Genomic DNA, 1,136,917 nt, shown 5'->3' with positions numbered 1-1,136,917 from the left:
AAAAAAAACATGCCAATAACAAAAACAAGAATAAAATTAATTGTTTTCCCGTTATTTAGGAAATTTGACAAATATTTAAAAAAATTTTTTTTTTTATTTATTTCTAATTTTTTAGAGATTCTAAAAAATGTTTTTTTATATATTTTTTTTTTTAGTTTGATGTAAAATCAGACTTCAACTAAAAATATTCGCTTTTTGTGTTGTTTAAACAAAAAATTTATATTTTTTCCTTTTCTCTAATTTTTTTCCTTACAATTCAATTTAAAGAACTTAAGATTAATTTTTCAATTTAAAAAAATTTATATTATTTTTTTAGAATCAAGCAAAAATTTTTTTTTCTTTTTTAATTTAGTCTTATTTTTTCATATCTTAAGAGAAGCTACAGAAAATATTTCTCTTTTTTATTTAATTTTGTTCGATATTAACTAATGACACATTTTTTTTCAATAATTTTGAATTACACAGTTTTTTACAATGTACTTAATAGCTGAACAATCAAAACACTGATATTAAATAAAACTGACAAAAATTTTCAAGTTTATACTAATTTTTATTTCTTGATTTTATCATCTGGGAACGCAACTATAGTTGAGTTGCCATCCATAATCGACCCCTTAGTTTTAATTTTGCAAGAAAAAGATTTTTAAAAATTAAAAATTTTTTTTTCTCAATTTTTTTTTTCCAATTTATTTTTGTTTTTGTTGTTTAAATTTTTTTTTCATTACATAAAGAAAATGTTTGTTTTTTTTTATATATAAAAAAATAAAACGAAAGAAAATATTTGTTTTTTTCAATATAAATTTATGATATAAACAAAAACAACTATCTCCTTAACTCCTTTTTATTTCCTTTTTTATTCCAAAGAAAGCTTAAACTCATTTTTTTGTGTTTTATTTCAAATTTTTTTTATTTTTGTCAACCTTTTTTTATTATTTGAATTTTGTTTTCCATTTTTTTTAATTTTTTTACATTTTTAAAATTTTTGGAAATTATTCTTTAATTTTTTTCATAGTTTCAGAGAAGTTTATGAAAATATTTATTTATTTTATTGAGGTTGTTTTATAGAAACTTGTTTTTTTTTAAAACTTAAATTTTTTGTTTTGATTTTTTTATTAATGTAATAATTTCATATTTTTTCATCTTCTTTATTTTTTTCCTAATCTTTTGTTATACCCTGCAGCATAGGATGGGGGTACACTTATTTCGTCATTCTGTTTGTAATACCTCGAAATATGCGTCTAAGACCCCGTAAAGTTTAAATATTCTTGATCGTCATGACATTTTAAATCGATCTAGCCACGTCCGTCCGTCTGTCGAAAGTACGCCAACTTTCGAAGGAGTACAGCTAGCCGCTTGAAATTTTGCACCAATCCTTTTTATTAGTGTAGGTCGGTTGGGATTGTAAATGGACCAATTCGGTCCATAGCTGCCATATAAACCGATCTTGGGTCTTGACTTCTTGAGCCTCTAGACGGCGCAATTCTGGTCCGATTTGATTGAAATTTTGCACGTGGTGTTTTGGTCTGATTTAAAAGAAATTTTGCACGTAGTGTTTTGGTATCACTTCCAACAACTGCGCTAAGTATGGTTCAAATCGGTCCAAGTTTTGATATAGCTGTCATATAAACCGATCTTGGATCTTGACTTCTTGAGCCGCTAGAGGGCGCAATCCGCATCTGATTTGGCTGAAATTTAGCATGAAGTGTTTTGTTGTGACTTCCAACAACAGTGCTTAAGATGGCGCAAATCGGTGAATAACCTGGTATAGCTGCTATATAAACCGATCTGGGAGCCTCTAGAGGGCGCAGTTATTATCCAATTTGGCTGAATTTTTGTACAACGGCTTCTCCCATGACCTTCAATACACATGTGAAGTATGGTCTGAATCGATAGCTTGTTTTTTCCCATTTATATGTTCTTTTTCACATCTTTCTGTTTGAAATTTTTTAAAATAGTTTTTATTCATTTTCATGTTTTTAGAGAAGCCAAACAAATATTTTTGTTTTAATAACATTTTTTTAAATAAAAACTGTGTCTTTTGGTTTTTTGTTTTTTTTTTAATTTTTCAAATATTTTTTTAATATTTTCGTTTTATTTTAGTTTTGATCGCCAATTTCATAATTATTTTTTACATTTTTCTTTATTAATTTTTTAAATACTCATTTCACTTCTATAAAAACTTTCTTAATAATAACACCGATTTTCACTAAACTTAATATAGCTTTGAATTATGTATATATGACAGATATCTTTTATAGAATTGTCAAATAGACCTATTTTAAGGCTTCATTATGTTTTGTGATAAGGCTGTAATATATAAAACTCAAAACACGTTAAGGCATTGAGTTGCTATGCGTTAATGGGTTAATCATCTAAGAGCGGAAACATAAAATTATTTATTGAGTGAATTACAGCAACTATGGTATGCTGTTATTACAGCAACAAAGGTATGCTGTTAATAGCAAACTCTTATATTGGCTATTAGCTACAACATTTTCCAGTATTCCTTATTTTTGTGCAATATTCATCACTTTAAGTAGGGGGAAATCCTCGCCTACCCACAACATCTCTTCTATTTTTTTAATATTCTCAGTTTCATCATGTCAAAGACCGAAGTTTTATTCCTTTATTTTTGTTTGGATTATAGCACTTCAAGATGTATGCCACCAATTTCTTACACTTGTCCTTTACTAAGGATTACCAAGTAATTTGTATTAAGTAGATTATAAAAGAAAAAAATTAATTATACACAATCATAATGAAAAACTTATAGGTATAAAATAAAAACACAGCAACAAAAATACAAAGCTAAGCATGTAAAAGAAAAGTCTGTGAAGAGACGAAAGAGTATTTTTGTATTTGAAATGAATTTAGTAAGAAAACCAACTAAACAAAATCTTAAAATCTTAAAACCCTACCAGCAGCAAAGCAAAACTCACACACACAGTCAGTTTTTGTGTAAAAATTTTGACATTTTCATTTGAGTTTATAAAATTTTATAAAATAAAAACCCTGAAAAAAAGCAACAGAAAATCCCCAGAAGAACCTAAATCAAGAAATCGATACTCTTATGAATTTATGATTTTGTAAATTGCGTCGTTTTAAAGCAGACGAATAAAAGTAGAAATGACAACTCAAAGCAAAAGTAATGTAAAAATTAAAAAAAAAAAAAATGTTTAAAAACATCAACTTTTTGCAATTGCACATAGCAACAGGAAACTGTAAAACTAAACAAACAAAAATTGTATTATATTGTAAAAAACAAAAATAAGCATATATTAGTTACCTTAAAACCCCCTACCCAAACTCCAAACTAGGCTAAGAAAAACCAGTTAACAACGCTGAGTAATTTTTGGCGTTTTTTTTTTTGTTTTGAAACAAATCCAAACCAGTAAAAGTCATCGGAATGTTTGCAGCAGAAGCAGAAGAGACGTTTTAAACATAGTGTGGTATTATTAGCTTTTAAATTCAAATGTAAAATTCAATATTATGATTAAGTCCTAGTTGTTTAAGTTTTTTTTTTTTAGATTTTACTATCTAAACAAATCCCTTAAAAATTGTATTGTATTTAAGAAGCAAATTACGATGATGATGATGAGAAACTTCGAAAGTATTGAAAGCCTGAAAATGAATATTTTTTGATTATTTTGTAAAACAAAAAACGATTTTTTTTATTAAATAATTTGTAAATACATACAATCCTTTATATACCCTCATACATGCATATGTGTATAACTTTATATATACACATATATTATTTACATATTTGTAATATAATCTCTATTTCTTCTATATGTTTATTATTATTATGATTACGTATTATCATTATTTAAACTACTTTACCACTCTCTGTCACAGAATTCTCATTTACATTTACCATACATATATATATATATAGACATATACTATTACATGCATATGAAACAAAAACACCCATGTAAAAACGAATCATTTATCTATTGTGTTTTATTTTTAATAGAAAATTTTGTTTTATTCACAAACTGTAAACTTTTTATGTTGTTTTATTTTTGCCAAAACCCCAATACCCAACTTCACATTCAACTTTTCTGAAACTCTGCAACAGTTAAGAAATTATTTGTAGACATTTATTTGCCATATACAGCCCGTGTATTCCCATATCCTAGGTCATCGATGGCAGCCGTCTCTGCTCTCTCTCTCTCTCTATGTATAGGGCACTCCCTACTAAAAGGTTTCTTCATTACCAAACATGTGAATATTCTATTCACATTATAATGCAACAACAACTACTACTACTACAACTACAACTATTATATACAAAAACCAAGGACTACATAATCTATGGCAGTTACAAATAAGAGCAAAAAAACCGTATACACTACAACTACAACAAAAGCAGACTCTAATGTAAGCGTCAAGGAAGCACAAATTTTTGTAATTCTGTTGTCTTAAGGAAAACCCAAGCAAAGGGGACAAACAGCAACCACATACCCAAGAATGGCCTAAATCCAATATAGGTAAGTACTTTTAAATATTTAAGAAAAAACTCTTTAAAAAAAGAATTTTTCTTTTACAGTTTAATGCCTAGGCTTGTGGTTCTTCTGACTCCTCTGACAAGTTTCACAACCATATATACATATATCCTACTACTACTTATAATGATAATAACACAAAACATCATATCAACAGGAAGCCGTAACTCCACAAAAAACCGAAAATTTCTCCAAATTCACATACACACACACATAGATATTAAATCCTTCAATAAACTACAGTAGACATTTCTAAAAACCCAAATCAACTATATTTGTATGGAGAACATTAATTAAAAAACAAAATAGAAGAAAAAAAAATCCCCAATCAAGGCAGCTATTTTGAAAATAAAATGAAATTGTAAAAGTATACCACAATTAGTTATAAGCAGACATACAGATAACAGATGGATAGATTTAAAACAAAAAAATTGTAAAAAGTTAAATAACATCAATTTGTATATATAAACATTGTTACAAATTTGGAAACATTTCCCAATCATCTACGGTTAAGGTGTGAACCGCCAAAATCCCATTGATTTCATTTTGCTGCAGAATACTCTACAAAGTGTATTGTTGAAACAAAAATGAATCCCTATTGTAAATAGTTAATTAATGTTAAATTGTTGAAAGTGACACATATTCTTTTTTTTTTTAGATAGAAACAATTTCAGTATGTTTCTAGTTTATGGTTTCTGGAGCTCTAATTCTCTTTCTATGAAAACGATTTCCTAGCAGATCTGATTCCTGTTTTGGGTAAACACAAAGACAGAATGTTTTCTTATGAATACCCGGAGAATAGTAAAAAAAATATAATGTGGACTAAAATTTTACGATTGAATATTTGATCTTCAGGATATATGGTTGCTCTTAAAGTTTAACTACTCCCCAATGCCTTTCATTAGAGTTTCATGAGGTCCTCATCGTTCTCTCAGATGGTTGTAAAGACGCTTCCACGCACTTAATAAAAAGTTTGGTATTAAATTCATACTAGGGATCCCTAGTTGGAACGAAAATTCGAATTTTCGACTTTTTTCAAAATAGCAAAAGTCGATTTTGCAAAACGTCGACTTTTCGTCTTTATCAAAGTCGACTTTTGCAAAAAGTAAACGTTTCGACTTTTTGTCAAAAATTTCCAAGATTTTCTAAATAATTTTCTTTTTTCTACAAATCTGCGTAGACTTTTTCCATGAAGATATAATCATTTCTTCATATTTTTATAAAAGGGCGTTGTAAGGAAGAATTTAAAATGCAAAATTTCTGCATTTTTATATTAAAACCACCTCACAATCTTAAAGCCAGTATAGCTAATTGCGAAAGTTTCCACATTCCGGTTTACTTTCCCCTTTTGTATACCCACCACCATAGGATTGGGGTATACTAATCTAGTCATTCCATTTGTAACACCTCCAAATATTCGTCTGATCATCTCGACGTTCTAAGTTCATGAAAACAGACCGCCTTCACTAAATCGAAGTCTATCCATTCTAAATTCCATCTAGACTTCGCTAAATTCGGTGCAAAAAATCCTATTTTGGAAAACCCTTATATTGGAGCTACTATAAAATATTGTTCGATTCTACCATGGATTGGAATATACTTTTTCCATGCTGAGAAAATGTCGCCTGCTACATTTTAGACAAATATCTCTGTGCAGCTTTTTTTCGACTATTTGATTTAAAAATCGATTATGCGACTTTTAAATCATTGAAAGTCGACTTCGACTTTTTCACACAAAAAGTCGACTAGTCGAAAGTCGACTTTGGATCCCTAATTCATACCTTATATTCAAGGCGCATAGTTTTCCAATCGCGATTAGTTGCCTGCCGGTCTACTTCAAAAGTTGTAATGAGGTTGTCAGATTCGTACTCCTTTTATTTGAATCAAATTTGTACTAAACTAACCACATGTCTGCTCGAGGAGTTTTGTTTTGGTTGGGTAACTCAGTGGGTTATGGAGGTAGCTATTTGGTCCTTAATTTTTTTTTTTATAAAATTCTTGCTTTCATTATTCTTGGCCAATATGAATTGACTAAAGAAGTGGAAACGAAATCACGCTTTTACCATTGTACCTATGTACTCCAAAATCTACAGTTTTTGAAAATTGTGTTAGTGATATGATGTTTGATAGGATGGACATCGCCACATTGAATGGAAGGAATAATAATCGCCTGATTATTTCCACAGTTGTACGATCTACTCAGTGCTTCTGCTTGCGATAGAGGTTGTATTTCCGGAAATGTTTTAGCTCATCCACCCACCAATTTCGACGTTGACTTTCAAGTTGACTAAGCATGTCAATAGAAAAAATAGTATGAGTCACATCTTCATACTATTCATACCTCAGAAATGTCGCCAGCATTAGGATGGTAACATTTTTTTAACATCATAGGCGGATATGCTAACCTCAGCGCTACGATAACCTACATCAGTGTATTGAATAGTGGGGAGGTGCCGGGAGGTGGCCTTGTGCCTAAACTCCTTGCTCAAAGTAGCATATTTTAGAAACATTCTTCGCTTGACTTCAAAGATGAAATTGCCGACCAACGGCCCTTGCGGCCGTAGAAGGGTAGGAGCGTTAACGTATAGGACTGTAAGAAGCTGCTTTGTAGTAGACAGAAATATTTAACATATTTCTATCTACGACAAAGCAGCCTCCACCTCTCCTTCTTGGGTTCCAGGATTTGGTGCAGCGTGAAAATCCGCTCTATGTAAACACGTCATAGAGCGGATTTCCAGGTCACCATACGTCACACATTTCGACAAATCTATAGTTCAGACCCTCGCCAATCAGAACAGTTACATTTAGCACTGCTCAGCCTGACTCTCAGCTTCTCGATCGTCGAGCGTAAAGCAGCAAAGAACATGTCTTTAAAAATAGATTTCGTCGACTTTGCAACATTTTTTTTAGCTGTGTAGATTCTTAATTTTCCATACAAACACTTAAGGAATATTGTGTCACTTTACATAAAACAAAGACTTGATAAGTTTTCTTTTAGATTTTGTAGTAGTCATTAAGTCTTATAACGAAAATAAATTGTAAAAATTAAGCAAGAAAATACACTCACAAACTAACTATGATATTAGATGGTAAATAACAACAACAACAGAAAAACAATGTAAATACTTTAGAGAACCCCCTCCACACAAAACTTAAAAAAAACCAAAAACCAGAAAAAATTAATACTGTTTTTTGCTGAGAAATGGCAAAGCAGCTGTGTGAACTAGAATTTATTAGGTGAAAGCGATTGTGAATTATTATAATTAATTATTTGCCGGGTAACCGCTGCTGAATATGTCTAATTAGAAAAACCGCCTTCCCACCACCTCCCATCGCAGCATGATGGAGAGCTGGAGGCTGGCAATATAACGTACAAACCTAGTGATTGCAGACCCGGCAGAACCTCTTCTAATAATAAATGTGATAGTAGTCCAGTCTAGTTGTGCATAATGAAAAAAAAAACAAAAACTACAATTAAATTAAAAAAAAAAATAAAATAAAATTAAATTAATCAAACAACAAACAAATACAAATGAAAAAAAAACCAAAACTTATGATCATTCAACATAAAACCCAGCAAACGAAACAATTCTAAAAATTAATAGCTAACATGTTTATCATTAAAACAAAAATAAAAAAAACTCAGATTTTTGCCCAATTTAGACATACATATATATAAAAAATTACAAAATAAAAAACAATCCCAAACAACACCCAATATGAATATTTTTCTGTAGATGACCAATGTTTATATAAGAAAACTATTACTGATACTAAATATTATTCACAAAACAAAACATACTAATACCCTTATAATGTCTGAAAGTATAGATCACTAACAAGTACTGCAAGAGTAGTTTTGACAAGAGTTGGTCTTCAACATTATCGTGAAATGGTACATTTCGCTGAGTATTTCAAGTTAGGAAAAGTTTGATTCAAAGGGCAACTTAAATGGGAAAAAGTTCACAACATATTGACCCAACAAAATGACATTTAAAATTTATTTTTATGGTCCAAAGGTTATTTAAGTATGAAAATGATGTAATATATATCTCCATATAGACCGAACTTTAGATTTAATGACATGATTTAAACAAAAATCCATATTTTGATCTGATTACAATAAATTTGGAATAGTGAGTTGTATTACCAGATATGTTCCAAATCGATCGTCATTTCAGTGAAGGTAACTTATAAACTAAACAAGAAGTCCAATCGAAATATCGGTTTATATAGAAGCTACAAAAGATAATAAACCGATTCGGGTACATACTTGTACCATACCCGCGATTTCTAGATTAGAAAAACGGGATTTGGCGGGAAAAGTATACATTGTAGACAAGTATAGTATACACATGTAGACATTGTGCTCTTCATATTGGGAGGATCGGTTAATAATCGCAAAACAGCGGGTTCAATATAAAAGCGGGATGACCGGTTAAAAAGCGAGATAAACCATTCCTGATGTTGGCAGATAAGAATTACACCCTACACAGGCTCAAGAATTAAAATTGTTACATCGGTTAACATGAAAACTACATCTGGCATGAATATTGAAAGTCAAAACCGAAGTCCTTGTGCCGAATTTAAGTAAAAACAGCAAAGAATTGCGTCCACTAGAGGCTCAAGAAAAATAATCCAAGATCGGTTTTTATTAGTGCTATATCAGGTTTCGGCCATATATTAGCATTCGTACTATACTTGCGTGGAGGGCATAGTAGAATTCAGCGTTGAGAGCAAATAATAACTGCGCTCTATAAAAGCTTCGAAGGTCAAACCTACAGGTCGGTTTAGGTGGGAGCTAAATCTGGTTATGGACCGATTCAAAGTTTAGTTTTAGTTTTAGTTTTAAGCGGCAGTCTACTCTCAGACTTACTTAGTCCTGAAGACTTAGCTTACATGTTGCTAGATGCATATCCACAGATTCCAGTTCCCCTGGAATGTGTAAGACAGTTACTAGTCTCACAAGCTCGTCCGCTCTACAATTCCCTGGGAAGGGTGTAATCCACACTGCCTGGTATATCGGTCATTGTATCAAGGATAACACAGTGTCCGTAGCCGCCACATGATCAATGAGAAAGCTCCCTTAGCCTTACAGCAGTGTTTGCAGCAATTTGTCTAACCACAATGTTCAAATGCATTAAATGTAGCATTCAATTCAGTGCATCAGATGGTGTCGTCCTCAGTTCTGCTGTTATGCAGAGATTAGATCAAAGCCCTAGAGGGTCCGAATTACTCTTGGTGGGCTCAAAGTTTATCACCTAGGAACTACAAAAGATCCTCAGCTATTCCAATTCAAAAAGATATTTCCAAATTTTTAACCAAAAGTTTCGAATCTTTAAAATTTTCTTGTATTACGTTAGAGATCACCAACTTTTATCAAAAATTTTCTTGCAGATTTTGTTTTTCCTTAAAAAAAAAAAATATTAATAACATATTAGTTAATACAAAAAGACAAAGTAAACCTCCCGCCAGCATATATGATGTAAAAACAAATTAATTAATAAAATAATGGTGTGATAACTACCTTAAAAACAAATTTCTTCACTTCGTATCGACTATCTATGATTTTCAAATGCAAGAAAACACAAAAAAAAACAAACAAAAAAATCTAGTTATCTCTTTTATACTTTTATATTTCAATAGGAAATCAAGAAAAAACTGGAGAAGATTGGAAAGAAAATTAAAAGCTTCTCGACTATAAGGAAGAAGAGATAAACTCTTCAATAGCATATTATGTGAATTCGCAAAGGACAAAGTAACAAAGAATCCAAGAGTAGACATTAACAAATTAATTGTAATAATGATTATGAAATTAATAATAATAACAATAACAATTGAAAAAAAAAAAACAGAAGAATAATGAATATTTTTATCAGGGATTTATAAAAAGGCGGAACTTAAAAGGAAACAAACAAAACAAAAAAAAAAAAACCACTCAATGAGAAAGAAGGTGACAACAACAAACAATCGATTGATAGAAAAATCATTTCAAAAGAACTCCTCAGAAGAATGACTTTGATTTGAATAGTTGAAACAAATATAACAACAACAACAAGAACAACATACATTTGGTTTCTGCAAAAGTTACAAAATAAATTCCACAAAACAAAAACAAAACCAAATCAATTGAAAAGCTCAGCTTGAAAATTTAATTTCATAAGTTATCCTTAAAAATGAAATATTTTCAAATGTCTCAGACAAAGCCGCCCAAAGGCCTTCTTAACAAAACAAAAAACAAACTACACTTAAAATAAAAAGAAAACGCAAACAAATATTTATATATATATATATGAACAATATGTAGCTTATGGATATTAGACCTTATTAACTAAATGAGAAATTAAAAAATATACACACCTACATGCATACATACATCATATATCGATTGTATTGTTTGTTTTGGTTCACATATTCATTAACTACCGAATTCCAGAACTCACAAATTATTGATAGCGAATTACAAACCAAATGAGAAAAGAAAAACAAAAAAAACAACAACAACAATCTTAAATTTATTCCAATGAAAAATCGGTGTCTATGTTATACTCATATTAACAAAATCTGATATAAAAGAAAACAAACAAAATATTAAATACAATTACAATTATTATTACTATTATTGTTTATAGTAGGAACTTGAAACAATTTTCAAAATGACACTCAAGGCCGTGTGGTACGAAAATGGCGCTATAACTCCACCATGTATCCCACACACACACATATATAGACAACACAGTAATCAAACACGCAAAAAACAAATAAAAATATATAGAAATCTATCCTTTTTTCTCTCAGTGTTGCATGCGAAACCGAAATTACAATATTATGATACACACATTACAAGCTTCAAAGTTACAGCAAAAACAAAAACAAAACCCAAACGAACTAAGAACTTAATATCATCATTATACACCACCACCACCACCACCACTACTACTACTTCCATCTACAACACAACCACTAAATCAGTTATCATAACAACAACATCAGCATACAACAGCTATAGCAACCAACTTATCACCAAAGAAAAACTTAAAAAAAAAATAAACTAATTCATAGAAACAACAACAACAATAAAGGCAAATTACAAACAATACTCATAGAAACTCAAGAAATAAATAAAAATAAACTGGGAGTTGCAAATATTTCTTTGGGGTAAATAGAGTCTTAGAACGCATGAGGAACCTATTGGCGTAGGGATTGGTTCTTTTGTTTTAAGACCTCAAATGGCGGAAAATAAGTAAAAAAAAAAATATTTTTTAACACTTCTTAATAAGAAGTGTGGTTAAAGAAATGCAATAAAAAGGAATATAAATAAACAATACAAAGCATACATTAAAATAAAATAAAAAAAAAAAAACATAAAATGGAATAAAATAAGAAAATGTGATACATAAAAAATAAAACGGATTAAAACATTCAAACCTAATAAACGAAATTAAAATAAAAATTAATTTAATGGAACAAATTATAAAACAAATAATAAAATAAAATATAATATAATATAATAAAATGAAGTCGCTTTAAATCAAAGAAATTAAAGCATAATAAACGCAAAGAAATAAATATTTAAATATATTAAAACTTATAAACAAACAAAAAAATAAAATTAAATTATACCAAAATTAAATAAAATTTATATATATATTGAATTTGTGTTTGATTGTAACAATTTTTAGCTCATCGATAGACAAGACCAAACGACGTGCTGCTGGGTAAAACTTATTTTTTCAAAAGTTTTACATGGTTTTATAATAAGACCTATCGCCACCGCACCAGCGCCATCTATTAGCTGTTTTCAAATGGGTTTAGTTTAATCCAATTGAAAACAACCAGTAAACGGCGCTAAATTGAACAACATGAACAGAAAGAGGGCAGAGTGGTCAAAATTGATCATACAGCAGTTATGTTCGTTATGCCTTCGTTGCGGTTGTTTGCGGTATTATTTTTTTTAAGCTACCCACTATAGACGGGCATTAACAATAATTTTCAAAAACACCAGATCTCTCCCTCCCCCTTTCTCTAATTTTCAGAAACGCCAGATCATGGAGATGAGTGGTACGATTTAAGCGAGATTTTGTGTGCCCTCTTATAGTAATCTAAAAACAAATTTGATATCTAAATTTCGGGTAGAGTGCCCAGGTGGGCCGCTCCACCACCAAACCTCACCAAATATATATAAAGAGCAATCACGACAATATGGGAGTCAAATTGAAGGTATTTATGAGTAAAAAATGTATCCGATATCTAATTGTAGAACCAAGTGTTTGGGGGAACAGCCTAGGCCCCAAAATATCCCTAAATCGGACAAATTTATGACTATAGCAATATGGGGCTCAAATGAAAGGTATTTGAGAGTAGAATACTAATCTGATATCCAAATTTTAGACCGTCCACCAAAACAGCCCCCAAAGAGGACATATTTACCGACCATAGCAATATGGGGCTCGATTGAAAGGTCTTTGGGAATACAGCATGAATCTGATATCAACATTCGGGGAAAAGTGTCTATGGGGCCTCCTCACCCCCCAAATAGGGGGTATTTTTGAGTAGAACACGAATGTGATATATATTTTCAGGACCAAGTCACTCAGGGCTAAGTGTTTGAGGGACAACTCTACTTCCAAAAAAAAAAAACACCCCTAAATCGGACATATTTACCGACCAAGGCAATAGGGTCCTCAAATAAAAGATATTGGGGAGAAGAACACAAAATTAATACCCACTTTCGGGAACAAGTTTCTGGGGGTCCACCCCTTACTCAAAACAAGCATCAAACATAATTTATTTACTGGCCATGGCAATATGGGGCTCAATTAAAAGGTATTTTGGAGTACAATACGGATCTAATATCCAAATGTGGGACCAAGTATTTGGGAAACGCCCCTCCCTCAAAATTCCACCATGAGGAGAAGTCTACCGGCAATATGGGGATCAAATCAAAGGAAAGCGAGTTCGATATCCAATTTTGGTGCTAGGTGTTTGAGGGACGCCTCATCCCATAAACTCCCCTTAAACCAACAGCAAAATGGAGTTTAAATAAATGGTATTTGAGAGTAGAGCACGATGCTGATACTTTTTTAGCGCGTAGTGTTTGGGGAACCTTCCCACTCCCAAAAACACCACTTAATCGAATATATTTATCGATCATGACAATATAGGGCTCAAATGAAAGGTATTTGAGAGAAGAGCACGAAATTGATACCCACATTCGGTACACCCCATGAGAATATTGGGCTCTAATAAAGTCCTTTAAGAAAAGAGTACATCCAATATCCAAACTTTAATGACCCTAAACCCTCCGATCGAATTCATAGACCAATAATAATAATATGGGATTCACATAAAGGCATTTATGTTGTTATACTCTAAGTCAAGCGACATACGTACACATACCACTCTCGTAGCATGGTATATCACTAAAAGCTCTTTAATCGTCGAAAATAAATATTCAAAGGATAATTTTGTTCCATAAAGTGTAAAAGAAGGAGCAGCGGAGCGGACCCGGTTAAGCTAGTATAACACTTAAAAAAATTTAAATAAATAATAAAAATAAAGTAAAATAAAATAAAATAATATAAAATAAAATAAAAAAATTAATATAAAAAAATTAAAATAAAATAAATTAAAATAAAATAAAACAAAACAAAATAAAATAAAATATACTACAATAGCATAATTAAATGAAATAAGAAAAATGTATTACGCTAAAATAACTTAATAAAATCATATTAAATAAAATATATATACATTAAATATTTGTTTCCTGGACTATTAGCAGGTAACAAGCATCTTTAATGACATTTCCAACCAAAATTTAATAAAAGTTCCACCAAGAATATTTGTACCCATTTATTTGCGACGCCTAGCCATATACAAATAATCAAAAAAATGCTAAAATAGAAAAAGTTTAATATAATAAATATAATAAATATTTATGAGATATTAATTCGACAAGGATAATGTTTTGCAAACCATGTTATTAGAATGTTCTCTTTCTCTCGATTAGTTTTATTCTAAAGAAACTACATAAGAACCCCATTTTATTATAGAAAATAACTATGATTTATTACTCTCGGAAAGACTGAAACAAAATTAAATGTGTATTTTAAAATAAATCAATGGTATCTAAAAAAAAATGCTTTTAAATCATTTCATTTGGCCCGCTAAATGAAGCACCAACATTTTTAGTTTCCTTTATCCCATCCCACAACTTTCGTATGGGAAAATGTCATGTTATTTTATTTTTACCAAGCATATCAACAAACGAAACGAAACAAAATGTTAAAAAGACAAAACAATCCAAGTGTAAGGCAACTTTGATATGAGTATGGGGCAACTTTGATTTAAGGAAAATCCTTTAATAGAAAACCATCATATGCAAGAAAAAAGGAAAAACTCGTTACCGATACCGAAATACAAAAGCAAAATACACTCTCGTACATTATAATAAGCTCACAATATGATATATGAAAAACAAAATAATTTTTCTTCTCTTTATGTGTGTGTGCGTAGTTTATAGTTTAAACATTTTTGAAATAAAACAATAAAAAACGAACTCAAAAATAAGAAACAAGTCAACAAGTGAAAAGAATATAACCACCTGCTAACAATTGGCTTGACCTTAGAAATTTCCTATAAGAACTTTTTGATGATGAAATGTTGATAATGGCAGATATTGATCTGCCACAAAGCAAATTGGTTTGAACATTTTGTTAATACGATATATGATTTTGCCATCAATTGTTTTAAGTTGGTTTCACAAAACTTTTCTTTTTTTTTTTAAAATTTTAGAATCACAGTTTTGATCAACCGCTTTTTAAGTCTTTTGTTTAAATATTTCTCGATAGTTGAGTTTTGTTCATAAGGTGGTTTGGAAAAGCAGTATTTTAGATATATTTCAAATATCATTTAATGGAAAATTGTAAGAATATATCATTTGCGTATCGATAACAAAATTGTGAATTAAAAATGAAGTCACGTGTCTCACAAAAGGAATCTCTTTGTTTGCAATTATTTAAGAGAAACAAAAAAAATAAATTAATAAACAAGAATATATGAATGAATTATCTGTGTACAATTATTTCCATCTTTAAGAAGTAAGTGAGTAAAACAGCGTAGTTTATGTAAGTATGAAATATCTCAAAAGAAGTCGGTAGAAAACAATGCTATGTCTTCACCTCAAAACAGCAATTAAGGATTATAAAGTACCGTTATACGGATCTTACAGCAAGTTTTTGTTGTTGGTAGCAGTGGGTATTCTCCCTTTCATAAATTTAATAAAATAAAATCCACGCTGGTTAGATTAGGTTGAAAAGAGGGTGCATATATTAATCCGACCCATGCCACTATGGACATACACCTAAGCCAGTAATCGGCTTGTTGTGCGCTTTTAAAACTAGAAAGTAACCTCTTAAAAGAAAATTTTAAGTTAGGAATTCCGTGCTACTTAAAAAATCCTTAATTATTTTCAATACCACTGCCCTAAGTAGGTTCATGTCTGGTATTGTGTCGCCATCTAAGTGCCGTCTGTTAGACGCGAAAGCCGTGCAATGGCAAAGGAAATGCTCCAACGTCTCATCATCGTACCCGCATTCCCTACACATGCTATCACTTGCCGCACCGACTTTACATAAGTGAGCTCGTAGTCCTATGTGTCCCGTTATGATACCAATAGCTATACTGACCTCCTTCTTACTTCTTTTCAATAATAGCCTCGTCTTCTAACGATCTCGATCCCCCCATAGGATTTTCGCCGTCCTACCAATCATTTCGCTGTTCCACAGTGTTGCGTGCGCATTCGTCGCCCATGTCTTTAACTAGGACTGCGTCGACCCGAAAGGCTTCGGATTAACCAAGTTTATTGACGGCAGTCCTCCTTAGGTTGCACTTTTTCTCCATAGCAGTCCATCAAACTACTGGGCCGTAAGTAAGTATTGGTCTTATAACGCTCCTGCCAGTGGACTATTATCGGATTCAGACCATTTCGAGCCTACGGCCCGTCTACATAGTACCCAACATCTGTGAGCCTTCTCAGTACGTTTCTGAATGTGACACTTCCAGTTTCCTTCACTTCAGTATCACACCTTAGTATGTGGCTTTGTCAGATTTCGAAATTGTCTTTTTGAGGAAACGTGATGCGTTAAATTGGTCCGCCTTCTTCTTCCTCGTGAACAGGCATATTTTAGTTTTCTCTGGGTTAACAATGAGACCTCTGGGTCTAGTCCAGTCAGACCCTTTCCACCCTTCTGCATAGCTCGTAAGGATACTTACCCCTTAAAAGTATTATAACATCGTCTGTATTATAACATCTGGTGGTCACCCATAGGAGTGACAATGAAATGCTCCCCTGTGGCGTGCCCTGTGTCACTTTCTATTTATGCCATGGGACAAACAATTTATCCGCCTGTTACTTAGCATATGGTTTGTCCAGTCTCTAAGGACCGCCAGGGTGTACGTTTTGGCATCGAAGGATTCTTCTATTTTACGCACAACCTCGTGCAGGGCAGTCTCCACCTTCCACCTTCCCTTGACATATGCATGCTGTTTGTATTTGAGCAGTTCGCTGGATGTCATACTCCGCACAACCATGGTAACCACAATACGTTCCATGGTTTTCAGTAGGAAGAATTTCAGAGCAGCAGACTTACTGTTGAAAAGTCTGTTGTTTGCTGAAAATGTCTGCTGCTTAATGTTAGATGAAAAAATAAAATACAATGTAAATGTGTGGATGTTTATAGTCACCACTCAGTGGATGTTTATAGTCACCACTGAATGTACACATTCCATATTTGTTGGTCCTTAAATTTAGATACAAAAGTAATAACAAAAATGCTAACTCCACCACATTTCGAAATGTATACCAATGGATGGATCAGGTAGCTTCTTTACAGTAAAATTGCCCCAAATCTTCCAACAAAATTTCTAAAAAAATGCCTATCAAAACAAGTAACAGGCATCCATAAAGCATTGCAAAAGCTACCAATGCATCCAGAGAAAGTCACAGTTTGGTGCTGTTTATGGGCTGGTGGGCCGTACTTCTTTAAATATGATTCGAATCGTAACGTAACAGTGAATGGTGAGCGCCACAGTGAGATGATATCCAATTTTTTTTTTTGCCCAAAATGCAAGATCTTGGCTTGCATGACATGTGGTTTCAACAAGACGGCACCAAATGTCACACAGCTAGAGTAACAATGGACTTATTGAGACGAGAGTTCGGTGAACATTTTTTTTCACGTTCGGGACCGGTCACTTTGCCGCCTAGGTGGTGCGCTTTCACGCCTTTAGACTTTTTTATGTTAAAGCTCATGTCTATACAGACAAGCCCGCTTCAATTAAGGCATTGGAAGACAACATTGAAGCATTTATTCGTGAGATACCGGCCGAAATGTTGGAAAGAGAATACCAAAACTGGACTAAAAGGATGGACCATTTAAGGTGCAGTCACGGCCAACATTTGCATGAAATACTCTTCAAACATAAAATTATATGGGTCGTACTCTCGATTCAAATAAAGGTTTCATGAATTTTTCTAATTTTGTATGTTTTTTTTACTTTTTCCTATAGCTCTTAAAAAATCACCCTTTATAAGAAATGCCTGGAAGACTTTCTGTTAAGGTCAAAACAGAATGAGCACGTTGGGCTTTGTTTTTGAGCGTTCCCACAAAAACAACGCGCAAAAGTTGAAGAGTTTTCAACCTTGACGATTAAACTCGTGCGTCATTCTGCGTTGCCATACATAAAGTAGAGTTTTTAGGCGTCAAAATTGTGTAACTTTTGCGCGTTGCACTTGTGAGATCTGTTTGCAGACTTTCATTTTTAATGCGTGCGCATTGTATGTAACTCCACCTTTAAGTTCTAAATAGTTTATATACAGAGTCGCAAATAATATAGCAATTATTTCGAAGTGTTGCCGTTGGCACGAAATAACATAGTTTTCCCCACTTTAGCCAATATAGTTTTCACCACATATTAAGTCATTTAGCTTTTTCTCTTAATCTTATCGTGTTGAAAACTCCTTCTCTCTTTCTCTCTCTGCCTTTTAATTTCTTCAGTTCGTGTTTTTATTTCCATCGTACCGGTCGCGTTGAAAGTTATTGCCAACATTTCGTTAAAAATGTTCGGTTGCAGTTATTAAAATGCAATTAGTATGGTGTTAAAATGCCGGGGAGTGTTTTATCTATTGAATTATATCAAAAAAGTTGTGTGAAAACTTGAATTTTCATTAAAAACTCGGTTTTAAAATACCTTACAAATTGCTTGCAATGACTTGCGTGTTTAATAAAGGGATCATGGTGAATATGCAAATGTCAACAAAACTAAAGCTACGGCTGCGTGAGAGAAAGAGAGTCAAAGAAAAACAGCCAAAGAGAGTTAGGTTTATTTTCAAGTGAGAATAACAACATAAAAGCAAGGCAACGAAATAAATTTACAAGGCTTTTGGAGCATAGATGGGCAATATAAACATCCTATGAAAACTCATATGCCCACGGGAATGGGAAAAACGAACAGAAGCAAATGGATTCGTGTGGCTTCGTTATGGAGTGAAGAAGTAAAGTGTAGATCGGGCAAACGGACAAAACATTGTTGATGGTGTGTAAAGCAAAATAGTAACGTGGTAAACTAATGATCGTGTCAATTGTGGTCATAGTATCAAATTATGGTTTTATGGATAGTAAGGTGAAAAATTCAACTATGGAATGGTTGGTTCTTAAAAAAGGGTAAGTTTCATGCACATTATTAAAGTACGTACCTTTTTTTAATTTTTTGCTACACAATAACATTATACTTGCATACTAGTCTTAATTACTTTAATATATGTACCTAGTTAGAGTTATATTTATTACAAGTAAGAGAAGATAAAGGTGGGGCGGTGCAGAATATATAAGTACCTACCCATACAACATAGGTGGAAATTGGGAAATAACATTATAAAACTTAGGGGCGGCCCCGCGGAGATTTGTCTTCATATTGCTATACATTATGAGACATATTCACAAAAAGTTATGGAGGCTTCATAAGCCACTAATAGGCATTTGCACCAAAAACAGTCTTCAGAAACCACTAATAGCCTATAAAGGATTTAAAAATGCTTTGTTCAATGAGCATAACCAATTTCTGTGTACACTCGCAAAATAATAATAATATTATCTAATACAATATTTCGATAAAAATCTGTTGCAAAAACAAAGAAAATGTTTGCGAGACTTTGGAAAATAATCTTCTAACGATATACAGACAAAATTTATTTTATATACATTGAATGCTTTCAGTAACTATTGTGCACTTTAATGCTTCATTTTTGTGAATACGGCTATCAGTTTTCCCATTAAAATTCGATTTAGGAACAGGGTATACTTTTCTCATATCAATGACACTACTTGGTAGAGAAGTTTTAACATGGCAGGATACCTTTCAAACCGCTGAAAATTGGTTGATGTTCACGACAGGATTTGAACCCAGGCGTTCGGCGTCATATACGGACTTGCTAACCTCTGCGCACCGGTGGCAGATTTAGTTTTATGTTCACACGGGGCAAAAGACGCCAGCCCCAAAATTTTAATATAAAATTCTTAGCTTTTATTTCCGAAATATGTTGGTTTATTTACCCCATATTGTTCCAACTCACACGGCTGTTTTTGTGGGAAGAGGCAGCCACTCTGCCACCAGGACTTATTCTCACTCTAATCATAAACCCCTTTTACGAGAATTTTATATATAAAGTCAAATTCGCTTGAATCGGTCGACACATCACTAAAACAAGGCATTCTTAAAAATTTTTATTTCTCACAAGCTTGTCGCCTTTGATTGGGTTTGGATCACTGGCTACCAAAACTACTACTCATTCCATGGAGTTATTTAAAGGTTGTCTCATTTGTACAACAACAAGAAACCGTATGGTAAAATCGCCATCTTTGCCAGTAAGCTAATTTACAAAGTAGACCAAAGATTTTAGGAATTTTACAAGATATACACACTTTGGCCTTCCTAATATTAGATAGCAAGTTTACACACGTTTGAACCCAAATTGTGGGTTTATTAGAAAAAGAACTGCTTGGTCAGTTTGTATATCTCTTTAAAATTCCTTAAATTTTTGAAGTCGACTTTTTTGCCAACACAAATAAAGAAAGTGTGCGTACATGAACAGAAAATATGCGAGAAGGAAGATAACAGCAAAGAGAATGCAAAAACAATATCGAACATCTTAATACCATCAAATCTGGCCGGCTGTTGGCAGGAGACAACCTTTAAATAATTCCACCGTGTACTTATACTAACCCACTCCCTTTGATCGATGTAGTAACAATCCCTCTTGGGCAGTTTGAGAAATACTTAGTTGCATGAAATGGTAGTATCCATTGTCCAAAAAAGGTTGTAGTCCGAGATGCTAGTGTGGTGAGTTGTAGTATAGACACGCACCGCGTTGTACAACAGTTACCAATAGTGAGATACAGGTGGCGTCTAATGAAGCACAAAATTTTCCCACAAGATGGTGGCAGTGAATTTATTTATTGTTTATCACAATTTTTCTGGTTCTTAAACGAATTTTTATTAACCTTAGGCATATACACCCTCTAATGACACCTTTGGCACAGCTGTGTCACCGAGTATTTTATATGTAGTACAACATGCATTGGTACAAATGCACTAAGGTTGTGGGTAAATGTCTAGTGTTCTGTTAAGACCTCACACACGCGAACTGATACTTCCCATTGGCGAAGAATTTTATCACCATTTTTTGCTGGGAATTTTTTCCAAAATGTAGTATTTAAAGAAAATTCGATAGAAACTTTGTCTTAAGAGAACATTTCATTCAGAATTTCATCCAAATTTTTTCTTAAGAATATTTCATTAAAATGTTATCTTCCGCAACGTTAATTCATGTTAGACTCAGAAACGATAAAAGGAGAGTGCAGGTTGACTTTAGTATCCATCCAAGGGTTCTAACAAAATTTTTAAAAGGGTTTAACTCTAGAAGAAATAACCGGTTTAACCGATTTTCTCTTTTAATTTTTAGGAACAAACGGTTTACTCTTCACCCTAGGTATAGGCACCATACACTCCGAATCTTCGACTTGATTTCTTTAACTCCTAACTCATGTTAGCCTCAGAAACGATTAAGGAGTATGCAGGTTGACTTAAATTTTAAAAGGGTTTAATTCTAGAAGAAATAACCGGTTAAACAGATTTTTGTTTTTTAATTTTTAGGAATAAACGGTTTACTCATCACCCTAGGTATAGGCACCATACGCTCCGAATCTTCGACTTTATTTCCTCCGACTCGAGACAACGATTTTCTCTCCCACACTTCTATATTTGGAGGTCACCGTAGCACAGAGGTTAGCATGTCCGCCTATGACGCTGAACGCCTGGGTTTGAATCCTGGCGAGACCACCATAGTCATTTTCAGCGGTGGTTATTCCCTCTTAATGCTGGCGACATTTATGAGGTAATATGCCAGGTAAAAACTTCTCCAAAAAAGAGGCCCCTTTTCATTGAGCTTAAACTTGTATCGGACTGCACTCATTGATATATGAGAAGTTTGCCTCTGTTCCTTAATGAAATGTTCATGGGCAAAATTTGCATTACTTCTACAGCGGTCAAAAAAAGTATTCATCATTCAATGTTTTTTTTTTAATAAGTCTACAAAAGACAATTGGAATAAAAACATATTAAACTAATGATGCAGTAGTGCTTGTGTGATATATATGTACACAATTACATTGTTTTTAAAGAAAAAAATAGTATTTATTGGAACAAAAAGGGCCATTTTACAGCTGAACACAAAAAATTAAACAAAAAAAGGATTCATCATTGCAAAAAAACAAAAAAAATAAATAACATAATTTAAAAAAATTAATACTTTGTTATTCGACCACCGCGTCTTATAACTTCTTTTAAACGGTTTGACATCGATTGGACTAATTTAGCGGTTATATTTTGGTCTATATTAGTCCATTCCTCCATTATCACCTGTTGCATTTGACTCTTGCTCGAAAAATTGCGCGTTCTCAATTTGCGTTCGAGATGTTCCCAAAGATGTTCAATTGGGTTCAAGTCGGGACTTTGAGGAGGAGTTTTAATGACTTTGGGGCAGTTATACAGCATCCACATCTTGGTATTTAAAGCAGAATGTTTGGGGTCATTATCTTGATAATATTGAAAGTTATTACCAAGCCCAAGTTTTACAGCACTATCTTTTAAATTCCTCTTTAAAATGTCAATGTAATACTTATGATCCATTACTCCATTAATAATTTCAAGATTTCCCGCTCCTGAAGCCGCCATACACCCCCAAACCATTAAACCACCTTCACCATGTTTTACAGTAGCAACTGTGTTTCGTTCTTCAAGCTCTGTATTTGGTTTTCTGTACACTATGACCTTTCCATCGCACCCAAAAAGATTAAACTTGCTCTCGTCTGCAAAAATGACCGTTTTCCAAAATGATTCGGGCTGTTTTACATACATTTTTGCGAAGTTTAGCCTTTTCACTCGGTTTATTTTATTTATAAGGGCTTCTTACGTGCAGTTCTTCCTCTGTAACTATGCCTTTTGAGTGTATTTCGAATTGTTTGTGTAGTAACTTCCTTCCCTAAATATTCCATAGTGTTTTTACGAAGAATGGTAGCATTTGTCTTCGGAGTTTTCTGAACTTGCCGCACTAGCCAACGCACATCTCCAACTGAAAGTGCTTTTGGTCGACCAGATCTTGGTTTATTGTCAACAGTTTTCGTTTCTGTCCACTTTCTGATGATGGATTGTATAGTAGATCGTGGTCTATTTAATATTTCACTGATAGTTTTTTGAGTTAAACCATTCCTGTGGTGTTTTATTATCAAAACTTTTACCTCATCAGAAACCTCGTTTTGCTTACGACCCATTTTGACAAAAACTATATTTTCAATGAAATTAAATATTTGCTGTCAAGGGCAAAGCCTCCTTTACTAAATAAAACAGAAAAGGGGGATTCCCAAATAATATTTGAATTTGACTTTGATGATAGCACATCAATGATGAATACTTTTTTTGTTCTGTTTTTGGTGTTATTATATAAAATTGCATTTTTTGCGCTAATTAAGTTTATTTTTTGAATTTATTTTAAAACATATTACGAAAAATAAACTGTTGCATAAAACTGCATTATTTGTTTACTTTAAATTTTCTTCAATTACCCAAAATAAGTGAATTTATTATCAATTTTGCTAATGATGAATACTTTTTTTGACCGCTGTATATATCAATATTCTCTTTCAAAGAATATTTGTATATTTTCGAGAATTTCTGATGTTATTTTTCAATATGGTAAAATATTTTTTCAAAAGTATATAGGAAAGGTCTAACTTAACTTAACCGATGTAATACTCTGGAAACAAATACAACTAGTTTTCCTTAACTCACTTGAACATACTTGGCTTCTGATTCCCAATTATTATCTCATCCATCACCCATGCAACAAACTTCATCAACTATGTCACTGCCTTAGCTTGTCACCCAAGCTTTATATTTCACCACAAACTTAACCACCCTATCCTCTCTCAACCTCTCAAATTACTCTCAAACGCTTCAAAGATATATCTGATGAAGATTGCCATCAAAAGAGTGCTTCAGATTAAAGCCCCCAAACCAGAGAATAATAATTTACTAAGGCATAGAAGTCCTTCAGCTATGAAAAGTTCACTACGAAAGGCCTTTAGGGGGCAGCCACCAGACCTGAGAAAGGAAATCTAAACCCTTAATTTGGGTATGGAGAAATTTTAAGTCGGAAAATGCAATTGTCAACTGTCAACAACAGAAGTTGTTGCCGGTCTACTGCAACTACCGAAGTACAAAAGGGATGGGAGTTCGTCTATTATGAACCATACACCAAGGGTGGTTGTTACTTACCCCCATAGCAAATGTTAACTCCTCAATCCGGAACCAAAACAAAACATTTTATTTTCTTGTAAAACTAAATTTAATTGCATGTTGACACCTTCAACGTTTGTTTTTTTGTTTTTATAGATGCGTGCCTTGAACTTGACACGCAAAACGCTTTTATCTGTCTATCGGACGAGGTATGGTATGGGAATAGTCTCTCCTTCAAGTGTTTGATATACAAACTAATGTTTATATGGCGTTTTATAATTTGACATTGACAAATAAAATTGTCAAGTGAAACATTTTCCTAAAAAAAGAAGAAGGTGTCAAATTTATGACGCAACTAGAAAACAAGAAACAGTGGGACAAACATGACAATTTTTGAGAAAATTCAAAGTTTTAACAAGATCTGTTGAAAATTCTAATTATGACTCAGATATTAAAATAGACCCGGGCACGCTCCGCTGCGCCTTCTTTTACTTTATGTGGCACAAAAGTTTCATTGGATTTATTTATGTACGACAATTAAAGAGCTTTTAGTGAAATACCATTCTACGAAAATAGTATATCGCTTGACTAACAGTTTAACAATTTAAGTGCCTTTATCTGAATCCCATATGATCCTTATTGGTCTACGAATTTAAGTTTGGATGTAAGGTGTACTCCATTCTTAAAATACTTTATTTCAGCTCGATATTCTCATGGCATCTGATTTAGGGGTGTTTTTGGGGGTGAGGTGGTCCTCCAGACACTTGGCCCTGAAAAATATCAGCATAGCGCTCTTTTCTCAAATACCATTTATTTAAACCCCATATTGCCATTGATTTAAGGGAGTTTAAACGATGAGTCGTCCCCCAAAGACATGGCCCCAAAATAGATTATGAAATTCGTTTTCGTTTCAAATATCTTTCATTTGAGTCACATATTGGCATGGTCGAAAAATTTTTACCCTTTGTGTGGTGAAGGAGAAGGGGTGATGCCCTGATGCGAATTTGGATATCAAATTCGTATTCTACTCCCGAATACCTTTATTTGAGCCCCATATTGCGATGGTCAGTAAAAAATTACTGTTTGTGGGGTAATTTGGGAAAGGGGTAGGCCCACAGAAAATTGGTCCCGAAAGTGCTCTTCCCCCCAATACCTTTCATTTAAGCCCCACATTGACATGGTCGGTAAATATGTCCGATTTAGGGGTGTTTTGGGGATTGGGGTGGTCCCCCGGTAAGCCCGGAAAATATATCAGCAACGTTCTCTATTCTCATGTATCTATATATCATTTATTTGAACCCCATGTTGCCATTGACCTCAAAATTGGATATCAATTTCGTTTTCTAATCTCATTTGAACTACTTATTGCAAAAGTCAGCAAATATGTTCGGTTTGCGGTATTGGCTCTAAAAACTATAAATATTTTTTTCCACTCTCTTTAAGACCCAAATTGACTTGGCGAGCAAATACGTCCTATTTGGGGGTTGTTATGGTGGTGGGACGTCCGCTAGACAGTTGGCCCCTAAAATTGATATCAGATACGTGGTCTACTCCCACATACCTTTAATTTGAGCCCCATATTCCCATAGTCGGCAAACACGACCGGCTTGGGGGGTATTTCGGGGGATGGGCTGCCACTCAGTGAGTTGGCCTTGAAAATATATACCGGATTCGTGTTCTACTCTAAAAACCCGCTTATTTAAGCCTCATATTGCAATAGTCAGCAAATACTTCCTATTTGGAAATTTTTTTTCGAATATTCATATCAGATTCGTGGTTTACTCCCAACGACCTTTCATTCGAGCCCCATACTGCTATGGTCGTAAATTTGTCCCCTTTGAGGGATGTTTTTGGAGAGAGGCGGCCCCCAACCACTTGGTCCCATATTTGGATATCAGATTCGAATTCTATACTCAAATACCTTTTATTTAAGCCCCATATTCTCATGGTCGGTAAATAAGACCTGTTTGGGGGATTTTTATATATAAGAAGAAGATATGACAACTATATCAACATTTCAATCAACTTGGACCGTATTCTGTCATAGCCAATTAAAGTAAGTAAAGTAACTACATAAAAGCTTAATAGCCCAAGAAACTCACCAACATTTTTCGTTTGCAATCACTAGCCAATTTCAAGCTTAATTATGCTATTGTGAGATAGACTTCTTAAAAACACATTCAAACTGTTTTTTTTTTTGGTTAAGTCTTCATGCAAACCCCATTTCCATGCCTCATGGTTTACCTTTTCACACTCTCCTCACGAAATACATTGACGAACTGTGTGGGGTGGTAGTGATGGGCATGAATGAATACCAAATTCGCAGCATTGATAAATTGACATATTATATGACACCGAGTGTGACATAAACCTCCCCCAAAAAATTTATGCATAAATTGACAAATGTGTCATAAAACTGATTACGAAAACCACCATTCATTGCATGCACTAAACCATATTCAGGAGGAGTTTGCATATTAAATGTAGAACCGGAGAATGTAAAAAAAAGGGAAAATATATTTTGTGCCTCATTACAGAGGTAATCGTTTAAAAGTACTGCAATTTGGTCGAGTAGGAAAAGGGAAGACCCTTCTTATTATAAATTAACTAGTTTTTTTTTATTTTTAAAGAATAAAAAGGGGTCACCGAGATGCTATTTGAAACGCCTGCCTTTCAGAAAAATAAAGCATTAAATATAAAATTTGTAAATCTTTAAAGGACATTACTAAATATTAATAAGGACATTACTTCAAAAATATGAAGACATACTTCAAAAGGAGCAGGGAAAAAGTGGTCACGAAAAAATATAATGGCTTTTAAGGACTAACGCCATACAAAGACCCATAGTCGGATTTAGACCGTATTTTTTACAAAGCAGCAAAGCGAAACTGTGTAAAACTTAACCATACATCTGGAGATCGGTTCATATGGCAACTATAACTAAATGCAAATTTTGCCCATTAACATTCCACTAAGGAACGGGGGCAAACTTCTCACATTTCCATGAGTGCAGTTCGATTCAAGTTTTAAGCTCAATGATGAGCGGTCTCCTTTTTATAGACGAGTCCGAACGGCGTGCCGCAGTGCGACATCTTTTGGAGAGAAGTTTTACATGGCAAAATACCTCACAAATGTTGCCAACATTAAGAGGGAAAAACCACCGCTAAAAAATTTTTCTGATGGTCTCGCCAGGATTCGAACCCAGGCGTTCAGCGTCATAGGTGGACATCCTAACCTTTGCGCTACGGTGGCTATAGCTAAATATCACCCTATTTTATCTAGTCAAGTACTTAACCAGTGTTTAGACATTTTCAGCTCAATGCCTGACGTCGCACAGTGGGACCAAATTAAAAAAAAAAACGAGTAGAAATATGTCATTTTAGAACGAATAGAGATAACTATTTGAAATTGAGATGGTTAAAACTGAGGTGTTAACGAGATCTTGTACAAAATTTTAAAGGCCCTAGGTGGTTCGGCCGCCTCTTGACGGGTCCCTTAAGTTAGTCACCTTGGCTTTTCGAAAAAATGCTGGGGCGGCCAAATCTTTGTTTGTGGTTCGATTTTCAAAATTCTTTTTACTGGATAGTGTTAAAAAATCCCTACGAAGGTACGCTTCAAGTATGCAATATCTCCAGTTGTTTCGGGGATAAATGAGTTTTAATTTTTATTTGTTGAAATTTTGGGTGAGATAGGCTTTGTATTTTGCAATTAACGAAGGCATTTCGTTCGTCGTTCAATTTTAGGCATGACCATCCCAACCGGGCAAGCTCCGCTGCGCCTTTTTGAACTCTCTAATGTCTTTTTAGGGTGGGGACATTCTGCCCTGAATGTGGATTTTTGAATTCTGATTTTGTATACCAGATTCGTAATCTACTCCCAAATACCTTTTATTTGAGCCCTATATTGTGGATATGAACGTTCGATTTCAGAATACTCGACCCCAGAGTACTGGGACCCAATTTTTAATACCATATTCGCATTTTACTCTTCAATACCTCTCATTTGATACTCATATTGTCATTATCAGTTAATTTTTTATGTTGGTTGGTGTTTTGGGGTAACGAGGGAGGGTCCGCCCCCTTCCTATATCTACAAATTGTACATTTTTTGATGATCCTCCCTCTTTTTGATGTTCCTCCCTCCTGCCTATAACCGTAATCTACTCCCGAAAACCTTTCATTTGTGTCCCATATTGTCATGATCGTCGAATAAACCTATTTTAAGGGGTTTTGGGGTTGGGGCGGCCCCACAGCTACTTGGACCCAATTTTTAATATGAAATTCGTACTCTACTCCTGAATACTTCTCATTTGAGTCCCATATTGCTCGATCGGTACACTTTTATTTTTGGGTAGTACTTTTGAGATTAGGGGGAGGGTCCGCCCAATTCCGATATCAAAAAATGTTTTTATGTTTCTTTGCAAACCAACCTGTGAAAATTTCAAGGTAATCGGCTTAGCAGTTTTTGAGTCTATACGGAACAAACAAGCAAACTGGCAAACAAACACAAATTGATTTTTATATATAAAATTTGAATTCGTGGCAAAATGTAGAACGACTTTTAAGCAAAAAAAAAAGTACACCTATATTGGATTTTTTGATCTAAAGAAGTATTTTCATTGACAAGTCTTTATTGAAAAAACTTGCTTATATACCTTAATTTTTTATTTTCTTTTGTGAAGAGGACATATTGTAGAATTTTTAACAAGATATGCCAACTTAAACGGGTGCTATATGTACTTCAAAATGGGCAATTTTTTATTACAAAATTGGAAATACCCCTCGAGTTCTCAAATTGCAATGCCCAGATCCCCCATTTGGTTTTATGTTGTTTTTTTTGTTTTTATTCCATATGTTCCCTAAACCCATGCAAAAAAATGTTTGCGCCTGTTTATAAACTCCACAAAAATTTTACTAAAAAATGGCGATTTTGAAACCATCTTTGCTTGAAAGGGGTACTTCTGGCGATTTTTGTAACAAAATTGGGGCAGAATATATTTTTAAGGACACTTTTATCTACAAAATTAAAAAAAAAACTTATAAAGATAACTCTATAAGTTTTCTTTCATATAAATTTTTCAATTAGAATTTTCGTTTTCAGAAAAATGCAATTTTACCCGATTTTCGGAATGAATGTAAGAGACACTGTGTTTTTTAATACCTTTAATCGCTTGAAAACGTTTATTTTCTTTAAAGTGTTCCACCCTAATGTCGTTGACTGTGAGTGCGGTTTATGTTTAATGGTCATATTTTTAAAGCAGTAATGAAGCTTCACATCACACTTGACAGCTATTGCGTTTTTGTCGGGTGCAGTGATGGAAATGAAAGCTTTAATATAGAAAGGGTGCTAACAAAGGACAACATTATATTGTCCTTAATGAAATGAACTAAACAAAAAGTGAGTTAAAAGCAGGCGGCGCCGAATATTAGGAACCCACCACCATGAAATCCGCTAAAAATTTACACAAAATAAATTTAGTTGAAGGGCATAATTTTATTCTACATACCAACCTTCTGCCCAAAAAACCGCAACAATTAAAGCTTCTAGGAAGCCAACAAGGATGTTCGAGAAATTCCCTAATTAATGTCCATACCATGCCCCTAAGCCGGCCTTTACTTGTTTTAAGTTAAAATGTGATCAACAATTTAGAAAATCTAAGCCAAGAAAAAGAACAATTGAGATAAACATTCTAGATCATTAAGGCATATAGGGTTCACCATGGGACATCGAAGTTCATATCCTTCACCAACACTGCTATAACAACCCCAAAAGTTTAAAGTGGCATTGGTACTACTACAACCATAATCCTCAGCCAAACAAAAGTAAAAATATGGGCATGCATTGCACGTAGTGTGAGTTGGCATAAAACATGATAATACCAACACAAGCATACATATTAATAGCCAGTGTTGTCAATGCAAATTAATATTTCTCAAAATAAAAATTATAAATCAACATATTTTCTTAAAATTCCAAACATTAAGTAAAATTTTTACTACGTACACTAATAGGGCAAAATTTACTGAGAATTTCTGAAATTTTTTTAGAGTTATTTTATTTGATTCAGACAATTTTCTTTCAAGGATAAGTTTGAATTAAATTATTTTTAAATGAAAAAATGTATTTTTTTATGTACAAAGTATTAATTTTGATAGGGAATTTCCATGAGGAAAACATTTAAATTAAAAGTTCCATAAAAAAATTGTTGCCTAGATGCAATTTATTGAATTTTTAGTGGAGTAAAAATTTTTATGAAATTTTCTCTAATGACCAAATTGAAATTGATGATTGTCTGATAGCCGGCCATTTTCGTTTCTTCAATTCATAAAAACAATCTCTTCATTCTCTCACTAGGAAAATTTTACTACATTTGGTTTTTGAGAAAACTTTATGAAAATTTCTCACATTGAAATTTCATAGAAATGTTTTCTTTAAAGAAATTTTTGTATAAGTCTTTCTGGAAAAAACCCCTTTAATGGCATCACTAAATATGCATATCTACGCACATTGTATCTGCAAATGTAGCTTCTTTAGCATTCACGATTATTGCTTGTAAGACGTGTGTAGAGTATTATGCAAAAAACCGGAAGGAATCGCAGAAGGCGACACACATATGCACACATACACACGCTAGGAAACATTGGAAAAAAAAAGAAATAAGGCAAGTAAACAAAACAGGAAAACACTTTGAGCAGACCACCACAATGAGAGACAATAGGCAAAGAAACACATCGAGGAATGGAAGAAAAGAAAAGGCAAAATAAAACGGTTTAGCATATTTTTCGCATAACACAACATTTTATGGTCGAAGAGGTAAACATAAACAGCTGATGTTGGTAAACAAAATGCGGCCAAATGGGTAAGAGTGGAAGAATAAAGAAATCAACCACCATTATCCAACCGAGCAAAAAAAATCCTTAGAAAGTCAAAGGCAAAAAATATGTATTTTCTATGTCTCAAATAAACAACAGTTTGCTTAAACTTTTGAACAGCAAGTCAAACTGCATGTCAGCACTTTAAGAAAAGGTTTCGTTTGGCTGTGCTATATCTCCCATCCAGATGATGCAGCAGTAGCTCTTTTAATCAAAATCGTGCAAATCAATTCAGGTGCTCCTCTTTGCTCTTATTCAGTGTCACAAAAAATTAGCCGAATATAGAATCCATTATCGCAGCCTTTGTGTCCCATAATTGCTCAACTCTATGCAAAACAAAGAGATTTTAGTGCAAAGAACCATGCTTCGCCATGGACGACATCTCCATTAATTGTCCTAGTGGAATATGCAGACAAAGCTTTAAACTCCAACATAGCAACCCCAACCAAAGCAAAAAAGAAAACACACGACCAATATGTCGCGCCGACAAAGTCCTTTTTGTCTGGCTGGCCTGCTTTCGCTGCCATATGCACATAGTCAAACTGAAGTCCAATACAACAGATGTACGTATGATACGGCCCCGAGTGGTCATGGGGGTGTGAGAGGCATGAGATATGCACGCTATACACCAGACCGATATAAGCTGCTGTTAAAATTCATGTAAATCCCGTGAAAAACGCATAAATTGCGGTTCCATGCCACCTTTGCCAATAAAAATGTTGGTTAAGTGGTATTTGCTACACTGATTCCTATCCAACATTGCATGACACACAGTTGACCCAATGGATGTTATCGCTGAATGCTTAAAAGACAAACATGGGTCATGTGGGTTAATTGCTACTAATGTCGTTGTTTTGATGTACATGCCCAAATATTTGAGTAAGTTTTTCAGATTTAATACACATAGTAAATTTGGAAAAAAATGTTGGTTTCTAAAAACTGCAAAGGAAGATCTTAATTTATGGAACATTTCTCTACAAACTCCTCTGTCGAATTACGAATATCGTACAAAGTTTCAACAAAATGAATAGAAATTTCGTAAAATTGTTATATTCATGAAAAATGTCATCGAAATTTGATTTTAATATTGTTGTTATAAAATGTTGAAATTTACTTAATTTTTTTTTGTTTTTTTTTTGGATTTCAATGCTATAGAAAACTTAGTTGAAATTTTCAAAAAAAAAAAAAAAAACTTAATTTTCAAGCCCTTTCTTTGGAAAAGGAAAGGCACAGACCGCAACACACATCAGTCACTAAGGACTCGTTTCATCACTTCGTTAGAATAACTCTTCGGTCATATTAGTGTGAATATGTTGTACTTATATCTAATATATTGCTAAAACGCCTCTATCACATAAATACCATAATAACCATGCCCGACAACCCTGTCTATTTGCCGTTCTCTTCCCATTGTATAATGGCCGTTTTTTTGTCTACACAATTACACTACTCCCATGGCATACACAATATTCTGTGCATCTTTTGGAAGTTGTTGTTTCCAACGCTAGACTATGGCAAGGGCTGTCGTTCTTGCTCCATTGCAAAAAACAATCTCCAATAATTGAGCTCACCTCGGAAAAGAAACAAACAAAAATTGACTATAATTTTTTTATTGCTGCTTAAAAAAGATCCTAAACTTTTATTCATATAGAAAATTTTGTCAATATTTTATTTCTATAGAATATTTTGTTAAAATTTATTTTTTTGAAATTGAAATTTGTTGAGGATTTAATTCATTACAAATTAAAAAAAAAAAATCCGAAATTTTATTTCAAAAGAAAATGTCTTCATAATAGTATAACTATAATCTTATAGACCCTCCACCATGGATCTCATTTGTCAGGTTCTCTGGAGCCATGGACCGATTCTGACCATACCTGGTTCGGATGTTGAAGACCATAGTAGAAGTCATTGTGCAAAATTTCAGCTAAATCGGATAAGAATTGGGCCCTATAGGAGTTCAAGAAATAATATCGGGATCGGTTTATGTGAAAGCTATATCAGATTATGGACCGAATCAGACCATATTTGACACGCATGTTGAAGGCCATAGGAGAATGTTGTTTGTACGCCAAATCGGATAAGAATTTCGTGCAAAATTTCAGCTAAATCGGATAAGAATTGCGCCCTATAGAAGCTCAAGAAATAATATCGGGATCGGTTTATGTGAAAGCTATATCAGATTATGGACCGAATCAGACCATATTTGCACGCACGTTGAAGGCCATAGGAGAATGTTGTTTGTACGCCAAATCGGATAAGAATTTCGCCCTCTATAGACTCAAGAAGTATAATCGGGAGATCATTTTATATGGGAGCTATATCAGGTTATGAACCGATATGGAGCATACTTGGTATAGTTGTTGGAAATTAAAACAAAAGACTTCGAATTAAAATTGCGCTCTCTAGGAGCTCAAGAAGTCAAGATCCAATATCAGTTTATATATCAATTTATGAATCGATTTTGCCAATACTTGGCATAGTTGTTGGAAATTAAAACAAAAGACTTCATTTTCGCCAAATCGAATTAAAATTACGCTCTCTAGGAGTTCAAGAAGTCAAGATCCAGAATCGGCTTATATATCAATTTATGAACCGATTTTTCCAATACTTGGCATAAATGTAAAAAGTCATTACAAAACCCTTATACAAAATTTCAGCCATATCGGATCAATATCCTAGATCGGCTAGAGGCTCAAGAAGTCAAGATCCAAGATCGGGACAGCTATATCGAAACATGGACCGATGTGGTCGATTTACAATCCCAACCGACCTACACTGATAGGAAGTATGGGTCCAAAATTTCAAGCGCCTAGCTTTACTCCTTCGAAAGTTAGCGTGCTTTCCACAGACAGACGGACAGAGAGACGGACGGACATGGCTAGATCTTAAAATGTCATGGCGGTCAAGAATACGAGTCTATAAATACTATTGGGTTGCCCAAAAAGTAATTGCGGATTTTTTAAAAAAAAGTAAATGCATTTTTAATAAAACTTATAATGAACTTTCAAATTTACTTTTTTTACACTTTTTTTTTAAAGCAGGCTAAAAGTAACAGCTGATAACTGACAGAAGAAAGAATGCAATTACAGAGTCAAAAGCTGTGAAAAAATTTGTCAACGCCGACTATTTGAAAAATCCGCAATTACTTTTTTGGCAACCCAATATATGGGGTCTTAACCAATATTTCGGTGTGTTACAAACGAAATGGCGAAGTTAGTATACCCCCATCCTTAATGGAGGGTACAAAAATTTCGAAATATAAGTTGTGCAAAAATATTTTGTCAACAATTTTATTCTTTAGGAAAAATGGTCTAAATTTCGTGGAATTTTTATTTTTATAGAAAACTAGCCGAACCTTTTTTAACGCTCTTATACATATTATTTGAGCCCTATATTGCAAGGGTCTGTATATAAGTCCTGTTTTGTAGAGTTTTAAGATGGGGATATTTCGCCTCGAATGTGGGTATCGAATTCGTGTCATTGAAGCGCAGAGTTAAGCAAGACCGCCGCGTGAATTCAAATCCTGGCGATAACATTGGAAAAATTATAAGTGGTGATTATCCCTTCCTTATGTTGACGACATTTGTGAGGTATGCATAAAAGTCATATAAAAAGGAGGTCCTTTAGAAGTTGGCCCCTGTTCTTTAATGAAATATTTATGGGTAAATTTTTTACTACTCCCTTATACCTTTCATTGGGCTCGTTTATTGTAGGTAAAAAAATATGTCCGGTTTGGGGTGTATTTTGGGAGTGAGGTGGCCAGCCTGACACTTGGCCCTTAAAGTAAATAAAGCTAAACTCTCAAATACTATTTATATGAGCTCCATATTACCATAGTCGGTAAAATAGTCCTTTTTCATTTCTGCCTTATATTGTCTATATATCCATTTGATGGGGATTGCTTTTTGAAGGTGGGATGGTACCTCAGACATTCCGCCCAAATATGGATGTCAAATTCGTGCTCTACCCCCAAATACCTTTGGTTTAAGTCCAAAATTGTCATGGTTGATAAATATGTACGGATTGGAGGGCTTTTTGGGGCTGGGTTTGGCATACCGCCACTTTGCCCAAATAGGTATCAAATTCGTTCTTTACTCTTTTCATTTGAATCCAAAAAAGCCATGATCGGCTAATATGCCCATTTGGGGAGTATTTGGGGGTGGGGACACCTCCCATTGCATGGAATAAATTTTTTTTGACATATTCGTTCTCTACTCCCGAATACCTTTCATTGAGCGTCCAATATAGCTGTTTGGAAGAGTTTTGAGGTTGGGGCGGCCCGCTTAGCACCTAGACCCAATTTTTAATACCACATTCGTATTATGCTCTCCGATACCTTTCATCTGATATACATATTGTTCCAATCGATGCACTTTTCATTTTGGGTGGTGTTTTTGGGGTAAGGGGGGAAGGTACGCCCCCCATTTCGGATATCGAAAAATTTATCGCCTATGTTTTCTTACCGGCCAACCTACTCAACCCCCAATACTTCGACCTGATTTTGTATGGCAGATTCGTAATCTACTACCGAATACTTTCCATTTGAGCCCCATATTGATAGCAACGTTCAATTTGTCTGCTTGGAGGAATTTTGGGTTTAGGGCGACTTCCTGGGTACTTGGACCTAAATTTTTAATACCATATTCGTATTCTACTCTTCAATACATTTCATTTGATACCCAAATTCTCCTTATCGGTTCGCTTTTGATTTTGGGTGGTGTTTTTGGGGTAACGGGGGAAGCCTTGCCCCTCCGATATCAAGAATTAATAAAGCCTATTCCTCCTTTCTGACCATATTCGTAATCTACTCCCGAATGCTTTGATGATATTTGGTGATTATTTGACCCCAGTGTTTTTGGTTTACCATTAGGCTGCAACCAAATTTGACATACATCTCCGTCCGAGATTCTGATTTTTCAATGTTGTATATTCCCAATGATTTGAAATTTTTTTAAAAATCTAATGACCCCGTGACTCGTGTTTATCATATGTGTTTAAACAAAATTTCACTTAAATCGGTACACCCATCTCCGATTTCCAATGATGTTCTTCAATGAAAGGACGAAACGGTGGATTGAATAAAACGATGTTTTAAAAAATTCTTTGAAAATAATTTAAAATTTTTTTTATTATAGAAAAGAAATTTAAATTTCGTTAAAAGTTAGATTTCAAAAAAAAAAAATTATTTACTTTAATTTTAAGATTTTCTTTTTAATTGTATTTCTAAACAATTTTTTTTTATTGATATTTTTTTAGTTGAAAATTCCTTAAAAATTTAAAAAAAGTTTCGTTGACATTATTTTTAATGAAATTACAATATTGAAAAGTTTGTCAGTTTCCGTTGCTTTCTGTTACCCGTTTTCTAAGTTCACATTTTCTACTCCCATGAAAACATGCAAGACTTTGGCAGAGAAGCCACAGCAAATACCTGCAATCACCAACCAATGCAGCATTTACCATTTCATTTTCCATTACGTTCCATTTAAGAGAGCCAAATCTCTGGGAGAGTTAAGTTATTTAACGGTAATTTTTTCTCTCAAAACAAAATTCCCAAAGAAACTTTATGCAGAAACAGCTGAAAAGAGGACCCACAGCAAAGACAAAATGTAACAAGAGAATCCTTGGGCAAAAAACCGGTCCTTTCATTAGTTCCGTTTTATTTACAGCGCTGACAGGTTCTGAGGGCGGAAATTTTGTCGCAAGCCAAAGAAAACAACGGCGTGTGTAGCGCACAAATACACAAAGAAAACATGAGAAACAACAAAATCAAGTGGCCGTATTGTCTTTGAGTGAAAACAGGAAACGGAAATAAATGAAGTAATAAATTGTGAAAAATTACCAACGCACGTTGAAGAAGAATAAATGATCACAAAGTATGCAAATTGAAGCAAAGGAATGCCGCTCAATTATAGCTATTAAAAGCACCACCAACACCAATACATCATGATGTTGGCCAGGGGGCAAGTGCAGAAAGTTAAAGTCGATATGAAGTGTTTGTTTTAGCATCTCTGGTCTGGTCTGGTCTGGTTTGGTCCATACGGTTGATATGGATGACAACGGATCCTTTTCAACTCGTTGTGGCAGCCGCGTTTAACAATTCGCTCTTTACAAAAATGCCACCCATGCATTCATCCTTTCAACCATCCGCTAGTGTGTGTGTGTGTGTGTGTGTAAGAGAATCGCAAAACAACCGCAACCTGCTTGGTGTGCAGTGAACAACAAATGCCTGGCGTTGTTGCTATCTACGTTACAGGATATGTGCCTTTGCGTGTGTTTGTGCTAGTGTGGTAAAATGAAATGTTGTTAACTGCCTTTTTAAATTAATGGCTTTTTAATAGCTCGTATTACAAAATTATCATTGTTCTGTGCTGCGCTGTGTGTATGTGTGTGTGTGTTTGCAGCACGCACCCCCTTTTGCGGCCTTGCTCAACGATTCAAGCGTGACAGAATAGGCCTTTTTGTTTCTCTCATAAAACACAATTTGTTTATTACAAAAGTGCAATATCCGCCATTTTAGCACCCATCCGCAAATGCCGTGAGTGAAAACCTCAAGTGATTTATAGCGCTACACAGTAAGAGTGTGTCCGTGTGTGTGTGCGTTTGTGAGTTCTAGCTGCAACCTGTTCTCACATACTCAGGGTATGAATAGCATGTCCTGTGAGAAATTCGATGTGTTGTGCATGCAACAGTCTGCTGTGACTTCAACTTCAACTATGAATATGAATTTGATCGCTTTATAATAGACAACTACTCCTCAACCACCCATTTTGGATTAAAGTTCCTGCTAAAATTGTTCGACACCGTCCTTATGGCACCAAAGATATCACCATAGGAATGCCATCAAAGTGGATTAAAATGCAATCACATGATCTAACACCTGTGAAAGTGGTAAGCAGTGTTTCATAAAATTCTAATACATTTTGGTGGATGGTGTTCTGTGACAAACCTTTTGCTCCTTGTATTTATGTTGCCTTCTAGATTGACAAGAGGTAGATTTAAACTTCACCTTCCAGTTTTATTGTTGCCAGAAATTCAAAAGAAATTTCACTTAGGTTAAGTAACAATTTGTGCAATACTAATTTTAAGGTAGGTTTTAGGCTTCATATATTTAACTTGATTTCGGTAAGTATTTAATTTCTCGTATGTATGTTTCCTTTTATTTTTAGGTTAAGGTAAGTATTTTAAGCATGTAATTTTAGGTAGATAATTTTAGGTAAATAACTTTAGATAAGTACAAAAAATTCACAATTTTAGGTTTATTAACAATGTGCAATATAGCTTTAAGTAGTTCAAATTTGTAGCAAATATTTTGGTTGATTAAATATTTTTCACTTTGTCTAGTTCTTTATGTGTTTTATTTTAACTTATGTACTTCTACTTTTCCTTATGTTCATTTCTATTTACTTTTCTTGGGTTCACTGCACTTTAACCTTTTTTTATATATGCATGTATGTATGTACGTATGTTATTGTCACGGGGGAGCTATCGAGGCGAACGATTAGATGAACAGAAAAACATTAAAAACATGATTGCAATTGATGACACCAGCAGCCTCTGCTTGCCATTGGAATTCAGCGAAAAATAACAACAAAGCACCTGTAGCCAGTGGCCGCCCGCACATGCATATGTGCGTGTGTGTAAGTGCATATAATGGATGGTCCGCTAGCTACAGTGCTGAAAATTAGATTATGACTACAGTCGACAGCAAAAGTTTAGGACTATCCTAAACATTCTCACCCCCCGTGACAAGTGTATATGTATATCAAGACTTAGGTTTAACATTACTCTCGAGGTAGGTTTCTGATGGGGCCAGTAAGAATGTAGCCAAGAGTGGTTGGATAGGCATAAACATCGCCTAGTCCAGTAGCCACCTTGCCTTCCCTTTGGAGAGCTGGATACACATCAGCGCCAAGCTCCAGATCGATTGGCGTATTAGAGCGTGGGTCCATATCTGCAAGGGTGTTATTGGTGAAGTCCTGGGTCGGGTCATCGATGATTGGATCGGAGTAGGGTCGGGTCGGCAAATTGTCAGTTATTAAGGCGTTCACTCTTAACGCCCAGGTACTGTTGACATTTCGGGGCATCAGCCTGAAATGCGCAAACCGATTGCCACGATACGTGAATGAACGCAGACCAAGACGCCGATAAGTGGAGTAGGCAATGCGCGACATGGTGGATCCTTGGTTAACTAGGGCCCGAATAGAAGACCACCTGTCGACGCCGTCCTCCGATACCCGTACCGTAGCCGTGGGGACGAATACGATGTCCAGCTTGAGCGATCCATCATCCCGAATAGCTGGTTCTAGACTGTTGTCTAATTGGGACGCTCCATGTAGAAGGGAATGGTGTCTGTAGTTGCAGTGTCGGCACCCGGTGATAGACGGACAATCGGGCGCTAAGTGGCTCCGTGCTAGGCAGTTGCGACAGTAACCACGACGTTCAACGGTCTCATAACGATGGAACGGGGTCAGGCCCCGAAACCTTGCGCAGGAGCTGAGCGCATGATCCTGTTGGCACAGCCCACAGGAATACTGCCAAGTGGTGGGTCTTCCATGCCTATCAACATGTCGTCGATTGCCCGAATGTTGCCGCACTGGTGAGGCTGCTGCTCTTTCACCATTCCTTCCTTGCCGACGTTCCCTCCCTCTCGAGCGCTCTTCTTCCGGCCGTGGTAAGTAGGCTGCCATATCTGAAAAGAGAAGGTTTGGAGGAGTACTTTGTTTTTGGTTAGAGGCGCAACAGCCTAGTCAGGCGGAAAAAAGTTTGACCAGTTTAGTTATGGGTCTACTCAGGGTACCGTGAGGGGTTCTAACGTCGACGACTCGTGTATTTTGGTCGATTCCTGGATAAGTTTTTTCAACGCGGCCCATAACCCATTCAGTGGGAGGAAACCTATCGTCCCTGATAACGACTAAGTCATTTTCTCTAAGATTATCCTGCTGGTATTTCCATTTTGTTCTACGGTGAAGTTCTTTGAGGTATTCTGACTTCCAGCGCATGCAAAAATATTGAGAAACGATCTTGAGCCGTTTCCATCTATTTGCAAGGGTCAAGTCTTGGTCAGAAACGTTGGGCTCAGCTGGCGCAAGAATGGGTGTTCCGATAAGAAAGTGACCAGGAGTAAGCGGTGAAAAGTCGTTGGGGTCGTCACTAGCTGCACTCAAGGGTCGTGAATTCAAACAAGCCTCTATACGAGCTAATATTGTAGAAAGTTCCTCAAATGTAAAATTCATCTTTGGAATAAGTTTACGAAGGTGGGTTTTGAGAGATTTGACTCCCGCCTCCCACAGGCCACCCATATGAGGGGCGCCCGGAGGTATGAACCTCCACGTAAGATTTTGATATGCGTTTAGCTGTGAGACTTGATTCCGAAGAGTCTTAAAAAGCTCAAGGCGATCTTTTTTCAAAATGTCTGAGGCTCCCACGAAATTCTTCCCATTGTCGGAGTATATACATGAAGGGCAGCCCCGTCGGCCTATAAATCGTGAAAATGCGGCTAGAAAAGATTGTGAGGACAAGTCACTTGTGGCTTCCAAGTGAACGGCCTTGGTAGCAAAACAGACGAAAATACAAATGTAACCTTTCGTTATAACGCATGCACGTCCCGAATAGTTCTTTATATTGAAGGGTCCTGCGAAATCAACCCCAGTGTTATTGAAGGGTCTAGACAATGTAGTTCGCTCAGGTGGCAAGGAAGCCATGATCTGAGACTGCGAATGCTTTCGATACAAAATACAAGTTTTGCAGTTATGGATAACCTTTTTTACCAAAGGCTTTAATCTGAATATCCAGAATTCAGATCGCAAAACTCGGGTCATAAGTTGGTTTCCTCCGTGAAGAGTTATTCGATGTGTGAACTCTACTAAAAGCTGTGTGAGTCTGGCTTCATATGGTAAAAGAATAGGGTGTCTCTCATCGTACGTTAAAACGGGAGACTGTACAAGGCGCCCATTAGCCCGCATTAATCCATTAGAGTCTATGAATGGGTTTAGGGTCAGAAGGCTACTGCTGGAGGAAATTCTAGTGTTTTGTCGTAAATCATGATATTCGGGTGAGAAATAGTTCTGTTGAGTCATAATGAGTAGACGGCGTTTTGCATCCTGAATTTCCTCAGCTGTAATCTCCAAAGATGAAACCCTAAGATGTGATCGATTAGAACCCGTATTTCGCCAAATACGCAAAGTGTAGGCTATCACCCTGTATGCACGAGACAATGATGAAAATCTAATTAATGGGTCTTCAAAGGATGATGTAGCCAAGACTTTAACCGTCTTCTCTTCCAGGTTTGTGTCTTCAGGAACTTGAAAGGCTGGCCACCGATCTTTAGGCAAAATCAACCACTGCGGACCGTGCCACCATAAACTATGGTCTTGCAAGTCGGAAGGTGTGCAGCCTCTACTCGCAATATCCGCAGGGTTACTCTCAGAGTCTACATGGCGCCAGTTCTCATTGCCAACATTTCCCAGAATTTCTGAAACGCGGTTTCCCACGAATGTGCTCCAAGCGCACGGCGGTTTCCTAAGCCACGATAAAACAATTGTGGAATCTGTCCAAAATTGTGTCGTAAATTTCGAAATCTGAAGGTTTGTTATGGTTGCTGAAGCTAACTTCGAGAGCAGTACTGCTCCACATAGTTCGAGTCTTGGCAAAGAAATCTTTTTGATCGGGGCCACGCGGGTCTTTGCGGCTAAGAGAAAGGTGTCGGTTTGGTGGTTGTCATGCTCCACCCTTATATATAAGGCGGCTCCATATGCGCTCTCCGAAGCATCACAGAAACCGTGTACCTCGACCTTGGATCCAGGTGTGAAACGTATCCACCTTGGAATCTTAACCGATTCTATAGCCCCTGAGTTTTTAACAAAGTTCTGCCAATTTATCAGAGTTATTGACTTAAGCGCGTCATCCCAGTCGATTTTGTCTAGCCATACTTGCTGCATAACCAGCTTAGCTACGACAACAATTGGGGCCAACCACCCGCAGGGGTCAAACAGTTTCGCTATTGCCGATAGAACTTCTCTTTTTGTGTAAGATTGTCTAAATTCTCGTGAAGGTTGAGTAAGAGTGAAGTAATCCCCAGAAATATGCCATCTTATGCCAAGGGTCTTTGTTGAGGAGTCTTCAGATAGCTCCAGCCAATTTACGGGAAACAGTTGTTCTGCCGGTAGATCCTGAATGACTTTGTGATTATTCGACGTCCATTTCATGAGTTTAAATCCAGCCGATTCCAAAGCAACGATTAACTCTTTTCTAGATGCAATGGCTTCTTCGAGTGTGTGGGCCCCGGCTAATACGTCGTCAACATACAGATGTTCTCGTATAATTTTTGACGCCAGTGGATATGTGTCCGTCACATCTTCCGCAAGTTGAAGAAGTGTCCGGATTGCAAGGAATGGTGCGCAATTTACTCCAAATGTGACCGTCAAGAGCTCAAAATCCTCAACTGGGTCTGTTGGAGATTTTCTAAAGAGTATTCTTTGAAACCGGGTCTGACTAGGGTCGAGAAGGATCTGTCTATACATTTTTGTGACATCCGCATTAAAAACATATTTGAAGAATCTCCACTTCAAGATTTGTAAAACAAGGTCTTGTTGCAAAATGGGTCCAGAAAACAAGTTATCATTGAGGCTTTTTTTATTTGACGAAGGACTTGACGCGTTGAAAACAACCCTAAGTTTCGTTGTGAGTCGGTCTGGTTTGATGACCGCATGATGTGGCAAATAGAAATTTGGTGTCTTGGATATTTCATTTGCAGAAATCTTCCTCATATGCCCAAGTTCTAGGTATTCGAGAATGGCGTTATCATATTGCTCCTTGATTTCTTGGGTCTTTTGAAGCTTCCTTTCCATTCTATAGAATTGTGCCATTGCAATATTCCTAGAATTTCCTACCTCTTCACAACTTTTAAAGGGGAGGGTCACAATGTACCTTCCATTTGAGTCGCGTCGAGTCGTTTTTCTGAAGTTTTGCTCACAAAACAGGTCTTCTTCTGACCTTAAAATCTTTTTTGGGGTCTCCTCCACCTCCCAAAAACGTGTCAAAATCTTTTCTATTGAGATTGTGTTGTGTAATGAGACTCGGCTAGCGCCCGAAGTCTCTTGTATGATGGGTCCTCCAATGATCCATCCAAAAACAGTATTTTGCGCTAAGAGCGACCCGATTGATTTCATAGGGGATCCAATATCGAAGATTAAGGGTCCTATATCCATTCCTATTAGAAGGTCAACCGGTTGGCTAATGTAAAATTTCGGATCCGCCAAATCAAGGTTGGCAACATCTCGAAGTTGTGCAAGGTCTAAATTCTGTGGAGGCAGATTAGAAGGCAGGGTCTTCAAAACGGGTGCCCACACCTCTAATTCGTAACAGGGGTCTAATCGTGAACGTAATGTAAAAAGACAAGTTTTCGTTGAGGTCTCCGCTACCATTTGGCTAAGCCCCGTGACATGAACTAAATTTCGCCTTGTCGACAGACTCAACTTGTTTTTCAATTTCTCCGAAATAAATGTAGATTGCGACCCAGAGTCAATGATTGCCCTGGCATCGTATAACTGTCCTCGCGATTCTATTTGAACCATGGCAGTGAACAATAGGGTCCCCCTAGGATGACGCTGGCAAATTTGGTTATTCTGGAGGGTCAAGGTAGTAAAGTTGTCATTTTCTAAGTTCGAAGTGGACTGTATAATTGTTGTTAGAGCTGCAGCACTGGTACTAGGACGTACTGCATCTCTCGCTGGGTCTTGACTGCTAGATTGGGTCTGAGTGCCTTTATGTAACATTGTGTGGTGTCGCGAGTTACATTCTCTACAAGTGAATCTACTTTTACAATCCTTTACCCCATGATTGGATGATAGGCAATTATAACACAAGTGAGAAATTTTTACAACGTGAATCCTGTCGTTCACATTCTTTTCTATAAACTTGGGACAATCTCGAATGAAATGTGCGGCCTTGCAAATTTGACAGCTCTGATCAGTTCGAGTTGTCGCTGATTGTGTCATCGTATTGTTGTCTCTTACCCTTGAACTTTGTGCTTTATGTGACACATTTGTTTGAAAATTGTTCACAAATCTGTCTTTTTTCTGATTTTCATATTTATTTTGTGGCTGCCTGGAAAAGGTTGGCCTAATATTGCCCACAGACTCGAGAGTCTTGAATTTATTTGTCAAAAACTTATCGAAATTAGACCACGTCGGAAGAACTTTACAATCTTCCAATGAATTCTCAAAATCTTCCAAAAACGATCTTGGTAACTTTATTGAACAGAGGTATATTAGGATTGGGTCCCATCCCTTAACCTCTACGCTAAGTGTGTCTAGGGTCTGAATACAACTATTTACTGTGCGTTGCAATTTCTGAATTGAGTTGCTAGAGTCTGTGCTAACATTTGGCAGATTGAAAAGAATTTTTAGCTGCTCATTGACTTGCATCCGTTTATTTTCATAGCGGTCAGTCAAATTTGACCAAGCTCGTAGAAACCCGTCGTTAGTCAGAGGAACGTGACTGATGATTTCCCTTGCTTCCCCTGCAGTCTTCTGAGTGAGATGAAAAAGCTTCTCAACGTTGCTTAGTCTTGAATTTTTAATATATATGGCTGTGAAGAGATCTCTAAATGTCGGCCAGTCTGTGTATCCTCCCTTAAATGTGTCTGTATCGCACGGAGGGAGTCTTGAAACTGGCATGAAATCCATATCTTGGGGTCCTGGTGGCGGCTGAGAGTTTCGTTCCACCATCTCCTGGGCAGCCTGATCATTGAGTGCGTTAATTTCGGCGTTTAATGAACTTATGACTCTCATGTAGCATTCCCGACCTTCCTTATAATGTGTCCGAAGCTTAGTCTTGTCTATGGGTGCCTCCTCTGAGGTCGCTGGCATATGATCCCGACAATCCATGTACGTTCTCTTGACATTGCTCCACAGAGAATTTAGTTCTACTCTCATAGCCTCAAGTACATGTACGTTATCCTCATATTTCGCAGCAGAGTATGTGCTGTCGAAATCTACCAAATCATTTATGCTATTTGCAAATTGCTCCCTTTTTGCCTTGTCCATTTTGCCTACAAGTTTCTTGCTTCAAACTTTATTCTTTACTACACAAAGTCAGAGAAGATAAAACAAAATGGTAATCTCAGTCAGTGTATGACCACCTTTCAGAAATGTACTTTTTGAAGGGTCAGATACCGATTTCAGGCACAAGAATGACAAATATACGCAAAAACGTCTTGCTCGTTTAGTAGTGGCGGATTGAAAAACAAACAGGTAATTCTTTCTGTAAATCCAGAAGAACGAGGGATATGAGGCCAGCTAGTCAAAAATATCAATCACAACACCAATTTCTTAAGCCCGGGTCTCGTGGGTGCTTTTTGTAAAATAATCCATATACAAACGAGAACCTTCTAAACAATGAGGTCCGATTCGCAAAACACACTCAAAACCGATAACTTAGTGCTTGAATACTAAAAGATTTTTCGGCAAATGTAGGCGTCTTAAAACAATTTTTTTCTTTTAAGGGTTTGGACAATGTAATTATAAGGCGGTTCCAAAGATTGTGTACGAAAAGCTAAAAAATATTTCTGATTGGACGAGTCTTGAGATCTGGAGCTGGGTCAGAAATGTAAAATTTCCGGTTTCAAACGATTCTTTCCCAATAACTTTATATACGCGGGTCAAACAAATTTTCATAAAAATCAAATTTGCACGGGTCAAACATACAAAATACACAGGGTCAGGCCAAAATGGAGATTTCTCTTGCAGCACCCAATATATTTCGTTGGCTTGTCGCGCCAAAAACGAAAAAACAATCTTGTACTCACGTTGTAATTTTGTTATGTGTGTGTGTATTATGTGAGGGTATACGCCTGCGTGTGTGTAAGGTGACGCTCTGTCTGTCCACTTGTTGGCGCTTATGTGCCTGCTTCCTTACCGTTGTAACGGAATTTTATTTCTGGCAAAGTCTTTAGAGTTCCTTATGTAGAACTGCGAGTTATTGCTTTTGTGTGTGTTTCTTTTTTTTGTACCGACACCGGACGCGTGTTTAATTGGTTTTGCACTAAATTTTTGCTCACAATGTTTTTCGCTCTAGCTTTGTTATTATTTTATTGTTAATATTTTTGTATGTTTAATTTGAACCCACATTCAAATATATGTACATAAATTTTCTCTATTTAGCACTCATTCAGTTTGAAATTTTCTTTGGTAAGTATAATTGATTTTTTGTTGTTTTTTTTTTTTGCACAAAATGAAACTTTGTTAGGGTTAATTATTAAGTATTGAATTTCACCAGGTAAGCTCACGGTTCTTGATACTGTAAGTATCACAGGTTTAATAGGTAAGTAAATTTATATATTTCTCTTTTTTTCCGTGTAGTAGGTAAGTAGCACCGATTTTCACCAAGTACATATGTATTTTTCCTTTTGTTTGAATTGTTTAAAATTTATTTAAAAATTTACCAAAAAAATCACTTCTGGACTAAATCACTTTGGACTCCGTACATTCGTTTTACCAACAAATTCACTTATCCGGCTCGAAGGACCATAATGTTCTGTGACAAACCTTTTGCTCCTTGTATTTATGTTGCCTTCTAGATTGACAAGAGGTAGATTTAAACTTCACCTTCCAGTTTTATTGTTGCCAGAAATTCAAAAGAAATTTCACTTAGGTTAAGTAACAATTTGTGCAATACTAATTTTAAGGTAGGTTTTAGGCTTCATATATTTAACTTGATTTCGGTAAGTATTTAATTTCTCGTATGTATGTTTCCTTTTATTTTTAGGTTAAGGTAAGTATTTTAAGCATGTAATTTTAGGTAGATAATTTTAGGTAAATAACTTTAGATAAGTACAAAAAATTCACAATTTTAGGTTTATTAACAATGTGCAATATAGCTTTAAGTAGTTCAAATTTGTAGCAAATATTTTGGTTGATTAAATATTTTTCACTTTGTCTAGTTCTTTATGTGTTTTATTTTAACTTATGTACTTCTACTTTTCCTTATGTTCATTTCTATTTACTTTTCTTGGGTTCACTGCACTTTAACCTTTTTTTATATATGCATGTATGTATGTACGTATGTTATTGTCACGGGGGAGCTATCGAGGCGAACGATTAGATGAACAGAAAAACATTAAAAACATGATTGCAATTGATGACACCAGCAGCCTCTGCTTGCCATTGGAATTCAGCGAAAAATAACAACAAAGCACCTGTAGCCAGTGGCCGCCCGCACATGCATATGTGCGTGTGTGTAAGTGCATATAATGGATGGTCCGCTAGCTACAGTGCTGAAAATTAGATTATGACTACAGTCGACAGCAAAAGTTTAGGACTATCCTAAACAGATGGGAGCGAAGATGTAAACGAATATTCTTTTTTAGACTTAATTTAATACAGGAAAAATACAATTCGGTTTCAATCATGAATTTAATTGAACTGATTAATTTTTTTTATTGAAACTGCTTCTATTGCGAAAATGATAATATCAATCAAGGTTTTTAAAAAAGTATTTGAAAAAAATTTAAAATTAAGACAATTGCATATCCAATTAATTCTTTCATTTATTCAATTAATTAAAAATGTATTGAATCAATTAATGTTTTAAATTAATCAATTATTTTTTTTAATTAAAAGTGGCAAACATTTAAATCGCGTCTGTATGAAAAAATTCATAGTCAATTAAAAAATGATTGAATCAATTAATCGTAAACTTATTTGTTTGGAATAAGCAATCACTTTACCAAGCATGGGTAAAGGCATATTGTCATCGACGATACCTCTTCTGAAGCATTTACTGAATGAACTACTAAAAGAAATTAGAAATTTTAGTTCAATATATGTAAATAAACTATTAACAATTTTTATTTCATGAGTTCACAATAACGTGCTTGGAAGTAAGCATAACTTAATAACAATTATTTTGTGTTGAACTAAAACTGAAAATTTGCTGACTGTGGCATTTTCAACTCCAAAATATATTCTATTATTTCTTTTAGCTCCCCACAAACGCGCGGAATAATGTGGGACGTATTTTTAAAGTACGAAATAATTAAAGATCACTTTGCTGGCTCGAGACTCGAACTCGGGACCTTTGAACTGAGAAGCCGGAACACATGCTCTGTGTTACAAAATCGTATACACTTTTTCTGGCTAAGTGTTTTTTTAAATTATAGAATATGTCAAATCTAAACAAAAGAGAATGACAATCTTTGAAAGAACAAGTAAAAGCGTGCTAAGTTCGGCCGGGCCGAATCTTATATACCCTCCACCATGGATCGCATTTGTCGAGTTCTTTTCCCGGCATCTCTTCTTAGGCAAAAAAGGATATAAGAAAAGAGTTGCTCTACTATTAAAACGATATCAAGATATGGTCCGGTTCGGACCACAATAAAATTATATGTTGGAGACTTGTGTAAAATTTCAGCCAATTCGTATAAGAATTGCGCCCATTGGGGCTCACGAAGTAAAATAGAGAGAACGATTTATATGGGATCTGTATCGGGCTATAGACCGATTTAGACCATAATAAACACGTTTGTTGATGGTCATGAGAGGATCCGTCGTACAAAATTTCAGGCATATCGGATAATAATTGCGACCTCTAAGGGTCAAGAAGTCAAGATCCCAGATCGGTTTATATGGCAGCTATATCAGGTTATGAACCGACTTGTACTTTATTTGACACAGTTGTTGAAAGTAAAAATAAAATACGTCATGCAAAATTTCAGCCAAATCGGATAGGAATTACGCCCTCTAAAAGCTCAAAAAGTCAAATCCCCAGATCTGTTTATATGACAGCTATATCAGGTTATGGACCGATTTGAACTATACTTAGCACAGTTGTTGGATATCATAACAAAACACGTCTTGCAAAATTTCATTCCAATCGGATAAGAATTGCGCACTCTAGAGGCTCAAGAAGTCAAGACCCAAGATCGGTTTATATGGCAGCTATATCAGGTTATGGACCGATTTAAACCATACTTGGCACAATTGTTGGATATCATAACAAAACACATCGTGCAAAATTTCATTCTGATCGGATAAGAATTGCGCACGCTAGAGGCTCAAGAAGTCAAGACCCAAGATCGGTTTATATGGCAGCTATATCAGGTTATGAACCGATTTGAACTATACTTGGCGCAGTTGTTGGATATCATAACAAAACACGTCGTGCAAAATTTCATTTCAATCGGATAAGAATTGCGCACTCTAGAGGCTCAAGAAGTCAAGACCCAAGATCGGTTTATATGGCAGCTATATCAAAACATGGACCGATATGGCCCATTTACAATACCAACCGACCTACACTAATAAGAAGTATTTGTGCAAAATTTCAAGCGGCTAGCTTTACTCCTTCGGAAGTTAGCGTGCTTTCGACAGACAGACGGACGGACGGACGGACGGACGGACAGACGGACGGACATGGCTAGATCGACATAAAATGTCACGACGATCAAGAATATATATACTTTATGGGGTCTCAGACGAATATTTCGAGTAGTTACAAACAGAATGACGAAATTAGTATACCCCCCATCTTATGGTGGAGGGTATAAAAATATTGAAAGAAGAAAATAGTCGAAGACTAAATAATGTGGATAAATATGTAGAGCGTCTGCTTTGTAAACGGAAGGTTTTTGGTTCAACTCTCGGCTGCCACAAAAGGTAAAGTTTTATTTATATTTGCAATATTTCATATTAAATTTGTCTTCTTCAAAACAGTTGAGCAATTGCTAGCGTGGGGGTGGGAGACAGGCGGAAATGGGTTATGCTATGAAAATATGTAGATGCTTCGAAGAGTTCGGAAATAGAAATTTTTTCAATAATTTTACCTTTCAGTTTCAATGCTACTTAGTTTATATTTTACCAGTGGCAAGTAAAAAGTGAACTGATTATATGTAAAAGCAATTTCATAACTGTTATGAAATTATTGAACTCGTAGCGAGGCATGTCCGAACGCGTGCCGCTGGACCAGGTCTGTTTTAGAGAAGTTTTACAAACGTTACATATATGATGAGAGGCAGCCTAATCCATATTCACCATATATGATGAGAAGCATAACAGAACACATTGTTTAAAGTTTCAGGCTAATCGGACTAAAAGGCCTCTAGAAGTCAAATCGGGAGATCGGTTTATATAGCAGCTGAATATAAACGTGTATCCATTTGGCCCATTTTCAGTCTAACCGAACAAAATCAATGAGAAGTATCTGCGAAAATTTTGGAAAAGTTAATTTTACTCGTTCGAGAGTTAGCATGGTTTTGGACAGAAAGATTTTCCTTTGGTGGAAGATATAAAAATACTGTAGCCTACAAGCCCTGGTGTTGCAAAACGGCCACAAAATTAGAAATTTTTCAATTAAGATTTACACAACATCTTATTGCAAGTTCAAATCTTTCCAGAAAGCATGCCTTCTACATAATTCGTCTTTACAAATCAAAGTAATATGAACAGATAAAGTTATACACTTGCCAATTTGTCAATTTTTGCATGCCTGTTTTTTAGTCCAAATTTGCAATTTATGTGAGAATCAATCTCACGACCTATACAAATGACCACTTGTTAGAAAGAGGCACTTCTCACCTTGCAGAAACATGCAAATTTTCCCAATAACGACAAACCGTTGCAATTTAACAATGAGAAAACTGCGATCCTGGTTAAGTTTGTCAATAATATTGATCTGCGACTCCATACACTATATACACAAACACACATGATCTTGAACGCACATAGAGAGCTAAGATATTCTTGATCGTCTTGAAATTGAATCTCGGAATGTCCATCCGTCTGTGGAAATCATGATATCATAATTAAGAAAAGGGCGTCAAAATTGGATTTTGTACTCTTACACTTAAAGTAGTGAAATTAACAAAGTCTTAGATTGTGATCTTCAGCAAGGGTTCGAGATTCTTTGCTGATTTAGAAAGGACAAAAATGAGAACTAAAAATCTGGAGATAGATTTATGTAGAAGCAATATTAATGCACCGACTAAATAAAACCAAGGTTAATAAAGTCGTGAGAGAAATCATTGTATAATATGTTAGCCTAATCGTACGAAAATTGCACCCTCTATCGGCAAAGTGTATATTAAAGGATATTTTTAGTGTCGGATTGGTTATTTTTGTTTAGATTTGAAAAAAATTAACTTTTGCGTTAGTATTCATCGGCAAAATATCAATCGATATTAAGTCAAAAAATTAAATATCGGTAGTGCCATCGATATTTTGCCAGTTCTATGGTGAGGTCATAGATGTGTTTAACAGTTATGTCTATCTTGGGGTTGAACTATTATTCAATCTCTCCTTCATTAAACATATTCATAAGAAGTTTTCTGCCTCAGGATTCACTGAATAAGTCTAGGCCAAGCGATCAGGCGATATACATTTTTTTTTAATTTTTGGCAATACTTGGCATTGAGGATGTCAACTTGTTCTCTTTTTACATTCATTCTTTGTTTACAATTTCTGCTATTTGATGACAATTTAAATCAGCAAATTTGACATCGATGACTCGATCCATTATGTGCTACGCTGACCAGATCTGGGGATAGGAGATATATGAAGATGATGAAAGGTTATTACGGTTTTTTGTCTAGAGAATGTTATACCTTCCTCCAAATACTCCGTTTTACATGTAGAGTTATAGAGAAATATTCATCGACTTTAAAGTCAAACTTTATATATATCGATAGAGTACTGAAGCTTTGGCTCGTCCACCACGTATTCTGGCCGAGAGTGTTATTGAATTGAATATTTATTGGGCGAAAGAGTGGTCGAATATTTGTCAGTCAATTGGGTACAGAGTTCCGAATCCTACAATTCCAACATGCGTGTACTGGGGCGATATAATTATATCATTGATATCATTGGTGTATGTCCAATATATCGTAATTTTAGAATACAATATTTCGGTCGCACTATAATTCTTGAGAATGAGGTTTTTACTATATTAAATGACACGAATTTTAATTCCCTTTATAGATATTTAGAATCACACAAAAAGTGCAGAAAACTAATAATAAATGAATTCAATGTATAAATCTTTCTGCTATTGAATAAGAACAATGTACAATAACAAATATTAGAATTTAAAATTGCCAATATGGCATGCAGCAATCTTGCTTGTATAGATTTAGATTCATTCCTGGTATAAAATTATAACAAGAAACTTATGTCCAAAGAATTATATCTATTAATAAATAATAATAAATAGTGAAAAAAGTGTCTATGCACCTCTAGTTGTTAAAGCCACGCCGGAAGATTGATTAAAATGAGAACTACATTTGAACACGTCTCGTTTTTATCTATGAGTTTGAAATGCAACAGAACCGCGAACTTCGCTAGATCGATTAAATATGGATATAAGATTAATATGTCTAGATTTTACGAACAGAATGACCTATGTTGTACACTCTTATTCAATCGTGAAAGTTATAAAGTTATTGGACTATATATACTTTTTTCTTGTTAAGCTAAATTTGATGTTTCTTTTTTATGTTCATCATTTTTTGTTAACGTTACCATTTTCATTACCCTTTGCAAAATTATAGCCAAGTTTATAAATTTAATGTTTAGATTATACAAAAGTAATTACCGAAAAGCTGGACACTTCATCGTTAGCTGGATATCTTGTCGATATAAATCACTAGAAAAAGTCCTCTTCTCCTTCATCCATAAATTTGGCATTTGGCTAGGCTTTAAAATTTTGTCATTATTAATGGCACCCATAAAAATGGCTGTTAAAAACTCCAATCATATGTTGGCACCAAAGCAAGAAATAGAAAAAAGGATGCTAAAATAATACACTTACACACACCCCCACCTAGAGGCATAAATAAGCCCTTGCTATGAAACACCTTTGCTGGCAGGCATAACAACGGATAAACTCAGGTGTTGGAAAATACTTAAAGGATCTTACACATACTCTGTGGCACATTCTTACACATCCGAACTCGTAAATTTTTGAAGAAAATAACAAAAATATTTCTTTACACTTTTATTTATGAAATGACAAACATACTCGTAAAAGGAACGCAGCAACGTAGAGCAAATTGAATTTTAAGATGGCAATTTTTTCTGGAAACTTTCTCTACGATGAATGAAAAACACGTGCAAAAATAAAGGAATTGTTATATCAATAGCAGCAGCCACCTTAAACCATTTAAACCTAGTAACCCAGCATAGAAGCAAATCTTAGTCCCAGAAACCCTCACCTCAACCTCCCCCCCCAAAAAAAACATCCGACATATGACAGACTATAAAAAATATTTTATGATCTTATATTACACAACCTAAAGCCTACAGCCAGCCTACTCTCCCACATGGGCTTACTAGTGGCGCATTTCTCTGTGGCAGCCAAATGGGAAAAATTCTCAAATTTTTCAAGGTAAACATTAAATTGGTTGTATTAAATTGGCTGCCTTGCTAGATGGCTGGCTCCCTCGCATAGCTCATGTGTGAAACAGTGTGAAATTGGAACTTTTGCCAAACATACGCACATGATTGGAATTTTGTTGTTGTTGTTGATTTTATACCGAAACGAAAATTCCTTAGCCACTGCCAAAGAATTACACAATGATCCCCCTCTATATTTAAACACTGAGTGTGTGGATCCCAGTCAGAATGATTCATCTCAAGTCATCATCTTGGTGGGGAAATGGGTGTTTAAGGACCATGTTGACTTTTGCTATTTTCCTGATGACTCATGAATACACGAGAGCCTGCACTTTTCTTAGCCAATGACGAAATTTGATACAAATAATATAAAAATAAGGAAAATGACGAAAGTTGTATGTGTCATGGAGTGCAAAGATAACACATCAATAATTTATTTTATAATATTGACTCAGAATAATCACGTTTAGCCAACTTTTGTTTGGCTTTGTGACATATTCATAAATAATGACAATGGAGTTGCTGCATCGGAAATTGTTGGCAGCTAACTAAAACATTGTAAACAACTGATTTGAGGCGTATATTGCGAAGAAATAAATGGCACATTGGGGAATTCTTAAACTATTTTTATTTTTTTTTTCGGCTTTTGCCAATTCGTGGAATTTTAAAAGATCATGAATTATGTTTTTCTTTTTAAGTTTTTGAAATTAAATTTTGAATTTTTCGAAGATTTTTTAACGACCTTTTTTTTCCAAAATTTTGAATTTTCTGAAGATTTTTTAACGACTTTTTTTTCCAAAATTTTGAATTATCGAAATTTTTATGTTTGAGCTCGTAACCATATAGCTTAAGAAATCCTTTAGTATAAAAAAAACATAAAAGGCACTTCAGATTGATAACCACAACTTTTCATTACAGTTTTTTGGTAAGAAACAAAACAAAATCAAACCAAAATAAATCTTTAGCCCCTCCTCCAACATTGATGATTTGAAAATAAGCTTTTCTAGAGGGAGTATTCTAAGTGCTGTCATTTATTTCCTAATGAATTAATAATGCGCTTGGCATTTGATGAACATACAAATTAGTATTGCTTTCGTATGCCTTTTCGAAAAGGAAACTTGTTTGCATGCATGACATATTTGTGCGAAGGAAAGCTAGAGCTTGTCCTGGAGCAAGAACTCTTCCCATTCATGCATATTCCTTGTATTCCCCATGACACACCACCCGTAACAATAATTGTAATAAATTTCACTCACACAATGTCATAAAACATGAACAAGTCGCATATCCTGGCCCCAAGTGTAATTGTAGACATTGCAAACTTCCTATTGCTGTGAGTCAATTGTATGAGGGGGTGGTTGGTGGTAGTGGTGGGTGCCGGTGGTGGCAGTGTATCTGTTGCTGTAGTTGTTCGAACTGGTGTTGCTTCAACGATAAAATCCTTCGGGTGTTGAATTCAATTACACTTCACTGATTGGATTGTAGCGTCATTATAAGTAAAAGTTCTCTCTGTATTAGTTTTTATCAACGGAATGACTCAAATGACATTTGACATAAAGAGATTTTGTGGCTTGGAAAAGTTTACATTTTGGAAAATGGCATCTTTATTTTGAAAGATAGTGCTAGCGCAAAGGATTTTTATGATAGTTTAAAATGTTGGGAAACGTTTTTCAGAATAAGTTAGATTGCATTAAAACTTCAGCTGGACCGGTGTTTAGACACCCACCACCACCACCAATCCTAGCATTAGTTCGTCTACACCTGAGAAAAATTCACCATTTACACCTATATTATAGTCGATCTACACACGCAAAAAATAAAGTTTGGGCATTTTTATGACAAACAAAATACTTTTACTACGAAGATTTTTTTTGTGACTGTGTACCGTTTCGATTCAAAATATAATACGTTGGTCTTAACTTTGTTTATTCTCTTTCGAAACCCGAGCGGATAGTGAAAATGAAGAAAGTTGCCAACTACAATTTTAAGGGGCAGTACTTGAAGTGTTTGAGATGAGTATGAGCGTATAGACCAGTGATGACCACAAATACTCAAACTTTTGCACATTGCTTTGTATGTACACAGAAAATAATTCCAAGCAAATCCATGGGCTTGCACATAATCGCAATTGTGTGATCGTCACTGGAATATACTGAGCAATGAGCAGTTAGTATGTTGAGCAGCTTGGTCGGGTGCGGATGGTGAACTCGAAAAAGAACAATTTTTAATGTTTCGCCTTAGGTACAAAAATGCTGATATGTCCAATTACAAAAATCATTAGAGCAACAGACAAATTGCTGCCAAGAACAAGAAAACACAACAAGAATTTCTAAGGTACATACATTGCTTGGTAACATTTACGCGATAAAGAAATACTAATCCCAAAGTAGGTATTTAAATGTGCGAAAACAACAACTCTCATAAGTATTTTTTGGTTTTATCTATACCATAACGAATATAGTAGAACCGAAACCGCAATGGAGTTGTGCAAAAATGTAGACTTTAAATGTAATTTTGTTTGATAACATCGAAATAAATCCAAATGAACCCTAAATTTGAATTATCAACTAAGATCTACTTATAATTGAAAAAAATTTTATTTTGTTGATGTTGCGACAACAAATTGAACTAATCATTTACTGCTTCAAGTTTGAATTTATCGAGATTGGCCTAAATAGCGCCCATATTCACATACACCCAAAAATAAAACCTCTAAGTCACCCAAAATTTTAACTCCTAAGCAAAAAAAAAAAGAATAGAATTTACTTAAAACAACTTCTTGCATGCATTTTTCAGATTTTGATATTTTGTTGTAAACAAAGTTCCAACATTTTTAACAAATAAAATTTAGTTCTTGGAACTTTCGTTTGTGGCTAGTGAATTAATTTTTGTGTGTATGGTTCAATGAAGGCCATGCTCAGCACATATGTAAAGGTACAACTCACTCTTAAACAAGTAAAAAGGCGTTAAGTTCGGCCGGGCCGAACTTTGGATACCCACCACCTCGGGTATATGTCTAAAACACTTTTCATCAAAATTCGGTGAAAATTCCATATCTTATGTCACATAGCAGTTATATCGAAATATGATCCAATTTGGACCAAATACTGATAAGAACAAGTCGTTGTTTAATTGTGTATAACAAAATATTGGTCCTTTTAGTAGTTATATCTAAAAACAAACCGATCTGAACTATATACGACACGCATGTCGAAAAGCATAACATAAGTCAGTGTGTCAAATTTCGGTGCAATCGGATTAAAAATGCGCCTTATATGGGGCCAAGAATTTAAATCGAGAGATTGGTCTATATGGCAGCTATATGCAAATCTTGATCGATCTAGACCAAATTGCAGAAATATGTGGAGGGGCTTAACTTAACTCTTTGTCCCAAATTTCGGCAACATCGGACAATAAATGCGCTTTTTATGGCCCCAAAACCTAAAACCGAGAGATCGGTCTATATGGCAGCTATATCCAAATCTGAACCGATCTAATCCAAATTGAGGGAGAATGTTGAAGGGCCTAACACAACTCACTGCCCCAAATTTCAGCAAAATCGGATAATAAATGTAGCTTTTATGAGCGTATGACCCTAAATCGGAGGATCGATCCATATGGCAGCTATATCCAAATCTGAACCGATCTGAGCCATATTGACGGAGGATGTCGAAAGGCCTAAGACAACGCAATGTCCCAAATTTCAGCAAAATCGGATAATAAGTGTAGCTCTTATGGACCTATGACCCTAAATCGAAGGATCGGTCTATATGGCAGCTATATCCAAATCTGGACCGATCTGGGCCAAATTGACGGAGGATGTCGATGGGCATAACACAACTCACTGTCCCAAATTTCAGCAAAATCGGATGATAAATGTGGCTTTTATTGGCCTATGACCTTAAATCGGCGGATCGGTCTATATGGGGGCTATATCAAGATATAGTCCGATTTAGCCCATCTTCGAACTTAACCTGCTTATGGACAAAAAAAAGAGTCTGTGCAAAGTTTCAGCTCAATATCTCTATTTTTGAAGACTGTAGCGTGATTTCAACAGACAGACGGACAGACGCACAGACGGACGGACATGTCTAGATCGTCTTAGATTTTTACGCTGATCAAGAATATATATACTTTATAGAGTCGAAAATGGATATTTCGCTGTGTTGCAAACGGAATGACAAAATGAATATACCCCCATCCGTCGGTGGTGTGTATAAAAATGCCCCGTTTATTGGCCCAAAGCCTCAAATGGCAAGATTTTTATATATAGAAAATCTAGTAATAAATATGCGTTTAATGGGGCCGACATCTTAAATGAGGAGATCGATTTATATGACAGCTTTATTCATATATGGGCCGATTTGATCCATACTCGACACGGATTTCCGGATGTAGAGGATCTTAACACATCTTACTATACCAAGTATCAGCCAAATTAGCTAAATCGAATGGCAAGGGTACCAAGGGCCAAATTTCAGCGAAATTGATTAATAAATGCTCCCAAGACTTTAAGTTGTGAGGACAGTCTATGGAGCTACATTCATATATGGTCCGATCTGGACTATACGAGCAGACCAATGATATTTTCTAAGAGCGCCTAGAAAGAGATAATGACCACTGCCCTGCCCATGATATTAAAGTCGTTCTGGAAGGTTTTTAAGGGGAAAATATGTAAGGAAAATATCTTTGGCCCAACAGTCGGAAAATTTAGAATTCACGAAGAAACTTCCGATAAAGCATTGTAGTTAGCGTGGTAGTTAGCGGCACCAGATTTCAACATCGCATTCCCGATGATTGGAAACTCAGCATACTATGTCCCACACACAAGAAAGGGGCCAATACGGTATGTGTCAACTACAGAGGAATAAGTCTCCTCCCCATCGCATACAAGGTACTATCGAGCGTACTGTGTGAAATTAAAACCTAAAGTCAATGAGATAATTGGGCCCTATTATTGCGGCTATAGACCTGGTAAATTCACTATAATCCAGATATTAATACTGCGCCGAATCCTGGAAAACACCCGAGAAGGGGAAATCAACACCTACCATTTTTTCGTTAACTACAAAGCCGCCTTTGATAGCTCTATTCGTTCGAAGGCATGTCTGAGTTTGGTATCCTTGCAAAACTTATACCACCTTGCAGAATGACGCTTGATGATAATACACGCTCCTCAGTTAAAATAGGAATGAAGCTCTCCGAACCGTTCAATATCAAACGAGGATTCAGAAAAGTAGACATTCTAACGTGATACCTCTTAATATCCTGCTGGAGAAGATTATAGGGGATTCAAGTGTGGCACACTTCTCACAAGAGAACATATGCTACTCGTCTATATCGACTTTATAGATGTTATGGGTCGGTCAGGGGATGAAGCAATTGCAGCCTTTGAAAGTATCGAAGGAGAATCAGCGAAAATGGGTTGGCAGTAAATGGAGATAAGACAAAGTGGGTGATATCAACTTGCCCCAAACCCTGTAAACCCGAGCGGATAATGAAAATGGAGAAAGTTGACTACTACAACTTTGAGGGGCAGTACTTGAAGTATTTTAGAGAAAAATCCTTCGAAAAATATATGGACCAGTCTATTGGAGAATATAAGCGTCGCGTCGTATGGACCACGAGCTGAACGACAACGATAGCATAGTAAAATGCATCAAAATACAACGGTTGCCTTGGTTAGGTCATGTTGTCAGAAAGGATGAAGAAGCCCCAGCAAATAAGTCTTTTGAAGGCGATCACGGGGTACCCGCAAGCCGGGACTACCAAAAGCCCGATGGAAATGCCAAGTGGTGGGAGATACCTCGAAACTTAATGTCAGAGATTTAAGAAGGAGAGCAGAAGGAGAGAGAAGGCGCTTGGAACGCTTTTCTACCTTCGGCTAATTGGACAAATGTTCTGTCTAGCAAATTTAAGTGAGTAAGTATTCAAGCATATGGACTATGCTTGGCTGTATTTGAGGGGACAAATATAACCCAAGACCTAAAGTTCCAAATTTCATCAAATTGACTAAACAATGCAGCATTCATTGGTCTAAGGTAATAAATCGACCTTTAGCCAAGTCTAGTAATAGATATGGGTTCTATGGGGCGAAATCCTTAAATCGAGAGATCGATAAATCCAAATGTAGCCCTATCAGGAACATACCTGGCACGGATTTCAAAGAATCTGATAAAATTCACCACACCTAATTTCAGCGCAATCGGACAATATACGTGCCTTTTATGGCCTCAAGATCCATAATTGGATGATCGGTCTATACGAAGGAATATTACCCATTTTCTAATTGAATCTGCCTATGGTGAAAAATAGTTTCAGCTCATGTTTAAAGATTTTAGTTGGATATTAACAAGCAGGTGGTGGGTATAAAAACGCCATATTAGAGTATAAGTAGATTTATTAAGAATTATGTTTTTCGGGGTGGCAGCAGTGGTTGTTAATTGTGTCTAAACGACGCCTGTAAAAGTGAATAACGTGCAGTATACTCCGTCATCCATCATGGAGAAAAAAGATCACAAAAGAACAATAACTGCACATCGTTGAAATTTACTATAAAAATTCGTGCCCATCCATTGTTCATCGTTTGTAATGACCTTTTTATGGTCATAGGGAAATTTCAGTTCAATCTTGAATTTTGTATTTGATAACAAAAAGAAACTACACTTAAAAAATCACCTTTCACCAGTTGTGAGAATTGAAAACATTTTGGAAAAAAATCCTAAAATCACTTTTATTTCTAATACCATAGCACTATGGACAAGGGGTGTGCACGTGAGTCTTGAGTTGTCGTGTAAGGCGTGAGTAATGCCATTGGTGAGTGAGACCCAAATGTAATCACGTGAACGTGCGTGACCATTATTGAAATGAAATTGTTGGTGCGTGAGTGATTGAAATCATACTCACGACTCACGAGACTCACGAGAAGATTACGATTTAAGATTGGAAAAATAATGTAAAACACAATTTTTTTTTTAATGGAATAATATGTTTCTCTTTAATTTTTCTCGTGAATCGCGTGAGATTTTTTTTCGTGTCAGTCATGCGTGAGTAAAATTTTTGTCACGTGCGCGTGCTTGAACGTGATGCAAGATAAAAAAGTCGTTGCGTTAATTAAAATTTTTTCTCGTGGTCGTGGAAAAATCACTCACGTGTACATATCTGCTATGGAATTTAACATCATATTGACTAAACAAATTGGATCTTATTATTCAGTTTGTAACTAATCGAGGTATCGATTTTTGACCCCTAAAGACTATAATTTTCGCTCATCGTAGAACTCCAAGACAATTGAGCAACGACCGTGCTTTTATGCCTGTCAACCTGCAAACGTGCCTATATTCAGCTTAAATTTATTGACAGATTTCCATTTGTTCCTGAATGGGCCGAGCACATTTATTGCCATTTTCATTCAATCCTGAAAAGGAAAAAAAAAATAACCTTACCTTAAAATTAAATTACATTTAAATTCCATCATTTAAGAAATAATTAAAAATTTTGTCATGCTTCGCCACCTTACCAAATGTAAGCCTAAATAAGCCAAAGTACTTAGGAGTGCAATGCAACATTTTGTTGTTGTTTTTTTTTTTTGTTGAAAGGAAATATGTTGAGTAACTAGCATCATAGGAAGCCATAGATCAAGAAGTTAATGTTCAACAGGATGATAATAATGGGCCATCATGCCTTGGAAAAACGTAATTCGAAACACAACGTGGCAAAAACTTTACCTTACAATGTCCTGCAAACTTTGTTGCTTCGTTACAGAAACCACTATATTAAGGCATTGGCGAGATGGCCAACTTCAAGGAGGACAGGTTTTCTAGGGCTCTCTAAAGGGCGATGGTGGATGATTGGCCGAAAGGCAGCAATCCTGGTGTCATGTTAAAAGGGCTCTTGTTTTAGCAAATAATCTTAATGATAATCAAATAAAGCTACAACAGCAACATTGGCATCAACGGAAACCGAAATAACAACTTCAACACACTGATACAAGCAAATGTTACAGTGCCAGCCATCCACAGCGGTTTCATGAAATTCGCCCCCATATATACTTTTGTGGCTGGATCAGCAATAGATGATGGTGTATCTAAGTGGGGGGATAGCAGTAGTGGGGTGTTGGAGGAGGGTTGTTTTCCAAAGTAAATGTGTTTTAATTTTTGTGATTAAACTTTTGGAGAAGTTCTCTATTACCTTTTTTGTTAGGTAACAACTTCCTTATGCATTTCTTGAGGATTTTCTTTGGAATAGAAAAAGCAACCCTCCCTCTCTTCCAACTCCCACCTCTTGTTTACCATCCCAAGCACGTTGTTCACTTGCCATTTGGGCTTGTTATAGTACTTCATTTTTCTCAAAAACAACATTTTTGATCAAAGATTAAAATTCAGTTTAAAGTTTGGCCACATACTTTGCTTTGGAGCCATTTTGTCTAGACCAATTGGATAGATGAAAAGTTGTTTTTTCTTCCTCTTCTTTGGTAAATGGCTTTGTTTTCCCACACCATGGCATAGAAAGTCAGGGGGGCAAGAATGTTGCAATCTGAAAGCGTAATTCTGTCAACGTATTGTGTTTGGATTGTTGAGATTTCATTTCAGTTTGTGGTACTCCTATGCCTTAATATAGGCAAATATTGATGGAGTCCTCGGTGACAGAGACTCTATGAGAGAGATGGGTATGGGAAATAATAATATCCATGGCTTCCCTTTCTCCGTGTCCCAAGTGTTCTAATGTGTGCGGGTGTGTGCGTTAGTACGGATAAGAGGATTATTGTAATTGTTGTAAATTGACGATTATGTTTTATGCCTTTGGTTTCATTGGTAGTGTAGACAAAACTCCCCATTGAAAATGTCAAATAACACTTCCCCATTTATACTTCCTCTCTCCTGGTATTGGAGTTAAGCTGCAAACATTTTCAAATATTTTGATTAGATTTTCTTAGCGAACCACATATAAAGATTATCCTTATTAGGTTTGCGAGGAGGCGGAGGGAGCTGGCATGGTGTGGGCGTTGATGGTGTACAAGAGCAAATGTATTTCTAATAACCATAATAATCAAATATATATGCAAGTGATAATGGCATGCCGACTTTTATTAGAAAATGTATGCCCACATATAAAAGAACTATAAAAAAGTTATGAAAGTGTCATTTGGAGTCTCATTATAACACTAGCTAGTTGTTTTGTGTAGGAATGGAGTGTTTAGTATATGTATTTTTAATTACTTTAATTGAGTGAGGCAAGAAATCAATAAAATGTATGATATGTTGACATTTAATTATGAAATGCGCCAGACGAATTGATTAAAATATTTTACCTCAAAAAAAGTTCAGCCGGCCTCAATCCTTTCTTTGGATGTGTTTTTATAGAGATAGAAAACAGAAGGGTTTTTTTAATACTTGGGTGGTTTTAATATACGGAACTCATATTCGGATAAGAAGTAAGATTTACAGTTACCTAAGATGTCCAATCAGGAAATGAGTTTATATGGCAGCTATAAAGAATATGAACCGATTTAAATCATAGACGCTCTAATAGATGAGAGCTTTGACCAGTCAGTAATTATATGCTTATACTATAGTCCACAATTATGAGAGGGCAAGTGCCTGAAGGGAATTCTAGTGCGGAAAGAGGATTCATTCATAATGCTTTGTTTCATCGCAACTGCAGCATAATGATGCAAAACGTGTTTGATCGTCTCCATCACATACTTGACACCACATGCCATGTAGAGGTGTTTACCCCCTTAGACCAACCCGACGCACATTGGAATAGAATCGAAAAAACAAGAAAAAAATTGCCATTTGAGAACGGAAGGAGATAACTCTTCGAAATTTGGTTACAACTGAGGTGTTATCGTCATTTTCGAACACAGGGCTCCTATCAGCAGTTCGAGATCATGCCCAAGAACATGTGACGTCCGGCTCCGCGAAACACTGATTCACAGGGCTCGGCCATCCTGCAAACTACGGCATCAGTCGCAGGTTTATCATAGAAAGTTTCCCACCTTCGCATAATGGAGGGTTCACTACACCAGTCCCGACATCTGTAATCTATTTTTGTCAAGCTTGTCCCTTGTACGTAATACGTCACGCTTAATATAGCCTACCGCCACGCCACTTCACCATCCTTCTTCATAACAGAAGAATGGCCATAGTATGAGGAACGCTAGGTACCCGACTCACTCAGATAAAGGTTGAATTTCTTTGTTGCACATCCAACCAAACCACCATACGCAGCAGCTGCAACGGCATTCTCGGACAATCAGCAGTGTCAAGCGGAGAGTCTCAGTGAGAGGCCGGGCGGCACCTGCTCCTGCACAAATACTGAGTGTCTATGATGCTCGATATGACAAAGAAAGTTATTGGCGCCTTCAAATAACTAATGTCCAACCTGTTCCCGCGGCGATCGTCCCTTTGGACCGGAACGAGCTTGCTAACCTACAGAGGGTTTGACAAGGGATCGCTAAATATTAACAAAACAAACAAAAATCACCCTAAGCGCTACAAGTTTTGAGGCGTTAGATCGGTTATTTCGTCCACAGTGCGTTGGTTTGATAAACTTCACGAGATCGGTTGGCTTGGGTCGGTATAACAAATAAAATAAAAAAAAAAACAACAAAAACGGTGGACAATCTTCACCCTCGCCTCAGACCCCTTTCCCATAATCATAGAGCTCCAATGACTAAATAACTTCTTAGTCCCCGAACGCCGAATGTGCGCAAACCTGAGGTAAACGTGCTGTTTAGGCAACTGGCTTTTGCTGTTGTTCGCAGCAGAGGAAAGGCCGGTCGAATGACTTTTTTAATTCAACCAACACGCAGGGGTTGTCCCCTAAGTATGAAGTGCATTACGTTGGAATTGGAAGGTGGAAAGAGGGTGTAGTGTTTATTGACGTTTGTTTTGAATTTCTGAATGTGATAGTCAGGAACCACACGCGTTCCTTAAAGACCAGATAGGGCCAATAACTGCAGAAAATGTTGTGGAAAAAATGATCAGAAGTATTGAGACTGCGAAGACGTCCTAAGACGAAAGAAAACTGATCTCGACGAGGCATAAGGTATATCAACAATGAGAGCTTGGTCGAGGGTGATGAAATTGACAAAATAATGGTGCCGAGGTGGATAAGTGGTGGGTTTTTAGTCGGAAAGCCAGATTGTAAGTCCGACATAACACATAAGTACGACTTATGTGTAGGCAGCAATGCATTTTCCCAACTTAACCCAAAAAAAGAGAAACCCCAACCAAGTCGCGATAACCGAAAGAACGCGGAACGGTGTGCAGATCATTTTGGTAGACTATAGATCGAACACCCAACCGAAGCTATAAGGAGGGTCTTTCAGATGTTGATAATGTCAATCACACCACCCTTTTTAATGACATCATCAAATCGCAATCTCCCCAACACCACCAAGAGGTGGTTTGGAAACTAAATGTGCGGTCACCAGTCATACGTAGCATTGAGAAACAAGAAGCCGAAGATGAAGGCAGGGAGTATTTGGGGTATGGACAAAGAGAAGTTATCAATCATCACCAAGCTATTGGCCGACCAGTAGTGAATTATACAGCGCCAACATTAACAGCAGGTGTGAGCCGTACGCAATGAAAAAAACTTGCAGATGCATTAAAACGGCCTCCTCTACACGAAGAGACCAAGATCCGTAAGGTCACACCATCATAATGAGCTGCTCTCTGAACATTATCTCTTTAGTTGGCACCAGGAATTTCAAACTCACTGAGCTAGAACATGAGACATGTAGGCAGGAGTATCTGGATATTTAGGGATGGGATCCGACAGCACTCCGCCCATCCACTTAAAACCTTCTTATACGGAACGGTCTTGCAGAATATTCATTCACCAATGCTACTTCATTGTGTCAGCCGATCATAGTCCTTGGTGGATGGCCATAACCAATAGAAGATGAAGAAAAAAACCTACCTAGAAAAACCAGAGGTAATCTGGCCTAACTGCAATCCGTATGGTGTGGCAAACTGAACTCATGTCGTTCAACTTATCAAGACGCTATGTTATCATTCTCAATATATTCCCTGCATACTACACTGAACACCATTACACTAATTACCTATTCACATACCTGTAAAAACCTACTATTGACCGCTCCAATCGAAGCGGTCAGATTCCTCGGCTAGATCAGGAGATGGTAGCCGGTTCAGAATAACCTTTCCATGAATCAATCCGTATACTTACAGTGGATGTGGCTACAAGAACAACAACTCATTATTCTAATTGAGAAAGAAAGTGGGTAATAATGCGTCTTTTGGAGTTTTATATCGGAAGATCACACTATATGGGGGATATATAAAGGTTTAGTGTGATGTCGACCATATTGTCAGAAGATTCCTCTTGATAGATTTGTTGTTAAATCATTTAGTAAGACACAACCGAAAGACACACGAACATGCCTAAATCATAGGTGACCACGGGTCCAAAAAACTCACTATACCGGGTTCCAGCAAATAAGTGCCAAAAACGTGTCTTTTATGAAATTAAATTAAATGATAGGTCTAATGGGGTTATATTGTCCGATACAAACCATCTACAAATTTGGCCTAAGGGCAAAAAAAGACATCTTCGTGATTACATCTTCGGAGATGAGTATTTCGATATGTTGCAAACGAAGGGACAAATTTCCTGTTTAGTTTCATTAAAGGCCCGAAAAAAAGAAACATTTTTAATAAATTAAGTTTTTTGAGACACTTTATTTTTGAAACCATTAGATGTCTTCCAATATGTTGTCTAAACTTTTGAGCACAATATTAGTTTCTGTGTACTTCAACCAAAAATAGGATATAACTTAGCATAATAAAAATATTTCACATATGAAAATTAATTTCTGTCATTTACCATAACGTATATTTGCGGTTTCTGTTGGTTTATATCACTAAAAGTTCTTTTCCATATGACAATTATCTGAAATGATCCCAAACACAAATGTATTCTCTACATTTCAAAACCACACTAAAAACTAAATGTTAGTTTTAGACAAAAGGTTTTCTCAGGCCCAAGTAGCATCATTATACACTCACATAAACAATAAATGTATTATGGACCACAATATGGAAATTTCCGGAATAATGAAACCCCAGGCAAAAGCGTATATTCCCTTGTCTGCTATCCCTCAGGACCAAAGGTCAAGTAGCAAACTATTGTAAATAGTTCCATTGCGGTTGAGAAAGATACCAATACATACATATATGTATATCAAAAAGGGTACACTTCAAACATGTCACACATATGGAGTAACCACAAAAGTAAACGACAGCCAAAGTGAAGTTAACCCAAACTAACATACACATACAAACACACTCACCTACAAAGTTTAAGACCACTTTGAAAAGTTTAAACTCGAAGAAAACCAACGAACCACAGAAAAGCGCTTTGAATGCCAATGCTGGAAAAAGAGAATGGTAGTGACAGTGTTATAAGAACAACGCGGATGTATGATGGGGATGCCATGCTTGTTGCCAAACCACCTTGGGAAGCGAATATCCATTAAAACTTTATGTATTTTGTGGAGAAACAACAAAAACTTGACTAGATTTTCTTTGCAATAATAACATGTGAAAGTAACTGGGAAGTTGCACTCAAAGAAACAATGGCGAAAGAAAGTAATTTCAAATACACCTTGAAAAATTAGGCAAAAATGTATTTATTCATTAATAGTACCCAACACCGTTTGTAACGCATTGAAATATTCTTGATACTCGTAAAATTCCAAGACAATCTAGCAATTTCCGTCTGTCTGTTGACATCAGCTACAGTCGATAAAAATTTAGATATTGAACCACAGACAATTTTTGCTTACCAAAGGCCGGTTGAGGTTGGAGATGAACCAATTCGACTATCTTGATGCAGCCTCCATATATACCGATCTCCCGATGTAAGCCTTTGAGCGCATAAAAGAGCATTCCGAATTTGGTACGGTGAGTTCCATTCGGCCTTTCGACATCCGTGCGAAGTATGGTCAAGATTGGACCAAATTTGAATATAGTTGTCTTAAACGTAGGTATTGGCATTGAAAACACACATCTAGTGCCCAATTTCGCTAAAAAAAATTGTGTCAAACATCTTTGCTGAGTATGGTGGACCAGATCGAACCATATTTGGATATAGCTGCCATATATACCGAACTATCGATTTGCCCACTGATAGAAAAATTGATACCAAATGCGTTTATTTCGATACCTTCGGTAAAACGGTAAGTACCGTTTGGTATAACATTTATTACCAAATAGGTTTTGCTTTAACTACCAAACTGTTATTAGCTTTAGTACCATAACGAGATTGTTTAAATACCATTATCGTTATCGCTTGAACATCTCAACTCTAATGAATTAAAACAAATATTCTGATGGTACTTTGCCAATTCCGGCTGGTATTATTTTATTCGCGTTATTGGCAACTATTTTTAATACCGTTTGGTATTAATTTAATACCAGACAAAGAAGGCTATAAGGAATTGAAAAACCATGATGATATCTGTTGTGTGGTAAACGATGCTTTATTGATGTATTCATATGAAAAACATTAATGGGAATCAATGGATATGGAATTGCTGAATACAAAAAATTGAGGTTGATCACGTTGTAACATTAATTTTTACAATTATTTTGTTAATGTAATTGTTAACATAAATAATGGAAGCAAAATAAGATTTAAATTATTTTTATTGGTTCATTAGGGGTTGAGCATGTAAGAAAGGCCTGCGCAAGACCATTCATTTCTGCTTTCAAGGCACTAACAATCATTGCGTATTTCAAGAACTGAATTTTTCGTTTAAAAATACAACATTGTATGAGACAATTGAGAACTGAGTAAAACAAATAACACGACACCAAGATAATGAGATGAGTGAAAGCATAAAATGAGCCCTCCAGCAAAAAGAATGATTGATTCGGATTTCAGTGAGTGCACGTTGCACAATGCACTACTAAGTGGCTACTAAGGTTTCTCGAAATATTGGTCTCAGACCCTAAAAAGTATATATATATTCGGGAATGTCATGACATTTTAAGTTGATAAAGACCGGTCTGTCCTTCAATCTGTCTTTCAAAAGCAGGCTTACTTTGAAAAGAGTAAAGTTATACGCTAGTACCCGTTTCGTAGTAGGGGGCCAGCCCCATTGCACTTGGCCCATGATTTTTTATCAGATTAGAACTCAGCTCCCAAATACCTATCAGTTAATCCCTTTGTTATACCGTTAGGTCTATATTCCCGTTTGGGGGTTTTGTGGAGGGGCGCTCCCCCAAGGTACTTGATCCCAAAGTTGAGTAGTTTGACCTGGGAAATTCAAGCTAGGGTGTTTTTATATTGACCTTTTTTATATCAGTGCATGTATTACCTAATTTTGCTGTACATCGAAAAAAATGGGTTGTGTTAGACCAAGAGATGCCCAATATCGATTGATATTTTTTCAATCGATATTGTGGGCAAAATTAAATTGTTTGCAAAATTGAACCAAAATAAGCGATCCGACACTCATTATATCCTATAAGATACATCGCACCCATAGATGGCGCAAATTTTCATCCGCTTGAGCTCATAATTTGTACAATGATTTCTCTCATGACTTCCGACTGATTTATTAAATTCGGTTTTATTCGGTCTGTGCATTGATATTGCTTCTATATAAATCGATCTCATGATTTTTACTTCCCATTTTCGTTTGAAATATAGGTGTTGGAAAATTAATGTAGTTTCGTAACTATCGATGTTAATCGATTAAGATGTTACGATTATCGATAGATAGCCAGCTCTACCGTGTATAGCATGGTTGAGATCGGACTATATCGACATATACTCATCTCCCGATATAATGTCATGGGTCTATAAAAAGCGCCAAATTTCTCTGAAACTTAGCACATATGGTCCACCGCCGAGTATGGTTTACATCGGACCATATTTGTATATATATAGACCCCATATTTACTGATCTCCTAATGGGGACGTCTTTGAGCTCATAAGATGCGTATTTTTGGTCGGATTTTGGTGAAATTTTTTGCAGCAGGCTATGAACTATAGGCCCGACAGACGGGAGCTTAGTGAGCACCACTACGATACTGAAGATAGCATTAGTCAGGTTAGAAACGTATGCCGAAGGCGTGTTGTCTGTGATCGAATCCATCTGTTGTCTGTGCATTTCATTTTAGTAATCAACTAAATCCACCGTAGCGCAGAGGTTAGCTTGTCCGCCTGTGACGCTGAACGCCTGGGTTCGAATCCCGGCGGCACCATCAGAAAAAATTTTCAGTGGTAGCTTTTCCCTCCTAATGCTGGCAACATTTGTGAGGTAATATGCCATGTAAAACTTCTCTCCAAAGAGGTGTCGCACTGCGGCACGCCGTTCGGACTCGGCTATAAAAAGGAGGCCCTTTATCATTCACCTTAAATTTGAATCGGACTGCACTCATTGATAGGGGAGAAGTTTGCCCCTGTTCCTTAGTGGAATGTTCATGGGCAAAATTGGTATTTGTAATCAAATAAATCCATCAATTTCTGAGGATATTCATTCTCATACTCTTTAACTCGACTCATTTCCTTTTAGGAGAAATAGAATTATTCGTGCCGATAATGGTTTAGATCTGTATATATGGTATTTGGATATATAAGGGTAGTTATGTGTCTACCATATAGACCGATCACCTCATTTTGTTGGAATGTTACAGATCCAATATCATGATTTGCTTATTACTTCTCAAGCAATCTCATATTAAGGCCTACAATGTGATCTATCTGTTTTTTAATTCCGTCTCTGCAAAATGTGATTCATTGTATGATGCCTTAGTTAGTACGTGCCATAAACATACATGTATAGTGCGTACCTATATACATGCCACACATTCTGTATATGAACATACAATCATGTTGTGTAAATACACCACACATATTGCTTGTATGAGAAAAAGGACATTGTTACAACATATTGTTGTTGCTGTTATGATAGTAAATGTTGTTGCGTTGACATTTTGGTAGTGACTACAAATGTCTCTTTAATAAGAACACTACCACCAAACTATCACTCATGCCACACACACTTCAGTGGTTGAATAGGCCGGCATAAGCACAACACACAGACTTCTCAACAGCCTCCTCCAGACAGACAGAAAGCTGTCATCAGTAAAATCTGTAGAGCTCCTTCTATTACCCAAAAATATGTTTTAAGAAAATTGCGGAGGCGTGTTGGAACTTTGCTCGAAGGACTCGTTTTGATACTCGGATGTCAAGAATATGTCAAATATTCGACAGCCATGATGGCTATGCCTTTGGTGTTGATGGTGTTGATGATATTGTAATGATGACTAGACGACGATGATGATGATGGGGAGGAGGAGGACGAGAACTAGGACGACGTTGAAAATGAAAATGATGGAGTACACTATTACTGCTAATGAGTGATGAGACGTCATAAGTTTTTATTACATTCCAGGCCAGTTCGTCCTGTGAACTATGACACTCACGACACTCCAATTTAAGGAATATTCATGGCTGGGTCGGCCGTTCTTTGCGACAATTAAGATTAATTGTTTATGGCCCTCACAGCCTTTTGCCAGTGTTGCTGTCTACTTGATAACTTTAGAATACATTGTAGTTTTTGAGAGCACAAATGGTAGTTTATAGCCTCTCTATCTATTAAACTTATGACTACAACAGCCATAAACTAGCACATTTATGTTATCACAAGTTTCAAACCCGTAAATTTTTGAAGTGTTAAATTGGGTTCACAATAACTTTTAATAAGGTATGCGTTACGAAAATAAACACTTCATCCATAGTTGATTGTTTAAAATTCGGGACGTGTTGATTAAAAACGGAAAAAAGGAAAAGGTTGAAAATCAGCAAAAAATTGTATCAAAATATTGTATCTATTCAATGTTTGTTGTAAAGTGGATTCTCACAAATATTTGTTTAGTAATATGAGTTTAGAAAATTTCTCCAAAAATTTGTTTAATTGAAAACATTTTCCAAAAAGATTTCTTTTTGGAAAATATTTTCTCCAATTCGCGGAAGAAAAATGTACCTTGTGTGTTACTAATCTACTTTAACAAGTTTCTCCACCTCCACCTTCTCTAGAGTATTGAATAAAAATGAAGTCTAATGGTTTCAAGAAAACAGGGTTAATTTTGGATCTTACTTGTTCTGTATTTTTCTTCATTAAACTTTTTGTTGAGTAAGCGACGTAAGTGAAAGCGGCGGTTTCTGGGTCCCGTGACACCATCCCTTAATATCCATTGACAAAACTAATAGAGCTGACAAACTATCGATGTTGATATTTTTCGTCTTAACTATTGACACTATTGAAAGTATCAACAAATTTGTTAGATCTTATATATAAAAATTAATTTGCGTTTGTTTGTATGTACAATATGTTCCGTATAGACTCATAAACGGATGGGGCATTACGGGCCCGTGGTGAAAATAGGGTACCTAGCAAATATACAATATACATATAAGAACACGAATCTGATAGATATATTCAGAGCCAAGTCACTGAGTGCCGCCTATCCATCTCCCTAATCACCACCAAACCGAACATGTTTGCTGATTATGAAAATATGGGGCTCAAATGAAAGGTTTTTGTGGTAAGTTAACATTCGGGACCAACTGTCTAGGGGACGTCCCACCCCACAACAACCCCCAAATATTACGTAGTTGTGCGCCGTAACAATTTGGGTCTTAAAGAAAGTGGAGCTCAATATTTACAGCTTTTAGGGCCCATACCCCGAACCGGACATACTGCTGACTTTTGCAATAAGGGGTTTAATTGAAAGGTGTTTGAGATTAAAAAATGAATTTGATATCCAATTTTGAGGCCAATGGCAATTTGGGTTCAAATAAATGATATTTGAGAGTAGAGCATGATGCTGATTTATTTTCAGGGCTAAGTGTTTGGGGAAACCCCACACACCCCTTAACAAACCTAAATCGGACATATTTAACGGCCAGGTCAGTGTGGGGCTCAAATGAAAGGTATTGAGGAGTAAAGCATGAAATTAACATCACTTTCGGGACCAATTTTCTGGAGGTCTACCCCTTTCCCAAAACAAACAGCAATTATTTATTGACTATCGCAATATGGGGTTTAAATAAACGTATTCGCCGCCCCTTCACCATAAAGAGTACATATTTACCGAACATGGCGATATGTGGCTCAAATGAAACGGATCTGAAATTAGAAAACGAATTTGATATCCTACTTTGGGGCCAAGTATTGGGGGGACGCCTCATCCCATAAACTGCCCTTAAACCAATGGCAATGAAGGATATTAATAAATGATATGGTAAATTAGAGCAGGGCTAAGTGTCTGGGGGACCACCTCACCTCCGACAAATAACCGCTAAATCAGACATACGTATTTACCGATCATGGCAAATGGGGCTCAAATGAAAGGCATTTGGGTGTAGAACACGAAACTCATACGTACCTTCAGGACCACGTTTCTGGTCCTGAAATGCTTGACATTATGGGCCTGAAACAAAACCGTGCTATAGCACGATGCTGGTATTATTTCCACGTCCGCCCCCTAAACTTCATTCAAACTCCCCTAAACCAATGTCAATTGGCGCTCAAATCTGATATTTGTTTTATGGCCAAGTGTGTCAGGGATGCCTCACCTCATAAACTCTCCCTAAAGTACACATATATACCACTAAGGCAATATGTAGCTCAAATGTGGTTTTTTGGAGAAGGGTATGAATCTGATATCCACGTTCGGGGCAAAGGGTTTGGCCACTCCAATCCACCACCAATACCAAGAGAATAAAGTAAATCTAATATCCAAACTTGAATGGGCGGACCCTCCCTTTGACCTATTTTCAAAAACGCAAAATCTCGGAGATAGATGGGGCGGACGCGAAATTTAGTTTGTTTATAATAACTCAAAAGCAGAAATTCGGTATGCCTATTTAAGGTGGGATGTCTAGGGTGGCTCCCCCATCCTCAAAACTCGCCAAATGGAAATTTAAACCAATAATGACAATATTAGGCTCAAATTAAAGGTATTTGAGACTAGAGCAAATATGTCCACCATGCCGGACATATTTACCGACCAAGGCAATATAAGCCTCAAATGAGAGATATTTGGGAGTAGAATACCAATATGATATCCACATTGGAGAGAAATATCTGAAAGGCCGTACTATCACCCCTAAATAGGACATTTTTCCTGACCATGCCAGTATAGAGCTCAGATAAAATAAGACAGTGAAAGAAGGCGCCACCGAGCGGGCCATGTTTAGCTAGTATATTATAAAATCGGCACATTCCAAAGAAAACACGTAAAACCGCGTAAATTCGACCATGCTGAACTTTGAACATCCACTAAATAAATAGTACTCGACTTGTAGAGACCTTTTCTTGTTCTATTAATGTGGAATCATCGACGGATGCAGTACCTTTTTGTTATTTTGTCCCAATTTTGAAGGCTGTCTCTTAAAAAACTAATGTTTGGCTTGAAAATTATGGATTTGTTGGTCAACTCAATAATTTTGACGAAAAAGAGGATACAAGAAATTTAATCCGATATTATCGATAGTGTTAACAATTATCGATATTGAGGCAAAAAGTTAACTATCGATAGTGCCATCGAAAAATTCTCCTTATGTAATAAATAAATTATACAACTATACCAATTCGTCGATTATGTGTCTATGAACTGTCATACTTCTCTTAAACTCTAGCCATAATTTGTCCATGACAGCTCTATTATTTTGATATTTGTCTATCTATACGTCGTTAATGGGTTAGAAATTGACTCTAATCTAAATTATGTCAATTTCAAATGGCATATAACTATGACTGATTTAAGATGTGTATCTCGTTGGGATCCATAAACATTCGCCATGGGCGCTATTGTCAATGCCCAATGAATGAATGAATGAATGAATGACACAACAAATACAAATTCATGACATTCTAACCAAAGAGAATAGATGGATGGAAGGATAATGCCATTATAAAACAATTTCATTTATTAGATATGGCTGAAGTGATGTGCGAGACAGCAAGCCAGCCTTTCAGGCAGCAAGGACTCCAAGCCGTAGGCCTCCGCCCCCTTCCATTAGTTGGGGGGATAATGGGAAATCGACAACGAAGCTTTCCACTTATGACAGACCTTAAGCAGGAGAAAAGGGGGAAAACTTTAGCATTTTATTGCTGATATTACGGCACCACAGTGATTTCATCCAACATTAACATGTTAAGTGTAATAACAATAAAGTCACTCACTCACTCGTGGAACATACGAAAGAAAAGAGCTAGCCAAAGGATATTGCTGAAGGAGACACAAACATAATCACATAATGTGAAGTATATAGTAGCAGCTAATAAATTTTTGAGGAAACATGACCAACTCATTTGTGAGTAGAGTTGAGAGTAGTGGTGGGTTGTACTGCAGAAGGGGCCGGTGCTAAATGGGGGAGCATTGTAGAACATTTTTGTGGTTCATTAACAAGTATGGACAACAAGAGCAACAACAACGGCAATATTACTATTAGGTTTACAAAGGCAATAATTAAGAACATAAAGTGAGTAGAGGTCAAGCTAAAGTCTGCCAGATTTACTTAGTCTATGTTGCTCACACACACTAAAAGAAAATTTAACAATAAAATAAGGTAAAATTAACTGAATTGAAGGAAGAAATGTTACTATCGAAATTTGACAGCATAGCAATTTCTGGAAATGTGTATGTAAGAAGTAAAAGGGTGAGTGGTGCTATGGATAAGTTTTATTGTTGGAAATACCAATGTCAACTTACAAGCAAATTGGAAAGATTCCACCCAGATGACAACATCTTAAAGCTCAAGCGTTCAGATTTAAAGGACATAATCATTATACCAAAGTTGATGTAAATCTCTAAAATTTTCATCTAGGCTTCATTATGTGTTATATGCTGTTTCCATGAAGGATTTTATTTTTTAGGGAAGATAGGTGTATTTTGTCGGTGAGACTTAAGATCGATACCAGTCTCAATATTTCTGTTTAAAGACAGAAAGATAAATCGAGCTTTCGGGACAAAAACATTTTGCGAGCAAAATACAAATTGACTTACCCTAATAAGCATAAAACAGGAGCAGTTCATTAGTATCGCTTGGTACAAGCCTTATTACCGAGCTGCTATTGCTGTTAATACCGTACTGTTATTGGTTTTGGTACCAAACCATTACCATTTCAATGCTAATCTCGTTATCATTTGATTATTCCACCCATTAATGAACCAAAGTTAAAAAAACCTTTCAAATATGTTTAATGACGCCAATATTTGAAGTTACCAGTGGCACAGCTTTGGATTGACTGGAACTCTAATCTTGCCACCTGGAAGTTCCTGCTGCACGAATGGATCAAAGCTAGAGGACAGAGTGGATCTGGGGTCTACATTGAGAACCCAGGGACTGAGATCTATATCCGACTGTCTGATCTGGCGAAGATATGGTTCAGAGGCATAGGTACATGTGAAAGCAGACGAGGCAGTGCTTGGAGTGTTTAAGAGAAAGATTCTTCGTAAAATATTTGGACCAGTTTGCGTTAATGGAGAATATAGGCGTCGTATGAGTTATATGACGACGGTAGCATAGTTACAGGCATCAAAATACAACGGCTGCGTTGGCTAGGTCATGTTGTCAGAATGGATGAAGAAGCTCCAGCAAAGAAGTCTTTTGAAGGCAAATACGGTGGTACACGCAAACTGGGACGAACAAAAGTCCGATGGAAAGATCAAGTTATGGGAGACACCTCGAAACTTGGTGTCAAAGTTTATAAAATGAGCGCAGAAGATCGAGGCACATGGAACGATATTCTACGTACGGCTAGTGGAACAATTAAAGTAAAGTAAAGATCTGGCCAAGATGCGTGAGGTGGTGTGCTGTTAACGTGAGGATGTCGAATATGAACATCTTTACGGATGGCAAACGAGCCACCAGAGCAATAACAACTAGGACGGTAAGGTCGAATGGTCTTGGGGTGTAAGATGGATATTAACGCCTTCTTAACGCCTAGAGGATGGCATATTCCGCATCGTTTGGTCTGTTAAAAAGTCTGCGGACCTCTTTCCCAATATTGCGAATCTTCCCGGTCATCCAGGGTTTTTACTTGGGCTGTTTTCCTTTCCCGAAGAGGACAACTATCTTCGCAAGAACCCACCTGTTCACATTTTCGTCGATGTCTTCTATGCTTGGACAGCCTTCCGCATTTTGTCCAGTTGGTTTTCAGTTTATTCTGGAAGCTAATCGAATTCGGCGCTGGCCGTACTATTCTAAACCTAATGTTATTAGGTGAGTGATCGGGATAATGAGAAGACAAGGCTATTACTGAGAGGAAGAAGGAAACAGGTTAGAATGGCATTCGGTATCTTTACGGGTGCTAAAGATATTATCGATCTCTACATGTCCAAATAGAATCCAATCAAGACATTATCGTGCATTGTCAAAGGCGCAAAACAACGCACTATTCAAAATTTCGTCGATATTAGGTAATTAAAACCCATTTTTTAAGCCTACCAACTAAATATGGTCCCATATGAACCATAATCAACATGAAGGTCAATAGGCATAATACTCATACAACTCCATTATGGTTTTGCATGACAGCCATGTATATCCAAATATTGTCTTATGTAATCTATATTTGGCAAGGACGTAGAGGGGCCTAAAATAACGGTCCTATTCGTGAAATCGGGAGATCGGTATATATGGCAGCTATAGGTAAATATGATTTGATCTCAACCTTATTTATCAAAGCTGTCCAGGGGTCTAATATAACATTCTGTTCATTGATAAGGGGTAATAAATACAACTTTTATTAAACCAAGACCTTGAATAAAAAGATCGGTGTATATGGGGGTAATATCAGGATAAAGCCCATATTCTAACTTAACCTGTCTATGGTTAAAAAATTTTTGTTCGAAATTTCAGCCCAATTTTTCAATTTCTAAAGATTGTTGCATAATTTAACAGACAGACAGACAGACTGACATGGCCAGATGTCTCAGAACTTCATGACGGTAATGAGTATATATTAGGGTGGTTAAAGATGATTGAATAAAAAATGCGACCTCTACCTTGATTGCGAAAAAACAAACATGCTCAGACGGATATTGCCAAGGATCCTTTAATCATTTCGTGTGGGCGTACAAGATAAATAAGTTATCGAAGGAAAACTCGATTTCGATTTTAGACCTTGATCTTAAAATTCGTCGTAGATTTTCTTGGTGGGATTTTTGTAAAGTCTATACAAATAAACCCACCTATAATACTTGGTATGGTCGGAAAGATATTTCGATGTGTCCCATCCATCAGGGATGGGTATAAACATTTTCTTTTATATCTGAAGGATAAAGAATGCAATCACCAGAATGAGTCTTTATAAAATCCGGGGACACTAACGCCATAAAATTAATAAGGATAATTTTTCCTGCCAGTATGGATATTTTTTAAGTGTACCCCTTTGGATATAAAATTTTTCTAAGTGTAAAAACAGTACAATTCTATTAGTAGCAAAACAGGAAAACACAACATATGAAACATTCCTCAAAAAAGAAACAAAAAAGGATTCATTAGGACACCAACACATACACCATTCACAATAAGAATGTTTTCGGGATTAATTACTGAAATCCGTTTCATTTCCTTTTGACCTCATCCCCAGCAACTGCTGGCTCCCTTTTTGCTTTCCTGATTATAAGCTGGCTGGTCAATTACACATAGTCGCTGACTAGGATTATTTGTTGGCTAGCATGTGTATTGCTGTTGTAGTTGTTGTTGCTTTGCGTTTATTTGTTTTGTTCGGCCAACAAATAAATTATCACGAGCGGCCATAACCTTTTTATTTATTTATTTTGTTTTTGGCACCGAACCATTGGCAAACATTTCGCTTTTGATAGTTTGGCCTTCAATCAACCCCTCAGCGCGGGTGTTTAGTGGGGTCGAGTCGACTTTATGACTACGGTGCAAAGTCTGCATCGTTTTGCAATTTGCACTTTACAAATAAAGGAGTGATTTCTGAACACCCACTTCATGTATGAAGCCAGCCACTAACGCACACACACACACACACAAATAAATATATGGACACAAACGCCCAATTATAGTTAGGGCTAGATATACATACGTTGTCCTTATGAGCAACAACGTTCACACTACACAAAACATTGTTGGTTGAACCCCCAAATAATGGCACATAATAACACAAACATAGCCCAGGCAGACTCCTAACGACACTACATCTCGTATTTTATCAAATTTCCCTTTGTTTTTGTTTGATGACCGTTGGGTAAATTATGTTTTACCAGAAATGCCAATTCTTCTTGTACGCGAATTGACGACCCCATGGCCTTGATCAACAAAATGTCTATCCCATTATCGCCATGTATGTTTGCAGACTTATATGTGGTAAGTTCAGGCGTTGTTTCAACGCCAATAAATGGTCTGCAGACTGTAGCTCAAAGTTGTCTCGACTTGGAAATTAAAACTGAAGAAAATTTACTCTTTTTGACAGTCTAAATAAAATTTGCCCACTATCTCATCTTCAAGTTAGTTCTTGCGATATACAATAAAAGTAAGGATATGGGCGTATCTACTAATGTCTACAACTCTTATTTTTAATACCAGAAAATGTTCCAAGGACTCATTGCAAGACAAACTGTTCATCACAATTAAAAATAAAATAAAAACTCAAAATATATGCATTGGACACAATTCATTTCATGTTTTTTTTTGCTTTGGGCCACTGCTTTCCTACATAAAGAGCAAACATTAGGGCAGATCCCAAAAATAAATCAATAACATGATTTTTAATTTTCAAAAAAATAAACTGAAAGCAGGGTTATTTTCATCATAATTATCTCAAAGGGCAACATCTGATTTAAATTTTAGAAAAAATTTCCAAAGACAAGATTTTAATAAAATTTTCTTATGACTTTTTTTTTGCTGATGGTGGATGTTCTTTTGAGTTAGAGATGTTGGCGGTTGTTGGCTTATGTTCCTTTCTGCGCTCGAAGAAAGGTAGTCTGCTAAGATCCAATGTTTGTCTCAAAAAGGCTTGCTTCTACTATTGCACAGCTCACTAATTAGTGAGAAGTTTGAAGCATGTGATCTTTTTGGGGCAAAACGGACTTTTGATAAAGCTTGGTGGGCTTCGAAATCGCGATCTCCATAGCCTGCCCAATACATTAAAAGCAACCACATTTTGCCTAAAACTTAAAAAAAAATTTTTAACCAAAAACAAATCTGGGACACATTCTATTTTAAAATATTTTTTAATGAAAATTAGCTCTTCAAGTGGACAATTATAAATTTTTTTTTGCATTAAAATGAAACATCTAACCACCCTAAGACTGCTACTCGAATTCACATCCATGCACTCAATTTACTTTCCCTCTTTTATTGAACGTCATTGCTAACCAAATTATCGCTTCATATGACAACAAATACTTCGTGAACCAACATTTCATCTCGCAGTTGCCACAATTGGCAGCCCCAACTCGGCTGACTGGTGAATCGGTTCAATTTTCAATTGAGCAGCAAAGAGTCTTTGCATTGGCCTTCTTTTTCTGAAACAAACATGACTTGCTTCATTGTGCGTATGCATGTGAGTGGCTTGTGTGGGTGTGTGAGTGGGTGTGAGGGTTCAGATGATGGGGGATGTTACTCGGATGTCCTTTCGCATCTTTGTGGTGCACTTGTAAGTGGGTGTTTCGCTCAAAAGGTCTAATGAAATGCTATTCTAACGAGAACGTTGTTATTCTTCATCTACTTGTTTATATGACGAACAAGCCATGAGATTCATGCAAGTTCACAGTAGGGTAAATATAAATGCACAAAAAAATGTAAATTTTAAGCATGAAAAATTGAAAGTATTTTCGAAATCTTTGTTATTTGCTAAAATAAGAATGAAAACAACTTGGAGGAGTTTCTGTTTTAAAGGTATTTTTATGCCAGAAGAACACTATTGTCCTTTCCGTAAAAGTAGCCCAATGTGGATTGTATTTTTAAACCAATTTTCTCACTGACAACCTTATGGAGGAAGCCCTTTTTCCTCAGGCACAAACTTGAAGAGTACATCCCGTGTAAATAGTACATGAGCACTTTTAAAGGTAGTGTTTATAAAATTTATTTATTTTTGTTTGTTTCTCTTTCGAGACGAGCTGTACCTTTTCCAATGCATTTATTTTTGTGTAATAGCAGACATTCTGACTGTGGTAAATTACACTTTCTTCCGTACAATGTGATGACTTGCACTTTCGCGGGGAAGAGTCTTCGGTGGTTGGTTTTCCGGATTTCTGGGAAGACGACTGACTGTTCTGCGTTGTTCTAGTGGTACAATTGCGACATTTCCAGTTTTTCATTTGCTTGGAAGTGCTTCGTGCACGAGTAACTTTTGTTGGATTTGGCTCATCTTGAAACACCCATACAGTTGACTGCTGTTTACTTTCGGGCTCATACGTGTAAATCCACGATTCATCACCTGGCACGATGTCATTGACGTGTTTTGAAGCACCGCGATCGTATTTTTGGAGCATTTCTTTCGATCAATCGACACGAGCCGTGTGGGATCCAACGCGTACAATATTTTTTTTGACGGTCAAATGTTCATGCAATATTGAATGTATGCAGGCCCCACTAATGCCTAAGGTTGTCTCAATCTCACGATAGGTCACATGGCGATCTTGCAATACCAGTTGGCGCACTACATCAATGGTTTTTGGAACAACAAAAGATTTTGGACGATCCTTGATGGAACTTCATCGCCAAAAATTGGATTAAGTTCATCGATGCACTATTGTTGATTTAATCCACGTCGAAAGTTGTAAGAAATAACCACACGAAAACGTTCACGATTGAATCCCATTTTTTGGGCGAGATGAATCTTTTACGTTACGAGATGAATCTTTTACGTTACTGTAAACAACACAAATAGCACGCGTATGTCTAAACGTTCTGAGTACTTGTAAATGTCAAGTTTTACGATAGAGTTGTTAGTTGGCAGATTGCAACACAAAGATTGTCCAATACCGAAATATAAAAGGCAACGAGTGGTATGGGGCGGTTTAATATCCGCAACCTCTTTTTAACCTAACCGAACCTTGATTTATTCACTGCCAAAGCTATTTCTGCAGGCTCAAAAACCTGTAATATTATTTATTTCTTATACTTGCTGGCCCGGTGTGCTTCGCTACACCCTTAAGTGTTAGCGGCTCTCTTCCGACATGTCCAAATTTGAAAATTATTTATATTTGTATTGAACTCTCACATACCTAACATTATAATACCATATTCTCTCGTTTGGTGTACATGTATGTCCATTTTGGTTAGGGCGACTCCGGAAATTGACCCAGGTTTTTATATAACTTTCGTATTTTACTCTCAAATAGGTTTCGTTTGAGTCCCTTGTTATCCCGTTCAGTGTACACATCCATTTGGGGCATAATTTTGGGGTGAAGCTACCCAACTGGGAATAGACCGCAAATTTTGGTATATACCTACTCTCAAGTGCCTTTCGCTTAAATTCTATATTGTACGTTTGAGGTGATTTTTCGAGTGGAGCCGCCCCCTGACACCTGACCCCAAATTTTTATAAAAGTTTCGTATTCTACTTGCAATAAACATTCGTTTGATACTAGAGCTGGCAAAATATCGTTGGCACTATCGATATTTAATTTTTTGACGGAATATCGATTGATATTTTTCCGATTAATACTATCGCAAAAGCTAAATTTTTTGCAAAAACAAAAACAAACAAACAAACAAAAACAAGCAATGCGACATTAATATAACATTTAAGATACATTGCACCTATAGAGGGCGCAATCTACATCCGACAAGGCTAATATTATGTACAATGATTTTTCTCATGACTTTCAATTGACTTTATTAATCTTGGTTTTATATGGTATATGCATTGATATTGCTTCTATATAAATCGATCGATCATGATTTGTTCTTCTTATTTTCGTTTGAAATATAGGTGATGGGAAATTAACGATAGTATCGATTCTATCGATATTAATTATTGGTGGTGCGTTCCTCCACATTATTTGACCCCAAAGTTTTATACCAACTTGGTGTTTTTGGGTTACCATAAGCATGCAAACCAAATTTTGGGGAAAATTAAGGTAAGGGGGAGGGTCCGCTCCCCCTTCGGACATTCGAAAATGGAGTACCCTATATTCGTTAGGGGGCCAAACTCTACCATATGTGAAAATTTCATGAAAATCGCATCAGCCGGTTTTGTGTCTTTAGGTAATATGAAAACAAACAGACAAACAAACGGACAAACAAACAAACCAACAAGCAAAGCGCAACACTGTAATTTTTATATAATAAACTATTTTACTTTATTTTATTTTTATTAATTGTATTTTTTTATTTTTTGAAATCAATTCGATTTCTTTGTTATTTTAGTAGATTTTTATTGTATTAGATTTTGTACATTGTTCAATTTCACCCTATACGAATCACTCGCAGTATAGTCACGACAATAGCATCATGCAACCTGACTCGTTCATGCATATTTTGCAATGATAAAATATTAAAAGACCCCCGCCTCCTTCACCTTGCCCCCCTACCCATCTCATAGACCACCGATTACGAAAACAAACACATAAGCATCTCGTTGGTATCCCCATTGTTAACTGGACCAGAAACATGCGTCAAAATCGTGTTACCCAAAAACATACGCCAAGGTCTTGCACCCACATTCACAGCCGCAAACAAACACAAAGACACGTCCGGCACAGACACTCACACGTGCCCACATATGTTGTAAGGATATGAAAGCGCCCCCAAGGGCAGCAATGAGTTAAAGGAAGAGTTTTGTGTAAATGCGTGGGGAGTTCAATGCTAAAATAGATCGATTTCCTTGTTTTACAAAAGGCGAACCTGCTGCTCTGCCAAACTTTCGAAAAAGAAACAAAGGAGAGGGAATTTGGGGTGTTTTTATAAAAGAAGAAGGGTAGTTTTGATTGTAAGGGAGTTTTTGTTCTTTTGGCTCAACAACACGTGTCTGAGGAATGTCTGGAGCTGTATGTTTCGAAATTTCTCTTTGGAATCCTTTCACGAATTGTAGCAGCATGACAAGCAGCTGATTTCTGTCAAATGTCAATAAGTTGTAGATTATCGATAAATCAGTCTCGCCCTGGCAGCATCTTCTCAAGCTGTACCAGAGAAGAAGGCTTCAATGATTTATGGTTTTTTAAGGCGCAAGAAGTTAAGAAGAGTGTGGTCTATGAACTTACAAAAGTGTTGTTTGTTAATGTTTTGACGCGAAATTAATTTTGGGGTTTGGTATGAACCAAGTCATGGTGTTGCTGCTGTGTCACGTGTCAATAATGGCACATTTTGTAACTCGTCCAGTATGGGGATGACGTTGGATTTTCCAAGCTCCATTTGTAAGCTTTAGCCCATGAATAGAGCGATAATCCTCAAGTGTAAACATTTCTGTTTCTGGGATATAGATAACGAAGCAAAGGATAACAAAACAATTTTTTTTACAAATGGCAATGGTTTTATTCTGTGAAATTACTCAGGCAAAAAGTAAAGTAATAATTAGTAAAAAGTGGGATCAAATCGGAAAACCGGTTTATATGATAGCTGTATCAGGTTATGGATCAACACACAATCAAACTTGACATAGACGAAGGAAGTCATAACAGAACTCAAAATAAAAAATTTAAGCCAAATCATTTAAAAATAAAAGTTTAGTTCTACCAGAATCGAAATCGTGGAATTTAATGGTTTAAATGGAAGTAACAGAGACCGATTTGGCCCATTTAAAATCAGAACTGACCTACATCGACCAAGCAAGTGTTTGTACAAATTTAAAAGCGCCTAGACTTTACTTACTTTACTTGTATTGGCTATGACAGAACATTTGTTCCATTCGCCTTCTAAAATCTCTAACACCAAGTTTCGAGATGTCTTTCACCACTTGGTCTTTCCATCGGGCTATTGGTCGTCCCGGTTTCTGTGTACCGTTTGGGCTTCTTCATTCTTTCGGACAACGAGACCTAGCCATTACAACCGTTGTATTTTGATACGTTTAACTATGCTCACATCGTCATATGACGCTTATACTCTCCATCAATGCAAACTGGTCCATACATTTTATGAAGAATCTTTCTCTCAAACACTCTAAGCACTGGTTTGTCTGCTTTTAAATACACTTACCCATGCCTCGAAACCATATAACGATACGGGTAGTATCCTTTTCTTTGGATACTTCAACTTCATCTGGCGCGTTGCTACTCATTACAGGGTTGTTCTGTATGCCGCATTCTTTGCTTCAGTAGCATCTCGATACTCTGGGTCGTACCATGGGTTTCGCGGCATTCTCCATGGAGTGGGTAATGGATTACCACTGCGCTGTTATATCATCGGGACAAACAGTGCTTTCATTAAACAGTTGGATCAGTCGATCGAAGTATGCCGTTGCCATCTGCTTTCAGCTTTTCGATGTCCAGCTCCAGTGAAGTGTCAGTTTGTACTTTTCTCACCATACTCAAACGGGTGCAACCTTTGCTGCAACAAGGTAATGATCCGAATCTGTATTTGCTCCCCGGATCGATCGTAAATCTAACACCCTGGATGAATGTCTTCTATCTATCAAAATGTAATCAATTTGGCTTCTCGAGATCGGATGACAACCATGTAGCTTTGTGAATTTTTCCAAGATGAAATCTGGTGCTGCTAACTAACATTTTTTTGCCTCGGCGAAATCTATTAGCCTTAACCTATTATCGGACGCTATCTCGTGAAGGCTAAACTTTCCTACTGTTGGACCAAAGATGTCTCCCTTCCCTATCTTCGCATTAAAATCTCCCAGAACGATTTTAATATCATATCAATATAATATCATGGGCGAGGCAGCAGTCGCATTCTTTTTCTAGGCGCTCGTAAAAAATATCCTTGGTCTGCTCTTCCTTGTCTCCCGTTAAGGCATGGGCAAAGTTGTCTTCCTTTCCTATCTTCGCATTAAATTCTCCCAGAACGATTTTAATACCATGGGCGAGGCAGCTGTCGCATTCTTTTTCTAGGCGCTCGTAAAAAATATCCTTGGTCTGCTCGTCCTTGGCTTCCGTTAAGGCATGGACACAAATAAGCTGATGTTAAAAAATTTTATTTTTATGCGGATTGTGACTAGGCTCTCATCCAACGGAGTAAAGGTGGGGACAAGGCGAAAACCACAAATCCACAGCCAAATTCATGTCTTGTGTCATGGCATCCATAGTATAGTTCGTTACCGTTTGGTGTTGTTCTAACGCCATTCCCGGTCCCTCGCACTTCCTGTAAGCAGTAATATCTCCAATATATCCGCCAGTGCGTACACTGCACCTTCAAACATTTTATGTGCAGATCCGCAGATCATGGTACTTTTTTCGTTTGCATGGGTCGTCAACGTTAGGGGAGTCCGCTTCAACTATTCTCTTATTTTTCAGAGTATTCCTTATATTTTCTTCCGGGAGCGAGTTACTGGCCCAGCGCCTCAACCGAGCCTAGACTTACTCTTCTGGAAATAAGCTTAGACGGAAACAGACACGGACGGACGGGCATCTTTTACGCTATGTTGTCGGTTCAAAATTCGCCAATAATAGTCTCTAGTTCCCTGCGTCGCCCAGCTCAGTGACTGCAGTCCAAGAACGCATGTTCGGCGTCGTCTACGTCTACTTCTTTCGCCTCATGCTCGCACACTGAAAATAAATTTATCCCAAAATTTAAGATTTTTCCTCGTTCGTAGAATTTTAGCAATGAGAATGAGCTAAAGAATCAAAACTTTAAAATAAAGATGCTATCTTTAAATTTAATTTCCTGTTTGCTAACGGACATGACCATCCGTTTCAAATTTCGATCGCTGATTGATTCTTATTTTACTTCATAGATGATTGTCCAATTATAATTTTTTGAAATAATCTTTTTTTAACTTAGTTAAGACGCCAAAAATATTAAACATTTAGAGGCGCTCCTATTTGTAAGGGTATTTTGCGTCTTTATCTACGTTACACTGTTGTCTTGAACTTAAGTAAAATTTTTAACTTTCAACGATATTTTGAACTTTACTTTAAATTTTTGTCTTTAATAAAAAGACTGTTAACCTACTGTTTAAAATTAAAAATCCCTTATATTAAGGAAAATATCTTTCACCAAATGAATTGTTTCCTTAAAGAGTCGGAAAATCGATCATCTTTGGCACGAATCTTTAAAATTAGGACGAAACATTTGGGTTAGATAGAAGTTCACGTCCCCGTGCCTACTGTCCCTCCACGCCTGTATATCTGGGATAAGTCGGTGTTTCCACCTTCTCCGTGCCAGGTTAGCCGTCTCTGTTGCCATCTTTTGATGATCTCTTCTTCTATACCTCGTGAGAGGTTAGTATGATCCACGCCCTCTTGTTTCGCTCTAACAGGATTATGGACTATGATCTACAGACTCGCTAAGATATTGTCTTGAGTTTCGTAGTAACAAATCACAAAACCTCTGGTATGTATCGAACCTCCAACAGATATAGCATATTTCTCGGTATGTTCAGAAAAAGTCCCATCATTCACAGATACGATTTCGTAATTAAAAAAAAAGTCCTAAGAAGGATTTGGTTTATTTAAAAAATTCCTCACATTTTCTCAGATAACATTTACACCGTCATTGAATTAAATTGAAGCAAATTACCGGCCACACTTCATGTTTATCTTCAGCTTCCGATGACAAGCATTGAAGGAGAAGTTAAATTACCTAAATCCTGTCATGTTTCACCAAGGATAACTAAACTCCTTACAAATGTCTCGGCAAAAAAAGCAACAAATCAAAATTGGTTCGTGTTTCAAAATAATTGAATAAAAAAAGATTCAAGCATAAGTAAATGGGGATGTGTTCATTATGGTCTCAGTTTAATTTAAATTTATGACAATTCTGGAAGTCTTAATTTTCGCAAAAATAATATCTCAGTCAACGCAAATAACCCACCCCTGCCACGATTGGCATAAATAAAAGTAAAACAAGCACAAGAAAGAAAAAAACAAAACAAAGCAACAACTCCGCCAGGATAGAGTTTGGCAATCATGGCCGTACTTCAGTGGAAAGAAAGCCCACATAAGAATTGTTCATGTACACCTCCGTGACAATGAACCCTCAGGGTCGTTAGAGTAATAAATTTAGTCCAGGCACGTACCTGCAGCTTAACATAATATGGATGCTAAGTTTCACTTCTTCTTCATGGCCACCCTTACCGCACCACCACCCCACCGACAAAACTGACTTAAGCCGCCAGCTTTGTCAACCAACCGCATATCCTACACCCACTAAGCAACCAACCAACAAACCAATTTTGCCAAGAAGCCCCGGAAAATTCGCATTTGCCTTTCATACACCACACCGAAAAATTTCCAAAATAAAAAGAAAAACGGAAAACACAGAACGAAGCCAAAAGAAAACGAAATGATATAAACAAACATAAAATGACACAATATTAGAAACGTGCATGGATTTGAGACGAGACGACTTTTGAGGAACGGTGGCAGGCAAACAGGCTGGAGTAGCAGAAGAAAACTGCCATCAGACTGGTCCGAAATTTTAAGTAGGAGTATATATTTTGCAATTGCCAATAAACGGAAAAGAGCCCCCGATATGGATAACAAGGCGAAATGGCGGAAGGAAAATAAAAGTTTAGATGGCGGCAAATAATATTAACAACAAAAACAACCTTTGCAGCAGCAACATCGTATCAGCAGAAGCATCAACAACAGTTGTTCAAACATGCTCCATAACAACAACAACTACAACAGGAACGCTCAATAAAGGAAGTTGGAGAACGAGAGTGTTGGCTGGCAGGAAGTAACACTGAAGCCCAAGGAAAATGTCTACATGCTCCATAAGGAGCATACAACGGAAGCACAAGGAACCTACAGAGCAACGATTTTCCTGCTTATCACTTCCCCCGTACTCTCTTCTAAGACGAGCAGACACATTTAATGACTTTGTTCGGCAACAAAAACACAACTGCCACAACAACCTACCCGCCCCAGCCAAGGAGAAAGTAAAAGTTTATGAAGTACCTACACTAAAAAAAAAAATAAATAACAAAAAAATTTTAAAATTGTAAAAATTCTAAATAAAACAAGGAAAATGTTATAAGTTTGGCCATGCAGAAAATTGCATATATTTATTATCTTATTCTCCTTCTTAGACGTATTGAGCGGTCATTATGCTCTATGCAAACCCTAGATGGCGCTGAAAATGTTGTTATTGCCGCTGCTGTTGAAGTGGCTTCAACGTGGAAAAAATACCATTATTGATCAGCTAACAGAATTATGCCCTGCACAAGCCAATGATAGGCCATTCGTACAAAGAGATTGCAAAAAATAGAACCCAGAGGGCAAAATTGAAGCCACATCGGTAAGAATCAACAACTAGCAGGGGATAACCAGTGCTGAAAAAATTTTCAAATATTCCCGCCGGGACTGTTGTAGAAGGTTAAAAAATTTCATTATTTTCAGTGTGGCCTTAAGTACGCCTCTGCACTTACTTAAATATGTGCATGTAAGCACCAAGATAAACAAGACTCAAATGAAAATGAGTTTAGAGCAAATTATAAAACAACTCTTTAAGTGGCGGTAAAAGTTGTTAAATTCATTGTTAAAATAATTAAATTTTAATAAAAACCAAGCAAGCAGCACTTCAAATAAAACACCTACATTCCGCTACACAGACCACAGTCGAGTATGAAGCATTGTTAGACATTAGACTTTAACAATAACTCCATTGATTTCATTGGCAATGGCGATGATTTGCGAAAAGAAAGCGAAGAAAAGTTGAGATCTTTCTTTGTGTAACTTTACCAATTAGCCATGACATCAGAAAAAAAATCTAAAAAGTTTCTACGAACAAAGTCATTTGAAATCCTCCAAGGAATATGGACAACACGATCCACTGCAAAACAGAAAAAAACTATTTCGTATGTAATGCTAATGCCCAGCTAAACGCCATAAGGATTAAGTTAAATGATTCAATGAACAAGGAGCAGCGTACAGTTTGCCATTTGGTATTCTGGTCAGTGGCGCGTATCGGAATAAGAAAAAAAAGAGGCAGCTTCAAGGCTCATTCCCCAACTTATTGTTGGGACGCATTGGACACGTAGTAGCAGGTTTCTACTGAAGACGACCCCCACACTTACATAATACGAGGGCTGCTCTATGAGTTTCTGGCCTAGGTAAAACTAAGTGTGGTCCAGGTGCAATCTGACGGACAATTCCATTGGAAAGTTATTGACGTACGACCATCAATTGTGTTGTTTGTGAGTGAATTGGAAAAATTAATTTGATAAAAAATAATGGAATAAGCTCGTAAAATTTTTCGTTCCAGGATTTTTCAAAACTTTCGACGTGGATTGTCACGATACGAGGGCATTTATGAACATAAATCTTTGTATGGCGATGAAGCACTATCCTACAGCATTGTGAAAAATTAGTTCAATGAATTCAGTCGTGGCCGACGCTTGCTCAAAGTTGAATTCTGTGAAGTTCATCCAAAACTTGCCATGGCACAATGAGAGAAAATAAAAAAAAAATCTAGTAAAAAAATGGCGTATGAGAACGGGTAGGGATATCTCTTTAGAATCTCTTTAGTTAGAGCTGACGTCTTGGCGAGATCGTGTGCAAAATGTCAAGGCCCTAGGTCACCTTCGTATTTCGAAGGCCACATCTTCGTTTGTGGTCCGATTTCCGATTGCCAACATTTCAAAGAGATATCTCTACCCGTTTTTAGCTGGCGTATTTTTTACTAGTATTTTTCGATTTTCTCTTACTGTACGTTGTACCAGAGAACGTTGATGCATGATCGTCATCTGACTTACTGTGAGAAAGAGGCATCCTTAGACATCTTTTCTACTCTTGTACATACGATGTTTAATAAACACTTTGCCGTAAAAAAAAATTGTTGGATCGCCCACATTTTGACAATTGCCCAAAAAAAGGTTCGTGTCGATTAGTGGGAATAAATGTTAAAAAACTACGATCGCGATATCACGTTTCATCGCAGGTGACAAGTCGAGGATCTATGCGTATGAGCTTAAAACAAAACAGAAATCGACCGCGTGGGTCTTTGATGATGAGTCAAACCCAACGAAAGCAAATTGTCGCCTGTTTCTTCAGCAAAACTGGTAATGTGGCGACTGTTCCGCTTGAGCAACATAGGGCGGTCCATTCTGAGTGGTACATCACAATTTGATTACCTAAAGTCTTGGGAGTAATTCCAAAAACGAACAAGAGAAGACGAATTATTGTACACCATGACAATGAGAGTTCTGACTTGGCACCCAATGACTCCTTTTTATTCCCGCAAATTTGGATAAACATGCATGCTCAATGATTTTTGTAGCCAGAAAATGAAGTTGAAGCATACAAAGCATGCTGGAGAATTATTTGGAAAACAATGAAACCTTTTTTATACCCTAGACCACCACTGTGGTACTGGGTATAATAACTTTGTGCATTAGTTTGCAACGCTAAGAAGGAGAAAAACTAGACCCATTTATAAGTATACGGATCGTCTTAGAATCACTTCCTGATTCGATCTAGCTATGTCCGTCTGTCTTTAAGTTTTAGCACAATAAGAAAAGGGCCTCTTTTTTGTAACCGAGTCCAAATGACGTGCTCAGTGCGACACCTCTTTGGGGAGAAGTTTTTACATGGCAAAATACCTCATTTAAGTCGCCAGCATTAGGAGGGGATAACCTCCGCCGAACAATTTTTTCTGATGTTCACGCCAGGATTCGAACCCAGGCATTCATTACCATAGGCGGACATGCTAACCTCTGCCCTACGGTGGTCTCCAAGGTATCAAGGTACAGGTCGCTTTAATTGCCCGATTGTCATGAAATTTTGCGCATGTCACTAATTTGGCCCAATGACGAACACTATTGGTTTTGAACAAAATCGGTTCAGATTAAGAGATAGCTCCCTTATATATATTTCATCCAATATGTTTTTTTGACGTTTTAATTTTCATCTTTCATCCGATATGGAATTTTAAGGCTGTAGCAGCCACAATTTTGGTCCCATCTTTACAAAATTTTGCATGAGACGTCGTAATATGTGTACAAAATTTCAAAAATCGATCCAGATTTATCTGTCATCCGATATGCAGTTTTATGGCTGTAGCAGACACAATTTTTTTGTTTTACAATTTTTGTTTTTCGTTCTTTACAAAATTTACCATGAGACGTTTTATTTGACGTTCCAGCATGTGTGCAAAATTTCATCAAAATCGGCACAGATTTAGATATTAGCACAGGATATTGCAACAATTTTTGTCCGATCTTTACAAAATTTAAATTTCATAAAAATCGGCACAGATTTAGATATAGCTCCAAAATATATCTTTTATCCGATATGGCCTTTTAAGGCTTTAGAAATCCACAATTATTGTCCTATCATAAGAAAATCTCACAAGGTCCTATTCGATATTTCATAGCTTAGCATAATTAAAGTCTGGCTAGATTTGGAGACAAGTTCTAAATATTAAAATTAGTACGTAGTCTAGGTAGTGTAGGGTATTATATAGCCGGCTCCGTCCGAATTGTGCCTTTCGTTACTGGTTCATCATAAAAATTTGCATTTTCATTATTAGGCCAGAAATTTATATAACAGCCCTCGTATAAGCTCAATAAAATTTTTTTAGGCAATTTTTGTTTTTCGTTCTTTACAAAATTTACCATGAGACGTTTTATTTGACGTTCCAGCATGTGTGCAAAATTTCATCAAAATCGGCACAGATTTAGATATTAGCACAGGATATTGCAACAATTTTTGTCCGATCTTTACAAAATTTAAATTTCATAAAAATCGGCACAGATTTAGATATAGCTCCAAAATATATCTTTTATCCGATATGGCCTTTTAAGGCTTTAGAAATCCACAATTATTGTCCTATCATAAGAAAATCTCACAAGGTCCTATTCGATATTTCATAGCTTAGCATAATTAAAGTCTGGCTAGATTTGGAGACAAGTTCTAAATATTAAAATTAGTACGTAGTCTAGGTAGTGTAGGGTATTATATAGCCGGCTCCGTCCGAATTGTGCCTTTCGTTACTGGTTCATCATAAAAATTTGCATTTTCATTATTAGGCCAGAAATTTATATAACAGCCCTCGTATAAGCTCAATAAAATTTTTTTAGGCAATCACTCATTGCGGAATAAAAATTCAGCTAAACAAATCCCATGGACAGTAAATGGACCCTGGCTGACTCCAAAATGGAGCATTTCCTAGCATATATTTTGTGATAAATACATGCCAACATTTGAAACGTGACTCAATATTTGAGGGTTTTCTGCTACGGGTATTCTCTGGCACATAGCACACACGAAAAATCGAAGGGCGCACGTTTAAATGGCTTTAATGAAATCCTAAATGCTGTCAATGGAATTTCTTTTACGCAATTCCGAATAATGCTGCCAGATTTGTTCGCATGAATAAATGAAGGCATGAGTGAATGGTTAAATGGACGAGCGGTTGAAAGAAGAGAAGAGAGAAGGAACACATATGTTGTTATTTTCAAATCGATATTTAAATTGTCCTGCCCAGCGATGATGCAAAGATGTTTTCTAAGGAAACACGTTAATATTCCTTTGACGCCAATGCGCCAGAAGGATAGAATATTTGGTTCAAATGTCCGCTCCATCATATGTGAAAGAATTTAAATGCATTTGTAATATGGTACATAACATACATGTAGGGCCAATATAAAGAAGGGAACATCAGCAGGCCGGCAAAGGAAAGGCCTTATCGAAGACCAGGTTAGTATCCATAATATAACACCATTCTGTTTGCAACGAAATATCTTTCTCGTCCATTTGTCCGTGTGTCGGGAAGAAGGACAGACTCAGGCGCTTAGAAATCTTTTCCAAAATTTGACTTAAGAATAAAACTGCCTGAGGCACCCACCATTGATTAGGGGCACATTCATTTAGTCTTTCCGTTTGAAACAAATCGAAATATCCATTTCCGACCCTTTAAAGTTTAAGATTTAACAATGACCGCGCGTCGGTCCGTCTATCTGTCTGTCCGAGACAGGGTCATAGATATTGATCTGAAATGTTGCACACATTCGTATTTGCTGGATACGTAGGTAAAGATTTTGAACGAGCAAATTCGGATCACATTTCAATACAGCTGCCTTATAGACCGATCTGCCGCTTAAGGATCTTAAGCCTATAAAAAGCACATCCAATGACTATATTTGGACAAAGCTGCCATATCAACCCATCTGCCGATTTAGGAACTTAAGCTCATAAAAGCCTAATTTTTATGCGATTTTGATAAAATTTGGAACTCTGGCTTGTATAAGGCTTCTTGGCACCTGAACCAAATATGATTAAGATCGGCTCATATTCGGATATAAATATAGATAAAGAAGGGCTTTAATATAGTAGGATAATAAATAAAGCCATGGTGGTGGGTATCCAAAGTTCGAACTTGACAAACTTATTGGACTTGGTTATATCTCCCAAGTACCGACCCACATCAGTTTATAGACAGCGGGGGTCCATAAAATGCATAGAAGGCATACAAAAATACATCTAAAAGCCATAATAGCAGTATTTTACGCAGGGAACTTATCCAGAATAGACCCACCTAAATCCGCCTAGTTCAAATCAGCCCTTAAATTTTTTAGAGTTTCGGGAAATTGACAATTCGAAAAGGCCTTTGAACTTTTCTCCCCAGAAAACCGCATGTAGCAAACTCTACCGTATACACAACCACATCATCGCTTAAACAGCTGCTGTCCTTTTTCCACTAAGATGTGCAGAGAAGAGTCTATGACCTGTTTATAGTTGAGTCAAGTCATGTTTTGCTTTGATATTTCCCCAACTTAGTTTTTGCTCCATGCCGTAACGAAAAAAAAGAAAAAAAAAATGAAAAAAAAAGTAACTCAGAGTGAACAGAGGTATGTACATAACGACGAGACAAAAAATACGGCTATTGACCTGCTCTCATGCATATGCTCAATGGTCGTGTCCAAGCAACCCAAGCGTTTGGTCCAACAAGGAGCAGCCATGGAGATTGTTGAACCGGAAAACGAGCTAATTTACGCTTCATATAAAGCTCAGGACATGGATTATTATATCTGCATCCTTAAACATATTACTTGAGTGAGCTTGATGCGAGACGTGAGGGGAAAGTCTTAATACTAACGAGTACTAAGGGAGATAAGACTTCATGTCCATGAATAAGACAATAAATAATGGGCGTTTGACAAGGTGAATACATTGTCACGGCTTTGATGAGTTGAAATGTAATCAAATTTCTAAATCCCTTTATGGGATACGACACTTCAAGGAAATATTCCAAGAAATCAAATTTGTGTGCTATGAACGACAAATTTGAGTACAGTTTCTAATACATAACGAAATTTGGCAAATATTCGTGGGATGGTTATCCCACAGTAGAGGTGATTTCACTAGGAGGTCAGTTTTAGCCCCTTGTGGTGCCCAAGCAAGAAAAGAAAAACTATCAGTCCCCAGAACATACCCAGAGAAAATATAGGGAGTTGGAGTTATATAAGAAGATAGCAAAAAGCAGGCGCCTATCCGACAAACCCACATGAATATGGGCGGTGCACGTCCTTGGTATGTGCTAACCAATGGTCCTGCTCGTCCACTCACACTTGAACGCTCGTGTAGAATCCCCTGTCGAAAGTTCTTGTTTATCACACAGTTCGGAAAAACTACCTCCAAAAAATGAAATCCTGTGCCTCTGTTATCCCAAAAATACACAAAGCAAGTGTTCAGTCATCACCACTTTAACCTCGCCCAGGCAGATGGTCTGACAGTTCAGCATCCATACACAGATTCCCACGTCGCCTCTGACTCTGTAATTTCTTCTATAATGTTCAGTAGTTCGATAAATTACAACTTACGCGTGGAACTACCGGCGACTGGTTCGCCTCTCAGAATACCATCAAGTCCGGAAAGTTAAGTTCACGCAATTTCATGTGCTGTAACTGTTTAAGGGACCCCGTAACTGATTCAGGGACTCCAAAAATTCCGCCACGCACCTCGATCTCATCATCCTTGAGCACATGTCTTATCACAAGTTCCTCGAGCTTGGAAGGCCGCAAACACCTTCCACGAATTTCCTTTGCTGCAATCTAAAGGCACAAATGAAAAAACATACATTTGTCCGGCAGCCTCAGCGATATACCGAGATTGAGCATTTTAGACTAGACCTCACATTCCGTCCTTGACTCAATCTTAGAGTCATCAGTAAATCAGTAGCCGAATCGTGCTCGGATTGCCAGAGCAGGTGTCGAGGGTTCGATTCCCACAAGAGGCCGTGGTCTGTCGCTGCTGCGATATCACAATAGACTTACAATTGTCTAAGTGCGTATTTAAAGGACCGTCACTCTTACCGTGTTCGGAGGCTATCCTCCAAACCCGCCTACGATAGCGATAGGCTATTCACTCTAAAGGCGACCCGGTAGCCGAATTGTGCTCGGATTGCCAGAGCAGGGATCGTGGGTTCGAATCCCACAAGAGGCCTTGGTCTGTCGCTACTGTGGTATCACAATGAACTTAAAATTGTCTAGGTGAGTCTGTATAGGACTCTACGCTTCATACTTTAGCTATGGTTTCATAATGGCCATGTACATTAAGGTGGGTTAATTTTTGTGAACCAATAAACAAATAGCAAGATCATTTAACTAAGAAACCATGGGTTTTAAATTACACACAGCAGACGGATACTGCCGTTAAAAAACGGAAGCTGCATTTTGATTCAAGACCCTTGGTTTCTTTTACACGTTTACTTAAAATTCGTCGTGGATACCGATTAAAAAAAACGCTTTTTCGATTTAAAAAAATTACCCACCCTAATGTACATCCTGACAATCATTCTCAGGTTAACTCTCCCATCCTTCTTCAGGATGGGAGAGTGCTTCTTTCCTCCGCCTCCTTTGACAACTACGTAGTAGTACCTTCCAAAGACGGGTGTCCACAATCCATTATCTTATATTTCCGTATGAAGAACACTAGCTTTGTCTTGCCCAGCTCGACAGTTGGCTCAGTGTCTTTTACATATCTCTGGTTATCGTCGACAGAAAAATGCCGCAGATCAGTAGTATTACATCTTTCGCATAATCTTACGACATAAATAAATCTAACGACATCCTTGTTGAAAATCCTCCCCACTTCTTACAGAACTTCCTTCCTCAGGAGAATAAGTCACACTGTGCTTCTTTTTTCCGCCTTCTTTGAAAACTGCGGAGTTTTCCCTCCCAAAGACGGATGTCTAAAATCCGGTATCTTATACCTCCAATTGAAGAGAAACAGCTTTGTCTTCCTTGGGTTTATAATCAACCAATTTTTCATGGCGCAGCTCGACAGTCTTATTTTCCTTGATCTTTTCATAACCCTGGTTATCGTGGACATGCCTCGGATCAACAGTACGACATCGTTTGAATAAGAAATTAGTCTCACACCAACCTCGTATATATATATAACGGGTATATATATAACCCACTTATTGAAATATGGTTCGATTTGGACCAAATTCCTCACGGACGTTGATTCATTGTTCAATTTTGTAAAACAAAATATTGGTATTTTTGGTAGCTATATTCAAATATAGACCCATCTGAACCGTATACACAACTAGCATAACACATTGTCCCAAGTTTAGACGAAATCGGATAACAAATGCGCCTTTTATGGGCTCAAGACCTTATATCGACAGATCGGTCTATATGGCAGCTTTATCCAAATCTAAATCCAAATTGAAGTAGGATGCCGAAAGGCCTAGCACAACTCACTGTCTCAAATTTCAGCGAAATCGGATAATAAATTCATGGGGCCAAGACCTAATATCGGCAGATCGGACTATATGGCAGGTATATTCAAATCTGGGTCGATATCAAAGGACTTAACACAACTCACTATCCCAAAATTCGGCGAAATCGTACAAAAAATTTGCCTTTTATGGGCCCAATACCTTAAATCGAGAGATCGGACTATATGGCAGCTATATACAAATCTGAACGGATCTGAACCAAATTGATGAAGGATGTCAAAGGCCTTAACACAACTCACTGTCCCAAATTTCTGCGACATCGGACAATAAATGCGTCTGTTAAGGGCATAAGACCTTAAATCGGCTGATTGGTCTATAAGGGGGCTATATCAATATATAGGGCAAAGTTTCAGCTCAATATTTCTATTTTTAAAGACTGTAGCGTGATTTCAACAGACAGACGGATTTCAACAGACTTGAGGCGTTTCTCTACTCCCCATAAGGGCAATACGTTCTATTATCAATATTATCAATATCAATACAATGGATCAGTGAACAACTTATAGATATAACGCTTGTAACTTACTTGTTACATGTTCGCCTATGAAGCTGAACGTCTGGGTTTAAAGAACATCCGATACATTTTCAGCGGTGGTTATTCCCAACTAATGCTGGCTAGATTTGCGCGGTACTGTGCCATGCATAGAAGCCATGTAAAAAATTACACTACAAAGAGGTATCGCCCTGCGGCACACCGTGTTCGGACTTGTCTAAAAAAATGAGGACCCTTATAGCACTGGACATGTAACATGTTTGCCTCTTGTTCCTTAATGAAACGTTCGTGGGCAAATTTTGTACTGCCTAATATTTTTTTTATATTCTTGCCAGAATTCGGACCCAACTCTTCAGCATGGGAAGATTTAATAACCTATACGCCACTATGGTGTTCATGCCTGGTTTTTAAAAACATATCTAAAATCTATATTCACTAGCGACAGCAGCATGTAGTTCTAGAGAGCAAAACAAATTAAAATTGTCTTACTTTTTACAATTATCCTTTGCTTTGAATTTTTGCAGACATAAATCTCCAACATCTCTTAGAATCCCAAATAGAAAACGAAATAATCCCCCTGATGACAGCTTTCTTTGGGGACTTTGTGTCTCAAAAGGCAATAAATTCATATCCATGGCACAGATATCTGTCACTGGATTTTCATGCTCGACGAGACACAAAGCGGCAAGCAGGAAATACAAAAACTCCAAAGTAGCCTTTGGAAGGACAAAGCTAAACAACAACAAAGTACTTGAAAACAAATTTAAAATGTCGCAATGCTATAACAATGTTTATGAAGACTTAATTTGCTGCAGCAACTGATTTGGTATTTTTTTTTCCTTTCTTTTTTTTTCATTTTACAGATTATGGAACAATTCTAAGACAAAATGCCGAATTTACACTATGTCGATTATAATCGGAAGTATTCAGCCCAGGAAACAATACAGGTAAGTGGGCTTATGTTCACTTGATTTGACTAAAAGGCATTTCCGCTTGTGCCATGTCACTACCATGTTATTTAACTATTTCCTCGCTGGCCTAATAAGCCTCATAAAATGAGAACTTTAATTATGGTCTAAGTTACCTTGTACTTTGACAAATGAAAATACAACAAAAACACTCCAGTTGTGATACTTTGTCGTCGTATCATTATTGTTGCGGGTGTTGCGTTTTATTTTCCTGTAATTTTTTTTTTATATTAGATTTCTGCGAAAAGGGCAATTAAAATGAATGCTGAACGTTGGCCGAAACGCCTGCCGCTCTGTGTTGTTAGGCAGTGGCGTCTTCCATTTCTTTTCTTTGGAGCTGTTAATACGGCTACATGGGTCACAAGTTGCTGTCTGCCGTCCCACTGCCGCTTTTCTTTTTTTGCGGCACGTGCCATTAACCAGGACCCGGTCATTAAAGTGAGGCATTTTATTTGCTGGGACATGCAAGAAGCAATGAGGAGGCAAAGGGTTGTAATTTGTTTGAACATTCTTTTGGACATTTGAAGCGCAGTAACAAGACGGGCAAAGTCTAATTTTTTATTGTCTGCATCTTCTTGTGTTTTTTATTTTGGCTATGAAATGACTTTATTTTCATATTATTCAGAATGAGATTAAGAGAGTGGTATGTAAGGTAAGGGAAAAAGCAGGCTTAAACGTAACGATTCACTGAATAAATGGTGTCATCATCATGAACAGGCGTTGTCGAATATATTGTCAATATGCGAGGATGATTTTGTGACAGCTCGTTGTTGATTTCATGAAGCGAGGGTTGTGAACATCATTCTTACAAAATAATGACATGTATTTACCAACTAACTTTAAATGACTCGTAAAACATTGTACGTACATACATTAGGGGTGGTCATCAAACAAAACTCATCAAGCGGTTACCAGTATCTAATTCTAAGAAAATTTATCAAAGAAACCTTGTTTAAAAATCAAAATTGAGCTTCCATTTTTTAACGACTATGTCCTTCAATATCTAATTTATCTTCTACATCGACAAGAAATGATTGGGGAATCCTTAGGTATGTCCGTCTGTCCCTTTTTGTACCCTACACCACCACTGTGGTACAGGGTATTATAACTTAGTGCATTTATTGGTTTCACCCAGAAGGAACAGAGATAGACCCATTGATAAGTTTACCGATCGACTCGGAATCACTTTCGATTTAGTTTTGTGCATCTGTCTGTCAATGTGGTGTAGGGTATAGTTCCAGCATAAAGATACCACGCGAGCACTTTCAAGGACCAATTTTGTTCTTAAAAAGCTGAAGCTCGCTTTTGATTTTATATCCATGGTTTTTTGGGCAAAGTAGAATTTGTCGTTGAATGCTATTTTGAAAACTGCTTTGTCGTTTATAAATAGATTCACCCCACATTGGCGGCTGTGCAATGTGGTAAGGCATTTGCAAACGAACAATCATGGGATGGAACACAGGTTCTATTCTCAAAAACACACACAAACTTTTGGCAATTTGCAAAAAAAAAAAAACATGTGCATTATACGACATCACAATCTTGAACGACTGTGGACAGTTTCGAACGCTTCTTTCACAAAAAATGTTGTTAATTTTTGAAAATTGTTTGTAAATCTGATATTCAAATCTACCGTTGCCCATTGGGATGGTAAACAAATTATTGCAAAAGCTTTCAAAGATGGTCATTCGGTACTATGAAATTTTTTCCGGCTGCGAAAGGTGCGTGAATGATCCGATTTTTTTTAAATACTCTGTTTGGTAACGCCTAAAATGTCATAAAAAACTGCTTTAACAGATACATCCCTTATTGTGCCTATGATACTCGTCTTTTATTTTTATACCCTTCACTATAATCTAGGCATTCCGTTTGAAACACCTCGAAGTATTGATCTGCGATCCCATTAAGTATATAAATTCTGGACTATCTCGACATTCTGAGTCTTTCTAGCCATGTCCGTCCGTCTATCGAAATCATGAAAGCGGTCGAAGGCATAAAGCTTGCTACGTGATATATTACACAGATACTTCTTTTTGAAATAGGTCGGCGGGGATTTCTAATGGGCCATGTCGGTTCAGATTTGGATATAGCCCCCATACAAACCGATCCCCCGATTTGACTTCTTGAGCCCTTAGACGCCTCAATTTTCATTCGATTTGGCTAAAATTTGGAACAAAGACTTGAGTTATGACATTCAACGTCCATGCCAGTACGATCGGAATCGGTCTATAAACAAATATAGCCCCCATATAAACCGATCCCCGAATTTGACTTCTTGAGCCCTTAGAAGCCTCAATTTTCATCCGACTTGGCTAAAATGTGGAAAAAGGGCTTGTGTAATGAATTTCAACATCCATGCCAAGTATGGTCCGAATCAGTCTATAAACAGATGTAGCTCCCATATAAACCGATCCCCGGATTTGACTTCTTGAGCCCTTAGAAGCTATAATTTTTATCTGATTTAGCTGGAACAGAGACTTGTGTAATGGCTTTCAACATCCACACCAAGTATGATTCGAATCGGTCTATAAACAGATATTGGCCCCATATAAACTGATACACGGATTTGACTTTTTGACTTTAGAAGCCTCATTACTTGCGTAATGACTTTAAACATCCATGCCAAGTATGATCCAAATCGGTCTATGAATAGATGTAGCCCCCATATAAACCGAAACTTGGATTTGACTTCTTGAGCCCTTAGAAGCCAAAATGTTCACTTGATTTGGCTGCAATTGGGAACAGAGACTTGCGTAATGACTTTAAACATCCATGCCAAGTATGATCCGAATCGGTCTATGAATAGATGTATATCCATATAAACCGATTCCCGGATTTGACTTCTTGAGCCCTTAGAAGCCTCAATTTGCATCCGATTTGGCTTTGGAACAAAGACTTGAGTTATGACTTCAAATATCCATGCCAAGTATGATCCGAATAGGTCTATAAATAGATGTAGCCCCCATATAAACCGATCCCGGGATTTGACTTCGTGAGCCCTTAGAATCCTAACGGATGATTTGGCTGAAATGGCCCAGAACTCAACCTTATGACTTACAACATTCGTACCAAGCTTTATCCGAATCGGTCAATATGTTGATATATGACCCTTTAAGTACCGATATGACTTCTTGAGTCCAAAATAATTCGAATTTAGCGGAATCCATCGTGGTGGGTACCCAAGATTCGGCCCGGCCGAACTTAGCACGCTTTTACTTTTTTTTTTAATTTATTTGCTGTGCGTAGTTCGGATCGAGTTTCAACTATTAGCTGATTCGGATAGCTTACTATATTTTTAATAAAAATAAACAAATTTTCCACATTTTTATGTCCTTGACCATAGGATGGGGGTATACTTATTACGTCATTCCGTTTATAACACCTCTAAATATTGGCATGAGACCCCTTTAAGTATAAATATTCTTGACCGTCTTGACATATTTTACATCGATTTAGTCATGTCCGTCTGTCAAAAGCACGCTAACTTTCGAATGAGTAAAGCAAGGTGATTGAAATTTTACACAAATACTTCCTATTAGTGTAGGTCAGTTCGGATTGTAAATGAGCCACATAGGTCCATGTTTTGATATAGCTGGCATAAGAACCGGTCTAAAATCCTGACTTCTTCTGCGCAATCCTGACTTCTATGGCGCAATCCTTATTCGATTCAACATCCAACATCTATGCCAGGTATGGTTTAAACCGGTCTATAATCTGATATAGCTGTCATATAAACCCATCTTCAATTTTGACTTCTTGAGCCTATAGAAAGCGCAATTACTACCCGATTTGAAAGTTTGCACATGGTGTTTTTATATGGCTTTCAACAACTGTGCTAAGTATGGCTCAAATCGCTTTATTACTTGATATAGCTGCAACATAAACCGATTTCCCGATCAGACTTCTTCAGCTTCTAGAGTGCTCAATTTTCAGCCGTTTAGGCTGAAATTTTGCACATAGCGTTTTTATTGATTTTCGATAAATGTGCAAGCTATGGTCTAAATCGGTTAATAACCTAATATAGTTGTCATACCAACCGATCTCCCAAATGAACGTCCTGAGCCTTTGGAGGGCGCATTATTGCTCAAATTACCTGCAATTTTGGAGGTGGTATTTTTCTATGACTTTTAACAGCCAAATGCGCTTCATTTCGTGTATAACTTAATTTAACTCTTATATAATTGAAATATTAATTCAAAGAATGCGTTACATGCGATCCATGGTGGGTGTATAAGATTTCGCTCGGACGAACTAGACACATTTTTACTTGTAAAAATAGAGTACCCACACTCCCTATGTTTGAAAAATCGGAATTTGTTAGTAAAATGCCTGCAACCTTGCCTTATCATACCACTCCCATATCACTCTCCTTGAACTAATTCTTTTATAGCTCTTGTCCTTGTACTTTGTCTGGGTCGAAATGCTTGAAAGAAAGTCCTTTAACACTTCTGTTACCACTCGAATTGAAAATAATGTTAAGGATCTAAATTAGAAGGGAATTTTTTTGGAAGATTTTGAGCGAAACAAAAAGTTATTATTTCTACGTTAAAAGAAAATGCAGCTAAAAATGTTTTCTCAAGATGTAACCACTTTGGGCATGAAGCAATGTCGGCAAGCATCTGTTCCCAACTCCACAAAAAAACATAACCAAAAATATTCCTGGAGTGACTTGATTAAGTGGCTCTTATGTATCTTTGTTATAAAATTTTTGCCTTGAATTCTGGTATGCTAGCAGCTAAAACGAAAAAAATTAAAAAAAGAAAAACAACAAGGAAAATTCTTTTGTCTAACCCTTGTGGCAAAAAAATGTCACTTTCATCCATGTTTCCATCACAAGGAACAGCATCAGCTTTGGCATTGACTTTGGCATCATTGAAAGTGTTAAAATCCTTGAATTCTCCGTGAAATGTGATGCTTTTAGAATTTTAAGTGACTGTAATTTGTTGCTACTTTGCAGATGAAGTGTTTGTTTGGCCTGCGAGTTTGTAAGCCAGCAAGCTGGATATGTTCATAAAACTCCTTCATCTTATTGGAATGAAATTTGTTTTCTACTTGTCTTCTTTCCTTTCCCTCTTACGTTAATGCTTTGGTATTTTTTTTCTGTTACGTAGAATTGCTTAATTAGCTTAGGGCGATAAGAAGGGTTATGTTGATAAATTAGCAAGAGGGTTAAACGTCTTTAGAATTACAATGACACTGTTTTCAAGTGAAAGCAGCTAATGCTCCCTAGGGAACAAATCGTTGACAATTTTAAAATCACTCTTAAAGTGGTTTGAAAAAAAAAGAAACAAATGCGAAAGTTCACCTTGTGGGAAATGGGGGACAAAAGTTTAAAACAAAGTAAAACTTCTTAACAGAAGAACTTTATATTAAAGGATGTCACAAATTTATCTTTTGAACAAAATCATAACTTCAAAGAAAGTATTCTTTGAAGAAGATTTGATTACTTTAAATAACTCATTCATCAAATTTAAAAATAAGTAATCTTAAAGCATGATTTAAGATGGCTTCTAAAAATTAAATATATTTTCTTAGTTAGCAGTGTTTGATAATTTAAGCGACCATTAAAAAAAGTTTTCACTTTCTAAATCTTTCTAAAGTGCTTACTTCATTTATAGTAGCATATATGTGCCAATATTACTTTATATCCGGTTTTAGAACGAAGGGCGTTTGTTTACTTTACACAAAAAAAAACGAACAAATTTTATTTATTATAAATATAATTAAAACGTATTCAATTAACAAATCATTTGATCCAAACCTTTTTTAATTGAAACTGAAATAATTTTTTAAATTTTTTGAACAACAATTGTATTCATTTTTTAAGTTTTTTGCCTGTTAGGGCGAGATCATTAAATTTTACAATTTTTGTTTGTTTCTCTATCGAGACGAGCTTAATGATCGGAGATGCAACTTAATGATCGGAAAAGGAAAGCCAAAGGTAGCAATTTGAAAAATGAAAAATTCGGCAGTGCCCGGCCAGGATTTGAACCTGTGAACATGGAGCAACAGCGAGAGCCATTGCCGTTGTCTAAGAGTTCGAAGCCATCAATACAACTTCCAACAGATGAACAAAATCAAGTGTAGTACGGAAGAAGTGTAATTTGTCACAGAAAGAATGTCTGCCATTACACAAAAATACATGCATTGGGAAAAGTACAACTAATAAGCCGGGTTGTCGAGCTTGGTTAATGTGGTAATTGTATCATAGATGCGTTTTTGCTATTAATACGATTCAAATACAACATACCAACGCACGGCCCTTGAAGCCATTACACCTAATATGGCTGAAAAGTCTTCTAACCAAAGACGAAACGCGTCCCATAGTGGTTGGTGTGTGTTGCTATCTTTGGCTTTCCTTTTCCATTTGCATCTCCGATCATTGAGCTGGGAAACAGCCGGATCCTGCTGTTTTGCTACCGCTACGCTGAACTTATTCTGAGTTCATTCTGCATTCCCAATGATATCCCCGACGCCACCACTATCAGGTATTCTTCCCATATCCCAGGAATACTAGCTGCATCTAGTCAGACGTTTAGGCCTCCCTGTCAGAAACGGCGTTAAGGCAGGTTTACCAAATATCTTCGAAGTTTAAGGGTATCGATTTTATATTAAATTTATTCGGTTGCAGCCTCTTTCCATTTGAGCTTTCATTATCATCTAGTATGCTTTATTAAAGCCAGATTTCGCAGGCGGGTTGATGTATAAATCTCATCAGCGTCTTTCGATCTTAAGTAGTTCAGCTGGCAAACCATCGGTTCCAGCTGCCTTAAAACTGCAACGCTGAACTTATTTTGGGTTCACTCTACTTGATGTAGGTGCAAAAATTAAATGAGATTGTATGCGTGTGTTACTCTTCACAATTTTTTTAATTCCCTCCATGATTGAAAATTAAATAATCTGAGAGAAGCAATGCAGTTCTTTAACAGTTAACTAAATATTAGGAACATTAAATAACCTTTTCTTTCCTGTCTAGCGTTAAATAAGAAGACACATGATTTTTAGATCGAAAACAGACAAATGATGCGTACCTTAAGGCGCGTTTTCATTCGTTGCTGTCTCAACAACGACTGAAACCAAGAGAATAGAAATATGCGTGGATTGAGCATATCGCGCTAGCGTAAAGAAAATGTTAGCTTTGTGCACCCTTGTTCTACATTCTAGGTGGGCATACACTATACCGTCATTGGTTATTACTTCTGCGGTATCCTTATAGCCGCCATTATCGGATACTAGCAGCTGGGAAGTATTCTCTCCATACCCCAAATATTATTTGCATCTGTTCGCACGAAAAGGTTTTTCTTTCTGAGACCTCGTTTTGTTCGAAGCCGTTCTTTCCTTTTTTAGGGATAAAATTCTAAGGGATACCTTTAAACTCATAGGCTGTTAATTTAAGATTTTAATCCCTCCCATAGATTGCTCGAATGTATTTTGTATTTATCTGATTGAGGAGTTTTTGGATCCGAAAGTGACTTGTAGATGACATACGACAGGGCTAGACCTAGGAATCTGAATGGAACCCTGTGAAGACTAAGGTCTATCTATTTGTGGCGAAAAAAAAGGTGTGCTAATTTGAGGCGTTACGTTTCCTCGACCGAACGATTTCGATATTTGACCAGCTTAACTATTTTGAATAGGAAATTGGACTGGAGCGCACTGAGAAGATTAGCAGATGTTAGACACTTTGTAGAGGGGCCGGCTCGAAATGGGGCCTGAATACGAAGATTGTCTACTTGCTCTACAGGAGCGTAATTAGACCAATGCTTGCTGACGCCTCTACAGTTTAGTGGACGGCGACGGAGAGAAATTTCAATATATAGGCATAACATCAGGTTCAGAGAACAGGTTGTCTGGGCATAGACGAGGCGAGGAGAACAAAGCCTACTTGGGCACTGGAGACATTTCTAGATATCCGGCCAAAAAATATATAGAAAAGGTATGAGGCAGCCATTTTGGCTTTGCAAAGGCGATAGAAAGATAGATAGACAGGAGCAGTTCATACCATCGGCGAATGCGAGACACTGCTGCCATCTTCAAGATCTTGGATTGATGGAACCTTGTTATCGCTATTTGGAAGTTTTTGGTGCACAGATGGATCAAAGCTACAGCACAGAGTGGCCGTGGCGCTTGGCCATAAGAATCCAGCGGATGAGACTTGTTTTTGAATACCTGACGGTCCTGCAGGCTAAAATCGGGACGGTCATGGAATGCATGTGGTGGTATGATGTTAACACAGGGACGTCGAGTGTGCACATCGTTACCGACAGTAAAATGGCCATCACGGCTATAACAACCAGGAAGATAAGGTCACGGACTGTCTTGGAGTGTTAGAAGGAGATTAACGCCTTCTGTAAGAATGACACGATCTGTATCGTTTGGGAGCTGGACCAGAGCGTAGTAAGGGGAAATGGAAAGGCAGACGAACTGGCCGTAGAGGCCGAAGGACAGCCATCAGTAAACTTAATGAATACGTTTAGCACTGTAGGACAGTGGAAATGTCTGTAGGACAACGAAAATCTTATAGAGAGATTCGGATCCTGAAAAGACGAGGCTATGGCTGAGAGAAAGTTGAAATGCATATTTCAGGCGGTATATATTTCGGATAAAATATCCTTTTAGGGAAATGTGTCTGTACCAAGACATCGGTTTGATGGTTTATTCTTTGGTCGAATTTTCGGACTACAATTCGATTCACAATAACTACTTTTCATTTCTCTTTTCTTCCTTCGCCATAGACTTTTGTCCTCTTTCCTTCTCCCCCGATAACTTTGTCTTTGTAACTGGCTGTACGGTCTCTCGGTAAGCCACATTCTTGGTTGCAGTAGCATTTCGAAACTCCTTGTCGTACCATGGGTTCTTGGGGGAAGGCGTTTAGTATTCAAGTATCGATATTGGTGCATTTTCCAAGGAGTAGACAACGGCTTGTCATTGCGCCGCTTAATCATCGGAACAAAAAGTGCTTCGCTATGTACTTGGGTCACTTGCAACTGTTCGATGTTCAATTTCGATACAAATATTGTGTACATTATTTACCTTTCACCAAAGAATGGGGGCATATGAAATTCGTTTTTCCGTTTGTAACTCATCGAAATTTAGATCTAAGACCCCATTATGTATAGGTACATTTTTTGGTCATTATGAAATTATAAGTCGATCAAGCCATTTCCGTACGCCAGTCTGTAACAGCACGCGGGCTTTTTAAAGCAAAATTTCGAGTTGAATGCTTTACATGCAACTCGAAAATTTGCGAAAATTCTTCTTATTGATATAGGTTGTTTTGGATTATAAATGGGTCAAATTTGTCCATGTTTAGAAATAGCTCCTGTTCGGCTTTCTCAACATCTTGAGAGTTCCAATATTCCAGGCAAGTATGACCTATATCCTCTTAAAACTAACAACTAATCTGCCTATAAAATTTGTTCAAGATCTTGTGGAATTCTATCCATTGTGGAGGGTATACAAAATTCGTTCCGATCGAAGTTCATTTTAAAAGGATAAGAACCGCTGAACATTTTTTTTTCGATATTTTCGCCATAATTTGAACTCAAATGTTCTTCAACGAAGAAGAAAAAATAACTTCAATTTAAAAACGTACAGCTCTTTAACAAAAATCTTACAAAAATTATGGCCATTCAAAACATATGTTAAAGTTTCATATTATGCATTATTGTTTTAAATGATATTTTAATTCAAGCTATGTATTACTATTTCAAAAAAATCTGGTAAATATGGCATCCCATTCTAGCCTCAATGAGTATGAGTGTCAAGAAACTGTTTAAAAAACTTTATCAAATTTAAAAATCTCATATGTAAAATTTCTTTTTAATGACAATCTTTCAAAACATCCTCCTATCAACAACATATGTTGGCTTTTCGTTTCAATTTATAATTGTTCCCAAAGCTGCAAAAAAAAAAACATTGCATAAACACAGGCGTATGCGCAGGTTGCTCTCTTTCTGCCAGCTAAAATGCTTTTCTCTTTAACAACATAAAATACATCTCTTCTACTACCACCCAAGTATTAACATCATATAGACGTCCAACAGACAGCACGTGCTTTCTCAATGAAATTCCATTTCAGACAAATCGCTCTCTGTTTTGCTGCAGTTTTTTTTTTTTGTCTTTACTTGGGGGGGAGCATAGGAGGGAAAGTTGTTTGAATTTTTGTTTATGTACCGGAATGAAATTTAATTAAGCATGCGACGACAAGCAGTATGAAAGTTGGCAAAAAATGAGCATTAAGAGTGGGAGCGTATAAAAGAGAGAGAATATATAACTCAGGCCGGTCTCATACTTTTCCTCCTGGGCAATAATAACAGAATTCTATTAAAATACTTGTCTCATGGCCGACGTCGGCCCCAGAACTCTTAACAAAACACCAAAGCGACAACAGCTGAAGAGGTGCTTCACCTAAACGGATTTCCGGTAGGAGTTTTCATTTCCTGCAGACGCATTAGAAAGGGTTCTCGCCAAGTGTTATTGCCGTTGTCTGTGCAAAAAGGGAAAAAAGTTTGTCGCAGACTTTTTGTGTCGTAAATAGCAAATTAAAAATGACAACTTTTGTTTAATGTTGTAATAAAGGAGAAAATAAAAGAATACAAAAAAAAAAAAAAAATACATATATATGCTATATGAAGGGCAAGCATTTCAGTTATGAAGAGAATTTTTAAACACAAGTCAAGAGAAGAGAAGGCTGTTGCTGAAGAAACATTTTGACCGTTTTTGTTGTAACCTCATTTAGATTTCAAAATTTTTTGGTATTTGTTTTCACTGTTTTGTCTAGAGCAGACATTTGGCCTTAGGGTTGACCATATTGACTTGCTTGCTTCCACTCTCTTTCTTTCTACCGAACACTTTGCCTGGCAGTACTTTTATATGGCGTGGGCTGTAACGAAGGCCTGTCATTGCTGGCTGAAGTTGTTGTTGCTTAATGACATTGAAATGACGATGTCTTTTGCCGCCTATGTTTATGCTTTACTTGTTCTTGAACTCGCGGCGTTTTGTTGTTTGTGTTGGAGAATTGTTAAACAGTTTAATTTAAGTGCCTAAGAACATTGTTCTTTGGTTGTTGATAATATCTTTGTCAACGTTTCTTCAAAAAACGAAGGAGGTTAAGGAATGGAAATAAAAAAAGGCTAAAGGGAACTATGAGTTTAACGGCCTATTTCACCAAGTTAATTGTTTCCATTCACTCGCACACTACCAGACAATCAGCTGATTTGCGTTCGAATAAGAATCTAAATAACGACTAATATTCTGAGTGGCAATGCGCAATTTGCTTTATTCTCGGGTTTCACTATGGGTGTATTGGCGTCATTTATAAAAAGACAAGTGTCAAATACGCCCACTTTATTTCAGCTTTCGTGAGCTGTAGAAATAAGAAAATCTTGACATATTTTGATGAAATTTGAAACACTTATTGATGGGAGCTTATCTATAGATATCAATACGGTTAATCCATTACCCGAAAAAAGTAACATGTAAAAATTTATTTAACATTTTTGAAAAGTTTACTGAACATTTCTTATAAATTTTATGCCTAATGGCCGCAAATGTTTTAAACCATTAGGTTAGGTTAGGTTGAGATTAGGTTAAGTTAGGTTGAGAAGAGGTTGCAAATATTAATCCACCCCATGCCACTATGGACATACACCTAAGCCAGTAATCGATTTGTTGTGCGCTCTAAAAGCTATAAAGTAACCTCTAAAAAGAAAATTTTAAGTTAGGAATTCCATGCTACTTATAAAATCCTTATTTGTTATCCATACCACTCCCCTAGGTTGGTTCATGTCTAGTATTGTGTCCGCACCTAAGTGCCGGTATCTGTTAGACGCGAAAGCCGGGCAATGATAAAGGAAATGCTCCAACGTCTCATCATCTTCGCCGCATGCCCTACACATGCTATCACTTGCCGCACCGATTTTACATAAGTGAGCTCGTAGTCCTATGTGTCCCGTTATGATTTCAATAGCTATACTCAGATCCGAAAGGCTTCGGGTTAACCAAGTTTATTGACGGCGGTCCTCTGGCCTTCACTGCCAAATCATCTGCCCTTTCATTTCCCCTTACTCCGTTATGGCCCGGCATCCAAGCGATGCGGATCTTGTCATCCTCAGAGAAGGCGTAAATCTCCATCTTACACTGCAAGACTGATCGTGACCTTACCGTCTTGGTTGTTATTGCCCTTCACTCTGGCCTTCACTGCCAAATCGTCTGCCTTTTCATTTCCCCTTACTCCGTTATGGCCCGGCATCCAAACGATGCGGATCTTGCCATCCTCAGAGATGGCGTTAATCTCCTTCTTACACTGCAAGACTGTTTGTGACCTTACCGTCCTAGTTGTTATTGCCCTGATGGCAATTTTACTGTCGGTAAAGTGTTCACACTCGATGTCCTCGCGTAAGCACCACACCACTTCACGCATTCCGTGATCGCCCAGATCTCCGCCTGCAGGACCGTATTATGGTCAGGCAGTCTAAAACAGTTCTCAGTCCCTGGGTTCTCAATGTAAACCCCGGAGCCCACTCTGTCCTCTAGCTATGATCCATCTGTGTAACATGATCTTCCAGATCGCAAAACTAGGGTTCCGTCAATCCATGACTGTATCGCTGGGAGCAGTGCCTCGCACTCGACTTCAAGGTTCACCTCAGGTATCCGATCGGAAACCTCTTCCCTTCCTTCCAGATTTCCTATCGTCGCCTCGATTGTACCGCTATGGTATGAGTTGCTCCCATCCTCAATCCATTCTCCCATCGTCTGAAGTCTCATAGCCGATTATCAATGGCTCTGCTGGCGTTTCCGGTTGGCGAATGAAACATTGTCTTATGTGCTTTAACGTGTAGTCGGGGTCACCAATTGACGTGGTTAAGGGTGCAAAAACGAAATAAAACGCAAACAATTAAAAAATTTATGAATATTTTTAATTTTGCTTCCTGACACGTCACTTATATTTTTTCGAATCAATCAAATTTTTCTGTACAATGAAAAGAAAATGACAATCCAATGCCTACACAATCTAACATAATTTCTAAAACTCAAAAGTGTTATATAAACTAACAAAGAAATTGAAAACTTAACCTAATTTGTTAAAAATAAATAATTTAATCGATTGAGAATAATAAATGTGGATACACCACAAGGCTAAGCTGAACTTTTGAGACAATTTTCTTTTTTGTCCCATGCCCCATCCTGTCATGATCCATCTACAAGTTTGGGTTACTATAAGGCTCTAAATAATACGTCCCTTAAATTGCTTCACCCGCCTTCAATAACTTGGCCATATGTTTCCCATGGTCATAATTTTTTCTCCACTTTATATACCCTACTCGTACTTTCCTCTCTCTCTTTTTTTCTCCGATTGTAGTGAGGCCGTCAATTATTTTCGCGTCTGTATGCAAAAGTGACTAAGTGGCTATTTAACATTTCTGCTGTATTGAGTTGCAGTAGAGAAAGAACTATGTGTGTCTTATCCCACACTTAAAGTAAAAAAACTCAAAAAATCTCAACTTCCTTTTCCGTGCCAAGTGCGGGAATAAAAACAACTGGAGTCGTAGTTTTTCCGCGTTTCAAATGTTATGGCGTGCTGCGTTTTAGCCTTAAGGTTCATTGGCTGTTGTGTTGTTGCTGTGTGTTTGTTTTATTTGTTTACATTTCTATTTTTTTTTTGCAGTACGCTTTTACGGTTTTTGTTGGTCATTCATGGATTTCTTTTATGTGCTTTTTAGGTTTATTTTGCCTGAGGGCAGTCATCGCTTTATTTCCATTCATGGCCTTCCTCCATTCTGTTCCTTTCTGCGTTGAAATGTGTTTTCATAAGAGCGTATTTTTGCATTTTTCATGAAGCGGCGACATTGTTGTCCTTCGGTCGAAAGTTGTCGACCTTTCATTGAATTCTGCTTCCAGTTTGTATGAGGTTTTAATTGAATTTGTATTCAGTGCAATGAGGATATGAATATTTCATAGATAAACAAACGAAATGCAGATGTCGGTAGTCATTGCGAATCGTCGTATAATGGAAAATGGTCAAGGTGAAGGCTTGAAGCGAAAATTTTAAAATTGGATTGAGAATTTTGAATTATTTTTTAGAGAAAAATCTCTCTCCCTTTTTATTATAGAATCTTGGAGAGAAAAATGAATTTTCGGACACTTTCTGTTTTCTACTAAAAAATTACTGCTTCGAAATCACTGAAACAACAAAAACAAGACTTTACACAATTGACGCTTATTAGGAACTAAACCTTAAGTAGTAGTAAATAAAACTTGTACTAATGTTGAACAGCTTGTAAACAATATGTGTAATCAAAAATCACCTGTCAACTATAATCGGCTATGGCCAACTAAAGAAGTCTTTTGGCAACGAACTGAACTAAGTTGTATAAGCCAATATATTTTTAACAGACTATTTTTCTATATCCTCCACAATAAGATGTGGGTATACTATTGGGTTGCCCAAAAAGTAATTGCGGATTTTTCGTATAGTCGGCGTTGACAAATTTGTTCACAGCTTGTGACTCTTTTATTGCATTCTTTCTTCTGTCAGTTATCAGTTGTTACTTTTAGCGTGCTTTAGAAAAAAAGTGTAAAAAAAGTATATTTGATTAAAGTTCATTCCAAGTTTTATTAAGAATGCATTTACTTTCATTTAAAAAAATCCGCAATTACTTTTTGGGCAACCCAATAATATCGTCATTCCGTTTGCAACACATTGAAATATTGATCTGAGACCTGCCCGTCGGTCGAAAGCACAGTAACTTGCGAAGGAGTGAAACTAGGCGCTTGAAATTTTGCACAAATACTTAATATTAGTGTAGGTCGGTTGGGTTTGCAAGTGGACTAATTTGGTCCATGGTTAGATCTTGATCTTGTATCTTACCATTTTAAGCCCCGTATTCTTACGCCGTATTCTTATATTATTTGATTGAAAATTCGCATGAGGTGTTCTGTTATGACTTTTAATAACTGCCCCAATTTGAGCTTTACCTCATATAGCTACAATATAAATAGATCTCGGATGCGGATCTTGACTTTTTGAGCTTCTAGTGGACACAAGTATTAATCGATTCGGCTAAACCAAGTATGGACCGAATCGGTCCATAACCTGATATACCTTCAATAGCATGACAATTTTTATACCCTCCATGATAGGATGGTTTGTAACGCCTCGAAATATGGGTCTAAGACCCCATAAAGTATATATGTTCTTGATCGTCATGACATTTTAAGTCGATCTAGCCATGTCCGTCCGTCGGTCCGTCTGTCTGTCGAAAGCACGCTAACTTTCGAAGGAGTAAAGCTAAAGCTATTTTGCACAAATACATTTTATTAGTGTAAGTCAGTTGAGATTGTAAATGGGCCAAATCGGTCCATGTAAGCCTCCAGGGGGCGCAATTCTCGTCCGATTCGACTGAAATTTGCACGTGGTATTTTAGTATCACTTCCAACAACTGTGCTAAGTATGGTTCAAATCGGTTCTTGACTTCTTCAGCTTTTAGAGGGCTCAATTTTTATACGATTTGGGTGCACGTAGTGTTTTGGTATCATGTCAAACAATTGTGCTAAGTATGGCGCAAAGCGGTTCATAACCTGGTATTGGAACCTGACTTCTGAAATTTGTCACGACCTTTTTAGTAATGACTTCCAACAACTGTGCTAAGTATGGCGCAAATCGGTACATAACCTGATATAGCTGCCATATAAACCAATCTGGCACCTTGACTTCTTGAGCCCCTAGAGGGCGCAATTCTCATCCGATTTAGCAGAAATTTTGTACAACGGCTTCTCCCATGACCTTCAACATATGGTCCAATATGGTCTGAATCGATCTATAGCTTGATACAGCTCTCATATAAACCGATCTCCCGATAATGTTTCTTGAGCCCCTACCAGGCGCAATTCTTATCCCAATGGAGTGAAATATTACACAATTACTTTTACAATGTTCGCCATTCAATTCATTTGTGGTCGGAATCGGACTATAACTTGATATAGCTGCAATAGCATAACAGTTCTTATTCATTATTTCATGTTTGCCTAAAAAGAGTTACCGCGCAAAGAACTCGACAAATGCTATCCATGGTGGAGGATATATAAGAATTGGCGCGGACGAACTTACTTACTGTACTTTACTTTAATTGGCTATGACAGAACATTTGTTCCACTAGCCAAACGTAGAATAGCGTTCCAACCGCCTCGATCTTCTGCGCTCATTCTGAAATCTCTGACACCAAGGCTAAAAACTTAGCACGCTCTTACTTGTTATCCATTATTCTTTGTTTGCCTATAAAGAGATATCGGGGATACAACTTGACATATATGATCCATGGTGGAGAGTATATAAGGTTCGACACGGCCCACATAAACCATTCCCCCGATTATACTTCTTGAGCCTCTTGAGGGCTCAATTCTTATCCAATTAGGTTGAAATTTTGCACAGTGACTTCTCTTATGACCTCCAACATATGTCCTGAATCGATTTAAAACTTGCACTTCTTGAGCCTCTAGAAGTTGCAGTTTTTGTCTAATTTGGTTAAAATTTTGCACAACGACTTCTTCTAGATGAGTCAAGTATGGTGCGAATCGGTCCAAAACCTGATAGTTCTTGAGCCTCTCGAGGACGCAATTCTTATCCCATTTGGCCGAAATTTTGCACAGTGATTTCTCTTATGACCTCCAACAGGTCGCAGTTTTTGTCTAATGTGGTTGAAATTTGCACAACGACTTTTCCTATGAAATTTTGCACAACGACTTTTCCTATGACCTTTAACATATGTGTCAAATATGGTCTAAACCGGTCCATAATATGATATAACTTCCATATATAAACCGTTCTCCCGACTTTACTTTTAAGGTCCTATAGGACTTAATTCGTATCCTATTTGGATTTTTACTATGGTCTCCAACATCCAAACCAAGTTAGTTCTAATCGGCCAATAATCTGATATAGCTCCAATAGCAAAGCAATTCTTAGCCATTATCTTATGTTTCTGTTTAAGACTTTGTCTATTTGGGCTATAAGGCATTTCGTTACATCAGTGTCTCAGAGTGTCAAATTGGGAAATGGGTTTATATGGCCGCTATATCAGGTTATCAACCGATTTAGTTGGCACAGTTATTGGAAGTCATTCCTCAACGATATGTGCAAAGTTTCAGTTAAATCCGATAAGAATTGCAGCCTCTAAAGGCTCAAGGAGTCAAGACCCAAAATCGGCTCATTTACCATCCCAATCGATCTACTCTAATAAGAAGTATGTGTGCAAAAATTTCAAGCGCCTAGGTTTACTCCTTTTGACAGACAGACGGACGGACATGGCTAGATCGACTTATGGTGTCTGAGATGTATATTTCGAAGTTTTACAAACGGAATGACGAAATTCCACGAAATACGTCATCCTATGGTGGAGCGCATAAAAATAATTAGTGTCCATGTTTCTACATTCTGTCTTCATATCAATAAAAAATTTTAGTTTGTTTGCTTATAAAGAGGTATTGGGCGTAGAACTTGATATATGCCATCCAATAGGGTATAAAAAATTCGGCCCGAAAGAGCTTAGCACGCTTTAACTTATTTCCCAATTTTGTAATTTAATCATATCGTCAATTTTTCATTTTATAATTCAGCTTACATATTTTTTTTGGCATTTGATTAAAACGCACCATTAAAGTTTTAAATTAAACCACATACAACCCTTAATGGTGGTGATGTTAAAGAGCAATTAACTTGTATCTGCTCAACATTCCATTACAGAGAAAAGTAATCATTTTTGCACCGCTGTGACTAACAAAAGGATTACGATGGCATACATTTAGGCATACGAGCATAACAAGGTATACTTTTAGGTTAAATGCTTTCACACAAACCAAAGAAATACCCATACACACAGAGGATTGATGCTGAAGTATTACGAAACCAATACAGTAATACGCAACCCAACACTAATACTCTCTAACTCCTCCATATGGAGTATTACTTTTGGTAGACTTTTAACCAAAACCACAGAAACCAAGAATTACGAAAAAAAGCAAGGAAACAAGAGAAAACTATAGACATTTATATTTATGCTCACGAAAGAGTTGGCAACGGTATATGCCATTTTTGTCGAAGTCATTTTTATTGGTTGTTCCCAAATAAAGTACACAAAAAAAGGTTAAGTTTATCCGGGAGCAGCGCAAAGTATTTGCTGTAGTAAATCGCTGAAGCATGAAAAGGTTTATTGCCGAAAAAGTTCAAGGATATCGAAATAGTAAAACAAAGTCCTCAATGGGAAAACTTCAGATTGTTATGTAAATTTACAAGGCGTATCCCAACAAGCCGAGAGAGAAAGAGACTACTTTGGCCATTTCATCTTCAACTGGGATTTATAAGCTAATTTCCTTGGGAGAAAAACAAAATGGAAAATTTGATTGGAAAACACAAAAAGCATACAAAATGAATGAATGAATGAATGAAAGGCTTTAAGCGTGCCACGAATACTAAGTGTTAAAATAACCAAAGGCCTGACAGGGGCATTATGTCATGAGCGATGTAATAAAGTATCAGCAAAAAGGGTCAGTGGTTCAACAACACTTGACTTAGTGGAGAGAAAAATTGCTGAGCCTTAATGGCAAACTCGTATATCCCACATTAATATTGCTATATAACTACGCACGTATTACGTCATACAACTAATCGATATAATGCTACCACAAAAAACATGGTGATACAAGAAAGAAGGGAATATATTGACAGGTCCAAGGAAAAGTGTGCTAAGTTATAGAATACACCAAATGAATGAAATATCAATTAAATAACTGTAACTTTAATTTACCTATGTTGAGTATACATTTGAAAGAAAATATACTTTATAAATATTCAAAATTAACACAAACGACAAACAAAATAAAAAAAAAAATAAGGATCCGCCCATTCTGAACTTGGAACAATGGCTTGTGCAAATGGATAATGTTCCACAGAAGATTTTTTCTGTGGAACATTTTTCCCTTGAACATTCCACTAAGGAAAACATTCCACTAGCCGAATCCGAACGGGGTGCCGCAGTGCGACACCTCTTTGGAAAGAAGATTTACATGGCATGGTACCTCACCAAATTTGCCAACATTAGGAGGGGAAAACCACCGCTGAAAATATGTTTCTTTCTCTGATGGTCTTGCCTCAATTCGAACCCAGGCGTTTAGCGTCATAGGTGGACAAGCTAACCTCTGCGCTACGGTGGCGGTGTTGTTAACAGGTTCACGAATTCAACAACACGTGCTCAAAAAACTGACACCACATGTTGTCAATATATTCAAAAACGCGCACTCGAGGATTAAAAAGAAAAATGCAAATGAACCTGATGTCGTTAATAATTTTTATTAACGTACAGTGGGATTGGAAAATATAAGTCTTTAATTTCAAACGAAATCTACAAAACTTGTACCTAATCTTGTGATTTTGCAGTAGAGGGATATAATACTTATACGGATTGATAAACTTTTCTGTAGTTTGCCCAGCATATAGCAATGTTTGATTTTTCAGTCAAAAGTAATGCAGATAAAAATTCGAACGATGAGACAAGACCATCCGCAACACCACCAAATATTAGTAGAGGTTCAGATGAAGTGTAGCACTGCAAGATTCGTAAAAATGATTAATTTTTTTCTTTTTCCACTGTACAACGCTTGATCATGATATTGACTTAATTTGCATTGTCTTTTTTATATCTTACACCATCACTGTGGTACAGGGGTATTATAACTTTGTACATTTGTTTGCAATGATAAGAAGGAGAAGCGCCAGATCCACTGTTTAGTATACGAATTTGCTAAGAATTACTTTATGATTTGATTAAGCTATGTCTGTCTGTCCATGTATACTTGTGATCAAGGAAAAGGTCACATTTGTTGTCCGACTGACGTAAAATTTTGCACAAGTCAATTTTTTGGTCCAAGAACGAACGCTATTGATTTTTGATGAATTTGGTTCAGATTTATATAACTTTCATCCAATATGAGCTACTCCGAACTATGCACAAGTTGTTCTATTCGGTTTCCCAACATATTTCATCAAAATCGGTTTTAGATATAGACTCCATATATATCTTTCGTCTGATTTGGCGTTTATTGGCTGTAGTTGTCACAATTCCTCCCTCACATTTCGGTGTCGAAATTTTGTTTTGGAACCATTATCGTCATGTGATTGGTCTGTATTATTATTGGTTGCATTGCTGGCTACGACTGACAAATTGGCCAGCTTTCTCAGTACCACAGCTACCTCGACATCATACTCTTCGTATATATCAGTCGCTTTCAGTGCGTTTAAGAAATTTGTAAGTTTAAGTGATTCCAACGATCGTTTATTGTGTAACTGCGGATTGCTAGTCTTTTCTGGGACTAAAGACCACATTTCTGGGACTAAAAACCACATACGCACGTAATGAATTCATGAAAGTTTTAAATCGGCTACATAATCTGCACAACTTAAAAAAAAAACAACTACCAAATTTTATGTGAAAGTTTAAATTTTCAACGAATTTTAGCATTGAATTGAAGACATTATTTGTTGAAAAAGTTTTGCAGAGACAAAAAATATAATAAAAATTTTGTGGATTTTCAACTAATTCTTAAGTTGAGGTGGTTGTTAAAAAAGACGCACTATCATGTAGTGAACCATACTCCCATGCAATTCATGACTTGCCAGCTAAGGTTCGAATCCCCCGGCAGTTAAACAAATTTATTATTATTGTGCAGTAATACTTATTGAGCCCTTTAATCATAAGGAAGATGATTTTGGTAGGCTAAAGGATGCGTGCAAGACTCTCAAACATGAGATCATGAGTTTAATCCTCAGCATCGCCAAAATTATTAAAATTTGTTTTTAAGGGTAATATTAGAGAGAGTGACAGAAAAAACCCCGAGTGCTGCCGAACAAAGCAAAAAAAACTAACCACACATACGGAAACCGAAGCTCTGCAGCAAAGCAAGCACATGTGTGACATCTTTGGTTTGTTTTGCTCATGAATAATATTGTTGTTGTTGTTATAATGTGGTAGCTTGCAAGACGAATTCCTTTCAACAATAAATTTTACTTTGGGTCGTTGTGATTAAAAAAAAAGTTTTTGTATCCAAGTATCCCATATAAATGTACTGCCCCATTTGACTTTTGAAGGCAATAGAAGTCTCAAATCGATTTAACGAAAATGTTGATATGTGATATGTCCTCCATTGTCCGCTCCAAATTGATATGAATCGATCTATCGATTTTCGCCTCGCTCGAATACGTAAAATACGTGCATGCCGCCGAATTTTTCAACGGAAAAATTGTACCAAATGTAGTGCTGATTTCATATTATATGCAGCCAAATAACTTTTACATGTAAAGATTACTCAAAAAAAAAAAAACTTCATCATTGTGTTATCTTCCGGTCGCATTGTGAGTGTCCACAATATTTATGTGTGGTTTTATTTTCAATTTGTTCATTCTTCAATCAATTGGGGTTTCAACATGAGGCCACAGCCATCGATTTAGATTTCTCCAAATGCCACACAGCAATTTGTTGTCCTTGCCATTGGCAGTAAACTTTTTCAGACACTAATAGGGGTATGGCAAGGGGAAACTGGCGGTGAGAGAAACTGTCTAACATTTATTTTCTTACCCTTCTACAATTTGGAAATGTATTTTTATCTATCGTCGCTTTTATGGGCCTTTAATTCACCAACAATTGTCTGAATGTCTGTTGGCTCAAAGTTTGGAGGGCAGAGGGCCATGCTGGTCTATACCCAACTACCTCAATAGGCAAAACAAAGGATTAGAGTTTGTGTATGAAAGTAGTGCTGGTTGAAATTTTTGTGAGAGGGAGTCAGGCAATTGAATATGCCACCGCTGTATTCACTGTCGGAATGCATAAAATAAAGTGAAGTTTTAAATTTGAATGGCGCCTAAGCGCAAAACTACACCGAATGCATACCCAAAGCAATAATTCCGGCAGTCAGACGGCGTTTGACAATATTTGGTTGTTTTTTGTTTTGGGCCCAAAGTCATGGTGGCATGTCAATGTGGCATAACTATGCAATCAACACAAACATCATGAAATTGAAATTGAATTTTGTGGTATTGATAGCAGTCATTGCTATTAGCAGCAGATCACAAAGAGTCTACCACGATGAAAATAAAACGACAAAATCAAAACCATTAAAACTATGCTAACGAAAATAACAAAGCGAAATTACACCACTATAAGGCAAAATAAAAGAAATTTGTTCGAAATATATACAAAACAAAGCTCATTGTTTATCATCAATTAAAGAGCCCATTTACATTAATTTCATGTAAAGTGGAGTTGCAAGGAAAAAAAACAATGGCAATCAAACAAGAGAACCAACAAAACCAAGAAATGAAGAGAACTTAAAATTGAATTTATGATTGAAATGAGCACGAAAACCAATAAAAAATTTCATATATGAATAAAATTCGTGTTATGGCATACCAGACTAGAAAAACCATCATGCGCCTTTTTGTTAAAAAGGTTTTTTGAAAAAATTAAGAGCTATCCTTTCATCGCATTCTTGCCTTATTACACCCTCCATCTCGATATATTGATCTGAGACCCAAAAAAGTATATATATTCCAGATCGTCTTGACATTCTAAGTCGATTTAGCCTTGCCCATCCGTCTGTTGTAAGCACGCTTACTTTTGAAAGAATAAAGATAGGCGCTTGAAATTTTGCATGAATTTTTCCAATTAGTGTGAGTCGGTTGGTATTGTAAATGGGCTCTATCAGTCCATGTTTTGATATAGATCCCATATAAACCGATTCTGGATCTTGACTTCTTGAGGCTCTAGAGGGCGCAATTCTTATCCGAATTGGCTGAAACTTTGGTACTTTATTTTGACTTCCAACAACTGTGCTTAGTACATTCCGAATCGGCTCATTCCCTGATATAGCTCCCATAAAAACTCATCTCGGATTTTCACTTCTTGAGCCGCTAGAGGGTGCAATTATTCACTGATTTGGCTGAAATTTTGGTTTGTTTTGTTTTGGTATCCAATAAATGTTTCAGGTATGGTCCAAATCGGTTCACAACCTGATATAGATCTCCCCGATTATACTTCTTGAACCTGTAGAGTGAGCAATTCTTATCCGATTTGGCTGAACAACGACTTCTTCTATAGCCTCGAACTTTGAGCTCTGATTTGTTTGTTGTTCATCGATATCACGAGAAGTTTAGCCGGGCTCGACCACAAGTTGCGGTTAGTGGAAGCTTCGAATTTATGCGTAGTCTCAGTGAGGCGTCAGGTGGCACTAACTCTTACTTAAATACTGAGTGTCAATGATATTCGAAATGGCAAGGCGCATCCAAGTAACCAGCCAACATGAAGGTGAGTGTCCGACCTTGGATCAAGCGGCTCGCAACTTGAAATATACATGAGCCATCCCACATAAACCATGCAGTTGTGGCGCTAGGCCAGTCCTCCGGGAAAACTGTTAGGATTACTCTGAAAAACAAAAGAATAGTAAAAACAGTCTACCCTAACGTTGATAACCCACGCAAACGAAAAAGGAATCATGATCGGCGGATCTGCACATGGAATATCCGGACTCTTTATAGAGAAGGTGCAGTATACGCACTGACGGATGTATTGGAGAAGTACAAGGCAGATAAAACCGCCTTACAGGAAGTGCAATGGGACGAGAAAGGCGTCACAACAACACAAAACGGTGACGAACTACGCTATAGCTGCTACAACACGAGACATGAATATGGCTGTGGATTTCTCTAGCTTTACTACGGTGGATGAGAGGCTAGCCACAATTAGCATAAAATCCTCGACACCAGTCATAGGAAAACACCACTTCCAATATATCAGGCAAATCTAGCAATAATTGCGCCCTCCAGAGGCTCAAAAAGTCTAACTGGGAGTTCGGTTTATATGGCAGCTATATCAGGTTATATACTGGTTTAGACCATACTTGGAACAGTTGCTGGAAGTCATACCAAAACGTCATATGCAAAATTTCAACTGTATTGGATGGGAATTGCGCCCTCTAGAAGCCCAAGAAGTCTAATCGGGAGATCGGTTTATATGGCGGCTATACAGGATATGAACTGATTTAGACCATACTTGACACAGTTGTTGGAAGTCAAAATATAAATCTTCGTGCAAAATTTCGGTAAAATCGGATAAGAATTGCGCCCTCTAGAAGCTCAAGATGGCAAGACCCAAGATCGGCTTATACGGCAGCTATATCAGGTTATGAACCGATTTGAACCATACTTAGCACAGTTGTTGCAAATACGTCATGCAAAATTTCAGCCTAATCGGATAAGAATTGCGCCCACTGAGGCTCAAGAAATCTAATCGTGAGAACGGTTCATATAGAGGCTATATCAGGTTATGGACTGACTTAGACTGTAGTTTACACAGTTGTTTGATATCATACAAGAACATTTCATGCAAATTTTCAACCAAATCGGATAAGAATTGCGCCCACTAGAAGCTCAAGAAGTCAAGACCCAAGATCGGTTTATATGGCAGCTATATCAGCTTATGGACCGATTTGAACCATATTTAGCACAGTTGTTGGAAGTCATAACGACACACGTCACGCCAAATTTCAGCCAAATCGGATAGTAATTGCGCCCTCTAGAAGTTCGATAAGTATAATCGTAAGATCGGTTTATATGGCGGCTATATATGAATATGGACTGATATAGACTATACATGGCACAGTTGTTGGGAGTCATACAAAAACACTTCAAATTTCAGCCAAATCGTATAAGAATTGCACACTCTAGAACATCTAGAAGTCAAGACCCAATGTCGGTATATATGGCAGCTATATCAGAACATGGACCGAAGTATTTGTGCAAAATTTCAAGCGCCTAGCTTTACTCCTTCGAAAGTTTGACGGACGGACGGACATGGCTAGATCGACTCAAAATGTCATGACGATCAAAAATATATATACTTTATGGGGTCTTAGATGCATATTTTAAGGTGTTATAAACGGAACACAATGGAGGGAACAAAAATCACAAAGCCCCATGTTTGTCCGCAGATCAAGAAGTGAGAAACCAAATTGATCACATTGTGGTAGATTGAAGGAGTTCATCCAGTGTGTTACATGTACGATCGATCCGAGGGGCAAACATTGATTCGGATCATTACCTTGTTGCAGCAAACGTTCGCACCCGTGTGAGCATGGCGTGGACATTGAAAAGCTGTAAATGCAACAGATGACTACGGCATGCTCCACTCGACTAAACCAACTGCTTGAAGAAAGCACTCCTTGTTCCGATGATACAACGACGCAGTGGCAATCTATTGCCCACTTCAGGATAATGCCACGAAATCCATACTTTAGTTCAAGAAACATAGAAAGAAAAAAAAATTTTCCCAGCTGTTAGTATTGGACGATGGCGGCGAAGAGGATATCGCAGAACCAACCTTTGATGATGATGTAGAATGTTTACCTCTTAGTCAGAATGAGGTCCAAGTACAAGTGACCCGACTGAAGAACAACAAGGCAGCAGGAGCCAATGGGTGGCTTGCTGAACTATTCAAGACTGGAGAGACACGTTAATAAGACGTATGTATCGGCTTTTCTGGCTAGAAAAACGCATACCGCATGATTGGAACCTCAAAATACTATGTCCCGTACACAAAAAAAGATGGAATGTGCCAACTACAGAGGAATAAGTCTGCTCCCCTTCGCATACAAGATACATTCAAGCGTACTGTGTGAAAGATTAAAGATTAAAATTAAATGCGTCCTTAGACTTGGTAAATCCACCATAGACCAGATATTCACAATGCGCTAAATCCTGGAAAAGATCTGAGAAGTAAAGGTCAACTCTTACCATCTCTTCGGAACTCCTTTACGTTCAAAGGTATTTCATGCCATGTCTGAGTTTAATAACCCTGCAAAATTAATAGGACGCTGCAGGATGACACTTGCTGATATACGTTCCTCAGTACGAATAGGAAAGGAACTCTCCAAACCATTCAATACCAAAGGAGGTTTCAGATCGTGTGATCTCTTTAATATCCTGCTGGAGAAATTTTTACGAAATGCAGAGGTGACACACTTTCCAAACAAGAAAACACATGATACTCGCCTTCTAAATACTCTGATTGCGCTGGCTAGGTCATGTTGTCAGAACGAAGAAATCTTTTGAAGGTGATCTTTAGTACACCCAAACCGGGACAACCTAGAGATCAAAAGGTCAAAGACTTGGTGGTAGAAATTTTAGAAGGACCGCAGAACAAATGTTCTGTCACAGCCAATTAAAGTAACGAAGGATCTCAAGGGAGCTATATCATGTTAAAGACCGAGTTGAACGAAACTCGGTAGATTTGTTGGAAGTTATAACAGAAGTCTCTGTGTAACATTTTAGCCACATTGCTTAAGAATTGGCGTCTATAGAGGCTCAAGAAGTCGAATGAGGATATATATATATGGATATGTAGAGGTATTTGTACCATTTTTGATAAATTGTCAGAAGTCATAATAGAAGCCATTGTACAATTTCAGAAAAATTGGTTAGAAGTCCAATCGTGAGTTCGGTTTATATGGCAGCTATATCATTTTGGGTTTTAGACTATACTTGACAAAGTTGTTGGAAATCATGGCATACAATTTCAGTAAAATTGGGTGGTAATTGTGTTTTCTAGGGGCTTAAGAAGCCAAATCCAGGGATTGCTTAGTAAGGGAACTATATCAGGTTAAAGCCAGATTTTGGACCATACTAGAAAGCGTTCATGCAAACTACAACAGAAGACGTTGTGCAAAATTTCAGCCAATTTGTTAAGCAATTGCGTCCACTAGTGGCTCCAGAAATGAAATCGGGAGATCGGTTTATATAGGAACTTTGCCATAACAGAAGTCGTTGTGCAAAATTTCACTAAACCTGAATAAAAATTGCGCACTCTAGTGGATCAAGAAGTCAAATCGGGAGATTGGTTTATATGGGAGCTATGCTAAACATGTTCTGTTTTGGTTAAAAGTTTTTTCTCTTTCGAGCTTTAATGTGATTTCAACATGCCTTGCAATAATAGGAAAAATCAGTAAAAATGTTCCATTTTTTATTTTATGTGGCCTAGTGTAGTTCGAGGGCTATAAAAGGAGATCAATAAATACAAAAATTCTTATCTTCCATCTAGCCAAAAATTGTAATTTCAGCTTTCCAATAAAACGCATCCCTTGTCTATGTGCGATATGTACATACCTACATGTATAGCATATATAGGGGACCTTTGCCAGCATTTGTACATTTTCTAAGTTCAACACACTTTTGGGATTAAAAACTCCTAAATTAGCTTTAAATGAAACCACACTCTGCTTTAGCGCCAGCAGCAGCCGACACTTAGGTGCGAATGTGAATTAAACCCCAGTTAAACCCGAACAAAGTGCAAACAATACGTTGACAATAACAACAGCAACAACAAGGAGAATGACAACAACGCCATCAAGAATGGAAACATCACGGCAGCATTACGACAAACTTAGCACACTTATGCGACTGTCATTGTCGTAAACGTAAAATGTAATTTCCACACAATGGTTACACACACACACCGTCATACTCACACTCGTTTACATTGTTTCCTCTATGGCCAACACTCCTTCTAGATGTGTGCTTTTATTATGTCTGCCTAAAAGTAGGCTTTGGCGCACTCAAGCTTTGTTGGCCATTCTCTTGTGTGTGTGGGTGTGAGTGTGCGTTTTACGAGTGCTCTTCTTTACATCAATGTAGGAAAGCAAAAAACGTATCTTCTCTAAATGTTTTTTAGGTTCTATTTATTTGTGTTGCTGTTGTTGTTGTTGCTGTATTTCTTTGACTTTTTTTATTTGGTTTCCATTTTTTATGGCTGATTGTTTTGTGTTGTTATTACCATTGTTATGGTTGTTGTTGTCCTTGCTGTCTCTCTGTTTCGAGCCCCCCGCTCTTTACGTGGGGAGCTGGATAAAGAGATAAAAATTTTATTTATTGGGTTCTTGTTCCCTTATTTCTTTCCCGTTTCCGTTTGGCAATAAGTGCCCGCTTTTCTATGTTGTTGTCCTGGCTTATATTCATTTGTTGGCATTGGCGTATATTTACAGCGAAGGTCACATAAATGTATTTTCGTTCAAAGGTAGATAAGATTTGGGGAAATAAAATGTCCTACAAATAGGATTCTGGCCCCGTTAAAGGGGCCCCGTTAAAGGGGCCAGAGCTTACTACCACAATGATTCGTTTCATCTGATAAATTTATTGAATTATTACGGCCATGTTGCTTAGTATGTAAACGGCTATTTGTTTATGCTTAAAACTCGGATTGTTTTTATTTTAGGCTGCAATTTAAATTTTATTTAAGGAAATAAGAAGACGTCTTGCACATAAGTTACATTTTAAAAAAATTACGAAATGTCCAACCATTACCTTAGACGTAAGAAACGAGTAGAAAACCTTAAAAATAGGTGGGGCAGAACTAGAGAGCATACCAATATGGGTTCTGCTAAAAATGTATACTAATTACTTAAGTTAATGTGTGGATTATTTTGAGGAAATAAAATCGGGTGATGATCGAGGCTTCTAGGAGTTCAAGGAGTAAAGTGAGGGGATAAGTTTAAATGGGGAATTTACCCATGCTACATTTGGTGTAAGTGTAAGGCGCCACAAGTGAACTGTAGATTTGACAGGTGCTTTGTAGGTTGGTGCTTTGTAGGTCCCGTAAGTGAGTACACATTTTGTTGCTCTCATCTTTTGAACCTATTATCGTCATGATCGAAAACTATGTCCGGAGTAGGGCGACCCCCAAACACTTGGCCCGAAATTGGATTTCAGATTCGTTTTTATACCCGCCACTGAAGAATGGCGGTATATTCGACCCTATAAATCTTGATCGTAGCAAATATCTAAGACGATCTAGCCATGTACGTCCGTCTGTCTATCTGTTAAAATTATGCTACAGACTTTAAAAGTGCAGATAATTTGCTGAAACTTTGCACAGATTGTTTTTTTTTTGTCTAAAGGCAAGTTAAGTCCGAACACGGGCTATATTGGACTGTATCCTGATATATCACCCATATAGACCAATCTGCTGATTTAAGGTCTTAGGCCCATTATAGCTTCATTTTTTATCAGATTTTGCTGAAATTTGGCACAGTGACCATAGAACGATCTCTCGATTGGGAGCATAAAAGGCGCATTTATTATCCGATTTTGCTGAAAATAGTGAGCTGTGTAAGGCCCTGTGCCATCTGTGTTCAATGTGGCTTCATTTGGTCAATATTTGGATATAGCTGCCAAATAGACTGATCTCCCGATTTAAGGTTTTGGGCCCATAATAGGCGCATTTAGTATCCGTTTTTGCTGAAATTTGGCATAGTGACCATTGTTTGGGGTTTCGACATCCGTGCTATATATGGTTCAGATCGGCCTATATTTCGATGTAGCTGCCGTATAGACCATATATTGACCAATTATCTGTTTTATCAACTTGAACATTGAATTGTATTTATCAGACCACTTGACGTCTGAACCGAGTTTGGTCCTAATTGGAACATAGTTTCCATGGGTTAAGATATATACCCGTGGTGTTGGGCACTCAAAGTTCGGCCCAGCCGAACTTTATTCTTTTTATATTTGTTTACTCTCAAATACCTTTCATTTGAGTTCCGGAGTGGTATGCCATATAGTCCCGATCGGCCTATATGTTATTTTTGTTGGATTGTGGAGGTGGGCTCTCGGCACGTATACACTCTTTTAACGAACCTCTATTTTATGCTCATTTTGCCCCAATCGGTGAACGTGTCCTTGCAAGTGGATTTTGGAGAGGGGTGTTCTTTCCGAATTGCTTGACCAGAATTTCGAACTAAATTTCGCTTAAAACGTTGCACATATTTTTGGAATCTCGCGTTTTTAAAAACAAAGGTGCGGAAGAGGGATCTCTCGCCTTCGAAAATATCAAGTATTCATTTCGTCGGGAGGCTAAACAGAATCAGTTTCAGCCATTTTTAAGTATATCCAAACTTAAAAACAAGCAAATTCTAAACATATCGGTTTTTTGAATGCAAATATGGTATAACCAACACTCAGAAAATAATAAGTTTCATTATTATGCTGTATCGGACTATATCTTTCTATAGCACCCATATAAATATCCTGATAAACCGTCTTGAGCATTTAAAACTCGTATTGTTTTATCTGATTTGGTGAAAACTTGCAATAGTGAGTTGTATTTGACATCCGTGCTATTTGGAGAAAGTTGCTGATTTATGGTCATGACTTCATAAAAGTCGAATTTCGAACACGATTTCGATGAGATTTGGAATAGTTAAATCTATTAGACTTCTGGACCGTGCGAGTTATATTCTAGATAGGACCATATATAGCTGATGTGTTCACCGATCTGGCAAATAAACGTCTTGAGTTGATAAAACACTCATTCAACAAACTTCGACGAAAACTTGATATATGAATATTTTGTATATTTATGGTGTTGAGTATCCAAAAATTCCGCCCGGACGAATTTAGTTCGGGTTTGATAGTTTTGTGAAGATTTTAAACCTATTTCCAGTTTAATGATTAAAAGTGTTATAAGCAAACAACTTAAAAACAGGAAGGGCAAAATTATGAAAAATTAATAATTTTTTGTCTGTATACGATGGCGTGGTCGAAGCAAGGACATTTTCTTTATATCTTTCCATTTGCAATCATTCGGTAATGACGTTAATCGGTTCATTGTTTTTAAAGTTATAGCCCTCAGATTGTTGGAGATGTGAAAATTGGTAAAATCTGAAAACCTGTATGAGAAAGGAGAGCCACTTACTTACATTAACAGAAAATCAATGTTCTCCGTTACAAATGTCTAGAACATTTTGTACCGCTCAGATAAAAATATGAACAGTTTGGGCGTTAAAACTAATGGGGTTCCCTGAGATTTCATCGCATAGAAATAAGAATCTAAATGCTGTAATTCGGCCGAAGCTTTCAATGGGTTAATGTAGCTCACATCCTATGGTGGTAGGTAAAAAAATGTTACATTCCTGTTTACGTTCCCAAACAACGAAAGCTTTAACATTTTTCAGTTATTTTCTTATGAACCTTTGAAAGTCCTAAACACTGCATTATCGACCATTTATCAAACTATGAGTTGTCAAAGATAAAAATGAGTATACATAATCCTTCAACAAAGCTCCAGCAGATGGGAGGAAACTTAAACTCCCATGCGTTTAAATGTGAAATGTGAAAACCGAACATAGTACCAGCCATCATTTGAAAACAACAAATTTAACAACCTTGGATGCTTCATACAGAATTTTGTAAGAGTTAATGTCTATAACACTGATTTTCGCAAAAAAAAGAAGAAACATTCAAGAGAATGTTTGATTTTATTCTATAAACAAATTTACCAACATTCGATTTTGTAGTAATTGCCTTGAAGTTTAGTTTTTATAGTTTGCCTATATTTAAATTTTTAAGAAATGTTTTTTTACATATAAAATTCTTTAATTAGTCTACTAATATGAGTCAAAACTCGAAGAATTCTTCTTAAAATTTTACATTTTATGAAACCAGGTATGATTTATACACAAAATACGGTTTAAATTTACAGTAAAGAATGTATTAGAGATAGCATAGACAAAGGAAACCTAAGACTTATAACAATATGTTCAAAAAAGCTCTAACAGATGGGAGAAATGAAAAATTCTCAGTCGTTTATATGTGAGTGCGCTAGGAACCCGGGCGACTTGGAACAGAGAACGTTTTTGTAAATGACCACAAATTTAACCACAGATACAGGAATGTATTGATTTCTAGTTTTAATTTTAATAAAGTGACTGAAAATTTTGTCCCATTGAGGTGTTATTTGCTCACTCGTATATTAATAACCGCATGATTGATTTTTCCCATATACGAAGGAAAGGTATAAACTTTGAAACTCAAAATGTTAATGGTTAATTTTTCCCATAGATTAAAGAAAGGTATAGACTTTGAAACTCAAAATGTTAAGAAAATACCTCAAAAGTTCTCCGTTCCATGTCGACCGCGGGTTCCTTGTTCACTCACATATAAACGACTGAGAATTTAACATTTCTCACATCTGTTAGAGCTTTTTTGAACATATTGTTATGAGTCTATATATTTCCTTTGTCTACGTTCTTCCCATCTGTTAGAGCTTTTTTGAACACATTCTAGGCGGTCTTTCTATGGCTTAACATTTTTTCCTCCCTTTATTTTAAATCCATTTGTTGAGGATTCTATAAAAAATGTTAGCGACGGTCAATATTTGTTTTTCATTTTCGGTTTAAGGGATACAAATTTGACATATATAATACGGGTTCTAACCGATTGGATGAACAAAAATCGGTAAATAATATTTCGAAGAAATCCGAATTATCCGACATATTTTGCTATAATTTTCTTTACCACTTGCTTTTTCGAAAAAAATAAATTATATTTGAAATTCATTGAATGTGCTTAAACCTCAAGAAAACATAAAATCAAGTCTTATTTGTCATAAACTAAAAAAGTAGTTTTATATATAGCGATACTTTGTTATGTCCAATTCATTGCATTTTGAAATTATTCGTGTTCCTCTTCCTTTGTAAAATGTGTGTGCTTGTAGTTGGACTTTGGAAGAAAAGAGAAATAACAACAATAATCAATGAATTGGCAATACCTAACATTACACAATAATATTTTTACATTATAAAAACATACCAGTTTCTGATTAGTTGGTGCTAAAACATTTATATACATAAAATTTCAAAGTGCGCAGAGAATTTTACTCCGAAAAAGTTGGCAACCAAAAGAATTACTTTTTTACTTCATTGTGAATGCCCTTTCTATAATTAAGGATAACAACAATGTTTTTTTGCAATGTTTATGGCTCTTCGTCGGATAGAAAATATCCTTTTTAAAGGAGAAAATACAATAACGACGAAAAAGAAATACCTCAATTTAAAAAGTCCTTTTAAGGAAGAAATATTTTCGAACGCTCTCAAGCGGCCTCAAACATCTCTAAACATAAAGAACAAAAGGACCATAAAGGGCAACGTAGTAAAGTCTCAAACCAAAGGACAGACGCTTATCTTATTGTGAATGATTTTTGGAATGTGTCCCCACAAGTTACACAGTAGCATTAACAGTTTCATGTTATACTCGTGATACTGCTGCGTATGTTTAACATTGTGTTTTTACACAATTTTAACATTTTTTATCATAAAAATATTAGAAGAGCAAAATGTTAAATACATGTATAGAAATGGATGTCTGAAAGGAATACCAAGTCACCAACATATGGTGGTATATTGTATCATTCCGCTTGAAAAGATTTAAACTTATATTTCAGACCTCAAAAAATAATTCAATAATTACGTATTATCACAAACAGATTTGGAGTTCATCTGTCTATCCATAAACTCTCGCAATGATACTAATAGTGTCTTCACATGTAATGATATCGAGCAGAAATATTTTATAGTGTTTTTGGCTGTTTTATTTGGAATATTTGTTATGTTCGACTATATCTCGATATAGCTCAACATAAAGCGATTTTCGAATTTGATTTATTGAGAACAGTGGGCGTATTTTACGTTCGTTTTTAAATGTTAAAGTTGTATAAGTTCTTCTTACAACATTGCCAATCATATTGCTCATCGTTTTACTTTTCGCTACAACATCCAGCGTTCTTCACAATTTACATCTCTTTTTTATAGTTTTTGGGACTGTTTGCGCTTTCATTTGGTCTTAAAATCGTTAACGATTCCATGCTGGATATTTGTATACCATTCAGATAATTGCTTCTTTCACTCGATTCCTAAGGGGGTCGCCCTACACTCAAAAATCCAAAATGGGCAAGAGTCTCATATCAAAGATCTTTGACAGTATGTAGATTTAAAAATTGATATTGGTATTTGGGACGAAGAGTTCGGTGGATCGACACCTTCAAAAAAAAAAAAAAAGTAAAAAGGCATCAAGTTCCTCGGGTATATATGTAAACCCCCATTCGTCGCAATCCGGTGAAAATTGGATAACTTATGCACCCAGATTCGGCACAGACATTGAGTGGTCTAATAACTGTTGTCACTGTTGAATTTTGTATTCCAAATTTCACCAAAATCGGGTAATTAATAAAGCTTTTATGAGCTTCAGACCCTTAATCGGCATATCGGTCTATATGACAGCTATAGCTAAATACTGTCCGATCCGAACCATTTGGGATGAATGTCGTGAAAACTAAATCTGCCCACTGTTTCCAATTTCAGCGAAATAGGATAAAAAATAAAGCTTTCATGGGCTTCAGACCCTTTATCGGCAGATCGGTATATATGGCAGCTATATCTAAATATAATCCGACCTCAAACATATTAAGCTCTGATATCGGAAGGCTCAAAATAACTCAATGCTTCAAATTTCAGCGAAATCGGGTAATAAATTAAGCTTTTATGGGCTTCAGACCCTTTATCGGCAGATCGGTCTATATGACAGCTATATCTAAATGCAGTCCGATCTGAACCATATTTGGGTCGTATGTTGGGAGGCCTTATGGGCTTCACACCCTTAATCGGCAGATCGTTCTATATGGCAGCTTTATCTAAATATAGACCGATCTAATCCATATTTAGGTCAGATGTCTGGAGGCTTAAATTAACCCACAGTTTCAAATTTCAGCGAAATCGGGTAATAAATTAAGCTTTTATGAGCCTCAGAGCCTTTATCGGCAGATCAGTCTATATGACAGCTATAGCTAAATACTGTGCGATCCGAACCATTTGGGACGGATATCGTGAAAACTAAATCTGCCCACTGTTTCCAATTTCAGCGAAATAGGATAAAAAATAAAGCTTTTATGGGCTTCAGACCCTTTATCGGCAGATCGGTATATATGGCAGCTATATCTAAGCTTTTATGAGCTTTTATCGGCAGATCGGTCTATATGGCAGCTATATCTAAATATAGTCCGATCTGAACTATATTTGGGTCAGATGTCGGAAAGCCTTAAGCTACTCACTGTTTGAAATTTCAACGAAATCCGATAAAAAATAAAGCATTTATTGGTATTAGGCCCTTTATGGGCAGATCGGTCTATATAGCAGCTATATCCAAATATGGTCCGATTTGGCCCTTTCAAGAACTTAACCAGAGTGCATAAAAAATACGTATCTGTGCCAAAAATACGTATCAGCTCAATATCTCAATTTTTGAAGGCTGTAGAGTGATTACATCAGACGGACGGACACACACACGGACATCGTTAAATTGTCGTAGAATTTTACGACGATCCAAAATATATATAATTGGTAGGGTTGGAAATTGATATTTCGATGTGTTGCAAACGGAATGACTAAATGAATACACCGCCTCCTTATCCTACGGTGGTGGGTATAAAAACAAAGACAACCTCCCAAACTGGTGTAAAGAATGAGAGAAGTAAAAAACGAATCTGATATCCAAATTTCGGAAAAGTGTGGGGAGGCCGCCATCCAGAAAATACCCCAAAGGGGGTCGGAACAAATGGATGGTCTGTAAGCGTAGAGTATCGATCTATATCGAAATTTATGATAAGTGTCTTGGGCTGTCCACTGCAAAAGAAAAACAAACGGACATATGGGCCGTTGTGGACAGATATGGGCAAAATATGACGAGGTAGACCCATGGACAATTACACCGACCGCCTAATAATCCCTTCCTGATCCGTTTTAGCTATGTCCGTCTGGCTGTCCATGTATTCTTGTGAGCACGGTACTGTAGCATTTATTGGCATTTATTTGGTTCAAGGATTTAGATGTAGCTCCCATAAACATATTTCATCAGATATGGCTATTTAAAGCTATAGAAGTCCGAATTTTGGTCCGATCTTTACAAAATTTTGCATGAGATTTTTTTTGCATCCTAAAATATGTGCAAAATATCATCAAAGTCGGTCCAGATTTAGATATAGCTCCCACATATAGCTTTCATCTGATATGGCCCTTTACTGTAGTAGCCACATTTTTGGTCCTATCGTAAAGTAAATCTTACAAGATTCTATTCAATATTTCAATATGTATGCAAAATTAAAATCTGACTAGATTTCAACATGGTATGTATGTATGTATGTAACATGTATTAAAAGTAGCATATAGAGTCGGTGGTGTAAGGTATTATATAGTCGGCTCTGTCCAACTATTGTCTTTCCTTACTAGTTTTTAATAGTAACGATAGTATTTTAAAAAGTTTAAAGGCAAACTTTGTATACCGACCACCTACCTTTGAACCTATAGGGGCTATATCAAAAAATGATCCGATTTGGATCAAACTCGTCACGGACTTCGAGTGGTCCAAAATATAAAAATTCACTGTTCAAGTTGCTCAAACAGAAAATTGGTTTATATTGCAGCTATATCCTAATATAGATCGATTTGAACCATATATGCCAAACAAAGGTCACTGTGACAAATTTTATGAGACGATCGGTCTATTTGGCAGTTATATTCAAATATAGAGCAAAATGCAAATTTTGCCCATGAACATTCCACTAAGGAACAGGGGTAAACTTCTCACATATCAATGAGTGCAGTCCGATTTAATTTTAATTTCAATGATAAGGGGCCTCCTTTTTATGGCCGAGTCCGAACGGCGTGCCGCAGGGCGACACCTCTTTGGAGAGAAGTTTTTCATGGCATAGTACCTCGTAAATGTTGCCAGCATTAGGAGGGGAAAACCATCGCTCAAAAAATTTTTGTGATGGTTTCGCCAGGATTCGAACCCAGGCGTTTAGCGTCATAGGCGGACATGCTAACCTCTGCGCTACGGTGGCCTCAATTATAAGCCAATGGGAGCCAAATTGAACCTGGATGTTGAAGGCGAAATTTCAGTGAAATCGGGTAATAAATGTTTTATGGTATGGTCCCAAGGACTTCAATCGGGAGATCGGTATATATGGCAGCTACAACCAAAGCAACCAAATATTAACAGATGTGAACCATATAGGCCACGGATGACGAGAAGCTATATGGCAGCTATATTCAAAAATACACCGATACGGATGCCGAAAAGCTTAGCATAGGTGTTTGTGCCAAGTTGCTGAGAAATCAGATAAAAAATGAGCCTTTTATAGGCCTTACACATTAAATAAGGAGATCGGTCTATATGGCAACTATATCAAAATATAGCCCGATTTTGATTATACTCAGCACGAGTGTCGAGGAGTCGAAAGCAATACATTGTGCCAAATTTCATTTCCGATATAGCCCATCTTCGCATTTTACCTGCGCATGGACAAAAAATTAATCTGTGCAAAGTTTCAGCTAAAAGCCTGTAGCATGATTTCAATATACAGACGTGCTTTATTTGGCTTGAAATTATTATCAAAAGACTTCGATCAAGGAAAATATTTTTAATTTATATTTTTATTTTTTATGTATTTTTCTAAGATCACAAAAAATTCCAAAATCAAAACCCGATTTTTTTTTCGACAAGTCACAAAGCACAAAATATTGATGTCAAATCACTTTCCAAGTCAATATAACACATGGCACAAATATTTTGATGGACAAATTAATCCAACAATGGCCTTCGTCTAGTAATCAAGCCCCCCTAACGTATTAGGCCAGTATAAAAAACAAAAATCCTTTGAAGTGAGGATTTTTGTTATCCACTTCAGGAAAAAAAAACTGAAAATGAGTTTCCAACAACAGTAATGACATAAAAAGGATAAACAAAACATTTTCCCCTGCCACCTAGTCAAAGGACAACAAAAACAAATGAACAAAAGCCAACCAACCGTAATGTTGAATTTGTGTTGTGATGCCTTGTTTTGTTTGTTGGTTTTTGTCACAAACCAAATATTTCCATTCCAAACAACGACGGGGCTGCTGAAACAAGCGCCCACAGTCCAGCTTTGATATGTTTAGGATGTGACAGTGCGACAATCAAATAAAAATAAAAGTAAGCTAAAAATATTTTGCATAAATTATGTGGGATACTTAACCCTTTTTCCCGGGGCCTCTCAAATTCACCCCAACTCTTTCTATGATATGAATGGCCAAATCGCTTTTAATGAATCTCCTTTCCCAGTCAATGAGGATGAAAATGGCTCGTGTTACATTTCCCTGACATTAACATACATGAGCTGGTCCTTGGGGGGATGGTACTTAGATGACAGTGAGTGCTGAAACCTATTGACTGGCACTGTTTGTTTTTGTGGACTTATCAGTGCCAAAATCTGTGTGAAAATATTGAGATTATTGTGAAGGCAGATAAGGAAGCTTGGTGTTAGACGTTCTTTTTATAGACGAACAGGCAACATTATAAGGGAGAAATAAGGAATTTTAAGGGTTCTAATTATGAAGAATTCTAAATTTAAATACTAAACAAACTGAAACTTAAGACTGAATTATGAATTATTAAACAATTCAAGATAAACATTTCAAGATTTAAGCTCGCTGATAAGGGATTTCAATTTTATTGCAGAGTTCGAACCCCGTCCAAACTCACTAAGACAATTTTAATTCCGTTGTGGTATCACAGTTGCGACAGACCAAGGCCTCTGGTGGAAATCTAAGCCACGACTTCCGCTACAACTTGGCTACAGGGGCACTTTATGTGGGGGTCATCATTTGACAGATGATTCGAATAGATGTAGGACGTAGACATTTTGTCGGCCTAATGCTATCTTGTTCCATATGCCATTTTCGATTTTTTTGAGTTAGGAACACTTTCTACACGCAAAACAATAAAACTTTAGGAAAATCTTTACGACAAACAAAATACTGTCATGAAATTTTGCTTTTATTGTAACCGTGTAACGTTTCGTTTCAACATATTAAACGTTTATTCTACACTCTTTAGCAGCTTCGTCTGTTGTTAAAGGAGCTTTCTTTTGTCGTAAAACCAAAAACTATTTAATTGCAAAAGTGTTTTGATAGCCGCAAACGAGTAGTATATTGCAGCAGCTCAGACGAGTGCGGATGGTAAGCCCGGAAAGTGTAAGTTTTTAAAGTTTTGGTACAAAAATACTGGTATGTCCAATGACAAAATTCATTAGAGCAACACACAAATGGCTGCCAGGTACAAGAAAACACAATAAGAATTTGTAAGGCACATACATTGTTTGGTAACATTTACGCGACAAAGAAATATCAATCACAAAGTAAGTATTTAAATGTACGAAAACAACAAAAATTTTTTGTTTTATTTATAGCAAAACGAATACAGTAGATCATAATACAAAACCATAATGGGTTGTGCTAAAATGGAGGGTTGTTAATAAAATTGTGTATCATAACATCGAAATAAATCCAAATGTATTCTGAAGGAGTTTGAACTACTAACTGAGATGTGCTTATAATTCGTGAAAATTTGAGTTTGAATTGTGTTACAACAATAGTTGAAAGCTCGAATAACATGTTCTATACAAATATAGAATGAAAGGTATTGTCGGGGTTAAAAAAAAACTTTTGACTAAGTTTCCCATGTACATTCCATTAAGGAACAGGGGATACTTCTCTCATATCAATGAGTGCAGACCAATTAAAGTTTAAGCTCAATGACGCATAGCGACACCATTTTATCATGGCAGGATACCACCGCTGAAAATTTTGTTGATGTTTACGATGGCGTTTGAGCACAGGCGTTCGGCATCATAAACAGCCATGCTAACCTCTGCGCCACGGTGATCTCAAAAAAAGAAAAAATTAGCTTTATAATTGTCACAAATTCTTGCAAGAATTTATCTAAAAAAACATGTACTTTTATCGTAAACAAAGTCCAATGCTTTTCAGAAAAAAAGTTTACTTGGCAAAAGTTTCTTTTATGTCCAACGAATTATTTTTTTGCGTTTAGGGTTTAAGGTATGAACTTCCAGAATTTTCAAAAAGTTTTAAAGCAACTTTCTTAGTTTCTGGGATATTGAGATGTAAGTTTGTTCCATATCCACCTTTTTTTTAAATAGTGAATGTTGTTCCATATCCAATGATTCTGCGCGTGGAAGAATCATGTTCCAAGTGCTAAATTTTTATTCAATTTATTTAAAAATATAACTAAAAGCAATAATAAAACGGCATTTCATTAGAATAGATATTGGCAGAAGGTTCCTAAATTCGTCATTTGAGACTTACCATACACTCGTCCGAATTTGTAACTCAAAACAGCAAAAATGTTTGCTAAAACAGCAGTTTTTGTCTGCTGAAAATGGGCAAGCAGATCTTACTGCTGTTTCAGCAACGATTCGGTTGCTGCATTAGCAAACATTTTTCAAATTTTTTAGAAATTTTGTTGGAAGAGATAATTTTAATTTGGGGAATATTTCTGTAAAGAAGCTAGCTGATCCCTCCATTGGTATACATTTCGAAATGTGGCTGAGCTATTCCGCATGTTTTTTTATTGTTCTACTAATTTGTACATGACTGCCTTGGCCTTTTGCATCTAAATTTAAAGGAAAAAGGTTATGGGAAGTATACATTTAGTGGTATAAACATCCACTGAGGCAAACGTTTACATATGTATTCTATTTGTTCTTCTAACATCCCCTTCATTATTAAGCACCAGTTATTTTCAGCGAATAACAGATTTTCAGCAATAAGGCTGCTACTCTGAAATATCAGTACTACTGCTGTAATAGCAGAACTACTGCAGCAAAATAAACTCCTAATATTCAGCAGACAGTGTTTGCTTTTTTCGATGAGAGTAGGGGTTTGAAACCAATGAAAAGGGAAAATAACATGGTTTTGATCCTAGTAGAAGGCCCACAGAATAAATGTTATTGCATTTATCGAATGCAAAGTGTGACACATCGATATATCAATTTCCAGAGTCTGTAAAAATTTTTTCCATACGCAGGTTCGATTAGACTCGTCGAAATTCTTGTTGAATATGATCCAAATGAAAGGGTCTTGAGCCTATAAATGGCGCATTTGTCACCCGATTTCTATGAAATGAGGAATTATGAGTTGTGTTAGACCCCTTGATAATCGTGCTGAATAGGACCATATTTTGATATATGTATCTACAATATACAGCGACATCCCAATTAAAATTCTGAGGTGCATAACCGACGTATTTATTGCGTCATTTCGACGCAATTTGGATCAGTGAATTGAATTAGTCCTCTCGATAGCCGTGCCAAATATGCTCCAAATTACACCATATGTGGATATTGCTACCATGTAGACAGGTCTACCAATGAAAGATTCTTCACCCCATACAGGCTTATTTGTTACCCGATTTCGCACATAGACAACCTTGCTGCATATGATCTGTATCGGTACATATGATCTGTATCGGTTCGCGTCATAGGCAAAGATTATTAATACCATTACATACCATTACAATACCAGACAAAGGAGGCTATTGAAAATTGATGGCGTCATATTTGTATTCTTGTCATTGCGCCAGTGTTGTTGAACTTTGTAATTAAAATATTGACGCCATTATAAAATATTTGTTAAACAAATGAATATTGTTTTAATACAATTTGAGTGCATAAAAACCTATTCACATACTCGAAACGGTGAAAAAAGAAATAGTACAAATCCTAAGGATTCTTCTACATCTCTTGCTGTGTTTGTGTATTCATATGAAAACCACTTCTGGGAATCATTGGATATGAAATCGTTTGTTGAATACAGAGAACTGAGGTTGATCACGATGTAACAATCCTTTTTGTAATTATTAACAAAAATAATCGAAATAAAATTAGATTACAATTATTTTCAATAGTTTTTTTTTAAGTTCATAAGTGGGTGGTACTAAAACCAATAAACGTCTGGTGCTAAAACTAATAACAGCTTTGTATAAAAACCAATATCAGTTCGGTAACAAGGCTAGTACCAAACGGTACTAATGATTTTATGTTTCATTCATACCATCCGGTATTGTTTTTGTACCAAACGGTGTTGCTTTACTATCAATACCGTATGAAACTGAAATGAGCACATTTGGAATTAAGTTTTCTATGGGTGTAGCTGCCATGTAGACATATCTCCCGATTAAATGCCTTTGGTCTTAAACATATATCCCATTTTTTTCTTGTCATGCCAGTATACTTTGTAAAAAAATCCAATTTGTTTCATAATAAAATCTCATTAAAATGAATATGTTGGGTTGCCCAAAAAGTAATTGCGGATTTTTCATATAGTCGGCGTTGACACATTTTTTTACAGCGTTAGATTAGCTAAAATCGTTATATAGAACATACAGCTCGTGGTTTATACGACGCCGATATTCTCCATAAATGCAGAATGATCCATTAATTTTACTCCAAACAATAATTAAAATAATAGACTTTTGGTCTTTAGATTTCAAATACAGACCTCTTTGGTAAATTTAAAACATTTTTCGGAAGAATTTTTCATTATTTATCCAGCTTACTAAAATTTTAAATGAATATCTACCTTTTTTAAATTATTTAATTAGATAAAAAGCTTCTGTCCATACAATGATAGCATTTTACCATCATTCAACAACTAGCCTTTGTAAGCAACATGCAGGTCCTAGGACACACAAAAACAAAATACCTCAATTATCAATTTCCCCTTAAAAAGGGAGAAAAAAATCCTTTTGCAATGGATTTAAATTTCCCATATCCCCTGCACTGGAAATAATTGTTGTGGTAAGACAACACAAAAGTCATGACGTCATCGTAGACAACCTGTTAGTCAACAACCATTTGAGTTTTGAATAACAAACTGAGAAACCGGAAATATCCATTGCCGCAAAACCCAACCCCCTTACAAAGAGTGTAAAGAACTTTGTAACTCTCAGCCAAAGGCTAAGGTCAACAAGCTGGATGCTCATGCAGAGTAGTCAAGTGAGAAACAACAACAGAGAGGAATGAAACTTCCAATTGGCAGGGGAGAGCATTTATTGCATGTCACAATGAGAGGGAGAGAATTTCCCTCACACAAAGTCCTTTGGTTGGGAAAGCCAATAGGATTTTTAAGGATAACTGGCAATTTAGTCACCGGTTGTTTGCGAAGGAAGAAAGACGTTTGAATACGATTATAAAGCAGAACGTTGAAACAAAATTCCTTAACAATTTCATTTAGAAAAAATACGCGCGTGTCGCCAGGATTTTTTTCCCTCACAACAAACGTGCAAGGATTAATCATATCATTGTGTGGAATCAAAAATAAAATCCATTATTTTATGTCGTGCTAATGTGAAATTAAAAATCAAACAAGAGAAAAAAATCCCTGCAAGGTAGTTGCAACTTGAAAATTTTGTTAAAGCTCCACGAGTGCGGGTGGTGTTTGGGGCCTTAGGAGTGAGGAGTGTGCAGAGCCTCCTTGGTCAATGTGTGTTCAAATATTTACGCCTTATCTGAAATGCCTTCAGGCCATCAAATAATCATTAAAGGACATTTTAAAATTTACATGACAAAATGTTTTTTTTTCTCCACCTTGTTTTCTACGTTGTTGTGATTATCAGTAAAATTTGAATAAAATATCAGCCCAAATAAGGACACAAGATTTATGTTGCTAAATTGCCTACCTACCTTCGGGATATGAGAGAATGATGGTGAAAAACAAAAATTGTAAATATTTGTTCTTTTGGGAACAAAATAAACAAAAACATGGCGAGGATAACAGTCAAACAGAAGCCTCCAAAAAGGATGATAAATTTAAATGCTACAAAAAGTGAAAAAGCTTGATTTTTAACATATTTCAAACACATTTGTATGAAAAGTTTTGCTTTCATGGTTAAATTAATGTTTTTGATGATGATGAATTTGTTGGTGATTTTTTATTAAACTATAGCCTAGGGTTCGAACCCATTGTGTCAATTGTAATCGCAAAATTAAAAAGTCAATTAAGAACTGGATATTATTAAAAAATAAAATGAAGTAACAAAAAAGTAAAAATATAAATAAATAAACAAATGTAAAATAAAATAAAATAAAACGAAATAAACTTAAATAAAATAATATCAAATAAAATAAAATAAAATTAAATAAAATGAAACAAAATAAAATAAAATGAAACAAAATAGAATAAAATAAAATGAAATAAAATAAAATAAATAAAAAAAATAAAATAAAATTAAGTTTAATGAAACAATATAATTAATTAATTAAAAGAACATGTATATGATTCAATATAATTGTTGTAAAATAACAAAAAACCTTAAAAGTAAATAGAAAGATATTTAAAGTAAAATAAAAAATATCTCAAAATTAAAAAAAAAATAAAATAAAAAATGAAAATAAAAAATAAAATACAATAGAAGACAAAATTAAAATAAAAACCTAAAAAATAATAAAAATTATAAGTAGTAAAAATGTAAAAAAAAAAATGAAAATAAAATAGAATTTAATGACCCCGACAATGTTCTCATCTTTGTGAAAGATTTTTGGTTTCGTGTTATTTTTTTACCATTTTTTTTTTTTTTTGAGTGACATTTGCTTATAAGATTCTGTATATTCAATAAAAATAATGTTTTTAAAAAAGGAAAAGCGTATTAAGTATTAAAGTTTCTCTAGGTTTTGTTCTGATTATAATAACTATAAGGCTTACAAGAAAACAAATTCAGTGATATTTGATTCAGAAAATCTTTCCAACTCAATCCGCCTGCATCATTAAGACATGTGTTGTTCAAGCCAAATTTTAATGCAAAAAAAAAAAAAAATTAAGAATCCCTAAAACACAACATGTGTGCACTTGTGACCCAACATTAATATTCAGTGGTAATTCTTGTTATATCTTCATTTTGCCACAAGTGCTAATAATGTGTTAAAGGGCCCGCATAAAAACGCATAAAGGTGCTTGAAAACAAAAATACGGATTTCAAACAAACACACATATACCAAACGAGCAAGAAAGTGTCTGTGACAGCAGCAGAAAAGGCAGCAACATTAACATCAACACTCTAAACCCCTTAACATATGCCATAGAATTTGTTGTTTTTTTTCGTAACACTCTCGCTGTTAAGTGTAAAATAAAGTGGTTTTTAAAGTAAACATTCAGTGCGGAATACAAACTTGTGAAAAAGATACAAGTATCTCTTCTTTGCTAAGAACACCACCGAGAAAGAAGAGAGAGTCAGTCTACAACATAATAATCATTGTCATAATAATAACGCCAAGCTAAACAAATACATATGCACACACAGTAAACAATCATCTGGTGACGCCATAAAGTATGCCCCCAACAAAAAACTTGCATTTCCCGTTAACGTCTGAACGAAATGGTTTCCTTCGCTTTGGCTTCACTACATCCAGAAAACACAGTGATATAAATGTTCTCTAGCACAAGCAAAAGAGCAGAAAGAGCTCCGACTGAAGATATTAGCATGTCATAAAGGAATTTAAAACATGAAAATAAAAAAGAAATCCTGTCCCTCCTCAGAGTATGCAAAACGAAACGAAACAACGGAAACAGGACACAAAAACAAATGTGGCCTGAGTATGTGAATGTGGCATTCTTGTTTTTTTTTTTTTAATATGGCATTGAAATTCCTTTGTGGCCATTATCACTCCACACCAACAAAACAAAAATGGCAAGAAAAATATCTTTACGCTATGGTTTTCAATGTGTGTATGTGTGGTGTCTTTATTGCCGAACGGAGTGTAAATAACAAAAACAAACAAATCTACTGAAATTCTTTACCCCTTAATAAGCCCAAAAATAATAAAAAAATAATGTCGCAAAAAAACACGAAATAACAACCAGCCCTACATTATGTGTGGATTACATAAAAGGTTCCTTTGGATAAATTATGGCTACGAGCATAAATGAAAAGCTTCGTTTGTTTTCCCTTTTGCCACTTTCCTTTGGCAAATGGCGGTAATAAGAAAGCGTGATCTTTTAACATTATGGATTCTTAGCAAAGCACGAAAATACCAACAAACATTTACCCCTCGCCCACCCCCACTAAAGCCGACCTATAAAATATACGCTTAAAGCACCCCATATACCCTCAAAGTATGCAATGCCATTTGACCCTCTGAAGAAACATAAAACGTAAAGTGTTGTTGTAGTATTGTACAAATCTTTGTGCGAAACATTTTTTGGTGCCATTTGCCCAGTAGCAAATAGTAGTAATATATACTTGGCGATTTGGCAGAAGTATTAAAAATGAGCTGTAATAAATTTGTTTAATGCAGTGTCTAATACTCTAACCAAAGCCACATGTAGCGTTTATATTTTAGTCGTTTGTATTTTGTGATGCCCTTAAGTATGCAATAATCAACAAGCCGTTTTGGCAAATGTGAAAGTATAAATGATATTGACATGAAATCATTTCTTACGAGGTCTACTATATAAGTTTCTGGCCTAGGCAACACTGGTTTTTCCAGGTGGAAAGTTTAACATTTTCTAGCATAACCATACTCAGAACGCTTTGACTTACGACCATGTGTTGTTTGCAGTGACTTTAAAAACTTAATTTGACAAAAAAAAATGGAATTAACTCGTGAACATTTTCGTGCGGGCATTTTTCATAATTATCGAAGTGGATTATCCCGACAAGAGTGCATTGATTAACTTTAATCTTTGTATGGTGATGAAGCACCATCCTATAGCACTGTTGAACTCTGGTATAATGAATTCAGTCGTGGCCTAAGCTCACTCAACGTCGAACTCCAGGAAGTTCATCAATAAACTGCTCTTGTACCGGATAACATGGATGCTGTGTGTGAACTTATAATGCAAGATCGTCATGTGAAATACCGAGAGACAGAGGCATCCTTCAGCATTTCTTCCATTGGCATACATTCGTACTCGTTGGACTGCCCATTCTGAATGGTACATCACAATTTGATTGCCTCAAGTCTTGGGAGAAATTCGAAAAACGAACAAGAGAAAACGAATCATTGTTCACCATGACAATGCGAGCTCTCACAAATCGGTTCAAATCAATATATTTTTCACCGGCCCAAACGTCAAATTTATGGGTCATACGCAGCCCTGACTTGGCACCCAATGACTTCCCTCATTCTCGCACATTAGGATAGAGATAGGAGGTCAATGATTTTCATCGTTAGAAAATGCTGTTGAAGCGTTCAATGACCATGTTTTGGAAGTGTCTCAAGGCTAGACACTTATGCAGCAGCCCTCGTACATGTTAGATACAAATCATAAAGAATGTTAATTTAAAATTTACTTTCAATAATATAAGGGCTATGTTAGTAAATCATAACAAAAGTTATTATGTGGTCAATTTTAATCAGAGTTAATAATAAATGTGGCAATATCTTAACTAATAAGGTGTTATTAGTTCAAAAACTATTTAAATTTTATGTCCGTCCATCTGCAAGCAGCCGAGATTTTGCTAAAACTATTTGTTTTTTTATTTTGTCTGTTGTCATATGTTTTTTACATTTAAAATCTTTCCGCAATTTTTCGAACATATTCCAGCTCGAGATCATATTCAACTCTAATCAAAATATAACATAGCAAAGAACTTATAAATAGAGGCAAGTATGTACTAAATTTCCCATGAACAATCTGCTAAGGAACAGGGGATAATTCTCTCATATCAATGAGTGCAGTCCGGTTAAAGTTTAAGCTCAATGATAAGGGACCTCTTTTTTATGTCGTGTTCGAACGGCGAGCCGCATAATGACACCACTTGGTAGAGAAGTTTTAACATAGCAGGATACCTCACAAATGCAATAGTAAGGGGAAAACCACCACAAAAAAATTTTCTGATGTTCACGGCGGGATATGAACCCAGTCGTTCTGCGTCATAGGTGGACATGCTAACCTACACGCCACGGTGGTCTCCACGGCAAGTGTGTAGTTTTTTCAAAACACTATGACTGGCATCGTGGATTGCGATTTCTGATACGCCATGTATATTCACCAGCACCTTTTTTAAATTGAATATGATGCTCTACATATTCAACGACTGTTAAGTAGAGTATAGACACGCTTTTGTTTTGAAACAGGGCTCCATAAGTCATCTAACTCTTCTAAGAGCAGTGAGAGAGAGGAAAGCTTTACTTTCTACTATTCCGATACAAACTAATGAGCAATGCTAAGAACAATAAACACATCAACATTGCCAAACTCTTTGAACATTCTTTGAATGTCACTGCAAGTGCTTTTTGTACTTAGGCCACATTGGCCTACAGTACAGCGACTGGCCGGTTCGTTTGGTTTGTCTGTTTGTGCTCTTTTATTTTGATCTTTGAAATCTTTTCGTCATTTTTCGTGATATATTCTAGCTCGGGATCAAATTCAATGCTTTGCTATGCTATTCTTCGAATAGAACGCATTGAAAATGTTTGAAAAATCAGAGATTAATTTTTTTATACATACGCATCACTGGTTTAAATAAACCTAGCTCTGAATTTGACTTTTTGGGATTATGAATATCTCATTAAACGCTACACCAGCGCTGTGGTACAGGGTACTATAACTTAGGACATTCATTTGTAACACACAATAGGAGAAATATGAAGCCATTGATAAGTATACCCATCGACTCAGAATCACTTCCTGATTCGATGTTGTTATGTCTGTCTGGCTATCCGTAAGTGGCTTTTCGGTCGACATTGGAAGAAATCAGTTTAAAACTATCGGGAAATTTGGTACGGATTGGTTTATAACCCATTTGAACACCTCTGCCGAAGTCCACCACAATCGATTCAGATTTCAATAACTCACTTTACTAGCCGAACTCAGAGTAGATTTCCTGGCAACTTGACCTTTTGCGCTTCTTCTCCAATTTCTAACACCTAGTTTACCTTTCTCCCCTTAATCTTTCCTTCGGAGTTTTGGCCTACCCCTTTTGCGTAAAGCATTATTCATTTCATTAATTCTGTCAAAAAGAACAAAGAGGTCTGTCCGGCTTCCAAAAACCAAAAACATGATACGCTGTCTCTCTGTCTGAAACCTCGTTTTGTATTCAGTGGTTCGGAGAGGTACTTTCCTATTCATACAAGGATAGTGCATTAACAAGCGTCATCCTGCAAAACCTTATTATACTGCAAAATCTTATCAATTTTGCAGGGATTTCAAACTTAGACTTGGCTTGAAATAACTTTGAACGTATAGCGCTGTCGAACATGGCTTCATAGTCGACGAATAGATAATAAGTTTAGACCTGCCTTACTCGGTTCATTTCCAGAATGTGGCGCAGTGTGAATATCTGGTTTATGGTGAATTTACTGAATAGTACTAAATGTCCCATGAACATTCCATTAAGAGACGGGGGATACTTCTCTCATATAAATGAGTGCAGTCCGAATAAAGTTGAAGCTCAATGATATGGTGGATTTACCAAGTCTAAAACCACATTGATAGACACAATTATTTCATTGACTATAGATTTCAACCTTTCACAAAGTACACCCGAGAGCATCTTGTATGCAGTGGAAACGAGACTTATTTCAATGTAGTTGGCACATAGTCTTTTGTCTAATTTCTTGTGTACGGTACAAAATATGCTAAGGTCCTTATCATCGGGTATACGTTAGACCAGCCAGATCTAATTAGTTCTGCTGGCAACCCATCGGCTCCTGCTGCCTTCTTGTTTTTCACTCGAGTCACTGCTACTTGGATTTCATTCTGGCTAGGGGGTAAACATGCTGCATCATCATTAGGGATTAGTTCATGTTTTTTGCAACAATTTCATGAATTTGAATTTATTTCGATACTGTGATACAAAATTATATTAAAAGTTTTCAATGTTGCTCAAATGATTTTTTGTCATTGGACGTAACTATGTAAAGCTGGCAAAATATCGATAGCACTATCGATATTTAATTTTTTGGCCGAATATCGATTGATATTTTTCCGATGGATACTATCGCAAAAGATATTTTTTTGCAAAACTAAACAAAAATGAGCAATCCGACACCGAATGTATCCTTCAATATACATTGCGCCTATAGATGGCATCCGATTAGACTAACATTTTGTGCAATGATTTCGCTCATGACTTCCAACTGACTTTATTAACCTTGGTTTTATTTGATCTGTGCATTGATATTGCTTCTATATAAAACGGTCTCCTGACTTTTTCTTCTCATTTTCGTTTAAAATATATATGATGGGAAATTAAGGATAGTATAGATAGTATCGATATTTATTATTAAAACTATCGAAAATATCGAATATTACGGTTATCGTTAGCCAGCTCTGTACCTGTGGCGAAACTTTAAAAATAGTCAATTTTCGAGTTTAACATCCGCCCATCCCTTTTTATCCATCACTGGTCTATGCGTTTAAATAGTCACCCTATCCCTCTCTTTAGCTAGAGAGGCACAAGATAATAATTATTGGTCCAGTAAAACAATAATAGCTTGCGGCTATCGAAACTCTTTTGCCATAAAAGAGTTTTTGGTTTTACTTTATTAAATTTCCGGATTTAATTCAGACTCTTGTATATCACAATTCTTTTACAATCACGTCTTTCCATTTTCCTCTTATTACGCTATTCTTCTTTTTTACCTGAAGCGTTGCTACTGGTTTCAGGGTTGCTCTGTATATCGCATTCTTGACTTCAGTAGCATTTTAAGTCTTTTTCGTACCACGAGGAGGGCATCTGGTACCCCAAGTACGGATTTTGTGGCATTTCCCATGGAGTTGCCAATGGTTTGCTATTGCGCCCTTATACCATCGGGACAATAAGTGAGTGAGACGAGTCGATAATAATAAGTCGATGCCGTAGCCGGATAATAATAAACATCGATATAATAAGATTGCCCATCTTAATCATTAAAACAATGAGTCTCATAATTGGGCTTTAGGAGAAGACGCCGAAATGTGTACGGTGTCTTTGTTGTCAGACATGTTGGCAGCTGCCATACCCCCTTGATCGTCACCCCAGCTTAAAAAAAGAGATAGACAGTATGCCAATGTAGTCTTAATTTATCCTTACAAGGCATGACCGTTGAATTTTTGGCAACTTCAACACATGAAGCCAAGAAACATTTGGACTATACTTGTACGATCTCATGAACTTTGCTTGAAATTTAATGATTGACTATCTAGAAGCTGATCCTTGTGTGTAGGACAACCTTGATATCTACGAACACTTTCAGTTGCTTACGAATGTCCCCTTTGATGTCGTATAGAACTACATGTAGAACATACTCTGCATATCATGTCTTCAAGTAAACTCTCATAGTGTACACCTAGTATCTGGTCTCTTTCATACATATGGAAAAGATAAGATGGAAAAAAAACGTCGACGAGCCTTTGGAGCCACATTACTTGTCTGGATAAACGTATAAATACTATTCTTGCCGTTCCCCTACGGGTGTTTGCATAAAAAGTCTTATTGGGATGATACCGAATAAGATTGCTAGAAATGTCTTATTAGGTCCCGCTGGTTGTTATATGAATAAACAGCTTACAGGCTATACTAGAAATTCCTCCATGAGCTCAATAAACTTACCTCCTACAATCCTTCTGCGTGGCCCTTTATATCATCGTATACCTTTTCAGCAGTGGGAAATTGTATAAACGTCGTCAATTTCACGATATCCCTAATCGTTTTTATCTACTCTGCCTAGTTGCCCATAGGTTCACTGGCCAAAAATTGCAAAGTAAACAAGATTTGAATAATTAAATTTCCGTATAGCACTAACCGACATTACATTTCGTTTTCCATAATAAATCATGAGTCAAAGAGAAAAAATGCCTCTAGGATTTCTCAAAAACATACCTAGTTATATTTATATGTATATGTGTAAGTGGGCAGTCGGTCATAAGCTACCCAAAACATTTATTCAATTTCTCCTTACATACACGCTGCAAATATTCATCATACTCAAGTTATTTGAGCTTTCAAAGCCTGTGTGCTAACATTTTCTAGTTTCTGTGATTTTCAGTTACAAAAATACGTGCCTACTTTTAGGCTTTCAGCTAGTAAGAGCACCTACTACACACATTCTGTGGTAAATTACGTGCTAATTTTGTGATGTGTTTCTTTTAGCTTTTTTTCCCCCCGTTAGACCTTCTGTTGATCACGTGCGCTCGCTTTGGACTTCTCTCCCTAGTTGGGTGGCTACAATAGTTTTGCCTAATTTAAGGCCTTTGTGACACGCCATTTCCATTCGTAGGCAGAGAAGTCCAAAAGTTCGCAGAATGTCGACCGGATGCCGGTAGTAACACGCACCTACGTGCCTAACTTAACGTGACAATGTTTCCGTTGCAAAGGTAATTTATGGCAGAGTAGTAGTTGTAGAAAAAAAAAAAAAAACTAAAAATCACAGTTCCAAAGTGGAATAATCGCATTAAAAGGTTTTGTTTTCATGTTGGCGGAACCCTAGGTTGGAAAGCTGCCTTTGGGCAAAAATAAATGACATTTGCCTTAATGTGCTTTTATACATTACCAAAAAACATAATGCCAACGTTGCACATAACATTTATAATAAAAATCTGCTTCATTTATGGAGTCATAGCCCCTGAGTGAATTTTATGCTAACAATTAGTGACTTGGTTTTTGTATAATTAGCTGCGCTTAATGAATATTACTCACAAAACCGGATATATTAAGAAAACGAAAGTAATTGCTTTATACCTTTTTCTGTAAGTTTATCGATAGTAATGAGAAATCATTGGTGGCCACCGTAGGCGCAGAGGTTAGAATGTTCCCATGTGACGCCGACCGCCTGGTATCAAATCACGGCGTGAACATAAAAAAAAAATCAGCGGTTTTAATCAGCGGCATAAAAAACGAGGCCTCTTTTCATTGAACGTGGGCTCTAATAGGACTGCACTCATTGGTATGAGAGAAGTATCCCCTGTTCCTTAATGGAATGTTCATGGGAAAATTTAGGAATGGGAAATCATGAACTTTGTAACCTATAGCATAATTTTGGTCATTGTGGTAATGAATAGCATTATTTTAGGCCCTTAAAATTATTGTATCATCATAAAGGAAAAGCAAGTTATGGTCCATTGTGGACCATAATTAAATTGTATAGTGGAGACGTGTTTAAAACTTGAGCCAATTCGAATAAGAATTGCGCTCTTCGAGGGCTCAAAAAGTAAAATAGGAATCGGTTTAAATTAGGCTATAGACCGATTCGGACCATAATAAACACGTATGTTTATGGTCATGAATATGGCATAAATATCTTCTCAGACAGCCAAGCAGCCATTAAATCCCTGGAGAACGTATTTCTGAACACAAAATCCGCCCTCGACTGTCGCAGATCTCTTAACGAGATGGCTGAACAGTTCAATATTCACCTGTTCTAGGTGGCGGGCTACAGAGATATCCCAGGGAATTGTAAAGCGGATGAGTTTTCGAGACTAGGAACTACCCTACACATTCCAGGGACACCGGTAAGCGACATGTAAGCTAAGTTTTCAGGACCAGGCCCGAAGGACAACGAATGATAGGCGGTCACAAATTGGGGGCTTTGAGCATTCCAAAACTATCTGGCCTAATCTAGACTTGAAAATATCTACTGTTTTGCTGTCATTGGCTAGAACAGACGTCCCAGTCATTGTGTGCATCATGAAATGTTACTGTCTAATCGGAAAACATGCTGACAGACTGAAGGTTGCCAGCAACGACTTTTGCAGAAGCTGTAGGGACATCGAAAAGAAGAGAGTCCCGCAGTAGCAATTAGAAGAAGTTCCACTTTAGGTTCTCATTTCTTTGAGAACCTGTCTGATTTAGCGGATGTGAACATTCGCAAGTTATTGGCCTGTTTAAAGCGATCTAGATGGTTCAACGGTAGGAACTACAAGGTTCCTGTGGTAGCACAATGGCCGAAAACGTCATAGTGAGTCTGATGGCAGACTGCCACTTAAACCTAACGTGACCTAACCATCTCTAGGCTAACTCCAAAATTAACTTTTTAAAGTTTCTTTGAAAATTGAACAAAACGGAAAATTGCATAAACTCAATAAAAAAAAGTTTAGTTCACAGAATTTTTTTTATATGACTTTTTTATAACTTTAGGTTCTCATTTTTAAAAACCTGTCTAATTAAGCGGATGTGAACTTTCGCAAGTTATTGGGATTTTTAAAGCGACCTGGATGGTTCAACGGAAGAAAATAGAAGGCATCTTCCTTCTTCTGTTCGTGTGGAATCACAAAGGACGAAAACGCCGTGAGTCTGATAGCAGACTTCCACTTAAACCTAACCTTACCAAATTATGAAAGGAACCGTCGTACAAAATTTCAGACAAATTAGATTATAATTGTGATCTCTAGAGGCTGGAGAAAGCAGATACTCAGCTATGAGACATTGAACTTTGTAGTAGCCCAGGAAGTTCAATGGAATATCGGTTAATATGAAAACTACATAAGGTTATCAACCGATTTCGTTCTTTGTGTGAAAAGCGAAAATCATCAACAAAAGATATTTAAATCGAATTAAATTGCCTTTGAAACCAACGCAACTTTCATACAAATACCTTTTTTATCCCATGGGGAGAATCGAAACGGTTTAACCGATTTTCTTAATATGTTAACGTATGGTGAAGGATGATCTGAAAGAATAAAAGGAAAATGAATTTTTTGATATCTGAAGGAGAAGGAGAAACGGTTTCTCCGCCTTACTAGTATATTTTTTAAAAGTGACATAACTCTGCATTACATGCACTTATTTAAACGAAAGTTCGGTTATAGTAAACCGAAAACTTGGATTAGTAATCTAAATTTGGTCTTACGTTAACCCCCATCGATTCTGCTAAAATATGGGAGATATATCTGGTTATAGACTGATTTGGACCGTTCTTGGCACAGTTATTGACAGTCAGTAACAGAACAACTTGTGCAAAATTTCAGCCAAATCGGACAAAAATTGAGGCTTCCAGGGGCTCAAGAAGTCAAATCGGGAGATCGGTTTATGTGGGGCTATATCAGGTCATAGACCAATTCGGACCGAACTTAGCACAATTGCTGAGAGTCATAACAGAACACCGCATGCAAATTTTCAACCAAATCGGAGACAAATTGCGGCTTCCGGGGCCTCAAGAAGTCAAATCGGGAGATCGGTTTATATGGGAGCTATATCCAAATCTGAACCGATATGGCCCATTTGCAATCCGTAATGACCTACATTAATATTAAGTATCTGTGCAAAATTTGAAGCGGCTAGCTTTACGCGTTCGACCGCTATCGTGATATCGACCGAAGGAAGGACGGACGGACATCGACTTAGAATATAGAGACGATCAAGAAAATATGTACGTTATGGAGTCCTACATCAATATTCCGAGGTGTTACAAATGGAACGACTTGATTAGCATACCCATATCTTATGGTGATGGGTATAAAAACAGGCCCCAAGTAACAGGGGGAAGACCCACCACTAAAAGTGGAGTGGATTACAAATCTGATATCAAAATTTGGGCAAACCCGCTAAAGGCATCTATATGGCATCCATATTTAAATATAGTCTGATCTGGACCGTTTGCTAGTCGGATGAAGGTTTAATACAAGCCACTGTGCAAATTCCAGCGAAATCGGATAATAATTGTGGCTTTTATGGGCCTAAGACCAACAATCAACAGCTATATATAAGTATTGTCCGATCTGGACCATGTGTGCAGATTTTATGGGCGCAAGACCCTTAATTGGCAGATGGCTCTATAGTGCAGCTATATCTAAATATAGACTGATCCAAACCATATTTCAGTCGGATATCAACTTACTATTTCAAATATCAGCGAAATCGGATAATAATGGCGGCTTTTATTGGCCTAAGATCCTAAATAAGCATAACGATTCGATCTGATTCATATTTAAGTCGGATGTCGCGAGGCTTGAAACAACTCACTGTTCCTAATTTCCTCAAAATCTAAACCGACAGATTGGTCTATATGGCAGCTTTATGAAAATAGGGTCCGTTGTGGGCCATATTCTGTTTGAATATCGGGGCGCCTAGTATAACTTCTTGTTTAAAATTTCAACGAAATCGGTCAAAACATGAGGCTTTTACGGGCTTAAGGCCTTTTGTCGTCAGATCGGTCTATATGGCAGCTATATCCAAATACGAGGCTTTGTAAAATTTCAATTCAATATCTCAATTTTTAAAGACTTTAGCGTGATTACAACTGACGGATAGCCACATGGACATCTTTAAGTCGTCTTTGAATTTTACGACAATCAGAAATATACATACTTTGTAGGGTCGGAAACGGATAGTTTGATGACAAAATGAATATAACTCCCATCCTATGGTGGTAGGTATAAAAAGTCCCCAATCGGATGATATTGAATAAAAAATGACGACTTTTTTATGATAACGGAGGTTTGATTCTTTACAGACATTTCAGAGATTGTAGTATTGTGCCTTCTTGTGGCTTTAACCAGCCTAGCTTAATATCGTCTATAATTGATAATAAATGCACTTTGGGTTCCCTTAAATTAAAAAATAATTGCTGTGGAAAGACGAGCACTATTCCCACCCTAGAAAGTAATAGCCGAAGCTTGTTTATTTCTCATTAATACTAGGCTTTATAATTTAATTTTGTTAGCAGCAAACATTTTGTTGCAAAAAAAAAAAAAAACAAAAAAAAAAAAACATTATTAAACCCATGTAGGATACATCAGCTACGACACTCACTTCCTCGATAGAAAGTTGCCAACAGGCACATAAAGTTAATAAAAATCTTTCCTTTTTTTAAGATGTTTAAAGGAAGCAATGGCTTTGGGCCAACAATATTTGCAATTCAATGCGGGCACAAATCCTGGCGTACATCCTCTCTATCGCTAGCAATAAAGGCCCAGCATCATATTCATGAACAGTTCCTTGATGATACTTACGTTCATGGCTAAAGGAAATTGCATGCAATTCTCGATGCTTAAAAAACAAAATATTCAAGCTCTCATAAACCTATAAATGGCAAAGCAAGCCAGCAAAATACAAAACTGATAGCATATTTTTGGGCTTGCTAGCAAGGATATTGAGGGTAACTATGTAATGTAAGCACAATAAAGAACAATGAGTGAAGAGCAGATATACTCAAACTCAAGCACTCTGTAGTAATAACACCGGAAATTTTATACTCTTGCTGACATAATGCCCACACATTCTAACGATAGAGTAGTGTGGGAGAGAGATGAACAAAAAATGTTGCATATCCTTAGGGCTTGAATTAGTTTTAACACAAAATTAAAAAACGTATCTACGGGCTATGTAAAGCGGAAGTCAATGAGCATTTTTTTTTGACGTTGTTTTACTTGAAATCTAAAAAGGAATATTAATCGAAAGTTTTCAAGGGGGGCTAAAAGTAAGTCAAATTGATTTTAAATATGTTTTTTGGATCACACTAAAAAAGAGAAACCATTTCGCTTACTATTGAGCTTCAGCAAGATGACAATTGCCCCAAGTAAGATAGGCGATTGTGAATCGGAATTAAAGGAATTTATTTTAACAAAAATTTAAAAAAGTTATATTAAATTTTTATTTTCTTAATTTTATAAGGCCTAAGCATTCTATAAGCAGATAATTGTCTAAGTAAAAATTTTGTGTATAAATTAAAACTGAAACAAATTATTTTAACATTAATCCAAAAAAAGTACATACATACATAGTCAAGGCCTAAAAGTATGCAATGCTTTTTAGAAGCTGCAACAAAAATACATCTTCCAGAAATAATTACTATTACTTACAGAATTAATATGATTAAATAAAACAATTTTGCTAGCTTGTTGTGATATTTACGTGTCTGGTTGGAAACATATTTTAAAAGATATTCAAAAAAAGATTCGTTCCAACTAATTTTAGACCTAAAAGTAGGCAATACTTTTCTAAAATATAAAAATCAAGATACAAGTTCACATAGCTATTGTTTGTTTTTATTTTACATGCAGACACTGTTTACTAGTTCTTATATTCATGCACCAGAGTACAAGTCTCGTGTGGCAACACCGATTCATAATGCATATTCAGTACCCACAAAGCCAAACAACTGCTCTTTAAGGACACAAAATTGCTTTTATGATGATTCCCCTGACATGAGTTTTATAGCCCAATGGTTTTATAACTTAAATTTGAAGCAATGAGACTCATTTTTTTCCACAAAAACTGTTCTTAAACCATTGTAAGAAGCATTTCCTGTAGTGGGGAATAAAGTTTTATGGCTTTAAGGCCCATCACAGCACTGCACAACAAGACACATACATTTATCCAACTGAGTGTAATAAAATTACATTTGGTACTTCATATATTTTTAAGAGCTTTTCCTCAAACCTATTATTTAATTTGGATTTTTTATATTTTTTTCTTCACTGTCAACATAATTCGTTTTTTTGGGTAATCTCTTCAGGATGAACATAGACCGTGTCGTCCTCACTTGAAAGTCAAGATAAGATTCTTTAAATCAGCAATTAAAATAACAAAACGAAGATATAAAGAACAAGACATTATGCCATTTCTGATGTTATTCGTTATAAAACACAGTTCCCCAAATATAGATATCCTTACAACGTATCCATGGATATTCTTTAAATATTTTTCCGCTCCACTTCCAGCAGTAAATTGAATTGAAACAATTCCTGTACAATCCCACATGCAATGTCCTGGATGTGTGTTTTTAAGGAAAACATTCTCGCCATACATAAACGCAACGGAGGAGGGAGCACAAATTTCTCCGACAAATTCCCTTCCACAATAGAAAAAATTGCAAATAAAAGGGGAAACGGAAATTAAGACTCACTCCGGGGCCGGGATTGCTTCCTGCTCTCGGTTGGTTGGTCCCCATATACATATATGGGACAATGGCAAACAAAGTCGCTTGTTGTAGGCGGCTTGAATGTTGTACCATTCACTGTGGATATACGCGTGTGAGTGTTGTGTACACAGACAAAGCAAATAGATAACGGACTAACACTCACATTCAACAACAAGCCCTGCATTGATATGTGAAGACAAAAACCAACATTCCGCTGAAATCCCTAAAAGTATGCTGTACTTATTTCCTATAATGGCAAATAACACTTGAATACTTGCTCAAACACGCATACTCTCACAATTCTTAGGCATTGCCTTAGTATTTGCTGCTATTTATGCTAAGCAATACTGAAAATTGATGTTTTGTTTACATTTCCATTTTGCTACATCCACTTTTAAGTCACTGAAAGATTTACAGGCACTTGAATGCCAATGGTATCAGGACTTCAAGACATCCTTGCATGCTTACAAATGCCTTAGCATTTTTCAGCGGTCTAAGTCCAAGGATTAAGAGTGATCCATAAACATAAACATAATTAAAACTCACAGGCTAAAGTCTAAAGGGAAACAATAAATAAATCACAGAGGTGGTAGAGGGAGCGCTTTGCTCCAGCAACAATGACTGTGTGGCTGTGCTCATGAAGGTTATTAAATCATTTTTATAGGCCTTTAATTTTTTAGAATTTGTCAAAAAATGTTTCATGTTTCCCCAAAGTGTGCTTGGCTTAAATGGACTTTTAAGAGTATGTCAAGCATTTGTGAGCGTGTCCTTTTTCGGATCCATTTCTCACTGCACTACTGAAATTAATGACTTTTTCCTAGGCAGTCGTCTGTCACACTTGAACGCTATACGGAAATTTACGGCTGAAGACGTATGCGTTTCATGCGTGACCATTGCTAGCAGTGCCAATTGCCATGTAGTGTATGTCGTTTACGACAAGCCTTTATTCGTTATTCCCATATTGGCTGTTTGCAGCCTGGCAAAAAAGAGTTGTGGCCCAAGGAAATTTGCTAGACTTTCAGTGTCTGCGTGTGGTAAATGGGTTTAAGAAACCAAAGTGACAATTTAAAAAAGTACCTGCTATCGCACGATTCGTTGTTGGTTGCTCAAACTAAAAAAAGAGTTTTTTTTTTTGCTTGTTTGAAGCCTAGGCAAATTCGAGTTCATAACAAAACTATGGCTTTAAGAAAATTTAAGTTCATATAAATTGGAATATTTGTTTCAGAAAATTTGTCATTAGAAAACATTAATAAAATATAGTTTAGAAAACCATTGAATCTTGACAAAAAAAAAAATTTTGGAAATGGTATTTTAGAAAAAATTGCTTGAAACTTTTGTTTTTAAAACAAATGAAAATAAAAATATTCTCATAAATTTCGTTAAAATAATGGAAACGTTACTATTTGAAGAAACTTTTTTATCTCTCTTACTCTTACAGGGACTTATTGAGCCCTGTTTCATAACTAAAGAGTGTTCTACACCGTATTCAATAGTCTTTGGGTAATTAGAGCACCTGTCAAAATAATTTGAAAACTCTTATTATATATATATATGTTATATTAAGGAAAACAATTTATAAAAAAAGAAAAATTTCGTTGAAATTAAAAAAACTGTTATTGAAATTGAGTAATAATTTCATTTAAAGTAAGGAAAAATTTTATCAAAATTAAGGAAAAATTTTATTAAAAGTAAAAAAATCATAAACATTTTTATTTGGTTTGTTAATCACTCAACACAATACCCTCATGCGAAAATATTAAAGAAAAAATCTTATAAATAAATAAAAATTTCGTTGAAATTAAAAAAAACTGTTATTGAAAATGAATAATAATTTCATTGAAATTAAGGAAAAATTTCATTAAATTTAAGCCGAAATTTCATTAAAAGTAAAAAAACAAACATTAACATTTTTATTTGTTTTGTTGATCACTCAACACAATACCCTCATGCACTAACGGGGAATATGGAAAAGGCAAACCCCTTGCGTTTAACGTATGTCAAGGCCTTTTCAGATTTGTTGTTTACTGAGAAGTATGTGGATGTGTAAGAAGGATTAAATTAGATTAGGTTGGAGGACGCGCACTATTAACCAAGGTTACTAGTCAACCTTGGTTACTAGTCTCTTCACTTGAAGACCTTAGGTCCATTGTGTTCGACCCAGAGGAAAGTACAAGAGAAGATGGATCAAAATTATATAAGCATACACCATAAAAACATAGAAGAGAGCAATTATGACAGAACAACGAAATTAAATGATTTTCCCTTCATATTCACTGTGGTGAGTATGATCCAATCAACCAAATCAGGCTTCTACAGAACTTACGAATAACAAGAGGGCTAAGAGCTTGTATACAGCCTGGGAATCCAGGCTCAAAAGGAGGTGTTCACCCATTATTCTGTGTCTTCTCCTCGCGATTGCGGGGGACTGACACAACAGATGCTCGACCGTCTCCAACTTCAACTACTCTTCTTCATCGCACACCCTGCAGAAGTCAGCCTCTCAGAAAATCTGATTTGATTTATCTGAAAGATTCATACGCCACCCTGTATCCTACTCAAAAAAGCAAGTTTCAAATTACAAAATAAACTTAACCCCTAAATGTCTTTCCTCCATTAAAAAATAAATAAAAATTTATTGAACAAATACCACTTTTCAAACTAAAATCTTCTTTAACAGAACTCTCTATCATAGAGAACAACATGGAAAAAAGACACTGTAAGATATCAAATACAGATAAATAAAACTTTTTCACTGTTTAAAAATCTCTAAAACTACTTCGACTATCAAATCATTCTTTTGGGTAAAACCAAATCTATGGATACAAAAGTTCTTTGGAAAACTTCATGCCACACACATATCCTGCGGAAGGATTCTTTAGTTCAACCATTTACCACTTGAATTGAAGTTAAGTAAAGTTAAAATATAAACAAATGAAAGACAGAGGTTGACAAATAACTTTGTCATTGACATGATTACAGAGAAGGTTAAGGGCGAAAGACCACAGAAGGGGAGATATAGTCTATAAAACATGCATACTTGTGCATGTGAGATGTGATGGTAAACACAAACCAGTTCGACATTTGTAAACTCTTAGAAAACCACTTTTCGCAAACGAGATCAAAAGCATTTGCCAGCAAATACATGGCAAATGCATTCTGGAATCCATATCACACCCCACTTCTACTGCTCTTTCCTTCCCTATTTCCTTCAACACTCTCAGATGGCATTATTGAGAGCTTTGGAAGAAAAAAAAAATTGTTGGAACAACACGCTGAGCATAAAACCAAACTCAAGTTATTTGCCCAAAAAATCTCTGCTCTGAAAAATGTTTGCTAAAGTTGTTGAACAAATGTTGAGAAGGAAGCAAGTTTTAACAAAACAAATCTAAGCGTTAGTTACTCGCAGCAACAAAAAATGATTTCTTAAATATTTTCCTGTGGTGTAGCATAAAAGTTGGCATACGATAAAAAAAGGATTGACAAAAAACTTTGAAGAAACGAAAGTTAAAAAAATTATTTAAAATAAATGCTGTCGTAGAAAAGGGTGATAGGTTTTAAAAAATCCAAATTTTGAACGCTAAAGGAAAATTTTTCCTTTTTTATTTTAAGAGTTAAGGATTTATATCCAAGCAGTATTGAATTCAATTCTTAATAAATTGTATGTTGCCCTAAAGATATGCTCTATTGCAATATGGAGCACGGAAAAATTTTGCAAAATTAGTTAGATTTAAGCTCAATAAATTTTTTTTATTTTGATCGGTTATGCGTTATTTTATTCCTAAAACTCTCTTCCGATATTAAACCAATTGCATGCCCATTTTTCGTTGCGCCTAAGTATATGCTGTATATTTTTTTAATTTTTTTGTTTCTAACTACTTTCTTGTTGTGTTAAGCAAATTTATTTTCAAAAAGGGTTGCAAAAGCAAAAAAGAAAAGAAATTTAAAAAATACAGTTGAAATGAAAATCAGATTCCAAATTGAATATTTCCCGAAAGGCCAATGACTTCAAGTTACAATTATTCCCAAAAGCCTAATGACTTTAAGATTTTTAACTTTAAACTCATTAGAACTTATTCTATTTGCTCTCTTCTTTTATTTTAGTCCCTATACCATTCTCCATTTTTCAAAAATTAGCCCAATTTTATGCTAATTGCCGTTTGTGCGCCTAAAGTATACTATACTTTACATATCTTTCAAACTTTGAGCTTGCTCATTATTTCATTACAAAACTAAGTTTTCTTGCTTCTCATTCATTACCTTAGCTTGCAGTCGGTTTCATGCTCCATGATCCACATGCCACTTCTCACAGCTTCTAAATTCAATTAAAAATTAACATTTTAATTGCAAATTACTTTAACTTTTTTCTGCTCAGCTTTCATTTTCCTTTTATTCTATGGCTAATGTTGGGGCTGCGGGTCCAAGGGGTAGCGTGCGAACCTTCTGTTTTTGTTACAAAGTTACCATTTTTATGTGTGTGTTAAGTTTGTGCGGCTTATTAGGCTACAATCATTTAAATTTATTAGTCTTGAAGCCTGAAATAATGCAATCAATTTGCATAGCAAAGACCAGTAGATGAAAAGTTTTTTTTTTAATAAAATGGAGTTTTAAATGAAAATTTGGGTCATTCTGCACTATAAAAAGAGAAAACTGATTTACAGCTCATTAATCTTTAAGTTAAATCATTCTACGAAACAGTTATCGTTACAGTAGGGTAAAAAGGGATTAACTGTTGATTTGTATCAAGGCCGTCATACAGAAAAAACCCTAAAAATGTTTCAACTTAAATTTAAAGATATAAATTTCATTTTTATTTGATTTCAAAAATTGTTTATGATAATAACAGTATATACGATACGAAATATTGTAGCAAACACGCACTTGGTATTTATTTCAAATGCGGATGTAGCAGACGGAATAAATAAATATAAAGTGAGAGCACATGATATCAATTGACAAAATGATTTGATCAGGTGATTTGAAATCTCTATCAGTTTTTCCTATCTTATCCGAAATTGTGTTGTTACCTGACCTCATTTAGCATGCCAGTCTGAGCGATCCTGTTATTCCGATATAGGCCATTCCTGACATTCTTGAGCATCCTATCTTTATATGTCCCTTCACCATACCACATATGTCAGTATTTATCTTATGACAGATGTGTACATTAAGATGGGTCAGTTTTGGCGGTTGTTAAAATCGATATCTAAAAAAAATTAAACGAAAAATTCCCGAGAATGGGTCGAAAGTCATAAGCGGACTTCCGTCCGGGCACGGCCGTTTTTTTGATACCCACCGTCATTGATACATTTATTTTTTATTTTAATACAGCTGCACTATATCCACATTAATATTAAAATTTGAGCTAATCGGTATCATATTTTAATCTGATGTCGAAAAGCTTATGCAAGTCACAGTCTTAAATTTCTATGAACTCGGATAGTGAAAAAGATTTTTAAAAGCTTAGGACTTGGGTCCTAGGATAGGCAGATCGGTCTATATAACAATTATATCCAAAAAAGGTCTGATATGGACCATATTCTGTTCGGATGTTTAGGTTGAGTAAAACTCTCTCACATATATTGCATACTTATAGGCAGAATCGTTTAGAGCAAATTTTCATATCGCATACTTATAGGCAGAATCGTTTAGAGCAAATTTTTAAGAATAGTTGACACAAAATTTGTATACCTTAAATATAGAATAAAGTTTAATAGCCATGCTCACAAAACTTAAAGTAGCGTTAAACTTGGTTTATTTGACAGATTTCATTTAAAGAACTGTCAAATAAATCTACTATATAGCTGTTTAGTTTTGTTTTGTGAATACGGGTGTAGACTTTGGTTTATTCTAAGCAACCCCAATTCTTTTTGTTCCAAATTTAAAGATCTAGTGCCTTTTTTATTTTAACATAATAATAAAAGAAAAATGTTTGACCTTAAGCCCATGTTTTACATGGAATAACAGAACTCACTTCGATTTAATATAAAGCTGTAAATGGAAAAACTATTAAAGAGGAACCAACCACAATTGAATTTTTCTCATAGATCCCTTTAATACATAAATTCACAAAGTTGGAAGTCTGCTGAATACAATATAATGAAAGAATAAGAAAGAAATAACTTGACCACATGGTTACAAAAAGAAAAAATATGTCCAACTCCATCGATGTGCCAATAATGCTGCATACCTTTAGGTATAACGGAAACTACAAAAGATCCGAAAAATAATTAAAAATTAAGAAATAGATGTAAAAAATATATACCAAATACTAATAAAACTATAAGCGCCTTTAGACATTATTAAAAATTCTATGGAACATATTAAGACCTCCTCAGAGCATAATTGTAGTGATTGCATACTAATAGGGGTTATTATTTTTATCAGAACAAGCCGTTTATTTTAAAGAACATACTTTTAGATATTGAATACTTATAGGGGTTTTTATGTCACAAAACAAGTCGTATAATTTAAAATTTAAAATTTGTATGGAACTAAAAGCTACACTTAAAAAAATATCTTGGACTTTCAAAAACATTTAACGACTTTCAAAAAGTCAAATCCCATTGCATGCTGACAGGCGTTAAGGGATACCAACCAATGTCTATTAATTTGTTTAACAAATCCATTTAAAAAATCTTTTTTAACTGAATATATTGAACGCCTGGTTTTCAAATAATGATGTACGTGTCAAAAGTTCTAAAGGATCCCACCGCGTTTACCAGGTTTTTTTCATCACCTTTTTGTATAACCCTTTTTTAATTTAACTTTACCCAGTCGGGAGAAAACAGCCTCCCGAATGGCATGAAAGAAGAGAACTCACAAATTACTTGACCACAAGCATACACTCCAAGTGCCAAAAAACAAAAACGAAATCCCTTAAAGTTAAAAGGATGAGCACAAAAAAAATCATTAACTTTTAACCCATGGCGCTGCACCCAACCCACCACACTCGTCCACCTAAAATTTCATTTATCTTCTACAGTTTTTGTGTTCGTCCCATTCTTTTTTGTTATAAAAATAATAAAACTCAAAATGGAAAAATGTATGAAGATTTATGAAAACAATTTAAGAAACAGTAGACACCAATTGGACTTAACACCCTTCGGACAACACTGCTAAGCTGTATGCACAAGGGGGAGCGGCAACGAAAAACCACAAAGTTTTCATATGAAATAAAATTAAAAATTTGTCCTTGGTCCATGGTCCTTGGCGAATAGGAAGGATTGCTTTTTGTGTTGCAAAAAAAACGATTCTAGCGAGATGATTGTGAAAGAACTAAAATGTATGATGTGGCAGCGACATCAGGTGATAAAGGCTACAACAAAGGAGATAAACTCCCTTTAGAAACAAGAAAAAAAATTCCCTCTACTCTAAACAACAACCACCGCTAGCCGCACAAATACAAATATACATACGCACCTTGGTAACCATTTGAAAACTTCCATTTATGACTGAAATTCATCCAGCATCGCGTGTAAAACAAACACCACCATAACATCACAGTCCATTCAAGCAAACCTCAAATAACAATGTTTCAGTCGAACGCCAAAGAGCCACCAAAAATCCATACCTAAGGTTGCTTGCTTAAGCCCACAAGGAATCTGGTACGAAAACACTCATCAAGGATTCGTCATCGTTTTTGTCATCCGAAAACATCCCCGGCAAATATGCAAAAGTCATCCCGTAGCAACAGCAACAGTAGTGCCAACAATAGCAAGGAAAAGCCCAACAAATTGAAACTCACACAAAACTCCGACCGAAATGCGAACTCTACCTCCACTTCTCCCACCGCCACCACCACCACCTCCAACACTGCAGCCAGTAGTGCTAGCGTCAGTTCCATACAGGGAGGAACTATACGAAAATCTTCCACTAAGCGCTCCAGATACTCCAACGAAGAAGGCAACCAAACTCAAGGTGTGATCTATCAGGATGAGAATTATATGGAGTTTGATTTCTTTGCAAGGGAGGGTTCTGGACAGCGAGAGCCCAGTCAATTTACCGAACTCTTTCGCGACTTTCCGGTTTGCTATGAGGTCACAACACTGCCCATACCCAATAGTCAAAAAGAACTGCAGAATCCCCCGCCTTACAGAGATCCTCCACCTCCCACGCCCCCACCTCTGTCACAGCTGCCCTCTCGGAATCCCAGAAATGCTGAGGCCTCCGGAGTGCAATCGTGCCCCTCGAGTCCCTTTAGGGGCAAAGTAGTCTTAAGTAAGAAAGAGAGAAAGGAACTTAGCAAGCTTGCCAAGCAACAAGACAATAATACTTCCAATAGCACCTCCAATATTAGAGCCCTGGACTCCTCTGATTCAGGCTCAGCATCGCATCACAGCAGCCCCTACAAAGGCAGGGTCACGGAGCTTAAGAATTGCATAGCACGCATAAATTCGAAGGGCATATTCGCTTCACTACATCGCAGCTCCCAAAAATCTTTGAATGCCCAAACGACGGCTGAAGAGCAAAGTTCCTCTCACGAAGTATCGCCTCCACCACCAGCGCCCGAAAGCAGTCCTCCGGGATCGAATGCCTCCAACAACAATGATGCCGACTACACGGAGAAACTGAAAAATTTGCCTGTAAGGCAACGCAAAGCTCACACCTCACACATGGACAACTACTGCCTATTTGATCCCATGGATTTTGTCAACGAAAAAACCCTAAGGAGAAGAACCCATGACTCGTTGCTCATGGACCTCCCACTACAGCAACAACATCATGGTTTACGAGACCCCCTTTTCAGTTCAAGGCAAAACTTAGATTTCAGCGAAGAGGAGTTGGTGCCGGAGGTGATATACGACGACCAAGAAGAAGCAACAGAAGCAGAGACAAAGGAAACTACCAAAAATTTCGACCATCACAATTATTTTGTCATAGATCCCGACGACTTTGAGGAAGAACCGTCCCTGGACATAGGCATACCCAATCCCTTTACGAATGAACAAGTCGTGCAAGCGAATCTAACAGCCGAACAGCATACCTACGTCAACAATGCGGATGCTCTCAAGGCCTCCGAAAGCCTGGAAAAACTTTTAAATGCCTTCGAAACAGCGCCAAGTATGTCCAACAGTCAGGAGAGCAAAGACACCACCAACTCAACAGCCACCACGACTTCCACAGCCTTAGTTGAATCATCCACCTCTACGAATTCCAACAGCTCATCCACCTCAAACACTTCCTCGCAAACCACGCTGCAGCGTACCAAAAAGAAGTTGACCTTCTTAAATCTATCGCCCTTTCGTTCGAATAAGTCGCCGCACTCGGATAAGACCAATTCGAAAAAGACCAAATCCGAGAGTACTGCGCATCCAGTGCAATCCCAGCAAAAGCGTGCAGTTTCGGAGTTTGTCAACTCGGAGCATATGTTCCATTTGCAGCAAATGTTGCTGAGTGCCGACAATGTACTAAACGATGTGCGCTCGCACCACGAAACCATTGAACTGAATTACGTACTCTTCAATCCGGGTCCGGTTCCCAGTCGCAATGTTCAGTATAAAATACGAAAACCCAGACCTTTGTCTACGCACAGTGATGCGGATAGTGGATTTTTGAGCCCCTGCTCACCGGATGAGTTTTCATCGCTGAAATCGAATCCCGCTATTTTGGTGCTACAACAGTGTGATAGTGTTCAAGGATACATTGAGGTGAGTTTGCATTTTCAATTTGTTGTATAGATTTTAGTATAAAAAGAAGAACAGTTGCATGGAACTGTATTGGAACCACTCTGAGACGTCGAGATCTGTTTTGGCAGTGATGATTTGTGAAACTTTTGTACTATAAGAGGTTTTATTTTGTGTGCTGCACGGTGGATGGTCCAGAATCGAAAGTCAATAACCTTGACTCTAAAGCTTTGAGCCGTATCTACAACCGGGTTTTACAGAACCCAAAACATCGTAAGAGAAATGAAGTTACTGATTATGGGTCTATGGATTCTGATTCTGGATTTTTGTACGCTGCACAGTGGGCTAGGAATTACATTTTTGCGATACTTTGAATAAGAAAAGCTGGATTTAAAACTAAACTTGGCCCTACGAAATTTTGTTTGGGCTGCAATAAAAGCTTTTATGATTTTATATTCTGATTGTTGGATACAACTTTCAAAACCACATGAAAGAGATGTTCTTGTATTATGAAATTTTCATAAAGCTGAGGTGACCTTGAAATGCACTCCACTTTGTTAAAAATTCCGCTTTCTTATATTCAGGGGCTTTGTAGGGCCCAGAAATTCAAGACCAATTTCCACTATTGAAGATTATTGCGCATTCCTATTTCATACTTGTTATTTCATAGGCTCTATATGGCCCAGATATTTTCCACTGTTCAAATATGAAGACCAATTGTCATCCCACTGTGCGTTCGGATGTGCTTACCAACAGAGGCCTATTAAGAAAATTTTACAGTATATGATAAAAGTTTCACTTTGTGTTTCTTAATGGAATGCTAGTGAGAAAATCATAAAAATGAGTATCAAAGTTTTCTTTTGTATTTCGATTTACTAACGATGACCTACGTTGAAACAAAATCAAGCTCGTCACTTTGGAAAATGAATTTTATTACTCGACTCACAATCTTAAACTTCTTAGCTTGCCTTTAGTAGTGGTCAATATGCATTGTTGTAATCATTAGTTACAGCATCATCTATCGCCCTCCTCCTTAAATGGTGAGTATCCATTTCAAATAAATTAAATAGACATTTTCATTGAGTACCGTTTTCAAAAATTACTCCATAACAGCAGCAATTCGCACATTTGTGCTGCTCTCCATTATCGCGCATCTTCAAAATGTCTGTGGAAATTTGTAGAACATCATTTCCAATAAATGTTTGTGGCCCTTTCGATATGAATTGCAATTTGGTACTTTGACATGCCATGGTGGATGGATGCGCTATCTGATATTGCGGCCCCATTAGTGCTGTGCCATTTTGACACTGTCTTGTTTGGCAAAGACGTATCATTATCACTTTGGCATAGCATAAAAGTAAACATTTATGTCAATTGACACAAACACACCCACATTGTTGTCGTTCCACTACAAGCCAACTTCCCCCCGCCAAACATCAGCCACCAGCTGTGTCATTGAATAGTTCTCCCTGTGAAGCTGCAGCTATACCCACTTGTCACAGACAATTTTCCCCAAAGAAGCGTAGCTAACAAAGTGCTGTTCTTTAAAAGCTTTCTGGCCATGCTGCCGACATTGTAGTCCTTTGCGCCATTTGGGGCAGTTGCAAAAATGCCACCATCAAAACAATTTTAATTCAATTGTTTGGCCCTTTTTGATGTCTAATAAATATAAGACATTTAGTTTTTTAAGAAAATATTTAGAAAAATTTCTTTCCCAACGGGGGGTGGAAACAGTGCTTTAGGGCAGGCCTAAGACAAAGTGGGTACACATCTGTTCCAAAAAAAAAAAAAAACAAAACAAAAATACATATTGTTAACAAAATTAGACTTTATTGAGTACTTGGTTTTTTCTTTTTGCAAGAAACAGAGTGTGTGTAAGGCCTCTTGAAAAATATTCAAGAATTTCATATGTGTCATGGTGGCATTGGCGTAGGATGAAGGTTTGTCGGGGAGGGGTTAATATTAATACGTGTTAAAAGTTGGCTGTAAAAAAAACTTATTGGACATACATTTGGAAGAAAACAAATTAACATTTAATTTGAAAAAAATCCGATGTTTTTGGATAATTGTGCAGTAAAAATTTTATGAAAAACTAGCTGGCCTTCTGTGCCCTGATTTGTCTCAAGTAGCATATATCGTCCGATTCCCAATTGTGGGAATTTTCCTTTGCAAAAGGCGAGATTTGAAACAAGGAGTGTTCCAATGACTCGTCTTTTTTATTTGCCCTGCGCCTTGATAGCACGTGATTCATGTGGACCCTTACATGTTCGCCTCGCCTTGTCATGGTCTCTTATGCCCATAGGAGTTCTTCTTTGCTTTCGGTAGCCTCTTCATGCCATTGTGTCACATTCGTGTCCCTTGCCCATGTCCTTAACTGGTCGGCTTAACTTTGGCTCTTACTACTAGCTTGTCTTCTCGTCCATCCCCCCTTGCTCTATTGTAACCCAACACCCTAATGATGCAATATGTAGCGTAAGCTTTTACCGCTCTTTGGCAATCCAGTAGACATTGATTTCTTCACTCTATTTGTTATTGTCCTAATAGGTAGGTATCTTTCCAACATGTCTACTCCTATCCTACCCTATCCCTACCCTATCGCTACTCCACCTCAACCCTATCTCTAACCTACCTCTACGCTGTCCCTACCTTATCCCTACCCTATCCCTACCGCAACTCTACCCTATCCCTAACCTACCTCTACGCTATTCCAACCTTATCAATACCCTATCCTTATCCCTACTCTACCCTATTCCATCCCTATCCCTATCCCTATCCCTATCCCTATCCCTATCCCTATCCCTATCCCTATCCCTATCCCTATCCCTATCCCTATCCCTATCCCTATCCCTATCCCTATCCCTATCCCTATCCCTATCCCTATCCCTATCCCTATCCCTATCCCTATCCCTATCCCTATCCCTATCCCTATCCCTATCCCTATCCCTATCCCTATCCCTATCCCTATCCCTATCCCCATCGCTATCCCTATCCCTATGCCTATTCCTATCCCTATGCCTATCACTATCACTATCACTATCACTATCACTATCACTATCACTATCACTATCACTATCACCATCACTATCACTATCACTATCACTATCACTATCACTATCACTATCACTATCACTATCACTATCACTATCACTATCACTATCACTATCACTATGACTATCACTATCACTATCACTATTACTATCACTATCACTATCACTATCACTATCACTATCACTATCACTATCACTATGACTATCACTATCACTATCACTATCACTATCACTATCACTATCACTATCCCTATCCCTATCCCCACCCTATCCCCACCCTATCGATACCCTACCCCTCCTATCCCAACCCTATCCCCACCCTATCCGTACCTTATCCATACCCCATCAACACCCAATTCCTATCATTACCCTATCTTATTCCTAACTTGTTCCTACCTTAACTAATCCCTACCCTATCATTATACAATCCTATACCTATCTTATCTGTATTATCCTATCTTTATTATATACCATTCCATTTCTATCCGATCCTTACAATATCCTTTGCGCATACCTATCCTATCCCTACCCTACCACTAATACTACCCCTACCCCTTCTCTACCTTATCCCTTCAATATCATTATCCTATTCCTATCCGTACCAAGTCTCTGCCCTATCACTCTAAAATCCTAATCCCATCCTATATGTATTCAATTTTCAGGGGCTTAACTTTGGTTTTTTATACAGTAAAGAAGGTGCGGCTCAGCTTCTTGGATATATGAGCCATTTTATTATATGTGGGTACAATTCCAGGTGTCTTTGCCAGAAGAACCGTATTTTGATCAGGGAGGTATCTGGACAAACAATGTAGAGACTCATGTCCGTTGTTTTCCCTAGCCACAAGGTATCCGGTGGCATTTGTGATAAGGGTCCTCCGACCCAATCTTGATTCCTTTGTATAGTATTCCACACTCGACCTCAATTATCGTCCCAGGGTTTCGGTCTGAAACCTATGCAATTCCTTAACATTTCCCTATGGTCACATCTATTATCACTTCGCCTTATGTTTTTTAGCCACGATTGCTACCTCATGCATTACCGGTATGTATAAGGGACCGATATTTAAATTATTTCCAGCGACAGGTGGCTTGGTTCTTAAAACACACTTTAACGTTAACGTTGTACTTCCTCTCCATTTTGGTCCACCCAAGCGTATTAATGCCTATGTCAAAATTAGCTTTCGCCCACTTTCGTAGAGCCAGCGGAACATCTTGGGTTTCAGCCCCTATTTCGAGACAATGGCTTAAATAGTGACCATCACCAATGCCCTTTACGCTCCTGATTGTGGTACTGCCAATTCAGTTTCCTGTCCAAGATAACCTCCTAGTTATTTGACCGCATTCGTTATTGAGATCGTTCTAACTAAAAAGTGTGGGTCCTCGTATTGACATATCTTCGTCTTCCCAGTGAAAAGACAGATTGATACCTTTTTTTCAGAGTTGATATTTAAAACCCGCCGGTTTCGCACATCTACATGTCATTCTTAAAACTTTCTCGGCCTTCAAAAACATATCGATGCAATTTTCCTCAGAAGTATAACAATATAGTCTGCATAGTAGATTGGGAGGCCATTATAGTGCAGAGGTTGGAATGCACACCAAAGAAGTGTCGCAATGCGGCATGCCGTTCGGACTCGGCTATAAAAAGGAGGTCCATAATTATTAAGCTTAAACTTTAATCGGACAGCACTCATCGATATGTGAGATGTTTGCACTTGTTCCTTAATGGGAAAATTTTCAATTTGCTTGGGAGACTGATGCAAATCCATAATTAGCGAGGGTCCTCAGCAGACTGTTGATAAGCACCGAGATACTGCGATATCCTGTATCTCTCCTCTACGCCATTTATGAAACGCAGATCTTATCGATTTGGTCTTTAGCATATGATATATCAAGTCGCTGAGAATTTGGTCCACCTGACACAGGTCTATGGATTGGATCCTCGATCCTCACATTGTTAAAGACCCTCTCATTATCAATGCGCACTACCAGTATATAGATTTTATTCAGTAATGACGCTCTAACCTTTGAACTACCTGGAGTAATGCACTTACATTCCTCCCAATATTTCCTAGTAGGATTGACGTAAAGTTGAGCCATCTGTAAGCCTCCGAAAATTTCTGATTCGATGCAGCTGTGCCCGTCTGTCTCTCCGTATGTCTGTCCACGGATACTTGTGATCAAGGTACAGGTCGCAGTTGTTGTCCCTTATCATCAAAGTTTGCATTCTCTTCCATCCGGTACTCCTTTTATGGCTGTGATTGCCACGATTTAAGACCGATCTTTGGACACCTCAGCATGAGGGATTTTATTTGGCTCAATACGTGGGCAGAATTTCATCAATATCGGTTCAAATTTATATCTGTTTAGCTTCCATATATAACTTTTAGCCGATATGCGCTTGTATGGCAGCAGTAGCCAGAATTTCATTTAAGGTATTTAATATTTAAGCAAAATATCTCTAAAATCTGTTCGGATTTACTTATGGCTCCCATCCTTCATGCGGTATGAGCTGCGCCAATGCATTGCAAACTAGTTAGGCCATGTTATTGCACCACTCTATATGCTTCTTCTCTCTTTGTGAGTGACAATAAATAACGAGCAGGGCAAGTCATGGTTGTTGGTGCACAACGAAATTTACAGCAAATTTATCGTTACTTCTGTTCTTTAGCCAAATACAACCCCGTATTTTCGAAACTAATGAAGCGCACGTTGCTCAAAAGATTCCAGGATGACTTTCATTCCAGAGCTGTTACTTTCGCAATTCATATGAGAGAGTGTGTGGTTTGTCATCGTGTATGTGTGTGTGTGTGTGTGTGTGTGTGTGAGGAGTGAGTGAATGTGAACAAGTGCTAAAAAGCAAAAAAGGTTTGCTTCCACTTTCAGTGTTAAAACAACGAAAAACGAGAATTGATTGCTCCCTGGAGGTAAGAATGCACAAATATCCTGTTATTCTTGCACAAACCCAACTTCACTAGCACACCTATACCATCACAAGAGAAACGAAAACGAAATGTCAAGTGTTTACATTTCGCTCCAAAGGGGGTGTTAATGCATCTTTGTGTCATTTAGTTGGATGGATTGAAGAACCAGCCAGCAACAGCAACAGTAGCAGGAATAGGAAGTGGAAGTGGAAGAGGCAAAGGGGACTTCATCAGTATCAACACTGGCGTTTATGCAATCATCAAATCACCACCCCTTTGCAAGAGCAGGTTCATGGTGTCTGTGTCTGTGTCTGTGTGAGTGTTGGTCTATTGTGTCATGGAAAACACATGTTGTTTTTCCTTTTGGGCACACAAATTTGGAAAATCAAGAATTTTCCTTTTATTCTATGCCAATGATCCCTTGTGGCTTGGACTCTCCCTTCTTACATTCAGTGCCGTTCTGATCTAACAATAAGCGAAATTATCGCAAAAAATTAATCTTCAGCTTTATTCGAAATAATGCTAAACTGCATTTTCATGGGTTACAATAATTTATTGATAGGACACAGGACTCTTTGTTGCCCTTTATGGTTAATAGTTGAGAGGGTTGGTCTGGGTCTGGGAAATCGTTAGCCATTCAAAGAGCTGTGCCAGTTGTTTGTTGCCTTTGTGTGAATGCTGCCTCTGTGCGCTGGAGTGCCACTTAAGCCGCTTAAGTTGGTTACAAGATGTTTGTGAAGATAATCACTCGAGTTCTTTGTAAGACGACATCCGTTTCCCATGTGGTTGCGTGTTTACCCCATTGCTCCCCCCTTCGTATATGTGCGAGTTTTCCCGGGTGTTTGATAAATATTTCAAAATTAACCTATTAAAGATTATAATGGTTGGTTGGTGGGTCGTCATAAAAATATATGCATATATTGGAAGGGATTTTTAAGGTCATTGGGGAATTATGATAAAAAAGGAACACTGAATGGAAACTGAAATTATAGGCTTTGCAAAACGCAACAACCCTCAAAAAGATAAGACGGTGGGTTTTATCGTGGAAAAATAGCAAGGCTTAGTGCTGTAATCACCCAAAACAGGCCTAGGGGATAAAGCCAAAAGTTCTTAAAAAATGTACTAACAAGAAAACTAAAGGTAAATATGCGTATTCAATACATGGCTAATAACCATATTCTTAGAATGTTAGGAAAAATTAAGAGACTTTAGGTAATGATTCTAATGGGAACTTTAAAATTGTTTGCTATATTGCCAGAGCTGATGCAGTATACATAAAATTTAGAAAAATCTTTTACATCAGTCCATACATCGGCTTGATACAAATGATGAACAAAATACGTTTTTACTCCCTAAGCAACATTTGTTTTTCGAAAAACACAACATTTTATTAACGATCTTTAAAAAAGTCAATTTAATACTCATTAAATATCTCTCTTAGCGACAACCAGTAAGAGTATAAATCCTTTTTAACGAAGGGATTCAGAAAGTTTTCATGGTACTCCTCCTTTATATTCAAATCCCTAATTTGTTTGCATTTCAACATTACTTGAAAACATCATCGCCAATTTGTTTTCAATTTAAGAACATTACACAAATAATCCTTTAGGAGAATGCGAATTAACTCTGTCGCTCTGCTACTCTGCCACGCTGTCTCAACAAAAGAAAATTTCATAGAACAAAAAAATTCCCTACGGCAATGGCAACGGTAACGGTGACGGGGATTCACCAACAATAACGAGTGGAAAAAAAGGAACAATTTGATAATGAATCCTTGCCATGGATACCAATCGATAAGTGCCACTGACAATGGCGCTGTTTAAGCAGCGCAGAGAGTGGAGTGCGGAAAAATACCACAATAAACGATTTTCAGCAGATGAATGCAATTAATGCACACAGATAATTTTAACATAATGACTTTATAAAGAGAAACGCACTCAGACGCCAGCGCCAGCCACGTGCATTTTAATAAACTTGCAACAATGGCGTAGTATTCGAAGCACATATTTTGCGGCTATATGAGTTCATTAAATGCCAAAATGAATATGGATATTTATAAAGTCAGGTGTATACTATACACGAGGCATGCCATACTTAGAGAAACCTGAAAATCACAGAGTATTAACGAGTAGAATGTGCTAAGTTCGGCCGGGCCGAATTTTGAGAATCCACCACCAAGGATTCGAATAAAAATGTCCACTAATGAAATTGTGCACCAAATTTCTGCCAAATCGGGCAATATTTGATGCTTCTAGGGGTCGTAGAAGACTAATACGGAGACGAGTCTAATTGGGAGACGAGTCTAATCGGGAGACCAATCTAATCGGGGGACGAGTCTAATCGGGATCTATATCAGGTTGTTGTTGTTGTAGCAGTTTGGTGTGTTTATCTTTCGTCTGCTTGATTGTTTTGAGTATTCAGAAGCAGGAACTCTGCGACTAAGATGGGGTGAATCAGGGATTGAGTCTAGTGGGTCTGGCAGTTAAAGTGGTTTTGGGCAGTTAAGGAGGTGACGTGTGGTCCCTGGTCACAATCGAGGCATACATCTTGCACGTCGGTATCAATCTTTGCTCTGTAGAAATTGAGGCAGCTGCATCTGTGGGATCGTAATTAAGCCACAACTACTATGGTTTGCCGGGGGAGATCAATTTCTTGAGATGCAATGGGAGGTGGTCGTTCTCTAAGGACTACATTCGCTCGGTAGCTATTTACCGCATCTGCTACCGCGTCTGCATGAATATTGTCTAGACCCGCTTGATCTAGAGGTTCTCTCTTGTAGCGCTGAACCTCACGCTCTAGATCCTGTCACCTTAAGGTTTCTGAGCGGTGGATACCTATCCACTAGATGATGATTTGGATGGTCTCTGCGATAACAGCCCAAATGGTATTGCATAGACAGAATGTAGTTATGTCTTCGCACAGTTATGTCTTCTTTATCTACTGATGGAGGTGGTCCACATGAGAACTGAGAAGACAGCCCGTCACAGTTCGAGGGGCGGCATTCTGACAGATATGTATATTATTCCACTGCGTATCACAGAGCTGACGAAACCACACTGGGGCTGCGTAACTTACCACAAACCGGGCAATTGCTCTTCAGCAGGGAGATTCCGTGGGGGCCCAATGCCTTGGATGATTTGGCGCCACGGATGACATTCGTAACTTCGCTCATGGTAAATTGTGATGGCTGTCCATCGGCTCGGAAACGACGGATACAACGAATGGCTCTCCTCCTAGCCCTGTCAATCTCGGGATGCAGAATTAATTGACGGTTGAACAACCTGGCGAATCTTTTCGGATTAGTCACAGTTACGTCACCAAAAGTGACTGAGGTCCGGTCATCCCGTCTACCGGGTTTCGAGCGTGGCATAGCGGTGGACCGTTATCTAAGTTACATTGCTCCAAGTGTTCCAGTCTTAAATTCCGCGTATGTTCGTTAACTGCAAATGCAAATTTCGCCCATGAACATTCCACTAAGGAACGGGGGCAAACTTCTCACATATCAATGAGTGCAGTCTGATTCAAGTTTAAGCTCAATGATAAGGAGCCTTCTTTTTATAGCCGAGTCCGAACGGCGTGCCGTTCTCACTCAACTCTTTTGAAGAGAAGTTTTTGCATGGCAACATGAAGAAAACCACCGCTGAAAATTTTTTCTGATGGTCGCGCCATGATTCGAACCCTGGCGTTCAGCGTCATAGGCGGACATTCTAATCTTTGCGCTGCGGCGACCTCCTACCCTATGTTCGTTGACTACCCTGTTTATTTTCAGATTCATCTCGCTGATTCTGTAGTTAGTGGGGTCTGTACAACGTATCCCATCACACTCGTCTGCGAGCACCAGTGCTTGCGCGGGGAAAATTGGGCGGACCTTGGGTATTCGACCCGCTGGTATAAAGCGAGTGGCTGCTGCGTTAATGATGTCTCGGAATTTCCTCTCGGCAACTAGCATATTCGAGGGGGTGTCAGTTCACTGAAGCGGCGATTGGAGTTGGTGAAACCGGCCCAATCGGCCTTCTTCTGATTGATAAACGCCCGGCGCTCAAAGGTTATGAAGCCGTGTGGTAGACCGATGGCTTCGCAATTCTTGTCAGACTATCTGTCTGTTTGCTTGCCTGTCTGTAATTTGGTTCCCCTATCTGTTTGTTTGTCTTTCACTATGCATGTTTGTCTGCCTGTCGTTTTGTTTGCCCATGGTTTCTGTCATCAATGTATATATAGAAATCGGTTTAGATTATACAGGCCCCCTATACATGTATCTTTCATTCGATATGGCCTATTATGGCTGTAGTACCTACAATTTTGACCCGACACGATTTCAAAATTCATCAAAAAAAATTTAGTTGTAGAGAAGTTCCCATTTACATTTCACCCGATATATGTCTACTACATATGTTCACGTCTTTGTTTAAGGTAGGGATAGGTACATGGGGTGGTGTGTTATATAGTCAGCACCGTCCGATATTTGACTATCTTTGCGAAAACCCTAAGTAATTTACTATAAAATTCTAATCATCCTAACGCAGCTTTAAGATAAGAAATTTTACTCACTCACCATCCCAATATGTCTTCAACTCTCTCAATTATTGATATGTTCCATTATGAGTATATTTTCCACAAACTTCTTTCTTGCGATAGGAAGCAATAAAAAATTATGTACGGCGTTAGGTCGAAACCAATTTTACGTTGAAAAAACATCAATAAATTGCCACATCAATATTCCCAAATGTATTTCTAATATTTCCTTCTTGGCCCGATCGATCTACGGCAATCTAATTGTCACGTGTTCGACACACCACAACACGATACGCTTGCCAACCAGTTGGGCAAAATATCCTTTGATGGAACAGAAACCTCTGTTCTCCGAGAACATAGAAATAAAAGCATTTTAAATACAACGAAAACGCTTAAGAACAAGCAGTTGTAGAACTTACACCGTTTACAGAGGGAGCGTGCAAATTTGAAATTAGTTCCAAAAACAGAAAGAGAAAATAACTCTATAACCACCCCTCCTCAAAGCCATTAGGAATTGCTAAGAGAAAGCCATAACAATAAATAATACAAAAGAAACCCCCCTGAAAAACCTTTGGTGGTACTTTTTTGGTAACATAAAAATTCAGTTTATCGAACGTACGCAGTTTTAGTGAGGGCTGCTTCACTCTGCCAGTATGCCTTGCCACCATAAGAAAGGCGCTAAGCCGTTAACAGTCAAGTGCATGCGACAAAGTGTGTTTTGTTGATGTAAAGAAGGGTGGTTGACAAAGTGGCGTGGCTGTCAAATGCAGTACCAAAACATCGGCCTAATGTCAAAAATATCCAATGTTTCGAATAGCAACACAGCTTGGCTTTGTTCACTCTTTTATGGGATTTATGAGGAGAATCGCGTTATTTGGAGAAATGCACTAAACAGGAAATGCTTGTCTGCGTGGCCTGTAAGGTGGAAGCCTCCCACACATTAAACTGAACCCTTAAGTGTAACCAAAGACATGGACAAATGACACGCGCTACATTTTCCAATACACTGTTTAGGTTGATGCAGGGGATATAGTAATCGAGACCCTTAAAATGCAGTCGAGTGTAAAACAGCAGGGTTCTCAGCCAAACCTCTTCTTGGAAACAAAAAACAAAGGTTGGGTTGAATTGTCATTATTAGCCCAATAAAGGCTAAAAATTGTTATAAATTTTAATAAGAGAGCAGGAGCAAAATCCTTATACTGTACTGTTGCCCTATGGTAGCATTACTGTTTGGCTATGACTATGGCTGTGGCAGCTTCACTACATTTCTGACATACGTTAATCCTTGTGATTATCGTCGTGTGACTTTTTGATTTATGACCACAATAAAATGTTCTCAGTGGGTTGTTTGTTTCAGAGTTAGTCCTTACAACTGTATGTTTAGCCATCATGATCGAGGTCTCTTTCATTTTCATACCAAATTATTTCACGGTTGAGTTGTTCTTTGTTTTCCGAGATATGGAATATGTTTGGTAAACATGACAATAGTCACTTAGCTGTTTTATTCAAGGCGAGTTTAATGTTCCATTAAGGGGCGATAATGATTTCCGAAAGGCCATTTTGGAGATATAATCTAAAAGTCTGATAATGCAACTGAGAACATAATTAACAGAAATGAACTTCAAGCTGGCCTAAAGTCAAAGGGAGAAGTATGAGTAAAAGGAATGTTTTTCAGAAAATTTTTAAGTTATATAATAAACAAGTTTTGAAGATTGTCGAAGTTAAATCAAAATCAAAATGCCGGACCGAAGTTAAAATGCCGACCACCACTGAGAGATATCACCTGAATTTCGTGGACATCAGATGATAAACCGGCAAACTGTCGATGTCGAAATTTTTGATATTTCTAATAAAAAATATAGATATAGATATACTATCGTTAATTTGCCATCACCTATATTTTTTAACGAAATCAGAACCAACAAGTAAAAGCGTGCTATGTTCGACCAGGCCGAATCTTGGAATCCCACCGTCATGGATTCTGCTAAAAATTTATACAGAATAAATTTAGTTGTAAGGGCTCAAGAAATCAAATCGGGAGAGCGATTTATATGGGAGCTATATCAGGTTATAGACCGATTTGGACCATACTTAGCACAGATTTTAGAAGTCATAACGGAACACTACATGTAAAATTTCAGCCAGAAACTGCAGCTTGTAAGAGCTTCAGAAGGCAAATCGGGAGATCGGTTTATATGGGAGCTATATCTAAATATGAACCGATATAGACCATTTGCAATCCCCAACGACCCATAACAATACTAAGTATCTGTGCAAAATTTCAAGGGGCTAGCTTTACGCTTTCGACCGCTATCGTGATTTCGACAAACGGATGGACGGACATGGCTAGATCGACTGAGAACGTCGAGACGGTCAAGAATATATATATACCTTATGGGGTCTTCGACGAATATTTTGAGGTGTTACAAACGGAATGACTATACCTATACCACATTCTATGGTGGTGGATATAAAAATCAGGAGATCGATTTATATAGAAGAAATATCAATGTCACCAAAGTTAGTTGGAAGTTATGTGAGAAGTCATTGTACAAAATATTAGCCCAATAACATGAAAATTGCGCCCTCTATAGGCGCAACGTATTTTAAAGCATACATTCAGTATCGGATAACTTATTATACCCTCCACTATAGGATGGGGGTATACTAATTTCGTCATTCTGTATGTGAAATCTGAGACCATTAAGGAATAAATATTCTTGATCGTCATGACATTTAAAGTCGATCTAGCTATGTCCGTCCGTCCGTCCGTCTGCCTCGAAAGCACGCTAAATTTCGAAGGAGTAAAGTTAGGTGCTTGAAATTTTACACAAATGTTAATGTATTGTAAATGGTCCAAATCGGACCGTGCTTTTATATAGCTGCCATATAAACAGATCTTGGGTCTTGGCATGTTGAGCCTCACTAGGGGGCTGTTCTTATCCGAATTGGCAGACATTTTGCACGTGCTGTTTTGGTATCGCTTCGTTGAAGAATGATTTTCAACAACTGTGCCAAGTATGGACGAAATCAGTCCATAACCTGATATAGCCACCATATAAACCGATCTCCCGATTAGACTTCTCGTGCATCTAGAGGGCGCAATTTTTATCTAATTCGGTTGCATATGCCGTTTTGGTATGACTTCCAACAATCTCCCAATTTGACACTGTGAGCCACTGGAGGGCTCAAATTTTATTCGATTTGCCTGAAATTTTGGAGGTGGTAATTTTCTATGGCTCTACCAGCCATGACATGCAGCTCATATATATATATATATATTGAAAAGATCATACAAAAAACTTGACAAATACGATCCATGGTGGGTGGTATATAAGATTCGGCTCGGCCGAACTTACTACGATTTTAATTGTTTTTATTACATTTTGCTAACAAATTTAATTTGCCAATAGTATCGATAGCAAAAATATCAATCGATATTGAGACAAAAAGTAAAATATCGATAATATCGATATTTTGTCAGCTCTATTAGTTAACAATATAGCGATATTGCTTAACAAATATGAAAATCGGAACATCGGTCTATATGCCAGATATATTCCAATATGGTACAATCTGGGCCATACTCGGCGTTAATATCAAAAGGTCTGACAAAACTCTTTTTTAATTTCGGCGAGATCAGATAATAAATTGACATTTTATAAACCCAAGACCTTAAATAAGGATACCGGTCTATATTGCAGGTTTATCCCAATATGGTTCGGTTCGATTCGAATCACACTTGGTACGAGTGTTGAGAGTTCCAAATACAACTCTCTGTAACAAATTATCGCGAAATCAGGGGAAAAATAAGCCTTTATGAGCACAAGAAAAACTGCAATTCACATGGGGGCTATGTCAAGAATAAGTCCGATATTGCACATCTTCGTGAAAAGTTTCAGCTATTTATCTTCATATTTAAAAACTCTTCAGTGACTTCGATAGACTGACGGAGAGATAGACAAACGGCTAGATAGACAGACTGACAGATATACAGAGATAAAAATTATTTTTAAAAACAACAACTTTGGTCGAAAAAACAACTAGGAAAGTTGTTAATTTTCCTGCAACAATTTATTTTGAATCGCAACGACCCAAAGCAAAAATTTGTTGTTGAAAGGCGCTCTTTGCAATCCAATATATAACAACAACAACAATATATCCATAAGCTAGGCAAAATACCATCTAACCAGCCAACGCATGTGCTTTGCTTTGGGGTGGAGTTGTTATTGTTTTCTTTGTTCGGCTTGAGCTGCTTTGTCTCGTTCGTACTGCTGCTTTCGGGTTTTCCTCTGTCATTCTTTACTATTAGCCTTAAAAACAAATTTTAATAATTTTGGTGCGGCAGTGTATTGAACTCATGATCTCATGTTTGGAAGTCTTGCACGCATCCGTCATGAATGGCATGGGAGTTTTGTGCTCCACATGGAGCCTATTTTCACAACAACCCCATCTAAAGAATTCGACAAAATTTCAATTATTTTGTCTTTCAAGTCTCTTATAGAGACTTACAACAAATAATGTTTCCGATTCTATGTTAAAATTCGTTGAGAATTTAAAGTTTCAAGTACAAATTTAGTAGCGAAATATTATGGTGATCGATTAACGAAACCCATGCCGCTTCGTCGTGGAATTTATTACAAAATCGCTAATAGTACTCTGCACCACTACTGTGGCATGATAAAATGTGTATTTTGACTCAGAAATTCCTGCTGATTCGACTTAGCCATGTCCACCTGTCCGAATATCCTTTCTGTGCTGATAGTCCATCTGTCGTTATTTTGTAACTAATGTCGAGATCGCATTTGTTATCCACTCATCACGAAAATTTGCACACATCACTTTTTTAGCACACAGACAAATACTATCAATTTTGGTCAAAATCGGTTCAGATTTAGATAGAAGTAGCTTCCATATATACTCGTATAATCCGCCCGATTTACACATACTTGGTAACTTCAATTTTCAACGGATTTGCATGAAATTTGGTACGATATGTTGTACTACTCATATGAAAGCTTCTGCCAAATCTTATCAAAATCGGTTCAGACTTGGATATAGCTCTTATAATAGTTTTCAACCTACAGAAAATACAGCCCAGTATTTCAACCTCGGCTACTACCTTTATATGGGATCTTTATGAGTATCTACATCATAACCGATATTGATGAAACTTGGCAGAGGCTTCCAGAATAGTAATAAAACGCTTGAACCCTAAAATATATCTGAGCTAAATCTAAATCTGAACCGCTTTTCACCAGAGTTAATAGTGTTTGTCAATATGCTAAAAAAAGTGATATGTGATCAATTTCGCGAAGATTGGATAAAAAATGCCACCTGTACCTTGATTACAAACCGCGAGGTATTCGCGCCCAAACGGACATGATTAGATCGAACTAGCGTGTAAGTCTGAGTTGACCGATCAACTGTTAACTGCCAAAGAAGTGGTTGTAGGTAATTTGTATTTAATATAGTTAAAGTTAAGTTAGTTAATTTAGTTAAAAAGTTTACTTTGTGCTCAAATTAAATTCTAAGACGTTAAATCCTCCAATATATTCGAAAAACTTAACTTTTCCAAATTTATATGCCGCTGTGGCATGTTATTGTTAACCGATCGTCATAATATTTTGTATCTCGCTTATTAGAACCAAAAGGAACAAGTAAAAAGGCATTAAGTTCGGCCGGGCTGAACTTTGGATACCCACACCTTAGGTATATGTGTAAATCCCATTTCGTCACAATCCGGTGAAAATTGGATAACTTAAGCAACCAAATTTGGCACGGACATTGAGTGGTCTAATATTTATGTCACTATTCAATTTTGTAGAACAAAATATTGGTCTTTTTGGCAGATATATCCAATTATAAACCGATCTGAACCATATTAAAGTCGGATATCGTGAGGCTCAGAAAAAATCACTGTTTAAATTTCAGCGAAATCGGGCAATAATAAAGCTTTTATGGGTTTCAGCCCCTTATCGGCAGATCGGTCTATATGGCAGCTATATCTAACTATAGTCCGATCTGAACCATATTTAGGTCGGATGATGGGAGGTCTTAACTTACTCACTGCTTAAAATTTCAGGGAAATCAGGTAATAAATAAAGCTTTTATTGGCTTCAGACCCCTTATCGTCAGATCAGTGTATATGGCAGCTATATCTAAATATAGTCCGATCTGAATCATATTTAGGTCGGGTATGAGGAGGCTAAAAATAACTCACTGATTCAAATTTTAGCGAAATCGGTTCAAAAATAAAGCTTTTATGGGCTTCAGACCCTTTATCGGCAGATCGGTCTATATAACAGCTGCATCTAAATATAGTCCGATCTGTACCATATTTGGGTCGGATGTTGGGAGGTTTAAGACTGCTCACTACTCCAAATTTCAGCGAAATCGGATAATAACGAACACTTTTGTGGGCTTCAGACTCTTTATCGGCAGATCGGTCTATATGGCAGCTATATCTAACTATAGTCCCATCTGAACCATATTTAGGTCAGATATCGGGAGGCTTAAAATAACCCACTGCTTTAAATTTCAGCGAAATCGGTAAATAAATAAAACTTGTAGGGTCTTCAAACCCTTTATTGGGATATCGGTCTATATGGTAGCAATATCTAAATAAAGTCCGATCCGAACCATATTTGGGTCAGTTGTCGGAAAGCCTTAAATAACCACTGTTTCGAAATCGGATGAAAAATAAAGTTTTTATGGTCATTAGACCCTTTATCGAAAAATCGGTCTATATAGCAACTATATCCAAACATGGTCCGATTTGACCCGTTCAAGAACTTAACCAGCGTGCATCAAAAAGACGTATCTGTGCCAAATTTCAGCTCAATATCTCAATTTTTGAAGGCTGTAGAGTGATTACAACAGACGAACAGACACACGGGCATCGTTAAATCGCCTTAGAATTTTACAACGATCAGAAACATATATTCTTTGTAGGGTCGGAAATTGACATTTCGATGTGTTGCAAACGGTATGACTAAATGAATATACCCCCTATCCTACGGTGGTGGGTATACAAAAGGGAGGGTACTGTCTAGTGCGTATATTTCGATATTTGAATTTTTCTTTTGTGTATATAATTTCCTTGAAATATGAAAAGTTGGAAATATGAGCTTTTTTATGGGTACCTACTGTTGTGTCTTTATCCAAAAAAAAAATTCTAAATTAAAACTGTGAATTTAAATTCTGCAATACACCTCCTAATAAAAACACTCTCGAATTAATGTTGTTTCAACATTTGCGAAGCGCCCAAAGCATTCTTAATTCTCACACTTTAAAGTGGGTGAAGAAAACAACAACGACAACAAGCAAATATAAACAAATCCCTACTCATTTTGCAGCAGAGACAAAACTTTTGCTAAACAAAATAAAGAAAACGTCAACATTTGTCAGTTTATCTTTACCCTTCGCTTAATCTTAAGGAAGACTAACAACAGCAGCAGCAACAACAACATGAAAAGCATAGCACAAGAAAAGGAAAACGAATGACTTCAACATAAATAAAGTCAGTTAAGAAGGATAACGAACGAACGAATGAATGAAACCCACATACATAGTTAGCCCATAGGGTAATGAAGGGAATTCGTGGGAGAGCCTGGTGGTGGGTGCCTTAAGATATAGAGAATATAATTAATAGCCCTATGGCAAATGTCAAAGTGGAACAAGTAAAAAGCTGATTTACAATAACAAATAAATAGTATCCTAGATGAATGAAAGGTAGCAGGGTAAGAAATGACGAAATTGGGACGAAATCTTCTTCGTTAACCATACAGGCAATCAATAGCACAGTTTGGGGTAACAAGAAAGTTGTAAATAAACAGAAATTAATATTTAACAACAGAGCGTGGCAAAAAAAAACCCTGAAAAAATAACAAAAACAAACAGCAAAAATTCCCAGAAAAGGCAAAAAAAACGAAAACAAAAACTTGGGACCACCATGACACAGCTGAAAACTAATAACGAGGATTTGCAGACGAAACAAAAACTTCAACAAAACAATCAAGGACTCTGGGGGAGACATGAGACATACACACACACACACACATTGGCATATATAGGAACTATGTACATATATATCATTAGTTTATCCCAACACATACTGGCACAAATTGTATTGAACTCCCCCTGAACGACCCATATGCCGCACATCACATCATATCATATCCCGCACGGTAATAACCCCAGGCAAAGTCCTATGTAAACTATGAATGTAATCCCATGGAAACATCAACAAGACCCATAATGACATGACATGAAAGGTATTTTTCAAAAGGGTGTTTCCAATTCAAATCCCCCGTGTGGGAATATACACTCATTCATCATTCCAACTATGTGAGAGCCTTTGCGAGTAATAATCCTTAAACTTCTATGTAGGTTTATAGGTTGCTGGGGTGTCTTTAGGAATTTGCAAAATATGATGGGTGGGTGTTGCTGAAATAGTTTCTTTTAGCGCCATGCAAACACACTCACCCTTTGTTTTCCCACAAAAGTTTCTGTTTGCGTGGAAGCGAGGTGAGGGGGTTTCCAAGGGATTGCTTTGCCAATTTATGGTGGGAATATCAACATTAATTGGCCCTATAGCTAAACAAAGACATGCAAAGCAAATACACGCTCACCAATCATTATAATCCTTAAAAATTGCACAGAGCTACAGCAGTGTAGCATAGAAGGCAGCTCTCTTTACTACAAACTTGCAGTTGGCTAGCGAGATATATACGAAACATTTAACGCAAAATGTAAAAAGGAAATTTCCCATAAAAAATCAAATAAATAATTTACAAGTGCGCCAAAAAGTATGCTATAGCATTTCCTTTCTTTACACTCTCCCCATGATATGCCAAGCACATGATAACCATCGCACACGCACACTCACACACATAGCGAGAGAGAGAGAGAGTACTGCGTAGTTGAACCTATCCACCAGCCAACATCTACAAGCACACAACGAAGTGCATTTTGTGCTGTCATGTTAAGTACAAGAGATGTGCATTAAAGTGTCACTATGGCAAATACCCTCACTGTGTGCTTACGATGGTACTACGGGCCATAAGCAAAGCTTATGGCCGATATGGCGAAACAAATATCTTCGTTTGCACAACAGGAGGGAAGCAATAATTTTTAAGCGAAACTACCTATGGTCAGAGAGATAAGGAAATGCCAGAAAATTTAAGGAATGAAAAAAATGTTTATTTTACTTAAAACACTAAAAAATTTTCATAAAACAGAAAAATTTATTAGCATTTAAATTCCTACAGATTTGACTTTAAGTTAGTTTTTATGCCAAAAAGGAGATGTGATTCAGAAAAATATCATCAAAAAGAAGAACCTTTTTTATCACATAAAAAAACTGCCGAATAATAGACGGATTGGTCACTGATAAAGGGATATTTTCAGATGTTTTAGGGCTTTGTTAGTGCCCCTCAGCAGTGCAATTGTCTTTTTCGGCCTCTTGCTTGTCGGGCTGTCAGTTCATGGTTTGACAATTGATTTTAAATTTAGCCGTTGTTTAATCACTTAATGAAATTTGGTATTTTGAGCAGATCCTATCCAAAAAAAGTTCCTAGCTAAAAAAAATTTTTGGTATCCAAATTTCCGATGGGGTACCTAGGGGGGGACGCCCCCCAAAACCTACCAAATATATATATAGACCAATTACGACAATATGGGACTCAAATGAAAGATATTTAAGAGTAGAATACGAAGTGTTTGGGGGACTTCCCCAAACTCCAAAACACCCCTAAATCAGGCATATTTACCGACCATGGCAATATGGGACTCAACTGAAAGGTATTTACGAGTAGAATACGAATCTAAGATCAAAATGTGCGACGATGTGTTGGGGGGCCGCCCCTCCCTAAAACACCCCCTAACAATACTTATTTACTGACCATCGTAATATGGGGCTCTAATAGAAGGTATCTGAGTGTAGTATACGAATATGATATCCAAATGTGGAACCAAGTGTTTTGGAGACCTCCCCTCCCCAAAAAGTACAAATTTACGAGCATAGTAATATGGGGCTCAAATGAAAGGTCTTTGGAAATACCCGACGAATTTTATATCAAAATTCGGAAAAACTTCTATGGGGCCAACCCACCCCATAACATCACCCAAATGGAAATACTGACCATTGCAATATGGGCCTCAAGTAAGAGGTATTTAGATTAGAATACGAAGCTGATATATATTTTCTGAGAGAGTCACTGAATGGCCGTCCCATTCCACAAAACACGCCCAAACCGGACATGTTTGCCGACTATGCAAATGTGGCGAGCAAATAAAAGGTATTTTGGAGTAGACCACGAATCTGATATCAACCTTCGGAACCAACTGTCTAGGGGACGTCCCACCTCCATAACAACCCCTCAATAGGACATATTTGCTCCCCCAAAACCTAAAACATCTAAATCGGCCACATTTCCCGACCAGGTCAATATGGGGCTCAAATTCAAAGTATTGGAGAGTAGAGCACGAAATGTATACCCATTTTCCGGACAAGTTTTCTTGGGTTCTACAATTATTTATTGACCATCGTAATATGGGGCTCAGGTAAAGGTATTTGGGAGTAGAATATGAATCTGATATCCAAATGTGGGACCGTGTATTTGGGCACCGCCCCTTCCCCAAGAGTACAAATTTACCGACCAAATGAAAGGTATTTGAGATTAGAAAACTACGCTTCATCCCATAAACTTCCCTCCAACTAATGGCAATATGGGTTTAAAATAAATGGTATTTGAGAGAACCGCACGATGCGGATATTTTTTTCAGAGCCAAGTGTCTGAGGATCAACTCTTCTCGAAAAAACCCATAAATCGGTCATACATATTTACGAGCCAATCCAATATGGGACTCAAATAAAAGATATTTGGGATTAGATCACGAAATTCTTACCCACTTTCGGAACCACGTTTATGGGAGCCTTCTCACTCTCATAATCCCCATGAGAATATCGGGCTCAAATAAAGTCTCTTAAGAATGGAGTACATTTAACATCCAAACTCCAATGACCCTGAACCCATTGATCGAATTCATAAATCAGTATTCATCAGTATTCAGATAAATGCATTTAAATTGTTAAACTGTTAGCCAAGCTATATCAAGCAAATACTATTTCGTAGCATTTTATTTCACTAAAAGCTCTTTAATTGTCAAAAATAAATATTTAAAGGATAATTTTAATCCATATAAAATAAAAGAAGGCGCTGTGCCAGCTCCGCTGCGGAGCGCCGCCCGGTTCTGCTAGTTTCATTTTAATATTTGGAATGGTGTGATGTGCAGGCATATTCTACATTTTATATCGTATAGGTTAAAAATTTTGGCACATATTGGTCGAGTATACCGATCGACGCAGAATCACTTTCTGAATCGATTTAGCTATGTCCATCTGTCTGTCCGTCCGTCCATATTAATTTGTGTACAAACTACAGGTCGCAATTTTCGTCCCAGCGTATTAAAACTTGGTACAGGCACTTTTGTCGACCTAAAGACGAAGCCTATTGAAATTGGACAAAATCTGTTCAGATTTGGATATAGCTCCCATACATGTGTTCGTTCGATTTGGACTAATATTGCAATAATGTAGTCATTTGTTAACCAATTCTATCGAAATTTGGCAGGAAGGATTTTCTCTTGACTCTCGACATTACTGGTGAATTTCATAGAAATCGGTTCTGATTTAGATAAAGCTCTCATATATATATATATATATATATATATATATATATATATATATATATATGTCGCTCGACTTTTCACTCCTAGGGCCACTGCCAGCACATTTATTGACCAATCTTGCCTTTTGACCAATCCGCGACGACTACTACAGTTTGAACATATTTGCTCGAAATTTGATACGGATTATTTAATAACCGATCTGAAAACATTCGGCGAGGTCCATCAAAATTGGTTTATTATAAGATATAGCTCCCACTTTGTACTTATAGGGCAGGTGCAGTCGGCACCGTCCGACTTTTGCCTTACTTTACTTTACTTCAATTGGCTATGACAAACAGCAAAGGTTACAGCCGTTTTTACTTGTTTTGGTGATCAAATAGCAACTTTGAATGCCATCTCTGAGTGAATAATCAAATTTCCAATACTCTAATGAAAAATGTGTCACTCCAGATATACATACTAACTTCGGTGTACAACAACGGCTCAGCTATGCCATGACCATAAAGAAATAGCTTGTCTTTACTTTTTATGGGGACTCTGGTCGTAGAAAAGACAATAAAAATTAGTTGAACAAAATCTTCCATTTGCGTAAAAATTCTTATCTGTTTTATTTCTTGTTTAGTATTTGAAACTTTTTCTCACATTCTTAAAGCAGCTACAGTTGTCACAAACTTATCTCCAGCTTCAGCAAGGCATTTATTTCATTCTCCTCCTTCTCCACTCCATATTACTTCTACTCCTGCAAAAATGTGAATATTCATTACGTTCTTATCTAAATCTCCTAAAATATCATGTTCGTCTATAAAAGTGCCCATAAAAATGTAAGGAAAAGACAGAAAATTTTCCACAAGGATATTTTGTCTAAACAAACAGCAAACACCTCAATGATTTTTAATGTCCCATAGAACAAATACGTTAAGGCATAAAGACACACATACACCGGGGAAAATTGAAGAAATGAAGAAAAGAAACTTGAATTTTCATGGGAAATACATATACGAGAGTTAAAAAAATTATCTTTAACTAAACCCGCTGCTCCCCTAAGCTAAAATTTAACCATATTAAATTTTAGTAAGGATCCCTCAGAAGTGAGGATGGCATAGCACTGTATATATCGTTGTTACATTTACTCACTTAGCTTAAAAAATACCAAATAGTTTTAACACAAGAATACTAGACATGTTGTTATTGCTATTAATGTCAGATATTCGTCATTTGGAGTACCATGACAAAGTATTCCACAAAAAAACGCTTTCGTGTGCTAAACATTTTTTTAACTTATTTTTAAAATCTAAGAATGATTTTAAAAACTATTTTTGTTTAATTTACTGGGGTTCCCTTTTTCTCAGTGTAGTACTATGAAGCCTATAATAATGGCATAGCATGCGGATTTTAAGAAACTTACAGAATATGTCCTTGCATCACTTCCACCATATCTAAATCAAACAGAAATGGGGTGTCAAAAATTAAAATCTCATGTCGAAATGAACTTCGAGAATAGACATTAACATCCCTCTTTCATGGGTTTTTATGTTGCCTAGGTCGGCTTTGTGGGTGGTTGGTTGTGTGTTTGCAATGTAATGTGGTGGCTGCTGTTGAAAGTGTGTGTGTGTGTGTGGTAGTGGTAGTGATATGAAGGACTCTTTGTTATAATTACTTTAGTTAGATTTAGCACACTAACAACTGGAGTGGAAAATTTAAAAATCTTCCTAGACTGGATGTTTAGCATGGCAACGAGACTACGAGTATAAGCCATGCAAAACTCATATCACATTCTCCCCTTAGGGCAATTACCAGATATCTGCCACACTTACATGGGTAATGGGTATATGGTGCAGTGGTATTGGCTACCTTTTCTTATTACTTGACACAATCGAAAGCAGCTCTCAATTCCATGCAACCGGTGGATTGTGGACATTTACGAGAGGAAGGAAACTGTCTGCCTTACACCCCAACTCAAAAATGTTGTACATGTCGAGCATTGGTTTAAATTTCGAACATGGGGGTTATCTGAGTGACTGCCACCACCACATATTTGTAGTTTTTGTTTCGGTTTCCGTTTCCATTGTATTGAAGTTGGCGTTGGCGGGTTTTTTTTACTTTCAAATCATATTTCCTGTTTGTGGAGATGGTTTGTTTGCCAGAATATGTTGCTAGTCTAGGAAGGGAGTGAGAGAACCAGTGTCTCGACTATTTTTGCCATATCAGCTCAGTTCGTCACTACGTTCCTCACTTAGACTAGAGCCAGGGTGACGACTGTGTCTGGTTTGTCTATTGCCATTTTTGTTGTACATATATTTGTTTAGTTGATGGATTTATTTATGAGTGTGCGAGAGTTTCCGGTTTAGTTGAATACTCGTTGGTTGGATGTTGGTTTGGGTGTTGTTGTTGGGATTTTTAATTTGATTCTTTCAACATTTGCAAATGTTTAATGTTTGCTGCAGACACAAGTGGTTTTAGCCATTTGTCGACAACGCCTCCTTCATCACCGTTTGGCGCTTTCCGCTTTGCCTTGTTACTACCATTTCCCCCATTTTCAATATGTTTTTCAATGTTAATAGAATTTTCTAAAAATTTTTCCAACCCTCTAGGAGTTATGGATTAATAACAGACAGCTACAAATCAGAAACAGACAATCCATCAAGGGCTGCCTTTTTATTTTGTTTTAAATTAAATAATGGAATACGGCATACCCGGGGCTATATTTCCTAAACTAAAATGTGAGAGCTGCAATCAAAGCGTACATGGTAGCCAAATAAGTTATTGTTCATGTTTTATAGGAATATCGATGCCTGGAAAAGTACAAACAAATTTCTGAGAAAATCAATAAAAGTGAGCATTCAGAAAAATTTAATGTTTAATGTGTTGAAACCAAAAATTTGATTTTATAAAATAGTATGGCTTTTAATTAAACGTTCATAAAGATGTTTTTGTTAGTTTCGATTTTATAGAAAAAACCAGTGAAAATTAATGTTTTGCAAAAAAATGGATTTTCTAATTTCGGGAAAAAATTAATCAAAAAAAAAAAAAAAAAATAATAACAAGCCAAAAACTTGTTCCTAATATCCCATGCCAACAATAGGTATTGCCGATTTCGTCTCCAGCCAACAACATTAATTGATTATTTATTTACGTTATTTCTCTCAAAGGAGAGAGAGTCGAGGTAGTTTCACCATGAGAGTAAAATCACCACAGATGAGGAATTTTGTGAATTCCAGAAAAAACAAGTAAAAAGTGGGTATCCAAAGTTCGGCCCGGCCGACCCGACCGACCACCTCGGGTATATATGAAAACCTCCTTTCGGCACAATCCGGCGAAAATTGGATAACTTATGCACCCAAAAGCGACGCGGATATTGAGTGGGCTGTTGAATTTTGTATTTCAAATTTCAACAAAATCGGGTAATAAATAAAGCTTTTATTAGCTTCAGACCCCTAATCGGCACATCGGTCTATATGACAGCTATATCTAAATACAGTCCGATCATTTCCATATTTGGGTCGGATAGCGGATGGCCTAAAACTACTTACTGTTTCAAATTTCAGCGAAATCGGATAAAAAATAAAGCTTTTATTCGCTTCAGACCCTTTATCGGGATATCGGTTTGTATGGCAGCTACATCTAAATATAGTCCTATCCGAACCATATTTGGGACGGATGTCGGGAGAACTAAAACTATCCACTGTTTCAAATTTCAATCGGGTAATAAAATCGGGTAATAAATAAAACTTTTACGGGCTTCAGACTCTTTATCGGCAAATCGGTCTATATGACAGCTATATCTAAATATAGTCCGATTTGAAGAATATTTGGGTCCTATATTAGGAGGCGTAAAACTACTTACCGTTTCAAATTTCAGCAAAATCGGTCGAAAAACAAAGCTTTTATGAGCTTCAGACCCTTAATCGGGAGATCGGTCTATATGGCAACTATATGAACCATATTTGGGCGCAAGACTATTCACTGTTTAAAATTTCAGCGAAATCGGGTAATAAATAAAGCTTTTATGGGCTTCAGACCCTTTATCGGCAGACCGGTATATATGGCAGCTACATATAAATATAGTCCGATATGGACCATATTTGGATCAGATTTTGGGAGGCCTAAAACAACTCAATGTTTCAAATTTCAGCGAAATCGGATGTAAAATAAAGCATTTATGGGCATTAGACCGTTTATCGGAAAATCGGTCGGAACTTAACTAGCGTGCATCAAAAAGACGTATCTGTGCCAAATTTGAATTTAGAATCTTGGAATTTTACGACGATCCGAAATATACATACATACTTTGTAGGGTCGGAAATTGATTTTCCGATGTATTGCAAACGGAATGACTAAATGAATATACGCCCTATCCTACGGTGGTGGGTATAAAAATGCCAAGCCAGATATAGATTGGTCGCAGACAACACGTTACCGCAAACATTTTTGTTATTCTCCAACATCCTGTCTGTCGTTAATAAATTATATGCCTGAATTCGAACCGTGGGTCTTAAAGTTAGTTCTCTTGAAACGCACACGAAGTGAACAGACCCTAGTTCTAACATCTCAAATAAAAAGCATTTAATATTAGTGCAGCAATAAACACACGGTATCACATTACTATGTTCCACGGTATGTCGAGCCAAACGCCTGGGAAAAAAAACTAAAAAAATATATTTGACGGTAGTCATTAATCATTTCACACTCGGCAGGAGTTGTGCACATGCCTAGTGAACTAATTCAAATGACGAGTAACTTATATTAACGAACTGCAGTAGTCACATAATGTGGTTTCACTAACTCTTTGCCCTTCTGTTGTAGAGAATCAGGAGGACCGGAGACAAACTCTCGCCCGTGAATGTATGGTTTAGCCAGAGCATGGTTTCGACGTCTGCAGAACTCAATAACCACAGGCCACTAACTCGTAGCAAGAAAAAACCAGTAAAAGCGTTAAGTCGGCAGGGCCGAATCTTATATATGTTCCATCATTGATCGCATTTGACATGTTCTTTGAATGACTTTCTCAAATATATAAAGGGTGATTTTTTTGAGGTTAGGATTTTCATGCATTAGTATTTGACAGATCACGTGGGATTTCAGACATGGTGTCAAAGAGAAAGATGCTCAGTATGCTTTGACATTTCATCATGAATAGACTTACTAACGAGCAACGCTTGCAAATCATTGAATTTTATTACCAAAATCAGTGTTCGGTTCGAAATGTGTTCATTCACCGTAACGTTGCGTCCAACAGCATCTTTGAAAAAATACGGTCCAATGATTCCACCAGCGTACAAACCACATCAAACAGTGCATTTTTCGGGATGCATGGGCAGTTCTTGAACGGCTTCTGGTTGCTCTTCACTCCAAATGCGGCAATTTTGCTTATTTACGTAGCCATTCAACCAGAAATGAGCCTCATCGCTGAACAAAATTTGTCAAAATTTGAACACATTTCGAACCGAACACTGATTTTGGTAATAAAATTCAATGATTTGCAAGCGTTGCTCGTTAGTAAGTCTATTCATGACGAAATGTCAAAGCATACTGAGCATCTTTCTCTTTGACACCATGTCTGAAATCCCACGTGATCTGTCAAATACTAATGCATGAAAATCCTAACCTCAAAAAAATCACCCTTTAGAAGAGAGAACTACAGAGACAAATTGAAGAAGTCAAGATCCGAGGTTGCTTAATATGATAGCTATATCAGGTAATGAACCAATTTGAACCATTCTTTACACAGTTATAGCAAGTCAAAGAAAAACACCTTAGGCAAAATTTCAGCCTAATCGGGTAAGACTTACGCCCTCTATAGGCTTTAGAAGACAAGATCCGAGATCGACCTTTAAAAATTTTACGTGCTTTCGACAGATTGACGGACTTGGCTATAATGACTTAAAATGTCATGGCGATCAAGAATATACATATTTGATGGGGTCTTAGACAAATATTGGGTTGCCCAAAAAGTGACTGCGGATTTTTTAAAAGAAAGTAAACGCATTTTTAATAAAACTTAGAATGAACTTTAATCAAATATACTTTTTTTACATTTTTTTCTAAAGCAAGCTAAAAGTAACAGCTGATAACTGACAGAAGAAAGAATGCATTTACAGAGTCACAAGCTGTGAAAAAATTTGTCAACGCCGACTATATGAAAAATCCGCAATTACTTTTTGGACAACCCAACATTTCGAGGTATTACAAACGGAATGACAAAATTAGTAAAGCCCCATCGTATGGTAGAGAGTATACAAAGTTGTGAAAAGTATTTACAGGGTGCACTGAACTATTGAACCTGTGGTGAAACTGGTGGTGAAACTGGTGTACAACATTTTTTGTATCTGAAGGAAGAGCGAACTTTCATTATTACCCCAATTTGATGGGCGGAGCGGTTTTAGAAAAATTTTGTTTGCAACCTTACATTGGGTTGCCCAAAAAGTAATTGTCGGCAATATGGTAGTAATATAGTCGGCGTTGACAAATTTTTTCAACGGCTTCTGACTCTGTAATTGCATTCTTTCTTCTGCCAGTTAACAGCTGTTACTTTTAGCTTGCTTTAGAAAAAAGTGCGCGAAATTTTGTTTACATTTGTTTGTTTGGCGTCAATTTTAATATGGGTACCACATGTATTGAAAGAAATTTATTTAACAAACCGAATCAACGCTTGTGATATGCACCTTAAACGCAATGAATTCGATCCGTTTTTAAAACGATCATGGTCCAAGCATGGTGAACCAGCTGAAACCACTTCAAAGGCTGATATCCACCAAAAGAAGGTTATGCTGTCTGTTTGGTGGGATTGGAAGGGTGTGGTATATTTTGAGCTGCTTCCAAGGAACCAAACGATTAATTCGGATGTTTACTGTCAACAATTGGACAAATTTAATACAGCCATCAAGGAGAAGCGACCAGAATTGGACAATCGTAAAGGTGTCATATTCCACCAGGACAACGCTAGACCGCACACATCTTTGGTCGCTCGCCAAAAACTGAGTGAGCTTGGCTGGGAACTTTTGATGCATCCACCATATAGCCCTGACCTTGCACCATCAGACTACCATTTATTTCGATCTTTGCATATAAAGGCCAGAAGTTCTATGAGCGTGGAATACTAAATTTGCCAGGAAGATGGCAAAAGGTTATCGAACAAAATGTCAATTATATATTTGATTAAAGTTCATTCTAAGTTTTATTAAAAATGCATTTACTTTCTTTTAAAAAATCCGAAATTTCTTTTTAGGCAACCCAATAGTAACCAAACAACCCTAATTGGGTACTTGGGGGCTGTCCCGCCCATAAAACCCGCCAACAACATTTATGGACGAAAATTTTTATTAAAAAATGTTTTAAAGAAAATTCTTTGCTCTATTTCAAACTTCATTTTGCTGTTACAAAATGTCATCTGTCTTTTAAAAAGTTCTTCTGCTTATCCTCAACTTGCTGTGTTGCATCTGACTTCGATTTGATTATAGCTCATACTTTGATGACTAGCTCTACGCATAAATGGCAAATAATTCATCGAAAAGTTTCTTGAGTTTTCCACTCGAGTGGCATCATATTTCCCACAAGACTTGCGACATGAATAATGGCGTATTTGCATAGACAGCCATTTGGGACTTGTAAATAACTGCAATTATTTATCTGAGTACCGAGGACTTCCTTTTACTATTCGTTCTACTTTTGCGTTACACAAGAGGGCACACAACAGCAGCTCCATTCAGCAATGAGGGATAATAAACAAAACGTGTCATCACATTTTTCGCATTGGCATAGAGGGAAATATGTATGTACGAAGAAATAGAGATAGGGAAAAATCAAAATGAATGTAGAATAAAAAAAAATAGAGGAAAACATAAAGGAATATGTCACCAATCAAGCACGAAAAGCATTACCATTAGAGCAAACAAACTATAGCAACATGTAAACATTTGAGGGAAATGAAGCTAAGGTCTCTTTTCACTCTATGATATTTTTGCAGTAGTCTATTACTTTAATGAACTCTTCAGAGAATTGTAAAAGAATAAACATTCTGAAAGGTGAAATTATTACAAAGCCAAATCGATTGTGACTAAATGTTGCATTATTTTGGATGTCCCTTTTATTCGAATAACAGGAAAACACTGAAATACTCGTAACTACTCAACTCATAATAGAAATAACTGGAGGTTTGTAAAAATTTGTTTTCCTTCATAATTGATATAAACCAAGAGAATGGAGTTTGGAACCTACAACGCGCCAAAAAAAACTTAGCACATGTTGCAGCAAGTGCAATTAACATTTTTGTGCCTTTGTCAAGTCCAATTTTGTTGACAGCAAAAAAAAAAGTAAATTTTTCAAAAAGATTTGCATTATTATTTCTATTAAAAGGTACTTTTAAATAATTAAAAGATGGTTTTGTGATTGTTTGTTTTAGTGCTAAGATGTGAAAAAATAAAATGTCCTTTGTGAAAGTGTTTATAGAAATTAAATCCAATTTTGCGTGGAACAAAAGTAGAGTGGATTCGACTGGATTCGATTCGCCGTTTGTATAATTTGTTTAAAAGGGGTTGTTATCTATGTCAAGATAAAAAATTTGCTGCCAGTTTTTGCAAGTTTTGATGTTTTTCTGTTTTTTCCTATAATGGCTGAATCTAAACGAACCCTTTTTTTAATATGAAATAGTGAGCGAGTGGCAGCAAAAAATTTTTAATGGTTGAAAATTATATACTTTTTAACGTCATTGATCGCTCAAAATATAGCGAAACACAATACCAACTAATTCAAAAACAATTAAGAAATGTTATTATCAAACTCATACAAAAATGGAAAGAAAGTCACCGAAGATCACAGAGATAGGTTTATATGGAAGCTTTATGAGATTATAGGCCGATTTGGATAATTTTTAACATGGATTTTGGAGATCATAACAGTCATCACGCAAAATTTCAGCCAAATCGGATAAGAATTGCGTCCTCTGCGGCTCAAAAAGTCATATCGGGAGATCGGTTTACATGGGAGCTATATCAGGTTTTGGGCCGATTTGGACCATCATTGGCACGGATGTTGGAGTTCATAACAGAAGTCGTCATGCCAAATCGGATAAGAATTGCGCCCTCTCGAGGTAAGATACCGGCTACTGTGCGCTGGTCTCCCGCTACAGAAATGTAAATACGTGTAGCTATGGACTTAAAATGGTCTAAGTGTAATTGAGTCTAAGACATATAGCCTGTATGTGCTAACTCTCAGCACTATCCTTCGATCTTTGTTAAAAATTATATTTCGGTTCCATTGCTCCGTTCCATTTCCGGTTCAATGTACATTTGTTACAAATATCAACCGTCCTTGCACACAAAATAATTGCACAAAATAATCCAGTTGGATGTGTAGGTTAAGAATATTGAATTCGTGTTTAGAATTTCAAAAGCAAGCAACCAACACTTCATTTGTAATTCGTAGCAGATTTGTAGAATTCTGCACAATCATGGTTTAAAATGTTTGTGTTTTTCTCCCCAGAGAATGACTTCCATTAATAAAGTTTAATTAACCACCTGCCGAAAGGAAGAAGACTACCTTAGTTACAGTGGCTCCCCCGCTACAGCCACCCACACCAATTCTTGGCTTTAGTCACTATGATGGACACCTAATGCTCTGCTGGTTTGACAGGCAGCAATCATCAATATCATTATAAATATCTACCATGTCAAATTGATATTTGATGCATGACTTTTCAAAAGCAACAAGACATAAGCATCATTCATCTTGCTGGGAAAGCTCGCGCTTTCTTCTACCATGCCAACCAGCACCAGGCTACCTTGAGAGTTGGCAAGAAAAACCTGCAACTCAAGCATATCCCAACCACCAAACTCAAACGCAATCTCCACCACCTAAACATCCATGAATGCAGGAAGCAGGTGGTCAATCATATCCAACACAAGTTAGGAGCTTAATGAACGCATGTCCTTGCCATACCACGATTACAGGAGCTAGAGAAGCAATGGATTGAGAAGATGAATGAGTGGCAGGCAATATGCCTTGGGCCAATCACTTTCATGACTTTTCAGAAACACGGGTCGCCAACGCACACACACACACACACACACACGAAAGCACTCACTCTCTGGCTGACTGACATTACTGCTGACTGATTCCCATTTGAGATTGTTTTCGTTTAATTTAATTTATTAGTTTAAGTCATATTAATGTATAAAAAAAGGTAATACCAGGAAGGTGGGGGCATCTCAACTAGCCTCAAATCCTTATGGAAAAAGTGGGCAAATAAATGGGCCCCAAGGACCTTTTCTTTCTCATACATCTTAGTTTTTGGTTTGGTCAAATCTCGGTTGGTGTATTTGAGTTGGAAGTAGTGGGCAAACAATAAGGGTGTGGGAAGTTCTAGGCAGAGTTGCCGTAGGAAAATGTCAAACTGTAATGTTTAAAAAAAAAGTTTCACATTTGTAATTCGGTAACCTTTTCCTTACCAAATGTCTATAAACGCCAAATATTTTAAACAAAAGTTGGCTTTCAGTGTTAAGGTAACCCAAAAACAAAAACTTTTTTTAAATAGTTAAGAATAAAAAAAGGGAGGGCCGCCCCACTTCCCAAAAAAAAAAAAACCAATGCCCCTTTCCAAAAATCCCCAACCAAAACTGGCATGATGGGACAATATGGAACCCAAACTAAAGGTTATTGGATAAGAGTAGCAGGATGATAATCGTGGAAGACGACTGCAAATCTCGAAAAACCCCCAAACTGATATGTAGGTCGACAATAAGGACAATATAGGACTGAAATGAAATGTCTTTGGGAGAAAAGTTATTCTAAAAAATAATAAAGAAAGGCAAAAGTCGGGCGGAGCCGACTATATAATACCCTACACCAGTCTACGAACGACTTTAAATATATAGAACCTATCTCCAACCGTAGGCAGACTTTTTGGCATACCTATTGAAATAACGAACAGAAACTTTCAAGATTTTGCCTTAAAAGGCCATATCGGATAAAATATGAGAGCAATATCTTAATCTGTGCTGATTTTGATAACATTGTACACATATACTGGGACGTCAAATGGAACATCTCACGCCCAATATTGTAGAGATTTAATGAAATTTTGCGCACAAGTTGGGACGTCAAATAAAATTTGTACAAATCGGACCAAAATTGTAGCTTCTACTGAATAAAAAGTCTATATCGGATGACAGAAGAATCTGAAAGCTATATTTAAATCTGAAACGAATTTGATGAAATTTTGAAAACGTATTGGGACGTCAAATAAAATACCTCGTGCCGAATATTGTTAAGATCGGACTAAAATTGTGGCTTTAAAGGCCATGTCAGATATAAGAGATATATATGGGAGCAATATCTAAATCTGGACACCCGGGTAGGCGAGTTCGGCGTGCCTGGATTATCAGTGCAGGGGTCGTGGGTTCGATTCCCGCCAGAAGCCTTGGCCAGTCGCTACTGTGGTGTTACAATGGACTTAAGAGTCTGTAGAGGACTGCTACTCTTACCTAACCTAACCGAATATCTAAATCTGGACCGATATTTATGAAATTTTTCACACATTTTAGAACGTCTAATAAAACGCCTTATGGTAAATTTTATAAAGATCGAACCAAAATGGTTACTTTTACAGCCTTAAAGGCCATATCGGATGAAAGATATAAACGGGAGCTATATCTTAATCTTAGCCGATTTTGTTGCAAATCAATAGTGTTCATCCTTGGGCAAAAGAAGTGACATGTGCAAAATTTCATGACAATCGGACAATTAATGCGAGCTAAACCTTGATCACAAGAATACATGGACAGATAGACGGACACAGCTAAATCGAATCTGGAAGTGATCCTAAGCCGATCGGTATGCTCATCAATAGAGGGCATAACAAGCCGATTACTGGTACGTCTATGGGACGGATTATTATCCGCACCCTCTTTTCAACCTAACCTAACCTATCAATGGGTCTAGCTCTTCTCCTTCTTAGCGTCGCAAACAAATGCACAAAGTCGTAATACCGTGGTGGTGTAGGGTATAGAAGGTGTCCTCAGTGTCCACATTTGAAGACGAAGGCCTGGGGCCGCCAAAATTGCATGCAAATTAACGAATTTTGAGAGAAGAGTATTTTAATTGCTTGGCAAAAAATTCATTATCAACAAAAACTTTCTTTGTAATTTAATTTGAAATAAAAATTGATTCATAGAAAAATTTGCCAAAATTCTAAACATATGCCAAAAATTGCCTTTTCAAAGCAAATCTCGTAACATAAGTTTTTTGTAGAAAAATGTTCCTAAAATTTTCAGAAAATTCTCAAAATATGCTAAAATTTTGCCTTTCATTAAAACTCCCGTCGAACTTTCCCATTGGTTTATATTTTTTTTTTTAATTTTACTTTTTTTAACGAAATCCTTTGCAATGGCATCCCTGTTCTCAAGTCACGTTTTCGTTACGCTTTTCGTCGTCTTCGTCACTGGTTACTCGTGATGTTGTGATTTTTGTAGTTGTACTTACTTTTCTTTGGGCATTTCTGGTGTTTGCCTTTTGCGATTTGTCAAGTCAGCGGAAATCAGGCAAAAAGTTTTCCTATTCGCATTCGAATCGTATTTCTGTGGCTAAACTAAGGAGAGCATAAACAATTTCTGCATGGCACGCAAAAGTATAAAAATTGAAAAATTGCCTTTGCATGTTATGTCACCAGAAGTCATTGCTAAGGATTTCTTGCCATCTAACTAAGTTTTCGTAGCCAAGTAACTGCCAACAGTCCTAGATACTTTTACCCCCCACCATACACAAACTACTCTTACCCACACAATGCCCTTCCACTTCAAATGCTATTTGTGGCACTTGCCAAAAGACATTCATATATGAGAAATGTCATAAAAATGTTGTATGAATTTAATGTATGTGATTGCGGTTGCTTCCTCGACTTTCTTGGAGTCCTCCACCACTTCCCATCCAGCTGACTCTTTGGTTAGCAGGAATGATGGATGCATGAACACATCAAAAGTAAATGTGGAATATGTTGAGATTTTGTAACCACAAATGTCATATGGCGGTGCTACAGTGTTTGTCGTTGTGGGTGTGTGGGTGTGGCAGTTTCAGCCTAAATGTAGGCAACGTTGGAGGGAAAGACAGCAAATGTATGCAATTTGGTCAGCACCACATTGCACGTCAACACACAGAAATCCCTGAAAACATGCAACATTCTGGAATAATTTAGAAAATGTTTGCGATGTGGAACATATGACATGTTAAAAAAAAAACACAAAAAAGGGTTTACTAGTCTACATAAGTAAAGCTTAAAGCGAAAAAAAACATAAATAAACTTGATATTTTTGATATTTTTGATACACTGAAAAAATTAAAAAAATTTGAAAAGATTAAAAAAAATTGTTTTGTACAACTGTAAAACTAAGGACACAAAAGAAAAAAGGTTTAACTTCATATAATTGATGTAAATAAAATTACCACCTCCTATTTAACAACTTATATTTTTTATGCTTGCGACACATTTAGTTAAAAAATTTTTATCCATTATTAAGTGAAGTGAATAATATTTAAGACCCTGGGTGTTTTTGACAACCTTAAGAATCTTAAGCCCCACAAAGAAAACATAACTATTACTGCCATTTTCAAATGTTCTTTATTGTGTGTTCATTTTTTAAAGAGTCTTACACAAAATGAGCTATAATCACTTAAAGCCCCCACTAACACGTTTGCTCCCTTTTCAATAACCCCAAAAGTAGCAAAAAAGGGGGGACACAAAATCAATTTCAAAATTTAACGAAGCATCAAATTTGTTTCTTCCCTTCAGATGCTGCCTTTTTTTGCGAACAACGGGAAATCCTTAATTCAAGCCATAACTTGGTCATAAATCTTCTGCGGACATCCCTTAGTAACACATAGAAAAAGGACATTTGTTACCATTGCTTTTTGTGTCTTGTGCAATTTACTGCAAAAGGTTATAATCTATGTTTTTGAGCATTGCTGCCATTTTTTCTTGACATGTTTGGGGTAGGATCGGGGGGAGGGCAAATGAAAAATGAACTTTTTCCTGATGGCAAAGCATAATAATTGTTACGTTTTAAAATCATACCTTATTAATGCGCGATGACAGCTGCCCGAAAAAACGAATAAGAAATGATTTTTTTTCCAGCCACAGAAGGGAAATCTGCCTTAACAGAGAATATAGAGGATAAGAAGCCCATAATGGAAGCTAGAAATAATTGAGACATACGTCTAAGACACGTGTAGGCGGGCAGTTGTTTAAAAAAATCCTACTATTCCTTCGCTTAAGAGGTGTCGCATATCTGTTTGTGATTTCTTTGAGGCTAAGTAAACAAGAAATTTCTTTATAATGAAAACAACCCATCGTTTTGTTGGCATTTAGCTCATCTCTCTTAAGATCCCTTAAACAAATATTTTACCCACATTTGCAAATGACAAAAGCTGAGGCCAGCCAGCATATACTGTTGTAAGAATCCTTTTTGCATTTCTTTTCAACCACCACCAACGGAAGAATGCATTTCATACGCCACACAACACAACCACGTGTCTTTTTGTTGTTCGAAAATGTTTGCATATCCTAAAAGGGTGCTTCCTCCCTTGAACAAGACAATAAGGCCAAAAAAACACCCTTTATTTGTTTAGCTGAAATGCCAACAAAGGCTAGACATAGTCAGATGAGGGTGTCGACTGCAATAAAATGATTGAGAGTATTATAATTACAAATTGATGGTAAATTGATGAGGACAGCGTGAAATGTATCAAATTCAAATTGCGAAGTAGTACAAATCTACAGTGAAGTATCATCCCATACATATTTGAGGGGATAATTTTATGTTACTACGAGTCTATGTGGCATTTAAAAAGCAATTCATAACATTTTAATACACAATGAAATATCTTTTAAGCAACCATAGACTATCAAGGTATGCAAGTGTATTTTAAATATTAAATTTTCGGGGAAAAATCCAACATGAAATCCAAATGGCGATATTGTGTAACGAAATGAAGCAAAGAATTAAAAATTATGCAACAAAATTTTAAATTAAAAATCCCCTAAATAGTGCAATGACAAGAAGAGAATATCAATGCGCCAAACTATGCAATGGTAAGAGAGATATTAATCAAATAAAGCGAGCTATGTTCGACAACGCCGAATCTCATATACCCTTCGCATGAATCGCAGTTTTTCTCTATGGGAGTGGTTTTTGTTCTCCAATGTGTATTTGCAAAAGGTTAAGAACAAAGTGATTTAAAATTTAATTAACGATCCTTAAGTAAGTACAGAGATGTTTCATAAACAGTTACACGAAATGTTGCACTGCTGAGTGCAGCAACCAATTAGAGTGTGACGTGTTTAAGTGACTCAACGAAGAATCAGGTGATTATAAGGAGATGAAATATCATTGTTGTAATTTAACAATGTTGCATTTCCACAATACTAAGCAAGTAACGACGGCTAAGAACGAGCGGTGCCGACTTTATACTACCCTACACCTACCCTAAAAATTTAAATTGGGAGTTATATATAATTCTGCCCAATGTTGGTGGATTCAGCAGAGGTTTTCAGATGGATTATATGTCTATCCATATCAAATTTCCCGCAAATCTGTTCAAATTTGAAATAACTACGGCTCTTTAAGTGCAAATATTAATCTGAGCGGATTTCTATAAAATTTAACAAAAATGTCAACAGTCACAAGAGAATATATGTGCCAATTTTCGTGACAATCGGTTAACAAATGACCACATTATTTCAAATTATTCAAACGCGGCTGAATACATACATGGGGGCGTAATCTATTGTAAATCTAAACCGATTTCGACCAAACACCTTTACTATTGTGGTAGTCGTAGTCGTCATTGTGTAAAATTTCGGGAAGATTGGTCAATAAGTGCGCGTGCAAAAGCTCGAAACATGCATATATATATATATATATGGAAGCTATATCTAAATCTGAACAGATTTTCACAAAATTCACCAGAAGTGCCGAAAGTTTTTAGGGAATCGTTTTGTCAAACTTTGTGCGAATCGGTTTACAGAAGACTACGTTACTACAATAATAGTCTAAATCGGGCGAATATAATATCGGAGCAACATCCAAATCTGATCCGATTTTCACCAAACCCCGCACGGTTTGTTAAAGTAAAAGCATTGCCGAAATTTTTACAAAACTGGTGGATAAAAGTGCTTGCAAAGGTTCTAGAGGTGAACATCAGGCGAAACATATGTAAAAATTTCTAGGAATTTCGAGAGCCACAAGAGAATTCCTCATGCAGCATTTCGTGACAATCGGTTAACAAATAACGTTGTTATTGCAATATTAGTCCAAATCGGAGGAACATATATATGGGAGCTATATCTTAATTTGAAGCGATTTCTTTCAATTAATATAGGTTTCTTCTCTAGGCCAAAATGTATGCCTGTGCCAAATTAGAATATGATCGAATGAAAATTGCGAACAAATTAACAGACAGGAAGACAGACAGCAGACGGACACACAGTTAAATCGAATCAGAAAGTGATTCCGAGTCCATTGGTATACTCCTTTCAAAAGGTTTAGCTCCATTGCTAAGGAATAAAAAGGATAATGGGAGGTCATAACAGGAAATTTCCATGGATTTTTTTTTGTGTATGTGTACTACGTATTTGTATTCCCTAGAATATTGTTGTTTGGTGTTGTCTTTATCTTTTTTGGTATTTATTAATGATTTTATCATCTCTTGAATGCGAAGGCTTTCTAAAGTATTTCTTTTATTCATTATTTTTACCTTGTAAGTCTGGTTTATGTCCATACTCTTTTACATGCTCTGCTTTCTTTGCACTCAGCCTGACTGAAAGCATTCTGCGAGTGGTGCCTTCGTACACTGTAGAAGTGTTGTTGTTCTTAATGATGGTCAATTTAAGTACATATGGTACACGTTAAAAAATGTTATCAAAAATAGCCGTTTTTATTTCTCCTTTCTTGAATAGTTCGAAAACCAGTTTTAGGAAAAAGCTGGATTATTGACAACTTTACCTTAACTTTAACCAATGCCAATGAAAGTATGCATCAGAATTTGAAATATGTAATCCACAGAATTTTACAATTTTATCTACAATGAGAGAACATTTGCAATGACATGAAGACAAATAATCACATAAAGAAGATTCTCAAATGTAGTTGAAGCATTTTGTTTTCAATATGAAGTTCTCAAAAGAGTCCCAAGGAATAAGAAAAGAACAAGAACATCTTTCACATCATGCAACATTATCTTTATATGAAATACCTAAAACTATGCAACGATTATTATAAAGATATATATAAAGATAGAGGACTAGGAATCAACTTACATTATTCCTAGCCACCTCGTCCGTACGTCGTACCAAAATAACGCTGAACTGAATTTTATGCAATCCACTTGATTTTCCAACATAGATTCTTTCTTTTGATATAGGTCTTTGGGCTTTACAAATGGACCATATAAACTCATCTTCTTTCCTTAAGCCCCTAGAGGAATAAAGGTAGTTGGAGTCTACACGCACAAAAATAAAATGTTGGGGAAATTTTAAAGACAGATAAATACGTTTCGCTTTTACATACGTTACCTTTAACAAACGTTACCTACAAATGTAGGTATCATTGTTTATTATAAACCCTTTAGCAGCTTCTCCATGATAAAAGGACATTTCTTTTGTTGTAAAACCAAAACCTCTTAGATTGCAAAATTCTTATCATAGCCTCAAATGATTATTCGCTTACTGGACCAATAGGTATTCTCTTATGTTTCTCCTACAATAGAGAAAAGGTGAGTATTGCAACGTATAAACCAGTGATGGGCAATAATACTCAAACTATTACACATGTGTACGTGCAAAAGAAAATAATCCCAAACAAGCAAAAGGGCTTGCAAATAATTGCAATTGTGTGCTGTCACTGGTATTGACACATTCTCAACTTTTTTTCCTCTTTTTTTTTTTGACTGAGCAAAGAACGTTCATTATGTTGAGCAGTTTGGTCGAGTATGGATGGTAAAATCGGAAAGTGACTAATTTTAAAGTTTCGCCTTAGGTACAAAAATTTTGGTATGTCCAATGACATAAAACTTTAGAGCAATAAACAAATGGCTGAAAGGTACAAGAAAGCACAAGAACATTATTTTTTTGGCACCTACATATGTTATTTGGTGATTGGTATTTTCGCGATAAAGAAATATCCATTCCAAAGTAGGTGTTCAAATGTATGAAAACAACAACTGCCATAAGTAAATTTTTGTTTTATTGATAGCATAACGAATATAGCAGATCAATATACAAAATCACAATGGAGTTGGGCGAAAACCGAAGGTTTTTAATATAATTGTGTTTCATAACATTAAAAAACATCCTAATAAACTCTTAGGGCTTGTTTCACTAAGCTTAGTGACAAGATGTGAGAAAGAATGAAAGTCACTCACACTCCGAATGAGTATGGGTTTCAATAGCTAGTATATAATTATTCGCATGACTTTACGTTTTTTGAGTGACAAAAAATGTGGCCAAGTCTTCAGTTTGAAACAACCCAAACATTTGGCAAAAAAAATTGCTAAAGCTAGTCTTCACTAATCGTAGCAGTTGTTACAATATATCAAAAAATAAACAAATAAAAGCGAATGCCTAAAACGAGCACTGTTCTTCAGAGGATAGGAAAAATAATGTATATTTCAGTGACGGCGATATTTTTATTTTTTTTTAATTAAAGGAAATTCCTCGAAGTTATTTACGAGACCGCAATGCTCTCGAAATTCCCTTAAACCAGTAGGTGTAAAATTTATAACAAATGTTCAATAAACTTTCCACAAATGTTCAATAAATTTTAACATGTTACTTTTTTTGGGTCAAGGATGAAAGGTATTGATTTTTATTGGGTTGCTCAAAAAGTAATTGCGGATTTTTTAAAAGAAAGTAAATGCATTTTTAATAAACTTAGAATAAACTTTAATCACATATACTTTTTTTACACTTTTTTCTAAAGCAAGCTAAAAGTAACAGCTGATAACTGACAGAAGAAAGAATGCAATTACAGAGTCACAAGCTGTAAAAAAAATTTGTCAACGTCGACTATATGAAAAATCCGCAATTACTTTTTGGGCAACCAATAGATAAGCTCTCATCAATATGTGTTTCAAATTTCATCGAAATGTGTTAAGATTTTCTTATTTCTTCAGCTCGCGAAAGCCAAAATTTCATACTTATCTACTTGACACCCAAATGGCTTACGTTTTCTTTCCCATTGCCACTTTCCCGATTAGTAGTTTTTTTTTTCTTCTACTAATTGGAACGCAAATCAGCTGTTTATCTGATAACTTGATGGAAGCAATTAACTTAGTGAAACTGGTTGTTGAAGAGTTTTAATTACGAATTGGCAAACATTTGTTTTTGAATTATGTCACGACATTAAATTGAACTGGGCATCCTTTTCTATATGCACAAACTATTTTGAAATTATAAAGAATATTCATATACATAAGCATGATAAATAAGCATTTATAAATAAAGAACAAATGGTTGAAATTCCGAATAACATGTTTAAGATATCAAGAACAAAAGGTATTGTCAAGGCAAAAAAAAAACTTTATTAGAATTCCTTTATGATAAAAGAAGTATTTTTTGCGTGCAGGATGTCGCAGGCTAAAGGCTTATAATTGTACACTATCTTTTTGCCAATGACTTACAATACGCTTTAAAATATTTCTTAGTAATCTTTATAAAATCTTATTTTTCTTATATCTTTGCCCTTAATTTTTTTTTTATTGATACCTAACACCACTACTGTGCTACAGGGTATTATAACTTAGTAAATTTGTTTGTTACACCCAGAAGGAAGAGAGATAGACCCATTGATAAGTATACCGATCAACTCAGAATCACTTTCTGATTTGATTTAGCTATGTCTGTCTGTCTGTCCGTATGTCCATGCCAATTGGTGCAGAAAGTACAGGTCGCAATTTTCATCCGATCGTCTTCAAATTTGGCACAAGCAGTTTCTTGGGCCTGGAGACGAAGCCTATTGAAACTGGAAATTATCGGTTCAGATTTGGATATAGCTTCCATATATATGTTCATCCGATTTGGACTAAAATTCCAATTGTATCGTCATTTGTAGATAGGTTCTCACGAAATTCTGCACGTGTTGTTCTCTTATAAGTGTCGCCATTGTTGGAGAATTTCATAGAAATCGGTTCAGATTTAGATATAGGTCCCATACATATGTTCGTCCGATTTGGACTCAAATTGCAATCATATCGGCATTTATAATCCGATTCCAACGAAATTTTGTACGTTGGGCTCTGTTATAATTCTAAACATTATTGCTGAATTTCATATTCCCGTATATAAGTTCGCGCGGTTTGAACTAAAATTGCAATTATATCGTCATATGTAAAACAATTTGCACGAAATTTTGCACAAGTGATTATCTTATAAATCTCGACATTATTGGAGAATATCAAAGAAATTGGTTCAGATTAAGATACAGTCCCCATACATATGAGGATCTGATTTTGACTAGTATTGCAATAATTTGGTCATTTGTGAACGGATTAACACGAAAATTGGCACAAAGGATTCCCTTATGACTCCCGGTGTTGCTATCGAATTTAATAGAAATCGGTTCAGATTTAGATATATCTCCCGATTTTTACTTTTAAGGCCTTTGCTAACCCATTTATCAATCGGTCTCCTCAAAAATTCCACAAGGATTTACTCTATGGCTCCTACGATAAGTACGGATTTTGATCGAACCCATTTATCAATCGATCTTCTCAAAAATTCCACAACGATTTACTCTATGGCTCCTACAATTAGTATGGATTTTGATCGAAATTCTAAATATCAAATTTAAGCAAATTTTAAATTCGACGACTTAGCCTGCATCCAATGTTTTATAACACTTTAGCAATGCAAATCCAATTTCAAAATATCCATTTGCCGTTTAGCCTTTGGGACTGTTGTCAACATTAGACCTTCTCAATTACTCAATTCCGGTAGAGAATATAAGTTTTAAATAGTTTCTGGTTTTTATTACAACCCAAAAATGTATGTAAACCCCATTAAGAGTTGTTGAGTTGTTAGTGCTTATTATATTTGGAGTTTCTAGTGTTGGATCTTTTGCTGTAGTTTTTATTTTTGTGTTGTGATGGTGGTGATGTTGTTGGTGTTATTTACTTTACCATCTAAATTTCGTAATCTCTCGACAACAAGCCTAACAACTTTGTGCTAGTACCGCGCAGTAGTTTCTCAGGAGTTTGTCTCTATTAAGCCACAAAGTCGTCGACTCGGAACTTTTTCAAATGTTATGTTGTTGTGGAACATGAAAAGTTATCACATTAAATGAAACCTTAACGAGTTGTTGTTGTAGTTATGAGCTACAACTACAACGGAATTGTTGTACTTGTTTTGGTGGCAAGAGTGAGAGAGAAGTGGCATGTGAGTATGTGTAAAGCTTTGGTTTTAGGGTAACATTTTTTATTTAAACTTAAAATCACAGCTTAAATGTTTTAATGACAGTTTTGTACTTTACACAAATAAAGCGATTTGTTGTTCATTTTTGTTTAATAGTTGAATAGTGAAGAGCGAGTAAGGAAATGATTTTTAATGTAGATGTATGAAGTTAAAAATTTCCAAGCAATAGAGACTACAAATTGGATGCTGAACTTAGTGGCAATAGTCTTCCGGCATTAGACCAAAAAAATTAAAGTTTTCAAATTTAAGGAAGAGATTTACGAGTGAAGTTCAATTTTTTTTTTATAAAAAAATGCTTTTGAGAACTTTAATCTCATATCAAATCTTTTAAGTCGAATATAATCCAATATTTAAATCCAACTTGAATAGAGTTGAAAAGAGCGAATGCGGCTCCTGAAAATTTCCCACCATCCCATATTCATCTCACAACCCATCTACAAAACTTCATTTTTATTTTACTGCACTTTTTATGTTGCTGGCAAACATTATGAATTTTCTCTTTGATAATCCTTTATAATTCTAGGAGTTATGCTCCCAATCCCTCTATCTTAGCAAAAACCGACAGCAGTTTTGAGATTTAGGGCTAAATAATTTCAACATTTTTATGGTTCACATGATGATATGGCTGGAAAATGAAACGATGCCATTGTGGCTTGCCAACAATGGAACTCAGTGCCTACGAGAAGAAGTCTGGGCTTACTGCCATTTCGTTCCATGAATAATTGGCACTGTGCTAAATATTGCATAATTTTTGGATTAAAAACATGTTCCTACTTCTTTTTTCTCTGTTGATGCCAGCGAATGCCAACTTCTAGTAATGGCAATGCCTCAAACCAAATTACCCACAAGAGTTGCTTACCTCCACTACTGCGGGAATGGTTGGGTGTTGGGGTGTGGGAGTATGAACTTCCGTAAAGTACCCAAATGGGGATTAATTTGAATTTGAATTATAAAAAGCTAGAGTTACATTGCACACAACTTTGTCTCCACAACGACACAAAGAAAATTAAGATTAAAAGGCATGTAATGGGCTTGTTCGCAAAGCCTGAGTGAAAAACTTTTTTGTGGGGGGAGGAAATATGGCTAACAGGGGAGAGGAATGGCACAATGTGGGTTGCTTGTTTCTTGCCTTTGTCTGGGTGTAGAATTAATTTATGGCTTAAAATTACATTGGGTTCATTTACACTCTATGAAATGGAGTTTTTTATGGTGTGGTTATAGGCGCTACATAAATCCCATGCTTCAATAATAACAAGCAACCTTTATGCTAAGAGCTTATTTGAGACTGCTGTCAGGTTCGTCATTTACCAAAAGCTTAGATTTAGGGTTGTTCACAATTTACTAGAGCACATATAATGTTTATTATTTAACTAGAAAATCGTGCTCTCATAGCGTAAATTTTGGGTTTATGGAAGTTTTAAAGAGCAGCAGAGATTTTTTTGAACAAAAGTATAAAAATTTGTTTGCAGGTTTATGGTTTAGATTCAAAGTAACAAAATACAGAACAATGGGGTTAAATTATGGTCTTCTTTAAGGATAGAAAAATCAAGTTATATTAAGTGCTTAACGTTTAGCTACATATGCATAATTTAAGAAAAAAATCAATTTCTAGGCTACAAATTAACGTGCTATGAACTGTAGGCCCGACAGACAGGAGGAAAGAGAGCATCACTATTGTACTGATAATTAGACTAGCCACCCTAGAAACCTTTACAATTGGCGTGTGTGTGTTCAAATCGAATCTGTTGTCTGGTAATTTCTTTTCAATAATCAATAAAAATCCTTCATTTTTAGTGATTTTCATTCCCTTGGTCAAATTAGCTTGACTCTTTTCCCCTTTGGGGGAAAAAAAATAATAACGTTAAAAGTTAAATTCTTGGAATGTAGAAGGAAATTTTAAAGAAAATTTTAGCTCATCTCTTTCCCCTTTTAGGAAAAAATAGTAACGTAAAAAGTTAATTTCTTTGAATGTAGATGGAAATTTTAAATATCTCAGTAGTGGTTTATGGCATAAATAATTACGTTACTAACTGATTTTCGCCCAGATAAAATGGTTGAACCTACACTCAGAAAAATGGTTATCTTAAATAGAAGTTAAATACATAATAAACGTTAGTCCATGATATTTATCCACGATTAGTTAAAAATTCCTAAAGGATGAGAAAGTAAACATTGTAAGAATAGAACCAACTACTCGTGAGTACAGATAAAATAGCTTACAATTCTGGTGGAGTTAGTAATTTCCCTTAAACTATTATTTTTGAAATAAGCGATAATTTAATTAAACATTGGCAAAAGTATATCATCGTTGACAATGCCTTTTCTAAAATTTATAACTGAATGAACTACTTCAATAAATAAAGATTTTTAGTTCAATATAACTTAAACGTTCATTCCGATTCCCATTTCTTGAGTTCACTTACATGCTCGAAATTAAGTACAATTTAATAAACACACTTTTAATCGTGAGATATTATGTCTATAAATAGAACCCGACAGAGCATAACAAAATAAGCATGGCCTTCTTTGATGAAAAGTAGTGAGAAAATGATTTGCTTTTCTGTTGTTAGCAAATATTGTAATGGGAAAATAGTCGAAGACTCAAACAATACCGATGTGGATGAATGCGTAGAGCGTCTGAAGCTGTTAACAGAAGGTTCTTGGTTCAGTACTCAGCTGGGACAAAAGGTAGTTTTATTTAATTTATAATTGCAATTTTTCTTATTAAATATGTATTATTCGCAATAGCGGAGCAATTGATAGCATGGGGATGGGAGACAGGCGTAAATAAATGGTTTGAATTATTATGATGTGTCCAATTGAAACCTCCAAAGTGTTCGGAACAAGCGATTTTTTTCAATAATTTTATCTTTAATTTTCAATGCTCTTTAGTTCGTGTTTTACCGGTGGGACGTTGAAAGTGGAATAGAACTATGTATAAACAACTTCGAAGCTATAAAGAAATTGTTGAACTCGCAATGAGTATATTATTCTTTAGCGCCATAGGAAGTTCAATATTTCCCAAATGTAGTTAATTTTAACTAGGGTTGAGGTTCAAAATTTTTTTAAGTGTATATTTTTATAATTTTGAATTAGAATTGCTTTGATCATAAATGGATGGGATGAGGCTGGGTTTTCGAATTTGTAGGAAAAGTATTTCCGCTGGCTCCTCGAAACATTTTGTGTAAACGCGAAAAATACAAGTGAATTTTTATGCAAATATAGATGGATTATAATATATGAGATTTAGTACTTCTAAATAACTGTTTTACTTGAAGTTCAGATATTCGTTCATTTATGTATAAAACATTACAAGGTTAGGTTAGGTTACGTTGAAAAGAGGGTGCAGATGTTATGGACATACACCTAAGCCAGTAATCGGCTTGTTGTGCGCTCTAAAAACTATAAAGTAACCTCTAAAAAGAAAATTTTAAGTTAGGAATTTCGTGATACTTACAAAATCCTTAACTGTTTTCAGTGTCACTTCTCTAAGTTGGTTCATGTCTGATATTGTGTCTCCACCTAAGTACCGGTATCTGTTGAACGCGAAAGCCGGGCAATGACAAAGGAAATGCTCCAACGTCTCATCATCTTCCCCGCATGCCCTACACATGCTATCACTTGCCGCACCGATTTTACATAAGTGAACTCGTAGTTCTATGTGTCCCATTATGATACCAATAGCTATACTGACCTCCTTCTTGCTTCGTTTCAGTAATAGCCTTTCTCTTCTCACGATCTGGATCCCCCCATAGGATTTTCGCCGTCCTACATTACAAAACATTACAAAATAATAAGAATTTTTGTAGGATTTTCACAGCTCATTTTGTTTTATTGTTTATATCGTTGGTAACACTTTGAAATATCGTTGTGTGATTGTAAGTCGATCTAGCCACGTCCGTTTGTCTGTGGAAACCTGCCGTCGAACGAATTAAGATATCCGATTTAAACCTTGCACAGATACTTCTTTTTGATGTACGTCATCGAGGATAGCAAATGGCACATATTGGTTTGGATTTAGGTACAACTCCCATATAAAATTGTCCTTCGACTTGATATCGTGGTCTCTAGAAGCAGCAAATATGATCCGATTTGGCTAAAACTTGCATATAATGATTTTTCATGACTTTCAACTAGGCTTGCTACATGGTCGGGATTATCCCTTGTTAAAACCTGATAACCGATCTCCCGATTTAACTTATTAATCCCCTTCCCACCTTTTCATGTATACACATTAAGATATTTATTTACGACACTATAAAGCAGATATATTCTTGATCTTTTTGCAATGATGCTAGTCATTGAAAAATGTATATATTGAGCAGAAACTATTCACAGATTCATTCGAACTATACCTTGATATAGCTCCCATTTAGAATGATCTGCCGATTTATGGTCTAAGACCTATTAAAGCCACATTTATTATCCAATTTCACTGAAATTTGGAACAGCGAGTTGTGCCAACCTCCGGACATCCTTGTTCAATAAGGCCCCGATCGGTCTAGATTTCGTTGTAGTTGCCATATATACTGATCTCTTGATTTAAGGTTTTTGGGCCCATAATAGGCGTATTTATAGTCCGATTTCGATCGACATCCCCGTTTAATACGGACTGATCGGTTCACATTTGGATATAGCTGTTATATATACCAATCTTCCGATTTAAGGTTTTAGGCCCTTTAAAAGTGAGTTGTAAAAGACCCCACGAAATTCGCACCGAGTACGAGGTACGCTGTAAAAGGTTCTTCGCAATGTGTTAGGCTCTTCGACAACCGTATTTCGACCATATTTGGATAAAGCTGCCATATAGACCCATCGCCCGAGTAAAGTTCTTCGACCCATAAAAGCCGCATCTATTGTCCGATTTCGCTGAAATATAGCACAGTGAGCTTTATAAGACTTTTGAATATTCGTGCTTTTATGGTTCAGAAAACAACCAATGGCATCAATAATATATGTATTATGAGTTTATATTTGTAATTTTACTTTTTACATATCCTTCTTAATTGGATGTTGATGTACCAACAAATTTGACTTGTAAAAATATGAGTTGGTAGCAGTCCTATTATTTTGAACACAGCTGTAGCTGTCATATGCATATACCGATTTCCCGATTTAAGTTCTTGCCTGGCCTATTAAAGGTAAATGTGAGTTGTATTAGTTCCTTACATATTCTTTCCGAATGTGGTGGAAATCGGACTATATTGAAATATAACTGCCATATAGATCGATATTCTGTTTTAACGTCTTTAACAGTGAATTATTAGACCCCTCGACGTCCATGCCGAGTTTGGTCCAAATGCACTGTGGTCGAACTAGCATGAAAAAAGCGGCTTAAAATACATGGAATTTTAAAAAAAATTATTTGTACTATGCATACCCTTGTTTGAACCGAATATGGTCCAAATGGGGTCACATTTCGATATAGACCGATATGCCGGTTTGGAGTCTTAAGCCCATGATTACCGCATTTATTACTCAACTTTCCTAAAATTTGGAACGGTGATTTGCAGGAGGTTTCCCTATATCTGAGTTGAAGACGGTTCATATCGAACCATATTTAGACATAGCTTCCATAGAAGCCGATCTCCCGTTTTTATCCTTTGAGCTACTGGATGGCACAATTTTTATACGATATGACTATACGATGTATTTTTGTATATAGGGTTTTGCTATGACCTCTAACATACATGGGAAGTATAAGATGCCAACCTCTTTAGAGTTAATGTATACATATTTGGTACCACAAGACTTTCTTTTTTGAATTCTGCGACCACCGTGTAATGCCACCATTTTTGTATATAACTGCTATGCTATCATAAATAATGAACATTTCACCAAATTTTGACGAAAGGTTAACCACCCATATCCCAGCTGGTCGGTATCTAACGTTCGGTCCGGCCGAACTTAATGCCTTTTTACTTGTTTTAATTTCGAGACTTCTTTTTTTTAGTATCCTAATGTCATCTTCAATTCCAAATTTTGTGAGGATCGATTCACAAATTATCCCTTTATTGTAATATCGGAGCTGTATAGAAACCTGAAAAGATTTCTTCCAATTTCAATTGGCCCATTATTTCATGGTGACTTTTATTGAGTTAAAATGCTTTTCCTCTTCTTCATACCGTGGTGGAAACTCCCTCTCTTTCTTGTTGTCTTTTATTTTCTTTAGTTCGCGTCTTCATTTCTATCTTATCGGTCGCATTAAAAATCATTGCCAATAATTTGTGAAAAATACTCGGTGCCAATTATTGGAATGTTATGAATTCGTTGTTAAAATGTCGGTAATTTTTTTATCTATGGAAATATATAAAAAAAAAGTGTGTGAAAACTGAAATTTGCATTAAAAGAAAGCTTAAAAATGCTTTGCAACTTTCTTGTAATGCTTGTGTGTTTAATAAACGGATCATGGTGAATTTGTGAATGTCAAAAAAACTATGATGTGTGAGAAAGAGAGTACAAGAAACACAAGGAGTGCAAGAGTTCAAATTGCGAGAACAGTTAAGCAACATAAAAGCACAACAACCAAATGCATGTTTGTAGCTTATTTAGGGAAGGGGTAAAGTGGGGATATATAGAGCAGGTATGCGGACAAGACAAGTGGTGTGGATAGCAAACCAAAGAAGTAAACTTTTAGTCGGTTAAGAAGGCTTGTTGTTGTTGTTGTGGTATTATGAGTGGTGTGGTGAATAAGGCAGTTTGGTTTGTTGGCTGGTCAGCGTTCGAAGTGTTGATTAACGACATGGTTTAATGAAGGGTAAGTTTTATGTACACCAATAAACACATACATAGAAAACGTGTTTACTGTTAATTTACTGCGTTCACAATTTCTTATTATAACATTGCTCTTCAGCGTTATATTTCATAGAACCCAGAAGATATAAGGTGTTAGGTATACGCATTTTCATCCAATTTTGTCCTTAATTCAATAAAACTCCAAGATGTATTTCGATTTGGCTTGAAATTTGCAACAGACACCACGTTATACATCCGGCGCCTATAGACAGACCCGGCGACCTGTCATAAGACGCCAAATTAAATTGGGTGTTATGACCGCCCATACCGCGGCCATAAAGCCCAGAAAAGCGGGGACACAAAACCCAATTTTTTGCCGTTCAAATTTTGAATTTACCAAATCAATTGTGAAATATTTTATTCTTAGAAAACGGTAGTAAGTCTCAAGTGGCCTTATGACCGCGACGTGGACGACCATAATGCCCAATTTAATGTTGACCCTTATGACTGTGCTATGGGCGGTCATAACTTCCGAAATTGACTTTGGGCCTTATGACAGTTCGCCAAATTATTTACCGCTTATCTGTTTGCGCTCTTTTTTTTTGATCTTTAAAATCTTTTCATGATTTTTCGAACATTGTTTCACTTGAGATCATTGTACAAGTCCAGTAGATCCTTCTGTAAGAAAGTGGACTGTATTTAAATGTAGAGTGAATCTCCCAGACAAGTAGCAGCAGAGGAAAAAACCAAGAAAAGAAAAAGGCCAAGTTTCAGTTTTTTTGGTGTTACAGTGTATTTGGGTGTGTAAGCTCTTACCGCCTTGGATGGTTTTGCAAAAGTGTTTAAGGCAGTGTTAAAGGCAGCATGGACATAATTAATGCCTAAACATAAAATTCTATTTCAGCATATGCAATTGATGGGGAAGTGAGACAGATAGGGGTGCAACTTAAATGATTAGGGTAGCCAGGTGTCAGATTGCAATCTGTTATACTAATAATTCATTTCAAATAACAATTCAGGAATTCATTAACTTATATCTAAAGTGGTAGGTATAGTGGTTGAAGATAGTTGTTGTTGAACCGGGTTGAACTAGGTTCAACATGCCGCCCGCCTTGCAAGGATGCAATTTCAATATTGACAAGCTCCAGAGATAGTCCAGCCAAAAATTGTACTCTGCGCAATGGGCATGTTAGAGGAGGTTTGGATCATTCCTGCTCGCAGAATCTTAGGTATATTGTCGTTGGCCAATATGATTTCCACATTGGAAGGCTTGTAGAAGTGAGGGTCAGCTAGATTGGTGAGGTGGTTATAGATACTTTGTAGTTTTGGCGTATCGGTTATCGATGGTAGAGTTGTACGAAAACTCTTTTGTACTAAACCAACTATTTGAATTTTGGCTTGAGCGTCATAGTAAGACTCGAGATTTAACGTACAATATTCCTTATTGTCTCTGCGCGTAGTGCGCAGGTGTAATCGATCCACTAAAGTCTTTAATATCACCGTCTGTGCCTCTCCAGAATTCAGTAGTAGCCTCGCCTTTTCTGGATCGGTTGAGGTCTGGACCCGGGCAAGAGCCGTTGGTAAAAATATGTGGGCTCGAGCTTTGTTGCTCAGCCGTTCCTTAAAATGCGTTCGAGGTCGACCGAACGTAGAGCTGGGTTTAGATTGTGCGCGTCGCTGCGTTTGGTTTCTCTCCTTATAATTCTGCGAACGGGAGCCTGAACCATATCGTTCAGTTGGGTCTGGAGATTTTTTAGATGATTTTAAACGGTGTTGATGTGATGTTTTAGGGGAATCAAGTTTGTCCATATGAACCATGGTATGGTGGTTTAGCCGACAGACCATACATTTATTTCTGGACGGGCACCAGTTGCGTTTGTGTGCTGTACATAGACAGTTAAAACAAAAACCCTTTTCACGTATGACATCTCTGCGTTCTGATACGGTCATTCTTTGGAAAGTTGGGCAGTTTTTTAAGAAATGTCGGTCTTTACAGATGCGACATTTTGGGATGCCAGATTTGGTAAATGAGCTGAAAATGTAAGGGTTATTGGTTATGTGAACAGATTTTGTTGATGCTAATAACTAGATGCAAGGCAGTATACACAGCTTGACTAAGGGGCGTGTCAAGATTCCGTTCTGTGTGCGTATCTCAGCAACACGAACGTTTGAATCCTGACCGGTGAAAACTTTCACCACCCTCCCCAGACACCATTCAGTGGGGGGGAGGTTGTCATCTTTGACAATGACAAAATCGTCTTCGGCTAAGTTCTGTTGAGCGGATTTCCACTTATACCTTCGTTGTAACTCGCACACATACTCATTCTTCCATCTCCTAGCAAACAATAACTGTATATTTTTAAGTCGCTGCCAGCGGTTCATCAATGAAAGGTTATCCGTATATTCCTCAGGAATTGCCATCAAAGGAGCACCTCTGAGTAAATGGCCAGGAGTCAGAGGAATCAAGTCATTCGGATTCTCACTGATCGGAGAAAGAGGTCTTGAATTCAAAACACTTTCGATTCGGACTAACAGGGTGGAAAACTCTTCAAATGTAAATTTAAGGTTAGAGGCAACTTTCCTCAAATGAGCCTTCATGCTCTTAACTGCAGCCTCCCACAAACCACCCATGTGTGGAGCGTGAGGAGGTATAAAATGCCACGAGAAATTATGCATCCCATACTTTTCGGCAGCGGACTTCTCAGCAACCTTCAAAAATTCTCTATACTGAGCCATAAGCGATCTGCTTGCCCCTACAAAGTTAGTCCCATTGTCAGAGAAAATCTTTTTCGGAAATCCACGTCGTCCGACAAAACGATTAAGGGTGGACAAAAACGCCTCAGACGTCAAGTCAGAACAGACCTCCAGATGAACAGCCCTGGTAGACAAACAAACGAAAATTGCCGCATATCCCTTTTGCAACTTTGCATTCCGCAGTCTAGACGTTTTCAATTCGAAAGGACCTGCAAAGTCCAGTCCGGTGTTGGTAAAGGGTAGGGAGAATGTGCACCGTTCCGAAGGTAAAGCAGCCATCAACTGATTCCTTACTCTGTGTTTATACACGGTGCATATCTTGCAGTTTCGGATACAGAAGCGGATAGCACTTTTCACACGAATTATATAAAATTCCTGCCTAATTGCGCGCAGCATTGTCTGATGTTCAGCATGTAGTAAGATTCTATGAGTATATTCAATGAAAAGTTTGCAAAATCTCGAGTTTTCTGGCAGTATTAAAGGAAATCTTTCATTATAACTCATATCGGAATTAGCCAAGCGGCCGTTAACCCTGAGCAATTTGTTCTCATCGAGGCAAGGGTTAAGCGTTAGAAGTCTGCTTTTAGAACTTATAGGCTGACCAGATTCAAGTGCTCGGTATTCAGCGGGAAAATGTGAAATCTGTGCCAGTTGGATCAGCCTTAACTTGGCGCATGTGATTTCTTGGGGAGTAATAAACCCTTCTTGTACTTTGGTGTCGTTGATTTTTCGGCAATTTCTAACGAATCTTAATATGAAACAAACAACACGAAGTGCTCGGTCAAGAGAAGAAAACCGATCCAAAACATCTTCCAGTTGAATCTGTGTCTGACAGACTGTGATTTTCTTCTCTAGGGCTGGTTCCTTGTATGTGGTTTGTTTCGGCCAAAATTCAGCGGATTTGAGTAACCAGTGAGGACCTTGCCACCATAGAGAATTTTTTTCGAGTTCAGCAGCGGTGCATCCCCGAGTTCCAATATCAGCCGGATTTTCATTGGTTGGAACATGCCTCCAATTCACATTCCCCACGTTGTCTAATATCTCCGAAACTTTGTTTGCCACAAAAGTCTTCCAGTGAAATGGCGGCTTCTGCAACCAGGCCAGCGTTATGGTAGAATCTGACCACAGGTGAATATCAGATACGGTCAAGGGCATATTGCGGCAAACAGACTTCAACAATTTCGAGAGTAAGGCTGCCCCGCATAACTCTAGTTTCGGCAAGCTTATAGTTTTCAATGGCGCAACCTTGCTTTTTGAAACCAATAAAAACGATGTAGTAACATTCTCAGAAGTAGAAAGGACATAAATGCAGGCACAGTATGCTTTTTCCGAGGCATCACAAAATCCATGAATTTGAAATTTGCACTCGGGCGAGTAATGAATCCAACGAGGAACTCTCAGATTCTCAATATCAGAAAAATTCGATATAAATGTATTCCATTTTTCGGAAGAATGTTCTTTGACCTCTTCATCCCAGTCTGTCCCGTCTATCCAAAGTTGTTGCACTAACATTTTTGCCACGACAATAATTGGGGCTAACCAGCCCGCTGGATCGAAAATTTTTGCCACAATGGATAGAATCTTGCGCTTGGTAATAGGTGTGGAGGGAACAGTTATGCTTGATACTTTATAGAAAAATTGATCTGTCATAGCATTCCAGCGAATGCCCAATGTTTTTGTGTCGCTGGCTTCCTCAAATTTAAGGAAATCTTCGGTTAGAAGATTCTCGGGGGGCAAATGTTTCAATATTTGCGGATGATTCGCAGTCATCTTTTTGAAAGGAAATCCTGCAGTGGCCAACAAATCTATCAGTTCCAGGATGTATGACCTGGCTTCAATTACAGTGTGTCCACCGGAAAGTATGTCGTCTACGTAAATTTGGTTTTGTAAAATAGAAGAAGCCGCAGGATGAGTATTTTTTCCATCCTCGCTTAATTGTAACAATGTTCGTATGGCCAAATATGGTGCACAGTTCACACCAAATGTAACAGTTTTCAAGCAATAATCAGAAATTTCTTCAGTTGGGGAAGTTCGAAACAGTATTTTTTGAAACGATCTGTCATTCGAATGAATATAAATTTGGCGGTACATCTTCTCGATGTCGCCGTTAAAAACGTATTTGAAAAAACGCCAGCGAAGAATGACATTCATCAAATCATTCTGTAGTGTTGGACCAGTATATAGAATGTCGTTTAAGGAAATGCCGGTGGAAGTTTTCTTTGAAGCATTGAATACCACTCTAACCTTAGTGGATACACTTTCAGGTCTAACCACAGCATGATGTGGCAAATAGAAAGAACAAAAGCGAGAGTTTTCGCAGATTTCAGTTGGTTGCGTAGGTTCCATATGATCTAATCGTATATATTCAGCTAACACTTTTGTATACTCTGCTTCTAATTCTGGAAATTTCCTCAAAGTCTTCTCCGTACGTAGATATTGTCCTAATGCTGCACGGCGTGAAGATCCCAGTATCACTTCAGATGAAAGCTCCTGTCGGAAAGGCAATCTGACTTCATACTTCCCGTCTGGTAGACGCTTCGTTGTCTTTCGGTAGAACTGTTCACAGTAAGCATCCTCTTCCGTAATAGGAATTGAGGTAGGAACTTCCTCGATTTCCCAGAATCTTCGTAGCTCTTCGTTCAGTGTGTCAGGAGAAGTCACCCAGGTAGCAGACGCGGTTACTGTGCGCGTTCTGAGAGGACCACTAATTAACCAGCCAAATGCGGTCTCTTGCGCCAACAGATCCCCTGAAATGTTAGGTTTAACCCCAGGCCTAATAATGGACGGTAACACGTCACTTCCCAGAAGCATATCTATTGGACCTGGTTTAAAAAATTTCGGATCCGCTAGATCCAGATGGTTCAAACCAGACCAGTCCGAAATTGGTGTAGGAAGACCTGGCATTAAATGCTTCAAACTCGAAACAACAATAACTGATGTGCTCAGTTTAAAATCAGAAGTGCGAGCCTTTAACGTAAGGGAGCATAGCTTGGAGGAGTTTTCGAGTACAGTACCTCCCAGTCCTGAAATCCTCGTAAAGGATTTCTTAGTCGGAATAGACAGTTTGTTAACTATTCTGTTTGATACGAAAGATTCCTGTGATCCTTGGTCCACAAAAGCTCTGATAGTGAACAGAGTACCCAAATGTTCTATGTCGACCAAGGCAGTGGGCAGGACAGTTTCCTCCCCCGATTCTGTGAAATGTGACTGGACATTGTACGTTTCATCATACGCGGCGTCAGATGTCGAAGGCTGGTCCTCGTATTCTGTATCTATATGAAAAGTCTCCGTTCGATATTGAGTAGTTGCGGTTCCTGCCTTTATTGGTCCAGGATTTCGCTCATGGCTTGATGTATTACCGGAGTCAGGATGCAGCACTGTGTGATGTTTCTGTTTGCACTTCTGACATACATTCTCACTTTGACAGCTATTGTCAACATGTCCGTAAGAAAGACAATTTGCACAAATCTTATTTGCAGTCACGAATTTCATCTTTTCATTATGTGGCCAGGACTTAAATGTAGGACAGCCCCGCACTGCATGGTTGAGGCGACAGACTCTACAAGGACGATAAGTGGCATCGGTCTTAGCGTGGAGACTTTGAGTTTTCTGTGTACTGGAAGACGCATTGGAAGGTTTTCTCATATCGGAAATCGATTCCAACATACTCAACCGTCTTGATATGAAGTCATCCAATTGAGACCAACTGGGCATCTGTTTATGATCGTGAATAGAGTTCTCCCAGGCAGCTAAAGTTTCCTCGGGTAGTTTGGAGGAAACCCAAAAAACAAGAAATGGGTCCCATGATAAAACGGAGATGTTATACGTCCTTAGGACTGCAAGACAATTATTCATGGTATATTGCAGATTTCTCAAAGCTTTTCCTCTCTCTGAGGAAACATTCTCGATTTCAAAGATTCTCCGTAGTTGGTGGTTGATGAGGATGCGTTTATTCTCATAACGCAGGCGCAGAGCCTCCCAGGCCAAGTTAAAATTGTCATCGGTTAGAGCGAACTGTTTAACGATCTGATTAGCTTCACCCCGAGTTTTTGCCCTGAGGTGGAACAGCTTCTGAGCAGGGGATAACTTGGGGTGTTTGGTATAAATGGCGGTAAACATGTCTCTGAAACTGGGCCACTTATCGTAGCCGCCACTAAAGCATTCGGTATCACACGGTGGAACTTTCAACGCAAAGCCGTTGTCATTTACTATTCCTGCCTCCGGCATCTCGCGTGGTCTAGCCTTTTCAAGCTTTTGTCGTTCAATCTGAACTAGATCGAGAATCGAAGCTTTACAATTCTTGTACGATTTACATGATTCCAAAAACTTGGCATGAATTGATGCCCGAATAGTTTCAGTGTATTCCGGTTTCTCGGAAGTCATTTCCGTCTCATAAATCTGGACTAGTTGGCGCCAACGACGCTCCAAATCGTCGAGTTCGACTTGTAGACTGGAAGACGTATGGTCCTCAATGGGAATATCAGCAAAATTTGCACAGAATGTGACCACTTGGTCCGAAAAAAAAATGAACTTCTGCGAACTCATTTCAATAAATTCAGAAGCGGAATACAGTAAACCTCAATTCACCAAGGAATTAAAACGGGGCGAAAGAAAACAACTAGCAATTCAAGTACCCAAATTTCAAGGTAATTCAATGGCCATACAGATAGTATCCTGATTAAGAGAATGCCAATCAGCTATCCGACTATCCTCTTAAATGTAGCAATAGATGACAGTCCCACAAATGCCTCTGGTACCTAAGGATTGGTGCACGATTCCTAACACGAATGAGAGAGAAGTCGCTGAATTGCTCGGGGAAAGGGAATGTGTCTAGAGTTGGAGAAAACAATGGGCCAGACTTGAAACCGACGTAGGCAATTCCCTTACAACAGGAATAAAAGGGATTCTGAAAATTCCAACTTATTCGTCCGAACCTTTTTCTATATAGGATCCCCACCAAATCCAATGCGACTAAAATCCATATGCGAATCTCGCAATATATATCTCACAATTGTATAACTCTATCAAAATTTTAATAAACCAAAATTCCAAAGATAGATATGAATTCAGAATTTAATATTCAACATAAATATTAGATTTACAGATGACATAAATCCATGCATACATATATAACTCCACTCTCCCTTTCAATCGCAGGTGAGATGGGCATAGAAAGCAATTCCAAAGATCTTTCCTCTCTTAAATTCTTAGGAGGGTAGGAACAAATAAGAAGTCCTAATAGGTTCTCTCCTATAGCCTCATAAAATTTTATTCAGTTATGAAAAGGATGCAGTTTTCCTGGTTTTTCTTCAGATAGAAATTCACAAAATTAATTCCTATAACAGACATTCACGAGCATGCGATACAGTAGGGTAAAATTCCAAAAAATATTAAAATTGTAACAAAGTATTAAAATTGCAACAAATAATAAAATTCCAAAATAATAGATATTTCCGAATATGAAAAAAAAGGAACTCAGTCTTTGTGTATAATCAGTAGGAACGGTTTTCTAGCTCGTCTCTTTTTTAGACACAGAGCTGATATAAACATTCATCAACCTTTCGAATTCCATGCATGAGGTATTTAAGTACAATCAAATAGGTATGTATTCAAATATAAATCTGGATATAATTTCCAATAAATCTCGATATAGATCAGGAGTCTGTATTCCTTAGATTGTGTGATCCATAAAGCTGAGTATTCCTATACGAATATCTTAGAGGGTTTTTTTTCCTTAGCCACCAGAACTAATTCCTCTTTAAACCTACCGCTTTATGTGCATTACTTTTTTTAATTTGGCCTCTTCTACTTTGTCACAAATACATGCACTCACCATACCAATCGCCTTTTTAGAACAGGTTTCAATCACTCCTCCCAGCCTTCGTCTTCGCACTGAACGCCTTCAATACCATGTGAACTCCAACGTGCTTCTTTGCACCATTGACTTTAAATCTTTGCCCAGATTTTAATTCGAATTTGTGCACAAATGATACTCGAATTTTGTTAAAAAATTATCACTTTTTGATAAATCAACTTTCCTTAAACCAAGTGGTCTTAAATCTTATTCGATATTATTAACAAATTCTCCTTCTTTTTTTTTTTTTTTTTTTTTTTTTTTTTAAAAAATATCACATTCCAATTTCATATTTTCCTCTTATCTTCCTGTCATGCCAAATTCATCTTTGTTTAATAACTATTAATATCGTAGAACCAGTATATTTCAACAATGTTTCCTGTAGAAATTTTTCACTTATTTTCAGTTGTTCGATTCCAAATAATTTAAATTCTTGTTGCTGTAAACAATATGCATTCATTACATGCTTCTTCGTACACACTTAGACTAGAATGATAGGTCGATGACAAAATTGCATGTAGCTAACCTGTTCCTCTGATAGTCGAAACAAGTTGTTTGTTGGTGGAGCCAAGAATTTGGAGAGTCAATGCGTCAAAGCATGCGTGGGTGAATCGAATCGATCTTTATCCCTATAAGCGGATAAAAGAGAGTCTCGTAGAGTCAACTGCGATGTCCGGGCGCTGCAGCGGCAATGTGGGTATTTGCAGAACTCGTCGATGTGCCTTTGACTGCGGCGTCGTTGAGATAGCAGTCGCGCCGGTTAGATGAATGTTAGTGATGAGAGCCACTAGATTATGACCCCAAGAGTACATAGAAGTCGATTTTCAAAGAGACAGTTCTGCAGGGAATTTAAGTGCTATGAACTTATGCAGAGTATTCTGTTTCAAGAGTACAGACACTCTTTTCTCATAAAATGCATATGCAAAGTAAGTATTTACAACGAACCATAAAGCAAAGAGAGATGTAAACCAAACTTCGGTCTTCGTCTTTCCCCCTTCCTTCCTTGACGCAATTATTTCAAGGTTATGCCAATAACCATGTAAAATGTAATCATCATGCTCGTGAAGCAATAACGTTATTGTACTTCTCGATCAAATAGTGTCAAAGCGCTTTCGTGAAAAGCAGATCTTGTACAAATCGAATAGACAACAAAAACTCTTACTCTTACAGAAGCTGTGCCAGCTCAAGGCATAAATATGGGGATACCGTGGCAAAATTCCCCAGAGTAGAAACAAAATCTATTTCCTTCAAACAGTTCTCCAAGTAAAAGATTTACTTTCAATCGAAATTCTTACTTAACACAACCCTGTCTGTTCACACACCAAAAACTCTTACATACCTGTTTTCCATAGTAGTCTTTTTAGAATATGCGAAAGGTGTTTGTTTTTTTTTTTTTTTGCGGTGGACGTGATCCGAATTACTTCATTCGCTGATTGAATATCCGGCTCGAAGGACCATGTACAAGTCCAGTAGATCCTTCTGTAAGAAAGTGGACTGTATTTAAATGTAGAGTGAATCTCCCAGACAAGTAGCAGCAGAGGAAAAAACCAAGAAAAGAAAAAGGCCAAGTTTCAGTTTTTTTGGTGTTACAGTGTATTTGGGTGTGTAAGCTCTTACCGCCTTGGATGGTTTTGCAAAAGTGTTTAAGGCAGTGTTAAAGGCAGCATGGACATAATTAATGCCTAAACATAAAATTCTATTTCAGCATATGCAATTGATGGGGAAGTGAGACAGATAGGGGTGCAACTTAAATGATTAGGGTAGCCAGGTGTCAGATTGCAATCTGTTATACTAATAATTCATTTCAAATAACAATTCAGGAATTCATTAACTTATATCTAAAGTGGTAGGTATAGTGGTTGAAGATAGTTGTTGTTGAACCGGGTTGAACTAGGTTCAACAATCATATTCAATGCTTTCTACTGAAAGAAGAGCATAGCAAAGAACTTATAAAACTTGGGCAGGTGTGTGTTATTATTCGAAACACTTTGACCGGCATGGTGAATCGCGATTTTCCTCCCATTTATTTCAATCTCCCTTCTATTTGTGACTCAATAGCTACACTTTCTAAATGAAGTGTTTGAAAAAGCCAAACAAAATTTCAAAACACATTTTCCATTAAAGGCCTCTTATAGCATAACAAATCTCCAAAAATGTTCAATAATTGTTTGCCCACTAACAATACACAACTACAGAGAAAAAGTTGGGGAAACTCGGTGAATTGTTTTCCCAAATACATTAAGCCGCTTTGGCAGAGACAGCAGCACGTAGAGAGGCTTAAATGTCTATTAAAATATTTTGAAAGCACACACATCCAGGGAGGAGCAAATGTAAATAAGCTGTGTTGGCTTGTGAGTGCTTGATTTGGTCGATTGGACAGACAGAAGGACAAAACAAAAAAAGAAGGCGAGAGAGGAGGACGGCCAGGAGGCGGTGCTGAGTGCTTTGCAAAATATACCGAAAATTGATACTGTTGTAAACAACCCATCTTCATGCTGCCCATATTCAAAAATTTCATATTTTCATAACATAAAAATTATAAAAAAAAGCATATGCTTAGGGGCAAATCCGAAATAATTCGGCAGTAGGAAGCAGGGCTAAAAGTAGAAACAAACGCTAACTGCTTTCGAGTACAGCAAATAAAAATATTATTTTTGGAGTATCTTTTTTATGGCATTTTGCCATTGTTGTGTGTGTGGTTTATGTGATAGTCCTATGACTAGGCCGTTTCGTTTCGTCTCGTTTTGTGGCATTATCATTGGCCATTATAAACACTTGCGATGAAATTTAAGCCTCCACACCATGTTCTTATCAATTGTGCCGGCCGCAGCATTTAAAATATTGTCTGTCTTTGCATTACCATTTGCAGCCGAGCTTCCAATACCCATTCAAATATTTGTCAACAAATAATTAACTCCCTGGCAAAAGTCGCAAATTGTATATGTTTCGGAAATTGATGCCCATTAGCAGAAGTCCATTGAGGAAGTTTTGCTTTTGTTTTCATTTGCGTTATAGGAATATGATTATGTTTTTGGTATGGGAACAGTTATTGTTTTAGTGTTCATACCACTAGGACTAATTAAATAAACACCAACTTCCTCCCTTGCACTGCTCTTCACCACCGGGTGGACAAGTGTCCAAGAATTTAATAGAAAAAGTTTTGTGAACAAAAAAAAAAATTCTCGGGCAAAACAATTTTCCCATTTTGTCTGATTTGTTGGGGAGATGCGCCACTCAAAGGCAAAGCAAAGACCAAAATATTTTGGTTTTTTTTATTTTTTGGAACTTTTGCCAACTTTAGTTGCTGTTTGAATAGCGTTGGTGGCGTTTCTTAACAACAAACAACACAATTATCTAGGGAAATTATTTTTTAACACGCTTCTCAGATTAAGATGGACAAGTTTCACATTGAAAGCAACACCAGCCAGCAACCAGAAAGTTTTCCATCTTTCATTTTTTTCTTCTTTTAGGTATCGAAGAGATTTGCCTAAAGATGAGTAAAAACTTGGAAGTTTTATGCAAACAACAACATTATTTATGCGAAGTTAAAGAATACCAATTCACTCAAATCTTAAAGAAAAAACAAAAATTTCTTGGAAAAAATCACAAAAATATACGGGGTTTACATGTTTTCAAAGACAGCTACTTGGTGCAGAGATAGAAAATGCTAATAATATATTCTGGGAATCACAAAGTTGCCATAGCCATTGCCTTTGGTTTCTCCATTTGCATAAAAACATACAAGGACACTCGCACCGACACACACATCCTTTCGATGCAACCACATGTTGCCAACATGAAAAGGGATTTATGTGAATAAATTGTTTAAACTATAAGGCTCCAATGATTTATGTCAAAATAAATTGCATAATATGTTGTAATAATGCGACCACGTAGAAAAGTAGCCTTAAAGTAGGCAATATATTATTTTATAAAACTTGGCAGCCAAAGCATATGCATATGAATGTGGAATATCGTAAGAAATAGGAACAACTGAATGTAATAGGGTTCATATTAAATTTCATTTGTGAAAATTTTATTTATTTTTTTTTTTTTTTGGAAAAAATAAAAGGCCTTTATGTTTACTTAGCATTTACTTAGCATTCTGTAATCAAGTAAGGCGTATAGTATAAAGGGAGAGCATACGCAGGCGGGTTGAATCATTGCAAAAAAATCGTCGATGTGGAAAAAAATCCTGAAATGCAGAAAAACCTTGGCGTTTACAACATGGACCCTTACAATGTAACCACACTTTATAAAAAAAAACTTTAAATGTTATTAACCCTCCAATCATATTAAAGTGTGAATTCCGTATCTTTTGCTATCATTTGTTTTGTTTATTAAAGTAAAAATAATATTCATATTATAAAAAAAAAATTATACATTTATATTTTCACTGAAAATATTAAAAAAAATTAATCAACCTTCAATATTTTTGAAGTAAAGCTATTGATAAACATTAAAGTGGTCTTCCACCTCTCGAATATAGCACAGTTAAATTGATTTAGACAGTGACAACTTTTTGACGAATATTTATAAAATTTTTGAGAATTTTTATACCCACCACCATAGAATGAGGGTGAACTAATCTAATCATTTCGTTTGTAACACCTCCGTGCGTCTGTCCGTCTGTCGAAATCATGATAGCAGTCGAACGCGTAAAGCTTGCCGCTTGAAATATTGCACAGATACTTAATATTGATGTAGGTTGTGGGGAATTGTAAATGGGCCACATCAGTTCAGATTTAGATATAGTGCCCACATAAACCGATCTCCCAATTTGACTTCTTGAGTCACTTGAAGCCACAATTTTTGTCGGATTTGGCTAAAATTTTGCATGTAGTCTTCAGTTATGACTTCCAACAACCAAGTAAGGTCCACATCGGTCTTTAACCTAATATAGCTCCCATATAAACCGATCTCCCGATGTGACTTCTTGAGCCCCTGGAAGACGCAATTTTTCTGCGATTTAGCCACAGATTTGTACATAGTGTTCCGTTATGACTTCCAACAATTGTGCCAAGTACGATCCACATCGGTCTATAACCTTATAAACCGATCTCCCGATTTAACTTCTTGAGCCCTTACATTATTTTTGTCCGATTTGGCTGAAATGTTGCATGTGGTGTTCTGTTACGACTTTCAAAAACTGTGCCAATTAGGGTTTAAATCAGTTTATGAAATGATAAAGCTCCCATATAAACCAGACTCTCGATTAACCTTGTTTGGTTCATTTAAGCTTTAATTTTGTTGGGTTAACAGAAGTTTGATATGTAGAATAAAATTATGCCCTTCAACTGAATTTATTTTATTTTTAGCAGAATCCATGGTTGTGGGTTCCCAAGATTCGGCCCCGACGAATTTTTGCGAAATAGACCTGGCACTGTACACGCACACGGTGTAAGTTCTCATGAGAGAAAATCCATCATTATGCAAATTTATCAGGTTACGCGTACTGGTTTAGGATCGTTTATTTTTTCTATAATTTTGTCCCTCCAACTAATACTCGCTGACTAGAGCCTAAAAAGTGGTTGTCTACGCATACATATTTGATCCCTTAGGCAACATTTCATCTCCAATATGAGTTGGGTATGAAAGCCTTAAAACTGCTTTGCTTATAATAATATTTCAAAATTTTAATGTTAACTTTAACAATGAGTTAAATCCATAATAAAACAAAGAAAGAATTTAATACATCTCCCTAGAAGTCTCCAGCTATTCCAAGTTTAGTTTTCTGTAATACTTTATGTTACACTTGATAACGCAATCTGCATATTTCATATATCTCTTGGGATTTAAATCGATAGCCAGTTCTGAGTTTCACAAATATTCAATTTCGACACCCCTCACATTCACGTAAGTTCCCAAATGGACATAATTTTATAAACCCTCAAATATATTAGGAATTTTTAATAAAACTTTGCCAACATCTCAGAAAAGACAACATGAAAAAAATCCATTAACATAATGGACATCTTGTCACTGAGAGCAAACCATTAAAAGGATATAGGTTACTCTCAAAAGTGGCCAAATAAACCTCAGCAAATACAAGAATGAATAAATACTAACAAACAAGGGAAATAAACAAACTAAAAATGTGGGGGTACATTAAAACAAGCAAGAAAAATCTGGAAAATCTATGCAACCACTTGTGCATGTCAGGTCAGTTTGACATGTGGGTATCCCCCCAAGGGATGTAAATGCAAAAAATTGAATTAAAAAAAATGGAAAAAGGGACCAGCAAACAAACTGGAAAAATGGTAGCTATAAAACATGATGCCAAAGAAAATCCAATAAATATTTCTAAGGAAATATTTTTGGCAAATGCGATATTAAATTTCAAAGACAACTGCTCTTAGAGTCAAGTTACAAAGTTTGTTTATCGAGACAAAAAGAGTCAACATTCTTTTGCAGAAAATGAAAAGTATTTGAAATATTTCTTTGACTCTCATTGGCCAAATGTGCGAGTGGACCAAAATTTCTCAAAGGCAACCCTATTTCTTTGTCCTGCACAATATGTTCAAATACACCTTTTCTATAACAAAAGAAAATGGAGCTGTTATGATCGAAAGAGAGAACCAGGGGATAGGGGAGTCACTTTGCCCTGAACAAAATATGCAACATTTGCCCAGTTCAAATGAAACCCTAAAAGTATGCTCTCGAAATTAATTCTTTGGTTTCTCGTAACAACTATTACAATGACTTCAGTTACTGTCGATGTATGTATGTGTATACAAATATAACAATCTGTTGATTGTTATAATTGCTGCTACAGAGACCTCAAAAACATAACAATCATAATTGGAAATTTAATGCTTTGTGGAAAATGCTTTCGACATTCCGTACAACTCATAAATTCATTTAATTATGAAACTAGTATAGAAAGCATTTGAAGTACTATGCAAAGTTTGAAGGTATTTTGAAAAAGAAAAATTCAAATGATAATGCTTTTAATTAAACAAATATGTAAATTAAAAAGATATGAATTTATGAAGTGGTTATGTAAAGATTATGTAAAAGTAGACTAACAAAACCTTAGGGAAATAAAAATGAAATGCTTGCTGAAGAATAATATGAGACCTCTCTATTCATTGTAATAATACTCCAGTCTTGACATATAAAGATATGCACAGATATCTTTTTTATCAATAGGCTGGTTAATTCCGAAAATTGCCTATATCTTGATACAGCTCCCATACACACCGAACTCCCGATATATCGTTAATATCCTATCACCTATATTTCAATCGATCAAACCTATATTTCAAACGAAAATGAGAAGTAAAAATCAGTAGAGCGATTTACATGGAAGCAATATCAATGCCCAGATCAAATAAAACCAACTTTAATAAAGTCGGTTTGAAGTCATGGGAGAAATTGTTGTTGGCAATTTTAGCCCAATCGGATGAAAATTGCGCCATCCATAGGCGCAATGTATAGGAGACATTCAGTGGCGGATTGCTTATTATACCCACCACAGTAGAATGTGGGTATGCTAATCTAGTCATTCCATTTGTAACCCCTCGAAGTATTGATCTGCGACCCCATAAAGTATATATATTCTTGATCGTCTTGACATTCTAGTATCTCCCATATAAATTGGTCCTTCGACTTGAATTCTTGAGCTCCTAGAAGCTGTACTTGTTAACCGATTGAGCTGAAATTTTGTACAAAGTATTCCGTTGCGATGTATGGTCTGAATCGGTTTATAACCTTATATAGATCCCATATAACCCGATTTCCCGATTTAACATCTTGAACCCCTAAAAGCCGCAGTTGTTATCCGATTTAGCTGAAATTTTGCAAATAGGGTTCAGTTATGATTTAATCACGTACGTTCCAAATCCTTTGAGTAAACTATTAGCAGAATCCATGGCGGCGGGATCCCAAGATTTAGTCCGGCCGAACTCAGCACGCTTTTACTTGTTTTTGTTCAATTTTGTAAAAAAAAAATTAACTTTGCCGAAAGTATCGATAGGAAAAATGTAAATCGATATTCAGACAAAACAATATCGACATCCCCATCGACATTTTGCCAGCTCTACACCAAATACCGTGTCGAATATTCCCCGAAATCAGGCTATATATAGTCCCCAATTTAAGGATCTGTGAGTTATATGGGACTGCTCGCCCTTCGTACCAAGTGATCTCTTAACTAAGCTCATTTTTCATCCAAATTCAAAATATATCTAAAAAAGTTCACTCCGTCCGAACTTATTGCGTATTTATTTGGCTTGATCTAAAAATTAATCTTCTATTTATCCTTCATCGCCTTTTAATATGCAGTAAACTACGGATATTTAGAAATTCGGCACGTCGGAGGACAAAAAAAAATATGGATTTTTTATGAGCTTTACATAAACCAATGCCTTTTCATTGATTTTGTGCCTATAAGTTTTTCTTTTTGAATATTCGGCTACAATTATGTGCTTTAAAAATACACCCTTACCACACAATCCCTTTGGTATGATATAAAATTTAAAGCCAAGTCCTTATACTTTTATAGTTACTAACTGCCACCAACCAACTCTTACTGCATTTCATTTTCACTTTAAACGTCGAAAAAGCAAACAACCGAAAAAAAAGAAAGCGCAACTAGCGAAGCAACAAAGTCCATGAAAAAGGTGAAAAGTCGCCAAAAACCACTGAATGGGAAAATTGAGAGTGGTTAAAGTTTGTCGAGGAAAGGACCAACAAGCCAACAAACGGTGAGCCGTCCACCGACCAAAGCACAGTTCAGGTGTGAAACTGAAAACAACTTTTCAAAGGCGTAGCAGTTCGACCCTAAAATGGAAAACACTCTTTGAGAGGTTATTTATGGAAATGAGATGATGTTTTGCGTTTGAGTGTGGCTGTGTGTGATAAGACTGACTCCTTTTTCCGGCTATGATTTTGTGCTTGTTGTTAATGTTGTTTTGTTGTTGTTTTTGCCACTTAAAATCAACTTGAATTCCAAACGGAATTTCCTCGCCAAACAACATTTTGTTTAGTGTGGAGTTAGTCTTCATTGAGGATAAGTTGATTTTAAGGGGTTGTATTGGATAACATAAGATTTTAGCATATCGCATTAATTTTACTTTGATTGTTGTGTCTTAAACTATTACTGGGGTGCAGAACATTAGAGCTTGGTGCCAATGTCTGCAACAATGATAAGCAGAAGAGATAAACCCAGCTTAAATTTGTCTGTCTGTCCGTGTATGTTTGTAATTAAGGAACGGGTCATATTTTGATCAAAATGTCCAACGAAATCCTGCCTTATAAGTTTTCAAACCCAAGTAGGTGACCTGTTTCTTTGTGAAAGCCGTTCAAATTTATCTCTCCTGTGTTGTCCTGATTTTCACTTTTGAAACGCTTGAACTCTATCTTTCTATGCCTTTTTTACTTTGGCTTCTAAACATCTTAATAAGAAGGAATGCCAGAACCTAAGTCCAAAAATTGTGATTGATTTTTAATGCTCGTAAATTTTTACTTCACAAATTAAATTTTTTTTTAAGTTTGTGCACTGACCTGACCCCTTAACTCTCCACAACTGCAACACTTGGTGTGCTTAACACTCATTGCTACCTGCTGATACTCCATTTGCAAATTCACGTTTCATTTTTGAGTTCTGCTCCTTTGTTTTTGTATCACTAAGTAGCGGCAGACGGACCGAAGAGAAATATACTTTGTTGACAACTGACAAGTACAACATTGACTCGAACTGAACTGAACAGAACCAAGCTAAAATGGCAACAAATGTTCATATCCCCCAAATAAAAATGTCTGTTCTAGTTCCGGCCGTGTAGTCGTATTCTCAGACAAGGAAAGTTTAAAGGAAAACAGCAACTGTATATTTTCAGACTAAGACCTATGATAAGGCTATGCTCATATGAGCATCTCCGTGAAAGTATTTAGAAAAACTAATGGATAACAATAACCAGTTATTACAAACATGTGGTTAAAAAATGTTGCATACTATTAGGGAAACGAATAAATTTCTACCAAACCAATTGACTTTGTTGGTCAAAATTCAATTAAAAACAAGTACCCTACACTGACATACACTGCAATCCTTGACGACTGCCCGCCCTTTGGGCCAAAAACGTCAAATATCCTACAAAATCAATGCACTGTAAAACAAATGCGGCATGTATGAAATTTCATAGATTTTATGCAAATTCCTAGAATTTTCTGGCATAATTTCATAATATGTAGGTTATATTGAATATATTAGGTTATATAGATTCAAAAAATTCTAAAACTTTGGGGAGTTTGAAAAAAAAATATGAAAATTCATAGAGTTTATGAAAAGTCATTGAATTTTCGAAAATTCATGGAATTTATGAAAATTCATAGAATTTATGAAAATTCATAAAATTTATGAAAATTCATAGAATTTATGGAAATTCATAGAATTTATGAAAATTCATAGAATTTATGAAATTTCATAGAATTTATGAAAATTTATAGAATTTATGAAAACTTATAAAAGTTATGAAAATTCATAGAATATTTGGAAGTTCATAGAATTCCTTGAATTTATGAAAATTCATAAACTTTATGAAAATTCATAAACTTTATAAAAATCGAACTTAATGACCATAAGAAATATTTCAAGCAGAATGATATGATTATTAAAAAGTTACTGAAAAAATTGTCTTATCAAAAGATCCTTGGGCATAGACATAGCAGACGTTCCGTTTCGAAAGGTGGATAGACTTTTTTGTTCACTACCATCGCTTTGCTCATATCCACATGACTGTTGAGGCTCCCGGCTATCCAGCTCATTTTTGAAATACTTAAACAACATCCTTATGTAATTCGCATATGTGGTGCTGAAAGATCGCAGAGAACAACATCCCCGTTTACCTGCAGGTTTACATTTGTTTCCAAATCTATTTCTGACACCATTATTTCCTATTATTGGACAATTACTTACTTTACCTTCTTTAATTGGCTATGACAGAATATTTGCTCCACCAGCCGAACGCAGAATAGCGTTCCAAGCGCCTGGATCTTCTGCGCTCATTCTAAAATCTTTATCTTTCTATCGGGCTTTTGGTCTTCCTGGTTTGCGTGTACCACCTTCAAAATACTTGTTCGGTGGAGCTTTTCATCCATTCTGACAACATGACCTATTATGTTGTCAATTCACATGTCTGCGACTTCATCGATCGCAACGACCATGGCTTTGTTAATATTTTTTGCTTCCCATCCACTGTTGAGGTGGACGTTTTGTCGTTTTCATTTAAAATTTATAAATATTCATAAAACTAACGAAAATTCGTAAAATTTATGAAAAGTCATAGTATATATGATAACTCTTATAATTTATGAAGAGTTATCGAATTTATAAAATTCATGCAAAGTTTGTGGAATTAAAAAAAAAATCGTAGAACTTATAAACATTTGTTGAGTTTTTAAAAAATCGTAGAATTTTTAAAAAATCGTGTTTGCAAATAATCGTAGAATATACGAAAATGCACCAAATTTCTGAAAATACTTGTAATTTATGAAAATTCCCAGAATTTAAAAAAAATCACAAATGTTAACAATGATTCATAAAAGTTATGGAAATTCATCAAATTTATGAAAATTCTTTGAAAATATGAAATTTTTTGAATATATGAAAATTCTTTGAATTTATGAAAATTCTTTGAATTTATGAAAATTCTTTGAATTTATGAAAATTCTTTGAATTTATGAAAAATCTTTGAATTTATGAAAATTCTTTGAATTTATGAAAATTCTTTGAATTTATGAAAATTCTTTGAATTTATGAAAATTCTTTGAATTTATGAAAATTCTTTGAATTTATGAATTTTTTTCGAGTTTATGAAAATTTTTTGAATTTATGAAAATTCTTTGAATGCATGATTTTTTTTAATTCATGAACATTTTTCGATATATGTTCGTGGAATTTATGAAAACTCTGAGAATTTAAAAAATTTTTGGACTTCGTATAAATTTATAGAACTTATGATATTTCATAGAATTAATGAAACTTTATAGATTTTATGAAAATGCATAGAACTTCCGAAGATTTCATAGAATTTAGGAAATTTATTGAATTAATAAAAATTTGCGTATATGAAAATTCATGGAATTTAAGAAAATTCGTAGAATTTACGAAAATTCATAGAATTTACGAAAACTCACAGAATTTAGAATTTATGAAACTTCATAAAATTTATGAAAATTCATAGAATTTATGAAAATTCGTAGAATTTATGAAAATTCATAGAATATATGTAATTTACAGAATTCAAGCAAAAAGACAAGTCTTGCGTCTATTCATTATTTCCCGATCACATTCCTTGTTAAAGAAATTCCTATTTTATTGCACCCCCTTAAAATTTCTTTTGAATGTTATTTTAATACAATTTTATCTTTCATAAAAATACATTAAAAAATTCAACTATTTATATTAGCTAAATGAACCACAAATCACATTTTATATCCCAATTTTAATAGTAGTGGCCTCCAATATGTCATCATTTGGATAAACTCAAATATGCCAAATTATATTTTATTGATGATTTTTTGTGGTCGTAAAACGGCATTAAGTGGTTCCCTTCTATGATTGTCTTTAATATTCAGACCCAAAAAACAAATGTGGTTGTGCACATTTTGTGCACTTCTCAACCACAAAATTGATTTGCCTTCTTTTTCCATTTAAAGGCCATTTCTAGAAGAGGGTGAACTTTGATTTAAAACTTCATTATCACAGTCCAACCTGTCAAAGACAACGTTGGAGTTGGTTTAAAAATTATTTGGGCCTTCAGGTTTTTAGAAAAATCTTAAGCATTAAATAAAGATAATTCACCCCCATTAAAAAAGAAAAAAAAAAAAAAAAAAACAGAAGCAGCTCCAAAGGGCAATCGCCCAACGCCCATGGAAATTGATTCCCCTGAGTTGGTGGTAATGACAGGTTACACGAATTTCCAAATTTGAACAAAAAATAAAACTATTTAATGTTGTATAGCTGCGTAAATGCTCAATTAAATTTAAGTATACTCCACTGCCTTGAAAAGTTTTTCTCTTGTAGGGAAAAATTGTAAAAGAAGGAGGGCGTCTATATGCACTTGTATTGAGTGAGTCAACTGTGAACAGCCGTTCAGGCGAGTGGGACTAAATTTAGATCATCATGTGTCAGACGAGGTGTCAATTGTATGAGGCGTCACTGAGTTAACATTAGAAAAATACCGCCATAACGTCAGCCATAGCTCCACACACACACACACACTCTCTATAACACTACAAAGAACACTATAGTAGTGAATTGTAGGCATACGAGTACACCCAGGTCATATATGGGCACAAATGGAGCAGAGTGTGTTTGCAGCAGATGACTGCATAGGTAACCTTTAGGTTCAAGGAACTTTTTCCATAAATAAGGGAGGCAAATACAGTGTCGTTGACAGACAACATAGCATCAAAGGGCTTGGGGCTAGGAGAGTGGCATAGACAGGAATCCACAGGGTAATACCAAAATGTAGTTAACCCATATAGGCATCTGAGAACGAGAAAAGGCCCAGCATGAGTGTTTAAAGTATAAACAAAACAAAAATTAATTGGAAATAAAATCAGTTGAAGAATTTATAAAGGAATTCAGAGCACACCAATTAAAATGTAGCACTTTGAAACACAAAATATTATTACAAGGAAAATAAAATGGTTTATGGAGGAGGTGGAAGAGGGAGAGAGAAGAGGGTATTTGTGTTTCGAACTTAACATTGTGAGGTAAACAATTTCATCCATTCGGAAAGGGTATGTACTTCTCTTAGCTCTTAAGAAGTAAAGTGGAATATCTTTAGCACATAGTCCAACTTACCCTGCAGAAGGACAGAGCAAGACATTGCTAAATCGCCTTAGTTTTTTAAAACAATCAGAAACAAGTTCTGTTGATTTAACTAAAAATCTCAAAATGTACTAAACTACAAGTAAATCATTATGGCTGTTTGTTCTTTCTCTTAAAATACCGCTTACGTCTGACCTTTTTCTTTACTCCAGAAAAATTCTTTAAAATTTCTTAAAATTTTCCTTAGAATATTTACATTCTTGGCATTTTGTGTTTTTGGTTATTATAAGAATGATTTTTCGCAATGCCTCCCTCCTTGGGCATTGGTGTTCCCAAGTTCTTCATAAATTACGTCAAGTTCAAAGTCAAGAAAAATTGCAACAAAAAAGCTATGTAAAGTGTATGCCCTCGCCATGATGCATCCACAACCATAAAAGTGCAATAATTTCATGTCCCAAGTGACTAGGATGCCATAAGAAAAAAAAAATCAAGAATAAAGAAGAAAAAACAAAAACTACAAAACATAATTAATTACTTGCTGTTACTTTGCAACACCCTTTGGGGACTTTTTATGAGTCTTTTCGGAACAAGATGAAGCGGGAGGAAGACAGAAACCCAAAGCAAAATTGACTGATCACATACGGAAGCGAATTTATCTTATGGCATGGGGTATAATGTATGGTATAGGGTGGGTGCGCAGTGCACAAAATACCACCGTTGCTGTCAAAGAAGCGCGTTGAAATTTATAGGACAGTGCTTAGACTTTTGTATTAAAATCTCACTAACTTATGAAATTTAAGCAAAATTTAAGATATAAAAAATACAAATAAAAAGTAAAAGTTGATAATATAATACCTAACCACGAGCTCTTCAATAAAAATTTTCAAAAAAAAAATTGATAAAAATTAATTAAATGTTAGCGTAAAAAAATACTATCGAAGTTTCAATAAAAAATTTGTTTAAAAATAAAATTGGATTCAATCAAAATATTAATTAGTTTAATTATTTTTAAATTGAACCTTAAATTGTTTCCCATCAGAAATGTGATTAAAAATTGTACCTTGTTCAAATAAATATTTGTTTCATTCATTGATTCAAGCATTTTTATAGGTTAATTTATATTTTTTCAATTTTGATTAAAAATACAATCTTGCCCTTTCCTCCAAAAATGGATTCTACCTTAAGATTTTTGTTAAAACAATTTTCTCATTTTTTAGAGAAACATTTCTTTGGTAAACAAATTTTAAAGATTAAAAAACACGAAAACAAAATTTTGAAAATTTTAAAAATTTCAATATAATTTTAATAGCTTAGCATATTTGAAATATCGAAAAATGTCAATCATTTTTACTTGAATCAATTAAAACATTAATTAAATATTGTAAAAGGCTTATCATTTATTATTGAATAAACAACTTTTTTATTGAAAATGTTTTTAATTACATTATTCAAAAACAATGATTGATATTATCATGTTCGTGGTTGAAGCAGTTTCAATTGGAAAATTAATTGAATCAATTAATTTCTTAACTGAACGCTATTTTTTTCTGTGTAATTAAATCGCGAAGTAGAAGGGCGATGATCAAGTACGCCATTGCATCCAGGAGCAATTAAAGTTTTGCCAAATATTTAACACTTCATCATACTGTGCTTAAAACTACTAACAATAGCTCTTAGTTTAAGTAAACAAAAACAAAAGAGGGAAAACAACATACCCGAACGTGTTGACAGTAAACTCGCTTCAGTATCTAAAGAACTTGTAACCCCCTCCGCAGGCATTTCGCTGCATGTAGGATATGGGGCCGGCAATTGGAACTGATACTTGGTTAGTTGCATTTACTCACTCACTCCCCCACGAGCGTAGAAGCATTAATCTCTTTTAGACAATATTTACACTAATTATGAGTTTCTCGTTGACGAGGTCATGCGACACCAGTATATCATCATGTGGTCCTGCTGCAGGAACCTCACATTTAATGTAGAGTAATTGTGCCCCATCCCATACTTATCTGAGGATGTTTTGCACCACTCTTGGAGGGTTCCAACTGTATGTATGATAGCGAGGTAAATAAACTTGGTAACGTTGCATCAGCACTATAACGACACACGTTTGTTGTAAATAGAGCCAATTAAATGAAAATAAATTTCAGTGCAAACAAGAGGAGTCTAAGAGTATATTTTGGCAATTTTTCATTGAACATTGTCGTGAGGGTTAAAATAATAGCAATAAAATGGAAGATTTATTTATTTTGTAAGGGCGGTGAGCATGAACATATTTAAATATAGAACGTTTTTGAGGAAAAGTAGGAGACGGATTTTTTAAGAACCATACAAAAACTAGGCATAAAAATACAAATATAATTTTAATATATCCTGAAATGTACTTTTTAAAAATCAAGGCGGTTCAGATTTAGATATGGCTTCCATATATACGTATGGCGCTATTTTTACTTATAATGTCATAGTTGTTACGATTTTAGATGGATTTGCTTGAAATTGAGTACATACTTAACTTTGTTGAGAACCTGCAATGAGCTTGAATGAGCCGTCAATTTAGCTTAAAAATATATTCATACAAAGAACATAATAAACACACAGTTTGGTACGGTTTATGGGCTGGTGGCATGATTGGACCGTACTTCTTCAAAGATTATGCGAATCGTAACTTTCACAGTTAAGCTACGTTATGGTGAGCGCTATCGTGAGTTGACGCTCAAGGCAAGCTTGCCAAAAATGGAAGAGCTTGACTTGCATGATATATGGTTTTAACAAAACGGTGTCATATGCCAAATGCCACACAGCATACGTACTTTGTTGGGTCTCGGATCAATATTTTAAGATGCTACAAACGGAATGTCGAAATTGAAAGTTTTGCGTTTTGTTTGTTACTTTTACTTTATCTATTTCGTATAGACTCAACAACGGCTGAACCGATTTTCATACATTTATTGGATATTAAATGAATTATCTTAGGGAGAAGACAACGAATCTTACATATATATTTGGGACTAATTTTCTGGCGACCACTCTACCCCCAAAAAATCCTTACTAGAACATGTAGGCCGTTCGGAAAAATATGGGACAGTAGAGTCTGAATGTGATATTTATATTAGGGACCAAGCGTTTAGTTCATGTCCTGCCCTACAACATGGATACCGCGATAATTGGGGACTTGAATAAAAGATCTGTTGAAGTAGTGATGTTGTTTGGGACCGGGTGTCTGGGGGACCGACCCCCAAACATGCATGTTGGTCGACCGGAACTATGTGGTAATCAAATGGGAGGTCTATGGGAATAGAGTATGCATTTGATATAAAAATTTAGGACAAAATTTAGGCCGTTCAACCGAAGAATAAAAGAAGGGGTACGGGCAAGAATGAAACAAAAAACCATCAAACGGACAGGTATGCCGTTCAGGACAAAATAGGACTATAATGAAATTTCTTTGGTAGTAGAGTACAAGTGTTGCCATCTAATTTGGTTTGACATAAGAAGTACCTATGGATCTTTGAAAATATTGTGCCCCATGTGGTAACTTTGTGACATGATTTTGAAAGAATAACAAACTAATCAAAAAGTGTGGAGCTGAAATAGGTACTAAATGGTTTGATAAGTTTGCGTATCGGGCCAGCTAGTTATTATTATTTTTTATTACGACTGAGTTACACTACATATATAATATAAACTAGAAAATTTAGCCTAGTTTATATTCATGTTTTGGAAATAGTTCAGTAACTACATTGTAGTTTCTCCTCGGATTTATGGCCTTTTAAGGGACTAGATCCATGGGTATAGTTCTTTGGAGTCTTCTGGTGACTGGATAGTTTAGAACAATATGGTTTAAGTCAGATTTAACGTGACTCTGTAGTTTCTTCGCATGTTTCTGGGCGTGGATGGATATTTCTTCCGATATTGTCCTCACTCCTAAGTCTCTGTGTATGTCGGTGTTTCGTATGTACCAAGGTTCACTAGCTATGGTACGAAGTATTAAATTTTGAGTTTTTTGGATCTTTTCTACTTCAGCGCAACCCCGAAGCTGTATTCCATATTGGTTTGATCATTTGATTATACAAAAGAAGTTTATTTTGAATCGATAATCTATTGTCAACTAGCATCCAGAACAACTCGGAGAATTTTATTTCCTTTTTTTTTTTTTTTTTCTTCACGTGCTTTTCATTTTATTTTTGTGTCTAGGGTCATTCCCAAATATTTGGCTGTGTTTGCGAATGGTATTACTTTATCATTCAGATACAATGGTAAATAACGAGGCTGCTTATTTGTGAACAGTATGTGGATTGACTTATTTTCGTTTAGATTCATTTACCATTTGTTTATCCAAAATAAAAATTTTTACAGAGCTGCTTGAAGTTTATTTGTAGCTTCAGTTTCAGTATTGGCAGCCGCAAGAATTGCAGTGTCATCGGCAAATGTTGCAATTGTTGCATCAAGGAACTTTGGGATAACTGTGGTGTAAAGAAGGTATAAAACAGGGCCTAGGATCCTCCCGTGAGGTACTCCAGCCGGTATTGGTTTTAATTTTGAATACTTATTTTCTATTTTTACTCGAAAGTACCGGTTAGTTATTTATGACTCCAAAATTTCATAGTATTCCTTTGGAAGATAGTTGTGAAGTTTGGATAAGAGCCCTTGATGCTAAACTTTGTCAAATGCTTGTCCCACGTCAAAAAATACGGCAGAGCAGATGAGTTTCTTTTCAATGGCTCTTTCGGCAACATCAACTATTCGGTGAACTTGTTGTATTGTTTAATGATTATTTCGGAATCCTAACTGATGGTCTGGTAGTTAATAAGGTACGCAGTCTTTTTAATATCAATTTTTCAAAAAACTTTGACATAACCGGTGGTTGCGATATCGGACGGTATGATGTTATTTCATGGTCAGGTTAAACAGGTTTCTTGATTACGATAACTTCTGCAACTTTCCATTCTAATGGAACATGTCGTAGACGAAAATTTTTTACAGCTATAGGTGGGAGTTTTTTTAAATATTTTGTCGGTTATTAAGTCATAATCTGGAGATTTGTTAGCACTCAGATCTGTGGCGATGAGATTTTGTAGCTCTTTAAATCTCGCTGGTTTGATGACTTGGTTGTCACATTTTTCTAATTTATAAATTTCATCATTGTCTGAACAGCAGTCATATGGTTCAAATATGATGCTGAAATGATTTGCAAACATACTTCCGCTTCCTCAGCTTTTTTTATCCATGACCCATCTTCACTTTTAGGTGATGGGATTGTTGAGGTAGCCTGATTTAATTGCCGCGTGGCCTTCCATAGATTGTAGTTGGTTTCTTTGGTTGCTGTTAGGTTTCCTAAATACCTAGACATAGCTTTATTTTTTGATTCATGTGTGATATGTTTAAGTACTTTAACAAGCCTGTTCAACATTCTTTTATTTTCGATTGTTCTTTCTCTTTGCCATTTCTTTCTGGCTTTTCTTTTCTTTGATAAAAGGTCTTTCATTACCTTCAGATGTGCTAGTAGGGTTGGTATGACTTGTAGTAGGAGTACTTTGCCATGCAGACGTTTGTATTGCATTGATGAAGCTTGTCAAATCTTTATCAATTTGATCTTTGGTTCCAAGTGCAACATCTAGTTCAATTTTTTCTGACAGTACGGTTATTGGAGAGAAAGCTTAGTGTTTCTTTTTCCACAAAATTATCACTGACTGTCGTTATCATGATGCAGTTGTATTTTCAAGGTAAATAATGTTTTTTGTTATATTTTTAGCAACAAAGAAATCAATCAAGTCTGGAATTCGTTGCTCATTCAACGGCCAGTGAGTAGGCTCGTTTCCTGAATAAATTTAACATTTTAGAGTTCTGCTTGCTATGTGAAGTTGGTGTCCTTTGGGTGTAGTTAATCTAGATCCCCAGACCTTATTTTTAGCATTGAAACCGTCTACTAATATAAAGTGGTTTTGTTATCTTTTTAAACCTTCAATGCAGTGTTCGCTTTTGATGTTATTCCCTGGAGGAGAATATATTGAACTTATTTTAAACGTTTTATTATTTATTAAGGTAACTGACACACATGCTATTTGAAACATCCCGTTCTCTATTTTTTTCTCTTCTTGATGTTCAATATTAATTTTGATTATTACTGAGGCTAGTTATTATTAAAATAAAAATGTTGTCTTTGAAAGAATATGGTGACGCTTGCATCACCCACAACTGAAAGGACTTCTTATAAATTTAATTTCTTAGTCTTTTTTCGACAAGGACTTCTCTGCAATTTTAACCCTGTTAGAACACTATTAACAAAAATGCAATTTGCAAATTTTGCTCATGAACATTCCACTAAGAAACAGAGGCAAACTTCTCACATATCAATGAGTGCAGTCCGATTCAAGTTAAAGCTCAATGATAAGGGACCTCCTTTTTATAGCCGAGTCCGAACGGCGAGCCGCAGTGCGACCCTCTTTGGAGAGAAGTTTTACATGGCAAGTATCTCATAAATGTCGCCAGCATTAGGAGGGGAAAACCACCGCTGAAAATTTTTTCTGATGATCTCGCCAGGATTCGAACCCAGGCGTTCAGTGTCATAGGCGGACATGCTAACCTCTCCACTACGGAGGCCTCCCGAACACTATTAGCACATTCGATTAAATGAAACCCGATATTAAACTCTTCATCAGTAATTCGATGATATGATGTCGCGATAGACAGGATTTCATTAGTCTTTGTCAACATTGAAAACAATAATTTTATTCCTTCAGAAATTTTCTAAGGGAGTGTTTTTGTTATGTCAGACTTACCATCTTGTCGGCACAATGCTTAGCCATTAAGTCGAAACAATTGTTTCGATTGTAATTTAAATATCCAAGAAAAGTTTGTTTTTCTATTCGAGGCTGCTGATAAATGATACATTGTGGCATGAAAATTGTAGAATGAGTAATTGAAAAATTCACTTAAAACAGGGCATAAGAAAACAAAACAAGGGGTGGCAGGAGGCGTATCCAATAAATAAACAAACCTTTTTGTTTGTTGAAAAGTCAAAGAAAACAGAAGACTTTGACAAAAAGCACATAAACGAGATTTTCTTTCCTGCCCTCGCTTAAATTCACACAACAAAAATCTCTCCATTGGAGACAAGAAATATGTTGTAAATAAATTTTAAAATATGTCTTTAGTTGAATTTCACCCTTGCTGCTCTTTGGCACGAGACAAAAACATATAAATTCTGACATGTGACAATGTGGGATGATGATGATGAGCTATGCGCCTGATGCCAGACGGACATGTTCAAACTCTCGTATGTGAATTATGCGTCTTACGTCTTAACACACAACTGCCACAATAAATCTTGGGAGAAATTTTCTTTCAGCGCCTCTCTGTTACCAGCTGTTCCAAACTGCTGCGTAATCTGAAGAGACAGATTTTCATAATACGCTCCCAGCTAAAGAACTAGGCAATTGATGGGCATGCTTTCTCGTATCTCCCCATAGTAGATTTGGTTTATTTTGGGGCAAGATTACTGTAAGACTCCCAATTCGGTGCACTCACGGCACTGCACCTTACTTGCAATGCATCCAAAGTTGAAAGGAAAACAAAAATTGTTTTTCGACCCACCACATTAGTCTCTAAATGATCGCGTATTTAGTCGCTTTCCTCCAACTTGGCCGTGTGGTTGTTCCTCATTCGCGTGTCGTTGCCGGGCTTGTTTCTTTGCGATCTGTATTCAGTCGAATGTTTTTGTTTGTAAACAAACCGCTTAATGTTGGAAAATGGTGTTCTAATGAAAATTGAAAAGTTTTGCCACTCCTCGCTCAGTCCGCGCTCCGCCATCCATTCGTGGTGCATCCTTCATTTCATTTATTTTCTTTAATGAATTAATTACTTTTGGCGGCTGTTGCTCGAATGCAGTTGCGTTCGCCAAGTTGATTTGCTCCAATGGATACGAAGAGCATGGCCAGGGCAAAGGATGGACGGAGGGAAAGCTCCAATGGATGGGTTGGCTTCGCTGCTTAGACGCGTATTGCTGCTCGAGTGATGTGATGTGCGTGTGTTTTGTCTATAAATATTTAGGAAAAACCGTGTGGTTTCAGTTAAAAATAATAAAAATGTATTTTTTTCCATTGCCCTGTCGGGAAGTGAGTGCAGTAAATAAATTCGTCTAATAAGAAAACAAAAAAGAAAAAAAGTCGAAGCGTTAAGAAAATAAAATTCTACTTGATTGAATCGCGATAGAGAGGGAAAGAGAAAACGCAGCCACATTTAATGTAGAAAATTAAACACCAACAAGGAAAATAGAAATCAATTAGAAATGAGATAATAATGAATCAAATTGGGGTTAATAAATAAAGAATTTATGTGTATAGTTTGCCCTAAACACGAATATCCAACAAGGCGCATACAGGCCAAAAGAAAATTTTATCACAAAGTCATGACAGTGGAAATATAAACAGTGGAAAATTTAATTTAAAAATGAAAAGTGAATAAAACGACCGTTTAATGTTTGATAAAACAAATAAGAGGCGGCAAATGGAGTTTTAAAAAGAGTGATAACTAATTAATTAAAGTAAATAGTTCATCATCATAGTGGCAACAAAAAACTGTGGTTCAAAGTGAATAAAAATCTAAATTTCAAATAAGAAATTTAATTTTCAAAAGTAAAAAATCTATTTTAGAAATGTGTGTATTGCAACTTGAAACCTCAAAGCTAGATCCCAACAATATCTTTTATTTGTAAAATAGAAAACGTGACCAACTGGATTATGGCCAATGGAAGGAAATACAATAGAAGTGGAATGTAAAATGAAATGTTATTCAAAACTATATCAGGGAAAAATATTAAAAAAAAAAATATAACAATTGAAACCAGTCAAATGCTTCTAGCAACACCACACTTTTGCTGAATTTTAAATGTTTTTTTGCTATACTATTCTTCGAATAGAAAGCATTAAACAATGATCTAAAGCCGGACAATACCCTGCAATGGATTCTCTATAACAATTGATATGTAAAGGAATGTGATAAAATCATAAATTGCTCAATCCCAAAACTAGATATCAACACCCATGGTTTTTTGGCGATCTATATGTTTGCCCCTGTTCCCTAGAAGAATGTTCATGAGCAAAATTTGCAATATGTGGACGCCAAATCAGGGGTTTGGTATACCGGCCATCTAAACATTTTCACTACATTAATTTTCGAGACGGTTCTAATAATTTTGTCAGATGACAAATGAGCCTACCATAAGCAAATCATAACATAATAATAAAATGGTTTAAATAATTTATAATGAAAATGGTTTAAGTTTTTGGAAACGAATAAACTAAAACACAACTTTTTTCTTAAGAAATAAAATCTGGCAATGAGTTTTCATGGCAACTGTAACGCATTTACACAGAAAACAATTTTTGCTCTAAATTTAAAGATTTAAACTAAAGATGACCAACTTAACTTAAAGATGTTCAATTTTCCATTATTTTTTTAAGGACACATATCCTTTGGTAATACACAGAAGAAATTTCTGTCTTAAGTAAAACTTGAATAGCTCCTTAATTTTAGGTATTATTTCTAAAGACGATAATCTTTGAATGAAATTCAAAATATTGTTGTATGTTAGGAAATTGACATTGTGGCAATGGCTTCAGATCATTAAACGGCAAATTGTTTTATATGGCAGCTATGTCAAATTATAGTCTGATCTGAACCATATTTGGATCGGATGTCGGAGTTTCATACATCTCACAATTCAAATTTCAGCGAAATTGGATAATAAATGCAGCGTTTATGGTCTTCAGACTCTTAATCGGCAGATAGGTCTATATGGTACATATAGCTATCCGATCTGAACCATATTTGGGTCCAATGGCTTAAAACGGCTCACTATATATAATTTCAGGGAATCGCGTAATAAATGCAGATTTTATTGGTTTCAGACACTAAATGTGCAGATAGGTGTATATGGCAGCTATATCTTAGCAAAGTCCGACCTGTATCATATTTGAGTCGGTTGTCGGGAGGCTTAAACTAACTCACTATTTAAAATTTCAGCGAAATCGAATAATTAACCCAGCTTTTATGGGTTTCAGACCCTTAATCATCAGACCAGTCTATATGGTAGCTAAATCTAAACATAATACGAACTGAATCATATTTGAGTCGGTTGTCGGGAGCCTTAAAATAAGTCACTGATTCAAATGTCTCAATGATTCAACTGTAGCGTGATTACAAAATACGGACGGACATCAGAATCATAGATACTTTGTAGGGTCGAAAATGGATATTTCGAAGCGTTGCAAACGAAATAACAAACGAAATGAATTCTATGGTGGTAGCTACGAAAAAAAAAAGAAAATTGTCGGCTGATGGTAGTTTTTTTTTCCCGCCGTACGGAGTCGGCTATAAAAAGGAGGTCTCTTATCAATTGAATCGGACAGCACTCATTGATACGTGAGAAGTTGGCTCCTATTCCTTAGTGGAATGTTCATGGGCGAAAATTTTATAAACATTCACAGTTTGGCAGGTCCGAAAATTATACGAGGATTGCTATAAAAGTTTCCGGCCTATTCAAAACTGTTGCCAAGTGCAATCTGACATTTCCATTGGAAAGTTTGACATTTTATAGCATAGTCGTACTCAGAACGTTTTAACGTACGACCATCACTTGTGTTGTTTACAGTGACTTGAAACAATTTATTTGGGGAAAAAATGGAATTAACTCGTAAATATTTTCGTGTGACCAATTCCCACATCTTTCTACGAGGATTATAACGACTAGGATGCATTGGTGAACTTCAATCTTTATATGGTGATGAAGCACCATCCTATGGCACTGTAAAAAACTGGTATAATGAATTCAGTCGTGGTCGAAGCTCTCTTAAAGTCAAATTCTTTGGATGTCGTCCAAAAGGCCCGTTGTGCAGTACGATAAAATTGAAAAAATAAAATAGTTAAAAAATCTTTATTTGAGAACGGATAGAGATAATGGAGAGATAATGATAATGGTTTGAACTGAGGTGATATCAGTATCATGTGCAAATATACAAGGCCCTAGGTGGTTCGGGAGCTTCTTGCTCACCTTGGGATTTTGAAAAATTATAAGGGGTGCAAAATCTTCAATGAGGATAGTACTCAAAAATCCCCACTTGGGTTATACAAGATCTCCACTGGTTTAGGGAATATTAGACTTTTAATTTTTATTTTTCAAATTTTGGCCGAGATTGGCTTCGTATTTTGGGATTTATGAAGACATTTTTATTCGATTTTTATTTCGACTTTGCTGCAGTATAAGGCAACATACGATAAATCAGTTAAAAGTTGTCAGTTTGAAGGAAAAAAAGTTGAGATGAATATCCCTTCTAAAACAAAGAAGGGGATAAAAGGGGACAAATGACGTAAAAAAAATTATAAGCCTGAATTGACCCTCCATTCAGGCCTATAATTTTTTTTACGTCATTTGTACCCTAAATACATGCAAAATAATTTTTGTTCCCAACAATTTTTGAAGCCTCCACAGCTAATTTATTAAAAAATGCCGATTTTTAAATCATTTGCTCCAAATAGGTATTTTGTGGATTTTTGTAAAAAAAAATCGGGGAGAATTTATTTTTGGTTTTTTTAAAGACACTTTTATCTGCAAAAATCAGTAAGTTATAAAGATATCGCTATTAGTTTCTTTTGTTAGAATTGTTTTCGAAATGCCGAGGAAAGCAACTTTAGGGCTCTGCCTAGAGACGCCCCGATAACCTATGGATTTGAAATTTTCCACATGATCTCCATACTGTAACCATTTCAAAAAATCGTTATCCGTTCTCACACGCCATATTTTTTACTTTTTTTCGATTTCCTCCCATTGTGCGTTGCACCAGAGAACATTGATGCCGTGCGTGAACCTATAATGTAAGATCGTCTATTGACATACCATCAGATAGAGACATCGTTGGGCATTTCTTCCCACAGCATGCATTCGATATTTTAGCTTTCATCTTTTTGGCAGCACTGGTTTAAACAGCTCACGCACGCTTCGTGTTTTGTTTCACTGTCAAACATCTTTAGTTTAAGTGTTGAACTTGCAAAATGTTGAACTTTATAATCAAAATGCATGCTTTGTTAAGAAAGTTCATCGCGCGCTTCTTCCATTGTTCGACAAGGCTCATTTTTGGCTCAATGGATTTTTGAGAAGCATTGCAAGAGCTACGAATGCATCCAGAAAAAGGCACAGTTTGGTGCGGTTTATGGGCTGTTGGCATCATTGGACCGTACTTCTTCAAAGATGGTGCGAATCGTAACGTAACTGTGAATGGTGAGCACTACCGTGAGATGATATTCAATTTTTTTTTGCCCAAAATGCAAGAGCCCATGTGGTTTCAACAAGTCGGTGCCACATGCCACACAGCACGCGTAACAATGGAATTAATGTTCGAGTTCGGTGAACATTTTATTTCACGTTCAGGACCGGTCAATTGGCCGCCTAGATTGTGCGATTTAACGCCTTTAGACTATTTTTGTGGAGCTATGTTAAAACTCATGTCCATACGCCCATTGAGTAGTTTGCTCTGAATTTGTATTAACAATATGTGTGGCTAACTTCTTTAAATCGATAAGAAATCATTTGTCTGATAGGAAATTCTATTGTTGATACAAGCACAACTTTAATTCAATTGTAATTCTAAAAAGGGGGTATATTCATTTTGTCAATCCCTTTGCAATACATCCAAATATCCATTTCCGACCCTATAAAGTATATATATTCTTGATCAGCGTAAAAATCTAAGACGATCTAGCCATGTCCGTCCGTCTGTCTGTTGAAATCACGCTACAGTCTTAAAAAATAGAAATATTAAGATGAAACTTTGCACAGATTCTTCTTTTTTCCATAAGCAGGTTAAGTTTGAAGATGGGACTATATATTGACATAGTCCCCACATAGCCCGATCCGCCGATTTAAGGTCTTAGGCCCATCAAAGCCACAATTATTATCCAATTTTACTGAAATTTGAAACAGTGAGTTGTGTTAGGCCACTCGACATCCCTCTTCAATTTGGCACAGATCGGTCCAGATTTGGATGTAGCTGTCATATAGACCGATCTCTCGATTTAAGGTCTTGGGCCAATAAAAGGCGCATTTATTGTCCGATGGCGCCGAAATTTGGGACATTGACTTATGTTAGGCTTTTCGACATCCGTGTCGTATACGGTTCAGATCGGCCTATATTTGGATATAGCTACTAAAAAGACCAATATTTTGGTTTACAAATTGAACAATGACTTGTACTTATTAGACCAATCAATGTCAGTTCCCAATTTGGTCCAAATCGGACCACATTTCGATAAAGCTGCAATGGCAGCATAAATTATGCATTTTTCACCGAATTATGACGAAAGGTGATCAAAATGTGGGTGGGGATCCGAAGTTCAGCCAGGCCGAAATTAACGCCTTTTTACTTGTTTTTTTTTTTTCTATTTTGCACGCAATGTTTTATTCGACGTCTTAATAGGTGCACAAAATTGGATATTGCTTCAGATATATATGCCTTATCCGATATATGTCTCTGCAGCTGCAGATAGTTGTGCCCAATTTTAGGCTTTCCTTACATGTTTTGTTGTTCGCATTTCCAACATCGAGAGACCACATGCCTTACTTCTTGAATACCCCTTCGTAAATAATTTCAGCAAATGTAAATATCAAAAAACAAAAAAAAGCCCTGTCGACCAATTTGCATATGAAACAAGTAGCCCTCAAACGAACAAAATTCAATGGGACTGAGATTCATACAAAAATCCCTGCAAAAAAAATCTTCTGGTCCTTTGGTCATGTCATTTTGTTCCCCAACGACCAATAAAAAGCAATTATCATATATTTACCAAAACCAATTGATCAAATCTGCTCGAAAAAGATATTCGGACGGCGAAACGAATTGAAATCACAACCATCATCATGGGTGAAACAAAGGAAGCTCGGCACTACAACAGTGCTTCAAAAATCAATGAGCCGCAAAAATGGTGATATTTTGGACAAACCCACTGCCTAGGACGGCAGGAAACCTGTCCTGTGAACAAATGCATGTACACGTATGCCCATGGTTTTTTGGGCCAACAACATTTTATGAGTGATGTAAAATTGAGGCTACACCAACAAATGAAACATGTGTTGCAAGGCGTTGTCCGCCATAAAATGAAGCAGCGCACCGGAAGAGTGCAAGGATAGGCGATTAGGTAGCGATAATTGGAAAAAGACAATGATGAGCTGCACACTTGTCACCAATGCCCAATATTTCCCAAAAAATAACAATAACCAAAGGGACGGATCGAAACGGTTGCCAGTAAACCTTTATTCGAAATGCTCGACAATATTTTTGGCAAATTTTTATTAAATATAAAACCAATTTGGCTTTAAATAGGGGTGGTTGACATTTAACTTATATTCAGTAGAAGTCATTGAGGAATTGACATGTGACCAGAGGAACACCAACCCCCACAAAAAGTCGTAAAATGATTAGGAACTCGCAGAATAAAGCCCAAATGACTTTGGGAAACGAATTGTTTATCGAACACCCCATATAAAGTGTACTACTAGGTAAAATCATGGTGACAAATATTTTAGTCAGCATGGATACAGTGTATTTTATTGCGGTACCTTAAACTTTAAAAAAGTTTTGTTTTTCTTTTGAGTTTATGTATATAAGGCCGATTTTTTTAGAGGTATAGAAAAGTTTTTCAAAAAAAAAAAAAAAAAAAGAACATAAAATTCAGAATAATGCATGAAATCTTTATTTGAGACGATAGTACGGTCCGTTTATTTTAATGTTTGAAGATTATTTTAAGCAAATGTTGACCCTGATTGCGGCACAAATGGTCCATCCGCTTAGTCCAACTTTGGCATACTCTTTCCAACATTTCGGACGGTATCTTACGAATAATTACTTCAATGTTGTCTTCTAAAACGTCAATTGAAGCTGACTTATCTGTATAGACATGAGCTTTAATATAGCCCCACCAAAAATAGTCTAAAAGCGTTACGTCACACGATCTGGGCGACCAATTGACAGTTCCCGAACGTGAAATTAAATGCTCCCCGAACTCGCCTTTCAATAAGTTAATTGTTACGCGTGCTGTGTGGCATCGTCTTATTGAAACTACATGGCATGCAAGCCAAGCTCTTGAATTTTGACCGAAAAAATTGGATATCATTTCACGGTAGCGTTCACCATTCACAGTTACGTTACGGTCCGCATCATCTTTGGAGAAGTAGGGTCCAATGATGCCACCAGCCCATAAACCGCACGAAACTGTGACTTTATCTGGATGCATTGGTATCTCTTGCAGTGCTTTTGGCTAATCTTCACTCCAAAATCGACCATTCTGTTTATTTACGTACCCATTGAACCAAAAATGAGCTTCGTCGCTGAATACGATGAACTTTCTTAACAGAGCACGCATTTTGATAATAAAATTCAATAACTTGCAAGGATTGCTCGCGTAAGTCGACTTATGTTTAAATTATAGACCAAATTGAAAATGTTTGGCAGTGAAACAAAACTCGAAACGTGCGTGAGCTTTTAAAACCAGTGTTATAAAAAAGATAATAGCTAAAAATTCACCCTTTAGTATACCACAAATTAATGCTCTAACGATATATCTTAGCCAGGATGGAAACATCTACTAAGGGCAAGTAATCTGAGGCCGCTGTGTCTGGCAATTTCTGTTTTGTAGCAAACACAAAATCTGTTGGCTTTTAAGACTTCTCCCCTTTGGCTGATAACTATCGTCGATAGTGCTTCGATCTCCCCGATTTATATCCTTCAATTTTTGCAATGAAAATGGTTTTATACCACAGTGGTGGTGTAGGGTATTATAGATTTGTGCATTTGTTTGCAACGCTAAGAAGGAGAAGAGCTAGACCCATCGATAAGTATACGGATCGGCTTAGAATAACTTTCTGATTCGATTTAGCTATGTCCGTCTGTCTGTCTGTCCATGTAATCTTGTAATCAAGGTACGGGTCGCATTTGTTGTCTGATTTTCACAAAATCTTGCGTAAGTCTCTGTTTTGATCCATGAACGAACGCTTCTGGAAAAATCGGTCCAGATTTAGATATAGCTCCCATCTTTCACCCGATGTGCCCTTTTAAAGCCGTAGAAGCCACAATTTTGGTTCGATCCTTATATAATTTGGCACAAAGTGCTGTTTTTGACGTCCCAATATGTATGCAAAATTTCGTTGAAATCGGTTCAGATTTAGATATTGCTCCCATATATATCTTTCATCCGATTTGGTCTTTTAAGGCTGTAGAAGGCACATTCTTGGTCCAATCTTTAGCAAACTTGGCACTAAGTGCTTTTTGTGACGTCCTAGTAAGTGTGTAAAATTTCATCAGAATCGGATCGGATCCCATATATATCTTTCATCCGATATGCCCTTTTAAAGCTATAGTAGCCACAATTTTGGTCCCATCCTTACAATATTTTGCAGGAGATGTTTTATTTGACATTGCACTACATGCAAAAAATGTCATCAAAATCGAACCAGATTGAAGTAAAGTTCCCATAAACATTTTTTAATCGTTTCGACTTTTAAGGCTGTAGTAGCTACAATTTTGGTCCGATCTCTACAAAATTCATGAGATGTTTTAATTGACATCCCAATACGTCCGCCCGACTTTTGCCTTTCCTTACTGGATTTATATTAAATTTTATTTTTCTTTTTTTCAGTGCATATTTTCAAATTGGCCACGTATAGCCATTTTGTCAGGAATTAACCTTTTCGTATACCGTTTTCTTTGCCAAACAATTGAGGAATTTACATAAAATTTACTTAAACTTCTTTTCATGATTTGTCGGGATTTTCTTAAGCCTTTTTCTTCCTTTGGTCTTTAATTAACATGAAAAACGTATTTTCTTGCATTGTATGGAGTTTCTGTTTCCACAAATTAGAACCTTAGGCCTTTTTCTTTCACTCTCTCAAACTCTGTTCGTGAAGTTTTTCCGCATCAGCAAAGAAAGTTAACAGTCTTCAAGAATTACCCCAGTTTTCGCCCCACAAAGGTTGGGCCTTCAATATACAAACACACACACACATATATATATATATATATAAACCAAACAACTCATGTCCAAATGAGTATGAGCCCCATGGCGACTTTTTACTCCTTTCATGTAATTTTTGTCTTCAATTGGTAGGTAACCCCCAAGCTGGCTAAGCACAACATTAGCAGCTGTTCTGTACTGTTCTTCAGAAAACAGCCAAAGGCATAAAACTCTACGACTTTTGCCTAATAAGAAAGAAGAAGAAGCAATAGCCTAAACAAAAACAATAGCAACAGCCAAAACAATAACAACAAGAAAACACATAACCCCATGAATTGGAGCTGTTTGGCCAAAACACATCCGAATATATATGAAGGGAGAAGATGAAAAACAGACGTACACAGTGATCGGGGGTTGGGGGGGGAGGGGTAAGAGAGAACTAATTAAATTAATGTTATTTGTAAACATGCGAATGGCGAAGAAATTAAGGGTGTCTCCATTATGAAATTTGTATTATAATTAAATAATGTACATACTTCTAGGTTGCTTTTGTTGTATACCCAAAATATTTTGCATACTTTTAGGCATACCCATTACATATTTATCGCACGCAGCCTTCTATGCTTCATAGCAAGGGTAGCAAAAATAAATTTTTACCAAAATCAAAGCAAGAAATAACGACACATGTCTCAACAACGAAGCCATGCCATGCATTTTCATTTATTCCCCAAAAATAGAAGCAGGTGAAAATTATATTTTAAATTTATTAGCCAAAATATGTTTAGTAATCTTTAGAGGTATTTGTTTGAAAGGAAAGGAAAAGGGATGAGATTCCCTTTTTAACGTTTGCTTTGCCCATTATTAAGGATATCGAAATATGTAGCAAAAGGTGTAGGTGACAGCCTTGCCAACAGCTGTAAGCGTTAAACGCCTAAGGAAGGAACGACCATTTTTTATTTACAAAGGTTAAGAATTGGTAATTTTTTAAGGAGTTGTGTTTACTAGTCCCAAGGGTTGCAAAGTAAATCAAGAGAGTAAACCTGCTTAAGTAACTAAAATTGGGTTAAATTCCGTTGAATTAACCTTTCCATAGGGGGTGTTTTAAGAATGACAGATATCCTTCGATGGGTAATAAAACAATCCGAAACAAGTTTCTGCAAAATCCATAAAATATTTAAAGGACTGCAGCTCTATAACTCGAATCGAGTGATGCGTCTATATGAAAGCTATATAGTAATCTGAACCGGTAAAAAAAAATTACCACATTATTGTAATATTACTCAAAATCGGATGAATATATATTTGGGAGCTATATGCTAACATTTACCAGGTGATCGGATCTGAACTGAGATCTGTAGTTTAGAATTACAGTTTAACATAGACAGAGAACTGATCGACCAGTCATTCCGTGTCGATCGGTATACTTATTAATAAGGGTATCTTTCATCTTTCTGGATGTTACAAATAAATTAACTTGGTTATAATATCCTGTACCACAGTAGTGATGTCAGGTATAGTTAACAATAATTGCCCATGTATTCAGCTTGTATATCGATGGGTCCAACAAAACTAACTGTTCCAAATTTCAAATGGGTTCATCACCTTAAAGAGAGATTGGTATGCCCCAGCTATATAAAAATTTGGTTCGATATGAACCTTTGATATCAAAAAATATTATATATGCTACCTTTTGGGTCAAGCCTTTAAATCGGAAAAGCGGTAAATATGGCAACTATGTACGTACAAATATGATCCGATATTGAACATACTTAGCACATTTGCCGAGAGGCTTAATATAACTCATTGTTCGGAATTTCAATAACATCGGGTAATGGATGCGCCATTTAGGGTCCCTGGAACTAAAATCGAGATGTCGGTCTATATGGCAGGTTTTTGAAAATAGGTCCCAAATATGGTCCGTTATAGACCATACTCACCAAAGATATCTAGGAGTCTAATACCACTCACTGTTCAAAATTTCAGCAGTACTAAATCAAAAATATATTTTTTCTTTGCCAAAAAATCTCTTCGAGTGATCGGTCTATGTGGGTTGTTGTTGTTGTAACCACATTTTAATGTTGAGGTGGCGATTCTCGTCATGCTAGTGTAGGTGAGCAGGCTTGTTTCGGCCATTGGTTATTTAAGGGCGCCAATAAATCGCCTTGTCATATCGAGTATCGTAGGCACTCAGTATTTGTGCAAGAGTCAGTGCTACCCGACCTCTCACTGAGACTTTTTGCACAAGGCAAAAATACATCTGAGCAAAGTTTCAGCTCAGTATTACAACAGGAAAGCGGATGACCACAACTAGATGGTCTTAGAATTTTACCAAGATAATAATATATATATATATTCTGAATATATATCAAATTATGGTCCGATTCCAACTATACTTGGTTTCAATTTTGGAGACCATAGTAGGAGCCATTGTGCAGAATTTTAGCCAATTAGGATAATAATTGCGCCCTTTAGGGGTTCATCGGTTTATATGGGAGCTATATCAATCTAAAGACTGACACAAACCATACTTGGCACGTATGTTGAAGGTCATAGGAGAAGCCGTTGTACAAAATTTCAGCTAAATTGGATAAGAAGTGCGCCCTCTAGAGGCTCAGGAAATCAAGATCCCAGATCGGTTGATATGCCAGCTATACCAAACCATGGAACGATGGGCTCATTTTCAATCCCAACCGTCCTGAACTAAGAAGGAATTTGTGCAAAATTTCAAGCACCTCGAACTACTCTTCGAAAGTTAGAGTGCTTTCTACGGACAGACGGACGGACGTGGCTAAATCGACTTCGCATGTCAAGACAATCAAGAATATATATACTTTGTTGGGTCTCAGATCAATATTTCAATGTATTACAATCGGAATGACGAAAAAGTATACCTCCTTTCTATGGTGGAGAGTATAATAAAAATAATAAAACTATAATTTCATAAATAAAAATCTGCGCCTTCAAATTTTTATTAGCTTAAAATTTTTATTAATTTTACGACTTAAAGTCTTCTTTAGAAACGGTTCCTAACGAATTGTATGAAATGGCATTTCTGTTCTTGTATTTAATTATTTACAATCCATGGCCTACATTTAGGGTTTCTTGTTTTCTTATCAATTTCATTGCAAGTCTCCACATCAACAAATTCCATGAAATCTCATTTCCCAAAATTCGGCATCATTGTTTTGACTCTTACATTATTCTTATGTTTATTGCTGTTACTTGTTATCGTTGTTGTTTTCGCTGATGTTATTGTCAAACCTGTCAAATGTCAATTAAGTGCTTTCCAATACACATACAAATGTAAATGCCTGCAAAGAAATATAGGGCCAACAAAGGGGAACAATTTTGTCATATTCTTAATAAACAATTCCAAAGAAATTAGAGCAAAGTTGTCCCTTAGCCATAAAATAGTAAATTAAAATACATTCAAAACGTCCTAAATGATCTTTAAATGTCACAAAAGTGAGGAAGAAGAAAACCCAAAAGCTTTTCCCAAAAGTTTAACGGCGGTAAAAGTAATTTTGTTGAACGGAATGTAAAGAAAGAAGCACTTGGACACAATGCAATTGTTGGGTCTTGGCACAATTTAACTTTTAAATGGTGCAGAAGCAGAGAAAGGGAGGGTGAGAGACATTGACCTCTATAATTATCTGAAGGAGCATACACAACTTTCTTTCGACAGCCACGACAACAACAAGATGGCAACTAATGTTTAAAGTTGTTTGTTAAATGTGAAAACTTTGGGGAATTTCGTTCACATGTCTCTGGCTCTTGACGACTTCCATTCATTTAATGTCTATCAAAAGACTCTTCGTTTCTGATGACATCTCATCAAATATAAATGTGACCCACTTGTGGCATCAAAAGTCGCAACGATCAAAGACCCCCCAACGTATAGCAAATAGTAGGAAAGTAGGACCAACGCCAACACCAACACCAACAACACCATCTTCTCAATAAGAGCTGTTTTCTTTTGTTGGCTGCCAACTCATAGAGCGAGCCAGGCCGCTCCCATACCAATTTATTTTATATCTTCGCTATGCCCCTTCCCTGTGCCCCAACGCCACGTCCTTATGCCATAAGAATTTTATAGCAATTTGATATTCCATAGAGTATTTTATTTATATTTACTTTTTTATATCTCCTCCCGTCGTTCATATCTTTTGGAAAAATGATAGCGGAAGGAAGAGCCAAAGGTGAGTTGGTGTATGTTGCCAAAAAAAAGTGCCAACATCCATCCCCGGGCATCCCCCTGCAACAACGAGCAAATGCAAAATAAAAAAACACGTCAAACTTTCTGTGTACCTTTTAAGCAAATTGATTTTGGCAGGCACTTAGAATACCAAACAAAATCGGTATGCATGAGATATTGAAAACATGAGTGGAAAAAATTGAAAACGTAATAAAATACATTTGGAAGATATGTGCACATAGAAATAGGAAGCAATTGAAAATGTTTAAATTTTCAAAAGATTGTAGAAGCGAAAAAAAGAAAATTGCCAACAATATGTGACACCTGAAAGTAGGCTACAAATCACAAACAAAGCCCAGAAAAAGGATCCTACCAAAAGTGTGTTTGGAAACATTGATGAATGCAATTGGTTTTTCTTTTCGTGGCCAAAACAGCAACACACAATGACAAATTTCAATTTTTAAACAAATAAAACGTTTTCGTATTCCCACACAAAAGCAGCAAATTCTATTTATGTATGTATATTTATTCAGTTGTTTAGAGTTAAAGAAATTTAACAAAATTGTAAAATTCCTTTGAACTGAAAGCCAGAATCAAAGAGACAGGAAATCAATATTTATGTATAACCCATTAACGGCGATTGGGTAGAGAAATACTCAAAAATAGAGGTGTTTTCTTAATTGGCTTTGCATAAAGGTCAGGAATTTTAATACGTGAAACCTTATCTCATCAAACATTCAGACTAGATTAGACGCATTAAATGTTGGCTTGTAATTAGCTTATGAAGAGAATGACATTCTTTGTCTATACTAACAACGCCAACTTCAATCTTGGTGTTCGGTTGCAAATACTGGACCGCCGCTATGACTCCAGCCCAAAGTTGGACTTTTAGTTAAGCATTAAATTGAGTGATTGTTATGGGATCGAATGTTGTTTGCGGGGCATATGGTGTTATCCCATATTCAATGATATCACTTGAGCTCACAACATTACCATTACCATTCTGATTTCTTAATGGTAATGAGGATGATTTTCTGGTGGTTTACTTTCATTTCACTTATATGCATGAGCGCCAGTGCTGAGGTTTCGTCAGAACCATTAGCTTACATTTTACTTTATTAATGGATGAGTCTTCGTTGGTATTTAATTCAGCTTAGGCTACAGTGACGCATATTTTAGCATGTCCGCCTATGATGCTTTATCCCGAATCGTGGCAAGTTTATTAGAAACAAATTTTCAGCTCACTAATGCTGGCAATATTCATGAGTTCTTCAGGCATATAAAGCCATTCTATAAAGAGGTTGCTCCCCACTGCCCACAGTTCGGGCTTGGCTATTAGAAGAGAGGAATCGTAAAGCTAAAACTTGTATTCGACAACGATCCACATTAGAGAAGTCTCTCTGCATTGCCGTTAAAGTTTTTTGTTTGTGAAAAATTGCATGTTGCTCTATTTACGTAGTACCCTGATATTGTTTCTCGAAGTTTCTAAAAATATACTGTCAGATTGTCGATATACCAGCAGGAAAGTACTTATCTTATAATTGTCTTTCGTTAGGAATTTTATTATTTCTTTAATAATTTTAAAATCATCATCTTTTCCATCGGTTTGGCTTTTTAACAGCCGATCATGCTAATCAATTTCTGTTTCATTGTTTTTCAAGTCGAGCTTAATGACCAAGCGAATGCATCACCCATAGCAGAGATTTTTAAATGAGCCTTGAAGAAAGGAAATTTCCAATTCCTCGGACAAGGCAGGACAAATGTCACCCCACTGGAGGACACGTTTCGATAATTGGGTTTCTTTATCTCATCGACACCATCGTGAACTATGTCCGTCCGTCTGACACAGTCCTACAGTTCACAGCCTGTTGTTCGTAGTACTTATAGTTGAGATCTTAAGCACAAATCCGCCTGTCAACATGACCACCACACATGTGGTGGATTTTGTTTTCGATACGAGCTTTTCATATTCCATTCAGAAACAACAACATTGAAAGCAATTTTTCTAAGTTCCCCGTGCTCAGGGTGTACTTTTTCATCTGTTCGACTTTTTAACAGCCGGTCATACGAATCAATTTCTGTTTCATTGTTTTTTAAGTCGAGATTTTTTATTTCAAGTTTTTTGCCTGTTAGGGCGAAAATCATTAAATTTTTGTTTGTTTCTCTTTCGAGACGAGCTCAATGATCGGAGATTTTCTTTGGAAATGGAATAGGAAAGCCAGAGATCGCAATACACACGTTTCGTCTTTGGTTAGAAGACGCGTTTCGTCTTTGGTTAGAAGACGCGTTTCGTCTGTGGTTAGAAGACTTTTCAACCTTATTAGGTGTGATGGCTTCAAGAGCCGTACGTTGATATGTTGCATCTGTATCGTATTTATTACGAAAACGCCTCTATGATACAAATACCCCATTATTAACCACGCTCGCCAACCCTGTCTATTAGCTATACTTTTTTCAATGCATGTGTTCGTGTAGTGACAGATTTTTTGTCTGCAACAATTACAATATTTCCTTGGAAGCACATGATTTAGTGCATCTGTTGGAAGTTGTATTGATGGCTTCGAACGCTAGATAATGGCAACGGCTCTCGATGTTGCTCCGTGTTCAGCTTTTTACGTTAGCGTTGTATGGCAAGTCATACATATGGGAGAGTATCTCTGACATAAAATTTCATTTTCATATTGGACACAACTCTTACAAATCCGACAAACTTCAATTGAGAGCAAGTCGATAGTTCGTGACTTGAAATCGAAAATATTATTTCTAATGAAAATCAAAATTGTGTAATGCTGTTATCGTTTAAATATTTGACTTAACCCATTAACGCCTGACCCTCGATTTCCTTGTCCGATTTTGATGAAATTTCATATATTCACCATTTAAAGATTTTATTATTTATATATATAGTATTTTTTTTTAATTTTCTTTTTAACAATTTTTTTAATAAAATTTAAAAAAATTGGGAAACTAAAGTTCTTTTTATTCAAAAGGCCACAATGTTTCTGCAACAAAATTTTTTTTTCCAATATTTTATGACCATTGACTTTGACATAAAATCGCATCTGCTGTCAAAAGTAGTAGTCTTATCGCCATATATTTCTTTTTACACCCACCACCGATATTTATTTTGTCAATCCGTTTGCAACTCATCGAAATATACATTTCCGACCCTATCAAATAGATTTATACTTTTGATCGTCATAAAAATTTTAGACGATCTAGCCATGTCCGTCCATCCGTCTGTTTGTTGAAATCGCGCTTGAAAATGAAAATGAAAATTTGCCCATGAGCATTCCATTAAGGAACAGAGGCAAACTTGATATTACGCTTACTTACATTAATCACGCTACCGTCTTTAGAAATAGAGATATTGAACTGAAACTTTGCAAAGATTTTTTTCCAAAGGCAGGTTAAATTCGAAGATGGGCTATATCGGACTATATCATGATATAGTCCTCATATAGACAGATCCGCCAATTTAAGGTCTTAGGCTCTTAAAAGCCACATAAAATGGAGCAAGACACTAAAACGGTTTATCAGAAATCTGACTGCTAAAAATTTTGAAAAAAAATTTTTGTTTTATTTTTTTTTCTAACAAAAAACTGCCGGCTTTCGACAAGCCAATTTTTCTCTATAACATAAGCTTATATGACGGGAAGAATTTTTGTTAGGATATTTCATTAGTCTTCTTAACGTCAATCCAAATTTCTTTAGGATATCCCTTTCCTAACGCAAGCTAGAATTTTTCTAGAGCAGATTAATAGGTTAGGAGAAGCAAGTGTCTATGATTAGACATAACATTTAGATTTATCGAAATTTTTGTCTGTAAAATATGCGTTGCTTTAAAGTACAAACATAAAATGACCATTATGTGTTAAAGAGATCAATAGTCTAACAATAGCAATCCTAATTAGAAATAACTCTAAATTGAGGAAGTAAAGGTAGATTTTTTTTGCTATTATCATTTTGGCAACACCAGTTTAAACGGGTCACGTACGTTTCGTGTTTTGTTTCAATGTTAACCGTCTTCAGTTTGGTCTATAATTTAACCATGAATCGTCTTACAAACGAACAACGCTTGCAAATTATTGAATGTTATTATCAAAATGCAAACTCTGTTAAGAAAGTTCATCGTCTTCAAATTGTGTTCAACGACAAAGCTCATTTTACTCATAAGAAAATTGTCGATTTTTGAGTGAAAATCAGCCAAAAGCATTGCAAAAGCTACCAATGCATCCAGAAAGTCACAGTTTGGTGCGGTGGCATCATTGGACAGTACTTCTTCAACAATGATGCGAATCGTAACGTAACTGTGAATGGTGAGTGCTATCGAGAGATGATATCCATATTATTTTTTCACCCATTACATGTGGTTTCAACAAGACGGTGCCACATGCCACACACCGAGCGTAACAATGGACTTATTGAGGAGCGAGTTCGGTTAACATTTTATTTCACGTTCGGGCCGGCCAATTGGCGGCCTAGATCGTGTGTTTAATGCCAAGAAACGAACACAACGTTGTGAGCCTTAGAATATGGTAGAAAATCAATTTCAACATCAGAGCTACAGTTGCATGTTGACATCCCAAAAGTACTAAATCATATTAAGAAGGAATTCTGGATATTCGCAGATCTAAAAAAAATGGTGTTCAAGAAATTTCACTCCCATAAAGATTTTATTACAAACCTGTGAAATATTTCTGTCGAAGGACCACATGTTTCTCAATAACAGTAAAGAAATGCTTAAGCGGTGCTGATATGAATCTGTTGTATTGAAATACTTAGATTGGTTACTCAAAGCTAGGACTCATATCGACTTTTTTGACATAGTTCCCTTTTTATCAATCGAAATTTATCATTGTCTATGTTTAAATTTCTATATACAATAGCATTAAGTGTTCAGTAGCAGAAACATTTCGTTAAAACCCAGACACACAACCATTTTCACAAGGTAACTGTATTAAGGTGGGAATCAAATATTAACTCCAGTTTCCTTTTAAATTGACTTGAGATTAGTCCAATGTTTTGCTAAATTTGCTGATTTCGACTTTTATCTTCACTTTGATACTCCTTTTAGGTGTTGAACAAATTTCCGTGTCTACACCTTCTTACAGCGAAATTGCACCTAACATTATTTAGGATGAGAAATAACCCATTTAACACTCCTCCCAAAAGGCGACAAGAAAAAGGAGATGGCAAACATTATTCCCAACATTTTTGCCTTATCTCTTATCAGGGAGAAGAAACCCGTCTTCTCCCTTTTTTTGGGGAGTATATGGGAAAATAAAATTCGGCATTAAAAGCACCTTTTTCCAATACCTCGTAAGTCATTTAAGAAAAATAAGAACAGAAACGCCAGTTTGAGAAATCAAAGTCTATTTTTAAAAGCCCCATAAAAATGGAACACCTTTCCTCGGTACGATTATTGGTTTTTCTTTTGGGGGTTTAAATGGCCAAAGAATGGGAAATCAAAAAACTTAGCAGATTTTTTGCTGATTTGTCACTGGCCCATGGTAATAAATGAATAACAAATGTCCTCCTTTTGTTCGCTTTGATTAGAAAAGCCATTAACTAAAACAACCTTTTCGTTTTCTGCACTCTCCTCCACTCCTAACGCAACATTTCCTTTCTTGATTTCGATTTTAAATCTCAGTGTGGTGATAAATGGGCCAAAAGAAATCACTGATGACAAGGGTAAACAACAACAACAACAACTGTTCAACAAAGTAAGCAATTATGCAAAAAGCTTTGGCCGGCCAAACGAATTGTTAGGTAGAAAGACCTGTTGTTGAGTCCTTGTTTGATGTGTTTAACCTTAAGTCACCACAATCACCATAGTCGCCGTCGACCACCACCACCACCACCACCATTTTCGCCAGCAGGATATGGCGGCTGAGACTTTGTAAGTTTTTCAATTAGCTCAGCAGGCGTTACCATCTACGCCTAGAAGTATGCCTTGCAAAATGTCTTATCAATGAACAACAACGAAAAGGGTTTCACCTTCTTCTCTTCCGCCGTTTTTGGGCATTGACAAAGTGTTGTGCTTTAGATAAACCCAAAGCATAAAGGAAATTATTCCCTCCCTCTCCGTAGACAGGCCAACGAAGGGTGAAATGAAAGGCGGGGTGCTTTGAGAAGGCGGCAAAGTAACATTGCTTTTGACATACTTTTAGGTGTTGTTAAAAATGAATGAACGAAGTTCGTTTAAAGTCGGTGGACAGACGGTTGGTGGGACTACAGTGTTGGAAAGATAACACTTTATGGTTTAACGGGAACATTTTTATGTGGCCTAGGGAAAATTTATGTTATTATTATTGTTGTTTTTATTGGTGTTATTATTACAGGAAAAGATGCTGTTGGGTTGGCTCTTAAGGAATATTTAATGAATTGGCCAGACATACTTTGCGCCCCCTTAACAAACAGTATATGATCAACTAGAATTTTATTTAAAGAGACATATAAAAATGTGGAAAACAAAAAGTGTTGCCTATATTTAGGCGTGTTGGTGTATACAATCAACTATTTGTTGCATATCATGTGCGCCCATACCCAAGTGAATGGGGAAATGCCGCTGTCATACATAAATTAAGGCCTGAGAACATCCCACCAAAATGCTGGGACGTTGTGTCAGCTACCAAGGATCCAGTGACAATATCGCCGACTATGCCAAGGTTTGTTTACAATCTTACTTTAATTGAATTGCAAAACTTTACACAAAAACATAAACCTAACATTCCATTGCTGATGCTGCTAACTTGACTTTGCTTTACTCTGGTCCTTGACACAGAGCACTAGCTGAGTAAAACCCATTTTATGTATTTTGTCTGTATGGCAGGATAACGTCTAAATCCTAAAGAAAGCTCCAGACCATGGCACATAAACAATGCCAAAGCCACCAAACAAAATTGCCAGATTTGCAGTCCCTCCCCCGACACACAGACTCGCCGAGAGGAGCAAAAACCCTTCCTTTTCTGGGATGAATGTCTGGGCTTCAAATTGAGGGATCAAATATTTTATATTGTCTTAAAGTTTAGAGCAGCCATTAAAGGCATCTATTCTGTGTGTATGTGTGTGCATTGCAATTTTACATGTTTGAGTTGTTAAACAACATCAATTTGTTCTAATCAACTGCTTTAAAGCCCTACAACAAATCAACAGAGTTTGAAACAAAGATATACGATATGCCTAGTGCTATTCATTTTGGCCACAGACAATATCAGAAAATTTAATATCTTCATTTCAACCCTCAACAGCAACTCACTTGACCCTTAATGGGGATGGGGAGGGGGTTGGAAAGAAACATTTGTTGATTCTTCCAAACTTGCTACGGAATTTTTCTAAATTAACTCAGGCATAATAATTAAGATGGTCCTTTCATCGAGCTCCTCAGAAGCATAAAGACTAATGGTCTTTTCGTTTGCCTGGTATGCCATCATAATAACCCAAATGCCCTAATATCCCTAATTCCTTCCAAGGTTCCATTTACTTTGGTAGAACCATAACCCAAAACTTCATCTTTTAAGCTTTCTTTCTTGTCTTGCCTTGAATATTGAAAAGGATGAATTTGAATCCTTACGATAGAGCCAAAGAGACTTCTATGTCTAGAATAAAAAGGAAGTACCACCCATTCCCATCCGACTAGAATAGGAAGAGGTTTCACGCATTAGCCTTAGTAAATATTCCATGAACGAAGTTTGCATATGTTGCCCAAAGTGCATTTGACTATGGCTGCGAGCCTGTAATTGTTTTAAAGGACCACCCTGCTAATGATTTTCTAATAGCTGCAAAAGGTTATTTAAGACTTTAATGGATTCTTTCTCTCTCTCTCTTTGGCCAGCAACGGCAAGCTTCCCGAATATAGTTATGTAACACATGGTGCCAAAACTAATTAGGGCCATTAAAATGGGATAATGGCTAAATGAAAATAACGTCTATTTCAATTCAATAAAGCTCGAATTCATGGCAAATCCCTTGGACATGGTAATGAGGATAGAATGGCCTAGTTTCAATAGATGGTAATTTTGGCTCTAGAATTAATACATTACTATAAGAACGGGTATAGATGAAATATTCACTGCAACACATATACTAACTATTAATGAATCGTTCATGTGTTTCAAAACAAAATCCAACGAAGAAATGAAAACAACAAACCTTAAGCCCAAATTAAGTTTCATAACAAATGGCCAACAATGTATTACAATACAAGTAAATGATTAACAAGCAAAAGGGTGCTAAGTTCGGCCGGGCCGAATCTACCCTCCACCATGGATCGCATTTGTCGAGCTCTTGCCACGGTATCTCTTTTTAGGCAAACAAAGGATAAAAGAAAATAATTGCTTTGTTATTGGAAGAATATCAAGTTATGGTTCATTTCGGTCCATAATTGAAGTGAATATTGGAGACCATAGTAGAAGTCATTGTATAAAATTTCAGACAAATCTAGTAAGAATTGCGCACTTTAGGGGCTAAAGAAGTCAAATAGGGAGATCGGTTTAGGGGAGCTGTATTAGGCTATAAACCGATTCATGTCATATTTGACACGTATGTTAAAGGTCATGAGAGAAGCCGTTGTACAAAATTTCAGCCAAATCGAATAATACTTGCGCCCTCTAGTGGTTCAAAAAGTCAAGGCCCCAGATCGGTTTATATGACAGCTATATCAGGTTATGGACCGATTTGAACTATTCGTAGCACAATTGTTAAAAACCATAACAAAACACCTCATGCAAAATTTCAGCCAAATCGGATAAGAATTGTGGCCTCTAGCGGTACAAGAAGTCAAAATCCCAGATCGGTTTCTATGGCAGCTATATCAAAACGTGGACCGATATAGCCCATTTACAATCCCAACCGACTTGCACTTATAAGAAGTATTTGTGCAAAATTTCAAGCGGCTAGCTTTACTCCTTCGAAAGTTAGCGTGCTTTCGACAAACAGACGGACGAACGGGCATGGTAAGTTCGAATTAGAATGTCATGACGATCATTTTATTGGGTCTTAGACGAATATTTCGAGGAGTTACAAACAGAATGACGAAATTAGTATACCTCCATCCTATGGTGGAGGGTATAAAAATAACATAATAAAGGGTGATTTTTTTGAGGTTAGGATTTTCATGCATTAGTATTTGACAGATCACGTGGGATTTCAGACATGGTGTCAAAGAGAAAGATGCTCAGTATGCTTTGACATTTCATCATGAATAGACTTACTAACGAGCAACGCTTGCAAATCATTGAATTTTATTACCAAAATCAGTGTTCGGTTCGAAATGTGTTCATTCACCGTAACGTTGCGTCCAACAGCATCTTTGAAAAAATACGGTCCAATGATTCCACCAGCGTACAAACCACACCAAACAGTGCATTTTTCGGGATGCATGGGCAGTTCTTGAACGGCTTCTGGTTGCTCTTCACTCCAAATGCGGCAATTTTGCTTATTTACGTAGCCATTCAACCAGAAATGAGCCTCATCGCTGAACAAAATTTGTCAAAATTTGAACACATTTCGAACCGAACACTGATTTTGGTAATAAAATTCAATGATTTGCAAGCGTTGCTCGTTAGTAAGTCTATTCATGATGAAATGTCAAAGCATACTGAGCATCTTTCTCTTTGACACCATGTCTGAAATCCCACGTGATCTGTCAAATACTAATGCATGAAAATCCTAACCTCAAAAAAATCACCCTTTACATTGGAATAGGCAAACAAGATGTAGATACACTGAAAAAATGTTTGGCTTAATTTTAAAAAATTCGAGCCAAAAATTAGCAAACTTAATTTAAAGATGATCGATTTTCCATCATTTTTAAGAAACATTCCCTTTGGTGAAAAATATGTTCATTCATATTTAGGATTTTTCATTTTAAATTGTAGGTTAATAAATCCTTAACTTTGAGTCTTGTTTATAAAGGCAAAAATCTAAAATTAAGATGAAAATATCGTTGAAAGTTAGGAAATTGATCTTGAGACAAAACAACAGTGGACCGTAGTTGTAGACGCAAAATAGCCTTACAAATAGAAGCGTCGTCAATTGTTTAATTTTTTTAGGTTAAAATGGTAAGTTTAAGAAAATTTTCAAAAAATAGTAATTGGACAGCCATCTATAAAGAAAAACTAGAATTAATCAGCGATCAAAATTTTTGAATTGAAAGATTGCATCTTTAATTTAATGTTTTGCTTCTTTGGCTTGGTTTTCATTGCTAACATCCTACGAATAAGGAAAAATCTTAAATTTTGGGACAAATTTTTTTAGTGTATAATCCATTTGAATATTCGGAGCTGCTCAGAGTGCACCGACAGCAGAACGTACGACTGCTGTCGGTGACCTTTGAGCAGGTCCGAAGAAGAACTAAAGGGACAGAAGAACTAAATGCTATTGAAGCCTGAGAAAGCCTGGCAAACGTAAGAATGGTAGCAACATTCCGCTGTAACGGCGGATAATACTCTGAAGTTGGAAAACCTCAAAGATGTAACACACACAACGGAAAAGTCCTTCAGAAAATAGTTGCGAGTTACAGAGAGCTTTCCTCAGTCTATCGACCCAAAACGTAAATACCGGATTCGCACTCTAATTGCATATATCTTTTGTTCGGGAAACAGTCCATAGGCCCGTTTGGGGGGCGTTTTTATACCCTCCACAATAGGATGGTGGTATACTATATTCGCCATTCCGTTTGTAACACATCAAAATATGCGTCTACGTCCCCACAAAGTATATATTTATTCTTGATCGCCATGACATTTTAAGTCGCTCTAGTCTAATCCGTCCGTCTGCCTATCTGTGGAAAGCACGCTAACTTTCAAAGGGTTAAAGCTAGGCACTTGAAATTTTGCACAGTTTTGTAGGTTTTTAGTTTACTATTGTAGTAAAAAAATCGCATAAATCGATTCAGCCAACCCTACTGTGTCTCGGTTATATTGCCAAATATGGGAACGCTTGAGAACTTTTTTGAGCTTTACTCCACTGACCGTGTGGAATTGCCCACCCTCGAGATTTGGTAATGTAAAGTTGTATTTAAATCGGTAGATAAATTGTGTTTAAGGGTGGGATGGACCCCAGGATTTTTGTTCCGAAAATGAACATAAATTCCCTAAAATCAATAAATTTCCCATGGTCCCATGGCCATGGCCGGTAAGTATGACCCGTTTGCAGGGTGTTTTAGCGCTGGGACGGCCACCGGCACTTTGCCCTGAAAATAAGTATCAAATTTGTTCTTTACTCCCAAATATCGTTGCTTTGAGTTTCATATTGCCATAGTCGGAAATGAAGTTCAGTTTAGGGGGTGCTGTAGGGCGTACCCCCAAAAACTCGGCTCCAAAATTGGATATCAAATTCGTTGTCTACTCTCAAATACATTTCATTTGCGTCCCATATTGTCATAATGGGTCAATTAACCTATTTGGGGTATTTTTAGGAAGAAAAACGCCACCTAGACTTGGACGCAAATTTTAATGTCACATTCGTAATCTACTCCCAAATACCTTTCATTTGCGTCCCATATTGCGACCTAATTTTTTGTGTGGCATATTTGTAACCTATTGCGAATACTTTTTATTTGAGTCCCATATTGATATGAACGTTAAATTTATCAGTTTTGGGGTTGGGGCGGCCCGATGGGTACTTGTACCCAAATTTCAACACACATATTCGTTTTCTAGTCTCCAATACCTGTCGTTTGATACCCATATTGTGCCTATCGGTCCGCTTTTGGGTTTGGGTGGCGTTATTGGGGGAAGGGGGAGCGTGCGCCACCATCCGATATGTAAAAATTATATAGCACAAAAACCTACACAGTCTGTGAAAGTTTTAAGAAAATCGGTTCAGCCGTTTTTGATTGTACGGAAAAAACAAACAAACCGAGTCCCATGTAGTCATGATAGGTCATATGCCCATTTGGCGCGTTTTTGGGGGTTGGGGTGACCCCCTATACTTCGATCTGATTGTGTAAGCCAGATTGGTTTTCTACTCCAGAATATCTTTCATTTAAGCCCCATATTGACATGAACGTCCAATATGTCTTTTTGGGGGAGTTTTGGGGTTGGGGCGGTTCGATGGGAACTTTAGCCTAATTTTTAATATTAGTATTTGTATTGTGCTCTCCAGTACCTTTCATTCTATACCCATATTGTTCCGATCGGTTCACTTTTGATTTTGGGTAATGGGGGAGGGTCCGCCCCCTTCCGATATCATCAAATTATAAAGCCTTTTCCTCCTTTCGTGACCATATTCGTAATCTACTCCCGAATACCTTTCATTTGAGTCTTATATTGTCATGGTCGTCCAAAAAACCTATTTTTGTGGTCTGCTCCTGGATAACCTAATTCGGTGTCTGCTTCTTGATACCTTTCATTTGTGTCACATATTGTCCCATATTGTAAGGGGGTGGGTCCGCCTCCCTCACGATATCAAACCAATTTTAAAGCCTATGTTTCCTTCCAGACCAACCTACACAATCTGTGAAAGTTTCACAGTTCCGTCTATACGGAACAAACAAAGACAAATACATTTTTATATATAAGAGGATTTTATAGGAATTTGAATTTCATAAAAACATTTAGAGGAAATTAAGGGAATTCATTGAATTTTAAATCTGATTAATTTTTTCATAAAAGTTAAACTTGAAAAATGTTGAAATAAAATTTTTATTAATTTTTCAAGACTTTTAACATTTCAAATTTTTGCCTACATGCCTTTTTCTAATTTGAAATATTTTCCTTTTTTCTAGATCTACACCGATTGGGCCAATTACTATCTGGAACGTGCCAAATCGAAAAGAAAGGTCACCGACCTCTCATCAGATTGCCGAGATGGCCTACTATTGGCCGAGGTGATCGAGGCGGTGACCTCTTTCAAAGTTCCTGATCTCCACAAGAAACCAAAAAATCAACAACAAATGGTAAGTCATCATTTAAACTTTTGGGTTTATATCAATCCATTTCAAATTGAAATACACCCAAATCCAAGAAATACACCCAAACATAGTTAAATTTAATTAAAACGAAATTTTCGCTGTCGCGTTGCGAAAAGTCATTTAAACGTTTTGTGTTTTTGTCTGGACAAGAAGGCGGTGAGTGGAAAACCTAACGCCACCACAGTCAACAACAACGAAATGGCCAAGTTTTTTGCGCCGACTTCAAGCATATGAGTCAGCGGGGAATGTGATGTTTTTCAGTGGAAGAAAATCTTTAATTGTTTTTCACCATAAAACACAATGAACCCCCTACGTCATCCATAGCTACCTTGTAAGAGCATTCCAACACACACCCACACACAAACCTATACAGTTCACAATACCGCTTTGCCAACTCGCAGCACTATTCCACACAAAAGTGAAAAACCTTTTATTTTCCTGTTTCTGATGTCAGTGTTGTTGTTTTTTTACGGAAACACGCGACAAAATATACGTCATCATTTGCGTCTCTTATGGCACATGGCATTATATTTGTCACTCGTCCCATAACTGTTGTCGCTTTAGCTGCCACGGGAAAAGGGTAAAGTCATCGGTCGTCAGCCGTGTTCCAAATGGAATGACTGTCAACGACAATGCCAAGGATGACGAGGACTTTGTATGCAATGATGATGTTGATGACGATGATGGTGAAGACTTCTGCACCGGCTCCATTTGACTCTTTTATTCTATGGAGCTCAGTTCCTACATTCGTAGCATTTCGTTGCTGTCCTCCTTTGCTTTGCGCCACTACGTTTTCCTTTCATCTTTGTTTTTATTCACTCAGCCACTTCATCAGCGGTACAAAAACCCTTTTTTCCCCCATTCTTGGTCGATGAACGTGAAAATGGCGTCATACTCAGGCAACAAACAAAAAACTAAAAAACGCAGCATAACAGAAGGCTGCGGAAAAGCAGTACCACCAAACAAACAAGGTTGACAATTCCATGCGGGCAAAATTATTTTAGATTTTAGGTTTTTTTCCCCAACAACCATTTTTGTTTCTTGCTTTTCTTCCACTTCTAAGCGATTGAAGTGCAAATGGCTACGACTACTTGGCACTAGAATGTAATCTGCAGAGCTGATGCTGTTGTTGATGGGGGATTCATCGCTCGCTGGGCATGTGAGAAAACACTTTTGAATCGGGACTAAAATTTAATCGAGTTTAAAGTTATAAATCACAGAGTTGGACGACACCAGGCAGGCAAGGCAGACGGGGATGTCATATCAGACTTCAAACTTTATGTGATTTATTGATTCTGCATTTCCTAACCTATAAACAGATGGAAGGGAGCGTAGGTGCCATCTTGGAATTTAGGGCTAAGGGGGTAGGAGTTTGTAGTCAAACTTTAATCTGCATAATTAATACCATTGCAGAACCTTAAACTTAAACAAGTAAAAAGACGTTAAGTTCGGCCGGGCCGAACTTTAGATACCCACCTTTCATCAAAATCCGGTGAAAATTGCATACCTTATGTCCCATAGCAGTTATATTGAAATATCCTCCGATTTGGACCACATACCAATAAGTACAGTAGCTATATCTAAAAATAAACTGATCTGAACCATGTACGACACGGATGTCGAAAAGCCTAACATAAGTCACTGTGTCAAACTTCAGTGAAATCGGATTATAAATGCGCCTTTTATGGGCCCAAAACCTAAATTCGATAGATCGGTCTACATGGCAGCTATATCCAAATCTGGACCGATTTGGACCAAGTTGCAGAAAAATGTCGAAGAGCCTAACACAAAGGCCTGTCCCAAATTTGAGCAAAATCGGATAATAAATGTGGCTTTCATGGGACTAAAACCCTAAATCGGAGGATCGGTCTATATGGCAGCTACATCCAAATCTGAACCGATATGGGCCGAATTGGCGAAGGATATCAAAGGGTCTAACACAACTCACTGTCCGAAATTTGAGCAAATTCGGATAATAAATGTGGCTTAAATGGGCCTAAGAACCTAAATCGGCGGATCGGTCTATAAGGGGGCTATATCAAGATATAGTCCGATACAGCCCATCTTCGAACTTAACCTGCTTATGGACAAAAAAAAAAGAATCTGTGCAAAATTTCAGCTCAATATCTTTATTTTTAAAGAGTGTAGCGTGATTATAACAGGCAGACGGACGGACATGTATAGATGGTCTTAGATTTTTACGCTGATCAAGAATATATATACTTTATAGGGTCGGAAATGAATATTTCGATGTGTTGCAAACGGAATGGCAAAATGTGTATACCCCCATCCTTCGGTGATGGGTATAAAAAAGGAGTTGCTCAAACGAGAAAAGATGGCAGTCTAATTAAAAACAAGTAAAAGCGTGCTAAGTTCGGCCAGGCCGAATCTTATATACGCTCCACCATGGATCGTATTTGCCGAGCTCTATTTCCGGTACCTTTTTTTAGGCAAACAGGATAAAAGAAAAAAATTGCTTTGTTATTAGAACAATGTGAAATTATGGTTCATTTCGGACCATAATTGAATTTAATATTGGGGACCATAGTAGAAGTCATTGCGTAAACTTTCAGCCAAGTCTAGTGAGAATTGCGGCCTTGAGGATCTGAAGAAGAGATCGGTTTATATGAGAGCTGTATTAGGCTATAAACCCATTCAGACCATATTCGACACATATGTAAAAGGTCAAGGGAGAACCCGTTGTACAATATTTCAGCCAAATCTGATAATAATTGCGCCCTTTAGAGGCTCAAGAATTCAAGATCCCAGATCGGTTTATATGGCAGCTATAACAGGTTATTGACCTATTTGAACCATACTTGACACAGTGGTTGGATATCATAACAAAACACGTCGTGCAAAATTTCATTCCAATCGGATACGAATTGCGCCCTCTAGAGGCTCAAGAAGTCAAGACCCAAGATCGGTTTATATGGCAGCTATATCAAAACATGGACCGATATGGCCCATTGGCAATCCCAACCGACCTACACTACTAAGAAGTATTTGTGAAAAATTTCAAGCGGCTAGCTTTACTCCTTCGAAAGTTAGCTTACTTTCGACAGATACACGGACGGACGGACGGACAGAAGGACGGACGGACAGACGGACGGACGGACAGACGGACGGACGGACAGACGGACGGACGGACATGGCTAGATCGACATTAAATATCACGACGACATCTCAGACATATATTTCGAGTAGTTACAAACAGAATGACTAAATTAGTATACCCCCTTCCTATGGTGAAGGGTATAATAAGTAGTTATAGGTCAATATTTCTAGGCGCTACAAATGAAGTAACATTAATAATTGATGAAGCTGTAACGACCCTTAAGATTCATTAAGGTAGTTTCAATTTTGTTGGTTCCACAATATCTTAGTTTTAAATTTTAAAATTCTTTATATAAAAATATTTAAAGTTGAAAAGTTTTGCCCAATCACTCTGCCTTAGCCGGCAGCTTCTAAAAATTCCTTAAAAAAAAATAAACTCCTAACTTCCATTAAAGTTGCAAGTAACTAAAAAATGAATCAAAAAGTTAGTTCAGTCAAATAAGTTTTTCTTTTTCTAATGAATGATGTAAAACCAAAGAAAACACAAGGAGATGATGGGGGGACTTCTTGAAACAATTGTATTTTATTCGCACACTTTTCGAAAATCATTGAAACAGCCTTTAAAACTTTTCTCTAACAAATCGTTAAAGAATAGTAGAATAGGAAGAAAAGCCAAGCACTTTTCTGTTCATCACAGTGTTTTTCACAATGCTACGGCAGCAGTGAGAAAATACTAGGCGAAGCGGAAAAGTGTTCAAAGTCAACATTTTGTTTTTTATTTTTTCTTTTTTGTTCTTTTCACGTGACAAAGAAAAGAGAATAAAATCAAGCGCTCAACTGTTTCGTTTTTTCCCCTGACTTTGACAAAGCAACTAGCGAACACTAATGTTTTCTATCTTCCTTCTCAAATGTTGATTCAAGTCTGTATCCTCTATTCCTTCAAAGCTGCACCCACAATCCCTAGCAGATCTTTGAGGTAGCATTGATAAGATGTAGTGCGTCAAAATGCTTTTTATGCCATGTCGTTGGTTCGTATTCACTTTGTCATAAGTTTTGCTTAGAGCGCGCACAAAAAACTAGGTTCTCTGATAGGGAGAAGGATGTGGCAAAAGTAAAAAAGTTTCCTTTCTGAAAGTGTAACGATAAGCTTACAGGGGATTTGGTTTAGGAACGTGTGTTACAAAGCGCATATTTAGGTGTGCTAAAAAAACAGAGAGAGGGAGGAAGCCGTTTTTAACACAGCCAATGTGCGGCAATTTGTTTAAATGTGATTGAGCCATAAAAATGTCATTACAGAATACTACTGCGAAACTTTTCAGAAGCTCTTTTGTGGCAATAGATTCAAGGCAATGTAATGCAAATAAACGTGGGAAAAGAACTTATTCATATGAAACTTTAAATTAGGTAAAATGGCACTGCAGTAGACTGAACATGGATGCTTGGAAACTGAGTGCTTATAAAGATTGAAATTGAGCTGTCATGTAGTTAAATAGATTTCCAAGTTATTTGTACATTTGTGTCAAGTCTTGTACATAGATTTATGTAATATATTAGACTGTCCCATCCTATAGGGGAGTATTTCTTTGCAACATATACCCTCCATTTAGTTCCTTTTGGTCCTAATAAGCGAAAACCGAAATATCATGACGATCGGTTTTCGATAATACGCAACGGCATTCAAAACTGGAAAAGTGCATTTTTTACTCCCATAAAAAGATACTAATCGAAGTTGAATTATTGGACTGCAGCTTCTTTAGGTTAAAAACTATAATGAGAACCATATGCAAATTTGAAGTGATTTTGATAAAATTTAGCAAAGGCTTCCAGATGAGTAGTATGAAATGTTCCATAACAAATTTCATGCAAATCTATTGAAAATTTTTGTAACTAAGCCCTATATAATGTAAATTGGCGAATTATTTATATGGGAGCTTTATCTAAATCTGATTTTTTGAACTTTTGAACTGATTTTTACCAAATTAAAAAGGTTTGTCTTTTGGCTAAAAAAGGGATACATGCAAATTTTCGTGATGATTGGCTAACAAATGCGATCTCCACTTTAGTTACAACAAGGAAAAGCGTGCTAAGATCGGGCGGGCCGAATCTTATATATCCTCCACCATGGATCAAGTTTGTCAAATTCTTTGAATGATTTTTTGCAATATATATATATGAGCTATACGAAGTTATTAACTAATAAGGACTGCACTTGTCATAGCTGTAAGAAGTCATAGAAAAACACCACCTGCACCTCCGCTCTCAGAAAGTCAAATTGGGAGATCGATTTATATAACAGCTATATTGAGTTTTAAACCGATTTGAACTATACATTGCATAATTGTTGAAAGTTCTACCAAATCTCCACGTGCGAAATTTCATATAAATCGGATAAGAATTGCGCTCTCTAGAAGTCCCAAGTAGTCTAGACCCAAGATCGGTTTATATGGCAACTATAGCAAAACATGGACCGATTTGGCCTATCTACAATCCCAATCGATCAACGCTTATAAGAAGTATTTGTCCAAAATTTCAAACGCCTAGCTTTACTCCTTGGACGGACGGACATGGCTAGATGGACTTCATGACGATCAAGAATATATATTCTTTATGGGGTCGTAGACGCATATTTCAAAGTGTTGCAAACGGAATGACGAAATTAGTATACCCCCATCGTATGGTGGAGGGTATAAAAAAACGACAGATTGACTATCAGCACAGAACGGATATGCGGACAGACGGACACGGCTAAGGCTATAAAAAGGAGTTCCCTTATCATGGAGCCTAAATTTGAATCGGACATCACTCAATAATATATGAAAAGTTTGTTCCTTAGTGATTTTCATGGGCAAATTTGCATTACAGTTATTCGATAGTACTCTACTATCGTCGGTCATCTAAATTTTATGTTCAAGTGTCTTAGGAACAGCCCCACACGTGAAGGACACCTAAACGTACAGGTTGCCTATTAGAGACTTTGTGGCACTCATGTTAAAGTATTTGCAAGCAGAGTACAAATCTTTTATTTAGATATGGGGTCAAGTAATGGTTGGGTTAAGTTTAGTGAGCCAATCAACTTCCAAAATTGGCGTATACAACGATGGTGACGAAGAAAATGCTAACACATTCCACAGAAGTGGTACTGAATTCTATGAGTAAAATAGTAGCGACATGTCGCTTGGTCGTTAACAATTTCTTTTCAAATAATTGTCAATGTGTCAATGCTCATACAATGGGTATCATTCAACTGTGCTTTAAAGCTGTTGTCATTGTTGTGTGATGATTTTTGACTTTTGTTTGTGTTCTTGCGAAGAATAGAGTCCGTCAGATTTCGCAATAATTTAATAGGCATTTTCGCCGCGAGTGGAGTTAGTACTAGCCTATAGACTTTTTCTTCTGAGTCTATTAAAAAATAAAGTTATTCGTGACGGACTTCAAGCGTAATTGCGTTATATTTGACTATTGTCGGCGAACTCAAACACCTCAAGTTGCTTAGCACTTAGTTGCTTAGCATCGAAACATCTCCTTCTTTGACGAGAAACATTTTCAAACTGAAAATTGTTACGATTTCCAAATTTGTAAACTCCTAAAATTACCACCCGGGGTAATTTTCCATCTTGAGTGATTGTACGGGCAGCTATGACCGCCATAGACCTCTTTCAAATTGAATCGTTATTATCGGAAAAACTTTTTGAAGCTGGTTTCCGAAAAATCATGATCGACACTTCATTGCGCCAACAAAGTGGCTGTCTAATTCCGAAGGTGACGATTCGATGGACTATTCTGTTTGGGCCATTTTATAGAGAGCAAGATAAAGAATAACATAGGACTAAATCCTGTATGAATGCGCTGAAGAAATCCGGTAATGGGCCAAATACCTGCAGATTACGTTCGTATAGCTTGGGTCTCGTTTTTTGACCGACTCAGAGATCTAGTGAAGGCAAAAATGGTAATATCGAGCAAAAGTAAATGGATTCTGATTATTACCACTTATTTCTATCATTTGAATAAAAACAAATATTTTGACAGAAAATTATTTTAAATTCTTGCTTTTTGACTTGAAATCATTTACAAAATCATTCTATGAAAGAAAAATTCTTTAATTCTTAATAATATTTATTAATTTTCTTTATTGCAATTCGAACAAAAAACAACATTTTTATTCCTTTAAAACTTCTTTAAATGTCCTATTCAGTCTTAAACAATTATGGTTTCATCCAACAAGCATCCTCCACAAAAATGTTTTCCACTTATTTGAATAGTTTAATGCGTTTCCCCAGCTTCAAAGGAAAATTCGCCATTTCCTTACTCCCTCTCCCAGATTCCTATGTTTAACTTGCTTTAAATACCACTTTGTCTGGACTGTTGTGCTTGGGAATCCTTATATTGCATAGCTGAAATTATTTCTATTTCTTTTTCGTTTTTTTCTGCACTCATAAATGTTTCTTCTATTGTTGTGCCTGCTCCATTGTTTCGGAACAGTTTTGGAAACAAAACAAAATAGAAAATATATAAACAAATAAATGGAAGGGCAAAATATGAAATAACCACAATAAAATAATGTTGGCATTGTTTAATGGCACGCAAGTTGAAAAGGAAGTTAAATTGTTGTTGTCGAAGGTTTTGTTTGGGCGGCTTCCGTATCCTTATCTGTGACCAAATCACAATACAGTCTAACGAGTAGACAGACCAACCACTTGGGAGTTGTGAAGACTTAAAAAAAATATTTACTTAAGTTTATACAATTTGAAGAGTTAACTACATTTTGAGTTTTTTTTTTTTTTTGTTTCCACGAAAAATTATGAAAATAGAATTAAAAACTTGTTTAGCTAACGTCTATTCTTTCGCACCGCTCTACTCTTCAATGCTGGAAAACAATGGCATGTTCTGCTGACACGTTCTACTTTTTCAAGCTCACGTAAAGTTTGTGAACAAATTTCGTGTTCGCCAAGTGTAAGGCACGTAATCTTTAACTAAGGCTAAAACAAAACACTGCACACGAAACCGGGCAAAGGATAACTGGTAAAAATATACTTCAATACCCCCCTAGTCACACACATTCCACGCACTGAAAAGGACTTGACGTTAATGTCAAAATAACCAAAACATATATTTTTGTGGAAGTCAGTGTTTGAAAGCCATATCCCCCCTTAAGCTATCATTGGATGCTTTTGGGAGAATCCTTTCGATTCGAAGCCGTTTATCTGCATTTCTCACAGCTTTTGTGTTTGCTTGCTTCAGCTTATTTGGTATGCAAACCTTAACATTGATCATAATAACAACAGCAAAAAAGTAGATTCCCTAGATTTGTACCACACTCGTGTTTTGTTTCGTTTCGTTGTATGAGGAGTTTATTATTATTTTGACAATGAACTTGAGCCTTTACAACCCCTTAAGCCTTAGGGATGAGGCATATAAGTAAGTTGTTTTTTTTTCAGTCCTTGAGAGGAGTTACGTAGAGACTCCTAATTTCGTTTTGTACTGCAGTATATATGTGAAACGTGTTTAAATAGTTTTCGATTATTCCGCATGAATCTCAATGGCAATCACGTACCAGACATGCAGTCTGCTACCAAACATTGAAAATATTTTGGTAATTTTCACAAACGAAAAATACCAATCAAATTGCCATGGCAGCACTTTGAGCCACCGAAGAACATTAATAATAGACCACAAAACTGCTTAGAAAGTCGTTGGAAGGGATTTAGACAGGATAGAGATGTTTTTGTCTACTGCGGAGAGAGAGGGAGACAACAATAAATAGACAATAAAAAATCAATAACGAAAAGAAAGAGATACAGCTAATCGGAAAAGAATAAAAGCCAATTAAAAAAACATATCATTGTGACTTCAGGAATTCGAATAAACACATATTTCTTAAAACGAACTAAACTATAGCCTTAAAATATGCAATGATAAATAAAAATTTAAAATCTAACGAAGTGCAATAAAAAACCACAACGACCAATTTGATGGAAGTGAATTTACGCACATACTTCACTCAGACATGACTTCAAATAACTTTGAACATATAGAGCTTTCGAAAGCGGCCTTGTAGTCAACGAAAAGATGGTAGATGTTGATTTGTCCTGCGCGGGTCTTTTCCAGGATTTGGAGCAGTGTAAAGATCTGGCATATGCTGGATTTACCTTAGGCCTTGTCAATATGGCCACAACTATAGGGACCAATTATTTCGTTGACGCTTGTCTTTCGAAGGGATAGGGAGGGATAGGGAGGAGGATGGGGATGTAGTTGGCACATTCTGTCTTGTCTCCTATCTAGCGTGCATAGTATAGGGAGGTTCCAATCGTCGGGTAAATCGTCGGTAAAAGTTCTTCTAGCCAGATTGTGTTGACTCCGTTATTAAACAGTTCAGCCGGCAAACCATCAAATTCTGCTGTCTTATTGTTTTTCAGCCGGGTTACTGCTACGTGGACCTCGTTCTAACTAGGTGGTACGCATTCTGTACCATCATCAGGGATTGGTTCTGTGGTATACACATGGCCACCATGATCGGATAACAGCAGCTGGGAAAGTGTTATTTCCATATCCTCAGCACACTATCTGTATCAGTTAGCAGATTTCTTTCTCCGTCGCTGTAGGAGGATTTCCATTGACCAAAGACATTTGTTTGATGTTTAATTCTTTGGTAGCATTTTCGGACATCATTCTGATTCCTGAACATCTTGATTCGCTCACACTCACGTCTTTCCATTTCCTTCTTCTTTCTGTGGAAGAGACGTTTCTCCTCCCTCCTTTTCTTCCGATAACTCTCATTCGCCTGACGCGTTGCTACTGGCTTTAACGTTGCCTGCATACCACATTCTTGGCTTCAGTAGCTTTTTGGCACTTGGTCGTACCGTGGGTTCCTTGGGAGAAGCTTTTGGTACCCAACTACGGATATTGCAACTCTTTCCATGGAGTGGGCAATGGCTTGCCATTGCGCTGCTATACTATCGGAACAGGAAGTGCTTTCTTCAAGCAATTGGGTCAGCCGAGTGGAGATGCCTGTTGTGTTTGCAGATTTCCCATGTCCAGCTTTCGTGTAGTGTCAGATCGAACGTTTCTCGCCACAATCAGACGTGTGAAAACCTTTGCTGCAGCAAGGTAATGTGCGCCCCTCGGATCGATAGTACGGGCGTTAGCTGGTGGAGTCTACATTTTTGAACTGTTGGTCCAAAGATATTTTTCCAAAATGATGAATCATATATTATTTGACAATTTTGACATTTTAAATTGCATGTGGATACGCAAAGTGCGATGTCGTAAGACAACTACATGGCCGCTCTTCAATCGTTTCCATCAAGCCTGTCGTGAAGGTACATGACTTATTGACGTTAAAATATTTCGGAAGCTACTTTAGAACCATGGGAACGCAATCAATTTGTTCATAGACCATGAGCGTACCAGGAAAATATTATCACCGTCACATAAAGCACGTGTAAACCAATAGTAGGCAAAAAATCATGCTCCACACTTCATTTTGTAACGCAGAGGTTGGTCCCCCGTTCAGCAGTGTTTAGCGTGTCCGATGAACGCTGTGCCGAATCTTTCCCCGTGGATCGGAATTTTCAAGTTCTTTTGACGGTTTCTCTTTATAAGCAGAAACTAGAAAATGAGAATGCGAGATCATATCAAGAAAGCCCCATGGAGTTTTCATATGTTTGGTTAAAAATTACTTTTTGTAGGTGCCCAAGAGGCCACCTTGGCGAAGGGGTTAGCATGTCCGCCTATAATAATTGGACCTCTAGAGGCTCAAGATTTTAAATCGTGAGAGATGTTAAATCGTGAATTTTGACCACACTTGTGGAGGTTGTTGTTAACAGATGTCATCATGCAATGTTTCAGACAAATCGGATAATAACTCCGAACTCTGGAGGCTCAAAAAATTAAATCGGGTGATCGGTTTATATGGGAGTTATATCAGGTTATTGACCGATTTGGACAATAATCCACTTTTTTCTACATTACGCCTAGATGAGCTAAGGCTCACTAAACACCATCCTTTCTATACACCTACTCCAAGATCGATCGGTTGAATCTTTTCAAACGCTCATTGTTCCAATCGTAAATGTTAAGGCGTAGCTATAAATTCTGTCAATATCCCGACTTGGTAATCAAACATGGCAAACCAAAACTTGACTACTGATAGGTTTTATGACACATCTACTGCCTCTGAACTGTCGGCATGAAAACCAACTGCAAAAGGAGTCTTGACCTTAGATTGTTTTCCAATTTTGGGCGACTTCAATTGTTATGGTAAAATCTATATGACTGGGATACCTAACCTCTCGAATTTCTTCCGTCCTTATAGCTGTATCAGAATAATATCCCATACACGCATGTTGGAATCGTATTGACATTCTTAGGCGGTTAAACTATGTCTGTCCGCAGATCTTTTGAAATCACGATACCGTTCGCAAATAATACAAACAAACCATTCATCCTATGGTTATGGTTATAAGTATTAACAACTTAAAAAGTTTGTACCCCCTCTAGCTTTACTTTTTTCTTAAGGTTAACAAAAACTTGTTTTTGTGAATAACATATTGTAAATTGCCACCAAAGGAGGCCACCGTGGGGCATTCATTGGTGTATTCATCCAGGTATTACAGCATAAACTTGAGTTCATATCTCGTCGAGAAAATCCATCTTCATTTTCCTCTCTTTCATGTAATACACATTTCTGATTATTTCAGGTTTGACATAATTCTCTAAATCTGTACTTGAAAATTTCATACTTGAGTTAGAAATTCTTCACTTTGATTTTGAAAAACCTCGCTTTTGGCTTAATTCAGGAAATTTGTTCTCATTTGTTAAAGTACAGATTTTAATCACGGATTTTTAACTCTTAATGTCGAATGGCCAGTTTGGTTATCCAAGTAAAGCAAACAAGGCTCCAATAAAGTTATTGATTTTTGATTTTTATTCTCGCATTGGCACTTCAATTGCAATGAATAATGACGATGCCGTGCATTCAAGTCCCTTTCAATATCCTCTAGAAGTCATTGTTAAGCCATGTTCATTAAGCATAAATTGAACATTTGTCATTTGCACCTGCAGCCGCAAGCTGAACGATTTCAATGCCCACCAACCACACCAAAACGAGGTGCCATAAAATATGACCAAATGACCGGCCAAGGCAATTTATGTGTTATGGCCGCCAATGCATTACACGGATAAGGCCACAGGCTGCAGCAACTACCAATTGGAATGGCCAACACTATATCCGTTTCCGTTTTATAAGGCAGAGAACAAGTGCATTTAAGAATAATTACCAGTCAGTGCATAATTCAAGTGAAATTGCACTCTATAAGCCTTAAAAACAAAAAACACACACACACAAAGACACCAACGAACAACTGCCAACAAGTTTTAATCGCACAGCGCCAGCTTGAGTTCGTAGTAGGGGATTAGGAAAATTGATTGAGGTGGCTTATATAGCGAATAGCAAAGGAAAGTAATGTGAGGCTAGGCAAAATCAAGGACCTTGGTTCTCGAAAACCATTTGACAACATCATCTCATGGTGCAAAAGGCCATTTTGATAAGTCGGTGTACAGAGAGCTACCCAATCGCCTGGCTGACTGCCTGGCTCTTTTAACAAATGACAGGCGATTAGCAATTGTTTGGGGAATTATGCATTATTATTGAAGTCCACAACCATTCGTCCACAGACCCTGGATTGGGGCTTGCAGACGAGTTAATAAGGGAAACGAGCCATCGTTAAGTGAGCATGGCACTCATTCATTCACTCACCCAAATTGACGTAGTTCAGCCGAGCTGATGTCATTTGCTTAAGTACTTTGAATCACTTCAAATCGTTTGGAAAAAGGCAAAGAAAGCGAACTACAGCTTTGGGAAAATATGGATTTTTTTGCATGGATAATTTAAAGGGAAATTTATTAACGACAGCGGAAAACATCAACGAAATAAACCATAATTTTGATAAGTTACAGGAAAGGAAGTGATTAGGTGGACTATGTATTTAAATAGTTCTCATGAACTACACTAGGTAACAAAAATGGAAAAAAATTGTAAAATCAACTAAGCAAAATTTTTCTGGTACTCTGGTGATCACCAACCTCATGATGCTATTAAGTAGACTTGCCCTTTAGAACTGACCTTTGGGAGTGAACAATTAAACGCTTTTTTTATTTATATTTTGATTTAAATCCTTATGTTGAATTGCCCATACAAACCGATCCCTTAATAAGGGCACTTAAGTTTACGATAATCTCCTTTATAAACCAGAAATGTATATTGACCGAATATCGCTCTTTAACCGTTTTGGCACAAATCTAACTTCCGATGTGAAGACCAAACTTCTGAAAAGTTTAAATCTTGTATAAAATTCCATTGCTGTTAATGTTGGCCTTTGAACTAGAAACTCATTTACATCATATATCAACAATATGCATTACAAACTGCCTTCCGACTAAACCATCGTCATCATCAAACTGCAGCACATCGGCATTTCTAACCACATTGAGTGGAACAAGAACTCCATCAAACAAAACACTGAAATCCAAGCATCTGCTCGTGGAACATTTCCAATTAATGTTACATTTTCTAAACAAACTGTTGACTAAGTTGCTGTTGTTGTCGTTTTTTGTCATAGCTTCTGCTGCACCAGCCATTGTAGCAAACCGAAAAAATTCCAATACGATAAAAGAGAACGCCCTCCACTTTAAACTTTCCACCTCTACTGCTCGCTACCCGATTTAGTTGGTTAGAATACTCAACTTATGCAACTTACACGTGTCCTGCGGCACAAAACGACCAACACAGAAACTCATATCTGTTTGAATTGCTAAAAGGGTACATGACAATTGGTTTGTGTATTAGAGTGGGTTTAATAGGAAATCTTACAAATTTGTATGTGAAAAAGAGAAATTTTCTAAGAAATTTTCTAAATACAAATATTTCAAAGAAAATGTGTACTAACACTAATTTTTTAAGTAATGTTTGATTAAAAACAAATTTTGTCCAGAAACAAGATAGCTAAAAAATGTCCTTTGAACAAAAACCTTCGAGTAAACGAGTTTCGCTCCTCAAAGAAAAATAGCCGCATCTTGGAATAGGTACCACCTATTACGAAAAATAATTTAAAGCCTTTTGGAGTAGGCTCAATATGGACTCCAAAGACCCAACAGGTGTAGTGGTGGCATCAGACCGCAGCATGCTGTCCGCCCCTCCCATAGGTGTTGGTGCCTTGGCACCTGTAGTCGAGTCTAATGCTTCAAGCGCACAACCAGTCCTCAGACTAACGAATAAGGAAGATTCGGATAAACCAGAGGTATGCACAATTCGTCCCCAGCCGTTATGTAAAGGTTGTGTTTCCGATTTAGATTCAGACAGCGACAGTGTCAATGAAACAGTCATCGAAGCCGAATCGGGAGATGAGAATAGCGGGAGGATGGCAGTAGTTAGCGATGACTTTACTCTAGCAAGAGGACCGAGAAAGCGATCCGCGGCACGACGAAGAAGACAAAGGAATATCCACCGGCAGCGTAATTGGCCGAAAGTGCATGATACTGACATTCGAAGCACTTCTACGGAAGCTGGAAAGAGTATCAGATCTCCCGAAGAGCATAACACTGCTAAAACCCCGAAGAAGAAAAGAGCTCCCCGCTTTCAAGAACTCTGGGAAGACATAGCCAGCCCTCCCGCAATGGAGGCTCCAGACAGTGTCCTACGGAGGTTGACAAAGTCAGAACAGGAACGAAGGAAGCGCGCGCGGCCTCACAGTCTTCAGGGAAGACTGAGACTTCTAAAATGACGCCACAACCATTACGGAAGGGGGAGATGGTCGGTGGAAAAGGTAAGGAGCTGGTTAACATGGAGAACCCAGGGACTAAGATATGTTTTAGACTGCTTGACCATAATACGGTCCTGCAGGCGGAGACCCGGGCGATCACGGAATGAATGAAATAGTGCTAACGAGAGAACATCGAGTGTGAACATCTTCAAGGACAGTAAACTGACCATAAGGACAACAACAAGCCGACTACTGGCTTAGGATTATATCCTAAGTGGCATGAGGTGGATTAATATCCGCACCGTCTTTTCAACCTAACCTAATCTAACAAAAACCTCAACTAAATTTTGATATTTTTACCCACCACCGAAGTTTGGGGGTTTAGTCATTTTGTCATTCTGTTTGCAACACATCCAAATATCCATTTCCGATCCTGTAAAGTTGATTTAAGGTCTTAGGCCCACAAAAGCCACATTCATTATCCGATTTTGGTGAAATTTTGGACAGTGAGTTGTGTTAGGCGAATCGTCATCCTTCTTAAATTTGGCCCCGATCGATCCAGATTTGGATATAGCTGCCATTTAGATCGATCTCTTGGTTCAAGGTCTTGGGCCCATAAAAGGCGCATTTATTGTCCGATTTTGGCAAAATTTGGGACAGTGAGTGTGTAGGGTTTTGGGGCCACAAAAGGCGCATTTATTGTCCGATGTCGCCGAAATTTGGGAAAGTGAGTTGTGTTAGGCCACTCGACATTTTTCTGCAGTTTGGCCCAGATCGGTCCAGATTTGAATATAGCTGCCATATAGACCGATCTCTCGATTTAAAGTCTTGGCCTCATAAAAGGCGCGTTTATAGTCCGATTTATCATCACATTTTCTCACAATGGGCCGGACTTGCCTCCGAGAGAACCTCCCATATTTCGGGGTGGGCTACCCATTCAAACCAAACCTAAAAATTCCATTAAAACAAAATTTCTAAAAAAATTGTTCTTAAGTCAATTTTTTATTTCAACAAAAAATATTCAATTTTTTTTAATAGGGGTAACTAACAGTTAGGCGCACCTGTAGCCGAGTTGGGGGTTCGATTCCCATCAGAGGTCACTACTGTGGTATTACTATGGACTAACAATTGTCTAAGTGAGTCTGTAAAGGACTGCCACTCTAAGCTAAACTAACTAACAGTTGTATTTTAAAATGTTCTTTAAATTTGCTATTCCCAATGCTTAACAATCGTTGTAATCGATTTCGCTCCTTAACTCCATCAAAAAAGTGTTACAAAATTGCACTGCATTGCAAAAACTATTTACATATTGCAAAATTCAAAAAGCTTTGTCTCTCTCTCATTCTTTGTTCGTTTTGCTCACTTTGTTGTATCCCCAATTTATTGTAGTGGATAGCTTATGTTTGAAATATATGTATGACCGGAGGCTATGTTTTTGTCTCGGATTGTTGGAACGGAGACGATATCAAAAATGTATTAAACCGACAAAAACACTGAAACACATTTTCAACTTTTTGCACGTTGTTGTTGTAGTTTTTGTTTTACATTTGATATAAAAGACTGACTGTCACAAGCACTAACACCGATACTCCCAAGCAGGATACTCCACAGCGCTTCAACTCAAACACATCCATAAATAAGGCCATATGCAGGCAACATTCCTTTGGTTGAGCTTGTGTGAGTGAGTGTGTGTGTGTGTGTGTGTGTGTGTGTGTGTGTGTGTGTGTGTGTGTGTGTGTGTGTGTGTGTGTGTGTGTGGGAGTGTGAGCGAGGTTAAACAAAAACAGCTGAACCCATCGTAATTCGTATACATTTCCTTCATTCGAACTCAACAACAACACTCGAACGTAGTCATTTTCCATCATGATGATCCTTTGTGTGAATGTTGGTTTTTGTGTGTGTGTGTGTGTAAATGTTATTGAAATGTCAACACACACATACTATCAGTTCTCTTTCTCTGTTGCTCCCTATCTCTTTGACCGGATGTATGTGTTTCAATTGCAAAAGGATTTCTTCATTGTCACCGTGAAATATACTTCCATACACAGGTTTCCGGGGATTTTCATTTGTAATTAAAGCTTTAGCCAGACAAAAGGATGGGCGGACAGACAGACGGATACATGAATGGATGGACAGACTGCCAGATTCTGATGCACATACGTATATAGTTTGGCATTGTGTGTTTCATTTGCTGTTTTAGTTGAGCTCTCTTCTGTTTTTTTGAGACAATGATTCTGTTTTCCTTATTTTGTTTGAGGGGATTTTGTAGTTTCATGGCACATTCCTATGGATTATTGTCGCCCATGTGTTTGAGAATGCCATCTCGAAACTGACAACCATAACAAAAGGAAAAAAACAATGTTTGGGTTTTATTTTTTGCCAAATTGCAAATAAACACCCATGGGTGAATACTTGGTCATACGTTATCCACAGCTAAAGTTTTATTAAAAATAAACCCCATACGCAAATGTGCTCATTAAGATAAATTGAAAAGATTCCATTTAAAGTTTATTTTAATAAAACGACATTGAGATCGTCTCCACAATAAGGTAGGAAATTAAATAAATATAAAGGGTAACTAGAAAAAAAAAGAAAAAACATAAGCAAAAGCGTGCTAAGTTCGGCCGGGCCGAATCTTATATACCCTCCACCATGGTTCGCATTTGTCGAGTTCTTTCCCAGCATATCTTCTTAGGCTAAAAAAGGATAAAAGAAAAGATTTGCTCTGCTATTAAAGCGATATTAAGATATGGTCAAGTTCGGACCACAATTAAATTATATGTTTGAGACCAGTGTAAAATGTCGGCCAATTCAAATTAGAATTGCGCCCTTTGGGGGCTCAAGAAGTAAAATAGACAGATCGATTGATATGGGAGCTGTATCAGGCTATAGCCGGCCGATTCAGACCATAATAAACACCTATGTTGATGGTCATGAGAGGATCCGGCGTACTAAATTTCAGACAAATCGGATAATAATTGCGACCTCTTGAGGCTCAAGAAGTCAAGATCTCAGATCGGTTAATATGGCAACTATATCAGGTTATGGACCGATTTGAACCTTATTTGGTACAGTTGTTGAAAGTCATAATAAAATACGTCATGCTCAATTTCAGCCAAATCCTATGGGAACTGCACCCTCTAGAAGCTCAATAAGTCAAGATCCTAGATCGGTTTATATGACAGCTATATCAGGTTATAGCCCGATTTGAACCTAATTAAGCACAGTTGTTGGAAGTCATAGCGAAACACGTCGTGCAATATTTCGCTCCAATCGGATAAGAATTGCGCTCTCTAGAAGCTCAAGAAGTTAAGACCCAAGATCGGTTTATATGGCAGCTATAGCAGGTTATGGACCGATTTGAACCATACTTGGCACAGTTGTTAGATATCATAACAAAACATGTCGTGCAAAATTTCATTCCAATCGGATAAGAATTGCGCCTTCAAGAAGACAAGACCCAAGATCGGTTTATAGGGCAGCTATATCAAAACATGGACCGATATGGCCCATTAACAATCCCAACCGACTTACACTAATAAGAAGTATTTGTGAAAAATTTCATGCGCCTAGCTTTACTCCTTCGAAAGTTAGCATGCTTTCGACCGACAGACGGACGGACAGACAGACGGACATGGCTATATCGTCATAAAATGTCACGACTATTAAGAAAATATATACTTTATGGGGTCTCAGACGAATATTTAGAGTAGTTATAAACAGAATGACGAAATTAGTATACCCCCATCCTATGGTGGAGGGTATAAAAATATTTCTCATCATAAACACCAGAAAGGCTAAAGTTGTCATACACTTTCATTCAAAATTGTATATTCATTCATAAGGAATATAAAATTTTAAAGGAAAATTGAATAAAAACATAGAAAAATTTTGGGATTTGTTGTCTTTTATGAAAATTTCTCAGAAATTGTGAAATTTTGGAATATTTTGTCTTTAGAGTAAATTACTTAAACACTGCCTAATAGAAAATTTCTTAAAATTTCATAAAAATTTTGTCTTAAGAGAAAATTTTTTAGAAACTTTGCCTTTAGATATAATATTCTAATATTTGAGCTTCAGAGAAAATTTCTTCTACATTTTTTTGTCTTTAGTAGAAAATTTCCTTAAAATATTTATCTTAGAGAAAATTTCCTAAGATGTTTGACCGCAAAAAAAAAATCAAAGACATTTCGGAGAAGATTACTTTAAGGCAGCCCAAAATCAGATTCAATGAAACACTTTTGGTCCATTATAAAATCACAGTAGCGACAGGTAAAGAGTCTTCGGTGAAATTTAAACCCGATACAACTGCAAATATAATTCAAGCTCGTGAAAAACTCGGCCACTCGTGCGATTTGCTTTTGAAGAAAGTTTTTGGATATATTGTGTCAAATTTCATATAAAACTTTTTCCTAGGGCAATTTTTTTTTTTGGATTTTGTACCCTTTAGAGTATAAAATCCAAACAGTAACCGTTGAGTGGAGCGGACGTGTTTTCATTTCGCTCCTCGAAGCAAAAAGTGAGTTTTATTATCAATGGCACATATTTGGATATAGCTGCTATATAGACCGATCTGCCGGTTTTGGGTCTTAGGTATATAACATTTATTACTCGAATTTGCTGAAATTTGGAACAGTAAGTTGTATGAAGGCTTCCAACATCCGTCCCGAATATGGTCCAGAGTGGCCTATATTTAGATATAGCTGCCGATCTTCAGCTCTAGGGTCAAAAGACCATAAAAGGGGCATTTATACTCCGAGCAGTGCCAATAACTCGCAATTCCATGATCTCTATTCTTATCTCCAATACAATCAAATACTATCTTGTACAAAAGATCTATCTTCACATGCAACCGGCTTGATTTTAAAAGCTAGAGGAGGTTTGCTTGATTTAAATGCCAGAAATTTTGCTGGAAGTAGTAATCCAAATAATTTTTGTACAATTTGCAATTTAAACCAACCGGAAAACACATATCACTTTATTGGGGCTTGCCCAATTTTCGCCGATTACAGAAACCTATTTTTTGGTAAAAGTATTCTTGAAGAGAGTGAAGTTATTGATATACTAAATGGCGCGAAATTTCTGTCATTATATAAATATATTATTTCAAGTTGTAAATATACAAAATTAATACTGAATGAATATAATACAATATCTAATCACATTTGAATTTTTTATTGTGTAAATATATACTAGTATTAAAAAATGGCTAACAGCAGTATCGCTATGCCAAACATATATGTAAAATAAGTTATATAAAAGTTATAAAGGAATTAATATAAGCAATAAGTAAATTCATCAATAAAGAAAATTAAAACAGTGAGTAGCACTAGGGGCCTCGACATCCGACCCGCATATGGTGTATATGGGACATATATTTACATATAACTGCCATATAGACCGATTTGCCGATTTAGGGTCTTAAGCCTATAATTTATTATCCGATTTTGCTGAAACTCAGAACAGTGAGCTTTTTTAGGTCCATCATTATCCGAACCAAATGGTTATGGTTTAGATGGGGTTATATTTAGATATAGCTGCCTTGGAGACCAATTTTCATCTTTAGGGCCTCAAGACGCATTTATTCTCCGATTTTGCTGAAATTTTAAATAGTGAGCTGCCGACTCCTGATATCCAACCCAAATGTGGTTCAGATCCGACCATATTTAGATATAGCTGTCATAAAGATCGATCATCCCACGATTTCGCTCAAATTTTAAACTGTTACTTGTGTAGAGCTTTTCGGCACCTGAACCAAATATGATTAAGATCGGATTATAATTGGATAATAATATGGACATAGTATTGTTATAATAATTTTTTTTTTAATAAATATATCCACGGTGGTGGGTATCAAAAGTTCGCCACGGCCGAACTTAAGGCAATTTTACTTGTTTTTTTTTTTATACCCTCCACAAAAGATTGGGGGTATACTAATTTCATCATTCTGTTTGAAACTCCGTCATGACATTTTAAGTCGAACTAGCCATGTCCGTCCGTCTGTCCACCCCTCCCTTCTTGAAATTTTGCACAAATACTTACAATTCTTATCCGATTTGCCTGAAATTTTGCATAAGGTGTGTTATTATGACTTCCAACAAATGTGCTAAGAATAGTTCAAATCGGTCCATAACCTGATATAGCTGCCATACAAACCGATATGGGATCTTGATTTCTTGAGCCTCTATAGGGCGCAAGTATTACCCGATTTGGCTGAAATTTTGTACAACGGCTTCTCTCACGAATTTTATACAACGGCTTCTCTCATGGCAACGCACCCAGCTTTAGGTGACCATACGTATCGAATATGGCCTAATACAGCACCCCAATAAGCCGATCTCCCTTTTTATCTCCCGATTTTACTTCTTCAGCCCCTAAAGTGCGCAATTCTTACTAGATTTGGCTGAAATCTTACACAATGACTTCTACTATGGTCTCCAATATTCAGTTCAATTATGGTCCGAAATGAAACATTACTTGATATTGTTCCAATAACATAGCAATTCTTTTCTTCTAGCCTTTGTTTGCCTTAAAAGAGATACCGTGGCAAGAGATCGACAAATGCGTTCCATGATGGAGGGTATATAAGATTCGGCCCGGCCGAACTTAGCACGCTTTTACTTGTTTTTTCTTGAGAATAAATCACATTTTAAGAAATCATTTTCCAATGCTTGGCCAATATCATTCCATTATCGAAACTTGGCCATTTGTCATTTCGCATCTTGCCTTTGGGGTCAAATGTCCATCAATTGAAATTGTCATAGATCCGTATCACATTCAAAAACTATTTTTGGCCACATCACGATCACGATAGATGAATGTTTTTGCTCTTGAAATCGATACCCAATAAAGCATCAACTATGGACAAACAAACAAATCAAAAAAAAAAAAAGTCACATTTCCTTAACAGACCAAAAAACTCAGTTTCTGGCACAATGGAAACCTCTTAAATGCATTGCCATTTGCATGCCATGTTCTTCAAATTTGCCAAAAGCAAACCGGCCAAATGAATAGACAGAAAGCAAAACGAGTTTAGTTAACATTTTCATGAGAGCCTGCAATATTTAAAGTCACTTCATTATGGACCCTTCCCCCCTATAGCTGCCTGGTGGCCAGGAAAACTTCGACTATCGGCTATTCCCGCTGCCATAGACTTATGATTGTGATTATCGATTAGAAATATTTTCGCCAAAAATTAACATTTTCTCCGAAGCTTATGCATTGGTGACGCTGCTTTTGCTGCTCCCTGGAAAATTGTCATAAATTATTTAACCCATTTGGCTTTGTTTTTTTTTATTAATTTTTTAGTAAACATTTGTGGTGTTTACATAGCGTGCAACAAACACTTCGGTCGCAGGCTATGCTGCCATATCGTTTCGCGGCATCATCAAGTCATGCTGCCACCGAGACTTAAATGGCGTTAATAAAGTGCACGTTTTTGCAATTAAAATTTATTTATTTACAACAAACACCCCAGAGGCCTGAATTGGCGTTTGTGCCACATTGCAAAAAAAGGAAAAATCTGAAAAAATTACTTATTAGTTAAGAGAAGTTAACTTTTGAGTCCATAAAAGATCGACACAGTATAAAAATGTGACATCGGTTTAAGAGTTTTATGATTTGCATAAAAAACTTTGCCCACTAATTATTTGGCAAAAGTAAAAAAGTCGTAAAGCGTTTAAGTGTTTTAAAGCTGATGGCGTTTAAGGCGCCCATAAAAGTGTGAGCCATGACTTTATTTGGGAAACTTTTTCTGCCAAAAGGCATATCAAATCACTCAATCATTTCAAAACAAAAAAAGGCAAACTCCGGTAGGATCATAAAAATATAAAGTTTTTGAGGTTAGAATGTCAATGGCGAAATGAGAGTTACAACGTTTTGAAAGCTGTGAGAAATTAACATAATCGAATAATTTTATTTGGGACACCAGAAAATCTGAGTGTCAAAAAGTAAACATGGTCTAGTTTGATAACCATTTTTTTGTGGGTGAGTTAATATAACCTGACATTAATTTTCATCGCAGCGCAAAGGTTAGTATGTCCGCCTATGACGCTGAACGCCAGGGTTCGAATCCCGGCGAGACCATCAGAAAAAATGTTTATCCCCACCTAATGCTGGCGACATTCGTGAGGTACTATGCCATGTAAAAACTTCTCTTCAAAAGAGTTGAGTGTGAACGGCACGCCGTTCGGACTCAGCTATAAAAAGGAGACCCCTTATCATTGAGCTAAAACTTGATTCGGACTGCACTCATTGATATTTGAGAAATTTGCCCCTGTTCCTTAATGGAATGTTCTTGGGCAAATTTGCAATTTGGATTAATTTTCAAAGAAAAAGAAGGCTCCTATTTGTTCATGAAAGGGAAAAATGTTTTAAATATGTTCCAATATGAACAAAAATTTTACGTTTTGGACATTCTAACATCCAAAATAGTCGAAGAGACACTGATGATACAAAACTCAGCAACCAAATGAGATAGTAACACTGAAAAACAAAAAAAAAAAACAAAATCGGTTCAAAGGATTGCAAATTGCAATAAGTTTGCTAATATCATTAAGGCATAGAAAGTGTGTACTGACTTTGTTTTCCATCTAGATGGTGCTTTTGCTGACTCTTGCCCAAAATCAACAGAACTTTTTAAGGCTAAAACAACTGTTTTTATCATGCTCGGAAATTGCTCCAAAACTATTACCACTTTTATAAATAATTAAAATGTAAAATGTCGATATTAGGGTATAAGTGTACCAGTAGTCGGCAGTTTAAGGATTTGGCCTTTCAGGGGATTTCAGGGGAATCGATTAAAAAATAAAACATTTATGAGGCCAAGAAGTTCAACCAAAAGGTATATATAAATAGAATACTTATCCAAATATGGTGCGATGTGGACCATATTCGATGCGAATATAGAGGGTATCATACCCCTCTCTTTCTCTGTCTCTACCCAGAAAAATATATTACAAAAATTTTTTCAATTAAAAATTTAATTGAAAATAACAATGTTGTCAATTAAAACATTAATTGAATCCGTCTTTTATTAATTAATAATATTATAATATTATTAATTAATAATATTAATTAATAAAATTAATATTAATGCGGAATTTTGTTTTAATTACGACCGTGATTAAAATTTTGGGAATTTCTAATTAAAAAATTAATTTGTTTAATCATTTTTTTTAATAGAATCTGAAATTTTTCCAATTATGATCGTGATTTAATTTGTTGTCAATTAAAAAATTAATTGATTCAAAAATATTTTAATTGAACCTGAACATTTTTTCAACTACGATCGTGATTGACATTTTTTTAAATGTCAATTAAAAAATTAATTGAATCAATATTTTTTTAATTGAATCTGGATATTTTATTTAATTACGACCGTGGTTGAAATTTTGTGAATTTTTAAATAAAAAAGTAATTGATTCAATAATTGTTTTAATTGAATCTGAACAGTTAGTTCTTTCAATCATTTTTTAATGGAATCGGAAATCTTTTTTTAAACCAGACAGCAACAATAACAGTTCATTTTTAAAAAGTCTAGCCGCTCAAAATTTTGATAAATACTCTTTGTATATAGAGGACAAAACTTCCTCTCTTAATTTCTAGATGCGATTCTTATATTTTTAATGATCAAAATATGCATATTAATGGCATAAAGGTTTCTTCATACATCTATCTACTTATAACATATTCTAGATAAATGTTTTTCTGTTGAGTTTACTTCCCTAAATGCATGTAATTCATAAAGTTACTGACTCGCTACTCTTTCTTTTATAATTCGGAAAACAATATTTTCCGTTTCATATTTGGAAAATCACCCAGAGGTGTTTTATTTTTAGGGAGTGGTTATGGACCCAAACATCAACCTCAAATTTGCGCTGCAGGGGTTTAACATTTGTGAACAATGTTGTATTGAAATCGAAGGTGCGCCCTCTACCGCGCGCTTTTCCCAAAAATTTTAATATTTGAATATTTTTAATTGATCCAATTAAAAAATTAATTGGATATTTCGACAATTTTAATCATTTTTTAATTGGATCAATGAAAAAATTAATTGAAAATTTAAAAAAAATTCAATCAAATTTTTAATTGGATCAATTAAAACATTAATTGGAAATTTCAATCATTTTTTAATTGAATATGTATTTTTTTTGATTGATATTATCACTTTCGTGATTTAAGCAGTTTCATTTAAAAAATTAATTGGATCAATAAATTTCTTGATTAAAACCGATTTTTATTTTTTCCTATATACAACGTATCTTATATATTAAAATCAATTTGTGTTTGTTTGTCTGTGCCGTATAGACTCAAAAACGGCTGAACCGATTTTCTTGAAGTTTTCAAAGATGGTGCATAATTATTCCGTTGTTAAATTAGGGTACTACCTTTTTTATATCTGGTGGGGCCGGACCCTCCTCCTTACCCTAATTTTCAGAATCGGCAGATTTCGGAGATGGATGGTGGGATTTAGGCGAAATTTTGTGTGATCTCTTATAGTAACTTAAAAACAAATATTTGGTATTCAAATTTCGGTTGGGTTACCTTAGAGGGCCGCCTCACCCCCAAAACCAACCAAATTTATATATAGACCAATCACGACAATATGAGACTCAAATGAAAGGTATATAAAATTAGAAAACGAATCTGTTATCCTATTGTCGGACCAAGTGTTTGGAGGTCCACCCCAAAATACCCCTAAATCGAACATATTTACCGACCATGGCAATATGGGACTCAAATGAAAGGTATTTGCGAGTAGAATATGAATCTGATATTCAAATGGGGTCCAAATGTTTGGGGGGCCGCCCCTCCCCAAAGAGGACAAATTTACGACCACAGCAATATGCGGCTCAAATGAAAGGTCTTTGGGAGTAAAGCACGATTCTGATATCTGATATGTTCGGGAAAATGTGTCTATGGGACCACCCCACCTCCATAATACCACCCAAATAGGACGTATTTGCATACCACTGCAATATGGGACTCAAATAAGAGGTATTTTAGAATAGAACACGAATCTGATATATAATTTTAGGGCCAAGTCACTGAGTGGCCACCCATCCCCCGAAACACCACCCAAACCGGACATGTTTGCCGACTATGAAAATACGGATCTGATATCAACATTCGGGACCAACTGTCTAGGGGACGTCCCAACCTCATAGCAACCCCCAATTAGGACGTATTTGCTCACCATGATAATTTGGGTCTTAAAGAGTGTGGAGCTCGATATTGATAGTTTCTAGGGCTCATATCAAAACGGCTTCAAATGAAAAGTGTTTGAAAGTAAAAAATGAATTCGTTATCCAAAATGAGGCCAATGGCAACATGGGGTTCAAATAAGTGATATTTGAGAGAAAAGCACGATGCTGATTTATTTTCAAAGCTAAGTGTTTGGGGAACAACCCCACCCAAAACACCCATATATCGGACATGTTTACGGACCATGTCCGTGCAAATATGTAAAACAATTCTCACTAAATTTTGCACTAGTGATTCTCTTATAAATCACTACATTATTGGATAAAGATATAGCTCCCATATATATGAGGGTCTGATTTTGACTAGTACTGCAATAATTCGACGATTTAGCCTGCATATCCAATGTCGTGTAGGATATCAAAAGGTCGGCTTCGCCCGATTTTAGCTTGTTCGCATTAATTTTTTTTCTAAGAACAGGCACTTTTAAACTTGTTGATGGGCCCCTCTAACAAAAACCGAATTTCTGCCAAAATCTTAAATCTCAGCTCAAATTTTTTGTCAACAAAGAAAGCCGAGAATATACTTGAGGTTTATTGACCCTTTTTCTATATATATAGTTTTACATATGCTTAGTATTCGTAGTTTACCCTATCTACGATTGAACACAACTTTCCCATAGCCAAATAAATGCTATTGATCAATTTATTTCTTTTCAATTTCGTATAGAATGACATTCCCAAGATTTTGTTTAAACAAATCGATTCCATACAAATGATTAATGGTTGTTGAAAAGTCAACTTGTCATTGAAAGTTTGTCCGAAAAAGAAAACAACCATAAATCCAAAAAAATATCATTTCAGGCCAAGCGATGACACCTTTCTCGTATTGCAGTGACTTAACTAAATACACCATAGTATGGGAAATAGAGAGCTCCCGATAACACCTTTCCAAGCATGCAGAGCCCTGGAATTAAAAGCAACGGCTGCCCAACTGCTCCACAAATGTCAAATACTATAAATTATTTCAAATACCTTAAATAAGCTGCAATTTGTTGAAGATTAACCCACTAAGCATAGACGCACAAGGAATCAGGTACTCCATATGCATGTGTGTGTATGTATATGTGTGACAGTTGCATATACCACCTGTTAAGGCTCAACTATACATAGAAAACTAGAAATGAAAAAATCTTCGGCAAATAACCACAAATTGAATTTTATATCAGAGTTTAAATTTCATCTGCATTTGAAAATCTGTTGATCTGTGGGTGGCAGTGATGTCCGTCCGTGTATACGTCTTTCGTTCTATTACGACCACATGTTGGTCATTCTATAAAAATGGCAGGAGAAAGAAAACTTCTGGGCTTTTGTCTTTGCCCATTTGAGAAAACTGAAGGCAACCACAAATGTATCTTTGCTGCACATAAATTCAAAGAAACTCAATTATTTCCACTTTTTGCCTGATTTCACATAGGCAAACGCACACACACACATATATATATATATATACATGCAAGTACATAGATTGCAGCATCAAGTATCTGTGCTGGAATGTTTATTTAGTGTTTAATATAGTTTTGAATATTTACAATGAATAAATGAATGAATGGATGGTACATGCATGCAAATTGGCCTTGTTGCTTACATGGGAAAGGAAATGAATTTTATAGAGCATAATATGCATTTTTTAGAGCATAATATGCAACAAGGAAAGTTCTGCCTCACCGAACTTTGTGATGACATAAATTACTATATATAAATTTTTATATCCACTTTTAAAAAAAAAATCCATGTTGATTTGTTAAGACTACTGCAATTTCCAAAATTTACTAAAATCCGGAAAAAAACCCCAAAACAATGTTAGACGTATGAATTATGTTGGGAATATTTATATGAAAATCAATGGAATGCCATAGAGATGGCAGGAGAAAAGAAGACTTCTTGGCATTTATCTTTATACTTCCATTTCTGCCTTCCCCTCCTAGAAAACTGTAGGCAATTATGGAGGCAATTATTTCCACATTTTGCTGATTTTACAGAGATAGACACACACACATACGTAGTGCGTAGATTGCACCATCAAGTACCTAGTGGGAATGTTCAGGAGTAAAATCTTAGGCCCATAAAAGCCACACTTATTATCCGATTTTGCTGAAATTTGGGACAGTGAGTTGTGTTAGGCCCTCGATATCTTTCTTCAACTTAGCCCAGATCGGTCCAGATTTGGATATAGCTGCCATATAGACCGATCTCTCGATTTAAGGTTTTGGGCCCATAATAGGCCATTTATTGTCCGATGTCGCCGAAATTTGGGACAGTGAATTGTGTTAGGCCCTTCGACATTTTTCTCCAATTTGGCCCAGATATACCGATATCTCTCGATGCCATTTATACCGATATCTCGATTTAAAGTCTTGGTCTTTTATGCGCCCATGTATAATCCGATTTCACTGAAAATTGACACAAGTTTTTCGACATCTGCGTCGTATATGGTTCAGATCGGCTTATTTTTTGATACAGCTGCTAAAAAGAGCAATATTTTATTATACACAATTGAACAATGACTTGTACTATTAGTATTTGGTCCATATCGGAACATATTTCGATATAGATGCTATGGGGCATAAGGTATGCATTTTTCACCGGATTTTGACGAAAGGTGGTTTACATATATACCCGAGGTGATGGGTATCTAAAGTTCGGGCCGGCCGAACTTAATGCCTTTTTATTTGTTCTCTATTTTTAGAATGAGAAATTAAATTTTTATAAAAAAAATCAGCCTACCATTTTCGAACGGATAAAGAGAGCTTTATGAAATTTTACGTGGTTATAGCTGAGGTTTTAACCTGCTTATGCGTCACAAAAATATGCTTAAATGTGCGGAATATCTTTCATAGTGTCCAAGAAATTCGACTAACAAATTTTTTTTTTTTTTGAAATTTGAGTTTTAATTTTGTTGCTTGTGAAGGCATTTCTAAACCGAATTTAAATTTTTTAACTGATTTGGAAAACTGATAAAATATACTATAATTTTACCGCCATATATGCTAAGGTCCGATTCTTCAAATTTCATCGAATTCGGGTAATTAATCTTTTATGACCTCAATACCCTATATCGGGAGATCGAGTGGTCGGTCTAAGGGTAGCTATATCCAAATATAGTCCGATCACTTCAAAGAAATGAATAGGGGTCTACCAGAACTGATTGTGCCAAATTTCATCGAAATCGGATGAAAAATTACCAATTTATTGCCTCAAGACTTTAAGTCTGGAGATCGGTCTATATAGCGGCTACATATAACTAAAATCCGATTTTATGAGATCAGAAGATCAGGTTTATATACTAGAAATACGAAAACATCAAAAAAAATTTTAAAACATGTTTCTATACCCAAGGTATCGGCAAAATTATAAATACCTAAAAAAGGTATTTATTGGATATTTACCCATTAAATACCCAAGCGTTGGGTATTTACCCGGTAGGAAGAGACCACACACACGTATATCTCTATACGGTTGCAGATAGACATTACAAACGGATGACTCAGTCTACCCTCCATCTTATGGTAGTGGGACCAATCAGATCATCAAGAAATTTGATGTGGAGTTAATGATTCTGTAGTTTCTAACAGAAAATTATAGTCTCCCATCATTTGCCCATTAACTTAAAAACGTATTTTTATCTCATCAAATTTTTGAAGGAATAACAAAAAGTTTACTTTTCGTTTACATAAATCATACACCCACAAAAACACTTCCATATACGCATGACTATAAAACATATGCCCCGGAAAAACAAAATCTTTTTTTAAAACCAAACAACAACAACATCATCATTGTCTGCATCTAATTAGAATATTTCGCATATATTTCAATGCACCAACTTGTATTTTGGTTGGAGTTTCATAGTATCTTACAACGTAATCACTTCGCTTGCCCTAAAATGTTTAAACACAAATGCAATACAATCATTGAGCCAACAACCAACAATAACAAAACACCTTTAAGATTTCCTAATTGAAGCAATAATACATGCATACAAACTCTTTGGTTAAAAAAACGGACCTTTACATTTTGTTTTTGGGAAATCGATTGGTGTGTATGCGCCACTTTGTTTTAAATCAAAAAATAAAATTTTCTAAAAGCTCTATTGTAACTTTTTGGGGTTTTTATTTGGAACTGGCGCTCCCAACGTAATAGCCAATATACAAGTACTTGAGGTTTATTAGGTTGAGGTGAAAGATATTAAGAAATAAAATGTGTAAAGACAAAATAAGGTGTTCTCTAAAGAAAAAAATTTAATGTGATTTTATCTGAGGCCCAGTATGCACCTCGAGCGAAATTCTCGCTACCAAACACATGGTGACCATAAACCATGCATTTGTTAGGCCAATCTGCCACACTTTTTTTTCTGATAAAGTACTCAATTATCAAAATTAAGCATTATTTTGTACAAATAAATCCATTTCGTGGTGCTAAAATTGGGCAAAGGTGCTAAAAATTACCGAATTAGACCATACTTGGCGCAGTTGTTGAGAGTCGTAACAGGACACTATATGCAAAATCGGATAAAAATCGCGGCATGTAAGGGCTCAAGAAGTCAAATCGGGAGATCGGTTTTTATGGGAGCTATATCATTTTCTTGACCGATTTAAACCGTACTTGGCACAGTTGTTGAGTTTTTTCCAGCAGAAATTTGCAGCATCCGACAGCTGTTTTATGAAGACCAGATGTTTATCTTCTTCTTATATATAAAATTCAATTTGTGTTTGTTTGTTTGTCGTTTCAGACTCAAAAACGGCCGAACCGATTAGCTTGAAATTTTCCCAGATTGTGTACGTTGGTCTGGAAGGAAACATAGGCTATATAATTTTTTGATATCGTGTGGGGGGCGGACCCTCTCCCTTACCGCAAAGGGTGGGTGGGGGCGTAACCTCCCCCTTACCCAAAAATAAAAGTGGACCGATCGGGACAATAAGGGATTCGAATGAAAGGTATTCAAGAGTAGAGTACGAATTTCATAATAAAAGTCGGGTCCAAGCACCTGGGGCCCCCAAGTGCTTGGCCTGGTTTATTTGAGGATTATGACAATATGGGACTCAAATGGAAGGTATTCGGGAGTAGATTACGAATATGGTCAGGAAGTAGGATTATGCTTTTAAATTTATTGATAACGGAAGAGGCGGACCCTCCAAACCCTCCCAAAATCAAAAGTGGATCGATAAGTGCAATATGGGTATCAAATGAAAAGTATGCGGGAGTAGATAACGAATCTGGCAAACGAAGTATAGGGGGTCACCCCACCCCCACAAAAACGCCCAAAATGGACACATTACCCAATCACGAATATATGGGACTCGGTTTGTTTGTCCCGTATAGACTCAAAAACGCCAGAACCGATTTTCTCGAAATTTTCGCATATTGTGTAGGTTGGTTTGGAAGGAGACATAGGCTATATAATTTTTCGGTATCGGAAGGGGGACGGACCCTCCCCCTCATGCCAAAAACACAACCTAAAATCAAAAGTGGACCGATCGGGACAATATAGCTATCAAATGAAAGGTATTGTACCCAAGTACCTAGCGCGAACTTGATATCCAATTGTGGAGCCAAGTGTTTTGGGGTACGTCCTAAAGCGCCCCCTAAACTGAACTTCATTTCCGTTGGTAATAAAAAATGAATTTGATATCTATTTTCAGTAAAAAGTGCCGGTGGCCGCCCCAGCCCCGAAACACCTTCCAAACGGTTCATATTTACAGGCCAAGGCAATATGGAGCTCAAATTAAAAGGATTTTGAAGTGCAGCACGAATTCTATACCATATTTGAGTCGAAATCCCTTAATGAGAACATTACCACCAGGAACCGAAAATCCATTTCCATTTCCGATCCAATAAAGTATATATATATTATTGAGCAGCGTAAAAATCTAAGACGACCTAGCCATGTCCGTCCGTCTGTTTGTTGAAATCGCGCTACAGTCTTTAGAAAAAGAGATATTGAGCTAAAACATTGCACAGATTCTTTTTTTCTCCGCCGATTTATGGTCTTAGGCCCATAAAAGCCACATTTATTATCCGATTTTGCTGAAATTTGGGACAGTGAGTTATGTTAAGCCCTTTGACATCCTACCTCAAATCGGTTCAGATTAGGATATAGCTGCCATATAGACCGATCTCTCGATTTAAGGTCTTGCTCCCATAAAAGGCGCTTTTATAGACCCATTTTGCCGAAATTTTTGACAGTGAGTTGTGTTAGGCCCTTCGACATCCCTTTTCAATTTGGCTCAGATCAGTCTAGATTTCTCGACCGATCTCTCGATTTAAAATTTTGGGGCCATAAAAGGCGCATTATTTTCCGAAGTCACAGAAATTTGGGACAGTGAGTTGTGTTAGGCACTTCGACATACTTCTGCAATTTGGCCTAGATCGAAGAAGATTTGCATATAGCTGTCATATAGACCGATCTCTCGATTTAAGGTTTTGGGGCCATAAAAGGTGCATTTATTGTCCGATTTCGTCAAAATTTGGGACAGTGAGTTGTGTTAGGCTCTTCGACATTTTTCTGCAACTTGACCCAAATCGGTCCAGATTTTTGTATAGCTGCAATAAAGACCGATATCTCGATTTAAAGTCTTGGCCCCATAAAAGGCGCAATTATAATCCGATTTCACTAAAATTTGATACAGTGACTTATGTTAGACTTTCCGACATCCGTGTCGTATATGGTTCAGAACGTTTTATTTTTTGATTTAGCTACTAGAAATATCAATATTTTGTAATACACAATTGAACAATGACTTGTACTTGTAAAGGGTGATTTTTTTGAGGTTAGGATTTTCATGCATTAGTATTTGACAGATCACGTGGGATTTCAGACATGGTGTCAAAGAGAAAGATGCTCAGTATGCTTTGACATTTCATCATGAATAGACTTACTAACGAGCAACGCTTGCAAATCATTGAATTTTATTACCAAAATCAGTGTTCGGTTCGAAATGTGTTCATTCACCGTAACGTTGCGTCCAACAGCATCTTTGAAAAAATACGGTCCAATGATTCCACCAGCGTACAAACCACACCAAACAGTGCATTTTTCGGGATGCATGGGCAGTTCTTGAACGGCTTCTGGTTGCTCTTCACTCCAAATGCGGCAATTTTGCTTATTTACGTAGCCATTCAACCAGAAATGAGCCTCATCGCTGAACAAAATTTGTCAAAATTTGAACACATTTCGAACCGAACACTGATTTTGGTAATAAAATTCAATGATTTGCAAGCGTTGCTCGTTAGTAAGTCTATTTATGATGAAATGTCAAGGCATACTGAGCATCTTTCTCTTTGACACCATGTCTGAAATCCCACGTGATCTGTCAAATACTAATGCATGAAAATCCTAACCTCAAAAAAATCACCCTTTACTAGTATTTGGTCCAAATCGGAACATATTTCGATATAGCTGATATGGGGCATAAGGTATGCATTTTTCACAGGATTTTGACGAAAGGTCGTTTACATATATACCCGAGGTGGTGGGTATCCAAAGTTCGGCCCGGCCGAACTTAACGCCTTTTTACTGGTTTTGTGATTCTTTTTAAACATGCCCCCACGAGTCGTTTGGTACTTTTTCGAGATTAGCCAATTTTCAATTTATGTATTCGAAAACTCAAGAAATGAAAGAGTTTAAACTTTATAATTGGTAATAGAATTACATATCGGCTTGAGCATTTGCCAGCCGCTTGAACAAGTAAAAACGGCATTGAATTTTGCTGGATTAAACTTTTGCGTGCCTACGATGTGGATTTTCGGTGAACCTTATACTGATAAAAAATTAGAAAAATTAGAAGGTTGTTAGACCTCTTTGAGCCCTTCGTACAAATCGAATGAATGACCCCTTCGTGAGGCAAATAAAGAATTTTATCAAGTATATAGCCCGTGTAGAAATTATTGGAACGCGCGCATCAAAATCGCGATCCTTGGTACATAGTTGGAAGACATATAGAATGGGCGAGTGCAAGAAATTGTTCCTTGCTTAAAAGTAAGCTAATGAAAAATATGCTCTATGTGCCTTCAAGGGGTAAAATTTTCTCTAAGGACAAAATTAGAGTAAAATGTTCTCTGAGGACAAAATTAGAGTAAAATGTTCTCTAAGTGCTTAAAAATGCATGAAAATTTCCCTAAAACACATATTACCTTGAAATTTTCTTCAAAGACAGAATTTCAATGAAATTTTCCAATTTTTCATATTTCAAAATTTCACACCTGGTCTAATATTACAATAATTGCCACACATACGTAACATATATATATACATTTACATTTGAATGTATGAACATTCATGGTGATGTGGGCATAGGACGAAATTGGTGCAGAATTATCATAGGAGGAAACATGTGTGTTTTCAGTTGCTAGTTGTTTCTTTTTTTTTGTCTTTACTGATTGTGTAAGTCTGTGGCGTTTCAACAAAACATGCCAAACAATGCCAGCAACATCAGTTGCAACAGCGCCAATACTACAAGTTGGACCAGCAGCAAAGCAGCCCAGATGCACAGTTCTGTGGCACAATTTTTACATTTCAGACTTTTTTTCAGTTTTTTTTTTTTTTTTTGTTTTGTCGATCTCCTTTATGATGAGTGAAACACACGAGTATTGGAGCAGCACAACAATTTTTTGGCTTATTGTTTGAAATGTGTGTATTTTTGTTTTTATTTTTGTTCTCCTTTTATGCTTTTTGTAAGCAAAAGTTTTTCTTGTTTCCATTTCAAAAGTTTAATTTAATTTTCCCTACCTTTACACATATATGGATGAAACACAATGCATATAATATTGACTTTATTTTATTTTGGTCGTAAAATTTGCCTTAATTAAATGTTGGCAAATAACAGGATTTAATGCTCACAATGATTATGGGGAAATATGTTGCAGCATGTCTGGAAATGCTTCTTTTACATGCGAAAGTCATAATTTTTTGTGATTTTATTAGAGCAGCTATAAACTTAGAGCATTGTGTTTAAAAAAAAAAAAATATAGGTACACTGAAAAAAATAATGAAAACGTAAAATGTTCATAACTCTAAAAACGGGAAAAGACCACCTTTGTTTGTAATTTTATGTATTAGAAGAATGTATATAACAATACTGAAAAAAATTTGTCCCAAAATTTTAGATTTTTCAATATTTGTTGGATTTTAGCAACGAAAACGAGACAAAAAACAAAAATTAAAAAAAAATTGCTATCTTTAAATTTAATTTAACAGACATGACTATTTACTAACAGACATGACCACACGTTTCAACTTTTGATCGTTGATTCATTCTTATTTTACTTCATGGATGACTGTCCAATTATTATTCTTTGAAAAATTCTTCTTTTTAATTTAGCATATTACCTTAAAAAAAATAAAACATTTAGAGACGCTCCTATTTGTAATGAAATTTTGCGTCTTTAACTACAGTCCACCATTGTCTTGTCCCAAGGTCAATTTCCTTTTCATTATTTTATTTATTTCAGTGTACGTACGTGTACGTTATGGGATTATGCAGTTTTATTTCTTTTTCACCCCTTTTAACTCCAAAATTGCCAGATATTTTGTGTAATCGAATAGTTTTGAAAAAGTGAAAATCTTGGTTCATACTCATTATACGAGTATATTACTATACTTTAATTGCCTATAACATAACATTTGTTCCACTAGCAGAACGTAGAATAGCGTTCCAAGCGCCTCGATCTTCTGCCCTCTTTCTAAAATCTCTGACACCAAGTTTCGAGGTGTCTCCCACCACTTGATCTTTCCATCGGGCTTTTGGTCTTCCCGGTTTGCGTGTACCAGTGTTCGCCTTCAAAAGACTTCTTTGCAGGTGTTTCTTCATCCAACATGACCTAGCCAACGCAGCCGTTGTATTTTGATGCGTGTAACTATGCTATTGTCGTCATACAGCTCATACAGCTCGTGGTTCATACGTCGCCTATATTCTCCATTAACGCACACTGGCCCATATATTTTAATAAGAATCTTTCTCTCAAATACTCCAAGCACTGCCTCATCTGCTTTCACAAGTACCCATGCCTCAGAACCATATAAAAACACGGGTAGTATCAGTGTCTTTTATAATGTAATTTTCGTCTGTCGAGAGATGGCCTTGTTTCTAAACTCCTTACTTAGTCCAATGTATCATCTGTTTGCCAGTATTATTCTTCGGTTTATCTCAAAACTGGTATCATTCGTTTCGGTTACGGTGGTGCCGAGTTACTGACTATCTTAAAGTAAAGGTTCCCAACTTTCTTCATTTTCTTTTTTTGCTCGGTTGTACAAGGCGTTTTGGGAGTTGAATCCATCCATTTCGTCTTATCTTCATTTGCTGCCAGATCCATTTTCACTGACTCTCTTTCGATTCTTTCAAAGGCTGCAGGCAAAGGCTTCCGGTGATCGACATATGATGTCGATGTCATAGGCGAGTAGCACGTGGTTTCTTGTGATTAGTATGCCATACCTATTGTCATCTGCATCTCGTATAATGTTCTCCAGCAGGATATTAAAGAGATCGCACGATAGGCTGTCTCCTTGTCTGAAACCTTGTTTGGTATTAAATGTTTCCGAGAGATTCTTTCCTATTCTTACTGAGGAACGCGTGACAGCAAGTGTCATCCTGCAGAGTCTCATTAATTTTGCAGGGATATCAAACTCAGACATGGCTTGAAATACTTTTGAACGTAAAGGAGTATCGAAAGCGTCTTTGTAGTCAACAAAGAGAGGTAGGTGTTGATTTGGCCTTCTCGGGTCTTTTCCAGGATTTGGCGCAGTGTGAATATATGGTCCAAGGGGGATTTACCATGCCTAAAGCCGCATTGATATGGCCCAATTATCTCATTGACTTTAGGTTTTAATCTTTCACACAGTACGGTCGAGAGTATCTTGTATGCGATGGGGAGGAGACTTATTCCTCTGTAGTTGGCACATTCCGTCTTGCGTCATTTCTTGTGTAAGGGGCATAGCATGCTGAGATTGCAATCATCGGCTATGCGTTCTTTTAGCCAGATTGCGCAGATAAGCTGATGCATACGCCTTATCAGCGTGTCGTCTCCGGTTTTCAATAGGTCAGCGGGTAACCCGTCGGCTCCTGCTCCCTTGTTGTCACTGCTATGAGTACAACACATATTTATTCCTTTCTAACAAAATATTTCTGAACAGGAGTAAACAAAAATATTTCTGAAAAGCGTAATGCATAGCTGTGAGTTCGAATCATTCACTTTTTTTGTTTGCAATTTTTATCAGTGTGCTCAACAAAAATAAAACCTTGCCATTTAGCATTAACGCATCTTAACAAATCATAGTTTTATTAATGCCTGGGTACTTCATCGTTTTAAAAAGCGGCAAAGTGGCGTTCAAATTTTTCTCAGTGCTTACTGTAAAACTTTCAAGACCTGCAACATGCCATAACTTGGAATTTCCGAATCTTTACAAATCATAAGTTGTACGTTTTCAATCAACTACATGGTGGAGCCTTTTTTCTGGCGTCTATTAAAAACGCCCGTCTAGTCTATGTGTAGCGATTTTATCAATGCCCCATCTACATCTGTGTGCATTCATTCATACGTAAGACAGCACAACATTACTTGTAATGTGACACAAATCCCTCCTTAATTTATGGCTCATTGTGATGACTTATTGAAATTTCCAATTAAAAATTCATTGCTCACACGCATACACCCGAGTACATACTTTGATCACACAGAATCGCTGTAAATTAAGTCTTTGCAAAGGAACAACACAGCTGTGAGAAGACAACACCAAAAAATAAAAAGAGATTACAACTGATGGCGATCGTAAAATAAGATCAAGAAAGATCCTTCGTTTAAAGAGTGATCGCCCACACGGTTATGAAGTCAATGCAGAATGCCATGACATCAACAAATCATTTGTTTATTTTCGTTGAGAATGTAAAACAATAACAAGAAATGACACTTGCACGTTTGTAACCGACAAAAGGTTTTTGTCGAGTCAGCCAAACAGCTAAAAAAAAGCGCATCAATCACTTATCGGGGTATGTTTTACTTCATTTTAGGTGGACCAGCCAGTGCAATTCAAACTATAAGCAAGTCGTTGTTTGAGAGCTAGCTAGCTCTCATTCAATTGTATAGTAAACATAAACAAAAAGCAAAGTGTTCGAGAGACCGGCAAACATCTGGTTACTCTAGGGTTGCCAAACTCTAACAATAATGATAGAAATCTTGTAACAATTAGGAATGAAATATATTTGGATACAGAGAACGAACTTGAAATCCAAAATAGGACGTATGTTGTGAGGGGCGCTCCCCCACAATAAAATACCGCCTGGCGTATAAGTAAACAGATAATGATACTATGAGACTCAAAGAAAATGTATTTGCAAAAACAATAATGTTAACCATAATAAGGGTGTCATCTCCAAAACCCCCAGGATGTATTTATAGAGGTCATTAGAAAATTTTATTCAAAATATGAAACTGACAACATTTTGTACACTATCATATTTTTTCACATTTTCTTTAATTCAAATATTTCAAAAAAGTCAAATTTGGAAAAAAATTTCTAACAGTATTTATTTTCGTAACCTTTTTTGAAACTCGAAATTTTCACAAAATGTTGTGTTAAACCAAATGATATATATTTTCTAAAAAAATCATATTTCGGCGAAACTGTTTTAAATTTTAAATTTGTAATTTCTTTTTAAATTAAAATTTCAAAAAACTGTTTTATATAAATCAAAACTAACAAAAAATTTATATTAAAAAAAATATTTTAAATGTCTTACTATTTCTTTAGTTTTATTTGAAGTATAGCAAAATAAGTTTTACACTTATATTTATAGTACTTCTAAATTTTCCATCAACATTACATTAAGCAACAAGGGATACTTCTCTCATATCAATTAGTGCAGTCCGATTAAAGCCTTAAGTTCAACGATAAGGTACGGTGTGCCGCATAGCGACACCACTTGGTAGAGAAGTTTTAACCTCTGCGTCACGATGGCCTCCCAATTATATTTTTAGTACTACCTAAAATATGTAATTTAAAATGTTAGAGATCATTTTCGCCATCTTGTCGTCAAGCTGATCGACGCTTTGCCGACACTCGCAAAGAAATATGTGTGTGTGTGCGTACATACGTACATGAGCAGAGTATATGCGAGAAAGAACATAAGAACAGTGAGAATACAAACAAAAATCTGACATCTTAATACCGTCAAAAATGGCCGGCTGTTCGCGTGAGACCGCCTTTTTAAATCCGCCTTGCTTATACTCAAAAGTTATGTCATTTGCAATATTTCTCAAGTGTATTGCAAGAGAGTTTCAGAGACGATTTACATACACAAAATATTGTCTATCAGAGACTAGGTAGCGACTTCTGAACTGTATTAAGCAGTTTGTTCTTAAAGAACATGCAAATATCAACCTATCAAAAAGATATACAGGTTTACTGAGATTCCATTGCAGGATATTGTCCGGCTTTACCATTGTTTAACGATTTCTATTCAAAGAATGGTATAGTTAAAAACGTTTAAGTGTTAATATTATCTTATGCAAGGCAACCAAACTACGCAGATCTAGTATCCTTTCAAAATCTACCTTGTAAAATTGATAAGCTAGGAGTGACACGCCGCTGGAACGTTTTACATTTCATACAAATGTGGCAATGTCGTTTGCAAGTACTTTTAATTTTTTCCATAATGACAGTAAGCATATAATTCTCTTCAGTAAAATATTTTTGGCAGGAGCTTACCTCCGATAATGTATCTAACTGACTGTGGTACAAAGTTTTGTACATGCTATACAGTCCTCAACATACAACGTAATCTTGGCCTACAATGATATTTATATGTCATTTCCAAAGAATAGTCAAATAGAATACCTAGGTTCCTAGCGGAGTTCACGAATTCAACAACGCTATCATTCAAAATAAGGCTTGGAAGAGATGAAGTATCCAGGTTATTCTTTGATATTCCTATGCATCTTGTTTTAGATGGGTTGAGTGTAAAGCCATTCCCAGAAACCTATTTGTAAATGGCCCTCAGACTGACATTAAAGTCTTTTTTCGACAACATTTTCTTTAAAATCTATATTTCCACAAAATAAATGTAGAGGCGAATGTTAAATAGGACAATTAATATGCCATGATACTGTGGGCCAATCAGACGGACGGAAATGATACACTAGGCACTAATGAGTGTCCCCAGTCCAGAAACGCGTCCATGCCCGATTGTCTGATAGCTGGCAATTTATTTTCTTCAATTCATAAAAACAATCACTTCTTCCTAACACACATGCTCTTGGTCATTTAAGTTGGACTAACGCAAGAAATTCTTATTCTTAAAAAATATTAAGAAAATTTTTGTTTTGTCTTAAAAATTGAACCCCACTTCAACCAAAAGTTTTTAATGATCCTAATTTTTTTACTAAACTTCATTGCATTGAATCTTTGAAGTTATTTTAAGTAACTTAGAATTTACTTTTTCTCCACTCGATTTATTTATTTTGTTCATCTTGGCAACCTTTAATGTATTCCATGCAAAAGGGCCAAAAAATTTACTCAAATGGATAAAGAGCGGCCATGTTGACAAAATTTCCAACTCGCCTTCTCATTAATCTATGCACTTTTACCTTTCTTGCGACGTCATTAAATCACTTGCACAGCATCATCTTAAGAAGGCGGTAAGGACTTACCTTATTATATATATTAAAAATTTTAACTTTTAGTTGAGGCTTATATGAACTTTTCTACTGAAGACTATTTTACACTTTTAAAATTAAGTTGTATGGCAACTCTATTGAAATCGTTAAAGTGTTCAACTACCGGCAGGCAATAGAAACGAACACGAACTGATCGCCACACAACCGACAAGAGGGGGCAAACAAAACAGCTGTTTTTATTGCTGTGTGTGTTACACCCATGACGCAGCAACAACAGACAACAAGAGCCCGGCTGACAAACAAGTTATAAACATTTTACGCACGCTCCTCAATTAGTTTTCAGTTTTCAACCAACTGTTGACAATCGAACAGTGCCTTAGCGCCTTGACGGATAGAAAGAAACGGTTGCGATACAGAACAAAATGCACAGAGTCGATCATCTGGTCAGAGAAACCCGCCAAGTTACGCGTTTTAACTTCAAAATTATTGCTAATAAAAACTGAAATCTCATGGATTTTCTCACAAACAAATGAAGGCAATTATCTTTTGCGGTTTTAGCGCATTATACACAACAAGTCAGTCTTAAGTAGCCCTCAGCGAACCAACCTCCTTGTGTTGCTCGCTCCCTCCCCGGTCAATCTTAATTAAATAATCTGTTGTTTTCCTACGGTTTTCAATTCGCGATTCAACGAATACTTGTGGTTTTCCAGCAGAGCAACAAACGATTTACTTGGGCCAACGCCTCCCGACCCTACTTACACAACTTAGCTTGACAGCACATCTGGAGACTATTTTGTGTGTGAAGTGAAGTGAAATTATGAAATATGCAAAATATGTATCGGCAGGCAGGGAAGGATGGTTGGATGAGTTCATTCATTCGGCTGCGAATTTTGCTCGCTTATGATTGCTAAAAATAGTTGCTCACACTCCAATTGTCTCAGAAATTGCGGATCGGATCGTGCTCACGAAGCCATAAATCATTAGAAACGAAAATTGTCTTTAATTATTCTATTAACAATTGCTCGCAAGAGCGAGAAAAACACAAGCAAGCCATACGTCGTTGGCTTAATTGAAAGTTATCCACATTTGCCTTTGCATTTGCTGCGTTTGCGTCGTGCCTGCTGCCATATGGTATGGATGAATGGAATCAGACCTCATGATTTTCAAGTGTTTTGGTTGTGTTTCTCAAGTGTTTCAATGGATGCGTGTATGAAGCTTTCGTGTGTAAGCTGAGAGCCAATGCGAAATATTGTTTGAAAATAGAAGAAAAGTGCTAAAAGTCCCTGACACAACAAGAAAAGTGTTTTAAGAATCAAGTGGCGGCGGTGTTGTGTTTTTGTGAACTCGCTGCAAATATTTCAAAATTGGGTCGAGTGTTCCAGGCCCAAAAATAAGGTAAATAAATAGGCCATATTTTTTTAATTATTTTTAATAAATTATATTGAAGATCAGAAGATGCTGTGACAAATTGCATGTTTTGATATAGAACAGAAAGCTCAAAGTATATCTGGATATCATTCAGTTAGAAAGGATGGATAAAAAAATTACACAAAAAATTAAATAACATTCATACAGACTTTAATATTGAATCGAGTTTTTCCACTAATTTCTTATAATTGAGTCGGCACCCATGTACCGATCTGCAGGAATTAAAATTACAAAAGTTTTTGTTTCCTTATCAATTGTCACCGGTATTCACAAAATTCAATATGAAATAGGTTTATTTGCCAGATTTTCTTTACAGAACTGTCAAATAAACCTTTTTTAAGGCTTTATTAAGTTTTGTGAATAAGGCCGTGTATCTTTAACCATTGTATTTTAATTACCTTTAATGTTAACTTGCTTCAAGTAAAAATTACCCTACAAAATTTACTTTCATTGCAATGAAACAGATGTTACTTGGCCATACATACTCTTAGCTCATTCATGGGCACATTTTGTCATTACCATTCAGCAGAACGCATCCTCTTTATGTATTTTATGTTCTTTAAACTAATTTACGCCTAATGATAACAACAATGGCAATAAGTTATTGAGGCAAGAGAGGCACATTTGTCAACTTCAACACCTAAACAAGGCCGTCAAAACAGAAAGCAGCCACAACAACAACATCAAACAGCAACCTCCGATACAATTCTTCGCACACACTCATTCCTCGTCATTCATTCAACACTAGGCCCTGAAGCATACACCGTGAGTGAACATAGGTTTTGACTTCGTCACCAAACAATAGTGTGTAAAAGAAGAGACAAATTATTCGTCCTTTGTTTTTGTTTTTGTTTCCTTCCCATCTTTGAGATAAAGGCGAAAACAACAGAAGAAGAAAAAGCAAAATAAATGGCAAGCGAACTGAACCAGCAAAGCCAAGCCGGTAAAGAAAACAATTGGCAAAAGTCATACACGCCCTAAAGCCACACACAAAAAAAAATGACAATAAAGATAATGATAATAAGGATAACATCCTACATGGCGACTTATGTTCCATAGATGTAACAGACCAAAGAAATACTTACACACAGCCTACACTAACATACACACACACATGATTGCTCTGCCTGTAAAAGTCATTCGACAACAGCAAAAAATAACAATAAATAGACAGCAAGGAAATAAGTTAGGTTGATAGAGAGTGAGAGGAAGGAAGGACCTTATGTTTTTGCCATTATGTTCATAGTTAGTTCCCTTACAATGCCCTAGTCATATTCAGCATTTGACTTTTATTTTTGTTTTTTGACCTTTCGCCGACTTTTGTTTGTTTATCAACCATAATCTAAATGTGGCAACGCTTCCTCTTACCCTTAATGCTAATACCTCTTGGCTCTTTCGAATAACCTTCTCAGGCCACGAAACACGGACCTTTGTACCATCTGCAGGTTATTATTTATTTATGAAAGACGTTTTATTAAAAATTCCTCTTTGTCCCAAAGAAGTTTGAAAGTTAGCAAACAATTGAAGAAAAATGTATGTAAACACAAAGTGTACATACCTACCGCAGCGCATTTCCTTATTTACTTTATCCTTTTGAAAAGTATCTGATTTCCTTTCAATATTTCTCTCCTATCAAAAATTCATTGAATAGTTAACACCGCACTTTAGTTTTATTGAACATTTCACGCACTTGCCTGTCTTTGTTAGGATTTTGTCATTCATAATTTAATTAACATAATTTCAACATAATTTGTCTCACCCTATTGCGCTCTTTCTTTGGGTAGTTGAAGTCGCACTCTCTGCTTTTCATTTATTCACCATTATCATCACTTCACCATATCCATACCAAATTCAGTTATGTGTAATAATAACGGTTTAATTTACGAGGGAGTCTAGTTTCTATCTATTATAGGAGGGAGAGACAGAGAGAGCAAAAGAGACTTCTTTGGTGGTTGAGAAAAGTTGTTGTCCATTTGTTTATTATTAATAAATATAATTGTATGATTGCTGTTGTTGTTATGGTAGTGGTGGTCAATGATGTTGTCACACCATGACTATGATTATTAGAATGTGACAGCTGTCAATTAATACAACAACTTATGAATGCTGAGATGTTAACACAACAATAGATAATAGTTAACTACATGTGTAAGTGCCACGGGTGGTCTATGCAAAGGGAAAATATACTACGCTTGTTAACTGAGCACACCTTCAATCGAATAAAAGTGGCCTAAAAAGCAAAAGAAGAGTGAGAACAAAATTGAGTTATCAATTACAAAACAAATCTTAAGCATACGACTATACTCATAGACTTTTAAGCATTAAAAAAAGAAACTTGTTACTGTTGTAGAAAAATATTTATCTAATAAATATAATTTTAAAATTTGTCCTGAATGACAAAACGAAACAATAACTTTTTTGTTCTTATTCTTAAAAAACTTATCCAACATTATTCCCAAGGGACATTGCAAGTCATGTGGTCCCTTAGGTCCCAAAAGGTCATACCATTCATAACTGTCAGTGAGTTGCACAATAAAAGGTCTCAGAAATCATGAACTGTCTACACAGAAAAAAATTTAAATTGGTTTCAATCATGATCCAAATAATTTTTTTTATTGAAACTATATAAATCACGAAAATGATAATATCACAGTTTTTGAAAAAGGTGATGTTCGAGTATAAAAATGATTGCAAATTGTTGAAATTTCCATCTAATTTTTTAATTGATCTCATTAAAAAAATTATAGAAATTTTCACTTAGTTTTTAAATTGACCCAATTAAAAAAATTATTGAAATTTTCGTAACATCCAATTAATTTTTAATTGGATCAATTAAAAATGTAATTGAAAATATGCAAATGTTATATTGAAAATTTTCCGAAAGCTCGCTTAATAGGGCACACTCTCGATTTCGATGCAACTTGGTTCACATATGTAAAATTCCTGGAACCCGAATTTAAGGTTTATGTTTGGGTCCATAATCACTCCTTAGAAACAAAAACCCTCCGGGGTTTTTGCAAAAATTTAACGGAAAATATTTTTTCCCGAATTACGAATGAAAGAGTGGCGAGACAGTAACTTTATGAATTACATGGTTTGTGGAAGTAAACTCAACATAAAAACGTTGGTCTAGAAAACTTTATAATTAGATCGATGCTAACGAAGCCGTTGTGCAATTAACATGCATATTTTGATCAAAATAAGATAAGAATTGCGCCTAGGAAAATAAAAAAGTAGTCCCATGACTCTTTGTTGGGGAGTTGTATCTTCTATATAAGGAAATTATTTATCAAAATTTTGAGCGGCTAGACTTTTTGAAAAACCTCGGCGGATCTTTTCCGATGGTTTATTAAACAATCCGTATCAGATTTCGAGTAGATATGTTCAAGCTGTAATAACTACGGTTGATAATATTATTGCAAATTACCCAAATTCTGAAGAACAAAAATATGGAAGCTAATCTACATCTGAACCGATTTCGACTAAACTTCTTAGATATTGTAGTAGTCGTCGAGGAAAAAAAATTGTTTGTAAGATTGGTCAATGAATGCGCTAGCAGTGGCTCTGAAGTGAAAATCGGGAGAAATACATATATGCCAGCTATATGTAAATGTGAAGCGATTTCTATGAAAATCATCAGTATTACTAAGAGTCATAATAAAATCCTTCCCGCCAAATTTCGAGAGAATGGGTTAACTAATGAGCACTTTATTGCAATATTTCTCAAATCGGACGAACATATGTATGGGAGCTATATCCAAATCTGAACCGAATTTGGCCAATTTTTAATAGGCTTCGTCTCTACCCCAAAAAAATGTATGTGCCAAATTTTAAGACGATCGGATTATCATGGACAGATGGACAGTCAGACGGGCATAGCTAAATCGAATCTGAAAGTGATTCGTATTCGGTATACTAATACCGAACAATACTTTTGTGTTGTTAGTAAATACTGAAATGGGAAAATAGTCAAAGACTCAATCAGTACTGATGTGGATAAAAGCGTAGAGTCTGCTTTGTAAGCAGAAGGTTGGGACAAAAGGTAAAATTTTATTTAATTTATAATTGCAACGTTTCATATTAAATTTATATTCTTCACAATATCTGAGCAATTGATAGCGGAGACAGGCGGATATAAATGTGTTGAGCAATTAAGTCAACACATCTTAATGGGATGCTCCGGAGTGTTTGGAAAAGGCGATTTTTTCAATAATTTTACATTTCATTTTCGATGCTCTTTAGTTCATATTTTACCTGTAGGAAGTTGTAAGGGACTAATACTATGTATAAACAATTTCGTAGCAATAAAGAAATTGTTGAATTGTTGTTGTTGTCGCTACGAGCATATTATTCTTTAGTGCCATAGGAAGTTCAATATTTTCAAATTTCAACATTTTTTGAGTGTAGATTAATATAGACCCCATCCTATGGTGGTGAATATAAAAATTGTTGCTTGTGGGCATTAAAGATCTGTCATTATTATTAAAGCCATTAATATCACAACGCGTGAAGTGGCGTACATATAAAATTTCCTATAACTTCTACAACAAATGCTTACTGCGCCATAACAATGGAATATCTTCCCGACGATTGTTAACAATACTAATTAAGGCGTCCACTTTTCACCCATGCTAAAAGCAATTTTTTTTTTTATTGCCAACGTTTGTTTACATTTCTATTAACAAGTCTCGAATAAACATTTAGTGTCAATTGCCACAATTTGGCGGCATTTCAATGTTTGAAAACACAATTTGGTCAATAATAAAAATCATAAATATGGTCAAAAGTTTTTTCATTTCAAAGAATACCAAATAGGCAGGGCCAGATAATAGCAAATCAAGGCAAAGGCCTCAATTAAAATAACTTTTCTATGTTTAGCACCATGGACAGAGACTAGGCTTACTAAAATGAGGCCAGAAAAGTTAAGGCCCAACAAGGAAATCTCCAACGAATAACAAAATATACACAGCCCTCACTCACTCAAGTTAGGCTGGTAGATAAAAATGGTCAAAAAGTTGGCTAAAACCAACGAAATTGAGGAGAAATTTAATATTAGCAAGGCCATAAAGAAAAACAGCAAAGCAAAAATAGAATTTCACAAATTATGAGGTAAACGGCAAAGGCCGACTTAGTGGGGTAGGAGGGGGAAATGGCCCGGAATATATTATCTTTGTTATTATTATCCATGGATATGGGGAAGGCAAACAAAGCATAGGCAAGAGCCTCTCTGGGAACCACTAAACTATGGAAACACGTGAGCTGCGAAATCTTCCACACAAAAATGCTTTGGGGAATTGAAATCATGAACGCAGAGATGAACATGGACTCACATAACATGTCTGTCTGCATGTTTGGCTGTGATGATATCTTTGAGATAATTATTGATTTATGTGTAGCAAATAAAACTATTAGCGTTTGTTGAAAAGCTTGTCTTGTGTTGTGTTGTGGGCTGTGAGTTGAACCATCGCAAAAATACTCCAAGGAAACGGATTTAAAGATAGATTAATGTGCGTGTGTGTGTGTTATTTTCTTCATTGAGTGAGATCATTAAATTAATTCAAGGTTTGCAAATACAAAAAACAAAGATTATTGCGCGGTTTTTACTAAGCTTCATGTTATATGTTGCATAAACCCCAAGCTTTTGAGAACAACAAATCTAGAACGATTGTGTCATTTGTGAAGGTGATGGCGATGGTGATGGCTTTGCCCTGGTTTTTGTCACTTTTTTTTTTTTTGTTTAATTGGAAACACTAAACTAATTAAAGTCTCTAGAGAACAGTTCATGAACCGTGGAAAATTGGCAATTGAATTCTATCTCCGTCGACATTGTCTGCACGAATTCGTGCTTATCGTTTGCAAATATGACGTGATGTTGTCTGATAGATATGATAAAAAAATCGGTTTGCTCTGTCATGCAAAAAAAAAAAAACTAGCTAATATAACAAACAAATAGAAATAAAATATTAAAGTAAATATTAATTATTTTTTAGTATCGTTCGCAAATGATTATATAAGGTAAATAGATTTATTAGTTTTTTAAAAATTTTAAAAGTCCAAAATTTGTTTAGGCTCCTTAAGATAAGTTGGCAATCCGGAACAGGTTCACCTATACAATTTTTATTGTAATCCATTTTAAGGAACAGGGGGAAACTCCGTACATGTCAAGCTCAATGATAGGGGATAGTCGAGTCCCCACGGCGCACTATGGCAAAAACACTTTGGCTGCTCTAAACTTTTGGTCCTCAGGGTATTTTCTTTTACTTTGCTAATATTTTTTTTTTTGCTTGAGAACAGATAAAGCTACAATGAAAACCAAAACAAAAAAATTTACGCAGTTTTGGTTTTTTTGTGAAAAAATTTTTCATATTTGTTGTTGTATACCCATCACCGTAGGATGGGGGTTTACGTATCGAGTCATTCCGTTTGCAACACCTCGAAATATTGATCTGCAGCCCTATAAGGTCTATATATTATTGATCGTCTTGATATTCTAAGTCGATATAGCCATGTCCTTCCGACTGTCCATCTGACTGCCGGAATTACAATAGAGGTCGCACGAATGAAACTAGCCACCTGAAACTTTGTAATGATACTTCTTATTGATGTAGGTCATTTGAGATTGCAAATGGACCATATCGTTTCAGATTTGGATGTAGCCCCCGTATAAACCGATCCATCTATTTGACTTTTTGAGCCTCTAAAGGGCGCAATTATTATCCGATTTGGATAATAATTGCCTCCAATCTTTGAATCGGTGAACTGAATCGGTCCTTAACCTGATGTAGCTCCTACATAAACCGGTCTCCCGATTGAACTTAATGAAACCCTAGAGGGCTCAATTCTTATCCGATTGGGCTGAAATTTTTCGAATTTCTTCCCAAAAAAATGCAATATCTCGATCGCAAATGAATAATACTTCAAATAAAAATAGCAAGACAACGTAGTAATTTACAAAAAAATTTCCAGCTCGAGTTCCCTTTAATCCCGGAAGATCCAATCCATAGAAGCTATATTATTTTTTTTTTTTTTGCTTTTTCATTTTGACCTCAATTTTTTTTTACAACATTTGACAAAAGGTCACAAATAAAGTCTACATACCAATATATATAAATAAAACATTTATTTCACAAAATTGACCAAATGCGCACCGGCTGAAACATATGTTGTGTCTTACAGCTGTTCTACTGGACCAAACCAATCAGTGCAGAATTGGTATTTAAGGTCAGTGGAATGTTAGTGATTCACTGAGATAACATTTTTTCGATATTTAATAAGTTGACAAATGAGTTTTGAGGCGCTAGATCGGCCATTTCGCCCAGAGTTCGGCACCTTTTTTGAGAGAAGCTTTAACATGGCATAGTACCTCGGATTTCAAATTCGCCAGTAGTAGGAGGGTGTAACCACAGCTGAATTTTTTTTCTGATGTTCTCGACAGGATTCAAACGCAGGCGTTTAGCCTCACACCTCTGCGCTACGATGGGCCCTAGTTTCAAACACTCATAGATAAAAGACGTTGCAAAATCATGCTCCAATGGTGCCATTATGATATACAGCAGCTGTTGAAAATATTGTCAACATGTGGGGATGGTTTTGTGAAAGAGCGTTGTTGATTTAGTGCACTGACCGTAATGAAAATAGAATAGAGATATCTTAGTCATTCTTTTTGAATATTGCAAATAAAAGTGTCCTTAAAAAACCCACAATAAATTCTGCCCGATTTTTTTTAAATCCCCAAAATACCCTTTTCAAGCAAAGATGTTTTCAAAATGGGCATTTTTTAATAAATTTGCTGTGGAGGCTACAAATATTGTCATGTGCAAAAACCTTTTTGCATTAGTTTAGGGGACATATGGAGTAAAAAAAATATATGCCCCATTGGAGGATCTAGACTTTGGAAATTTTGAACTCGAAGGGTTTTTCCAATTTTTGAATAAAAATTTCCTGTTTTGATGTACATATAGCACCCTTTCAAGTTGAATTATCTTGTCACTTAAAACGCATCTTCAATATGTACTCTTCACCAACAAAAAAGAAAATAAAGTAATGAAGCAAGTTTTTCAATAAAGACTAATCAATGAAAATACTTTTCTTTGACCAAAAAATGGAAAAAAAAAAAAACTTTTTCACCTTTTTTACTTCCATACTGTATAACATTTAACTGAATAACAATATATGGACACTTTTGCAGTAAGGTCATTGTAATTTTTGTCATAATTCCAAATCATGCATAAAAATGAAAATCGAGCCACAAATGCCATCGCAAATTACAAAATACGAAGCTGATCTCGGTCAAAATGCATAAAAAATTAAAGTCGAATATCTCAGAAACTAGTGGAGTTTCTGAGACATTTTTTGAAAAAAGAAATGAAAAATGTGAAAATCAGACCATAAATGAAGATTTGGCAGCCCAAACAATTTTTCGTAACACCGAGGTAAAATTTTGCACACAATCTCGTTAACACCTCAGCTGTAACCATTTCAAAGAGATACCTCTACCCGTTCTCACATGGCAATATTTTTACTATTTTTTTCGATTTTCTTCCACTGTACGTTTTCAAAATATAAACGGCAGTAAACAGTTTCGTTTTGTACACAAAAAACTGTTTTTCATTTGTGAACATTTGTGGTTGAACTTATAACATCTGTGTGTTGATTCACTTTTATGAACCAAAATGTAGTCAAAATCGTTGGAAGTTAGGAAAATGAGTTTTGGGAACAGTGTGCCTTAGTTAAAGCGGCAAAATAGCCTAAGAAGTAGAAGCGCCTTTAAATGCTAAGTTTTTTTAGTTTTCAAATAAAATTGTATGCAATATAGGCAATATGGTAATCAAATTAAAGGAAATTTTGCGTGAAACTCGATTATGAAGAACAGTAAGTAGAACTGCATCCCAGTGTTTGGGGAAGAGGCTTTCAACGATTAGAGCCCTATGAGAAGAATTTTTAGAAATCACGAAAAGGCTTTTTAACATACTAGCATAAAATTATTCACCTCCAGCAAAAAACTTAAATCCATTCTCCACAAACTTTATTTTGACTTAAAAACCTTTTCGTTTATTTTTCAAAAAAGGGAGTTAAAATTGCCTGGAAGACCCTGGATTGACTCAAACAAATGTTTTCCAACATATTCGTGTTCGTGTCACTCTCTCTCACTCTCACGCTTTCTGTGCATACATAATCTGCATATTGTACTTCGAAAAATCTTGAAAAGATCAACATAAAAGTGTTAAAACAGACATTTTATGCAAATCTGTTTTTCATCTAACATTCAGATGTCAAGACTTGATTGTGGTACACAAATTGGTCAAAATTTGACTTTTATTAATAAATTTTTCGAAATTTGATATCCTACAAAAATTTTAGAAAAGTTGGCTTCAATTCAAATTTTTATTAGCATTTTGATAAAATTACAATTTTGTCGAAATTGTCGAAGTTATCCGAAATATTCAGTTCAACGTAGTTCGTATAAGTGAAATTAATTTTTAGCTATGCGATATAAGCCTGAGATCAAACGAATTTTCAAGTTAAGTTACAAATAGGTGTGAAATAACTTTAGTTGGAAAAGAGGAATGCTTAGTAAAACGCTTTAAAAGTCTGATACAATCATAAGCAATACATCGAAATACGTTTTTGCGAATTATATTGATGACTAGAATTTTAAACTTTCAGAAAATTTCCCACAGAAATAACTTTTCCACTTGTGCGATTTCAGATTCATATAAAAACGGAATTTGGGAAGTAAAAACTTTTTCAGCTTGGCGGCATTTTCATTTAAGCGATTTTTCAAAACGTGTCATGGAGTAATTAATCTTCTGATTTATATACTCGGAGGCCACTGTAGCGCAGAGGTTGGAATGTCCGCCTAAGACGCCGAAAGTCTGGGTTTAAATTCAGGCGAGAACATCAGAAAAATTTCCAGCGGTGGTTATCCCCCTACAAATGCTGGCGTCATTTGTGAGGTATCCTGCCAAGTTAAAATTTCTCCACCAAGTGGTACCCCTTTTTTATTTACTTGACTTCTCCGCTTGGTCTTTTCTTGCTAACCTTGAAAGGCATTGTTGTAAATTGAAATGACTTTTTTTATATTTGTTCATGTATTTTGTACTCTTCGGGAAATCACTTCAACGCAGTCATTTATTTTCACTGTCTTGATTTTATGATCTTATGAAAAAATTGCACGCACTTTTAAACCATCAAATCAACTATTTTAGTATGTATGCCATAAAGCACACACATTAGTGCGCATTAATTATACGTTAGAGTGGACCGATAGATTTCATATAAGAAAATCATGTAGTCATTAGCGGCGAGAATGAAATTCAAGGACAAAATTGAGTATGTACACTTGAAATCTACATTAAGCAATAACGGGCATACTTCCTTATATCATTGATTGCTGACCGATTCAAATTTATGTGCGAAAGATAGATAAGGGATATTTAGTCGTTATAACCGATTGTCGTTTACAGCGATATCATTGATGGCATATCGTCAGTATAAATAAAAGGACGTCTTAAGTGAGATCGGCTGCACGTAATGCTTTTCAATGACGAAAAAATATATTTTTGTTTTAAATTCCCACTACACCCTAATGTTAGTAACATTAAACTTTAAATGTCCTTAATACTCAACATGCGCAGGCTATGCTCGAAAATAAAATAAACAACATTGTGTGGCAGTAGTCTCAGATGCATATCAAGGCACATACGTAGTCAAACCCAACACCTACCTATCTTCCTGCCGCTTCTGCCCAGAGCGTCTGCTGTTGTGTTCCGCCTTTAAATAAATTCTTCTCTTAAATGCAATTTAATTTAACACTCGCATGTGTACTACAACAAGTTAACGTATGTCAAATGGATGTACAACGCCGCAGCACCACGACAAGACAAAAAAGAACAAAAAAAACCAAGACTCCACTTGATTAAAATTGACAGCTTCAGACATGCGTTAAATGTACTGACATGGCGACTTCTCTAAACACCATATGTAACAGCATTAAAAAAACATTCATAGCACCTAAAGTCAAAAAGTCGAAACGAAAAACAAAAGCGAAGGCATGAAAATTGAAAAAAGCTCAACTTTTTTAGAAGACTTCTAAAATTTCCGCCGCTTTAATTGAAAAAAAATCGCATTAATAAAATTAAATAAAATTTCAAGGTTAATGGGGGGGAAATTTGTAAAAATCTCTAAAAAACGGCCTACTCACCTCATGCCCCTTCCAACTTTCTCACATTGTCGTTTTATGCAAATCAATGAGGCATAAAAATCATGGAGCCGGCGTTTAGTTATCCATGATTGAATGGCTGAGCGACTGTGTTGCCACTTACAGGCGTAAGTCGTAGCACCAAACAAGCCAGCCAGCCTAAGCACTTCACTATCTATCGGCATTTCTATGGAGCCCCCAAACCAACACCACTTTTAATCATTCGCGTGCTCCACCATTCATCGTTCATCGTTCATCGTACAGCGGTTCATTCATAAGCGAATAAATGAGCCATTAAAAATATTCCAACACCAAAACGTTTTCCGTTGTCCGTTGCCTCTTTCGTTTACCAAAAACGAAAATTAATTTGACACAATTTAAAATTTAACGCCACCAAAGCCTAAAAACGCAGGAAAAGAAATACTCGCTCCAACGCGGGTGACACACGACAGCGAGAGTGAGTGAGTTTGTTGCCTGTTTGTTGTGGCTTAGGCTTTAACGCACTATTAAATTTAATTTCTTATTAAATTTTCATTAGACATCATCATCATCTTCAGGCAAGGCGCACTCATCTCCAGTTATCAGCGGCGTCAAAAGCCTTAAGACCTATACCAAATTCCTGTTCTTAGGCCGTACAACAAAGGCAGACAGACACAGATACAACAAAACAGACAGACACAGATACAACAAAAACCAAACGGCGTCTCTACGCCATCTCTCTTGTAGCTTATCTAGGAAATGAAACGGCTGAAGCAAGGCTTCTTATTGCTGCTTGGCAGCCTATGAAAATGCAAGAGATGCTCATCTAACGTCTTGAGCAGTTAGTTGGGAGTTTTTGGTTAAGTGCCTTGGATTTGTGTTGACAAGCAAGTTGGCGTCAGTGGTTAACCGATTTTTCCGTGACTGTGCCAGTGGTGGGGGCCTATAGTCATCATCCACCAGCAAATGTCGCCTTTATTGTCTTTGCGGATTTTCCACTAAATTTTCTTTAATTTTGCCTGCTTAAGTTTTGAATGGGAAAACTCGCTCTGTCATTGTCTATGGCTTAAGATACAAATTGCGAGTTCGTTGCCATTTTATCGCCAGAGTTAAATTGCCCCCCTTTGAACGAGCGACAAATAAGGCAAACATTATTACTGGGGAAAAAATGGAATTTTCAATTCGTGGAAAATGTTAACCGTGGCCATTTTCATACTACGATTTCAAACAGACAATTTGTTGAAAATGTGAATTACCAAAAATTATATCACAGCCATTTAAGTTTTATGACTTTGAGTCGACAAATAACATACAAATGTAATTGTAGTTCAAATGGAGACATGGATGATTGGGGTTTCCACATCAAACGTATAAGTGCTTTTGGCCATTTAAGAAGGTAACTAAATAAAAGTCGATTTTCATTAGTTTTTTTTTTAATGTTTTATTTTAATGAAACTATTGTAAAAAACCAACTTCGAAGAAAATTTCTGCAAAATCTTAATTTTGAGAACGTTTTTAAGAAAATCACAAATTTCGACAACATTCTTTTTTATATGAATAAAATTGCGGTAAAATTTTCAATGAAAATCAAATTATGCAAATTTCTAAGGTCTATCGATGAAAGAATGAAAATCAAGTCTTGAAAAAAATTTTTGGATAGTGGGAGCTGACTTTTACTGGTTAGTACGGCTGGCAGAAACGCCGCCGACTTTTGACAGAAGGGCCTGATTGACTATCTACAAATTTTTTTTTTCACTTGACATCATAGCCGGCCACTGTCCACACTAAATGGACTATTCCCTTTGGCCTAATATAGTCATTCCGTTTGCACCACCTTGAAATATATATCTGCGACCCTCTTAATGGTCTAGACATTCTGAGTTGATCTAGATACCAGTATGTCCGTCCATCCTTTTATCTTTTCAACCGTGTCGAAGTGGGAGGAGATTGCGATTCGAAAAAAAAAATAGAAATAGAGACATCTCAATATTTTTTTCTGAGTTTTTCAGATAAAAGTGTCCTTAAAAAACCAAAAATAAATTCTGCCCGAATTTTTTTAAAAAATCCCCAAAATACCCTTTTTGGGCAGAGATGGTTTCAAAATCGTCGTTTTTTAGTGAATTTGCTATGGAGGCTACAAGGGCCTTGACATTTTGCATACGATCTCGCTAGCACTCAGATCTAACCACTCCAACTAGTTTTTTTTTCGATGTTCTCCCACGTACTTTGTTTTCTATCAACTAACACGCAGGGGATGTCCCCTATGAATGCAGTGCATTGCGTTGGCGAATGGAATTAGGAATTAAAGGGGGGAAAAGGATGTAGTGTTTATTGACATTTGTCTTAAATTTCTGGATGTCATAGCGGGTGGGAAAAACATTAGCCAGAAGTCGATTCCACATACGAACGGTTCGGGCGAAATAAGAATTCTCTCTATAATACATTGTCCGGTCAGCTGGCCAATCACAATCATAACTAACGGGTTTGAGTTCCTGGAATGTCTAGCATACCTAACATACATCCTTACATCAGGAATAAGAAGACTAATATCAGACGAACACACACCATGAAAGTATCGATAGAACAGCGCCAAACAACCCACATTGCGACGATGTTCAAGGAAGGCAATAGAGAACCCATCTATAACGACTCGTATAGTGCGATCTCTGAGAAAGCTCGAAATAAATCGAACGAAGACATTGCCGACACCAAATGCGACAAGCTTTGATAGTAGTGCACCGTGCCAGACCCTATTAAATGCCTTGGAGATATCCAAAGCCACAACGTTATTCTCACCAAACTGGTGGATTTAGCGACTCCAACGTTCCGACAGAAATGCCATGAGGTCGCCCGTAGAGCGATTTCTGCGGAATCCACATTGTTGGTCGCTTACAAGGCCATTGGACTCTAAATACCTCACTAGATGGTGATTAACCATGCGTACATAACCTTCAAGAGAGCGAAGCATATCGCAATTTGCCGGTAATTCACAGTGTTGTTCACCTCACCCTTCTTAGGTATTAGCTGAACTTTCGCAACCTTCCGACCCGCACGGTAGGCAAGGTTGAAAATGTTGCGTAATTGACGAGCAAGAATCAAAGAACACTTGCGCAAGACAAGTGTTGTTACGTCATCCGGGTCCGGGGATTTTTTTACGTCTACATTCTAACTCGTGGAGTTAGAGTTCGAAAAAATATCTGGAGCATGACGCCAGATACATTTTCGATTAAGGGGAGTGGTTGATTGCTATCCGGCAGGGAAGAGTTCCCTCTAAATATATCAGCCAACAGGTTAGTCTGATCCACCGGGTCCGTGAAAGTTTGATCATCCTTAACAAGTGTTGGGATAGATGACGAACTACCCTTTACACTTTTCACGAACGACCAAAAACTCTTACTTCCTCGTGATTTTTTTAGATATATCTACAATTGTTCCGAATATAGTCCAGATCGATCCTACTTTGGGTGTATGTCCCTTAAAAACGCATCCCCGATTTGTGTCATTTTTGCTCTGGAACCCACATTTTTGTTCCAATTTGGCATACGACATTTTCTCGGCATTAAAAATGTATGTTCGGCATTAAAAATGTATGTATGAATCAATCAATACTTCGATGACGAAATAGAGAAGGTTGTAAAAGTGAAAAGTTGTCAACTTTGACAGCCTGTATCGCACCCTATTTTTAAAATGTGGACCTACAGCAGTAACTTTCCTGAAAACTTATGTCCTCCTCTACAAATGGCTGGAACATTTTGTACCGCTTAGATCAACAGATAACAAATTGTAGACTTATTTTCAATTTGTTTTTGCCATTTGGTCCACTGTGCCACACGTTGTTATGGCAAATTTACACCGGCATTATTATTGTTAATATGCAATTCATTGCAATGAATAACACAAGGAAATTACATCTATCCAGTACAACATAACTCTGGATAGGTGTCCGGTGCAATCTTATGTGGAACATACGCTTTCAAGATCGTCATAATGAGATTCAATGTTGTACGATAATTTTTTTTTAACGTTTGTTGTGGGTAATTTCGAAATGTTGGCTTTTCGACCCCCATATTTTTTCAATTAATTTTTATTTATAATTAATGCCATTATTCCCGGAAGCCAAAATCTATTCTAAGCAATCAACGCATCCGATTTTGCTTCTATAAAACAAAGTATTTCTAAATGTGGTTACCTCTAACAAGAAGTGATTTAAATGGCATTTAAATGGGCATCTCAAATTACTAACCGAAAATCTCCTTCTAATCATGCAACAAATTTGTGTTCGTTTTGTTAAACAGATCACATTATCTTTTCTTAACCGAAAAGCTCATAAAAATCACTTTATGAGAAAAAAAGCCACACCAAATCACCACAAAAACTCGTAAAATATACATCAAAAATATAAGCCGCCAACAGCAGTTTGGAGGTGCTCACCTAAAAAAAAAAAAAAAAAACCAAAAATTTTTGGTTTCAAAAATACATCAAAATTAAAGGTTTTTGAACTGTAACATAATAGCAGATCGACATACGAGCACATATCTACATAAGGTAGCCCGCCAAACAGCCAGCAAGTCATTCATTCGTACAATTTTCTTTGCCAGCGACCCATTCATCCATTCAAGCAAAGCGTTTAAGTCTCACCAGACAGCACTCAGCCAAAAAAGCTGAAAAAGTCTTTAAAGAAAACCCAGCCATAAACTGACCAAGGTCCAAGAGCCAGACACTCATATGACTCATATGAGCCCATAGCCATAGGTCCTGCACTTTGTTCATTCAATAAGTAAAGTACCAAAATGCAACATGTTTCACCTGGTGGATGTCCGCATGTTGTTACAATAGTTGGCGGTTACTGGTGGAACCCTGACAAGGTCACTTGGTTAAATATTGATGGAGTAAATACTCGTTTTGTGGTTTTCTTGGTTTTCTTAAAGAAACTCCTTAGCAAAGACCACTAAAGCATCAACTCATTGTGCAACTCAGAGTTATTGATTTTTAATCTTATTTTGAATTTCGGGCTAAATTCTTTTGTGGTCAACCCAAAGGCCGCCGCCCCACTTCTCTTTCTATAAACTCTTTGTAGAGGACAAGCGAAATGTTTTGTTTAAGTTTTACAAAGCAATCAAAAGGAATTCAAGAACTTAATTGAGGCCAGTCCATAAAAAAGGTGTCACATAAACAACCAAAAAGCAAAACACTGACCAGAATCCAACATCCATTCCGCATTCAGCACATCATCAGCCACTGGGCCACCAGCCGAGAGGACGAGCATTGGCTTTTGGTGTGAGAAAAGAAAAAGACCCCACAGGACGATGTGTTTGATCCCTCAGTCGGGACTCCACCACCGCTTCCCCCTTATGCTCCAAAAAAAACTTTTTGTTTTCTGGCAATGGTGTGAAAAAAGGAGAACCCTTAACGGAAATGGACGAAGTTGCAAATTAACGCCATTGTGTTTATATTGAACGCCTGTGAAGCGTTATTCGTTTGGGCGCTTGAAGCTCATGTTCAGAAGTGATGGAGTGAGCCGTTTCTTTGTTATGTTTAAGCGATGGTTATCGTTTCGGAAGGGTTTCTTTTTTATTTGATATCAAAAAAAAATTGATTTCAATATTTAAACGATGTTTTTATGGGTAAACAATTACCACAAAAATGTGTATGAGAACTTTTGGAAAAGAAATATGAGAGCCAAACTCGTTCTGTGGCAACTGTGGGAATTTTTTTTTATATAAGCCAAGGATAAACTGTAATTGATAAGCTTCGTGTCATTGTTTAATATTTAAGCCATAACAAAAAGTTTTCATTAACACATAAATTGAATATATTTTGCACAGGGGAATAATAAACATGTAAAAGTGTGCTAAGTTCGGCCAGGCCGAATCTTATATACCCTCCACCATGGATCACATTTGTCAAGTTCTTTGAATGAGTTTTTCAATATATATATATATATATATATATATATATATATATATATATATATATACATATATATGAGCTACATCAAGTTATTAACCGATATTAACCGTACTTGCTTTGGCTGTTAGAAGTTGTAGAATAATACTACCTCCAATATATATCAGGTTATCAACTGATTTAGACCATACTTAGCACTGTTGTTGATAGCCATACCAAAACGGCATATGCAAAATTTAGATAAGAATTACGCCCTCTAGAAGCCCAAGAAGATCATTGTTTGTTGATATATTCCGGATAGACTAAAAAAAGGATGAACCGATTTTTTTGATATTTTCACATATGACGCAGAATGGTCCCGTGGTGAAAATAGGGAACTTAATTTCATATTATATTAAGGCCACCATAGCGCAGAGGTTAGCATGTCCGCCTATGACGCTAAACGCCTCGGTTCGAATTCTGGTGAGACCATTAAACAAGTTTTCAGCGGTGTTTTTCCTCTCCTAATGCTGGCAACATTTGTGAGGTATTATGCCATGTAAAACTTCTCTCAAAAGAGGTGTCGCACTGCGGTACGCCGTCCGGACTCGGCTATAAAAAGGAGGCCCCTTATCATTGAGCTTAAACTTGAATCGGACTGCACTCATTGATATGTGAGAAGAGTGCTCCTGTTCCTTAGTGGTATGTTCATGGGCGAAATTGCATTTGCATTTTTAATTAAAAAAATTATTGCAGATCACATTAGCGTGATCTGCAATTTCACATTAGCGTGAAGAGGCCGTTCGGCGTGCCGCAGTTCGACACCTCTTTGGACAGAAGTTTTACATGGCATAGTACCTCACAAATGTTACCAGCATTAGGATGCGAAAACCACCGCTGAAAATTTTGTTGATGGTCTCGCCAGGATTCGAACCCAGGCGTTCAACATCATAGGCGGACATGCTAACCACTGCGCTACGGTGATCTCCGTAAAAAGTGAAGTAAAATACAGAAATTTTCTATGAAAACCAAAAGTTAAAAAAAAAATTAAGAGAATTAGATTTTAATAATTTTTTTTTTATAAAAATTTGATTATGAAACCTTTCTCTATAAAAATAAAATTTTGGAGAAATTTTTGAATGACAATGATTATGTAACTAGGGGAAGGCCTCATCCAAACTGAGTGGAAATGTAAGATTTTTATAATATTTTTAATGAAAATAAAACTTGAAAAATTTTTCTATAAAATAAGAGTTTAGACCAAATTTTCTATGAAAATAGGATTTTAACAACATTTTTCTTAAACAAATTTTCGCAAAAAATTATTTGAATGTAACAGAGGGGAACGTCCCAAGCCAAAGCCGCCCACCGGACATTTAGACCGTTCGGTATAATTTGGAACTCTATTGGACGCTATTTGGGAAGAGAGTTTCTATTCGTCAATATCCAAATATTGACAAAATAATCCGAGTATCCAAAACAATCAAGTACAAAATGCCCGAGCTGAGTCCCACACTCAAAAACTCCTCCCCTTGTGGGCTAAACGCTAATACGAAACATAAATAAATGGTGCTTAGGTGTAAGGTGTAATGTGGAGGCACGGCCGTCTCTTTAGCTAAACAATTAATATTTTGCTCAAAAATTCTAGCAGATAACTACAGCAAAAGATATTTGGAAGTATAGAATAAAAAAAAATAAACAATTTTAAAATATTGGAAAAAATCGTATCTCACAAACAGCTCCACCTAAGAGTGGTGCATATTTAGGATGTCTGTCTGGATGTCAGAACATTTGGGCATTTGATGCAAGTATAACATGTAAGCGTTTCCCACAACAATAAGACGTTCATCCTTGCAGCTTGACTATTGGCCATCCTTACAGGCTTTATACCTCTCTCAGATTTCTATTTTAAGTCCCTTTTCATAATTTTTAGATTTTTTATTTTGGCACATCGTGGTTACGCGTGTGTAACCACGATTTGCTTGTTTGCAAATGTATAGCAAAAAGTCCTTACATGGGTGGTACATGGCCAAAAACAAAAGGAACATTTGTTCCATTTTTAAAATTTTACTAGAGGCATGAAAAATTTATTATTCATGACTTTCATACATGCGCGGTACATGCCATAGGAAATTGAAGTTACCTTTCATGTGGTGTGTGGCGCCTAGTCGCTTTCAATTTTAGCTCCTCGTACATTTTTGACAATTAATTAGGCTGAGCAACAAAGCAGCCAAAAAGCTTTTCATTCACGTACTACATCTGCTTATCCAACCGCCCATGCCAGCCAGCAACGAATGGTTGATTCACTCACCTTAAATGTGGGGGCTGGTTGGTTGGCTCTTGGGTTGTTTGGTGGATGTGACGTCTCCGAAAATGAAATATCTTTGCCACCCAAGAACTAAACCTGGTACAAGCAACAACAATAACATTCATACACCCGCGGAGTTAGTTGATCACTTTAGTCGTTTTTTTTTTTTTGTTTTGCGTAAAAACAAATTGAGGCTCGTAACTCCATGGAGAACGACAGACGCACAGCGGGCGTTGAAAAATCAGCAAATAAACAAAAAACGACAGCGTTTATGCCAAACCAGAAGATGAAAGCAACAGCCAACAACCTGGCAAGCTAAGCCAGCCAACCACACCAAACAGCAACACACCTATAAAGATGTCTAATTAGGCCGTTTGTTGCTGTTTAAAAATTCAAATTCACAAAACACCGCGAAAACGACAAAATGTTGGCCACAATTCCCCCCATGCAATGGCACATGTGTAATGTACATTTTGGGCGAAACTTTACGATTAAATTCCCTGCTTTTGATAACCACTTTACTCTGTCATAAGTGGCAACTCTACAACTTGGAGTGACAGAAGAGGAAGGAGAAAAGTTGATAGACAACGTGAAAAAATCGATAAATGATATCATTTCCATTTTGATCCCCTATGCACATTTTTAGCACATAACAGAAATTTGAGGTAGAGAATTTGCAACTTCCTTTTTTCTTGCTGACTTTCGTGAGGTAAAGACAAGCCTTAAGTAAAATAAGTGCCAAAATATCTAAGTCTCGGTGGAAACTCGTGAATTCGTATTTAATTAAGGCAATCCTTGTCTAGAAATTGTTTTAAGCATCATTTAAATTTTTTTAAGTCGTCATAGAAGGTAATGATGTGAATATTGTGATAAAAGTGATTTTTGTTAAATAATTTATTCTTGTTTAGACTCAAGGAAGAAATCTTCACCTAACCCCGAATATTTTAAGAGAATTACTGTGAATTTGCCGAAAAGGCTTTGAAAGTGCGTTTATTGGAGCTAATTGGTTGAAATTGTATTAAACCCCCCCCCCCCGGCACTAACACGTTTTCACGTGGTTTAACTGAAGAGATAACCTCTACTTTGGTTATGTCGGGGGTGAAACGTGTGGCGAGAAGACAAGCTTCATTTTTAAACAGGCATAAATTGCATTCATTAATCAAGCCGTGTCCTTGAGGCATACATTTTTTCATCGAAGTCGCAACCGTGAGGACCAATTAGTAGAGAAGTGTTCATAACTACACCATCATCTCTGTCCAAAATTAATACCAACAACCCCAATTTGCACCATTCCCATCCAGAAAGATCGTAATTTCTCCAGTCAATAGTCGAGCATATAAATAGTATCATCACACTGGTTCATTTGCACCAAAAACTCCAATAGACTCGTTTATGGCTATCCCCAACAAACTGCGACTAGCACAGTCAATTTCATGCCAGACTTAAGGCGAACCATACAATTGTCTCCTTGTCCGTCAGCTTAAAAATGGTTTTATACTTATAATCAATTGGTACTCTATCATCAGTAAGAAGACGTCAAACATAAAACAAGAAGAGAAAATCTAGTTAAGTAGAATGTAATCCTTATAATTTAAGTTCAATTTTCTTTAAATTTTTTTTTTTTTTTTTTCCAAATTAATTTTCTATAGGATAATCGTAATTTAATTGTAAACATTTTTTTTTGAAAGATACAAAAAAAATGTAGACGTATTTAGGGTCCACCCTAGTATGCTTCCACGTACGCATATTATAGATATGAATGGAGCAAAGCTAAAATCAAAATTTTGAATGAAACAATAGAATCATCATTATCACCCAATAACTTCTTCATCAACAATAGCACAACATCCTTAGCACAAAACCAGCTTCCACTAACGACGAACTTCTTCGAGGCCTCAAGAACTTCAACGTAAAAAGTAAGTGGTGAGTACACTGGAATAAGAGAATTATTTTTGTTTTTGCTCTTTACCCGTATGTAATTATCATTATCACTCTCATTCATTGCTATGTTCCATGAATGACAGAATCTATCAATGAAAGTTATTGTTGGATAGAATTTGCAAAAAAAAAAAAAAAAACACAAAACGTAAATTTTGTAGTATTTTGTTTCCATTCTTCTCTGACTGCATTCATACATTAGGGTGACATTAAAATATGTAATTTCAAGAATTCTGTTCTGCCTAATTTAAACTAAATAAATCTCAACAACTAATTTTTATCACATTTAAATATTAAATTCTAAAGAAAAAAAAAAATAAGGAAAATTTTGTAATAGAATTTAGCGTGATAGAGTTATTGTAAGGAATAATGGTGTCTTGAATTCTATATTTTGTTAGTATTAAAACCATGAATTACTAAGAAAATTTCCAAGTGTTTTCATGATGTGGTAAGGCCAGCATAGGAGCAATAGGTAATGGGGTCCTGTAGAAATTCGGCCCAAACAGGACCAAGGAAAGGGAGGGTTGAGAGGTGAAATATCTCGCAAGATCTGAGATATGGTGATCATAAGGAAAACGGATATTCATTTACCGGCAATAGTTAATAAATCGTGGGACATCCAGACCTTTCCGAATTATAGTTAGAAATAGGGAGTCTACAATAAATTCTGTAGTCCTGGGGTTTTGTTAGGAGGAGGACACGAACCCCCCCACCCGACTGAAGTTAGCTTACAAAGGCTCCCGCAGTCCTTTTCCAACAAGACTAAGAGGTAATGTCAGCTTACCCCTAGCAACCAAGAAGTAAATTGTCCATGTCATCTGGATCTGGGTATATATTTAAGTTGCTATGCCAAATTGAGGCGAAGGAACATTATAGAAATGGCGCCCAACGTGGGGCACGAAGTGTACGAGGATAATTTTTGTACATTTACGGCCTATTTTTTTTTATGCTTGTAAGATTAGATTTCAAGAAACGAGTTGGAACTGAGGATTTCGTAGTTAGAGTTAGACTTTGGAATACATTTGAGGACTTTTCTGGACTTTCAACTATTTGACGTCTAGGGAACGAATAGGTTGACCGATTAGTAACCTTTAATGACTTTCTTTAGCTAATTTCTGATTGCCAGTTTTCGTCTGATTTGTTTTATAGTGTCTGGGAAATTAAATATTACATTTTTTTTGCTTAGTTACTGGTACTTCACGTTTAAATGGGATATACATTATGTCGCTGTTTGCACTTAATGTCCAGTAGGCGTAAAGCGGGACGATGTAGATAGAACAAGCGTTCCAGGTCCGGTTTGCTTTAATTATGTTAACATTTACTTTGACCAACACTTCCATAGCCCTGCTTGTTTTTTTTTTTCAGATGGTATTTAGTTTTCCTTACCTATCCTACTGTGCCACCACTGAGTATGAAAACACTTACATATATGAATTGGTTCGTCTAGATTTTTTTTTTTTGTTTTTTTTTTAATCCTAGTAGATTTATTTTTTTTTTTTCTTTTGACTAAAGATGAACATGTCTTTAATGAGGTCACCTGAACCGCCTGCATCTGCAGTTTCATTATGTTCAATGTGCAAGGAACCTATGCTCGAAGATCAAGATTGTTTATTTATTTCCCAATGCACTCATTCATTTCATCGTGGTTGCATTGAGAATTTTCTTTCAAATGCTTCTGAATGTCCAACATGTAAAAGACCCTGTGATCTTTCGGAATTACGTAATTTGAATACACAGAATGATAATATTCAAGCGTCTTTTAATGACGCAATAGATTCAAGAAATAACGCTCAGCCAAATCAAAGAGCAAATAATAATTATCGTGGAAGGGGGCGTGGTGCGGTTCCCAAACATTATAACACCAGGAGCGCGGCGAAGAATTTGCTTGTGGACTTTGGTCAACAACTCCCTGTTGGTGCTTTAGATACTACTAATGGTCAGGCAAAAGGGAATATGACCCCGAATCATAACGCTTTAGAGAAAGACTTCAATCAGAATAGGAATACTCCCCAACGTAGACCACCCGAGAGGAATAATATAATTGATTATGGTAGAATCAGTCAAATGATAGAATCAAGTGTTTCAAGAATGCTTCGAAATCTTAATATCGGTTATACTATGAACAGTCAGATTAGGCCCGATGATAATTACGCTTTTCAGGGGCGGCCAAATGGCGTTAATAGCCACAATAATGATGTGAATGGCAGAAATGGTGCTTCTGGTTTCAATGGTAATAGTACACTTGGAACAGACAAAATTACCTCTATTATTAGGAATTGGAATTTACAATTCGATGGGTCACCTCAGGGATTAGATGTTGAGGAATTTATATACAGGGTGACGTCTTTGACGTCTGATAACTTTGATAATGATTTTTCTGCCATGTGCAGGAATTTACACATTCTCTTGACAGGTAAAGCTAGGGAATGGTTTTGGCGCTACAGAAAGCAGGTACCGTGTATTGTCTGGGAGGATTTCTGTACGGCATTACGCTATCAATATAAAGACTTTAAATCTGATTCGGATATTCTGGAGGAACTTCGTGGTAGGAAACAGAAGCCTGGGGAAAATTTTGAGTCCTTTTATGACTCAGTTTCCATGATTTTAGATCGTTTGTCTACGCCTATTTCAGATACGGAATTGATAGAAGTCATTAAGAGAAATTTGCGCCCTGAAATCAGGCATGAGCTGCTATATGTCCCGATATTTTCTATAGCTCATTTAAGGAAGCTAATTAAAATGAGAGAGAATTTGTTTAGCGATGAAAGTTGTCGAAGACAGATGGCTATTAGGAACACAAATCTTCAATTTCCAAGACGTAACGTAGCTGAGGTCGAATGTCCCATCTTAGACTGTGATGTTGCTGATCAATCGGCAGTATATGCTCTCAGTACTGCCACGGCTGTACCCAAATGCTGGAATTGTGAGGAGCCAGGTCATCTATGGGTTGATTGCCTCAAAGATAGATCTGTATTTTGTTATGGATGCGGTGCCAGGAACACGTATAAGCCAAATTGTGAGAGATGTGCGAAGATGAAGTTGCATCCTCACAAGAATTTATCACAACAAAACGTTTCAAAAAACTATTAAAGGATAACAGTAGTGGTGCTAACACTACTGAAATTGATTCCGAATTGATGATAGATTCAGACCATTTGAAGCCCTTAGGAGGCCATGTTACAATTTTGAAAAGGTCTAATTCGGAGTATAGAGATTTACCTACATCTGTCCTTTTTCCCTTACGTCCATACCATCAACGATGGGCAGATTATCTGCAGAGAAGGAAAAATATTTTTGAAGTCTCAGCACTTTCGGCGAATTCTCTTAAGAGACAAAGGAGGTCTACCATTCGTCTGCGGGATTACTATAGGCGGAGAAAGTTTTGTTCTAAATACGTGATTTCAAGTATTATCAATGACCCACAGGACCAAAGGCTTTATGCGAGAGTTAACTTTCTGGATTTTGTGGAACAGGGGTTGCTAGACACTGGGGCAAACGTGAGTTGTTTGGGTTCGGATTTGGCAGATCAGGATTTCTCATCTTATAGGGAATATCACGGTATTAAGTCTTCCGTTAGGACCGCGGATGGGAAACACCAGAAGGTGATGGGTTACCTGGATGTGGATATTGCATTTAGGAATCAGTCCAGGAGACTTCGGATACTAGTCGTACCCTCTTTAAGTCAACGCTTGATATTAGGTTTGGACTTTTGGAAGGCTTTTAACCTGGCCCCAGATATTTTTGAATCTATTACAGTAAAAGGTCCGTCCGATAATAAAAATGAAATTATTTCAAAACTGTCCGCTTGTGAGTCCGATATTCCATCCGTTAATACTCACGGCAATGCGTCTAAATTGTCGGCTTTTGAGTCCGATGTTCAGTCCGATTGTTGTGAAAATAAAGAATCGTCCGATTTAATCAATGGAAATTATTCATTAACACCCATGCAACATCAACAGCTAGAAGCAGTAAAAGCTTTATTCCCAGACTTTGAGAAACAAGGTCTTGGCAGAACAAGTCTAATTAAACACGATATTGACGTTGGTAATGCTAAACCCGTCAAACAAAGATTCTATCCCGTTTCCCCCGCTGTGGAGGAACTCATGTACAAGGAAATCGATAGAATGTTAGCGCTTGGTGTTATTGAACCGTCCGTTTCGTCATGGAGTTCCCCCATGCGACTGGTTTTAAAACCAAACAAAGTCCGTTTGTGTTTAGACGCCAGAAAACTAAACGCCGTCACCAAAAAAGATGCGTATCCACTTCCTAGTATTGAAGGGATTTTCGCTCGTCTTCCAAAGGCCAACATAATGTCAAAGCTTGACTTGAAGGATGCATTTTGGCAGATTGGCTTGTCCGATGAGGCAAAGGCACTTACGGCGTTCACAGTCCCGGGCAGACCGTTGTATCAGTTCGTGGTAATGCCATTCGGACTGTGCAACGCCCCACAGACAATGTGTCGCCTCATGGACGAGCTAATCCCGCCCGATCTGAAAAGATGCGTATTTGGGTATTTGGACGACCTCATAATTGTTTCGGAAGATTTTCCTACCCACTTAGCAGTTCTTGTTCGAATTTCTGCAGAATTCCGTAGAGCAAATTTGACATTGAATGTCTCTAAGAGTAAATTTTGCGTGACGGAAGTAAAGTACTTGGGATACGTGATTGGACACGGCGGTCTTAAAACAGACCCTGATAAAATAGCATCGATACTTTCATGGCCAGTTCCGAAGAACCTTAAACAGGTCAGGGGTTTCCTTGGCTTATCGGGCTGGTATCGTCGTTTCATCGACAACTTTTCTTCGAAAGTATTCCCAATTACTGAACTTCTTTCCTCGAAGAAGAAATTTGTTTGGACCGAGGAGGCTGATGAGGCTTTTAATACTATAAAACATCTCCTCACCACCGCTCCTGTTTTGATTAACCCTGACTTCTCCAGGAAATTTTATATCCATTGCGATGCTAGCGATTATGGCATCGGCGCTGTTTTAGTTCAGCTGGATGAAAACGGTCACGAAAGGCCCGTCGCATATATGTCTAAAAAGCTAAATTCCGCACAGCGGAATTATAGCGTAACAGAGAGGGAGTGCTTAGCTGCGGTGGAGGCAGTGAAGAGATTTCGATGTTATGTCGAGTTACAGGAGTTCGAGATTATAACCGATCATTCAAGTTTAGTATGGCTGATGAGGCAGCAAGACCTGACGGGCCGCCTCGCAAGATGGGTATTTAAGTTACAAGGATATTCTTTCACCTTTAGCCACAGAAAAGGAAGCGACAATATTGTCCCTGACGCACTGTCACGGATCCACTGTGAGGAGGTTTCAGGCTTAGAGCATTTGGAACCTGAGGTTGATTTGAACTCACCTCATTTTTTTGACTCGGATTATAGATCTCTGAAGGATAAGATATCGGCGAATGCATCGCAATATCCCGACGTTAAGATTGTGGATCACTACGTCTACACAAGGACTGACCATTATACGGGTGATAGTGAGCAGGAGGCAAGGGCTTGGAAGCTGTGGATTCCAGAACAGCTACGAAATAACATAATCACTAGATTTCACGACTCGGCTATCGCTTGTCATGGCGGCATGTTTAAAACTCTGGAACTTATAAGGAGGCACTTCTTTTGGCCAAATATGGTGAAGGATGTGAGGGATTATATACGATCGTGCGAGGTTTGCAAATGCACGAAGTCGCCGAACCAGATAATGAGACCGGAAATGGGAAAGGCATCGATATCCTATCGACCATTTCAACGAATCTATGTTGATATATTGGGTCCATACCCACGAAGCAGAAATGGTAATATAGGTCTATTAATTGTGTTAGATCACTTAACAAAATTTCACTGGTTGTGTCCCCTAAGAAAATTTACGACTTCAGTTATTCAGGATTATCTATTAAGGCAAATTTTCCACGTATATGGGGTACCCGAAATTTTGATAAGTGATAACGGCTCGCAATTCAAGTCGAATGAGTTCAATGCCTTCTTAACATCTCGTGGAATTACCCATACGTATACTGCTTTATATTCACCCCAGTCAAACTCTTCAGAGCGCGTGAATCGCTCTATAATTGCTGGCATTCGAACGTTTTTGAAGAAGGATCACCGGATGTGGGACGAGAATTTAAGCCTTATAAGTTGTGCACTTAGAAATTCGGTGCACCAGGCTACGAAATATTCCCCATATCATGCACTTTTCGGATTTAACATGGTTACACACGGAACATCTTACCAACTTCTACGGCAATTAGATTTGTTGAATGAGCCCTCTGCAATCCTGTCAAGAGACGATGACTTGGCTTTGATTCGTAACAATTTACGAAGACATATATCTGAGGCATACAAACGGAACCAGACCCAATATAACTTAAGAGCACGTCCAATATCCTTCGAAATTGGCCAGGAAGTTTATCGCAGAAACTTTGCGCAGAGCTCTGCAGAAAAAGCATTTAATGCTAAATTGTCACCTCTATTTATTAAGTCTAAGGTTAAGGATAAAGTGGGTCAGAACTATTATATCCTTGAGGATATGAATGGAAAGACGGCGGGTACCTTTCATGCAAAAGATATTCGTCCTTAGAATTGTATTTCTTCGTATGGGGATATGTCTCCGATTAATATTACGTCCTATAAGGACAATATTACTCGGTTTGTAATGTACATTTTGGGCGAAACTTTACGATTAAATTCCCTGCTTTTGATAACCACTTTACTCTGTCATAAGTGGCAACTCTACAACTTGGAGTGACAGAAGAGGAAGGAGAAAAGTTGATAGACAACGTGAAAAAATCGATAAATGATATCATTTCCATTTTGATCCCCTATGCACATTTTTAGCACATAACAGAAATTTGAGGTAGAGAATTTGCAACTTCCTTTTTTCTTGCTGACTTTCGTGAGGTAAAGACAAGCCTTAAGTAAAATAAGTGCCAAAATATCTAAGTCTCGGTGGAAACTCGTGAATTCGTATTTAATTAAGGCAATCCTTGTCTAGAAATTGTTTTAAGCATCATTTAAATTTTTTTAAGTCGTCATAGAAGGTAATGATGTGAATATTGTGATAAAAGTGATTTTTGTTAAATAATTTATTCTTGTTTAGACTCAAGGAAGAAATCTTCACCTAACCCCGAATATTTTAAGAGAATTACTGTGAATTTGCCGAAAAGGCTTTGAAAGTGCGTTTATTGGAGCTAATTGGTTGAAATTGTATTAAACCCCCCCCCCCCCCCCCGGCACTAACACGTTTTCACGTGGTTTAACTGAAGAGATAACCTCTACTTTGGTTATGTCGGGGGTGAAACGTGTGGCGAGAAGACAAGCTTCATTTTTAAACAGGCATAAATTGCATTCATTAATCAAGCCGTGTACTTGAGGCATACATTTTTTCATCGAAGTCGCAACCGTGAGGACCAATTAGTAGAGAAGTGTTCATAACTACACCATCATCTCTGTCCAAAATTAATACCAACAACCCCAATTTGCACCATTCCCATCCAGAAAGATCGTAATTTCTCCAGTCAATAGTCGAGCATATAAATAGTATCATCACACTGGTTCATTTGCACCAAAAACTCCAATAGACTCGTTTATGGCTATCCCCAACAAACTGCGACTAGCACAGTCAATTTCATGCCAGACTTAAGGCGAACCATACAATTGTCTCCTTGTCCGTCAGCTTAAAAATGGTTTTATACTTATAATCAATTGGTACTCTATCATCAGTAAGAAGACGTCAAACATAAAACAAGAAGAGAAAATCTAGTTAAGTAGAATGTAATCCTTATAATTTAAGTTCAATTTTCTTTAAATTTTTTTTTTTTTTTTTTTTCCAAATTAATTTTCTATAGGATAATCGTAATTTAATTGTAAACATTTTTTTTTGAAAGATACAAAAAAAATGTAGACGTATTTAGGGTCCACCCTAGTATGCTTCCACGTACGCATATTATAGATATGAATGGAGCAAAGCTAAAATCAAAATTTTGAATGAAACAATAGAATCATCATTATCACCCAATAACTTCTTCATCAACAATAGCACAACATCCTTAGCACAAAACCAGCTTCCACTAACGACGAACTTCTTCGAGGCCTCAAGAACTTCAACGTAAAAAGTAAGTGGTGAGTACACTGGAATAAGAGAATTATTTTTGTTTTTGCTCTTTACCCGTATGTAATTATCATTATCACTCTCATTCATTGCTATGTTCCATGAATGACAGAATCTATCAATGAAAGTTATTGTTGGATAGAATTTGCAAAAAAAAAAAAAAAACACAAAACGTAAATTTTGTAGTATTTTGTTTCCATTCTTCTCTGACTGCATTCATACATTAGGGTGACATTAAAATATGTAATTTCAAGAATTCTGTTCTGCCTAATTTAAACTAAATAAATCTCAACAACTAATTTTTATCACATTTAAATATTAAATTCTAAAGAAAAAAAAAAATAAGGAAAATTTTGTAATAGAATTTAGCGTGATAGAGTTATTGTAAGGAATAATGGTGTCTTGAATTCTATATTTTGTTAGTATTAAAACCATGAATTACTAAGAAAATTTCCAAGTGTTTTCATGATGTGGTAAGGCCAGCATAGGAGCAATAGGTAATGGGGTCCTGTAGAAATTCGGCCCAAACAGGACCAAGGAAAGGGAGGGTTGAGAGGTGAAATATCTCGCAAGATCTGAGATATGGTGATCATAAGGAAAACGGATATTCATTTACCGGCAATAGTTAATAAATCGTGGGACATCCAGACCTTTCCGAATTATAGTTAGAAATAGGGAGTCTACAATAAATTCTGTAGTCCTGGGGTTTTGTTAGGAGGAGGACACGAACCCCCCCACCCGACTGAAGTTAGCTTACAAAGGCTCCCGCAGTCCTTTTCCAACAAGACTAAGAGGTAATGTCAGCTTACCCCTAGCAACCAAGAAGTAAATTGTCCATGTCATCTGGATCTGGGTATATATTTAAGTTGCTATGCCAAATTGAGGCGAAGGAACATTATACATGTTTGGCAGCTCTTTAAGTATCCCCATTGGTCTCATACTCGCTTGTGGATGAACCAACTCCTCCTAGGCATGGCTATTGCTAGGGAGGCAGACTGCCAGTCAGTTAGTCCAGTTGTCGAATTCGCTCAAGTGAACTCACATGAATTACGCTGGGTTACGTTGTTAAACAAATATTTCCGCTTTTATTTTATTCCATTTCATTCCATTCGTTTCAATTTCGTACATTGCTACACTTAATGGATGGATGTTGTTGCTCGTAAAGAGTATTTGTTGCTACTACTGCTGCTGTCATCATTTCGCTGCTCATCGCCGGCAATATGCCAGTGGGGATCAGCCAGTGCGAGGGCGGCTTTATTTAGTTTCGGTGGTCATTGCCCACATTCGTGTTTTTTTATTGTTTTCACTCATACAAATTTCCAAGAAAAATTTGCACAATTCATCCACACTTGGAGACGGACGGACGGATCTATGATATTGTTTTTAAACATGAACATGTGAATCAATGTTGGAGCCAAGAGCTGTCGTCAATGCGACTGCATTAGGCATACCTACGCTGGCGAAAAATTTTATTCACTCCCTTGTCCCTGTTTGAGGGGGCCGACTGAATAAATTTCAAAATAATTGTAACAAATTTTGCGTTGATAGGTTTTCAGCCACTACAGGTGGCAAAAGATGGACGCGTAAAAAGGCCGGGCCAATTATTAATTTTAGGCGAACGTTTTATGGACTCTAACTCAAATTAAATGATTGGTTTATAAATAGTACATGATAACAAAAGCTGGACTTTTGTAAATCGTATTCAGTATACAAAATGGGGGCGCTTAATGAAAATTATGCTCTCTGTGCTCTTAAAATTTAAATCGGTCCAGGTATCGGCCAATATATTGAAATTTGAGTTTTGTTTTCCCATACTTGGCTCAAATGAGATTTAGCGAAAATTTTCTCCTGAAAATAAAACAGAATTCTTATAAAAAAAAAAAAAATTTTTTTGATTTTTATTTTTATTAAAAAAAAAATGTAGGAAAAAATTTGAGGCCCCAAGTGAGGCCATAACTGCTTTCATTATCCTCCTATACACATTGGTCTAAGTTGAAAGTGAATCCAAAAATAAAATGAAATAAAATTTTTTGAAAAAGGTAAAAATGTTGTTAGATGTTTGAAAAATTTAAAATTTGTTTGTTTGAAAAAATACATTTTTGAATAGGTAGAATATTATATATCTGAAAAAAAATTTTTGAAAATATTAGTGGTTTTGGAAAAGTGAAATTTTGGAATAATTCAAATTTTTGAAAAGATAGATTATTGAAAAACTAAAATTTTTGAAAAATAAATTTTTGCAAAAATGTGGCTTTTGGTTTCGGTTAGTGGTTTATTTTTCCTACTTCGCTCGAAGAAAGGTACACTGACCTAGAAAATTCAATTTGAAAACTCAAGAAAATCGGTTAAACTGTTTTTAACCCAAACATTGCAAATTTTCTTAATCATTTTTATTTTCCAAATATTATATCGATGTTAAAATTTTTTAACGAGCTTTTGTTTTTTATTGAAAAAAGGAATCCTGATATGATCCAATATTCGTCTCAAAAAGGCATGCTTCTACTATTGCACAGCTCACCAATTAGTGAGTAGGTCGAAGCATGTAATCTTTTTGGGGCAAAAAGGGATGATGATGACGCTTGGTAAGCTTCGAAATCGCTATCTCCATATCCTGCCCAAAGCATTAACACCTCCAATTTTTGTAAAAAATTTAAAAAAATATATGTTTTAAAAAATTTGACGAAATTTCTATTTATTAATATAATATTCACGATATTTGGGATTACGCCCTACCCCCAAACCCCGCCGATCAGAATTTAAACCTACAAGGCGGACTCAAATGAATATAAACTTGAAGAGTTATACAGCTTTGCTGATCGAAAATATGCTGACGGACTGAAGGTTGCCAGTAGCGACTTTTGCAGAAGCTGCAAGGACATCGAGTAAGAAGAGACTTTAAAACATCTGCTGTGAGTGTGTCCCGCACTGGCAGTCAGATGGAGGTCCACTTTAGGTTCCCATTTCATTCAGAACTTGTCAGATTTAGCGGATGTGAACATTCGCAAATTATTGGGCTTTTAAAGCGATCTGCATGTTTCAATGGTAGGAACTAGAAGGTATCTTACTTCTCCTCTTCCTGTGGTATCACAATGGACGAAAACATTAAAAGTCAGTCTGATGGCAGACTGCCACTTTAACATAACCTAATCTTTTTACTAATTGAAAGATGCATACTAAATATGATCCAAAGCTGTTCATAACTTGATATAGCTCCCGAATAACATGATGGCCCGATTTGACGTGAATCTATAGCCAATTTAGCTCAAATTTTGGAGCTGATTTTTCTATGATTTGTAGTAGACATGACAAATACGGTTCATATCGATCTTTAACTTGTTATAGCTCCTATATATTGGAAAAAGCCATTCAAAGAACTTGTCAAATGCGATCCATTGTGGAGGGTATATTAAATTCACATAGATCCTCGTCTTTTCCGCATTTGTTGAGGCCTTACTGCATAGCATGTGCCTAGCATGCGAGTAGGTGTTCGCAAAGTGAACATATTTTGCACCCTAGGAAAAGTGGGAGTCTAAAATGTTTAAATCATATTAAATAGTTACTTTGTGTGTTTTCCTCTCACTTCAAAATTATTATTCAAATGTGACTCTAATGGCTCATTTCCTTTGCCACATATTTATCATACATTAAAGTGGAACCAGTGATAAACAGCAAGCAAGGTGCTAATGGTTAAATGTAGATGAAAGAAAAAAGGGTAGCTCAACGTGGTTACCTTTCCAAGTGTAATCAAATGGCACAGACATTTGTTGAGAGGCTGCTAACTTAACAAGACATTTCAATGATATCTTGTCTCTGTTCCTGCCTCAACCGTTAATGGATTTTCTAGCTTAAATTCATGATTCATGCCGCACTTTCCCAATGGAGTATTGAACAATAAAGTTTAATGTTCATAGGTTCAATGAGTCATTTGGAATCTTATGGGAAATTTTCTATACGAAAAACCATTTTTATATGAAAATGTTTTGCTGCAGCCACAAGAATGTTTAATTATAGAAGTTTACAATATGTCTGTTCTCCCCTAGCCTCTTGTCAAAGCTTTTCTTTTCGAGACTTTTCTTTCCTCTTCTAACCTCTCTATGTGCTCATTCCACAGCAAGTTGAGGTAACTTAAAGTTGAGGTGTGTCTTTAGACCACACATTTGTGGCCAATTTCTCTCCAAACCTGTGACTGTGCTTCTCAATTAATTTATTTAAATACCTACAAAGTGGCTAATTTGCCAACATATCGTAGCAAAATTTCCAGCATTGCTTAGTTGGCCGTGTAATGGGGAAGGAGGGACAATGGTGTTTGACTTTCACTGCACCCTGCCTGTTCCATGTTTGTTTGGCTGCCCCCCAAAATGTCACAAAATTTGGCAATGCGCCTTGCCATTCTCTATGCTGGCGAGCAGAGAGAGTTTTGCCAGTTTGTCGGCTATGTACGGATTTTGGATGCTGTTGCTTGGCCATGTTATTGTTGACCATAATGAGGACAATTGTTAATTGAATTTCTGCTCCAAAAGCCATGTATGGAGTTTGGAACAACACCAGCAACAACAAAAGCATGTTCATTGGGAGCAGTGGCTGTTGATACTGATGCTGCCGTCCGTTGTAGGTAGTACTACTACAACTTTGGATCACATGTTGTGCGAGTACGATAATGTTAATTGTACATGTGTTGGGATATCCCCAGAACATTATTTTGAAAAAGTTATGTAATGTGGCAGCTTGGTACTTATCAGTGATAATGCAATTTGGAGGGGATACACTGAAAAAAATTTTTTTTGTAATGACCTCAAGAATAGCAAAGGAAAGAATTTAATTATGAGTAATACAAATTTTGAGAATTGTGATTTATGGATTTTAATTTATTTGAAACCTTTTTAAAAAGTAGTAACGCAATTTGTAGGTACACTGAAAATATTATTAAATTTCTATCAATGGCAGAAATCAAAATATTCATAAGAAAGCTTTATGAATAACAACAAGTAAAAAGGCATTAAGTTCGGCCGGGCCGAACTTTGGATACCCACCACCTCGGGTATATAGGTAAAGCCCCTTTTGTCAATCCGGTGAAAATTGGATAACTTAAGCACCCAAATTCGGCACGGACATTGAGTGGTCTAATGAATATAATCACTGTTGTATTTTGTAGAACAAAATATTGGTCTTTTTGAAGCTATATCCAAATATAAACCTATATATATAAACTTTGGATACCCACCACCTCGGGTATATAGGTAAAGCCCCTTTTGTCAATCCGGTGAAAATTGGATAACTTAAGCACCCAAATTCGGCACGGACATTGAGTGGTCTAATGAATATAATCACTGTTGTATTTTGTAGAACAAAATATTGGTCTTTTTGAAGCTATATCCAAATATAAACCTATCTGAACCATATAAAGACAGAAATGTCGAAAAGTCTTAAATAAGTCACTACGTCAAATTTCAACGAATGCGGATAATAAACGCGCTTTTTATAGGGCCAAGACTTTAAATTGAGAGATCGTTCTATATGGCACCTATAATTAAAGCTGGACCGATCTGGACCAAATTAAACAAGGATAAAATAATCATCCTATTTTATTATAACTCCACTACTATGTCCGTAGTTATATGTTAATAGTGGCTGGTGTCGATCATATTTTATTCAGAACCCGAAACTCATGCACAAACAATATTTTCAGACAATAAATCTACTTTTTATGGGATTAAGACGCTAATTCGAAAGATCGGACTATATGACAGCTATATCTATATAGTCTTATCTGAGTCATATGTGGGTCGGATGTCGTTGTTTCAAATGGGGAAAAATCGTGTAAAAAATAAAACTTATGAGCTTCAGACCCTTAATTTATTACTATTTTTGGGTGGCTTTAACAACTCACAGATTCAAATTTCATCGAAATTTCGGTCTATATGGCAGCTAAATCTAAATATAGCCCGATAGGCTCAAAATCGGAAAGCTCAAAATAACACACTGTTTCAAATTTCAGTAAAATCGGGTAATAAATAAAGCTCTTATGGGCTTGAGATCCCTTATCGGCAGATCGGCCTATATGACAGCTATATCTAAATATAGTCCGATCTAATTCATATTAAGGTCAGTTGTCGGGAGGCTTAAAATAACCCACTGTTTCAAATTTCAGCGAAATCGGGTAATAATAAAGCTTTTATGGGCTTCAGACCCTTTATGACAGCTAAGTATAGTCTAAGTATAGTCCGATCAAACCATATTTGTGTCCTATGTTGGGAGGCCTAAAACTTCAGCGAAATCGGATAAAAAATAAAGTTTTCACGGGTCTGAGACCCCTTAACGGGAGATCAGTCTATATGGCAGCTATATCTAAATATAATCCGATTTAATCCATATTTAGGTCAGATGTCGGGAAGCTTAAAACTACTCACTGTTTCAAATTTCATCGAAATCGGTTTAAAAAATAAAGCTTTTATATGCAATAGACCCTTTATCGGCAGATCAGTCTAATGGCAGCTATATCTAAATATAGTCCGATCTGAACCGTATTTGGATCAGATATCGGAAGGCTTAAAACTACTCACTGTTCAAATCTCAATGAAATCGGTTAAAAAATAAAGCTTTTATGAGCATTATACCCTTTAACGGCAGTTCGGTCCATATAGCAGCTGTTTCTAAATATGGTCCGATTTGGCCAGTTCAGAACTTAAGCAACGTGCATCAAAAAGACGTATCTGTGCCAAATTTCAGCCCAATATCCCAATTTTTTAAGGTTGTAGAGTGATTACAATAGACGGACGGACAGACGGATAGACAGACAGACACACGAAATCGTTAAATTATCTTAGAAGTTTACGACGATCCGAAATATACATACTTTGTAGGGTCGGAAATTGATTTTACGATGTGTTGCAAACGGAATGACTAAATGAATATACCCCCTATTCTACCATGGTGGGTATAACAATTTTGGCCAATGTCATTAAAAGATTTCAAATTTTTTGAATGCTACTTAACAGTGATAACATAATTTAAAGAGGCTGCACTGAAAAAAAATAGTAAAGTTTCCACCAAACTTAAAATTCGATCGTTTCTTTTCGCATTGAAATGTATCTTAGTATTTAGAGCACACAACAAACCGATTACTGGCTTAGGTGTATGTCCATAGTGGCATGGACCAGGTTAATATACGCACCTTCTTTTCAACCTAACCTAGTTGTGATTTAAAGCTTTTTGAATATGATTTAAATTTAGGGAAATATTTATCCATTTATTCCAAAATGTTTGTTTCCTTATGTTTCAATCCTTATTTGTCTTTACTTAATTTAGAAGCAAAAACATATTAGAATTGAATCCATAATTATTTTTTCTGTGTAGTAAGAAAAAATGAATTAAATTCTCCCGGAAGTCTTACAATTATTAAATAATTGCAAATTATATATTTAAGTAAAATTATACAGCCGTACAAAGAGACAGCATGAAAATGTTCTTCTTTAAAAGCTCACAAGAGTTATCCAATTTAAATGTCTCAGCAGCACACAGCATGCCTGGAATGTTCTCATGTCCGTTGCAGTAAAACTAAAAATGCAAATTTTACCATCGTACCATTATCATGACAAATAATACGATTTATGACATCATTTGTAAAGCAGCAACTGTTGCAAAATATTAGCGTAAGACCAACCAACCACTTGAGCAGAGGCCAAGAGAGCCAAGGCATTATTTAAATGACACTTGTAACGTCCATGGCAGAGTCACACATCACACTTAATGCTCTGCCTTTTCAAAAATCCACAAAAAGGACACACAATTTGAAATTGAAATTCCCTCCCGCGTCAGCAGTTGAGTTGATTAAATCAAGGGAACTGCACTCAGGAGATACTCGTTTATGTACGAGTATATAAAAGCATTGCAGCACGTACGATGACACTATTCCCACCGTCCCACAATTCCCCAACATCTCAAAATCGAATTAAAAATGCAAGAACATAAAGCATTTTTTACAAATATATGCAGCAGCAACAACAACATTCAATTCACCAGAAAATTTATGATAAAATTTAAACAAATTGCATTCATAAATATTTAAGGCAAAGAAAAATTAATGGCCGTTTAAAGACCATGTTAACAAAATAAAAAACCACAACTACACATTAACTCAAGTTTCAACATCATACATGAATGAATGAATGTATCAAGCATTCTACCTCCTCTGTACTCCCTTTCTTCATGCTGTGTAACTATAAATCTTAAAAAAAAATTGCGAGAGAAAAAAACAATTGAATCGAAATTGAAATTCACAATGAAGTGTTCTAGGCCTAGGCAGTCCGTGCCATACTCGTTGTTTATGAGGGCGACCAACCTAAGTTGTTTCTTAGGAAATATAGGCATGTTGTGCGCCTGCGCAAACCTATTATGCATTACACGCCAAACCAAAGAAATGCGTGCGCATATGCATTTGCTATGGCCCACTCTTTAGCAGTTTTATTTTTGCGCAGGCGCCAAACTATTTAAGGTTGGATGACATTTACAAACTTTATAAGCTAGAGTTTTCAGCACCAAACAAACAATGTAATGAGAGCTCTCCTTCTCTACGACAATGCGTTTCAGGGAACAAACTAAATGGCTTTTAATAAGTAGGTGTGCAATTTAAACTCGAACATGGTCATTATGCCAGAGTTGAGAACACAAACTGAAATAAAAACCAGACGAAATGTTATGAAAAAATCAAAAAACAAAAAAAAACATGAAATTGCATTTTGCTAAAAAAACAAAAATTGACAATTTTCTATGAAAAAGAAGAATTTACTTTTCAAAAAATTCTCTAAGAAACTCCAATTTTGAGGAAAACTTAAAAACAACAAGTAAAAGCGTGCTAAGTTCGGCCGGGCGGAAGGCACAAGGGCATAATTTTATTCTACACACCAAACTTCTGTCAAATCAGCAAAAATTAAAGCTTCTAGGAACCGAACAAGGATGATCGAGAGACCGGTTAACATGGAAGCTATATCAGGTTCAGTGTTGCCACTAAAGACAATTATTTCCTACCAAAATTTAAGAAAAATCCTACCAAATCCGACCAAATGTTCTACAAGCCAAAAATGCGGTATGTTTTCATACCCACTACCGAAGAATTAGTCATTTTGCTTTTTCATCTTTCATATATCAAATTATACATTTTCAACCCTACAAAGTATGCAAAGTATGGCCGTTATATTCATAGACGACCTCGACATGTCTGTCCGTTTGTTTGTTGAAATCACTCTACAGCCCAGAGTTCAAAGATGGCCTTTACTTTGATATAGCTCTCTTTACATCGATCTCTCGATAAGAGATCTTGAGATCATAAAAGTCTAAGGTATATTTTCTTCGATTCTAATGAACAACCCAAGGCGGATTTATGAGGCGATCTCATTTATATAACAATCGCAAATCATATGGTCTAATCCGAGATTTTGTCATCAAGCTGATTTACTGAAACGACATTGTCCTCAACACAATACACGGCCACACGTGTGTGTGTACGTGTCCCCGTAATATGAGAAAAAGAGAACGCGCAAAAAAAGGAGTGGTTTGCGGGCTACTCAACAACTGGACCAGATCAGACCAATTTTGTATGCAGCTGCCATATAGCCCCTTGTTTAACGCAAAAAAAAACGCATTTCTTGCCCAGATTTTAGAAAACTAAGAAGAGATCCCTTAACACTCGTACCAGTTACAATCAATATCAAAATTTACGCGTTTTTGATGAAATTTGAAACAGCAACAGTATTTTACCCCTCGACATCCATGGTTCACTCTTAACGAAGACACAGAAACAACTCGAGTTGAAATAATTTTGAGTTATCCGTGGCATTTTCTCAGTAATTAACCCACCAATTTTGGTAGAAACCTACCAAAAACGTACTTCGAACAGTTGTTGGAAGTCACAAGAAAACACTACGTGCAAAATTTTAGTTAAATCGGACAAAGATTACGGTTTCCTGGGGCTCAAGAAGTCAAATCGGGAGATTGGTTTTTATGAGAGCTATATCTAAATCTGAACCGATATGGCCCATTTACAATCCCCAACGACTACTGTGGTATCACAATGGACTAAAATAGTCTAAGTGAGTCTGGTTGAAAAATAGATTGCCCCTTTAACCCAACCTAACCTGACCTAAGTCAAGATTTTCTACTATAATTTAATTTCGAAGAAGTTTTATAATGAACTTTAAATTATAAAGTTTTATGAAGATTAAATCTTCGATGAAACTTCTTTACATCTACATTTTGGCACATTTTTTGTTTTTTAAGACTATGCTGTATTGCTGCTGACACATTCATATCTCCTTTAGCGTACTGGTTTATAAAGGGTGATTTTTTTGAGGTTAGGATTTTCATGCATTAGTATTTGACAGATCACGTGGGATTTCAGACATGGTGTCAAAGAGAAAGATGCTCAGTATGCTTTGACATTTCATCATGAATAGACTTACTAACGAGCAACGCTTGCAAATCATTGAATTTTATTACCAAAATTGGTGTTCGGTTCGAAATGTGTTCAAATTTTGACAAATTTTGTTCAGCGATGAGGCTCATTTCTGGTTGAATGGCTACGTAAATAAGCAAAATTGCCGCATTTGGAGTGAAGAGCAACCAGAAGCCGTTCAAGAACTGCCCATGCATCCCGAAAAATGCACTGTTTGGTGTGGTTTGTACGCTGGTGGAATCATTGGACCGTATTTTTTCAAAGATGCTGTTGGACGCAACGTTACGGTGAATGAACACATTTCGAACCGAACACTGATTTTGGTAATAAAATTCAATGATTTGCAAGCGTTGCTCGTTAGTAAGTCTATTCATGATGAAATGTCAAAGCATACTGAGCATCTTTCTCTTTGACACCATGTCTGAAATCCCACGTGATCTATCAAATACTAATGCATGAAAATCCTAACCTCAAAAAAATCACCCTTTATCTCATTCATAAAACTTCCTTAAATCTGCCTGTGCCAACATTTTTCCATTTCTTGGCTACCTACCACAACATCATTTATTTCTTGTCGTTTTTTCCCTATGTTTGAAAAATATTTCAAAAATATTTTTTTTTTTATTGCTATTGTTAGTCACTTGAATGTGATTTTGTTTCGCACACCACGCGTGATTTGTGAAATGTTGAACTTTTATTCATATTTTCCTGTTGCTACCGATCATGTGTTTTGATTATTTTTTGTTTTGTTTTTTGCTGTTTTTAATTCAATATCAATTGTTCTTTATTTTCGTATAACATTATAAAAGGTATAGATTTATAAAATTTACATATGTTATCTTGTAAGTAATATAAAATCATACAGCATGGTTTTTGTTTTTATTTTTTTTTTTTTTGTTTGTTGTTTTTAATGATTTTATTTCAAATAATCAGTAGTTAAACTTCAGATCTCTATTAGATATTTTCTATATTGATCGGGTTCAACGGAGAGCGATGGTGTTGGTTGGAGACATAAGAGCATCCAACTCTATTTCTTCTCTTGAACATCGTCGGAATGTGGGAAGGGTTGTATTGCTCTATTGATATTTTCATGGCGTGTGTTCCAGGGATATTCATCTTCTTATCCCTGACGTTAAGATATTCAACAGGATTACAAGACTTGCCAGGAACTCATACCAGCTTGTAATTGATTGGCCAGTCGACCGAAACATCCATTACTGAGAAAATTCATTTTTCGCCCGAACCATTTGTATGTGGAATCGACTTCCGGTTAATGTCGTTTCCACCGACATTGACGTTCAGAAATTTAAGACAAATATCACTAAACACTGCTCCCTCTTTCCCCCCTCCAACCCTTTACTTTCCTAATTGCCAACGCAATGCAGTGCATATATAGGGGACATCTCCTGCGTGTTGGTTACGTGAAAAACGAATAAATAAATAAATATGTAATCCGATCGAGGCAATACAGGATTTAAATGAAACATTGGTAAATAATTTCAATAAAAGATACATGAGAGTAGAGTACAAAAATGGTGCACCAAACTTTATGGAAAAGTTGACACAAGTAGGAAAATTTTTTTTTAATTAAATTTCTCAACAAATTTCTTTAAATATAAAATATCGGAAACATTTTCTAAGAAAATAATATTTAAGTTCTATTCTTCAGAAAATTTTTATAAAAAATTTTAATTAAGTTAAAATTTGTTTATTAAAATCTAATTTTGTTTAAAAGAAAAACAATGTTTTCTGCTTTAATAACTACCAAACTCAACAGCAAATTAGAATCATCCGCCCTGTTAACACCTTTTTAACCAAAAACCAGACAAAATTATTAAATTTTTAAACAACTGTAGTTCTTCTGTATTGTTTTTATTTTGTTGGTGGTTCTAACCATTAGTACAGGTGTTCAATGGTCATAGTGCCATAATTGAACTTGACACTGAATAGCCAATTGGACAACCTATCAGTCATATAGTCATTCAGTCGCATACAAAGTGTTGAGGTTTATGCTTTGATATGTTTCTGGTTATTTAAATTCCCATTTTTTTTTCAATAGCCCATCTGTGGTTTTGTCCACTTTTTGAAATGTGTTACGAGTTTTGGTCATTTAAACGGTTTTTATTACCCGCAGCACGTATGGATTCTATTTTGTTTTGGACATATTTGTTTTTTTTTTTTCAATTTTGTTGTAAATACGGAAGTTCATATTTGTGGGTAAAAGTGGGTGAAAGAATTGCCTTTGTTTTTGTTCTTTTGGTATATCAAAGGGAAATATTTTTCTATTTTTAGGAATTCCAATTTACTTTCTTAAAATTTCCGTTTTAAATCAAACAAAAAATGTGTGAAATATGAAAGCTTTCGCTAATGCATTTGATTTTAACAAAATGGGGCATAATTCTTAGAAGTTGGTCAAGTTAAATTAAGGATGGGGCGGAGCCTCCACCGTTACCCTAAAAACTTCACCCAAAATCAAAAGTGGACCGATAAGGACAACATGTATATCAAATGAAAAGTATGCGGGAGTAGATAACGAATCAGGCATACAAATTCATGTCGAAGTAAAGGGGGTCACCCATCTCCACAAAAACTACCAAAATGGGCACAATAACCAATCACGGATATATGGAACTCGGTTTATTTGTTCCGTATAGACTGCAAAACGGTAGAACCGATTTTCTCGAAGTTTTCGCCATAGTGTGTAGGTTGGTCTGGAAGCAAACATCGGCTATATAATTTTCCTGTATCGGAAGGAGGACGGACGGACCCTTATGCCAAAAACACAACCCAAAATCAAAAGTGAACCGAACCGGGACAATATAGGTATCACATGAAAAGTATTGGAGAGTGGAATACGAATATGGTATTAAAATATGAGTCTAAGTATCCATTGGGCCGCCTCAACTCCAAAACGTTTATTTCGTTCATTTCAATATGGGGCTCAAATGAAAGGTATACGGGAGTAGATTTCTGGCATACAAGCCGGCATACAAAATCAGATCGAAGTATAGGGGGTTACGCCACCCCTCAAAAACGCCATTAGACCCATTATGACCATATGATACTTGGCTTAACCGATTTTCTTAAATTTCTCATGGATTGTGTAAGATTGTCTGGAAGGAAACATAGGCTATATAATTTTTAGATATCGGGTGGAGGCGCATCCTCCCCCTTACCCCGAATACGCCACCCATATCCGAAAGTGGTCCGATGGGCACAATCAAAGGGTATCAAATTAAATTTATTGGAGACCAGAAAACGAGTATGGTATTTAAATTTGCATACAAGTACCCAGCGGTCCCCCAAACTCCTCTAAACAGGTATATTCGAAGTTTATGTTAATATGGGACTCAAATGAAAAGTATTCGACAGTAGATTACATATATGGCATAAAATATTAGGTACAAGTAAGGGGATGTCGCCCACCCCCCAAATGGGCATATTAGCCGACCATGACAATATGGGACTCAAATGAAAGATATTAGGGAGTAGATTACGAATATGACATTAAAATTTCCCTTCAAGTCTAGGTGGCGCTTTTTCTCCTAAAGAAACGTCAAATGGGTTATTTGACCCATTATGACAATATGGAATTCAAATGAAAGGTATTTGTGAGCAGAAAACGAATTTGATATCCAATTTTGGAGCCAAGTGTTTTTGGGTACGCTCTAAAGCACCCCCTAAACTGAACTTCATTTCCGTTGGGAATAAATAACAAATTAAATATCTATTTTCAGTGCAAAGTGCCGATGGCCGCCCCAGCCCCATAATACCCTCCAAACGGTTCATATTTACGGGCCATGACAATAGGGGGCTCAAATTAAAGGGATTTGGAAGTGCAGCACGAATTTGATATCCATATTTGAGTCGAAATGTCTGAGGTGCCATCCCACCCCTAATGAGAAAATTATCCTAAGGAAGAACATTACCTCCAGAAACCGAGAAGGGGCAAATTCTCACACACCAATGAGTGCTTTCCGATTCAAGTTTAAACTCAATGATAAGGGACATTTTTTTTTATAGCCGATTCCGAACGGCGTCCCGCAGTGCGACACCTCTACGGGGAAATTTTTTTAAATGATCAGGCATGGCATTGTACCTCGCAAATGTCGGCAACATTAAGAGAGGATTAACACCGCTTTGTCCGATGTTCTCGCCAGGATTCGAACGCGTTCAGCATCATAGGCTACAATGGCACGAATTCGACATCCGCATTCAGAGCGAAGTATCCCCACCCTAAAAAGATATCAGAGAGTTAAAGAAGGCGCAGCGGAACGGGTCCGGTTCGGCTAGTCACTTATAAGGAAAGAAGATCTTTGAAATGATTCTTTCATGCAAGCGTCAAATCTATGTTAGTTTGACTTAACTTCCTAAATAGGATTATCTACGAAAAAGTTGACCATCCCCTAAATAGGTCCATATACTTCAGTAGGGGCGTATACACAAGGTAAGATGAGATTTTCTAAACATCCATAACCCACAAGGCGTTATAGTAAACGGAAATTTTTTTACAACTTTTATTGAGTAGTGGGATATCCAAACCTCTACCTTTAGATGAACCACTCTATATTTACCACGTGTAATTTATGCAATTGGCCATAACTTTCGTTATAAGCTTCTCATTATTCAATAATATATTGCAGCAAATCACTCTGAACTCTTTGCCGCCTTTTCGTAGAAATCCGTTATAATAATTTGTTCATGATTCTAAGGTTGTTTTTTCTTATTAACCATAAAATTTAATACAATTGAGAAAAATTAAATCAATATAAGCTATTGAGAACACGTTTCGTTACAAAACACAAAGCCAACAATTCCAGTAGCAATCCAATCAACTCAATATTGAAAGCAGTGCAATAAGGTACGCAGATTTACCATTTCAATACTTCTACAGCAAGTCGTTTGTTACTAAAGAATGGCAGTTAATATCTGTTTGTTTAATGTATTTCTTTAATCAATTAATAACACAGTCACGTTCATTTAACTCCAACTCAAATAATAATTCATTCACAAAAAAAGCCCGTGCGCTGCCTCAAAGCAACTCAACAGGGATTCATTTGAGAATTTCTATAATGAAAATTAATAATTTCAAATTAATTTCATACATTCGCGACTTGGCTGGGCTTGGGCCTCAGAAACGACGAGACCGTTTTACCATGTCGCACGTTATTAAATTAAAGATTCTTTCTGGGTTTATGGAGTGGATTAAGTGCCCCCAAAAGGCTGAAGTGGTAAAGTGTCGTTTTTTGCGTACATGCATAAGTATTTAGAACTGAGTTAGAGAATTGATAAAAAGGCGTTAAAACATGTGCTCGGAATAATGAAGTGCCTCTCGTTTGGGTCTTTCGGTCATTTTGGTATTCGCAATAAGGGTAAGACATACGGATTATGGCATGCCATGCCTGGCAAGACAAAAGTGTTGCGACAATCATGACAGGTATAGCGGCAAATGATATCGCCTTTCGACTTGCGGTAATGAATGGGAGAATATCATACAGAAAAATTGACATTTCGCAGAAGAAGTTGTAATCGGTAGGGCTTACGTTTGGTACGTGGCGTATTTAATGATAATTCATCAAAGCCTTTGGGGAATTAATACTAAACAGAGGACAATAAAGGAGACATCACAATTGGAGTATTAAATTGAATCCATATTTACTTTTAAGAGAGCGGAAAGTTTCACAAATTAATATTTCTCGAATACTGTACGAAAAAATGTTGACAAAAATTTTTAATAAAATAAAGTAAAAGGGATACATGTGGAGCTACATCTAAATATGGTCCGATTATAATGAAATTTCGCACACTTATTAGGGCGTCAAATACATCAACATCTCATGCTAAATTTCGTAAAGATCGGATCAAAATTGTGAGTTCTACAGCCTTAAAAGGCTATACAGGGCGAAAGATGTATATGGGAGCTTTCCAAGCCAGCATACTATCTATATCTCGGCGGGCGATCCCGTAATTTGAACGCAGGCCAGATTTTGCTTCTTCTTCTTCTTTTCGTATTAACAGATTTCCACAATACCAATGTCTGCACTGATCTAATGTCGTAGATCATAAGTATTCATGAGCAATCCCTGTCCATATTCACACCACCAATCACTATTGCTGCGATCTTAAACTGCTGGGCCCTGTGTGGATCTGACAAACGATATAAGAGCTAGGTCTTTGGAAATTCAGGTAGACCTCAACATACCTGTTAACTTTCAAACGATTGAATCATCTTCCACCAGCTACTTGGTGGGTTTTATACAGGTGACCCTCAAATCCTTTTCTAAATCCTTTTTACACATTCGATATAAATTTTTCTTTCAGATATTCGGTTAAACATCTCCACTATTTTATCTGGTTAGCCTATAACCATGTTTACTCAGCGAAATTGTGGCCTACCTTTACCTTCAATCCATTGTTCCCTCATCTTATCTCTCTAACGATAAAATGAGCATTTCAAGAGCCACTGACACAATTTCAGATTCTCAAATATCCAGGAGCTTTCAACGAACTCATTCGAGATGATAGGGGGTCCCTCCAATCACTTTCAACGTACCTTTTCATTTCATATTTTCGGTCGCAAACGTCCGATATTCCGTTCAGTTCCTCCATCGAAATTCTTCGATGATGCTGAGCGTTACTCACACCTTTAATCCCTTCCTATCCCAATCCCATATATATTTAAATCTTCACAAGAGCGAATGTTTCCATACTTCCGTTAGGTTCCAAATTATCTCCACCAGTGATTTTCCTTCATGTGGCACAGTTCAACTACATACGAAAACACTTAGCTTTCGAAGAGCCAGTGACACAATTTCAGATTCTCAAATATCTCCGCAATCATTCGAATTGATGGGGGTCCTTCCAATTCCAATTTTGGACCCCTTTTCATTTCATCCTCTATTCCGTTCAGTTCCTCTATCGAGATTCTTCTATGATGGTGAGAGTTACCCACACTTTCAATCCCTTCCTATCCCATATCCCAATCCCATATCTATTTAAATCTTCATAAGAGTGAATGTTTCAACACTTCCGTGATGTCCCAAATTGCCAACATCAGTGATTCTTCTTCAACGCATGCTCCATAACGGGTAAATTCAATAAAAATCTAATCTCTGAAAGATTCTTCACTAATCCAAATTTCTTTTTTTGGGATGATGATGGAAAATGCTTTTCTTAACAGGAAAGTATAATCCTTTCCGAAGCCGCGGTAGAGATATTATATTCCAATGAAGAAGACCACGAGGATATAACGCTTCATAATGTAAAACAAAAGCAAAATTGAATCCCTAAGCAGGATCTGAATCTGATCCGATTTTAATGAAATTTTGCACTCGTATTGGGAGTCAAATAAAACATATCGTGCTAACATGTCAATAAAAGATGTCATGCCAAATTTGGTAAAGATTGGACCGAAGTTGTGACGACTACGGCCTCCAAAAGTCATATTGTATGAAAGATATATTCTAAGCTGATCGGAATACTTATCGATGGGTCTGCCATGTCTCCATTTTAGCGTTGCAAACAAATAAGTTATAACAAACATGTACCACAGTTGTGGTACCCTTAACATATATGCGGCTACGAGTATCAGCATGGATATTTTATATTGGTGGCCGTTTCCTCTCAACTATTACGGACCCCGTTTAGGGGTCGAAGAAGAAGCTGGCTGGGTGGGGAAATGTATTTTCTGTGGACCTTAATCGTAAAATTCTTCGACGATCTTACAATGTCCGCGTGTCCGTCTTACCTTTTGTCAGTTGTAATCACGACAAAGGCCTAAAAATAGAGATATTGCGCTGAAATTTGGCGCAGACCCACATTTTTTTATTCGTAGGTGAAGTACTTGAACTTGGCTAAAATACGCCGGAACTAAGGTGGGGACACAATACCAGACATGAACCAACTTAGGGGAGTGGTATGGAAAAAAATGGAAGCCTTCGTAAGTAACACGGAATTCCTAATTTAAAATTTTCTTTTTCGAGGTTACTTTCTAGTTTTTAGTGCGCACAACTAAGAATCCCAAAGTCGACTTTCGACTAATCAATTAGTCGACTTTTTGTGTAAAAAAGTCGAAGATTAAAAAGTGGAATTGCCGATTTTGAAGTCGACAAGAAGCTTTGATTCTTAGTTGCTAGGTAAGAATTGTTTTCAATTTTTCTGAGATGCATTTGGAATTTAGAATTTAGTAAAAAAAAATCATGTTGGCTTTAAGATAGCGGTGTGGTTTGTTTTAAAATGCGCAAATTTTGATAAAGTCAAAAAGTCGATTTTTTGCAAAAATAAGTAGAAAAGTCGAAATATCGACTTTTGCCATTTTGATTAAAGTCGAAAAGTCTAACGTTGACTTTTCGTCCCAACTTGGGAAACCTACGCACAACAAGCCGATTAATGGCTTTGTTGTATGTCCGTAGTGGCATGGGGCGGATTAATATCTTTTTTTGCAAAAATAAGTAGAAAAGTCGAAATATCGACTTTTGCCATTTTGATTAAAGTCGAAAAGTCTAACGTTGACTTTTCGTCCCAACTTGGGAAACCTACGCACAACAAGCCGATTAATGGCTTTGTTGTATGTCCGTAGTGGCATGGGGTGGATTAATATCTTCATCCTCTTTTCAACCTAACTTAACCTAAGTACTTGAACGGGCCAAAACGGAATATATTTGAATATAGCTGCCATATATATATCAATCTCCCTACTTAGGATATTGAGTCCATAAAAAAACCATTTATTATCCGATTTCGCTGAAATTCGGAACAATAAGTGACAAGAGGCTCCCAGATTTCGGAACTAAATATGGTGCATATTGGACCATATTTAGAAATAGCTGCCTATAGACCGAGCGCCCGATAAGAGTCATGAGCCCATAGAAGACGTATTTTTTACTCAATCTCGATGAAATTTGCAATAGTCAGTTGTTTTATAAGACCCCTCAACATCAGTACTGTGTACGGTCGAGATCGGATCGTGTTTGGATATAGTTGCCATATAGGCCGATCTCTGATTGTAGGCCATGGGCTCATAAAAGCGTCTTTTATTACTCGATATTGACAAAATTTAGTAAGACGTATATCTATGACGGTGGGTTCCCAAAGTTCGGCACGGTCGAGCTTAATGTGTTTTTGATTGTTTTCTAACACTGAGACAATTATTCATTAGAATGAAGTTTTCAAAAAATGTTCTGAAGTTTTCAAAAAATTTCTTTGAAAACAAATTTTCACCAATTTTTGTTATTTTCGTTCGTTTTTGTTGAATGCTTTAAAGGCTTTAGACATTGTTTTTGAACTGAATGCAGAATATAACCTTAATTAAATGACAGTTTTTTTCGACCATTCTTTCTGTGATTATTCATGGAAAGAGGCTTTGAGAAGAAGAATAACATCATTTTTGCAAAGAAACCTTTTTATTATGTTGGTTTGCAGGTGAAGTCCATTAAAAACAGATCTTCAATAACAATGACTTGAAAATTAGCTTTAATGATAGACTTTTGTTATTTTCATTCTTTCGCATTGATATACAAAATATAGTTCAACTAACTCTTTTATAATCTTGCATGTGCCCCTCAAAACTCTGAAATGGGTTTTTTACCATCAAACCGAAATTCCCCCTTTTTGGCTATCTTAGAGACCAAGGTTCTTTTTCTTTTTAAAAAATTCCTACGATTAGTTCTGTTTCCACATTGAGTTGTGCTACAACCTGTCATTATCATTTCAGCGACTAATAACAATAAATTATTTATACAAATAAGTCTCTATCAGAGTCTCAGAGATCGAGTTGGTATGCATACACTTTAAATGATGCTTAATTACATTTAATTGTTTATGCTTTGTTTTGTTTTCGCTGTTTTTTTACGCTTACTATTTGTTTGTTTAAAGAACATGTAACAAATGATTGGGACTGACAGCTAAACTAAAGCAAATAAGCAAAGCAAAAAAAATAATTAAAAATTCAAAAAAAAACACTAAATCATTAATCATCCAATAGGGTTGGGAGCACTCATGGTGCCTTTTTAGCTGAGAATAATTGGCTAAAAATGTTCAGTTTTCATTACACTTTACAGGTGTTGAACAAATGAAAGCGAAATTTTTCTCGAACGATAATTTGTAACAAATTGAGCGTGTATGGCAAGAGATATGCAATTACCGCTAAAACTATTTCAAATAATCTTAAATATCGCCTGCATCTACGATCCTCGTGAAGCTTCATAGCTGGTTTCGGTCCATAGGGCCGATCTCTGCAGGAATATTATAGTCATTGCGGGAAGGCTGGGTTTTTTTGGGGCCCACATTAGAACAACAAAACAATTATAAGTACGCATTCGCGCTGACATTCGAAAATTAGAGGGGCTCGAGCTACCCACCCGTCTACGTCCCTGAGCCATTGGTTATTTAAATGCGCCAAAATTTCGCCTTGTCATATTGAGTATCATAGGCACTCAGTATTTAAGGATGTCGCCCTACCTCTTGCTGAGACTCTCCACTCGATATCGGTGATTGTCCGCGACTTCATTTGCAGCTATTCCATATACGCAACATGTGGATGCGACCGGTAGCTTCCCGCTGAGCTTTTCGTGATGGATACGACGCAAATCGGAGCTCAGGCTTCCAACCGATGTTTTTTTAAGACCCTTTTAGGTATGCAATATTTTATTTACTCGGTAGTTCTACAGAGTAAAATACTCATATTTTTCACTATTTAGTAAAGTGGATGAGCGCCACTTAAACTATTATTAAGGATCTCGCCATTACTAAAAACCAAGCATTCAGCGTCAAAGGAGTACACGCTAACCGATTTACTGAGCTACTCCCCTTAAAATTTGGTACTTTTTTTAAACATCTGAGGTATCCAATATTTAATTTGCTGTTTAATTTAGCTGAAATTCTTATTAATGTTTCTAGCTTTTATTAAGGGTCAAACCCAAGCAATCAGTGCCAAAGGAGGATATGCCAACATATGCGCTACAGAGTCCCCCAACAAGTTTCGTATTATGTTCTCTGGACCCCTTAGGGTATGAAATATTTTAATTGCTGTTTTCCGAATTTTTTTTTAAAGAATTTGTGACATATAAAAATTTTGTTTACCATGATAAAACCTTTCATCTTTTCTTACATAAAAACGTAATTGTTGCGCTTTGTTCATTTGTTTGTTTGCTCCGTATAGACTCAATAACGATTGGAACCGATTTTCATGAAATATTTACAAATAGTATAGTTTAGACATTCAGTTAAATAGTGCAATTTATTTTGGAATAAGGGGGTGCGGACATCCCCCTTACCACAATTTTTAAAAACTCCAGATCTCGGAGATGTGTTCATCGATTTAAGCGAAATTTTTGGATGCCCCCTTATGGCAATCCAAAAATAGAAAATTTGTATAAAACATAGGAATCAAATAACATGGGGGGACGCCCCTCCCCAAAACCAACGGACATGCTTGCCGATTGGGACAATACGGGTATCAAATGAAAGGTTTTTAAGAGTTAATAACGAACTTGATATAAAAAAGTTACGCCAAGTGTCAGGGGAGAAAACAACCAGGTAATATGGAACTTGAACGAAAAGTCTTTGACAGTAGAGTATGGATCTGATATTAATATAAGGGACCAAGCCATTAAGGGTCTAGAAGAAAAGGTCAATGACAAGCGTCTGAAGGATCGAACGCCAAACATACATGCTGGCTGACCGGGACTATATGGTAATCAATTGAAAAGTGTATGAGAGAAGAATAAAAAGAAGGGCGACCGGAGTTAATAAAAAAAAACATCAACCGAATATGCATGCCGTTCGTGACGAAATGGGACTGAAATAAAAGGTCTTTGGAAGTGGAGTACAAATTTTGCCCTCTAATTTGGGTTGACATAGAACGAACCCGTGTGTTTTTGGATTGGTCCACCTGTGGATGGTTACGCTGAAAAGCTTGCCAAATTCAATTTAATGTTTTTACATAATTCTAACTGAAACTCCTACCAATTATAAGCAGATCTCAGTAGTTTATTCAAACTCTTTCAGTGTATATTTGAATCACACAACTCATAAATAAAACAAACAAATCTTATGGGCGTTGATGTTTTCGCACACTCACATACCTACTTTGGAATGTACAAATAATGTATGTGCAAACACTAACAAATAATGTATGTAAAATTCTTTATGTGTTTCTTTGTACCTGGCAGCCATTTGTCTGTTGATCCAATGATTCCAATGGAAAACTCGGAAGTGACAATTTTTAAAGTTTTGTTTGTTATGTCCAATGGCAAAAATCAGTAGAGCAACTGACAAATAGTACGCTCAAATATTCACCCTTTCTCTCTAATAGGAGAGATACAAGAAAATAATTCTTGGTCCGGTAAACGAATAATCGTTTGAATCTATCCAAAGACTTGCCATTAAAGAATTTTTGGTTTTGCGACCAACAAACAAAGTTAGTTACGTTCAATAATGATACGTTATGGCTAGGGTTTGATATGTTGAAGCGAAACATTTCACAGCTGCAATAAAGGAAATACTTCGTAATAAAAGTATTTTGTTTGTTGAAAAAATGTTCAAACGTTTTATTTTGTTTTTAAGAGATAGAAAGTTTGTTTTAAAAACCCTTAAAAAATGGCCCTCTTATAACAGAATACATAGGTCATTGGTCTTTGGAAATATAAATTTTAGTTTAAATTTCAGTTTAAATATCAATTTAAACGTCAGTTTATTGCATTTCAATTTAAAATATTTCCCTACCCTTGCGGAAAAAGAAATATTGATTTAATTTGCTTTAAACAAAAAAGCTAAAATAAAAAATACATTACCTGTTACATAGTCCAATTGCACTCTGCAAAACAAAGAAAAACAATCAATAAAAAAATTCAATTACTTTCATAAAATTTTCTATATACACACTGCCATAAAGTTTAAACAAAATGTGCCAATTCATTCGCGCCATAGTAAAAAAAAAAACAAAAATAAATAGAATTGAAAAATGTTCCACAATGGCGAGAAAAAAAAAGCGTACACTCACTAGTACCAAAAAACACAAAATATTAGCCTTTGTAAAAAACGAATGGAGTAACATATAGGGAAAACAAATTCCGAAAAAATTGCCTTTTACAGTGAGAGTAGTTCAAACTGGCTATGGAGGAGGCTGGGCTAACAAAGTGTTTCAAACAAACAATATGTTTTACATTTCTGCGTTTTATGTTTTATTTTTTATGCGGCGTTAGTTGGGCCATAAATCATAGAATATTTTCCATATTTTGTTGAAAAAAAAAACAATAAATAATGGCCAACAACAACAAACATTCGTAACAATTTCATATTTTTATAAACCTTAAAAACTTGTGTGCAAATTAAAGCCAAACATTTTGTAGCTATTCAACTGGTTTCACAAATGTTCCCAAATTTATGACTGCGACATGTAATAATTAGAGAATAACTCTGCATAGTATATTGTTTTAATTTATTTAATATTATTCTAGGTTAATTTTTTCCTATTTAATATGACTCACTATCAGTTCAAAACTAACAGACTTTTTTATGTTATTCTCTTTTCAGGTATGTATCTATGTATAATAATGGCCAGAAGAATAGAAAAACCATGTTATATAGTCAAGTCTGAAATTTACATAAGAAACAACAAAGGTTTTTGAGCTCCACAAAGAAATATATTTTATACTTTAAAAAATAGAAACATAAACATTAACTCCACTATTCACAAAACTTAATGTAGATTATAAATAGGCTCATTTGACAGATTTCCTTTATAGAACTGTCAAATAAGCCTATTTAAAGCTTCTTTAAGTTTCGTGAATAAGGCTGTATTATTATAAATTGATTAAAAAAAACATGTAAAACGGCATTAAGTTCGGCCGGGCCGAACTTTGGATACCCACCACCTTGGGTACATATTTGGTCTAATAAATATAATTCACTATTGAATTTTGTATTTCAAATTTCAACAAAATGGGATAATAAATAAAGGTTTTATGAGCTTCAGACCCTTAATCAGCATATCGGTCTATATGACAACTATATCTAAATACGGTCTGATCTTTACCATATTTGGGTCACATGGCACTGTTTCAAATTTAAAATAAAGTTTTTATTGGCTTCATACTCGTTATCAGGAAATCGGTCTGTATGGCAGCTGTATATAAATATAGTCTGATCCGAACCATATTTTGGTCGGATGTTGGGAGACCTAAAAATACCAACAGTTTCAAATTTCAGCGAAATCGGATAAAAATAAAGCTTTTATGGACTTCAGACCCTTTATTGGCAGATCCGTCTATATGGCAGCTATATCTTAATATATTCAGGCTCTGTGCTAAATTTCAATATCTCAATTTTTGAAGCCTGTAGAGTGATTACAACAGACGGACGGACAGATACACGGACTTCGCTAAATCGACTTAGAATTTTACGACGATCCGAAATATATATACTTTGTAGGGTCGGAAATTGATGTTTCGATGTGTTGCAAACGGAATGACTAAATGAATAAATAAATGAATTTAAAGGACACTTTACTATAATTTTTGTAAAGTGAAATTTTAGTTTAACTTTGCCTTTGGAGAAAAAAACCTCAGATAAATTCTGCTATTTTTTTTTCTTCTTTTTTATTAATTATTTATGTCTATAGATAATAAATACCCTTACAGACTAATAACAATATACTTACAAATGTATAAACCTAAGAATTGAAAAAAAAAGTATAATAATAATCCCATACCACTGAACAGTACTGAAGATAACCTCTGACTAGCGAAGTATATAAGTTTATCGTCACAGAGTCGATTGGATTCAAGTTGATTGGAACCCAAAAAGTAGCTAGTTTTAAGAGAGATTATTCTTGAAAATGATATGTGTTTGCATTTTGAAAAGTTCTGGTTGCACCATTCGCAAAGAATATCAAGGTCATACTGAAGATAACACCGTTCATCAGAGTCTCTCATCGATCTGAAGAACTTTACATCATCTACATACAGCAAAATATTCGAGTGGTTTAAAGTTAAAGGGAGATAATTTATGAACAAACAAAACAGCACAGGGCCAAGATGACTACCCTGTGGAACACCTGAAGAGACAACAATTGATTTGGAAACAGCAGTACCAAATTGAACTCTTTGAGTACGTCCAGTCAGATATGATCTGATCCACTTTAGAAAAGGGGGACTGAAACCAATAAGGTCTATTTTTCTGAACAGAAGGTTGTGGTGGACTTTATCAAATACTTCACTAATATCGATATAGATAGTATAGTAAATTCTAAAATATTTGTTATCGTCGATTTCGATTTCAGGAACCCATGTTGGTAGGGAGACAATATAGAAGAGACTTGATGTGAAATAGTGTCAGTGAACATTTTCTCTAATAGCTTCGGAATAGCATTCAAAATGAAATGCCCCTGTAATTAGAAGCATCATTGGAATTTCCGGCTTTAAATACCGGTTTTATACAAGATTGCTTCCACAATTGCGGCAGAAATCCATGCTGTAATGAACTGTTGAAAAGTGTACAAAGGGGATATGGAAGTTCGAGAGCGCAATGCTTTAAAATGTTCGATGGAATTCCTTCTGGACCAGGATTAAAAGTTATCTTCAGTGATCTCAAATTTTGAAGTTTTACGTTTTCACCAATCCCAAACACGTCTATAAAAACTGAATTGTTGATTATGTATGGATATGTTCCACATAAATCATGACAGTTATCTGAGTAAGTAGTTCCAACGAAGTTTGCAAAGGTGGCGGCAATACCTGAATTAGAAAGATTTTTACAGAAAATTTCTTAAAAATTATGGTATTTTTTCTTGAAGTCTAGTCTTGGAAGACATTATTATTGAAATATAGAATTCAAGGTTGGTTAAGCTAGGTTAAATGAGGATGATACCCGACATAGACGTCCAGGTATCCGCCGGGGCCATATTGTGGTTATCTTTCTCTCTCAGATCAGGACTGAAAGAAAAAAGTAAAAGTAACGATAGTATGGATATTTATTATTAGAAATATCGAAAATATCGAATGTTGCGATTACCGATAGTTTGCCGGCTCTAGATCTAACTCCTCCGTGGCGTAGAGGTTAGCATATCCGCCTATGAACGCCTGGGTTCAAATTCCGGCGTGAACACCAACAAAATTGTCAACGATGGTTATGCCCTTACTAATGCTGGCTACATTTGTAAGGTATCCTGCCATGTCAAAACTTCTGTACCAAGTGCTGTCTTTAAGGAGGCCCCTTATCATTGAGCTTAAACTTTACTCGGACTGCACTCATTAATATATGAGAAGTATCCCCAGTTCCTTAATGGAATGTACCTGGGAAACTTTATTAGAACTAACTCCTCAGCAGTGGCAATTGCATAGACCTCCGCCTGGAAGTTACTGCAAGCGTCCCCCAAGTGCCCAACTTCGGTCCATTCGTTAAGATATAAAGTCCCCAAACCTAATACATCCCTTCTGTCACTCAGTCAGTGTAGGTATTAGGACACACAGCTTAATGTTCACTTATTCCTCCCTCAGCACGCAGGCAGTCTGCAAGTCGGCCGTATCCCCATCGAGTAGATCGGTATGTCTAGCAAACTTCACAACAAATTTTAACTTTAGAAAAGTTTGTCTTAAAAAGAAATTTTGACTTACGAACAAAGTTTTGAGTACACGAACACACATAATAAAATTTAGTTTTTTATAAAATTTTAACTCGTAACATAAAATTAATAAAAATTTTTGGTGCATTTTTTATTGTATAAATTTCCAATTTAGTTTCAAGGTCTATAATTATTGGGAAAATTCGAGTTTCTGTATCATTTTTAAGCTTTAAAGCATTTAGGCCGCTTATGAAAAAGTTCGTACTTCATGCAATATTACCCCTGCCAATTTACAACACCGGTTTCTTCTCAGTTTTCATTACATTAAATATGCTGTAGTTTTGCCTAAACATTTACCTGCCATAATTTTTGCAAATTATTAACAAGAGTGCGAACAAAAGGTGTCCGTGTAATAAATTTGAATTAGTTTTATTGTTTATAAAACTCGATTTGTTGCTCGGTCGGTTGGTTTGCAACACATTTGCATTATGTGCAAATTAATTTAAACTCTGCCACAGCCCTACGCCAACAACAATAATAACAACAACACAATTTCAATTGCAGCCACAAAAGTGTTTTGTATGCACGCATAACTAAATATTCAATTACCTGTCCAGAACGGTAATTATGACATGGGCATGGAAATAATAAATGCAAAATTTTTATTAAAAATATCCACAAATTAGTTTTATGATTATCCATACATTTACATTGAAATGGCTAGGAAGCTGTAGAACAAAACAAAAAAAACTAGATTATGAAATATAGCCAGGATCATAGCCATATAACATAACTTAACCAATTTATCTGAAAATAATTTCCATTAGTGTCGTTAGTTAGCCTTTTGAATATAAATTTAACTCAAGTTGAAATCATTCATTACAAGGATATTTCAATTTAAATGTAAATGAGAGCCTGAAATTATGTTTTATTCAATATTTTTAATGAACTCCTAAAAGCATGCTGCAAATAGTGATATTAATATTCAATACATCCACATCGTTATGCAAAAGCAAGATTGGCTTTTTTTAATCTGAGAACATAAACAGAAGGCCACATAAAAAGAACTCCCACCTCCCCACCCCTTGTAGTTTCTCATGTCGTCGTTGGTCGTCAATGTTGTATAGGGAGAAATCCTTAAATATAATAAAGTCATTTAATTTTTGCATAATTTTATCCCAACATAATCAATGACTTATAACATGATTGTTAAATTACATTTTGTTTTCCTGGGCTCCACCACCACTTACACAGACACATAAACCTATTTAACAATTACGCTCCAATTGCATTTGGGCGTGAAAAAAGTCAAAGTCCTGCGATTTTTTCCCTTGTTTTTGTGGCATAAATTTTTATCAACTTGTTTGTTAAATCTGTTCACTTCATCATTTAATGGGGTTTTTATAACAGCGTTGCATTGGCTGGAGAAAAACATCACCGCGGCTGTAAATTGTAATTAAATGTCATACAAAAAAGTCCTTAATGAACTATCCAAACAATAACAACAACAAACGAAAAAAACTTAATGCTATTATCACTCATAACCAAGCTAAATAAGGACTAATTGTATTTTAAATTGTCTGTGAGGTGTTGAACAGACGATTCAAAATTAGTGCCGCGAAGCTGAGAAGAGATGAGGTCAGGGGGCAAATGAGCGAAAAACGATTTAAGTGTTTAAATTGTTCGAATATGCTTTTCATGGGATTTTTTGTCCTGCAAATTATAGTCCTATGTACTGAAACTGATTTTTGTTCCAACTTTAAAGATTTGTTCGACTTATTTTAAAGATGTCAAATTTCTTACTTTCAAAAAAAAATGTCATTCATAAGGGGCCTTTTACTTGATATTAAGGAATTTTAGTCTTAAATGCTAGTATAATTTATACTTATTTTTAAAGAAAAAAATCATTTATTGGAGATTAAAATATCGGCCAATGAAACGTGTTAGCAATGTCCTTTCCGTCCCTCGGATAGGGCCAATAGGGCTTTTCTTGTCAGAAGTTGAGCCTCTTGAGATCTCGACTATTATGTGCGCAGTAATGTCATGGACACTAGTCTTACCAAATGTAGAGATTTCATCGGAACTCAGTATCTTGGAGAATTTGGCGCTGTGGATGACATTTGTCCCAGTACCTTAATGGAATGTTAATGGGCAAATTTGCATTTTTGGATGACGTTTGTTGCTACGTTGATGATTACTCAACAGCTCGTAGATGAAAGATACAACGAATTGTTTCCTTGTTATTTTTCCATTCACGATAGGCTCAATGAATTGAAGTTTGAATAACCTGACACATTTCTTGGGATCGGTCACCAAATGTGAGCCCTATCAACAGAGGTTCTACTGACTTGAAGGTAGACCGACGCTTATGTTACAGTGCTTAAAGAACTCTAGCTATAAATGTTGCCTTAGGTCGTCGGACAGCATTGTGATAACTCTCGTTAGCTATTCCTGCTGCATTATGCAATACTCCTGCATTTATGCAACATGTGCATCTGAGGCGTAGTGGTTTCGTGTACCCTCCGAATGGACGCCAATATGATTTACCCTTATTGATGAATGGTCTTAGAGGCAACTGCCATGGTATTGAGAAATATTTTTGTCAACTCTTCCAATAGTTTGATGAGGCCCTAAAACTATGCAACACCAAAGATTCTCGTTATTTTCCTTTTGTTACAAAGCAGAAATGCATTGTTAAAAACTAATGTCACATGTTTTTCTTTCACACCCACGAAATCAATTTGGGTCAACAAAATGTAATCGTTCTATTTTTTTTTTTTGTATTGTCACACATAATCAAGGCAATTCTTCCAAAAGACTTACTCCTACATTCAAATTTCCGATTTATTTGATTACAACAATTTCGTGCAATATGCTAAAAGAAGCCTAACATTTATAGACAATTTTTACACTTCCTTAAGCGTACCTACAGCATCGTGTTATACTGACAAAAAAAATGCCTATAGAACATCATCCAATGATAAAATCAACAATTGAATCCAAATAAAATTAAGCAAAATTGCTATTCACCAAATATCGATATGATGAGGAAGATGCCTGCGGAGTATATACGGTGGCAAACGGAAGCACGGACAAGCACACAGGAAGTGCAAACCTAAACTAACCTAGAGAACGCCCCAAGAAAAAGAAAAAAGCAGAAAGAAAAACCTGAAGGCAATTTAAATAACTGCAGACACGAACGAACTTCCTCTTGACAGAAATCAAGAGGACTATCTGCAAAAGCGGAGAAAAAAAAACAACATCGCAAACTGATTAAATGCCTAACAAAAGGCTTTCAGCAGCTGACGAGGCTAATGTTGGTGCAGCATAAAATCTTCTATTTGGCCATGGCCTGTGTCTTGTTCCTGCCTACCTTTGTTAGTTGACTTAATGTTCTTCAATGTTATACCACCATCAGCATCATCATCCTTAGATCGACCTTAGCTTTAGACTTGATGGCAATAAGGCAACAAAGGCGAAAGTGTACTAAAATGGTATGAATATAAATAAATTGCCATAAAGCCAAGCAAGATTGTGCATCAATGCTGCTGCTGGTGGATGAAGACAAGGCGCAGCACATACATTTCCTTATAGGCAGCACGTGCTTTATGGGTAGGCGTTGAAGTTGGAAGTTTCTGTTTACAAATGCATTCAAGCACACTTTTGTATGATTAGGAGCAAAGGCTTTAGTTAGAGAGCATCCAAGTAACAAATAAATATTTGAAACTAAGTAACAGCTTAAAACACTTGAAACGCCTCCTGAATTGTGCATTACTACAGAGATGGTGGAAGAGTTAAAATGTCAGATAAAGAGACAAATGTAGGCTTAAAATAAAATCTTTTAATGGTACATGGGTGATGTTTTAAAGATGTTTCTTATTGCTAATGTTTTTTGTTTGTAATATCTGTAATTGGATATACTTTTTTTCATAGCAAGTGAAATAACAATCTGGTCAAAAGTTTGGAGTGGATGATAATTATAACCCATCACCATGCATATATTTGCTAATTTGCCCATGAACATTCCATTAAGCTACAGGGGCAAACTTCTCACATATCAATGAGTGCAGTCCGATTCAAGTTTTAGCTCAATAATAAGGGACGTCCTTTTTATAGCCGAACGGCGGCCGCACCTCTTTGGAGAGAAGCTTTTACATTGCCTAGTACCTCATAAATGTCGCCAGCATTAGGAGGGGATAATCACTGATGAAAAATCTTCCCAATGTTCTCGCCAGCATTCGAAACCAGGCGTTCAGCATCATAGGCGGACATGCTAACCTCTGCTTTTCAGCGAAATAGGGTAATAAATCAACCTTTGGCAGGCTTAAGGCCCTAAGTCGGTTGATCGGTCCACATGACAGCTATATCAAAATATGATTCGATGTGGATCTGTTTGTATGTCGAGAGGCTGAATAAAACTCACTGTTCCCTTTTCAGCGATATCGTATATAAATGCATCAGCTATGGGTTTAAAATCCTAAATTTGCAGGTCTGTCTATAAGGCAGCTACATATAAATATGGTCCGATCTGAACCGTACTCGTTTCCCTTGTTGGGGGGTCTAAATCCTACCTACGTACAACTCACCCTTTAAAATTTCAGCGAAATCCGGTAATAAATGTGACTGTTAAAGATTAAAGACCTTAAATCGTCAGATCGCTCTATATGGCAAGTACATCCATTTATGGTCCGAACTGGACTATATTCAGTTCGGACATTGGAGAGCATAGTACAACCCATTGTTCCAAATATCATCTAAGTGGGTGACAAATGCGCCTTTAATTTTTCATAACCTTCCCTACACTTGCTATGACTTGTCGCACCTGTTCTGCATATGTGAGCTCTTAGTCCTATGTGTCCCGTTATGATACCATGTTGACATTAACATACTTATTTTTGTATGACCTTGAAGTAAAACTGTTAACCCCAAAACATACCAACTCTTCCTTCTGCGGTCTATTGGAATATCGATTCGTATGAACAGATGCCACTATTTTATCGCTGTTTTTATTGAGCCTAAACATATCAATTCTACTCAGAGTTGAACATTTTTAAATTCGATCTGTATTGGACCCTGTATGATCGAATTTAAATACTACAAAAAATTCTCTTTTTTGATATATTACCATTATAAACTAAAATCACTTTTCAAGGGCACAGAATGTAAAGTTTTCTAAAAAAAAAACATAACAGCTATGAACTTATAACTCCTTAAGCTCTTTAACCTTATAAATCCATGGCGGCTAAATTTGTGTAATATTTCACTGCTTACAAAATTTTCCCATTTTATCTGCAATTATATATTAAAGAAAAGCATAACTACCAAAAGAAAAGAAAAAAAAACCCTGAATTTTTGATCTTGAATGCCTTAAATCTTCAAAAGGAGTGTTAAAAATGGCAAATAGTTTTATTTGCCAATTTCAGCACAAATAGGAATCGTAATAACATCTGTTCAATGCCATAAGAATTCTAAATGAAAATTGTATGATGTGTCTCATGAAATGAAATTCTCCTTTTACACTCCATACTTACGAGTACAGCGTATGAAATGTTCATCTTCTTCTCCTTTCATAATTTGCCATCACATATACTCGATTTGGAGTATGGAGCGTGTCCATTCTCATATCAACCCAAAGACACAAATATATACATCGAGCTGTAACGGAAAAAATAGAAAACCAAATATGAACGTCTATGGACAGCTATACAGTTTTTGCCAATTTCAAGCGGAAACGATGACGACGACGATAAGATATAGCGTAGAAATGCAATTTAAGGCAAGTGTTAATAGAATTTTCTCCCTTAGCCAATACCGTTGGCAGACCACAAACCAATTGAAGAATCCCCAATAGCAGCAGCAAAATGGCAGCCTCCTTGGCAAGGCATGTGTGTGGGAAATCTCTACCAGATATGAAGCAAAGAAATAAATGAAAATTCCCAAGGAATAAAGAAATAACCAACGCCCAACCACAAAAACTTGACTATAATTTGGAAAATGAAATGAGAAATGCACATTCGTACGATGGAGGTACTATGACCAAGTCAGACATGTCAGCCTTAGCATGCACTTAGACCAAGTCGCTTGAGATAAGAACTCCAGAGATCTAACGCAAGCTGCATTAGCAGAACCAATTCGAGATAGCAGGCAGGAGGCATGGTGGTTGATTACCCAACCGAGCAAAAACAAAAACCAGAAATCAATTTCGACAATTGAGTGAATTCCTACAAAACTAAAAATGTGGTCAATTTGCCAAAAACTCCTCCATAGCCCATATGAACATGAAGATCCCTGAAGCACAGTTGCCAGTTCAAAAGTCAAAAGTGCACTTTGTGCCATCTAGAAAAACACTTCCGAAAAGGCTTAAAGGAGTAACAAGGAACAAAACTATATGCTATGCTTCCTAACAGATGTAATTGAAATGTTGTGGTATTCCATACAGCCATCTACTTGGTAAGGAGGAGGAGGAGAAACAGCAGCAGCATAAAGAAACCGGAAATATATTTCATCATAGCTTTATTGGAAAACATGAGAAGCACAGCAGCAAAGACCGCAAAGCAAAAAAGAAAACAAACAAAATACACAAACAGATGCCGAAAGGAAGTTCCGTATGTAATGAAACCAAACCAAACATATTCCAAAACGGATCTTGGCCATATGTCAGGATGAATAACTGACTGACTGCGGCGCAGCTTACTACTGGCCATCTTAAGCTCACTTGTATGGACAGATTATTACATCTTCATTTTTACACTTATTAGTGAAGGTTGTTATCTCCAGTTGTTTTATGCCCACAGCTCTGCCAAAGAGGATTTGATTCTAAATTGTTCACATATTGCCATGGCCAGGAAGAGAAGAAGGAAATGCAAACAGTTTTTTCAGGAATTTTATAAAAAATTAATTTAAGTTTTTATTTAAAAATATTAAATGTTGAACCATAGTTTGGGACATTACCTAAATTTGTAAAATTATGTTACCAATTTTTAAATTTCCCAAAAATTTCCAATAAGGCAAAACAAGGGACACTCTATAGCTTAGGAAGAGAAAAGATGGAGTGCTCAGAATGTACCATCAGTAGATATCAGCGGATATTATGACGATGTTTTGGTAAAACGGTCTCTTCCAGCCTAACACAATCTAGTATAACGGGTTGAAATACTTTTATATATCACCATTTAATTTACGTATATATGACCATTCCATAGATATGTATTTTCTGTGCATGTTTGATGACGAAAGATTTAATTTCTGCAGTTAACTAAGGTCTGATTATTTATTTTATATAATATTTATTATAAATATTTATTTTATTTTGACCAACTTATTTCTATCTTATTATTAATTTGTTATGTTCTATTTTATGTACTATTTATACCCTCCACCACACGCAAAAAAGTCTAATTAAAAATTTAATTGAAAATAAAATCGTTTTTCATTAAAAAATAATAGATTCTACCCTCTTTTAATTGAGTATGATTTTTTTTCATTTGCAGTCGTGATTGAAATTTATGTCATTTCATTTAAAAAATTAATTGAATCAATCATTTTTTTAATTGAATCCGTATTTTTTTTCAATTTCTATCCTCATACCGATCAGGCAGGCAGTTTTCAACTAAAAAAAATTAATTGATTCTATAATATTTTTAATTGAAATTAAAGTTTTTCTTCAAATACGATTGTGATTCAAATTTTTTAATTTTTCAGTTCAAAAATTAATTGATTCAACAATTTTTTAAATTGAATCGGAAAAATTTTTGTTTTAAAAATGTTATTGAAAATTTTATCTTTTCCAATTAAACAATAAGGGCCTCGACCACTTACTTTTTATACCCACCACTATAGGATGGGGGTACACTAATCTAGTCATTCCGTTTGCAACACCTCGAAATATTCGTCTAAGACCCCATAAAGTATATATAAAGTTAATCGTCTTAATGTTCTGAGTTTATCATACCAGGACCGTCCGTCTGTCGAAATCACGATAACGGTCGAACCCGTAGAGCTAGCCGCTTGAAATTTTGCGCAGATACTTAATATTGAAATAGGTCGTTGGGGATTGCAAATGGTCATATAAATTCAGACTTAGATATAGCTCCCATATAAACCAATCTTACAATTTGATTTCTTGAGCCCCTGGAAGCCGCAAATTTCATCCGATTTGGCTGATATTTTGCATGTAATGTTCTGTTATGACTTCCAACAACTGTACTAAGTTCGGTCCAAATCGGTCTATAACCTGATATAGCTCCCATGTAAACCGGTCTCTCGATCATCTTTGTTCGGTTCCTAGAAATTTTAAACTTTGGCGGTGAGTTCCCAAGATACGGTCCGGTCGTACTGAGCACGCTTTTACTTGTTTTTTCTATTACAGTCGTAATTGAAATTTTTGTCATTTTTAATTAAATAGTTAATTGAATCCTGATTTTCTTCAATATTTATAGTGATTGATACTTAAGCAATTTTTAATTAAAAATTAATTGATTCAATCATTTTTTTTAATTGAATCGGTACATAACCCGATATAGCTACCATATAAACCGATCTGGGATCTTGACATCTTGAGCCTCTAGAGCCTCTAGAGGGCGCAATTATTATCCAATTTGACTGAAATTATGTACAACGGCTTCTCCCATGACCTTCAACAAATATAGTCTGAATAGGTTTATAGCCTGATACAGCTCCCATATAAAGCGTTCTTCCTTATTTTACGTCTTGAGTCCCTAAAGAGTGCAATTTTTATTCGAATTGGCTGAAATTTTACACAATGTTATCTATTATCTCCAACATACAATTTAATTATGGTCCGAATCGGACAATAACTTGATATAGATCCAATAGCATAGCAATTCGTTTCTTTTATCCTTTGTTTGCCTAAAACGAGATACCGGGAAAAGAACTCGACATAGGATTGGTCGTATACTCATTTAGTCATTCCGTTTGCAACACATCGAAATATCCATTTCCGACTCTACAAAGTATATAATTTTTTGATCGTCGCAAAATTCAAAGAAGATTTAACGATGTCCGTAGGCCTGTCCGTCTGTAATCACGCTACAGTCATTAAAAATTGAGATATTGAGCTAAAATTTTCCACAGATTCGTATTTGTTCCATACTCCGGTTAAGTTCTTGAATGCGCCAAATCGGACTATATTTGGGTATAACTGCCATATAGACCGATCTGCCGATTAAGGGCCTTAAGCCTATAAAAGCCGCAAAAGTTAACTGAATTCGCTGAAATTTTAAACAGTGAGTTGATCAAAGCCTCCCGACATCCGACTCAAATAAAGTTTAGATCGGACTATATTTAGCCGTCATATACACCGATCTGCCGATAAAGGGTCTTAAGCCCATAAAAGACGCATTTATTACCCGATTTCGCTGGAATTTGACACAGAGACTTGTATTAAGCCTCCCGTCATCCGACCAGCACATTGTCCAGATCAGACTTTATTTAGATATAGGTGCCATATAGACCGATCTTCCAATTTAGGATCTTAATCCCATAAAAAGCAGATTTATTGCCCGATTTCCCTGAAACTATGACTTGCATTAGAGTTCTCGGGACCTCAATCAATATCACCGATTTGCATATCACAATGGATATGGTAGTGGAGTTGTTATAAAAGAGGATGGTTAATTTATCCATGATGGTCGGTATCCGAAGTTGGACACGAACGAACTTAACTCGTTTTTATTTGTATTTAAATTTATTTTTATTTCTTTTATTTTATTTATTTTCTATTAAATTTAAGTCCTATACGTTAGATTGGGTTAGGTTGAAATGGGGTGCGGATATAAGTCCACCCCATGCCACTATGCGCATACACCTAAACCAGTGATCGGCTCATTATGAGCTTCATATACACGAAAGCAACCTCGAAGAAGTCTTAGTGAGGAATTCTGTTCTGCCCGCAAAATCCCCAATTGTCCTCCATAAACGCCATAAAGTATGCAACATTATTACTCTTTATATAAAACTTATGAGATTTAACGAAATAATTTTATTAAACATAATTCATTTACTTTATTATATTTTGCTTTATATTATTTAATTTATTTTCTTAATTCTACACTAATTTATTTTTATCTTATATTATATTTGTTTTTTTTATTTATTGTTTAAATAAAGTATGCAGCATCATAGCCCCCAAGCAAAACTTTTGAGCTTGTAACAAAAACATTTTCAACAAATGATGTACTATTTTAATGTTTTGTTTTTGAGTAAATCTACGTCTTTCTCTTTATGAAATAGTCCAGCAAACTTCAAGAGCCAGAAGTTATAGAAATTAGAGGTACTTACCAAAAAAACTTTAAATGTTTTCCATTTGGACAAACATTTAGAGTTGACAACTGCATATTATTTCTTTTCATTTTTATTTGTTAAAAGATAGACATCAAATTTCTTCTACCTTAAGCCGCTCGACTTCAATGCAAAAGCTACCTCTATCTCTCACACTGGTCAGTGAGTGAGCTGCGACCAAGAGTCCACCGTAACCCAATTTAGTGAAAAGCATAAACATAAACCTAATCTATGAACCGAATCCAGTCGCTTAGTTTACTAGACCATGGATAGACGCGACCACGAAGGCCATTTCCAAAAACGGTAATAAGACTAAATCTCCTCCAAAGTCAAAAGCAAACAGAAATTGGTTTCTTCTACTCAGGTTTCCAAAAAAATGCAACCACACAGTAATCTACACAGTCATCCAGTCTGTCCATTTGGAAAATGGAAAACGTTTAAATTGTCGCTGATTGTTGTGTCGATTAAGAGATAAATTTCGAAGGAGAGCAAAGAAAGAAAGAAAATGTAACGAATGGACAATGCCAGCCAAGACCAATGCAATTGTAATGCAATAATCCCCACCAAAACTGGAGGAGCCATAGGCAACAGAACAGGAATGAAAAGACTGCGATATGAATGAAATCTGGTGCAAGATGAAAAGAATATGGAAACATCGAATTACAAAGCGAATGGCGATGACAAAATCAATGTCCGTCCAAAGGTGGGGAGGCAAGACAAAAATCAAAGTAGGCTGAAAACAGAAGATGGGAGGCATGGAGAATGCATGATAGGAAAATCGATGAAAAACCACAATGAAAAAAATTGCTTAAGTATACATGCATATGCACGACAGTTAAATAAACAATGCCAACATCAACAAGAGCAATGTAACAAATTTGTCTGCGACATGGCGCTCAGGCAACTTCATCTGCAACCAAGCAGCGGAGTGTAACCACCAAATTTTGCAATGATGCAACAGCAACAAACACAACAACGATATCATCGAAGAACAATCAAGATAACCTCAGGCCAGACACAATGGAAACAGCAAAAACAACAACAGCAACAGTAACTAAATGATACAGCCAAATATCGACAGCGGCATAAAATATGAAAGAACTTTAAAAAACAATATTTGTGATATTTAAATAAATTCAATACGCTGCCACAACAGTGACATCTACAGCAGCCGCAACAACAAAAATGCAAAACGATGACAGCGCCACTAACAGCATCATCGTTTGTGTTGCATCCTAGGCGATCGCATTGCACATTGACTACACCAGCCTATGGAGGAAACCTGTAAAACTTTGCGGTATTCTGCTCAAATGTACGATTATTGCACAAATATGGCCAAAACGGTTAAAACTGAAACGGCTTTAAATTCATGCGGCCTTAAACGCACCCCTCTTTGAAGAGCTCATCATTTGCTGGAACAACCGCCATATGGGTGGTCAACCAACCGGGCAACTAAGAAGCGCCTTACACACTTTTATGACAACACTTTGGCTGCAACAGTGGTGCTGCGATGTTGTTGTTGGAATTGGAGCTGAAGCTGAAGTCATCTACCAATATTCGATGTCATTTATGCCAAATGCAATAATTCTTATCACCGGCTGTGGCAAATGCCGCAAATGTTTTCTTTAACACAGGTAACCCAGTGAAAGATTTTGGCAAAGGGAAGGAACTCCTAAAATAATGAAAATTCTGGTGTGGTGTTACATAGCAAGTGTCCATGAGATGGGACGTCTCTCAGGCAGATACATCTATTGAGGGGACTATAACAACGTGTAGATATGTGACATGCTCGGGGAGGGATTAGGAAGGTCCAAATTACCTGTAGCTGAAACAGATTCATGATTGAGTTTAAGCGAATGTTGGGAATAAGAATCAAAATGAGAAGACACGAGGTTAAGGTTTAAAGATGGTTTTGTTCAAGACAATAATGAGAATGTGAAGTCGATAACGGCTTTGCCAGCAGCCGGAAATAGAGGATTCGTAGCACGCATGCTACTTTAGTATTCCAGTCAGTTAGGTTTTTCTTAAAACAATTTCAATTTATCTCTTAATCCTTTACAATACAAGAAGCTTATCCATAACTTACTTATGGGTGTTACATCTAAACTTAATTCAATCTAGTTTGGGCGGGCTGAACTTTGGATACCCACCACCTGGGATATATACATAAACAAAATTTCGTCAAAATACTGTGAATAATGCGCTATATATGAAGATTAAGTGCGACATACAGATTAAGTGCGAGGCAGCCACACGGAAGAATGGGTAGAGGATAGGAGCAGGTCATACCATCGCTGTATAATCGAGGTTACGATAGGAAACCTGGAAGGAAAGGAAGAGCTTTCTGATCGGATAACCGAGACGACAGTTGATGCCGAATGCGAGACACTGCTGCCAGCGGCAGAGTCTTGGTTTGTAGGAACCCTGGTATTGCCATCTGGAAGATCATGCTACACAGATGGATTAAAGCTAGAGAGAAAGTGGGCCTGGGCGTCTACATTGAGAACCCTGGGACTGAGATCTTTTTTAGGCTGCCTGGCCATAATACCCGGACGTTCACGGTATGCGTTCGGTGGTCTAGTGCTTACGCCAGCACGTCGAGTGTGAACATCTTTATGGGCAGTAAACTGGACATTACATCCTTGACGGAAAGATCACGAACAGTCTGTGAATGTAAGAAGGAGGTTAACGGCTTCTCTGAAATGCAATCTTTAGAAAAGGCGATCCACTTCGTTTGAATGCCGGGCCACTGAGTAAGAGGAATAAAAGAGCAGACGATTTGGCAGTGAAGGCCACAGGACTGCCGCCAATAAATTGGTTAACCCGAAGCCTTTCGGGGCGACGCAGTCTGAGTTAAGGGCGTGGACGAAGAACGACGAGAATCTTATGGGAAGATCCGTATCGTACGATCGATATCATGCGAGCTCACTTATGCAAAATCGGTGCGTCATGATGAGATTTTGGAGCATTTCCGTTTTCATTGCAAGGCTTTCGTGGCTAACACACACCGTTACTTAAGTGGGGAATGAATTGGATTGGAATTGGAATAGATTGCTAACTTAGATTTACTTTTTCCAGGTTACTTTTTAATATTTAGAGCGCACAACAAGCCGATTACTTGCTTAGTTATATGTCCATAGTGTCATGGGCGGATTTATATCCACACCTTCTTTTTAACCTAACCTAACCTAGTCCAACCTAAACCATTCTCGGTACGGATGTCAAGAGGACTAGCGCAACAGTCTGTGCTAAATTTCAGCGAAATCGAAAAATCTAAAAAAATTTATTAGGCCCTAGATCTTAAATCAGGAGACCGGTATACGTATATAACAGCTATATCCAAACATATTCTGATTTGGACCATACTCTTTAGGGATTTGGAGGGGCCTAGCAGAACTGACTGTGCCAGATTTTAGCAAAATAGAGCAATAAGTGCGGCTTTTATGAACATAAGAACCTTAAATCGGGATAAAGATATATCAGCTATATCCAAATATAGTCCAATATGATGGACCCAATTTTCGATGATTCGGCCACACATTCGGCCACGGTCGTTATTTACAGTTCAATGGTTCTGAGCTCTAAAGAAAATAGTCTAGAGGCGTCAAATTGCACGAACGAGGCAGCCAATCGACTTGGCCATTTCTTGAGATCAAACTTATTCTTCAATAAATCGATTGTAACGTGTCCTGTGGGATGCACATGTCTTCCAGGTCCATATCCAAAAATAATTAGTGATCATGGTACGGCAGCGATGTCCATTCACGGTAACGTGATTGGCATCGTCGGCGAAGAAGTATGGACCAATGACGGCACCGGCATGCAAACCCCAACAAACAGTTATTTTTTCTGGATGAAGTGTTATTTCGTGAAGCACATGTGGATTTTCAATTGACCAGTAAAGCATATTTTGCATATTGACGAACCCATTTAGCCATAAATAAGCTTCGTCACTGAATATTATTTTCGTCTTAAATAAGCGGCCATCGACACCGAATTTCGATAATACATTTTAGGATTTGCAGACTTTGTTTGTTCGAGTACTTTACCATAATGAAAATGTTGAGTTTAGTGAATAAATTGACAGCGACAGTTTGATGATATGTGTGAGAGTGCGTTCACAAATTAGAGATCCATTTGGATGTAAAATGTAAAGGAGTTAATTGAGATACACAAAATTCCACATGAAATAATGTAGATACCTGTTCAACACAATGAGAAAAAAACGGACCAATTGATTTCGAAGATCGGAGTGGTGGCCAATTTAGGCTACTTAGCATTTGTCGTACCACTAAACCTAGTGAATGAGATAGCCAGTGTGCTGTTCCGACATACCGAGTTTTTTTTTTTTTTTGATACGATATCGCCAACAAAAGGTCGAACGAAGGGCAAAATGCAATAAATACGAAATTTATCTCCGATTTGTCGCAAATTTGATGTGAAGAGTTGTGTTCTGACTCTGATTTCATATTATCACCATATATTTCTTTAAGCAGGTGTGTATAATATTTGTATACCTAAGAGCCGTTCAATTATAATTACTCTTCTTTTTCAGCATGCTGTTCAAAGAAAACTTTTGTAGAAATGTTTTTCAGTGAATATTTGAACACTGAAAAACTGAAATCTACCTTCATGTTCCGAGATTTGTATTCGTCTTTTTGAGAGATATAATGCCAGATTCACCAATACACCGTGGGTATTACCCTATGATAACATTTCCAAATCCTTCCAAGTTTGATTTCTTTCCTTCAAAAACCTTTCCCTTATTATGCTGGGTTACTCACTCACATAAGTGTACTTGGTCACACATTGAATGACAATCCAATACAAACGACCGTCGACAATTCCACACAAAACGGTAGAATTCTCACGCTTCTTATTGGAAGTAACAGAAACCGACAAAACCGAAAACAAAAAATCCAAAGAGGATGTCTCAATTCCTTACCGGCCAGCTATGCAGCCTGCCAGCTAGCAAAGCAGCAACCACTCGGCGACAACATCCATAACCACAGAGAATAGTTCCTCAACGTAGCAAGGCTTATGGACAATCGCTCGCATAGAATGGACGTTGTTCACACATCCCCACACATCGGGCATTGTCTACGAATCAGAAAAATATATAAAAAAAAGAAATGTTAAGACTTTATTACGGTTGAAGTGGCAACAACCACACTGGAGTACCAACCACTAACAATGCAACACTAACGCCGCTAGCAGGCAATAGGAGATTTTCAAGCTGTTGCGGCTCAAACGGCTCAGACCATTGTTGCTGTTGCTGCCGGCCAGGGTGGAATTGCCAGTTGCTTTTTGATCGCCTTCACATGATTGGAATTCGTTTTACGATTTGTTACCAGCATAAGCACATCATCCTCATCATTTCATATGGAATGTGAAATATCTCGGCAGAACATATTTTCCGCGCTTGCTCTGGCCTGCTGGCATGCTTCCTTGTCATTGTTGGTGGTCAGGTACTGCTACAGCATTTAAACTTCTTCTCACACACGTCGAATTGAATAGGGGCGTTTAAGTGTCGTGCTGCTCTGACGCTTTTAGGACACCATCTCGCGTATACGCTCTGCTCGAACTGACACTAAAGATAAAATCATGCAATAAAAGGCGCTTATTTTCTTTTTTTAGGTTCTCCTATTCCAATGGTAGTCTTTTGTGGCCACACTGACTTCATTTGGGGATGTGTGGGGGTTAGGGTCTATCGAAAGATCTGCTGCTTTCGCTTTACTCTCCTTGAGAGTTCCATTTTCACAATAATAAAAATCATGAAGTTGTTGCATTAATAGTTTTTTTAATGGTGACACATGACATGTGGTGTTTACAGATATCCCAAAGAGACACTATGCCACTGTAAGTATAAGGCTTTAATGGAGTTGGGTTAGTTTTTTCTCATAGTGGACTGAGAACAAAGATGATGCGGCGGCAACTTGGCCACCTGAAAATGCTGAATCTTTGATGAGGACTTTCAATAAAATCAAAGAGAAATCAATTATTTGAAGTTTTTAATGAAGAGATTAAAACATGTAAACTGGTCGGTGAAGTACTATGGGCAACTAAATTATGGGAAGGCAAAAGATTTTATTAGCCATTACCAAAGTAATGGCAAGAGAGAGGTTTGATTCTTAATGTTTTGCATATTCATCTAATAGCACAGAGTACAGAGGAAGGAATTCGATTTTGGGACTCGTATTGGCCTCCGAAGCCCTACAACCGTCCATGATAGACATGTGGCAATGTCAAACTCAAAGTAAAGGAATAATTATCGCTAAAACCATCTTTGGTTTCTGCGGTGTTCCCCAAGGCAGCCATCCCGGCCCAATCTTGTTTTGTTTTTAAACCCTACACCATTATCGTGGTACAGAGTATTATAAGTTTGTGAATTAGTTTTCAACACTAAGAAGGAGAAGAGCTAGACCCATTCATAAGTATACCGATCGACTCATAAATTACTTTCGATTTCGATTTTGCTTAGATATAGCTCCCATATATATGTATCGCCCGATTTGCATTTAAATAGCCGTAGTTACACAATTTTCAATCGATCTGCACAAAATTTGGCGTGAATTGTTTTGTTACTGATCTTAAGATTTGTGCAAAATTTCATCAAAATCGGTTCAGATTTGGATATAGCTCCCATATATATTTATTACCCGATTTGCACTTATATGGCCGCAGTAAAAACAATTTTCAAACGATCAATACAAAATTTGGCGTGAATTGTTTTGTTACTGATCTCAACAAATCTCCAAGATTTCATCAAAATCGGCTCAGATTTGGATATAAATCTCATATATATTAATTGTCAAATTTGCATTTAAATAGCCGTAGTTACCACAATTTTTAACCAATCTGCACATATTTTTACAAGGATTGTTTTGTTACCGATCCCAATGTATCTGCAAGATTTCATCAAAATCGGTTCAGATTTGGATATAGATCGCATATATATGTATCGCCCGATTACACTTAAATGGCCGTAATAATTAAAATGTTCAACCTATCTTCACAAAATGTGGCACGGAATGTTTTGTTACTGATCTAAACGTATCTGCAAGATTTCATCAAAATCGGTTCAGATTTGGATATAGTTCCCATATATATTTATTGCCGGATTTGCACTTATATGGCCGTATTAAAAACAATTTTCAAACAATCTGTTCGAAAAAAATTCGGTTCAACTTTACATAGAGCTCTCATATATATATATTTATTGCCCGAATATATAATTGTAGGGTAGGTGTAGGGTATTATACAGTCGGCTCAGCCCGACTTTGGCCTTTCCTTACTGGTTTATTAATGATTAACCTAATAAAGCATTCTAATATTTTGATGTTTGCCGATGATGTGAAAATCTTTAGGTCGTTTAATGACCCAGATGATCAGTATCGTCTCCAGTCCGATCTTGATCTCTTCTATGAATGGTGCTATATTAAGTTAATGCAACTGAATATTTCCAAATGCAAAATAATGCGTTTGTCAAGACGAAATCCTTTTATCATAGACTATTTTATTGGATCCGATTAACCTGAATAGGTGGGGCTACTTATTGATCCACGTTTAAAATTTCGAAACCATATGTCTATGGCAGTTGGTAAAGCTTACGGCACCCTTGGATTTATGAAACATTGGAGCAGAGAATTTAATGATACTTGTGTGACAAAAAATGTATACACTTTTTTAGTACGTTGCAACCTTGAATGCAGATCTATATCATGGGATCCTTGCTATACTCTTCACTCTAATCTGATCGAAGCTGTTCAAAAGCAATTCTTTTTCCTTTTCAAGTTTATTTACTTGTTAGGGCGAGATCATTAGATTTTACAATTTTTGTTTGTTTTTCTTTCGAGATGAGTACACTGATCAGAGATTTTCTTTGCAAATGTGTGAAAGAAAGCCAGAGATAGCAACACACACCAACTACTATGGGACCAGTTTCGTCTTTGGTTAGAAGACTTTTCAACCGTATAAGATGTGATGGCTTCAGGACCGTGCGTTGATATGTTGTATTTGAATCGAGATCGGCAGTCTCTGCCTTCATATGAATTTAGACTGGACCTTATTAAACTACCTACATTAACAAGCCGGAGAACTAGGTTGAACGTTAACTTTGTAATTGAATATCATACATGAACAAATTAAATTTATTCTAAGTAGAAGTTTTTCAAAGTCACGAGCAGACCTACCAGAAATTTTGTATTATTACGTCTAATATATTATAAATACAAAAAAATTTGCAAACATTGCTTCCCTTTCGTCGTATATGCTATCAATTTAACAAGTTTTATAATATCAAAAACCCAAATTGGATATCAAATTCGTTTTGTAATCTCAAATACCTTTCATTTAAACCCCTTAATGCAAAAGTCAGCAAATATGTCCGGTTTGGGGTATGGGCCCTAAAAACTATCAATATGGAGATCCACTCCATTTAAGACCCAAATTGTCATGGTGAGCAAATACGTCCTATTTGGGGGTTGTTATGGGGCGGCAGTTCATTGACTTGGCTCTGAAAATATATATCAGATTCGTGTTCTACTCAAAATACCTCTTATTACAACCCCATATTGGAATGGTCAGCATATGTCCTATATGGCTGGTGTTATGGGTCTGGGGTGATCCCATAGACACTTCTTCCCGAATATTGATACCAAATTCTTGCTTTACTCCTAAAGACCTTCCACTTGAGCCTCATATTGTTATGGTCGTAAAATTGTCCTCTTTGGGGGGTTTTTTGGGAGGGGCGTCCCCCAAACACTTGGCCCCACATTTGGATATCAGATTCGTATTCTACACTCAAATACCTTTTATTTAAGCCCCGTATTGCCTTGGTCAGTTTATAAGTCCTGTTTGGGGGTGTTTTAGGGAAGAAGGGGACCCCCATAAACTAGGTCCCACATTGGGTATTTGATTCGTATTCTACTCGCAAATACCTTTCATTTGAGTCCCATATTGCCATGGTCGGTAAATATGTCCGATTTAGGGGTATTTAGGGGGTTGGGGTGGTACGCCAAATACTGGGTCCGACACTTGAAAATCAGATACGTTTTCTAATCTTTAATACCTTTCATTTGAGTCCCATATTGTCCTATTTAGTCTAAAAATATATTGGGTAGGTTTTAGACTTGGGCTGTTCCCCTAGATACCCCATTCGAAATTTTAATACCAAATTTTTGTTTTTAGGTTACTATAAGAGAGCACACAAAATTTCGCTTAAATCGCACCACCCATCTCTGAGATCTGGCGTTTCTAGAAATTCGGGTAAGGGGGAGAGTCCGCTCCCCCTTCAGATATAAAAAATTTAGTACCCTATTTTCACCACGGGTTCATTATGCACCATCTGTGAAAATTTCAAGAAAATCGGTTTAGCCGTTTTTGAGTCTATAAGAAACACACAAACAAACAAACCGACAAAAACAAATTGATTTTTATATATAAGAAGATATATTTAGTAGTCTCGAAGGATACTTGTTATATATATTGACTTAATAAATAAAAAAATAGGAATATAAAAATAGTAAAAATTTTGAGTTCAGAGAAAGAAGCTTCCGGGAGTAGAATCATGCAGAAGTCTTGTATTTTAATAAAACTCCGATTCCTGAGAAAAATGTACAAGGTAATTCTCATGAGATTCGGATGTAATTTAAAGGAGTATTTAGGATGCTAATGAATAATCTGTTATATTTTCAAACATTACCTCAATAGAAATTTATTATACCCTCCACCATAGGATGGGTGTATACTTATTTCATCATTCTGTTTGTAACTCCTCGAAATATTCCTCAGAGACCCCACAATGTATATATATTCTTGATCATTCGATCGATCTAGCCATTTTCGTCCGTCTCTCTGTCGAAAGCACGCTTACTTTCGAGGGAGTAAAGCTAGCCGATTGAAATTATTAGTGTAGGTTGGTTGGGATTGTATATGGGACATATCGGTCCATGTTTTGATATAGCTGCCATATAAACCGATCTTAGATCTTGACTTCTTCAGCCTCTAGAGTGCGTAGTTTTTATCCGATTTGGCTGAAATTTTGCATGAGCTGTTTTGGTATGACTTCCAACAACTAAGTATGCTTCAAATCAGTCAATAACCTGATATAGCTGCCGTATAAACCGATCTTGAATCTTGACTTCTTGAGCCACTAGAGGGCACAATTCTTATCCGATTTGACTGAAGTGTTTTGTTATGACTTTTAACAAATGTGCCAAATATGGTTTAAATTGGTCCATAACCAGATATAGCTGAGATATGAGCGATCTATGGTGGTAGTTATATAAGATTCGGCCCGGCCCACCTTAGCACGCTTTTACTTGTTAGGCATATTCATTTATAATGGGCTTATTCAATACATTAGAGCATTACAATTCGTTCATATCAGGCATTCATGGAATGTCAAAAATAAAAATCCTAAATTTCCCTTGAAGCGTAGAAGCAATCACCAACATTTGTCCGTCAAATAGAAAATCAATTCAATCATTGGAAAGTACTTACTTTTTGGGCAACCCAATATTTCACTTAAATTAATGATTGATATGCCCGTAACTTTAGAAGTTAATTTTATTACTTTCTAATTAGATTTATCTAATTTTAATTAGTTCATAATTGCTTTCATTGATTTTAAATAGTGTTTCAAATGAACTGAACTGCATGAAGAAAACGAAACTAATTAAGTGGAGTTCATATTACGAGTACATCACACACACACACTAAAACAACAAAAACTAAGTATGATGAGGAGAACTCACCACCCTTGTTACAGGGTATAATAAATGAATTTTTAACCAATTTTTCCATTTTCAATACAAAACAACTCCCTAAATGAGACTGCTGCTAGACAAAGGGTGAAGTCGGCGAGTGTGTCTGCTATTAAATCACCCAAAAACATTTGGGAACATCGTACGTTGACGGCCGCAGATGAGTTCAAGTTCAATGCCATTGTGGCGGCAGAGACTACATACACACCAGCAGTCATAAAATAAAATATGGAATCGCTAAAAAATAATTAACATCTGCTCTTTAAAATGTAGGAGCCGCCTTCATATATCTTCATTGTTAATCTTTGCCCGGGTCATTGGCAAAACGCCATCGATTTATTGTTTCCCAACGGATTTTGCTGATTGAAAGCCCTATGAAGATTTTTTAACTCATGTTTTCTGTTTAAACTTTCTTGTTGATTAATTAAAAGTTCGTATCTTTCTTTTTGGTTTTTTTTTTCTTTTCTACTTACAGAAATGTTGTTTTTCATGTAATAATTTTCTTACGAATGCTTTTAATGTTGTAAAAAAGAAAACAGATAAGTTTTTAGGTGTCCAAGGTGATCAATCAAAATCGCTCAATTAAACAAAAGAAAATTTTCGTTTCTGGTAAAGTTTTGTTAGAAAAGATAGCAAGAAGAACAAGGTCCGTCTGCAAGACAACCATGTCTGTGTACAAGAATAAATAATTAAAAATGAAATGTAATTCTTGAAACGACAAAGTTTCTAGATAATCGCTCTAAGAAAACAACAACAACAACATATGCATGATAAAAAAAAAAACAGTGAGCTTAAAGTCAAAGAAGTAAAATATCAGGGAATTTTTGTTTTTATTCTTTTCTATTACAAAGTTTATCGATGATAATAGTTGACGAAAAAGAAAACAAGAACAATATGGAATGGAAGAAGATTTACGAAAGATTTGGGTATACTTGACTACAAACATAAGAATTGTTGTAATAAAATAAGCGTTAGATAATCCAACTTTGATTAAAAATATGGTTAAAATGGAAAAAATTTAACGGGAGAAGGTCTTAAGTACTTTTTCTACTGCTAAATTTCCCATGAAAATGCCATTAAGAAACAGGAGATACTTCTATCATATCAATGAGTGCAGTCCAATTAATGTGTAAGCTCAATGACAAGAGGCCTCCTTTTTTGGGCTGAGTCCGCACGGCGCACTGTGGGCGCAATGGTTGGTTGATCGGCTCAACTTATGGCGCTCGAGGTAATTTTTGTTTGTTTTGCTTATAAAATTTTTTTCTACCGAATAAAGTTACAATAAAAACCAAAAATTTTTTTTGGTATTTCTGTGTTTTGTAAAACTTTAAACAATTTTTCATATTTTAAAAGTTGTTTTTATACCCACCACCGTTGGAATTATACACGAAAAAATAATAGTAGCCATAAACGAAATGTTCGTGAAGTAAACTTCTTTTGTAACAAACGTTGGGACTTTGTTTACAATAAAATTACATCTTTTATGATTAATTCATGCAAACATTTGTGACGAATACAAAGTTTGTTAAAAAATTTGAAAAAAAATATAATGATTGTGTAAAAATGTGATCTACACCTTTATTGCAAAAAAAAAACGTCAGACGGACAAAAATGAAAATTTAAGATTTTTTCCCATTAAGATTTTTTCCCATTTTCTCCCATAGAGGAAATTTTCGCCAAATAAACTGCTTTTCTGAATAACGTTTGACTTTATTTACGACAAAAGTACATGCTTTTTGCCATAAATTCTTGCAAGAGTTTGTGACAAATATAAAGATATTTTATCCTGACAATACCTTTTATTCTTGAGCAAATAATCGTTTAGTTTTCTTATAAATTAGTTTAAGGTTATGCTTATATATATATATGCCTATATACATTTTCTTTTTAATTGAATGCTGGGGTCATTTAAAAAAATGGTATAGCTGCCAAGTAAAAACTTCTCCCAAAAGAGGTGTCCCACTGCGGCATGCCGTTCGGACTCGGCTATAAAAAAGAGGCCCCTTATCATTGAGCTCAAACTTGAATCGGACAGCACTCATTGATGTGTGAGAAGTTTCCCCCTGTTCCTTAATGGACAAATATGCACTTGCATAACCAGATTGCAGTTGGTAATTCGCACTCTTTTAGAGTTCATATGGATTTATTTCGATGTTGTGGTACACAATTATATTAAAAACCTTTATTTTCGCACAACTCCAAAGTGGTTTTATGTTATGATCTCCCGTATTCATTAAGCTATACATGAAACAAAAAAAGTACTTATGGGAGTTGTTGTTTACGCCCATTTAAATACTTACTTTGGTATGGATATCTTTTTATTGCGTAAATGTTACCAAACGATGTATGTGCCTAGAATTTCTTGTTGTGTCCTTTTGTACCTGGCAGCCGTTTATTTGTTGCTCTAATGATTTTTGTCATTGGACATACCAGAATTTTGAACTTAAAGCGGAATTTTAAAAATTGTCACTTTAAGAGTTTGCCATGCGAAAAACCATCACCATCAGGGAAAACGTTGTGTGTGAAAGTGTGACTATACCAGAGAAGAGCACACAATTGAAATTATTTGCAGCCCCATGGGCCCGCTTGGTATTTCTTGTATACGTACAAAGTAAGGTGTGATAGTGTGAGTATTTTAGCCAACCACTGGTCTATACGTTCAAATACTTCCTAGTAGGAGAGAGACAAGAGATCACTTTTTAGTCTAGTACACGAACAATCGTTTGCGACTATCAAAGCACTTTTGCAATTAAAAAGTTTTTGGTTTTACAGCCGAAGAAAGGACCTTTTACCGTAGGCGAAGCTGCTAAACGGTTTACAATAAACAAAGTTAGCTACGTTCAATAATGCTACGGTTATGTTTATCGTTTGATATGTTGAAGCGAAACGTTACTCGGTTACAATAAAAGAAAACCTTCATGATAGAAGTATTTTTTTTTTTCCTAAAAAAGTCCCAATCTCTTATTTTTTGCGTGTATTTACTAATGCACACGACCACCCACGTCAAATTTCGATCATTGGATGATTCTTATTTTACTTCACAGATGATTGTTCAATTAGTATTTTTTTGAAAAATTATTTTTTAAACTTAGCATCTTAACATAAAAAAACAAAATATTTAAAGGCGCTCCTATTTGGTTATTCTAGGCTATTTTCCTCCTCTAACTAAGGTACACTTTTGTCTTGTCCAAAAGTCAATTTCCTAACTTTCAACGATATTTTGACCTTCATTTTAGATTTTTGTCTTTAATAACAAGACTCTCAGTTAAGGATTTATTGACCTACCATTTAAAATATAAAAACCTTAATATGAAAGAAAATTCTTTTCACGAAAACGAATGCTTCCTTAAAAAGTTGGAAAATTGATCATCTCTCAATTAAGTTTGCTAATCTTTGGATTGAATCTTTGAATTAAGGACAAAAATATTTTCAGTGTAGTTCTTAGCCAACAAAACAGGTTTGCTTATTCTAAACATATTCCAAGTGTTTTATTTATTTTTTTTTTTATGTATTTATCTAGTCATTCCGTTTGCTACGCCTCGAAATATTGATCTGCGACGCTATACGTTGTATATATTATTGGTCTTAATATTCTAAGTCGATCCATACATGTGATCCACTGAGATACCATTTTTCCGACTTTAAAAAAGTTGAAAATTGAATTTTTAGGCGCTAAATCGGTCATGTCGCCCGCAGTGCAGCGTGCCGCATAGCGACACTACTTGATAGAGAAGGATGGCAGGATACCTTACGAATGTTACCAGGTTTAGGAAGGGGATAACCACCATTGAAAAATTTTCTGATGTTCAGAAATTTAAACACAGGTTTTCGGCCTTATAGAAGGACGTGCGAACCACTGCAGTAGTTTTCAAGGTATCGTTATAATAAAGAGAAACGGTTAATCAAAGCTATTGGATTATCCCCAAATTAGCTCCTTGTTTTGGTACAATTTATTTAGCAATAGCAAAAAGTCTGCACCCTTCAGCCCCAAACTTAGTATAAGCTTTCTTCATTATCATTGAATTCTATTGTTTTTTCCTGAGCAATCAAACATGGTAACCTTACTTCAAAGAATCTAAAATTTCAACGTTTACGTTTATACGGCCATTCCCTATACTAAATTTAATTTACTCATGCTTTTTTCAGTACGACAACGTCAATTCTTGCCTCAATGTGTTGCGCTCCCAAACGGTTTCTGGCTTGGATAACATCACCACCAGCGACATCTGTTGTGGCCGCCTAAAAGCAGTGCTGGCGTTATTTTTCGCCTTAAGCCGCTTCAAACAGCAATCGAAGCAAACGAAGCCAAACAGCACTTCCGGTTTATCGATAAAAGCCGATATCCACCAACAACCGAATACAACTACCACAGCAGTGGAGAAATCAACGGTAGCAAATACATCCACCATACAGAATATACAAAACGGCAATGACACCATGGTGAATAGGTAAGTGGCAAGACTACATGGAGTTTAAGAGTTTCCAAGCTCTCACCTTTTGTGTGTGTATAAAGAAACGAGGAAAGAAACTTATTTTGTTATCGAATAGTAGATGGGACAGCAATCTCAAGTGGTTGACTCCATTAGAGGGTAGCATTGATTCAAAGCTTGATTTAGTAACCGTTTGATATTCGGTATATTGGTTATCAGGGAACGATTACTTCAAAACAAAACAAAATGTATTGCTTTCAAACTTTTGAGAACTAAATTAAAAAAATATCAATCGACTAAAAAGAGAAGTGAAATATTTTGAACATTTTAAGAACTTCTAAAGTTTTAGAATTGATGAATAATTTTGAAACGTTAAACAAACTTGAAATGAACTTTAGTAAAAATAATTAAAAGTTTAGTAAAAAATTAAAATTTAATTATATATTTAGATAAGTTTTTTTTAATTTATCTTTCATTCATGACCTTGACATACCATCGAAAATATCGACAAAATTTGATAAAGTCAATCTCTATACTGCTCCTGGTTATATAAAGAATGTAAATTCTTTAAGTAAATCATCCTGGATGGATAATCGTACTTTTCATGCAAATTATTTTGACTTGAGTCATATTGTCATGATCAGTCTATATGTACATTTTGGTAGGAGGCGGCCCCCTGACATTTAACCTCCATACACTTGATACCAGACTTACGGCACGTACAGAGTACATGCCTCCGTAGCGGTTTTTACGAAAAAAAAAACAATTTTCTTAAAAATAATTTTCTGAAACCATAACACTTTTTCGAAATGATTTTTATTTTGAAAAACTGTTATGGCTTCAGAAAACTTCTTTGAATTCAATTAAATTTTTATAAAATATTTTGCAAAAATTGAATTTTTATAGAAACTTTTTTGAAATTTGATGCTTTAACAGAATCTTCAACGAAAATCAGTTTTGGAAAAGATGAATCCAGCTAGGAATCTATCCTATTTAGACTCTAAAACAAAAATTTACGGAAATTTTTTCAATTAAAATATTATTTCAATAAAGATGGGTTAGAAAATCTTATTTTAAATAAATTTACATATTGATTAATATATTAACAAAGTTGAAAGTGTAGGAAGCGTGGATTAGCTTGAGTTATTATAAAACTCAAGTATGTTTCATTTTAGTCTTCATTTCGTTTACGTTTGCCTTCAAAAACAATGTTTTGATTATTATTGGGTAACGGAGCGTATAAGTAATAATAATTATTTAACCATATAACTAAATACTCACAATTTATTAAAGCTTTAAAGTTTTTTGTGTAAGAGAGAAATAAAGCTTTCATAAAATAAGTGAGGGTTTCATGTGTGCAAAATGCTAAGTCGTTCTGAAGCAAGTCCTACCATAAATATACAATTTTCATTAAAATTTGTATTGAGAACGTTTTTTCTTCTTTAGAGCAGATTTCGCAAAAACACAATATTTGTTAAAAGAAAATTTCACTAATATTTTGCCACTAAGGAATTTTTCACTGAAATTACGTAGTAAAAAAATGAATAAATGAAATTTCATCTTTAGAGAAAAGTACGATATAATTTCGTGTTCTATTGAAATTTTTTCATTTGGGGACATTTTAGAGAAATTTTGCTTAGAAAAATGTCACTGAAATTTGTCTATTAAAAAATTTCACTGAAATTTTATCACCAAATAAAATTTCACTACAATTTTAAAAGAAAGTTTTATTGAAAGTTTTTCTTAAGAGAAAATTTTGTAGAAATTTTATATGTAAAGAAAATTTCACTGAAATATTGGCATAGTAAGAAATTCACATAAATTTTGCCTGAAGATAGAATTTCTTTGAAATTTGTACTCTTGAGAAAAAAATACGATGTGGTTAGAATTTTTGTCAAAATATATTTAAATTTAATTTTTTATTGAAAATAACATCAAGACTTGGTATTCATAAAAAAAATCATATTATGGAAATTTTCGTGATTTTTCGAACATATTCCAGCTTGAAATCATATTCAATTCCTTCTATTCAAAAATAACATTGCAAAGATTTTACAAAAGTTAGGCAAGTGTGTGCTGTTTTTCAAAACACTTCGACTGGCATGGTGAATCGCGACTTCTGATATTGCATGTATCCATGCATCAACACCTTTGTCAAATTGATTACGTTGCCCATACATACTCAACGACTATTGAGAAAAATTTTTGTAGAGATCAAAATAAAAGAGCGCAAACAGACTAAACAAACTATTGGGTTGCCCAAAAAGTAATTGCGGATTTTTTAAAAGAAAGTAAATGCATTTTTAATAAAACTTAGAATGAACTTTAATCAAATATACTTTTTTTACGCTTTTTTTCTAAAGCAAGCTAAAAGTAACAGCTGATAACTGACAGAAGAAAGAATGCAATTACAGAGTCACAAGCTGTGAAAAAATTTGTCAACGCCGACTATATGAAAAATCCGCAATAACTTTTTGGGCAACCCAATAAATAATTAGATAAGAAATAATAAGTAATTAAATAATTTTAATAATTGTTCACATATGACCATATAACGCATATAAGAATGAAATAAAATGTTTATAGAAAATCTTGTCGAATTTGAATTATTAGAGATACTTGTCATAGTACTAGCGTTTTATATAAAGAAGTCCCAGATTAACAGGTTTATTTAAAAATAATTGACAGCAATATGTCAGTCGATGGCAATATGTCTTCCACGCACACCATCCACCCAAGCACCAATATACCAAAGGCTTAAGGATCATAAGTTACCCATCATTCAACAGGCAATTAGATACGAATGACATTTTAAAGAGAAGATTCAAGAATCAATTAACCTTTTGTTGTCAAACCTTCGAGTTTCAACATTTATCAACCTTTACTTGTCTCGAAATAGAATGTTTAGCCCTTACCTTAACCCGACCCGACGCGACAACGGGAATACAGTCACCTAAACACAATGAAGAGAAATTTCTGTTCTAATCAAATCACTTAGAGTGAAATACCATGAAATCAAGCTGAATTTCTCTCGAATTGCTCCACTTTATCAAATCAAAATTTAATATAATTTATCACATTGTTTAACGGAAATTACTCGATGCCAAACATTGTAGCCTGGGGCAGATATCACAGGAAGTGAAACCTCTTACCAAATTGCCAGGCATCAAGTTGGGCACACAAAAAAAAAAATGTCTTTTTATGGGGGGGTTTCGCAACAAAACAACCCAAGTTTCTTTGTCATTGTTTGAACAAATAAACCCTGGCTGGCAGAGAAAATGAAAATAAGTCTTGTTGCTGAAATTAGAAAACTTGTAGAACATGGCCAAGTGTATAGACAAAACACAAAATCCAACAACCCCCAAAAGAAACTCCTTAGTTGCTTGATAAAGCTGCATACACACACACACTTGTAAGTGTGTGGTAGGTTTAGTTGGAAATCCCAGTAGACAGGAACAGGAAGTTGTTGTTACGGTTTTCAGCAGTCGAAGCATTCTACGACTCATACACACAACAATTTCGGATTTTGCAAAGTGAAGTACAAGTATGGTGTGAATAGTAGGGGGCAGTAGCTGTTTGAATGGGTCGTTAAAAACAGAAACGTTTAACTTTCATTTTTCACTATTGTGGAGTTTGGAGTTTTATTCTCTCTACACTTCGTCCTTCTTGCTCATATCTTAAGGAAAAAGTTTTCCTTCTTTCTTGCCACCTAAGACATTTTGGAAACCAGGATATCTTCGCTATCACATCGCCTCATGTTGAGGAAATGACTTTGGAGTTGGAGTCGACATAACCATCACCAGCAGCTGGGTTGATGACTTTCACTCGTGCAGTGCGGGGAAGCAGCGGAACATTCAAATGCAAAACGGAAATATGAGCCATTTTTCTAGGGTGGCCCATCATCTTGGTATGACATAGAGGCAGGAGGGCTTGCCGGCTTACTTGTTGGCTCTTTGGGGATATTTAGTGAGACTTTGTTTATCCAGTAACTGAAGAACGACCGTGAATAGAGTTTGTTAATACTGCAAATGAGATTTTCATTGGAGGCTGCAGGGGCAGACGGTAGCTGTTTTATTTTATATTGAAAAATATGAATAATAAATATTTAGATTATTTCAGTGTTTGCAATAATCTAGGGAATAAACAAGAACATTTTTTAAAGTCTTGTTTTTTTAATCAGAGTTGTGATTTTAAAGGCGGTTATTGGTTTTAGGTCTACCATTGTTTTGTTAGAGAGTTTAGAAAGCATATGTATATATGTATGTACAGAACCACCGTGGCACTGAGGTTTGCATCTTTGCCTGTTACGCTTAACACTTGGGTTCAAATCCTGGCAAGAACATCTGAAATAAATGTTCCTTTCACTTCGTTCGACAACATTTGTGAGGTATTTGTAACTTTAATACCAGGAGATGTGGCCCTGTAGCACGACGTTCCCGATTCAGCTATAAAAAATCTCTGAATAGATATACAATTATTTTTGGGGACATTTTCTATAATTTTTTTAAATTAAATTTTTATGAGATCGTTCTTTGGTATTCATCCACAAATGTAGCCAAATTTTTACAAAAAAAACTGTTAACAAATTTTTTAGCCCAAGTAATCCCAGAATTCGGTCGCCTCAGTAGCCGAGTTAGTAGCGTGCTCGGATGACCAGTGCCGTAGCCGTGAATTAGATTCCCAATAGAGGCCTGGTCTGTCACTACTGTGGTATGCGGTCTAAAATAGTCTAAATGAGGCTGTTTAGAAAATAGACTGCCACTCTAGCCTAACCTAATCTCTGAACTCATTAAAAATTATATTTGGACCTCTACTGCCATTTTTAAATGCCTATTTTTTCAATATTTCTACTAAGCATGGCGATTTTGGGTGTTTTCGTAAAAAAGTGGGGTATACATTTTTTAGCCTAATTCAACCTCGAATTGATGGAAATTTCTTACTGAAAAATCAAAATTTTCGAACATTTTTCCCAGCATGGGGTTTTTGGATATTTTCGTCAACAAATGTGGGAAAAATTTATTCACATGATTTTAAGACGACCATTTTTATTTATTCACATGTTTTTAAGACGACTATTTTTATTTATTACATGATTTTAAGACGACTGTTAGCTACAAAATCTGGAAACGTGTTTATAACGATGACTCCCAGTTCATGACAAAAATAACATTTCTTACCCCTATAACCAAAATTTTAAGATAAAAAACACAAACCTCAGCAACAAACCCCCAACCGAAATAAAACCCATTAGCATACCTTTGTCCTATGGGGCTATACCAAAATAGTGTTTTTTCTAAAGCTTTTCAGCAGACCGAAATGATTGTCATCAGAAACATTTGATGGTAAAATTGCTGTGCCCCCCCCGTAGCAGAGCTCCTTTTATGGGCTCCCCAGCATCTGCGTTTTAAAGTATTCTCTGCTAGGGTGCTGTTGGTTGTTAATGGCTGCTTTTGAATTTATATACAAGTCTTTGGGTCCAAACTCCAGAGTGAGAAGAGAGAGCTCCAACTAACAACAACTCCTAATTCCATTCGGCCTCTGATGTCCTTTTTCCTTTAGACTGATGAATGCTGTTTACAAACACAACATCCCAACCTCTGCCAAGCAGCATATTTAATGTTTGATATCCTGGCACACTCCAATGTTGAGTAAAAATTATGAGGGTTGCTTTTTGTTTGTTACGCATTTCCCCCAAAAATGGTTGACCAGGATATTTGTGGGTCCACATCCCAAAACAGAGCTAGAGAGAGAGCCCAAGCAAGCTTTGTTTGTTGCTGTACAACGTCTGTCTGTTTGTCATTGGTTTGGGGTTTAGCCGCAGCAGACGCCATAAACTTTCCATGGATATGTTTGGAGTTACTTGTCGTCGGTATCATGTTTACGTCTGTCTGTCTGGTCTAGAGTTTGTTTGGAAAATACATAAAGGTCACCGACAATTATTATGGGTATGAAAGTTTTAACATTTAAACGCCATACCAAACAAAAAATGTATGCAAAACGAAAAGTGATTTAAAGAGGAAATATGCTTCACATTTGCATGCACAATTATGAGGTATATGAATTTTAAAGGATAAAAGTTTGTTTGATGGAAAAATGCTTTAACGTGTAAGGGAATATGTTGTTATTTAACGATAACATTTACATAATACTGAGAGGTCAGGTGGACAATTGGCATCCCCTCTAATTTAAGAAAGCAGTGCGGCCCACCGTGGTAGCAAATCAATAGGTCTTTGTAATAATTCTGCAAATATTGAACTGATAAAGAAATCTTTAAAATTTCTTTCTAAAGTATATTCTTATACCCTACACCATCACTGTGGTACAGGGTATTATAATATAGTGCATTTGTTTGTAACACCCCGAAGAAAGGGAGATAGACCTATTGATAAGTATACCGATCGACTCAGAATCAATTTCTGATTCGATTTAGATATATATGTCCGTCTGTCTGTTCGTCTGTCCATGTTAATTTGTGTACAAAGTATAGGTCGCAATTTTCGTCCGATCGTCTTCAAAATTGGTAATGGTGTCTTGTTTGGCCAAAAGACGAAGCCTTTTGAAAGAGTAAAAAATCGGTTAAGATATTTATGTTCGTCCGATTTGGAATAATATTGCAATAATGGAGACATTTGTTAACCGATTCTTTGGCAGGAAAAATTTCCTCTTGATTCTCGACATTATATATATATACATTAGTTATAAGATATCGCCCGATATATATATATATATATATATATATATATATATATATATATATATATATATATATATATATATATATATATATATATATATATATATTATATATATATATATATATATATATATATATATATATATATATATATATATATATATATATATATATATATATATATATATATATATATATATATATATATATATATATATATAATATATATATATATATATATATATATATTATATAATATATATATATATATAATATAATATATATATATATATATATATATATATAATATATATATATATATATATATATATATATATATATATATATATATATATATATATATATATATATATATATATATATATATATATATATATATATATATATATATATATATATATATATATATATATATATATATATATATATATATATATATATATATATATATATATATATATATATATATATATATATATATATATAGAGATATCGCCCGATTTTCACCACTAGAGCCACTGCAACATCATTTATTGACCAAATTTGGCACATCGCTTCGACGAATACCACAATATCTAAGAAGTTTGCTCGACATCGCATCTATTGACCAATCTTGAAAACATTTTCCACATCACTTTCCTCGACGACTACCATAATATTTTTGAAGTTTGGTCGAAATCAGTTCAGAGTTTGACATAGCTCCATATAGGAAAGTTAAAAAGAATAAAACATACCAAAATCATAAAACGCATGGACTATTTATTTGAATCGATAGTACGGTCCATATAATTTTATGCTTGAAGATTATTTCATGCTAATGTTGACCGTGACTGCGCCTCATCTTTGGAGAAGAACGTTCCGATGATGCCACCACCCCATAATGTACCAAACTGTGACTTTTACTAGATGCAATGGTAGATCTTCCAATGCTTCTGCCTGATCTTCACTCCCAAATCGACAATTCTGCTTATATACGTACCCATTGAGCTAAAAATGAGCTCAATGAAAGAGTTGCGCTATGAACTTTCTTAACAGAGCACGCATTTTGATAATAAAATTCAATAATTTGCAAGCGTTGTTCGTTTGTAAGACGATTCATGGTTAAATTATAGACCAAATTGAAGATGTTCTACAGTGATACAAAACACGAAACGTGTGTGAGCTGTTTAAATCAGTGTTGGCAAAAAGATAATAGCTGACAAATCACCCTTTATATGTTAGTCAGAATTTGAGTAATTGGCAATAATGTTGTCATTCGTCAACCGGAGTTACAACAGTTTGAATAAATTATCTCAAAATTTGATACAAATTATTTAATAATTCATCCGAAAACATCGGCCGAGGTCCATCAAAATGGGTTTAGAATCGGATATAGCTCCCACTTTGTTCTTATGGGGTAGGTGTACAGTAGTATACAGTCGGCCCCGCCCGACTTTTGGCTTTCCTTACTGGTGCTATCTAGAAGTGGGCAGGATTGTGAGAACCTAATGTGTACAGGGACTAATCCATGGACTAGTCAAAGTTGGTCACCTCTGGTTTGAAAAATGTTGTACAGCTTGCCACATCTGAAGTTACAGACCAACTTCCACAGATTTCCTTCCTCAATGAAGCTTTTAAAATTCTAAGAACTAACTGATATAGGTTTCAACTTCCTAGCGGCAATATTTGAAAAACATGAAATTTATTCACACATTAATGCCTGATCTTCGATTCCCTTGTCCGGTTTGGATGAAATTATAATTATTTAGAGCATTTACATTGATATCGTAATTTTGAAAAAATTAAAAATATATATTATTTCGAAAGCCACTATGTTTTTACAACAAAACATTTTATTCACATTTTATGACTATCTCTCTAAGACAGCTCTATTCTTTGATCATCTCTAAATGTCCTTTTACATGAATGAAACAATCATATGTATGAAACAATCAGGCGGCTAAATTTTGGATAATAATTTAACCTTCAAGAAACGATTTTCCGCCGATTTTGAAAGAAAGCCAGTTGATGGATAAACGATCTTTATCCCGATAATTCCTGTTTACACCTTTTGTAAAAATTAATAAAAAAAAATGAAAAGCCTCATTTTATAAAATTTTGGAAATTTAATTTTTGATTTTAAAAAGTTTTTCATACATTGCAGACCGGTATTAGTCTAGCAAAGAAGGTCAATCTGTAGAGAATTTGGTACCATGGGTGCCAAAGCAGAAGTCGGGGAATTAGCTTCAGGCGATAGTTTAGGAATCCTAGCTGCAAGCGGGGAACTAATTTAGAATATTCTGAAAAATCCCAATTTTTTCCATTTTCATTCCGTTTTTCCTCTTTGGTACAAATAGAAGGGCAAGGTGTAGAATATGGTACCATGGGTGTCACAAAGCCCAGTGGGATTGCTAAGATCGAAATGTGAAAATGCCACCTCTAAATGAAGTGGCAGTCCCAGATAGCTATGTAGTTTCAGTATGCTAGGTGCAAATAGTCAACTAATTTCGAAAATTCTAAAAGAATTTCTCTTTTTTCTTTTAAGTTTCGGGGAATTCGAGTTTTCCTTTTTCCCAAATTTTTTCTATGTAGCCTAAAATAATAGACGTCCAACTGATGTTGGTACCATGCTACTATGGGTAACTCCTGGTGGTTTTAGTTAAGGCAAAAAACAAGGAAAACATCAGTTGAAGGGATGGTACTAGTCGCAGCCGGGTAAGCTTTATCTAAATGCATATCGCTAATAGTAAAAATTCGTTTTTTTTATAAACTTGCATAACCCCGGTCGCTTCGCTGCTCATGATGGTACACCGAATATCAAGGTGTAACTGTATCGCAATGTTAAGAGCTTTAGCCTAATCCATTAAAAAGTAAAATTTTGAAAGTTTTAGTGCCTAAATGTACGAATTAAAAAAAAAAACTCTAGGCGGCCGATATATACTATCAAGGCGTAACTGTATCGCAGTTTGGAGATCTTTAGCTCAATCCGTAAATAAAGTATCATTTTGTACGCTTTAGTAACTAAACTTACAAATTTCATCATTTCATTTCTAGTCAATCGGTGCATATTGCCAAGATGCACCTGTATCTCAAATTTCAGAGCTGTTGCTCAATCTTTAAAGAAAGTACCTAATAGTACCCATTACAGCATTTAAATACATTTTCTACCACTCCTGGTACGATTTCAGCATTTCGTATTTGGTACAACTTATCGTCTTTTTGTCATGACTACGATCATTTTAACCAAATTATTTAATTGTACCCGTCTCCGTTCACTGTAAAAGTAAATAACCTATTTCGTACTATATAATACTTTTTGGCATCAATATGACCAATTTGTGAAAAAATCACCTATTCAGCCAACATATATTTCCAAGTTGAATCTACATGTTTAATTTCAGAGCTCTAGTTCAATCCGTAAAGAAAGTATGAAAAGGTACCAAACACGGTACTAAACATATCTTTCTACCCCCTTTTTTTGGCAACAACAATCATTTAAGCCAAATTTCGAAGTTCTAGCTCTACCCGTTCGCCCTATGCAAAGTTCACATACTTCTTACCTTTTTTGGTACTTTTAGAACCTAAATGTTCAAAAATTCATTTGGCCTTCCAATTTAGTTTGCCATAGAGTACCTAAGTACTTAAATTCAAAGCTTAGTTCATTTAACAAAAAATTTATAAAAAAGTACCAATTGCGGTACTAAAGTACTATATCTCCCACTTCCGTAAAGATTTTTGCAAATTTTTGGAAGAAAATCTTAGTTTTTCGTGACGCCTTTTAACTTGAGCCCAAAATCATAATTTCGGCCCTTTCCGTTCGCGCTGGGTAAACATTCCGTATTTTTTGGTACCTAAACGTACGAGAAATAAAATCACGTCTTTTCAAGCGCTTACGACGCAAGACTTACATTCGTGCCAAATTTCATGACTCTAGCTTTAGCCGTTTGAGCTGGCCTTTGAACAATCAACCAGTCATGCGTCTCTTTTATATTTATGGAGATATTTCTACATTTAAGGGTATTTTTTGGGGATTTTTGTCAACATTTTGGGAATTTAACTCTTACTGATTTAAACCTTAAGTTTTTTTAAGATAAAATTGAGGTACAACTACTACAAAACTCAATAAGAAGCATATGGGAGCGAGATTATGGTACCATGGGTATCGGCAGCTCCTTGGTTGCAGTCTCAGCTGGGTGTTGTAACATAACAGCAATAGGTCACAACGAACCTCTCACTTCAAGTCATAAAGTTCCAACCTTAAATCCAGTAGATATTGCTTAGATAACACTAATTTCTTTTCGTTCGGGAGGTCACCAGTCTCTGGAATAAGATGGTCCACTTGAAACCGAAGAAAACAGCCTTCCGCAATTCGTACAACAACATTGTGTGAAGTTTGAATCGTATTCCATGCATTTCGTTTAAATATGGCCACCGTAGCGCAGAGGTTAGCATGTCCGCCTATGACGCTGAACGGCTGGGTTCGTATCCTGGCGATATCATCAGAAAAAAATTTTCACCGGTGGTCTTTCTCTCTTAATGCTGGCAACATTTGTGAGGTACAATGCCATGTAAAACTTCTCTCCAAAGCGGTGACGCACTGCGGCACACCGTTCGGACCCGGGTATAAAAAGGAGGCCCCTTATTGAGCTTAAACTTGAATCGGACTGTACTCATTGATATATGAGAAGTTTGGCCCTGTTCCTTGGTGGAATGTTCATGAGCGAAATTTTCAAATTTTGTCGCTTAAATAACCCGAAACGCCAATGGCAAGTAGCAACTTCGGGACCTTGTTTCTTCTCCTGCCTTTGTCACAGACGGCAAAATCATGTGCAGCGGACTTGAAACATAAAACCTTTCAAATGTGACACCTATCTCAGATGTAATGAATGTGGGTCCTAAAGCCACTAAGACAGAAAAGTCCGGATATGATATGATTTTAAAGCCGTACGGAGGCAGTTGAATGAAGAATGGGTAGAGGTACTGTGGGGGAGCCCCTGTTTCACTTCTCGGCACTTCGACTTCCTAGCTCAAAATTCTATACACGTTTGGCGATCACACAAGTAATTCGCGATCATATTATAGTCTCAGCTGGAGGGATGTATTAGTGATATTATTAAAACGTGTGACAAGGCTGACCGAAAGGAAATCCTTTCAATCAATAGATCCAGAGCCCCGAGGGCCGTCTTATGACATTGTTTGACCATAATGTTAGATGTAGGCTTATCACCTTAGAGTACTCTACTCACATTAAAGATCATGCCACAGCTCGCTTTAAAATACAAATTGTCTCCCAATTGCTATTCAGAGCAGTACACATTTTTATACCCTCCACCATAAGATGGGGGGTATACTAATTTCGTCATTCTGATTGTAACTACTCGAAATATTCGTCCGAGACCCCATAAAGTATATATATTCTTGATCGTCGTGAAATTTTATGTCGATCTAGCCATGTCCGTCCGTCTGTCCGTCCGTCCGTCCGTCCGTCTGTCTGTCGAAAGCACGCTATCTTCCGAAGGAGTAAAGCTAGCCGCTTGAAATTTTGCACAAATACTTCTCATTAGTGTAGGTCGGTATTGGTATTGTAAATGGGCCATATCGGTCCATTTTTTGATATAGCTGCCATATAAACCGATCTTGGGTCTTGACTTCTTGAGCCTCTAGAGTGTGCAATTCTTATCCGATTTGAATGAAATTTTGCACGACGTGTTTTGTTACGATATCCAACAACTGTGCCAAGTACGGTTCAAATCAGTTCATAACCTTATATAGCTGTCATATAAACCGATCTGGGATCTTGACTTCTTGAGCCTCTAGAGTGCGCAATTCTTATCCGATTGGTATGAAATTTTGCACGACGTGTTTTGTTATGATATCCAACAACTGTGCCAAGTGTGGTTCAAATCGGCTTATAACCTGATATAGCTGCCATATAAACTGATCTTGGGTCTTGACTTCTTGAGCCTCTAGAGTACGCAATTCTTATCCGATTTGAATGAAATTTTGCACGACGTGTTTTGTTACGATATCCAACAACTGTGCCAAATATGGTTCAAATCGGTCTATAACCTTATATAGCTGTCATATAAACCGATCTTGGGTCTTGACTTCTTGAGCCTCTAGAGGGCGCAATTTTTATCCAATTTGAATGAATTTTGGCACGTAGTATTTTGTTATGATATCCAACAACTGTGCCAAATATGGTTCAAATCGGTTCATAACCTGATATAGCTGTCATATAAACAGATCTGCGGACTTGACTTCTTGAGCCTCTAGAGATCGCAATTATTATCCGATTTGCCTGAAATTTTGTACGACGGATTCTTTCATGAATCGGTCCATATCCCGATACATCTCCCATATATATCGATCTCTCTATTTTACTTTTTGAGCTCACAAAGAGCGCAATTCTTATCCGAATTGGCTGACATTTTACACAGGTCTCCAATATATAATTGTAGTCCAAACCGGACCATATCTTGATATCGCTCTAATAGCAGAGCAAATCTTTTCTTATATCCTTTCTTTTGCCTAAGAAGAGATGCCGGGAAAAGAACTCGACAAAAGCGATCCATGGTGGAGGGTATATAAGATTCGGCCCGGCCGAACTTAGCACGCTTTTACTTGTTTCAAAATAACAACTTTCAATTTTCCCCTTAAGATTATGACCTCTCTCCAAACCCCATCTACTGCCTCTCCCCCAAACATTAATTTCATTTAAGGGCATTTGCTAAAAAGAACTGTTTTAAACATTTATTTGTTCCTGTCATTGCATTCCTTAACAGGAAATCTTAATATTTCAGGATATAAAACTCATCCATGGGCTTAGAGGCATAGTCCCACTCAGTTATGCAGTTAACTGAGATACGAACATGCTGCTCTCAGTGAAGTTAATGATTTATTATATTAGACACGCATATTTTGGTTACCATTTTTATGAAGATGAGGGGAGAACAATCGCATGGATGAGCTACCAACGGGGGTGTATAGATTAAAGAGGGAGGTGGAGGAGGAGCTATAAAGAACAGCTGATGACAAAAAATTGTAACAAAACAATATATGCTTGGAATATTTCTGTACTTCTGTTTTTGTCGCCTTACACCAGTCCTTACAGATGTTTCTCTGAGGAAACGTTGCTTGGCACAAACCATTTTTCAGTTCAGCTATGCAATTTGAAGTACATGGGGCATTTTAAGTCTAAGAGTCGCTTAAGTACACATTATTACCTCTTCAACTAGTGAAGCAGAAAAAGGGGAGCTATTAGAGAGGCCCAAAGCCATTCCCCCGCAAAACACATAACGATGGTTGCTTGGGGAAACATATGTCTGTCTGTCCAACTGTCTCGGCAAGGATGGATTTATTTCAACTCCAGCCATTCAGTGACACAAGTCAATACCCATAGCCCAAAGCGGTAACTGTTTGATGCAAAGGCATCTTTCCGAACTACCCTTATTTCTACACCAAGTCCTCAGTGCAGTTTGGGGTTTGCGTTGAGGGGAGCATAAGTTGTAAACTTTGAGATCCCTGCTCACAGCAACAGCATTCGGGCACAACTGTTGAGGTTGTCTGCGTCTGCTTTAGGAATTCCAATGCATACGAAAGGCATTAAAAATGTTTGCAATAATAATATGGGGCTTATGAACGTTATGGATGAGCAGGCCAACCCTTGGCAGCTCTAGGGCGGCAAACCCTATCTGCAGACTCCAAGACCCCCACCACCACCACCCTCAATCCTATGGCCATGTCGGTGATTACATTAAAACATGCTTTATGAAATTTTCCTCAGTTAGTAGCTAAAGTAACGTTGTGTGACGGGGTGCGTAGGGCGACGTGTCTTTAATTTAAATGCATTTTGGCTTAAATAATTCAAACGCAACCACAACTGAAAGCAGCAGCAGCAAAACAGCAACAGCAACGGTGACGATGTGTTGAAGTGCCAATGTAGCCAATTTTCAAAACTCAAACTCTGGGGCAACAGAACAACTAAATATTCAGCTACAACAGAACTTTTCCCCCCAAGACTCCCATATTCCAGTATTTCAGCTGTATACATTTGTTGGTCTTTCTGTGGCTGTCCTTTTCGCTTAATGTTGTGTTTCATGTGGCTTAACTTTTCATATCCTGCGGGCAGTTTCTTCCTCAGTATGTGTGCTTGTTTGTATGTGTCTCTTGCCATGTCTCTGTATGTGTTGCTGTTTCTGTTTACTCTATCTGTTGCTAATGCCATTTTGTTCGTTTAATTTGTTCAAATGCAAATTAAATTTATTTCAATTTCATCAGCAAACGTAGCTAACTTCAAAAAATGCCAACATGATGTTGGTAACGATTTACACATGAGTGGACCCAAAGTTTCCTATGGACAGATTGCTCTTGAAGGACTGCTTACAATGACAATTATGTAAAGTGATTCCTTTGATATGGAAATTTTGTGGTTGTTGATGAATGAGAGAGATTGATCAAGTTTTTTTTCCGTGTGCGTGTTTATGTGGTAAAGATGTTACATTGAATTTGACATGGAATTTTTAATGCTATGATGTGAGAGTAAAGACGTATTTGCCTATTCAAATGTTTTTCAATTCAATGACCAAATTATAATTGAAAATGCCTTGAAGGTTTTTATCGGAGAAAGTACAGTCTATGGCCAAAAACCAAAAATATTAATTTAAGGCCAAAGGACTAACAATAAAATAATGATTGTAGTTGTTAGTGTAAGAGAAAAGGTTTGAGCAGTTTTGTGCAAAATTTTATTTAAAAAATTTAATAAAAAAATATTTAGGTTTTTATAACCACAACCACAGGATGAGGGTATACGAATTTCGTCATTCTGTTTTTAACATCTCACAATATCGATCAAATTTTTGTTCAGTATGGGTCGATGGAACTTGTTGACACTTATCGCCATGCTCACCTTTCAATAGAAAATCACGCAAAACCATTGAAACTGAAGTCACGGATGCTACGGGAGCAAAATAAGGCGACAATTCCATCTCAATTCCTGCTCGTGGAGGCAAAATTTTTTCACTGCTGGACCAAAGATATTTCGGGGTAGCGTTCATATTCTCTCTCTAGGCGCTTGTAGAAAATATCCTTGGTCTGCTCGCCCTTGTCTTCCGTCGGGGCTTGGGCACAAATAAGGCTGATGTTGAAAAATATGGCTTTTATGCGTATTGTGGCTAGACTCTCATCCACCGGAGTAAAGCTGGAGACATGGTGTTCCAGTCTCCGATTAACTAAAAATCCACACTCAAATTCAAGTCTCCTGTCATGGCAGCTATAGTATAGTTGGTCACCGTTTAGTGTTGTTGTGACGCCATTCCTGATCCATCGCACTTCCGCCAGTGCGTATACTGCACTTTTTCTATAAAGTTTGTAGACATTTCAGGTGCAGATCCGCATATCATGGTTCTTTTTCGTTTGCATGGGTCGTCAACGTTAGGGGAGTCGGTTTTTAAAATTTCTTTGTTTCCTAGAGTAGTCCTTATCATTTTCCGGGGCGGGTTACTGGCCCAGCGCCCCAAACGCATAGGTTAGGTGCGATCGCACATGCAACCCTCGATGTTGCGAATCGCTTGCTGCAATATCCTATGCTCGCCCCCTTTTCTTTACTTACATTGATTTGCTATGACGGCCTCCCCTAACCTGGTAACAGACTCGGAAGTTGGGCATTAGTTATTTGAAGACGCTAATAACTCGTCTGTCATTTTGAGTATCATTGACACTCAGTATTTAAGTAAGAGTCAGTGCCACCTGAACCCTCACTCAGACTCTGCTCTCGAAATGACTGACTGCCCGCGACCGCATTTGCAGCTACTACGCATTAATACGAAGCTTTCCACTATCCGCAAATTGTATGGTTCCACAATTTGCGGAAAGTGGAAAGTGAACACGACATGATGAACACGACACAAGTCGGAGCTCAAAGTTTCAGACCGTGTGGTGTTCGCAGTTATCCTGTGTCGGCCGGAATAATGGGTTGAGGGTAATAGATTTCGCCGCGGCAAAAAACATGGTAATTAACACCACAAGATTTCATCATAAAAAAACTTACAACGACGCATGGTTGTCCCCAAATTAAGAAGTGAGGAACCTAATTGATCATGCTGTGTTAAATGGAAGGCATTCATCCAGCGTGTTAGATGAATGATTGATCCGTGGAGCGAAGGTTCGCACCCGTTTGAGCATGGCGAGTTCTCTTCCCAGGTCAGGGAAATCGGATGACAAATATGTATTTTATGGTCCCAAAACCCAAAATCGAAAGATCGATCCATATGACAGCTGTATCCAAATATGGTTCGATTTGGATCACATTCGGCATGGGCTTTGTGAGGTGTAATATAACTCACTGATCCAAATTTCAGCACACTCGGCCGAAGAATAGGACATTCATAGGCCAAAACTGTTAAAAGCAGCTATATGTAAAAACTATCCTATTTGGCTCATATTTGACATGGTAAGGGAGAGGCTCAAAACAAGGTTTTGCTTCAAACTTGAGGTAAATCGGATAGAAAATGAGCATTTTATGTTCTTACTCTTGTGAAGTAAAATCGGAAGATCAGTCTATATGGGACCTATTCCAAATCGGTGACACATATGGTCCATCTTTGGTCTTAAGTCTTCTATAATAATAAAAAATATCTGAGCCAAAATGCATTCACCTATGCTAACTCCTTCTATTTTTGGCCAACATTACTATGAACTCACGACACTGTGCTTCACCTATACAACAGAGATTGTTCTGGCAGCAGTTCAAACGTCGATAGATAGCACATAAAGTTTGCGGTATGGTATATTAATCGAGTTGATGAGATGCTTAAAGACTGGATTACGATCGCATCACTGGCAGAGGGCTCGATTAGAGAAATTGTGACCAGAGGACCACAGCAAGAAGGGGTTTTATTCCAACAGGATTCTGAGGTATTTGAAGAAAGAGAGGATGAAGGTCGATGCCTATGCGAATGAGGGAGTCATCAAGGTGTATGGCCTACTATTACGGAACTCGTTCAGAGGGCATTGAGAAAGCTTTCTGAATGGGCGACCGCCTAAAAGAGAAACCGGAATGTTTTCATAGAATCTGACCTGGATAAGGTAGAGCTGCCACTTTCTCCAGAAGCTAAGTACTTGGTTGTGAGAAGGAACGTCAAGGAAAGGGTCAAAACGGGATTGAATGCGCTCTACTTCTGTCGCAACTCTGGATGTTTACTGCAGTTGTTCAGCCAATTTTTACCAATGTATGTCTGGTGTGGCATCGGGCTCTTTTGGGGATTCGTTCCTGTTGAGGGGTTGGACGTCATTTTTGGTTGAATGTACCCCACTTTTCCGGGACCTACTGTATACATGAATGGGTCTAAATTGGTTGAGGGACCCGGGACAGGGGACTTCAAGGAATTCCTTGAGTCATATAGACTTCTGCACGGATATAGCGTCTTTAAGGCAGAAGTCTTTGCGATCCTAAAAGCACGATGTTGATGCGTAAACCGATCAGACTGCCGCGATATACGTAGAGGGGTGGGCCCCCCATCATTGAGGAGGCCCCCCATTAAATCGGACAGCATTCATTGATACGTGAGAAGATTGCCCATGCTCCTTAAGGGAATGTTCATTGGCCAATTTGCATTTTTTTACAATGAAGGTGTATGGTGAACTTTTTGTAGAATATTTGACCACTAAAAAGAGGTTCAAAGCTCTTTCTTGAAGTAAGGACCGAAAAAAAACCTTTAAAAAAGTGTTAATACAAATTTATAACAGAAAGGATTTTAATGTTACAAAATGTTATTCCTCGAAGATCCTTTCTTGAATTGTCGCAGAACCTCGAAATGTGAAAAACAGCTTTGAAAATTCACTAATTTTGTTTTTCACTGTGCAATATTAAATTCACTAACAAAATATTTACAAAAAAAAAATTTTGTTTAAATCAATGGTTGGTTTATCATTTTAGGGTAATCCAATATCCTTGTACCGCTTAACAATCTATTGTAAAAACCCCTTATTGAGAAAAAAGAGTTATTACAGCGACTGTTATTGATACTCTTTTGGCTAACTCTTTTGAGGCAAATGCCGATAAGTGAATGCGGAAAAAGAGTTTTAGTTTAGGATAGTGTGGTCCATGTTTACTTTACATTTCTGTCTATAAAATCGAGCCACTATCATTGTTTGCTTTCGAATGGCTGTAACTGCGTTATTTAACTGTCTGTCTATGCAAATATTATCCTTTTTCCGCAATTTTTTTATTGCCTTAATAGTTGAAAGCGCCCGACAATGAAAACGAACGCCAGACTGATACATATGTTTCTACATACATACTCGCATATGAAAAAGGACATAAATAAATCGAAATGAAATATGCTTGAAGCATCAGCATGTGGAAGCGGAAATTAAAAACATACAAAACAAACTTGCATGGGCCCATTCAGCAGGGTGATGTTGGTGAATTCCAAGAAATTTTATAAGGGATGATGTTACAGTATGAAAAAATCATCCTACTGAATTTCATGGTCACTTTTTTGCTGACAACTGCGTATTTTTTGGCTTTATATAAAATTGCAACTCTACTCAGGGCATTTTACCAAATGAGATGCTTAATGAGAATAAGGGATTAAAGTAATTATAAAATTATTATTATGCCTCATTGTTGTTGGTGGTTGGTGCTTAACTGCCGCCAGCAACAGGCCTTGACTGCTGTCTGGTTAGGTTGGAAGTTGGAAGTGTTGACGAGAAGAAGTTTTCAATTATCTTTAACAATAACAGCTATTTTTGAAGTTTCACAAATACCCGGGGGAGTTAATTAAGCTAAAAAGCCCATGTAAATTATCATCATTATGGGCTTATGTCGACAAAATGGCATGAGAGAGCAGGTTTTGCAAATTTTTTAACAAGACGAAATCCATCAAATGTTTCATCTAGTCAGAGCAAGGATGAGTAGTTACGGTGTTGAAAGGGAACAAACAGGGGGCAACTAGGAAGGCAATAGACTTGAAGGGCTAATTTTTTAAGAAGAAGAGCTAAAAAACTATTTTTTGTCAAAGAAATTCCCCGAGAGCATTATTAATGTTTTCCTATTAGTTGGTAGATGTTATACTTCTACATAACCAAACTTCAAATTTCAAAACTAATAATTTTAAATATGAAAAGAAGACTATGTTGAGTTTAGATAGAAAGAAAAAAGTCAAACTTGCGCTTTCCAATGTCTGAGTATACACTTCTTGGCCTTCTCAAGTACTATACATATTTTTTCTGAAAAATAGGATACATGAACGTTAGATGTGTTTTTTTGTCACTACTCTTACATGGATGGCGCTTTATATGCTTAAAATGATTCTTGTTGGAAGAGCGTCTCTCCTATCACAAATCCAAATCATTGCAAGAAAGCTCAATATATCAGACTTTTTAAGTAGCAAAAATAAAGGAATGAAATGGCGATGGCGCTGAGTTCGCCCTGGTTCGTAGCATGTTTAAACTACTAATGTGGTAGTCGAGGGTTCGATTCCCAGCACAGGTCTAGTCTATCGCTACTCTGGTATCACAACCGACTAAATCAGTCTAAAGGCCTGGTTATGCTTTCGTAAATGTTGGACGGACTAAATGCTACGTGGCATCAACGCGGAGGACGAGTGACGCCTCAGAGAGGCGTACTCTCGCCAACTCCCTGGAACCTATTGATAAATGAAATTCTAATGGATCTGAACAGTGATGACAATGATCGCATATGCGGACGTTGTTGTACTACTGGCAAATTTCTGTCAACTATCAGCATAATCATGGAAATTTCAACAGAATGACTGTCGAGATGGGCTACGAGAAATGGGTTAAGGATGAACACAGAGCTGGTCGTCTTCACTCGGAGATATAATTAAGGGGATTTAATACTCTCATCTTATTACGGGATCACCCCGCAGTTGTCAGAGGAGGCGAAATATCAGGGCCAAGTTCTCGATTCGAAACTGTCCTGGAAAAGGAATAAGGATAAAAGAAGCCGACAAGTGCTGTGCGCATTTTACACTTGTATTGTAAGAGCAATGCTGAGGTGTGAGGCACTGACATGGTGGAAGCCGGCGGAGACCTTAGTCTAAACAAATGGCTACAAAATGGAGTAAGGGACTGAATTTGGAGTACTCTCCAAGATACTCAACATCCGTATGTCGGTGAGACTGTCGGACGCGTGTATGTTCTTTCAGCCAGAAGTATGCGACAATAACGATGGCCGCAAAAAAATCTGATAGATAGATAGGCACTTGTCGCGGACTCTCTTCTTGTTATTATACCCTCCACCATAAGATGGGGGTATACTAATTTCGTCATTCTGATTGTAACTACTCGAAATATTCGTCTGAGACCCCATAAAGTATATATATTCTTGATCGTCGTGAAATTTTATGTCGATCTAGCCATGTCCGTCCGTCTGTCCGTCCGTCCGTCCGTCCGTCCGTCCGTCCGTCTGTCTGTCGAAAGCACGCTAACTTCCGAAGGAGTAAAGCTAGCCTCTTGAAATTTTGCACAAATACTTCTTATTAGTGTAGGTCGGTTGGTATTGTAAATGGGCCATATCGGTCCATGTTTTGATATAGCTGCCATATAAACCGATCTTGGGTCTTGACTTCTTGAGCCTCTAGAGTGCGCAATTCTTATCCGATTGGGATGAAATTTTGCACGACGTGTTTTGTTATGACATCCAACAACTGTGCCAAGTATGGTTCAAATCGGTTTATAACCTGATATAGCTCCCATATAAACCGATCTTGGGTCTTGACTTCTTGAGCCTCTAGAGGGCGCAATTCTTATCCGATTGGAATGAAATTTTGTACGACGTGTTTTGTTATGATATCCAACAACTGTGGCAAGTATGGTTCAAATCGGTCCATAACCTGATATAGCTGCCATATACACCGATCTGGGGTTTTGACTTCTTGAGCCTCTATAGTGCGCAATTCTTATCCGATTGGAATGAAATTTTGCACGACGTGCTTTGTTACGATATCCAACAACTGTGCCAAGTATGGTTCAAATCGGTCCATAACCTTATATAGCTGTCATATAAACCGATCTTGGGTCTTGACTTCTTGAGCCCCAAGAGAGCGCAATTCTTATCCAATTTGAATGAATTTTGGCACGTAGCATTTTGTTATGATATCCAACAACTGTGCCAAATATGGTTCAAATCGGTTCATAACCTGATATAGCTGCCATATAAACCGATCTGGGATCTTGACTTCTTGAGCCTCTAGAGGTCGCAATTATTATCCGATTTGCCTGAAATTTTGTACGACGGATTCTCTCATGACCATTAACATACGTGTTTATTATGGCCTGAATCGGTATATAGCCCGATACAGCTCCCATATAAATCGATCTCTCTATTTTACTTCTTGAGCCCACAAAGGGCGCAATTCTTATTCGAATGACATTTTACACAGGTCTCCAACATATAATATTATTGTGGTCCAAACCGGACCATATCTTGATATCGCTCTAATAGCAGAGCAAATCTTTTCTTATATCCTTTTTTGCCTAAGAAGAGATGCCGGGAAAAGAACTCGACAAATGCGATCCATGGTGGAGGGTATATAAGATTCGGCCCGGCCGAACTTAGCACGCTTTTACTTGTTTTTTCTTATATTGTCCCTTTTCTTCCTTTTCATCCACACGCTAGGGTATCGAAATTACCCAGGTTGGTCTTCTATCAAGAAATTGTATTTTAAATACTTTTTTGTTTTGAAATTTATTCAAATTTCAAAAATTTATCACCTGACACGAAAACGGAACGTAAAATTTTGTTTTTACTAAATTCTACTTTCAGGTTACGGTCGACAGACTTTCGTTAATCGTTTTGATGTGTTTTCATAAGGCAAAACAAAACAGCAGACATGGTTTTCTACATTTACAGTTCATTTACGAGAGTATAACCAGGCCTTAAGTCTGTTTAGAAAATAGGCTACCTCTCTAACCTAACCTAGATGGCGCTGAAGTATACTATAAACGATTCCTAGCATTTCATGAAAATTAACACCGCCAAGAAGAATTGCCTTAACAATCATTTTGTTGATATTTGAGTATATTTCAGAAGTGGTAATTTTTGCTAGCTGCCTTCGTTACATTTACATATTTTTCTTGTTTCCTCATTCCCTTAAAAAAAAACTCCCTTTAATGAAATATGAATTAGAACTCACGGTAATATTCCAAAGTGCTTGTAAACAGTTTGCCAAACTCACTTAAGAGTTGTCGATAGTTTCGATTCCCATTCATGTCCTTGTTAAGCGGGTATTATACTGCCATCATTACAATTTCATTAACAAAGTTTATTTGAAAAATCTGAAACACTTGTAGACGACACAAAGATGATTCATTCAAAACGAAAAAAAGAAAACTTTTCCTCATAATTTTTATTAAATCTTTGTTCTCAAACAAAAGTGGAAATCCTTTACAAAACAAACTAATGAAATATTAAGGTGAAAAAAACGTGGTTGGGGGGACAAAATCAACACAGAGTTGTTTCCCTTCTGTTCCTTTGTAGTCCTTGAAATGTTGAAAATATTGACTCAAATGCCAATGATTGAGAGGCTTCTTGTGGTTATGACAGTTGTAATAATGAAGTCGTACTTCCTACGCAGCAAAACGAAACAACAAATCCCCAGCATTGACAAACCCAGCACAATAAGTTGAGCTATGGAAAAATGTTGCCGGGTCGAAAAGGTTTCAGCATAACTTTCCGCCAAAAGATGATGAGTTCTGAAGTTAGGTAAAGGGAATATTGAATTCCATGCCCAACGACGGTATAAAGGTTTCGTCAAAACAGAGAAAAAGATGATTCTTTCACATCATCCGAGGCTTCACTAGTGAGGCTGGCCTCTCTCTTTTGGCCATTTGAACAATAGTCATAATGACAAAGCCAATGGTATGAAATGTTTCCCTTTTGCCCAGAAAAAGAATTGTAAAAGTACAGCAAAAGCCTTCTTAGTGACAAGAGAATGCGTAAAAAATTGTACACAATCACGATAATTGCATGAGATTTATTGAAAAATTAAAAGAAGAAGGGAAGGGAAGATGGTTTGTCTGTGCGCTTCCAAGCCGGAAGGATGCTTTACGGCACACAAGGATCATCATCTTTACCATGGTAACGGAGTGAGTGGCACATGTGTGTGTTGAACAGACTGCGTCATATGTTTAAGTACTACGCCAACACAAGAAGGACATCCGCCTGGAGAATGTACAGCAGCCCTCTGTAATCATTCACACTACCATTTAAACATGCATTTTGTGATTATTGCGAAATAATTTCAATGGACTGCGAAAAGGTTTCCACAACCATGAGGCGGCTGTGCCACAAATAAAGCCTTGCGGAAAAAACATAACGAACGACGCTGCGGGACGTATTCCTCCAAAAAGGGTTTCAAATTGATTTTTTTTCTGCTCTGTGATTATTGCTATTAACATTTTACATTCGAAAAAAAGTAGATCTCTGTCTGCAATTATGGTTTGACATTTGATGCTGGTGATTTTGGGCAAATTTATGTGGGACGAATTTCCAAAAGTGCAACAGAATAAAGCGACATTTTGTTTTCATTTGGTACATATAAGCGTGCCGCGCAATTTTGGAGTGGTCATGCGTAACAAAATGGTGAGGGAAGACAACGAGAAATAAACGCCCTTAATCCATATCATTCAACTGACATCGATGGCGATGGCGTGACATAACAAATCCAGAACAACTGTGTATGCATGAGTTTTGTATGCAGCTTATTTAACTAAGCCAAGTGTTTCCTTTAAAAGGAACTTCTTATTGTGCTATATCTAATTTTCAACGACTGGACTTTATGGGTTGGTTTCTTACCCAATAACTATGAATAAAACATCGAAAAACTGTACTCCAAAAGTAAAATTGGCTCATGACAAATTGAGCTCTGAGTCAAAAATTATTTCAACACGTAAATTGGCTCCAAACTCAAATATTCACTTGCAAGTCAAAAATTAACTCAAACATCGAAAACCGCCAGCAGACACAAAAAATAATTTCAGAGTCAAAAGTTAACTCCAGTGCATTTTACTCGAGAGCCAAATTTCGACTTAAATCGCCTCCTGATTAAGAAATTGACTACAAATTCTAAATTTGTCATTGCCCGGCTTTCGCGTCTAACAGATACCGGCACTTAGTTGGGAACACAATACCAGACATAAACCAACTTAGGAGCGTGGCATGGAAAACAATTAGGGATTTTATATGTAACACGGATTCCATGCTTAGATTTTCTTTATCAGGGTTACTCTTTTTTAGTATTTAGAGCGCACAAAAAGCCGATTACTCGCTTAGGAGCATGCCCATAGTGGCATGGGGCGGATTAACCTAAAAAATTGATTCCTGAGTCGAAAGTCGGGTTTGGTGGCAAACATTTAGTTCATTACGGAGTTTCATTACGAAGTACAAAACCAGGTCACGGAGTAATTGGCTTGGAACAGAGCTCAAAATTTACTTCAAAACCGATTATTCACTTCGACGTGACTTCAAAACCAAAAACCTCCCCCAGAGTCAAAAAGTGAGAACAGAATCAACGATTGATTCCAGTGTCGCACTTTTACTCGAGATTCTAATATCGACTAATCGACAAATCAAGTCAAAAATTTACACCACACTAAAGAATTAAAGCCATAGTCAAAATTTTACCACATAATGGTTCCAGAAACAAAAATTGTCTACAGATTAAAAATTTTTGACTTAATGCAATGTTCATGGGCAAAATTTGCATTGCCATAAAGTCGTGCTGATGTGAAAATCGACTCGAAAAACGAAAACTGACTACAAAGTCAAAAATCTGCACTTTAGCAAAAATTTGGCCTCAAAGTCTAAAATCAACTTTTACATAAAATATTGACTCAAAGTCTAAAATTGTCACCAAAGTCAAAAATTTTCTTACATAAATTTGCTGTAGTGTCACAAGTTAATTTGGAGTTAAACTAGACTCCAGTGCAACAAAAATTTCAAATTCGAAAATTTCCACCAAAGTCAAAAATTGCTCTAAAATATGGACCATAAAGTAAAACATTTCATTCAAAGTTAATAATCTGCCGCCAAGTCAAAAGTTGATCCCAATTTTAAAAATTAGCCCCTACGTCAAAAATTGGCTCTAAAGTTAAAATTTTCCTCACATTAATTTAATCTAGTGTCACAAATTAACGTTGGAGTTAAATTGAACTCCAATGCCACAAATTCACCCCAAATTAAAATTATGAACTTCAAGTCAAAAATTTCAATCAAAGTCAAAAATTTGCCACCAAAATCAGAAATTGTTCCCAATGTATGTCCCCAAACTAAAAAAATTGGTCCCAAATATGTCAAAAATATTCAAAAACAACGTTGGAGGTAAATTTGGTTCGATTGTCACAAATAGACCCCAAAGTAAAATATTGAACCAAAGTCGTAAAAATTGCCGTAAAATATTGACCATAAAGTCAAATATTTGCCACCAAAGTCAAAAATTGTTCCCAAAGTCAAAAATCTCCCAATCTCAAAAATGGGTCTCAATGTCAAAAATATTAAAAAAAAAACGTTGGAAGTGAATTGGCCACCATTGCCACAAATTGACCCAGCATCAAATATTAATTGAAAAAACCAAAATTAGTTTGGAGTCAAACATTGACCTGAAAATGGGAAGTCTGATCCATGGTAAAAAGTTGATTTCATAGTAAAAAAAATCAACTTCGAAATCACGCATTACTGCAGTCAAAAATTTACTAAAGTTTCAAAATCTGACTCCAAGGCCAATAATTTAGAAGTAAAAAAGAATTACACAAAATTCAAAACCCGAATCGTACTCTGAGCACGAAATTTACTTTAGAAATGCAATTTTTCTCAGGGGTCAAAAAACGACAACTATACTGACCTCACAACTTTAAAAGCCGACTTCAGACTTATAAATTGACTTCGAGACCAAAAGCTGACTCCGGAATCAAACAATGACGTTCAAGAACTTCAGAATTCCATAGACAAAAATCTACTTTAGATCCAAAAATTTACCCCAACATGAAAAATCGACTACAGCTTCAAAGATTTATCTCAAAGTCGAAGAGTTAGGTTAGGTAAAAGTGGCAGTCCTTTACAGACTGACTTAATGAATTTTAAGTCCATTGTGATACCACAGCAGAGACAGACCAATGCCTCTGGTGGGAATCGAAGCGACCACCCCCGCACTGGCAATCCCAGCACGACTACCGGGGCGCTTTTCAAAGTCGAAAATCGACCCCAAAATGGCGTACAGAGTCAAAAATCCAATCCAGTCCTAAAAACTGTCTTAAATCTTGTCTAAATCAACAATTTATTCCAGTAACAGAAGATGAGTCTATAGCCAAAACATTTCTCTCTAGCCTTAAGTTGGCTTTCATAAATTAGACTACACAGTCCAAACAGACCGAATTTAATCAGGCCATCACACCACAGGGGATCACCTAATTTCTCCATTACAAATGATGGGATCATCTTTGCTAAAGAAAAGTTAGGACCTCTCTCTCTTTCTTTATTGCTTGACTTTGACATTGACTTTCATTTAAGCCACATTCCTTAGTAGTTTGCCAAACGGAAAGCAGTTTCTGCCGTTTATCACATTTTTCTCTCCCTGTTTTTTTAACTGATAGCCAACTTTAAGTTGGCCATTCAAAGTAAATTTAGATTAATATTTGATTTAGTCTAGGCCACAACAGCAACAATAACAACAACAAAAGAAAAACTAGTTCAGATGAAAATTCACATATAAAATATGCATTTTTTTTTGTGCCAATAAAATGTGAAAAGCAACAAGGCTAATAATGATAAGGCACCAAAAAACAAGTTTCCAAGGCTTCAGTTATTGTTGGCTGGCCTGAGTTAATATCCATTAAAATTGTTATAATATTTGTCTATTACATACAAGCAAATAAAACCCAAATAAACGTCAAAGCAAACATAGACAATTTAAACTTCAACATTAATTGAAGTTCAAATGGACGTAGTAGGGACAGACGTGCCACAAAGCTTCAATGTACGCATTGATGGACGGACAATAAGATCCATAGTACAAGTACACATACCAACAAATTGTTAATAAATGTAAAAATCAACAAAAACTGTAACAGAAACAAACTAAACAACCAGCCACCAATAACAGACGGCACACATAGAGCAATTATAGAATCGACGAGGTGTTTGGCAGATACTCCATGAAGGGGGCCTATTGGCAGGGTACATGTTATGGTCGAGTTCCCCACCCCAGGGTTGTCTTGTGCCTTGGGCTCGCTCAAGATTGCGATGAATGACTTTGTGTTAATAGAAATTAAAAACAATGATTATACATTTTTTCCCCTGCTCTGACACTGGCCTCCCCAGTTTCGCCAACGGCCACTGCTGCGTCAAAGTGGTGTAGTTTTTTTTGTAGCGTCTCGCTGAGAAGGCAATAAAACTATTGAAAATTAAGCAATTATCTGCGGGCATTTATGGCGCTTTTTATTGTTTACAGACATTTAACAAGTAATAAATACCCATTAAAAGAGATCCACTGGGAAGAATAGATGAATTATACGCAGATATATTGGATATTTGAAGCCAGTAGAAAGTGTGGTAGCTACAACAGGCAAGAATGGCGTAGGAAGAAACATTCTGAAAATCCATGAAGGTAGTCTAGAGGAATGAAGTTTTACGCAGTTAAACAATTTTGCAACATATATATAAAATTCATTAATGAATTAAACAATATTTATAAAGGTAAGAAATTAAGGAACATATATTTTCAATAAAATAAACAAGTGAACAAAGTTCCTCAAATCAATACAACATACGTAAATATATATTGCTCTTGCTATTAATACGAGGTCTAATCAAAAATAATAGCTACTTAAATTTTTTCAAACTGTTATTCATCAATAACTATCCTGTTTCCCTTCATATATTATTTTAATTTTTTTGACCCATTTTTTCGATTAACAAAAAATCGTAGACCACATGATAACACGATTTACTTTTTTGTCTGCCAAAAAAACAAACTGTAATCCAAATTGGCTGATATAACAAACATATATAAAAGACATGGGTACAAACTAACAGAAAAAAGGCGATATCAAACATATGTAACTCACGAAATTTGAAAAAAAAACGGTTTTCTCACAACTATGACCTAAAAATAGCTATCATTAGCAAGAAAGAAGGAAATTACCTTCCTGATACACTAAGTTATACATGATATTTTTTATTTCCTTCTATTCAAATCAACTTTTCCAAACACTACGGCTTTATTTATTTAAAATAAAGCAGTATTTAAAAATCTAGACAATTTATCCGTTAATCTCTTATGATTTACAAAAATCATTTAGCCAGAGCATCCTTTTATACACCAATGAAATCTTTGACACTTCTCTCCTATCATATCATAGATCATAAACTAAACGGATTAAAAATTATTGTGACAATAAAAAAAATTTATGTCATGTCTCGTTTTCTAGTTTTTCATAAACACTTGACAAGCCCATAAAGAATACAAACATGACTCGGCTAATTAATGTCATTCTAAATATAAACAATATTTTTGGAGGGAGTTATATAAACAAATCGAATGGGTGAGCGCGCACACGAAATGATGTAGTTTATTGAACTATGAGAAAGCAAAATGTAATGATCAGCCAATGGTTTTCTCAGTGCCATCACGATACAAAAACAAACAGAAAATAACAAAAAAAAAAACATTTTTCACTTGTTCGACATAAGTAAAAGCCAGCTTCTGATTCTAAGAGCTCATGTCTGTATTCTTCTCTTCTTTCTTTAGCTATTTATAGACAACAACTACAAACGCTGGCAACATTAGCTACTTCAAACTAAAGATGCATAATATTTCATGATTTCCATCTTTGTGCTGCGTCTCTCATAAATCTGGCATCGAACATTTCATATTTTTAGCAAATAGGCAACGGCTGAAAGTTGTTTATAAAACATAATACAACTTCTAACCTCAAACACCCTCAAGCACAGCACAAGCATGTTGTGTTAACTGAACATAGCTTCATGCCGAACTCGCATTTGCACAGCTGTTTTATATTGTTGTTGTTTTTGTTTTATTTTTCGTCTTTTTGCCGTTTTGTTTTTATTTCTTCTTTCCGATACAGCCAATGTTTGCAGTAGTGGAATGAGAACAGTGCGTGTGCGAGTGTATGAGTTGTGTGTATCTCACAGACACAACCTCGAAAATAAGATTTATATCGTACTTTTTGACAGAGATGATGAAATGGGTACAAAACGGAAGAGTACTAAACCTAGTAGTGTGCTTTGTCTTTGTCGTTTTGAAAAACATGTTTTGGAAATTGCATTTTTTTTCTAACTCCACATAAATGTTATAAATAGTGCATTTGTGTACATTTATTTTTTCTTGCTTTATCTGTAAAATTTAACGTATCTATACATTTTTATACCCTACTCCACTACTGTGGTATAGGGTATTATAACTAAGTGCATTGGTTTGTAACACCCAGAAGGAAGAGAGCTATACCAATTGATAAGTACACCGATCGACTCTGATTCGATTTAGTTATGTCCGTCTGTCTGTCCATGTTAATTTGCGAACAAAGTACAGGTCGCAGTTTTCATCCAGTCATCTTTAAAACTGGCACAGGCATATTTTTTTACCAAGAAACAAAGCCTATTGAAATTGAAAAAAAAAATCGCGTCAGATTTGGATAAAGCTCCCATACATATGTTCATCCTATTTGGCCTAATATTGCAATAAAGTGGTCATTTGTTAACTGATTCTCTTTTGCACGATGGATTTTTTATGACTCTTAATATTACTGGTAAATTTTATAGAAATCGTTTCAGATTTAGATTTTCTCTTCTAGAGCCACTGCAAGCGCATTTATTGACCAATCTTCCCAACATTTTGCACAACGCTTTCCTCGACGACTACCACAATATCCGAGAAGTTTGGTCGCAATCGAATCAGATTAAGTATTCATTAGTTTGAACATACTTGCTCGAAATTTGATACGAATTGTTTAAAAACCAATCTGAAAACTTCCGTCGAGGTCCACCAAAATTGGTTCAGAATTAAATATAGGTCCCACATTATACCTATTATACAGTCGGCGCCGCCCGACTTTTGCCTTTCCTTACTGTTTTTTTTTTCTTTTTTTTTGGGAAAAAAATTCATTTTTTTTTTTTGAGATTATTTAGGGCTGTTTTTATTTAGCGCCGTTTAGGCATTCATTTGGACTCACATGCTTTGAATGACTCGTTTTTGTGGCAAACAAGTTGTTTTGCCTCACAAATGTAGCCAGTAATAGTGAGGAATTAACCATCGCCGAAAATTTTTCTGATGTTCACGGCGAGAATGGAGCCCAGGCGTTCGGCGTCATAGGCGGGCATGCTACTTCTGCCACGGTGGCCTCCAACAAAACGGAAGAGTAATGATAATAAAATTTTGTTTAACAAAGAGGTTAAGTTTTTCCAGATCGAAACTTGGGTATCCACCAGAGATTTTCGCGTGAGTGATTTTCCACTCACGGTCACGCACGTTCAGGGCACAAAAATTTTACTTACATACGACTCACGTGACTGACATTCACGCCTGACGAACCCTCACGACTCACAAGACTATCATGACTTATTAGACTCACGAAACACTCACGTCTCAGAAAAAAATCACGACTAAAGCGTAGAAAATCACGACAAAAGCGTATAGACTTTATTCGCAGCGAAAATGCCTATTCAATTATTGCGAAATCCGACAGACTATATTCACGCATGACACCAAAACTCACTACTCAGCTGCATACCTCAGTAACCACTAGCATAGATTTTGCTACAAATGTACATTACTTAAATAACTTTGTATTTAATTAATTTTAAATAAGATTTTATGAGCACTATGAGGCAAACGTTTTTTTTTATTTTTTTGAAAATTGTAATTTTTTTCAAAAATTTCTGTTTGCGGGCGATAAAATTTTAAAAAATATGGAATCTCTCAATTTTTTAACAAATTTTAACTTTTTCGAAAAAAGCAAATAGCGCAGCAGGCAAAGTTTTTTTTTCAAGAAGCGCATTTTTGACAACAAAAACGCACTATTTGTTAGAAAATGTTTCTTTATTTTTTTTGTACAAGGTAATTGATCCTCACAATGGTAAAATTAGAACCCAAATTAAAATGAAAACGTGCCCCAATATTATTTACCCCTCCATTTAATTGGAAATTTCAGATTTACTTAAGGAAAACGCAAATTGTCTCCAATAGCTGCATGAAAAAATGCCCCAAAAACACGAAAATGGTGCCCACAAATTTTTTGTTCATCTCCATATACATGTTTGGGGCATATTTTCATTTTGGATTTATAATGCAATTTCATGGACAAATCTTATACTGTTTTCATACTTTCCGCCGCTGAGTCCTGACTCATCTTCTTACTCATTTCTCTCTACATCCGTGTATCGGGAATAAGTCGTCAGGTCGTCACTCTTATTCATATATCTTTGTTGTCATCTCTCGTATGAAACTCATTCTCTTATTTCTGGATGTTGCATTTCGCGGCGTAGAGTCTAGTCCGTTACATGGTCATATGTTCCTAAGAGCCGGCATCTCTATATATAGAGCAGGGTTTTCCCTCGGCATGCCGTCTGCAGCCGTCACGTACTTCCATATAGGAAGATGCTATTGTACGTCTCCATTGCGAGTCTCTGCCAACTCGGGAGAGGCCCATCTATGACCTCCATCAGTTGACTAAGTTGCGCCGTTATTCTCGCGACCTTTTTGTCGCATGCCGGATTTCCTTTGTATAGGTTAGCTTTGTATCCAGTCGGATTCCTAGATATCCAACCGATCTATTTGTCTTCGCAAGTATGTTGTTTATGCGCATATCCACTGGGATATATTCGCAAGCTGCAAGCCGCAAGCCATGGAGTCCAGCTAGTTATTTGCTTTTATCATTACTTGCCATAGTTTGGTCCAAGCCCTGCCCCGCTCCTGATTTGATCTCACATTCATGATCCATGATCAGATCCATCTTTAGAGTAATAGGTCAGTGCCCTGTCATACAGCTTACTTCTTATTGTTCTTATCAGATTCACGGGTACATTAAAGTCCGTTCTTTACATTCAGTGCGGCCAATTCGACAATTGCCCTGGAGTAGTGGTTTCTTCGTCGTGCCTTCACTACTATCTCAAACACATCTGTGAGAACTCCGATCCAATTCCTGTTCGGAAACTATGTTGTATCAATCAGAGTCCTGCGTTCCTGGAGCCGTGGCTTATGTATGAGGATGTGCACCCATGGTGACCACGAACATGCAATTAATCCACAGAAAAAACTTCTCTCGTATTAATAATGAATGATGTTAGATTTAAGCTAAATGAAAAAGGGGACTCCTAAGTAAAACCTCTGCGTAAAAATGGTTTTAGTTTTCCTTAAGACCCTTGACAGGGTTCGAACCCACAAATTCAAATTATAGTCAAAAATGTTAATCAGCGCCACAGTAACCTATACAACTGCCAATTAACAAGTACAAAATTAATATGGAAATTCGTAACATCCACCCTAAAAGTACCGAAAGCCGTACGCATGCATTAAAATTACCATCCCTTGTGAATGCTGTTTTGCCATTGTACCAGCATATCAACTTCATTCAGCATTTGAAGTTGTAAAGCCGGTGGTGTTCGATTCATTTCAGTTTCGTGTGGCCAAGGCGTTGCATGTCGTCGGATTTTGTACGGAGCGGTTGTGCCAAAGACTGAAGTGTAAAGCGGAAAAGCGTTCAATTCATAACATAAGAGGATTTAAGTGAAAAATATATTGAAAAAAAAAGAATATTTAGTTAAAATATGAAATATAAGTTTCACGGTTTCGCTTTGCAGCCAAATAGGAATATAATAATAAAATGATCAACGAATTTATGTATAATAACCGGTTATTAATACCTAGCAAATTATTTGAAATTATTTAATGTGTTCAACAAAACAAATGCCATTTGTCAGAAACTAAACAAAAAAAATAGAAAATTTGCAACGACCACTTATAATAATAGAGCCTTCATGGAGGAACTCAAGATCGAATGCAAGCAAACGAGTCATTTTGTTATCTTTGAAGTGAAGAATAATGGTAGCGATGAATAACCGGTTGCATATCTGCCAAATAGCAACAAAAACTCATTGAAAAAAGTGAAGAAAAAATAAAAAGAAATAATAACAAAACAACAAATTTTGTATGCAGAATTATTCAAATGTGATCAACAAAGAAAATGATGTGTGATTCAAGTGGAGATTCTATTTTAACATCATCTTAACCAATAAACACATCAAGAAATCTACAAAAGTGGCAAAAAATATAGCCATTAATTGCGGAATTAAAGCTTTGTCAAAATTTTTGTATAGCTAACCCTTAAAAAAAGAAGTTTACATGTGTGAAATGAATTGAAATTTTGAATTCTAATTCAAAGAAACGGTGATTATGACCAACATATAAAAACAACAACAAGAATTGCATTATTTTTTATCGCCATAGTCTACAAAAGCATTTCAAAAATGTGATATTTTGTCTGTGAATATTTCATAAAAGGTTTTTATAAGTAACTTGAATGTAAATAGTTATAAATATAATAAATGTCGTCAACTGGAAAGCAAAAGAATGTTTAAAATGTTTAAAAAATTTATTTATAATGTGCAAAAATTAAAAATAAATGTTGAATAATATTCTCAAATCAAAACCAACCAAGAATTTCCGAAGTAACCTAAGTCCTCAAAATTGTTCTTTATTATCTCTCAAATTAAATAAGATCGGATTTTCAATGTGTTCCACTGACCGCTCTTTTGCATTTCAGAATCGACGACAAATATTTTGTTGCTTCATACATTTTCTAAAAAATCATTGCATATAAAGAATGAACTGGAAATAAAAAGTTTTACATTGAAAGAAAGAAAAACGAATATAAAACAAGTAGAAACGTATTAAGTTCGTTCGTGCCGAACTTTTGTTACCCACCACCATAGATATATTCATCATCGTTTTCTATTTTAACTCCACTACCGTATCCATGGTTGTATGAAATAAAGGCTGGTCTGCATCATATTTGATTCAGATGCTGGGAACTCTTAAACAAGTCAGAGTTTTAGTGAAATCGGGCTATAAATAAGGTTTTTTATGGGATTAAGACCCTAAATCGGAAGTTCGGTCTAAATATAAATGCGCATTATTTCGGCAGATTGGTCTATATGGCAGCTATATCCAAATATGGTCCCATGTGGAGCATTTCCAGTTCCAATAACAGGAGGTTCCAACAACAGGTCCAACCCGCTATTAATAAGACTTTTATATGCTTAAGACTCTAAATATGCAGATCGGTCAGCTTGGATATCGGAAGGCTTTATTTAACTCACTGACTCAAATTTTAGCAAAATCGGTTAGTAAATACACCTGTTATGTGCTTAAGACCCTACATAGGCAAATCGGTCTATATGACAAATATGTCCAAATATGGTCCAATGTGGCCTAATAAAACTCATTGCTCTAAGTTTCAGAGAAATCGGGTAATAAATGCGACTGTTATGAGCTAAGACACTGAATCGGAAAATCGATCTATATAGCAGTTACAATTAATTATGATTCGATCTACCATATTTGGATTAGATGACGGGAGGCATAAAATAACTCACTGTTTAAAATTTCAACTAAATCGGACAATAAACGCGGCTTTTATGGGATTAGGATCCCAAATCACCAGATCGGTATATATGGCAGCTATATCCACATATGGTCCGATTTGGCCCGTTCAAAAACTTATCCCCCTTGCTGGGGTCTTTCCTTTCCAGGCTTCAGTAGCGGGATCACTCTGTCTCTTCTTCCGATGTCTGAAATATGGGCAGAGTGATCCCACTACTGAAGTATGAAAAGGACCCGAATAAGGGGGAGAGTCGTAGGGACCTATCTCCTTACTCTCACCAGCTGCCAAGACGCTTGAGGGACTACTCCTCGCGAGCTTCGTTAAAGAATTTCCATTTTCCGAGCATTAGTATGGATTTCTAGGCTTGAAACGCTGGGTCGAGAATTATCTGTGTGGTCGCTAGTCATCTGTGTAATGTAGGGATAAGAAATCGAAATACCGTATAGTGAAACAGGAAGTTCCCCAAGGCGGGGTGATATCTCCGGCATTGTTTAACCTCTACCTATCCTCCATTCCACCCCCTCAAGATGGCCTAGAGATCGTATTATATGGGAACGATTGTAAGATCATGGCATTAGGCCCCCCCTTGTTGACCACGTACCAAGTACTTGTGTGGTTTCGTCAGCTCTGACACGTAGTGGAATAATATTCAGATCTGCCAGAATGCCGCTCTTCGAACTGCGACGGACGGGTCTCCTCAGTTCTCACGTGGACCACCTCCATCAGGAGACAAAAACCCTACCCGTGCGAAGGCATAGCGAATTTATGGGCCCTTATCATCATTAAGTTAAATCTACATGATCTAGAGAGCGAGGTCCAGCGCTACAAGAGAGAACCTCTAGATCAAGCTGGATATCAAGCGGGCCTAGACAACATTCATGGAGACACGATGCGGTAAATAGCTACCGGGTGAATGTGGTCCTTTGAAAACGACCGCCTCCCATTGAACCTGAAGAAATTGACCTCGCCCGACAAACCAGAGTAGTTCTGGCTCAATTACGATCCGGCAGATGCAGCCGCCTCAACTCCTACAGAGCAAGGATTGATGCCAACGTGCAGGATATATGTCCCAATTGTGACTAGGGACCACACGACAGACGTCATCTGTTTAACTACGCAGCCACACCCACTCGTCTCAGACCCAGATTCTGATCTGAATACTCAACTGAATCAACCAGACGAAAGATAGAATACATCACACTGTTACAACAATAACAAACTACATAGGTAGTATAAGTGCAAAATTTCAAGCTGAAATCGCGATCACGACAGATGGGTAGACGGAAAGACATGGCTAGATCGACTTAAAATGTCAAGACGATCAAGAATATATACACTTTACGACGTCGCGGATCAACATTTCGATGTATTACAAACGATGAAAAATGCATCATTTATCCACCCAAAAATTTATTGGGGAAATCGCTCTGTATACCGCAATAGACATTATGGTCCGATAGAAACCATTTTCGGCATGTATATTTATGATCCTTACACAGCTTGCTTTACCATATTTCAACGAAATCGCAAGTAAATGAGCGCTTTAAGGCGATCTAGACCATTCTCGGCACAGATTTCAAGGAGCTAACACAACTTATTGTGCACAATTTCAACGAAATCGGGTAGAACCTGCGCCTTTATGGGTATAAATCTGATATCTGGTACTTACTCGGATATCGGAGGGTATAACACAACACACAGTTCCAAATATCAGCAATATCGAATAAAAATTCCGCTCTTGTGAATATAAAACCTTAAATCGTCAGATCAGACTATAAGGGTAATACAAGACATTGTCCCCATGTAATTGAAACTGCTTCAATCATGAAGATGATAATAACAATCAAAGATTGAAAAAATTGCATATTCAATTAAAAAAAAGAATGAATTTGACATTTCCAATGAATTCTTTAATTGATCCAATTAAAAAATGATAAAAAATTTTGAAATTTTTAATAAATTTTTTAATTGATCCAAGTAAACAAATTTCCGAGATTTCCAGCTAATATTTTAATTAGATCATTTAAAATATTTCAATCCAACTTGATTTTTTTCAAAACAAGAGCATCCTCTTCATCATACTCAATAGTCGGGTATGTAGAATCAATTAAAAATCAAAGGTGTTGATGAAGATGCCACCGTAGCGCAGAAGTTAGCTTGTCCGCCAATGACGACGAACGCCTGGTTTCGAATTCTGGCGAGGCCATCAGAAAAAATTTTCAGCGGAGGTTTTCCCTTCCTAATGCTGGCAACATTTGTGAGGTGCTCTGCCATGTAAAACTCCTCTCCAAAGAGGTGTCGTATTGCGGCATGCCGTTCGAACTCGGCTATAAAATGGAGGTCCCTTATCATTGAGCTTAAACTTGAATCGGACTGCACTCTTTGATATATGAGAAGTTTGCCTATGTTACTTAGTGGAATGTTCAAAATTTGCAATTGCATTTGCATTTGTTGATGAAGATACATGGCGATCCACCATGTCAGTCAAAGTGTTTTGACAACAGCACACTCTGCCTAACTTTTATAAGTTCTTGAATATGATCTCGAGCTGGAATATATTCGAAAAATTACGAAAAGATTTTAAAGATCAAAATAAAAGAGCGCAAACACGCAAATAATGAAAAACATACAAATAATGTTGAGAGTTGTTGACACATTTTCCAACTAGTTAAGATCATATTTTAGGGACAGCTTGACAAACAGTAAGCAACAGAACATGGTTTTCTTAACTTATATTAGAGTGCCAGTCAGTTAAATAGAATAACTCACACAAGTTTAGTGTATTGCGATACCACCATCCTAGGATGGGGATATACGTATATATGACCAACAATTAAAACTTTCTTATAAAAATTCTTTAATTTTTTATTGTACCATTCCAAATTCGGTTTATATATCAACAATTGTCGTGAAATGATGTACACTGAATAATTTGGTCAAAATTTTATTTCAGTAGTAGTAAAAAATTGCTGTTCGAATATATGAAACAATTAAAAAAAATGTAAACAAATTTTAATGAGAAAATGTCAAATATCTGGTTTTGAGTCAAAATTTTATTTTAATTCTATCCAACCCAACAATTTCAATAGTTCTTTCCGTGTAATACACAAAATACATACAGTCAAAGTAAAAATCCTAACAAATATGATTTATATGGCATCTATTAGTTCTAGCCGAAGGGGGAATTTTTCTTCTTATAAAAAATCTATTGATTTAACAAAGACTGTTTATGTACATTAACCAAAAACGCCTATAGAAAAGATATTTTAAAATTCTACGCATGATGGTCATGGAATTATAGACTTAATAAGCTATGACTGGTCTTCACATGTCGTTTTTACCAAAGTAGCCCTTTTTAACAGACACACTAATCCCCTTTCGGAACAGCACTTCAAATGATTTGTCATACTTTCAAGGCACTTCTTTAGCTGCTCTATTTAACTCTTTGGCTGCTGAGCGATGTGTTTCATCTATAATTCCATGAAAATCAAAGAAAAACCAGAAAAAGTAATCATATCGCTGTCAAACAGTAGCTTCGCTCTTGCTTAGTTGCCTCTTGTGGTGGCCAATAAGAGTGGTTACCTTTTGGTTTTCCACATTAATAGGCAACTGCGGATTAATTAAAGACACGCGCTATGGACATGCTGACTGTTAGTCTGTCTGTCGCTCTGTCTGCCTGGGTGTCTTTCATGTGGTCCATAGCAAACCGGTTGAACAAAAGTTTTAGTGTCAGAGAAAAAAAGGGAGATATGCTCTAGCCGCAATGAGGTAGCGTCAAAGATGGTCGACCCCCAAGATGCCAATGTTAAGATATAAGAGATAAGAAGCCATAAAAATAGGAAGCTGGCTTAGTCAGAGATGGCATTAAGCCTGCTTCTGATAAGCTAATGGAAACTAATTTCAATTTTTTTCACTAATTAATGATTTATTAAAATAATAGCTCATACCTAAGGTAGCCAATGATACAAAAACATGCATTACAAATCCTTTTCTTTTTTCTGTTTGGTTCAAAACTTTAAAAGGCCAATGAATAAAGTTTGCATCCATTATTCAACGCTCATAAATTACGGCTTATCTTAACGGGTATTTGTCTGCCTGCCAGCCAGCCAGCCGAACAAACAAACAAAGGTCCACATTGAAACTGCCGCATATATTGTTCCTAGCTTTGGTCCTAACATTTCTGTGGCACAGGGAGGAACCAAACATTTTTATAGGGGTTTCTGCTTTCCAAGCTAACTTTTCATTAACGCATTGGGTGTAAGAGAGGGGTTGGCCCAAACGTACTATAAATATGGCCAAGGTTTCCTGAAATCCCCCATTCATCCTTATGAGCGCTTGGCATGGCTTTTCCATGTATTGTGGCTTTAAACCCAAATGCTATGTGGGCAAAATTAATGTTAATATATTATGGGCTATGATAATCGCTTAAGCGTTTGTTCTGTTTTTAGTTTTATCGCACAACATGACTGCGTAGCCTTTTTTGTGTGTTTCTTGTTGGTGAAATCTGCAGAGGAAATCTCATTTAATATCCTTTAAATATGAAATAAAGTTGGTGTCATAAAAGCAAACTTTTTTAATGAGCTTTACAAGGTGTTAACAGCAGGAAATGAGGCTAGTTTACACTTTATAGTATCATAAGTTAGAAAAATTTTTAACTATGTGATAAACGTACAAAAATATATACTTTTCTAAAACCAAAAAAATAAGGGCAGAAAGTAAAACATATATTTTTGTCCAGTTCACATAAAATATAGACAATTATCTTAAATGTTTGATTTAAGGTTAGGAAAGGTTGAATTGTGCTCACCAATAGGGTTGGTTCACTCGCAGAGCAAGAGATGAGAAAAGAGGACTAAGAAGATTTTATTTTGTCCCCTATCGAAGCCAGTACGTCTGGTTTATGTATTTAAGCAGACTACTGTCGATACCACTTCATCTGGTATATATATTTAAGGAGAATCTTGAAAGGTACCATTGCAAGGACTTTCATATCGTAGAAGTATCATCTTGCTAAGGTGGAGAGACTGAATTCCTTCAGATACGAACATAAACAGATATCTCTTGCCGAAGTCCAGTAGTTTGCTTATACCATTTTGACTGGTAATACAAAAGTTATACACACAGCCCATTTAGTCTAAGAGGTGCGGTAGTAAGAAGTTTGTCTTTTATTCATTCGTTGAGACCGACCCCTTTCTAGTATACACAGAAAAAAATACAACAAACATTTTTTCAAATACAAATTTAATTAAAAATAAACAAGTAAAAGCGTGATAAGTTCGGCCGGACCGAATCTTATATTGTATATCTCCACCATGGATCGCATTTGTCGAGTTCTTTTCCCGGTATCTCTTTTTATGCAAACATATGATCAAAGGAAAGAATTGCTATGATATTGGAGCTATAATATCAAGTTATCGTCCGATTCGGACCATAATTGAACTGAACGTAGGAGACCATAGTAGAAGTCGTTGTAAAATGTCAGCCAAATCGGATAATAATTGCGACCTCTAGAGGATCAGAAGTCAGAATCCTAGATCGGTTTATATTGCAGCTATATCAGGTCATGGACCAATTTAAACCATATTCTACACAAACCACCTCATGTCATATTTCAGCCAAATCAGATAGGAATTGCGCCCTCTAGAGGCTGAAGAAGTCAAGACCCCAGATCGGTTTATATGACAACTATATAAGGTTATGGATCGATTTAAACCACACTTAATACATATGTTGAAAATCATAACAAAACACATCATGCAATTCTAGTGATTCAAGAAGTCAAGATCCAAGGTCGGTTTATATGGCAGCTATATCAAAACATGGACCGCTATGTCCCATTTACAATCCCAACCGAGCTACACTAAAGGAAGTATTTGTGTAAAATTTCAAGCGGCTAGCTTTACTCTTTCGAAAGTTAGTGTGCTTCCGACAGACAGGCGGACGGACGGATATGGCTAGATCGACTTAAAGTTACATGACGATCAAGAATATATATGCTTTATGGGGTCTCAGAGGAATATTTCAAGGTGTTACAAACAGAATGACGAAATTAGTATACCCCCATCCTATGGTGGTGAGTATAAAAAGGCTTTCAATTAAAAAATTAATTGATTCAATTATTCATTAAATTTAATCTGATTTTCTTTATATCCACCACCATAGAATAGGGGTATTCTAATTTAGTCATTCCGTTTGTAACATCTCGAAATACTGATCTGCGACCCCATAAAGTATATATATTCTGAATCGTTTCGACATTCTGAGTCTTACTAGTCTCTTCGTCAATCCGCTTGAAATTTTGCAACGATTTTTTGCTTATAAGTATCACCAATATGTTGAGATCAACTGCATTCGTATAGGAGATCCTTCTCCGCTTTTCCCAACGCAAAGTTGGGCGCAAGCGGCATCGCGTTTTACCACATTACATATTTTCCCATGAACATTCCATTTATAAACAGGGGATATTTCTTTCATAACAATGAATGTAGTCCTATGCGTACCACTTCCCGACACCTATTTGTTAGAGAAGTTTTAAATTATGAGATGAATAACATTTGTGTATATTCCCATTCTCTCCTTCGACTCCGTCTTGAAACCATCCAGGAATATCCAGATTTCTTTGATTTTTCATGTAGGATGTACCGTCCAAATTTCTCTGTTGGGTATTCTAATCCTTTATATTATATTTTATCATGACATGGCAAAGATGTTAGGTAGTTTGAGACATTTTTCAGGCTTCCCCGAACACATATTCCGGTATGGTAGATATCATACCCAAAAAAGAACAGTTTATATATCAGTTGCCCTTCAGCATTACTAGTTCTATCAACCTAAGAGCAAACTTGGTAGCTCAAAACTTTGCAGCTCTTTCATTTTAGAAAATTTGGAAAGATAAAATTTTTTAGAACATGATTTAATTTTTTTTTTTTTGATTTTCTTGGAAAATTTTGTCATAATTGGATTTTCTAGCAATCTAAATTCTTCGGGGTTTGAGCTGCTAACCAAATGTAACCAGCTTTACATTGAATTTTCCAATCCTCCACTCTGAGAAAAAAGTTGGACCAAAATTTAATATTTTTCCTCATTTGTAGGATTTTAGAAATAAAAACGAGCCAAAGAAACTAGACTTTGAAATAAAGAAGCTATCTTTAAAATTATTTTTCTATTTACTAACGGACAGGCCATCCTTTTCAAATATTGATTGCTGGTTGATTTTTATTTTACTTCAAGTTGACTGTTTATATATTTACTTTAAGTTGACTGTTTATATACCTTAAAAAAATTAAACATTTAAAGAGGCTCCTATTCGTAAAGCTATTTTGCACGGTTAACCTCGGTTCAATGTTGTCTTGTCCCAAGAACAATTTCCAAACTTTGTACGATTTTTTGACCTTCACTATAGATTTTTATCTTTAATAACCAGACGCAAAGTTAAGGATTTATTAAACTACCATTCCATATAAAAAATCCTTAATGACGGAAAATAATATTCGCCAAAAGGAATTATTCCTTAAAAAGTTGCAAAATTGATCATCTTAATCCTGATCCTTAAAATTAGGACAATTTGTTCAGTGCAGGCTGGAGGTTGTACTAATAATTTTCATTTCTATAAAACATTTTTCATAATTAGAGAACTTAATGCCAGCACATTAACGAAAAAGGTTTTGAAACTTATAATCATTTGGAATTTTCCCTCCATCAAACTGAAAGGTTATTACAAAACTCACTTTAGAAAACACGATAGCTGTCACATTAGGAAAGGTACCAAATAAATTGTTGATACATTTGTAACCCATACGTATATTTCCCAATTAAAAATAAAAGCCTTTTTTCCCGCCATTTACGAAGCTGGTAAAGAATAAACAGACATACCAAAAATAAAGAATCTTGTTGCTATGTTAGACAGCTGAGTACCATAGAGCTGTTATATAAGGGGGATATCATTTGAAAGCGATATATGACATTTTCATAATTTACGTTTTAAATGGTAAACACCTACTACAAGCCTGAGGTTGAAACCCTTAAAATATTACAATTGTGGTATTATAGGAAACAAAAGGCAAAGTCTTCGCTGGGGCAGGACACAGAGCCTGGAAAGAAGAAGGAAGGAAAATGATGAAAACTCACCCCAAACACCCAAAAAGCAGATGTGTGGTTTTACTGGTTGGCAACGACAACGACATATGCAAAGAATTTCCCGTTTTTCGGGGTTTCAGTTTATAAAAAAAAAAACAAATTTCCATCTGCCTTAGACGAGTACGTATGTAAACATCTTTGCTCCAAATTAATAAACTTTATTTTTGGTTTCAATAGCCATAACATCCCTATGTAAGATTGCCTACAATTCTTATTTTGTTTGATTTGTTTTTTGACAGATTGTCAATGACAGTCGTGAAAAAATGCCCTTCAATTGAGATCACATTACGAAAAACGTAAAAGGGCGATGGTTGTTTGATTGGGGTGTGAACTGTTGACTGTGGACTTCAAATGGGATTCTATTTTCGCTTTTTTTTTTCATTTTGTTTGATTGATAAAAAAAGGAAAGCCAAATCAATGTCAAGGATTTGTACATGGTGACAAATGTCAAAAAGTAAACAAGCCTTAAAATGAACACAATTTTAATTAAAGTGGAAAGACAGACAGGCGGAATTGTACAGACAAATTTGTGAAGTAGGTCTAGTCAGGAGAATACAATTCGATTACTTTGAGGCAGTGACAATTATGCCCCTAGTTTTCCATAACCTTCCCATTGATTCAACCTAAAATTCAAAATTGAAACAAATAATTTTAAATTCAAAGAACATATTATCGTTTTGGCGCTTTGCAATAATTTTAATTGTTTCCACTTCTACAACAAATTTTAGATTTCAAACTGATAGGCACCAAATGTTCCATGTCCAACATTTGAAAGTTTAGTCAGCTTAACTCAACTTTGACAACACAAAAACCTATTCGAAAAAAATGTTTTTCTACCAACTTTCAAACTCCCATACTTTATTATTAGCTTCTGTATTAGGTACCGCTATTTAAACTGAATTAAATTTGACACGTCAAAACTGTCAACAGCCATAAACAAAACAAAAAAAAAAAAAAATTAGACGAAACCAACACCTGTCGCACACATGCCCCATGCGATAACAGGCGACACCACCAAACAGCAACAACAACAACAACAACATAATTGCTTCCGTTTCCCTCTACAACAGAAATACTTGAATATCGTCAAATTTGGGCCCCAGAAATTAACAAAACGCCTACATAGCACCCATACTCCCTAATTTGTATATCGAACACTTCAGCCTGGCGCAATGAGTTATGATTTTTCAGGGAAATTATGCCAAAAGTCTTATTGTCAAAAGCAAAAGCATTTAACGCGTGCATTTTTGTAAAATATACTTCCTTTTTGGCAACGACTTCTTCCTTTACTTTCAGAGATTTTGAGTAGGGTTTGCTGAATTTACTACAACCACCACCATCAACACCAGCAGCAACGACAACTCCTTAACTAAAACAAGTGCGACTTGTATTTGCAGGGATGGTAAATGAGATATTAAAAATTGTACCAAAGAAGGGAATGGAACAAAGTTCTTCTTTTGAACAAAAAAGGGTTTTATTTTAGCCCTCATAGGGTTACGGCAAATGAAAAGTAAGGTTCAGGTTTTTAAAATATGCAATCTGTTACGGCGATTTAACGGAAGGAAGTTGAAGAAAGTGGACACCGATCAATCAAGAATGTACAAATCGATGACATTTGTGGCAGGGTTTTCCGAGATTATTAGATTTAAGAACTCCAACATATATATGAGTTAGTGACAAAATAGAGTTGACATTTAAAACTTGAAATACGACAAAACAGTTATTCAGCCAAACAAAATCCAAGACAATCAAAAATGACAAATCGAAGTAGTATATTAGATAATGTGAAGATGAAGACGAGTCTGATTTATGCCAGAAGGCATATGTGGGCACAACGAAATCAAAACTAAAGACAAGACTATCATTGCATAAAACTGACCAGAAATCGCGAAATAAACCAATGAAGTAAAAGAACTGCATTAGACTCCCACTGTGCGACTATGGGGCACCGAACGAACTTTGAAAATGTAGGTGTGTTGGTGGAAGAGAAGAACCGCTTCAGACGATACTCCTTGGAGATGCTACATATCAGGAACATTCCACCAGATTAGAGATTGAATTGCAAGACAGACAATGACAAGTGCTCACAAATATAGAAGCACATAGTTAAAAAGCACGGAGCAAAAAAGAGTTAGTTGACAAAGAGACACCAAATAGTTCATAAGCAACTCCAATATCTATTAAATATATCAGGAAAATTCCAACAGATTAGAGACTAAGGTGTTGCTCTGCGGCACGTAATTCGGATTCGTCTATAAAAAGGAAGTCCCTTATCATTGAGCTTAAACTTGAATCGGACAGCACTCATTGATATGTGAAAAGTTTGCCCCAGTTCCTTAATGTTCATGGCAAATTTGCATTTGCAACAAATGAAAACAAATTTTCCAAAAAATTTTAATTTTGGCTAAAATTAAATAAAATAATTTTTTTTTTTTGTAATTTTTAATTACCAAATAAGATTTTGGCAAAATCGGATTTTCATCGACAATTTTGTCAAATTCTGACTTTCATAGATTTCTTGTTTTTAAATTCAAGTTTTACAAAATACTATATGAACCGAATGATTTATTTCTAAATTTCCGTAGTCGTTAAATAAGTCATGTTTGCGATTGGTTTTTTTGGGTGGGACAATCCCCCATACATTGAAAACAATTTTAAGTTTATTTTATTTTGCTTATTACAATTAAATAATATCAAAAAATAATATTGTGATTTTTTTAACATATTCTAGCTCGAGATCATATTCAATGCTTTCCATTCAAAGAATAGCATAGCAAAATAATAGTTAGACAAGTGTGTGTTGTTGCTCAAAACACTTTGACTGGCATGGTGGATTGCGATTTCTTATATGCCATGTATCTTCATCACCACCTTTGTCAAATTGATTAAGATGCTCTACATACCGAACGACTATTGAGTACGGTGTAGAGCACGTTTCTATCTTGAAATAGGGCTCTATTGAGTGCTCTAACTCTCCTTAGCGCAGTAAGAACACATATGAATACAGCATCGTTTTTAACAAAAGAGTCTTTATCATGTTTTTGATATAGATAACTTCCTTAGAAAATAGTAAAGTGACAGTCTGCCATCAAACTCATTAAGACGTTTCCATTGTGATACCACAGAATCAGAAGAAGGAAAATGCCTTCTTGTTCCTACCGTTGAACCATCCAGATCGCTTTAAAAAGCCCAATAAATTGCGAATGTTCACATACGCTATATCAGACAGGTGCTCAAAGAAATGAGAACATAAAGTGGAATTCCTTCTGAGTGCTAGTGCGGTACACAAACACAGAAGGTGTTCTATACTCTCTTCTTCTTCGATGAACTCACAGCTGCGGCAATAGTTGTTGCTGGCAACCTTCAGTCTGTCAGCAAGTTTTCCGATTAGACTATGACCTGTTATGACAGACACAATGACTGAGACGTCTGTTCTAGTCAATGACAGCAAAGCAGTAGACCTCTTCAAGTCTAGATTAGGCCACATAGTTTTGGAATGCTCACAGCCCCCTCTTCGGGTCTGGTCCTGAAAACTAAGCTTACATGTCGCTAGGGGCATACCCATAGTTTCCAGTGTCCCTGCAATGCGTAGGGTAGTTCCTAGTCTCGCAAGCTCGTCCGCTTTACAATTCTCTGGGATATCTCTTTGGCCCGGCACCCAGAACGGATGAATTTTAAACTGTTCAGCCATCTCGTTGATAGATCTGCGACAGTCGAGGGCGGTTTTTGTGTTCATAAATACATTCTCCAGGGATTCAATGGATACCTGGCTGTCCGAGAAGATATTTATGCCAATCGTTGTAATGACATTATAACGTAGCCATTCCACCACTTCCTTAATTGCAAGGATCTCCGCTTGATACACACCGCAGTGGTCGGGCAACATTTTCTAGATCTTTAGAGTACACCCCAAAGCCCACCTGGTCGTTGAGTTTAAAACCATCCGTATAGAAGTCTATGTATCTTCTGTTCCCAGGGATATCGTAGTTCCAATCGGGTCTATCAGGAATAGAGGTACAGTAATTTTTATCAAAAAGCGGCTCAGGCAGGGTGTAATCCACACTGCCTGTAACAACGAATATTGTATCAAGGATGACACAGTGTCCGTAGCCGCCACATGATCAATAAGAAAGCTTCCTTAACCTCCCGGACGTAGTCGCTGCAATTTGGGTAGCCACAATTTTCATCGAGATTTTGGGAGTATGGTAGTGTCCTTTTAGTTAATGAAAAATTAAATTCTTATTTAACAGGAAGGCCAAACAGTACTTTTTGATTGATGTTTATCCAAAAATTTTACCAAAATTTTGTCGAAGTTCGACCGTAGAAGAAATTTCAAAGTAATTTTATGGAAAATTTTTATGAAATGATTTTCTACAGTTTTGTAGAATTGATCTTCAAAGAAAATTTCGTATGTTGTTCTTTTAGACAAATCATCATAAAAAATTGGAAAGTTTAATCAAATATTTATTTGTACAGCAAATAGAAGTACATACAATAATTCTCTTTTAGTGCCACTAAAACGTACCAAAATGTCAACTTTCCCATCTCTGCTGTGCTCATCGATATTCCGGTTAATAACTAAGAATCAATGCATAACCACTCTACTCACTTTATGAAAACAGCTTTATAATGATAAGAGGTTTCTTTTCCTCCACCAAATGTTTGGTCTAGCTTTTGGTTCGTCAACAGAACGTGACCAAACCACAATTTTACATAAGCCACTATTTTGTCGTTTTTTCCTTTCCAAATACACAGGAAAGAGCATTTTGTGCAATTTTTAGTGCATCCTTTATTGACAAACGAATGGGCTGCAAAATCAGTAACGGGTGGGTGGTTGACTCAAAGTTATGCGATAAAAGCCTTTTGATTGTCATAATCTCCATTAAGTGAAATGAAGCGAATCAAAATGCATAGTGGTTGGCCATCCCAATGTGAGGCATTGGCGTAGAGGAGGTTGAAGAGGGGGAAAGTAAACTTTCAAATGTCTTATGCCTGTGGATGATAATTTTCATAAACGACCAAATGACACTTGATATGAGATGACATGCATTCTTTGTCTAAGCCCAAGTAGCTGAGCAGGCAGGAGGTGAACTGAGCTAGACATTAAAAGGCAGATAAAATTGAGGCTATACGTGATGTTCATGCTGATCTTTGGGTTTTGATGATTACAAATCGTGGGATAATAGCAAAAAATGGTATAGATTATTAATTGTTGTACAATGAGGCCTTATTGAAATTCTTGAAAGGATTTAAAATTCAATTTGAAAAGCTATAAATGTCAGTCGTAAAGCACCTAGATGTTTTAATAATAATGAAATCACATAAAATGTAAGACAATTAAGTTATTGCCCAGATAGTCAAGGAGGTATAAAATAAATGGCCAAAATACAACTTGTGGACAATAGAAATAAATATAAAAAATAATTATACATATTTTAATAAAAAAGTGCACATTAGAAAAATAAAGTAATCAAGGAATAAAATAAAGAGACAATATAAAATGATGGGACAATTGAAAGTTGGTGACGGACGGCATCAATACCTTGGTAACAATTCGCAACTATCTAGCCGGTTCACAAATCATACTTTGCTAATTGTTGATAGTTGTACATACATCATATATGACATTTCTCAACTCTATTCTCATAACATTATTAGAAAGGGTCAACTTTTAGAAGCTGTAAGCTAGTTTTACTAAACACTAAACTAATCTTCTTGTTTACAATAGTATTGATAATGAGTTTCACCAATTCAAAAATAAATTGGAACAAAAGATTGCCTTTTTGATAACATGAACCTTCCTTTCCTACCCTCATCAAGATTGTCGTATCATTCCTATTACAAATATAGCAAAACTATGAGATTTCCCTGACTCTAAACTCTTGACACTTTAAAATTCACAGCAATAAACACACATCTATTAATTTTGGCCACAACTCCCTTAAGGCCACTTAATCGCTATACTTACCCCCTCTGTAAAAACAACTCCTTCTACATTTTATGACACATGTCAAAATCATCATATCCATGGCATATGAAGCTGCTTTTAATTCGTTTCGGTTCGAATCACCAGCATTGGACAGAAGTAGGGACCACACATGTTGTATGGGTATGATTTTATTTTAGTTCGTTTCGCTTCTTTTGAGCTCTTTTTGTCGATCCAAAACGAAACTCCACACTTGACTGCAATAATTTCGTAAATACTTGCGCATATAAATCTGCGCATTTAATTTTGTTGTTGTTGTTTTTTTTTTTTTTTTTGATTTGGTGTTTATTTTGAGATAATTATATTCAATCATAGTGGTAGAGTTGGTGGCGATGAAAATGGTTGATGATGTTTATCAATCTCGGAAAATTTAACTAAAGTTTTGCTTTGTTTTACGCTGGCACATAAAAAGCGATGTAGCGAACAACGTTTAAAGCAGGGTCTTAACGGTATGGCAGACCAAAATTTAAAAGGGCCTCTAATAGACTTTGGAAATGAAGTACAAGACAAAAATGCATGAATCGGACAACAAATTCCTTCTAAGCTTACTAGAAAAAAATCATATACAGACATCACACACCAATTTTCAGCCCAATCGGATAGGAATTGAGGTTTCTAGAGGATCAAGAAGTGAAATCTGGTGGTGGATTTATATGGGAGCTATACCTAAAAACAAATCCTGACGAGAACATCAGAAATATACAAAAGCACATATACCCTCGATCATGGATTGTACTTGCCATCTTCTTTGAATGTCTTTTTCAAAGATATAGGAGATACGTCAAGTTATGGACCGATATGGTCCGTCAAATCGGAAAATAATTGCGCCCGCTAGAGGCTTAAGAAGTCAAATCGTTTTATATTAGAGCTACAAAACTTGTCACGGCTGTTAAAAGTCATAGCAAAACTTTATGTGCAAAATGTCTGCCAAATCGGGTGGTATTTTTGGATTCAAGGGGGCTCAAGAAATCAAATCTGAAGGTTGGTTTATATGACAGCTATATCAGGTTATGAACCGATGTGGACTATATTTGCCACAGTTGTTGGAAGTCAAAACAGAACATATCATGAAAATTTCAACCAAATTGAATATGAAATGCGCTCAAAGTCAAAACAGAACACCTCATGCAAAACTTTAGTCAAATCGGAGAAGAGTTGAGCGCTCTAGGAGGCTCAAAAATTCAAGAGAGATCAGTTTATATGGCAACTTTATCAAAACATTGGACGACATGGCTCATTTATAATCCCAACAGACCGACACTAATAAAAAGTATTTGTGCCAAATTTCTTGCGCCTAGGTGTACTCCTTCTAAAGTTTGTGTGCTTTCGACAGACGGACGAATGGACATGGCTAAATCGACTTGGAACGTTAAGACGATGAAGACTTTGTTGGGTCTCAGATCCATATTTCAATGTGTTACAAACGAAATGATTTTTGGAGGTGATAACCCCATCCTAGTGTTGGCATATGGAAATAGGCCTGAAAACTTCTCAAAAAAGGACATCTCTTATCATTGAAGCGGACAGCACTCGTTGATATGTTAGAATTTTGTCCTCTGTTCCATAATGGAATGTTGTGGATAATATTGCATATTTCGTCCTCATTCCTATATCTTTTCTAGTTTGTATTTGTGCGCTTGTAATCCGAAAGCCATATTCTCAGTATTTGCCTCGTCTTGTCAGGGTTAAGATCAGTCCAAGGGGTTTTCGCCATCCTTTCGTTCTTTGGACCTGTTGAAGAAAGCGCAGGTCTTTTCGTAGGCAGCTTGGGCGGCGGCTAGTTTAAAGTTGTATTCGGCGGTAAAACAGAACATCGTATTTTTCATATTTTTGTTGGGCTTTGCAGCTCAATTTAAGCCGCACGGGCTGACGAAAACGGCAGCGGCGAGACTGTAGCTTCAGCATCGTTACCTGTTGCCACGTTGAGGTTTGAGGTTAATATAGGAAACGCGATAAGTATTCTGCTATTTTCGATTAAACGAAGTTTTAGCTGTGTAAACATAGAGAGTTAAGAAAATTTTAGGGTTTTATCCATAGTTCGTACATATTCTTATTCACTGCGGGCCCATTTAGCACTATGGCGGCCCGGAACCTCTCAATCACTCCTCTTAACAGAATAAATGTCAACAAAATGACATCTTGTATTATGCCTGTTGGCGGCTAAATGGATGGATGATGTCCGTCCGTTGGCTATGTTCAACTTTCAACTACAACTACTGATACCAACTACTGTTGGAGTGTTTCACCACTTGTATGAATGCCAATGGAGATGGCGTTGCCGATAGCAATGACGACGATGATGATGATGACGACAACGACATGGATGATGTCGATGATGTCCCTGACGTTTATTGTTTTTTACGTTCAATAGTGCGAGCGTATAGCGAATACGTTTCGCGTTTTGCGCACATTCACTCATTGTTAAGTTATTAACAGAGTGGACCGAACGCTCGAACGACCAACCTAGAGTAAAAAAGAATGATTATTGCCACCAAGTGGCACTGTATGCTTGAATGCCTTAGAACAGGAAATATGTGTGATGGCGTTAGATAACAGCTTCGTGGAATGCTCATGATGGTGGATATTCGAACGCCGGCTTATGGCATAATTCAAAGTGGCATTAGAGTCTAATGCTATGTTATGGGTGGTAAGGAGAAGGCATTTACTGACCGCCTCTCCTCCCAACTCTAGCCATTGGACATTTTCGTCTGTTGAAAACATGTCTGTCAGGGACCCCCTATATACTCAACTCCTGGCAATTGTTTGGATGGCAAGCAATGAGCTTTGGTGTTATCTGCGATTTAAAGGCAACCGTTTTCATTTTCCCCCTTATTTTCCAATTGTCAATAAATTTAAACAGTTTGTTTGAGCTGCTTCATCCAGACATATGTGGACGATTGAATAGAGACGACTAGGACGTGGACGCCGTTGCCATAGTTGAGAATTTCTTTAACAACAATTTGTTATCACCATAAATTGTGACAAATTTATGTTGTTAGGCTTCATTTCTAATTCACAGAGACAATGGCGGTGACGAGGGCAAGAACCAAAACAACGTCTGACGATGGCGTTCGACGCCAACGTTCACAGTTGCAACGATTGCAATACGAAGACAATTTATCTGTTTCTGATACCACGGTGCATAATAATGAATTGCAAATCATTTGCCTATGCCTTACATAAGGTTAAGATGCAACACGCAAAGCAACACACACACACTAAAGCGCAAAAGCAACTCTGTTCTCTCATACTCAATGAGTGTGAGCATTTATGGGAGCATTTAGCCTTGCAAAATAAGTTCTGGGGCCTATTGAAACAAAGCAGCAAAGAGAGGGAAAGATTTGCTATGTGTAACAGCAACAATTACAGGCGTCAAGTTGACGCTTGACATGAGTCTGTCACACAGGCTCTACCTCTGCATGCAAAAAAGCACAAAAAAATCACTTGGCCAAGTCGACAGCTTTGCCCTTTGCTTAGGCTACCGTCCCTCTCCTTTTCTGCACTCAAATATCTGCTGATATAACAAACACAGAGAATCGAATCGCATGCTATGTTGATTGCGGTCTTCTAAAGGAGAAGCGATGCCAAGCAAACAAACATTTCGGCGTATCATCGTAAATGCAGTTGTGACAGTCCGTATTGCATGTTGGCATGCACTCCTACTTCTTTGTGTGGATTTACATTTTGAAAATAATTTGTGCCGATTTCCAAGTTTTTTTCGGTTTTTTATCCATAACCCCCTTACACATTACTTTTCTGCCGCCGTCTGAGTGTGAAATCCAAAGATGAAGTTAGAGGCATCATGCAATTATCCGCTGACTAAAAATGCTGCGGGAATCATTCCAAAAACCAACATGAAAAACTGTGTTGGGAACACGCCCTGCCGGCAGCAAATAATCTGATGGTGTTTCTTTTTTTCAAAGGTACATAAAGAAACGAAGGCCAAAGTTCAATTGCACCCAACAGAAAAATTTTTTTGTGAATGGTTGAAAGATTGCAAGCAAAAAATTAAATTTGTTTTCCTTTTTATTATCTGAAATTTTTTTCCAAACCTGCATAGTTATAAGTAAATAAATATGTTATTTAATAGTAATGTACAAAAATTAAGATTTGAGAAGTTCAAACGGCTTCTTCTGGTTCAGTCATTAACGTACACCTGCAGAACTATTGAGGTTTACGGCGGCTTCTGAATTAACTTTCGCTCTCAATCGGGACTCATGTTTTGTTGCAACGTCTTTTTTTGCCATGTCGGCAAAGATAGCTACAATTGTATTTTGTGGTGCTGGTACATCATAGGTATACAATACTATATATATAAAATTAGCCCAAGTATGCTCCCATGTGCTGCTCCTGTGCTAATTCTCTTCATGGTTGAAAATGAACCCTTCAGTTTTAGTCTAAAAAATAAATCACTGGTAAAAGGCCTCTCACTTTTCTTATTAATCCAGCTTGCTTGTCATACGTCGAGAAATACGGCCGAGTATATTTTCTTATTTTGAAAACTTTATTCAATGATATTCGTTATACGGTGAACCTGATATTGGTGGAATGGGAATTCCTGAATCTAAACCGGTGATTTGAAATGAGATTGATCTGATTGAGGTCACCGTGGCGCAGAGGTTAGTATGTGTAAACATCAGAAAAAAATTTCTGATCAGAAAAAAAATTCAGCAGTAGTTATCCTCTTACTAATGCTGGTCCCTTAGAAAATTTTCAATTTTTGATGCGAAAATATTTTTCGAGTTGAGTATACAGTATTGAATATTATGGTTAACAATTCACGTGAGTGCAACTCCTGTGTGCTCTCTTTAAAAAAAAAATTAAATTTCAAAATTCTAAGGACACCTTTGGATTCATGAAGAAAATCCCTTTCCGTAATGGTGCTGGAAGAAGTAACACTCTTTTCTATTTTCTTGAAAACTTTAGAATATTGCTTCAAAATTGCACAATTCATATCCAAAAAACGAAGGTGAGTTTGCAATTGCTGTAACTTCACAAGTTTTGCAAACTTCACAATTTTTGTTGGTTTCGTGAGGAAAATCTCTTTTCGTAGTGGCGCTAGATGAAGCAATACTGTAAAGTTTTCTATGAGAAACATTACAAAATCCAAATTTTTTTTGGTCGAAAACATTCAAGGTCGATCTAATTTTTTCGGAATTCGAAGAATATTCGTACAATAAACATTTGTTACAACTTCTCTACGAAGTGGTATCGCTATCAATGAGCTTAAACATTAATCGGACTGCACTCATTGATATGAGAGAAGTAACCCCTGTTCCTTAATGGAAAGTTCATGGGAAATTTAGTGGTAGCAGTTGTTCCGATTAATATAGTTTTCAGTCTATTTAAAAATAACTTTTCTAGCAATTTCGACTTAGTTTGTAAGAGAGATATAGGTCTGTAAGAATTAACTTCTGTAACTCGTTTTCCAGGTTTTGAATCATTCTGCTGTTTTCCAAAGTTTCGGTACATATCTTAAACTAAAGCAAGCGTTAAATATTTGGGTAAGATGAGCAACACATAGTATGCTGGTTTCCATAAAATGTCAGCAGTTATAAAATCGAAGCTTGGACATAACTGGAAAATTTGCATTTGAATTCTCATACATAGATAAACATAATTTGGAATAACAACAACTTTTGTCGAAAAAACGACGAAGAAATTTGTAAAGTTTTCTGCAACAATTTATTTCGAATTTAAACGACGCAAAGTAAAAATTAGTTATTGAAAGGCACTATTTCATATCCATAAGCAAGACAAAGATCCATTTAATCAGCCACCGCATGTGCTTTGCTGTACTGCACAGCTTCGGTGTGGTGGTGTTTTTATTTTCCTTGTTCGAATCGCGCTGCTTGTCTCGTTCTTTTATTGCGCTTTGCTCTCGGGTTTTTTCTCTGTCACCCTCTCTACTATTATTATTAATTTTTCAGTCGCGTGATTTGAACTCAAGATCTCATGTTTGGTAGTCTTGCACGCCTACCGACATCTTTCTATTCATGATGTAATAACAACACTACTAGGATTATTGCACAGTAATAAGTGTCTCAATCAAATTAAATTAAAAAAAAAAAATTAAAACCACTTAAAGAAAAAAATTTTGATTAAAATTATTTCAAATGTTTAGAAAATGCATTGCCATTTCGGTGGTTCGTTTTGGCCGATGTTGAGTCATCGATTCTGATTGGAGAATTTCTCATTACTTTGCATTTGACTTTCTTCGTTACTTTTGATAAAGAATACTCAGTTGTTTTATCGCTTATTAGTGTTTGAAGATCCTGAAGTCCGTAAACTGTTTGATCTCCAAACTAATTTCCTTGCTTAATTTGTTGAGTGAAGTTCTGTATGATGGATGTATTTTATGCTGCCATTTTTACGCAGTTTACGTTTCAAGAACATTTTGATTCCAATATATTCAGGGTATATATTTTCTACCACATGAATTCGTCTGCTTGGATTACTATGCCATGCAGCTGTCTGGATAGTATCTATAAAATTCTCTACTTCGAGATCTAATTTTTCTGTGGTACTTGATGCTTCGCTTTGAAAATCTGCATTCCAGAGACTAAGCTGGATGAATTTCCAATCGGTAAAACGATTTGAGATATGGAAGTGGATTCTTTGGTGGGATGTTTTTTAGCCGTGTAAGAAAAATGGGGAATAATCTGAATTCAAATCAAATCCACATTCAAGTTTTATACTAGAAATAGATACTTTTTGATAAGGAAGAATTCGATCAAATCCGAAATTTTGTTAATATCTGTTGGCCAATAGATTGGACTGCCAAAAGTGGCTGTAGCATTTGCCGGTTTGAGTAGCTCACTTCGCTTTGTAGTGGTCAGGCGAGATCCCCAATCAGTAAGTTTTGCGTTGAAGTCTCCTCCATTTATAAATTTCGTATTATGTTATTTAATGAGAAGTTCATATCGATCGGATTTGATTTGATTTCGCGGAGGAGGAAGTGATGTTATTAATACATTTTCAGAATTTTTATATAATTTTATAGTTGTTGTTTGAAATTTTTTTCAGTTTAAATTTTATCTACTTGGATATGTTTTAAACTTTTTTCTCTCACCTCGGTCGGTGTTCAGAGGATGAATTGCATGGTATGTTGTATAATTTGTATACTCACCATCATAGGATGAGGGTATACTAATCTAGTCATTCCGTTTGTAACACCTCGAAATATTCGTCTAAGACCTATAAAGTACATAAATTCTTGATGGTCTCGACGTTCTGAGACGATTGAGTTCGTCCGTCTGTCGAAATCATGATAGCGGCCGAATGTGCAAAGGTAGCCGCTTGAAATTTTGCATAAATACTTAATATGATATAGGTCGTTGGGAATTGCAAATGGGTTCAGATTTACTTCTTATGTCCTTACAACCCACAATTTTTGTCCAATTTAGCTAAAATTTGGCATGTAGTGTTCTGTTATGACTTTCAACAACTGTGCCAAGTACGGTACAAATCAGTCTATAACCTGATGTAGCTGACATATAAACCGATCTCTTGATTTGACATCTTTAGCCTCTGGAAGCCGCAATTTTCGTCCGATTTAGTTAAAATTTTCCACATAGTGTTCTGTTACGACTTCCAACAAATGTGCCAAGTACGGTCCAAAAAACCATAAAATTATAACTAAATTTATTTTGTTTAATCCATGGTGGTGGGTTCCCAAGATTCAGCCCGGCCGAACTTAGCACTTTTTTTTCTTGTTAAAGATCATAAATTAACTTTTTGAAAAATGGGTTTTTGCTATTAAGCGAGCATCGATTTTTGGTGCTTGAGGAGCCCATTAGCGTCCCAAAGCATAATTTTTAGTCAGTTAGACATTTTTATTGGGTTTGAGATTCTTGTTCGAGGTGGGTTAAGCGGTTCTATGGTTCTAAAAATGTCCGCATGCATCCAAAGTCTTCAAAGTATTTAAGACAATACATTGTTTGATGTCTCAGAAGACACTGGTTTGGTGAGTTAAACTTTCTCTGTAAACTTTCATCAGAATCCATGGTGCTGGGTTCCCAAGTTTCGGCCCGGCCTAACTTAGCACGCTTTTACATGTTATAATTCTTAATACAGTATTTACATTAAATGTTCAATAATTAATACATTAGCTATACCAAACACAAACAAAATTCGAATATATCCCACCATAAAATACACTTTTAAGAGGCAATTCATAACACAATCCAGTGCATTATTTCTCACTGTATGCGCTTTTAAATGTTGAATATTCTCCAATGGCCTAAACCAATTACTCATAATGCCATGTACCCGTACACACCCAACCCACTACACACATAGTTATGCTTAACACATTTATGTTTTGGCCATTAGTTCCCGGAAAAGAGGCAATTTATTTTGTGTATTTTATGGCAATTTGGCCATTCAAAGTTGGCTAGTTTTTCGATAAGGAAAAAAATCTATAAATCTTATTTTTATGTACTTTAAAACGATTACCAGTAACTTTTATGTGCTGCTAATCTTGAGTTTTTTTGCACACATGTTTCTGCGGTGCCACGTGCCTAAACTTGTATTACCAATTTCTGGGGGCCCCCAAGACAAATGAAATATTTCTGCCAACAAAGACGCAATATTTAAAGTGAGTGGCTGCATAATTTCCTTAAATCGCCCAACCATTCCTGAAGCAAGATGTACAGTCTCTCTTGAAGGTAGGTATGCGCTTAATCAATTTGTCGTAAAAATTAATGGATGCCATATCACGTGGGTGGTTGATGGCAGGTTGTGAGATGGTCGGAAAAAAAGTTATTTAATTTAAGGGTAGCTGGCGGGCTACTGGCTCAAACGAATTTTTTTGGATGATGTACAACACATTGGGGAAATTGTTTGAAAGAAATCTTGTGAAACATGTCAATACACGTGTTTGGGCATTGAAGTTATGGTAGACAATAAGCTTGTGATACCTGTATACAATCGGCTTGTTTTGTTGTATTAACCTGCAACTACTACGTGCCATTTATCTATTTGAAGCTAGTTGAAGCTCGATTTGATTATGTGAAATAAGCATAAATTCGTGCTATATGCTCACCTCAAGGTATCACCTCCATTCTATTTCTCAGCAAACAGGCTGGCAAAGCTTTTTGCAATTCATTTGCCCTGCTTGCCATTTGTCATACTGCACCCATTTTAATCATCGCATTGTCATTTTGGAATGTCGTTTATTTTAGCAACATTTTGACATTTATCTGTTACTGCCTCTCAAAAGAGATACAGCGGTCAAAAAAAGTATTCATCATTCAATGTTTTTTTTTTAATAAGTCTACAAAAGACAATTGGAATAAAAACATATTAAACTAATGATGCAGTAGTGCTTGTGTGATATATATGTACACAATTTCATTGTTTTTAAAGAAAAAAATAGTATTTATTGGAACAAAAAGGGACATTTTACAGCTGAACACAAAAAATTAAACAAAAAAAGTATTCATCATTGCAAAAAAACAAAAAAATAAATAACATAATTTAAAAAAATTAATACTTTGTTATTCGACCACCGCGTCTTATAACTTCTTTTAAACGGTTTGACATCGATTGGACTAATTTAGCGGTTATATTTTGGTCTATATTAGTCCATTCCTCCATTATCACCTGTTGCATTTGACTCTTGCTCGAAAAATTGCGCGTTCTCAATTTGCGTTCGAGATGTTCCCAAAGATGTTCAATTGGGTTCAAGTCGGGACTTTGAGGAGGAGTTTTAATGACTTTGGGGCAGTTATACAGCATCCACATCTTGGTATTTAAAGCAGAATGTTTGGGGTCATTATCTTGATAATATTGAAAGTTATTACCAAGCCCAAGTTTTACAGCACTATCTTTTAAATTCCTCTTTAAAATGTCAATGTAATACTTATGATCCATTACTCCATTAATAATTTCAAGATTTCCCGCTCCTGAAGCCGCCATACACCCCCAAACCATTAAACCACCTCCACCATGTTTTACAGTAGCAACTGTGTTTCGATCTTCAAGCTCTGTATTTGGTTTTCTGTACACTATGACCTTTCCATCGCACCCAAAAAGATTAAACTTGCTCTCGTCTGCAAAAATGACTGTTTTCCAAAATGATTCGGGCTGTTTTACATACATTTTTGCGAAGTTTAGCCTTTTCACTCGGTTTATTTTATTTATAAAGGGCTTCTTACGTGCAGTTCTTCCTCTGTAACTATGCCTTTTGAGTGTATTTCGAATTGTTTGTGTAGTAACTTCCTTCCCTAAATATTCCATAGTGTTTTTACGAAGAATGGTCGCATTTGTCTTCGGAGTTTTCTGAACTTGCCGCACTAGCCAACGCACATCTCCAACTGAAAGTGCTTTTGGTCGACCAGATCTTGGTTTATTGTCAACAGTTTTCATTTCTGTCCACTTTCTGATGATGGATTGTATAGTAGATCGTGGTCTATTTAATATTTCACTGATAGTTTTTTGAGTTAAACCATTCCTGTGGTGTTTTATTATCAAAACTTTTACCTCATCAGAAACCTCGTTTTGCTTACGACCCATTTTGACAAAAACTATATTTTCAATGAAATTAAATATTTGCTGTCAAGGGCAAAGCCTCCTTTACTAAATAAAACAGAAAAGGGGGATTCCCAAATAATATTTGAATTTGACTTTGATGATAGCACATCAATGATGAATACTTTTTTTGTTCTGTTTTTGGTGTTATTATATAAAATTGCATTATTTGCGCTAATTAAATTTATTTTTTGAATTTATTTTAAAACATATTACGAAAAATAAACTATTGCATAAAACTGCATTATTTGTTTACTTTAAATTTTCTTCAATTACCCAAAATAAGTGAATTTATTATCAATTTTGCTAATGATGAATACTTTTTTTGACCGCTGTACCTTCGATGCAGGTCACATTGACTCCAACAACGTACAACGCCAACAATGCGTTGGCAGAAAACTTTCTTTCTTTTAACGGGAACAAGCAGGCCGGCCCAACTGTCAAACACTTTGACAAATTACTGATTAGCTCTGACATATAGAATGTCCCTGGATTTGTTGACTGGATTCGATAGTACATTGTTTTCTTGCCTTTTTCCAAGACATTGTGTGGTTGTCAATAGTTTTTTGGTCAAAAATGTCTTCAAACGGAAGTTGGCAGCTTTTGAAAAATGCGTTAACGGAAAAAGAATTCTCTTTTTTTGTAATTCCCTGGAAAAGAATTTTGTTGCGCTGAGACTTGTTGCACAAAGTTTGGCTCCCTGACTCTGAAGAATTTTGCGATGTGTTTTCAATAAAACCGGCATTGGCTGCCAGTTTCTGGCCAACAATTTTTGTTGGTATATCATGTATTTGCCATAACTTAGCTTTTTCCCGTTTTCTTGGCTCTTTGGGTTTCCTTTTATGCCATTGTTGTAATAAAGTTATAATGGCAAACAATAAAATATGACTTTTGTTTTTTGGGGGGTTTGTTTACATTCGGCCATAAATCTCATATGCAGCTGCAGGAGAAGAGCAGTAAGAGCGTGTAGAGTTGATTATTTATGATGGTAACAAAACTACTACTCTGCCACATTGTACCATTCTATGGCTTCATTCAGACATGTTGCAAGGTTATTGTTTCATATTTAGCAAAAGTATGAAACAATTGATGTCTATATGCAAATTCTTTCGAATATAGTAAAGCTTGAAACAAAAATTTGCATAAAATGACAACTTCAAATATTCTTTTACTACATGGCTATGTTGTTTACAACATTATAGATGCATTAAAGAAACATTTATTTTGGAGGTACGTTATTTCGCCATGGTATCTCTTAAAGCATTTATTTAGAAAATTTTATAGGCGAGATTAAATTTAGGCAAAGCAACAACCGATGAAGAAGCACTGGCTGTGTACACAGAAACAAGTCGCAAAAAATTTTTCATTTTTAAATTTTAATGAATATAAAATCGTTCTCAATAAAAAAATGAATATATTTTTTTTTTTTCAATTACTGTAATTATTGAAACTTCTACTATTTTCAATTAAAAAATATTTAATTCAATTAAATTTTTATTTGAATCTGAAAGTTTTTTTCAATCACAATCGTGATTGAAAATTTTGTAAAACTTTAATTGATTCGATCATTTTTTAATCCAACCTTATAAAATTTTAAAATATAGTTCTTAAGTAAATTCAATTAAAGGCTATATACGCGTGACAACAGCGAATCCAGTTGCCGTTGTCTAGCGTTCGAAGCCATCAATACAACTTCTAACAGATGCACAGAATCATGTGCTACCATGGAAGTTGTGTAATTGTTGCAGACAAAAAAACTGTCATTACACGAACACATGCATTGGGGAAAGTACAGCTAATAGACATGGTTGTCGACAAGGTTAATGGGGTATTTGTATCATAGAGGCGTTTTCGCAATAAATACGATAAATACAAATGCAAAATACCAACGTACGGCCCTTGAAGCCATCACACCTAATATGGTTGAAAAATCTTCTAACCAAAGACGAAACGCGTCCCATCGTGGTTCGTGTGTGTTGCGATCTCTGGCTCTCCTTTTTCACTTGCAAAAGAAAATCTCCGATCAATGAGCTAGTTTAGAAAGAGAAACAAAGACCCATACGTCCCACATATTGACAAATCTATAGTAATACCATGGCAGCCGATTCTACGTGGATTAACCCGATCTACAAAGCACCCTTACCCGACACCAGAAATTTTTTGGAGAACCCCGCGGTATTTTTTTTGTCTATGGATGCCCACGGACCTTTGCCTGAACAACGCATCTCAAGTTCATATTCCAGGAGATAAACGTCTGCGTACCAAATATAGAAATTAATGGAATTTTCAAAAAAATTCAATAATTTTTTAATTGGATAAATTAAAAACTAATTGAAAATTTCAACAATTAAAATAACATGTTTAAATGGATCAATTAAAAAAGTTCATTAAAAATTTCAATTATTTTTTAATTGAATATGCAATTTGTTTAATTGAAATTTTTTCCAATTAATTTTTCAAAAAAGGCGATTGATGTCATAATTTTCGTGATAGAAAATTTTTCAATTAGAAAATTGATAAATTAAAATAATTTCGTGATGGAAACCGATTTTTTTTCTTCTGTGTAATATGGCATCTGCAACAACATAACAATTATCAATATAATATTTGTAATCTTATAATTAGATTAGAAATATATAAAGGTTGATTTTTTAGCTATTATCTTTTTGGCAACACTGGTTTAAACAGCTCACGCATGTTACGTGTTTTGTTTCACTGTCCAATATCTTCACTTTGGTCTACAATTTACGAACAACGCCATTTCCATTTTATGACGAAGCTCATTTTTGACTCAATGTGTACGATTGTCGATTTTGGAGTGAAGATCAGCCAGAAGCATTGCAAAGTTTTGTGCGGTTCATGTGCTGGCGGCGTCATTGGACCGTTCTTCTTCAAAAATGGTGCGAATCGTAAGGTAACTGTGAATGGTGAGCGCTATCGTGAGATGCCATACATTTTTTTTCTGCCCAAAATGCAAGAGCTTGACTTGCATGACATGTGGTTCCAACAAAATGATGCCAGTTCGAGTTCGGTGAACATTTTATTTCACCTTCGAGACCGTTCAATTGGCCGCCAAGATCGTGCGATTTAAAGCCTTTAAACTATTTTTTATGCGGCTATGTTAAAGCTCATGTCTATACAGACAAGTCCGCTTCAATTGACGCATAGGAAGACAACATTGAAGCATTTATTCGTGAGATACCGACCGAAATGCCAAAGAGTATGCCAACATTGGACTATGCAGATGGACCATTTGAGGGGCAGTCACAGTCAACATTTGCATGAAATAATCTTCAAACATTAAATTATATGGACCGTACTATCGATTCAAATAAGAGTTTCATGCATGTTCTGAATTTTATTTGTTTTTCTAAAAATTTTCCTATAGCTCTTAAAAAATCACCCTTTAGTTTCTTGTTTTTAACTTTGTTATTTATTTGTATTCTTTTTTTATTTAATTTGTTTTTGTATTATTTAAAATATGTTACTTTATTTCATTTTATTTTTGGTTTTTTTTTAACTACTTTTTTAGTTTTATTTCAATTAATTTTATTTTTGGTTTCATTTTGTTTGATTGTTTTTTTCTTTTCCATTTATATATTTTTATTTTGAAGCAAATATATATTTTTACTTCAAATTAAAGTTTGTTGTTTTTTCTTTCATTTTATATTATTTTGTCCTTGTATCCTCACATAGAAAATATCTTAAGTATACCACCATAAATAATTATTCTGCAAGTACCTTAATATTAACCCCAAAAGTATGCTACTCCATAATGTAGTCTTAAATACATCCTAGCAAATATACTAATACCATTTTATGATAAAACACTGAGTAAATATGTTTACACCATCAGGATTATAAGAACATACGTATTTACGTTTGTTGTATACATGAAGTACAAAACCAAATCCTTAGGGAAAATCAGAGCCCTTAGGGCGATGGTAAAGCATTGTTGCAATTTTCTGCGACATGCATTAAAGAGCCAAAAGCAAAACGACTCAAATTGCCATGACTATGAAGAGAGGGACAGAAAAAAAGAGTAATTAACTAAGAATTAAATTGGAGATTAAGCAAAGCGGACAAGGAAATAGCAATTACTACAATACAAATTGCTAAAAGGAAGTTATACCAAATGGAATGTGTAAATAATGCCTTAAAGTAGGCAGATTAGAGAAATAGGAAAATAGAGATAAAGCAAAATAGCATATGAGAAACTTCAAACAAGTAATAGATATTTATGCCCTTTCGAGATGAACTAAAGGTAATAGCCTACTACTATTGCCCTTCTTAGAAGTTTTTATACATATGACTTCTATTTGAAGAAAACACTTTCTTTGGCTTTTTAACGAAAAAATAAATGAAAAAAGCTAATATTTCCTAAAAGTATGCATTGATTTCTATGCTCATAATTCATAATATGCAATGATTTTTATTAGATCCCTTTAAATATGCAATGTTTTTGACTCTGAAATTTTTAATTCTAACATCCAGAAACTTTATATTTACATACAAACTTTTACAAAAATTCGATTTTAATACAAAAAGTTTAAAATATTAAGCATTTTAAAATAAACATGTCTCGCAAGAGAAAAGAAAAACAATTTGTCATTGATGTCATACGTCTTCGATGACTAAAAAGTGATAAAACATACAATAACAAAAAACATAAATATTTAAAACTAACTACCTAAGCCATCAACTAATAAAATGGGAAATTCTTCATCATCGCATGGCAGTAAAAGTAGCCGAAAATGTCGCAGCCTACCAAATTCGCCTGACGTCAGAAGGTAAGAAGAGGAAAATAGATAATTGAAGAAAAAACATTTTAGCATTTAGAGTGATCATTGTTATTATAAAAATAAACGATGCTATTAAAAAAACCACAAACTGTTTAAAAAGTACAAATGACATGGAAAACTCCCTTTTAGACCAAATCACATACCCTATGGCTCGCCGGATTTCTTTATTTACATGGCAAGATATACATTTCACTCTCTCCCCTGCTCAGCTTTTATTTCTCCCACATCCCATATTTTATACTTCTCCAAACAACATGTGTCATTTTAAAGATTTTATAAGAGAAAATTTATTTCTTCCCCAAACGAACTTATGGCTGTGGTAAACTGACAGTGACACTGAACTGTTTTTTGGTCATTATAAATATTAGAAATCGTTGGAGTACACAAAGTTTGCAGCGCCTGTGTCGGTAGGACATAATTTAAAGTTTTCCCTGAAATCACATAATGTACTCTTAAAAAAAAACACAAAAAAACGGGAGGCAAGCAACATTTAATGCTTACTGAGAATCTGATGAATGTGCAACATGTGTAAAGTCTCGTGCTGTGTATTTAGTTTCACCTTATGGACTGCTTGCCTATGTGTGATCGAAGCCAAGAAAAAAACATATCTAACGCATAAACAAATCTCCAGCAGTTGCCAAAACATTCAGATTCATTAATTTTGACAGAGGTCATGGCAATCAGCCAAAACAGAAAACTTAAATTGGGGAAAGTGTAAACATAAACGACGTTTTTGTTAAATGAGGAGTGACTGGAGAGTCAAGGAGCGGCTCCCTTTTTATGCAATGATAGAACAAATAAAAAGGCATTAAATTTGACCGGGTCGAAATTTGGATACCCACCACGGATTTATATAAAACACATTTCGTCGAAATCTTGTGAAAAGTTTTATCGCAGTATGGTCAGATATGGCTCAAATTAAAGGGCTCCAACACAACTCACTGTTCAAAATTTCACTCATACTGTTCGCGAAATCGGGCAATATATGGTCTTTATTTGGGTTTAAAATTGTAAGTCTGAAGATTGGTTTTTTTGGCAACTATATCAAAATATAGTCCGATCTGTTTGGGCCCCCGGTGAAAATAGGGTACTACTTTTTTTGGTATCCGAAGGGGGGCGGACCCTCCCCCATACCTCAATTTTCAAAAACGCCAGATCTCGGAGATGCATGCACCGATTTAAGCGAAATTTTGTATGCCACCTTATGGTACCCCTAAAACACGAAATCGGTATACAATTTTTGGGTCGAATAACCTGAGGGGACGCCCCCAGGTAGAGTTGGAACTTGGTATAAATTTTGGTTCAAAGTGTTCGGGGGGTCCCCCACACCCAAAAAACCCCACAACAGGACTCTTTCACCGCTTTGGGAAATATGGGTATCAAATGAAAGGTTTTCAAAAGTAGGGCACAAATCTGGCATACAAATTTATTCCCTGCCCCAAGACCCCTCAAGTGGACATATTTACCGATTGGGACAATATTGGTATCAAATGAAAAGTCTTTGGAAGTTAAGTACATATCTGTTATAAGAACGGGGTCTCCCCAACCTTAAAGACCCCCAAAACGGGCAGGAATGTCCAACGTCACAAAATGGGTATTAGTATAAGTTCTTTGGGAATTGGCTACGAATCTGGTATACACATTTGGCAGAATCCGCGACCGCCCCCCACTAAATACCATTAATTAGTACGTGTAGTTCGATCGAGATAAAATGGAAATTAAAAGAAAGGTCTATGATATATATACCAACTATAGCAATATGTAGTTCAAATGTGGTTTTTGGGAGTAGAGGTAGCGAGAGGAGTAGAGGTTTGGAAACTCCAATTTACCACCAAAACCAAGAGAATGAAGTAGATCTAACATCTAAAATTTAATCGATGGCCTCTCCCTTAAGTGTGTTTATAATAACTTTAAAACGGAAATTTGGTGTCTTTATTTAGGGTGAGATATCTAGGGCGCTTCAACACCTCCAAAGCCCGCCAAATGGAAATATAAATCACTAATGACAACATGGGGCTCAAATGAAAGATATTTCAGACAAGAGCACGAATCTGATATATGAGCCTCCATCTCTCCCCCAAAAATACCCCCATACCAAATATAACAATGAAAGGTATTTGGGAATAGGGCACTAAAATGATATCCACATTGGGGCGAAATATCTGAAAGCCGTACCAGCACCCCAAAACAGAACATATTTTCTGACCGTGCCAGTATAGGGCTCAGGTAAAACAAGAGAGTGAAAGAAGGTGCAGCCGAGCGGTCCCTTTCCAGCTAATATCCTCATATATAGACCGATCTGAATCATACTCGGCAGGAATGACGAGAGAACTAACACAATTAAAGATAAATTTATAAAAAAATTTGATAATTAATTTCATTATTAATTTCTATTTTTATTTTGTACCCATACCCATGAATTCGTCAATTCAAAAGCCACGAAGCCCTTCTTTGATATTCACTTCACTCATTAGACATTTACAAGCCAAATTGAAACATCATTCACATATCCCCTGACAATTACGGCATGGTGTCTGAAGTTACCACCATCTATTATTTATGACAGCCACCATCAACTCCACTTGAAGAAGGCCAGAAGAGGGTATGCATTTTAAATTAGATTTAAATAAAATCCTTCCAAATCATTCATAACAAGTTGAAACATGCAAGAAGATAAGATTCAACCCCCAGGTTCAAGGCCAAAGACAAATAATATATCTGCTCTTATCAAATATACAAAACTACCACCATAGACACCACTGACACCCCACTTACTTTATTGGAAGGCACATAGTACTTATAATAACAATAATCCCATAGATCAAAGGAGTCACAAAACATCTGAATACACATAAGACCATACTCACATACGCACGCAACTGGGTCCAAAGGCTCTCAAAAACGAAAAATTGACATTTGTTTCCCTTTGCATGAATTGGTTTTTGTTCTTGTTGTTTGTGTGGTAACCATAGATAAACCAAAAAATGTCGTAAATAATTCACATCTGTATTTGTGTAAGAATTTTAAAAATGTTACGCTCTTTCAGACCATCTATTAGTGAATTAATGGACTCACAGAGTCCCATAGTCGGAAGGAGAAAGAGTAGTACGTGCCAAACCACATTTCAGCTCTATTTTCCATGGTGTTTATTGCACTCTTTTTGATTTATTTATTATGACAATTGCTATGAAATTTTCAATAGACAATAGAAGTAGCAAAAAGGGAGTATGAGAGGAAAGTCTATACATCTATCCGGGGAAATAGAACACCATTACATCATATGTTCTTATTTGTGTTTTTTTTTGTTATTGGAGATGACCATTGTAATGCATTAAATGTGCGAAAAATGTTCACCATTGCCAATGATGGTCTAAGACAAACAATGAAAGTTGACAGCATTAGCCATGTAGGGAATAGATACAGACTATTAGTTAAGAAGGGACGAGTCTTGTCTACACGCATAAATTACCAAGTTTTGACAGTTTAGGGGTTTTCTTTGTTTGAGAATTCCTTTCACACTTATTTTTTTTTTATTTATACAATTTGTTTTTATTCTATTTTATTAAGGTTTATTTTGTATTGTTCTAATTTTTTGTGTTGGTTTAGTTTTTTATTTTATTTTGTACTCTTTTAAAAACCATATATTTCTGGTTATGTTTTAATTTTTTGTAATGTTATTTTATGCGCTTTTTTATTTTATTATTTTTTTGTTTGTTTCATATTATTTTATTTTTATAACTGCTATTTAAATATCACTCCTACATGTCATGGGAAATCCCTATGTTTATGTAAATTAAACTTTCAGAAGAAAAGTAAGAAACTCTTTTTACATAAGATGGCAGAAAGGAAGCAGGCAAGCGTAACATTCGTTAAGTACTACTTTTGCCATGCTTTTCTTCTTGGGCATCATCAACAACATCACCATCAGCATAGACGAAGAAGCTTCAACATCAGCAACAAAGAATGGCAAAGAGTGTTGTATCCTTTTAAGCATTCATCATACTTACAATGCCACTAACAAAACGTAAATGTAAACACAAACATAGACTTGGTTAAAAATAAATCCTCTTCAGGGAAGTCACTTCTCGCATACACATGAAGATGAAAAAACAACAGCTAGCACAACAGCCATTAGATAAAGGTTTCATAGTACGCTTCACCTACCCACATTCACCCTTCATATACATTTTATGTTTATACACCCCATTCACATGGATCCTTTCTACAGCACTAGAAAAACATATCACAGCTTTTCTTTCCACACCTAGGCAAGTAATTTTCATTCCATTCCATTTTCAGGTGTTCACAAGCTTTTATTTTCCCTCTTTCATCCACTCGACAGACAGTTTCAAAGAGTAAAACAAAAGCAAGAGTGCATGGATTTGTCAACGTAGGGAAACAACTGATAAAAATAAAGGGAATAAATGGGGCCTTTATGAAAGATTTTTGAGAGTTTCCATTGATTTTGAAAAAGTTTTACCACGTATATCCACTTCTCTAAACGAAAAACCCCCAAACTTCGAAAAAAAAAATTGCGAATGGAATTTGCTGACCACAAAAAGACTTTCTGAGAAGTCAAAAAGGAAAAGATGTGAAACTGTAAAGAGAGAAGCAAAGGGATTTGTAAGGTTTTGATCAATTATTCCGCCTTTTTTCTTCTATATATTCGAATCGAAATTCCTTGTAATCCATGTGTTTTTGGTGTAGTGTTAACCCTTAAGCGACTTAAGAAAAATGTTCATCATACAATTTTACTACAGATCTTTTAATATTTTTAGTAAATGGAAATTTGCCCATGAACATTCCATTAAGGAACAGTGGCAAACTTCCCATATATCAATGAGTGCTGTTCGATTTAAGGATAAGCTCAATGTTAAGGGACCTCCTTTTTATAGCCGAGTTCGAATGGCGTGCGGCAGTGCGACATTTCTTTGGGGTGAAGTTTTTATATCTCACAAAAGTCGCCAGCATTAGCATGGAAATTTTTTTCTGATGTTCTTGCAAGGATTCGAGCCCAGGCGTTTACCGTCATAGGCGGACATGAAAGCCTCTGCGCTACAGTGGCTTACATACTTTTTAGTACTCACTCAAAAAAGACTTCATATGATGAAAATAGTAGCCACATGCTCTTAGTGGCCACAGGCTCTTAATGGCCACTCTACGTCTACGCCCAGCCGTAGTGAAAATGACTCAAACAAAAAGCACAAAATTCAACCTCTTAAAAAGATTTCGAAACAGCGCGCCTATACTAGGCAACATTAACGGAGAAGCTGCAAAATAACACCCATACATGGACCGACATAACATCAGCATGTACGGAGACGGCCACCTCTATCATAGGCATTGCTCAACGATCCCATAAATATTGTAATAAGCAACAAAACGAAAATAAAGCAGCGTTCTGTAACCAAATTCGCGGACAGGACTGAATATCGCACCTCCGCCTCGCTGGTCAATTACCTAGTTCGCAGAGATAAGCGAACATATTTAATATGCTGGTAGAGCAAGCCGAAAATGCAGCTAATATAGGAAACATGCGTGGAGTCTACGAGTCAATAAAACAAATAAGCGGCAACAATATAAGTCCAACGGCAATAATAAAAGATGAGGACGGATCGGAATTAACAACACCCGAACAGCAATTAGAGCGATGGCGCGGTTTTTCAGCTCCGAAGGACTAGCAACCGAGGACGCAAGCTCCAACCCTCTTAACCCCCCTGTGCACCGTGACCCACGCAGGGATATATCTACGGCCCCACCCACCTGTGATGAAATTGAGGCCGATCTGGTCTCATTCAAAAACGGCAAATCAGCCGTAAGAACTGGGAGGGATTACATTGATAAAAGTAATAAATAAAGTGATGGCAAGTCTTCTTCTGCCGCGATTTCCCCTGCAATTGACAGCATTTTGAGGAAGGAACAAACAGGGTTTCGGGCAGGACGTTCTAGTGCCGACCACATTAATTCCATGCGCATAATCATTGAACAGTCTGCAATACTTAATACATACCTATACCTTTTATCGACATCGAGCGTGCTTTGACACAGTTTCGCGAAGTTCAATGTGGAGTACGCTGTTGAATAAGTGCATCACTGAAATCGTGACACTAATCAGGAAGCTGCTGAAGTTTCAGTCCATTTCAATGGAAAAGAAAGTCGACCTTTCGGGATCGACAAAGAAGTGAAGCAAGGTTGCATCCTGTCACCGACGCTATTTTTAATTTTATTAGAGGCACCCTATAGCATACGTTGGGGTATTCACGACGTCCTTAAAAGCGCATCGCTTCGAGCACATAAAGGCGAAACTGAAACTGTAGAATGAAAATGCTGCCAAAGTAGGCCAGAGGATAAACATAGTAAAGACATACGCGTACGTGTCAACAAAGCTAGACGCGCCTTTCTTAAACTCAATAAAGTTTGGAGATGCAGTGACATCTCACATAATACAAAATTCAGGATCTTCAACAGTAGTGTGAAATCTATTCTACCCGTAAAGTCTAAGTTTTCATAAATCGCTGACTACGACAAATACTTCGAATTTTCTGGCCAAACCGTATTTCAAATGAAGAGTTGCAAATAAGAACAAACACTTCCCGCATCGATGTAGAAATCCGGAAGAGAAAATGGACTTGGTTTGGTCATATCCTACGTCGACCGCGCGATGATATAGCAAAAAAATGTCCTAGAATGCAACCCGCAAGGACAGCGAGGGAGGGGACGCCTGAAGAGAGTTGGAATCAACCCATATATCGTGGAATCAAGCCAAGGCTTAGGCCAACGATAGAGCTCGATGCCCTATGTTCACACTGAACAGTTTACTATTGGCCATATTTTATTGTAATATATTTAATATACTCTAATTGTAAATAAAGGACATATATATAAATAGAAAGGGTTTTTAAAAAGGGACGCTACAAAACGATACGAACAGCAAACAACGCCATATTTTTGCCGCTCTTTTGACATTGCTCTCTTCAGTAAGGTTTGCCATTTTATGATGGAAAGATACACGAGCCAACAACGAGTCTAAATTATTTAAACTTGCTACCGGAGTCAGTGGCCTCAACGTTAAGAGCGCTCCGTCAATAAGTAAAATATGCGTTATTGGTCAGACAGCAATCCACACGTGCACCATGAGTCATCATTACATTCCGAAAAAATTACGGTTTGATGCGGTTTATGGGCCGGCGGCGTCATTGGGCCGTACTTCTACCGTGATGATCAAGACCAGCACGTTACTGTGAATGGGAATCGCTACCGTTCAATGATAACATAATATTTTTGGCCCCGATGTGGACTTTGAGGACATGTGGTTACAACAGGACGGCGACACAAGCCACACAGCGATGTCACAATCCATTTATGGGAAACCAAGTGTGGAAAACGTGTCATCTCACAGTCGAGTCGATTGGTCTTCTCGGCCGTGCGATTTGGCGCCGTTATGATGAACTTCGTGCGAATATCAAACGTGAAATTGCAGCAGTATGGAATTCAGCGTCTGGAATTCTGCAAGTGTGGCCATGCAAAAGTAATCGAGTTCCACACATAATGGCATCGAACGTACTTTCACAGGAATAAAGAATTTTATTGATATCCAAAACCGTTTTTGTTTTATTAAAAAAAAAATGTCGCTCTCTTATTGAAAACCCCTGTACATGCCATTGAAAAACCCTGTACAATATTGTGTAGAATTTTAGTGAGGACGCTTTTTCTGCAGGTATTTTTCCTAACATTCGTCGTTAATTGGTTTAGGATGGTCTGATGACCGGCTTGCCCATATCAAGGAAGGACAGTGGGTATTGATAATTGGAAAGAATTGGCTATGAAAGCAGGAACCCTCCAATTCAAAATTTAATTTGGATGGCATACAATATTTTCCAAAACAATGAAAAGTTAGAAGGCTAATCAAAGTAACGACAATATTTAGTTCTTATATTCGTAAGCAAAGAGTATATCTGTTTTCTTTAAAGATATATTGTTCTTCTAATTGATTTCAGCTAATTAGTGTATAGTAACCAAAATAGGAGTCCTTTTTTAACACACATAACATCCGTCCCTGTTGCTTCAGCCTATATAGCAAAAACAATGTTTACCCATACACTTTTTCCAGAGAAAAACTTCCACCCACCTTCTATATGTATTTGCCATGTCAACAATGTATTTCACTTGCTGCAGTTTCGAAGTGGAAGCACTGCACACTGCATATTTATAAACATTTCAATGTTGATGGAGAGCTATGAGATAGCTCCGCTCATATGATGCCAAAACCTAGAAGGGGTAGGAGCCAAAGGGGCGAAACTGGTATCCTAAAATGGTATTTGTATTTATTTAACATTTCATTTTCATTAGAGTTCTAAAAGCAAATGCTGCTCCACTTACATACGTGATAAATTTCAAAGGCAGACAACAAACGCCACAGACGATTGCTTGGGTATACATATGAGGCCCGTGAGTAAGAAGAAGATTAATTGGCAGGCAATCGAAAGTAGCAAAATGCGTAAAAGACTATCTCTGGCAAAATCCATAGCCAAGAGTTGAAAGTTGTCAATTCATAATTAATGACTAAAGGAGCTGAGGGCGGACTATCTCTTAGATGTATGATAAACAACTTTTGTCAACGTTTCGGTATAAAACGCAATTGAAAGTGAGGATACTTCTTGAAATCTTGGGCACAAGTTAATAAGTTGTCCTAAAGGCTCCTTTCTCTTCCCTTGTTGACACGATGCTGTCAAAGGATCATCATCATCATAAACTACTCCCACTTTTAATAAAGCCGTTTTTATTGGTTTCCTACTCTCTGCACCTTTTGCCATTGACTGCCATTGTCTAACAGACAAATCGTGACTTTATGTCAAACATGGCAAATTATTTCCACACCAAAGAGACAGAGAGGAAATACTTCACTACAATCGTAAATATTTGCCCTCTAACGTTGAAAGTTGGCAACGGAAACAAAGATGCTGAATTTCATCACCTCTTTAGGATGTGTGTGACTGAAGGAGCACAGAACGGCATCTTTGTTTTGTAAATACCATGTAAAACACAAAGTCGCGAGGCAACCAAAAGTAATGCCAACAACAATAATAACAAATGATACTTTTGAAAGGATATTAAAAACACTCCTCAAAGTGTCTTGGCAACATTTCATGGTTCATGGTTTCATGGTTGAAGAAATAACTTGGCAACGTGTCCCCTTGCAAATTTAAATATTCTCAAATGTATTGAAATAACGAAATGGATGTGATTAAAAAACAACAAAGAAATAACTACACAAGTATGTGACTTAATAAACAACATCAACACAATATTGTAAAAGAATGCAATTTAGAAGAAGTAAGATAAGCTTCAAGTGTGGGGGCTTGTTTTATTTGGCTTGCATTAATTTATATGGGGAAAAAATCGATTTCAATCACGTCATTTGGCTTATATAAAAAATCAACTAGAAGTCGATGTAAAAAGCAAGAACAACTTATACAGAGTTTTCTAATTGAAGGTGGACAATACCTAAAATTCTTAAGTCTATTAAACGTTCTCCTTGTTCTACAATTGTTAAACTTCCGTTCTCATTTTCCATAAAGCAAACCGCGATTACCCCTAATATTACTCGCGCTACTTATTATAAAATGAACAAAGAAGTTAACGAACAATGTAAAAAAATTGACTTAGAGTGATAAAATAGAGATACAAAGAGATTTACAAACTCCAGAAGCTATTTAAAAAAGCCCATAAATAATCGTAATTTTCATTCTGTCTTCCTTCTTTCTTTTTTAAAGCGAACATTTCCCAGTTGATATTTAAATTAAATCCATTCAAGCCCCAACTGACAGGCTTGAATAATAAACTCCTTAATTACAGACAATCCAAATGCCAAAGGAGACACCTACACATCAGGGATTATTTGCATGTTGTTCACGGCAACGCAAATCATGGTAGATGTTGGATGGTTATGATCACCACCATGAAAAAGTCACTCACTCAACCCATCCTTTGTTCTGAACTGTGACTAAACATAGTTTGGTGGAGCCTGTTTTCAATTCTATTGAAAGCTAAGAAACCCTCATACTACAAATGATGACAGTGAGAGTAGTGGGTTGAGAGGTTGTTTATCATATCAGATTTATGGGTTAACCATGAATCAAATTGAGAATGCCTAGAAAGTAGGTGGGGAAATTTTTTGTTACCTTGCTAATAGAGACTTCACGAAGCAGAATATACAACTGATGATACTGTGGGAATTTTAATGCGTTGTATGTAAAAAGGCCACCGTGGCGCATTTGAAATTTTGTCTTTAGACAAAATTTGATTGAAAACAATATTTTCTACAGAAAAAAGTTCGTTTTCTCCAGAATTATAAAGTATAAATTTCTTGATGGACAAAAACTGCACTTAAGTCTTCCATTGGTATAGGCTTTATATATGTGTACCCACATTTTAAATTTCAAACAGTTATTCCAGAAATTAGCTTCTAGGGGATACATATGTTTATAAGCAAGCAATATCGAATACATATCTATATGACCAATTATCAATATGCAACAAGTATTAGGAAATGTGTGTCTGTGTAAAAATCTAATACGATCTAGCCATGTCTTGATCGAACTAGATTTGAATTAGCTGTTTTATATATGTACCTATATCCCGATTTATGGTCTTGGACTTATAAAAGGTGCATTTATTACCCGATTTCGCTGAAAATTAGCACAGTGTGTTGTGCTAGGCCCTTCTATATCGTACCGAGTATGGTCTTGATCTGATCGTATTTGGAAATAGCTGCCATAAAACACGATCTCCCGATAGATAGTCGATCGCCCATGAATGGCTTATTTATTACCCGATTAAGCCAAAATTTGGGACATTAAGTTGTGGAGGCCATCGTAGCGCAGAGGTTAGCATGTCCGCCAATGATGCTGAACGCCTGGGTTCGAATCCTGGCGAGAACATCAGAAAAAATTGTTCAGCGGTGGTTATCCACTTCTAATGCTGGCGACATTTTTGTGGTACTGTGCCATTCGGTATGGCTGCCATGTATAAACTTCTCCACTAAGAGCTGTCGAATTGCGGCACGCCGTTCGGACTCGGCTATAAAAAGGAGGCCCCTTATCATTGAGCTTAAACTTAAATCGGCAGCAAATAAGTCTTTTTGAAGGCGATAACCATGGTACACACAAACCGGGACAACCAAAAGCCCGATGGAAAGATCAAGTGGCGAACGACACCTGGAAACTTGGTGACAGAGATTATAGAAGGAGCGTGTGTCAGAGATTATGGATCGAGGCGCTATTCTACGTTCGGCTAATGGGAGAAATATTCTATAATAGCCAATTAAAGTAAAGTAATGCTGGCGACATTTGTGAGGTACTATGCCATATAAAAACTTCTCCCACGGCGGCACGCCGTTCGGACTCGGCTATAAAAAGGAGCTTAAAATTTGAATCGGGCGGCACACATTGATATTTGAGAAGTTTGCCTCTGCTCCTTAATACTATGTTCATGGGCAAGTTTGCATTTTGTATTTTCAGTTGTGTTAGACATTATGATACGAATCCTTCCTTTTGCTACCCGATTTGGAAGATTGTGATGTATTACATTCTCGACGCTGCACCGAGTTTGGTCCACATAGGACCATATTTCGATACATTTGCTTTGAGCTCATATATGAGGCTTTTCTCACCGGATTTTGAAGAAATGTTGTTAATATATAATCCGAGGTGGTGGGTACCTTAAGTTTGAATACTTTTAAATGGTTATAATTTAAAATGATTGTATCTCCCAAATGGTGTATCATTCTGCGACAGGTCCAATGATAATAAATCTATTCAAAAATCGAATTGCATCCTTAAAAAGAAAACAAAAATATTAATTATACATACAGCCAGTACTGACATTTCACGCTACAGAACAGTTATCAGCCACTTCACACTTGAACGTCTAAATATAGTTTGATGAAAAATTTATGTTTTGCTTTAGATTTTATGTATCTAGATTTCGCTGTATAATTGTTCGCGCCATCTGTGAACCATTTGAAGTCTGAACATAATTTTATCTACACAAAAAAAAATAAAAAAATTCCCAATCCTATATGGACAACTTTCTACATTTCAATTTTCATTTTTCAATTTTGCGTTAATTGCCTTCTCCTCTTATTTGTTGAATTAAATTGAAATTTAAACATATAATTCCAACAATTTGTTTTGCAAATAAAAACTTTAGCAATTTTTCTTAATAAGTCTGCTTAGAACAACGGCAAAAGAAACTTTTAATTATTCTCAAATAGAGAAGGAAAGCAGTCAAAGAAGGCAACAGAAAATAAAAAAAGGAAAATCATTCCCAGAAACAATGTATGAAAGCGGAAGGGTGTGAGTGTGAGCGTATGCCTTTGAAAGTATGGGTCTTAATTGCTTTCTCTGCTCCTGGTTTTTAAGCGCACAATAATAAAAAAAGAAATACAAAGTTCCGACTTTTGTCTCCTTACTACCATTCTGGCAATGCTGTTTGTTTGTTGCCGTGGAAAAAGTTGTTAAAAGAAAATTAAATCCTACACAAAAGTGTATTATTTCATTCTGTATAGACGATAAAACGTAAGAGAAAAGAGAACGAATAAGCAACATCCTTATAATTTTTACATAAATGTATGTATCATATTTCCTTTTCCAGGACATTGTACCCAACAATTGTCTGGCAAAATTTTCCATATTATTATATTACTTTTCTTCTCGCTCTAAACAGAGTAGTTATTCTTTTTTTTCAAAAAAATCCCCAAGACCTCCAGTATATCCTTTGGCATTGAAAGTGTCTGGGGGGTGAGTGGCTTTTCAAATGTCTATGCAGTGGCAACATCAGATGAAGACATCATGCAACAAATGTGACCCTCTCAAGAACATTAAAACCTTGTCTGAAAGTGCCAAGCTGGAAAGAGAAAATTAAATTTTCCCAAATGAAGTTTCCCAATTCCAAGAGATTTTACAATGACTGCTAATTCAAGGCACTTGGAGCATAAAGCAAATCAATGACGGCTGTTAAATATGAAATAAATTACAGTTTTGACTAAAGCAATAAAACTTGGCGACAGATGAGGTCTTTGCTAAGAGAGCTGATCCTAAATAGGGAAGGAATTGAGAATAATTGCAAACATTTTCGTCGATGTTAGCTTGTGAGTAAAGCCCCATTTGAGTCATTAACCTCTTTGGATTCTGCAACCGTCTTAAACAATTGAAACGGAGCGTTTGAATTTTAAGCCATAGCCATAACAGTGGCGTATTTCTATGACTTTTTGTTGTGTGACTACAAAGAATTGGCAGCACAACAAGAGTTGCACATTTCCGTGCCTTTGGTTTAAATTACTTTTCAACATAAAAACGCCCCACTCACTCACTCACCAACAACAACAACAACAGAAGCAGCCTAGTTATAGAACTCCTCTATAAAAGGCCTGAAACATAAAAATGGGAAATGGGGAAAACAACATGTATTTTGTTCAGGCATTTAAATAAACCAAATAAAGGAATGAAAAGGCAACATTGTTTAAACAAAAGCTGCAACAAGAGCGCATGAAGCAGCATACAACGGCATGCAGCATGGTTGGTAACTTTATGACACTTGAGTCATTCTTGGGTTCTGAAAGCCACAGCCGCAGCCGCAGCGCCCCACACTTGCAGCTACTGTGGTTAAGGTGTTTGCCCAGCACCAGAAACCGCTCTTGAGTACTCTATTTCCCTACCCTAACGAGATGAATGGTGCAGAGACACTGGCACAAGTTGTTTCTGTTACCGAAGTTGCAATCGAAGAAGCATACATGCAAAGGGATGGGAGCACATATTGTGAGATGACTTTGCGTGCAAATACATTTTCCCCACCAACCTGATTCTACCCAACATGGAAGTTGTGGAGTTTTTGCTGCCATTGCTAGTTACCTTTTTTGGTGAAGATACATTGCAGTTGCTCAAGGCGCAGACCCTGGTTCTGGTCCACAGGGGCAAGAGCTGACACTGCCGCTTGTTTGTTTGTTATTGTTATCCCTGGCACATTGCATGTCGCCAAGCATCGTAAATATCTTCAGTTTGTGGGAATCTCATACCATTCGCATTTGTCAAGGTAGAGGGCAGACGAATGTCGTAAAACGCACTTTTCACTTGTGAATGTGAAATTTAATTAAATTCCCTCCAGAATGGAGGGGAAAATATAAAAGCAGCAGCAATACCTCTTGAAGAGCAATGTCATGAGATGGAATACAATGTAGTATGGAAGGAGTTGTTATGTCTATTAAGTTCAAGGATAAGTATATGTGGGGGCAATATCCTAGAGGTGTTACTAATCGTGATAGTGTCTTGATTGTTTCTATTCTGCATGCTATAAATTTGATGGGTAAGAAAGAAGTGGATATTCGTAATGGTTTTATTACAATGTCATGTTGTTTGTTATGAAATATAGCATATTTTTAGGAGCTTTCCTTTTTTTAAATATTGAAGTTTTAAAGTTTATATTTATTGAGCCTTTTTTATTTTTAAATATTATTTTAAGATAAATCCCTAGAATAATTCATACTCAGTTAGGAATTTGGAAAAGAAACCTCGGAGAGTACTTATCAAAACGGAGCAGATAATAAAAAGGGTAGATATTTAACACAGCTCCTATAAATGGTGTATGCTACCAAACTGTATACTTTTAGGCGCAGAGAAGCCCAATATTGTTAAAATATTGACATCAATTTAAATTACATAACATAGGAACTCAATTTCATTGATGATTTGAAAGAGTTAAGCTTGCTTATACCTAGTTTGCTCAATTAGATCAATGAAACGGGTCACAGAAATGAAAAAAATGAACCAATTCGCATCAGAATATTATTTTGCTATATGTGATTGCAAATAAGTGATAAAAGTATAAACGTTTGAGCTGGCAAAAATAAATAAAATCAGCTCGCTGAACTAATGAACGTACTAGTTCAGAAATCTGAAAACCAGTTGAAGTAAGTCGTCTTTTTAATGAATGATATTTGTTTACACTACTTATATCCTGCTATTCTTCAAAGTAGAAACAGAAATGTCCACTAATGGTGTGTTTGTTTCTGTGTTTGATTCGCCTGTGTGTCTGGCAATTTCTGTTATCAATAAGATACCATTCATTCTAGTGATATTCTTTCTCATGATCAATCAGCCCGTATCTCTTCCTATTGGAAGGTTAATAAAAAATATATGAATCAAAATCAACGACCAGCCTAACCGGCAAACATAACAAATAGAAAGAACTAGTTCGTCGAGTCGGAAACAGCTGAGGTGAGTTGTCACTTTAAAGAACGACATTATTCGACACAACCGTTGTCCCGCTTTACGTCAAATTTTAAATAGAATACTTGGAATTCTTTTATCCTATCTTTGGTAGTGAGATACCAAATATCCTATCATCCAGGTAATATAACTGCCTTATTGTTAACCATGTTCACTAAAAGCATATTAGCAAAGAAGAGAAAAAGAGAAGGAAAATAATGATCGTATCATTGACCTACGCGCATGCCAAAACAACAGGAGCCTTCGTATCATCCTCCTGGACCGACCTTAGAAAATATTTACACACAAAAAATGGCTTAAGTAAGGCTTAATGGAGTTGTATCCGCTACTCATTAAGCAATAACATTTGCCATTTGTGAACGGGTATAGATATACGTTTTAAATTTTAATTGGCCTCTACAATTAGTCACCTAGCCATTTCAAAAACTTATTCAGCCTCACACTCTTCATTTGTGGTACGATTTGCAAAATTCTTTCTTTTGGAATTTTGGCTGAGCTAGGCTTTCTATTTCGCGATTTACGAAGTTTCGGTTCGATTTTCATTTTGATGCATGATTTGGATTGACCCCAAAATTTACAACGTCTTTTTAATTACGAGTGCCCAAGTTAAAGATTATTTTGATTTTTTTGTTTAAAAAAATATTTTTTCATTGTTTAGTTTTTATAAAAAAATTTATAAAATGCGTTTACTTCTTTTTGTTTTTTTAAATACGACACGTTGAATATATTTTAATTAAAACTTGAATAACGAATGTCTACTTAAACTAAAAAATAGACAATTTTTTATCAAAATGTTGGAAAATTAGGATTATGTTTTTACTTCATATGTCCCCTAAAGTCATGTTAAAAATTTTTTGCATCAAACTATATCTGTAGCTTCTACAGCCAATTTATTAAAAAAAATGCCTATTTGAATACCATCTTTGCACGAAATGAATATTTTGGAAATCAGACTACAAAAGAAGATTTGGCAGCACGATATGCTGAAGTGACCAACTTTAGGGGCCTGATAAGAAGCGCCCGGACAACCTAGAGTCTTAAAATTTTACACGTGGTCTTGTTAACACATCAGCTCTAGCCATTTAAAATTTCCCTTTCTTAAACGACAGTTGTTTTTTTGATTCTATCCCACTGTGCGGCGTATCGTTTTGACGGCATTATGCGCTTATTTTGACAAATTCAATATTATCTACTTTGTAATTGTGATTTTTATAAAACTATGATAATTTTTTTTTGCTATGGGTGCGCCTGTTTCTTCTTTGTACGTTTGTCAGCTATGTTAAATATTTCCACAAGGCGTCGCTGGCGGTTTGTTAACTTTTTGCCAGCTCTAGGGACAGCTGCTGCAAAGATATCAAATTTTTTAACCAATTTTTACAATTCTCATTTATATTTTAAAGACTTCATAAAATTTCAGCACTCCGTTTATTTCCCTAATAAATCTCAATAATTTTTTTGATTTTTCCACTATCATTGCAGACAAATTCCCCAAGCGTATACCAAAGCCAATGGAACTGCCATACCATTACCTGCCACGGTTATGGTACAAAGGCGTTGTCCTCCGGATAAAGTAAGACCTCTGCCGCCTACACCGAATCATACACCATGTAAGTACATTTACAACTCTCCTGTCCTATGTGCACCTCCCATATGGCTTAGATTTTTTTTCTTATTTCGATACGCAGCACGCAAAAGACAAGACTTTTAATGTCTCAGAATTGCAAGAAATGAAGAAATGTTTATTTTGCGTTATAAAAAAAATCATAAAAATTGTTTTTGAAGTGAGCTGAGCATATGGGGATAAAGGAAATATTATGTGTGCTTTGTCCCATACCTTTGGTTTAAATTACACACCATTACGAAATCATAAAACATCCCCAGTGTTTTGAAAGGAGTTCCTCTTGAACCCCTCGATACCTAACACGCTCCCTTACTCTGCTTTAAAAAATCCTATCAACAGGCCTAGCATCGTCTGGTGTTTTGTTAGACCTTCAACAGTGAAATAAACTCATCGACATTAGAGTTGCAACCAAATCCATGGAGATTATGGGGGTCTTCTAGAAAACTGACCGAGATTTCATCAAACAAATGTTAAGGGTTGATATGTGGTTGCATGGTTAAAATATCAACAAAAAGGGTTACCCAATGAAAGATGCAGCAAGGGAAGGGGATCAAATGGCAACGAATTAATGGGGATTGCCGGGGTATGGGATCCCAACAATCTTTTCTGCACTCGTATAGACTTGGAAGTAATTGCTGGCTTGCACGTAAAAGTGTTTACGACGAAAGTGTTGAAAGCTCGATAATACTTAGACCTGTATTGCATATAATAATAATATAATGAACTAATTTAGTATAAAAGTATAAAATAACACCAAATAAAACAAAATAATATTAAATAAAATTTAATAAAATAAAATAAAATAAAATAAAATAAAATAAAATAAAATAAAATAAAATAAAATAAAATAAAATAAGATAAAATAAAATAAAATAAAATAAAATAAAATAAAATAAAATAAAATAAAATAAAATAAAATAAAATAAAATAAAATAAAATAAAGAAAAATAAAATAAAACATAATAAAATAAAATATTTTTGACAAATCCTACCGACGAGTTAAAGTTTTTACGACGAAAGTGTTGAAAGCTCGATAATACTAAGACCTGTATTATATATAATATGAGGCGGGGGAAATAAAACATAATAATATAATAAACTAATTGTAAAAAAATAAATTAAAAAATAATACAAAATAAAATAAATACAAAAATCTTTAATGGGGCCATGTCGAAGGGCTTAACACAACTCACTGTCCGAAATTTTATCGAAATCGGTCAATAAATGCGCCATTTATGGGTCCAAGACCTTAAATCGGCAGATAGGTATATATCGCTGCTATATCCAAATTTGGACCTATCTGAACCAAATTGAAGAAGAATGTCTAAGGGCCTTACACAACTCACCGTCCCAAATTTCGGCGAAACAATAAGTGCGCCTTTTGTGGGGTCAAATCTTGAGATCGATCTATATAGCAGCTATATCCAAATTTTGACCGATCTGGGCTAAATTAAAAACGGATGTCGAAGGGCCTAACACAACTCACTGTCCCAAATTTCGGCGAAATCGGACAAAAAATACTCCTTTTATGGGCCCAAGACTTTAAATCGAGAGATCGGTTTATAGGGCTGCTAGATCCAAATCCGGACCGATCTTGGACAAATTGAAAAAGAATGCCGAAGGACCTAACTCACTGCCCCAAATCTCGGCGAAATCGGACAATAAAAGAGTCTTTTATGGGCCCATGACCTTAAATCTAGAGATTGGTCTATATAGCAGCTATATCCAAATCTTGACCGACCTGGGCCAAATAAAAGAAGGGTATCGAGTGGCGTTACGCAACTCACTGTCCCAAATTTCCGCAAAATCTGATCATAATTGTGGCTTTAGTGGGCCTAAGACCTTATATCGACAGATCATTCTACAATATATGGGGGCTATGTCAAGATATAGTCCGATATAGCCTATCTTCGAACTTAACCTGCCTATGGACAAAAAAAGTATCTGTGCGACGTTTCTACTCAAAATCTCTATTTGCATGATTGCAACATACAGAGGGACGGACAGACAGACGGATGGTCGTGGCTAGATCGTCTAAGATTTTTATCACGATCAAAAATATAGATAGATATTTTATAGCGTCGGAAATTAATATTTCGATGTATTGCAAACGAAATGACAAAATGTATATACCCCCATCGTTCGGTGGTGGGTATAAAAAAACAATTATTTTATACCCAAAAAATAAAACAAAGTAAAAATAATTTAAAAATAAAAAGTAAGATTAATTTAAATATAAAAAAATAAATAATCCAACAAGAAATAATTATATTAATATAGAATAAAAATAACAACAACAAATTAAATCATAAGAAAAAAACTTAAACAAAATTAAATAAAGGAAAACTGTGTCAGAAAATCTCTATCCCTCTTGTCGCTGCAAAGAACAATCTATCCCTCAGAAAAATCATTTCTTCTCGTAAAATATTACCCGTCAAATTAACATGAAACAATTTGACATGCGACTTTATTGCATCTGCCCTACCTCCAAAGGTTTCGTGTTCCCCTACTTGCAGCAACGTATCAAGGCATAATTAATTGCACTTATCGCTAAATCAAACTGTGAATTTTATTTATTATCACTAAGGAGGACGTCCAAGTTCCCCCCTTTGGCATTGTCAATTGCCAACAAAAACAACCAACCACAAGCTTGTCTTCTTGTCTCGCTTAGTGGCTGGCTGTGTACGCCTTGTAAACTGTGTAGGCGCGTGTAAAGACATTAATTAGTGCATTCTCTGGCCAAGGAGACATGATCTGAAGACAGCGACAAGCGAACAAGTTAAGTCAACAGGCAGGACATACTTTAGGCATTAATCACATTTAATGGGAACCCGTTTTTCATCTCTTTCTTCTTTTTCTTACCCTCATTCTTCTCTCCCTATAGCAATACCAGGTTTGGGCAAAAGCGGCAGCGATTTTAATGCCAGCCGTCCAAATAGTCCTCCCTCGAGTAATCACAGCATACAAAGTCTGAAAAGCGGCAATAACAATGGCCTCAGACAGCCTACCATTAAGTCGGGCATACCTGCACCTGGCTCCAATAACATCTCCACCATACCCACCGTCAATGGCCAACAGAAACATTCTATGCTGGACAAGCTCAAATTGTTTAACAAGGAAAAGCAACACCAGCAACAACAATTGCAACCACCTCAGCAACAGACCACCCTGATTAACTCCAACAAGAACCAACTGCAGTCCAAGAGAACTTCATCTTCTTCTGGATTCTCCTCAGCTCGTTCCGAGCGGTCCGATTCCAGCCTAAGCCTCAATGATGGCCACATTTCACAAATCAAACCGCCCACGGTGTCAGTGACATCGGCCAACAAGTCCAGGGATACCAAAGCCAATCAGAAGCAATCGAAACTTCTGCAAGCTCAATCCAAAAAGGATCAAGTCAAAAATGCCTCCAAGAGTGATAAGAAGGAAAAGAGCCCTGCCAGATCATTGAGCAAAGAGGATGCCGCCAGCATAGACAGCAAAAGTTCCACTCTAAATCGCAACAAAAATTCGTTGCCTCGTGGCAAGGACTCTAGTGGTTTGAAATTTGGCTCCAAAACGAATTTGACCAATAAATCCGAATCGAAAACCTCTCTCATCATACCTCCATCGTCAAAAGCTTTAAATAGCCCCAATGGTGTAGTGGGGGGCCTGCCAAAACCCATAGCGGCCATAAAGGGTACCAGCAAACTGCCCCAGGCCCCACTGCAAACGGACAATAAATCTCGCCTAAATAATTCCAATTCAACGCAAGACATGATCATGAAGAGAGAAAAGAGTGACATATCATCATCGAATGTGGGCCAAGCGCTACATGCACCGAACATATCACAACCACAAAGCTCAAGCAATCATCAAAACCAACCACCCACACATATCGTAAAACCAGTACATATAGCCTCAGAACAGCAGCAGCAGCAACAACATCAACTACTACAACACAATCAAAAATCCCCCTATTATGCCAATGCCCAAAACAGTCAGCAGGGTATGCAACATCAGCAGCAGCAACAGCACCAACAGATCATGCCACCACAACCTATACAGGAACCCAACTACAGCCGTTTACCACCTCCCAAGCCAAATTCAGTGGGCACTCCCAGCTCTGTGCGTAAATTAGAATACAATTCTGGGCCTGGAGTTTTGCAACCGCAGCAGCATTCTCCGCTGAGATCCCTGACGCCGGGAGCCCACCATTCACAACCAGTAACACCGACGACTCAACAAGCCCCTCTCCTAAACAATGGAGGATCACCCACCAAATACCATACCATTCCTTCCAAAATCGTGGGCACCATCTATGAAGAAGATAAGCCGGTGAATGTCCAGCCCATGCGTCCTCTTCTAAGAGGCTACAACTCCCATGTGACTTTACCCACTCGAGGAGCGAGAGGAAATCATAATTTCATCTCCGACTATTGCGAGAATGACATCAATCAAGGCTATTGCAGCGATGGTGATTCGTTACGCTTCAGTAACTCCAGATTGGGTCATGGGTCGCCTCTGCAAAGCTCTCCCAGATTCCAGGACATTGACAATGGCTATTTGTCTGAAGGCAGCAGCGGCATTGGCCTCAATCACAATGGAGGTCATCAACACCTATCACATGGCAAGCATTTTCTCAGTATGATGAGGGCTCGCACGCAATTGCCCACCACCATTGAAGAAAGGTAAGCAGCAACAGTTTTTTATTAACAAAACATTGACCAAAAATGCGAAATGCAATGAATCATCCTTGCTTTTGGAAGGCCCTTGCAAAGAATAACGTGTGCAGAGTGAAAGAATACTTAAAGGGCTATGAATCATCCATCCTCTTCTTGCTGAGACTTGAGTATTTGTTGTTCCCTCACATTCCTTCAAAGCATTCTTCGAATTTCCTTAAGAAGTGCTCATGATTATCGCTATTGCCTTCATTGCCATCACCTAAAGTGTTTCTTTTGATTTCACGGTTGGCACCATCAGTGCATATGGTGGCAGCAGCCCATTCTAATTGTGTCATTGTGGCATACAATTAAATTAACTGGAACATGTTTACTCGAAGCTCATTGCTAAGGAGCCATATAAAAAGATTTAAGCAGATTTGTGACCAAAAAGAGAAACAAACAACAAAACCATGCAATGACAGAACACAAGATTTACTTAGTCACATTGCCGTTTTGATGAGAAATGAGGCGATGACAAATAAGGAAACAGTTAAAGCAGCCATTTGATTCATTTAATGTGGGAGATGTAGATTATTCTGGGATTCAAACGGAATGGGGTAGATAGTGATCGATTTTCTTCTAAGATGAAAAATTTCAATTTTTGTCCTTGAAATGTATGGCTATGGTTTTTGAGTCGAACGCCATCTATAACTCAATGATTTGCATAAATGCACACCAGTTTGGGTCAGTTTGTGGCGGTTTCAGAATCTAAGACTTATTCTAAAAAATTCTTCCCAAAAAAATGATGGGTCTTAAATCAAAATCAATCTCGTTTTATTATATGAGACCAAAAATCGAATTTGGATGCTCCGTTTTGGTAGTATACGCAGCAAAAAATTTTTATAAAACTTGAATCCCTTACAATTGTATGTGCATACTGTATGCTATGGAGCGCAATTGTGTTGTTTTTAGTATTTGTGTAAGTATTCCGATGCAAAAAATTTGTAGTGCTGAAACCTGCGCCTTTTCGGTGCTCTAGCATAAGCGGTTGCTTTCTTATCCGCATACACTCCTGTGTGGAAGCATTGTTCTTATGTTTTGGCATGATCTCAAACGAATGACAGATTATGTAACGTTTTTAAACGAACCTTCGAGAGTTAATGATTTCCTACTCTCCATTTTGTGCTTTTCAAAGCGCTGAACTGCATTCATAGTGAAAGCACATTCAAGTGGGACATAGGCTCACAATTTCAACAGGGAATTAAATGCACAAGTAGCGCAGTGTGGCTTGAACTTGAACTGTTGAAAATTTAGTAAGTTTTTTGCAGGGGACCATGGTTTCTTGGGCAAAATTAGAATTTGTCGTACATTAGGATTTTGACTACTGTTTAGTATAAGGGCATTTGGATTGCTCTTGGGGTAAGCAAAAAAAACCAAGGAAATTAAGTTTATGAATAGACGCACAATAATGTGGTGTTGTCTTCGAAGGTTTTCACTTCAACTGCCCAGTTGTCGATTTGGTTGACTCAAAACGCCCGAGTACAAAACCCGCCTCGAACATAAAAAAGGCTCAGCGGTGGTTATCCCTTCATTAATGCTGGGGATATTTTTGAGGTATTCAACCATCTAACAATTCGGTATGACAAGTCTCGTTAAGCAGTACGATATTCAGATTAGGCAAAAAAGGTTCCTGATCATTGAGCTTAAACATATGTAAATTGGACTGCTCTCATGGATATGAGAAAAGTGTTTTCCTACCTTAATTGAATTTTTGTAAGCAAATTTATACAATTTATGTTAAATGAATAAACTAATAAAATTGTGTTATCTAGAAAAGAAAACAAATAAAAACGTGCTAAGTTCGGCTGGGCCGAATCTTTGATTTGGACCGTACTGGGCACAGTTGTTGGAAGTCGTAACAGAACACAACATGCATAATTTTAGCGAAATCGGACAAAACTTTTGGTTTCCAGAGGATCCAGGCGTGAAATCGAGAGATCGGTTTATATGGGAGCTATATCAGGTTATAGGCCGATTTCAACTGAACTAGACACAATTGTTGGAAGTCTACATGCAAAATGTCAGCCCGGCTTCTAGGAGCTAAGTATATTAAATCGGGAGATCGGGTTATTTAGGAGCTATATCCAAATCCGAACCGATATGGCCCGTTTGCAATCCTCAACGAAATACATCAATAAGATGTATATGTGCAAAATTTCAAGCGGCTAACTGAATGCGTTCGACCGCTATCGTGATTTCGACAAAAGGACAAACGGACGGACATGGCTCGATCGACTCTAAATGTCCAGACGATCATATATACCTTATGGAGTCGCAGATCAATATTTCGACATGTTACAAACGGAATGACTAGGTTAGTATACCCCCATCCTAAAATTTCCCATAAACATTTCATTAAGGAATAGGGGATACTTCTCCCATATTAATGAGTGCTATCCGATTAAGGTTTAAGCTCAATGATAAGTGGTCTGCTTTTAAATGCCGAGTCTGAATGGCGTGGCGTATATCGACACCACTTAATAGAGAAGTTTTAACATGGCAGTGTATCTAACATTAGTAAAAGAATAACCATCGCTGAAGATTTCGTTGATGTTCACGCCTGGATTCGAACCTAGGCATTGGACATCATAGGCGGGCATGCTAACCTCTGCGCCATGGTGACAAGGTGGCGCAGAAAAATAACAAAAGAGTTCAAACAGAGGTATCTATTCGCGATTTGTGTGTCCTAAATAGCAACAAATCTGCTGTGAAAACATCTTTTGATTGCCTTGAACAGCTGCTGCAGTCATCGTTATCAAAGTGGCAGAACTTTTCACCTTGGTTGTTAAAAAAAAAAAATATACTTTTATTTCAACTGATGTGTGAGAGCTCGCATTGTCGTGATACAAAATAATCCGTCTTAGTTGTATTCCTTAAGTTCCCACTGTGTACTCTAAGCTATTCAAATATTGGGTTGCCCAAAAAGTAATTGCGGATTTTTCATACAGTCGGCGTTGACAAATTTTTTCGCAGCTTGTGACTCTGTAATTGCATTCTTTCTTCTGTCAGTTATCAGCTGTTACTTTTAGCTTGCTTTAGAAAAAAAGTGTAAAAAAAGTATATTTGATTAAAGTTCATTCTAAGTTTTATTAAAAATGCATTTACTTTCTTTTAAAAAATCCGCAATTACTTTTTGCGCAACCCAATAGATTGAGAACTACTTTGGATTTCGTCATGTCCGTTTGCCCATGTATTTCATCACGGCACAGTTCAATTTCTCGTCTACCATCATAAAATTTTGCACACATCATAGGAAAAATATGAACGCTAGAAAGTGGATAGGGGAAAATATGTCTACAAGTCAGCCATTTCTAAACCAACCGATATATTTTTACAATATTCTGAATTATTGTATCTAAGGTATAGAGAGTCTATTGGTGGGCTCTCAGAATTGCTCACATAGGCTGAATAGCGTCCGAAAACTTTTACCAAATAAAAGCTTTTAACTGCTTAGTTTCAACAAATATTCCTGGAAAATAGGTTCATATATGGATATATCTATCTCCCTTATATGTAAATCACCCGATTTTTATTTATAATGCGGTTATAATTACATTTTTAAATGATCTATACAATTTATACTTCCTCAAAATCAATAACAATTTTATTATATTATCCATAAATTGAAAAATGCCGTCAATGTCAATTGGATAATTATTGGCGGCATTATTACTGTTTTTATTGGTTATTTTAAGCGTCAACACTCCTAACACTTTGGCTGTAAGATGGCCCCTGGTCTCTGTTTTATGTTAAATGTTGTAAGAGGATCCTCCGACTTACAAGGTTTTTCTCATTTCATTTCCACGTTAATCCCATATGTCCCCATGACTCGTGGACGAATATCGAAGAAGTCACCACTAGAAAGAGCCCTCCCATTTCCCCCTTTTAATTACCCTTAAAATTCGTACACCGCCCACAAAATCGTTTATATGGGACGCATATTGTCCCGACCGGTGTACTGTTGGTTCAGATGGTTGAGGCTATCGTGAAAACCTTGTCTCAAATTTTGATAACAGGCTCATACTCTTCTTTCAAATATCTTTGATTTGAATTATAATTAGGTAGGGTGATCAGTTCGATTTTTGAAACCCGGTTTTTCGGGTTTTTGGGACGTCTATACTAATCGGTTTTTTAAAAATTTTTATTTTCCGGGTTTTTGGTAAATAGGTTTCTTGGCAAAAATAAACGGTTTCTTGCTAACGGTTAATTTCTAACCATGTTTTGTGTAAATAAAAATTTTTCCCTTATTTTTGTTTTTGGAGAAAATTTTATTCAAAATTTCGCACTCACTCAAGTATTCGCTCGTCAATTACAAAGCATTGGTACCCTACACGTCACTCGTTGAAACAAACTCGTCTTATCCAGGTATTTGAGCAGACCACTCAGAGAAGCATCTGTATTAACCCCAAGATTGTAGAAAAACCACCTCCCTGGAATGAAAGGCTGTGCCCCAGCTCTGCTCATGCCCAAGTATACATGAGGTTCGTCATACTGTCCACATATATCCTGACTTTCGAAGGTTGTGGTAGTCATTCCTTCATATCTCCTTTGCGACAATAAGGTTTACTTTTATAAAAAAAAAAATAATTTTTCGAATAGTTCAAAAACCAGTTTTAGCAAAACGCCGATTTGTTGATCACCCTACTATTAGGGCAAACCAAAAATTCATTTAAATCGGTCAGCCAACACTGATATATTGCTTTTTCTAAGTTAAATTCACTCCCACTTCAGATATCGAAAAATTATGTAGCCAATAAATCCTCCCACACCCCTTTGTACTCTGTAAAAACCTCAAAAAATCAGTGTAGCAGTTTTTTGGGTCGTTTCATTTGAATCCTATTGAATTTACCCCAAAAATCCTCGCATATGAGTCAAAATAGATCGGGCTACATATTAGTTTTAAATATTAACGGGGAACGGAATAGACGTCCATTTCCTTTATTCCAAAATAGATTACATAAAAAAGATTTCTGTTATTCAACAGATTCGTGCTTTTGGTTGACTATGGAGATGTTAACAAAAATTTGCTATAATCTTTCCACAAAAATCGAAGAATCGAAGAAGAAGATGAAGGCTATTACAATCGTCTCCCTTAAGAAGCCTTAAGATGAATCAAAATTACCTGTAATTTGGTCTGTAAAGTACACTTATGACCTCCAATACCCACATGAAATACGGCCCAGATAGGACCCAAAATAGATATAGTAGCTTCCATTGAAGTCGACCCTACGATTTGTTGTTTATAGTCCCTAGGAGTCTCTGTATTGGGATTGGGTTGATTTAATTTAAACCCGCTATGTGAAATATACTTATGATCTCCAACACCCACATCAAATACGAGAGTTCCCAGAAGGATCTTTAAATATAAATAGATCCCAAATAAAACGAACACTTAAATTTATTTGCTGAATCTTTTTGAATTTGTTGATTTTTTGTGAAATGTATGATGTTTGGAACTCAAGATTTCGGCCTAAGAAAAAAAAATGTTGTTTTCCATGTAATTTGCCAAACGAGTCAAAAATAGAATGTTTAGTCCAAGCACATAGCAGAAAAGTATAAAAAAAATTAAATCCCTGGAAAACATTTTCTATCCCCCAAATTTTATAACCCCCGTATCTCCTATTCATACCAAAAACAAACACCAACAGCCAGTGGAAACTCCCACAACTCAGCAGGCATCAATGTCTGGCGAAAGCATGTCTGGCCTTCTTTCCTCCATTTTATTGTTTGGTGTAGAATAAATTGCTTTATAATGCGTAAAAGCATTTCGAAAATAAAAAAAATATATAATAAAAATATGAGAAATGCACGGAAACGGAAATATCTTAAGAAAATAACATGTATTTTGCGCCACCATAAATCACAGGATTTCAAAAACATGCACGACGCTTTTCTCTAATGCTGTTTAACCTTTTTCCACTTTGTTATGTGTTGGTAACAACATTTAAAAATGCCATAAAAGAAAATTCACATTAAGCGCCAAAGCTTATGAAGGAAACTATTGTACATCAAAAAAAAAACTCAAGACATTCTTGGGAGAATTGCACGTTAATGCTGTCCAGACACAGACACGCAGTCTGGTGGTCCCGGACCATAGCAAATGGACATGGATGGTGCAGTCTACTACCCTAAGGATGATGCTTCGTGCTCTTTGGTAGTTTGATTTACATAGCCAAGTAATATTAAAGGGGATTGGCCATAGACATACACGAAGTAATCTATTATTTATTATCTGCTTGTGGAGAAAAAGGTACATTATTATTGGCCATGTTATGTAAGGAATAGTTGTTGATGCATTTCCTAGGTGTCATTGGTCGAGAAAATCAATTACTTTGGCCAACAACCTGTTAGTCTGGACTCCTAGCAAAGAAAACGTGCTTTAGCCTCAGCCAGCTGTGGGCAATGAAGTTTTAAATTTATAGCATACTTTGGGGATTACTTACAACTCACTTGCTTACAGTCTAACCTGAGGCAACCTAACCATGTGAAATCACTTTTTAAATAATACTCAGCGAATACTATAAAAAGAAAAAAGTTGTTGATTTCCTTAAAAATTGTGTTACTTGTTTTGCTCAAATTTATTGGTACTTAAAAAGTTGTTTGCTCTTGGCTTTCTATTTTTTTATTTTGCTCCTTTCCCTCTTTTAGCGCACACATTTACATGCAAAATAGTTAGATAAAGTCTGCAAACAAGTGTCAAATTTGCACTTGCTTCTTTGGCTCCTTGGAAGTGAACAGGTTCTTCGTATGCTACGGAAAAACAAAAACTTGTTGGTTCTTTTCAAAAATTCGTTGTAAGTTTACACAAAAAAAAAATCTAGTTACGTGTCTGTGCATTAATTTGTTAGATCAGACGTGATGATTTGAATGCTAATGAAATTGAATCAAGCGGCGAAATTTCAGGGGATTTTCTTTTTCCCTTCAAAGCAAATTAAGCTTAAATGGGATTAAATAACATTCTCTACCATGGAACACAATGACCAAATGGAGTTTCATTTTTAATTATGTGGATGAACGAAATGCGAGTGGGAGAAGGGAAAAACAACAAGTGTTTCAAGGATTTACTGTAAAGAGGGAAATTAAACATCTATTTCAAAGCAATGACATTAAAGACTAAATCATCAAGTAAAAAAATTACAATTGAAAACAAATCCCCATAAGAACAGTGAAAAATTCTTAATAAGATAATTGATTACTTAGTTACTGTTAAGAGAATATTAATAAGCTAAAGCTCCTACGCTGAAAGGAAAATGCTTCATCGCAGCAATGAACGCGTTTCATTAGTGTGTTTTCATTAATTTTCATAAATACAAAGAAATTTTACATTAATGCAATGAAAAGTTTCATTACTGTAAATTTTGTAATTTCATGGTTTAATTAAATGAATGAAATGGAATTCATTGATGGAACGAAACTATTTTTTTTTTCTAAAATAAAATTAAATTATGTGAATATTGCAATAATTACAATTCTACTATATAAATGATATATTCTACTATAGTATAAATTAACAAAAAAAAAGGTAATAACAAAAATTAAAAATTTAATGTTTTTAATTGGACGAAAAATCAATGAAATGGATTTCATTACCCTATTGACGAATTTACCCTGGGAGGCCACCGTAGCGCAAAGGTTAGCATGTCCGCCTATGACGCTGAACGCCTGGGTTCGAATCCTGGCCAGATTATCAGAAAAAATTTTCAGTGGTGGTTTTTCCCTTCTAACGCTGGCGACATTTTTGAAGTACTATGCCATGTAAAACTTCTTTCCAAAGAGGTGTCGCACTGCGGCACGCCGGTCGGACTTGGCTATAAAAAGGGGGGTCCTAATCATTGAGCTTAAAATTGAATCGGACTGCACTCATAAATATGTGAGAAGTTTGCCCCTGTACCTTAGTGGCATGTTCATGGGCGAAATTTACAATTTGCAATGACAATTCGCATGACATTAAGTATTTGCAAACCCAAGTTCGAAACCCCCAGTCAGTCAAAAAAATTGTTTTTTTTTTTTGATCCTTTTTTTAGAAACTCGGCATAAAAATATGTATTTCGCATTTAATCTTTTTTTATTTTTTTTTTTCTTTTTTTAAATTTAATAAATCGCGACACTTATAACTGTGTAGTCATACTTATTGAGCTATTTCATCATAAGGAAGATGACGGCAAAAAAACTGAGAGCAATTAGTATACGAACGAAAACAAGTAGCGCAAGCCGAAGAAAGAAAATAAATTATTATTAGAAGAAAATAAATTATTTTCTCTTGACTGAATGAAACTTGTCTACGTTGGTTCCAAAAATATGACAAATTTCATAGCATTAATGTAAGATTTCACTCCTTTTACGAAGGGTCTCCTTTCAGTGTACATGCAAAATTTCAGCTAAATGGTCAGATTTATTGCCACACCCAATGTTCATTAAAGGTCTAATGAAATCAATGTCGGCGACTAAATTTCGAACCTAACATAACTTAAACTATTACGGCCTCATTCACAAGACTTAATGTAGATTGGAAATATGTGAAAAGAAAAAATTTAAAAATAATACTGGTAATGGGAGTACCGCAATTGGAACCATTTGGTACTTTCTTTACAGATGGGGCTAGAGGTCAGAAATTTGACATGTAGGTTAAACTAGAAAATATATGATTTATATACAGTCGCACAGAAGAGGCTGTATACCACACTCAGAAAACGCGTTTTACAAAACGAAATTTTTGTACAAAAAAGATTTTCTCCCAAATATCGCCCAGCCAAAACGGTTAAAGCTAGAATGATGAAATTTTGCACGAAGAGTGGCCTTGGGTTGAAGGCACGGGTTTAGGTACTAAATAGTATGATATGGTTCATATTTTCCCAGCACGAACGGAAAGGGCTAGAATTATGTTCTTGGGCTTAAATTAAAGAGAGTCTCGGAAAAATAAGGTATGGTAAAGAATATGTTTGAAAATTGTAAAGAAAGTGGGAGAAATATTACATTTAGTGCCGAAATTGGTACTATTTGGTACTTCCTTTGTAAATCGAACTAGAGATCTGAGTTTTGGAACTTCGGTACACGTTGGCAACCATAGTTTGGTGACTATAAAACTTTTTTTGAAATTTTTACATTTTGGTACTTAAAAAAGTACCAAAGGGCGAATGGATAGAGGCAGAATTTTTGTAATATGGCTTAAAAGGCATCTAGTGCAAAAGGATGAGAGTGAATAGAAAAAATGGAAAAATAGTACTGGTAACAGGAGGAAACGAACATTTAGTACCGTAATAGGTACCATTTAGTACTTTCTTAATAGATGGAGCTAGAGGTCCGAGATTTGGAATGTAGGTACAACAAAGAAATACATGATGGATGACTAAATGATCTATTCAAAATTCGTAAATTTTTTTTGTACTTTCTTAAAAAATGGATCTTGTGGTCTGAAATTTTTCTGTGTGACTAAATGTTTTATTAAAAATTTGTATAGTTTGGTACAATGTGGTATTTTGTGTTCAGATACAACTCTGAAATATATGATGAGGGTTAAATGATCTATTCACCATTCCGCAATTGGTACCATTTAGTACTTTCTTCATAGATGGAGCTATCGGTATGAATTTTAGCATGTAGGTACAACTAAGAAATATATTGTAGGTGACTAAATCACCTATTAAAAATTCATACATTTTGGTACAATTTGGTATTTTCTTTACAAATGGAGCTAGAAATCTGAAATTTGTCATGCAGGTACAGCAAGGGAAGAATATGATAAGTGAATAAATGATCAATTCAAAATTCGTTTTTGCTACCAAAAAGTGCAAAATTGTCCGAAATGGCTTATCTTTGCCTAAAGCGAACGTATGTGAAGGTACCCAAACGTATAGTTTCGTATGTTTAGGTAATCAAACGTACGAAATGGTACTTTCTTGACGGAGTGAACTAAGGCTCTCAAAATTGGGATACAAGTACACCTTGACTATAAATTTTTGACGACAAGAAGATTTTTTGAAAATCGTACATTTAGGTACTAAAGGGTGATTTTTTTGAGGTTAGGATTTTCATGCATTAGTATTTGACAGATCACGTGGTATTTCAGACATGGTGTCAAAGAGAAAGATGCTCAGTATGCTTTGACATTTCATCATGAATAGACTTACTAACGAGCAACGCTTGCAAATCATTGAATTTTATTACCAAAATCAGTGTTCGGTTCGAAATGTGTTCAAATTTTGACAAATTTTGTTCAGCGATGAGGCTCATTTCTAGTTGAATGGCTACGTAAATAAGCAAAATTGCCGCATTTGGAGTGAAGAGCAACCAGAAGCCGTTCAAGAACTGCCCATGCATCCCGAAAAATGCACTGTTTGGTGTGGTTTGTACGCTGGTGGAATCATTGGACCGTATTTTTTCAAAGATGCTGTTGGACGCAACGTTAAGGTGAATGAACACATTTCGAACCGAACACTGATTTTGGTAATAAAATTCAATGATTTGCAAGCTTTGCTCGTTAGTAAGTCTATTCATGATGAAATGTCAAAGCATACTGAGCATCTTTCTCTTTGACACCATGTCTGAAATCCCACGTGATCTGTCAAATACTAATGCATGAAAATCCTAACCTCAAAAAAATCACCCTTTACAATAAAACATATAAAATTATACTTTTTTACAAATTGATCCAAAGTGCTCAAAATTGGGATTCATGTATACCTTGAAAATATATTTTGAACGACCTTATTATTTTTCCAATGCATCGCTATTCTTGGCAGTCTTCGGTACTTTTTTTTACAGAAGGTGAGAGATTTCTGAAATTTTTTACGAAATTATTACAAAACTTCATATTCTTATAAACTGAGTGACTGCACCCATAGAAAAATGCAAGCATGGCGTTGATAAAGGAACCACAATCGTTCATAAAAGTGAATCAACACACAGATGTTATCAGATCAAACACAAATCTTCATTAATCAACAACAGTAAATGTGAATGAAACGTTTATACTCGTTCACATTCTGACAACGTCTAGTGCACAGTTTTTTAAAAGATTGCAAAAAGTGTTTGTGCTGCTGAGTATCGAACCTGCGTTGTATCTATTCCATTGAATGTTTACAAATGCTTTACCACATTGCACCAAAGCCGGCTATGTACATACAACATTTTCAAAGTCATTTAAACTTATGGTTGGTACACATACACATTGTGTAGGGATGATGTTCACAATGCTCGATGTATGAGACAACAACACGTGTTCACAAAACCATCCACGCTTGTTAACAATATTTCCAACAACGTCTGTCCATGATTATGACAACATTGGTGCATGATTTTGCAACGCCTTTTTCCTATCAGTGTACACCCTCTTTTCAACCTAACCTAAAGTAGATTTGAAATATGTTTATTTGACATATTTCCTTTATAGAATTGTTAAATAAACCTATTTTAAGACTTCATAAAGTTTTGGCAATAGGCCGTTAGTTTTCAATAAAATCCAGTCACGATCAGATTCTCATAGAAAAACTTGTTGAAATCTTTTTTCATAAAAAAAAATAGTTAAACGAAATGCCCTTAATTACAGCCGCATTTACCTATGGTTGTTGTCTATTTAGGAGGTTGTTTGATGGATTGGCTCCTATATAGAAACTATGTTCAAGCTCTGCTCCCAAATATCTGTCATTTGAGCCCTTAATTGCTATGGTTGGTAAATACGTTCTGTCTGACGGCCAACCCCCAGGTACTTGGCCCTGAAAGTGGATTTAAAAACTCGTGCTTTACCCCTATCTCTTTCATTTGAGCAACGTGTTGTCTGATCGCTAAATTTGTACTGTTTGGGAATTCTTTAAGTGTATATCAGATTTGTTTTCTACCCATAGGATACTTCCCCTTTTTTGAATTTTTTTTATTTTCATAAAAATTATGTTAAAAATCTGTTTTCTAAAAAAATAGGTCAAAATCTTATTGCAACAGAAAAATTGTCTTGTCTACAATAATGTACTTTATAAATCTTTTTCTACTGCTGCCTGCAGTAAAACAAGAAAAATTGATTTTATGAATAACACATAAAACAAAAAAAAATAAAAATTTTGAATAGATATTATGGTATTATTATGCCTTATAACAAAGTTCACATTTCCACATCCCACGTGTTATTTGATTATTTCGTCTATAAATCTTTCATAGGGGTCACCATTTGCACCTATCTCTCGCTAATTCAAAGCACATTTTCACAGGAGTGGGATATGTCTTGTGCAAAATTGAATTATAATGCCCTCTCTGTGATTCCATCAAGAGCTATGTGTTTGCGTTTGCCATCAATGATTGGATGGATGGCATTGAAGTATCAAATATCCTTGTATCAAACCCGCATAATTTGTGATATACTTCATATGCGTATGCAAGTACTTGAAGATTCAAAAGGATTTTTTGCTATGACAGGTGACAATTGTTGAAGTCAGTTCAGAGAACACAACACAACAGGAGACCCAGCCACCAAAGCCAAAGATGAATCCCATTAGAAATTGCTGACAATTGAATAAACGAAGCAAACAAATTCACAACAAACTCACCACAATGACTGGCAAAATGAAAAGGGTTGGCATAGAAAGCACCAAGGTCTGGATTTAAATAAATCATTGTGGGGTTGCTGAGGGCTGTTTCCCTTATTCGGTATTGATCTCTTCTTCTCTTCTCTTTTTTCCCACTCTACGCATTAAAGTTCTATCCAGCCTTCTTAAGCTCCACTTTTAGATTTTTCTGTTGTTTATCCTTTCGACAATTCCCTCCTCCTGCTCGTCCCATTTACTCTGTCATCCAAGCATGACCATGAAATAAATATAACGTGACCATGAATTTCATCTCCATCACGGTTACACTTAATGGCTATTTTTACCATTATTATTGTGAGTGCCTTGGACAGCTCGCAGGAGGTGTTTCCAATATTTGTCACGTTATAGCTGGGATTTAATCAGTGAAGTGGCATTTTTCGGACAACTTTGCTGTAGGTTTGTTTCCTCCTTGCAATTGAATTAAACACATTTTTATGTAGGTTCGAGAAATCGACTTTGGATTCGTTTGTTTATACGTTTGTTAAAATAGAAATAGATATTCTCAGGGCTGCAAATGGATTTGTTCTAATGTTTTTTATGGCTTCAGCATGCCAATGAAGTTGAAGTCCAAAACAAAAAATGCGGATACTAAGAAAACTTATTGAAGCGTCTAGGTAATGGTATTTAAAAATTATAACAGCAAGCGAAAATATGGGGAAAATAGAAAAATAATTTTTAAGGATTTTTCATTGTAACGAAATAAAAAATTTGGCTACAAATACTACAGAGGTAGAGCCCTAAAAAATGTAGAGCCCATTTGTTAACGAAATAAATTTAAAGAAATGTATTTCATATACTTCAACTAAATTCAAACCAAATGATAACAAAATTTTGACCAAATTTTCTACAGAAATAAATTGTTGACTACATTTTTTTAATTATAAAATTGTAATGTTTCAATTAAAAAAAAATTACTTAAAAATTTTAACCAACTGTTTTTATAAAAATATTATTTTGGCAATTACCTATTAAAACTAAAATTTCCAAAATTTACTTATTTACGATTCCAAACAAGATTTTTGTTCAGCTATTATAGACTTATTTTGACTCCACTTGTCTAACTATGCCACCAAATTGTTCAGGCAAATAATGATTTCACAACAATTTTAATAAATAAAAATAAAATTTCAATAATATTCTACGAAAAAAATATAATAAAATAAAATGAAGACAAATTTTCTATAAATATGAAATTTTAACATTTCCCTTGAAAATAAGATATTAAAACAATTGACAATGATCTATGGAAATAAAGCTGTGGCCAAATTTTCTATGAAAATAAAGTTATCCCAACTTTTCCATGATAGTACAATTTTGAAAATATTTTCTATGACAATAATATTTTGAAACAAATGTCTATTAAAATAAAATTATTCAACGAAATAAATTTGTTTTCAAGTTTTTTGCATGTTAGGGCGAAGATTATTTTATGTTTGTTTTCCCTTTCGAGACGAGCTTTAATGTTCGGAGATTTTTTTTTGATAGAAATAAAATGTATACAAAGTTCTTCTATAAATTAAATTTCGACAATTGTCAAAATCTTATCCCCTTCAAAAATTTTAAGAGGATAAGATTTTGACAATTTCCTATGAAATTGAAATATAACTTTGGCGAAATTTGCTATAAAAACGTTTTGAAAACAACAAATTGTCAATGAGAATAAAATGTTGGCAACATTTTCTACAAAATTGAAATGTTGACCATTGTACCATTATAGAATTAAAAAATAACATGAAAATAAATTTGTTATTGAATATATCAAATGTTGCATATAGCTGAGATTCTCAACCCAAAAAGTGTGCAATGACTTCCCTAAATCAGCTAATTTGTTTAATTGGCAGCCCTATAATAGAAACGTCCATATATTGGACCTCTTGCGGCACATAGTAGAAGTAAAAGGCCATGGTGTATTAAAGAATAATACATCATGTTGGTTTTATGTAAAGCTTAACCACAGTTTCTCACCTCATATTTCACTAAGCGGAGACAAACACTCAATAAACCAACTCGTGGTGTGGAGAAAGACCCAAGCAGAGGTGAACAAAGTCTTTCCATAAAAAAGCTTTGAGTGAAGTGGTTTAAAAAGAGTAAATGCATCTCTTTTGTAAATAAATAAAATAATATCTCTTAAATAATTAAAAGTGTCTAGAGAATTGTAGTTATTTATTATTTTGTTGTTGTTAAACTACTACTAGAGTAGAAAACAAAATAATTGGCAAATCCTTAAAATCCAACGACTTTTCAGATAACATTTAAATAGCTCGTATTATTTTTTATTACAGTCAGAGTCTATTAATTTGCAAATTTAAAGAATTAGCCAAATCTGGTTTCCCCTTTAAATTTTTTTTTAAATTTAGTACGATTGTTGCGATACGATTGTTTTCATTATTAAATGTTACATATAACTTTGGCTTTTCGTTAATAAGTGCCACTACTACCCCCAGATTTTATTCTTTAACTTAAAGGTTGACTTTTTACCTGGTGCTTGCCGCCATCATCGGTTGCACAGCTTGTATTTGGTCGATAATTATTGAATATGTTCGGTGTGAGCGAGTGTCTATGTGTGCTTGTGTGTGCATTCCCTGTTCAGTCAGTGTTTAACATACATAAATGTGCAATTTATCCCGCTACCCCTCAGACGGGCTACAAAGCATGCCATGTTTGCGTCACAAAAACAAACATTCAAGTGAGTAAAACCTCATAGTATTCAACAGGGGCAACACCTTACTGCGTTGCAGTATTGTAATGCGACAAAATTTATTGAAAATTAAATGGCTAATGAAAATGAATAACTTAACAGGGTTTACAAAGGGGTTTGGAGTCATATAACCTTAATGAGATTAATATTTTTGATTAAAAAAATTTGTCTAAAAAAAAATTTGTTATAAAAATAAAATTTTGACTAAATGTTTCTATAAAAACAAAATTTTGTCAAATGTTTCTGCCACAATAATATATAGAAAAAACTTACCGAGATTTCATTGCAGGATATTGTCAGGATTAGGACCATTGTTTAATGCTTTTGTTCGAAAAATAGTATAGCAAAAACATTTAAAAGTCGGCAAAAGTGTTGTGTTGCTAGAAGCATTTGACTGATTATCCCGTATCGCAATTTCAATTTCGACCAAGAAATATCATCAGAGGGCGATGTCAAATGGATTATGATGCTTTACAACCATGACATTGCCCGCTGATGATATTTCTTGGTCGAAATTGAAATCGCAAAATAATAAGAAGTTGTACTATATTTCCTACAAGAATAGAATTCTTTATATATTTCCTACCAGCTGGCCCAGTGCGCCTCGCTACGTCTGTATTGGACTACAGGCCTCCTTCAGATCCACACTTATTATTTTTTTTTGTATTGGTTATCTTCTGTCAAAATCATATTTCAAAGCTACTACTTGGGATACCACATTTTTAAAGATCCGCAGGTCCTTCCTGTGTCTATCCAAATTTGAGGGCAAAAAGAGTACTACCAAAGACCTTTTATTGCTGTCCTATTCTATCCTGGTAGCTCTTCATATACTGCTTTTAATTCCTTTTTTTGGGAAGGATGGGACGAGGGGATTGCTTCTGACACGTCCTTTCATTTGTGTATAATATGTTCTCAGTCGTCCTACATGAAAGTTTGGTGTCGCTTATATTGGGAGGAGAGAGTGGGTCGCCACGACGCTACGAACCAAAGACCATTTATTTGAGTCCTTTATTGTCGAGATTTACATGTCCTGTTGAACGGCAGGGCGTGACCCAGATACTTATATCAACATTAGATATGAACCCTATTGTCATAGACCTTTCCTTTAATTCCCATATTATCCCCATAGAACTGTGGTGGGCCGGTCCTAGACTCTCCCAAATGTGTATACCAGATTCTTAGTCAACTACCACAGAACTTTCATTTGATACCCATTTTGTGGCGTTGGACATCCATGCCTGTTTTTGGGGTTTTTAAGGTGGCCCCCTAGTCACCTTGGACCCAATTTGTACTCAACTTCCCAATACCTTTCATTTAATACCCATATTGTTCCAATCGGTAAATACGTTCTGTTAAGGGGTTTTGGGGTATAGGGAGTCGCCTCAGATACCAAGGAACAAATTTTTTTTTAGGATTCTTACGGGTTGGTTTTGGGATGGGACGTCTCCCCATGTGATTTGACCCTAAAATTAAATACCAATTTCGTGTTTTTGGGGTACCATAAGGTACAAAGTACAAAATTTCGCTTAAATCGGTGCACCCATCTCCGAGATCTGACGTTTTTGAAAATTGTGGTAAAGGGGAGGGTCCGCTCCCCCTTCGGATATTAAAAAAATTTAGTACTCTATTTTCACCACAACAATTTCATTTGTATATAATAGACAAATGTTGAAAAAAAAATTTAATAATATAACAAAAAAAAATTTTATAAAAATAGAATTTTGATAAATTTTTAACAAAATTTACTATAAAATCAACATTTTGAGAAAATTTTCTTTATGATGAAAAAAAAAGTAATTTGACAAAATTTTTATTAAAATAAAATTTTCTATCAAAATAATATTTTGAACGATTTTTTCTAAGAATCAAATTTTGAAAACATTTGCTTTAAAAATAAAATTGTGCAAAATTTTTGCTATATGAACAAAATTTTGACAACATTTCACTATTTAAATAAAATTATTAAAATATCTTCTTTAAAAATAAAATTTTGAGAAAAATCCATAAAATTTTGACAAAATTTTCTATAAACCAGATAGGAAGGGCAAAAGTCGGGCGGTGCCGACTATATAACACCCTTCACCTACCCTATAAGTACAATGTGGGAGCTATATCCAATTCTGAACAAATTTTGACGGACCTCGGCGGATGTTTTCAGGGTTATTAAACAATCCGTATCAAATGTCGAGCCAATATTTTATTGCAATATTTCTCAAAATCGGACGAACATATATATAGGAACTAAATCTAAATCTGAACCGATTTAGAGCAAACTTCTCAGATATTGTGGTAGTCGTCAAGGAAAGCGTTGTGCAAAATTTTGGCATGATTGGTCAATAAATGCGTCTATTCTGACTCTAGAAGTTAAAATCGGGCGATATACATGTGTGAGAGCTATATCTAAATCTGAACCGATTTTCATCAAATTCACAAGTAATGTCCAGAGCCAAATTTCGAGAGGATCGCTTAACAAAGGACCATTTTATTGAATTATTACTGCAAATCGGTCGAACATATATATGGGAGCTATATCCAAATCTAAACCGATTTCAATAGGCTTCGCCTTTAGGTCGAAAAATATGCCTGCACCAAATTTTGAGACGATCGGATGAAAACTGCGACCTTTACTTAGTACACAAATTAACGTGGACTGACAGACGGACATAGCAAAATCGAATCAGAAAGTGATTCTGAGTCGATCGGTATACTTATCAATGGGCCTCTCTCTTTCTTTCTGGGTTTTACAAACAAATACACTATGTTATAATACTCTGTACCACAGTAGTGGTGTAGGATATAAAAAATGTTGGAAAAATTAATAAAAAATTTAAATTTGGATAAATTTCCTACATTACTAAAAAATTAAAAAAACGTTCTCCAAAGATAAACATTTTACAATTTTTTTGTAACAATAGTATTTAAAAATCCACAATACTAAATTTATTTTTAAAGTGTTAAGTAAAATATTATATTTTAATGATATTCTCCATTGAAATAAAATTTCTATATACTAATGAAATTCTTAAAAAATTTCAACAAAGTTATATTGGAATCAAATTTTCAAGGAAATTTTTTATGAACTCAAAATATGAATAAATTGACAAATTTTCACGGAATTTCTATATGATGCGTAATGAAATTATTAACAATTTTAAAAATCCTACAATGGAGTCTCAAAAATGTTCAACGAAGTTTTGTTGAAATCAAATTTTCAAGGAAAAATATGAATAAATTGCTAAATGTTCACGGCTCTCTGCTTCAATATTCACCTAATGTAAAATATATCAACTAATCTTATTGCTTTACTTATGACTATTCAACCAGAGTAGGGTGTTGGCATATCGTTTGTAAATGCGATTTTTGCTTCTTAGAAAATATAATTTGCCTTTTTTTAATTTGATTCCATCCACAAGTAGGTATCACTATGTGCCTACTTGCTATTCAGGCTTCTATAGAGTGTAGGCGTGCTCTTTTGCCAATTACAAGTGACACTCTTGCAACACGGCAAGAACATTGCTTTGCCAAAGGTCAGTCATCACAGGTTTAGTCCATTATCAAGCACAGTTGCGGCAGACCAGTCGTCTGGTGAGCATCGAACTCATGACCCAGGAACTGGTAATATGAGCAAGCTACTAACTCGGTTACCGAGACGACCAATTTAATTATTAAAAATAATAAATGATATTCAAGTTCATATTGCTGCATAGTTATAAAAGTTTAAATTTATATGTTTGATAAAAGGTAATCGTCCTCCGATTCAAACCTAAGTGAAATGTTAGTTCGGAGCCATAAAGGAACAAAAAATCCCACTTTTTACTTCCTTAAGTTGCTATCACAGAAGGTCACCGTACTACAGAGTTTAGCATGCAGTTTAGCATGAGAATACATTCCGGTTATAGCGTGATCTATTCGTATTCGACGTACATAAGGAAAGTCTTATGATTACAAAGAGTGACAACAGATATGTAACGCACATACAGTGTGATGGCAGCTCTATAGATTATTAAAACATCCTCTCCAAAAATATTTGAAAATTATCATTTGTTCTCATATCTTGGATAAAATGTGTGTTTTCATTATCAGAGGCCTGCCTGTACAACCCCAATGCTTACATACAAAAAAAAATGTTCAACCCATATAGGAAGCCTACATAAATACACGAACATATCATACTCGTATCAATACATATTACATACACTCGTTTCGTTTCGTTGCCTCCGTATGATGTAGTAGCAGTTAGTAGTAGTAGTAGTACAACTGAATGTATGTTATTAAATATTGCATTTTCATTTCATTTGGATTTTTCCTCTCTCCTCTCCTCTTTCCTCTCTCCTCTCCTCTTCCTCCTCTTCTCTACTCAAACCTCCACCTCATCCAAGACTCGAGCTGAAGTGAAAGATGGCAAACGGAAAATCTGTTAAGCTGCAGGAATTCCATGTCAATACATTTGACATTATGTGAATGTTTGTTTATTATTGGATTAAAGGAAATTGATTGCGAATGAATGCCATTGTCCGCCCCTTGGGATAGTGTCAAAGTCATTCTTTATGAACATGGGCCAGTGATGAAATGATGGCTATGATGATGATGATGAACTGATAACATTTGTCATTAAGGGACACAGATACAATTCATTATTTATAGGGTCTCTCTCAAAGTTGATTTATTTATAGTTCTTAAAAAAATTGTCTCCATAAGCTACACATAGTAGAGACACTATAAGTTTATAGTTAATAGCAAACAGTTAATGCTGATGTTTTAGTGTCTAGTAGTAAAATCCATTTAAAAGGGTTTTAAAAGCGTTTCGATTAATTTCTTGTTTCGACCATAAAAGTAACTCAATGAAATGAATAATTTGGGTGAAACTTAAATCCTCACCACAAAACCCTCGAGCGGACATTTGTTCCAATGAAGACAATAAATGACTCAATTTGGGGTTCTTACGAATAATGACAAAAACTGCATCATGGAGAGATTCGGCAATCCTTCTTTGGCTCGATGTCCAAAGATATCGATAATCGCAAAGCCCTCGACAAACAGAAAGCACGGCGATGAGATCTATATGGGGAGACGAATGTGAGCCTGGTTACTTTTATGTTTTTTAGGCCGCCCACATGGGTCTTACCATTGGCAGGCTGGAACCGAAGTTCCAGGGGCTCCTGACCCCAGAGGTAACCCAGTGAATCAAACGTTCAGAATTTGATCAGAAATCAGCAAATTCATCCGAATTCGGATACTAAATCTGTCCGATTTCCTAACGTATAACATATGGAGTGGTTGATACGATTTCGAAGGGAAGTCTGATGTTTTTGCATAAATGATGGAAAATACGGAAGAAAAATTAGAGTTGTCGTGCAGAATTCTAACCGAATTCCAAGGTTAACTCTTATTTGTCTATTAATTTAGGTCTCTTTAATTTAGGTCTCCAAAATCTTTTCGTGATTTTTCGAACATCTTTCGTATCCGAAATCATGATCCACTAGCCAGTCAAAGTGTTTTGAATAATAACACACATTTGCTCAACTTTTATAAGTTCTTTGTTATGCTATTCTTTGAATAGAAAGCATTGAAAATGATCAAGAGCTGAAAATATTCGAAAAATAACAGAAATTAACTCTTATTTGGTTAGGTTAGGTTTAAGAGGCAGTCTGCCATCAGACTCACTTCGATGTTTTCGTCCATTGTGATACCGCAGGAACAGAAGAGGGAAGATGCCTTCTATTGTAGTTCCAACCGTTGAACCATCCAAATCGCTTAAAAAGAAACCAATAACTTGCGAATGTTCATATCCGCAGAAGCTGTGATGATATCGAAGAAGAAGAGACTATAGAACAGGAGGCCACCGTAGCGCAGAGGTTAGCATGTCCACATATAACGCTGAACGCCTGGGATCGAATCCTGGCGAGAGCATTAGAAAAAAATATTCAGCGGTAGTTTTCCCCTTCTAATGTTGGCAACATTTGTGAGGTACTATGCCATGTAAAACTTCTCTCCAAGATATCGCACTGCGGCGCGTCGTTCGGACTTGGCTATAAAAAGGAGGCCCCTTATCATTGAGCTTAAACTTGAATCGGACAGCCCTCATTGATATGCGAGAAGTTTGCCCCTGGTCCTTAATGGAATGTTCATGGGCAAAATTTGCATTGCATAGAACACCTTCTGTGTGTGTTTCTCGCACTGGAATTCAGAAGGAGTTTCACTTTAGGTTCTCATTTCTTTGAGAACCTGTCTGATTTAGCAAAAGTGAACTCTTTTTATAATTCAGATGTATTTTTGGACGTGTCGTACAGATCACATACAAATAAATTATAGAAAATATTTTTTTAAGAAAAACTCATGCATAAAAACCCTCCAACACCTTTAAATGCTGATCGATTACCATCAAACACAAATTAAAGAAAACTCAACAAAACTTTCTTCTCTCTGAGCTAGCGTTACTAAAAATAGTAAAGCCTGCACAAAAAGTAAACACAAATGAAACAAAAATCCTTCGTCGTGCTGTCCAGACATCGCTCAGAATTCTTTTAGAACTGTCGGAGGAATAAAAACAAACTCAAAGAAAAAAACAAAACATTCAGATATCCTTCAGAATTCTTCCCGAAATGTCGGAAGACAAATTCTTAGTGGTTCAAAAAGAGTAATTCGAAACGTGGTTCAGACATCGTTTAGAATTCTCTCACAACTGTCAAAAAGTCCTTCAAACATAGAGAAGAGAAATCGTTCAAAATTCGATTTAAAGTCAAACAGAATTCGGAGCGAACTCGTAAGGATTTCGTTGGAAAATTCAGAATTATCTGACATTTGGTCCGCGGGTCTTCAGAACGGACTACAACCAATTGAATCCCAAACTGTTCCGAACTAGTCACCTAAGAAAAAGAGTAGTCGGTCTTAATGCATGCAAATACATGCACATGGACGACATACATAGTCCAATAAGGGACCCAACAATCAACGCCGCCATGGTCACGGATGACCGATCTAAACCACAAGTCAACGAAACCAACGAAGGTCAAAACACCGCAGTATCAACATGGGAAGGCAGGCCTTGTCGTACGCAGCTCATAATCACGCGGTCGGTCCCGATAGTATAAAACCCAGACTAAGGTTGAAACCAAAGTATGGGCGGCAACGTATGAAAGACGCGTCATGAATAAATTTTTAAAAAAATTTGTCACTGATTTGCCACCCATAATAAATACGCTCCAAAAGAAACTACCTGAACCGTCTAATGTCCCCATCTGACAGCTCAGAAGCAGCGAGCCAATACTTCGGCACTAATGGAATTCCCTTTCTCACTCTGTACAGAACAGCCATGTAACTGGCGAGGAAATCAAGGGCAAACGTCATCAAAACCTGTAGTACATATGTCGAAACAATCCTACACAAAGACAAGCAAAGCAATAAAGTCACCTCTGGCTAAAGAAGATATTTTTCCTTCCCAGTACGATCGTGACTATTCCATGCGGCAGAAATGCTCCATAAGTAGCGCAAGCAACAAAGATCGAACAGCGCGACGACTAGGTTAGGTTAGGTTGAAAAGAGGGTGCGGATATGCTTAACCATTCCGGCTACTCCAGTTACCGAATCGTGGGTGGACGATTCCGGTACATGTTGCCATCATAGGGTTCGATATATATATGAGGCAAAAATGGACCCTTTAGGGGAGCATAGCTCAATATCCTTCCAAACCGTATCGCTAGCATCAACCACACAAGCTCTTTTATCACAAAACGAACTACGCCAGAGAGAAAGTTCTCCCGAACCTATTTCGCCTAATCTCGTGAGTACACTACGCCATGATAGGCAATCGAACGGGCCTTTAAAACCGATAAATATGCCAGGAACATATTTGTCGTTCGACCCGCTCACACAATTCTGCACATGGATTCAGGCGTCTACAGTGCTCTATTCCTCCCGAAATCCGAACTGGTACAGGAATGTATCGTCCTCGTAGCCCTCCCTAAATCCTGTCACCATTATTCTCTCCAATACTTTTGCAAGTACAGGAACCATTGGGAATTCGAATTCTGGCTAGAAAATCACAGTATTTTTAGCTGTCAATATTTCCAATACAGTAGCCTTCTCTTCAAGAGTAGTGACTCTGCGACACTCTCGAGAAATCGGACTCCTTTGCACGATGTTCAGACTCAGCAATTATTATTGGACACTTATAATTGATCTTACATTTTGCTTCTTTGCTCACAAAGCTTCCATAATTGCAACCCTATATCCTTCTCATTTAATCACTTATTTCGTTGAGTGTATCACTAATATTAAGCAACTTTAAAAGGTGTAATTTTTCTTTCTTAATAAATTGCAGCATGAAAAAAAAAACAAACAGAATATCTACGAACTTCCTACGTGGTTATGATTAACCTCTCAAGACGTATGTAGTTGTCCGTAGTTTCTTGCAAATTTTTAATTTGCTCTTGTTGTTGTTGTGATGTAACAAGTTTCGCTTTCAAAGTTTCGCCTTAAAAATCACCAAAACAAGTTGGGAAAAATACGCCTTCGGTATTGCATGATAATACACAGAAATAAAGCGATATCTAGTAAATGTTAAAAAAATCAAACAAGTTTATACACCACACTCAGTCACTCATTCAACACCCAACTGTTCAACAAAAACATGAACGAATTTTCAATAAAAAATATTTTAATGAATGAACTGTTGAACACTCAACGAACAAAAAAAAGGCAAGAGAAACGTCGTATACAAGTCTTAGGCAGAGTTCTTTGGGGAAATAAAAAGAGCATTCCATGCCAAGGCAGAAGGCAAATTGTTGCTTTATTCGCAGATGGGAAGAGGGTAGAGCATAAGCTAAACAACTCACGTACATGGCTTAGCTATATTTTTACTATTCATTATGGCCACTATTAGTGTCTGGCAGTTTCACATGACAGTGTCAGTGTCGATGGCGATTGTCCTTTTGGGAGGCCAACAGCATCCTTGGAAAGCTTTTTCTCAATCCGCAATACAAAGAAAACTACAGACCAAAAAAACAAAAATAAGACTGCTCAAAAGGATTATGCGCAGTCTTGGGGTGGGATACGTAGTATGATAGAAGAAAAAGAAGTTTTAAGGAAAATTAGAAGAGGAAAGACCATTCCTAAGGTAAAACATATTAAAAATGAGAAGTTGGAAAAAGTAATTCCATTCTTTTATTTCCTTTACTTCTTAAAATTTTTGAAATTTTAAATTTAACGTTTATTTGGCTTGGATGTTGGCGACAAACTTTTCCCCACAAAAGCTTTGTATAAGCTTTCCCTCCCTTTTTCTTTTTCAACAGACTTTTGGAGAGCCATTGCTAGCTCTACTACTCTTTTAGCAACAGCTGAGCTCTCTTACAAGCCAGATATTTTTCGAAGAACAGACAATAACATTTGTTGCCGAAGGAAACCACCCTGAAATTGTATTTTGACTTTCGGTTGGTGCGGTCGCAAATTCTTAACGAGCTACAGAAAGAAATACGTAGAGTTAACACAAAATTTCAAACAAAAAATTAGAAATAAAAAACGAAAAATTAAAGAAAAATTATTGCTATAAAAGAAATAAAAATCATCTTCCTTCATTGCTTTGAAAATAATTTAAGTGGCCTTTGTTCTGTGTGTATGTGAGTGTTTTTCTTTTCGCTACTAACATACCAAGTGCTTTAATCTCTGTGTGCAAATATCTAAGAATCCTAAAAGGGCTTTGGGCGAGCATGTCTGTGAAATAAGTGGGAAAAAAGCAATGAAATGTTCTCTGCAGCATATTTTAATGATGCTGAAATAAAAAAGAAATAGTGCATACTTTGAGGCGTTTTCGTGGAACACGCTTTATGGTGATATTTCGTATTTTTATTGTCGCTACCAAGACTACTCCAGTCGGTGCGTGTTGAAGCCCTGAAGGTTGCAATGGCCGCAGCATTAAACACCATTTTCTTTGGCAAAGGTAAAGGTCAAGTTTGTATAACTCTCCAATGGTTTTTTCATGGTGAGTGGTTTGGCTGATTGGTCATGTTGATTTTATGGCCTTAAAGCAAAAGTTATAAATCAAGTAGATTCTAAGAGAAAAAAACATAAAACAACAAAAATGCCGAAAAAATACAAAACAACATTTTAAGGTATTTAAAAATGTGCCAAGAATGGACATGGACCGGACATGGTTGGTTAAAATGCATTATGTTTTGCAATATGAGACTTTCCACCCTTTTCCCTATCCACGCCACCACCACCACCAATGCAGCCTATGCAATAAAGAGACTGTCAATAAATAATGCTGCTAAAACTTAAACTACCCAAACAACTGACATTTGCATCACAAAGTAGGAAGCCTGCACAATTTTCGAGCGAGTCATTACTTATGCCTCCTTCCTGCTCCTGATATACATGCCATGCCAATGTTGCATTTTTCGCATTTCCAAACAAAAACAATGTTAATAGGCCTGAACAGAACAAAAAACTTGTCCTGTTGACCTGACTTTTGTAAAGGTGGGGAGGGGCATGGAAACTTTGTAATGCAATATTAAATTGCCTTAGGCATGTAACCCACTTACAAGGAACGCTAGGCATGAAAGCCAAGGAATTACCTTCCCTTGACAAAACCAAGAAATAGTTTTCTCCTCTCTCTCTCTCTCTCTCCAAACAAACATTCAAAACTACCGCCATGGGAAGAAAACGTTTAAACAAACACTTGTGTTCTATTTACCCATTAAAAAAAGGACGTACAAATTTTAAACTTAGCGGGTATACCTTGAGTTTGCACGAAGGGCGTTTTAAGGCAACAAGCTTTAATTGTCTGTTAATTCTAGTGTCGGCTTGTTTTTCCCCAGACATCCTTTGAGCCAATAAATTAAGAGTTTTAGCTTCATCGCCCAAGTACAATGGGATCAAAACCAGGGCCAATGTAAAGACGTCTCATTTAGTTCAGGTTTTATAACACTGAGTTTTAATGAGCCTTCGCTTGGATGTTTGTTTTTGTCCATGTCTATTAAGTTATAAAGGATATGTCTGCCTCCCTCTTTGTGTGTGTTTGTATGTGTGTAGCTCGTAAACACGTTAATATGCTATTTATTTTATGGCCAGAGTTCATTGTCCTTTAATGAAGTTTAATTGCTGTTTTCAGCAAAAAAGCCAATAGTAGACAGGAGCTAGATGGGAGGTCAATGGGCAGAGCGAGGTACTGGACAGGACAAGACACAACAGTACATGACAGTTTACGAGTAGCATAGCAAATGTGTTTTGTGATATCCTTACTTACTCGCTAGCTCGCTTGAAGGTGTTGGAGACGAACTAATGAACCGTAAGTTGTTGTTAATAGCCATGAAAATGGTTTTTTTTGTGGGCTCATGAGTGACAGTTGTAATATTACCAAGAATGCTAAGAATTTTCATAACATTTTGTTCGAAGCAGACATAGAGGAGATCAACCAAGCCGCCAAGTATGTTATGTCAGGTGATAACGTTGCAGCCTAAAAGTATGCTAAAGAGTTTAGTTATTTTGCCATATAACTATTTTATTATTGTATATCTAACAAGCTATGCGATTTTTTTTGGAGAATCGTAAAAATAAAAGTAGGTTTTCATGGCATTTTGTTTTATGTATGAGATAAAGTCTTGTTTTTGCTTTTAAATAAGCAAACACTGATTAGCTGAAAAAACAATTTTGTGTTGTTTATAAATTGCTAAATATTGTGTTAGGTCAAGTATATTTTTGGTGGCTATTCTTTATATGGATATAGGAAGTCCTCATCAAAACTTAACATGCGACTCGCAGCCACGGAATTACACCTTCCAGGTGCTTGAAAGGTCGAATCGGAAGGTCGGTTTATATGTCAGCTGTATTTGGACTTACATTTTAACCAAATAGGATAAGAATTGCGTCTACCAGATATGTGGGAAATTAAATCGGTTTATAGTATATCAGATTATAGACTGATTTGGTTCATACGACGCATGGATGTTGAAAGTCTAGAGAGAACTCAACATGCCATTACGAGATTAGTTTATCCTATGCTATGGTATTAATAAAAATTTAACACTTTGATATTTTAGATACCCTATAATTCTCTGGACCTGATTTTTGACTATCTATGAGGTACAAGGCTTGATTACGGCTTGCATAAAATTTCGCTCTACTCTGAAGAGGGGATTAAAATAGTTGATAATGAATACCGATAAGATATTTGAGAGTATTTTTGATTATTACATTAGGAGAATGATAAAAGTATTCAACTTGTTTAGGTGTCAGTATAGATAAACTATGGGCTGATTCACTACACCACATAGTTTAAAATAACGTTATACTATAATGAAAAATTGGCGTCGTTTTTGGATATTGATGGATCTTCAAACAAGATCCATCCACTGCTATAGAACTGTAGGACAATACTGAATATCACAGCCTACATTGGCCAACGCCGAAAAAAGGAAACACCAAAATGAAGTAGGCATAAAGTAATGAACTTCAGTATAGAATAGAAGCACAAGAGATAAGCTGTGTGCTTATGCTGACGATCATGTGCACTCAGAAGACAAACTGGGCAGCGGAGCGCAATCTCAACTCCCGCCTGGCGTAATCCAAGTTGCCGGTATGCGATAAATAACTTCATCGCATACGTTGATGTCGCACTCGCAATACATGTGTTGCATTCATGTGATTGTAAGTCCCCTGGAGGTCTATTCAAGGCAGGAAGGATTGAAGAATTGCGTTGAGATTCATAACTTGAGCTATGGGTACAACGCTTACTAAGCCGTTGGATCCAAATCTTGATCCGTTCATTAAGTGGTTTTATACCCCATTTGAAGGCCTTTTTCCCAATTGTAATATTCCTTTTATTTCTATTTTGATATTCCTGTGACCATATTTCAGGGAGGCTGTGTAGACTACTGTAGCTCAATCGACTTGGTAGCATGCCAGTTGGGAGTAGTTTATGTTCAATAGCACAAGGACTAATTTGAAGACTAACTTTGGTGTATAGTATATCTGGTAACGACTTTACAGCAGTGGCTGTTAGTTTGATGATTAGGAACCAAGACGAAGAACAGCACCGAGTTCTTCGTCTAGAATTTTAGCTTAACCTTTCTGCCTCTGCTATCTATGGGGGGCGATTATATGATATTAGCAATTAAGAAGAAGAGAAGAAAAAAGCAATTGCAGAACTTTTTTATAGCTATATCCGGAAAGTTTATAATGCCCCAGAACAGATATTTATACACACAGCGGTAGAAAAGGGTACGAGAAGTACCCAAACTATAAGATGGAGAGTATACTAACCTATTCATTCCGTTTCTAATGCCTCGAAATATTGATCTGCGACATAAATCATACATATTATTGTTCCTAATTCGATATAGTCATAGCAGTCGGGGGAAAAGAGCCTCATTGCAGGAATTGATCTCTTGGGTAACAGAAAAAAACCGGATTGGCATAAATTTCGGCAAAAATTCTGCACGACTATTCCCTCTAGACCTGAAAGAGAAGTGAAAACTACGGAGGAGATAGACATAATGGACAAGCGATTCACGAAGGCCCTGAATGACTCGCTTGTGTAAGCATGGGCAAACACCGCCATGGCGGACTCAAGAACTGGTTTGTCTAGAGAAGGGTCGTCGAAGACTCTCTTACAGAAAGTAAGTCACATCGTCACCATACGATTGCGACGTGTATAAGACTGGCGCCCAGATAGCCGACTTCGTATCGTTGTCGGATTACCAAAGCGGGAGTCGTGGGATCGAATTCCACAATGGACCCAAAATTGTCTAAGTGAGTTTAGTGGTGAAGACTCTAGAGAGGTTGATAGAAACATAAAGGGCAAAGATCACTGTAGATCGCCAGCATATAATATGGGCAAGTCCACTGAAACAGCCCCGCACCACCTAGTCGGCTACATCGAAGGCTTTCTCGCTATCAAGGAATATACAATGGTAGCAATTCTTGAATTGACGCCAATCATAGAAGCTGGAGTTCAAGACATCAACACTACCGTAAGAACATTATTTAATAACTAAAATATGCGTTACGACATGCTGAGGTCTGAAGATCTACAAAGAAAAGTTAGCAGAGTTGGTGGTTAAAACAGCGTGTCATGCACTGGATATATACCGCAATTGTCAGATCTATAATGCTATGTGGTATTGTAATCTAGTGAACGGCACTTCAAAAATCCACCTACTGTTCAATACTCAGCCTTATCCAAGGGATGGCTTGTTTGTGCATCACAACCGCACTGAGGACGACACCATCTGATGCACTGAATTTAATTCTACAACTAATGCCACCAGACATTGTGGCTAGACAAATTGCTGCAACCACTACTGTGAGGCTAAAGGAGCTTTCTCTTTTTTCATGTGGTGGCTACGGACACAGTGTCATCCTTGGTACCATGGCCGATGTTCCACGCAGTGTAAATTACAAATTGCCTGAGCCGATTTTTGATAAAAAGTTCTGTACCACTATTCCTGATAGAACCGCTTGGAACTACAGTATCCCTGCTAATAGAAGTTACATAGATTTCTATAAGGATAAATCCAGGCGAGCTTTGGGTGTTCTCTAAAGCACTAGGACTGGTCATATCGAGAAAGTTACCCGATCACTGTAGTGTGTATCAAGCGGAGATCCTTGCAATTAAAGAAGTGGTAGAATGGCTAAGATATAAGGTCATAACAGCGATTGGCATAAATATATTCCCAGTCAGGCAGGCAGCAATTAAATCCCTGGAGAACATATATCTGAATTTAAAAATCGCCCTCGACTGCCGACCTCGATTTTACAATGGAATGGCTGAACAGTTTAAAATTCACCTGTTCTGGGTACCGGGCCACAGAGGTATCCCAGGGAATCAGGCCCAAAGGGCAACAAATGACATATGTTCACAAAGGGGAACATTCAGGTATGCCCAATATGTCTAGTAAGCCTCAGTATCTCCTTACGGTCATCCAATCAATAAACAATTTGATGTCGTTGAGCATGTCTATAAATTTTGGGTAATCCTATTTAGGACTGAATGCATAAATCAAAGGAGACTTAAAGAAAACAATCATTTCTAAGCTCTTTTGTCTCTACCTCAATAGCAATTGGCATAATTCAAGCATTCTGAGAGCATACTTTAAGGATACATGGTCAGTGTGTCTATAACTAAACAACATCTGTGTTGTATACTTTAAGGCTTTAGCATGAATTTTATTTGTTTTGTGTGGTAAGGAAAACATGTAAAGTTCCTTCCTCGGCCTAATCTTTGCAAATTTTCTCCTCTTCTAGATTTTGCAGCCGCATTACCAAATTCCAAAACATTTCCACCTACTGCGGTGGCTTAAGTGATTATCATAAAAGTTCTCGGGTCCATATACTTTGCGAAAAAGGAAACATCCTGTTGCTGAGTTGTAGCATTTAGTCTTTCTCCTACTGCTGCTGCCGCTACTCTTGTTGTTCCTTTCGGTGTTTTATTACAACATCTGTCTGTAAATATTTTATTGCTATTTTTTGCCGTCGTTTGTCGTGACGTACATTTTCAGCTTGTTTGCTGTGAACACTCCTGCCTGGTGTTGAGATGGTGAAATGTTTCCCATCTTTTTTGTTTTTAGTTTGTTTTGCCGCCCTCTTAAAATGAGTTTGTTTCTGAGTGTATTTTATTTTGCTTCTTTCCATTTTTTTTTTGTTTTGGTATGCTATACTTGGCTTTGGGGAATTTTGTTTATTTATTGCTTTATTTCTATTTTATGCTTTGCGATTTTTTACCAAGTTCATCTTCAGTGGAAGCAGTTCTTGTTGCTGGCGTTTTTGAATTTGTTTGCACTCATACATGCTTATTATTTATGTATGTCTATACATTTGCACAAACAAAAAGTTACAACAAAACACATGTGAGAGCTTTTAATATTGAAAAAACGGCGAACAAAAAAGTCAATATATTAGTCTCTGGAGTGATTTGTAAACAAAGATTTGCCATCAGATATGAAGGACTTCAGCAACAACAACAAAATATAAAGCAAGGATTTCCAAAGTATGAATGTGTACAACGCCACTTTTTTAGTTGAAATTTTGCTTAAAATTGAGCAATTTAAGAGCTAAAAAGTAAATATTTCACCATGGTATATTAATGTACAAGAATTGCGTGCCTTAAAGTATGCAATGCTTTTAAAGCGCCCTCTTTGACCTTTTCACATACACATACGAGTACATAAGTTAATCAACTTAATTACATATTTTCGCTTAATTTCCTCTATTCAAAACAAAACCAATGCACCATCAACGTAAATTGACTTGAGCATGCCGAGTATTGCCTCCCACTGTTCCCTTTCAAATTATCCACCCCCACCTCTCTCCTTGTGTGCTAAACTATAAATATTCCTTCTATTATCCTTAATTTAAGACACTTCCTTCCTCTTTACTAAATGAATTTCCAAACAATATGACGTCATTATTTAATACTCCATTGCCTGCTGTCTACGACTCACAACATAGTGAGCACGAGAACAATAAAAATGTTATGTGATTTCTTTTGCCCTCTATTCGTTTGGACGTGGACGTGGACGTGTGTTTGGGATACAATATTTGCCGGACAGCATAGAACATGAAGAGAGAGAGACAGAGGGATTTTTCGAAAAGATGATACATTTTGATTATGGGCTCCAAACATCATGCGAGTTGTACAAATGTTTGTTGTTATGCGGTTTGTGGGGGGTGTTGCTATTGTGGTGGCAGCTTTGTTGTTGAATTAGTCAAAAAATGTGCACGAACAATAGACACAAAGTCAGTTGGGTCAGGCACAACATCATGACAGACAATTGGCAGGACTTTTCAACCGGAGCATAGGAAAGGAAGTCGTAAAACATTTGCAACTGCCTAGAAAGTGCGACGTTGTGTCGTAAATTCTTTTAACAAATAAGAGCAAAGCATTTCGTAATTGAATATTTATTGCCCAACGTTTTCTGCTTTGGGTAACTTTCGAGAGGAATTTAATTCAATCTTTAAAACTTTATAAATGCTAAAGGTTTGTTTTGACGAAGGCAATACGTTTAATAGAGCCCTAAGGCGAAAATAGGCAAAAGCTTTAAAATATTTAATATTAAGTGCCCAAAGTTAGGCAATATAAATGAGTATTTACAAGGCCCAAAAATAGGCTTTGATTTCGCAAGTTATGCATATTTACTCTGGTTTTGCATGGGTTAAATTGTCAATTGGTTTGAGCTTTTACTAATACAGTATAATGAAATTTACGAACCGAAAACCAAAAAGATTTGATTATATAAAAGTAAAAAAAAAAATATTAAAATTAACTAAGCTTCGTATAGGGCCCAAGACGCATAAGTAACTATATTCTCTTACGTGAATTTATAAAATTTTCTTAGAACTTTTATTAGTGGTACAAAATTAAGCATCAGTTTTGGGACATACCATCCTAGTATAAAATGTTTGGGGACATGCTCTACAAAAAAGCCTTTTCAATGTTTTATTCAATTGGGAGATGGAAAGTCACAGTTGAGTTAGAATGGCATTTGATTCCACAATCCTATAATTCATATTTCATATACACTTCAATAGGTTTGGGGACATGCTTTACAAAAACAAGTGTTAAGAATCTTATGTACCCTTCACCATTGATTGCATGGGAGAGGTTCTTTGAGTGACTTTTTGAAATATATAGGAGTTCTACGATATCAAGTTATGGATTAATATGGGCTATACTTGTCATGGAGAACAAGTTATAAGAAAATACCACGTTTAAAATTTTAGACAAATCGGATAAATATTGCGCCCTCTAGATGCCAAGAAGCCATATCAGGCGATCGGTTTTTACTTACTTACCGAGAGACTCTTTCCTATTCATACTGAGGAACGTGTACCAGCAAGTGCCATCCGGCAATTTTATAAATTTTACAGGGATACCAAACTCAGACATGGCTTGACATATCTTTAAATGTATAGGGCTGCCGAAACCGGCCCCGAAGACAAAGTGGGCGTTCATATTTTCCAGTATTTGGCGTAGTGTAAATATTTTGTCCATGGTGGATTTACCAGGTCTAAAGTCACACTGATAGGGCCAATTTTCTCATTGCCTTAAGATTTTAATCTTTCAAACAGTACGCTCGAGAGTATCTTGAATGGGAAGCAGACTTATTCTTCTTTTCTTATGTACGGGACATAGTATGCTGAGGTTCTAATCATCGGGTATTTGTTCAGCTTTCATCAAGTAGTTGGGTCAGTCGAGTGGAGTATGCAGTTGCCTTTTTCTGGATGCATTGGTAACTCTTGCAATGCTTCTGGCTGATCTTCACTCCCCAAACGACAATTCTGCTTTTTTACGTAGCCATTGAGCCAAAAATGAGAGCGATGATCTTTCTTAACAGTGCACACATTTTGATAAAAAAATTCAATAATTTGCAAGCGTTGTTCGTTTTTAAGACGATTCATGGTTCAATTATAGACCAAACCTGAAGATGTTTGACAGTGAAGCAAAACACGTAACGTGCGTAAGCTGTTTGAACTAGTGTTGCCAAAAAGATAATGTCTAAAAAATCACCCTTTATCGGTCGTTATCTCGTGAAGGCTAAATTTTCCGACTGTTGAACCAAAGATATTTTCCTTCCCTTTAATCCTTTCCTTCCCTTTAATATCATGGGCGGGGCAGCGGTCGTATTCTCGATCTAGGCGGTCGTAAAAACTATCCTTGGCCTGCTCGTCCTTGTCTCCCGTCAGGGCATGTTCATGTTAAGGCTTATGTTGAAGAATTTGGCTTTTATGCGGAGTGTGGTTTGCTTCCCATCCACCGGTGGAAAGGTGTTTCAGTCTCTGACGTGTTATGGCAGCTATAGTATTTCTACGGGAAATGTGTAGTCAATTCCCCTAAATATACCGGACCTAAACTGGAGAATTAGTTACCTTTCACATGACATATCCTACAGGGAATGAAAAGTTTTAATTGTCATAACTAAGATTCTTAATTATTTTTTGAAAATTCGCTTTATTATTGTTAAAAATTGATTATCCGTTAAATATATGTGCTAACTTATGTTTTCTCCCTTAAAAATACTTGCAAAGTAAACTCATCCTTTTCAAACTGTCCCAGGACCTATCCTACGATGTTACAATGGTGGCAATTCGACAAACCTTGATCGGTTTTTTTCCGTGTAAGGGGACGAGAATCAGGACCGGTCCCTATCACCAGACGGCCTACCCCGTGTCAGGTTTGGGACCAGTCCTATTTCCCGTAGGGATATCTCGGCACTGTTTGATGTTGTTGTGACTCCATTCCCGGTCCATCGCACTCCCTGTAAGGCCGTACTATCTTCCTTGTACTTATCCAATATATCCGCCAGCACGTATACTGCACCTTCTCTATAAAGAGTCCGGACATTCCAGGTGCAGATCCACAGATCATAGTCCTTTTTTTGTTTGCGTGGGCCGTTAACGTTAGGGGAGTCAGTTTACATAGTAGCGAATGGCTTCAAAAATTACAAATGTCTCAGATCAATATTTCAATGTGTTAGAAATTAAATGACGAGATTAATATGCCCCAATCGTATGGTAGAGGATACAAAAATCACCTTCGGTGTGATTTCTGTGTTCGAACATTTTAATTATTTTAATAAATAATTAAAAATTATTTGCCATGGAGATAAGTAGTTCTTGGGTTTGTATGGTAATTTGATTCCAAAATGCCTTCAGGAAGTTAAGCTATAAAAGAATAATTCATTTTATTCATTTAATTTCCCTAGTTATAAATTTTGTATTAAATCCTAAATCAAAGATAATTTTCCAATAGCTCCTACCCTTGAATATTTTGCTTAATCAAACCACAACAAAAGCTACTAAGGTTTCAAACAGTTATCTTAGTTGCTGCCTCCTTCAATCGGATTTCTGGTGGTTTTCAATTATGAAATATTTTGCATTTGGAAATCTATAGAATTTCTCTGTTTAAAATTAATCCTTGGTGTGTCTAAATTAATCTCCAAAGTACAATAAAATGGCTTGTTTCAATGTTGGCGGCTACCACCATCACAATGGTTTCGGAAATCAGCACAAGAAACAAAACACAGACTCACATATTCAATGCCAACTTGATTGCTTACAATGAATTCACGTTCGGACCTGCTGTGCCAACCCACATCCAATACAACTACAACAACAAAAAGTAATAGGAGAAAAATCTGCAGCCAACAAGGATTAAAATGCCCACCGAAAACAGAAGTGAACATTTTCTCATTTCCTCCTCTGATATCACCCAAACTATGGCTTTAAAGGGAAATGTTCACACTCACACCTACAAGTTCGCCAGCCGTCTATTGATGGTGCCCGATTCATGGAAATGTGGGTTGTCTATTCACTTGTAATGAATATCTAAAGAGTTTGCTTTTGCAGCATAACAAGACTTTTGTGTAGCTTTTTGTGGTGGCCCATATGAAACAAAGGGCAGCTTGGCAAACGGACATGTAAGGTATGCCAATGTAAGTCAAAGTTAGTCGAGTAACATAGTTCTTTGGCCATCCGTTGTATACAAATACCAAGTATTAGAATAATAAATATAGTGCACAGCAAACATAAACACACCAACACACACACACATCCACCCAGTCATACATACATTCGCTTGTGCTTAAGACCCAAAGTCCATAAACATTAAGATCGCTGGGGAAACTAAGCCTTTCAAATCACAGTTGCAGCAGTTTCTGCCAGCCAAGACCTGATAATGTATTGCCTTGCCGCAAAGATATTAATACAAGTTAGAAAGCACACTCTCATAGATAAGTAGGTTATGTTTAAACTAGCTTTAAAGCATATGTTAAGGCGCCCAAACATTTTAATTGTTATGGCATACTTTTTGGGTGTTAGTTTTGATGTATGCTAATTAAACTTAACATCAATTATTCTTTGTTGTTATCCATTTACATATATAAACCCCAAATTACTTAAGATTAAGGAAGCAATAGTTTATTTTAAGATAATTTTGTCAACACTGGCATGTGAAAATCTTAAAAGGACAGGGAATCAGATTTAATTGAAAGTCAAATTGTTGTCCATACAATAAATTTCAAAGAAAACTTTTGCTAAAATCAATTACCGATAAAATTTTTTATAAAAATCTACTAAATACAAATTTCGACATTTTCTATGAAAACCAAATCTGAAAAAAATTTGTATGAACAAAAATTGTATGGACAAAAAATTTCGATGACATTCATATTTTGAAGTAGTTTTTATGCGAAACAATTTTCAACGAAAATTTTCGATTAAATTTAAATTTTGACAAAATTTACGATAAATATCATATTTTGACAAAATTTTCAATAAAAATCAAATTTTTGGTTACAAGCTATAACATGACCTAAATTTCAATGATGATTAAACCCGTCATTATTTTATAAAAATAAAAACAATTTTGATGCAATTTTTTACAGAACACAACATGGACTTCGTTAAGTACTATTGACGAAATTTTCCATAAAAATCAAATATTGACAAAAAAATAACAAAATTAAATTTTGACAAAATTTTCTATAAAATTAAATTCTTTTTTTTAATAAAAATGAAAATCTAATTTAAAGTGACTAAGTTTTCTTGATATTAAAATTCGGAAAACAATTTCAACAACTATTTAAGTTTTGACGAATTTTTCTATTAAATTACAATTATTTAAAAAATCTTATTGCGCCTGATTCTTTAAATAATTTTTTTTTATACTAAAATTCGTTTTAAAAATTTTTAAAAAATGCTTGACAAAGCATCACTTAGGGCCGCGACAAAAGTTGTTGTTTGTGGCCTTAAATACCAAATATTTATGTGCAGCATACTTCTAGGCTCTACCGATTATTGAATATACATAAACATTTTTTTATGCACACAAACAAGCACATATTTACATATTCAGTATGTACTTTCAAAGCATTGCTCTAAATTTTTAAATTGTTCACTCAATGGCAGTTGTTCCTTGAAAATAATTTGCATACGGTGGATGGTTTGCTAAAGGCCATGTGGTGAATTTGGCAATATGAGCACAGCCTGCTCTGCCATGAAAGGGTATGAAATTTGTTTGAGTTTAGGGACATGCAAGGAAAAAATATTCATATACCTCTGACGTGCGCATTTAATGGTCGCTTTCTCCAAATAAAACGTTTCATTGCCTGCTGCATATAGAGGATCGTGGTAACATTAAGGCAAGCGGAAAATGCCATTTTAATTGGCCTTCAGAAATAGGGTTGCATTTTTAGCTGAATTGTTGTTTGAATGCATTAAAGTTAAATATTCAATGAAATAACTGCACAACACAAAGTAAACAAAATTCCACTTTGCCAAAACTTGCGTGCCATTTTGTTTTTATTACCACCTTAGCCAATTAAATATGGTTCTAAACATCACTGGATATGCCCCCTATTTACATACAGCTAAAAGCTTTGCATACTTAAGGGTGTCTTAGTGATTTGAAGGCATACCACCACTTACATGCCTCTCCTTTAAAAGCAATACCAAAACATTGCATACTATTGGGGACTGCTATTCAATGTCTTTCCCTATAATTAAGAAATTCAAAAATTCCTGTTTTTTCTAAGGTAAATATTTACAAACAAACAACAACACCTACTTAATTGACATTTCCTCACCTGTTTGGCCGTAATAAATTTCTGTGGCAATAAGAAAACACAAAGCATAAAATTTCTCCCCCAACTATGAAGCTTAAAGGATTGTTGATTTCACTTAATTTGGCTGAAAACGAACATGCAGCCTAAACATTCGATCTCGATCCTTTTTAGCATAACAATAATGCTATGTGTAAATCTTGACACTCCAAATGCTATTTTTTTTTTTCCTCAGAAACTTGGGGGTCAAATTTAATTTAGCATTCCTTTATGTAAATCAATAGTAACAGCTAACAAGCCCTTAGAAACATTTCGATGTCGTGGAAATTAGCTAGGAACATGCTATTTTTATATTACAAGGTATTAAGAATAAAACATGGTGGCATACTTTTGGGGGCTTATTGACCTTAATGTTGCCAACAAATGTTGGTTCGAAAGGAGGTTCATAATGTTGCTGCCTTTTTAAGGAGAGTTTATTTAGGTAGGTTGGAATTAAAATGAATTAACTATTAAATGGTTGTTAAGCTTAGGGATGAATCCAGTTTTTTGGTTCAGTTAGCAACAAATAGGTGTTGAAATAATTACATGTTTAAAATTGAAACAGCATTTCAAGTATCACATGTTTGAGAACATTTTTTTTTCAAGCTTTAAGAATTATTTGTCATTGTTGTGGTATGGTGTGGTTAATAATTGGATACTTTAAGGACATCATATCAAAACTACATACTTTAAGAATTAAAACAAATGTATATTTTTAATTTTTATTGAGAAAGGAGGTTTCTATGCTACACCTACTCTTTCTTATTCAATTGTTCTTCAAATGAAAGAAAAAAATTGGTACTTTTTTGTTGCTTTTACGGTGTATGTGCCAGAATGTATGCACTACATATTAATTCTTATTAAGACTAATGGCTTCATTTCATGGAAAAACAAAATTTATGTCCGCTGTAAAAAGTCATTTCTATTAAAAAACGTCTTTTTGTATATAAAAATTATGTTTTTTTGTATGAGATTTTTAAATTATCGCATCAAATAATAAATTTTTTGCTAATAGTGAAATATGCCACAAAATTGCAGCAAATCAAGACCTCCAACAAAAGCAGAAAATTTGCTACAAATTTATTATCATAATGTGCTTCGTTCATACGTAAAGCATTCTCGTTACTTAGAAAATTATATCATAAATAGTCATTTGGTGGACTAATGTGAATGTCACGTAAAACATTATACAGCTTATTTCCTTCCTTCTCTGCCAGAGCTTAGATATTGTTGTTTCGTTTTCGGGCAGACTGCACGTTTTAAAATATATTTAATTGAAAAGGAAGAATCACCAACACTAATTGCCACAAACTCAACCATGCCACGACTGTTAGTTCATATTCACATTAGATTCCATATATGCATTTAATTTTCACATCCAGACAGAAAGGAGGTATTTTTTATAACTAATCACTTTATTATGTTTTTGAACGTGCTGGTTTTAAGCGATAGTCAGTTAAGCTATATTAAAATAAAAGGAAGGTTTTTAGGGACATAACCATTGAAAGAAGGAAGTTTTGGTAACGAAAAAAATCAGAGTTTGAAACGATTTTTTAGAACATATAAAAGATTCTTAAAACATATAGAGGGACGATTAAAGTCTTGAAACTTAATTTTTTGAAGTTAAGTGAAAAAAAACTTTGACGACATTAACTGAACAAAAGATTGAGAACATTCCATTGAAGAAGAAGACCACTGTGTTAACAAACAAAATATATATAAAAATGTTTTAGATAATGTTTTGTGCATAATATATATAAAAAAATTTGAAGCATACCTGAAGCAGTAAACATTTAAAAAAAGATTGAAGACATTCCATTTGAAAACAAGATCATGGCTTAAATATTATTCGAAACCACTAACAGAATCATACTGAAAACAAAAAGATGTAAACTGAATTTAAACTTTGGTCTATGTCCCCAAACTTAATTAATTTTATTTATTTTGAAATTTGAGTATAGCTTTGGGAACATAATGGTACAAAAAGTTTAAGGACACTTCATTCAAGAAAAAAAATCATAGTATAATTCAAACAACAACTAAGAAAGGCTTATTTTACTCTTTATTTAGACGGTTTCATTCATATTAAGCAAAAGTTCATAGCATACCTTAAGGAGTAAACACTTGACAAACACAATTTTTGAGGACATGCACTTCAAAAATATTAAATAGCATTAAAAACTTTTGACAATCTTATGTTATCATTTTTGATCATTTATCAAATTGCATTTTAGCGGATTTACTCCATCCTTCCATTAAATCTTTAAGAAGTTCCAAAACAATTTGTTTTCTTCATAATTGCATGTTTTATTGTTGCCAACAAAAGCCCTTACCATATATTATTTCACCTCTCCAAAACCCCTCAACTCTTTGTCCATACAAAAAGGTTGGCATAAAAAATGTCATGGTTCGGAGACAAAACGAGACAAAACAAGACGATAAAAACACCATCAAGACAACAACAACAACTACTGTAACCGTAACAGCAATAACAAAAATAATAGCCCCAACAATGTAGTCGTTACGTGGTTAAAATTTTGTGGCATCTTGGCCAAGCAGGGGTGGTTGGGTGGTGTGTGATGATGATTCCATTGAATTGTCCACATAAAAACACAACACGAGCCTCTAAAAGTTATTAAGGTGTCGCCTTTAAGTGGCAAAGAATGGCTGCAGAACAACAAAAGAATAACAGCAAGAACAAAGTCAGCATTCATAAATTGTACCTGGTGCCATACATGGCAACAACCCTTCTCAATGGCGAATATTTTATAGGACAATAGACTTTGTTGTGTGGAGATTTTAAAGGCGTCTTAGAAAATCAATAGGTCTTAGTATGAGTGAAAAATGTTGGAAAAGTTTAAACAAATGAAAAATATGAATTATAAGTTTTTTGGAAGGGATACCAAAAGAAGTGCTGATAGGAAATTGAGGCAGAAAGTAAGGCTAACTTTATCAATGTTCCTAAAATTCTACATTAGTCCGCTTGAGTGTAGAGATTGTGTAAATACAAAAACAATTTCCTTTGGCCAAAGTCGACGAAACTTCATAACTCTGAAAAAGATACAACATTGTCTTATATGCTGATGGGAGTAATGCACGATTAAGTTTTGTCTAGAATAGGGGGACTTATTTTCAAAGAGCAATCCAAATAATGTACCTTAGAAAACGGCTAGGTTCTGTGCAAAGTGAATACCCGCGAAGATTTTTTAATCTTCCCGGAAAAAAAATAAATAAACAATATGGTCATTCGGACTCTTGCCGAGTTTTAAACAACCGCTAAAAACTATGTTTTCATATTTTAGCCAGGATTCATATAGACTCGACATGAATAGACGTCTGAACTGATTTTCCTAAAGTTGTCATACATTATGACAGATGGAGGGAGTGATAGGCTATAAATTATTTTTTTTAATCGGAAAAGAAGCGGACTCTCTCTCTTATCACCAAAGCACCCCCTTAAATAAAAAGTGAACCGATGTTTGCAGTAGCGAGCTTTTTATTAACTTTTTTAACCGAATGTTAATATTTTTTTAGACATTTAAGCCAAACTTATGGACTTTGGAGTTAAACTTATAGATGTTGGATTGATTATTGACTATAAATCAATCTTTGGGAATCAACTTAAGTAAATAATTGATAAATTGATAAAAAGATCACTCGGTCAAGTATTCGGCCAGCATAAAAAAATGACAAGTAAATGACATTTTTCCTACGTAAGGAAAACAAAAAAAAAAGTGTCAAATATTGCATACCTTTAGGTGATTTTAGAAATTGTGATTACTTAAAATAAAGAACATAAAGGGTGATTTTTTTGAGGTTAGGATTTTCATGCATTAGTATTTGACAGATCACGTGGGATTTCAGACATGGTGTCAAAGAGAAAGATGCTCAGTATGCTTTGACATTTCATCATGAATAGACTTACTAACGAGCAACGCTTGCAAATCATTGAATTTTATTACCAAAATCAGTGTTCGGTTTGAAATGTGTTCAAATTTTGACAAATTTTGTTCAGCGATGAGGCTCATTTCTGGTTGAATGGCTACGTAAATAAGCAAAATTGCCGCATTTGGAGTGAAGAGCTACCAGAAGCCGTTCAAGAACTGCCCATGCATCCCGAAAAATGCACTGTTTGGTGTGGTTTGTATGCTGGTGGAATCATTGGACCGTATTTTTTCAAAGATGCTGTTGGACGCAACGTTACGGTGAATGAACACATTTCGAACCGAACACTGATTTTGGTAATAAAATTCAATGATTTGCAAGCGTTGCTCGTTAGTAAGTCTATTCATGATGAAATGTCAAAGCATACTGAGCATCTTTCTATTTGACACCATGTCTGAAATCCCACGTGATCTGTCAAATACTAATGCATGAAAATCCTAACCTCAAAAAAATCACCCTATATTATGGCTCGTATAATTAAAAAGATTTTCAAATAACTTTTCTCCTTAATCGGCTCAAAATAGTTTAAAAAATTTTACTCGCAAAAGTATACACCAAATCTATTAAATATATAAAAATTGTTTTTAAAGATTCCTTATTTTGACTATTAATCTAATTAAAAAAAATAAATAAATTTCCTTGAACCATGATTCGCCACAATATACCACATTAATAAATTAACAACAATATATCACAATTATGAAATATTGCATACCTATAAGATTTTTAAAATCTGTTATTATTATAATGCCCATTTAAAGAGTTTGTAGATAATATTACGAATCTAACAAAATAAAAATATTACAAAAATCAAACAATTAATTCAAGTCAAAAAAATAATAATATTTATCATCCTAAAAATATACACCTATCTTTAAAACATCTCTGAACTTTTAAAAGGATTTCTAATTTAAAAAAATTCCAATTTATACCGCCGAAAAGCAAACATTTTAAGAGAATTATTAAATTTCTGTGAAGCGTAATTTGCTACATAATATCGGATTGCATTCTGCTAAATTTATACATAAAATATTGCATACCTTTAGGGGGTTTGCAAATTCTACTATTTTGATGGCCACTTTAAATTTTTGAAAATAATACTAAGGATGTCATAAACTAACAAAAGTTAAAAACCATAAACAAAGGAAATCTATAGACTCATAACAATATGTTCAAAAAAGCTCTAGCAGATAGGAAAAATCTCAAATTCTCAGTCGTTTTTATATGAGTGCATGGCGACATGGAGCGGAGAACTTTTTAGTTATTTTATTAACATTTTGAGTTTTAAAGTCAATACCTTTCTTTTGTCTATGGAAAAACGAAATTGACTTTTTAATCGACTCAAATTTAAAAATGTTGCCTAAAAGTATGTACTAAATCAATAAAATATATTGAAAATGTTTCTTTTTGTAATCTATGCGTTCAAGATCAGTTATTTTTGGCTGGCATTTACCACAGGGGTACCTACCAAACCAAAGGGTTTCCAACTTATTTATTCGTTGACAACCGTGGGCAACTTTATTTATTAATAAAATCACCATTTGGTTTTAAATCGAAAAATGTTTTCAAAAATTTGGTCAAAAGGATAACGGGACTGCAGTTTCTGAGATTCCATCCCTTCAGCAGCGGTATTCTTCGACGATTTACTTAGTAAATCATCGGTGGTATGAGCTTCGACAACAATATCTAAATGAGTAAACACTTTTGCTCATGACTTCGAAGAAAGCTGTCAGGAATAATTTTGAAAACATTCTTGATTTTCATACAGCTCCACTATTTGTGGAGAGACTGCATAAAGTTTGTTGTTGCATATGCAAGCCAACATTGTTGTACGACACTTTTACAAACCAATGGTTGTCCAACTTATTTATTAATTGACATAGTGGACGGGTGGTAGACTACAAAAAGAACTACAATAGAAAAAACAGATCATCAAAAAAACAAAATATTAAAATATTATTAACGATTCCAAATTAGAAGAAAAAAAGTTTAAACCGGAAAAAATAACATTTTTTAAGAATCATTAAATTTCTTTAAACTGTTATGGATACATCACTTGATAAATTCTTTGGAAGATACTAAAAGACTTTCATAGAATACCGAATAATTTTTTTGGTCACATTGTGTAATGGCTTAATTCTTGAACAAATAATGTAGATACAAGGAAAACCAATTTTAAAACTTACCAATTCATGCATCCTGCCATCGCTCACTGTCGTTTGAAATCATCCTGCAAATAAATAAAAAAAAACGAAAAATTCATTTAATTCCACAACTGTGACAGGTCAAAAAAAAATGCAACGAAAAAGTAAATTGCATTGCTTTCATTGTTTATTTATAAATGAAAAATGAATCTGATAAAGGAAAGGACAGCCGCCTTGTCTATGAGCACCACCACTCACATTCAACGCTGCTGCATTCATTCAAAGACTCAGGGATTGTTGGCCTTGTTTGGCTGCATGTATGCATTTCCCTTAGGCGTTATTTGCACCCAGTAGAGGTCGAAAAACTTTATAACCCAGATAATTTTCCGATGTTTACATTGAAGACAACAATGGAAAGAATACATATTCCTTGTTGTTAAAAAAAGCATGTCAATGACCCTTAACTTGAAACAGCCAACATTTTTCGACTCCCATATTTGGCCATATGGACCAGTAACAAACAAAAAGGAAATCGGAAAAATATTTGGGCTTAAATAATAGACAAGAAAATAGAAGGATTTTTTTTCTGTCAGCCAACACGCTGGTGATGTCCCCTATGAATGCAGTGCATTGCGTTGACGAGAGGAAATTAGGAATTGGAGGGGGGATAAGGATGTAGTGCTTATTGACATTTGTCTTAAATCGTTGGATGTCAAAGTGGGTGGGATAAACATTAGCCGGAAGTCGATTCCATATACGGACGGTTCGGGCGAAATAAGAATTCTCTCTATAATGCATTGTGCGGTCCGCTGGCCAATCAATTACAAACGGGTGTGAGTTCCTGAAATGTCTAACATACATCCTTACATCAGGAATAAGAAGACTAATATCAGACGAACACACACCATGAAAGTACCGATAGAACAGCGCCAAACAACCCACATTGCGACGATGATGAAGGGAGGCAATAGAGGTGGATACCCCAATCTACGCCATCGCCCTCCTATGTACACGGGCCAGTAGCTCCAGGGATGATTTTGAAGCTCCATCCCATACATGTGAGTTGTACTCCATTTTCGGCCCAACGAAAGTTATGTAGATGTTAAGAAGATCAGACGGAGTGAAGTAATTCTTACACCGTTTAAGGAAGCCTAAGCACTTGAATGCTTCTTTCGACACTTCAAATACATATTTAGCCCAACGGACATCACTTTGTATTTTCATGCCCAGAACATCAAGAGCTTATGGTTGCTCAACATCTACATCGTTGATAGACAAAGATGATCGTAATGGGTCACCGAATCTTATGTGTGATAACAAGCAGCACTGAGTCTTCCGTGCATTAAAATCTACTCGATTCATTCGACCCCACTCAGAAATGGCCAGCAAATCCTGGCAGAGTGTATCGCCCATAACCCTCCTCTTGTCCTCAATCTCTCGAAAACTCTTATGGTCGAATGAGTACGGATGACAGAGATTACTGTCATCCGCAAATGAGTAGATCGGATTCGATGTCTGGCCCAACAGATCGTTGATGAAAATTAGAAAAAGAGAAGGAGAAAGAACAAAGCCCTGGGGTACACCTGCGGTCAATTTGTGCTCATTGGGATGATTTTGAACATCAAGAGCTTATGGTTGCTCAACATCTACATCGTTGATAGACAAAGATGATCGTAATGGGTCACCGAATCTTATGTGTGATAACAAGCAGCACTGAGTCTTCCGTGCATTAAAATCTACTCGATTCATTCGACCCCACTCAGAAATGGCCAGCAAATCCTGGCAGAGTGTATCGCCCATAACCCTCCTCTTGTCCTCAATCTCTCGAAAACTCTTATGGTCGAATGAGTACGGATGACAGAGATTACTGTCATCCGCAAATGAGTAGATCGGATTCGATGTCTGGCCCAACAGATCGTTGATGAAAATTAGAAAAAGAGAAGGAGAAAGAACAAAGCCCTGGGGTACACCTGCGGTCAATTTGTGCTCATTGGATGAGGACATATCTATAACGACTCGAATAGTGCGATCTCTGAGAAAGCTCGAAATAAATCGAACGATGCCATTACCCAACACCAAATGCGACAAGCTTTAATAGTAGTGCACCGTGCCAGACCCTATTATATGCCTTAGAGATATCCAGAGCCACAACCTTACTCTCACCAAACTGGTGGATTGAGCGACTCCAACGTTCCGACAGAAGTGCCATGAGGTCGCCCGTAGAGCGATTTCTGCGGGTACCATACTGTTGGTCGCTAAGAAGGCCATTAGACTCTAAATACCTCACAAGATGGCACCGTGCCAGACCCTATTATATGCCTTAGAGATATCCAGAGCCACAACCTTACTCTCACCAAACTGGTGGATTGAGCGACTCCAACGTTCCGACAGAAGTGCCATGAGGTCGCCCGTAGAGCGATTTCTGCGGGTACCATACTGTTGGTCGCTAAGAAGGCCATTAGACTCTAAATACCTCACAAGATGGTGATTAACCATGCTCTCCATGACCTTGGAGAGAGCGGAGCATATCGCAATTGGCCGATAATTCGCAGGGTTGTTTGCCTCACCCTTCTTGGGTATTGGCTGAACGTTCGTTAACTTCCATCGCGCCGGGAAGACTCCCGCCCGGTAGGCAAGGTTGAAAAGGTTGCGTAATGGATGATCAAGCTTCGAAGAACACTTGCGTAAGACAAATGTTGATATGCCATCCGGACCCGGGGATTTATTTATGTCTAGACTTTCAAGAACCTTTTTAAATCCACGAGTTCGAAAAAATAATTGGGGCATGGTGCCAGATACATTTTCGATTGAGGGGAGTGGTTGATAGCTATCCGGCAGGGAAGAGTTCCTTGCAAATATATCAGCTAACAGGTTGGCCTTATCAACCGAGTCAGTGAACGTTTGATCGTCCTTAACAAGAGTTGGAATAGATGAAGAACTACCCTTTACTCTTTTCACGAACGACCAAAAACTCTTACTTCCTCGTGTAGAAGCAAGAGCCTTAGTACGCAGGCGCTTTTCGTAAAGAAATTTTTCGCGCCTAAGCTACGATGGCGCCACACTAATCCAGGATAAATTTGGCGTCCATTTAAAATAACTTTCTGAAAAAAAAATATTCCTCTTTTCGTTTATTCAGTTTTTTATTTACATTTTAAATTTGGGTAATGGCTAATGGTTTCCTAGAACACAATCGTTTTCCACTTAGCATGCTATGGAATTAAGGAATCAATATTCACATACATATACTGCCGTTTACCATGAATATTGGGCTTAAATGTGCATAATATGCAAAATAGTAAGATAGACATAATGAAATGATGTGAATATGACATATGTTCCAATCAATTGTTATATGAATCTTTTATGTATGTATGTATTGAGTGTATAATAGGTTCAGAATTCATGTTGTTTTGCTCATATATCCCTTGCATGAAATTGTGCGATATGAACCTTGCTTTGGTATCACTTTCTCATGCATAGCAATTGAGCAATCTTCCTTCACAAATTGTGATGTAGGTTCATCATTATTCTCTCATATCATTTCAATGCATATCCTTTTCTTGTAGCTCTTTTGTTTGAAAGCATAATTCCATGAAATATAGATAAAGCTTTTTGGTGAAATGAGTATGTATATGCACAAATAGGGTAGAATGCAATTGTGAACTTGAATGAAATTCTAAGAAGACCAAAAATTAAAAAAAAAACCTCAATGTCCACCCAAACACTTTTGTCTATCAATTCATGTTACTTTTCCGCCTTTTTCCTGTCTCAGGTAATACCATAGTGCCCTGGTCACTTTAAGATAAGGGCAAATAATGATTGAAACAATAACTCTAAAGTTTGCATTTAATTTAATTCTTTAATGTGGGTTTACCTTTGTCAGCCAGTACGCCTCACTGTCTGTCTGTCTATAACTTGACAATGACATAAGCTCATTGTGATGCCATTGGAATATTGCTCAAGTCAATATGGAAGTTTACTGCAAGAGGGAAGCTGAAAACTTTTATGCAAACAATTTGACAGACATGTTTACACTAACATGGAAATACTTGGAAATAAAAAAAGAAAACTTTAATAGGGTGAAAGCAGCAAGATTGAAGATGCAAAAGACAAGTAATCAATCACGTCATAGAGACATGTTTAAAATGCAAACCTAAAAATATGCAGGAAATTTTCCAATGCCTAAAGGTATACAATGCTTTTTATCAAACCGCCACTAAGAAAATACAGGGAAAAGAAGGAAACACATTTGTCTTGCGCAATGAAAGCTATTTTTTTTTCGTTACACAAACTAAACAGAAGACATTTTAAAACTCAACATTTTTGATATTTTTATAAAAAATGATTTTATACAAAACTGCTTCAAATTTTGATTTTTACAGAAGTTTTCGTAAAAAATGGACTTCATTAAGAAAACAACAGTTGATTTTAAAGCCAAAATTTACATTATTTGGTTATATAGAAAATTTTTGGTAATATTTTTTTACCCACCACCATAGGATAGGGGATATATTCATTTAGTCATTCCGTTTATGGGCCACATCGAACCATATTTGGATATAGCTGCCATATAGACCGATCTGGTGATTTAAGGTCTTAAGCCAATAACAGGCGCATTTATTACTCGAATTCGTTGAAATTTGGAAATGTGATTCGCATCAAGACTCCAAATATCTTTCCCGAATATGGTACAGATCGAGCTATATTTAGATACTAGCAGGACTGGGTCCGCTCCGCTGCGCCTTCTTTCACTCTGTTATTTTATCTGAGCCCTATGCTGGCACGAACAGGAAATAAGTCCTGTTTGGAGGTGCTAGTACGACCTTTCATATATTTCGCCCCAATGCCGATATTATATTGGTGCTCTACTCCCAAATACCTTCCATTTAAGCCTTATTTTGCTACAGTCGGTAAAAATATCCCATATTGCCATTATTGATCTATATAGGTGGCGCGGCCCCCTTAGATATCCCACCCTAAATAAGAATACCAAATTTCTGTTTTTGAGTTATCATAAACAAACTAAATTTAGGTTATCGCTTATCGCCCACCTATTTCCGAGATCTGGCGTTATTGGAAATAGAGTAAGAGAAGGATTCGCCCATTAAAGCTTGGATGTTAGATTTACTTCACTCTCTTGTTTTTGGTGGTGGATTGGAATAGCTAAACCCTTTGCATCGAAAATGGATATCAGATTCATACTCTACTCCCAAAACTACATTTGAGCTATGTGTGTTTAAGGGAAGTTTATGAGGTGAGGCGTCCCTGCAACACTTATCAGATTTGAGCCCCTTTTTTGCCATAGTCCACAAATAGCATCGTGCTGATATTTGTGCCCCAATTGTCATTGGTTTAGGGGAAGTTTATGGGGTGAGACGACTCACAAACACTTGGCCACAAAATTGGATATCTAAATCGTCGTCTACTATCACATATCTTTTTTTGAGCCCATTAATGTTAAGAATTTGAGCCCTACAATGTCAAGCATTTTGAAGTTTCTGATCAAGATGTTCAGGGCTACGGGTCTCGTTCAGATCTACACTAATTATTATTTTTTTTGGTTTGTTTATTACATTCAAAATAATATTTCTAGCAATCACTTGGGATACCACATTTTTAAAGATCCGCCAATCCTGCTGTGTCTATACCAATTTTGTGCTAAATGTATACTCTACTACCAAATACCTTTTATTGCTGTTTTATTCTATCCTGATCGGCCTTCATATATTTTTTTAAATTCTTTTGTGTCTTAATGTTTTGTCCGCACCGTTTGGGTGCCGGGCCATAACGATGTAAGGGGAAATGAAAGGGCAGACGATTTGGCGGTGAAGGCCAGAGGACTGCCGTCAATAAACTTGGTTAACCCGAAGCCTTTCGGGTCGACGCAGTCCGAGTTAAGGTAGTGGGTGACGAATGCGCATGCAACATCGTGGAACATCGAAACGGTCGGTAGGACGACCAAAATCCTATGGGGTGATTCAGATCGTAAGAAGACGAGGCTATTATTGAAAGGACAAAGACAATTTTTTTGAGTTCTTTATTGTCGTGATCTACATCTCCAGCTGAACGGCAGAACGTGACCCACATACTTGAATCCTTATATCAACATTAGATTCGAACTCTACTGTCATAGACCTTTCTTTTAATCCCATATTATCCCGACAGACTCTGTCCCAAATGTGTATACCAGATTCGTAGTCAACTCCCAAAGACCAACTCCCAAAGACCATTTGACACCCATTTTGATAACGGTGGACATTCATGCCCGTTTTTGGGGTTGGGGAGGCCCGTAGACACCTTGGACCAAATTCTAATAACAGATGTGTACTCAACCTAGTTTGACACCCAAAATTTCCCAATCGGCAAATATGTCCTGCTGGTGGTTTTGGGGAATAAATTCTATTTTGTCAGATTTGTACTCTGCATTAAATAACTTTCATTTGATACCTATATTGCCCAAAGCGGTAAAAGTGTCCTGTTGGGTTGTGTTTTTGGGGCTGGGGGACCGCCCCGACAATTAGGGTGACATTTAAATGCCAAGTTCGTACTCTAGTCTTAAATACCTTTCATTTAATATCCATATTGTCCCAATCGGCAAACATGTCCGTTCAGGTGGGTTTTGGGATGGAGCGTCTTCCCAGGTTATTTGATCTCAAAAGTTTATAACGGAATAACGTTGTAATCCGGTTTACAAATTTCGTTTTTTTTTCAAATGCCTTATTTGAATATTTATACCAATATTAAAGATTTCTTAAAAGTTTATTTTTAAATTTACATTTTCCAAAAAAAAAAACTGCGAAATTTCTTTCGAAAAACAAATTTCATCTGCATTATTTCATAGAAAATCTGAACAAATTTTATAAAAATTATTTTTTATTTACATTTTTAGAATACGTAACAGCCGTGGCAGCCTAGATAGCATTGGCACAGGAGCTGCCTCTTCGGCAGCTTCTCAAGCAAGCTCTAGTGGGGGTTCCAATACCAAAATGGACATCAGCAATGGCCTGAATGGTTCTGCCAACAATAGCGCCAATAGCAGTCCCCAACATCATCATAGCAACAGCAGTCCCTCACATCGTTCATCATCGCGAAATGGTAACTCACGTGATAATTGGTCCAAGATGGGCGAACCCATGAATGGTCAAAAATCAGATCACAAAGAGAAATCATCGCCCTCACGCCGCAGTCTCGGTGGTTCGTCGTCGAAACAAGGATCACCTTCTTCCAGTCGCACAAAGGGGGTGCCGCCCAGCTTTGGTTATGTGAAGCGTTCAAATGGCACGGCCACGGCAACAGCAGAGCAACAAAACATAGCCATGATGATGAATGCAGTGGGCAACAGTAGTCCACAAAATGGAAGAACCGCTCATGTGTCGGCAGTGCCTAGAACAGCGGGAGCCAGAAAAATGTCGGGTGGAGCTCAAACACTGCCGCATGAAGTGTCAAGTAAGTATTTGAAAAAAGTAAATCAAAGATCGAAGTTTTTATTTTTCCACCTCGGTTTTAGAAATGCCACCCACTACACAACATCGCAGCTACTCTTTAACGGGTCCAGGGGCCACACAGCTGAGTCAGTGCATACGCGAAAGATTGGCCGGCTCTCATAGTCTGCCAAAACCCGGTTCCGATATGCATATGTTCCAACACAGGTAAATACTCACTTTATTGTTAAACAATTCCCACTAAGCCTCAAAGTATGCTTTACATTTTTAAGCACCTAATTTGTTATTTTATCACTCTACCCATGCAGACACACAAACGTTTGCGGGTAATTTTGCTCATTTCAATGCTAATTAACTTTTAGCCAACACGTACAAATTAATTTAAATTTCATTGCTGTCACCTGCCACATAATTAGTGACAATTAATTGCGGTGCAATAGCACTTTCGCGTATAAACACCGACAAAAGCCGCAACATAAATCCCATGTTTGCACGAATTTGTCAGGGCAATTTATTATGGCTTAATTAATATTTATAAAATAATACCAATGTAAATAAAACCGGAGACATGTCGTCGAGGATTATAATTTATGCTGTTGTTTTTTATTTCTTTCAATGCTTTGCAATCAGATTATCAAATCGCCCGGGAAAGATGTTGGATGGCTCGCTTTCGGACACCCAAACCTATGCTGAGGTCAAACCTGAATACAGCAGCTATGCCATGTGGCTAAAGCACAGCAATACAGCAGGCAGTCGTTTATCGGAAGGTGATTCCTTGGAAAATATGCAAATCACCTCACCCTCTATGTCTAGGCACAATCACAAGATGATGCAACATCGTGCCTCAGCGGCCGCCGCAGCGGCTATGGCTGGTAATACGGGCGGCATGACGGGCACCGAATCGCCCTATGTGCAGAGTCCTCGATTGAATCGCAGCAACAGCATAAGGTAGGCATTCACGAATACCGACTGGGGAACATAGTTGGTCCTTTGAATGTACACATGTATGTACTGTATTTTTCTTTTTTTTTATGCAAATACTCTTTTGGTAATGTGTCACCAACTGACTTACACCTCTCTCTTTTTTAATAATTTCCTTTAACACTTTTGTACGAACTTGAAGCTACTTGAAAGAAAGGACATATCCAAGGTGATAATAATGCGAAAATGCCACTTGAATTGCTTAGATCACATCTCTTGTCGTCGTCGCTTTTTTGTCTGTCTATTGTTTTGCCTTTGCTTTTGTAAATACATACGTACATATTTTCTTTAATAAATGTGATAATCAGATTAGATTTTTAACAACATTTAAAACCAATTAGAAAATCGAAATTGGATAACACATATTTTTACACAAGATATATTTTTTTGGCTATTAAAACGCTCCCTGACCTAAAATTTTACTAAGTCCATTGCATTAAATTGGGTGACTTAAAACTTTTTTACTATTGCTGACCTCCTAAGTTCGCCGGGCCATATCTTGAACCAATTATGCCTTCAGGGCCTTTTCTAAATATGGTTTAATTATTGCCTATCTCAATTAGAACTAATTGGCCATAGTTTTAGATGGCATGTATAACACTTTCGACGGATGGGTAGACCGATTCGGAATATCATAGCGATCAAGAATAAATTGTTGTGAGTTAGACCAAACTAAAGTTGCAATTCGACACCAATTGAAGGCTTGTCCCCTTTCTTGAGCCTTAGACAGAAAAAAATAAAAATCTGTTTCAATCACGAAATTAATTGAACTAAATAACTTTAATTTAATTTAAAAATTTTTAATATAAATAATTTTTTAATCGAAACTGCTTCAATCAAAAAATGATAGTATCAATCATCGTTTTTGAAGATATAATTAAAAAAAAGTTCAATTAATTTTTTTATTGATCTAATTAAAAAATTAATGAAATTTTTGGAAATTTTCAATTAATTTTTAATTGATCCAATTAGAAAATGAACGAAATTTTTGGAAATTTTCAATTCATTTTTTAAGTGATCCAATTAAAAGACGGATTGCAATGTTTTGAAAATTATTGAAAATTTCAATTAATTTCTATAATATGTATGTGGTCTCCTGGAACACAAACTTGAGGTGCGTTGTTTAGGCAAAGGACTGTGGGCACGCCTATCAACAAAAACTTCTCCGCGACTTCCAAACCTTGGCTGACGAAGGACTCCATCGGGTTAAAAGAGCAAGTTATATGATCTGGATAGAATTTGAGTACAAATTTCTCCTGGATAGTTATCGATATCATGCAGATAATAATTAATTGTAATTTACTCTATATAGTACTAAAATAAAACACAGTAGTTATAAAAGAATGCGTATAGGGTCTACAACCAATTCGCAATTAAAAAATGTTTCGATTTAATTAAAATAATGATTGAAATCACATCTTCTATTGAAAAGTTTTTCAGATTCAATTAAAACATGATTGAATCAATTAATTTTTTTTTTTATTTAAAATTACAAAATTTTCAATCACGACTGTAATTAAAAAAAAATTTAATTCAATTAAAAAATGATTGCATTAAATAAGTTTTTAATTGAAAATTTTAAAAAATTCAATCACGATTGTGATTCAAAATTATTTCAGATTCAATTAAAAAAGTAATTGAATCAATTTTTTTATTGAAACTGCCAAAAATGTAATTCGAAAAAAAAAATAATAATATATTACAAAAAAAAATTATTGAATCAATTAATTTTTTAATTAAATATGATTTTATTTTAAATTAAATTTTAATTGAATATTTTTATGTGATTTTTTCTGTGTAATCTCTCGTCGTCTCATTCTTTACTCTCTTTAATTTTATTTTTATTTATGTCTGAAATTAGCTTGAAAGCTACTCTTTTCCCAAAATTTTACTTATAAAAACATTTATTTAAAATTTTTTACAATTTAATTTTCCCAAAAAATTCTGTTAAAAAATTTTCAAAAAAAATTGTTTAAATTTTTTATACAAAAATTTTTTAAAATTTATTTTTAGTTCTTATTTTAAGTTAAGTTTTTTTTTTTATTTTTAAAGTTTTATTTTATTCCTATTATAATTATAAGAACAAATAAATTCTTAGAACATTTTGGTAAATTCTTGTGTATGTAATAAAAAATAATGTTCAAAATTGTAGTGCTATAAAATATAAAGGCAATAATTCTTAGAAGATTTTATCTAACATTCAATTCAAAAAAATTTCTCCAATTTTACTTATATAGAAAACTTTTCGTAAAATTAGGTGCTGAAGAATATTTTTTAGTTTATTTAATATTCAAGTTTTAGTATTTTTATACCCTCCACCATAGGATGGGTGTAAACTAATTTCGTCATTCCGTTTATAACACCTCGAAATATTTGTCTAAGACCACATAATGTATATATATTCTTGATCGCCATGACATCTTATATCGATCAAGCCATGTCCGTCCGTCCATCTGTCTGTCTTGATCCTCATAAAAATCTAAGACGATCTAGCAATGTCCGTCTGTCTGCTGAAATCAGTCTTTAAAAACGAAGATATTGAGCTGCAACTTATTACAGATTCATTATGTATAATCCGATATGGCTGAAAATTGGTGCAATGATATGTGTTAAGATCCCCAACATCTGTGCCGAGTAAGGTCTAGATCGGTCTATATCTTAACCCTTTCACTACCGAATAAAAAGTAGCAATGCTAAAATTATTTTCATTTCGCAACTAGTTTGGAGTGCTAAGAAGCACAAAAATCTAATTTCGAGAACATATTTTAGTTGGCCTCTCTGTATCGAAATGTCCTCCTGAGAGGACATTGGTAGTCGGCAATCCAACGAAAAATTACCAATGAATGAATATTAAGAGAATGAAGCAATTGGCTTAATATTTTGCATAGATACTTCTTTTTGATGTAGGTCGTAAGAGATTGCATATCGGTTTATATTTGGATATAGCTTCCATATCGTATACACCGATCAACCAATATGACTTCTTAAGCCCCTAGAGGGCGTAACTGATCCTTATTACGCTGAAATTTATCACGTTGACTACTGTTAGACTTTGAACTTATATGCAAAGTTTGGTTGAATTCTTTCTATAACCCGATATAGCTCACATATATAGTGATAACCCGATTTGACATCTTGAGCCCCTCGAGGACGAATTTTTAACCGATTTGGATAACATTTTGCATGATGACTTCTGTTATGTCTTTGAACATATATGCCAAGTTTGGTTCAATTCGGTATATAGTGGTAAAATAACCTAGTTAAGATTTTACAACCGTTGACTACCGATGTCCACTACAAAAAAGGTCCTAGGACCATAAAAGACCACTTTTATTACCCGATTTCTCCAAAATTTGGCACCATGACTTGTGTTTAGATCCCCAACATCCGTGCTGAATATGGCCCAAATCGTTCTATATCTTAATATAGCCTGCATGTAAACCGATCTCCCGATTTAGAGTAACTCATATTTTTTACCCGATTTGGCTGAAATTTGGAACAATGATTTTTGTTAAGATTCTGGACATCCATGCTGAATATGCTTTAATTTGGTCTATATCTTAAAATTGCCCTAATATAGAACGATACCCCGATTGAAGATCTCAGACCAATAAAAGCCGAATTTATTGCCCGATTTTGCTTAAATAATATAACACAGTGAGCTGTGTTCAGTGCTTCGATATCCGTGTCGAGTATGGTTTAGATCGGACCATTTTTGGGTATAGGCCGACCTCCCGAAAGAAAGTATTTCGCCCTTTTTTTGCCCGATTTCGTGAAATATATGAGCTGTGTTCAGCGCTTCGACGGTCGAACCCGATTGAAGGTTTTTTACCCAAAAATAGCGTATTTATTCCCCGATGTTGCTGAAATTAAGTAGAGTGAGTATCTATATGCGATGTCTGTGTCGAGCATAGTTTAGATCGAACCATTTTCGGTATAGCGCCCATATAGACCGATCTCCCGATTAAAGGTCTTTCACCCATAAATAGCGTATATGTTCTACGATTTTGCTGAAATTAAGTAGAGTGAGCTATGTGAAACCCTCACACTTCCTACCCTATTATGGAGTAGAGCGGATCATATTCAGATATAGCTGTTATACATATCTATCTCCCAATTTATGGTCTTGAACCCATATATGATTCTTGCATTACCAGATTTTCCTGAAATTTTGAATAATGAATTGTAGCGGGTTATAGGTTCAGAATCGTGGATTTTAAAGAAATATTGTTTATATATACCCGAGGTGGTGGATATCTAAAATTCAATCCGACCGAACTTATGCCTTTTTTGCTAAAATTTATTTAACTTTACAATTTTTGTTAGTTTCGCTTTCGAGACGAGCTCAGGGATCGGAGATTTTCTTTGCAAATGGAAAAGGAAAGCCAGAGATAGCAACACATACCAACCGCTATTGAACGGGATTTCGTCTTAATTTTATTTTACCATTTAATTGTATTTGATATTATTTTATTCCAATGTATTTAACTTTTTAGTTCGTCCTATGTTTATTTCTTAATCAACCGTTATGCTATTTACACTTTTTTATTTTCGTTTTTATTTTTAATTATTTTAGTTTTTATTTTATTAAATTTTTTTTTTGTCAAAGTTTAGTTTTAAACAATCTTTTTTTTTCCTTCAAAAACCCTCATTTACAAATTCATGGTTTTATCCATTTCTATTAATTTTTGCAAAAAAGGTCCCGTTTTTGGGCCTTACCAAAATTTTTCAATGGTACCACTGCTTGAAGCAGCCACATTAAATGACAGCAGCCTCATCTGTGCGAAGACTCCTTTAAACCGACTAAATCAGCTTAGGGGGCTAAAATTGACTGACACCAGCAGGATAAGAGTTGTAATTAAAATAAAAATATCTCTTAGAACCAGGCTTCTTCCCACCTAATTTAAGCAGAAAATTCTTTGCCAAATTATTTAAGAAAAATTCCACAGAAGCTCATGCACACGCACACGGGAAAACACCTACACCTTAACATGCATATGGGCATTTTTAAAATACTTTATTACTTATTTACAGCATTTAGGCGATAAAGGAGAAAAAATGAAAACCTTACACATAGCAAGCAACCTTCAAACTTCGGCAAACAGTAGAGAGTACTTGAATGTTTCTCACCCCCTTTCAACATTATTTTGCCCTATCTCCTGTTCTCTAAGGCCAGAGCAAATAAGAACAGGAAAAAAAGATGACTGGCTTGTTCTTGTTGCTTTGTGTGTGCGCTCTTGCCTTTCATACATGCTGCATACATGCTCCGAGGAGTGCTAAGTTTTCTGTTAATTTATGCATCATGGCATACTTTCAGGCTCACATTCTTTCGCACCATAGATGCATGTGTGTGCGTGTGTGTGTAAGTGACGTGTGTTGGGTAAGGTTGAAGTAGAAACATTCTTTAAATACCATCTAAATACGGGCGGCTTAATGGCAAAAGCAAAAATGAAAAGTTTCAAGCACCGAAACACATAACAGCAAAATTATGATGCTTTTTACTGTGAGAAATTTACGAGTTTCAAAAGGCGTTGAAAAGTATGCAATACATGTTTTTGTTCTCGAAAAAGCAACATACTACTGGGCGGTAACTTTGTGGCACATACCGCATACAGGAATGTTTTCATTCAACATATTGTTTCTACCAAAAACAAAGGAAAACTCTATGGAATTTCTGCAGGACAACTAGAGAACGCCTTAAGAGAACGAGAAATGGAAAATAAGCTCAAAGTTCATGAACCCATTGCTAGTTGCCTGATTTCTGGGTGTTTTCACATTTCACAAATGACTTTCAATTGCATTTCGGTTTCTGCTTCTTTTCAATTTCCGTTCAATTTAAAACCACAAATTTGATGCACACACATTACAATGCAAATCCTTGTTAAGACCTTCCTTTCTACCTTTTAGAAGCGTTTGTAAAAGGTGCACAACTGTAGTCTAGCTTTAGGCGTAAATTACATCTCCTACAAATTTTGTACAGCAGACTATTGCAAATTTCCGGTTTGCCACTAAACGAAGTTGAGAGTTTTTACAGCTAATAAATGCCATGGCACCACCAATTGTGCCATAATTCAACGCATTTGGAAACCCTGTTTAGATTTATTCAGTAAATAGGTACTTGGGTTTGTTTATTAGATTTCTCTATGATGGTGTTACAACCGAAATTATGATAATTTCATTAAATTATCTTCATGACCCTACAATCTGTTCCCTGACACCAACTCCACCCCTTCAACGACCTTTAATACAATTTATGCCACCTCAATTATGGTGTATGTATTGGTGATGATGCTGCTGTTGCTACTTCGGATGATATGTAAATGGGAATGTTGTAACATTTCCATTTTCCAGCAACCCTTCACAAATTTAAATTTGTGTGGTAGACTTTTTGGCAGTTGGTTTGCCGAATACGAATACAAACTCCATGACCATTGTTGAGGGCGGGTTTGGTATGGAGAAAAAATGTTGTAAAATTTTACTGTGACTGGGTTCGTCTGATATCGTCTATCAAAATGTGTTGAAGTGTGTAATGTTGTTGCATGAAAACAAATGGGGCCGTTGTTCGGCCAACATGCCGCATAGACAAATGAAGGCAACATCATGAAAGAGTCAAATAAATTTTATACAATTACATGAATAAAGTTAAAAAATGATTGTCCCCAGTGGAATAAATGAAATTCATTTCAATGTCTATACAGTTGCAGGGACAAGTTTTAAAGCATCCAGGCGTAAATTTGTAAGAAATAGAGAAATTAAATTTTTTGTAAAATTTTTGTTGTTAGGTTAGGTCAGTTAGAAGGCAAGGGGGATGAAATGAGTTTCGAAGCAGATCGTAAGGCTAGATTTTGCTCTAAACTCAAGCTAGAAAAAAAAATTCGTTCATTATACCCTACACCATCACTGTGGTACAGGGTATTACAACTTAGTGCATTTGTTTGTAACACTCAGAAGGAAGAGGGATAGACCCATTGATAAGCATTCCGATCCGATACGTCTGTCTTTCCCGTCTGTCAATGTTAATTTATGTACAAACTACAGGTCTCAAATTTGATCCGATCGTCTTCAAATAGCGTAGAGACAAATCCTTTTGAAATTGGAAAAAATCGGTCCATATATATTTTCGTCCGATTTTCAGAAATATTGCAATAATGTGCTCAGATGGTAATCCATCTCAAAACATCCGTCGAGGTCCATCAAATTGGTTTAAAATAAGATATAACTCCCACTTTGTACTAATAAGGTATTATACAGTCGGAACCTCCCGTCTTTTGCCTTTCTTTACTGGTTTTGAACTTTGTGTAGTCAGTAAATCCCTCTCAGGTGTCACTTCTAAAGAACCTAAAACTACACCTTTACAAGTTGGGTAATGGCATAAGACTGTAGGTTCTGTCAACGGCACTTTCAGTAGCATACTTTTAGTTTTATATGCCAAATGAGGAAATCTACATTGGCTACATTGTTGGCTTATGGTTTATTTAACATTAAAATTTTTTTAAATTGCCTAGACACAGAAAAGTTTAACTTTAACTTATAAAAATTTCTTTAGAATATATCTAACTAACCTTTGTATACTGTATATAGATTTTGTTTTTAGTTATATTCCAACGATTCGTTGCTTAGCTTAGTTGCTGCCTCAGATGGAAAATTTTTTTGTTTTTTCCAAAATTCTAAACCTTATGTTTGTTTTCTATTTCTATAGATCTACGAAATCCGAAAAAATGTATCCCTCTATGATGTCAAGAGGTTCTGAAGTCGAAATTGAACCATACTACTGCCTACCAGTAGGCGCCACACATAATGGCGTCATCTCAGCTCAAATGGCTGCAGCTGCGGCTGCTGCAGCCGCTAATGCTCAAACGTCGAATAATGCGGGTACTACGGTGGCCTGGAGTCAACCCACATCGCCTACACCCATAAATCGGGGTTATGCTGGTCCCATGTCACCAACTCATTGTAATACGGCCGGTATGACAAATATGGCGGGAACAACCGCTAGTCATAGACTAACGTATCCCAAGAAAAATGATGAAGGTAAATCAGATTATATCACAAAAACTAATACCAATAAAATCAAAAACACCAAATATTTGACAAAATTGCTTATCATTATTTTGGAAGAACCAATCATTTTTGATGTTAGTTCATTTGAGTTCGCTTAAGTAAAATATCGCTTAAACGCATAAGTGAGAAACTTGGATTCTTTTGAAAATTATCTGCAGTTGAAAAATTCGAATCATCAATAAAATTTGCAATAAATAACTTGTCATCTCGCTAATAGATGTCTTTGACATGATATGAGAGCTCTTTTTCAAATCAAGTTTTTTTATTTATAAGTGTGCGGTAAAATGAAAAATCGCTTATGCCTTAAAGGTTAATTGACAATGATTTCACCTATCCGAACTAAGTTTAACTGAAAATTACGGAAAAGAAAAAGATCTCTTATCCGGTTTTGACTGTAGTAACTATAAAAATTATAATTCCGATTTTAAATGTAGAAATCAAAAATTCTTCATATTTTAATCCTGGACAGTCAAGCACATACTACTTTACCATATTCGAAATTATTTTTTTTCTCATGCAATTTTTCCCATAACTTTTCTTCTTAAATTTAGGATAAAAAAATTTCAATTATTCGCCTAAAACCGTTAGACTTCAACTATTTAAAAAAAAATTGTTTAATATTCTCCTAACATGCATGTTACCAAAAAATTTAATGCAAAATTTCCTTTTTTATTAAAGGAGTCATAAAAACTGCTTTTCAGTGTATGTTATGTTGAACCTTAAGTTATAAAATACTCATAAATATCCTTTATTGTCTTCTCTTTTAGTTCACGGTAGTGCTGCTTCATTGTTATCTGGAGGTAGTTCATTGTATGGCACATCAGAAGAGAGACAGGCCCATGAAATACGTCGACTTAAAAGGGAACTCATAGAAGCTCGAGAACAAGTCCTGAGCCTGAGTAGCCAGTTATCAACAAATGTAAGTAAAAATAACAAATTATTTCTATACACCGACGTAGCCAGAGGGGACCTGGGTCCCCTACCGCCCCAAATTATATTTCAAAAGAACATTTTTTAATAAAATTTTTCATAAAAACCAAATTTCAATGAGTTTCTCTCAAGACATTTTCTAAAGACAAAATTTCATTGAAATTTTTTCTAAAGACAAAATTTCAATAAAATTTTTTCTAAAGACAAAATTTCAATAAAATTTTGTCTAAAGACAACTTTTCAACAAAATTTTCTCTTAAGACAAAATTTTAATGAGATTTTCCTAAAGACAAAATTTCAATGAGATTTTTTCTAAAGACAAAATTTCAATGAAATTTTTTCTAAAGACAAAATTTCAATGAAATTTTTTCTAAAGACAAAATTTCAATGAAATTTTTTCTAAAGACAAAATTTCAATGAAATTTTTTCTAAAGACAAAATTTCAATGAAATTTTTTCTAAAGACAAAATTTCAATGAAATTTTTTCTAAAGACAAAATTTCAATGAAATTTTTTCTAAAGACAAAATTTCAATGAAATTTTTTCTAAAGACAAAATTTCAATGAAATTATTTCTAAAAACAAAATTTCAATGAAATTTTTTCTAAAGAAAAAAATATAAATGAAATTTTGTCTAAAGACAAAATTACAATGAAATTTTTTCCAAAGACAAAATTTCAATGAAATTTTTTCTAAAGGCTCCCCTCGAAATATTTTTTTAAAAACAAAATTTCAATAATATTATATGTACAGGCAAAATTGCAATTTTTATTTATAAAGAAAAATTTTAATTAAAAGGTAAAATTTCAATGAACTTTTTTAGAAAAATTGCAATAAAAACCAAATTCTTATAAAATTTTTTCTGAAGAGATAAAATTAAGCCGAGGTCCACCTAAAAATTTGATTTTTAAAAACAAAATTTCAATGAATGTTTTATCCAAACGTCAATAAATTTTTCCTAAAGAAAAAAAAAGAAATTTTCTAAAAACAAAATTTTGCCCAAGTCTGGCCGCCTCCAAATTAGTTTTGGAAAGAAACATTTTTTAAATACAAGATTGACCAGCCAACTTTCATTTTAATTTCATTTTGTTTTTATTAATCAACCACTACCCACACGTTAAATTGATGGAGTTAAAATTGTTCAAGTTTCATGTTAACGAAAAAATTCGAAAACTCCCTTAACAGAGAAATGTCTTCAAACGGATTTTGTTACACCCAACTAGTGAAAAGACTAACCCTGCAACATGAAGGACTTTCAAAAACAGGATGCTAAATATAGGTATACTGAGCAATAGGTTACCTTTCTAAAATCAACCTCGAAAAAAGAATATCTTAGTCAGAAGCTACCTGCTACTAACCACATCCCTAATTGTTTTCATACCACTCCCCTATTGTGTGCCCACGTACGTGCCCGTGGTTGTTAGCCACGAAGACCGGGCAATGTCATAGGTCTCATCGTCTTCCCGACATGACCTACACATTAGAGCTGGCAAACTGTCGATAATCGCAATACTCGATATTTTCGATATCTATAGTAATAAATATCAATAGTATCGATACCATTGTTAATTTCCCATCACCGATTTAAATAAGTCAATTGGAGGTCATGAGAGAATCCACCCGTGTAGCATGAACATCCAGATGGCAATACCAGAGTTCCCGTCAATTTCATAGCCGCAGTGGTTACCTCACATTTAATCTGTATTTCTATGAGTCTGATTTCTAGTCTCCAGCCACTTGTTGGCGTGGTCCTCATCGCCTCGCCTATGCTCATACAAAATGTTCCCTAAACCTTTTTTATTATCTTTATGTTGCTCTATCTCTATATCGCAGTCGAACAAACTACCGAGGCGTAAATAAGTATTGGTTTAATCACGCTCCTAAGGCCCAGTGAATTTTCCTCGGATTCAGACCCCATACATAGTGCCCAACATATGTGAGCCTTATCCGTACGCTTCTGTTGCGGAAACGTGGTGCGTCAATTGGGCCACCTTCGTCTTCTTTGTGAATAGGCATATTCCGGTCTTCTGTGGGTTGACTTTCAGACCACTAGCTCTAGCCAAGACGTATGCCATCCACAAAACACTTTCGCCTTTCCGCATAGCTAATTCAAATTCCTATCCCTGAAGAATTTTAACATCGTCTAGATAGTAGAAGAGTTCAAATCCCTCCTCAGTCAGCATGCGTAATGGGTTATTTAGGACTGACGATAGTATGACCTCTGTGACGTGCCCTGTGACACTTTCGCCCTTATCTTTATGACATGAAAACCACAATTTATCCACCTTTTCTTAGCAGATGGTTTATCATATTGAGCAATAGTTGCATGAAATTTGTACAAATCCATCAAAAATGGATTTTTGATCTATTGAAATGAAATACGAAGGAGAATTTGAGTACATCATTTGAGCAGAATGTAGGAAATTTGTTATAAAAATTGGCCCAAAAGTATTTTCTTCAGATATATACATATTTTTTTTAAATGCTTTCAGTTTGCGTATTATATTATGGAAATAAATAGAATTTTAAACCGATTGTCGAAATCGGGACAATATCCTGTTGAAAACATATAACCAATGTGCAATATTGCAATGGCCCATCTGCATTAAGAGTAAGCTTCATAACAACTAAATTCACGTTTTAAAATATTTATTACTTTATCTCCACAAAAATTGTAAAATAAAAGTATAAAAAAAAATTATTAATGCATTTAAACAAAAAAAAAATAAAAAAGTTATCAACTTGGGCTCGTCCGGGATTTGAACCCGGGACCTCCCGCACCCTAAGCGGAAATCATACCCCTAGACCAACGAGCCATATGTCTAACGCTGCACAATTTTAGTTTTGTCGTGCCCAGCAAAGAGTAAGAGGCAATGAGAAACAACAAATATGGTATGTGGTAAGAGCGCAGTAGGAAAATTTTTCGAAAATAAAAATGAAGAGAATAATAAAATAATTAAAACGACATAGTCAATTAAAACCATATAACTTCAATGTAACAGAAATAATTTAGTAAAATATTCAAAAAAAAAAAGAGAACTAGTTTTTGAATTATTTTATCAATGAAAATATAATCAATCAAAAAATATTCAAGACGACCATTTTGCCTACGCGTCTACTTTGCTTTGTACAAACACACGAACAACAAACATTGCTTGCCTTCATGGCATTGTGAACACACACCCATCATATACTCACCATGGATGTATACGCGTTGCCAACCATTTTGAGTAATATTTTTAGTCTACACCACAGAGTTGTACTTAAAGAGTAGCAGACAAATAAAAGAACAACAAACCAAAATCAAGTGGTGAAAAACTCTGCCAAAACAAAAATCAAGCGTATAGAACAACAACCCCTTTGAAGTTACACTAGGAAAATCTCGCAAAACAAAAAGAGATCTAAAACTTAATACACAATATGTAGCAACATTCCGTGTTGAATTGGATAGTTCACCAACATTTGTTGGCAGTAAGCCAAAATTTTATGAATAATTTCAGCGCTGTTTAAGCAACCCCAAATTATTAGAACACATTGCATGGCAGCTGTATATGAAAACCCATAACTTTTGAGGTTTACTGCAACATAATGTTGCCTGCAACTAACCTCAGCCACCATGAGTTTAATGAAACTAAGTAACTACCCCACTGGACAGGGGAGAATGATAAATGTAACGAACTTGAAAAAAAACAAGCATTAAATGTAATAAATGTTTACTGACTGGGAACAAACTTTTGCCTTATGCCTCTTATCGTGGAATTTTTTAGATAGGTAAAAAATTACCTACTCATTGCTAATAAAAAAGTAAAGTTCAGAAAGTGTGGCAGTATTAGACATACACTATAAAGGCCGAAACAGAATGAGCGCTTTGAGCTTTGTTTTTGAACGTGGCGTTGCAAAAATGCAACTCTGAACACAAAACCCACAAAAGTAAAGCAGAAAAGTTTGTTTGCAGAGTTGCATTCTTCAAAGCAACGCTCAAAAACAAAGCTCAACAAGCTCATTCTGTTTGAGCCTTATGAAACGGGAGCAAACTTCTCACATATCAATGAGTGCTGTCCATTTTAAGTTTAAGCTCAATGAAAGCGCGAAGTTTTACACCTTTGAAAACTAGTGTGTTTTCGCCAGATAGGTGGACGAGCATGGGTAAATCGGTTTATAATGTGAAGGTCTCAGATATGTCGGTGTGATACAAATGGATTGGCGAAATTACTATCCTACACCATATGGTGTAGAGTATAAACACATGAGTTATTGGTCTAAGTTAGACAATATAAAAAAGATGAAACTATCATCACAGATAATTTTGAAAAACAACAAGTTTGGTCAAAAAAGCGACGACAAAATTTGTTAATTTTGCTGCATCAATTTATTTAAAGTGATCGAAAATACAAATTTGTTGTTGAAAGGCACTCATTGCAAACCAAGATATAACAAACAACAATAATACATCCATAAAGCTGCCATTACACGATCACCCATGTCATAGTAACTTCAAAAATAGTAACTCTGGAATCCACCGCAGCGCAGAGGTGTGATACAAATGGTCCGCCTATGACGCAACGTGTCCGGCTATGACGCTGAACGTCTGGGTTCGAATTCTGGCTGGTACATCAGAAAATTTTTCTGATATATCAGGAAATTTTTCAAATGTCGCCAGCATTAGGAGGGAATGAACTCCTAATGCTGGCGACATTTGTGAGATACTTTGCCATGTATGAACTTCTCCCAAAAGAGGTGTCTGCGGCACGTTGTTTGGACTCGGCTATAAAAAGGAGGTCCCCTATCATTGAGCTTAAAATTGAACCGGACAGCACTCATTAATTTGTGGGGAGTTTGCCCCAGTTTCTTAATGGAGTGTTCATAGGCAAATTTGCATTTTTATTTGCAATTCTAAAAGTTGTGCACGTGATACGTACAAAAAATTGACAAATGGATATTGGAATAAATATACTTTTTTTTTCTCTTATTTATATCGAGCAGTTATTTCATCGTATTTACATGAATACATTTTCTATAAAACAAATACAATACAAAGAGAATACGTGACGATTAGAGCGCGCTATTTGACATACATAAGGCATGTCTTGCGAATACAGAAAGTGACAGCTCATATACATGTCTGATCGTTCAATAGGAGCTTAAGCAAAACAAAAAAACACACCGATCTTTCAGCAATAAGGTGGTTTTAAAGAAATAATAACGACCTTATGGAATGACCAGCATAGCCGTCGAATCTTAGTCCAATAGAAAATTTGTGGTACGATATCGAAAATGCAATAGCCACAGCAAAACCCAATAATAATAACAAGGGACCTGGCGAAAACTCCGAAGAAAAGGTACAAGAATATAACAGATTCACTGGAACGAAGTTTAACGCAGCATAGGTTGTTCAATAAAAAATTATTTATAAGAACTAATGTATTTTAAAGATATTCGTACAATTTTTTTTTTAATTTATCTGACTGTTATGTCAAGTTTTAGTCATAACTGCTATTTTTTTGACCGCCCTTAATTCAGAAATAAACACATTTTAGAACTTTTTTGAGAACACGTTAAACTTTTTGCTTTTAATAAAGGGTAAAAAATAAAAGGTCAGACAATGCCTGTAAATCTAGAAAAAATATTATATGCTTCCAAACAAAACTATAATTTTTTATAAGTTTAAAATTTCTATTATTCTGCGCTGCTATTTTTCCGACCGCGGCTGTACCAATTTTAACAAATAATGTCTTCGAGTCAATGTTAAAATTCGTTGAAAATTTTAAATTTTACATACAAATTTGGTAGTTGGTTTTTTCTAAGAGTTATTTTTTATCTGTGTTATGACCAAAATAAAAAGCGCAAAAACAAAATGTTATTCCTTAGAATATTTTTTTAAATGTTTAAATTTTTAGAAATTTTTTGGAAAATATACGAAATCGTATACAATTTATAAAAATAAAACTTCTATAAACAAATTGTCAAAAATTTTTCTAAGAATTTTTATTCAAAATGTTTTTTCTTTATTTGGTCTAGATCAGACCAGATATGGATGTATCACCCAAACAGATCGATCTCCTGATTTTAAGTCTTAGGCCCCTAAGAGGCTCATTTATTACCCGATATCGTTGAAATTCGCTGCACTGAGATGTGACATCCATGCCGATCCATATCGGACCGTATTAATATATAGCTGTCATACCAATTGAATTTCGCTAAAATTGGGAAACGAGTTGTATCCTAGACAATTTTTGCGAATATGAATATATATGACATATCGAGTGAACTCGCGATTTTTGGATCTTGGGACAAAAGTGTCTTGCTTCATATAGACACGAAAAGTACTGAATCAATTTTGTTGAAACTTTCAGAAAATGTTTAGGATAATCTAGAAGGATTATCAGGCTATATAATTTTGTGATGTTGGAAGGGGGGCGGACCCCATCTTTTACTCCAAACACAGCACACAAACTGAAAAATGGACCAATTGGGACAATATGGAACTCAAACCTAAAGAGGGACCTATCGGCACAATATGGGACTCAATGTATGGTATTTGGGAGTAGAATGCGAATCGGATATTAAACAAATAACAGCGTGCTAAGTTCGGCCGGGTCGAATCTTATATATCCTCCACTATGGATCGCATTTGTCGAGGTCTTTGCGCGGCATCTCTTTTTAGGCAAACAAAGAATAATGGATAAGAATTGTTATGCTATTGGAGATATATCAAGTTATAGTCCGATTCGGACCATAAGTGAATTGAATGTTGAAGACCATAGTAGATGTCATTGTGTAATATTTCAGCCCATTCAGAAAGGAAATGCGTCCTGTAGGGGCTCAAGAAGTCAAGATCCAATATCGGTTTATATGACAGCTATAACAGGTTGTAGACCGATTACCTCCATATATATTTGCACAGTTGTTGGAAGTGATATTAAAACACCACGTGCAAAATTTCAGCCAAATCGGACAATAATTGCGCCCTCTAGAGGCTCAAGAAGTCAAGATCCAAGATCGGTTTATATGGCAGCTATATCAAGTAATGAACCGATTTGAACCATACTTAGCACAGTTGGAAGTGATACCAAAACACCACGTGCAAAATTACAGTCTAATCGGACAGACTAAACTCAAGAAGTCAAGACCTAAGATCGGTTTATATGGCAGCTATATCAGTTTATATACCGATTTCAACCATACCTAACACAGTTGTTGGAAGTGATATTAAAACCCCACGTGCAAAATTTCAGTTAAATCACGCGATAATTGCGCTCTTTAGATGATCAAGAAGTCAAGACCCAAGATCGGTTTATATGGCAGCTATATCAAAACATGGACCGATTTCGCCCATTTACAATCCCAACCGACCTACACTAATAAAAAGTACTTGTGCAAAATTTCAAGCGCCTAGCTTTACTACTTTGAAAGACGGACGGACAGACAGACGGACGGACATGGCTAGTTCAACTTAAAATGTGGCCACGTTCAAGAATATATATATATATATATTTTATGGGGTCTTAGACGCATATTTTGAGTTATTACAAACGGAGTGACGAAATTAGTATACCCCCATACTATGGTGGAGGGTATAAAAATATATCAAAAGTCCCTTAATCAAGCGTGCATATGAGACATAAATGAAAAGGCTTTGAGAGTAAAGCGCAAAGGAAATTTGGAAAATTCCATGCTAAATCGATTGCTACGATATCTGTAACTTTACTATAAGTATTCAATATCAATGACTCTCAAATGATTTTGACACACAACTATTGGATTTCCCACTTTTCTACATCCATTCTTTAATAAGTCCCATATACCCACATACGATTTAAGTTCTTAAAACCAACCTTGTTTTATGTATAATTTTTTCCTGTATCCATGTCCTTCATCTGCATACACTGCCAGGCTAATTACACCCAGTTGCTTGACTATACTGAGTAAGTTACAGCAGTAATTGCTTGTGCAATTCAAACGCTAAGATTTTCTTCAAAAGAGTAGTTACGTACTTGAAAAATGTTACCATGTATAAATAGGAATCATTGGCATTGCCTTTTTGAAAGATGTTACAATGAAACAAACATTTGGAAGGTTATTTATATTTGAAAATCCTTAAAAAAATGTTTAACCAAAACGAAAATCACTATAATTTTTTAGGATAGATAAAAAAATAAAGTTATGAAATTTTTCCATATTTTTTCTGTATTGAAATTTGTATTTAATTGATAAAGAATGCAAAAATGTTCCCCATTCCTCCATAGAAAAATCATTTATATAAAAAAACCACACAGAAAAGTTTCTGATAACATTTAATCCTACTTTCAACCAACTGGATAAATGTCATGGCCTGACAATATTGTGGTGGCATTTCAAATGTCACCCAAGTTCTCTCTGGTTGTTCTAATCTTTTGTACAGAGCAGTAACATCTTTTGTTACCGTTATCAAAAGTGGGTCATGTTTTGGGTAAAACTTTCTCAAACCTCAAGTATGGGCTCTACCCTGTGTGTGATGATGTCTCTCTTATCGACTTTCAATACATTTTAATGTGATTCGATTGCCACCTATGGCGGTGTTGTATTAATGGAATTGAAAACACAGAACCATAACTTCACACCGCAGAAAATGTCATGGCTTCACAGAGATAACTGCAAACCTCCAACTTCCTTTAGATGGTTTCTCCACAGCAACAACTCCAAAGAAACCCCAACACAGCAGTGGCACCCAGCCAGCTTCCATTCCATAACATAACATCCCATCCCATGCTATGCCAGGCCATCTACAGTCAAAGCCAAGAAACCTTCATTGGTGGATGCCATAAAAGTGTGCATCCAACCGCCTCGTAAAGTATGCTGCATCCACAGCGCAGCATTGCAGCGTTGAAGTATGCGTTGGCATTATGACTATTTCTTTTCGCATTTTTACACTCGCACGGACGGACGGACAGACTTACTAAACTTACTGTCTGACTGACTGACACTCATATGTTGTACGAACATGACTGGAAGGAAGCATTATGCGAAACCATCATATCTCCCCACCACTGACCGCCAAATTGATGTTTAAGGAAAGTGCCGCAGAAGAAACTGCTGCCACAAGCGGCAATGGTAGAAAAAATTAAGAAGAAGAAAAAAACGCCATCCTAGCTTCCGCAAAATACAAAGTTTTTGCACCACAACTCAAATGGGGAACGGTGTATAGATGATAGCCGAGCAAAAAATGGATATGAAATATACGCTTTTCCACCAACTTTAAGATGGATGGAAGGCAATGGCAATATGTCTGTCTGTCTGATTGTTTGTTTGTTTTACTAACTGCTGTGGAAATATGCCGCAAGTTTGGTTTAAATTGAAATAACCAAACCAAATAGAAAATAATAACTCAGATTCCCTGGATAAGTTCTACGAACTCTTAGTTAAAGTTGATTTCTTCAAGATGAAAACTTTTATAATCTTGGAAAAATTACTCACTCAAACTTTTAAGAAGAGTTTCTTTCTAACCCCCTCTTATACAAATGCCATTGCTTTCATTGGAAATTAAATGGAAGCAGGTTTGTCAAAAACAAAAATCTATGGTGGATAAGCTTTGGTATTAAAAGTTCCAGAAAACAAGAATAATAGAAATAATCCTGAACGGACCCAACTAAATTTGACAAAAAGACTGACTGCTGTATAAAAAGTCCACGTTCCAATAGCTATATACTGACCCCCTTCTTGCTTCCTTTCAGTAATTGCCTCGTGTTCTCACTGGATCTGGATCCCCCCATAGGATCAATCCAAGACTGTGCCGATGGCAGCAGTGCCTCGCACTCGACTTCAAGGTTCATCTCAGGTATCCGATCGGAAACCTCTTCCCTTCCTCCCAGGTTTCCTATCGTCGCCTTGATTGTACCGCGATGGTATGAACTTCTCCCATCCTCAATCCAGTCTTCCATCGCCCTTAGTCTCATAGCCGCAGTGGCTGCCTCACACTTAATCTGTATGTCAATGGGTCGGATATCTAGAATAGTCTCCAGTGCCCTAGTGGGCGTGGTCCTCATCGCTGCGCCCCATGCCAAGACAACATGTTCTCTGAACCTGTTGTATGGTCCTAATGTTGCACTTTTTCTCCATAGCACTCCACCAAACTACTGAGGCGTAAGTAAGTATTGGTCTAAACACGCTCCTGTAGAGCCAGTGGACATCCTCGAATTCAGGCCCAATTTCGAGCATAGGGCTCGTCTACCCAGTTTCCAACATCTGTGAGCCTTCCCAGTACGATTCTGAATGTGACACTTCCAATTTAATTTCCTGTCCAAAATTACACCTAAGTATTTGACCTTGTCAGATATCGAAATCGTCTTATTGAGGAAACGTGGTGCGTTAAATTGGCCCACCTTCGTCTTCCTCGTAAAAAGGCATATTTCAGTCTTCTCTGGGTTAACATTGAGACCTCTGGGTCTAGCACAGTCGTATGCCATATGCAAGACCCTTTCGGCTCTTCTGCATAGCTCGTTTGGATCCTTACCCCTTAGAATTATTATAACATCGTCTGCGTAACAGACGGGTTCAAATCCCTCCTCAGTCAGCATCCGTAATTGGTCATTTATGGTGGTCACCCATAGGAGTGACGATAAAATGCCCAGCTATGGCGTGCCCTATGCCACTTTCTCCCTTATATTTATGCCATGGGACACACAATTTATCCACTTATTCCTTAGCATGTGGTTTATCCAGTCTCTAAGGACTGCGTCCACCCGGTACTGGTCTAAGGATTGGATCAGAGTGTCGGTCCGCACATTGTTAAAAGCCCCCTCGATGTCAATGCATACCGCCAGTGCATACGTTTTGGCGTCGAAGGATTCTTCTATTTTATGCACAACCTCGTGCAGGGCAGTCTCCACCGACCTTCCCTTGACATAGGCATGCTGTTTGTATTTGAGCAGTTCGCTGGATGTCCTACTCTTTATCATGGTATCCACAATACGTTCCATGGTTTTGAGTAGAAAGGATGTAAGGCTTATGGGTCTGTAGGCCTTTGGTGTCGCATAACTTGCCTTGCCGGGCTTGGGTATAAACACCACCCTTTTTCGGAGTATATGCAAGTCCCAGGCACGCTGTGAAAATTTTGGCCAGACGAGACGCAAGATAGTCTGCCTCTTTCTGTAGTAACGCCGGAAATATTCCATTAGGTCCCGGTGACTTAAATGGTTTGAAGCTCCTCAAGGATTCCTTCACCATAAATTCCGTATCATTGGTAAGATAGGATAATTTTTGAGGATTTTCCTAATCGTAGTCTACTACGAATTCGAAGCAGTTTTTCCCTAGAAACCAAATGGGCAACATCAATATCTGTGGAAATATGACAAAACCCCATTTATAAACAAAAAGTTTTGTAGGCTAATTTAAGGCTTTTTGTGGCAATATGACACCTCGAGTTCTGGGTTTTTTTTTTCTTTTTTCCACAGATATGTTTTTAACTAAAAAATCGAAAGATCGAGTTTTTGTAAAAAAAAGAAGCTTGTCGTCAAAAACCGGAAGCTCGTTTTGGTAAAGAACTACGTCTCCCTTGGAAAGTGTATTACAATAGAACTTGTCGTGGATTACAATTTTGACAACCGCCTGGAGAGTGTTCTATGATCCTTACAAATTGACCAACTCTAATCATTATACATTTCTGGTTAATTTAACCAACTTTTTTCTCAATTAAACCTAATGTAAGATAAAGTATTTAAATATGATATATCGTAATTAGTTATAAACTATGATATACAAAACTCAAATAACTATCTATCTACTTCTTTCTAATCGTTATAAAAGTCGTGGCATATCCATCCGAATCAAATCGTTGGTGTTCTACCTTTTTTTTTAATAATAATTATGGCAATATATAAAATGCAGCTATTGAGAGAGTAATGAACAAATATTCTTTTACCGTGACAGAATGATGGATAGTACCAAGCCTTATTCCACCAACTCCACATGAAATGACGAACCAGTTACATTTTATGCTGATGCCTTATCCATTTTTGTACTGAATGACCGACAAAACATTTCTCCCATGTCCGTCCGTCCGTCTGTCTAGTGGTCTATCGTACTGCTGTGTGAAGTGCGAATGAAGCACCATAATGAAAAGTTGTGGGCAGCAGCATCAGCCACATTAGTAACAACTGCAGTTTGCACAAAACCAGTGACCAGTGATGACAGGCCGTAGTGGTCTTTTGGTCTTTCGTAATGGTCTTCTGGTTAGTTGTTCAATGTTTTGGTTGATTGTAAAAAACATAACATAACAGCGGGAACAACAATTGGCCCCTGAATGATTCGTCTTTGAAGAAAACAAGTCCAAATAGTCATAGATGCTGCCTGACAAGTACCCTTCATCATGGTTCTTATGAAGAAGAGGATCTAAGCTGAGGATTAGCAACAGGTGACATTAGTAGAAGAAATCATTCATGAAAGTTTGAACTTTTGTTGGATCGGTAAATTTGGGATTTATAAAAGTGTTTGTTTGTGTTAGAAACATATCCATTAATACTAACGGCAGATTTTGGTTGTTCAAAAAAAATGTTGTCGAAATATACTTTAATAGAAAATTCGTGGTTACTAATGATATAAGGATGACCTCAGTCAAGAGGGAAGTTCAAAACAAGTTAAAAAGTTTGGCTGCTCCAAATCTTATATACCCTCCGTTATGGATCACATTTCTCAAGTTCTTTCCAAGGTTTATCTTTATAGATTTACTAGCTGGCCCGGTGTGCTTCGCCATTGTCCACATTCGAAAATAATTAATATTCGTATTTAACTCAAATACCTTTCTTTAAATACCATAGAGTCCCTTTTAGTAAACATGTTCATTTGGGCTTCCACCTAAATTTTTATATAATTTTCGTATTCTACCTCCAATTAGCTTTCATTTGATACCCATATTGCCCCAATCGGTATACATTCCATTTTTGGGCGGCTTTGGGATTGGGGCGTTCCCCTCGATAGTTCGGGTCAAATTGTTATATAAATATCATACTCTCCTCATAAATACCCTTTCTTTGATTACCATATTGTACCAATTGGCAAACGTGTCCGTTTGGGCGTCCCCCACGATTGACCCAAAAGTTTTATACCAATTTTGTGATTTTGGGTTACCATAAGGGGACATAAAAAATTTAACTTAAATCGATGCACCCATTCCCAAGAAAATTTCATGAAAATCGGTCGGAAAAGGGGGACATATTTACATACATCTAATCCCGTAATCGGCTCTATATTCGCTTTATATACCAAAAAGTAACCTCGAAAAAGAAAATCTCTTAGGAATTCCGTACTACTTACAAAATTCTTAATTGTTTTCCAAACCACGCCCCTATGTTGGTTCATGTCTTGTATGGGGACACACGCCACTTAATTGCCGGTGCACAGTGGGCCAAATGGCAAAAAAATTGGAAATAAGTCTACAACTTTTTATCTGTTGATTTTAGCCATACAAAATGTTCTAGACATTTGTAGAGGAGGACATAGGCTTTCAGAAAAGTGCTGTTGTTGGTCCATATCTTTAATACAGGGTGAGCTACAGGGTGTCAAAGTTGACCACTTTTGACTTCTCCAAGCTTCTGGGGGCCATAACTTTTGATCTACTCAACCGATTTACATGATTTAGGACTCTAGAGAAAGAGCTTGACAAGATCTAAAAAACTTATGCATAAAGTACCATGCCATCGTGTACTGTTAAGGAGTTATGAATTGTTTAATTTTAAAATATGAAAATTTGGCCTTGGTTTTTTTCAGTGTTTTTTAAATAACTCCGTCAATTTTAAAGCTATAAACTTCATACTTCACACAAATTATGCCAGCATATGTGTGCATAAAATACAAAAGGAATCACGTGAATATCTTTGGCGGTTTAAAAATGGCATCGTTTTCAATATGAAAAATATTTTTTTTGTCAAAAAATTGCAAAATTTTTCAAAAAAGATACTCCCATTTCCTTTAAGTTTTCGCAAACTTTGGCCATCAAAGCATTATCATTTCTTTCCATTTTCACAAAGTCGAGGTATTAAGAAAAGTTTTAAGTGCTAATTTGGCTAATTTCGATATCAAACAACACCGTTATCTTAAGACCAAAATGGCCAATTTTTTTACTAAACTTCAAAAGTTTCTCACTGGAAAAAAAGTTCCACGGGGATTTTTTCGCTTTTTTTGAACTTAAATGAAAGCTTAAAATGTTCCCAACATTTTAAGGTATGTCTCGCCATATCCTAGCCATAAATGAGATCGTAGCGATCAAAATACTGAAAAAAGTCAATTTTCAAGTAGTGCTATATTCATTGCTAAAAAACAAGTATTACGTCACATTTTATTGCAAAGATGTTAAATAAACTTTTATTTGGTAACACTTCTTCTACAAAACACAAAAAGAATCATGGAAATATCTCTATTCTATTCCATTTTATGGAACCGGCAATAAAAAAGTCAATTTTTCAAAAAAGTCGAATTTCCCAAATTTTGTTTTTGTTGTCCTAATTGCACATGACACACTATAGCCATATTTACGCAAATTTTCATACCTTTCCAACGATGTATAAAACATTTCTCAACTCGGATTCTATCTACTCTAAAATTCATTTACACTTCATTAAACTCTATATAAAAATGTCTATTTGTGAAATGGAACCTTATATGGGGCCTACACTAAAACATTGATAGATTTGCCCAGGGTTTACAATACAAATGTGTTAGAATAAAAAAAGGTCTCCTGCCAAAGTTTAAAAAAATTGGAATAAAAATATGTGTTTTAGAGCGAAAACACTTCGCATCGGCGTGCGTTTATATGTATATTAGCTACTCCCAAAATAAAAAAGCATTTTAGTTTTGTATTATTTGATTTTATTCTCTACCAAATAATCTAAGGTATCAAAATTTAAAAGCTCTTTAATTTGAATGGCATCGGGATCGTCCTTATCTATATCGTCACATATTTTTGGTAGCCATTTAGTTCTGATGCTGTATAGTACCGGATCAGACGATAACAATAAATATTGAAGTAAATCATAATTTTGGTTAAATTTGGTGCTCTTTCGGGTATTGAAAAGCCGGAACTGTTTAACATCTCTATTACGGGATTCCTGAGCTTCTTCTGTAAGTTCTCCTAACGGAAGTATGTTGTATTCCACAATTTCCTTGCCATGATGTAAGACTTTATGTACTGTCGGTGTTAAAGCTTTCCACGAATATAAATCAGATAAAATGTTTTTTGTGTCATTACTATAAGCTTCAAATTTGGTTGAATTTATCATCTTTTTGCTATTGATTACAGCCAAAATCACTTTGAATCGTCTTAGCAAGTGTTCATCAAGACCGGTTATTTTAGATGTCGATACGGGGTCCTCAAAAAACCGCCTTGCCGAGTTGCCATCATTTGTGCTTCCGTATCCGTAAAGAGGTTTATCTATTATAAGTCCCTTTTGTTTAAACTCCAACTGGATTCGATTCTTCTCTTCCTGCCTCATTTTGTGAAGATCTTGGTTGTTTCTAGCAGAGACATCGCGGTTTCCAGGGCTAGTCCGATATTTAAGGTCATACGATAAATGCAAACAATACTCCATGAATCGAATTCTACAGTGCAGGGGCGAAATACCGAAATTGAGCGCATTTTCGTTTACTAAATTTTCATCAGACTTGTCCTCGAATTGCCCATTCTTCTTGCCACAAATATTGCATCTCCAATTGGACATAACGCCAGTTAATGCGTTTGCCACCTTTCCATCGATCATAGTGAGTTGTAGTTGAAACGAAACTTTTATATTTCTTCCCAATTGGTTTATAACAATCATGGGTAATGCAGCAATTTCTTCCTTTATTTCGTTCACCAAAGATCGTGTTGTGTTCCGGTCTTCCTTTGTATACTCAAACCGAATTGGGCGACATAAATATTTTGACCCAGGTGTTCTATTTATCCATATATCTTGAAATGCATTTTCTTTCGATGATGAAGATTGGTCCTTGTACAATCTCATTCTCAATGGTACTAATGATGCCATGAAAATTGATGCGAAGTTGGTATCTATTTCTGTTTGTTGCTTATATTCGGAAAATCCAGATGATCCATCACAACCCCATTTGCTGATCAAAACCACTTCGGAATTATTACATGTGTTCAACTGTTCTTCAGTAAAATTAGAAATAATTCTAACAGCTGTATTTTCAACAAGATCAGCAAGTTTCACTCTTGCTTTTAATTCGTCCACGTATATATTTGATGGCACCATTTTCGTCCTGGTGTTGTACAATTTATGTTTTGAGGGTAAACAACCCCATCCTTTTTCACGAAGAGCCTTCCTCATTGTTGAGTATTTGTTTCTTGAGAGGCCTAGGTTCAAAATCAGGGCCAGTGCATCTTCCTCCGTGAATTCTGTAGTCGATTTTGGAGTTGGAATACTTTCTACCATTCTCTTTACCCTTTTCGGAGATGCTAATGGTAAAACATCGACAATTCGTCCAACATTTTTTGGTTGTGTTTTTAACAATGCTGTTTTGAACGTATCTTTTATTAAATTTGGCGGATGTGCCGCCAATAGTTCCTCTTGTTTTTTCTTTTTGGTTTTCTCCGTAACTTCGTCGTATGCTTTGCTAGGCCGGCCGGGAATCAGCGGTTTAATTTCAATAAGTAGATCCGATTTCAGCCACTTCTCATACATTTTGAAAAACTTGATTTTTGCGAATGAACATTCTGGCAACCTTCTCTCAAATGATTTGTAGAATTTTTCAAGTTTGTCTAAAGCGTCTTTATTTAGCCTTATTCCATATATGTGGTCCAAAGTGTAAACAAGTTCCTTAAATGACTCCGTGTATGATTTGGAATCATTTTTGATGTCCCATACAATTTTCGAAAGAGTGGAATACTTCAGTATGACTTCCATAACTTATAAATGTCCTTTACGCCTCTACAAAATATAATGAAGAAAATTTGGATTTTGTTCAAATATTTATGCAATATATTCACAATTAATGACCCATTTCAGGTATCAGACGCAATCGTAAAAAGGGGTCCAAAGTGCCTCTTTTTACTTACTCTTCTATAATTATTTACCTGGACTCGAATTTGGTTAAAAAAAATGACAATGAATTTTTTATGGGTAGGTTTTTTCACATTCATTGATACGGTGGATTTCCTAGGAATTCGACATAGCGAAACAGGTAACATTTGTCTGCATCAAATCTTAACACAAATATATATATATATGCAGGTATATTTCTAGGTTACTTTTTATTCAAAAATCATCAGCTTACATTAAAAATAGATGTAGGTACTATACAAACGCACGCCGATGCGAAGTGTTTTCGCTCTAAAACACATATTTTTATTCCAATTTTTTTAAACTTTGGCAGGAGACCTTTTTTTATTCTAACACATTTGTATTGTAAACCCTGGGCAAATCTATCAATGTTTTAGTGTAGGCCCCATATAAGGTTCCATTTCACAAATAGACATTTTTATATAGAGTTTAATGAAGTGTAAATGAATTTTAGAGTAGATAGAATCCGAGTTGAGAAATGTTTTATACATCGTTGGAAAGGTATGAAAATTTCCTTTACGATAAGGTATGTTGCGTAAATATGGCTATAGTGTGTCATGTGCAATTAGGACAACAAAAACAAAATTTGGGAAATTCGACTTTTTTGAAAAATTGACTTTTTTATTGCCGGTTCCATAAAATGGAATAGAATAGAGATATTTCCATGATTCTTTTTGTGTTTTGTAGAAGAAGTGTTACCAAATAAAAGTTTATTTAACATCTTTGCAATAAAATGTGACGTAATACTTGTTTTTTAGCAATGAATATAGCACTACTTGAAAATTGACTTTTTTCAGTATTTTGATCGCTACGATCTCATTTATGGCTAGGATATGGCGAGACATACCTTAAAATGTTGGGAACATTTTAAGCTTTCATTTAAGTTCAAAAAAAGCGAAAAAATCCCCGTGGAACTTTTTTTCCAGTGAGAAACTTTTGAAGTTTAGTAAAAAAATTGGCCATTTTGGTCTTAAGATAACGGTGTTGTTTGATATCGAAATTAGCCAAATTAGCACTTAAAACTTTTCTTAATACCTCGACTTTGTGAAAATGGAAAGAAATGATAATGCTTTGATGGCCAAAGTTTGCGAAAACTTAAAGGAAATGGGAGTATCTTTTTTGAAAAATTTTGCAATTTTTTGACAAAAAAAATATTTTTCATATTGAAAACGATGCCATTTTTAAACCGCCAAAGATATTCACGTGATTCCTTTTGTATTTTATGCACACATATGCTGGCATAATTTGTGTGAAGTATGAAGTTTATAGCTTTAAAATTGACGGAGTTATTTAAAAAACACTGAAAAAAACCAAGGCCAAATTTTCATATTTTAAAATTAAACAATTCATAACTCCTTAACAGTACACGATGGCATGGTACTTTATGCATAAGTTTTTTAGATCTTGTCAAGCTCTTTCTCTAGAGTCCTAAATCATGTAAATCGGTTGAGTAGATCAAAAGTTATGGCCCCCAGAAGCTTGGAGAAGTCAAAAGTGGTCAACTTTGACACCCTGTAGCTCACCCTGTATTAAAGATATGGACCAACAACAGCACTTTTCTGAAAGCCTATGTCCTCCTCTACAAATGTCTAGAACATTTTGTATGGCTAAAATCAACAGATAAAAAGTTGTAGACTTATTTCCAATTTTTTTGCCATTTGGCCCACTGTGCGGTGTCTGTTAGCCGCAAAGCCGGGCAATGACATAGGATGCTCCACAATCTCATCAACTTCTCCGCATGCCCTAGACATCCTATCACTTGACGCACAGATTTTTCGTTGTCCTGTGTGTCCCGGTATGATACACATACCTATACTGACCTGCTTCTTACTTCCTTTCAGCAATAGCCCGGCTATTTTCACGAGCCGGATCTCTCCATGGGATTTTCGTCGTTCTATCGACCGTTTCGCTGTTCCGCAGTGTTACATGCGCGTTCATCGCCCAAGGGTTAAGCAAGTTTATTGACTGGTGTCCTCTAGCTTTCACTGCCAAATCGTCTGCATTTTCATTCCCCCTTACTCCAGTCTGGACCGAAACCCAAACGATGCGGATCGTACCATCCTCAGAGAAAGCGTTAATCTCTTTCTAACACTCCAAGACATTTCGCGACTTTACCGTCCTGTTTGTTATTGCCAGTAAAGATGTTCACTCAACGTCCTAGCGTTAACACCACACTATCTCACGCATTCCGTGATCGTCCAAATCTCCACCTACAGGACCCTATTATGGTCAGACAGTCTAAAAGAGATCTCAGTTCTCAATGTAGACTCTTAGGTCCACTCTGTCCTCTAGCTTCGATACATCTGTGTAGCATGATATTCCATGTACCGATTTGACCCATTTACTATTTCAATTGTACTAGGTTAGGTAAGGTTAGGTTTAAGTGGAAATCTGACATCAGACTCACTTAGACGTATTCGTCCATTGTCATACCACAGGAACAGAAGAAGGAAGATGCATTCTAGTTCCTACCGTTGAACCATCCAGATCGCTTTAAAAAGCCCAATAACTTGCGAATGTTCACATCCGCTAAATCAAAGAGGTTCTCAAAGATATGAGAACCTAAAGAGGAACTCCTTCTATTTGCTAGTGCGGGACACATACACAGATGGTGTTCTATAGTCTCTTCTTATTTGATGTTTTCTGCAAAAGTCGTTACTGGCAACCTTCAGTTTGTCAACATGTTTTCCCGTAGACAGTGACCTGTCATGACGGACACAAAGACTGAGACGACTGTTCTAGCCATTTACAGCAAAGCAGTGGACCTCTTTAAGTCTAGATTAGGCCACATAGCTTTGGAATGCTCACACCCCCCTCTTTGTGACCATCTATCATTCGTTGACCTTCGGGCCTGGTCCTGAAAGCTTAGCTTACATGTCGCTGATGCAAACCCACACATTCCAGTATCCCAGGAATGTGTAGGGTAGTTCCTAGTCTTGCAAGCTCGTCTGCTTTAGAATTCCCTGGAATATCTCTGTGGCCCGGCACCCAGAACAGGCGAATTTTGAAGTGTTCAGCCATCTCGTTGAAAAACCTGCGAGGCGAGGGCGGTTTTTGTGTTCAGAAATACATTCTCCAGGGATTTAATGGCAGCCTGGCTGTCTGAGAAGATATTTATGCCAATCATCGTAATGACATTATATCTAAGCCATTCCACCGCTTCCTAAATTGCAGGGATCTCTGCTTGATACACACTGCAGTGGTCGGGTAACCTCTTCGATATAACCAGTTGTAGATCTTTAGAGTACACCCCAAAGCCCACCTGGTCGTTTAGTTTGGAACCATCCGTATAGAAGTCTATGTAACTTCTGTTACCAGGGATATCGTAGTTCCAATCGGTTCTATCAGGAATAGTGGTACAGTACTGTACTACATGTACTCATCAGGCGGTCGAACTAGATCGACCCAAAATGTCATGGCGCTCAAGAATATATATATTTTTTGGCATAATAGATAACTAGTTCGAGGTGTTACAAACTGAATGACTACACTATTATACCCCCATTCTATGTTGGTGGGTATAACAAATCATCAAAGTCAAAGAAACAGAAATGTTGTTTGAAAATATTTTCCCCAAATGAAAACTGACAAGTTTGTGTTAGTTTTGCCGACCATCTTGCTCTGAAACTCTTCAAAATGCACAAACGTCGGTTTAAATAAGAAATTACCCATGCTCAGAAGCGCACGAAAGAAGAACGTAATGGACCATAAATATCGCTAAAGAAGATAGAAATATTTATGGTTGCATGAAGTACGTGCGCCTGCGTAAAGTCAAAGGCCCCTGCTTCCACCCCCTCTCCCCCTTTGGAAAAGTAATTGTGTTATTGACATAACCTACATCAACAATTCTCCCCCATCTCAAGTCTTTAAATATTTGTCTTCTTTCTCCTGTTATGATTAAATTCTGTACATGGTAGAACCCTCTCAAGTCTCTGTATGTGTCTATGGTTCCGGTATCTTATCATTAAAGCAAAGCTACTTTACGAGTGTTTTAATTGCTTTAACGACGACTAGAGGGTGAGGACGGACAAGGAGAAGAAAAGGGCAGGGGAGGGAAGAAATGACCCTTGGCTATCTTCGCAACCTAATACAAAGACAAACCTATTAAATCATTATTAGGAGTTACATCAACAGCTGATAACAAAGACGTGGTTAAGTAAACACGACATATAATAGGTATTGTTTGAATTATTAAAAAAAAAAATCATCGCTAAAAAACGAATAATTTAAATCAAAATAAAAATAAAATCAAACTATGCGTTTTAGTGTTATTTTTTTGTTTTTACTTTTAAAAAATTGTTTAATTTTTCAATGACTATTAGCTGGGGTAATTACAAAAAACTAATAATTGCAGCAAAAAGTATATTAAGATAACATTACAAAAACTTGATTCTCAAAGAAAATTTCCTCGAAATTTTAACAAAAAAATCTTTTAAATTTCATTGAAAGATTTTGTGGAAATTTGCTTACGTTTGGATTTCTTAATATTAAATGTTGGGTACTTATTCCATTTCATGGCCAATCCCGCAACATGTTGCTGATACTTTGTAACAAACAAACACTCGAATGTTTTTGAGCCATCATTAGTATATTACCCAAGTAACTGTAGTTAATGCCGATGTTGACAACTATGTATTACAACAACTCCTTTTATGACAAAGCGTGTAACACAAAGCCCAATTTGTTAAGTGGCTATGGCTCTAGCCTCATCTCTGCCTACTTTGCCACTGAACCGTCACCACCCTTTCTGGTGACATCAAACAAACAAACGGACTGTGTAATGCGTTCACTAAATAACAAAATACCCACAGATCTCTTTATGCAAACACCCCCACCCTCACTCCCTTCAACTAGCTCTTCTCTTCAATCAAAAACAAGAACAAGCATTTGGCTAAACAATCGAAATGTAAGGGAACACAATGGAAATAAGAAACCAAATTTGGTCCAAAGTGCCTTTGCTTTACTGTGTTTTTTGAAAGTAACAGAGTTGGGTAAATTACTGCCGCTTGTCTAACCTTGCAACATGTCAAATGTAAAATTTAAGCAACAAAAAACAGTGGGCAAATATTTATATTTGCTTGACTGATGTGCTGGCGAGCCAGCAAGCGAATAAGCAAACAGACATACAAACATGTCTACATTCGAACAATATAAAAATGTAGGTCTGTAAGCTAAACATATATTTAGTGATGCTCGAGATTAGATCTCCTAAAAACGAATGCACACTGCTCTACACACATTCAATCTCACAATCACACACATTCAAACTCTGGAAACATACCCAGAGATATATGAAATCTAGAGCTTTTAACTGAATAAATATTTAAATTTTCAATTAGAAGCTATTCTTTTTGATACAGAGAGAATGGTTGGCAGATAGAGTGACAAATAAAAACATGTGTAGCACAAGACTTTTTAGATAATTTGTTGAGATATGCACACACACATACGCAAACACGTTCAAAATCTCACATTTGATATATGTATATGCTGGTTTGATTGTTAAATACGATAAAATTCAAGGTAAATTTTATTAAGAAAAAAAAACAATCGAATACGGGTTAATTCAATTTAGGGTGAAGATGAAGATAAAACCGAAAGGGCTTGAAAACTTGTAACAAAGGCTTCATGGCTTAACTCTGCTTAACCTCAGAAGAGTTAAATGTATGAGGAGTTGTCTATATGGCAACTAAATATAACAAAAAGTGAGTAAAAGGATGCTACGTTCGGCCGGGCTGAATTTTATACATCCTCCACCATGGATCGCATTTGTCCGGTATCTCAAACAAAGGATAATGGATAAAAATTGCCATTGCCCTCATCAGGTTGTGAACCGATTCGGAATATAATTGGTTTGGATAGCCAAACCGGGTAAGCATTGCGCCCTTACACGCAAAACAATAAATAATTTGTTTCACATAAAAGAAATTTTTGGCAAGTTATTCGATTTCTTATTCGGGGTTTCAACTAGGTTTCTTTACTTATAAATTAATTTGACGTCATGCTTATGTATGTGTACATTCTTTTTAATTTTAAAATAGATTGTGGATATTGAAAAGGACGCCAATATTTACAAATTATAAGAAGATCTAAGTTGGTAATTCAAACTCTTTCAGAGTATATTTGGATATATTTCGAAGTTATGATACACAATTATATTAAAAGCCACCCATGATGCTCTAATGATTTTTTTCATTAGACATTCCTATGGCGAAACTTTAAAAATTGTCAATTTCTGAATTTACTATCCGCTCATCAATTTTTATCCATCACTGGTCTGTATGTTTAAATACTATCCCTCTCTCTAGATGGAGAGGCACATATACTCGTAAACGAATACTCGTTTGCGGCTATCGAAACACTTTTTCCGTAAAAGAGTTTTAGGTTGTACAACAAAAGAAAGGTACTTTTACCGTAGGCGAAGTTGCTAAAGAGTTTACAATAAATTAAGTTACTTATATTCAATAATGCCACGCTTATGGCTACCATTTGATATGTTGAGGCGAAACGTAACATAGTTAAAAGAAAAACTTCGAGATAAAAGTATTTTGTTTCTCGGAACAATGTCTCAAATGTTGTATTTTTTGCGTGTAGGGGCTCAAGAAGTAACGTCGCGAGAACGTTTCATATGGGAACTATATCAGGTTATAGACCTATTCAGACCATATTTGCAAGCATGTTAAAGGTCATTGGAGAAATCGTTATACAAAATTTTGAGCCAAATAAGATAATAATTGCTCAGTCTAGAGGGTCAAGAAGTCAAGATCCGAGATTGCTTTGTAAGACTGCTATATCAAGTTATGAACCGTTAAACCATTCTCGGCACAGTTTCACAGTTATAACAAAACATTTTGTACAAAATTTCAGCCAAATCGAATAAGAATTATGCCCTCTATAGTCTAAAGAAGTCAAGATCCAAGATCGAGTAATATATCAGCTATATCAAAACATGGACCGATATCGCCCATTTAAAATTTTAACCTACCTACACTAATAAGAAGTATTTGTCCAAAATTTCAAGCGCCCAGCTTTATTCCTTCGAAAGTTAGAGTCCACAATGACTAAATCGCCCTAGAATGTCAAGGCGATCAAGAATATATGTACTTTGTTGGGTCTCAGATGAACATTTCGTTGTGTTACAAACGGAATGACGAAATTAGTATACCCCCCATCCAACGGTGGAGGGTATAAAAATATTGCACGCAATAAAATTTAACGTTGCCAAAGAAAATTTTCAGAATTTGGTTTCCATAGAAAATTTTGTCGAAATTTGATTTTTATAGAACCCTTTGTCAAAATTTTATTTTCCCAGAACATTTTGTTAAAATTCGGTTTTTTCAAAAATTTCGTCAAACCCTTACTTTTATACCTATTTTGTCATTCGGTTGTAACACAACGAAATATTGATCAGAGACCCAGCAAAGTATATACTTGTATGTATATTCTTGCTCGTATTCACATTCTAAGGCGATTTAGGTCTGTCCGTCCTCCGTCTGTTGAAAGCACGCTAACTTTCGAAGAAATAAAGCTAACCGCTTTAAATTTTGCTTGAATACTTCCTATTAGTGTAGATCGGTTGGGATTGTTAATGTGCTACATCGGTCCATATTTCGATATAGCTAGAGGGAGCAATTTTTACCCGATTTAGCTGAACGATTTAGCACGAAGTGGGTTGTTTTCATTTCCATAAACTGTGCCAATTACGGCCGGAATCGGTCCAAAACCTGATAGAGCTCCTATATAAACCGATCTCCCGATTATATTTCTTAAGCCCTTAGAGGTCGCAGTTCTTGTCTGATTTGGCTGAAATTTTGCACAACGATTTCTCCAACAACCTTCATTATATTTGCTCTATAACCTGATGTAGATCCCATATAGACTGATTTTCCGATTTTACTACTTGAGCTACTATAGGGCGCATTTCTTATCTGATTTGGCTGAATTGCACAATCTCCTATGTCTTCCAACATACGTACTAAATCCAATAGCACCCCAAGTCTTATCCATTATATTTTGTTTGCTTATAAAGAGATATCGGGCAAGGAACTTGACAAATGCGATCCATATTGGAAATAAAAAAGATTCGGCCCGGCCGAACTTAGCACCCTTTTACTTGTTTTACTTTTTCCAAATTTTATTCGAAAATTTAGGCCCACAAAAGGCGCATTTAGTGTACAATTTTGTCGAAATTTGGGACAGTAAGTTGTGTTAGGCTTTTCGATATCCGTGCCGTATATAGTTCAGATCACTCTATATTTGGTTATAGCTACCTAGAAGACCAATATGGGGGCATAAATAATGCATTTTCACCGTATTGTGATGAAAGGTGGTTTAAATATATACCCGAGGTGGTGGGGATCAAAAGTTCGCCCCGGCCGAACTTTACGCCTTTTTACTTGTCATATTTATTTTTATTTTTTTTTTTTTTTTTTTTTATTTTAACTATCATTATCACAGGTACATTTGTAATTATTGTAAACTTATTTTGAGATTTTACTTACAAGTATTACAGCAAACTTAAGCATTTTATAGTGATTTATCATCAAATTTTTATGGATTTATAAATGAGATGCAAGGTTAAGGCAAAAAGATAGAAAAAGACCTTATTTTATATACCGAAATTTAATAGAAACCCCAATTACAACAACTTCAAAACAGAAGTTGCGAAATTCTGGTTATCTGATTAAATTTCTAATTTCTTCATAGGGAGAAAATCTACAAGACATTTCAAACCTTTGAGTAAGTTCTGCCAAGTAAGAGCTTACTGTAGGTTGCTTAGAGGTCTCGTGCAAAGTACGAGTTGAGAATCTTCTGTGTAGTTTTAGAATAGTTTTCAAGTTTTTATTTTGTATTATCTGCAATTTTTTTAGATTCGATGCTGCACTCCGTTTGAACCATATTTGGCATCCATATGCCATTATTGGGCGAATACACATTTTGTACAGTAAGATTTTATTTTTCGGTGTTAGCAATGACCTTTTATTTATGAGAGGGTAGAGAGCTCTGCCGCATTTAATTGCTTTGTCAGCTATATCTATAATATGATGCTTAAAATTTAGTTTCTTGTCAAAAGTTATCCCCAAATATTTAACTGAATCAAGCAGCGGGATATCAGAACCATTGACTGATAGCGCTAGAGATGGTATCCTTCTGGGTGATTTATTATATGGAAATATAATTGCCTGTGTCTTATTGTGGTTAATTTTGATTTTCCATTTCTTGAAATAGCGTTGACATGCCATCAAACCTTTTTTCATGTTTTTAACGATAGCATTTGACACCTTTCCGCTTGAAATTAATGCCGAATCATCGGCGTAAAAGGCGACAGACTGTTCCTTTCCAATTTTAAAATCAGATGTAAATATAGAGTAAAGTATTGGAGATAAAATAGCACCTTGAGGGACTCCCGCGTTTATAGTTCTCATAGAAGATTTCTGGCCATCCACGTAAACGAAAAATGATCTCTTCTCTAAAAAGCTTTTTATCATTTTCTGTATGAATATTGGAAAATTGAATTCATTTAATTTATATACGAGCCCATTATGCCATACGGTATCGAAAGCTTTTTCGATATCGAGCAATACCACTCCTGTACTTTTTCTCTCAACTTTGTTGTCGGTAATTAATTTCAAAACTCGTTTCAGTTGATGAATTGTTGAAAGCCCTTCACGAAAACCAAACTGATATTTATGGATAATGTTGTTTTGTTCTGTAAATCTTTTTACTCTCGACAGGATGATTTTTTCAAAAACTTTATCTATAACAGTCAGCATGCTGATTGGTCTATAACTTGAAGCCAAGTTTGCTGCTTTACCTTTTTTAAGAATGGGAATTACCTTCGCTGCTTTAAAAGTCTGAGGAAAGTAGCCGTTACACAGACACCAATTAAAGATTTGTGTTAAAAGTACAAAAAAATTGTCACTCATTCTTTTAATTATCAATGGTTTTATACCATCTAATCCAGGTGATTTTTTATTTTTCAGTGATATTGTGTGAAATTTTACCTCTTCCGCTGTGGTAAGATCATATGGTTCAATTGTAATGCTCTGTGAGTTTAACCACTGAACATGTTGCACCACTTTACGATCAGCTGCCGAATGATCGCTGTGCGTAATTTTATGTGCTCTCTCAAAAGTGTCAGCAATGACGTTTGCTTTTATGTCAGCTCTCTCCATGTCTACACCATCTACGGTTAGTGTTTCAACGGCTGTTATCTTACACCTCATGGCCCTTGAAACTCTCCAAAAGTTTTTACTACCAGCTGGGAGTTTAGATAGAAATGTATTCCAGTTGTTGTTGACATCATTAGACACGTTTTCGTCAATCAGCTGTGAAATTCGTTTGATGAGTGATTTCAATAAAATCATCTGATCTGGATCATGTGCTCTTTGCAGTTTTCTTGTGAATCTTTTTCGCTGACCAATTAAGTAGACACTTAATTTGGAGAGATTGTTTTTATTGTTGAGTTTTCTGACAGTTGGTATTTTATTATTTACTTCTTGTAGCGTTTTAGTTATTAGAGACAATCGTTGTTCGATGTTGTTTGTGGTTATTTCTACTGAGTGTAAACACTCAAGTTTGCAATCAACCCAGTTGCGTATCTCATCCCAATTTGCTCTATTATATTGAGGAATTTTAATAATATTTTCTTCAACTGAACCAAAAATATCACATGAGATAGGAACGTGATCAGACGGTAATATTCCGGGATGAGAACGTATATTAGAAATTTGTAAAGATGAATTCGTCAAAAGAATGTCAACAACAGAAGGTTGTACAAAGGAGGTTCTTTGGCCAAAGCGGGTAAAAGAGTTTGGGGCGTGGATATAAAAATTACTTTGTAATTGATGATTGTAAAGACAGTTACCAGCAGAATTGTTACGAATACAATGCCAGCTGGTATGCAGAGCATTCAAATCACCAAATATGAAGAAATCACCATCATCAGTGGTAATCTTTTTAATATCGTTTAGAAAGCTGGAGGAAAATCTTGGGTTGTAAGCTGCTGTGAAGCGGACTGGACGATTGTTAATTTGAAGTTTTAAGGACACATTTTCCAATACTGTAGTTGAGTATGAAGATATAAGCTGATGCGGGATTGAGTATTTGATTGCTATAAGTACGCCACCTCCATGAGATCGCCTGTCTTTTCTGTATACTTTGTAGTTTGTTAATTTAAATTTGTGGTGTGATTTAAGAAATGTTTCGTTAATAAAGAGCAAGTCTATTTGTTTTTCATTTAAAAAGTGTTGTAGCTGTGCAATATTCGATCGATTTGTTATGCCTTGTGCATTCCAGTGCATAACACGAAGCGTTCTAATTGTAGAGGAATTATATGACATATTTGAGCATATTTCCTAAAACTCGCATTTTATCGAATTTGTTCTTGCATTTTTGCAAGGCATCGATAGCTTCAAAATAAATTTCCAAAATCTTATCATTCGGTAGATCATCATTATCATGGTACTGACCTTGATTTTGGTTAAATCTTTGTTGATTTCCAGGCTGCTGGTTTGGCCAAATACGGTTTGGAGGTTGCGTATGATTGCCAACCTCTTGAGGAAAGTCTTCTACAGAGTAAGAATACTCTACATTTCGGTTTCTCGAGATCGTGGGACCGTTTCTTTCGGTTATTCTTTGGCGTATGTCTAGGTATTCTTGACGAGAAGGGCATTTAGGGTTATCTGCCCTATGATTCACGTTTCTCCTGTTGCTTTTTATACAATTAAAGCATTTATAAACTACGGGTCCTTCTGATGACGTCTTATTCAATTGGCATGTTGATGAATCATGCAAACCTCCACAGATTAGGCAGGTGCTCTTCCTAAAGCAATTGGAAGCACCATGACCATACATGGCACATTTTGTGCACTGAGTTGGACCTTTTGTCCGTCTTAATGGATTCCTCCATTGGATAACAACGTTAAACAAATATTTCACCTTAGTTCTTACTTCCCTTTTAGAAATTTGCCCGCGATCAAATTCCACCGAGTATATAGCGTCGTTCTTGTTAGACTTTTGAGTAACTATCTCCGTAACACTAACTGGAGTTATGTTGAAGCAAGTTTTAAGTTCATCCGTGATGGTATTTATGGTTATCTGAGGTAAACCAAATAAAATCAACTTAAACTTCTTTTGATCCCTGACTGGGTGAGTGTAGAACACAATATTATTGCTTTTTAGTTTGCTTATCATCTCACTATAATCATTCAACGAGTTGGCCATTACCTTCGTACCAACAGACATCCTCTTATATTTGGCATTTTGACCAAGAAGCTTAATTACATCCGTAAATGAATGGGATGTGTCAATAACAATAGGCGGAACTTTGGTTGGGAAAATTTCGGTTCCCGCTTGATCATCATCGTCGTCCAGGTCAGAAAGTTCCTGGAACCTGTTTTCACGTCGAGTCTCAATAATCCTTCGATGTTTGTATTTTGGGCTATTACCCGAAAATTGCTTACGTTTCGAAGCCATTAAAAAATTAGCCAACAATTCTGGTTAGTTTTTAAAATATCAGCTGATGTTTATTTACGCACAACCGTTTGACTTGGCTGTCAATGACAGACTGATTATTTTTATTGTTGATGTTTATATTTCCATAAAAATTATGATTGTCAAATTTCATCGATATTTGATTTTTATTTCTTTTTTTAATCTCGCCAAATTGGATTTTTATTTATTAATGATCATGATAAATGTTTGTAAGTTTTTACTGAAATTTAAATATTATTATTTTCTTTTAATTTCTAGTTTATCAAGAACTTATTTGAAGTAAAATTACAATCCTACAAATTCTTAGTTATTTAATGTCCTTGCCTCAAATACATGTCAATCCAAAACTGTTAGCGTATGAGAACGACTTCTAATTAAGTTCACATCAAAGCTCTTATAGTTGTAATGCTCTATTATTTCATTGACACTTTTTCCACTTTGAAATAACTTTTAATTCAAACATTTCAATAGTAACGCTTATTTTTAGTTCATAAGGGCAACCATCAGTAACATAAAACTTTGTTAGTTTTTAATTTGTTCAAGTGAGTAGATCTCGAGACAGTAGACAAAAAAAAGCAATGGGGACATGTTATGATTTGTGATATTGGAAAGACGAAAGGTTTTAGTATCTTCCTTCTCAACACGTTTAACTTGAGTTTCTTGAATAGAGAAAAAAAGGCATTTAATTTTGTAGCAAGTAGCATTCAGTCGTTAGTGGAATGTGCAAAGTTTTATAATGCCTTTACATTTAGAAGAGTGTTGGACAGACCACAGTTTAGTTATTCTTCTGCTGTTTCCATTGAGACGACTATGTAGGAACGGTATGATAAAGTTTTTCAAGAAATAAATAATTTGTTTCATTTTTATAGCTGAGATAACAAAAGCAGAAGAGAAAACTAAACTCGGAATGGTAAAAGTTTAGTTGGGATTTAATTAACCATAAATTTGTAGAGAAACATTTTACCTTTTTACAACTATGAGTGGTGGAGGCGGGGAGGAAAGATGAAAACTAAGCTAAAAAGCAAACAAATGTCTGAGAAATTCCTACATGAATGATTGACTATGACTTGGGCAGACAATTGAAACAACAAAGTTTAGTTCAGAGCATATTGTAGTTTTCCAAGATGAAAAAGACAGATGCTTCGGCATTGTTGCAAACTGAGTACAATGTAATGTCAGGATTTGTTGGAACATTTGTAACTATTTAAATTTAAGTGCAGAGAATTTACTAATTCTGTTTAAATAAACTTAAAGAAAATCTTTGTCTTTTGATTTGATTTCAAGTTTTATAGGGGATCATTAAAGTTATCTATCTTAAGTTATAATCTAAAGTAAATAGATTCAGTCAACGTTTATACAATGAGATGTTAAGGCGGCAAGTCTAAGAAAAAATAAAGTGTATGAATGAAAGCTATGAAATCTGTACTCCAGCTTCAATTTTGTTTCAAGGAGTATACTCCAAATGGACATTTTGGACATGGTTCTTGTTGTTGTAGCAGTATGTTGTACACTGAGGCGGTCAAAATTGCAAAAAAGAATTAGAAGTCGAATATCCCAGAAATAAGACAATGTATTATAGAACTCAGACAAAATTGAAAATTGGACCACAAATAAAGATTTGGTAGCCCGAACAATTTTCTAAATGTCGAGGTGACCAACTTTATGGGCCTACCCAGAGGCGTCTGGTTTTCGAATCCTTTAGAGGCCTTGAAATTTTGCACACGATCTCTAATGATGTACCTCACCTTTAACCATTTAAAATTTTCAAAGGTTATATAAAGAAAACAAAATTTTATTTTCTACTTCTATTTTCGAATTCCTTCTCCCTAGCTCGCTTTCTCTTTCTCTCTCTGCAAGATTATTTCTTATAGGTATTTCATGTCTAACAGTTCAGTTTTTTACTGCAAGTCGTGCATTCCGAAACATTATAGAACTGACTGTGAAACTAAACTCCCTGAATGAACTAGTTCCATGAGCTGGTAATTTAACGAACGACATTACCAAACCTCTCTCAACAAGTCATTTTATTCTTCTCTTATTGGTCTACAACGAAGCCATCAGTCTAATGTGTTATGAGCTTCATTCCGACTTCTGTTCATCTGGAAAATTGTCTTGACTATCCATTCCTGTGTTTCAATGGGGTCATTAGAATAATAAGAATAAACTTTGTCCAACGTGGCTGCAGTGTCCAATCTTATGATTTTTGATTTTACATGGGAAAGAACTTTGATCAAAATAGGGAAACTCATCGATGGTGGATCCTCGGGCCTATCGTCTATTGAAAGAGTTTCATTACACAATGAAAAAAATCCATCTACATGTTGTTTGATGAATATTAGTGACTTTATTCTGTTAGGTTTAAAACACATTTTGATTTTACTAAAGCATCTTAAATTAAAAAGCCTATAAAATTTAAATATTTATTCTTAATTCATTTCTTCTATTTACAGGTAAGTGTCATAACAACCTTTTTAATTTGCAAGAAACTCTGAGCAAAAGAACTTGGTATGTAATCATATAATTGAGCAATTATTCCTTCTAGAAAAAGACATAAAAATAAAAGCTTCCATAATCCCTGTAATTCTCCTCCTTCCCCCTTTCAAGTGGAAATTATGCACATAAATCATAACACATAGAACAAGAAAGGACATTAACTCCACATGAAGTGGTGGCGCCAAAAATCCTTGTAACCTTAAAAGCCAACCCCATAACAAAAAAAAAAGAAAAAAACAAGACAAACTGTCTTTGTACACACTCAACTTCTTTGTGATTATCAAGGATTACCAAAGCCTTGTGATTTTTGGCATACAATCGGCTATACAACATTGACTGACTTACAGACAAACCTTTTATGAAGTTATTGTCAAGGTTTGTGTATTCCCCTTTCCCCAATAACAAACAAAATGATAAATAAAAGAACCGCCGACAAAAGAAATAAATGCTCCATTGACTTTTGGCTTCTGAAAAAGATGTTGAGTAGCAAAAAGTACAACTTAAACCATGGGGATATATCTGTAAAATAGTTTGCCAAACAAATTATATGTGTATTTTTACTAGCATGAAAAGATGATGGAGGCGCGACATGGCGCCTCTTAGTCTTCTAGACGAGAGAGTAGAAAAAGAAATAAATTGACTTAAAAGACACATTTGCCAAATGATAAAAGAGTCTGTGAGTGAAATAAAAGTGCTGATGCTTTTGCAGACCCCAAATAAAACAGCCGCCACCCTCCGTCCGACAAGGAAAAATTACAACATTATGTATGTTTTTTTATAACAACTATGATAAAATTAAGAGAGAACATTTTGTAGAAACGAGGGAGGAACAAATAAAGTAATAGTCATAAATTCGGGTTTATTGTCGTAGCAGACGATTTGCTGTGAGACACAAGTACTGGGTCAGGAATTATTCTGAATCGATTCCGGAAGTACACGCAACCACCAACTATTACGGACAGGACTAAGATCATTTTGTCACTCGATTCGTACGCCAACTCAACAAATCAGCTGATTGATTTTTGACAAACAGAAAATAGCTGATTTCAACGAATTGGAAAGCGAATCGAGCAACAAAATATTTGTGGTCCGGGAAATTGGACCATTTTTATATATTGAGCAGAAAATTTGCACAGATACGTCTTTTTGATGCACGCAGGCTTAGTTCTTGAACGGGCCAAATCGAACCACATTTGGATATAGGTGCTATATAGACCTATCTGCCGATAAAGGGTCTGAAGCCCATAAAAGCTTTATTTTTTATCCAATTTCGCTGAAATTTGAAACTGTGAGTTTAAGCCTCCCGACATCTGAGTTTAAGCCTCCCGACATCTGACCCAAATATTGTTCAGACCGGACTACATTCAGATATAGCTGCCATATAGACCGATCTGCGGATAAAGGGTCTGAAGCCCATAAAAGCTTTATTTATTGTCCAATTTCACGAAATTTAAAACAGTGAGTTGTTTTATGCCTCGCGACATCCGATCTAAATATAGTTCCGATCGGACTATATTCAGATATAGCTGCCATATAGACTGATCTGCGGAAAAAGGGTCTGAAGCCTGAAAAAGCTTTATTTATTACACGATTTTGCTGAAATTTAAAACAGTGAGTAGTTTAAGGGCTCCCAACATTCGACCCAAATATGGTTCAGATCGGACTATATAGCTATATGGTTCAGATCGGACTATATAGCTACTATATAGACCGATCTGTGGATAAAGTGTCTGAAGCCCATAAAATCTTTATTTATTACCCGATTGTGCTAAAATTTGAAACAGTGAGTTGTTTTGGTCTCCCATCATTCCACCCAAATATGGTTCAGATCGGACTTCATTTTGATATAGATAAGCCTCCCGACATCCGTCCCAAATATGAATCAGATCAGACTATACAAATATAGCTGTCATATAGACCAATCCTATCATCTTGGGTCTTAATACCATAAAAATATGATCGAGATATTTATTAAGATATAACTATAGATATAGTAGTGGAGTTATAATAAAATTGGATGATTATTATATCATCCAATTTATGGATATAGCTGCCATATAGACCGATCTCTCTAATAAAAGACAATTTTATTATCTGATTTGCTGAAAATTAACACAGTGACTTATGTTAGGCTTTTCGACATCTGCCTCCTATATGGTTCATATCGGTATATAGTTGGATAAAGCTGCCAACCGAGATGGTGGGTATCCAAAGTTCGGCCCGGCTGAATTTAACGACTTTTTCCTTGTTACTAGTCTTGCTTCTATGTGGTCTAACGTTGAACAATATATTTTTGAAACATAGCAACCGTGGAAGCTATTTCCTCACAAATATCTTAATGGACCAATATTTTGCGAGTGAGTATTTTTATCAGACTGTTAATGGAACCTTAGCTAACTAATCTTCTCTTCTGTCTAGTAAAACTTCTCTACAATGGTGTGGTTCCGAGATGTTTCCTTACTATTGAACTTAAACCTAAATCGCACGGTACCACCTCTCGATAACACCTCAGTTTTAACCATTTCAAATTTCAAAGAGTTATCTCTATCGGTTCTCAAATGGCATATTTTATACTAGCCTTTTTCGATTCTCCCACTGTGCGGCACTCATTGATATGAAAGAAGTTTTTTCTCTGTTCCTTAAAAGGATTTCCTTTAAAAAATGTGCATATTTTGTTTAAATATCCTCCTGATTTTATGGCTGTCAGTTACTAGCTTAATTTAATCCATATTATAGTAAATATTCTAACTCTACTTTTCTTTGCACAATTTCGATTTATTACTTAATTTTTGGTAAATTTTAATGTTACCGCCCTCTTAATTAATTTCGCTCTCTGTTCGTATCTCACACACATACAACTTCCCAAGAAGATAACCCCAACAAAGTGCGGCATTGCCGTTATGAGTGGTAGTTATCTCAGCCACATTCACATCACTTTGTGCTGCTAACCCTGCATGACAGAAAAAAAGTTGGCTTTTTTGCCCTACACTTGGGAAAGACAGGAAGGAGGAGAGGCTAGCCAACCAGCCAGCCGTATGTGCGCAAAAAAGTACCATGACAGACTGATTTGTTTTTAGCTTTTCTGTAATACTTAATGGCGCCTCCGAGGCGCCAATAGTTTTGGCAAATACTGGAAGTGTTATTGACTTTTTATGCGGCTGCTGCTTGGAGGGGATGCGCCGCCGCCGCCAATACGAATGGCGGCGAGACTAACGTTATTGAGAAGAGGACAACAAGGATTTCTCCAGCATGTTGGCTTAACAATCAGTTCCGTGTTTGCTTTGGACGTGTTAAGATTAAAAATATGGCGAAGGCAATCAAAGTAAAAATGAAACAAAAAGGCGGCCAATAGAAAAAATAAAATAAATAACAAAACATAAACAAATAGAAAATCCATGTTACTAAAATTATTTTGCCATGTAATGTAACGGAAGAAACATTATACTAAAAATATTCTTCCAGTGTGTCTTCAGCTTGGCTTAGCAACATGTTGCTAAGACTTGAATCATTCACTCTCCCCTTTAAAAAATAAACATATTTTTATTCTCTGTTTACATCGCTCTCCCTAACTCACTCACCCTATCTCTCACTCTCTCCAAGATCGTAGGCTATGGTATTTCATAGATACGCGATCATCATTTCATGGTTAACAGTTTAGTTCTTTACTGCATGTCGTGCCTTCCGAAACATTAAAGCGCTAAGTAATTTTGTAGTTTTTTTCGTATCTTAAAAATCGTTTCATTTTGAAAATAGCAAACAAAATCTAAATAAAATAAAACAACTTGTATAATTTATTGTAAGTTGGCGATACGAATGATCGCATTTAATTAACAACAACGAGTGTTTATTTAACTGATTGTCAGTTCAATATTTTAAATGCTGATGTTTAGTTGTTGTCGTTGTTTATGAATCAAACTACAGCAGTGGAGTCGTCGTGTCGGCAACTCGTGAAATTTAACGAATAATTGTGCACTACGTCTGTCCAAAGTAAATAGAGTATGCTCAACATCATTGATGCGAATGAATTGTGGACATACGGTTTTTGTTAATAATTATTTGTAAAAACATGGGCCAAGTGTGATCCGTAATAAACAAAGAATAGCCAACAGCCAAACATCAAAATAAAATGTTTGTTTTTTGTTTTCAAATGTGCAAAGAGTGTGAAGAGCAGCAAAAACAAAAAAAATAAATAAATAAAATAAAAGCAACCATGAAACCGGTTTTCACTCCAAAGCTTAGCGAAGACGTAATTGCCATGCCAAGTGATCATAAAAAATTCTCAAAAATAAAGAAAAGAAAAATCAAGCAAAACAAAGATATCTCTTGAATTATTTTGATAGCAAAATGGATATCATAATAAAGAGAAAAAAAAAAATAAATAAGCAAATAACAAGTGCTTCCTCAAACAAAACAAAACCAAAAAAAATTGTGCAATAAAAGCATTAAAATTTTTTGTGTAAATATTTATTATATAAATTGTCATACTATGGCCTATCTAACTACTCTAAACGTATGTACGTTGGTGTGAGTGAGTGTTGAGTAAAGAGATATTAAATGACACGGAAAGATAAGGCAAATGCCGTTATCATCTACCGCAATGATAATGCAGGGCAAGTGATCACGTTCCGCCCCAAACCAATGGATACTCCTGTTCAATTAAAAAAAAATCTTTAGCAACTTTTATAAAAACAAAGGAATCATTACTAAGTACTTGGTCAAAAAAAATATCTTAAATTGTTATAAATATGTTGAAGAGAATTTATGCGCTTTAAGTCAACAGAATAACCTTAAATTAATTTATAACATTTTAATTTATAAGTATAACCTTAAGGTCATTTGAGAAAACCAGACCAAATTAAAGAAATATTTACGACAATAGGTCTACTTGTTTTGAAAACAGCAAAATTTTAACTTTAAATATAATTCGGGTAGTAGTCACCACCCAGAATTAGAGAGCTGGCAAACTATCGATAATCGCGACATTCAATATTTCTAATAAGAAATATCGATTGTATCGTCAATTTTCCATCGCCTATATGTCAAACGAAAATGAAAAGTACAAATCAGAAGATATGAATATATCTATAAATTGTAAAAATATGGAGGCTACCGTATTTAAAAAAAAAATGGAGGCCACCGTAGCGCAGAGGTTAGCATGTCCGCCTAAGACGCTGAACGCCTGGGTTCGTATCCTGGCGAGACCATTAGAAAAAAATTTCAGCAGTGGTTTCTTCTCCTAATGCTGGCAACATTTATGAGGTACCATGCCATGTAACACTTTCTCTCTAAAGAGGAGTCACACTGCGGCTAAAAAAAGGAGGTCTCTTATCATTGGGCTTAAACTAGAATCGGACTGCACTCATAGATAAGTGAGAAGTTTGCTCCTGTTCCTTAGTGGAATGTTCATGGGCAAAATTTGCAATTGTAGAAAAAACATATTTCTCACTTAATTCAAGGTAGAGTCATATTTACTTATACGCTCTATTATAGAATGTGGTATCTCGTTTTTGGTATCGTTTATATCCAAAGAATAAATTATGAAAAATCTTAAAAATAATAATGTACCAAAAAGTTTTAGGGTGAATTAAAAAAGTTCTTTGAAATTATGTATTAGAAAACTTTTTAGTGATGATTTTCCCTCATTAATGATGGCGACATTTGTGAGGCCCTAAGCCTATGTGAACCCGTAGACACATTGTTCGCAATCGGCAATGAGAATCAGGTTCATTATCTTGCGCTAAAACTTGAATCCGACAGCAAATAATATAAAAGAAGTCTTCACTTTTCCATTACCATATGTTCGTGGACAAATTAATAATTTTGCCAGCCAAAAATTTAACTTCAATGTAACTTAAAATGCTTATAACTCCTTGCTCTAGCTTTTCGTTGGCAAGAAATATATATATTCCTGATCGATTTGACGTGCTTAGCCGATCTAGTCTGTTCGTGTTAGTGGTGGGAATTTTAGTTAATTTTGGGGATGGATCCTTTCAGTTCCGTTCCAATTTAAAAACTAAATCCTTTTCTTAGTTCCTTTTTTAATTTTTGACCTCCTCTTTTGTTTCCCTCATACAAAACAGATATTACGGAATAAAAAACGTAAAATTCTATTTTGAACTTTCAAATGTGAATTGTTTTAATTATATATTCGTAAATAAAGTTCTAAAACTTCGGATAAGAATTTAATGAGTTTTAAGTTATTTTTTGAGGCCGATGTTTGAAAATTTTCGTCATTTTGTTACTTAATTGTATATAAAGCATGTTTTTGCGAAAACTAATGTAAGCGTATAATAAAAAAAATAGAATTGTTAACTATAAAAAATGAAACATGTGATTGCCACCACATTAACTTTTTGCCGTTCATCTAAATCATAAAATATACAGCTGTTGGCTATTGAAATAGTATATGTTTTAATTTAGCTGTTGTATGAAACTGATCTGAACTGAATCTTATATACCCTCCACCATGGATCGCATTTTTCAAGTTCTTTGTCGATATCTCTTTATAGGCAAATAAAGAATAATGGATAATATTAGGAGTCATAAGAAAATCCCTCCTGCCATATTTCCTTAATTCGAAATTCCTTAACAAATGAGCACTTTATTGCAATATTTCTCAAAGTCGGACGAACATATGCATGGAGCTATGAGCTAAGAGAAAAGTCTTCCTACCTAACTTCGAGAGAATCGGTTTACAAATGATCCTTTTATTGCATTATTAGTGCAACTCGGACGAACATATATTCAAATCCGAACCGAGTTTTTCCAATTTCAATAGGCTTCGCCTCTAGGCCGAAAAACATGCCTGTACCAAATTTTAAAGCGATCGGATGAAAATTGCGACCTGTACTTTGTACTCAAATTAACATGGAAAGACGGACATAGCTTAATAAAATCAGAAAGTGGTTCTGAGTCGATCGATATACATATCAATGGGTCTATCTCTCTTCCTTTAGGGTATTACAAACAAATGCATTAAGTTATAATACCCTGTACCAGAGTAGTGGCGTAGAATTAAAAATTCCATGCTATTGCAGCCATGTCAGGTTATGAAGTAGTAGAAGTTGTTGTGCAAAATTCAGCCAAATCGGGTACGAATTGCTCCCTTTATAGGCTCAAAAACTATATACGGGAGATCGGTTTATATGGGAGTTATATTAGGTTACGAACCGATTTGAACAATACTTGGCATGATAGTTAGAAGCCAAAACAAAAATGTCTGCTATATCAAGTTATGAACAGATTTTTTAACATTCCCCACAGTTGTTGGAAGTCATAACAAATACTTTATACAAAATTTCAGCCAAATCGGATAAAAATTCCGTACTCTAGGGGCTCAGAAGTCAAGATTCAAGATTGGGTTATATGGCAGCTATAACAAAACATGGCAGCCCATTTACAATCCCAACCGATCTAAACTAAAAGGAAGTATTTGTGAAAAATTTCAAGCGTCTAGTTTTATTCCTTTGAAAGTTAGCCTGCTTCCGACAGACAGACGGACGTGGCTAAATCAACTTGGAATTACAATGCGATCAAGACGATATGTACTTTGTTGGGTCTCAGATGAATATTTCGATGTGTTACAAAAGGAATGTGGAGGGCATACAAATATGGCATGTCTACGAATTTACAAAGGGAGAAAAAATGGACATGTTAAAAAAAGTTGCTAATAAAAGAAAAATGAACTATGGAACTGTAAGAAAGAAAGAGATGGAACTAGTTCCATCCGGAAATATTCAACACTAGTTCGTATGTCAATTGAAATAACGATTGCGTGTGGAAGAATAAATGTATACGCTTAAAATTTTAAACAAGACTCAGTCAAGCAATTTTGGTCCCGTAAGAAACCTTCCACAGTAGCAGCAGATCTATGGATCTGATGGGAATCAAACCCACCATACGCACACTGGTAGTCGGATTTCGCTAGCCTACTCACCTAATAGAGCGTTCCTCAATTTTTGTAAGTCGGTGTGTATTGCAAATGAGCTATATCGGATCATATTTGGTATAGCTAACATATAAACTATTGTAATTTGAATTCTTGACATACTGAAAGACTTAATTTTTATTCTATTTGATTGATATATGTTATGGGAAGTACACTTATACCACCTTGTACCAATACCAAATACAGTCAAATAGGTCCTTGGGTAGATAAAGCGCCCAATTAAACCAATTTCCCCATTTGGCACCGAAATTGGGTTTGGAAATTTTACTTATGCTCTACAAAACCAACACCAACTTCGATAGGGTCATTAATAAATATAGACCCCACATAAACCGATTCGACTGGCATTTGGTATTGGAGCTTCCCATGTAATACCAACTCCAAATATGGTATACGTAGCTTGTTAATAGATCTTAGCTTAATGTATAGGGCTGCGGTGGCTTACCTTGCCTTGTCGACTCAAATTTTCATCACATTTTTGAATCGGTGGCTAACCATTGAGTTTAAACCTGTATTGGATAGCACTCATTGATAGAGAGAAGTACCTCCGCTCAAGAAGTCAAATCCGGGCGTCGGTTTATGTGAAGCTATATCTATTTGTAGACCGATTCGGATCATACTTGGCATGGATGTCGGAAGTCATTACTATAGCCGTTGTTCCAAACTTCAGCCCAATCGGATGAAAATTTAGGCTTCTAAGAGCTCAAGAGTCAAATTTGGGGATCGGTTTATATGGGGGCTATATCTGTTTAAAGACCGAACGGCGTATCGCAGTGCGACACCTCTTTGAAGAGAAGTTTTACGTGGCATAGTACTTCACAAAAGTTGCATTAGGAGGGGCAAACCACCGCTGAACATTTTTTCTAATGGACTCGCCAGGATTCGAACCCAGACGTTCAGCGTCATAGGCGGACATGCTAACCTCTGCGCTACGGTGGCCTCCGCCTCCGCCGATCGGTTTATATAGACCTTTATATAAGGGAATGACATCTTATACTTCTGGGGGAAAAGTTTTACCTGGCTGAAATAGTCGGAAAAATCCGAAAACATTCTGTCCTGAGTTTAACTTCTTGTTTGTTGTCCTATTACCATGCAGCACATAATTCAAATAATACTATAAAAACAAGACCTCTAATCAACCTTTAGAAAAACAACACAAATAACTTCTCTGTCAGAGTCACAACTCAACAAAAAATAAAGAAAAAACTAGAATCGACACCAAAAACTCATCAAATGACACATACCTATCAACGATACTATAATAGTTTCGTATTACATTTAAACACCAAATCCCTTTTACTTTTACAAATTCTTCTGAAATAATTTCAATACTTCATGTATTGAAGTGATAACTGTACGTGCAGATTAATAAGAAATTTAATTGGAAACTTGTATGCATGCCCAAACGAACGAACACGAACTTAGAGATATTGGTTTTCAAGGAAAAGATCACTTTTATTGCACTTTTGCATCAAATGTGAGAAAAATATCACTCCGCCCAAGGACATCAATAAAATGCTCTATCATCGACACCTTGCCAGATTTTATCAAAATAATTTATGCCGCCACCCATCATATATCACTTTCTCCCTTCCAACCAATAAAAAATTATTTCTCAAAATTACAAAGCTTTAAATGAAAACCATTCAAAACAAATTATGCGCATTCATATAATTTTCCATTTTCTCAATTGATGAAAATTACAAGGGAAACAACAATACCCCCAAAACAGCAACACTAACAACAACAAATCACCATTAAAAGCATCAATATAAATCAATTGATTTTCTCTTGAACAAACTGTTGTCGAAATTTTCAACAACACACATGTCGCTGCGGCAGCCTTAAAATAAGCAGAAAAGCGTTTGAAAACGCTTCCAATGGGCGAATAGGCGAACATAATGCATTTGACACATATTCCGGCCATTGGAAAATAAAAATGCACACCACACCGAAAATCAGTATAACAAAAAAGTAAAACAAAAGCGTAAAAAAACGCCAAAGTGAGAGTATAATTTAACAACTACGAAACTAATAACGCGATATAAATGGACCAAGACACAGTGGGGGAAATATCAAAAATAGATTTTTAAAGAAGAAATTTGAAAAATTAAAAAAAGGTAACAAATAGTAATTTTGTCTTTAAATACAAATGTTATAAAAGAAATCTACAAATTTGATATATAAAAGCGTTAAAAATTTTTTTGGGGGTTTTTTGTCAAATCCTAATTTACGCCCACTGTGCCGCAGTTAGACGTACAAAATAGATTTATTGAGCTAAGCACATAAGTGCATCAAAATGTTGCAGAAACATAAAAAACAAGAAAAAATAAAAAACACTTGAGTCTAAGACAATGTCGATACTGAGTGGCCTGCAGCAGCATCACACAGATGTCAGATCAGGGTTGGTGTGGGCATATGGATATCAGCACCAGTACCAGTACCGGTACTGATGTCTGTGTCTGGTTTTCGGTGTTTTTGGTAGTTGCACTAATTTATAACAAATTTCTTTAGTTTTGTGGCAGCATGAGGGTGTAAACATTACTGAAAACGAACTGGACAGACAAGAAAAGTTTAGCTTGATTGAATGAATAAATAGGTGGTTGGTAGCTTGGTTGCGCGGCAGTGGCAGAAAATCTGCTGGCCGGACGGAGAGACTCGCCAAGCTAAAGTAGTGTTTTATTTTGGCTTTTTAGGATGTTTTGTGTCAACAAATTTAACAAATAAATAAAAAATGCATTGATTTTTTATCAGTCTCTCCCTTTTTGTTTTGCCTCCACCCTTGTTATTTCCCGGGTGTAATTTATTGGTTCAATAGCTGCAGACAATGTGCCACGATATAAGTTGCTGGTGGGTGAAGTGAAGTGAAGTAGTGTAGTTTTTTTCGATTTAGCTTTTGTTGGCCTTGCTTTGTTGTATTTTTTGATTAAAAAAAACTAATTTGCTTGCTATCTGTCTCGTAAATATTCAACGTGTACGTGGCGATAGTTACAAGAGATTTTATCATAATAATGCGGGTATTGACATGCAGCTGCAAAGAAATGATATAAATTTTTTATGGAATTTATTTTACTAAATAAATGGTTCTAAGACACGCACCAGCAATGTAATAGATATTTAAAATTGATTTAAAAAACCAAAACTTTCACACGGAAAGGAAATTCAATGGCAATGTAGATTCCAAAGCTTTTGGAAGACATCTCTCAAGTAGAAGGACCTCATTCAGTAATATATGTAAATAATGTCCTTAGTTAACCAATGGCTTTAAATTCTATCGATAAAAATTTCCTTAGTAACCACAGTCTTTAAATTTTATCGATAAAAAAATTTGTAATCGACTATGAGCCTGGAAATATCGCTTAGAATTTGTTAATTATGAAATATTATCAATTTCAACCGGACAAAAATTAATTACCGAATCTTTTTTGGGACATTTCGATGACAGTTTGATATCGTTTTTTGTTAATATTGATCAATTTGATTGTAAAAACTTATTGAATCTTAACAATTTTATTTCGCTAAAAATTTTTACCGTTTCTTGCCATTGGTAGTGAAAACAATTAAGGATTTTGTAAGTAGCACGGAATTCTAACATAAAATTTTCTTTTTAGAGGTTACTTTATAGTTTTATGAACACACAACAAGCCTATTACTGGCTTAGGTGTATGTTCATAATGGCATGGGGCGGATTAATATCTGCACCCTCTTTTCCAAAACAACCCAACCTTCTTGCCATAGTTATTTCTATAGCTTAGTATTATCGATTGTTGTTAAAATCGATAGGAAATTGTCGACAAGACCAATCAAGACTCATTCGATGACAATTAAGTATGTAATTTGACATCATTATTTCGACAATATTTTACTATCAAAATTGATCAAATAATTTTGGCTATATATCGTTTAGATTCGATTACAGATAATGATGGACATTGACCAACTTTATTCCGATGGCAAATTTGTGATCAAATGTTACAAAAGACAAGTAGCCATCGAAATAATGTAAAACTGTTATTGATTGTTAATATCATTAAGATTTTTTAACAGAACTGATCAAATTAGGTTCTATTATATTTAATATCATTATAATATAAATTCATTACCAAATTGTTTTGGTGACATTTCGATGATAATATGATATCGATTTTAATTAATATCGATAAGAATTTTTTATCTTAAACCATGATCGTTTTGATTAAAAAAATTATTGAATCTAAACAACTTTATTTCGATAATAAATTGCTATTTGCTATACCTTAGTATTATCCATTGTTGATAAAATCGATAGGAAATTGTTACAATGGACAAGTAGCCATCGAAATGATGTATAATTGTTATCGATTGTGTATAACAGTAGGATTTTTTAACAAACATTATCAAATTAGATTCGATTATATAATCGTTTCGATTACAATTAATTATGGAATCTTATACATTTTATCCCGATAACAATTTATAGAAATTGACCATGGCATTTTCTTTTTTTAATTTTCTTAATGTCGATAGTTATTTTTTAACAATACCTTAAGATTGTTTCGATGACAGTTAATTATAGTAACTTTTCAAATTTATTCTGTTAACAATTATTTACTAAATTCCGATAGAAAACAAGGTCGTTTGGATTACAATGATTTATGGCATGTTATAAATTTTATTCCGACAACAATTTATCGAAATTTACCTTAGCATTTTTGAATGTGTTTTAAAAATTTTTTTAATGTTGATAGTTACTTTTTGACAATACCTCAAGATGATTTCGATGACATTGTTTGATGACATTGATTGTTGTTAATATCTATAGAAATGTATTGACAAAACCAATCAAGGGCTTTTCGATTACAAATAACTATGGAATCGGACCCTCATTTATTCCGATAACAGTTTTGAAAGAGTTGCATTTCGGACTCATTATACAAAAGTCATTCACTAATTCGATAAAATTTTATCAAATCCAAACTACGCCTATCTTTATAGTATGAACGAAGTCAATATTAATTGCTTTTCAATAGATAATTTTTTATTGAAACCTAATTTTACAAAACCACTTCCTAATGCTAGATTACCAATTATTATACCTCTTCTTCTTGTTATTGCTTCTCAATCATACATAGTAACAATAACACTTGATTCATTGATTGAAGACTATTGCAATCGATTTTCATATTCAAATACATCTTAATTGTTTTTAATTTTAAAAACATATCCATTACATCTCTTCAAAATTCAAACTAAAAATTCATTAAATGCAAACAATTTTCTAATTGTTCTCCATTTGTTTGAAAATACTTGGGCATGTCTACTTGAAATCAATATTCACCAACGCCAAGCTAACAAATGTAGATACTTTATTGCCCTTATTCGGGGAAATTGAATGAGTACATACCTACATAGCTTTAGCTCGTCGTCTGTTTCTGATGTTATTAACAAACACTCCATACCCACTTGAAGGCACTAATTGACACTCTAAGAAGTCTACTTCAGGCTAACTCAGCAACACCTCGAACATAACATTCGACATAAACTTGCTAAGATCATCAGCATAGTAGGAAGCTACGACAATGTTTTTGCATGAGAGCGCTCTCTTCGATGGACTCATAAATCTTGATTCGCGGGAGGTAGGGACTGGCCACCCTTTTGTGTCAACGCCAGGAGATGCCTTTGCTATTCTTCCCTCTCCATAGCCATCCCTTTGGCAATCTAAATAAAATTTATTACAAATATTTCCCATCAATTAAATGCCAGCTAAGAAATTCTTGTGCAAACAACAAACGCGCATACTTCTCATCACTCGTCCCTTTTGAATTAGCGGGGGAAGGGAGGGATAATATGCAAACTGTAATCCACACTCATCTCATGAAATTAAGTATGATTTGATGTTATTCGGGGTGTGCTTCCGCATCAATGCCGCTGCTGCGCTGTTGCTTTGAAGCCCTATGTGGAGGCTGTGTTGTCATTGACAGCCATTCCACATTTAGCGACACAAACACTCCCTAAAAGTATTCGCTGAAGGTTTCTTCTGATCTACCAGCAGAAGCCCCTTTGGTGTTTAGGGAGCCTCGGGTCCAACGGCGTCTCCTGTCTTTGTTGGGATGCTGTAGGTTTAGAATATCAAATCTCCTCTCGCACACACAAAAACAAACTTAGGACTGTAATTGATGGATACGCATATCGGCATTGTTGCCTTTGCCTTTAGGACACATTAAGTAATGGAGACAGCACAGTAATGTGGCCTAAGGCAAAACAACACACAAACAATTCGTGTATTGATATCCGTTAAGCGAACGCATATAGTCCTCCCTATAGATGGTTTTTGTTGTTTGTTTTTTTTTTTCGTATCTCATCGTCCAAATTTTGTGGCTTTCACTTGCAAGTCTTCCAACATCTGCTTCTGTTCTGCCAGTGGTAGGAATTCATGCGGATTATTTGGACTTGCTGTTCTAAGTCCCATATCATATGGCATGGTTTGTTAGTTATTAGTGAAGTGGAGGAGCCATTAACTACAACTGCGCCGTCTTCATCTTCATTATGATGGTATGTTATGGGAACTACCTAAATTTTGTGAGCCATATGCGGTTGGGTTCTTAAGCCACTTGATGCTGCTGCAGGCAGTGTCTGCTTGGTTCAAGCATTGTCTTTAAATAGAAGTCAATTTGTGATTTTCAATTTTGGGTGAAACATTAGGTAATTTGGAGCATTACAAAATTTCGATATTCTTTAAAGGGGGGAGAATGGTGCTTAAGATCCATTATCCCCAAATTGTATTTGGCAATAATTGGTTAATAGCAGAAGAATAGTAAACATTAATGAAACTTCTAATAGCTTGTGTTGTATTGAAAAAAATTGATGTATTAGTTGAAGACATCAAGTCTTGATTGTTGAGGTTTTGAGAAAGATTTTTGGATCAATTATCTTGTGAATATTAAGGAGAAAAAATAAGGAGACGGTAAAGAACCAATAATAATCTTAAGAGAAAAGCTCTTGTTAACTATAAATATTTAAGGAATAAAGATAATGTTAGTATCCTTTTTTCTGTCGGCATTGAAAAAACTGCAAAAAAAACTAAGAAAATCACATCCCCAAAATGTTGACAAAAATCCCAAAACATGTCTTAAAAGAAGAATAAAGTTAGTGGAATTTTATATTACTTTTCATATTTTGACAAGTCGAAATAGATTTTTAGACGTTTTAAAGTTTTCTGGGGTTACCAGCAGTGTTGTCGATTTTGGTAGGTTCCAACCAAAATAGGTAGGTATTTTTTTCTCTTGGTAGATTGGCTGACCTAAAATTTTCATAGGTTTTTCCCACTATCTAGACTATATTTCTCACGCACTCGGCTTGGACGTCGGAGGTCTAATACTGTTAAAGGGGTCTCACTATTTCAAATTTCGGAGAAAAAATTTAATGAGTTCTGATGTTGAGAACAACTGGTACAAGGGATATGCACCAAATTTCGTAAATGCATGGTAAAAAGTCGGCTTTCGTTCGATTGCCTTTAATCGGAAGATCAGGCTATATGGCAGCTACATACAGTTATGAACAGATCTGGCCCATACACGGATGCTGAGGGGTACAATGCAACTGACTGTAACTGCGAAAACGGGTAGTAAATCTTGAGACAGCTTGATCTAAAATTGTTGTTCATTTAAATCGGGACAAATAACAAATTTTATGAATTCAAGAATTTTTATCGGGAAATCGGTATAAGGGGTGCTACATCCAGATATAGGTCATCTTTAACTATGCAAATTTGCCCATGAACATTCCATTAATGCACTGGGGCAATCGTCTCATAATCAAGTATAAGCTCTATGATAAGGGCCTCCTTTTACAGCCGAGTCTGAACGGCGTGCCGCAATGCAAAACCTCTATTGCGGAGAAGTTTTTACGTGGCTACCATACCTTTCATATGTCGCCAGCATTAGGGGACATAACCTCTGCTGAAAATTTTTCCAATGTTCTAGTGAGGATTCGAACCCGGGCGTTCATCGTCATAGGCGGACATGCTAACCTCTGCGCTACAGTGGCCTCCGTCTTTCCATCTCCGATATTTTTTTATAGGCTGTAGAGTGATTTCAACAGACAGATGGAGGTATTAAGACAATCTGGTATAGGTTGCACTTTTGACTTGTAGAACATCTGGTAGGTTTTGTTCGCGTTTGGTAGGACTTTTCTTAAATTTTGGTAGGAAATAATTTCTTGAATGGCAACACTGGTTATCAGTTTATTTAAATGTTTACTTCATTGTGCAACATCAGTTTCTCTGCAAACACATATGAAGTCACCATTTCATAATTGGGAAAATTTTAATTCCAAGTCATATGTCACGTCTATGAAATTCCTAAAGGCAAATGTTTTTCTATTTAAATGTATTTTTGATCAAAATTTGGCCTTAAATCAAATACGTCCGTAAGAATTTTTCCGAGAGCAGTTTCTTATAGGTTACCATTTTTATACCCACCACCGAAGGATGGGGGTATATTCGTTTTGTCATTCCGTTTGCAATACATCGAAATATCAATTTCCGACCATATAAAGTATATTTATTCTTAGACGATCTAGCCATTTCCGCCCTTCTGTCTGTTGAAATCACGCTACAGTCTTTAAAAATAGTGGTATTGAGCGGAAATTTTGCAACAATACTTTTTTTTGTCCATAAGCAGGTTAAGTTCGAAGATGGGCTATATCGGACTATATCTTGATATAGCCCCCATATATACCGAACCGCCGATTTAGGCTCATAGAAGCTACATTTATTAATCGAATGTCGCCGAAATTTGGGACAGTGAGTTGTGTTAGGCCCTTCGACTTCCTTCTTCAATTTGGCCCAAATCGGTTTAGATTTGAATATAGATACCATATAGACCGATGACTCGATTTAAGGTATTGGGCCCATAAAAGGCGCATTTATTTGTCGATGTCACCGAAATTTGAGACAGTTGGGTTTTATTTGTTTAAGTTTCATAAAGTACATTTCGAACTCCAAAGCCACACATTGCTATTATTGATAATTCGATATTATTTGAAGTTTAACTTGGTTTTGCAATATCAGTGTCTCTGCAACCACATTTGAAGTCTCTTACCTTAACGCCTAACTTGTATCGATATTATTTGAAGTCGAACTACGTTCTCAGTGTTTTTGCAACCACATTGAAATTCTCGAACCCAAACTCATGTAAGTGAATTTTGGATCATTAGAAAGAAATTTGTAATTTTCTGGTTGCATCACCATTATTTTAAACTTCTCTAAGTTTTGCAACACCAGTGTCTCTGCGACCATGTTTTAAGTTAGCAAACCAACGAAGTGGGAAATTCAATAAAACTATGTTATTTCAAGAATCAAAAGTTTTAAAGGTAATTTCTGACTGTGCTTTCCAAATGGGTTGGAAACTTATCTTTTCATAACCATCCATTTTCTTGGACATTTCGTAGTTGTTTTTAGAAAATTTCAAGTGAAATTTTTTAACACATTGCTAATTATTCCAGCTTTCTTTTATGACTTCTTTATGGCCGTTTTGGTACCTATACAATGTGGCTGTCTGCACTTGCCCTATGTCAAACGACATTAATGTTCAAATGCAGGCATGTAAATGAAATGACACATAAGTTACACCAAATTATCCAAGGCCCAGCACGAGAAGAAGTTTAAAATGAAAATTACTGGAAATAAAAAAAAACTAACTAGATACTTAAGAAACCCCTTAAAAAAAGACTGGAATAGTTGGACCTCCATGTCATGTGGATAATTAATCTTTACAAAGAAGTTAACTTGGTCTACACCAAGTTGAAGCCTATTCAGACCATGAAGCAGAAGAAAGTTTTCCCTGACTTTTATAAAATGGATGCATGGATGATTATTTTGAAATCAAGAAATGATTTTCATATGATAAATAAACACAGCTCACGTCTGAAATCAATTTATCAATAAAAAACAACTATAGCGCTCAACAGCTCTCAAACCATAAACCTTTATACTTCTGTTGAAAACTTTGACAAGACAAAGAAGGTGGACCATACAAACATAAACCAAGAAGAAGTCTAGAAAAAAATAAATAACCAATGAACCTTTTGATGATTTGTATACATGTTGTGTTTTAGAAATATAAAAAGTTAAATGAAATAAAAAACTACAACTACAAAACGTGATCAAGTGCAGGTAGTTAAGTTTTTTCCTACTAGGCTTTTGTTATGACTCTATAAAAAAAAACAGGTAATAATAGTTGGGAAAACAAGTTAAGAAATATCCACATATATAAAGGTGGTGGGGGGCTAAGGCTGCATGTTCACAATAACACTCATATCTAAAGTATGTTATTAAGTTGATTTTAATTTCATGCTCCCTAGGTTTTGGAATTCTTTTACATTTTGTTTTCCTTAAATATTCCTAACCACTCCCTAATAAATGAATTTATGAACTAATTTGAGATAAGAAGGTTTTAATACACAACCTTTTCTCCATATCCCGCTGAGTTTAAGGTTAAAGATGATATGAAATTCAATTTCATTGATTCTAAAGCGATGATAATGTCATTCCTCCAAAAAAACAAAAAATACAAAGAAACCCACTAAACACATATTGAATGTCATTGCCAGTTTAGGCCACAAATATTTTGGCATAACCATATTTTAGATAAATTCAAATTAACAGACAGCAAATTCCTATAAGTTTGGCAAGTTGATAACCAGTTTCTTAGAAAACTTGCATAAATTTAAAACACAATATTGGTGAAAAGAAGAGATGACAAAAAAACACAACATACGCTTTAATTTAAAACATTTAAATGTTTCCATTAAGAAACCGATAAAAATGAACATGAAATCTGAAAAAAAAAACTTTCTACAACAAATTGAATGAATAAGGCAAGAATGGCTGAACTCTTTGGTATAAAAGCCATACATATTTACATAATAAGTTGTAAATATTTAAATGAGAATCTGAGTGTTATCAGGAAGTATCAAAATATTGATAATGAAAAACAAAAGGAATATATATATTTATGAACAAAAAAAAAACGTGTATATTTGCGTAACAAGTTACGAAAGGTATTCGTTATGATTAACATTTTAAATTAATAATTTATTGAAAAATAGATTGTTAAAGATATTTGGTTAATAAAAGTTTTAGTTAAAGTCAATAACCACAAAGATTTTAACAATATCGGGCAATAAATGCGCCTTTTATACAGTCAAAATCTGAAATCTGCATGGTTGTCAATAAAACCCAAGGAAGGATAAAAAAAATCGTTGAGCTTAAAAGCTGAAGTCGGGTTTATATTCCCACAGAAAAAATCTACCTCAACGTTGTCAATATTGACCTCAACCCATTGGCTAATAGAAAAAATCAACCACGGTGTTGTCAAAATCAAGTACGACGTGGCCAAAAGTTAAGCAACGTATGTGAAGATAACCACCGCTGAAAATTTTTTGGTGTTCACAGCGGGAATTTAGCTGATATTTAGTACAGTTCTATTATACCTTATAAATCCTCGATTCCTCAGCATCCACTTGTTTTTATGCTTGCGCTAGGATTCGAAACAAACGTTCAGCGTCATGGATAAACATATTAGCCTAGGTTATGTTTAGGTGACAGTCTGGCATCAGACTCACTTAGACGTTTTCGTCCATTGTGAACCACAGGAACAGGAGAAGGAATATGCCTTCTAGTTCCTACCGTTAAACCATCCAGATCGCTTAAAAAGAACAACAACTTGCAAATCTTCACCATCCTCTTTCTGATTGCCATTGCGGAATACATACACAGCAGATGCTTTATTGACACTTCTTTCCCGACTTCCTTTTGCAGAAGTCGTTACTTGCAACCTTTAGTCTGTCAGAATGTTTTTCAATCAAACAGTGACCAGTGACCCATGTCTAAAACAATGACATTGACAGTAATGCGGTAGACCTCTTCTAGTGTAGTTTAGATCACATAATTTTAGAGATTTCATAACCCCCTCTTTGTGACAATCTGTAATTCGTTGCCCTTCGGGCCTGATCCTTAAGACTTAGACCTGTCATGATAAAGACAATAATTGACGTTTGTTGTAGCCAGTGACAGCGAAGCGGTTGACCTCTTCAAATCTAGATTAGGAGACATAATTGTAGAGTGTTCAAAACCCCCTCTTTCTAACCATCTGTAATTCGTTGCCCTTCGGGCCTGATCCTAAAGACTTAGCTTAGAGGCATACCCACAGATTGCAATTCTCCTGGAATTTGTTAGTTAGTTCCTAGTCTCGCGCGATTGACTGCTCTATAATTCCCTGGGATATCTCTGTGTCACGGCACCCAGAAGCGGCGAATTTTGAATTGTTCTACCACCGACGATTGGTTTTTAGGTTCAGAAATATGTTGCCCAGAAATTTAGTGGCTATCTGAGAAGACATTTGGGCCAATCGTCGTTATGACATTATATCTGGGCATTCCACCACTTTGTTAATCTATGTACAGTGAATTTTAGAAATTCAACCCTAAACAAAATGATTTAATTATCTCTGTTGCATGGCTGTAATTTTTGAATGCCCTGTTTCCCTATACCCAAAAAAACCGTTCTTTCGTCAAGGTTTTGCACAAAACGTACCTAAAATTATGTTACCAAAAATGGCACCAAACATTAATTGTGAGAAATGAATTAAAAAAAAACCAACATCGTGTTTTTATGCTGCTTAAATACTTTGGCTTGGTTTTTAAGTGTTTATTTCCTTTCAATAAATGTGACCCTTTTCACACGAATTCATTTTGACAGTTTTATATGAAGTTGGCATGGAAATAATTACGGTAGCCATATAAAAGCCACACAATTTCTAAGCTGCAGAGTGATGTTTGTTGTAGGTCTGCTCTTGCCTGTATGTATGATGGCATGGCATGACATGACTTCAAAGACCCCTAATGCAACACCTAAGACACTAAAGCCAAAAAAGGGACAAACATTAGTGCAATCGTGTGCTCATAAAAAGAAAACTAATATGTTGTTTTGTTTTGTTTTTTTTTTTTGTAAGATTTTCTTGGACACGTTTGTTGGTTTAAATAAAATGAGCCTGCAGTTTTTCTTTTCTGGTTCGAGAGGGGAGAGGAAGGTGTTCATTTTGAGGAACTTTTTAAATGTGTACCATGAAAATGGTGTTCTTAACTCAGCAGAGTTGTTCGTGCCTAGGCGATGAAGAGATAAATGACCTGCAATTGCTTGAGGAGGCATGAGTTCATGAAATTGTCTTAATAGCCCATTGACCAAAATCATAGAGGCTTTGCAGCTTGAAAATTTATAATAATTTTCTTAAGGGTCAAAAACTTAAAATAAGGAAAGAATAACAAACATCATTTATAATCCATGAAATGTCATCTTTTCAAAATAAGATTCGCCTTAAGGTGTGGGGTGCATTTTCAGCGTTCGCATATGCGCATTGGCTACCCATTAACTGTCTACGGGATTTCGACTTTGAGTAGTGATTGTTGCTTGCGCCGTAATTGCCAATTGTTTTGGAATGCATCGCTAGGCAATGATTTATCAAATTTCAATGAATTTTAATGAGGCTTTTTTTCCTCCATTTCATGATAGCCAAGTTAGAGGTGTAAACAGCAAATCTTTCGAAAGTAGTTTCAAGTCAAATAGACGTGTATTTATTTTAGTAGCAAATCACGAATAGAATAAGCCTCTAGAGAAATGGAGAGAGAGAGAGAGACAGAGTGGGGAAAAGGCAACTTGTTGATGATTTCATAGGTCTGCCAATAACATTGCTAAACAATTACCTGTGCAACTGAAATTAACTGAGGAGACTTCCAATTAAACAAGGCCTGCAAAATATCTAAGTTGTTGCTTTTCTGCATGGGCCCTCATTATAATGGAAAGCCATGTTTATTCGTAGATACCAGAGGGATACTTTCTCATTTGGTATGATGATGATGATCTTATTTCTTGCCTAGGTAGATAACATTGTGTTATGGCTGGTATATGTGTTTAATGGAGTTATGCGGGTCTTTTATGTTTGCTGTTTTTTTTTTTTTGATTAATTCGCCCTCTCCATGATCTATTCATTCAGTCTGCAGATATTTATTTAACATTTTGTGTTTTAGTATTTTAGCTGTTATGGCTGTTTTGCATATTGCCATCTGTCTATGTTTGTTTCTTCTTTCTTTTGAATTTACACAGTTTTGCCATCACCTTCCAGCAGTGAAGCCGCCGCCGCATTGTCTCATAGCGGTTTGACTATGCTAATGCCATAAAGTAAAAGTAAATATTTGATTTTAAAACACTTTGCATTAATACCAGCGAAGAATGTATTAGGGAGGTTGATCATTGATAAACTGAAGTATCTTTTTGCTACATGCAGAAATGATTTATACAAACTATGTAAGAGATTCCTTAGTAAAGAGTCCTATCTTTGGGGACCTGTAAGAAACTCCTTTAAGTTGTTTAAGTTTTTCCCTCACTTCACCCTAATAAGCATAAGCAAGTAAACACTTACAGTGATTCACATAAGTATTTGTTTTTCTGTTTCTGTAATATATAATACATTTTTTGTAAACCTATGAACATTTTTGTAAAAATATTTTTATCGAGATGCGTAAAGACTATGCCAGAATATTTAAAATAGCAAAAAAAAAATAAATTCATTGTATTATTTTTAAGGATTTCATTTTGTTATTGGATTTGTATTTCCAGCTTAGACCAAGTGGGTTTTCGTTCTTATTTCTATTTTCAAATAGAAAAAAAACAAAAAAAAAACTTTAAAGAGCAGGCCACAGCGATCGCTATTTCGGTCTTTGTCAGAGGCCTCATCAGGTTGCAATGCCAATAAAAAATAAGGATTAATAGAAAAAAAAAACTAAAAAATCTTGACCACAAAAGTATTCGTAGGTAAATTTATCACAAAATTAGGACTATATATTGATCATATTTAGTACTTTGTATGGTAGTCCATATTGGGACAGGTGGCCTCTTATCGTCTTGGAATCGATTTTACAAATTTTCGACACATTTCTGGAATTGATTTTGTCCCATTATTCCAGCAAATCTTGTTTAAGGGTTGACCCAGATGAAATTTGAGTTTTTCAATCTGGGATTCCAGAAGTGACCAAAGATTTTCTATCGGGTTGGTGTCTGGATTTTGCGGTGGCGTTTTGAGCTAATTTTTGTCATAAAGATGCCACATTTTGACGTCCTATGCTGTGTTGGTGGGGTCGTTATCTTCCTGGAACATAAATTCTTTATCTTGGAAATCCATTTTACCAGCGCTCGAGGGAGGATTTACGATTATAATGTTTAAATATATTTTGGTGTCCATTGTTCACTGTTCAATAGATGTTTTATTTTTATCTCCTTACACCGACAAACAACCCCAAACCATTACTGAACAATCACCATGCTTAACTGTTGCACTTACATTAGGTATTTTCAGCCATTTCTCAGGCATTCCCGAATTATTTTTTTTGGCATAGATCGTTTTCTTATATGCGAATGTACATAAATCTAATATATCTACTTGTATTTGAAAAAAAAAGAAAAACGAAAACTTTTGTGACGCACTGTACGCATGTTCATACACATACCATCTTAAGATGTTGAATTTCTTAAAGAAATTTCCATTCGAAAAGATATTTCCTTAACGAATTTATTCCAACAAGCGTAACGGTAGCAGTCCATAATCATTTCAATTTTTTCTTTAATTTGTGAACGACCTTTTTCTTTTGTGGTTCAGTGGTTTTCCTGCTGTTGCAGTGGTGGCCAAAGTCATAGAAACTACGCTACCTGTATGTTTTCCCCCAAGTTAGAAATTGGTTCAGTTCAGTAGGGAAGCCAAGTTGAGGGTTATTTAATATTTACTTTTTTCCCACAAAAAAACAAGCATTTAAATTGTATCTTGCTAAGGAAGGGGGAGTTTCCAATTAGAATTTCATTAAAAAACGGTGGGAAATGATCAATAGAAGGAGTTAGTTTTGGGTGAACATAATTTTTACATATTTATGGTTGAGGCGCTTTCAATAAAAAGGCTTCATTAGTAGAAATCATGTTAAAATCCTAAACTAAAAAGCCATAAAAATGTTCATGTGTTGCCAAAGATGAAAACTAATGATATTTAATTCCACAATCAGTAAATAAATAAAACTTTGAATATAATAAAAAGCAGCTACTGTTTTTACCTTCTATCGAAGAAGATTAGAAGGAAATACTTATAAGCCAGTAAGGAATTATAAACATTAAATTAAAATATTAAAAAAAAAAATATTTGTAAAAATACGATTCCTATTGTCCCATACTAATACCAACCTTTGGCATAAAAAACAAATATTGCCCATGAACATTCCACTATGAAACAGAGGCAACTTTGGCAGTTCTTTTAAAACATTTTGCCAATGGTATATATATATTTATATACCATATACATATAGTTTTATAACGTATGTACATCATTATTCTCAAATTAATGAAAAAATTCCTACTGTTCCTAACTACCATTAAAGAAAGTCAAATTTTAATACTAATTATTCTGTAGAGGAAAAAATTATATTAAATTATATTAAAATATTTAAAAATAAATATTTGTAAAAAAGGCATTCCTACAGTCCCATTCTACTATCAACCTTTGCCAAAGTTGTTTAATAACTACTTTTACCAATGGTATATTTATTACAAAATTCAATATTTTAAGACGTATGTATTAGTTATACATTATTCTCATTTTCTTGGTTAGAATTTTTTTTAGCCCCATTCCTATTGTTTGCATCTACCTTTATGCAATAGTTACATAAATCAATACGTTGTCAATTTGTAGCAAATTGCAACTATAGTAATATATATGTATTAATATAAAATATTAAAACCTGTGGTCTCAATTAAAAAATAATTATTATTTCTAGATATAATTAGTTAGTCAATATTCCTACTGCTCCCTTCTACTACAGGCCAAATTCAATTTGTATTAAAAGGCAGTCAAAGTAAAGAATTTTTCAATTACCCGATATATTTTCGTAGCTTGATTTTTCTTTTTTGCTTGCTTGCTTTTCTTTTTTGCTTTTGTTAATATCGTTTGAATGTAGAAAGGGGCAGTAGGAATTCAGTTGAATATATAATTTTATTAAAAATGCAGAATGACAAGAAAAAGGTTATTTCTAAGCCTTATAAGCATATTCGCAATAAGTTCAAAACAACTTTTAATATATCTTGGAAGCTGATGGTTTTGTAATTGCGCAAGTAGAAAGGGATAGTAGGAATTTAGTTGGCACATGAATGTTTTAAAAATAAAGCTGTATGACAGAAAAAGGTTATAAACCTTATAAACAGAGTTGCAATTAGTTAACTTGGTTGTTTTGTATTTTCGGTATACCTCGAGCTTTATATATAAATTAAACAAATTCAAAAATGTTCACACTGTTCACCATATTTCCAGAATTGTTTTCTTTACCTAAAAGAAAATTATTGTGATTTAAATTTTTTACTTACAGTAGATGGGTGTAGTAGGAATAATAATGTGAATAATACTGAACAAATAATGTTATATACTCTCCTCCAGCTTGTATCACTCACACACAATTAAATGGTTAAGATTTTAATGTTTTTTTTTTAATGAGTGCAGTCCGATTAAAGTTTAAGCCCAATAATAAAGAGCCTCCTTTTTTAGTAGAATACCTTACAAATATAGCCAGCATTAAGGGGGTAACCATCGCTGAAAATTTGTTGCCAGACATGTACCACCTCAATATGATTACTTTTGCACTATAGAATGTAAAGAAGAATATAAGTATATTACGTTAAAAATAAAATTATGTCCATATATATTCCTACTGTCTCTATCTACTATTGCTCAATAAGAATTTTTTTTCGTCCTTTTGATCCGTACCGTTAATATTTCAAACTAATTGCTCTTCACTTCATCTGCTCCACATGGCATGTGACATAGCAAAAAATATAATTATCTTTCGATAATTGATTTCCTTCCTCTTTTATGCTTTAAAGAAAAAAATTCCTTACAAAGTTTAGAAAAAAACCCTTTTGACAGCCAATCAACTACTAATTGCCTGATAGTAAGGACTAAAGATCCCAATCACCTGCTGTGTTCACTTACATTATGTTTGCCATGATCTGTAACAAAAACAGCTGTTCTCAATAAAAAAAATTCCATTATTATTAGTAGAGCAAGTGACAAGGACATTGTGCAACGACAACAAAGTGGTCGATGATAATGACTACAACACCAGCAGGCCTTGCAACTTCTCTATTTAATGGATGTCATTATTATTTATGATGCAAGGCAAAACCATACCAGAAGAGCTAAAGGCATTTACCAACTGTCTTTCCAAACACCGAAAGACACGCGTGCAAGTCGTCAATTAACCCATCCAAAGGAGTTGTCACTACGCACTTTTCTCTTTCGAGCAAAGCATTACAAAACACCTTTAAAAGGTGTAAAGCCGTAAAATTGTGTAAACATTTAAGGACTAGATATGCTGACTGACATAACAAACTCTATGGCAGGATTAAGCAGACTTTCATTAAGTCAGGCAATCTGTTGAAAAACCTTCTGCTTTGGTTTGGGTGGCAATTGCATTTTTGGTTTTGTTCCACAAATAAAAGGCAATTTTCCTCAATGAATGCGGAACAGAATGCAGCTGCTGTTATCAGTCTCAACGTTCGTTCGTTCGTCCGTCTGTCTACTCTAACCGCCCTTCATTGATCCTTTTCGTCTTGCCAGGCAATTATTCATGCAGATGCCATAGTCTATTGTTCATTCAGATATATTTATATGTATGTGAGTAAGTCTGTCGGCGACTGCCTGCATTGCCTGAATGATGGTACCCTAGATCCATATTTTGTTTAAACAACAACACGGAAACTATACACAAATCCACGAATATGGTAATAAATGAATTTGACATTTTTCTGCAATCATTTTGGAGTGCAAAGCAGTGAGGCGTTATACACAACTTCTTAAAACAAGTCTTAATTACATAGCAGGGGGATCCAAACAAGGATGCAAACTGGAAATGCTAAATATGTATAAGAAAACCTACAAAGGAAGCGGAGATGAAGCAGAACAACGATGATTTGGCTCTGTGTTTGCTCTAAAATTACAATGTACTCGTTGTTCGTACACCCAACTCCTTATCATTCCCAATTGCAGCAGCCCAACGTCTGCATAAAGAAAATGGTGTATGGTCGGAACTGAGTCTTATTCAAAACGCCCCAGTTGAATTCCTTGGGAAAACTTCCTTTACAATGTTGCTAGGTCTTATGTTGGTTGTTGCTGTAGATGTTGTTGTTGTCTTTACTGTCCTTAAAGATAAGGACTGCAACTGTTGCACTTTACAATTATGGCTTGTGGCACGAGACAAAAGCATTGAACTCCAGAGTACAGCACAAAACGCCCTTTTTCCAGCACAGGACAGGCTGAAAGGACTTTGGCAGCAATGAAATGTTAATGAAAGGCTTAAGGGGCGAATAAGAGCAATGCAACAAAAGCAACAGATTATCAACAAAATAACCATGATTGTAGCATTAAATAAGGAGTTTTAAGGAATTTAAACTCTAGTCCTCTTTCTCTTGCATTTAAGGATGTTTAATGTAATTTGCATTTTCTTGTTTTTTTGCTGAAGAGAAATTCAATTATTTCATGTAAATAAGGTTTTCCTTCCTAGAGTCTTCGGCAAATGTATCTATAATTGCAATTATCCAATGTCAATTTCTATGTCTTGAGAGTTCCTAACAGCATTTTCTTTCCTTGCCTTTGCCCCATGCCATAGGGTCTTTAGGGTTCTTTGCATATACTTTATTAGTTTGGAGAAGCCACTTTATTTGAATTGATGCTAAACAATTCTTCTAAAAATTACTACATTTGTTGTTGCTGTTACACTTAATGGGGTTTTTCTCCTACTACTTCCTCTCTCCCTCCCCCATACGTTTCTCTTCTGCATATATTTTGTTTGCACAATTTGAATATGACTTTATTTTCAATTAAAAACTTTCAATTGAAGGCACTTAAAAAACACTCGACACAAGCAACAAATCAGAACCCTTTCATTGTTGCCTGGTATAAGGAAAAGCGACAAGAGCTGCAGCTACAGCAGTAGCGGCAACACAATTCGCAGCAACATAAGCGGCGAAAACAACAACTACAAAATTTAGTTGCAAGTGCTGCATTTTAAATTAAACATAAGTCGCATACATACATTTGCAAAAAGACAAATACAACAAACTAAAAAAAAATGTGAGACAAGCACACATTATAAGAACATGGCCAAGGGCCTATTACAGCTGATGGCCAGGCCCCTTGGAGGTATTTTCAGTAAAGAATAATTTCTTCAAATTTATTAGATTAATGAATAAGACATTGAAGAATGCATAGTAGATGCTGCTACTAGTTGGAGTAGATGTTGCTATTAGTAGCAATATAGTATATTGCCATTCGTTTTTTTGTTGTTTCATCTGTTGACGCTGCACAATGGCCCAAAATCGAAAATAATTTTGTTTCCAATAAGGTTTTTTAGACCCATATTTGGAAAGGGAACAGCTTCTGAACTAAACATAGGGGACCATATAAAAAATTTAAATACTTATATGTAACAACAACACAGTTCTGTTAATGGTTTCTTCTGTTAACGCCGCTCAGAAACCTAAAACTGCATAACTTCAGCTCTAATAAGAATTCCTATGTTCCGTAAACAAGGACTTCAACTTCTGAACATGGGCACAATGGTTGATTATTTTTTTCTCATTTCGAATTTTTTTTTATAAGCCTTTTTTGGTACCTAAATGCTCAAATGTGAAATATGACTTTAAGAAAATTTTATAATTGTTATCGTCAAATAATTTAAATTTTTTTTGAAGAATTGAATTCCACGTTTTTTTTGTCGTTGTGCAAACACAATGGCATTATGGCTAGATTACTATCAATAATCGCAACATTTGATTATTCCGATTTTTTTAATAAAAAATATCGATAGTATCAATACTTAATTTGCCATCATCTACATTTCAAACGAAAAATGAGAAGTAAAAACTGGAAATCGATTTATACAGAAGCAATATCATTGCACAGACCGGATAAAACGAAATTTAATAAAGTTATTTGGAAGTCATGAGAGAAATCATTGTATAAAATTTTAGCCTAATCCGATAAAATAATAAATCTTATAGGAAACGTTCAGTGTCGATCAATCATTCGAAATTAAAAAAAAATTTAATATCGATAGAATCGAAAATGCCATCGATATTTTGAGAGCTCTTATTATGGCTGCGAAAACAAGCTCAAGGGTTCTTTTAAAACAAAATTTGTATATATTTTTCACAACATATCTTCCTGTGAGGCCCCTAAGCACTCTCATTACAGCACAGACTTACAATGCTGCGGTTGTCTTCAACTTATGCAAACATGATGTGCATAAAATTATTAAGTCTCTCCCTGCAAATAAGGCAATGAAATGTAATTCAAGGAATTGAATTAATAAAGACCATGCAGCAAAGCTTGAAACTCTACCAAAAAGCGGCAGATGTAAAGCGTAATGTAAACTATTACAAATAAGAATGAGGTTCAGCGCGAAAATATCGAACATAAAGGGGATGACTAATAAGCGGCACAGATTTATTAAACAAACATTGAGTTCAAAGAAAAAGGACAGACCATAAATCTTTGGTCAATCTGTGCTTAATTGAAAAGCAATGGACAAAGATTTTCTCAGACAGTTTTTGGAGTAGGGTGGTAAAAAATTGCTTCAGTAAATTAAGCGTGGGGACACAATGACGCATAGGTTAACAAGGCTGAATATGGTGCCAAGAGGACCTAAATACATTTTTCAGCGGTAGTGATTTCTTAAACTTTTGGTGGCGCCCTTTGTGAATATTTAAATTTTTTTTAGGAAGGAGTCTTCAGCTCTGATGTATACCGTGGTACATCCTTTGGCCAAAAGTCCACATATTCGATTCAAGAAGAAATGTTTAGTTCAATTGAACCTCGATTGAAGTGCAGGATTTAAAGACTGTTTTATATTTTAAGCCTTATTTTTAAACTCTATGCCACATTTTTTAAATAATGCACTAAAAAAATATAGTTTTAACTTTAAAAACTTTTTGAACATAATTTTAAGATGTTCAACTTTTTAACTAAAAAAATTTCTTTTGCTAAAAGATTTCCTTTTTATGTTAAGGATTTTTTTCAATGGTAGTACAATTTATTCTGAGGCTATCGTAGGACAGAGGTTAGTATGATCGCCTATGACGTTGAACGCCTGGGTTCGAATCTTGGCGTGAACATAAGTAAACATTTTTTCGCTGTGATTATCCTCTCCCAAAGCTGACGATATTTGCGAGATTCTTTGCCATGTAAAAACTTCTCCCCAAAGAGGTGTCGCACTGCGGCACGCCGTTCGGACTATAAAAAGGAGGCCATTTATCATTGAGCTTAAACTTGAATCGGATAGCACTCACTGTGAGAAGTTTGTCCCTGTTCCTTAATGGAATGTTCATGGGCAAATTTGCATTTTCAGTACAATTTATTCATTACTATGAGTGTTATTATTGAAGACAAAAATCTTTTAAAGAAGATCAAAGCATCGTAGAACGTTAAGAAACTGACTTTAAGAAAAGGACAGCCAGAGAAACGAAAAAGCTTTACCAATTGGAGCATCCTTAAATCATTGCAAACATTTGTAAAATAAAAAAGATTTAGTCAGAGAACGAAATTCCATGCGAAAGATTGCGTCCATCGAAAATTTTCGCTCAAGAACAAAATATTTAGTTTGTGGTAATCTCGGCATTAGGAAGTCGGCCGGGCCGAATCTTGAGAACCCATCACCTTGGATTCTGCTAAAAAAAATCCACGAATTAACTCAGATCAGAGGCATTTAAGCACTTCAAATAACAAAATTCTCTCAAATCAAGTAAAGATTGTAGCTTCTACCGTAGAAGACTAATCGGTTGGAGACCAATTTGAACCATACACGGATGTAGGAGGCTGTAACAGAACTACGTACATTATTTTAGCCTTATCGTATAACAATCGCGGTTTACAGGAGCTTATCACGGATATTGAAAGTCACAAAAAAGCACTACATGCAAAATTTTATCAAATTGGATAAAAATTGCGGGATCACAAAGTCATATCGAGGGACCATTTTATATGGAAGCTATGTGCAAATTTGAACCGATACGGGTTATTTGAAATTCTTAACGTCATCTACATCAATTATAATTATCTGTAAAAATTTCATGCGGGTATCTTTATTTGTTCGATTGTTATCGTGATTTTGACAAACGCACGTACAGATGGAATGACTAGATTAGTATATCTTCCATCCTAATCTCAGAATAACAAGTTTGTTGATATCAGCAAGATCGTCTGCTGATTTAAAATTACACATTTTGAAGCTATGAAGGAAAAGTTTCAAAATGTTGACATTTCAACGATAGTTAAGGCAATATCTATACATTAATGTATTTTTTGGACAATATTATATTTTGTTTAGAAGCATAATTATGATATGGTACATATATTGTCAACTGTTATTTAAATTCATTAAATAATAATTAAATGTAGAAAATTTGATTCAATTGCATTCTGAAACCCTTTAATATTAAAAAAACAAGATGTAATGCACAGGTGTTTAAAAGCATTTTTGACATTTGAGGGCTACCATCATCATTTTACTGTTGACATTTGTTAAATAAAATGTATGCTGTTTTAGCAAAATTTACTGTTGTCCTACTTTCAGCAGACTATTTGTTGTTGTAGCAAATAATTTTGCTGTTTTTACTAACAAATTTCCTTAATAAAGTTGTTTGTAGAAAGAAGTTCAGTTAGAAGCAAAACTCGAACTGAAAGCTGGTGTCCGTTAATATGTGACGAATTAAATTTAATGATATGTTCTTTATTTCGAAGTCTTGCTTTTTCGGTTGGAAATCATTACCAAAATCCTTCGCTCAAGGAAAACCATCATTAATTTATACGATAGTAATCCGTTTTTGTGTTTATAAAAATAATATTCCATAGAGACTTCTGTACTGAGAAGAAGTTATTGCTTACAGAGAGACATTGGGCAGAGAACTTGAAGCGTAACTATAATACAATCCATTCGAATTTTTAGCATTTTAAATTCCCATAAAGTAATTTCAGAATTATATCAGTGAAGCAAGACAGCTTATATAGTATAAATTATAATTATATAAATACTACTGCATGACTGGCCAAAAATGTTATTCAATGTATCAAATTTTCAGATATTTATTGACTGTCAATAGTTTGTGACTCCATTATCAGCTTAACACTTAGATAAATACTGAAAAAACGATTTTGTCATACTTTCAAACTATTAATTCCTTTTAATAACGTTGTGGACCCTCACATAAATCACGAATAAAAAACACGTTCTCTAATGGCGACTATTTAACCGCACTTCATTACGAAACTAAAATAGTCATTCAACAATATAATTGGCGGAAATTGTAGAATTCTTCAATATGAAATCCATACATTCATTCACAAAAAATGTTGTTGATTACTGCAAAGTCCCCCTGGCAACTTCTATACAAAAATAAACATTTCAAAAGCAATTAATAAGAATACAAAAATCCGGTTGACAGGGTTCTTTTTTGCGTTGCTGCTGATAGGTTAAGATTTTTGTTGTTTTTCGACTTATTGGCTATTACATTCGGCGTCTTTATAAGTCAATTTTGATTATGGCAAAATTCAATGTCAAAAACTTGCGAAACCAGTTCAAAGCATTTTACGGGGAGCTAATATAAAAAGTTATCGTATAATAAAAACACATTTCTCACAGATAAATTCACTTTATTGAATTATGAATTTTTTAATATGGAAATATGGGCGAGGGGATTGAGAATATACTCGTTTTTGACAATAATAAGTGAAGCTTAAAATCTATTTTGTTCTTTGAAGACAAAGCAGCAATGGCTTATTTTAATCTTAGTTTTTTTTCGTTAATAAAAAAAATGTTAATCCTTTTTGACTAATTTTTTGATGGTTTTTAATGTCTTTAAAAATGACAAAAAGCCCTCTCAAACGATTGTTGTGACATTGACATATGCTATTAATTAGTTATTATTTGTTTTATAAATTTGAGAACTAGAAGACTTTGGCCGGATTTCAGAATAATTTATATTTTTTTACAAAATTTAGACAGCTTAAAAAGCCTGGCTATGGTGTATGACTATAGTGGCATGGGGGAAATTCGCACCCTTTTATTGAAATAGACTAAACTGGTTACAACGTTTCAATTTATTCATCCAACCGTATAAACGGTTCTAATTATAAGCCAGCTAGTAGTTGCTCAACTTTTCTTAGCACCCTAAAAAACTTTGTAACATGATTTTGTTAAGTGAAGTCTACTGGGCTATAACGCTTTGTGTGTTACGGATTTTTCACAGAAGTCTATTGTACTTGTTTTTTAGGCGAAATATGACGGACCATCTAAAAGTTGCGCAATTTCTCTACGAGTCAATCTCTATATCCTTGATGTTAATAAAAGTGCAAGACAAATAATCGATTTATGTGCGTCTCTTTGTCTATCAGTTTAAATTTATTAAGCTTTGCCAACAATTAATTACCATAAACTTCATGAGATTCGACAAAGATAACAACGATGATTTCATACGACTCGAGTGCAATAGAAATCACTATTAAATCACACTTGCACGCTGAAAAAAACAAAAACCCGTATTCGTATATAAATGTTATTTATATACGTACAAAAACAACAAAGAACGTACGTAGAACTCACAAATAACATTGTTAATTCCGTTTTTTTCATTTGTTTCATTTGCAAAATTCTAAGCTTAAAATATTTAAACGAGATGCAGTCAAAAAGAGTAAGCGTTACGTCTTCATTATTCGCATGGTGTCATCGTTTAGCTTCCAATTTGAAAATATTTAAAATTTATTTTATTATATGATTCGCTCAAAGAATACATTAAGACAATTTTTTGGCAAAAAGAAAACAACGAAAATTATATCCGTTGATGTCATCACCTAATAATTGAATTCATTTAGAATTAATTCATGTGACGAAAATGTTAAATGCGTCTTGCATATATTTAACCCCAAATAATTTAAAACATTTTTTTCGATTATTTGGACTATGGTGGCGGGTTCAATGAGATATTTGATATGTCCATTTAATAACGAAATTGTTTAATGGCCTTTAATTAAATGGGAGAAATAGTAAAAGTGAAGTAAGCAAATGGAAAAAAAACAAGTTTACTGGACGTCGCAGTTGAGTGGCAGTCTATATTCTAAACAGACTTAGACTATTCTAGTTCATTGTGATACCACAGTACACGCACTAGTAATCCGAGCAAGCTTCCGGGACGACCCAGATTTTTAACAATATTCTTAATAAGACAATGTTCTTGAAAAGTTTGTCCTCTGTTTCTTAATGGAATGTACATAGGCAATTTGGTTTTTTTTTATTTTTTGCTATTCTTCATAAGAATGCTTTTACAAGCATCCCAATAAAGAACAGTGTGAAAACTACTCTCTTGACAATATGTATGTCTGCTTCAAGTTATAGCTAAATAATAATAATAAGAGACTTTGTTTGCATACACCCCATCGCGGAAATGTTTACAAGGTTGATTCAAGACCTCTGAAAAAATTTATCGTGCTCTCTCCAGGATTAGAACTATGGCGTTCAGAGTCATAAACGGACAAGTCAAAGTCTGTCCGAAGGTGGCATATGAGGGAGAGTATTGGGGAATTTTTAGATACATTTCTATAATTTGGAATATTTTGCGGTTCTCATCTTGGTGAAACAATTTTTTAAAATTTTCTATATGGTTTTTCTCGGCATTGTGCATTTGTCAGGCTGAGTTTTACTGACTGTTAATTTCTCCGAAAAAATGTTGTAAACTTTATCATTTGAATTTCATTGGAATTCTTGTATATCCTGAAATATGTCCATGAACGAATGGGAAAAGTGTAATTAAGGTCCTCTGGTGCAACGTATCTGGCCATAAGGGCATAGCAACCAGGGCGGTAAAGTCACAAACAGTCTTGCACTGTAAGAAGATTAACACCTTCTCTGCGAATGGCACCATCCATAAGCCATAGCGTAGTAAGAGGGAATGAAAAAGCAAACAATTTGGCAGTCAAGGCCAGAGGACTGCCGTCAACAAACTTGGTTAACCCGAAGCCTTTCGCGCCGACGCAGACCGAGTAAAGAGTGTGGGTAACACTGTGGAACTGCGAAGCGGTCGGCAGGACGGCGAAAATCCTATCCTATTCGGGGGTTGTGAGACGACGAGGCTTTTACTGAAAGGATGCAAGTAGGAGGTCAGTAAAGATTTCAGTGTCATAACTGGACACCTAGGACTACGAGGAACAGGGGCAAACTTCTCATATATCAATGAGTGCAGTCCGATTCAAGTTTAAGCTCAATGATAAGGGGCCTCCCTTATATAGCCGAGTCCGAACGGCATGCCGCCGTGCAACACCTCTTTGGAGAGAAGTTTTGCATGGCCATTTGCAGAGATCTCTAAAATTACCAATCTAAATATTTTGTCATCCTGTACACTTTTATTGGACTTATTGCTGTTCTATAGAGTTACCTGTCCTAATTTCAAATTTTTTTATACATTTGGGGGACCCTTATTAAGGAACACCACATAACAAAAACTACCAAATTGTTTTAGGAATCACAAAATTTGATTAAAGAAAAGCATTTGAATATCACAATTTTTTGATTATCATCCTCAACATGTTCTCTTTGCTGCATTAGACCAACACTAGTTGCAATATAATATCGCATACCTTTACATCATGTTGTAATATGTTTACTTATTTTAATTACAAAATTTTTTCATTAAACTTGTTTGGTTTCATAACAAAAAAAAATATTTTTAATTTACAAAGAAACCTTGTTGTAAAATTGTTGGCCCTGAAGTAAATAAATTGAAAATCTGCAATAGAATAGGTGGTCGCTATCTATGCTACTTCATAGAAATTATCGTCAATGGGCAATTGCTGCCAAAGCAAACAAACGCAACCAAGCTGAAAACAATAACCTCCACAAACAAAAGACAACAAAATAAAGGATATCGATTTGCTGTCATACAATTTAGGGAATAAATTCTTATTAAACATTCGACAGGCAATATGGTGTTCAAAGAACAATTATTGGATATTTACAGTAAACATCATTAGATACTTGTTTGACCCACTAGGATCCATTATCAGCTAAAAAAATTTTATGTTTTAAGAATAAGCTGTTATATCACAATCGACTAAATTGTTTAAATGAAGCTACCTACTGCAACTTAAAGTAATCTGTCTTACCATATTTAACTATGTTAAAAAGGCAACAATAACCCATAAAGATCGCATGGAGGGTAATATCAAGGAGTACTCTATATTATCGAATACAAGGCCGAAGATCTTACATATTTTGCCAGCATTGGTGGGGTGATTGTATTTGGTTGGATAATAGTGACAGTCTATAATCAGACTTACGTTCGTTAATAGTTCTTTACGGACTCAGGATAATAGAAATACAATGCGATTTAACGGTAACTACATTCCAAGGCATCACGTGGAATCTAAAGAAGAAGAGGAGCAACCTGCGCACTGGCAATCCACGTTCATTACAAACCCAGCTACTGCGACGCCTTGACAGACATCAGACATTCCTAGACAAAGTTTAGTCCATTGTTATACTACAGTAAGCGGCAGACCAAAACCTCTGATAGGAATCGAACGCACGACCTTGGCAATGGTATGCCTCCCTTTCTAAATTAGTTTTGTAAAACTTATCTACAAGAATGTGCTGTGTTGTCCTAAACTCAACAACACATCAAATCTGAACCTGGCAGCTATATCAGGTTATGAATTGATTTGGATCATTCTTGACACGGTTATTAGAAGTCAGAGCAAAACACCTCATGGGAAATTTTAGCCAAATTGGATAAGAATTGTGCTCTCTAGAGGCTCTAGAAGTCAAGATCTGAAATCGGTTTATGGGGCAGCTACATCAAAACGTGGACTGATATAGCCCTTTTACAATACCAACCAACCTACACTAATAGGAAGTATTTGAGCAAAATTCCAAGCGTCTAGCCTTACTCCTCCGAAGTTAGCGTGCTTTTGACAGACAGATAGAGGGACGGCCAAAGCTAAATCCACTCAGAATGTCAAGAGGATCAAGATCAATATTTAGATGTGTTACAAACGAAATGACGAATTTAGCATACCTCTATGCTATGGTGAAGGGTATAAAAAAAGAAAATATAAATTACTCAGCAAATGCATTAAACACTTGAAAACTCCTAGAGTGGGGGGGAAATCTAACACATTTCGATTGGCGCCAAAGGGTTGGCATAAGAAATTAAATGTTTAAATTAAAAGACTCGCCGCACAAGAGTAAATGTCTTGAAGAACCTTGGCTTAAATGTTTCCTATGTTTTCCATTTGACAAATAATCGGGCAGACAATTTACAACGGCTAGCGTCTGTATTGTGCATTTCGTGACTCTTTTTCTTCTTTGCCTACATACAGTAGACAATAAAAATTAAATTTGATTTGATTTTTGTTTTCATGTTTAGGCTTGGCCTGTAACATAGAAAATTTGTAATTGTTATGGTTATTGCTGGTGCTGTTGTTGCTGTCGATAGTGCCTCTGACAATTTTTATCTTCAATTTTTCACATCACATGCAATCGACAGTTTAAGCAAATTTTGTTCGAGTTTATGTTTATGTTTCTGTTTTTTTTTTTGGATTACCATGTAGGATGGTTAGTTGGTTGGGTTTTGGGGCTTTTGTTCGAGATCAGACAATTATTTCACCAGTGTAACAATTAATTTTACTTTATTTGCACAAAGGCAAATTTAACATGAATAGAGGATAGACACAGGCTTCTAGAGCTGACTTGGCACTCCAATGGTTGATTTTGCTTTTGTAAATTTATTAACACAAAAACAGGGGAAATTGTTAATTATCATAAAATGAAGTTGTAAAACACCACACAGAGGCTAGAGAGCGCGCGTTTGCGTACAAATCGCCCATAGACCAGGCACAATTAAAAAATAACAATTGAGTAATACAGGTGGCGGGCATGAGGCAAGGGTAGGGAATACAACAGCATGGATCGGAGTGAGCCATAGCCATAGTCTTGAATATGTAAATAATTCATTCGAATTTCATACGTTTAACGTCAATCGCTGCATGAAATATGTAATCGCTTTTGACAATCCAACATGTGTGCAAATATGTTGAAGGAATTGGCTGTCAGCAGGTTTCTTTGTGGTCAATCTTTTGCTCAATCGATCTTGGGTGATGGGGTGGGCCATACAAACAAGTTTTGCTTTTAAAGGCCCCTCTCCTCTCCTCTTAGACTTGAAAAAAGTTCAGTGAATACTATTAAGTTTCAACAAACCAAGTCAATAATACTCTTAAGAAACCTCAGTGAATGGGGTCTGCAAACAAAACACTTTGGCTGTGGCTATTGTTTACCTTAAAATCAAAAGTTTGTTAATATCATATTGTTTTTGCCACATGTTGCCACTACACTATTGTAGGTGTTCCAAGAATAGGCCACAAAATACAAGTACAAAACTCTGTACCGCAATATGTTTTGAACTCTAATTGAAAATACATTCATAAAAGATTCGAACAGCAGGTTGTCTGTTTCAATTAAATATTTATTCCACGATTATTTTAAGCACGCAATTTATTGCTGTGTTTGTCGTTAGTTGTGGGAGGTTTCACCCAAAATTCATGCCAATAAAAAATCGTATCTCACATACACAAAAACCTTTTAATTTAGTCGAGTTTATGATTATGACTTATATGGATTTCCATGTGTCTTTTTCACTTCCGCTTTGTGGAACAAAGCCCCAAATTACTTGCCTTACTTCTGAGGGAAACATTTAAAACAAATGTTCCCAGAGTGTAATTATCATCTTAAACAAATAAATCGGCAACAAGATCCTCCTTCTTCCTGGTTCCTTTCGCTTACACTATTGTATCTATCTATCTACTTTTCAATATTCCTGTTCCATAACCCAAAAATCCCTTGGAAAATGCTTGAGCACCATAGCATGGAGAAAATACAATTCCCATAAATCTCTGAACAGATATTTACGCGCCAAGTCATGTGTCATTTTGACAGCTTGCCTTTCTTGTTGTTGTTATTGTTAAACTACAACATACCGCCACCACCCTGGCTCAACTTATGCCATGATTACTCGTATTCTGGCTCTGCCAGCTAAGTAAAAACATGAGCATACATCCATCCCAGTCTGGAACTGAGTTTGAGTTTTTTGTCTTTTTCATTTCATTTTATAAATTATAGTAATTTCTTGGTGATGTTTGTTAATGATAAGACAGACAAAACACACACACACACACACAATTGCGGACACTTGAATACAGCAGACGACCATAACAATATCACATCATTGACTTTAGAATGGGGGGTTTCACACATGTGATTATGTCCGTATGTATGTGGTTCTGAGCATATCATCACCATCACTATTATCAAGTGGTTGAGTTGTGTACGTGAATGTGGGACAAACTGGAGGAGACTAGTAGTATGAAGTGGAAAATGAACTCTGAGCCCAAACCATAACCAAAGATTAGCTGCATATGATTTATACAGATACAGTTTTTTTTTTGGTTTTATTTTAATAAATCAAACTAATATTCCAGTGGAGAAGATAATGTTTATAGCTTTAGGTTTTTAAATTTGAAGAAAATAAATTTAAAATTGTTTAGTTCATAGACTCTTGAACACATATGTTGTAGATGACATTGAAAAGGGATATGAAACATGGTTTGGAAACTGCAAAGGCCAGGAATATGCCCAGTCAATGGCAAGCTACTCGTTCTTGAAATAACTGGATAATAATTGCGCGCTGCTGGTTCTCAAGAAGTCATATCAGGAGGTCAGCATGTTAAATATTTGTCAAAATGGCAGGAATATCTAAACATGGATCAATTGTGCTTGAACGACCTGGGACGCTATGGTGATCAAAAATATAAACTTCATAGGGCCACACATAGATATTTCGAGGTGTTACATCCCGAGAAAAGTTGATACCAAACGTGCTCATTTCAGTACCATACGGTATTTATAGTAAAGCAACACCGCATGGTACAACAACAATACCGGATGGTAAAGATGAAATATAAAATGATTAGTACCGTTTGGTACGAGCCTTATTTCCGAACTGGTGTTGGTTGTAATACCAATCTGTCATTGGTTTTATCACCAGACCGTTATTGCTTTTAGTACCAAACCTAATGAACTAAAAATTACTTTGAAAATAAATTTAATCTATTTTTTTTTTTCGTTTATTAATGTTAATAACTACAAAAAGTAATGTTACACCATGGCCAACCTCAATTCTTTGTACTCAGCAATTTATTCCATATCCATTGATTCCCAGAAGTGGTTTTCATATACACCAACACTGCATCGTTTCCAAACAAGAGACTATCATGTTTTTGATGTAGAATGTCCTTAGAATTTGTACTATTTTCATTTTCACCGTTTTCCAGTGTTTGAGCAGGTTTTTACGCACTCAAATTGTATTAAAACATTTTATTTATTTGTTTAACAAATATTTTATAATGGCGTCAATATTTTAAGTACAATTCTGGTGCGATGACAAGAATACAAATGTGACGCTCTCAATTCTTAATAGTCTCCTTAGTCTGGCATTGAATTGATACCAAAAGGTATTAAAAATCTTTTCCTATGATCCGAACAAAATAACAACAGGCGGTATTGGCAAAGAACCGTAATTTTTCTACCAGTGTATAAACGGAATGGCGACATTTTTATTTCACTATTGTGAACGGACATCACTGGATCAATTTGCAATGGCAAGACGAGTAAAGCTTATTTTTAAGAACTTAGGTCAATATTTTCACATTCTATTGTGAAGGAAGCCACCCTGGTGCAGTGACACCCAGCACCTGGGTTCAAATCCTGGTGTTAACCTCAGCTGTGATTATCCGCTTACTGATGTTGGCAACATTTGTCTGCCATGTTAAAACTTCTCTGGCAAGTGGTGTCGCTATGCGGCACGCCGTTTGGACTCGCCATAAAAAGGAAGCCCCTTATCAGTGAGCTTAAAAACTATAGTCGCACTACACTCATTGATGAGAGATAAGTATCCCCTGTTCTGTAATGGAGTTTTCATGGGAAATTTAGTATTAGTATTGTAAAGGATATTTAAAAGGATTTTATTAGTCAACCTAAAATGTCAACATCTCCTATTTAAAAACTATCCCAATTTGTCAACTAAAATATCCTTCATTTCAATTCAGATTATGCCTTGAAGAAATCTAATCGGGTAATGATTGACTCGTGTTTGGGGCCATGGATTTTTATTGTGCTATATCTATTAGTAGGAGGAGGCGTAGGGGTTAGCATACCCCGTTCCTTAATGGAATGTTCATGGGAAATTTTGTATTGTAGATTTTACGTTGTGACAAAAAATTGACTAAAATGACTAATGACTAAAAATTCAGGGGGTTCACAGACTCAAGATCATAAATTCAGGAATCAATTGCTTAAGGGGCTTTATCTATTTATAAAGCTATTTGGCCAGGATTTTATGTTTGGCATCCACAAACGTTCTTCACATATCAAATTTCTGGCTCATTCGTGTAAAACTTTTAACTTCTTGGGGCTCCAGAAGTCAAATCAGGGAATCGGTAGATATGGAGGCTATATTTATTTGTTAACCTACCTGAGGATTTGGGATTTAGTATAGATGTTTGAGGGTATAAACGGATTTCAGCCCAATCGGGTAAAATCGGTGCTCAAAAAGTTAAATCTAGGAGTCCCTTTATATGGAGACCATATCTGCTTATGGATATATATATATATGAACATGACTTGGTGAGAGTGTTGGAGGGTATAAACATACTTCACATTCCATTCAGCCAAATCGAGTAAAAATTGAGGCTTCTAAGACTCAAGAAGTCAAATCAATGGATCACTTTATATAGGAGCTATATGCAAACCCGAACCGTCATGGCAATTTAGCTATGCCAAGTGAAAAATTTCAAGTGTGTATCTTTTTTCGTTCGACCGCTATAAAACAGTGGACATTCAAATATTGGACTGAAAATGATGAGGAAATCTTTTTTTTGTTTATTTTTTAAAGGGGAGAGAGTCAATGAAGATCAAAACATCGTTGAAGGGTGGGAAAAATAATTAAATGAAAAACAACTTAAAACGCTTGTATTTCCAAAATGAGACTTTTAATAGAAATAAAACATTTTTTTACATAATAAAACTTAAACAATACCTTACATTAATTCCGTGAAAATCTTTCAAATCTTTTAATTTAGCAGTTTTCTTTGCAAAGCAGACTGCCAGCATATCTTGGCGGCAAATATATTTACTTTAAAGCCAATCATAACTTTTTTATGTGTGATAACACCATATAGAAATCGAATTCGTCCATTTCTTGTCCATCTTTATACTAAGATCAACACTTCCTCCCATGTGGAGTTCAATTCAATGGCGGCTCCATCTCTTTGCCATTAATTAACTTTAATAATTGACGAGGAAATAACACATTGTAGATTGTTTGTATCAAATTTCAAAGACACTTCGTAGGCAACATAAACTTGTCCATCATCACTTCATTTAGAAATTAAAAGCAATATTAGTTTAGTCAGGCCTTTGAGTGAAGCAAAAAATAAACGTTTCCGTTGAAAAATTCAGCTCCTGCTACTCCACACATTCAATAACTCAGAAAGTAAAAAAAACGCAATCTAAACCAAACAAAAGCACTTATAGACACTCAGTGAAAACCACCAACCCGCCATTCAAACCGAAGAAAAGAATCATTTTTATGCTGATTTCTCTCCATCGCGCGGATGACTCATGGTTAGGAGTAGGGAGTTCAGTCAAACGTAACATGCTTGCATGGAGCCAAGGAATAAAACTGAAAATCCAGAAATCCGCAATCCCCAGTGCAATACATACACCAGGGACAAAGACTGAAAACGAACGACCGACCGGCCGACCGACCAACCAACTGACTATGGACGCGACTTTTCCTTCATGCAATAACCAGCAACAACTGACAGTTAAAACAGAAATTATGGCAAACATAAAAATCTATATGAACATTTAAATAATCAAACGAAACAAGACAAAAAAAAAACGCCAAAACAGCAAAAACATTGACAGAGGCGGCAGCAGTGGCAAAATGCATTACAGTAAGCCAGCCATTTTTCAGCAATAGCAGCACGAAGTCTAACAGCAAAATTGTAAACACTCTGTGGCTAATAATGCTGCTCATGTTCTCTTCGTAGTACTTCTGCCATTTTTAATACCCATCAACATAGGTTGAGGGGGTATACTAAACTAGTCATTTGTTTTGTTACATATTGAAATATGGGTCTAAGACCTTAAGTATTTTATGTATATTTTTGATCGTCTTTGCCTTGTAAATCGAATAAGCCCCTATTGTTCTTCGGACATAACTCCTTGAACCCCTAGAAACCAAAGTTTTTCCCAAGACGGCTGAAATTTGTTATGAAGTACAGATCTTCATCATATACCACATATATAATAACATATAGCTCTCACAACACTATTCCCCTATTTGACTCCTTGGCCTATTGAAGCTTCATTTATGCCCGATTTGGCTGAAATTAGTGACATTCAATTTCTATTTCTATTCAATTTTGACGAAAAGTGTACTAAAATAACCGTTTCCCACAAAGAACAGCGTACTAAAACTACGTTTTTTCACGAAGAAAAGCTTACTAAAACTCCCGTTTTTCACTAAGAAAAGTGTACTAAAACTACCGTTTATCACGAATAAAAGCATACTAAAACTACCGTTTTTCACGAAGAAAAGCGTACTAAAACTACCGTTTTTCACGAATAAAAGAGTACTAAAACTACCGTTTTCACGAATAAAATCGTACTTAAACTACCCTTTCCTAGAGGAAACGTACTAAAAGTAGTTTTAGTATGCTTTTCTTCGCGAAAAACGGTAGTTTAAGTACGCTTTTCTTTGTGGGAAACGGTTATTTTATTACACTTTTTCAAGAAAAAGGGTAATTTTAGTACACTTTTTCGTGGAAAAAGGGTAATGGTTGTGTACTTTTTCGTAGTAAAGGATAATTTTAGTACACTTTTCATTGAAATGGGTAATTTTAGTGCACTTTTTCGCGGAAAAGGGTAGTTTCAGTACACTTTTTCGTAGAAAAGGTAATTCAAGTACACTTTTTCGTGGAAAAGAGAACTTTTAGTAAATTTTTTCGTGGAAAAGGGTAATTTTAGTACACTTTTTCGTGGAAAAGGGTAGCTTTAGTACACTTTTTCGTAGAAAATGGTAATTTAAATACATTTTTTCGTGGAAAAGGGTAATTTTAATAATTCCCTGAAGAATGGGTAGTTTTCCCTCCCTCAAGAAAGGAAAGACTTATTTTAGTACATTTTCTTCTTTAATAGACTTTCCATTTAGAAATTCTAGTCTTAGTACACTTTCCCTTAAGAAATTCTAGGTTTAGTACACTTTTCATTTAGAAAGGGTAGTTTTAGTACACTATCGCTTAAAAAAAGGCAAGGTTTTGTACAATTTCCCTTAAGAACACACCTTTTACTGGAAAAGGGTAGTTTTAGTACACGTTTCTTTCTTGATGCTCTCTAAGCCTCATCCACTCACTGATTTGTGTAAATTTTTAGCACAATACATAAAGGGTATTTTTAGTACACTATCCCTTAAGACAAGTTTTAGTACACTCTCCCTTAAAGGGGGAATACATCTTTTATTGGGAAAGGTTAGTTTTAGCACACGTTTCTTCCTGATCCTCTCTAAGCTTCATTCACTCACTGATTTGCGTAAATTTTTGGCACAATACATAATGGTAGGTATCCTAGGTTCGACCCGACCCATCCCAGCTCCTTTTTTCTTGGTTTCCATTTTATTTTCAAAATTAAATTCAAAATGCGTACCATTGCATGAACATATGCATATCTACTATTGAAAAAATAACATTTCTACAAGTTTTTGTGGCCACGGATGAATGGCTAGATATATGCACGAGCGAGTACTCGTCCATGGAAGAAAAGAAAGCAAAAAAAAAGAATTAAATTTAACCTTAACTTTTTATGAATATCACATACAAATTTATAATCCGAGCCGTAAACAATGATCCATTAACACTTTGTTGCGTTAAAAGTCAGACGTCAGTTTCAAAGCAACAAACTTTAAGCTGAGAATAAAAATATTTACAACTCAACGTACGTAGCAGCAAACACCATAAATTTATGTAAACAACGCCATACAACTAGAATATGACATTTTGGTTTATTAGCAATGTGCCTCTGGCCCCAGCTATGTAGCTGTTGCATTTCATTGTTTCTGAAAAAAAGTGAAACATTTCCTGGAGAATGTCTCCAGCTTGCGCACTTGTTTAACGGAATTGAATCTATGATGGACCCAGCACAAGTGGTGCTCATTTGCCCGGTTACGTTTGTTTCCCTAACAAAGCAAAAAAAAACAAAAATGCCTGCAGTTCATTTTGAGTAATTTAACCACTTAATGGAAGACAGCATGGCGTGACTGGCAAATCAAAATGGTTTCTTGTGCCCCCTCTGAGAAGCGTTAATGTTTCTAAAACAATTGTCGTATGTTACTACCTCTACAATTGCAATAAAATACTGTTTCATAATCGGTATGAAGAAACAACGTACCCAATTAGTGGTGCTGCAATGGCAACATTGCAAGATAACAGCAAAGTTTTCTCAATTATGAAAACTATAAAATTACGATTTGGGATAAGATTTAGTAAAATGTTGTATTTCTAAAAAAAGTGGAGCTGCGCACTAGAGGTTGTCGAATTGTGAACGGCTGTGGACGTTTTGTTAACATAACTGTCGTTGGTTTACACAAATTTGTGGTTGATCTAATAACATATGTGTGTTGACTAACTTTTATGAACGAATGTAGACAATGTCCACTCCGTGCTTAATTTTTTCTATTGGTGTACTAGCTTTTCTTCTAGCAACCTTTCTGATTTATTTCCCTACTCATTTTAGAAGTTTGTGGGGCTATACTCTTTCTTTAACAGCTTGACCTAGATTTACGCTTCGTCTTGTCCATAAACTACACCAGTCACTCTTATATACCACTTTAAATAACCAATAATATCTCTGTGTCTCTACCCCAAAAAGACACTACTTTCATTGACTTCAAGTATCCTTTAAAACATTAATCATATATGACTTTATGATCTTACTAAAGTTATTTTATGCGCGCATAAATTCTCTCAACAACAGAAGTGTGAAATAAATGATAAATCATTTCCTCAATCTATAAGCGACATTCGCATAACGCGCCTAGAGTCCATATTTAATAATGATTCCTGAGTAACATGCGTGACCAACAACCGCCAACCCAGCACTAAGCTGAGTGGTAGCCATTGCACTAAAGTTAAGTGCATTGGGTATAATCAGCTGGTGGTGTGGACTGTATTAAATTTCCAACACTCGATAAAAATCACGAAATTTTTTTCTTTCTCCGTGTTTGTGTGTGTGATGACCATAGAAGCGATTAATCATAATTAAAAAGAAACTTTTTTAAAACTGAAGCTGCGCAAGAAAATTGAAAAGTTGAAATTAAATAAAACACAAGAAAAATGTGATTACCCAAAGAGCCCAAAGGAGGAATATCCCGAAGACGACGACAACAACGCATATGTCCACCATCAAAGTAACGAGCACGACAACGACGATCATTTATATTTGCTACCGCCAACTAACGAGGCCATAATAATAAAGGCTCAAATGTCAGCCACCACTACAACGAGGCCTTCGCCAGCCACCACACCACTGTATGATGGCTATGCCACCATAAGAGGCAGAGGATTAACCAGATCACTATCGATTCGTGCCAAAGAACTGGAAGCAGCTCAACAACAAGCGGACAATGAAGAGGCAATCCAAAGACAAGTTACAAGTACTCCCGTTGTGGGCGAGCGCAAGAGGACGCTGTCGCTGCGTAGTGATTTTGGACAGCCATCATCGCCATATCGAGGTAGTCTGGTGGACAAGACCACCAATGGCGTTGGTATGACCAAGAGCCTGTATCAGCCAGCTGGGAGTGGTGAGGAGATCTACATTTCTCGTGGTCTAGCCAAACCGGTAAAGACTCCCACGGTAGCAGACATAGAACCTCTCTATGCTTCTGCAAATTCCACTTTTCGACCTTTGTCCGATGCCAGCTCTTCGTCGGGTGGCAATGCCTCAATGTCTGGGTGTCGAGATAGTGTGGTGGGCTCATCGGGTTCCGGCAGCATAAATGTGGACTACCAAAGTTTGAAGAAAAATTCGAGATTTTCCTTGGACTCCCTACACTCCAGCAGTGCGGCTAAGACGCCGGACTATACAACGGCCGATGAAGATCAGATATTTTTGTACACTGCCCCAGAGTCCCCCAAACGTCGACTAGACAGCGGAATAAGAAATTCCTACGATGAATCATCGGATCGAGGCTATTCACCCTTTAAGCGGCAATCCTTTGAAATGCAGGAATTTCCAGTAATACGTACACCCTCAGAACATTCTCAATCTTCTGGATCGCCCAGCAAGACACGTAGAATATCCAACTCATCGATACAGTACAAGCGCGTTCAGTCCATGGGCGAATATTCCCGCAGACCCTCCACGCTAATGACATCCTCCTTCCAGCGAAGTGATAGTGAAAGTCCCACCTATGGTGTCGCCAATCGCAGTCCCATTTCGCCCAACCACTGCAGCCATAAACCACCGCCCACTCCGGTGAGAAGAGAAAGTCTTTACGCCAAACCAAAGATTTATGCATCGCCTACCAAAAGTCCCCTGCGAAGTCCCTCCTTAGTGCCCTTAGAAACAAAACCAAAAATAACCTGCTACCAATTGCCTTCACCGCCTCAGCGCAGTACAAGTGCAGAAATTTTGGAACGATCCTATACAAGTCAAAGTCTGGCCACTTTGGATCAGGATGAAATTTTAGCTGTGCCCACTGCAATGCCTGTGTTGCAAAATCCCGTTGATAGGCGGTACCACACACTGGGTCATATGAGAGTGCAGAGTTTAGGCAATAGTCTACATCGTACGCCAGACTCGCCCATGGGTTCCCTTATGAACATGATGTCGGGAACATATTACAATGGGCCAGGTAGTCACACGCACAATCTGTACAGCAATTTACATCCCAATAAGTCGGCGGGAAATATATATGCGTCAGCAGAGGCTGCTGTTGAGGATCTAAATAAATTGGCTCCAGAGTATATGGATCCTTTGGATTTCAAAATTGGGTGTCAAACCACGCTGAGAAGTAAACCCATAATACCTTGGTACGAGTTGGCCATACGTAAGGATTTGAAAAGGCAATCATGTCCACCGATAAGCAGAAGTATGCATGCCAATGGAACGCAGACTTTGACAGCAGCCAGAAGTACCGATAATCAGGTTAATATACATTTTAATATTTTTTTATTTTTATTTCCATTTACTTTATGAAAAATTTATTTGATGGGCAATCATTTTAGATATACAAAATCCTGAGGCACTACCATCAAGGATTGTAACTTAGGCTAATATGAATTTGAATATTTTTCTTTTTATTTCTTTCTACCTTATGACCAAGTGTTAGTTGGGTCTCAAAATTTGAGATATAAAAAGTCCTGGAGCAAAATCAACTTCTAGCTAAACAAATCTCCTCTGAAACTTTTCGTGTTTGGAATTGTCTAAAATGAAATACAAAGATTTATGTTCAACATTGTGAAAAGCAATTCTCACGTTCTGAAATTACTTTCGAGTTTTATCTTCCCAAATTGGTTAGAAATAAAACTTTTACCCCCCTTATACAGGAAAAACTGAACGAAACGTGATTTTTAGTGTTTTCCAACTTTAACAATAATATCGCACATTATCACTACCATACTGTACATAGATACATACATATGTAGGCAACATTAAGTATGTAGAGGACAACAGAAACAAAATAACTCGCATAGACCCAAAAAGGTTACAACAAAACTCAGTGCATGGATAGATGTAACCGTAATCGTCATTGTAGGAGCCGCAGCAACAGCAGTACCATTAGCAACAACATAATAAAGGCCAGGCTAACAAACAACATTTAATGTTTAAATACAGCATTTGCTGTCATGCGAACATAACAATTTATGGCAACTTCATTGCAGTCGAAAGTCAAGCCAAACACCAAATATTGACATTGATTGTACCGGAGAGGTGACTACTTTACTTTAACACTCTCTTGAAATGACATTAAAAGTCGCGCTTTTGTCTTTTCATCAGACCACATTTTGAGTAGGAAAATTAGAAATCTCTGTGGACACAAGAAAAATTAGGTCAACCCCATTGAATTGGGTTTTCAGACCTTATGAGAAACATTTAATGAGAGTTCATTGCAGCGCAGTTGGCTGACTGTACAGTTGGCTGGTATTCGCAGATTTTGACAGCTGGTTAAAGTGTTCAAAGATTGACTTCTAAACAGCATGCAATTCCCTGGCGGTGCGAGTGGGTTGTGTACAAATGCGCTTTGCAACATAGTTTTTTTTTGGCGGAGGGTTAATTATTAAACATTTTTTAAATATTTTTTATTTCTCCATACATGGCAAAAACGTACAATTGAAATATCCCAACATCCGTTTGAATGCCTGGCTAATGACACAGCTAGGAGATTTTGTTTTTTGCTTTCGAGTAGAGATACGACAAGCAAAAAATCGCTAAGTCTGAGAACGAGGTGAGTAGCACATGTTCTACCTGCGGTTTTCGTATAAAATGTAACGAAAATTCTTCAACATTGATATGAAGTACTTGTGTATGCTTGACTGCACTTGTCTCTTTGTATTCATGTTGTTAGCATTCACAATGTACAATATTTGTTGCTCGATAAAGAATTCATGTTATTGTTGCTGGAGCTGCTTATTAATCCAATCAATAATCTGCAAGTGCTGTGCTTTGTTTCATTGGTTTATTCGAATTGTTCGAATGATCACTCACAACTGAGCTATGATGACATTCGATAATTTCTACTGGGATATAACGGCAGTTGACAACATAAACATGTCGCCTTTTGTTTAAGAAATTGATTAAACGTGCCAACAATTTTGCAATGTTTTCCATTTGCTATGAGTTTCAAAACGAAAGATAATGTATGAAATTTCTTAAAAACATATTCAACCAGGAAAAATTAAATAAATTAATTGACGACTAATAAGCAATGTAAAGTTGAAATCAAAAAGATTTAAAACATAATAAAGGCTGATTTTTTAAGCTATTTTCTTTTTGGCAACACTGGTTTAAACAGCTCACGCTCGTTTCGTGTTTAGTTTCACTGTCAAACATCTTCAGTTTGGTCTATAATTTAACCATGAATCGTCTTACAAACGAACAACGCTTGCAAATTATTAATTTTTTTTTTATCAAAATGCACGCTCTGAAGGAAAGTTCGTCGTGCGACTAAAGTTCATGAGCAACGAAGCTGATTTTTGGCTCAATGGGTGCGCAAATAAGCAGAATTGTCGATTTTGGAGTGAAGATCAGCCAGAAGCATTGCAACAGCTACCAATACATCCAAAAAAAGTCACAGTTTGGTGCGGTTTATGGGCTGGTGGCATCATTGGAACGTACTTCTTCAAAGGAGATGCGGTTCGTATCGTAACGTAACTCTGAATGGTGAGCGCGACTGTGAGATGATATCCATTTTTTTGCCCAAAATGCAAGAGCTTGACTGCATGACATGTGATTTCAACAAGACGGTGCCACACATCATGCGTAACAATGGTCTTATTGAGAAGGTAGTTCGGTGAACACTTTATTTCACGTTCGGGACCGGTCAATTGGCCGCCTAGATCGTGCGATTTAACGCCTTTAGACTATTTTTGTGGGGCTATGTTAACGCTCATGTCTATACAGACAAGCCCTCTTCAATTGACGAAGACAACATTGAAGCATTTATTCGTGAACAGAATAAATATGTTGCAAAATCCTGCGCCAACGTTGTCATTACCATACACGGGCGTTGTTGGAAATTTGTCAACAAGCGTGAATGATTTTGTGAACAAGCGTTGCTGGATCATGCAATGAGCGTTGTGGAAATCATCCCTTCGAAATGTGTATGTATACCAACCTTAAGTTTAAATGACTCTTAAAACCTTGTATGTGTATAGCCGGCCGTGGTGCAATGTGGTAAGGCGTTTGTAAACACACAATGAGATTGATGGAACACAGGTTCGATACTCATCGGCACACAAAATCTTTTTGTAGTCTTTAAATAAACTGTGCACTAGAGTTTGTCAGAATGTGAACGTCTGTACGTTTTTTTTCAACATAACTGTTGTTGGTTTATAAATATTTGTTGTTGATCTAATAACACCTGTGTGTTGATTCACTTTTATGAACGAATATTGTCAACGCCGTGCTCAATTTTTTCTATGGGTGTGAAATACGGGTAAAAGTGTTAAACTAAGCGGATGGACCATTTGTGGCGCAGTCACGGTCAATATTTGCATGAAATAATCTTCAAACATTAAATTATATGGACCGTACTCTCGATTCAAATACAAATTTCATGCATTTTTCTGAATTGTATGTGCTTTTTAACTTTCTTATAGCTCTTAAAAAATCACCCTAAATATAAAAAATATTTTTTTAAAGTTTGAAATACAGTGGCTGAATCAGTTACCTGAACTTGTATGTTTGCGGTAATATTTATATTTTAGATTTATCTAAAAATCTTTAGATCTAAAAACAATTCTCTGGAAATTGTTTAGTTCTACAAATTTTTATTCAAGCATTGAGTTTCATTTTCCAATCTGTCACATGATGATGCAGCATACAGTTATCCTCCTCCACCATATTCTTTCATCTAATAAAATATAAGAAGGAAACTTCTTGACGCCTTATCTGAGATAAGGAGGCGAATTTGGCGTCGTCTAGCTTTGTGGCTTCCTTGTGACAATTGTCTGTTGGCCCCCCTCTCCACTTCTTCCCTTTTGTGACTTCACTTCAAATGTGTGGCCATAAATATTCATTATGCATATCATTATAGTTATTATTTTCTCTAATGCCAATATCAATTCGCAACACGTTTGCTATGTTATAATTCCCATTAAATTTAATGAGTTCTCATAACATTAACCAGCCAGCAGCAGCAAAGCCAAATAAGCATTGCTGCCTCAACTCAAAAGCAGCCTCGTTCCACATTTGGGAGGGGGCACTGAAGTGATTTCTCAGAGGCAAACCGACGATTAACGCAGCCACGTAATTTTTAAACTAGAAACACCAAAGCCATGTACGAGTGTAATTATGATTGTTGTTATAACTTTTCTTCGCTTTGCTAAATAGCCAGGCTATCTTAAAAAGGCATAGCGCCATTGGCCGAGAATGGGAACCATTATCTTGTTTGGGTTACTACAACCAACCAACAAAACAAAACCAGTAGCTATTTAGCCAGCCTGCCAACAGATTAATTGGCATGTAATGACAATTTATATTGTTTTCAAATGTAGCTGAAACAAAATCTTGCAAAGTCAAGCAAAACTCTGAAATTCATAGATTTTCTTTATCCAACAAGGTCTACCTTATATATCAGTGTAGTCACTCTTTACAAAAAACCTACAGACAAACACTCCATCAGACACAGCCATTATTATTATGTCTTGATAAGACTTTGAGAAAAGTCGGTTTTACCAACACTTAAACTCCAAAAGACAAAATCTCTTAATATAAAAATTAAATGTAACTGAATTTCAGCATCATAGATTTTTTTTACTGTGGATTGCAGCTAGCTGGTGCTACAGAAATCAAATTCATTCAGTTGTGGTTGTTGTTGCTAGTTTAACGTAATTCACAATTGTCATTTTTCAAGCATAGAAAAGTCCATTATTTATGACCCAAGATCACCATGATAATAATGGCTTAAGTTTATTGGATTTTTGTGAATGGAAAACAAACTGCTACTGTTCATTTTCAACAAATTGCTAAATGAGCTGTAAAATAGATGATAAATATAACTAGTTTACAGTGGTTTATAGTGGTGATGGCCAAAGTTTTTAACTTAACAACAAGCAATTTGATTGGCATGGGTATTTCGAATTTATCTATAAAAGTGGAACATTTACTCTCTGAATGCTAAAAATTAAAAATTAGCACTAAAAATATTATACTATTTTTAAAAATGTTGCCAAACAACTTTGTTGCAGAAGAAATGTTGCCAGACTTGCTGGTGAGAAGTTCGAGATTAAAAAAATCTGAAATTCTAAAAAAGTGTCTACAAAAATAAAAATGCCTTAAAAAATTTTCAAGCTGCGACAAACAAATTTATGAAAATTAAATTTATGAACCTTCGTTGTTAGAACGTAGTTGCTTTTACAATTTTTGCCAGGCTTGTCTCTGTAGACATGAGCTTTAACATAGCCCCACAAAAAATTGTCTAAATGCGTTAAATCGCACGATCTGGATGCATTGGCAGCTCTTGCAATGCTTCTGGCTGATCTTCACTCTAAAATCGACAATTCTTCGTATTTACGTACCCACTGAGTCACAAATGAGCTTCGTCGCTGAACACAATGAAACGCGCGATGAACTTTCTTAACAGAGAACTCATTTTCATAATAAAATTTAATAATTTGCAAGCGTTGTTCGTTTGTAAGACGATTCGTGGTTAAATTATAGACCAAACTGAACATGTTCGACAGTGAAACAAAACACGAAACGTGCGTGAAACGTTATAATAGTTGAACATTTAAGCCCTTAATGTTAAGATCTAACATTTAATCCTAAAAATGCTAGACTATTATTTAAAATGTTGACAAGCAACTTTGTTGCAGAACAAATGTTGCTAGGTAGAAGGCAAAATGTTAAAGATTAAAATAACATAAATCTAAAATTTTATAAAAATAAAAACTTCCTTTAAATTTTTCTATGAAGATAAAATTTTGAACTCAAATTTTAAAATAAAATCCACAAAAATTATTTTACAAAATTTTCTAAGTAAAGCAAACGTCGACGAAAATTTTTGTGAAAACAAAATTTCAACACATTTCTTTTAGAAAATTAATACTGAAAGGCTATTTTTAAAAATATTGGCAAGCAGAAAGTTAAATATTACAAAAAAACACAAAACTAAAATTCTATAAAAATAAGTTTTTTATGAAGACTAAATTTCGAACAAAGAAAATTAAAGTTTAAAAAGAAATTCAAAAAAATTATTTTTACAAAATAAAGCAAAGCCTTTTTTTGAAAATAAAATTCCCACAAAATGTTTTCGGAAAGGGTGTTTTTAAAAATATTGCGAAGTAACTCTTTCTATTTAAGTCTTGTCAAACTTGAAGAAAAATAGTAAAAAAAAAAATCAACATCTTGATGAAAATTTTATTTTAAAAAATTAACATAAAAATTTAATTGTGAAGAAGTTTTGTTAAAAATTTTAATTTGATAAAGTTTGAAGAAATTGCTTTAAAAACAAAAAAAAAATTGAGGAAAATTCTATATGAAAGTAAAATTCCGATAAATGTTTATGGAAATGTTATTCTTTAAAAAGTTTTTATAAATGCTAATTTAAAATTTTGACGAAATTTTCTATAAATGTCGGTTAAGTTTTTATTAAAATTTCAAATTGCGACTAAATTTTCTTAAAAATAACATTTGTTTAAATCTTTCTATAAAAATTAATATTTGACAAAAATTTTCATAAAAATCATATGTAAACAAAATATCCATATTCTTTCATATTTCAACAAAAAAATTAATTTCGACTAAATTTTCTATGAACAATAAAATACGACAAAATTCGAAAATTTTCTGTTAAGTTCCGATTATTCAAGAAAATTCCTAAATTTTCGACAAATTTTCTTTACAAATTAAATTGTGACGACATTTTTTAGAAACAATCGGATCTTGACGAAATTTTAATTTATATGAAAATCTAACTTCGACAACATTTTGTATGAAAATCGTATTTTAACAAGATTATGTTCTATGGAAAACAGAATTCGACGAAATTTTATACGTCACTCAAAATCCAACTTAAGTGTCTTCAAAAATCAATTTTTATATAAAAATCTAATTTCGAAAAAATAATTTGGGTAAACCTATTCACGAAATTAGGTTTCGTATATTACAACAGTATTGTGAATTGTATAATGTAAATTGTGAATTGTTCTCTATTGTGAATATACTAACTACCGAACAATTTATATTGACAAACAATTCTTTTGTGACGAATTTTCAAGATAACTTTCAAGTTAGTTTATCAAAATTTTTAACTATCCCTCGCTTTTTCCACTTCATAAATTTTAACCTATCTGTGCTAATCGCCAGCATGTTTTGACAGAGTTAAAGAAGAAAACTGACAACATCTGCGATATGTGTTTTCTTATTATTCTTCTTTCATTTGAAATCTCAATAACGACGAATATTTTTCTTTGTAAAGCTTGAAATTGGGAGTTTGTAGTTTCGTTTTTTTGGTATGATTTCCTGAGGGATTCTTTGTGTTATGTCTACATTTCATTTCAACACAGACTCTAGAGTAGATTTCTATCTTTGACAAGAAACAACAAACAAGGAATACAACACTATTGAAATGCTGAGGCCAGCTATCTATCTATGGTTTAAGAAACCATCCACTCAGTTGGGATGTTACCACCGCCTGACTGCCTGCCTCTCTTTGTTGCTATTCAAGGAGACCAAAAAGCGGCATTAGATTTGGGGTAGTGGCACTTGGCCGCACTCCACATCTTTTACAGTCGTCATAGCCTCGAATATGTAAAACGAGTTTTGTTTGATTATCGAAAAAAAAGTGGAACGGCGCGGCGCATACCAGAAAGACCCTTTCAACCACTTCACGCTCACTCCAGTATGTGTATGGTGGAGCAAAGCCAAGGTTAAAAGAAAGATCCAAAGAATATTGGAATACAAACAAAGAAAAAGAAGTGCAGTAGCTTTGTCCCAATTGTATGATTTTAATATTGCGGTCTGCATGCTGTTTGTGTTCTCAATGCACTTCTTCCTTCTTGTAGGGTATTTTTGGTTGTCTCTTTGGGTAGATTGGTAATTTGTTTAGTATGATTGAGAAATGAATGAATGGTTTTATGTGTTATCTGTTGGATTATATTCAAAAGTTGCTGGAGCAGCAATGGTTGCTACATGGTAAAAAATTAAATTTAAATTTTTTGAGACAACTATGAAAATGTAGTAATGGTATTGGAAATGCAGAGGGCTGTACAGAGGATACATTGGGGTCCAAATGGAAAATAACTTCAAATTCAATGTTTTGAAAAGTATACCAGAAGCAACACTTGCTCAATATACCTGAAAAAAAACTTTTTCGAATCATTGGTTGTATGCATCAGCTGTCAGACCCAAAAAAAAAAAATGAATCGGAAAACATGCTGTCAGACTGAAGGTTGCCAGCAACGACTTTTGCGGAAGCTGTGAGGACATCGAAGAAGAAGAGACCATATAACACCTTCTGTATGAGTGTCCCGCACTAGCAGTTAAGAGGAGTTCCACTTTAGGTTCTTATTTCTTTGAGAACCTGTCTGACTTAGTGGATGTGAACATTCGCAAGTTATTGGGCTTTTTAAAGCGATCTGGATGGTTCAACGGTAGGAACTAGAAGACATCTTTTTTCTTCTGTTTCTGTGGTATAAGTGAGTCTGATGGCTGTCACTTAAACTTAACCTAATATGAATCTGTGGTGTGGTGGAATCAGAATCATCCAACTGTTTACTACTAATTGAGTCCAAAGGCTAGTGGCTAGTCGGTGTATATAATCCTTATTCTCCACCAAAGGCCTGCGCAAGACCATACATTTCTGATTTCAAGACACACTTACAATCATAGAATATTTCAAGAAGTGAACTCTTCGTTTAAAAATACAACATTGTATGAGACAATTGAGAACTTATAAAACAGATAAACAAGACACCAAGTAACGAGATGAATGAATACATAAAATGAGCCCTTCAGCAAAAAGAAAGATTGATTCGGATTTCAGTGAGTGCAAGTTGTACAATGTATGTATTGAAAAAAATTGTTTTTAAGCCAGCATGCGGTGAGGCCCCCATGCATTCTGCTTCGTCAGTGTTTCTACGACAGCGATGTCCAAAATAAAAATGTGAAAAATGTGTGTGAAAAATGTGTGTATTACTCTCCTTGACTATTTTCTATAACCTCTACCATAGAAAGGGGGTATACAAAATTCGTCATTCCATGTAAAACGCATCGAAATATGCATCTAAGACCCCATAAAGTATATATATTCTTGATCGTCATGACATTTTAAGTCTATCTATCCATATTCGTACGTCTGTCGAAAGCACGCTAACTTTCGAAGCAGTAAAGTTAGGCGCTTGAAACTTTGCACAAAAACTTATTATTAGTGTAGGTCGGTTGGGATTGTAAATGGGCCATGTTTAAATATAGCTGCGGATCTTGGGTCTTGACTTATTGACCTTCTAGAGGGCGCAATTCTTATTCGAATTGGCTGAAATTTTGCACGTGGTGTTTTAGTATCACTTCCAACAATTTCGTCGTGTATGGTTCAAATCGGTCCATAACCTGATAGAGCTGTCATATAAACTGATCTCCCGATTAGATTTCTTGGGCTTCTAGAGGGAGCAATTCTTTTCGATTTGGCTGAAATTTTGCACATAACGTTTCCAACAACTGTGGCAAGTATGGTCTAAATCAGTCCATAACCTCATATAGCCGCAATATAAACCGAGCACCCTTTTAGACTTTATAGGCTTCTAGAGGACGCAGTTTTTATCCGATTTGTTTGAAATTTTGCATATGTCGTTTTGGCATGACTTCCAACAACTGTATGGTCTAAATCGGTTCATAACCTAATATAACAGTCATACAGCATAGCTCGGATCCGAACGAGTCCACTAGCTCAACAGGAGCATGATTAGACAAATACTTACTTACGCCTCAGTTGTTTGGTGGAGTGCTATGGAGAAAAATACAACCATACAACAGGTTCAGAGAACATGTTGTCTTGGCATAGGCGGAGCGATGAGAACCAGGCCCACTAGGGCACTGGAGACTGTTCTAGATATCCGACCCATTGACATACAGATTAAGTGTGAGGCAGTGGCTGACTCACACTTAATCTGTATGTCAATGGGTCGGATATCTAGAATAGTGAGAGTGAGAGACTTGGGAGAATGGATTGAGGTTAGGAGTAGCTCATACCATCGCGGTATAACCGAGGCGACGATAGGAAACCTGGAAGGAAGGGAAGAGGTTTCCGATCGGATACCTGAGATGAACCTTGAAGTCGAGTGCGAGGCATTGCTGGCATCGGCACAGTCTTGGATTGACGGAACCCTAGTATTGTCATCTGGAAGATCATATTACACGGATGGATCAAAGCTAGAGGAGAACCCAGGGACTGAGATCTGTTTTAGACTGCCTGACCATAATATGGTCCTACAGGCAATGATCCGGGCGATCAGGTAATGCGTGAGGTGGTGTGGTGCTATCGCGAGGACGTCGAGTGTGAACATCTTTACCGACAGTAAAATTGCCATAGGGGCAATAACAAACAGGACGGTAAGGTCACGAACAGTCTTGCAGTGTAAGAAGGAAATTAACGCCTTCTCTGAGGATGTCAAAATCCGCATCGTTTGGGTGCTGGGCCATAACGGAGTAAGGGGAAATGAAAGGCACGATTTGGCGGAGAAGGTCAGAGGACTACCGTCAATAAACTTGGTTAACCCGAAGCCTTTCGGGTCGACGCAGTCCGAGATATGGGAGTGGGCGACGAATGCGCAAGCAACATTGTGGAACAGCGAAACGGTCGGTAGGACGGCGAAAATCCTATTCGCCAGATCGTGAGAAGACAAGGCTATTACTGAAAGGAAGAAAGGAGATCAGTATAACTATTGGTATCATGACGGGACACATAGGACTATGAGCTCACTTATGTAAAATAGGTGCGCCAAGTGATATCATGTGTAGGGCATGCGGAGAAGATGCTGAGATGTTGGAGCATTTCCTTTGTCATTGCCCGGCTTTCGCGTCCAACAGATACCGTTCCTTAGGTGGAGACACAATATCAGACATGAACCAATTTAGGGGAGTGGTATTGAAAACAATTAAGGATTTTGTAAGTAACTCGGAATTCCTAACTTACAATTTTCTTTTTAGAGGTTACTTTACAGTTTTTAGAGCGCACAACAAGCCGATTACTGGCTTAGGTGTATGTCCATAGTGGCATGGGACGGATTAATATATGCAGCCTCTTTTCAACCTAACCTAACCTGACAGCCATTACAAGTAAGGTACATATAGGTCAATAACTTGATATAGCTCATATATATATATATTGAAAAGGTCATTTAAAGAACTCGACAAATGCTATCCATGGTGGAGGGTATATAAGATTCCGCCCGGCCGGACTTAGCACCCCATTACTTGTTAATTCTCTCAGTATTTAAAAAATCTTTTTTGTTTTGCAAAAGTAAGCAGAATTAGAATTTTTAAATACTTTTTTTATATCTTTCAAGCATTTAATCAATAAAAATCATTGTTTTTTGAAATAAATACAGAGAAACGATGCGTTTACTCCTGCGCATGTTCATTCGTTGCTGTCTCAACAACGACTGAAACAAAGAGAATAAGAATACGTGTGACTTGCCATCAACGCTACCGTAAAGGGCTGGACATCGCTGCTCTATAACCATGTTTGAAGTCAGCATATTATTTGTTTGCTCTAATGAAGTGAATTCCCCATTAGACAGTTCAAAACCATTTTTCGATTTGAATTTTCTACACAAATAATTTCCAATATACCGGCTAAATGATACCCAAAGATTGCTGTGGTTAATACCAAATATCCCATTTTTTCTCTCTCTGTACATGCTCTACTACCTTCTATGTTGTTCTCCTTTAAAGGAAACCCGTTTGGCCTTATGTGTGTAATTTTTCTCTTTAAGGAATGAATTGTTTTTTTTTGTCTCCCAAAAAAAAAACCACTTTAAATTCTGGTCTTTGATTTTGAAGTTTATTTTGGAGTTTCTTGTCTTTATCACTGTTCTCCACAATGCCATCAAGCATTGGAACAGGTGTCCACCATGATTTTAAAAAAATACAAAAAGTTTCTTGCAGTCTTTGTCTTACCATCTATCTGACCAGTATTAAGTGTGGGAATTTTTCGGGGTCCAAGTGAGGCGGAGAACACGACAAGAATTTTAATGAAAAGCCCTATTTTGGTAAGGGGTATTGAAAACATTTGAAATTTATTCGTTTAATTTATGTTTGGCAACACAGCGCATTGCTGACGTACAAGGAATCGAAAATCAGGTAATTTGTTTGGCGCTCCAACGGCATTTTGGGAAACTTCATGAGTTTCCACTTTAATCGACAGCTTCTCCTGTGGGTCTGTGTTTGGTTCATTTGAATGGTAGGAATTAGTCGTAAGTGATATGCTACAAAGTGAAGTGAAGTAATTACAAATAGGATTGTATGAATGGTGAATTAAATTAAATGAAAATTTCGCTTAAAGAGGCAAAACAAGAGTTGTCATCTGAAGGTATATCAGAATATGTAACTGTAATACTATATGAATCAGGGAAAGAATAGGGCTCTACTCACCGCAAAGAAAGGTACAGAATTTAGAATTAAGTAAGATTATTCAGAATTTTTAGAACCAATAGTTAGTCGTTGGATACAATTGTATTAAACTTATTAGAATATTTTTTTTTATTAAAAAACAGTCTGATTTTTTTCAAAAATGTTCGTCTACAATTGCAATAAATTTTTATACAATTGCTTGAAAACTCAATGTACACGTAAATCCACTCATGTTTACTATTGGCCAATTACCCCAAGGACTTGACCTTTACAAAGTCAATATTGATTGATTTCTTTAGGGAAATCTTCTTGCATATCGAGTTCGATGCTTGCTATTTTTTTTTTGGCAATATTTAATAATCTTACTCTCTCTCTCTTTCGTTGCAGGTAAGTGAAACGACATGAAACTAAAAAATCATGTACTCTAACTGGTAAGCTGTTCATATTGGTATAACTACAAAACCCCACCTAAACCTCCCCTAGTTGGCTAGAATTCATCATCATCATCAGCATTGTTACAGGTAAAAAGGTCAATAGGGCATTGAAAGTGATTTTGCCATAATGGCAAAATCTTTACCCCCTTTGGCTTGTGTGTTTGTTTTTTGCAAAAGAAAAACAAAACATTTTTAAAAGGTTGATGTGAAACTCATCGATCATAATAATAATTCATGACGACGCTGAGATGAGATGTGAAAAAATCAAGTTTTCCACTGCAAACAAGCGAGTTGAGACAGCCGTAAGTCAAAGCTAAGCCTTCACTTTGGAACTTTTATCAACGGTTGAAGATCAAACGATTTCTGCAGATATCGATGGTCAAAGAAACTCAACATTTGCTATTAAGCTTGAAAATCCAACATGTGAGTTTCCAACACTTGACAAAATGCGATGCGAGTGATTAAAGGCACCAAAGGTACTCTACACCTTAAAAAAAACTCGTATGACAATTGTTCACCAAAATCAAATATGAACGAAAATTTCTCAAGAAAAACCTACATATAAAGATTTCGTTTTATTTTAAATTTAAAAAAAAAATAATACCAAAAGTTTTTCAAGAAGAAATCAATGTATAAAGAATTCTTTTTTATTTTAAATTTTTTCAAAAAAAAAAATTAAAATCAACAGTTTAACGAAATGAAACTAATTGCATAATTGAATTTTTTATAATTTTTTTTAATTCCAAATGGAAAAACTTTTTTTTTGGTAAAATCAATTATTTTAAAATAATTCTAATGAAATTTCAAAGGAAAATTTCTCCGAATCCCAAGTTTTAACGAAATTTTCTATGATCATCAAATTTGGACGACATTTATCATGAAAACTAACTTTCAGCGATATGAATTTCCAATATCTACGAAATTTCCTATGAAAATCAAATAATGATGAAATTTCTATGACAAAAGACTTTTTTTCTGCTAAATTCAAATTTAGACAAAATTTTCCAATTTCGTCAAAATTTTTCTCAGAATTTTTAAAAATTTCTTATCAAAGGCGATGTGTTTCTCCACAAAACGTGCAAAAAAATCAAAGAAATTTTCAATGAATTTGAAAGCAATTTTCTTTGACAAAATTAAAAAAAATTTCGACAACGTTTTTAATAAAAATCAAATTTTGGCAAAACTTTTTTCGACAATTTTTTTTTTAAATCAAATTTTCGACAATATTGTTAATAAAAATCAATGAGTTTTTATAAAACTCACATTTGCTACAATTTTTATGAATATCAATTTTAAACGAAATATTCGAAATTTTTATAAATAATTTAGAAAAAAATTCTAGAAAAATCAAATTTTCACAAAATTTTAAAAAATGGTAAAAAAACAAATTTGGAAGAAATTTTCTTTAAAATTCAAATATCGACAACTTTTCCTGTGAAAACACAATTTCGTCAAGTTAGATTTCGGCAACACATCTATTCTATAAAAATGAAAGTGTTGCGCTTTGTTTGTATGTTACATATAGACTCAAAAAGGGCTGAACCAATTTTCATAAAATGTCCAGAGTTGTATATAGGGTACCCCATTTTTGGATCTCCGAAGGGGGAGCGGAACCTCCCCCTTACCACTTTTTTCAAAAATGCAAGTTCATGGAGATAGATGGACCGATTTAAGCCATATTTGGTTTGCACGCTTATGCTAATCCAAAAACACGAAATTGGTATAAAACTTTGAGGTCAAATGACAGTGGAGGACGCCCTACCCGAAAACCCTCCCAAGCGGACATGTTTACCGAATGGGACAATATTGATATCAAATTAAAGGTAATTGGAAATTGGATACGAAACTTATTTACAAATTTGGGGCCATGTTCCAGGGGGCCACCCTACCTCAAAAACCACGTTTAAACGAACATGCCAATGTGGCATTCAAACGAAGAGTAGAATACGAAACTTATATACAAATTTGGGGTCTACGTATTCCACCCAAAAATTATGCACCAAATAGACATGTATACCAAACAAGACAATATATGAATCCAGTGAAAGTTATTTGGGAGTAATATACGAATATAACAAGATATGTAAATTTGTCCATGAACATTCCATTGTATCTCAAAAATGTCGCCAGCATTAGAAGGGCATAACCAAGATTAAAAATTGTTTCTGATGTTCTCGCCAGGATTCAAATCTGGGCGTTCAGCGTCATAAACGGACTTCTGCGCTACGCTACCGCCAAGCACAAATCAAGAATTTTATCTCAATTTTCGAGAAAATGTCCCTAATTCAAACTTTGCACCATCTTAATTGCTGAAATCTTAAAAGATTGCCACATTTTCATTTGGAGGTAGCGATCCTCGTCACTGTAGGAAAGCAAACTCGCCCAGGTCCAAAGGACCGTTCGCAGCGGAAACAGGGTTGCCATTGTTTATTTAAAAGCGCCAATAACCCGCCTTGTCATATCGAGCATCAAAGACTCTGAGTATCTGTGCAAGAGCCGGTTCCGCCCGGCCTCACACTGGGACTCTGCGCTCGATACTGATTGTCTGGCTGATTGTCAGCAGCAACTGCCGTTGCAGGTATTCCGTATGGAGCATTCCACCATCTGTAACCTGTGGATGCACCCGGTAGATCGCAGCTAAGCTTCTCGTGCCAGCAATGAACACCACACAGATCGGATCTCAATAATCCTTGCTGGCATTAATTGTGTAGTGAAGCTAAACGCAATAAGTGTATATTAATTAAAAACATATATGTATTGACAAAAATTCTGAGCGGCTACTGGGGTTGACTAAGCCCCCCACCTCCCAGGACCCTCCTTACTACGCCAATGAATACAGGGGTACCATACAGTCAAAATTCAAACTTTTTAAAAAAATAATTTTTGAACCGCTATAACTTTAAAACAAATAGATGGATTTAAAAACACCCAAAGAGTTTTTTCTGGAGAATTTCCTAAATGTTAAAACTATATATCACAAAATGACAAAAAAAATATATTAAAAAAAAATTAAAAGGAAGGAAATTTTGGGACACCCATATTTAAATGAGATACGCAGTCCAATCTTCTCAATGTTCCTACGATTGCAATAACATCATTTCATTTTTAGAAATAGAGGCTTTCACTCTATTCATTGTATCATATATCAAATCAATACTTCGAGGCGCTCGAAACGGTATGGATAGATAAGCATGCGCCTCATCCTGTGATAAAAGTTTTTCCCATTTTTATACAATTTTCTTTTCTTTTTCCTAAACATTGTTACAACCCATTCTATATCACTTTAATATCCTCTGCATTATGACGTAGGGTATAAAAACGCACAACCATCTCTAGTATGTCTTTAAATTGAGTCTGCAAACAAACAAGACTGCGTGACGCTAAAATACATTTAAGTTTTATTATTTAGTAAAGGCAAAGAAAACAACACCATTCGTTCGTTCGTTCGTTGACAGGCAAACAAACAAGATTTTCCATATCCCCCACCCAGTTGAACTAACAAGACGCATGCGCAAAGAATACATCATCAACATCCAAGTATGAGCAGCAGGCAGTTATGTCTGGCTTTCGATGGATTTTGGTTGTGTTCAAAGCCATCACATTTTGAATGGCAATTTAAGTTTATTTTGTCTTCAAATACAATTTTCATTACATGGTTCGCACCAGAAGGGAGGAAGTTTAAATGATGCTTAGTTTTATGGCGTTGATCCGCGTTGATGGCGTAGACGAGACGAGAGATCGCTGCCCCATATAAAATTTATTCGAAACTATAGAAGCGTGTCTGGGCTTAAGAAATTTAAGATTGCTGTAGTTCAGAGGAAAGATGAGATTTGAAAATCCCCCTCTTTGCAAAAAAAAAAAAACAATAATCAGCTTAAGCTTTGTGTACAAATCACAAATCAATTTTGTGAACAAAGAAATGATTGTGGCATTGTAGTTCAATATTCTTATTCATAGAAGAATTGCGTCTATTTGTTTTTCGTTATTTGAAACCCTACCTCACTACAATGGAACAGGACAGTTTAATTTCTAAGAAGTATTTGTCATAGGCTTGGTGACAAAATCGATGTTCTTTCATCTGTTCATATTTTCGACGATGATGGATGGTAGAAGTTAGTATTAATTAGAAAAAAATGCTGTGAGAGATACGATTCAGGTCTTTGTAGCATCCATTTATATTTTATTCCTTTTATTTTTATACCCACCACCGAAGGATGGGGGTATATTCATTTTGTCATTCCGTTTACAACACATCAAATATCCACCGGGTATCCATATCCGTAAAAATCTAAGACGATCTAGCCATGTGCGTCCGTCTGTCCCTCTGTCATTTAAAATCAGGCTGCAATCTTTAAATATTGAGATATTGAACTGAAACTTTGCACAGATTCTTTTTTGTCCATAAGCAGGTTAAGTTCGAAGATGGGCTATATCGGTCCAGATTTGGATATAGCTGCCATATAAACCGATCTCTCGATTTAAGGCTTTAGGCCCATAAAAGCCGCATGTATTATCCAATGTCGCCGAAATTTCGGACATTGAGTTATGTTGGGCCCCACAACATACTTCTGCAATATGGCACTGATCGGTCCATATTTGGATATAGCTGCCATATAGACTGATCTCTCGATTTAAGGCCGCATGTATTATCCAATGTCGCCGAAATTTCGGACATTGAGTTATGTTGGGCCCCTCGCCATACTTCTGCAATATGGCACAGATCGGTCCATATTTGGATGTAGCTGCCATATAGACCGATCTCTCGATTTAAGGCTTTGGGATCATTACAGTCGCATTTATTGTCCGATTTCGCCGAAATTTGGAACATTGAGTTGTGTTAGGCTCTTCGACGTTTTTCTGCAACTTGGCCCAAATTGGTCCAGATTTAGATATAGCTGCCATATAGACCGATACCTCGATTTAAGGCCTTGGCCTCATAAAAGGCGCACTTATAATCCGATTTCACTGAAATTTGACACAGTGACTTATATTAGGCTTTTCGACATCCGTGGCGTATATGCTTCAGATCGGTTTATTTTTCGATATAGATACTAAAAAGATAAATATTTTGTTATACACAACTGAACAATGACTTGTACTTATTAGTATTTGATCCAAATCGGAACATATTTCGATATAGCTGATATGGGGCAGGTATGCATTTTTCACCGGATTTTGACGAATGGTGGTTTACATATATACCCGAGGTAGTGGGTATCCAAAGTTCGGCCTGACCGAACTTAACGCCTTTTTACTTGTTTATTTATGCGAAAGGTATATAACAAATGCGACCAATATGTGTAGGGGATAACTAGATTTTTGTTAGCCGCCTTTAGTTTCTCTTTTCTTTTTCGTTTGGCTTTAGGAGATGCATGATGATATCATTTTGCTTAGTTGTAGTGGCATAATAGAAATTTTCAATTAATTCTCAATGAGAAACACCAAAATAGAATTTGATTGCATGCGATTGCGGAATAGTTATCCCTCAAGCTAGTCTACACTGAGAAATAAGGTAATCGTTATATGTTGTTCAAAATGGTTTTAACTATGTTTCTCACTTCAGTAAGTTGAAAATTATTAATCTGCAGAATATATTTTTCCAAAACTTCTAAAATATTTTTTTATTTTTACTCCTAATTCTATTTTTCTCTCAAGCTAGTTTTTCATTTTTTCTTCTCAGTGTATAATATTTCATTAAGTGTAATATTTCAATTAATTTCCACGCCAAAGCCTATTTGGAAATGTCAAAGTGATTGCTTATCAAATCAATGTCAAAAATTATGACCTTTATTTTGAAAATTTTAAGATTTTTCATCACGTCATCCCATTTCATCAAGCGGGTTAACAACTCAATTACATGGCTGCACTATATGTCTGGAAATTCGAAATATGTTGAAAAAGAAAAAACAATAAAACGCCTTTGCCACACTATTAACGGGCTTGTATGATTGAATAGTTTTTTTTCTTACAGTTGCTCATAAATGAACACTGAATGAAAGCAACTACAAAAAAAAAAAAAAAAAAACATCACGATCTGAGGTAAATTGATGTCAGCTTTTAGGAATCTCTAGGGGTTTGTTTGTTTTTACCAGCATTTGGGGGTTGTAGAGGCAAGGCAAATGGGAGACAAGTTTTTTTTTCGTTTGAAACAACTTTAATGGCAGTGGCAAAAAATGATTAGTTAACCAAGTAAAGATTAAAATATTTTTTTTTTTCATTATAATTTAGCAAAACAAAGTGAAGCGTATGAAATCATAAGGTTAAAAAAGGCAAATAATCATCTCATGCCATGCTAAGTGCATGTCTATGTCAAATAGATTTTTTGTTTGTAGAAAATAACTCAGACAAGAGCACCTGTGGTGACCAGGGGTTTTTATGGATTATGCAAAACTCAGAACATAAATCTGTGCAATTTGTAGTTTAATTTTCTAATCTAACATCTCATAAAACAAAAGTCATGTCATAATAAAACCAAAATAAAAAAATTAAAACAATAGACAGCATTCAGCTAGACAGAAATATTAAACAAAAATAGCGACAATATAAAATATTCCGTAGTTATCATATTTTACTTAACCACCATTTATTATCAAAGATAAGCGATATATTTTTAAATGCTTTTGATAAATGGGGGATAGCGCAAAAAATGTTTTTAAACTCCTTTAACAGAATGTTTCACAATGTTTTATTACCTCGGAGTTTCTTATCAAGTTTGCAAATATATATTTAGCTTTAAATGGGCTATAAAATATTGCATATCCCAAGGGGCCAAACAAATCAATTCTTTATTTTTGGGAATCCATATAAAGAAAATGTATATATTAAAGAACTGTAGCCTAACATTGATATAACAATATCATATTGACTGCAAAACATTGGCAGTGTTTGAAACTTTAGACTTATTTATCTTTTTTCCAAAAGGGAAAGAGTTTGGCTAATTTGATCATGAAAATTAATAGCACTACAAAGAAGGATTGGCCTCAATTTTTGGTAGGTTTTTCCTACACATAAATACCAAGTTAATTACTAAAAAAATTGCAGCGGCACAGAAAAAATAACTCTGAGAAAAAAACCAATTACCGAGTTTGTATGTGAAACTTGAAATTTTCAACGAATTGAAGCATTGAATGGAAGACTATATGTTGAAGTAGGTTTGTAGAGACTTGACAGACAAAATAATTGAAATTTTGTGGATTCTCAACAAATTCTTGCGAAAATTCTGTATATTGTGTGGTATCCTCGCAAAATTTACCCTAAATCGGACCATATCTCCATACCTTGGTATATATACCATTTAGACTTCCTGATTGATCAAATGATTGAGGCATTTCGGTCTGATTTCGTCAAAAACAAAATTTGAAAATTGAGTTATATTGGACCCCTATATATACGTGGTAAAAATGGTCATAGTTGGAGATCACATAAAGAGTATTTTCTAGCCGGGTTAAAAAATATCCTTTATGGTGGGTTCATATCTAACTTCAGCCAAACTTAAGACCTTTTTACTTATTTGTTTTTTTTTTATGAAAACTATACGTTTTATTATTAAATGTGAAGTGACGAAAACGCCAATCTTTTTCTTGAAAAGTGCTGATTTTCTCCCAAACTAATCTGGCAGCCCTGGGTCTGTACCATAATGCAAAAAATTTGGTTTTCAATCATAATCTATACGTCATTAGCTTCCATTTGAGTATCGTGTAGTCGTTTAGCTCAATTGATAATCTACTTTCAAGATTTTAATAATACGAAGACTAGAAGAGAAATGTTTAAAGATTATAACAAATTTGATTTCTGAGTTGTTTTAATTCCTCATTGCTCCGCCTTTTCGCGATCTACAATTTTAAGAACCTTTTCGAAACTTAACGTAACATACAACCGAACAAACCTCTAAAACATATGCAAAATTAACTTTTTCTCACATATCTCATTTGAAATGAACAGACAATTGAGCATGGATAATAAATTTCGTTTAGCTCAGCTTTAAAAAGGAAACTAAATCGCTTGAGATAGGTGTGAAAAATCAACAAAAAGCAAAGCGTGAATATAAACTGAAACAAAGACACACTCAAACAAAAAAAATGTGAAATTTAAATATGTATATCAAATGAATCAGATTAAATCTAGTATTCATAATTGGTTAAAGGAGAATTATTTTGCAGTACCTTAGACTTACAACAAAAGGTTAACATCGTGTTAGTTAAGTATTAAGAAAATATTGAGATCGGTCCTCAACGAACTACTAAGTCCATACACCAATCACACAGGCAGATAGCAAACAACGCACTGTTATTATTTGTACTTTTCTTGCCTGGTGAGGGCCTTTTATTAGTGCTTCCATGGGTGCAAAATTTCATATATCTTTCATCCGATGTGGCCTTTTAAGTCTTAAGTATCCACAATTTTGGTCCGATCCTTACAAAATTGACGTCCCAATATATGTGCTTTATTTCATTAGATTCGGATCAGATTTAGATATAGCTTCCATATGGAAATAAAGCACATATAGTGGGAATTTCAATTTTGGTCCGATCTTTACAAAATTTTGCAAGAGATCAGAATCGGGTCAGATTTAGATATAGCTCCCATATATATCTTTTGCCCCATATGGCCACAATTTTGCTTCGAACTTTATAGAATTTAGGGTGAGGTGTTCAAAGTCCTAGCACGTGTGCTAAATTTCATTGAAGTTGACCTAAATTTAGATAAATATCAGATATATCCTTCATCCGATATGGCCCTTAAAATCTGTAGTAGCGACCATTTAAGTCCTATCGAAAAAAAATGTATGTTGAGTCGGTGGTGTAGGGTATTATATAGTCGGCTCCGCCCGACTTTTACCTTTCCTTACTGGTTTTATTAGTCAATATCTCTAAATGTATTCCTACCATTTTTTCCCTGCTACATATTATTGTTTCATTTCTCACTATCTACTTTAAATCTTGAACTACATCACCCTGATGGTCATTTTTCTTCGGGTGCATTGCCACACCACCGTCAAGCCAATTAAAAAGTAAACAAAACAAAAACCAAACATTTGAATTTATAGTATTTTTCTAAAAGTGCTGCGAAAACAAAAATATTTTCAGCCCAAGCATGAATTAGGGGGTTGGAAGTATAAAAATAGGAGGCTTACATTTTTGCACGCTTTCAAAAGCATTTTCGAAGGTGTAGGTGTGATGATGACGCCTAACTCTTGGCTGAGTAACTGAGTAGCTGACGGCTGATAACCTTGAACTTTACTTTAGAGTAAATTCTGCTTGCTATATAAATATGGCAGGGGATTTTTAATTAAACAAAAGGCTTTTCCAATGAAAATTGAAAGTTAAGCATAAACTATATGCGAGTCGCTGTAATTGGCAAGGCGAAATAAATGAAATGAAGCTAAGGCAGCAGTAATTAATCGCATATCGGCAGCTGGTTGGCCGATTCATTGCTGGCTTGGCCGGATGGCTGGCAGGTTGTGGCTGGCTGCCTGTTAATTATTTTATTAAGTTTTCGCTTTATGCTGTTTTTAATTATAACAATTATTTGCAATAAAGCGATACCATAATTAAATGGTGTTTAATTGAGAGCAGCTATTATAGATAGATAGCAGCCTGGTTTACTAAGACGCCCCATTAACCAAATGTATAGAACAGAGGCCCAAGAGCAGCAGTTTCTACATGGCGTCTTAAAATGGCTTGTTTGATAAACCTTCTCATGGTTTACATTTTTTTAAGAAAACTCAAAAAAAAGGAGTACAAAAAGATTATTTTTTGTGTTAAGGTCAAGCGCTGCACCACTCCATCATTATGGCCAGTTCTGCGATAAACAACGTCAATCATTAGGCCTTACATTTTAGTTTTTTTTTTATCAATCATTAAGACGATGGGGAACGGCCAGGGGCGTAGAAAGGGGGGGGGGGGGGGCTAAGGAGGAATTTAAAAAAATTGCCACCATATTTTCAACGATAGGTTCAGTTTATTCTATTTTACCATTGGAGGAAGTTTCTGCCCCTGTTTCCTAATGGAATGTTCCTGGGGCAATTTGCATTTGCAAGTTTCTGCAAGATAATTTTTACAGAATTTTCAGATAACAATCGGTATTTCCAAATCCTGATCAGCTGTTGAATTCGACACCACTTGTGAATGATTCTATGGGAACTATTTTCTATCAGTACATTATTTTTGGACAATAGTCCGCTATTCCCAGAGCCTCTGCTAATCCTCCAAAGTTTGGACTAGAGCTGGCAAAATATCGATAATCGCGACATTTTTGATAGTGTTAATAATAAATATCCATAGTATCGATACTATCGTTAATTCCCCTTTGTTGTTTGGGGCGGGCGTAAGTGGTGAGAGAACAAACGACTAATAAAATAAATAGAATTTGCGCTGCATTGCGGCTATAGTAACTTCCTCATTCCCTTTGACGTTCCAAGCCGGCCCGGTCGTCTGCGGACTTGGTAATCTCTGCGATACGGTGGCCTCCAATTTACACATAAGTCTGCCATATTAACCAATCTTCTTCTTCTTATTGACTTCTAAAACACCCACCGCATTCTTAACCATGCGTTAGTAACGTTGATGTTGATGCGAATATGAAGTTTAAATCCTTTCCCCCTCGGAAAATGACCAACACTACGCCAATGGAGGCCCCACTAAACCCCATGCAGTGACCACGAATTGAATCATATCAAATCGAATCAGATTAAAAAGAATTGGGTAAAAAGTATTAAGAGCATAGGCCGCCGCCAACCCAGTCCCAGCACCACCCATTATTATCATTACTCAGCACCAACAAGCTATGGTACTCACTTGGATTGATTTCATGCGTAATTTATCTTATCTCATGAAAAGTTTGTTACATTTTGTTTTGGAAACTGAAACTTGATTTATGATGCCCCAAAACAACATGTGCGTGTAGAAAACGCATTGCATACGTAGTGCGGCTGGCTGTTTGGCTGCCGCCTGCTGTTAAGACTGCTGCAAACGTTTTTTTTTTTGGACAGAGATTAGTAAGTGAATGCTAATGATGACGACAGGCGTCCATTAGTTGATTTATAACTGTCAAAAATGATCATCATCATCTCTGCACGGGCCTATAAAGAAAGCCAAGTTCAACAAATGATGGTTGTTATGGCAAGAGAGGATTCAGCTTCAGCTTCAGCTTGACAGCTTACAATTACATTCATACATGTATGTATGAATGTGTGACTGACGTAGCATTTTGAGCTATTTGACTAGGGCTTTGTTCTCACATTTAATCTGTTAGGACCATTTTTCACAAATTGAGCCAGAGTTTTTGTTGTTTGCTGTTGTTCAAGATGTCCATTCATATTCAGAAACACTTAAGCGAACACTTGACATAAGTTATGGTCTTAAGTGCTCAACAACAACAATAATAAACAAATCAAAGAGGTCAGTGGGCGTTGCACTGGCTCATATAAGAACAGCTGAAAAGTGCAACATAACCATGCGCTTGCTATGGTGGTTATGCGTATGCCAAAGAGTTGCCAATAAATTGATAGATGAAACGGAATTATAAACTTGAACTTACCGTTATGTTGTTGTGGGCAATAGATGTCACTAAACTTGTTCATACAATATCTGAAAAAACTATGAAAAAAAAAATTAAAAAATATTAGGAAAGAAAAATTGCATTAAGGTTGGCCCGACCAAACTTTTGTAAATACAACACATGGAGATTGGTTGGTATGAAGGCTATACGATGGTTAAGGACATACATCAGGTTGAAGGATACGAGTTTAGCAATCTCATCTTCGTGCTGCTTTACTCGGAAACCATTGTCTGCAATCAGCGCTAGAGACCAGAGAGAACCTCTAGATCAAGCAGCATATCAAGCGGGTCTAGACAATATTTATGCAAACACGGTAGCAGATGCGCCTTCAATTCCCATCCCGCCTTCAATTCCCACCCCCGACACAGGATAGCTGTGAGAACCACGCAAGCTGGAACTTTGAGGTTCGATCTGTGTGAGGTTCATTGCTGTTACGAGAAGCTTAGCTGCGAGCTTCCGGGCGCATCCACAGTTTGCGGATAGTGGAATGCTCGGCATGGAGTAGCTGCAATTGCAGTCGCAGACTCTCGAGCAGAGAGTCTTAGTGAGCGGTCGGGCGGCAACGGCTCTTGCATAAATACTGAATGTCTATGATGCTCGATATGAAAAGGCGAGTTATTAGCGACTTTAAATAACCAATGGTCAGCACGATCCCACGGCGATCGGTCCTTTGGACCGGAGCGAGCTTGCTCAACTACAGGAGTTTCACACGTCACTTGTTTAACTGCCCAGCCAGACCCACTCATCTCAGACCAAAATCGCTCTGGACGCACCCCATCTTAGTCGCAGAGTTCCTGGTCTTGGTTACTAAACAGAATCAAGCAGACGAAAGATAGAACACAACACACTGCTACAACAACGATAACCATTGTCCAAGTCCATTGTGTGGTATATACATATACATACAACGGTGAGTTATGTAAGACGGAGGCCGGCATGAACATAAAAAAATTCTGCATTTCTGCAGATATACGAATATGGACTGAATCGAAATACATAAATGATGCAATTTTTATAGGATTTCGAGAAGTTGGATGTGGGTATCCAAAGTTCGGTCCGGCAAAACCTACTGCTTTTTTAATTGTTTATTTCTATTTTCTAACATCGCTTTAATGTTTTGATGTTTAACATATTTTCTCTGAGAAATTAAATTTTTACCTTAAATGCTTGAAGGGTTTCAACATTCGAACTGTCACTCAAACCTAAGCACAGTTTCTGGTATTTGCGAACAACTTGTTGTTAAACATATGGCACATCAAACCCTTGTCTTTTAAAGTAAAAACTAATATCCCTTTCAAGTTGTCATGTCAAAGCTGACATTTGTTTTTGCATTAAACTATGTAGGCATTTTCATGCCACATGGCAACCCTTGAGGTGCTGTAACTGCAAATTCTGTGTCTCATGCTTGCGATGACAAGTGCAACAGCAAAAGCAGCAGTAGCAGCAGCAGCAGTTAGTACAACATATGTCAACTTTCGGTTGGTATGGTTAAACAAAGCACAAACATGCATGCAAGGACCCTGTCGGCAGAAAGGGAGAAATACAGAGGGGAGGGAGTGCAAACAGTACAGTAAGGACCAACAATGGTTTAGTTGTTTGTAGCAACATAATTTTCGGTGGCCTTACAACAAAACTAGCAAATGTGCAAATAATGTGGCTGTTTCCATGGACAAGGCGTGTCTGCCCGTCCGCCCGTCTCCCTCTCTGTCTGTTTGTGAGCACAGGAAATTATGGAAATACTTTAAATTGTTTATTGGGTCACTTTAAAATGTTGTGTTGAGGGTTTTGCCATTGTAGTAGTTGTTGTTTTTGCTGTTGCCTGCAATTGTTTTTATTGCAATGCTGCTCGCTTGTAGCTGACTGCTGATAAAGAATTGCCGGTTGGACTCCACCGCCATCAGATAACATATCTGCCATTAAGTAAGTCACTCGCCACTTGCGACAATAATGGCATTGCGATAAACGTTTAATTTTGCGTCATTAAAATGACTCTTCAAACAGAAAATAGAGTAAAATAGTTTAGTTTTAGTTTGGAGAACAAAACTATTTGCGTTACAAATGACCAACCAAGCAGGCTGCCAGTGGCTGGTTATGAAAACTTTTGCCCAAACAAAGAGCAGCGGCCAATTTAAATGCCAATGAACTTGAATACAAAAACCAAACCGTTAACCGCCAATAGAAGAGCTGAGTGCAATGCAGAGCTCCCTGGTTCTACAGGAATCTCCATGGGACATATGAGGGTGGAGGAGGTGATCCCATCATGCTCGCACACCTTCCTCTATTCCTCCTCCTATTTCACAACTATAGTGATTGTCGTTTTGCAATAAATGTATAAAACTACAATTTACACTATCCCCGCTTTTCCCTGAACATACCTTAATGCGACTTCAAGCAGCACCAGAACAATTCTCCATTGTCAGTGGTAAAAATCTGTGGCAACACAATTGCACAACACCCAAAGCCACTACTGAGAAGACGCCTTCTTTCGAGATGTGTCAACATGAAAATATTCCAGCTCAGCCCAACATGGAACACTCACTCACTCGGTCGCTGGTTCACTGCGAAGCTGTGGTTCCGTGTTCATGTTCATTTTCCATTTGTAGGGTGTCATGATGATTACTTGTTATTGTTGCCATTACTATTCTCCAATGCCAAGAAGCACTTTGGCAATGTTGGAGTGCCTAACAATGAAAAGCAAGCGGCAGAATGCGGGAGAAGGAGGGAAATGCAATTTCATAAAATTTCCAAGAGTCTTTTGTTTGGTGTATCCAAGAAAAACGACGCTCAACAGCAATAACATTGGTTCGTATCTGATTTTCTATAATTCCCCATTTTCGTTGATGTTGATGTCGCAGTTTAGTTTTTTTGTTTTTACTTGGAACCACCAAAAAAAGAAACCAAAAATCATATCCCTTCATGCGGGAGCTTTGAAACACTCCTTTCCCTAGTAGGTACATAGTTTGAAAGCAACCAACAAACTAACTAAAAAAAGGGGTGCTTGTTCAAGCTGAAACTGCTACACGCTTCATTATAATTATACCCCGATGTCTGCTCCAGAAGGTAACAGGCGAGTAATAGTGGCATTGTTTTCGATACATAATGAAATGTTATTGTCCTATAGAGGGAGTACTCGTAGTTTACAACCATTGGCCATTGAGAAATGGTGGTGGTGCAGAGCTGCAACTGAAGTACCACAACAAATGCAAAGACTTAACCCCTTCAGGTCGCAACATCAACCAACTCTTTTAGTCTGCAGGTCGCTGCTTACTCTGGGGTAGATGAGGGTAACCGGTTGCACTACAACTTTTGAATGTTAACATTTTTTTCCTTGCGCTCTAACATCAAGAGTTATTGGGAACACAGAAAACTGATTGGCAGTTGACAATTGACAACTTTGCTGCTGGAAGCAACAGAAGAAGAATCACAGAAAATCGCCTATTCTGCTCACGTTCAGCCATACCAAACAATGGTATGGTTTTTTTTAGAAGCGCAACCCAAGATGAAAGCATTTCATGATAATTAACACAAAAACTAAAAAACTACAAATGACAAAACCATGGAGCTGTGCACACTGCCACCAGTCATAAGTTAGGCCTATCATCATTTTCTTCCCTACTCCATATGTAAGAGAGCTGATTAATATCGACTTACGTGAAGAGCTCTAGACAGACGTATGGGTAGATTTGAATCTTCAAACAATGGACTACACATTCTGCCATCGATGAATAATGATTGTAGCTGCCGCAGCAGCAGACGGCAGCGTCAGCAACAAACATTACAATATTTAATGGAATAAGAGGATTATTTATCATCAGCAACATCTTCTGAGCCCCTTAGAAAAAAACTTTGTTTATGTTTTTTTTCTCCTCTGCTTAAGTTTTTTTTCCCTCTCGAGTTTTTGTAGTTTGTGTATGGTACATCATCTCATGGATCTGTGGGCACGGGTCTTCTATTAAAAAGTAATTTCTTTCATTTAGCCATTAGCTTTTTCAAAGTATAGGGTGATGAGATTCAAAGGTTTAGAATACATGTTTGAAAATATATTGCAGTAAACATAAGTGACACCAAACTTAGGCTGCTTACTCCACTGCAAATTTTGCCCATGAACATTCCACTACGGAACAGGGGCAAACTTCTCAAATATCAATGAGTGCAGTCCGATTTGAGTTTAAGTTCAATGATAAGGGCCTTCTTATTATAGTCAAGTCTGAACGCGCGTTACCTCTTTGGAAAAATGTTTTACATGGCATAGTACCTCACAAATGTTGCCAGCATTTGGAGGGGAAAACCACCACTGAACATTTTTCTGGTGGTCTCGCCAGGATTCGAACGCAGGCGTTCAGCATCATATGCGGACATGCTATACTCTGCGCTACTACGGCTTCTTACTATACTAACACCTTAGAATTAATATTTTATAACTTCAATGAAAGAACAAGTATAGGGCAGCCGGTTGTACGTACCGGATTGACCTGATGAATTCCTTCACCGGCAAGAGCTGCCGCCTCAGTGTACAACACACTGCTACAACAACAACAACAAGCTCAATGTTGGGAGATTTTTGTAGTGGAAAAGGAAAGCCAGAGATCGCCAAGCACACCAACCACTATGGGACGCGTTTCGTCATTTGTTTAGAATAACAAACCCAATATGGCCGGTGGGTTATTCTAACCAAATGACGAAACGCGTCCCATAGTGGTTGGTGCGTGTTGCGATCTCTGGCTTTAATTTTCCACTACAAAAATCTCCGATCATTGAGCTTGTTGTCGTAGCAGTGTGTTGTGTACTGAGGCGGCAGCCCTTCCCGATGAATCCGGTAGGTATAAAATTTATCTCGAAAGGGAAACAAATTGTAAAGTAAATGATCTTCGACCTAACTCGCAAAAAAAGAAACATTCGTCTTAGCGATATTCATTATCGCATTATCATAGTCATGCAGCTCCTTTACCCTTTTGGAAAATGCAAACATTCTTCTAATGACTTAATTTTTCCATTGTGGTTGATCTTCAAATACCCTAAATTCCATATAAAGGATTTGGTGATTGACATTGAAATGTGAAACTAGTATTTTACTCAAATAGGAACTTTTATGGAAATCAAAATTTCATGTAAAGTTGTATTTGTTTCGTCAATTTCGTTAAAAATTGATTTCCGCAGAAAATTTTTCTCAAACACTCCAAGCAGGGAAGTAGCCAGGGGGGGTTTTCTAGCCCGAGAATGTTAGCGCGTATACATACTTATCATTGTTTTGTATTTCTAACTATCTGAACCAAGCCCGCTCCGCTGCACCTTTTTTTACTTTATATGGAACAAAATGATTTTTTGAATATTTATTTTCGATAATTAAAGAGCTGTGAGTGAAATGCCATGCTACTTCACTAACAGTATAACAATTTAACTGACTTTATCTGAATCCCATATTATCTTTATTGGTCTTTGTATTCACTCGGAGGGTTAAGGGTCAGTAAAGGTTAGATGTAAGATGTACTCCATTCAAAAAATGCTCTATTTGAGCTCGATATTCTCAATGGTATTTTGGGTGTGGGAAGGCGCCCAGGGTGGTAGTTGGTGGGTTAAGGGTGTGGTGTGAATATGAATTTCGTGCTCTACTCCCAAATATCTTTCATTTAACTCCCATATGGCATGATTGGTAAATATGTATGTCCGATTTAGGGGTGTTTTCGGCGGTGAGGTCGCCCTGACACTAAGCCCTGAAAGAATATAAGCATCGTGCTCTACTCTCAAATGGCATTTATTTAAACTCCATATTGCCATTGGTTTAAGGGAAATTTATGGGATGAGGCGTCCCCAAACACTTGGCCTTAAATACTTGGTCCCAAATTTGGATATCAGATTCATATTCTACTCCCAAATACCTTTGTTTGAGACACATATTGCGATGGTCAGTAATTAATTGCTGTTTATTGGGTGTTTTGGGAAAGGGGTAGACCCCCAGAAAATTGGTCCCGAAAAAAGGTATCAATTTCGTGCTCTACTTCTCTTCTCTGCTCTGCAATACCTTTCATTTGAGCCCCACATTAACATGGCCGATTTAGGGGTGCTTTGAGGAGTGGGGTGGTCCCCCAAACACTTAGTCATAAAAATTTATCAGCATCGTGCTCTACTATACCATTTTTGGAAAACATTTTTTCTATGTACAAAATTTCAATACGATGGTCTCTAAAGACAAGATTTCAATGAATCACTTAAAACAAAATTTAAATAAATTTCTCTAAAGGCAAAATTTTCATGAAATTTTTTCTGAAGACAACATTTCCATGAAAATTTCTCTTAAAAACAAAATTCTCGTTTGTAGTCAACGAAGTTATTTTACCCTCTACCATAGGATGGGGGTTTACTAATTTCGTCATTCTGTTTGTAACACCTCGAAATGTGCATCTGAGACCCCATAAAGTCTATATATTCTTGATCGTCATGTCATTTTAAGTCGATCCAGCCATGTCTGTCCGTCCGTCCGCCTGTCTGTCGAAAGCACGCTAACTTTCGAAAGAGTAAAGCCAGCCGCTTGAAATTTTGCACAAATACTTTTTATTAGTATAGGTCGGTTGGGATTGTAAATGGGTCAAATCAGTCCATGGTTTGATATAGCTGCCATATAAACCGATCTTGGGTCTTGACTTCTTGAGCCTCTAGAGTGCGGAATTTTCGTTCGATTTTACTGAAATTTTGCACGTGGTGTTTTGGTATGACTTCCAACAACCGCGCTAAGTATGGTTCAAATCAGTCCATGTTTTGATATAGCCGTCATATAAACCGATCTTGACTTCTTAAGCCAATAGAGCGCGCAATACTCATCCGATTTGGCTGAAATCATGCATGAGGTGTTTTGTTATGACTTCTAACAGCTGTGCTAAGTATGACGCAAATCGGTACATAACCTGATATAGCTACCATATAAACCGATCTGGGTTCTTAACTTCTTGAGCCTCTAGAAGGCGCAATTCTCATCCGATTTGGATGAAATTTTGTACAACGGCTTCCCTTATGACCTTCTACATACATGTCTGATATGGTCTGAATCGATCAATAGCTTGATGCATCTCGATTTTGCTTCTTGAGCCCCTACAAGGCGCAATTCTTATCCGAATGAACTGAAATATTACACAATGACTTTTACAATGTTCAGCATTCATTTATGGTCCAAATCGGACTATAACTTAATATAGCTCCAATAGCATAACAGTTCTTATTCAATATTCTTTGTTTGCCTAAAAAGAGATAACGCGCATAGAACTCCGCAAATGCGATCCATGGTGGAGGGTATATAAGATTCGGCCCGGCCAAACTTAGCACGCTCTTACTTGTTTTTTACCTGAAGTCGATACCTAAAATAACGCTACCTTCTCATTCGTTACCATATTTAAAAGATGCCCCCGTCTCTAACCAATTTTAAAATCATTTTCCATGTTAATGTCTATTGTTATTGAGTGTTGGAAATTAGATTGTTTTTCTCGAGGACAAATAATGATTAATGTTCAAAATGTGATAATGGACTAACTGACTGAATGTCAGCTTCATTATGTGTTCAGATGACTTGGTGTTAATTTCTTTAAAGCATCGATGTTTGTGGGGGGGGGGGGGGGGTTTTGCCCTAATGTTGATATGTGGCCTTTTCAATCCTTTTTTCAAAGTTGTTCTTTTCCCAACCACAAAATGTAACAGTCATTTTGGCCAATAGTCAGTTGACATGATACAGACGAATACAAAAGTTGTAGCATAAATTGGTTAAACTTTTGACTCCTGTTAGTTAACAAAGCGAGGGTTTCCGTCGCATACACTTTTCCCATGAACCTAGTATGGAATTTTGGTTTTTGTTTGTTTTTTTTTTTTGTTAGCTTCAGTGCAGATGGGAAATCGTGCCACACATTTTGTCATTTACTGTCGCATCACGTAGGAAATTCGACATAAAATTTGATTACAGCGACACCGTAATATTACCCCACCAAACTGCCATTGGCAGAAGACCTAAACTCGTCTGTGTGATGATATGCATAGTTCAACACAATGGAATGACATCCTTTCGCAGATGTGGAGGTGGAGAGGAATGAAAAAAAGGATCAACTAGGAAACTAGCATCTACACACACACAGCCACTTACATGTATACCATCCTATTCACAGTCTGTTAAAGCTTTAAATCGAATTTTAACTACACCACAATGAACTGGGTGCTTATGTGACCCAACCAACTCAGCCCTGGATGCAATATGTATTAAAATTCGAAACACCAACAGAGATTTCTGTCCGTGCTGCAAAGCATGAATTAAGGAACAATTTAATGCCGTTGCATGAAACTTAACTCGCATTTCCTTCATTCACAGACGACTTGAGCACTATCGAGTGATGTGAGGTGAGCGTCTACAACGCCGTGAGTTGCGTTTCAGCGAACGAGCGAAAAAAATGCTGTATTCTTAACTACATTCCCTAGCATTAACCAGAAACAGCAGGTGCTGCATATTTAATTAGATAGGGGGCACTGGCTTCGCCGCACTAAAGAAATTACCCAGAACGGAACAGAGTTTTCGCGGCACAATGGCAAAAGGCAAGGATAACCTATAAGAGACCTTGGCCATATCCAAACGCATTGACTGAGTCACTAGCGCAAGAAGACGTAGCAACACCGCCGACCATAAACACGGACTATGTGGCAAGGCATACATTTAAAACTAATAAAATTTGTGTTGGCCATACATGCCCAAATAGACGGTTTGCTAGGCATATGACTTAATTATCTAATTTGTCAAGGAACTTTCAAAGTAAGTGAATACCCAAACGTGCTGGGTGGGGTGTGGCCATGTGCTATACACTCAACCCAGCATCCATCACCCTGGATGAAACATTTTAATCAACCACCACTAATCGATGTAATGAATTTGCCAATAGACAGGTAACAAAATCAATTTGGTTAATGCCACATGACAGCCGACCAGGGTAAACACTTAAGTTAAGGCAAAATGAAGCCCAAATGGATAGAAATTGGAAAACTCAAAGTTTTAGTTTAGTAATGAAAATTTAATTGAATAATTCTCTTGTGGGGCTAATTAACTCGTATCTATCTTTCTCCTTCTCTCTTGCAGGCCCATGTGGTGAATGCCTTTGAACAATCCCTTTCGAATATGACCTCCCGTCTGCAGCACCTGACGGCCACAGCAGAACGCAAAGATGGCGAGCTAACCGACATGCGTCAGACCATAGAACTTTTGCGCAAACAGTCCATACAAGCCGGTCTCACCACTGCCCACATGCAAAGTATGGGTGTACAAACGCAAAGTCAATCTCAGAATGATCTGCTCAGTCAGAAACCTCCACCACTGCCACCCTCAATGCCCGGTCAGCATATGTCACGTGCCAGCCAACATCATCAGCAGCAGCAGCAGCAACAGCAGCCGGGTACGAATGGCACGGGTGGTGGTGCCATGCAAAGACATCACAGTTCGGATTCCATGTGCTCGGTGAATTCCATTGGCTCATCCTGCTCCACCCAAGACAAGAAACAAAAGAAAAAGGGCTGGCTGAGAAGTTCTTTCACAAAAGCCTTTTCACGTAATGCCAAAATTTCCAAAACTAGTCGTCATGTTGGTCACAACCATGGCCAGCACAATAGTAGCGCATCAATAAATCCCAGTGACAATGGTAGTCTCAATAAAACCAATGGACATAATCATGCCGAACCTTTGGGTCTTTCGGCTTTGGCCACTCAACCGGCGCCTCCATTGCCCACATCGCCCACCAAATCAAGTCCGGCCAAAACGGTTACCCTCATAGACAATGCCAAGCCCATAGATGCCATAGAGCATGAGGATGCCATACACGTTGTCGAGGATCTGAAAAAACAACTCAGGGAAAAGGATCTGGTCCTAACAGATATTCGCTTGGAGGCTCTAAGCTCTGCCTCCCAGCTAGAGAGTCTCAAAGACACTGTGAACAAAATGAGGGCAGAGATGATGTCGCTGAAACAGAACAATGAGCGATTGCAGAAAATGGTTACCAGCAGATCTTTAGCTGGTTCAGAAGCTTCCCTGGGCAATGCGGTTAGTCCCAACGGTTCCATAGGTGAGTCCAGGCGTTACTCTTTGGCTGATGCCAACACCAGGCCACCCATGGAATTGCCCAAAAGACTAGAGGAGGAAGTCGAGGAGGAGAATATACCACCGGCCCCTGCTCCAGAACCACCACCACCTCCACTATCGCCCACCACACACATCGATTTGACCCCACCACCCCCAGCTCTTGAAGCCATATCCAGCCCAGCTCATATGCCCAACACTGCCGAGGAGTTGCCGGATGTGAGCGATGGCAAGAAGATTGCCATAGCCTGTTACCTGGGTCAACCAGAATCCTTTACGAAGTACTGTGAAGAAATGTTGGAAGTGGATGATTTCTATGCCAACAGCTCAATGATAGGCAACAATTTGGATGAGAATGGCGAGTGCAAAGCATTCCCTACAGCCAGTCCCAACGAATTTGTCATTGCCTACACCTACATTTCCGGGAAGACCTCTTGGCAGAATTTGGATTACATAGTGAGAAAAACATTCAAAGACTATGTGTCCCGCATAGATCCGGGAACAAATTTGGGCTTGAACACCGACTCCATAACATCATATCACCTGGGTGAAGCCAAGCGTGGGCCAGAGATGGGTTTCCCAGAACTGCTGCCTTGCGGCTACATAGTGGGAAATGTTAGGACTTTGTATATCTGCCTGCAAGGTGTGGGCAGCTTGGCCTTTGACAGCCTTATACCGAGAAGCATAGTCCATCGCTATATAAGTTTGTTGACCGAACATCGCCGATTGATACTGTGCGGACCCAGTGGCACTGGCAAATCCTATTTGGCCAGACGTTTGGCTGAATTTTTGGTGGCGCGTTCGGGTAGAGGCAATCCTTCGGAAGCCATAGCCACATTTAAGTGAGTTACCATGTAATAAAAATTAAAAAAAAAATCTTTATTGATTTGTTTTTGTTTTCTCTAAACAGTGTGGATCACAAATCCTCCAAGGAGTTGAGACAGTATTTGGGTCATGTGGCCGAACAGGCGGCCATAGCCAATGGAGCCTCTGAATTGCCTTCGGTGATAATTTTAGATAATCTACATCATGCCTCGGCCTTGGGTGATGTCTTCTCCTGCCTGCTGAGTGCGGGACCGGCAGCCAAGCTGCCTTGTATTATAGGCACCATGTCCCAGGCCACATGCAATACCACAAATTTGCAGTTGCATCATAACTTCAGATGGGTAAGTGGTTTGAAGTGTTTAACAAATTTGCAAGTTTTTAATGTTTTATCATTTTAAGGTATTGACAGCCAATCATATGGAGCCTGTCAAAGGCTTTTTGGGACGCTTTTTGCGTAGACGTCTATTCCAAATGGAGCTGCAAGCTCAACACTCTCAACCCGAGTTGGCTTCAGTTTTGGCTTGGTTACCCACTGTCTGGCAACACATTAATCGCTTTTTGGAGGCTCATAGTTCTAGTGATGTTACCATAGGACCACGCCTGTTTTTGGCCTGTCCTTTGGATCTAAAAGAGTCACAGGTGTGGTTCACCGACATTTGGAATTATCATCTGTCACCCTATTTGATAGAGGCTGTTAGGGAAGGAGTGCAGTTATATGGTCGCCGTGGAGGAGCCTGGAATGATCCATCAGCCTTTATACGTAACTCATATCCCTGGCCCTATGGACCGGATTCAGTGCCACCGCTAAGGCAAATCAATGCAGAAGATGTTGGTTTGGAGGGAGTGGCGGCCAGTAGTGGAGACAATCAGGATCCATTGGTGAGTTTGGGCAATGATTTTCTAACACATCCATTTATTCATTTACCCCCCCCTCCTTTCTCTCTCTCTTCACTTCTTAGTTAAATATGCTGATGCGCCTGCAAGAAGCTGCCAATTACTCTGAAAATCAAGACCAAGAATCCGACTGTGCCAGTCTGGATTCCAACATTACACCAGACAGCTCAGCAGGGGCCGAATGAGATCAGGCGAATGATGCGTCTGAGGATCCAGCAGACCATCATCTACTGTGGCAATGAGCGCAAAATGGTTTTACTGATATTCGGGCATATGTAACCGCTGATAGAAGGCAGGACCGTATGCAACAATAATACAACTGAAGTATGCAGAACTTTATACAGCTTTCTCCCAAAGTTTATATACAACATACTCGTATTTATATAATCCCCCCTCCCCCCCCTTGAAAACACAACAACAAATGACTAACATTTATATATGTCGACTTTACAAAACAAAACAAAAAAACAAACTTTTTACAAAACTAAAATAACTAAAAACCAACCCTGTATGTAAATGTATCTTTTAAATACCACAAATTTTGTATATTTTATATAAGGAAAACCCCAGAATTCCAAGACTTTTTTAGGGAATCCCCAAAAACTGGCTAACAATGAAAGTTAAAAGAGAGCAGCTGGCATAGATCTTAGGTAATATTTTTTTTTTTCATTTAAACTCCAAACCAAATGCCAAAATCCGCGCCATAGAGATTTTTGAACACCCCAGAGAACAAGGAAAGGCCTTTAAAATAAAACAAAAATAAGCATAGATCTGAATAAAGCACAAGCCCCAGAAAATCTGACGTAGTCACCCACTAATCGCACTTGCACTACTTTCTGCAAAACTCTGAAATGTTGTAACACAAAAGAAAGCAGTTGCCCAAGTCACAATGCAGCAAATGTCATACCAACAAAAAAAAAAAAACAAATGAAACGCAAAGATCTGCAAAACAAAAATCGGTTGAATTCAAAATTGCACTTTTTAGCCGCACTTGTTAAAAATGCAAATTTTTTTATTTGAACACCATTCCCCATACCATTTGCACCCAAACACACAACGACACTGGCAAGAGGTGTCACTTGGTCTCTGGTGTTATTGAAAATCTCTCTTACTTTTATAAAGGCGCAGGACGACTGCGACTTGAGGAAATCCAAATCTAGAAAAGAAAATCCTTTAACATAAGATGTTAATACAATTTTCTAAGCTGGTTCCATAACAACACCGACGCTAACAATTAGTTACTAAAATGTTTTAATTTCGAGAGAGAGACGAGATGCATGGTACGACGACAAGCTCGAACGGGTCAAATCTCAAGTCGCCAATCGAATATCTGTAAATTGTAAATAATACTTCATACTAAGCCAAATTATTATTACTATAATACCACTAATTAACAACTTAACTAACAAAACTAAACGAAATGTATGGAAAAGCGCTTTTAAGTCCCTACCAAAAACTTATGAAACAAGAAATAACCCAAAAATCCTATATAAAGGCCAATAAAAAATGCTACAGCTAAACCAATTCAAAAATTTTGCCATCAACCTCCCCATGTAGACCAGATACCCTGAAAAAAAAAATACAGACACTTAATAGCCGCCCCCACAGCAGTTTCATACACAGCCAACAAACATATAACACACAAAAATATATTTAAAAAAATCAACAACAACAACAACAAATCAATAAATATAGCTAAATTTCTGTTTTGTGTAACTTAATTAAAATAAAATATAAAAATATAAAAACAAAAATAATTATTAAAGCTTGTTATAGTTTTTAGTTGAACTTGTTTTCTCCATATTTTAATAATTTGAATGCAATTTGTTTCATAACTATGATAACTAAGAGAACCATCATTGATGATGAGGATAATGAAGAGATAATAGCTTAAACCAATTACATAAACTATTCTATTATTATGCAAAACGATATTATCAAATAAGTTCATATTTTAGTTGTAGTTAAAAACAAAAACAAAAAAACACAAAGAAATTAAAAATAAAGTAAAACAAAAGCAAGGCAGTCGAAGAGCGAAAGAGCATAATGAAATGTAAAATCAAAATAATTTGTAATTTAAAATTATTAATTAAACAAAAAAAAAAAAAAAAAAAACATGAAATGAATGCTATAAAAATATAACAGAAAAATTAAAAATAAAACATTTTTTCCAAAAATTAATCTCACGACTTTTTATACAGGGTTGAGGGTCGCCATTCATGTGGAACGGACTGAATCTATACAACGTTTATGGTATAGTAGCCGAACCGGTCCCGCTCCGCCGCTCCTTCTTTAACTCTCTAATATCGTTTTAGGGTGCGGACACTTCGCCCTGAATGCGGATAACGAATTCGTGCCATTGTATACTATGATGCTGAACGCGTTCGAATCCTGGCAAGAACATCGGACAAAACGGTGTTTATCCGCTCTTAATGTTGGCGACATTTACGAGGTATATTGCCATGCATGGTCATTTAAAAATTTTTCCGCAAAGAGGTGTCGCACTGCGGGATGCCGTTCGGAATCGGCTATAAAAATATTATCATTGAGTTTAAACTGGAATCACTCAATTAAACTAAAGCACTCATTGATGTGTGAAAATTTGCCCCTTCTCGGTTCCTGGTGGTAATGTTCTTCCTTAAGGTAATGTTCTCATTAAGGGACGGATGGTATCTCAGACTCGTTTTCTACTCTCAAATACCTTTCATTTGAGTTCCATATTGGCATAATGGGTCATATATAACCAATTTGACGTATCGTTAGGAGGAAAAGTGCCAAATTTTAATGTCATATTCGTAATCTACACCAAAATACCTTTCATTTAAGTCTCATATAGGCATGGTAGGCTAATATGCCTATTTAGGGGTTTTTGCGCGGTGAGTGACCTCCCATTACTTGGACCATATTTGTAATCTACTGCCTAATAATTTTCATTAGAGTCCCATATTGAAATGAACTTCTAATATATCTGTTTAGAGGAGTATTGCAGTTGGGGTAAGGGCCCTCTGGGTACTTGGACCCAAATTTTAATACCATATTCGATTTCTGGTCTTCAAAACCTTTCATTTGATACCCTTATTGTAGCCATCTGACTTCTAATATATCTGTTTAGAGGAGTATTGGAGTTGGGGTGGGGGCCCTCTGGGTACTTGGACCCAAATTTTATTGCCATATTCGATTTCTGGTCTTCAAAACCTTTCATTTGATACCCTTATTGTAGCCATCTGACCACTTTCGGATATGGGAGGGTCCGCCTTCACCCGATATCTAAAAATTATATAGCCTATGTTTTCTTCCAGACAAACGTACACAATCTATGAAAATTTTAAGAAAATCGGTTCAGCTAAGTATCATATAGTTATAATGGGTCTAATGGTGTTTTTGAGGGGTGGCGTGACCCAGTGTATGCCATATTCGAAATCTACTCCCGAATAACTTTCATTTGAGCCCCATATTGAAATGAACGTCCAATATGTCTGCTTGGGGGAGTTTTGGGGTTGGGGCCGATGGGTACTTAGACTCAAATTTTAATACCATATTCGTATTTTACTCTCCAATAGCTTTCATTTGATACCTATATTGTCCCGAATGGTCCACTTTTGATTTTGGGTTGTGTTTTTGGCATAAGGGGAGGCTCCGTCCCCCTTCCGATACCAAAAAATTAAATAGCCTATGTTTCCTTCCAGACCAACCTACACAATATGCGAAAATTTCGAGAAAATCGGTTCTGCCGTTTCCCAGTGTATACGAAACAAAGAAACCGAGCCCATATATCCGTGATTGGCTAATGTGCCCATTTTGGGCGTTTTTGTGGGGGTGGGGTGACCCGCTATACTTCGACATGAATTTGTATGCCAGATTCGTTATCTACTCCCGCATAGTTTTCATTTGATACCCATATTATCTTTATCGGTCTACTTTGGATTTTGGGTGATGTTTTTAGGGTAACGGTGGAGGGTCCGCCATGTTATCAATAAATTATGAAACCTATTCCAACTTCCTGACCATATTCGTAATCTACTCCCGAATACCTTTGAGTCCCATATTGTCATGATCGCCAAATAAACCTATTTTAAGGGGTTTTGGGGCTGGGGCCTTCCCCCAGGTACTTGGACCCAACTTTTATTATGAAATTCGTACTCTACTTTCGTATACATTTCATTTGAATCCCAAATTGTTCCGATTGGTCCACTTTTATATTTGGGTAGTACTTTTGTAGTGAGGGGGAGGGTCCGCCCCCGTCCCGATATCAAAAAATTATATAGCCTATGCTTCCTTCCAGACCAACCTACACAATCTGTGAAAATTCCGAGGTAATCAGTTCAGTCATATTTGAGTCTATACAGAACAAACAAACACAAATCGAATTTGATATAAGACCAGCCGAACCGGGCCAGCCGAGCAAGCGCCTTCTCTCACTTTCTAATATATTTTTAGGGTGGGGGCACTTCGCCATGAATGTGGATATAGAAGTCGTACCAATGTAACCTATGTCCGCCTATGACGCTGAACGCCTGCATTCGAATCCTGGCGAGAACATCGGTCGAAATTTAAATCGGTGGTTGTCCATTCTGTGGGGTAACATGCCATGAATGGTCATTTAAAAAATTCTCCCCAAACAGGTGCCGCACTGCGCCACGTTGTTTGGACTCGGCCATAAAAAAGGTCCCTTATCATTGAGTTTAAACTCAAATCGGATAGCATTCATTGGTTTGGCGTGAGAGGTTTGTCCCTGTTCGGTTATTGGGCAAATTTTTACTCTACTGCCAAATGCCTCTCGTTTGAGTCCTATATTATGGTGTTGGTACATATTTCCGGTTTAGGGGATATTTCGGGGGTGGGGGTCGCCACCCATACACTTGGCCCTTAAAGTAAATATAAGATTCATGCTCTACTTTCAAATGCATTTTATATTAACCCCATAATGGCATGATCGGGAAGTAAGTTCTGTTTGAGGGTGGGGTGGACCCCATAACCTTTGTCCCGAAAATGAGCATCAATTACCCGTAAAATCAATCATTGTGCAAAACCAATCTCCGAGATCTGATGTTTTTGAAAATTAGGGTAATGATATAGTGTTTCACTATATAATCTCTTCAATCTATATATTCACTTCATATTGCCATGGTCGGTACATATGAGCCGATTGGAGAGTGTTTTGGGGCTGGGGCGAGCCACACAGGGCCCTTTTCCCTGAAAATAGATATCAAATTCATTCGTTACTCCCAAAACCGTTGATTTGACCTCCATATTGCCATAGTCGGAAATGCAGTTTAGGGGGTGCTTTAGGGCGTCCCCCCAAACACTTGTTTCCAAAATTTGGTATCAATGGGTCAATTAATCTATTCGACGTATTTTTTGGAGGAAAAGCGCCACCTAGACTGAACGCAAATTTTAATGTCAATTCGTAATCTACTACCAACCTACACAATCTGTGAAAATTTCAAGATAATCGGTTCAGTAGTTTTTGAGTGTATACGAAACCGACAAACAAACACAAATTGATTTTTATATATAAGAAGAAGAATAACAACGCACAGTGTTTGCAAATTGAAAAATCATGAAAATAATTCTAGAACGCAGCAGCCACTCATTTTATGCCGCCGGTCGAATAGCCCAAGTGCTGCCTAATTTTCCGGCAATGGCAGTGGTACTCGCAGACGAACGTGATGGAATTAGAAGCACTGACCCACTAACTCCAGAATCAGCGAGCTGAATCTGGAAATTAAGAGGGTGGTCACCGAACATAAGCGGAATATGTGGTAAGAACACTTGAAACGATACAACTTAGGTATTACTATAGGCAAGCTGAGTAGAGCTGGCTATCTATCAATAATGGCAACCATATTTGGCAGGCATGCTGAAGGTCAAGGGAGAAGTCCTTGTGCAAAATTTCAACCAAAACGAGTAAGAATTGCACCCTCTATAGACTCAAGAAATATAATCGGTAACTCATTTTATATGGGAGCTTCATCAGGTTATGAACCGATTTGGACGTATGGTATGGCATAGTTGCCGGTCGTTAAAACGAAAGACTGCAAGCAAAATTTTAGCCAAATCGGACAATAATTGCGTTCTCTAAAGGCTCAAGAATTCAAGATACGAGAACGGTTTATATGGCAGCTATATTTCGATCATTTCTAATCTTTGTATGTGGTGCTGTTTACACGAGGTTTGGTACTCTATTCGGCGACAATATGTGCTACTCTATTCGGCGACAAATGTAATTTTCACGTGAACAGCTGTCAAGCTCCATATAAAAAACCTATAAGTTAACAACATGTGAAATAAATAAATGACTATTTTAAATTAATTGCTTATGGCTGGCACTATGTTCGTTTTTCACCGTTGAAAACCCATGTTTTTCATGATTACCTTTTTTACAAACACTACAAAAATCGCATTCGGAAATGTCCTAAAGAATGAAATCGGCAAGTTTGTTTTGCTTAAAAATCTATAACCTATAAAACATAATCGCCCAAAAATGGCGGGAAAACCCTTTAAACGAAACACTTAAAAACAATTAACCCTGGATATGATATTTAGTTAGAATAAAAAGTCTCGTGTAATTATGTTCAAAAAAAATTATATTTTGTTTAAGTTTTTCGCAACAATACCGAAAGCTGAACAGAATATTCTGCTTAAACTAGCGAATTCGCTAGACCAATAATTAAAAAACCCAATCATATCTCCTTTGCATTTTTACTAAAATTCTTTTTTATCGTCCATTTTATCTGTGCACCTTTATTTAATTTCGATGTCTTTACTTTACGATACGCCACTAATTATAACAAATGTCATTTTTATCCATGAGTGCAACTCTATAGTTGACATATGTTACCACCACATACCTAACAACCCTGTATTAGCGGAGTTTTTTCCTTAACGATTGCAGGCTAGTGAAAAGTGAGTCAAATTTTTTGAGCTTTGTAAAAAAGTAATTGTTGAATTAATGCTTTTGGTTTGAACTGTATTAAATCTCTGCTAATAAAGGAGGTTTTTAAAGACCCCTTTTATAACAGCACATAAAAATGAGCCCAATATACATTTTTTTACAAAACTGAAAAAAGCATTGGTTGTGTAACATTTTTAAGATATGAGAAGTATAAGCTGCAAAACATGTGAAAACTCTAAGAAAAGTGCTGTTTAGAATTATTTTTGAGAGATTCTATACATGAAAACCGTTTTAATTGTAAAAAGATTGTATAGACAAAAAGTTTCTTACTTCTCTTATGAGATCGAGTATAAAAATGATTACATAACCTCTAACCGGGCCACTGCTTTCGACAAACATTTTTTGAATGCCAAAAGGACCAAAAGAAATGAAAATTTATTGGGAATTGGATAATTATTTTCGTTTAATTTTTCCTTTTCAGATTTCGATCACATACCTTTACAATGGCTCTACGCGTTCTTAACATGGCTTTGCGCCGTCAATTGGCCGCCCAATTGCCCCGCACATCTCAAGTTGGCAGCGTAGCCTCCGTCCACACCTTGGACAAGATTGGCAAACGTGAAATTGTTGGCTACGGCTGGAACGGCACCGCCTGCTATGTAGACCGTGTCGACTACCCAATGCCCCCAATTCGCTTCCGTGAGCCCACCAACGAAATCAACAACTTGCGCGAAAAGGAGAAGCAAGATTGGAAGAAATTGAGCATGGAGGAAAAGAAAGCTTTGTACCGTGCCAGTTTCTGCCAAACCCTCGCCGAATTGAAGGCTCCTTCTGGTGAATGGAAAATGCATTTGGGCATGGGTTTGTTGTTCGCCAGTGCTGCTATTTGGGTTGCCATCTTCATGAACTTGTTTGGTAAGCATTTTTGCAGTTTTGCAAAGGAGGAAATTTAGTGCTTATGGTTATGTTTTTTTGTTACAGTCTACGATGAATTGCCCAATACATTCGATGAAGAGCACCAAAAGGCCCAATTGAAACGTATGCTCGATTTGGAAATCAACCCCGTCACTGGCCTTTCCTCCAAATGGGACTACCAAAACAAGAGGTGGAAGAACTAAACATGCACGCCCGCCCAACTGTGCTGAAAATAGTTATTTCTTTTCTAAATTTAAGTCGGCTCCAATGTCAATGTTTAGCCCATTTGTTATTGTGACTTAAGGAGATAAATACGATTCCAGCTCTGATTCTAAAGCAAAAAGAGCTTAGCTTTAAATAACAATTCTTAGTCAACTTCAAAAATTCTATTTAACATAAGAATGAGATATAAAGTAAATGCAAGCAAAATACAAGAGTCTGCAATAATGGTGTGCTAAAACAATAGCGGAAACGTAGTTTTTCTTCTATTAGCTATTAATAAAAATGACAAAAATGGAATTATCGAGTAAGATACGGTGTCATGCATATTTGGGTTACGCAAAATTTTGCAACAGTCTGCGATAATTATTAGTTAAATATAATAATTGATTGCTGCTCAACTTATCAAACAACGTAGTTTTAAGATATGGAAGGTACTATTAAGGAAATGTTCTTTCTTTCGAACTGGCAGACGTCAATGATGTTTGGCTGGTCAACGATCATTAGTGGAATGCATGGCTAGACCACTAAATGCACTCGGTTAGGTTCAAAAGAGGGGTCGGATATTAATCCATAAAGCACTAAGTTTCAAGTCACTCACAAATCCCGGTAGATGGGAGGATAAGACCTCAGTTACTTTTGGCGGCGTGATTGTCACTGGTCCGAAGAGATGAGTCAGCATCATGCAGAGTGATAGGGCAAGAAGAGCCGTTTGTGGCTTGGGTTCCTAGCAGATTTACAATAAATAATCGAGAACAGAGATACAAACATCATTCGCAGCGCCAAACTGTCGAAGGAGCTACGCCCAGAGAGAATCTCCTTTCTAATGCTGAGGAAGGAGGTACCATCGAGTAATTTACTAATACCCTCAACCTATCAGAACATCCTTATAGGTCCGAAGTGTGAAGAAAGTTTTATTTATTTATTTCACCAGAGCCGTGGCTCAAACGCGAATTATTTGTGCGGTCGCGATAATGGCTTGAGGTTACCATGACAACACTCTCGACTCATGAGTCTTGAGTGTGATTTGTGTTGTGAGCATAATTTCGCTCACGCACGAAGAATTTTGATTCAATTAGGGTCACGCACGATGAGGTGGTTGAATTTGGGTCTCACTACCGAACACCCGGCACGTGAGCATCACACATGCTGTCACGAGAAGCTAAGCTGCGAGCTACCGGGCGCGCCCACAGGTTGCGAATAGTGGAATGCCCTTTACAGAGTAGCTGCAACGGCAGTTGCGAACAATAAGCGGTATCCATGGAGAGTCTGCTCCCGCGACGATCGGTCTTTTGGACCGGAACGAGCTTGCTCACTTACAGGAGCGTGACGAGGATCGACACCTCCACCTGAAAATGTGGTTACAATAACAAATACCAAATCACGTGACTCACGCGTGACCACTTCCAAGAGTAGACAAAGATGATTCACGTGTAAACTCACAATTGCATGTTGTCTAAGAAATATCTTTACAGAAGCGATGAATGCCGCTATGTAGACAATTCGACACCCTTAGCGCTTGATGACCTTTAACCTTTCTTGGCAAACCATTGTAGTTTTTTGTCTCTGTAGATGCAGTCGCACAAATTTCTAAATGGCTAGGATTATGCCAACAATTGATTGATGCTGGCAGTGTAAGTCGGTTTTAACCAGGTTCGTGTGCTTTTTCCTGCCGAGCTAATCCCACTCGACTTGCAAGCAGATACCTCTGGACGCACGCCAATCAAGTTGTAGAGTTCCTACATTTAAATACTTAACAGAACATTACTAACATATGTAAATAACTAAAGGCTCCCGGCACGGGATAGCTGCGAGCACCACACAAGCTGGAACATTGAGGTCCGATCTGTGTGATGTTCATTGCTGTCACAAGAAGCTTAGCTGTGAGCTACCGGACACGTCCACAGGTTTCGGATAGTAGAATGCCCCATATGGAATAGCTGCAACGGCAGTCGCGGATAATCAGCGGTATCAAGCGAACAAACAAATTGTGTGCCTTGAACAAATGGGTGGGTTATTGACGCCTTTAAATAACCAATGGCCACCCGGTTACCGCGGTGGTCGGACCGGAAAGAGATTGCTTACCTACAGGAGCTTGACGAGGATTGCCGCCTCCACATGAAAATGTAGCTACAACAACAACATCCAATGGCTACCACGTTCCCGCGGCGATCGGTCCTGTGGACCGGAATGACCTTGCTCACCTATTGGAGCTTCACTAAAAGCGCCACCTCCACATACAATTGTGGCTACAACAACAATAGTACTTGTGCCACAATAGTAGAAACCAGATGAAACCATCACGCGTGAGAAGAAATGATGTTCCCACGAGCCAGAGAAAAGTTTTCATACGTGAAAGTTCTCTCTAGTCAGCCACTTCAGATCCCATGCAGTAGTTCACATTGACAAGAGTATTGACTGCAAGAGCGAATACAGACAAGAAGAAAAACTTCACCTATGTATATTGCTATGCCTTCTTCTCGCCATTGGAATACAAGATGCTCGACAATAATAACAATGTGGTTGCATATAATGGGAAAGGAAGAAAACAACCTTCGTTGCCAAACTTACCATTCAAAATGCTTTGAGAAACAAAACACTTTCGATGATTTGCGATTTGTAACACGATATATTCAATTTTGTGACTTTTTATTACATTGAATGAAAAAAAAAAATAAAACTCTTTGGATGGTCACACGCGACAAAAATAGTAGCACCTCAAAGTCAAAGCAAAAACACAAATGTAAATATGTACATAGAACGGCTGTAATTCATTAGTATATAAAACAAAACGATCACTTCTAAACTAAATTTCCGAACATTAGTAACTTAATAAATTAATAGACACAATGAAAATCACAAAACATCGTCTCGGACACTGCATAATTTTACTCTGACTGACGTATATGAAGTACACCCAGCTAACGGTTCTTTTTTCATCAGTGATGGCAAATTCATAAAACGACGTTTACACTCGAGCCCAAATCAATTTGATTTGAGTCTCCCCAAATCCCGTTTACACTATGATTAAAGTGATTTATATTTTTCAACTGCGGATAGTGGAGAGAAGCTGCAACTGCAGTCGCGGACAATTGGCGGTATCGAGCGGAGAGTCTCAGTGAGAGGACATGCGGCATCAGCTCTTGTAAAAATACTGACTGCTTATGATACTCGATATGACAAAGTAAGTTATTGGCACCTTTAAAAACCAATGGCCACCATGTTCCCGCAGCAATTGTCCTTGGGACCGGAACGAGCTTGCTCACGAGGATCTCTATCTCCACATATAGATATGAAAATAATTCATAAAGTTGTAGAAGGTCGTCTACACAATGAGGAATTTCTCACACGATTATACCAAATGTTTTAAAAAGCCCAAAAAAAATCATCTATTCAAAAAATAAAAAAAAAACAGATATTGCCTAAAGTGCGGTATGCATTTAAAACGAAATTTTCGTAGCCATAAGAAATGCATTGGAATATCCTGATTCTTGACTATAATACACACACACAACCAAAACTCGTTGATAGATAGTGCACTTGTGGAAAAAATTGGTCTCAGCTGTTCACGGTTCACTATTTGTTGCAACCGAAAATTTCGCTTGGTCCTTAACATATTACTATTTTGACATGCGCTACTGCCAAAAGTACTGTTTGAGGTAGTGACCTTATGGTTTCAGCACAAGCACAAACCGTTAGGTGATATAGAGTTGTGCCATCTCAATTGCCACAGCTGGTTAGTCATTGAAGATCAAGATGTAAACAACGTCGCGAAATATTACTCCGGGTTTATTGGTAAATCGTGTGTTTTTTTTATTGCTTTTAAATATTTTATTGTGTTTATTGGTTGAAAATGTCATCGGGGTTTCAAAGTTTTTTATAATCTCCGCAAACCTTTTGTTTGATAGAAGTGGAATTCGATACAACACGGGTTTCTAAATCGGTCGCCAGTTTGGTTAACTCTTGGTGTTTTGTGAAGTGAATTAAGTACTTTTCTGTTGACGACAATTGTGTATATACGACCACTAACATTTTGGCAATAACTCCAAGTCGCTTCACTTTTTGTGTTTCCATGTCCATTACATGGTGCTTGGTGCAATGTTCGTTTTTCAGAGTTGAAAATACATTTTTCGAGACTATTTGTGTGAAACACTACAAAAATCTCAAGGATAACATAATATTTTTGTTAAAATTGTTTAATAAGTTATGGGCAAAGTCGTACTGAATTAAATCAGACATAATTTATGAATCTTCGTTAACATTTGCAACAGTGATTATCGCGATATGTTTTATAGTGATTGTGATCGTGAGTTTATTCGATTGGTTCGTTGGCAAGTATAACCACATTGGACTTAGGTAAGTGAAATTGGCTTATTGCAGTTTAGGGGTCTCTCACCGATTTCCTTGAAATTGATATATAATTTGTTCAAACCGGCCATCATTTTCGAACTACATAATGCAAATAAATGAAAATATAAATTGAAGTCCCCTGTAGCGCACAGGGACAATGTCCGCCGCCTGAGTAAGAGTCCTGACGCGAACTCAAAAATTTGGCTGGCTACATTTTTGAGTTACTATGCCATATTTTACTCTGAAAAGGAGGCCCCTTAAGACAGCATTAATTTATATATGAGAAGTTGCCCTGTTCCTTAATGGAATGTTCATTGGCAAATTTGCAATTTCCATTTGAACATCATCTTAGAGATATATTTAAGAGCTTTTTTTTAATGATTTCGTCAAATCTCAAAAAGTGACCGATATAACGACAATGAAAAACTTTTCCAGCCCTTTGCTTTGGTGTATCAGAGTAAGTTTTTGCATATTTGAAACTTAAGTAATTCATACTTATTTCGCAACAAAAGATGTTTTTTTCAGAAAATTTTGACTTTTTACTATGTGACCTATGAGAGAATTAAAGGGGATTTTTTTTATCAAAAATACTCTTGAATCCATAAAAAACTTTTAATTTTTTTTAAACTTGTCCTTATAAAAAGGGGGTTTTAAAAACATTTTTACTTTTTTCACTGTTGGACCTATGAGAGAGGAGAAAATATGAAGACAGGCCGAAGGCTGAAAATTTCTCCACAATTTAGAATGGAAAGGGGATTTTTTTTTATCTAAAATACTCCTAAGTTCATGAGAAATTTTAACCTTCAATTTGTCTTCTTAGAACTTATTAAAAAAATCTTGACTTTCGAGATGGGCTTAATGATTGAAAATTTTATACAATGGAAAAATGAAAGCCACAGTAGATACACCACACAAACCATGATATGACGCGTTTAGACACCTTTTTTAGTGTTGGATCTATGAGAGAGGAGAAAATCTTTATTTGAATATTTGTATCATTTGGTCCTATAAAGTTTATGAGATGTATCTTTGGTTTTCGGTGGACTAATTTGAACGTTTACATCTCAAATGAAAGCATGTGATCTTGGCTTTTATCTCGCGGTATACTTTAGACCCATATAAATGCAAAGTTTTTTTTCAATTGCAATTTTTAGAAATATTTTGTTCAACATTTTTTTTATTTTTGTTGTTGAGAAGATTTCGAAGATATTAGAAAAGCTACAAAAAGCGCTTTATTTCGTTCAAATCGTCCGCAAATAAAGAATATATATGCATTTGTTTATAAAACCTTAAGGGTCTATATCTCCGGGTCCTTCGTGGACAAAATTTTTATTTTATTTTGCTCCCGTAATTGGTACAGAATGCATGCGTCAGCGGTATATAAACCCACTTGCAACGCCGTCTTGACAAAGAGTTTCTCTTTGTACCTCTGAAATTCACGCTCTATATCATGTAGATCGACGCTGATATCTCTGGGCGGTGGATTCCTATCTATTAGATAGAAACTCCTAAGACAGCAAGTGGTTGTGCTTTCTTACGAATGGGATTTTTCTTTGTCTCCGGATGGAGATGTTCCACATGAGAACTGAGAATACAGCCCGTCGTAGTAGCTTAGCCAGGGAGTTAACAAAGCGCCGTAGAATTCTACTACTGCTGTCTGTGTCCGTCTGTCAGTTGTAATCACGCATCACCCTTTTAAAAATGGTGGTGTTCATGGGCAAATTAGATTCTTGCATAAGCCAAATTCAATCATGTTGTTGTTGTTGTAACCACATTTTCATGTGAAGGTGGCGATCGCTCGTTCCGGTACAAAGGACCGATCGCCGCGGGGACAAATTTGCCATGGGTAATTGAAAGGCGCCCATAACCCGCCTTGTCATATCGAGCATCAAAGGCACTTAGTATTTGTGCAAAAGCCGGTGCCGCCCGGCCGCTGATTGTTCGCAGCTATCTTCTCGTGACTGCAATGAACACCACACAGACGGGACTTTAATGTTTTAGCCTGTGTGGTGCTCACAGCTATACCGTGCCGGGCCAAGTTTGAGCATAATTGGATATTGCTCGTATACAGACCTTTTTAGCGATTTAAGGTATCGAGCCCGCAAACTGTGATGGCCAATGTAGTCTTAAAAGGATCATCATCGCTCTCCTGGTTTTAATGAGAGCCGATGTTGCCGATATCGAAAAAAATGCGATAGTGAGTTATTTTGGTTGTTGTTGTTGTAACTGTATGTTGTACACTGAGGCGGCAGCCCTTGCCGATGAATGATCTCAACGGGTCAATCCGGTACGTACAACCGGCTGCCATGGGATTGCGTTATATTGGTGCCCTTGATATGCTATATATAACCGATATAAATTTGCTGTATATAGACTGATCTCCCAAATAAGATCCTGGGGTAGAGAAAAATTACCCTTCTTTATCCGATTCCGACAAAATTTGCAAAAGAAACTTCCATGGGTGTACAAAGTTCGGCCGAGCTGTACTTAATTCGATTTTACGTGCTTTTCAACGAATAACCGAAAAAATCATCGTCTTAATAGGTATACAAAATCTCTTTCTAAAATATAAAACAAATTTGTCCAGCATTTCAAATTTTGTCTTAAACCACTAACGACAAATTGGTAGGTTAGGCATGAAAACAGAAATGATTTTGTCCTTAGTGGAGTAGCAAAATTTGCATTTGCAATGATTTTTTCATAACATTTACGAAAAAAATTTTAACTATGTCCAAATGAAACTTTTAATAAAATTAATAAAACACTTTTCATAAATATCAGATCAATGAAACATGTCATAACATTTATGATAACGAAAATCAAACATAAAGTTTATAAACAGTTTTCATAACATTTATGAAAAACGTTCATCACATTTATAAAATTTTTTCACAACATTTAAGAAAAAAATTCATAAAATTTATAATAATATTTATTATATTCATGAAACCCTATTCTATTGCTTATGAAATGGCTTCATTACATTTATAAAAATAAATATAAAGAAAACATTTTATAAATAATATGAATTCCGCTAGAAAAATAAAGGTAAAGTCTTGGATATATAGTCAAATTTATTAAGAGAAAATTATTTGAACATAAATCCAGGAACTGTGTTGTGTTGTAATGTGTGTTGAAAGGGGGAAGCAATTCTTGACCAGTCTCTGGGAAGGCTAGATCGTAGCGACACATAAAACCGACGCCTTTTTTGCATTTGTGTTCCACAGTTGGAAAAAAAATATTTCTTTGCGGTTAGCTTTTTTGGGTAAACTTTGATGGTCTATCAATGCCTTCATTTTACCGACCGTTATAATATTGGGTATTTTCCCATTGGAATTAAAAGGCAAGAAAATGCTTTTCCCTATTTCCAAAAAATATGTTCTCCCTTTTAGCGTGGGACGGTTTAATGTATGTTCTTGGTCATCGTAAGTATCTGAGACGATCTACCCATGTCCGTTTGTCTGTCTGCTGAAATTGCGCTACAGTCTTTAAAAATTTCGTAAATGTACCTGCATGCCAAATTTCAGACCTCTAGCTCCATATGTAAAGAATGTACCAAATGGTACCAATTTTGGTACCAAAATGTATGAATTTTTAATAGATCATATCGTCACTAATCATATATTTCTAAGTTGTACTTACTTGCCAAGACCTTTAGGCCCATTTATGAAGAAAGTACCAAATGATACCAATTTTGGTAACAAAATGTCCGAATGTATATATATGTACATATATTTCTTAGTTGTGCTTACATTTCAAATTTCAGACCTCTAGCTCCATCTGAACAAATAGTACAAAATTGTACCAATTTTGGTGCCAAAGTATATGAATTTTGAATAGATCATTTAATCATCTATCATTTATTTTTTAGTTGTACCTACATGCCAAATTTCGAACCTCTAGCTCCATCTATAAAAAAAAAGTACCAAATAGTAACAATTTCGGTACCAAAATGTTCGAATTGTGAAAAAATTATTAAGTGCCCATCATATATTTCCAAGTTTTATTTACATACCAAATTTCAGTCCTCTAGCTCCATCTGCACAGAAAGTACCAAGTGGTACCAACATTGGTACCAAAATGTACGAATTGTAAAAAGACTTCCTAGTTGTACTTGAATGCCAAATTTCAGACTTTTAGCTCCATCTGTAAAGAAAGTACCAAATTGTACCAATTTTGGCATCAAAATATACAAATTTTGAATAGATCATTAAATCAGTCATCATATATTTCCTAGTTGTACCTACATGCCAGGCCTCTAGTTCCATCTGTAAAGAAAGTACCAAATGCTACCAATTGCTGTACAAAACGTACGTTTTTTCCCATTACCAGTACAAATTTTCCATTTTTTCTAATCAACCTCATCATTTTTCAGTAGATGACTTTTAAATCAAAAGTCAAAATTCTATATCTATCCCCCCGCCCTGTACAAAGTTCTCTCATTTCGGACCTTTTTGGTACCATTTTTGGTACCTAAATGTACAAATTTCCAAAAACTAATTGTCGCCCAATTAAGGTTGCCTTAGATACAAAATTCAGAGCTCTAGTTCATATTTCAAAAAAGGTACCAAAAAGTACCAATTGCGGTAATAATCGTACTATTTTTCCAACTTTCGGTACAATTTTCGAATAATTTTTTATCAAACCTTATTTTTTCAATACTCTCCTTAATTTGAGCCCAAGAACATAATTCTTGTCCTCTCCGTTCGCGCTGGTCAAAAATGTACCATTTCGTACTTTTTGCTACTTTTTAGTACCTAAATGTAATAATTTCACCAAATCATGCCTTATCATGTGCCCATGACCCAAGACCAATAGTCGTGCAAAATTTCACGATTCTAGCTTTAGCCGTACTGCATTCTTATTTGATCCCTATATACTTATTGGGAGTGGGAAGGCCCCCCGGGTGGTGGTGTGGACCCCCAGAAACGTGGTCCTGAAATTTCGTGCTCGTATGAATTTCGTGCTCTATCCCGAAATACCTGTCATTTGAGCCTAATGTTGCCATGATCCGTAAATATGCATGTCCGATTTAGGGTTGTTTTCGTGTGTGTGGTGACCCTGAAAACAATATCAGCTTCGTGCTCAAATATCATTTATTTGAACCACATATTGCTATAGGCCTCAAAATTGGATGTCAAATTCGTTTTCTTAACTTAAATACCTTTCATTTAAACCCGTTATTGTAAAAGTCAGCACATACGTTCGGTTTGGGGTTGTTGCCCTATAAACTTTCAATATCGAGCTTCACTCTATTTAATATCCAAATTGTCATGGTGAGTAAATACCTCCTATTAGGGTGGTTCCGAATGTTTATATTATATTCGAGGTCTACTCCCAAATATCTTTCATGTGAGCCCCACATTTCCAGAGTCAGCAAACATGTCCGGTTTGGGGTGTGTTTGGGCGATCGGGCGGCCAGCCAGTGTTTTGCGCTTGAAAATATATATCAGATTCGTGTTATACTCTAAAATACCTCTTATTTGAGCTCCATATTACAATGGTCAGCAAAAACGTCCTATCGGGGTGGTGTTATGGGGTTGGGGTGACCCCATACACCCTTTTTTCCGAATATTCATATCAGATTCATGTTCCACTCCCAACGACCTTTCATTTGAGCCCTAAAGTCCTTTCATATGAGCCCCATCGTAAATATGTTCTCTTTGGGGCGTAATTTTGTTCTCTTTGGAACTCATTTGAGTCCCATATTGTCGTGATTGATCCGTATGTATATTAGGTAGGTTTTTGGGGGTGGGGCGGGCCCCTTAGGTACCCCATCCGAAATTTGGATACCAAATTTTTGTTTGGTATGAATTTCTGCAAATTATGGTAAGGGGGAGGTTATGCCCCCCTAACCGTCCGTTCGTCCGTCTGTCGAAAGCACGAAAACTTTCGAGGGAGTAGAGTTAGGCGCTTGAAATTTTGCACAAATAATTCTTATTAGTGTAGGTCGGTTGGGATTGTAAATGGGCCAGATCGGTCCATGTTTTGATACAGCTGTCATATAAACCGATCTTGGGTCTTGACTTCTTGAGCTTCTAGAGGGCGCAATTCTCGCCCGATTTAACTGAAATATTGCACGTAGTGTTTTGGCATCACTTAACACAACTGTGCTAAGTATGATTCAAATCGGTTAATAATCTGGTATAGCTGTTATATAAACCGTTCTTGGATCTTTACATTTCGACCCAATAGAGGGCGTTATTTTCATCCGATTTGGGTGAAGTTTTGCATGAGGTGTTTTGTTATGACTTCCAATGACTGTGCTAAGTATGGCGCAAATCGGTACATAACCTGATATAGCTGCCATATAAACCGATCTGGGATCTTGAATTCTTGAGCCTCTAGAGGGACCAATTCTCATTCGATTTGGCAGAAATTTTGTACAACGGCTTCTCGCATGACCTTTAACATACGTGTCTAATATGGTCTTAATCGATCAATAACTTGATACAGCTCCCATATAAACCGATCTCCCGATTTTGCTTCTAGAGCCCCTACAAGGTGCAATTCTTATCCGAATGAACTGAAATATTACACAATAAGTTCTACAATATTTAGCATTCAATTCATTTATGGTCCGAATCGGACTATAACTTGATATAGCTCCAATAGCATAACAGTTCTTTTTCAATATTCTTTGTTTGCCTAAAAAGAGATACCGCGAAAAGAACTCGACCATGGTGGAGGGTACATAAGATTTGGCCTGGCCGAACTTGGCACGCTCTTACTTGTTTAAAATGTGCTTGCTATATAAATCGCGCGAAACATATAAATGGGGATCTGATCGAATCGAATCTGAATCGATTTCTTTCAATTTCAATAGGCTTGAGTACAGATAAATGTTTGTGGCAAAATTCTAGAATACCCAATGAAAACTACCAGATGATAAATTACAGATGACAGAAAGACAGCCGGTCATGACTAAAAGATGTCTCAAGAGGTATACGTATTGAGGTATACAAATTGACTAAGTTATAATAACCTGTACCACACTAGAGGTGTGGGCTATAATGCGTTGATGTGATGTTGTATTATAATGCGTTTATCACATCTCTATATTAGTACAACTTTAATGTTGCTTTCTTATAACAGTTTTTTGCTTTCACTACTTGGATTTTGCTAATGTCCTATACATGTTAATGATGGGTTGTTCCCTTCTGCTGCAAATCAGACCTTAGCAGAGGATAAATCGCATATTTAAAGTTTTAACATTTCGATTCTCTTTGATTTGTCCTCACAAACACATTCGAACCTGCGTACGTTGATCATCAGCAGGCATTTATTTACATGCATTAATCGCAAAAAAGAAATGTCACTCACTACCACCACATCGCCTCAACATCTTTTGCAGCACCCAATTTAAACTTCAACCTTACTGCCTGCTCCCATTACCGCCACAACTTTTCTTCATCACTTGCAGCACAAGTGGGAATGTTCACACCTTACTTCAGTGCTTTACTGCCTTGTCTGTCCTCCTGCGCGTAACATATGCTCGGTTATTACACACACTCGCACGCTCTCTCTCTCTCTCTCACTTACTCGCTGTCTATCTCTCGCACTCGCATGTTTATGTGAAAGGAGTGCACATACGCAGGCAGATACTACACATGTGCACATTACTTTATTCTTATTTTAATTTTTAATTTATCAAAATAGTAGCTAGTAGTATGTGGGTTCGGTTCTTTGTTCACAATAGACATTTGCATGTGGATGTATCGTGTTTCATCTGCTCGAAAAACTCAAAGAACTGGCCAAACTTTTCGGTTTTCCTCATGAAATCCTTTTCCTCGACGAAATCGTTGAACCACTTGATGAAATTCTGTTCTTGCTCCTGCTGCTCCTCGCTGAGGCTGGATTCGTAGGCGAGGAATTCGTGGGCGAATCGATCGTAGAACTCCAGTGTGTAGTGCTCGTAGACATCGAGGGTGTCTATGCTGTGGCTTTCCAATAGCTTTTTGAATCTGGTGTCATCGGTGGAGTATAGGAGTTCCCTCGTTGCGGCTATCTTTTCGACCAAGTTCTCGGCCTTTGCACAGTTCTGTTGGTCTTGGGCATAGATCTTGAAGGCGTCCAAAAAGTTCTCGACGGAGTCTCTGTATACATCGTAGAGGGGCGAGTAGGCCTCGTTGTCATTTTCAATTAATTCGTCGAGGTCTCGCAGTACATTTAAATGCCAGGGTTCCTGCAGCATCAAAAATATTCGTATGGCTTGTCTGTGTTTGGGCAGGGCGAACTCCAGCAGCTTGTCCCGTTTGGAGGGTTCCTTGGCGGCCGATGAAATCTATACAAACGAAACAATGTCTTAGAGTTGACCACATATCTAATGGAACATCATACCTTCAGTATCAAAGAGATGGCAAATAGAATTTTTAAAATATTCATTGTTGTATGTCGTTTCTGTTTCTTTATTATGATGTGAGTGGTGCTGATGCTGTTGTTGTGATTGGTGTTGTTGTTGCTTTAATTTGCTTTTGTCTATACTTTCTCGTTTAGCGAATACATTCGTACTGTTGCGATGATTCTTTTGAGATATTCTCCTGTTCTTCTTCGCCACCTTGTGTGCAAGCAGCTCTGCATCTCTGCCAAGGGGCTGAGCAGGTGCAGAGTGAGAGAAAGAGCGCAGATTGATTCTCGCTGCATTGGTCAAGCGTTGTGTTTTCAGTTGTCGTTTTTTTTTTTGTTTTGTTTTGTTTTCTTTTCTTTTTTTGTCGAAAGCGCGTCTTCTTTGGTGGTGAGAGAATAATGTTGAATCTTATCATTGGAAAAGATCATTGAGCTACAGGCATGAATGCTTTGTTTATTGGTTTTGTATTGCATCTGAATGGATGCTTTCATAGCCCAGCAGCGTCCATCCATCCAACCATCCATTTATACGTTGGCGACGATGTTGGAGGCGAGCGAACCAAAAGGGGCAAGACGGGATGACACTTGAAGTGTACGCAGTAGTTTTTTGTGCTCATTTTCTTTTTTCTTTTTGCCATGCGAGCAGGAGGATCGTGTGATGATTAAAGGGAGGAATATATGGTTGCAACAACAATTTGAGTTGACTGGTGGTAGCTGTTAATGTAATGTTATACGACAGTGATAATAAATGCCGTTCCAAGTGAAATGCAAAAGGGATTTAAGAATATTTTATTGAAATATTTGTCTTTATGCATAAAAATTTCAGAAATATTCGTGTACAACAGCCCTTTATATATAACCCTAGCCGAAGATGGAAGGTCCCAATCTTTTGCGAGATATACATCAACTATGGGTAAATCGATTTATTTGAATTTTTGATTGTACATTGATAGTACCCCAAACCCGGATGTCAGATACCAAAATTATAATTCAAGTACATAGGAGGAATACCACAATCCAAAACCACACAAACTGCATAAGAAAATTCAACAGTCGGGCGGACATGTTTCGATCGACTAACAAGTGATTTCCCCATATTTTATCGCGATGTGTTTTCTAGATTGAGAACAATTTGTTTGTAATAAAATAAAAGCTCAAAAACATCCGAATAGTTAAAACAATTTTTAATGCATGATAAGGTACTCAATTATACGGTATTACGGTACTCTTCGAGATGATGAAAGTACTAAAGGACAAACTTTTCCATCCTGAGCTAGGAAACATTCCACTCTCCAACGGGTAAACGTCCTCGCTTGCTCGCAGTTGAGCTTTTCATGATATCGATGACTACGATACAAATCGGAGCTGAAACTTTCAACCTGTGTCGCATATGACGCTGATAGCCTGGGTTCGAATGCTGTTAAACTTTCCTACCAAGTGGTGTTGCTCTGCAGCATGCTGTCCAGACACGCCATATCATGGAGCATACGGTTGAAATGAAAGATTTATCCCGGTTCTTCCTTAATTAAATATGTGCTTAAGTGTTTCCCAAACATCCCATTGCGGAACAAATTAGAGGGAAACTAACTTCGCACAATATCAATTGAGTGCCGCCCGTTTCAAATTTAAGCTCAATGATAGGGGGACCTCCTGTTTTATGCCGAGTCCGAACGGCGTGTCACTGAAGAGTAACACGTCTTGGTTGAGAAGTTGTACATGGCTGAAATACTCACAAAATGTTGACAGCATTTGGTGAGGGGGTAACTACCGCTGAAAAATGTTTTAAGGTTTTCTCGCCGACATGATTTGAACCCGGGCGTTTGGGCACGATAGGCGGGCATGCTATTCTATGTACCACTGTGGCTCCCTTAAAAAATATTCTTAAGTCAATCTTTTTTGAACTTAGAATTTAATTTTAATGAAAATCGGTGCAGATTCATATATAGGACCGACATAAATATTTGGCGCGATTTTCACTTGTATCCTCAAAATTGGTTCGAATTTTCATACATCTTTCTCGTATGATAATCGACTGATTAACACGTTACAATTTTTCACGGTTTGCTCCATGTGAGCACCACCGTTAAGGTTCATCAAAACATTGAAATTATATGAGGTTGAAAGTGGTGGTATTTGAGAATATGGATCAATTGAACCATATTTAGCATGAATTTTGGCAATCATAACAAAACTCGAAAGCTATTTATTTGGTTGGCCATTACAGACATTTTGATGTTTTTGCCGAACTTAGAAAAGATGCTTCTAAAACTTTTTAATCGACAAATATGTGTTCTGTTTTTTTTGGTATTTCCAGAGTTTGGCGTTGTAGTGAATATTTAATGGATTTATCGGGGGTAAAGTTGTAAAATTCTAATCCTTTAAACAGTACGTTCGAGACTGTGTATCTTGTATGCCAAGGAAAAGAGATGTATTTCTCTGTATTGGCATGAACTGTTTTGTCTCCATTTTTGTTTGGTAAGAATTGAGTACACAGAAAAAAATCGCAAAAAAATTTTAGTTAAAATTTTTTTTAATTAAAAAATTAATTGATCTAATAAATTTTAAATTGAATATGAATTGTTTTTAATTACAGCCGTGATTGAAACTTTTACCATTTTCAATTAAAAAATTAATTCAATAAATCTTTTAATTGAATCTGAAAGTTTTTTCAATCACAATCGATATTGAAAATTTTGCAATTTTCAATTAAAAAATTGATTGATTTATTAAATTTTTTTAATCGAACATTAAAAAGTTTTCAAATATGGTGCTTAAGCAAATTCAATCAAAGGCTATTTTGTCCCCTACAATATAAAGCGAAGGATATTTTAAAGACCCATATATCTCACATTTCGACAAATTTAAAGCAATATCATGGTAGCCCGGATTAACCTGATCGAGTCCTTCATCGGCCAAGGGCTTGCCGTAGCAATGTGTTGTACACTGAGTCGTACAACACATTGGCATGGTACGGCAACAACAACAAACCTATTGGGCACCCCTACCCGACACATGAAATTGTGTGGAGAAACCCCGCGGGGGAGTTTTTATTATATACGGTTGCCTATGCCCAAACATCGCACCTTAAGTTCATGCTTCGGAGATAAATATCTGCGTACCAAATATAAAAATTTATTGGAATTTTTCAAAATTCAATAATTTTTTAATTGGATCAATTTAAAAATGTAATTAAGAATTTTAAACATGTCAATAATTTTTTTTAATTAAAAAATTGATTGAAATTTTAATACTTTTTTAATTGAGTATGCAACTTTTTTAATGGTAAATTTTTCAATAACTTTTTCGTAAACGGTGGTTGATATTATCAATTTCGTGATTTAAGCAGTTTCTATTAAAAAAATAATTTGATCAATTAGGTTCGTGATTGAAACCGATTTTTATTTTTTTTCTGTGTATGAGTTCTTCTGGTCGAGCTGATGCATTACCCAAATCAGCATGTCGGCTCCAGTCAGCCGGTAATGCATAGGCTTCAGCTGCCATGGTTTTTAGCTGGGACACTGCTAGGTAGACTCTTGATTTTCACAGTTTACGTCCTTCTATTCTTCTTTTATATACTTTTTCTCCCTTGGTTCGGTACATTGATAATAACTGCAGGGTTGTTCTGAGTCCGCTTTTTAATACCCTCCACCATAGGATGAGGGGTATACTAGTTTCGTCATTCCGTTTGTAACACCTCGAAATATGCGTCTAAGACCCCATAAAGTACATATATTCTTGATCGTCATTACATTTTAATTCGATTTAGCCATGTCCGTCCGTCCGTTGAAAGCACGCTTACTTTCAAAGAATTAAAGCTAGGCGTTTCTAGAGAGCGCAATTCTAATCCAATTACTGTGCCAAGTATGGTCTAAATCGATTGATAACCTGATATAGCTGCCATATAAACCGACCTTGGGTCTTGACTTCTAGAGCATCTAGAGGGCGCAATTCTCGCAATGCTCCGATTTGGCTGAAATTTTGCATGAAGTGTTCTGGTATGACTGCCAACAACTGTGCCAAGTATGGTATAAATCAGTACATAACCTGATAAAGCCGCCGTATAAACCGATCTCCCAATAAGACTTCTTGAGTCTCTAGAGGGCGCAATTCCTATCCGATTTGTTTGAAATTTAGCATGGCGTGTTTCGTTATGACATCCAACAACTGTGCTAAGAAGGATTCAAATCGGTCTATAACCTGATATAGCTGCCATATAAGCCGACTTTGGGAATTGATTTCTTGAGTTTCCAAAAGGCGCAATTCTTAGCCGATTTAACCGGTTAATTTAAAAAAAAATGATTGAATTTGTTGAAATTTTCAATAATTTTCCTAATTGAACCAATAAAAAAACATTTTCAAAAAAAGTTATTTAAAATTTTAAATGTTCAAAATAATTTTTTTTAATGCAATTCTTATACAACAAATCCTTATAAAAGAAGTTATTTATCATAGAAATATTTCTAAAAAAAAAGGAAAATTATATTTATATATATGCAAAAGTAGAACAAAATTTTTTTGAGGTAGGGCCTGCGATCATATTCTTAATTTTAGTTTAAAAATGTAGGCTTAATTTTAAAAATATTTGAACAAACTATTTTTTTATTTACAAAAGTAAAATTTTCATTATATGTTTAATCGAAAATCAATTTTTGATTCAAATAAAAAATGTTCAACCAATTCAATTTTTTAATTTAATGTATGTTTTATTTACAAATAAACTTCTATTTTGAAAAATGTTTCGTCACATATTTTCTGTGTAGTAGTAGCAGTTTAGGCTACCTCGACATCCTAACCCGATTTGGTGTAGATCGGATTATATTTGGATCTAGCTGTATATAGACCAGCATCAGCAAACATCTTTGGTTTATAAATAAGAATGTATAGCTATAGAGGTGGTGCCCAAAGTTCGGCACCGCCTTACATAGTACATTTTAGCTTGTTCCAATTATTATTATAGAGCTTATCTTCTATCGGTAAAAATGCAGTCATTGACATTAGAGAAATTTTAGTCTCTTGCGCATTTATACCTTGCCCAATATTGTATGGGTTATGACCAGAGTCTGGATTTTTGTGCAAAATTGAAATTATGACATCCATTACTATTTAATCAAGTTTGAATTTTGTATTAAAATTTAATTTTGTAAACATATATTGACTTCAAAACTTTGATTCTGCATGAATTTATGCATAATACTAACTCATATTCCATATAATTGATGACAAAATTTCGTTTTTTCCATAAAAATCCGGACTCTAGTTATGACACATTGAAACTAATCTCTAGAAGTGAGCTGAGACTTTGGGGCGGCTATATACGGACGTCTTCGATTTTTGCGCATTGTTGCACATTTTGGCTATCACATTCCAAAGTTCGGCGCCGCCTTACTTAGTACGTTTTAATTTGTTCCAATTATTATTTTGCTTATCTTCAATTGGCAAGTAGTTATTGATATTAGAGAAATTTTAGTCTCTTGCGCATTTATTCCTTGGCCAATATTGTATGGATTATGACACATTGAGAACTAATCTCTGGAAGTGAGCTGAGACTTTAGGGCGGCTATGTGCGAACGTCTGGGATTTTTTCCGAATGATATTCGTAAAGTTATCACCATTATACATATATTAACACCAATTTGTTCTCTTTTGCGTAGCTATTTTTATGCCCACCACCAAAGGATGGGGGTATTTTCATTTTGTCATTCCGTTTGTAACATATCGAAATATTCATTTCCGACTCTGCAAAGTATATATATTAGGGTGATGATTGTTTTGAGTTTTTTTTTCTCAAAAATTATTTCCTGTTGCACGAATGAATGAAGTTTTATCTATTGAACACTAAAATAACATTTATTTCAAAACATATCACGCACAAACCACTTTCATATTAAATTTTTGTGAAATTTTTTAAATCATCTCCTGCGCGAAGTTTTTGCTTTACAAATCACCATATGTGTAAGATTTTATCTAATCTTAAATTACATGGATATGAGGTTGTAAAAAAGGCATCACCCTTAAATTTCTAATGGCGGTATTCACAAGATTTATGAAAGACTTAAAATATGTTTATTTGACAGTTCTGTAACAGAAATCTGTCAACAAGCCTATTTCAAATCTACATTGAGGTTGAAGGTTTTACCTGAAACTTTGCACATTTCATTATTTTTCCATAGGCTGGATAAGTTCGAAAATGGGCAATATCGGAAAATATATCTTGGGACTCCCGACATTGGTATAGCCCTAATGTGGACCGATCTCCCAATTTATGGACTCGGGTCAATAGAAGTCTCATTTATTGCTCAATTTCGCTGAAATTTGGGCAAAGTGAGTTATCTGAGAATCCTTGACAACGGTATAGATCCAACAATAGCTCGCTATAGCATCCATGTAGACCCATCTCCCGACTTTAGGTCCCAAAAAAAGACGGACGGACATGGCTACATCCAGTCAGGAAGAATTTCTGAGTCGAACCATACACATACAGCACAGTCACAGTGGTAGTCCGGGATACAGATCATGTTTTAATCAAAAATACCAAATACATGTGTACTTGATCAATCAAGACATTTATGTCCGACATTTCGAATTCGAAGTTCTCCGCAAGTACTTCTTATTGAAGTAGGTGAAGATGGTCCATGTCTAGCTGTAGATACCATATTTGACTTGATTTCTTAATCAATGATGAAGAGTATTTCAGATTCGGCTTGGTCGAACTTAATGCGCTTTACTAGAATAGTCTATATTGGTCTCAGTTTTTTTGCGTAGATTTTAAAATCCAGTAAGGCGTCTGCCGTTGGCTATATCAGCCATGTTTCTTATAGCTTAACACTGCTTTCAGTAGCATATTTCATCATATTTTGTAATTCCCCAATTACAATTTGTCTACAAATAATGAGAGAACCATGAGTAGTAATCTTGTTAAGAACTCGTAGCGCTGTTGGATTTTTGTAATCAATTGCACCCGATAATCTTTGACATTAAATTTTGCAATTCGAAATTCACTCCTCGACAGTTTAAACAAATCATTCACAAACATCAGCCGCCTCAGTAATCAGCCGTTATTGTATCTGGGAGAATGAACGACAAAACATTTGTGTGGTGTATATTTTTGGCATTATTTTCAATATCAGTGAGTTAAAATAAAAAGAAATCCCATCGATTTTATATAATAATAAAAATAATTTTTTTATTAGTCCTCCTGGGCAAAGTCTGTGGAGAATGATGTTAATAAAATAACTACCAATGAGGTAGCTTCATCAAAAGAATCCACAGAAAACAATGCAGCCAACGCGGAAGAGGAATTGACACCAAAGGATCAGCTGTTGTATTTCACCTTGGTGGCTTTTCGAGACATGTCCTTGGAATATGTTGATCTAGCAGCTAACATAAGCGAAAGTCTGTTAACAGATGAAGATTTACAACCCAACCAAAGTACCACTATTATGGAATTCCGCAAAAATATTACCCAATTTTTGGAACAATACAAAAAGTACGATGGCATTGAAGAACTCTTTAATTTGGTGGATTTCTATTCCAACACTACCTCACATTATTTTGAATTGACAGCAGAGACCAGTGCGGCTGATATGCTAAAGATCAAAGAGAAACTAGATAAATATGGCTCAGATGAATTGGATAGGGAGTTTGAGAATCTTTTTATGAAATTCGGTGAGCAATTTTGCCAGAAGTTCGATGAATACAAATCCAAACTAAGCGCGGAGGAATTGCAGCAGGAAAAGGTAATGTTTGACTGGTTGGAGGAGTTCAAATCCATACAGAATGCAGAAGAGAAAATCTTTTCATTCGAGAAATTCTTTCGTTTCTATGAGGAATAATTGAAGAACTTGTGTCAAAGCTACATAAAAACCTTAAGCAGATAGGACCAGCTGCATTGGATACTAAAAACGGCTTATTTTGTTTAAAAATAGTGATGATTTATTATAAAAGTGCAAAAGGAATACCGTAATGTAGTGTTGAAGAATAAAGCATCATTTTACAATTAGTTGTACAATACAGGGCGTTGCTAATGCTGCAAAGTTTTGTAGTATTTATTGAGCATGCAAAGCAAAGCTAATAGTTTAAAATTGCCGAGTTTTATTTTAGTTTTATCCATTGCATGTACAGGATAGAATTACAGAGCAATATTTTCCTGAATACTTATCAATATCATCTGTAGTGATTTACACTGTATAGTACTAAATTATAAAACAGCAAATGCCTGCCAACACAACACAGTTTGCCATTCTTCTTATTTCATTTTGTTTGTATAAAATAGTTTTGATATGTGATTAATCGTTTTCTCAGCAAATTTCTGTGAATATGGGTATTATATCCGTCTTATCTTGGCTGGACAACTTGGCGTATTCCTCTCCAAACTTGGCCTTATCGAAATTCTCCATCCAATCGGCAGCCTGATTTTGTAAATTCTCCAAACCATTTTCGCTTAAAAGTTTCACCACTTGCTTCATTTCGGCCGAGCTGTCATTCTGCTCCCCATAGGGCGCAGTCACCTCCAGAAATGCCACCATCAACTCAACACTCTTTTGAGCACATATACCCGAATGAGACTTGTAGTTGTTCAATTGCCGCAAATAGGCTTCCAGATCTTCTCGGTGTTTCTCATAAGCTGCCGTTGAGGGCATGGCCTCGAGCACTGCATTAATCATGGGTCCACTGTCATTGACCACAGTTTTGGCAAATTGTATGAGTTCCTTCATGTTTTGTTCCACATAGGTGTCACGTTTGAAACGTGTGGTAACGCCAGCTGAGCAAACCTTTCAAGTAAACAACGTTTTTTTTTTTTGAAGATTATTTGCCTGTTGAGTAGTTGCGGGCTGAAAGTTGATATTAACCTGAATTATTAGAGCGATGTTTAACAATCGCATAAGCTGCAGCTTTCTCATGTTTCCTCCTTTATTGCACAGCTGATACTGAGAATTACACCAAATTGGCGTTTGCATCTGAAGCATTTTGATTTGTAAGAAGCTTTCAAGAGAGTCCGTTCAGCAATCATTGAATGTGACTTCTTTGTCATGAGGTTCTCACGCGAGAGATTGTATCAATTGAATGCTACGTGCTATATGGAAGTTCCTATAAATAAAACCTTTGTAAGTAGGTGCGAATACACAAAGCCATCAATCTGCACAACCACATTGGCTCATCATTGACATACTGCAAGGCAGCAGGAAAAATTTTCAGTATGCTGCTGATGGGTAAATGGGAGTGATACAACTGCCGCATAATATCTGAGTTATAAAGTAGACAATCTAGACTTGCTTTCCACCCCTATTCATATGTTCAACTGTCTCGAGTCTAATTTCTACAACTGCCGCATAATACCCGAGTTCTAAAGTAGACAATCTAGACTTGCTTTCCACCCATATTCATATGTTCAACAGTCTCGAGTCTAATTTCTTCTTAGGATTAGACCATTAAACACCAAATCCTACTTGCTATCTAATAGTTATTAAGACCAAAACAAGTAAAAGCGTGCTAAGTTCGGCCGTGCCGAATCTTATATACCTTCCACCATGGATCGCATTTGTCAAGTTCTTTGAATAACTTCTTCGAATAAAAAAATATCAGTCATAGAAAAACACCACCTCAAAACTTTTAGTCAAATCGAGTAATAATTGCGCCCTCCAGAGCGTGATCGGTGTATATATGGGCGCTTTATCAGGTTATATACCGATTTAGATCATACTTAGAACAGTTGTTGGAAGTCATACCAAAACGAAATATGCAAAATTTCTACCATATTGGATAAGAATTTCGCCCTCTAGAAGCCCAAGAAGTCTAATCGGGAGATCGATTTATATGGCGGCTATATCAATATATGGACTGATTTAGACCTTACTTAACATAATTGTTGGAAGTCAAGATAAAACACTTCATGCTAAATTTCGGCCAAATCGGATAAGAATTGCGCCCTCTAGAAGTTCAAAAAGTCAAGACCCAAGATCGGTTTTTACAGTCCCAACTGACCTATACTAATAAGAAGTATTTGTGCAAAATTTAAAGTGCCTACCTTTACTCCATCGAATGTTAGCGTGCTTTCGACAGACGGGCGGACGGACATGGCTAGATCGACTAAAAATATCATGACGATTAAGATCATGCATATTTTATGGGGTCTTAGACGCGTATTTCGAGGTGTTGCAAACAGAATGACGAAAATTAGTATACCACCATCCTATGGTGGAGGGTATAAAAATATCACGAAATTTTTTCAATCAAATAAGTAATTGAAAAAAAAATAATTTTTAATAAAAAAATTAATTGAATTTATCATTTTTTTAATTCAATCAACCATTTTTCAATAACGCTCTTGATTGAAATTTAGGCGATTTTCAATAAAAAAATTAATTGATTCATTCATTTTTCAAGGTGAATCCAAACTTTTTTTCAATTAGGGTCGTGATTGACTTTTTTGATATTTTCAATTAAAGATTAGTTAGCTCAATCATTATTTAAATTGAATCTAAACTTTTTTCAATTGCGATCATGATTGAAGTTTTCTATAAAAAAAATTAATTTATACAATCATTTTTCTAATTGAATCTGAAAACTTTTCTTTTTTTTCAATTAGAAATTTTATTGAAATGTTCTCAGCTAAAAAATTAATTGAATCAATATTATTTTTTCATTGAATCCGGGTTTTTTCAATTACGACAGTTATTGAAATTTAGGCAAATTTAAAAAAAAAAATTTGCTTAATTTTTGTGGCATTCTTTAGCTTTTTATTGCCAATAAGTAATTATTCAACTCATTATAGGTAACCCATTATTTTTTAACCTTAGGTATTTCTACGAGTTATAAGATGTCGATGTATTCCAGTGGGTAATGATAAATGTTTACCTAGTTTTTTCTGGGTAGGCACTTACCAACTTTGAGCCGACTATAAAATCCGCTTTTGAAAGTTATTCAAAGTTGTTAACATTACAAAATATATTATATCTTGATCTAATGAGGACACCATGGCGCAGAGGTTAGTATGTCTGCTGATGACGCCGAACGCCTGGGTTCAAATCCCGGCATGAACATCATTGAAATTTTCAGCGGTGGTTATCGCCTTAGTAATGCTAGCTGCATTTGTAAGGTATTCTGCCATGTAAAAACAAATTGTGTCGCTATGCGGCACGCCGCCCTGTGGGGCATTCGACTGCAAAAGTGTTGTATAATTCAAAATGGAATTTTCAAGCAATAATGAAATATTGTGCGCAATTTAAAAGGTTATAAAATTCTCTTTCATATTCCGGAAAAATATAGTCTTAGGCCATCTAACCTGTTTGTAGTATAGTCATGAGCATGCACTTTTTATTGATTTCTCAGTTAACATGATCTCTTATAATTTTTTTATGAAAAAACTTTAAGTCGTATGTATGAAAAAACTATAAGTCGTACGACCTTCAAACTTTAAACATATTTGTTTTAGGTGTTGAACTATTTTTATAATTTTTTCTACAGTAGAATTCAAAAATGTTTATACCGTAAAATGATAAATTTTTGAAGACTTTAAAATTTTTATATTTTGTTAGAAAAACATGGAGATATAGTTGACAATTCAAACATATCAAGATTCGAATATTGATTTTTCTAATTCAGAAGATCCTGGATAATGTATATTCAAAAAAGTTTTGCCCGTTTTTGCCCCATTTGGATTTTTGGAGCTTTTTTTTGTCCAAACTCTTGGGCACATATTTCAAATAAAGTTTATTTAAGCTTCAATAAGTGATCTGAGATTTTATGCAGATCTATTTTCTTAATCTTTGTTGCTATAAAATATTGGACATTTTGATTGAAAGTTTATCGAAAATCTTTTTGATATTCTAGAATCTTTAAAGTTTAGGTCATGTCAGCTCCGATTTATATAAAATCAATGAAATAGTCAAAGATTTGTATGTACTCAATGAAACAATCAATGTTTTATACTGATGACAACCATACAATTTATGTATTGTAGTGCTATAATGGATGCAAGCGCATAGAGTCGTCGTTTGGTTATATATCCAAATCTGAACAGATTTCCTTGATATTCACCAAAAATCTCTCTTTAAACTTCTTTCTTTCCTGTGCTGAATTTCAATAAAATCCAAACATAAATCAAAGATTCATTGTAATATCAATAAATCGTATAAGCAATATGTATATCAGATGTATATGTATATAAAAGATTTGCTCAAAACTTAAAATTTTTCTTTTTCATATTTGCCGAATTTCATGAAGATCGGCCTCTCTGTTGATTTAAACGACACTTTTGATGTCAAATTTCCGACTGTTCGTCGTTCGGACTCGGCATAAAAAAGGAGGTCCCTTAAGATTGAACTTAAACTTTAATCGGCCTGCACTCATTGATATGAGAGAAGTCGCCCCTGTTCCTTAATGGAATGTTCATGAGAAATTTAGTAGATTTAAGTAAAACCATAAACAAATCCGTGTAGTTTAGAATGTTGGGAAATGGTTCATAAGATCGATATACTAGATTTCCATAGATTTTGTCTTGACAACTTTATACTTTACCTTTGCCACAATCAATTAACTAAAAAATACGGATTATCAGCGATTAAAATATAATTGGTATTATATTTGCGATAAAATAGAAAAAAATTTGAAATCAACTAGAATTCTTATTTGCATTGATATGAATATAAAGCAGTTCAAATTTTTAGCATTAGTTTAATAAGCTAATATATATATTTATGTATATATATATGGGTATTTTGTATATTGTTAATGTATATATATAATAAATTTGTTTTGGTAGAAAAGATAATTAAACTTATGACATAAATTACCATTTCAATTACAAATACAAATACATACAATATATCTTACAATATTCGTATTAACAAGAAAACATTTCTTAGCTATTGATTATTTATCAAGGGTTCAATATGATTTTTTATTTAATTGAACTCAGTTTTCTTAAATTTTTTTCAATAATCATCAATTTAATCACAATACAATTATACATATATATATAAATAATTGAATTTCATATAATCTCGTATGCACATGTATTAGTATGTGTGTGAGTGTTGGTTGTTTTTTATTTTTGTTTTTTAATATATTTATATGTAAATTTTTGCTTTTAATTTGTTATATTATTCAAGTAATTATTAATTTTCCATTTTCTAAACTTTGTTTTAGAATTCTTTTAACGCTCTATCTCTTGTATGCAGCCCGTATGTACACTTATATGCTTATAAATCTTTTTTAAATATATTTATACATATATATGTTTATTGTTTGTCTTCTCTTGCTTTATAAAATGTATGTATAAAGTTGGAAGTAGTATGTCAATGTTTATTTTGTGGACTCAAAATTTATTGTTACAAGAACAACAGACAAACCCACTACGAATGTATTGTTTATTTTCGTTTTGTATGTGTATGTAAACATTGTAAACATCAGCTGATGTTCGCTCTTGTAATACTGTAAACATCAGCTGATTTTATAGCGATAAAACAGCTGATTTGAAAAAACCAAATAAACGAAAACTTTTTGTTCTTCTAAAGCTGTCTTTGAGGATATATTTCCTTAAACTTTTTCTATTTCTTTCCAAATAAAGTATGAACAATATTTAAGAATAATGGGATATTAATTCACCATTTCGCTCTCTGGCAAATGAAATCAATCAACAATATTTCATCTCACAACAATACATTTTGAGTGGAACTTTCTATTAAAAATGTTTTAATTTAGGTTAATTTCTCTATCATTCTAAGGAGTTTTAATTTCAATTTGATTACATTTTCAGTAAGAAAAATTGACCTTCGGTGATGTTAACAGTTTTCGAGAAGACTTTTTGTTTTTTTTTTTCTTTTTGTAATTTTTCGGTATACTCTAATGTAGTAGATGATTGATGTATGCATACAGGAAATGTTCTGAGTTGTACAAATACAAAGGTACATAGTTGCAGTTTTTCTTCTTACAATTGAAAACCATAGATAGTCCATGTGTTAGTATTTAGATCTGAGCTGTACAACCCCTTGCTGGAGTTGTGTAAATATTTGTTATATATAAAATATGTTGCATTATATTATGGTATATATATATATATATATATAGATAAAATACATAGATAGCAGAAGGAGCGAGGTGGTAGGTTGAATAGGTAATTTGGGTGGGGTACATACATGCGTACAATTGTACATATAGATTCCATAACTTTGAAAAACATTGGTAATAAATATTTTACATTAGCCTATGTCTGTAGGTTTATGAATGAGCATCTGAGGTGGTGGACATGATATGAGTTAGGAAGGTGTTATGTTAGTTAGTTAGTCTGTATGAGGTACTTGAAATGTTGTAACACAACTTGCTTGCTTTAAATTCTATGTCAAGTGAAGTGTTGATGTGCTACCCTAATTTTTTCACATAATTTTGTTTTCTTTTATTTATTTATATAAAATGTATTAAGGTACTTTTGACAATTCTCAATACTTGCCAAGAATATCCCAAAAAAACCTCACCTTACTTCAAGCTTCTGCTACCGTTTCAAGTAGCATCAGTGTGTGTGCTTTTGTGAGATACTCCTGCAAATATTATTTAAAAATTTCTTGATAAATCATAAAATCATATATTCAACAAAATTTGTTTTTATTTTTCCCAACTTATGTTTAATAATTATACTCATATATATGTACAATATCTGTAAGTCTTAGAAATATTCAATTCTTTTATTCCACTTAATACAAAATATTTTGGTAATACAATACTAAAAGGTTGCAGTCGTACACATTGAAAAAGTTATTTGATTGTGGTTTAGTTTAGAGAAGAATGTTGGCAAATTAGTTAAGTTCAGAAAATGCATATCAATTCCTTATAAAATAAATTTATGATGTTTTTATTAGCTATGCTATTCTTTGAATAGAAAGCATTGCATTTAAATGAACTCAGCTGGAATTAGTTCAAAAAATCACGAAAGGATTTTAACAATCAAAATAAAAGAGCGCAAACAGACAAACCAAATGAACCGGACCGTTTATGTGCTGTAGGTGGCCTACAAAAAGCACTTGCAGTGACATTCGACGAATATTCAAGTGCACAACAAAGAGAGTTTGTCGATGTGTTTTGCTGTTCTAAGCATTGATGATTAGTTTGTGTCGAAATAATTCTTATTGCGCCAAGGAGAGTAAGAGTACTTATTGAGCCCTGTTTCAAAACATAAGCGTGCTCTACACCATACTAGTAGTTGGGTATTTAGAGCACTTGATCAATCTGACAAGGGTGTTGAAGAAGATACATGGTGTATCAGAAATCGCGATCCACTATGCCAGTCAAAGTGCATTGACAACAACACCCACTACTCGCAAGAGTATGTTCGAAAAATCACAACATTAATTTACACTATTTTTAAACGACAAATATCAAATATGATTTAAATCGAAAGCAAGTTAAGACACAGTTTATATCTTAATGTTGTGACGATATGTCTTCCACATAATTGTTCTGTGAAAATGAAATCTCAGAGAAAATTTGAGACAAATGGTTAAAAATTTAATTTGTTTTTTACTAGAACTTCTAAAGAATAAATTCTAAGAAAAATAAGTTCTAAAGTATTCATCATCATCAAGAAGATTATTTTATGAACTTTTTAATGCATTAATTATTTATGAATTTTAAAATTGAACCAATTGTTCTTGTTTGCATATTTTGAACTCGAAAGTATTATAAAACACCAGAAAGTGCTCTACTGTTTTTTTGTGTGTTTCTATTGCATGAATACTTTTCATTTAGTATTTAATTAAACAAAATGTTTGCTTATCATTAGAAAAAGTAAGCAGTCGAGTTTTTTTTGTTAAAGAAACATGATTAAATCCATCGATATGTAGATATTTAAGCTTTAATTCTAAATTTATGTGTTTTTCTCTTTTTAAATTTATATTTTTTTTATTACTAGTCACATTTGAATTATTCTCCTTTGACATGGCCAATTAGCAGTTGTTCAATAATTCTTTTTATGTTGTATTCCTGTTGTCGTAATTCGATGCTACAACCCTTCATTTAGTGTTCTGTCTCCAAAAAAGAGAGAAGAATTATTTCCACCAAACATCTGTTAAGGCTCATCTGTTCTCCTATTTATGATTCTATTGTCAACTTGATTTACATTTTTTTTTTAATTTTTTACAATATTTGTTTAAGAATTTCAGCAGTTTTTTTTTAAATATATTTCCTTTTGGTTTTGATTAGCTAAGGCAAAAAATGTTAGTTTTCAAAAGTTTTAATTTTGTTTGGTTTTGTTAAATGTTATGCATTTCAATTCAAATTTCCATTTCTAATTGTTATATAAAAGTGATAGAAATACCGTTTGTGTAATTTTTTACGTAATAAGTAAAGAAAAAAAAAGAAACAATATAATATAAAGTATTTTAGCTTTTTTTATGCTCCTTTCTCATTTTGTTTAGGAGAGGTTTCATCAAATATAAATTTGATAAAACATTAAATTTAATTAAGAACTAAGATCACTTTACATTGGATGACTTTCGATAGTGGCATGACAATAATTGACGAGGGCATATTGCAAACGACACATGCGCATGATATGTGCTCATTCCAATTAAGGCACATCAAAGGTTTGATTTCCTCCAACGTTACTACCGCTGTGGTCGATAGAATATGCCCATGTTCCTTCTCCGTATGCCTTGATCGAATATCATGCTATGTATTTATAGGCATTAAATGCGATCTTTTACTGTCTGCCATTTTTGTCATCCTTACTTCAATCATTCCAGTGGTTATCTGCGCTTTCAGTCGTCTGTACTTAAATCATTTCTTTTATCCATCGTTGCACCTTTTTTCCTTTTACCTTACATCCTCCATCCTTCGGTGCTTCCATATTTCCTTCTATACTTCTTCACAGAGCTCCGTCCATCATTCCTTTCATTTTTCGTTCCATTCTTACTTCAAATTATTTCTTCCCCCCTCCTTTTTTTCCTTTCACCCTTCCTTCGAACCTTCCTTCCATCCTTCCTCCAATCCTTCCCAACACACATCCTTCGATATTTTCTTCCAATCTTCCATCTTTCCTTTCATCTTTCTTTCATCTTCCCTTCCATCTTTTCTTCCTGCTTTCCCTTCTTCTTTCCTTCCATCCTTCATTCCATACTTCCTTCCATACTCCTTTGCTACCATCCTTTCATATTTACTTCCCTCCTTTCTTCCATTATTTATTCCATCTTTCCTTCCATCCTCCACCCCTCCTTTCATTATTTCATACTTCTTACCATCCTTCCTTCCGTCTTTCCCTCTTTCCTTCCATGTTCTTTTGCTACCATCCTTTTTCCTTCTTTGAATATGTTTTTCCATACTTCCTTCTATACTTCATTCCATTTTCCGTCCATTCTTCCTGCAAATCCTTTTCTTCACCGTTACTTCTTTCCTTCCATGCTTTTTTTTCTCCATTCCATTCCTGCTGCAACCTTTCTCCCATCCTTCCTTCCATCTTTCCATCTTTCCCTCCTTCCTTCCTTCCATCTTTCCTTCTATCCTTCCTTCCATCCTTGCTTCCATCCTTCTTTCCATTCTTCCTTCCGTTTTTCCTTCCACCTTTCCATCCCTGCTGCGAAGGATGGTGGTGATTCTTTCCTACCATATTTTCTTCCATACTTCCGCTATACTTCATTCCATCATCCCTTCCACCCTTCCTCCAAATCTTCCATACTTTCATTTCTCCTCACATAGATCCTTATATCTTTCCTATAAATTTTCCATCTTTCCTACTCCCTTCCTTTCAAATTTCCTTTCATACTTCCTTTACTTCTTTAAGAACTTCATTCCACATTTTCCTCCATTCTTCCTCTCATTACTCCATTCTTCCTCTCATTCCTCTATTCTACCTCTCATTGCCCTATTCTTCCTTCCATCCTTCCTTCCTTCCTTCCTTCCATCCTTCCATCCTTCCATCCTTCCATCCTTCCTTCCATTCTTCTATCCTTCCTTCCATCCTTCCTTCCATCCTTCCTTCCATCCTTCCTTCCATCCTTCCTTCCATCCTTCCTTCCATCCTTCCTTCCATCCTTCCTTCCATCCTTCCATCCTTCCATCCTTCCATCCTTCCTTCCATCCTTCCTTCCATCCTTCCTTCCATCCTTCCTTCCATCCTTCCTTCCATCCTTCCTTCCATCCTTCCTTCCATCCTTCCTTCCATCCTTCCTTCCATCCTTCCTTCCATCCTTCCTTCCATCCTTCCTTCCATCCTTCCACCCTTCCTTCCACCCTTCCTTCCATCCTTCCTTCCATCCTTCCTTCTATCCTTCCTTCCATCCTTCCTTCCATCCTTCCTTCCATCCTTCCTTCCATCCTTCCTTCCATCCTTCCTTCCATCCTTCCTTCCATCCTTCCTTCCATCCTTCCATCCTTCCATCCTTCCTTCCTTCCATCCTTCCTTCCATCCTTCCTTCCATCCATCCATCCTTCCTTCCATCCTTCCTTCCATCCTTCCATCCTTCCATCCTTCCATCCTTCCTTCCATCCTTCCATCCTTCCATCCATCCTTCCATCCTTCCATCCTTCCTTCCATCCTTCCATCCTTCCATCCTTCCTTCCATCCTTCCTTCCATCCTTCCTTCCTTCCATCCTTCCTTCCATCCTTCCTTCCATCCTTCCTTCCATCCTTCCTTCCATCCTTCCTTCCATCCTTCCTTCCATCCTTCCTTCCATCCTTCCCTCCTTCCATCCTTCCATCCTTCCATCCTTCCTTCCATCCTTCCTTCCATCCTTCCTTCCATCCTTCCATCCGTCCATCCTTCCATCCGTCCATCCTTCCATCCTGCCTTCCATCCTTCCTTCCATCCTTCCTTCCATCCTTCCTTCCATCCTTCCTTCCATCCTTCCATCCATCCTTCCTTTCATCCTTCCTTCCATCCTTCCTTCCATCCTTCCTTCCATCCTTCCTTCCATCCTTCCTTCCATCCTTCTTTCCATCCTTCCTTCCATCCTTCCTTCCATCCTTCCTTCCATCCTTCCTTCCATCCTTCTTTCCATCCTTCCTTCCATCCTTCCTTCCTTCCATCCTTCCTCCATCCTTCCTTCCATCCTTCCTTCCATCATTCCTTCCATCCTTCCTTCCATCATTCCTTCCATTCTTCCTTCCTTCCATCCTTTCTTCCATCCTTCCTTCTATTCTTCCTTCCATCCTTCCTTCCATCCTTCCTTCCATCCTTCCTTCCATCCTTCCTTCCATCCTTCCTTCCATCCTTCCATCCTTCCATCCTTCCATCCTTCCATCCTTCCATCCTTCCATCCTTCCATCCTTCAATCCTTCCTTCCTTCCTTCCTTCCTTCCTTCCTTCCTTCCTTCCATCCTTTTTCAAACCTTCCTTCCATCAATCCATCCTTCCTTGGATCCCTCTTGCCACCCACCTTTTTTCCATCAACCCTCCTTACATGCTTATTCTCCTTCCTTTTTTTCATTCTTCCTGCAAATCCTTACTTCCTTCCATCCTTTTCTCCATACATCCATCCTTCCTTGTTTCTATCCTTTCTTCCATCCGTCCATCATTTTCTGCAGGAATAGATTGAAGCTTTGTAGATCCAGAAACCAAGCTTTTGTTTCTTGTGGAAATGGAAATTTTTGTTTCTTGTGGAAATGGAAAGTGTGAACTGGTATAGTGCTGACACGACACTTACGGTTGTAAACGTGCTCACAAACACAAGCAACAGGCTAAGATTGGATTGGCCAATAATAAAAGTCAAGAAAATAAGAAAGGAGCTTATGGTACATTAGAACGGAAATATTGTCAGAATGAAGGAAGAATCAAGATAATGAGAAGAGGAATCGAATACTGAGGGAGGATTCAATTCGACCTCCGATATCGACATGTGATACTTAGACTATATTCAAATCTGCAAAAGATATATGCGACTAACAGTGCGGTCCATGGTAAAAACTGCGAGATTCTGGGTCTCAAATGCTGTTGAGAACATCAGAAAAACTTGCAGCATTGGTTATTCATAAGCAGTGTTGGCGACATTGGTTATGCAATCCATTTAAACTCGACTATAAAAGGAGCTAATATTTGAATCGGACATTAGTATGTGAGGAGTGTCCCCATTGTTCCTTAATTTAATGTTTCTTGGACTGGCTTTTGCTAGAGTTTCCACTGATTGAAACTTCAACCATAAAAAGGGGCATAGAGGGAAAGAAAAATTAATGGCGAATATGTCACAAACACAGAATTGGCTTCTTACTGGACCCTTCTTCAAGCTATCCTTGTCAACGCAAGTCCCTTAGGAAGTTTTGATGGCATTTCAAGTGTCGTAACAAAAACTAAAAATAAAATAAAAAACACAAACAAAAAAGAAAATAAATTCTATATAAGATTAATGTTTATTTTTTTATTTTAAGAAATCAAATACCAACTAAATTGAGTTTTTTTTCTTACAAAATGAAAAGAAAATTACACAAAATTTTGTTAAACAAAAAATTAGTAATCGTTATTATCAGTTTTTTAATAGTTTTTTACACAAAAAATCATCTTGAAAATCTTTTATTCTCTCACTTTTTTATCACAATTACGAATGAAAAATTTCTTTAATTGCTAGAAACTGCTACGACTGCCCCCACCCGTTCCAGATCCAGCCGAACCATTGCCGCTATTGTGCAGGGCTGCCTGTGGCACCAATATGCGTGGCAAGGTCAGCGAACGTTTTGGCCCAGCGTGCTTGGCCACCGACATTACAGCCAAGGCCAGAGACACCTCGGAGGTGGGTTTGCGTTCTCGATTAATCTGGGAGAACTCATTACTTCTGGAGGGTGTATTATTCATGGAAGAGGGCGTGGTTGCACAAGCATTCTCATTGGGGGGCAATTGTCACGCATAGGACTGGGCTGTTTGCGGTATGACATTGGGAGAGTATACCGAACCGCCCAATACCGGATCGACCTTTTCCACCAGATTTTTTAAGCGACCCCTTAGCTCTTCCAGGCTCTTGGACTTTGCCTTGTTGATGCGTTTATATTTGACATCTTTGGGTTTGGTCACCGAGCGATGGTTGGACATGACGCGATTGTAATTAGTCATAGGGTTTTGTGATTTCACAGGCTGTTCGCCATTTTGTTCTTCGTCTTCTTTGCTCATGGAGCGCTGTTGATCCTCCATAGATTTGGCATTTCTTTGCAGTTGAGGCACACGCATAACCAAGGCGGTGGTGAAGCCATCTGAATTGGGTGAGGAGGGAGGTTGATCTCTGTCTTTGGTTAAATCTTCGGGAGCGGTTATGGTAACGGTTGTCAGGGGTATTGACCCATTGGTGGTTGAGCCGGGAGGTGTTGCTATGTCCACAGTGTCCAATTGGCCTTCGGTGGAACTGGAGCTTAAAGCCTTTTCAGATCTTTGCTTAAATTTGTCCCTCTTCTCGGCCACATCAGACGTGGGTTCGGGGTCTTCTTCTACGGAATAAACAGTCTCAAGAATTTCGGGTCTACGCAAGAAACAGTTATTGCGCCGCACAACACCATATTTGTTGAGACTCGTCTCAATGGCATCTGATATGGAACGGGCAACGGTGATGCCATCTCCTCCCGAGCCTCCCAGGGAGCAGGAGCCACCGCCACTGCCGCCGCTGGAGCCTTTTCTTCGTATGCCACCACCTATGAGAGTCATATTGGTATCGGAGTCCATGTCCTCGAGCACCACAGCAGAGTCGGAGTCATTGAGCGAATCCAATTCGGTGGCGTAACTTGCATCGATCGTTTCCAGGCCATGCTCGACCAAGCGTGTGGAGAGGGTATCTATGATTTTCTGCTGTCTTTGTATCGTCATCTCGCGATGTTGTAAAAGACTGGAGATTTGTTTTTGTTTACGCTTCAAGCGGGATTCGAGCAGTAGCAGTTGAGACGTTAAGGCATTCATTTGATCACTCTTCTCCTTTTGATAGCGGTACTGTTGTTGGACCTGAGAAGACAGACAGATTAAATTTCATAGACATCATAAGGGAATGAGGTAAGGAACTCACCTGCAGAGCATAGGCCTTTCTCCATTTCATGATATGTTCCGCTTGAAATCTAACCTTAGATCTAAGTTCTTCGATCATTGCTCGGGCGGTGTGCAGATCCTTGGGGTCCTGATTCATCATATTTAGCCTCACATTATTGGTGTGTGTCGACACCGGTATGGGTGGGGGCCATTGAAACTCCAACGGCGGCTGGGCCACCATATCCGTGGGCAATGAACCCCTGGGAGCGCCAGGAATTTTGGGTTTCGGTGTTGTGGGCCCTGCCGATGAAGAGGAGCCTTTTGGCAAAGGATTTGCCGAAGGTTGTTTTTGCACACTGCAAGCCATGGTAATGGTTTTGGCAAATTGTGAAGCACGAGCTGCATACATTAGAAAAGTTAAGATATGCCTCAGCAAACCGTATTTGATGTGTTTACAACTGTTGCTCCTTTTGTGCTGTCATTTAGATTACCTTTTGCTGCTATCTTCTCTTGGGTGTTGTGCTTTAACATTTGAAATCTGAAAATGAAATGGCAAAGAAAACGAAATGGTAATCACTGTCTATGGAATTTCACATAGTCACATCTGCTTAATGGAGGGGTAAACATTTGTGGAGATTTAATTGAAAAATGTTCTTAATTGCGATTGCGCTGATATTGTTAAGCGCAATTTTGTCATTATCCATTTAATGGTCATGCCTTTCTTTTCTCCTGGTGAGCGATTTAAGTAAGTAACCATTTGGTCAATGGTTTGAATACCATTGTTAATGAGGGAGAATAGTTGTCATCTCGACTACAGAGGGAGGAAAGTGCTGGGAATTTTGTTAAGAATGCAGCATGTGTAAGGTTTGTGCAGTTTGTATTTTAATACTCTGAGAATGGCTGGCAAGTGTGGCATAATGCGAGGACTCCTAGGCGAATGAGTGATTTAAATTTGTATGTGCATTAAGGCGTATGTTGTGTGTAAATCAGTTATTGCACCATGGGGCGTATGAATATTTTGAAATTAAACACACATAAAATATGTCGATAAAGTTCTGTGGATTTTTTTTTTAATTTCAATAAAATTTAAAAAAAAAAATCCTTTATTCCTTTATTAGGAATGGTTCTTATGATTAGTACCTTCACGATAGGAAGGGGGTACACTAACTTGTCAATAATGTAGCCATTTTCAGCCGTCCTCCGTCCGTCTGTTTGTCGAAAGCAGAATAACTTTCAAACGAATAAAGCTAGGCACTCCAAATTTTGCACAAATACTTCTAACTGATGTAAGTTAGGTTAAAGGACAATCGCCTATCAATCGTAGTTGCCAGACGCTTAACTTGGAGACTCTTGGTGCATTGTAAAAGAGATGAAATAAGATAGCGTAGATATAGCGTACTCTGACACGTAGAAACTGAAAAAAATCATCGACTGTAGTTACACCCCACCAGCATACTTACGAAGTACGAGAATGACAAGAGGGTCGAGTGCCTTAAAGATGATAAGAGGCGTTCATCCATAATCCTATGCCGCACATTGGAATAAAATCAAACAAACAAATATTAAAAAAATTGGCATTTGAGAATGGATAGAGATAACTCTTGATATGGTTAGAGCTGAGGTGATATTGAGATTGGATTGAATTTTTTCGAAGATTTGGCAGCCCAAACAATTTTCCGAAATGCTGAGGTGATTAATTTTAGGGCCCTGGCAAAGGCGCCCGGACAACCTAGGGCCACTATCTCCCTCAGCCCCAACCATATGAAATTTCAAAGAGCTGTCTTTATCCGTTCTTCTATGACATATTTTTTACTAGATTTTTCGATTCTATCGCACTGTGTGCCGTCTCTCCGCCAATGCGGGGCAAGAAGAAATCTCCTTGCACAAATTCTCCTCGTCTCGACCCCACGGCAATGTCAGCAGCTAAGGTCGTATTTTTCGTCAGCCACAGGACAATTGACGTCCTCGTTCCCGAGAACCTCAGGGCCTTCACCATTCTGCAGCACTCAGCGCCAGGCCACGCCAAGTCTTCGTGTTCGTCGCAATAGGCATGCATCATCCCAAACAGCCAGGGTGCCAAGGGGTGGCTCACCATCGGCTTAGAATACCCAGAATCCATATGCTATTCAAACTTGGCAAGTTGGTCGGTATTCCCCTCCATTCCTTGGTGGCAGCTCCCAAACGCCTAGCAACTCCCAATGACCTCACCTCCCGACGACCTCACCACCTTGACCTCACATGACCCGCAGCCAGAACCTTCATCGGCGCGTGACTATCCGTAACTATATCGTGACAGGGCCACCGCTCCTGACCCGGGATCAATATCAGCCTGAAAGTCACCACTAGGAACTCAAAAAACACCCCTGTCCCGGTTTCCCTATTCGGCTTGGACTCACCCATGTAAACAGAGGGACCCAAGAAGTGCGGGATGCCTCCAGCCCTAAGCTCCCTCTCCGGTAGGACAATAAGAAGATTGGGCCGGCACATAGCACGTCGCGTCGTGTCGCCTATGCCACATAGGCGAATGCCGATGAGTGCCATGTTTCTAATTTCTTCAGTCTTAGGGCAGCGCATTCCACGTACAAGTGCAAAGGTCTCAATTTAAGTAACACAGTCAAGGTCTCCCTTGGAGAATTCCTCTTCAACCCGATTTCAGCCGCGATAACCTGTATTCACTATCGGGAAGACGCACCCTATCCAGGTCCGATCCGTGCCAAGCACCCATAGGTGGAAATCGGTCTAACCTGAGCACCATACAGGCTGGAACATTGAGGTCCGATCTGTGTGGTGTTCATTCTGTAGAGAGGAGTCGGTAAAGGACTGCCACTATTGCCTATCCTAACCTAACCTACTGTCACGAGAAGCTTAGCGTCCGGGTATAAGTGCAAAGGCCTCAATTTAAGTATCGCACTCAAGGTCTCCCTCGGAGAATTTCTTCCTCATCACGATTTCTGCCGCGATAACCTGTATTCACTATCGGGAAGAACAACCCTACCCAGGCGCGATCCATGCCAAGCACCCATTGGTGGAAATCGGTCTATCCTGAGTACTAACAGGCTGCAACATTAAGGTCCGATCTGTGTGGTGTTCATTATTTAAAAAATTGTCTAAGTGAGTCTGGTAAGGCTTAGCGTCCTTTATTGCGGATAGTGGAATGCGCCATACGGAGTAGCTGCAACGGCAGTTGCGGACAATCAGCGGTATGGAGTGGAGAGTCTCAGTGAGAGGTGCTCGATATGACAAGGCTAGTTATTGCCACCTTTTAATAATCAATGGCCACCCTGTGTCAGCGGCGATCGGTCCTTTTGATCGGAACGAGCTTGCTCACCTACAGGAGCTTGACGAGGGTCGGCACCTCCAAATGAAAATGTAGCTACAACAACAGTAACATACATCAGTGGACCGACTCTGGTCTAGTCTCAAACTCCTTCCTTTCTAAATTCGTCAAGAGTAAAGCGCATTCAGTCCCCTTTTGATTCTCTCCTCAACATTATTTTCCAATTCAACTGCTGGTAAGGAATAACGACCTGGTAGCAAGCCTCCAGAGAGATAAGCGATCCCACACTGAAAGGATACATTCAGTGTAAAATATATTGCACCTATAGAGGGCACAATTTTCATCCGATTGGGCTAAACTCCAATCTCCAATTGAAATTTGTTTTATTTGGTTCGTGCATTGATATTGCTGCTATATAAACCGATATCCTGCTTTGTACATCTAATGTTCGTTCAAAGTATAGGTGATGTGAAATTAACGATAGTATCGGTGCTATTGATATTTTTTATTAGAAATATGGAATGTTGCGATTATCGATAGTTTGCCAGCTCTATTATAAACCGATCTGGCGATCTTTCTTCTTGGGTATTAATAAGTCTTAGTGTTTGTGCAATAAACAGGTAAAGCCCTCATATATAGGAAATATGATTTTCTTACTCGTTTCCCGATTTGTTATCTTCAAAATAACTCAAATATGAACTTAGTTTATAAAAAATATAATTTTTAGCATAACCCAATGTAGTTACGGCCCGAATGTAGTCCGTTTTGACTTGTCATGCATTTGTTCATGTAGGCCAGGGATAGGCAAAAATACACATACTACTACACATTATTTTGTACGCACAGAAGAAAATAATCTCTTGCAAGCTCATGGGCTTTTGGTAATAATTACAAATGTGGTGGTTCATCCGTCACTGATATAGGTATAAGCTAATAGAGTAGTTAGCGAATGAGTAATTTTTATTTTCATGATCACCAAGGCGTATGATAAACTTATCTGAGAAATTAGACAGCTAGACGTATGAGTAATAGAAACGAATTTAATGCATTTTTTGCTGTAATAGAACCGAAATTCCTTAAAATTCGGATTCAAAACCATTATTTTTCTTTATGAAATCGAAATGTTTTTTTTTTGTTTTTAAAAGACATCAAATTCATATTTTTTGTCTTTGCATTCAAAATATTTTCTGAATTTAAGTTTCTAGTTTTCTGTAATGTTGTGTAAAATAGCTCTTAATGGATTTGAGTATGGTTAAAGGGATATTCTGTTTCCCCCTTTGCTTTTATACCCTTAATTGTTTATTGCGTCTGAACAGCTGTAACTAACAGCATTAACCCCTTATGGCGATTTTCCTTATGTACCACTTCTACCTCTTCCTTTTTGACTTCCATCAAAAGCAACAGACGGAGTAAAGAAAACGACTTGTTTTGTTGTTGCTTTAGGACGACTTGTTGTTGTTATTATTGCTGAGGTTTATGTTTATTTTACATTTATGGGCTTATTTTTGGGCTGTTATCATATTTTACCTTTATGATACACTTTACTTAGTTTTCGCACATTATGGCCCTTAGGCACTTATACACTAAAAACGAAGACGCACACACACCTTTTCCATACAAAAATGTACAAGCTTTTATCCTCTTATCCTTTTTGGTGTCTTTCTTTGTGCGGGTGAACAAAAAGGTCAATGTTCCTCCGAAAAGGAAAATTCTTTTTGAATTTCGGTCCCCTCTGTGTCTACCACAAAAAATTATGTATTTTTAAGAATATAACGGGCAAAACAACTGGGTTATACACCAGCGAAATTATTAGGGAATGACCAGCATCTCGTTGACTGGTTTGGGGGACATGAATTTAACAAATTCTAACAAATGTCACTTTAACACTGGTGGTGTTATTTTTGTCTGTGGGCAGAAATGCCTTAAATGCCAACTGTGTTAAAGAATCAAATGGATATATTTGCATTTAAGGTTAATGGAAGAGGTTTAAAGCAAACAAAGTTTTAAATTTTGCACCACATTAAGGTAAGTCAATCTTTCCTTTTCTTTAAGCTAATTGGCTCAAAAAGTCAAGAGCCAATGAAAATGTGTAGAGTTCAAATGGCATTGACCTGGCATTGACGTTGTACGTCTTCAATTGATTTGAGTACCCTCCCTTTATTTACATAGCCCTCTTAGTCTTTGATATCGCAGTGTCGCGTCTGAATGCTCATATAGTGTTCCTATTTCGACACTGTAGTTCAGGAACCCTGGCCACCGTGCCGTTCGAATCATACTGCATTTATCATTTTCTTGCTTCATAGCTAGATAACTTTTCAGTGAAAACACAAGAGAAGTGATCGTAGGAGTACAAAAAGAGAGATTGGACGTCTCAAATATCCTGATGTATGAAATACGTTAAATCGGAAGAAAGATACTAAGGCCTGAACATTTTTTACTAGCTTAGACAAATGTAAGAAAAATTTAGACAAATCCGAAAAGTATCGCCCAAGAATATTCTTAACCGTTTCCATTCTATGTCCCCAAACCGGATCAAGTCTAGTATCGTATCCGCACCTAAGGGTCATGGTCTTTTAGTTACGAAATCCGGGCATTGACATGAGAAATTTCAGCTTCCCCACATGACCTACACACGTTGCCACTAGCCGCACCTATTCGGCCTAAGTGCTCCCGTTGTCCTATACGACCCGTATTGATACAGAATGCCTTTTGACCTCAGTAATAGCCTCATCCTCTCATGAATCGGATCTCCCCATTGCGTTTTCGTCGCCCTACTAACGTCTTCACTGTTCTCAATCCACATGTGCTATATGCACGTTCTTTACCCATGTTGAATCGCCCCGAAAGGCTTCGGATTCACAAAGTTAACTGATGGCAGTCCTCTGGGCCCTGTGGCCTACTAGTCTGCCCTTTTGTTTTCTTTTACTCTGTTATGGCCCGGCAACTAAGCGATGCGTATTATGCCATCCTCTAATAAAGCGTTAATTTCCTCCGTTATCTCTAAGACTATTCGTGATCTTACCGTCCTGGTTGTTATATTCCTGATGGCCAGTTTGCAAATGCAAATTTTGCTTATGAACATTCACTAAGGAACTGGGGCAAACTTCTCACATATCAATGCGTGCAGTCCGATTCAAGTTTTAAGCTCAATGATAAAGGGCCTTCTTTTTATAGCCGAGTCCGAACGGCGTGCCGCAGTGCGACACCACTTTGGAGAGAAGTTTTACATGGCATAGTACCTCACAAACGTTGCCAGCATTAGCAGGGGAAAACCACTGTTGAAAATGTTTTTCTGATATTTTCGCCACGATTCGAACCCAGGCGTTCAGCATCATAGGCGGACATGAAAAATTTGTAAGGTCGGAATAGTTTCCAGTGTCTTTGTAGGCGTTGTCATCATCATCCCGCTTAGACCAATACGACTTGTTCTCTGAACATATTACAATTTCCTTATGTTGCACTATATCTTCATCGCCGTCCACCAAACTTCTGAGGCGTAAGTTGGTATTGGCCTAATCAAGAGCCAGTGGACTAACTTCAGATTCCGGCGCCATTAGAAGCTTACGGTCTATCTACATAATATCTAACATTTGTGAGCCTTCTCAGTTCAATTTCCTATCAATGGTCGCTACCAAGTATATGACATTCTTACAATCGAAATCCTTCTGGCCCAAAAGTGGCTCCTTAAATTGGCCAACCATCGTCTTCCTCGCAAATGGGCAGATCTATGTCTGTTCGCCCATAAGAGTGGCAATAAAATGCTCTTGGAGGATACGCCCCACTTTGAGGCCAAAAATTCATCCATCCTTAGCATGTGGCTTATCCTAAGGATATTACGTATCCAGTCTCTATAGACCTAGTCAACCCGGTACTTATCTGAGGTGTAAGGATTGGATAACATTCGTTATATGGCCTTCGACTTACCTTGACATAGGAATTGTGCTGGGATCCTCGACATTCATACCGTGTAACGTATGGTTCAGAGCGGTCATCTATACAGATCTCCCGATTCTACTTCATGGATCTATAAAAGATGTATTTATTACCTGTTCTTCAACATGGTTTAGATCGGTCTATGTTTAGATGTAGTTGCCACGTGTACTGATCTCCTATAAAAGGTCTTTAGCCCATAAAATGCACATTTATTACCTGAATTCGCTGTATGGTTAATGTATATCGAACGTTTGACCGAAATGAATTCCTCTTACTTGTTTTTTCTCTTATTTGTGACTATTTAAATCGCCACATATTGAAATCCTTAATGTCCCTTCCAACAATCTCCTATTAGTAAGCCATGATGCAGCCTTAAATATGGTTTGATAGTGTTTCTATAGCACATGCGATTTTTTCTCCTACTCCAATTGTTTTGTCTGTATTTCTTTGGTGTCCATGATATTTTTACTTATGTGATGTTTTGAAATAAATAAATTGGAATAAATTTCTTGCCCCAAAAACTTACATTAATCATACGCCACGTTTGCACTAAATAAAGAAGGGTATGAAATTAATTTGTTCCTTTGAGACAATAAAAAAGGGTGTTTATAAACTTTGTTTCGTCGCTCCATCAATAATAAAATTATTAATAAAAATGACAGTTTCCATGGCCTGTCTCTCCCAATAAACCCCAATAATTAATATTAACTATACGCTTCGTTGAATCAAACCCTGAATTTGTATACAACAGTATCCAATTCTAATGTTGAGCATAGCCCATTTGCATTAGATAGAAATCTACCCTACGATAATCTTTGGTTCAATCTCTTTCCAAGATATTTACTCTCTGTCACTCTGTTGTCATTTAAAATTAATGAAAATTACCCTGTCGTAAGTAAGAAAAGAAAACATTCTCATTGTCTATTCTAATTTAGGGATGCCTTCATTCATTTCGATATGCCAAAACAGTTTAAGCAACAAATAGCAAATAAGCTACAAACTGACAACATTTGCATTGTACTCCCATGCTCTGCCATAGAGGAGGATGTATGGAATCAACTCAAATTACAATCTGTTGATGTGCGTGTTTGGAGAATGTTCAGGAATTTCCTGGGGCTGTTGCCACTTGCAGATGGACAGTAGCAGCAGTAGCAACATGTTTTGCTGAAATTGCTTGAATTGATTCCAAACAAATATTTGGAAGTCTTTATTTTGGGAGGCCATAACAATTTTGTATTTTGCCTTAAGTTCGTCCCTGGTTATGATGGTCTGCTGGTTTCTACATCTGTAAAACTATAGAGAAATTAGAAGATCTGTTTAATAGGCCAGCATGCTAACTAAATCCAGCTAATTGTTTGTTCATCAGTAATGACAGTTGCTGACAACAACAGAAGAACTTGGTATTGAGCTTGATTGCGTCAATCCAAAGAGACATGGGCTATTTGTTTTCAGGAAAATGTGGGTAAACAAGGAATGTATATTTTTATATAAACGAAGCAAAACATTATTGTCGTTACACAATAATTATTATGCAGAAAGATTCAATTTGTTTGGAATTCTTCAAACAAAACAGATAAGAAATCATAGGAAAAGTGGGGGGTTTCAAGAGAAAATTCAGCTTCCCGGAAGTTTTGCTTGCAATTATCATCTCCGTTCTGTTTAAATGTTTTTAGTCCTCTTTATTTTTTGATTTTATACTAAGAAAATGCTATTTCTTTATTTTAAATATATTTTGGGGGGTTTTTCTTTCTGTTTATTAAAATTCCATATATATGTTTTTTTTATACCCTCCACCATAGGATGGGGGTATACTGATTTCGTCATTCTGTTTGTAACTCCTCGAAATATTCGTCTAAGTCAACCTAGCCATGTCCTTCCGTCCGTCCGTCTGTCTGTCGAAAGCACGCTAACTTTCGAAGAAGTAAGCTAGCCGCTTGAAATTTTGCACAAATAATACTTCTTATAAGTGTAGGTCGGTTGAGATTGTAAATAGGCTATATCGCTCCATGTTTTGATATAGCTGCCATATAAACCGATCTTGGATCCTTTGTTTGCCTAAAAAGAGATATCAAGAAAAGAATTCGACAAATATCATCTATGGTGGTATATCCTCCACCATAGATGATAAAGATTGGACCCGGCCAAACTTAGCACGCTTTTACTTGTTTAATTTCAGTCTTTCAGTTTTCTCCAATCCAAAGATTTTTTCCCACCACTGTGGGATAGGGGGTGTATTCCGACCCTACAAAGTATATATATTTCGGATCGTCGTAAAATTCTAAGACGTTTTAACGATGTCCGTGTGTCTGTCCGTCTATCCGTCTGTCCGTCCGTCTGTTGTAATCACTCTAGAGCCTTCAAAAATTGAGATATTGAGTTGAAATTTGGCACAGATGCGTCTTTTTAATGCATGCTGGTTAGGTTCTTGAACGGGCCAAGTCGGACCATATTTGGATATAGCTGCTATATAGACCGATTTTCCTATAAAGGGTCTAATGCCCATAAAAACTTTATTTTTCATCCGCTGAAATTTGAAACAGTGAGTAGGTTAAGACCTCCCTACATCCGACCTAAAATTGGTTCAGATCGGACTATATTTAGATATAGCTGCCATATAGACCTATCTGCCGATAAGGGGACTGAATCCCATAAAAGCTTTATTTATTACCCAATTTCGCTGAAATTTGCAACAGTGAGTTTTTCTGTGGCTCACGATATCTGACCTTAATATGGTTCAGATCGGTTTATAATTGAATATATCTGCCAAAAAGACCAATATTTTGTTCTACAAAATTGAATAGTGACATATATATTAGACCACTCAATGTCCGTGCCGACTTTGGGTGCTTAAGTTATCACATTTTCAACAGATTGTGACGAAGTGGGATTGACATATATAGCCGAGATGGTGGGTATCCAAAGTTCGGCTCGGCCGAACTTAATGCCTTTTTGCTGGTATTTTTTTTTTGAAAAGTTAAATGTTGAAATTTGGTAAACCTAATAATTTGTTGCCAAAATTCGGTTCCCCCATTTCTTTATATTTATTTAAAGTAAGTTCAATACGCAATATATATATTGTTTGGGCTGGCGACTAGCGTCCTTGCCTTAGAAATTAGAATTAAAGTTAAGCCTTCTTTTGAAATGACCACTCTGCTTGAATGAATATGGATGGTTCTCTGTGGTTTCTAATAAGAAGCTTTGAGTTGTACGTAAATATGAGACTGAACATACTATTTCAAGTTCTAAAATCTTTTAAAGCATCTTATTTACACAAAGTATCTGTTGGTTTCTTTGTCATCGTGTAAATGGTTCAATGAATTCAAGCAACATGCGTTTATTATCAAAGAAAATCTTTTCAATATGCAGCATTTCCATAATAAACGATGTTATCAACACTGCTATGTAATGATTAGGGGCTGAAGAGCACAGCATAACAGCAACAACAACCAAAACAACAACATCAAACAGATATAAACACGCAGCCATTGAATAATGTTCCTGTAGCTACGTTAGATAATGACAAAAAAATCGAAAAATGCAGAAGGCTTTTGTGTAAACTGAGAGTGAGAGAGGGCAGGCAAACTGAGTGTATAATTAAACATTGAATAGTCATATCATTTGCTAAAGTTCGTACTTACAAATATGTCTATCGTACATATGTTTTGTTCGCGAAACTCAACACTACACCTGTTAACCTGTTAGAACACCCTTCTCTCTTCCCCATTAATGACTTTAAGGGGGAGTTGGACAAAAGCAGTGGGGTTCAATAATAAAAATACTCCCTTCCTATTCTGTAGTGAAAGTGAATGTGGGCGAGGGTGTACTAGTATTTTGGTTCGTCATACATTTTGGTAAGTCCACTTTATAGTGGATGTGTGTATTGGCAATGCTGTTGCTTTAGTGGTCTTGCACTACGCAACCGCTATTTTAGGATTTATCGTAGTTTCAAATACAAACAGATGTTAATTATAAATTCTATATTTGTTTTTGTTTTGCTGTTGTTGTATTGTTTTTAGGATTTTGATATTTGCTATGGGCTGAACTATACATCATCATTTGGCTAACTGACCTGTTTGTGCAAGAAGCAATGTTTTGATACACGAATAGGAAAGACTGGATTTTAGTACGCACTAGAGTAATTGCGAAACGTTTTTTGATAGAAACAAAAACACAAAGACAATTTTTACAAAAATGTTGGCTTGATTTATATTTTGTTTTTATGATTAGAGACGGACTATATCTAGTTTCGGACTACAAATTAGAAACGCAAAGCACTTTTTCATAAAAGAGTCAACATGGATTGTGTCTTATGGTAATGACTAGCTCTCGATATCAAGATTTCTGTGGCAACACAATTTTCGTTAAAATAAAATAATGAGAAAGAAAGAACATTTAAAAGATATCTAAGAGCGCAATTTTTTAGAAAGGGTAACAAGGGTTTTCTAAATGGGATCAATCGAAAACCTTTAGTCGCAAAACTGTAACGCATCGTAAGTTGCCTTCGCCAAAAAGTTTACATCAACTGCAATGATGACGGTAGATTAGGTTGGGTTGGCCAGCTATTTTTTATTTTAGATATAGCTGCCATATAGATTTAGGGTCTGAAAACCATAGAAGCTGCATTTATTACCCGAATAAAAAACAGTGAGTTGTTTTAAGCTTCCCGACATCCGACTCAAATATAATTCAGATTGGACTATATTTAGATATAGTTGTCGTATAGACCAGTCTGCCGATTAAGGTTCTGAAGTAGAGCTGGTAAATATCGATGGCACTATCGATATTTAATTTTTTGACTGAATATCGATTGATATATTTCCGATGGATACTATGGCTAAAGTTTAGTTTTTTGCAAAACTAAACAAAAATAAGCAACCCGACGCTGAACGAATCCTTTAAGAAACATTGCGCCTATAGAGGGCGCAATTTTCATCCGATAAGACTAACATTTCCTACAATGATTTCACTCATCGACTTCCAATTGACTTTACTTACCTTGGTTCTATTTGGTCTGTGCATTGATATTGCTTCTATATAAAACGATCTCCTGATTTTTACTTCTCATTTTCGTTTGAAATGTGATGATGGGAATGTGAAATGGTGATGGGAAATTAACAATAGTATCGATACTATCGATATTTATGTTGCGATTATCCGATTCGCTGAAATTTGAAATAGTGAATTGTCTTAAGTCAATTGTTGGCCCTTTAACAATTGGGATTGTTAATGGGCCAAATCGGTTCATGTTTTGTTATAGCTGCCATATAAACCGATCTCGAATCTTGACTTTTTGAGCCTCTCGAGGGCGTAGTTCTTAACCTATTCGGCTGAACTTTTGCACCATGTGTTTTATTTTGATTTTCAATAACTGTGATAAATAAGTGTCAAATCGGTTCATAACCTGATATAGCTTCCATATAAATCGATCTCGGATCTTGACTTCTTGAGCTGCTAGAGGGCGCAATTATTACCCGATTTGGCTGAAATTTTGCATGATGTGTATTGGTTTGACCATCAACCACTGTGTCAAGCATGTTCCATATCTGTTTATAACCTAATGTAGCTCACAGATAAACCGATTTCGGATGTTGACTTCTTGAGCCGCTAGAGGGCACATTATTATCCAATTTGGCTGAAATTTTGCACGAAGGGTTCGGTTCTAACTTCTAACAACTGAGCCAAGTATAGTTCAAATCGGTTCATAACCTAATGTAGTTCTCATGTTAAACACTCTATCGATTATACTTCTTGAGCCTCTAGAGGGAACAATTCTTATCCGATTTGGCTGAAATTTCGCACAATTAATTCTACTTTGGTCATCAATAGCCAAACCCCAATCGGTTCATAACATGGAATAACTGAAATACCGTAGCAATTCTTACACCTGATATAGCTGCCGATATGGGAACTTGACTTCTTGAGCCGCTAGAGGGCGCAATTATTATCCTATTTGGCTGAATTTTGTACAATGGCTTCTCCCATCCGCCTTCAACATACATGTTAAATATGGTCTAAATCGGTCTATAGCCACATACAGCTCCCATACAACCGATCTCCCTATTTTACTTCTTGAGCCTCTAAGGGCGCAATTCTTATTCGAATTGGCTGACATTTACACAACGACTACTACTATGGTGATCAATATTCGGTTCAATTATGGTCCGCATCGGACCATTACTTGATAAAGCTCTAATAGCATAGCAATTATTTTCCTTTACTCTTTGTTTGCCTAAAAAGAGATACCGGGAAAAGAACTCGACAAATGCGATCCATGGTGGAGGGTATATAAGATTCGGCCCGGTCGAACTTAGGACGTTTTTACTTGTTACTTGTTAATTTTCTTTTATTAATTTCATTTAATTTGCTTCTATATAAAATCCCTGCGGCCTGATAAGCCACCAAAGTCTAGAACTACAGCGTGATTCCGCAGTGTTCGTCGCCTGCTGCCAGTAGGAATGTTAAAACAAGTAAAAGCTTGTTAAGTTCTGCCGAGCCGAATCTTATATACCCTAGGTTAAGTAAGAGTTGGAGTCCTTTTTACAGACTCACTTGGACAATGTAAAGTCCATTGTAAAAGCACAGTAGCGACTGACCAAGGCCTCTGGTGGGAATCGAACCCACAACACTCACAATGGCAATACGAGCATGCTACCACATCGCAAACTCAGCCAAAACTGTTAAGAATTATAGAACTCAACATGTAAAATTGAGAAATCGGTTTATATGGGAGCTATTTCAGGTTATGGGCCGACTATATATATATATATAGACTATATTTGGCACGTCCATAGAAAATTTTGTTGTGCAAAATTTCAGCCAAATTAAACAAGAACTGCCTTCTCTAGGGGCTCAAGAAGCGCAATTAGGAGATCGGTTTGTAAGGGAGCTATATCATAGGGAGCTATATCATAGACATAGGCCATAGGGGAAGTCTTTGTGAAAATTTTCAAATCGGCTAAGAATTGAGTCTTGTAGAGGATCAAGAAGTATAACCGGGAGATCGGTTAATATGAGAGCTATATCAGGTTTTAGATTGATTTGTACGATAATTGGCACACAGTTGTCATAGAAAGTATCATAATACAAAATTTCAATTAAGAATAAAAAATCGCCTCTAGAGATTCAAAAAGTATATTTGGGAGATAGGTTTATATGGAAGCTATATCAAAACATGGATCCTATCCTAACTGACCCACACCAATTAGAAGTATTTGTGCAAAATTTCAAGCGCCTAGCCATTCTCCTTCGAAGGTTAGCTTGCTTTCCATAGACAGACGGACAGACAGACTGACGAACATGGCTAGATCGACTTAAAATGTCATGGCGTTCATGAATTTAATACTTTTTGGGGTACAAATATTTCGATGTGTTACAAATGGAATGGCGAAGTTAGTATACCCCCTCCTCTGGTGGAGGGTATTAGAATCACGGTTATAACACACAGGCAGATATAACAGTAAACATCATAAACTAATGCCAACAGAGTTTACACATACTCTGTTAGGACTTATCTACCAGTAGAACACTACTGCTGCCTCTTGATATGCGGTGTATGAGTACTCAGTCGCCGCTTTTGCTGCTGCTGCTTTTTAATGGCCTTTGGGCTGTATGCCAAATGTTGTTTTCCTTATTTTATTCATAGGAACACACATGAAGATACAAACACTTTTGTTTGATTGTGGGTGTGTGTGTTTTATGTGATCTCATATTCACACACTAACACTTGACCATAAATTTGCACATATACTCATATGTAGTACGTATGCCGTTCACTAGCTAATAGCACGCACACACATCTTGAGAGTCAATTAGGTTTTGGTGTAATCTTCTTTTTGATGTTCTTTCTTCAACGACCCGGAAAGAATTTCATTTTCTACGTTATTAATGGATAATAAGGTTTAGCAAAAAGGATTTCGGCGCAAATCTCCTTTCATCAAAATTAAACATATAATTTTGTGGGTTTAATCCAATAATGTTAGTGTTTTTCCACATTCAATTTATTGCAGAGATCTAATAAAATCTGCCATGATGAGCGATTAGCTAATTAAAACTTGGCAAGTAGTAGTTACGAGTTTATGAACATGGTTTATTGATTATTTCGTGGGCTTGTCAAAAATTCAAACAAAAAAATTTTCATAAAAATTCTTAGATGTAAGATTTCTGAAAATAGTTTTTGTGTTTTGTTTCATTTGAAAGCTTCAATAATAAAAATACCACTTTTCTTTGTGAAATGTTGTAAAAGAAAGAAAACATATTTTGCAGTAAAATGTAGTATTTAATAGTTCTTGTTATTTTTTAATATTCTCTTCCAAATATTTAAACAAAATTTCAAACACATAAAATTTTCTTTTATATTTTTTTCTTGCTGAACCGGACCCGCACCGCTACTCCTTCTTTTACTTTATGAAAAACAAAATTATCTTCGGAATATTTATTTCGAAAATAAAAAAGCATTTAGTGAATACCATTCTACGAAAATAGCAAATGCATATCGCTTGACTAACAGTATAACAAAACAAATTTCTTTATCAGAATCCTATATGACCTTTATTGGTCTATGAATTCGCTCGGATGGTTTAGAGTCATTTCAGTTTGGATGTTAGATGTACTCCATTCTTTAAAGAGTTTTTTGAGCCCGACACTCTCATGATGTCCGATTTTGGGGTGAGATGGTCCCCCAGATACCATTGTGCTCTTCTCTCAGAAACCATTAATTTGAACCCCATATTGCCATTGGTTTAAGAGGAGTTTATGGGATGAGGCGTCCCTCAAACACTTTGCCCCAAAATTGGTAATCAATGTTGTTGTCTAATCTCAAATACCTTTCATTTTAGCCACTTATTGCCATGGTCCGTATTGCCATGTAATCTTTGGGGGTGTTTTAGGGAAGGGGTGGCGCCATTCCCTATACCTTGATTTTAGCTCCATACTGCGATGGTCAGTAAATAATTGCAGTTTGTGGGGTGTTTTGGGGAAGAGGTAGACCCCTAGAAAATTGGTCCCGAAAGGGAATATCAATTTCGTGCTCTACTTCCAAATACCTTTCGTTTGAGCCCCACATTGACATGATCGGTAAATATGCCCGATTTAGTGGGGCTTTGGGGAGTGGAGTGGTCCACCAACCACTTAGCCCTGAAAATATATCAGCATCGTGCTCTACTCTCAAATATCATTTATTTGAACCCCATATTGTCATTGGCCTCAAAATTGGATATCAAATTCGTTTTCTAATCTCAAATACCTTTCATTTAAACCCCATATTGAGCTCCACTCTCTTTAAGATCCAAATTGTCATGGGGGTGGGATGTCCCCTAGACAGTTGATCCCGAATGTTGATATCAAATTCGTGGTCTACTCTTTTGAGTAGACCTTTCATTTGAGCCCCATATTTCTATAGTCGGCAAACATGACCGGGTTGGGGGGATGAGGCGGCCACTCAGTGACTTGGTCCCCGAAAATATATATCTAATTCCTGTCATACTCTAAAATACATCTTATTTGAGATCCATATTGCACTGGTCGACAAAAACGCCCTATTTGGGTGGTGTTGTAGGGGTGGGATGGTCCCATAGACACTTTTTCCCGAATATTGATATCAGATTCGTGCTTTTCTCCCAAGGACCTTTGATTCGAGCTCCATATTGCTATGGTCGAAAATTAGTCATCTTTGGGGGGTGTTTTTGGAGACGGTTGGCCCCCCAAACACTTAGTCCCACATTTTGATATCAGTTTCGTATTCTTCACTTAAATTCCTTTAAAATACCTTACCTTAAATACCTATTTAAGCCCCATATTCTCATTGGATATCATATATGTTTTCTAATTTTGAATACCTTTCATTTAAGTCCCATATTGACGTGATTGATCTATATATACATTTTGGTAGGTTTTGGGGGTGGGGCGGCCCCCCTAGGTACCCCATCCGAAATTGGGATACCAAATTTTTGTTTTTAGGCTACTATAAGAAAGCAAGCAAAATGTTGCATAAATCGCACCATCCATCCAACTCTGAGATCTGTTTCTGAGAATTGGGGTAAGGGGGAGGGTCCGCTCCCCTTCATATATCCAAAGTGTACTACTCTATTTTCACCACGGGATCAAGTTGTGATCTATGCAGATTTCAAGAAAATCGGTTTAGCCGTTTTTGAGGCTACGGAACAGACAAACAAACGAACACAAATTGATTTTTATATATCAGAAGATCAAAAATTTTTTTTGTAAAAAAAAAAAATAAAAAAGTTCTTCAGGAAAATAATATCTGTAAATAATTAATACGTAAAATTTTTGACAAGGATATTGGGGATTAGGCGCTAATGGGTTTATTTGAAATTCAAAATTCAAATTTGCCAATCAACATTCCATTAAGGATCAGAGGCAAACTTCTCACATATCAATAAGTGCTGTTCGATTCAAGTTTTAAACTCTTTGATGAGATAAGATATCCTTCTTTTTATAGCCGAGTCCAAAAGACGTGCGCAGTACGACACCTTTTTGGGGAGAAGTACTTACATGGCTTCTATGTTTGACGAAGTACCTCATAAATGTCGCCAGCTTCAGGAGTGGATAACCAACGCTGGTGTATTTGTTTGGTCTCGCCAGGATTCGATCCCAGTAGTTGAGCGTCGTGTTTACCTCTGATCTCCGTACAATTGTTTAACAATATTCTAGAAAAACCAGGTTATTTTTCTTGTCTTGTGTGTAGAGTTTTTTTTTTAACTCATCACTGCTCTAGTTCAAGTGAAATACAAACCTCATACCAATCATGGTTGGAGACAAAATTTTTTTCTCTAGCTATGGGATAATTTCAAGCTGTCGCTGATAACGCTGTCCATAGGAAAAACGATACTGTTGTGATATCAATGTTTCCACCAATAACTATGTTAGCAATCCAGACATTGAGCCATAAATTGTTGTCCTTACAACCTTTGGTTTGCGTCATATAAGAAAAAACTCCAAGCCAAAGTGTCAACACACCTTTAACTTTATGACAAGTTTTTTTTTTTCTTCTGGCACTCGGCTAACTAGCAATTTGACAAACTTATTTAACTTTGGCTAAACATTGCTAGTCAGGCTCTGCCTTTAAATCTCCCCAGTTTTGTTGCCAAGAGGAGATGGTACTTGCAAAGAATCAATAAGATGATGATAGCTGTTGAGGGGTAGAACATAACTTTCAAAACAAGAAACTTCTGCTGTTTGCAAAACAAATTTTCTTCGTTATCTGCTCATTTCCCTTTTTAAAAAAGATTCGAGTGTCATAAAGTAAGAATAACCATAAAAAATACAAAAAAAGAGTAGTAGCAGCAGCAAAACAACCACAACAACAACAACAACAGCAAAATTGCCTGTCATCGAAATTGACCCTGCAGAGCAGAGAAGACGATGAAATCGCAAATAAGATGCGAGAACAGAACAGAACAGAACAAAATAATGATGTTAACTCATAACTGGGGAGTGAGAGGGTGCAAAAACGTGTCGTTGTGTTAGGACAAGACCTGCCAGACAGACAGGCGCCTAGGAGGCAGAGAAAAAAGCAAGCCCGAACAGAATGTTGCCGCCATAAAAACACTATCAAAACGGAAGTGGGACAAAATGGTAGCAATAAATTTCACCCAGGCAAAGAAGGGATCAGACACCAAATCTACATGTGTCCAATGGCAAGGATTTGGCCAACGAAAATGTCTGCGTCTGCAAGAGGGGCTCAACAAAACAAACGACAAATACCTATCACACCAATTCGACGGCGTTTACGTAGGGACGAGAGCATGTTTTCTTTGGAATTCCTTGTTAGTCGCTGTGCTTGCGCATAAAAATGATTCGTGTTTTGCTGTTGTTGCTGTTTTTCGCCGTCTGCAATGAAACGTAAAACGCACTACAAACAAAGGTAACTGGCTGATGAAGTTGGTGGGAGTCTGGCAAAATAAGAGCATTTGTATGGAGAGAAGCATTGTTTGTGTGTTCTTTTGCTGTAAAAGCAAACAGGCATTTCGACTGTTTGCATTTTTATAAGCCGAACTTTACTTATTTATGCCAAACACATATTTACTGATGAATATTTAAATATGAATTACTACATGACTCTCCATCTCTCTCACACTCTTTCCCTTGAGGAAATTTTGCAAAGCTTTTGCCTTGCAGCTGGCTCAGTAAATGAAGGTAGCCATAGGCATATGGGCTAAACTTTTGTGTGTGTGTGTGTTATTTATACAGATGCATGGACCATGTGCCGTATGAATGATATTTATTTATTCACTTGTATACGGCATACGTACAGTGGCCTGGCAGAAGAACAAGCAGGCTGGCAGTGAGACAAGTCGTATGAGTGATTTTTATTAAACTTTTTTCTTTTTTTATGTTTTTCTTTTACTTTTGCCTTTGCCTTGAATTTCGAATATGAGACTTCAACTTTTTTTCGCTGTTATGAATATTTGTGTGAATTTAAACAACTGCTCTTTAGCCGAAAAATGTATCTCGCTTGAAGGCATAGAAAGAATGTGACGGTGGATTGCATTTTAACTTTATGTATGTAAGCAAATTTCTGTTTACACTTGTCCTGTATTGTTATCTATCCTGCGGTTATGTGGCCTTACCATAATGAAATTCATTTCCTTTCTACTTCACTCTCGCTTCCTCTTTTTGTCTCCCTCTCCCTTGGTCTTGTGGCTAGGAAAATACATTTGGCATATGCAAAATAACAAAACAAACAAAAAATATGTAGAAACACACAATTAAAAATTATAATATGTGTACATGATGAAGCGGAAAATGTGAGACGCTTTGGGGCTTCCATGGCAAAGTTATTGTGTCATACATTTTAATTATTTTAATGATTCTACCAAATTACTGCTTGTTCAATGGCAAAGAAATATTTTAAGATTGTAAGATATATGGGTAAAATTTATTGGAAAATTTAATTTTCAACATGAAATAATTTGAAAAATTTACACATTGTATGCGGTCTAACTGATGACAGGAAGAATTGGGATTGAGCTTGTCGTGAAACCTTGGGTTTATGGTGGTTGGTGTACGAAATTTTTCCGGATTAAAGCTGCTTAACATCCCAGATACTTCAAGGCACCAAGAGTTCTATATGGATAAGTCTAGACTTAATGGCCTTGTGGCTGGTTTGTGGTTTTCACAAAAAATCTACTATAGGGCATACCGAGAAGGTTACCAATTACTGTAATATGTATAAAAGTAGTAGTTGATGTTCCAATAATATCTCATCCCACGCACAGTGGGATGAGAAAACAACTAAGGACCCCACCCTACACCAACGAGTCTGCCTACTTCTATTGAGCAAATGAAAGATATATATGGAAGCTTTGTCTAAGCCTGGATCGATTTTGTTGAAATTTTGCGCAAAAATTGAGACTTCAAATCGAACGCCTCATAAAGTTTGGACCGAAATTGTGGCTATATGCGAGCTATATATAAATTATGACCGACTTAAGAATGGAGAGAGACCTTATATTTATATTTTAAAAACTCTATTTTAAGCACTCGAGTAGAGGACTGGTCTGTCGCCACTGTGGGATCACAATGGATTAAAATAGTCTAAGTAAGTAAGGGGGTAAAGAGGCCACCGTAGCGCAGAGGTTAGCATGTCTGCCTACGACGCTGAACGCCTGGGTTCGAATCCTGGCGGGATGATCAGAAAAAATTTTCAGCGGTGGTTTTCCCCTCCCAATGCTGGCAACATTTGCGAAGTGCTATGCCATGTAAATTTTCTCTTCAAAGAGTCCGAAGTCCGAACGACGTGCCACAGTGCGACATCTGTGGCACGTCGTTCAGACTCGGCTATAAAAAGGAGGCCCATTAACATTGAGTTTAAACTTGAATCCGACTGCACTCATTGATATGTGAGAAGTTTGACCCTGTTTCGTAGTGGAATGTTCATGGGCAAAATTTGCATTTGCAAACTAAGTCGGCTTAGAAAATAGACTGTCATTCTAGTCTAGATTAGACGATGTGCAAAGTTTTGGCGCCCTGAAATCTTCGGAGCTCCTTGATAGGCCTGCGGTGATATTATTTGGCCCTAAAAAATTTTTTCGGACTGCGCATTTGTGGTCTGATTTTCAACCTATCGACTTGATTAAATGGAGCTTGAAAAATTCTACATAATTTTCAACTTAGCTTGGAGGGGTTTTCGATATAAGTCGGGCTCCAGATATCGGGTCCAATTTTTAATTAAAGATTTGTTATCTTTTTTTCATTCATTTTATTGACGTTCCAAATTGTGCTGAATGGTCTTAATTGCAATACCTTCGCTTAGATCTGGCGTTTTTTCCCATATCCAAAACACCGTTTTGTGCTGAATAAATCGGACAGGTTCTTCCCTAATTTATCTGGTGATCACATCTGAACTAAGTTTGTACTGCAAACTTTTTATACTCACCACCATAGGATGGAGGTATACTAATCTATTTATTCCGTTTGCAACACCTCGAAATATTGATCTCTGACTCCTGTACAGTGCTGTACGCATTGTACGCTAAGATCACGCATGGGCAGTTCATATCTTTTCGGCAGTTAGGAGTTGCAATATTTTGTGTTATGTATGTCGTAAAATAATGTAATTTTATGAGGTACCACATGTTGTGTTTGGCCGTATAATCATGTGGGTACATTAGATATGCATTATTATTAATAAGGAAATAAGTGGTTCTGAGAAAACAATTGTGTTTGTTTAGGGTCGACCTTGAATGTATCCTGATAATTGAGTATTGCATTTTCGCTGCCTGAGACCTTATAGGTTTAGTTTATTTGCACTTATAGATTTAGGTTTAGAGTTAAGATGAAATTAGAAATAAAATGAGTTCTTCTCAAACCATCAACCAAAGCTGTTGGTCTTCAAATTGTTCCAGCAGTAGCCTGCACAACTTCATAAAGTATGTATATTAAGCCGGTTGACTTGTATGGATGAAAAAATGAATAAAAATCGTATAGCAGAAACATAAACTATATGAAATTTTTAGAAATTTCTCCGAAGAAATCATGGATCTGATCCGCGCCTCTTGACTAGAAAAAAACTATTCCTAGCGTTTATTTTTTAAGCAAAAGTGGGCATGTACATTTACAAGTGGAGAGGCGCGGATTAAGATTTTACTTAAGGTACATGGTTTCTTGGGATCATTTTCTTAGAATTTAATGTAGCCTTCGTTTTTGCTATACGTGACGACTTTCGTGACGACTTCCCACAATTGTGCCAAGTATGGCCTAATCGGTTTATATTCTTAAAATATCTTTGAAAATTTTGGACAGCACATAGCTGATTTATAAATGGTGATTTTTTATGAATTACGTTTTTTTCGAGTTGGCAGCACTGGTTAATGATTCAGTCCAAAAGCCATGTATGAAAGTTAAAAGTGTGCAGTATACTCTTCCATTTCATCATAAAGAAACTCACAGAGGAGCAACGAATGCAAATCGTTGCAATTCATTACCAAAATTTATGCTCGGTTTATATGGCAGCTATATATTTGGTACAGTTGTTGGCACAGTTGTTGAAAGTCATAACAAAACACCTCATGCTAAATTTCAGCCAAATTGGATAATAATTGCACCCTCTACAGGCTAAAGAAGTCAAGACTCACATCGGTTTATATGGCAGCTATATCAGGTTATGTGCCGATTTGAACCATACTTTGCAAAGTTATTCGAAGTCATATCGAAACACATCATGAAAAATTTGAGCCAAAGCAGATAGGATTTGCGCGCTCTAGATGCTCAAGAATTCAAGACCCCAGATCGGTTTATATGACAGCTATATCAGGTTATGGACCGATTTCAATCATTCTTAGCACCGTTGTTGGAAATCATAACAAAGCCCATCATGCAAAATCTCAGACAAATCGGATGAGAATGGCGCCCTCTAATGGCTCAAGAAGTCAAGATCCAAGATAGGTTTATATGTCAGTTATATCAAAACATGGGCCGATATGGTCCATTTATAATCCCAACCGACCTTCACTAATAGGTCGTTTCGAAAGTTTGAGTGCTTTCGACAGACAGACGGACTGACGGAAATGGCTAGAACGACTTAAAATGCCACGACGATCAAGAATGTATATTCTTTATGGGGTCTTTGAAGAATATTTCGAGGTGTTACAAACAGAATGACGAAATTAGTATACTCCCATCCTATGGTAGAGGGTATGGAAAATAGAAAAAAATTCTATTTGGTATTTGTTTTATTTTCTTGAATTCCATTATATATTCAAACTCTGTCGGGAATTCTGCGCTACTACTTGTATTGGAGTGACTTTGGGCCAACTCACCTCTCTGGTTAAGACTATCCAGCTTCATCAACATCCAATTGAGCTTCAGCATTAGTTTCCACTGTTTAATCGAAAATTGTGAGGCTCATTTCTGAGCCTCATTAAATTTAAATTAAAAAAAAAAGCTTAAAAATCACCCTTTAATACACCAATTTATCGGAGTGGTCAATCCTTTGGTCTTTTCGGTTATGGGGTTTATAGTGGATTTACCATGTTTAAATCTGGGCTTCGGAAACGACCGGTGTCAAGGCGGAGTAGTCAGAGCAAGCGTGCTCAACTTCAAACCGAAGTGCGCTCAACCCTAACCGAAGTGTGCTCAACCGAAGCGTTCTTAACCCCGACTCCGACCAGCGGCCGAAGTCGAGAGTCAGACTCCGTCGCCCAGGTTTTAAGCCATATTGATAGAGCTCAATTATCGCATTTAAAGAAAAAAATGGTCACCATTTAATAAAATTTTTCAAAGATTCAATCAACATTTTATTGATTTTTTGGTGGTAAAAATAATTTTCCAAATTTGAATAAAAATATTTCTCGCGTTTTGCTCACTTAAAACAATTCATAATACTGTCTAGGCGATGGGAACAAGAGTTTACTGTTGTGCAGAAGGTTTTTCATTTTTAAATTATTAAAAATTTGTTATAATTTCCCATCATCTTACATTTTTGCTTACTTTTAAAACAGTATAGGAGTTTGCGCCAATTTCCACCAAAGACAATTCATCTCACTTAATTAATGACAACGATTGGTTGTTGAAGCGTGCTTGGATTAAATTATTATTTATGAAAAATGGTGCAACAATTTTCTCTAGTAAGCTGTTTTTTGTTTATGTAGTCGTAAAATTTTTCTTTACTGGCCATAAAAGTACAAAAATGTCTCACTGTCAGTTTTACTTAAAGCAAAATTTGGATGAAAGATTTCAAAAATCACAATTTTTGTATGCCTGTTGGGACAAGGATCATTTCACGACGTGTTCATATCGATACAAGTTTAATGTCGACATTTCTATGAAATGGAAAATGAAAGCCACTGTAGAAATTAAAATATTTCTGTGGAAATTTTCTGCCTTTCAGAATACACAGTACAACAGCCAATCAGATGTGTGAGATATTCCAAGTTATGATGATGTCAATCTTGAAACAAACTCCACCCAAAAGGGTTTACTGGACAAACAGTTTTGGGCACTTTGTATATAAACCCTACCGAAGACAAAGCGTCCCCATTAAATTTATGATAGTACATTGATAATTAAAACTTCTCCCCAAAGTGGTGTCGCACTGTGGCACGGCGTTCGGACTCGGCTATAAAAATGAGGTTCCTTATCATTGAGCTTAAACTTTGAATCGGACAGCACTCATTGTGATGTGAGAAGTTTTCCCCCTACTCCTTAATGGAAGGCTCATGGGCAAGTTTGCATTACATCAGTAGTCATCCGAAAACATAAATTTCGACCCAAGTACGCAGGGGGAACGCCCGACTCCAAAACTCCCAAACAGACATAAAGATCAATCGGTTCTATATGTTACTTAAATTTTGGGAGTAGATTACGAATCTTATATATTGTAGGAATTGAGAGACAAGTCAGGGCTGATAATCCCACATAACGCAAATTCGACAGTCGGCCAGATATAATTCGAGCGATTAACAAGTAAATATCACTATTTTATTTTTTTTTATACCCACCACCGTAGGATAAGGGGTATATTCATTTAGTCATTCCATTTGCAAGATATCAAAATATAAATTTGCGACCTTACAAAGTATATATTTTTCGGATCGTCGTAAAATTCTTAGATGATTTAACAATGTCCGTGTGTCTGTCCGTCTATCCGTCTATCTGTTGTAATCACTCTACAGGCTTCAACAATTGTGATATTGTGCTGAAATTTGGCACATATACGTCTTTTTGATACACGCTGGTTAAGTTCATGAACGGGCCAAATCGGACCATATTTGGATATAGCTGCAATATAGACCGATTTTCCGATGAAGGGTCTTATGCCCATAAACACTTAATTTTTCATCCGATTTTGCTGAAATTTTAAACAGTGAGTAGTTTTAGGCCTCCCAACATCTGACCCAAATATGGTTCAGGTCGGACTATATTTAGATATAGCTGCCATATAGACCGATCTCCCGATAAACGGTCCGAAGCCCATAAAAGCTTTATTTTTTAGCCGATTTCGCTAAAATTTGAAACAGTGTGTAGTTTTAGGCGTCCCAATATTGGACCCAAATTTGGTTCAGATCGGACTATATTTAGATATAGCTGTCATATTGACCGATCTGCCGATAAAGGGTCTGAATCCCATTAAAGCATTATTTTTTATCCATTTTTTTTCCGGGCGCGTCCACAGTGTAATTGCAGTCGCGGACAATCAGCGGTATGGAGCGGAGAGTGTCAGTGAGAGGCCGGGTGGCGCCGGCTCTTGCATAAATACTGAGTGTTGGCGCCTTTAAATAACCAATGGCCAGAATGTTCCGGCGGCGTTCGGTCCTTTGGACCGGAACGAGCTTGCTCACCTATAGGAGTTAGATGAGGATCGCCAGCTCCACATATAGATTGTGGCTACAAAAACAATAACTATTTTAGTGTGCCTTGTTTCATAAAGTGACAACTTCTCGTCTTTTAGGTTAAAAAAGGTTCGAAAACATCCGAATTGTTCGAAAAATTCCTAGTGCTTCAAAAAGGTATGAAATTGGTCGCAGGGTTACTACGGTACTACTCGGATGGAAAAGAACTGAAAAAGTACCTAAGTACTGGCTCTTCCATCCCTGATCAGTACACAGTTGAAGGAATAAATATTTTTCTTTATGATATCTTGGAAATCGGAGGTTGTTTAGCAACCTTGCTACAGCTAAAAGAAAAGCGGAGTATACATATTTCTAGTTGTTTGAAAAGAAGAAACAGAGATGATGTACCTCTTATAGGTGTCAAATGCATACAATTAATCGGGTTGCGCGTAAAATAATAACACAATTTTCTTTGAAGTAGCCAAAGGATATTTTGTTAAAGTTTTAAAGTGAAATTTGAGTTATTTTTTTATGAACAAAAATTTCAGAGAAAAGAGGAAAATTCAATTAATTTTAATGAGTACTTCATGATAGAAATTATGCATTGCTTCCATTCTTCTCCTTCTATGACATAGTATAGTTAAAAATTTCAAGGATAAGAAAAATTTTAAATTTGTCTTTAAAATTGTTTGGAGGAGATTGTTTTAATGTAAAGAAGCTAGTTTTTTGGCAACACAATTGCAAAATAATTACACATAGGTTTATTAACAGATTCCCTTTACAGAATTGTCAAATAAACCTGTTTTAAGGCTTCATTAAGTTTTGTGGATAAAGTCTCGTACTGACTTCGTGTTTTCGTCCGAACAACTGTCAAAAGGCCCTATAAAAAACTTTTGCGAAATGACTACGAAGTTTGTTCAAATAAGTTGTACTAAGTTCTTTTTACGAAATGATTTCATCATGTTCCTAGCAACATTGTCAAATTTCGTAGATTTTAAATGTACATGTATATCATTTCCAGCTGTTTCAAACGTTGTCTTTTTAATTGGTTTTGTTATTTTTTTGTGTAGAGATAACATGAATAATGAAAGACACTGCACCCGTCTTGAAGTCTATATGACTCCATAAACTCAACACAATTCAAAATTCAACAAAAACCCCTGCTCCAGTGCCCTATTCAGCTTGGACCCATTCGTGCAAATAAAGCTACCTGAGAAGTTCAGGACACTCCCAGTCCAAAGTTTCCTCTCCGGGAAGACAAACTCCAAGTCGCCATCGAAGAAAGATCCGCCCGGCATACAGTCCTTCACAGAACAAACGAATGCCCGAAATCGGAAGAACCACATGTCCCTGACTGCCGCGTAGACTTAATCTCACCAAGCGCCCATAGGTGAGGATCAGACAAACCAAAGTAGTGTACATCCACTGGACAGCCCCTGGTCCAAGTTCCCAAATCCTGGCTATTGAGTTGTACCATGATTATAGCGCACTCAGCCTCCGATTGACCCTCTCCTCGACGTTCATTTTCCAGTTATATTTATGGTCAAAAATTATGTCTAGGTATTTAGCCTCCTGAGAGAGCGGCAACTCACTCCTTACAGGACCGGTCCCCTGATTTCGCCATACTTTCTCTGCCTTTCTGCGTGGAGTTACCTCGCCCTCTCCGAGAACTTCTGTATTCCTTTAGATGAGGAATCATATAGGCTTTTGGATGTGTAACGCGTTTCGGTGGTCCTGAAGGCGAATGGAGCAGAATATGATATATGTGGATAGTCAGTCGTCGTTTAAGGCTCTCGCGAGGAACTATGTGAAGTCGAGACTGATTAGAAGATGCAAAGAGCTTCTTTGGGCCCTAGGAAGGGCTGTCAGTCTCAGGGCTGCGGAGTCTGAGTTAGCGGTTAGCAGTTGAGCATGCTTGCTCCGACTTCCACTTCAACTTCGGCCTGAGGTCGGAGAAAAATGCCTTGTTATATCGAGCATCATACGCAATCAGTATTTGTGCAAGAGCCGGTCTCGCCCGGCCTCACACTGAGACTCTTCGCTCGATACCGCTGTTTATCCGTGACTGCGGTCCCTGGGCAAAATTAGGACACACATCACATCATCACATCACACATCATCACACAGCTTGAAATTGTTTAGGTTATACGAACTCAGAACGTTTTGACATACGAGCGCTATTTGTGTTGTTTACAGTAACTTGTAAGATTCATCTCGCCCAAAAAATGGAATTAAATCGTAAACATTTTCGTGCTATTTTTTTTTACAACTTTGGACGTGGATTAACGCAACAACGGTGAATCGATAAACTTAATTCAATTTTTGCGATGAAGCTCTATCAAGTACCAGTGTTTATCGATGGTATGGTAAATTCAACCGAGGTCTTAGTTCATTCCAAAGCGAATTTCGTAATGGTCGTCGAAAATCAATTGTTGTTCCAAAACCCATTGATGTTGTGCGCCAACTGATATCGTAAGATCGTCATGTGACCTATCGTGAGATTGAGACAATTTTAGACATTAGTGGGACCAGCATACATTCAGTTTTCCATGAACATTTGACCGTCAATTTATCAATCGCTCAGAAAAAGGCGCGTGTTGATTGGTCGAAAGAAATGCTCCAAAAATACGATCGCGGTGCTTTGAAACACGTCTATGAAACACGGATTTACGCGTATGAGCCCGAAAGTATGGTGAGCGGTCGACTGTATGGGTGAATCAAGATGATCCAAATCCAACAAAGGTTGCTCGTGCACAAAGCACTTCTAAGCAAATGTTCGCCTGTTTTTTTCGGAAAAACTGAAAATGTCGCAATCGTACCACTAGAACAACGCAGAAAAGTCAATTCTGAGTGGTACACAAGCCTTTGTTTGCCAGATGTCTTCCAAGAAATAAGGAAAACAATTCACCGAAGACGGATCACTCTTCACCACGACAATGCGAGCTCTCACACATTGGCTCAAACAACTGAATTTTTGAGCACTCAAAACGTCGATTTGATGAGTCATCCGCCGTATAGTCCTGAGTTTTGACCGAATGCCTTATTTTTATTCCCGTACGTAAAAAATGAAATGAGAGGTCAACTTTTTTCGCCACCTAAAGTAGCGGTTGATGCGTTTAGAATGCAAGTTTTGGAGATATCTCAATCAGAGTGGCAAAAGTGCTTCGACAATTGGTTCAAACACATGCAAAAGTGTAGAGATCTTAATGGGGAATATTTTGAAAAACAATAAAGCCATTTTCGATGATTAATATTTGTTTTTGTTCTCTATTCTCGAAATATAAAAGGCAACCCTCGTATGATATGTGAATTATTTCTTTTTGGTTTTCATTTGTTTTAGAACAAGAATTATGCCTATCGCCCTTGTCTAAATTCTAACCTTTCTGAATATATTGAAAAGGTTTTATTTGCATGTTTAATTTGCCCCTTATGTGTCGTGTGTTGCCACAGATTATATTATTCATAGTAAAATATTTTAGTTATAAATTTCAAAGATTAAGTCCATTTTTGTTTATTGTGGTACTCTGGTGCAATTAAATTTTTGCAACTAAATAATTTTTGTATTTGTTTGTGCCCTGAGGCGATTATTTAGATACATAAATCAGAATTCTAATTCAAATTTGAAATAAAACCAGAGACACCAGACGTATAAATCATATCTGTATTGACATCCATTGATTGTAAGGAATAAAGCATGGAATAATATTCCATAATAATTTTATTTATGGAAAATTTCATAAGCCTATGAAATGGTTTATAGAGCTACATTAGGATGTAGTGGCTAGTTTTTGACAATATAGAATAAGAAGAATAAAATGGCGAACAGATAGATCAGCTATATCTGCATATGTGCAAACTTCTGCTCAAGCTCAAAAACTTAGTGGTCTTAGATCCTAGTAATTCTATATCACCTTATGGTTGCAATAAAAATTGTGGACTCTTAAAGTCCATATTTTATAAGGGTAACCCAAATTTTAACATTTACTTTGTAACTTTTCCTCCCCATTCCCTCAACTACAATTTTTCTTTGCGTTCTCCGCTGCTTCAAATATTTACTATTCCCCGGCATTTACCAACATTGCACATAATCCGATTGCAGAACAAATCCCATTTGAAAATGTTCAACTAGAATTCCATAGTGTTTGCTATTGTTGTTGTTTTTTTTTACAACCGAAATGTTTTCAGGCTATAAATTCTATATCCTTGTTTCATTTCCCATCTCGCTTGCTATATGTTGTGAGAGATGGTAAGCATCAAATGAAAAATGAGGATTCAATAAAAAAATAAAAACTTTTTTCATAAGGCATTGTTGTTACTGTATTTTAAACCCTTTTTGGTATTAAAATGAAACGCCACGTTGAATTCGATGATGATGGAGGGGAAATGGTTTCGAATGTGAATGAGTTTCAATCTAGTATTCATAGATGCACTCACACAAACGCACACAACCATCCAATTAAAAAACATATTGCAAGTGTAAGTTCAACAAAAGAGAGGGTGAGAGAGAAATCTGGACAAGAGTGCAATGTTGCCAATATGTGGGTCTTTTATGCTGTACAAACATGTTGTTCATTATTAGATTTGTTGCTAGAATTTTTCCCCTACTTCCCCCATTACTTACTCTGTGTGAATTTATGCAATAATAATCCTTAAGCATCAGCAGAGTTTTATTTTGATTCTTTCTAAAGCAGCCATAACCTGAAAGCGACAAAAAAAAACCATAAATAAAGGATAAGCAAGTGTTTCCTAAGAGCAATACATATAAAATATGGCTAACTCAATTGGTTTTAAAATATTCAAATAAAAAATGAAAGCAAATTGTGTATGTAGAAGATTTATTTTTATTTTTTATTATAATATACGATTATGAACCATATGCATTTCATTTTGTTACATTTGCTGTTATAAGTGAATGTACACGCAAAAAAATAATTCGTTTGACATAAAAGAAATTTTCTCCAAGTAAGCTTTTTTTCTGAAAAACGTTGGACTTTGTTTACGATAAAAGTGCATGTTTTTGCAAAAAAAATAATTTGTGACAAATATAAAGTTTTTTTACCCTGATAATACCTTTTATTCTTGATATATAAAACAATTTATTCGGGGTTTCAACTAGCTTTTCTTTATTTATAAATTAATTTAACATTAAATATGGATTGTGCATATTGAAAAAGATGTCAAGTTCAATTTAATGTTATAATATAATTCAAACTAATTTTTTTACGTTTTATAAGCAGATCTCAGTTTATTTGGATTTATTTCGATGTTATGATAAACAATTATATTAAAAGCCTTCCATTTTTGCAAAACTCCATTAAGGTTTTGTATTATGATCTGCTTTATTCATTATGATATAAATAAAACAAAAATAATTGTTGTTGTTGTTTTCCCACATTTAAATACCTACTTTGTGATGAAAATTTCTTCATCGCGTAAATGTTACCAAACAATGTATGTCCCTTAGTAATTCTTGTTTATTTTCTTATACCTGGCAGCCATTTGTGTGTTGCTCTAATGTTTTTTGTACCGAAACTTTAAAAATTGTCATATTCTGAGTTTAGCACCCGCACTCGTCCGAGCTACTCAATATACTGACTGGTCTTTGCTCGTTCAAAACAAAAAAAGGAAAAAATTTAGTGTGTGAGCATGTGTCTATACCAGAGCACAAAATTGCAATTATTTGCAAGCCTATTAGTCTGATTGGGATTATTTTCTTGTATACGTAAAAGGTAAGGAGCAATAGAGTGAGTATTTTTGCCAACCAATATTCTATACGCTCAAATACTCATCCCTTCTTTCTAGTAGGAGATACACAAGAGAATTATTGTTTTCCAGTACACGGATAATCGTTTGCGACTATCGAAACATTTTGCAATTAAAGAGTTTTTGGTTTTAGAACAAAAGGGAGGTCCTTTTATTGTAGACGAAGCTGCTAAAGGGGTTTACGATAAGCAAATTTAGTTACGCTCAATAATGCTACGTTTATGGCTATCGTGTGATATATTGAAGCTAAACGTTAGGCTGTTACAATAAAAGCACAACTTCGTGATAGAAATATTTTGTTTGTCGTAAAAATTTTCCAAACGTTTTATTTTTTGCGTGTAGGATATGGTTTATTTTGTATCAAAATTGGATTTTCTTGGAAAATATCATTGAAAAAGTAGATTTTAGAAAAATTTTGCCCAATACAAAGAACGTTACGAGCTCACTTAGAAAAGCCCATTACGAAACCACAGTAGAGTGCACTTTTCAGCATGAAATAGGACTCTATAAGCCTTGCTTCGCTCTAATGTATAACAAGAGACAAGCAAAGTCCACATCTATTGTTGTAATCCAAACTATAAAAGAGAGAGAGACAGAGAGAGAGAAAGAGGAAGAATTAGGCTTTTAAAACCCTATATCAGGCTCAGGGTTCTATGCTCTACATAAGTAGTAGGTAAGTGGAATACTATTATCCACTTGGCATATCGTGTGTAACTACTACTACTCGACAACATTTTTCATTTAATTTCAATGCTGTTCTTGTTGTTGAGCTTTAACATAGCCCCATAAAAAATAGTCTAAAGGCGTTAAATCGCACGATCTAGGCGGCACATGGACCTGTCCGAAATAAAATTGTTCACCGAACTCGCCTCTCAATAAGTTAGACGTGCTGTGTGGCATGTGGCGCCGTCTTGTTGAAACCAAATTTTATCGAAATCAGATGAAAACCAGAAAGAAAAGGCAAAAGTCGGGCGGAACCGACTTTATAATATCCTACACCTACCCTACAATTATAAATTCGGGCAATATATGTATGAATATGAGCGCTATATGTAAATATGAACCGACCTGTTCGAACAGATCGTTTGAAAATTATTATTACTACGGCCACGTAAGTTTAAATCCGGCGATAAATATATATGGGAGCTATACTTAAATCTGAACTGACTTTGATGAAATCTTACTGTTAAGATCAGATCTTATGTTAAGATCAGTACCAAAACAATCCGTGCCAAATTTTGTACAGATAGGTTGAACGGTTATATAAGTAGAAATCGGGCGATACATATATATGGGATATATCAAAATCTCAACCGATTTTTACCAAAATCAATAGCGTTCGTTCTTGAGCTAAAAAAGTGACATTGCAAAATTTCGTAATAATTAGACTACAAATAAGACCTGTAGCTTGATTACAAGAATATATGCATTTATATACGGGCAGACGGGTATGGCTAAATCGAATCAAAAAGTGATTCTGAGTCGGTTGGTATACTTATCAATGGGTCTAGCTCCTCTTCTTCTTAGCGTTGCAAACAAATGCTCAAATTTATATACCCTTTACCACAGTGGTGGTGTAAGGTATAAATATTCCTTTTATCAGTCTATATAGCAGCTAAATCTAAATATGGCCCGATCTGAACCATATTCGACGATGGAGTGAATGTGTGTTTGAAAATTCACTGTTTTAAATTTCATCGAAATCGGGTAAAAAGTTAAATTTTTATGGCCTTAATACCATATATCGAGAGGTCGGGTGATCGGTCAATATTGCAACTATATCCATTTATTGTCCGAACTGCACCACATATCTCAGGGATGGGAATGGGTCTGTCATAACTCAATGTTTTAAATTTCAGCGAAATCGGATGAAAAATGCGCCATTTTTTGTCTCTAGATTTTAAATCTGGAGATCGGTCTATTTTATAGCTTTATAAAACTACACCCAGAGAAAAGTTGATACCAAACGAGCTCATTTCTGCATCATGCGGTATTGATAGTAAAGCAACACCGTGTCGTACAAAATCAATACAGGATAGTATGGATGAAAAATAAAATGATTAGTACCGTTTGGTACTAGCCGTATGACCAAACTGGTATTGGTTTTAATACCAACTTGTGATTGGTTTTACTACAAAACTCTTATTGGTTATTCCACCTCCTAATGAACCAAAATAATAATGAAAAGTAATGTTAATAATAACAAAAAGTAATGTTACACCGTGACCAACCTCAATGCTTTGTATTCATCAATTGATTTCATATGAATTGATTCCCAGAAGTGGTTTTCATATGAATCATCAACACAGCGTCGTTTTCAATATTTTAAGTACAAAGCTCAACAACACTTCTGGCGCGATAACAAGAACAAAAATGTGACGCCGACAATTCTTAATAGGCACTTTTGTGTGGTATTGAATTGATCCCAAATGGTATTAAAAATCTATGCCAAAGACGCGAACAAAATAATACCATGCGGTATTGGAAAAGTACCGTCATTTTTCTATCAGTGTAGGGTCCGATATTTTTTTAAATCAGAAAGTCAGGTTTATATGCATAGAATTAGAAATCATCAACGGTTTGGAAACAATTTGATCTATCAGCAAAATTGTAAATACCCAGCTTTTGGGTATGTATGGGTAAATACCCGTATATGAACCCAATTCACCCAATTTACCATATAAATATCTTTTGAGTATTTACCCATCGCCCATCTCTTCTAATCTTGAAACGTGATGGAAATTCTCATTATTATTACAAATCATAGGCAGTTAGGAAAATTTTCAATTATTATTTCAATTATTTAAAACGAAGCCTTTCGTCTATGCAAACACCTTAATATTGCCAATACATCCTAATATTTATTTTATGCATCTGCACGTTTTGAATTATGTATGCAAAGAAAATCGTAATGGTCCACACATGCCTAGAATTTGAGAGCAAACATTGAAGGCTTCAGATATTCGTTTTTTGTTTGTTGTTTATATAAAATCAAAGAAAAAATATTTATTTGTATTTACATAGTAATCTAGACAGAGAAATGGCCAGGAATAATAATAGGCCATGGATGAATAAGGATTCCATAAAAAATTCCATATTTATATGAAATTTTATGCAATGGAAAAGCATTTATTTCATAGATTTATTGTTTTTTTCATGAGATTTAGGAGACTGTTAAAGGGCATGAAAAACCCATTTTTTGCATTTTTAGTAAACAAATTTACCAATTTTAAGCATTTTTTTCCTAGAATTTAGTAAAAATTTTAAATTTTCTTGAAATGTTAGTTTATTTGCTAATTTTTTTTTTTCATTCTTGCTCCCTATAATGTTGTTCATCATTTGCTTAACTACCCTCAAGGGCTGGTGTGATTATCGCAAGAAGTGCCATTCAGTTGAACCAAGGCATTTAAAATTCAAATGTCTCTCGACAAACGGCAATTTAAACATTTCCTTAATAAATAAAAGCAAAGCATTAACGATTTGACCTTATTTCAAATGTTGCTGCTGCTGCTGCCTTATTTTCCCAGTGGTACAATTTCCTTTGGTCCCAGCGAAAGAACATTCCCACAACCACTGGAGACAACAGAAAATGAAGAAACAAGTTTTGCCCAGTCAGACAGACAGAAGGACGGACAGACAGATGATTGTACGAATAAATGCTGGCTCGGCTCATTTACAATGCACCACATTTAAACTGAGCAAAATGCTGTTCACTTTTTTCCCGCCAAGTGCAATTAAGTGATGATATTTAAAATCAAGAAACGTTTAATTAACATCTCATTAGAAAAGGAGCTCGTTCTCAAATGCATCATAATTGTCACCTGGTTCAGTTTTCTTAATGATATTCCAACATTGGATTAAAGCCTGATGATGGCAGTGATGGTAATGGGGGATTTCTAGCCTCAAATCAACAGCTTGATAAACTTGAGTCAAGTTATGGTTTGTTTTAGCCAGTAGTCTCACAGATGTTGTCATCGCTGGCCTGGCACTCCCCCCCCCCCATTAAGCAATTGGCTACGGTCAATGCTTGGACGGTTGATTTTTTTCTCTTATCGATTATTGTGGAGAATTGTGTGTTTTCAAGCCTCTTTCATCTGCTTTAGTTTTTTTTGTGTTTTCACAAAAGGCAAATTTGTGTTTTCGGTCCCAACTGCTGCTGCTGTGGCTCCTCTTAAGCGCGTCCAACAATAAACGTCATTAAATTTAATTTCTTGTTGTTATTTTTTATTTGGTGTTCTTATTATTGCCGATATGCCGTTGTTGTTGGGTTCGATGTTGTTTTAGGCCATTTCTGCCTGTTTTTTCTGTTGTTATTGGCTTTTGACTGCTCTCGGTGGCTCCTACAACTTTTGTTGTGCTAATGTCTGACCTTCTGTTACCTTTTGATAGTCGAAGATAAACAACGGCCATAGCCACAACCAACTAAATGGCTAGAAGCAAGAACCAGTTTAACGATTTCAACAAGTCTCTCACGGACTGCTCTCAAATGTTTCTTTTTGTTTTTATTATTTTCCTCTGTTTTTGTTTTGCTTCGTTTTTTTTTTCTTTTTCGGTCTTCTTTTCGTTTTGCTAAGTTTGTTCTACTTCTCGGCATGAACCGACTATTCATAATTGTGTTGCCGCCAGTAGCCTTAGTTTGCTTTTCAAACCCTTCCCTTCCCAAATGGATTAAGCAGAAAAGGTGCTAATCAATCGAATTCGTATATGACGAATGATCTGCCTGAGATATCTTATTTAGCGTTCATTAAATTAATCGTTAACCATGAAATTTTAAATTTATAAACCTTTTGTAGAACTCTTTAATCATAAAATGGAGAGTTTAGGCCTGGGGGCCTAAGTCAAAAAATCGAATCGAATAAATCTTTTTGGCAGATGATTTTTACACACAGTTTAAAGAAGGGACTTAAAATTCGCAGAGGTGAGTGGGGTGAGTTTAGGCGAAGTAAAAATGAATGCCGTTGGGGATTTTGAATACCTCCTTTTTTATCTTAACTATGGACACTGATCTTACCGATGGTATCATCTGGGATAACTGACATTAAAACCAGTTAGGAGTTTTGAGCTGAAATATGTCCCGAGTTCACCAGAAAATCATCAAAGTATTTGAAGCTTCGGTTAAAGTTTAATGGTGGAAGTTGAAACTTGGGGCGCAATAAAGGCAGGTACAGACAATGGTATGAAAACTAAAATTTTCGCAGTTATTGGTTTCAGGCAACATTGACTACGAAGTTACCCCGTGGTCAATATCTGACGACAATGTTAGGTATAAATAGCCTATTTAGAATAACAAGGCAGTGGAAGTTGATGGGTTACCGTACAATATAAAAATATTGAATAGAAGAAAAAAACCATAATCAGGACAAAGTAGCCTAAAAGAAGTCAAAGTAGCATCAACTCAGCTAAATATTAGTAAGGCAATAGGATCCGACGGGTTGCCGTGCAATGTAGAGATAAAAAACAAGATAGATAAATGTCGTACAAAAAAAAAATTGAAAAAAAGGAGAAAAGTAGTGTGAGCGACCAAACCAAAGCTACCGAGATTGGAAGGGAGGTAAGGAAGTAAAATGGCATCATTGAATAACCACCACCTCAGCTTATATATTACCCATATTTTGTTTAAGTCCAATGAATAAATTTACTATTTTTATGGCAAGTGTATCCAAAAATGATCGGATCTGGACCATATCCTGAGAGCAATATCCAAATATAGACCGATTTACACCATATTCGATAGGTGTGTATAAAAAAACCTTTTTGTATAAAAATTCAGCAAAATTGAGTTATAAATATGACTTATGCACGATAGATCTTCAATGGTGGGAAGTTTATATGACACTTTTATCCAAATATATTCCGATCGAGGCCAAACTCGCATAAATTAAATCTAAATGACACTGATCGCACAGATACGGTTATAGAATAACAAGGCAGCAGGAGTCGATTGATCGCCAGCTGAACTGTGTTAAGAGGTATAAATCTCCTTTCTGTCATATACGATCTATTAGTTAGCGTATTGCGCGAGCGATTTAAAAATTTTATCATGATATTGGTGCACTGGCGATATGCTGCCAATGTTCACTACATACTATATGCCGGAAAGACTCATTAATAGCACAAATATTCTTGTAGGGATTTTCCCCAGTCATAGTGCCTGCACCAGGCTATCCACATCATCATCTTCCTGTTGCCTATCTTGTTTTGAATATTTATTGTGTCATCCTTTTCTCTTCAGGTTCTTTGGCTCGAATTGTTTGTCTGTCTCTGATTCTTACAGCACATTTCTTTTGTTTTTGTTTATTGTATAAGGTATAAAAGTATGTCTGATAAAGCAAGAACCGCTATAAGACTGTTGAAGCTGTTTTTGGTCTGTCTGCCACTTAAATAATGACAATGCCACCACCAACAACACCAAAGCCCCACAAAACAACAGCAGTGCTGATGTGCAACGACTTGAGGAAGAACAACAACAAGTATTATATTTGCAACAAATTAAAGTATGACTTGTCTTGGGGGTAACTTCCACATGTGGACTTGGCCTAAAATGAAAAACTTGTTGCCGGTTGAGGTTGGTTGGTTGACTGACTAACTGACTGACTGGTTGAATGGCTAGCGGGGTAACTGGTGTTTTGTTGTTGACTATTGGCGTTTGTTGTCGTCATCGTTGGCAGTTAGTGATGCCTGCATTTGTTGATGCAGTTTTTTTTGTTGTTACTATGTAATGTTGCGCAATCAGTTTGATGCACCTCTCATGTTCATGAGCGTAGTTGGCATTAAGGGAACAATGTTATGAGATTCCTACTGTTCCCAACTACTAGAGATGAAACCCAAGGTTTTTATCATGAGATATGCTTCACAAGGCACAAGGAAACAAGTTACTGGAGTAAATAAGTATGGCAAAGAGCCATGTGATGAGCAGTTAGGATTACTTAGTAAAACTTTCCGGGATCGAACTAGTACAGATGCCAGAATATGCCTAAGTGACTGATATGAAAACTGAAAAATGTGAGGTGTATTTTATAAAAAAAATTCTAAACCAGCAGTCTGAATAAATTGTACTTGTGAACTAACTGAGTGAACCAGTTCAGAAAATGGAACTAAGCCGAAGTGAGCGATCTGGCGTGTAAAAATGTGAAAGATATTGACCGGTAAACGAAAAAAGACAACAATTGTCCTCTGAAGAAACGAACTAGGCCAGCGAAGTAAACTGAGTCCTGCCATGTCAACCGGTGACAAAAACTGACCAGTTAATGGTTAGATTCAAAATAAATCTCTGAAAAAGCTAAAACAGTTCATTAACTAAACCAACTAGTACACTGGACCCAATGTCTTAAATATGTTCCTAGTGATTTAACTATTGAAAACAGGAGACTAATACAGCTCACTAATGATCTAAGTGAACAAACAAGTTCAAAAAGACTGAAGAAAGCGGTCGTGCGTGTAACGAAAAAAAAATTGACAAGTCAACGACAAGAGTCCAAAAAGCTCTCAGAATGACAATGAAGCGAAGTAGTGGACTAACTAATCGAACTAAGTAAGTGAGCTGAAATCACCTGAAGTGAGCGGATTGTTTTATAAAAATATTGAAAGTCCGAAAGACAAACAAAAAGAGATTTAATAAACTCTTGATACGATCGGAATTAAACAAATTAGTTTATTGATCTGAAATCATTTGAAATGTATAAAAGGTTTCATAACTGATCCATGAACGTAGACTACATTACCTCTTGGAATAAACTAAACTTGTAAACTTACTGAACGAACTAGTTCAGCGAACAGAAAATTAGCTGAAGTGAGTGGTGTATAAGACTGTCATAGGAATCGAAAAAGACTTAAAAAGCTCTTGGAACAAACGAAACTAAAGACAAAAAAGTCCAAGTAAAAGGTCTTGCATCTCACTCAATGAAAGATCTGACCTAGTGAACTAACTGAACAGTTTAGTCCAATGCATTTTGAACATGAACATTCCATTACGAACAGGGGCAAACTTCTCACATATCAATGATTGCTGTCCGATTCAAGTTTTTAAGCTCAATGATAAGAGTCATAATTTTTATAGCCGAATCCGAACGGCGTGCCGCAGTGCTTAACCTCTTTATGAAGAAGTTTTTACGTTTTAGAACAAAAACGTATTCTGTGCGAAAGGAAATAGTAAACTAACAAGTCCAGTGAGCGATCTGGCCTCTAAAACAGTGAACGGGACTGATCAGTTAACGAATAAGACAAAAACGTCTTCTATACGAATTGAACTAGTGAACTAACTAGTTCAATTGCATATTTAAATGGGAAAAGGTCTGACACATGAATGAAAATAAACTGCAATGGCTATCTGAACGAACGGAACTAGAAAGCGAATTGAACGATTAATTCAGTGAATCGTAATGGGGTGAAGTGAGCTGAATGTTGAAACGATGAAAGAAACTGATCGGTAAACAAAATGAGGCAATACTGCTAATTGAAAAAGAGACAACAGCTTTCTGAGAAACGAGCAATTGAACTAACTGAAGGAACTAATTCAGTCAGTTGACTTGAGCCACATTTAGAAATATGTTGTGCCAAACAATGAGAGAGGCCAAACAAGTCAATGAAAACAAACAAAACATTTCTCCGAACGAACTGCACTAGTGAACTCACGAGTTAACGGAAAGAGTATCAGAAAGTTGAAATAAGCGGTCTTTGTAATAAAAGTTGCGATTTTCTTATAGAATACAGGTACTACTCCTTCCGAGCAATGCTTTATGCTCAAGGACGTTTTCTGATTTCTTCGCAACAACATGGATGTTGCAAGCAGATTCGATTAACGAATTGTACTAGTGAACTAATTGAACGAACAAGTTCAGTGAGATGAAATGAGTTGAAAAGGGCGATCTTATTGTACCCAAGGTGCAGAGTTATTCCGCTACTGAAACTAAGCTGAAAATCGAGTAAAGGTGTATCCTGCTGAAAGTTTTTCCAGGTGTTACTAATTCCCAAGAATGTCTTATTGGACATTTTCTCATGTTTTCCCATCAGCATGGAAATATTGGGTTGCCCAAAAATTTTTTTACAGCTTGTAACTCTGTAATTGCATTCTTTCTTCTGTCAGTTATCAGTTGTTACTTTTAGCTTGCTTTAGAAAAAAAGTGTAAAAAAAAGTATATTTGATTAAAGTTCATTCTAAGCTTTATTAAAAATGCATTTACTTTCTTTTAAAAAATCCGCAATTACTTTTTGGGCAACCCAATAGCATTGCCGATGAACATTTTCGTATGCCACCACTACATATTTAAGCCAGAGTTTCAACCAGGTCGAACCTTGCTACAGTCTAATAGCCATTAGATCTATCAGAGTCTTCGACACCATTCCTCCCCTTCTTTACAGCCGAGACTGAAACATAGGATTACCAACACTCGGAGCTGTCGCCAGTTGTCTAGGGAATCTAGGGATAAAAAACCCAAGCGTCGTAAGTAAAAGAGATATATCTCCCATATGAGTTGACTTATCACCCACTGCTTACACCTATTTGCTATAGCTTAGCTCCGTCCCTGTTTTTATTGACTATTGCTGCATGTTGCCATTTTTGTTGTGTATTGCCGTTTGTTTTTTGTTGCCTTTGCCATTGGCGTTAATATTGTAGACCTACTTTCCTATTAGGCTATGTGTGTTTTTCCCCTCCTCCTCCTCCCATATGTGATGCCTGTGTTAGGTTATGTGCGCCTCTTGTATTGTGTCTTCTGGTGTACTCAATCAACTACTGGCTTGGTTCAGTTTTCAAATGCAGTTTCCAGCTTCTGGTTTCAATTGCCACCAAGACCATCAGCACCACCTCCTGCACGGCTCCCGCAATTATTGTCGTACAAGTCCAGTGTGCCATGCCACACACATAATTCGGCCAACAACTTTGCTGGTGACCAAGAAACAGCTGTTGTGTCTTCTCCTCCTTCTCCCCTATTGCTTGGCTTCTGTGATATGAAGTCTTGTTTACCTCTTCTTCTTCTAACCATACCGGGCCAGACCAGACCAAACCATAGCACCATTAACCGTAAATGATGGCCATTTAATGATAGAAGATAAAGGTTTAAAGGTTTTAATCTTTTAGTATCTTTTCAATTTAGCTTATTTTCTGCCGTTTCATGTTGCACTTCACATTGAGCTGAGCTGAGATAAAATGACGTTGTTCTAATTAGTTGCTGATGGATAAGCGGATAAAGTACGTCAAGTAATTTTGTTGAGTCTTTTGTCTTCATTATGCTCTTGCGACCGCAGTTGCTGATTAGGTTAAAGGATATAAAATCTTAAACTTTGAGTGAAATTTTGTAATTTGAGAGACAGTAGTAGAATAGGAGGAAAGCTCGAACAATAATGAATCTTTCACAATAATTAACACGCCCTTAAGTGCTTTTGTGGCCGCTGAAATCTTCTCTCTGAGATTTGGAAGTGTCTTCTTTTCCCCGATTAGAGTTGTTTATTTGTTTCATGACCCTTGACAATGTTGTTGTACAAATCCTATAAGTTGGTATTGTCATCGGGTTTTACTCACATTATTCTAATACACAAATATTTGCCTTAATTTGTTTAACTTCATTTCCTCTGTGATTTCCTCACACCAAACACATAACGCTCGTTTTGGTCGTGGCACGATTTTAGCCCAAAAGCAAACATGACACTCCAACAAACAATAAGAAGCAACAGCCAGCTTCAAAAAAGCGGAAAACAAAAAAGTTTAATCATCATTTATCACCATGACATACTCCAGAGACATTGGTGGCTGCCCCTCACCAGAAGTCCCCCTACTGAAGACAGCTTGGCAAACGGCAGCTTGTGTCACGAAAACGATACACTAGAGATAGTACTATGTCACTGCCATCAAGCCGAGTCATGTCTCTGTGCTGTGTTATAGGGCAGGGAATGCAGAGCATCCACAGGCCACCACATCTGACTGTCTAAGTCAGAGCAGTTAAGCAACTTATCTAGGACCAGTATCAAATTATACTATGAGGCTATGTTCTTGCAAAATCATTGCAGTGGTTGACATTTGTCCAATGAAATTAAAATGGTATTAGTAGGAGGTACCCGAGAAATTGCTTTCGCTCATTTTCCAGCTTTCTCTGGAAAACGAGGAAAAGCAATCACAGAGCAATGAAGCATAGAAGGGAATGAGAATAGCATTAAGCGAAAGGATTTCGATGGCTATGAAAAAAGTCAGGGTTTCTTAACCAATACTTCTCAACAAATACACATTTTTTCCACGAAATTTAATATGTGAAGTACTTTTATTTCCCCCTACATATGTTGACCCTCGAATAAACTTCTCGTAAATATGGTCAATGGTGAAATTTACCTACTGGATTCTGGGAGGTCTTCAAGAGTGGTATTCACTCTGCAGCGGTTACCCACCTCTGCTACCATACCATATTGAGAGATTATGCACACAGAATAAAATAAAAATCGGTTTCAATCACGAAATTAAATTATCCAATTAATATTTTAATTGATTAAAATATTCCGTTGTTCGGAATTTAAGTTTAATTTGTTTTCGTCTCACTGTGATGAGGTAGCCCCCTATATATATTTGGGTATCACATTTGTACTCTAGTTGCAAATACCTTTCATTTAAGACCCATTTTGTACGAATTGGACCACATGTCCTTTCGGAGCGTTTTTGGATGGGGCGTCCCCCCTTTATTTATTTATTGTTTTATACTGTGCAGGATAGAATGGAAGATTTTCCGTTCGCACACCTTAAAATATTGATCAAAGACCCCATAAATCATATATATTCCTGATGGTTATGAATTTTCAAGTCTATCTAGCCATGTCCGTGCGTCTGTCTGTCCGCCCGTCTTTGTAAAGCACACTAACTTTCAAATACTTCTTATCTGAAATAGGCCGCTTGAGATTGAAAATATGAACGTATCTTCTAATTTGACTTCTTCAACCAATTCTTCTGATATTTGACTGAAATTTGGTATAAAAACTTCTATTGCACCTTCCAACATAGATGTATGACCCAAATCGGTCCATATCCAGATATATTTTCAATATAAATCGAGATATACCTTTTATATAAATCGTTCTTTCGATTTTTCTTCTTTAGGATTTGGCTGATCTTTGCATTACTAAATTTCACATGAACATTCCATTAAGAAACAAAGGATACTTCTCTCATATCAACACTGGTAGAAAAAATATGTTGCAAAATCATGCACCAATGTTGTCATTGTCGTACACCGACGTTGTTGGAAATATCATCAATAAGCGTGGATGATTTTGTGAACAACTGGGCATGAACGACAATGCTCCGGCCGTTGGGAACATCATCCCTACGAAATGTGTTTGAATACCAACCTTAAGTTTAAATGACTCTTAAAACATTGTATGTGTATAGACGGCCGTGGTGCAATGTGGAAGGCGTTTGTAAACACACAATGGGATTCATGGAAACAGGTTCGATACTCAGCGGCAACATATTTTTTTCGCAATCTTTTAAAAAATGGTGCACTATAGGTTGCCATAATGTAAACGACTGTGTACGTATTGTTCCAACATAACGGTTGTTAGTTTAGAAACATTTGTGGCTGATCTAATAACATTTGTGTATTGATTCACTTTTATGAACGAGTGTGGAATCTTTGTCAACGCCGTGCTTGATTTTTTCTATGGGTGATTGAGTAATGTCCGATTAAATTTTAAGCTCAGTGATAATTTTATGTTATGCCGAGTCCAAACGGCGTAATCTACCATACCATGATATTTTAGGTCCCATATAAATCCATCTCTCTATTTGACTTCTTGAAAAGATATATATTATTGGAACGTATGATGTTTTATTTATTTTTATACCCTCCACCACAGGATGGGGGCACACTAATTTCGTCATTCCGTTTGTAATCCCTCGAAATATTCGTCTAAGACCCCATAAAGTATATATATTCTTGATGTTTATGACATTTTAATTCGATTTAGCCATGTCCGTCCGTTTGTTTGTCGAAAGAACGCTTACTGTCGAAGGAGTTAAGATAGGTGCTTGAAATTGTGCACAAATACTTCTTACCATTGTAGGTCGGTTGGGATTATAAATGGGCCTTATCGATCCATGGTTTGATATACCTGCCATATAAACCGATCTTGGATCTTGACTTATTGAGCCGCTAGAGGACGTAATTCTTATCTGATTTGGCTGATATTTTGCACAAAGTGCAATAAATCGGTCCATAACCTAATATAGCTGCCATATAAACCTGTCTTGGGTTTTGACTTCCTGAGCTTCTAGAGGGCGGAATTCTTATCCGATTTCGCTGCAATTTTGCATGAGGTGTTTTGTTATGACCTCCAACAACTGTGCTTAGTATGGTTCAAATCGGTACATAACCTGATATGGCCGCCATATAAACCGAACATTTTGTGTTAATTGTTTTTTTACGACTTCCAACAACTGTGCTAAGTATGATTCACATCGGTACATAACCTGATATAGCTACCATATTAACTGATCTGTAATCTTGACTTCTTAGGCTTCTAGAGGGCGCAATTCTCATCCAATTTAGCTAAAATTGAGCATGAAGTGTTTTGTTATGACTTCCAACAACTGTGCCAAGTATAGTTCAAATCGGTACATAACCTGATATAGCTGCCATATAAACCGATCTAGGATCTTGATTTCTTTAGCCACTAGAGGGCGCAATTCCTATCCGATTTGACTTAAATTTTGCATCAGGTGTTTCGTTATGACTTCCAACAACTGTACTAAGCATGGTTTAAGTCGGTCCATATTCTGATATAGCTGCCAAATAAACCGATCTAGGATCTTGACTTCTTTAGCCACTAGAGGGCGCAATTCTCATCCGAGTTGGCTGAAAATTTGCATGAGGTGTTTCGTTATGGCTTTCAACAACTACGCTTTATATAGTTTAAATCGGTCCATAACCTGATATAGCTGCCATATAAACTGATTTTGGATTTTGACTTTTTGAGCTCCTAAAGGACGCTATTCTTATCCGATTTGGCTGCAATTTTGTACAACAGCTTCAACATTCGTGTTTAATATGGTCTGATTCGTTCTATAGTCTGATACAGCTCCCATATAAACCGATCTCCATATTATGCTTAATGAGTCCCTACAAGGCGCAATTCTTATCCGAACGGACTGAAATATTATCCAGTGACTTCTACTATGGCTTTCGACATTCAATTCGTTCCGAATTGGACTATATCTTAATATAGCTCCAATAGCATAACAATTCTTATCCATTATTCTTTGTTTGCCTAAAGAGGGATACCGCGTACAGAAATCGACAAATGCATTCCATGGTGGAGGGTAATCTTATATACCCTGTCTAACTCTGCCTAACTTAGCACGCTTTTACTTGTTATTTGATTTTTTTTAATTATTTAATTTTTAATAGATTTTAGCTTTCAATCATTGAACTTTGTCGAAGTGTAAATTTTGTTATTATTTTAATTCCTTTAATATTTTTGCTTTATTATTACAATTTTAATTGGCCAATTATCTTTAAAATTCTTGGCTATTTTCTCTTTCAAGAAGTTTTATAAAAATCATATCTTTTAATTTAAGGTTAATTATTTAATAGATTCATTACAATTCCTAAACAAATACTTTAATATTTATAAATTGTTTACTTTAATAAATTCAACCAAAATAATCAACACTGTTTGCCACAAATTTGTGTAAAGAGTTTTCCACCAATCTGATTTCGAAGCTAGTAATTGTGTTAGACATCTAACCATGCATCTATAGAATATAAAAGTCAATTAAATATTATTTTGGTTTTTTGTGTGTAAAGGTAAATATGGGACCTGTGTTGCTGTTGGCAACAATGCTTGGTTGGCTGGTTGGCTACTGTTGGCTTTATTTGGTTTAAATTACAAGATTGACGTAATAAATAATTCAATTCAATTGAATATGTTGATGGTATGTCGATGATGATGCTGATGACAGGGACGTTGACGGTGACGGTGATGGCGATGATGACAATATTCACTCACTTATGGTAAAAAGCTAAACCAAATAGGGTACAATAATGGGTAATTGTCATAATGGCTTTTATTTTGTTTTGTTTTTTTTTTTTTTGTTTTCTTTCAAAGATATTATAAAAATGTTTTAAAATAGTTTGACATCCCTCTCTTGCCTTTTGGCCCTCACTCTCTTTGCTTCTCTTTTTCTGTATTTGAAATATTGTTATATTATTATATAATGTATACAAGTAAAATCAAAAAAGATGAAAAAAAGCGAAAGGAAAAAATGTTTTGTAGAGCGATCTGAACGAACGGCATCAAGCAAAGCGCTAGTAATCAAAAGCAAATACCAGCGGACATTTACAATGACACTTAACATTATTTATTATGACAGTACAAGATGGGGCCACTTAATTGACACTCAAGGCAGCAACGTCAACGGGGCACCAGCTCCCGTTTTAGTTCCAACAAGCCGACCGGCCAACAACCTGCAACAAAATTAAAAGTAACAGCTTCACAGGCATTGGCATCAGCGCCGACAACGAGTTTGTGACGCCGTCATCTAATATGCTCGGTGATGACGCACAGATCTTTTTTTATTATGCCCATTGTTATAATGATGACAGTACAGAAACCAAAGGAGATGGCCCCTCACCTTATAATCAGAGCATTTTGTACTTATTGAAACTTTTGGCTATAACATGCCAAAAAATTAAATTTTTTCCATAATTTCCACAATTGGAATAATAATAATCAATACATAATATTATACAAAACTCTGGCAAAAAAAGCGCCCAACAAAACCAAAGTGATTTTGTTGACATTTTTACTTGGATGTGTATTCTCAATGAAATTTTCCAGAGTATATTGTTAGAAATGTTGGCATATTTCATACAAACTTTAAATTCAAGGCAATGATGGCAATAGAGAAGGCTTCACTTTATCAAAGTGAGTTTGCACAAATTGTAATCAATGCCAACAACTTTGGAAAATCATTATATTAATTATTATTCTAACAAAAGGAATATTTTTATAAGAATAATCTTAAATAGGAGGATTGGAGATTCACTTTCATTACTTTTACAAGTGCTGGTTTTCATTGACGAATGCTAATCTAATATTGTAAACAAGTAAAAAGGCATTAAGTTCGGCCTAGCGGAACTTTGGATATCCACCACCTCGGGTATATATGTGAAACAACCTTCGTCATAATCCGGTGAAAAATTTATTATTTATGCACCCATAGCAGCTATATCGAGATATGGTTCGACTTGAACCAAATTCGGCACGGACATTGAATGGTCTAATTAATTCAAGTCACTGTTTGATTTTGTAGAACAAAATATTGGTATTTTTTGCAGCTCTATCCAAATCTGGACTGATCTGGGCCAAATTAAAAGAAGATTTCGAAGAGCTTAACACAACACACTGTCCTAAATTTCAGAGAAATCGGACAATAAATTCGCCAAAACTTTAAATCGGCAGATCGGCATTTATAGCAGCTATACCCAAATCTAAACCGATCTGAACCAAATTGAAAAAATATGTCGAAGGGCCTAACACAACTCACTTTCCCAAACTTCGTCGAAATAAGACGATAACTGCGCCTTTTATGGATCGAAGGCTTTAAATCGAGAGATCGGTCTAAGTGAACAATAATCAAATTGGCCAAACTCACATTCAGACGAAATATTTTCCTAAAATGTTTGCAAATTTGTAAACATTGTACTCCCGATAAATAACCGAGATTAGCCTTTAGATTGAATGAGACGATGTGAATTAGTCTTGTATTGTAATTCAACTAATTTTACGGATTATTTTGGTCGATATCTTTTGGGCAACAACACATTATGGTGTATTGTCCATAGAATTAAAAACAATGGCCAATAAATAGCAAAAAATGACATAAAAATAACAATAACAATAAAAACAATGGTTAACAACAAAAAATAAAAAAAAAACAATCACAGCAATGACTAAAGAAGCTTGGCGTCGAAGAGTGATGCCATGCTATGCCGCTGACCGCTGGCTTGAAAATTCTAAATAGGCAAAATTTAAATGGAGTCGTTAAAATTTATGCTAATACAGATATTATAAACCAGCCAAACGAATATGGCAACTTGTTAATCAAAATAAAGAGGAAAAAAAAAACAAAAATCTAAAATGGAAATAAAAATCCCAACTCACAAAGACTACAATGAAATGAGACAATCATCGCAACGATTGAACTGGAAATGGAAACATGCATTCAAATATTGAACTTAGTTGAGCTTTTCTAGTCGAAGATACCAAAACTATTGACGTAATTTCTTTCTAAATAAATAACCAAAGCAGTATTCGAGAATTAAGCGGACAACTAACGGAGCCAAATGTCATGGAGAAATCGTTTGATCGACAGTTAAAACTTTTGAATTCTGATTTGAAAAAATCTGCAAAAAGGAATGCCATATTAACATAATGAGAATAATAAGAAGAATTTTAATGCGTGTCAATTTTTTTTGCACTATTTTAAAACAAAACCCCTATGCAAATAAGTATTCTAAAAGGGGGTTTTTAGACAGTATTTTTCAGATAAGATGCGGATAAAAATTTATATTAACTAAATATTTGAAATGTTTATTCTTTGATGAAGTTCAAGCATATTGTTATTTAAATATAAAGTTAAGGTTACAGAATGAGCAATCATAATTTTTTTTTAGTTAAAAACAATGATGTTATGGAATATACATATATCAATGAGCTTAAACTTAAATCGGACAGCACTAAATAATATGCGAGTAGCTTGCCTCTGTTCCTTAATGGAATGTTCAGAGGCAAATTTGCAAAAAAAAGAAATCCATGCAAAAAAAAAAAAATTACAAAACAGTTCTTTTAAATTTAATTTTAATGCAAAAAAAGTTGTGTTTTTTTTTGCAAAATGTAAACAAAATTATGTATTTTGTTAATTATTTATATAAATTAAATTTGGACTTCTTTGAAATATTGGAATGGTATTTCACCAAAAATAAAATGTCAAAAAAAAAATGTACATAATTCTTAAAAAATGCACATTGCTATAAAATTAGATATTGACAAAATTTACTACGAATATAAAATGTGTCAATATATATAAACAAATTAAAAAAATGTAACAAAAACTAAATTTTTATAAAGACCAATAGTTTTTTTTTTCTTCTACGACAATCAATGATTATCAGGATAACAAGTTTTGGCTTTCTGTATATTTTTGATGTTAGATGTCTTTTGGAAGAGAAGTTGGCTTTTGATTTTTTTCTTACTGCGCATAAGAAAGGAACAACTAAAACGACCGAAGGGCATGCTTCGATTATTGAACTGCTCACTAATTAGTAAGTAGGTGGAATTATGTAATCTTTTGTTGACAAAGCAATCTGATGAGCCCTCTGACAAAGGGCGAAATAGCGATCATTGCATGTTATTCATTACTATTTAGTGCATGTTATTTCATTACTAAATAACACCCCAATCTCAAATATGAAACAAATCTCCAAACTAAATTTTTGGGGAGCTATTTCATTTTGTTGATACAATCACAACATTGTAAAGCGAAATTTTGCTTAGCTTCCTGACGGCAAGTGTGTTTTAGAAAAATAAAAAATTAGGAGCACCATCACGAATATAAGGAAGATTATTTTATGGAGCTTAAGGCTTTAAACCAATCAAAAACAACCCCAAAATTTCGATAAAAAAAAGCATTTGGGGTGTATCATATACTCGTTTATTATAAATATATCAAAAAAAATATTTTTGACATGAAGCCGAAGGTATTTATTACGGATTTCGAGCAGGAAAAGTCCTCAAACTAAACTAGTTGGTTATTGGCAGGTATTTATTATCAATGCATACTTATAAATTGTTTATTAAACTGAGATGTAGTGCAAAATTCGCGCAAACTTTTCTAATTCCCTACTATTATATACTCAAAAATTTTTTGTTCAAGCTACTAATAAAACTATTTTAAAGACATAGCTTCCTTTTTCGGTGTTCCGAATGACCAACAATTTATTTTTAGTGCACTTCAAGTGCTCAGTTTATAAGCAATTTTTTATACAATTAAACTTTAAACAAATAAAAATATTTCTGATGGTTGTGCATTTAAATTAAATCATATGCATATATGCTTCACTTTTCGTTTTTTCGAAGCCAATTTGAAGAAAATGCTCTTTTGTAGGAAAATGCCAAAATAACTGTCAGAGAATTATTCATCTAAGGATAAAGTTAGCAACCAGGAAATAAATTCCACACAATCCGCTGAATTTGAATATGTGATTTGCCAAACAAAACGACAAAACGAAGTCCTTTCACCGCTCAAACACCTGATAATTTGCAACATAAGCCAGCTTGGTTTGCAAGTATACGCCATTTCTCAGAATTTGACACATATAATTCTCCTTAATGCCGTTCAAAAGTTGAAGACACAATGCAGGTCTTAAATCAAATGTGAATTAAAACTAATATTTTGAGCAAACTCCCTTAATCTGTTTTAATCGTTAAAAAATTAAATAAACCCTCGAAAATTATTGGGGGTTATTTCATTTTCTCTTTGGGGAATAATTTCATTTATTTTGGATTTATGTCATTTAAATTGTTGGCGAGTTATTTTGGGGAGTGGTTTCATAATGAAATAACTCAGTTTTGGGGAGTTATTTCATGGGGAGTAATTTCGTGGCGCCGCCACAGCAGTCTTATCGAAATGACCGATCTGTATCAAACTTGGCACGAAGGTAGAGGTGTCCAACACAACTTGCTTTTCTAAAAGCGGATAACAAATAGACCTGATATGGGTTCAAGTTCGTGAAATAAGATTTTTGTAGCACCAAAAACTTAAATCTGGCGATGTAGTCCAACCTAGAGCTTATTCTGCAAGAAAGTTGAGGGGATACAAGAAATTTAAAATGCCAAACCAGCAACTCTCCTTTGTCGTTCCAACCTAAGAGCCGCTAAGATCGCGAACACCCACTCGTAATAGTGTACGACCACCACCCCGTCCCCACGTCATGAGTGAATCACGTCTCCGTGATATACCAGCACCTCGCCTTTGTCCGGCAGATATAGGAGCCGCTGAGCCCACGAACACGTACTCGTGTTATCCGTCTTCGATCGCTACCCCGTGACTGAGTGACGCATCCCCGCCGTGAGCTAACCACGTCTCCGAGATATCCGTAGCCGTCTTTGTCCTTTAGGTATATAAGCCGCTGAGCTCAAGAACAAACACACGGTCATCGGCATGCGACCGCCACACCGTGACTTAGTGGCATATCCACGCCGTGAGTGAATTACGACGGCCGAGATACTTGTAGCCGTATATGTCCCTTAGATATAAGAGCCGCTGGGCCCGCGAACAAACACTTAGTGCCATATCCACGACGTGATTGAATCACGTCGCCAGGATTAACATAGCTAACCCGCAAATCTCCTACTAGAACTTTCTTCTGACCCGATAACGCCTTGATTAAGTAGTACTCATTAAATATAAACCTGTTAAAACAAATATAAACAGCCTTTTCTCTCTCTGTCACTGGCACAAATAAATTTCTGTGACTGACCCTGTCCCCGGTGAGTTGTACCCCAACAACCTGAGGCAAACTCGTCGCTACAGTACCCTATTTTCAGCGAGGCAAAACCTTAAATTGCGGAAAAATTTGAAAACAAAATCTGGTTAAGTGTTTTTCTACTAAACATATGGACTTTTATGTATAAGAAGATTGGTACCGTTTTTGGTACACCTATTTTGTTAAGGTACAGTTTTTGGGCGCATATTGTTTATTTTTGGTACTATAAAATAAATTTATAGGCTTTTACAATTTTCCGAAATTGAGATGTTGATATTTCGTACCATTTTCTATCATAATGGTACGTTATTGTACTTTATTTGGTACTATGGAGAATGCATTTCATATGGGGTACTATTTGTTGTATATTTCAAATTCAAATTTGCCCATGAACAATAGATTAAGGAACAGGCGCAAACTTCTCACATATAACTGAGCGCTATGCTTCTTTTACAGCCGAGTCCGAACGGAGAGCCGCCGTGAGATACCTCTATGGGGAGACGTTTTTACCTGTCACAGTTCCTCACAAATGCTGCCATCATTAGAAGATAACCACAGGATAACCACAGCTGAAAAATGTTTCCGATGTTCTAGTCAGAATTTGTGGTGTAGTTACATGGGCATTTTTCCTACCTCTATGGTAACACAAAGCATTCCGTTTGAAACTTGTACCAAGTATTTCTGATGGACTTTTCTTCTTCTATGGAGGCCACCATGAGGCAAACTGGCCAAAATTCAAACGCTCATTTAGTTTATGGTTTTGTTTTTATTGCATTTGCTTCCCCATCAAAAGAGTATGGTTTGGAATTGTTATGTGCTATTCGACCTCTACGTTTTACTCGCTCCACATTTGAGAAGGGTAGCCACGAAAATTATGTCCATAATCTGATGTTTTTGTTTTATTCTTCTTTTTCTAAAAAAGAAAAAAAAAACAATGTGGCCTTAAACTTGAGCGTTTGATTATTTTAGGCATAGGGGGTTTCCTCTTAATCACCTTCAATTTATTAACCTTTAGATGAGCAATGTAGTGTTGCGACGATGCCTTTTAGGGATTCCATTGTAAGAGTTACTTTCCTGGGAATAGTGTTACACTGTTACTTCCTGTGGTTCTTAGGTGACCGGAGATGGATTTGTGGGTGTCAAATGAACTTTTTGGGAGTTATGTGCCAAAATTCCAAAACGCTTTTCCTCAAATTGTTTCAACCTTAGGAATTTCCTTAAATTTGGCTCCTTTTTGGCATTTTAACAAAATTGCTAAATTCCTAGTTGTCTTGCTGATTTGAAACATTAACCGTTCATTAGAAGAGTTGCGTAACTTTTTTCCTATGTCTTCCTTCTATTTAGAATTTCGTTTGTTAGTTTTTGTTTTTGAACCAAAATAAGTATGGGATGTTCCACCAAAAATCAAAGAAATCAGAATTACATTTGATTTTATTTTTTTATACATTTTTTTTAAGATTTTTATGGAATGACCTGAGTGTTTTTTGTTTGTTTTTTGGTTACTGAGAGTAATAAGGAGGCAACTTCAAAAGAAGAAGCCTTGGAAACTCAAGTCATATACAAAGGCAGCTAGCCAGGTGGCCGGTTGAACCATTGTCAGCAGACGAAAAGGAAGGGTACATGGATGGAGGATGCCTTTTTCGAGTCTTTTTAAGCAAATATCAGCAATTACTGGGTTTCTCGGTTCCTTTCACAATCTATGTTAAAGCCGCCGCAAGAGGCAAAACCATTTGGACATTCTATGGTTACATGGCTTCTACCATAACCAGCAGATGAAAGGAATGACTGCTGAATATGGATGGAGCATGGATGGTGGTTAAGGAAACCTACATTTTTTCGGTAAATAATTTTTGCTAAAACCGCAGGGTTTATCCGTTCTACAGTTATTATTCAAATCTTTAATTTTCCCATCCTCGAAGGAAAATTAACGTTTTCCTCCTCATTGCCAACAGCTTATGGTTGGTGTTGCTGGTCTGCATAGTGCTGGTGATGTTGTTTGTTTTCCCCACTGCTTCACTTTTAAACAAGAAATTGTGTTTTTCTCCTTCTCCTCCTGCTCCCATTTGGCTTTTCCAAGGGGAAAACAGCTAAAGTTTCAGGCTAAAAATACGATAAACGTTAGAGGTGGAAAAGATCAGGGAAAAAAAGAACGACAGAAAAACGACTGCATAATTATACCACTGGCAACCGTTGCAAAGAGCAGATCACAGAGTGGCACACAAATGAAACCGAGGGCAGTGGGTTAGTTTTTCAGCTGCACGTTTTTCTTGCGTACAGCTTTGTTTTGCCTGGTTGGTTGGGTTATCGGAAAACCCCAATCCCAACAACAACAACAACAACATCAGCTACGACGAACAGTAACAAGAAAACAAACAAACATTTTCTTTCATCATCAGGAAATAAGTCAACTTTTAATTTTCATCTTCTAAGCGTGGAGTAGTTGAGTTGACATACAAAGATCTTACGATAATCTGTCTAAACTTGTAATCAAGGTTAATGTAAAAATAATTTCTTAAGTTACAAATGCTTAAGAGAAACAAATTTAAAGAACTCAGAAAAAGTGAATCTTAAAATCGTTTAGGGAACATTTACTTTCTTAAGGAAAAAGAGGTTAAAAAACAGTAAATTTTAATATTTAAGTTTTGGGCTTTGTTTTCCAACGTACAAAAGAATCACAAGAAAACTTTTGTACGGAGGGCCTACTGAGATTCAAACGAATGGCATTCGAGAGTAGAATACGAATTTCATATCAAATGTTGGGTCCAAGTACCTATGGAGTTGCTCCGGACCCAAAACCTCTTCAAATAGGCATTTTGGGCGACCATGACAATATGGGACTCAACTGAAAGATATTCGGGAGAAGATTACGGATATGGTCTGGTAGGTGCAATAGGCTATATAATTTGTTGATATCGGGAGGGGGGCGGACCCTCCCCCGTTACCCCAAAAATACCACCCAAAATCAAGGTTGACCGATCGGGATAGTGTGGGTATCAAATGAAAGGTATTTGAGAGTAGAATACGAATGTGGTATTAAAAAATGGGTTCAACTAACTCGGGGGCCACTCCAACCGCAAAACTTCCCCAAACAGACATATTGGACGTACATAGCAATATGGGGTCAAATGAAAGGTATTCGGGAGTAGACTACCAATATGACGTAAAAAATGAGGTACAAGTATTTGCAAGTCACCCCACATGCAAAAAGCCCCTCAAATGGGCATATTAGCCGAACATGGCTATGTGGGATTCAAATGAAAGTTATTTGGTAGTAGATTACAGGTATGACATTAAAATTAGTGTTCAAGCATCTAAGTGGCGATTTACCTTCTAAAAGCGCCACAGGTGGTAATAAATTCATTTGCGCAAATGTGGCTACCAAACATAAAGACCGGCAAATTAGTTCTTTAGAGCAGAAAAATCGATTAATATGGCAATTTGAAAGATTAAAAAAAGATTAAACTATGAATATTTCATAGGTAGTCACATAGCCATTCAAAGACAACTACCACATGATGATCAATGTTATAGGCGTTAAGCCACTTCAAGCGAGTAGCAATAACATTGACTTTAGCGCCATCTACTGGCTGTGTACGATTGTATGGAAACACCAACACGAACAAAGAGAGGGCAGAGTGGTCAAAGTTGATGACAACCTATCGGTTCTCTGAATAAAGAAAAAGCATGCTAAGTTCGGCGTTGAGCCACTCCAAGCAACTAGCAAAAACATTGACTTTAGCGCTCTCTACTGGCTGTTTAAAATTGCATGGAAACGCCAACACGAACAAAGAGAGGGCAGAGTGGTCAAAGTTGATGACAACCTATCGGTTCTCTGAATAAAAAACAAGTAAAAGCACGCTAAGTTCGGCCAGACCGCCTCTTATATACCCTCCACCATGGATCGAGTTTGTCAAGTTCTTTGGCCGATATCTCTTAACAGACAAACAAAGGGTAATATATTAGAATTGCTATGCTATTTTAGCAGTACCAAGTTATGAAGCGATTGGGGCCATACTTGGCTGTTGGAAACCAAAGTGGAATTCATTGTGCAAATTTTCAGCCAAATCGGATAAGAATTGCTCCCTCTAGAGTCTCAAGAAGTATAATCGGGAGATGGATTTATATTGTAGCTATATCAGGTTTTGAACCGATTTGGGCCATACTTGGCGCAGTTGTTAGTGGTCAAAACATTTCATGCAATATTTCAACTAAATCAAATAATATGTGCGCCCCTTAGAGGCTCACTAAGTCAAGATCCGAGATCGGATTATATGAGAGCTATATTAGGTTGTGAACCAATTTAGACCATACTTTGCAGAGTTATTGGAAGTCAAAATAAAACACTTGGTGCAAAATTTCAGCCAAATTGGGTTGGAATTGCATACTCTAGAGGCTTAAAAAGTCAAGATTCGAAATGGGTTTATATGGCAGCTATACCAAAACATGTTCCGATTTGGCCCATTTACAATCCAAACCGACCTCCAGTATTTGTGAAAAATTTCAAGCACCTTCAAGCGCTCCTTCCAATCCGGTACGGGATAGCTGTGAGCACCACACAGGCTGGTACTTTGAGGTCCGATCTGTGTAGAGTTCATTGTTGTCACGATAATCTTAGCTGCGAGTTACTGGGCGCGTCCACAGGTTGCGAATATTGAAGTAGCTGCAACGGTATTCGCGGACAATCAGTGTTATCGGGCGAAGAGTCTCAGTGAGAGGCCGGACGGCATCGGCTCTTGCACAAATACTGACAAGGCGGGTTATTGACGCCTTTGAATAACCAATGGCCATTCTGTTCCTGCAGCGATCGGTCCTTTGGAACGGAACGAGTTTGCTTATCTACAGGAGCTTGATAAGGGTCCCCACCTCCACATGAAATTGTGGCTTCAAAAACAACAACAACACTCCTTCCAAAGTTAGCGTGCTTCCGGCAGAAAGACAGTTGACATTTTTACGGATTAGGGCAAAATGGGTATCAAATGAAAGGTAATTGGAAATAGAATACGAAACTTATATAAAAATTTGGGGTTAAGGCATTGGGAGGCCGCCAAACCCCAAAAATCACCCCAAATGGACTTGTGCGGCCCAAACGGACAGGGCGATCGGGACAATATGGGATTCAAATGAAAGTTACTTGCGAGTAGAATACGAAACTTATAAAAAAGTGTGGGATCTATTCCCAATATTCGACATATACACCGAACGGGACAATATGGGACTCAATCGAGAGGTATTTGAGGGTAAAATATGAAAATTGTATAAAAATGTGGGTCAATTACCGATGAGTCGCTCCACCCCAAAATCATGCCCTAAATGGACATGTATAGAGTTCATTATAGCTTTCTGGCATATTCACTGCTAAATAGACTGACCGATAAACGAAAAAAAGGCATAACTGAACTAACTGAATGAACTAGTTTAACGAGTCAGAATAAGCTGGCTTGCACAATTTTGAGGAGCCTGACCAATCATGGAAAAGAAGAAAAATTCTAAACAAAATAAGCTAGTGTACTAACTGAACTATCTAGCTCAGTGGATTGGATGTATGAATGGGCGTGGTTTAGTACAAAGTCAATAATTAATTTGGGCTAATTAGCTATAAAATGGACTGAACGACCAACCAAAAGAGACACAAACAACTCACATTACGAACCGATAATGAACTAACTGAACGAACAAGTTCAACGAGCCAAAAAATTCTTAATGAACAATTCACTGTTCAAAACGGTAAAACATAATTTTGGTCTATGTGGCATCTATATCTAAATAAAGTGCAATCTCCGCCATATTTGAGAATCATTGAAATGTGGTAATAAATACTGCCCGTAGAGGCCAATACTGCCCTATAGGGCACGTATGTCCAAAAGCCTAACATAGCTCAGTTTGCCAAATTTCAGCGAAATCGGATAATAAATGCGCCTTTTATGAGCCTTATAACATAAATCGGTAAATTGGTATATATGGCAGCTATATCCAAATGTAGAACGATCTGAGCGATATTGGACACTAATGTTGAAGGGCCGAGCGTAGCTCACTGTGCTAAATTTCAGCCAAATCGAGTAATAAACGCTGTTTTTAAGAGAAGACCTTAAATGGGGAGATCGGTACATATGACAGCTATATCCATAGTCTGATCTTTATCATACTCGGTACGAATGTCAAGAGGCCTAACACAACCCATTGTGCAAAATTGGATAATAAATGTGGCTATAATGGACCTTAAACCTTAAATCGGTCTATATTCAAACCTAACCTGCCTAGGGACAAAAAAAATCGTTGGAAAGTTTAAGCTCAATATTAAGTTTTAAAGATTATAGCTTGATTCCAACGAAGAGACAGAAAGTCGGACAGATAGACAATCAGAGGGACAGACGGACATGGATTGATTGTCTTAGATTTTTACACGGACCATTAATATGTATACTTTGTAGAGTCCGATATGAATATTTCGATGTGTTTCATACAAAATGAATTTATCCCTATCCATCTGTGGTGGGTATGAAATATTGAAATAAATGACTACTGCTAACTTTTTGAGAACCTTTTAATGCACTTGCGCTATTCGGACTCGGTTGTCTGAAATGAATTTTTTTTTGAGAAACCTATGAAACCCAATCTCTCCTTTAAATCAACTTCGATCTCGCCCTACTTCTAACTCAAGACTTTAAGACAGCGGAAGACCCTGCTATCTGCATCATACACCACCTCTTCTTCTTCGTAGATGGAGAATTGTGAGCTACATTTTCCCATTCTGTCTAAGTACTTGCGGAAGTATCCGCGTCCAAGTATTGCCTGCGTCAAATAGCAGTTTACGTCACCATTCTTTATAGCGATTTATTGTTGTATATCGGGGATGAGCTTAAAGTTTCACCTGCCTCGCGTGTCATTATTCCATCTTGACTGCCAAAAGTTCAGCTTCTCTTGTCGAATATCTTCCAATATGGACTCCTGTTTGGGGGTTCAGTTTGCCATCAGATATTTTCAACCGCTCTAGGGCCTGTAGGTCTATTGGCACCATACCGTCAGTCAATGTCAAACGATGCTCACAATTTATTTTGCCGTTTATCACTGTCACACTTAACAAGTATTTCAGATTCCATTTTATAACCTGTAACGATTTAGGATTTTTTAAATTTATATCCTTTATCCTTATCATTGATTTTTTTACTTCCAACAATGGAATTAATTTGAAATTCAGCTTAAACGTTCACCGAGGGATACATTTATTTTGGGAACAAAACTTTTTTTACAAACATACAGGCGTTGCTATCTCGTTGGCTGACAATTTCTGGCACCTTCCTTTTTCCCAAGGACTAAGCCAAGGAAAATGTAATTGAAACTGCCAAAGCAAAAATCAAAGTTTTACGTTTTAAAGCTTTGTGAGTGTGTGTGAGAGAGAAGTTTTTCATATTTTTTGTGTTTTTCCTTCTATTGCCAGATTTTCAGTTTATTTTTAGACTTTTCATCGCAAGCGCAACTCTGGCCAATTCATCCCTCGTACATTTGTTAAAGTTGACAGGTGCATTATTTTTGTTTGCTCCGTTTGTTGTCGTTGTTCCCTCTTTTGTCATCAGTCACATTGTTGTTGCCGGTTCTGTTGCTGCTGTGGTTGTATCCACTGTTAAAACGGTTGCCGTCATTGTCTGCTGCCCAAAAAAAATTTAAGCTAACGAAGCGTGACCGCAGAAACTTTAAAGCCACGCCATACGCCATACCCACGCCGCAGCGTACCAAATTGCCCAGAAACCGAAAAAGGGTCTCCTTTACCATCACCTTGCCAAACATCAGCAATTCATTCAGTTTTTTTTTTGTTTTTCATTTTTGGACAGCTATGTACTCATGTGACGAAGTACAAACGGCCGGATGGATGTATAAAGTTTTTTTTTTTGTTGCTGGTTTGCTTTATGTAGAAATACGTATACTCTTAAACCCAAAACCACACGCATATATTAGGGTGTAATGAAACTTCATAAAATTTTTGTTTGTAAATTTTTCAACAAAATGAAACAACCAAAATAAAGAAGCCCTCCTTCAATTTGGGAAACAGCATCGGGGGTAGCGAAGCGGACCGAGGCTATTTAATTCTTAATATATAAAAGAGTCACGTAGAATCATGAAATTTTGTACGAATGGTGGGGTTGGGTCGTAGGCGCGAGATATGGCGGGATTTGATGATATTCGTACGTTTATGTACTAAAAAGAACCAAATAGTACGAAAATGGTGAAATTTTGACCCGGGCCCATCCTCCCGCTAAAAATGTACCCATATTAACTGTACCCATATTAACTGAGCCATATGAGGATATCGGTACTAAGGGAGGCCTATATCACCATATTGATCGATTCGGATAAAACTTGGAACCGATGTTGTAAGTTATAAGAAAGGCTTTTGGGACGAATCTCAGCTAAATTAGGTAAAAATTTAGTCTTCTAAGGGCTCAAGAAGTCAAATCGGGGGATTGGTTTAGATGGGGGCTATATCTGTTTAAAAACCGATTTGGAAAATACTAATCATGGACGTTGGAAGTCATAACTGAAGTCTTTGTTCCAAATTTTAGACAATTCGGATGAAAATTGAGACTTCTAGGGGCTCATGAAGTCAAATCCGGCGATCTGTTTATATGGGGATATATCCAAATCTGAACCGATGTGGTCCATTTGCAATCCCCAACGACCTACATATATAAGAAGTGTCTATGCAAAATCCAACCAGTTAGCTTTACGCGTTCGACTGTTATCGTGATTTCGACCCACGGACGGGTGGGTGGACATGGCTAGATCGACTCAGATTGTCGAGACGATCCAGAATATATGTACTGTATGGGGTCGCAAATCAATATTACGATATGTTACAAACGGAATTACTAGATTAGTATACCCCCATGGTGGTGGTGGGTATTAAAAGGTACGAAAACGGTAGAATTTGGAGATTTGGCTTAAATTATGCTGTTGCGTTGAAAAGAGGGTCGAAATAAATGTTTTGAAAATATTTCCCGAAATGGGAGAAAACGTACAATTAGTACCGAAATTGGTACCATTTGGTACTTGCTTTACGGATTGGACTAAAGCTTTGAATATTCGCATGTAGTTACTACTTGGATATATATAATGGGCGACTGAATAAGTTTTTCAAAATTCGTACATTTTGGTACCAAAAATAGTCTAAAATTGTACGAAATAGAACATTTCCGCGTACGGCGAAAGCTATAACTAAGTAATTTGTTAAAAAGAGACTGAACCTAGACTGGAACCCGCAAGGACAGCAAAAGGGGGAGTGCCCGAAAAACACCTAGATCCGCTGCACGAAAAGAGAATTGGAATCAACCCATGTATCTTGGAACCAGGCCTAGGCTTTAACCAACGATAGAGCTAAATGGAGAGAGCTTGTTGATGCACTACGTTCACACTGAACAGTTCCCGTTTGTAACACCTCGAAATATTCGTTTAAGCCCCCATAAAGGATCTATATTTTTGATCTTTGTGACATTTTAAGTCGATCTAGCCATGTCCGTTCGTCTCTCTGTCGAAAGCGCTCTAACTTTAGAAGGAGTAAAGCTAGGGGTTTGAAATTTTGCACAAATACTTCTTTTAAGTATAGGTCAGTAGGGATTGTAAATGGGCCATATCGATCCTTGTTTTGATATAGCTGCCTTATAAGCCGATCTCACGATTTGACTTTTGGAGGGAGCAATTCTTTTCCGATTTGGCTTTGTTTTTGTACGTAGGGTTTTGTTGTGACTTCCAACAACTGTGCCAAGTATGGTTCAAATGGGGTCATAACCTGATATAGATGCCATTGAAACCCATCTCTCGAATAAACTTCTTGAGCTTCTAGAGGGCGCAATTCCTATCCGTATATATTATATATATTGTATATTCATTTTGTCATTCCGCTTACAAAACATCGAAATATCCATTTCCGACCCTATAAAGTATATATATTCTTGATCAGCTTAAAAATGTCTGTTGAAATCATGCCATAGATTTTAAAATAGAGCAGTTCGAAAATGGGCTATATCAGACTATATCTTCATATAGCCTCGATATAAACTGATTCGCCGATTTAGGATCTTAGGCCCATAAATGCCACATTTATTATCCGATTTTGCTCAAATTTGGGACAGTGAGTTGTGTTAGGTCCTTCGAGGTCCTTCTTCAATTTGGCGCAGATCGGTCCAGATTTTAATATAGCTGCCATATATACCGATCCCTCGATTTAAGGTCTTGGACCCAAAAAAGCCGCATTTATTGTCCGATTTTGCCTAAATTTGGGACATTGAGTTGTGTTGGGCTCTTCAACATCCTACTGCAATTTGGTCTAGATCGGTCCAGATTTGGATATAGCGGCCCGTAAATGCCGCATTTATTATCCGTTGTCGCTGAAATGTGGGATAGTGAGTAAAGTTAGGCCCCTCGACATCTTCCTGGAATATGGCACAGATCGGTCCAGATTTGGATATAGCTGCCATATAGACCGATCTCTCGATTTAAAGTCTTGGCCCCATAAAAGACACATTTAAAATCCGATTTCGCTGAAATTTGACACAGTGACTTATGTTAGGCTTTTTGACATCCGTGGCGTATATGGTTGAGATCGGTCTATATTTGGATATGGCTACCAAAAAGACCAATATTTTGTTCTATGACTTTTACTTATTAGACCTCTCAATATCTGTGTCGAATTTTGTCCAAATCACGCCATATTTCGATATAGCTTCTGTGGGTGCAAAAAATATAATATTTTTTTTTATTTTTTTTTTCGATTCACCCTAATATTGCCACACATTCAATGTAATGTACAACTGTATGCGACTGACTTAGTTCTAGAGTTGCTCACATGACACCTGCTTTTGAAGTTTGAAAATGTGTTTTTTGCTGCTTTCATTCTATAGCATGGCCATTGCAAACTTCTAGTTATTGAAACATGTAACATCTCCGGCTATTATGTATTTGCTGGCTGTAAATATGACAAACAACATTTTGCTTTTCGCAAAGGAGCCCTCTTTTGGGGAGTATAATAAAATGAATTTTTACAACACCATGTTACTGTGAAACACAGTCGTTATGTAGTAAAGTTTGAACTAAGCCCTAACGTGTTCAGCGACTAAATATGTGGCCCTAGAAATGTTTTAGCATGGTTAGGCTTTCTTTGTCTGTCCGTCTGTCTTGCTGTCACTCCTATGTGTTTTACAAAAATCCCAAAAACTGCTCGTACTGCTGTTATGGGGGGGCGGCGGGGTTTATAGTTGGTTGAAGTGTAACTTTAACTGCTCTATGCTCCAATGGAGACAAAAAAAAAAAGTTACTTGTTTTGCGCGAAATTCTAAACCATGAAATTCGTTTCATTCATTTTTGTTTTCTACCCCCAACCAAACCAAAAAAGGGGGGATTTGGTGTTGTCTTTTATGGCCAACCTGCTTGCCTGCCTGCCTGTGTTTGTCATCCATGGCATTTCAAAGTAGGGGAAAATAACACGTTCCATAAACATTTCATAGCTTTACCATGCTACGAGTTTTGGTGCTGCTACGAGTTGTTTATTATTCGCTGCCAGTTTTCGATTTGAACTTGAAATTTGAAATTAATTTGTTGTTGTTGGCTGGCGGATTTGGGGAATTGACAGTTTTTTGTTATGGTTTGTTATAGAATGGCGGGAATAAAATAGCGAAACAGCAATTTGCTTAACGAATCAAGTGAATTAAAATTGGACAAAACTGACGCTTTCGTCACAATGCAATTAAGGAAGACCTTCTGATTCCGCTATGGAAACCCGTTCACTCGCTGAGCAATTTCCAGCTACGATTTCCATCACAAGCAGCGGAACTTGCATGCCAAACACAAACACAATGAAGCAATTGACAAACTTTTTCCCATAATGTTTATTTTTTTTCCAAATTACGTTGGTGTCATAAAGATAAAAATGTTAATTTTTGTGTAATTTAGAAATTGCGATATTTTGTAATAAAAAAAAGTTATAATAATTGCAAATTGAAGTAATGCCAGTTGTAATACTTCGTGTTTCCAATTCAATCGGCCACATTTTTTGTGTGAAAATATTTTTTATTGATTCAAATGACAAAGGGAAGTAATCTAAATTTCATTGCACTGAATCAGTCAAAAACAAGTTGCAAGCTGCATGAAGGTAATATGACTGTATTTCGACCCATTTCTTTCTTCAGCGTATATATGCTGGGATATTTGTCAGTTCTTACCTCGTTCTCTAAAATGGCCCATATAGAAAAGACCGCCGTATTGGCATCTGTCGAATTAGACAGCCATTGTATGGACAAAATGTAGTGCAAAACATGTTTTATGTGACGTATCGAGTCTTGTTGGTGGGTCCATGGTTTACGGCTGAAAGGACTGGTTTCGAGTCTTCACTCGCCGAACCATTTCAGGTTGCAGGACCACCGCTATGGCACTTGGCAACGCTTCCAGTATCATTATCATTTCGTTCACTTGGAGGTGTTTGAGTTCGCCAACAATATCCGGTTGTGATTTTCCAGCCAGCTATAACGCAATTACACTATTTCGCTTGAACTCCACCAGAAATAACTTTTTTTAAATAAACTTAGAAGTGTAAACTTTTGTTTATTTGTAAACAGTACAAAGAGCTGTCATTGAGACAAATATCATATAACTGTCATATCTAGTTTGATAGATAGAATAGTGTGAACTCGGTTACACTGCGTGTGAGTTGCCATGTAACTTCATTTTATTTATTATATTTTGGCATTATTATACCCACCACCGAAGGATGGGTGTATATTCATTTTGTCATTCCGTTTGCAACACATCGAAATATCCATTTCCGACTCTATGAAGTATATATATTCTTGATCAGCGTAAAAATCTAAGACGATCTAGCCATGTCCGTCCGTCTGTCCGTCCGTTTGTTGAAAACACGCTACAGTCTTTAAAAATAGAGATGTGGAGCTGAAACTTTGCACAGATTCTTTTTTGTCCATAAGTTCGAAGATGGGCTATACCGGACTATATCTTGATATAGCCCCCATATGACCGATCCGCCGATTTAGGATCTTAGGCCCATAAAAGCTAATTTTATTAACCGATTTTGCTGAAATTTGGGACAGTGAGTTGTGTAAGGCCCTTCGACATCCTTCTTCTTTGGCCCAGATCGATCTAGATTTGGATATAGCTGTCATATAGATCCGACGATTTAGGTTCTAAGGCCCTTAAAAGCCACATTTATTATCCGGAATTGCTGAAATTTGAGACAGTGAGTTGTGTTAGGCCACTCGATATCAAATACATTTTATTAGTGTTGGTCGGTTGGGATTGTAAATGAGCTAAATCTGTCCATGTTTTTATATAGCTGCCATATAAACCGAACTTGGATCTTGGCTTCTTGAGCCTCTAGAGGGCGCATTTCTCGTCCGATTTGACTAAAATCCAATAAATTGGTTCATAACCTGATATAGCTGCCATATTAACCGATCTGGAGTCTTGACTTCTTCAGCTTTTAGTGGGCGCAATTCTTATCCTATTTGGCTGTAATTTTGCACTTGGTGTTTTGGTATCACTTCCAACAATTGTGCTAAGTATGGTCCAAATCGGTTCATAACATGGTATAGCTGCCATATAAACCGATCTTGAATCTTGACTTATTGAGCCAATATTCAATCCGATTTATTGGGCAATTCTCATCCGATTTGGTTGAAAGTTTGCATGAGGTGTTTTGTTATGACTTCCAATAACTGTGCTAAATATGGCGCAAGTCGGTACATAACCTGATATAGCTGCCATATAAACCGATCTGGGATCTTGATTTCTTGAGCCTCTAGAGGGCGCTTTTATAATCCGATTTGGCAAAAAATTCGTACAACGGCTTCTCCCTTAATTTTGGTCCCAATCGGACTATAACTTGATATAGCTTTAATAGCATAACAATTCTTATCCATTATTCTTTGTTTGCCTCATAAGAGATACCCACAAATATAAGATATCGACAAATGAGATCCATGGTGGAGGGTATACAATATTCGGTCCGGCCGAACTTAGCAGGCTCTTACTTGTTTTGTGATAATTTTATACGCCTTCCATAGACAAATTAAAAAATTAAAATTCCTTAACTAGTTTTCGAGATATGACACTTGAAATCGGCCAATATATCTAAAAATTGTGTTTTTTTTTCAAAATTCAAAAAAGGCTAACTTTGAACGGCCGTATCTCCTAAACTAGAAATCTGGCATTGTTGTGGGTATCATTTTTGAAATCGTTGGAATGTTTTGTTTTTTTACAGGTTCAACTCGTGTGTCGTCCAACTCGAAAATGGTCCATATCGGGCTATATTTACATATAGCCGATCTGCCAATTTAGGCCCTTATGTCCATAATAGGCGCATTTATTACCCGATTTCTTTGCACCAGCAAGGCCCATCGATATCCGAACCAAACATGGTCCAGATTTGGAACTGCTACTTTTGCCTTTGCCGTTGTCTAGCCATCGAGGCCATCAATACAGCTTCCAACAGATGCAGAATCAGGTGCATACCATAGAAGTAGTGTAATTTGTGCAGACGAAAAATCTGTCATTACATAAAAACACAAGCATTGGGGAAAGTACAGCTAATACACAGGGTTGTCGAGCGTGGTTAATGTGGAATTTATATCATACCAACATACGGTCCTTGAAGCCTTCACACCTAATATGGCTGATGAGTAATTGTAACCAAATTAAGACACACGTCCCATAGTGGTTAGTGTGTGTTGCAATCACTGGCTTTTCTATACCATTTGCAAAGAAAAGTCTCCGATCATTAAGCTCGTGTTGAATGGGAAACAAATAAAAATTGTTAATTGTCATTTACTTATTTAATCTTTTTATATTATTTTTTATTTTATTTTATTTTATTTTTTTTATTTTATTTTATTGTATTTTATTTTATTTTATTTTATTTTATTTTATTTTATTTTATTTTATTTTATTTTATTTTATTTTATTTTATTTTATTTTATTTTATTTTATTTTATTTTATTTTATTTTATTTTATTTTATTTTATTTTATTTTACTTTATTTTATTTTACTTTATGTTATTCTATTTTATTTTATTTTATTTTATTTTATTTTATTTTATTTTATTTTATTTTATTTTATTTCCTTCCTTCAATAAATTTGTTAAGATTATTTTAATAACTGCATAAAATGTAATGCTTTTTTGTCTACTTTTGTTTAAGATACTTTTCAAATTTCTCATGGCTTTATGCAACTCTCAAAATAGGCCAAACGTAATTTAAGTAACTTCTGGTAAATATCACTTTTGTTTCAGAAAACCAAAAGAGATTGGCTGCAGAGTGATAGATTTTATAAACAATATTTTTCGACCGAGAAATATTCTGCCATAGCTAATTAAAGCCAACAAAATTTATATGATTTTAAATTTTGTGTAAGTCCACAGACTCCTTTTATTCGTAGCATTTGTTTAAAGAACTTTGAATATAAATCCAAATATGCTATTCCATGAAACAGCTTTTAACTCCATCATTCCACGAAAAACCCTTTACCAATTAACACTTTTGAGCAATATGTTGCAGCTTGCAACATCTTCATGTAAACTAGACCATGGGAAAAAACATGTGAAATTTATTTTTTCACAAAATTAAAAACACAAATTATAAACAATGCCTTTTTCTGTTTGCAGAACAGTTTTAACATGGCATGTCATGCAATTAAGATTTCCAAATATGCACCAAAATGTGGAATCCCTTTGAATTCATTTGCTTTTTGGTTACAATTAAATTCTCATTAAACCACAGCGCCGCCAAGCATTGTCATCATGAATGTTGCCGCCGTCGTCGTTGTAGCCTACATCATGCGGTGGCATATTTCCTCCACAACCAGGGACAAAAATCGCGTGCATTTAATTAATTAAAATATTAAATTATTATGATGATGACAAGAGCCTTACCTCCCACCCATCTACTCCACTCATAACCACATAAGTCCACCACATGTATGAGACATGCATGGAAAATGGCCCCAAAACCACCAATAGCCGATAGTCAGCCATAAGAGAGACCAACGTGATGAAAAAGAGTTGAACAAAAAAACCAGAACTTCCGTTTCCGTTCACACTTGAAAGAAAAAAAATCCACTGATACTGGGTGGCAGCTTTTGTTCTTTCATAAATTCCATTGAATTATGTCAACAGAGTTTTTAATTTATTCAAGCGCCATTGCATATTGAACACATTTTTTAAGCTTTGTGAGTGTCATAGTTCGACTGTTGAGTGTACAAAGTGGAGTAACTAAAACATATACGGATATTTGTTGGATTAAGAGGGGTTTACAGCGTCATCTATCCCGTTTGATTCGGTATTCAAAGGCATAAAAATATGTTTAAAATTTTTACATGTTTGTAGGCTGCGCTTTTTATACCCTCCACCATAAGATGGGGGTATACCAATTTCTTCATTCTGTTTGTAACCCCTCGAAATATGCGTCTGAGACCCCATAAAGTATATATATTCTTGATCTTCATGTCATTTTAAATCGATCTAGCCATGTCCGTCCGCCGGTCTGTCTGTCGAAAGCACGCTAACTTTCGAAGGATTTTTCTCCTCCCTAGCCGCTTGAAATTTTGCACAAATACTTTTTATAAGTGTAGGACGGTTGGAATTGTAAATGGGCCAAATCGGTCCATGTTTTGATATAGCTGCCATATAAACCGATCTTGGGTTTTGACTTCTTGAGCTTCTAGAGGGCGCAATTTTCGTTCGATTTGACTGTAATTTGCACGTGATATTTTGGTATCACTTCCAACAACTGTGCTAAGTATGATTCAAATCGGTTTATAATTTTGTATAGCTGTCATATAAACCGATTTTGGGTTTTGACTTCTTGAGCCGCTAGAGGGCGCAATTATCGTCCGATTTGACTGGAATTTTGCACGTAGTGTTTTGGTATCACTTCCAACAACTGTGTTAAGTATGTTTCAGTATCGGTCCATGTTTTGATATAGCTGCCATATAAACTGATCTTGGATCTAGACTTCTTGAGCCTCTAGAGGGCGCAATTCTTATCCGATTTGACAGAAATTTCACTCCAACAACTCTGTTAAGTATGATTCAAATCGGTTCATAATCTGATATAGCTGTCATATAAACCGATCTTGGCTCTTGACTTCTTGAGTCTCTAGAGGGCTCAATTCTTATCCGATTTGGCTGAAATTATGCATGAGGTGTTTTGTTTTGACTTCCAATAAATGAGCTAAGTATAGTGCAAATCGGTACATAACCTGATATAGCTGCCATATAAACCGATTTGGGATCTTGACTTCTTGAGCATCTAGAGGGCGCAATTCTCATCCGATTTGGCAGAAATTTTGTACAACGGCTTCTCTCATGACCTTCAACATACGTGACTAATATGGTCTGAATCGATCAATAGCTTGATATAGCTCCCATATAAACCTATCTTCCGATCTTGCTTCTGGAGCATCTACAAGGCGCAATTCTTATTCGAATCAGCTGAAATATTACACAATGACTTCTACAATGTTCAGCATTCATTTGCGGTCCGAATCGGACTATAACTTGATATATCTCCAATAGCATAACAGTTCTTATTCAATTTTCTTTATTTGCCTAAAAAGAGATACCGCGCATAGAACTCGACAAATGCGATGCATGGTGGAGGGTATATAAGATTCGGCCCGGCCGAACTTGGCACGGTCTTATTTGTTTTATTTATTCTTAAAAGCTTTCCTTTGACATAATTTGACCACATCAATTTCAATAAATTATGCATATCGCAATGCAATTTCGTCATGTCTTGGGTGGTTAACATTCACTCAAATTTTGTCACTTGCATTTAAGTGTCTGTCTGTCCGTCCGTCCATTTGTCTACATCCGTTCATATTAAGGCCCATACACATTTTTAGGCGGCTGGCTATAAGTTTATCATACATTACAGTGCGAAACGTTATTAACAAATGTGTTCTGCATAATTAATGAATATTTAATAGATGTTGATGAATTTCTCATACGCGCGCTTCTGTCCGCATGAGCCCTTTCCGTTCGCGCGTTCCGTAAAGACTTGTTGGCCAGCAAATGACCTTTGCGTAAAACTCTAAATAATCAAATGAAGTCATTGAGTGTAACACACATTCAAGTATTAATTAGCTGAGACTCCCTACTCCCTACTGCCAGGAGTGAGTACAGTCAGAGTTACCAGGCCATAAGGCTTTGATTAATTGAAATAACATATTTTGCCCAAGGTGGAAATCGATATAGAAATGTCAGAAAAGAGTAGAACGAACACACCACACTGACAGAATTATTGGTGGCTTACTTAATTAAAGTAATTTTCTGGAAAAAGAACTTGTTGGTTTTTTGTTTTTGTTTTTGCTGCTGTCCATCAATCAATCTTAATGGAATTAAGTTACCACAGAGTAAACTCTCTTCCCTTAATTCATAAGTCCTCTCTTTACCCGCCATGGCATGGAAACATCAAACATTCCATGTCTATTTGCCGATAGCCTGTTAGCAACATCTCGTAACCCTGGGAATTGAGATGTCTGATGACAATGCAAATGAGGGGGGAAAGATGTTGAGTTCAGTTCACAAAGGACTTAATTGAAAAGCCATCTTGGCATTCCAAGTAAAATAATATTTTCACATTGAAGGAATGCCACAAAGATTGCTTTGATAATTGTAAATGACATGTACGAAATTATTATTATTAAAGCAATACTGAATGACAGCAATAGATGAAACAAATCGCATGAGTGAGGGAGAGAGAAGGGTTAGGTAATGTGGGATTTATTTGGATTTTTTGTTCTTTTCTCAGCCATCGATGAAATATATTTATCAAGTTTCAGACAAATAAACTCACGGAAGCTGTGTTCATTATCTGTAATAAATTATGCTAAGGAAGGGTTTCGTTATGTAGCTAGTGGAAGTTAACAACTATAACTCGGATATAGTTAATGACATAGTCAAAATAGTTACCATCATTGAAATAATTTACTAAAGTTTCAAACAAATAAAGCCATAGAAGCTTTAGCCTTTCATTGTAATAGGTTATTTAAAAACAAGTCCCCAGATTGGTTTATATGCCAGCTATATCAGGTTATGGACCGATTTGAATTATATTTGGCACAGTTGTTGGATATCACAACAAAACACGTCGTGCAAAATTTCATTCCAATCGGATAAGAATTGCGCACTCTAGAAGCTCAAGAAGTCAAGACCTAAGATGGGTTTATATGCCAGCTATATCAAAACATTGACCGATATGCCCCATTTACAATCCCAACCGACCTACACTTATAAGAAGTATTTGTGTAAAATTTCAAGCGGCTAGCTTTACTCCTTCGAAAGTTAGCGTGCTTTCGACATACAGACGGACGGACATGGCTAGATCGACTTAAAATGACATGAAGATCAAGAATATATATACTTTATGAACTCTCAGAAGAATATTTCGAGGAGTATATAAATTAAAATGAAAGGATGTCGTTAATAGCTATTGGATGTTAATAACTATAAAAGGAACAGACTCGAAGGACAACGAATGATTAATGCTCACAAAGAGGGAGTTGTGAGCATTCCAAAACTATGTGGCATAATCTAGACTTGAAGAGGTCTACTGCTGTGCTGTCATTGGCTAGAACAGACGTCTCAGTCATTGCGTCCGTCATGACAGGTCACTGTCTAATCGGAAAACAGGCTTACAGACTTTTGCAGAAGCTGTGAGGACATCGAAGAAGAAGATACTATAAAACACCTCCTGTGTTTAGGTCCCGCACTAGCAGTCAGAACGAGTTCCACTTTAAGTCCTCATTTCTTTGAGAACCTATCTGATTTAGCGGATGTGAACATTAACAAGTTATTTTGCTTTTTAAAGCGATCTGGATGGTTCTAGGAACTAGAAGACATATTTCTTCTTCTGTTCCTGTGGTATCATAATGGACGAAAACGTCTCAGTGAGTCTGATGGCAGACTGCCGCTTAAACCTAACCTGACCTAACAAATATATTCAATAATGGTTAATGTCCTAGTTAACTAGTTTCCATCGTTGAAATATTTAACTTAAGTTTGACACAACAATCCAAAAGAAGTCTTAGTCATTGTCTTTAATAGGTTAATTATTAAAATTAAAATGAAGCGGTTCGTTATACACATAAGTACATAGAAAAACGATCCCTACAAAATGTTCAACTAAAAATTGAATTGAAAATAAAATTGTTTTCAATTAAAACGTTTTTATCGGGAGCTAACCATTCTGCAACTTCCCAGAAGAAAATATGATAGATGATGCGGAGCACACTTCCTTCCGCTGTCACCGCTAGATTTGAGAAGAGTAGGAGATCGGAAACATAACAACGAAGATAAGCAGCAGTGGGGACATCTGAAGAGTAGTGGCAAGTTTTGTCGCAAAGATACTCAGTTCGAAGATAATGATACCTTGACGAGATGCTAATAATACAAAAATTTCGAATTTGTCTATCAACATTCCCTTAAGGGACAAAGGGGGATGCTTCTTCCATAGCATTGAGTGTTGTCCGATTCAAGTTTTAAGCTCCACGATCATATATACATGGGGGTTATATCTTAATCTAAAAAGATTTCGACCAAACTCCTTAGATATTGTTGTTGTAGAATTTTGTTGTGTTCTGTCTTTCTTCTGCTTGATGATACTGTTGAGTGTCAAGACCCAGGAACTCTGAGTGTTGTCCGATTCAAGTTTTAAGCTCAACGATCATATATATGGGAGCTATATCTTAATCTGAACGGATTTCCACCAAACTCTGTAGATATTGTTGTTGTTATTGTAGCAGTTTGTTGTGTTCTATCTTTCGTCTGCTTGATGATTCTGTGTCAAGACCCAGAAGCTCTGCGACTCAGATGGGATGTGTCCAGGTCTGAGTCGAGTGGGTCTAGCTGGGCAGTTAAACAGGTGACGTGTATCGTGCGGTCCCTGATTACAATCGGGAAATACTGTAGAAATTGAGGCGGCTTCATATGCCGGAACGTAATTGAGCTAGAACTACTCTGGTTTGCCGGGGGAGGTCAATTACTTCAGGTGCAATGGGTACCATTTACCGCATTTACTGCATGAATATTGTCTAGACTTGCTTGATATGCCGCTTGATCTAGAGGTTCTCTCTTGTAGCACTGAACCTTACGCTCTAGATCATGTAGATCTACCTTAAGGCTTCTGGGCGGTGGATATCTATCCACAATGTGATGATTTGGTTGGTCTCTGCGATAACAGCCCAAAAGGCATTGCTTAGACAGCATGTAGTTATGTCTTCGCACTGGTAGGATATTTGTCTCCCGATGAAGGTGGTCCAAATGAGAACTGAGGAGACAGCACGTCGCAGTTCGGAAAGCGGCATTGTGACAGATCTGAATATTATACCACTGCGTGTCACAAAGTTGACGAGACCACACTGGTGCTGCATAACTTACCACAGACCGGCCAATTGATTTGTACGTGGTCAACAAGGCTTGATTGTCTGCACCCCAAGTGCTGTCAGCTAGTGACTTGAGGACCTTGTTTCTACTTTTGATTTTATCTCAAATTGCTGTGGCATGTGGGGAGAATGTGTAAGAGCTGTCAAATGTGACGCCAAGCATTTTGGGACACTTGAAGGTCGAAATTATTTTTCCATCGACCATCACAGTCAGCTCAGTATTCACCTCACGCGTATTTGTAGTGAACAATGTGGCTGAAGATTTGGTGGAAGACATTTTCAGATTTCTTGCAACGAAATATGAGGAAAGTCTACGTGTTCGTCTTTAGAAATTGTCGTCGATAAAAGCATAGAGAAAAATTTTGGAAAGATTTGTCAATAAATGCGCTTGCAGTGGCTATAGAAGTGAAAATCGGGTTTTATATATATGGGAGCTAAATCGAAATCCTAACCGATTCCTATGAAGTTCATCAGTAATGTCGAGAGTTATAAGAAAATCTTTCCTGTCAAATTCGACACAATCGTTTGACAAATGACTACATTATTGCAAATTACTCAAAATCGGCCGATCATATATATGGGAGCTATATCTTAATCTGAATATTCAAAAGTCACAAGAAAATACTTCCTGCTAAATTGGACGAACATATACATATGTGGGGGTACATCCAAATCTGAGCCGATGAAAATTGCGATCCGTACTTTGTTCACAAATTAGCATGCACTGACATTGTAAAATTGAATCAGAAAGTGATTCTGATTCGGATTGGTATAGTTATCAAAGGGTCAAGCTCGCTTTTTTCTAGGTGTTAGAAACAAATGCATTAAGTTATAATACCCTGTACCACAGTACTGTTGTATTGAGAATCATTTTAAGCAACTTATTTAGCATAGTCTTACATCCCTCTATTATATGTAGTACCTTACAGCATGGACTGCGATATGCGTTCAAAATGTCGATATTCGTGTGTTCTGCAGTTCACACCATGACGCACAGTTTGCTACGTTCTTTATCGACACATGAGGCGAGTGATCGATTGCTTAGAGTTTTATTTTGTTTTTCTTTATTCGATTCGCTCAATATTAATTTTATTAAAAAAAATCAAAAATACCCCAAAATCAATTTTTATATATCAATTTCTTCAATAAGTTCATTTCCATACAATTCTTGTTGCGAATGTTTTAGTTTGTTCCCCCCCAAAAGGGGGGTAACATTAACTTATATCACAACAAATATAAGTACAACTATAATTGAAGGTACTTTCAAGTGTATGAATAATTGCTAAACCAGTACACTTTACCAATCTTACCCGTTTTCAAACATCAGTTTTCTTACCATGTTTTTTTTTGTCCAACCTACTGTGCAGTGTTTGATGTGTAATGAATTTTACCTCATTATGCCTAAATCATTTTTTAGATCATTCATCAGGCCAATAAATGTTCATAGCGACATGTGGCGGCTCAAACATTCTTCTTCAACCTAACCTACAATAAGTTTCCTTGGTATTTTCTCTAAAGACAGCGATAAAATACTTGATTCAGTTTTTGGCCTATATTTGCGTCCGTAGCCTAATTTTTTTTTATTTTTTCTCTCTTACTTTCAGAATCCTTAAATTTGTTAAATTGAAAATCAAATCGATTTGGCCTTGGTAAGTTATTTTTTCCCAATATTCATTTCCTAGTTCATTTTGTAATTGCCTTGATTTAGTCATTTGACATATTTTCGATTTAATAGATTTCCAATAATAGCTCAGCATTTGCTTTGTTTTATAAGCTTTTAAGGTATTTTGGGGAAAAATGTCTCCTTTGTTTTCAATTGTGAAGGTAGCAGTTATTGAGGTAGCAGTTATTGAACAAATATTGAAAATGGAACTGTCGCGTTTTTATTCAAATATTTACTCTCGCCTTCAATGGTCATAGAACGTGACCCCGTTTAATGGACTTTTTTTTGTAAGTGAAAAGTTTGTTACACCGTTTTAACGTTTGAATTGAATTTTGTGATACGTGACATGCTTGTTTTATTTATGGCCTATAACGAAACTTTGTTAAATGTTTAATAAGTTCTATTTTCAAAAATCCATACCTAAAAATGGCTGCTCACCCACAATTCACTTGGTTGGTTTGTTGATTGGCATAACCAATTCATTTGTTATAGACCATTAACTGCTGCTATGAACGTGGGAAGCAAAACCGATTTGTATTTGTCGAGGGAATTCCAAATAGGCGGTGTAATAAAATCACAGGTCACGTTAATGGTATTGCATGTGTTACGATTTCATCGAATGCATTTGAATTTGATATCAAGGTCATAATGCGTCAAAAATTAAGCTTGGGAAATATTATGAATAGTATGTAAGAGTCAAAAGGGAACATAAGAAATATAAAAAAATCTTCATTGCGTAAAGCTATTATTAAAGTTCTACCCGATGAAGATTTTATTATTGAATATTGAATATTGTTGAATGGTGACTTTCCTTGTCTTTTCTTGTTATTGTCAGTCATTTAATTACAACATAGACTTTTTATGTCTTGAATTTATTTTATTTTAATTAAAATAGTTCCATAAAATAACACAAGGGGTTCATAGAAAGCAATAAGCCTTTGCAATCAAACAATATTTGTCTTTCAATATGCTTTTCGTAATAATTCTACGAAATTTTGTAATTAAGTTAATTGAAAGCATTGCAAGAATTCTCCGACCTCTTTTACCCTTCATAGATATTGTAGTACAATTGTAAATTAAATTGATCTAAAGAAAAAATGGCATAAACTTCATTCAACTGAAATATGGCCCTAAAATTGGGCTATATTAAATTGCTCACCCCTAACAATATGCCATACTAAATGGCATATAAACCATTTTTCTTCAACTGATAAAAAGTCTTGTTATTTAAGCTCGTTTACTTGCTCTGCCTCCCTGCCCTGCCCCCTTGAACAGCTAGGCCAACAACAACAGGTGAAATTATCGTAAGGTTATGCGTGTCATTGTTATGTCGGCTGAACCTGTTGAAGCTTCTTGGCATAGCATGCTTTAGGGCGTTGTCAAACTTTTTTTCCCTTCCACAGTCAAAAGTTGATAGATTTGCGTGCCTTGTATTTTTTTTTGTTTTCGTTTTTAATTGAGACAAAAAACATAAAAATTAACTTTTAAGGTGAAGTCTTTGCAAATGAGAGTGTAGTCATGCTCATAACAACAATGGAAAAGATAAAGAAGATTAAAAGTTTTTGAAGGACTTAACCTACCTTCGTTTAATCTTGAAGATAACACAATGCAGTTGATGACATTTTATAACCTGAAATAAAAAAAGGTATAAGAAAAGTGATTAAATTGGATTTTATCTGAAATTGTCATATAATTAAGGGTGAAGTTTGACAAGGGAGTTAATTGATTTGAACAGATTTCAAAAGAATTCACGGCAATGATGTTTATACATACGTACAAATTTTCCATGAACATTCCATTAAGGAACTGGGGGATACATCTTTCATATTAAAGAGTCCGAATTTTTAACATGGCTGGATACCTTACATAAGGGGAAACCTTCCGCTGAACATTTTTTTATGATGTTCACGCCGGGTTTTGAACATAGACGGACAAGCTAACCTTTGCGCCACGGTGACCTCCAAATAAATTTATTTTGATACAAAGGATTTCTACGATATTAGATTTCCTTAGACAGTTCCAAAAGAAAATTGTATAAGAAAAATATAAACAAATAAAAAGGCATTAAGTTCGTACCAAACTTTGGTTATATTCATCATCCTCTTTTATAACTCCACTACCATATCCATAGTTATATCTAAATAAGGGCTGGTCTGGAACCTATTTGGTTCAGGAGCTGAGAAATCTTATACAAGTCATAGTCTTAGCCAAATCTGGCCACGATATTAGATTCATCATCCTCTTTTATAACTCCACTACCATATCCATAGTTATATCTAAATAAGGGCTGGTCTGGAACCTATTTGGTTCAGGAGCTGAGAAATCTTATACAAGTCATAGTCTTAGCCAAATCTGGCCATTAATATCTAAATATGGTACAATTTGTACCACATACCGGTCGTATGACGGGAGGCTTAAAATAACTCAAATACTAATTTTGCCCATGAGCATTCCACTAAGGAACAGGGGCAAACTTCTTACATATCAATGAGTGCAGTCCGATTTAAGTTTAAGCTCAATGATAAGGGGCCTCCTTTTTAAAGCCGCGTCCGAACAGCTGCCGCAGTGCGACACTTCTTTGAAGATAAGTTTTACATGACACAGCACCTTACAAATGTTGTCAGCATTAGGAGTTGAAAATCCCTGCTAAAAAGAATTCGAATGCAGGCGTTCAGCTTCATAGGCGAACATGCTAACCTCTGCGCTACGGTGGCCTGCCTTAAAATAACTTTTAAAATTTCACCGAAATGGATACGGCTTTTATGTGCCTAAGATCGGTCTATATGGTAGATATATCTAAATAAAGTCAGATGTGGGCCATATTTGGGTAGGATGTTGGGAGTCTTAATACAACTCACTGTTTCAAATTCCAGCGAAATTGGTCTATAAATGCGCCTTTTAACATGGCTTTAGACCCTTTGTCGGCAGATCGGTATATATGGCAGCTATATCGAAAAATGGTTTAGATTATTTCTGGGTGAATTATTTCTTGTTCAAACAATGGGAAGCCTTTGTTCAACTCACTTTTCTAAATTTCAGCGAAATTGGGTGACTGTTTCAAAGTTCAGCAAAATCGTATAATAAATGCGGTTTTTATGGGCTTAATACTTTAAATCGGCAGATCGGCTTTATCTAAATAGTGTCCGATGTGGAACATGATAACGGGATGCTTTTATAAGCCCACTGTTTCAAATTTCTGTGAAATCGGAAAATAACTGCGTATTTTATGCACTTAAGACCCTAAGTCAGCAGATCGGTATATATCGCTATATCGCAGCTATATCCAAATATGCCCAGATCTGGCCCCTTCAAGAACATAGCCTGCCTTTAGAAAAACTAGCATTACCCTGGTACACTTCGCTACCTCGTTTGTTGATCAGGTGTTAAGGTTAACCTGTATCTCAAATTTCAAAATTTCAGAGCTGTAGCTCAGTCCTTAAAAAAGTACCATTTGGTACGGTTTGGTATTTAATGAGGGTTTTCAAAAAAATATTCTAGTCGCCCAATATTTACTGCAAAGTTGTACCTGTATTCAAATTACAAGAGCTGTAGTTCGGTCGGAAAAAAGGAGCCTTTTTGTACGGTAGGTACCAACCGTACAAAATTGAAGTTATACGAATTTCAAAATAATCTTCTAGTCTCTCAATATTTACTGTCAAGGTGTAACTATATCGCAATTTTAAGAGTAGTTCACTTTGTAATGAAAGTACCATTTTATAAGGTTTGGTACCTATAACAAATCTTCTAGTCGCCCAATATTTACTGCAAGGGTGTACCTGCATTCAAAAATGCTGTAGCTTAGAAAGTACCGTTTTGTACGGTTTGGCATCTACATATACGAATTTAAAAAAAAAAATCTTCTATAGTCGCATGATATATACTGCCAAGATGTAACTGTATTCCAAATTTCAAGGCTCTAGCTCAATCCGTAGAGAAGGTACCAAATATTACCAATTACAACACTATTAGTGCGTTTCACACTACAGCTATTTGTTCTATCAACCAACACGCAAGGAATGTTTATTCCTCAGAACATCAAGATAGATGATAGAAGTGCACCGTGCCAGATCCTATCAAATGCCTTGGAGATATCCAGAGCCACAACCTTACTCTCACCAACGTTCCGAGAGAAATGCCATGAGGTCCCCCGTAGAGCTATTTCTGCGGAACCCATACTGTTGGTCGCTATAAAGGCCATTAGACTCTAAATACCTCACAAGATGTTGGTGAACCAAGCTCTCCATAACCTTGGAGAGAACGGAGCATATCGCAATTGGCCGGTAGCTCGCAGTGTTGTCCGTCAAAAATTAAAAAAATCGTATGTCGGCTGATCGCTTGCCTTAACTTAATTCAGTAAGTCCTGGGTATAATCAGCCTTTTATAGGTCCAAGAGTCTAAATCGCAAAATCGGACAATGTGGCAGCTATATCCAAATATGGGTCGATCTGGACCATACTTAAGTTCACGGTTCTAAATCTTATCTCATATCATATCTCGGTTTGATGTGCGCCCTAAATCCGAAGAATATCCCCTATGAGATCTATGGCGGAAATTCCGTGCTGCTCACAAAATCCTTCATCACTTCCCAAATTATGTTCCTAAGCCGCTTCAAGTCTGGCATCGTATCCAGACCCAAGTGCGGAAATTTGGTTGCTGCGAAAGTCAGGGATTAACATAGAAAATATTCAAACGTATCATCATCTTCCCCACATGCCCACACACGTTGCCACTTGTCACATCTATTCTCCATAAGTGCTGCCGTAGTTCTATGTTACCCGTAATGATTCCTGCTTACACTCATTGATAAAATCGTCCTACCAACCTTTCACTATTTCAAAGTGTTACACGCTCTTTCATTTCCCATTCACCAAGTTTACTGATGCCAGTTCTCTGGTCTCTATGGCTAATTCGTCTGCTATTTCGTTCCCCCTCACTCCGCCATAACCCGATACGGATCGTGTCATCCTTCCTCAAAATATTAGGTAAGATTAGGTTAGGTTGAAGTGGCCATTGTGATACCACGGGAACAGAAGAGGGAAGATTCCTTCTAGTTCCTACCGCTGAACCATCTAGGCTTCATAGTTTTGGAATGCTCACAGCCCCCTCTTTGTGACCATCTACCATTCGTTGTCCTTCGGGCCTGGTCCTGAAAACTTATCTTACAAGTCACTAGAGGCATACCCACAGATTCCAGTATCCTCCTCATTAATTTAGTTTAAAATTTCCAAAATTCGATCACACTTTCATTTCCTTGTGATTTTAGATGTTCATATCCTTTTGTTGTTTGTGGTTACTTCAAACAGAACTTCGTCACCGCTAGAATTCTGTTTCAACCATTTTTGGAGTTTTGTTTGGTGATATTTCAATTTATATTAATTTACATATTGTCTATGGCAGTAGTAATCTGAAATTTAAGCCCTTCCTCTTCCGCATAATGCTTAAAGTATTCCCATGTAGCAAAGGTCTCAAATAATTTAACCACACAATGAGTTGATGGTAGTGATATTGAGTGTAGGGTAGGGAAGCAGGAAGTAATTGCTTCTGCATGAATTGACTCCTGCCCAATATCAAATTGTAAATGGATTATGGGGTTTATGTTGCATACCAAAATCTGCGTTAAAACAAAGCTCCAAAACCCCCTTCCCGCCACAACTCCCAATGAAATTCCGGCAATTTTACACTGACACACAATTTCATTTGCAAGATCCTCTGGGTAAAACCGCAATTTATTTTTAATTTATCTTCGCAATGCTCGCCCTCTGTTTTCCCAAAACCAAAGTGCCACATTAAATCAACACGTTCACACGCAAACACTTTAACATACTCACTTACTCATACACAGAGAAGCACCGCATGCATATTTGTTGTAATTGAACAATGATTAAAGTGCCGCTGAGGGCAAGATAGAGTTAAATGTAAAAATGTATAAAATTTATGTGGAATCTTAGCAAAAACGCCGATACTATAATGAGATGGCGTCTTACACATATAAGGACTTTGGCGTAGAAAGCCATTGGCTTATGAATATCTTAGAACGGAATCATTTATATTTGCTAAACATATGAGGCACTTAAGGATATACAAACATTTTAAGTTATTAAGTAAAATTTTTGATATGGATGGTGTTAAGCATTTGAATATGGATAAAGCCAAGTACAAACAAATTCCACATATAGATCCATGTGGTGGTAACACACACACAGTAACCACCATATAGGATCCATGTGGTGGTTACTTAAGTTCTAGCTCGACCGTGTTCATAGAGTTTTTACAGCCACCAATGAGGTACAACCTAACACAATGTATATATTCATGATCGTGATACAAATTCTTAGATGATCTTACCATGGACAACCGTCCGTACGTCTGTCTATCGGATGTTATCACGATACAGCATGCAAAAAGATGGTATTTGAACTGAAACTTTATTCAAATCAGTAGTAGGTAGGTCCGCAGGCAGGTCAAGTCCTAAGATCCAGCTCAGGTCATGTCTTAACATAAACGCTATATATATCTTCCGGTTTAAATTGTTTAGCTCAACCATGGCAAGCTTTTTTAATTTAACTTTCTTGAATAATTATCGAGCATAACAAATTAATTTCGGCCTTAATCAGCTGCTTCTCTGTATAAAAACAGCTGATTGTAATAGAAAAATATCCTTCATTGGTCTATCACAGCTTTAGTGGATTGTCGCATTTTCGAAAATACTGACTTGTGATATAGTCTATTCATCCTCTCTTCTCGGAGATAGACCCTGCCATTTGACTGTTTGTATGTTGGTGACTTTTTTTTTGACACTAAAGGGTTTTATTTTGACAAAGTCTATAAATCAATATCTTCGATGGCAGAGGAAAACCTCAAAAACCAAATTGTAATTACATACACACATACTCGCAATGCAGACCAACTTAGTGTATGTAGTGTAGTGTTGTATAGGTATTTTACCATACCAACATCGACAACAGCAATAACAATTAAGAGAATACTTTGTCTACGACTTCTCTGCTTTATATAGCCTGTCAAGATACATACTAGGTGTTGTGTTGTTGGGGACTACAATCGGAACATCCGAGAAGGAGGTGGTGAACACAGTTGATTGACTGCGAGACGATATCAACAAATGAAGCCATAAAAACGTCTAAAAAGTAGTTTGGCATTTTATTGAGTAATACCTTGAACGGGAAACGCAGTATAAATAACGCAAATACAGGTAATGGGACATATGTATGTACCTCGCACATACATACGCTGCAATGTTAATGAGACCGACAGCTTGTCCGAATATATCGGATGATGGTAAAGATAACGTTGATACTATTCAACCTGTCTAGTTTGATGCGTTGACAAGTTGGAAACTACGAATATGGATTACTATGCTGCAACAGATGAAGTTTCAGAAAACGATAAAAACAGAGAAATAATTTTGCAATTAAATTAACCTTAGCTGTTCTCTTTTCAGAGAAAATTTCTTTGAAATTTCGTATCTAGCGAAAATTTTATTGAAATCTTGAATTCAGAAGAAATTTAATCTATTTTTTTTAGTAAACACTTTATACCTTTTTTTTTTAACTTTCATTGAAACCTATGTACAATTGTCTCTACTGTGTTGCTGTTAAATTTTACTTCAGACAGTAGGATATGTGTAAAGATGATGATGATCTAGCCAGTCATCAAAACACGTCCACCATTAGTGTAGTATATGTGTCCTGATTTGTCTGATAACCTCTGAATTTCTTTTCTTTAGAACTCATTAATCTAATCTCTCCTTTCTAAGGAAAATTCTCTAGGCCATTAAAGCTCGACTTCCTTAGATGGTAAACAACGAAACAAGTAAAATCGTGCTATGTCCAGTCGGGGCGAATCTTCGAAACCCACCACCTGAACCGATATGGCCCATCAATATTAAGTATTTATGCAAAATTTCAAGCGGCTAGCTACACGCGTTCGCTATCGTGATTTCGACAGTATATATATTCTTGATCGGTTTGACATTCTAAGTCGGTTTAGCCATGTTCGTCCGTCTGTCGGAAGCACGCTTACTTTCGAAGAAATAGAGTTATTAGCTTGAAATTTTGCACAAATATTTCCCATAAGTGCAGGTCGGTTGGAATTGTAAATAGGCCAAACCGTTCCATGTTTGATATAGCTACCATATAAAGTGATTTTGAATCATGACTTCCTGAGCGTCTAGAGGGCGCAATTCCTATCCGAGTCGGCTGAAATTTTTCGAATCGAATCCTAATCTGATATAGATCCCATCGGAACCGATCTCTCGATTATACTTGTTGAACCTCTAGAAACCGAAATTTGGCTGAAAACTACTTTTCTTATGGCCTTTAACATACGTGCCAAATATAGTCTGAATCGGTCCATAACCTGGTATATGAACCGATATGAGCCTCTACAGGGCGCAATTTTTATCCTATTTTGCTGACTTTGCACAATGAATTCTACTATAGTCTATCACCGAATCGGTTTATAACAATATAAGAGATGTGCACGTGAGTGATATTCACGCACGACTTTTTGATTACGACTCACGTTCACGCACACTTACGAAACAAAAATTTTACTTACGCACAAACACGCATGACTCATGAAAAAGTCACGATATTGACTGTAGTAAAAATGTCTTTGTTTTTCTGGTTAGTAAAAATTTCATTGCAATTAGTCTTTACTAATTTTTTCATGAAATTTTTTTCTTTGTAAAAAACTTTATTATAATTTTGTTAGTAAAAAATTTATTGAAATTTTGGCATTTGTAAAAATTTAATTAACAGTATGTTTTAAGTAAATATTTCAATGAAAGTTTGTCCTTAGAAAATTTCATAAATTTTTTTTCTTTAGTGCTTAAGTGATTCGTGGTTTAGTTAATTTGATTCAAAATTTTGTCTTGATTAAAAATATGATTGAAATTTTTTTCTTTGTAAAAATTTCATCGAATTTCGTCAATAAAACATTCAATTTAATACAACTTTTAATAAAGGTCGCGCTTGGTATTTTTTTTTTTAATTTTCTCTTAGAAAAAAAATACAGTGAATTCTGGCGTAGATATTTTATTTAAGTTTTTGAATTTTGCCGTAGAGAGATTTTTATCGAAATTTAATTTTTAGTAAACATTTTCTTTAAATTTTTACCGTAGTAAATACTGCATTATAATTTAGTTTTTAGTTAAAAAATTTATTGAATTTTTGGCGTAAGAAAAAATTTAATTAACAGTATGTTTATTAGTAAAAATTTCATTGAATAGTTGTCGTAAAATTTTTGCCTTTATTTTTCAAGTTTTTTGCCTGTTAGGACGAATATCATTAAATTTTACAATATTTGTTTATTTCTCTTTCGAGACGAGTAAAAATTTGATTGAAATTTTGTCTTAGGTAAAAATACTATTGAAATTATGCCTATAATAAAATTTGCATTGAATTTCGTAAATATTTCATTAATTTGAGTAAAACTTTTACTAAAAATTGTGCTAGTTAAAAATTTCATTGAAATGTATCTTAAGGATATTTTTTTACAAATTTTGCCTCAAGTGAAAATTTTATAGAAATTTATTTCTTTAGTAAAAATTTAATTGATTGAAACTTAAATTTCATTGAAATTTTGTCATGTATGAAATTCGTTCACATTTTTGTCTATATTTAATATGTTATTGAAATATTGTTTTTTAGTATAAATTCCATATAATTTGTTTTTAGTAATTACGTAATTGTATTTAGGAAAAAAGTCATTGTCTTTAGCAAAAATTCCTTTGAAATTATGTTAAAACGTAAAACTTTGGTAAAATGACATTGAAATTTTGTCTTTTGAAAAAACTCATTAAAATTTTGCTATGTTGTTATTCTTTTGTTCTCATAAAATTTTTGTTTCTAATAAAAATTTCATTGAAATTTGTTATTTATTAGAAATTTAAACAAATTATGTGTTAACATGTCATTGAAACTTTGTCTTGTGCTTAAAAAATGTCTCACCCTAACGCAAATGGTATGTTCTTTTCTCGTGGCAGATGTTTTACACAATAAACGGATTCGCATCTACTCGATTGCAGTCACACACACGCATATACACGCGTATTAAAGCAAAGCTCATTAAGACTTAATGTGGTAAATCAAGTGTGTGTGTGTGTGTGTTGTCTCTCAAGACCCTGTTTTATACACGCATTCTTATTGCAATGTATACCGCTTTTAAATCACAGCCAAAACAAACCAAACCGTCAGGGCAATGAAAAAACGGCATGGGGCAGCAAGGGATTTGCCCCCTATCAAACAAAACCGCAAACTTGAAAATTGTGTTTGAACAACATTAGGCGACATCGACATGAGTTTGAGGCCTGCCATTTGAGAGAGAATGATGTGTTGCAGGTTACATTATGTGAGGCTAGATCGTGTTAATCATGTTACTTCCATACACACCCTGCACCACCACCACCTCCCCTACTCAGCAACCCAAATGTAATGTGATAACTTTTCATTGACTTTATGTTCTCAGTGGTAAAGGAAAAAGACTCCCAGTACGTATGAGTTGAGTTTATGTTGGCAACCACATAAATTTGTTTACTTGCTTTTGGCATGGTGGGTTTGTTTATACAATTATAAGAAGTGTGTGTGTGTGTGTGTGTTTGTACGTATGTACATTGTATGTTGGTAAAAGCAACCATATAAAATAAGTGTCTGTTTGCGGAAACATTAGAACTTCAAGTCCATAATTATTTTTTTAAAACAACAATAAAAACACCAAAGATAAAGAGCAAGCTAAACAACACCCCATCTAAAAGACAGTGGCGGGAAAGTGTTGCCGGAATTGTTTGTTGTGAAGCTATGGCAACCACCAATGTATGTTTGATTGTATGTTGGCTACGGCTAAGTATAATTACAGTAATATTTTAATGTTTGACAATTACCATCACAAACGTCGCACAGTGACAGTTACATATGGCTAAACTTGATTTGTTGTTGTTGTTGTTGTAGTTGCTGCTGCTCTGAGTGTGTTTTATAGTTACACGCACACATTATGTGCCATTCGGCCTCTGTAGCCTTGCCTTGCATTGCCCGGGCGTATGGTCAACAGAAATGACATTTTAAATTGAAAGAAATTATTCTTGCGCATCGTCATTATAATGGGCATACATACATGCCACATTAATTAATAGGTGTGTTTTATTTGTTTTAATGACAGTGATTAGTTGAAACATCGGAAGTAAATGATGTTCAAGGTTAAAACTTTAGTTCAACTTTTTTGTACACTTACTAGGCAGTCTGTGGTAGCAACATACAGAGAAAATGATATGGACACAAATAAAGCCAGCAAACGTTTGGTATTTTTAGAAAATCAATTGTAGTGCTTTTAGTATACTAATATTTGTTTTGGGGCTTAGGATTCATTAATCTACACACAAAAAAATAAAACGTTTGGGATATTTTTACGATAAGTTTCTTAATTTTTTCTTAAATTGGCCATTGCAGAACATTTACGATAAGTAAAATACTTTTATTAGAAAAGTTTTCTTTTATTGTAACTGTGTAAGGTTTCCCTTCAACATATCCAACGTTAGCCATAAGCTTGGCCTTATTGAACTTAACTAACTTTGTTTATTGTAAAACCTTTAGCAGCTTCGCTAAGGTAAAAGAGCTTTTCTTTTGTTGGAAAACCAAAAGCTTTTTGAACACATCAACGATTGACCCTCAATTCCTTTGTCCTATTTTGATATTTACATTATTAAGAGCATTTATATTGAAAAAAATTTGTTAATTAAAAAAAAAAAAAATCGAAATTATTTTCGAAAAAAATTCAAAAAAAAATATATCTCTTTATTGCCTAAGCCACATGCTTTTACATAAAAAAAAAACATTTTCTTTATATTTAATGGCCACTAAACAAAGAAAATTTAAAAAAATATTTTGGAAAAAAATTAAAAATTATTTCCTAAGCCACATGCTTTTTCATCAAAAAAAAATTGTTCTCTATATTTTTTGGCCACTAAGCAAAGAAATGAGAATTTTAATGACTTTGACATAAAATCGCACTTACTGTCAAAACTAGTAGGTTTATCGCTATAAATTTATTTTTTTACTAAAGGAACCATCAAATGCAATAAGTCACTAAAATTTTTTTTTAATTAGTTTCATTAGTCCACTTTACGCCTATCCAAATTCATTAAAATACCTTTTTTCTTACTTGAGCTTGAATATTGAGGACATTTCTTTTCTTGGTAATTTTTCTACCCATTAATGGGTTAATGGCAAAAGCATTTCCATAGCCGTAGCCGATTATTCGTTTACTGGAACAATAATTATTCTCTTGCGTCTATCCTACTAGAGCAATAGGTTGAGTTTTTGAGCGTATAGACCAGTGATGGGCAAAAATACTCACGCTATTGCGCATTACAAGGAAATAATCCCAAGCAAGCCCATGGGCATGCACATAATTGCAATTGTGTGCTGGTCATTGGTATAGAGACATAGAGTTCCCAGCAAACCAAATGTCTGATGACAGACAAATCTGAACAAATTCTGCAGTCTTCTGACAAGATCCTAACGAGTTCGTTCCGGATTCTGTTTGACATTCTGAGGGACTTTTTGTTCCTACAGTTTTTAAATAATTCTGAACGAAATCGGACTGTCTTTTCGTATGTTTTTTTATTTTTCTGCCGACAGTTGGAAAGGAATTCTAAACTATTTCTGAACTGTTTGTCGGTAGGAATTTTTTTTGACACATCTGAAAGAATTCTGAACGATTTTCTAACATCTGGTCATATTGTTTTTATACCCTCCACCATAGGATGGGGGTATACTAATTTCGTCATTTCGTTTGTAACACCTCGAAATATGCATCTAAGACCCCATAAAGTATGCATATTTTTGATTGTCATTTTGATCGAAAGTTTAGACAAATATTTCCTATTGGTGTAGGTCGGATGGGTTTGCACCAAATTGGTCCTTGTGTTGATATAGCTGCCATATAAACCGATCTTGTGTCTTGACTTCTTGACCTTCTAGAGGACGCAAGTCGTATCCGATTTGCATGAGTTGTTTTGTTATGACTTCCAACAACTGTGTATGGTTTAAATCAGTCCATATCCTGATATAGCTGCCATATAAACCGACCTACCGATTAGACTTCCTGAGCCTCTAGAGGGCGCACTTATTATTAAATTTGGTTGAAATTTTGCATGAGGTGCTTTGTTATGACTATCAAGTATTGTGTCAAATATAGTCCAAATCTGTCTATAAACTGATACATCCGCCATATAAATCGATCTGCCGATTAGACTTCTTGAGCTTCTAGAGGGCGCAATTCTTATCGGATTTGGCTGAAATTTTGCATGAGGTGTTTTGTTATGTCAAGTATAGTCGATATCAGTCCATATCCTAATATTGCTGCCATATAAACCGGTCTCTTGATTTGACTTCTTGAGTCATAGACGTCGTAATTCTTATACAATTTTAGCTGAAATTTTGCGTATGTCGTTTTGCTATGCTTTCCAACAACTGTGCCATGTATGGTCTAAATCGGTTCATAACCTGATATAGCTGCCATATAATCCGATCTCCTAATTTGACTTTCTGAGCCTCTTGAGGGCGCAATTATTATCTGAATTGGCTGAAATTTTACACAATTACTTATGCAGTCTTCAACATTCAATTCACTACGTGCAAAATTTCAGCCCAATCGAATGACTGGGACTTCTAGGGGCTCAAGATGTCAAAGCGGAAGATTGGTTTATATATGGGCTCTATATCAGGTTATATACTGATTAGAACAATACTTAGCAGGATTGTTGGAAGTCGTAACAGAACACTACGTGCAAAATTGCAGCTCAATCGGGCAACTTCCAGGAGCTTAAGGAATAAAATCAGGAGATCGTTAATGATCGTAAATGGGACCTATATCAGGTTACAGATCGATTCAAATCATACTTGGCATGATTGTTGGGAGACGTAACAGAACACAATGGGCAAAATTGCAGCTCAATCGGACAAATATTGCGACTTCCAGGGACTCCAGAAATGAAATCAGGAGATCGGTTTATATGGCAGCTATATCTAAATCTAAACCGATATGGCCCATTTGCAGTTCCCAACGACGTATCTGCTCAAAATTTAAGGTGGCTGGCTTCATGCGTTCGATAGCTATCTTGATTTTCACAGACAGGCGAATAGAGGAAGGACGAATAGACGGAAGGACAGACGAATGCTTATGGCTATATCGAATTAGAAAGTCAAGACGATCAAGAAAATATACACTTTATGGAGTCGCAAATCAATATTTCGAGATTAGCAAATGACGCTGAGTGCCTGGGATCGAATCCTGGGGAGAACTTCAGAAAAAATTTTCAGCGGTGGTTATCCCCTCCTAATGCTGGCGACATTTCTGAGGTACTTCTCCCCTAAGAGGTGTCGCATTGCAGCACGCCGTTCGGACTCGGATATGAAAAGGAGGCCCCTATATCATTGAGCTTAAAATTGGAATCGGACAACACTAAGTGATGTGTGAGAAGTTTACCCCAATCTCTTGGTGGAATGTTCATGGGCAAATTTGCAATTTGCAATATATCAACAATGAAAGTTATTGTCGCGGTAAAATAAAAACTTTATGTATGTCACAAATTCATAAAAAAATTTATGGCAAAACATATACTTTCATCGTAAACAAAGTCCAACGTTTTTCACAAAAGAAGTTTATTTGACGGAAATTTCCTTTGTGAAAACGAATTATTTTTTGCGTGTAGAAACTCGAATTTTAAAAAGATAACTAAGCAGCATCTTTATAAAAACAACTCCAATGTTCTCAAAGAAACCGTAAATTATTATGGTTAAGAAGGCAATAAATTACTTGAAATGACCATTAATCGAAAATAACATAACATATGTATATGTATATGTGTGTGTGTGTGTTTGTGTTACAACTGTTCTATGTCTTGCAATGGCAGAGGAAAAACTAATCGTTTGATTAAATTTCTTAGCAGCAGTTAATCGCACTCATTATGGCAATGGCCAGATAACCATCATCATAATCACCTTCATTGTCACTTCACAGAAAGTTATTTTTGCCTCATTTGTTAAGCTTTTAATTTTCTTTGGCAGAATACCAAAATGTATACCCTCCTTAGGGAAAGTTTACTATTGTGGAACGTGACCCAAGTGGCTGTAGTATTTTTGCACCAATAAATTCACTTCTCAACTAAACGTTAACCGGCATAAATGTTTTTGGTTATATTTTCTTTCAAGTGGATGAATTTTCCATTTTCCCAATGAAGAAATATGTTCAGCTTTCAAAGGCAAAGAGCTGCCGCTTCTAGAGTTCAACTTTCACAAAGAGGCCACTTAAAGCGCCTACATCTGAAAATAGTATGCTCTTGGAAATGTGTTTTTTTTTTTAACTAGATTTGGGTTTATTTAATTAAGCATTGGTCTTAAAATGAATTTTCATTCTCGGCAGGAGAGGAAAAATGTTTGCTGGTTCGCGGTTTTACATTCGCCTGAAATGTGGTTGCTTTTGCCATCAATGATTTTTCCACTCCATTGAGTTTTAAAGTAGCGCTCTGCGGAAAATTAACCAATTCAAAATACTTTTCTTTTTTCCTTCCTTGCTTCCTTAATGGCGGGAAGATGGAAAAGCATTGGAAAGGCAATGGAAGTGGGAAAGAAAGCAAGAATAAATTTTATACCACATTTCCCTGCGGTATGATTGTCAATTTCGGCAAATCTATGGTTTGGAATACAGATTTGCTTGCTCCCATTTTGGTGTGGCAAGATTTTCCCATTTACCCAATTCTCGCAAATGCCATTTAAAATAACACCTCATTGCAAATAAATCACGTTTTAGTTTGGTTAGCAAGTAATACCTGGATGGACCAAGAGTTCAGGAGTCAGACAGTGCAGAGGGCTTCGATTTCCAGCTTCGACATATATCACATTTCATTATGTTTGTGTTGCTGGGGTTGGTAACACCTTCATGTGCCACTTTTATGCATTGAGGGTTTTCCTAGCGCTGCCTTTTGTGGCAATTGTGGGCCTGACTGCTTTACTTGGGCAGTTTGAAATTTAGTTTGTCTCTCACTCGGTGTGCACGTTTTGTGGTCTTATTTCATTAGTTTACACTTAGACACAGCGTCAAACTCAAAGTTTCCCAACATAAACCATTTTTGGACAAAAATCGTGCCGTTCAAGCATGCGCTGCAACATGATAATGGTTGCTGATTTTGGTGCTGCGCTTGCTCAGTTCAGTTCAGTTCGATAGCCTATTTGAATGTTGTTTTGGTAAGGGGCTGCATAAAGCGATAACAATGGCTGGGCAAAACTCCATATTATGTTTGTGCCCATTTTTTGCATTTTGTTTTTGTTTTTTTTTTTTGCTTTAAATGTGGATTTTCCGCAAATATTTTAGTTGCTCCAAAAAGTACTTTCCTTGCAATTCCCAAAGTTGCAGCTCACTAAACCTTGAGTAAGCTTGGCATAAGCAATTGCAAATTTTGGCAAATTTAACTGGGCTTGACCCAATTTCCAAATCACTTTAAAGGAAAAATGAATAAGCCAGTGGTTTAGGTTAATATGGAGATAAATTAATCACGCAGAAGGTTTTTCCAATCCATGTCCATTGTGAGTTGGAAAAATCACAATAAATAAAAAAGAAGGGTTCATTTTTAAGCTACCACCATAAGGTTGTGGGGCCATTGTAGGGCTTAGGTTAACATGACATACGCCGAACGTCTATATTCAATTTCTTGTAAGAGAACATCAGCAACATTTTTCAGTGGTAAGAGGACGCACTAGTGTTGGCGACATTTGTAAGGCATTCAGCCATCTAAAACTTCTTAACGAATAGATATTGTTCAGCGAAAGGCCGATCTGACTCGGCTATAAACTGAAGGTGCCTTATCATAGGGCTACAACTTGAAGAGAAAGAGGCAGAGTGAAGTAAAAAATGTTTGTAGAAAAAAATCGATAGTCAGGTTTTAAACCTTTCTAAAACATCAAAATCTATATTTGGGCATGTTTATTAGGGTGGGTCAGATTTGACGGTTGTCACAATCGTAATATACGACAAATTCTAAGAAGTTTCGCTCAAGGAACCAAGGGTCTAAAACCAAAATCGAGCTTCCCTTTTTCTTAATGAAAAAATCAGAAGTGTGTTTAGGTTAGGTTAGGTGAAATCCCCACCATGTCACCATGGACATGCACCTAAGCCAGTAATCAGCTTGTTGTGCGCTCTAAATACTAAAAGAAATCTCGAAAAAGAAAATCTAACTCAGGAATTCCGTGCTGCTTACAAAATCCTTTATTGTTTTCCATACCACGCTCCAAAGTTGGTCCACCTAAGTGACGATGTTTTTTAACCGCTAAAGTCGGGCAATGACATACGAAATGTTCCACGCACAGTGGGTTAGAGCCGATAAAAAACTAGTTTCCGACCCTATAAAGTAAATATATTCTTATTCGTCGTAAAAATCTAAGACGATTCATCCATGTCCGTCTGTCTGTCCGTCCGTCTGTCTGTTGAAATCACTCTACCGTCCTTAAAAAAAGATATTTTAAGCTAAAACTTTTCACAGATTCTTGTCTTGTCTATAGGCAGGTTAAGTTCTGAGATGGGCTATGTCGGACTATATCTTGATATAGCCCCCATATAGACTTATCTCTCGATTTAAGGTCTTGGACCCATAAAAGGCTAATTTATTGTCCGATTTTGCCAGTGACAGTGAGTTGTGTTAGGCCCTTCTACATCCTTCCTCAATTTGGCCTAGATCGGATCAGATTTGGATATAGCTGCCATGTAGACAGATCTCTCGATTTAAGGTTTTGGGCCCATAAAAGGCGCATTTATTATCCGATGTCGCTTAAATTTGGGACAGTGAATTATGTTGGGCCCCTCGACATCTTACTGAAATTTGGCCCAGTGAGTTGTGTTACTGCAATTTGGCCCAGAGAGTTGTGTTAGGCCCTTCGACATCCCTCTTTAATTTGGATATAGCTGTCATATAGACTGATCTCTCGATTTAATGTCTTGGGTCCATAAAAGTCGCATTTATTATCCGATTTCGCTGAAATTTGACACAGTGACTTATGTAAAGCTTTTCGACATCCGTGTCGTATATGGTTCAGATAGGTCTATATGTGGATATAACAACCAAAAAGACCAACATTTGAACAATGACTTGTACCACAATGATTTAGACCACTCAATGTCCATGCCGAATTTGGTCCAAATCGGAACATATTTTGACATAGCTGCTATGGGGGCGTAAATTATAAATTTTTCATCGGATTATGAGGTGGTTTGCATATATACACGAGGTGGGGGATGTTCAATTTGAACTTTAATTTTCTTATAATTGCATTTTTCCCTTATTTTTGAGTGAAATCCAAATCATGCATAAAAATTAAAATCGAACCACAAATGCCTTCGTAAATTGCAAAATATGAAGCAGAAATTGAAAAAAAAAATAAAGAAGAGTCGAAGATCCCCGAAACAAGGCGAGATATTGTAAACCTCAAGCATACATTGTTGTTGGGACTCTTAAACAGAATCATGCAAATTTTGCAAATCGGACCACAAAAGAAAATTTTCCAACCCCAAATATTTTTCGAAATTCCGAGATGAGCAAATTTAGAAGACAGCCAAAAGGCGTCCGGATTACCTAGTGCAATTTTTCACACGATCACTCTAACAACTCTGCCATGACCATTCCAAATTTCAAAGAGATATCTCTACCCGTTCTCTCAAGGCATATTTTTGTCCTATTTTTTCGGTTCCAAAAACCAATAGCTCAATTTTGATTTTAGACCCATGGTTTCTTGAGCAAAACTTCTTAGAATTCGATGTTGATTAGGATTTTGATAAGCGCTTGTTGAGTATTTTTTGCCCCTTACAAAGTGATCCGCCCTAATGTTTAGCTCCTCTCACCGCTATTTGCTCGGAGAGAAATTTGTTTTTTTTTTTACAAATTTTAAAACAGATTTCTGCCTTATCGAGTATTTTTGGCCCTTCAAATTGATCCACCCTAATGTTTATCCCCTCTCACCACTATTAGCTCATTGAAAAAAAATTTTTTTTTTTATAAATTTTAAAAATATTTCTGCTTAATTTGCAATTAAAAAATCCACCCACGCCCAGTGGTCAATAAATAAACCGGACATTCACCAGCTAATAATCGTTGCCCACAAAGTTATCACAACTACAAAAATTATGTTTACAAAACACAAAAAAATAATTACAAACAAACTAGCCAGAAATATAAAGCAGATGCAAATTATACCCCATGCAGTCCCCCATGCACTTCATGGTTTGTACTTCACCCCACGTGTAACAGTGCGAACATATGCACCGTTATTTATTCGTTATTGTAACAAAACTATCTGCATTTAAGTTTCTTTGCCGATTGCTGTGAGAGTGTGTGGCATGGCAATAAACGAAGAGGGAGTAATAAAGAGGCCTTGCTTTGAAAGGCCTTGCTTTCAAAGGCCTTGTCGAACAAACCATGAGATCTAGCAACAACAACTTTGAGGTTGTACTTGGGAGGCTTCTCCTGGGTTGTTTAAGTGTAAAAGATAATACAAAAATTTTTTTCTATTATTTAAAAAAATTTAACTATGTGCAATTGTTTTAAAAAATCCTAATTCGGGAAAAATCTCTTTAAAAATCAAATTTTGAAAAAAAAAATTTAAGACACCGTTTTTTGAGGGAATTTTTTTTATACATTGAAATTTTGAGGAAATCTTCTAATATACAACGATCAATTTATGTTTGTTGTGTCAGCCAGTGCAGAATATTTCCCATAATAATATATGGTACTTTGTTTTTGGAATATCTGAAAGGGGGATGGACCCTCCCCCTTTTCATAATTTTCAAAAATGCCAGATCTCGGACATTTGGGGTCTTTTAAAGGGAAATTTTGTTTGCACTCCTTAAGTTCCTGAAAACAAAAACTTATTATTCAAAATTGGAGTGGGTATCTGGGGGACATCCTACCCCCAAAATCCGTCAAAGAGATATATAGAGCAATCACGACAATATGAAACTCAAATGAAAGGTGTATAAAATTAGAAACTAATGTGATATTCAATTTAGAACCCAAATGTTTGTGAGGCCATCCCACTTCCAAACTGGACTTATTTACTGACCATGGCATTGTGGTGCTCAAATTAGGGGAATTCGAGATAAGATCATTAATCTGTATCCCTTTTCAAGGCCAAGTATCTGGGTAGCAGCCCCACCCACAAATCGGATATATTTACCGACCATGTCTGGTCTGAGGGATCATGGGGATATAGGGCTCAAAATGTATTACAGAATGAAAGATAGTGCAGAAGGGCGGGCCTAGTTCTACTAATTTTTGGAAAATATTAGAGCTGTGAAGAAGAGAGAGAACATCGTCTTCTAATAAACATTTTTTTATACCTTCCACCACAGGAAGGGGGTATACTAACTTCGCAATTCCATTTGTAACACCTCAACATATTGGTCTAGACCCCATAAAGTATATATATTCTTGATCGTCTAGACATTTTAAGTCAATCTAACCATGTCCGTCCGTCTGTCCGTCTTTCTGTCTGTCTGTGGAAAGCACGCTAACTTTCGAAGGAGTAAAGCTAGGTGCATGAAATTTTGCACAAATACTTCCTATTAGTGTAGGTCGGTTGGGATTGTAAATGGGCCATATCTGTCCATATTTAGATATAGCTCCCATATAAACCGATCTCCCGATTTTACTTCGTGAACCTCTAGAGGGCTCAATTCTTTTCCGATTTTGCTGAAATATTGCACAATGACTTCTCCAATGACCTTTAACTTACGTGCAAAGTATTGTTCAAATCGGCCAAAAACCTGATATCGCCTCTAGACAGCGTAATTCTTATCCGATTTTGCAATGTCACTGTCTTGCACAGACAAAAATAATTTAGAAAAACAACAACTTTGATCGAAAAAAAAAACTACGAAAGTTGTTAATTTTCCTGCAACAATTTATGTTGAATCTCAATGACCCAAAGTACAAATTTGTTGTTGAAAGGCGAAATTCTTATTTTTTATGCCGAATTTTCTTAAATAATTTAATAAAAAATACAATTTTTTTTGGCCGACCGGGGAACTCGACCATGTGCTTGCAAGTCATGAATAGCATGGGAGTTTTGTGCTCTACATGGTAGTTCGCCTATTTTCAAACAAAAAAAGTCAACAAAATTTCAATAATTTGGTCTGTCTTCGATCCAATGCCAATATTCGTTGAGAATTTCAAGATTCACATACAAATTTGGTAGTTGGTTTTTCTACGAGTTATTTTTTTCTGTGTAGTACTTTTAACAAACGTGCCATTATTTTGTGAGCCTCTAAAGGGCGCAATTCTTATCTGATTTTCATGAAATATTGCGCAGTGACTTCCTATATGCCCTCTAATATACGTGCGAAATAGGGTCCAAATCGGTCCATAACCTGATATAGCTCCTACACAAACCGATTTCCCGTTTTACTTTTTAAGTCCCTTTGGGGCGCAATTCTTATCCGATTTGAAATTTTGCACAATGGGATCTACTATTGTCTTAAATATTAAAGTCAAGTATGGCCCGAATCTGTTTATAACCTGACATAGTTCCAATAGCCTACCAATTGTTATCCATTATCCTTTGTTTGCCAACGAAGCAACGAAGATTTTGGAGTGACGATTAGCCAGAAGCATTGTAAGAGCATGCATCCAGAAAAAGTCACAGTTTGGTGCGGTTTATGGCCTGGTGGCATTTTTTTTTTCACGCCAAATCTTATATATAGACTCAAAAACGGCTGAACCGATAACCTTGAAATTTTCACAGATTGAATAGGTTTGTCTGGAAGGAAACATAGGCCATATAATTTGTTGAATTCGGAGGAGGGCGGACCCTCCCCCTTATGCCAAAAACACCATACAAAATCAAAAGTGGACCGATCGGAATAATATGGGTATTAAATGAAAGGTATTAGAGAGTAGAATACGAATATGGTATTCAAATTTGCGTTCAAGTCTAGATGGCGCTCTTCCTCCTAAAAATACATCAATAGGTTAATTCACCCTTTATGACAATATGGGATTCAATTGGAAGGCATATGAGAAGAGAAAACGAATTTGATATGCAATTTTAGAGCCAAGTATTGGGCAGCTGCCTCACACGAAAATATCTCCCTATTATATAAAAGCTTTTTAGGGTGGAAATTTATCAATTTTCAGGATATTGATACTCATTTTAGGGACAAAGACCCTGGGGTCCATCCCACAGAACTTATTTACAGATCATGCCATTATATATTGCATGAATCTTTTATTTACTTTAAGGGCCAAGTGTCAGTGTGGCCACCCCACCCCTAAATACCTCCTAAAACGGAAGTATTTAGCAGTATGGTAATATAGGACCCAAAAGAAGGCATTTGCGAGTAGAGTGAAAATTTGCCAGGATCCGAACATTGTCAAACTTCTTATTTAATGCCTTCCGATTTAAGTTTAACCTCAATGATGAGGAAGCCTTTTTATAGTCCAGTCCGAAAGGCGTGCCACAGTGCGACACCTATTTGAGGAGAATTTTGTACATGACTATGCATGGCGTGGTACCACGCAGATGTCACCAGTGTTAAGAGGGGATAACCAGCGCTTTAAATTTTGTCCGATGTTCTCGCCAGGATTTGAAAGCAGTCGTTCAGCGTCACAGGCGGACATGGGTACAGTGGCACGTATTCGATATCCACATTCAGGGCGAAGCGTCGCCACCCTAAAAAGAAATTAGAGAGTTAAGGAGGGCGCAGCAGATCGTGCCGGGTTCGGCTAGTTTCTTATAAAAATCAAATGTTGTTTAAATTTTCCGTAGAAATAAAATAAAAAAAAATATTCTATGAAGATCAAATTTTGACGAAGATTTCTTTGAAAATTTAAACTTCAAATATTTTAAAAAATTTTATAAAAACTTGATTCCGACCAAAATTTCTATGAAAATCAAATTTCTTTCATTTTGTTATTTGGATATTTCGATATAATTTTCCGCAGAAACAACATTTAAATTAAATTTTTTAGAATATGAATTTTTGACGAAAATTTCTTTAAACATAAAAAGAATTAATTTTGTTTGTCAGTAAAATTTTTTTCCTTTAAAATTTTCATATGTCCCCCTTTACTATTCATTCATTTACTTTATAAAATGTGTTTTCAGCGATTGGCGCTGATGTCAATTTTTTTATTTATTTTTCGAATGCCTTTCACTCCTTTGTTGCACTCCTGCCATTAAGTTAAACTCTCCCACTTTGTATACTAGTATTTGTTCTCCCATTTTTTTCATGGAATTGTCAACATAAGAGTGCAGCTACAAACAATGCCATGCATGGATGCATTTATGCTGCTTTTGTTGTTACGAATTAAAAACCAACTTCAGAGCTGGCGACTAACTAACCGGTGGGACCTTCCACATTCATGTTCTTGTTGTTTGTTTAGCTTAACCAGCTGTAAATGTTCGGCTTGTGTGTTGTGAGGGTGGTTGATCAAAGAGGGCAGTAGAAGCAGCAGCAGCAGCAGCAGCATTAAGCCGAGTGTAACGATTGTTATTGGCCTCTTTGGTGTTGTTTTAGCCTTTACCACGTTCATACCAAATGATCGTGAGTGGTAGTGGGTGGAGGTGGCAAATTTAAAGAAAAAAAAACCAAATGCGCTGGAAGTACGGAAAGTTGTAATCAACTGGCGACCACCACCATTGTAACATTGGACATAATTTTAATTTAAATGTACATAGAATGGTCGTAGGCAACTTTGTCTGCCGCAAATTGTATATACATATGATTGCTATTGGAAGGTACATGGGACGGACAAACAACCATTTATGCAGTGTATAAAATAATTCCTATTTTGGGGCAGAAGACAACTGTCTGTTTCCTGCGCTCTTTGGCTCTGTGAAAAGTAGCATGTCAATTTTATTGATTACTAGCCGAACCGGGCCCGCTCCGCTGCCCCTTCTCTAACTCTCTATTATCATTTTAGGGTGGGGACACTTCGCCGTGAGTGCGCATATCGAATTTGTGTTCCAATCCTGGCGAGAACATCGGACAAAGCAGTGTTTATCCCCTCTTAATGTTGGCGACATTTGCGAGGTAAAAAGCCATGCATGGTCTGTTAAAAAATTTTTCCCAAAGAGGTATCGCACTGCGGGACGCCGTTCGGACTCGGCTATAAAAAAAGATCCCTTATCGTTGAGTTTTAACTTGAATCGGAAAGCACTCATTGATGTGTGAAAATTTGCCCCTTCTTGATTCGTGGTGCTAATGTGCTTCTTTAGGGTAATGTTCTCATTATGGGAGGGATGGCACCTCTGCCATTTCAACTAAAATATGGATATCAAATTCATGCTGCATTTCCAAAACCCTTTAATTTGAGCTCCATATTGCCATGGCCGGTAAGTACAAACCGTTTGGAGGGTGTTTTGGGGCTGGGGCGGCCACCGGAACTTTGCACTGAAAATAGATATCAAATTCTTTCTTTATTCCCAACGGAAATTAAGTTCAGTTTAGGGAGTGCTTTAGTGCGTGCCCCAAAACACTTGGCTCCAAAATTGGATATCAAATTCGTTTTCTACTCTCAAATACCTTTCATTTGAGTCCCATATTGTCATAATGGGTCAAATAACCTATTTGACGTATCTTTGGGAGGAAAAGCGCCACCTAGACTTGAACGCAAATTTTAATGTCATATTCGTAATCTACTCCCAAATACCTTTCATTTGAGTCCCATATAGCCATGGTAGGCTGTGTACTTGGACTCAAATTTTAATACCATATTCGTTTTCTGGTCTCCAATTCATTAGATACCCTTATTGTGCCCACCGGACCAATTTCGGATATGGGTGGCGTTTTTGGTAAGGGAAAGGGTCCGCCTCCACCCGATATTTAAAAATTATATAGCCTATGTTTCTTTCCAGACAAACGTACAAAATCTATGAAAATTTTAAGAAAATCGGTTCAGCCAAGTATCTTATAGTCATAATGGGCCTAATGGCGTTTTTGAGGGGTGGCGTGACCCCCTTTACTTCCATTTGATTTTGTATGCCAGATTCGAAATCTACTCTCGAATACCTTTCAATTGAGCCTCATATTGAAATGAACGTTCAATATGCTTGTTTGGGCGAGTTTTGTGGTTGAGGCGGCCCGATGGGAACTTATACTCAAATTTTTATACCATATTCGTATCCTACTCTCCAATACCTTTCTTTTGATACCTATATTGTCTCGATCGGTTCACTTTTGATTTTGGGTTGTGTTTTTGGCATAAGAGGGAGGGTTCGTTCCCCTTCCGATACCCTATGTTTCCTTCCTGACCAACCTACACAATATGCGAAAATTTCGAGAAAATCGGTTCTGCTGTTTTCCAGTCTGTACGGAGCAAACAAACCGAATCCCATATATCCGTGATTGGATAATGTTCCATTTTGGGCGTTTTTGTGGGGGTGGGGTGACCCCCTACATTTCGACATGAATTTGTATGCCTGATTCTTTATCTATTCCCGCATACTTCTCATTTGATACCCGTATTGTCCTTATCGGTCCACTTTTGCGTGAAGTTTTCGGGGTAACGTTAGAGGGTCCGCTCCCTTCCGTTATCAATAAATTCTAAAGTCTATTCCCACTTCCTGACCATATTCGTAATCAACTCCCGAATGCCTTTCATTTGAGTCCCATATTGTCATGATCGTCAAATAAACCTATTTGAAGGGGTTTTGGGGCTGGGGCGGCCCCCCCAGGTACTTGGACCCAACTTTTATTATGAAATTCGAACTCTACCCTTGAATACCTTTCGTTTGAATCCCATATTGTCCCGATCGGTCCACTTTTATTTTTAGATAGTACCTTTGCGGTAAGGGAGAGGGTCCGCCCCTTTCCCGATATCAAAAAATTATATAGCCTATGTTTCCTTCCAGACCAACCTACACAATCTGTGAAAATTTCTAGGTAATCGGTTCAGCCGTTTTTGAGTCTATACGGAACAAACAAAAAAACCGACAAACAAACACAAATTGAATTTTATATATAAGAAGAAGACTAGTGATAGAGGGCTCGCTCCACTGTGCCTTCATTCACACTTTAATTTCTTTTACTTGAGTTCTATATTGCCCCTCAGACATTTCGCACTGAATGTGGGGTAACGTTACTTCCAAATTCCTTTTACCTGAGTCCCATATTGCCATAGTAGGTGAATATGTCCGATTTCGTGGTGTATTGGGGTGGGGTGGCAACATATTTGTTTTCTACCCTCAAATACCTTTTATTTGATTGCCATATTGTCATGATTGGTCCATATATCCCGTTTGCGGGTTTTGGGTTGGGGCGATCCCCTCACATACCCTACCCCAAATTTGGATACAAAAGTTTTGTTTTTAGGTTACTATTATAGCGCCAATCAAAGTTTGCTAAAATCCTACCACCCATCTATGAGATTTGGTATTTTTGAAAATTATGATAAGGAGGAGGGTACGTCTCTCCGTCTTATATCAACAAATTAGGTGCCCTATTTTCATCATTCTGCACCATTTGTGAAATTTTCAAGAGAATCGGTTCAGCCGTTCTTGTGCCTGTGCGGAAAAAAAGCAAACAAACACAAATATTGTAGATTTTTATATAAAAGATATGCTCGTGAGCAACTTCAATAATTGTTTAACTATAGAAAGAGACCACCATTAATAGACCATCTAAAAATCTATTGACTTTGATATTTTTTTGTAATTTGATTTTATAAATAATAGAAAATATTATAAAAATTTTCAATTAAATTTGTAGAAATTTGATTTTAATAGGAATTTGGTTTTGTTTTTCAAAGAAAGAATTTACTAAAATATTTTGCATATGTGTCCTGCATTTATCCTTGCTGTCCTTAGTTGGCGTTCTCACCCCCAAATCGCTATTAAAATAGTTTGTATCCAAAAATAATCGATATGGGGCATTTGAAGCACTTAAATGGGGTTATTTTTATTATAGTTAATGTAGGCCTACATGCGAATGAATATCGAATAGAGGAAAAACGCCACAATAGCTGAGTATGAATGCATATTCACATTGTCCTTCACCAAGAGTCCATTGACATTGGTGGGGTAACTTTTTGTATGTCTTGTGGTATTTCCCCATGTTGTATGAAAGGCTTTTATTCAGTTTCCCGGCACATGGCACCTTGCAGTAGGCTACACTCTTTCACCACAAATGTTTTTTTTTTTTTTGTCCACCTGGTATGGTGCGGACAATACACGTGCCTTACATTCTTTTATAAGGAAAGAACATTTGATGTTTGTTTTTTTATTCCTTCCTTTCTGTAGTATTATTTTGTAAAACTGGAAAAACAAATATTTCGCCTTTTATTTTATTAACACAACTCTCGCCCCTTTCCTACTTGTACTCGGTACTCGGTTGAGTATAGGGGTTTAAACATAAATGATTCTCTGGCAGGGTGTACTGCTTAAGTGCTGCGCAATGATAAAAAAAAAATGTTGTAATCAAACTGAAGCGCTTTTTTTTTCATTTCATGTCATTTATTTTTGGGCTTTTAGGCGTATGGGTAAGTACGATATGAGTCCTGCATAAATGTCACACGTGAAAATCAGATTAGAAAACAGATGGGGGCGTTTTATAATATTTTCATGTGATTTAGGTATGTTATTGTCCTCGAATATCAGATAAAAGTTCAATGGGGACATATTTTGTACATGAAAAGATTTATGTAATGTGGGAAATTCGAATTATCTTGAGGCATATGAAAGGAAGTATTGCTCAGTTTGTGGTTAGAACATAAACAAGATAACAGATGAGGCAATTAAAGCTATACCATGATGAATGCTCCTAAAGAATACCCAGAAATGCAGGGTAGCTGACGCGAATTGTTACCAAGCTCACATTGGTATATTTGCGGAACTAAAAACGACAGCTACATGATATTTGTTTTATTGACAGCTCATTATATTGCTTACAAGCCACCACAAGCATTTGTTTCTGAGTTGATTTGAAAACAAGTAAGAGCGTGGTAAGTTCGGCCGGGCCGAATCTTGGGAACCCGCCACCATAGATTCTGCTAAAATATCGGAACTATTGGGTTGCCCAAAAAGTAATTGCGGATTTTTCATATAGTCGGCGTTGACAAATTTTTTCACAGCTTGTGACTCTGTAATTGCATTCTTTCTTCTGTCAGTTATCAGCTGTTACTTTTAGCTTGCTTTAGAAAAAAAGTGTAAAAAAAAGTATATTTGATTAAAGTTCATTCTAAGTTTTATAAAAATTCATTTACTTTCTTTTAAAAAATCCGCAATTACTTTTTGGGCAACCCAATATAGTTATAGGCCTAATTAGAACGTACTTGGCGCAGTTTTGAGAGTCATAGCAGGAAAACTACTATGCAAAATTTCAGCCAAATCGGATAAAAATTGCGGCTTCCGGGGGCTCAAGAAGTCAAATCGGGAGATCGGTTTATATGGGAGCTATATTAGGTTATACACCGATTTGGACCGTACTTGACTCCGTTGTTGGGAGACATAACAGAATACTATGTGCAAAATTTCAGCCAAATCGGACAAAAACTCTGGCTTCCATGGGCTCAAGAAGTCAAATCGGGAGATCGGTTTATATGGTTATATCATGTTCTTGACCGATTTCAACTGTACTTGGCACAGTTGTTTAAAGTCATAACACAACAGTACATACTAAATTTCTGCCAAATCGGACGAACATTTGTGGCTTCCAGGGGCTCAAGTAGTCAAATCGGGAGATCGGTTTATATGGGAGCTATATCCAAATCTGAACCGATATGGCCCATTTGCAATCTCCAACGACCTATATCGAAAAAGGTATCTGTGCAAAATTTCAATCTGCTTGCTTTACGAATTCGACCGAAATCGTGGTTTGGACAGACGGATGGACGGACAAGGCTATTTCGAATCAGACTTTCGAGACGATCAAGAGTATATATACTTTATGGGTCATAGATCAATATTTCAAGGTGTTACAAACGGAATGACTAAATTAGTATACCCCCAAGCTATGGTGGTGGGTATAAAAAGTAATTTGTGATGGAGTTCTAAATGGGCGCTCTAAATACTAAAAAGTTACGTAGAAAATTAAAATCTGAGTCAGGACTTCCGCGCTACTTACAAAATCGCTAAGTAGGTAAAAACCAGAAAATAAAATTTCGCCAAAATACTGAGGGAAAATTCAAAACCCATCAAAGTTTGTAGATTATGAGGCTGATTTAGTCAGTCTCATACGTTCAGTGATATATCCAAACTAGTGTGAGTTTGCGAATTGCTATAGCTGACATTTGATCCTCTGCTTAAATCGGCAATAAACTTCTTCGGCTTATGCATTATCAAGCTAGTTGTAAGAAGATGAACCTGATAGAAACTCCACCTATACCCCTCTGTATAAATAATCACCATTTCTTTCTGTCTCGCTTTCTCTCTTCGATACAGAAATGAGTTTTTCATATCTGACAATCTTTTACTAGGCATAAGTAAAGTTTTTGCAATTTTCTAAGTTCACATACTTTTCTCTCTCTCTTTCTTTGTTCGTAAAATAATATCAAAATCTTTGCGTTCAGAGCAAAAAAATATGACCGCATATCATGATTTTCATCAAGGTCATACCACTAAGTAGGCAATTATTCTAAAAGCTTAAACTCTAGGGAATTTTACCCCTGAATACCGTAATGTGGCGTTTACCATGCTGTCTATCATTTTGCTAATTTTGTTAAATTCACTTAAATTTTAATTTTCCCCAGCACCATTTAAACACACATTTCTCCATTGATGATGTTAAAATGGCCTTGATTTTATTTTCATTTCAATTAATCGCTTTGTTTCAAGTGCAAATATTTGAAAATGCACATTGGAGGCTTTTAAAATAAAACTTTCTGTTCTGTTCTGTTTTGTCTCATTTTGCAAATTAAGCTGCCTGGTGTGGCATTGAGTGTTATTTTGTTGTTGACAACCATGTTGGTAATAACGCAGTTGCTAATTTTCGTGGGGGTGTGAAAAGGAAGTGTAAAACAGTGGCGGAGAATGGTGTGAAGCAAAGGAAAATAGGGGGAAATATATTTAATGCCAGAGAATCTCAACGAAATTCATGATGACAGTAAGCCCTGATTTAACATATTACCATAATATGCTAGCTGTGATAATATGTTTAGGTATCTAAGATTGGGTTCTATTCCCATTGTTGGACAAAGAATGAGGACTGATTACACTACAGGTGTGAAACATCTTCATGGTCATTGACTTTTGTCACAATTCATTCTTTTTGAATTTCGAAATGAGAATAAATTGTATTGGCCCTGGCGCACTGGCTAATTGGGCAACGTCTTGTGGTTTTCACAAATAGCTACTAATGAATTCAATAATTGCACAAATCGATACAGACGGCAAGTAATGAAATATTTAATGGCAGATTTATCTCATACCTATTGATTTAAAGGCATTCCAATAAGTAAAAGAATGGAAACTTTATTAGCTCAAAAGTCGAAAATCTTATCCTAGATGAAAAAATCCCAAGGTTCACCCCGAACGAAAAAAAAAAATTACTAAAAACTCAAGTTTTTTTTTTCCTAGATCAAAGAATGTTGATAAAGACTTCGAGCCAAAGAAGCAAGTCTTTTAAGTAAGGATCTTACTATACCTAACATCATAGGATGGGGGTATACTAAACTAGTCATTCCGTTTGTAACACCTCGAAATATTCGTCTGCGACTGCAAAAAATATATATATTCTTGATTGACTGGACAGTTTGAGTTGATCTAGCCATGTCCGTCTGTCTTTTGGAATTACGAAATTTTGTGTGTGTTTAGTGTTCTGTTACGACTTCTAACAACTGTGTCAAGTACAGTTGAAATTGGTCTATAGCCTAACATAGCTCCCATATATCCTGATCTCCCGATTTGACATCTTGAGCCCCTGCTGTCCGCAATTTTTGACCGATTTGGTTACAATTTTGCATGTAGTGTTCTGTTACGACTTCCAACAGGCGTATCAAGTACGGTTGAAATCAGTCCTTAACCTGATGTAGCTCCCATATAAGTCGATCGCTCGACTATCCTTGTTCGCTTCCTAGAAGCTTTCATTTTTGCCTGGTTTGGCAGAAATTTCGCACGTGGAGTAAAATTATGCCTCTCAAGAATTTTATTTTGTGTTAATTTTACGCAGAATCCATGATGGTATGTTACAAAGATTTGGCCCAGCTGAACTTAGCATCTTTTATACTCGATTTATATATACGCCTCTACGTTTATCAGAAAAAAAACTTTTAATTCTATTACGCTCGTTAACTTAATCATATCTTATTGACGAATGAGTCCCATCTTTTCTTTTTCGAAAAATTCTATTTTTAAACGAAGCATTATGCTTTGTTTACTTTATACCACCATTTAAGTTAAAAATTCCTTAACCTCAAGTAAAAAATCTTACACCAAAGGAAATTTTTCCTTAAAAAAATGGATAATTTTCTTTAAATTTAGTAAAACAAGCCTTTAAAATAAGAATGCAAATGTTTTCTATGTGAATCATTACGGTAACGAGGAATTGATAGCTAGCTCGGATTGCCAGTACGGCGGCCGTGGATTCGATTCCCACGCAAAGCTTTAGTCAGTCGCTGCTGTGATATCACAATGGCAAAATTGTTTCAACATTATTTCATGCTGTCACTATAACCGAAGCTAAATCCATTTGTAACTTATGTAGGTTTCACTTCTGTCGAACACGAAAAATATTTTTTTAAAAGATTTCCATGAATTTGAGCATTTTTTTTTTGTGACATTTGTCTGTTTCTAAAGGACTGATTCATTTCTTTCTTTCTTTTTTCTGACCCACTCTAATGTCTTGGAATTTTTTTGTTTCGAAATGGTTTATTTATGTTTAACCTGAAAATCCTTTTAGAGCCCAGGAATTGTAATAAATTAACGTTACAAAATAGTGACACTATGTGGCTGTTACTCGACAGGAAAAGGAACTCACGCGTGTTCACCCATTCAACACTCCCGCATATGGGTAAAAACAAGTGAGGAGAGTATATAGGGTATTGGCCCATATGGCTGCATACAAACACATATATCTTATGTATGTGTGCAAAGTATATTTCTCATTATTATGCAAAGTGATCCCAAGCAAGTGGGCAATCTTGAAAATTGGAAGCTGTTATCGTGATAAGTGCAGAGAGGAGAGAGGTAAAAGGTATGGAAAACTTCTAAAAGAGTGGCCTCCTGGCATAGGCAAGGCAGAAAACGCTTTTGAACTTTTTGTTTATTAGTGGTCTACGGATTCTGTGGTTTGGTGGATTGCCTGCCTGCCTGCCGTCTTTCCAGCCAACAAAATTGGAAAATTGTGTTAGGCTGCCACAAAACTAAAACAAAGAAATGGAAATGCAAAATAAATCACACACACCAACTCAATGGTTCAATGAAAATTGGTTTTCGATTTTCTTCCAGACCATCTCCTTCGTTTGAGATAAAAAAACGTTGTATTTTTCTGGCTGTGGCGAAAAGATTTATGCGATGCCTTTGGTATTTGCTCTTAATTGTGTTTAATTTCAGTTTAAACAACAGCCTGGCTGACAATTAAATGATGCTCGGGCAGAATGTTATAAACAAATGTTGTCAGAGTGTCTTTATGTCATCTATGCGGCTAATGATGATGATGATGATGATGACGATGTCGAAGTCCAATTCCATGTGTATGCTATTGGGCCTAACGATGATGATGATGCTGCGATGCTGATGTTGTTCAAGTGAAAATAAATCCTGAGGGATTTCGACATAAGCGCACATCAAGGCTGCCAGAAGCTTGAACCAATGATTGCAGTACCCTCAATAATGTGCGACAGACGAAAACATAGGCAAGGATAAAGGGGAATGCTACAGGCTCAAGTACAGCTTGGATACTTGTGGGCCTTTAGAGTCACTGCTGCTGCCGTTACTAAATGTTTACCTTTAATTCTTACTTTTATGTTTGGCTAATGGCCATTTTAACAATTATTTGTTGTAGCTGTTGTTGGTTTCGTTGTTTTTTGCTGTTTTTTTTTTTTTGTCTTCTTAACTAAAGAGATCTTGCCAATGTCGTTTGCTGCTAATGCCATTGCCATGGCCTTAGGATGGCTGTCGTAGCCTGCCATGCATGTTACTGTTTACTGGTTTTAATCTAACGTAAAATGTCACTTCGAATTAACAGAACCTTTGGTATGTAGCGATTTGCGAATAGTTTTCTTTTTTTACTCCTGCCTTCAATTTTTCCTCCATTTCTTTAAATTTTCTATTGGTATTTAGTTGTGTGCTGGCTTTCTTTTTATTGCAAACCTTTCCATTGAAAGCAACGTTGGAAATTTTTTCTGCTTGCAATCTCTAATGTAATTTGAAAATGTTACCGTTCCTCATCTATCTTTCTATCCACCTTTCTATCCATCTTTCTATCTTATCAGCTGTCATGTGAGATGTTTAACTTTATTTTCAGTTCAGTGAATATACGAGGGATGGCTGATAGACTATGGAGGTAGGTGGAAATTTTGAGTTGCATAAGCCACATTTACTTTCTTTAAGTAATCAAAGACGGTCAACTTATGCACAACACAAAGCAACAGTTATTATTAATTTGTTACTTGTATAGGCTGGGCATTTGTCAGTCAAAGTGGTCACATGACAGAGTACTCGGGATTGAATCCCATCCGAAATTATCTAAGTGAGCCTGATTGCAGACTACCACATTAAACTAACCTATCCGAGGGAGATACTGGCATTTTAAGTTATTCCAATATTTGAAATAATTGCAGACGTCTACCTCATCTATCAGTCAATGCAGTCTAAAGAACAGGGAGCAGACGATGAGATCATCACCTGCTCCCAAGATGTCCATCTACTAGAGGACCAATGGTTGAAGTAATCCAGATAAACCTCCATTGCAGCGAGACTAACAAACACGCTCTGATGGAGAAAATCAGCAAGGACAAGATTCATATTGCCTTAATTCAGGAGCCATGGATGACCCGGAACAAAGTTTCAACTACCAATTATTTTAGGCTACCACTGGTTCTCGGTTGAGGAGTAGCGTTATGTGTCATACAAATTTGAATTATATATTTTCCCCAGAGTTGTCAATGGCGGATGCAGCAGTGGTGAGACAGGGAGATGGTGGAGCATACCTGCCACCACTTTATCATCATTTCTACTCTCCGACACCGCCACCCACGTCGTAGCTGCAACGGCTGGTGAGAGAAGCAAAACAGTGAACTCTCACCATATTAGGTGGTAGTACCAATACTATTGTAATAAGCGGGGCCAAGCCCTGGCAGAGTTCTTAAATACTAACGACATAATAACACCTCATATTAGTAACACCGCTACCTTTGCTAATAGGATTAGGGAGGAGGTATTAGATGTGATGATATGTTCAGAAAATCTAATCGGTGAGGTTCAGGATTGGAAGGTCTCCATGGAACACTCTTTCTCTGACCATCGCTAAATTAGGTTTAGAGTAGCCCGGCTACCGCCGAATCCGGAATGGAATCTTGGAATAATGATGTTGATCGAAGGTTTATAATAGCGGAATTTATGGTGAAGGAATCCTTGAGGAGCTTCAAACCATTTAAGTCACCCGGACCTGATGGAATATTTTCAGGGTTACTACAGCAAGAAGCAGACTATCTGGGCCCCACCTGGCCAATATTTTCACAGTGTGCCTGGGACTTGCATATGCTCCGAAAGCCCGGCAGGAGGCAGGGTGGTATTTATACCCAAGCCCAGCACGGCAAGACCTAAAAGCCATACGTCCTTTCTACTCAAAACTATGGAACGCATTGTGAACACCATGATGAAGAGTAGGACATCCAGCCAACTGCTCAAGTACAAACAGCATGCCTGTGTCAAGGGAAGGTCGGTGGTGACTGCCCTGTACGAGGTTGTGCATAAAATAGAAGAATCCTTCGATGACATCGAAAGATTCTTCGATGACGGTATGCATTGACATCGAGGGGGCTTTTAACAATGTACGGGCCGACACACTGATCCAATCCCTAGACTAGTGCCGGGTGGACCCGGTCCTTAGAGACTGGATAAACCATATGCTAAGGAACAGGTGGATAAATTGCGGGTCCCCTGACATAAATATATGGGAGAAAGTGGCACGAGGCACGGGGGTCATTTTTTTTTTATCACAACTCCTATGGGTGAGTTACCACCATGATTGCCTACTAGGGATGCCGACTGAGGAGGTATTTGAACCCGTCTGCTACGCATGCGATGTTATAATACTTCTAAGGGGCAAGGATCCGAAACATCTAAGCAGAAGGGCCGAAAGGGTCTTGCATATGGCTGGGCTAGACACAAAGGTCTTAATGTTAACCCAGAGAAGACTGAAATATGCCTGTTTATGGGGAAGACAAAGGTGGGCCAATTCAACACTCCACGTTTCCTCAATAAGACGATTTCCATATCTGACAAGGTCAATTGCATAGGTGTGATCTTGAACCGGAAACTGAATTGGAAGTGTCACATTCAGGAGCGTAGTGAGAAGGCTCACAGATGTTGGGCACTATGTAGACGGGCCGTAGGCTCAAAATAGGCCCTGAATCAGAGGATAGTCCACTGACTCTAAAGGACCAATACTTGCTTACGCTTCAGTAGTTTGGTGGACTGCTACGGAGAAAAAGTACAACATAAGGACCATACAACAGGTTCAGAGGACATGTTGTCTTGGCATAGGCGGAGCGATGAGGATTATGCCCACTAGGGCACTGGAAACTTTTCTGGATATCCGTCTCATTGACATTCAGATTCATTGTGAGACAACCACTGCGGCTATGAGACTTAAGGCGATAGGAGAATGGATTGAGGATGGGAGCAGCATCGCGGTATAATCGAGGCGACGATAGGAAACCTGGAAGGTAGGGAAGAGATTTCCGATCGGATAGCTGAGATGAACCTTTAGGTCGAGTGCGAGGCACTGCTGCCAGCGGCACAGTCTTGGATTGACGGAAGATCATGTTACACGGATGGATCATAGCTAGAGGACAGCGTACGCCTGGAGGTCTACATTGAGAACCCAGGGATATCTATTTTAGACTGCCTGACCATCATAGGTTCCTGCAGGCGGCGATCCGGGCGATTATCCATAGGGTCCATAAATAATTATAGCATCTATATATACCGTTCACCCTATATCGACTTATTCACCGATACAGCTTCTTCAAATTTGAAATTAATCATTCCTCTGTTCAGTTTTAATAGGACTAATGGTGATGGATACCAACTTATCCCATTTTTTACTTTTTAAGTCTTTAGATAACTGTACTAGGTAACCTCTTCAAACTTGCTTACAGTTTGGGTGTCGTATCAAAACGTTGGAAGGCTTCTAATTTCTATGTGACTACTGGTTAAAGATCGTTTGAGAGCAAAATAAATTCTAAGCGATTGATAGTGAGTTTTGCAAAAGTCGCCGTTCCATTGTAAACGTTCTGTCTAATGATTCGATGCAAGCCATTAGAAAACAGCGGGTGAGCTGATCCGACAATGTCCTTACCTCTGTCTGTCGGCATACTCAATTTTCTGAACGAATAAAACTAAAACTACAAAATTTTGCACAATTTTTCTTTATTGATGTGTGTTTATAAGGATTGGTTGTTCTTTTATTCTACTTCGATATAGAGTTTGGAAGATAGAACCATATAAGATACTGCCTACTATGTAATTTGAGATACAAGCCACTGTAGTAAACTACTTTCCATAAAAAGTCAAATATTGTCGATGCATATCGATGGCTTAATATAAAAGGGTCTTATTTCGATGTTTTGTTACTTTACAGAATAAGGAAAAAAAGTTGACAAAGGCCTTTTTTAAAATCGTTATAACTCAGTTATTTGCATATTGAAATTTTGAAGCAATGTGTATCTTACATTTGTCTTCTAGAATAAAGAAAGAACTCTACTATATTTTTTTCTTTACCAGGGATGAAAAAACAGTTGACCTATGCTTTTTTTTGAAATCGTTACATATGCGTGTAATTTATATATCTGAAATTTTGAGGGAAGGTGCATCAGACATTTTACAAGAAACAATAAATGTAATTTTGGAAAAGAATTGAGTTAGGCTCTTTTATATTAAGCCATTGATATACCACATCTTAGTAACCTAAAAATCCTGAGTCAGAGGTCAAATACTACACAATGGTAACATAAATTACGGGCCTAACCAACTTGATAAGTACTTTAATATACATATAATTTTCCTCTCAGAACATTTTGCAAATAAACTCATTGCACCTACTCTTGCTTTGCCGAAAATCGTAATTTATGTACTCCTCTAGTTATCCTTATAATCTTTTTAAGTGCCAGTAGGAATGAATTGTTTCTCTTTTTCAATTTTCGAGGCATTCATTCGTATGCGTATGCATGCATTATCAGATTCTTTTTAAAATCATGAACACACATTTATTTTGCATTTAATGTGTGAGAAAAATATATGTGTCATTGCTGTTATGTGCTCTTCAATGGATAAGCTTCATTTGCATCATCAAGACCCACCCTTCTACCATCATGGTTATTGCTTCTGGACAATGATACTTGCATATTAATATGCACTTTACATTAGACCTCCTCGGCTGAGGTTTAAAAAATAAATTAGGATTTGTACTACGGAGTTGATTTTACTTTTTTAAAATTGAAAGCGAGACTTAACTCATATTTGCAGAAGATATATGGCACTTTATTACTAAATTTAATAAACGTTCAAGATATTTGAAGAGGTACAAGCATTTTAAGTTATACTGTAAACAATAAGTTTTTAGTAAATATTATATATATTCCAGCTCGAGATCGTATTCAATGCTTTCTACTCAAAGTATAGCTTGGCTAAGGACTTATAAAAGTTGGACAAGTGTGTATTGTAGTGGATTACGATTTCTGATACGCCATGTTTCTTTACCAACACCTTTGCTAAATTCATAAAGGTGCTCTACTTACACAACGACTATTGAGTGCGGTGTAGAGCAAGCTCTTGTTTTCGAACAGGGCTCAAAAAGTCCCCTAACTCTCCTTGGCGCAGTACGAGAGTGGAAGGCCTTACTTTCCACTATTCCGATACAAACTAATTACTAATATTTTTAAAACGTATATCCATATATATTATGGACTTTTTGATTTTAAAGTTTAAACAAAATCTTTACGCTTTGAGAAATCAAACATTTCTCAAATTTTTTTTCTTATGGAGTCACCCTAATATTGCTCTATGATTTCATCTATACTTGTGGTACAGGGAAGTAAATGCAATGGTCTTTTTGATACACATGCATGCAAATGTGTGTTGATGCGTTGTATGCTACTGAAAGTCTTTGTCCATGTATGCTAATATCTTCTAGCAGCCGATTCCACTTCTTTCTCTGTTAGTCACTTTTAAGGGCATTGCTGGCCTGTTGTTGGTTTTTTCGCATAACCATAATTTTCACTTTTCATTTAAAAAATTCAAATGCAAGACTACGCTAGGAAAGAAAGAACAATTCAAGCCAGTCCTGTACTGCAGCTGTCAACGGGATCCACCCACCAACCACAAAGCCAAAGATGGGTCGGTCTCTTTTGTCCGTTCACAACAATGTCTCTGTTAACGGGAAAAATGCAGCATGCAAATGATATACGATGCTTTGAATTGGGGATGGATGGCATGCAAAATATGAATACAAAGAAGAGAATTCTGTTTCATATGAGAAAAGTGTAACTGGCCAAGATTTTTAAGCTTTTAATATTCCCCAAGTTGAGAAACCCCAAAGGACAACCAACAGTTCGTTGGGGTTTCTCTACTTGGGGAATATTAAAATTTAGAAAGTTTTGCAAATATTAGCAATTCAATTTGAAATTGAAGTCTTGAAATTACAATGGTTTTTAGTGAGAGTAAACTTTTAGTGGTTGATTTTAGAAGGACAAATATTTTTGTTGATGTAGGATAATGGACATCATACATAGTTGATTTTTCAAAAGTTAAGAACTTTTTATACCATATTTGTGGGTGCAGGTAAATTTAAAATTAAATTTTTATACCCTACACCACTATTGTGCTACAGGGTATTATAACTTAGTGCATTTGTAACATCCAAAAGGAAGAGAGATAGACCCACTGATAAGTATGCCTATCAACTCAGAATCACTTTCTGATTCGATTTATCTATGTCCGTCTGTCATAGATAAGACGTCCGGCTGTCATAGATAATTTGCGTACAAACACAGGTCGCAATTTCATCCGATCGTCTTCAAATTTGGTACGTGCAAGTTTTTCGGCCTAGAGACAAAGTCTATTGAAATTGGAAAAAATCGGTTCAGACTTGAATATAGCTCCCATATATATGTTCGTCCGATTTTGAGAAATACTGCAATAAAATGGTCATTTGTTAGCCGATTCTCTTGAAATTTGATAGGACTTCTGACTTTCGGCATTACTGGAATAAATTTGGAAGGAAGGATTTTCTAATGACTCGAAATTGCTGGTGAATTTCATAGATATAGCTGCCATATATATTCCCACTTCCCAGATATAGATACCATATATGTATATCATACTCCTAGAACAACTGCAAATGTATTTATTGGTCAATCTTCCCAAAATTTTGTACAACGCTTTCCTCGATGACTTCCACAATATCTATAAAGTTTGATCAAAGTCAGTTAAGATTAAGATATAGCTCCCATATATATGTTCGGCCGATTTTGAGAAATATTGCAATAAAGTGGTCATTTGTTAACCGATTCTTTCGAAATTTGGCGGGAAGGATTTTCTTATGACTCTTAATATATTACTTGTTAAGATTACGAATATGACATTACAAATGAGGTCAAAGAAATGGGGCCATCCTAAACCAGTCCCCAAATCGTAATATTAGCCATCGTGTTCAAATGAAAGGTATTTGAGAATTGATTACGAGTATGAAATTAAAATTTGTGTCTGAGTGGCGCCCTAACCCCTAAAGACACCACTGACCAATCATGACAATGTAGTGATAAAGTGATATATATTTTAAGTAGAGTGGGAACCTAACATACAAACCTACTCAATGTGAAAATTTCACAGATTGTGTGTGTTGGTCTGGAAGGAGCTACAGGCTAAATAATTTGTTGATATCGCAAGGGGGGCGGACCCTCCTCCTCACTCAAAAAGCCCCAAAAGACACAACCGAAAGAATGATATTTGGAAATTGAACACGAATTTGGTATCCACTTCTGCCTGGGTCACACCCCCAAAACAAGACATACTTACCGAACATGCCAATATGGGCATGGCTGGATCGTTTTTTCGAGGATCAATTTTTCGAGGTATTACAAACGGAATGACTAGATTCGGGTATAAAAAGTTGTGTACTTATTTCCAATGTGTGACGAAAAGAAGAACGAAGCAGCAGAAAAAAAATCCTATAACAAAGAGTAGAAAAAAATTAGCGAATAGAATCCTATGAGGAAAAGAAGAACGAAAAAAGAAACAGAAATACTACGACGAACAACAACGAAGCGGCGAAAAAGGTTGGAAGCGCAGAACCCATGGTGGTGGGTACCCTAGGTTCGACCCCAACAAACTTTTATCGTTTTGACTTCTCTGTACGCATTGAGTTCCATTGTTCCTTTGAGTTCATAATTCATGGACATAGTGAAATAGCCGATACCGAGTTTTTCTTATATAAACGTATATCTTTCTTACCTTCTGTTCCAAAAAACTAACTGTCTTTTTCGTTAAAAAAAAAAAAAATATTGTCTGCCCAGGAAGACAATAATGAGCCACCGCCCATTCGCATTGCTTTTGGCACTTGTACTTTTTCTAAATTAATTAGCAACTTCCATTGAAATATTGTCCATGTTTCTGTCCGTCCGTCCGTCTGAATGTTGGCCTGTTGTTTTGTTTTCATTTTGGATTTGTTGTCATCATTAAGTTTAACAATCTGTGACATTCCCGTGTTTGCAATCGCATAAATCTTCCAATAATGCTGCAGGCAGCCCAGCAACTCAACCAAAACAAGCAATGGTCTTGTATGGAGTAGATTGGATCAGTCCCGGCCGGCAATGGAAAAAAGTGAACAACAATTGAAGAGGCGTTGTACATGGCAAACACCGCAACGAGCCGTGCAAACAGCCACAGCAACAGCTCCAGCAACAACAACAACAAAATGTACTTAAAACAAATCTTAAATAACAACTCAGCGACACCACTTAAAATATAAATAAATAAAATTAAAATTACCTACACACTCGCACTCAGAGACTGACATTCTCACATACACACACGCACTCATACATAAATAAGAGTGAAATGAATGTATCTGTAACGAGTACCGTTTTATTGGTAACTAAACAAACCTAACCTACCGTTGAGATTTTCAATTGCAACCAAGTTTATGACAATGACGATGTACATGATGCTGATGCTGATGATGATGATAATGATAATGGCTATGATCATCCACAATGACAATAGCAACAACAATAAACAAACATTAAGTTTATGGTAATGGTGTAAAGAAATCTCATCTCTGTGGTAGTTACAAAAATTATTGTTTTTTTTTTTGTATATTAAAAAGATTGCATTAAATATGTTTTTATAAGCATGAACCATAGTGACATCAAAAAACCACAACACTAGACTATAGAAGTGGAAACAAGGTCATTGCCCGTAGGCGGTATGCTTCTGACTAAAAATTAAAAAAAAAATATTTCAATTTCATAGTGAATATATTTTCAAAATTTTTCAACAGCTGCAATCCCGTTATGAAAAAGAGATCCCATGGTTTTTTTTTAAGAAGGTACCAAAAGTACCCTTTGTTAGAGTCATTTAAGGGTTAACAGAAAGCAGTATATCCGAAAGCACTCCTTGTTCCGATGATCTAATGGCGCAGTGGCAAACTATTGCCCACTCCATGGAAAATGCCGTGAAATCCGTACTTGGGTACCGGAAGCTTCCTCCAAGAAACCCATGGTACGATCAACAGTGTCGAGATGCTACTAAAGCCAAGAGGAGGCCACTGTAGCGCAGAGGTTAGCATGTGACGCTGAACGCCTGGGTTCGAATCTTGGCGAGACCATCAGAAAAATTTTTCAGCGACGGTTTTCTCCTCCTAATGCTGGCAACATTTGTGAGGTACTATGCCATGTAAAACGTCTCTCCAAAGAGGTGTCGCACAGCGGAACGCCGTTTGGACTCGGCTATAAAAAGAAGGACCCTTATCATTGAGCTTAAACTTGAATCGGACTGCACTCATTGATATGTGAGAAGTTTGCCCCTGTTCCTTAGTGGAATGTTCATGGGCAAAATTTGCATATGCTGAAGCCAAGAATGCGGTATGTAGAGCAACCCTGCAATCAGTAGCAACGCGCCAGATGAAGGAGAGGTATCGGGAGAAAAGGAGAGAGGAGAAACGTATATTCCGCAGAAAGGAAATGGAAAGACGCGAGTGTGAGCGAATTGAGATGTGCAGGAGTCAGAATGAAGTCTGGAAATTCTACCAAAGAATTAAATATCAAACTGATGGCTTTGGTGCAGGCACATCCTCCTGCAGAGACAAAGAAGGAAATCTGGTAACTGACACAGATAACATGCTGAGGATATGGGAAGAACATTTTACCCAACTGCTAGTGTCCGACGTGTTGGCGGCGAAGAGAATACCGCAGAACCAATCAATGATGATGGTATAGAATGTTTACCTCCTAGTCAGAATGAGGTCCAAGTAGCAGTGACCCGACTAAAGAACAACATGGCAGCAGGAGCCGACGGGTTACCCGCTGAACTATTTAAGACCAGAGGCGACACGCTGATAAGGCGTATGCATCAGCATGGCTAGGTCATGTTGTCAGAATGGCTGAAGAAGCTCCAGCAAAGAAGTTTGATGAAGGCAAACAGGGAAGACCAAAAGCCCGATGGAAAGATCAAGTGGTGGGAGACACTTCGTAACTTGGTGTCAGAGATTTTAGAAAGAGCGCAGAAGATCGATGCGCTTGGAACTCTATTCTACGTTCGGCTAGTGGAACAAATATTCTGTCATAGCCAATTAAAGTAAAGTAAGTATATCTGATTACAATAAAAGAGTTGCAAAAAGATTTAAGCTGAAATCGACAACATTGCCCTAAAGCAAGATAAATTGTCCCCATTTTAGGCTCATTCATTAATACACTTTTCTTTCATTTTCATCTCCCTTTGCAATATCTTCGTATCTTTTCTTTAGATATTAGAAATAATTGAAATTTGTTTCACAGTGTTATTTTAATTTAAAAGCAGCTTGGTTTAAATCATAATTTAACATGACACGTAGTTCTTGTTTGCAGTCAACGTTATGCTGTAAAACAATTTATAAATCATTTTATAATTAATTATATTTCCGTCATGGTGTTGACATGTCATAAATGAATTGATGAATGAATGAGTGATCCTACAAACACTATGATGCCTCTTAGCATGGACATGTTCATTATAATGAAGTTAATTTCCAAATGTGTCAGATGAAAGTCCTTTATCGCATGTATTACTACGTTAAATATCGCTCTGCATTTGCTCATAGTGAAATGTATTCATTTTCGCATCAATCAATGCTCATTTACAGCATTTTCATTGAATTTTCTTTGAAACTTCATCCATACGCTTTAGGAACAAAGTTTGATGGCTTGTTTGTATGGCCAGCACCACTATGACAAGCAATAAATAAATAAGTAACTAAATTATTGATACAATCAACAATGTCTTTCATATTGTGGATATAAGCAATAAGCTTCAAGGAGTAAGCCCATATCGAACTTATTCGCATTCAAGTGGGTGTGAGGATCGTTTTAATGATTGGGAAGGGCCGGAACCTGCTTAAAAGTTGGAACTGTAATATAAACTTGCGCACGTTCTTAAAACGATATGGAACAACAGTTTTAACATGTTTGACATCATGCAAGCTTTGAATGAGCATTATAAAAAAGGCGGAAGTTACGGAAGAACAAACTAACAGTGCAAATTCAACAACATTTGAAGCTGTTTTGTTTAATTTACACTTTTTTACACAGAGGAGAAAATTGTTTTGTGCTTATAGCGTTAAAAATGGTTTCCTTGTTTTGAGTAAAAACAGTGGTTGATAAGCAAAAAGTATGCCAAGTTCGAACGGGGTGTGTCTTATATACCCTTTACTAGGGATGAGATTGCCAAATTCTTCGCACGGTTTATCTAGCAACTGATAGATAAGAATGGCTTTCCGTAGGTGCTCAAAATATGAAATCAAGGTATTCTAGTAGTCAAATCAAGAAATAAGTTTATTCGGGAGCTATATCAGGTTATAGACAGATTCATCAATATATGGTTAGGATGTTGACGATCATAGCAGGAATCATTGTGCGAAAGTTCGATGAATACTGCGCCCTTAAGGGGCTCAAGAAAAACAAACGGGAGATCGATTTATTTCGGAGCTTTTTCAGGTTATAGACCGATTCAGACCATACACACAGAGGTCATGAGAGAAGTTATTGTGCAAAATTTCAGCCAAATCGTATAAGAATTATGCTCTCTTTATTTTCTAATCCCCAACAAACTATATCAATAAGATATTTTTGTGCAAAACTTCAAATGGCTTGCCTCATTGATTTCCACAGACGGACGTACATAGGGTAGTAAAACAATATTTCGAGGTATTACAAACGGAATTTTTAGATTTAAGTATCTTTATCCTATGTTAGAGGGTATAAAAATTATAAATTTTCTTTTACATGGTTCTAGAAATAATTTAATATAATTTTTCAAAGGAAAGAATTGTTTTTTAAGGCAAAATTTTTCTGAAGACAAAAAAATTATTTCCTTCAAAACAATATTTTAACTTTGTTCTAGTTCAAATTCTACTACCCATGAGTACAATTTTCATGATATTTTTTCTGAAAGACGACATTTCAAAAACACTTCTAAAATTTTGTTATAAAATTTTTTCTGTAAAAAATTTATTAAATTATTTTCTAAAAACAAATTCAATAGAATTTTTTTTTAATAAATATTTTTTTCTATTGTAAGGATATTTTCTCTATAGATTCAATTTCAAATGTTATATATATATATATATATATATATATATATATATATATATATATATATATATATAATTTATTCTACAAAAAATTTTTGGTTATTATTTTAATTTATAAAATTTTTTAAAAACAAATTCAATAATATTTTTTTCTAAAAATATTCAATAAAATTTTTAACAACAATTTTTCAACAACATTTTTTCTGAAAAATTGCAATAAAATTTTTTCTAAATAGAACTATTCTGAACTAGTCTTTAAAATTTTTTTTTTAATTTCAATCATTTTTTTTAAATTTTAAAAATGTTTTTTTTTAAAAATTTCAACACAATTTTTCCTAAAAAATTTTAGCAAACTTATTCCTTAAAAAATTTAAACTATATTTTTCTAAAAAGAATTATTCTAGATAATGTTTATAAATTTTTTTCGGAAAAAAGTTTATACAATTGTTTCTAAAAAAATTTATAAATTTTTGTTTGTTTGGAAGTTGTGTGATTGTCGCAGACAAAAATCCTGACATTACAAGAAAACACATGCATTTGGAAAAGTACGGCTAATAGACAGGGTTGTCGAGCGTGGTTATTGTGGTATTTGTACCATAAAGGCGTTTTCGCAATAAATACGATTCAAATACAACATATCAACCCACGGCCCTTGAAGCCATTACAACTAGTATGGTTGAAAAGTCTTCTAAACAAGACAAAGTGGTTGGTGCGTTGCGAACTCTGGCCTTCCTTTTCCATCATTGGGCTCGTCTCGAAAGAGAAACAAACAAAAATTGTGAAATTTAAAGATCTTTGCCCTAATAGGCAAAAAACTTGAAAATGAAAAAAAATTTTTAAAGTTTTTTCTAAAAACACCGTTTTCTAAAAAAATTATAAAATTTTTTCTAAAAAAATATTGGTCTATCCGGCCAATAATCTGCCCGTGGAAATCCATCCGTTCATCCATATGTCCGTCTAACCATCTGTTCGTCTATCCATCTGTCCGTCCGTCCATCCATCTATCTGTCCGTCCATCTATCTGTTCGCCCATCCATCTGTCCCTCTAACCATCTGTCCACGCATTCATCAGTCCACTAGCCATCCACCCATCTGTCCATCTATGCATATTTCCGTATAAACCATCCAACCATCCATCTGTCCGACCTTCCATCTATCTATCCGTCCATCCACCTGTTTGTCCTTACATCCGTCTGGCCGTCCTTCCATCCATCTATCCGTCCATTCCTCTGTACTTCTATCCGTTGTTTCATATATCTCCGTCCATACATAAATCCGTCTGTCCATCCATTCATCTATGCACCCATCCATCTATCCGTTCATTCATCTTTCCTTTCATCCATCTATCCGTCTAACCATCGACCACCTATTCATCTGTTCACTTGTCTAAGACATGATAGCGGTCGAACGATAAATATTTCATTTTAAATCTTTCTCAAACACTTCTAATTAGAATGAGTCATTGGAGATTGTCCATATCTGTTCAGATTTGTTAGTGTAAACCTATCCCCCGATTTTACTCTTTGAGTCCCTAAGGTACTGTTAGGTTAATAGTGACAATCAGTAACGACATGCCAAGGTCTTTCGGGGAAATCGAACCCATGACCCCCACGTTTACTAGTTTAAGATGCTGTTGACTTGATTAGATTAGATGTCATTAAATGCAAATTTGCCCATGAACATTGCACTAAGGAACTGGGGTAAACTTCTTACGCATCAATGAATGCTGTCCGATTCAATGATAAGGCACCTCCTTTTTATAGGCGAGTCCGAATTGCGTGCCGTAGTGCGATACATCTTTGGGGAGAAGTTTTTACATACCAAATGGTACAGTTCCTCACAAATGTCGCCAGCATTAAGAGGGGAAAACCACTGCTGATATGTTTTTTTTCTCATGTTATCGCAGGGATTGGAACCCAGTTCTCAGCGTCGTAGGGGGATATGCTAACCTCTGCGCTACGGTGGCCTCCTAAATAAGATGCGAGATTATTTAACCACTCCCATATTGTCATTATGGATCACATTTCTTCTCGAAGGGTTCAGATAGTAAAGCGGCTTCCCCCCCCCCCCCCCCCCATTTCACTCTATTTAGCTCCTAATTTCTATGTTAGATTCGTATTTTTTTCTAGTTAGAGAATATCTATGAAATTTAACTTGAACCATAAGTTATGGACCTTTTAATTAGTATGGAGTAAAGGATTAACCCATCTACCAATTTAATATTACAGTTTTTCCCTTTTCATTCCTTTCAATTTTTAGCAAAATATGCCGCTTAATTCAAACAAGCAATATTTTAAAAGATTGAGATTTCTCAATCCTAAATTTTTTCCTTTGAATGCCGGTTTTACAAAAATTTCTTTTCATTCGGACTTTAATTTGGTATGGCCTATCCCCTATCACATCCAATCAAGGCAAGTGTCTTGGTTTTAATTTTTCAAAAATTCATGCAACTGTCGTGTTAAACAAACAAAATTTTGTTTTGCAATAAAACTTATTTTAATGAGATTGCATTAAAAGTTGTTCCACCTTTGCGGTAGATTCATTTTCATGCTACTTCCAACAGTTGTCATGACCAATTAAGTTCAAGCGGAATTCCCAGAACACTAAAAGTTTGGCAAAACACGTTTCACAAAAATGTACTGTTGAGCGATAAATAATAAAATAAATTAAATGGGCAATAGAAAGAAGGTCTTAAGGTTCGAGACTTTGAAAAATATGGTGTAACTTTGAAAGAATTTGAAGGTGGTTTTTTGTTTCAATAAAGGAGGAAATGTTTATGATTCGGATTTCCGTTTCTATCTGTAGAGTTAGGTTATAGTAATACCACAGTAACGAAACAAAAACCTATGGTGGGAATCGAACCCACGACTCCTGCACTGGTATTACGAACTCAGCTACCTGGGAGCTTAAAAGAGGATTCGGATTTCCGTTTCTACCTGTAAAGTTAAGAAAGCTTATAGTAAGACCACACAGTAGCGAAAGAAAAACCTCTGGTGGGAGTCGAACCCACGACTCTTGTACTGGTATTACGAACTCACTATAAACTCAGCTACCTGGGAGCTTCATTCTTAAGAATATTCTGTTGAGGTTCAGGAGGAAATGTTTTTTGCTTTGATGTGCATATGAACTGACTTTGACCAACACTATGATCAACCAGAAAGAGAGAGAGAGAGAGAGAGAAAAATCTCAGCGAACCTCTCTCCATTACGATGTTTCACTTTAGCTTCCCATGTGAGACCAAACACTAAATTTGAAAATGACATTCAAACATAGGAAAACAAATTCCCATGTTTTTTGATTATAGGTGCTAAAAGCATTCAAATGATAATATTAAAACCTTAATTGCTTTTATTTAGTTTTTTAGTATGTAGTAATTACCGCACAAGAATATACCCCAAATCCCCCTACTCTAAAGTGTTGTATAATTTTCGAAGAATTTTGGGAATGGGTAGTTAGCTTTTTATGCAGCAGATTCTTGTTTTTCGGTTTGTTTTTATTGTAGTTTCTTTTTGTGTTGGTCGACAATGAAGCTATGATGAACGATGAACGTACCATAGCATAGCTCATCGTTGTCTACCACTTCCATAGCACTAGCGCTGTGTGCTTAAGTGAAAACTTTTTAATTTATGCAATTGTAACACTTCAGAAGCATAGCATGGGAACAGCCAAAAGAAGAATATGTGAAATGAAGAATAAACTTTTTTATTTTAAAGTTGTACACTCCCGAAGCCATTTACACAGCCTCTTGAATACACTCGAAGAAAATAGATTGTAGAATAATTAAAACTTTTCCATTTGCCATGAAAATTTCCGATCATTGAGCTCGTTTGGAAAGAAAAACAAACAAAAATTGTAAAACTTATGTTTGTTTGCCCTAACAGGCAAAAAACTTGAAAAGGGCAAAAATTCGGCATAGCCTTGCCGGGATTCGAAACTGGGCACACGGAGCAACAGCGAGAGAAAATGAAAGCGAGACCCAATGAAATAAGACCAAATTTTATTGATCTTTTTTAAAGGCAACATTTCAATGCAATTTCTTCCATGGACAATATTTCAAAAAAATAATTCTCTGAAGGGAAATTTCTAAGAATTTTTTTATATAAACAGCATTCAAAAGATTTTATCCAAAATCAAAATTTTCAAGAAATTTTCTCTAGGACCAAATTCCAAGGAAATTTCAAAAAAATTCTCTCAAATCAAAAGCGAGGCAATTTAAAAACGCTTTCCCTAAAAACCAAATTTCAGGGAAACTTTTCTTTAAGGACAAATGTTCCAGAAAAATATCGCTTCTGACAAATTTTAGAGGAAATTTTTCTCCAAAGTCAAAAAATCCGTGGAAATTTTCTATAAACCAACAGTTTGAGAAAAAGTTCTCCAAAAACCAAAATTTCGTTAAGATTGTTATCTTAAGACAAAATTTCTATGAAATTTTCTTTGAGAAAAACATTTAAGGAAATTTTCTCTGGTGACAAAATTTTAATGAAATTTGCTCTGACGACAAAATTCAGTTAAAACTTATCCTAAAGTTTTAGATCGGTCTGTATAAAGATATAGTCGGATAAAGTCCACAATCGTTCTTCAATAAAACGTTCTTAAAAAAAATTGCAGTGCAATCTTTTTTTTACAAAATTTCAAATGTTCTCTTTAGGGAAAATATAAAGAAATTAAGCATTAATTTTGGACAATTAAAGAAAATCTTCAAGATATTGAAAATTTAAAAGATATTTCCCTATTTAAAGACATTTTTGGGCATTTTTTCTAAAATTTTGGAAAATTAAAAATGTTGGAAAAATAATTTTGAAATACAATTTTTTAATTTTTGCTTACATAGATAGAACTTCCAGAATTTAACGTTAGATATATAAAAAAAATATTAAAAATCCCATATTCTGGGGATTTTCGCCAACTTTTTGGGAATTCAAATTTTTTAGTTTTTTATCGCAGCCTTGCGTACAGAGATAGCACCCCCTAGCATGAAATCTTGGACAATTAAAGAAAATATTTAAAATATTCCAATTTTTCAAAAATATTTCCCCATTTAAGGGCATTTTTGGGGATCTTTGTAAAAATTTTGGGAAATTAAATTTTGTAGTTTTTGCCTACATAGATCGCAATCCTAGCATTAAACGTTAGATATATAAAGAAAATATTGAAAATCGCAAATCCTCAATCATATTTCCCAATTTAATGAAATATTGGGGATTTTCGACTAATTTTTGGGAATTAAAATTTTGAAGTTTTTTATCACAGCTTTGTCTCCATAGATAGCTCCCCTAGCATTAATGTTGGACAATTAAAGAAAATCTTTAAAATTTTTCAAAAATATTTCCCCATTTAAAGGCATTTTTGGGGAATTTGGTGAAAATTTTAGGAAATTAAATTTTGCAGTTTTTGCCTACATAGATAGCACTTCCAGTATTTAACGTTAGATATATGAAGAAACTATTAAAAATCCCATATCCTTAAACATATTTTCCAATTTAATGAAATATAGGGGATTTTCGCCAACTTTTTGGGAATTCAAATTTTGTTGTTTTTTATCACAGCTTTGTCTACATAGATAACAACCCTAGCATTAAACGTTGGGCAATTAATTAAAACTTTATTTAATACTCAAACTTGTGTGACTTATTTCCCCATTTTTTGGAGATTTTTACTAGAATTTGAGGAATTCGAAAGTGATATTGCAAAACCACAAATTGCTTGGAAAAACTGATCGGCGTGCCGCAAATTCAGTTATATGAGTTATATATTTTTTTGATGTAATAAATTTGAATTTTTCTAATTTTGTACTAAAATCGATTATAGTTTTTATATATCTTTTTCAAACATTTTTTTCATGTGTAGGAGTAAATAATTATTTCAACATATTTTCACTTACATTTCTTTTATGCACTACTGCTCAAGATTCTTTCGTTGCTGTAGTTTCTGACTTTTCTCAGGCTTCAATGTTTTGTTTTTTTTTTACTTTAAATTTGTTACTGCTTCATTTAAGGGTGAGAGGGGAAACTGAGTGGTGTGGGAGTTTTAACATGAATTCGCGGATGTTATTTTTAACAATGGCAATACATCTTTGAAGCTGCTTAACAAATATTTTCTTCTTCTTTTTTTTGCAACGCAACTACTTTAGAGGAACTTTTTTTTTCGTTTCGTTTGCTTTGTTTCTACTTTGCCATGCAAGCACAGAATTTTCTTCCAAGTAGTAGTTCTGCTGGGGAAATGTTACACGGGTACTCTACCAGTATCTTTTGTTAAACACTTCTCCTTAACTGCAGGCTGGCTGACATTCTTGAAACAAAGAAAAAACAAACTCTTCAGCTTAAACAAATATGCTTAGAACAGAATTCGCTTTGGACTGAACTTGAAAAGCCCCTCTTCAATGGACGCACTTTTCATTCACAGGGGTTTTGTGTTACCACCTAAACCACCATTTGGCTTTAACCATTTAACAGTGGGTTAATATTAATGGCTTTAATCCAATTTGTTGTCTTATTGTTGGTGTTGTTGTCGTTTTATTCTTTTAATTACAATTGCATTTCTGTTTGAAAGAAGACGAATGGGCCTCACGAACAACTCTTGACTCAATTGTAGACTCCCCTTTGAGGCTTAGATTTCATTCAAGGGAAAAATTCTCACAGACTTAAAAGATCGGCCAAGGGAGCTCGTTTTTCAATGAAACAATTCAATTTTTTTACAAAACTTTAATTTTTTTCCAAATCTTTTGTTTTCACAACTTGTAACCGCATGGCTGGGGACGAGCCTCACATTTTTCTTCTTTTATTTTTTAATTTTTTTTGTTTTTGATTTTGTTTTGTTTATGTTATATAAACCAAATCACCACACTATCTTATCCACTCCATCGACATCTGCTCCACGGGATTCTTTTTTCTTGTTTAACCTTTTTGTTTTATTTTATTTTTTTTTTTTGTACAAAAATTAACTCATTTTTAACACTTCAACACTTGATACATTAATTTCGATTATTAATGGGTTTTGTTTTTTCATTTTTTTTTTTTCTTTTTTTAAAATCTAATTTTTTTTGGTAGACCCGCTTGGTATTGGAAATTGGACAGGTAACCGATTCCGGCTTAACACGTCTTAACACAATCGAGCTCGAACTTAAACTAATGTTTTGTAAATGGCCCAAACATTGCGTTGCCTGGTTGGATGTTTTGTTGTTAGCAATTGGTGAATGGCAAATGGCTCAAACCCATAGTGGTTGCAACCACAACATGTCTGCTCTTGTTTGAGGTAAACATTGGAATGTTAGGCCTTTGAGGGAATGAAGTTTAGTTTTCATTATTTTTATGCTCTCTCCGTGTGAAGCAGTTTGAATAATGGTCTTAAGGAAAAATGATTGGGAAATTTTGGTTGGATGGTCTCTCCTTATTGGAATGGAAACAACTCACAAGTGCAAATTCAAGGGTCTGCCTTCTGTTTTCCTTGTCAAGAAGGACACGAGCCTCTCCAGTGTTTCGGTTTTAAATTTTGTTGAATTTGTGAGAAAAAAAAACTTTGATAGAAGTGAAGGTTGTTTGTCCATTATCACTAGGGGTATGAAGCTTTGGTATTTCCGAGATTTTTGTGGCTAAAGACATTTCCACGAAAAGTGCTCCACCACAATTGCTACATTGTGATGTACGGTTCTATTACCACAATACTTGTACATTTGTTAAAGAAAATTTAGATGAACAAATAGATGGGCATGAAAAAAATTCCAAAAAATTTGTTTCTGTTGTTAAAGGCATATTTTGTGAATTTACATCACAGCTACCCTAGCAATCATTGATTCTTAAGGAATACGTTTTCAATGTTATCATAATGTAAGCGCCATAGTGCTGCAGAAGTTAGCAGGTCCGCCTATGACGCCGAACGCCTGGGTTCACTTTAAAATTTTCAGTGGTGGTTTGGCATGAAAATAAGGCCCCTTATCATTGAGCTTATACTTTAATCGGACTGCACTCATCGATATGAGAAAAATATCTCCTGTTCTTTAATGGAGTGCTCATGGGAAAACTTAGTAGTAGTATAATTTTATTTTATACTAGCTGAACCGGGCCCGAGGTCATCCCCCAGACAATTGGCCCGGAAAAAATTCAGCATCCAGCTCTCTCTCAAATACCATTTATTTAAACCCCTTATTGCCATTAGTTTCAGGGAAGTTTATAGGATGAGGGGTCCCCCAAACACTTGGCCTCAAAATTGGTCATCAAATTAATTATCTAAATTTAAATACCTTTAATTTGAGTCATATTGACAGGGTCGGTAAATTTTTACCCTTTGGGGGGTGTTTTGGGGAAGGGGCGGTGCCCCAAATACATGATCCCATGTTTGGATATCAGATTCGTATTCTATTTCCAAATACCTAAATGTGAGCCCCATAATTAGTAAATAATTCCTGTTTGTGGGGTGTTTTGGAAAAGGGGTATGCCCCTACAAAATTGGTCCCGAAAGTGGATATCAATTTCGTGCTCTACTTTCCTTTCATTTGAGCTCCACATTGACATGGTCCGTAAATATGCCCGATTTGGTAGTGTTTTGGGGGTTGGAGTGGTCGCCCCAACACTTAGTCCCATATTTGGATATCAGATTCGTATTCGTCTTTAAATGCCTTTTATTTAAGCCCCATATCACCTGATAAGTGATGATATGGGGGGTGTTGTGGGGAAGGGGTGGACCCCCAGAAACTTGGTCCCACACTTGGATATCAGATTTGTATTCTACTCGAATATACCTTTAATTTGAGTCCCATATTGCCATGGTCGGTAAATGTGTCCGATTTAGGGGTGTTTTTGTGGGTTAGAGTGGTCCCCCAAACACTTGGTCCCACATTTGGTATCCCATCCAAAATTTTTATACCAAATTTTATTTTGTTTTATTTTATTTTATTTTATTTTATTTTATTTTATTTTATTTTATTTTATTTTATTTTATTTTATTTTATTTCATTTTATTTTATTTTATTTTATTTTATTTTATTTTATTTTATTTTATTTTAATTTACTTTATTTTATTTTGTTTTATTTTTTTTTATTTACCATTTACCATCCAAAATTTTTATACCAAATTTTATTTTATTTTATTTTATTTTATTTTATTTTATTTTATTTTATTTTATTTTATTTTATTTTATTTTATTTTATTTTATTTTATTTTATTTTATTTTATTTTATTTTATTTTATTTTATTTTATTTTATTTTATTTTATTTTATTTTATTTTATTTTATTTTATTTTATTTTATTTTATTTTATTTTATTTTATTTTATTTTATTTTATTTTATTTTATTTTATTTTATTTTATTTTATTTTATTTTATTTTATTTTATTTTATTTTATTTTATTTTATTTTGTTTTGTTTTATTTTATTTTATTTTATTTTATTTATCATTTACTTACAAACAGTTTTATATAAATGTTTACGATTTGTTCAGTGTTATCCCAAATAACCACACATCCTGCAGATTCCTTAAAAAATCATTGACAGAACTTTTAAAAACATTTGACACTTGATTGAAAACTTGAAATCCTGAACTTGTTCTTATTTTAATCCCATGTCTTTATTTTCTCTTTGGAATATTCGGACTTTTTGGTTGGTTGGTCTTTCAAATTGTTGCTCTCCTTCACTTCAACCATTCAAACAGCTGTCCCTTCGTCATCATCGTCTCTTTGGGGCTCCATGCCTATTTCGGCTTTCCAATCCCCGGATTTTATTTGTTTTCAAACATGGAAGTCACATGGGCACAGCCAAAGCAATCGAATCTAAAACATATGCTCTTCATGAACCTTGAAATGCTGCTGTTGCCTTACGAAAATATGCAACAGGCATTAAAACCTCAATAAAAGCGTCGTCATGATTCACATGTTGTGTTTGATTTGCTCCAATTACCCGCATCTCTCACATGAGTTTGAAGCCAACTGCAACATCCGACTGCTGGCTAAGAAAATGTAAACACAAACAGTTGGGGACAACGCAATGGGGACACTCATTGTTTGATGGAGAGAGAAATAATTCAAAAATTAACAAACTATAGAAAAAATGTTTAAATTAAAAAAAAATATACAAATACTAAAGTTTGTTATAATGGGACCTTTACACAACACTTTTAAATGGTCATGTACAGGAGAATCGGTTTAACTAAAATTTGGGGAACCATTATAAAAGTTAGCTAAAAATCTGAAATCCAAATTTGGAGTCGCTCCGCTGTAGGCGCTAAACCTTAACCTCACTGGTGAGTGAGAGAGAGAGAGGGGGGCAGAGAGAGAGAGAGAGAGAGACTTAAAAGACAGTATTTTTGTTAGTATAAGTATTGTATCTAGATGAAAAGTTTGGTTCTGGTTCATGGGTTCCAACAACCCATGAGCGGACTTATACAGCTACCCTATTGAACGTTTAGACCGATCTGCAATATGGAATTCAAATGAAGGGTATTTGGAAGTAGGGTACGAATTTCACATTTAAATTTGAAAGTCGGGTTTCTTGAAACGCTAACATTGGTAACATTTTATACGAAAATATATTGAGAAAATTTTCCATAAAAAAATGTTCTGAAAATTTTACATAAAAAACGTCTATTAAAATTTTTCACAAAAAAAAAAAATATTTTAAATATTTTATAATAAAAGAATAATTGAACAAATTATTCTTAAAAATATTGGGTTGCCCAAAAAGTAATTGCGGATTTTTTAAAAGAAGGTAAATGCATTTTTAATAAAACTTAGAATGAACTTTAATCAAATATACCTTTTTTTACACTTTTTTTCTAAAACAAGCTAAAAGTAACAGCTGATAACTGACAGAAGAAAGAATGCAATTACAGAGTCACAATCTGTGAAAAAATTTGTCAACGCTGACTATATGAAAAATCCGCAATTACTTTTTGGGCAACCAATAAATATCTTTACAAATTAAAATTTGGCAACTTTATCAAAAATTTAATAATTGACAAGTTTTTCCATCAAAAATTCGACAAAAATTTCAATAAAAAACTTTTCTTTCGTTTCTTGCGCTTTTTTAGTTTGGTCACAAAAATTATATCATTTTGATGTTGGATTAACCAGCTTAGACCAATGTGTTTTTAAATCTTGTTTCTATTTCAAAACAAAACATCAAAAACACTTTGAAGAGTCTCAGCATTTGTGGATCGCGATTTTGGCCTTTCCCAGAGGCCTCATCAGACTGCGATGCCATCAAAAGATTACATGCTTCCAACTACTCACTAGTTAGTGAGCAGTGCAATGGTAGAAACATGTTTCTTTGAATGAAACGTTGTGTCTTTTTTTTATTCAACATTTTATTATAGCACAGTAGGTTAGGTTAGGTTAGGTTAGGTCGAAAAGAGGATGCAGATATTAATCCGTCCCAAGTCACTATGGACATACACCTTAGCCTGAATTCGGCTTGTTATTCGCTCTAAAAACTAAAACACTAAAAAGTAACTTCGAAAAAGAAAATTTTAAGTTAGGTATTCCGTGCTACTTACAATATTCTTAATTTTTTTCCATACCACTCCGCTAAGCTGGTTTATGTCTGGTATCGTGTCCCCATCTAAGTTCCGGTGTCTGTTGGCCGGGAAGGCCGGGCAATGACATGGGAAATTTTCCAACGTCTCATCATCTTCCCCACATGCTACCACTTGCCGCACCGACTTTGCATAAGTGAGCTCGTAGTCCTATGTGCCCCGTTATGACACCAAAAGCTATACTGACCTCCTTCTTACTTCCTTTCAGTAATAGCCTCGTCCTTTCACGATCCGTATCACCCCATAGGATTTTCGCATCCACCCGAAAGGCTTCGGGTTAGCTAAGTTTATCGGGAGTTCTCTGGCTTTCACTGCCAAATTGTCTGCCATTTCGTTCCCCCTTACTCCGTTATGACCCGGCACCCATAAAAAAGGGTGTGATACTAACTCGCGTCCTCGCATTAGTACCACACCACCTCACGCATTCCGTGATCGCCCGGTTCTCCGCCTGCAGGACCGTATTATGGTCAGATAGTCTAAAACAAATCTCAGCCCCTGGGTTCTCAATGTAGACCCCCAGGCTCACTCTGTCTTCTAGCTCTGATCCATGCATGTGACATGATCTTCCAGACAGCAATACTAGGGTTACGTCAGTCCAAGCCTGTGGCGTTGGCAGCAGCGCCTCGCAGTCGACCTCAGATATCCGATCGGAAACCTCTTACTTTCCTTCCAGGTTTTCTATCATCGCCTCGATTATATCGCGATGGTATGAGCTGCTCCCATCCTCAATCCATTCTCCCATCGCCTTAAGTCTCATAGCCTCAGTGGTTGCCTCACATTTAATATGTATATCTATGGGTCGGATATCTAGAATAGTCTCCAGTGCCCTAGTGGGCGTGGTCCCCATCGCTCCGCCTATGCCAAGACAACATGTTGTCTGAACTTGTTCTATGGTTCTTGTCCACCAAACTACTGAGGCGTAAGTAAGTATTGGTCTAACCACGCTGTAGGGCCATTGTACAATCCTCGGATTCAGGCCTCATTTCGAGCCTACGGCCCGACTACTTAGTGCCCAACATCTGTGAGCCTTCTCAGTACACTCCTGAATGTGACACTTCCAATTAAGTTTCCTATCCTAGATCACTCCGAAGTATTTGACCTTGTCAGATGTCAAAATCGTTTTATTGATTATTTATGGTGGTTGTTGTTGTTGTAGCCACATTTTTCATGTGGAGGTGGCGATTGTCGTTAAAGGCACTAATAATTCGGTTTGTCATATCGAGCATCATCATTGTGCAAGAGCCGGTGCCACCCGGCCTCTCACTGAGACTTTCAGCTCGATAGCGCTGATTGTCAGCGACTGTCGTTGCAGCTACTCCGTATGGAGCATTCCAACATCTCAGCTTAGCTTCTCGTGACAGCAATGAACACCATACAGATCGGACCTCAATGTCCCAGCCTGTGTGGTGCTCACAGCTATCCCGTGCGTTCAGCGTCATTGCCAGACATGCTAACCTCTGCGTTACGGTAGTCTCCGTCCGTTAGTAAATACGAAATTTAATTTATTTAAAAGTTTATTTATTTTAAAGTTTTGGTTCTTTGGTTCGTTTTCATTGTTAAAATCCTACGGATAAGGAAAAATCTTACATTTTGGGTCAACATTTTTTTTAGTGTATAGTTTTGAAGATTTGAAAAAACTAAGCTTTGACAAAGGTTTCCAAAAAAAAATTTATTTTTCGGAAAAAAATCGTAAAAAAATTAATTTTAACACATAAATAAAATCAAAATTTTGAATTTTTTTTTAAATTACACAAAAATTTTTGAAAATTTTTATCAATAAATTTTATAATTTTTTTTTGGAAACATTTCTATGAAAATAAATTGTTGAGAATATTTATCTTAAAACTTTTTTTTGATAAACAAATTGTAAGAAATCTTTCATAAAAATAAATTTTGACAAAATTTACTTTAAATACTAAAATGTTGAAAATGCTATTACTTGCGCACCGATTTAACATAAGTGAACTCGTAGTCCTATGTGTCCCGTTACGATACCAATAGCTATACTGAACTCCTTCTTATTTCCTTTCAGTAATAGCCTCGTCTTCTCACGATCTAGATCCCCCAGACCGTCCTACCGACCGTTTAGCTGTTCCACAATGTTGCATGCGCATTCGCCGCCCACTCCCTTTACTCGGACTGGGTCGACCCGAAAAGCTTCGGCTTAACCAAGTTTATTGACGGCAGTCCTGTGGACTTTACCGCTAAATCGTCTGCCCTTTCCCCCTTACTCCGTTATGGACCGGCACCCAAACGATGCGGATTTTGACATTCCCATTTTTTTTTTTGGAAATCCAATTTTATGCTAGCAGTTACTATAAATAAGATTCGCCTTGGAACTCTCAGGAAAATGCGTTCTTTGATGGACCTCCCTACCAGCCTCTCTTAGGGAGAACATTTTTCCCTGATACTTACATTACTAACTTCCATTACTTGAATTATGCCACTAACCATTTGTCATAAAGTCAATGCATGAGTTTTTGGACAATTTCTGCCTCAGCCGACAATTAATTGTTTTAAATGACTCTGGATTGAGCATTGAAAGTTATACATATGTGAAAATGTTTTGTTATGTCCCACAACAACACAACACCAACACAAGCCCACAATTGTTGTCCATCTTTTCGCTTTAAATGCCTTATGGCCCTTTGCACACACATAAGCTCAAAGTGACTGAGCTGTGTGTGATGCATGCCTTGGCGATATGATTGCTTTCAATTTGAGTTTTGTTGTGTTTCAAGTGCTTTGTTGGATCTTTTGATCTGTCGGGTCCTGTTCTCTTGACTCTTGGCCCCTCTGTCAGATTTGTAATTTAGTTTCGCATGCAACACGCTATGCTGCTTTTAAGCTTTAAAGCATGCGCATCTCTTGGTTGTTGCCCCAACCAAACTGAAACCAGAACGGAAGCAGTTCCCTTTTATTAGCTTAAACCTGGCACAGAAGTCCACACTAGCATTAGCAGGGCATTCACAAGAGCTGGGACAGCTATCTCAAGTATGACAGTCATGACTTGACCATAACTGCTAACAAAAGTGCTTACGACAGTCAAGATTTAATGTTCAACGGTGGCATCTTCCTCAAATGCAGAGTAAAGCGCAGTCTTTGACTAATGGATTCGTTTCCGTCAAAGTATTTAAATAATTTTCTAAGTCGTTTAGTTTAGCTGGCTGTGGCAAAGGGGCTAAAAAATTCATAGCATTTCAATGTCTGTAAATGTTTTTATATGCATTTCCTGTTACACTCTCTAAGCTCTCTACTCTGGTGTTCGAGGATGTCAAGCTGCAATAATTTGTAGATTTTTTTGTGCATTGCAATTTCCCATCAAAGTTCCATTGCAGAAAAAAAACATCAATAGGATACGATATTGGATAGTGGCGATGACCTTGGTGTAGTCAGTCATCCCAATATTCGTCGGCCCATCCTCCCCCCCTGACCAAAAATAACCATGAAATTCATAACCAATTTGCAGCATAAAATTGGCTTAACAAGTTTTAGTTGGATTAACGAAGTTTTTGAATAGTTTCACACCCACTATCATCGAGTGGGAGGGTGTACTAATCGCATCATTTTCTTTGTAACATTCTCAAATATCGATCGCCCAGCCAATGCAGAATATAAATTTCAAATTGTCTGCGTCATATACCCAGTAAAGTCGCCAGCATGAATGGGCAAATATTCGAAGTCAACATTTTATAGGAATGAAAGGCAGTGAGGGTAAGTTAAGGTTGGGTTAGGTTTAAGTGGCAGTCTGCCATCAGATTCACTTCGATGTTTTCGTCCATTGTGATACCACAGGAACAGAAGAAGGAAGATGCCTTCTAGTTTCTACCATCCACATCGCTTTAAAAAGCCCATTAACTTGCGAATGTTCACATCCTCTGAATCAGACAGGTTCTCAAAGAAATGAAAACCTAAAGTGGAACTCCTTCTAACTGCTAGTGTGCGACACACACACAGAAGGTGTTCTATAGTCTCTTCCTCTTCTTCGATGTCCTCACAGCTTCTGCAAAAGTCGTTGCTGACAACCTTCAATCTGTCAGCATGTTTTCGGATTAGACAGTGACCTGTCATGATCGACACAATGACTGAGACGTCTGTTCTAGCCAATGACAGCAAAGCAGTAGACCTCTTCAAGTCTAGATTAGACCACATAGTTTTGTAATGCTCACAGCCCCCTCTTTGTCACCATTTATCATCCGTTGTTCTTCGCGCCTGGCCCTGAAAACTTAGCTTAGGCATAGAGGCATACCCACAGATTCCAGTATCCCTGGAATGTGTAGGGTAGTTCCTAGTCTCCCAAGCTCATCCGCTTTACAATTCCTTGGGATATCTCTGTGGCTCAGCACCCAAAACAGGTACATTTTGAACTGTTCAGCCATCCAATTAAGAGATCTGCGACAGTCGAGTGCCGTTTTTGTGTTCAGAAATACGTTCTCCGGGGGTTTAATGTCTGCCTGGCTGTTTGAAAAGATATTTATGCCAATCGTCGAAATGACATTATATCCGCCACTTCCTTAATTGCAAGGATCTTTGCATGATACACACTCCAGTGGTCGGGTAACCTTTTCAATATGACCAGTTCTTGATCTTTAAAGTACACCCCAAAGCCCACCTGGTCGTTTAGTTTGAAACCATCCGTATAGACGTCTATGTAAATTCTGTTACCAGAGATAGTCGTAGTTCCAATCGGTTCTATCAGGAATAGTGTTACAGTAATTTTTATCAAAAACGCGGCAGGGTGTAATCCACACTGCCTGGAACATCGGATATTGTATCAAGGATAACACAATGTCCGTGGCCGCCACATAACCAATGAGAAAGCTCCCTTAACCTCACGGCAGTGGTCACTGCAATTTGGGTAGCCACATAGAGGCATAAGATGTAGCATTAAATTCAGTGCATCAGATGGTGTCGTCCACAGTGCGGCTGTGATGCACAAACAAGCCATCCTTTGGATCCGGTTAAGTATTGAACAGTAGGTGAACTTTTGAAGCGCCGTCCACCAGACCACAACACCATATAGCTTCTTAGGTCAGATAACTGCAGTATATATACCCAATGCATGACACGCGGTGAAAAACTTCCAACTTTTGCCAATGGCTCTCTTGCAGGTGTATAGGGCATGAGTGGCCTTTCTCCACTTTCCAAAATGTTGGATTTGAAGTTCAATATCCTGTCCAGCAAAACACTCAGGTATTTTGCGCTTTCTGTATATGGAACATTCTCTCCACCCAAGGAGACTGGTTCTTGTATCTCCTGCTGAAAAGAGCTACTTTTGTCCTGCACAGATTTATACTTAGACCACTTTCGGTAGCCCACTTTGCTGTTACACGTGGGGCTTTCTGAAGTATATCTCTTAGAGTGCTGGGAAACTTCCCCTAACCGCAATTGCCACATCATCAGCATACGCGACCACTTTTACTCCTTTTATTTACAGAGGCAATAATATATTGTTAATGGCTATATTCCAAAGTAGAGGAGACAGTACACCTCCTTGAGCCGTTCCTCTGCTGACCCATCTTTTAAGATCCAAAGATCCCAAGCTTGCCGGAATACATCTTTTAGTAAGTACGGTAGAGTTGATGCCTAAAAACTCCAACTCCTTCTTGATTGAGATCGATTTTACATTTCTGAAAGCGCCTTCAATGTCAAGAAATGCTACCACTGTCTATGTAGCCGACTGGGTCGTGAAGGGCTGTTTCAGTGGATTTGCCTTTATTATATGCATGCTGGAGGCCACCGTAGCGCAGAGGTTAGCATGTCCGCCTATGACGCTGAACGCCTGGGTTCGAATCCTGGTGAGACCATCACAACAAAATTTTCAGCAGTGGTTTTCACCTCCTAATGCTGGCAACATTTGTGAGGTACTACGCCATGTAAAACTTCTCTCCAAAGAGGTGTCGCAGAATTTGCAATATGCATGCTGCTGCCGCGACAGGTGATCTCCAGGGATCTTTGCCCTGAGATATGTCTCTATCAACCTCTGAAGAGTCTTCAGCATAAAGGATGACAGACCAACAGGACGAAAATCTTTCGCCTTTGTGTGGTAGGGTTTTCCTGCTTTTGAAATGAAAATGACCTTTGTGGCCCTCCATCCCACAGGTATATATGACATTCTGATACAAGCAGAGTATAACTCCCTAAGCCAGTCTATCAGACACAGCTTGTAATTCAACCGGTGATACATCATCAGGGCCTGGCGAAACTTCTTATCGCCTAAAGGATTTCGGCTCAGACACAATTTCTCTAATGGCCTCCGACGAATGCATACCAGTGACCACCTCTTCTGTCGCCACGTTGTCCGTTGGAGAATTTCCCGGGAAATGTGTATCAATGAGTAGTTCTAGTGTTTCCTCACTAGACATTTTAGATTAAGGCATACGTTTTTTAGGTTATGGCAAACGTCACAGTATCCCACGATGGTGTCTATAGCTGGGACGAATTGTTGTTCTTTGCCGACACTTGTTTAATTGTCTGATTCTGTAAGGCTCTTCAATTCACCATCCACAGATTCATGGAGCTGACAGAATTGTGACTTTTTTCTATTGGATTTGACTTTCAATCTTCCTCCCTCTGGTGATTTAAGTTTCTCTTGCTCTTACCACTTGACTTGGCCCAACAGTTTTAATGGCTTTTATTAACACTTATGACGTTAGAAAAACGGACTTTTGCCTTCCTTCGACACTTAATGTGACTTCTGTATTTATGAGTGTATATTTTACGAGCTCTGTGGCGAGTTGCAGGCATTGTCAGCCATGGTCGCTATGCTGGCCTCTTAACCTTGATCATGAATATTTTAAATGCAACCATTTGGCAGACATCGTTATGCTCTACAAGTGGAAAAGTTTTCCATCTGATATAAGGAATAACGATGGTAATGTCGTTGTCATGTTTCACTCAATGCCTCATAATTCCAAACATAATAGGGCTGATACATGTAAATGCTACAAAAAATACCTCGCACTTAGTTGAAGGCCAAAGGAGGATTTTTTCCACTTCCTTCCTTCAACGTTAACAATTCATGGTTTATGACCCAATTTTTGGCATCAATGCGACAAGTTCGTCCGTAAAATGTTCATTTCCCGAGTAGACTTTGTCAGCTGCATATCTGTGTGTTGGAAGTTTTCCACATCGTTGCCTTAAACAGGAAATTACCACAAGGGCATTACACTGATGGTGCGATGGTGATGGTGACTTTGGTTCTTTTTTTTTAGTTTTCACATCGTGCTAAAGTTATGGAGGGGAAAGTTAAACGAAATAGAAAAATTGAAATTGCATAGCAATTTAAAATCAACTTCGTAGCGATTATAGTTGGGTGCTCAATGATATTTGATAACATTTTGATGTTTATTTTGAATGATTGAAATTTTGGAGTATTCTTGTATGGTAGCAAGAAATGCCAAAATATAGGAAAATAAATTTTGCAGATTTCAAAGTTATTTATTTCTCCCTAATCGGTGTATGTGTAAGTCTTGGAGACCACCATAGCGCAGAGGTTAGCATGTCCGCCTATTGCGCTGAACGCCTGGGATCGAATACTAGCGAGAACATTAGAAAACAATTTTCAGCGGTGGTTATTCCCTGCTAATGCTGGCGACATTTGTGATGTACTATGCCATGCAAAAAACTTCCCTCCACAGTGGTGTCGCACTGCGGCCCGAAGTTCGAACTCGGCCCCTGATCATTGAGCTTAAACTTGAATCCGACAACACTCATTGATATGTGAGAAGTGTGCCCCGGTTCCTTAATGGAATGTTCTTGGGCAAATTTGCATTTGTATGTGTAAGTCTATACCCTTGGCCATAACTTGTTTAACACACTTTTCTTTAACAATAGTTTAGGGTTGTTGTTCAACTTTTATAACTCCAAGCTTCCTTTGGGTTAGTGTTAAAAATATCTACCACATATTTTTGCAATCTTACAAGCAGTTGTTTTTTTTTCAAGTCAGCAACAACACCCTTATCCTTACCGATGTACTTCAGTATCAGTGACAGCTCGAAGTTTTGTTTAAAGAAAAAGCAAAAGCTTTCAAACAACTTGACTTTCTTGCTTGGCACGTAAAAAAGAGAGTAATGCGAAGAAATATTTAAATTTTAAGTACACCCTCCAAAAGTTGAAAACTTCCTAATTATCCTTGCTTTTGCTTTTGCCGAAGTGCAGAGTGGAACTTTGTTTAATAAGCATCCTTAAAAGCTTATTAAATTACATTTGTGTTCAACATAATGATACTTAAGTTGAACATTTACTCGTACAAAACACTAGGAAAGGCGTTTATTGTCGCACACATACAGCAATAGGATGCGACCATACTACTCGCATACATTGAAATATAATAAGAAGGGCTAAAGAAAATCAAGCACGTTAGGGATGGTAAAGAATGGTACCAAAGCCGTCAAGGATTTTTGGACAAAATTTTATAACTCTAGAAACTTCTTACTTTCGTTAAAATTTAATTTTTCATACAAAATTGTGGCAAATTTGATTTTGCGTAGCAAATTTTGTAAATTTTTTCATCTCATTAGTAACACCTAAAAACAAAGTAGAGCACGCTAAGTTCGGCCGGCCGGGCTGAATCTCATACATCCTCCACATGGATCTTTTTCTCAAATTCTTTGTCCGGTTTCTCTTTATAGTCAAACAAAGGATAACGGATAAGAATTGCTATGCTATTGGAGCTATATAAGGTTATGAACCGTTTCGGGCCATACTTGGATGGGATGTTGGAGACCATAGTGGGTGTCATTGTGTAAGATATCAGGGCTTTTTTTCTTCTACCATACTTGACAAGTATGTTAGAGGTTAAAGCAAAAGTCACTGTTCAAAATTTCAGCCAAATCGGTTAAGAATTACACCCTCTAAAGGCTCAAGAAATAAAACCGAGAGATCGTTTTATATATGATATAATATATCCAAACATGGGCCAATATGCCCCATTAACAATCCCAACCGACCTACACTAATAGGAAGCATTTGTGCAAAATTTCAAGCGTCTAGCTAGCGCAAAGGTTGGCATGCCCGCCTATGACGCTGAACGCCTGGGTTCGAATCTTGGCAGTAACATCAGACAATTTTTCAGCGGTGGTTTTCCCCTCTGGCTGGCAACATTTGTGAGGTACTATGTCATGTAAAACTTCTCTCCAAAGAGGTGTCGCACTGCGTCACGCCTTTCGGGCTCGGCTATAAAAAGGAGGCCCCTTATCATTGAGCTTAAACTTGAATCGGACTGCGAGAAAAGTTTACCACTGTTTCTAAGTGGAATGTCCATGGGCAAAATTTGCATTGGGTACACTACGGCAGCCCTAATTGGAAGAGTAAATAAGTTTTGGGCTCTTGGTTGTTTAGGTACTAAAGAGTACCAAAATGGTACTTTGCGAACGGGTACAGCTGGAGCTTCGAAATTTGGTACAAAGGATTTTATTGCGTAAAAATGGGGGTGGAAAGAAAAAAGTTTTGAAAAATATTTTCCGAAACTTTAGAAAACGTACATTTAGTACAGAATTTGGTACCATTTCATACTATCTTTACGGATTGAACTAGACCTCTGAGATTTGAAATGTAGGTACAACTACAAAATATGCGATGGGTGACTAAATGATTTTTTCACAAGTCGTACATTTTGGTACCAAAAGTACAAAATATTATGCAATTGCCTATATTTGTTTACATTGAACAGTGACAGGTAGTATAAGCAAAAAAAGGAAAAATTTATGTAGTCTTGACAAAGTACGATAAGTTGTTCCAAATACGAAATGTTGTAGTCGTACCAGAATTGGAAGAATACGTACTTATAATGCTGTAATTGGTACTATTCAGTACTTTCTTTACAGATTAGGCTAGAACTCTGAAATACAGGATACAGATAATCTTTGATAACGTTCATTGAGCGAGTAAAATATATTTTTTTTTAATTCGTACATTTTGGTACTAAAACGTACAATAGGGTACTTTCTTCACGAATTGAGCTAAAGCTTTAAAAATCACAATACAGATACACCCTGGCAGTATGTATCGGGTGACTAAAAAATTTATTTAAAATTCGTACGTTTAGGTACTAAAAGATACAAAATGCCAGGTACAATATGACAGGATATATTCGCCGACTAGAAGATTTTTTGAAATTTGTACATTTTGGTACTAAAACGTTCAAAATCGTACTTTCGTTACTGATTTCTATACTGATTTTTTGAAATTCGAATATTTTGGTGGTACTAAAACGTACAATATGGTACTTTCTTAACAGATTGAGCTTAAGCTCTCCAAATTGGGATACAGATACACCTTGACAGTTTGTTTCGAGCGACCAGAAGATTTGTTTGATATTCGTACATTTTGGTACCAAAACGTACAAAATGGTACTTTCTTTACAGATTGAGCTACAGTTCTGAAAATTGTGACGCAGTTAAACCTCGCAGTATGCATCGGGCGACCAAACGATTTTTTGAAATTTATACCTTTAGGTGCTATAACGTACAAAATAGTACTTTCTTTACGGATTGAGATAAAGCTCTGGAATTTGGGATACAGATACATACCGGACGGCTAGAAGAATTTTTTGATAGTTACTTAAACGTAAGAATTGGTACTTTCTTTACAGATTAAGCTACAGCTATCAAAATTTAAATATAGTTTTGAAATACAGGGTATGCTAGCTTTTTTATATAAAATTTCGTATAATTTTCTTGTGTATTTTCTTCAAGCCATATTTTCGCTATATCATTAAAAACTTTACTTTGGTTCCAAGGAAATTTCTTCTTCAAGTTTGATTTGTTTGTGTACCATAATGCATTTTTGCTTCACTCTAGTATGAAGAAAAGTTCCACAGCATAAAATTTGCCCATTGTGGCCACGCGTGGTCTTTGTGCAGCAGCAAAAATTCTTTCACTCAGTTGATGTAGAAGTATGTTAACATGGTTGAAATGCTGTTTGGCAAAGGATAAAACTAATGACACAGTGTTAGAGTTTAGCTTCAAAAGTTAGTTAAAACCTAGTTAAGGCACTTGTAAAGGTGATCCAAGTTATTTGTCATAGTAGAGAAAAAACTATCAAATTGAGTGCCTTGCCTAATCCCCTCAAGTTAAGTTAAAACTGTTCTGTTATCCAAGTTTTCATCATTTCGATTTTTTCTATTTATCTTCTCACTGTTAATGGCAGGCGCATAGCCACAAAGCTCCTGTTCAGGATACGTTTCACGCACCACAGATAAAACCGGTCCAGTTGTTTTGCAATCAAACGTGAAAAAGAGGAAAAAGTCAAGCTTAATTTCCGACTAGCCATGTTTGCAGGGGCTCTAGCAGTGCTCACATAGAACCATGGAGGTGTCCATGCGTTAGGACGAGGCCGACAAAAAGTCAGACATGCGTTCACATTGTTCGCCTTTCCCTTTCCACGTGACTTTTTTTTGTTTTTGCTGGCGAAACGTGATGTTCTCTTTTGTCCCTTCATGGAGGACACAAGGGAGGATATGGGCTAATCGTATTACACTCTTGTCAGCAAACCGTAAAACGCAACACAAGCTCATAATGAAACAACGAGAATATCCGTAATGGCCATAATCGTCTTTATTTGTTTTTTCCTCGGTGTGTGTTTGTTTTTTTTTTCTATTTGGCTACATGGACACATATTCGTATTGTTAGCTTAATTTGTAAAGATTCTAACTAACATGTGTTAGAAGAAAGCAAAAACTAAAACATTTTTTGCATTTAATTTTATAAATTTTTATTTTGTTTTATGTTTATTATGATTTGCTCTCAAAATCAATTTGCCATATCAACAGGATATTGTCTAGCCTTAGATCATCAGTTTAATGGGTCGATTATGGATTGCAACCCAACTTCAGTTGAGTTATCAGCGGTCCAATATATGATAGAAATTTCCATTTTTTTTGGTAAACTAGCCGAACCGAGCCCGCTCCGCTGGGCCTTCTTTAACTCTGTAATATAATTTAAGGGTGGGGACACTTCGCCCGGAATGCGGTTATCGAATTTGTGCCATTATAGTCTATGACGCTGAAACCGTTCGAATCTTAGCGAGAACATCGGACAAAGCGGTGGTTATCCCCTCTTAATGTTGGCCACATTTGCGAGGAACAATGCTATGCATGGTCATTTCAAAATTGTACCCAATGAGGTGTTGCACTGCGGGACGCCTATCATTGAGTTTAAACTTGAATCGGAAAGCACTCATTGATGTGTGAGATTTTGCCTCTCCTCGGTTCCTGGTGGTAATGTTCTTCCTTAGGGTAATGTTCTCATTAGGGGAGGGATAGCACTCTAATATGGATATCAAATTCGTGCTGCACTTCCAAATCTCTTTAATTTGAGCGCCATATTGCCATGGTCGGTAAATATGAACCGTTTGAAGGGTGTTTGGGGGCTGGGGCGGCCACCGGCACTTTGCACTGAATCGCCTGCTAGACTTGAACGCAAATTTGAATGTCATTTTCGAAATCTACTCCCGAATACCACCTTTCATTTGAGCCCCATATCAAAATGAATTTTTCTAAATTGTTGTTCTTTTATATTCATTTCCATATTTTTTCGGTTAAGTGCATTTGTGTATTTCCTTAAGTTTTCTTAAAATATCACTTAGGTCATTTTGCATTTTGTTCTAATTACCATATATACCTGTGGCTATATTTACTTGAACCCGCATGGCTGTGATGATGTTTGGCTAACTCTTTAATGGGGGCTACTTAAAACAATTTCCAGAAGTGGTCACTCTCCCAAAGGTCACTATTAAGGATTAGTTATGTTCCAAGGATTATTGGATAAACACAAGTGTACACAAGTGCCTTGAATAGTCGGAAGATGTGGTTGAATAAGATTGGGCATCAATGTTTGCTCCAATGCAGGAACGTTGATACAAAACTTTTATTAAATTTTGCTTTTTTAATGTGAAACCCTTTTTTATTCACCTGATTACACATTTCCGATTATTTTTATTTATCCTTAATTTGAATTTAATTGCCAAAAATTTGTTGATGGTTGTTATAAATGGGGAATAAATTTGATTTTTAGTTTTACAAAATAGATTTAGGTTAGGTTGAAAAGATGGTGCGGATATAAAGCCGCCCCTTGCCACTATGGACATACACCTAAGCCAGTAATCGGCTTTAAATAACAAAAGGTAACCTCCAAAAAGAAAATTTAAGTCAGAAATTCCGTGCAACTTACAAAATCCTTAATTGTGTTCCATAGTACGGCCCTAAGTTGGTTCATGTGTGGTATTATGTCCCCACCTTAGTCCCGGGGTCTGTTAGCCGCGAAAGCCGGGTAATGACATAGGAAATGCTTCAAAGTCGCATCATTCTACCAAAATAGATTTAATTTTACAAAAAAGTATAATTTTTTTATGATTTAAAATTTTCGGGATGACAACACTGGTTTATAGTTGTATCCAAACGTCATCTGTGAAACTGAAAATTGTTCAGTATACTCTGCCATTTCATAATGGAGAAACTCGCAAACAAGCAACGACTCGTTCTCTTTGTCAACAGCTCGATGAAAATCTACTGCTTTATCGAAAAGTTGGGATCAGTGGTGAGGCTGATTTCTGATTAAATGGTCACGTTTCCTACAAAAATTGCCTATGCATCCCGAAAACATGACAATTCGGTGTGGTTTATGGGCTGGTGGCATTATCGGTCCATTTTTCTTCAAAAAGGACGGTGGATGAAGCGTTGCCGGCAAAAAGCTAGGCTTGAAAAATTACACATTATTTTATATCCACCATAGAAAGGGGGCATACTAATTTAGTTATTCCGTTTGTAGCATCTCGTAATATTGATCTGCGTACACCTCGATCCAGCCATTTCCGTCGGAAGGACGCCCTTCTTTGAAGCCAGCCGCTCGGATTTTTGCACAATTAATTCTAATTGATGCAGATCTTTTGGGGACAGATTTACTGCTAAGGATTTTGAAAAGATCATACGAAAAGTGAATCTTTCTAAAAATTGGTCGCACAGAAAAGTAATTTTTTAAAAATAAAGTCGCGCAATGATTATTTAACATTTAACCAAAGAATAAAAAGTCGGGCAAAGATAAGAAACCATATATCAAATAGTAAAACAGCATAAAGTTCGTCCGGGCCTAACTTTGGGTAACCACATCCTCAGATATATACGCATATTAACCATATTTCGGCAAATTTCGCAGAAAACTTCACCATTTATGTAGCCATAGTGGGATATTAAATCAATGTATTAACACATATGTTAAAAGATTTTTATGCCATGTCTGTGTTTCGTTTCTCTGCAAAACTTTGTAGGAAGACACTAAATGACACTTGGTCATCTGTAAATATAGAGAAGTAGCCCTAATCGTTACCCGATATGTGTGAAACATACAAATGTGTCTTCAGACTAAAGTGTCTTCAGACTTAAGTGTCTTCAGACTAATGTGTCTTCAGACCAATGTGTCTTCAGACTAATGTGTCTTCAGACTAATTTGTCTTCAGACTAATGTGTCTTCCAACAACTGCGCCAAATATGGTCTAAATTGGTGTATAACCTGGTATAACTTCCAAATAACCCAATCACCCTATTTGACATCTAGAGCTCCTGGAAGGCGCAATTGTTATCCGATTTGTATGTAGTGTTTGGTTACAACTCCAAACACCCGTGTCAAGAACAGTCGAAATCGGGTTTTACTCCGTATTGTCCAAATCAGTCTATAATCTCATGTATGAAATAATCTCCCGATTAGCCTTCGATGCCTTCTAGAAGCATAAAATTTTCGCTGATACTACCATTAATCTCCAAGAATTTCATAAATTCACAATGTCTTTTATGTATAAAGTAAACTAAAGCGGGCCTAGATAGGATCCTTTTGGAACGCCTTTATTCAAGTGTCAGAAATGTGTACAAAAAAAATTCAGCCTAATCGAATAAGAATTGTGTCCTTTAGGGGCTCCAGAAGTAAAATTGGGAGATCGGCTTATAGCGGAGCTGTATATAGAGCTATAGAGCGATTCAGACCATGTTTAACACGTAGCTTGAAGGTCGTTGAAGAAGCCGTTGTACAAAATTTCAATCAAATCGGATGAGAATTGCGCCCTCTAGTGGCTCAAGAATTCAAAATACAAGATCGTTTTATATGGCAGCCATATCAGGTTACAGAGAGATTTAAACCATACTTAGCACAGTTGTTGGAAGTCATAGCGAAACACGTCACGTCAAATTTCAGCCAAAGCAGATAAGAATTGCATCATCTAGTGGCTAAAGAAATTAAAATCCAAGATCGGTTTTTTTGTGACAGCTATATCAGGTTATGGACCGATTTGTACCATTCTAAGCACAGTTATTGGAAGTTATGACAAAACGTGTCATGCAAAATTTCATCCAAATCAGATAAGACTTGCGCCCTCTAGTGGCTCAAGAAGCCAAGATTCAAGATCGGTTTATATGACAGCTATATCATAACATGGACCGATATGGCCCATTTGTAATCCCAACCTCGACTAAAAATGTCATGACCATCAGGAATATATATACTTTATGGGGTCTTAGACTAATATTTTGAGGAGTTTCAAACAGAATGACGAAATCAGTATACCCCCATCCTATGGTGGAGGGTATAAAAATGTTCAGCGGTGGTTATCCCCTTCTAATGCTGCCGACATTTGTGAGGTATTAGGCCATGTAAAAACTTCTCCCCAAAGATGTGTCGCTCTGCGGCATGCCGTTCGAACTCGGCAATAAAATGGAGGTCCCTTTTAATTGAGCTGAAATTTGAATCGAACTGCACTCATTGATATGTGAGAAGTTTGCCCCTGTTCTTTAACGGAATGTTCATGAGTAAATTTCCATTTGCATATATGGTTTTTATTTGATTTACTACACTTTAAACAAAAATATTCAACTAGTTTTGTAGTGGTTCTGGTGTTTGTTTATTTCACAGCTCATACCATTTTCTCTTTCTCACTCTTTACAGTTCTCAACTTGCAGTATTCGATTTAGTGAAAGGTGAACCTAGTAATAGTTTGAATATGAAGAGCATTCATTAAACGAAAACATCGTTAAGTCCCTTTAGTCCTTGCACCTAATGTCAAGAGCGGTGCAGGTAGACCATAGATTTGTATTCCAAGAGTTGGCATGGTGTTTACTATTTCTCATTGATTTAATGGAAGCCATTGATAGTCTTTGGCTCTGTTTGTGGTCATTTGTTTTTGACAGACTTTGTGCAATGCTTAGAAATGCTTTTTTCTTCATACCACAGCATCATGACATTCATTATATGGTCACGAAAAGCTAAGGGACTTGTGGGCGTTTTTTGTTGCCCAAATACATCATGTAACCGAAAAAAAAACAAAAGTCATGCAATGCTTTCCATGTATCAGTATCAGTATCTTATAATTGGATTTATAATGAACTTTTTTGTACCAAAGACATTCTTAACATTCTATTGTATTCATTGTTGCTGAATGAAATGTCAAGTTTGGTGGTATCATGCACCTTTTTGGGGTTCTTTTAAATCCTGCCAAAAATGTGTTCAAACATACTTGGAGTCATTCTGAATGGATTTGAAATTTGTCTCAATAGCTTCTTGATTTACTTCAAGTTTGCTATGCATATGAATGCTTGTAAATTCTTATAATACTGAAAATTATTTTAAAAGGATGTTTGCGGTTTACCGGATGTACTAAATTACAGGCATGACGTATACGTGTGTGTGGCTGATTATACCCTACAGCACTACTGTGGTACAGGGTATTATAACTTAGTGCATTTGTTTGTAACACTCAAAAGGAAGAGAGATAGACCCATTGATAAGTATACCGATCGACTCAGAATCACTTTCTGATTCGATTTAACTATGTTCGTCTTTCTGTCCGTCTGTCTGTCCGTCTTTCTCTCAGTCTGTCTTTCTTTCCGTTTGTCCATGTTAATTTTCATCCGATCGTCTTCTAATTTGGTACGAGAATGTTTTTCGGCCTATTGATATTGGAAAAAATCGGTTGAGATTTGGATATTGCTCCCAAATATATTCGTCCGATTTGCAGAAATACAGTAATAAAATGGTTATTTGTTAACCGATGTTCTCAAAATTTGGCAAAAAGGATTTGCTTATGACTCTCGATATTACTGGTGAATTTTATAGAAATCGGTTCAGATTTGGATATAGCTTTCATATACATGTTCGTCCGATTTGCAGAAATACAACAATAAAATGGTTATTTGTTTACCGATTTTCTCGAAATTTGGCAAAAGGGATTTTCTTATGACTCTCGATATTACTGGTGAATTTTATAGAAATCGGTTCAGATTTGGATATAGCTCCCATATATGTGTTCGTCCCATTTGCAGTAATACAACAATAAAATGGTCATTTGTTAACCGATTCTCTCGAAATTTGGCAAAAGGGATTTTCTTATGACTCTCGATATTACTGGTGAATTTTATAGAAATCGGTTCAGATTTGGATATAGTTCCCATATATGTGTTCCTCCCATTTGCAGTAATACAACAATAAAATGGTCATTTGTTAACCGATTCTCTCGAAATTTTGGAGGAAGGATTTTCTTATAACTCTCGATATTGCTGGTGAATTTCATAGAAATCGGTTCTGATTTGGATTTAGCTCCTATATATGTGTTCGTTCGATTTGCAATAATACAGCAATAAAATAGTCATTTGTAAACCGATTCTCTCGAAATTTTGCAGGAAGGATTTTCTTATAACTCTCGACTGGTGAATTTCATAGAAATCGGTTCAGATTTAGATATAGCTCTCATATATATCACCCGATTTTCATTCCTAGACCAACTGCAAGCGAATTTATCGACCAATCTTCCCAAAATGTTGTACAACGCTTTCCTCGACGACTTCCACAATAGCCAGAAAGTTTGATCGAAATCGGTTTAGGTTTAGTTATAGCTCCCATCTATATGTTCGTTACATTTTGGGTATTTTTTTGTCATTTGTCAACGGTGGTTATTACATTTTGAACATATTTGCTTTGCTCAAAATTTGATACAGTCATTTTAATAACCTATCTGAATACATCCGCCGATGTCCATCAAATTTGGTTCGGAATTAGACATAGCACCCTTTTGTACTTAAAGGGTAGGTGTAGGGTATTATGAAGTCGGCACCGCCCGACTTTTGCCTTTCCTTACTGGTTTCGTTATAAATTGTGGATGCATATGTATGACATTCATATGTAAGCAGACTTGCTTCCGGCATTTGTTATCAGCAGGATATATGTGAAAAAGAGCACCGAAGACTCAAAGGTATCTTTAATGTATGGAAAATAAAGCAGCAACTACCATGATGACACCGACTGATTGCTGTATGAATAAACTTTGGTTTTTCAAAGGATAATTTTTTCGAATTTAATTCCTACATTAAATCTAACGTCAATGAATAGCTCAATTTCTTCTCCCAAAGTTTCAAACCCATGTATTCATTTCGATTGTCCACCAAGGCAACTTTATCCTTTGCGCCCCTTGGATTCGCCATCAGCTTTAACATTTAACCTTTGATTGCAGTTGAATGCTGCTGTGTGCAACCCCCATGAATTATGTCTCCCCCGTGGGGTGTTGTTTGTGGCTTTCGAAAAAGTCCACGATAGTGTGTGGCTCTGTAATCTACGTCTGCTTAGCGCATAGGGTGTGAAGTATATCCTGGTGAACCCACATGAGGCTTTATACTCCAGCAAGTAGTTTGAATCTGCCGGCAGTACAACATGGCACAGGGAATCGCTTTGATTTATAGAATCAACTGACTACCAGCAGCAAAGTTCAATTGGCAATTCTTCCCACACCCTTATGTAGGTTGAAAGAAATAAAATTTAAGTCCCTACAAGTTGCTGCAGGCGTAGGAGTTTTTGTCGAATAAATTTACCATACGAGTGTGTAAGAATTTCTTTCGCCTCTTTATCAATCATTCATCATGCTTTCGTTTGAAAGAGGTTGGCTATTGGTCAGTATATGATACAATTCAATTTATTTTCGATTTCGTATAAAATCAACAGTTTCTCGTTTTTATTGATTCTTTATTAAGTTGATTGAGTGAGGAGAAAAAGGCGAGGGTAGGGAGGAGTGAGTATTTTTAGATTACTTGTGGAGTACGCAAATTGATACTTGTAAATATTTGATAGAAACCAAATCGTATTTTTTCTTCTGAAATGAAATGAAAGGAAATTGAATTAGCTTAGCAAAAAAGAAAGTGCAAATACTCTACCAGGGGATACATATCACATCGCCTTTGAAAAGTTAGATTTTGCAAGAATTTTAGGGCGTAGTACATAGAAACATAGATAGCAAGAGCAAAAAAAGGATGCAAATTTCAGATAGCTTGTATTTCTGTTTGTCAAGGTCAAACAATTTCAGCAAAAATACATCAAATCAAAGAGAGAATAAATGAAAATTAAATTTTTAAAAATATTTTTTTTTTAAATTTTCAAATTTTCAAAACTTCTTTTTCTTATAAATATATGAAATTCAATTTGTGTTTGTTTGTTTGTTTGCTCCGTATAGAATCAAAAACGGCCAAACCGATTACCTTAAAATTTTCACAGATTGTGTAGGTTGATCTGGAAGGAAACATAGGATATACAATTTGTTGATATCGGAAGGGGGGCGGACCCTCCCCCTTACCCCAAAAGTACTACCCAAAAATAAAAGTGGAGTAGAGTACGAATTTCATAATAAAAATTGGGTCCAAGTATCTGTGTATACGCTCCAGCCCCAAAACCCCTTAAAATAGGTTTATTTGACGGTCATGGCAATATGGAACTCAAATGAAAGGTATTCGGGAGCAGATTACGAATATGGTCAGAAATTAGTAATAGGCTTTATAATTTATTGATAACGGAAGGGGGCGGACCCTCCACCGTTCCCCAAAAACACCACCCAAAATCTAAAGTGGACCGATAAGGACAATATGGAAATCAAATGAAAAATATGCGGGAGTAGAAAACGATAAACGATAACGAAAAACGAATCTGGTATACAAATTCATGTCGAAGTATAGAAGATCACGCACCCCACAAAAACGCCCAAAATGGGTACATTAGCCAATCATGGATATATGGGACTCGGTTTGTGTGTTCCGTATAGACTAAAAAACGGCAGAACCGATTTTCTCGAAATTTTCGTTTATTGTGTAGGTTGGTCTGGAAGAAAACATAGGCTATATAATTTTTCTATATCGAACAGGGAACGGACCCTTATGCCAAAAAAACAACCTAAAATCAAAAGTGGACAGATCGGGAAAATATAGGTAGCAAATTGAGAGGTATTGGAGAGTAGAATGCGAATATGGTATTAAAATTTGAGTCTGAGTACCCATCGGCCCGCCCCAACCCCAAAACACCTCAAACACCCCAAACAAACATATTGGACGTTCATTTCAATATGGGGCTCAAATTCGGGAGTAGATTTTGAATTTGGCATACAAGATCGAAGTATAGGGGGTCACGCCATCCCTCAAAAACGCCATTAGACCCACTATGACTATATGATACTTGGCTGAAACGATTTTCTTAAAAGGAAGTAAACATAAGCTATATAATTTTTAGATATTAAAAACGACACCCATATCCGAAAGTGGTCCGATGGGCACAATAAGGGTATCAAATGAAATGTATTGGAGACCAGAAAAGGAATATGGTATTAAAATTTGGGTGCAAGTACCTGGCGATTTTGATTTTGAATTTTTTGGTCAAAATTTCTTGACACTTGTAGTAGATCAATATTTTAACAATTGTTTGGTGCGTGCTTTTTGGACCTTATAAATTGACCCACCTTAGTGTACAGTTAGCTTTAAATAAAAATTAAGACTACTGGGGGTTCATATGGATTTATATGGACCCTATATCTATTTGTGCACCTATCTGGGTATTACTTGGCTTAGAACGTCGAATCAGAAACCCGTTTAATATCGAAGCTATATGCAAATATAAGTCATAATGGACCATCTGCAATACCCGGAAAGCTGCATCGATAACAAAAATGTATGCTTAATTTGGTCACTCAAAAATTTTCTCCCAGGCTTTATTGAGCAAACCCGGGTTGACCATAAGAAACTTATTTATTATACCCTACACCATCATTGTGGTACAGGGTATAGTAACTTTTAAATCAAAAGAAGGAGAATAACTGTATAGATACTATATAGACCGATCTGCTGATAACGGGTCTGGGTGAAACAGTGGGTAATTTTAAGCCTCCCGACATCTGACCTTAATATGGATTAGATCAGACTATACTTAGATATAGCTGCCATATAGATCGATCTCCCGAAAAAGCCCATAAAAGTTTTATTTTTTCGCAGTGAGTAGTTTTAGACCTCCCAGCATAGGACCCAAATATGGTTCAGATCGCACTATATATAGATATAGCTGTCATATAGACCGACCTGCCGATAAAGGGTCTGAAGCCCATAAAAGCTTTTTTTAACCGATTTCGTTGCAAATTGAAACAATGAGTAGTTTTAGGCCTTGCAACATAGGACTCAAATATGGTTCTAATCGGACTATATTTATATATAGCTGCCATATAGACCGATCTTCCGAAAAAGGGTCTGAAGCCCATAAAGGCTTTATTTTTTTTAACGGATTTCGCTGTAATTTGAAGCAGTGGGTTATTTAAAGCCTCCCGACAACTGACCTTAATATGGTTCAGATCGGACTATACTAGGATATAGCTGTCATAAAGACCGACCTGCCGATAAAGGGCCTGAAGCCCATAAAAGCTTTATTATTATCCGATTTCGGTGAAATTTGAAACAGTAGGTTATTTCAACTGACCTTAAAATGGATTAGATCGGACTATATTTAGATATAGCTGCCATATAGACCGATCTGCCGATAAGGGGTCTGAAGCCCATAAAAGCATTATTTATTACCCAATTTCGCTGAAATTTGAAACAGTGAGTAGTTTTAGGCCTCCCAACATAGGACCCAAATATGGTTCTAATCGGACTATATCTTTAGATATAGCTGCCATATAGACCGATCTGCCGATAAGAGGTCTGAAGCCCATAAAAGGTGAGGTAACATATTTTTTGGACATACGAACACAAAATTTCGATTTCAGTGTAACGTGTCGGAAAAATGCTGCACTTTTGTGCACAATCGTAATCAGCATTAGATTCTTTCCATGAATAACAAATTTCACGGAATTTTCAATTACATTTTAATTTTATTTCTGATTATTTTTCTAATTTCAATTTTGAACTTTGAAATTTAGAATTTTCTCAGAATATCCTATTTCTTACGAGTTTAAATTTTTAGTTCAGTTTCAATATTATTGGATTTATTTTTTTTTTAATTTGAGATTAATGTTGCCTCTAATTTCTTAATTTAAATTTTATTTTACTTTTATTTTTTTTTTTTTTGTGAAAAATATTCTGTTCGCTAGTTACGATGTTTCTTTCTGGGGATTCCCTTTATGTTCCTCCACCAATTTTTTTATTATCCACCAAAAGGGTCACTAAAATATTTTGCATCAATCATCTGTGCTTCTATGGGGCTGTGGTCTTCTTCAGGTTTCCCTTGGAATTTTCCCCCCCAAAAATAAATTAATCCATAAATATGTTGGAAATGACCCGAAAAATAATCAACAGGCGCCTGAACAATGACAATAACTAGTGGCAGCAAAAAAAAGAAAGAAACGTTTCATGGAAACCATTCAACAAATGAAAGACAAGAGTGGGAATGGCATTCTGCTGGCCAGTCATGCTCTTGGTGGAAATAAAGCCACAGTAGAAAACGTCACCCTCAGTTTCACTTCTGGTCTCTATTCTTGGGAGCAGCTTTTGTTGCTGCCGCTTTTAGTTGTTTGCTCGCTTGTTATTCTCACGCAATTCATGTTAAGAAATTGGCCAAGTACAATAACAACAACAACAACAAAATGGTTATAAGCAGAAAATCATTTCGTTTGATGTTTTTTGGCCAAAACAGCCAACATCACCTCTATATAAGCCTTATGTCAGCCCCCCTCTTACCCCCACAAAACAATAACCGCAATGAGAAAATGAAAAAAAGACAGCGCCAAATTAAAGTAAAAAAAAAATGAAAACACTCTCATTGAAAGCGAAACGAAACATTCGGATTCGAATTTCTGCGGTCTAAAGACCAAGATTGGCAGCGAAATCGGTGTGTTGGTTAAGTCTTGACTTGGCTGGCCCCCCCGGGCAAGATAACAAGAACGCAAAAGTGTAAGACAAGCCGCCATGGCAACGCAAAATGTAATTTGTTGGTGCTAATGAGCTTTTGTGAAGTTCATTTGCTGTGGCTTCAATTAAATTCCGTTTTTCCCACTAAAAGCAAAAACCAAGGAGGGAAAGAGCGAATCATCCGCAGGCCATGCCATGCCAAATATAAAGGACGAATTTTGTTTGTTGTTCTTTGGCTGCTAGCAGGATAATTCATATTTACTTAATTAAAATTAAAAAGTGCCTTGTACATTAAGTCCCCGAAAGGGAGCGCAGCGATTTCATTTGCGTTCGACAAAAGAAATGCGCGTAAAAGGATTGAAATGTGTAAGAGAAATGAAAAACAAGGAAACAAATAGGCCGTTTATCAACACAAATTAGACTTAAATCTCTAAGGGAAACGAAACAAGGACGTGTTAATATTGAAATTGAAATTTATATATGAAAAGTTAAAAATAAAAATGGGGCTAAGACCCTATGGGTTTAAGACCCTAAATCGGCAGAAAGGTCTATATGACAGCTATATCAAAAAATTGTCCCATTTGGGGCATATTTAGTTCACACAACGAGAGGCCTACTTCAAATCACTACTATAAATTGCAGCGAAATCGAATAATAAATGCGCCTTTTAGGGGCTTAAGACCCTAAATCGGCAGATCGGTCTATATGGCAGCTAGTAGGGAAAGGCAAATTCGGGCGGTGCCGACATTATAATACCCTACACCTACCCTATAGGTACAAAGTGGGACCTATGTCTAATTCTGAACCAATTTTGATGGACCTCGCCGGATGTTTTTAAATGGGTTATTAAACAATCCCTATCAAATTTCGAGCTAATATTTTCAAACTGTAATAACTACGGTTTACAAATGACAACATTATTGCAAATTACCTAAAATTTGATAATGTAGTACTCGTCGAGAAAAACGTTGTGCAAAATTTTGGCAAGATAAGCAAAAAATGCTCTTGCAGTGGCTCTAAAAGTGAAAATCGGGCGATATACATATATGTCAAAATTGCAAATTTAGCCCTAAACATTCCACTAAGGAACAGGGACAAACTTCTCACCTATCAATGAGTGCAGTCCGATCCAAGTTTAAGCTCAATGATAAATGTCCTCCTCTTTATAGCCGAGTCCGAACGCAGTGCGACACCTCTTTGGAGAAAAGTTTTACATGGCATATTACCTCACAAATGTTGCCAGCATTAGGAGGGGGAAAGGCAGCGCTAAAATTTTTTCTGATGGTATCGCCAGGATTCGAACCCTAGCGTTCAGCGTCATAGGCGGACATGCTAACTTCTGCGCTACGGTGGCCTCCATACACATATATGACTGCTATATCTAAATCTGATCCGATTTCTACAAAATTCATCTATAATGTCGAGAAGCAAGAGAAAATCCTTCCTGCCATATTGCGAGAGACAAAGGACAATTTGATTGCAATATTAATGCAAATCGGACGAGAATATATATATGACAGTGGTTCTAAAAGTGTAAATCGGGCGAAAAAAATATATGAGAGCTATATCTAAATCTACACCGATTTTTATGAAATTCACCAGTAATGTCGAGAGTCATTAGAAAATCCTTCCTGCCAAATTTCGAGAGAATCGGATATCAAATGACCATTTTATTGCATTATTACTGCAAATCGGACGACCATATATATGGGAGCTATATCCAAATCTGAACCGATTTCTATGAAATTTACCAGTAATGTCGGGAGTCATAAGAAAATCCTTGCTGCCATATTTCGAGAGAATCGGTTAACAAATGACCATTTTATGGCAGTATTACTGCAAATCAAACGAACATATATATGGGAGCTATATCCCAATCTAAACCGATTTTTCCAATAGGCTTCGTCTTTAGGCCGCAAACATGCCCGTACCAAATTTGAAGACGATCGGATGAAAATTGCGACCTGTTGTTTCTACACAAGTTAGTATGGACAGACGGACAGACAAAGAGACGGACATAGCTAAATCGAATCGGAAAGTGATTCTGAGTCGATCGGTATACTTATCAATGGGTCTATCTCTCTTTGTTTTGGGGTGTTACAAACTAATTCACTAATTTATAATACCCTGTACCACAGTAGTGGTGTAAGGTATAACAAATGTCTGATCTGGACCATATTCAGTAAAGACAACGAGAGCCCTACTTCAATTCACTGCTCTAAGTTGCAGCGAAATTGGGTAATGGAGGCGTCATTTATGGGCTTAAGACCTTAAATCGGCAGATAGGTCTATATGCCAGCTCTATCCACATTTGGTCCGAATTCAACCATATTCGGTAAGGATGTCGACGGGTTTAATAAAACTCAGTGTTCTAAATTTCAGCGTAACCGAACAAAATAGATGGCTTAAGGCCCTGAAAAGACAGAACGGTCTATATCGCAGCTACATGCAAATATGGCCTTATAAGAACCATATTCGGTTCATATATCGGGAGTTCTAATATAATTCACAGTGCCAAATATCAGCAAAATCGGACAAAAGTTGCGAATATTTTGTGCTTGAGATCCTAAATGGGCAGATCGGTCTATGTGACAGCTATAGCCAAATGTGATCCGATTTGGCTCGTTCCAGAATTTAACCTGCATGTTGAAGAAATAGAGATCTGTGCAAAACTTAAGACAATATCTCAATTTTTGAAGACTGTAGCGTGATTACAACTGACGGACAGCCAGATTGTCGGACAGACACACAGACAACGTTAATTCGTTTATGGAGTTTAACGCCGTTAGGTTCGGCAATTAATATTTTGATATGTTGCAAACGGAATGACAAAATAAGTATTCCCCCCTTTCTATGGAGGGGAGTATTAAAATGACATAAATATTCCAATTGTTTTCATATAAAGGAATTTAACTTATTTTTCTTCAATGCCAATCTCCAAACTCTCACCCTGCAATGCTAAATTATTTCATTAGAGCTTAGAGCACCCTCATAAATGGATCCACTTAAATGAAAATTTCCTTTCATTTGTTGTTTACGAATTTCACAACAACAACCCAGAGCTAACGTTTCATCATTTTCCATTGAATGGAATAGAACATGGAGAATTTCATCTTAGAATTTCAGCACACAAACACTAGAAATGATGAACAAAAGGCAAAATTTATGCAATTAGAGATACTTGAGTTAAACCATTCATTCATCGTTCTTAGTCTCAGGCCAGGCATAGGCAAAGGTATTTTTCACACAATTCTTACTCGTTCAAAAGGCTTGGCAAAGAGACAAGATTCTCCTACATTCAGCAGGAAACAGTAGAAAACTATTCACTATGAGTGATTCTTTTATTTTGTTATTGTTTGCTTTGCAAGGGACCATGAAAAGTGAACAAGGACAACGACAACGAATAGGCGGAAAAGTGAATTCTTCTCTGAGGAGGAGGCAAAAGAAAAACAAAAAAATAAAAAACTTACCCTGTATGGCCAAAGAAAATGATGAAATGAATGAAGGTTATTAGACCATGATGCAAGACAGCTTGTATAAAAATTACACATGCTAGTATGCAGATGTGTGTGTGTGTGTGTGTGTGTGTGTATGGGTCTATCAGTCTCCATGGCTCTGTGTGCCTCAAGGTATTTTATGCAACAGTCTTCAGGAAATAAAACCCTACTCAAAGTGAATATTTGCTCAATGGTCTCTGCCATGGCAGAGGACCTGAGCATATTGCCAACTTGTTGATTTTTGGTTAACAACTACACATAACAACAACTGTCCGTAGAACTGAGTAAGGTTGTGTAAGTGTAAGCAATCATATGTGTGTCCATACTTGATTTTTATTTAACTACAATAAAAAAAAAAGTATTTTTCAACATAGGGTTCTTGTAGGCTCTTCTCTCTTTCTCTCTCTTTCTGCTCTCGTTTTTTCTCTGTGTTGATGTGGGTGTGAGGTTATGAGATGCCAATGTTAAGGTGACTGCTATCACACAAAGCTTTTGTTCATGGGCGATGATGCGTGCCAGTGTCTATGTGCTTTCATATCTGTACAAGTGCCACACCGAGATCAAGGCTGTGTCTTTTGTCGCATTAACATTTGCCTAAGGATGCTTCTCATCCACATATGAGTACTCACTCACATGTACATTCATTCGTTCGTTTTTTTTTTTTTTAATATTTTCATCCCTTTGGGTTTGGAAATAGAGTTGTCACAATCTCTGCAAAAATTTGTATCGAAAATAATCAAATTGAAAATTTACATTTTTAAACCCGCCACCATGGAATGGGGTATACTAATCTAGTCATTCCATTTGTGACATCTCGAAATAAAGATCTCGATCTCGATTGAGTCGAAATCACGATAGCGGTCGAACGCATAAAGATTTACAAAAAATTTTGCACAGATACTTAATATTGATGTAGGTCGTTGGGGATTGCAAATGGGCCATATCGGTTAAGATTTTGATATAGCTCCTATATAAACCGATCTCCCGATTTGACGTCTTGAGCCCCAGGAAACCACAATTTTCATCCGATTAAGATGAAATTTTGCATATAATGTTCTATTATGACTTCCAATAACTGTACCAAGTATGGTCTAAATCGGTATATAACCTAATAGAGCTCCCGTGTAAACCGATATCCCGACTTGACTTCTTGAGCCCTAGGAAGCCACTATTTTCATCCGATTTGGCTGAAATTTTGAATATAGTGTTCCGTTATGACTTCCCACAACTGTGCCGAGAACCGACCAATTCAATAAAGAACCTGCTAAAGCTCCCATATAAACCGATCTCCCGATTTGACTTCCTGAGCCCCAGGAAGCCATAGTTTTCATCCGATTTGACTGAAATTTTGCAGATATGACTTCCAACAACTGTACCAAGTAGGGTCTAAATCGGTCTATAATCTGATATAGCTCCCGTGTAAACCGATCTCCCGACTTGACTTCTTGGGCCTCTGGAGACCGCCATTTTGACCATCGTGTTGAGTTCAAGATCATATTCAATGCTTTCTATTCAAAGAATAGCATAGTTAGTACAAGTTGAGTGAGTGTGTGTTATTATTCAAAACACAAAACACAAAAAAGTCCGCTTGAGGTCGACAATATCTCCTCTGGTTTCGGAGATACTCGACTTAATTTTTTTTTTTGCAATTTTGTCCGAGATTTGTTTTCTATTTTGCAATTAGCGAAGCCATCTGTGCTTCGATTTTCATTTCTATGCACGATTTGATAAATTTTACAACGACTTTTATGAGAAAATTTACAATGACTTTGCCGCAACAACTGTCCATATATGATTATTCAGTTTTCCTTACAGGTTTTGTATTATTTGGTTTTTGGTAAATATATATTTTTGATCTTTATGACATATTAAGTCGACATAGCCATGTTCGACCATCTGTCGAAAGCACGCTAAATTTCGAAGGAGTAAAGCTAGGCGCTTGAAATTTTTCACAAATACTTCTTATTAGTGTATATTGACTTCTTGACCTTCTAGAGGGCGCAATTCTTTTTCGATTTGGCTGAAATTTTCCACACATCGTTTTGGTATAATTTGCAACAACTGTGTCAAGTGTCGTCTAAAGTAGTCCGTAAGCTGAGCTGCCATATAAATCGATCACGTGATTTCACTAATTGAGTACTAGACGGCGCAATTCTTATCCAACTTGGCTGAAATTTTGCATATATCGTTTTGGAATGACTTCCAACTGTGCCAAGTATGGTCTAAACCGGTTTATAACTTGACATAGCTGCCATATAAACCGATCTCCCAAATTGCATATTGAAGGCGCATTTATTACTCGATTTGCCTGACGTTGTGAAGTTAATATTTTTATGTGACTTGTACTTTGTCTAAGACCGTATAGGAATTAATATTACTGATGGCCATGACAATAAGACAAACTAATTTTCGAAGGAGTAAAGTTAGGCACTTTCAATTTTGCGCGAACACTTCCCATTAGAGTAGGTCAGTTGGAATTGAAAATGGGCCATATCGGTCTATGTTTTGATATAGCTCCCACATAAACCAATCTTCCAAATATACTTCTCGAGCCTCTAGAAAGCGTAATTCTTATCTGATGTGGCTGACATTTTCTACTATGACGTTTTCTGTGACATTCAAAAGATGGGCTAAGTATGGTTCGAATTGGTTTAAAACCTGATATAGCTCCCATATAAACCTATCTCCCGATTATACTTCTTGAGCCTCTAGAGGGTCCAATTCTTAACAAATTTCGCAGAAATTTTGCACGAAGACTTCTCCAACATCCAAACCCGCATCGGTTCATAACCAGTTATCCAAAAGCATAGCAATTCTTATCCATTATACTTTGTTTGTCTACAAAGAGATACTGGGAAAGAGCATGACATATACATATATGGTGGAGGGTATATAAGTTTCAGCCCGGCTGAACTATGACGCTTTTACCTATTATTTTATTAACACATGCTTTATTTTTTATTTAATGGAGGCCACCGTAGCCGCCATATAAACCGATCTCCCGATTAGACTTCTTGAGTCTCTAGAGGGCGCAATTCTTATCCGATGTGACTGAAATTTTGCACGAAGTGTTCAGGTGTGACTCCCATTAACTGTGTCATGTATGGTCTAAATCAGTCCATATACTGGTATAGGCGCCATATAAACCGATCTCCCGATTAGACTTCTTGTGCTTCTAGAGGGCGCAATTCTTATCAAATATGGTTGAAATTTTGCTTATGTCGTTTTGGTATGACTTTCAACAACTGTTCCAAGTATGGTCCAAATCGGTATATAATCTGATATAGCTGCCATCGGGGATCAGTATACCCCGAGATTGAATTTTTCAACTTCAGGAGGGCGCAATTATTACTCGAATTGGAGGTGGTGTTTTTCTATGACTGATGTTTTCCTATTTGAAAAAGTCATTAAAAGAACTGGACAAATGCGATCCATGGTGAAGGGTATATAAGATTCGGCCCGGCCGTTTTTACTTGTTTTTGAATTCCTTTTTTTTACACTTAAATAATAATTGATAATGGCAACTCTGTTCGTGACCCTCTTCTGTGGCACAATACTGCTGCAAATAAATATTTAATCTGCAGTTTTCCTTTTGTTATCCTTCTGTGTTTTCTGTCGGTGCATAGTTTCATACAATTCTTTGTACGCTTTTTCCAAGCGCCAAACCATGGATGGCAAGTTGGGAAATCTTTGCATACCATAGAAGTTAAAGAGCTTCACATTTAAAATTGGATTTAAGGATTAAAAAAAATTACTGTTACAAGAGAATTTTATTGTTGTCTGACTAGAAGTCTAGAAGAAACGCAATTTAGTTGAAATCAAATCAGAGTCAGATTTTTATAAAAATAAATTTAACAATTGTAATAAAAACAACTCTCAGCATATTATATTGAATTATTTGCTAATTATTCACAAGGAAAACAAATCACGAAAGTCGACAGTAGACTAGAATTTTGAGTTATTGTTTCAGAACATTTGTTATAATTACTAGTAAACAATCTGAGAAGCCTTTGCCAACAGTTGGAATGTTTTTTATAGATATTTTCCTAATAATTACTGATAACTTTCCTTCTTCTGTTTTTTTTTTTTTGAATGAGGTGAAACAATCATTTCAGTATTGAATATTCAAATGTTTTGGTCTTGGTTTCTGTTATTGCTTAATTGAGCACACCAATAATAATTCGTAGAATTTGTTCAAATCAAAGTTACTTTTCTGTTACTCTTCTGTTGATCTTCTTTATGGCTTATTAAGTTATTTTTCAAAATATCTTTGGTATTCAAATGGACGGCCGAGCATCCTCCAACAAACGATAAGCCCCAGTTTGTCTTTGGGGCACTTTTACTATTGCAGTTTCTAGTTACTGCTAAATAACCAAATTACTCTTTGTCCCTTGGCAATATCCACTTCCGGTCATTTACTTACATTTTTCATTATTTTAAGTGGCCTTTGTATTCGTTTCGCTTTGTCCATTTCTCTCTGCTCTCGTTATTGTTGTTCTTCTTTTTCAACACAGCAATGACGACAATCAAATCTGTTTATCTTTGAAAAGCTTTCTACAGTTTACAAGGATAATTCAACAGATTGAAAAGATGCCGCAGCGATGCAGGTCGTCGTATCCACGGCGAGTAAATGAATGAAATCTGTTTCAATCTTTATTGGCTTGGCTTTATCCGCGTACGGGTTTGGGTGGGTGGTTTTGACAATTTTAATTGAATTCTGTATTTCATGGTGAAATGCTGGATGATTACCTTGTTGTCATGGTGACCTCGAACTTTCGCCGACAACGCACTTCATAAGCACAGAGGCGTATTTGTTGCCGCGTCCTATAATAGTGTTGACACAATGGTCTTAATTGTTATTGGTGGCAATTTAAAGCGGCCGACCAGCCGAAACATTTAAATTTTAAATGAATAGGCTGCAATACCAGTATAACAATTTCACTTAAAATTTTATGAAACCAATGAAAGAGGGGATTAGCGAAATGCACAGCTTGATAGGAAGCTTTAATAAATCGGTTGCTATTCACAAAGGGCAGTATATAGTTGAATGAATGCGTTAAGCTTAAAATGACAAATCATATAGACAATAGTTTTATTGGAAGAACTTTTTAAAAATAAAATATCAACTGAAGTGCAGGAAATAAAAATATTTTGGGAGGATACAAAATTTACGATTGATTGTCAGAAAAAAAATAGAATTACAAACGATGTGGAGAATTAGGTGTAGGTATTGACGAGTAGTAGGTCGATCCTAAGAAAGGATGATTTCATCATTCCATTTGCAATACCTCATAATTTTGGTCATAAATGCCATCAATCAGTATATAAATTTGTGACCATTATGCTCAAAGCTGTGAGATGTGACGATTTTACATCATGATGTTTACGACAAGTTTTGGCCTTTTGACGCTTGACGATGTCTGTATTAAATGCCATCACGGATGTCTTCGTTTGAAAAATAATAAAAATTAGAGAAGAGAACATTTGAACGCCTTATTCACAAAATTCACTTAATGTAGATTTGAAATAAGTTTTGTTGGACGGAGGTCACCGTAGCGCAGAGGTTAGCCTGCGCCGCCTATGACGCTGAACGCTTGGATTCGAATCCTGGCGAGACCATCAGAAAAAAAATTTTCAGCGGTGCTTTTCCCCTCCTAATGCTGGCATGCTATGCCATGTGAAAACTTCTCCCCAAAAGAGGTGTCGCACTGCGGCACACCGTTCGGACTCAACTATAAAATGGAGGCCCCTTATCATTGAGCTTAAAACTTGAATCGGACTGCACTCATTGATATGTAAGAAGTTTGCCCCTGTTCCTAAATAGAATATTTATGCGGAGGCCATCGTAGCGCAAAGGTTAGCATGTCCGCCTATGACGTTAAACGCCTGGGTTCGAATCCTGGCGAGACCATCAGAAAAAATTTTCAGCGGTGGTTTTCCCCTCCCAATGCTGGCAACATTTGTGTTGTACTATGCAATGTAAAACTTCTCTCCAAAGAGGTGTCGCACTGCGGCACGCCGTTCGGACTCGGCTATAAAAATGTGGTCCCTGAGCTTAAACTTGAATCGGACTGCACTCATTGATATGTGAGAAGTGAGAAATTTGCATTTTTGCGTTTTTTATTGGACGGATTTGGACGGATATCCTTTATAGAACTGACAAATAAACCTATATTTTAAGACTGGTACTATGTTCATTTTTCACAGTTGAAGACACATCTATTTTTTGGTACGGATTGTTTTGTTACTGATCTTAACATATCTGCAAGATTTCATTAAAATCGGTTCAGATTTGGATATAGCTCCCATATATATGTATCGCCCGATTTACACTTAAATGGCCGTAGTAACTAAAATTTTCAACTGATCTGCACAAAATTTGGTATGGATTATTTTGTTACTGATTTTAAGCTATCCGCAAAATCGGTTCAGATTAAGATATTGCTCCCATATATGTATCGCCCGATTTGCACTTATGTGGCCGTAGTAACTACATTTTTCAACCGATGTGCACGGGCTGGCGCGGGCTGTTATGTTACTGATTTGAAGCTATCTGCAAGATTTCATCAAAATCGGTCCAGATTTGGATATAGCTCCCATGTATACGTATCGCCCAATTTGCTCTTAAATGACCTTAGTAACAAAAATTTTCAACCGATCTGCACAAAATTTGGTGCGGATTGTTTTGTTACTGATCTTAACATATCTACAAGATTTCATCAAAATGGGATCAGATTAAGATATAGCCTCCATATATGTATCGCCCGATTTGCACTTATGTGGCCGTAGTAACAACAATTTTCAAACAATCTGTTCGAAAAATGTCGGTTCAGATTTTGATGAATCATATACATGTATCTTTTGCGCGATCTTATAATTGTAGGGTGTAAAATAGTCTGCTCGGCCCGACTATTGCCTTTCCTTACTGGTTTTATATTATAATACTTTTATTAAAATTTTTGTCAAGAACACCTGTTAGCACTGATTATGCTATGCGATATTGTGATGTCCGTCCGATGTAGATCGGGCTACAACCTGATTTAGATTCCATACAAATCGATGGCCCGACTCTTGAGCGATTTGATGGAAATTTCGCTTAAAGTATTCACTTATCATAACCGGGTCATAACCTGATTAGCTTCTAAATAAAACGATCTTTCGGTGTATGTTCTTGAGTCCTTAAGGATTAAATAATTGTCTGATTTAGCTGAAAAGTACGTTGATGATGGCCTCCAAAAAAAGAAATACGTTTCGAAATCACCATCCTCCAATAGTAATCATATCACGCTACCTGGTAGCTTCTGGGTCACTTTGGCACTTCTGTTGTGAGTTAGTTAATTGGAATACATATATATTTTATAAACACAAGGCTTAAATGTTTTCATGTGAGTTCTCTTAAACAGCATCCTTGTAGGCCAATCTAGAGTTAAATAGCTATTTTAGTTTTTAAACGATTAAAATGCTATTAATAAAGCTAGCCATTCGCCTCCCTCTTTATGCATGCCTTTAGAATTTTTGGGAAAAAAAACCTAATTAAAACTTGGTAGAACAAAAAAGAAATGGCTTAACCCTAAGCCAACCCTCAATGATACAGCAGCCCTTTCATTATGAGTACAGCAGTAAAAGTGCAAATTTATGCAAGGTGCTTTAAATGTTAAGTCATTATAATTAGCTTGAATTAAATATTAAAATTAATCACCTCTCGCTCATTGCTCGGAAGAAATTTTCATTAATTCATTAATATTTATCACAACCCAAAGTGACTGACGGGGGTGTGGTGTGGAAACCCACCTACTCATCAACAGCAAAGGCACTGCTACTGACACCAATTATCTCTCACATAAAATGGAAAATAATGAGTTAGTGTGGGCGTGTAAGGGATAATGGAATATGCTGTTGTAGGAGCATGAGCTTTATGTAAATTTAATATCGCCAACTTCTGTTGAATGGATTAACTTGTGGTATTAAGCAGGAAATGCCTTATATAATAGTTGTTTCATATGCTAATAACAGTTTAATATTAACACATAACACATCACATGGGCTTTGATACTTCTACATAAGGGTGTATTAACTTTGAGGCCACTTTGTATGATAAATAAATTAAATGTTTGGTGCTACCCATATTTTACTGATGTACCATATGGCATATAGATTTCTTTCCTTCATTGGCCTTTATTGAAATTTGATGTAGAATATTTCTCTCATTGACATCATCCTCTTTAAGTGAAGATTCTTGGGACTGTATGCAATGAGTTTGGAAAAGTTTAATGGCTTCGTTCGATTTATTTCGAGCTTTCTTAGAGATCGCACTATACAAGTCGTTATAGATGGGTTCTCATCCAATGAGCATAAATCGACCGCAGGTGTACCCCAGGGCTTTGTTCTTTCATCTTCTCTTTCCCTTATTTTCATCAACGATCTGTTGAGTCAGACATGGAATCCGATCTACTCATTTGCGGATGACAGTAATCTCTATCATTCATTCTCATTCGACAATAGGCCGAGTCTTCGAAAGATTGAGGATAAGATGCTGGGACAATCCTGGCAGAGTGTACCATCTATAGTACATTCTGCCAGGATTTGTTGGGCATTTCTGAGTGGGATCGAATGAATCGAGTAGATTTTTAATGCACGGAAGACTAAGTCCTGCTTGTTGTCACACAAACGATTCGCTGATCCATTACGATCATCTTTGTCTATTAACGGTATAGATGTTGAGCAATAAGAAGCTCTTGATGTTCTGGGCATTAAAATACAAAGTGATGTACGTTGGGCTATAAACGTATTTGTCGTAAGTGTCGAAAGAAGCATTCAAGTGTTTAAGCTACCTTAAAGGGTGTTAGAATATCTTAACTTTGTCTTATCTTGTTAACATCTACACCACTGTCCGAAAACGGAGTACAACTCACATGTATGGGCTGGAGCTTCAAAATCATCCCTAGAGCTAATGGACCGTGTACAGAGGAGAGCGATAGCATTGATTGGGGGCAGTAGGGTATCCAACTCTATTGCCTCCCTTGAACATTGTCGCAATGTGGGTTGTTTGACGCTTTTCTATCGGTACTTTCATGGTGTGTTTTCGTCTGATATTCGTCTTCTTAATCCTTATAATGGTGTTTGTCTGGGATACTAGACATTCCAGGAACTCACACCGGTTTGTTGATTGGCCAGCGGCTGCACAATGCATTATAGAGAGAATTCTTATTTCTTCTTCCGGCTAATGTTTTTCCCACCCACTTTGACATCCAGAGATTTAAGACAAATGTCAATAAATTCCTAATTTCCATTCGCCAACAATGATAGAAAAAAAATTACGAAATTGGTTTAAAAAATAAATAAAATAAAATTATTTTGTGGTATGATTTTTATTCCCACCACCGAAGGTTGGGGGTATATTAAATTTGTCATTCCTTTTGCAACACATCGAAATACCCATTTCCGAAACTATAAAGACGATCTAGCAATGTCCGTCCGTCTGTCTGTTGAAATCACGTTACAGCCTTAAAAAAAAAGAGATATTGAGCTGACACTTTGCACAGATTTTTTTGTTCACAAGCAGGTTAAGTTCGACGATGGGCTATATCGGACTATATCTTGATATAGCCCCCATATAGACCGACCCGCCGATTTAGGGTCTTAGGCCCATAAAAGCCACATTTATTATACGATTTTGCTGAAATTTAGGGTATCCTTTTTCAATTTGGCATAGATCGGTTCAGATATGGATATAGCTGCCATATAGAACGATCCTCCGATTTAGAACGATCCTCCACATTAATTGTCCGATTTTGCCAAAATTTGAGACAGTCAGTTGCGTTAGGCACTTCAACATCCTTCTTCAATTTGGCTCAGATCGGTCCAGATTTGGATATAGCTGCCATATAGACCGATCTCCCTATTTAAGGTTTTGAGCCCAAAAAACGCGCATTTATTGTCCGATATCGCCCAAATTTGGGACAGTGAGTAAAGTAAGCCCTTCGACATACAATGCAATAAGGCACATATCGGTCCAGATTTGGATATAGCTTCAATATAGAACGAACTCTAGATTTAAGGTTTTGGGCCCATAAAAGACGCACTTCCAATCCAAAGATCGACCCGGCCAAACTTGACGCTATTTTACTTGTTAAAATTCTCTTTTTTGTTGTAGAGTGCTCAGAAATCTCTCCACTGGTTTCGGAGATATTCGACTTTAAATTTTTTTTTGTTGAAATTTTGCCCAAGATTAGCTTCGTATTTTGCGATTTATGAAGGCATTTATGTATTTAAATTTCAAAGAGTTACCTCTATGCGTTCTCATTTGATATATTTTTGACAATTTTTTTTTTAATTCAATCCCACTGTGTGACGCCAGCATCACGAGGGGATAACCACAGCAGACAAATTTTTCTGATGTTGCACCTGGATCCGAACTCAGGCGTTCAGCATCGCAGGAGGTCATGCTGTACGTGCAAGACTGTATGGAAACCCTGTCAGACAGCTGTGATCTATGTGGAAAGTCAGACGCCACTGAAGACTATAGCATTGATATCATATCAGGGCGAAACTTATAGAGAGAAGCAGGATCATCTATGGGATGGGACAATTATTTTGGGTCCCCGTCCATGTTGGTGGATGGGGGAATAGGGTTGCCGAATAGCTTAGCACAAATGCATCCAAGACGTATGTGGGCCATGCTGCGGCATCGTGATAGTCTGGGCCATGGGTACTTCTCAGATCCACATTGACTAATCTAGTTTGCATATTTTTTCTCTTCTTTCAAAAACATTTTATAAAAGTACCACAACAGACTCAACTTAATAAAATCGTTACAACTGCTTTCTTCTGCCAACTTTACCTCAAATGAGAGTCCAAGATTTGTACTCTGTTCTACCTCCAAAAACCTTACGTTGGCATTCGATTTTGTGCTTTTGGGCATAAATGTGCGCTTCCAGTTTTTGGGGGTAAGAGATTCAAGGAGGGTCGCTCCTCGTCATGATCCTATAGGTGAGCAAACTCGTTTCGGTCCATTGGACTGATCGCCACGGGAACGTGTTGCCCATTGGTTATACCTCACCTTGTCATATCGAACATAATGGCACTCAATATTTATGCAAAAGCCGGTGTCGCTCGGCCCATCTCTGAGAACCCACACTCGATACCGCTGATTGTCCGGAACTGCAATAAGAGTTTCTCCGTCCCCTCACTGAACCCCTACACTCGATACCGCTGATATTCCGGAACTGCAATTACAGTTTCTCCGTATGCAGCACTCCCCTATCCGCAACCTGCGGGCATGCCTGGTAGCTCCCAGCTAAGCTCCTCATGGTAACAATGAACACCACGGAGCTCAAAGTTCAAGACGGTCTGTTACTCATAGTTATCCCGTGCCGTGCCGATATCAGATGTGTACTCTACACCTAAAGACCATTCATTTGACTACCATTTAGTCCTGGTTGGTCAACAAACCTGCCTGTGTGGCGTAAATAAAATAATTAATTTTCATCAGGGGTAGCTCCCTGACTGTAGATTGTGTGAAAATTTCAGGAAAATCGATAAAGCCTTTTTATACCCTACACCATAGGATGGGGGTATACCAATCTAGTCATTCCGTTTGTAATATTCGTCTAAGATCCCATAAAGTATAAATATATTCTTGATGGTCTCGACGCTCTGAGTCGATCTAGCCATGTTCGTCCGTCCGTCTGTCGAAAGACGATAGCGGTCGAACGCGTAAAGCCAGCTGCTGAAATTTTGCACAGATACTTAACATTGATGTAGGTCCTAGGCAATTGCGAATGGACCATATAGGTTCAGATTTAGATATAGCTCCCATATAAACTGTTCTCCCGATTTGATTTCTTGAGCCCTTGAAGCCGCAATTTTTAACCGATTTGGCTCAAATCATGCATGTAATTATAATATCCAACAACTGTGCCGTTTACGGTGCGAATCGGTCTATAACCTGATATAGCTCCCATGTAAACCGATCTCCCGTTTTGACTTCTTAAACCCTTACAAGCCTCAATTTTTGTCCGATTTGGCTGAAATTGAGCAAATAGTGTTTTGTTATGACTTCCAACAACTATGCCAAATACGGTCCAAATCAGTCTATAACCTGATATAGCTCCCATTTAAACTGATCTCTCGATCATCCTTGTTCGGGTTTGAGAAGGCTAGGATTGCACCCAATATGTCCTTGTAGCGAAAAATAGCTCATGGCTTTTCATGTTCCCACATGTGGGCGCGACGATTAAGTTTTGTACCTGAATAATTGCAAGTCCTGTGACTTAATTTAATTTTCTCTTTTCTACTTTTCCCCTGAGCTGTGGTGTTACTCAACTGTTATTCTGCTCAATTGATTTTTTATTTTCAAGCAGCCAACAGAAAGGAGTAGCCCACATACGTGCATATATGACATCTATCGTCGCATGATTGCAGCTCACTCCCACACCATCTTCCTTTGGTTAATCAAAGGCAAACTTCCCACATAGCAAATGATAACGAACCTCTCTGCCCACCACTGACACACCTAGTATAGTGGACTCTTTGATGGTAGAAGTCATGATGTATGGTCCTCCGAGCCTTTTGGGGCATTTGATTCCTTGTGCGCTGTGCGTTGAATAATTGAATTTATGCATAGTTGATGGCGTTCAGGGAAATATGAAACTTTTTGTGTTGTTGCCATTGCCTGGATTGATTCAAGTTGATGCTGAATATTCTACCATGTGAAAATTACTACTGGAATTCGTAGCATGTTCCCAGAAATAGGATTTGAAATTTTCCAACGAGATTTTAATGCAAAGGCAAAGTGGTGGCATATTGATATTTGGTTTGGAATTTGTAATCATCAGTGGGGGATAAATTGGTTTACAATCGAATTTTAAGTTACCTATGAACGATTGCTGTTTTCGATTATAGCAATCCAAAGGGTAAATTTTGAAAACTTCTTGGAATACCAAGTAGAAGGTGTAAATAAAGAAATTATGGGCATGGTGATTTGGTTTTTACACAGCTGTTAATGTGGTGGAAATAAGAAATTAATGAAAAGTTCCATCTGAGATTGTAGATTACGATGTCCATTTAAAACACCATATCATGGGTTGGGGCCTATTGTAGCCATGATACAGTCTTCAATGTCAAAGATATAGACCATCCGACATGTGAGAGCTATAAGCAGCACGCGGGCTGTAACTTTGAACTTCGATCTGTGTGGGGTTTATCGAAGTCCGAAACCTACCGGGCGCGCCCACAGATTGGAATGCTCCATACTGCAGCCTTGGACAATCAGCGATATCGAATGAAGAATCTCAGTGAGAAGTTCGTCAGGCAGTCTCAGATACATACTGATATTAAGTGTATGAGAGTAGACCCCCAATCCAGTACCTGACTCCATCTTGGAGCCATCTCTGTAGATCGGCCTCCTTCGGTCGATGACCGGCCATAGAGTCTTCACAGTCCGGCAACCATCTACCGAGTCCCACCTCGCCATCCATGTCGCCCCGGCCCTCCCATCTACTGTGTTCAGTAGCTCGACAAATGGCACGTAGGCAAGATCGATGACTGATCCGCCCGGCGCAGACGAATTCCTCCTGGCGCACTTGTCCACCCTCTCATTTCCTGGAATCCCCTCATGCCCAGAAACCCATGTCAGCGTCACATCGTGGGCCCGGAGCCTGTCCAGGGATTCCAAACAATCCGCCACTCATCTCGACCTCACCATCCTCGGACGCTAGACTTGAGCGCCGCCATTTTGTCCACATAAATTCTGTGTTTCGAGGGCGGTAAGCCCCTTACCAGAATTTCTCTTGCGGCCACTGCAATGGCACAGACCTCTGCCTGAAAGACCGTTCAGTCCGGAGACTGAACCGGCAGTCTCAGAGACACACTGATATTGAGTGTAGAGAGTAGACCTCCAATCCAATCCTTGACTCCATCTTGGAGCCATCTGTGTAGATCGAGGTCTCATCCTCCTCAAGTACACCATCCGCCCTCCATTCGTCCCTCTCAGGAAAACTAATCGCAAATGCCCTCACTCCAGTCGTCACTGGTGCCAGGTAGTCGGAGAAATGTGGCTACAACATACACAGATATAGACCTGAAAATACCCAGTTGTCCAGCCAGTAACTTGTGCCAGGTAGTCGGAGATCCTCCTCTGTCTACCCTCGGTATCCATAACACCCATAACCGAACTGTGGCCGCAACCATCCTCCTTTAGCATGCCGAGCTCGCTTAGCCTAAGCGCTACCCTGGCGGCGCAGTTCCAAATATAGGCCCCAATAGGCTGCATAACCAGCATCGACTCCAGGCCTGCCTGTGGTGCGGATCTCAGTTTCCCTTTGATACCGACGCAGGCCAGTCTCTGGACCTTCTCGAACTCCCTTGCACGCGTCCTCTTCCCTACGGCATCCCACCATACAGTGCTCCGAATTCAGCGTTTGTTTACACTGTATATAAACAGAAGTGGAACTAGCCCTGATTACTTTGGAGCTAGTGGATAAACTGGTTTGGAACTAGACTACTGAGTTGGTACAAAAAACTTAATTTATAGCATTGGGATACAAAGTATGTTCGCTCGAGTCGTCACTAGTTTTTAAGTTACTATTTGTTATTTTTGATACGTTTAACGTTTCCCCATCAATTTTTAATTGTATTTTAAAATTTTTGTTTTTCAGGTTTAATTATTGTTTACCCTGTAAGTATTTTTTATATTTTTTGGAATTACTTTCTTTTAATATTCTTAATCGAACCATTTTTGATGAACGTTATGCCATCATATCTGCTTTATCTCCCTTATTTTTCGTTCAAATAAAAATAATGTTATCACCCAAAGACGTACCTTTGCTATTCATTCAAATGAAATATTTTGCCACTTAATCCCAGAAAATCTCTCTTCAGAATTACGACAAACTCGAAAGAGGACAATAATCATGCTACACTTGGCAATTAGTGGTGTCTACAAGAAACAAGAATTTATTACTTCCCCGTCTGCATAATGAGGAGAATATTTGAATTTTTTTCTATTTTATAAAATTTCTTTTTCTCCTCATTCTGGATTGGAATGTGGCGCACTCATTGTGCAAGGCATGGATAATGGGGAAATTAATTAAAGACGAATTACTTTACGCTTTCTGATTTTAATGTTGCTTTTCTAATTCCATTCAGCAATTCCCCCGCCACCCACCAGCTATGAAACGACAGCGCAGTACATAAAGAAAACATTGTCCACAAAACGATGGATGGTTGGCATTGCTTAATGAAATTATTCATCTTAGCCGGCAGCAGCGACATTGCTACAGCTTAGCAACATCAATGTTTAGCTTTGGGTAGCATCAGCAATAACTTACAATTCCATGGCTGTCAACATTATGTCAACAATGACAAAAGACTTTATTTTTATCAAGTGTTGCTAGCTGACTGGTCCTTTGCTCGCTTGCTAGAGTAGCTCTTGGGTAGGTGGTTACTTTTTTGAGTGTTGTCCTTGGCAAAATTCTCTGGTGTGATTTCCTTGATATACAATAAATAAAAAATTGTATATCTCTTTGGGGTTAAATATTTATTTTGTTTCCTCTTTGTCTCTTTATTTTTTTGCAAAAGCCGCCTTATGCCTAAATGCCCCAAAAATACCTGTGGCACTGCATAAATCAATATAAAGTAGCGGCGATGCTTTGCTGTTACTACGCCCAGCAGCACACAGACGTGTTCACAGCTCTCTGGTGATTATGCCAGATGATGGATTTTGGTTGCTTCATCTTGGCCTACTTCATCACAAAGTTTCTTATATTTTTGTTTGCCAAATTCCTCTAAGCAATGTCGTTTGTTTTGGTGATTATTTTTATGTCTCATCTGTGAGTAGGGTTGTCGTTCAAACATTAAAGGCAAAATTTGATAGGAAAATCAAAACTTTATGAAAGCTGTGGATGGGATTTTTAAGCGAACTTAAAACAAGTAAAAATGTGCTAAGTTTGATTGGGCCGAATCTGGGGAACCACCATTATGGATTCTGTTAAAAATTTTCTCTAATAGACTTGGTACCAAATTTCTTCAAAAGGACCTTAAGGTCGTAGAAGACTAATCGGGAGTTAAGTTTATAACAGTTTATAGACCGATTTGGACAATACTTATAGTGAATATTGAAGGTCATAATAAATTACTACTGTAAATTTCAGCACTTTCCGTGCACAATTAGATAAGAATTGCGGGGCCTAATTGAGAAGTATCTGTGCAAAATTTCAAGCGGATATCGTTCGATCACGATAGCGATCGATTGCGAAAGACTATTTTTGAAAATAACATAACTGCTCCAAAAGTTCGAATTTCGAAAATTTGAAAGCAGCCCTGCATTAGACACACGATAGGCAACCACGTCGTGTGAAAATCTTTTCGAATATCGAAGTGAAGATATTACGATCTCTTTCAAAAATGCTTCGAATTGCGGAAAAATAAGTTTTTTCGATTTCGAAAAATTCCGTTTTTGAAAATGACATAACTGCTCCAAAATTTCGAATTTTGTGCCTAATTTCATTAGGCACACTATGGGCAATCACGTCGTGTGCAAATCTTTTCGAATATCGAACTTTGAATTTTTTAGCAATTTTTCGAACAAAGCTATAGCCCATGAAAAATTTCGAATTTTGGAACACCCAAAAAATTTTTCAGATTTTAATGCTTTTGAAAAGCCAGTTTAAAACCATGCCAATTAATGTCTTTTCCAGGATCCCAATCATCGGGTATGTGTTCTTCTAGTCAGATTGCGCAGATATGCTGATGCATACGCCTTATCAGCGTGTCGCCTCCGGTTTTAAATAGTTCAGCGGGTAACCCGTCGGCTCCTGCTGCCTTGTTGTTCTTTAGTCGGAAGGTTAACATTCTATACCATCATGATTGATTGGTTCTGCGGTATCCTCTTCTCCGACAACGTCGGACACTAGCAGTTGGGTAAAATTTTCTTTTCATATCCTAAGCATGCTATCTGTGTCAGTTACCAGACTTTCTTCTTTGTCTCAGCAGGAGGATGTGCCTGCACCAAAGCCATCGGTTTGATGTTTAATTCTTTGGAAGAATTTCCGGACTTTATTCTGACTCTTATACATTTCAATTCGCTCACACTCATGTCTTTCCATTTCCTTTTTTTTCTGCGGAATAGACGTTTTCCCTCTCTCCTTTTCTCACGATACCTTTCGTTCATCTGGCGCTTTGCTACTGATTGCAGTGCTCTATATGCCGCATTCTTGGCCTCAGAAGCATCTCGACAGTCTTGGTCGTACCATGGGTTTGTTGGAGGAGGCTTCCGGTACCCAAGTATGGATTTCGCGGCATTTTCCATGGAGTGGGCAATAGTTTGCCATTACGCCAATATATCATCGGAACAAGGAGTGCTTTCTTTAAGAAGTTGGGTCAGTCGAGTGGTGTATGCCGCTGCCTCTGTTGTGTTTGCTGCTGTTCAAAGTCCAGCTTCCGTGTAGTGTCAGATCGTACTTTCCTCGCTATGTTTGCTGCAACAAGATAATGATCCGAAAATATATTCGCTCCACGGATCAATCGTACATCTAACACTCTGGATGATGATGTTGGTTCCTCAACAAGATTTTGTATGAAAATCTCGAAAATATGCAGCAAGGCGTGGTTTTAATGAAATTTCATACAAAAACCCGAGAGTTTCTAGAGTTTTTTTGTTAGATATCTCCATTCTTTGATATTTTTCTAACCATTCGTTGTTTCTTTGAATACTAATGGCAAACGGAAACCCTGCTTACATTTTGGTGTAAAGTTTATTTCCTGTCTTCGTGTCACTTCATTTTGGGCGAATATTTATTTGCGTTTAGGCTCTATTAAGCTGCGGCTCATTCGCATCGTGCACGTGGTGCTGGTGATTATGTGTAGCATTTTAATCATCTTGAAATTTAAATTCCCATGTTTGTTCTCCACTTAACAAGGTGGCGGATGTGTAAAAATGCTGAAGCAAATTTCATTTGGCAGGATACTCCCTTCTTGGCCTTCCTTTGCTTTTCTAATCTAACGCAATTTTCCTAATGGCTTGCCAAAGGAAGAAGGAGGCCTATTTTGTTTGTCAGCTGCTTGTGTCTGTGTGTTGGCAATTTAATCACAGTCCCTGCGTATGTAAACATCAGCAGGCAAACAGTTCATCAGACAGAGAGACAGAGCGACAGGCAGTCATTTATGTTTATTGAAAATGCTCCCGGTGTATTTGTGAATTAATTGCATTTTTCAAAATGACTGAAGCGAAACAGGACATTTTATATTTTTGCTAATAAAAATGTATCTCTAGGGAACTTGTCCTTCCGTTCTGTGTGTGTGTGTGTGTGGTACTTGTGGAATGCTTTTAATTTGTAGGCAAATTAATTTTATTCTCTTGTTGCAATAATGTGGAGTATTAGTAGATGATGATTTGAAATTATTGCAGTGTCATTTATCTTTTCTATAATGTTGAGTAGAGCTAATTTGATTGGGGAAATTTTGTCTTCCCAATTCCCAACGATCTATCTGAAGTCGAGACGAGTTGAAGTTTGTGCCAAGAAACTTCAGAATGGCAAGACGAACGATAATAAAGCTATTGTGTTGGACTAGTGTTAACTAGTTATACCCACCACCGAAGGATGGGGCTATATTAATTTTTTCATTCCTTTTGCAATACATCGAAATATCCATTTCCGACTTGATCAGCGTAAAAATCTAAGACGATGTAGCCATGTCCGTCCGTCTGTCTGTTGAAATTACGATACAGTCTTTAAAAATAGAGATATTGAGCTGAAATTTTGCACAGATTCTTTTTTTGCCCCTAAGCAACTTAAGTTCGAAGATGGGCTATATCGTACTATTACTTGATATAGGCCTCATATAGACCGATCCGTCGATTTGGGGTCTTAGGCCCATAAAAGCCACATTTATAATCCGATTTTGCTGAAATTAAGGACAGTGAGTTGTGTTAAGCCCTTCAATATTCTTTTTTTATTTGGCTCAGATCGGTCCAGATTTCGATATAGCTGCCATATAGACCGATCTCTCGATTTAAGGTCTTGGGCCTATAAAAGGCGCATTTATTGTCCGATTTCAACGAAATTTGGGACAGTGAGTTGGGTTAGGCTTTTCGACAATTTTCTTCCATTTGAGCCAGATTTGCCCATAAAAGGCGCATTTATTGTCCCATTTCGCCGAAATTTGGTACAGTGACTTATGTTAGGCTTTTCGACATCCGTGTCGTATATGGTTTAGATCGGTCTATATTTGGATATAGCTACCAAATAGACCAATATTTGGTTCTAAACAATTGAACAATGACTAGTCCTTATTAAACCAAGTCGTACCCTATTTTGACCATATGGGGGCATAAATTATGCATTTTTCACCGGATTATGACGAAAGGTGGTTTCATATATACCCGAGGTGGTGGGTATCTAAAGTTCGGCCCGTAACGCCTTTTTCCTTGTTTTTTTTTCAATCATTCTCTTGTTACTCCCTAACTGTTTTGAATTGTGTTCTCTGGCTTTCTTCATCCAAATCTACAAAAACTTTGAGAGAAGAATGAAAAGCTATTAAAACAAAATGATACTGAAAAAACTGCAATTTGCAATGACAAAGGATAAAGGATACCTTTGCAGGTCCATCCATGTTCTTGGATATCCGTTCATATGTCAAAACACTTGATTTTCTATTCCCTCTTGCTTACCTTCATTCTCAGTGTAGACATTGTACCAAAGAATAGAATTTCATAGCAAGGATTTGTAAAGAAAGATTGATGAAATCGAGACTCTTTATGATGAAAAGAAGAAGGATAACTGTCACTGCTTGCATGGAGACACCAAGCAGAGCATTTTAATAGAAATTTTCAGACATGCATCAAACAATCAAAAGGGGTCAATCAACCTCAATAATATGAATGAATTACGTGTAGAAGGTAATCACTTTTAACCAAAATTGCTACAAGCAATTTGTGTTAATTAATTCACTTTGGTTGCAACAACATTTTCAGGCACTCACTCATTTAGGCAGAACTTGAAAGAAAACTTGTTAAGTTGTCACAACATGCACGTTTGATGAACTAACATCATTTTTCAACATACATCCAGGATATGGGGCAATTCCAGTTTGTAGGGGTTTGAAATACAAAACTATTGGGTTGCCCGAAAAGTAATTGCGGATATTTCATATAGTCGGCGTTGACAAATTTTTTCAGTTATTTTGTCAATTATCAGCTGTTACTTTTAGCTTGCTTTAGAAAAAAAGTGTAAAAAAATTATATTTGATAAAAGTTCATTCTAAGTTTTATTAAAAATGCATTTACTTTCTTTTAAAAAATCCGCAATTACTTTTTGGGCAACCCAATATTTGTTTTAATTTCGTTGTCAACAAAATTGCTGGCATTTCATTTCAGTTTTACTCGATTGTTTTTGACAGCAACAAAAAACATGCTGATTTATGATTTGTAAAGCGAGCAATGCAAACGTTTTAATAGTCCCCTAATAGACCAACAATATATTGGCCACAATGAAAAAAAGCGCGATTAACAGAAGACCATTACAAAAACCGTCCAAACCAAACGCCCATGACAATATGCCGTAACATTTTGTATTTTATTGCATACATGAAACACCCACTTTGTAGCCTCCTTATTTCCACCCTCATAGCAATGAATTCTAAAGGGCTGTGGTAGTTGTTTAAAAATAATATGTTGCCAAACACAAATATGAGGACTTTGCACATTTTCCACAACCTTGGTTGTGAATAGGATATGAATTTCGTTATCCCCCTTTTCCTTTTAGCCAGAGGTTACTTTGAGAAATGACTATTGTTTGCAAATAGTAATTAAAAATTTAATTAATTCCAAACATTTAAAAAACTATTATAGGCACCCCTAAGGTAGGCAACAGTTTAGCACATAGTAGGACAGCCCAAGAATAGATTAAATAATTGGAGCGAAACTTGTTTTTTTTTTCTTTACATCACATCTGTAGGTGGCGAAATAAAATAAAATTATGTCTTTGGAGTAAATTTTCTGAGAAATGTTCTCTAAAGACGAATTTTCTAAAGAGCCCAGGAGGGCCAGGATATAATGAATTTTTCTAAAGACAAAATTTAAAAAAAAAATTGTTTAAAGACCAAATAGTAATGCAATTTTTTTTGTACACAAAATTTTAATAAGTTGTATTCTGAACACAGAATGAAATTAATTTTTCTCTAAAGACAAAATTTCAATGAAATTATTTCGACAAAATTTGAATGATATTTTTTCTAGAGACAAAATTTCAAAGAAAAATTCTCTAAAGGCAAACTATTTTATAAAGAGAACATTTTAATAAAATTTTCTATAAAGACAAAATTTCAATGAAATATTATCCAAAGAAAATATTCTAATTCAATTCGCTCTAAAGATAAAATTAAATTTTAATTTTCTCTTAAAGGCTGAAAATATTTTCATTATTCACCGATGTTTTCCCGTTTTTGAAACACTACACAAATTTCGATGCTAAGATAACAATTTTATTGACATTTTACCATAAGTATTGACAGAATGTTCTACTGAATGAAATCGGAGAGTTTTTTGCTTTTAATCTATTATCTAAAAAATATCGCGAAAAGCGATCGTATACCTTCCTTAAGACTAAATTACAGTGAAAATTTCTCTAAAGAAAAAGAAAAAAATTTTCTAACATCAAAATTTAAAAAAAAAGATACTGAAGACAAATTTTAAAAAAGTAAGACAAACTTTTAATAAATTTTGTAATTAAGATAAAATTTCAATACAATCAACCGCTTCTTCAGGTGTCGAAAAACGTTGACCTCTCATTTTATTTTTTACGTACGGGAATAAGAAGAAGGCATTCGGTGCCAAGTCAGGACTATACAGCGGATTATTCATCAAATCGAAGTTTTGAGCGCTCAAAAATGCGGTTGTTTGAGCCGATGTGTGAGAGCTCGAATTATCGTGGTGAAGAGTGATTCGTCTTCGGCGGTTGGTTTTTCGGATTTCTTGGTAGACAACTGGCAGGCAAATGGCTGTATACCACTCAGAATTGACTGTTCTGCGTTGTTCTAGTGGTACGATTGCGACATGTCCAGTTGTTCCGACTTTTGTTGGAGTTGGCTAATCTTGAAACACCCATACAGTCGACTTCAGTTTACTTTCGGGCTCATACTCATAAATCCACGATTCATCACCTGTCACGATGTCATAGACGTGTTTTGAACTATCGCGATCGTTTTTTGGAGCATTTCTTTCGACCAATTTTTTTGAGCGATTGACAATTTGTGTGTGATCCAACGCGAACAATTTTTTTTGACGGCCAAATGTTCATGCCATATTGAATGTATGCTCAACAATGCCTAAGGTTGTCTCAATCTCACGATAGAACACATGACGATCTTGCAATATTAGTTGGCGCACAGCATCAAAGGTTTTTGGAACAACTGATTTTGGATGACTTTTACAAAATTCATCTTCGAGTGTACTACGACCTCGGTTGAATTCACCATACCATCGATAAACATTGGTTCTTGATGGAGCTTCTTCGCCAAAAATGTAATTAAGTATATCGATGAAATGTTGAGTTAATAAACGTCGCACGAAAATGTTCACAATTTAATTTCATTTTTTGGGCGAGATGAATCTTTTAAGTTACTGTAAACAACACAAATAGCGCTCGTATGTCAAAACGTTCTGAGTAAGAACCTCAAAAATGTTAAGCTTTACGATAGATCTGTCAGTTGGCAGATTGAAACACAAGGGTTGTCCCTATTGTCCATAAGCTGGATTCACAGATTGTTTGGAGGGAGGTCTTCCATAAATTTCTGTTCCAAAATTCAGCGAAATCGGATGAAAAATATGTATCTTATGGACCCGCGATCCAAAACCGAAAGATTGGTCTATCATCTTCGGTACTGACTTTGGGAGGTATAAGATTATTCACTGATCCAAATTTCAGCACCATCAGCTGAAAACCATTACTCGGGAGATCGATCTACAAGGCAGCTATTGCGAAACATGGACCTATATGGTCCATTTTTCTAAGTCTATATTTGGTTCTATAATTATAAAAAATATTCGCAACAATTTTCATCCCACCTACGTTAATTCGCTATTTTTGGACAACTTTACTATGAAATCACAACACTGCGCAGCGCGAGCCGTTGTCTAGCGTTTTATGCCATCAATAAAAATTTCTCTAAAGACAACATTTTTTTTTTGTTTTTTAATTAAATCTGAAAATTTTGTAATTTTCATTTAAAATTATTTTCTTTAATCATTTTCAATTAAAAAAAAATTACAAGCATGGTTATTAAGTAAATTCAATCAAAGGCTATTTTGTCCCCTACAATATATAGGGAAGGAGATTGACTAAGACTTATACGCCCCCATTTCGACAAATCTATAGCAACACCATGGCAGCCGGTTCTACGTACTGGATTAACCCGATGGGGTCCTTCATCGGCTAAAGGCTGCCGCCCCAGTGCACAGCACACTACCACTACAACAACAACAAATCAACGGGGGTTTTTTTATATGCGTGGCCACAGACCAAACAACGCATCTATAGTTCATGTTCCAGGAACACATCTGTGTATTCAATACAGAAATTAATTGGAATTTTCAAAAAATTTCAATAATTTTTTAATTGTATCAAATAAAAAATTAATTGAAAATTTCATCAAAAATTTTAATTTCTATGGAATTAACTGTAATGATAAAATTAAAATTTTCTCTAAGTATACCAAAACGGAAATAATTAGCACATTAAATTTGCAATATGCCTACTACGCAGAAGGTAATTGACCATATGGTATGATTTTATGCCACATATGTTGACCAAATTCTATTAAGTTTAATGAACATTTTCAGCCTGTGTTCACCAAAATATTCCACTTCAAGCCAGTCAAACTTTACTTTGATTTGTGTTTAATAAACCAAGGAATAGCCAATACTGTTCATCGCATGTTAAAGTGTTCTTGTAGAAAAATCTCAGCAATTGAAAGTCCATTACATAGTCAATACTGTTCATCACATGTTAAAGTGTTGTTGTAGAAAAATCTCAGCAATTGAAAGTCCATTACATTAAGAGATTAATTTTGAACAATGACTATATAAGTAATTAATGTATATTATATTTAATACAAAAAACATTTCTATGGGCTTGCATGCAGCTGTTAGACAGTCATTACCCTTAGAAATGTTTCAATTGTATAGAACTCCCTATGGTATTCAACACAAATGGTTCGAGAAACAATGTCCCCCTAAAATATGCTATTGTTTTATGGGGGGTTTTGTTTTATAAAACACTTATACTTACACCATCAACACATGCCACAGTAAGTCACTTTACATTATTATTTATTCAATCAATCAATTTCAAATTATCGAAACAAGTTATCGAAACATTCAAAAGACAATCGTTGTTGTTGTTCGTTCGTTCGTTCATGGGATATTAAATCGAATCCCCTTGGGCAATTTGTGGCAAGCAACATTATAAAAATGGGGAGCAAGGAGAGAACAGCAAGCAGCAACAAGTGTTCACATAATTGTCAATTGATTTTCTAAAATGTGTTGCCATGGTAGGCCCTTGGGTGCGTATAACTTTTTTCCCACAAAGTTGTTGTTGAATTGTTTTACCCTAAACAAAACCTCCCGTAGACAGACAAATCACTGCTGTTTCTTAATTTATCATCCTAGGTTACTTTTGAAAAATGTTTTTTTTTTTTTTGGTTTTAGATGTTTGGGGAATTTAACTTTAAGTTATTGAAAAAGATTGACAACTAAGTGTAAGTGGTTTAAATGATGTCAACAAAGGAAAGAGGCTTTAGGGTGAAGTGGGGTGAAAACTTAACACCTTAAACTTTTTAAACTTTTTAAGTTTGCAAAATCAGGCTGTTTCATCTATTAAGCCTCGCATTGACTTCGATTTTTTCGCCCGAACAACTGTCAAAACGCATCATAAGAAAATGGTAACGAAGAAAATTCGAAAACATACCGTAGAAGTGGTATTGAGTTCTATCCGCAAAATAGTTGTTGTTGTTGTAGCAGTTTATTGTGTTCTGTTGAGTGTCAAGACCCAGAAACTTTGCGACTAAGATGGATGGTCCACAGGGATCTGGGTCTGAGTCGAGTGGGTCTGGCTGGGCATTTAAACAGGTGACGTGTATCGTGCGGTCCCCGGTTACAATCGGGACATACTTCTTACACGTCGGCATCAATCCTAGCTCTGCAGGAGTTGAGGCGGCTGCATCTGCCGGAACGTAATGGGGCCAGAACTACTCTGGTTTGCCGGGGGAGGTCAATTTCTTTAGGTGCAATGGGAGGCGGTCGTTCTCCAAGGACTACATTCACCTGATAGCCATTTACCGCATCTGCTACCGTGTCTGCATGAATGTTGTCTAGACCTGCTTGATATGCCGCTTGATCTAGAGGTTCTCTCTTGTAGCGCTGATCCTCACGGGCGGTGGATATCTATCCACAAGATGATGATTTGGATGGTCTTTGCAAAAACAACCCAAAAGGTATTGCTAAGACTGCTGTCTAAGTTATGTCTTTGCACTGGTAGGAATTTTGTCTCCTGATGGAGGTGGACCACATGAGAACTGAGGAGACAGCCCGTCGCAGTTCGGAGGGCGGCATTCTGACAGATCTGAATATTTTTCCACTGCGTGCCACAAAGTTGACGAGACCACACTGGCGCTGCATAACTTATCACAGACCGGCCAATTGCTTTGTACGTGGTCGACAAGATTTCTTTGTCTGCACCCCAAGTGCTGCCAGCAAATGACTTGAGGACCTCGTTTCTACTTTTGACTTTATCGCAAATTGCTGTGACATGTGGGGAGAATGTGTAAGAGCTATTAAATGTGACGTCAAGTATTTTGGGACACTTGATGGTCGGAATCATTTCTCCATCGACCATCACAGTCATCTCAGTATTCAGCTCACGCGTATTTGTAGTGAACAATGTGGCTAAAGAATTGGTGGCAGATATCTTTAGATTTCTTGCAGCGAAATATGAGGCAAGTTCGTTTAGGTAGACGTTCAACCTATCGCAGATGTCAACAATGGGTGGTGGGCCTGATGCCATGATCGTACAATCGTCCTCATATGATACGATCTCTATGCTGTTTGGGGTGGGGGTGGAATGAAGGATAGGTAGAGATTAAACAGTGCCGGATATATCACCCCACCTTGGGGAAATCCCTGTTTCATTTTACAGTGCTTCGACTTCTTATTCCTAAATTCCACAAATGACTGACGACCACACAGATAATTCGCGACCCAGCGTTTCAGGCCTGGCTGGAGGGACGTGTTGGCGATGTCCTCAAATAATTTGACATGGCTGACCGTGTCGAATGCCTTCGATAGGTCCATTGCCACGAGGACCGTCCAATCACATGGCCTGGGCTGATTGAAGCCACGGCAAATGTGTGCGGTGATGGCATGTAAAGCTTTTGTTGTGCAGTCTTCGAAATCCATGTTGATGTTCGGTGAATGGAAATTCTCCTACTAGGATCGGAGGAAGTAATGTCTTTGCCACTGGTGAGAGAAGGGAGATCGGTCTGTACGACTCCCCAAACTCGGGTCCTTTCCAGGCTTCAGTAGCGGGATCAATCTGCCCATTTTCCAGACATCGGGAACTATAAGAGTGTTCAAAGACAGGTTGAGGACAGTGATAAGGTACTCAACTCCAGGTGAATCCAGATTCTTCAACATCAATGTAGAGATTCTGTCGGGGCCCAACGGTTCAGGAGGATGACATTCGTAACTTCGCCCACGGTAAATTGTAATGGCTGTTCATCGGTTCGGAGACCACGAATACGGCGAATGGCTCTCCTCCTTGCCCTGTCACTCAGGGGATGCACAATAAATTGACGGTTAAACAACCTGGCGCATCTCTTCGGATCAGTCACGATAGTTTCGCCAAAATTGATTGAGGTCCTATCATCGCCTCTTCCGGGGTTCGAGAGTGACTTAACAGTAGACCACAGCTTGCCTACTCCGGTACCTAAGTTACATTGCAGTGTTTCAGCCACAAATTCCGCTTATGTTCGTTGACTACCCTTTTTTGTTTTAGATTTAGCTCGCTGATTCTGGGGTTGGTTAGTCACGCTCGTCTGCGAGTACCACTGCCTGCGCCGGAAAATTGGGCCGCACTTGGGCTATTCGACCGACTGGTACGAAGCGAGCGGCTGCTGCGTTAATAATGTGTCGGAATTTCCTCTCGGCCACTAGCACATCCAAGGGGGGTGGCAGTTCACTGAAGGGGCGATACTCTCTGAAGCCAGCCCAATCGGCCTTCTTCTGATTGATACACGTCCGGCCCTCAGAGTTTATGAAGTCGGATGGTCGGTCGATGGTGAGAATTATGGGGAGGTGGTCTGACCCCAAAGAGATAACGGCGTGCCAGGATACGTCACTCAGGAGATGCAATGGTAATGTCTGGCGAGCTTCTGCACCTCCTCGTAATCCTAGGGGGGGCATCCTCATTCATCGTGCAAAACGTGGAGCTTTCAATCTGCTCTGCCAAAGCTATGCCACACTGGTCGTTACTTAGGGGAGAGTGCCATGAAGTGTGATGCGCATTAAAGTCCCCTAGAACCAGACGATAATGGTCAGATAGTAACCAACTTATGTCGGGGTTGTAAGCTTGGCCATTAATACCAATCGGCGGTATGTACACGTTGTTAGCTCTATCTCGGCAGTACCGGACCTGTCTGCTATCCCCATGCACTCCATATAGGGGTCACTAGTGGCAGGCGCAGGCGAGATGGGTCTATATTGCACGCAATGGTGTATCGCGAAGACCAATCCCCCACCTCTACTCCTTGGGCGATCCTTACGCAGCACTTTGTATCCGTGATAACTCTGCAAGCTGCAGGTGTTGGTCAGCTTTGTCTTCTGATTCGGATTCATTTAATCCACTATTTCATCGATCTTGCCGGGATGTGCCTCTCTCATGACGAAAAAAGACGTACACGTACTCTGGGGCGGCGGCCCTTGCCAATGAGGGTTCCATCGGGTCAATCCGTTGCGTACAACCGACTGCCATGGGTAGCCATAGTAGCGACATGCCGCTGCTTCACTATAAATTTCGCTTCAATTGATTGCAAATGTAATGCACAAAATAAGCACCAATCAACTCTGCTTCAATGATGTTGTCTTTGTTGTGTGTTGTCGTTTGATTTTTGTTTGTGTTCTGGCAAAGATTCCCACCAGAAGCTATGGTCTGTCGCTACTGCGTCATCATAAAGGACTTAAGTTGTGTACGTAAGTCTGTTTAAAGACTGCCACTCTAACCTATCTAGTCGCTGTGAATTTATGCTTAAGTAGTAGTAGTTCATAACAGATGCTGATGCCAGTCTTGATTTTCATTTTTACAAAATTAAAAATTCGCACAACAGATAACAAAATTCCATAGAATTTCAATCAATCCTTTACCAAAGGATTCTCATCATATTCCCAGATTTTAAAATTGCTTTTCTTCGAAAAAGCTTTTACAACAACTTTTCTATCCATGTTGCCATGGGATTTTCGCGTTTTATTTGATAATAGTGATTTCTTCCTTCCTGCAATGGTGGTAGGTGTTTGGTGTGTCTTATGGTGAACAACAAAAGGATGTTTACCTGTTGTTATCAGCTGTCAATTTGTTAGCGAAATTTTCTAGGAAAGGGATGTCTGACAGGCTAAAGGAAAAAAGTGGTAGACACCCACATTCTTGTAGCCAAAACGAGTTTTTGATAATACACTTTGAAATAGTTCCGTCAACTAACACAATCCCTTACTAGGTGAAGGTAAGCGTGGTATTTGTGCTATAAATAACTGCTGCTGAAAAAAAAGACTTATATAGCAAGCTAAAGGAAACCATATTCCAACTGTTTGCATTTGGTATTGGGAGAGACAAATATACCACGGAAATAAAAATTGATGACGGAAATGAGTCTGAACTAGGCCAGAATTGATATCCGCTTATTATAGACATGCCTTGAAACGTTCATGGCGATAATCGTTTAAAGAGCTATCCCAGCCCAACAGATTGTGCGACGAAAGGTATAGAATCGAAAAAAAAAAAAACTAGAAACAAATATGCAATTTGAGAACTGCTAGAGGCAACTCTCTGAAATTTTAAATGTTTAGAGAAGTTGCCTTATCGAGATCAATTACAAAATATGAAGGTCATGTGTAGTCCGGCAGACACTTGGCAGGCCTCCTAGGTATTTAAAAAATTGTTCGGTTTGCCAATTTGTGGTTCAAAATTAAAAAGCCCATGAGTAGTTCGCGCGCCTCTTTGCAGGGCCCTAAAGTTGTTCACGTCTGCATTTCGAATAATTTTTCGGGCTGCCAAAATCCGATAACTCAGTTTGAAAGTAAACAAGTAAAAAGGCGTTAAGTTCGCCCGCTTTCCACCTTTCGTCATAATCCAGTGAAAAGTTCATAATTAATGCAGCCATAGCAGCTATATCTAAATATGGTCCGATTGGGACCAAATTCGACACGGACATTGAGTGGTCTAATAAGTAGAAGTTATTGTTAATTTTGTAGAACAAAACATTAATCTTTTTGATAGCTATATCCCAATATAGACCGATCTGAACTAACATAAGTCACTGTGTCAAATTTCAGTGAAATCGTATTATAAATGCGCCTTTTTTTAGGGCCAAGACCTTAAATCGAGAGATCGAACTATATGGCAGTTATATCGATATCTGAATCGATTGAAGAGGGATTTCGAAGGGCCTGACACAACTCACTGTACCAAATTTGGGCGAAATCGGATAATAAGTGTGTTTTTTATCGGTCTATATGGCAGCTATATCCAAATCTGAACCTATCTGGGCCAAATAGAAGATGTATGTCGGAGGGCCTAACACAACTAACTGTCCCAAATTTTGGCGAAAGCGGAGAATAAATGCGTCTTTTATGGGCCAAAAATCTTTTGTCGAGAGATCGGTCTATATGGCAGCTATATCGAAATCTGGACCGATCTGAGCCAAATTAAAGAAGAATGTTCAAGGGCCTAATACAACTCACTGTCCCAAATATTGGCAAAATCGGACAATAAATGCATCATTTATGGGCCTTAATCGACCTTAAATTGAGAGATCGGCAGCCATACCCAAATATGGAGCGATTGGGGCCAAATTGAAGAAGAATGTCGGGTGGCCTAAACCTGCATATGGACAAAAAAGAACCTGTGCAAAGTTTCACCTCAATATCTCAAATTTTAAAGACTGCATCGTGATTTCAACAGACAGACGGACGGGCATGCTAGATCGTCTTTATAGGGTTGGAAATGGATATTTCGATGTGTTGCAAACGGAATAACAAAATGAATATACCCCCATTTTTCGGTGGTGGGTATACAAATGTGAAAAAGTGGAATTTAATGCCGATTTTGAAACCAATTTTGTCGCAAATGGGTATTTTGGGGATTTTTGTAAAAAACAGCTGTCAACATTTATTTTTTAGGGTTTTTGATGACACGGCAAAATTTAAAAAGAATTATTAGAATTCTACATTCGTTGTTTTCTTACAAACTTTTCAATCTCCATTAGAAAATTGCAGTTGTTTCCTAATTTGTATACCCTTCAACATTGAAGGTGATATACTAATTTCGTTATTCCGTTTGTAAAACATCGAAATATTGATCTCAGACCTAACAAGGTATTCTTGTTGGGTCTGAGATTGATCGTCTTGACATTCTGAGTCGATTTAGCCTTGTCCGTCCGTCTGTCCGCCTGTCTGTCGAAAGCGCCCTAATTTATGCCAATCCTCGTTTATACCAATCCTCGTAATGACATTATATCTAAGCCATTCCACCACTTCCTTAATTGCAGGGATCTCTGCTTGATACACACCCCAGTGGTCGGGTAACCTCTTAGATATGACCAGTTCTAGATCTTTAGAATATACCTCAAAGCCAACTTGGTCGTTTAGTTTGGAACCATCCGTATAGAAATCTATGTAACTTCTGTTACCAGGGATATCATAGTTCCAATCGGTTCTACCAGGAATAGTGGTACAGTAATTTTTATCAAAAAGCGGCTCAGGTAGGGTATAATCCACACTGCCTGGAACATGGGATATTGTATCAAGGATTACACAGTGTCCGTAGCCGCCACATGACCAATAAGAAAGCTCCCTTAATCTCACGGCAGTGGTCGCTGCAATTTGGGTAGCCACAATGTGCATAGGCATAAGATGTAGCATTTAATTCAGTGCATCAGATGGTGTCGTCCTCAGTGCGCCTGTGATGCACAAACAAGCCATCCTTTGAATCCGGTTAAGTATTGAGCAGTAGGTGGATTTTTGAAGCGCCTTCCACCAGACCACAACACCATATAGCATAATAGGTCTGACAACTGCAGTATTTACCCAATGCATGACACGCGGTCTAAATCCCCCACTTTTGCCAATGGCTCTCGTGCAGGTGTATTTCAAGGATATCGGTTCAGTTGTTTTTGAGTCCATACAGAACAAACAAACAAACTGACAAATAAAGCAACACAAATTAATTTTTGTATATAAGATATGGTAAAAATTTGATTATATAGAAAATTTTACAAAAAACTTTTTATACAAAATTTGACAAATATTTTTTTTAATTTAGTTTTGTTTTTTAAGAAAATAAGAATTATAGAACTATTTCCAAAAAAAATTAAAATTTTTTAAACTTTTTATTTTCTTAAAAAAAATTGTCAACAAAATAATAAAACATGTTTAAACTTTTTATTTTCTTAAAAAAATTTGTCAACAACTTTTTTTAGATAATTTCGTAAGAATCGTGATACCAAAGAAAATTTCCTCAAAATTGTATTTCTATGAAAAGTGTTCTCCTCAGGAAACAAATTATCTAAGTGATTTAATTGTGGATTGTCCTCTTAACCTTACCCCCTTCAAACTGTGTGCATAATTGAAGCAAACTTACACGTTCTTCTACTTTTTTCAAATCTCATGGGGGCATGGTCATCGCCAACTTTCATTATTCCAAGTATTGAAGGGTATGGATTTCAATGTTTATTTACAATGATCAATTTCATTCGTTTTTTGTTTCTTCTTCAACTGACTGCTTGCTTTAATGATGAAATTAATGGATGTTTGATACATCAAACTCCGTCTGTTCGTCTGTCGTGAGATTCATTGTGTTCTACTTGACTCTTATCGATGAATGAATAGATGGATGAAGATGGGTTCGAGTACAAAATGAAGTGAAACCGCAAAATCAAACTTCATCATCGACAGAGCAGAAGTCAGAGCAGCATCAATACCTTCTTCATTAAAGTCATCTTGAATGTTGTAGAGATGATGTTATTGCTGCCGCCAGTGGGGTTGACCCACATTTCGTAGTCCAAACAATTATAGCAAAGTACAACGAACGTTTGTGAAAATGGATGGATGGTTAGTTATGATACAATTGAAGGGAGCTTTTGTTAACAACAGCATTTATTGATGTTCAACCATCACCACCACCATCACCAGCAACCATTGTCCATTGAACTTTAGGCTTTCGAAAATCGAAATTATCATTGATATTGCCAAACGTAGATAAATTCCAAAATTTATTGTGAAAATCTGTTTTATGAAAAGAAAACATACAAGCGAATAAATAAACAGCAGTAGTTGTTATATATTTGTAATATTTATTTGATTTTTTCTTTCGCCCATCAAATGGTCTTTGATGCAATTGCTTTGTATACAAAACTTGCCAAGAAATATATTTGTTGTCATCGCAACATTTGCCTGAAGGTCTTACTTTTACATGCTCCCTCCACCCCAATTCATTTCTGTTGAAATGTTTACAGTTTGCAAAACTTCCACCAGTTTCTTGGTTTTTTTTTTGTGCTGTTGTCATCATCATCTTCTTGGTGTCTTGCCTCGAGTTCAAAGCCAATCGTTTTAATGAAGACATTACCTTACAGTTGCCTCTTTTGTTAAACCATGCTACTTTGCCATGTCATGCAGCAATTCGATTGGGGGTCCATATTTGGGTTTTGTTTCTGGCAGCAGATGTTGCTGTTGCTGTTGCCATTGCATTAGCATATGGTATCAACGCCATCCATGTATGCCCTCTACCAAGGATGCTGCATTGTCTCATTATTCTGCAGCAGGAATATGCATAAAAACGCAAAACGTAGAACATAATCGCTTAGCAGCAACAACCAAAAACAGTTAAAGGTCGAAACATGGCTCCTTGCTAAAAGCGTTTTATTGGGAAAAAGTCATGACAACGGAAATTTAGATAACCTCAAAGAGCCATAACGACAACTAAACACTACTGTTATGTGCCATTAAAGCGGTTGTGCAAAACTTATTGAATATATTTCATAATTTAGCAGGCATCTTCATATGCTAATATTTCTGGAGGGTACAGCAAAAAATATGAAAAACAAGACCAAAACCAAGCAAGTCGTTATGATTTCCTAAAACATATCCACTAGTCGTGCATAAGGCATTCAGATATACTCTAGGAAATTGAATTGTAATTTTAATTTTAATGTAAATTTGCATGCTTTACAACAGAGCTATTACCAATTATTATCAGTTGCTAGACTTAAAATCTTGATGTTATCGAATATTTGTTTTTCCAGGTAGATTGAGCAGACGAGTTATTGCATACGTCTCTTTGACGTGTCATTAACGGTCTGAAATAGTTCAGCTGGTAACCCATCGGCTGCTGCTGCCTTGTTATTCTTCTTATTATTATTCATTAGCAGATCTTTAAACTCATGCCATATGCATTCCATAAGTTTATAGTATTTCTTATACCTGAATTTTGATGGTATTTAAGTGTAATATTTGATATAGACAGATTTTGTTTCCTCGGTGATTCTTAATGAAGTTTAATGAAAAATTATTTGAGAGCTATTGTAAGGATTATCATAAACTTTTCAAAATATTAACATCTTTGAACAAAATATCAAAATTCAGACTTACAGCATTTTGGATTTACATTGCCTTTGTGAACTTATTCATGAAGTTTATACATTGTAAGCTTATTCTTGTCCATGCGCACAAATTTGATTGGGATGCATCGAACCGTTTAATAAGCCAAAGTTCATCATTGTTCTGCATCTATAAAGGCATCATCATCATATAGATTAGGGTTGCTAGCCTTAATGTGTGGAAAAATAAAATTATTCATAAAGTGTGACAATATGACAAAAATATTGTCGAATAAACATAGAATAAGTAAATGGGTGGAAAAAATTTATGTCAAACCAGTGATGAAAGGCAAAAGTCGGGCGGTGCCCGCTTTATAATTCCCTACACCTACTAATTCCAATGGTGAATCAATTTTGATGGATCTCAGCGGATGTTTTCAGATCGGTTATTAAACAATCCATATCAAATTTCGAGCAAATATGTTCAAACTGTAATAAAATACGGTTTAAAAATGACAACATATTACCCAAAATTTGAGGAACATATATGGAGGCTACATCTTTTGACCAAACGTCTTAGATATTGTGGTATTCATCGATGATAGCGTTGTGCACAATTTGGCAAGATTGGTTAATAAATGTGCTTGCAGCGGCTTTAGAAGTCTTAGATATTGTGGTAGTCTTAGATATTGTCGAGGAAGGTGTTGTGCACAATTTTGGCAAGATTAGTCAATAAATGCGCTCGCAGTGGCTTTAGAAGTGAAAATCGGGCTATATACATAACTGACAGTATATCTAAATCTGAACCAATTTCTACGAAATTCACCAATAATATTAAGAGTCATAAGAAAATCCTTCCTACCAAATTTCTAGAGAATCGGTTAACATATGAGCACGATATTGCAATATTTCTCATAATCGGACGAACATATATATGGGAGCTATATTTAAATCTGACCCGATTTCGACCAAACTTTACAGATATTGTGGTAGTAATCGAGGAAAGCGTTGTACAAAGTTTTGGCAAGTTTGGTCAATAAATGCGCTTGCAGTGGTCATAGAAAAGAAAATCGGGCGATATACATATTTGGCAGCCATATCTAAATCTGAACCGATATCTATGAAATTCACAAGTAATGTTAGGAGCCAGAAAAAAGTTCTTTCTGCCAAATTTCGAGAGAATCCGTTAACAAATGAACACTTTATGGCAATATTTCTCAAAATCAGACGAACATATACATGGGAGCTATATCTAAATCTGAACCGATTTCAACCAAACTGTATGGAAGTCGTCAAGAAAATGCGCTTGCAGTGGCTTTAGGAATGAAAATCGGGCGATATATATTTATTTCAGAGCTATATCTAAATCTGAACCGATTGAAATTCACCAGTAACGTCGAGAGTCGAGAGAAAGTCTTTCATAGCAAAAAAAAAGAGAATCGGTTAACAAATGACCATTTTATTGCATTATTAATTTAAATCGGACGATCATATATATGGGAACTATATCCAAATCTGAACCGATTTCTTTGAAATTCACCAGCAACGTCGATAGTCAAGAAATAGTTCTTTCTGCCAAATTTCGAGAGAATCGGCTAACAAATGACCATTTTATTGCAGTATTACTGCAAATCAGACGAACATTTATATGGGAGCTATATTTAAATCTGAACTGATTTTTTCCAATTCCAGTAGGCTCCGTCTCTAGGCCGAAAAACATGCACGCACCAAATTTGATGACGAACGGATGAAAATTGCGACCTGTGGTCTGTACACAAATTAACATGGACACACGGACAGACAGACGGACATAGCTGAATCGAATCAGAAAGTGATTCCAAGTCGATCGGTATACTTATCAACGGGTCTATCACTCTTTCTTTTGGGTGTTACAAACAAATGCACTAAGTTATAATGTGTACCGCAGTAATGGTGTAGGGTATAAAAACGTAAATATACCACAGGCATATAAAAATGACACTTATAACTTTCTAAATATAGAAAGGGGACTTATGGCTTTTAACTCAATAAGACAATAATCCGATGCGACGATTATTTCTCTCCTTGATACCTTCAATGTTTTAACTCTTCTTTCCATTCCACCCTAATATTTCATACTAACCCACCCATAGCCTTTGTGTGTTTTATTTCCATCATAGCATCATAAGCAAATACACAAAAGGTTGACCATTGGCTGGTATGATGGGAAGGACAGGGCAAAATGTTTTCAATTGCGAAAATGATTTTGTAAATCTTGTATTTAAATCACGAAAACTTTGTTCGGCCTTAAGGCAGGATAATCAAATCACGGTCTTGAGACGACTTTTCAACTTCTTTCTACCAAAGAACAATTGTAAACAATTATAAAGAAATTTGTCTTGCAGACATTTAGAACTTTGGAAAATATTTTGTGTAATATTATTTCTTGTTATTTGTGATGGCACAATGCCTTACAATTCAATTAGGCAGGACAGGCTGTACGAGAACGATAATTTAATAAAATCAAAAAGAAGAAAAAATAAATTCCAACAGATGTTCTTCAAAGTAGGAAAGCAAAACAAAACATTGAAAGCAAATTTGAAAGTAATTAAAAGCAAATATGTTTAAGGCGCAATATAATGAGGCACAACTAAAGATGGGGCTTTAATAAAAGCTTACATTTTGAAAATAGAAATTGTGCAAAGTTAAGGGTGATTTTTTAGCTATTATCATTTTGGCAACACTAACGCACGTTTTGTTTTTTGGTTCACTGTCAAACATTTTCAGTTTGGTCTATAATTTTGCCATGAATCGCCTTACAAACGAACAACGCTTGCAAATAATTTAATTTTATTGTTAAAATGCGTGCTCTGTTAAGACAGTTCATCACGCGTCTCTTCCATTGAGCGACGAAGCTCATTTTTGGCTCAATGGGTACGTAAATAATCAGAATTGTCGATTTTGGAGTGAAGATCAGCCAGAATCATTGCAAGAGCTACAAATGCATGCAAAAAAAGTCATAGTTTGGTGCGGTTTATGGGCTGGTGGCATCATTGGACCGCACTTCTTCAAAGATGATGCGATTTTAGGCGCAATCACGGTCAACATTTGCATGAAATATTGTTCAAACATTAAATTATATAGACCGTACTATCTATTTAAATTAAAGATTTCATGCATTTTTCTCAACTTTATGTTTCTTTTGTTTTGAAAAACTTTCCTATATCTCTTAAAAAACACCCTTTAATTTTCGAAATTATGAATTTTTAGATTACTTTTTATGTATATAAGTAAAATTGCAAATTCGCCCATGAACTGGAGCAAACTTCTGACAACTCAATGAGTTCTGTCCGATTCAAGTTTATGCTCAATGATAAGCTCAATGTTCCTAGCTGAAACATCAGAACATTTTTCAGTGGTGGCCAAGATCGAAATCAAAGTCATAGAAACTATAATCTATGGTGTTAGCTGGGATATACGTGAAGGTAGCATTAAGTTCTTCCTCATCCACATCAGTGAAGTTATCAGGGGATCTGCGACCGATGCCAATGTCGTGAATTGCCTTCCAAGTCTTCTTCGAACTGATCGCGGAGGTGAAACGTCTGAGGTAGTAGTTGACTTTGGCAGATTCAATCAACTTATTGACACGTGCTCTGTTGGAGCGATATTCCTCTCCTGGGTGCGACGTCCTGAAACGCTTCCATCTACGATATACAGTGTTTCGTGTCTCATTTGAAACACGAATATCTGCAGAATACTAAGGTTTAGTCCTTGGGCAAATTCGTCTCATTCTGACCGGGAGCATAAGATCCTGGATAGCACACACATTTCCAGATAAAAAGTTCACTTGAGCGTCTACCGATTTTATATGGTACAATAAACTCCAATCGATATCAGAAATTAAAGAAGGCAAGGCTTCGTGGTCCAGACTACCGAAAACTTCACTTCTAAGAATTTCAAAGCTGTAGGACAAAAGATTTAATTCATGGTTAGAGAAGCATGATGCAGAGAGTTGGTTATACAAGGAAGCATTTGAAATCTCACTGACAAAGAACAAATCTAACAGGGTGCTGGAAGGGTGCTGGAACTAGTCATGGAGGTGTTGGTCGGTAATAAGCCCAATGACCAAAAATGAGTCAACTAAGGTTTTTGTCATATTTTTCAATGTTTAGCCGACTCATTTAAACAGGTGCTTCATGCTGCATCATCATTGTCTCTGCGACCACATTCTATTATGGTGTAATGTTTATATTATTTTTTCAGGCTTAGTTTCCTTCCTTTCACTTGCATTACCTTCAAGGCTCCCATCATTCCTCTCCCATGTTAAGACTTTGTACTCCTTCATATTCTCTTGTTGCAATTCGATTTAAGCTAATTCGGTTTGGTTAATCGAATAAATTTCATTAAACCTTTACAAATTGCATTCGATCAAGAGATAAATGAAATACCTACCACCAACGAAGCAACAAAAACACATTCGCTTAAAATTTCCTGCTTAAAAGCAGCCATCGATATTGGAGTTGCTTGATAGTGACTGTGAACACATTTGTGGGTGCCGGCAGTCGATGATGATTCCGGCCTAACAAAAAGTCTCGTCTTCTTCCAACATAACGAGACTGATAAACCAGCTACAGCTCGAGCAATTTATGTTGCCAAAGTAGGATTTTGGCTGTTTTATGGTTCGTTTAATGATTGCCATACTGGAGGAGGAGACAGTTTTTTTGTGTATATACGTGGCTACAAATGAAGAGCTTTTTTTGCCTGACACGGTAGCTGTGACTTAATCACGTCTTAAACAGATAAAGTTTTACTCTTGGAGCAGCACATTAATTTTCTTTTTATTTGTTGTTGCTGTCGAAGAGAAGCCTCTTCTTATATGGTGGGAAAATTGAAAAGTTTAACATGAATAATTGAGCCATGAAAAGCCATCACACAAGGAGACAGTATGAGAGAGACAATCGTGAGGGTCTTACACATGCAAATGATGCTGATGCTGCTGCATGCAGTGGAAATCTTTCTTTTTTTTCTTTTGCTTGCAGCCTAAATCTTCAATTACAACTTTTGAGACGGCGGAGGAGGCCAGTGGAAATGGGCTGTGAGCAAAATTAATTTTCCTTTTTTCAACATTAACATTTACATTGATATTGACATTGTCACGTCATTTGATGCTCACGGGCAACAAAGGCTTTTGTTCCGCATCATAATGGCAAGGGCGATGCGCATGACAATTATTATGACGCTGGCGTTGAGCGATGGGCGCTGCTGAAGATGATGGCAACGAATGCCTCCAATGGCATAGATATGTATATTCGTTGGCTTATATTTTTTTAGATTTCATATTCTCATTTTATTCATATTCTCCTTTGCATTTTTCTTGTTGTTGCTGTTGTTGTTTGTTGCCTTGTTTTCCTTACAACAAAAGGATACAGTTTTCATTGAATGCGAGAAGGGGGAGAGGTTTATTTTTTGATATGAAATAATAACAAAAGCATTGATGCCAGGAAATAAAAATTGAAATGCCGCATTGTCTGTGGTGGGAGGAGAAGACGACCCTTTGTTAATATTTAGTCACGTATGCATGATTGACGGAAGGAGGAAGGTTGAGTGTACTACTATATGCATTGATGCTTATAACAATAAGGCTCTCTGGCGAAAAATGCCATCAGCTGATTGAGAGATTGCCAACAAGTCCCCCATACAAAGAATATTAATATTTTTTTTTTTTTTAATCATTTGTAGTTTTCAGTTATCACATGTGGGGAGCTCAGACCAATAGGGCCATATTGCCATTGAGATGTGTTAGGCGATCTACGAGTATACATGAAATGTCAGAGTATTTATATATGAAAAATAAAACAAATGGAGCAAATGAAAAGTTGGCATCGTCATTCTTTCGACAAAATAAGGAAAAAATATATTGGGTTGCCTAAAAAGTAATTGCGGATTTTTTAAAAGAAAGTAAATGCATTTTTAATAAAACTTAGAATGAACTTTAATCAAATATATAATTGCCATTTTGTTCAATAGCCTTTTGCCATCTTCCTGGCAAATTTAGTATTCCACGCTCATAGAACTTCTGGCCTTTATCTGCAAAAAACTGAACCAAGTGCGATTTTATAGGCTCATCATTGCCGAATGTTTTACCATTTAAGGAGTTCTGCAAAGATCGAAATAAATGGTAGGTAGATGGTGCAAGGTCAGGGCTATATGGTGGACGTATCAAAAGTTCCCAGCCAAGCTCACTCAGTTTTTGGCGAGTGACCAAAGATGTGTGCGATTGACCAATTCTGGTCGCTTCTCCATGATGGCTGTATTCAATTTGTCCAATTGTTGACAGTAAACATCCGAATTAATCATTTGGTTCCTTGGAAGCAGCTCAAAATATACCACAGCATAACCTTCTTTTGGTGGATATCAGCCTTTGAAGTGGTTTGAGCTGGTTCACCATGCTTGGACCATGATCGTTTTCGACTAACGTTGTTGTAAACAATCCATTTTTCATCTCCAGTTATGATTTGTTTTAAAAACGGATCGAATTCATTGCGTTTAAGGTGCATATAGGTGCATAAGGTGCACAAGAGTTGATGCGGTTTGTTAAATGAATTTCTTTCAATATATGTGGTACCCAAATATCAAGCTTTTTCACCAGTCCAAGACTTTTTATGTGATAATGAACGGTTGATTTTGGTATATTTAACTTCTCTCCTATCTCACGCTCAGTTACATGACGATCCAATTCGATTAATGCTTAAAATTTGTCAATACCGACTATATGAAAAATCAGCAATTACTTTTTGGGCAACCCAATATTTGGTATTTAAGCATTTGAAATTACTAATATTTCATGAAATTACCAAAAAATCGCGCTATTTCAAATATACACAATTCTGAAGTTTATGATCCGTATGTGCGAAAATTTATTAAATTTTGGTTAAATGCTTTTGCTTTCAATGAATAGAAAGCCTTGAATCGGATCTCAAGCTGGAAGATGTTTGAAAAATCACGAAAAGAGTTTAAGGAACAAAAAAAAAGAGCGCAAACAGACAAACCTAACGAACCGACATATTTTTAATTTCTTTTTCAGTCTTGGCAAAATTTAACAAAAATATATGTTCCAACACTGAACGTATCCAATAGGATACATTGCACCTATAGAGGGCGCATTTTTTCATCCGATTGTGCTTTTTTCATAAATTTAATTTTATTCGGTCTGTGTATAGATATTGCTTCTATATAAATCGATCTCCTGATTTTTATACCCACCACCGAAGGATGGGGGTATATTCATTTTGTCATTCCGTTTGCAACACTTCGAAACATTCGTCTAAGGACCCATAAAGTATATATATTCTTGATCAGCGTAAAAATCGAAGACGATCTAGCCATGTCCGTCCGTCTGTCTGTTAAAATCACGCTACGGTCTTTAGAAATAGAGATATTTAGCAGAAACTTTGCACCGATTCTTTTTTGTCCATACACAGGTTTAGTTATAAGATGAGCTATATCGGACTATATCTTGACATAGCCCCCATATAGACCGATCCGCCGATTTATGGTCTTAGGCCCATAAAAGGAGCATTTGTACTCCGATTGCGCCGAAATTTGTGAGAGTGAGTTGTGTTAGGCCCTTCGACATCTTTCTGCAATATGGCCCAGATCGGTCCAGATTTGGATATGGCTGCCATATAGACCGATCTCTCGATTTAAGGCTTTGGATCCCTAAAAGGCACATTTATTGTCCGGTTTCGCCGAAATTTAAGACAGTGAGTTGCGTTAGGTTCTTCGACATCTTTCTGCAATTTGGCCCAGATCGGTTCAGATTTTGATATAGCTGCCATATAAACCGATCTCTCGATTTAAAGTCTTGGCTCCATAAAAGGCACATTTATAATCCGATTTCGCTCAATTTTGACACAGTGATATATGTAAGGCTTTTCGACATCCGTATCACATATGGTTCAGATCGGTCTATATATGGCTACTAAAAAGACCAATATTTTGTTCTACAAAAATTGAACAATGACTTTTAATCAATAGACCACTCAATATCTGCGTCGAATTTGGTCCAAATCGGAACATATTTCGATAAAGTAGCTATGGGGCATAAATAATGCATTTTTCACCGGATCAATAGATATATATGGAAGCTATCTGAATTGAACCGATTTCTATCAACCAGTAATGGCGTGACTCGTGTTAAATTGTATGAGAATCGGTTAACAAATGATGATACTATTGCAGTATTAGTCCAAATCGGACGAACATATATATGTCAGCTATATCCAAATCTAAACCGATTTTTTTCCAATTTCTATAGGGTTCGTCTCTAGGCCAAAAAAGATGCCTGTGCCAAATTTTAAGACGATCGGATGAAAATTGCGAACTGTACTTTGTACCCAAATAAACATGGACAGGCGGACGGATAGACAGACGGACATAGAGTAATCGATTCAGGAAATTATTCAGAGTCGATCGATATACTTATTAATGGGTCTAGCCCTCTTCCTTCTGGGTATTACAAACAAATTCACTTAGTTATAATACCCTGTACCACAGTAGTGGTGGAGGGTATATATTGGGTTGCCCAAAAAGTAATTGCGGATTTTTCATATAGTCGCCGTTGACAAATTTTTTCACAGCTTGTGACTCTGTAAGTGACCATTCTGTCAGTTATCAGCTGTTGCTTTAGAAAAAAAGTGTAAAAAAAGTATATTTGATTAAAGTTCATTCTAGGTTTTACTAAAAATGCATTTACTTTCTTTTAAAAAATCCGCAATTACTTTTTGGGCAACCCAATATATATTTCTCAAGAAGTCAAATCGGCAGATCAGTATATTTGGGAGCTATATCTAAATCTTAACCTATATGGCCCATTTGCAATCTATATCAATAGTAAGTATCAGTGCGCTCGACTCTATCGCGATTTCGACAGACGTCTTTAGTTTGATGCTTAGTTTGGAATGTCTGCCAAACTCCTTTATCAGAAAAAAATTTTAATTTGTTGAAATTTTTTTTTTTTTTTTTGAGTAACCTCAGTCTTTACCTCAGGATTCTTTAAACCTCTGCGAAATATATATGGGCTATGCAGTAGTATCATAAATAACATAATTTTGATAAATGTTTCTTGTATATGGCCAACATTTCAACGAATACTCACCAAGCCCAAGGCAATATTAGCCATGATTTAAGACCCCATGGGTCAACATGTCACCAATGAACTTTGCCTTCACCCCATACCGTTTGCCATATTTTAATATAGTCTCTAGCTAACGAATACCTACCAATGGCAGTCCGTGCTCAATATGGATTTCTATGGTATGTGGCATGCACATTCGTACGTAGGTGGCATGCAATCAGAATTTCAATAATTTTCATATGGTTTACACCACCCATAACATGAAGCTTCATCATGGCAAGAACAGAAATCATTTGTAAACCCAAATATGTCTCTGCACAACGCCTGTCACCCCTATCCATCATATGGCAAGAGTAAACAATTCCATGTCACCGATTCAGGGAGACGTGATTTGAACATTGAAGATGTGAAATGTATGAATCTGTGCCATAATTTTGCTTTGTTTGTTTCGAAGGACATGATTTAAAACTGCACAAAAAAACCAACCAACCAACGAGCGAACGAACGAACGATGCTGCCAACTCAAATGGCAGTAAAAGACCTTGGCTGTTGCAATGTGAAGCTACCAGTTTTAGAGGGTAAAATACCCATGAAAATCATGTGTGTGCGAAGGTTTTTTCCCCATTTTTTTTTTGTTTGACAAATATTTTTAGCTCTAGCCATTAGAATATAAAAATCGTGAGAACTTGCCAAAAATACAAAAAGCGATTTTTTTTTTGAAAATGCAAATGCAAAAAAAACTCTTTTTAGTGCTTATAGTGAAGCACTAAAAAGAGGTCTATCATCAACCCATTGGAAACGGATTTTTTGCTCGTTGGCATTTAAAAAAAAAATCACTTTAATCACTAAGTTGTTATTGTACTTAGTTAGAGCTTTGCAATGGTTCATATGAATGCTTTAGTAAGGATTAAATAAAAATGGTAACATATTTAAATCATTTTGTTTATGGTATTAAATCGTCTAGGAATATGTGACATATGATGTGCGACACAACTCTCCAATCAAAATTGAGTTTTCTTACAAAATGTCAACTTTGATTTTCTTACAAAAATAACCACAATTTATTTTTTTGAGAAAAATTTATTAAAATTGATTGTGCAGCATATTTTGTTAACATAGGAGTTCAGTAGAAAATATTCCTCAACTTTCTTTGTCAAATTTCCGTCAAAATTAGATTTTTTAAGAAAATTTCTTTAAACTGTTTTTCATAGAAAATATAGTCAAAATATAATAAAATATTTTTATGAAAGAAAATTTCGTGATGATTTGTTTTCTAAAGAAAATTATTTATTTAAATGATTCCTAAAACAACAACATTGTCCATGATTCTTTTCCACTAAGGAACAGAATCAAGCTTCTTAGATATCCATGAGGGCTGTCAGACTCAAATTTTTATAGCCGAGTCTGAACGACATGCCACAACCTCTATGTGGAGAAGTTCTTACATGGCTGCCATACCACAAATATCACCTACATTAGCAGGGGATAACAACCGCTGAAAATTTATTCTGATGTTCTCGCCTGGATTCTAACACCGGCGTTCAGCATCATAGACGGGCATGCTAACCTCTATTAATTGATTCCTACATATGTAAAATTTTGTTAGGTTAGGTTGAAAAGAGGGTGCAGATATTAATCCGCCCCATGTCGCTATGGACATACACCTAAGCCAGTAATAGGCTTGATGTGCGCTCTTAATACTAAAAAGTAACCCCGAAAAAGAAAATCTAAGTTAGAAATTTCGTGCTACTTACAAAATCCTTAATTGTTTTTCATGCCACGTCCTTAAAATGGTTCATGTCTGGCATTGTGTCCCCACCTAAGTGGCGGTATCTATTAGACGCAAAAGGCAGGCGGGCAATGAGTCATTGAGGAAAGCGATGTTCAAAATGTTGACAAGATTGGTCAACAAATGCGCTTGCAGTGGCTTTTGAAGTGAAAATCGGGCAATATACATATATGACAGCTATGTCTGAATCTGAACCGATTTCTATTAAATTCACCAGTTATGTCGAGAGTCTAGAGAAAATCCATCGTAACAAATTACAAGGATATCGGTTTACAAATGACCATTTTTTTTTCATTATGACTGCAAATCGAACAAACATATATATGGGAGCTATATCCAAATCTGAACCGATTTTTTCCAATTTCAATAGGCTTCGTCTCCCCGTCTTCCCCATAAATTATATATATTCTTCATCGTCTCGATATTCTGAGTCCATCTAGCTATGTCCGTCCGTCCGTTTATCGAAATCACGATAGCGGTCGAAAGCGTAAAGCTACACGATTGAAATATATTTATTTAAACGTTAAATCATTTGTTGACATAGTTTTTTCCTTTGATTCAATACCAACACAACTTTATTTCTTTATGACTTGCAATATTGTAAAAATTTTTACCCTTAAATAATATTATAGAAATGCTCCTGTTGCATTGGACTCTTCACTCAAATACAGTGCCATTTGGGACAGAAAAAGTAACTAAACGAAGAACTTGGAGAAATATTTTGTAACACTATGGGGGAAAGAGCGGAAGGCAAAAAAGTTATCATAGAGCTCAAAGCTTTTTTTTTATACACTACTCCATAGGAGTGGGTAAACTAATTTCAGCATTCCTTTTGTAGCACATCGAAATACTGATGAGGAAATGCAACAAAGTATAAATATTCTTGATCTTCTGAACGTTCTAAATCGCTTTAGCCATGACCGTCCGTTTGTTCGTCCGTCTGTCTGTCCGTCCGAGGAACGCTAATTTTCGAAGGAATACAGCTGCAAATGCAAATGATAACGGCCTCCGTTTCTAAAGCCGATTCTGAACGGGGTGCCGCAGTACGTCACCTCTTTGAAAAGAAGTTTTACATGGCATAGGACCTCAGAAATGTTGCCAGCATAAGGAGGGGAAAACCACATCTGAAATTTCTTCTGATGGCTGGACAGGATTCCAGGCGTTCAGCGTCATAGGCGGACATGCTAACCTCAGCGCTACGGGGGCCTACAAGGAAGGAATTCAGCTAGGCGCATGTAATTTTGCGAAAATACCTTATTTTAGTGTAGGTCGATTGGGATTGCAAATGATCCATATCGGCCCATTTTTTGATAAAGCTGCCGTCCAAATCGATCTTGGATCTTCACTTCTTGAGCCTCTAGGTGCCCCAATTCTTATCCGATATTGCTGAAATTTGCGATGAGGAGTTTCGGTATGACTTTCAACAACTGTGCCAAGTATGGTCCAAATCAGTTTACAACCTAATATAGCTGCCATATAAACCGATCTCGGATCTTGACTTCTTCAGCCTCTAAAATGCGCAAATATCATCCGATTTAAATGAAATTTTGTATGAAATGTTTTGTTTTGACTTTCCACAGTTATGTCAAATATGGTCTAAATCGGTGCATATACATTTTAAGCCTCTAGAAGGGGCAATTCATATCCGAATTGGCCGAAATTTATACAACGACTTCTAGTACGACCTTCAACATACGGGCCAAATATGGTCTAATCGGTCCAATACCTCATATAGCTCCTATATGAACAGATCTCCCAATTTTAAATTTTGAGCCCCTATGTGGCGCAATTCTTTCGCTAAAATTCTGCACAATAACTTCTACTATGGTCTCCAACATTCAAACCAAGTATCTCCCGAACTAGAGCATGATTCTCCAAAATCATGACAATTTTTACCCATTATCCTTTGTTTGCCTATAAAGAGATACCGGGCAAAGAACTTGACATATGCGATCCATGATGGAGGGTATATAAGATTCAACTCAGCCGAACTTAGCACGCTTTTACCTGTTTTTTCACTATAAAATTTGATTATTGAAAAAAAAAACGTTGAGTGGCTCCGTTTTACCTCGGTGGCCAACTGTTGAGTTTTGCATTAAAGTTTGTTCTTTGGAAAATGGTAGCACAGAGACAAAATATGGAAGTATGTTATTTGTAAAGCACCTACATATGTATACAATGTACTTTACAAATGATATGATGTTGATATGACACAATTGTTGCTTTTGTAGATTTCTTGGTAGCAAAAAAAAGGTTTGAAAGGTATTTCTTGGGAATGTAGGGATAGAAACTAAAGTAATATATTTTTTATTGCTACCGATGTAGTTTCACAATTGTTGCGTTGTAGAATTCTAGTTAAGAAACATTTGAAAGATATTTCTTGAGAATGTGGTAATACGGGAAATTAAATTTACATTTATATAGGCTACGCAACTTAAGCAGCTGTTTTGAGGTTGCTGCACTAAAAAAAAAAAGTTGGCCCAAAATTTAAGATGTTTCCTTATTCGCAGGATTCAAGCAATGATATTATAGTCACTGGTGACTTTAATAGTAATGTGCTTGAAGAAACACATTTGACGGGGAGCATGCAATCAATAGGGTTGCATGTTGTTAATTCCAATACTGCCACACACTATACAATGACAACAGAGACTCTTATTGACTTGTTCTTCGTAAGTTCCAAGGCTGATGTTAAGTTATATGATCAATTATCGGCACCCCTATTTTCAAAACATGATTTATGTTTTTTGACTTATGGCGTTCCAATGGAATATACAAGTATAACATATACGTACAGAGACTATAGAAACATTGATTATAACTCACTACTTTGTGAAATTGGCACCGTTGAGTGGCAGAAACTTTATGGCATGTCTTGCGTAGATGAACAGATTGCATTTCTTCAACATAATGTGAGTCAGATTTTCGACAAATGTGTTCCGATGAAGACCCGAACTGTTTTTTCGAATGGGAATCAGTGGTTTGATAATGATATTAAAGTATTGATACGTAAAAGAGATTGTGCGTACTCTCGATGGAAGCGTTTTAGAACACCTGAACTCTTTAATGATTACAAGCGTGCGAGGAATCAGACCACTTCTTGTATAAAGACGAAGAAAATAGCTTATTTTAGTCGTAAATTTCAAGAGGCATTGAACACGAAAGATACTTGGAGACATATAAAGTCAATTGGAATAGGAAGTGATAATGCATCAATTGATAGACATGTTGATTTAGATGAGATTAATAGGAGTTTCTTGAACATATCTTTTCCTGAGCCAAACGTACATTTCTACGACAGTGAATTTAGTAACGTAAACCATAGTAGTAACAACACCTCACCAGACCTACGTTTTGATCTTGAGCGTTTTGAACAAAGCGATATCGTTAGCGCTGTAGAATCAATTAAGTCTAATGCCATTGGTTCTGATGGTATTGACCCAAGATTTTTTAGGATAATTCTACCCTTTATTCTTCCGTATATGTGCCATCTTTTTAACAATATTATTTTAAGGAGTTGCTATCCACAGTCTTGGAAACGGGCAAGGATAGTCCCAATACCAAAGAATAACCAGGAATTTAGGCCAATAGCAATACTTCCATTCGTCTCTAAGATATTTGAGACTCTAGTCAACCGGAAAATATCTGAATATATTGCGAATAATTCGCTGCTAACAGATTTTCAATCTGGTTTCCGGCCAAAGCACAGTTGCACTACTGCACTGTTGAAAGTAGTTGAAGATGTAAGGAGTGATATTGACAGCGATAAAGTTGCCTTTCTTGTTCTTTTAGATCATTCGAAAGCTTTTGATTCCGTTGATCCCAATATACTTTGCCTTAAACTGAAACATTTATTTAAATTTTCTGAAAGAACAACGGATCTTATATATTCCTATCTTACGAATAGAAGCCAATCGGTATGTGTTGATAGCCGCTGTTCTAGTTATCTTCCAGTCTCAAGAGGTGTTCCACAGGGGTCTGTGTTGGGCCCACTCCTTTTTTCCTTATATAGCAATGACCTTCCTGGACAGTTGCGCAACTGTGGTATTCATATGTATGCCGACGACGTACAGCTGTATATGAGCTCCTCGCCGGGGAGGTTGATCGATGGCTTACTTCGACTAAATAATGACTTGGATAGGATAAACACATGGGCAAACGCCAACGGACTTCTTTTAAATCCAATAAAGTCAAAGTGCCTTGTAATTAGTAGGAATCGGGTGACAATGCCGCCCAATCTTGATGTGGCAATTGCTGGAGCCCCAATTGAGATTGTTTCATCTGCAAGAAACCTTGGTTTGGAGTTTGATGATAGACTTTCATGGAAGAATCATGTCAGAATGACAGTGGGCAGGACCTACGGCGTTTTACGAAACTTATATATGAGTCGACAGTATACCCCTTTGTCAATAAGAATGCTTTTGGCTAGGACATTTATTCTGCCGAAACTATTATACTCTTGCGAGGTTTTTTACGGTAGTGATGTAACTCATAGGAATAAATTGCACGTGGCCTTTAACGATGTCGTTAGATACATTTTTGGTTTGCGTAGAAGAGACCGGGTATCTGACTTTGCCAGACAAGTATATGGTGTCTCTTTTAACTCGTTCCTTAAGATACGCTTGTTGCAAATGATCCACAAGATAATTTATACCAATGAACCGTCATATCTGGCTTCTGTTTTGCGTTTTGCTAACTCTACAAGAGGTAAACAAGTAATACAAATACGTCATCAATATCATGTATCTGAACAACAGTTCTTTGTTAATGCTATACGTCTCTGGAATAATCTTCCCAATAGTATTCAAATTATAAGTAATGAACGACAGTTCAAATCTTTGATTTATAATCATTTTAATTAATTATTTGTTTTGTTTTTTTTATAACTATTTTTTTAATTTATTTTATTAGTAACTTTGATTAAATTGTTAAATTTTCTTTAAAGTTTCTTTTTCTTTTTTTTGTTTTGTTTAAACCTTTTTTTAACTTAAATATTGCATCAGTAACTTTGCTTAAATTGTTAAATATTTTGTACCAATTATTGTTCTATTTAAATGAAAACTTGTTGAACTCATTGTATTTATCAATTTACTAACCCATGCTTTATATAAGACACTGTCTTTTGTATGGGTTTTATCATAATAAAAATACAAATACAAATACAAATACAAGCAATGAAAACGAGCCAAAGAACCAAAACCTTAAAATAAAGATACTATCTTAAAATTTAATTTTCTATATACTAACGGACACGACCATCCGATTCAAATTTTGATCACTGATTGATTCTTACTTTACTTCATATATCACTGTTCAATTAATATTTTTTGAAAAATTCCCTTTTTAAACTTGGCATCTTCACCTAGAAAAAAATGACACAGTTAAAGACGCTCCTATTTGTATGGCTATTTTGCGTCTTTAACTACGGTTCACTGTTGTCTTGTCCCAAAGTCAATTTCATATTTTTCAACGATATTTTTGCCTTCATTTTAGATTTTTGACGTCGCCAAGATGAAAAGTTCCTCTAAAAAGCCCATGTCGAAATTGAGACGAAATTGTTTGTTTGTTTTTATTCTTTATTTTGGACAATTATATGTTGAATATGTTTTCTTATTTATATAGCTATTTTGTTTTATTTTATTGATTACGAATTCAATAATTTTTCTATATATGGTAAATTTTCTACGTTTATAGGTATTATTTACCAAATAATTGTTCTCTTTATTTTTTACACAACTTTATTTTGATATTTTTAAATTATTTTACTTTTCCCTAAAAATGTTTAATAATTTAACAGATTTTTCATTTAAATTCTCTAATTTGTTCCTCTTACTCTGCAAAACACCGTCGACATCGTCAACATCATTATCATGGCCATTCAATTTCAATGTTATTGTAGTATCAAACGATGAAAACAACGAAAAAAAGGAACAAAAAAGAATCCCTTGATATACTTGAGTCCTTCCTTATTTGAAATCAATTTTTATTTTCGCCACTCATGAACAAACGACGAAACGAATGTCAGTCGGTGTAATGCTGTGTATTAAACAACTGAAACTGTTGCTCAAATCACCCAAAAACACACATACTCGTACACAAATGAGAGAGGGCCAAAACGTGTTGCAACAGCAACAACGAACAAGTTCGAACGGCTGCGGAAGCGTGTTAGATTGGGGTTAGTTGTAAGCGGTTGGAAAACTTCCCTATTTCCAAGCGCAATATATGGAAGGCAAATCTTATTGGAATGTTCACTGAAATCAAAACAAAAGAGGGAAATAAACAAACAGCTAAAGTATGGTTTAAAATAATTTCCAATAAATATTTTAAATGCTAATAAAATATATTCATTATTATTAATATTATAATTATTATATTCCATCTTAGGTCATTGCTTCATTTTCTTTTCTTTTATATCGCCTTTGTTTTCATTGCTTCATTAGTCAGTTTTGTTGCCATTAGTGTTTTTGTCATTATCATCTCCAACACTTCCAATCCCCGGAAATGTTGCTGCTGAAGCTTATTGTTGTTACCCTCACAGCTGCTCTCCCAGGCCAAAGTTGGCTCACACACTTACAAGTTGGTTGTCTGCCTGCCAATCTTAAATTGGCCCTATCAATATAACAAAGTAAAGCAACAGGCCCTACGCCAAACACCACCCATTTCGACTCACTCCTGCTTCCTCTCCTCTCTGGTTAGATAAATCTGAAAAAAACAAACTTCAACAAAGTAAGGGAACTAACAAACCTCTGCAGCTTTGCCGTACTACTATGCTCAAGTACATAATGTGGCAATTTCAATATCAAACATGTTGTAGTGTTGTTTTTATTGTTGATAGGATTTTTTATTTTTCGCTTTGTTTTTTGCCTGTTTAATATACTTATTGTTGTTGCAAACCTCTTTCTTACAACAACAAATAAACCAACATACGCATGCAGGCAAAGCAAAGCAAACACTTAATGCATAGAACGCAAGTACAGCAAAATGTTCTTTTCTTAAGTGTGTTTGTGTTATGGGAGAATTATTGTGTGGATGAAGAGAAGGCGGTGTTTGGGGAAGGGGTAGAGTGGTTTGACACACAAAATGTGCGTTTGAGTTGCTTTGAGCTCCGCTGTAGTGCCTACCTCCTACCAACGGACCATAAAATATTGCACGAGAAGGCTGGAGATGAAAATTTTATGGCCTTTAAAGCATTGGAGTCGATTGCAGCAAAACGAAGGCAACAACTGAGCTGGCGATGGCCAAGGTCGACATTATAATGCTCTACCACCACAAATTGCTGAAAAACCATGGATTCTAATGGCATGTGTTATTGTGATGATGGTTAAATTTCAAGTTCATTTACATTTTGTTTTGTTAATTTTTAATGTTTTCACATTTAAGGGGCATGATATGTTTTTTGGCATTACTAAAAACCAGAAATTAGAGCTCATTGAGCAACAATAAACAAGTTGAAGTGTGAAAAAACGTATAGCAAATTAGACATAATTAAAAAAATAAAAAAATTATGAATTTTTTATAATTATTTGTTTATGATATTCATGTTGTATACTCACCACCATGAGAAAAAGGGGTATACCGATGTCATCATTCTTTGTGACACTTAGCGGGTGAACGATTTAAGTGATCTAAAAATATTGCGCATAGACTTCTTATTGATGTACGTTATGGGATTAAAAATGGGTCCTACTGGTTCATATTTCGATATGCAAATGCAGATTTGCCTATGAACATTCTCTAAAGGAACAGGGGCAAACTCCTCACATATCAACGAGTGCTGTACGATTCAAGTTTAAGCTCAATGATAAGGACCTCTTTTTTATAGCCGAGACCAAACGGCATGCCAAAGTGCGACACCACTTTGGGGACAAGTTTTTTAGTATGTTTAGTACCTCTTGAATGTTGCCAAAATTAAAAAGGGATAACCACCGGTGACAATTTATTTCTGATGTTCTCGCCAGTATTCAAACACAGGCGCTCAGCGTCGGATATGCTAACCGCTGCACTACGGTGGCCTCCTAAATTTCGATATAACTTACATATAAACTGATCTTGAGCCTATATAGCCTCTATGAGAGTCATATGCGACCCCTTTGTGGTCCCCATAAAAACACACAAAAAAGTGGTGTTAATACGCCCATAAGAAAGGCGTTGGGATCTCCTTTAATTGAGCTTTTTTTAAATTTAAAAATTGTTGTTACTTTAATAAGGTTTACGAATATGACATTAAGTAGGGTATTGCTTTTATGACATAATTTTTTTTTTTTTTTCTTTATCAGCTGAGGTTTTTTGCACTGTTAACAGCCAATCAAACATCTACTGAATGAGATGTGTGAAAATTGTGTCAAACTCCAGCTGGGAGGAGAGCCCGAGTCTAGTTGATTGGTTGGTAAAAAGATAAACGGTCGCATGGAATCGAATGATTGACATGGTTTTGTGCGCAAAAAAAGGAGCTTCGTCATACAACTGCAGATATTGTTAACCCTTTTGGGTGGGGGTGTTAGAAATCTATTGAAATTTTTGACATGTTTATCTCCATATAGTCATTCATTTAATATGTTATGTCTTAATCTCAAATCATACACTGGAAAAAAAACTATTCAAGAAAATTTATGAAATAATTATAAAAGGTTAACCCGAAGCCTTTCGGGTCGACGCAGTCCGAGTTAAGGGAGTGGGCGACGAATGCGTATGCAACATTGTGGAACAGCGAAACGGTCGGTAGGACGGCGAAAACCCTCTGGAGGGATCCAGATCGTGAGAAGACGAGGCTATTACTGAAAGGAAGTAAGAAGGAGGTCAGTATAGCTAGCGGGACACATAGGACTTCGAGCTCATTTATGTAAAATCGGTGCGGCAAGTGATAGTATGTGTAGGGCATGCGGGGAAGATGACGAGACGTTGGAGCATTTTCTTTGTCATTGCTCGGCTTTAAGGTGAACCAGACGTGAACCAACTTAGGGTAGTGGTATTGAAAACAATTAAGGGTTTTGTAAGTGAGATGACTCATATGGAGAGGTTTCTCTCTCCAGCAAGTTGCCATCACGCTCTGGTGTAGGGAGCAGAGGGCCTTCGCCGTCGAGAGCTTCTTGTTGCTTTTTATAGGGTTATGCTGATCGATCACAGATCAAAACACACCTCAAGAACAACATTCGTGATGCCGTTGCCAACATACCGATTGATTTGCTGTAAAGAGTGTACACGAATTTCAAAAATCGGCTTAATCAGTGTATGCGCAATGGGGGTCCCCAATTAGGTAATGTTTAAGAAAAATTGTGGGATATTGTTTTCTCAAAGTTTCTCTAGCGCCATGTTCCCAACGACATTTTATTTGAATCCCATACTAACACGATCGACCTATATAACGGTTTGGGATCTTTCGTTGTTAAATTGATACCCAAGACGATCAAGTGTCTAGATCACAATCAGATTCGTTGTGTACTTCCAAAGACCTATCATTTAGGATACATATTATACCAGTCGAAATTTCGCCAGTGAATTGTATTAGGACCATATTTGGATATAGCTATCATACGAATCGAGGTAATATTCAGAATTTGGTCAACAATAAATCTTTTCGGATTTTGTTTATATGTTAAGGCAAGAAACATTTTTCTAATGATGTGTTAATTTTTCTTGCGTTTTTTTATAGTGCAGCATTTCCTCAAATTTCGCGACTTTCATGAAGGATATTATAGAAATACAGTTTAAAGGAAAATATTAAGGTCTTACAATAAAAGTTATTTTGGTATTTGCAGAAACATGTAATTTGTTGAGATAAACGATCGAATATTTATATCATAATAAAGAGAAAGGTAGCCACCTTGAACATATCGGATGATTCAAAGTAGTACTTCTTATTGGAAACCCCAAATTTTTTATTAAATCTTGCACATAACCCAATTTCTACAAAATCCTTTTTCATAAATTATTTTTATTGAAATTTAGTTTTATAAAAAATATTCATGTTACATTTGTTTACCCTTCAATTAAATCTTAAACATTTAAGGGTTTATAAAATGAAATCCTCTTACTAATTATGTAACCTTCAACTAGAAAACGTCTTTGGCATTAAGTCTCTTACAATTTAAAGGAAATTACTTGTTACTTACATTCCGACTTTGTCAGTGCAATGACAGCAAAGATTGCATGTTTGGAAACTACTTCACACTCTCTTCCAACTACTTTTCTACACCAGCTGGTATTGCAAGAGCATTAACTTTAGAAAAATAAGCGTTTATCTAGAAAGGAAACGAAAAAACTACTCGAATGTGATGGGATGCGAATGAGAAAATGAATGATTCACTGGCTAGCTGACTGGCTAGATACGGAAATTGACATAAGAGTGGTCAACGCCATCATCATCATCATCATGAATGTCTGTAACAAAACGGCCTCAAATGTTAAATGAATGTCAGTCATTCTGTTAGTATGGTTACATAAGTTCTTTAATGACATCTACGGGATGTTTGCCCTGTACCCCTTTTTTGTAAATGGACTCTAAATAAGACATCTATACATAATTTGTGGTAGTTTGTGGAGACCCAACTTTATATCTGAACGGGCTGAAAAGGAATAGAGAAATTGTGTTATTAAGTGCCCTTGACGTTGATGACTTGATTAATGCGATGAGTTAATTTTGAAAATGTGTTGAAAATGCACATCAAATCACCCTTGAAATGCACTACTCGGAACTATGGGGAGTATAGGGAAATGAAAAAAAAGTGAAGCAACGCAGCAGAGAGTTAAATAGAATGCAATTAATGATGGAAAAACATTGTATACACAGAAAAGAATTTAAAAAAGAATTAATTAAAATTTAATTGAAATTAAAAATCTTTTCAATTAAAAAATTATTTGAAAAAATCTTGAATTACAAATCTTTTTAATTAAAAAATTAATTAAATCAATCATTTTCTTATTGAATCTGAACTTTTTTTTTAATTACGATCGTGATTGAAATTTTAGAGATTTTCAATTAAAAAATTAATTGATTCAACACTTTTTTTTAATTGAATCTGATTTTTTTTCAATTACGATCGTGATTGTCTAGCATTCGAAGCCATCAATGCAACTTCCAACAAATGCACAGAATCATAGGTACTATGGAAGTAGTGTAGGAAAAATAGTCTGTCATTCCACAAAAACACATGCATTGGGAAAAAGTACAGCTAATAGACAGGGTTGTCGAGCGTGGTTAATGTGGTAATTGTATCATAGATGCGTTTTCGCAATTAAAACGATTCAAGTACAACATACCACCGCACGGCCCTTGAAGCCATCACAACTAATATGGTTGAAAAGTCTTGTAACCAAATACGAAACGCGTCCCATAGTGGTTGGTGTGTGTTGCTTTCTTTGACTTTCCTTTTCCATTTGTAATCTCCGATCATTCAGCTCGTCTCGAAAGAGAAACAAACAAAAACTGTAAAATCTAATGATCTTCGTCCTAACAGGCAAAATACTTGAAAATTTTGTCTTTGGAAGAAATTTCATGAAAATTGTATCTCTTGAGAAAATTGCATGAGAAAATTTAATGAAAAATTTTGAATTTGGAGAAAATTTCATGAAATTTTGTGATTGAAGAAAATTTTGTGTTTCGAGAAGGCTTTTTTGAATTTTTTGTGGAGAAAGTTTTTAGGAAATTTTTAACGAATTTATATTGTCTTTGGAATTCTTTGAAAATTTTGTTAAAATTTAGATTTCAATTTTACCAAGTTTTTCGTAAATATCTGTGGTGCGATTCCCTAAATTTTTATACCCTCCACCATAGGATTGGGGTCTAGGACTCCATAAAGTATATACATTCTCGATCGTCTTGACATTTTAAGTCGATCTCGCCATGTCCGTCCCTAGTCTGTCTGTCGAAAGCATGCTAACTTTCGAAGGAGTAAAGCTAGCCGCTTGAAATATCGGTCCATGTTTTGATATAGCTGCCATATAAATCGATCTTGGATCTTGACTTCTTGAGCCACTAAAGGGCGCAATTCTTATCTGATTTGGCTTAAATTTGGCACAAGGTATTTTGTTACAACTTCCAAAAACAGTGCTAAGTATGGTTGAAATCGGTCCATAACCTGATATAGCTGTCATTTAAACCCATCTAGGGTCTTGACTTCTTCAACCTCTAGATGGCGCAATTCTCATTCGATTTGGCTGAAATTTTTTATTAGGTGTTTTGATTTGACTTTCAAAAACTGTGGTGAGTATGGTCCTCAATCGGTACACAACCGATCTGGGATCTTGAGTTCTTGAGCCACTAGAGGGCTTAATTCTCATTCGATGTGGCTGAAATTTTGCATAAAGTGTTTTGTTAGGACTTTTAACAAGTGCGCTAAATATTTCAATCGGTCCATAACCTGATATAGCTGCCATATAAATCAATCTGGGATCTTGACTCCTAAGGCCTCTAGAATTCGCAATTCTTACCTGATTTGTCTGAAATTTTCTACAACAGCTGCTCCCATGACCTTCAACATACGTGTCAAATAGGATTTGAATCGATCTATGGCCTGTTACAGCTCCCATATAAACCGAGCTCCCTATTTTACTTCTTGAGGCGAATTGTCCGATTTTAGCACGCTTTTACTTGTTTTCGTTATCGAACCGACATCGTTGTTTAACGAAATAATTGGTTGATATAACGAAGAGGTTATTCTGTAATTTAGGGTTACCGATTTTAAATGTCAGTAAAAGTTATTCTCTGCTGATACGGGAATTCGGCCGACGAACTGTGTAATTTGTCGCGACACCTCCACTCACGTCGGAGCTGCAATGACTGGCGAGGAAGGCTTAACAGACAGGAAAAGAGGTACTAATTCGATGCGATGCGAAATCTTACCACATATCGAGGGCTATACAAACATTAATAAGGGGAGCGAAGCCCTGGCAGAATTCTTGCACATTGGCGACTTAAGAACTCTTAATATTGGTAACATTGCTACATTTGTTAATAGGTTTAGGAGGAGGTTTTAAATGTGACAATATGTTTGGAAAATCTAACAGATGAGGTTCAGGATTGATTGTTCCCCATCGAACATTCCTATTCGTACCATCGCTATATTAGGTTTAGAATAGCAGAATAGAAGGAAAGTCTGAAAATAATATTCTAATCTTGTATATAAAAATCAATTTATGTTTGTTTGTTTGTTTGTCTGTATCCTTGTTTGTGTGTTCCTTACAGACTCAAAAACGGCTGAACCAATTTTCATGAAATTTTCACTGATGGTGCATAATGACTCCGTGGTGAAAATAGGGTACCACTTTTTTGATAGTTGAAGGTGGGGCGGACCCTCCCCCACGATCTCGGTGATGCGATTTAAGTGAAATTTTGTGTGCTCTCTTATAAATCCCTAAGAATAAAAATTTGGCATCCAAATTTTGAATGGGGTACCTAGGGGGGCCGCCCCACCTTAAAACCTACCAAATACATATTTAGGCCAATCACGACAGTATGGGACTCAAAGGAAAGGTATTTAGAATAAGAAACCGTATCTGATATCCAATTGTCGGACCATGTGTTAGGGGGACCACCTCATCCTCCAAAAGACCCCTAAATCGGACATATTTATTGACCTTGCCAATATGGGACTCAAATGAAAGGTATATGCGAGTAGAATACGAATCTGATATCTAAATGTAGGAACAAGTTTCTGGGGGTCCTCCCCTCCCCAATAGGACTTATTATGGGACTAGTTCAGTAGAACATGGAAATATAGGTCAAAGTACCGGCAGATTATATTTGTGCATGTTGCAACTCATTTTTTTAAAGGAATCAATGCAACAATCGAAGAATGTGGTCATATGGAACAAAAGTGAATGGTTTCTTAAATTAAGATTATATCTAAAATGTTTTTCATTTGAATCAAAAAAAATGCAATAGTTAAAGAACGTGGTCATATGGAACAAAAGTGAATGGTTTCTTGAATTAAGATTACATCAAAACATTTTTGACATTTGAATCATAAAAAATTACTCACACAAAAAAAATGGTCGTTTTAATTTGTAACACTTTGTGTCAGCTACCCTGTAAATTCGAAAAGTGTCCCCGATTAGATATACTTCAGGAATTCCATGCTGCTCCCAAATCTTGAAGTTTTTCATTCTAAGCTGATTCAAGTCACGTATCATATCTCGAAAATTTATCTATGGAGAAAACTAACAAATTCAGATTGACTTTGATTTTCTTTGAAAATTTGATAAAAATTAGAATCGTAAACATCTGTTTGGTTTGTTATGAAATTTGGCTCAATTTGCTTAATACTTAGAAATGTTAGTTTGTTATTTTGTGTTGCATATTAGCAAGTGGCCCTGAAATGCGAAATGGTTGCAATTTTCACTATTGTTACTCAACTTTTTTATTTTACCATCACACACTCACACAGTAGCTAAACAATAAAGTTTTAATTAATGCTTGTACATACGAAGGCACTCGCACCATCATGCGAAAGTTAAACTACCATCACTAAACCATACTCATCATCCTCATCCTCAGCATCATCATCATCGGCTTCAGTGATAATCCTAATTTTAAATTCTCAACACATGATGGCGAGGCAGCCGATACAAGTGGCAATCATAAAAGCGAGTGAGATACTTAGCCGCGGGGACAACATTTGAAGAGGGGCGTCGGGGAATCTCTTTTGGGCAAATTGCACACTTCCGACTATGTAGAAAATGTTTAAATGTAACATAGCTGCTTGTGTATGTGCGTATAGAAGTGCCTGTCTAAGTGTTCATCATTAAAAGCTGAAAATGTTTCAAAACTAAACGGAAAGGTTTCCACACATAAATTGCACGTCAAAGCAACAGTTGTTTGTGTCCTGTTGTGGTTTCGGTGGTTTCGGTGGTTGATGGTTAATGGTGTTGGCTAAACGAGTGGGCCGCTCACTGGCTTGGCAGATAGCCTTGAAGTCCATGTCTAGCTCAGATTCGTAGAAGGCATATCCAAGCCCACATGTTCGCGGACGAAGAAAAGAATTATTACAACTTTTTTGGTATGGCGCAAAAGATACAACAAAATGTGTCAACGTTCCTCCAATGAAGATGATGATGACTGCTGAATTTATTCGTTGAATGTGAGTAGTGTAGGACAGTGATGATGACAGTGACGACGATTCTCTGCAGCAGCCCAGAGCAGCAGGCTTTTCAGGTGGAAATTGATATGGCATAAATTTACAAAAATACAGGGTGTAAAGGCAAATTGGAAAAACCCTAGACTTTATTAAGGTTGCTTGACAAATGTTTTTACTTTAGCCCTAAAGGTTAGCTTAGGATATCCATATATGGCAATAAACAAATAGTTAGTAGAATACTGGTGGAACTTGGAAGGATATTTCATCACGAACCATATTCTTAAGTCGCTTAAATTTTAATTTATTTCACGAGCAAAATTTGACACGTTTTTTATCTGCAGTTATGGTTTTCTTTATTTTGTTTCGGAAATAATAAAAAAACTAACCATTTAAACCAATAAAACAAAGAAAAAATATGCCGCAATGTAAGCCATAATGGTTTCAAGGGTTGCTAATACACTTTTTTTTGCCATTAGGCATTTGTCCTACTAAAGGGTGATTTTTTAGCTATTATCTTTTTGGCAGCACTGGGTTAAACAGCTCACGCACGTTTCGTATTTTGTTTCACTGTCAAACATCTTCAGATTGGTCTATAATTTAACCATGAATCGTCTTACAAACGAACAACGCTTGCAAATTATTGAATTTTATTATCAAAATGAGTGCTCTGTAAAGAAAGTTCATTGCGCGCTTCTTCCATTCCATAGACGAAGCTCATTTTTGGCTCAATGGGTATGTAAATAAGCAGAATTTTCGATTATGGAGTGAAGATCAGCCAAAAGCATTGCAAGCGCTACCAATGCATCCAGAAAAAGTCACAGTTTGGTGCGGTTTACGGGCTGGCAGCTCCATTGGACAGTACTTCTTCAAAAATTATGCGAATATTAGCGCTATGGTGAGCGCTATCGTGAGATGTTATCCAACTTTTTTTTGCCCAAAATGCAAGAGCTTGACTTGCATGATATGTGGTTCCAACAAGACTGTGCCACCTGCCACACAGCACGCATAACAAAGAACTTATTGAGAGGCGACTTTGGTGAAAATTTTATTTCACGTTCGGGATTGGTCAATTGGCCATCTAGATGGTGCGATTTAATGCCTTTAGACTATTTTTTGTGTGGCTATGTTTAAGCTCATGTCTATTCAGATAAGCCCGAAATATTGAGAAAAAAAGAGTATGCCAAAATTGAACTAAACGGATGGACCATTTGAGGCGCAGTCACGGTCAACATTTGTATGAAATAATCTCCAAACATTAAATTATTTGGACCGTACTATCGATTCAAATAAAGATATCAGACATTTTTCGGAATTTTATGTTTTTTTTTTGAAAATCTTTCCTATAGCTCTTAAAAAATCACCCTTTATAAGCAGAGTACTACGTTTTCCCCGATTTTTTTCCTTCTTTTCGCCGAACAATATTATTATTATTTCAGGACAAATATTTTTGAACTGTGATTCGCAAGTATTTTGTGAGTCGTAATTTTTCTAGTGAGTCGTGATTTTTTTCGTAAGTCGTGGTATTTTTCGTGAGTCGTGATTTTTTTTTTTGAGAGTCGTGCGTGAGCATGAATGAGTAAAACTTTTGTCTCATGAACGTGAGAACGATATAAAAAAGTCGTGCGTGAGCGTGATTAATTTTTTTTTCTCGGGAGCTTGAGTGATAAAATCACTCTCGTGCACATCATTTGTGAGGCTGAAAAAAAGGTTATTCTAACGATTCAAATAAAGATATCAGGCATTTTTCGGAATTTTATGTTTTTTTTTTGAAAATCTTTCCTATAGCTCTTAAAAAATCACCCTTTATAAGCAGAGTACTACGTTTGCCCCAATTTTTTTCCTTCTTTTCGCCGAACAATATTATTATTATTTCAGGACAAATATTTTTGAACTGTGATTCGCAAGTATTTTGTGAGTCGTAATTTTTCTAGTGAGTCGTGATTTTTTTCGTAAGTCGTGGTATTTTTCGTGAGTCGTGATTTTTTTTTTTGAGAGTCGTGCGTGAGCATGAATGAGTAAAACTTTTGTCTCATGAACGTGAGAACGATATAAAAAAGACGTGCGTGAGCGTGATTAATTTTTTTTTCTCGGGAGCTTGAGTGATAAAATCACTCTCGTGCACATCATTTGTGAGGCTGAAAAAAAGGTTATTTTATTAAAAATTATTATAAATAATATTTTTATATATTTTTTTTCCTTCATAACGTCAAATCATTGTGGCACCCTGTGTTTTAGTTAATCATGAGTTCGTCGTTGGTGAAACCTGCAACTTTGTCACAAAAATGTTGTTTTTATTTTTTCCATAAGTTCATGGCAACTGTGATGACATTTAATTTGCTCACTTCGTAACATTTCATTTTTGATCTATGAAGCAAATTAACTTTTATCCTTGTGTAAATACACCGAATGGTTAAACAAGCACTGAAAAAAGCAACAATATTTTGTTGCAACGTTAACATATTCTACATTTAAAGAGAGTGGAAAAGTGGCAAACTGATTCTCATTACAAACTTTATTGCAAAAAAAATGTTATTTGTTGAAGAAGAATATTTGGAGAAATAAATGTTGGTAGTTTTTTCCATGTTAGATGAATAGGCTATTCGCTTTTTAGGGAAGAAAGGAAAATAAATGAAAATAGTCGTTTTTAGAAAAAATATGTTAGTGTACATTTATCCTCGAATGTTTGTTGTCCTCGTATTTTTGTTGCCATATATACGAGTATTCTGTCCACGCTCTGATATACAAAAAGTGAGAGCAATACAAGTATCGTATGGTGAGTTTCATACTCACAATGTCTTATTCAAACTGCAGAGTGCACAGCTATGCTGAGCAACAACAACTATTGCCCAACCGTACTTTGATTACCTTAAGCAAGTGGTGAATTGCCAGGCAGCAGGCAGTTTATTTACCGTTTACACCATTAATGGTGTAATGGATTTTTTGTTGTTTCAACAGTGAGTGTAAAATAATCTGTGATTATACTCTGATTATTTTATGTTTTTAATTAAATTGATTGCGCAAAAACCAGGAATGTGATAACCAATTAACCCGTCAACACCGAAAAGATAAAAAAATACCCACAATTAGAGCTACCGTAGACAAATTCTAACCAGGGTTAGGAAAAAGTTATCACAACGCGATTTTATTTGGCATAAGGTAGGTGAAAAAATATAACAAATTTTTTCTTGTCTTACAAGGTTTCTCCGATAGAGCTGGCAAAATATCGATAAGCACAACATTCGATAGTTCCAAAATAAATATCGACAGTATCGATGCAATCGTTAATTTTTTATCGCCTTTATTTTAACAGGAAATGGCAGAAACTTTCATACATTTATATCGCTTAACTGGTTTTACAAATTATAATAGGCGAAAGAAACATTGTCAACAGAAAACAAGTAAAAGCGTGCTAAATCTTATATACCCTTCACCATGGATCGCTTTGCGCGATATCTCTTTTTAGGCAAACAAAGAATAATGAATAAGAACTGTTATGCTATTGGAGCTATATCAAGTTATAGTCCGATTCAGTCCATAAATGAATTAAATACTGAACATTGCAGAAGTCATTGTGTAATATTTCAGTCCATTCGGATAAGAATTGCGCCTTTTAGGGGCTCAAGAAGCAATATCGGGAGAACGGTTTATGTGGGAGCTGTATCAGACTGTCGATCGATTCAGACCATATTGGACACGTGTTTAAGGTCATAGGAAAAGCCATTGTTCAAAATTTCTGCCAAATCAGATTAGAATTGCGCCCTCTAGCGGCTCAAGATCCAAGATCTGTTTATATGGCAATTAGACTAGGACCGATTAGACCGATTTGGACCACAGTTGTTGATAGTTAGAACAAAATTATTCGTGCAAAATTTCAGCCTAATAGGATGAGAATTGCGCCCTCTAAAAGCTCAAGAAGTCAATACCCAAAATCGGTTTATATGACCACTATATCAGTTTATGAACCGATTTGAACAATACCTAACACAGTTGTTGGAAGTGATACCAAAACACTACGTGCAAAAGTATTGCGCCCACTAGAGGCTCAAGAGTTCAAGACCCAAGATCGGTTTATATGGCAGTTATATCAAAACATGGACCGATATGGCCCATTTACAATTCCAACAGACCTACACTAATAAACGAACGCCTAGCTTAACTCCTTCGAAAGTTAGCGCACTTTGGACAGACAGACGGAAGACCATGGCTACGTATTTGTATTAAGAACAAATTGTCAGATGTGGAGAAAAAGTGCTGCCAAAACTACCGATAATGACCGGTATTCAATGCAAACGCAGTGTTGCATCTGAATTTCAAGGGAGGTTTGCTGCAAGTCTCCTCAAAAAGCAGATTTGCTCACACTAAAAATGTATGGGAAACCTCGTTGCAAAACAAGAGATTTCCGAAATCTCGTCGCAAATCTCGATTTGCTCCAAGTGTAAACATGGTTTAAGTTAAGCCCGGCCGAATCCTCGGTTCCTTGCACGGCTTTTCTTTAAAACACGGGAGATCGGTTTATATGGAATTTATATCTAAACTTGTACCGATATAGCCAATTTACAATCCCCAGTCTCATGAATATTTACACTAGATAGGGTCGCAGATCAATATAAGTACAATTCATTAGTATAGCCACGTCCTATGTCGGAGGTCAGAAACCACGAGGAAGCCGATAAGCAGACCCATAGTGTCATTGTCCACGATGAAACTTTAAGCCCAGACGTCATCAGTGATACAAAAATCGTATCTCGTGGTGCGTATTTGTGAAGAAGTTGTGAGACGAAAAATGTCTGTCTTCATCAAGAGCTTCATCAATATGGATCTTCCTCACTGAAAAAAATTTCCGTGGTTCTTAACTATTTCACCCAAAATTCACAAAGACAATTTGAAGACATTTATTGAATAAGTTGGCCGGCCTTCTATATCAGTTCGTTGTTGTTGTTGTAGCCACATTGTAAGATGAGTAAGCTCGTTCCGCTGCGAGAACGTGACGGCCATTGGTTATTTAAAGACGCCAAAAAAACTCGTCTTGTCATGTCGAGGATCATAGGCACTCAGTATTTAAGAAACAGACAGTGCCGGCCGTTTTCTCACTGAGACTCTCCACTCGATACCGCTGATTGTCCGCGACTATAGTTGTAGCTACTCCGTATACGATGTGGACGAGCCCGTGTAGCTCTCAGCTGAAGTTCTCGTGACTACTACATATGACCACCACACAGATCGGAGCTCAAAGTTCATGCCTAGGTGGTATTTATAGCAATTCTGTGCCGCGTTCGTGGTAGATCAATGTGTCGCTCAACAAGAATCGCAACTATGTCGATAATTTCTATTAAAAAAATATCAATCGATATTCAGCCAAAAAATAATTTCCTTACAGAAAAATTTACAGTTCTTCTGAAAAATTTCCATTTTCATTCATGGCTTTCTTTATTAAATCGGATTTCGACTGATATACATAGTGCCAACCTTATTTTGTTCAAAGGTTTAAATAATACCAAGTCAATATAAATACTCTGTGCAGTAAAACCGTAGTAAATTAGGTAATAACCAAGAATTGTTTTCCCTAAATAATGAATATATGAAATTTCTTCAAAATCGGATAAGGGAATTGACGGTCAGAAGTAAACAGGTAAAACCGTATTATTGTAGTTTTGTACAATGTGTCGTATACTCAATCCCCAGGGTGGCGTATGGTTTACGTAAATTCTCTATAAAGTACACGGTGACATGTGATTCATGTAACCATTATGCCAAGACAACTGTGAAAGAGGAAATTGATTTCTATTGGTTTCGTACTTTTATACTCTCTAATATAAGATGGGAGTATACTAACTTCGTCAATCCATTTGTAACAACTCAAAATATCGATATGCAAGCCCATATCTTTTTTGTTTGTTTATGTGCTCTGTGTAGACTCAAAAACGGCTGAACTGATTTTCTGAAAATTTTCATAGATGGTGTAGCATGGTCATGTGGTGAAATAAAGTACATTTTACGGTATCTTAAGGGGAGAGGACCCTTCTCTTACAATAATTTCCAAAATATCCAGATTGCGGAGATGAGTGGGCGACTTAGGCGAAATTTTGTTTGCGGGGTTATAGTCACCTAAAACCCCAAATTTGGGGTGAAAAATCCAACTCCCACCAAAGCGCTTTATATAGAACAGAGATGGGCACCAACTCAAAACCGCACATAAACTCTTATGCCTGCCGGCACAGGGAAAAAGGAACAGTAGCACACGTGCAGTGTAAGCAACTTCGTGTGACTTCGTTCGGTCGACGCATTGTTGTTTTTTTTTAAACATGGTTAATTGTTCGGGTTTTACTGCCCCTCCCACAAACGCAATTTAGGATTTTCAACTGTGTTAGTTTGGTCACCACTGATATAGACCAATCATAGACAATGTGATTTAACTGGAATATATTTGAAAGTAGAAAACGAATCTGACAACCAATTGTGATGCCAAGTGTTTGGGAATACGCCCCACCGCTTAAACTTCCCTTAACCCAGACATATTAACCCACCATTTTAATGTGGGGCCCAAATGAAAGGTCTTTGGGAGTGGAGCACGGAGTTGATATCCGCAATAGAAATCAAGTGCCTGGGCGTTCGTCACCCCAAAAACTCCCCCAAAGTGGACTTTTTTAATGAACACCGCAACATGGAGCTTAAATAAAAAGTATTTGAACGTAGAGCACAGATTCGATTCCGAGTTTTAGGCTTAAGTATCTGGGTGACAACCTAATGGGGCTCAATGCTATTTCGGATTAGAGCTCGAGTTTGGTATCCATCACCAAGGTAAAATGTCTATGAGGTCATGGCACCCCCAAACGGTACATATTTATTGACCTAACCTACATAGTAATAGACAGTAAAAGAAAGCGCAGCGAATGGGGTCCGGTTCAGATACTAGTACACATATTCTTAATCATCAATACTAACTAACTATCCAAAGAGTAAATCTAATCGCTCAAAATTTTGCACAAATACTTCTTATTTATGTAGTTGAGATTGTTAATTGGGCAGATTGGTTAAGATCTAGCGGCCATACGATGGTTTCTTCTATGAATTTTCCTACATGCAGGCAATTCATATCGATTTCGATGAAATTTGAAACAAAGAGGTATGTTTAACCTCTCGAAATCCTCGCCATGCATGGTTCAGATTGAATCCTTTTTGGATATCGGTCTACATGACAACGGTTCAGATCATTGGTCTAAAAACGCTTTGAAATTGACTCCAAGGTGTTTAATAGGAGTAAAGCTAGGCGCATAAAATTTTGTAAAAGGGTCAAATCGTTCCATGTTTTGATATAGCTGCCATATTAACCGACTTGACTTCTTGAACTCATAGAGGACGCAATTCTGATCCAATTTGGTCTAATTTTTGCAAATTGCGTTTCATTGTAACTTCCAACATCTGTGTTAAGTATGGTTCAAATCGGTTTATAACCTGACATTGGTCCCATATTAACCGATCTCCCGATTTGATTGAAATTTTGCATAGGGGCCTTTTCTATAACGCTAAACATACGTGTTATATTGTATATGGTCTGAATCGGTTCATAACCTGATATAGCTCCCATACAAACCGATCTCCTGATTTTACTTCTTGAGCGCCTAGAGGGTGCAATTCTCATCCGATTTGAATGAACTGACTTCTGCTACGACTTTCAATATGCGTCTCAAATTTGGTTTGAATCGGTTCATAAACTAACATAGGTGCCATATAAACCGATCTCCCGATTTTACTTCTTGAGCTTTTAGAGGAGGTAATTCTTATCCGATTTGGCTTAAATTTCGAACAGTGATTATGGTACGGTCCGAATTATTGGGTTGCCCAAAAAGTAATTGCGGATATTTTAAAAGAAAGTAAATGCATTTTTAATAAAACTTAGAATGAACTTTAATCAAATACACTTTTTTTCTAAAGCAAGCTAAAAGTAACAGCTAATAATTGACAGAAGAAAGAATGTAATTACAGAGTCACAAGCTGTGAAAAAATTTGTCAACGCCGACTATATGAAAAATCCGCAATTACTTTTTGGGCAACCCAATAGTTTAAAACCTAATATAGCTCCCATATATACCGGTCTGCCAATAATACTTCTTGTACAGTGACGTTTTCTATGAAACATAGGTACCAAATCTGAAACGGTCCATAACTTGATGCAGCTCCTGTATAAATCGATCTTCCGATTTTACTTCAATTTGTATTTCTGTTTAGTAATCTAAAGCTCGCTCTGTTCTACTGCTCTAAGTTCTACTGTGTTCTTATCTGTTTCGTTGTTGGGTGGACTGTACCCCAAATGCTTAGCTTCAAATTTTGGATTTTGGCCGGACTAGTCTACTTACATCTCCATTTTGGTATGTTAAGGGTTTGGCACTTGACCAAGTACAGTAGGTCAGTCGGAGGGAAGGACATGATTCACGATAGTGCTGATGAGATGATCTTAAAGGAAGCCAATCATGGAAACGCAAACACCAGTGTTGTGTATCTGTGTCTGAAACTAGCTTATTTTCTTTAGAACTCATTGAAACAAAAAGAAGTAAGAGCGTGCTAAGTTCGGGCGGGCTGAATCTTATATACTCTCCACCATGGATTGCATTTGTCGAGTTCTTTGCGCGGTATCCCTTTTTTGACAAACAACGAATAATGGATAAGAATTGTTATGCTATTGGAGATATATCAAATTATAGCCCGATTCTGACCATAAGTGAATTGATTGGGTAATATTTCAGTCCATTCAGATAAGAATTGCGCCTTGTAGGGGCTCAAGAATCATAATCGCGAGATCGGTTTATATGGGTGCTGTATCAGGCTATAGATCGATTAAGGGCACGTATGTTGAAGGTCATGGGAGAAGCCACTGTACAAAATTTCAGCAAAATGTAATAAGAATTGCGCCCTCTAAAGGCTTAAGAAGTCAAGATCCCAGGTCGGTTTATATGGCAGCTATATGAGGCTGTGTACCGATTTCACCATATTTAACGAAGTTGTTGGAAGTCATAACAAAACACTTCATGCACAATTTCTGCCAAATCGGATAAGCATTGCGCCCTCTAGTGGTTCAAGAAGTCGAGTTTCAAGATCGGTTTAAATGGCAGCTATATCAGGTTATGGACCGATTAAAACCATATTTGACATAATTGTTGGAAGTCATAACTAAACACTTCATGCACAATTTCAGCCAAGTCGGATAAGAATTGGGCATTCTGGTAGGTCAAAAAGTCAAGGTTATGGACCGATTTAAACCATATTTGACATAATTGTTGGAAGTCATAACTAAACACTTCATGCTAAATTCAGCCAAATCGGAGGAGAATTGCGCCCTCTAGTGGCTCGAGAAGGCAAGTTTCAAGATCGGTTTAAAATAGTGCCTATATCAGGTTATGGACCAATTTAAACACTATTTGACACAGTAGTTGGAAGTCATAACAAAACACTTCGTGCTAAATTTCAGCCAAATCGGATAAGAATTGCGTCCTATAGATGCTCAAGAAATCAAGACCCAAGATCGGTTTATATGGACCGATGTGGGCCATTTACAATCACAACTGACCAACACTAATAGGAAGTATGTGTGCAAAATTACAAGCATCTAGCTTTACTACTTCAAAAGTCAGCGTGCTTTTTACAGACGGACGGACGGACATGGCTAGATCGACTCAAAATGTCATGACGATCAAGAATATACTTTATGGGGTCTTAGACGAATATTTCGAGGAGTTACAAACAGATTGACAAAATTAGTACACCCCTCATCCAATGGTGGAGGGTATAATTATCTCCGCTTTCTATTCTCTTGGTCATTAAAGCTCGACACCCATATTGCCCGGATCGTATTATATGTCAGCCTGGTGGGTTTTTGGATTGGGGTAAATGAAAGGAAAGGGGTTCAAACTAAAGCCATACTTCATTATATCGGGACACTTAGTTAAAATTTTATATTATTTACAATACCCATATTAAACGCCAGCCTGAAAGATCCCTCAATACATATAGTCCCACATTAATCCATCTTTTCATTTTCCCCTAAAAGCCTAATTCAATTGATGATGGTTCAGAAAATAGGGCCTGTTGTAGCATTACCCGTCTTAACTTTAAAAGAAATTAGGCAAAACCTTAAATTGGTTAGAATGGTCTGTGGATAGTTTCTTCTGTGATCCATTTATTCATATTCTCCCTTTAATGTTTTCCTGCTTCACATTTAGCGTTCCAATTGAAATATAAACCTTCAATTTGCCTGCTATTTAACCAACCCAAAACTCATTTGTACCATCATTGAAGCCCAGAATGAATTCAAAATAACACTTTTGGCCTTATTTGTGCAGCTTGGCAATTTCCGCCTCGATAAATCGCAGTTACCGTTATAGGAAAGATACATCCAGAGCTCATTGCTTTAACGAGATGGTTGCCACCATTGCCAACACCATCACCCGCACCTCTTCCACATCTTTATTGCTGCCATTGCCGGCTGCTATTATTGGGTTTTATGAACTCTTGAATGGAAAGCCAAATAGCAATAAAACAACAGACAGCAACAGCAACAGCAGTAGCTTTAGCACAAATGGCGCAAAAGCAAACAAACAATCTTGTCATAATTTATTGCTTAATCATGATGCAATTGCCGGCAAGCAAACTGCTGCCAATAATCCGCGTATTCTTTGCCGATTTGTATGACTGTTTTTCTATCCGTCTTTGGCCCCTGTTACAAATGTTCATTAAACATCCATCCATAGCCTGTGGATAGATGTCCGCAGACATTCAGCACTAAGTGAGCCATTAGCTAGGCAGCCATGATTTTCTTTTTCAATCAAGACGGCAACATAAATTCTGAAATAAACAGAAAATAGACAACAAAGTACTTGCATCATAGTTCAGTTGATGTCCATTTTTTTAATCCAGTAATTAGCCAATAATATTGCCCATAACCTTACGAATGTCCCTTGAAAAATATCCTCATTTCATTAATTGTAGCCCGATTTAATTTTTAGCCTTTGGTAATGGAGTTTCTTTGTTTGTGTGTGTCTGTGCATTCGAGAGGAAATAATCGAGTCTTATTTTTCCCAACTCTCTTTTAGATTTGCCCCTTAGCCACCGTATGCCTGATTGCAAATTTGAATAATTGGCGCACCTGCCTAATAATATGTCGCTAAGACTATGCTTGGATTAATGAATCACCTACTAATTATCCACCCATATATTGTTTTAATTATTTAAAATTCAATTAAGCCAAACTCGTCTCTGTTCGGCAATTATCGCTCTCGCATAGATGGTGTTTAATGTGTTTTATGTCACATCTATTATAAATTAATTATTAAAATGACAATTAACTCACATAAAAACGGATACTACTGGGGATTTAACCAGATTTATGTCAAAAATTACACATCACACCCATTACCCTTTACCCATCGGTAAATGCTATCTTTCTGCTATAAACAAAAATATGGGGTGGAGAAACAGTAAATGTTACCCTCTCCAGCTACCTTAAGCAAGATGCGTGTGAGCATGTGTGTAATAGCACAATTGTGATTTATGGCCAAAGTGTAAAATTGTTGATACCCTACACCACCGCTTTGGTACAGGTATTATAGATTTGAGCATTTGTTTGCAACGCTAAAATGTAGAAGAGCTAGACCCATTGATAAGTATACCGATCGACTCAGAATCACTTTCTGATTCGATTTAGTCATGTCCGTCTGTCCGTCCGTCCGTCTGTGAGTCCATGTATTTTTGTAATCAAAGTGCAGGTCGTATTTTTTATCCAATCATCACGAAATTTTGCACATATCACTTTTTTGGCCCAAAGACGAACGCTATTGATTTTGATAAAAATCGGTTCAGATTTAGATATAGCTCCCATATATATATATTGCCCGATTTGCACTTAAACCGCCGTAGAAGCTACAATTTTCAACCGATCTGCACAAAATTTGGCAAGGATTGTTTTGTTATTGATCTCAACATATCTTCTAGATCTCATCAAAATCTGTTCAGATTTGGATATAGCTTCCATATATATGTATTGCCCGATTTGCACTTAAATGGCCGCAGTAGCTACAATTTTCAACCGATCTGCACAAAATTTTGCAAGGTTTGTTTTATTACTGATCTTAACATATTTGCAAGATTTCAATAAAATCGGTTCAGATTTAGATATAGCTCCCATATATATGTATCGCCCGAATTGCACTTAAATGGCCGTAGTACCTACAATTTTTAACCGATCTGCACAAAACTTAGCACGGACTGTTTTGTTAATATATTTGCAAAATTTCATCAAAATCGGTTCAGATTTGGATATAGCTCCCATATATATGTATCGCCCGATTTGCACTTAAATGGCCGCAGTAGATAGAATTTTCAACCGATTTGCACAAAACTTAGCACGGACTGTTTTGTTACTGATTTTAACATATCTGCAAATTTTCATCAAAATCGGTTCAGATTTAGATATAGCTCCCATATCCATGTATCGCCCGATTTGCACTTAAATGGCCGCAGTAGCTACAATTTTTAACCGATCTGCACAAAACTTAGCACAGACTGTTTTGTTACCGATCTTAACATATCTGCAATATTTCAATAAAATCGGTTCAGATTTAGATTAAGCTCCCATATATATGTATCGCCCGATTTGCACTTAAATGGCCGCAGTAGCTAAAATTTTCAACCGATCTGCACAAAATTTTGCAAGGATTGTTTTGTTACTTATGTTAACATATGTGTGAGATTTAATTAAAATCGGCTCAGATTTGGATGTTGCACCCATTCATATTTATAGCCGGATTTGCACTTATATGGCCGTAGTAACAACAATTTTCAAACGATCTGTTTGAAAGTCGATCTGTTTGTCAGATTTAGATATAGCTCTCATATACATATATATTTTTATATTACCCGAACTTATAATTGTAGGTGTAGGGTATTATATAGTCGGCTCCGCCCGACTTTTGGCTTTCCTTACTGGTTTTATACTCGACTTGTTGCTGGGGAGATACTAGCAGCAAAGAGAGTATGTAATGGGTATTAAAGATTTTAATACCCAATATAATATAACAGCAGCAATTAAAAAGTTGCTCAAATGCACACTTGATCTGAATGAAAGATTTTATTGCCACAAAAAGAATTGTAAGGAACAATTAAGGGCTCTTAAGCATTGAATAAAGGTGGATTGATACATATTTAATGCCTATTAAAAGCTTTTAAATCAACCTTGCAACAAAACTATATAAAAGCTTTTAGCTTCTTTTTTTTATACCCTACACCAAAGGATGGGGGTATACTAATTTCGTCATTCTGTTTGTAACTCCTCGAAATATGCGTCCGAGACCCCATAAAGTATATATATTCTTGATCATCATGTCATTTTAAGTCGATCTAGCAATGTCCGTCCGTCTGTCTGTCGAAAGCACGCTATCTTTCGAAGGAGTAAAGAAATTGAATTCTGCACAAATACTTCTTATTAGTGTATGTCGGTTAGGATTGTAAATGGGCCATATCGGTCCATGTTTTGATATAGCTGCCATATAAACCGATCTTGGATCTTTACTTCTTGAGCCACTAGAAGGTGCAATTCTTATCCGAATTGGCTGAAATTTTGCATGAGGTGTTTTGTTATGACTTCCAATAAATGTGCTAAGTATGGCGCAAATCGGTTCATAACCTGATGTAGCTGTCATATAAACCGATTTGGGATCTTGATTTCATAAGCCTCTAGAGGGCGTGATTCTTATCCGATTTGGCAGAAATTTTGTACAACGGCTTCTTTCATGACTTTCAACATACGTGTCTAATATGGTCTGAATCGTTTAATAGCTTGATACAGCTGCCATATAAACCTATCTCCCGATTTTGCGCAATTCTTATCCGAATGAACTGAAATATTACACAATGACTTCTACAATGTTCGGCATTCATTTATGGTCCGAATCGGACTATAACTTGATATAGCTCCATTAGCATAACAGTGCTTCTTCAATATTATTTGTTTGCCTAAAAAGAGATACCGCGCATAGAACTCGTCAAATGCGATCCATGGTGGAGGGTATATAAGATTCGGCCCGGCCGAACTTAGCACGCTCTTACTTGTTTTGGTTTTCGAGGGTGTAGTTTTCACTCCTTCTTTGTTATACCCACCACCATAGGATAGGGGGTATATTCATTTGGTTATTCCGTTTGCAACATATCGAATTATCATTTTCCGATCGTCGTAAAATTCAAAGACTATTAAACGATGTCCGTGTGTCTGTCCGTCTATCCGTCTGTCCGTCCGTCTGTTGTAATCGCTCTACGCCTTCAAAAATTGATATATTGAGCTGAAATTTGACACGGATATGTTTTTTTGATGCACTCTGGTTAAGTTCTTAAACGGGCCAAATCGGACCATATTTGGATATAGCTGCTATGTAGACCGATCTGCCGGTTAAGGGTCTAATGCCCATAAATGCTTTATATTTAATCTGATTTCGCTGAAATTTGAAAACATGAGTAATCTTAGGCCTCCCGACATCTAACCAAAATATGGTTCAGATCGGACTATATTTAGATATAGCTGCCATATAGACCGATCTGCCGATAAGGGTCTGAAGCCCATAAAAGCATTATGTATTAACCGATTTCATTAAAATTTGATAAAGTGAGTTGTTTTACAATATGATCGAGACCCGCCACTATTAACATATGACTACAGATATAGTAGTGGAGTTATAATAAAATAGGATGATTGTTATATCCTTGTTTAATTTGGCCCACATCGGTCCAGATTTGTTTATTGGTGCTATTTAGAACGATCTCTCGATTTAAAGTCTTAGCCTTATAAAAAGCGCATTTATTATCCGATTTCGTTAAAATTTTACCCAGGGATTTATGTTAGGCTTTTCAACATCCGTGTTCAGAACGGTTTATATTTGAATATAGCTGCAAATAGACCGATATTTTGGTGTACAAAAGTAAACAGTGACTTATATGTATAAGACCACTCAATGTCCGTGTCAAAATTGAGCCCATAAGTTATCCAGTTTTCACCGGGTTGTGACGAAAGGGGGTTTACATATTTATCCTAGGTGGTGGGTATCCAAAGTTCGGCCCGGCCAAACTTAATGCTTTTTTACTTGTTTTCTGTAACTTGGTAACATAGCTATGCCTTGCAATTAATAATAATTGATTATAGGAAGGAAATTGATTTTCATTAAGGGTGTAGGCATATGCTTTTTCTTGACAATATTAATCCCAAATTAAAAGGAGACTTACATATGTGGTTGGAAAATTTAATATAAAATGATTAACTTAAAAATGCAGTCCAAAATTAGATTAAGAATATCTTACGATACCATCATAAACTTATAAGAAATAAGAAAAAACGATACGAACGAATGCTTCGCCTATTGTGGCATGTACAATAGGATGGATCGTTGAAACAAATTCCATTATTTGCCTCTGTTCCTTAATGGCATATTCATGGGCAAATTTTGCATTTGTATTTATTTTTATAAAAAAAAACTGAAACTGATAGTTGAAACCGTCCTGTATTATGCCATGTTAACATGTCCTAGGAATAACCACATTTGTTTATGATGTTCTCGCCTGGATTCCAACAACCCAAACGTTTAGCGTCATAGCCAGATACAATAAATGATTTTTTTTTCAAGGACACAATAAATGATTTTTTTTTTCAAAAGTAGACCGATAAGGGACAACAAACGACGCCATATTGTTTGCCGCTCTTTTGATAATTCTCTTTTACCATTTACCATACCCCTGCCGACACGGGATAACTATGAGCACCCCACAGACTGGAACTTTGAGCTCCGACTTGTGTGGTGTCCATACCACGAAAAGCTTAGCTGAAAGCCTACCGGCCGCGACCACAGGTTGCGGATGGTGGAAAGCTCCGTTTTTACGCGGAGTAGTTGCAAATTCGGCCGCGGCCAGTCAGCGATTTTCGAGAGGAGTGAGGTCATTCAGGTGGCACTGGCTCTTAATTAAATACTGAGTGCCAATGATACTCGAGATGACAAGGCGAGTTATTGGCGCCTTGAAATAACCAATGGCCAACATCAGCGTCAGTTCCCAGGTTAGGGGCGGCTGGGGGCGAACGTCGAAGCTTGGAGCAAGCGGCTCGCCACAACGAGGGATTCATGTGCAATCCCATGTATCCCTCGTCCCCGGAAAACTATGAGAACTACTGTGAGAAACAAAGCAATGGCAAAAACGGACACCCCCAACATTGACGTCCCACGCAAACGAAAAAACGACAATGATTTGCGGATCTGCACCTAAAATGTCCGCACTCTTTATAGAGCAGGTGCAGTATGCACGCCAGCGGATGTTTTAGAGAAGTACAAGGCCGATATTACCGCCTTACAGGAAGTGCGATGGACTGGGAATGGCGTCACTACAACATCAAACGGTGACGAACTATACTATAGCTGCCATAACACGAGGCATGAATTTGGCTGTGAGACTGAAACACCTTGTCGGAGACTGAAACACCTTGTCTCCAGCTTTACTCCGGTGGATGAGAGGCTAGCCACAAGTCGCATAAAAGCCAAATTCTTCTACATCAGCCTTATTTGTGCCCATGCCCCGACGGAAGATAAAGACGAGCAGACCAAGGATATTTTCTACGAGCGCCTAGTGAGAATATGACCCCCATGATATTAAAGTCGTTCTGGGAGATTTTAATTCGAAAATAGGGAAGGAAGACATTTTTGGTCCAACAGTCGGAAAGTTTAGCCTCCCCGAGATAACGTCCAATAATGGGTTGTGGTTGATAGATTTCGCCACGGCAAAAAACATGGTAGTTAGTAGCACCAGATTTCAACATAAAAATATTCACAAAGCCATATGGCTGTCACCAGATCAAAACACGAGGAACCAAATTGATCACGTTGTGATAGATGAAAGGCATTCATTCAGCGTGTTAGATGTACGATTGATCCGTGGAGCGAATATAGATTCGGATCAGTACCTTGTTGCAGCAAAGGTTCGCACCCGCTTGAACATGGCGAGGAAAGTCCGATCTGACACTGCACCGAAGCAGTACATTGAAAAGCTGCTAACACAACAAATGGCAGCGGCATACTCCACTTGACTGATCCAACTGCTTCATGAAAGCACTCCTTGTTCCGATGATATAATGGCGCAGTGGCAAACTATTGCCCACTCCATGGAAAATGCCGCGAAATCCGTACTTGGGTTCCGGAACCCTCCTCAAAAAAACTCATGGTATGACCAAGAGTGTCGAGATGCTACTGAAAGACGTTGGTGTGAGCGAATTGAGATGTACAGGAGTCAGAGTGAAGACCGGAAATTTTACCAAAGAGTTAAACATCAAACCGATGGCTTTGGTGCAGGCACATCCTCCTGCAGAGACAAAGAAGGAAATCTGGTAAATGACACAGATAGCATGCTGAGGATATGGAAAGAACATTTTACCCAACTGCAGACCAAACAATGATGATGGTATAGAATGTTTACCTCCTAGTCAGAATGAGGTCCGAGTAGCAGTGGCCCGACTAAAGAACAACAAGGCAGCCGGAGCCGACGGGTTACCCGCCAAACTATTTAAGACCAGAGGCGACACGCTGATAAAGCGTATGCATTAGATTATCTGTACAATCTGGCTAGAAGAAGACATACCCGATGATTGGAAACTCAGCATACTATGTCCCGTACAAAAGAAAGGAGACAAGACCAAATGTGCCAACTACAAAGGAATAAGTCACCTCACCATCACATACAAGATTTTTTCGAGCGTACTGTGTGTGAAAGATTAAAACCTTAAGTCAATGAGATAATTGGGTCCTAACGATGCGGGTTTAGGTAAATCCAGCCTAGACCAGATATAGACCCGAAAAGGACAAATCAACACCTACCATTACATCACAACACAAAGCCGGTTTCGATACCCCTTTGCGTTCAAAGGTGTTTCAGCCATGTCTGAGTTTGGTATCCCTGCAAAATTAATAAGACTCTGGATGCCACTTGCTGATACGCGTCCCTCAGTAACACTAGGAAAGAATCTCTCCGAACCATTTAATACCAAACGAAGTTTCAGACAAGGAGACAGCCTATGGTGTGATCTCTTTAATATCCGTTGGAGAATATTATACGAGATGCAGATGTGAGTAGATATGACACATTAATCACAAGGGAACACATGCTACTCGCCTATGCCGACGACATCGACATCATAGGTCGGTCACCGGTCGGTGCCTTTAAAAGAATCGAAAGAGAGTCAGTGAAAATGGGTCTGGCAGTAAATGGAGATAAGACGAAATGGATGGTTTCAACTCCCAAAACGCCTTGTACAACCGAGCAGATAAAGAAAATGGAGAAAGTTAGGAACCACAACTTTGAATTAGTCAGTAACTTTGTCTTCCTCGGCACCACCGTAACCGAAACGAAACGTAACCAGTTTTGAGATAAAGCGAAGAATAATACTGGCAAACAGATGCTACTTTGGACTAAGTAAGCAGTTTAAAAACAAGGCCACCTCTCGACAGACGAAGATTACACTATACAAGACACTGATACTACCCGTGTTGTTATATGGTTCTGAGGCATAGGTACTTGTGAAAGCAGATGAGGCAGTGCTTGGAGTGCTTGAGAGAAATATTCTTCGTAAAATATATGGACCAGTTTGCGTTAATGGAGAATATAGGCGTCGCATGAACCACGAGCTGTATGATGACCATAGCATAGTAACACGTATCAAAATACAACGGCTGCGTTGGCTAGGTCATGTTGTCAGAATGGATGAAGAACCTTCAGCTAAAAGTCTTTTGAAGGCAAATACGGTAGTATATCCAAACTGGGACGACCAAAAGCTCGATGGAAAGATTTGAGAAACTTGGTGTCAGACATTATAAAATGAGCGCAGAAGATGGAAGCGTTTGGAACGTTACGTTCGGCTAGTGGAACAAATTTTCTGTCATAGCCAATTAAAGTAAAGTAAAAATTAAATGTTAATAGAAAAATTAAAAATATATAAATTTTATAGCTAATTTATTCAAAATTTGGTTCTTACGGAGTTTTTTGTCTAACTTTAATTTTTGTCTACCCTTAGCCGACCCACTCTTATGTCCATTCAACATCAATAACATTTTGTAATTCCGACACATAAAACCCAGATCATGGCCTTACCAAATGTAAGAAATACGCAAAAACCATACAGCGGGGGGGAAGGAATATGGCAAGTCTTACACAATGAACTCACGCCCACTAATTATTTGCTTTGTTCTCGACGCTTTCTTGTTTTATTTTCTCTATAAACTCAATTCTGTTATGAATGCGTGCTCCTGGTTAGGTAGAAATTATTGCAATGCCAGCGGAACCTTTTCAAGCACTCGCAATTGGGGGGCGGCCCAAGATTGGTGGAAGAAGGTGGAACGTTTATCATGTGCGAATGCGTCTGTGAGCTGTCCAAGCTGCACGTTCCACACAATGTATCGCAGTAATGCCGAAACCTTCCAGGTAACCAGCGTGCAGGTCGAACGAACAATCAATAATGACCACTAATTAAGATGAGTATCAAGTTAAATGTGTTCTCAGTTGGAGTGTGGCCCATGAATGATGGCAACGGTGAAGATGTAAGTGATATGCTGCCTGGAATAAGGAGAAGAGAAGGGAGCGGCTTCAATTTTTTTTCTTTTTTTTTATTTAATTGAACAAAACTACCCAGGAATCGTAGTCGAGATACTCAGCAATATTTGAAATGAGATATTAAGGTGAACGCTGGAAGAGAGCTATCTTAGTGATGATTACTGACATTGCTTTAACATTCATTTGAATTTTACCTGAAGCACAAAGGGAATCCTCGTGGATATGTTTTTAAGATAACATTGCTGGCAATTGGCAATTTCGCAACATTGTTGAGCGAAAAACTAGGGAGTTATTTAAAGAAGCGAAAATGCAGATAATGCAGTAAAATATCGAAACCAATTAGGAATGGCCAAAAAGCCGGATTGGTAGAAAGATAGATCCCTAATACTTGATCATGAGTTCTATTCAAACTAAGTTCAAAAGATAAGATAATTTAAATTGTCCAAGCATAGAAGACATTGACGAAAATGTCAACAGGATTACGACTGCACTGGTGGAGTCCTTCGAAGATAGTTGTCCTCTTCGGGAAAGGAAATCAGCCCAAGAAAAACCCTGGATAACCGGGGAGATTCCCAATATTGAGAAAGAGGTCCGCAGACTTTTTAACAGAGCCCTTCGTAAAAAAAGCGAAAGTTTATTGGGATGTGTATTACACACACACGGCTCACGGACTACAATAAGATTAACAGAGCGGCAAAACGTGCCTCCTGAAAGCTTTTCTGCGAACAGGTCGATAGCGTTAATGACACCGGCAAGATAAAAAAGTTTCTCTCAAAGACCCATGTCCAAACTGAAACTTTAGTAGACGACATGGGAGTGAGAGCAGAGACAACGGAGGACATGTTGAGGCTTTTAACCCATTTTCCACCGGATACGAAGGGACTCACGGAGAAACCAGAATCTTGAAATAATGACGTTGATCGAAGGTTTATAAATACGGAATTTATGGTGAAGGAATCCTTGAGGAGCTTCAAACCATTTAAGTCACCCGGACCTGATGGAATATTTCCGGCATTAATACAGAAAGAGACAGGCTGTCTGGCGCCTCTTCTGGCCAAAATTTTCACAGCGTGCCTACGACTTGCATATATTCCGAAAGCTGGCAGGAGGCAAGGGTGGTGTTTATACCCAAGCCCGGCCAGGCAAGTTATGCGACATCAAAGGCCTACAGACCCATAAGCCTTACGTCCTTTCTACACAAAACCATGGAACGTATTGTGGACACCATTATAAAGAGTAGGACATCCAGAGAACTGCTCAAATACAAACAGCATGCCTATGTCAAGAGAAGGTCACCGACCGAGACTGCCCTGCACGAGGTTGTGATAAAATAGAAGAATCCTTCGATGCCAAAACGTACGCACTGGCGGTATGCATTGACATCGGGAGGGAGCTTTTAACAATATGCGGACCGACACACTGTTCCAATCCTTAGACCAGTACCGGGTGGACCCGGTCCTTAGAGACTGGATAAACCATATGTTAAGGAACAGGTGGATAAATTGTGTGTCCCATGGCATAAATATAAGGGAGAAAGTGGCCACGCATTTTATCGCCACTCCTACGGGGGACCACCATAAATGACCTATTACGGATGCTGACTGAAGAGGGATTTGAACCCGTCTGCTATAATACTTCTAAGGGGTAAGGATCCAAACAAGCTATGGAGAAGGGCTGAAAGGGTCTTGTATATGGCATATGACTGGACTAGACCCAGAGCTCTCAATGTTAACCCAGAGAAGACTGAAGTATGCCTGTTCACTACGAAGATGAAGTTGGGCCAATTTAAAGCACCACGTTTTCTCAATGCGATGATTTCGATATCTGACAAGGTCAAATACTTAGGTGTAATCTTGGACAGGAAACTGAATTGGAAGTGTCACATTCAGGAGCGTACTGAGAAGGCTTACAGATGTTGGGCACTATGTAGAAGGGCTGTAGGCTCGAAATGGGTCCTGAATCCGAAGATAGTCCTCTGTCTCTAAAGGAGCGTGATTAGACCAATACTTACTTACGCTTCAGTAGTTTGGTGGACTGCTATGAAGAAAAAGTGCTACATAAGCACCATGCAACAGGTTCAGAGAACATGTTGTCTTGGCATATGCGGGGCGATGATATTCGATCCATTGACATACAGATTAAGTGTGAGGTAGCCACTGCGGCTATGAGACTTAAGGCGATGGGAAAATTGATTGTGAATGGGAGCAGCTCATACCATCCCGGTATAATCGAGGCGTCGATAGGAATCCTGGAAGGAAGGGAAGAGGTTTCCGATCAGATACCTGAGATGAACCTTGAAGTGGAGTGCGAGGCACTGCTGCCAGCGGCACAGTCTTGGATTGACGGAAGCCTAGTATTGCCATCTGGAAGATCATGTTACACGGATGAATCAAAGCTAGAGGACAGAGTGGGCCTGGGGGTCTACATTGAGAACCCAGGGACTGAGATCTGTTTTAGACTGCCTGACCATAATACGGTCCTGCAGGCGAAGATCCGGGCGATCATGCGTGAAGTGGTGTGCTAACGCGAGGACGTCGAGTGTGAACATCTTTACCGACAGTAAAATTGCCATAAGGACAATAACAGCCAGGACGGTAAGGTCACGAACAGTCTTGCAGTGTATGAAGGCGATTAACGCCTTCTCTGAGGATGGCAACATCCTTATCGTTTGGGTTCCGGCCCATAACGGAGTAAGGGGAAATGAATGGGCAGACGATTTGGCGGTGAAAGCCAGAGGAATGCCGTCAATAAACTTGGTTAATCCGAAGCCTTTCGGGTCGACGCAGTCCGGGTTAAGGGAGTGGGCGACGAATGCGCATGCAACATTGTGGAACAGCGAATCGGTCGGTAGGACGGCGAAAATCCTAAGGGGGATCCAGATCGTGAGAAGACGAGGCTGTTACTGAAAGGAAGCAAGAAGTAGGTCAGTATAGCTATTGGTATCATAACGGTATCGGTGCGGCAAGTGACAGCATGTGTGGGGCATGCGTGGAAGATGATGAGACGTTGGAGCATTTTCTTTGTCATTCCCCGGCTTTCGCGTCTAACAGATACCAGCACTTAGGTGGAAACACAATACCAGACATGAACCAGCTTAGGGATGTGATATTGAAAACAATTAAGGATTTTGCAAGTAGCACGGAATTCCTTACCTAAAATTTTCTTTTCAGAGGTTACTTTATAGCTTTTAGATCGCACAACAAGCCGATTACTGGCTTAGGTGTATGTCCATAGTGGCATTGGGTGGATTAATATCGGCACCCTCTTTTCAACCTAACCTAGTTCCAAATTTCTAGTCGCCAAAACGTCTTCCACAAAATTTATCTTAAAGCTGGCTATAACAAAAACAGGATATTAATGAATTTCTTAAAAATCTCAAGGAAAAAAGATCGCTATGCCCTCGACAGCGTTAATCCTGAAATCAGTTTTTAAGGACTTTATCGAATATTTGATTTATGCATACCATACCTAGCACATATTAAGTAATTTTTTTTAACATATTTTTTTAATTTCTGTCACTCACTTAAGTAACACCCTTTGTTGCTGACTTCCCATTCAAATGAAATAACAATTATATATCATTCAAAAGTGTTATTTCATGCGAGCATATAAAGTTGTTTGTAATCTTATGATCCCGATATCATCATGGGGATTTTTAACACTTTTGCTTTTGCCCCAAGACATTTGTAAATCTCCCAAGGGGAACATCATCGTCTAGCCACCACATTATCTGTCCAATTATGTCGTTGAAATGATTTTGAATAATCGGTTGTTATCAGCAACGACTGACTCTCCGTGGCAAATTGGTCGCTGAACCTAAAACCCTTTTGACTAGCCATTAGGAGAACACACGAAAGACAAAAGGCCTCACTAAAAATAGATTGGGCCATGGCAAGAAGAAGAAGAAAGGATTGGCCAGGTCATTCATTTCTCATTCCATTGTTGCAAAGTTTATTACAATGGGCCGACCGACTGGCGTTCTCACCAACCAACAACAAACCGTCCAGCCAATAACAATGCATCATTTTTATTAACGATAATTATTCATTGTGGCCAAGTTGCTCCGGTCTTGTTCATATCGCCACAAATTCGTTCACAATTATCTACGCGCCCAAACCCTAACAATATTGCAGTCTTGCGGTATGGCCCAACATCATCCTTAGCATTCAAACTCCTCTTCTATTTAGCCTTCCTTTCATCTCAGTCATTGTTGCATCATTCTTCAAGGTGATCATTCCTTCAAAAAAAAGCAACAAAAAATAGATTTGTTCGTTGTTATGATGATTTGTTTAGCCATTTGACCGATGAAAGGCTCTTGTCAAATTATGGCTTGCCCTCTTTTTATTTTATGATGGGTGATGAGTTCTTCATCTTTTACCTCTCAATGGGCCATAAGTCTTGGAGGATATTTTTAGAAAGCGCTGTGTTCACTGAGAATATTCTATTCACTGCTGATTGTTTTTCCTGCAGTTCAAGCTATTGCTTGGGAGTTTGTTTTACTATCGTTGTCTTATGTTGAGAAAGGAGTGGCTTAAACTTTTATGAAGGATAAGTTATTTGTTGAGGTCATCAAAGGTCAAAAGACAAAAATATAAAATCTCTCTTTAATGGTTATTCTTCAATAATTTATTAACCCTTCCAACATTTGTCCTTTAACTTGCATATCAAAATTGTACTCTACTCCCAAAAACCCTTGAATACAATACCGTCTGCCTTAATATCAGTTTTGCTGTTTTTTTAGGAGTGGTGCGGCCTCAGACAATTTTTTTTTAGTTTTGAACTGTATTCGCAAAGACCTTTGATTCGAGTTCCATACAGTTTCGATTGCCCAACATGTCCGTTTGCGGATTTTAGTTTTGTGCTAACTTGGAAAGCAGATTCGCATTCTACTCCCAAGTCCTTTTATTTGAATCCTATATTGTCCTAATCGGCCTATGAAATCGATACCCCAAGTACTTCATCCTAAAGGCATAGATATCAGATACGACTCTAGACTCAACAAGTAAGAGCGTGCCAAGTTCGACCGTGCCGAATCTTATATACCCTCCACCGTTGATCGCATTTGTCGAGTTCTTTCCCGGTATCTCTTTTTAGACAAACAAAGGATAAAAAATAAGAATTGCTATCCGAATTGAATTGAGTGTTGGAGACCACAGTCGAAATCAATGTGTAAAATTTGGAATAAGAATTGGGCCTTTTAGGGGCTCAAAAAGTAAAATAGGGAGATCGGTTTATAGGGGAGCTGTATCAGGCTGAAGAATGATTCAGACCATACTTGAAACGTATATTGAAGGTCATGGGAGAAGCCGTTGTATTCAGCCAAATCGGATAATAATTATGCCCTCTTGTGGCCAAGAAGCAAAGATCCTAGATCGGTTTATATGACAGCTATGTCAGGCTATGGACCGATTTGAACCATAATTGGCACAGTTATTGGAAGTCATAACAAAACATCTCATGCAAAATTTCAGCCATATCGGATAGAAATTGCCCCCTCTAACGGGTCAAGAAATCATGATCCAAGATCGATTTATATGGCAGCTATATCAGGTTATGGACCGATTTAAACCGTACTTGGCACATTTGTTGGAAGTCATAACGCAATACGTCATGCTAAAGTTCAGCCAAATCGGATGGGAATTGCGCCCTCTAGAGGCTCAAGAAGTCAAGACACCAGATCGGTTTATATGATAGCTATATCAGGTTATGCACCGATTTCACCCATAACAAAACACCTCATGCTAAATTTTTGCCAAATCGTATAAGAATTGCGTCCTCTAGTGGCTCAAGAAGTCAAGATTCAAGATCGGTTTATATGGCAGCTATATCAGGTTATGGACCGATTTAAACCGTACTTGGTACATTTGTTGTACGTCATAGCGAAACACGTTCAGCCAAATTGGATAGGAATTTCGCCCTTTAGAGGCTCAATAAGTCAAGACCCCAGATCGGTTTATATGACAGCTATGTCAGGCTATGGACCGATTTGAACCATAATTGGCACAGTTATTGGAAACTGTAACAAAACATCTCATGCAAATTTCAGCCAAATCGGATAAGAAATGCGTCCTCTAGTGGCTCAAGAAGTCAAAATCCTAGATCGGTTTATATGGCAGCTATATCAAAACATGACCCCTAATAGCCCTTTTACAATCCCAACCGACCTACACTAATAAGAAGTATTTGTGAAAATTTTCAACCGGCTAGCTTTACTCCTTTGAAAGTTAACGAGCTTTCGACAGACAGACGGACGGACAGATGGACGGACATGGCTAGATAGACTTAAAGTATCATGACGATCAAAAATATATATACTTAATGGGGTCTAAGGCGAATATTTCGAGGAGTTACAAACGGAATGACGAAATTAGTATACCCCCATCCTATTGTGGAGGGTAAGAAAACTTTATATTTGAGTCCTATTTTGTTCCTATCGTTTTATCTATCTATTTGGTGATTTCTTCTGGCAACACGGATCCCCTTTTAACTGGGGTTAAATTTTTATATCCGATTTGTGCTCTACTTCGAAATACCTTTCATTTAATATCCTTATCTAGTTGTATCCCTTCGTCCGTCCGTCTGTCGAAATCGCAATAGCGGTCGAACGAATAAAGACAACCGTTTGGAATTTTGTACGGTTAGTTCTAAACAAAGAGTGAAATCTGGTAACTGGCACAGACAGCATGCTGAGGATATGAATAGAAAATTTTACCCAACTGCTAGTGTCCGACGTTGGCGGCGAAGAGATACCCCCAAACCAATCCCTGATGATGGTATAGTATGTTTACAGCCTGGGCAGAATGAGGTCCAATTAGCAGTAACCCGACTCAACATAAACAAGGCAGCAGGAGCCGACGGGTTACCCGCCGAACTATTTAAGACCGGAGGCGACACGCTGATAAGGCGTATGAATCAGTTTGTCTGCGAAATCTGGCTAGAAGAACGTATACCCGATGATTGGAACCTCAGCGTACTATGTCTCGTATGCAAAAGAGGAGACAAGACGGAATGTGCCAACTGCAGAGGAATAAGTCTCCTCCCCATTAGTCAATGAAATAATCGGTCCCTTACAATGCGACTTTAGACCAGATATTCACACTGGGCCAAATCCTGGAAATGACCCGAGAAGGATAAATCGACACCTACCAACTCTTTGTTGACTACAAAGAGTCATCACAGAATACTATGTGCAAAATTTCAGCCAAATCGCATAAAAATCGCGGTGTGTAAAGGCTCAAGTCAAGAAGTTAAATCGGGATATCGATTTATATAGGAGCTATATGTAAATCTGAACAGATATAGAACATTTGCAATTCCCAACGACCTACATTGCTACTATTGGGTTGCCCAAAAAGTAATTGCGGATTTTTCATATAGTCGGCGTTGATAAATTTTTTCACAGCTTGTGACTCTGTAATTGCATTCTTTCTTCTGTCAGTTATCAGCTGCTAGTTTTAGCTTGCTTTAGAAAAAAAGTGTAAAAAAAGTATATTTGATTAAAGTTCATTCTAAGTTTTATTAAAAATGCATTTACTTTCTTTTAAAAAATCCGCAATTAGTTTTTGGGCAACCCAATAAAATCAAAATTTCAAGCGGCTTGTTAAACGCGTTCGACCTCTATTGTGATTTAGACAGACGGTAGTCTACGAAAATGATAGACTACGAAATTGACCCCGAGCCGCTCAGTACACCGATCGACGGAAGACTATCTCTCGGGTCTATTTCTCTTTCTTCTCTGTATTACAAACAAATAACCTATACCCTATACCAACGTAGTGGTGCATGCAGTAAAATTTTTTGAATGGTAAACCTTATATTGACATAAATTGCACATATTTTAACATTCCCATTACAACAGTCACATTTCTGACAGTTACTTCTGTAGTTAAAAAAATACACTATTTTTTTGTCATATGATACAAGGCACCCTGTTATGGCTTTAGCCGCGGCAACAACCATGACTCTATTGTGGAGCGGTTACTCTATCTGCCGTTAAACATTTATGTCGCCTGCTGTTATGCTGCTTGCTGTTGGTAGATGGCGCAATCACACAGTACATGAGCGAATAGGCATGGTGATATTCCACGTCATTGAAATAGACAGAAAATATGCATTTAATGGGCTAAAGGCCCTAAATAGGGAGGTCGTTCCATATGGCAGCTATGTTGAAGGGTTTATATTCCAAATTTCCGCACAAGCTGGTGCAGGAAATCGATCTATAAGGCAGCTAGTGCAACTTACTTTTCCAATTTTGAACGAAATCAAGTTATAAATGAGCCTTTTATCGACTGATCTAAATCTGATCTGGCCCCTACAAAAACCTGACTTGCATATCGGTTCATAACCTGATATAGCTGCCATATAAGCCGATGTGGAGACTTGACTTCTTGAGCCTCTAGAGGTCGCAATTATTATCCGATTTGCCTGAAATTTTGCTTGACGTATTTTATTATGACTTTGAACAACTGTGCCAAATAAGGTTCAAATAGGTCCTTAACCTGATATAGCTGTCATATAAACCGATGTGGGGACTTGATTTCTTGAGCTTCTAGGGGGCGCAATTCGTATCCGATTTGAATGAAATTGTGCACGAAGTGTTTTTTTATGATATCCAACAACTGTTCCAAGTATGGTTTAAATTGGTCCTTAACCTGATATAGCTGTCATATAAACCGATGTGGGGCCTTCACTTCTTGAGCTTCTAGAGGGCGCAATTCTTATCTGATTTGAATGAAATTTTGCACGAAGTATTTTCTTATGATATCCAAAAACTATGCCAAGTATGTTTCAAATAGGTCCTTAACCTGGTATAGCTGTCATATAAACCGATGGGGACTTGACTTCTTGAGCCTCTAGAGGGTGCAATTCTTATCAGATTTGGCTGAAATTTTGCATGACGTATTTTATTATGACTTTCAACAACCTAATATAGCTGCCATATATTATCCGATTTGCCTCAAATTTTGTAAGACGGATCCACTCATGACCATCAACATGCGTGTTTATTATGGTCTGAATCGGTCTATAGCCTAATGCAGCCCCAATATAAATAGATCTCTCTATTTTGCTTCTTGAGCCCCCAAAGGGCGCAATTCTTATTCGGATTGACTGACATTTTACACAGGTTTCCAACATATAATTCAATTGTGGTACAAATCGGACCATATCATGATATCGCTGTAATAGCAGGGCAAGTCTTTTCTTATATCCTTTTTGCCTAAGATGGGGTGCCCTGGAAAAGAACTCGATAAATGCGATCCATGGTAGAGGTTATATAAAATTCGGCCCGGCCGAACTTAGCACGCTTTTACTTGTTATATATAAGATGAGAAACTAGCTAAACCCCCGAATGACATGTTCTATATATCAAGAACGAAAGGTATTGTCAGGGTAAAAAAACTTTATATTTGTCACAAATTCTTGAAGGAATTTATCACAAAAAAACACGTACTTTTGTCGTAAACAAAGTCCAACGTTTTTCAGAAAAGAAGTTTACTTGGCGAAAATTTCCTTTGTATCAAACAAATTATTTTTTTTTTGCGTGTAGATTTGTTAGGTATTTAGCTATGTGAAACTTTTCTTCAAACTTAAACTCTCCGTAGTTCTGATTGGAATGTTTGTGTTTTGCTACGATCCTTAAGAAAACTCCATACAGTCATTCATTATAATAGTGCAATTTTTTATTTGATTTTTAAATTAATTTAAAGTTTTTTTTTATTATTTTATGATTTTCTTTATCCTTTTATTGGTAATTTTTTTTGTTTTTTATGCTCTTCCGTTACTCTTCACTTCTCTTGTTTTAATACATGATTTTTCTTTTGTTTTAATTCTTTGCTTGTTTTTTTTTTTCAATAATTTCGAATAATACATTTTTAACTAAATAATTTATAATTGTTTTGTTGGCGACTTGTTGTTATCGACATTTGTTGTTGTTGTTGTTGCTATTTTTATAGTTTGTTTTTTACGTCTAACATTTAATACTAATGCGAAATACAAATACAGCTACTTATATAAACAAATGTGTGCTTGCTTATTTAAACAATAGCAAATAGAATAGAACTTTATATTAATTAATTAATTAATTAAATTAGAACGATCCAAAAAGATGATATCTACTTTTTTTGGAAAAAATATACAGACATTGTACAGCAGCAGATGGCTAAACTAAATTCGAAAATTAGTGTAATATGTGCAATAAAATGTGAGTTTTTTGCTTTGTATATTTCTAAACAAAATAATTAAATTATTTTGTGCTTATATGTAAAACGATACCATTAAAGTGTATGCATGTGTGTGTGTGTGTGTGTCAAACAGGTTGCTCCTTTCGAACTTAGACTATGAATATATATTTAATAAATAATTTCTAAGAAAACAAAAACAAAAATTTTAAATTTAAATTAAAAAAATACTTTTTTTTTTCAAAAACTATTATAAATTTTTGTACAGTATTTATGTTTTGCTTGTCCTTGCTGGTTTTTAGTCTTTAAAATTTAGTGCGTTTTTTTTTCAAAAAATTATTATATATATATGTGTATTTTTTTGTTTTAGCTTAAAAATTTACATTGTAGCTCGTTGTTGCTCTAAGATGAATGGGAAAGATTTTCATAAGAAACCCATGTCCAGTGCAGTGTACAGAGCTCTAATATCACTGTGCGATGATATACGCCAAAAGGGAAAATTCATGGCCTTGGCCGCTGACTCCTCTTCGGCACCATCTCCAACCACCACATAGGTACTTTTGCGTCCGAAACGGGTGACTATGCGCTCATAGCAAGTTTCTTGGCCTGCAAGCAAAATAAAATGAAGTTGTTAAAGAATTAAAAAAAAGAAATAATAAAAATAAAAAATAAAAAAATTATAATAAAATTTAAAACAACAATAATAATAATTAAAAAATTGTAATAATAATTACTTATAATTTTTCAAAAAACAAAAATTTAAAAAATTAAAAAAAAAAATTTAAAAAAAAATTCAAAATTGTAATATTTAGGCTCCATTATAAAGTGAGGAATATTTAGACTTTTTTATTCCAGTTTTTAGTCTTATAAAGTATAGAAAGTCCTGATCACCATAACATTTTCAACGATCTAGCCATATCAAATTTCTCGAACGAACCGTTCGGAATTTGGCATATAAAATAATGCCTTTAGTTCTTTTCTACCGCCCAGAGCGAATAAAAGACAGTAATCGAAATCCCGCACAAATTATGCCAGGATCAATAAGAGATTTCTCCTACTTAAATTTTTTTATTTTCTTTCTGGCATTGAACCCCAGCTCGATTTGAGATCAGTTATTTTTATTTTAATCCCTTATTTTTCTTAATTGGTCCCAATTCCTCAATTTTTCAAACATTTTCATTTTTTACTCCATTTTTCTTGAATTTTACTAAGTATGCAACTTGTCTCCTTTTTTCATTAAATCTCTGTTCCCTATTCGTTCAGTTCGCTCTTTTCTTTCCCCACTCTTTAATCTTATCACTTTTTCCACTTTTTCCATATGAAAATATTTTTGCCAAAATGTCACTTTCCCTAACTTTTTTAATTTGTATACCCACCACCAAAGCATGAGGGTATACTAACCTAGTCATTCCGTTTGTACCACCTCGAAGTATTGATCTCTGATCCCATAAAGTATATATATTCTTGATCGTCTGGAAATTTTGAGTCGATCCAGCCGTAATTTGTGTCCGATTTGGCTAAAATTTTGCATGTAGTGTTCTGTTACGACTTCCAACGGCTGTGCTATGTACGGTTGAAATCGGTCTGTAACCTGATTTAGCTCCCATATAAACCAATCCTTCGTTTCTCCTCGACCGGTTGCTACAAGCTTTCATTTGTGCCTGGTTTAGCAGAAATTTGGTACGCAGAGCAAAATTGTGCCTATCAACTAATTTTATTTTGTGTCAATTTAACGCATAATCCATGGTGGTGGGTGTCAAAGATTTGGTCAGGATGAAATTTTGCATGGAGGGTTTTGACTTCCAACAACTATGCCAAATATGATTCAAATCGGTTCATAAACTGATATAGCTTCCATATAAACTGATCTCAGATCTTGACCACTTGAACCTCTAGTGGGCGCAATTATTATCAGATTTGGCTGAAATTTACCATGAAGTGTTTTGCTTTGGCTTCCAACAACTATGCCAAGTATGGTTCAAACCGGTCTATAACCAAAAACTGCTCCCAAATAAACCAATCTCCCTATTTTACTTCTTGAGCCTCTATACGGCACAATTCTTACCCGATTTGGCTGACATTTCGTACAATCATTTCTACTTTGGTCTCTAACATCCAAATCATGTCTCTTACATCAAAATCATGAATCGGTCCATAACATCATATAGCTTCAATAGCATAGCAATTCTTATCCATAATGCTTTGTTTGCCTATAAAGGGATATCAGGCAAAAAACTTGACAAATGCTATCCATGGTAGAGCGTATATAAGATTCGGACCTCCCGAACTTGGTACTCTTTTACTTATTTTTATTTTACCCTCTTTTTAGCTTCATTCAATTCCAATTCCACAAATCTTCTTCAATATTTTTTATTTTTCCAATATCCTTTTTTTTGTGCCTTATTTCTCTCCTACTTTATTTTCCCCAATTACTTTAAATTTTCCGATTTTTTTTCTTTCGTCCCACTGTTTTTCCTCCCTTTTTGAATTTTATTTTTTATTTTTCACATTCTTCTTAGTTTTATTTTCCCCATAATTCTAATTCTTTACAATTTTTCCCCCACTGTTTTTTCTCTCTTTTATTTTTTATTTTTCGCATTCTTCTTAGTTTATACCTTTTTTTAACTTCTTCCAATTTTCAATTTTCATATCTCATATTCTGTCTATTTTTTTCTTAGTTTTACTTTTAAATATTACCCCCATTCGGCCCTTTTTCCTCCTGTTTTAGCTTTTATTTTTCATAATTTTTCCTTTTTTCAAGACTTTTACTTTTCACCCATTTTGATCCTCATTTTTCCCTTTTTACACTTTTTCCTCACTTTAATGTTTTCTGTTTTTTCTTATTTTTCCATTTTATTCTCATTTTGCACCATTTTTTCTATTTTTCCCATTTTGTATTATTTTCCCTTTTTTATTTTACCCATTGCTAAATTTAACGATTTTTAATTATCCTTTAATATTTCCCATTCTTTTCCGTATTTTCCCTGTTTTTGTAAGTTTTTCTCACTTTGACCCGTTACGATCTTCAAACCCATTTCCACAATTTAAATCTTACTCTACCCCATTTTATCACATTTTCCTATTTTTGTGTTAAAGTTCGATTTTTTTTTATATTTCCCCATATTTCTCTTTTTCATTAAAGACCTTTTCAAAAGCCTCTTTTTCCTATCCTATCCTACCCTATCCTATTCTACCCTATCCTATCCTATCCTATCCTATCCTATCCTACCCTATCCTATCCTATCCTATCCTATCCTATCCTATCCTATCCTATCCTATCCTATCCTATCCTATCCTATCCTATCCTATCCTATCCTATCCTATCCTATCCTATCCTATCCTATCCTACCCTATCCTATCCTATCCTATCCTATCCTATCCTATCCTATCCTATCCTATCCTATCCTATCCTATCCTATCCTATCCTATCCTATCCTATCCTATCCTATCTTATCCTATCCTATCCTATCCTATCCTATCCTATCCTATCCTATCCTATCCTATCCTATCCTATCCTATCCTATCCTATCCTATCCTATCCTACCCTATCCTATCCTATCCTATCCTATCCTATCCTATCCTATCCTATCCTATCCTATCCTATCCTATCCTATCCTATCCATCCTATCCTATCCTATCCTATCCTATCCTATCCTATCCTATCCTGTCCTATCCTATCCTATCCTATCCTATCCTATCCTATCCTATCCTATCCTATCCTATCCTATCCTATCCTATCCTATCCTATCCTATCCTATCCTATCCTATCCTATCCTATCCTATCCTATCCTATCCTATCCTATCCTATCCTATCCTATCCTATCCTATCCTATCCTATCCTATCCTATCCTATCCTATCCTATCCTATCCTATCCTATCCTATCCTATCCTATCCTACCCTATCCTATCCTACCCTATCCTATCCTATCCTATCCTATCCTATCCTATCCTATCCTATCCTATCCTATCCTATCCTATCCTATCCTATCCTATCCTATCCTATCCTATCCTATCCTATCCTATCCTATCCTATCCTATCCTATCCTATCCTATCCTATCCTATCCTATCCTATCCTATCCTATCCTATCCTATCCTATCCTATCCTATCCTATCCTATCCTATCCTATCCTATCCTATCCTATCCTATCCTATCCTATCCTATCCTATCCTATCCTATCCTATCCTATCCTATCCTATCCTATCCTATCCTACCCTATCCTATCCTATCCTATCCTATCCTATCTCATCCTATCCTTTCATTTCCTTTCCTTACCATACCTTACCCTTCCTTTCCTATCCTTTCCTTTCCCACCCCACCCCACCCCTTTCTTTACTGTCCTTTCTCTTTCTTTCCTTTCCTCTCGTTTCCTTTTTTCTTTCTTTTTAGAACTTTCTCTATTTATCCTATCCCCTTTTTCTCATTTATTTTTTGTTGTTTCTACTCCATTGCTTAAATTCACAATTTTTTGGAGGCTTTTGAGACTTACCTATTTTATGGGCACTATAAATATTTTCTATATTGAAAATTCCCCCCAAACCAAAGAGTAATACTTTGGCCAGGGCTGGTGCCAGCTGGGTGGAGGTCACCAGGACATTGACACAGTTTTCACGCAATCATATTCAAACATTTGGTAGCCAAAGAAGCCCAATTGTCGGTGGCCATTTCTATATCCTGGCGAATTTGCAGCCAAGCATCTCTTTTGGCTGGACCCAACAGACCGCCAACACTGTGGGAAAACAAAGAAAACAAAATTTAGATTAACCATCCCTAGAAAATTCACCCCTCCCCCTTTCCATACTTACTTTCCCCTATAGGTGTTGTAGATCTCTTTAATTTTCCTATATCTAAAAGCCAGTTTACGCATCCAATCCACTCCTCCCCGCACTCCAGTGGGCAGACATAAATTGGGTGGTGCTCCCGGTGGGGCTCCGGTATGGAAGCCATCAGTGGCAAAATTGTAGGTGCTCAAATCCTGGCCATTGTCATCCGAAGATACATCGTCGATATGCACTTGATCACATTCTTCGATTTCGTTAAAGAAGAAATGGGTGTCGGCCAAATTGAAGACCATCTCCTCCATGCGAAACGCTATGGTCATTAAAGCACTATGATCTTTGGTATAACGGCTGGCAAAGGAACCCGACAGCAGGGTGTGGAATATAATGATGGTCTCATCCAGATCCCAGATGAACACTCGCTCTGGCGGCTTGACCGCCTCGCTATTGGGTGTGTCGGAGGTACAGCTGCGTGTGGGACTAGGTTGTTGGTGGCGGCGTCCTCTGGATCTGCCGGTTTTGCCGGTGGGCGTTGTTTTCGTTAAGCTGGCCGCTGCATTGGAGGAGACCGTATTGCCCGTGGGAGCCATATTGTTGTTGGGTGAGATCGGCAGAGGAGAATGTGGCGAGTGTGTGTTGTGCAGTACCGGTGTTGTTGAATGAGTGTCTGTAGGGCTCTCCGAGAGATTGGAGGCGGCCACATGGAATCCATGGCTGGCACTGGAGCTCGGTGAGCTGACAGCATAGGGCGAGTAATTGGCGGGATTGTAGTAGTTGCCATATTGATCATTGTAGTACGAAGAGTAATCCTGTTGAGCTGCAGCCGCAGCAGCCGAACCGAATTGGGCGAAATTATTATAGCCATAGGCGGTGGGATAAAGCTGGGCCGAATTATTGTTGCCGGAAGCATACGATGTAGTCAGATAGGCTCCCGTGGGTTCAATTTTCGGTGCAGTTCTGCCCGCTGTAGAGTAGGGTGTGCCATAGGTGGAATAGAAGGGCGGTGTGTACTGCTGCATGCTGTTGTAGTAGTTGTAATAATCATGTTTGGTGTCATAGGCCACAGCAGCAGCGGCGGCCGCTGCTGAAGAATTAACGGCAGCCATGGAAGATGAGCTCAACGAATTGCTGGGAGAATCAAGGCCCACTAGTCCAGCCGTCGAGTTCACCGAGGAGCAACTGTATAAATTGGAAGCTGAATTTCCGTTGTTGGTCGCCGATTCCAAATGGCCACTGAGACTTGCTACCTCAGCTGTGTTGGAAGATGTTTGTAAATGCTGTTGTTGTTGCGCCGCTTGTGAAGTATTCGTTAGGCCAGGCGATCTACTCTCTGACTTGACCGAAGGCAGTTGTGTGGCAGACTGATGTTCGGCATTCAGCCAGTGGGACATGCCACTGGTGCTGAGAGCATTCACAGAGGACGAGGTTGGATTCGTTGAAGAGAGCGTGGTGGAATTATCATTTGTGGTTGCTGTGGCGGCAACGGAAACGGCAGACGAGTGCTGCTGTTGTTGATATGTTGAGAAACCACTGCTGCCTGTGGTATGGGCAAACTGAGAGGCTGAGGTGTTGGAAAGAGAGGGCAGATGATTACTACTGGCCGTTAGGCTGCAGCTACTCGTGCTCAAAGAAGAGGGTGGGGGTTGATGATGATGCTGAAGCTGACTGTGTTGTTGCTGCTGCTGCTGCTGATGATGGTGTGGTGAATGTTGCTGCTGTTGTTGTTGTTGTTGATGCTGTGTGGTGTGAGCGTGGTGATATTGGGAAAGAGAAGCCAAGGACGTAATGGTGGGCTGAAGAGGTTGTGTTTGTGGTGGCAAGGATAAGGGACTACATTGGCTTGCCGAAGCCAGCAATGACGAGGAGGAACCACCACTGGATGCCAATGCTGAGGCTGACTGAGAATTCACCAAAGCACCACCTTGCAAATGTTGCAAATGGCCCGAGGCAGCCGATTGTGATGTTGTCACTGAATTCTGGGCATTAGTCTGGGGGCAGAGTCTGTAATGGAAGAGAGGAATAAAAAAAACTGTTAAAAAAATCTCTGAAATTCCTTTGAAGCTATAAAAAAATATTCCTTTGCAGTCATCAACATTATTTGAATGGTCATAAAATCACAAATTGACATTAGAAAAATGTGTGTGCGTCTTAAGGATATTAAAAATAAATAAATTTGTTCTTTGTGGAGTGGCAGGGTAACACATGAATCGTAAAGTCAAGTGGTTTTACCAAAAACCAAAAACACTTACACACTCACACATTGTGAGCGGTCCTCTCTTGACTAGCTAAGCTGTTTGCGCATGCGCAAAGAATTTAAACAGATTTGTGTTACAGATCATGTCAAGTGTGGTCTTTTTTCTAATGTGTTCTTTGTTTTAATAGCACTTTGAAAAAAAATTGAGAAAAATGCTTACAAAGTGTTTGTGCGACAAATTTGAAAGGAAATAAAAGGCACGTCAATGGAATTTCATGAAATCTAAAACATGTGGAAAACAAATGTAGTAGTGGTTTGGAGCGGCAAGAAAGGAAAACAATTGTCCCTTTTTTTCTTTAAGAGAAAAATGTGGTAGTTATTGTAGCTAAAGAAAATCAGTCAAAATTGATTTTCAAGAAAAAGGTATAAAACTTTATTTTCCATACACCAAAATCAAAACAATTTGACGAAATGTTTTTTTAAAAATTTCCAATTTTTAAGCCATTAAAAACCAACATTGATTTAAACAAAATTTCTGTAAGAAATCCAATTTTACGAAAATTTTCAATTTTGCCATAATTTGTTAAAGAAATTGATTTTGGACAAAATGTTCTCTAAACATCCTATTTCAATAAACTTTGGGCACGGTTCTATTTCCCGCTTGGGCTTCTTTAGCCCAAAAAAGCTTCATATTTTTTGCCCGATTTTGCAAAAACTTGGTGGCTAAAAGACACAAAAACTTAGGTGGGGACACAATAACAGATATGAACCGACTTAGGGGCGTGGCATGGAAGAAAATAAAGGATTTTGTAAGTTGCACCGAATTCGTAACTTAGATTTTCTTTTGCGAGCCTACTTTTTCAGTATTTAGAGTGCACAATAAGCCGATTACTGGCTTAGGTGTATGTCCATAGTGGCATGGATGGGGGTATACCACCACCATAGGATGGGGGGTATACTAATTTCGTCATTCTGTTTGCAACTCCTCGAAATATTCGTCTAAGACTCCATAAAGTATATAGTGTATATTATTGATCGACATGACATTTAAAGTCGATCTAGCCATGTCCGTCCATCTATCCGTTCGTCCGTCTGTCTGTCAAAAGCACGCTAACCTTCGAAGCATTAAAGCTAGCCGCTTGAAATTTTGCGCAAATACGTCTTATTAGAGTTTGTTGGTTGGTATTGAAAATGGGTCATATCGGTCCATGTTTTTATATAGCTGCCATATAACCCGATCGTGGATCTTGAATTCTTGATCCTCTAGAGGGCGCAATTCTTTTCCGATTTGCCTGAAATTTGGCATGACGTGTTTCTTTATGACTTCCAACAACTGTGATCAGTATGGTTGAAATCAGTTCATAACTTGATATAGCTGTCATATAAACCGATCTGGGATCTTGATTACTTGAACCTCTAGAGGGCGCAATTCTTATCCGCTTTGCCTGAAATTTGACGTGACGTCTTTCGTTATGACTTCCAACAAATGTGCTAAGTATGGTGGAAGTCGGTCCATAACCTGATATAGCTGTCATATAAACCGATCTGGGGTCTTGACTTCTTAAGCCTCTAGGGGGCGCAATTCCTATCCGATTTGCCTGAAATTTTGCACGTATTTTGTTATGCTTCCAAAAACTATGCTAAGTATGGTTGAAATCGGTCCATAACCTGATATAGCCGTCTTATAAACCGATCTGGGGTCTTGACTTCTTGAGCCTCTAGAGGGCGCAATTGTCATCCGATTTGGCTGAAATTCGGCATGACGTGTTTCGTTATGACTATCAACAAGGCATAATTTTTATACGATTTGGCTGAAATTTTGTACAACGGTTTCTTCTATGAATTTCAACATATGTGTTAATTATGGTCTGAATCGGTTTATAGCCTGATACAGCTCCCACATAAACCGATCTCCCCCAATTTGGCTGAAATTTTACACAATGACTTCTACTATGGTGTCCAACTTTATGGGACCATAACTTGATATAGCTTCAATAGCATAGCAATTCTTATCTTTTATCCCAATTTTTATCTTTGCCTAAAAAGACATACCAGAAAAGAACTCTACAAATGCCATCCATGGTGGAGGGTATATAAGATTCGGCCCGGCCGAACTTAGCACGCTTTTACTTGTTCAACCTAGCCTCGCAAAAACTCGTAATGTGGACTTCAATATTTTAACTATGGGCCTAATATGTATCTTAATTAATTATAACCCTATTTGACTTATTGAGCCCCCCGAAGCCATTATCATTTGCAAATTTGTTTTCTTTAATGTGAATGTATGTATATGCAAGGTTCGACCCTGCCACCAAATTTGTATTGTTTTTAGTTTGCTTTTACCTCTTTCAAATATCCTTGGTTCTTATACAAATATTTAACATTTTTTATTTTTCATATTACTAGGGAGGTTTTTGGAAAACACATGCCTTAATTTCTAAGAAACTTAAGGGAGGGACATGTGGTAGACAAAGAGGTGACAATTTTTTTTTTTTTTTCAAATCTTTATTCATTTTATTTCAAATCCGTGACCCAAAGGAAGTGAAATACTTAAGAGTGTTTAAGACTCTTATTCATTTGCCTTGTTTTAGGCAAACTCTCAAAAATTCTTGGCTGGCTTTAAAACGCTTATGTCCCATCATTCATTATGATCGCAAATGTATGCGCCCCCTACTTAAGGGATTATTGAAATGCAGCCGTACACAGGCTAGGCGCTGTACACCGGCAACAGTAACAGCATAACACCCAAAAGGACAATGCAGTCCTTGTAAACAAATGACAAATTGTTGTGGTCTTCGGCAGTGATTATGGAAATTCTAAATATTTTTACAAAAATATGGGTGGATAGGAATTTAAGCTGAGATTTTAGCATCTGCTTAAACTGAAAATATTTTCGTAGAGTATAGGTCTTCTTTTACATGTCTTTTTTGACTCTTTCAATGAGTCGTATCCAAATTTTATGCCTGATTGGGAAAATAATTCCCCATAATTTGACACCTTTTCTTAGGTATGTTGTGTAAGTTTAATTGATTTAAGAGCAATGCATCATTGGCTTCCTTTTTGTCTGTGTTTATTTATTTTGGAGAATTTGAGAATTATGTGGTCTAAGTCGACTTTAAGAATAAATCATTCCAAAATCAAAACGAAAGGCGATCAAATGGCGAGGCATATGGGCACTTATTCAATATATTGTTGCTATTACCTCATAAAAATTTATGTTTTTTTTTTAAATAGTTATATAAAAAGAAAAATTTCCTAACTAAATATTCGACTTAACATTCTCGATATTTTTATACCCTACACCACTACTATGGTGCAGGGTATTATAACTTAGTGCATCTGTTTGTAACACCCAGAAGGAAGAGAGACAGACCCATTGATAAGTACACCGATCGACTCAGAATCTCTTTCTGATTCAATTTAGCTATGTCAGTCTGTTTGTCCGTCTGTCTCTGTATCTGTCTGTCCGACTGCCTGTCTGTCTGTCCATGTTAATTTGTGTACAAAGTACAGATCGCAATTTTCAACCGATCGTCTTCAAATTTAGCACAATTATTAGCTTGGGCCTAGAGACGAAGCCTATTGAAATGGGAAGAAATTGCGATCATATCGTCATATGTAAACCGATTCTCACGAAATTTTGCAAGAGTGATACTCTTATCAGTCTCAAGATTATAGGTGAACTTCATAGAAATCGGTTATTTAGATATAGCTCTCATATGTATATATATATATATATAAATACTAGAGCTGGACCGGGCCCACTCCGCAGCGCCTTCTGTTATTTTATATGGAACAAAATTTTCCTTGGAATATTTATTTTCGACAATTAAAGAGCTTTTAGTGAAATACCATGCTACGAAATTAGTATATCGCTTGACAAACAGTATTACAATATAAGTGCCTTTATCTGAATCCCATATGATCTTTATTGGTCTACGAATTTAAGTTTGGATGTAAGATGTACTCCATTCTTAAAATACTTTATTTCAGCTCAATATTCTCACGAGGTCTGATTTAGGTGTGTTTTCGGGGGTGAGGTGGTCCCCCAGACACTTGGCCCATAAAAAATAACAGCATCGCGCTCATCTCTCAAATACCATTTATTTAAACCCCATATTGCCATTGGTTTTGTTTGAAGTTACAGGATAAGGCGTCCCCCAAACCCATGGTCTTAAAATTGGTTATCAAATTCGTTTTCTAATCTCAAATACCTTTCATTTGAGCCACATATTGGCGTGGTCGAAAAATGTTTACTCTTTGGGGGTGTTTTGGGGAAGAGGTGATGCCTTAAATACATGGTTCTACATTTGGATAACAAATTCGTATTATACTCCCAAATACCTTTACACAAGCCCCATATGGTCAGCAAAAAATTGCTGTTTGTGGGGTATTTTGGGAAAGGGGTAGACCCCTAGAAAATTGGTCTTGAAAGTGTGTATCAATTCTTGCTCTACCCCCAATTCATTTTATTTAAGCTCCACATTGACATTGTGATTGGGGAGTGGTGGTTCCCCAATCACTAAGAACTGAAAATATATCAGCAACGTGCCCTATTCTCATATATTTTAACCCCATATTGCCATTGGCCTCAAAATTGGATATCAAATTCGTTTTTTAATCTCAAATACCATTTACTTAAACCTCTAATTGAAAAGCCAGCAAATATGTCCGGTTTGGGGTATGGGGCCTAAAACTATGAATATCGAGCTCCACTGTCTTGAAGACCCAAACTGTCTTGGTGAGCAAATACGTCCTACTTGGGGGGTTTTTATGGTGGTGGGACGTCCTCTAGACAGTTTGTCCTGAATGTTGATGTCAGATTCATGGTCTACTCCCAAATACACTTCATTTGAGCCCCATTTTTCCATAGTCGGTAAACATGACTGGTTTGGGGGTATTTTGGGGGATGGGGCGGCCACTCAGTGACTTGACTTTGAAAATATATATCAGATTCCTGTTCTACTCTAAAATACCTCTTATTTGAGCCTCATATTGCAATGGTCAGCAAATACTTCCTATTTGGGTGGTCTAACGGGGGTGGGTTAGCCCCATAGACACTTTTTCCCGAACATTGATATCAGATTCGTGCTTTACTTCCAAAGACCTTTCATTTGAGTTCTATTTTGCTATGGTCGTAAATTTGTCTTCTTTGGGGTATGTTCACGGGGATGGGCGGCCCACCAAACACTTGGTAGCACGTCTGGATATCAGATTCGTATTCTACACTCAAAAACCTTTAATTTAAGCCCCATATTGCCATGGTCTGTAAATAAGTCCTGTTTGGGGGTGTTTTGGGGGAGGGGTGGACCCCCAGAAACCCCCCGATTCGTATTTTACTCGCAAATACCTTTCATTTGAGTCCCATATTGCCGTGGTCGGTAAATATGTCCGATTTTGGGGAGTTTTGGGGGTTGGGGTGGTCCCCCTAGCACAATTGGTCCGATAATTGGATATCAGATACGTTTTCTTATCCTTCCATTTGAGTCCCATATTGTCGTGATTAGTCTAAATATATATTTAGTAGATTTTAGGGTGGGGCGGCCCCCCTAGGTACCCTATCCGAAATTTGGATACCAAATGTTGGTTTTTAGGGTACTTTATAAGAGCACACAAAATTTCGCCACCCATCTCCGAGATCTGGCGTTTCTGAAAATTAGGGTAAGGGGGAGGGTCCGCCCCCCTTCAGATATCAAAAAATTTAGTACCCTATTTTCACCACGGGATCATTATGCACCATTTGTGAAAATTTCAAGAAAATCGGTTCAGCCGTTTCTGAGTCTATAAGGAACACACAAACAAACAAACCTACAAACAAACACAAATTGATTTTTATATATAAGATGGTATTGTTTTTAATTTTTAATATTTTATTTTATTTCATTTTATTGTAATTAATTTTAATTTTTTTTTTTTTGCTTTATTGCTATTTTTCTAACATATTCTAGCTCGAGATCATATTCACTACCTTTTTTCAAAGCCAAGTGTTTTAGACAAGTGTGTATGTGTGTACTGTTTTCAAAACACTTTGACTGACATTGTAGATCGCGACTTCTGATACGCTATGTATCTTCATCAACACCTTTGTCAAATTGATTAAGGTGCTCTACATACCCACCGGCTATTGACTAAAGTGTAGAGTACGCTTTTGTTTTGAAACGGGGCTCAATAAGTTCTCTAACTCTCCTTAGCGGAGTAAGAGAGATAAAAGTCTTACTTTCCACTATTCTGATAAAACCTTATCATCAATGCTAAGAACAACAAACACATCAACATTGCCAAACTCTTTTTTGTGCACTTAAGCATTCTTTGAATGCCACTGCAAGGGCTTTTTATGCTTAGGGCGCATTGACATACAGCACAGCCACGGGTCGGTTCGTTTCGTTCGTCCATTTACGCTCTTTTTTATTTTGAGTTTTCAAAATCTTTTCGTGATTTTTCGAACATATTATAAACTATTTTTTTAGCATATTTTATTTTTTTATACTTTATTTCATTTGAATTTGTTTTTATTTAATTTTTTATTTTGCTGTCTCATAGTGCCTTACATTAATTCTAGCCTCCTTATTGTTTTACCACCCAGTATGAAGCAAACAAAGAATCACCACTTCCCCTCCTCCCATGTCGAGGTCTACTTTATATCATGCTGTTATTGCTCACTTACCGATTTCTATCATTTGTCTCCGTGGGCTCTGGCTTGGGACGTTTAACCTGAAATTAGAAGAGAAAACAAAAACGACCACAGTTAACTTTCAAGTTGCAAACACACATAAAAACAAACAACAAACAAAACTTAAAATGCAATAAAATTAACAAAACAAAAACAGGAACAACAACAACAACAACACTAAAGGAAATGTTGTGGTCCCAATGACATTAAATACCAGGAGTATTTTGCGTGCCTGCCAACATGACATTTCATGCAAACGCATGCTCCTCCGCTTGGCGTGCGTGCGGACTCCCCACAATTTTGGCCAAGAGCCCAGCGCGAAGTGGGCATAAAGGGTATTTAAAGAAATTTTAACATATTTCAGTGACACATTTCAATACTCTATAAATTATTTTGCATAACCATGCAAGAGCGAATGACTCCAAGCGTGCAGCGTGTTCTGAGGTTTCGTGTAGCAAAACTTCAAAAAAAGGAAACACAAAAAAAACTCGCACTACCCAAATTGTAGGAAGACCACTTGGTCGAAATTCAAAAAAAAAACATTCACAATGTGCTCAGTTAGGCAAACAGGAGTACTGACCAAATACACAGACGCAATGTTTTAGTTTCAAAAATGCACTGGAAAATCAGTTTAAAGCTTTAACTTGTGTATGGCCATCTGTTGAGATGGTTGATGCCTGCTTTTCAATAGAGACATATTCTTGTGAGTGAGGCAGTTTTAGTTCAATACTAAGTTGGGGCAAAAGTGCAGTTACCGGGAAAAATCACAAAAACTCTTATTTATTAAAATCTTGACTTTTAGAATATTGTAGCACATTCAACTATCTCGCAAACAGGCTTAGCATGACATATCATACCAAGGCAGTCGTTAAACATACCATGTCAAGCAACGAAATATTCAATTCATAGCAGATCATGTCAACAAATGCTATGTTATGACATTATTTAACATTGTTGTAGCCAAAATGTATAAATAAAAACAACAACAAATAATTTCAAAATGTTCTCTAGTAGTCAGGTCTTCAGTCTTCATATTTATCTCAGTTCCTGATTAATATGAAGACTATATCAGCATAAAAACAACAAATCAAAATTTGCCTATGAACATTCCATTAAGGAACAAGATCAAACTTCTCACATATCAACATATAAATGTTTTCCAATTCAAGTTTAAGCTCAATGACAAGGAAACTCCTTTTTCTAGCCGTGTCCGAACGACATTTCGCAGTGTGACACATCTTTTGGGAGAAGTTTTTACAGGCATAATACCTCACAAATGTCGCCAGCACCACCGCTGAAAAAATTTTTCTGATGTTTTCGAATCCAGGCGTTCAGCGTTATAGGCGGACATGCGCTACAGTGGCCTCTATCCGAATAAAGTCTAACCAACATTACATTAAACATTGCAATACATTTAAACTATACCGTGAAAAATAATGGAAGGTAATGGTACAAGTATGTCAACACCAATCGCTATGCATGCCATATCATACAAGCAAATGTTCAATACATTCCATATCATACATACATGCTTGACTATGACACCAACGCATTTAATAGTGCTGAGTCTTTATGTGATGTATAAGGCCATCTACGAATAAATGCAACAACTAGTTGGGATCTCTAGATGTTCAAACAGTCGCATTGGACATTTGTCCTTACACAAAAAACTAAAATAGCTCTGATATCTATTTAACCTTACAGTTAAAGGATAGCAAATTTTAAATTGGAATTCGTTCAAACTATCCCAAAGAAAATAAGTCATAACGTAACATGTGCAACATGTCATGGCAACGCAACCTTCAATACCTAACATGTCATGGCACTAACCTACATATATAACATTGTTGTATCATACATGTTGTATCAGAAAATGTATGAATATCAAAAACATCAAAGGTATTTTTGATGTATTCTGCACTATTTCTTTCGTCTTTTACCAATTCATGTTGAATAACAACATGTCATATTAGAAGCACTATATTGAACATGTCATGCAACTAATTTCTTAAATCATACTCAACTCATGTCTCATCAACATGTTTTTGGGAAACGTTTGTGGGACTTTTACTAGATTTTTCCTGAGTACAGCGATAATTTTTGTTGTTACATTTCAAAATTATGAAATTTGCATATTGATTCGCAATTGCCACCACTGGCTAATTCCTGCAGTCATTGTTCATGTCACGTGCCTATGTGTGTCATGTCATGTTTTGGCGACGGCAATAACATAGTAAAAGCAATTCGTGTGACTCAGTAGTTCATTCATGGCATATGTGTTAAATGTTGGGAAAAAATCGGAAAGGCCTTCCGACTTCTAACTGCTAAAATATCTAAATCGAAATTTTGGTTTATGTGGACGGTAAAAAGGAACTCCACCCCAGAAACGACTCAATGCGGGCAAGTAGACTGGTCGGTACAACACGACTTAAATGAATGATCTTTGCGAGTAAAATAAGAACCTGTTATCAAAAATTGGATCCAAATAAACATTTGGGGGTCAAGTCAACCCTAAATAACCCCATGTCGGATAAATAGACCGCTCGAAAGAATATGGGACTCAAATGAAAGATATTTTGCAAGAAGAGTCTAGGGAGCCGTCACTAACTGTCCAACCGAAGATATTAACCATCACGACAATATAACACCAACCCAGACAAAACCAGCGAAATTGTCACAAATACCCCAGTAAACATGAAAACCGATCGAGTACCCAAGTCCGTTTTAAGTTCGGCCGTGGTTTGATTTGACCCGTTTAAGAACTTAACCTGCGACACCTGCGAGATCGAGTGCGAGGCACTGCTGCCAGCCGCACAGTCTTGGATTGACGGAACCCTAGTATTGCCATCTGGAAGATCATGCTACACGGATGGATCAAAGCTAGAGGACAGAGTGGGCCTGGGGGTCTACATTGAAAAACTAAGATCTGTTTTACACAGCCTGACCATAATACGGTCCTGCAGGTGAAGATCCGAGAGATAACGTAATGCGTGAGATGGTGTGGTTTTAACGCGAGGACGTCGAGTATGACCACCTTTACGGACAGTAAAAAAGCCATAGGGGCAATAACACTCCAGATCGGTAGAATCACGAACAGTCTTGCAGTGTAAGAAGGAGATTAACGCCTTCTATGAGGATGGCACAATCCGCATTGTTTGGGTGCCGGGCCATAGCAGACAATTTGGCAATGAAGGCCAGAGAACTGCCGTTAATTAAAGTTGGTTAACCCGAAGCCTTTTGGGTCGACGCAGTCCGAGTTAAGAGCGTGGGCGATGAATTCGCATGCAACCCTGTGGAACAGCGAAAATCCAATGGGGAGATCCAGGTCGTGAGAAGACGAGTTAATAACTGAAAGAAAGGAATAAGGAGGTCTGCATAGCTCTCGGTATGATAACGGGACACATAGGATTACGAGCTCACTTATGTAAAATCGGTGCGACTAGTGATAGCATGTGTAGGGCATGCGCAGAAGATGAAGAGACGTTGGAGCATTTCCTATGTCATTGCCCGGCGTTCGCGTCTAACAGATACCGGCACTTAGGTAGCGACACAATACCAGCCATGAACCAACTTTGGGGCGTGGCATGGAAAACAATTAAGGATTTTATAAGTAGGACGGAATTCCTAGCATAGATTATCTTTTTCGTGATTGCTTTTTTAGTATTTAGAGCGCACAACAAGCGGATTACTGGCTTAAGTGTATATACTTAATGGCAAGGAGCGGATTAATATCCGCAAGCTCTTTTTAACCTAATTTAACCCTAACCTAACCTACTTATTGAATAAATACGGATCTTTGCAAAATTTTAACTCGATATCTCTATTTTGAAGGCTGTAGCGTGTCAGATGGCTAAACGGACATACGATTAGAAATATATGTACTTTGAAGGTTCGGAAATGGGTATTTCGATGTGTTGCAAGCGGAATGACGAAATGAATATACCCCCTATCCTATGGTGGTGGGTATAAAAACAGTATACAATACATGCAAATGCAAAATTGCCCATGAACTTTCCATTAAGGAACCGAGACAAACGGGTTCCTGATATAATGAAGATTTTGAGCTAAAACTTTGCACAGCCTATTCTTTTTTTTATACGCTCGTTAAGTCCGAAATGGGCTTCATGGAACTATATCTTGATTTAACCCCCATATAGACCGATCTCTCCATTAAAGGTGTTTCACCGATATGTGGTATATTTGTTACCGGATTTTGCGGAAATGGTATAGGGTGTTGTGCTAAGCCTCTCGTCATCCGAGCCTGGTACGGAACACAGTAAAAAATATGCCGTATAAGAACGGGTAAAGATATCTCTTGAAATGCGGAACGGTTAGAGCTGAGGTGTTATCGAGATCGTGTGCAAAATTTCACGTACACAGGTGGTCCGAGCGTCTCTTGGTAAGGCCCTAAAATTGGTCACCTCGGCATTACCAAAAATTTTTCGGATATCTAAAAATTTTTCGGATATCTAAGAAGTAATTCTTTTAGAATTTTCCGATAAGAGTGTCCCTAAAAAAATTCTGCCGTATCATTATTTCTAATCAAATTTTTCTCCTTTATAACATGGGACGGTCTAATGTACAATACATCTTCCAATGACTGTACATTTTCCACTGACTGCTGGCAAAGTTACTGAATGAAACATATAAGCGTACGTTTGCCTACGAAAAATGGGAGAGTCACACAAGAGATAAATAAACGAATCAACTTTTCGTGTAACAATGCATCTTTCGATGTAATCCAAACATTTTTGATTTAAAAAAATTTTAAATTTACTAGTAAAAACTCATTCTTTGCCACAAACGAAGTGGCTGAAGGTTTCACCATTAACGAAGAGACTTTAACATAACACAGTCGCACGTTCAACCGTGAAAGCATACCTGGTAAGTATGGTCCAAATCGGTGCATAATCTGATATAGCTCCCATAGAAACCAATCTCCAGATTAGCATTCTACGGCTTCAAGAAGCTCACATTTTTGTTTGATTTGCAACAAATTTTGTACATAGAGTAAGCATGTGCCGTTCAACTAAGTTAATTTTTGTAAATTTTTAGTAGAATCCATGTTGGTGGGTTCCCTAGATTCGGCCCGGCCGAATCTCTTAAAAATGGTTTCCTCCTTTTAGCATAACCATCAAGTCCCTTATGCCACCACTTTCTGCTTAACGTGTGAAACCATAAAAATATTGATTGCCTTTTAAGTGTCCAACCATTGTTTAAGGCTTATTTTGTTTGTATGCTAAATTTTGTGGCTTAATAGTACTGTGGGTGAGCCGCTTTAAATTAAAACGGGATTAATGAAGCCTAAACATAATGAAAACAAATATTGCTTAGTAAGCATAAATGCCGGTAGCAGCTTTGACTTTTCCCAGTGAAAAGCCCCAAACTGTGGCGAAGCACAGTTCTCAGGCTGGCTAAACATAAATTTCCAGACGCGAGGCGCTATGATTTTTTGCTGCCCTTCAACGAACTGTTCTAGCCCCAAAAATCAAACAATAACACACAGCAAAAACAGTTGAGTCAGCTTTCCGGGAAGAGACTGCAATAAAAAGGTGTCGCCTTCATAATCAGCCGTTAATGCAATTATGTTTATAAACATTTTCTACATACCTAAACAAAAATGTGCAATTTGTGCCCAAACCATTGGCTAAAAATGACAAGGAAAATAAATACACAAATTTTTGATGGGAAAAATTTAAACAAGAAATTTATTGTGTGTGTGCCAAGACAAAACTGTTTTGGTAACAGTCAGGGTTTTGTTCTGGGCCTGTTTGGCTAGCAGGCTATCTGGCTTTCCGGGCTGGGCAGGTTGGTATGGCTGCTAGCTGGCTGAATGAATGGCTGGCTGGTTGGCTGGCTAGCTAGCTGTCTTATCTCAACAACAATTAAAATTAATAATAAAAAAGTAACACCGAAATTATGCAGATGAAGTGGACGATGAAGAGATGTGTACGACAATGATGAAGATCACGATCTGTTAAGTGGCATGTGTTTGTTTGTTTCTAGTTGCTGTAGTTGTTGTTGTTGATGGAGATCCCAGTGCCTGGGCAGCCGGCCACCAGTATGGGGTAAGCACACGTACCCCCAAATGCTAGTGCCAGCAGTCTGCTCTCTGGCTTTGTCTGTCTGCATGTCCGTCCGTTTGTCTTTTCACTGATTTCCAGTTGAAACACAACAGCAACAAAACTGTCAACTAATTTATGGCACAAGTCGCCAAACAAAACATTAAAATTTATAAAGAAAGAAAAAAAAAACAACAGCCACCACGGCTCTAACCTGCATGCTGCAGATACGGGTAGAGGAGAGGAGCAATAACAACTTCGAACAGCTTCAACCTCACCAAAACTTCCTACAGCTACGAGAAAGGTAAAAACAAACAGCACAGCTCGGTGGAGAAGAATACCTGTTTAACCCTTAAAGATGCCAGCCAGGCTTAGAGCTCAGCCCAGCCTCACATTAACTTGACTGACAGATCTTTATCTGGCATTTTTTTTTTTTTTGGCTGAACATTTTTCTTTGGGCCTAAATGTGTGCCTTATTGTCTCTGTGTGGTGTTGTTGGTGACAGATTTTCTTTTCAGATAAATTATTAAAAAAATTATTTGATTTGTTATTATTCATAATTCGAGCTGTGTGTGTGTGTGTGTACAATGTCTGCTGCTCATTAATTATCATTAAAGACTTATTGATTTTGTGTTTTTTGCCCAGTAAACTTTCTTTGGGGTGGGATGGGATACCCTTCGCTTGTTTTTTTTTTTTTTGTTATTTATAGCTGATCGTTCGTTCGTCTTCCACAATTTGTTTTCCATTAAAATGACTTATGAAGTGCCAAAAATTAAAAACCTTCAAGAATTTTTGGTTTTGGCCTTGCTTAAGCTCTAGCCGCCGCAATCGTTTGGCCCCATCAGCCAAAAAGGCAATGGCAGGTAATCCTAAGAAGATTTGCATTCATTTTTCTCACTCATGCCGTTGCGTTTGTTACACTCTTATCGTCACCCCAAAATCGTGGCCATTCATTAAAAGTGATTAATTTTTATTTTATTTTTCTCATCTTTATTGGTCAAGAGGCTCCCCGAGCCAAAGGGGCAAGGTGGATTTTATAGTGTTAGGGTGTTGAGTGGTAAACTCAAATCGATTTTTTTTGCTTTGTTAAATACCAAAAGAAACCACTGACTTGTCATCAGATAATCATGATTGGTATAATCCGCAAACTGAAAAGATATTTGGCAGCATTTTCTTCTTGGAGAATGTAAATAAAAGGATTGTAGAGAAAATCTTTGAAAAAGCTGCCTCTTTTAGTTCATAGCCAAATATACATTTAAAGAGCCTTTTAAAAAAATGAGATTTGCCCTCAACTTCTAGGCCTTATCTAAATATCATAATTCTAACCTAAACAACGTATTTACAAACAAACTCAAAACCTAATATAAAACCAAACAATCCAATCCGTGAACAAGACTATTTACAAAATATCTTCAAAATATCTACACAAGAGAACCAAGATAAACCAAATATACAAAATACAAATTTTGCCAATGAACAGTCCGATTCAAGTTTTAAGCTCAATGATAAGGGGGCTCCTTTTTATAGCGGACTCCAAACGGAGTGCCGCAGTGCGACACCTCTTTAGAGAGAAGTTTTACAAGGCATATACCTCACAAATGTTACCAGCATTAGGAAGGAAAACCACCGCTAAAAATTTTTCTGATGGTATCGCCCGGATTCGAACCCAGGCGTTCGGCGTCATAGGCGTACATGCTAACATCTGCGCTACGGTGGCCTCCATATATATAAATATAACAAAAATATAACAAAATTCAAAATAAAATAAAAATTACCATTAAACAAATCTATCCCCATAATTCACAATGTGGTGGGTCCCAACCTCCGATCCAGACTATACACCAAGTTATCGGACCCGTAGGTTCCATATCTTCTATTATATAGCAGAATATTACCGCCGTCGTCATACACCACAGCATACCGCGGAAGGCACATAGGGCTCTGATGACCGTTGGTCTCCATTAGTCGTGAAAAATACTCCTCCGTCATCGATCAAGCCCGAGCTATTCGATTACGATGTTGCTGATATCCCAGGAGGTGATCAATGGCCTGTGCCGTCATGAAACCATCAATGCGAGCCACGCAGGTACCATTATAGGCTGCGCGGCAACTTGGGCTCCTAAAATATCCATCGACTGTTCTTTGCTTCCTAAGACCCAGGCAGTACACCAGTATTCTTCTCTCCAGCACCCTGATTCTCTCCATCTGGTGAGACGATATCGTGGACCAAACCAGAAAAACATATGCCATAGTAGGCCGGATTATCTGCTTGCAAATTGTAAGTTTGACCTTTTTGCTCAGGCCCCCTCTCTAAGCGGGCATCCAGAGCACCGAGTGAAGCGCGGCTCTACCATTTCGGAGGATCTCGTCCTCATAACGCATATTCTGCTGAGAGACTTCCCCTAGATACTTCCGAGTGTGGTCCCCACAACTATCACGAGAAGCTCAGCTGGGAGCTACCGAGCGCGTCCACAGATTGCGGATAGTGGAATGCTCCATACGGAGAAGCTGCAACTGCAGTCGCGGACAATTAGCGGGATCGAGTGGAGAGTTTTAGTGAGGGGCCGAGCGGCACCGACTCTTGTGTTAATACTGAGTGCCTATGATGATCGATACGACAAGGCGAGTTATTGGCGACTTTAAATAACCAATGGCCATCATGTTCCCGCGGCGATCGGTCGTATAAACCCAAACGAGCTTGCTCGCTTTTAGAGCTTGACGAGATCCCCACTTCCACATGCAAATGTGGCTACAACAACAACACACGTATGTTATTGCCTCAAGACCATACATCGGCAGATCGGTCTATGCGGCGGATATATGCAAATATGGCCCGGTATGGTCCATACTCGTCTCGCATACGGAAGGCTCCAAAACAACTTGCGGTTAATAATTTCAGAAAAATGGGATAATAAATGCTCCTACGAGGACTGCTATATAAGTTTCTGGCATTTTAATGAAAATAGAAATTGAATGGAAATTTTTATCATCAAAAATGGTTTTATTGTTTTTCAAAATATTCTCCACCATTTGAGCATGAGCTCAAACCAATTGGAAGTAGTGCTTATGTTCCCACTGCCATTGAGACACCTCCTAAAAAATAGTTATTTGAACTCTTAAATATCATTTTCTGGCGCCGAAAATCATTGGTCACGCATTTTTACCTTAATATGCGGGAACAAAAAGAATTGATTGGGTGCCAAGTCAGGGCCGTACGGCAGATGACCCATCAATTTGAAGTTTTTGGCCGGTTAAAAAGGCGCTGGTTTGAACCGATCTATGAGAGCTCGCATTTCCATGAAGAACAACGATTCATCTTTTCCTTCCGTTTGTAACACCTCAATACTTTTTGTGCGTTCTGTTGCCCTGCAGCACCCGCATCAAGTATAGCGTGTATAAATGAATATATCTACGCCCAAATAAAAAAGAATCATAGCGTTGTCAAATTGACCCCCTTTATGTACATAAAAGTGAATCAACAACAAATGTTCATATATTAACAACAGGTGTTTGTGAACAAACGTTGGAAACAGTCCACAGTTGTTCACATTGTGACTTCGTTTTGTACATATTTTTTTTTAAGATTGCAAATCGAACCTGAGTCCCATCCATCCCATCCCATGATTGTGTGTTTACAAACGCCTTATCACACTGCACCACCGCCGTCTATATGTATACAATATTTTCAACAACGTCTGTTCATGATAATGACGCCACTGATGCATGATTTAAAACATCGTTTTTCTATCATTGTAAGGGACAAATTTTTGTCAGATTTCGCAAAATTTTGATTACTAACCACCCAAAGCAAATGTGTTGATTTTTTCAAAATAATGCTAATGTTTATTGAGTTAATTGGTGCATTAATTATTGATAGGGTGTTTAGATACATGTTTCAACTACAAATTTTTTAATGATCTAGAAAATATACAATTTTTATTTAACAATTTTATTGATAACATAGCAACATTTCAAAAATTCAAAACAAATTGATATATATTATTTTATTACTTTTGATTTTATTATTCTAATCATTTATTGTATAGACAAATCCATTGAATTAAATTAAAAAGTCGTAAAAATTAGTTTTTTGTTAAATGGCAAATACTTTATTCACCCGCATCTCTCTAATTATGATCGTTAAAATCTTTATGGTCCTCATCTATGTTTAGTGGCGTTGGTACAATTGTGACAAAATCATCAGTTGCTCTCGTACAGTTTTCTGCTGTCTTGCATAAGATTTTTAAATAATGCAAATTTTTTTTTGTGAATAAAAGCATTTCACTCAGTCAGTCATGTGTTGTTCATTATGGTCAAGAAAACTATGTCGTCTAAACTAAAACGTCAATGAGTTGCCTCTTTTTATGCAAATTGGCAAAGATTGAAATGTGTATAAATATTTAGTGGTGATTATTGACAAGAATTTCTAGAGTGGATCATATACATACATATGTTTAATTTTAAATAATTTTGGGGTTTTCTTTATACAAAAATTTTAAAAATATGATTTTTTTGCTTTGTATTGGACATACTTTGCAGGGATGCATAATGCTTGAAATTTGTAATGCAATGTATGAATGTTGAAGTACATTGCAATTGATGTATTGTCTATTATGACTAGTGTTGCCGTTTTTGGTAGGTTCATACCAAAATTGATGGGTTTTTGTACTCTTGGTAGGTTGGTAGGCTGACCAAAATTTTGGTAGGTTTTTCAAACATAAAAATACCGAGTTATTTACTGAAAAAATCGCCGGGGATGACTTAAAATTATTTCACTTCTTGTCGTTTCTGTGTATTCGTTAAGAGTGCAGATTAAAACCATGAATAACAAGAGGTCTCACTGTAACAAATCTCAGGAAAAAGGGTGAATGTTCTGATATTGACTGGTATGAGTGTTGAGGGATTTCTTCCAAATTTCGTAAATTTTGAGTAAGAAATGCGGCTTTTGAGTGTTCAATCGGGAAATGGGGCTATACGGCAGCTGAATATAAATATGGTCAGACCTGGTCCATACTTAGATGTTGAAGGGTCCATGCAACTCACTCTAACGCCAAAAATGGGCAGTAAAAGCGCATTTCTGGGCTCAAACCCTTGAATCGTGAGATCGCTCCTGTCAAACTCGGTTGTTCATTAAATTCGAAGAAACCCTAATTTTATAATCCCAAGTTTTCTTTTCAGGAAAGGGTGCTATATCAAGATATACGACATCTATGAACTTTAAGCTGTAGAGTGATTTCCACAAACAGATAGACGGACATGTATAGATCGTCTATGAATATAACGACGATCTAGTTTATATACATTGTAGAGTTGAAAATGTATAAATTTATGTGTTGCAAATTTAATGGTAAAAAAGGGCCAACTTTTCTGTAGCGGGTATAAAAACATATACGGCATTCTTTGCTTGTAGTACATTTGGTAGGTTGGGGTCGGAGTTGGTACGATTTTTCTTAAATTGTGGTAGGAAATAATTTTCCTGAGTGGCAACACTAATTATGACTTAAGCTACATTTTGAAAAATCGTATTGAATTAGTCATTTATAGCCAACAATTGATTGTTATGTATTGTTATTATTTAAAGCAGTAAATTGTTAATAATGCTAATTGGAATTTATAACAACTGCAAAATTTGACGCCTCAAACATTTTTCTGATATGGTATTTGGACATGTGGGAGTATTACTTTATGGTAAATTAAACTGTAAGTGCCCCATTCGAACAAATGCAATTTTTAAAATAGGATTGATACTTGTACTTTATGTGGCATTTATACTTGTATTGAGTCAAAGCCAGACACTTTCTAATATATTTCTGTGAAAATATGACAAAACCCCACAATTTGAGCTTTGGGGTTTTGTCATATTGCCACCAAAACACTTACGGCCCTATTCACAACACTTAATATAGATTTGAAATAGGTTTATTTGACAGATTTCCTTTAAAGAACTGTCAAATAATTTCTCTATTTCTCTGTGGAATATATTACAATTTATTGTTAATAATAAAGGGTAAAAAGTGAGACATATGTGATAACAAGAAATTACAAGAAGAGAGTAGGGGGTAAGCGTCAATACGGCACTGTCGAATTCACTAATCCGATTTGGATTTAGATCTCTAGAAATTTGGTAGGAAGGATTTTTCTTATGACTCTTAGTATTACTAGTGAAATTTATAGAAATTGGTTCAGATTTAGATATAGCTGCCATATATGTATTTCGCCCGATTTTCACTTCTAGAGCCACTGCAAGCGCATTTATTGACCAATCTTGCCTAAAATGGTGCACAACATTGAAAACATCCTCCGAGGTCCTTCAAATTGATTCTGAATTACATATAGCTCCCACTTTGTACTTATCGGGTAGATGTAGGGTATTATATAGTTGTCGCCGCCTGGCTTTTGTCTTTTCTTACTGGTTTTATAAGGCGTTTTGAAAGTTGTTTGGGCGAAGTCAGTTCGGGCGAGTTTGGCTGTGGGGAAAAGTCTTCACATGGCAAAGTACTTCACCTCAAGTACCTTAAATGTCGCTAGCATTACGAGGGGATAACCGCCGCTGAAAATGTTGTCAGATGTTCTCGCCACCATTCGAACCCAGACGTTCAGCGTCATAGGCGGACATAATAACCTCTACTCTACGGTTGCCCCTGTGGTATCCTTCATACAATGCCCGATGTTCCAAGGGGTGATGATTACACATTGCCGGAGTCACGATTTAATAAAAAAGTAATGTACCCTTATTCCTGATCGAACCGATTGGAACTACCTTCTCCCAAGCGGTTTTTTGGGCATACCCAAGCCACGATTTTATAAAAAGTACTGTACCACTATTTCTGATAGAACCGATTGGAACTACCTTATCCTTGGTATTGGAAGAAACGTAGTGGTTTTTCGGGCATACTCTGTAGAACTAGCACTGGTCACTATATTAAGCGCATCAAGCGTAGATCCTTCCAATCAAAGAAGTGTTGGAATGGCATAACGACAATTGTCCTTAATATCTGCTCAAACAGTCAGGCAGTTCCCGTTAAATTCAAAAACCACCCTCGGCTGTCGCAAATCTCTCTATGTTAGCTAAATTTTCAGGATTAGACCAGACCCGTGCAACAAAAGGCAGACAGATAGTCACAAAGTACGGCTTTTGTACACTCCAAAATTATGGGGCCCAATCTGAACTTGAAAAGGTCACTTTGGTATCACTGGCTAGCACAAAGGTCTAAGTCATTGTGTCTGTCAAAACAGGTTAATATATCATCGGTAAACATGCTGATAGGCTGAAAACTGGAAGTAACGACTTCTGTAGAAGATTTGGAGAGGAGACTACAGAACATCTGTTGTGTGTGCCGCACTGGCAAACAGAAGGAGTTCCACTTTAGGTTCTCATATCTTTGAGGACTGGTCTGAATTGGCGGTTGTGAAGATTCACAAATGGTTGGGCTTTTTTAAGCTATCTGGATGGTTCAATGTAATGGAAATAGAAGGCATCTTCCTTCTTCAATTCCTGTAGTATATCAATGAACTAAAAATTTGAGTTCTGTAGCAACTTAGGGCATAAATGAATTAGCACTTCTGTTAGAACTTTCAATCACAGTCGAAACCTACAGTTATGCGATTTCGACTATAGTTCGACACTTTAGTAAAAAATCGCACTTAAATGAAACCTAAAGGGAAGAAATCAAATTACAAATTTTGCCCATGAACATTCCACTAAGGAACAGGGGCAAACTTCTCACATATAAATGAGTGCAGTCCGATTCAAGTTTTAAGCTCAATGATAAGGTACCTCCTTTTTATAGCCGAGTCCGAACGGCATGCCGCAGTGCGACACCTGTTTGAAAAGAAGTCTTACATGGCATAGTACCTCACAAATATTGCGAGCATAAGGAGGGGAAAACCACCGCTGAAAATTTTTTCCTTCTTATCTCTTAACTGAAAAAGAATTTCACTTATCCGAACCACGATTAATTGAAAATTACGGATAAGTGAAGCAAAATAGAAGCATTTTTGGCGTGTCACTTATCCGGTTTCGACTCTAAACCCTTTAAGTTTTTGTTTATGAACAAATATATCAATGAAACAATTTCTTTTGTTCGATTTGATAAAGGATCAAAGGAAAAGCTTCTCTCATGTCAATGAATACTCCTCGGTCCAAACTTTGTTCAATGACAAAGGCCCCCTTTTTTGTAGTGGAGTACGAAAGGTATGCCGCAAAACCTCTCCTAAAGAAAGTTTACAATGCTGAAGTACCTTGAAATGCTTTCCATACGTCGCTCAATGACAAAGGCCCCCTTTTTTAACAGGAGTACGAAAGGTACTCCTAAATCTCTCCTAGAGAAGGTTTACAATGCTGAAGTAGCCTCAAATGAATAGTGAATATTTTTTGTTTGTTTTTTGATGTTCTTCTCGGGAAAGTTTTCCCGATGATAGACAAACATGTTAACCTGTGTTCCACAGTCACTTCCTATGTCAAAGCAATTGACTTCTTTGTATGGAAATAAAAAATATTTATAGGTTGGATTTTGTAATCTTTATAAGTTTTACTTGTGTCCCACAATCATAAATTGTTTTTTTTTTATTTTATTTAATCCACCAACTTTGATACAAGTATGACTTTACCTCACTTTTGTTTTGTTTTAAGTTCTGCCTTTTTTCTTATAGAGTTAATTCTTCTTATTGTAATGTATAGTCCTTTGTTATTTAGTTATTGTATGGTATGGTTGTTGTTATACTACATATGTTTTTATTTGCATATACCTTGGGTTCAATCATCTTATCAATTAATCCACACCGGGGGGCTGAATAACTATAGGGCATTATGGTCACCATATTTTCGACACGCAACTATTTGCCGATATCAATGTATAGGAGAAGACACCAATTTTTTCATTCAAAATTTTCAACTTTCAACCTTTTGTTCTTCTTCTATTATAGGACACAAGTGAGGCGAAATGAACTAAATAAGAACTTACAATTCACAATTGGTAAGTGATATAGATATTCTATTATTTTTATTGTAAATTTTATTTCTTTTTAAAAGCCTTATAAATTGCCGTCGGTCTTAATGATGGCTGTTGTTGTCAGGGGGTGGTTGTGGGCGATATTCACATTAGCACTTTAACTTTTTGTTTCATTTCATTTTTTTTCTTTGGGTGGTATAGAATTTCATATTATGTCTGACTTGTTAGGTTTATATAACAATTGTATGTTGTTGGTTTTTCTTTTTTTTTGTTTGTTTTAATTTTTCAATTAAAAGTTTTCTCGTTCTATAAAATACGTGATTCGTATTTCCGTGTCGCTGGGCGTTTGTTACGGTTTGAGACTCTCGAGAAAACTGAACTCCTTCAAGCGACTCAAACATCCTAAGCCACATTAACACCACGCACGCACACAAAATTGCGGCGTTTTCGTACAAAAAAACTCACTCGCTTAACCAACACCAACACATGCCTAGTAACAGCAATTCTCCCGTTCGTACTTGATGGCTGGTTCGTTCGAGTGGCAGCCGACCACCCCATAATGTAGCCAAGTATATGTGAGAGTATTGTTTGAATAATCCACTCAATCCGGTTTGGTGTTCACACTCATACACTGCTATGCTTTGGCTAAAGAGGAATGGTCGTTTGTTTGCCATCTCTTTCGTTATCATTTATATGGGAAATCAAGCTCCGCCTTCATTTTGAACTAAGGTAGATGAATACAATGCATATATAACAACAATAAGAAAATGAATCTTTTTGTGAATTTTTTCGGGATTTACTTCATCTTTAAAGGTGGTTTAGTGGGTGCTCAATTGAATATGTACTTGTAAGTCGGAATAAGGTGGATTATTGTGTTAAAAAATTGTGTAAGTAACTACTAAACTACGGCCGTAATGAAGCCTTAAAATAGATTTATTTATCAGTTCGATAAAGAAAATCTGTTAAAAAACCTATTTTAAAGCTATATTAAGTTTTGTGAATGCCGGTGTTATTCTCGATAAATTTTAGAAAATAAATAGCAGATACCAGTTTCATAGTTCTTTTTGTAGTCTATGCCACCATAGCGCAGAGGTTAACATGTCCGCCTAAAACGCCGAACGCCTGGGTTCGAATCCTGGCGAGACCATCAGAAAAAATTTTCAGCGGTGGTTTCCCCTCCTAATGCTGGCAACATTTGTGAGTTACTATGGTATATATAACTTCTCTCCAAAGAGGTGTCTCACTGCGGCACGCCGTTCGGACTCGGCTATAAAAAGGAGGTCCTTATCATTGAGCTCAAACTTGAATCGGACTGCACTCATTGATATGTGAGAAGTTTGCCCCTGTTCCTTAGTGGAATGTTCATGGGCAAAATTTCCATTTGCATTTGCTTTAAAGATCAGTTATTTTTGGCTGGCATTTACCACAGAGGTAACTACCAAACCAATGGTTGTCCAATTTATTTATTAGTCGACAACCGTGGGTGATTTTATTATACCCTCCATCATAGGATGGGGATATACTAATTTCGTCATTCCGTTTGTAACACCTCGAAATATGCGTCTAAGACCCCTTAAAGTATATATATTCTTAATCGTCATGATATTTTAAGTCGATCCAGCCATGTCATTCCGTCCGTCTGTCTGTCGAAAGCACACTAACTCTCGAACGAGTAAAGCTAGGCGATTAAAATTTTGCACAAATATTTCTTATTAGTGTAGGTGGGTTGGGACTATAAATCGGCCGAATCGGTCCATGTTTTGATATAACTGCCTTACAAACCGATCTTGGGTCTTGACTTCTTGAGCTTCTAGAGGGCGCAATCTTATCAGATTTGGCTAATATTGCCGATTGATAATCTTATATAGCTGACATATAAACCGACCTTGGGGTTTGACTTCCAGAGCTTCTAGAGGGCGCAATTCTCCGATTCTTATCCGATTTGGCTGAAATTTTGCATGTATTGTTCCGGTATGAGTTTTAAAAACAGTTGCAAGTATGGTCTAAATCAGTTCGTAACCTTATATAACCGCCATATAAACCGATCTCCCGATTAGACTTCTTGAGCTTCTAGAGGGCGCAATTCTTATCCGATTTGGCCGAAATTTGACATGACGTGTTTCTATATGACTTCCACCAACTGTGCTTAGTATGGTTCAAATCGGTTCATAACCTGATATAGCCGCCATTTTAACCGATCACCTGATTAGACTTTTAGAGGGCGCAATTCTAACATTTTGCATATGTCGTTTTGTATGACTTCCAACAACAGTTCCAAGTATGGTCTAAATAGGTACATAACTAGATATAGCTGTCATATAAACCGATCTCCCCGTTTGACTTTTTGAGCTTCTGAAGGGATCATTTGTTACTCGATTTGCCTGAAATTTTGGAAATTTTGGAAGGTGTTTTTCTGTGACTGGTTTTTTTTTTTTTTTAAAAAGTCATTCAAAGAACTTGATAAATGTGAGCTATTGTGGAGGGGATTAAGATTCGGCCTGACCGAACTTGGCAAGCTTTTACTTGTTTTTTAAAAAAATCCCCATTTGGTTTAAAATAAAAAATATTTTCAAAAATTTGGTCGAAAGGTGAACCGGATTGCAGTTTCTGAGATTCCATTCCTTCTTCAGCGGCATACTTCGACGAATTACCCAGTCAATCTGAATTTAAGTCCAGTCGAACACATCTAAAACCTTTGGCAGTGGCCTAATACCCTAAATCGGCGGGTCGGTCTATATGGGGGCTATATCAAGATATAGTCCGATATAGCCCACTAAAGAAGAATCTGTGCAAAATTTCAGCTCAATATCTGCATATCTTTATTTGAGTCGATAGTACGATCCATATAATTGAAAGCTTGAAGATTATTTCATGTAAATGTTGGCTGTGACTGCGCCTCAAATGGTCCATCCGCTTAGTACAATTTTGGCATACTCTTTCCAACATTTCGGCCAGTATCTCACGAATAAATGCTTTAATGTTGTCTTCCAATGCGTCAATTGAAACGGGCTTGTCTGTATAAACATGAGCTTTAACATAGCCCAACAAAAAAGTCTAAAGGCGTTGAATCGCAAGATCTAGGCCGGTCCCGAACGTGAAATAAAATGTTCACCGAACTCGCCTCTCAATAAGTCCATTGTTACGCGTGCTGTGTGGCATGTGTGCCCACATCATGCAGGTCAAGCTCTTGCATTTTGGGCAAAAGAAAGTTGAATATCATCTCACGGTAGTGCTCACCATTCACAGTTACCTTACGATTCGCATCATCCTTGAAGAAGTACGGTCCAATGATGCCACCAGCCCATAAACCGCATCAAGCTGTGACTTTTTCTGAATGCATTGATAGCTCATGCAAAGCTTCTGACTGAACATCACTCCAAAATTGACAAATCTGCTTATTTACGTACCCATTGAGCCAAAAATGAGCTTCGTCGTAAAATAGAAGAAGCGCGCGATGAACTTTTTTAGCAGAGTACTCATTTTGATAATAAAATTCAAAAATTTGCAATCGTTGTTTATTTGTACGACCATTCATGATTAAATTATAGACCAAACTGAAGAAGTTTTACAGTGAATCTAAACACGAAACGTGCGTGAGCTGTTTAAACCAGTGTTGCCAAAAAGATAGTAGCTAAAAAATTACCCTTTGTAATTGAGAAGAGCACTTTCGTTATAAATGGCTTTTTTCAGAGAATGCCTCATATCTCTGACAACTGAAATATACAGCCAGTACTTGACATGCGGTTATGCCCCCAAAATTTGCCAATGACTCTTTTGTTGGGATTCAGGGCTTCTTCGTCAAGTATGAAGTTCAATTGCCTTGGATTTGAAGTTCAAAACTCCTGGGAATTTTGAACTTCCAATAAATTGGACATTCTCTCATCCCAAGGAGGCAGGTGTCGCCTTGGGTAACCTGTATTTCTTGTTAAGAAGAACAACTTCCGTCTTGACGAAGTATGTAGAATATACATTCCCAAGACATGGAAGTCAGCATATCTGATACAGATCATAGTTTGATCAATGATTAAATTAAACTTGATGGATAGATTTAAGATGGATAGATCTATCCATCTCAAATTTAGAAATGAGTTTTAGTTGAAGTTCAATATCAACTGAAACTCACCTTTCACTAGATTAGGCTGAAAATAAAATGCTAAGCTACATTTCTCTTCTCTACAAATCATGCCCGGTATAATCACAAAGGTTAAAATATATTTTTCAAGTATTAATGTATAGTCAAAACTCAGACTATTAGAGCATGTGGATCTCCTCGAAACTACATACTTATCCAAATGTTACTTTGTATAGGGATATCGTAAAGATATCTCCTAGGGACATATATCGAACCGCTGGTGTGATAAGAATAATAGTAGAAAAATAGTTACGTATACATGTAATGCAGGACATAATGATAGACCCATTACTGGTAATGCTGCAAATAATCATGTCTTACTAAATGTTTATTTGGCATTTCATTTCGAATTCTTCAACTCATGAATATCTCATTTTGTGATTGATGAAATAAAGTCTGGGATTGCCGATTTACATTTTTTGCTGCCCTATCCGACTATGGTTATTTGAAATCCTAATTTCAAACACAAATTTTTGAGGTGGCTCTTTTACAAGAATTCCCCAACTCTCATTGCAAAAACATGATTTTTTTTCTTAAATATTCATTGCAATAATCAAATCGCTTTTATCTCTTATTACTAATATAGGCCTTTGCATTTACATGTTTGTTTTCTCCTGGTGTGTGGAGAACATGTGCCGTACATGCTCTTCGTGCCTTGGATTTTTAATTACAATTTTCGAAGTTTTTTTTTTTTTGCTTCAATTATTCGCAATCATTTGCATAATTTATTTGCATTGCCTGCTAGCCTCCTAGCCGAGGGTAGGGAATGTTCTTTCTGCCCATACGCTCAGCACATCTTGCCACAATTACAAAGTTCTGTTTTGGTCATTACGGAATGTGTTGGAGGAGCAGAAAAATATTCTTCAATTCCCGAGAACTGTGTTGGTGGTCAGCCCAGCAGGCACAGAAGGAAAACAACATGCCAAAAACAATAATAAACATTGTACGAGGAAGATTATGGTGGAACTACTACTACGAGTACTCCTAATGGCACCCCTACTCCTACGACTTCCTCCCACTACCATGCTTCCATTCTTTGCAACGACAACGTTAATGTGTTGCAAGCTTTACGGAGCATGGATCGTGGATCGAATCGATTAAAACAAACACTGGGCAAACAGTAGCTTGACTTGCGGCATAAGTTTATCATATCAAAGAAATTGTGGTGGTCCCCACCATTGAATGTTTGTGATGTAAGGGCCATAGTCTTCTTCTTCCATCGTTCTCTTCGTCTGGTGTGCCAAGTTTGCAAAAACCAATTTTTGTTTATTTTTAAATCTTCGACAATGATGTGATTGTGGATATTTATGAAAGTGCTACTGGAATGCTATGAGATGAGCTTGGAGGGCCCATAAACAATCATCATAACGTTGTATAAATATATTCCAAGCATAATTATGCTGCCACTTCTGCTAGAGAGCATTATGTCCACATTGAATTAAGCTCCAAGATATTGTGATGGTCATCTTCGTCCTATGTGGGTGGATGAGTGAATATGAAATGTTAATAAAAGAGTTGTATGAAAATAGATTTAGAATTTGTTTCCAAGCGGAAGACATAAACATTCCTTAAAAATTCATGCAAGATTTTTTCTTTCATTCGAAGCTGAAGAATAAAAATTTTAAGAAAAATTTGCTGCTGAAATAAAATTTTAACAAAATGCTCTTTAGAAAAAAATGTTGACAACATTTTCCATAAAAATCACTAAAATTATTTATAAAAAAAAATTTTTCTATAAAAAAAAATTTTAAAAAAATGTTTTAATTTTGTTAGTTTGTTTGCTTATTTATTTGTTTGTGTGTTCCTTATAGACTCAAACACGGCTGAACCGATTTTCTTGAAATTTCTACAGATTATCCTTAATGATCCCGTGGGTACTATATTTTTTGATATCTGAAGGGGGGACGCACCCTATCCTTACCCTAATTTTCAGAAACGCCAGAACTCGGAGATGGGTGGTGAGATTTAAACGAAACCTAAAAACCCCCACTAGGGCCGCCCCACCCTCAAAACCTATAAAATATATATATATAGACCAATCCCGACAATATGGGACTCAATGGCAATATGGGCTTCAAATAAATGATATTTGAGAGTAGAGCACGATGCTGATATATTTTCAAGTGTTTGGGGGACCACCCCACTCCCCAAAACACCCCTAAATTGGACACATTTACCGACCATGTCAATGTGGGGCTCAAATGGTATTGGAAAATAGAGCAGAAAATTGAAACCCACTTTCGGGACCAATATTGTAGGGGTTTTTCTTTACCAAAACACCCCACAAAAAGCATTTCTTTACTGACCATCGCAATATGCGGTGTTCATTTGCAACTCAGTTGCGATGAACATCTCGCCGACCGAACGGCGATGCTTCAACCCTTCAACCGTGTTTTGCTTTGTATTACGGAATCTACTCTTGCCTCACGGGATTCCAGAATTATTCCCTTTACCCAGGGGCTTTTCCAGAATTCCCCAGGCCTGAAGTTATTGGAGGTAGACATTCAGATGGTCTGCAACGGTGGCGATTCGGTGACCATCCTGAGAGTTGGTGAGTGTCCCAACTTGCGGCTTAAATAGAGGTATTTGGGAGTAGAATAGGAATCTTATATCCAAATGTGGGACCATGTATTAAAGGCACCGCCCTTCCCCAAAACACCCCCAAAAGGGTTCGAATTTACCGACCATGCCAATATGTGGCTCAAGTTAAAGGTATTTGAGTTTTGAAAACGAATTTGGTAATCAATTTTGGTTATTGGGGATTAGAACATGATATTGAATCCCACTTTTGGGACCAATTTCCTCGGGTCTATTCCTTCCCCCAAAACACCCCACAAACAGCATTTTTTCACTAACCCTCGCAATATGGGTCTCAAATTAAGGTATTTGGGTGTAGAATACAGATCTTACATTCAAATGTGGGACCATATATTTGGGGCGCCGCCCCTTCCCCAAAAGGGCACAAGAGTACAAATTTACCGACCATGGCAATATGTGGCTCAAATGAAAGGTATTTGAGATTAGAAATCGAATTTGATAACCGATTTCGGGGCCAAGTATTTGTGGGAGGCCTCATCCCATGAACTCCCCTTAAACCAATGGCAATATGGGGTTTAAATAAATGATATTTGAGAGAGAGCAACCCAAAAGAGTAGAATACGAATATGGTATTGAAAACTGGTTCAAGTACACAACAAGTCGCCCTAACCCCCAAAACTCCTCCAAGAAAGCAAATTGAACGTTCCTATCAATATGAAGCTCAAATGAAAGGTAGTCGGGAGTAGATTGCGAATCTTGTATAAAAAATCAGGTCGAAGTACAGGGGGTCACAAATTAGATATAAACTTTTGAGGAGCCATCCCAACCCAGAAACTATCCCTATACAGGACGTGTTTTCCAACCATGTCAATATTGGACAATGGGGGCAAGGCACGAAATTTAAACCGTCTGGGGGTCCGTCTGATTTGGGTATCCAAATTTGAGGCGTCATGAATATCGGCCTCCCCAACTCCCATAGCACATCAAACATGACATATTTATCGACCATGGTTATAAAGACAGGGCTCAAATAAAAGATATTAGAAATTGAAAGAAGTCCCAGCAAAGCGGGCCCGGTTCAGCTAGTTTTCTATAAAAAATTAATTTTTAATCTAATTTTCTATTTCACTAAGCCTTGTTTACGATTTTACCATTGTTTTGACCATGAAACCTGAATTAAAGCCTCTCAACATCATAGCTCAAAATAATTAGTCGTTCTAATTCCCAGACATCATCCTTCTATTCATTTATGGATAAATTGCTAAAATAGACAGATTATCAAATGACCCATTTCCCAACGAATGATGACAAAATACTTTGAAACCAATTCACATTTTCCCAAAGCAAATAAAGAACAGCAAAACTTAGCACAGACCAAACTTCCGCATGTGTCAATTCCAGCAAAACTGCACATTCGTCATTTCTATGGGCTAGCAAATGCGCCCTGCAAAACAGCCAATGCCATTGGCCGGCATTTATTTTAATTAACAAAGTTCCCCGATAATGCTGACATTCGCAGGCGAATTAACAAAGCAAAACGCCACAACATTTTGCACAACAAATTCATTAATAAAAATATTCAAAAATCTAGGACAAGAGATAACAACAGTTTGACAGTGGTGGAAGGCAGTTCTCAGGCCAGAGATTCAGCAAAACCATGTTTGGCCTCCTCTTGACACCTCGATAACCAATGATATATGTATGCTAGGGGGCTTAGGTCAAAACTTAGTAATTTTTTATAAATTGTTCAAATTATTTTTTCTTTTTGTTGCTGTTGTTGTTACCCACCCAAAAATCCAAAAATCTAAGCGCATAATTAAAGCTGTCAAATCCTTGTTATGGCCCTCATTATTTATGCGCGTGCGTAGATCTCTTTGAGGCTCTTCAAAGTCTGTTGCCTTGACATCAAAGCAGAGATGTCTTTAAATGGAATCTGTGGCACATTAGCCCCGGCCAAATTAAACCAACGCAGATAATTTTCCGCTTGAAATTGATCTGCCGCAGAATGATGGTGGTGGCAGCATTAAATTTTCTTCTAGAGCTGCAAATATACGCGGGACTCTATGGTGGGCCCCATTTTGATGTTGGTTTGTGTGTGAGCGGGGCTTTAAATCGCTTTAGCACGATCGTGAGACAACATGTCGTCAATTATATCTACCACAGCGATCTTAAGAGCTGCAAATGGATTCAGGCAACAGCAAGAAAGCATGGTACAGTGTGGCGATTTGCAAGCCATAAAGTTGAGATGTGTGCTGTGGTGCGCCGAACTTCCAGAAAATTAAAATCAAAATTTCGAGACATTTTCAATGAATAAAAAATTTTGATAACATTTTCTACGATAATCGAATGATGAGAAATTTTTTTGAAAACATCTAATTTTGACAAAATTTTTCATGAAAATTAATTTAAAAGAAATTCTGTTAAATCAAGTTTAGTTGAAATTTCTTTCCTTGTAAAAGTGATTTTAAGAAAAACTAAATTTTAGAACAAGTAAAAAGGCATTAAGTCCGAACTTTGGATACCCACCACCCCCTTTCGTCACAATCCGGTGAAAATTGGATAACTTATGCACCCAAATTCGGCACGGACATTCAGTGGTCCAATAAATATAAGTCACTGTTGAAGTTTGTATTTAAAATTTCAACAAAATCGCGTAATAAATGCAGCTTTTATGAACTTGAGACCCTTAATTGGCACATAGGTCTAAATGACAGCTATATCTAAAAACAGTCCGATCTTTACCATATTTAGGTCGGATGGCGGGAGGCCTAAAACTACTTACAATTTCAGCGAAATCGGTTAAAAATATAAAGCTTGTTTTTCGCTTCAGACTCTTTATCGGGTGATCGGTCTGTATGGCATCTATATCTAAATATAGTCCGATCCGAACCATATTTGGAACGGATGTCGGGAGACCACTCACTGTTTCAAATTGCAGCGAAATCGGTTTAAAAATAAAGCTTTTATTCGCTTCAGACCCTTTATCAGCAGATGGGTCTATATGGCAGCTATATCTAAATACATTCCGATCTGAACCATATTTAAGTCAGTTGTCAGGAGGATTAAAATAACCCACTGCTTCAAATTTCAGCGAAATCGGGTAACAAATAAAGCTTTTATGGGTTTCAGACCCTTCATCGGCAGATCGGTCTATATGGCAGCTATATCTAAATATAGTCCGATCTGAACCATATTTAGGTCAGATGTCAGGAGGTTTAAAATACCCCACTGTTTCAAATTTCAGTGAAATTGGGTAATAAATAAAGCTTTTATGGGTTACAGACCCTCCATCGGCAGATCGGTATATATGGCAACTGTATATAAATATAGGCCGATATGGACCATATTTAGGTAGGATGTTGGGAGGTCTAAAACTACTCACTGCCGAAATCAAATGAAAAATAAAACATTTATGAGAATTAGACCCTTTATCGGCAGATGGGTCTATATAGCAGCTATATTGAAATAGAGGATCCGATTTGGCCCATTCAAGAACTTAACGCTGGTGCATCAAAAAGACGAATATGTGCCAAATTTCATCTCAATATCTTAATTTTTGAAGGCTGTAGAGTGATCAGAACAGACGGACAGACTGAAGGACGGTCAGACGGATAGACGGACAGACACTTGGACATCGTTCAGTCGTCTTAGAATTTTACGGCGACCCGAAATATATATACTTTGTAGAATCGGAAATTGATATTTCGATGTGTTGCAAACGGAATGACTAAATTAATATACCCCCTATCCTACGGACGGTGGTGGGTATAAAAAATTAACGAAAGTTAAATTTTGAATAAAAATTTTGTTTGAAGAGATATTGCTCAGTGCAAAAGCTTACAGCGAACAGTCTGATATTAGTAGTTGAGATTTCACATAGGATTTATGCTGATGATCTCAACTGTAAGTACTAAGTACAACAGGCTATGAACTGGAGGCCGTTCAGACGGATGGACATAGTTCACGATGGTACCGATGAGATAAAGAAACCCAAATATCGAAACGCGTCTACTAGTGGGGTGATATGTGTCCTGCCTTGTCTGAGGAACTGGCAATTTCTTTTCTTCAAGACCCATTTAACAATCTCTCCTTTTTGTGTTGCATTCGCTTGGTCATTAAGCTCGACTTGAAAAACAATGAATCAGAAATTGATTCGAATGACCGGCTGTTGAAAGCCAATCGGATAGAAAAGAAAATGTTGGCCGAATAGACGACAAATTTTCTATAATATCCAAATTAAAAAAAAATCCCTTAAAATAAAATCTTGACTACAAAAACCGCCCAAGAATGACATTTTTAGCGATTGGGGCAATATAGATATCAAATGAAAGTATAGAATACTTAATATAAAAATTTGGGGTCCAGTCCCAGGGTGGACGCTTCACCCCAAAAAAATCACTTTCAAACGAATATGTATGCCAATCGGGACAAAATGAGAAGGCAATTGAGAGTAGAATACCAAACATTAATAATAATGTGGGGTCTATTCTCAGGCGGGTAGTCCCACCCCTAAGTTTTATCCCAAATGGACATGTACACCGACATTTTGACCCTATTTTCTTTGAAAATCAAACTCAATTTTCGATGAGTTCAATGAAACTCAAATTTCATGGAAAGTCGAATTTAATGACAAGTTTGCAATAAAGCAACCTAAGCAACAATTTAAATTCATTAAATGTTTTTTAATTATTTTTATTTTTTTATTTAAATTTTTTTTTATTTTAAATTTTACCCAAAATCTAATTTTGAGAAAATGACAAATGATTTGTTCTACAAAATTTTCTATAAAAATCAAAATTTCGAATTTTGAACTTTAATTTGATTTGAAAAAAGTAGAATTTCCACATAGTAGTCGATGCATGAAATATCAAATTTTAAAAAAATTCTATGACATTTTTACTAAAAAAAAAGATAATATTTTAGAGATTTTTTGGCAATTTTTGTTTTTATTTTAATTTATTTAAGTTATTGATTCCTTTAAATTTGATTTCGAATTGAACATTTTTTATTACTTTCTGTAATTTTAATACTTTGAAACCACCATTGCCCTTGTAACACTGTGCCTTGTCAGTCTGAGCAACAACAATGCATGCATTGCCTTAGATAGAATACAACAAAAAGAGAAGTTACATACAACAACAGTAAACAAAACCCAGCATTTCAATGTAACTCTCTGCCATTCATCCTCCTCTTCTTCATGAGAGTTTTTGTTGGCGGTGGTGGTGGTGATGTTGATGGTGTTGTTGCTGCTGGGGCAGTTTTTTGTTAAACAAATCTTTTTTGTTTCTACAATTTGTTGCATTTGCATAATTTTTCTCATATTACACCCCCAACTCCACCATAGCCACCAACAAAATGTTGATAATGACGATGATGGGTAGTACCACAACAGCAACCACCACCATCATCGTCATCAACAGCAATAATACCACCACTGCCCTCATGATTGCCACACTTCACTCCCTCATATCCCCTTAAATTCCCTGATCCATGGTCTTGTACTTTTGTTGGACGACTTGGTTATTTCTTAAAGAGCTGCAGAGTGTTGTCAATGGCCGTTGCTACAGTGGATGGTTTCTCTGGCCTTCTCGATCATTTGATGGTGGCTTCATCTGTTCCTCAGATCCTGGTCTGAGTTTCAGAATATTTCTTGTTGCCTTTGTCATTATTGTTGTTTGTGTTTTCTTAGCATTTTGAAATATTTCCTGAAGTTCGTGGCGATCTTGCGCCATGTTGCATTTGCATTTTTCACTTTTGCCGCCGTCATCGTGTACGTGCTGATCGTGCGCACCAAAGTCTTCGTATTCAAAACTTTTCGAGTGCATGAAAAACAGTGATGCCATACTGTAGATCATAGATGGGCAGCTTGCACATATGCCCGCGGGCATAGGAAAAACGAGTATAAGCAGGTATTTCATTAAGTTGATGTTTGATGATACTCACACAAACACAGTTTGGTATTTTTAACAGTGTTAATGTGCCCATCAATGTTGTAGATTGTAAATATTGTATGGAAATCGCATTAAGTTAAAACATGTTAAAGCGTGATAAGTTCGGGCAGGCTATCTCGGTATCTCTTTTCAGGCAAACAAAAGGTAATGGATAAGAATTTCAGTTTATCAGGACCGATTCCTGCCATATTCAGTTTGGATGTTAAGAGGACACCCTAGCGCAGAGGTCAGCACGTCCGCCTATGACTCTGACCGCCTGGCTTCAAATCACAGCCAGAACATCACAAAAAAAAGTTTACGGTCGTTTCCCCCTCCTATGGCTGGAGATATTTGTGGGATACAAGTAGAGCTGGCAAAATATCGATGGCACTATCGATATTTAATTTTTTTGCATAACTCAACAAAAGTAAGCAAGCCGACACTGAATTTATCATTTAAGATACATTGCGCCTATAGAGGGCGCAGTTTTCATCCGATTAGGCTAACATTTTGTACAATGATTTCTCTTATGACTTCCAACTGACTTTATTAACCTTGGTTTTAGTTGGTCTATGCGTTGATATTGCTTCTATATAAATCGATCCCCTGAATTTTACTTCTCATTTTCTTTAAAAATATAGGTGATGGATAGATATAGGTGATAGATGAAAAATTATAATAGTATCGATACTATCGATATTTATTATTCAAAATATCGAAAATATCGAATGTTGCGAGGGAGGTCCCTAATCATTGAGCTTAAACATGAATCGGATAGCACTCATTGATATGTGAGACTTTTCCCCCTGCTCCTTTACGGAACGTTCATGGGCAAATTTGCATTTGTTGGAGACCTTAGTAGAAAACTTTGCGCAAAAATTCTACCCAATCGGATAAGAATTGCGCCCTATTGGGGCTCAAGAAGTAAAATCGGGTGATCGGTTTGTATGGGTCCTGTATCAGGCTATGGACCGTTTCAGAACATACCTGTCATAGTTGTTGTAAGTCAAAACAAAACACTTCGTGCAAAATTTCAGCCAAATCAGGTAATAATTGCTCCCTCTAGAGACTCAAAAATTCAAGATCCGAGGCAGCCATATGGCAACCATATTAGGTTATTCACCGATTTTTACAATACCTAGCAGAGTTCCGATCCGAGGTCGATTTATATGGCAGCCTTATCAGGTTATGAACCGATTTAGACCATACCTAGCCCAGTTATTGGAAGTCAGAACAAAACACTTAATAAAATCCGTATCGGATTAGAATTACCCCCTATAGAGGCTCAAGAAGATCAGACTCGAGATCGGTTTATATTGCAGCTATATCAAAACTTTATAGATATAGCCCATTTATAGAGATGGACGATGGATAAATACCCAAAAGGCATTTACCCGGTAAATTGGGTAAATACCTGGGTGTTTACCCATTTATACCCAAAAGCTCGGTATTTATAATTTTGCAGATATCTTGGGTATAAAAATATTTTCCAAACAATTGATGATTTCGTATTCTTTGTATATATAAACCTGATCTTTTGATCTTATAAAATCGGATTTAAGTTATACATAGCCGCTACATATACCGATCTCCAGACTTAAAGTCTTGAGGCAATAAATTGTTAATTTTTCATTCGATTTCGATGAAATTTGGTACAGTGAGTTCTGGTAAACCCCTACCCACTTATGTGTGGTTCAGATCGGACTGCATTTGGATATATTGTAGCTGCTCTATAGACCGACCGTCCGATCTCCCGATATATGGTAATGAGGCCATAAAAGGTCCATTTTTTACTTGAATCCGATTAAACTTAGCACAGTGTATTCTGGTAGACCCCTAACCAATTCAATCAAATGTGCAGATCGGACCATATTTGGATATATTTGCCTTATAGACCAATCTCCCGATATATTGTAATGAGCCTATAAAAGGAGCATTTTTCATCCGATTTCAATGAAATTTGGCACAGCGAGTTCTGGTACCCCTCTTAACCTTTTTGCTAAATATCGTCATGTTCAGACCATATTTGGATACAGTTGCCATATAGACCGATCTCCCGATATAGAGTATTGAGCCCATAAAAGGAGCATTTTTCATCCGATTTGGATGAAATTTGAAACAGTGGGTTTTAGTATCCCTCTTAAACTCACTGTTTCAAATTTCATCAAAATCGGATGAAAAATGCTCCTTTTATGAGATCAATACTCCATATCGGGAGATCGGTCTATATGGGAACTATATCCAAATATGGTCTATTTTCAAATATGGTACGTGTGCATTTAACATAACATAAAGTGTGCGCTCATGTGTGTACGTGTGCAGGTAAAATGGGAGAAAGAGCAACACAAACATAGAAAACGTAGAACGTGCAAAAAAATGGAAATGGTTTGCTGTCCATGTAAACACAGAACTGACATCTGAATACCGTCAAACTGGCCTGCTGTTTTCAGCAGTTCGCATGAGACCACCTTCATTAATCCTCCTTGGGTGATTGTCGAGACAAATAGGAAGTGCTCTATAACAAATCTTACTTGAGGTAATCCTCAGTTTCTGATGAAGAGGTGTAAAGAATTTCTTCCTGACTCTTTGTCCCTTACAAACTGATAATAGCAGCAAAAATTGCTTATTATGAATTATAACTTATTTCATTGCCCTTTCAGTCATGTTTCTCCCTTACTATATCTCGATGTCCCTCTCTCTATCTCTTAAGTAAGACACACTTCCAAAATTAAAAAAAAAATATTGTGACAAGTTTTAAAGACAAAATTTGCCAGACGGAAGTTTACATTTTTGCATTAATATTATGTGGCAACACTGTGTTTACTACAAATGACGAAATATCCCCTCATTGCTTTACTACTCTGCCCTTTACCCAAAGCATTACCACACCATGTCGAATATCAGCAATTACCATCTATCGGCTGTTTGTCTTGTTGTTGCCAAGATTTACGATCAGTTTGATCGTCTTGGACCTCCCGAGTGTTAATTAAATTTTACGCTTTTAAAAATTCTCTTTCAAACTCTCCGTTGTGATGTGGACGTTTTGGGGTGTTTGGGGGCAGAGTTATTGATAGAATGGGTGTGAGTGTGAGTGTACAGCCGTATTGCACTCTCAAAGGTCCATGAGTACAATCGAGTACTCACTCGTACTCGTGCCTAATGCTGTGATCGCAAAGATTATGAAAACGTTCGTCCAAGTGGAATATTTGCTGATCATTGAATGCGTCATTGGTTTTAGATGAAAATTGGGCATGCGCGCGCTGTTTGAAATGCTAAGAGATTTTGGGTGGTCAAGAATTCATGGTTGAAGTGTTGATTGCAGTAAACATGTACTCTAAAATGGGGAGCTCAGAACAAGAGATGGGTCAAAACACGAAATCTTTAGAAAATTTATAACACAACCAAATTTTTTTATTAACACTCTTTTGAATTTTGTGAAAAATTACTTCGGTGAAGGTCTAATGGAAAACAAATATACGGCTATATTCACAAAACTTAATGAAGCCCTAAAATAGGTTTTTTGACAGTTGTATAAAGCATCAGTCAAATAAACTTATTTTAAGGCTACTTTAAGTTTCATAAATACCTGAATTAGTGTTTATTGAAAATTGCCATTAAGCTTTTTTTTATAAATCAAATCATATTTCTAACGGATTATAAAGGGATATGAAATCATGGCGAAATTTTAGAAAATGTTAATCTTAGACAAACATTTTTAAGTATGCTAAGTGAGATGTTTCGCAACGTTCTTGACAATATTCTACACTCCTTGTCATTGTCAATAAAATTGAAAGCACAAAATACTAGGTTTTCTTAAGAAAATTTAACTTTAATACCATGCTGTATAGTATTGAGGTGGATTCTACTTCAAAGATACCTACACTCAGAAAAATGTTTTGTAACCATGAGTTAATTACGTAATATATGTAAGTTCATGATATTTATCCATGATTAGTTAAAAATTCTTAAAGAGTTAGAAAATTAACTATGTACAAATAAAACTTACTACACATAAGTATAAATTAAACAGCAAACAAACTGAGTAGAGTTGATTAATTTTAAAATAAACGAGAACTTTATTAAACATGGGTAAAAGAATATCATCGTTGAAAATAAATTTTCTGAAATTTATTACTGAATGAACTACTTAATGAAATTTGGATTTTTAGTTCAATATAACTAAAATATTAGTTGTCATTTCCATTTCTTGAATTCATAAACACATGCTCGATATTAGGAACAATTAAATAATAAACTCCCTTCCACACCCAGAGAAATGTTGATACCAAACGTGCTCATTTCACTACGATATGGAATTGATAGTAAAGCAACACCTGGTAACATACGGTATAAAACGATTAGTGCTGTTTGCTGCTAGCCTTGTTACCGAACTGGTAAGTCTCATTTTTGGTTTAATCTTTACAAAATTAAGCATGAGGAGTTTTATTAAACGTCTTAATATGTGTGCTAAATTTCGTCAAAATCGGCCCAGATTTCGATATAGCTCAAATATATATTTCATCCGATATGAAGTTTTAAGGCTGTAAAAGCCACAATTTTGGTCCTATATTGCCAAAATTTAGTACGAGATGTTTTATTTTACGTGTGCAAAAAAAATATATAGCTCCCATATATATTTTTCATCCGATACAGCCTTTAGCCACAGTATTGGTCCGATGTTTACAAAACTCAGCACTAGGTGTTTTATTTGACGTCCCAATACCTGTGCAAAATTTCATCAGAGTAGGACCAAATTTATATAGCACCCCCATAGATCTTTCATCCGATACGGCCTTTTAAGGCAGCAGTAACTACATTTTTAGTCCGATCTTTACAAATTTAGCACAAAGTTTTATTTGACGTTCAAATACGTGTGCAAAATTTCATCAATGTCGGGCCAGAATAAGATATAGCTCCAATAGATGTCTTTCATCCTATATGGCCTATTAAGGCTGTAATAGCCACAATTTTGGCCCGATCTGTACAAAATATTTCAATAGGTATTTAAAATTACAGACTACTACATTTCAACATAGGTTCCATGTATTAAAAGTAGTACGTAGACTCGGTGGTGTAAGGTGTAATATAGTCGGCTCCGTCCAACTTTTGGCTTTCCTTACTGATTTTAGTCATCGATATCTTGGCGGCTGCCTCTGCTTCAAATATAACCACTGACCCTTATGATTAAGGTCACACCAAACGCCATCCTAGGTGCAAGGGTTATAATTATCATGTGAATTTCTTATGATTTGAATTAAAGGTAAATTATTTTCTTATTTTCTCCCTAATCAAATTCTATTTAAAACGATTGAAACATTTTTTGAGATATTTTGTTTTGTTTAGCGATTACCTGAAATCGTAGATGCGAAGCAATAAGGTCACCGAGTCATAGGTCATGTAGCTATTGTACAAATAATTCCATAATTTACTTGAATCCAATTTTTTCCCTTAAAAATCTTTAACAAGGGATGAAGGAGTTTAAAAGCATTTTTCTACGAAAGAAATCTTAAAGAAATCTACTAAATTTCCCATGAAAATTTCATTAAGGAACAGGAGATACTTCTCTCATCCAATGCAATGATCAATTGTCCTCTTAATTAAAGGGTTAAGGGAACGATTTTTTGCACAAAAATTAATAGAAATCGAAAAAAGGTCACCAAGTCATAAGGTCATCAAATATTGCAAAAATATCCCACAATTGGTTTTAATCCTAATTTTTCTCTTAAAAACCATACTAACCCCTTACTTTGGGGTTGAAGAAGTTGGTATGAAATATTTACCCAATTTTGTAAGAAAATTTTATATAAGAAGCTGTTTGCAAAGGGTTACATGTAATGATCAATGACCTTGTTAATTCTAAATTCGAAATGTTTAAAGGCAAAGATTTTCCGCAAAAAAATATTACACATTTTCGAAAAAGGTCAGCATGTCATAAGGTCATGAATGGTGTAAAAATAATTTTTAAGGGTTCAAATTAGAGATGTGTGCGTGAGTGATTTTTCACTCACACTTACGCACGCTCTCGAGAAAACATGTTGCTCACGCACGAGTTTTTATACCCACCACCATAGGATAGGGGTTACTAATCTAGTCATTCCGTTTGTAACACCTCGAAATATTCGTCTAAAACTCAATAAAGTATATATATTCTTGATCGCCTCGTCGTTCTGAATCGATCTGGCCATGACCATCCGTCCGTCTGTCGAAATCACGATAGGGGTCGAAAGAGTGAAGCAAGCCGCTTGAAATTCTGCACAGATACTTAATATCGATGTAGGTCGTTGGGGATTGCAAATGGGCGATATCGGTTCAGATTTAGATATAGCTCCCATATAAACCGATCTCACGATTTGACTTCTTGAGCCCATGGAAGTCGCAATTTTTGTCCAATTTGGCAGAAATTTTGCATGTAATGTTCTGTTATGACTTCCAACAACGGATCCAAGTACGGTGCAAATCGGTCTATAGCGTGATATAGCTCCCATATAAACCGATCTCCAGATTTGACTTCTTGAGCTCTTAAGCTGCAATTTTTGCCCGATTTGGCTGAAATTTTGCATGTAGTGTTCTGTTATGACTTCCAACAACTGTGTTAAGTACGGTGCAAATCTATAGCCTGGAATAGCTCCCATATAAACCGATCCCCGATTTGACTTCTGAGCCTTAACAAGCCGCAATTTTTTCCGATTTGTCAGCCATTTTGCATGTAGTGCTTTATTATGACTTCCAACAACTGTGCCAATTACGGCCAAAATCAGTCCATAACCTGTGTAGCTTCCATGTAAACCGGTCTCTCGATCATCCTTATTCGGTTCCTAGAAGTTTCATTTTTTTAATTTATTTTGTATAAATTTTTAACAGAATCTATGTTGATGGGTTCCCAAGATTCGGCCCGGCCGAACTTAGCACGCTTTTACTTGTTTTATTTGACTCACGTCACGAGACAAACATTTTACCCATGCACAACTCACGAGAAAATCACGTCTGACGAAACATTCACGATATACTCCTGACTAAAAATTTTTTCAGATGTTCTTGCCAGGATTCGAACCAAGGCGTTCAGCCTCATAGGCGGACAAGCTTACCTCTGCACTACGGTGGCCTCCATTACAAATCAATGCGAAAACATAAGAAATTTTAAATGGTTGCTATCGCCTTGATTATGCTATACTTGTCAAATAAAAGGAGGTGCCTTATCAATGACGTTAAACTATAATCGATTTTAACTATGCAAATTTGTACAACTTTTAAACTCCGCTGTGGACACTAATTTGAGTACAACGACCAGCTGTGACTTTAATGACATATGCAAGGGGGCTTCTATGACATGTGTGAAAAACTCGCTTGAAAACCTAAAATCCATTCTAACGATTATGAGAAAACTTATGCATATGTGGCGGAAAAGGTCACCAAGCCATGAGATCACTTCGATTTGTAAAATAAGTTTATAATTTATTTTCATATACTTTTCACCCAAAAATTAGAAAACAAGAGCTGAAGAAAATCATTCCCATTTTTTGCAAAAAAAAAAATGTTAGGGAGGCAGATTTTAATACCAAGAGTTAATTGCAATGATCAATTGATTTGCCATTTAAACAGAGTAAGGTCAAAGATTTTTCTACAATAAACTTATGGGAAGTCAGAAAAAAAGGTCACCAAGTCATAAGGTCATCAAATATTGCAAAACTAATTCCACAATGTTTTTCAATCCCAATTTTTTTCTTAGAAAATATCTTAAACCCCTTACTTTGGTGTTGAGGTAGTTACATTGAAGATTTTTTTCCAATTTTACAAAGACATCTTAAAGAGGAAGTTGTTTCGAAAGGGTTACATGCAATGATAAACTACTTTGCTAATTAAAAGGGTTGAAATCAAAGATTTTCCGCACAAAATTTAAGGGATTTTGAAAAAGGTCATCATAAGGTCATGAAATATTGAAAAAAAAATTGTGGCAGTTCAAAATGTTTCTTAAAAACCGTTACCAGTTCCAATATTTTTTTTATTTAAAGGTTATGGAAAATTCGGTCTATATAGCAGCTATATCCAAATATAATCCGATTTGGCCCGTTCAAGAACTTAACCGGCGTGCATCAAAAAGACGTATCTGTCCTACATTTCAGCTCAATATCCCAATTTTTGAAAGCTCTAGAGTGATTACAAAAGACGGACGGACAGACACACGAACTTCGTTAAATCGTCTTAGAATTTTACGACGATCCAAAATATATAACTTTGTAGGGTCGGAAATTGATATTTCGATGTGTTGCATACGGAATGACTAATGAAGATACTCCCTATCCTACGGTGGTGGGTATAATAACTGGATATTTTCAACATCCACTTTTTTCAAATATGAAGGGCAATTGTTCAATTTAAATATATAAATATAAGAAAAGTACCATGGAAAATCTTAAACATTCCTTTATGCCAAGCCATGACTGCGGAAAACTCAATATTTATTAATAAAGCTGAACTCTTTAGCTGAGGTATCTAAAGAAATTTAAAGTGCCAATTTTTTTCGCCAAATCAAATTTCGCAACAAATCGTTCGAAAATGATAAGAAACTGTTTTACGACTTGACCTGACCTGAAATGACCCGAAAACATAAATTTTTTGCAAAAAGTCACAAAGTCATAAGGTCACGCATTGTTTACAAAAAAATTTTATAATTTATTTTAATCCACATTTTCCCCCAAAATGTTTTTTTTATCAAGGGACGAAATAGTTGAACCGCAAATTTTCCCAATACACAAAAGCAATTTTAAAGAAGAAAATTCGAACCAAAAGTATTTACAGCAGTTATCAATTGATTTACACATTGAAAGGGTTAGGTAAAAGATTTGTCAATAGAAAAAAATTAAAGGGAAATCAAAAAAAGGTCATAATGTGATCAAATATTTCAATCCATTTTTTCCGTCAAAACATCGTAAACAAGGGCTGAAAGAGTTGAAACTGTGTATTTCCCAATACTTTGAAAAAGTCTTAAAGACGCTGATACGAACCCAAAAGATTAATTGCAATTATCAATGGCTTTTTTAATTGAAAGGGTTAGGTCAAAAATGTTCCTACAAAAAAAAATTAAGGGAATACGGAAAAGGTCATCAAATGTCGCAAAAATTATTTCTACCTATTTTCGGTATATCAACCCATAAGCGTTTTAGTTATCTTGAAGATCTTTGCCAACATTTTTAAGGAATTTTAATGAAGAAGCTGTTTCCAAAGGGTTAAATGCTAAGATCAATGACATTGCTAATTAAAAGGATTGAAGTTGATTTTTAAAATTTTTCACAAAAAATTAATGCAATTTGAAAACATGGGGTCATGAAATATTGCAAAAAAAATTTAATAAATGGCAGCACAAAATGTTTCCTAAAAATCGTTACCATATACAAGTAAAGGGTTAAAATAAAATCATATGCATACAACAAATTCCAATTGATGATTGAAATATATTTCTAGGATAGTGCTCATTCTAGGATAGTGCTCATTGATGGGCACACTCACACACATATTATTAAGTTTTCCCATGAACATTCCATTAAAGTACAGCCACTTCCTCTCACATCAATGAGCTCAGTGCGATTAAAATTGTAGTTTAATAATAAGATACCTTTCTCAGTTACTCCGCTATGGCCCGGCACCCACCCCACGCATTCCGTGATCGCCCGAATCTACGCCTGCAGGACCGTATTATTATCAGGCAGTCTAAAACAGATCTCAGTCCCTGGGTTCTCAATGTATAGACTCAGAATGTTGAGACGATCCAGAATATATATACTTTATGGGGTCGCGGATCAATATTTTGAGGTGTTACAAATGGAATGACTAGATTAGTATACTCCCATCCCATGGTGGTGGGTATAACAATCTCGGTTTGGTAATATAGCCAATTGTTGTTCTTATAAAGATATAGACATTTGAGAAATTTTCATTGAAATTTTGTCTTCAAAGGTAATTTCATGGCCATTTCATTTTTAAAAACTTATTAAAAGTCGTCTTTAAGAATTTTATTCTTCATTAAAATTTAGTTTTTTTTTTTTTTTTGGGGACATTTTACAAGACTTCTGTAGGTGTTGTCTTGATAAGGATGAGGAGGAGACTTTTGATCACTTGTTCTGTTCATGTCCGGGTCAGCAGGGACGCAGGCTCTTTTTACTAGGGTGGCAGTTCTTATGCGATCTAGTTGATCTTGCGAACATAGCCATGGGAGGTATCCTGAGATTTGTGGATGGTGCGGAATGGTCGGAGGGTGCGAAAAGATCTGGGGAAGAGGTACATACGTGCTTGCGTGAGTGATAGGCAATTCAATCCCGCCGTGGTTCTCCATTCTTACTGTTTCTTTTATTCATGTATAACCTCTGGATATAGTACGAGGTCTCACACCTTCCTTCTCTTCTCTTTCTTTCTAGAGTATCACAATGGGCCAAACTGGCCTCTGAGTGAACTCACCTATGGTGGGCAAATGGTATGTCAGCCATAAAAAACTTCTCCCCAAAGAGGTGTCGCACTGCGGCACGCCGAACAGTGGGATGAAAAAAAAATAAGTGGAAATAAGTCTGTCATTTTGGGATGGATTGAGATATCTTCATGAAATTTTACATGGTTATAGCCGAGTATTATCCTTCAAAGTTGGTCACCTTGGCCTACAAAATTTTGTTCAAGCTATTAAAAGCGCAATTTATGGTCCGACTTTTGTGATAAGTAAAATTCAAATTGAAAATATCATAACACAAAACTATTACAGATATCCTCCTAATTTTTCACAAATTTGTGAATGAATATCTTTTTTAAAAATTTTGGCCACATTTCTTGATGAAAACACCCAAAATTTCCACACTGGGGAAAGATGTTTTTTTAAAATTGGCATTTTTTAGTAAAATGCTTTGGATGACACAAAGAAGTTTTTGCTTGCAAATAGTTATTACTTGGGGCAATGAAAATATGTTATAAAGTGGGGGGTCTCAATCTCGTGTTTTGATAACTCGAAGGGTTTTCCCAGCTTTTTTGGTAAAAAATGCCAATATTGTACTTTACAGATCTCCTATTAGAGTTAACACAATTTATAAAAAATTACATTTAAAACACCCGATGGAAAGATCAAGTGGTGGGAGACACCTTGAAACTTGGTGTCAGAGATTTTAGAATGAGCGCAGAAGATCGAGGCGCTTGGACCGCGACTCTACGTTCGGCTAGTGGAACAAATGTTTTGTCATAGCCAATTAAAGTAAAGTAAAGTAACGCTTAAAACGCATCTACATTAAGTCTTCTTTACAGTACAGTAAGCAAAATTGATAGTACTGGGCCAAGGTTTCTGTGTAGAGACAAAACAATTAAATTACCTTTTTTTTCTCGAAAAAATGCCAAAAATTAACTTTTTAAATTTTTTGATTTGATTTATAACACGCATAACTTTTGACTGAAGAATTGCACCTTAGCATATAACAGACGAAGAAATATTAAATTTTATAAGCTTTCCAAATCACTTAAATAATTTTAAATCGGTTCAAAAATGCTTTCACAAGCAACAAAATAAGAGACCAGCGAAATTTTCGAAACTTTTGCATTGTCTTTAGAGACATTTTTATACAAAATTTTCTTTAAAATCTTGCCTGTAGCGAAAATTTTATAGATTTTTTTTTATTTCATTAAAAATTTTGTCTCTTGAGAAAATTTTTTTATTTTTGCTACATTGTATTTGAACTTATTTCACTCGACTAGCACTTATGTTATTTTGAATGCATCATTCAACTCCTACTGTTTATTTTATTTTCTTCTTTATTTAACAATTGGCTTTATTTAAAAAAAAAGAACTATTTTCATGATATGATACATTTTCCCACCTGACACAATGCTTATTGTCAATTTTATTATTTTTATTTCGGTATAAACAAAAATATATGTGTATAAACATTTGTAAACAGTGGAAATTCGAAACCTATTCTCTGTTGACCAATACGGCTCACTGAGCGAGCTATTATGCCAAACAAACATAAGATCGGCAATTTCTTTTTTTGTTTTCATGCGTTTTGTTTAAATCGATAAGTGTTACTTTTACATAAAACAAAAAACGTGGAGGAGAGCCTCTTGGCTAAAAACACAAATCAAAATAAAAATACACAAGTATGAAAATTTTATTTGGAAATTTAAAACGGTGTTTCAAATCACACAAAAAAAAAATCTCATAAAAAAAAATTAAAATAAGGCAAATATGGAAAACTTGTGGCAGGCCAATAAAAATAAACAAGTAAGAGCATGCTAAGTTCGGCCGGGCCGAATTTTATATACCCTCCACCATGGATCGTATTTGTCGAGTTCTATGCGCGGTATCTTTTTGCAGGCAAACCAGAAATATTGAATAAGAACTGTTATGCTATCGGACCTATATCAAGTTATAGTCCGATTCGGACCATAAATGAATGCTGAACATTGTAGAAGTCATTGTGTAATATTTCCGTTCATTCGGATAAGACTTGCGCCTTGTAGGGGCTCAAGAAGCAAAATCGGGAGATAGGTTTATATAGAAGCTGCATGAAGCTATCGATCGATTCAGACCATATTAGACACATATGTAAAAGGTCATAAGAGAAGCTGTTGCACAAAATTTCAGCCAAATAGGTTGAGAATTGCGCTCTCCAGTGGCTCAAGAAGTCAAGATCCAAGACCGGTTTATATGACAGCTATACCAGATTATTGACCGATTTGAATCATACTTAACACAGTTATTGGAAGTGATACAAAAACATTGCGTGCAAAATTTCAAAATGTCAAATCGGACGAGAATTGCGCCCTTTAGAGGCTCAAGAAGTCAAGACCCCAAATCGGTTTATATGGCGGCTATATCGAAACCCGGACCGATTTGGCCCATTTACAATCGCAACCGATCCACACTAATAAAAAGTATTTGTGCAAAATTTCAAGCGGCTAGACTTACTCCTTCGAAAGTTAGCGTGCTTTAATGACATGACGATCAAGAATACATGTACTTTATGGGGTCTCACACGCATATTTCGAGGTGTTACAAACAGAATGACGAAATTAGTATACCCCCATCCTATGGAGGAGGGTATATAAAGAATAAAAGTTTTTTTAAACAATAAATTTTTTTTTACAAATTTTTCATGGAAAATTATCCGAAAAAAATAAGCTCTGTTAGACTAATGAAATGTATATGCTATTTAAAATTTCTGTGGAAAAATGCTATGGACCTTATAACTTTTTAAATCACATTTGTAATGTCTCAACCACATACCGAATTTGTTCCCCTCGGGATGATGGGGTATAGGAAAACATCTGTTACAATCAATTGTAACAACCAAGAGAACTGTTAATTTATACCCTGGAGACTCATAAACCATGCGAGCACAAATCCTGTGCAGGAAGGATGGACGGCACACCATAAAAAAAGAAACTCCCAAAAGCATACAAGTCGCCACAAATCCATAATAGAGTGTTAATAAATAAGTGTCATAAAGCGGGGTTTTGTTTTAACTTCCCTTAGTACTCAAAGGACCTTCAGCGTTACCTTATCTCTCCTCTCTCTCTCTCTCTCTGGGCTTAGTGGTGTGTGTAACACATTATAAGGGAGGCAGGATATATTTTGACTTTCCAAATTTCATGAATATCCTCTAAATTGGATGAGGCTTGCAAGCAGGCTTTTCAATTACAAAACTTTGAAAACAAATGGGGGCAGAAGAGTGAGAGACAATTATTTTTATTAATATTCCTGCGTAAAGGACATGGCGGCCCGCCCATACCATCACCCACACTGCCACCACCACATTTAGCCCGACTATCAGCCTTATATGTGCTGTTAAAATATTTATCTTTATATTGCCACACTTATGCTGGCTTGTTGCTTGTACGTGTGTGTGTGTGTGTGTGTATGGCACTGGGGCTGTGGCTTCTTCATCCTTGTAATGAATGGTGACATTGTAAGTGGCAAGAGTGCCACTCTGAGTTTTGATGGTAACTTTAGACGCTAGCAGGAATCATGGCAAACTGGTGTGAGTGTGCTGCGTTCGTTATGCATGTATGTACCATTCCGAAGACTTTGTTTTGGGTGTGGAATTGGCATTTTTTGTGCGAGGGCTTTCATCTCTTTTGGGGATAAACAAAAACATATGATTATGTTAATTCCAATTTACAATGGTGACAGTCATAAAAGTTAACAATGGCATATTCAATTTATCAATTTTCATTAGAAAATCATAAATTGGGAATTCATTTGACACCAAAAAGTAATTGCCTGACAGAATGGCAGTCGGTGCCCACAAAAATAATTCAATTCAACAATTCTACGAGGAAAGAAACGAAGGAAAAACAGTCAAGGCACCCCAGAGGAGGAAATGTGATATGGTAAAGTTAGGCAAAGTATATCAGTTAATAATTTGAGAAAATCAATGAAAACTGAAATTTTAGTCATAAAAATAACTAGTAGAGACATATATGTTGCTACTTATTTTTTTATAGATTAAAAAATTAAAAATCTAAGATTAAAAAAATTTTTTAAATGTATCTTTTTTCAACAACAAAGGTTGATGAGAAAAAACTTCGGAAATTTAAACAAAAAATCTAAAATTTTGTTTACACCCCATTTAAATTTTAACTAATATATATATAAAACAAGTAAAAAGGCGTTAAGTTCGGCCGGGTCGAATTTTGGATACCCACCACCTCGAGTATATATGTAAACCACCTTTCGTCAAAATCTGGTGAAAAATGCATACCTAATGCCCCATAGCAGCTATATCGAAATATGTTCCAAATTGGACCAAATACTAATAAGTACAAGTCATTGTTCAATTTTGTAAGTTTGATCTTTTTAGTTGCTATATCTAAAAATAAACCGATCTGAACCATATACGACGCGGATGTCGAAAAGCCTATTATAAATCCGCCTTTTATTGGGTCAAGACTTTAAATCGAGATATCGGCCTATATGGCAGCTATATCCAAATCTGGACCGATTTGGACCAAGTTGCAGATAAATGTCGAAGTGCCCAACACAACTCACTGTCACAAATTTCAGCGAAATCGGGCTATAAATGCGTCTTTTATGACTGCAAAACCTTAAATCGAGAGATCGGTCTATATGGCAGCTATATTCAAATCTGGACCGATCTGGGCCAAATTGAAGAATGATTTCGAAAGTCTTAACACAACTCACTGTCCCAAATTTCGGCGACATCGGACAATAAATGCGCCATTTATGGACCCAAGACCCTAAATCGAGAGATCTGTCTATATGGCAGCTATATCCAAATCTGGACCGATCTGGACCAAATTGATGAAGGATGTCGAAGTGCCTAACACAACTCACTGCCCCAAATGTCAGCAAAATCTGATAATAAATGTGACTTTTATGGGCCTCAGACCCCCAAATCGGCGGATCGTTCTATATGGGGGCTATATCAATATATAGTCCGATTTGGCCCATCTACGAACTTAACCTGCTTATGGACAAAAAAAGAATCTGTACAAAGTTTCAACTCAATATCTCTATTTTTAAAGACGGTATCGTGATTTCAACAGACAGTGAGACAGACGGACGAACATGGCTAGATCGTCTTAGATTTTTACGCTGATCAAGAATATATATATACTTCATAGGGTCGGAAATGGATATTTCGATGTGTTGCAAACGGAATGACAAAATGAATATTCCCCCATCCTTCGGTGGTGTGAATAACAAGTAAAAGCGTGCTAAGTTCGGCCGGGCCCAATCTTGGGAACCCACAACCATGGATTCTGCTAAAATATGGGAGCTATATCGATTAGGATCGAACTTGGCGCAGTTGTTGAGAGTCATAACAGAACACCATATGCAAAATTTCAGCCAAATCACCAAGAAGTCAAATCGGGAGATCGCTTTATATGGGAGCTATATCAGGTTCTTGACCGATTTGGACCGTACTTGGCTCTGTCGTTGGGAGTCAAAACAGAATACTATGTGCAAAATTTCAGCCAAATCAGATGATTTGAGGCTTCCAGGGGCTCAAGAAGTCAAATCTGAAGGTGAATGAACACATTTCGAACCGAACACTGATTTTGGTAATAAAATTCAATGATTTGCAAGCGTTTCTCGTTAGTAAGTCTATTCATGATGAAATGTCAAAGCATACTGAGCATCTTTCTCTTTGACACCATGTCTGAAATCCCACGTGATCTGTCAAATACTAATGCATGAAAATCCTAACCTCAAAAAAATCACCCTTTATAAGGGCCATAGTATGCTAAGCTTCCAATCATCGGGCATGCGTTCTTCTAGCCAGATTGCGCAGACAATCTGATGTAAACGGTATATTAACGTGTCGTCTCCTTTCTTAAAAAGTTCAGTGGCAGCCCATTGGCTCGTGCTGCATTGTTGTTCTTCAGTCGGTTCACTGCTACTTGGACCCCATTCTGACTAGGAGGTAAACATTCTATACCATCATCAGGGATTGGTTCTGTGGGTAAAATGTTCTTTCCATATCCCCAGCACACTATCTGTATCAGTTACGAGATTTCCTTTTCTGTCTTTGCAGGAGGGTGCAACTGCACAAAAGCCATTGGTTTGATATTTGATTCTTTGATAGAATTTCCTTACTTCATTCTAACTTCTGCACATCTCAATTCAATCACACTCATGTATTTCAATTTATTTATTCTTTCTGAGGAATAGACGTTTCTCCTCTCTCCTTTTCTGCATATACCTCCCATTTATCTGCTACTGATTGCAGGGTTGCTCTGTATTTCGACTTTCTTGGTCGAACCATGGATGGGGGATGGATTTCATCTGGTATCCAGGTTTGGACTTTGTGGCATTTTTGGGCAATGGATTGCCACTGCGCCATTATATCATCGGAATAAGGAGGGCTTTCATCAAGCAATTGAGTCAGTCGAGTGGAGTTCAAAGCTCTGCTTGAAAACCCTATCCTTTCCCAAAGTCTTTACCAAGTGCAATAAAATAGACTCTAAATCTCATCACCGTCTTCATTCTAAAGCCATCGGTGAAAACCGAGGTCTTAACAACCTCAAATAAGGTAGTCGCCGATCATTTTTCCTGTCGACGAAGTCGAATGATGAGTATGGCATGGCGCTGTGGCCTTTATCCACCTCTTTCACCATGTCCAGTTCGCTCAGGCTCTACACAGTCTTCCGAATATACACCCTGAGATATTAGTCTGCTGATATCATCAAACACTGCCTGCTGATATAAAAATAACAAGTAAAAGCGAATTCGGCCGAGCCGAATCTTGGGAACCCACCGTCATGGTTTCTGCTAAAAATTTATACAAAATAAGTTTAGTTGAAAAGGCATGATTTTATTCTACATACCAAAATTCTGTCAAACCAGCAAAAATTACGGCTTGTAAGGACTCAAGAAGACAAGTCGAAAGATCGTCGCTGTGCAAGCTATATCAGGTTATAGACTGATTTGGGCCATTCTTGGCACAGTTGCTGAAAGTCATAATCGAACACCATATGCTCACTTTCAGCCAGAGGCGAAAACTCCTCTATGATATAAATATCATATTACACTGTCTACTAGCTGTCCCTTTCCCAATGCATGTGTTTGTGTAATGGCAGATTTTTTGTCTACACAATTACACTACTGCCATGGCATACATATGATTTTGTGCGTCTTTTGGAAGTTGTATTGATTTTCGACTTGGGAAGAATATGTGAGTGCTTAAAAAAAGTGGACTCCGCATATATGAAAGAAATATATATACTTCTTTAACTATAGATATTTAAACCAGATAACTCGGAATAACAACGGATAACACCTCTAAATCTCTTACGGAACATTTGTACCAATACTGACAATAAGAAATTTCTCGTACAATTTCAATTTCCACGAATTTTCAAAAAAATCAACTTCTAACTTATAGTTAGACAGAGCTTTACCTGAATTGGCTACATCCTCCTCCCTTCCGTTACCTTTTTCTATTCTTCCATCCATTGTTGTAGTACTTTAAATGCGTTAAAGTGATAAGCCCATGAAACACCCGTCACAATTTGGTTGTATATCGGCCCCCTGCCGAAGGATTAGTTACACCTCAATGAGGGTATTAAATCAGAAAAAAAGCCAAGAATATTTCCACCACCCTCCACTTCACAGGATGCCCTGCGATGCCGCAAGGGGAATGCAATCAAGTGCAATTATTTAATTTCAACTTTTCAAGAGCGATAAGCCAAAAATAACAATGTTCCGCAGTCTATTATTTTAGCTGTGAAACACTAATTTAATTAAAGGCTACCTTCCTACCCACTCTCTGCCTAACAACCTCACTTCCGCCTGTGGAGAACAGCAAATAATGAATATCATCAACCGCATCGACATTCTGCCCTTCCAACCTTTTCCAAAAACCACCCCTTTTCTGCGGCTGTACTACTTTCTTAGCTGAAAGCCTAAGGCTACACGTGTTCTGTTTACGCTAACACAAATGAAGGCCAACTTCTGGTGTTTACACTCGAAATCATCCTAACAGCTCCCAGAGATCATGACCAATTTGAAGACAAGGGAATTTGCCTGAAATCCAACAAAACTGACAGCTAGCACTTTGTGTCTGATGTACCAGTATTTGTGATAAGGTGTGGCGGTAAGGGCACACAGGGTGTGTCGTCTGCTCGAACTGGTGGGTGGTAAATTGGTCAGAAATGTGAAATACGAAATGTGGTTGCCATCGCAACCGTATGATGAGCACACGTGTAATAGCTTCATGTTTTCGAAAGAGTTGTCAAGGTAATGCACACCCCCCAGTCTTGTGGTGTTACCAAGGGCAGCGAGGTGCTGCGATGGGGATGCGAAGAACTAAACCAAGTTTCACATAATTAAATTTCATAATACGCACACATACACCTACGAGTACTACACCAGAGTCAGGACTTTGATCGCCTTTGATGGGAAATGACAAGGAACATAAATGGTGGTATCAAGTCAAGTCAAGTTGTGTCGAAATATTGAAATACAGATACAAGACTGTTGTTGTTGTGGCAATATGTCAAGAAATATTCCATCACAAATATACAAAATTGTAAAATTTATAAAAAAAATATAATCTAAAGATTAAATTTTTTCTTTTAAATTTTTTTAGCATTCGAATAAAATTTCCTTTAAGGACAACATTTGAAAATATTTTACCCTAAAGGCTCGTACTATATTCGTTTTTCGCAGGTGAAAACACCTATTTTTCACGGTTACTTTTTTGAAAAACTACAAAAATCTCAATGATAATATCATACTTTTATGAAAATGTCCTACTGGATGAAATCAGCAAGTTTTTGTGGCTAAATATCTATTATCTAACCAAGTAATTATGAAAAAGTTAGCTAAAAGCGAATATAATACCACTCTTAGCGATAAACTCTTTCAAAAATCTTTTCTTATGACTTAAGATCAAATTTACAAAATTTCAATATTATTAAGCAATATTTTTAAGAAATTTTCTCGAAAAACAAAATTTCTCCGAAATTTCCTCAAAACACAAAAGTTCTATAAAAATTGCCTTACACTAAAATTTTTGAAAATTTCCTGAAAATTTATAAAATCCTATTTAAAAAAATTAATTTGTGTTTGTCGATTTGCTTGTGTATTTCCTATGGACTCAAAAACGGCTGAACAGATTTTTTTTGATTCTTTTAATACCCTCTACCATAAGGGGTATACTAATTTCGTCATTCCATAAATAAATTCGCATAAATTCTCATCGAAATATTGATTTGAGACACAACTAAGTGACTATATCCTTGTGTGTCTTGACATTCCAAGTTCGTCTGACAGTTTGTCTGTCTGTCGAAAGCACGATTCAAGCGAAATTTCTATTTACACTCTTAAAGTAACCTACAAACAAGGGACTCAAATGATAGGGTAAAGCACAGTATTGATATCCCACTTCGAATCCAAGTGTCTGGGGGTCCTCCCTACCGCCAAAATCCCCCCAACTCTACTTATTTACTGACCACGGTAATATGAGATTAAAATAATAGCTATTTGGGAGTAGAGCACGAATCCGAAATCAACCTTCAGCGCCAAGTGTCTGGAGGTCCACCAAAACCCTAAAACACCCGAAAACCGAAAATATTTACCGAACCTGGGGCCTGAAAAGAAAGGTATTTGGAACTAGAGTACGAATTTGACATCCATCCCAAACCAAAATGATTGCTAAACATGATTTATTAACCGACCATACAAATATAGGGCTCAAATAAAAGGTATGAGAGGGTGGAAAGATTGCGCAGAGGAGCGGATCTGATTCAGCCAGTTTTCTATAAAAACATATTTTTTTTAATTTGCTTGAGGACAATTTTTATTAAAGTTTTCTCTGACTACATTTTTTATTAAAATTTTCTCTAGGGAAAAATTAAAAAAAGGACAAATATTATTAAAACTTCGTCTAAGGGAATTTTTTATTAAAATCTTATCCATGAACTAATATTTTAAAATTTTCTTAAAAAAAAATTTTTTTTTTAAATTTTCTCCAAAAAAATTTTATTAAAATTTTTGCTCATGACAATTTTTTTAATTTATTCCAAGGGTAAATTTGATTAAATTTTATCTAAGGGAAAATTTCATTTAAATTTTCAATGGAAACTTCAGCAATTTTTCTTTAAGGAAGAATATTGTTAAACTTTCAAATTTTATGCAAAAAAAAATTATTAACTATAACCTAATTTTACTAAAATTTTATAAGGAAAAAATTTAAAATTTTAATTTTTCTCTAGTTAAATTTTTTTTAAATTTACCTTTAGCACAAATTTTATAAACATTTTCTCCAAAGCCACAATTTGTTCAAAGCCACATTTTTTCCAAGAAATTTTTTTTATTAAGAACAAGTTTTATTAAAAACTTCTCCAAGGACAAATTGTACTAAAATTTTCTGTAAGGATACATTTTAATAAAATTTTCCGTAAGGAGAAATTTTAATAAAATTTTCTGAAAGGACAAATTTTAATAAAATTTTATGAAAGCACAAATTTAAAAAAAAAAAATTCCAGTATCGACAAATTTTACTAACATTTTCCGTAAGGACAAATTTTAATAAAATTTTCTGTAAGGAGAAATTTTAATAAATGACAAACATTACTGAAATTTTCTGTAAGGACAAATTTTACTAAAATTTTCTGTAAGGGAAAAAATTTAGTTTTCTTTAAGGAAACATTTTATTGAAACTTTCCCTAAGGACAAATTTTATAAAAATTTTCTTTGGACAAGTTTTATTAAAATTTTGGCTAAGGACAAATTTAATCAAAATTCTGCGAGTACAAAGTGTGTTAAAAATTTCGCAGAGGGAATTTTTTTTTCGAAAACATTTTGATTCAAAACCAAATTGTGATTTTATTTATAATAAAACAAGGCATAAAAGAATTGATTTAATATTGCAGCTATATCAAGTTATGATCCAATTCGGACCATAATTGAATTGAATGTTGGAGAACATAGTAGCAGTCATTATGTAAAATTACAGCCAATTCGAGTAAGACTTGCGCCCTTTGGGGGCTCAAGAACTAAAATAGAGAGATCGGTTTATATGGGAGCTGTATCAGGCCATAGACCGATTCGGACCATATTTGACGCGTATGTTGAAAGTTGTGGGAGAAGCCGTTGTATGACATCTCAGCCAAATCGGATAATAATTACGCCCTCTGAAGGCTCGAGAACTCAAGATCCCAGATCGGTTTAAATGGCAGCTATATCAGGTTATTAACCTATTTTAACCATTTTCGACACAGTTGTTAGTTGTCTTAACAAAATACCTCACGCAAAATTTCAGCCAAATCGGATAAGAATTGCGCCCTCTAGTGGCTCAAGAAGCCAAAATTCAAGATCGGTTTATATGGCAGCTATATAAGGTTATGGGCCGATTTAAAGCCTGCTTAACACAGTTGTCGGAAGTCAAAACTTAACACATCGTGCAAAATTTCAGGCAAATCGGATAGGAATTGCGCCCTCTAGATGCTCAAGAAGTCTTGACCCCAGATAGGTTTCTTTGACGGCTATATCAGGTTATAGATCAATTTCAGCCATACTCAGAAAATTAGTTTGAAGTCATAATAAAACACCTTATGTAAAATTTCAGCAAAATCGGATAAGAATTGTGCCCTCTAGCGACTTAAAACGTCAAGACCCAAGGTTGGTTTGTATGGCAGCTATATCAAAACATGGACCGATATAGCCCAGTTACAATCTCAACCGACCTACACTAATAAGAAGTATTTGTGCGAAATTTCAAGCGGCTAGCTTTCCTCCATCCAAAGTTAGCGTGCTTTCGAGAGACGGACAGATGGACGGACGGACGGACGAACAGACGGACGAACATGGCTAGATCGACTTAAAATGTCATGACGTTCAAGAATATATATATACTTTATGGGGTCTTAGACGAATATTTCGAGATGTTACAAACAGAATGACGAAATTAGTATACCCCCATCCTATGGTTGAGGGTATAAATATATCACCCACGGTAGCCAATTTATAGATAAGTTGGACTACCATTGGTTTGGTAGTTTTCCCTGCGATAACTGCTAACTATTGGGTTGCCCAAAAAGTAATTGCGGATTTTTCATATGGTCGGCGTTGACAAATTTTTTCACAGCTTGTGACTCTGTAATTGCATTCTTTCTTCTGTCAGTTATAAGCTGTTACTTTTAGCTTGCTTTAGAAAAAAAGTGTAAAAAAAGTATATTTGATTAAAGTTCATTCAAAGTTTTATTAAAAATGCATTTACTTTCTTTTAAAAAATCCGCAATTACTTTTTGGGCTAGTAATTTAATTTTTTTTAGAAATTTTTCAAAAAAATTGTATCTAAAGTTTTCTCGTAAGACAAATCTAAAATGTCAACCGAGTATCGTCATTTGCTCCTGCTAGCAGGACGGATGTTGGATCGTCAATGATAGGATTAAGAGCTTAAATTTAACTCGGTGGAGGAATGACAAGATTTGTATGCCTCTGGGAATATCATAAAATATTGAGCATAAATTATAAGCACCCTCATGCAAATTACATTATTTCCTACAGTAATGCAGGGCATGCTCTTGCGCTCTCCTTCTTTCTCTCTCTCTATCTCTCACTCTCCCTCTCTCATGTTAATACATACTTGTCTTATTTTTTTGCAATATCTCTTGTCTTCACACATTGATGTGGCAGATCGATCTGCTGTCATAGAACGTAATGACCTTGTTAGTCGTAACCAAGCGATCACATTCTTCATTTCCTGGTTGTTTTGTAAAATTTTAATTTAGTTTCATTGCTTAATATAAATGTCAGCTTCTTTTTCCTTCTCTTCTATTCTTTCTCACTCCCTGTCTTAGGCTCTGTGGCTTTGACAACTGTCACATCAAAGATATGTCATTTGTGTTATTTGTCGGCATGCTGTTGTTTTTGTTTCGGTTGGCGTTGTTTCTTTCAACGACAAACAAAGTGTTAAAATTAAACGCATTTTCCATTGAAAACAACGGCCACAATCTGTCTTTCACAAAATGAATTGAAACAATAACAACAACCACCAGAGCAACAACATCAATAATGATAATGAGTTAAATAAAATATACAAAGTTGAAAACTCAGCCAGCCAGCCATCCATCCATCTATTCATTCACCACCCAGCCATTCATTCATTCACTCATCCAACCATCCATCTATTTTTTCCCTCAAATATTGATTTGAGTGTTTTAAATGCTAGACATTTAAAAAAATATTTTCGAAAAAGTATCATTATGGACTTGTCATAATTAATTTGACATTTAAGTGGAGAGGCACCACAAAATGCTAAACAAGGAAATTCAGAAGATTTCCAAGTTGCCTCCCACTTTAGTGCAGCAGAAAGCGCTTTTGTTAGCAGTGGCTGCCAGAATAGGATTTTACCTTCTATTTTCCTTGAACCGACCATTTGTTCCCGATACTTAAACCTTGACAGTTCCAGCAAATTATGCATAGAAAATTTTAAAATTGGGAATTGAAAGTGAAAGTGAAACACTTTCAATTTCCATGGATTGAGGGAATGTGTCAGCTAGCGACGTAAAAGGGAAAGGTCATGACAACTCTTTGACATTTGGCGCTCTCTTTTCTACTTTGTGTGCTGAGGCATTTGTGATGCATCTTTGGCTTCTTTTACACTTGTCATTGCAGACATTTGACATATGTTCAACTGTGTAAACATGCACCACCGCTCACCATCATCTTCCTAAGAGCATTCGATCGCTGGGTTAGTTGCATGCTGCCATGAAGAAGGTAACGGTACTGCATTTCCGGCTTAAGCAAAAGGGAGAGCTGTTGGCCGCCGCAAAAAGATCACTTTGAGTAATAAAGATGACATTTCAAGAAACCCAGTGTGACTGCATGTGTGTTTGTTAAACACAAACACAAGCTTCCTAGGGGGATCTGTCAATCACTTTGCCAAGATTTTGTATTGGCCTGCAGACAATGTTGCAAAATTAGAAAGGGCCTCAACAAATCTTGAAACCAGCTGTAAATCCTTTCGAATTAACCCTTTTTTCTACCGAAAATAAAATCGTTTTTTTGTAATGCCAATGAATTACTGTAATTTGTAAGACAGTCTACATGTTAAACTGACCTTTGACATTTGTAAATGAATTAATTTGCCAGAACCTCCCCTATCCCCTTTCAGTTTGAGAAACCCCAGCAATTTTCATAGCTTGTGAAAATTTCTTGAGAAGTTTTACAGTCTTTAGAAAAAAACGTTGCACTTTTTGTGGTGCACTGTCTATTGGCCGTTCATTTAACGAGCATATCCTGCCAAAGGATACGCATGTACCTACCTACCTTCATACCTAACTATACACTGAAATATTTCAATGGTTTCTTTTTGAACATAAAAATATCACATTACATTGCATACCTTTTTATGGTTGCTGGAGGTTTTTTTCCCCTCTGTTTCTGTTGAAATAGGGCGATAAACATAATTTCCAACAACAAAATATTTGCAATTATTTTTTAGGGTAAAGTTATGTCAGTGTGTATTAAGTGATTCAAAATATGACGTAACTCTTAAGAATGAAATTTACAGTTCCAATGCAACACAAAAAGAAATCTTTAAAATCATGATTTTAAACATTCAACACAAAATACAAAAAACAAAAAACTTTGGTTATTAATACACTTTTGAAAGTTTTCCTTCTTCTTTTTTGGGTGGTCTAAACTCAGAAAATCTCTTCAAGCCCTGCGGCATTGTATAATTTTTCTTCTATTTCCAATACTAATTTTCCAAATTGGAGGCCAAAGGCAGAGCAAAGCGGGGCAGACCTATTTGTCGGAGCGGGAGTTGTTCAAAACTTGATAGAGCTTCCATATAAACCGATTTCGAATCTTGACGTCTTCAGCCGCTATTTTGCGTGGAGTGTTTTGGTTTGACCACCAGAAACTGTGCCCAATATGTTCAAAATCGGTTCATAACCTGGTATGCTCCCATATAAACCAAATTCGGATCTTGACTTCTTGAGCCGATTATTAAACGATTTTGCTGAAATTTTGCATAAAGTGTTTTAGCCCGACCATAAACAACTGAGCCAAGTATAGCTCAAATTGGTTCATAACCTGATATACCTCCCATAGAAACCGATCTCGGATCTTGACTTCTTGAGCCGCTAGAGGGTTGAAATCCTGGCGAGAACATCAGGAAAAAAATTGTTTTTAGAAGTCATGTTAAAACTTCACCCCAAAAAGATGTCGCACTGCGTCTATAAAAAGAAGGCCCCTTATCATTGAGCTTTAACTTGAATCGGAACGCAATCATTGATATGTGAGAAGTATGCCTTTGTTCCTTAATGGAATGTTCATGGGCAAATTTTCACTGTCCAAATGTCTTCCATTAATTGATGCGTTTTTCAGCACTGCGTCAGTATGTCGACTCCGATCTTTAATAACGCAGCGGGTAATGCAGCGGCTCCTGCTGCCATGATAGTCTTTAACCTGGTTACTGTAGGTCGGTTGGGATTGTAGATGGGCCACATCGGTCCATGTTTTGATGTAGCTGTCATATAAACCGATCTGGATCGTTGAAATCGGTCCATAACCTGATATAGATGTCATACAAACGGATCTTGAATCTGGAATTCTTGAGCCACTACAGAGCCCAATTCTTATTCGATTTGGATGAAATTTTCCATGAAGAATTATATTATGACTTCGAACAACTATTATAGACCTATATATTCAAATCGGTCCATAACCTGATATAGCTGCCTTATATAACGTTCAGGAATCTTGATTTCTTAAATTTCTAGAGGGCGCAATTATTATCCGATTTGGCTGAAATTTTGTACAACGGTTTGTCTCATGACCTACAACATACGTCATAAGTATGGTTTGATGCGGTCTATAGCCTGATACTGCTCCCATACAAACCCATCGCATCATTTTACTTCTTGAGCCCCTAAAGGGCGGAATTCTTATTAGAATAGGCTGAAATTTTACAAAATGACTTCTTCCATGGTCTCCAACATTCAACAACTTGATATATCTTCAATAGCATAGTATTTCTTTTCTTTTAGCCTTTGTTTGCCTAAAAAGATATATCGGGAAAAGAACTCGACAAATGCGATCCATGGTGATGGGTACATAAGATACGGCCCGGCCGAACTTGGCACGCTTTTACTTGTTTGACATCATTATTGTCATCTGCAGAGATTGTATCGGAAGTCTTCTTCATCATCGTTGCTATGGAATGTATTCTTAATTAAAATGATTGTAATTCAAATAAAGATTCCTATTGCTTCACATTTTAAGATTTCAGAAGTATGCAAAATTATTTTCTAGAAGTTATTAAGTGTTTTTTTTTTTACTGGAGGCACCAAATGTTTCATAAAATCCTCTCATTAGTTGTAAACTCAATTTAAAACCCTAGTTTGAAATACAAGCGAAATGTCCTCACAGGATTCTCTAGTTTAAATCTCTTAAATCTGGCGTTGTACTGCAAATCACCAGTGTTTACTATAAACATTATGTCTAATCCTTGGTGATATCCTTTAGGCCATTGGAAAACAAAGCCTACGGAATTAGAGCAGAGCTGCATAAATCTGGCGACAATTCAAGCAGACTTAAAGACTTAGACAGGACATTTGCAATCCAAACGCAAAAAAAAACTATTGGTAAGGCAATTGTTCTCTGTGTCCTTTTGCTTTCTTTCTTTCTATGCATAATCCTTAATAATTACTCTAAACAATGCCTTGGCTTTTGTTGGCCGTGTTTCAGGTGTGTTGTGGAAAAATCTCTAAGAAGTCCTCTAAGACTTTCCATTTTCAACCTTTTCTTTTTGTTTGTTCATTTTGAAGAAGACAGTGCCCGCCCGTGTTTAGGCATCCGACTTGGTTTGTGTGTGTGCAACACTGAAATCAGATATTTTTCTATCGCTATCGATTTCCAGCTTTTGTAGATGATGGCATGGTCTGATGAGCTGACAGACAGCCAGACAGACGCTTTGATTGAATTGTGCTGGAAAATGTGTGTTTATAGTTCACTAAACTAAAATAAAATTGGCAAAAAATAGATGAAAACCAAAAAAACCACATCCATTCATAATTACGGACCACCAAACTAACCAACGTATTTCTAAATGGTTAATTGCCGTTCTAGTTAGAGTTGCCATCGTGAGCTATTTCAAAGAAGTGCGTTAGATTAAATTGTAGTTCTTCACTTTCTTCTAAAGTGAAAAACAATTTGCTCCAATTTTGATTATTAATGTAGGTCGATTGGAATACGCCCAATCGGGGGCCACCGTAGTGCAGAGGTTAACATGTCCGCCTATGACGCGGATAGCCTGAGTTCGAATCCTGGTAAGAACATCAGCAAAAATTTGCATCTATAGTTATCTCCGCCTAATGCTGGTGACATTTGCGACACTGCGGCACGCCGTTCGTACTCGACAAAGGAGGGCCCTTATCATTGAGCTTAAATTTGAATCACACAGCACTCATTGATATATGAGAAGTTTGCCCCTGTTCCTAAATGGAATGTTCGTTGGCAAATTTGTATTTAAAATGGGGCCATATTTAGATATAGCTCTCATATACTAAACCGTCTAATTGGCTTTTGGAAGCCTTGGAGGGAATAATGATTATCTGAATTTTATGACAATTCAGCATCTAATACTTGAATATGGATATGACGTTATTCGTTCCATATCCTGATTTGGCTATATCTTGGCTTCTGATTTGTCGATTTGTCCTAATGAGCTCCAACAGGGCACAATTTTTATTCGATGGGACTAATTGGATTTGTATATAGCGGCCTAGTAAGATTTTTAAAAGATGTCGAAAATCGATCCATAATATATTGTAGCCCCCATATAAACTGCTATTGCGGTATTAACTTCTTAATCACCTGGAGATGAAATTTCGTTTTCCGAAACGATTACCATGTTATATGTGATTTTTTTTCTACCCTTTGAGAGATCATAAAACAAGTAAAAACTTGCTAAATTCGGCCAGACCGATCCAGACTTTCTGCCTAATCAGAAAAATCTAAGTTTCTAGACACTGTGGAAGACTTATAGGGAGATCGATTTATATGGGAGCTATATCAGGCTACACACCGTTTTGAACCATATGATTGTTGGAAGTTATAACGTGCAATATTTCAGCGAAATCGAAGACCTGTGGCATTCAGGTGGTCAAGATTTCAAATCGAGATATCTTTTTATATGGGAGCTATATGAGGTTATAGACCGATTTGAACGATACTCTTAGTGAGGTTGTTGCCAAGTGTATGGGGGTTGTCTCACCTCATAAACTCCCCCTCAACCAATTCCAATTGTGGATCAAATAAAAGCATTTTAACAGTGGAGCAGTAGAGTAGAGCCTCACCTGTCTTTCCCCCCAATACTGGACATATTTGTGGATTATGGCAAAAAGGGACTGAAATCTGATATCCGGTTTATGGCCAAGTATTTCAGGGACGACTCATCCGACCCCTGAATTACACATATACCGACTATAGCAATATGTAGCTCAAATGTGTTTTTGGGAGTAGAATATGAATCTGATATCCACTTTCGGAGCAAAGGGTTTGACTACTCCAATCCACCACCTAGGGGGCGGACCCTCCCCTTACCCCAAAAATGAGAGTGGACCAATCGGGACAATATGGGACTCAAATGAAAGGTATTCGAGAGTAGAGTATTAATTTCATAAAAAAAAGACATTGAGTCCAGGTACCTGAAAGGCCGCCCCGCCCCAAAAACCCCCTCAAATAGGCATATTGGACGATAATGTCAATATAGGACTCAAATAAATGGTATTAGGGAGTAGATTATAAATATGGTCTGGAAGGAGCAATAAGGAGATGGACTCTCCCCCTTACCCCAAAAGCACCACCCAAAAATAAAAGTTGAACGATCGGAACAATATGCGACTCAAATGAATGGTATTAGGGAGTAGATTACGAATATGGTCTGGAAGGAAAAATAGGCTATTTAAATTTGTTGATATCGTAAGGGGGAGGACCCTCCACCCTACTCCAAAAGCACCACCCAAAAATAAAAGTGGTCCGATCGGGACAATATGGTACTCAAATGAAAGGTATTCAGGAGTAAAGTATTATTTTCATAATAAACGTTGGGTCTAGGTACCTAAGAGGCCGCCCCGATCTAAATGCCCCTCAAATAGGCATATTGGACGATAATGACAATGTAGGACATATGAAATATATTAGGCAGTAGAAAACGCAGTAGAAAGCAGTAGGAAAGTGGAAGTCATGGCAATATGGGACTCCAAAACCCCTCCCAAAATTTTAAATATTTGTCAATCATGGCTATATGGAGTACAAATAAAGGATATAGTGTTTGGGAGTAGATAAATAAAGTGTTCTGAGCAGCTACATATGGTATTAACATATTTTTCACGTGGTGTTAATGAAGGTGCAGCGAAGCGGGCCAGGTCCAGCTAATAGTAACACATTAATTCCGTTTGTAACACCTCGAAATATCGATATGCTACGCGATATTGTAAGGGGATCTAGCCATGTTTTTCCGTCTTGTCTAATCTAATTTATTTGTTGTTTATATTATTTTTATACCCTACACCACTACTCTGGTGCAGGGTATAATAACTTAGAGAATTTGTTTGTAACACACAGAAGGAAGAGCGATAGATCCACACAAAATCATTTTCTGATTCAATTTAGCTATGTCCCTCCGTCTGTCTGTCCATGTTACTGTACTTTGTACACAAATTACAGATCGCAATATTCATCTGATCGTCTTAAAATTTGGCACAATTATTTTCTTAGACCTAGAAAAAATCGGTTCAGATTAAGATATAACTCCCATATATATGTTCGTCTGATTTGGACTAAAAGTGCAATTATATCATCATTTGTATACCGATTCCCACGAAATTTTGCACGAGGGATTCTCCTTATCAGTCTCTACATTATTGGTGAACTTCATAGAAATCGCTTGAGATTTCGAAAAAGCTCTCATATATGTATATATATATATATATATATATATATATATATATATATATATATATATATATATATATATATATATATATATATATATATATATATATATATATATATATATATATATATATATATATATATATATATATATATATATATATATATATATATATATATATATATATATATATATATATATATATATATAGCGCCCGATTTTCACTCCTAGAGTCACTGCAAGCGCAGTTATTGGCCGATATTGCCAAAATTTTGTACAACGCTTTCCTCTACGACTACCACAATATCTAAGAAATTTGCTCGAAATTGGTCCAGATTTAGATACAGCTCCCAGATATATGTTCGTCCGATTTTGACAAATATTGCAAAAATGGGGTCATTTGTTATCCCATTCTCTCGAAATTATGCAGTTAGGATTTTCTTATGACTCCTTATATTACTTGTGAATTTCATAGAAATCGGTTCAGATTTAAATATAGCTGTCATTTATGTATTGCCCGATTTTCACTTCTAAAGCCTTTGCATGAGCATTTATCACCCAATCTTCTCAAAAACTTGAAATGCGCTTTCTTCTTGGACAACTGCAAAACGTGTGGGTTTTGGTCGAAATCGGTTCAGATTTGCGTACAGCTCCCATACATATTTTCGTCCGATTTTGACTAATTTTGCAATAATGTGGTTATTTGTTAACCGATCCTCTCCAAATTTTACACAAGGGTTTCTCTTATGACTCCTTTGATCACTGGTGAATTTTATCAAAATCTGTTCAGATTTATGTATATGTGTCTCCGAATTTTCGCTTTCGGCGACTTTCCTAACTCATTGATCAACCGATATTCTAAAACTTTTACACAACGATTTCGTCTATGACTCCAATAATATAAACGGATTTTGAAATTCTATACTTAAATTTTATGTACATTTTAGTTTTGAGGATTTAACCTGCATACCCAATGTGGTGTAGGGTTTCAAAAGGTCGGTTTCGCTCGACTTTAGCCCGTCCTTTCCTTTCCTTTTTTTATTTAATTTTCTTTTGTTTTACTTTGTTTTATTTATGACGTCGTAAGCCTCCATTCGAATCCCGGCAAAAACAGTCGAAAAAAAATTTTCTGCAGCGGTTACCCTTAAATTTGAATCGGGCAGCAGTCGTTGACATGTGAGAAGTTTGCCCCCTGCTCTTTAATGTAATGTTTGTGGGAAAACATTTTTATACCCACCACCATAGTATACTTATCTAGTCATTCCGTTTGTAACACCTCGAAATATTGATCTGCGACCCCATAAAGGATGGATGGTCAGATCGACTCAGAATGCCTAAAAGATCAAGAATATATATATGTTCTCGGCATTCTGAGTCGATCAGACCATGTCCGTCGATCTGACCATCCGTCCTTTATGGGGTCGCTGATCAATATTTCGAGGTGTTACAAACGGAATGACTAGATAAGTATACCCTTTCGAAGGAGGAAAGCTAGGCGCTTAAAATTTTGCACAAATATTTCTTATTAGTGTAGGTCGGTTGGGATTGTAAATGGGTCAAATCGGCCCATGTTTTGATATAACTGCCATATAAACCGACATGGGGTTTTGACTTCTAGAGCTTCTAGAGGGCGCAATGCTCATCCGATTTGGCTGAAATTTTGCATGAAGTGTTCTTTTGTGATTCCCAACAACTGTGCCATGTATAGTCTATCAGCCCATACACTGATATAGCCGCCATATAAACCGATCTCCCGATTAGACTTCTTGATTAAAATTTTGCATGACGTGTTTCGTTATGACTTCCAACAACTGTGCTATGGTTGAAATATATGCTATGTGCTATATAGTTGAAATCGGTTGATAACCTCATATAGCTGCCATATAAACCGAACTCCCGATTAGACTTCCTGGGTTACTAGAGGGCGCAATTCTTATCCAATATAGTTGAAATTTTGTATGAATTCCAACAACTGTTCCTAGTATGGTCTAAATCGGGATATAACCTGATATAGCTGTCATATAAACCCATCTCCCAGTATGACTTTTGAGCCTCTGGGGGCGCAAATATTACTCCATTTGGCTAAAATTTTGGAGGTGGTGTTTTTCTATGACCGATGTTTTTTTTATTTGAAAAGGTTATTTAAAGGACTTGACAAACGTGATCCATGGTGGAGGGTGTATAAGATTCGGCCCAGCCAAACTTAGCACGCTTTTACTTGTTTTTATATATTTTGTATTCTAGTTTATTTTTATACCATACACCACCTCTGTGGTACAGGGTATTATTAGTTTGTGATAAGTATACCGATTGAATCAGAATCACGTTCTGATTCCATTTAGCCATGTCCCTCTGTCCGTCTGTGAGTCCACATATTCTTATAACCAAGGTACAGGTCGTATTTTTGTCCAATCGTCAGGAAATTTTGCATATGTCACTTTTTTTGGCCCAAGGGCGGACGCTATCGGTTTTGGTAAAAATCGGTTCAGAGTTAGATATAGCTTCCATATATATGTATCGCCCGATTTGCACTTAAAAGACCGTAGAAACTACAATTTTCAACCCATCTGCACAAAATTTGGCATGGATTGTTTTGTTACTGATCTTAACATATCTGCAATATTTCTCCCATATATATGTATCGCCCGATTTGCACTTAAATGGCCGTAGTAGCTAAACTTTTCAACCGATCTGCACAATATTGGGCACGGATTGTTTTGATATGGATCTTAACATATCTACAAATTTCATCAAAATCGGTTCAAATTTAAATGTAGCTCCCATATATATGTTTTGCCCGATTTTCGCTTAAATCGCCGTAGTAACTACAATTTTCAATCGATCTGCACAAAATTTGGCATGGAGTGTTTTGTTACTGATCTTAATTTATCTTCAAAATTTCTTCAAAATCGGTTCAGATTTAGACATAGCTCCCATATATATGTATCGCCCGATTTGCACTTAAATGGCCGTAGTAGCTACAATTTCTGCACAAAATTTGACACGGACAGCTTTGTTACTGTTTGCGAGATTTCATCAAAATCGGTTCAAATTAGGATGTAGCACCCATACATATTTATCGGCGGATTTGCACTTACATCGCCGTAGTTACAACAATTTTCAAGCGGTCTGTTTTAAAGTCGGTCCGGATTTAGATATACCTCTCATATACATATATTTCATTAATTTATTTGTTTATTTTTGTATGTATTAAAGTAATAATAAGTACTAAAAGTATAATAATATATCTTATTTTATTTTATTTAATTTTTTTTTTATAAATTTTTTATTTACTTTTGTTAAATTTTTTGCTACATTCTGTCTTATTATCTCTTCCCTTATGTAGCCTCCCCATACTCATTTGATCATGCAATGACCTAGTGGATGTCCTCCGCAAGAAGAGATTGTGCTATTTTCGCAAAATATTCTGTTTGTGGCATCCCTGGTTCCATTATTTTCACTATCTGCTCTGTAGGATAGTGAAAGAGCGGAGAGAGTGCATGAAAAAAAAGACAAGAGCAAATATTTCTGTGCCAATACAGGGTCATTGCTATGCTATCAATTACAAAGTTTGTTGTTTGATTTGTCTGAAAGGGCGTGGGGAGGGGGACCTGGTTCTATTTGTTTGTCAGTCGGCCGTCGATTGGTCGAGTTTGGTAATCGATATCTTTGTTTGGATCATTGCGACAAGCGGGAGTATGTTGTTTTCATTTCATACAGGCCCGCAGTATTCTTTTACTCACTCATTTTCAATTCTGCCAAAATTTCTATGGAAACCAAATGTTTTTTTCGATATATATTTTATTTTTTTTTTTTTGCTGTAATAATTCAATTCATTCTGCTGTGAATGTTTTTAAATAGAAATTTCACTGTCTCCTGTCTGCGTTTTTATGGTCGCATTTGTTTTTATTTTTATTTGGTTTGGTTGGCTGTCGATATCCTCGGGTATTGTGTCAATGCGTGACAAGGCCACCTGGTGGCCACCGTTGCCAGCCGATATCAAATTACTTCCAATGATGTGAAAATTAATCCTTTTCCTCCCGACCCGCAGTTCAATGTGCGTATAATGATAATGGTGGGGTGTTTTTTTTTCTTTTTCCAAATGGTCGAGCATTGGTGTAATTATTGGCATTCGAATTTAGCGGCATTTTTAATTGTGATTTATATGATTTTGATTTTGATGAGTATGTATGTGTATCACAGCTAAAAGTTTTACATATGAGAAATATATATAACCCAGTGATTTTTCAACAATTATTTAGATTGTACAGATTTCAAGGCCGAGCGAAGTAATTTTCTCCGAGGGTAACGGTCTCTATGTTCAATTTTTAGCACCAAGTGTAATACGCCATTCTTCACCAGATCTTTCCATTAATACTTTAGTATTGCCTGTTTGAAGAATAACAGCCATGAGTGTTTATTAAGGGTTTGTCTGACTAAAGCTTCTTCTTCAATTCTAATAACATGACCTATCCAAGGTAAGCGTCTTGGCCACATAACTTTTATATATGAATTTTACAACTTTGTCTTCTTGGTTGACCTTCTTGACCTCCAGCCAAACCTAGAAGACAAAGTTTTAAAATCAAATTTTTCGTTATATACTCCATTTCTCTTCCCGTTGAAGATACAAAGATCAACTCAAAATTTACAGTTAGCGTTCTTGGAAACTAAATGTCAACCAAATTTTCATAAGAAAATATTTTTTTGCCTAATAGTCCAAAAAATTTCAAGATTTTTATGAGTTAATCATCATTCTGTTTATTGCTTTTTTTTAACGATTATCTCACAATCTCCATTTCTCATTCCAATTGAACAAAATGCTTCCTTTTTCCCAAAAACAATTGATTTCTTAGAATTCCATGATGACTAAAAGATTTCATACATTTCTTTTCACAAAATGTTCAGAACATTCCCATCATATAGTCCCCAGTTAAAATCAGTTATTGCCCTTAACAGTTGGCATTTCGATGGCATAGTGGCATGGCCCATTATTATCTAATCCTAGTGCAACTTCCTCATTACGTATCTCTGCTATGGCATCTTTTGAATTTTTTCATTCATTTTCATTTCGTATGATGATTATTGTTTGCAATGCCGTGTGATTATTTTTTGTAAATAGGAAATGGCAAAGAAAGGAGAACAAAACATTTCACCGTTGTCGTCTACTCGAAAATAGATCAAATGGGCGTATCCAATATCATCGAAATTTTAATTCTTTCCCTTTGGCCAATGTTGCGCTGTCGCCGCCGTTGCTGCTGCCGATTGTTTGCATCTTCGGGATTGCACGCACTCAATGGAACCCACCCCAAAAAATAAAGCAAAGCACACAGCCATAGCAATGCTGCTCTTCATATAGAACGTCATTGTTATGGCTGTGTGTTTACCTGCCCAAGCCAAGCAACAACAGCAAGCATGTACTAACATAGCAACAACAATATAATACCAGTACAACAATAATACGCCATCATCACATAAATACAAGTTTTGAGTTTTTGTCATGAATGGTCGGTTGCCCAAGAGTAGATAAAAGTGGAATGGGTATGAGTTCTGTGTCAAGTCGCTCTCTTTCTCTCTCTCTCTCTTAGTAACACTCAAATATTTTGAGTGATTATCTGGCTGAGTAAATGAGTGCTGATTGTTATTTAATTTGAATACTACAATATTTCTCTCATTAAAGTTGGAAATAAATGCTAAGGCTGAAGAAGTGTGTTTTATTAGGAAGCTCCTCAATTAAAATTTCTTATTTATGTTTAAAGATATCTTTTAATACCTTAATTCTCAAAAACACAATGTAATGAAATATCATGCTAGTGATTAGCTGAGCTACATATGCACCAACTTATTGAAAGATTATTGATGGTAACGAAGAGGAATATTGTTGTAACACTAATCGAACTTCGTTTTTCTATCGAATATACATACATACATACAAAGTTTTTTTTTTACTTTCATGAATTCTTACTTCCCTTACACATAGAAAGTGAATTTAGCAAAGGATTTCTTTACACCCATCGCTTACCATTGTGGTCATGGTTGCCAGATTTTTTTGAGACAGATCTCCAAAATTCCGAACAAATTCCCCAAACAAAAAGAAATCCAATAAAGAAAAAAGCCCGGATTAAAATTTTTTATAAAAAATTAGGTTTTCTGCCAATGGCCAATTCTGCCAATAAACTTACAGTGACAAAATTAAAATGCATCATTAATTTTGTCACTGTAAGTTTATTGACATTTATCTTAAATCTCTGGATGTCAAAGTGGGTGGGAAAAACATTAGCCGAAAGTCGATTCCACATACGAACGGTTCGGGCAAAACAAGAATTCTCTCTATTGTGCATTGTGCGGTCCACTGGGCAATCAATTACAAACGGGTGTGAGTTCCTGGAATGTCTGAAATCCCTGACAAACCCTGATAGAACAGCATCAAACGACCCACATTGCGAGGCAAGGGAGGCAATAGAGTTGGATATCGTACTGTCCTCAATCAACGCCATCGCCATTACTAAAACTACCCATTCCTTTGGGAAAGGGTACTAAAACTACCCTTTCCTTTGGGAAAGGGAACTAAAATTACCCTTTTCCTTTTTTGAAAGGGAACTAAAATTAACCTTTTCTTTGGGAAAGGGAACTAAAATTAACCTTTCCTTTGGGAAAATGTACTAAAACTATTCTTTCCTTTGGGAAAGGGTACTAAAACTACACTTTCCTTTGGGAAAGGTTACTAAAACTACCCATTCCTTTGGGATAGGGTACTAAAACTTCCCTTTCTTGTGGGAAAGGGTACTAAAACTACCCTTTCCTTTGGAAAGAGTACTAAAACTACACTTTCCTTTGGGAAAGGTTACTAAAACTACCCTTTCCTTTGTGATAGGGTACTAAAACTTCCCTATCTTGTGAGAAAGGGTACTAAAACTTCCCTTTCTTGTGGGACAGGTACTAAATCTACACTTTCCTTTGGGAAAGTTTACTAAAACTACCCATTCCTTTGGGAAAGGTTACTAAAACTGCCCATTCCTTTGTGATAGGGTACTAAAACTTCCCTTTCTTGTGGGAAAGGGTACTAAAACTTCCCTTTCTTGTGGGACAGGGTACTAAAACTACCCTTTCCTTTGGAAAGAGTACTAAAACTACACTTTCCTTTGGGAAAGGTTACTAAAACTACCCATTCCTTTGGTAAAGGGTACTAAAATTAGCCTTTCCTTTGGGAAAGGGAACTAATACTACCGTTTTCCTTTGGGAAAATGTACTAAAACTACTCTTTCCTTTGGGAAAGGGTACTAAAACTACACTTTTCTTTGGGAAAGGATACTAAAACTTTCCTTTCTTGTGGGAAAGGGTACTAAAACTTCCCTTTCTTGTGGGAAAGGGTACTAGAACTATCATTTTCTTTTGGAAAGGGTACTAAAACTATCCTTTCCTTTGGGAAATGGTACTAAAATTACCGCTTCCTTTGTAAAAGGGTACTAATACTACCGTTTTCTTTAAGAAAAGTTAAAGGTACTAGAGTTACTCTTTCCTTTGAAAAAAAGTAAAATAACTATCATTTTCTTTGGGAAGGCCACTAAAACTACATTTTCCTTTGGGAAAGAGTACTAAAACTACCATTTCCTTTGGGAATGGGTACTAAAACTACCCTTTCTTTTGGGAAAGTGTATTTAAACTACCCTTTCCTTTGGGAAAGAGAACTAAAGCTACCCTTTCCTTTGGGAAATCGTACTAAAATTACCAATTCCTTTGTAAAAGGGTACTAATACTACCGTTTCCTTTAAGAAAATGTACTAAAACTACCCTTTCCTTTGGGAAAAGATACTAAAACTAAACTTTCCGTCAGGAAAGGGTACTAAAATTATCCTTTCCTTTGCGAAAGGGTTCAAAAATTACCCATTCCTTTGCGAAATGGTACTCAAACTTTCCTTCTCTTTAGGAAAGGGTACTAAAACTATCCTTTTTTGTGGAGAGGGTACTAGAACTTTCCTTTCCTAATAGAATGTTTACTTTAATTACCTTTCCTTTGAAGAAAAGGTGCTAAAACTACTCTTTCCTTTGGGAAAGGGAACTAAGACTACAATTTCCTTTGGGAAAAGAAGCTAAGACTACCCTTTCCTTTAGAAAAGTGTACTAAAACGACCCTTTCCTTTGGGAAAGGGTGCTTAAAACTCCCTTTACTTTGTGAGAGGGCACATAAAATACCCCTTTCCACTAAAATTGCCTTTTCCTTTGCGAAAGAGAACCAAAACTAACCCTTTCCTTTAGGAAAGTGTTAAAGCTTTCCTTTGAGAAAGGGTTCTTAAACTGCCCTTTCCTTTGGGAGAGGGCACTTTAACTACCCATGTCCCATGGGAAAGGGCACTAAAATTAGCCTTTCCTTTGAGAAAGGTTGCTGCAAACTTAAATTTTGAATAAATTTCGCTTTGGAAAATAACATAACAACATTTCAATGAATTTTCTCTGAAGACAAAATCCCATATAATTTTCTGTAGGAAGAAAACTTCAATGAAATTTTCTCACAATATAAAAATTTTTATCAAATTTTCAAACAATAAATTTTGAAAAAATTTTAACGAAGGCAATATATTTCTGCATATTTCTTATGTTAAATTTTTATTAAAATTTTTTTCTGAAATAAAATGTGTATTATGTATTCTTAAAAGACAGCAATTTCATGAAGATTTCTTTAAAGAAAATATGTTAATATATCTTTAAAGTTTACATTTCTATGACATTTCCTTTCACAATTTCAATGAAGTTTTTTTTTTTAGACAAAATAAAATAAAGTTTTTATATTTTTTAATAACGATTTGATTATTGTAATCTTTATTTTATAGCTTATTTAATATGAATTCAGGTTCAGAGCCGGGTTTTTCTACACAAAACCCCTATCTCCATCCTATTTAGTTTTTTACTACAAAATACACCCCCATACACTTGAATCTCTGCATGAACGGCGCCCGATTCGCTTGTTGTTTAATGTTTTTTTTTTAGTTATTGTTTTATGTATGCGAATTCGTTGGAAATAATTTATTGCATATTTAAGGTTTCTTTTACCTTAACTTTATAGTTTTGTGCAGTTGTGTCTATGCTGCCTGCCAATGGCGTTGGCACTGGGGAGCCGGTGTAGTTGACTCTGCGAATATGCAAGCAAGCACTACAAGGCAGCACCACCAACATCACCATTACCGCATGATTTCCTGTCACATTATGAACACTTTTATGGATTTCAAAGCAACGCAATGACTTAAAAGCGATCAAAAAGCAACTCAACATGGTAACACCATGTTGGCTTGCATACAACGCTGACCAGCTAACATTGCTCTTAGAGGGGCTTACTTTCAAGTTTAGAACAAGAACCAATGGAACAAAAAAAAAAACAAACTAAAACAATCGCTCTTTGAGGGATTTAGCAAAGCTTTGATGTTAAAAAGTTGTTCGCAATGTTAGGGATTATATCATGGTTCCATTGATATACCGCCCTTAGTAGGGCTAACATAATTTGTGTGTTTAAAAAGAAAAATCATTTTCCGGTTTTGGGCTCAATGACAACAGTTTTCTTATGACCATCTGCGCCTTGCTTCACGTGGGTGGTTACAACAAAACGCACCTAAATTTGAGAACAAATTTATTTAACCACAACCCGCTTTGTTTGAGGGCAAGATGAGATGTTAAATGTTTTGTGTGTGTGTGTGTTTTTTTGGCAAAACAATTCCACTTCGAAGGCAGTTAGGAGCCATCAGCGACCACATAGGGTGTTGCTTATATGAAAATGAGTCTCGGCAATAAGCAGTCTAAGGAAGAAAGGCCCACATTAGAGCCACATTATTATGTAAACAAAAAACCCACACAATGTTCTCGCCCAACTCATAAAGGAAAGTGATCCAAAAAGCAAGCTGAAACATTACACCACACGCTGCCACACCATAAAATTAGCCATCACCAAATTAAGTGGCAGAAAAGCACAATCACAATGTGATATCCGCCGTTCCGTAAATCAGTTCATTTGGCTGCTCTCAACAAAGGAATCCTTGCTGTGTACGACGCCTTTGGCTGTGGACTCTGGTCTGTAACTGGCACACTAATACTCACTCACTCACACCCAAACATATCCGCTTTCTACTGCAGCATGCATCCATCCATCCTCTATGGTTTTGCTCAAAATGGAGAAATTTTAATTGCGCTTTTTCCAACGTTTCGTTGTTTGTTCTTAACTGTCCGTTGTGTTGGTGCAATCAAATGGATTGTTCCTTTGTGTTTTCGAGTTTTTGGAAGAAAAAAACAGAACCAGCAGTTCCTTTTCAATGGCCTTCATTTTGATGTTTTAAAATTTCATTTACTAACAAACCATTTGCCATTTTTTCTTGCCTCCTCCTTAATGCCTATGTCCCATTTTCCACATTCATTTCTGGTTTCAGTACCAAATGGCGATGAATTCATTGTCATCGCCTTGTTATATGTTTGGGTTTGATCCTTTTTATCATTTGTACATCGAAGCAAAGTCATTGAAGGATTCGGGACATCATGTTTTTCGGGGCCCAAATACATTTGAAACTTCAATGAAATTTCCTTTAAGGGCAAAATTTCAAACAATCTTTCTAAACACAAAAATCAACAAATTTTTCCCAAAGCCAAGAGAAGTTTTCTCTAAGAACAACATTTCACAGACATTTTGCTTAAGACAAAATTTGTGATTTCCCTCAAAGAAAAGTTCAATGAAATTTTGATCATTTTGGTCCATGTTATACCTACGGAGGCTCTTCCCGGTGTTCGGATTAAAAGTGCGGAGGTCGTGGATACGATTCCCACCAGAGGCCTGTTCTGTCGCTATAGTGGTATCACACTGGACTAAAAAAGTCAAAATGAGTGTGTGTAGAAAATGGACTATTACTCTAACATAACCTATATGCCAATGTGTTCCAACCAGTACCCTTCACGTCGCCAAATAAAAGTTCGCGTGGAGTTTCTTAGAATAACCCTTGTTTGAACCATTACCTTCTGTCCATGCATTTGAGGAGGCTTCTCGGATTTATGTTTGCAAAACCACCTTTTAACAAAGAAAGACCCAAGATAGAGAGGCTTTGCAACTCCTTAACCGGACTTGAACGCAGCAAGTGTTTGTTCTTCTTATCCTCATAGTCATCAAGACAGTTTCCACAGTTAATTTTTTTGAAGGACTCCCGTCATAAGGCCAATATTGCATTGCCCGGTTATGACTTCTGTAATAGTTGTCAATGACCTCTTGCCGAAAGGAAGCAGTTCGCCCTCCTTTTACGGTTAACGGCAAGCCAGAGAGTCTGGCTAATCCAACATGCATATATAGATTTTTAACTTAACATCTTCTCTGCCCTGAGCATCCCCTCTACTAAGAACGCTCGGAGTGGAGATCCCTTACTTATATATCTTTTTCTCCTGTTCGTGTCTTGGAGAATCATCGAAAACCAAGTTAAAGCTATGTTATGCGCCAAGCCCCTTCAAATTCAAGGCCTTGAACGTGTTGATATATTCTTCTTAAATCTTGAGTTGGAGGATCGGGATTTTGATTGCCTTCATCGATTATGAGAAAAACTATATACAGTCGAAACCACACAACTGTAATACGCTTTAGTGAAAAATTCCGCTTAAGTAAAACTTGAAGAAAGAACCATTAATTTTTGGTGTTATTCAATGGAATTAAATTTGCTTAAAAAATCGGCTAACTAAACATACCGCTGAACTGAAAAAGTTTTTACACCCCAAACTCCATTTTCATATGAAACTTAAATCGCATAAGTGATTATTTCTATGGAAAACTGTCTGAGCTTTGAAAATTCGCGTCATAAATAAAATTCGCAACAACATATTTTGATATATCGCAAATGATTGTCTCTGACTTTTCAAGAGTTTTACTGAGCATTGTTCTCTTTCAACTCACGTTATTTCATACATAATTAATATGTTGAAGTGAAAATTTGCTTGCAGTTATGCTTATATCGCTTAACAGGAACCTAATTTCACTTATCCGAACTACGCTTAACTGAAAATTACGGATACGTGGCACCAAATTGGTGTATTTTTAGCGTTTCATTTATCCGGTTTCGACTATACTTATTGAAGTGCATCGGAGTAGACACCTAATCCCGTTGTGAGTGCTTCGGTGAAGACCGAAGCCTCAATGTCCTCAAACATGTAAATGCAAATTTGACCATGAACAATCTATCAAAGAACAGGAGCAATCTTCTCAGATATCAATGTGTGCTGTCCGATTCATGTTTTTTAAGCTCAATGATACAGGACCTCCATTTTATAGCCGAGCCCGAACAAAGTGCCGCAGTTTTTACATGGCATAGTACCTAATAAATGTTACCAGCGTCAGAAAGGGTTAACAACAGCTGAAATTGTTTTCTTATGTTCTCGCCATGATTCGAAACCATGCGTTCAGCGTCATAGGTGTATATGCTAACCTCTGCATTACGGTGGCCTCCAGTTCTAACACAACATACGCCTTCCTATCCTCTAATTAGGGAAAGCGTGTCCTAAAAATTCTATCTCAATTTGGTCCCCACCTCTTCCTCAGTATCCTGAACAAGCTTTGTGCAACTTTTCAGAAAAATGTCTTTAATAGACTGCATATTCAGCTTCACTTTCAAACCAGCCTGCTTGTGGTCACCAACGATCATGTTGTTAATACGCAGGCTAGTTTTTGGACCTTCTCAAACTCCCTAATAGTCTACGAGCCATTCATCATACAAATGGGCCAAAAAGCGCACAGCCTTAGTAGAATTTTTTATACCCACCACCCAAGGATGGGGGTATATTCATTTTGTCATTCCGTTAGCAACACATCGAAATATCCATTTCCGACCCTATAAATTATATATATTCTTGATCAGCTTCAAAATCTTACACGATCTAGCCATGTCCGTCCGACGGTCTGTCCGTCTGTTGAAATCACGCTACAGTCTTTAAAAATAGAGATAATGAGCAGAAACTTTGCACCGATTCTTTTTGTGTCCATAAGCAGTTTAAGTTCGAAGTTGGGCTATATCGGACTATATCTTGAAATATACCCCATATATACCGATTCGCCAATTTAGGGCCTTATGACCATAAAATCCACATTTATTATCCGATTTTGCTGAAATTTGGGACAGTGAGTTGTGTTAGGCCAGTCGACATCCTTCTTCAATTTGGCTCAGATCGGTCCAGATTTGGATATAGCTGCCATATAGACCGATCTCTCGATTTAAGGTCTTGGGCCCCTAAAAGGCGCATTTATAATCCGATTTCGCTGAAATTTGACACAGTGACTTATGTTAGGCTTTTCGACATCCGTGTCGTATATAATTGAGATTGGTCTATATTTGGATATGGCTCCCAAAAAGACCAATATTTTGTTCTACAAAGTTAAACAATGACTTGTACTTATTGGACCTCTCAATATCCGTGTCGAATTTGGTCCAAATCGGATCATATTTCGATAAAGCTGCTAAATATATTATGCATTTTTCACCGGATAATGACGAAAGGTGGTTTTTATATATACTCGAGGTGGTGGGTATCCAAAGTTCGGCCCGGTTTTCTTATTTGTTTTATAGTCCTTTTCCAGTCCATAAAACTTACACATATGCGGCAATTATCTCATCGACACAATCTCTCATATAATTCCCTGCACAAATCCTGTATGCGATGGATACAAAAACCTCTTCATTGGTTACAAAACCGGTATGGAAAAATCAGTACTTTAGTACTTTTCTCACCCGAGGGGTACCAAAGTACCCCAGCGACAAATTTAGTACCTTTTCAAGCACAACGAATTTTCCGAAAAATTCTGATGATTTCGATCTTTTGTCGTTGTAAGAGACAAGAAATTCTCACTTGATGAAACAAGTCAAGATAAAATAGGGATATTCACTGTTACTAGCTCGAATCATATCTGTCTGACTGTCGAATTTGCGTTATGGGGATCGTTTGGTGATTGAAAGGGGCAATATCAATTTATATTTATATTATTTGACTAATTAAGCCTCTAGAAAGCTTTGGGAGAGTAGCTTGGAAACTTGTCTCCCAATTTCTATATGAGATTCGTGATCTACTCCCAAAATTTAAGTCTAATAAAGTACAGATTCGTCTATATGTTTGTTTGGGGGTTTTTGGGGTGGGGCGTTCCTCCTAGGTACTGGGGTCAAAAATTGTGTTTTTGGGTAACTATCAACTTAAAGAACAGCGCGAAAACTTCTCAGTCGACATTTCCTTGGGAAAAGTTTTTACTATCAATGTACAATTAAAAATTTTATCGCTGATCTAATCTCGGATACACCGCAAAGATGGCGCTGCTTTGTCATCGGTTAGGATTTTATATTAAGGGTCCAAGAATTTTTCTACTGAGATTTTTTTGCGGTTAGCTTTATCATTTTCATCACCATAATTTGGAATATCTCACATCTCTGATTGGCTGTTGTAATCTGCAAGCAGAAGTTTTCCAGAGAAATATTTTTGATTTTTGTAATGGCCTTAATTTTCCATTCCATAGAGATGTTTTGCCTTTTTCAATCACAACTATCGAGCAAAGATGACTTCTTTTCATTGAGTGAAAATTAGTTATTTAAAAGGCCCTTTTTATCCCCCAATCACTGTCTTGCCTGGCCCATGTTCATACGGTAGTCCTAAAACTCACCGTTGCCATTGACGTTTATTTATTATATTTTGCTAACGATTTTCAGATGAGCTGACGATGATGTTGATGTCGACGATAATGATAATGATGAAGTTAACGACCATTGCTGTGGTGGCTGTGCTCCTTGCTTCCCTCGTCACGTTTTCCGTGGTTTCATATTTCAATGAGTTCTTCATTTCGGGGTTTCCACAATAAATGCAGCAGACGAGAATTTTTCAAAATGTAATGAATTCAGTTCAATTTCGTTTCAGGCAGTTTTTGTTGAAAATAATCGTACAAAGGACAGATATCTATTGTCAACAGAGACAATCATTATTTTGTTTTTTTGCAAAAACCATTACAAACAAATTCTACTTTTCCCTTTTGGGCTAGATAGCAATTTAAATAAATCAGCTTTCTTCTTCTGCTTCTTTCGCCTCAAAGGTATTCAAATTTCCCTTTTTTAACGTTTCAAAAAAAAAAACAAAAACGCCGAGTTCAGAATACAGCCGCGTATTAGCAGCTTCATTACAACTTTTTGTGGTTAATAAATAATAATAATGAAAAAATGCCAACTAAGAAGTCGGCAACGACAATGACGAGGTGACTCACGTTTTTTTCGTATTCTCCATTGTGGTATATAGTCCTCCATTTACGCTGTGTAACACTTGTATGGCGCCAGCAGTTTAATTCATGAATGCATTTGCGAATTGCTTTGAAGAGAGCTAAGCTCTCGCCCTAGAGTCAATTGTTTGCATTCTTTTTCGTTATCGTTTCTTTTTTTTGCTGTGAACAGCACAAAGGTCTTGGAAATGAGGATTAGAGATACAAAGTTCATACCGATTATATTTTTCTTTTTTGGGCAAATTTTAATCAGTTATTGGATACCCTTTGAAAGCAAACAAATCGAAAATTTAAATGAAAATTAAAAAAAATACCTTAGAAGAGGAAATTAAAAATTGCTTTAAATTTAAAAACTTTTATTAAAAAATTTAAAAATAACAAGAATTAAAGCCAAATGTTTAAGCAGGACCGTAACTATCGTGGATCGTATAAGAATTTGGCAAGGATGGTGAAAGTCAAAAGTTCATATCGCCTATTCATCTAATTCGAGGAAGCTTAAAGCAGCTGCTGAAGAAGTCAAATTGGGGTATTGGTTTATGTGAAAGGTGAATCAGTACACCCAGAGAAAAATTGATACCAAACGTCCTCATATCTGGAACTGGTATTGGTTTTAATACCAATCGGTTATTAGTTTTAGCACCAGACCGTCATTGCGATTTGGCTGGAAACAAGAAAGCTACCGTACTTGCACAATGAGCGATTGCGCAAACACAAACATTGTCTGCTGAATATTAGTAACGAATTGTTGATGCAAATTGAAGAAGTATGTCGAGGGGTTTAACTTAACTCACTGTCCCAAATTTTGATGACATCGGACAATAAATGCGCCTTTTATGGGCCCAAAACCTTAAATCGAGAGATGTGTCTATATGGCAGCTATATCCAAATCTGGACCGATCTAAACCAAATTGAAGAAGATGTCGAAGGGCCCAAATTCTGTCCTCAATTTTGGCGACATCGGACGTATTTGCCTTTTATGGGCTCAAAACCTTAAATCGAGAGATGGGTCTATATGGCAGCTACATCCACATCTTGACCGATCTGTGCCATATTGCAGAGGTATGTCGAGGGGCTTAACTTAACTCACTGTTCCAAATTTCAGCAAAATCGGATAGTAAATGTGGCTTTTATGGTCCTAAGACCCTAAATCGGCGGATCAGTCTATATGGCAGCTATATCCAAATTTGAACCGATCTGAGCCAAATTGAGGAAGGATGTCAAAGGGCCTAAAACAACTCAGTGTCCCAAATTTCCTCAAAATCTGATAAAAATTGTGGCTTGTATGGGCCTAAGACCCCAAATCGGCGGATCTGTCTATATGGGGGCTATACGAAGATATAGTCCGATATAGCCAATCTTCGAATTTAACCTGCTTATGGACACAAAAAGAATCTGTGCAAATTTCAGCTCAATATCTATATTTTTAAAGACTGCAGCGTGATTTCAACAGACAGACGGACGGACATTGCTTTGATCAATGATCAAGAATATATATACTTTATATATATTTATTTATGTATATATATATATACTTTATAGGATCGGAAATGGATATTTCGATGAATGTATATACCCCCATCCTTCGGTGGTGGGTATAAAAATATTTACAAACAAAAATAATTTGGTTTGAAAACACTTCGGGTCAGCTACCCCGTACGCAATTCTTACAAAAAAAAATATATCAAATGTCCCTAGAGATTTCATGTTATGACATTTCAATTTCCTTTTTAATTTTTTTTTTTTTCCATGAAGAGAAACCGCAGAAAACAGTGATAAATTCAAATTTGCCCATGAATATTCTTTTTAAGAACAGCTCTGAGATTTCTCTCATATCAAGGCAAATTTTGCCCATGAACATTCCACTAAGGAACAGGAACAAACTTCTCACATATCAATGAGTGCAGTACGATTCAAGTTTAAGCTCAATGATAAGGGGCCTCCTTTTTATAGCCGAGTCCGAATGGTGTGCCGCAGTGCGACACGTCTTTGGGGAAAAGTTTTACATGGCATAGTACCTCACAAACGTTGCCAGCATTAGGAGGGGAAAACCACCGCTGAAAATTTTTTCTGATGGTCTCGCCAGGATTCGAACCCAGGCGTTCAGTGTCATAGGCGGACATGCTAACCTCTGGGCTACGGTGGCCTCCATATCAATGAGTACTGTCTAATTCAAGTTTTAGCTCAACGATAGACAATAGTGACGATTTTAAAAGGCCACGTCGGGATTCTACATAAAAAAGTTTTACACTGAAGGCACTGTAATCGCCGCCAGTTACAGTAAAGTGGTAACTACCATTAACAAATTTTAAGATGTTGTCTTCACCATTTGAACTCAGGCGTTCAGCGGCGCGGTGGTCTCCGATAGCGATTAAATAGAGTTAAAAAAATCGATATTTTCCCAAAGACAAATCTATGACTTTACGAATACCTAGATTTTATTTCTGACTTTCTATTTTATTCTAAGCTGAAAGAGCGAAGCCCTGAGATTAAAATTTTAATTTGGCTTCCTACTTGATGGTATCATAGCATCTTTTGAATGTTATACAATATTGTGGTAAACTAAGACCGCCTGCATTTGGCCAATGGCCAAGACTAGCATTGATCTAAGTCCTTTATCATTGCAATACATCTTACGGCTTTTAAATAGTGAAATGTGCATTTTTCAGGTGATTAGGATTAACCATCCCCTTTGTCATAACTTTGACTACTGTTTAATTACAAAAGTGTGGATATTGCTGAAGTTAGACAGGCATGGATATGGTTTACCATTTGACCAGTAGTTTCAGCAATTATTAAATACTGATGAACCAAAATATTATCCTTTTCTGCTACCACACACACACACTCGCTTATAGTTGAGGTTTGAGAAATTGACCTTTGATTTTAAAGGATTTTATCGAAAGGCAAATGAACAACCATTCATGTATCCATCAATCTTTAGGCAATTGCTGGTACTACTCTTTCGACCACATTAATTTTGTATGCTGCCAAGAAAATCCGATAATGAGGGCAAATTCTAAACAGAAGCAAAAAAAAAAAGAGAAAAAATCCCAACAAAAGCATTTCCAACAAACAAGGATGTGTTTGATGGACATGATCCTTTCTTGTTGATGGTGTTGTTGCTGTTGCTATTGTTGAGTTTAAAGCATTGTGGTTTAATTCCCTCGAAATGCCAAACAAGGCTTCTTTGTTTGTCTGGTTTCTAGGGAATCTTTTTGTTGTAGAATATTTAGTGGGTCAGGTTTTTGAACTGGCTGATGACTGGTTTCCTTCGTTTTTTCCATGGACCCAGACAATGGCTGCGAAGACAGTGTTGATATGCTGATGACAACATTCCATGGAGGGATTTCTTCATTATTAAATGAATTGCCTTTTGCCAAAGGCCTATGGTATCAACCATTAAAGATCTGCCAAACTGTTCATCACTGTCTCATGCTGCTGTCAATTTGTCAAGTATTAGACAAAAGTTCGAATATGAATATCGCCTTGTTAGAACCACTAAAGGACGAATCAAGGATTCGCTATGATGATTTTTTCGTCAGCAGAGATTCTTTTTTAAGGGAAGTTTTATTTCAACTGTTCAAATACAGGTGCTTTGCGTTTTTTTTTTTTCTTTCATTTGCTGTATCTTCAACCACGACTCCGCCTACTCCATTCAAGTCCCTGCTGGTGCGTTGTTCCCTGCTGCTTGGCATCTTGGTATGAGATATTTGTTTTATTATTGAATTGTTTGTTTTGTTTTCCATGGCTGTGAAAATCATTTAAAAGCCTTAATGCTCTTTGTGCACAAACACAGCTTTCTCGCTCCTCTTCACTTCATTGTTGTCCTTTTTCGTTCTTGCCATTTATTTGTCAAGTACACAATGTTGGGAGTGCGTTTGGAAGTGAATCTGGATCCTGGAGTCTTGTGCAAACGTTGCTAACCAACAACTGTCATCTCTCAGGGCAACCCCCAGTCCGCTTCGCGTATGAGCTGCCTCTCATCCTTGATAGAGATGAGTTTGAGAATGATGATGTTATAGTTCCATGGGACTAGAGGATGTGGTGAGAGTCGAGCAGCCGCTACCGTTCATTTTTTTTTCCTATGCTTTGTCTTATTATCATTATACACTTTTTTCTTTGTTGTTGTTATTATTGGTGTTGTTGTTGTTTTGTAATCTGAGCCATTTTCAAGAACGCAAAAATTACTTTAGGTTTTGTTTGCCAAGCAATTTCCATTTTCTATGTGTACGCTATAAAACAAAAATCTCTCCTTCTGCTGCTCTACTGCCTATGCGATGGCAAAGCGTTGCTAGGATGCAAGCACAAAAAGTGGATAATGATGTTGCCAATACAAATGGCATACCTTAGGAATGTTCGTATTTCAATTGTATGTTTCAAATTAAAAATTGCCAACATTGAGGAAAGCCTTCAAGATCTTTAAGCTAAAAGTGTTGCCAAATTTCTAAGTATAGAACTTAAGCTTTGACTGTGTGATAATGTCCCATGATGTTTAAAAACTTTCTTTTTTATCACAACAATTCCAGGTTAGTTTAGGTAAGAGTGGCAGTCCTTTACGGACTCACTTAGACAATTTGAAGTCCATTGTGATACCACATTGGCGACAGACCAAGGCTTCTGGCGGGAATCGAACCCACGACCCCTGCACTGGTAATCCAAGCACGCTACCAACTCGGCTACCGGGGCCCAGCCTACTAAAATTCCATAAAGAACAATAAAATTATTACAAGTTTAATCCCACATTGCAAAAATACAAATTTGTCAAGAACATTGCAAAACTTCTTACATATCAATGAGTGCAGTCCGATTCAAGTTTAACCTCAATGATAAGGGGCCTACTTAATATAGCCGAGTCCGAACTTCTCCCCACCTCTTTGGGGAGAAGTTTTTACATGGCAAAGTACAAATGTCGCCAGCATTATGAGGGGATAACCAGCGCTGGCAATTTTTTTCTGATGTTTTCGCCAGAATTCGAACCCAGGCATTCGGCTTTAAGGGCGGACATGCTAAACTCTGCGTTTCGGTGGCCTCCTTCCGATTTCAGGTCTTAGGCCCATAAAAGGCACATTTATTATACGATTTCGCTGAAATTTTCGACAGTGAGTTGTGTAAGGCCACTTGGTATCCTTCAATTTGGCCCAGAACAGTCCAGGTTTGGATATAGCCGCCATATAGACCGATCTCTCGGTTTAAGGTCTTGGGCCCATAAAAGGCGCATTTATTGTCCGATTTTTCTTTTCTTTTTTTGACACAGTGACAAAAAGACCAATATTGAACCAAAATTGAATTGTGACTTCTATTTATTATTTATTCGGGATGTTTCGCACGGAAGCGGACATTCCAGGTGAAGTTCCGCAAATCATGGTCCTGTTTTCGTCTGCGTGGATCGTCAACGTTAGTGGGGTCCGATTTTTATACCCTCCACCGTATGATAGGGCGTATATTCATTTAGTCATTCCGTTTGCAACGCATCGAAATATCAATTTCCGACATTACAGAGTATATATATTTAGGATCGTCGTAAAATTCTAAGACAATTTGACGATGTCCGTCCGTCTGTTGTAATCGCTCTACAGCTCTCAAAAATTGAGATATTAAGCTGAAATTTGGCACAGATACATCTTTTTGATGTACGCTGGTTAAGTTCTTAAACGGGCCAAATCGGACCATACTTGGATATAGTTGCTATATAGACCGATTTTCCGATAAAGGATCTTATGCCCATAAATGGTTTATTTTTCATCCGATTTCGCTGAAATTTGAAACAGAGGGTTAATTTAAGCCTCCTGGCATCTGACATAAATATGGATCAAATTGGATTATACTTAAGTATAGCTGCCATATAAACCGATGTCCAGATAAAGGGTCTAAAACCCATAAAAGCTTTATTTTTTATCCGATTACGCTGAGATTTAAAACAGTGAGTAGTTCTAAGCCTCCTATAAAAAGACCCAAATATGGTTCAGATCAGACTATATTTAGATATTGCTGCCATATAGACCGATCTGCCGATAAAGGGTCTAAAGCCCATAAATTCTTTATTTTTTATTCGATTTTGCTAAAATTTGAAACAGTAAGTACCTTTAGGACTTCCAACAACTGACCTAAATATGGTATGGTGGTATATGGTACTATATTTAGATATAGCTGCGATTAAGACCGATCTGCCGATGAAGCCCATAAAAGCTTTATTTATTACCCGATTTCGCTGAAATTTTAAACAGAGGGTAAATCTAAGCCTCCTGACATCTGACCTTAATATGGATCAAATCATACTCTATTTATATATAGTTGCCATATCGACCGATCTCCAGATAAAGGGCCTAAAGCCCATAAAAGCTTTATTTTTTAACCGATTTCGCTGAAATTTGAAACAGTGAGTAGTTCTACGCTTCCTAACAAACATATGGCTCAGATAGGACTATATTCAGATATAGCTGCCATATAGACCGATCTGCCGATAAAGGGTTTGAAGCGAATTTATCCGATTTCGATTAAATTTGATTGCTGTTTAAAATTTAATCGAAATCTTAAGGCCCTCGCCATCCGACCCAAATATGGTAAAGATCGGACTGTATTTATATATAGCTGTCATATAGACCGATGTGCCGAATAAGGGTCTGAAGCTCATAAAGACTTTATGTATTACCCGATTTTGTTGAAATTTTGAAATTTGGGTGCATAAGTTATACAATTTTCATCGGATTGTGACGAAAGGGGGTTTACATATACCCGAGGTGGTGGGTATCCATCCAACATCAAGTACCACACGGCAAATTTCTTTCTGAACAGAGATATTCATTCTTAGCATGTCATCTGTCATCAGTGATTTAATATAATTTTGGATAATAAGAAGTTGATTCCACAAAGAGGTTTTATTTTATCGAAGAAATATAATAGGTTAGGTTGAAAAGAGGGTGCAGATTTTAATCCGCCCCATGACACTATGGACATATAGCTTTAAAAACTAAAAAGTAACCTCAAAAAAGTTAATTTTTTCCATACCACTCCCTTAAACTGGTTCATGTCTGGTATCGTATCCCCACCTATGTACCGGTGTCTGTTAGCCGTGCAATGGCATCGGAAATGCTCCAACGTCTTATCATCTTTCCCACATGCCCTGCATATGCTGTCACTTGCCGCACCGATTTTGTATAAGTGAGCTCATAGTCGTAGGTGTCCCGTTATGACACCAAAAGCAATACTGACCTCCTTCTTACTTCCTTTCATTAATAGCCTCGTCCTCTCACGATGCGGATCACGCCATAGGGTTTTCACCAAGAAGTGTAATGGATAATAATATATATGCCGACGATGTTTTCGAGGCGCTTAACAAATATTTCTTTGACTTTTTGAATTAATGCCACAAAATATATTTTCCCTTGCCTCCTTACTTTGGTAGAGCAAAAATACACAAAAATCTCTAATACAAATCTAAGTTGCTTCAAAACCGGTATTTTTTGTTAATTTATGTATTGATTGATTTGTTAAGTCAATTAACTTTAACTTTTGAACATCCACATACATATACATACGAGTATAACATACATAGTTATGAACGTTTGACTAATAGTTTAGCACGGATGATTTGTGGAGATCGATTTAAGTTTTGAAGTTGACTCACCTTGTAGTAATCCAGTGTTGAATAATTTTGATAGCACGGCACATTATACAACATAGTATAAGAGTTGTATAATATTTCACCGTGAATTGATTTTAAAACGGAATTTTTTGATGGAGTTGATTAAAGGAGGTTATTGCTGCTATGGGAATGTTGAGTAGAGAGAAACTTTAGATATGCGATCCTCATATTGTATGGCTGAAGAGGTATGGTTAAATTATTGGGTATTTTTAATTATATATTTTTTCTTTTTTTTTAATTTTTTTTCTGGGGTTATTAAAAATTTTTAACACTCAATCATTTCTTAATATGGATTTTCGATTCAATGGCCATTGCTCTTTTGATTTCATATTTTTTTGGTTTCAAATTTGACTTTAATTGAATCATTATATTCGACGGGTATGCCATAAAACACTGCACAAACTGCCATAAATTCCACCATCTACATATGTGTTTGTCACAGTGTATGCCAGCCAGAGCTTGCTGGGCGAATTTATTGCATTTAGACTTCGAATTCGTTGCGAATGCTACTCGGTGAGAATTTGACACTTGTGTTGACAGCTGTTTGAAATTGAAATGGAAATTATTGTAGGCAATTTGGCATTAGTACTTGGGTATTTGAATTTTTAAACATAGCTACAGGGTAATTAATACCCAATTTAAAGCATATTTTACTTTTTTGTTTTAGTTAAACCATATTTTGTTAGTTGGCACCACTAAATGCCTGATGTCGGCCAATAATTAATGGCAATTAGTTGCATGTTTTTGCCTATGTTGCATTTGTCTGCAATTAATCCATTCTCATGATGGCATTTACTAGGGTGAATTGTTGGGGTCACTGCTGCAATGCCGCCGGCGATTTTAAAACGATTAAAACGGAAACGTTTAGATTTTTGTTTTGTTTTTGTTGATGGTGTCAGTAATAATCACCATCTATTTTATGGGGTTTCTTCTGACATTTATTGAGCATTTAATGAATTGCCTGCCATGGGCGCTTGTTGTTTGGAGGGAAAATTAAAAGATTTTGTGTGCTAATTGGTTATAAAGCGGCAAACGGTTATCTTTAGCATCGAACAGGCGGACGGTTGATCGATCCGGCGTTCGGTCGGTCTAATCGCTTGGCTATCGTTTTATGCTTTTGCTGTTTCAACGATTACGTTTTAACCGTAACTTCTCAACTGAATCGCAGCTAAACATTCGCATGTAATTTGGCCAAGCTTTTGAGGTGGTGGCACCATAGTGTGGTCGTTTCCAACATGACAACCTACACATTAACACAAAAATCCATGATTACAAACCCTCTCTATCAACTAAGAGCGACAGGAAAAAGTACTCAGACAGACGAACGAGCGACCAGTGTTGAACGAAACGAGTTAGTCTTCATTTAATGTGCGATAAGTACCAATACGATACCAAAATGTGTGCGAATGAGTGTGCTATAGGAGTAGTGTAGTAGTAGTGGTGTGTTGTACACACATCCATGCCTGTCAGCAAATGAGTTGAACAACTGAGTGACTTTTTCATAGATTTATAGAGATGCCACATTTATCAATATCTAAAGTCCAAAACTAAGAAATGTTGGTTTATTTTGCGCATACGGGATGGAACCACAATGGTACAATAGAGAGATGTGCGCGTGAGTTATTATTTTTGTTCACGTTTTCGAGACAAAAATTTTATTCATGCACTTTTTGATTTGCGAAGAAAGCAAAAACAATTGGCAACAATGAGTCTCGTGAGTTGTAAGTATTAGAGGTGTGCACGTGAGTAGTCGTGCATGAATCACGACCCACAACGCTTATCACGACTCACGAGAGAATCGCGAATCACGAGACATGAAGTCGAGTGTTGCCGTTTTTGGTAGGTTCCTGTCAAAATTGGTAGGTTTTTATTCTCTTGGTAGCAACCTACCAAGACCAAGTAGACCGACCTCAAGTTTTGGTAAAATGCCATAAGTTATTTACTAAAAAATCGCTGGGGATAACTAATTTAACGCACCACGTTCCCTCAAGAAGACGACTTCGATATCTGACAATGTCAAATACTTAGGTGTGACCTTGGACAGGAAGCTGAATTGGAAGTGTCACATTCAGGAGCCAAGTTATTTACTAAAAAATCGCTGGGGATAACTAATTTAACGCACCACGTTCCCTCAAGAAGACGACTTCGATATCTGACAATGTCGAATACTTAGGTGTGACCTTGGACAGGAAGCTGAATTGGAAGTGTCACATTCAGGAGCGTACTGAGAAGGCTCTCAGATGTTGGGTACTATGTAAACGGGCCTGAATCCGAGGATAGTCCACTGGATCTACAGGAGCGTGATTAGACCAATACTTACTTACGCCTCAGTAGTTTGGTGAACTGTTATGGAGAAAAAGTGCAACATAAGGACCATACAACAGGTTCAGAGAACATGTTGCCTTGGCATAGGCGGCGAGATGAGGACCACGCCACTAGCGCTCTGAAGACTATTCTAGATATCCGACCCACTGACATACAGATTAAGTGTGAGGCAGCCACTGCGGCTATGAAACTTAAGGCGATGGGAGAATGGATTGAGAATGGGAGTAGCTCATACCATCGCGGTATAATCGAGGCGACGATAGGAAACCTAGAATTAAGGGAAGAGGTTTCTGATCGGATACCTGAGACGAACCTTAAAGACGAGAGCGAGGCACTGCTGCCATCTGCAAAGTCTTGGATTTACGGAACCCTAGTACTGCCATCTGGAAGATCATGTTACACGGATGGATCGAAGCTAGAGGACAAAGTGGGCCTGGGGGTTTACATTGAGAACCCAGGGACTGAGATCTGTTTTAGACTTGGTTAACCCGAAGCCTTTCGGGTCGACGCAGTCCAAGTTAAGGGAGTGGGCGACAAATGCGCACGCAACATTGTGGAACAGCGAAACGGGCAGTAGGACGGCGAAAATCCTATGGGGGGATACTGATCGTGAGAAAACGAGGCTATTACTGAAAGGAAGCAAGAAGGAGGTCAGTATAGCTATTGGTATCATAACGGGACACATAGGACTACGAGATCACTGATGTAAAATCGGTGCGGCAAGTGATAGCATGTGCAGGGCATTTGGGAAAGATGATGAGACGTTGGAGCATTTCCAATGTCATTGCCCGGCTTTCGTGGCTAACAGATACCGGTACTTAGGTGGGGGCACGATACCAGACATGAACCAACTTAGGGGAGTGGTATGGAAAAATTACAAATTTAATATTTTCTTTTTCGAGGTTACTTTTTAGTTTTAAGAGGTATCTGTCCATAGTGGCATGGGGTCGTTTCTGTGTATCGTGAATAGTGCAGAATAAAACCATGGATTTGAGGGGCCAATTACAGTTACAAGGAGTCCCACTTTTTAAAATTTCAGAGAAATGGCCGTAAGTTCTGAAATTGATTATTGTTGTGCGTTACATGTTATTAGTGAAAATATACCAAAAGTTTCCACAGGTTGCTCTTAATGTCATTTTCTGCTGACACTGCTGAAAACGTATGTTCTAAATATATACTGAAATAAGATCGGTTGATTAATTCACCTTTTATGGGTTTTATATATATCCAAATCTGAACCAATCTGGGCCAAACTAAACAAGGATGTCGAGAAGCCTAACATAACTTACTGTCCCAAATTTCAGCGAAAACGGATAAACCATTCAAGTTTTATGGGCCCAAGATCTTAAATCGAGAGATCGGAATATATGGCAGCTATATCCAAATATGGACTCATCTGGGCCGTATTGAATAAGGATGTCAAAAGGCCTAACACAACTCACTGTACCTAATTTTAGCGAAATCCGGTAGTAAACGTGGCTTTAATGGGCCTAAGACTTTAAATCGGAAAATCGGTATGGGGGCTATATCAGGACAAAACAAGTAAAGGCATTAAGTTCGGCCGGGCCGAACTTTGGATACCCACCATCTCGAGTGTATATGTAAACCTCATTTCATCACAATCCATTGAAAATTCGATAACTTAAGAACACAAATTCGGCACGGATATTGAGTGGTCTAATAAATATAAGTCACTGTTCAATTTTATAGAACAAAATATTTATCCTTTTGGCAGCTATATCCAAATATAAACCGATCTGAACCATATTAAGGTCGGATATCGGAAGGCTCAGAACATCTCACTGTTCCAAATTTCAGCGAAATCGTGTAATAAATAAAGCTTATATGGGCTTCTGACCCTTATCGGCAGATCGGTCTATAAAGCAGCTATATATAAATATAGTCCGATCAGTGCAATATTTAAGTCGGATGTTGGGAGCCTTAACCTACTCACTGTTTCAAATATCAGCGAAATCGAGTAATAAACAAAGCTTTTATGGGCTTTAGACCCTTTACCGGCAAATCGGTCTATATGACAGCTATATCTAAATATAGTCCGATATTTACCATATTTGGGTCCTTAATTGGGGGGTCTTAAACTACTAACTGTTTAAAACTTCAGCAAAATCGACTAAAAAATTAAGCTTTTATGGGCTTCAGACCCCTTATCGGGAGATCGGTCTATATGTCAGCAAATCTATATATATACAGATCTAATCCAATTTAAGGTCAGATAGTGGGAGACTTAAAAGACTCGTTGTTTCAAATTTCAGCGAAAACGGATAAAAAATGCTTTTATGGGCTTCAGAACCTTTATCGGCAGATCGGTCTATATGGCAGCTATATCTAAATATAGTCCGATCTGAACCATATTTGGGTCAGAGGTTTGAAGGCCTAAAACTACGCACTGCTCTCAATTTCGGATAAAAATTAAAGCTTTTAATTGCTTCAGACCCTTTATCGGCAGATCGGTCTATATGGCAGCTATTTCTAAATACAGTCCGATCTGAACCATATTTATGTCAGATGTGGGGAGGCTTCAAGCTATTCACTTTTTCTAATTTTAGCGAAATCCAATAAAAATAAAGTATTTATGGGCATTAGAGCCTTTATCGGCAGATTGGTCTATATAGCAGCTATATCCATATATGGTCCGATTTGGCCCGTTCAAGAATTTTACCAGCGTGCATCAAAAAGACGTATCCGTGCCAAATTTCAGCTCAATATCTCAATTTTTAAAGGCTGTAGACTGATTACAACAAATGGACGGACAGACGACGGACGAACAGACACACAGCCATCGTTAAATCGTCTAAGAATTTTACGACAATCTAAATTATATATTGATATTTCGATGCGTTGCAAACGGAATGACTAAATGAAAATACCCCCGATCCGTCGGTGGTGGGTATAAAAAAGTGTTGCAGACGTTTTGGTGGACACTGTTAGTGACTTTGGCGAAAATGGCATATTAAGAGATTCTCTGCGAGATACGTCAGCAGATATGCCATATCAGTGACAAAATTTAAATTATTTTAAAGAAGCCTAATGGGGAAATACTTCCAATTCAAAAGAAAACCATCTGGCAATACTCTCACATTTACATTGTGAAGGAGAGTATCTTTCTTCTTGTCTCCAGGGATTAGTGAGTGAGTGAGTGAATGCTCACACGCATTCACATTTTCATACTGCATTTGCAATAAGAAGTTTGTTTTTGTTTTTCGCAATTGTTTGTTGTCTTTATGTTTCTGTTGGTACTTTCTGCTCTTTGTTGTTATTTTTTTTTTAATGTACTCTCAACATGAGCAGACATTTTTTTGGCCGCTTATTTGCCATGTCTATGTCACGTTGTTGTTTTTATTTTTCTTTTCTTTGACTACAGAAAAACAATAACATTTTAGCCATGGCACAGCATGACACTCCGCAATACCGCAAATGGCACAGCAACGAAACAATTTTTTTTTTGTTGGGGCGGGATTTGTTCGCTCATTTTTCGCTGTTGCGCCTATTTAGTTGCTCTTTTCGCTGTTGACTTTGCCCTGCAGAATGCCATATTAAAAGCCATTTCATTGTTCAAATTGAAGTCCTTGCTGCATTCAATAGAAATTCCCCGTTTTTAAGGCAAACAAATGTACGTTGGCATATTCATAAGACTAATCACTGTCATCGATTGTTGTCCTTTTGTTGTTGGTGTTTGTTGGCATGCCTGGTGGTTGCGAACAATATTTTGTTTGTGTGTTTGTGGGGATAAGCAGAAAATCAAACAGTTTTATAGACTTCCTTTAAAATGAGAACCTTCTAAGAAATATTGTGGAAAAAATACTTTTTTAATTCTTGAAAATATTTTAACCCCTTTTAGTTTAAGAGGACTATTAAGGTGTTAGAGCGCTGCAGCGATTCGGATCTCTTTGCAATAGATGCTGTTCGAAGATCGCCGTGACTGGCTAAGATTGGCTCAGTAAAATCCTGGTTATTACACCAAAGCGTACACCGCCTTGATTCACTTTTCTGGCAAACCGAAATTCATACAAGATCTTGGGCCCCTAAAAGGTAACATTTTTAACCGATTTCGCAAAGGCTTAGTACTGTGAGTTCCTGGACCTTCATAAGGCGTATTTTTATTCGATTTCGGAGAAATTTTGAACCGATTTTGACCCTCTTCCTCGCCATTATTGGCGAATATGGTACAGATTGAGCCCTATATAGATATAGCTGCCATAGAAACCGATAATTTCACAATTTTGTTAAAATTTTGAACAGTGAATAAGTCAATTTGACAACCTTGTTCAATATAGTCCAGATTGGTGCATATGTGCCAGATTTAAGACCTATATGTGCCCATATAGGGCATGCATTACATTTTCTACGAATATTGGAGCATTGAGTTGTGTTGTACTCCTCTACATCCCGGCCGCTATGGTTTAGCTAGGACCATAATCTTCTTATATTTAAAAATCATTTTGTGTTTGTTTGTTTGTTCCGTATAGACTCAAAAACGGCTGAACCGATTACCTTGAAATTTTCACAGATTGTGTAGGTTTGTCAGGAAGAAAACATAGGCTATATAATTTTTTGATGTCGGAAGGGGGCGGACCCTCTCCTTAACCTCAAAAGTACTACCCAAAAAAAAATGAACCGATCGGGACAATATAGAACTCAAATGAAAGGTATTCAAGAGTAGAATACGAGTTTCATAATAAAGGTAGGGCCCAAGTACCTGGGGGGCCGCCCTAGCCACAAAACCCCTTAAAATAGGTTTATTAGTCGATCATGACAATATGGGACTCAAATGAAAGGTATTAGAGAGTAGATTACGAATATGGTCAGGAAGTAGGAATAGGCTTTATAATTTATTGATAACGGAAGGGGACGGACCCACCGTTACTCCATAAACACCACCCAAAATCAAAAGTGAACCGATAAGCACAATATGGGTATCAAATGAAAAGTATCCGACCCCCACAAAAACGCCCAAAATGGGCACATTAGCCAATCACGGATATATGGGCTCGGTTTGGTTGTTCCGTATAGACTGAAAAACGGCAGAACCGATTTTCTCGAAATTTTCGCATATTGTGTAGGTTGGTCTGGAAGGAAACATAGGCTATATAATATATATATAACATAGGCTATATATATAATATATATAACACTACCCAAAATCCTAAGTGGACCGATCGGAACAATATAGGTATCAAATGAAAGGTATTGGAGAGTAGAATATATATAATATGGTATTAAAATTTGAGTCTAAGTACCCATCGGGCCGACCCTACCCCAAAACTCTCCGAAACAGACATATTGGACGTTCATTGCAATATGAGGCTCAAATGAAAGGTATTCTGGAGTAGATTTCGAATTTGGCATACAAAATCGGATCGAAGTATAGGGGTTCACGCCACCCCTCAAAAACGCCATTAGACCCATTATGACTATATGATACTTGGCTGAACCGATTTTCTTCAAATTTTCATAAATTGTGTACGTTTGTCTGGAAGGAAACATAGGCTATATAATTTTTAGATATCGGTTGGAGGCGGAACCTTCCCCTTACCCCAAAAACGCCACCCCTATGCTAAAGTGGTCCGTTCATTTCAATATGGGACTGAAATAAAAAGTATTAGGCAGTAGATTACAAATATGGCATAAAATATTAGGTCCAAGTAATGGGAGGTCGCCCACCCCCAAATACCCCCAAATGGGCATATTAGCCGGCCATGGCTATATGGGACTCGAATGGAAGGTATTAGGGAGTAGATTACGAATATGACATTAAAATTTGCGTTCAAGTCTTGGTGGCGCTTTTCCTTCTAAAGATACGTCAAATAGGTCATTTGACCCATTATGACAATATGGGACTCAAATGAAAGTCAAATACCTTTCATTTGAGTCCCATATTGTCACAATTTAATATCCAATTTTGGAGCCAAGTGTTTTGGGGTACGCCCTAAAGCACCCCGTAAGCTAAACTTCATTTTCGTTGGGAATAAAAAACGAATTTGTTATCTATTTTCAGTGCAAAGTGCCGGTGGCCGCCCCAGCCCCAAAACACCCTCCAATCGGTTCATATTTACCGACTCTGGCAATAGGGGGGCTCAAATTAAAGCGACTTAAAAGTGCAGCATGAATTTGATATCCATATTTGTCAAAATGTCCAAGGTACCATCCCTCCCCTAATGAGAACATTACCCCAAAGAAGAACATTACCACCAGGAACCGAGAAGTGGCAATGAGTGCTTTCCGATTCAAGTTTAAACTCAATGGGATAAGGGACCTTTTTTTATAGCCGAGTCCGAACAGCGTCCTGCATTGCAACACCTCTTTGGGAAAACTTTTTTAAATTACCATACATGGAATTGCATCTCGCACATGTCGCCAACATTAAGAGGAAATACCCCCGCTTTCTCCGATGTTCCCGCCAGAATTCGAACGGGTTTAGCGTCATAGGCTATAATGGCACGAATTCGATATCCCCATTCCGGGTGAAGTGTCCCCACCCTTAAATTATATTAGAGAGTTAAAGAAGGCGCAGCAGAGCGGGCCCGGTTCGGCTAGTTTGATACATAGATCGATCCCCAGAATAAACTTCTTGAATTCATAAGAAACTCATTTTTCATCTGTTTGACGAAATTTGTTTATGGTATTCTAAGTGCGCGCCGTCCGTTTTCCCCGTTTTAATACTCTTGGCTCCCTAATGGGTTAAAATTTACTACCAAAGACATTTCTGTTTAATTTTTTCCTAAAACTGTTAGGACCTTCAAATTAATATGTTGCACAGAGTTAAAAAAAAATGTTAAAAGCAGCAGAAAAAATGAAAACATTAACCGTTTCTTTTTGGGCTTTCTATTGTGCATGGATGGATGACATACTCGTAGCTTATAAAGCTTTTGCCTTAAACACTTGATTGGGCGCCACAACAAGCAACTGTCGCCGGCAATTAATTTCACCTATTTAATCACAGACTGTGGACACATTCGAAACTGCTGGTCTTTACCAAAAGACCATTGCCAAAATGTTGGCGACGAGGACGGGATATCACTGCCACAGCCACCACCAACAGCAACATCACCCTCATCAGCAGCATTGGCAACAACGGCATCCCAATTCGAACACCACCACATCGTCGATGCATGTAGAATTTTTAAGTTCAATTTGGTCAACCTCCGTCTCAACAAAGGACCAGGCAACAACAAAACCTTCGTTTAGGGTGGGTGCAATCACTTGTATTAATTTCGTCTCAACCTAAACCAAAGTCACCAACCATAACAAGGAACAACGGCGACATCCACTTCGCAATACTACGTATTTAGCCCACAAAATATCGAATATTGAATGCCATCGACATGGGCCATAAGGTTTTTTAGTTTCTTGCTTTCCAGTACAAGATCGATTTTTTTTTTGTCGTCATTGTCTACCCGTTATCAGTTGACTCTAAAATTAAGGATTAAATACTCCATATACAAGATAAACTTGGCACAGCAACAGAAATTGGCTCAAGTATAACTTGGCAGCAGCATAAATGTACACGGAGAGAAAATTACTAAAGTTATCTCATATAAGAATAAAAAACAAGTAGAAACATGCTAGGTTAGGCTGAGCGGAATCTTGGGAACCCATCATTTTGGATTTAGCTAAAACTGAACACTTTTTAAGACGATTTCCCGGCGCGAGAGAATTGTTAGCACCACACAGGCTGGAACATTGAGGGCTGAACTGTGTGGTTTTCATTGCGGTACCGAGAAGCTTAGTTACCAGCTACCGGGTGCGTTGCGGATAGTGGAAGTGGCAGTCGCGGACACTCAGCGGTATAGAGCGGAGAGTCTCGTTGAGAGGCCGGGCGGCACCTGCTCTTCCGCAAATACTGATTGCCTATGATGCTCGATATGACAAAGCGAGCTATTGGCGCCTTTAAACAACCAATGGCCACCTTGTTCCAGTTGCGAACGGACCTTTGGACCGGAACGAGCTTGCTCACATACAGGAGCTTGACGTGAAAATGTGGCCACAACAACAAAAACTATTTAACTTTGGTTATCCTGCATTCTTAGACTCAGTAGTACTATGAAACTCCCGGCTGTACTATGGGTTCCTTGATAGAGGCTTCTGGATTTGACGGATCAAATTAGGATTTTTGCGTCGCTTTTCATAGAGCTGGTAGTGGTTTTCCATTATGTCAAATGTGACAAGTGTTGTGGAATTCCAACATTCATCTTCCGGTGTCCTTCCGCTGTCCAAGTAGTGCACGATAAAGCTGAAGATTGTGGTGGTTATAGTAATCTTCAGATTTCCAGCAGCAAAGTAACTGGCGAGATTATTTAGGTAGACGTAGAACCTTTCGTAGATGTTATTAACATAGGGATCTGACGCCTTGAGCGTACAATTGCCGTCAATAGGAGATGTAATAGAGAATAAGTTCGGCTTAAACTCTCTGCAAGGCTTCGACCTCTCATCAATATACGACTTGTGACCATACATTTAGTTCGTAATCCAACATTTCAGACCTTTCTGAAAGAACGTGTTGAGGACGTCTTGTAAGAGCGTGATGTTGTTGTTGTAGCCACATTTTCATGTGGATATGGCGATCCTTGTCAAGCTCCTATATGTGGGCAAGCTCGTTTTGGTCCAAAGGACCGATCGCCGCGGGAACAGGGAACCATTTGGTTATTTAAAGGTGCCAATAACTCGTCTTATCAAATCAAGCATCAAAGGCACTCAGCCGCTCAAATCTAACCTCAATGTTTCGGCCTGTGTGATGCTCACACTATTCCGTGCCGGGAAAGAGCATGGTTAATAGATCAAGTGTGATAAGGATCATCCCATGGCTTTGCTTAACCTGGTTTATACTTCAGCTTGTTTTTTCGATAATACGATGTAGAACTGTCGCTGTGCTATATAGCTTTCATCTTATCATATATCGATGATTAACGGTTGAAAATTTTTGCAACAAAATTGGGGCCCTAAGTATCTTGGATACTGCCAATAGAAAGGAAATGTGTCTTTACAATTCTACTACCCTCAAATCCTTGTCCGGCCTCAGTAACAATAACACTCTGCCATTACTAAATCTCGGGCCTATAAACCTTTATAATACCGAAAGCCATACTTTCTTACACAACAAGACTGCCCATAACCAGTCCAGACTGCCCATAACCAGTCCAGACTGCCCATAACCAGTCCAGACTGCCCATAGCCATCCAGGCTGACACAGCGCCGATGGCCAGTTTACTGTCCGCAAAGATGTTCGCACTCGACATCCTCGCGTTAACACCATATCATCTCACACATTCCATGATCGCCTGTATTTCCGCCTTCAGCACCGTATCATGGTCAGACAGTCGGAAGTAGATCTTATTCTCTGGCTTCTCAATGTAGACCCCCAGTGTCCACTGTGTCCTCCTTTGACCCATTCGTGTGGCATGAACTTCCAGATGGCAATACCAGAGTTTTGTCAATCCAAGACCGTGGCGCTGGCGGCAGTGCTTTGCACTCGACTCGCGGGTATCTGATTCAAACCTCTTCCATTTCTTCCAAGTTTCAAATCGACGTCTCTATTATACCGCGTCGTCTCTATCACACCATAACTGTCTCTATCCTCCATTCATTCTCCCATCGCATAATCTGTAAGTCTATTGTCGGACATCTAGAATAGTGGTCCTCTTTGCCTCGTCTAGACAACACGTTCACTGAACCTATTGTATTGTCCTTAGGTTGCACTTTTTTTCTCCATCGCAGTCTAACAAATTACTGAAACGCAAATTAGTATTGGTCTAATAACGCTCTTTAGAGGGAGCGGACTTTTTGCGGATAAAGGCCCCATTTGCATAGCAGACGGGTTGAAAACCTTTCTCAGTCAGGACTCGTAGTAGACCATTTTTGGTGGTAACTAATAGGAGTGGGATAAAAAGGCCACACTCTGTATCTGAACAATTTGCTGGATGAGCTACTTTTTATCATGAAAATTACATTAAGGAATAGATGAGATACTTCTTTCATATCAATGAATGCGGTCCGATAAAGAGATGTGCACGTGAGTGATTTTTCACTTACGCTCACGAGACAAAAAACAAGTATTCTGCACGACTTTTTTATGTCGAGACAAAATTTTTATTCACGCACGACTCATGAAAAACGGACGAATCACGATTGAAAAATATTATCCCATGAGGCGAATAATAATTTTTTTTTGCAAACGTCGCACAGTGGGAAAAATTCGAAAAAAATAGTAAAAAATATGCCTTGTGAGAACGGGTAGGAATATCCCTTTGAAATTTGGAATAGTTAGAGCTGAGGTGTTACCGAGGTCAAGGTCCTACGATGTCTGGGCGCCTTTTGGCAGTCGCCTAAAGTTGATAACCTTGGTATATTAGACTCAAAAATCCCTACAAAAAAGTCCGCTTTAGGTGTACAATATGGCCAGATCGACTAATAATGTTGACCCCATATCTACTTTATGGCGTCGTAGATCTATATTTCGGGGTGTTACAAACGAAATGACTCGATTAGTATACCCCCATCCTATGGTGGTGGGTATAAAAACATGTGCCCAATTGAGGGATATGGGCTTTGAAATTTTTGAACTCGAGAGGTTTTTTAATATTTAATTAAAACATGCCTCGTTTGAAGTGCATATAGCACCCGTTTAAATTTACATAGTTTGAACAAATTTTACTTAAAACGCTTGATATGTTCTCTTTACAAAAAAAAAAGAATAATATTTATGTTTAGGCAAGTTTTTTCAATAAAGACTAATTAATGAAAATTCAGTTTTTGACAAAAAAATGCAAAATAGTGGTATAAGATCCACCATGGATCGCATTTGTCGAGTTCTTTTCCCGATTTCTCTTTTTAGTCAAACAAATGATCAACAAGCCCTCTAGTGGCTCAAGAAGTCAAGATCCAAGATCGGTTTATATGGCAGCTATATCAAAACATGGACCGATATTTCCCATTTACAATCCCAACCGACCTACATTTATAAGAAGTATTAGTACACAATTTGAAGCGCCTAGCTTTACTCCCTTGAAATTTAGCATGCTTTTGGACAGACAGAAGAAAGGACAGACGGACGGACATGGCTAGATCGACTAAATATGACATGACGATCGAGAATATGTATAATTTATAGGGTCTTGGACGAATATTTCGATAAGTTGCAAACAGAATGACGAAATTAGTATTCCCCCATCGTATGGTGAAGGGTATAAAATGAAAATCAAACGACAAATGCCTTCGTAATTTACAAAATACAAATCAAGTCTCGGTCAAAATTGCAAACAAAAATTAAATTCGAATCAGTGGAGATATTGTAGATCTCAATTTGGAAATCAGACCACAAACAAAGACTTGGCTGTCTCCAACAAATTTTCGAAATACTGAGATGACCAACTATAGCGGCCTTCCAAAAGGCGCCTTGAAATTTGCATCGATTGAAATTTGTAGTTACTACGGCCATTTATGTGGAAATCGGACGATAAATATTTATGGGAGCTATATCTTAATCTGAACCGCTATTAATGAAATCTTGCAGATGTATTAAAATCATTAGCAAAGCAATCCTTCCCAAATTTTGTTCAGATCGGTTGAAAATTGTAGTTACTACGGCCATTTAAGTGCCAATTGGGCGATACATATATACGAGAGCTATATCTAAATCTGAACCGATTTTTGACAAAATCAATAGCGTTCATCCTTAAGCCAAAAAGTGCCATGTGAAAAATTTCGTGATGATTGGATAACAAATACGACTTGTACCTTGATTGTAAGAAAACATGGGCTTATAGACGAACATGGCAAAATCGAGTCAGAAAGTGATTCTGAGTCGATTGGTAAACTTATCAATGGGTCCATATTTTCTTCTTCTTAGCGTTGCAAACAAATGCACAAACTTGTAACACCCTGTACCACAGTGGGGCTGTAGGGTATAACAAGTAAAAGCGTGCTAATTTCGGCTAAGTTCGGTTTCTGCTAAAAAGTTATACAAAATAAATTTAGTTGAAGGGCATAATTTTATTCTACACAACTAAACTTCTGCCAGACCAGCAAAAGTTAAAGCTTCTAGGAACCGTATTTGGCACAGTTGTTGGAAGTCGTCAAAATTGCAGCCAAATCGGACGAAAATTGCGGCTTGTAAGGGCTCAAGACGTCAAATCGAGAGATGGGTTTATATGGAAGCTATATCTAAATCTGAACCTATTTGCAATCCCCAACGACGTAAATCAGTAGTAAGTGTCTGTGCAAAATTTCAAGCGGCTAGCTTTACGCGTTCGGCCGCTATCGTCATTTCGACAAACGGACAGACGGACAGGTCTAGATTGACTCAGACTTGCCGCAGTGCGACACCACTTAATATTGAAGTATACACGGCGGCATATTACCAAAGGTCAATACCTCACAAGTGTCGCCAGCAATAACCTCGGCCTAACTTTTTTCTGATATTCTTTGTTATGAGCTTTGACACTCATTTTTTCCTGTGCATTCAAACGACCCTGGAAAAACGACCAAAGTTTAAAAAAAAAACCTCATATAACAGCAGGCAACAGCAGACTCTTGGAGTCTCTTCAGAAGGCTTTACTACAGACACAACCAAAAAAAAGTGGCGTCAAGTGATGATTTTTTTTTTTTTTTTGACATAAAGTAAAAGAAATTATTAAAACAATACTCGTACTGATTTGCTTTAATAAATTTTAAGGTGTTTAATTTGATACGATGGTGGGGCCAATAATTTCGGCGACATGATATTTTTAACAAGTTTGAACTTAAATGACAGCATTGACCACTTCGAGGGGGATAGTGGCATTTGAAAATGGAAAACTCTAGGAGAATTCCATGAAAAATTCTTATACACCAACTTCTGGTTTCAGGTCAATCAAAGGTAACAAACTTTTGTAAGGCCTATAAAAGTTATATCTTAAAAAATTATTTGTGACTAGTTTAGGAATTGAATTAATTAGAGAATAATAAGTTTTTTTTATCAAATTAAAAATTTTGTAGAAAATTAATTTAGAAAAATACCGCTATTCATTGCAAAATTTAATTTTAATGATAAATTCCATTCAAATTTAATTTTCAGCAAAAATTTCAAGGAAATTTTTACCTTTTGTTTTAAGTTTTTCTATTCCAACTTTTTTTTTCAATTTTTCAAAGTTTTTTGTTTTATCCGTAAACTTGATACTCTTTAAATTGTTTCCGGTTTGATTGATGCCTTTGTGGCTTTTTTTTTGTTGGTTGTGTCATCATCAACAAAATGTCCCCTTGGCAAGTGATTGTGATTTTGTCCTTGACATTTGGATATTTGACCAAACATGACTCGTTATTGGGTTTTTCCTGTTGAATGTTTAAAGTGTTTTATCTAATCCCTATCATAATTTAACCTAATTTAATTAAGTAGTAATTTTTCTTCGTTTTTGGCTTTGTTGTTGTTGTTGTTGTTGTAAATCATATGCCATTGTAAGAACATGAATAAACACTTAAATGCAGCGCTGATCCGTGGGCAAATATTTAAACAGCCATTTTGAAATTTTTAGTCTTTCCTTGCCATACAACTTGGGGGCAGCGAACATAGACCACACATACAAATGAACATGCAACAGTAATTGCTGTATGGGGGGGGGGGCTGTTGCCATATCAACCACCCACACTTGGCAACAACCGCATACCATTGGCTCAGTTATCCAAAGGATGTGCCTTTGGTATTAGTGTCGGCTTCTGCGCAATGCCTTAACACTCAAATGACAATTGAAACGACTTCTCTAGAGAAAACAAAATATTGAAGAATTTTGTTCTCTGCGGGGCAGCAAAGGAAATAAGCATTTTTCTGTTTGATTTAGGGTGGGAAACGAGTGCTTTTACGTGAATCCCCCCAAAACAGACGTACATGTTGGCAAGAAATATGGATTTTAAGTGGATTTCGATATTAAGTTGAGCTAACAAAGCATTAGAATAGGAAGGAGCGCGTGAATGTTACATTTAATTGTGGACAACAACTCCAACATCCCAGGATGAGAATAGATCTCCACCCTTACTTTTTGGTACTTTTTTATGAAAACATAATTTTTACACTTGGATTTTGTCCGGCTGCAGATCGTAGGGTTCGGTTTCTCTGTCTCTATTACAAATTGAAAAACCTTATTTTTCAAGATAGACAAAGAAAATGTTGTTGCTTTGTAATAGCATTTGATTGGTTTCCTAGATCGCTGTTTCATTTGGCACCAACCAAACTCATCGGTAGGAAAATGGATATGTCCATGCTTTCACTGGAAACTTACTCTTATGACAACCGACGATTGTTTAGAGTAGCGGTTGGGCAAGTGGGGATGAACCCACCTCAAGACAAGAAATATCACCACAGAATTTGATCAAAGTGGAAAATATTTCAGATCTACCATTAATAAAATACAAAAAAGATCTAGCTACAACAATTTATGGTGCAATAAACAAACACTTTGTTCACTTGGAGGTTTTTGAGTTCGCCATCAGTAGCCGGTTATTATTTTCCAGCAACTATATCACAAAAAAAAATCTTTTTTAATTAACCTTAAATACAAAGCTTTTATAAGCAGTATAATCAGTGATCCCAAAAAATTACCAACAAACCAAAACTGTAACAAAAATTGTACGAGGATAAAAAAGACTAAAAATGTATGTAAAGAAGAAATAAAAAACACTATCCTTGATTTTTTTTAAGTTTTGCAAATGGGTGTTTTAAGGAAAATTGAAATAGACACTCAGGTGAGCGTAAACCGATGCAGTGGGGATGCACCTCAGGACTTGTCCCCGTCTCTCTTCCAATATTTCTTCTTAAAGGGTAAAGACCCACCTGCACTTCTTTTTCATGTCATATATCACTAAGGGCCAAACCACCATTCATAATGAGCTACCAAGCTTAACCAAAACCTATTTCTGAGAGGAGAAGCACAAGCTTATTGCTGAACTCCTATTTCTCTGTCTTGGCTGGCTACTGGAAAGATCTGCAAAAAGTTAACTTAAGGCAACTTTTAAACCCCAAGTTTCCGACCACCAAAAGTACACGTAGACTGAACAGAACATTGTGGGAACCAATTTAAAGGTTTGTGGAAATAAATTATCAATTTGATATTAATATTTTAGGGGCCGCCCAAGCGCAATAAAACCTCCCAACTGAATACGTACGCCGATCGGGACCATATGGAATTTAAATCAAAGTTATTCAAGTGAACGAATCTGATATCGATATTTAGAACAACTGTCTAGAGGGTCGTTCCACCAATAAAAACCTAAACGGACATCTAGGCCGAACAAGACAATATAGTTTTTAATTGAGAGGTCATAGAGCGTGGGATATGAATCGGGATGCCACCATACCCAAAGAGGCATGTAGGCTGAACGAGACATCATAGGGTCTCAATGGAAGATATTTGGGAGTAGAAACCAATTTAATCGTGCTAAGTTCGGGCCGAATCTTGGGAACCGACCACCATGGATTCTGCTAAAAATGAATACAAAATAAATTTATTCTACATACCAAATTTCTGTCAAACCAGCAAAAATTAAAGCTTTTAGGAACCGAACAATGATGATCGAAAGACCGGTTTACATGACAGCTATATGAGGTTAAAGCCCGATTTGGAGCGTTCTTAGCACAGTTGTTGAAAATCATAGCAAAACACTACATGTTCAATTTCAGCCAAATCGGTCAAAAATTACGGCTTGTAAGGGCTCAAGAAGTCAAATCGAGAGATTGGTTTATATGGGAGCTATATAAGGTTAAAGACCGATTCGGACCATACTTGGTACAGTTATTGGAAATCATAATGGAACACCACATACAAAATTTCAGCCAAATCGGAAAAAAATTGCCGGTTGTAAGGACTTAAGTAGTCAAATCAGGTGATCGGTTTATATGGGAGCTACATCAGGTTATAGACTGATTTGAATTGTTCTTGACACAGTTGTTGGAAGTCATAACAGAACACTACATACACAATTTCAGCCCAATCGGACTAAAATTGCGGCTTTCAGGGGCTCAAAAAGTCAAATCGGGAGATCGGTTTATATGGGAGTTATATTTACATCTGAACCATTATTAAGTATCTGTGCAAAATTTCAAACGGCTAGCTTTCGTGATTTCGACAGGCAGACGGACGGACATGGCTAGATCGACTCAGCACGTCGAGACGATCAAGAATGTATCTACTTTATGGGGTCTTAGACGAATATTTCGAAGTGTTCCAACGAAATGACTAGATTAGTATACCCCCATCCTATGGTGGTGGGTATACAAACACACACATTTATTTTTATACCCTACACCATAAGATGGGGGGTATACAAATTTCGTCATTCCGTTTGTAAAACATCGAAATATCAATCTGAGATCCAATAAAGTATATATATTCTTGATCGTCGTTACGTTCTAAGTTGATTTTGCCATGTCCGTTCCACGTTAATTTCGAATGAATAAAACTAGGCTCTTGAAATTTTGCACAAATACTTCCTATTTGTGTTGGTCAATTGGGATTGTAAATGGGCTATATCGGCCCATGTTGTACTTGTTGTAGCCACATTTTCATGTTGAGGTCCTCGTCAAGCTCCTCGTAGTGAGCAAGCTCGTTCCGGTCCAAAAGACCGATCGTCGGGGGAACAGTTTGGCCCATGTTTTGATATAGCTGCCATATAAATCGATCTTGGAACTTGACTTCTTAAGCCAAGAACAATTACTATTTGGATTATCTGAAAATTTTCACGAGCTGCTTTATTATAACTTCCAATAACAGTGTTAAGTTTGGCCGAAATCGATTCATAACCTGTTATAGCTGTCATATAAACCGATCTCGGCTCTTGACTTAATGAGCCCCTAGAGGGCGCAATTATTATCCGATGTAGTTGAAATTTGTTATAATTACCAACAACTGTGCCAAGTATGATCTAAATCGGTTTATAACCTGATATAGCTGCCATAAAAACCGATCTTGAATTTTACTTCTTGAGCCTCTAGAGGGCGCAATTATTAGCCGATTTGGCTGATTTGCATGAAGAGTTTTGTTATGACTTCCAAAATCTATACCAAGTATGGTCCAAATTGGTTTATTGTTTGATATAGCTTCCATATAAACTGCTCTCGTGAGTCCCTATAGGGCGCAATTCTTATCCGATTTGGTTGCAATATTCAAATCAAGTATGGTCCACCACCACTGTGGTGCAGGGTATTATAAGTTTGTGCATGTGTTTGCAACGCTAAGAAGGAGAAGAGCTAGACCCATTGATAAGTATACCGATCGGTTTAGAATCACTTCCTGATTCGATTAACCTATGTCCTTCTGTCTATCTGTCCATGTATTCTTGTGATCAAGGTACAGGTCGCATTTATTGTCTGGTTGTCATGAAATTTTGCATATATCACCTCCTTGGGCCAAGGACGAACGGTATTGATTTAAAAAAAAACCGGTTCATATTTAAATATAGCTCTCATGTATATCTTTCATCCGATATGGCTTTTTAAGGCTGTAGAAGCCACAATTTTGGTCCGATCTCTACAAAAGTTGGCATGGGGTGTTTCTTTTAAAGTCTTCATATGTGTGCAAAATTTCATAAAAATCGTTTCAGATTTAGATGTAGCTCCCATATATATCTTTGATCCGATATTGAAATTTTATAAAAATCGGTCCAGATTTAGGAAAAGTTCCCATATATATTTTTCCTCCGATATGGAGTTAAGAAGCTAAAACTTGGTCTGATGTTTTAAAAAAAATTAGCACGAGGTGTTGTGTTTGACGTTTTCAAATGTGTGCCAAATGTCGTCAAAATAAGTCCAGATTTAGATATAGCTCCCATATATATCTTTCATCAGATATGGTATTTTCAGGCCGTAGCAGCCACAATTTTTGTCCGATCTTTATAAAATTTTGCATGAGACGTTCTATTTGATGTCCAAGCACGTGCGCTAAAATTCATTAAAATCGGCCCTGATTTAGATATAGCTCCTATATATATCTTTCATCAGATATGGACTTTAAAGGCTGTAGAAGCGACAATTTTAGTCCAATCTTAACAAGATTTAGCACGAGGTATTTAATTTTACGTCCCAATACGTGTGCAAAATTTCGGTTTCGATTCAAATTTACTACTCCCATATATATTTTTTATCCGATATTTCAATATTTCAATAGGTATGCAAAATTAAAGTCTGACTAGATTTGGAGATAAGTTTTATATATTAAAAGTAGCACGTATACTAGGTGGTGTAGGGTATTATATAGTCGGCCCCGCCCGACTTTTGTCCTTCCCTACTGGTTTACAGATCCCTTGATGCACGTCTCAATTATGAAATTTGAAACAGTGAGGCCCCATGGAACAGCGTTAGATACCTCGATATCTATGGCTTTATTCGGCACTCTTAACGAATACACAGAAACGACCAGAAATGAAATAATTTTGAGTTATTCCCGGTGATTTTATCAGCAATTGCCTTGGTATTTACTGGTTGGAAACCCCTACCAAATATTGAGGTCAGCCTAACAATTTTAATAGGAACCTACCAAAAACGGCATCACTGCTCCTAAGTCGACATCCATCAGTCTACAGCTTTCCACAATCACTCTCTCAGACTGTTGTAATTAGTAATTTGTAATTATTTTTGTTTTTATTGTTCCTTGCCGTTATGATGGCTGTAACAATAAAAATTGCCCTCGGCATTCAACCAATAAACATTGGATTGACCACAGCGCGACAATTGTTGCTGCGGCATAATCTTTAAAGGTTCTCTCTCTTCTCCACATACTTCTCCTGGTGACTTTGTCACCAAAAGGCATTTTCATTCTTTCCTTGCCGAACAAGTCCAGTTGCTGCTGGTTTGCATTGGCCCCAGCAGCAGATTTGAACGGTTTTTATGGTCATATTTTTATGGCCACTTTATGTTGTTATTATTGCTGGTGTTTGATGTTGCTTTTTTTGGCTTTTGAATGGGTTTAGTTTTTTTTTTCATTTTGCTGTTATTGCCTGCTCTTGCTCGGGGTCTGGGTCTTTGTTAAGTATTATTGCTGACGGATTTCCGAATCATTAGACAAAGTTATCGAGCGACCACCATCGATGTTTAAGCTACTTATGCCATCACAGCCAGCAACCAACAGCGTATTGGGGAGAGAGTGCTGGAGCACAGAAGAGCAGACCATAAGTACTTAGACTTTTGCGTTTGAACCTACCACAGCGACTTGCGAAAGTCCCTTTGTTGTGTGTGGAAGGCGGGTTGTAGGGAGTTGACATTCAAGTGACATGTTTATGTGGACAAAAAACTAAATCGAATAACGACAAGAGGCCTGCAACATTAATGGCACTTATCAACAATGTTTGGGTGGCATGACACGCAATGAATTTTATTGAACCATAGAAGAAAATCGAACAATTGAGCGTCATAGGTGGACGTGCTAACCTCTTCGCTACGGTGCCATGGCAAAGTACCTCACAAATGTTGCCAGCTAGGAGGAAAAAAACCACCGCTGAAAAATGTTTTCCGGTGGTCTCGCCAGGATTCGAACCCAGGCGTTGAGCGTCATAGGCGGGCATGCTAACCTCTGCGCTACGGTGGCCTGGTATTCCTTACATATTCCAGAAGTTACCATACATTTTGACTGAATAACGAGGGCATAAAGTTTGCTGAGGTTGTTACAATAGAGAGAACGCTCAAAGCAATAAGGATTTCATGTTGGAGACACAATTTTATGGCACGATGCTTTTCTCAGACCTATAGCAAGTTCTACAAAGTAATGCTATCCAGAATACTTTAATTTTGTTACTATAAATTCTTAATAGTAATTCAAAAAATTTTAATCCAATTTAATTTGTACATTCTTTGCCTTATTTGGAGTACAAAATCATGTCTCGAAACTCCTTTATTCCTTTAATTCCCCAGCACTCACCAAAAGACAGTCATAAAACATTTTTGTGTGGCACATTTTTTTCCAAAGCCGTCAAAAACTGGCTATGACGACCACGAAAACGACGACGACGACGACACAATTTAATGATCTCCAATCGTGTTCCTAAATGAAAAGAATTAATTTCAATTTTTATCTTAAACTTGTGATGGCACACTTGCGCTCACACCGGGCAAAACAGCAATGGCAGCATGCATTCAACGAGCATGCAGCAGATCAGACCAAAAACATTTCCCATTTCCAAAGGGGCCCAAAGCAGAAGGACAGACAGACCAACAAACAAACATTTGTACAAAAACAAAATCAAATCGTATTTAAGTTGCCTCTTCAAGAGTTTATCGCTGGCCTAGTTGGTGTTTGGCTGGCTGGAGCTGTAGTTGCTTATTGTCAGCCAGGTGACAAATCTTCTTTGGCTGCTGTTATAGCATTTCCCAACATCTTTGGTTGCTGCTGTTGTTGTTGCTCTCGTGGGCTTCGTGCTTTATGGCACCATCATCATGTCCATTGTGCGCTCCTTGCCACAAGAAGATGAAGAAAAACGAGGACCTACAACGTTGTTTTGTCACTTTTTGTTGTTGTGGTTGCAGTTGCATGATTTTTCGTTTTGTTTTTTGGTGTTTGTTTCGACACTTTGTAGACCTTAAACTATCTTCTCTCTGATGTGTTGCTTGTCTCGGAAACTGCTCTTGTTGCTGCTGTTGATGGTGATGTTTGTTAATCCTGAACAGTATTGCCAATTTTGTGAAGTTTTTTGTGAAAATCCTCATATGACTACAAACATTATAACTTAGGAAAAAATTTTAGAAATTTGAAAAAAACCTACAAAAATCTAGATTCGCCCTGTTTTCTGAAAAAATTAAAATTTTACTAAAATTTTCTAAAAAAAAACGAAAAAATTTTGATGATAGAAAAACTTAAAAAAAAAATAGAATCATTCAAATTTTTTAAGATGTTAGAAAAGTAAAAAAAAAAATTAAATAAATTTTTTTAATAAAATTTTCTAAAAAGTTGAATTGTTAAGAAAATTAAAAAAAAAAAATCAAATTTGGAAAATTTTTTTCCTAGAAAAAAAACATTTATTTTTGTCGTATATGTGCTTTCACGACCATTTGTTTTTGGTTGCCATTTACCACAGGGATAACTGCCAGAAATAAAAATAAATAAAATTTTAACAAAAATTTCTCAAAATTAAAATTTTAAAAAAATTTTTTAAGAGCATCAAATTTCAAAAAAATAACTTTTGAAAAAAAAATTAATTTTTTATAAGACATAAAGTTTAATGACATTTTCCGTTTCAACAGAATTTTTTACACGCAAAAAAATAATTCATTCGCCGAAAACATATTTGTAGACAAGTTAACTTCGTTTACGAAAAACGTTGGGACTTTCTGTGCGGTAAAATTGCAAGAATTTGTGATGAATATAACGGGGGGATAGTCGTTAATGGCGAAAAATATTATCAAAAAATCTATGCGCTGTCGAAACTCGTATAGCCTTCAGACTGGTGCAGTTTGGTGCAAAACTTAAGTCTAAAATTGAATCGGACAGCACATATTGATATGTGAGAAATTTGTCCCGGTTCCTAATGGAATGCTCATGGGCAAATTTGCAGATACGTGATTTTTTTACCATCCGCACACGATCACGAACCTGACTGCTGACTACCTGAGCTCTTTCTTTCGTTATTGTCGTTGGTCCTATATATACGGAAAAACTTCCTTAGTGTAGTTGTTTTTTAGAATATCAAGAATATCAAATGTGGAAGAAAAGCTAAAACTGATAGACTTTATAAAAACGTTGTTAGCAAACTATTTCCCTTAGTGGCAACACTGTATCTGATCCTGTTGTACTATTCATGCTGATGGTGTTAGCGTGTTCTCCCGTTTTTTCTTTCTTTGAGAGGGAAGGGGCTTTATCCAGTTAAACATGAATTACTGACATATTGTAACAACATTGGAACACCACAGATTGCCTTCGTGTGTTGAAATGCTTTGTCCACTGTGGCAAGAAGCAAACAGTCAGCCTCAGTGGCTGGCAGGCATGCGCTCTGTGGGGCATAGAGTTGCGTGTGTCAATGATTTACTTTAAATAGTTGCGATTGTTTTTAAAAGGAGATTATTATCGCACGATTAGGTCAATAAGGTTGCAGCAAACACTTTCAACATATTCCCATATCCGTTCGCATTTCAAGCCTCAAATGTGGGTGTGGAACTCCTTGAGCTACAGCAAGAAAGACCAGACCCCCTCATTATCTCAATCAATCGGATTTGGCAGTTTGGCAGTTGGCTGAGGTAAATCGAAACCAGCGTTTGTTGAATGTCTATTTAAAATCAATTTATGTCTTATTTGACAATGGATTGTCATTAAAGATTAACAGCAAAACGTTTACAGCTTCTTTCTTTTTATGACCCCAGGGCATGCATGCATTGTTTTTGTTTTGAGCTCTTCAGCCCCTCTACTACTTGGTAGGGCCATGTGTCTTTTTTGTTGTTAAATTCCAACACAAAGGAACACCCATTTAACAAGTCAACAATTTAACGCAACGCCATAAATATGAAAATTTAAACAGTCCGTAGATATCCTTTCTTTGTGGTCTTCTTCACTGTGTCGCTCTCTTAAGGTAATCGCTTAACTAAAATACCGAGACTCACTGGCTGGATTAAACGACAAAGTGACTAAGTAAACGAGGGTGGTATGGTAAAGTTATGCATTAAGCTGTGATGTCCTGGATTAAGGTTTTATATATGCATAAATCCCATATGAAATAAGTATAGAAATAACGGCCGGGCCTAAACTTTGGTATCCACCACCACTGATTGTGCTAAAAAGGTAAATACATGTGAATTATTTTGAGGATATCAAATTTGGAAAAAGCTAAATTTATATGTATTCCTGAATGTACTCTTTAGAATCGAGGGGAATAACGAGATTAGTACGCATGTCCTATCTTTGTTGGTTAAAGGACTCAAAAGTTATAGATAACTGGCCGAACAAGGCCCGCTCCGCTGCGCCTTCTTTAACTCATTGTAGCCTATGACGCTGAACGCTTTCGAATCCTGGCGAGAACATCGGACAAAGCGGTGTTTATCCCCTTTTAATGTTGGCGACATTTGTGAGGTACAATGCCATGCATGGTCATTTAAAAAATTTCCTCCAAAGAGGTGTCGCACTGCGGGACGCCGTTCGGTCTCGGCTATAAAAAAAGGTCCCTTATCGTTGAGTTTAAACTTGAATCGGAAAGCACTCATTGATGTGTGAGATTTTGCCCCTTCTCAATTCCTGGTGGTAATGTTCTTCCTTAGGGTAATGTTCTTATTATGGGAGGGATGGCACCTCAGACATTTAGACTCAAATATGGATATCAAATTCGTGCTGCATTTCCAAATCCCTTAAATTTGAGCCCCATATTGCCATGGCTGGTAAATATGAACCGTTTGAAGGATGTTTTGGGGCTGGGGCGGCCACTGCTGAAAAAAGATATCAATTTCGTCCTTTATTCCCAACGAAAATGAAGTTCAGTTTAGGGGGTGCTTTAGGGCGTACCTCAAAACACTTGGCTCCAAAATTGGATATCAAATTCATTTTCTACTCTCATATACCTTTCATTTGAGTCCCATATTGTCATAATGGGTCAAACAACCCATTTGACGTATCTTTAGGAGGAAAAGCACCACCTAGAATTTGAACGACCGCTGGATACTTGGACCCACATTTTAATATCATATTCGTGTTCTGGTCTCCAATACCTTTCATTTGATACCCTTATTGTGGCCATCGGACCACTTTCGGATATGGGTGGCGTTTTTGGGGTAAGGGGGAAGATCCGCCTCCACCCGATATCTAAAAATTTTATAGCCAGATTATATTTCGTTCCAGACAAACGTACAAAATCTATGAAAATTTTAAGAAAATCGGTTCAGTCAAGTATCATATAGTCATAATGGGTCTAATGGCGTTTTTGAGGGGTGGCGTGTATGCCAGATTCGAAATCTACTCTCGAATACCTTTTATTTGAGCCCCATATTGAAATGAGCGCGCAATATGTTGGTTTGGGGGAGTTTTGGGGTTGGGGCGGCCCGATGGGTACTTAGACTCAAATTTTAATACCATATTCGTGTTCTACTTTCCAATACCTTTCATTCGATACCTATAATGTCCCGATCGGTCCACTTTTGATTTTGGGTTGTGTTTTTGGCATAAGGGGGAGGATCCGTCCCCCTTCCGATACCGAAAATTATATAACCTATGTTTTCTTCCAAACCAACCTACACAATATGCGAAAATTTCGAGAAAATAGGTTCTGACGTTTTTCAGTCTATATGGAACAAACAAACCGAGTTCCATATATCCGTAATTGGCTATTGTGCCCATTTTGGGCGTTTTTGTAGGGGTGAGGTGACCCCACTATACTTCAGCATGAATTTGTATGCCAGATTCTTTATCTACTCTCGCATACTTTTCATTTGATACCCATATTGTACACTTTTGATTTCGGGTGGTGTTTTTGGGGTAACAGTGGAGGGCCGCCCCCTTCCGTTATCAATAAATTATAAATCCTATTCCTACTTCCTGACCATATTCGTAATCCACTCCCGAATATCTTTCATTTGAGTTCGATATTGTCATGATCGCCAATTAAACCCATTTTAAGGGGTTTTAGGGCTGGGGCGTACTCTACTCTCGAATTCCGTTCATTTGAATCCATAATGTCCCGATCGGTTCACTTTTATTTTTGGGTAGTACTTTTTGGGGTAAGGGGGAGGGTCCGTCCCCCTCCCGATATCAAAAAATTATATAGCATATGTTTCCTTCCAGAGCAACCTTCACAATCTGTGAACATTTCAAGGTAATCGTTTCAGCCGTTTTTGAGTCTATACGGAATAAACAAACAAACCGACAAACAAACAAACACAAATTGAATTTTATATATAACCATTATATCGCATTAAAATGTAGCTGTAAAGGCCTAAACAGAACGGAGGGCGTCGCGTTGAAAAAAGCAACTCTATATGCAAATGTCAAAGAATCAATTCTCAAATGTTAAACAATTTTTAACATTGACGACTAAAAAAATACTTCAAGTGAGGCAGCACGGAATATCGCTCGCTTTCAAGCTTAAAAATGTTGTAACTTTTTCGCGTTGCTTTTATGGGATTTGTGTGCAGAATTGCATTTTTGCAACGCGACGCTCATAGCTCAACGTGATAATTCTGTTTCGGCCTTAAGGGTTCAAAGAATTGCATTTGGCTTTTATAAAATGGAATTTATTTAAATTTCAACATTTTCTCATTTACGTTCATATTTTCCAGCATTGGTCCAGCATATATGCCACATAACGTAGAAATTTCCTTACAAGTATCCTTCCCGACATTATTACATCTCTGATTTTACTTGAGATATACTCCAAACGAATGAACCACATTTAGTAAATTACCAATTCTATGAACTTCGGTAGGGTTCTGGCTGCACACCTTCTACTACTCACCCCACTACTACCCTACCAGCGACATGAAGTCTTTGTCCCCATAGCAGCTACACGAACAGCTTCAGCTTCTTAGATGAACGACAGTTAAACTGATGATACTGTGGCAGTTAAATGAACATGCACACACAGCCCATAATACAACTTGTCGTACAAGATCCTTATCGCTCTCTCTCACTGATTTGCAACAAACACTGCTAAACTTAGTTGGTGCCGGTGTTGTTGCTGTTACTGTTGTCCATTGTTAGTGTATGAGCCTCTACACCTTTATGACCAAATGCAGGCTAATGCAATAACAACACCAACAACTACTTACTCGTAATCTTGGCATGATGTCCCAGAGTGTTGTCTTCGCACTTTAGTTAGCATTTCGTCGTGATAATCGCAGTTAAACTTCAGCTTCATCATCATTGTCGACGTTGTCTTTACGAATTCATTCCTTTTTCTAAAGTGACTTGCATCAGCACATTTAAAGGTTGTATATTAAAATGGGGAGCAAAACAATTTGAATACATTTTTCCAAAAAAAAGGGAATTGAAAAATTGGGTTTGCAGTTTAAGTAGGCAAGCAGGTGGCTACATCTGCCGGAACGTAACTACGGCAGAATTCGTCAGCTTCACGTATTAAACAGTGATTCGTAAGCGACCTAATCCCGTGATTGTGCATGATTGAAGAAAAATTCTTTGGCGTGGACGTGAGCGAGTGAAATCATGCTCACGACTTGTGAGAACTTCAGAAGTGGCGATATGCTAGTGAGCAGCGATCGTCTCGTGAGTTCTTCGCGATTGGAACTATGGAACCAATTGGAACTACGATATCCCTGGTAACAGAAGTTACATAGACTTCTATACGGATGGTTCCAAACTAAACGACCAGGTGGGCTTTGGGGAGTACTCTAAAGATCTAGAACTGGTCATATCGAAAAGGTTAGCTGACCACTGTAGTGTGTATCAAGCGGAGATCCTTGCAATTAAGGAAGTGGTGGAATGGCTAAGATATAATGTCATTGCGACGGTTTGCAAAAATATCTTCTCAGACTGCCATTAAATCCCTAGAGAACGTATTTCTGAACACAAAAACCGCCCTCGACTGTCGCAGATCTCTCAACGAGATGGCTGAACAGTTCAAAACGCACCTGTTCTGGGTGCCGGGCCACAGAGATATCACAGGGAATTGTAAAGTGGATGAGCTTGCGAAACTAGGAACTATGCCTCTAGCGACATGTAATCTAAGTTTTCAGGACCAGGCCCGAACGACAGCGAATGATAAATGGTCACAAAGAGGGGGCTGTGAGCATTCCAAAACTATGTGGCCCAATCTAAACTTGAAGAGGTCTACTGCTTTGCAGTCATTGGCTAGAACAGATGTCTCAGTCATTGTGTCCCTCATGACAGAGACAGGCACTGTCATGACGGACAGACTGAAGATTGCCAGCAATGTTGACAGACTGAAGGTTGCCAGCAACGACTTTTGCAGAAGCTGTGAGAACGTCGAAGAAGAAGAAACTATAGAACACCTTCAGTGTGTGTGTCCCGCTCTAGCAGGTAGAAGGTGTTCCACTTTAGGTTCCCATTTCTTTGAGAACCTGTCTGATTTAACGGATTTGAACATTCGCAAATTATTGGGATTTTTAAAGCGATCTGGATGGTTCAAAGGAAGGAACTAGAAGGCATCTTTCTTCACCTGTTCCTGTATTATCACAATGGACGAAAACGTTTAAGTGAGTCTGATGGCAGACCGCCACTTAAACCTAACCTAAACTTCGCGAGTCGGGATTTCTCATGAATTGTGAGTTCTTCTTGAGAAATGCGTGGGTCAATTTTTGTCCTTTGAGTCCTTCAGGTTCTGGTGGTAAACCCAACAAGAAGCCGGCTGGAAAGAATTCAGAGGAGAAAACTAACCTGAATGTACCCTCCGATACTAGTTCTATATTTGAGGTGAAGTCATCCGGAACTAAAAAGGAAAAGGAAAAGAGGAAGAGGCATAAATATGGTCTTAGCAATGAATCCGACAACGCTTACGACAACATGAAATTGAAAGTGGCCAATGATAGCATGGCTAGTCAAGTGCGCCTTGCCAGGCTTCAGCGAATGAGTATTGACAAAAAACTCAGGTACTCACAATTACCATTCAAAGGCTTTCGGAATAGTTGTTATAATGCTGCCTGTGTAGCCAAAGACCCAGGTATGGCGATTGATAATGATGTTGAACTTGCCTTGGCCAAAGAAGGCAATGGTGAAAAGGATGGCCCACCACCTGGAGCATCTACTTCTGCTGACGTGTCAACTACCGCGAGGAAATCATTTGATTTAAGATTGTATTTCTTGATGCGAAGAAGGTTTCGCCTGATAAATGGGTGGTTCGTTGGGTGGGGACACCGATATTGACAACTTATATAGGGTTGATGTCATGCTTCACTGTTGAGGTTAGATGCGGAAGGGCAAGGGACATGAAGTGACGCAGTGCTCCAATTGTCAACATTCTTCCCATGTGTCGTCGAACTGCACGATGAGATATCGTTGTGTGAAATGTGCTGGTTCACATGGGCTTGGTAAATGTGAGCTGCCTTCGAAGAAGAGGAGGCTTTTGGGGGGCAGGATAAGTCTGCGGGTGCTAGGAAAAGCCAGATGTGGCTGGCCACAAACTCTCGCTCCTGTCCTATGCGCTTGGCTTTGCTGGCGAGGGCTGCGGGAGATATGAATAATCTAGGGCTTGATCTACTCGTTTGGGTAATTTGAGCTTAGGGTTTTCGTATGCCTCGACTGCTTGATAGCACATAGGTCCTCCACCGACTGGCACCGCCCTTCGGGTGGACCGATCTGTAGGTCCTTTAGCTCGCGATCATCTGGCGCATGGGCCTTCGGGGGCCTCGCGTCCTGTTATTGCCTATTCTTGTCAGGAGTATTTCGGAAGGGCCCTTTTGTCCGTGATGACCTGCATTAGGGATTTCGGTCCTGTGTTCGAGTGGTTGGAGAGGGAGGGTAATGGCTCCAGTGTACTGTTGGGTTTGTTGATGCGTTTTCAGGGACGGTGAGGCGTTGGTGTTTTGTGGATTGAGGGAAGCAGGTATCGGTGTTGTACTGCGATATATTCGGAATTATCAAGGCTCTTGGGCATAGTGGATTGAAATCTCTGGACGGTATATTGTTCGGATGACGGAGCAGTGTCCCTGTATGTGTCGGCAGTATTTTGTATATATGTATATATTTTCCCTATTTGTAGTAAATTTTATGACCTTATTTTATGCTGGGTGTTAATTTATTTCGATCGTTGACTTTCAAAATTATTTTGTTAATTAGTTATATGCGATTTTCAAGAAGAAGCCTATGGCAAAACAATATCATTGAGCTTAAACTTTAATCGGACTGCAATCATTATTAATATGGGAGAAGTTTCCCCTGTTCCTTAATGGAATGTTCATTGGAAAATAAGTTAGGTAGTCATGGGCAAATTTGCATTTGCTATGGGCGGCAGATGGTCTTCAAGAATGGCATTCTCTTTGTAGCTCTTCAACAGCCGTATCCCCTGGAAAGATTTCTAGATCTGTCGAATACGCGTCTAGAGTCTCTAACGTCTCTTTTAGCGGTGGTTGCCTTTCGACAAGATATTGATATGGATGGCTGCTGCCATACCAAACCTGTAAATATTGCTTTGAATTATTGAAAATCACAATCAGATCTTAATTCATTGCTTATGTCTCTGTGAAACAATCCCCACCTTAGTGTATCTTAATACCGGCAGTTAAAATCTGTTGGGGGTTTATCTTGTGTTGTGTTGAGCTTTTATGCAATTTGGCTTCTTTTTTTGCTGCCTTAAGTCAAAAACTTCCTTCTTTAACAACTCTTAGGGGGCCACATTCTTCTGCATACTGTCCCACCATAATCCACAATCTTTGGGTGATCGCAGGAAGAACCGGAGCCCTCGCACTCTCCCTGACAGGATGTGGTAAGGTGTGAGGTGAGGTCGGAGTTGTTTTAATGGTGTTGTAGTTATGTTAGGACTGGCGTTAAACATGTTTTTCATTGGTGACAAATTTTTGTATTTCTCTTAACAAATTACACCAAAAATCCCAGAGTTGGGCATGTGACTTGAAGGTAGTGAGTACTGGTACATGCCAAGGTGGAATATGTAGGTACATACATACCCCCATGCTATATGCCATGGCATACATACAATGTAATGTTGTCAGCTATGTGTGGCACTCGCAAAGGAATTTAAATGTGTTTTGTTTAAACGTTGCTGTTTTTTCTGCCTTTTAATTTGTAGGTTTCATCTTTATGTCTTATCTTGTTAAGGACATTTGGTTTTGCCATTTCACAATGTATTACCAATTATTCAAGATTTATTTATGCCCTGTTTTGCAATAATTAAGCAAAAACCATCGATATGTACCATACGAAAAGGTAAAGCTTTTGAGTTTGCAAATATAAACTGATTTATTATGACTTACCCAAGAAACAAATAATTAAAAAGTAAAAGGGAAATATTAACTGAACCCAAATAAGCTAAAGCCGTCTTCTTGGAATAAAACAAGGAAAACGATTTCTTTATTTACTGGACCAAGCATATAAAATAACATAAAACTTTTCTTAGGAAAATTTTAAAATTTTCGAATATATCATCTTCGTTTATTTATATTGGCTACTAGAGCAGGTCATTTGAATAAATCATTCTTTTGACATAAGTCGTGCTTAAATTACCATGATAATGTGTGACTGTTTTTGTGAATTGAAGAAAAGAAATTGCCAGCTATCAGACAATCGGTCATTGATATCACACCATTAGCAGACGCGTTTCTACGCTGATAAGATCCTCGTTAGTGCCTGGTGTGTCATATCCGTCCGTCTGGCCGGCCCACAGTTGAAGCTCTATGATAAGGGGCCTCCTCTTTATAGCCGAACGGCGTGCCCCATTCCGACACCTCCTTTGGGGAGAAGTTTCTACATGACATAGTTCCCCACATATATCGCCAACATTAGGAGGGAATAACAACCGCTGAAACTTTTGTTCTGATGCTGTTGCCCGGATTCGAACCCTGGCGTTCAGCGTCCTAGGCGGACAATCAAACCTCTGCGTCATGGCGGTCTCCTTTTTCCTTTACTTGCCTTGGGTAGGGCGACCCCCCAATCGCAAATTTGTATAAAAGTTTCATATTCCATTCTTAAATACCTTTCGTTTGATTCCCATAATATAGCGATCGGCCTACATGTTCTTTTGAGCGGTCCCCGTAGGACTTGATCCCAAAGTTTTATAAAAGTTTCTTATTCTACCTTAAAATACCTTATGTTTGATCTCAATATTGTCTATTTCGGTCTATATATCCGTTTGGGGATGGTTTTTTGGGAAAAGGCCGACCCCCCGAAACTTAAGGCTTAATTTTTATATCAAAATCGTACTCTATTCTTAAATACCTTTCATATTGTCATACCCATATTGTCCCAATCGTTTTTGTTGGTTTTGGGTAAGGCGTTGCCCCATATTATTGTGGGCTATATTATTTGGGGTCTCCGAGATCTCCGAGGGCCAGCTCCCCCTTCGAATATCAAAAAATGCGGTAGCCTATATCTATCAGAGGGACAAACTCTAAAATCTGTGTAAATTTCATAGATCCTAATTGTTGACTTAAGTCATAATCTACTCTCAAATAAACCTTTTATGTCATATCTTACTCTACTCTTGAAAACCTTGGGATGGGGCATTCTCCCACACTATTTGATCCCAAAGTTTTACACCAATTTCATGTTTTCGAATTACCATAAGCGTTCAAACTCAATTTTGCTTAATCGGTTCACCCATCTCAAGATCTGGCGTTTTTGAAAATTGGTGTAATGAAAAGGGTCCTCTCCCCCTTCTACTTTAAAATACCTTTCGTTTCACATATTGTAGCAATCGGCCTACATGTTCTTTTGGTGGTTGTTTTTGGGGAGGGGCGGTCCCCGTGAAACTTGACCCCTAATTTTTATAAAATGTTCGTATTCTACCTTCAAATGCCTTTCATTTGAGCCCTCTATTGTCCATTTCGGTCTACATATCTGTTTGGTCAGGGTTTTCGGGGTGGGGCGGCCCTCCGGCACTTGGGCAAAATTTTATAACAAAATCGTACTCTACTCTTAAATACCTTTGATTTGATACTCATATTATCCCAATCGTCCATGAGGGGTCCATATGTATATTTGGAAGGTTTTGAGGGTGGGGCGGCCCCCTTAGGTATCCCATCCGAAATTTGGATACAACATTTTTGTTTTAAGGCAACTATAAGAGGGCACACAAAATTTCACTTAAATCGCACCACAAGTCTTCAAGATCTGGCGTTTCTTAAATAATAGTTAGGGGGAGGGTCCGTCCCCCCTTCAGATATCGAAAAACGTAGTAAAAATTTCAAGAAAATCGGTTCAGCCGTTTTTATACCCTCCACCATAGGATGGGGGTATACTAATCTCGGCATTCTGTTTGTAACACCTTGAAATATGCGTCTAAGACCCCATAAAGTATGTATATGTTTGTCGTGACATTTTAGGTCGAACTAGCCATGTCCGTCCGTCTATCTGTCGAAAGCACGCAAACTTTTGAAGGAGTAAAGCTAGCCGCTTGAAATTTTGCACAAATACTTCTTATTAGTGAAGGTCGGTTGGGATTGTAAATGCGTCAAATCGGTCCATGTTTTGATATAGCTGCCATATAAACCGATCGTGGGTCTTGACTTCTTGAGCCTCTAGAGGGCGCAATTCTCGTCCGATTTGACTGAAATTTTACACCTCGTGTTTTGATATTATTTCCAACAACTGCGCTAAGTTTGGTTTAAATCGGTTCATAACCTGATATATCTGCCATATAAACCGATCTTGGGTCTTGACTTCTTGAGCTTTTAGAAAGCGCAATTCTTATCCGATCTGTAATTTTGCACGTGATGTTTTGGTATCACTTCCAATATTTGTGCAAGGTCCAAATCATCCCATAGGTGCCATATAAAGCGATCTGGGATCTTGACTTCTTCAGCCTCTAGAGAGAGAGATTATAATTAGATTTAGCTGAAATTTTGTACAGCGGCTTCTCCGATGGCCTTCAACATATGTGTGCAATATGGTTTGAATCGATCTATAGCTTGATACAGCTCCCATGTAAACCGATATCCCGATTTTGCTCCTTGAGCCGCGAATCGGACTATAACTTGATATAGCTCCTCCTTCTCCTCGTCCTCCTCCTCCGTCCTTATTCATTATTCTTTGTTTGCCTGAAAAGAGATACTGCGCAAAGAATTCGACAGATGCGATCCATAGTGGAGGGCATATAAGATTCGGACCGGACGAACTTAGCACGCTTTACTTGATTTGTCTATAATGAACACTCAAACAAACAAACCGACAAACAGACACAAATTGATTTTTATATGGTATGTTCTAAATAAAATCGTTACAAAATCTTTTATGCGTGTAGAAATCAAATGTTTATAAATATTTTTATGGAGGAAAAAACGGATGCAAAATTTGTATAGAAAAAGGTTTTAAAGAAACCTTTTCATCATCCGAACAAACTATTAGATATGTAGCTTTTTTTGGTCATAAAAACCTGAGGTGCTCTACGTTTTAAAGACACTTCCGTTGAGAAACCCCATATGATTTTTACCCACAACCCTTGTTGTTTTATTTGGATAGGCATTGGGAATTATATGCAATAACCATCTATGTGGTTTTTCACATCTTGTTGGCCTTTTTTCCTCTGAACGATTTCTTGCTATACCCTTGGAATTTTTAACCTGGAAAAATTCCAACAAAATTTACATGATTTGCGAATCTTTCCATCGTTGGTAATGAGCTTGCCTTGAAATTAAAAATTAAAAGGTAAGCAAACCAATGCCATTTTGTTGAAAATTAGTTTTTTCTCTTTTTCTATTTGCTAAATATGCCCAAGATGTATGAGTATGTAGTCGTACGTTTTCGAACAAAATTTTTAGGAAAGTAGTTATTCAGCAAAGCGACATCACACAAATCTTAGATTTCATCTAAAACAACAGCAAAAATGAGATTGACTTTTTTGTGGAAAAAATAAGCGATGTTTGTCAGGGTACAATTGTCATTGTCTAAACCAGAGAAAAACCGCAAGTTCAGCAAAGCATATCAAACGTTACACAAAAATCTCGAAAACAAGCGCACATCGACACACCACATCGCCATTCATTCACAACCAAAGGTAACAACAGCGTGCCCGTTTTTTTTATAAAGAAATCTATTTAAAATTTCCTCCATTTTTTTGTTTCGCTACAATAGAAGAAAAAACCTGACGTAAATGACACCTTTTGCGAAGAGTTGAAACGACAAATTCAAGAAATAGAATCGCGCGCATACAAATTCAAATGCAAGAACTCTTCGCTTTGTGCCACTCGCTGCTATTTGCCATGGCTGCTGAAGAATGACATTTTTATTGCTTCGTTTTGCATACCCCAGTGCAGCAATTGCCGCGCTAGCGTCACATACTACGCCCCAGAAGTGCATGGATGAAGGCACAAAGCTTTGACGGACGACACATTGAATTTGTAGGAAATTCAAGCCATTCTACAGATAAACTGAATGAAAGAAATCTCATAGCTTTGCTGTACTTCTTTTTAATTTGGCCCTAACACATACAGCTTCAAGGAATTTGAAATACAATTTTCGTGCTATTCCCACAAAGTCCAATGATGATGATCAAAATAGTTTCGCATTCAACAGTAAGTCCTCACTCGAGAGTAGAAAAATTCAATTTGGCACCATTGATAGTTTGGCTTTCATTTGTTTTGCCATGTGCCCTGCAAAAGTCACAAGAAAGATTGCCACCACGGATGGATGAATGATGACATTCATATCGTTTTATTTTTTTGCATTCATTCATGCTTTGCCGGTTGTCTGAAGACATAGCCATTGTCAAGAAATCCAGACAGCCATTGAGATGGTGTCCATCAATTCAACACGTCATAAGCTAAACAATGGCCAGTCGCCACTACAACAAATTTAGACAGACGGTATAGATTTCCTCTGTGATCTAGAAAAAGTAGCGTTCAAACAATTTTTGAGGCATGTATGAGTGGTATATCACATAAAAGAGTCCATTTTCATTCACATCAAAACAGCCATCTCAAAATATGCATCACAAGATGTATTACACATCTCTAGGCGTAAAGAAATTGAATACAGTCCAAGAAGACGTACTGAAAAATAATTATGGGCAAAAAATCGCAACACTTTAAGCGAAATATTATCCAAATATTTTTAAATACCAAATTATGCAAAGATTTCTTTAAAGAAAATAATACTAAGATGTCTTGTAGGATTTCGAAGTACAAATAATTATTTTTATTTTATTTACACACACGAATCAAGAAAATACCCAACTTAATAAAAAAAATACAAAATTTTGGTCCGGTCTGGACTACATTGAACAAAAAGGTTTAGAGGGGTAACCAAACGCACTGTTTCAAATCGCATCAAAATCGGATGAAAAATGTTCCATTTGTGGGCTCAATACTCTAAATCGGGAGATCGGTTTATATGGCAGCTATATCCAAATATGGTCCGATTTGGACGACAATCAACAAAAAGGTGTAGAGGGATACCAAAACGCACTGTTTCAAATTTCATTCAAATCGGATGAAAAATGCTCCTTTTATGGGCTCAATACTCTATATCGGGAGATCGGTTTATATGGCAGCTATATCCAAATATGGTCCGATTTGGACGACATTCAACAAAAAGTTTTAGAGGGGTAACACAACGCACTGTTTCAAATCGGATGAAAAATGTTCCATTTGTGGGCTCAATACTCTAAATCGGGAGATCGGTCTACATGGCAGCTATATCCAAATATGGTCCGATCTGAATGAAGTTCGACACAAAGGTACAAAGGAGTATCAAAACACTCTGTTTCAAGTTTCATCCAAATTCGACGAAAAATGCTCATTTAATAGGCTCAATACTCTATATCGGGAGATCGGTCTATATGGCAACTATATCTAAATATGGTCCGATCTCGAACACATTTTACAGGAATTGGTAGGGATCCACCAGAATACACTGTGCCAAATTTCATCGAATTCGGGTAATAAATGGATATTTTATGGCCTCAATACCCTATATCGCGGGATCGGGCGGTCAGTCTATGGGGCAGCTATATCCAAATATAGTCCGATCAACCACACTTCACAGAATTGAGTAGGGGTCTACCAAAACTCACTGTGCCAATTTTCATCAAAATCGGATGAAAAATTACCTATTTATTGCCTCCAGACTTTAAGTCTGGAGATTGGTCTATATGGCGGCTATTTATAACTAAAATCCGATATGAGATCAAAAGATCAGGTTTATACACAAAGAATACGAAGACATCAAAAATAGTTTAGAAAATGTTTTTATACCCAAGATATTTGCAAAATTATAAATACCCAGCTTTTAGGTATAAGTGGGTAAATTCCCGGGTATTTACCCAATTTTCCGGGTAAATACCTGTTTGGTATTTACCTATCGCTCATCTCTATGTATTCGCAGTCTTTTATTCTTATGTATGACTAGGCACTTCGATTTATAAGGGTTCAGAAGTAGACCATTTGACCCAGCCCAATTATAAACTCTGTCATTTAGTTTATTATAAGGGATCATCCGCATACATGTGCACATTGCTGTGAACTAATTGACTGAGAAGGTCATTCACATACATTTTAAATAGTAGGGGACCTATTATAGAACCCTGAGGGACTCCCATACATACCGCCAAGGGTGTGGATATAGTACTTCCTGTATAAACGGATTGTGTTCGGTTAGACAATAAACTCATTATAACGTTCGTCGACGTGTAAAAAAATTTAAGGAAACGGCAAAGTTTAATGCCAAGGTTGCATTGATCGACAGTATCAAAGGCCTTGGAGTGGTCTAGAAGGACAAGAATATATGCTTTGTTCTCATCCATATCACTCCTTATCGACTCAGACACCTTCAAAACGGAATCCTGACTGTACGCAAGATAGCATTGAATTGCTTTGAAGGTCTTCCGAAATTTGTCCGTGTACCAACTTCTCGAAGACTTTGGATATAAATGGTAAAATCGCGGTTGGACGGTATTCCATATTTGATTTCGGGACAGGAACAATTTTAGCATGCGTCCAATGAGTGGGAAAAGTACTTGTGGTTAATATAGTTTTTAAAATAAATATCAAATAAGGTAAAAGATAGGGAAGGCACTAGACCCCACCAAAAGCATAGAAAACTTCACCGTTGGTAACGCAGTGAAACTCAAACTTCGACGTATATATTCCCAGCAGTTGCATCAGAACCGCTACAATAAGATGGACCTTACGGAATGGTTACAAAATTTGTGAAAGATTTGTTGAGATCATTCACATCAACCTGAATCGAGGAACAAACCTTTGGTTTTCAACGAAACCGTATCATTTTAAAGTTGATGAACGTTTTGTTGAATAAATTACAATTGAAGGTCAATGAAGTTAAATTATAAACGACATTCCAGTCGATCTGACGGAGATTATCCTCCCAAACTCTGTAATCTAGTCTGCTATAATCCGGGTATGTGTAAATCTGTTCAGAAGACGCAGTATCAAACCTATATGTGAGATCATTCACATCAGCCTGAACAAAGGAACAGACCTTCGGGTTTCCAGCACCAATCTCATGAATGACTCTCCATTTACATTTAGAGTCTAATGCGGAATCAAATCGGGTGGAGTAATAATCAGTCTTAGCAACGTTAATATAAGTGCTTACACCCTTCCGAGCGCAGCGAAATTCATTATACAACTCCGGCGTCTTGTAACGTTTCCACCTGTTATAAGCTTTATCGGCAATATAATCCCTGATAGTCGAGTCAATCTAGTGCCTATTAGTTGTAGTGATACGTTCAGTTTAAAGTTCATTAACGTTTAGTTGAATAAATTGCAATTGAAGGTCAACGAAAGTTAAATTATAAATGGCATTCCAGTCGATCTGACGAAGATTATCCTCTCTCTCCCTCTATCAAAACTGTAATCTTGCCTGCTATAATCCGTATATGTACAAATCTGTTCAGAAGACGCAGTATCAAACCTATATGTGAGAAATATGAGGTCATGTTTGGAGAAGCACGGTGCCGAAACCTGATCGTAAAGCTCAATATGGGCGAGATTATTAACGAAGAATAAATCTAGAAATGTGGTTTTAGTCGAGGAGAAGTGAGGAGGACTAATACTATTCGCCGCATATAATCCTAACACCAACATATTGTTCGCCAAAGCGGTTTCGATGAGTATGTTTGCGTTGAAAGCGCCTGTGATTACCACTTCGTGGTAACCCAGGGTTCCATCCTTACGGAATAAGTTCCCCATTTACCTTTTTTGGGTATTTTGTAAATTTGCCGATATCTTGGACATAAAAATATTTTCCAAACAATTTTTGATGTTTGTGCTTCTTTGTATATAAACCTGATCTGATCTCATAAAATCGAATTTTAGTGACATATAGCCGCTATATAGGCTGATCTCCGGACTTAAAGTTTTGAGGCAATAAATTTGTAATTTTTTATCCGTTTTCGATAAAATTTAGCATGGTGAGTTCCTACCCATTTCTGTGAAGTGTGGTTCAGATCGCACTATATTTGGATATAGCTGCCCTTAGGCCGACCGCCCGATCTTCCGATATATGGTATTGAGGCCATAAAAGATCAATTTTGTACCGAATTCGATGAAATTTGGCACTGTGTGTTCTGGTAGACCCCTACCCATTTCTGTCAAATGTGGTCCAGATCGGACCATATTCGCATATAGCTGCCACATAGACCGATCTCCCGATATAGTGTAATGCGTTGGATGAAATTTGGCACAGCGAGTTCTGGTACCCCTTTAAACGTTTTCGTTGAATATCGTCCAGATCGGTCCATATTTGGATACAGCTGCCATATAGACCGATCTCCCGAAATAGAGTATTGAGCCCATAAGAGTAGCATTTTTCATCCGATTTGGATGAAATTTGAAATCGAAATCGAAATCGGATAAAAAATAACCAATTTATTGCCTCAAATCTTTAAGTCTGGATTTACCCGGTAAATTGGGTAAATACTCAGGTAATTACCCAATTTACCGGGTAAATACCTTTTGGTATGTACCCGATACGATAGCTTGGTGTAGTTTTTGGAAAAGTGTTTTATTTCTTCCTGCTTTTTATACCCTCCACCATAAGATGGGGGGTATACTAATTTCGTCATTCTGTTTGTAACTACTCGAAATATTCGTCTGAGACCCCATAAAGTATATATATTCTTGATCGTCGCGACATTTTATGTCGATCTAGCCATGTCCGTCCGTCTGTCCGTCCGTCCGTCCGTCCGTCCGTCCGTCTGTCTGTCGAAAGCACGCTAACTTCCGAAGGAGTAAAGCTAGCCGCTTGAAATTTTGCACAAATACTTCTTATTAGTGTAGGTCGGTTGGTATTGTAAATGGGCCATATCGGTCCATGTTTTGATATAGCTGCCATATAAACCGATCTTGGGTCTTGACTTCTTGAGCCTCTAGAGTGCGCAATTCTTATCCGATTGGAATGAAATTTTGCACGACGTGTTTTTCTATGATGTCCAACAACTGTGCCAAGTATAGTTCAAATCGGTCCATAACCTGATATAGCTGCCATATAAACCGATCTTGGGTCTTGACTTCTTGAGCCTCTAGCGTGCGCAATTCTTACCCGATCAGAATGAAATTTTGCACGACGTGTTTTGTTATGATATCCAACAACTGTGCCAAGTATGGTTCAAATCGGTCCATAACCTGATATAGCTGCCATATAAACCGATCTTGGGTCTTGACTTCTTGAGCCTCTAGAGTGCGCAATTCTTACCCGATCAGAATGAAATTTTGCACGACGTGTTTTGTTATGATATCCAACAACTGTGCCTAGTATCGTTTTAATCGGTCAATAACCTGATATAGCTGCCATATAAACCGATCTTGGGTCTTGACTTCTTGAGCCTCTAGAGGGCACAATTCTTATCCGATTGGAATGGAATTTCGCACGACGTGTTTTGTTATGATATCCAACAACTGTGTCAAGTATGGTTTAAATCGGTCCATAACCTGATATAGCTGCCATATAAACCGATCTTGGGTCTTGACTTCTTGAGCCTCTGGAGTGCGCAATTCTTACCCGATCAGAATGAAATTTTGCACGACGTGTTTTGTTATGATATCCAACAACTGTGCCAAGTATGGTCCAAATCGGTCCATAACCTGATATAGCTGCCATATAAACCGATCTTGGGTCTTGACTTCTTGAGCCTCTAGAGGGCACAGTTCTTATCCAATTTGAATGAATTTTTGCACGAAGTATTTGGTTATGATATCCAACAAATGTGCCAAGTATGGTTGAAATCGGTCCATAACCTGATATAGCTGTCATATAAACAGATCTGGGGATTTGACTTCTTGAGCTTCTAGAGGGCGCAATTCTTATCCGACTTGGCTGAAATTTTGCATGACGTATTTTATTTTTACTTTCAACAACTGTGTCAAATAAGGTTCAAATCGGTTCATAACCTGATATAGCTGCCATATAAACCGATCTGGGATCTTGACTTCTTGACCCCTAGAGGTCGCAATTATTATCCGATATGCCTGAAATTTTGTACGACGGATCCTCTCATGACCATCAACAAACGTGTTTTTTATGGTCTGAATCGGTCTATAGCCCGATACAGATCCCATATAAATCGTTCTCTCTATTTTACTTCGTGTGCCCCAATGGGCACAATTCTTATACGAATTGGCTGAAATTTTACACAGGTCTCCAACATATAATTTAATTGTGGTCCGAACCGGACCATATCTTGATATCGTTTTAATAGCAGAGTAACTCTTTTCTTATATCCTTTTTTGCCTAAGAAGAGATGCCGGAAAAAGGACTCGACAAATGCAATCCATGGTGGAGGGTATATAAGATTCGGCCCGGCCGAACTTAGCACGCTTTTACTTGTTTAATATAATTTTTCAAATAAATTAAAAGCCTTAATTAACGGTAAGTGATTGTATTCTCCTCCCACCCTAATTTCAAGCTGAATCCAAAATTTTCTGGCACGCACTGCATTGGGGCTCAAGTTTAGGGCCATTAGCAAACACACATGCAGGCGACATGTGGTCATAATGAATCGAAGTTAACGTTCAGCGAGACACTTGCCAACGAAAGAAAAACGATCGAAATTCAATCACAGCCACTATTAAGGTCTACTTTTATGGCTTAAATGTAGGGAAAAAAATGACACTAAATTTGTCTCATTTTTGTGTTGGGTGTTGTATGCTCTTAACGCCCTGGGGCTTTCCTAGAATAGATTCCAAATATTCAACATATTGTTGTGGCTCCACAAACATTCTAGAGGGGGTTCTTCTTGGCACTGACTTAAGTTAATATCAGTTCCCCATACTCACAAACATACGTACGCAGGAGATATTAAATTCTTTATTGAATTTGTTTGGATTGTTCATTCTTTGTTACATCCTATTTGTATTCAAATTTTTATTATTTGAATTTTTGTTATTGTTCTTCTGCTTTCGTTGGGTTTGTCAGTCGCCATGTCGGCTTGGCGCCATTTCATTGATGAGCGAGAAGACACAAGGCATTTCTTGTCATTGTTTTTAATTGCATTTTATATAATTAAGTTATTAACTTTATTATAATTCGGATTTTATTTAAATCAAAACATCGATAATATCGTTTCATTCATAAAATGTTTGATAGACATGTGCGTACACCAGCTTTTCACTCTGGAAAAGCTGTAGGTGAGGAAAGATGAATATTTGATACTGTGATACTTCGATCACCAGAGACAGACATGTCTACTTCCGTTTTTTTATCGACTTTCTTCCTCTTGCTTCTTTTAATTGATCATAATCATAACTAACGAACTGGTTTGAAACAGTTTTCTGGCACCATATGAAATGCGTAGATTGTGTAACTTACAAATGGTTAGAGATAAAATAAGTAAAACTTCGACCAACCTAGTTTTGTATAACCCACCACTATGGATAGAGTGATACAAGTTCTTTGAATGCATTGCAAATTTGCCCATGAACATCCCACTAAGGAACAAGGGCAAACTTCTCACATATCAAAGAATGCTGTCCAATTCAAGTTTAAGCTCAATGATAAGGGGTCCCCTTTTTATAGCCAAGTCCGTATGACGTGCCGGAGTGCGAAACCACTTTGGTGAGAAGTTTTTACATGACATGGTTAGGTTAGGTTAGGTTGAAAAGAGGGTGCAGAAATGAATCTGAGCCATGCAACTATAGACATACACCTAAGCCAGTAATCGGCTTGTTGTGCGCTCTAAAAACAAAAAAGTAACCTCGAAAAAGAAAATCTAAGTTAGAGATTCCGTCTACTTACAAAATCCTTAATCGTTTTCGATGCTACGCCCCTAAGTTGGTACATGTCTGGTATAGTGTCGCCACCTAAGTTCCGGTCTCTGTTAGATGCGAAAGCCAGACAATGACAAAGGAAATGCTCCAATGTCTCATCATCTTCCCCGCATGCCATACACATGCTATCACTTGCCGCACCGATTTTACATAAGTGGGCTCGTAGTCCTATGTGTCCCGTTGTGATACCAATAGCTATACTGACCTCCTTCTTACTTCCTTTCAGTAATAGCCTCATCTTCTCACGATCTGGATCCCCCATAGGATTTTCGCCGTCTTACCGACCATTTCGCTGTTCCACAAGATTGTATGCGCATTCATCACCCACGTCCTTTTTGACAGCAGTCTTGTGGCCTTCATCGCCAAATCGTCTGCCCTTTCATTCCCCCTTACTCCGTTATGGCCCGGCACCCAAACGATGCGGATTTTGCCATCCTTAGAGAAGGCGTTAATCTCCTTCTTACACTGCAAGACTGTTGGTGACCTTACCCTCATTGTTGTTACTGCCCTTATGGCCAAAATCCCTGGGTTCTCAATGTAGACCCTCAGGCGCACTCTGTCCTCTAGCTTTGATACATCCGTGTAACATGATCTTCCAGATGGCAATACTAGGGTTCCGTCAATTCCAGTATATGCCACTGGCAGCAGTGCCTCGCACTGAAGATTAATTGCAGGTATCCCATCGAAAACCTCTTCTCTGCCTTCCAGGTTTCCTATCCTCGCCTCGATTATACCGCGATGGTTTGATATGAGCTGCTCTCATCCTCAATCCATTCTCCCATTGCCTTAAGTCTCAAAGCTGCAGGGGATGTCTCACACTTAATCAGTATGTCAATGGGTCGGATATCTAAAATAGTCTCCAGTGCCCTAGTGGGCGTGGTCCTCATCGCTCCGCCTATGCCAAGACAACATGTTCTCTGAACCTGTTGTATGATCCTTATGTTGCACTTTTACTCCATGGTAGTCCACCAAACTATTGAGGCGTAAGTAAGTATCGGTCTAATCACGCTCCTGTATGGCCAGTGGACTATCCTCGGATTCAGGCCCCATTTCGAGCCTTTCATGACATAGTACCTTACAAATGTCACCAGAATTAAGAGAGTATAACCACCGTTGAAAAAATTTTTCTTCAGTGTCATAGGCGGAAATATATGGACACTATAGCAAGTTATGGACCAATATTGACCGTCCTCTAGAAGCTCAAAAAGTCAATTCGGGCGATCGATTTATATGGGGGCTACATCATGCTATGAACCGATTTAGATCATACTTAACATGGATCTTCAACGTTGAAACAACACCTTAAGTTCAAGATTTCAGCCAAATCATGTAGTAATTTCGCCCTGTAGAGGCTCAAGAGGTCGGATCGAGAGACCGGTATATATGGGAGCTATTTGAGGTTATGGACTGATTTGAACCATACATAGGAAGTATGGTCGTAGCTATTCTCCTTTACCCTACCTAGTTCCCTCAGCCCAAGCGCAACCCAGGCGGCACAGTTCGTAATATAGACCTAAAAAGGGTGTATATTCAGCTTCGCTTCTCGAGCTTTCATTAGGAAGCGGCTATGAACATGCTTACACTTAGGGTCAATCGGATGATAGTGCCCTTGATCATGTGGGTGGCTCATTGAAGGGAATTTGGGTGTAGGTGTCTTCACATTAGTCTTCTTGGACGTACAATCTGCTTTTAATATCGTGTAGTTAGAATCTGACTTAGGTATTCTTTTTTGAGGTTACTTTTTAGTATTTAGAGCGCACAACAAGGCGATTACTGACTTAGATGTATGCCCATAGTGGCATGGGGTGGATGAAGATCCGCACCATATTTTCAACCTAACCTGACTTAGAATATGTACTCCGATAGGGCAGTTTTTATTTTTTTGTGTCTTTTGGTTATCAATGGGGTTGTAAGGTCTTTAGAGAAGGAGAAGGTCGTTGCCATAGTAGCGTTGAGCGGATTGATATTCGCACCCTCTTTCCAACCTAATCTAACCTAACCTAGAATTTATACATGGCGGAAGATTGTGACCAGAGGAACTCAGATTAGAGGTGGTTTATCTTTTCTTGTTCCTTCTGGTTATCAATGGGGTTCTGAGGTCTTTAGAGAATGAGAAGGTCGTTGCCATAGTAACATGGGGCGGATTAATTTTCGCACCCCCTTTTCAACCTAATCTAGAATCTATACATGGCGGAAGATTGTGACCAGAGGAACTCTGATAAGAGGTGGTTTATCTTTTCTTGTGCCTTCTGGTTATCAATGGGATTCTAAGGTCTTTAGAGAAGGAGAGGGTGAAGGACGCAGACGACATCATCATCTTGACGGGTGGACCTTGTTCAGAGGACGTTCGGGAAGGGTCAACGGACTTGACATAAAGCCCAGAAAGTCTAAGCTGGTAATTTTCTCTAGGAGGATGAATTTTTGTATATTCTGGGAACTTTGATGGGCTAAGGCTGCCGCTCTCTCTGGAGGCCAAGTAATTGGGCGTGATTCTTGAGGGATCGAATGTCCTCTTCAACGGTCGCTACTCTATAGAAAGTTGTTAGGGCCTTAGGCCAGATACGGTATGCTTAAATGTTTGGTATCGTATTAGGACAACTGCCCTCCGCAGAATGTTTGCAAAGGTACAGGGTACAGTGGAGATCTCTGGAGCAAGGATGCGTGCAACGAAGAAGCTGCTGAATGACTTCCTCGATCTTAGGCCTTTGCAGCTGTATGTTGGGCATGCGGCAATAAAGATCGCCCTAAGACCGAAGGAAATTTCTGTTCTGATGAGCGATAAAGATGCGGCGCGGCAGCATGTTTTGTGTGCTGGGACTATTTAAATACCAGGAGAGTACTTCGTTGGGGACGTCATTTTCCCGAAAAGGCATCACTAAACTAGGGCCCTTCCCGAAATCTTCTGCATACATGGATAGGTATAAATCGCACTGAAGACGATATGGGAACGGCTGCTTTATCAGACTGTCACGATCAGTGTTGCCGTTTTTGGAAGGTTCCTACCAAAATAAGTAGAGTCTTTTCTCTTAGTAGGTTGGTACCCTGAACTCAATTTTGGTAGGTTGTGCGTTTATGAGTCTATGTGTCAGCTACGTAGAAACATCTTTCAATCTGTACTATGATCGACACGGATGCTAGGGGGCCTAAAACTGTTTCCAGAGGTCTCTCTTAAAAATTATGGCGAAAAATTGAATATGGTCCAATATTCTTTGTAATTGGTACGAACGTCAAGGGCTCTTAGCAATACGTTTAATGTCTTAAATCAGAAGATCGGTCTATATAGCAGCTACATACAAATACGGTCCGATCTGGTCCATATTCGGTGTGGTCAGGTGTCCAATGCAACTTCACTAATCAAATTTTAGCGAAATGGGATAGTAAATCCCATTCTATGGACCCGAGACCATAAATCGGAAGATCGCTTTATCAAAACGTCTCACAGTGGGAGAAAATCGAAAAAACTAATAAAAAATATGCCGTGTGAGAAGGGGTAGGCCACCTAGGGCCTTAAAAGAGATATCTCTACACGTTCTCACACGGCATATTTTTAACTGTTTTTTTCGATTTTCTCCCACTGTGCTCCGACGGTTCTAAATTTTACCGAAATCGGGTTGGAAACAACTTTTATGAGCTTTTTTAGGACTTTCTCTTCGGGAGATCGGTTATATGGTGGTTACATCAAGATATAGGCATTCGAACTGTCTTATTTTGCTTGATTGCAGCGTGGTTTCAACAGACAGGCGGACGGACATAATTAGATCGCCTATGAATTTTACAATGATTTAGTATGTTTACTTTAAAGAGTTGGAAATGGATAATTGAAGTGTTTCAAATGGAAAGACAAAATGAACACGTCCAATACTTCGGTGGTGGTTATAAAAAAATATGTCACAGTTTCTTGTTTATAGAACATTTGGTAGGTTTTTGTCAATTTTCGTAGGAAATAATTTTCTTGAGTAGCAAAACTGTTCACGATATGTGGGCAATCAGACGGCTCTGCAAGCTATGCCGTCGGGTCATATGAGGTCGAGACTGGTTAAAAGATGGAAAGAGCTTCTTTGGACCATGGGAAGGGCTGTCAATATGGCTTCGTCAAAAGTTATTTTTTTGCCAACAAATCGATAAAAGATGGCCATCTGGTTGTGGGGTTTTCTCGGATCTGTGTAAATATGTTTGATGGTGGATTTATCAGGACAAAGCCGCACTGAAAGAACCCAATGATCTCAAAGACTTTAGATCTGAAAATCTTTCACAAAACGCTTGATAGTCTGCTTGTAATGGAAAGGAGACTTTCTTCTCATACTGTTCGATCTTCCTTTTTTGTGCACTTGTCTTCGGTTTTAAATAGCTTAGCGGTAAACCGTAGGCTCATGCTGGATGGCACTGTCGATACTATTGATATTTTATTTTTTGTCTGAATATCGATTGATATTTTTCCTATCGATACTATCGACAAATTTAAATTTGTCGCAAAATTGAACAAAAATAATCGATCTGATACTGAATGTATCCTATAAGTTACATTGCACCCATAGAGGGCGCAATATTCATCCCATTGGGCTACAATTTTGTACAATGACTTCTCTCATGACTTCCAAATTTTATTGAATGTGGTTGTATTCGAACAATGCATTGATATGATTCCATATAAATCGATCTCCTGATTTAACTTCTCATTTTCGTTTGAATATAGGTACTGGAAAATTAACGATAGTATCGAAACTATCGGAGAAGAAGTAGAAGGAGAAGAGCTAGACCCATTGATAAGTATACCGATCGGCTTAGAATCACTTCCTGATTCGATTAAGCTATGTCTGTTGGCCCAAGGACGAACGCTATTGATCTTGAACAAAATTGGTTCAGATTTAGATATAGCTCCCATATATATCTTTTAACCGATATGGACTTTTAAGGTTGTAGAAGCCACAAATTTGGTCCGATCTTTACAAATTTTGCACGAAGTGTTTTCTTTAAAGTCTCAATACGGCTGCAAAATTTCATAGAAATCGGTTCAGATTTAGAAATAGCACCCATATATATATTTCATATTTTGGTCCGATCTTTACCAAATTTTGTATGGGGTGCTATATTTTTTAGTCCGATCTTAACGAGATGCGGTACGAGGTGTTTTATTTGACGTCTTAATACGTGTTCAAAATTTCATAAAATTCGGTTTAGATTTAGATATAGGTCCCCGATATATCTTTTATCCGAAATAGAATAAAATTTTCGTCCGATTTTGTATGATACGTTTTATTTGACGTTCCAATACGGGCGCAAAATTTCATTAAAATCGGTCCTGATTTGGACGTATATATTTCATATGGACTTTCAAGGCAGTAAAAACCACAATTTTCGTCACATCTCTTCAATCTAGGGCGTAAGATATTCTATTTGACGTTCCAGTATGTGTCATCAAAATTGGCACAGGTTTCGATATAACTCCCATATAATCTTTTATCCGATATGGCCTTTTAAGGATGTGGAAATCCAAATTTGTTGTACTATCGTTGGAAAATCTTACAAGGTTCTATTTGATATTTCAATAGGTATCCAAATTAAAGTCTGACTAGATTTCGAGATAAGTTCTACATATAAAAATAACTACGTACACCAGGTGGTGTAGGGTATTATATAGTCGGCTCGGCCCAACTTTTGCCTTTCCTTACTGGTTTCTTTTAGTTATAATTAAATTTTATTTTATGCAGGTTATTTAAAAATTTTAAGACTTTGAAATACATACATACATTCTATATTACGTTTTTGAATAAAGTCAACTTAATTTAAAATGTTGCATCATCGCAATAAAAATAAATGTTACTAACCAACAGCCACCAGCAAAATGTTTCTTACCTCCGGAAAAATCATTTTAATCAAATTTTCCATGCCTTAGATTTATGGACCTGGTATTTTTTTCTACCTTTGTTTTGAATAGACTTCAATCAAGATGGGACTATTCAATCATAAAATTAAATGCCATTGACAAAATAATTACACTTAATTAAAATTTATTACAATTTCATTTCGTTGTGGAACCGATTTTATGAGCTATTTTGTAAAGATTTGTTTTTGTTATAGGGTTCATCGCTTTCATTTTTGCCCATTTTGTATTTAAGCACTTAAAAGACACTTAATGTCAAACTAAATAAACACCACCATTGGTGTCATAACCCCCAAAAGACCCCAATTTTCATTTGCCTTCTACTCCTTCTTCTTTTCTCTCTTCTTAATCTTTAATCTCTACGCAATGGAATCAAATGTCGTAACTCGACCATAAAAGCTAGACAACCAATAATCTTCTCAATGATCTAAACGTCAAGAGCTGGCAAAGATCAATGCAACGATCCACGATTCTAAAGATTTCAGCAACACCAACAATCGGTGCTTGGTGGGTAGAATGAGAGAGTCACCAATCATTTGCGTAGATCACCGATCACCAGCTATGAGTGACGGGAAGGCATGCAACAAATCAACACCACAATGACATGTCAAAGAACACATTTGTAGTAATTGTTGTTGTTTTGTTTTTATTTGTCAAAATATGGCCTGAAGGCACCTTAGAGCATTCTCCTTTATGGTGTGGTTATATTGAATTCGAATCGATTTGTATTCACAAAAAAAAAAAAAACTTTTCAAACCGATTACAGCTTTGCCAAGGAACCTATGAGTGGAGTAGTGCTAACCGGGTTTGATAGACGTATGATGTTTCTTTAATAAAACTTTAGACCCAGTGAAGGGCATGCACACACATTATTGCCTTTAAAATTTCCTTTGCCGCGGACTCGCTCTAGAACATTAGCCAGCTAACTTAGAAAATGTGTACGTGCGTCCATCGCTGGTATAGATGAACGAACGAACGAACGCATGTCTTACGAATGCCCTCAGGTGTTGTGATGTTAATCTTTCGATTCATTGTTGTTTTGTCATTTTATTATTATGATGATTATTTGTTGATGTTGTTGTTGTAATTCTTTATTGGCCTTGGTGCTCAATCGAAGACAAAATCTTAAGCCTGTTAATTGATTGTTACATTATTGTCTTTTTGTGTAGGGGTTTTTTTTATTTTTTTTTTTTTATTTGTGCTCCCTCTATTCAAGAAAATATGTCTTTTTCCAGGGGTTTCTCTGCTTGTTAAAGGTGTTCAACTATTTTGGAGATTTTTCCTAGTATTACCATAATGTGGGTTTAACATACCCTAAGAAGGATAGAATGCTGGGAGCCAAGTCCCACAAACAATGAACCCTGTGCTCACTGTGTGAGGTTGACTGGTGTTTTTTGTCACCTTTTTGTTAATGGTGAGTGACACTTTTCTAATTGTAGCGTTTCTTTATAAAACTCTTTCAATGGCTATGGGATTTTAATTTTTGGAGAAATATACGAAATAATATTATGCCTTAACTTTAATCTTTTGAGTCAAAGATAACGAACCTAATTAAAAAATGCCCCAATTTCCAAATATTTAAGGATTGGTGAAAGATTTTTGGCTTGATATTAAAGACCTTTACCCTAAATTGAAGTTTTACAGATTCTTAAATTTGCGTCTTCTTAGTAAACAACTAAAATCCGTTATGAAGTTTGATATATCCTTGAAAGTTAGAAACTTTGCTTTGGGACAAGGACAACATTGTACCTTAATCAAATCATTAAGCGAGTGAAAATCGAAACGGATGGTTGGGACCGTTTGAATTTAGCGACTTAAATTTAAAGAAAGCATTATATCCTTTGCTCGAAATTATTGCCAAAATTCTTAGATCAAGGAAAAATCTTAAATTTTTCGTAATCTTTTTTATTTGCGTATGCTAAGTTGAACAATTAAAAGCATGCTAAGTTCGGCGGGGCCGAATGTTTTATACCCTCCACCATGGATCGCATTTGTCGAGTTCTTTTTCCGGTATCTCTTTTAAGGCCAACGAAGAATTAAAGAAAATACATACTATGCTATTGGAGCTACGTATATCAAGTAATTGTTCGATTGCTGGAGACCAAGTAATTGTGTAAAATTTCAGCCAATTGCAATAAGAATTGAGTCTTTTAGTGGCTCAAGATGTAAAATAGGGAGATAGGTTTATATGGGAGCTGTATCAGGCTATAGACCGATAATAATTACGCCCTCTAGAGGCTCAAGAAGTCAAGACCGCAGATCGGTTGATATATCAGGTTATGGACCGATTTGAACCATACTTAGTACAGTTATTGGAAATCGTAACGAAACACGTTATGTAAAATTTCAGCCAAGTCGGGTAAAAAGATCGGTTTATATGACAGCTATATCATGTTATGTACTGATTTAGACCATTCTATGCACAGTTGTTGTAAGTGATACCAAAACACCACATGCAAAGTTTCAGCCATATCGGATAAGAATTGCGCCTTCTAGCGGCTCAAGAAGTCAAGATCCAAGATCGGTCTACATGGCAGCTATATCAAAACATGGACCGATGTGGTCCATTTAAAATCCCAACTGGCCTACACTAATTAAAAGTATTTGTGCAAAATTTGAAGGGCCTAGCTTTACTTCTTCGAAAGTTAGCGTGTTTTAGACAGATGGACGGACACGTCTAGATCGACTTAAAATGTCATAACGATCAAGAATATATATACTTTATAGGATCTTAGAAGAATATTTCGAGTAGTTACAAACAGAATTACGAAATTCGTACACCCCCATCCTATGGTGGAGGGAATAAAAATAGGATTTTTCGAACAAAAAAGACATTGGGAGTCATGCCTGAAATAAAATGAGAATAATGCAGTGATCCAAATACGAAATGGAGAGATAGCATCTTTACGTGATTTTTCGGGAGCGTGATTAGACCAATACTTACTTTCGCCTCAGTGACGGAGTAAGGGGAAATTAAAGGGCAGACGATTGGGAAGTGAAAACCAGAGGGCTGCCGTCAACAAACTTAGTTAACCCGAAGCCTTTCGGGTTGTCGCTGTCCGAGTTAAGGACATTGGCGACGAACACGAAACAGTCGGTATTAAGACGAAAATTCTGTGGGGTGATTCGAATCGTGAGAGGACGAGGCTGTTACTTAAAAGAAGTAAAAGGGAGGCCAGTGTAGCTTTTGGTATAGGAGTAATATCCTCGCCCTCATTCAAAAATTTAAAATTTTTAATTTTTTGTTAAATTTTACTTTTAGGATATTTTTATCAATTTTTTATTTATTTATATTTCGAATATATTTTGGATATTATAGACAAAATAGGAGACCACCGTAGCGCAAAGGTTAGCATGTCCGCCAATGACGCTGAACGCCTGGGTTCGTATCCTGGCGAGACCATCAGAAAAAATTTTCAGCGGTAGTTTTCCCCTCCTAATGCTGGCAACATTTGTGAGGTACTATGCCATTCTCTCCAAAGATGTGTTGCACTGCGGCATGCCGTTCGGACTTGGCTATAAAATGGAGGCCCTTTATCATTGAGCTTAAAACTTGAATCGGACTGCACTCATTGATATGTGAGAAGTGTGCCCCTATTGCTTAGCGGAATGTTCATGGGCAAAATTTGTATTTGTATAGACAAAATATACCTTAAAGTTCTCAAATATGTGTTTCTTCAATAAAATTTCTCTCTGTGTACACATCATTAGAGATTTGCTTTCCATTCAAAGCATGACACCTAATTGACGTTCCCTTCTTTATTGTCACTGTCGTTGAAAATGGTGTGAGCATTTACCTCCTTTCTTTTGTGTTTTATTTTTCGTTTTTGGGAGACACAAACTAGTGTTCATATTTTAAATCTTTGCTCCAATGGGTTGTTCACAAAGAAAGAAAAACATGTAACTTTTAACAAAATTATGTTAACATGCCCGATTTCATCAGGCTTTCCTGGAATTTCATTCATGAAGAGCAGGTGAATATCTGGCTACGCTACTACAAGTCCAAACAATGTTCCATTGGGGTATTTTGCTTATTTTTCTTTCACTTCTACACTTAGCCTGTATATGATTTCTTTAGGAAAAAGTTCCGTGTATTTCATACACTTGGCATGTGGGGTTAGAAGGAATGGTCTGTTTTGGGAATTTATGTTGACCATGGTCGTTTTAGAATGATATTTATGAGGCCTTTCAATAAATTTATTAAGTGTTAGTGAACATTTTAAATAGAAATAAATTTGTTTTGAAATTTGAGGTTTTCTTTGCGGAAACTTTTAATTAATCATAAAGAAAACATTTAACATGTTTAAAAACATGTACATCATAAATTTGAAATGTTTTCAATTAGTCGTCTGTAATTTATAGGGACAACCTAACAATTTAAAGATTGACACGTTACAAGATTAGTTTTGGTGACACCAGCAAATTAAAAATAAAAGGGAAATATATTTTTGATGGTTAACCCGGATCGCCCTGGTGTTGCCATATGGCAACGCAAAAATTAGTACGAGTTTTTTCAGCGTTTTAACTATAAAATTGCAACAGTTTAACCTTAAGTAATAAGTCTGCATGTTTTTGACAGGAGAGAAGTGCGTCTTTCAAATAATTGGTCATTTTGAATAGTTAATGTAATGTACTAAATCATGGAAAATCTTTCAAATAGAAATTTACCAAAAAGTTTCAAGGTGATTCGGGCTAAATATTTAAATAATAAAATATTTTATACAAAAAAAATTTAAATTTGCAAGTAAAACGCACAAAGCTAGTTCAAACTAATCCAACACCATCAATTCCTCGAAAAAATTTTACAGCCAAAAACATGTGATAATGGACACAAAATGACTTTGAAAAGAACCCTAGTTAACGCATTTAGTTAAAAACACATTAACCATTACTCAACCCATATATCTTATTGAAATATACTATTTTTTGTTCTTAGTTCTCCTAAATACTGTTATCTTATCAGCAATATTAAAATTTTTAACAAATTTGGTTAAAAATATTCTAAATATAACGCATTGCCATATTGTTAACATGGTTAATGACTTAATTTGTTAGTCAGCAATAATTAATTAATTCTACATCAATCTTATTTCAAATATAACAAAACTATTCTCACATACGGACAAACATGAGCATGTGACAAAATACAAACAGAAATACGATCGACACAAGACATCATAAAATCATAGCCCAAAACATCCAACATCGACACTCATAAAACAAAACTCTTTTCAGTGGAACGACAGTTATAAATTTGACCACCACCATACAAGGAATTCAGTCGAGTGTCACAGGCGACTCCCCATGGAGCAACATAAAAGAGGGCTTTAGAAAAAAAAATAAGTTATGGTTTGTTCATGCGGCTATCTGGGGGAACAACAAGAAAGATGTTTCTTTAACCTCCAATAAAAATAAAATAAAATTTAACAATAACCCAAGTGCCCAAATAGGCATTTGGTGTTAATGAAGTGTTTTTGATTCTCCTCAAATGATTTATGATGGTGCTAAAGAAAGCGCCACAAATCTCGTTTAGAATAATGAGCAATTTTCATTTAAAAAACAAAGTCTTTATATATAATAATAATGATAATGATAATGATAATGATAATGATAATGATAATGATAATGATAATGATAATGATAATGATAATGATAATGATAATGATAATGATAATGATAATGATAATGATAATGATAATGATAATGATAATGATAATGATAATGATAATGATAATGATAATGATAATGATAATGATAATGATAATGATAATGATAATGATAATGATAATGATAATGATAATGATAATGATAATGATAATGATAATGATAATGATAATGATAATGATAATGATAATGATAATGATAATGATAATGATAATGATAATGATAATGATAATGATAATGATAATGATAATGATAATGATAATGATAATGATAATGATAATGATAATGATAATGATAATGATAATGATAATGATAATGATAATGATAATGATAATGATAATGATAATGATAATGATAATGATAATGATAATGATAATGATAATGATAATGATAATGATAATGATAATGATAATGATAATGATAATGATAATGATAATGATAATGATAATGATAATGATAATGATAATGATAATGATAATGATAATGATAATGATAATGATAATGATAATGATAATGATAATGATAATGATAATGATAATGATAATGATAATGATAATGATAATGATAATGATAATGATAATGATAATGATAATGATAATGATAATGATAATGATAATGATAATGATAATGATAATGATAATGATAATGATAATGATAATGATAATGATAATGATAATGATAATGATAATGATAATGATAATGATAATGATAATGATAATGATAATGATAATGATAATGATAATGATAATGATAATGATAATGATAATGATAATGATAATGATAATGATAATGATAATGATAATGATAATGATAATGATAATGATAATGATAATGATAATGATAATGATAATGATAATGATAATGATAATGATAATGATAATGATAATGATAATGATAATGATAATGATAATGATAATGATAATGATAATGATAATGATAATGATAATGATAATGATAATGATAATGATAATGATAATGATAATGATAATGATAATGATAATGATAATGATAATGATAATGATAATGATAATGATAATGATAATGATAATGATAATGATAATGATAATGATAATGATAATGATAATGATAATGATAATGATAATGATAATGATAATGATAATGATAATGATAATGATAATGATAATGATAATGATAATGATAATGATAATGATAATGATAATGATAATGATAATGATAATGATAATGATAATGATAATGATAATGATAATGATAATGATAATGATAATGATAATGATAATGATAATGATAATGATAATGATAATGATAATGATAATGATAATGATAATGATAATGATAATGATAATGATAATGATAATGATAATGATAATGATAATGATAATGATCCTACATTAAAAATGAAGAAAGACTAGTTGAAACCCTGAATAACATTTTCTTTATACCAAGAATGAAAGATATTATTAGGGTAAAAACTAAAAAAAAAATTTTGTATTTGTCAAAAATTCTTGCAAGAATTTATTGCAAAAACATGTACTTTTATCGTTAACATAGCCCAACGTTTTTTAGAAAAGAAGTTTACTTGGCGAAAATTTCCCTTATGTCAAACGAACTATTTTTTACATTTTCAGAGGCTTTGGCGCGACATAAGAATAAAACAGAAAATAGAAAATAAAAGAATTTTGTGCATGCAAATCCTTCAATAGCGTTAAATATAGTAGTCTAGTAACAGATTTTTTAAAATAAATTTATAAAAAAAAAAAAAACAAAATATTTTTTTACTTACACTTTTTTATAAAAATGCTTCATACCACTGTGTCATATCCTTCTTTGATCCAGTTTATGATACATACATTAGCAATTTAAACACCACTTCACTTTTTGCATGGGATGAAAGTCTGGCTACCGCCACTGGTCAACTACTTGTACCATGTTTGTACAGCTCTGTATAAATATGACTGCAAATGTGTTTACTAAATGACCCAAAGGAACAGCTGAATAAAGATGTCAACAGAGGAAATGCTTGTTCCACATACCACAGGCAGGACATAAGAATCACAATGAGAAATAAAAATATGTCCAAGCATATATGTATGTGAGCCCTTACACACTCACAACATAAAAAGATTTTTCTTTCATATATCCATTGCTATGACGAATATGTTCAATTTTATGAATGGAAAACAAAAGAAAACCTACAAATGTCCAAACAAACAATAGTGGCGGCAGACAGTAGTTGTTGCACTTTTGCACACACAAACACCTTTTAAGAGTTAAATCAATGTACGTTTGTCTGAGTGTGTATGTGTTTCAGAGAGTGCATCTTGTGTGAAGGCATTCAAGGTGACTTCCTTTAAGTATCCAATTACATTATCTTTCACTTTGACAAATACTTTCCATTCATTTCATCTACAGCATCATTTCATAGGAATTTGTTTCGAAAAGAGAAAGATTTGTAAAAAGGGGAAAAAATAAAAAAATAAATAATCTTGGGAATAACGTCATGAACAAAAAATAATCTTTACTAAAAAAAGACGAAGTTTGGTACGTATAATTGTTTTTATACCCACCACGGAAGGATGGGGGTATATTCATTTTGTCATTCCGTTTGCAACACATCGAAATATCCATTTCTGGCCCTATAAAGTATATATATTCTTGATTGGCGTAAAAATCTAAGACGATCTAGCCATGTCTGTCCGTCTGTCTGTTGAAATCACGCTGCAGACTTTAAAAATAGAGATATTGAGCTGAAACTTTGCACAGATTCTTTTTTTTTTTTTGTCCATAAGCAGGTTAAGTTCGAAGATGGGCCATATCGGACCATATCTTAATAAAGCCCCCATATAGACCGATCCGCCGATTTAGGGTCTTAGGCCCATAAAAGCCACATTTATTATCCGAAATTTGGAACAGTGGGTTGTGTTAGACCCTTCGACATCTTTCTGCAATATGGCCTAGATTGGTCCAGATTTGGATATATGTAGCTGCCATATAGACTGATCTCTTCATTTAAGGTCTTGCGCCTATAAAAGGCGCATTTATTGTCCAATATCGCCGAAATTTGGGACAGTGAGTTGTGTTAGGGCTTTCGACATCCTTTTTGAATTTGATCCAGATCGGTACAGATTTAGATATAGCTGCCATATAGACCGATCTCTCAATTTAAGGTCCTGGACCCATAAAAGGCGCATTTATTGTCCGATGTCACCGAAATTTGGAACAGATCAGTCTAGATTTGGATATAGCTGCCATATAGACCGATCTCTCGATTTAAAGTTTTGGGTCCATAAAAGGCGCATTTATTGTCCGATGTCGCCGAAATTTGGGACAGTGAGTTCTGTTAGGCCCTTCAACATTTTACTGCAATTTGGCCCAGATCGATCCAGATTTGGGTATGGCTGCCATATAGACCAATCTCTCAATTTAAGGTCTTGCGCCCGTGAATGGCGTATTTATTGTCCGATTTCGATAAAATTTGGGTCAGTGTGTTCTGTTAGGCCCTTCGACATCCGTTTTCGATTTGGCCCAGATCAGTTCAGGTTTGGATATAGCTGCCATATAAAGCGATCTCTCGATTTAAAGTCTTAGCCCCATAAAAGGCGCATTTATAATCCGATTTCGCTGAAATTTGACAGAGTGACTTATGTTAGGCTTTTCGACATCCGTGTATATGTTTCGGATCTGCCTATATTCGGATATAGCCACCAAAAAGACTTATATTTTGCTCTACAAAATTAAACAATGACTAGTGCATATTAGACCAATTCCTGTGCCATATTTGGTCCAAATCGGACTATATTTCGATATAAATTCTATGGGGCCATTAATTATGCATTTTTCGACGGACTATGACGAAAGCTGGTTTACATATATACCCGAGGTGGTGGGTATACCTTTTTACTTGTTTAATTTTTTATAGTCATAATATAGGTGATATATTTATAAGTTTAGCCCATGACTTTGTTTAGCTCTAACTTCATCCACAACCAAGAGCACTTTAATAGCTCATTATAATTAAAACTATTTCCAAGGAATATTCACTTATTTTTTAGTGGAAACACATGTTTCAACTTCTAAATATCGTCTTAGAAACAAAAACTCAGAAAATTGACGCTGCTTCCCACAATAATTTGTAGTGACATTTACAACCGATCCAATTCACACAGCCTCAATTACTCACCGCTTAAGCGGGAATAGTGACAAAAATCTCCAAATGATAATTTCTCAAATTGGTTTGGGTCCGATAATTTATGTGATACGACTTGTCAACACATTATTAGCGTCTAACTCACACAATTGGGGGAATGAAACCCCAAAAAAAAACCAACAGCAACAACAAGTAAGGGCCACAAGGCAGAGACTTTAAACATATAAACAAACTATTAAGTGGGAATTCCCCTACATCCCCTATTTATTCCCCCAAAAGAAGCATTTGCCTAACAACTCATTTAACGATGCACACATGGCAGCACTGTTAAGATAATTTAATGATGCTCACGCATTATTTTTCCCTCATATCAAGTGTAATTTTCCTACAAATCAGGAGAGTTTGGTTGTAGGAAGCTGTAATTTATATTCTCTCTCTCTCTGGAGACTTTCTGAAACCCAATTCGATTTGAATCTCAAATAACGGAAGGTAAAACATATTTCAATATTTTGAAAAATTGTGTGAAATTTTTATATCGAAATTATTTATACTTGCCTGGCAGCCTTTTCCTTTGCCATCCGGTTAGCAGAGTTTTCAAATTTTAATACAATATTGTCATTTCCCACAAGTTTTGAATTACTTAAAGCACACCATCAATAATACAACATAATCATGGTCGGCTACCATAAATTGAATCAAAATATGTTTTATTTGAAAGAGATCGAAGGGATTGTTATTTAATTTGGGCAAATGCAAAAGAGATATTAGAACATTGGGATGGAAGAATGCTTCCCTTTGCTGCTTTGCGCGATGCTTTTGGGATACTTTGCAATATTTACATGTCCCCATTTTTATACCCACCACCGTAGGATAGGGGGTATATTCATTTAGTCATTCCGTTTTCAACACATCGAAATATCAATTTCCGACCCTACAAAGTATATATATTTCGGAGCGTCGTAAAATTCTAAGACGATTTAACGATGTCCGTGTGTCTGTCCGTCTATCCGTCTTTCCGCCCGTCTGTTGTAATCACTCTAGAGCCTTCAATAATCGAGATATTGAGCTGAAATTTGGCACAGATACGTCTTTTTGATGCATTGGACCATATTTGGATATAGCTGCTATATAGACCGATTTTCCGACAAGGATCTAATGCCAATAAATGCTTTATTTTTCATCCGATTTCGCTGAAATTTTAAACAGTGAGTACCAATAGGCCTTCCAACAACTGACCTAAAAGTGGTTTTGATCGGACTATATTTAGATATAGCTGTCATTTAGACCGATCTGCCGATAAAGGGTCTGAAGCCCATAAAAGCTTTATTTATTACCCGATTTCGCTGAAATTTAAAACAATAGGTTAACTTAAGCCTCCCGACATCTGACATAAATTTGGTCCAGATCGGACTATATTTAGATATAGCTGCCATATAGACCGATCTTCCGATTAAGGGTCTAAAGCCCATAAAAGTTTTATTTATTACCCGATTTCGCTGAAATTTAAAACAGTGAGTTATTTTTTGGCCTCCTGACAACGGACCTAAATATGGTTCATCGGCCGATAAGCCAATAAAAGCTCTATTTATTACCCGATTTCGCTGAAATTTTAAACTGAGTTTTTCTGAGCCTTACGATATCTAACCCTAATATGGTTGAGATTGGTTTATAATTGCATATATCTGCCAAAAAGGCCAGTTCTACAAAATTGAATAGTGACATATATATTAGACCACTCAATGTCCATGCCGAATTTGGGTGCTTAAGTTATCCAATTTTCAGCGGATTGTGACGAAATGGGGTTTACATATATATCCGAGGTGGTGGGTATCCAAAGTTCGGCCCGGCCAAACTAAATGCATTTTTACTTGTTTTGCCTAGAAGAATAATTTGTTGCATGAATTTATTTTTACTGATTATTATTCACATTGTTTAATGAAATAATTTTTTTTTTAAATACCATAATGCTTGAATTTATAACCACTGTTTATGTATGTGTCAGCTTGAACTTTGTATTTGACCATCATAACGCTACGTAGGTATTTAGCACATATTGCGAAATTTCATTGCACACCTCACAATAATTTGAATCCGAAACATGTTAACATAAACCCAGATTGATTTACTTTACTCCAAACAAAAAGACAAAACTAAAACCACAACAAAAAAGAAATAAATTGTAGTCAAATCATCAATCTGATTTTTAACTGGGAAAAGAATTTGACTGTCTGTATTCGTTTTGATATGTGCCTGTAACGGTTTAATCCGCTGGCAGACTGGGTACCCACAAGTTGGCAAAAAAGGAGAACATAGCACCAAACAGACGGCAGTGAAGAATGTGCCAACTAAAGCAAATTAGAAAATTGAGGTACCTTCTTTTTTATGAAAATGGAAATTTAAAACTTTGTTATATATATTTTTTTTAGTTAAATACAACACTCACTCCAACCCGAAACAAGGAATGAAGGAACACTTTAACTATCACACAGTATCAGCATTGAAACCATTTAATGTCTAACAGAAAATTTTTTTTTTTAATATTGCAAACTTTATATTTTGGTGTTGGAGTTGTAGAGTTAAACTCAAATAAAAATCCAATCAAATGCTGTATATGTAAATCCAATCAATAATTTTTGGTTAACTCTCAAAGAGCCCTAATAACAGAGGAAGTTGGCAAACTTCTTACAAAGCGATGAGTGCTCTCCGGTTCAAGGTTAAGCTCAATGATAAGGGACCTCATTTTAATAGTCGAGTCCAAACGGCGTGCCGCAGTGCGACACCTCTTTGGGGAGAAGTTTATCATGGCAAAGTACCTCAAGAAAATCGCCAGAATTAGGAAGGGTTAGGTTTAAGTGACAGTCTGCCATCAGACGTTTTCGACCGTTGTGATACCACAAGAACAGAAGAAGGAAGATGCCTTTTAGTTCCTGCCATTGAACCATTCAGAACGCTTTAGAAAGACCAATAACTTGCGAATGTTCACATCCGCTAAATCACACAGGATCTCAAAGAAATGAGAACCTAAAGTGGAACTCCTTCTAACTGCTAGTGCGGGACACACACAGGAGATGTTCTATAGTATCTTCTTCTTCGATGTCCTCACATCTTTTGCAAAAGTCGTTACTGGCAACATTTAGTGTGTCAGCATGTTTTCCGATTAGACAGTGACCTATAATAACGGACACAATGACTGAGACAAAAGTAATTGTCGGTAATATAGTAGTAATATAGTCGGCGTTGACAAATTTTTTCAACGGCTTGTGACTCTGTAATTGCATTCTTTCTTCTGTCAGTTATCAGCTGTTACTTTTAGCTTGCTTTACATTTGTTTGTTTGGCGTCAATTTTAATATGGGTACCACTTGTATTGAAAGAAATTCATTTAACAAACCAAATCAACGCTTGTGCACCTTAAACGCAATTAATTCGATCCGTTTTTAAAACGAATCATAACTGGAGATGAAAAATGGATTGTTTGCAACAACGTTAGTCGAAAACGAGCATGGTCCAAGCCTGATGAACCAGCTCAAACCACTTCAAAGGCTGATATCCACCAAAAGAAGGTTATGCTGTCTGTTTGGTGGGATTGGAAGGGTTTGGTATATTTTGAGCTGCTTCCAAGGAACCAAACGATTAATTCGGAAGTTTACTGTCAACAATTGGACAAATTGAATACAGCCATCAAGGAGACCAGAATTGGTCAATCGTAAAGGTGTCATATTCCACCAGGACAACGCTAGAACGCACACATCTTTGGTCACTCGCCAAAAACTGAGTGAGCTTGACCGGGAACTTTTGATGCATCCACCATATAGCCCCGACCTTGCACCATTAGACTACCATTTATTTCGATCTTTGCAGAACTCCTTAAATGGTAAAACTTTCGGCAATGATGAGGCTATAAAATCGCACTTGGTTCAGTTTTTTGCAGATAAAGGCCAGAAGTTCTATGAGCGTGGAATTATAAATTTGCCAGGAAGATGGCAAAAGGTTATCGAACAAAATGGCAATTATATATTTGATTAAAGTTCATCCTAAGTTTTATTAAAAATGCATTTACTTTCTTTTAAAAAATCCGCAATTACTTTTTAGGCAACCCAATATCTTAGCCTTTCCACCATTTCCTTAATTGCAAGGATCTCTGATTGATACACACTGTTCTAGATCTTTAGAGTACACCCCAAAGCCCACCTGGTCGTTTTGTATGGAACCATCCGTATAGAAGTCTATTTAACTTTTGTTACCAGGGATATCGTAGTTCCGATCGGTTCTATCAGGAATAGTGGTACAGCAATTTTTGTCAAAAAGCGGCTCAGGTAGGGTGTAATCCACACTGGCTGGAACATCGGATATTGTATCAAGTATTACGCAGTGTCCGTGGTCGCCACATGACCAATGAGAAAACTCCCTTAACCTCACGGCAGTGGTCGCTGCAATTTGAGTAGTCACAATGTCCAGAGGCATAAAATGTAGCATTAAGTTCAGTGCATCAGATGGTGTCTTCCTCAGTGCGTCTGTGATGCACAAACAAGCCATCCTTTGGATACGGTTAAGTATTGAGCAGTAGGTGGATTTTTGTAGCATCGTCCACCAGACCTCAACACCATATAGCCTTATAGTTAACTGATAACTGCAGTATATACCCAATGCATGACACGCGGTCCAAACCCCAACTTTTGCCAATGGCTCTCTTGCTGGTGTATAGGGCAAGAGTGGCCTTTCTTGCCCTTACCAAAATGTTGGATTTGAAGTTCAGTTTCCTGTCCAGCAAAACACCCAGATATTTTGCGCTTTCTGTAAATGGAATATTCTCTCAACCCGAGGAGACAGGTTCCACTGTAGGCAACTTGTTTCTGCTGCTGAAAAGAACTACTTCTGTCTTGCACTGAGTTATACCCAGACCACTTCCTGAAGTATATCTCTTAGAGTGCTGGGAAACTTTCCCCTAACAGGAGAGGAAACAGTACAACTCCTTGAGGTGTTCCTCTGCTGACCCATCTTTTTAGATCCACAGATCCCAAGCCTGGCGTAATGCATCTTTTAGTAAGTAAGTTATTAATAAACATTCTTACAATAGAGTTGATGCCTAGAAATTCCAACTCCTTCCTGATTGACGTCGATTTTACATCATTGAAAGCACCTTCAATTTCAAGAAATGCTACCATTGCATATTCCTTGACAGCGAGAGAACCCTCTATGTAGCCGACTAGATCGTAAAGGGTTGTTTCAGTGGAATTGCCTTTACTATATGCATGCTGCTGCCGCGACAGGCGATCTCCAGGGATCTTTGTCCTGAGATATGTTTCTATCAACCTTTCAAGAGTCTTCACCATAAAGGTTGACAGACTAATAGGACGAAAATCTTTCGCCTTCGTGTGGAATGAAAATTACCTTCGTATCCCTCCATCCAATAGGTATATAGGACATTCTGATACAAGCAGAGTATATCCCCCAAGCCAGGGAACTAGTCTATCAGACACAGCTTGTAATTCAACGGTGATACATCCTCAAGGCCTGGCGACTTAAAGAAGTCGAAACTTCTTATCGACCAAAGGACACAATTTCCCTAATGGCCTCCGACGAATGCATATCAGTGACAACCTCTCTGGCGCCACGTTGTCCGTTGGAGAATTTCCCGGGAAATGTGGATCAACGAGTAGTTCTAGTGCTTCCTTACTAGACATTGTCCATACATTCTCTAACTTCTGGATATACCCCACCGTATTGGATTTCGAGGATAGAGTCTTCCTTAGCCTAGAGGCCTCAGATGTATCCTCCAAGGTGCTGCAGGATTCTACCCAGGATTTGTTCTAAGCCTTTCTAAGCTCACCCTTATATTTTCTTAGCTCAGCCTTATAGATATCCCAATCGTGTGGTGCTGTTGTGGCTTTTGCTCTGTTAAAGAGTTTTATGCAGTCCTTCCTTAGACCAACCAACTCTGGGGTCCACCATGGCGGTCACTGTTTGCCCCTTGGCTAGGCACTAGGGCATGCTGACACAAGCGTGTCATTCAGGGCCTTCGTGATCCGCTTGACCACTATGTCTATATCAGCCGTAGTTTCCACTTTCTTTTCTAGTCTAGAAGGGATAGTGGTGCAGAATTTGTGCCGAAATTTATCCCAATCCGCCTTTCTTCTGTTTAGCCGAGGGACCACTACTCCAGTATTTTCTCCAAGGCTTAAACTAATATAACGATGATCAGAGAAGCTGTGGTCATCCAACACTTCCCAGTGGCATATTCTTCCACTTATATCTTCCGATACAAAGGTAATATCTAGTACCTCCTGCCTGTTCCTGGTAATAAAGGTCGGTTTATCCCCTTTATTACAAATCGCCAGATTGCAACTTATAATATATTCAATAAGCTGCTCATCGCTTTCGTTGACATCCGAACTACCCCATATCTGGTGATGTGCATTAGCATCACTACCTACAATGAGGCTTTTCCTCCCTACAGAAGCAGCTTCAACCAGCGACTTCAGGTTTAAAGGCGGCATCTCTGAATCGTGTGCCATATATAGGGAAGCCAGCCAGTAATGAGAATTGTATATTTCAAGGCTGGCTACTACTAAATCTTCAGTGCTTAGCGACGGAAGAAGAAAAACATTTAGACAAACCTTTGCAAGAATACAGGCTCTGCATCTCCCCTTCCCCATACCCTTGACAAGTTTAAATCCGGGAATTCTTAGTCCACGTACCATTCCTCCACACACCCATAGTTCCTGGATATGAACCACGTCAAATCCTCAGCCATCAGGAAGCGGCCTTACAATGGTGGAGATTTATCTGTAGAAACCGGATCATAATCAGAATTCAGAACTTCCACCACTGTTGTGTTAGCCTCGTCTTCTGACAAGATTCTTTAGAACTTGTCGTGATGAGCTTACGTACGCATCCAGGGGCAGGTGAGAAAGCTGTGGAACCACTTTCCTTCAGGACACTGGGCACTTGCGGTGTGGACGATTTCTCCTTAGATTCTTCACTAACTGCTGCTGTCGAAGTACTTTCTGAGTTCCGTGCTTCCCCGTTGGCGCGCACTTTGAGCCCAGCCCAACTTTGTGACCTACCCACACAGGGCTTGTCGGGTCCCGTTTCGATGCCATCCCCTCCTGTCTCGATTGTGGCAGAGGGATTTTCAGTCTCCTGTAATCTGCCAAACTTTAGCGATGTGGTCAATAGTTCCTGAAGCAAGTGTTCAGCAACAAATGATAAGTCGTCTCCTGATTCCCCAACCTCACCGCTTATATAGACCTTCAGTTTCAACTTGTTGATTCCGTAGAATACAACCCCTGCAGACTTGTTAAGGTCTGCTAGACAGCCGGAGTTTAGTACGAATACTCCATGTCTCCGGTGACCATCCGCCTCATGCAATCTACCAATCTTCCAGTCGGTGGTTGAAAGATTGGGATTACATTCCCTTAGTGTTCCAAGTATCGCTTCAGGATCTGAGAGAATCCTTGGTATTCAAGCATGTGCCATTGGTCGAGAAGGCGTATCTACCTTCTTGACTAAATCTAATGCTGCACCTGGCAAGATCTCACCAATACACCGTGAACAATCCTAATTCTTTGTATTCAGCAATTGATTTCATATGCATTGTTTCCCAGAAGTGGTTTTCATATGAATACATCAACACAGCATCGTTTTCGTACTATTTACATTTTCACCGCCTTCAATAGTTAAAGTCTGATATTGAATTAATACCAAATGGTATTAAAAATCTTTGCCAATGACGCGAACAAAATAATACCAGGCGGAATTGGAAAAGTACCGTCATTTTTCTACGAGTATATAATAGAAACACGTAGACACTCTTGGCATGTGATTCCTTTTTTATTATTTTATTACCCGCCAGTTTCATTTTTTCTTTGATTTAAAATCATTCCACACTATCAACTATTCTTCGGAAGTACGTGGCTATGTCTTTTTGCACTCGCGCGAACCGAGCTGCATTTGGGTTTGCCTCCATTGTTTCTTAACATCAAGATGTATTGGTTTGTGGGGATTTTAACCGTGGTGAAGCCTACAAATACCAATACATTTGTAATAAACAAAAAATTAACGAATTGATCACAAAAAAATTTAATTTCCTTTTAACTTCTCTGCTTATTTTCTTATAAAAATAACAGAGCAACTACAACCAAGTGGTTTGCGAAAAATCCCATTTTTAGCAACTGGCACTGACAACTTGAGTTGAAAGTTGCCGTCCGTAAAATCCGAAAGCGTTGAGCTTTGTTTTGAGCGTTGCGTTGCAAAAATGGAACTCTTCACACAATTCAATAAAAGCAACGCGGAAAAGTTAAAAAAATTTTCAGTTTAAGACGTGCAATTGCGTTTTTAGTCGTCAAAGTTTAAAATTTTTTAAATTTTCGTGTTGATTTTTGACATTTGTTTGAAGAGTTGCATTTTTCAACGCGACGCTCCTCAACTCGTTCATTCTGCTTAGGCCTTAAATTAATGCAAATTTAATCTGACAACGCAATTAAACTAAGGTTGCCATCCATAATCGACCCATATATTTTCTCCAAGTGTAAACATGGTTTAAGATTCGGTTTCTTCACACCATTGTTGCAGCTTACTGTCATGACCGTAATTAAGCAACCCTGTGTGTATGTTGGTGCAAAGAGAATTGGGTTTGTTACTTAATTTTACAACTGTGATCGATACTTCGCTGCCCATCAAACGAACGAGTGATTTTTCATCGCTGCCGTATCCGTGCGTGGAAATTACGAAATTGTAGATTTATAAAAATCTTTTTTGAAAATCAAGCAAATTAACATAAAATGGCTTCGATCTGTGGACGCATGGCTCTGCGTGCCGGTGCACGCCAGAATATCACATACACTCCAGTTCGCTTCTGCAAGAGTAAGTCTTTCGTTCTTTTTTTTTTTTTTGCAACAAAAAAAGGTTAATTTCTCACAGCTGAAAAACGAGGCTCCAACACCATTGCCTGCTCTCAGAAACTAGGGGGTGAATGATCCATTGTAGTTACGTAATGAAAATTGGAAAACAATCTGCAAGTGTCCCAAAAATCATGAATTAAAAGAGGAAATTTTTTCAGACAGTTCAATAAATTCTGGTTGGATTTATGTAACACTTTGTGTTGGCACACCAACCAACAAACAAACACACACACAAAGTGCAGTGAAAAAATCGGTTGCTGTTTCTTGGCCATAGTTATGCCATTTGTTTGTTTATTTCTTAAGGGGTTTCTTTAGAATTTAGCATGAAATTAATTTATTCCCAAATGTTTCCGCTCCAGGAATGTCATTGCCCCTCTAGGCAGCCTTGATAAAATTGGTGCAAAATTTAGTCATCCATGTTTATGTAACCTTTTTTTATCGCCAGCAAGCCGATAGCGTCAGCGAAAACTACCTGTCGTGCACCTCTCATATGATTTCCATGGTGTTCTTTTGAACCTTTTATGTATTTTAATGTACCTTGTATTTAGTCTTCAAAAGGTCATAACAAGTTATTAGCTCGAACGGAAGGAGGAGTAAGAGATACCGGTACCATACCCCACAATAAAACATTTACTATTGTTAGCAAATAGCTTTCCATTCATTGAAAGGAATTAGCTTCAATTATTTAGTTGTGAGAAATTCTACCAGTTCTGGTTTTTTATGTTAATAACACAAGTTTCTTGTTCTTTTCTTATTTGAAGTGATGAACGATCCCATGGAGCACGCCACCGGTATTGAGAAGCGTGAATTGTTAGCCAAAGCTGCTGGCAACGACAATCCCTTCGACATGAAAGTGTTCAAACGTGGCGCTGGCACCAAGGAAAACCCCAATCTGATACCTTCCGCTTTCGACGCCCGTATTGTCGGTTGCATCTGTAAGTTTCAAATGCCCATTACTAGTCCAACCGAGTAAAATGGAAATGTTTCTTGTTTTACCTTGCAGGCGAAGAAGAACAGACATACGTTCAATGGATGTGGCTGCAAAAGGGTACGCCTAAACGCTGCGAATGCGGCCATTGGTTCAAATTGATCGAAAAGGCTGCTATCTAAATGGGGCGAATTGTTTGTACCATCTTTTAAATACCTAAAGTTTCGTTCTGTTTTCAAAGAAAAACTTAAGTAAAAAGTAACCTTAAACCCTAAAACATCGAGTGAATTATTTCCTAATGAACAAATCAACCAACAACTTACTTCAAAATAAATGAAAAGGGTTACTTTTTTCCTTCTCTGCATCTAGAAAAGAAACAAACCACAAATGTGCAACATGGCCATAATTTAGTAAAGTGAAAGAAAGAACACGCTTGTTATGTTTAAGCCTAAATAAAGTTTAAAGAAAAAAACCAATGAAACCGAAATACTTTGTGTGAGTATTAAATTCATAGAAAGTAAAATCAGGAACAGGAAAGGATTAAGAAAAACAAAAAAAAAATTATATGCATATATGTATTGAAAGTATTAAAAGTGGCAATAATAGTGACTGAATGTTGAAATAAACCTCAAAAAAGATGACTTGGCTTTCCATTAATTTTAAGTTCGTTTTAACTGCAAACTTAGAAATTTAGTAAAGACCGAAATATTGCCCCGGTTGATATTTCAAAATCGTTGACAATTTGATTTAAAAAATGGCTTGCATTTTTTGAAATTTCTAGTGAGCCCAATAGTTGTATTAAAGCATCATAGGTATTCGGATATGTCGGATACATACTAAAATTTTTCAAGAACTATTTGTTACATTTGAGCTACGAAAGGATGCAAACACAATTGTTGAGCCCAGGCAAGATAATGTCAAGTAATCTCACTATGTGGTGATCATAAATATCTAGTTGTAACCACATTTGTATGTGTAGGTGGCGATCCTCTTCCGATCCATAGGACCGATCGCCTCGGGAACGTTGAGCTTTGGTTATTTAAAGACGCGAACAACTCGCTTTGTCATATCGAGCATCATAGGCACTCAATATTTAAGCAAGAATCGCTGCCGGTGTTTACAGTAAAAGCAACAACATCATATCTTCAAATAAAATTTTGGATTTTGAACATAATAAGTTCGATCACCATGAATTCTTCATAAAAAATGTCTACAAATTAGTACAGGTTACAGGACACAAGTGTAAAACTTGCTCAAACCCCAAAACTGGGCATCGGTTTATTTACATATCTATATCTACTTATGGACCTATATGTATAAATAGCCAATTCGGATAAGATTTGAGGCTTTCAGGAGTTTAAGCTGTTTATTTATCTTTCGAAATAAGTCGCAATTATCCAGAAGAATCTACAGAGCTTATGTCTATATCAGATTATTTCTAAATAGTGTGTTGTAATTAAATTTAACAGCAGTTTTTGTTTATAAATTTACTAACAATTTATTTTTAAAGAGAATTCCATCAATTTTTACATAAAAATTATTACAATATTTATTGAATAAATATTAAAACCTACTTATAGGCTCATTCATTCCATAATTAGCGCTGTCAATCCCATGGCAGCCGGTTTTACATACCGGATTGACCCGCTGGATTCCTTCATCGGCAAGGGCTGCCCCCTCAGTGTACAAAACACTGCTACAACAACAACATAATTAGTTCTGTGATATGGTTCGGCAAAAAAATTTGCTACGCTCTATGATTTACAAGGGACACGAAACGGTTACATGGCTAATAACTCAGGTGATTCTATCCGTGAATCGTATATATCTTTTGTGAATAGTAAAAATTGCAGTTTTCTACGGTCCAATAAAGACGATAACCGAAGGCTTTGACAATACATTTCAAAATTTGACATATCATAGGTAGAATAACCACGCCTTGAACCAAATTGAGAAACGTTTCTGAATACCCGTACTAAAAAAAAGCCCATGCGGATACAGTTATGGGTAAAAACCAATATGATCTATATGCATTACCCAACGAACTACATTAATGAATACCATATGGAATTGCGATAAGACTTTTCAACGAATGCTGTCCGATTCAAATTTTAGTTCAATGATAAGGGGCCTTGTTTTATAGTCGAGTCCAAACGACATAATGCATGATGCTAAGTGCTTACTATATGATGATTAAGTGCTGGTTAACTATATAGCCGATGGTGGGCAATTAACTGCACTAGCCGCTATTGTAAATCAGCACTTTAATCATTTTTCAAAAAAATTTTCTGAGATGTTGTGCCACATGAAATACGGTTCATGATGTTACGTTTAAATAACTCATTGTGACTTAACCAAAATCAGGGTTGTTAATGCAACACGTGTGAATGACAAGTTTCCGAGTGGTTTGTTTACAATTTTATTTTGTATTGAAAAAATTAATATACAATAAAACTTCCTCCGAAAAGAATTTTTTTTTTGATATTTAAGGCAATGACGACTATCGAGGAACAACCTAAAATAAAACTTGGCGACTACATTATAATACAGCGTCAAAAATACACAAAATTACAGAAATTCGGCCATTTAGATGCTACAGCCATGCTGGGCAAAGATCAATTGGAACTGAAGGCTTTATTGGATCAACCCTATGGGGCCACATTTAAAATGTGCCCCAAGGAGGATTTGGGAAAATCTCACCGAGGAAGACAACGCCTGAACACATTGGAGTTGTGCAGCGAATTGGAAATGAGAAATATACGCGAAGTATTGGGCATTTCACAGAGTGGCGAAGATAATCGACATATTAAGGACGACGGCGACTCACAGGCCCTTAAACCGGAAGATATAGAGCAACTAAGGGACGAGTGCAGCGAAAGCACCAAGATAATTGAAAAAATTGTTGAAAATTCCAAGACCTTTCATTCCAAGACTGAATATTCGCAGGAAAAGTATTTAAAAAAGAAGGAAAAGAAGTACTTTGAGTTTGTGCAAATACGACAACCCACCATTCGTCTTATTACCGAAATATACTACCGACAAGATGCTGAGAAAGTAATGGGCATACGAGTTGATACCCTATCACAGTTAATATCCTATTCGGGGATATCTGCTTTTGGAAATTACTTGCTGTATGAAAGTGGTTCGAATGGTTTGTTGCCTGCCGCTTTCCTCAATTCAATGGGAGCGAACACCGAAGCCTTGTTGGTTCATATGCATCCTGGTAATGTTCCCCAAAAACAGGCAGTATTAGCCTTGAACTTGCCAGAAGAACAGCTAAATAGGTGTATATCCGTCAATATATACTCGGTGCTTAGAGAGTTTTATCAGGGCACATCGGACACTACAAAAGAGTCTGAGGTAGCCGAGCCAAGCACAAAGAAACAAAAATTAAGTGAGGAGGAAAGTGGTAAGTGTGGTTTTAGATATAAATGTTTGGTGTTACATATACATACAAAATATATTCCAGCACCTGAAGAAACCCAAGACGAAAAACTTCCTGAAACTTCAACGAAACCTACGCCTCAGAAATGGCGAATAGAAAACCAGCGTGCAGTTGATTTAATACATGCCAAATTTGATTCTCTTGTTATTGCCTCTAAAGAGCATCCATCGAACTTGGTGAAAGAGCTTTTACCTTTTGTTAAACCTTCACGACCTGTTGTGATATTTAGTCTATCAAAAGAGATCTTAATGGAATTATATGTCGAACTGAAGACTGGTTCGAAAGTAACCAATCTACACTTAACTTCGAATTGGTTACGTATGTACCAAATCTTACCCAACCGCACACATCCTGAAGTTAACATGCAAGCAAATAGTGGATATTTGCTAACAGGCTACACTTTGGGATAAATGAAATAAAGAAAAATTAAATAAAAAAAAACATACATTCAATTGAGCGATTCCCAGAACAGCATAACTATGAGCACCGCACAGGCTGGAACGCTCCTATTTGTCTGGTATTCATCGTTATCATTAGAAGCTCAGCTGGGAGCGTTCCATGGAATGTTCCATGGGTAAGAGGTTTAACTGCAATTGCAGTGGCAGACAATCAGCGGTATCTAGTGAAGAGCCGGGTGCCACCGGTACTAATTAAAATGATAAGTGCTTTCGATACTTGAAAGAACAGGGCGAGTTATTGACGCATTTAAATAACCGATGCCCATAACGTTTCCACTGCAATCGGGCCTATGGAAAGTAACGATCTAGAACACCACATCAAATGTGTGGGTACAACAACAATGATTTAGGGATTGGGCATACATTTATAAAGGTAATGATCGAGGTGGATTAATGAAGGTGGTCTCACGCGAACAGCCGGGCAGTTTGAGGTTATTATGATGTCAGTACTGTGTTTACTCTCACAGCAAACTACCCCGTTTTTTTTGCATATTACGTTCTCTTTGTTTATATTTCTCTTTCTCGTTTTATTTACATACGTACACACACGAAGACAATTTTTTTTGGTTGTGTCAAGGTGGATTAAAAAGTTGGTCTCACGCGAACAGCTGACCATGTTTGACGGTATTAAAATGACAGATTTTTGTATTATTATCTCCTCATGTACGCACACGTGTACACACACGCACACAAATTTCTTTGCATGTGTTGGCAAAAGTACGGCAGCTTAACGACAAGATGGCATATTGTTTTACAAATGAGACCACCTTTAATTGCTTCTCCGTGAGTCTGAGCGGTATTTCTGGCGCCTTTTTAACTTAAAATATGCATAAAACTAATCGCTGTGTAAACGGCAGTTCTACATTAAGTTGCCTCGTGTGTTGACACCATTGGCTTTAATATAGCATCATTAAATTGTTGTTATCAACGCAAAGTGAATGTGTGTGCTGTGACATATGTGCTTTGGTCGAACGTAAACAAAACATTTCCGTTTTCTTATGCATTTCTATATTAAAATATATAGCATTATTAACAAAATATAATCATGGCGAAACATCATCCAGATTTAATTTTTTGTCGCAAGCAGCCCGGCGTAGGTGAGTTAACTGTTAGATATGCACTGGGATTGATATTAAGTTATGCGGGAACTGCTTTTTCAGCCATTGGCCGGTTATGCGAAAAATGTGATGGCAAATGTGTTATATGCGATTCGTATGTGAGGCCCTGTACTTTGGTGCGAATATGTGACGAATGTAACTATGGGTCCTATCAGGGAAGATGCGTTATATGCGGTGGACCTGGAGTTTCAGATGCCTACTATTGCAAAGAATGCACCACTCAGGAAAAGGATGTATGTGTATTTTTTTCGTATTTAAATACTTTTGTAGTGTTCATCTAAAATATTTTCCTTTCCTAGAGAGACGGCTGTCCGAAGATTGTTAATCTGGGTAGTTCTAAAACAGATTTGTTCTATGAAAGGAAGAAATATGGATTCAAACAAAAGTGAGTAACATTTATATGATATTGTTAAATCTCAGTTCTAGTTTCATATCTTCCCATTTATTGCAGTTATTAGTTCGTACTGGAAATGTAGCGATTACCTTTTTAATGAATTTTCCTATGAAATGACATGTCAAATATATAAGAAAGAAAATAAATGTATATTTTTATTGTAATTTGTATGCATAATTATATAGTAGGTATGTTCATAAATCTTATAATGGTTACCATTCAGGCCATGCCTTCTATGGAATACTTCAAACAAAGTTTGTCAAATTCATCAGACTTCTTATTGAAGTCTTTGATGAAATGACTTTTTGGATAGAACTGACGCAACTGTTCCCAATACCTTTGTATAGTTTCTTGAGATTTGCCAGTCAAGTGGGCCAGAACCATCATGTTTATCAAAGTGTCATAATCGTTATGTTTTTTGGTCAAAGCTTCCCTAAGCACAGCTTCGGCTTCTTCATATCTTTCCAAGCCCAGGTGGACCACAGCTTGACCATTCAATAGTAGTGGCGTAGGTTTATACTTCTCGCAGAATTCTTGATAAATATGGAATGCATCCTGCATTGACTCTGTCCCCGATGACAACGCAACCCAAGCTTGGGCCAGCTGTGTCAAGGTATGGTCGTCTGAGATTTCTTGCATTTTAGCTACTAACTGTTTGGCCAAATCCATACGATTCAATCGTAGCAAGCATTGTACCGATAAAGCCATGGATTCCAAATTCGTAGATCCATGCAGAATCTTTAAAGCATTTTCGAATTGCTCGTCGTAGCAATATACAATAGCGGTGGCTATGCGCCAAATGTTGGTTTCATCATCCTCACCAGCTACCTTATCGGTCAATTTATTTAGAATATCTTCCACTTTGTTCGGTTGTTCAAAAGCCTCATTGATGTAACGCAAGGCCAGTAGAGGTGTGTTATTCGTCTCCTTGATATCGCTGGCAATTAATCTTCCCGAATCCATAGCCAAGTAAGATAGATACATGTACGACAAGAGCTCTGCACCCGCAGTGCCCTGTTCGGGCAGGACAAAATTCACCGATCCCATAAAGTTGCCAATGTAATATTCATTTCTGGCATAGAAAAGTGTTGAATTGGTGTCTTCCTCTTGGGACATTTTGCTCATTTTTCTAGAATTGGAGTAATATACAAATTAATTCAGCTGTTTCCAAAATGTATTAAATATGCTCCTTTACATTTATCCCGTGGTATATATGATATGACGTGTTATGTTTTATTTCTGACAACGGCGAACAACAGCTGTAGGGTAAGTTACTGAATTTGCTGAGTATTCAGTAGCGCAAGAGTACTCACAACATTAAGCTGTTCACACTTAAAGATTTCTTGCCGTTTTCGACATATTTTGTTTCATTATATGAAAATAAAATAACTCCCACAAACCAAGTAATATTTATTCACAGGTAGTGGCGGTTACCCAACAACAAAATATTGAGTGCACTATCTGTCAAAATCAGTGATAAGTGCAACTCTGATTTTGTGTATGTTACTAGTTCGCACCATTTTCCGTTGTTTGTGTGAGTTATGGTTCTTAACTATAATACACACACAGAACCAAAACTTGTTGACAGATAGTGCACTTCGCGAGAAAAAATCATTTTCAGCTGTCAACGGTACACTACCACTACTAATTATGTCATGGTGCACCCTACATTTTTATTCGGATTGGTGATGGCGTAGTCGAATGTCGAAATTTTTACAAAATGGTATTATGGTTATCGAAGACGAGAGGGTCGATTATGAATAGCAACTTAACTCCAGTTGTGTTGCCAACGGGCAATAGCCGCCTCAACCACAAAGAAAAACGGCCGCCCAAAAATGTCGATTAGATCTTCAAGTTGTAGCTCTATAAAAGTAGGCCTTTAGAATCATGTATTGTAGATCATCACAACATTCATTGCGACGAAGTAGAGCACATCTCTATACTACTCACGAAAATAGTTCTGCCCAAAAACGATCCGGTAGATTCAGCTACCTAATCTTCTTTTGGCAAGGGAAAACGCCAACGTTCAGGATGTTTGCCCCGCATGCAACTAGGACAACATGACACAAACTATTTATCTGTCCATCAGTCCACTTTGGAAGCATCTCATTTTAGCCAACGATTGTTGCATGGAAACATGTTTGTAAACTATTTTAACAAACTTCATATCTTCTTTTTGCTGAATTTTCCATTTTATATTCTTTTTCGAAAAAAAGTAGTCAAATATTTATCCAAAATAAAACAGCTGAAGTAAAACAGCTGTTGTCGAAAATTTGAAATTCCCTCACCCAAATTTTACCTTACATTCAATCAGAATAGAAGGATTTTATTCGAGGGAAAAATTCATCCCCTGGGAGTTTTCAGATTTGGGCTGTTTATTTCCTGGCAACGCAACTGCAGTTGAGTTGCAATCCATAATCGATCCAGAAAATTCGTTTACATATTTGGTATCACATAATTTGAATTCGTCTACCAAATTTGACCAAAACGATCGGATGTACTGTAGATTGCGAATATGCAAACAAAATTTAGACCCGGGAAGGGTTAACGGGCAATAACAATAACAATTTCGTAAATTTTCCAAATAGGGGTCAAAATTCTCAAGATCCCATAGGTCCCTCCCGGGTCAATATTTTGGACATTTGATTGCATATTCGTAATCTAATCAATACTTTTCCTTTGACATCCATATTCCCTAGGTTCGACTACTTCCCCCAGGGGGGGTTTTTGGCCCCTAGGGAAATCCACGGTCCTGAGCCCCAAAAACAGACTTCATATTCAGGTACCTAGGGTCAAAATTAGGGGGTATTCGATTTTTTTGCGAAAACACAGTTTTGCCAAACGATCGATATATAAGTTAATTGTATTCTAAACTACATCGCGCCTCTGTTTACAACTGCTGTCGATATTCGCCTTGGACAACGGGAATAAGGGGGAATATAAGATTTGCATCTTTTCAATATTTTCAATTACATTTTTAATTGATCCAATGAAATAATTGGATAATTCGAAAATATCAATCAATTGGGTCAATTAAAAATTAAAAAATTACAATTATTTCTTTGATTGGATCAATTAAAAAGTTAATTGCAAATTTAAGAAATGTCCAATTATTTTTTGAATTGGATATGCACTTTTTATACCCACCACCGAAGGATGGGGTGTATTCATTTTGTCATTCCGTTTGCAACACATCGAAATATCCATTTCCGACCCTATTAAGTATCTTCTTGGTCAGCGTAAAAATCTAAGACGAACTAGCCATGTCCATCCGTCTGTCTGTTGAAATCACGCTACAGTATTTAAAAATGGAGCTATTGAGCTGAAACTTTGCACAGATTCTTTTATTGTCCATAAGCAGGTTAAGTTCGAGGATGGGATATAGCGGACTATATCTTGATATAGCCCCCATATAGACCGATCCGGCGATCTAGGATCTTACGTCCATAAAAACCGAAATTTGAGTTGGGCCTTTCGATATCCTTCTTCAATTTGCCCCAGATCGGTCCAGATTTAAATATAGCTGCCATATAGACCGATCTCTCGATTTAAGATCTTGGGCCCATAAAAGGCGCATTTATTGTCCGATGTCGCCGAAATTTGGGGAAGTGAGTTGTGTTAGGCCCTTGAACATTCTTCTATAATTTGGATTTGGATATAGCTGATTTGGATATAGCTGCCATATAGACCGATCTCTCGATATAAGTTTTTAAGCCCATAAAAGATGCATTTATTGTTCGCTTTCGCTGAAATTTGGGACTGTGAGTTGCGTTAGGCTCTTCGACAACTTTCTGCAATTTCATTCAGATCGGTTCAGATTTGGATATAGCTGCCATATAGACCGATCTCTCGATTTAAGGTTTTGGGCCCCCTAAAAGGCACATTTATTGTTCGATTTCGCCGAAATTTGGGACAGTGAGTTGTGTAAGGTCCTTCGACATTCCTCTTCATTTTGGCCCAGATCGGTTCAGATTTGGATATATCTCCCCATAAAAGTCACATTTATAATCGGATTTCGCTCAAATTTGACACAGTAACTTATGTTCGGCTTTTCGACATCCGTGTCGTATATGGTTCAGATTGGTCTATGTATGAATATGACTACCAAAAAGACCAATATTTTGTTCCGCAAAATTGAACAATGGCTTGAACTTATTAGACCTCTCAATGTCCGTGTCGAATTTGGTCCAAATCGAATTGGGGCGTAAATTATGCATTTACGACAAATGGTGGTTTACATATATACCCGAGGTGCTGGGTATCCAAAGTTCGGTCCGCACATGCACTGCAAAACAAAATTCTCTTAGTGTATAAAAACAAAATCATATACATACACATCATTGCCATGATAATGAAATGGTTACAAAATATAAATTTTATTTATATTCATTCATATATCCGATCTTCTTATTCTTAGTTTTTTCTGCTTACTGTAAGTATGACTTTATATAAAAGATATTTCTTCATTTGCAGTGGGTAGTATTTACATTGAAACGCAATTTTTGAGAAAAACTCGTTCTTGTTAAAAAATGTATGTTGTTTAGGAGATAGGGGCCACTAATTATTAGATAATAGGAATATGTACAGCTTACAAAGCCACATCTAAACCTAAAGAGAATAAAAGTACAAGTAAATTAAAATTGGAACACATCTTAATTGGAAACAAACATAAAAACAACAAAAAAAAAATCAAGAATTATTCTAAATGTACATGTATATATAAAGATATTTATATATGTATATAATAAATAAATAATTAAGAGAACTTAGGCATAGATAAATCAAGTAGACACTATGATTCCTCATCGGATATAACAATTTCCTCCAAAGATTTGACAACACCAGCCGACTGTGAAGTTATTTTAGTGTTACACTCGCTGTTTTTGGGAGATCTCAGTGAATTCTCAGTGTTTAGACTAGAAACAGGGACTATCTTTAGATCTGCAATGGCGGTGGTGGTTGTAGTCGTAGTAGTTGCAGGGGGGTCTACCAAGGCATTCAAGGGGCTGGTAGAGTTGTTGCAAATATCGACGACCTTAATGGATTCTTTGATTTTTCCATTGGGCGGATTCAAGCAATCCCTTACAGCTGGGTTGATGACTGTTTTCGCATCGTAACTCTTATTACTTTCCCGCAAGTCTTTTTCGTTGGCTGTTTGAAAAATCTCGTCGTGAATTTCTGAAACATCTAGACAGTCATCTATAGACACTTTTTCTGAAGCCAATACAACATCTGCCCCTAATTCCGTTTTGTCTGCTATTGCATCTTTGCTGTTTTCCGCTCTGGTTTCTGTGTCAGATTCATTGTCTGAAATTTCTCCGTTGGCCAGTGTTTCCACTTGCTCTTCGAGATTTAATTCATCATCGTCCTCCTCCTCGTCATCGTCGTCTTCCTCTTCACTTTCGTCTGGCACCATTAAACTGGCCTCTTTGGGAGAAGTGTCCTGCTCCAAATCCTTCTTTGCTCCAACTACTGATTCAGTTTCTTCGCAGGCATCCGCAACTACTCCCGCAATAACTGCTGCTACGGGGCCTTCCGCTGTACTCACTACTATGTCGGCAGTCATGGACGTATCCTTCACAACTTCTTTTTCTTTCTTTTCAGACTTATTCTCATCTTCCTCCTCCTCCGGCATGTCTTGCCTTCGGGCATATTTTTCCAAAATATCACTGATTTTCTTATGGTTCTTTTGATTTTCACTTAGCTTAGCTGCTAACACGGGATCACTTTGTGCCGGATCTTTAACATTCCCCCCATAGTGTGTCACAGTTTCGTACAATTCCGCCTTGCGCCTCGATTGTAAAAGTTTGCCCACTTTAATGAATGCATCTTGCGCTATAAATTGGAGAGAGAAAGGAAAGAAATCGTTAACGAGCCCAATGCTATACTTCCTTCTGTGCCAAGCGATCTATCACCTCACCTATATTTCTCATTTCGAAATTGACCAAGCCCAGACTATAGGTTCGGTTGCAGTGCTCCAACATGCGAAGCACATCAAAATAGTCGGGGAATTCCTTTGTGCGATTTATAAACGCCTGCAATGTTTTGTTGAATTGTGGTATGCGGGTTTCATTGAACTTAATGGGCTTCTTCACCAAACGTCGTGCGTTCTTACTTTCTCCCGTAAGGTCGCATATTTTTTCGTAAATCTGAAAGGACAAAACAAGGGGCGATTAGTGTTGGCAAAATGTTACCAATGACTCATTCTTACCTGGCAAGCCCTTTTCTTGAAGCGCTCCACTTGAAGAAAACTAGAATCATCATCATCCCAGTCGACAGCCGTTTCCTCCAGTACTTCTATACGTTTGGTCAGAACGTATAATGCCTTATTTAGCTTCTTAATCTGCTCATCCAGCTTTTTATTGCCTGTGGAGGCGCTAGATGTTGCAGCATTCGGATTTGCAGCGGAGGCTGAAGTTGATGCAACCTCAGTGGGTGATGAGTTGGAGTCATCAGTTGCTGTGGTGGTGGTAGGCGCAATTTCCTCGGTTTTTATTGTGGGTGTTAATGGGGTAGGAACTTCTACAATTTTAGCTTTACGCCGTATTTTCAGTTCCTCTACAATAGTCTTAAGATTATAGTAAACTAAGTCTGGCTCAGCACGAATAGCCTCCACAACCTTTCGTATGCTTTTGCGAAAACTCTTCGATTTCACAAAATCTTCATGAACTTCATAGTAGTACTTGACGAGTTTACTCTTGATTAGTTTTGCCATGTCATCGGATTTATCGGCTTCGCGACACACCTTTATCAGCTCCGCGAACTCGGGTTCGAGGGGTTGCTTGGACGGTAGTTTGGGCTTTGCCTCAGTATCCTTATTGGCTTCCGGCGATCGTATATCTTTGCCATTGGTGTTTACGCTGCTCTTTATGGGCGGTGTATCACCACCATTGGTTTGCTTGTCGCGGGAAACGTCTTTAATACTGCGTGGGGTGTCTGTCAGATTGATGACATTCCTATCTGGACTATCTGTCAAATCCAAAATATCGCTTGGCGGAGATTTTTGAGACTTTGGGGTGGAAGGTGATGTGAGCGGGGTTTGTTGTTGCCGCGACGACGACGACTTTGGAGATTCCATGGTCAATTCTATAACATCATCGCGATGTTTGTCGATTTTTGATTGATGTTTCTGACGTTGTTGTACCCAGGCATCGTCGGATGACTTTAGGACAGTCGTTAGTTTTGCTCGCTTTGAAGATTTCTCAGTGCGTGAGCCTTGAGATGCCATTAGCTGGGGGGAAGGCGTTTTTGGCGCCGACGATGAAGCAGGAGATGCGGCAGGCGACGGTGTTGATGCGGTTTTAGGTGGCAAATGAATTTTGAAATTATTATTTAGATTATTTTGATTGGGATTAGTGTGGGCTGTGATGGTGGTATTAGGTGGCAGATTTGTGTGAAACATATGGGAATTCATGAGCATCTGTTCATTAAGACCAGTGAATGCTCCCAAATTGTGTGGCGGTGTAGCCATTAACTGCAATGGCGGTGTAGCGCCAGCGGCCATGGAATGAACTCCTGTAATCATGGGCATTATAGCCGGTAGCGGGGACATAGTAGTGGCAGCCACAGCAGGTGACGACATCATGCTGGCAAAGGGTTTTGGTGCCAACCTTGGCATTGCTTGCGGAGGCGTAGGAGTCTTTCGCTTCCTTTGCAAGGGTGCAGCCAGACCTCCGCCATGGTTTTTTGGTGGTGTAGGTGTCTGGCGTTCATCATTAATAAAATTTGTGATGGCATGATTTACCCTTGTTCCTCCTAATGATGCAGGTGTCTTTGGCGGATGTGCAGCATTGACTGGGGCAATAGAGATCGGAACTGCTGTGGGTGCTTGTCGTTGTGTTACTGTTATACCACTTGGTATCCTTTGTTTTGTAGTGTGATTTTTTATCGAACCATGCGGCAGACTGGAAAGATCTGAAGAGGCTTTCAGATGTGGCTTCTTTGGTGGACTCTACAAATAGAAAAAAAAAAAAACATAATTTAATTATTCGAAGAGCTTAAGAAATTAAAGGCGATATTGGTTTTAATAAAAGCTGCACTGAATACATATATCTCGGTATCTCGGAATTCACTCGATGTGATTTTTCCACCACTGTTGTTGGGAGGTAGACAATGCTTCATAAATAAGAGAGCGTCTAAATAGACAATACACAAAAGAACATCTCAAGTCCTTCAAAGAAGATTGTTTGAAAGTGGTTGCCTGTGCTGTTGCCGTCGTCATCATAATGAGAGATAGATTACTACCTGCTGTTGCAGACCCCTAATTCAGGGTACACTCATGAAGCAATTGGGACAGATGTTGTTGTTGTAACCACATTTGCACGTGGAGGTGGCGACCCTCGTTATGCTACTGTAGATGTGCAAGCTCGTTCCGGTTTAACGGACTGATCGCCGCGGGAACAGGTTGGCCATTGGTTATTTAAAGGCGCCAATAACTCGCATTGTCATATCGAGCATCATAAGCACTCAGTATTTGGCGAATAGTACTATCTCTGAGAATTGAAGTTTAATGCCCATATAAGGACACCGCATCTCGGAGGTAAGCATGTCCACTATGACTCTGAACGCCAGGGGGTCCAATCCCGACGAGAACATCCCGCGGCGGAATGAGCTTGCTCACCTACTGGAGCTTGAAAAGGTTCGTCTCCACAACATGAAAATGTGGCTACAACAAAAACAAGCGGACTAAATATACTGGTTCAACCGATGCTAGAGCAGAAAGGAAGGACAAAAATTCTTTTGAAGCGAAGCCAAAAACCGGGCCTAAATAAAATCCACGAGGGCATTATTACAGATGCGGTGAACAGCTACCGAATGAAAGCCATTCTCGTTGATTGATACTGGGAGAGTGCTAGAATTGATGCCAAAATGTCAGATGTATTTCCCGCTTATAAAAATAGAGCACACGTCAACAGTTCATCGGCGCAACCAATCCTACTACACATATTATTAGATCACTGAGAACACACACCGATTGTACGATCATGGCATCATGCCCACCCGACCCATTGATGACATCTACGGTAGGTTGAACGTCTACCTCAACGAACTTGCTCATATTTCACTGCAAGAAATCTAAAGATTTCTGGTACCAAATCTTCAGAAACAAATACACGTCAGGTGACTATGAGCTGAAAGCAATTGACCCGATGGATTCCTTTATCGGCAAGGGCTGCCGCCTTAGTGTACAACACACTGCTACAACAAAAACAACAACTGAGCTGAAAGTGACGGTCGATGGATAAATGATTCCGACCATCAAGTGTCCCAAAATACTTTGCGACTCATTTGACAGCTCTTACATGTTCTCCCCACATGCCACAACAATTTGCGATAAAGTCAAAAGTAAAAACTAGGCCCTCAATACACTTGCCGGCAGCACTCCCATGGCAGCCGGTTGTACGCCAAGGGCTGCCGCCCCATTGTGCGCAGACTGCTACAACAACAACAACTTGGGGTACTAACAAAGAAACCTTGTTGAACACGTACAAAGCAATTGGCCGGTCTGTGGTAAGTTATGCAGTGCCAGTGTGGTCTCGTCAGCTCTGTGACACGCAGTGGAATAATATTCAGATCCGTCAAAAGCCCGCCCTCCGAACTACGACAGGCTGTCTCCTCAGTTCTCATGTGGATCACCTCCAACAGGAGACAAAGATCCTACCAGTGCGAAGAAGTAACTACATGCTGTCTAAGCAATACCGCCCAGAAGCCTTAAGTTAGATCTTCATGATATAGAGCGTGAAGTTCAGCGCTACAAGAGAGAACCTTCAAAGCAAGCGGGTCTAGACAACATTCATGCAGACACTGTCGCAGATGCGGTGAATGTAGCCCTTGGAGAACGACAGCCTCCCATTGCACCTGAAGAAATTGATCTTCCCCGGCAAACCAGTGTAGTTCTGGCCCAATTACGATCCAGCAGATTCAGCCGCCTCAACTCCTACAGAGCAAGGATTGATGCCGACGTGCAAAATGTATGTCCAGATTGTGACCAGGGACCACACGACACACGTGAATAAAGCACTGAATAATGTCAAACAATTAAAAACCTACTTTTTTCAAAAAAAAAAATATATATATATAAAATCAACAAAATTTATACATTTACGCTGAAGTGTGAAAAAACACAATTTCCAAAATATCTCAACTAGTGTCAGGATTCACTAATAAAAGGTTAGTTCGCTTGCAAAAACATATAGTGGGTAGGCCCCATGAACATCATTAAGGATGTCAAATTTGCCGATTGAAAATGTCATCAATTAGGAGAAGACGTAAACAAAGAATGAATGTAAAAAAAGAGAACAAATTGCTATCCTCAATGCCAAGTACTGTCAAAAATTAAAAAAAAATGCATGTCGGCTGATCGCCAGCATTCACTAATAGAAGGTCATACAGGGAAAAACGTAAACAAAGAATGAAAGTAAAAGGAGAACAAGTTGACATCATCAATGTCAAGTACTGCCAAAAATTAAAAAAAAAATTATGTCGACTGATCGCTTGGCTTAACCTCATTCAACGAATTCTGAACTAGTATGAACGGTTGAGATGTTTTTAAAACGACATAAGCAAAACGAGTCAATGTAGACTTGCATAAGGTCACATGCGAAAAAATTACGTGGATAGGCCCCATAAACACCATTAAGGATGTCAAATCCGCTGATTGACAAAGAATGAATGTAAAAAGAGAACAATTTGACATTCTCAATGCCAAGTACTGGAAAAAAAATTAGAAAAAATTGTATGTCGACTGATGGCTTGGCTTAGCCTTATTCAGTGAATCCTGGGATATTACTATTCCATTCCATTAACATGTATTGTGGAGTTTTTATGTTGTTTTCTCCCAGGAATTTGTGCTTGGGGACATCTAAGCAAAATGGCAACTTAAAGACAAAAAAAAATATTCGGTTTTCTCAGCATCTAGAGGTCTGATTAAAAATAACTGTTATTTAAAATTTTGTATAAAAAACGTATTTTTTTATTCATCAATAACTATTTTGCCCTCTTCAAAGTAATCCCTCTGATATATTGATTATAGTGTTCCGTATTGACCGTACGACCTTGTGGCAAGAATTCATGATGCACCACTCCACTGCAGTCGAAGAAAAAGGAAATGTAGCTTTAAATTGAAATTACTTAAGCACCATATTACATATCGTCCCACACGATATAACCGATAGGAGATTTCAGAGGTCCATGTATTCCAAATTTCGATAAATTTATAGCAATTCCATGACCGCCGATTCTAATTTAATTGAAATTTTCGAAAATTTTTAACCATTTTTTTAAATGAATATGCAGTTTTTTATTTGAATTTTTTTTTTCAATTACTTCAAAAGCGGTGATTGATATTATCATTTTCGTGATTAAAGTAGTTTCAATTAAAAAATGAACTGGAACAATTAATTTCGTGATTGAAGCCGATTTTTATTTATTTTTTTCTGTGTACGTATGTCTGCATACATAGGTATGTACCAAATTTCATATAAACTAAAGGTGCTATTTACTTAGAACACCTTTACTACCTTTTTTTATTCAATCTTGTTTTTACACCATGATTGTTACTTCTTTTCACGAATTGAATTGATAAGATTTCTCATAATTACAATTATAACAAAAACTGGAGGGCTTTTGCTTACAATCACCATTGGTGCAAGCAACATTTATGTTAAAAATGTTTATTTCAAAATCGATATAAAACGCGGGAACCCATCGTTAACAGGGCTCTGTTAACAGTTTGGAGACTTTTTCACTCTCCCCCATAAAAACATTTCATTCCCACTTGGTCTAGATTCGTTCGTCACGATGTCTATTAGACTAATTGCGTGTTATTCAATCACATTTTTTGGTGTAAACTGTACAACACAAACTCTGAGAAGAGTAATTAACAATAAAAAGGCAATACTGCAAAAGCACTGTCACACTCCGCCACAGAAAACAGCGCTCCGTGCCGATGTGTATGTTAGAAATATGTATAGAAATGCATAGCACACATTGACTCAGTACCCAACACACACATTGATGATTTTTACATGTTTTGTTTTTATATGTTTTTTGGGTTGTGTAGAGTGAGCATTGTAGACTCGGACAGCAAGCAAAGAGAGAAGGCACAAACGTTCACACACACATACACTAATGTTAGTGATGATAAACTTGGGGTTATTTGCAGACGACCAAAAGTAGTCAGAAGGCGCAACAATTAGTCTGGCACATTAGCGAGTTAATTGTAAGTTTAACAGCCACTGGTGAATTTGAAAAGTATTGTTCATTGGAAGCTTTTTTCATTTTCTTTAAACGTTCTTATTTGACTTTGCGGCCTTCTCCCTCCATATTTGTTTTGATTTGCCATTTCGCAACAATGCTCATTGGCATCGTTAATCTTTTAATGGCTCGTTTTGTCATCACTAAGTAGTCGCGCAAAAAGTAATCGTTTTTTAGTTTCAGTGCACCTATACAAACATAAGAACACCACGCACACACACTCATAAACAAAACCCCACATCACACATTAAGCTCTTTCTTTTTTCATTCATTTTCTTAAACTTTTCCTTGCTTTTTTACCTCATCCTCATCGGACGAATCCAGCACAATAATTGAACTCATTATATTTATTGATTTTAGCGTTGTTACGATTATTTCTGTTTTCGTATCTTTTTTAAGCCACCAGAATGAGTTTTTTGAATATTTCTTAAATTTTTCTTGTTGACGGGCGGCACTTTATTTCTACACACATTCAACTTCAACCTCTTCTTTCTCATAAACTACTACTACGACGATGAACGACGACGACGACGATTATCTGCATTTTTTCCACTTAAAATTGAGAACTGAGCGTAGAAACGTGTGAGTTGACAATTCTCAATTCTTGGCAATAATGGGTATTTTTGTTTACAAAAATTCTGCACAAAAATAATCGGTATGTTCTGCACAAAAAAAAAGTCTGTACATTCTGCACAAAATATTCGGTTATTCTAGCAGAAACTTTAAGAGTTGCCTACAGCTTCGGTTAATAGTGGAGAGAACGGGGAAACATCCACTCAAATGGGGAACGAGTATCAAAAATAATTGGTATTAGAGCCTGTACGTAGTTCTAGCGGAATTTTTTTGATTGCAGCCAAGCACATTGGATCAGCCGACATTATATTGTTTGACAGTGCTGGTCATTGTCCACTTTGCTTACATTTTAAACGCAGTATGCACCTCTAACGAAATAATCGTTTCCATAAGAAATGCATTGATATATACGAAAATTTCCCTTGCCGGTACCCAGCTTAACTGAAATTTTATTGGCGTAACAGGGTGACATAACACGCATTGATGAATTTTTCTTGCAACAACGCATGAAAATGTATGTTTAAATAGCTCTATTCAACATGAAATGAAGTTATTTGCAAATAAAAACCTTTAATTACAGCACATATATACTTTAAAAGTTAAAAATTATTTAAATTCGGTCAAAAGTATAAATCGGTGTATGTCGCCATCTTGTATTCTACACAAATATTCTTTAGTGGCTGCATAAATGTCTTGGCTTCAACCCATGGCGAAACAATTAAAGGTTGTTTCATTTCTACAACAACCACATATCATATGGTGCAATCGGCCATCTTGTTATCAAGGTGATCGACGTTTTGCCAACACGCGCAAACAAATTTGTGTGCGTGTGTGTATACGTGTGCGTACATGAGCTGAGAATATGGGAGAAAGAAGATGACAACATAGAGAATGCAAGGAAAATCTGACATCTTAATACCATCAAACTTGGCCGTCTGTTAACAGCTGCTCGCATGAGACCAACTTTTTAAATCCGTCTTGGCTGCAACCGAAAATTTAGTCAGAGGTGCATACTCAGTTTTACCTTAAAACCACCACTACACAAGAGCCCAATCCAATTGATTTGAGATAATCTCCAAAACCCGTTTACACTACGATTGAAGTGATTTTCATTGGTCAACAGGGAAGTTTTTGACAACGTTTTTATTGTGTTCAGCATATATATTGTGGTCAGCAATCAAGGCGGATTTAAAAAGGTGGTCTCACGCGAATAGCTGTTAGCAGCCGGCCAGCTTTGACGGTATTAAGATGACAGATTTTTGTTTGAATTCTCTTTGTTGTTATCTTCTTTCTCATATATTCTCTGCTCATGTACGCACACGAATACACACGCACCCGCAAAAGGTCAATATTTTGTTGTTGGGCAACTGCCGCTACCTGTAAATGAATATATCTTGGATTTAAGTGACATACACAAGCGTACATGCGTATATTTGAATGTGCATATTACACACCTTCATACACAATTCTTGAAAACAGTTGTATATTTTGGTACTTTTATCGATTATTCAGCCATGAAATCGGGTTTATTTGGGATTTAAAAATAAATCCTGAAAATGGGATTTATTTTTGTATGTGCAAAAAATACAAATTTTAGCACTTAATTCTCGAAATGGACACAAATCCGGATTTAGTGGCCTATGTAAA

General features: G+C 36.6%; 15 protein-coding genes, 2 long non-coding RNA genes and 1 other non-coding gene across 27 annotated transcripts; 9 read left to right on the top strand and 9 right to left on the bottom strand.

Moving 5' to 3' along the window:
• Positions 1-2,002: 2,002 nt before the first annotated feature.
• On the top strand, positions 2,003-4,781 carry LOC106082861 (uncharacterized). The gene is made up of 2 exons (XR_001220566.2): positions 2,003-4,496; positions 4,556-4,781. It is a non-coding gene; the product is annotated as an uncharacterized LOC106082861 (long non-coding RNA).
• Positions 4,782-38,662: 33,881 nt separating this feature from the next.
• On the bottom strand, positions 38,663-46,152 carry LOC131995838 (uncharacterized). The gene is made up of 2 exons (XM_059365013.1): positions 46,047-46,152; positions 38,663-39,929 (listed from the first exon to the last, which is right to left on the bottom strand). The coding sequence occupies exon 2, from the start codon at positions 39,925-39,927 to the stop codon at positions 39,022-39,024; it is 906 nt and encodes a 301-aa protein (XP_059220996.1). The 5' UTR covers positions 39,928-39,929; positions 46,047-46,152; the 3' UTR covers positions 38,663-39,021.
• A 118,551-nt stretch (positions 46,153-164,703) lies between these two features.
• LOC106082850 (dentin sialophosphoprotein-like) lies at positions 164,704-312,311 on the top strand. Its single transcript, XM_059365010.1, has 3 exons — positions 164,704-167,104; positions 273,758-273,928; positions 312,020-312,311. Exons 1-3 carry the CDS (start codon positions 165,125-165,127, stop codon positions 312,047-312,049), a joined length of 2,181 nt encoding a protein of 726 aa, XP_059220993.1. The 5' UTR covers positions 164,704-165,124; the 3' UTR covers positions 312,050-312,311.
• LOC131995837 (uncharacterized) lies at positions 218,309-227,462 on the bottom strand. Its single transcript, XM_059365011.1, has 2 exons — positions 227,391-227,462; positions 218,309-219,475 (listed from the first exon to the last, which is right to left on the bottom strand). Exons 1-2 carry the CDS (start codon positions 227,399-227,401, stop codon positions 218,572-218,574), a joined length of 915 nt encoding a protein of 304 aa, XP_059220994.1. The 5' UTR covers positions 227,402-227,462; the 3' UTR covers positions 218,309-218,571.
• Positions 312,312-315,912: 3,601 nt separating the features above from the next.
• On the top strand, positions 315,913-664,250 carry LOC106088247 (protein sickie). Of its 8 annotated transcripts, none has more exons than XM_059365006.1 (14): positions 315,913-316,019; positions 397,700-398,001; positions 479,536-479,663; positions 482,562-484,347; positions 535,221-535,777; positions 535,839-535,980; positions 536,404-536,721; positions 536,897-536,923; positions 544,454-544,785; positions 545,583-545,734; positions 659,363-661,194; positions 661,263-661,518; positions 661,577-662,056; positions 662,137-664,250. In XM_059365006.1, the coding sequence occupies exons 2-14, from the start codon at positions 397,991-397,993 to the stop codon at positions 662,254-662,256; spliced, it is 6,141 nt and encodes a 2,046-aa protein (XP_059220989.1). In that variant the 5' UTR covers positions 315,913-316,019; positions 397,700-397,990; the 3' UTR covers positions 662,257-664,250. The 8 variants fall into 8 exon arrangements, with proteins under 8 accessions (XP_059220989.1, XP_059220988.1, XP_013109127.2 ...); XM_059365005.1 differs by lacking the exons at positions 315,913-316,019; positions 397,700-398,001 and adding exons at positions 431,363-432,213; positions 462,519-462,760; XM_013253673.2 differs by lacking the exons at positions 315,913-316,019; positions 397,700-398,001 and adding exons at positions 431,363-432,213; positions 462,465-462,760.
• Positions 548,488-548,559, bottom strand: Trnap-agg (transfer RNA proline (anticodon AGG)). The gene has a single exon. It is a non-coding gene; the product is annotated as a tRNA-Pro (tRNA).
• Positions 664,251-668,887: 4,637 nt separating the features above from the next.
• LOC106088271 (cytochrome c oxidase subunit 4 isoform 1, mitochondrial) lies at positions 668,888-670,346 on the top strand. 2 transcript variants are annotated; one of them, XM_013253700.2, is made up of 3 exons: positions 668,888-668,977; positions 669,448-669,881; positions 669,948-670,346. In XM_013253700.2, the coding sequence occupies exons 2-3, from the start codon at positions 669,470-669,472 to the stop codon at positions 670,082-670,084; spliced, it is 549 nt and encodes a 182-aa protein (XP_013109154.1). In that variant the 5' UTR covers positions 668,888-668,977; positions 669,448-669,469; the 3' UTR covers positions 670,085-670,346. The 2 variants fall into 2 exon arrangements, with proteins under 2 accessions (XP_013109154.1, XP_013109163.1); XM_013253709.2 differs by lacking the exon at positions 668,888-668,977 and adding an exon at positions 668,999-669,067.
• Positions 670,347-673,863: 3,517 nt separating this feature from the next.
• LOC131996374 (uncharacterized) lies at positions 673,864-877,910 on the top strand. The gene is made up of 3 exons (XR_009397823.1): positions 673,864-674,456; positions 780,037-780,081; positions 877,890-877,910. It is a non-coding gene; the product is annotated as an uncharacterized LOC131996374 (long non-coding RNA).
• LOC106088301 (uncharacterized) lies at positions 682,020-682,996 on the bottom strand. Its single transcript, XM_013253751.2, has 2 exons — positions 682,791-682,996; positions 682,020-682,734 (listed from the first exon to the last, which is right to left on the bottom strand). The coding sequence occupies exons 1-2, from the start codon at positions 682,833-682,835 to the stop codon at positions 682,141-682,143; spliced, it is 639 nt and encodes a 212-aa protein (XP_013109205.1). The 5' UTR covers positions 682,836-682,996; the 3' UTR covers positions 682,020-682,140.
• Positions 689,814-690,806, top strand: LOC106088295 (uncharacterized). Its single transcript, XM_013253738.2, has 2 exons — positions 689,814-689,922; positions 689,987-690,806. The coding sequence occupies exons 1-2, from the start codon at positions 689,869-689,871 to the stop codon at positions 690,626-690,628; spliced, it is 696 nt and encodes a 231-aa protein (XP_013109192.1). The 5' UTR covers positions 689,814-689,868; the 3' UTR covers positions 690,629-690,806.
• LOC106088309 (uncharacterized) lies at positions 690,865-691,735 on the bottom strand. The gene is made up of 2 exons (XM_013253762.2): positions 691,646-691,735; positions 690,865-691,567 (listed from the first exon to the last, which is right to left on the bottom strand). Exons 1-2 carry the CDS (start codon positions 691,694-691,696, stop codon positions 691,094-691,096), a joined length of 525 nt encoding a protein of 174 aa, XP_013109216.1. The 5' UTR covers positions 691,697-691,735; the 3' UTR covers positions 690,865-691,093.
• Positions 703,151-832,202, bottom strand: LOC106088283 (uncharacterized). Of its 2 annotated transcripts, XM_013253719.2 has the most exons (6): positions 831,934-832,202; positions 830,977-831,383; positions 781,676-781,725; positions 735,333-735,409; positions 704,754-705,251; positions 703,151-704,692 (listed from the first exon to the last, which is right to left on the bottom strand). In XM_013253719.2, exons 5-6 carry the CDS (start codon positions 705,120-705,122, stop codon positions 703,610-703,612), a joined length of 1,452 nt encoding a protein of 483 aa, XP_013109173.2. In that variant the 5' UTR covers positions 705,123-705,251; positions 735,333-735,409; positions 781,676-781,725; positions 830,977-831,383; positions 831,934-832,202; the 3' UTR covers positions 703,151-703,609. The 2 variants fall into 2 exon arrangements, with proteins under 2 accessions (XP_013109173.2, XP_059221979.1); XM_059365996.1 differs by having other exon boundaries at positions 830,977-832,202.
• Positions 877,911-952,331: 74,421 nt separating the features above from the next.
• Positions 952,332-1,048,567, bottom strand: LOC106088317 (developmental protein eyes absent). Its single transcript, XM_013253785.2, is given in 6 exon segments — positions 952,332-953,457; positions 957,340-957,464; positions 957,466-957,579; positions 957,656-959,629; positions 966,487-966,533; positions 1,047,381-1,048,567. Coding segments are annotated over 6 exon segments (2,496 nt in total). The 5' UTR covers positions 1,047,435-1,048,567; the 3' UTR covers positions 952,332-953,275.
• Positions 1,048,568-1,115,840: 67,273 nt separating this feature from the next.
• On the top strand, positions 1,115,841-1,117,514 carry LOC106088401 (cytochrome c oxidase subunit 5B, mitochondrial). Its single transcript, XM_013253897.2, has 3 exons — positions 1,115,841-1,116,061; positions 1,116,861-1,117,034; positions 1,117,103-1,117,514. Exons 1-3 carry the CDS (start codon positions 1,115,980-1,115,982, stop codon positions 1,117,207-1,117,209), a joined length of 363 nt encoding a protein of 120 aa, XP_013109351.1. The 5' UTR covers positions 1,115,841-1,115,979; the 3' UTR covers positions 1,117,210-1,117,514.
• Positions 1,117,515-1,119,431: 1,917 nt separating this feature from the next.
• On the top strand, positions 1,119,432-1,120,907 carry LOC106088222 (tRNA (adenine(58)-N(1))-methyltransferase non-catalytic subunit TRM6). The gene is made up of 2 exons (XM_013253645.2): positions 1,119,432-1,120,436; positions 1,120,497-1,120,907. The coding sequence occupies exons 1-2, from the start codon at positions 1,119,521-1,119,523 to the stop codon at positions 1,120,880-1,120,882; spliced, it is 1,302 nt and encodes a 433-aa protein (XP_013109099.2). The 5' UTR covers positions 1,119,432-1,119,520; the 3' UTR covers positions 1,120,883-1,120,907.
• A 968-nt stretch (positions 1,120,908-1,121,875) lies between these two features.
• Positions 1,121,876-1,122,606, top strand: LOC106088206 (PHD finger-like domain-containing protein 5A). The gene is made up of 4 exons (XM_013253618.2): positions 1,121,876-1,122,027; positions 1,122,091-1,122,281; positions 1,122,348-1,122,433; positions 1,122,500-1,122,606. Exons 1-4 carry the CDS (start codon positions 1,121,976-1,121,978, stop codon positions 1,122,504-1,122,506), a joined length of 336 nt encoding a protein of 111 aa, XP_013109072.1. The 5' UTR covers positions 1,121,876-1,121,975; the 3' UTR covers positions 1,122,507-1,122,606.
• Positions 1,122,573-1,123,741, bottom strand: LOC106088200 (coatomer subunit epsilon). The gene is made up of 2 exons (XM_013253606.2): positions 1,123,638-1,123,741; positions 1,122,573-1,123,571 (listed from the first exon to the last, which is right to left on the bottom strand). Exon 2 carries the CDS (start codon positions 1,123,565-1,123,567, stop codon positions 1,122,662-1,122,664), a length of 906 nt encoding a protein of 301 aa, XP_013109060.2. The 5' UTR covers positions 1,123,568-1,123,571; positions 1,123,638-1,123,741; the 3' UTR covers positions 1,122,573-1,122,661.
• Positions 1,123,742-1,126,769: 3,028 nt separating this feature from the next.
• LOC106088360 (daxx-like protein) lies at positions 1,126,770-1,135,294 on the bottom strand. Its single transcript, XM_013253840.2, has 4 exons — positions 1,134,998-1,135,294; positions 1,128,654-1,130,393; positions 1,128,363-1,128,591; positions 1,126,770-1,128,277 (listed from the first exon to the last, which is right to left on the bottom strand). Exons 1-4 carry the CDS (start codon positions 1,135,037-1,135,039, stop codon positions 1,127,235-1,127,237), a joined length of 3,054 nt encoding a protein of 1,017 aa, XP_013109294.2. The 5' UTR covers positions 1,135,040-1,135,294; the 3' UTR covers positions 1,126,770-1,127,234.
• Positions 1,135,295-1,136,917: the final 1,623 nt, after the last annotated feature.

This window comes from Stomoxys calcitrans, chromosome 3, assembly GCF_963082655.1.
Source record: "Stomoxys calcitrans chromosome 3, idStoCalc2.1, whole genome shotgun sequence".
Lineage (NCBI taxonomy): Eukaryota > Metazoa > Arthropoda > Insecta > Diptera > Muscidae > Stomoxys > Stomoxys calcitrans.
The sequence above is the reverse complement of the archived record's forward strand: the minus strand, read 5'-3'. Positions and strand labels throughout refer to the sequence as shown.

Coding starts and splice junctions, on each gene's coding strand:
- LOC106088271 (XM_013253700.2), top strand. CDS start 669,470: ATGGCTCTACGCGTTCTTAACATGGCTTTGCGCCGTCAATTGGCCGCC. Junction 669,882..669,947: donor CATCTTCATGAACTTGTTTG/GTAAGCATTTTT, acceptor TTTTTGTTACAG/TCTACGATGAATTGCCCAAT.
- LOC106088309 (XM_013253762.2), bottom strand. CDS start 691,696: ATGAGAAAGCTGCAGCTTATGCGATTGTTAAACATCGCTCTAATAATT. Junction 691,568..691,645: donor ACATCGCTCTAATAATTCAG/GTTAATATCAAC, acceptor TTTACTTGAAAG/GTTTGCTCAGCTGGCGTTAC.
- LOC106088360 (XM_013253840.2), bottom strand. CDS start 1,135,039: ATGAGTTCAATTATTGTGCTGGATTCGTCCGATGAGGATGAG. Junction 1,128,592..1,128,653: donor TCAAGAAAAGGGCTTGCCAG/GTAAGAATGAGT, acceptor TTGTCCTTTCAG/ATTTACGAAAAAATATGCGA. Junction 1,128,278..1,128,362: donor TTTCGAAATGAGAAATATAG/GTGAGGTGATAG, acceptor TCCAATTTATAG/CGCAAGATGCATTCATTAAA.
- LOC106088222 (XM_013253645.2), top strand. CDS start 1,119,521: ATGACGACTATCGAGGAACAACCTAAAATAAAACTTGGCGACTACATT. Junction 1,120,437..1,120,496: donor ATTAAGTGAGGAGGAAAGTG/GTAAGTGTGGTT, acceptor AATATATTCCAG/CACCTGAAGAAACCCAAGAC.
- LOC106082850 (XM_059365010.1), top strand. CDS start 165,125: ATGCAAAAGTCATCCCGTAGCAACAGCAACAGTAGTGCCAACAATAGC. Junction 167,105..273,757: donor GTGTTCAAGGATACATTGAG/GTGAGTTTGCAT, acceptor CCTTTTTTCTAG/ATCTACACCGATTGGGCCAA. Junction 273,929..312,019: donor CAAAAAATCAACAACAAATG/GTAAGTCATCAT, acceptor ACTTCATTTTAG/GTGGACCAGCCAGTGCAATT.
- LOC106088301 (XM_013253751.2), bottom strand. CDS start 682,835: ATGAATATTTTAAAAATTCTATTTGCCATCTCTTTGATACTGAAG. Junction 682,735..682,790: donor CCATCTCTTTGATACTGAAG/GTATGATGTTCC, acceptor TCGTTTGTATAG/ATTTCATCGGCCGCCAAGGA.
- LOC106088401 (XM_013253897.2), top strand. CDS start 1,115,980: ATGGCTTCGATCTGTGGACGCATGGCTCTGCGTGCCGGTGCACGCCAG. Junction 1,116,062..1,116,860: donor TCCAGTTCGCTTCTGCAAGA/GTAAGTCTTTCG, acceptor TCTTATTTGAAG/TGATGAACGATCCCATGGAG. Junction 1,117,035..1,117,102: donor CCGTATTGTCGGTTGCATCT/GTAAGTTTCAAA, acceptor TTTACCTTGCAG/GCGAAGAAGAACAGACATAC.
- LOC131995838 (XM_059365013.1), bottom strand. CDS start 39,927: ATGGCAGCCTACTTACCACGGCCGGAAGAAGAGCGCTCGAGAGGGAGG.
- LOC106088247 (XM_059365005.1), top strand. CDS start 462,681: ATGGGAAATTCTTCATCATCGCATGGCAGTAAAAGTAGCCGAAAATGT. Junction 479,664..482,561: donor TACACCGAATCATACACCAT/GTAAGTACATTT, acceptor CTCTCCCTATAG/CAATACCAGGTTTGGGCAAA. Junction 661,195..661,262: donor GAAGCCATAGCCACATTTAA/GTGAGTTACCAT, acceptor TTCTCTAAACAG/TGTGGATCACAAATCCTCCA.
- LOC106088206 (XM_013253618.2), top strand. CDS start 1,121,976: ATGGCGAAACATCATCCAGATTTAATTTTTTGTCGCAAGCAGCCCGGC. Junction 1,122,028..1,122,090: donor TCGCAAGCAGCCCGGCGTAG/GTGAGTTAACTG, acceptor CTGCTTTTTCAG/CCATTGGCCGGTTATGCGAA. Junction 1,122,282..1,122,347: donor GCACCACTCAGGAAAAGGAT/GTATGTGTATTT, acceptor TTCCTTTCCTAG/AGAGACGGCTGTCCGAAGAT.
- LOC106088200 (XM_013253606.2), bottom strand. CDS start 1,123,567: ATGAGCAAAATGTCCCAAGAGGAAGACACCAATTCAACACTTTTCTAT.
- LOC106088295 (XM_013253738.2), top strand. CDS start 689,869: ATGAACGACAAAACATTTGTGTGGTGTATATTTTTGGCATTATTTTCA. Junction 689,923..689,986: donor TGGCATTATTTTCAATATCA/GTGAGTTAAAAT, acceptor TTTTTTTATTAG/TCCTCCTGGGCAAAGTCTGT.
- LOC106088283 (XM_059365996.1), bottom strand. CDS start 705,122: ATGTATGCAGCTCGTGCTTCACAATTTGCCAAAACCATTACCATGGCT. Junction 704,693..704,753: donor GAAAGGCCTATGCTCTGCAG/GTGAGTTCCTTA, acceptor CTGTCTTCTCAG/GTCCAACAACAGTACCGCTA.